Source organism: Sus scrofa, chromosome 8, assembly GCF_054392235.1.
Source record: "Sus scrofa isolate SSC_HxYL_T2T_F1_AM1 chromosome 8, Sscrofa_HxYL_maternal_Yorkshire_Landrace_v2.0, whole genome shotgun sequence".
NCBI lineage: Eukaryota > Metazoa > Chordata > Mammalia > Artiodactyla > Suidae > Sus > Sus scrofa.
Genome location: NC_139390.1, coordinates 115,752,375 through 116,905,807, shown reverse-complemented (window position 1 = coordinate 116,905,807; position 1,153,433 = coordinate 115,752,375). Strand labels below are relative to the sequence as shown.

The following is a 1,153,433-nucleotide window of genomic DNA, read 5'->3' as shown; positions in this document are numbered from 1 at the left end:
ATCTAGGAATTTATCATTGAAATTAGGTCATGAAAATGAGAAGGATATTCATTTGCTAGGAAGGAAGGGGAAGTAAATAAAGAGGGAAAGATTCCGATACTGTACTGATCACTCTGATGTACTTTTCCTTAGACTTTGCCCTTATCCATTCAGAGGACAATCTGCAGTCATTTTACCAGACTGAATCAAGTATGAGAATGTAGAATAATGTCCAATAGGAGGATAACTCAGTTGCCACATACTCATAAAACGAGAATACAATAGCAGTAAAATAAATGGATTACAGGTCCTCACATTACATTGATGACTCTCAGACACAATATTGAGTGACAAAACAATTTCAAAATACTATAAAAACATAAACTTAACAATGTACCACTAGATATGTGTGTGTGTGTGGAGAGAGTAAAACTACAATAAAAGTGAAGAAATGATAAGATTAATCTTCAGAATAGTAGTTACCTTTGGTAGGAATGGAGAGGGATGTGATTGGGGAGGGGCCAACAGAGGTTCTCAAAGATATGGTTAATGTTCTGTTGCTTAATCTTGGGTGAGAGCACATAGATGTATGGGTTCCTATTGCTACTGTAACAAATGATTGCAAACTTGGTAGCTTAAAACAATAAAAATGTATTACCTTAGAGTTTTGAAGTTCAGAAGTCTGAAATGAGTCTTGGGGGCATAAAGCAAAATGTTGGCAGGACTGAGAACTTCCTGGAGGACCTAGAAGAGAATATACGTTTGGGCTCTTCCAGTGTTCAGAGGCTGCTGCTTTCCTTGATTTCTGGCCATATGGCTCCAATCTCTGCTTCGGTCATCACATCTCCTTCTCTTTCTACCTCCTGCTTATAAGGACCCTTGTGATTATAGTGGGGCCACACAGATAATCCAGGATAATCTCCCCATCTCAAGATCTATACCTTAATCACACCTGCGAAGTCTCTTTTTCCAAATAAGGTAAAATATTCACATGCTCCAGGGATTAGGACATGAACATCTTGGCGGCAGGGGTGGGGGGCTGTGGTGTGGAGGGTGGGGGTTATCATTTCCAACCCAATGAGTGTTTGTTTTATTTCTTATGTCATATTCATACATCAGATATATTCATAGTGGATGCTGTGGTACACCACTCGGGTTTCCATCCAGACCTAAAGTACTCATTCCCCTAGCCCCTGGGGAAACTGGCAGCTGACCGTGCCATTAGTTGAGTCCCCCTCTAGGAGCTGCCCTTAGCGAAAGAGAGGCACCTCATCCAAGGTTTTCCTCTTCCTCTGAAGCAGCAGATATAGGAATATAAAGGCCTGGCCTCCGGAGCTGCTCAACCACTCCTTCTGCCCAATTTTGCTTTCTTCCCTCCCTTTATAGGCACTGAACTCATGAGCATGTCCCAGTAAATTCCTTGAGCATAACTCCTCCTCTCAAAGTATGTTTCCTGATCTAAGATAATATTTTATAAAAATAAACTATTTCATGATCTTTCTGGAGTTCCCACTGTGGCTCAGTGGGTAAAAGACCCAACATTGTCTCTGTGACAATGCAGGTTTGATCCCTGGCCTCACTCAGTGGGTTAAGGATCCCACCGTGCCACAAGCTGTAGTGTCAGTTACAGAGGTGGCTCAGATCTGGTGTTGCTGGGGCTGTGGTGCAGGCCTGCAGCTGCAGCTCTGATTTGAACCCTAGAGAGGGAACTTCCATATGCTACAGATGCAGCTGTAAAAAGAAAAAAAAAATTCATGATCTTTTAAAAATGTCAAAGACTACTTAGGACATTAGTGGGGAGTAAATAAATTCAGAAACAAAAACAAGATGAACTGGAGTAAAAAGAAACTGAAAGCACAAAGTCCTATTTAAAATCCTAAAGACATCTAGATACCTAGTAAATGCTTGGATTGAGGAATTAGCAGTGGATTTCAAAATAATTAGATAAATCCAACATTTCAAAATAACTTTCAACAAGGATTAGCAACTGAACTACTCAGGGAGGTCAGGGTTAACGCTCTTAATTTGCACTTTGGGATTCAATTGTAACTCTGCTTTTTAACTTTTTTGAGTTGTGGTTTTCTTGCTGTGAAATGAGATAATTGGCTGCTAATCTCTAGTCTAAATAGTTCCAAAACCCTTTTAATCCTGTCACAAAATAGTATTTATACCAATTAGAAGAGCTGAAAAATGAGAACAGATGTAAACCAAACAACTTGACTTTGGGAAAAACTGCTGAATTTTTTGTTCTGCTGGCTCATAGATGATCAACATGGTTCCCGTGCTCTAAAGACAAAAGTATGGAAAAGTCTAGCCTCCCAAAGAGGGTCAGTCATAATTCAAAATCTTCATGTGAAAAGTTTCCTTCCTTCTGACAAAAATCTGAATGGGTCCTGACTTTCATATTTTTACATTGTGTAAATTTCAAATATAACATAACTAAAAAAGATTAACTCAATATATCTCCTTATCTTTTACTCCACTTAGAAGATTAATATTGTTTTGCAGCTCTAGAATGGATGTATATATTCATGTCATGATCTGTTTTAGAATAGTACCATGTCTATTATATCATTAGGAATAGTATATAAAATATTCTGTGCTACATACAGCTATAATCTCTCCAGCCAAGTGAGGATTTCTAAGGCCAGGGAAAATACTGGCAAGCATAGACAGATGTTCCCCGCAGTCACTGAGCCATTTGATTTGAAGCTAGCCCTAGCAGCATAGATCTAAATCACCATGGGCTCACAGATTGGAAAGAAGTCCACTGTGGAATAAACACTCATTTATCAGCATGCATAGTGTAGGATATGTAGGATATGTGACAGATATTTTATCTGGAAATCTAGTCTTGGCCTAAAGCCCCAACGCAATCTGAGAACTCAGTAGGTACTCTGAATTGAAAATAACAAATCCAAAGCCTAAAAACCCAATTGAAAGACAAACCAACCAACCTACCTCCTAAAGATCAGGGAAAGTACTATTTTAGATGTGCTCTTTAGTTTCTCATGTCCAGCTTGATGTTAGACTCCTAGAACCATAAAGGAAAAAATGGTTTTAAAATCTATCGGGGCAGAAATCATAGCTTTGCCACATGTTGGTTTTGTGAACTCGGAAGACGATCCATAATTCTTTTAACTTCCACTTTCTCATTTGTAAATCTAACCTCCTCATTAAGAAACAAAAATGAAATAAGTTATTGAAACTACTTTAGGATTCTGTATTTCTGCTCATGGGGGGGTTGGTGTGAATGGTGAGGGTTGACGGTGTCACCACCGTATCCATAATCAATAGAATCAAGCCATTAGAAGAAAATGTTACAATGGCAGCATGAGAGGCAGCTAGGAGGGCAGGCTTTCTCTCCATTCAATAAGTGACTGGCAAAGGCAATTACATTAGAAATAATATTAACATTGAATTTGTACACTAAATCAATCCCCCTTCTAAGCAGCCATCCTATTTTTTCGAGGACTTAGAAAAGTAAAGAGAATAACATAAACCTATATGCAGCTAGCTTCCAGCTCTAGTTAATCTTGCCATTTGGCCTTGTCGTGTTTGGTTGGTTTAGCTCTTCCCTCCTTTTTCCCAATCTTATTTCCCTTCCTTCTTTCCTATGTGTAGCTACTATCCTGAATGCTGTGCTTAACATCTCTATATGGTTTTTAAAAAACATTTACTACATCAATTAGAGCCTTACAGTAGTAGTATTGTAGAATTTCATATAAATTGTATTACACTGAACATATCATTTGCCAGCTTGCTTTTTTTAAATTAAAAGTTTTATTGGAGGTGTTCCCATTGTGGCTCAGTGGGTTAAGGACCCAACATAGTCTCCACAAGGATTCATGTTCCTGGCCTCACTTGGTTAAGGATCCAGTATTGTCACAAGCTGCAGCATAGGTTGCAGATGTAACTCAGATCTGGAGCCCCTATGGCTGCGGTGTAAGCCGGCAGCTGCAGCTCTGCTTCAGCCTCTAGCCTATAAAGGCTCCACATGCCACAGGGAAGCTGTAAAAAGAAAAAAAAAAAACAAAAAAAAAAAACAGTTCATTGGAGATAAAAAACAAATTATTGTATTACTGGTTCATTCATTTTCAGTGCTTTAGAGAAAGGATTGGCAAACTTTTTCTGTAAAGGGTGAGATAGAAAATATTTCAGGCTTTGTGGGCCAGATGGTCTTTGTAGCAACTATTCTATGTTGTGGCACAGAAATAGACATACACGACAAATAAAAAATGAAGATGGCCAGGTTCCAATAAAACACCATCTACAAAAACAGGCGGCTGTAGGCTGTAGTTTGTCAACCTCAGCTGCCGAGCAGTAGTTCTCAACCTTGGCAATATATTAGCATTACCTGGGAAGCCTCCTAAAAATACCCATGCTAGGCACTGAGAACAGATTGGTTACATCAAATCTCTGAAGGTGGACTCTGGCACCACTGGCTCCCCTATCCCTTTTTCTGGGGAATTTCCAAGGTGCTATTAAAAAATTTTACAACTGATATGATAGTCTAAATTAATTTAGAAATCAGTCTACAGATTCAAAGATTAGAAATGTATCCCACTTTTGTCCTCTAAATAAACTATACTATAAAATGATGTAAAACTGCTTGCCAGTGGTATAAACTATAATGCGTATCATTCCTCAAATCATTCTAGTCATTTCCAGATCATTTACTGAATTTTACAAATTGCTGTTACAGTCTTTTATTGTATATAGGTGTCTCTCACTGAATCATGCTCCTCTTTTAGCCATGACTTGATCTAGGAAACTGTATCAAACTGTTTCAATAAACAGTTTCTACACTAAATTGAGAGTAACTAGGTGACTTATAGTCTTAATATATAAAGTTCTCTTAATACTGTTACCGAGCAAACTACAGAAGCCAATACTATTGCACTGACCTTTGAGAAAAGAAAGATCTTTACTATGAGGTCGACCAGCAAGACAGGAGGCGGGGCTCAAATCTGTCTCCCCAACCTGGGATTTGATTAAACTGGACAACAGTAAACCCCATAGTTTGTATGACTTTTTACCCAGCAGACATAACAGATACCTTTATTCTGCTTTCACTGCTGAATAATGTTTTAGCTGGGTATTTGTTTATTTTCCCTCAGCGCTTTGAGTATATTACTCCATGGTCTTCTGTTTTTTATAGTTTTGCCTTAAGAAATCCTTTGAAGGTCATCTTTCCCTTAAATATAATATGTTTCTTCCTTGCAGTTCTTTCTCTGGCTTACACCACAGCCATGCGGGATCAGAGCCACGTCTGCAACCTACGCTGCAGCTCACAACAATGCCAGATCCTTAACCCGCTGATCGAGTCCAGGGATCGAACCTGCATCCTCATGGATATTAGTTGGGTTCATAAACCACTGAGTCACAACGGGAACCCCTTCCTTGGGGTTCATTTTAAGAGCTTCATAGCTTGGATATTTTTCAGTGTTCATATAATGTGTCTAGATATGGATTCTTTTACTTTATTTTCTTCAGGAATTTGTATTTTCTGAATCCGAGGATTCACATCTGATCAAGTATTGATGGTACCTCAGACATTATCTCTTTGAGTATTTCCAAACCCTATTCTTTCCTGCGTCTCCTTCTGGAACTCCTCCTACACTTTTCCATTCCATATCCTGCTCTGTTATTCTCTCTTTCATATAGCCATATAGTGCTAAATCCTGGGCAACTTCCTCAGAATATTTTATTAGTTCGTAAGTTCTCTTTTTAAAAAAACTTTTATTTTTACCAAGGTAATACTTGAAAGTAAAAAAGTAGTAACCACTGTAATTTTTTTTTTACTAATTCCTTTAGTTATAACTTTCATAGCACTAAATACCATAATTTTATTGTTAGCTCTTGATTTTTCAGATTTAGGTATTATATCTTTAATCTACTGTTGCATAAAAAACCATCCCCAAAATGTAGTGGCTAAAACAACTTATTATCTCACAATTCTGTATGGTGACAGAGTGATTCTTCTGCTTCATATGACATCAGCTAAGATGCTGGACAACTAGAAGGCTTAGATGACCTCACGTAGCTGGCAGTTTGTCCTGACTGCCAGTTGGGAGCTCAGCTGGAGCTGTGGGCCAGAGCACTTTAGCTCTTCTTTACGTGGTCTAACATGGTAGCTGAATTAGACGCAATTTTTTAGTACATGCACAAGTTAGGATTGTTATGTCTTTTTGATTAATTTGACGTAATAAAATATCCCACTTTACCACCAATAATGTCCAATAATGTTCCTTGTACTGATATCCAATTTGTCTCATATTAATATAATCATACCAGCTCTAAGACTAAACTAGCAGTTTTAAAGTTGTTGTATCTTATTTCATTCATGCCTTTAATCTGTGTTTTCATATTAAAAGAGAATCTCTTATGAACAACATATAATGGGATCTTTTTTAAAATCTAGTCTAGAAAAAAAATATTTCCTTTTAATTGATGTGTTTAGCGTGTTTACGGTAATCATTAATACGGTTGGTGCTACCACCTTGTAATTTGTCTTTCATTTGTCCCATCAATTCTTCCTTTTTTTCTTGTTTATAGCACTCTTTTGGATTGAGGTCATTTATTTCCTTGACTTCTTTTCTTTCTTTCTTTCTATTTTTTTGGCTGCACAGTGGCAAGTGGAAGTTCCTGGGCCAGGGATTGAACTCACACTGCAGCAGCAACCCAAGCCATTGCTTTCATTGCTGCTATGACGCCAGATCCTTAACCTGCTGCACCCTAAGAGAACTCTCCATTTCCTTGCTTTTAATATTCCCTTTTACCTCTTCCATTGGCTTTATAGCTATAACATTGCAGGGACAGGGGGCGGGTAGGTGTATGTTTCCTTTATCGTGTGTCTTCTAATGATCACCTTAGGGCAATTGTTCTTAACTGGGGGCAATATTGTTTCCCAGGGGACATTGGCAATATCTGAACAAGTTCTTGGTTGTCACACTGAGGAACATGGATACAAGGCATCTGGTGCATAGAGGCCAATGCTGCCGCTAAACATCCAGTAATGCATAGGATAGACCCCCATAACAAAGAATTACCTGGTCCAATATGTCAAAAATGCTGAGATTAAGAAATCTTGCTTTAGGAATTATTATATGCATCCTTAATTTACCACAGCAATTGAAATTTTATTAAACCACTTCTCTGCTATAAGAAGGATACCACGATTGCCTATTTCCACTTAACCTCTCCATTCCTTTATGCTACTGTTTTATTGTTCCTTGTACATGCTACGACTTCCACAATACATTGTTGTTCTTTTTGCTTTATACAGTTAATTTTCCTTTTAAAAATTTAAAGAAAAAAAAAGGGTGGCTTATATTTATCCACATTTCTAGCACTCCTTATTCTCTCTTAGAAATCTGCATGTCCATCTGGTATCATTTTCAAGAAGCCTGATGAGCTTCCTTCAGAAATGTTTGTAGTAAAAATCTGTCGCATTAAAAATTCTCTCAGATTGTTTATCAGAAAATGTCAGAGTTCCCATCATGGCTCAGCGGTTAACGAACCTGACTAGCATCCATGGGGACGCAGGTTCAACCCCTGGCCTCGCTCAGTGTGTTCAGGATTTCGCATTGCCGTGAGCTGTGGTGTAGGTCACAGACATGGCTCAGATCTCGCATTGCTATGGCTGTGGCATAGGCCCGCGGCTGCAGCTCCGATTCAACCCCTCTCCTGGGAAACTCCATAAGCCATAGGTGTGGCCCTAAAAACCAAAAAAGCCAAAAAAAAAAAAAGTCTTTATTTTGCCTTCGTTTTTGAAGGACATGTCCCCTAAATACAGAATTCTAAGTTGACAGTTTTTCTCTTTTTCAGTCTTTTAAAGATATTCAGTTGTGGTTTGCATTTGTTCTGATAAGAAGTCAGATGAAGTCCTTACTGTTGTTCTCCTATAATGAGTCTTCCCCCATCGTATGCTTTTTTTTTTTTTTGAGATTTTCTTTTCATCTTTGATTTTCAGCAATTTAAATATGATAAGCTTAAGTGTGGATTCTTTATATTTTTACTGTGTAGGTTTTAAGTTTTTCTGGATATGTGGTTTGACTTTTTTCATTAGACATAAATAATTTTTTGCTATTATATCTTCTTCAAATACTTTTTCCTACCCAATCCTCTCTTGGCCCCTCTTTTATAACTCAAGAAGTAATAAGTTGACCACTTGATATCATCTCATAGGTTGACAATCTGACTTTTCTTCCTAGTCTTTTTTTTTGCTTCACATTAATTTACAGTTAACTCTTTTGAAGTTCATTAATCCTTTCTTCTGCACTATCAGATCTGCTATTAAGACCAACTGATACTTAAAAATTTTTTTTGATATTGTATGTTTCAATACAATATCTAAAATTTTCTTAGATACAATAACTAAATTTTTTAGATACAATAACTAAAATTTTTTTTGATGTTTTTCTTTCCTTAAATACTACATATCTTCACCTATTATATCCATGTTTTCTTGTGTATGCTTTCATATATGTATAATAGTTGTGTTAAAGTTCTCGTCGACAGAGTCAAATATGTGGGTCATCTCTAGGTCTACTTTTATTGACTATATTTTTATTGATTATGGTCCCATTTCTCTACTTGTTTTCATGTAATTAAAAATTATAGATATTATGTAAAAAATAAAAAAATATATAATTTGATTATTCCTAGAGGGTGCAATCCCTTTCCTCAATTAGGAGGATGATTATTCAGATTATTCCAAGAGTTATGTTGAGTAGAATCAAGCCACCCTTTATTTTTAGCTTTAGGTCACCCTAATTAACCTAACTCCCAACACATTAACTCTGTCTTTTATTTTTTCAAAATTTGAGCTGGGAGGAGGTTGGGTATTTTCAGATAATTTTGTCTGATTTTTAGATTCAACTCTGATAAGGCCCAGAATCCAAACATTGTACAGGAGTATGTATTTTATAGCTATTTTCCAACCTTTACTCTGATCCCTGCTTTCTTGGCAACAATTGTGTGTAAGCAGTGTGTGGGGAGAGGAGAAATGTCAAGGTAGATAATTTATTTTAAAATCTGGAGCTTATTCTGGCTATCTATTGCTCTATCACATATTACTCCAGTTTTAGCAGTATAAACATTTGAAATGAAGACATCTGAACGGAAATAAAACAATACAATTTAAAATAAATTCTTTTTATTATGTTCAGGGGTACTGTGAATCAGGCTGGAGGTAACCAGCCTCCAGTGAGCAGGAATCTTCTAGCGATGGCTCCAATTGCATGCCTGCTAGTTGATCCCGACTGCTGGCTGAGAACTCAGCTTGAGATGATCCAGAACACCTCCACATGACCTTTCCTCACATCACTGTAGACCTCTTTACAACTGTGGGCTCTCTACATTATAATTGGGGTTGCAAAGTCATATATTCCAAGAGGGCCAGCTAGAAGGTATGACATCTTTTAATACTAGCCTCATAATTCACAGATCATTATTTTCACCATTGTCACAAACTTGACCAGATTCAAGGCAGGGACCATGAACACTACCACTTCATGGAAGAAACATCATTGTCACACTGTAGGAAAGATTCTGTAGGATGGAAGATACTGCTGAGAACATTTTTGGAAAACTCAGTCTACTATAGGCTTCTTCACAATTCCTATGCAGCCCACAAACCCACAGTGCTATCTAAATCTTGGTTGGCTTTTTCTCCTCTCTATCTTTGACAAGCCAATTCTCCATCTGTTCATATTTAGACCAGGTGCCTGCTTCCAAGTGGGAAACTGCTGAGGCTTTCTGTTCATTTGTGAATGCCTCATTTCTCTTTGAAAAGAAATTCTTCAGGGCTTTCTTTCATTCTTCACTCCTTGCTTACCTCATGGAAAAATCTGATTTTAATTTTGTTGGGATTCTTATTTACCACTCCTCTTTTATATCCCTCTACATCTTAACTAAAAGCAGAATTCCCTCCATTAGTGCTTAATTTTAATATCTTTTTTTTTTAAAGGTCGCATCCACAGCAGATGAAAGTTCCAGCCTGGGGTTGAACTGGAACTGCAGCTAAGGCTTATGCCACAGCAACACCAAATCCAAGATGCATCTGTGACCTATGCAGCAGCTCGCAGCAACACCAGATCCTTAACCCACTGAGCGAGGGCAGTAATTGAAAACACATACTCACAGAGACAACATTGGGTCCTTAACCCACTGAGCCACAATAGAACTCACTTAATATCTTTACTTTTCACATAGTTAAGAATGAATAACAAGACTTTAGAAAGCATAATGATCCTGGGTTATTGTGCTATGATGAAACTGTGGGTTCCCAACAAAAACACTCCTAGTTGGTAGGGAATGAAGTCTCCCCATAAGTCAGTGGACAGTTTTATTCTCAGTCCTCCTAGAAAGAGGCAGATCATGAGACAAGGCGTGAGAGTTGGAGAACTTATTCCTAAAGAGGCTAAACTTTCTTAGAGCTTGATTTCAAGTAGTAATGGGGGGTATGCCTGAGTGCATGTCTAAGAGGTAGAATTTTGAAAAAGTTAACTTTTTGCATGAGATGCCAAGGATGTAGCTACAAAGGAAAGAAAAACTTGGTGAAAATCACCTTTGGTCTCTGGATAATAATAACTGCTAATATTTATATTACATTTATGGCATTACAGATAATTACAGCATAATATATATAGTTCATAATAGGAATTATGGTGTGATTACGCTACATAAGCACTTACTTACTAAGCATTTGATGAATGCTTAATCATTTATACTGACAACAAGGTATACTTTATCATCTCATATCTCCATGCTGTAGTGGTCATATCTACTGTCATGTGTAAACATAGGTAATTCAAACTATGAATTAAAAGGATGAGTTTATGTCCATAACATCTAACCACCAGAACAACATCACTGTAGCAAATGATCTCAAAACAACACAAAGTAATTAATAGTCAATAGAGGAGTTCTAAGCAAAAAGAGATTCACATTTGGAACCATATAATCTGGAAGACAGTTCAAGGTACAGAATGCATCCTGACTGACGCCAGGGAACCTATTTAAAGAACTCTTGCTTTAACTTCAGGACAAATTACAAGAGAGAAAGGAACTTTGAAAGGGATGGGACAGTTGGAGAAAGGTCCTACTACTTGGAAGGTCTCTCTAGAGACCTACAACCAGCAGGTCTCTCTAGAAGGCTGACATTAAGTAGCCATCACTGTAAATAACCTATTTGTGTCTCTTACTGGTAAACTGAATATTCTGCCTGAACAAGTGCCATATAAATGAATTCCTTAGCTGTGACAAGATAAACACATAAATTTTATCAGAATACACCTGTCTATTGTCTTTATTGATTTCCTACCCATGCCCAAAATTAGGGTTAGAAAAGCAATACTGTATTGAGCCAATATAATTTCCTGCAGGTTAGTTTAAGGTGTGCATATTGACAATATGTTCCTTTTTGTTGCTGAGTAGTATTCTACGTAATGGATATACCAGTTTCTTTTAAACATTCCGGATTGGAGTTCCCGTCATGGCTCAGTGGTTAATGAATCCGACTAGGAACCATGAGGTTGTGGGTTTGATCCCTGGCTCAATCCATGGGTTAAGGATCCTGCGTTGCTGTGAGCTGTGGTGTAGGTCACAGATGCGAATCAGATCTGGCATTGCTGTGGCTGTGGCATAGGCTGGCAGCTGTAACTCTGATTTGACCCCTAACCCGGGAACCTCCTTATGCCGCAGGAGCGGCACTAGAAAAGGCAAAAAGACAAAATAAAATAAAATAAAATAATAAACATTGGGGGTTGAATTTTCAAGACTATTTTGCAAATATATCTGCTTGATTTCAGGGGCTGCAATGGGGAAAGAAATAGCCATTATTCATAAGTTATTCAGTCATTCTACCAATATCCAATGGCAGACTACTGGGCCAAATATATCCCTGGGCACTTGATCAAAAAAATTACTGAGATCCAAACAAGGTCAAAATTAGGGCTAAGACTGAAACCCAGGTGGGTCTAGAATTCAGGAAGCAAGAAAATGAGTATGTCAAAGAACATTTTATCATTAATAAAATTTTCAATTAAATTAAAACAGGCTAAAAATTGATGTGACTGATTTGTTAGTAATTAAAGCTTCCTATCTACTTAGACCAGGTGTTTGCTAAGCTACGCCTTATAACCGATTTTAAAGCCAACCAGACAAAAACTCAGTTTTAAAGAAAACCAAGTCGCATCGGAGTAGCTGTCTCTTCCCATCTACCACAGTTCGAGAAACACTCTTGGACAAGTCTGGTGTCCCTGAAAAACCACGGTCCTCTAGCTTATTTCCTCTGGACTCCAGATTTGATTTTAGACAAAACAAATAAGGCCAGTAGGGCACGGTTAGTAAATTTCCCTGCAATGTTGACAGTATGGCGATTGAAACGCAAACTGGAAGCCTGAGAGAAAAAAAATTCTTGGTGCTTCCAAACAACCACAATCAATTCCCTGACTCTGTTAGCTATGTATGGTGTAATATAAACAAAACCTAAGCACACACCTCACAGACAAGTGACCCCTTCACACCTGATGACTCCCAGGCTGGGGCTCTAGGGAAGCTGCTCACAAGGTTTTGGCACAAAGTTCGAAAACTGAGCCTAGAACTTGAGACGCCCGGAAAGGCTCGGGACCCACAGTAGGGAAGGCGCGAAAAGTAAAGATTTCCTGGTTAGGTCAAGGTCCAACAGATACCCACACCCACAAATTGAACTGCGTACCCAGTAGCTGGCGGAAGTGACGTAACCGCTAGTCGCCCGAGGAGGCGGGGCGGCCAAAGGAGCAGCCTATTGGGGCCCGGGAGAGGCCGGAGGTGTGGCGGCGTCGGTGGCGAGGCGCGGGCCTGGGCGCACCGGAGGGAGGGGCCTGGGCGCGAGGCTCGCGGGGACTGGCCTTCTTCGGCGGCAGGAGGCGGTCATTCGAGCTGGGTTTGGGGCCTGAGGCGAGTGAGGGGCCATGCGGATGGCGAGCGAGTCTACAGCCCGCTGCCCGGCCCTCCTCCCTCGCACGGCGACGACTCGACGGCCGCTCGAGTAACCACTGCTTTTGTTCCGAGCGCCTGTCCCTTCCGTCGCCCCAGCCCCTCACGCCGCCGCGCTCCGGCCGGCCCGCCCTCGGTCCCCGAACACCTATTCGGCTCGTGCTGCGCGGATGCGGCTGCCGGACCTGGGTTTGGGCTTTGAGCGGGAGGAGGCGGAGGAGCGGCGGCGCCTGGGCGGCATGCAATGGGGAACTGCTGCTGGACGCAGTGCTTCGGGCTCCTCCGCAGGGAAGCCGGGCGGCTGCAGCGTGTAGGAGGCGGCGGAGGGTAAGCCCACTGGGGGAGGGGCCCGGCGCCCGCTGGCTCCTCCTATTCAACCTCTGCCGGGGAACCCCTTTCACTCCCCCACTGGCTTGAAAAGGCTGGGAGCCCGCTCCCTTCACCGCTGTACTGGCGTGAAGAGGGTGGTCGTATTGGAGGCCCTGACCTGGAGGGGCCTCCCAGGGAAACAGCTAGAGGTGAGGGCGGAGTGTCGCTCCTGCCACCTCCGAGCGAGATTCCTCCGGGCGCGCACTGTCACGCGATAAAAGAGTCATGGGAGGCATCGTCTCTAGGAAGCAAGGGGCACCTTCCCACGAATGGACGGTAGAACAGGATCCACAGCAACCCGAGGACACTCTACGTTGGGCTTGGGTTTAGTGCCAGAGGTGGTGGTAGCTTCCGTTTTTGATTCTCTCTTGACTCTGACAGAGCAGGTGGAGAATCTGCTTCCAAAAAGTTGATGTCTCAGATTTTTTTTTTTTTTTTTTTAGAAGTCGTTTGGATGCTGGAATAACATAAGATTCCAGACCTTGAGCAGTTCTTTGATAAGTACAAAGACACGAATTGCTGGGTTTCCAGCGGGCGTTTGGATTCTTGGTGCTGATAACAAGAGGGGCAGAGTGTAGCTTTTTCATATTAATTTTTTGGAATTTCGAGAGGAATGTGTTACCTTGATTGCTCTCTGTAGCACAAGGGAAATCACAGCCCTTCTGAACCTGAGATCTCTTGATTAAATCTGAGATATGCATAGATTTTTCTACTCACAGAATCCATAGAATAATAGAATTTCGTAATTATTCCATTTTTGTGTGTTTTATTTCATGAATTATTGAAAAGCATAAATTCCTTTGAAATTGGCTTTGTTGTTTTTAAGTATCTCCCAGGAATTCAAACTAAGAATTGAAAATCTCAAGCCACTTTATGTTAAGAAGTAAGACATTAATTTGGCACTTTCTGGAACAGATTGCTAAATTTTCAGGATCTGTCCCATCTGACCAACATCTTTAGGTAATAAGGTGTTCAGCATACACATACTGAAGCCAGATAATTTGTCATTTGGATCTTTGGTGATGTAGATCTTATATGAGTCACTCATTCGTCCGTCAGGCGTTGTGTCACCTCTTTGATACAGATTAGCTGAGGTTGTGTGCACTCTTAAGTGTTCCTGGAATGGAAAAGTAAGGACTTAAAGACTTTGTGCCTAGTTTAATGTTTTGGTTTCCCAAAGGGGATCATAGCAGCTGTTTTATGTTGTCAGCCAGAGTCATCTAAGTTTCTTGTAATTTGTGTGTGTGGATGCTCTCATATACTCAAGGCTTGCCTAAGGACTAGATGCCACACAATCTTTGGCTCTGTAACATTTTTGTTTGTTTGTTTATAGTTGGGTTGTAGGATAACTGTAAAAATAGGGTCTTATACTCAAATTAGAAAAGCAAAAGTTACTTATATTTCACTTTGGACTGCACTGTGTAATGTCTGGGATTTTTGTTTTGTTCTTTCATGGTGATTTTTTAAACTGAAAATGCTTTCCTTAGAGCATAGCATTAAAATTACAGGTCTTACTCCCTGAGCACATGAACTCACAGCATAGGGTGGGGTCAGGGGGAAATTACTGAATCATTGCGAGTGTTAATTGTCTGTAGGTGTACCATAAAATCATAATAGTTGGATCTATACTCTTCTGGTTGTGGGCAAAACTTGAACAAAGTCTTGTTGAGGCAATGAGAGTCTGTGGGTTGTGGACATAGCCATCTAAAACAGTATAATAGTGATATCCATCCTCTTTTTTAATCCGTAAATGTAGATTTAAGCCGTCCCCTTCCTTGAATTTCTGATTAACCTATTGTTTTATATTCATTTTGACATTATTTTAGGAGCATCTAATAAACAGACAGGTGAATTAGTTAATTGTTATTTACAGAATAAGATTAAGCTTTTCCTCTGGTTTTAGTAATTGCTTTTTTTGTTTTTAATCACCTAGTAGTTCTGATTTTCTTTTGGATATAGATTTAGATAGTTAACTAGTAGTTCATCTAAGGGCAAAAATGTTTGGGAGCAATCACAAAAACTTAATTTGATTTGTATTTGTCAATGTAGTGGCCATACGTGCAAGAATCCAGGTCCTGCTTAGGCTGCTTTAAACTGGGCATCACAAGGGTAGTTTATAATCCAGGGCCTGGTTTCTTAGCCTTGTAGATTTTCCAGAGTATTTCAGAGCCACATCATGCACTTTTCACTATCCAGTTTCAAAACCAGAATTACCATTTTTTTTAATTTATAAAATACTAGAGAGTTCTAGTATTTTATATTCTAGAGTGTCTGTCAACTAGGCAAAATATCAGTGTCAGCATTAAGGTCTGTCAGAAACCTTGCTACTGATAAGTTTTTTGGTGATTAAAGCAAAGGTAATTAAGAGTTTCCTGGTGGCCTAATGGGTCAACAAAACAGAATCAGGCATTGTCACTGCTGTGGCCAGGGTTCAGTCCTTGGCCCAGGAACTTCCACATGCCACGTGTGTAGGGAGGGGAAAAAAAAAGCAAAAGAAGTTAAATATCTTAAGGAATAACATTATCATATCCTAATGAGTCATCTTTTTTCGCTATAGGGAGTTTTGCCTACCCACACTTTCTAGAGGGCTCCATCTGCTGGTCAGTTCTTTTTTCTTAAGTGGTACTAGCCATCGTGTTATAGACACTGTGGTCTTAGTTTTTTCTTTCTCTAACTGAAGATTCAATTATGTTTTGTTGGGTTGTATTTTAATTCACATTTTTATCTTACCGTAAAGTTCCACACAGTGGCTCCAGTTAAGATGCACTATAGTTTTATGTAAAGGTATGGTCATGTTTTATATCCTTCTTGGTATTAAGCATTTGTTGGCTGTTTTAGCTCCAGCAGCGAAATTGCCTTCAAACAACAGTTTCCAATGATTTGCTGTTTTCTTTCCTGATAAAATTGATTTTAATAATAGCTGCCAACATTTGATTATTTCCTGTGTTCCAAACACTGTTCTTAAGTATTTTACATTATCTCATTTATCCCCACCACATCCTGTGAGAAAGGTGAGTACTGTTATATACATTATAGATTGAAAGTTGAAGCTGGAAGGTTTAACTTGCCCAGGATGGCAGAGCTGGGATTGCAGCCCACGTCCCTCTGAATTGAGAGCCTTTACCCTAAACCATATCTCAGGGTTTTGTATTGACCATTATAAACATTTTACTAAACATATAAACATTATAAACATTTAGTTGCTTATCTCCCAGCGCATTATCTTGTACTTTGTCACTGGAAGATCTTATGCAGATCTCAACAACTTGGCTCCTTGTTCTATGTAATGAGCTATTTTCCTTTTCCTGAAATTATGCATTTGATCTTTACAATATTACTTTTATTTTCCTTTCTTACTTTTATCTGTCCATTAAAATTTCCTCTATCTTTCCTCTGTTCAGTTCCCTTAATTTCATCCATTCCTGTGGGTTCAACCACCACCACTTCCAAATCACATCTTCTGAGTAGACCTCTCTTCCAGGGTTCAGCACTATGTTTTCAGTTGCCTACTGAAGAGATACACTTGGATGTATCAATGCTTCTCAAATCAACTTATCTAAAGTATCTAATATTTGTGTTCCAACAAATTTCTGAAATAATGCATTTTCTTTTCCCCTGGGTTTCTTCTTTCTCTGCTTCATGTATTCCCTAATCAGGGATTAGGGTCTCCCTTCACAGCTACATTCACAGTCTCTGTGCTACAACCTTGATAGTCCTCTGCCACTCTAATCAGCTGTTCAGTCTTTCCTTAATACGTATGAAACCTGTTTCCTTCCTCTGTGCTTCTGCCTTAAACTTTGTCTTTAAAATCACCTGGTCACCCTGACTTCTAGACTGCTCTCCCTGCACTTCAGGCCATCTTCCCTTCCTGTCAGTGGAGTTAAGCTTTCTAAAACCCATACAGGAGTTCTTGTTGTGGCTCAGAGGGTTAAAAATCAGACTAGTATCCACAAGACTCGGATCTGGTGAGGCTGGTAGCTGCAGTTTCAATTCGATCCCTAGCCTGGGAACTTGGATAAAATTTTTAAAAATTTTAAAAAGTAAAACCCATGCTAAATTATGCTATTCCATTGCTTAACGATTTCCATCTGCAGACTCTTTCCTTCCTCCAGCTAAGTTGCTCAGCCTTTTTTTTTTTTTTTCCTTCTGACAGAAGATGAGTTACATGGCATTCAAATGTGCGACAACACCATGTCCATTTAAATACTCAGAATTATAGGCAGTTCTGCATTTGGGTAAAAAATACGATCTCATTCCTTCTCTCATTCAGAAAAATCATGAATACAAATCAGAATAACAACAAAAGGAAAACATTGAATCTATTCTAGTTTCCAAAAACTTAACTCATTCATGGACCTTGGTATTTTACCTTTTGCAATAAATGATAACCTTCCAGTTCAGAGTAGTATTAACTTCAAACTCCTGACAAGATAATTTAGCCTTAATCTATTTTACCAGCCTGATTACATTTTCTAATTATATTTTCCATAGAGTTTAACATGAAAGTGGGAGGCTTTGCTTCTTATACACATGAGCTTGGCAGCACAGGCAAGGGGGAATCAGTGAAAGCATTCTCTGCCATTCTTTTGCTAGCCACACCCCAATATCTTAATGTGCCCGATGGGCTATACTTGTTTCTGGTTTCCTAAAATACAGTGTTCTCTCATCCTATACTTTTGTATGTAGTATTTTTTTCTTTTCCTGTTCTTTTTTGTTTGTTTGTTCTTTTGTTTCTTTAGGGCCCCAGCTGCAGCAAACCCCGGATCCTTTGCCCACTGAGTGGGGCCAGGGATTGAACCCAAATCCTCATGGATGCTAGTAGGGTTCGTTACTGCTGAGCCACAATGGGAACGCCTTCTTTTCCTCTTCTTGGTGAGCTTTTTCTTATCCTTAAATATCACCTTCCCTGTGAAACCTGCTCTAACCCCCTGAGATACTATTATTTCCCTGAGGAAATAATAATTTCTACAGGCTTAAATCTGCTGTGTATCAGGGATTGTGAACTTTCTGAAAAGGACCAAATAATACATATTTTAGGCTTTGCAAGCCATAAGGTCTCTGTCTTAGCTGCTCACTGTTGCTGTTTTAGCACAGAAGCAGACACAGACAAAATGTAAATAAATGAATGTGACTGTGTTTCAGTAAAAATTGATTTACAGAAACAGGCATTAGGCTAGATTTAGCCCAGGGACTATAGAGTGCTGTCTCCTGGCTTATGCCAAGGTATAGGTTGAGAGCCCCTCAAGGTCATGGACTATACTTTATCTTTCTTTGTTACTAGTATCTCATGTTTGTGAGTTTTATGGCCATACTCACAGCAAATATAAGTTTCTGAGCCAGGGATGGAATCTGCAGCAATGCTGGATCCTTAATTCACTATGTCGAGCAAGGATCGAACTTAAACCACCACAGAGGCAGTGCCAGATCCTTAACCTGCTGCACCACATGGGAACTCCAAGTATCTCAGGTTTGTCAAATGAATAGCCAGAGAATATTATTTATGAACTTATAAGATCTAGTATTATCTTTCAGAATTAAGAAACAGTATTATCTCTTCTTTTTTTTTTTTTTTTGTCTCAAGATAATTCCCTAACTTGGCAAAACCATCACTAACTCACATAGTTAAACATATTTCCTACCAATTTTATGTCGACTTATTTCTTTAAGAGACCATATAGAGCACCAGTGAGATTTTTTTAATATTTTATCAAAACGTATATTGCTGAAATATAGTAACCAGTATTCATATTAAGAGATTCAGTTTGGTTTTCTGCATGTTTGTTACCTTTGTTTTTCTTGAAATTTTAAAAGGTAGGAGGGAAAACAGTAATAGACTTAAATGGATATGAATTTCTTGAAGTTCTGTGTTATACCTTGAAGACTCCCCAGGGCTCTGTCCTGAATCTCACTGTGCTCTTCCTTAATATATTTTCCTTTCTTAATATGCTTTCCCTGGGTGAGGGCATGAAAACACATGGCTTTACCTATGACTTTCTTACTAATAAGCTTAGTCATCTCAGTCTGAGCCCTGAATATCTTAATTGTCTGCGGAGTTATTTTCCTTTGGGTATCAAACATAACCTGAGATTCACTTTGTATGTCCCCTACTTCTCTCCAACCTCTAAATCCTCCCTTCCTTAGTACAGACCCTTTGATCTTCAGTATTTGTAGCTCTACCCTCTTTCCAGTACCTTAGATCTGGTGCCTCTCTAATCTAAAAACCAGAAAGAAAGAAGCAGTAAACCTTGCTTAGGCTCCCACATCTCCTTCCAGCTATTACCCTATCTCCTATCATTTCTCTTTAACACTTTAAAGAATTGTCCAGTCTTGATATCTCCATTCCCTCACTTTTCACTCAGTCTTCAAGACGAGCTAACATTCACTCCCTGCCACTAGTCCCCTTCCTGCCCCCCTACTATCATAATGTCCAATAACCATCACAATCCAGTAAGTATTATTAATGCTTACTTACTCGATCCTTTAGCACCATTCAATGCTGTTGAGTTCTCCGTTAACGTCTGTAATTCCACATTCACTGTTTTTTCATCTCCTCCATGAATCTTAAATGAATCACTTCATCCTTATTTCTTATGAATGTTCATTTTCTTCACCGCAGTTATTAAATGTTGAAGTCCTTCAAAACTTGACCCTTCTCCTACAATACTTTTCTTAAGGAAGAGCATACATAGAGTCTCAAACCTAGGAGTGTCTCTGACACTTTCTCATCATCCTGCATCTATTCCATCCCCAAAATCAGATTTTTTTTAACCCCCTAAATAACTTTTCATTCCACCCACTTATCTCACTACGGCCACCTTAGTGGCATTATTTCTTACCTAGGTATCCAATACCCTGTGTTAAATAGCACTTTTCCTCATTTGTCATTTTCTGACACTGTTTTCCTTCATAGCACTTACCACTGCATGGTCTTGTAGATTCTGAGTATTCGTTTGTCTGTTGTTCTGTTCAACCTTAATAGAGTATAAATTTCATGGAATCAAGGACTTTGATTTGCTTATTTCTGTATATCCAGTACACAAATAGTGCTTGCATTTGGTAGGGACTCAATAAATACTTGTTGACTGAGTGGCTAGACTACCAGCTTGTCTACCCACATCTATTCCTGATCTTTTTCAGTTTATCCTGCAGTCTGTAGTTAAAAGTGATCATAAGTGCAAATCCATGATGCAAATGCTGATTAAAATTCTTCAGTAGTTTACCGTACTTCTAGGATAAAGTCTGAAATCTTTAATGTAGATTTCAAGTTCAAGACCTTGCGTTATCTATGTCTTGCGGTTTTTTTTTTTTTTTTTCTGGCCTCATTTGTGTCACACTCCTCCTTGAATGTTTCTTCCCTTTGTACTAGATAATGCCCATTCACTCATCTTTTAGATGCCAGCTGAAGGATTATTTCTCACAGAAGCCTTCCCAATCTGTTTCCTACCGTCAGGGGATAAGTTCTCACACCACGATGGAACCGTCTTCCATTTCTTCTTAGCACTTAGGTTATAATTATACCTGAAATAGTGTGATTGATTATTTGGTTAATGTCTGTCTCATTGTAAAGAAAAAAGTTCATGCCTAAATAGGTTGCTTATCATTGAATGCCCGGCTCCAAGTTATGTGCCTAGTATGTAGTAGATATTTGGTAAACCCTTGACAGAATTAATATATACAGTCCTGATCTTTTCATTCTCCTTTGCCTTTGGTAGCTGCTGTTCCCTGAAACATTTCCTTTGCTCTTGGGCCTGGCTAATTCATTCTTCAGCTGATTGTCAGTACTCCTCATCTGAACATATCCCTTTCAGAGTATGGTAGCTGTTAATTTACCTGTATGTCTGTCGCATTGGACTGTAAACCTCCTGGGTATGTGAGTCAATTTTTACTCAGTTTTGTATTTTAAATATAAGTGCATAGTTATGTCCCATCATTCAGTTATCCAGGAAAGTAAGAAAAATGAGAAGGTTAAAATCATAGACAGTGGCAACAGTTTCGAAAAGAAGATAGGCAGCAACTTCAGATACTACTCACAGATTGCAGAGGATGAGTGAAAAAGGAACTAAAAGACCTCAAAGTTCCCTTCTAGTTATTAGTTTTTTTCTGAATCAGGCACCTCTTGAAGGACAATGACTTTTTTTTTAACCTATATTTTCTGTCTTCATCATGTTTAGCAGGAAGATATGTCTCTTCTCTTCCAAGGAACACAATAAATTTTTTAAACATCCATTCTTCCTAAATTGCCTTTGTTAGGGAGAGGCTTATTTAACAGTAAACATTATTACTTTATCATTACCACCTGTGTTGATGCTGTCCCTGCCTGGAAAATCTGTTGATGGAGCATCCCTTGAGAGTTGAATAGTTTAACCTTCATTGAAATATTTGATACTAATTGAAAAATGATGTGCCCATCATCTTCAATGTAATAGTTTTTGCCAGACTTCTATTTATAACCTTTCCAATCTTTTGTCAGGAAAAAAAAAAAAAAAAAGAGTCTTGGGAAGCATTTAATTTTTAATAGACTATGGAACAATTTTCCATAGTTCTTCATTATTTATTTATAATGTGAAATAGAAGATATAAGGAGAGACTTTAACAGATATTATACAGGAGAATGTGAAGAAAAGAAACAATACCAATGTAGGATTTGTGAGAATTTTTTAGTTATCTTTTACTTAGGTTATTTTGATAGAAAAGAGTATTTGCCTGCTTTGCAAAATAACATAAAAAACTGTATTTTCAATCTGTTCTTTTTTTTTAATGATTTTTATTTTTTTCCATTATAGCTGGTTTACAGTGTTCCGTCAGTTTTCTACTGTACAACAAGGTGACCCAGTCACACGTACATACATACATTCTTTTGTCTCACATTATCATGCACCATCGTAAGTGACTAGATATAGTTCCCAGTGCTATACTGCAGGATCTCATTGCTTATCAGTGTATTCTTGATGATACTGATTTTATCCTTAAAAGGTTGTCTTGATACCTGTCTTAATAACATGGATAAAGTATATGCAAGAATCATTACTTTCAAACTCTTCCAAATTCCTTTACATGACACCATCATACAGAGTATGATAATCTATTTTTTTAATCTCTCTCTCCCTTTTTTTTTTTTTTTTTTTTTTTGGTCTTTTTAAGGCCACACCCACAACATACGGAGGGTTCCCAAGCTAGGTATCAAATGGGAGCTGTAGCCACTGGCCTACCACAGCCACAGCAACTCCGGATCTGAGCTGCATCTGCAACCTACACCATAGCTCACAGCAATGCCAGATCCTTAACCCAGTGAGCAAGGCCAGGGATCGAACCTGTGTCCTCATGGATGCTAATCAGATTCATTTCCTCTGAGCCACAAAGGGAACTCCATCTTTTCAACGTCTTGTAACAACCTTAACATATTTGGGTCCATGTTCACATGTTCAGTGATGGTAGAATGGTTATACAGAAACTTAGAGTACTTCATTTAGAGATTTCGCCTCGCCCTTCTGTCCAGAGCATACGAATTCATAAATGTTAAATGCACACATGATGTGACTTTAACCATTTTATTTTTCCATAGCTAGTTTTGTTGTCTCATTAATACATGGTAATTTGTTTGAACAGCCACATTGCTCTCACCCTTACTGGGTCAGATATAGAAAACCAAAGGCAAACTTAGTAATTAAAAATGAGAAATATGATTGTCTAGGAACTGTGTAGTACTTGTATCTTTGGATAAAGACATTCTTTCATTATAAGCAAAGAATAATGGGATAAGGTGCTTATTGAGTATAGATTCAAGGAGAGCTAGTATAGATTCATTCAAATAACTCATTACCTTGGAGAACTGCCTACTGCTGAGGCCAGAAACGGTTCAGTTTCTTGAATCAGGGACTCTCCTACAGATAGGCTTTGAATGAACCCTGCTAATACCTGTTTCTCTTTGTTCTGGTCTTCCATTTACTCTACTTAATATCTTCTTTTAGATGTCATCGTACTCTCTTTCCTTTAAGTTTTAAAACCCAGGAGCCATTCTCTTTCCAAAGGTGACCCAGCTTGTTGAGGTAACTCATTTATCCTGTATTGCTTTTGTAGTTTTTGTTTGTTTTGTCTTTCTGTCCTTTTTAAGGCTGCACCCTAGGCATACGGAGGTTCCCAGGCTGGGGGTCGAATCGGAACTGTTGCTGCCTGCCTACACCAGAGCCACAGCAACACAGGATCCCAGCCGCGTCTGCAACCTACACCACAGGTCACAGCAACGCCAGATCCTTAACCCACTGAGCAAGGCCAGGGATTGAACCCGCAACTTCATGGCTCCTAGTCGGATTCGTTTCCACTGCGCCATGACGGGAACTCCTTGCTTTTGTAGTTTTAATTTCTGTTTCCTATATTTCCATCTTATTGAGAGAGAATACACTCTTCCACTCTCTCCCAAGAATAGGCTACACTTCTGTTTTTCCATAGTGATTAGAAGTAAAATCGTTAAAAATGATAGGCATGTGTATATATTGGTGATAACATGAAACATATGTAAGGAAGCGGGAGAGATTGCTCATGTTGCATCTTTGTCTACAGAGAATCTTCCTTAGGATAGGAAAAGGAAACAAGATTTAATTTCCTAGGTTTAAAGCAAGAAAGAGAAGAATCATGTTCTTACTGATCTGAGATTGAGATGTAGCTCCAGGGTTAGTTAGAGAAGGTATTCTAAAGGGGCTTGGGGACTGACGTTAATGTTCTAGGCTTGACATTTGAATAAAAGACTCTCTCATCTAGACTCTTAACCATGTATGGTTATCAAGCTCAAGACATCTAAAACCACAAATCCACTCCTTTCCCAGAATTCTTTATCTCAGTAAATGGCAACTCCATTCTAGTTGTTCGGGCTGTAAACTTAGGAGCATCCTTGATTCTTCCTTTTTACATATACTCTTATAGTTAATATATTAGGGAATTCTGTCAGCCTTTTCTTTAGAACAGCTTCTCAGTACCTCAGTTTGGTGATCCAAGCCAGTATCATTTCTTTGCTGTACTATTATGATAACTTCCTATTTAGGCCTCTTTGGGGATTGGGGACACTTACACAGAATGCAGAAGTTCCTGGGCCAGGGATCAAACCCAAGCCAAAGCAGTGACAGTACCAAGTCCTTAACCACTTGGCCACCAGGGAACTCCAGTATATGGCCACAGCATGCCACGGCTTGATATGGAATCTCAGTTCCCAAACCAGAGGTTGAACCTGGGCTGCAGCATTGAAAGTGCTGCATCCTAATCGCTAGACAACCAGGGAACTCCCCTAATTAGGTGTCCTAAAGCTTATGTCAGATTGTCTGTTTCAGGGTCTTCCAGTGAATTTTATATAGTTAATAAACTCCTAAGAAATTATAGAAATGAAAAATCATGATTTTTTTTGTACCCTTTAATGATATAATGGAGCTGAAAATGATTTTATCAGTGGATGCTAAAACCATTCCGTAAAAGGTTGCTGTAAAGCTTTGTAATGGATGGATTAGGCTGGTAATACCTGAACTCGCAAGTCATTCTTAGTGTCAATAAAAATTGGGCAAACAAAAACAAAGTTCCTCATAATCTGATTCAGTAGTACACATATGAAGGGTTCTTGCCTTAAAAAATTGCATTCAATATAATCAAGCTTTTATATCAAATTACCAGAACATAGGAAGTACAGAGGATAGAGGAAAGCTCGATTTTTTTCCCCCAAACTTACTTTGCTTTTCTGCTTTCCTTCCATTAAAAAAAAAAAAAAAACCAACAATTTTTTTTTTTGGCTATTTCTTAATTTGCTTTTTTGCCATTCTATCCCTTAGACTTATGTTTATTTATTAGTCAGGAATTTGGTTGTAGGGGTAGAAACCCAGATGAAACTATCTTAGACAAAAAGGGGAATTTCTTATAAGGATACTTGGTTTCTCAAGTACTAGGTAAACTGTGGGCAAGACAGGGATGCCCCTGGGCCTTGGGGGTGACTTTAGTGCAGTCAGAACACTCTTTTAGTTGATTTCCTTCCTTTTTGCAGACTGTCAGAAGCACAACTCCTAGCGCTTCCTAGAGCTCTCAGGAGGGTATTGTCTCTCTCTGCTCAGTTTCCATTTAACCCTGAACCAATCACATGAGATCTGGGGATGACTCTGGTTTAGGTTGATCAGATAATCAGGGCGTCAGAGTCATGATCATCCTCACTGTGGTTAGATGTGGACGGGGTTGTGGTAGGCAGACAGAAAAGAGAGTCATTTGTAACAGCCAACACCTTGGGCTTCTACTGAAATTGGCTATATATCTATGTATATTTGGAACAGAGCAGAGGTCTCTGCCATCTAACGTAAATAGTGCAATTACTTCCCTTAATTTGTACAGTCTTAGGTTTAGGCTTTGCCTCAGTAATGAAGTCACACTGCTTACACTGAGGTACTTAGTACTACTGAACTTTATTTTACTGTTCAGTTATGTTACTCAGTAAGCCTGGAAGAGGAAATAGATTAGTCAGAGACAAATTCTTCATTTAGGGAAGAGCGTGATGGTTGCTGAGAAAGAGTTTTTAGCATTTTAAGCATGAATCCTAATGCCAGAACACAGTGCTACTGGAAAGCTCAACATTCCTGTTTTTATTTGAGAAATGGAGAAGGTGGAAGAATGGGAGCACTAGATGCCTAGAAAATTAGGGTATTTTATTTATACTGGCTATGTTCCCATGAATTATTAGATGTATGGGGTAGTACCAGAGGTTCTGGTTTTTTAATCAATGATCTCTTAATGGACAATAAAACTACTTTGCATCTGTTAGCAAATAAAGATTGTACCAGCAAAAATTACTTTTTTTATTCCTTATAATAATAAAAATTTAATCTTGATAATATACCATTATCTTTTAAAACTGTCTACCTCCTCTGCACACACACACACACATAATACAAAACATTCTGACCTGTCCTAACCCCGGGATTCTTCCCATCTCTCAAAGAGATGCTTTATATTAAAAAAATGCTGACACATTAGGAACCCACAGTGTGATTTTGGATCTCCATAGTAGGATGGGAAATCTCTACCATCAATTTAGGCAGCAGTAAGAGTATCCACACTGTAAGTGAAAAATCTTAAAATGTCCTGGCACCTTCAGTAGTAAAGGCATTTGAGTGCCTCTGTCCTGTATCAACCACGCCATAATAGTTGATAATGTATATGTAGTTGATAGAAGTATAGTCAGATATGACAAAGAAGAGGCCTATTTGACTACATGTAAGTTTCACTAATAGGAGCAGATGAGAATGGCTAGAATTTTTAAATTTCAACTTTACTGAGGTATTTTTGGCAAAATTGTAAGATATTTAAAGTGTACATCATGATGATTTGATATATTTATACATTGTGAGGTGAAATTAAAATTAAAAGCGACATTTGAAATACTAGAGAGAGTATGGAGAAAAGGGAACCCTCCTACACTGTTGGTGGCAATGTAAATTGGTGCAACTACTATGGAGAACAGTGTGGAGATTACTTGAAAAACTAAATATAGAATTATCATATGATCCAGGGATCCTACTTCGGGGCAAATATCTAGAGAAAATCATAATTCAAAAAGATAGATGCACCCAGTGTTCATTGCAGCACTATGTACAGTAGCCAAGACATGGAAGCAACCTAAATGTCCATCAACATAAGAATGGATAAAGAAGATGTGGTACATATATACAATGGAATATTACTCAGCCACAAAAAAGAACAAAATAATGTCATTTGCAGCAACATGGATGGACCTAGAAATTATACAAAGTGAAGTAGGTCAGACATAGAGAGACAAATATCATATGAGATCACTAATATGTGGAATTTAATTAAAAAATTATACAAAAGAACTTGTTCACAAAACAGACTCAAAAATTTAAAACCAAACTTATGGTTCCCAAAGGAGAAATGTTGCAGGGGAGGCATAAATTAGGAAGTTGAGATTAACATATACACACTACTAAATATAAAGAGAAATAGCAAGGACCAACAGTATAACATGGGGAAATCTACTCAGTATTGTTTAATAACCTATATGGGAAAATAATTCAAAAAGGAATGGATATATTTATATGTATAACTGATTCACTTTGCTATACACCTGAAACTGACACAACATTGTCAGTCAACTATACTCCAATAAAATTTTTATTTTTTTTTAACCTTAGCCATGTCATATGGAAGTTCCCAGGCCAGGGATCAAATCCAGGCTGCAACTTCAGGCTATTCCACAGCTGCAGCAACATTTGATCCTCCTTAACTCAGTGTGCTGTGCCAGGGATCAAACCTATACCACCGCAGAGACAAAGCCATATCCTTAACCCATTGTGTCACAGTAGGAACTCCTCCAGTAAAAATTTTTTTTTCTTTTTTTTTTTTTTTGTCTTTTGTCTCTTGAGGACCGCACCTGCACCCGTGGCATATGGAGGTTCCCAGGCTAGGGGCTGAATCGGAGCTTTAGCTGCTGGCCTGTGCCACAGACACAGCAATGCAGGATCCGAGCTGCGTCTGCGACCTACACCACAGCTCATGGCAATGCCAGATCTTTAACCCACTGAGCGAGGCCAGGGATCGAACTTGCAACCTCATGGTTACCATTCGAGTTCATTAACCACTGAGCCACGATGGGAACTCCTCCAGTAAAATTTAAAAAACAAAGTCAGTATTTGGCCCTGGTTAAAAAAAATTAATGTAATGGATTATTCGGTTGGTGTATATATGTGAAGTATGTTACTTTTCTTTTTCTTTTATTTGTGCATGCATGAGGTAAGAAAAATGCCTAAGCTTTGTATAAACATATGATCCCACCACCTAGAAATAACCACTCTTAGAATATTGTATATACCTTTGTAGATTTTTGTTGTTTTTCCAGTGTTTCACAAAATTGGGAACACACTCTTATACATTTACGCACCAGTACTTTTTTGATACAGTAAAAATGAGATAAAACTTTAAATTTAATTGTATTCTGCTCTATGTAGTAAATATGGTAAATTAATTTATTATTACGGGCTTAGTAAATATTAGGACCAATACAAAAACATTGGTTAACCAAATTTTTTTTTTTTTTTGTCTTTTTTTTTGCCATTTCTTGGGCCGCTCCCACGGCATATGGAGGTTCCCAGGCTAGGGGTCGAATCGGAGCTGTAGCCACCAGCCTACACCAGAGCCACAGCAACGCGGGATCCGAGCCACGTCTGCAACCTACACCACAGCTCACGGCAACGCCGGATCATTAACCCACTGAGCAAGGTCAGGGACCGAACCCGCAACCTCATGGTTCCTAGTCGGATTCATTAACCATTGCGCCATAATGGGAACTCCCCAAATGTTTTTAAATCCATAACCAAGTTTAAAAAATCTGAGCTATTTTATATCATTAGGTAAGTTTGGTGGTTCCTTTTTGTAAACATAAGATACTGTATATTAGAAATTTAAAATTGCTCTTGAGGAAATGTTTTTATGCCACTATATTAACTCACTTTTAGGAGTAATGTGATTGTAATTTTAAAGTAGTTTTTCTGTTTTTCTTCCCAGATCCAAGTATTTTAGAACATGCTCAAGAGGTGAGCACTTAACTATAGAGGTAAGTAGAATCATAAATCTGATTGGATAAAAGTATCTTCAGAAGGGCAGGAGGGACTTTTTTTTTTTTTAGTTAAGGGGAAAGGATCTGAACCTGAATTTAGCATCGACTGTTTATATTTTAACATTATCGATGCTAGTGAAGAGGGAAAGAATTGGAGTGGTGGGGGAGCGTGAATAGGGAGAACAAGTTTGTGAAAGATTAAGGTCCTGTTCTCCAAGAGTTTCTACTTCTACTGAAGAGGTGGCGGGTGACATTTGAATACAATCTGTAGTCTAGTTTAAAAAAAAAAAAAAAGAAGTGGTGTTTTGTCTTTTTCTGCCCTCCACAACTGAGGAAAAGGGTACTCTTGAATCAGTTAGAGTAGCCTACTAGGTAGTGATTCTAGAGACAGATCATTGTCCTGCCCTAGTGGAGGTGTGGCAGAGTCAAAGCAGCAAGGTGATTTTAAGTAACTCCACCATATGAGTCACTGCATTGCTTTTTTGTATAAAAAACTCTAAAGTAATAGAATCTACCATTTACTCAGTCCTAGTATGTGCCTGCTATTTTGCCATACAGTTTATGAATGTCATTGCACATTCTTACTACAATTCTGTTGAACAGGTGGCAGTCACCCCACTTTATGGGTAAGAATCAGAGGCCTAGACAGGTGAAGAAATATATTACACAACTTAAAGTGGCGGAGCCGACAGCCAGTCGAAACTGTCTTCTACATAAAGAAGCATGTATATCAGGAATTAGTTTTTTTTTTTTTTTAACAAATTACAAACCAGCACAATATATAAGTTCAAGATAATAATTTTAAATACATTTAAGTCATCACTTTAAATTCCTTTATTTTCTAAACCTTTGGAATTCATTGTTTTCTTCATCTTCAAACAATAAAATGACATTAACAGTGAAACACTTTTTCCTTTCTTTCAAATGTTGTTTGTTAAATTATTTCCACTTAAAGTATAAATATTCTAATAGTATAATTTCATAGTAAATAATGACTTTCATTTGGTCATTTGACATGGCAGCTTTCATCACATTATGATCATTATGATCAAATTTTTTACATTCCTATCTCTAAAAAGATGTGGTATTTGGAAGTAGTGACTACCATCTAGTAGACTTTCAGTAAATAGTTATATGAATGAATAGATGAATAAATATAAAATAGAACTTCTTAAGCATCTTTTAAGTCTCTTTCTTGAAGGACCATTATGATAGTAAATAGTTCTGAACTCAAGTAAAGTAGAAAATTCTGGCAGTGTGGGCTTAAAATACCCATGAAATTGTCAATTCAGGTGAAAGTTTTGGTTTATAAGTTTCTGATTTGTGTAGAAAATTGCTATAATTCTCCTTTTTTCTTTTTCATAGAAAGTAATAAATTCTTGTAATATATTCTTGTAATATATTCTTGTCTATGTTGTCTTGTAGGACTGCTGAATATATCGAATGAACTGGTATATAAAAAGACACAGGACATATTTTATCTTAAAAATATAAAGGCATATTATTTTTGAAATGAAAAAGTGACTTATAATTTATTGTGAGATATGTACCTTAAGACAAATATTTATCCTAATTCTTACTTTCTTCTTGTTTCAGTTTGAGAATCTAGTAGAAAGCGATGAAGTAAGTATTTTCACAGCAGTAAAAAATACATATTTGTTCTCACTAGTCATCTCATTAGTTCTGACAATTATTTTTTAAAAGTTTTTATTGTATTCTATTTTAGAATTTTTACTCTTTTTTACTCTTTAGTCCCTTATTTCCTTCTTTTATTAGTTTATATTAGCAAATTGCAGAATTCTCTATTATAATATGTAAACTACACGTAATTTCACATGTTATGTTATATATATGTAAATGAGAAATAGGTTTTTAAAGTGTTCTGTAGAACTTGAGGAACTTTAAAAAAAGATATTTCTAACCTCTTGCCATTAGGCAGGTAAAATTCCTCAATGATCCAGAGCAGACCCATTCTTTAACCACAGTTTTCATAGATTTCTTAAGGTGGAATTACACGTTTGTTTTACAGTCACTTTCTGACTTTAGCCATTATCTTTTTTTTTATTAGTTATTCTTTTTATTGATTTTTGCATTTCACCTCATCTAAAAATCAGTTTTAAGATGCATCCCAAGTACAGAAATGTTAAAATGGGAAAAAAATAAAGAGTACATTTTAGAATTCGTGAAATACGGTGTATATATTTTTTCTTTTTACAGCTGCACCTGTGGCATAAGGAAATTTCTGGGCCAGTGATCGAATCAGAGCTGCAGCTGCGGCCTGTGCCACAGCATGCAACGATGCCAGATCCTTAACCCACTAAGCTAGGCCAGGGATCGAACCCGCATCTTTGTAGAGGCAATGTTGGGTCCTTAATACACTGAGCCACAAGAACTCTGTGTGTATTTCTTATGCACTGGTTTAGTTAGAAGAGTTTGTGTTAATTTCCAGCTTCACTAAACTAATTATTTGAGTTCATGCAAATTAACGTGCCTTAGGCCTACTTTCCACATTTCCAAAGTGAATTAGATTAGAAGAGCGTTGCAAGCTTTTTTTTTTTTTCATTATTTTTGACTTTTTAAGGAAAGAGAGAAATGAATCAAACCAAATTTAAATTATTCTTTAACCCCCACATTCCCCAGTGTATGTACAGAATACCAGTCTCAGAGTATAAATTACCATATTAAAGGTTCTGAGAACTGTTAAAGAAAGTTATTTAAACTTGTCCAATTTAGCATTTCCAAATAAATTTGGGTATAAATTCATTTTAAAAATAGTAATACATGTTTATTATCATCTAGTAGAATATATTTGAGAAACTACCTTAGCCTTTTGTTTTCCCAGTAAAATTTCTCCCAAATATTTTTATGTTTCATACCATCTAGTTTCTTTCCCTTTTTAAACTTTAATTTTTTTTGTTTTTTAAACAAACATTAACATGTTGTTTTTAAAGTCTCTGACAAATACTAAGTGTAAGAGTTCTTACAACCTTCAGTATAGTTCACCCCTTCATCATACTGCTTTTTAAAAGAATTTGTGGTTCCATGAGTTTCCCTAAGGTGCATTTGATTTGAGGTCTTTGTTTGTTTCCTGTCTTTTCCTTCTCATGTCATAGTTAGTGTTTGCTTTAGTTGAATGTTATATCCTGCTTTGTAGTACTTTTTTGTAAGTTAATTTGGACCATTTGGAATTTTATTTCTGCTGTTACTTAGTCATGTATTTTAATTGTGAGATATGAATAACTCAAATGTGTAAGAAATGCATAAATCCAAATCATTCTTGAAAGTAGTTATAGTTTTTTTTTTTTGGAGGAAAAAACTGTAGGTAATTTCATAACCCTCTGAAAGAGGAGGAAAAAACAACTGATTCTCATTACTTGTGGTAGTTACATTCTATAGAGTTGCCGTGAATGCTGAATTAGTGAATAGCAGAACGTTTCTCCTAAGGGAAATACATAATTAGGTTGCTACAAGCTTCTGGTCACATTTTCATTAACTGATCAATATATAACCTTGTTTTTTGTTTCTCCTTGACACTTAATTTTTGTTTTTGGCCTCGACTCTGGCAGGGATCAAATCTGAGCCACAGCTGCGACCTACACCACAGCTGCAGCAATGCCAGATCCTAACCCACTGCGCAGGCCAGGGATCGAACCCACACTGCTGCAGAGACAGTGCTCGATCCTTAACCTGCTGTACCACAGCAGGAACTCGATTAACACCTTATTTTAATGTATATTATTGATTCATTAACTTTGAACTCAGTACAAATGGCACTAATAATTCATGCCTGGATAAAGCTTATCTAACACACATGTTTTCTCTATAAGGCATGTGATAGCTCCTGGTGATTAGGACCAGTAGATTGCACTTCAGCACTGCACATGTGGGTCATTTGAAACAACAAAATCATCATTGAAAAAGCACAAAAATGCAAAAAAGTGACACCGCATAGGCTGTGAAGCGTGCCCAAAAGAAGTGCTGAGAATGCGCATATCAGACAACTCAGATTTTCTTTTGCTGCTCCATGCCTTGGTTCTGATGTCGCAAATAAATTTTAGCTCATAGGTGAATTTGCTAATAAGGAATCTGCGAATAATGAAGATCAGTTGTAAATGATGAGAACATAGAGAATATGTTGTTTAGTACCATCTTGACCCCAGAAGTTCCTTTGGTATAGAGTAAACATTTGTTATAAAAAATTAGGAAATGTCCGGCAGTTGGTATGTAATCAAGGTAGATATTAAACTTGATTTTGCTTTTGAGAAATAGTAAAATATTAAAGCTTTTTGTTTAAAATGCTTTTAATAATGGAATTTGTTACCATGATAAAATAGATAAGCAGAACATTTTTTTATTAAATAAAAATTTTATTGGCTTGCCTTAAATAGAATTCAGCTAGTGAAATTTGTTTAATTAATTTTCGTACAGGGAGAAAGCCCAGGAAGCAGCCATAGGTAAGGTATTTCTGTTTTTAATAAAAAGACTTTTATGTGAACTGTAAGAAACTCTCTAAGAATCTAGGCTCTGTCATTTGTTTGCTTTGAGGCATTAAACAATTTATATTGCAGGGCCTTGATTTACTCTTTCTGTAAAGTTGAGGTAAATAATAACATATATCAAGATTGTCTTGAACATTAGAGAATTTGATGTACATAAGTGCCTAAGTGCTTTCCTATTGAACCTGTTATGTATATTTTCATTTTTAAAAACTATATTAATATTGGTAAACACATTTCTTTGAATTTTTTTAACTTTATCCCTCTTTTCTTTCCTTATAACATTCTAAAACTTGTTTACTAATCATATTTTTTACTTTGTGTAAGTAATACCCAAAAAAACTTAAAACACACACCAAAAAAAGCCCTAGGCAGAAGTTAGGACTAGAGGAACAATAGTAGGAGGTATTACCTTATACTTGGCTGGTTAAAACCATGATAATTATCAAGACCTGAGGTTGGGAAAGAGGAAGAAGCGGAGTAGTTGGAGCATGGAGAGAGAGCAGTGGTCTGAAGATTGAATAAGCAGACAATTGAAGAAGATTCAGAAGACATCCAAGGAGCTGTGGGCAAAAAGAAGAACTAGGAGACTTACTTCACTCAGTATGAGAGTCTCTAGTTCCATCCATGTTGCTACAAATGGAATTATTTTGTTCTTTTTATGGCTGAGTAGTATTCCATTGCACACATCTTCTTAATCCAATCATCTGTTGATGGACATTTGGGTTGTTAAGTAAGTCAGAAAAAGACAAATACCATATGATATCACTTATATATGGAATCTAATATACGGCACAAATGAACCTTTGCACAGAAAAGAAAATCATGGACTTGGAGAATAGACTTGTGGTTGCCGAGGGGGAGGAGGAGGAGGGATTGGGATGGATGGGGTGCTTGGAGTTGATAGATGCAGACTCTTGCCCTTGGAGTGGATTAGCAATGAGATCCTGCTGTATAGCACTGGGAACTATGTCTGGTCGCTTATGGTGGAGCATGATAATGTGAGAAAAAAGAATGTATACATGTATGTGTAACTGGGTCACCATGCTGTACAGTGGAAAATTGACAGAACACTGTAAACCAGCTATAATGGAAAAAAATAAAAATCATTATATAAAAAAAAGAAGAAGAAGAACGAGGAGAGCATGGAAAGCCAAGGGAGGAAGTAGAGACAGACTGACAGACAGATGGAATGGAGGGAATGGTCAGCATTGCCACAGGAAACTAAAGTAATAAGATAAGGCGTTAAAACTGTCTGTTATATTTGGCAACATATAAATCATTGATTACTTTTGTTAGAGTTACTAGATTAATGAAAGTAGAGGCAGACTGCCATAAGTTGATGAGAAAATTGGAAGAATATACAAGGTAAGAACACAGTAGTTATGAACAAGGAGCTAAACTACTTGGGTTCAAATTCTAACTTTGCTACATACTGTGACTTGGACATAATCTTTCTTCATCTTATTTCTCTCATATATACTGTCTCTGTCTACCTTGTAGGGTTGTTGTGAGAACTAAAATTAGTCAATGTATGTAAAGCATACAAAAGAGAAACTAAACACATAGGAAGTGCTAGATGTGCTATCAAAAACTTTTAATTTCAGGAATTTTAGCTGACATGGGAAGGGAGCAGTTAGAGATAGATGTAGGTCATATGAAAGTTTTTCCTTCTTTCTTTCCTTTCTTCCTTTCCTCACAAAGAAGAGAGGTGAAAACAGACAAAAAGAATAAAGATGAAAGAGGGGGTGCTAATTGCTGGAGCAATATTACACTCACACATAATTCTCTGGAGTGGGGATGGCATAGGATGGCATCAGTGATGAATGAATCACGGATAATAAGTGTAACAGGTGACCCTGAACAAGTTAAGCAATGCTACCTCTTTAGAGGAAGGAGGGAAGAGTAGGAAGGATATACTTGGCAGAAAGTTGAGGGATTTGATGGTTGGAGATAGGCTCCTCATGTGTCAGAGTGGGGTGAAAGTGACTTTTAAGAGAAAAAAAGTTTGAATGAGGAACTCAAGGAGGTATGTGAAAGTTTTCAAGGAGTTAGCATAGGATGTGAGACGGAGTTGGCCATGTATAAGTAAAGGGTTATTGCAAGGGGCTAAGGGCCAAATAGAGTTGGATTCTCTCTAGCAGCTCTCAACAGAGGGGCTAACAGTCAAGGTCAGAGAATGAATAATCTGAGTGAATAAGGCATGATGATAGGTGTACAGGAAGAGGAGTATGTGGTTAAGGAAGAACTTCAAATTTGCCATGGAGTCCACGTTCCTTGTAAGTGAAGTGAGACCAGAAAATGATCAGGGTAGGAAATCTGGGAGAAGAGGGAAAGATCAAGGGTCTGGGGTGGCCAGAGGGATTGAGCCTGATAAATAGGAAGGTGGCGGGTATGAGAGTTGAGAGTTCCAGCATGAAGAGGGTTGAGATCAGAGAGTAGTGTACCGAAGTTGTTATTTTATGATGCGCATTTTGGGATGTGTGGTCCAATGGCTGAAGCAGAGCCAAAGTAAAGGTAAATGAAGTACATGTTTCTTAAGTGTGTGTGTTAATTGTAGTGCTAAAAACAGTACTCTGATGGTGTATCATCTTATTCAATTTATATACCAAATTATAACAAATATTAGAATGTATGATTTTTTTACTCTAACAATTGAAATCATCGCATCAGATTGCTTTAATACATTTTTGACAATAAGATTTCAGAATTTGATTGGTTTTATTAGTGTTTTATTTAAACATGGACTCATCAGCACGTTTTTTCACCTTTTCTTTCTTTGTCTCCCTGATTTTTCTCTCTAGGCCTCTTACTGAAGAAGAAATTGTTGACCTAAGAGAGAAGCATTATGATTCTATTGTTGAAAAACAGAAAGATCTTGATATGAAAATCCAAAAGGAGGTAAATAGTCTTAAGTTGCTTGAGTAAGTGTTATCATAAAGTCTCTGTTTATAGGAGAAAGCTGTCATTAAATAGTATATTGCATATGAACAATCATTGGACCTATATTTAGGATGTATAGAGACAAAAATGATTTAAAAGTTAAATTATTCCAGCCTGTAATAATTTGTTTGGATTTGGTTTAATTGATTAGAAATCATATGCTGCCAATAAGTGAAGAGAATATATTCTTGTAAAGATTTCTGATTTTACAAATCAGGATTCTGGCAAGATGCATGCACCTTTGTGTTTAAAAACTAATTTTATAAAAAAAATTATTCTGTTTCACAAGTGGATTAAAAAACTCTTTTTGTTCATCTTAGATTTTTTTTATTCTTAGTAAGTGAACTAAATACTTCTAATGATCATAAATGTTATACTTATTCAACTTCAATGTGTTTACAAAAAAGGCCTGTTAATTCTAGTTTTGCTATTCACTAAACTACATGGAATTGGTCTTAGAACATTGTACATTTAAAAATAATCTGTTGAGGAGTTCCCATCGTGGCTCAGTAGATAATGAACCCGGAACCCAACTAGTATCCATGAGGATGCCGGTTCAGTCTCTGGCCTTGCTCAGTAGGTTAGGGATCTGGTGTTGCCATGAGCTATGGTGTGGGTTGAAAACGTGGCTCAGATCCTTCGTTGCTGTGGCTATGGTGTAGGCTGTCAGCTACAGCTCCGTTTTGACCCCTAGCCTGGGAACCTTCATATTGCTGCTGGTGCGGCCCTAAAAAGACAAAAAAGACAATAATAATAATAATAATAATCCATTTAGTACCAAGTAGTGATTTTCAACAGCATTAATTTAAGCTACACAATAGATGCTAACATTAGGCTAAAAAAATTTGTATTGAAATTTGGCTTTTAAATTTGATTTGACATGCAACAGATTATCACTAAAGGAATTTGTGTGCTGTTGTGAGTGGCAGGAATTTATATTTGGAAGTAATTTTTTAATAACTTGTCACTGATAAAATTCAGGACATGTATATCAATGCAACATGAACTTTATGAAAGCTTACTTCACTTTGGTAGACAGTGATATGGTTGACCTTAGTTTTGAAGACCTTGGACTTACAAGGGCTCAAACCATTAAACTATTCAGGGTGATAGCATTGGAACAATTGTTGAGAATAAAGGTCACTGCATATTCTAAAGAAACGGTTTTGTGTCTATGCAAACTAGATGCTCTACTTTGTAATTCAACTTCTAAAGAATTCTGTAATATATCTGATAACCATTTGAATTATTTTATAAAAAAAGAAATTGAAACAAAATCACAAAAATTTCAATTCTGTTATGCTTTGTAGAACTCAATTTTTTTAATAATTTATTTTTTATTTTATAAACAGAAACATTTTATTTTTAGAGCAGTTAGACAGGTTCTGATTTTTGTTAATCCTTATTGTTTTGTTCATGTACAGTTAGCCTTACAAGAAGAGAAGTTAAGACTAGAAGAAGAAGCTTTATACGCTGCACAGCGTGAAGCAGCCAGGGCAGCAAAGCAGCGAAAGCTCTTGGAGGTGAGGGGAAAAGACCCCAACATATATTAGGGCTGCTTTTCTCCTGATTTTCTCTGACAAATTTTAGTTGGGACTTTTTTTCCCCTAGAGTCAAGGGCTTCTTGTTTAACCACAAATGTATTTATTCTTACACTTTCAGGAATTTTAAAGGCAAATTAGTTGGTTTTTAATGACTAGAAAGAACATCAAGTTATATGCTGGACACTGAATGCTGTTTAGCTTTAAAATAGCAGAAGCGGAGTTCCCATCGTGGCACAGTGGTTAACGAATCCGACTAGGAACCATGAGGTTGTGGGTTCGATCCCTGGCCTTGCTCAGTGGGTTAAGGATCTGGCGTTGCTGAGAGCTGTGGTGTAGGTTGCAGACGTGGCTTGGATCCAGCATTGCTGTGTCTCTGGTATAGGCCGGCAGCTACAGCTCTGATGAGACCCCTAGCCTGGGAATCTCCATGTGCCGCAAGTGTGGCCCTAGAAAAAGACAAATAAAATAAAATAAAATAGCAGAAGCTAATTTTTATTTATCCCAAAGATGAAATTTACTTTTCCAAAATTCAGTATTCTTTTGGAAAAATAAATATACTCTTTGATGGAACATTGCATAACTAGCCTTTAAATGTAATTTCCACAGTAATTTTTAGTTATTTTTGTGAGTTTATTTTTTTCTTTTTAACAATTTCTTAACCTGCTAGGCTTTCTTGTGCTTCCTAGAATTGGGTCAGCTGGGTAATTTTGCCCATAGGAATGTTTGTGTATTTCTCATCCTTATACTTGTATCTTTGGGAGATTGAAAGTTTGGGTCTTGAGAAATCTTTGGCATATTGTCAGAAAACAATAGATTTATCATATCTTACCATCCTGTATTTGAATATGGCATTATAATGCCAGACTGCTATTAATAACAGACATTTATGCAGCCCTGGCTAAGTATCAGGAACCATTCTGGTTAATTTACATGTTTTACCTTAAAACATTTAATCCTCACAACAATCCTAAGAGAAAGGTGGTGTTTTTAATTCCTGTTTTATAGATAATGAAACCAAAAGGACAGATGCTAAGTAACTTGCTTAGGATCCCGCAGGTAGTAAATCGCAAAGCCAGGGTTCAAGCCCTGCTTAGCCAGTTTTCTAATTAGTATATTCTTCCATCTTTTGCCTGTGCGAACTCTACTGCAGTGTTAACTGGAGTAGTACATGGATTATGTCACATAATTATCGTAACTTAGAGAAAGTGAAAAATCATGTGTCATGTTTCTATGTTATTTCTGTATGACTTGTACTGTATATCTCTTGCTTTTTTTTTTTTTTTTTGGTGTTTCAGCAGATTAGATTATACGAAGTATCTTTTTAATTAATTTTTTAGACACTAGCAATTTTATTTCAGTATTTATCTTAGCATATTTCAAAATTATAAATGGAAATCATATGTGAATTCATTTGGCAAGGCTCAGAAAGGTAATGTGTATCAGTCTACTCATATCTGTGAAATACTCAAGTCTGTCGTCTACATGCAATCTAACTTTCATTTTATCTATGAGATGATCAGCCTTACGAAATTGATTTTTTTCTACTAAATTTTTTCTCCTACTAAACCTACAGTTGTATTATGTTCAAAACAAACAAAAAAAAAACTATTGCCATATTTAAGAAAGATGTGAATTAAATCTTTCAGTAAAAAAGTATTTTTTAGTAAGGTCTAAGGAGTGGGGAGATATAAAAGTTAACTCACCTACTGAAAAATAAAATTTTTCTGGTTATAATTTAGACAACTCTTTTCACTATAGTAAATTCTCTAGTGCTTGCCTTTTAAAGACTAAAAACATTCCATATGCGTACTCTATTTGAGTTTTTTCATTCCTGACTAAATACTGATACAGGAACAGAGAGCAGTCTATACAACATATACTAACACACAAAGATGCACAGATACATGCAAATTCATTTGATTTTCACAGTAGGCCTATGTGTTTGCTAGGGCAATATTACAGCCATCTGTAATTTACACAGGAAGAAATAGAAAGTAAAGGATCTGAGGGGGACACAGCTAATAACTGTCAGAGCTACAACTCTAATAAGTCTTCTGAATCCTTTGTTTTAATTATTTCTAAGTCAACTCAGCCAGGTCTTTTAGATCTTCTGTTTTATTACTATTTATTTCACCCAGAAAAGAACTGCATATACAGTTTTAACCATTCCTTCCTTGACCCGCATCTGTCCAGTTATTAGAAGTTCTTAGGTGTAATAAGGAAATAACACCGTATATATTTTAAAAGCTATTTTTAATAACGCTGAATATTTTAACCACTTAAGGATTATATACTGAAAAAAAATGAGAAAAATTCTACCCATAAATAACAGGATATAAATGTGAACAATGGTGAGTTTAAAGAAAAAGACATCAATAGAATAACTTTTTGTGGGTTTTTTTCCCCAAAAAAATACTAGGAAAAAAAGACTTTTTGGTATTGTATGAATGGTTTTTAAAAGTATAATTTTATAACAGAGTGATTTTGTATTGCATTATGTTTCCAAAGCAAGAAAGACAGAGAGTTGTGCAGCGATACCATCCTTCAAACAATGGAGAATATCAAAGGTAAATAGTGAAACATACTTCTTCCCTTTGTGGTAGAAGTGTCATTTCCGAAGAGAACACAGTTCACCTCCAAAAGTTTGTATACATGTTCATGTGTGTGTATTCTGTAAAAAAATTATTGCTTCTTTTATTTATTTATTTTTAATTTAGCTTTTTGTGGTTACCCCTGTGGCATATGGATGCTCCCAGTCTAGGGGCTGAATCGGAGTTGCAGCTGCTGGCCTATGCCACAGCCACAGCAATGCCAGATCCAAGCAGGGTCCCCAACGACCTACACCAACAGCTCGCAGCAATGCCAGAACCGTAACCCACTGAGCAAGGCCAGGGATCAAATCCACATCTTCATGGATACTAGTTGGGTTCATTTCCACTGAGCCACAACAGGAACTCCAAAAATTATTGCTTCTTGAAGACACTGTCTTGTAAGAACACTAAGAACATTTGCTTTCTTTATGTTGGAAACTGACCATGTATTTAAATTGACTTTATTGCATTCTTAAGAGTGGTCACATCTTTAACATAGAATATGAAATAGCACACCACATGCCTTTGGATAAATTGTATATGCCTTGGTTGTTTTAAGTTTTCCTTAGCCCCTTTCTTTTCTTAAAATAGAGTTTATGTGTGATCATTTTTTAAAAGACACATTTCAGTGTCACATTTCCAAGAGTGTTTTCTACTCATTCAGAGAACCGTGTTCATACTTCATTATTAGAAATTATAAAGTTAGACTTTGGGCTAAGCTTTGAATTTTGACTTCCACATTAACCAAAATCTTAATTTTCAGTTTATTGCTGGCATTGAGAAGATTAAGACCTGTTTGATTAGGTTATTTTAATTTTACAGTAATTATGAATTGGTGTGGGATAGATCTTCAAAGTGCCACTATTAACTTAAGCATGCATTATGTTGTATCTATTATGAATATATTTTTTAAAATTCACTTTTATTACAGTTCAGGACCAGAAGATGACTTTGAATCTTGTTTGAGAAATATAAAGTCACAATATGAAGTTTTCCGAAGTAGTAGTAAGTCTCTTAAAATATCTGCATATATTTTAAGGTTACTTTATGCCACATTAAACAGATAGAGATCCTCGCTCTGGTTTTCTAGAACTTCACTCTTCAGTTTGTGTTGCCCAGATAGGTCAGTTAACTTGTCCTTAATTGTACAATTTTCTCTTTCCTTTTTTTATTTTTTATTTTTGGCCATGCCCATGGCAGCAGAGGTTCCCAGGGTGGGGATCAAACCCACGCCACATGGTGACCTGAGTGGCAGCAGTGGCAACACCAGATCCTTAACCTGCTGAGCCACCAGGGAACTCCTCACTTTCCTTCTTTTAAAAAGAGAGCAAAGAAAAATCTCAGGCTGTTTCTATAGTTCTGTATAGGGAGTCAAGCATTCCTTTTTCCATTTCTACTCTGATCTTACCTCTTCTCCTCCCAGAAGAGTGGGGTAAGTACAGGAAAGTGTACTTATCTTACTTATTACAAATTGATTTATAAAATTAAAATTGTTTCCCCAAGTTTCAAAAGTCAGAACTCCTATGCTCCCCAGGAATGTGAACATAATAGTGGTTCCTTTTGAAAATATAGACTGCTTTTCATTTATCATTTTTTTATTTGTTTTTGCCTCTTTTTGTAATTAACTGTTAAAATATTACTTAGAGTTCATCATATTTGAAGAGTTCATAATTAATTTAAATTTGAGAAAAAAAGTACCAAGAAAGGAGAAAAAGCCCTTTATACTGTTTGTAACAGAAACATGCTGATATAATGATATCAAAATTGTTTCTTATGATGGTAAAAGGAGTAGGACTATTTGAAAGGAGATAATTATTTCAAAATAAATGGTTGTAGTTAAGGAGTATAGATGACCACATTTAATTGTATTTGATGTGCATTCTAGGACTCTCATCAGATGCCACAGTTTTGACACCAAATACAGAAAGCAGTTGTGATTTAATGACCAAAACTAAATCAACTAGTGGAAATGATGACAGTACATCTTTAGATCTAGAATGGGAAGATGAAGAAGGTATTTTATATTCACAGTTTTACCCCAAAATTTTTATTTTAATTTATGTTAATTTATAGAAATCTACCTTATATTTTACCTTATTTGAACTGACATGAATGCAAGACCTTGAAAAATCAGTGTAAAAAATTTCTTAGACTCTTACTGTATTAGTGATTTCTATTTGTTGATAAATTGTTTAGAAAGTTGCTTAATTCTTAATGTTTCTTGAGATTTAGAAAAAAATGTTATTTATCATTTTGAGATTTTTGTAATCCAACCCATTTTACTCAAGAAGAATTACTGCCCCCTTGTGGGCAACCTAACTTCAAAATTTAATTAACTTTTGGTTCATATATAAAGGTTCATAATAAATAAGTGATTTGTTAGTTTTTTTGGTAATACAAAAACCATTACAGACATGAGTTTGATTTTAGCTGGTATGTTTTTCTAGCTATAGTACTTTAGATAGGTTTCTTAATCTCTCTAAGCTGCAGTTTGTTCATCATAAAAAGGGACTATAAACTTACTTTAAAGAGTCACTGTTATATACTGGGGATCTAAAAATGCTTCTTGGCATGTAATAGGCAGTCAATAAATATTTGAAACAAGTGAGATTTTAAATATTATGGGGATTAAGTAAAATTTATATAAAAATACCCAGTACAACAGTGTGGCACCCATGGCATGTACTCAAATTTTGGCTTAAATATGGATTTTTTTTTAAGGCTTTTTCATTGAATAAGGCCCAAGTCTTTATTTTCGTTTTAAGAACTAAGTAATCTAAAAGGGAAGAACTGATTATAGAATATAGGACTTTAAGAAAAATAGTAAGCATTAAATATTTCATAGAATTTGTGATGGAATAGGCCTTACATATCCTCTAGTTAAGCCATTTGTTTTATCAACAAAGAAACTAATACACAGAGGACTTGAATAACTTGACCAAAGTTGCATTAATTTACTTAAGTCTTCTTGGCTAAACACTGTTCCCCAATTCTATAGTTTTGTTATTGTTTTGAGCCCAATCAGCAGATTTTAAAATTTATTTTTATTTTAGCATCTGGTTCAATTTGATCTAAAGCTTTTTAGGTCTTTTAATTTCTGATTCGGTCATCCTTGCTGTACGTTAATCAGATTTGTACCTAACATGACTTTTTAGGTTATTATTCAGGTCATTATAACAGAATTTTTAAACTAGACTCAGTAGAGGACAGAGCCCATTAGAAACCATGTAATGTACAATCCAGCTTCCTTTACAGTGTTTTATTCAATTAAATACAGATCCATAAAACTGTATCAGTATCCAGCTCATATTTTTATTGCATGTATAAGGATGACTTGCTTTGCTAGATTGAGTTTGCAATTTTGGGGGAGTAATAGACAACAGTGATAGATTTAACTTTCCATTATTATTGTAGGATCTGATTCTTTAAGCTCAGAAAACAAAATTATTCAGTGTGTGTAGGGATATTCTCTTATAATCTCTTTTCCTAGATTTTAATTGTTACTAGTGTTGATTCTGCACTTGCAAATTCACATTTCTTTTCTATCCTCCCTCCTGCCAAAATGAAGTCTTTTTCTTCCAAGGTTTTTGACACTTTCACTTTACTAACTTCTTTTATTAGATCTAGAACAGTTTTCCCTAGAAACATCTCTGTCTCTACTCTGTTATGTTAGCTAGAGCTGTGTGACCTTGGGCAGATTTCTTCCTCTTTCTGCTCTTGTTTCCTCAACTGCAGGATGGGGGATAGTGGTAGTACTTTACTATATCTTTAGTCCTATAATTTCATAGAGCTGTTGAGCATCATATCAGTTAATATCTGTCAAGTGCAAACAGTGTTAACTAGAACCTAGTAAGTGCTAGAAATACATATATTGTATTGTTGTCATTAGAGGTATTATCTCTGGGAAATGAAGTTGTCATCTAGGTAGAAAGGACTTTGGCAGACACTCTGATTTGGCCATAGAAGACTACTAGCAGTTGAAGTCTGCCATCCATTCTGCTTTATTTATGGCTCTTTAGAAATTTCACCTTATTAGATGATCAGTGTTGCATCAAAACTGTCCTTTGATGAGTAATATTCACTCTCAGATTAGGTCCTTACATTTCCCTTAAAAAGACCTACATAGGACTGGCTCAAAGTTAATTCACAAGTCAAGTCTGATATTTAAGTCTTTTTAACATAGTTTTTTAATCTTCACTGAGATTTCTAATGATTCTGCCCAAATAATAGGAATGAATAGAATGCTACCCATGAGAGAACGGTCCAAAACAGAGGAAGACATTCTCCGGGCAGCACTTAAGTACAGCAGCAAGAAGACTGGAAGTAATCCTACGTCAGCCTCTGATGATTCCAATGGGCTGGAGTGGGAAAATGACTTTGTTAGTGCCGAAATGGATGATAATGGCAATTCCGAGTATTCGGGATTTGTAAATCCTGTGTTAGAACTGTCTGATTCTGGCCTAAAGCAATATGACACAGATCAACAAAAACGATAGGGTAAAATTGTACGAACTTGTTTATCAGTTATCACCAAATGTTAAAAACCAACTAGAATGTATAAATAGTTGTGCTGAGCCTTTTTGTAAGGGGGGAGGTAAGAAACCGTGTTGTAAATGCTTCTTAGAAAGGAATAGAAATGATAGGCTGTATCTGAATTGCTTCAGAATTAAGTGCAATTTCATCATCTGCCTTCTGCTTTTCAAAAACAATGTTTCTGTCATGTTATTACACTCTTTTCTTTATAGCACTATTTACTATTTGTAGATTTTCACTTTTTAAAATAGTTTTATTTCACTTTGAATGCTTTCTTAGCCCTCTTTCAGTAGCTGTGGAAATACCAAGGCATTTTGTGTTACTTCTCAGCAGATGTGAAGGGAGCATGAAGAAGGACTGCCAGATTCAAATTTAGCACAGTGTTCCCTTTTCCAGCATTATTTATTCCTATGACTTATTTAAATTTTATTATCTAATAGTAAGCACAATTAATTTGAGTAGATGATCCTAAGGAAAGCTGCAATACCAGTTTCTTTCTACACTTACTGCATATCCTGGTATAATAATGCTGACTCTGAAAAAGGGTATGTTATGTTAAAATAAGCTTTCAAAGTTTGGACTCTTAAAGTTGGTAACCAGAAGTTTAATATTTAAGAAAATATATATACTTAGGTTTTTCACATCCTTTTACATGCCATTATAAATGAATATGGACTTTAAGTTAACTGATATGTTAAATTTCTAGGTGTCATTTTTAAAAATTCTATATTTCCAATGAATGGCCTTGGAAAGATTTCACACAGAACATATGCTCTGTGCACGATTTATTAAGGAAGGAAAACCTAAAATATGTAATACGGGTATTTTAAAGTATATAAAAATAAAATCCATTCTGGTATGAAAGGATCCATTGATTTTATTAAGCTTTCCTTTGCCTTGTAAAACGAGGTACTTTAATGGGATATAATTAAGTAACTCAATATATGTAATTGCATTTTATGATACACAATTATCTTTCCTCTAAAGTTTATGTATCAACCTAAAAGGCCAAGGATATAAGACACTCCCTAATTGCTTGTCTTGATTTTGCTGAGGATTGAATATGATTTTAGCAAGCAAACTTTTTCCATTTTTCCTTAGTGTTTTTCTTTTTCTAGTGCATGTTCTCAAAAATATAGGAAGGTCCAGATATAAATAGTAAGTTAAAGTTTTTGCTGTACTTTAAAAAAAAAAAATCATGTGGCCCTTTCAATATTTGAATTGCTAGGCAATGACATCTGTAGTTTTGTCTCCTTTTTTATCTGATAGAAATAAATGACACTTTAAATATGTAAATATATTAGGTAACGCTGTTATTTATGTCTATCTTAATTTAAGTTGTAGCTATGTCATTGGAAATATTTTAAAGAATCTATATTCACATTGCCTGTGTTATGCTTTTTAAAGTTTATATACATCAGATGTATATTTTTGGTTTGGCATAAGCTACTATTGTAATTTTTCTTGGCATTTTGTTCATAAAGAACTTTTTGAAGGAATGGTTCTCAAAGATTGTGAATAAACACATTTTTACATTTAAAAATAGTAAGTTATTTGTTACTAGTTTTATTCCACAAACATGCAATAATTTTGACTCCTGACTTATAAAATGATTATTTTTTAAAATCTGCTGTGAAGACAAAAAGAACAGAATTAGTAAAGCAGGTTGAAACTACACTTGAAAATGGTTGCTTGGATAACAGTCATTATAAGGAAATAAGTGTCAGAACTGAAAAAGTAAAAAGAGCCATGAGATAACATGGAAGCAGCTACCAAATACATAACACAAAAAATATTAATAATTGTTATCTCCTGGTAGTAAGATTATAGCCAATCTTTCTTCAAAGCATATTAAAACAAATACTACCCTCATGTTAGTGCCTAAAAGTAATGCTTCTTTAGCTAAGTCAGTGCAGTAGATAGTAGGGACACAATCTCCTAGGATATGGTCATATGGCATATGAGATTCCACCATTGGAAAGCACCCCCTTGTCACCAGGTCGCAGGGTCAAGAAGAGACTGACTAGGGAGTTATCTTGTGGCAGAGCAGGTTAAGGATCCAGTGTTGTCACTGCAATGGCTCCGGTCGCTGCTGTGCAGCAGGGATTAATCCCTGGCCCAGGAACTTCCTCTGGCCACAAGTGTGGCGTAAAAAAAAAAAAAAAAAAAAAAGTGAGAGAGCTAGAGAGAGAAAAACTATGACTAACACTAGCACCAATTAATACATGCATCTACTTAAAGAGCCCCACCTCCACCCCAAATCAATTTCATGGCACAGATGAGTCCGAAAGAGGTGAATTGAAAGGTTCACAACTCAGCCGTGGTGCTTTGTATCAAACACCAATGTTTTGTTTGCCCTCAGTCCCACTCCACTGTGGCCATTCTTTTGAGAAAATGCTTTATCCTATCCACAGGGTCACCGAGTTCAGCAGCCATCATTTAACATTCATTGCGGAGAGCTGACTGGGGGAAGGGTGGGCACCTGACTCAAGCTGAGCCTCCCCTTGCACTGGAATTGAGAAATAAGGTTTTCTTTGGCTGATCAATAACATGTACAACTTATGCCACCATGTGGAGTGAAGAACAAATGAAGAATGTGTCTCAAGGGCATCAGTGGATGTTTCTGAATCCAGCCACAACCTCTGAAAGAGTTTCAGAGAAAATGGTTAGAGAATTAAACTTTGACTCTATTGTGTACATGGATCTATTCAAATTTGAATTCATGGAATTTAAAAATATGTAGTACAATAAAAAACTGGTAAGAAATATGAAAATTTTAAATTTAACATCATAGTTTATTAACAATGTTTAAAGTATTGGTTTTAGATGCTGAATATAGAAAAGGAAAACTATTCTTGGGAATAAACACTAATTCTATAGAGAAAAAAACAAAAATTAAGGTATTATTGCACAAAGAAGTCTTACTATAAAACCACAATGACACACAGACACCAAAACACATTATGCTTTTTGTTCCAGTACTCTGGTATGACAAGTAACAACAAGTTACCTCACCTGTAATAACATGCTTGTAACCTTGACCTAGGAACAAATGGCTGCTGTGAAATAATATGACCAAACCAAGAGATGGTAACTTATAAATCAAAGTGAAGCAGTATAAAACATGGGACCAAAATTGGGCATAAAAAGAAAATAACCTTATTTTGAGAACACTATTCCTTCATCATGAAGGTTGCTTTTCATACATTAATGCTCACAGATACACAATTATAGTAATTTCTTCATATATCCAGCAATGCAGCAGGTGACTAAATCAATGACTAACGCAATTTACAGACTTCACATAACACCAGATCTCAAAGTTGGCAACACAGCAAATGACAGTAATATACCGCACTCAGAAACTCTTTTAATAAGTGGATTGTCTGTAGAGTGTCTACAGAGTTGGTCCTTCATGATTCTCTTAGCCCTCTGTGGTCACCATTCATTTTCACCCATTTCTATAGGAGAATTGCCTTGGGTGGAACAGGATAAATAGTTGCCACACTCAGGTATGGGCTTCTGTGGTAGCCAGTTGTTTTCTTGCAAGAGCGATCTTGTAGATAAAATAAACTGAATCTCAAAGAATTCTAATGACTCTCCATCTTCCTTCTCTATCAGGAACTGATAGTCACCAAACCTAACCATGCACTTAGGGGGCAGGTCCATTTTATTTAGGTAGCCCAATTCCTGGTTGTCCACAATCAGACTGGTCTTCTTACTCATATTTTTAATCTCAAAAGAGAGAACTGAGCTATCAAACTTTTTAAATAGGTGCAGAGAAAACTGAACTCGAGAAGCATGTTTGTCCTGAAAGGTATACTGACAGATGGAATTTCGGCCAAATTTTACCACTTCGCTGGAAGGGAGTTTCTCTCGGCTAAAAAACCTTCTTGATTGGAATATTCCATTTTGCTGGTGGCCTGGATGGTAAACAGTCATCTGGAGACAAGTTAATGTCTCTTCTGTGTCAGCATCTTCAAAACTGGACATGATGTGCACCAGAATCAGACCTGCCTGCAACAATCAAATCAGCACATTAGTTCAGTTCCATATGTCAGGCACTGAGATCTTTGAGTCTAATATTTTCATGAAAATACTCATAGGTGATTAACACTTAGACTTCAGAAAACAACAACTAGAATCCTTTCAATGAACTAGGAGATTCACGAAATCTTATACCAAGCCCCCATAAGAAACTGGTGTGTGACTTTTTCCTTTCTATTTTTCATTTCTAATTTGATATAATCTGGACAATAACAAGGAATGATTACTGATAAAGTGATTTGAGGGGAGCATAGAGAAACTTCCATTCCTTTCTCATTTAAATAGAGTGACTCTGGCCCGGGCAAAAAAAATGACAGCTATACTTTAAAAAGAGAATTCAAAAATACATAAATAAATAAATAATAAAAAGAATTAGCAATAAAAAATCCTTTTGGCTTGAATATTCTTAGAGGATATACAAATAAAGAAACCCTACAGTTTATTAACTTAATTATAATTTGATGTATTATGAATTACAGAATGTCTGATTAAAGACATTTAAAAATTATACTCAAATAATTGCAACATTTATCCTTTATATCCTTAGATTTCTAGCAGATAAAAGGGTTAAAATAGTAAATGCTTTAAAAGTTTACTTTATTCTATAATTTTAAAATGTAGACATTACATACTTTTTTTTTTTTTTGTCTTTTTGCCTATTCTAGGGCCGTTCCCACGGCATATGGAGGCTTCCAGGCTAGGGGTCTAATCGCAGCTGTAGCCATGGGCCAGCAACACAGGATCAGAGCCATGTCTGTAACCTACACCACAGCTCACGGCAACGCCAGATCCTTAACCCACTGAGCAAGGCCAGGGATCGAACCCGCAACCTCATGATTCCTAGTCGGACTTGTTAACCACTGTGCCACCACGGGAACTCCCATACTTTTTATTTTTTAAAAAATCTCCACAAGGTAGTTCTAAATATCATAGCCTGTACTTGTTCCAGAATTATTTATTTTTGTCATTGGTTCCTAATGACTGGACAAACAAACCATCATTAACCACAAACAGCACAATCCAACTGCTATGAACCACAACCCTCTAGCATGTATGACCCCATGGTGCCCTCCACCTCCACCTCACTCTATGTGCCTTTAATAATCAGTGGAGAACTTTAAGTGGTAAAACAGGACAGAAAAAACAATTACTAAAATATATGAGAAGTTAATTTGACACAAAACTCCCACCTTAAAATGAAATTTTTCTTTTTTTAGGGCCACACCTATGACGTATGGAAATTCCCAGGCTAGAGATCAAATCAGAGCTGTAGCCACTGGCCTACACCGCAGCCACAGCAATGTGGGATCCCAACCACATCTGTGACCTACACCATAGCTCAGGGCAATGACGGATCCCCCATCCACTGAGCAAGGCCAGGGATTGAACCTGCATCCTCATGGATACCAGTCAAATCCATTTCCGCTGTGCCACTACAGGAACTTCAAAATGAATTTATTTTAAAGTAATTACATGCACATTATTTTAAAATTCAAACGTTAAGAAAGGATCTTTTTTAACTTATCTTCCCTCCACCCTAATCCTTTTTTGACTCTTCTCAAGTCAGCCACTGGAAAAGTTGCTTTTATCCTCACTGAAGTCTTCTTTACAGAAGCTTAACTATGTGCTCAAAGGTAGACATTTCTACACACAGAGAAAAAAAAATTCCTTACACAAATAAAGAACATACTGTCTTTAGTTCTAGACCTTGCATTTTTCAATTAATACAAATGGATGATTTTTTTCCATATCTATATATAAATACACCTCAATCTTGAGCAGCTGTATATAATGCCTTTAATCTAGTGTGATGGTAAATTATACCAAAATTTAGATGTTGCTGAGTGCTCCCTGCATTCCTTAAATACTGTATAGTATTTATAGTGGAGTTTGAGGAGCAATAGCCTTAAGTGAAGATTGGTAGTTTTACTGTTTTTTGTTTGCCATCTATATTAGATATTAGTATCAAAATTATACTGGTTATAAAGGAAAAGAATGTTTTCCTTTTCTTTCTATGCTTGCTATTTACTTTTAAAATACAATCTTTTCTTCTGTTTTGAAAAGTTGTGCTGCTAAAAATCAACTCAATTTATTCAGTTACTCAACAAATGACATAACTCAGCAAAATTTCTTTTTTACTGACTTGGAAATATATCTTTAATTTTAAATTTACTTTCATAGTTCTCTTCTGGCCTAGTGGTTAAGGATCCATTGTTGTCACTGTTGCAGTACGGGTTCAATCCCTGGCCTGGGGAACTTCCCACATGTCGTGGGCATGGCCAATAAAAATAAAATAAGGCATTCTGTTTGGAGTTCCCATTGTGGCTCAGTGGGTTAAGAACCCAACATGGTGTCTATGAGTATGTGCGTTTGATCCCTGGCCTCACTCAGTGGGTTAAGGACCCAGCATTCCTGCAGCTCAGATCTGGTGTGGCTGTGGTGGAGGCTGGCAGCTGCAGCTCTGATTCAACCCCTAGCCCAGGAACTTCCATGTGCTACAAGTGTGGCCATAAAAAGAAAAAAATTACTTCCGCAACAGATTCTTTTCGGACATTATTATATCAGATTGCCTTACCCAGGCAGACAAAAAATGTCCAGGTATAAGCAGAAAAAGAGAGGAACAGTCAAAATCTTGGGGCAAATGTGGTAAAAATTAAAACCAAAGACAGGAGCCCCTGCTGTGATGCAACGGGATCAGCAGTATCTTGAAAGCACTAGCATGAGGGTTCAATCCCTGTCCTGGCACAGTGGGTTAAGGATCTGGTGTTGCCACAGCTGCAGCTTAGTTCTAGGCTGTGGCTGGGATCTGATCCCTGGCCTGGTAGGTGCAGGGGTGGCAAAAAGAAATAATAATAATAACCCAAAAGGCAGCAAGAATTAACATACAATGGGTAAAATTGGTTAATCTATCCTACACTGTGATTTGCAGATACTTTAATTATGATAATAAGTCATTATTCAAGAAGCGGACAGTTTAAAAGAAAATAAGTACAACAAATCATCAGATGATGCAATTAGTGGTTGATAAGGAAATAGCTGTTAAGACATACAGCGCCTAAAAAGAAAGAGCAAGAATCTGTCATGATCTCTGCCTTGTCTAGGATACACTGCTATCACCCTAATTCATTCCTGGACTTCAGACGACATTTCCAAAAGGAGAGCTGAGTTTTAAAACATGGTGTATTCTGGATGTTGTCTTTTGCTAACACTACTTTTGTTCTAGTAGCTTAGAATTCAGTCTTTTTTAGCAAACCCACCCTCAAGAAAATTTTGCCTAGAACCCAGGGAGATGTATTATCCACCGCAAAGGAAAAAATTTGCATTCTGATTTGTAAACCAGTGGCTATGAGTGTCTTGGGCTGAATCAATTCTCAGCATTTGATGAATCTCTGGGTTCACAATTGTGACCCTCCAACAAACATGGAGGTAGACTATATTACTGTCCAGTACTGCTGCCCCTCATTACCAGGCCTACGTCTATTGGCTCTGCCCCTTTAATGGGTTTTTCCCACTCCACTAACAACCGTATCAATGAAATGTGAATGGAAGTTACACGGAAGCTTATTTCCAAGCATAAGTCTTAAAAACCACTGTGTGGGTATATGTGCCTTTGTTCTTTCTGTCCCACATCAGCAGTCCCCAAAAGGAGCAGCTCAGCATGGGTCCTGGAGGGAAGGGCCAAAGACAGAGCCATAAAAGACTTGTAATATGAGCAAGGAATCAAACCCTTCTTGTAAGTTACCTAACACTGAGCCATCAAGTGCACTCACCTCCAGTATGAAACAATTAGCAAGCCTGACAGTAAGAAAGGCTATTACTTACTGTATGCTTTCATGCGCCAGGCACCGTGCTAGACTTTTATACATATTGTCTTATCTAATTTTCAAAACAATCCTAAGAATCACCACTTCACAGATGAGGGAGATGAGTCTCAGAGGGTTTAGCTAAGTAGTCCAGCTCACAGAGCCAGTGTCCAAGGCAGGATTCAAACAGAACAGAAATGCACCCTCTCTCTTGCCCACTACAAACATTACTTCCTATTACCAGTTACTTCACAAACTATAGCAGATAACCTGTAGAGAAGAGGTCCACAGAGGTGTGTGCACTAGAACCAGCAAGACACCAAGCTAGCATCTAGTGTTGGGGATGAAAATACACTATTTCTGCCTCCTCTATAAGAGCAAGAATCTATGAAGCACCAGGTTCCCACAAGTTACCAGTTATTCTTAAACCTGGGTGTGTGGATGCTGTATGTCACTAATAATTCTGGTAGGTTGTTAGCCCTGAAGTCGAGTAAATTATGGTCTCTGACTTCGAGGAACTTAGAAACTAACCTATTCACTAATCTCCAGAGCTGCAAGTTCCCTCTACAAAGTGGCCTAAATCTCTGACATTTTCAGAGTGGACAGTAGGAAAACAGAAAAGTCAGAAACTAACAAAATTAAAAAAATAAATAAATAAAATAATAAAATTGGTGGATCTTTATTTTAAAAGTTACTAGTGACAACAAAAAACAAACACGGAGTTCCTATCCTGGCTCAGCGGAAACGAATCCAACTAGGAACCATGAGGTTGTGGGTTCAATCCCTGGCCTTGCTCAGTGGCGTTGCCCTGAGCTGTGGTTGTAGTTCGCAGACACAGCTCCGATCTGGTGTTGCTGTGGCTCTGGAATAGGTGGCAGCTGTAGCTGGGACTGGACCCCTAGCCTGGGAACCTCCATATGCCGCAGGTGCGGCCCTAAAAAGGCAAAAGGCAAAAAATAAATTAAAAGTCACTAGTGTGTAGGTGCTCAAAAGCAGCTTTTTCAAATGTTTGGCTAAAGTTATCAAAGAAACAAGAACAATGAGCTTATGTAGCGGTAAGGGTTACTTCTGCAGAGGGAAATGGGTTGGGGGTGGACAAGAGACTTTTCACTGCATGCTCTGTACCTTTGCAATTTCAGGCCATCTAATAGCTCTTCAGACATCTAACAAATATTTTCTTTACAAAATCAAACTCTGATTTTTATGAAACTAAATGGAGTTGGAGATTATCCCCAAAATGGAAAATCATGATCTCTGACACCAAAAAGTTGTAAAACACTGAGATGATGTCTGACTTACTGTAATATCTGTGTCAACAAATGAACGACAATAACTTCTGCTGGCACTGGAAGGGAACAGAATAGGAAAGGAAGAGAAACTTGGAAGCAAAGCAAAAGACAGCGATCCCGACAACCCAACCCCTACCCCTGTCACCAGATCATCATCCGCAGCGTGGCTTTAAAGAGATGCATGAACGCAACTATTCAGCAGAATTCATACTTACTGAAGTTACAGGTCTCGCTAAAGGAGTCATGAAAACTACAAGGAGCCGGAGGAAACCCTTAGGAAAGCTCAGGGGTTTTTTTCAGGGAAGATGTCTCCTTTCTCCAACTCTGCCTGATTGGCCAATAACTAGTCAAAAGGCAGAGACCGATTCCCTGTGGCTGCGCGGGCTTCCGCTGCGAGGCTCAGTGCGGATTCTGGCTCTAGAAGATTTGGGAAATTCCCCCGTTAAATCTGAAAGCTGGAGAAAGTCTCAGAAAGCAAGGGATGGCGTTATTTTCCTAAACTAGCCGGCTGAAGCAAAGAAGGCAGGTCTACACGCAACCCCTCTATGACCTACGCTTCTTAAATGGAATTCTTTTTACTGGTTAGGAAAACAAAACAAAACAAAACCTTTGCAAAGCACAGAAAAGTACAAGGAAAACACACCCCATCTCCAATAGTTCCCCCGCTCCATTTATAAACATCTATTTTGGGAAGCTGGGAGCTCGCAGTAAATTGCTAGAGCGTCTGCCGGTAGCTGAGCCTGCAAGAGGAGCAGGTGATGACTTTCTACACAACGGCCCGGAAGACTCCTAGACAATGGTTCCCTCTCCCGTGATAAACAGAAAAGACACAGGCCCCACTTCACCCCTCAGACCTCCACCTGGCAGGTACCTTGGGGTCCCAGAGTCCGTAAATTTCCTCTTCGCTTTCCCGGGCTCGGCACGAGGTTATGGGACGTGATCTGGCGGAGTCCCTCCTGGCAGGTACCTTGGGGTCCTAGAGTCCGTAAATTTCCTCTTCGCTTTCCCGGGCTCGGCACGAGGTTAAGGGACTTGATCTGGCGGAGGCCCTCGGATCCGGGATGGACACGGCTCACCGCCTCGTGTCCGCACTGGACTACGGACCGCAAGTTGCCGGCGGGCTGAGCCGTGGCTTCTGAGGTGGAGGTGGGGGAAGCAGGTGTGAGCCCAAGCGGGGGGACAGGGCCGAGCGGGGAAAGAGGGGCGCAGACGCAACCCAGCGGGCGCCCGGGAGACTGCGGGGTCCAGACCCTCTCGCGCGCGCGGCAACTCCTTCCACTGGCCGGCCGAGCGCACCCCCTCCTCCGAGCCCTTATGAAGACCGAAAGTGCCGTTTTCAGACTCCGCCCGGCCCCCGCCCCTTTCCCGCCAGATGGTCACGTCCGCGGCCGCCCTTTCAGACTAGAAGCCCAGCCTCCAGACCGGGTGCGATGCGCGGTAAACCCACCGGGGCCCCACGCGCCCCCACCCCCACCACCCAAAACAAGGGCCCCTCCAAAGAGGGTGCGACTTGCGAGCTGGATTTTGCAAAGGGAAGGGAATCACTTTGACATTCAGACTTCCCCACATCACACACTGCAAGGGTTAGCCTGGGACCAGGGTGAGGAGAAGTGCGGAGTTGAATTAACCTACCAAGCAAGCCATGTGCGTGGCACACATTATTCTTATCTAATCCTCACAGTCGGGAGAGTAGGTCTCCCTCATAAAGGAGTGAACGGAAGCCCAGAGAGTGGTTAAGTTTCGGGGCGAGGAACAGGATCTCAACTTGCGCCAAAGGTCATTGGCCTCCTGCTGCCCCTGGTGTCCTCACCGTACATCCGGGCGACCAGTCCAGGCACTTCCTCTCTCTCCATTCATTTTAAGGGACTCCTCACTCAACATCCAGAGTCTCGGGTTCCAAAAGTAAGGACTGGTACTTTGTGTCACGGGAAACGGTGGGAGGAGAAAAAGGATTGAAGCAGCGGTGGGAGAACAAAGCTTGCCATTATGAGGTCACACTGGCCTACTTAATTCAAGGCTTGGGAAACCACCTACCAATTCTGGTAAATGTCTGATGGAAGCCAATCATTTGTCTGGGTTCTGTCCTTGACTTCAAGAGTGCTTGTTTATGGGTCTGTTTCACTGGCAATAAAATGACAGTGACGCTTGCTGCTTTACCACCTGATAAAGAGTTGTGAGGAAGGGTTAAGTATTGAACTCTCAGAGTTAGATATAGTCAAGAACCATAAGCATGAGGAAGGAAGTGTGCCCCTATCTCAGGCAGATTCTTCTAAGGCTATAATTTTGGTCGTTAATCATCAACACTTGTTATTTCTTCTCTGAGCGATAGCCACAGGATCTTTTTTCAGGGGAACATTAGAGCAGGTGGAAGATAAGATGTGCAATTTGAGGAGTTCACTTCGTGGTCCCTGATTAACGAACATGCCTAGGATCCGTGAGGAGACAGGTTCCATCTCTGGCCTCGCTCAGTGGGTTAAGTATCCGGCATTGCTATGGCTGTGGCTTAGGAAGGGCAGCGGCAGCTTGGACTGGACCTCTAGCCTGGGAACTTCCATGTGCTGCAGGCGTGGAAGTTTAAAAAAAAGAAAAAGACATGCAAGTTGAGCACAGCAATAAATTCTTACTATAAAATAATATCAGAATTTGAGTTTCTGATATCTGACCTTTAAAATTAAATGAGATGTGAAACTGCTTTATAAACTGCAAACGACTAAGTAGGTGTTATTAATAACATTAATAGAGAAAATGCAACAACAGCTAAAATTCATGATGCTGAACATTATTCCATTTTACTGTTTCCTTGAAGATGACTTACCTGATTGACTTAATGTCCCAAAATGAGACTTTGAATAAACCTTCAATTCCAGATCAGAATCAAATCTCAGTAATGATTTTCTCCCCCTGAGAACTGGTGAAAAATAATGGGCCTTAAAACTGAAAATGGCTAATGGGAGTTGAGCAACAGCCAAGAGTGCACACTTGAAAAGTTTCTGTTCTTAAAGGTTTGAGGAGACAGTTGGTAGTGGCTAATTCTCCTGATTTCAAACTATACTAAAAGTCTATGGTAATCAAAAGAGTATGGTACTAGCACACACACAAAAAAAACCCCACACATAGATCAATGGCATAGCAGAGTGCAGAAATAAACCCATGGCACTTATGGTCAATTAATCTAGACAAAGGAAGCAAGAATATACAATGGGCTTCCTCCTTCCCCTCCCCCAGCACTGCTTAGGCTGCATGGAGCTTGCTCCAAGTTCCTGCTAACCTAGCACTGCTGTCATCTCCCTCCAGCTGCCATCTTGATCATCTACCAGAACCTCATAAGCCATGATGAGATGCTCTCTGACATCTACAAAATCCAGGAGATCACAGTTGGGCTGTGTTGGAGGTGGAGGGGATGACGGTCAGTAGGACAGAGGGTAACACTGATGACTCCATCATTGGTAGAAATGCCTCCACTGAAGGGCCCAAGGGTGAAGGTACCGGAAAGCACAGTAATCACGGGTGTTGATATTGTCAAGAACCATCACTTGCAGGAAACCAGCTTCACAAAAGAAGCCTGCGAGAAATACATCAAAGATTACATGAAGTCAATCAAAGGAAAACATAAAGAACAGAGGCCAGAAAGAGTAAAACCTTTTATGACTGGAGCCACAGAACAAATCAAGCACATCCTTGCTAATTTCACAAAATGATCCATGTGTTATTGGTGAAAACATGCATCCAGATGGCATGGCTGATTGGTGGGACTACCATGAGAATAGAGTGATTCCATGTATGATTTTCTTTAAGGATGGCTTAGAAATGGAAAACTGTTAGCAAATTTGGCTGTTACTTTGGATCTATCACCTATCGTCATAACTGGCTGGCTGCTGTGTTTCATCCACACAACACCAGGACGTAGACAAATGGGACTGATGGAATCTTGAGTTGGTTATTTTGACATTGATTTTGTTTTTCGGTTTTTTGTTTTGTTTGAGCAGGGGCATTGGTTTTGAGAGGGAAAAAAAATGTCATGTAAGTGGTCTAAAATAAAATGCATTTAAACTAAAAAAAAATATGTGATGGAGAAAGAGTTTCCTTAATAAATTTTGATGGAAAACTAGACCGCTATAGGCAAAAGAATGAAACTAGATCACTTTAAAATAAAGTGATAAATTTTATTTTATCAAAAATAAACTCAGAACGGAAGTTCCCATCGTGGCGCAGTGGTTAACGAATCCGACTAGGAACCATGAAGTTGCAGGTTCAGTCCCTGCCCTTGCTCAGTAGATTGACAATCCAGCATTGCCGTGAGCTGTGGTGTAGGTTGCAGACGCAGCTCGGATCCCTCGTTGCTGTGGCTGTGGCGTAGGCCGGTGGCTATGGCTCCGATTAGACCGCTAGCCCGGGAACCTCCATATGCCGTGGGAATCAGCCCAAGAAATGGCAAAAAAAGACAAAAAATAAGTAAATAAATAAACTCAGAATGGATTAAGGACTTAAATATAAGACCTGAAACCATAAAACTCCTGGAAGAAAACATAGGTAATACACGCTTTGACACTGGTCTTAGCATTATTCTGAAGGGGCCGGTCTCCTCAAGCAAGGCCAACAATAGCAAAAGTAAACAAATGGGAAGTATATCAAACTAAATAGCTTTTACACAGTGTAGGAAACCATCACAAAACAAAAGAGAAACAGACTGAATGAGAGAAGATATTTGCAAATGATCTATCTGATGTGGAGTTTATATCCAATATACACAAAGAATTCACTAGAATACATTAACATTAAAAAATCCAACTTGAAAAAGTGGGCAGAGGAGTTCCTGTCATGGCTCAGTGGTTAACGAATCCCACTAGGCACCATGAGGTTGCGTGTTCAATCCCTGGCCTTGCTCAGTGGGGTAAGGATCTGGCGTTGCCATGAGCTGTGGCGTAGGCTGAAGATGCAGCTCGGACCCCACGTTGCTGTGGCCATGGTGTAGGCCGGTGGCTACAGCTCCAATTAGACCGCTAGCCTGGGAATCTCCCTATGCCACGGGAGTGGCCGTAGAAAAGACAAAAAACAAACAAAGAAAAAAAAAGTGGGCGGAGGACCCCAAAAGACATTTTTCCAAAGAAGACATACAGAGGGCCAAACACACATGAAAAGATGCTCAACATCACTAATCATCAGGGAACTGCAAATCAAAATTACAGGATACCACCCTACACCTGTCAGAAAGGCTATTCTCAAAAAGACAACAAATAACAAGTATTGGAAAGGCCATGGAGAAAAGGGAACCTGCATGCCCTTTTGGAGGAAATGTAAAGTGATGCAGCTGCTATGGAAAACAGTATGGAATTGCCTTAAAAAATTAAAAGTAGGGAGTTCCTTTTGTGGCTCAGTGGTAATGAACCCAACTAGGAGCCATGAGGATTTGGGTTCAATCCCCGGCCCCACCCAGTGGATTAAGGATCAGGTGTTGCTGTGAGCTGTGGTCTACGTCACAGACGCAGGTTGGCTCCCACATTGCTGTGGCTGTGGAGTAGGCATATGCAAGTTCCCAGGCCAGGGGTCGAGCTGAGCTGCCGCTCCCGGCCTCCACCAACAGCCATAGCCACACCAGATCTGAGTGGAGTCTGTGACCTGCAGCTCACGGCAATGCTGGATCCTTAACCCACTGACAGAGGCCAGGGATCAAACCCACATCCTTGTGGATACAAATCAGGTTTGTTACCGCTCAGCCACAGGGGGAACTGCAGCAGGAAGAGGTTTGTATAATACATCCCCATCTCAGTCTATGATTTCGCTGAAAACAATTGACTTACTAAAAGTCCATGTAAAAATACTTCAGCCAAAGTAACATCAGTCTGAAGAAATGTGAGGATTTCAACGTGTGCTACCAGCACACGTGTGCTGATGAGAACAAACTTGCTGGTAAACACTTTTGAGTCCTTCTTCTTTGCAGGTTTCTTTTTTGGAGAGAAAAAAAAACAATTTTTGTTACTTTGGTGTGGTTGTGTCATTTTGACAAAACTCATCCTTTGAAGTTTCGAGAATTTTCTCTTACACTCAGAACTGCTAATAGGATGTCAACATCGTTGAAATTAGAGTGTGGTTCAACTCCTTTCCTGTGAATTTAACGAAGGAAGGTTTTGGGTGGCTTTAAAGCTTGGTTAGTTTCACTTGATACAGCCAAATGCTGTGAGTGTTGCTGGGGAATGTATGGCGGAAGCGAAATGCTTTCTGGAGCACTTAAGTACCCCTACTTAAGGAGATTATAAAGGGACCCCGAAAGTCAGGCCAGAACTCTTTATCAAAGCAAAACAGAAGAAAACATAAGGCGTGTATATTGTTGATGCAAAAAAGAAGATGTAATGTTTGAATTATCAGTGATGAATCAAATTTGAAAATAGAATAAAATGGGAGTTCCCGTTGTGGCTCAGTGGAAAGGAATCCGCCTAGTATACAGGAGGATGCAGGGGATATGGTGCTGCTGTGAGCTGTGGTGTAGGTCGCAGGCGAGGCTTGGATCTGGCATTGCTGTGGCTGTGGTGTCCGTCCATCCCTAGCCTGGGAACCTCCATATGCTGTGGGTGTGGCCCTAAAAAGCAAAAAAAAAAAAAAAAAAAAAAAGTATTAAAAAAAATATAGAATAAAATCTCTACAATCAAATATATTTCTAGCTAGCTTTGAACAATTTAAAATTTCCACATTTTGTTCTCGTTTACCAATAGAGTAAAATTTGGTCTCAACTTTCATATTCAGTTGATGGTGTTCCCTTCAGATGCTGTTCCCCCTACTGTCGCCACCCCCCAACCTCCATGATATGAGTTGCAACATAATTTCTACTTCAGTAACCTTGTTGTTTGGAACTACAAAAATATTTGCCCCAAGGAAAGAATCTTAAAAATAGTTTTTAGTTACTTTCACTATCCCATAATTAAGCTGATGTGCCTAAAGCCTATTGTATTGCACTTCAAATCAAAAACAGAGGAAGCTGATTTAGAGTGATACAATGGCACACTATAGAAAACCCTGAAAAGTTGCTTGTTTGTGTTGCCTGGCAGCAACTGGGTTATAAAAAATTTGCTCTCTGCTCAACCTACTCTGCACACCTTGGTTACAGACACATCTCAACGCTCCCTGGTCCAGCTCAGATGGTCTGATTCCAAGGGCCCCGGCTCAGGCCTGAAGATTTGTGGCAACCTGTGAAAACATTTGGAATCAACTGAGATCAGTCACTTGGCTTTTTGCCCATTATCCCCTAAATGAGGGACAGGAGAAAGCCCAAAGTGTTGGGATGGAAATGAAAAAAAGCTAGTCGGCACTTCTCTTTCTCCCTATTCTTAGGATCAAGTGACTGAAGTTAAAACAGTTTAGATCTATGCGGAAAGATCTGCTGGATGTACCACTAAAGCAAAAAAACAAAGTGCACAATGAGAATGCTATACTTGTGGGGAAAACAACATCTGTAAATGCATGAACGATGTATAAAGAGGTTCAAGAAGTGCAGCTGGAGGTGTTCCCTGGTGGCCTAGCAGTTAAGGATCTGACGGTTGTCACTGCTGTGGCCCAGGTTCGTTCCCTGGCCCTGGTGGCCTAGGAATTTCCAAATGCCTCAGGCAAGGCCAAAAACAAACAAACAAACCAACCAACCCTGTAATGTTGGTTAATCTGAGAAAAAGAATTTGGGAGACAGGGCAGAAGACGGAGGTGGGAGAGATTTTTCATTGTGTACTCTTTCTAACTGTCTGGATTTTTGTCTCATTTTGCATGCACTGTGGTTACCTAAACAGCTTTTTTAAGATGCGCCAAGTGAAATGAGTCCCCTGAGAGAAAGGTCTCACTTAATGCTTTGATGCCTCAGTATTTTTCACATGATGGAGAAGGGCAAAAAAATTCAAGCCGTTAAGTGAGAGAGAAAACTGGAGCCCCCAGAGGTACCTGGGGGATGGAGGAGAGGTGTGGTCCGCCGTCCTGGGCCATCGCTCCTGCCCCTCTGGGGGCAGTTGCGGGCTGTGTTGCTGCAGCAGATGGAAGGCTAAGATGGCCGCCAAGATTCCACCCCCAGCTGTCCTCAATGTGTAATATCTCCTCAATTTGTAAAAAAAGCTGTGATCAGGTTCCTAACCAGTTATCTTTGAATCTAAAGGGAGATGGGAGTTCCCGTCATGGCGCAGTGGTTAACGAATCTGACTAGGAACCATGAGGTTGCAGGTTCGGTCCCTGCCCTTGCTCAGTTGCCGTGAGCTGTGGTGTAGGTTGCAGACGAGGCTCGGATCCTGCGTTGCTGTGGCTCTGGCGTAGGCTGGTGGCTACAGCTCTGATTAGACCCCTAGCCTGGGAACCTCCATATGCCGCGGGAGCGGCCCAAGAAATAGCAAAAAAAAAAAAAAAAAAAAAAAAAGACAAAAAAAAATTAAAGGGAGATGATCAGGTTGTGCTGGACCAAAACACGTGAATCCTTAAAGAGGCTGAGCCCTTCTGAGACACACGCTCCTGCTGGCCTGGAGCAAACAGCCATGTCAGGCACTGCCTGCGGAGCCCACATGGCAAGAAACTGTGGTTGGCATCTGGGAGACGAGGGTGGTCCCTGGCCAAGAGCTACCAAGAAAATGGGAACCCTGGTCCTATATCTGGAATTCTGCCAACAACCTGAGTGGGCCTTGAAGGAGCCCCCGACGCCTCAGACAAGGACTACGTTGATCTTAGCCATAATGGGCCCAGATTTCCGACTGAGGAAAACTTGAAAGAATAAATGGGTGTGGGTTTTTTTTTTTTTTTTTTTATATTATAGAACCTTTATTCCTTGTCCTCTAAACTCTTAACTACTTAGAAAATCTATCCTGGCCAGGTCATTTTTATGCAACGGTGGACCACAAAGATGGTTTTTTGGTTAGAGGAGCCCAGGGGATTAGGAGAGTCCCCAGTGGATCATGACCCTGGAACACCCAGTAACTATTTATGAGAGCCAGAAGCTATGTAAGCAGGAAAAGAAGGGCCATTTTTGGGGTGTGCACTATTTCTATGTGTCACATATCCTCCAAACCATGTAACTTAATCTTTGCCTTGTTTATTCTAAACTTAGTCATGTAGTACTGCCTATCAATGTAATTTTTAGAAAAAAAGAAAATAAAAACCCCATAAGAGTGACCACAAATTTAGTAGCTTAAAATAGCGTCCATTAAATTATCTCTTCTATGGACTAAATGTAAAATATTTATAAATGAAGATGCGTTTTAAATGTCTAAAAATGATAGCATAACTGGAGCCACTGCACAGGTACACCCTCAGAAAGCCAGTTCTTCCTAAAAGCCAGGTAGGTGAGCGTGATGGAGTGGTTGGGTCATAGTTCAATGAAGTGGGAGGGGTCAACAGTACTAAATGATGCAGAGACGTGAAGAAGGATGAAGATCGCAAAGTGTCCATTGGCATGGCAAGTAGTCAAGGATAGCTTTAAGAAGAATAAATTCAGTGGAGCAGTGATGGAACAGATGAAATATTTTTAAATCCTACTAAGAGAAATATGTAGAGCAGAAAGAGAATCCTTCCATCTAAACCTAGATTAACTGAGATATCCAGGTGGATCCTATTTTGGAAGGGGTTACATGCCTTGCAAAGGTCTTCGGTGTTGGAGCAAGATGATCTCAAAACCAATTTAATCGTTTTATTATATGACAAATTACATAATAAACTTGAAAGCCACAAACAGCAGGGAATAGTGAAATTTCTATGAGAATAACGGCCAGAATGTCATCCTGGAACTTTCTCCTCAGCATTCGTTGTCAGCATAATGATGGCAAACATAGAAAAAAAGAGAGAGGACAAAAGGAGAACTTATTCCAGGTATGGTATTTCTTCCGAGGAGAGACTTTTCTTTTTTATTTTATGAGAAAACGAAATTATTGTGTTATAAATTAAATAATGTATATTTTCTAATCCCTCAGGCATGGTATCAAAATCGTTGTTTGTTGGAATGCTTGTAATTCATTAGATTTTAAAAATTAATGGAAGAGTTCCTGTTGTGGCGCAGTAGAAACAAATCCGACTGGTATCCATGAGGAGGAGGGTTGATCTCTGGCCTCACTCAGTGGGTTAAGGATCCGGCTGTTGCTGTGCTGTGGTGTAGATCACAGACTTGGCTTGGATCTGGCGTGGCTGTGGCTGTGGCGTGGGGGGGCAGCTGTAGCTCCAATTCAACCCGTAACCTGGGAACTTCCTTGGGGGTGGCCCAAAAAAAAAAAAAAAAAATGAAAAAGCACTAACAAATGAAATGTAAATACTGTAATATTCAAGAAGAGAAGGTTTGGGGTTCCTGGGCCAGAGATCAAACCCGCGCCAGAGCAGAGCCTTGAGTCGCCACAGTGACAACACCAGATATTTAACCTGCTGTGCCACAAGAGAACTCATATCATCAAAAATTTTAAGTGATCTAAATACTGAGTATTTAGTACTTTAAAAATAGCTGAATACTTAAGTATTTCCTTTTTCTCTTTTGTTGGAAAGCAGAGTTGGAAACCATCCAACTTGCCCCAGATTTGTTACCCAGCTATTAATCATTCACTTTCTTAGTTGGGGGAATATATCAAAACGGGTTTACCGAGATTTATCAAATTACTGCTAATGAATCTCTCACTCCTTCACCAGGAAGGATAACTTCTTTAACCCAGCAGACTCAGAAAGGACTGAGAAAATTAAAATATTGTTGACTTCAAAAACTTTTCCAATAAAATGTTGTTAACCATTTAAACATCTTTTCATGTACGTTTGATTTTTTGTGTCAAAATTTAGAGTCACAGATTTAGATTGAAAGACAATGTCCACTATGCAACATGATTCGACGGTCCTCGCTGTCAAACCAATCAGCCCAGTGAAATTTTCTATGAGCTAAATTCTAACTTCATTTTTCGATTTAAAAAAACAACGTGGTAATAATAAAGGTATCCTGGTGACAACAAACTCGGTTCTGCAAACTAATTCTAAAATAGATGGAGCATTGAAAGGAGCTGTAACATGAGTTTGTCTTTTGATAATAGATCAAAAGCAATGTCATGTTCGTTGTTCTCCTTCCTTGGCTCTCAGGAGACGGTCTCTCCATTCTACCTCAATCCAAATAAGGAGTTTTCTTGCACTTTCTTTAGAAGTGGAAACTTTTCTGTAGTAATACAAATCCCAGAATGCCTTTCGCCAAAGCCATTCCTAAAAGGGGCGTGTCTTACGCGCAGAGCTGCTGAAAGTCCCGGGGTTAAATTACACAACCCTGTTCTAAGACAAGGCTATATTTTCTTTCAAATTCCTACTTCCTGAAACGGAGGCTGTTTATGAGAAACAGTATGTTTCAGGAAGGTTGTGCTATAATTAACTTTTTTTTCCCCCGAGTTACATTGGCTGGTTTTAAAGTGCTTTTCCTCTTCTACGAGATAAAGGTGAGTATCGGTCTTTTAATGACAAAACGCAGTAGGTGTGGGTACAAAAGACGGCATAAATTTTAAGGAAGTGTTTTCTTAAACTGTGACCTTGTTTCCACCTCCTGGTCTTGTCTATGTTTTAAATAACACTGAAACTCTGAGGACATTTGCATTTCTAAAAACTCCCCAGAAAGGGAGGGGGAGAGGAAAGACCCCTTTGAGCAGGGAAGTTATGTTATTAGGAAGAAGAGAAAAGAAACCCGGTTTTTAAACGGTTTTAATAATAATAAGTCCTGAAGTCATGGGCCTTACTAGAACTGCTAGTGGGCATCTGGTTTTATCATTGGCTCCAGATGTTTGATTAAAGAGTTGGTATTACTTATTTTGCAAATTAATCCTGGGACGTTTGCCTAGAGTACCTAGGTATTGCTAACAGAAATATCACTTTTATGATGGCCTCAATAATTTTGCCAGAAAACAGATAGATAAGGCTTGAAAATGACTCTTTTCATTTGAGAAGAACCGAAGGGAATTCTGGATATGGAAAAGCATGATGTAGAGAGAAAATATCTAGAAAAATTAAATTCCTTCGTGTTTCTGTTCAAAAGAGTCCTTTCATTAACCAATTTTAGACTTTTTAAAAAAATAATGACTTTGAAAGCCGCAGATTGAAACCTTTGACATTTGCAGGTGGATGAGGATGCAAAGAGAGGCAGGATCAGAAATCGGGAGACTTTATGTCACAACATAATGGCACCTCTGCTTGTAAAACTTGCTTGTCTCCTGCCTTGTCTTTTACTGTAGCTAGAACTCCTAGGAGAAACAACACTTGCTTTTGGTTGGCTGATACTTCATTGTTAAGAATGTTTTGAATTCCTTGCATGTAATCACTGTTGCTGTTCAAGTCTATACGTGATGTTTCAGCGTAGTCCTCATATTCTTTTTGTTTCTCCTCTTTCCTCCCTGATCTGAAATTCAAATAAAAAGAGCTTATAATAATTGCATCACAGACGCTGTGTGCCCTTGGGTCTGGCTGGTGTGTCAGCAGATTACGTGACTATAACATGTGCATTATTTTGGGTAGGGGTGGGCGTTGGTTGATTTACCACTTGGAAGATACACTAGACCTAAACAAATAGCAAGTCAACTCTTTATATTCACTGACCAAAATGATTCATTCTCTCTTTGTATAGATTCCTATTGCACCTCAGATTGTATTGTGTCATTGGCTTGTGCAGGAAGCACTCATTGAAATCTTAACCCCAGGACACCTAGTTACTATATTTTCTATGGGTGCATAATAAGCACCAAAAAATATACAAAATTACCAACCAAGACTTGTCTGTTTATAATTGTCTTTCTTTTCTATTAAAAAATATTTAGACTCTCATCATGTTTCTGATGTCTGATGTGAACTTCCAAAAGCTGTAGGTTATTTAATAAGAAATATCAGAAGCCCTTTGAGCTGAAGGTCTCTGCCACCCCACACTCCTGCTCTTCCCCAGTGGGCAAGAAAGACTGGTAGGCAGACACTGGGAAATGGGTTGAGGCTTCTAAGGGCACAGCTTGCCAGGCAGCTGAGAAGTGGTCAGAAACACCCTTACACCTCTAATTCTGGGCCCTGCAGGCTCCAGCCTCTTTATGCAAATGAAGCAGAGCACCTTGTCTTTCTAGCTCTCCTCAGGAACTTTTTGGGACACACTCTTTGAATATATTTCCACTCGGTAAAATGACCTCTGGTTAGCTTCTCTAAATACAGAAGCCACTTTATAAACTTCATCTTTCTTTTCGGCACAGTTGACTCTTTTTCTCCAAAGTCTCTCCTTTGATTTCCATATCAGCACGCCTTCTGACTTTTCTCTGGCATCTCTGGCTGCACTTCCCTTTTACACTCTCTCCGCCCACTTCATGCACTGAGTTCTGTGTTCTGCCTCCTTTCTCTCGCTCGTGTTGTGTGTTCACCTTGGGTGAATGCCTGTTGCTCCACTTATACCAGTTCACGCCAGAATAATGAGGGTGCCTTGGCTCCTCTCCCTAAGTTGGCAATTCTTGTATCCAAATACCATCTGCAACCAAACATCTCTATTCTGCATCCCACAGGCATCTCATGCCAACATTTTCAACATTGGGCTCACATTGACTACCTCCTTCGGTATTTTTTAATATTGACATCTGGCACTAATTCTAAGTTGCTCAAGCTAAACACTTGGGAGCTACCCTAGACCTCCTATTTCTTTACCAACAATATCTAATCAATTTTGAAGTCACATGGATTCCATTCCGTAAATATTCTTTGGAAACTACCCGTATCTGTCTATTCTTGCTTCAGGCCCCCCAACATCTTGTACCCTACCCTCATCTCTTCATCTCCTTGGCCTCTCGTCTGCCTGCTGGATGGTGTTCGAATAGTTTGTATCAGATCCTATTGGTCAGAGGCTTCTCATTTCCTTAGCATGTATTTGAATAGCCTTCATGATCTGCCCTCTGTATACTTTTTCAATATTCCAGATAAATCTAAGCTGCAGTAACACTGTTATTCTTTCTGAAACAAATGTGCTGTGTTCTTTCACCATTCCTACTTCCCCTGCCCAGAAGACCATTTCCTTCTTTTGCGAACTGCTTTTTGAAAGATCAAGCTCAAGCATCCTTCCTCCGGTAAATCTGACTGACATCTCTAAGCATGTAGCCACGTTGTCCTGTTGGATTAGACATTTCTTAGAACCTAGAGCATTTCTTTACACCCGAACTTACTGCAACAAGCTATAATTACTTCTTTTTTCTCTCTGCCCATGATGAACTCTTTTAAGGACTGAGGTTGTATCTTTTACGTCTAAATTCCTAGTACCTAGCCCAGCACATGACACATATAAGTGCCCAGTGTGGATTTGCTAAATAAAGTTTCCTGGCTCTCTTCCGTGCTATCTCTCTTCCTTAAATGAGACCTACCACTACTCAAAGCTTCTTAGCTCACAAATACTTGGATATAATTTTTCCCAAGGAGTAAATAAAAAAGAAATCCATCAACTCAACACTTGAAGAATTACATCTTTTTTTCCCCACACATACACAGTGATGTCTAAACAACTAGAGATAGTAAAGGGTGGTGACATTTGAGAGGTTTTGGAACCTGCCAAAAGCCTCCTCTGACTTGCTATCGCTTAATAAAACACATATCCTGAATTTTTTTCTCCATTTACATATATTTAGATGACACATAGTTCTTGAAGGCATTAATTCACTGTGTCTTCCTTTGCCTGGCAAGGCAAGAAAGCAATTTTCTCCTCCCCCCCCGCCACATATATATTTAAAGATCCCCAAAGCAGGCTCACATTTTAATGCAGCCTGTCCAAACCTGCCATACTATGGACAAGCTGCTTTAAAATTATTTTTTTTTAAAGATTTTAGTCTTTCCAAAATAACATCTGTTCTAGGCTACACTTACCATATGTGAGTGAGATCCTATGATAGAGGATGCTTTTTTAAAAATTGTAGTTGATTTACAATGTTGTGCCAATTTCTGCTGTACAGCAAAGTGATTCTGTCATATATGTATTATAGTTCCCCATGCTGTACAGTAGGATTTTGTTGTTTATCCATTCTAAATGTAGTAGTTTGCATCTACTAACCCCAAACTCCCAGTCCATCCCACTCCCTCCCACCTCCTGCTTGGCAACCACAAGTCCATTCTCTATGTCTGTGAGTGTTTCTGTTTTGTAGATAGGTTCATTTGTGCCATAATTAATTCTTTATGGCCACACCCACAGCATATGGAAGTTCCCAGACCAGGGACTGAACCTGTATCTGCACAGCTGCTGAAGTCAGATTCGTTTTTGTTTTGTTTTTGTCTTTTTGCCTTTTCTAGGGCCACTCCCATGGCATATGGAGGTTCCCAGGCTAGGGGTCAGATTGGAGCTGTAGCCGCCGGCCTACGCCAAAGCCCCAGCAACACCAGATCCGAGCTGCCTCTGCAACCTACACCACAGCTCACGGCAACGCCAGATCGTTAACCCACTGAGCAAGGCCAGGGATCGAACCCGAAACCTCATGGTTCCTAGTCAAATTCGTTAACCATTGAGCCACAACAGGAACTCTTGAAGTCACATTCTTAACATGTTGCACCATAGCAGGAACTCCTGCCATATTTTAGATTCCACATATAAGTGATATCATAGGGTATTTCTCTTTCTTTTTCTGACGTACATCACTTAGGATGAGAATCTCTAGTTGCATCCATGTTGCTGCAGATGGCATTATTTCATTCTTTTTGTGGCTGAGTAGTATTCCATTGTATGTATGTACCACATCGTCTTAACCATTCTTCTGTCAGTGGACATTTAGGCTGTTTCCCTGTCTTGGCTATTGTGAATAGTGCTGCTATGAACCTAGGGGTGCATGTATCTTTTTTGTATGTGTGTGTTTTTAGGTCCAAACCCATAGCATATGGAAGTTCCCAGGCTAGGGGTCAAATCAGAGCAGCAGCTGCCAGCCACAGCCACAGCCACAGCAATACTAGATCCAAGTGGAGTCTGTGACCTATACCATAGCTCATGGCAATGCTGGATCCTTAACCCACTGAGCGAGGTCAGGGATCGAACCCGCATCCTCATAGATACTAGCCGGGTTTGTTACCTCTGAGCCACAAAGTGTTGTCCAGTTCTATGCCCAGGAGTGGAATTTCTGGATCATATGGTAGTTCTATATTTAGGTTTCTGAGGAAGCTCTATACTGTTTTCCATAGTGGTTGTACCAATTTACATTCCCACCAACAGTGTAGGAGGGTTTCCTTTTCTCCACACCCTCTCCAGCATTTGCTATTTGTAGACTTATTAATAATGGCCATTCTGACAGGTAAGAGGTGGTACCTTATTGTAGCAGGATGCTTTTGATATGATGAATTGACTCCCCCTGTCAGAATCAGTTTTGTCCCTTCTTTATTCTGCAGCCATGACTAAGTTACCTAATAATGATAGGCCTCAATTTTCTCATCCCCAATATGAAACTAATTATGTTAATTATCCTTTACACTTTTCACTTTACGAGAGTGAAATGAGTTAGTACATTAAGGCCCTTATAACAGTACTGGTATCATGAGGTTAACAAATGCCAGCTGTTATTAAATCTTGTGGAGACCATGTGAATCCTATGCCAGCAGATCAGGCTGACACTGATCTTCAGTTACTTGCTGCTAAATTTTGAGCAGGTGGAAAAGGCATTACAGAATTTTAGAGTTGGAAAGGAGTTTAGAGACCTTAGCAAAGCCCCCTGATTTGAGAGGTGTGGAAATTGAGATCTGGCAGGGAGAGGTGACTTGCCTATATTCACCCAACTGACTTGTGACAGAGCCAGAATGAGAACCCAGGTCTCCTATTGTGTGATGAATGGAAAGAGCTGGTGCCTGGGAGCCAGAGACTTACCACTGTGTGGTTGGGATCCAACATGAAGTGACTAGATCACAGAGTTCCGGGAATTCAAGAACAGGTGGTTTCTAAAGATCTAAGAAGCCAAGTAAGCAGGAGTCTCCTCCCCGCTGTAAATGACGTTCAATCTCTTCACCAAAGCTAAACAAAAATAGTTAATATAAATATTCATTAATGTATATTTATTGTGCATATTCCATATAGTAGTTCCCCCTTATCTATGACTCTGCTTTCTGTGGTGTTAGTTACTCTCCATCCCAAATATTAAATGAAAATTCCAGGAGTTCCCGTCGTGGCGCAGTGGTTAACGAATCCGACTAGGAACCATGAGGTTGCGGGTTCGATCCCTGCCCTTGCTCAGTGGGTTAACGATCCGGCGTTCCGTGAGCTGTGGTGTAGGTTGCAGACGCGGCTCGGATCCCGCGTTGCTGTGGCTCTGGCGTAGGCCGGTGGCTACAGCTCCGATTCAACTCCTAGCCTGGGAACCTCCATATGCCGCGGGAGCGGCCCAAGAAATAGCAACAATAACAACAACAACAACAACAAAAGACAAAAGACAAAAAAAAGAAAAAAAGAAAATTCCAGACACAAACAATGACTTTAAGTGGGCGGCCCTTCAGAGTGGCCTGAGGAAATCTCGCGATGTCTGGCTGCTTGTGACTTGTCTCCTCCTCCAGGGCAGCGCCCGTCAGTCACCCAGTAGACCCCTTGGTTGTCAGGTGGACTGTTCCCCTCTTGCAGGGCCTGCGTTCAAGTCACCCTTATTTTCCTTAATAATGGCCCCAAAAAGCCAGAGTAGTGATACTGGCAGTCGGATACGCCAAAGAGGAACCGTAAAGTACTTCCTCCTAATGAAGAAGAGAAAGTTCTCCACTTAAGGAAAGAAAAAATTGTAACTGAGTCTGCTAAGATCTCAGGTAAGAAAGCAACTTTTGTTCCCGAACTTTTGAAGAAAGAAAAGGAAATCCGTGCTAGTTTTGCTGTCGCACCTCAAACAGCACGTGTTGTGGTCACAGTGCCTGATTTGTGCTTGGTTGAAAAATAGAAAGTCATCAGATTTGCACAATAAGCTATGTTGAGAGAGAGTGGCCACATTCACATAACTTTTATTACAGTATATTTTTATAATTGTTTTATTAATAGTGATTGTTGTTCGTCTCTTCCTGTGCCTCATTTATAAATGAAAACTTTACTATAGATATGTGTGTAGGGTATGTGTGTGGAGGGTGCGGTACTGTCAGTGAAAATTTAATTAACAATCAAGTTAAGTAGAAAACGTTGTTAGCATTGGAAGAAAAGGGCGGAAAAATGGATCTTTGCGGTGGAGCAGGTGTTCCCACCTTTGAAGAGGTCTGTTAATGTGTAACGCAGATGAACATTGCACACTAAAAGGGAAGAGAGGAGGCCCAAGTGGTCACAGAGGATTTTATGGTTAAATTTTCTTGTCCTGCCTTAAAATATAAACTTTATTTCATCAGAACTATCCACGGTTTCAGGCATCCACTGGGGTGTCTTAGAACATATCCCCCGTGGATGGAGGGGCGGGGGAACTACTGTATGTCAGTCTTTTTGCTCCAAGGCTTAGATACATTATCTTATTTAACACTCACTATAGTTTTGTGAGTCAGGTACTGTTATTTGTCGTATTTGCTTACTAGATGTTGGTAATTATTATTTCCACCTTTTTGTTGTGCTAAACTATTAGCATGACCATTACTCTACCTCATGCAATGTACTTCCTCCACCTCTAATTCCAACCACTTACTGGAACTGTGCCAATCACCTCTTCACATCTCCTTTCAGTGAGATAACAAAGCTGCCAGATCAGACTTTCCCCAGTACTGGCAGCTGTGTCTGTCCTTCAAAGGGCCTTCCTGACTTGAACAGATAAACATCCAAAGGAGGTCCTGACTTCACCCTAGGCTCCTGCATCCTGCTCTTAAGTGCACCATGCCTGCCTTATACATGATGTGCGAGATCTTTTCTTAGGAAGAAGTTTGATAAAGGTTAACACTCACTAATGAGGGTTGTCTGTTGGGATTAGGCATTTGCGATAGACGGGTTGTGGAGGCCAGGCAGAGTGATGAGATGTCTAGTTCTCAAATAGGCTGAAAGAAAAAACAGAGGATAACACATGCTCAAACCATCCCCAAGTTAACTGTAGGACATGCATGGAAGGAAGTGCCACCAAAATACATATAGTGTCACAATGTTTTGTTAAATCACTTCTGAATATGTGGAGGCATTGCAATTGAAAGGCAAAAATAAGACTTCTCAGCTATAGTCAGAGAATACTTAAATTTTGAAAACGTAAACACTTTTAAAAACTTCACTATAAATATTGTAGCTATACATAGAAACAATAATATCAAATTATTTATAGTGCTTATTTCTTAGTGGGACCATGGGTAATTCTTATTTTCTTTTTTATTATATTTTTTCTCCTAAATTTCTATAATAACAGTTTTTCTCTCATAATAATAAAACATCAAAAATCTAGGTTTTCTTATCATGGACTTGCAGAATAGATTTGTGGTTGCCAAGGGGGATGGGAAGGGAGTGGGGTGGTTGGGAAGCTTGAGGTTAATAGATACAAACCATTGCCTTTGGATTGGATTAGCAATGAGATCCTGCTGTGTAGCACTGGCAACTATGTCTAGTCACTTATGATGGAGCATGATAATGTGAGAAAATAGAATGTGTACATGTATGTGTAACTGGGTCACCATGCTGTACAGTAGAAAAAAAATGTATTGGGGAAATAACTATTAAAAAATAATAATAAAATTTAGATTTTCTTAATTGAAGTATAGTTGACTTACAATGTGTCAATTTCAGATGTATAGCAAAGTGATTTAGTTATATATATGTAATTCTTTTTCAGATTATTTTCCCTTATAGGTTATTCCTTGTGCTATACAGTAGGTCCTTGTTCATCATCTATTTTATATGCAATAGTGTGTATATGTTAATCCCAAACTCCAAATTTATCCCACCTCCTCTCCCTTCTGCTTTGATAACTATAAGTTTATTTTCTGTGTTTGTGGGTCTTTTTATTTTTTAAGTAAGTTAATTTGTATCCTTTTTTTTTTTTTTTTAGATTCTATGAATAAGCAATATCTCTGTCTGGCTTACTTCACTTAGTACGATAATCTTTAGGTCCAGCCATGTTGCATTATTTCATTCTTTTTTATGGCCGAGTAGTATTCCTCGGTGTGTGTGTGTGTGTGTGTGTGTGTGTGTGTGTGTGTGTGTGTGTGCATGTACCATGTCTTTATAGATTCATCTTTATAGATTCATCTGTTTAGGTTGCTTCCATGTCTTGGCTGTTATAAATAGTGCTTCTGTGAACATTGGGGTGCATGTATCTTTTCATTAGAACTTTCTCCAGATGTATGCCCAGAAGGAGATCCCTGGATCATATGGTAACATTGGGGTACACAAACTTTTTTGAATTAGAATTTTCATCTTTTCTGGATATATCCTAGGGGTGAGATTACTGGATCATATAGTAACTCTATTTTTAGTTTTTTAACTCCATACTGTTCTCTATAGTGACTATACCAGCTTACATTCCCACCAAGAGTGTAGGAGTGTTCCTTTTTCCTCAAGGATTTTGCGTAGACTTCAAAATCTAAGTTCTTAAAATATATATCAGAGATTACTGTGGCACAATCTTTAAGACTTTTATGATTTAACTACTTCTTGATCAAGGTTACTGAGAAGCATCAACTAGGCTGGCAATACCTCTCTCACTTGGAAACCAGTAGCCACCCTGTATGGAGAAGGGAAGTCAGAATGAAAGAAAAGAAAAACATTACTTATTGTGCAACAGATAGGTTTCAGAAGTCCCAAAGCATCTCGACATGGTAATTCCCCTAATTCATGGTTATCAGAGAAAAAAACTTTTTAATTACACTTGAACACACACTAAGGGAAAGACCGGATGGACATGAGGGAACCAAAGAGTTCCCCTGGCCAAATTTTCCCCCAGAGATGTATCCTTTCAAGTCACCCCATGTGCTCCCACTCAGTCTTTTCTGAATGCACAAGTCTAAGAGCTTGCCTTTCATTTCACTATCCTGGAAAGGTGGAATCATTAACTGAGGCAGATCAGGAGTTCACTGTGGACATGTGGCAAGTGTGATGCTTATTGGATATCCAAGTGCATATATCAAATAAACAGTTGAAAAATATGCTTCTAAAAAGTTCGAAAGAGAGATTGGGACTGAAGATAAAAATTAGATGATTGTGAACCAACACATGGTATTTAAAACCATGAACTGAATGAAATCACTAAGGAGTGGATTTAGTTGGGCGGGGTGGGGGGGTGGACCAGAGACTGAGTCTTTGCACATTTCTACATGATGGGGTCCAGGAGAGGAGGAAGAACCAACCAAAAAGGCTGAGAAGGAGTGATCATTGAGGAAGGAGGAAAACCGGAAGAGCTTGTGGTGTCCGGGAGGGCCATAGATGAAGAAGGGTCCATGTCACATGCTTTTGGTGGGCCACCTAAGATGAAGAATGAGAACTGACCATTGGGTTTAGGTATGTGGAGTTTATCAGCGACTTTGACCAGGGCAGGTTGAAAGCTCAAGCAGGAATAATTCTTTCAGGAATTTTGCCAGCAAAGTTCAGTAGCTATTGATGGAAGTGAGGTCAAGAGACTTCTGAGATGGAAGAAATAATGGCATGTTTGTAAACTGATAGGAATGAACCAATGGAGAGCAAAAACTTGATGATGTAAGAGGTAGGGAAAGAAGAGAGAAAATATGCATTGTTGTGCTTGAGTAGAGAGAGGAGTGGAATTATAGTGTGAATGAAGTGATTGGTTTTAGATAAGAGAGTGGTTGATTCATCTCTGACAGCAGTTGGGAAAGTAGAGTATGGGGTGCAGCTGCTGTTAGATTGGTAGAGGGGTGGTGGGAGTCTGTGGAACTCCTCTTTTGATTGCTGAGAATGAGGGTAGAGTAGGAAGTGTGAAATAGGAATCTAAGAGATCAGAAGTGAATGGAACCAATGTGATTGCCTGGTAGCATGAATGATTGAGGTTCTGAGTCAAAAGTTATGGTTTTTCCCTCCCAGCATTACTTGGCTGTGTAAAAGTTGAATTTAACTAAAGTTGTGATTTTAACATACAAGTATTAAAAACAAGGGAATCAAAGATGTATGTGGATGGTGATTATCATATTGATCATGGGAGTTAAGCTGGATAAGGAGACAAAAGAGTACCTCAAGGGGAGTGAAGGTTGGTGGAAAGATGGATCAGTGGTCAGTGGATTAGAATTGACCTGGTGGAATTTTAGGATTATTGTATTTGGGAGACTCAAAAGGGACAAGATGGATGATAGTGGAGGGAGAATGGGATACATGAATTTGAAAGTACAGAGGAGTTGCTGTTTTTTGGTAATAACAAAATCTAGGCTGTGTGACTTCAGGATTGAATGCCTAAGGTTGGGTAAAGGACAAGATGTTTGAAGAAAAGATTGGAAGGAACCAAGAGTCCCTGATCACCATATAATTGAAATCTCCAAGAATAGGAGTGGTTTAGAGAGAGTAGCAATGATCCAGGAATTAGATGCTGGAGGTTGGCAGTTGACAGCCACATTGAGGGGCAGTGGGTAATGACAGGAGATTCAAAGCTGAGGGGTATGCAGATTAAACAAGGGAGGAAAAAGCAAGGTCCAGAGTGGCAATAAAGGAGAGGAGGCTGCTGATCCAGAACTGGTGGTTCAAGGGCGATAGGAGCCTAAGCTGCCACTCGAGAGGTTTTTCAAGGTGGTTGAAAAATGTAAAGCATTGTGAAATGTAATGTATTGTCATTTTTAACGTATGAACAAGTAGTGGTTATAATTACAAACTCTTTTAGCCAAATTTTTCCGTAAATAACCAGGATGATTCCCTCTCTGGCAAGCCCCAAAAGTAATAAATTGATTTTTTTAAATCAGTGAATCAAAGTTTCATAACTTTGCAAGACAAGATGTGACCCAGCAGGATTTTTCAGCAAAGGTTCTTTATTTCCTGCATAACAAAATTATCAGATAGTACCCCCCACACATAGTTGAGACCTCCAATAATAAGATTTCTCTCCCTTATGGTTGTTCTATTTCAAAAGTGTAAGGAGAGATTTGAAACCCCCTTCTCTGTTTAAGGGGGTGGGGAGGAAAGAGCAAAAAGAGACTTGTTCCCTGCCAAGCACTTTGGACAGGATCTGGTCTTCCTTGATAATGATATTCGTCTTCCTTCTGTGTCTAAAGTGAGAAACAGTGATGACTGATTTATAACTTCTCCACTATTGCTGGGGACACATGAATTTCCTCTTTTCTTTTACCCGGATGTTTCAAATAGCAAGCATGTAGCAATGCCTATGACATAATGCAGGAAATAAAGAGTAGAGATTATTTCTTAATCTATTTTTGGTTATCATAAGGGCCTCTGGGTTTAACTTTTTTTCCCCCTTAACTACAAAGTTCTAAATCAGAAATGGACTGAACTCTTAATAAACACAAATTTTGAGTAAGTTTTCATATGAAACTTTTGAATTAAATGCTTTTTTCCCAATGATGTAGCTATATATAGTCATATATATATAGATATATTTCTAGTCTATATATATGATTAGATAGAAAATAGTAATATAGAATTTTGTTGTTGTTGTCATCGTCTTTTTGCCTTTTCTAGGGCCACTCCTGCGGCATATGGAGGTTCCCAGGCTAGGGGTCTAATTGGAGCTGTAGCCACTGGCCTACGCCAGACCATGGCAATGCAGGATCCGAGCTGTATCTGCAACCTACACCACAGCTCACGGCAAAACTGGATCCTCAACAGACTAGGCAAGGCCAGGGATCGAACCCACAACCTCATGGTTCCTAGTTGGATTCGTTAACCTCTGAGCTATGACAGGAACTCCAGAATATTTTCTATATATAGAAAATATGAAAAGAGCAGGAAAATAATCAAAATGTATTATTTAGAGGCAAAAACTTAATATTTTGGTGATTTCCTTCTGATTTTTTTTTAATTAAAAAAAAATGTTTTTGGCTACATCTGTGGCATGTGGAAGTTCTAGGGCTAGGGATCAAACCTGAGCCACAGCAGCAACCCAAGCCGTTGCAGTGACAATACCAGATCCTTCACCTGCTGTGCCACCAGGGAACTCCCTGATTATTTTTTAATTATTTTCTTAAATTGTGGTAAAATTTACTTTTGTAACTATTTTTGGGTATAGTTTAGTGGTATTAATTTACATTCACACTGTTGTGCTACCATCACTTCTATACATTCACAGAATTCTTTTCATCTTGCACTACTGAAACTCCATACCATTAAACAATCATTCCCCCCTCCACCCACCCCCTGGCAACTGCCCTTCTCCTCTCTATCTCTTATGAGTTTGACAGCTCTAGGTATCTCACATGAGTAGAATCATGCAATAGTTGACCTCTTGTGACTGGCTTATTTCACTTAGTATAATGTCCTCAAAGTTTGTCTATGTTGTAGCAATTGTCAGAATTTCCTTTTTAAGGCTGAATAATATTCCATTGTATGTATATACCACATTTTGTTTATCCATTTATCTGTTGATGGACAAGTCAGTTACTTTCACCTTTTTTGGCTATTATAAATAGTGCTGTTACACTATGGTATACAGATATCTCTTCAAGGATCTGCTTTCAATTATTATAAATAATTATTCAGTTATTTGTATTGCAAAGTGGATCATATGATTATCCTATTTAATTTTTTGAGGAACCACCATACTGCTTTGGTAGCAGTTGTATCATTTTATATTCCCACCAACAGCATGCTAGGGTTCCAATTTCTTCACTTCCTGGCCAGTACTTTTTCTGTTCCTTTTTTTTTTTTTTTTTTCCCATATGTTGGAAATTACAATAACTCTGGCTCAGGTCGTCAGTGTCAGAAGGTGAGACACGTGGACAAGGAGAAATCTCGACAAGACTCTTTACTTCCGCAGAAAGGTGTGGGCACTCCCAAGAAGTGTGCACACGGGAACAAGGACCCTCCCCTATTTATCCCCAGGGCAGGTGATTTACCTGTCCCCTTCCCATTGGTCGGGTCAGAGTGCACAATCTTCTCGGTTGGCTAATCTGAAACAAATTGTTACTGGGAAAAGAGGTATGGGGGTCCGCAGAGTTGATTGAGCAGGAGGGGGAGCCTGAGCAAAATGGAGTAACCAAGATTTCCTTTGATAGAAAAGACATTATGTTACTTTCTACACATAGCAGCCATTCAAATGGCTCTGAGGTGGTATCTCATTGTGATTTTAATTTTCATTCTCTTACTGATTAGTGATGTTGAGCATATTTTCATATGCTTTTTGGCCATTTGCATATCTTCTTTAGAGAAATGTTCAAGTCCTTTGACTACTTCTTTAATTGGGGTGTTTTTTTTTTGTGGTTTGATTGTTGGGTGATAGGAATTATTTGTATATTCTGGCTGTTAACTCTTTGTCAGCCATAATGATTTGCGCATATTTTCCCCGTTCCATGAATTTCCTTTTCACTCAGTTCATTATGTCCTTTGATTCACAGAATTTTTTAATTTTGATGTAGTCCAATTTATCTGTTTGTTCTTTTGCTGCCTATGCTTTTTATGTCATATCCAAGAAATCATTGCAAAATCCAAAGTCATGAAGATTTCCCCCTGTGTTTTCTTCTGAGAGTTTTCTAGCTCTTATGTTTTTGAGTTAATTTTTGTTTGTGGTATAAAGGGTCCAACTCTATTCTTTGCACAGGATATTCTGTTTTCCCAAAACCTTTTATTGAAAGGACTCTTTTCCCAGTTGAATGGTCTTGACACCCTCCTCAAAAATCATTTGACTATATATACGAGGATTTATTTCTGGGCTTTCTGTTCTATTCCATTGGTCTTTATGTCTGTAATTATACCAGTACCACAGTGTTTTCACTACTGCAGCTTTGTAATAAGTTTTGAAATCAGAAAATTGGGAGACCTCCAATTTTGTTTTTCTTTTTAAACATTGTTTTGATTATTTAGGATCCCTTGAGATTTTATATGAATTTCAAGGTGAATTTTTGCTATTTCTGGGGGAAAAAAAACATTGGTCCTCAATGACTTTTTAAAATATAATCGCTATCACACAATTTTATATTCTCCTTTTTCTTAACATTATAATATAGTTATCCTATTAAAAAATAAGCATTAGTTCTTTTTATTCAAATTCTTCATAAATATACTTTACAATGACAACATAAGTGTAAACATACAAATGGAAGTATAACTGAAAGATTAGAAAATAGTTGTGCCTCAAATTATGTAGCCTCTGTATACTTTAGATACTGTAGACAAAAAAATGAGAAAAAAAATTTGATTCACAATATGTCAGGGCATTCAAATGCAATATTTATAGTAAGATAGTACATGATTAGGAGGAATGACAACCAATTGTATTAGTTTAAAAGGACTGTTTAAACATGTATTACTTCTGACAAGATACAACTCAGAAATCCATTTATTTACTCAGCAAACACTATTGTGTCTCTGTAGTTTTCGAAGCCCTAGAAACCTAAATATAAATTAGATGTGGTCTTAACTCTCAGGGAAAGGGAATAAGTACTAAAATGTCATGGAAGTCTAGTGTGTGCCATGAGCTTTCACTTTTAGTCTTTGCTTTAAACCTATGAGGAAGTGGTGTTAGTCCCATTTCGAGTTGAGGAAAATAACATTCATTTCATAAAGGCTGAGCTCCCTGTCAAAGGTGACACAGAGAGTGAACAGTAGGGCTAGGATACAAGCTCAGCATTGTCTGCCTCCACAGCTCATGGCCTTTTCACTCTCTCAAGTTGCCTTTCAGCGATTATGACCTGGCACAGGAGACAGGAGTATATACAGCTGACTGTACGATGAACTGTGATAGCAATTAATTCTGCTAGATAAAAGTCAAGAAGGGCTTTAGAGAAGAGTCATCATAATGTAAGACTTGAAACCTGAGGATTTTATTAGATAAAGATGGGAGAGCAACATTCATTCATTCATTCATTCACTTTATTCACAAACCTGCACTGAGCTTCTCCCCTGTGTTAGTCACACAGCTAGCTCCAGCTGTGTGCTGGAGATTCGAAAGAGAACCAGTGAGACACTGGCTACTCTCAGGAGTCACAGTCTCTTGGGAGACAGTTAGGTAACTGATACATGACAAAGCCTTGTGCCACGCTCTGCCGCATGGTCTAAACAGAGTACTCTGGGATGCTATTCCAAGGTACTAAGCACAGGTGCCCAGTGGCAGAAACTATGCTGTATTATAGATGGTGCTGAGCATGGCAGGTTGGACCCTCCATGCCAGGATCAGAGGCTTGGACTTCATCTGATAGGCAACAGCAAGCCAACAGATGTTTTTAAGTAGATAAGGGCTACAGTTGGTTCTGTTTTTAAGAAGTTATCTGGCAGTGCGTGAAGGGCAGTGTGCTCAGATAGGGAAAGAAACAGGTGGCAGGAAAACTACAATAAAGGCTAACGGTCTGAACTGGAGAGGCCCCAGTATAGGCAGCAGCAGGCGAGATTGCGAGAGCAGAGACCATATTTATGAGGAGAAGTTGGCAGACTGTGTAGACTGTAGGATGCGTAGTGATAAGGTGGGAGTGAACAGATCAGCATGAACAAAGGTTTCAGGTCATGTGTAGATTCAGAACACCTGCATTTTTTTTTTTTTTTTTTTTTGGCACATGAAGGACCTATGGAGCATTTCATAAGTAGATAATGCTCTTTTGAGTTATCAGTGTTTCTTTCATATAGTCATTCTAAAATACTCTAAGGTTTTAATAATTTTTTTTTCTCTCAGACGGTGTAAACATGCCCTACAATGCTTTTACACTGTTAATTTGGTTATCATACTCTTTCTCCATAGTACAAGTGTACTTTTTATTGTCGTGATATTAAAACATCATAGATTTTGAGACAATGGATTAATGATTTTTTCTGTAATAAAATTCTGAAAGTTTAATGACTTTTTTTTTCTGAAATGGAATTAAAAGAAGACTATTGGTAAGGTTAAATAATATGCATCACTATTTTAATGTTTAAAAAAAGTTTTCTAAGAGTTCCCTTGTGGTGCAGCATGTTAAGGATCCCGTGTTGTTGCTGGAGTGGCTCAGTGTTGTTACTGTGGTACAGGTTCGATCCCTGGCCTGGGAACTTCCACATGCCGGGGTGCACCCAAGAAAAAAGTTTTCCTTTTTCTTACATCATTACTAATGCTTGTAATTTATTTAGGTCTTTTTTTTCTGTGAAATGCCACATTTGTTTTCATTAACACGTAAAAATATACATCTAGTTGAAAAGTGGTCTCATTTGCCTGTAGTGTTATGTGCCACCAGAAGGGGGAGGCAGTGAGGCGTAAGAAGAACAAATTAACTGGCTCTTAAGTTGCAAAGAATTAAGACCATGATGTGAATGATAAAAACGTTTGTCCTGGCTGATATCCTAATTAACTGACTCATTTTCTGAGCCAGAGTCTATGGCTTAAACATTGTCACAGCATTTTCAGGAAATCTGGTGATGATCTTACAATGCAGTAAGGCAATTTGTGGAAATGACTGTTAGGATTAGTGAGGGTCAGTACTAAGAAATGTTCTGAGAATTTTACACCCAGTTTGAAAGAAGATTGGAGGCGGAATTAAAAGCATGTTGTTTCTTTTCATTTCAACAGTGTAGGTAGGTAGAGAATGTAATAGTTTGTAGAGACAACAAAAAGCATCTTCTTGGAACATTACAGATATCCCTGAAATAAAAATAAATATTTCCAACTTATCGAATATGCAGTAAGTAATACATAGGACTCGTCAGCTAAGAGAAGTTGCCCAGATTTAGCTAGTATCTCCTTTTAAAAACATTTAACAACAGATATCTTTGTGTATCTCTTATGTGCTAGGAATTATTCCAGGTGCTAAATATTCCAAGCTATACAACAAAGCAAAACAGACACATTCCCTGCCCCACTGGAGTGTATATTACAGTGGGGAAGATGGACTTTACACAAAACCTCACAATTAATTCATTAGTTACAGCGAAAGAAAAAAAGGAAAGCAGTCTACCACGGAGCCCTAGATAGATAAGTTTGGGCTCAACCCCCAAATTGGAAGTTAAATGACATTTTAAAAAGGATCCAAGAACAACTTGTCTGAAGTTCTTAGTACTCATTTATATTATTTATGTCTTTTAACGGTAAATACAACGGCTAAGGTAAAATTTACAGGTTTGTGAAAATAGCGTTACAAGAAAGTATTTGGGTAGATGACATGCAGCAATAGAACACGTTGCCCATTTGAAGTGCTGTAAAATGCCCCATGCCTGTCTGGCCACGTGAACTTTAGATTTAGCTCCACAGGTCATCAGGCTGGCCTGAGCTGCAGCTGAGAATCGGTCCTTGCTGGATCCACTCTAAATCTCAAATCCCTCTCAAACCTGAAAGATGTGTGTGTAAGCATAATCCTCTCTCTCCTCTTTTTCATTCATCTTCGTTGGCATTGTCCACATCCCCAATTTCCAGTTTACCTCTGAGTCTAGACTCCTTGGCCAAAAAGGTTATCTTATATTTTTACAAGCACTGTAGGCTTCTGTTTTGTTTCTTAGAGCCCCATTGTATACACTTCCCATACCTGTGTTGGCTCAGCTCTCTAGGCCAGAGCTAAGACAATTCCCCAGCTGATCTAATGGGATTCACTACCAGGAGCCATAGCTGGGCTCTCAAAGATGCTCACTGATTCTTTTAGCCATCCTTAATTGATTGTCTTTCCAATTCTCCACAGCACTTCTCTCCATTCAGGATCTCTCTTTTCAAGCTGAACTCACTCCTGCCAGATTTCCACGTATTTTTAGGTTACCAGTTATCTATGGTGAACTCTCAGATTGTCTCTAAATCATTAGCCCCTGGTTTCTACTTCTGTTCTGCCTCAGAAAAAAACACTATTCTACTTTGTATCCAGGCCTGCTTCTTCTTTTTTTTTTTTTTTTTTTTTTTTTTTTTTTTTTTTTTTTTTTTTTTTTGTCTTTTGTCTTTTGTCTTTTTTTTTTTTTGTTGTTGTTGTTGTTGCTATTTCTTGGGCCGCTCCCGCGGCATATGGAGGTTCCCAGGCTAGGGGTTGAATCAGAGCTGTAGCCACCGGCCTACACCAGAGCCACAGCAACGCGGGATCCGAGCCACGTCTGCAACCTACACCACAGCTCACGGCAACGCCGGACCTTTAACCCACTGAGCAAGGGCAGGGACCGAACCCGCAACCTCATGGTTCCTAGTCGGATTCGTTAACCACTGCGCCACGACAGGAACTCCCGGGCCTGCTTCTTCTGTTTTCTTTTTCTTTCTTTTCTTTTTTTTTTTTTGGCTGCAGTGGGCAGCACCTTAATGTGGGATCTCAGTTCCCAGACCGGGGATCGAACCCCGGCCGCAGCATGAAGCTCCAACCCCAAATCCTAAACACTAGACCATCAGAGAACTCCCACTGCTGTTGTCTTAAACCAACATCTTTTTACCTCTTTTGTGATTTTTCTCATTACTCACAGTCCTTTTTGATCTCATTTTAATTTTTTTTTGTTTTCTAACATCTCCTTAGCCTACACACATGTTCAAATCTAATGATTCTTATGAAATGTTCATTTCCCTTGAGACGCTAGCCCATCTTTTTCCTTCCCTTAACAGCATTGCTTCTCAAACTAGTAGTCTATATTAACCCTTTCACTCCCTTGTTTAACACTCATCCATCAGCTTCTTCTGGTCCATCCTCATCTGAAACATCCATTTGCAAGATCAGTGAGAATTTCCCAATCATCCAGTCTAGTGGCCTCTTCCTGGTTGTTACCCCGAGGCTTCCTATAGAACTTGTTGCACAGTATCATGTCTCCACGCTGTCCTGGTTCTTACATTTTTATCTGCTCCCTTTGCAGGCCACTCTTTCACTATTTGGTCCTGGATAGAGGCATTCTCTAGATGTCCACGTCTTCCTCATATCCTACTTTTGCCTCCTTTAATCTTGTGTAGTGGCTTCAGTTATTGCATGTGAATGACTCCCAAATTCATCTCCTGTTCTAATCTCTCTCCTGAGTTTAACTCACATTTCCCACCTCTTGTAGAGAGCTCCATTTCTATACCAGGTTTCATGGGCACTGCAAACAGAACTGGTCTGGAGCTGTCATCTCTCAGAGGTGTAGGGCGCCCTGAACTGCCTGCTGGTTCCAGTCATGATCAGCAAGATCCCTCTGCACCTTTGCTCTTGCTGTTCCGCATCTCAGGCCGTCTGTCTATAATGCATCTCTTCACAGCATTTCCCTTGTTTCCTGTACCTTTCCCCATCCCCATGTTTCCTCCTTGGATTCCCCATCTGTCCGTATTTAGTTCATGTTTGGCCATCCAAATAATAATAGTAAGCAATAACTTAAGTAAATTTGCTCTTCCCCATTCTTTGCTTAGAATTCGACTCTAATCATATTCAGTTTTGTATTTGAGATCCACATTTGTGTCTGCTGTGTCTCTTAAACCCTGACCCTTAAAAGAACCGGGATTGTGTCTTATTCATCCTTATATCCCATGCAGACCCTGGCACATAGCAGAAACCCCAGAAATTTTGGTTCGTTTATACTATTTGAAGAAAAGTACCACACATCTTAAATTTTAAGAATTGTTGTTTTTAAAGAACATGGAATTTGTAATATTCAGGCTACAAATTTGGGAGAATGTAGGAAATATGAAAACAAATTTATATTGAATAAAGTTGACATTTTGGCCTTTGTCCTATGTCAGGTTAAGATAGATTTTTAGGGCATTTTACCCTGCAAGAGGCTTACTTAGGGATGATAAAATTCTTGGAAATTAAGATTATGTTTCAGGGTCTGGGATTTTATTTTATTCTCCCTACAGTTACTAATTTAGCCTGCCACTGTTCCATGGATGCTAGCAAAAGAAATGAGACTCTTGGGTCAAAGACAAAGGACTTTACCAGTCAGAGCACAGCAAGCAGCATAAGCATCATGTCCTCCTAGTCCCAAAGCAGTGATTACTGAGTATCAGGTGCATGGAGGTGGGTTTGTGTAGCAGCCAAGGAACATTGAGCTTGGGAAATCCACTGATTTTGTAGCAAGCCTACTTTTTGGTTCAGAGGGAGACATTACCTCATCCTTCAAGGCTGCTACAAAAACAATCCTGAGAAGTAGCCCAGGCAAGGAGAAATTGGTCTGGCATTCTTAACATACCCAGCCAGAACTTGCAGACATATCCACAGTCTATAGTGGATTGCCTCTCCCCAGATCATTCTGTGATAATAAAGATTGTGGTTATCCTGGCACATCAGAGGGGCTTAATAAAATTTTGTTGAATCAAATTAATGAGAAGAAGGGGAACCACCAAGGAACTAAAAAAAAGCAAATAGAGTGCCCTATTTCGAATGAACCTCCTTTGAGAAAACATCTCTAGATTTCAGACCTGATTAGAAGGAACAAAATCAGAGGCTAATGAGAATAAGGCTTTGAGAACTACCTGGTTGTATAATAAATAAAATTTCTAAACACCTTACCTCATAGGAAGTGAGTCAATGGCTTATATACAAAATACCCATTGATTAAGTCCCAGCAAACTAAGGCAGTATCTATAGCTTGCTGTTAGTATTGCAGCAACTATAGTTCTTTACATCTGCAGCATTTTTCCATACACTGAATTTCAGTAGTAGATTTAAAGGACTGGTATAGAGACTTTACTCATTTGGGAACATCCGCCAGACATGACTTTTTACTTTCTCAAAACGGTAAGTTGGCTACAGGTCCAAGTAGAGGAGTCCAGTAAGTTTCAACAGACTTTAAATACTTCCTCAGAAATTTGTAGCTGAGCAAGTGAACTCTCTTGTCCTCTCAAGATTCTCTTGAAGCAAAGAAATTAACTGGAAATACTTGTCAGCATATAGAAGTGAGGTCTTCGAGACATGCAAGCTGGCAACCAGATGTATGAGGGGAGTTGGTGTTTACACCGATGGTTCTAACTTCTTTCCTGAGGCCATATTGTCTGCAGTGACTAAAACACTCCAGCTACAGTCACAGAATTTTTTTTTTCTTGCAATTTCCACTTTTAGCCTCCCCACTCCCCATTTTGTTTGCTTTCTAATCTTCAGAAGCTACTGCGGCAGTGTCCCTGTTCTTCATCTGCTGCTCTCAAAATTGGAGATTGCCTGCCTCCAGGGTTCACACATGTTTCAGGCAACCTTAGATAATTTGAACTTCGAAGCAACCACAAGTTTTTCAGACTTTTCAAGGAAGGCCTTGTTTTTAAGATCAGTAATTCCCCTCCTCTTTCCTCTTCCCTCCCAAGGAAAGTCCCCAGGTTCCCCCTAAGGTGGGGTTAGAGAGCTTTTGAGTAGCCCATTCTTCACGCAGAGCCTTCCACTCAAACTCAAACTTGTGTCTGGGAACCCTTCCATACCTCACGGCAAGTTTTCAGTCTTTCTTTTTCTTTCCTCAAGTTGATAGAAATTTTCATCATCCTTTTGCCTTTGAAAATCTCTGCAGTAGAGATGGTAGAGGCACATCCTCCTTACCCACACCCCACTTTCACACACTTTGCTCTGTTCTTCCCCGACTGCCGAGATTGTCCCATGCAACCCCCCTCCCTCCCTACCAGAGTCGTTGTTGCTCTGCCCCGTTTGGACCAGGGGTGGACAGCTGATGCTAGAGGTAACCAGCCATGTTGCACTAAGATTTTGTCTTTGCCCTGAGGATGCTGAGAATGAGTCAGTTTCTGTTGAGGGCTTGAATCGGGAGGCCTTGCAAAGCCAGGGAAATTGCATCAGATAAGGATGGACTACAGGAGTTCCCACTGTGGCACAGTGGGTTAAAGATCTGTCATTGTCTCTGGAGCAGCTTGGGTCACAGCTGCAGCTGGGATTCAGTCCCTGGCCTGGGAACTTCCATAGGCCATGAGTGCAGCCAAAAAAGAAAAGGGAAAAAAGGATGGACTACAGAGAGGAATAAAGCAGGCCTTGTCCGTTCTGTTCACCACTGTGCCCTTACCACCTAGAATGGTGCCTGACATGGTGGGCTTTCAGTAAGTTTTGGTGGAATGAATAAAACAGACTGTGGGAGCATGAGAAAGGGACAGAGAGAGCAAAAGAGAGAGAGATTGTGTCTGCCCCCAACAGCTTTCCATTTCCGGATTCTAATTCCTCATGAAGATTACCTGCATTTTTTTTTCTTTTGGCCTTTTTAGGGCCACACCCATGGCATATGCAAGTTGCCAGGCTAGGGGTCGAACCAGAGCTACAGCTGCCAGTGTACACCACAGTCACAGCAACTCGGGATCTGAGCCACATCTGTGACCTACACCACAGCTCACAGCAACGCCAGAACCTTAACCCACAGAGGGATCCAACATGCATCCTCATGGATGCTAGTCAGGTTCGTTACTGCTGAGCAATGACGGGAACTCCAACTATCTGTATTTTTCTGTCTTTATGTCCATAAAATATCCCTATGTCCAATAATTTCCCCTTAATATTATAGCTAGTTTGGGTGTATTCTGTTCCTTGCAGCTAAATTAAACCTAAGAATCTCATCATTCAGTCTTTTTTTTTTTTTTTTTTTGTCTATTTGCTATTTCTTGGGCCGCTCCCGCGGCATATGGAGGTTCCCAGGCTAGGGGTCTAATCGGAGCTGTAGCCACCAGCCTATACCAGAGCCACAGCAATGTGGGATCCGAGCCGCGTCTGCAACCTACACCACAGCTCACGGCAACGCCAGATTGTTAACCCACTGAGCAAGGTCAGGGACCGAACCCGCAACCTCATGGTTCCTAGTCGGATTCGTTAACCACTGCGCCACGACGGGAACTCCTCATCATTCAGTCTTTAGGTCTTCTCATTCCCAAGAAACTGTGGTTCCTCATGCAAACCAAAAATTTCAGTGATCTGTCCAGAAATAACTGAATCCCAGGAGTGGGTATGCCTCCACTTTGCCTAAGTGAACCTCACCTTTTGGAGACAGAAAAGAGTAGAAACCCAAATTCAACTGAAAATAAAGAAAATACCTTACAAAATAAAGCTTGTTGATCTTCTTAAAAGGCAACTTCTGAAGAAAGATATGGCAGAAACTCCAAGTTGAGAATCCTTTTGGAGAGAGAGTCAGGCCTTAGGCATTGTTGATTGAAAAGTTGATTGTTCAATTGAAAGTCGATTGAACTTCAACTTTATTTGAGGTCTGAGAGAGTTCCCTGGTGGCTCAGCAAGTTAAGGATCTGCCGTTGTTGCTGCTGTGGCACAGGTTTGATACCTGGCCTGGGAACTTCTACATGCCACAGACATGGCCTGAAACAAAAACAAAAAAATTAAAAAAAAATAAAGTCAGTGGGGACGGTCAGACATGATCAGGACACACTTGCCAACCCTAGAAGGAGAAAGAAGAGTGAGGTCAGAGCTTCACCCCAGGCTTCTAGAATGCTCCTGGACTAACGTGGTGATGCAGGAGGCTTTGCAGTTTCTGGTGGTATTGTTCGCTATTTTGCCACACGCTGAGGGAAACAGTTATTCTTTCCTGCTCCCTGCCTGGGAGGACACATGTAAACCTCAGAGATGGAGGAGTAGTTGAAAAATCCATAGGCGGAGTTCCCGTCATGGCGCAGTGGTTAACGAATCAGACAAGGCCAGGTTGCAGGTTCGATCCCTGGCCTTGATCAGTGGGTTAAGGATCCGGCGTTGCCATGAGCTGTGGTGTAGGTTGCAGATGTGGCTTGGATCCTGTGTTGCTGTGGCTCTGGTGCAGGCTGGCAGCTGCAGCTCCAATTAGACCCGTAGCCTGGGAACCTCCATATGCCGCGGGAGTGGCCCTAGAAAAGGCAAAAAGACAAAAAAAAGAAAAGAAAAAAGAAAAATTCATAGGCGATCATTGTAGGCTTGAAACATAGAAAAAGGAAATACTTAGAGGCAATATGGTGGGTATTTCAAGGGCACAGGTTTGAAGTGAGGCAGATATCCAAAACCAATTCTCCAACTTATTAAGTAACTCTTTGTCTTTGGCTAAGCTGCCTAACCTCTTAGAGCCTCAGATTTCTCACCTACAAAATGAGAATGGAAATACTTCATAAACAAGCTGTAAGTATTAAATTTGATAATGTAAGTTCCTAGGGCAGCAGTACCAAGCTAAGTGCTCAGTGATGGCGTGGATGATTAGGATTGTTAGTGGTCTGTGATATAAGCATTAAGGAGAAGTGTGCTCTTTTTATGTTACCCACAAGGGAGATTGCTCTCTTTCAAGGTGAGAAATATGACACTGGAACATGTATTTCATAGTTACTTTTTTTTTTTTTTTTTTTTTTTTTTTTTTGCATTTTAGGACCGCACTTGCAACATATGGGAATTCCCAGGCTAGGGGTCAAATGGGAACTGCAGCTGCTGGTCTGTGCCGCAGCCACAGCAACACCGGATCCAAGCCGCATCTGTGACCTACACCACAGCTCATGGCAATGCCAATTCCTTAACCCACTGAGCGAGGCCAGGGATCAAGCCCGCATCCTCGTGGATACTACTAGTCAGATTCATAACTGCTGAGCCACAACAGGAACTCCCATAAATCCTTGAGTGGTAGACAGTTGTAAGGGTCTAGGAAGTACCTGACAACACACTAGTTATGCAGTAAATAGCCATCAGTTGTGGTGTCAATCAACAGCAGTATAAACTACCCCCCCACCAAAGGCACATGTGAATCCTCACATACAATCTTCTCAAGATCCTAAAAGCAATTGTAAACTGTATGACCTGTAGATGGCGAACTTGGATAGGGTGAATCTTAAGCAGCGCCTACCGGAAAAGAAAGCAGTAGTTTTTGTTTTGTTGAAGGGAGGACTAAGTAAAGTGGATACACTAGTGAAGGCTGTAAGCTGAAACTGAGCCCAGAGCATCCTTTGCTGGCACACTGGGTTCCTTCTTCCAAGGGGACCATCAGTCTGTCTGTCAGGGTGAGTCCACCCTCAGTCGTATGTGCTGTTGAAGGACAAGACTGCATTTGCTTCTGATAGAAATATTTTGGTTGAATATTCATGCAGTTGCTTGTCACTGATACAAGGAAAAGGAGTATCAAGGAGGGAGCATGAATAGGGTGGACAGAAATGCTACCCTCTCAGAATATCCATATGTAACACTATTTAATTATCTGAACCCACTGTACATGTCCAAAGTATCCATATCTTTTGATCTGTATAAATAATGATATCCTCCCTTGCTCCGTTTATTGCCACTGTCGGGCATTGGTTTTGTACCCTCCCCAAGGCAGTCCTTTAGGGACCAATTACCATCCTTTATTGACATCATTTCACTGGCCAAAGGAGATTTCTAGAGTACCACGCTGGGCTTTCAGGACTCCTAATGGAGCTCTGTAGCTTTGTACAATCCATGGGCCCTTCCTGCTGGAGAAACCTGGGGTTTATGTTCCCCTCAAAATTCTGCTTTAGGGTACATGTTTTACTATCCCAGATCACAACTATATGTGACATGTTAGTTTGTGGGAAAATTAGTGTGACTTTCCAAAACTGTCTGCTCCTGCCGTGGCCTGAGCTGTTTTGTTGGTTCGTTCAGTTGTGAAAAGCTCAGCAACTCACCCAACATGACAGATTGATGACATTTTTCTGCATTATAAAGCAGGGTCACTGTCCCCAAAGCGCCTCTCAGCTTGCGGGTCAGGTGAAAGGACAGCTGTAGACTTCTGTAGTGCCTCTGCACTGTCGTTTATCATGAGGCTGCGTTATTGTCTGCACAACTATGTTCATATGGAGTCCAGAAACAGTACCATATTCATCTCTTTATCCTTAAATAGTTTGTGTCTGGCACATAGTAGGTACTTATGAAAATTTCGAATGAATTAAAGAATAAATATGTGTGCTGGGGGAGGAACAAGGAGGCAAGGAGGAGGAAAGGTCAATTTAGAGGGGGAAAAACCGGGGGAAATAGACCACCTTCCCATGAGGATTTTACCTATGTTAGGCAAATATTATTTCTAAAGAATAGAAAAAGAGAAAAGAGCAGCAGAGTGCATGCAGCCTAATCCATTTATTTTTACTAAACAAACCCTCAAGAGATTGACTTAGATGCTAATGTCCCAGTTCACACTTTCCAGTGGAGAACACATCTCTCCAGAGACTGTAGTGTTTGTGTCATTTGATGTCATTTTACATCTTCATTTACTTCAAAAGGAAGAAAGTCCATCTCAGAATGAGGCCATTTTGGTTTTCAGGTAGCTTCTGAAAGCTCTAAAAGGTTGCAGTTAATATAAGCCATGGTAAATAGAGAAGTTATCCGAAAATACAGATTTATAAGGAGTTCCCATTGTGGCTCAGCAGTAACGAACTTAGCTAGTGACTCTGAGGCCATAGGTTTGATCCCTGGTTCTGCTCAGTGGGTTAAGGATCCAGTGTTGCTCAGAGCTACAGTGTAGATCACAGAACACAGGTCAGATCTGGCATTGCTGTGGCTGTGGCATAGGCCGGTAGCTGCAGCAGCTCCTGTTCAGCCCCTAGCCTGGGAACTTCCATGTGCCTCTAAGTGTGGTCCTTAAAAAAAAGAGAAAGAAAATTCAGGCTCGTAAGATCTTATCTAAGAGTGGATTTGGAGCTAAAGGCACCCACTGGTAAAAGACCCTTAGAGAGTGGGAGTGAGGAACAATCAAACAGACTGTGGGGAGTTCCCTTCATGGATCAGCGGTTAATGAACCTGACTGGTATCCATGAGGATGCAGTTCAATCCCTGGCCTCACTCAGTAGGTTAAGCGTCCAGTGCTGCTGTGAACTGTGATGTAGGTCACAGATGCAGCTCAGATCTGGCATTGCTGTGGCTGTGGCGTAGGCTGCAGCTGTAGCTCTGATTCAACCCCTAGCCTGAGAACATCCATATGCTGCATTTGCAACCCTAAAAAGCAGAAAGAAAGAAAGAAATAGACTCTGAAGGACAGCCCAAACAAAAGGAGCCACTCATCACCCAAGTGTTGCCCATGGAATTGACAGTGGGCATCTGACATGAAATAATAGGGATAGTCGAGGACATATGAGGGCTGTGCACAGTGGTGGAAAGCATAGGACTGTCACATCTGCACATGGTAAGCACTCAGAAAATGCTGGTTGGATGAACAGGCTGTTGTGTGGCCGAGCTTTTACTGAGGTAACTGCAGACAGGGTTTATCTACTTATGTTTTTACTTAAGTACATATAAAAAAGAATTGATGGGAGTTCCTGTTGTGGCTCTGTGGTTAACGAACCCAGCTAGCATCCATGAGGATGAGGGTTCAATCCCTGGCCTCACTCAGTGCCATGAGCTGTGGTATGGGTTGCGGACACAGCTCGGATCCTGTGTTGCTGTGGCTGTGGTGTAGGCTGGCAGCTACAGCTCCAATTCCACCCCTAGCCTGGGAACCTCCATATGCCACGGTGCGGCCCTTAAAAGACAAAAGACAAAAAAAAAAAAATTAAAAATATACAACATAAAGAATTGGGAGTTCCCGTCATGGCTCAGTGGTTAATGAATCTGACTAGGAATCATGAGGTTGTGGGTTCAATCCCTGGCCTTGCTCAGTGGGTTGAGGATCCTGCATTACCATGAGCTGTGGTGTAGGTTGCAGATGCAGCTCTGATCCCGAGTCACTGTGGCTCTGGCGTAGGCCGGCGGCTACAGCTCCAATTCAACCCCTAGCCTGGGAACCTCCATATGCCGCTGGAGCAGCCCAAGAAATGGCAAAAAAACAAAAAACAAACACACAAAGAAAAGAACTGAAGTGACATGCAGCATTAAAATGGATGTATACCATGCAGGAAAAATTAAAGTGAAAAGCACTGATCAGAAACTATTTAGAAAAAAGGAAGGACACGACGTCTGGAAACCTGAAATGAGTGAATTATTACAGTGGAGCTTATAGGAAGCTCTGAGCTTTCAGACAGCCAGTTTAAAAGAGAAACATGCTCGACTGTATAGTTCTCATCAGCCAGTAAAGGAAAGTGTTTAAATTCATCTGGAAATGCAAACTCATTCTTAGGACTTAATCCTAGAAATAATTTATTATGTAGACACTTAAATAAGAGAAAGAAGAGGATGTTTGATGAGTTTTGTAAAAGCTACGCACATCTTATTTGTGGACTAATCTATAAAGGTAACCACTACCACAATACTCTATGTGAAAAGGAGAGGGGGGAAAAATAGAGTAATTATGAACATATACGCTCCCACACAAGCAAGAAAATATACATGTTGACCACACCCCTGTTTTTGCATCTGATTATGAGGCTGGGTGTATAACTTCCTTAATGTAGTTTCAGTAAGGAGGCGAGGGTGGCGGAGGAGGGTAGACAGAGGTTCTACCGCAGCTTCTTCCCAATAATCTCTGGACACTGGTGATCTGTCCTGGACCGAAACACACTGTATGTTGGTTATTGACTTGGAGCATAGACCATTTTCTCTAGACCAGTACCCGCACTTCATAAGATGTCCTCCGGCTGGCTCTGCAACTGAGTCTTCAACGGACTGTTGCACTACTCTACAAGGCCAGCTGCTCCTGGGTTATGGTAAAACCGATGAATCCTGTGGGAATCCAGTAAGGTCCTTGGCCAGAAGCAATGTTATATGGATTGCTGTGGGTGAAATAAGCTTTCAGTAAGTCCACAGAAGGTATTGCTAGTAGAAACATAGCAGGGAAGTGAAATCTGTATGTGGAAGATCTATCCATGCTAGTGAGAAAAAGTGCTACCAAGCCCACCGTGAAATAGGTTCAGTATGATCAGTAAACAGGAGGCTGGCCACGCCACTCCCACTCCCCACACTTGGAGCTGCGTGGACGGCTTGGCAGGGGTCTCTGCCGCTGGCATTTTAAGTATTCAGTTTTGGTAGTAGCCAGATCTGTCTTGTTAAGGAGATTTATGGTGGAGCCCAAGGATAACCTCCATCTCTGTCACCATGGCCACTTTGTTTTTGAACCTCCTGAGGAATAGCAGTGATTCTGGAGAAGGAGGACAGCTGACATTTGTAGTACTGATCTTCCCAAGCCTCTGATTGTTGAGTCTCCTCTGTAGTGAGAGCCCTTTGCTGAGCATTCCCATGGGGCACAGTACTCTCACACCATGAGCCTATTTTGAGAGGCCCATGCAAGTACCTCCACCCTAAATCTCCTCGTTATCCAGTCTTGTTCCTGCCAGCTTGCTCATCATCAACACAAACCCTTAGGATCCATGTATAAATATTCACTATGGTGATCTTCCTTTCTCAGCAAAATGTGCGATTAGATGTACTTCTCAAAGTTCTGGTTATTGTGAAGATTTATCCTACTTGTCCTTCATGGCCCACAGTGTGGAGAACTCTAATGCTGCATCAATTTATTTATGGGTGGTGCCAGTATATTGTGTAGAATCATTAGTAAATTAGTCTTGAACCATTTCTTCCCTGTCCATGGGGAAACCCCCTATAGGTGTGGGTTCAAGGAGAGGTGGCATTGTGGCAGGATTCAGTGCCACGAGAGTTGGAGCCACTTGCTGGTGAAAGTTTCCAGTGTCTCTTGAACTTGGTTGCAGGTGATTTTGTACATGTCACTTCAGCTTGATGATGGAGAGCTGCTCTGCACATCCAAATTTAACAGCAGGTCCACCAAAAACATCTAATTTGGAGGCACAGCTCAGGACTCACAATCAGTTCATTTCCCATGGCCAGTCTCTATCAGAACCTAGCAGCAAAAACCAGGAGGTATTTCTCAAGGAAAGTGTTGTTTGTCAAGGAGGTACTGCTCTCAATTCCAGGGGCTGTGCTACTATTGTCTTATTTGGAAATTCCATTGACTCAGTGGTCTGCCCCAGAATGTTGTGTACATTAGATTTCCTGGATCACAAGATCAAGGGGCAAGAGTTGCTATTCTTTAAACTGGCTGGAAATTCCCTGATAGCCTGACAGTTAAGGATCTGGCACATTGTCACTGCTGTAGCTTGGTTTCTGTCCCTGGCACAGTAATTTCTATATGCCTTAAGTGTGGCAAAAAGCAAATAAACAAAACCGAACTGGCTGAAGAATATTTTTTGCTTTGGGCCTTCCCTAAGTAAAGCCTTATGGTTTATTCAGTAAGTAGGAAGAAGCAACAGCAAGGTAATATTATTTTTCCTCTTTTATACTAACATCCCACCAAATGTGTGTGCCTCTTTGTGCAACTGGATACAGTGTGCAATAAATTGTCTTTTAGTTTGGAAGGGATATCTCAGTATATCCCAGATCCCTAGGCTTCCAGAAACATCAGTGAATTAGTAGATCTCTGAACTCTCATGGAATTTATCTCTTATCCTCAGTTATATATGTGTCTCATGTATTTTCTACTTTCTAAGTTGTGCTAACCAATGCCACCTTTTGGAATAGCACAATGAATCTGGAATCTCTGATACATGTACCCATGTTAACATTTTGACCCAAGGAAGCTATGTTTCTTCCTTCGTCCTTAGTGTAGCATGATAGAATTTATTTTCACACATATGCCCCTGGTTTCTGCTGAATTAAATTAGAAAAAAATCATACAATTTTTTTTTTTTTTTTGGTTTGTAAGCCCACTCTTCCAGATGTAACTTGGTCAGACTGTCTTTCCTCAGCTCTGCTGTCTCTTTTTTATTTCTTTTAAAAAAAATTTTAGGAGTTCCCGTCGTGGCGCAGTGGTTAACGAATCCAACTAGGAACCATGAGGTTGCGGGTTCGGTCCCTGTCCTTGCTCAGTGGGTTAACGATTCGGCGTTGCCGTGAGCTGTGGTGTAGGTTGCAGACGCGGCTCACATCCCACGTTGCTGTGGCTCTGGCGTAGGCTGGTGGCTACAGCTCCGATTCAACCCCTAGCCTGGGAACCTCCATATGCCGCGGGAGCGGCCCAAGAAATAGCAACAACAACAACAACAACAAAAAAAAAGACAAAAGACAAAAAAAAAATTTTTTTAGTTGATTTATGACGAAGTGTCAATTTCTGCTGTACAGAAATATATTTTTTTCCTTTTCTCATATTCCAGCATGTTCTAAGAGATTAGATACAGTTCTCTGTGCTGTACAGTAGGGCCTTATTGCTTATCCATTCTAAATGTAATGGCTTGCATCCACTAACCCCAAACTCCTAGTCCATCCCTACCCACTGTCCACCCCCTGGGCAGCCACAAGTTTGTTCTTCATGTCTGTGAGTCTGTTTCTGTTTTGTAGATAGGTTCATTTGTGCCATATTTTAGATTCCACATATAAGTGATATCATACGGTATTTCTCTTTCTCTTTCTGACTTACTTCACTTAGGATGAGAATCTCTAGTTGCATCCATGTCACTGCAAATGGCATCATTTCCTTCTTTTTATGGCTGAGTAGTATTCCATTGTATATAAGTACCACAACTTCTTAATTCATTTATCTGTGAATGGACATTTAGGTTGTTTCTGTGTCTTAGTTATTGTGAATAGTGATACTATGAACATAGGGGTGCACGTATCTTTTTGAATTATAGTTTTGTCCAGATATATGCCCAAGAGTGGGATTGTTGGGTCATATAGTAGTTCTGTAGTTTTCAGAGGAACCTCTATACTGTTAAGCCTTTCAGTTTCAAAAGGTAAAACATTATTTTTCCTTCCGTTCCCTTCCTCTTTCCTTTCTTTTCTTTTTCCTTCCTTCCTTTCCTACTTCTTTTGGAAAACAACTTAAATTGACTTTATTTTCTTTTGTTTTATTTTTTAACATACAGTACAGTTGACCCTTAGTTTGGTCTTTATTTTATAATTTTAATACATATATAGATCATTGTAACCAGCATACAGTGAGGATAGATAAGGAAGTGCCCTGCATAATGGAAAATAGATTCACTAATAGAGTAGAATGAGGTTCAGATAGACGTCTTCTGGCATTCAATCAGGGGAGGACAGACAAAAATTACAATTTAAGGTGTGGATTCTAATGTGTAAAACAAAAAGCTTTAACAGCCATCAAGTTACTTAATTTCCTTGAGTCTCGTTTGCCTCTTTTGTAGACTTGACCCAAAATTAATGAATGAAACCTAGCTAAATGCAATTTTTAACATTTTTATTCAGATGTAATGTATATACCATGCAATTTACTCATTGTAACAGTACATTTAAATTTTTCTTAGTAAATTTAACAAGTTATGCAAATATCGCTAAAATCCAGTCTTAGAACATTTTAATCACCCAAATAAGATCCCTCATGCTCATTTACATTTAATCCTTGTTCCCATCCCAGCCCTTGTTCTACCCCATCAATTTGCTTTCTATATCTCTTGATTTGCCTTCTCTTAAAATTTCTTATAAGTGGAATCACAAAATATGTGGTCTTTTGTGTCTGACTTCTTTCATGTAGTATATTTTTGAGGTTCATCTATATTGTAGCAAGATCCTTTTTACTGCTGAATAATATTCTGTCATATGGTTATACTAGATTTTGTTTATCTTTTCATCAGCTATTGGACATTGGGGTTATTTCTACTTTTTGGCTATTATGAGTAATGCTGCTATGAATATTCGTGGGCAAGTCTTAAGGTGGATGTGTTTTCATTTATCTTAGGTAAATACCTTTAATTTCTCTTGGGTAAGTTGAATTACGGGTTTTTATGTTAAATTTTTTAATTTTTAAAGAAATTATCAAGTTTCTTTATATTATAAGGATACGTTTTCCTGTATTCTTGACACATTTTGTCATTTTCTGCCTTTCTTGACTATAGTGAAGTAATTTTATGAAGAAAAAACAATCACTTGTGTTTATATACACCAGCTTCATCACCAATAAAATGCTGACAGCTAAGATATGACTGGGGTCATAAAAAAATTTTGGAATGGATTTAAAAAACTTGAAGCAAAAACTAATTCACTGCCATCATATTAGTCTTCCTAAAGCTCAATATTTTTAGGCCCTCTTCTATTAGAACTTTTCATAATCCCTCTCAGTGGCCTACTGGAGGTCTTATGCTACTGTCTCAAGAGAGCCAATTATTAAATTTTAACAAATTTGATCAGCCATTTGTTAAACATACCATCATTACAAATTAAACTTATAAACTTAATAAATTTCTTAAAGGCAAAAGGTATTTCCTAGTTATTTTCCTGTTGTTTTACTGTTATTTATGCTTTCAAGGTCACTTGTGTCTGTTGCACTTACATGATGGACACACTACATAAAGGTGAGCTACTGCATATTTCTTCCCAACTCTGTTTTCAGTGATCTCATATTGAGAGCATAAAATCAGCCATGGTCAAAATATTTACACCATAGAGATCAGCAAATGCTGCAAATCAGAGGGATTCCCCCCTGTGCCCCAAATAATTGGTTAACTGTGAAAACAGTTAAATATTTACTGGCTCTAAATTTATCCTGTTGAAGATTTTTAAATTATTAAAAGTATAGATGATTTTGGAGAATATGACACCTTTAAAATACTAGGCTTTGAATCCTCAAATATTACTTGGTTGTTGTTCTTCTCTTCACCTCAGCAAAGCTTTCTTTCCTCTCAGGGCTCAAATTCACTTCGTATTAAATTTATATTTGGCAGTTTATATTTTGGAGGTATAGATGGGCAACAGCTTTGTCTACTATAGTTATCTTTTTATTTTTTTCATTGCATTGGTCCGATGTTGATAAGTGTTCAATCAGCCTCATGAAATGAACTGGAAATGTGTTTTATACTTTTCTGTCCTCTGTAATAATGTAAATATGCTGGAAATCATTTATAAAATCTGAAAGATTTGGTGGAAATTGATATCATCTGAACCTGACACCTTTCTTGGAAGTAAGAGAATTTTTTCACTTATTATTAGTCCTAATTAGATCTTGGATCTTTTTCTCTAATAGTATATCAAAATTGTCCTAGAAAATATATACTGTATGCACATGTTCACGTATTTTAAGTGGATTTGTACATAATAGTCTCATATACTTCTAAAGTTTGTTCTGCTTTTCTCAATCTGAAAAGATTCTCTCTTCTTTTTTTCATTAGATTTTCCTGAAAGCCAACTTACTGGCTTTTCAAATAACCACTATTTTGATTCACTTACTCTTATATATAATTATTTTAAAACATTTTATATTTGTTCATTCCTCCTGCTTCCCTAAGGCTTCGTTTGTTATTCCTTTACTTTAAGATGAAAACACAGTTTGTTTCTTCATTTTTATTTTAAAAGATTATCAAGCTATTGACTTTATTTTGAGTAAATTTTGGTTGCATCCCTTGAGTTTGAAAATGTATCAGAAAATGAGAGTGAGATGACTTGTGAAGTTTCCAAGTAAGCCAATTATAAATTTAAATTTTTGTTAATAATTTAGACCTTTTATGAATTGTGGTCAAATATATTTTTCCTTTTGGGGATTTATGAAGTTTCTTTTTGAGCCTACTATATTATCAATTTTTATAAATGTTCAGCAGTAACACATTTAAATACAGACATTTTAATAATAGGGAAGGGTTTATTACATTCTTTAAATCATTTTAATAAACTATTTTATGTCATTTTAAAATTTATTTTATTTTATTGTTTTATCTTTTGTCTTTTTAGGGCTGCACCCATGGATTTATGGAGGTTCCCAGGCTAGGGGTTGAATAGGAGCTACAGCTGCTGGCCTGTGCCACAGCCACAGCAATGCTGGATCCAAGCCATGTCTGTGATCTACACCAAAGCTCATGGCAATGCCGGATCCTTAACCCACTGAGCAAGGCCAGGGATCGAACCAGCATCCTCATGGATACTAGTCAGGTTTGTTAACCACTGAGCCACGATGGGAATGCCTGTCATTTTGTTTATTTTTAAGTGCTTTCATACTTAGTGGTTTTTTCTAAGAAGGTAGTTTTTGAGGAAATATCAAACAATTTTAAATATACCAGTTTTCCACTTCTTTTCCTCCTTTGTCTAAATTAGAAGTGTTGGAAGATGGTGACACTCAGGAAGAGATGTAAGAGAGAATAGGAAAATCACAGGGAAGAGATTCCTTGAACTTTAAAGTGGTACAGGAGTTCCCGTCGTGGCGCAGTGGTTAATGAATCTGACTAGGAACCATGGGGTTGCGGGTTCGGTCCCTGACCTTGCTCAGTGGGTTAACGATCCGGCGTTGCCCTGAGCTGTGGTGTAGGTTGCAGATGCGGCTCGGATCCTGTGTTGCTGTGGCTCTGGCGTAGGCCAGTGGCTACAGCTCCGATTCAACCCCTAGCCTGGGAACCTCCATATGCCGCGGGAGTGGCCCAAAGAAATAGCAAAAAGACAAAAAATAAATAAATAAAAATAAAAATAAATAAAGTAGTACAGACACAGAAGGAGGCACACACCTAGGAAAGGTATTTGCAAATGTCTAGACTGCAATATAATCGTGTCATATTCTGGAATATAAGAATAAGCAAAGAAGTATACTAATTATAAATGAGACTTCAGTCTGAATTTAGGTATTGCTAGGATTAAAGAGGGGTACAGCATGAAAACTCATAGCAAAGTTTTCTTTACTGCCAAAGTTGCCCACAGGAAGAGAAATAATTGGTCAACTACCTCAGTTCAGTCACCCCAGAAGAGCAAGCAAATAATTCCTGCCACATTGAAGATATACAGCAAATTCAGGGCTGTTTCACTCCAAATGCTGAGTTCTTTCTCTTGTTCCATAAAGCCTTTCTGGCAAATGCTTTTGAAGAAAATGGCCAAATTAAATAAGGAATACTGTTGTGAAATATATTTTAACTTGCACACATGTTCAAAAATATTTGCTATTACCTATAAAGAGACACATACTATGTATAGAACTACTAAGCCATTGGTAAAGAGTGTGGAACCAAGTAGCAAAAGATCTGAGTTAGATGGTTTATACAAGATTATCTAAGTGAAGGACAACATGAAACTGATCACAAAACTGGAGTTTCCTGGGAGTAAAGGTGAAAAGGGACAATCTGATGAGGTTTAGATACTCATAATTAATAAAAAGACATTTGATTTTGCATGAAAATCGAAGTGTCTCCTGTTTTAATCATAGGAGAATTTACCATGTGGGATATGAAGTAAAATAACATTAAGCAGTATAATGGGCATCTTCAATGGCAATTTTTACCAAATAATTATTTTCAAAATTACAATTTATAAACCACTTTTTAAACAAATTAATTATAATAAATAATAAATAAGGTCAATTTTATTTATAACATAATCTAAGCATTAGTAAGGGAATATCACCAATAGAAGTATATATTCACTTAGTTTTTAGCTAAAAAATTACATTTTCTGCAATATTGTACAATTTTTGTTATATTTGTTCAAATTGGATACTGGATTTTCTATCTGCTGCATAGATAATGCCAGCTAATTCATCTTTGTAGGAAAGTGGGCTACTACAAATTACTGCAAATTTTTAATGTTATCCTCTAAAAATAAGGGTAAAAAAAAACCCCACAAAAACCTGTGGCATCACTGAGTCTCTTTCCTCTGGTTTTCCAGGATCAGATTCCCTAGATAGAAGATGTGGTGGTTAGCACTTGATCCTAATCAAAGGACCAAAAATACTTGGATATAGTTCATTTTAATCTTACTTGAAAAGATTGTGGATAGACACTTAGGGAAAAGTGAAATCAGCATACTATCTCGTCTTCAAGTACAGTCCAGCTTTCAGAGTGGTAACGTGGATTTTGGCCTCCTTGTAATTCTTCTTGATGAAAACAGAGGGATTTCACAGCACAGAAAGCAGTGGTTTATGAGGCTGGGTACAGACAGACGCACAAGAGAACTCTGTTCATCGTCTTCAAAGTGATGCAGTGATGGCACGGCTGCTGCTGTGGCCACATGTAATATAGCCTGTAGCTCTTTAAAGAGGATTAGCTTTAGTGTGCTGGGAGCATTCAACACTGGATTTCATGTAGAGTAGAATATGCTAATGAAATGTAAATGTCTATGGCAAACATTGCGTAATATTGAAAACCTTCAAAACTGAGCTTTGTTTCTTGCACAGTGGGAAACCAAACTTTATCATATCAGAAGAAAAAGTAAAAGAGAAACAACCTTATACTTTTCTGCCTTATGCATCTGCTGCTATGAAAAGTGAATTTAAATATATATTCATATTTATTCATATTTAAATTAAATTGACGTCAGTAGAAAAACCAGTGTTCAGTCATTCAAAAACATACTACTAGATCTATGTCCAGAGATGAATGCAAAATAATTCCCTTGTAGAAAAAGATATACGATATACATATAATCTAAATTTTAAAAAACATTTTAACATAGAGGAGTTGCAGAGTGGGTCTTTCCCCATTTTACTTTAAATTTCTCATTTGCCGTTTTTACTTTTTGCTGCACAATATCTTTCTGCTTAATATTGGACAAATGTATCTTTATCACGATTGGCCATGTCGTGTTTCTACTACTTAATAGGAAGTAAATGTGAGATTTGATCAGCTTCTTAAAACAGCACATGTACTCAATTAATATGAAAGTTATTTTCACATGTTTAGAATTTCAGAACACATTTGTCATTGGAAAGGTGAATTTATTTTAAGACGTATGATTTGCAAACCATGTAACTCTGTGTAGCATCTTGGAATCCATACACATGGTTCCCAAAGATTGAAAGCCCCCAAAAGATTTCATCTCAATTGCTGGGAAACAAAGATCCTGCAAACACATGGAACTGAGTGCCTGTGGCTCGATTTCCAATGCGTGATCTTTCATTAGTTACTAGCATTTCACTACACTCAACCAAGTAGCTTAGGTTTTCTTGGTTTTTGTTGGTGGGAGGTGCGTGTGTGTGTTTTATATCTCAGTTTTGAAGGGTTTGTCTCTGTAGACATGGAGGGATGGTAATACATATTCATGAAAGAGCACTCTTTCCAGTCCTTGCCACCACTGACAAAGCCTTAGCTGTTTCACACAGCAAGCTGACTGGGATTGTGTGGGGGGGCTGCATGGCCAGATTAGTGCAAACAGCAAGCCCACTCCTCTGCTTGTTAGGCCTTGCCTTCCTGACAATTTCCCCAATTGTCATTTGTGACAAGGCTGTCATTAGGTGATGGCTTCTTTTGGCCATTTTCAGATAAAGATAATTTCCTTAACTTCCATTTTATTTGACAACAAGCAGTTTGGGAGAGAAAGGAAGTGCTTCAGTAGTTTATGGATTAGGGTTTTGTCACTTCAAAGGCATCTTTGATCTAAAAATATGTGCTGTACCAAATTCATTATGTCTTTCCTTAAAGAGCTTTTAAATTTATTGATCTTCTCCTCAATTATTCTCCTTTTACGTCCAGTAATGATGTGTGAGATGGTAGTGTTGGGGAAAGCCTAAGGAGGAGTGCAGGGAAAATGTAGCCAACTGGTCACTTCTGAGGCCATTATAAGAACGAAACAACAGGTGCTTTTGTTTAGTGTCAATTCTCGTCTGAATCTCTCTGCAGACAAAGGCCCCTCTGCTGTCTATAGATAAACATGAAGATATTATACCAACAGAATAAAATTATCTTTGGCATTGCAGCCTAATAAAGATTTTTGAAACTTCTCAATTTGTATAAAAATTGTGTCCACAATTGTCTTCATCCTCACCATCGAGTCCATGGGTTTTGAAAGCCAGCAAGTGAGTAATGGAGAAAGAGCAAGTAACTTCTTTGTGGACCAATAATTTGGCTTCCGCTAAAAGTAACCCTACATTATGCTGAGAGGCTTCGCTTGCTCAGATTCTCATAACTGGATCAATTAGAAAGTCATCCAGAGCAGAAAATAAGAGGCTAAGAATTCGCAAGTGAAAGTTTACTATAGAAACACAGCACTATGAGCAGCTAGATTGTGGTTTGGAAGGTCCACTTACCCTTTGTGCCCTCCTTTTTTTGTTGCTGTTCTTAATAATTATGATACGGAATTTTTTTTTTTTTTTTTGTCTTTTTTAGGGCTGCACCTGTGGCATAGGGAAGTTCCCAGGCTTGGGGTTGCATTGGAGCTACAGCTGCCGACCTGTGCCACAGCCACAGCAACGCCAGATCTGAGTAATATCTGCAGTCTTCACCACAGCTCATGGCAATGCCAGATCCTTAACCCACCGAACGAGGCCAGGGATCAAACCCTGCGTCCTCTTGGATTCTAGTAGGATTCGTTAGCACTGAACCACAACGGGAACTCCCTGGAATTATTATTTTGAGTAACACTATGACAAAGGGGTAAATAATTTAAATCCAAACTATCACAACCATTATTGTCTTCTAAAACTTCACTTACAATAACCTCAATTTATGGCAGCACAAGCTACTCACTTCCATTTCGACAACTAGGAAAAGAGAATTAAAACAAATGGCTTAAATTTGTGTGGGGGGGTAAATACATTATTTTATTAGCCTCTTGACAAACTATTTTATAATTTAGCAATATCTGTATGCTACTGATAATTAGTAAGTTCATTTTAGAAAATCATAATTTCAAAATCTTATACACTAAAGGCAATGTGTAATTTTAAAGCATGACCTTAAATTCTAAAAGCAATATAAATTGTTTCTTTTGGTAAGTCAGTTTTCAGAATTTCTAAAAACAAGTAGAACATAATGCCTTCATTTTGAAAAACTAGTTTAGAGGTTAAGGACTCTACCATGGGTCATCAGTATTCTCCAAAAAGTAAGGATAAAAATAGCCCTCAAACAACATCAGAAGCATTTTCCTTGTGTTAGGTTATTTTATCCTCATTAAGAGGCAGATATGATTATTAGCTTGATTTTACAAATGAGGAAACAGAGGCACAAAAGTAACTTGCCCATTGGGTCATATCCAGGAAGTGATGGAGCCAGATGTGGGTAGTTTGGGTCCAGAGCTCTTAATGCTTGGGCCTAGAGTACACAGGACCTGGAATATCGAAATAATTGTCTCCTAATTCCTTCTGGTTTGAACAAGTAAATGTTAAGTTTTCATCTCCCCTGCCATCCCTTTAGTCCTGGTCATTGGCTCCATGCAATCCAAAGAAATGAGATGAGAGTACGCAAGAGGAAACATCCTCTGCCTAGGTTCACCTATTTTTTCTTTAACCCGCATGTTAAACACAGGGGGATTGGCATGCCAAAAGCTGATAAATCCAGACAGTAGCCTTCATGGTTCATTTTGCTATCTTTTCAAGGAATCCTCAATCACTTCATTAAAGTTCTCTCATATAATTTCTCTTGACTTTGTTTTAACCAGAAAACCCTGATTTTTGACTTCCTTGTGAAATCAATAAATGCTCCTTTGGAGGAAGAAAAAAAATAGGTCTTGAGGAAGAGTGTTTTGGGGAAAGATCTCTGTTTTGTCTTAGAGTTCACCTGCTTTGTGACACGTGAACGCACCGCATAAACTGGCAGACAGCAAGACCATCAGCTTGCCTCGGAAGAGACAAAAGTAAACACCCATCTCAAAGAGATTGCACTGAAATATGATATCAGCTGCAAGAGAGGGCCATCTCCTCCGGTCAAATGAGAAAAATCATATTATCCTCACTGTGGTATACAAATAGCTTGTAAGCCACATTCTCCATTTGAATGATAACAATAAAGTGCTAACCTCGCTGCTTCGGGCCAGCCTGATCCCATCTCCAAACACAAACACTTCTGCCTGGGTTTTGGCTGGGGGCTGTGCAGTGGCCTCCCAACCCCCACCTTTTCTTCCCCCCTGTTAATTGGCTGAGACCACCAGAATTTGGAGGACACAGATGTCACTGATAGTTTTCCTAGGGAGCACATTCATGCCCATCTGTTGCAGCCTAGAAGGCTGTTCATATATCCACAAGGCCTTCATTTAATTCTTGTCAGAAAGTAATGTAAATCCAGTTTACCTCAGAGGTCGCAGCCGAGATTTATGCCAATGAGCCCCCTGCAATTTACACACACTGTAGTTGTATAGGATGAAAAGAAAGCCTTTCATGTTGGTGCATATTAACAAGAAAGCCTGCCTTCCTAGAGGGGCTTTTTGATTGAGGTTTCCCTGATTTTAATACAGCCCATGCCAGTTGGTATACCCAGCTTTAGAAAAAGCAAAAGCAAAATCTAATCTTTAAAGTTTCTTCTTTTATAATAGGTAAAAGAGAAAGCGAGAAATCCTAGCAAATGGCACTGCCCTGTCTTTAATTATCTTTATGAGACAAAACTCCCTGGACTTGGAGAAGATAGAGTGTGACAGGAGAGCGTGTTCTGGCCTGAATTACTGCTGGTTGAAGTCTAGAGCAAATTCAGTTGTAAGCAATTGTCTTTCCAATGTGAAAATAGTAGGAGTGACCAGTTGAATGAGCCTCTGGCTTTTCAGCTGTCTCTAGGATGTTTAGAGGAAATTGTGGAATTAGATTAACTTTCTTTGGACCAGGCTGGGTAGAGATTGATTCATTAGTAAAATGAAGAATACACATGTGATAGACATATCGATTTATAGAATTATTTTATTGGAAGTCTAATAAGAGTCCTGAGAAAGACTAATTCTATCTTTCTATGTACTGAAAACATTTAGAAATATTCAGGACTATGTCAGTAAGCTAGAAGGCAAATAGTTTTAAAAATGCTCCTGGGGTCAAAATCTTCTGGAACGTTTGAATATACCCCTTCTTCAGTATGTGACTTAACCTCCATGACCCTCAACTTTCTCATCTCTAAAGTGGGAATAATAAAGCCTACATCATAAGGATCTGTGTCTGAGGTACACAGGACCTAAAGGATAGAAAGGATTCAACCATTGAAAAATTCCCTCTCCACCCTGCCTTTTGCTGGAATCTGTGACTGCAAACTGTGGACTAAAAATACTAGTTCAAATACTCTAAACAGTCGAATCATCAGACTAATTTTTCATATTTAAAAAAAATGGCAAGTTTCTGTTTTAAGTTATATAACTTTTTGATTTTTGAATAGAAGCGTGTCACCTAGTTTTGGTAAAAGCAGGCATGTCCTCTCTACTCATTCATAGTCTCGTAGCCTCTGATTTCCCAAGACAGTGTTAATAAGGGGCGTGCTTCTTGTGTTTTTGTAGACAGAGCTCATTTACCCGTGCTGACGGCTTTGAAGTACTTGGTATGATTATTTTTGCACCACATTTAACTTTTTGTTTATATTTTGCTTAAGATACTATTAAAATTTAGGTGTGATTTCCAAGCACAAACTAAGAGGGAAATGCAACAGAGTATCCTAGAAATATTATATGATGGGTGTGTAGGTGGAATGGAGCCTTGATTAAAAAAAAACAAAAAAACAAATGTGTTGTTGGTAACTCATTAGGCAGACACTCCAAGTGTACATAGTCCCAGTCTGGGCTTAATTATAGAATTGGATGAAACTTTAGCCTCACTTTACAGAGCCTTACTTCACATTAAGGAGGTTAAAGCCCAATTTTGTTGGCTCCTAAAGCAGGGTCTAGGAGGAATTAAGATAATTTCAGAAAGATCTTTTGCTGTTTCTCAGAGTTCATCAGAATCATTCCTTCCTGCTTATACTCCACAAAACAGAATGTTTTAAAAATTTCATTATGAAAAATTTCAAATGCGTACCAAAGTGGCGGGGGCAGTATATGAAATCCGATGTGCCTTGATTCTGCCTCAACATTTAATAACCTGTAGCCCATCTTGCCTAATTTAAATACTGTGCCCTCCATCTCAGACTTCATACAGCTTCATCTGTAAATATTTCAGAGTGTTTCCTTAAAAGATATGAACTTCTTTTTAACACAACCACAGTACTATTGTCTCACCTTAAAAGTTAATACCAATTCTGTAATATCACTTCCTGTGACAATATTACCAGTCAGAAAACACCTCCCCCCAAAGGAATTTGATTATTTGGCTCTCATGTTCCAAATTAGTTGTTTTGTTTCTATGATACCACGGTTTCATGAATACTCTTTCATAATGACTTTCATTGTGGATGTGTAGTTGGTGTGTTCTCCAGTATGTGGTAGTATCTTCCTAGCATTTATCATCTTATTGAAAAATAAAAATTGAATCATTATTCTACTCCTACCCCACCTTCGTTAATTCATTTGGGTAAGTATTTTCCAAATTTATTAACTTCAAACGAAATTACGTGAGAAAGGCCACTGCGGAACATGAATGGAAATAAAACTGCTCTGGGGCTATGCTGCTTACCACTCATTTGGCCCATTCTTTCCCCGTGTGAGATCTTGCAGGTTTTGGTACATGAGTGCTTTTTTAAACAAATATATTACCATTTTCCCATTTTGTTTTCAGAGCAGATGAATTGCTATGTGAAGCAGTGTAAAGAATAAGAGAGGATTGCCTGTGTAGCCAATATGACCAAAAAAAAAAAAAAAAAAAGACAATAAAAGTGCTTAATTTTTAAGTTTCACTTAAAGTAATTAAAATGTTTATTGTAATCAGAAAATCCACTGTGCTTGTAAATAATGACCCCACTTCTCAGTTGGCTATATTGGGGCCTCCTGGGAGGAGACGCATTTGCTCCCTGTCAGGATTAATCTATAAATGCAGTCACCACTTAGACCTCATCAGTTCTTTCCTTTCTCTTCATTGGTCCCCTTGGAGTTATATAACTGTCTGAATAAGGCCAAATTAGAATACTTTTTCCCAAGAAAAAAACACAGCGGTTGTTAGGTCAGTGCTTTACGATTTAAGGATCAAGCCTCTTTCTTTAAACAGAATGCCTTATATGTATTGGTCATAGAATCAACAATCTACCAAAATAATACACCCTTTTTTCAGTATGTTTATTGTTTTCTTCCCCGCAAAAGCCAGGACACAGAGTAGTCTCATGTAAAAGCAAAGTGGATTGGATGTTTAAAAGTTTGTGTCTAACTCCTGCACATAATCCCAGTGAGTTGCCACTAGACCTTGGGCAAATCACTGAACTTCTGACTTTATCTTCAGACCGGCACATGTTACTTGTTACCTACCTCTTTGTAATCTTATAAAAGTAAAATAATCAGCCCAATTCTTCTCTTTCCTTATGTCAAGATTTAATATGAAATGCCTTTTCTTCTATAATAGTGGGAAAGATAGAAAGAATTCTCCAACTTGTCTAAATTAAAGTAAATACATCCTGTGGGTCAGAATATTGCTTTGGGATTTTTCATAAGTTGAATTATATGTATTCATTTTACTTCCCCAATGAGGTTGTCTTTGAGGGTTGGAAATGTTTATTCTATTTCTTGGTACCCTTCAAAAATTTGAAGTATATTAGAGAATGGATACTCAATAAATGTTTAACTACCATTCAGGGGTTTGCAAGTACAGTCAGTGTGTATTATTTTATGTTTTAAACCTCTAAATTAGCTATTAAAACCAAGCATTAAGGAAACAGTAGGAAACAAAAATTTTTTGCCAGTAATAGATTATGTAAAAAGCTGATGTGTTTCGTTTCACTTGCCTTCTTTGATTTACTCATTTTTAAAAGAATTTTCTGTATCGATATTAATTCTGTACTTGCAAATATTCCTTCATTAGCCAAAAGCAAAGAATAGAATGAACACTCTCAGATCTCTGTCCTCTTTGTGAGAGAAAAGAGAAAATGAGAGTTCTTCCGCTTGAGGAGCTACCAAAGAAAGTGAGTGGAGTGGCTCAAAAACAATCAAGTTGTCCCCCCAAATCAGGTGATTGACGCACTGAGCACATTTGTTTTGTGACTGAGCTGCATTTTACTTGGTAGCAGAACTCTTATAGAAAGCATAGAATCCTGAAATTCTAAGACTGCACTCATTTTCCAAGTCAGTCTGATAAAGGGAGGGCCTAGGGGTTCTCTGCAGCTGCAGAGAGAGCAGAGCAGGCCTGGTTTTCTTCTTGAGCCTTTTTGGCTAAGATGAGCCACGCTGAGGACTCTGTGTAACTTTTGCATATGCCGTGGGATGCCTGCCACAGGAGGCAAATAAACAAAAAAATTAAACATGCTGTCTTTCCTTTTTAGACACTTCTTTTTCCTATACCATCGCACAAGAGTAGTAAAATCCTGCTGTAAACTCCTTGCCCTACAGACCCCCTTGCTTCTGGGCTCTGCTTGATTGTCACTGTGTGGAAGTATTTGGCCTGTGGATGTTTGCTCCACTGAGCAATGCTTTTGCCTTTGGGCCCTCAAAGTGTGTGTATATCCGAGTGGTTTTCCATCCCAGTCTCTTGCCACTGGAGGAAATGCAAGTCCATACTTGTTTCCAGGCCAGTAGGAAGCTCTCTGCCAAGCCCCATTGGTTGCTGGTGATGTGCACAAGCTGTGTGAATCACGCAGCTGTATGGTAGACTTTTTTTATATCTGCCCAGGAGTGTGGTCCACCAATCTCCAGTCCAGAGGCCCACCCCCAGGCGCCTTTGACATTTCAAGTGTAAAATAAAGAGCTTTGCATATGTCAGAACGAAGAAGAAGATGAGAGGCTAGGAGTGTATCTGTCTGATCTGTAATCTGATGGACACTCTTTCCCTTAGCCACTTCAGAACTCACTTTTTCGACACCCCAAACTGAGGAGCAGTTCAGGGATGGAGGCAAACAGCTGATTAAACCAAGTGGGCTGGGTTTAGGGTTTTGGGTTTTTTTTTTTTAAAGCAAATGAAACTTGTTTCTTTCTTCCTAAAGATGTCTGGTCTTTAACATTTCAGTTCTCTAACAGAATTTCTATTTGTAATTGAACATGGATTTGAAAATTATTTTGGGGGAGTTCCCATCGTGGCGCAGTGGTTAACGAATCCGACTAGGAACCATGAGGTTGCGGGTTCGGTCCCTGCCCTTGCTCAGTGGGTTAAGGATCCGGCGTTGCTGCGAGCTACGGTGTAGGTTGCAGACGCGGCTGGGATCCCACTTTGCTGTGGCTCTGGCATAGGCCGGTGGCTACAGCTCTGATTAGACCCCTAGCCTGGGAACCTCCATATGCCGCGGGAGCGGCCCAAGAAATAGCAAAAAGACAAAAAAAAAAAAGAAAAGAAAATTATTTTGGGGATAATCCCATTGTTACGTGGCTTTATACTGGGAAAAATATCGAGAACCTAAAGACTTTGCATAGTCAAAGCAATTTTCTATTTCAAAACCATAAATGCTGATGAAGCCAAAAAGGAAACCAAATCTAAGAAAAGGTAAAGTAAGGAGAAATTGGGTGACCTTTTAAAAAAATGAAACTTTATTTCTTGAAAATTTTATGGACAATGATGACTGATACCAGCAAAGCACTTGTTACGTGCTAGGCGATGTTCTTTGTGTTTTACAATGTGTTAACCCAATTGTTTGGCCTGCTATTACCCTGTTTTCAGAGATGAGGAAACTGAGACATGATTTGCCTAAGGCTGCTTAGCTAGCAAGTAGCAGAGCTGAAATTTAAACCCAAGAACCCTGACTGCAAAGTGCAAGTGCTTCACTTGGCTGCCTATTGATGACTTAATGCAGTGCAACTGCAGTTCATTTCATTACCTTCATGTTTCTGCTCCAACAATTTCAGAGTCCCCTCATCTCTTTTCTTCAATACAGACTGCTCCTTTGTGAGCTATCTCTAACTTCAGAATCCACATGGTTCTTTGCAAAATAATTCTCTTGGCTATGAGAATTACACAGATTTGAAAATACTTTGTTGCACGATTAACCTTAATCCCTGCATTTGCTGGCCTCATTAAAAGTATATAAGCTTCGCAGCCCTTGCAGTGGTACATCATAGTCTGCCTCATGCCATTTCCACATGCATACCACACCGTCACTTGGACTTTGCGCCTGTTCCTTCCCTGGAGACTTTGCCATTCGGATGCTGTAGGAGTATACAGATCATTTCAGTTGCCTCATTCACCTCAGCAGACACTCCATTTCTTCTTTTAAGGAAATTTCTCTTTCAAAAGAGAACTGTTTCCCTTCTAGCAAATTACATTTGCTTCTTTTTTCTCCAGAACGCTAATATCTCTTTAAAGGGAGACAAAGTATGTTTCGAAGACAATCCAAAACTCCTGAATTTTTTTTAATCAAAGGATAGTTAATTTACAATGTGTGTTAGTTTCAGGTTTATAGCAAAATGACTTAAATATATGTGTTGTGTATGTGTGTGTATATGTATATATGTGTGTTGTGTATATATATATATATGTTCTTTTTCAGAGTCTTTTCCATTATAGGTTATGATAAGACATCGAATATAGTTTCCCGTGCTATATGGTAGGTCATTGTTGTCTACCTATTTTATATATAATTGTGTGTATGTGTTAATCCCAAACTCCTAATCTCATTTATCCCCCCTTCCCCTTTGTTAACCATAAATTTGTTTTCTATGTCCACGGGGCTGTTTGTTTTGTAAATAAGTTCATTTATCATTTTTTTTAGATTCCCCCTATAAGCAATATTGTGTGATATTTGTCTTTGGTCTACTTCTCTTAGTATGATAATCTCTAGGTTCATCCATGTTGTTGCAAATGGCATTATTTCACTCTTTTTATGGCTGAGTAATATTGCATTGTGTATATATGCCACATCTTTATCCATACATCTGTTGATGGACATTTAGGTTTTTTCCCATGTCTTGGCTATTGTGAATAGTGTTGCTGTGAACATTGAGGTATATGTATCTTTTCAAATTAGAGTTTTTTCCAGATATATGCCCAGGAGTGGAACTATAGGATCATATGATAACTTTATTTTTGGGTTTTTTTTCTTTCTAGGGCTGCATCTGTGGCATATGGAAGTTCCCGGGCTAGGAGCTGAATCAGAGCTGCAGCTGCCAGGATCCAGGATCCAGGCCGCAGCTGCAACCTATGCTGCAGCTTGTAGCAGTGCTGAATCATTAACCCACTGAGTGAGGCCAGGGATCGAACCCACATCCTTATGGATACTATGTGGGTTCTTAACCCACTGAGCCAAGATGGGAACACCTATTTTTAGTTTTTTAAGGAACCTCCATACTGTTTTCCATAGTGGTTGTACCAGTTTACATTCCCACCAACAGTGTACGAGGGATTCTTTTTCTCCACACCCTTTCCAACATTTATTATTTACAAACTTTTTTCTTTTTTCAGCCACACCCGTGGCATATGTAAGTCCCTGGGCCAGGGATTGAATCTGAACTGCATCTGCAGCCTATGCCACAGCTATGGTAATACCAGATCCTTAACCCACTGCTCTGGGCTAGGGATCGAACTGGCAATGCCACAGAAACAAGCTAGATCATTAACGCACTGCACCACAGCAGGAATTCCAATTTATAGACTTTTTAAGGGAGCCATTCTGACTGGTGTGAGGTGATTCCTTATTGTGGTTTTGATTTGCATTTCTATAATAATTAACTGTATTGAGCATCTGTTCGTGTACCTGTCAGCCTTCTAGATTCTTATGCTGATCTTTGATTGGGGCTTTGGGCAAGTTACTTGACTTCCTTCTGCCTCTTCACCCCTCTCATGGATCAAATTCTTTACCAAGAGTTTGAGCAGACAATATCTGCTTCCTAGAGGATATGCCTCAGATTGAAGGCCCTTGCAAATTTATAAAATGATTCTTCCTACTCTGTGAATAGCTCCCAGTATCATGGCAGCTCTGGATTTGGGAAGACACAGAATCAGTATAGGGGAGTGGTCTTCTCTTATTTGGGGAGCAGAAATACAAAGAAAACTATCCTAGCAGGACCATTTGGAAGTCATAAGCACAGGGGCCCTGAGCAGGACCAGATGGCAGGCCTGACTTACCTTGACCTGGAATGTCGCTCTTCTAGCCGTGGGGGCTAGGCTAATAGTTAGTCTGGTGTCACTGTGGCTGATGGAGTGGGTAACTGTAGCCCAAGAGTATGAGCCGCAGACCTTGCAACAATGGCCTTTTCTTTTTCCTCTTCTTTCTTCCTGAGGCTGGCAGGTAACCAGTTTGTGACCCGGAACACTCTTATTGCACTTTCCTGCGCAGTCAAGTTTGATAAACACATTCAGCTGCAGGGAACTTGGAGAAGGTGGGGCACAAGAGCAAGGGAGAAAGAAGGAAGAGGCAGCCTTGGCCTCTAGTCTCCCATTTTAAGAAGGTATGGCTCTCAGGCTAGAAATCTTGCTATAAAAGAGCCATAGCATTTTCCACTTACAGAATTTTCTTACTATCTTACTTCTTAAAAAAAAAAAAAATCACAGCACACCCCTCATTTTCTTTATAGATGGAATGACAGATAAATTGAATTTCTTGGCACCACAGTGTTTGTTAAACTAGTGGTTCAACCTGCCTGCCTCATCAGTTATTTCAATAGCCTGTGCTTACTCGCGGCATCCCAACCCAAGATGAGGATCCCTTCCCTGAAGTCTCTGTTCATTTCATTCCCCCACTACATTTCTTTTCTTCTCTTCTGTCTTCAGCTATTCCAAATCCTACCCTTGAGAAATCCCTGTGCAGGTGCCCCTCCTTGCTCTGAAATGCTGTGTCTTTACAGTCTTTCAGTGGAAACACAGGCTCCAGCCCTAAGGGCAGGAACTGATTTATTGCCTATGCAATTTTCCTAGATTTGGATTTCCATTTTATTATTTTTAACTTTTTCATTAAATGTCAAATAGGTATCAAAAATTATAAAATAGGTGCAATATACACCGAACACAATGAATACCTATGGGTGAAACAACCAATTTAAGTAAAAGAACCAGTTACTTTGTTTGAAATCGCCTGGGTTTGTACACTTACTTCCCACCTTCACTCTCCCCTCAGTAAATCCACTGTTCTGAATTTCTAGTTTACTAAAAATCACTTTTCTTCTTTGGCTGGCTTTTTTTTTTTGTCATTTTACCTTATATATTTGTACCTATATATTAATATATTATTTCGCTGTATTTATAGATTTTCTGTGTGTATTCATCTGTGATTTCCTGTTTATATTTCTAAGCCCCATGCATGTTGTAACTGTAATTCATTCATTTGCTTATTACATTCCAGTGTATAAATATACTTCAGTTTTCTAATTCATTCTTATGTTGATGGACATATGTTTCCTTTGTTTGTCTGCTATTATAAACTGTGTCACTGTGAACATTCTTATACCTGTTTCCTAGACACAGGTCCAAGAGCTTCCCTAAACGAGTGGACACTAAGAGGGAATATTGGGTCACAATGTGTGTACATCTTTGATTTTACTGGATAACATCAAACAGTGGTGGATAGGAATAACTGGCAACTCATGTTCAGCTTAAATTTTTTTCCAGTCAAGGGGTTGTGAATGTTTTTTCATTGTAGTTTGGAATTTATATTTCCTACTTACTAATGAAGTTGGATACTTTTCATAAGTTCATTGGTCATCATGTTTCCTTGTGTGAAGTATCTGTTGCTTTTTTGCTCATTCTTTTGATACTATGTGGTTGGTCCATTTCTCATTGATTTATGGGAAGTCTTTATGTATTCTGGGTGGAAATCCTTTGTCAGTTACCTGTATTATAATTACTTTCTCCCAGTTTGTGCCTTGTCTTTTCACTTTCTTTGTGATGTCTTTTTACTAGTCAGATGTTCGTCTTTCCAATAAATTAATGTATCTATCTTTTCCTTTATTATTTGTTTTTTTTTTTGGCAAGTGTTTAAGAAATTCTTTCCTAAGCAACAGTTATAAAGATATTTTCTTTTATTTTTATTTATTTTTTTTAAACAGACTTTTTAATTTATTTATTTATTTTATTTATTTATTTTTTTGTCTTTTGTTGTTGTTGTTGTTGTTGTTGCTATTTCTTGGGCCGCTCCCGCGGCATATGGAGGTTCCCAGGCTAGGGGTTGAATCGGAGCTGTAGCCACCGGCCTATGCCAGAGCCACAGCAACGCGGGATCCGAGCCACGTCTGCAACCTACACCACAGCTCACGGCAACGCCGGATCGTTAACCCACTGAGCAAGGGCAGGGACCGAACCCGCAACCTCATGGTTCCTAGTCGGATTCGTTAACCACTGCGCCACGACGGGAACTCCCAAGATATTTTCTTTTAGAGGTTGCTTGGTTTTGCCTTTCCCATTTAGGTCTTTAATCTGACTTGATTTAAGAAACCATTTAGCTCAGTGTGATGTATTGAGCTCTTTGATAAATCAAGTTTTCATATGCATGTGGTTCTTTTGTCAGACTTCCGATTTTATTTAGAAGATCAATTTGTCCTACTGCCAGTAATTTTTGTATCATTTAATGTAATTTTATATTAGTTATTGACATCTGTATGACACACCCTCTCCTCCCTTGTTATTTTTCATTGAGTATCTTGATTATTCTTTTTTTTTTTTTTTGTCTTTTGTTGTTGTTGTTGTTGCTATTTCTTGGGCTGCTCCCGCGGCATATGGAGGTTCCCAGGCTAGGGGTCAAATCGGAGCCGTAGCCACCGGCCTACGCCAGAGCCACAGCAACGCGGGATCCGAGCCGCATCTGCAACCTACACCACAGCTCACGGCAACGCCGGATCCTTAACCCACTGAGCAAGGGCAGGGACCGAACCCGCAACCTCATGGTTCCTAGTCGGATTCGTTAACCACTGCGCCACGACGGGAACTCCTCTTGATTATTCTTGAACTTTGTTCTCCCACATAAATTTTAGAACCATCTTGTGAAGTTGCACACAAACACACACAGAGTTGTTTTGTTTGGCATTTAGATATTTAGATTAATTTGCTGAAATCGATGTCTTGATAATATTGAGTTTTCTACATCAGTAATATGGGATATCCTCATGTGTTTAGATTTTCATTAATGTCTTTTAGTGAAGTAAGTTTTATAATTTCTCTCTAAAAGTCTTGGCATATTTACTGTTAGAATTATTCTTAGGTACTTTATATACACACATATGTATTATTTCTATTATAACTTACATATTTTTATGTCATTGTAAATGGTGTATTTTTATTTATTTATTTTTTGGGGCCACACACACAGCCTGTAGAAGTTCCTAGGCCAGGGACCCACACCACACTTGCAAGCCTGTGCCACAGCTGCAGCGGCAATGCCAGATCCTTAACCTGCTGTGCCAAGAAGGAACTTCTGTAAATAGTATATTTTTATTAATTTACCTTTTCTAACCATTTGTTGCTGACTTAAAGTATACTTTGCATAAGATTAGATTTATTGGTCCAATTAAGTTTGCCAGTAGTAGTCTTTTGAAATAATTCTATTTTGTTGAATTTCCTATGGGTATTTTTTTTATTTCATTAATTTCTGTTCTTATATTTTTTCTTCTACTTTCTTTTAGTTTATCTTTTCTATCCATTTCCTTTTTTTTTTTTTTTTTTTTGGTTATGTAAGCTTAACTCTTTAATTTTCCAAAGTTCTTTTTTTTCTATTATAAGTATTTAGGCTATAAACTTCCATCTACATTCAACTTTGACTGAATGCCACATATTTTGATTGAAGAGTTTATCATTCCATTATAATATTTTCTAATTTTCATAATGGTGGCTTCTTTGAACTGTGAGTTATTTAGAAGCATGTTTCTAATTTTCATCTGTATAAAGGTTTCTATCTAGACATATGTGAGTTATTTAGAAGCATATTTCTTAGTTTTCTTCTATATAAAGGTTTTTATCTCATCATCTTTTTGTTATTGATTACCAACTTAATTGCATTTTGGTCATCTGCATGACATTAATCCTTTGAAATGTGTTTAGATTTCTTTTACAACACAGTAGGTGTTAAATTCTTGTAAATGTTCCAGATATGCTTCAAAATAATGTGTATTCTGTTATTGTTGTTGGATATATTGTTTCATAAATATCTATTAGATCAGTTGTTAATTGTGTTAATCAAATCAGTTACACCATCACTGACTTTCATCTGCTTAATATATTAGTTTCTAAGAGAAGTGTGCTGTATTTTCCCACTATCGGTTATGTATTTGCATATTTTTCTTTATGTTCTTTCAATGTTTATTTCATGTATATTGAACTTATGGTACTGGATATGTATAAGGTTAGAAGTGTTATATCTTTTTTGTGAACTGTACTATGTATCGTTGTGAAGTGACCTTTTTATCTCTACTAATGCTTTTTGCCTTAAAGTCTATTTTATCTGAAATTAATATAGGTATATCAACTTTCTTTTAGTTAGTATTTTTCTAGTATATCTTTTCCCATCTTATTACTTTTAACATTTCTATATTCTTATGCTTTAAATAATCCATGTAGCTATTTTTTAATCTAGTCTAAATGTGTTTATCATTTTACTGCAATATTTAGTTCATTTATATTTATTGGAGGCATTGACATGGTTACATCCCATTCTGACTGAATTCCACACAGTTTGTTATGTAGTATTTATCATTCTATTATAGTATTTTCTAATTTCCATAATAATGACTTCTTTGACCTGTGAGTCATTTAGAAGTATATTTCTTAATTTTCTTTATTTCTTACCATCTTTTAGATTTTCTTTCAATTTTTTCCTTCTACTAGTTTCAGAGTTATATGTTTTGTTTTATTTTATTTTATTTGTCTTTTTAGGACTGCACTTGGGGCATATGAAAGTACCTAGGCTAGGAGTCAAATTGGAGCTATAGCTGCTGGCCTGTGCCACAGCTGCAGCAACGAAGGATTGAACTCACATCCTCAAGGATACTAGTCGGTTTGTTACTGTTGAACCACAATGGGAATTCCCTGTGTTTTATTTTAGCTTTGGGGGTTTATCTTAGTAATTTTAATCAGAGTCTAAAGTTAATGTCTCCACTCTTCCTGAACAAACTCTCTTCCTAACATATACACTATTTGTGTTTATATGTGTATTTTTCTATTTTTTCACCCACAAGACATTGTTGTAGCTTTATAAAATCAGTGTTTCTTTCTTTTCTTTCTTTCTTTCTTTTTTTTTTTTGTCTTTTGAGGGCCATACCCAAGGCATATGGAAGTTCCCAGGCTAGGGGTGTAATCAGAGCTGTAGCTGCTGGCCTACACCACAGCCACAGCAACATCAGATCTGAGCCACTTCTGCAGCCTATACACTGCAGCTCACAGGAACGCTGGATCCTTAATCCAGCGATTGAACCCTCGTCCTCCTGGGTACTAGTCAGGTTCATTAACCGTTGAGCCATGACAGAAACTTAATCAATGTTTCTTTGTACTTAGCCAATAACTTAGCACTTTTATGCTTATTATTGAATCTCAGGCCCTTCATAAGTGATCACTTTGTGTCTATCTAAACTACATACTCTAGTGGTATGTTTGGTAAGGAACTGTTGATGTTTACTTTTAAATATTTTAATATGCTTCCTGGCATATTAAATCTATCCTTTCACTGTCTTCTAGTTTTCATTGTTGATTTTAGATAGGCATCTATAAATTCATTTTGATTTCTTTGAAGATATCTGTCTTTTCTCTCTGGCCATTTTAAAGATCTTCTCTATGTCTTTTGTGTTACCTAGTTTCGCTGTGATATTTCTTGGTGTGAATTTTTGTTTATTTAGTCTGCTTGAGAATTGTGGACATTTTGATTATTTTCTTTCTCCTGCTCTAAAAGTTGTTAGTCATTATCTCTCCAAATGTCTCTGCTTCTTCTGCTTCTTCCCATCTAGGACTCTGAATAGACATGTTACAGATTTTCCATCAATCCTAAGTGTTTCTTAACCTCGTATTTTCCATCCCTTTGTCTTTTCCTGTTGCAATCTAGGTGATATGTTCTGGTGAATCATTCAGTTAAACAGTCTATCTTCAGCCATAGCTAATATTTTATCAAATATATCCAGTTCATTGAGTTTAAAATTTTTAATTATTGTTTCTAGAAATTTTATTTGATGCTTTTTGAATCTGCTTGTACCTTTTTATAGTTTCTTTTTTACTCATACACTCAGCATACTCTTTCAGTTCTTTAAACATGTATTTTGTAGTCCTTATCTGATAATTCTATTTTCTGAAGTCTTTGTGGGTCTAATTTTACTGTCTGTTGTTTCTGCTTTCAGTCATTGTTTCTTTTTTATTTTATGCATTTTGTGAACTTTGACCAGGAGCTTGTATTCCTTGGCATTTTATAGGTGAGAATTCTTTGAAACTTGGATTGAAATCAGATTCCTCTAGAGAAGATTATATTTCATTCCAGAAGTTGCCTTCTCTGAGAAAACCACCAATCTAGGATCATTTTTATATAACTTATTTAAAAATAAGTATCAGCTAGAGGTTTTGTGGATCTGTGGCTTCAAATTCTCAAAGGAAAAATTTTTGTTCTTTTCCATGAAGCAGCATGTTTTGCAACAGACAATTTTCCTGGGAAGTAGGGGATGAAGATGAGAATGTATATTTAGCTCACCCTTACCCTAAAGGTGCAACATCTTAGGATGTCAGTTTTATGCAGGGGGCAGTTTTCTCTTATACTTTCCACTTGGGTAGGTTTTTGGTTTTATTTCCTATTCTTCATGGTCCAAGACAGTGAAAACCAGTTTCAGCTCAGTGTTTGGCAAATGCACTCAAAGCAAAGACTAGCTTCTATGATAACTTTCTGGGTTACAGCTTTTACTTGATTTTTGTCTTCTGAGTAGTCCTTCCTTTCTTGCCATTTTTTTAACTTGGTTTTCCAGCATTTTTAGTTTTCAGCAGGAATGTTGGTCAGAGCATAAATAAAAGTCTACTCTTTAGATTTGTAGTGGCTTAGAAGTTGCCTTCTCCTTTTTTATGCAGTTTTAAAATGCTAACATATCAGGAGTTCCCGTTGTGGCTCCTAGGGTTAAATAGCTGACTGGTGTCCATGAGGATGTGAGTTGGATCCCTGGCTTTACTCAGTGGGTTAAGGATCCAGCATTGTTGTGAGCTGTGGTGTAGGTCTCAGACGCAGCTCGGATCCCACATTGCTGTGGTTGTGGCATAGGCTGGCAGCTGCAACTCCAATTCGACCCCTAGCCTGGGAACTTTCATATGCCACAGATGCGGCCCTAAAAAAAAAAAAAAAGCAAAATAATAATAATACAATGGAATGCAAACAAACATATCTAACCAAGCCCCACAGTTGTGATCCAATCAGATTTCGTTCTCTCCTTTTATTTAGGCATTTTCACCACTAATCAGTATGAGAGGTAATATGGTCAGAGTTGATGTGTGGGGTTGCTCAGAAGAGAGTGAAAGAGTGGGAAAGGCTGGATTATCATTATTGGTGCTTGATTGGAGAAACCTATTCTTGTTCTATGTTGGAAACCAAAGTACATTTTCTCCTAAAAACAATACAATAAATAATTTGGAGATGAAAAAGTATTTGTAGTATAATAATTCATGTGCATATAAATTAAATGAGCTCTGTTAGCTTCCTTATAAATTTAACCACCCATCAGTTGAATTCCAACAAAGATAATTTAAGTTACGTATTGGGAATATAATCATGTGTGATATGCTTTGTATAGTTCATTTTTTATGTATTTATGTCTTATTCCTCTAATTATATTATAAACTCCCTGACTGTAGAGATCATCCCTTTTTATTTCTTTATGCTTTCCCACATGTTCAGACCTAAGGATTCTCACTAGCTCGCTGGTGGATTATTATGGAGGTGGCAACCAGTAAACCATGGAATACCTTTGAAGTTCTTTTATTTTCCTTAATTTATCCTCTAATAAAGATACCAATTGAGCAGCAGAAAAGACTCAAACACAATTGCAAAAGAAGTGGGGCTTTGACTAATCCACTGATTTGCATCTTTTTAATGATGGCTGACTTGCCAATTATTCTATAATATAACTCAACCACTCAGCTAAATTATTAGTCATCAAAAGAACTAAAGTATCTACCTATATGCCAGAATCAAACACAGAATATATGAATACATGACCTTTTGGTTATGTGTGTGCGTGTGTGACTTAGGGTGTATGATTCTAACTTTGTTGGGTATCTGGTGTTATTCTAGAATTATCTGTTTGCATATTTGATTGCTTTTTACGGCCTCTTTCTGTTTGATTTTGAAGGAAAAATATATGGGTGACATTAAAATAGAAAAAATAATCCACAGATAACAAAAAATACTAGGAACCATCCATTTTCCAATTCAGAAATAATGTATAGCTCACATAGTACCAGAGTTCAGGGGGGCAAAATTAATATGTGTTTAAATTGAAAACGATTCTTTTATAAATGAAGCTGACCAAAATTTCCAGCAGGACTGTTGCCTGAAGGAAAAGTTCCTGGGCTCCAACCTCTGTTATGCCTAACAATGAACCATACAAGCCTAGACAGATGGTTGGATTCCAAAGTATTTCTCATGTTACAGTATTTTCTTCCTATTGTCTCTCCTGAATTCCACAGAAGAAAGGGGAAATGCTATAACTTTCAAAAAGTATAAAGAAAATCTTCAGTACATTTTGGGAAGTAACACGTAATAAATATTATCTTGGAAATCTCTTATTCCTTTTTAGAGATTCTTTCTTGGTTAAAATCTGATTGCTTATATTGGACAGTATGATTTATCTTCCTTACTATCTTTATTATTAGAAATAGAAGATGTATTTATGTCTTGTCTCTTCCATGCTCCCTGTTTCAAAGTATGGTAATATTGTCCAGTCAGTGAGGCAGAAATTTGGGACTCATCCTTAAGACCATTCATATCCATCCAACATCAGTACTGGATCTACTCCCTAAACAGGTCTTGGATCTGTCCAATTTTCTATATGTCTGATACCATCGCTCTGGTCCAAAGTCCTGATATATCTCTGACCTGGATTATTGCAATAAGTACATAACTGATCTACCTACAGTCACCCTCTTCCTCCCTGACCTTAATAGACAATGGTCAAAACAGAATGACCTTTTCCAAATGCAAATCCAGTTGTGTTCCTACTGCTACCAGTAATTTTCTGTGATTCTTAGAGTAAACAAAAATTCCTTACCTGGTGCACAAGGGCCTACCTGCACAGTCCCTGCTTACCTCTCTTAGCATCACTTCATATCAACTTTCTCCTTTTATGTCTAGTTCAGCCAACCTGGCCTTCTTTCATTCCCTCCATAGTTCCTTCTATGTTAGGGCTGTTTCCTACCCTCTAACTTCATTAAGCCCTGATCCTCTTTCAGAGCTGAATTCAGGCATCACATCCTCGAGGAAGCCCCCCTTGACCTAAACCAGCTTTACCCCGATGATTAGGTCAAGTCCTGTTGTTTGCCGTCACAAAACCATGTATCTTATCTCTCTTTCATAGCACTTAGACAAAAGGAAGAGATTTATGATCCTGTGTATCAGGAATTAGGGTTTCAAGTGAGGAAACAAAAGCAAAGCAGACTATTTAATAATCCTCTTCTAAGACTCAAGGCAATACTTCTAAACCACAGAGAAAAGTATACATAAAAATATTATACTTAAGGGTTCTGAAAAGGGCTGGGAACTTTTCAGTAAATAAATATCAGATATTCTTTAGCAATAGACAATCTGGTCTGTCTAGACGCCTGCTAAGTATGTAATTTAAGACCTAGAAAGATTTTTAACAGTTGTTCCCAACCAATCACCTCAAAATACAGATGAGAAAAATGAATCTCAAAAGTGACTCTCAGAGGTCTCACAAATAGTTAATGGTAGAGAATGAACATCATGTATACTAGTTCTCCTATTTTTTTTAATACATACCCTCTCTGCTTAAAATATTAATAGAAACAAAGCAATTAAATTCATTTGAGTTGGCTAATCTAGTGGAAGACTGTCTATCCTAAGAGGATGATATAGCACCAGTAAAACATTCCTAGAAGCCTTTAGACAAAGGGGTGATATGCTATTGAAGTTATGGTGCAGTTTTATTTTCTTGTGCATGAGCTGTTGATATTTTCTTATTGCACTCTCTTTCTACCTGAAATCCTAAAAAAGGATCCTGGGAAAGAGAACCCCCTTCTTGATTTAATTTAAGACTTGAAGAAAGTCAAGTGCCCTACTCACCCATAACTCATTCCCAGGAAAGTTTGTTCTTAACCTTCTCATCCACCAACTGCATTTCTCAGACTCCTCTTATAACCACCATATCCCTTTTTCAGAGAATGGTGGGAATGGGGGATATCATTGCTATGGCCTCTTGTTCCCTCTAGCCTACTAATTAACTCTTTAACCAGCTTTACTGTTTAGTTCTTTTCATAAAAAGGAGCACTAATGGCCAGCTAATACCATAAAACATTGGCTTATAAACACTTGAGCTAAAGGGAACATTGAAAACCATTTAGTCCAACAACCCAGTCTATGCAGGAATATTTTCTGAAACATCTTAAACAGAAGAGATTAAATTTATATTTATGGGAGTTCCCGTCATGGCTCAGTGGTTAACGAACCTGACTGGTATCCATGAGGATGCACATTCAATCCCTGGCCTTGCTCAGTGGGTTAAGGATCCATTGTTGCCATGAGCTGTGACGTGGGTCACAGACCTGGCTCGGGTCCCCAGTTGCTGTGGCTGTGGAGTAGGCTGGCAGCTACAGCTCCAATTCAACCCCTAACCTGCAAACCTCCATATGCCGTGGGTGCAGCCCTAAAAAGACAAAAGACCAAAAAAATTTTATGTTTCAATACTTCCAGTAACTAATTTCATGACCTCACTTATTTCATGATTCACTTATGTGATGCTCTGTCAAGTAACAAGAATGTTGTGTGAAGAACTCGTGTTCTTCATTAACAAATACATGACTGTTTCAGTGAAACAAGTCTGTCACATCCCAAAACTTTGCTTTGGCAATTCTGTCTGTGGTGTGTGTGTGTGTGTATTTTAAAACCTAAAACATGGAGAGTATATTAGTTAGGATAGAATGAGAATTACAAAATTTAGATTACACAGCTCATCCCTCATTTTTTTGTTCCTATAAAGTCATAGAATAGAAAGAAGATAGAAAAATATTTTCTTGCTATTTCAACTTCGAAACCATCTTCTTAAAGTGAAGCCATGAGGTAGTGGAGTACATTTTCCCTAACACCAACACAATAATTCACGTTTTAATATTCTCAATGATTACTAAAGCAGTAAATTATTGTGTTGCATGATTTGCTAGGCAACAAAGGGAGTAGCATCATCCACATATCTGTTGCACTTTTTTCCTTTACACATTCTCTTCCTTTGACCCCATGTAAGAGTGTCTAAGCCAGACAGCACACAGCGGCTCTACTATCTGATCTGGCAAACCCAGAAAGAGAATAACTTCCTTGGTTTTGTATACAGTGTATACTCGCTAATGAAAGGAGAACAAACAAAAAGATTTGTTAGGGCACTATACATAAAATAAACATATATATAGTTCCTACTGTATAGCCCAGGGAACTATATTCAGTATCCTGTAAGAAATCATAATGGAAAAGGACTTTGCTGCACACCAGAAACTAACACAGCGTTGTAAATCAGCTAGTCTCAAACTTTAAAATGTTGCTAATTAAGTGATTTTTTTTTTAGTATTTATTTATCAGACATTTTTGTACTGTCAGCGAGTTGTTTTATTCTTGAAATTACCTAGACTGCGGTAACTCATTATGATATATTTACATAAGAAATCTCTCAACTCTCTGTGTGTTAAATGGGATATAAGTAGATCCATCCGTCCATATGATGGGTCTAGGAAATTGGGTGTTCTGAGATTTAATTTCCCGGTTTTATTTGGCAATGTGCCTGGCAGTGAAGAGCTTTAAATTTGGCATCTGTCATTGCTTATTTTGGTCTAAATTATATGATCCTAAATACCATAAAGAATACTGCACAGGGGAAATCAGCAGTGGGTTATGAGAGTGGTAAACTTCATATTACCCTGTGCTTACGTCTGAATATTAGAGCTGTTAGCCAGATGCTTCCTGTAGACTTCCAGAGAGGCAGAAAGTGTGGTGCCATTGGGATCCAGAGGCACCGATGGTACATGTGCAGAAGATCCATAAATCACAGGCTATATTCATTTCATTTGGCTCCGTGTGATTCCACTGACTTCACGGTGGGTAACTGGGGTCTGCACCAGGACCCTCTCCCTTCTGTTCTCTGATGCCTTCGAGGTGCTGCCCATCTAGACCAGGCCCTGCAGTAATTTCACACACACCCCTAATAAAGTCCTCAGGGGCTGTCATGTATTTTCATGTGTTTGCTCTATTATCCCTCCCTGCTTGAGTCTTACAGATAATTGATGATGCTTCAGTTAATCATCTTCCCCCCTCTTTTGTTCACCAGGTACCTCAGCCTTGAAGGGGCTCTTTTATTGAGGATCGATGTCTTCTCCTGGGTAATTGATCACTGTAGGCCCAGGGACACTCGACTCATCATTGAGGGAGGGTGATCATCATGAATAATCAAAAAGCTGTAGCTGCGCTACTGCAGGAGTGCAAGCAAGTGCTGGACCAGCTCTTGTTGGAGGCGTCAGATGTGTCGGAGGAGGACAAGAGGGAGGACCAGCGGTGCAGAGGTGAGGTCCTGATGGGAGGCGCTGGGGGGAGGAGGGAGCAGCAGGTTTGCTCTCCTTTCCCCTGCCTGAATGACACGTTCTCATCTCTGCCCTATTTTTCTTCTCTTGGCAGATGACCACCGAGAGATGAGTGGATTTCTAGGGCATGAATGGGACATGGGCTGCGGGTGGACGGGCAGGGGAGGAAGCCCACTTTGTTGCAGTGAATTGCTGTCAGTTCTAATTTTAAGCTTCAGTAAACATGAGGCTACAAGAAACAGTTTAGTTCAAGAAGAACAAAGGGTCCAAGTGGGCTGATGCACGTAAATTTCACTTATTAAAAAATTGAAGCAACTTCTGAATGGTGGCACATACTTTTTTTCAAACTAGGCTTTTGTGCCTCATCAGTTTCCATAGACTTCTACAGTTTCCACAAATATGTCATCTCTTTAAGTTCCATCTCCCTTTTTTGATCATCAGTACATTTCTCTTGTTTTATTTACATGTCATTTGTAAAATAAATCCACTCACACTAAGTACGTACTGTATCATTATCAGGATTTACGCATTTGGCTTTTCTGCTCATTCATAGTTTATGCCATTCATAGTTTTAGATGAGTCTTTATTTGGGAAGTTTCAATCACAATGTTAAAGCAACTCTAATTTTTTCTTTACCCTGTTTTAGAGTGGCAGCCTACTTACCTTGGATTTCTCTTTAGCATTCACATAAATTTTCCTTCATTTCTGTCAATTGTGTCCCTTTTTGCTTTTAATAGTTTTCTTTTTTTTTAGTGATGTGCTCTTCCTTACAGAAATAAGATTCCCATAATTCCCCATCTCTTGTTGTTGTTGATTATGTAATGGGGAAAGGTTCTAGAAGCATCTCTTCTCCACATTTTCCTGTATAGGCACATGCATTTTTACAGGGGAGCTTTGGGGTGCCTTTAGAAGTCTGATTTTTTTTGTAACCTGTCATCCGTGCTCTTTTCAAGATCAAATGCCTCGTGTCCAGTTGTTTCACAACCTTCGTTTGTGTTCTCTTTCTTTGCTCGCCAGATACATCAGTGTCTGGCTTGGCTTGCTGCAGGGTTGGTGCTAGTTCTCCGCAGAGACAGTGTGTTCTGTTCTTTCTCCTCAGTTTTTTTCTCTTGTCTTTTTACTACATCGTGTCCTTTGTTTCTTCAGCCCACATTCCTTTAAGCTTCCTAGTGAGCCCCCAATTGGGAAACATTTTCTGTTTCTTTTTCTTCCCAAGTACCTCAGAATAGGAGAAAAAGAAAAAATCACTTTAATTCCAGATAAGGCACATCATGACTGCAAAATCACTTAATTAGCCATGGCCCTTCAGGGAAGCTGCTTGGGGAAGTAAGTGATCAGAGAGGCAGGCTACTGCTCCGTCAGGGGCTGACTGCTGGGGTGGGTTGAATCTGATAAACCAATGTGGGAGGGGGGGGGCACCGTGTGCCGAGTTGTGCCAAACTCAGCATTTGCTGATGGCCACTGCTGCTGCGGGGTCCACCGAGCACCATCCACATGGTTGGCTGCGGTCTGAACACAGAGCCCGTCCCTAGGCAGGTGGTTTCTGAGCAGCTTTAGCTCGTGGGTCAGGCTGCCCCACCACCACTGATGTCGTCACCCGCATGTGCTCCCAGAGAAAGGCATTAATACAGGGTCACTTCAGGCAACAGGGCCAGCCGGCGGACTCGAACATGAACACTGTGGGTTTTATTCTTTTCCCTCCTCCTCTCAGCAGCATCCTTTTCCCTTCGAAATTGTCCTAATCAACATGAGTGACTAGCCCCAGCAACCACACTGAGATAGAGAAAGAACTGAAATCCAAACGAGATCTATTTTATATATTTTTAAAACATATTTCAGAGGCATCTTTTATTTCAGTAGTCCCACTGGACTGTCCATGTTTGGCATGATCTGTAGGGAAAGGCTGGTAAGAGGAGGCAAAAATGACTTGTGAAAAATAGATTTGCTCAGAGTTCCTGCTATGGCACAGTGGGTTAAGGATCCAGCATCATCTCTGTAGAGGCCCAGGTTGCTGCTGAGGCACGGGTTTGAGCCTGGCTCAGTGGGTTAAGGATCCATGTTGTGGCAGCTGTGGCTTAGATTTGATCCCCGGCCCAGGAACTTCCATATGCAATGGATATGGCCAAAAAAGAAAAAAAAAAAAAGATTATCCTCATGAAGAAAGGTTGAAAATATTTAAAGCTATTTAGTACCAAAATAGAGTGCAGTTCTGTGAATCCAAAAATGACATTTCTCTTGTCATTTAACTGCTCCTTTGATGCCTGAGCTCAATGCTCATGGATAGAGTGTCCAAATAATTTATCAGTCAAATTGAAATACTTCCCTTTTTTTTAAGGGCCACACCCACGGCCTGTGGAAATTCCCAGGCCAGGGGTCAATTTGGAACTGTAGCCGCCAGCCTATGCCAGAGCCACAGCAACACCAGAGCTTGCGACAATGCTGCATCCCCAACCCACTGGGTGAGGCCAGGGATTGAACCTGCATCCTCATGGATACTAGTGGGATTCATTTCTGCTGCACCACAATGGGAACTCCCAACCCGAAATACTTCTGAGAGTGAGCAGGTGCTGCTAAGAAGTACTCTGTGATTACGTAGGACTGTCCTAAGCAAACAGAACTGTATAGTCATCCTATTCATGACTATTTAGAAGTATCTTTTAAGAGATTTTCTCAGAACTCCCATCATGGCTCCACAGTGATGAACCCGACTAGTATCCATGAGGATGCAGGTTCAATCCCTGGCCTCGCTCAGTGGGTTAAAGATCTGGCACTGCCATGAGCTATGGTGTAGGTCACAAACGGGGCTTGGATCCTGTAGTGGCTGTGGTGTGGGCCGGCAGTTCCGATTCCACCTCTAGCTAGGAACTTCCATATGCCACAGGTGTGGCCCTAAAAAGACCCCTCCCCCCAAAAAAAGAAAGAAAGAAATTTTCTCTACATGTATATTGAAAACATTTTCAGAGGTTGAAGTGATGTCGGTGGTGGTAGGAGGAGATTGTGACCACATAGGTCCCCAGCTTCGTGGTTTTGCTTTCGCTGGGGGAGTTCCATTGCACAGAGGGTGCTCAGTAGTTCTGGATTACTGGATGGGGAAGGAGGTGAGGAACAATGGTTTTAGTGTGATATTTGTAAGTCATCCCTAGTAGCTGGTCCAGATCAATCATCCCTTGTCATGGTCCGTGCGTTATCCCCTTAAAAGCAAGCAGTCCTTCCCCATCGAGAGACTTCCTTACATTTGCCCAGCTGGTGGCAAGGACGTCATGAACATGACGTCAGAGTTAGGTGGTGTTCTTTCTCTTCCTCTTCTCCCCCACCCCCCTTTCTGTGTTGTATCTCTTTTGTCCTATTTAGCGTGTCTCATGTAAACAAATCTTTCTTTTAACCATCATGGTGTGATGTATAGAAGTGATAGGACATGATGCCTGTGTTCAGGGAGTTCACGATCCACTGTCCAATGAGAGGACAGATGTGGCTAGAGAGCAAGGTGGGTTTGGGAGCACTTATGAAGGGCAGCTCTATTCCACTAGGAGATCATGGTGGGCTGATGAGAAGTGGCAGTGTTTGCACTGAATGCTGAATGAGGTCAGTGGGCCTGGGCTTAGTCATGAAATAATTGAGGGAGAGCAATGCAAACAGTGAGGACAGGATGTGCATAAGCATTCAAGAATTTTCTCCAGGGCAGTGGCCTGGTCCATCTTGTTTTTAGCAAAGCGGGGATGAACAGTAGGAAAGATGAAACAGACGAAGTGATTCAGGCAAGAATTACTGATAGTAAAAAAGAGGAAATCTATCTTAGGATCCACAGAATTTCATAACCAGTTAGATTCAGGGAGGAACAGAGGACAAAAAGTACTAACTTCTGGGTTTCAGACATGGGCACCTCAGTGAGTGGTAGTAGCATTCCTCAAAAGAGAGAATAGAGAGGGAGGGAAAGGTGAGGAGTTTAGTTTTAGATATGTTGAGTCTGAGATGTCTGCAAGACAAGCACATAGAGATTTAGAGCTGGCAGTCACACATACAAGTCCATGATCCCTTATTCAGAGTCCTGGGGGGGTCACGTGTGCTTCAGAATTGAGAAGCTTTTTTTTTTTTTTTTCCCAGTCTTTTTTCCTTTTCTAGGGCCACTCCCTCGGCATATGGAAGTTCCCAGGCCAGGAGTCTAATCGGAGCTGTAGCCACCGGCCTAAGCCAGAGCCACAGCAACGAGGAATCTGAGCCGTGTCTGCAACCTACACCATAGCTCACAGCAACGCTGGATCCTTAACCCACTGAGCAAGGCCAGGGACCGAACCTGCAACCTCATGGTTCCTAGTCAGATTCGTTAACCACTGCGCCACGACAGGAACTCCCAAAATTGAGAATCTTTTTCAAAATTGAGAATTGTGCTTCACAATTGAGAATTTTTTTTCAAAAGTTGGAAAGGGTAGTATAGTGCATATACTGTGTTATATCAACCCTCCAGTAGAAGCTGGGCTAGAATCTACAGTCAAACATTAAAATTTTCAGAGCAAAATAACTAATCTCACTAAGTAGGATTATAAGTAGCCTCTGGTCAAGTCAAGTCTGGTTTGGGTACTGAACTTAAACAAAACAAAACACCTTCTGGTTTCCAGAGCTTTCTGGGTTTCCCAAATTTGTACAGGAGATTGTTGACTTCTGTAATTAATTAGGTTTGATGTCTATTAAGAGATTAAATATATCCCCAATGGCAAACAAAGCCATTTCATATTAAATTGGTATTTTTTGTATTCATTGTCTATATTCAAATGTCGTCCACAGTGAAAGTCTGAGTTGAGGTGAGGTCTCAGAGAAGTAAGAAAGATGTCGTACAAACTGATTCTTTGCATTACCCAGCTGCCACAAGCCCCAAAGGCCATTCCATCTCAGTCCCTTTCTCACTTTACAGAGAAAATAATATTTCCTTCATTCCTTTCTCTGATTCTTCATGCAGAGATAGTCACTGAAGTGCTTCACTTCCTGCTAAAAACCTTTCTTAATGCCTGACTACCCCAGTTTACCTGTAGGGCAAAGTACACCAGGGCCACCCCTGACAGATAGCTTTTTGCTATTATTCTTTGAGTCAGAACCACCAGCTTAGGCCAGCCAGCAAGAGGGGGGAAGAAAAGAAGTTTGCCACTGAGGTGCTTCATCATAACATTGGTAACTCAACAGCCTTTTCTTTGACTGCAATTTCCTTACCTGAACTCTGACCTTTTCAGCTTCACTCCCCAGCGAGTTAAGAACCCTGATCCAGGAGGCAAAGGAAATGAAGTGGCCCTTCGTGCCTGAAAAGTGGCAGTACAAACAAGCCGTGGGCCCAGAGGACAAAACAAACCTGCAGGATGTGATTGGCGCCGGGTTGCAGCAGTTACTGGTAGGAAGAACCACACCACCTGTTCCTCTGACACCCCAGCCCCAAGTGAGGCATTTAGCCTCTAAGTGGGCCAATAGATTAAATTTCTTAGAAGCATAAGACAGCCCCTACTGTTATGGTCAGCTCTGCCAGACTGACTATTGCGGCGGGGGCGGGGGGAGCTTTTAGAAAAGCTTCACTTGCCTGTAAGATCTTCTGTTGGAAAGCCACATCAAGTAAAAGTGAAGGGTAGCTAGTGGGCCCAATGAGACCCTGTCCTGCCAAAATATTTGCATATCCTTGGTGGGCCAGAAGCAGTAGTTTTGATTCTACCATGCCTCATAGCATTTTTCTAAAAGTTGGGTAGCTTAAAGAAATAAATTCACCTCTATTCCATCCATGTGACTTGCTGTCATAAGCTGTTGGTCTGGCAGGTCTCTTTCCTGAGCCCCACCCAGGATAAATTCACTCCCTTATCTCCTCATGCTTCAGGCTATTCAAGTAGTTTGGGGCCAAAGTCATTGACATGTCCATTCTTCAGCTCAGTTATTGGAAATGAGGCAAACAGATACCTCCACCCCAAATAGGAGAGCGCCTCAAGAAGAACACATGAACTCAAATTTGAGCTCAGATTTCAGCTTGAGATACTGGGGATGCTACTAGGTGTGCCATTTTCCTTTTTTGTAGTTGCCCCCCCCCGCGCCCCATATTCTCTTAGATAATTATCAAAGATGAAAGTCTATTAGCTTGTATTTTTCTCACATAAAATACATACATTTGTCTGGAGACCAGGAATTACAAGCAATGATAGTATCCTAAAAATTTTATTTTATTGGTTTACATGGAAATATGCTTTGGGGTCATTCCCAAATAATTACATGGACATTGTCTTTACCTAGCAAAGCAAAAATCTATAGACACATAACAGCATCGTTGGAGACGTAATAGAAATAGTAATCCCTCCCACATCTTTCCCACCTTCCAAAAAAAAAAACCAGACTGAGGTTAAGCAGACTGGGGACTATAGGCAAAGGAAAGGGATGACTTAGAAGACATTCAGTGTAGAGCATGTTTAAAATAAGCACGCTTGTAATTAGTGGAGAAGTGGAATGGAACAAAAACTAAAGGGTTTACAAAATGCTCACACATGCGTCGTCTCATTTGATTTTCAAAATAGCCCTCAGTGATGATTACCATCATAATCCCCATTTTGCAGATGACAAAATTAAGGTGCAGGGAGATTAACTTGCCCAGGGGAACAGACCAGTGAGTGGTGGAGCTAAGACTCACAGCCCCTTCCTCCATCCTGCTCCAGTTCTCCCTCTAGAAGCCCCAAGGGATGAACTTGAGAAAGTAGAAGCCTGAGACTTGTTTAATGCAACCCGTAGGCTGTCCAGTAGAACTTTCTGCAGTGATGGAAATGTCCTCTATCTCCGTTGCCCAATACATTAGGCCCTGGCTATGTACATGGCTCTTAAGTACCTAAAAATGTGTCTAGCTTGACCGAAGAACTGAATTTCAGTTTCATTGAATTTTTAAAATGAACTTCTGGAAGTTCCCTTGTGGCACATCAGCTTAAGGATCCAGTTTTGGAGTTTCCGTTGTGGCTCAGTGGTTAATGAGTCCTACTAGGAACCATGAGGTTGCAGGTTCGATCCCTGGTCTTGCTCAGTGGGTTAAGGATCCGGCATTGTCGTGAGCTGTGATGTAGGTTGCAGACAAGGCTCAGATCCCGCATTGCTGTGGCTGTGGCCAGCAGCTGTAGCTCTCATTCAACCCCTAGCCTGGGAACCTCCATATGCCATGGGTGTGGCCCTAGAAAAGACAAAAAAAAAAAAAAAGGATCGTTTTGCTGCAGCTATGGCGCAGAACTGTGGCATGGGTTCCACCGCTGGCCTGGAAACTGCCACATGCTGCAGGTGTGGCCAAAATAATAATAAATAAAATTAATTTCTATGTAAATAGTCACAGGTGGCTAGGGCTACCATTTAATTGGCCAGTTCAACTCTAAAGTAGTGGTGCTTAACGTTAGACCTCCCAGCAATAGCACTAGCATCACCTGGAAACTGACTCGGGTTTTTGGGCCCCACATTAGTTTTACCGAAATCAGAAACTCTGGGAGTGAGAGCCTAGGAATTAGCATTAAACAAGCCCTCCAGATGATTCTGATGCATGTTAGATTTTGAGAACCACTGTTGCAAAAAACCTAGGGTGGCGATTGAAGGGGAAAGGTGGAGAGCCTGAACAGGGATGTGCGTGGAGAAGGGCTTGGAAAGCTCTGCGTGATTCAGCCGGTGGCTTATAAGAGCTTTATATGGCTTCCAAGGAAGGTGAGAGCAGGATAGCCTCACAGAGAGAGTGACCCCTGCTTTGACCTTTGGGGCTTAGAAAGCTCCTCTGAATTTCCAACATAGGCTGAGAAACTGAGGTGCAGCACGGTCGCTATAACCAGGGTTTCACTCCTTTCAGTTCATCCCTCACTTACTAGATCCCCGCACTGCATTCAAAGCTGGTAGTGACATAGGCTGAAAAACTTAAAATGGTGTTTTAAAAACTTCAGGTCTTAAAAAACAAAACAACAACAGCCAAAGGAGTTCCCATCGTGGCTCAGTGGTTAATGAACCCTACTAGCATCCATGAGGACTCGAGTTCGATCCCTGGCCTCGCTCAGTGGGTTAAGGATCCGGCGTTGCTGTGAGCTGTGGTGTAGGTCGCAGTTGCATCTCAGATCTTGCATTGCTGTGGCTGTGGCTGTGGCGTAGGCCGGTAGCTGTAGCTCCGATTCAGCCCATGGCCTGCGAACCTCCATATGCTGCTGGTACGGCCCTAAAAAGACAAAGAACAAAACAAAACAACAAAAACTTCAGGTCTTGCTGCATTTGGGGGTTAAGATGAGTTGAGAGACAAACTGATCATAATTTTGAGACTGTTTCAGGAGCCTATTCATTATTCCTTCTATTTTTCCCTCGTATGTCACAGATGTCTCAGTTGAGGGGAAGCACAGGCATAGAGAATTTAAGAAATTTGGTGCCCAGCTCACAAAATCACTCAGAGGCAGCTCTAAGAATCAGTGCATTAGGCTACTTTAGCCTGTAATGTGTTTAACCTGGGAGCTTTTTGAACTCTGAGCATCATTTTCTTTAGCTTTCCCAGCAAGCTATAAATTAACCAACCACACCTCCTAAAGACTCTTGGGATGCTTTTCCATTGTGTCAGACCCCAAGTGCACAATTGCAAACCACTGTGTTTTATAAGTACAGAGAACTACAGCTTCCTGTGAACTCGTGCTACTTTTAATATCTTAGCTTGTCAGGAAATTCCATGATTTGTTTCTGTTTCATTATCCATTGGTTTCAGTATTATACTTTACTGAAGCCGGATAGCCATGTTTTAATAAACAATTAATTGTGAAATTCCCTCCTTACATAAAAATAGTTAAAGGCTGCTGAGTTTGTTATTTCAGTTATCTCTTCTTATAGGTGTTTTTCCTAATTTAAATTTCCATGATTTTTTTCACCTTAAAATGAATCCTTCCCATGAAAAAGGTTCCCCTCCATTGTAAAAACTAGCATTATACTTGCAGTATAAACACTGTCTTTAGGTTAATTCCACATGTAACAGAGCAAATGCAAGCATAGAATTGTGCTGAGTGCCTGAGTTGGTAAAATGAAGGGTCCTTTCTAATGTTACTCTCTTAGGCTGAATCTAAACATCATACGTGTTTTGTGCTTTGCTTTCTGTTCTCCGCAGCCTCCCCCGTTTTCTCCCTCTCCTCCTTTCCCTCCTGCCCCCGCCCCCCAATCTTTTCTCTTTTGGTGTGTGGCCACAGACAGAAATTTATGGCAGGGGCCAACCTCCTTTACACTCCACACAAAGCTTGCTGACTTGAGAGAGTTTGTCCGCTCTCTCCCAGAAAAAACACCTGCAGTATGCTCCCCAAGAAACCCGGAGAGATGGGAGATTAATGTGGCTGTAATAGCTGGGCAGTGTTTTGGGTATTATGCCCTCTCCCCAGGTAGATGAGTCTTTTCCGAGATGATACCAATTATTTATTGCTGAAACATCTGTTGATAACTGCAGCTGCCCTTGTGAAACAAAGCGTATCATGGGGTCACAGGCTATAGGGACCTAAAATCCTGCCTCATGCTAGTTTTAGACTATTCAGCAACACCCTCAAGTCCATGGGTTACCATCATCTTTAAAGTCTCGGCGTGCCGTAGAAAATACTTTGTAAACACTGCCCTGCCCTGCCCTACAAGCTTTGAAGTATTATTTCATCTTCATCGGTAATTTATATTCCAGTGCCATTGTACTGTGGGAAAAAGAGGGGGAACTTTTTTGTTTTCCATTTAATTGTATATCGCCTGACACTTTGACCCATATTATTAGTATTAGTCAGAAAAAGGATTTTCCCCCTCTCTTATTTAAAAATAAAATTTCAAGGGAAAGTAAGCGCTCCTTGAGCTCTTTTCACTCAAAACAATGTTTACACTCTGAGAGGGAAAGATGAAAAGCACAAGCAATTTTTTTCAAGTGTGGGAGAAGGGCATTTCAGTTTTGAAAGAGAACAGTAAGGCCCTTATAAATATCATTCAGCAAAACCTTTGATGGATTTTTCAAAAAGTATTGAAAGCGTTTAGCGTTAGCTTTCTGTTTAGCTTGGTTTGGGGCAGACGCAGTAGAGTTCTAACAGTAAAATTGTCCTTGCTTGTGAGGTGTGGACACGAAGGCATTGGCCTCAGTGTGATTGCCAACTTTTGTGATTTCTTCAGTAACTTTCACTCTCCCGAAAAGTGTGATTTCTACATGATGAAAAGAAAATATGAGGACTTCCCACTGTGGTGCAGGGGGTTAATGATCTGGCTTGTCTCTGTGGCACTACCAGTTCAATCCCCAGGCCTGGAGCAGTAGGTTAAGGATCTGGTGTTGATGCAGTAGGTTAAGGATCTGGTGTAGATCACAGATGCAGCTCAAATTTGATCCCTGGCCTGGGAATTTCCATATTCCATGAGTGCAGCTGAGAAGGAGGGAGGGAGGGAGGAAGGAAGGGAGGGAGGGAAGGAGAGAAAGAAAGGAGGGAGGGAAGGGAGGGAAGAGAAAAAAAAAATGGGAACTTTTGAAAGGGAGATAAAGGGCATGTTTGAATTTGCATGTCAGTAGCAGACAGGGTTGCAAGGCCAAGAATTGTTTCATAGACAGTGGTTTTGAGCATTCCCTGCGGATTTAGGGGTCCTGATGCTGGGAGGAACTGGCCTCTCCCCAACCCTGTTTATGAGGGGGCAAGAAACCTGAATTTGTGTGGTACCTCTGTAAAGAGATAATACTGTAATCTTTATAGGTTGGCTAACTATAGTACAAGGATATGAAGCAGACTCAGAATGAAGATTTTTTTTCCCATTTCCTTTTTAACTTTTTAGCCATGATAATAGGTAATCTAGGAGTTCCTGTTGTGGTCAGCAGCTTATGAACCCAACTAGTACCCATGAGGATGCAGGTTCAATCCCTGGCCTGCTCCGATTCAACCCCTAGCCTGGGAATTTCCATATGCTGAGAGTGCAGCCCTAAAAAGTAAAAAAAAAGTAGTCTGCTGATAACCTTTATTCAGCATACTTTTGGGTGAGAACCTGTGCTAACTTGCAATGATTTCAAGAGATAGCGAAAGGATAATTTGTTGTTTTCTTATGCTAATATGTTTTAAAATGTTTATGAATGGAGTTTGATAAATTTAGCTTTTAGAATATTTTTTCTAATATATCTCTTTTAGATAATCCAGGTACCTTTAAATTGTTGTTATTTTTATTTTTGAACTACTTAAAATATTAAAGGGTCAAGAATTTAAACAAAAAAAATAATAAGTATAAGAATTGCTTACTGCAAGAGCGCAGGCAAATAATATTTTTAAATGTCTAATGCGAGTAACCTGGGGACAGAGAGGAGGAAAGAGCTTTTAGCAAAAGATAACTAACATGAATTTATCAGGAAATGAAATGTCAGGTCAAAGAAAAATATGGGAGGAGAGTTGGAGAGTTCCCATTGTGGCACAGTGGAAACGAATCTGACTAGTATTCATGAGGATGCGGGTTCAATCCCTGGCCTTGCTCAGTGGGTCAAGGATCTGGCATTGCCGTGAGCTGTGGTGTAGGCCTCAGCTGCAGCTGTGATTCAAGCCCTGGCCCAGGAACTTCCATATGCCACAGGTTTGGCTGTTAAAAAAAAAAAAAAAAAAAAAAAAAAGGCAGTAATAGATGCTTTGGGGATTTTGATTTGTTCAGCAACTGATTTTCTCAAATGAGGTTTTCATCTTTATGCCCTTTGGGGCTTTAACAATTGAAATCTTTTTCATCAGGATGCAAAAGCAAAGTGAGTACAAACTGTATTTATTCATTCATTCAGCAAAACTATTGAGTGTTACCTTGTGCCAGGCATTTGTTACGGAGCACTGAGAGAAATGCAAGAGTTATAGAAGGCCTACTTTATGTTCCAGAAAAACTACCAAAATGAAGAGCTGGGGCAACCCTTTGTCAAAGGCCTGCTTATTCGAATGGTTCCTTCCACTTCTTGACCACCTCATATGTGGCAGGTACTCAATACATAGGAACTTTTCTAATTCCTACAGACTTGGCCACACAACCAAGTGAAAGGTGATTAGAAGTGGCACATGTCAGTCCCAAGCAGAAGCTTTATAAACCATTGCATAGTTCAGTAATTGGAAGTTTTCTTTTGCCTCGTGAATAAGATTCCAGCCTGGATCCTGGAAAGGGCACCATACATGGAGCAGAGCCTCAGAATTGCATCTAAACTGCACCCAGTGGGAAATATGAACAACCATCAAAAACTCTGTCATTAAAGGCACTGCAATTTGGGGGTTATCATAGTTTTACCAAGTGTTATGGGTTTATTTGTTCCCTCATCAAAATACATTGATGTCCTAACCCTCAGTGCCTCAGAATGTGACTTTATCTGAAAATAGGACCATTGCAGACATTCGTTAAGATGAGGTCATACTGAAGCAGGGTGAACCCTTAGTCCAATCTGACTGATGTCCTTATAGGAGGAGGGCCATGTGAAGACACAGGGAGAAGGCCATGTGGTAGAGGCTGAAATCACGCAGCTATGGGCCAAGAAACAGCAACAATTTCTGGCAACACTAGAAGCTAAGAGAATGGCATGGAACCTTAAAGAGAGCACAACCTACTGACACTTTGATTTCAGATTTCTAGCCTCCAGAACTTTGAAACAATATCTTTCTATGTTTCCAGCCACCCCATTTGTGGTACTTCGTTATGTCAGCCACAGGAAACTAACACCAAGTGAAAGCTGGATTATGCTCACGTGGAATAAGCAAGAAAGCTCTCAAATGATTCTTTGCCTGTGGTCCTATTCCCTTACAGAGAGGAAGGCAAATTAAACCAAGTCCAGTCAAGAACAGAATTTGTTCCAAAGAACCTTTCAACAAAAACAGTTTCTACAAGGGAAAAAAAAGTTGGTACAATTGATACCAAACCCAAGTTTGCTCTTCTCACTGCACAACAGGCCAGTCAATTCAGAGAAGAGTTGTTGGGGCAAGGACTTTAATAGGAAAGCGAGCAGACGGAGAAGATGGCAGGCTAGTGTCTCAAAAAGCTATCTTCCTCAGTCCAAGTTCAGCTCCTTTTATAAGAGGAAGGGGAGTGGAGGGGCCAGCAGTCACTCACTCACTGTCACTTGCTTGGGGGAAGGACCCACTGCAGTGCTGACTGGTGGCTGAGAAGGACCACTAAAGGTCACTCTCTAAGGGTTGCTTGCTTACAGGTTCTAGTATCTAATGTATTAGTTTGTCCTTACACATAACTAGAGAAAGTAGATTGGAGAAAACATATCACTCTTCCTACTTTATTCACTTTTGAGCTGTGATACCACAGCCCACTTTGGGGGTCCCAGAACATCTCAAGTCCATTGGGTCCAAATCTGAACTCATCATCTCCCAGTTCCTTGCCCCTCCACCAGTCACACTTCCTCTTCCAGTGATCATAGTGTCATTAAATGGTATCATGAATCACCCAGTTACCCAAATGGAGACCTGAGAATCATCTTCAATTCTGTCTTCCGCCTCAACCCTCATATCTTATTGGTTATCAAGCCCTACTAATTTTCCTCTTAAATATCTAAATAAATTTGAACATTTTTATTAAAGTGGTAGGATTACAAGTCGCTTTTATTCTTTATAGTTCTTTGATTCTGTAATAAACATCTCTTAGCCTTATTTTTTAAAAAGGAAGAGGGTTGAGAAAAAGAGAGGAGCATCTGTTGTTCAGTTGCCCTTAAGTCTAAATAGGTCAAATGTTCAAAAACCTAAGTGAGGATAGTAAGGTTATGCAGCATCACTTCTCTAAGAGCGAGGACAAATACTGAACTGCTCATATGCTAATGGAGGAGCTAATGTCATTAATCAAATGATTTTAACCATGCATCTTTCACTGATAAAGTGAGGATTCAAAACACAGTGGTCTTGTTGCTGAATCTTTTTTTTTTTCCATTTGATACCTTCCTCTTAGCTAAGTATCATTATTCTCCTGTTAAGATTTTGGAGATCATTTTAGCACACACATACACACACCTATGGAATATACATACATACATGTACATCTATATAATTGATATTCATGAATACAAGTTATTCATTTATTTCTGTATCAAGTGATAGAAAACCATACCTGGAGGGAAATTTGGAGATTGTCTATTTCAAGCCCATCATTTGATAGAGGGGGAGCCAGAGAGAATGAGAAGTGACTTGCTGTAAGTTGCACAGCCCATCAGTGGGAGCAGCAGCACCTAGGTTTCCTAGCCTGAGCCTGGGGTGTCTTACCTGAGTCTGTACAACCCCATTCTTCACACAGGGCTGTTGTAGGACCGGGGCAGCCTTTCTCTGGTGCATTCCTGTCTTTTCTGCTGTCCTGTAACCTGCCCTCTGCGCTGTTAATATGATTTGAGTTTATAACTCAGAGCAGAATTAAGGCAGACAGAAATTATGCAGTTTCCAATTATCAACATTTAAAACTTGTTTCCTTAGCTGAACATTATATGTCTTCTTTTGAAAAGAAGCCAGACAAAAGGTTCAGATCCATCAAAACCAAACTGCATCTAATAAGTAAAAATTAGACACCAAGAGAATGGAGCCTTCGGAGGATAAATATTAGCTCCAGGGCCTATGTGTATTCAGACTTAAAGATAGAGTATGATTAAAATCACCAAGGATTTAAACCCTGCTCTAAAACTGTGCCAAAACACTGCCCCTTTTAATACAGTACTTTCAAGTTTCAATGGAAGATAAATTAAAATGGTGACCTGTCCTTAAAATTCTACCAATGAAACTTCGGTTGCCACAGAATCAGGCATGCGAGTTATCCCTTTGATGAAGACTAACCCTGTGGCATGGATTTCATGTCTTACCATAATGAGGCCCAAAAGCTAAGCCAAGTCTCGGAAGAGTTGTTCAAACTTAGACAAGTGGGCTGGGCAGCCCAGCTCCAAATTGAAATGCAGAAAATGAACAGATTGAAGTGTTGGGCAGAAAGAAGAAAGAGATGACCTGCAGAAAAGATCAATCCTGGGGATGTGCTTATTCATTAAGTCTTATCAAGTAAGAAGAGCATCACCTCCCATGTTTTACATGTTAAGTAAATAAGGAGCTTAAATAATCTCTCTCTATATATATCTATATATCTATATATGTATACACACACACACACAAACCTGACATTTTATATTAGCTGAACCACAGTGCTGTTGTCAGTGAACACTAAATACTGACAATTTCACATGCTTCCTTATAATATGCTCTTGACATAATCTTGACGACAAGCCTGCAAAAAAGAACTGATTGTGCCCATTTTTCAGAAAAGGTGATTGACTCAGAGAGCTTGAGCAATGTTCCCAATCCACACAACAAGGTGTGGGTAAGCTGGGATGTGACCCCAGGCCGCCCCTGTGTGCCACCTTCTCTACTTGCCACCATCCTTCCATGATGTAGAAACACCTGTCCTGATTATTAAAACAATTTGCCTCAGAGGGCAGAAACCAAACATTTTTAAGTTCAACAAATTCATAGATATTTGGATTGGTTCTTTCTTTCATCACCTGTTTGTAAAGAAAAAAGAAAGATTTTCGTTATCCCACTGATAATGAATTCTGAATCAGTTGTCTTTAATTTTTTATTGCTTATCAGTAAAAACTTTTGAGCAGGTACCCAGATATGCATTTATTTATTTATTTATCTGTAAGTATGTTATGCATTACTATGTTGTATGTATAGGGTAGGGTAGAAATTTAAGAACAAAGGTTAAATGCATCTTTTAAAATAATTTTTGAAATTGCATTATTGCATTTAACTTGTTTTGTTAAAATTGTAGTTGAATATGTTTATGTTTTAAAATCTTGGCTTAGCACTGTGCTTTGATGATATGGCTCGCACAGTTTATTTCAGCACTTAGTTCAAATGACTGTAATAGTTGAAAAAATTTTGTCTCAAAGAAATGTAGATCCAAATGAAAGAGGTAGACTGAGATTAACTCATGCTACTTCTATTTCAGTCCAGCCACTGATTATGAAAAATCATTTTTTGAAATTCAGCTAGCAAATTTCCTCTTTCCTTACTGTCAGTTGTGTGTTTCTACAGGGTAATCAGATGTTACATTTATTGTATTTTATTTTTATTGAAGTATAGTTGATTTACAGTATTGTATTAGTTTCAGGGTTTCAAAGTGATTCAGTAATGTATACAGATGTATCTTTTTTTTCAGATTCTTTTCCCTTATAGATTATTATAAAATATTGGGTATAGATTATTATAAAATATTGGTTATGCATAATATCATATATATGTTAATCCTAAACTCCTAATTTATCCCTTCCCCCTTTGGTAACCATAAGTTGTTTTCTATGTCTGTGGGTTTATTTCTATTTTGTAAATAAGTTCATTTGTTTCATTTCTTTTTAGATTCCACATGTAAGTGATACCCTATGATATTTTTCTTTCTCTGGCTTACTTCACTTAATATGATAATCTCTAGGACTGTCTATATTGCTGCAAACGGCATTATTTCATTCTTTTTTATGGCTGAGTAGTATTCCTTTATGTATATATACTGTATCTTCTTTATCCATTTGTCTGTTGATGGACATTTAGGTTGTTTCAATGTCTTGACTATTGTAAATAGCACTGCAATGAACGTTGGGGGTGTGTTTATCTTTTTGAATTATGGTTTTCTCCAGATAGATGCCCAGGAGTGGGATTGCAGGATCATATGCAACTTCTATTTTTAGTTTTTTAAGGAACCTCCGTACTATTCTTCATGTAAATTGGCTGTACCAGTTTACATTCTCAGGGTTCCTTTTTCTCTACACCCTCTCCAGCATTCATTATTTGTAGATTTTTTGATGATATCCATTCTGACCAGTGAGATGATACTTCATTGTAGTTTTTATTTGCATTTCTCCTATAATTAACAATGTTGAACATCTTTTTCATGTGCCTTTTGGCCATCTGTATGAGAAGACATTTTGTCTTAGCAAAGGATGTCACAACCCATTCAAACTCTTTATGTGGAAGATTTTTCAACAGATTGAGTTTCCCATTTGTGTAAGGGTTTTTTTCGTACATGATACTTTAGTATGAAAATCTCAATGATGAAAACACTTCCAGTTTCATCGTCTGAAAAATATTTTCAGAATACTTTTTGGATATAACATACTATTGTCAGCTACTTGTCACCAAAGAAAAGGTTGGCAAATATGGAGCACTTGTCTGTTTCAATTAGCGGTAATCATACCTTGGATAAAACTTATTGGCTATGATACTGCCAAAGCACAAAACTAGCACTTGTCTGTTTACAAAAGAAAAATGTCCAGACTCTTTTTAACATTTGACTGTTCTTTAAAGAACTTCGTCTTGATAGCTTTGTAGTCTTTCTCCCTCTCCTTATGAATTATTCTAAAGTATCTATGATTTGTGATAATATAACCTATAAATCTACTTAACCTGGTGTAAATAAACTGCGGTACAGTAAGCTGAAAACAGTCCATTGGGCACGTCCTCATCATCAGCCCCTCCAAGATGAGGAATTCCTTATGTACCATCTGTGATGAGTCACCATCTGATAGAGGCAAAGTAAGGGGCTGGGGTCTGTCTGGTTTTTTCAATGTTGGTAAAGCTTGATTTCTTTCTCATTGGTAAACTGTGGTGGAAACTTTAAAATTTTTCTTTATATTTTGGTATCTCAGGGACTGATTTTTAAATATAAAGAAGTTAAAATTTAAAAGTTAAGTAACTTACCCCTAATCAAGCAGTGCCTCAGTGCAATTCGAGCCCCATTTTTTTTGCACTTTCTCACAGTATCTCCCTCTAGTAACTGATTGGACTCACTTCCTCCTGATAATAGTCTCAAACAAATTGGCTTCTTTTCCATACATAGGTATAATCTACCACATTTTGAAAGTATTACTAACTTAATTCTAGGACTTTTTATATTTCTTCACCATGTAAAGACGGAAAGCAAAAATAAGTTTCTTTCATTGGTATTGAAATCCTCCTATCATAGTAGGCATAAATTATTTTCACTGTCATTGTATATGAAATCGAAATCTCTGGGCCTCTGGAGTCATTGCCAGGTAGAAAGTTAAAAGGGCTTGGGGATCAGACTCCTACCATTCTTTCTCATTAACTCTCCCATTTTATTACTTTGAATAGAAGACTATGGCAGCTTCTACTCACTCTTTGTATAAGGCCAAATCTTTGCCCTGTATACTTAACATGCACGTAATTTAGTCTTGCTCATGACTTTAATGATTTATGTTTGAGAATCCAAAAACTGCTCAGGGGGGACTGAATCAGGATTACCTGGTGTGCGTGTGTGTGTGTGTGTGTGTACATGCATGTACATTAGTTGGAGTGGGAGAGGAAGACTGGGGAAAAGTAAGACTCCTTAAAAATATATATTCCTGGAGTTCCCGTGTGGCTCAGCAGAAACGAGTCTGACTAGTATCCATGAGGATGCAGGTTTGACCCCTGGCCTTGCTCAGTGGGTTAAGGATCTGGTGTTGCTATGAGCTGTGGTGTAGGTCACAGACGCAGCTTGGATTTGGCATTGCTGTGGCTGTGGTGTAGGCCAGCAGCCACAGCTCTGATTCAACCCCTAACCTGCGAACCTCCATATGCCATGGCTGTGGCCCTAAATAAATGTATATATACATATGTATATATATATATGCACACACACATATGCATATATATGTACACACATAGATTTATATATACATATGCACAAGTCCTACTACCCAGAGATTCTGATTTAGTGAATAACCATTCCTTAAATTAACACTTCCTAGTTTAATAGTTTGAGATTAATGAGGTTTTATTAAAGCAAGGCTAACCCTTATTGTTAAAACATTTATTTCTGATTTGCTTATGTAAATGTGATTCTCTTGGGTAATAGGATTCTAAAGTGACAAATCAGTCTATTTCTTTCTCTACTCATGCATAGCTGTTAAATTTGCAACAGGCACAATTAAGCTCTCAAACCTTTCAGTGGTAATTATTACTTTAAGCACAAGTAAAAAGCCCTAGGGACAGTGGGGTCTAAACCATTCTCTTTGCACTATGTATCTGCCGCTATTCTAATATATGGTTCCAGGAAACAAAGTACCACCTCACCATCAGATACAAAGGTCTTCCAATTCCATCTCAGTTAAGAAAGACTTTGACATTTGACCTGACTTGTACTCTTCGGGGAGGAGGGGCATGTCCCCAGAATCCCAGTAGTTTAGGAGAAGAATGCATCCTCCTTTTCATCAGATAACTCTTCCTCTGGGGGCCCTTATTTTGGGGAGCTTGCAGTTAATGCATTAACTCAGAATCCTAAGTTGTAGTCTAAATATTAAGTTTTAATCTCCAATTCTGATATTCATTTGTTCTATATTTTCTATAAGTCACCCCACCCAATCCACTTAAGTAGGAATTTTCGTCTTTGAAATATTCACAGATCAGCTAACACCATGTCTGTCTTTCTCATTATTGTTTTTCCAGTGTCTCTCAGATGCATCTATGAGATACTCAATAAATATTTTGTTGACTAAATAAATCCCCCTAAGCCATATGCCAAGAATCATTTTCTACACTATAAAGCTGCAGGTGCAAAGTTTTCCCCTATTAATAGAGCGTATTGCAGTGATGAGTTTTCTCTTGTTTTTTGAGATTAAGTTCAGGGGCCCCAAATCAGTTAGTTCTGTCCACAGTAAAGTGTTCTGTCACCTAATTTGGACTTGTGATTCTGATTTTCATTTTATGGTTATTTCTAGTGAAAGGGCCCTTTGAGAGAGTATAGTTTTACTGTGGTTTTATAGGCATTTTCATAGTTAGAAAAGAAAGAAGAATCTCAATTTCTCAGGCTTCTCTAACGTTTCTTTATCACTGCACATAATCATGACACTGGCATCACCAATAAATATTTTCATAAAAATCTGGACTTTACAGGAGTTCCTGTTGTGGCACAGTGGGTTAATGATCCAGCTTGTCTCTGTGGCATTGCCAGGCACAGTGGGTTAAGGATCACCGCACTGCTGCAGCTGTGGTATAGGTCTCAGCTGCAGCTCAGATTTGAGGCCTGGCCTGGGAACTTCCATATGCTGCAGGTGTAGCAGAAAAAGAAAAGGGAAGAAAAAAAAAAAAAAAAAGGACTTTATACCCAGAGATAAAATTATATTTTTGAGGCCATCTAGCTTGTAAAATAAAACCTCTTTGTATTCCTTTTGCATGTTTTGATCTTCTCTAATTATTTGGTGTTTTACTCCCTGAAAAAAAAAGAGAAAAAAAACCAACTTTGCTCTATCGGTATTTTCACTTATGCCTCATATAGCAAATAAATCATGATCTAAAATCTGAAGGAGCACTAAGGCAGCTCTGCATGCATATAAAAAACAAAGGAATCAGGGAAACAACTAGAGAGCCATGAACTAATTACTTACTGAGCCACTTTTCAAGACACTGAGTCTACAGCAGTAAGCAAGACAAAGTGCCCGGGGATTGACATTCAATGTAAATGGAAAGCTTACATTTTGGTGGGAAGATAGGAAATATACAGCTAAATATAAAAATACATATAATTTAATATTGGAGGGTAAGTGCTTTGAAAACAAAGCCGATTCAAGGAAAGAATGGCAAGTAAATATAGATACTGTTATTTTAGAGTAATGGACAGAGACGCATCTTTGAAAGGATAACTGGAGTCCAGATCTGACTGGGGGAGCCTTGCAGATAGCCGAGGGAAGAGCATTCCAGAGGGGACGAGAAGTGCAAAGGCCCAGAGGCACATGCTTGACTTGGAGGGTGAGCAGGGAGGCTGCAGAACACTGAGAAGTAATAAGAGTGAGAGGAACTAGGTCAGTGAACTAGAGGCACTATCATATAGGGCCTTGTTGACCAAGAAAACAGTTTTAAATTTGATTTTAAGTGTCATGGGAAGTCATGTTGACGCTGAGTAAAGAATCAACGTTATTCTTTGATTTACATTTTAAAAGTTTCACTCTGGTCACTGTGTGAGGAATGTGGGGAGAAGAGAGTGAGAACTTGGATGGCAAATGGAGGGATTCTAGGTAGGAAGCTGTTGCTTGTATCCAAGCAAGTTTACAATAATAGGTTCAACTAAAGTGGTTGCTCTAGAGGAGATGAAACGTGGTCAGATCTTGTGCCTATTTTAAAGGTAGAGCCAGCAACATTGGCAGATGGATTAGATGTGGATTATGAGAAAATAAGAATCACAAACTGAGAGTCAAAACTCTAAAGTTTTGGAGTTCCCATCGTGGCTCAATGGTTGACAAACCGGACTAGTAACCATGAGGTTGCGGGTTTGATCCCTGGCCTCGCTCAGTGGGTTAAGGATCCAGCCTTGCCGTGAGCTGTGGGATAGGTCACAGATGCGGCTCGGATCCCATGTTGCTGTGGCTGTGGTGTAGGCTGGCAGCTGTAGCTCAATTCGACCCCTAGCCTGGGAACCTCCATATGCCGCAGGTGTGGCCCTAAAAAGACAAAAGACAAAAAATAATAATAATAATTTTTAAAAAAACCCTCTAAAGTTTTGTCCTCAGCAAATGAATGGACAAGTTATCATTACTGTATTGGAGAAGCAAGCATAGAAGAGAAAATAAAAAGTTTTCTTTTAAACACGTTAGGTTTGAGGTACCTAACTGACATCCACAATGGACTATTTATTGTCTGGGCAATTTCGTACACCAGGCAGCCGTGAAGGAAAGAGACTCAAGATGATATTTAAATTTAGGATTATCAACAGACGTGATATTTGAGGCCATGAGACAGTCTCAGTGTAGCTAGAGAAGGGAAGCAGTGTTTGGACTGAGCCCTAGGGCCTTCGACATTTAGAGGCTGGAAAGGAAGTATAGTGAAGTGAGGAAAAGTAGCCAGTGAAGTAGAAAGAAAACCAGAAATTGTGAAATGCCGGAAGTCCCCGGCATGAAAAAGGAGGAAGTGATTTTCACAGCCACATGTTTCTAGGAGTTTGAATAAGATGAAGATTAATAAATGGTCATTGGGTTTGGAGGTTGTCTTGAAGAGTGAGTTCAACGGAGGGTTGGAGATGAGAGCTATAGATTTAAGAAAGAGTGGGAGGTGAGGAAGCAAAGACGGTGAGTTTGGACAACTCTTCTGAGATTGGCTGTAAAGAGGGACCGAGAAATGGGACAGGTGCTGAAGGAAAAATGCTGTAGATGGAAAATTTGTGCCCTAACCCCCAAATTCATGTTAAAATCCTCACCCTCCAGGTGCTGGTTTTGGAGAGGGCATTTGCAGATAAGGTGATTAGGCCTTGAAGACAGAGTCCTCATGAATGGGATTCCTGCCCTTATAATGGAGGTGCCAGAGAGATGCAGAGAAAAGAGGCCATCTGTGAACTGGGAAGCAGGCCCTCACCAGACGTCAAGTCAATAGATCCCTTCAGCTTGGACTTCCCAGCCCCTAGAGAGAACTTTCTGTTGCTTGTAAGCCGCCCAGTTTATAGCATGTTTGTTAAGGCAGCCTCAGAGGACTAAGAGATACATGGTTAAAAGAGGATGCTTTCAGATAGAAGATATTATGATGTGTTTGTATGCTGCTGAGAACGACCCAGTAGAGATGAGGAAATTAATGATGCAGAAGTGAAAGAAGGTGTTTATGGCCAAATGTCCTAGGGTAAAGAAGGCAGGATAGAATTGAGCATCTAAGTGGGGAGGTGGGGGTTGGTCTTACCCATGCCAATAGAGAAGTAGGCAGAGCACATGGGTTACAGCACAAGAGGGCTAGCAAATTTGGGTAAGAGGGTAAGGAAGATCTTGTCTTGCTGACTATTTTCTTAGTAAAATAAGAAGCCGGGTCATCATCAGTGGAGTGCGAGGAGGTTCAAAGGGCAGTGACAGCTTGAGCGGAAAGCAAAGGTGTAAGTGTAGCTGGATTGGCAGGCCATGCTGAGGGCCAACTTCAGGTTAGGATCATAAATGTAGAGTGTTATGGTTGTGTGTTTTCTCCAGCCACATTCACTTGCTTGGGTAGAAGCTCAGGTTAGGCAGAGAGTTAGATAGACTTTGAAAACATGAAGTGACAATAGTATTCATCTTTCCCTCCTGTGTTCAGAACCAACTGAAAGACGCAAAAGAGCAACCTTTGGAGTTCCTGCTGTGGCGTAGGGAGCAGCTGCAGATCCGACTCAATCCCCAGGTCAGGAACTTCTATGTGCTGTGGGTGCAGCCATTAAAAAAAAAAAAAAAAAATAGAACCTTTATTATTCTAAAACAGGAGAGTGCAGTTAGGTTTTCAGACAAGCGGTTTGGAAAATTCTCTCCTCCGGAGTCATCTTGTTGCTGGCAGGCCCCTTCCCTTACAGTAGAACAGAGAGGAAGATTTGAAGAAAGAGAAGAGGAAGATCTGAGTCAGGTATGCCATTTCTATCAGAAAACTCATTCCAGGAATTCCCGTTGTGGTGCAGTGGAAACAAATCCGCCTAGGAACCATGGGGTTGTGGGTTCGATCCCTGGCCCTGCTCAGTGAGTTGCCTTGAGCTGTGGTGTAGGTCGCAGATAAAGCTCAGATCTGGCATTGCTGTGGCTGTGGTGTAGACCAGCAAACAGCAACAGCTTCAATTAGACCCCTAGTCTGGGAACCTCCATATGCTATGAGTGTGGCCCTGAAAAGACAAAAGACAAAAAAAGAAAACTCATTCCACCTCCAGCAGGGAGGAGGGAGTGTGGGGTGGGGGAAGAGGTGGGGGTCAGGCTGGCTCTGGGGGGCTGGAGACTCTGAAATCATTGGAATTACCTGGAGATCATTGGTATCACCTGGGCATTGTTAAGAGTCACTGATGCCTGGGTACACTTCCAAAGATTCTGATTTAACAGGGCTGGGGCACCTTCTGGGCATCTGGCTTTTTAAAAGCTTCCCCAGGTGATTCTAATAGAAGGCCAACATTTTCCGTTAACAAGAAACATGGTTAGAATTGCCAGACAAATATGATAGAAATAGCAGCAAAGGAATCGAGAATGCTTATTTAAAAAAAAAAAAAAAAAAAAGCTGTTTCATTGATGCACCATGAATTTAAGAGTTAGGTGAGGACATGACGGATTGACAGTATAGCCAAAAACAAATAACAAAAAAGCAGTAGGGTCAGCAGAGAGTGTGGATGTCTTGAAGGGTTGCAGAATTACTGGAGCTGGGAGCTGGGAGAAAAGGAGATGAAGATCAGAAAATCAAATGCTTGAGTTCGGCTTCTGACTGATGCTGCCACAATGGCAGTTTCTAGGGTATGACTGATCACGGGCGTATGTGACTAAGGCTGAGTGCAGAACAGGATCATTGGAGCTAAAGAGGCCATGACAAGAAAGACCAGTGTGCTGGGTGAATCGTGAATGTGGATGTTGAAATCACCAAGAAGGATAACTGGAGTCTTGGTGGCTGTAGCAACCTGGAGTCCAGAAGAGAGGTAAGGTACAAAGGTCTCCCTCCCTGGGGGCTGTGAGATTCCCCAGCATCTTGGTTAAGTGGTGTCTATTCTGATACTGCTGGCTTTTTCTTTTAACAGACAGCCATCTCCATTCACAGTCGATTTGCCAGGGGGAGGGTAAGAAAGCAGGGATAGATGATCTGAAATGTTATCTTTAGGTATGGAGACTGAGGAGACGATTATAGCTATTTCCCAAAAGGGCTTGAATCTTTATGTTCCACTGGTAAAACAAGGAAAGGCTGATACAATGTTAACAGGCCCTGGGCATAAACTGTAAGGAAGTTCAGTTTTTTTCTCTCCTCCTCCTTGTCCCATTTCAGTGGGAGGAAAAACATGGAGCATGCCGCGCCTGGTCTCCCCTTGACCTTGAGTAGTCCAGTTGGAGCAGTTGACTCTTACGCTGCTTTTATTGTTGATGCATAACTATGCAGGCGTCAATCACTTTTCATTTGTTTATTCTGCTAATTCCTCACCTCGGGACATTTCCCCCCCTCCCTTTCCCCTGCCTTTTTCCTGTCTCCCAATTTGCTATGCAGCAATAATTTCCCTTTACGCTGCTCCTGCCAATTGCAATGCCAGATGGCTTCGGTTCTGAGTCCCCTCACCCAGCCCCCCTTGAGAACAGCTGCCATTGTCATTGCTGTGAACACATCGTGGCTTTGAACCCGTAGCTGGGACCCAAACTTGCTGCTCAGCATTGGGAGGGGCTAGTGCTAATGCACGGAACCATGAAAACAGCACACACTTTTCCTTGCTGCTGTTCAGCAAAAGCCCTTAGAAAAGGCTCTTTAGCATTTTCTCAATCATCAGTGTATTGAAATCTCATTGTGGAATTTAATTCCTTTACCACCTGACTCAGCCTCCTCGCCATGAAGTTCCCTTTGTGCTGTAAACTCAATTAGAACCCCATATTTCCCATCCTGAAAACAGATGTGAAAGAACTGTAGGGTGTGTGTGTGTGTGTGTGTGTGTGTTCACGTGCATGCATTTATGAGCCTGTCTCTTTAGAAATCCAGCATGCACACTCCCTTATCTACATCCATATACTTTTATTTAAACAGGCTCTCTCAACAAGAAAATCACAATTTGGTAGCTGTTTGGACAAGCTTCCTCTTAAGTCAGCCTCTGAGGAAAGATTTAAAGAACAGAATTCCCGTTTATTTTTTATCTCGAGTTATCCTGTGTCAGCTCCATCCCTAAAATTCTGTGACTGTGACACCATCTAGAAAGATTGCATCTTCGAGTCCTCTGTGATGGCAGGTCAGTTGTGGGCCTAAAAACCCAAACAAAAAGCATCCTGAATCAAATTCCTCGTAGACCAATATGCATTTCAAAGGCGCTGCCACGTCGTCCGAGGGTTAGGGTTTTTGTGTTGTTTTCTTTTTCTTTCTTTTTTGGAGGAGTGGGGGAGGGAAGGGGACTCTCTTTCATGTTAATCTAATTGTGCCGAACCCAGGCACATGTAGGGAAACTTTCTCTTTCGTGTCCTTCCCTACCACACACTCGGGCCTCCTTTCATTCCTCTACTTCTGAAGTCAGAGCGCTCCCTCGGCGTACATTTGGGGGAAGATTCCCAGGGTGGTGATGTATTCTGCTTTGCTGCTGAGGAATTTACTATCCCCTCCCTTGGCAGCAAATGAAAGTGGGTATTAATTTCTCAGAGTGCTGGTAGAAGCACGAGAGCGGGGCCGCAAGAATGAGACCCACCCAAATCTGTATGTAATGCACAGCGTGTCGCCGTTTCAAAAGCAGGAGAGAAAAGACAATGACAAGAAAGAACAGATTCTCCTGAGTTGACTTCTCTGCATTTTGTGTCGTCAGGTTTTGGAGAGAGATGCAAGAGGTTCAGGCCCCGAAGAGAGTTAAATTATGCGGCTGCGGGGATGCCAGGTCCCCCAGAATAGGATGCTTCGTTTAGATGTTCCACAATGCTATTGAAGTGCTTATTTTCCTCCTGAAGAGACACAAACAGATGCAAACTTCTGTAAACACTTTAGAAATGAATTCAGTGAGTTTGGCCTCTCAGCAGTGCTCAATAGCTGACAGAAAAATGTCTAATTAGTGCAAGTGGAAATAATAGGGCCACTTGGATTCCTTCCATCCTCCTCCAAGTCTCCTTTTCCAAGGAACTCAAAAGGCCTTTGTCTGGCAGGTCACCCTCTCTCAGGCTTTTGTGCTCCAAACTATTAAGAGTAGAAGGGGGAAAAATAGATGAGACAATGTTCTCTGCTCAAATATACGGCGTGCTCATGAGTGATGCAGAATGGAGTGTTTGCAGCATCCGTTTACAGGTGCTCGGGAGGGATTCCTCCATTGGCAACAGCCGAAAGCAACCCGCACGTGCATGCCGGGAAGGCTGCCTTTCAAGAACCAGCTTTCCTTCACCAACTGCCGTAGAGCCTGCTCATTTTCCTTTTTTTTTTCCCCCTTTCAGTTTCCAGGAACATCACTCCTTAGATTTGGCAAAGAGAAGAAAGAAGTTCAATGAGATGTTTTGCCATTTTCTGAGATTAAGCCTTCCAGATGTTATGTGCATGATCTGTTATTTCCTTTTTACTCTATTGACTATTCCACCGACGTCTATTTTGGGAGCCTTCTTTGGTTGTTGGGATTTTGTCATACAGGAGAACGGGAGCACGTGAACTGAGTTCTTTTTCCTATTTTTTCCATAGTGTTGCCCTTCATTTATTAAACACCCACAATGTACCAGGCTCTGTGCGGAGCATTTATATTGGTTTTTTTTTTTTCTTATTTGTTTATTTTAGTTTGCTTTTTAGGGCTGCAGATGTGGCCTGTGGAAGTTTCAGGCGAGGGATAGAATTGGAGCTGCAGCTGCCAGCCTACACCAGAGCCACAGCAATGCTAGATCCGATCTGTGTCTGCAACCCACACCACAGCTCATGGCAATGCCAGATCCTTAACCCACTGAGCGAGGCCCGAGATCAAACCTGTATCCTCATGGATACTAGTCGGATTCGTTACCACTGAGCCACAATGGGAACTCTGTGCTGAGCATATGACCTTTTCCTCTAAAACAGCACTGAAAAAGGTACTATCCATATTTCACAGATGAGGAAATTGAGTCTTGGAGAGATTAAGTAACTTGGGGCAAGCAAATGTAAGAGTTTTGTTTCCATGTTTGTTTTTGTCTTTTTGTCCTTTTAGGTCCACATCCACAGCATATGGAGGTTCCCAGGCTAGGGGTCTAATCAGAGCTGTAGCTGCTGGCCTACACCACAGCCACAGCAACTCCAGATCTGAGCCGAGTCTGCAACCTCCACCACAGCTCACGGCAACACCGGATCCTTAACCCACTGAGCGAGGCCAGGGATTGAACCCGAAACCTCATGGTTCCTAGTTGGATTCTTTTCCACTGTGCCACGATGGGAACTCCACAGACATTTTTCTTTAATCTCTAGATGTTTGATTTGGATGATTTTTAATATCTCCAGTGTCCCCGATTCTACCTGAGTTTTACCCTACCTTCTTGAACTTATGAAATACAGTTATAATAACTGTCATTTGGGGTTCGATTTCTGTTGATTTCTTTTTCTCTTTAGTATGGGCTTCTTTCTGCCTCGTAATTTTTGACTGGATGACAGACATAAATTTCACCTTTTAAGATGGCAGGCAATTTTTGTGCCTATAAATATCCTTGAACTTTGTTCTGAAACACCAAGTTAGGAAATAGTTTGATCTATTCCAGGCTTGCTCCTAAACTTTCAGAGTGGGCCAAGAGCCTTCTCCCTCTGAGGTTCATTTCATCTCACTACTGAAGCAATACTTTCTAAATACTCTATCCCATACCCGTGAACAACAGTTGATTGTCTACTCTGGCTGGTGTAAACACAGCTGCCTGAAGCCTAGGGATTGCTTCCTCTGCTCCAGGTGATTCTTTCCTCAGTGTTGGGTGGTGTCTTTCTGTACATGAGCTGGTCGGTAGTGTTCTGCTGAAGACTCCACGGGGACCCTCTGCAGAGCTCTGGATTTCACGCTTTGTGCAGCTCTCTCCTTCTGGTTACTCCACCTTGTGAACTCTGGCCACCTTGGCCTCTGTAGACTTCTAGAAGCTCCGTCTCCTCCACTCAGGAAGACCAGCTCACGGAGGGACCCACTGGACTTGTAGAGCATCCTTTTAGCTCTGTGCGAGAGATGCCCAGTGGGAGTTATCCCCAGGTAATCACCAAATTAGCATTTGTTCTCATGGCCACAAACTTTCACTTGAGAATTTCACATTATTGAAATGAAAGGCCATGTCCCAGAAAATTTTATTTCTCTTATTTTTAAATACATAATCAGGACACTCTTTGCAATTGGGATTTATTTTTAGTTGTCCCTGTTTTGTTTTGTTTTTGTTTTTTTTTCTTAGTATTTTCTCATCATGATAAAGGGTACAGTTTCCTTAAAGCCACTGTTTGAACTCAGTGAGTGGTGAATTCAGTCCTCACTCCAAAGAGCCAAATTCCTATGCCCAGATTAGGCCCCCCTCAAAATCACCTTGATCAGACACAGAGGAAAGCAGAAGGAAAACTGAGACTCAAGAGACCTGAGTTGCTCAAGTGTTAGCTGAGGATGTGGAGAACTAAAACTCTGTGCACTGTTGGTAGTATTATAAAATGGTGTAAACTCTATGGAAAATAGTATAGAGGTTCCTCAAAAAATTAAAACTGTAACTACCATTTAATCTAGCAATTCTCCTTCTGCATTTATATATCCAAAAGAATTGAAAGCAGGGCCTCAAAGAGATATTTGCACACCCATGTTCATAGCAGCACTGTTCACAATAGCCAAGCCATTGAAGCCATCCAAATGTCAATTGACAGATGAATGGATAAACAACATTTGTACATGCAGTGGAATATTACCCTTTAAAAAGGAGAAGTTTTGTCACATGCTGCAACATGGATGAACCTCAAGAACCTTATGCTAAGCCATATAAGCCAGTCACAAAAAGACAAAAACTGTATGATTCCACTTACATGAGGTACATAGAATAATCAAATTCATAGAAACAGAAAGTAAAATGGTAGTTAACAGGGGCTAGGGAGAAGGGAGAAAGACAGGTTTGTTGTTCGGTGGGTATAGAGTTTTGTATTTGCAGGATAAAAAAGTTCTGAAGATCTAATTCATAACAATGTGAATGTATTTAACACTACTGAACACCATACTTTAAAAAAAGCTAAGATGGTGAAATTTATGTTCTGAGCTTTTTACCACGATAAAAAAGAAGAAAAAAAAGAAATTTGAGTTCTTACCTGCCCCTGACCCTTTTGACTTAGTAACTTTGGAAAGTCAACCTCTCAGCCTCAGCGGTTTTTTGTTTTTTGTTTTTTTGGGTTTGTTTGTTTTTTTTTTTTTTTGCAACACCCACAGCATGTGGAAGTTCCAGGACCAGGCATCAAACCCAAGCCACGGCAGTGACAAAGCCGGATCTGCAACCTGCCAAGCTACAAGGGAACGTCTTGGTTTCCTTGTCTTACTTAGATTTTATAGTTACTATAAACTTAAATGAGATCATTTGTGTAAACATTTTTCATAAACTAGATGGTACCACACAGGTGGAAACCATCAAGGAGGAAAGAGTAGAGAATCCCCCCTGGAGAATAAATCTGCCTCTAAACATTGCATCCTAAGTAGGTACTCAGTTACCCCAAAACTGAATTGAGGCACCTCTGAGAATGGAGAGCAGAACTAAACATTAAGTGTGCCTCTCAAAGAGAGGGGACTCTCTGTGTCTTACTGAGTCCCCTCCACAGGTACATAGTCATGGGCAGGGTGTCAGGAGTAGAGCTTCTGTTTTAAAGCAAAAGTTTAAAGGAGGCTGGCAGTGGCAAAAGCTGCAAGTTGTGCAGATAGCATCTGAGGTTGCAAACCAAAGGACTATATTAATGTGTTTCTAGCATAGAAAGGACTCCATTTTTGGGGGTGGGGGGTCTTTTTTTAAGGCCACACCCGCAGATTTGGAGGTTCCCAGGCTAGGGGTTGAATCAGAGCTGTAGCTGCTGGCCTATACCACAGCAATAGCAACACCAGATCCAAGCTGCTTCTACAACATACACCAGAGCTCACGGCAACACCGGATCCTTAACCTACTGAACAAGGCTAGGGATCGAACCTGTATCCTCATGGATGCTAGTCAGATTCGTTGCCACTGAGCCACGATGGGAACTCCCCCATAGAAAGGACTCTTGATCAGAGACTGTCCTTATCAGACGGAACTGTGCACACATGAAGTCATCAGTTTCTTCATCCACTCTTAAATTTACATTTTATGAATGTCAAATGGCTAACTTGTTCTCTTTCTCTCTCTCTCTCTCTCTTTTTTTTTGTCTCTTTGCCTTTTCTAGGGCCACTTCCTGCGGCATATGGAGGTTCCCAGGCTGGGGGTCCAATCGGAGCTGTAGCGGCCAGCCTACGCCAGAACCACAGCAACGCGGGATCCTAGCCGCATCTGCAACCTACACCACAGCTCACGGCAAAGCTGGATCCTTAACCCACTGAGCAAGACCAGGGATTGAACCCACAACCTCATGGTTCCTTGCAGTGGATTCGTTAACCACTGTGCCACAACGGGTACTCCTTGTTCTCATTTTAAAACTTGTGTTTTTCAGATTGATGGTTTGACAAACCTCAATAAGTTTTGAGCATCTCAGTTTTAGTTAGGCTTTTTTGGTGGGATGAAACAGAAGTTCACACAAGCAAACTCACAAAACGAGGCAAACATTTTTATAAAGATACATATGGGATAATAAAGGAAACCTGTAACTCTAAGAACAGCACTTGTGTGAAAAGGTGGCTTTAGATTCAGAGTCATGTGTCTGGATCTTCCCTCTAGTGCTGCCCATAAGTGTAGTTTAGCTACAGTCTACTCTCTGCTTCTTCCAGTCCTGCAACAACTAGAAAACTCTGTGTTTCATGGTTCAGATTAATAATTTCATTTTTCAAACCAGGCCACAGAGTCGTGGGCCAGGTATCAGGTGGGTACTCTTGGGTTAGCCTTGAGCTGGTGGTAGTAAGATGGGGAGAGGGGATCAAGGTCAAGTAGCAGAATACATTGCTGCCTCAAAAACAGAGACTGCGAGCAAAGCAGTTTCCTTAGAAATGATCATGGTGAAGTTCCCGTCGTGGCGCAGTGGTTAACGAATCCGACTAGGAACCATGAGGTTGCGGGTTCGGTCCCTGCCCTTGCTCAGTGGGTTAAGGATCTGGCATTGTCATGAGCTGTGGTGTAGGTTGCAGACACGGCTTGGATCCCAAGTTGCTGTGACTGATGGTGTAGGCTGGCGGCTACAGCTCCGATTGGACCCCTAGCCTGGGAACCTCCATATGCCGCAGGAAGTGGCCCTAGAAAAGGCAAAAAGACAAAAAGACCAAAAAAAAAAATGATTATGGTGTGTCAGGCAGTGATTAATGTTGGGGTTTTGGGAGGATCCAAGAAATTACACCTCTCTTCCCCTCCTGAATTCTGAGCGAACCGAGAAGCAAAAGAGTTTGGAAGACAAGAGATTTTATATTACCTTTAATTTTGACAAAGACTACATTGGAATATCTAGCTTGATGTTAGAGCATGGGGGTCTGCTAGATGAACCCCAGAATTCTTTTGACTTCCCCCATGCAGTCAGAGAAATTACTGAGCTAAGCAGAACCCCATATAGTGTGGCTTTCTAGATAAGACATGATAGAGAAGACCAGAGAAGAATCCCTGTTTCCTTTAGACACCTTGTTCTCCAAGAAAATAAGAGCAGAGCTAAGCCATGCATGCCCAGTTTCTTCTTCCCAAATTTCCCAGAGTCATCCACCTCTCCTGGGGCAGAGTGGGTGAAGGAGCAGAGAGGCCAGGAGTGCTGCAGTAATTGAGCCCCCTTCCCATGGAAAGAAACGTTCCCCCTGATAGTTGGCATCTGTATCACAGTCTCAGTAGTGACCAACTCAGAACAAAAGGATAAATATGAGAGCACATTATCACTTTTCAAACTAAAAAAACAGTGATAGGTAGTTTTAAAGCCTTAAGAAAGTGTCAATATGAAAAGCGAAGGATTATTGTTCTGGTTCTTGGCAGGCAAGGTGTACATGCAAAGAAATAGGATTCTAGGACTCAGAATGAGAGGAATTCCTCAACTAGATGATTAAAATATTGGTTTTGACCTTTTTTTTTTTTTTTTTTTTTTTTTTTGCTTTTTAGGGCCGCACCCGAGGCATATGGAGGTTTCCAGGCTAGGGGTCTAATCGGAGCTACAGCTGCTGGCCTATACCACAGCCACAGCAATGCCAGATCCCAGCTTTGTCTGTGACCTAAACCACAGTTCAGGGCAACACTGGATCCTTAATCCACTGAGTGAGGCCAGGGATCAAACCGGAAACCTCATGGTTCCTAGTGGGATTCTTTTCTGCAGCGCCACGACGGGAACTCCCTAATTCTTTTAATTTTTAAAAATGTTATTGGAATGTAGGTTTTGGCCTTTAAGTAAATAGAATCTTCCTCTTAGGATTGTTGTAAGGATTGAATAAATTAGTATATATAAAGCTCTTAGCAAGGTGTCTGGTACCTAGTTTTACCCAATAAGTGTTAGTATTTAATGTGATGAAGAAAGTATGTGTGATAAGATTGTGGTAGGAAAATGGGCAGTGCTTACAATGCTTTCTAGGCTTCATATGTGAGTTAGCACACCCAGAAAACATTCTGCTTGATTTAGTTTAGCAAATAGAGAAAATACTACTGGGTGGTAAGCTCATTTATGCTATTGAATGCCTTTTTTTTTTTTTTTTTTTTTTTTTTTATCTTTTTGCCTTTTCTTGAGCCGCTCCTATGGCATATGGAGATTCCCAGGCTAGGGGTCTAATCAGAGCTGTAGCCACCGGCCTACACCAGAGCCACAGCAACGCAGGATCTGAGCCGCATCTGATACCCACACCACAGTTCATGGCAACACCCGATCCTTAACCCACTGAGCAAGGCCTGGGATCAAACCCTCAACCTCATGGTTCCTAGTCGGATTTGTTAACCACTGTGCCACAACGGGAACTCCTGAATGTCTTTAATATGATACCTTAAGAGACCAAAAGATAATGTTTTTCCATAAAAGTTTGCCTCATTTATCTCTACTTCTCTCTATGTTATACTTTAATGTCTGTTTCTTATTTTATTCATTAACTATTCATTTTATTTAATTAACATAAATATGAATATTACTATTTCATTTATTAACTAACATAAATATGAATGTTACTGATCATTTTATTTAACACATAAATCAAATATGAATTTCTATATTTCTTAATTAAAATGTATGCAATTGGCGTTCCCGTCGTGGCTCAGTGGAAATGAATCCGACTAGAATCCATGAGGACTCGGGTTTGATCCCTGGCCTCACTCAGTGGGTTAAGGATCTGGCATTGCCGTGAGCTGTGGTATAGGTCCCAGACGTGGCCCAGATCTGGCATTGCTGTGACTGTGGTGTACTCCAGTGGCCACAGCTCCGATTTGACCCCTAGCCTGGGAACCTCTATATGCCACGGGTGCGGCCCTAAAAAAAAAAAAAAAAAAAAAAAAAGTAGGCAATAAATGAGGCAGAGAGTATTATGAACTGATGTGGAACAACTTGGCTAAATGTGATCTTGTTTATGGAAGGAAGAAAGGGAGGGAGAGAGAAAGGAAGGAAGAAAAGGAAAAAGAGGGGAAGGAGAAAGAGAGGGAAAAGGAAGAGCAAGCCAGGTAACCAGTTATGTATTTATATACATAAAAGGGTGGAGGAAGTTCTAGAAGGCTCTCTGGGAAATCACCATCAGGAAGAATGAGAATGAAATTGATGAGAGGAAGGGAAAAAGATAAGGTAAGGAGTTGGAAAACAAAGGGACACTTTTTTTGGCCTCTCCCCAGCATGCTGAAGTTCATGGGCCAGGGGTTGAACCCAAGCCACAGCAGTGACAATGCCAGAATGTAACAGGGAAATGGAATGAAAGAAATACTTTATTCCGCAAATGAATCAGACTTTTCTTTATTAAATAACAACAGCAGCAGTTATTGCTGTCTTTTGGTTCAGTCGCCTCTTGTTTCTTCCAGCTCTGGGTTTTGTTGTTCTTGTTTTGATAAAGACGTGTAGAAGGCTAGCCTGGCCCCAAGACTGCCTTCTTTTCTGCCGGGCGCTCTTTCTGTCCAGTTCAGTGTCCCACTGATGTTCCCCCAGGCATCCCTGAAAGCCTCCATCCTGGTCCGGGACTGCGCCACCGCCTCTGCCATTGTGTTCCTGAGCGACCGGTTCCTGTACGGGCTTGATGTCTCCAGTGAGCTCCTGCGGGTCGCCAAAGGGCTGCACAAGCTGCAGCCGGCAACGCCGATTGCCCCCCAGGTGGTTATTCGGCAAGCCCGAGTCTCGATGCACTCAGGTAGGCTTTCTCCTGCTGGCCCTCCTCGTCCTGGAGTCGGCCCGGCTGGGGCTCGCCTTCTCTCCCAGCTCCTTGACTTCTGCAGGGGACAGTGGACACAGGGGCCCGCAGGCCTTCTTTTGCAGCCGCCCGGTGCTCCTGCCCAGCCCGCGCTTGTCAGCACAAAGGCCCTGGGATAAAGAGTTTCAGAGCCAAAAGCAATAGAGAAAATTGTGAAAGGGGGTGGAAAATACTAATTGGAGCTTTTGTCGTCTAACAAATCTGTCCTGCTGCTTTCAAACAGGGGTATCTGAATTGCTATACTTCTGACCAAGAGCCTTTAAAAAGCAGATTAGAATTCTCCTATTTTCTCGTAGCTCTCCTGTCTCCTTTCTGTAGGGCCACTTGACTATGCTCACAATGGAGCTGACAAACCCACTGAAGTAATTTGAGTTTTTTTCTATCGCTGGGAACACCGGTACAGTACCTGATTAGGCCTTAAAGTATCTTTTTTTTCCCCCTCTGTCACTTTGAGTGAAATGAAAAATGAGGCCAACATTCTAACTTAGCCTGTAATGTAGAGGGGGGTTGGAGGGGAGAGGGGCCTGCTATGTGTTCCAGCGAAGTTCACTTCCATAGAATTCTTGAATTATTTAAATTACTGATAACCATGAGGTTTAGAAACCCGTAGCCTACTGTTCTCATTTCCAAGAGAGAAAGAACAAAGGATGAAAATAGAAGGCAAGTTGCCTCTCCCAGAGACAGGACTGGCTCTTTTTTTAAATTGGGTTTAGCTGTTGCTATTGTTTTAATAACTCTGGCCTCGAAGAGGTTAAAATATCTTTTCACTACTTCATTTCCTTTGCAAAGGAACTGTACTAAAACTACACTGAATGGGACAGTGGCTGAATACTGAGAGGGACAGAGATAAAAGGGCATGAGAGAAATGGGTTTGTGGAGGTTAACTTTTCAAAAGCCCAAGTTCGTGCACTCTCAGGTTCTTGCAGCTGTGCATAAATTGTACCCACGTTTTATTCTGTATTTTTCTAGAGTAACTGCATCAACAGAGTTGAGCTTAAGAAAAAATTCTTTCTTCAAATGTCCATGATTTGGGACATTTTATAATGTTGGGGGTTTATATTGTTTAGTGTATGAAAGAAACCTAGTCACTAATATTCCTTCTGACGGCATCAGGTGGCAGTGATGTGTGAGCAGAGCATCCTGTGGGGGGCTGGGCATGCGCAGAGAGAGCGTGCTAATGTTGGTTCTTATCGTGTAAAACTTGGAACAGAGTTAACAAGGCAAGTTTGCAATAAACGGATTTGCTACTAGTGTGACTTGGGAATCAAGGTCAGATGGTAAGCAGGCAATAAGTGAAATCATCTTTTCACTTGTTTCTTTGCTTGGTTGTTTCTATCATGCCTCTAACCAAGGTAGAGTTTTTCTCCTGACGACAACTGAGCCTTGATACCATCATGAGCAGCACGCTCCTTTGCCCACACATCTCATGTCTGAAGTGAAAGTCATAGATCATATTCCCCAACAGTTGGGGTTGTCTTTGCCTCAAAGATGCTACCGGAAATGTCACAAGAAAACAAACAGCCTCAGAGTTAAGTGCTTATTTGTAAACTTCTGCCCCCAAACATTTTTGAGCCTCTACCAACACTGGGTTTCTCAGAGAGAAAAGGGACTTAGAGCAGGGCTGGTGTCCTAGAAAGAGAAGGTACAGTGAAACAGGGTCTAGATCCTCAGCATTTGAGAATCTCCTGGGATGGAGAAAGGAGAGGCAGATATGAATTATGAGGGGTAAGGAAAAGGATTAAGGATAATACGAGGGGACAGCACAGTCTTCTGGACTTGCCCTTGTGACTAGCTCTTCCTGGCATCCGCCCAGAACCCATTCCAAAGGTCCAAGAATTCAGTATCCTGGGATTTCAGAGACAGGAAAGGATGCCCTGGGCCTGCCCAGCTCACTCTTGCCGAAAATTAGGATACAAAACCTTTCAAGCCACAGTTAGAGATAAAGATCCAAACTTCCAGTTCCATCAACATGGAGGATTGAGCAAACGTACAATCTTCCCCCATTACATAAATAAGGTGAATTAAAAAAATTTTTAAATGCCCAAAATATGTTTAAAGATGTTCAAAGTCAGAACAGTAGACTACTGTTCCTGACACTGTAGCCAAAGGGGTTTTAAACTTAGATATGGTCCTAAGAGAAGGAATTGCCTTTTTTTTTTTTTTTTTTTTTTTTTTTGTCTTTTTGCCATGTCTTGGGCCACTTCCACAGCATATGGAGGTTCCCAGGCTAGGGGTCTAATCGGAGCTGTAGCCACTGGCCTACGCCAGAGCCGCAGCAACGCAGGATCCGAGCCGTGTCTGCAACCTACACCACAGCTCACGGCAACGCCGGATCCTTAACCCACTGAGCAAGGCCAGGGATCGAACCCACAACCTCATGGTTCCTAGTTGGATTCACTAACCACTGATCCATGACGGGAACTCCAGAACTGCCATTTTATTTCTGGTGTAGGAACAAGAGACGGGGCCTTGACCTATGTGGAGTGAAATATTTGCATAAAGCTAGAATTCTGAAATGTTTGCACCCCTGTGAAATGGGACTAAACAGCTCCACCAACCCAGAGAAAGTGGTGAGGAAGCTTCTCTCTGAGGAGGAGGCAAAAACAAACAAACAAACAAAAAACCTCCCAAAAGAAATAACCCCAATTCTATGCCAGATGTCTATGTAGAGTTTGAATTTACCTGCAAGGGAGGGAATCCTCCACCAAGTAATTAAGAAAAACTAATTCAGGTCTGAAATTCCTGGGGCCTAGCAAAAGATGACGTACTAAATTATGTCTAGAGAAACATCCACACTCCAGAAGCATCTCTCAATGCCCAGACTAGACAGGTACACGTGTCAGTTCTATCACTGCCATTGGTCGCAACAGGTCATAGGGTCAGTTCAGATACAAGGAGAAGGGAAGAATTCTAGATTCCACTTTTTGATGGAGGAATGGCAAGGTCACGTTGCAGAAGAGCATATGGGACGGAAGACATTGTTGTGACCTCCCGTGGGAACGCAGTCAACCACAGGCAGGATATGTCTGTGTGTGCGCTTTGAAATAGGGTGGTCAGGGAAGACCTTATGAGACAGTGAAGTGACATTTGAGCAAAGACCTGAAGGAGAAGAGAGCAAGCTTTGGATATATCTGGGATAAATAAATTCCAGACTGAAATAATTTTAAGTACAACAACTTTGACATGGGAACAAGCCTGACAGGTTCAAGGGACAGTCAGGAGGCCACTGAACCAAAGTAGGAGTGATGGTGAGGAAAAGAATGCTAGAGATTGGGTCAAAGAAGTCCCAGGGGCCAGGACATAGGGCATAGAAGCTCCTAGAAGAAAAGGATCAAAGGCTAAATGATTGCATTTCCTACTTAAAAGAAAAACAGTTGTCCACAGGTTAGTCCCCTCCTGGGTGGTGTTAACAAGATAAGTGAACCTCCCTACCCACAACCTAAAAAATCTCTTCCTGATAATTCTGTAAATGGTCCTATTCACAGGCAACTCTACTCCACTTCTGGAGGCGTGGTTTTCGCAGAAAGAGGCACAACTTTTGAGAGAGGTTTTCCTTTACTTCTCAAGCCTTACTTTCTATGAATATATTATTCATTCATGTGAATGAATGCATGAGTATGTGTGTGTATATATATATATGAATCTAATTGCAGTTTTAGATGCTCTGCAACTTCTCACCTTACCAATTTCTGAAACTTCCTCTTCCTTTTTACTTTTATATATGATGGGGTTATCAATTTTAAATTTTAAAACAGAATGTTTTCAAGAGGGGTTATGGCCACTGTTATAACATGTTAACCTTCGAGCATGAAGAGCAATAGTATTTAAAGCATGTCTTCAGAACAATTATGTGGCATTTCTTTGCTTCTTTTCAGGGAAGCTTTTAAAAGCAGAATATATCCTGAGCAGTCTCATAAGCAACAGTGGAGCAACAGGTAAGGTGCTTTCCTGTCTTCACAATGACCTTCAGCCTCCTTCCCTGCCACAGGTCTAGTTTTAAAACAACTTAATGACCTGATAGTTACCACACACTAGACATTCCCAAAACCACCTAGGACTGGCTCTGCCACTGATGAAGTGGTTTGGCCAAGCAGCTTACTGCTGTATGTTTCCGTTTTCTCTAAAGAAAAAAGCAAGAACAAAGCAACCCACCCAAGTCTTCTAATATTTCCCTGCTTTATTGTAGAGCGTGTTATCTAATCAATAATAACTGAAAATAAGTAATATCCTGGGCCTCAGAAAGGGCTCAGCCACAGCTTTGAAAAGAATCGTGAGTGGAAATATTTTTTTCCCACACTTGGCCATTTTATTTTATTTTTTCATTTATAATGATTTTTATTTTTTCCATTATAGCTGGTTTACAGTGTTCTGTTGATTTTCTACTGTACAGCATGGTGACCCAGTTACACATACATGTATATATTCTTTTTTCTCACATTATCATGCTCCATCATAAGTGACCAGACATAGTTCCCAGTGCTATACAGCAGGATCTCATTGCTTGTCCATTCCAAAGGCAATAGTCTGCATCTATTAACCCCAAATTGCCAATCCATCCCACTCCCTCCTCCTCCCCCTTGGGAACTACAAGTCTGTTCTCCATGTCCATGATTTTCTTTTCTGTGGAAAGGTTCATTTGTGCCCTATATTAGATTCCAGATATAAGTGATATTCATATGGTATTTGTCGTTCTCTTTCTGACCTACTTCACTTAGTATGAGAGTCTCTAGTTCCGTCCATGTTGCTGCAAATGGCATTATTTTGTTCTTTTTTATGGCTGAGTAGTATTCCATTGTGTATATATACCATATATATATATATACTTTTTTGTCTTTTGTCCTTTTAGGGCTGCACCTGTGGCACATGGAGGTTCCCAGGCTAGGAGTCTAAACAGAGCTGTTGCTGCCATCCTATGCCATCACCATAGCAATGCCAGAGCCGAGCCACATCTTTGACCTACACCACAGCTCATGGCAACGCCGGATCCTTAACCCACTGAGTGAGTCCAGGGATCAAACCTGCAACTTCATGGTTCCTAGTTGGATTTGGGATTTTTGGGGGTTTTTTTTGCGGGGGGGGTCTTTTTGCCTTTTCTAGGGCTGCTCCCGCAGCACATGGAGGTTCCCAGGCTAGGGGTCAAATCTGAGTTGTAGCCACCAGCCTACACCAGAGCCACAGCAACGCAGGATCTGAGCCGCGTCTGCAACCTACAGCACAGCTCACAGCAACGCCAGATCGTTAACCCACTGAGCAAGGCCAGGGATCGAACCCGCAACTTCATGGTTCCTAGTCGGATTCGTTAACCACTGTGCCACGACAGGAACTCCATACGACATCTTAATCCAATCATCTGTCGATGGACATTTAGGTTGTTTCCATGTTTTGGCTATTGTGAATAGTGTTGCAATGAACATGCAGGTGCATGTGTCTTTTTCAAGGAATGTTTTGTCCGGATATATGCCCAAGAGTGGGATTGCTGGTTCATATGGTAGTTCTATGCATAGTTTTCTAAGGTACCTCCATACTGTTCTCCATTGCGGTTGTACCAATTTATGTTCCCACCAACAGCGCAGGAAGGTTCCCTTTTCTCCACACCCCCTCCAGCATTTGTTATTTGTGGCCATTCTGACTGGTGTGAGGGGGTACCTCATGGTAGTTTTGATTTGCATTTCTCTACTAATCAGTGATGTCGAGCATTTTTTCATGTGCTTGTCGGGCATCTGTATATCTTCTTTGGAGAAATGTCTAGCGAATGGAAGTTGACAATTCAGAAGAATACGCTTATGGCTTTATATTTAAATGGCTTGGAAAATAGATTTTATTTTGCTACTGAGAATCTTTAATAAAAAGATTTTGGGAATTTCCTTCATGGAGAACCTGACTAGCATTCGTGAGGACGCGGGTTTGATCCCTGACCTTGCTCAGTGGGTTAAGGGTCCAGCATTGCCATGAGCTGTGGTGTAGGTCGCAGACATGGCTCAGATCCTGTGTTTCTGTGGCTGTAGTGTAGGCTGGCAGCTGCAGCTCTGATTTGACCCCCGGCCTGGGAACTTCCATAGGCTGCAGGTGTGGCCCTAAAAAGACAAAAAGACCCCCCAAAAATTTTGTTTGAAATGGATTTCTTTTGATATTTGATCATACATAGAAAGAAGCAAGTCCTACTAGGTAGGTAATAAATAATTTAACCTCAGATATCTTATCTGAATTTCTGGGTACTTAAGTCAACAAGTTCCCAATAAGTTGAACACAATTCCCAATAGACTTTTAAGCTCAATATGCTTGGATATAAGGATATAATATCATTGGATATAGGATCCCAAGCTCCTTGAAACTTTCAGACATTTCCAATAGTTAATTAACCTGGGGAAGCCTTGGAGGCAGTACCATTGAGGATGAATCCTGAAGTAGGAGCCAGAGGGAGGTGGATCCCAGGTAAAGAGAATGGCAAGTGCAGATACCATGAAGCAAGAGACGGCTGCTGTTATAAGGCACACAGATGAAGCTGCTTGGCAGAGGCCAGCTGGTAGGGGGGAGAGGTGGAGACCAGGCAGGAGTCAGTTCCTGTGAAGCCTTGTGGGTCAGTTCCTGTGAAGCCTTGTGAAGTTCCAAAGCAAGGAGTTGGGATCTTATTCTAAATACAGAGAAGAGATTGTCTCCCAGATCTGCATCCTATATGTTCATGAAGTCTTCTATGAAAAAAAATTTTTTTTCAGCAGACTATCTTTTTAATAATTAAAGGCCAAAAATGCTTTTCTTTTTCCCCCTTTTATTGTAGGTACCTGGCTGTACAGAAATGAAAGTGACAAGGTCCTCGTACAGTCGGTCTGCATCCAGATCAGAGGACAGATTCTGCAGAAGCTGGGTATGGTCGTCAAGCACTTGCTCTGCCCAAGGCTCATTTAACCAAGTCTTGCTACCAGATTTTATTGCAGACTTTTCTCATTGTTTCTAGTTGATATAGTTGTTCCTCACTACCCTTGGTTTCCTCATCAAGAATGACAGGAAGATGCCAGGAGTGTTATGAACAAAATAAAATATTTTGTTATTAACAAAACAAAATATTTTTCCATTGAGTTTTGTTAAAGAAATTTATGGTTGTATATTGTGACTGTAACGGCAGAGTTCTCTGTATTATTTCTGGCATCTGGCTCTCAGTTCGGCAGGGTTCCAAGTGATATAGTGACACCTTATTCTAAACCCACCCTAACACCTTACCCATTTGTTGTTCCTTGGAGGGTATTCCTGAGTTTTACAAGCAAAGTTTATAGTGCCCTAATTATACTTTAAAATGCAAACTAATGTATTTGAAAATTTTTAACGGAGCATAGAAATTGTCTTATAAATAGTGGAGTTATTTGTTATGTATTAATATATTTTATATGTATACATGTAATATATTATGATTCTTACTGTTCCCCTGTGAAAAGGAAAAAGTATCTATATAAAAACAGATTAATGTTTTTCCAGCAGATTGCTATCTACTGATTGCTGTCTATCTAATCTAGTCATGAATTTTCTTAACAAAATCCAACAAATCTTTTTCTGTATTAGTTTTTAAAAGTACTTTCTGACACAAGAGCACAATACTGGCAGCTTGTCCCATTTCCCCTTCTTTTTCAGGGATGTGGTACGAAGCAGCAGAGTTAATATGGGCATCAATCATAGGATATCTGACACTTCCTCAGCCAGATAAAAAGGTTGTCTTGTGCTTATTTTCTTGTTTCCTATATTTGTCTTTGGAAAATTATTTCCTTATGCCATAATTAGTTTACATTTATCAATTTTATTGGTCCTATTTTTATTTTTTATTACTCAATGAATTTATTACATTTATAGTTATACAATGATCATCACAATCCAATTTTATAGGGTTTCCATCCCACACCCCCAGCACATCCCCCCGCCCCAAACTGTCTCCTTTGGAAACCATACGTTTTTCAAAGTCTGCAAAGAAGTTCATCGTGTCCTTTTTCAGATTCCATATGTCAGTGGTAGCATTTGATGTTGGTTTCTCATTGTCTGGCTGACTTCACTTAGCATGATCGTTTCTAGGTCCATCCATGTTGCAAAAAATGCTGGTATTTCATTCCTTTTAATGGCTGAGTAATATTCCATTGTGTATATATACCACATCTTCTTCACCCACTTCTCTGTCAAGGGACATTTAGCTTGTTTCCATGTCTTGGCTATTGTAAATAGTGCTACAATGAACATTGTAGTACATGTGTCTTTGCAAGTCATGGTTTTCTCTGGATAGATGCCCAGGAGTGGGATTGTTGGATTAAATGGTAGTTGTATGTTTAGTTTTCTGAGATATCTCCATACTGTTTTCCACAGTGGTTGCACCAATTTACAATCCCACCACCAGTGTATGAGGGTTCCCTTTGCTCCACACCCTCTCTAGCACTTACTGTTTGTAGACTTTTGGATGATGGCCATTCTGGCTGGTGTAAGGTGGTACCTCAGAGTGGTTTTGATTTGCATTTCTCTAAATAATGAGTGATGTTGAACATGTTTTCATGTGTTTTTTGGCCATCTGTATGTCTTCTTTGGAGAACTGTCTGTTTAGATCTTCTGCCCATTTTTTGATGGGGTTGTTTTTTTGGTATTGAGCAGTCGGAGGTGTTTATAAATTTTGGAGATTAACCCCTTGTCAATCAATTCACTTGCAAAGATTTTCTCCCATTCTGTGGGTTGTCTTTTCATTTTGTTTAAGGTTTCTTTTGCTGTGCATAAACTTTTATGTTTAATTAAGTCGCACTTGTTTATTTTTGTTTTTACTGTCATGACTCTAAGAGGTGGATCTGAGAAGATGTTGCTGTCGTTTATGTCAGAGAGTTTGGCCTATGTTTTCCGCTAAGAGTTTTATAGTGTCTGGTCTTATATCTAGGTCTTTTTTTTTTTTTTTTTTTTTGTCTTTTTGCCATTTTTTTGGGCCACTCCCGTGGCATATGGAGGTTCCCAGGCTAGGGGTCGAATGGGAGCTATAGCCACCAGCCTACGCCAGAGCCACAGCAATGCGGGATCTGAGCCGAGTCTGCAACCTACACCACAGCTCATGGCAATGCTGGATCCTTAACCCACTGAGCAAGGCCAGGGATCAAACCCACAACCTCATGGTTCCTAGTTGGATTTGTTAACCACTGAGCCACGACAGGAATTCCTGGTCTTATATCTAGGTCTTTAATCCATTTAGAGTTTATTTTTGTGTATGGTGTTAGGGAATGTTCTGATTTCATTCTTTTACGTGTGGCTGTCCAGTTTTCCCAGCACCACTTATTGAATAGGTTGTCTTTTCTTCATTGTATGTTCTTGCCTCCTTTGTCATAGATTAGTTGGCTGTAGGCATGTGGGTTTAATTCTGGGCTTTCTATCCTGTTCCACTGATCTATATTTCTGCTTTGTGCCAGTACCATATGGTTTTGATGATTGTTGCTTTGTAGTATAGTCTGAAGTCCAGGAGCCTGATTCCTCCAGCTCCGTTTTTCTTTTTCAGGATGTCTTTGGCTCTTCTGGGTCTTTTGCGCTTCCAAACAAATGTTCACATATTTTGTTTGAGTTCTGTGAAAAATGTCCTTGGTAGTTTGATAGGGATTGCATTGAATCTGTAGATTGCCTTAGGTAGTATAGACATTTTGATAATATTAACTCTTCCAATACCAAAGCATGGTATATCTTTCCATCTATTTGTGTCATCTTTGATTTCTTTCATCAGTGTCTCATAGTTTTCAGAATACAGGTCTTTTGTTTCTTTGGGTAGGTTTACTGCTAGGTATTTTATTCTTTTGGATGTGATGGTAAGTGGGATTGCTTCCCTGATTTCTCTTTCTGCTCTTTCATTGTTAGTGTATAGAAATGCTGTCGATTTCTGTGTATTGATTTTGCATCCTGCGACTTTGCCAAATTCATGGATGGGCTCTAACAGTTTTCTGGTAGAGTCTTGAGGATTCTCTAGGTATAGTATCATGTCATCTGCAAATAGGAATAGTTTTACTTCTTCCTTTCCAATTTGGATTCCTTTTATTTCTTTTACTTCTCTGATTGCTGTGGCCAGGACTTCCAAAACTATGTTGAAGAGTAGTGGTGAGAGCGGACATCCTTGTCTTGTTCCTGATCTCAGTGGGAATTCTTTCAGCTTTTCACCATTGAGAATGATGTTCGCTGTGGGGTTGTCATATATGGCCTTTATTATGTTGAGGTAGGTTCCCTCTATGCCCACTTTCTGAAGGGTTTTTAATCAGAAATGGGTGTTGGATTTTGTCAAAGGCTTTTTCTGCGTCTATTGAGAGGATCGTATATATGGTTTTTATTCTTCAGTTTGTTAATGTGGTGTATCACTCTGATGGATTTGTGTATATTGAAGAACCCTTGCATCCCTGGGATAAATCCCACTTGATCATGATGTACAGCCCTTTTAATGTATTGTTGGATGCGGTTTGCTAGTATTTTGCTGAAGATTTTCACATCTGTGATTCTACATGGGCATAAGACCAGGATCATTTGGTAACTTCCATCTGTGTCTTGCTTGTTCCCACTCACAGCTAGACCCCTGGTATATATTGAGTGTTTCTATACATATTTTTAACTCTCTATTTGTATATTTATTTCTACCAATCCATTTATTTCTGTTTGATTATGTATTTATCCTTTACCTGATTCCTCAGCAAAATTGAGATGGTCAAGTTACCTATATGTAAAATCACCTTCCTTGAGCTGAGTGGGAAAAGACTTTAACTGTTCACATAACGTCTTGATTCAAGAAATTGGGAAGCAGTGTTTACTTGATGTTTTCATTCTCTGTGACTCTGTGAGAATATTCTCCTCCTTAACTAAAGCATTGGGTTATACATTTACCTGAGCTGTGTCAGCAGTGCTGCTGCCTACGATCCTTTTAACAACACAAATGGAATAGGGTGTGGGGACTCTTGCTTGGGCCACTTCTTCATGCCTAGCACTATGGACAAGTTAGTGTTGACAGTCCAGTGAAGCCCAACTAAGAAATAGCTGAATATACGTTATGCCCATGTCCTCAGTACAATGGTCTTACAAGCCCAGTGGCATCCAGTTGAGATGTATCTATGGGGCCATAATAACAGTAACAATAATAATAATAAGTAGTAGTAATTCATATGGAGGGCTAATCATTAACTCTAAGCCTTGAGATTAGAGCAGCAATCAACTGTGAGTTCCTAATCTGTGTTTTTTATTTTTTTTACAGGGCATTTCCACATCACTAGGTATATTGGCAGATATCTTTGTTTCCATGAGCAAGAAAGATTATGAAAAGTTTAAAAACAATCCTGAAATTAACTTGGTAATTGTCACTTATCAAAATCATGGTGCAGCGTGGTATCACCTACAAAACTGTCAACACTTTTTTTCTTTTTATGACCGAATGTGCAGCATATGGAAGTTCCTGGGCTAGGGGTCGAATCAGAGCTACACCTGTGGCCTATGCTACAGACATGGCAACAGGGAATTTAAGCTGCATATGTGACCTACATCACAGCTTGCAGCAATGCCAGATCCTTAACCCACTGAATGAAGCCAGGAATTGAAGCCACATCCTCACAGAGACTACACTGGGTCTTTAACCCAATGAGCCACAATGGGAACTCCTGCCAGTGTTATTTTTGATGCTTAATTAATTCTCTCTCCAGGAATCAGAGAGCACAGTGTTTCCTCTGTTTGAGTAAAGTAGGAACTAGGGACAGTTCCTCCAGTGTCCTGTTTAACTTTACTATCCCAGCACCTACCACAGACCAGACTTATAGAGGGTACTGAAAAAAGTGACTGATGTAGGAATGAATGAATAAATGAAATCAAATTGATAAATGCTTTGAACCCCATGATTTCCTTCAAATTATCACAAAATTCAATTTTCACACTTGGGCTCTCTCAGTGACCAAGTAAAGGTGTAACGATTTTAAAACTTTAATTACCATCTGTTCAAATCAGAGCATCAGTCACCTGTCCAGGCCCTTATCTATAATAATAATGATTATGAATATTTACATATTGCCTTATGACTCCAAAAGTGTGTATATAGATGTATATGATCCACATATATCACATCTACTACCTATGATGTAGATAGAGCAAAATGTATCACTCCCATTTTAAAGAAAAATAAACTAAGGTCCAGAGAAACTAAGTGACCTCTGCAGTTTGTACAATGAGTGAGCAAGAGAACTGGAAGCAGAAGCCAGGTCTCTCAGCAGTCCAGCGCCTTTGTACAGACATTGACTGCTCTCCTGCACTGTACTGCAATTTGAGATTTTTAATAGTATCAATATTGCCTTTTTTAAAAATACCAAAGCAACAGTAGTAACTGTACTTAATTAGTGCAGCATAAGAGCACGTCTAGCTTGCTGCTGGCAATCTGAATCTTAGCAAAATACTGCTTTTGCTGTCAGACAAACCACAACACAGGAAAAGGGTTAAGTCCCTTGTTCAGTGAAATTGCCTCTGATGACTGTTTAATATTGCAAACTGTCCTTCCACCCCGAACCTCCTTGACCCCTTCCTACCTTATTTTTCTCTGGAACACTTACCACCATCTCAGATACTATCCATTTTACATGTTTTGTGTATTGACTGATCTTCTCCCCTCAGCAGAAAACAAGCTCTTTGTAGGTTCACTGTGTGCTCTCTTCTTCATGGCTAGAACAGTGGCTGGCCCTTGGAGATACTCAGTGCATATTTCTAGAATGAATGACTCTTAATTGCTGTGAAATCATATATTAAAGGGTTCTTTGCCATGAAAAATGCAAAAATCATCGGTGAACCTGACTGCAAAATGTACAGAGTTCTGTGAACAAAGAGCTGCACAATCCTAAAAAAAAAAAAAAAAAGCCTTATGTGAATAGCTTTGCATAGGCAGGTATTGTGAATGTTCGCACATGCTAGACTTCCTCTGTGGAAAGAGTGGGAATGGATGGTGTGGGGGAAAGGACATTTCAGTGCCCTGGGGTCTTTTGACCCACTTGCTCTTTGTTGGCACTGTTCAGAATAGTTGTGATGAGGCACAGGGCATCCCTCAGAATCTTGAAGAAAAGCAAAGGAATTTTCAAGCCTGCCTTTGGCTAATGGAGAAATAATTGTCATCAGTACACTTGGCCTCCTGTTTTCTCACAGGGCTTGCTGAAGGAGTCTGACCACCATTTGCTGTCAGCCGCGGAAGCCTGCAAGCTGGCTGCTGCCTTCACTTCTTACACGCCACTCTTCGTGCTCACAGCTATGGTAAACAGAGTGCAGCCCTCGCTGCTCCTCTGCCCGGGGATAGACCTAACCAGTGGGAGGGAAGGATGCAACCTTAAAATAGACTTTGTGTATCTTAGGTAATTGTGATCAGACTTCACGTATGGAAAGGTTTTGCCAGTCAGATTGGGGACATCCTGGTGGGAGCTAAGTTCATGCAGCTGGAGGATATGATACCTGCTCTAGAACAACGGTTCCCAAGCACAAAAGAATTACCTAAAAACCCGTTCAAACTGTATATTCCTGGGCTCTACCTTAGATTCACAAAATCCCTGGGATTCGTACCCAGAAATCTTCCATTATGAAATACTGCCCAGGTGATTCACATGTACAGAGGGGTTTGGAAGCCACTAATGTTTTGACTGTTAGTGCATAAACGATGTGTTTGTATGTAGTAAAATTATCAGATCCACATCCCATGTTTGCTAAAAACTAACAGTAGCAACAACAAATCTTACCATCTTTGATCAAAAAGTGTCAGGGCTGCAGTAGGATGGTAGCTAAAACTAATTACTTACCCCTTCATGCCAACCAGTTGCATATATCATAGTCCCTTCTCTTGAGTCATCAAAAAGACCTCAGGTCCTTGACTCAATGTGTATTTTTTTTTTTAGAATGCCCATGGAACACGCTTATTTTTTAAAATGATATTCCTAATGTCCTCCAGGAATGAAATGTTTTTTCTGATTCACCTCTAGCTTCTAATTTAGTGTCTGATTTTGCGTTTGGTATTTTCCCCAGAATATTCGTGGCACATGCCTGTTGTCCTATAGTAGTTCTAATGACTGTCCTCCAGGAATGAAAAATTTGTATCTGTGTGAAGCCAAAGAAGCCTTTGAAATTGGTCTCCTCACCAAGAAATGTGATGAACCAGTTACTGGAAAACAGGAACTCCATAGTTTTCTCAAAGCTGCTTTCGGTCTCACCACAGTGCACCAAAGACTTTATGGGGAGAAGGAGACGGTCCTTGCAGCCAGTCAGCTCTGTAGTGAAGTGATGGGAAAGCTGTACACTTTCAGTACTTCCTCCAAAAGTCAGGAAAGAGAAGCTGTCTCTCAGGAAATCATGTCTGTTATCAGCCGGGTGAAGGAACATTTACAAGTTCAAAGCTTCTTTAAGTTAGACGATAAGTCTTATGTTCCAGAGGGTTTCAAGTGTGGGTTGGAGAAACTCATCATGCATGGACAAATAGATTTCCAAAAACTTCTTGAAACCTATTCACAGCACCACACTTCGGTGTGTGAAATATTTGAAAGCACTTGTGGATACAACAAAAATAAACAGAAAGATACCAAAACAGGAGTCTGTATCACCGATCTAAAAACAGAAACAAAAAACATAGATACTGTGAGTATTATTGAAGACAAACCACATTCCAAAAAAGGCATGGTAGTATCTTCCTCCCAAATGGCTAAGAGTGGTCTGGAGAAACTCAGGAGGGTAGGAAAGAGGAACTGGGCCCATTCTGATGCATTTCGAGTCTCTTTGGATGAAGATGCAGAGACTGAGGCCGAGTCACCAGACCACAGTCATGGAGCGGGAGCTATCTTGAACAAGTCTCTGAGTGACAGCCAGAGCTCCAGTTCTTGGAGCAAGTTATCAGCATTTAGTTCATCTACAAGCTGGGAAGAATTGAATTATCATGGTGATGATAGGTCAGCCAAAAGAGAGATGAGCAAGAAAGAGCATCTTGTGGACACTCGGTGTTCTACTGCCCTGTCGGAAGAGCTAGAGATTGATGAGGAAAGCAGAGCTGTACATCCATTGTCTTCAGAGCTCCAGGGTCTCTCTCTCCAGGTGTCCAAGGATGACAGTTCTCAAAGCCAACTCCACAAAGACATACCCTTGACAACCTTTTCTCCTCGTAACACAACAGGCCCATTGTTGGTCTCCGGAGGAGGGTTGTTAAAAGGAGCTCCAGAAAGTATTCAGAAAGTCAAAACTATGGGGTCTGGAAACACTTCTGCTCATCCCAGACCCTCATTTGGTTCTGCTTCTTGGTCTTCTGTCTCTGGTTGGCCCAAGGATATGGCCACATATCCTTCGATCCAAGAAGAAGAAACCTTTGAAATAATTGATAAGTTTCCAGAAATTGGCTGTGATGCCAAAAATAGGCATGAAGAAGAGAAGAGAGAGGAAATCAAAGAAGACACAGGCCCTGCATTTAACAATAGCCTGTGCTGGGTTGACCCAGAAGGAGAAACGGCAGAAAGAACAGAAGACATGCCTGTAGACTTCCACATGGCCATGGATGATTCTTTGGGCAAACGTTTCATGATAACACATAATTCGTTTGCCCCTCATTGCCCTGTTCAAAATCCTGACTCAAGAAAAAGCAGTCACTCAGTCAAAGAGTGGGACATTGACCCTGATGCCTCCACGGTAGATGAGGAGAGCCAACGGCTGGACATCAAGGACGTTCACACCACTAGCACATGGGGCTCTCATAGACCATGTGCTTTGGGGCAGCTGTGTGGCCAGGAGGCCGAGAGCCCCAGTTCCTCGGGAAGCTGTAGCATTTCCACCCCTGTCCTCATCAAGGACTGCACTACCACAGAGGAAGCAGATGAACCTGGAAAGCTGCTAAACTGCAGCCAGAGCTCCAGCTCATCCTTGGCATGGTGGTCGAAATCACCTGTAATTTCCAGTGGTTCTTCTGAGGGTGAAAACCCATGGTCCTTTCTGAATTCCAGTGGAAGTTCTTTTGTTTCATTACCAGGAATGATGAGACAGGAGATCCTTGAGGCTCGCACCCTGAAGCCTGATGATTTTGAAAAACTCTTGGCAGGGGTGAGGCATGATTGGCTGTTCCAGAGGCTGGAGAATACTGGAGTTTTTAAGTCTAGTCAACTCCACGGAGCACAAAGTAAGTACATTTCAGTACACATCTCTGTATGTTGGGGCCCTCTGCAGCTCTTGTTATACAGATCACTTAAAGCTCATGAAAGATCTAGCACCTTGATATGCTTGTGAATATATAGAGAAATGGTAGATCAGGAGCCTCCTTTACTCTTTGTGTGATGGACTCTAAAGTTTGCAGAGAATAGAGGCTCACTCAAGCCACCTCATGCGTTGGGTCAGGTTTGCTCTAAAGACACACCAGGCAGTAAAGGAGAATCTTACAGGACTCAGGAGCAGTCATCAGTGAGGATTTAAAACAGCTCCGGGAACAGACTTTGTGGTTGCCAAAGGGGAGGGGGAGGGAGTGGGATAGACTGGAAGTGGGGTTAGTAGATGCAAACTATTGCATTTGGAGTGGATGAGCAATGAGATCCTGCTCTATAGCATAGGGAACTATATCTGGTCACTTGTGATGGAACACGATGAAGGATAATGTAACAAAAATAATGTGTGTGTGTGTGTGTGTGTGTGTGTATATGGCTGGGTTACTTTGCTGTACAGCAGAAATTTACAGAAATTATAAATCTACTATCATTAAAAAAATTAAAATCTTGGAGTTCCCGTCATGGCACAGTTGTTAACGAATCCGACTAGGAACCATAAGGTTGCGGGTTCGATCCCTGGCATTGCTCAGTGTGTTAAGGATCCGGCATTGCCGTGAGCTGTGGTGTGGGTCGCAGATGTGGCTCGGATCCCATGTTGCTGTGGCTGTGGCATAGGCTGGTGGCTACAGCTCCGATTGGACCCCTAGCCTGGGAACCTCCATATGCCTCAGGAGCAGCCCTAGAAAAGGCAAAAAGACAAAAAAAAAATTAAAATCTTTAAAAAAAAGCTCCAGATGCTACATAAATGCAGCATCTATCTTCTTATTACCTACCCACTGACTTTTCTCTATTATTATCATTCAGATCCTAGGGGGATAGAGTTTGACCCAGTTGCACATCCTTCCAGTGGGCAGAGATTTTCATGCCTGTCCACCTAAGTGGTTTCTTGCTAGCCAAAGGATTGATCAGGTGCCCACTGTTGCAGTGAGCAGCTGTCCCTGCTTAAGGAACAGTCCAGGGTCTCTTCCCATAGCAGGGAATCTGGGCTGGAGCCACTCATAAGTCAGCGTATCTAACAGTTTAGAAGTGACGGAGAAGCTGGATGGGAGTTCCCGTTGTGGCGCAGTGACAACAAATCTGCTAGGAACCATGAAGTTGCAGTTTCAGTCCCTGGCCTTGCTCAGTGGGTTAAGGATCCGGCATTGCTGTGAACTGTGGTGTAGGTCACAGATGCAGCTCAGATCCTGTGTTGCTGTGAGTGTGCCATATAGGCCAGCAGCTGTAGCTCCAATTCAACCCCTAGCCTGGGAACCTCCATATGCCCAGGTGCCACCCTAAAAAGCAAAAAAAAAAAAAAAAAAAAAAAAAAAAGGTTGGAGAAGCTGGAAAGAAGACCAAAAATATATTCTCTTAGCCCAGAGGATCACATTATAATACCCTCCACAGTACTGAAGAATTACTTGAATGAGAAAAAAACTATTTCAAAAAAAAATGCATTTCAGAGGAAACAAACTGTGGATTGCTAAATGCTGTATACTAAATTAGTAGTTCTTACCACTGGTACCACATGAGAGTCCCTTGAGGGGCATTTTAGCTTTCGAAAACTTCCAGTGCCTCACCCCAGAGATTCCAGTCTGATGGGTCTGTGGTGTGGATCCAGGCATTCATATTTTTAAGAGCTCTTCAGTGACTTAGGTAAAGCCAACGTTAAGAACTTCTGCTCCAGAGCACTTCAATGTTTTGCCTGCCACCGACCGATCAGGTTGTTGCCAAAGGAAGCACGCTTTCTAATACTATGAGGGTTTCCCTCCTTACCGTGAGATTGTGCAGTTTCACAATCACGTTTCTGAGAGTTAGGTAGCTCTTTATTGTCTTTGTGTGTCAATTTATGGGCGAAAAAAACACATCGGAGGAAGCAAGGCCCAAAGTTGTAGAAACTGACCAAGTTATGCATTCTCTCCTTGCTTCTGCCATCAGTTCACTGCTCTTTCTACTTGTGTGTGCAAGCAATTCCCCTTCCATTTCCTTCCCCAGCTTCTCTGATTGAGTCACCCAACCCTGATCACCATGACCCCCAACCCCTGTCATCTCCCTCCCCTGAACCCAGACCTGTGGGTTTATCTCACTTTAAGTATTTTCTCTCCCAAGTCTCCTACCAGGACTCGTAACAGACTCACAACGTAGGCACTTGTTGTCACAACCTAGACACAGGTGGTCCTCATTCACTTCATTTTAACTTGGATCCCAAAATGTTTCCCCGTGAGGGTTCATGTTGGTCTTCCTCCTAAAAAGAAGAGATGCTTTCTTGCTAGCACTGGTCTTCCTTTCTTTAAGGTAGGAGCAACCCTTACCTTTTCCTCTTATCTTTTCCTGTTTCATTTGAGTTCACGTCTTTGTACAGTAACTGTATTTTCTCAGTAATTCTTGGACTTTCCCAACTTAAAATATGTAAGAGAAAAATAGAATTTGCTTTCATGTGTAATCTAGGATCCCTGGAGTTGCCAGGAATCTCTAGGGTAAAATTATTCAATTTCTTTCTATCTGTGTAATCAGACATACATCGCAGCCTCTATTGTTTGAGGTTCCCCAGATAATTAGAAGATGCACATACATATCCCTTATTCCAAGATGGTCTCTGGGGTTTTGCTGTTTAAAAAGCCCTTTTATTTTCCATTACTTTCATACAGAAGCTCTGGCTTTAATGTCTTGCCATCAAAAAGAAGAGATTTTGTGAACCAAAGGCTGTTCTTCACTGTGATTTCTCAAGATTTGTCTTTTTCTTGTACTTGAGTAACCTTTCAGTAAAAAGTCATAGAAGAGGATAAAATTTGAGAAAATACAGTGAAAAGTTGAAGATTTCAAATGAGCTGGATTGGGAACTGTGTTACTTCAATTTTATGCTTAAATTGTAAGATCTTTTTGAAAAATAATATTCATCTTCTTTTTCCAGATGCTCTTTTGTTAAAATATTCCAAGAAATCTGGACTGTGGACAGCCCAGGAAACTGTGGTGTATTTGGGGGATTATCTGAATGTGAAGAAGAAAGGCAGACAAAGAAATGCATTTTGGGTTCATCATCTTCACCAAGAAGAAACTCTGGGGAGGTATTGCTTAAAAGTATCTATTTTACTCATGTAAAATGGGCTAATTTTCCCCTTCTGTGAAGTACCTATAAGATTTTGAAAGGGCTGGGAAAAAATGGCTAAAAAGTGTATTTTCAGAATTCAACTCCTTTTTCCTCCTCATTAGTTAATTCATAACAGTTACCCACATCACATCAGCCATTGGACTGGATTTGTTTGTTTGCTTGGCCACACTCACAGCATGTGGAATTTCCCAGGCCGGGGAACAAACCTACACCAACAGTAACAACACTGGGTCCTCAACCCACTGAGCCACAAGGGAACTCCTAGACTGAGTGTTTTATATACATGATTTTCAACCCACCAGGGAGCATCAATACAGATAAGAAAAATAGACTTCTTGGCCACACGACAAGCCAGAGAGTCTTAAACATTCTCATTAAAAATGCCGGCCAAAAAAAAAAGGCTAAACTGGCGTTCCTGTCGTGGCTCAATGGTTAACGAACCACTAGCATCCATGAGGACGCAGGTTCAATCCCTGGCCTTGCTCAGTGGATTAAGGGTCCGGCATTGCCGTGAGCTGTGGTGTAGGTTGCAGACACGGCTCAGATCCCACGTTGCTGTGGCTGTGGCGTAGGCTGGCAGCGGTAGCTCCATTTACTAGCCTGGAAACTTCCACGTGCCGCAGGTGCAGCCCTAAAATGAGAAAGGAGGAAAAAAAAAAAAGGCTAAACTATGACAGCCACACTTTGGAATAAATGGGCAAGCCTGTAAAACGGCAGAAAAATCTGAGGCCAGGGATGAAGCATATCCAGGATGTGAGTGAATACTGAATTCTTAAGACACCTTCCATTAAAAGTTTTAGGCCGGGGAGGGGTAAGGAAGCAGCCAGTGACAAAACTGGAAGGGAATGAGTTAAGAGACCATCGATATAAAGCATGGACTCAGGAATGGCTACATCCTCAAAAAAGGTTACTTTAAAAAAAAAAAAAAATCTCACTCCACTGAGGCAAATAACCTGGAAAGTTTTTTGTTGGGCCTTGATTTCTGATGACCACTTTAAGCAAAAACTCACCAGAAAATTAGTGATCATAGGTGGTTCTCATTGGGTTTAAGGCCTAATTTTACACCATATGTATATTTTATTTTATTTCATTTTATTTTTTAAGGACCGTACCCATGGCATATGGAGGTTCCCAGGCTAGAGATCTAATCAGAGCTGTAGCTGCCAGCCTGTGCCACAGCCACAGCAACTCCAGATCCAAGCCGTGTCTGCAACCTACACCACAGCTCATAGCAATGCCAGATCCTTAACCCACTGAGCGAGGCCATGGATCGAACCCGCAACCTCATGGTTCCTAGTCAGATTCGTTTCTGCTACACCACAACGGGAACTCCCATATGTGTATTTTAAAGGGCCTACAAGGCAAGATTTTTAATTTAAAGTAGACCTTGTTCTTGTTCCAAAAAAATGTAAGTAATAAAAAGGACGAGGAAAAAGAGAGAAATTGGGTAACTCTTAAATAGTCGAAGTACATTTCTTGAAAAGGTTGTTGATAATAATAATAGTAAACGTAAATTTCTTACTCTGCGACAAGCCCTATTTTAAGTCATTTATGTAGTAATTTAATTAATCCTTACAAAACCCTATGAGGTAGATATTATTATTATCCCCGTTTTACAGATGAGGGAACTGAAACCAAGAGATGTTAAGAAACCTCCCCCACTTCACACGTCAAAGTGGTGGAGCCAGGGGTTATGGGTATAATTGTGTCCCCCACCCCAAATTCAAGTTGAAGTTATAACCCCAAGCACCTCAGACCGTGATCTTTAGAAATGGAGTCATTGCAGAATTAATTAAGAAGAGATCATATTGGAGTAAGGTAAGCCCATAATCCACTATGACTGGTATCTTTATGAAAAGAGGAAATTTGGAGATAGACACACACACAAGATGCATGTGAAAATTGTCGTTAATGCTGCCACAAAGCAGGAACTATCAGAAGCTAGGAGAGAAGCCTGGAAAAGATCCTTCCTAGTACCTTCAAAGAGAGCATCACTCTGCTGACACCTTCATCTCAGACTTAGAGACTCTAGAACTGTGAGGGAATGTGTTTCTCTTGTTTAAGCCACCTAGTTTGTGGCACTTTGTTATCGTTGTTCTAAGCAATTAAGACACCAGGATATATCATCGGAGGATCTTAGATGGTCAGTAAAAGAGAGAAGAAGAGACAAAGAAGATGGAGTGAAAAGGTCTAACATACACCTGATCAGAAAAAGATAACAGAGCAAATAGAAAAGAATTAACTGTTTCAATAGATAATTTCTGACAGTTTTTCAGAACTGCCACAATACATTCATCTTCAAATACAAGAATCACAATGAATCCCAAGTAGAATAAAAAGGGGCAGAAAAAAGAAACTAGAAGGAAAGAAAAAGGGAGCAAAGAAAGAAGGCAGACAGGCAACATAAGTCTACTTCCAGGTACGTGACAAACTTCAGAACACCAAGGACAAAGAAACAGTCTTAAAAGCAAAAAAAAGAGAGAGTTTACTTCTAACAAATCTTTACTAAAGAAGAATGATCCCCTCAAAAATGGTCTAAGATACCGGAAGGAATGGGTCTCTGTTCCCAGACTGATGCTTCTCTATGTTGGGCTGGAGGTCCTCTGGCCGAATGTTCAGGAAATGCTCCAGTGCCAGCACCACAGAGTTTGCCCACAGTTCTAAGCCTGTCCAAAGCCTATGCAGGCGCAGAGGTGTCTCCATACCAGAAATGCCTGAAGCACTAGCAGAATGCCCCTGTTATGACAACCCCCCCTCTGCAGGCTGCCTTCTGTTGCCATGTGTGCTGCTCTGCAGCCTCCACCATCAGATTGCCTTTCTGATTCTCAGGAAACCGAACGGCCAAAACTGCAGCCAGCTTGGATTCCGTTATCACTTTGGACTCAGAAATTTCTGGAGAGAGGTGTTCCCAGGTGGCACCGCAAGTTCAGGATCCAGCATTGTCACTGCTCTGGCTCAGGTCACTGCTGTGGCATGGGTTCAGTCCCTGGTCCCGGAATTTCTGCATGCTGTAGGTGCAGCCAGAAAGGAAAAAAAAAAGTAACTTCTAGAGAGAGTTGACTCTGGTTGAAGTCTATGACTCTAATAATTCCCTTTGATTTTTGGTGGTCATTCTGGATGTGTGAATCACTCAGAAATTCACCCCAGTTTATATAGCAAACATAAACTACAGTAAAACGTAGTACTTGCTGTTTCACTCCTTTCAACATAATCATTTACTGTCTGCGTCCTCTGTCTCTAGCTATACATAAGCTGTTGAACTGTACAAATCATGTCTCTCACTTTCTTTAAAACAATCAGAATCAGCACAATGTTGTGCGTATAATAGGTGCCAAAATTTGAAAACAAACTTTAGTAGAGATGAAGTAATCATAAAAGGAAGGGATAGAGGAAGGCTTCAGATTGAGTAATTGACCTGTATAAGGTCATGCTGCAGTTGGTAAAAGATCTAGTTCCAGAATCATGCACTTTCCAGTATCCGAGCTGGTTCCCTTAACTTACCAAAGAAGTCTGGTGAACTGCTACATAAAGTGGACATTTTCCCTTTATAACAGTATCATCCTGAGTCAGTATGTTAGGATTCTCCAAAAAAATAGAACCAGTAGGATGTATGTACATATAGCCAGAGATTCATTATTAAGAATTAACTCACACAATTATGGAGGCTGACAAGGCTCAGCATCTGCAGCTGGCAAGCTGGAGACCCAAGAGAGCTGATGGTGTTGTTCTCATCCAAAGGCCGGCAGGCTTCAAGACCCAGGAGGAGATGATGTTTCAGCTCAAGTCCAAAAGCAGGAAAAAAACCAATGTCCCAGCTCAAAGGCAGTCAGGCAAGAAAAATTCTCTCTTTACTTGAAAGAAGTTCAGCCTTTTGTTCCATTTGGCCCTTCAACTAATTGCACAAGCCTCACCCACACTAGGGAGGGAGATCTGCTCTACTCAGTCCATTGGTTTAAATATTGAACACATCCAGACACATGCCCACAGAAACACCCAGAATAATGTTCGACCAAATATCTGGGTACCCTGTGGCCAAATCAAAATGACACATAAAGGGGGTCCGAGCCGAGTCTATGACCTATACCACAGCTCACGGCACCACGGGATTCTTGGCCCACTGAGCAAGGCCAGGGATTGAACCTGCATCCTCATGAATCCTTGTCAGGTTTGTTAACCACTGAGCCAAGAAGGAAACTCCCTGTCACTGAAATATTTATTCTCAAATATTTCACATTTGTTTTTCTGTATTTACTGACACCTAACTCCAAGAAACATTTAAGAGTTATAGTCATGGAGACGGGATTAAGACCAATAGATCACTGAAGAAATCAAAGAGGAATTTAAAAAATACCTAGAAGCAAATGACAACAAAGATATGACACTTCAAAACCTACGGGATGCAGCAAAAGCCATTCTAAGAGGAAAGTTTATAGCAACACAAGACCACCTCAGGAAATAAGAAAAAGCTCAAATAAACAAGCCAACTTTACATCTAAAGCAGCTCGAGAGAGAACAGACAAGACCTAAAGTTAGTATAAGGAAAGAAATCATAAAGCTCAGAGCAGAAATCAATGAAATAGAAACAAAGAAAACCATAGAAAAGCTCAATGAAACGAAAAGCTGGTTCTTTGAAAAGATCAACAAAATTGATAACCCCCTAGCCAGACTTATCAAGCAAAAAAGAGAGAGGACTCAAATCAATAAAATTAGAAATGAAGAAGGAGAAGTAACAACGGACATCACAGAAATACAAAGGACTACTATATGCAACTATATGCCAATAAAATGGAAAACCTAGAAGAAATGGACAAATTCTTAGAAAAATACAATCTTCCAAGACTAAACCAAGAAGAAACAGAAAAGATGAATGGACCAACCGCAAGAACTGAAATTGAAACTATGATTAAAAAACTTCCAACAAACAAAAGTCCAGGACCAGATGGCTTCACAGGCGAATTCTATCAAACATTTAGAGAAGAGCTAACACCTCTCCTTCTGAAACTATTTCAAAAGATTGCAGAGAAAGGGATACTCCCAAGCTCATTCTATGAGGCCACCATCACCCTGGTACTAAAACCAGACAAAGATTCCACAAAAAAAGAAAACTACAGACCAATTTCACTGATGAACATCGATGCAAAAATCCTCAACAAAATACTAGCAAACCGCATCCAACAATACATTAAAAAGACTGTACATCATGATCAAGTGGGATTTATCCCAGGGATGCAAGGGTTCTTCAATATACACAAATCCATCAGTGTGATACACCACGTTAACAAACTGAAGAATAAAAACCATATGATCCTCTCAATATATGTGGAAAAAGCCTTTGACAAAATCCAACACCCATTTCTGATAAAAACCCTTCAGAAAGTGGGCATAACAGGAAGCTACCTCAACATGATAAAGGCCATATACGACAACCCCACAGCAAACATCATTCTCAATGGTGAAAAGCTGAAAGAATTCCCATTGGGATCAGGAACAAGACAAGGATGTCCACTCTCACCACTACTCTTCAACATAGTTCTGGAAGTCCTAGCCACAGCAGTCAGAGAAGTAAAAGAAATAAAAGGAATCCAAATTGGAAAGGAAGAAGTAAAACTATTCCTATTTGCAGATGACATGATACTATACCTAGAGAATCCTCAAGACTCTACCAGAAAACTGTTAGAGCCCATCCATGAATTTGGCAAAGTCGCAGAATGCAAAATTAATACACAGAAATTGATGGCATTTCTATAAACTAACAATGAAAGAGCAGAAAGAGAAATTAGGGAAGCAATCCCACTTACCATCACATCCAAAAGAATAAAATACCTAGCAGTAAACCTACCTAAAGAGACAAAAGACCCGTATTCTGAAAACTATGAGACACTGATGAAAGAAATCAAAGATGACACAAATAGATGGAAAGATATACCATGCTTTGGTATTGGAAGAGTTAATATTATCAAAATGACTATACTACCTAAGGCAATCTACAGATTCAATGCAATCCCTATCAAACTACCAAGGACATTTTTCACAGAACTCAAACAAAATATTTGAACGTTTGTTCGCAAAAGACCCAGAAGAGCCAAAGACATCCTGAGAGAAAAACGGAGCTGAAGGAATCAGGCTCCTGGACTTCAGACTATACTACAAAGCAACAATCATCAAAACCATATGGTACTGGCACAAAGACAGAAATATAGATCAGTGGAACAGGATAGAAAGCCCAGAATTAAACCCACGTGCCTACAGCCAACTAATCTATGACAATGGAGGCAAGAATATACAATGGAGAAAGGACAGCTTGTTCAATAAGTGGTGCTGGGAAAACTGGACAGCCACATGTAAAAGAATGAAATCAGAACACTCCCTAACACCATACACAAAAATAAACTCTAAATGGATTAAAGACCTAGATATAAGACCAGACACTATAAAACTGTTAGAGGAAAACATAGGCCAAACACTCTCTGACATAAATGACAGCAACATCTTCTCAGATCCACCTCTCAGAGCATTGACAACAAAAACAAAAATAAACAAATGGGACCTAATCAAACTTCAAAGTTTCTGCACAGCAAAGGAAACCCTAAACAACACAAAAAGACAACCCACAGAATGGGAGAAAATCTTTGCAAGGGATTCATCTCCAAAATTTATAAACACCTTCTACAGCTCCATACCAAAAAAACAAACAACCCCATCACAAAATGGGCAGAAGATCTAAACAGATGATTCTCCAAAGAAGACATACAGATGGCCAAAAAACACATGAAAACATGTTCAACATCACTCATTATTTAGAGAAATGCAAATCAAAACCACTCTGAGGTACCACCTTACACCAGCCAGAATGGCCATCATCCAAAAGTCTACAAACAATAAGTGCTAGAGCGGGTGTGGAGCAAAGGGAACCCTCATACACTGGTGGTGGGATTGTAAATGGGTGCAACCACTGTGGAAAACAGTGTGGAGATGCCTCAGAAAACTAAACATAGAACTACCATTTAATCCAGCAATCCCACTCCTGGGCATCTACCCAGAGAAATCCATGACTTGCAAAGACACATGTACTCTGATGTTCATTGTAGCACTATTTACAATAGCCAGGACATGGAAACAACCTAAATGTCCATCGACAGAGGAGTAGATCAAGAAGATGTGGTATATATACACAATGGATAATTACTTAGCCATTAAAATGAACGAAATACCAGCATTTTTTGCAACATGGATGGACCTAGAAACTATCATGCTAAGTGAAGTCAGCCATACAATGAGACACCAACATCAAATGTTTTCACTGACATATGGAATCTGAAAAAGGACACAATGAACTTCTTTGGAGAACAGATACTGACTCACAGACATTGAAAAACTTATGGTCTCTGGAGGAGACAGTTTGGGGGGTGGGGGGATGTGCTTGGACTGTGGGATAGAAATCCTGTGAAATCAGATTGTTATGATCATTATACAACTACAGATGTGATAAATTCATTTGAGTAATTAAAAAAATGACACATAAATTTAACCTTCAGTCAGCTAGAATGAATAGTGTTCCATTGTTCAGGTGACTGTTACAAAATTATTTGAGTCACAAGATAAGATAATTAATGCTGTCTACGACAGAGAAAGGGTAACATCTTTCAAGCATTTTTGCACCTCACTCTTGATCTCTTCTCTGTTACTCTATAGTAGCGTCACTTTGCATTTCTTTGTGTGGCTTTTCTCCATTCTTAGGTATATTGGGAAAGAATATAAGGAGCAGAAGGGGCTCTGGCACCACTTCATCGATGTGGAGAGGCAGATGACAGCACAGCACTATGTGACAGAATTTAACAAGAGACTTTATGAGCAAAAGATTCATACACAGATATTCTACATACCATCTACAATATTACTGGTAAGATTAAAGAAATCAAAGGTTTGATTAAATAGGTCCATAAATATATATTAGGTTAGTTTTCTATTGCCAACCTCCCATTCATCTACCTCCACCATCTTTCAGGTAAAATTCAATAAGCTTAGTTACCAGCCTCCTTCATCAGCTTCTTCTGCTTATAAGAGATGTAGGAAATATGACCTTCTGTACCCTGAAAGCATCATTTGGGTCCTCCAGGTCACACTTAGATATCTATTGATCCCGGTATCTGGTTCCACAAGGTCAGGTTAGCATTTTTAGCATACTTTCCCTGTGTGTGTGGCCTTTGTACTTTTAGAGAGAGGGAAAGGACCCTAAAGATCATATCTAATATCAACTATTCTCTCAACATGATATATAGATCCTGGTTTATATCCATTGAACCCCTACTCCCACCCCTTGGAATCAACTGATAACTAAGCCGTAGCTTAAACACATTCAGTATGGAAAAAAAAAAAAAAACAGTTAATTGTTTTTTTATCTTGAAATGATTCTAATTGTTAGAAAGTTGCCCAGGAGTTCCCATCGTGGCTCAGTGGTTAACAAATCCGACTAGGAACCATGAGGTTTCAGGTTCGATCCCTGGCCTCACTCAGTGGGTTAAGGATCCAACATTGACGTGAGCTGAGGTGTAGGTCTCAGTCGAGGCTTGGATTCCCACGTTGCTGTGGCTGTGGTGTAGGCTGGTGGCTATAGCTTTGATTAGACCCCTAGCCTGGGGACCTCCATATGCCATGGGTGCAGCCCTAGAAGGACAAAAAAAAAAAAGAAAGAAAGTTGCCCCAAATTTGTCTTCTAATTTCTGCCTGGATTATAGCTCTGCCTTCTGGGATCATTGAGACCCATCTGTCTTCACTAGGCTATTTAAATATGTAAAGGCAACCATCCCCACTGACTTTTCTTTGGATTAAGAATATGCTGTTTCAACAAGAATCTACTGCATAGCACAAGAAAATGTCCTCAAGACGGTGTAATAACCTATATGGGAAAAAAGAATGGATGTATTTATATGGATGACTGATTGACGTTACTGTACACCTGAAACTAATACAACATTGCAAGTCAACTATACATCAGTAAAGTTAAATTAAAAAAAAAAAAAAGAATACCTTGCTTTCCCAAAGATGTTGGATTTAGCTCATTCACACTTAAGAGATTTTTTTTTTACTTTGGCCAGAGATATTTTTAGACTCATGTTTTATTACTTATTTAGTAATAGCTCTCTTCTATTTTGCACTTTCTTTATGTGAAGCACTATGCCGAGCATTTAACAAATGAACATTAGCTCTAACCTTTGAAACAATTCTACAAAGTAGATCATGTTGTATAGAAATGCTTAAGCTGATAATCCAGCCCAGAGTTCCAGTGCATAATCTACCCATGTGCCCCTCATGGCCTAATTTTTATGTGCACACTTTAACTAAAAAAGAGTAAAAATTTTAGCTTCTATTATATGCCACATGCATGTTAAGCACTTTACATGCATCATCTTTTACAATCCGCAGCAATGCAGGTTCTTAGCAGCATCTGCGACCTACACCGCATCCCAGACCCTTAACCCAGTGAGCGAGGCTGGGGATCGAACCCGTATCCTCATGGACACTATGTCAGGTTCTTAACCCACTGAACCACAATCCTTTTAATAGTCCTGTAAGGTAGCTATTATTACACCCACTTTACAACTAAGGAAACTGAAATCTAGAGAATTTACAAAGCTAAATGGCAAAGCCCAGGTTCAACACAAGATCTACTGATCTCAAAGCCCACAGCCTTCACCATTATGTTATACCGTCTCCTGTTTCTGGTTTTTCAGATTTTAGAGGGCAAGACAATAAAAGGATGCATCAGTGTGGAACCTTACATACTGGGAGAATTTGTAAAGTTATCAAATAACACAAAAGTGGTGAAAACAGAGTACAAAGCCACAGAATATGGCTTGGCTTATGGCCACTTTTCTTATGAGTTTTCCAATCATAGAGATGTTGTAGTCGATTTACAAGGTATGTGAAACTCAAAATCACCTTTTATTTTTAGTATTATTTATACGTAAATGTGAGATTTTGTAATTGGTTCTACCAATCATTATTTAATAGATTGTTCAGTGCCTAGACTACTGTTTAGAATTAATCAGTGTTGCTGTTAGGTAGCAAATGATGCCTGAAAAAAAAATGTATAAAGCTTCTACAAGTGTCTAAGGTGTCAAATAATTAGTGAGAAGATCTGGCTCACATTCTATTGGGCTTAATTCTAGAGAAACCTTTTTTTAAATTTCACTCAAGTAGATTTGATTGCATATTTTAATCTTTCCACACTTTCTTTCCGCCAGCCCTTTACCTTTATTACAGGTGTGATATTGAGTTTCATAATTTGAATCATTAGGGAACAGAAAGTTGTGTGTACTTAAATCTGACTTCCTTTAAAATCTGTATTAACATTTTAATTTAAAAAATTTTTTTTAATTTTGTTTCAGTTTGGTGTTTTAGTTATCGGAATTACTATCCATTATTCTATACTTCATTTAAATGATAAGTGAGTTTTATTATAATTATTTCTAGTAATGATTCTATGAGCATCCTCCAAGATCTTTTCTATCCCCCTTCCATGGCATTTATCATCTTTCATATTATAAATGATAATTATGCATATTGTTTATCAATCTGTCCCCTTTCACAAGAATGTTACATCAATGAGTACAGAGATTTTTTTTTTGCTAGGCTGTTCACTGCTACATCTTCAGCGCCCAAAATAGTGCTTTGTACAGTATATACACTCAATAAATATTTGTTAAATGAACAGAGGAATACATAAATGAATAAGACATTAAAGAAACTTCTGAATCATGAAAAATATTGTTATTTAGTAATTATACTAAATGCATGTTATTGCTCTCTAATTCCTTGAAATTTGGTGATTTGGGTATATCATATTTGGCAAATTTAGCTACTCAATGTTCAGTTATTTTTTTTTTTTCTTTTTACAACCCCACTTGCAGCAAATGGAAGTTCCCAGGCTAGGGCTCGAATCAGAGCTGCAGCTGCTGTCCTGTGCCACAGCCATAGCCACTGGATCCGAGCCCCATCTGCAACCTGTGTGCAGCTTGTGGCAATGCCAGATCCTTAGCCCACGGAGAGAAGTCAGGGATCAAACCTGCATCTTCATGGACATTATGTCAGGTTCTTAACCTGATGCACTGCAACGAGAACTCCCAGTTCTTCTTCTTAAGCCAATAATTGGAATATGCAACACTGAATCCCTTAACAGAAATACAGTAGTCATAAACCACAGGATGACCCGGTTCTTAAAGTGTATAAATTGCTTATATTTGCAGAGGATTTAATTCCCAGACATGTTGATTTCTTTTTTAGGTTGGGTGACTGGTAATGGAAAAGGTCTCATCTACCTCACAGATCCCCAGATTCACTCAGTTGATCAGAAAGATGTCACTACCAATTTTGGAAAGAGAGGAATATTTTACTTTTTTAATAACCAGCATGTGGAATGTAACGAAATATGCCATCGTCTTTCTTTGACAAGACCTTCAGCTGAGAAGCCAAATAAGCCATAGACAATCTGGAGTGGTAAGGACGACTTAGTGCTGCCCACCAGTGCCAGGCACTCCTCTCCTTCCAGGCCCATGGATTACGGCACAGCCTGGTCCCGTCGGGTTTAGGTGGGGCTGTGGGACTGGTTCTGGCCAGTGATCTGTTGAGAGGAATTGATGAGTACCACTTTCAGGCCCATGTTCAGTTGCCAGTGTAACATCCTCCAGAGTCTCTTTCCTTCTGTGCAATTACCAGAAATACATCAAGAGACAGCTGCTCATCAGCATAAGTCCTACAATGAGGAAAACGTGGGAAAGAGACCCAACTGACCCGTGATGAACACAAAGCACATATAAGACATAAACTTTTCTGGGTGAAACCATTTAGATTTTGGAGCGTTTTGTCACTAGCCATCAAGACTGATACTATTGCTATTTTTTCTTATTGATTTAGGAGTTCTTTACATATATTAAAGAATTCAGACCTTTGTGATATGAGTTCCAGTGTGTGTGTTTTTTATCTTTTGACCTGTATGAAACCTTTTTCCATGTGGAATTTGTTTTATATAGTTGAATTCATCAGTAGTTTTTATTTTATGGCTTCAAAGTTACATGTCACATGTGGCTTTTCCTTACTCTGGATTTCTTTATTTTTAATCCTCCTATATTTTCTTCTGGTGCATTCACACTTGGTAGAGATATGAGGAAAGAATGGTGCATTTTGATGGCCACCACAGACCATACAGATCTGCTGCTTCCCCCAGAGACAGGAAGAAGGGCTGGAGATTGAGTTAATGACCGAGTGTGCCTACATAATGAAGCCTCCATAAAAATTCCGTAAGTACGGAGCTTGGAGAGCTTCTGGGATACTGAGTACATGGAGGTCCTGGGAGGGCGGCACACCAAAAGAGGCCGTGGAAGCTCTGTATCGGTGCCTCTTCCCTCCCTTACCTTGCCCTGTCTGGATGTTACTTCTGTCTGGATGCTCATCTCTATCCTTCATCGTAACCTCATATAACAAACTGATAACTGTCAGTATTTCCCTGAGTTCTGTGAGCCATTCTAGAATATTATCCAGGAGTTCCTATCATGGCTCAGTGGTTAACGAATCTGACTAGCATCCATGAGAATGCAGGTTTGATTCCTTACCTTGCTCAGTGGGTTAAGGATCCGGCATTGCCATGAGCTGTGGTGTAGGTCACAGACTTGGCTCAGATCCCAAGTGGCTGTGGCGCAGGCTGGCAGCTGTAGCTCCGATTCGACCCCTAGCCTGGGAACCTCCATATGCTGTGGGTGCAGTCCCAAAAAGCCAAAAAATATATATATCTATTATCCAACCCAAGGGGGATCATGGGAACCATAATTTGTAGCCATTCAGTCAGAAGCACAGGTGATAACATGGGACTTGGAATTGGCATCTGAAGTAGGACCAGTCTTGTGTGACTGATCCCCTGATCTATGGGATCTGATCTTAATTGCAGGTAGATAGTGTCAGAACAGAATTGAATCATAGGACATCCAGCTGGTGTCAGAGAATTGGTTGGGGGGGGGGATATGACACATTTGGTATCAGAAATGTTGTGAGTGTGGTAGTAATATATATGAATCGAAACACAGGTATTTTTTCCTGTAGACCATTGAGAAGAATTCTACCTAACAAATACAGAAGGAATGATAGAACTAAGAAATCATCATATTGCATCCCTTAATAAAACAATGGCCTTGGGCAAAAATCATAGATAGCTACTAAGACTACTAGGAGAATAGCTGATGGGGAAACTTTATATTGGAGGAATCAGGATAATGCTCCCTACACCTCAGTCATCACTAAAAGTGGGACAATAAATCAATAACAAAATAATATTTGGGGAGTTCCCGTCATGGCGCAGTGGTTAACGAATCCGACTAGGAACCATGAGGTTGCGGGTTCGGTCCCTGCCCTTGCTCAGTGGGTTGACGATCCGGCGTTGCCGTGAGCTGTGGTGTAGGTCGCAGACGCGGCTCGGATCCTGCATTGCTGTGGCTCTGGCGTGGGTCAGTGGCTGCAGCTCCGATTAGACCCCTAGCCTGAGAACCTCCATATGCCTCAGGAGCGGCCCAAGAAATGGCAAAATAATAATAATAATATTTGGGGGGAAATTAGGGATTTTTAATGTATGCTAAATGTTAGATAAAGTTAACTATATGACACCTTTAAAAAATACTAAAGCCAAAAAGAAAAAAAATGGAGGAGTATGTGAAAGAAGCTTGGCTCTTTATTGATAGTGTTGAAGCACAGAGATGGATACAAAGGGATTCATTATACTAGTCTTTCCCCTTTTGTATATGTTTTTAAATCTCCACAGGAAATTTTCTAAATTTAATGCCATACAAAGGGAAAAAATACCAAGAAAAATCCAAATAATTGGGTAGATAGAGATGATGAAGATGAAAACTTAAACTAATCAGAAATGAATATAAGGAGTGTTCAACAATGTAAAACCCTGCAGAAAAATCAGGAAGAAATAGAATCACGTATTGAGTGAGAGACTGAGGACAGTGAAAAGAGACTGCTGACAGCAAAAAGAAGCCATTAATTAGCAGAGTGACCTTTTGGATGTTGTAGAATAGGAATCAGCAAGCTATGGCCCATGGGCCAGACCAGGCCGCCATCTGGTTTTGTAAATAAAGTTTTACTGCAGCACAGCTACACTCATTCAGTTACGTATTATCCTGGGCCGATTTCGTGATGCAGTGGCAGAGTTGAACAGTTGTGTCAGAGACTGTGTGTCCTGCAAAGTAAAAAATATTTTCTTCCTGGCTCTTTACCAGAAAGTTTGGCAGTCCTTGTTGTAGAAGATGAAATCCGAAAAAAAAGGTCATGGTTGAATATATATAGTCCGTTGATTACATATAACAAAGAAATAAGGATATCTCTACCAACATAAAAGAGGCAAGAATGGGTGAAGAAATTGGAAGTTGAAGGTTATTAATAGAGAAAGAAGTTATTAGCATATGTCAGAACACGTTTTTCTTTGTGAGGTCAACAAGCTGGGATACCAGCTAAGTGAGATGAGACTAGCAAGTCAGAAATTTGAAAAAGAATAAAGGTCTTGGAACAATGCATATCTCAGTATTTTTTTTAATTTTTCTTTTTACAGCCACACCTGCAGCAATTGAAAGTTCCCAGGCTACACCACAGCCACAACAGTGCCAGATTTGAGCCACATCTGTGACTTAAGCGGCAGCTTGTAGCAATGCCAGATCCTCCACCCATTGAGCTAGGCCAGGGATCAAACTCACATCCTCACGGATGCTAGTAGGGATTCTTAACCCGCTGAGCCACAGTGGGAACTCCATATCTCCATATTTTAAAAGGCAGAAATAGAACTATTGAAAGGAGTTTGTAGAAAACTATATTTTTAAAATCTCTTTATTTACACCAACACCCATATATCTGGCTGAAGAAATTCAATGTAATACTACTGCTGAATACTTAAGGAGAGTCCTTCCCTCATCTCTGCCTCCTCCTCCACCCAGGAGGCAATCACTGCCCAGAAACTCTGGGTTATCATTTCCCTTAATGTTGTTACACGTTTACTTTTATTTAATGTTTTACATTCATATTTTGTATAAAAGTAACAATAAAAAATCCAGTATTAGTTTTTTTTTAATTCCTTTAAGCTTTGTATAAATGCCAACCCCCTCAAAAAAAAAAAAAAAAAAAAAAACTGGGATTTCAAATGAGCCAAACAGACTTTCTTAAAAAGTAAAAATACAGGAGTGCCTTCATGACCTGTTAGTTAAGGACACAGCACTGTCACTGCTGTGGCTCAGGTTATTGCTGTGGCACAGTTTCAATCCCTGGCCCAGGACCTTCTGCAGGTCACGAGTATAGCCAAAAAAATTAAAAATTAGAGCTCCTGCTATGGCGTGGTGGGGTAAGGATATTGCATTGCTACAGCTGTGGCATAGGTTGCAGCTGTGGCTTGGATTTGGCCCCTGGCCCAGGAAATTCCATATGTCACAGGTGTGGCCGAAAGAAAGAAAGGGAGGGAGGAGAGAAGAGAGGGAGGGATGGAGAAGAGTAGAATACAGCCATTGGTGTGTATAATTTTACAGAAGGGTTAAACACCCGATTAGGCATAGTTCAAGAAAGGATCCTTAAACTGCAAGGAAAATGTGAATTAATCAAAATACAGCGGAAAGATAAATGGGTAGAAAATATAAAAGAATATGAGATGAGGAGGAAAGAAGGGGAAGATCTAACATCCCTCGTGGGGGTTCTAGAAGGAGAAAAAAAGAACGAAGGAGAAGAACTCCCTTCGGTCAAGTGAAGGAAATGAATTGAGGAGAGCATGGGCCTTGTGTCCGAGGCTGCTGAAAGAGAAGATGAGGACTGTGAACTCACTATGAAGTTAGCAATGAGGAGTTCCCTGTGGATCTTGTTAGGAGCAATGCAGTTGAGTGCTAGGGCGTGAAAACTTCACTGGAAAACTGTATTGGTTTTCTATTGCTGCCTAACTTATCACCACACACTTAGAAGCTCAAAACAGCACACACTTATCATGTCACAGTTCCATGGGTCAGAAGTCATGGCACAGCTTAGCTGCTCCTCCACCCAGTGTCTCCCTGGGCTGTGATGAAGGTGTTGGCCAGACTATGTGCTCATCTGGAGGTTTGACAAAGGAAGAAAGTGCTGCCAAGCTCACCAAATGGTTGCAGAATCACCTCTTTGCAGTTATAGCACTGGGTCCTTTTCTTTTTGGCAGGCTGTTGGCAGAGGACCACTCTCAGCTACTGGTGGGCATCTGCAGCTTCTTACCAGGAGACCCTCTTAGAGCTCCTCTCATCAGCTGAGCTTCTTCAAGACCAGCAGAAAAGTACCTCTCTCTTTTCTGGTAGGTTAAGAGGGAGTTTTGTGTAGCATAACTTAATAAGCATCTATTCTGATGGACAGAAGCCACTCACAGCCTGCACCCACATTAAGGGAAAGGAATCCTTCAAAGGTGTAATTTATGGGGGGTTACTTTAGAGTGTATCCACACATAAGCGTTTAGGAGGGAAGAGAGGAAAACTGTATAGAACACTCCGTGCATTTTGCTGGAATAGGGAACCAGAAATGTTTTCAGGCTTTTCTTATGCCTACAGGGACAGTTATCCCCTATATCTTCTTCTCCTTAAAGACTCACTTCGACCAGCACCTCCTTCAGAAAATCCTCCCTGATAATGCTGTATTCTCATTCCCTCCTCCTCTGCAACCTAGGTAAGTCACCCCTCCTGTGGTCTCCCAAATACCTGTGCAACTCTCACTGCACAGTTAGCTTGGAAGCTAATATACGCTTGTGTCATATGAGCTACACTTCAGGTGAATTATAATTATCTGTTGTATTATTTATGTATAGCTACATGACAAATTACTCCAAAACTTAGAAGCTGAGAACAGCATTTATATATCATCTTGAAGTTATTGGGGTGCAGCTAGATCAGAAATGGGGGTGTGCAGAGTTCCCGTCGTGGCGCAGTGGTTAACGAATCCAACTAGGAACCATGAGGTTGCGGGTTTGATCCCTGGACTTGCTCAGTGGGTTAAGGACCCGGCGTTGCCATGAGCTGTGGTGTAGGTTGCAGACACGGCTCGGATCCCGCGTTGCTGTGGCTCTGGTGTAGGCTAGTGGCTACAGCTCCGATTCGACCCCTAGCCTGGGAACCTCCATATGCCGCAGGAGCGGCCCAAGAAATGGCAAAAAGACAAAAAGAAAAAAAAAAAAAGAAAAAGAAATGGGGGTGTGGCTTTGCTGTAGTGGTGACTCAGAGTTTCTCTTGAGGTTGCTGTCAAAGTGTTAGTGTGACTGCAGCCATCTGAAAGCTTGGCTGGGACTAGAGGGTCTGCGTCCATGCTTCCTCACATGCCTGCTAGTCAGAGGCCTCAGTTCTTGACTATGTGGGCACGTCCACATGACCACATGGCAGTGGCTTCAACCAGAGTAAGAAATCCAAGGTCAGGAGAGGCAGAAGGCACAGCATCTTTTATAACCCAGCTTCAGAAGCAATACCATCACTTCTGTGTTTTATTAGTTACGCAGACCAACCCTGGAACCGTGTGGGAGGAGATCAAAAGGGCATGAACGGCAACAGGCAGGGGTCATCAGAGGCCATTGAAGGTGACACTATCTCACTAGCCTAAACTGAGCCTGGGGACCCTTTGTATCCCCGACTCCGCACTTGACTGTTATGGTGTCTGCGTAACTGTTAGCACTTAGGTCATTTTGCTTAAATAAGTGAGTAAATGAATGAGACCTCAGTGGTAATTCTATGTATGATGTGCTCAATAAGTGCTTATTAGCTAAGCATCTCTTGCTACAATAAGGCAAGAGGCAATAATAATTTGTCTTAATTGCAGAAGAAAAGAATGTCTGAGCTCGCCAGGCTTCAGAAAACCATTCTGCAATGAGATGGGGTGTGGGTAGATAAGTGGATGGACAGAAGGATGCAAAGTTAGAAGGAAAGAAACACATAATTCCCCTCAGTCCCACCACTATACTTATAAGGAAAATTATTTTGCTTCATTGTGTTTACATTCTTCTGACTTCCTCCCTCTGTCCTTTAATTTCTCATAGGAAAATTGATATTAAGAAATTTTCAAGTAATTATCCTTATCATTTTTTTGAACTTAAACGAAATGATTGATTTTCATTTTAATCTTTTGTGTTTAGAGGTGTGAATGACAACCTTTTTAAAGCTAAGTTTCAAGAATTGAGTTCAATTTAAGGAGACTTAATTTCTGTCCCTTCACACATCAGAAATGTCAGGCTTTTGTTACTGTCTTTCAGCACTGCTATTGTTTTGAAGATGATGCTTGTTCTGTGCAGTTTGGATATACAGATGTCCTCTGCCTAAACAGTTCAGTAGAAACTAGGTGTGAAGTGTAAGAATCAAGAGAGTGAGAGAAAAAAAAATAAATCTCTTTATTATGGTGCATAAACCTTCAGTGTGAGGGAGCTTTGCAGCTGCACGAGGAGAAAATGCATTCAAAACTATAATGCCAGTGTGAATAATCCTTTCTCGAATGCTGCTTGCAGACTGCTCCAGCTTTGTCAGGTGAACTTGAACCGGGCCATCGGATTGGCCCCCGTTCCCATTGCACACTCTGTCTATCACCCCAGGGCATTCACCATCTTGACTGTTGTTTAAAGAGAACAAGCAATCCATCATTGAACCAGGGAGTCACTTTCTCATAGAAAAGTAAAATCAGCATGTGACACTACTCAGCCCTAGTGTTTTGCAGATTAAAATGATACATGGCGACTCACGTGTTACTAGGAAGATTAAGTCAGTTATCTTGTTCTGCTGCTCAGACAAAAGAATTCCCCTCAAGCAGTAAGTGGGAGCTTTACCGAAACTGAAAAAATTGGGCTCAACTATACAGTGGTAAAACAGAGAATTTAACAAAAAGACAGAAAAAGACTATTAGTTTAGATCCACACGTTTTTCTCACAAATGATGATGGTACAAAGAAAAATCCATCCTGAAAGGGGGAGCTATTAATTCTTTGTACAAGCCTCTGCTGCTTGAGGTGCCAGTTTTATTACCGGAGATGGACACACAATTTATTGTCTGACTGCCTTAGCAATTGATTTAAATATGGTGAAATAAATGAGCAGCCACTGGCCCTAGGGCAGTTAGCTTCATAAGAGTAGGTTGCAAATCCTGCAGCTACAGTATCAAGTTATTAACACTGTTATTCCATTGTGTCATCTACACAGTAATAAAATTTTAAATGAATCTCATACAGAACTGAGTCTACAATGGAAGGCAGGGATGACAGCCTTTAATTCACCAAGCTGAGACCAATATTTATCGTATTACAGAAAAGAGTATTTTTTTAAATAACTGACTCTGTAACTGTTATATTTTAAAGTAATTTTCAAAAGGAAGAAGGCGAAAGTATCAAACTGTTAATTTTAGATTAAGTATATTAAAGTTAACATAAGAAAAAAATCATGTCTAATTAAATTTTTAACTTTATAGTAAAGTTTATGTTTTGCCATCTAGCCCTTACACTAAGAATGACATAGGTTAAAGAGAAAAAATTATCTTTTAAGTCCTCGTAAATTTTAGGCAACACCGTTGTTGGAGATGTCTTCATTATTTACATTTTGCCCATACTTTGCCACACCAAATTCTTTCTGAAAGTACAGAGCGTCTTTCTAGAAAGTCAATGGGATTTCAGATCAAAGAATGCCCTAATTTGTTACTTTTATCTAAATTTTCAAACATTATTTATCTATAACAATCTATATGTTCTACATGTTCCGTAAGAATAAGCGGCAGAACTGGCATATGTAATTTTCTCTGCTAAGGACAGACACCAGAGCTAACCTTTTCCTACACAAATCACCAAAAAGAAGAGAGGCTGTTTAGACACTTTTGTTAGACATTTGACATGGTCTTTTCCAAATAACAGAAGGACCCACAACGACTGGCTTTGAAGGGCCCTGTTCCCAACGTGTTTTCAATAGAAAACATTCTCTTTGGGCTGAGCACCTGGATCATGTGCCACGTTCCCTTGGGCTGGACAGCAGTCGCTGGGCCACCTGCATCAGAGAAGATGGTATGTGAGGGACAGGAGCCTCTGGCCAGCTGTATCCTTCCCCAGCCTTCAGGGCGTGTTCGTACAGAGCCAAGCCAGCCCAGACCAGCACGGAGGCATGCATCTGAGTGGCTGGCCTCTTTACCCCACCATGGGGCTGCTAGCGAGATCTTTCAGTGGGTATAGATAAAGGCCCAGGGCCCTTGAAACATGCCTTGTGCAAAGACTTAAAGCCATACGTTGTACTGACAAAGGCAGTTTAAAATATCAAAGTGCTAGGACTTTCAGACACGCACCAAGGAAGATGACTCGAAATTGAGCCAGATATTAGCCAGAGCTCCACAAATGAGCATGAGCTTGACAACCCACAGCAAATAAACCTGAGCTCCTCCCCTCCTGCCTCCTCTCATCCCTCCATCCCAGCAGCACGCACGGCCTCTGTCCTATCTGAGCTGAGCAAGGACATACCCTCAACACACAAAAATTATTCCTAAGCATCTTGAGACAACATGATCACATATAAAGGCAAATTAAATCTGGCATCTCTAGAACTCTGCCTTGCAAGGTATCAGCTTTGATGACGTTCAACTCTTGCTGAGAGTGGGAAAGGGGAAAATGCAAACAATCAAAAAGAAGCTGTTGTTTAAACCCATCGTACGTATATAGGCCAATAACATGTTGTTGCTGTTCACTGGCTAACGTAGTAACTGATGACTGGGAGACAGAGCACTTGAAATTGCCCTCGATGTCAAGGGATGTCAGATTTTGTCACCAGCAACTTAAAAATTAAAAGACAGATCAGCATGAATTAAGTGCTTTGGTCACTTGGTATATGTCAACTGTTTTACTTCCTTGGTAATTTTTGAAGATGTGCCAAAAATACCTTACTCAGAACATGTACCAAGCAGAGTGCATCTCAAATGCTAAAATGGTGAACTGAAAAAGGAATTTGAGGAAGTTCACATTTTGTAAATTTTAAAAATCAGTACAGTTATCAAGAAAATATTGTTTTCAGGAAGCATTTTATAGTTTGGCACAGCTGACTCATGCAAATGAGAGAGAGAGAAGAGACCCTACCAAGTGGCTTGTGTATTTATTGTAGGGTTTTCCATTGGAAAGACTAATTATATATATTCCATTCTGCTGAAAATGGCTTCCATTTTGCCCTGTAAAAGAACCCTAGATTTATTTTCTCTTTCAAATGCTATGCTAACAACACGATGTTTCTTATGAAAAGAACTTAGACTCAGAGCCATTGTCACCTAAGTCTAAATTCAAAAATATGACCTTTCAGAAGTTCCCATTGTGGCTCAGCAGTAACGAATCCAACTAGTATCCATGAAGATGCGGGTTCCATCCCTGGCCTTGCTCAGTGAGTTAAGGATCTAGCATGGCTTCGGCATAAGTCAAAGACATGTCTCAGATCCCGAGTTGCTGTGGCTGTGGTACAGGCCAGCAGCTACAGCTCCCATCCAACCCCTAGCCTGGGAACTTCCATATGCCACAGGTGTGGCACTTAAAAAAAAGTATGATGCCTTCTCAGGGAACACACCCACTTTTTTTTTAAGAAAACTGTTTAAAAACCCAGACTGTGAATGGTTCCTTCTCAGTTGGAAAGGTCCTTTTAAATGCACTGTCCGGGAGTTCCCACTGTAGCTGAGTGGTTAACGAATCCAACTAGGAACTATGAGGTTGCGGGTTCGATCCCTGGCTTTGCTCAGTGGGTTAAGGATCCGGCGTTGCCGTGAGCTGTGGTGTAGGTTGCAGATGCGGCTCTGATCTGGCGTTGCTCTGGCTGTGTGTAGGCCAGCAGCTACTGCTCCGATTATACCCCCAGCCTGGGAACCTCCATATGCCGAGGGAGCGGCTCTAGAAAAGGCAAAAAGACAAAATAAATAAATTAATTAATTAAAAATAAATAAGTAAAAATAAATGCACTGTTCTCAACATTAACTAGAAATGGCCTTTGCCATCACTCATCCTCAGCATGTGGGACAGAAGACACAAACGAAAAGACACACCCCGAAGATGATTTCTAGAATAGGTCACTTGGATACTAGATGAGACACTGTGCTCGTGGACCCCATGGGCTCCTGAGGCGTTGTTCCCACCGTGGGTAAGAGTGTGCTAGGGGGCTTCGAGATTACAAGGCCACGGAAAACTGCAGCATCTCCACTGGATCACCATCCCGAAGTGATAAAAATGTTGTCTGGAATTTCCCAGCTGAGAACACTCCTTCAATGACATGTTTCAATTTTTTAATGTTATCATTTCCTTGATTACATAGTCCTTTCTTTGCACATTTTTGGGAGACTAAATCAAGGGAAATGTTTTCATCCTATGATGGCCCTGTAGTTTTTCCCCCTGCTACGGTCGTGGGGAAGGACTTCACTCAGCATAAGGTGTTTGCCCTTGTCACAGTGCACAGAAATTTAAATTACAGGGCCAGATGGTTGCTTGTCAGGGAGGCTGGAGAGGAAAGAGCATCCAGCCTTCACTTTTCTTCCAGCATTACCCCACTGCTTCTTTTAGCCCCCTCTCCTCATCTCCTGCACCCTCTCCTCTTTCTCCCTTCCGACGGCTCTACGTCCGAAAACATTAAAGTGAAAAATTGAGAACTTCTGGCACTGAATTGATTCATGAGACTCCACCCATTTTCTGGTCTTTCCTCTTCTGAGAAATACTTTTTAAACATCAGCAGGTGGGCAGGTCACTTCTGGTTCTACCCACAGTCCCTCTCGTTAGGCCTCCTTGAAGGGCAGAGTCTGGTGAGATCACAGGAATGCACTCTGGCTCTACCTCTTACTAAAAGAGTGACACCTAGCCTCTCAGAGCCTTAGAATTCCCCTAAAATGAGCATAAAAAGACATGCTTGAGGTCTTCTGAGGTCTTTGTGAGGACTGGAGGTACTTCATGTGAAGGACTTAGCCCAGTAGGGGGCACACTTTGGTGTTCAGTAGAGGATAGGATTTTATTATCATTATTATCCAAATTCTTTCCCTTTGCAGCCCTGCTGAATTCCTTTTCCCAGCCCCATTCTCACTGAGTTTGGTGTCCAAGACCACTTAACTACATGTAACTTTGGACTCTCCCCCAAACACAGGGAATAGTCTTGGTTTTAAGAAGGCATTTCATTTTTTAAAATTTGTTATTGAAATATAGTTGATTTACAGTGTTGTGTTTCTGGTGTACAGCAAAGTGATTCGGTTATTTATATATATATATGTATATATGTGTTATATGCGTGTATGTGTATATGTATATAAATTCTTTTTTTTTTTTTTTGCTTTTTAGGGCCACACCCACAGCATATGGAGGTTCCCAGCCTAGGGGTCAAATCAGAGCTGTAGCTGCCAGCTTACACCACAGCTGCAGCAACATCAGATCCAAGCCGCATCTGTGACCTACACCACAGCTCACGACAATTGCAGATCCTTAGCTCACTGAGTGAGGCCAGGGATCGAACACGCAAACTCATGGTTCCTAGTCAGATTTATTTCCACTGCACCACAACAGGAACTCCTATATTCTTTTTCATATTCTTTTCCATTATGGTTTATTACAGGATATTGAATATAATTCCATACACACACACACAGTAAGCCCTTGTTTGTTTTGTATAGAGTAGTTTGCATCTGCTAATCTCAAACTCCTAATTTATCCCTCCCCCACCCCTTTCCCCTTTGCTAATCATAAATTTGTTTTCTATGTCTATGAGTCTGTTTCTGTTTTATAAGTGCATTGTGTCATATTTTATTTTATTTTATTATTATTTTTTAATTTTTTGTCTTTTGTCTTTTTAGGGCTGTACCCACGGCATATGGAGGTTCCCAGGCTAGGGGTCCAATCGGAGCTGTAGCTGCCAGCCTACATCACAGCTTACGGCAATGCTGGATCCTTAACCCACTGAGCAAGGCCAGAGGTCAAACCTGCAACCTCATGGCTCCTAGTTGGATTTGTTTCCACTGCAACACATGGGAACTCCAGTGTGTCGTATTTTAGATTCCACATACAAGTGATACAAGTGTATTTGTCTTTCTCTTTCTGACTTACTTTACTTAGCATGATAAACTCAGGTTCATTGGTGTTGCTGCAAATGGCATTATTTCATTCTTTTTATGGCTGAGTAATATTCCTTTGTGTATATATACCACATTTTCTTTATCCATTCATCTGTTGATGGACATTTAGTTTGCTTCCATGTCTTAGCTATTATAATTAGGGCTGCAGTGAACATTGGGGTGCATATATCTTTTTGAATTACAGTTTTCTCTAGATATATGCCCAGGAGTGGGATTGCTATATCATATGAGAGCTCTGTTTTTAGTTTTTTAAGGAAGCTTCATACTGTTCTCCATAGTGACTGGACCAATTTGCATTCCCACCAACAGTGTGGGAGGGTTCTCTTTTCTCCACACCCCCCCCAGCATTTGTTATTTGCAGACCTTTTAATGTTATCCATTCTGACCTGTGTGAGGTGATACCTCATGGTAGTTTTGATTTGCCTTTCTCTAATAATTAGCAATGTTAAGCATCTTTGCATGTGCCTACTGGCCATGTCTATATCTTCTTTGTAGACATGTCTATTTAGGTCTTCTGCATATTTTTTTGATTAGGTTGTTTCTTTTCTTGTTGTTGAGTTGTGAGCTGTTCGTGTATTTTAGAAATTAAGCCCTTGTCAGTCACATTGTTTGCACATATTTAGGAGAAGTCAGTTCTAATCAGGGTGTGACATAGAAATGCAAATAACAAAAACAGCAGCAATAATAGTTTCCATTCGTGCAGTTATTTGCTAATATTTATTCATCATTATCATGTCACTTTGAGATAGGTTTAAACCACATCAAATTACTGTTTTTTATGCCAAAATAGTCTTTCATAAGGCTAGTTCTATGGCTCTGCCTGAACAATACTCAACATGATCCTCTCATCCCACTTCTGTCCAACCTCATCTCCAGGTAGCCCCACATCCTCCCAGCTTCACCTGACCCCCCCCCACAACTGTTTCCCCAGGCTGTTTCCCATGCCTCCAGTATCCTCCTCTACCTCCCCTGCAAACTCTGTCCTTCCAGAGCCAGCTCAAGTTCTCCTCCTCAGAGAGATTTTCTCTGACTTTCCTCCTGTCTAGTTACACGTGCACACAAACACACACTCAGGCACACACACACACTCAAGCCTCTATTACACTGTCACAAACCTTAATGGTGAGACCTCAATTGCACAGTAATTACTGGTTTATGTATCTGCCTTCCCCATTAGATTATGAGCACGTGAAAGCGGAGACTGTGAGTTCATTTTGTCAGCCCCAATGCCTAGCCTAGCACTTGATCATTACTAAGGCCTTGTTGAATGAAAGAACTAAATCATTAAAAATCACAAGATTAATTAAGAGTGTAGTTTTATGATTGACCCACTGTGGCATAACTCCTAGTGTAATACAGTATTTAACATTGTGCCGTGCACGTTGCACGTGTTCCATAAATGTTTGTGAGCTGAATGAATGAATGATGGCAGGTGAAAAATCTCTTAATTAGATCCAGAGGGTCCTCTTTATTTGTACAATCCAAATAAGAAAGGCGTTCTCAGACACTGAAAAAAGCTATGCCGACATCTTTGTCTTACAAAGGACTCATCTGAATGATAATGAGTGTGGAAAATGGATTAGCTCTTGGGTGGACAGGGGTTTTTTTTTTTGTTTGTTTGTTATTTGTTTTTGCTTTTTTGTCTGGGTGAAAAAGTAGAAATGCTTGAGTGTTCCATGATTTTGATTTTTGTGCTTATTAATTTAATTTTTTAAATTAAACTATTTTTGGTACATGAATTAAAATTGGTAAAAGTAATGGTTTTCAGGGTAATATTAATGCTAATTTTTATCATTTTATATATCTGCCAATCATGTAACTCTGGAGAAATTGATTACCATCTGCTCTTGGATTCTAGTGATAAGACATCATTACTGCTAGGAGTATTCTACTATGTGGCCAAAATTAGTAATCTAATTGTTAGGGTGATCAATAAATGTTGCTAACCCTCATTATATGTATTATTACATAATATGCTTCAAATAAAGCACTGAATATTTTCGAAGTAAGCGATAAAGTAGCCCTAATTTATTGGTCTCGGCTCAGAAGCCAAGTGTTTTAAAGTGCATCAAGAAGGCTATTTTTTCAAATCTCATGAATTGGTGGTTCCAGAGCATTATTGGGATAAGCATTAATGAGATTAAGGGTACACTGTAAAACTAAAGCAAAGTGACATCAGAAAAAAATTATTATCAAGGATAAAGAGGGATTTTAATTGGGGACAGTATTGAGTCTGTTGGTCAAATTGATCAAATCGGGACTCTAACAAAGTAGCTGACTCTACTCTTGATGTTAGATGATTGACAGCTATGAGGCCCCACTGCTCTCCCTTACTTCTCTGCCCCACATCTGGACAAGCTGATCAGAAAGTCCAGGTGCTCTCTCCTGTGGCAACAGCAGGAAGTTAAGAGCATGTAAACTCCAGCTTGGGAAAAGAACTCTCACACCAGCCCCACGCTCTAAACACCATAAAACTCTAAGCCCATTCTTTCAAACCATTTTACACTCCTTTGGAAGGCTGGCTTGATCTTCCAGAAAGCCCCATTATGTGCGCAATAATCTCTTATACCCTTTTGGTGCCTGTCTGGCATCATCAGTCTTGACATCCAAATTTTGGATGGAGCAAAAGAACCCTTGTGCATCTGTAGGCTGACCACAGTAGGGGGAAATTGACATTTGAACAATGTGGCATCATCTGATCCATGAGTACCATGCATCTCTCCGTTTAAGTCTTCTTTAATGTTTCTCATAAATGCTTTCTAGTTTACAACATGGACATTTTGTCCCTATTTCACTAAATGTTTCCTAAGTAGTTTATATTTTGGTGCTATGCATAGTCTTTACACTGTACATAGTCTTATTTTCTTGTTTAAATTTCTAGTTCTTTACTAGTACATATAATTGAATTGACATCAGCAGGATGACAGAATAAGAGCTCTCTGCTTTCATCCTCCCACAGTACATCGATTTTTGCACTCACCCACGGATAAGAGTACCCTTGTCCAGGAGTCCAGCAGAGAAACTCCACCATGCCGTTGGAGCAGAAGAATCCAAGAATAGACACATTGAAGAAGGTAAGAGGAACAGTTTCACTTTGCCCACATCCCTCTTCTCTGAAGGCTCAGTGGTAGGAAAGACCCCCACAGCCATGATTTCTTTCACAAGGAAAACCGAGAGCATGTGAGTGAATGCCAGGGTTCCCCAGCCAGGCAGAATGCTCCCCAAGACACTCACCTCTTCCTCACCTCACCCAGATTACTGACGTGATCTACAAGCTTGAGTGGTTGAGAATTCATCAAAGAGATGCTATTAACTGCTCATTGTTCTGCCTACCAACTGATTCACAGGCTGTCAGAAAGCCCATCCGTGAAAAACCATGGATGCCTCCCATGCAGATCTCCCCAAGACCACTCGCATGCACCCCCAATGTCCCCAGTGCCTAACTGTCCCCATTCTCACATAGCCAACTCCTATGGTTGGTGAGCATGAGGACTTGCACACGACTAGCAAGCAAGCACAGTCAGCCAGCCTACTTCTCAGAGATGGGGTGAAGTCTCACCAACTGGAGCATTTCAGAGCACTTCCTTAGGGAGAACAGGAGGCTCTCAGCATCTGGCCAGGCCTTGCAGGATTGAGAGGAGGCACACACTCTTAGGAATTTCCCTATGAAGGAACAAAAAGTGTGCAGCAGGCACACCCATAGAAAAGGTCTGAAAAGCGTCCGAATCTCCAGCTGGGTGTTGGGTGAGGAATCTCTCTCCCAAAGCCAGTCAGTAAAGCCTGGATGTGACTGCTTCTTCCAAAGTGAAGATAGTAGTTAGACATCAAGCCAGGAACATGAAAAATCAAGGAAACATGATATCACCAAAGGAACACAATACTTTTCTAAAAACTGACACCAAAGAAATGGAAATCTCTAAATTGCCTGATAAAGAATTCAGAATAATTGTTTTAAGTACACTCTGTGTATAATACAGTGAGTGCACAAATAGACAATTTGATAAACAATGAAAGAATGTTATGAACAAAACTGAGAATTTCAACAGAGAGATGGAAGCTCTCTGAAAGAGAAATTAAGAAAGCGATCCCGGCGTTCCCATTGTGGAACAGTGGAAACAAATCCGATTAGTATCCATAAGGACTCAGGCTCAATCCCCTGTCCTTGATCCCTTGTCAGGGATCCCACATTGCCATGAGCTGTGGTGTAGGTTGCAGATGTGGCTGGGATCCTGCATTGCTGTGGCCGTGGCATAGGCCAGCAGCTGTAGCTCCGATTTGACCCCTGGCCTGGGAACCTCCATATGCCACGGGTGTGGCCCTAAAAAGCCCCCCCCCCGCCGCCGCCAAAAAGCAGTCCCATTCACAACAGCATCAAAAACAGCAAAATACTTAGGAATAAATTTAACCAAGGAAGTAAAATATCTATACACTGAAAACCTTAACTTGTTGAAAGAATTGGAGGAGAGACAAATAAATGCAAAGACACCCTATGTTCATGAATTGGAAGAATTTTGTCAAAATGTCTGTACTACCCGAAGCAATCTACAAATTCAATGCAATCTCTATCAAAATTCCAAAGACTTTGTTTTATACATAGATGATTATGTCATCAGTGAATAATGACAGTTCTACTTCTTCCCTTGCAATCTCTAGACCTCGTATTTATAGTTCTTGCCATCCAACACTGGCTAGGAATTCCAGTAGAACACTGAATACAAAGGGAAAGAGTAAATATCCCTGCTTAGTTCCCAGGCTTAGGGGGAAAACCTAGTCTACCACTAGCTATAATAACTGTTTTTGTTGAGGTCCTTTATCAGGTTGCCAGAATAACTTCTTTTTATTCCTCGTTGTCTGGGAATATTTATGATGAATTGATGTTAAATTTCATCAAATTCTTTTTCTGCATATATTAATAATAACATGGATTTTCTTTTTCTGTCTTATGATGAATTATATTGGTAAAAACTCAGATGTTGAACCAATTTTGCAGTCTTGGGGTTATCACTATTTGGTCTTGATGTACTTTCTAAATAAGTTGGGGTTTTTTAGAGGTTTTTTGTTTTTGTTTTTGTTTCTTTGCTTTTTAGAGCTGCACCCATGGAATATGGAAGTTCCCAGGCTAGGGGTTTAATCAGAGCTGCAGCTATGCTGGATCCTCAACCCACTGAGCAAGAGCAGGGATCAAACCTGCATCCTCATGGATACTAGCCAAATTCATTTCCAATGAGTGACAACAGGATCCATAAATCGTTGAATTCGGGAGTTTCCGTCGTGGCTCAGTAGTTAACGAATCCAACTAGGAACCATGAGGTTGCAGGTTCGATCCCTGGCCTTGCTAAGTGGGTTAAGGATCCAGTGTTGCCGTGAGCTGTGGTGTAGGTCGAAGACATGCTCGGATCTGGCATTGCTATGGCTCTGGCGTAGGCTGGCAGCTATAGCTCTGATTTGACCCTAGCCTGGGAACCTCCATATGCCTCTGGTGTGGCCCTAGAAAAGAAAAAAAAAATTGATGAATTCAATTTAATAAAATTTTGTTAGGCTGTTTTATGTCAATATCCATCAGGGGATATTTGTCATCTGTTTTATTTATGTATTTAATAAAATAAATAGTTAGGTATCTGATAAGTTATTAAAAAACTATTTTTTGGCCACACCCACAACATGTAGAAATTTCCAGGCCAGGGACTGAACTCATGGCACAGCAGTGACTCCAGCCACTGCAGTGCCAATGTCAGATCCTTAACTCACAGAGCCACAAGAAAACGCCCAAAAAAGCTATTTAATAAGATAAGTTTCTCTTATTGTAATGTCTTTGATTTTGTTAGTGGGGTAATCCTGGTCTAATAGAATAAGTTGGGAAGTATTTCAGTCTCGTTTATTTTCTGGGTAGATTTGTGTAGATTTGGTATTGTTTTTTTGTTGTTGTTGTTGTTCCTTAAATGCTTGAAAGAACTCCTGAGTAAAAATAAGCTGTGCTTGTGGTTTTATTTTGTTTCTTTTTTTATAGGAAGATTTTTTAATACATGCTCAATTTCTTTAATGGACAGAGAGTTGAATACAGAGAGGAAAACAGTCATTTTTCTGGTGTGATTCATATACAACATACCTCCTCCACCAGCCTTCAAGGAATTAGAAATTGTGTCTTTCTGGGTTTTCTTTAAATATTTAAAACACACTGGGGAGTTCCCGTCGTGGCGCAGTGGTTAACGAACCCAACTAGGAACCATGAGGTTGCGGGTTCGATGCCTGGCCTTGCTCAGTGGGTTAACGATCCGGCATTGCCATGAGCTGTGGTGTAGGTTGCAGACATGGCTCGGATCCAGCGTTGCTGTGGCTCTGGCATAGGCTGGTGGCTACAGCTCTGATTCAGCCCCTAGCCTGGGAACCTCCATATGCCATGAGAGCGGCCCAAGAAAATGGCAAAAAGACCAAAAAAAAAAAATTTAAAACACAGATTTTTAACTAAATTAAGAGAAATGATTATTGAAAATATGTCTGTAAGTCTGTTCCTGTTTTGTAGATAGGTTAATTTGTGCCATATTTTAGATTGCACATATAAGTGATATCATATGGTATTTGTCTTTCTCTTTCTGACTTATTTCACTTAGGATGAGAATCTCTAGTTGCATTCATGTTGCTGCAGATGGCATTATTTTGTTGATTTTAATGGCTGAGTAGTATTTCATTGTATATATGTACCACATCTATATTATCCATTCATATCTTGATGGGCATTTAGGGTTGCTTCCATGTCTTGGCTGTTGTGAGTAGTGGTGTTATGAACATACAGGTGCATGTATCTTTTTGAATTATAGTTTTGTCCAGATACATGCCTAGGAGTGGGATTGCTGGAGCATACAGTAGTTCTACATTTAGGTTTCTGAGGAAGCTCTATACTGTTTTCCATAGTGGTTTTATCAATGTACATTCCCACCAACAGTGTAGGAGGATTTCCTTTTCTCCACACCTCTCTAGCATTTATTATTTGTGGACTTGCTAAAAATTGCCATCCTGGCTGGTGCGAGGGGATTTATTACAATTTTGATGTGCATTTCTCTAATAATTAGTGATGTTGAGCATCTTTTCGTGCACCTACTGGCCATCCATATGTCTTCTTTGGAGAAATGTCTATTTAGGTCATCTGCCCATTTTTCTTCTTTTTTTCCCAATTCAATGAATTTTATTATGTTTACAGTTGTGCAATCATCATCACAACCTAATTTTAGAACATTTCCATCCCAAACCTGCAGTCCATCCTTCCCCCTACAGCCTATTTCCTTTGGTAACCAAACCTTTTTCAAAATCTGTGAGTCTGTTTCTGTTCTGCAAGTAAGTTCATTGTATCCTTTTTTTCAGATTCCACTTGTAAGTGATAGCATATGATGTTTATGTCTCACTGTCTAACCTCACTTAGTGTGATAATTTCTAGGTCCATCCATGTTGCTGCAAATGCCATTATTTCATTCTTTTTTATGGCTGAGTAATATTCTATTGTATATATATACTACATCTTCTTTATCCACTCCTCTGTCAGTGGACATTTAGGTTGTTTCCATGTCTTGGCTATTGTATATAATGCTGCAGTGAACACTGGGGCACATGTATCTTTTCAAGTCATGGTTTTCTTCAGATAGAAGCCCAGGAGTGGGTCTTCTATCCATTTTTTGATTAGGTTGTTTGTTTTGTTGTTGTTGAGTTGTATGAGTTGTTTGTATATTTTGGATATTAAGCCCTTGTGGGTTGCATCGTTTGCAAGTATTTTCTCCCATTCTGTAGGTTGTCTTTTCGGGTTTTTTTTAATTGTTTTCTCTGCTGTGCAAAAAGCTTGTAAGTTTGATTAGGTCCCATTGGTTCTTTTTTGTTTTTATTTCGGTTGTCTTGGGAGACTGACCTAAAAAAACATTTGTACAGGTGAGTCAGAGGATGTTTTGCCTGTGTTCTCTTTTAGAAGTTTTTATGATGTCATGTCTTATGTTTAAGTCTTTAAGCCATTTTGAGTTTATTTTTGTGCATGGTATGAGGGTTTGTTCTAGTTTCATTGAGACCCTTGAAAATACTGCAAATATTATGCTAAGTAAATCAGACACAAAAGAAAAAATATTATTTCACCTACACAAGGTACCTAATATAGACAAATTCATAAAGACAAAAAAGAGAATTGAGATTGCCTGGGACTGGGAGTTTGGGGAATAAGAAGTTGTTTAGTGGGTATAGAGTTTCTGTTTTGGATAATGAACTTTCTGGAAGTGGATAGTGGTGACTGCACAACATTGTGAATGTATTTATTGCCATCAGTTGTACGTAAAAGTGGTTAAAATGGTCAATAATTTTATGTTAATCATACTTTACAGCAACAAAAAAGTAATGTTTTCATGTTTAAAAATAGTAATATTAAACAAAAATTTTAAATTCTTAAGTATCCATAATCTAACCAAACTGATTATTATTATTAATACTTAAAGTTTGTGTCTTCATCTGTTAAATAGAAATAATAGTGCCTATTATTATTAACACTCAAAGGGTCATTGTGAGGTGTTTATACAATAATCAATGTTAAAGACATAGCAGTGGCCCTTGCATAAGGTGAGCACAAGAAGAATATCAGCCTTGGAGTTCCCTTTGTGGCGCAGAGGAAACAAATCCAACTAGGAACCATGAAGTTGTGCGTTCAATCCCTGGTCTCGCTCAGTGGGTTAAGGATCTGGCATTGCCATGAGCTGTGGTGTAGGTCACAGACGTGACTCGGATCCTGTGTTGCTGTGGCTCTGGTGTAGGCTGGCAGCTGTAGCTCTGATTCAGCCCCTAGCCTGGAAACCTCCATATGCCACAGGTGTGGCACTAAAAAGCAAAAAAAAAAAAAAAAAAAAAAAAAAAGAATATCAGCCTATTTTATGTACATTATGGTAATCTGCTATTTTTAAGTTAACAATATATTGGGAACATGCTTTCATGTGAATAAGAAATATGCATGATTTCTTATTCCTGTGTACTCTTCCATTGTAAGGAACTAAATGTGAGTGCAAAGTTTAGCTACAAGACCATTTATTATAGTACCAGGTAAACTAGAAAAAAACTTGAAATAGTCTAAATATCTTCTGATAAGGAGATACAGCTTACAAGTCCAGAGTCAAGAGTTCAGAAAGGCTGTGCAGCTGCTATGGAAAACAGTATGGAGATTTCTTTAAAAATTCAAAATAGAACCTACCATATGATTCAGCAATTCCACTTCTGAGATGAAAACACTGATTTGAAGAGGTATGCATACTTCCATGCTTATTGCAACATTATTTACAATAGCTGATACAGGGAAGCAACCTAAGCACCCACAGATAAATGAAATATGAAATAAAGAAAATATGTTACATATATACACAATGGAATATTATTCAGCCATAAAGTAAATGAAGTCTTGCCATATGCAACAATGTGGATGGACCTTGAGGGCATTATGTTTAGTGAAATACATCAGAGAAAGACAGATACCATATGATCTCACTTACATGTGGAATCTTAAAAAATAGTAACAAAAAAATCACAACACACACACACACACACACACACACACACAGCTTTCTGTTTATTTAATGTTGTAGCCAAAGAAGAGGGAGTTGACTTTCCATTTACCCTGACTCAAATGAGAAAAGAAGTTGGGTTTGGAGGTTCTCACTGCCAAGTCCTGTTTGCCCCAACAGTGGCTTTAAGGTGACTTTGAAGCAGATGCCCAAGTTAAGGGCAAATCCTACTGGAAAGTCTATATTCGCTTAGATGGAAAAGGAAGAAATTTCCCTAGGATGGAGCTGAAGCTGATAGAATTAATCTAAAATTAAGAAGCAAGGAATCAAGGGGCAGCGAGATTATTCCTTGACTGGTCCCCAGGTTTACTGTCATCTGGCAATTGTTGCTTCTTTGTTTATTGTAAAAGCAAAATAAGGCCTGTTTTAAAGAGGGGAGTCATACTCCAGTCTGGCAAGTACCAAATATGCACCTTGATGGAACCTTAGAACATCTCAATCATATTTAATACGTATATTGGTACTTTAATTAACTGCTAATACAAATGTAAAACTTCATATTCTGTTGTGTTGTATATGATACAAAGGAAAAGAGCCTTCCTTACCCCACGAATCCAGTCCCATCCCCAGCCCCTACTATTCCTATTTAGCATGTACTCTTTCATTCTTTCATATGTTTTCCTATGCTCATATGGACATGTGGGTAAAAATAAAAATAGATTCACATTTTTATTAACATTGAATTATTCTATACATAATGTTCTAGAAATTGATATTTTCATTTACTAAAATATTGTTCACAATTTACCTCTTTCCAGTTTTGTCCAAGGTAGACTTTATCAGGACAAATGTAAATAAGAAACATTACCTTAATATAGCCCCCCCTTGCAAAAAACAAAAACTTTCCAAATTATATATATATGTATCTTAACCAAGGCCATCTGGAAATAATCCTTCATATGTGTCTGTACTGTCTCACTCCACAGTTCCTGAATGCTCATCCCAGAACTTGTTCCAAGGTGGCTATATCAGAATCATTTTAATTTTCTTTATTTTTTTTTTAAATACAGATTCTGAGCTCCAGCTTTTCTATGTGATAAGTCTAGAATAATGAGTCTGGAAAAGAAGGTGGGGATTTATTAAATAAAATACAAGTGATTCTGATGATCAGCCTAGTTTGGACACAGTGGAACCATCAGTGTTTCCTGAAGACCCCATTAGCCGAATCAGTGGTAGAAGATGAGCTTGTCACCACAGCAAGTCAGCTCCCTTAGCAATACTCCACTTTTATGATGGTGCGGGGTTCTACCATGTGAATGTTCCATGCCTTATCTAACTTATGCCCTGTTGATGAACATTTAAATTGATCCAACCTTTTTCTTTTACAAGCAACACTGTAACAAACATCTGAGTGTGTGTGTGTAAATACAGAGAGAGAATAAGAGAGTTTCTGTAGGGTAACTTCTTTAAAATGGAATTTCACGTTCAAGGAGTACATGCTTTTTCATTTTTGCAATAACTCCTCCAAAACCATGTCATATAGGCTCCTCTCTTGTTCCATGATGTGTTATCAAGGGATGAAGTATCTATGTTATTATCTGAATAATTATATTCATTACAATTATTAACTATAAATAATGTCACTCTAGGAGTTCCCATCGTGGCGTGGTGGTTAACGAATCAGACTAGGAAACATGAGGTTGCAGGTTCGATTCCTGGCCTTGCTCAGTGGGTTGAGGATCCGGCATTGCCGGGAGCTGTGGTGTGGGTTAAAGACGCAGCTCGAATCCCACATTGCTGTGTCTCTGGTGTAGGCCGGCGACTATAGCTCCAATTAGACCCATAGCTTGGGAACCTCCAAATGCCGTGGGAAGCAGCCCTAGAAAAGGCAAAAAGACCAAAAAAAAAACTAAAAAAACACAAAACTATAAATAATGTCACTCTAAAGTCGATAGTTATGATTATTCTACATTTTTACTAATCTGGATTTCTTTCTTTGATAGTTCAATAGAACTTTCTTTTAACCTTTTTCATTTTTTTACTGAAGTAAGTTGCGAGACAATATTACATAAGTTATAGATGTAGCAATATAGCGATACACAATTTTAAATTTAGGCTCCATTTATAGTTATTATCAAACATTGACTCTAGTCCCCACAGTTGCACAAGATATCCTTGTAGCTTTATTTTATAGTTTGTACCTCTTACTCCTCTACCCCTAGGTTGCCTCCCCCCTCTTTCCTCTCTCCACTGATAACCTGGTAGCCACTAGTTCTCTATATCTGTGGAACTCATGTTATTTTTGAAATAACTTAAAGTCTGCAGCCTATATAATTTTCATACTTAAAATGCATTGTATATTTGTGACTGAACTTTGTCCCAAAGTCCAGCAAGCCAAACTCTACAATGCAGAGATTTGCAGCAGAGAAACAGTTTATGCACAAAGTGGCCAAGTGAGGAGACAGAAGAACAGTTCTCAAATCTGCCTCCCCCAAGGTGAGGGGCTAGGGATATTTATGGATAAGGTTGAGGCTCGGGGTGGGAGTGTGGGGAGCGTGGGGAAGATGATTGAAGATAAGAAAAAGGTGAGCAGCAGTTCCCATTGTGGCTCAACAGGTTATGAGCCCAACTAGCATCCACAAGGATGTCGACTTGATCCCTGGCCTCACTCAAGTGTGCTAAGGATCCGGTGTTGCCTTGAGCTGTGGCGTAGGCCACAGACCCAGCTTGGATCCTGTGCCTATGGTGTAGGCCTGCAGCTGCAGTTCCAATTCAGCCCCGAGCCTGGAAACCCATATGCTGCAGGTGTGGCCTTGAAAAGAAAAAGAATAAAAAAAAAAAAAAAAAAAAAAAAAAAACAACGAAAAAGTGTGCAGACTCAACCAGTGCAACTCAATTACAACCTTCTTCATGGGAGAAAAATGACAGCATTAGCATGATCTGAACATGGAGGTTTTGGGCCTCTGATGTCAAAAAGTCACCAGGTGGACACTGGTACATGCTCAGTGGGAGGATCAATGGTCTCGACCAGTCAATACTGGCTCAAACTAGACACAGCCAGCTCCAAGTTCCTGAAAGAACAACTTGGATAAACATTGTGCAGGCTACATGACACTTGGAGGACATGAAAGTTTTTGTAAAATTAATTAAAACAGATTTTATCAGTGAAGGCAGGTTACAGTCCTTTTTTTTTTTTTTTTTTTTTTTTTTTTTGACTTTTTGCCTTTTCTTGGGCCGTTCCTGCAGCATATGGAAGTTCCCAGGCTAGGGGTCGAATCAGAGCTATAGCTGCCAGCCTACTCCAGAGCCACGGCAACGCCAGATCTGAGCCATGTCTGCGACCTACACCACAGCTCATGGCAAAGCCAGATCCTTAACCCACTGAGCAAGGCCAGGGATCGAACCCACAACCTCATGGTTCCTAGTTAGATTCGTTAACCACTGAGCTACGACGGGAACTCCATAGTCCATTTTTTATTAAGCAATTTATACTTCAAAGGATCTAACTGGTCACTACTCGTGGTTTCACATTAGGCATTCCTCTTTTTTTTTGTTGTTTTTTTGTTTGTTTGTTTGTTTTGCTATTTCCTGGGCCGCTCCCACGGCATATGGAGGTTCCCAGGCTAGAGGTCAAATTGGAGCTGTAGCCACCAGCCAACACCAGAGCCACAGCAACGCGGGGTCTGAGCCATGTCTGCAGCCTACACTACAGCTCACAGCAACGCCAGATCCTTAACCCACTGAGCAAGGCCAGGGATCGAACCCGAAACCTCAAGGGTTCCTAGTCGGATTTGTTAACCACTGCGCCACAACAGGAACTCCAAGGCATTCCTCTTTTTTAAAAAATAATAAAATAGCAACCATTTGTTGGGACTTACTTTGTGCAGACCACATTATATGTTCTAGCTCATTTAACTCTACTTAGAAATAGGGAGCTAAAACCAAAATTACAGTGCTTAAGACCACACACCTAATAAATATTAGAAGTGGGATTTGAAGCCAAGCTTACTGATCCCCAAGTCCAGGCATGTGCCACTCAGTATATTCAGATTTAACTTTTTTACTGCAATAGAGCAATGTGAATGGAAGTTCAAGGATATTACAAGGTATTCAGACAGGTGTTACTATCACCTCTTGTTCAAACAATTGTGTTTATATAGAATATATCCTGAGCCCCTAACTCCCATCTCATCCAACACCTCACTTCTCAGCTCTTCAGTATGCTCTTCGCAGCTTTGGAAGATTCTGGATTATTCTATTAAAAAGGATTGTTCAGGCAGACCCACATCCATCTATGACAGGGGTTAGGAAAAGGGTTAAAATTTTAACACACTACTTTCTTATCAAAAAAAGAGGGGAGCTTTGAGAGGTGTCTGTTTTTGACCACACCCATGGCATGTGAAAGTCCCTTGACCAGGGTTGGAACCCAAGCCACAACAGTGACAGCACCAAATCCTTAACTGCTAGGCCACCAGGGAACTCCAAGATGGATCTTAATTGAATATGCATATTAATTGGAATTTAGAACTGATTGTTCTTTGTGTAAGAAAAAGAAAATTCCTTCATTCATCAACATTTAACTCACCAAATACTTATTGAGAAAGTCCCCGTCGTGGCTCAGCAGAAGCGAATCCAACTAGTATCCTTGAGGATGCAGATTCAATCCCTGGCCTCGCTCAGTGGGTTAAGGATCTGGCGTTGCCATGAGCTGTGGTGTAGATGGAAGATGTGGCTCGGACCCTGCGTTGCTCTGGCTGTGGTGTCGGCCGGAAGCTACAGCTCCAATCCGACCCCTAGCCTGGGAACCTCCATATGCCATGGGTGCGGCCCTAAAAAGACAAATAAATAAAACTAAGCTATAAACTTATAAAGGAAAACAGGTCATTTGTTGACATGGATCTCTCAAAGTGTCTAAATCATGAGGGGAAATCAAACCACCTTACTAAAAGAGCCCTACTTTTGTTACTTGTCATGCAGTTCAGTGACAGAGTTGTATGCTTCCTCCAGCCTTTGAAAAACAAGTTTCATTCTAAGGTGAAGCCAGGAGAACACTGGTTCATAAGGAATGAAGTAAAAATCCAAACTACCAGACTTGGGGGTTGATTCAGTCACTTCAGTTCTCACTCCCTCTCCTCTGCCCCACAATTTTCTGTTCTGAGGCCCAGCCTCTCCCCTCGTCAGCAAACCAGACCATCATGTTAATAAGAGTTGATTTGTAAATAGCGTCTCCCTCACCCCATCTCCACCCCCCTTTGGCCAGGCTCCTACTTTTCTGCTCAATGGCACAGATGTGGCTTTCAGCTGACTGGGACCAGGGGGCTATTAGCAGCAAATCCAGTGAGGGAAATTAATGAAGGGGACAACTAATAAAAGACAGCTCAGGACAGCCAGACTAACTTGCTCCGAGCAGTAATTAACTTTTTTTTTTCTTTTTTTTTCTTTTTCCTTTTCTTTTTCTTTCTTTTTTTCTTTTCTTTTTTTTTTTTTTTTTTAGCTCATGAAGGTAAATATGCCATCGGCACTGGTCCAGTCTAACTCTTCTTTATTAAAAAGGAGAGAGCAGAGCTATTCATGGGGAGCTGAGACTTAATCTGTTTTCCTCCCAAGAAGAACAATTTTAAATCACTTGTGTGACTTGTTTTGTGGATCCATGATGCCCACATCAAGAGACACCTTCAAAGATGAGGGAGAAAGGAAGCACATGAAGAAATATGTCTCTAAATAAGAGAAATAGTCATCCTCTGCTTGGAGGCGGCTTGAGAGCGAGAATCTTTTTTAAAGGTTTGCTTTTCTTCCCGACCTAAAATGATGGACTTTTTCTGTTCAATGCAAGTGCTGAATGAAAAGCAAGATCGGTTTCAAAGTTCATGGCAAGTCTTAGAAGTCAGCGTTAAATATTAGCCTAGCTTGAGGGACATTTCAGTTACCTTCCTTCAGCCTCCAGTTTCTGTTTTTAAAGATGCAGTTACGAAAGGCAGCTTAAAATTTGGTTTCTCCATCTGTTTCATTTATTTATTTATTTATTTTTGAGATTGATAAAGGAATTCCCATGATGGCTCAGTGGTAACAAACCTGACTAGTATCCATGAGGATGGGGGTTCGATCCCTAGCCTCAGCGGGTTAAGGATCTGGCATTGCTGTGAGCCATGGTATGGGTCACAGATGTGGCTCAAATCCTTTGTTGCTGTGGCTAAGGTTTAGGCAGGCAACTGTAGCTCTGATTCAACCCCCTAGGCTGGGAACTTTCATATGCTGCGGGTGCGGCCCTAAAAAGCAAAAGCCAAAAAAAGATCAAATGTTTGTTTTTCATTCAAGAAGTAGGTTCTGTAAACAAAGAGTCAAGTCAAATTTGTGAAGGAACTGTTAGAGTTATGTCCATAACCTCACAGATGCTCAATGTATGTCTCTCATGTCACAGCACACATCAGTCCTGTCCTCTGATTTATCGCAGACTTTTTTTTTTTTTTTTTTGTCTTGTTTTTTTTTTAAAGGCTGCACCCACAGCACGTGGAGGTCAAATCGGAGCTGTAGCCACCGGCCTACACCACAGCCACAGATACATTAGATCCGAGGCTCGTCTGCTACCTACAACAGAACTCACGGCAATGCCGGATCCTTAACCCACTGACAAAGGCCAGGGATTGAACCTGTATCCTCATGGATACTAGTCAGATTCATTTCTGCTGAGCGGGAACTCCTATGGTAGACTCTACTGATGGCTAGGCAGGCAGCCATGGCGCGTTCCTTCGTTATTCCCATGGTGCATGGGAAAGAGTTGTTTCCAACACGACTTTAAAAAAATTTTTATTACAGTGTAGTTAATTTACAATGTGGTATTAATTGCAGGTGTACAGCAGAGTGATTCAGTTATACATATACATATATCCATTCTTTTTCAGATTCTTTTCCCATATAGGTAATTACAGAATATTTGGTAGAGTTTCCTGTGCTGTACAGTAGGTCCTTGTTGGTTATCTGTTTTGCATATAGTAGTGTGTATATGGTAATCCTAAATTCCTAATTTATCCCTTCCCCCATGTTTCTCCTTTGATAACCACAAGTTCGTTTTTGAAATCTGTGAGTCTCTTTCTGTTTTGTAAAGTTCATTTGTATCATTTTTAAAATTAGATTCCTTTTAAGTGATATCATAGGATATTTGTCTTTCTTTGTCTGGCTCACTTTACTTAGTATGATCATCTCCAGGTCCATCCATGTTGCTGCAAATGGCTTTATTTCGTTCTTTTGATGGCTGAGTAGTATTCCATTGTGTATATGTACCTCATCTTCTTTATCCTTTCCTCTGTCAGTGGACATTTAGGTTGCTTCCATGTCTTGGCTATTGTAAATAGTGCTACTGTGATCATTGGGGCACATTATCTTTTCGAATTATGGTTTTCTCTGGATAGATGCCCAGGAGTGGGGTTGCTGGATCATATGGTAGTTCTATTATTTAGTTTTTTAAGGAACCGCCATACTTTTCTTCATAGTGGTTGTACTAATTTACATTCCTACCAACAGTGTAGGAGGGTTCCCTTTTCTCCACACTGTCCAGCATCTATTGTTTGTAGACTTTGACGATGGTCATTCTGACCAGTGAGAGGTTCTCTATCTATTTTTGAATATCAGCACAGCTCTCCTTCTGAAGTTAGATCTTCTGAAAATATATGTATCAACATAAACCTGTTCGAGTTGGTCCAAAAGTGTTTCTAAAAACAAATTTATAGTATTTTATAAGAACTTTGAAATTCAGAGCTGGAGGAGACTTTAGAAATAGCTAGTTTTATCAGGCTTATCAGGCTGAGAGATTTACTCATGGTCACAGTAACAAAAAGGACCCTCACCACATATTCCGCCTCTTGACTCAATCCAGTGCTCTGGCTTCCCCCAAGTGAAAAGCCTCAGGACATACTCTAAGTTAATAAACTAATTATAGTGTACACTGTCCCTTTATGGGCTTAGGTACAACAGGATCAAATAACATCACAGTGGGTTTTATCCATGGTATCCCAGGAATCTACTCTTCAATCTAGCCTCCAGAACCTATGGAACCACCTCAGTCCCACTCTGAATAGACTGGGGTAAACACCTAATTATGTGCAGGGCTCTCTCAAGAATAGATGGCTTAAGATAAGGGTACCTGCCTGCAAAACTACTTCTAATCAATCCATAGCACCATGCAAAGGAGAATACAGCTCCATATTATTATTTCCCACGGGATAGCAGAAATGCTAGTTGTGGTGAATGGCAAGACTTTATACATGCTTAATTCATCATCAGAAGTATGAAGAAATAAAATTAAAGTTTAATAGATGAAAAATGGGGACAGCGACTCTAAATGCTTTAAAAATAAAAATAGCTTTTATTAGATAAGGTATGTAAAGTAGTCAAATTCCTAGGAATAGAAAGAATAGTGGTTTCCAGGGGCTGGAAGGGAAAGGAAAGGGAGAGTTGTTTGATAGGTGTAGCATTACAGTGTTGCAAGACGAAAAAGTTCTGGAAATTGCTTGCACAACAATGTGAGTATACTTAAAACCACTAAACTGTACAGGTAAAAATGGTTAAGATGATTTTTAAAAATCATTCTTAGGGGAGTTCTCGTCATGGCTCAGTCGTTAATGAATCTGACTAGAAACCATGAGGTTGCAGGTTCGATCCCCGCCCTTGCTCAGCGGGTTAAGGATCTGGTGTTGCCGTGAGCTGTGGTGTAGGTTGCAGACGTGGCTCGGATCCCGAGTTGCTGTGGCTCTGGTGTAGACCAGCAACTATAGCTCTGATTAGACCCGAGCCTGGGAACCTCTATATGCTATGGGAGCGGCCCTAGAAAATGGCAAAAAGACAAAAAAAGATCATTCTTAGGATGGCTATAGAATTTAAGGCATAAAACTTTCTGTCATGGGAAAACCAAATACAAATAAAAATGGCTTTTGGGAGTTCCCATCATGGCTCAGCGGTGAACCCGACTAACATCCATGAGGACGCATGCTCGATCCCAGGCCTCACTCAGTGGGTTAAGGATCCAGCATTGCCGTGAGCTGTGGTGTGTGTCGCAGACACAGCTCAGATGCTGCTTTGCTGTGTCTGTGGTGTAGGCCAGCAGCTGTAGCTCCAATTTGAACCCTAGCCTGGGAGCCTCCATATACCTTGGATGTGGCCCTAAAAAAAAAAAAAAAAAAGGAGTTCCCATTTTGCTCAGTGGGTTAAGTACCCAACATGGTGTCTGTGAAGATGAGGGTTCAATCCCTGGCCTCGCTCGGTGGGTTCGGGATCTGGCATTGGTGCAAGCTGAAGTGCAGATCATAGATGTGGCTCAGATCTGGTATTGGTGTGGCTGTGGCATAGGCCTGCAGCTGCACCTCTGATATGAACCCTAGTCCCAGAACTTCCACATGCCATAGGTGTAGCCCTAAAAAGAAACAAAACAAACAAAAAACCTTTTATAATGGAATCTTCAAACTATTCAGAGTTAAGCTACCAAGTTTTACAGACTTCTTTTTGCTACCCCAAAATTATACAGTCTTCAAATAAATATGCATCCATATTAATCAAAATAAACTGTTACAATGCAATAAAAACCATCAAATCTTAGCAGCTTTCAAATCACAAGTTTTTTTCCACTTCATGTAATAATCCACTGTGAGTTGAGGTGACTCACAAAAACTGTTCTTCATATGGTCCCTCAGAAACCCAACCGGCTTTGATATTTTGATCTCACCCTCTCAAGAGAAAAGGAAGAAAGAACAGAGACGGAGCTCCACCCTGTTGTAAGGGGCCTGAGCCTGCCCAGTAGGGTTAAAACATCAGATATTGGTGGAAGCTAGACACGTCCTCCACAGTATCAGGCAACCGGAATTTGTCTAGATGGAATGGAATGAAATCATGGGCTTTGAAGAACAGTTCCAGTGTAGGATAAAAATAGTACCAATGAAATTCTGTTTCCTGAAACACGCGGGAATATTGCCTAGTGTTTGGAAGGCATTGTCAGGACAAGAGTCAGTTCTACCCAAACAGTGATACAATGCTGAAGGACAGAAGTTGACGGTTGTGAATGCTACAGATTCTGTGAGACACCGTGAAGATACTGTGTGGTGTAAGCATAGCTGGCTTGTTTGATGTTACTTGGAGACTCCTAGTCCCTTCAAATATGCTATTGAAATGCTAAAGTGTGTCATGAATAACAAAAAGAGGAGCCCCCCCCCCCCCCCCCCGTTTCCGAATACTCTCCTTCTAGTCCCTTACAGTCTTGTAACATCACTTATTTTGCTGGGGTAGGAAAAGGGAGCCATTGCAGAAAATTAAACCTTGGTGTCTTTTCAGTGGAAAGATATGGAACTAGCCATTATCTGGAGAGCTGTGACCAGTAGTTGTCACCATAGGGATTTGCTCCAGCCCACTTTGTAATGTATTATTATCATTACCATCATCAAAGACATGAGTATCTGAGAATTCAGAGTAATGTGAAAGTGAGGGGTGTACCTCTGGCTTGTGCCTTCATCGTCAGTTCAGCTTCATCTACTATAGTTCAGAACCATTCTGCTCTGGGGGAAAAAAAAAAAAAAAAAAAAAAAAAAAAAAGCAAACCTCTAGAAGGTCTATACAACTCTCACCAATGTACAAGAGCGGAATAGTCCAAGATTTCACTCAAATAGAATTGAAATCTCTTTTAAATTATTTGCTCAAGAAAAATAAAACTCAGTTTTCGCTACTTTCTGATTCTTCCCAGACTGAAGATGTCAGAAGGGCTCCCCCCAGGTCTGCTGAAAATGATAGGAGCTTCCTCTGTGAAGCCATTGAGAGCTCTGTTGGCAAGCTTGCCTGTGTAGCACCCATGTTGTGCAGATATGGTGACATCATTTTCTTCTAATTCAAGAAAAACACTAGATTTGAACTCAAAACTTTTGTGTTGGAGTTCCCATTGTGCCTCAGTGGTTAATGAATCTGACTAGCAACCATGAGGTTGCAGGTTCGATCCCTGGCCTTGCTCAGTGGATTAAGGATCTGGCGTTGCCATGAGCTGTGCTGTAGGTCGAAGACATGACTCGGATCTGGCATTGCTGTGGCTCTAGTGTAGGCTGGCAGCTATAGTTCTGATTAGACCCCTAGCCTGGGAACCTCCATATGCCTCAGGTGTGGCCCTAGAAAAGACAAAAAAAGAAAAGAAAACTTTTGTGTTGCTTTACTCTTCTAACAGAAAAATCATATTTTTTTCTTTGTCTATTCCAAGCTGCTGCCATGGCAGTTTAGAGTTAAGAAAGATGTTTAGGTACGTCTGATTTAAAAAAAAAAAATTTTTTTTGGATCATGTTCTAGACACAGTGATATGAAAGCAGTATCAATGCGTTAATACAATAGTTATCTAAACTTTATGGTTAGGCTTTCTCCACACAGTTTCAAAGGTATGTTCCAGGTTTTACTTCGTTTGATTTCTTTTCCAAAATTATCTGGAAAGTAAGGCGAAAAATAAATTAACCGTATTCTCACATTGAATCAATCTTCTTATCTGTGTTTGCATTTAGTGTTTCAATATGTGTGAAAAGTTGAAGAAACACAAAATCAAATTGAAATTATCCCAAATACCTCATTTTTAAAATTATTTTAATGCATAGCAAGATTTATGTCTTACAGAAAGAAAGCAGTGGCAAGCCTCTGGGGTTGTCTTTTGTCACACTGGCACTAGTTTGGCTCCTTTCTGCTATTATACCAAGGAGGCAATAAACCCCCTTGAGAGTCACAGAGCTGCCTGTGGAGCCCTGACGGTGCAAAGAAGCTTTTATGCCAAAATACAATGCACAAAGGGATCATAAAAACATTTGAAAAGGAAGATGACCTCTTTGTCACAAGGAATTAAGCTTTATTGCAACCTGCTGCCATGGAAACCAGCTCCCAGTTTTCTCTGCTTATGTTGAAGGTTCCTATTCCCATTTAACATGGACTTTAGCTCTTTGCCTTAATTGTTTCTTTTTCTTTTTTTTTTTAAGCTTTTTATTAATTTATTTTTTTCCCACTGTACAGCAAGGGGATCAAGTTATCCTTACATGTATACATTTTCCCCCACCCTTTGTTCTGTTGCAATATGAGTATCTAGACATAGTTCCTCAATGCTGCTCAGTAGGATCTCCTTGTAAATCTATGCTAAGTTGTGTCTGATAAGCCCAAGCTCCCGATCCCTCCCACTCCCTCCCTCTCCCATCAGGCAGCCACAAGTCTCTTCTCCAAGTCCATGATTTTCTTTTCTGTGGAGATGTTCATTCGTGCTGGATATTAGAGTCCAGTTATAAGTGATATCATATGGTATTTGTCGTTGTCTTTCTGACTCATTTCCCTCAGTATGAGAGTCTCTAGTTCCATCCATGTTGCCGCAAATGGCATTATGTCATTTTTTTTTTTTTATGGCTGAGTTTCTTGATCATTTAAGACAAGTGAAAGGTTTTGTTTCTTCACCCCATTGTTTAATGTCTTCAGCTATAGTTCCAGGTCCTGGAGTGAAGAGAAAGGAGAAGGTGGTGATGGAATCATCAGAAAGGAAGGAGAAATGAAGCAAAGTACTGGTGGCACAGGCTTTTCTACAATTCAACAACATCAGAAAAGACATACACTTGTTATTGAGTCTTTGAAAGGCCAGCTACAGTCCAAACGGCCTCTCTGGGAGATATGTCCTTTGAAACAACTTTTTGTTTCTTGACTTCCTACGTCTCTGGGATTCAGCACACCCTACAATGTTTACCGAGGTAACATGACTCTAAAGGGCTACTCTCAAAGTCCAAACAAAATTAAAGGTATGCCTCCATTGGGAAAAATCTTGAATTCCAAGTCCTTTTATTTCCTAAGAAGTATGCTTTTGTGAGAAAGTTGATATGAAGAAAGCCAATTGCTTATAAAGTTACAGCCTTGAAAAGTAAAAGGGAAAGATAAGTAAAAAGAGCATTTATAAGGAGCTAAACAACCATGGAAGCTCTGCGCCCAAAAGCTCTTGGAACACCAGTCAAATGGCCCCGGCGGGGGTGGGGGGGGTGCTGCTCGGTAAGATGTGGGGGCTCGGAAGAGCCACAAGGAATGGGACCCAGGTCGCTCAGGTGCTTCCTCATCTTCCTCTTTTCCTGCCTGCTCCCTCCAACCCCCGTCCCCACCCCCGCTCAGGTCCGGGGAGGCTGAGCCTTTTCTCCCACAGGTGAGACCTACCCCGGGCTGGAGCGCAGAGCCAGCGCCTGTCCCGAGGCTCAGGCAGCCCCAGCCTTTCCCGTGGTGTTCCTAATTAAGAATCCAAGCTGGCTGTTCCCCCTTGGCGCTCGAGGGGCTGGAGAGGCCGGGTGCTAGCGAAAGCAGACAGGAGCGCTCCCATCCCCTTCCCTCCTCCCGCGACCCTGGAACCGAGAGGAAAAAAAAGAAAAAGTTATTTATTGTAGCGCAACACCATCAGGATTCTTTCCCACTCCGTCTTCCGACTCACTGCCACCTTGCAGGGAAATAATAGCTTCGGCCACACTGGCTTTCCCGGTCGGCTTTCCGGATGACTGAATTTCTTTGCTCCTCACTCTTGTCGGGGACCATCTGAAACTGCCCCCAAGTTGCGTTCCCAGGGGACCTCCCCGCCTGGCTTCCACTCGGGGACCAAAGAGGAGCTCATGTCGGCATCCTTCATAGGACGAACCCCTTCCAGGCTGGATAAACCAAACTGGGAAAAGAAAAATGGGTACGGGGCGAGGAGGACTGCTCCTGAAGACCTCGCCCCTCCTCGGCCTCCGGACCCCTGCGGGCGCCCACAGCGAGCCACGTGGGGAGGCCCCAAGACCGGCGCACCCCCCCACACACAAGGGCTTTGGAAAAGAAACTAAGAACAATGAACCCCGGAGGACAGAGGGAGGTGTGGGGGGGTTGAAAACCCTCATCTTTCACCCCTCCCCCTTTTGGGGACATTCCCTAGGTTTAATCATTAAAGTGGATCCTTTTTTTAAAAGGAGGCAGCGGCTTAATGCTGCCGTTTCTGACAATCTGCCCCACACACTGTCAGCGAAATGAAAGATCTGGATCGAGCTTTGTTGCTTCGCTACCAATAGCAGAGTTGGGGAGACCAAGCCTCCGATTTCTGGCCACATCAAAGCAGTGATTATGCAAATACCCATTTTTTTAAAGACTAAAATGGACGGGGAATTATTTATCACACAATGAACCCCCTACCGGGGTGGGAAACAATCGACCAGATAGCCCTTCTAGCCCCAGGCTGGGGGAGCTAAAAGGGGGGTGCTGGAGCCCTCACGTTTTATTGGTCTAACCTAATTTCACTAATTCTCTTTTCACACGTTTTCTTTTGCGGATTCTGAGGCCGGGACTTTCACGCTCCCGGGAGCGCCCTGCATTGGCGCGATTCAAGGGCTGCCTGCTTTATTTAATTAATACATTCAAAGCTCGCCTGGGACCCGAGAGCCTCGGGGTGGGGGGAGGCCGAGGCCAGGCGTGAGGGGAAGGCGCTTTTAACGGGTTCCAGGTGTCGATGCCCAGAAGTCACAACCTGCCCAAGGCTGTGCGATGCAGGGGGTGCACGCGGTGGGCGGGCGCCGGCTTGCAACTCCCAGCCTCTCCGGCAGACCCGGCCCTGCTGCGGCCGGGAGCCCCGGGCTTAGATGCCGTCTGAGGGTAACGGGCTAACCCTAAGGAAGGAGCCACCGAACCCTTGCTCCAATTGGCCAAGGCTGCCCAGGGCCTTCCGACCACCTCACCTCCACCCGGCCGGCAGGGCTCTGCGGCGAAAGCGCCCACCCGGCTTCTGCTCGGGTTGGGGGCGGGGGATGCTCTGGATGCCCCAGCTCTCCTCTCCCCCACCTCGCCTGGTAGCCCGCCTCCCTGCCTCTTTTTCTCCCTGTTCGCCCTCTGATGGATTTCTTTTAAATCTAGTGAAGGAAAAATCCCCCTTAACGAGGTCTGGATAATTCAGAACAGCAAAAACGCAATCGATGTCCAAAGCCTGGCGGCGTGGAAGCGAAGACCCAGCCAGGACAGGACCAGCCCTCGCACCTCATCGCACTTCGGTAAACACGCCCCCCGCGCCCCTGGTCTGAAAAGATCCGGCAACCCTTGGGGGAAGAACATCTCTGAGTTTGCTTGAAACGTCGCCCAGCAGAGAACTCCAGAAATAGGAGGACCCCTGGGTGCAGACAGAGCACCTTGTCCCAAGGCGGTGAGGGAAATGGATAAAATCGAAGAGCGGCTATATTCCCTACAGCTGAAGCTTCTGCCCTTTAATTCTCACTCCTGGGAGGGAGGGGAGAGGACGACTGGGCCTCAGCCCACAGGCTGTGGAGTTGCTGGGGGTTGGGGAAGAGAACTCCCAGCGCGAAGTGAGGCAGAAAGAACATTCGTAACTGCTAAAAGTGATTAGTCGCCATAAAAAGTAATTGCACCAATTTTAGTGTAAAATAAAGGAGGTAGGGAAGGGAAAGTGTGCGTGAAAATTACAGACGGTAGACGGAATTTCTGCCGTGTGAGACGTGCTGCTGGTGTATAAGGGGATGTGCAAGCTTGCATTGAAGGGGTCTCTGATCCTGGAGAAATTGTGTAGAAGTGGCTGCTAGATTCAACTAGGTTGCAGCTTAAGTGCTTAGCTGAATCACCATTACTCAAAGCTGTGATTCTTGACCTCTCTCCCCATCCCAGCCTCTCCAAATAAGCCCGTTGAGGTCACCACCTGTTTATGGGATTCCCCTCATCCGTTGAAATTTCTCAAGCACCTGCAGCTGAGGATTTTCCTCCTCAGACCTGTGCCATGAGCTGTTTCCTCGGCAAGTTTTCAAAAAAAGCACCCTATAATCACCATAAACATGATCATCACTAAAAGAACCGTTATTTGGCATCAAAACTGTGATATTTTAAAACTCTCATACTACAGGTGCTTTGCTTGCTGGCTTGGCTTTTTAAACAGTAGAGACATAAGACACTAAAACACTAAGGTGAATGTAAGAGAAGTATCACTTTCTCTTCATATTAGATAATCAAGAGTGACTAAGAATAATACAATCTCGAAGGCTTCCAGCTTCAACAGGGAGTTTCAATAGGTCTTCCAGAGATGAAAACCAAACCCTGAGTTAGTTCTTCCTTTGATTGAAAGTGAAGTTATTAAGATATTCAACACTTAGTATTTTCCATATGGATGGAGAGGAGGAGAAGTTTCAGATGAACACCTCAGAAGAATTATCCTTGCTTCATGCAGAGTGGAGGATTTAGCTCAAACTGTAAGCAGATATAAAACTCATGAGGGAGGGGTAGACTGCACAACCAACATTTCTTTGCTAATCTGATCTTTTAGCTTGTGTTGTCCTGATCACCCTTCCCCCAAGAGGCTTAAACCTAGAATGTGGTCAACCTTTACTTGGTCAACTTTCACCCAAGGCCAAAGTCATTCATTTCTGCTTTGGAGATTGGGGTGCAAGTTACAGAATTATGTATCCTGAAGATTGGAAATCGTCTTTGCTTTCTCTTTGAGGAAGTTTTGACCATGTAACTATGTTAACAAAGATTGGATTGGCTAATATGAAATCAGCTTCCAGTAATGAATTTATAAACACTGCTACACTACAGATGGTAGGGCTGGAAGCCACCTTAGAGATCACTGTCCAGTTGCTTCAGCTCACAAATAATCGAAACTCTGAGAAGTGAAAGAACCAAATTTCTGCTCACTCTACCAAGAAATTTCAACTTCACTATTTTTTGAAATCAAAGTTTCTGAACTTTGGTGCTTATCATGACTTAATTATCATTTAAACCCCCCCCTTTTTCCCCACTAATCTTGCTTGCTCAGAAATTGATTTCTTAAAAACCAAGTTTGGTTTGTATTGAGAGTAACTTTTATGTCAATGTTAGTGTCTCTAGTAGAGTTCAGCTTCCTATGATCACTCAGACTTTGTGTGTCAGTGAAATTCTACATACAAACAGATGAAAAACACAAGTCATCTACTTAATTTGATATAGGGAAAATTTCAGAAAAATGCAACTCATTCTTCTAAAAACCACCTAAGCAGGAAAAAAAATTATAATACAACCACAAAAATTATGAAAATTATACTTTATTTATAGCTTAATCACAAGAACAATTTTCTTGTTCTTCCAATATGTAAATACATACTAGAATAAACTCTGTAGAATATACAAAAAATACATACTTTTCCCATGAAATTTTTCTTTATAATAAATAGAAGGAAACACGTGTGTGGCTGATTCTGATAATGCTCCGTGTCTGCTTAGGTTTTCAGTCTGTTGATTTATTTTTAATCTCTTGAAAGAATGGGGGAGTTCCTTCTCCCCTAAAAGGTCGAGATAAATAATGCATGAAGCAGTCCTCCCTCCTGATTTTTCCCTTTTCCTCCACATTTTTCCTTTTGATAGAGAGTTCAGCCTAAATTTCCACGCTTGCATTCAATCATTACAAAGCCTACAAATTATACAATGACTTCTAACCTGGCCCTCTAACAAAACAACTTTTTTCCCCTTATAAATCATAAGAGACAGATGGCAAAATGGAGAAGAAAAAGGAAAGAGAAGGGCGGGACAATAGGCATTGTGACGAATCTGGGAAACAGAACAAAGTGCACATCAGAGAGGGAAAGTTTGGTTTGACAGGTGAAATTCCCACAGCCCGCAGACAGCACTGGGAAGAAAGCAGATGCCAGCCATTGCAAATCAGTGGATAATATTATTACCAGTAAAATCATTCAGATGCTAAGATACATTTCTTTCTACTCGACATTAACATCTCTATGTAGAAGCAAAGGTGAAGAGATCACTGGAACCAGTTGCATTCCCCCTGGGAGATTCACACGAACGGCTCCGAGAGAGGGGAGGGGCATCGGTCGGCTCTGCGAACTCTTTAGACAAGCCCCCTTCATCTCTTCCCGGCATCTTGTTAGCCTTAACAAATGCTCCCCCCACACCTCTACTATTTTCTTTGACAGTAAGCTCCATCATACCAATAAATTAGGGAGCCTGTCTGAATGAAGGAAGCCTTTAGCCTAGGAATGCAACAAACAGCTGAGGAACTAGAACGGCTACACCTGCTCTGAGTAGTGAGACGGTTTCTAGGGCATGGAGCGCGGGGCAGGAAAGGGGTGGGAGGAGGGCTTGATCGAGGGCAGGAAAGGGTACCCACTAAAGCCTGGCGTGTGTAGCAGAGCTCTAGATACAGTCCCTGACTATGGGGAGGTGAGATGCGTAGCGGTGCTTGTCGGGAGGTGGGGACTGCCAATAGTCCATGTCTGAACCCGCCGGACTGGCAGGAGATAAAGTGCAGCTGTAGGGGGAGGTGGAGTTGGAGGATGCGGAGGAGGACGGCGCGGGGCTGTTGGTGCAGCTCCACGTGGAGGCAGGCGAAGGGCTGTCTCCGCTGCTACTCAGCGCGGCGCTAGAGCCTCCCGGGCTCAGCAAGACTGCCTCGGAGAAGAGCGCCCCCGGCAGGCCTCCGCCGCCGCCCCCGCAGTGGTCGGCCAAGCGGAGGGTCTCTGTGAGCGCCCAAATGTAGTTGTGGGCGAAGCGCAGGGTCTCAATCTTGGTGAGCTTTGCGTCCTCCGGGAAAGTGGGGAGCACCTCGCGCAGCGCATCCAGCGCCGCGTTGAGGTTGTGCATGCGGTTGCGCTCGCGGTTGTTGGCCTTCAATCTACGGGTCTTCTTGATGCGCTGCACCGTCTCGGCAGTTTTGGCGCCCCGAGAAACTGCCCGCGCCCTGGAGGGGCGCCGCTTGCACTCGTGCACCAGACCCAGTAGCCGCGCGGGTCGGCAGCCCTCTGTTCCTCCCGGCGAGCGGCCCTGCGCCCCGGGCCCGGCCTCTGCTCCACGCGGCCGACTCGCCCCGCCCGACGAGCGCAGCTCCTCCTCTTCCTCCTCGTCGGTGCTGGAAGACAGCGGGGTCAGAGCTGCTGAGGCGGGGGAGGCCGAGCGGAGCAACACCAACACGTCCTCTTCCTCCTTCAACTCCAAGGTCTCGGACTTGACGAACATCCTGGAGGAGAGAGCGGTGAAGGAGAAAGAACCGAACTAAGTGTTAATACAGAAGCAGAAGCAAGTTCTTGGTGTCACCGGGACGTCCTCTTGCGCGCTTCGGAGAAGACCGGCTCCGAACAGCGCCAAGGAGTAACGTAAGTTGGGGAGGAAACCCCGCCAGCGCCCTCCAAGCTCAGGAGCGCCCCTCGTTGCGACCCTGTCGCCCGCTAAGTGGGTTTCTAACGCTGCGGGCCGCCCTGGCGGTTGTGTTCCCTCCCGGGAAGGGAATGCGGCTCCCGCGACCGATTCAGCGGGAGCAAGAGGCTTTCGGGTGTGGTGGGACAGAGTGCGGGAAACACCGTTCCAAGTTGGAAGGCCCAGCGCGGATACTTACTTACTTGGCTCTCTAAATGTGCCTCAGCGTCGCTATTACTTTAGACTGTGCTGCGATTCTCCGCTCAGCTCGGAGCACAGCGCCGCGCCTTCTGCGGGTTGGAACCCTGCGGACCTGGCGCTACTGCGGCGCCGCTCCGCGGGGGACCTCTCCTACCCGCGAGGTTGCCAAGAGCCTCGGCGGCCGCGGTGACCCGCCCGGGTCTCGTGTGTTTTGGTGGTGGTGCGTGTCTGTCTGTCAGTCAGTCCCCGGCGGTGCGGCTCCCGGCACGCGACTCTCAGGCACTCCAGTTAAAGCGAAGCTGCTTGTGGTTCAGTGGCTGCGTGTCTGGCACACGACTCTCCTTAAAACCCCTTATATACCACCGAGAAAACAATCAGATCTGCCCCCGGGGCCCCCATCTCCCCCCACCCCCGGCCGCCGCCGCCTCCTCCCCACTCCCGTGCCAGCCCCCCTTCTCCCCCGCTTTTCCCTCTCCGGCTTACTCTTTTCATTGCATTATCATCATTCATTTCTTTCTCTTTTTTCACCCCCTTCCCCCCCTCCCCTAGGCCCTGCCATCCATCCCCCTCCCATCGCCCCCCGCCTCTCTTTTCCCCCCTTTATCTAATCAGCATAAAATGGTTCTAAAGCTCCTGTTGGAGCTCGAGGCTGCGGTCGGACTGCTGAAGCGGTGGCGGCGGCATCGGCTCAAGCTGCGGCTGTTGTCGCCGCCGCTGCCCATTGTGATTGGTGGCTCGCGCTCGGCTGGAGCGTGCCGCTAATTTATTAATGAATGGAGGTCGCGAGGCGCAGCTGGCCAATCACGGCGTCCCGGACTCCGGGAGGGCTGCGAGCCACGCGCACCGGAGCCCGCTCCCTTTCAGCGGCTCATTAGGGGCCGGGGCGCTGGCGGCCGCTGGGGAGACCAAGGCGACAGCCCCCGCCGGATCCTCGAGGCTGCACCCCACCCCCCGCCCCCGCCGCGCGCGCACAGGCACCGCACCCGGCGCTGCCCAGCCTCCTAGCTCCCGGACGTTGGGATCCGAGGAATTAGTTAATGGGGGTCAGGATCCCGGGGAAAGCAGTTAGCCCTCTGGTGCTGCCGGCCGTGTGTTGGCAAAGCTTCTTAGGAGCTGTATCAAGTGGTGACCGATTTTAAAATGCATTCATTTAGTTAAAGGAGGAATGGGGTGTGGGTGGCGAGCTGTGGGCGCTTGGTGGGCAAGCGTGTTTAGGTTCCAGAGAGACTCACATGGGAGAGTGAGGCAGTTGGCAGGTTCATAGAGGCGTTTCCTGCCAGGGGAGATCGAGGGGGGGGGGGTGCCGTAGACGGGCTTTCAGAGGGTGTGAGAAGAAAAGCGCTCACATGTTAGAACTAAAAGGGACTCCTCGTTTTACTGTGACAAACTGAGGCTCTGAGCACTGCTACGGCTTTTTAGTTTGGGGTAGGGGTTAACCCCAGTTTATGGCTGGGCGGTACAGCAAGGAGGCATCCCGCCTGGGTGGCAGCCAGCACCTCCCTCCAGCGAATGGGCTGCACTGACATTTCCATGACCTCTGCTCCGCGCTGGGGGGCGTTGTAGGGACATGGGGCCCATACTCTTGATTCTCCCGGCTTTTCAATGGGAAAAAAGAGCTGAAGGGCTACTGGACTTCGGAGGGAACTTGTTCAGAATTGCTCAGCAGCACTCCCTCACGCCTCCTCCTCCTCACTTTGACGCCCACCCTCTTGTCAGAGTGGCCGACTTCTTAGGGACAGAACCCGAGCCCCCAGAAGTGGGTTCTGGGCCAAGTGTTAGATGGTACATAGAGATCAGGGGTGGATCTGGACTCCAGAAGATTGGAGAGGAGTCCCTTTTGCAAATGAGGTTTAAGCAAGGCACAGGTGGAATGTTAGAACGTGAAAAGCGGCAAGAGAGAAAGTGTCTGTGATCTCTGGCTCATTGACGTTGGAAACAAGTTGTATTTCAGAGACAGGGATGATGAAAGTGTTTTGGCGTGGTTTTAATTTGTTTAATGTTTTCTGCAGGGAGGTAATGAGCAGGCTTGCAAGACACAAAGTAAAGAAAATGAAAATTAGAAACCCGTGAAAGAGACTGTTACTCACGGCAGGTGCCCAACCTTCAGACTTCCTCTTGTCTTGAAATTATTTGAAAACTGCTATGATGGTCACCTTGCTGGTTCATGTTTGTGCTTGGCATCTCCTCCCCTTTAAAAAACAAATTCTCTAAATTTAAAAGCATTATTTCCCCAGTTCCTTCCTCAGTCCTTTCAGAACAGCTTCATTTCTCCTGGCAGAAGTGCAGATATTTAAAAAGAAAGGACAAAAACGTCCAGTATCTCCAGAATACAGCATCTGCCTCGTGCACACTTCCTTGAGTCTCTGTCTCTGTGTGAACTTGCAGAATAAGAACTTCATAAAAGAGTTGGATCAAGCGAAAGATGTGTCAGTAGTGGACACCAGAAGTGCTTACCTCGGCTGCATGCACACACAGTGGCATTAGTTTATAGGTGATGATCACTGATACCAAACAAAGAAATACTCTTTACAGCCCTGCTAAAGGAAAACCCTCAAAGGTCTTGGCTTAGTGGGCATAAAAATGGAAGAAACACATGGGAGCACATGCAGGATTTGGGTGTTAATTTTGAAAGAAACAGGGTGAGAAAGGAAATTTCTGAGGAAATAAGACTACTAAGAGCACGTACTGGAGTGATGGGACATATTATGGAGTGTCAGTCTTTGGATAGCTTGCAAAGAAAGAAAAGCCAATAGGTTAACGTAGTAGAAGCAAAGGGAGGTTTATTTCAGGAGTTCCCGTCGTCGTGCAGCGGTTAACGAATCTGACTAGGAACCATGAGGTTGCAGGTTTGATCCCTGCCCTTGCTCAGTGGGTTAACGATCCGGCGTGCTTGGATCCCGAGTTGCTGTGGCTCTGGTGTAGGCCAGCAACTATAGCTCCAATTAGACCCCTAGTTTGATAATCTCCTTATGCCTCGGGAGTGGCCCTTAGAAAAGGCAAAAAAAAAAAGTTTTATTTTAGTATCAGCAGGAACCTACTTCTTTGGACAGGTCTTAAATTTTTCATTTGGCTAGAAAGTGCTGGGTTGATTTGATGATAAAATATATTGGGGGAAGAACAGAATCAGAATCCAGTTAAGTGGAGGCCTAAAGGAAAACTGGATAACTCCAAATGAACACTGAGATCAAGCTGGGTCTAACTTAGTGCTTGTAAAACACAATGGATTTTTTTTTAGTTGATTTTTAATAGTATTTGGGTGTCTGACTCCCCAGTTTTTATGTTCTCCCAAGATTTTATGTGTTTATGGTGTGCTGAAAGGGCACATGCTTTCCCTTTGTCAAAACCCAAACTTTTTATACTATCCGTAAAACATTAATAATGCTTATATAAGTGTATCCTGTGTAGTTATCTAGTAAAAGTAAACTATTATGAGGGTAAATTGCACATTTCTGATTCTGGAAATTTCCTTTGAAAGGAAAAAGTATGCCAAGAAACTTAAGCTTATATACACATTCAAATGACATCAATTGATCTCTATATAAATATAAAGATATTATGGAGTTTATATATAACTTTGTTTTTAAAATTGGGGCTTCTTTGGGTATGTACAGTGGTGTGTGTTTGCAGTGATGTGCAAACTACAGGCATTTTTAAAAAGTCACCCTCTATACTGTCTTGGAATTCTAAGAATTTTGGCTGTGTGTTTGCTTTGTAGTCTTCAAGAGAAACATCACTCTTGATAATATTCCTGGACACATTTCCCCCTATGAAGAGTATCATTTTTTAAAAGAGAGGAACCCCAAGAACAGTCTAACACCCCAGTGCAATCCAGAAACCAGCCATTCACACTCAGTTGCAAAATTCTATTGGTTCAGCATCTTGCTTGGGTTTTGCTGAAAGCAAGCCATTTCGATTTGTACTCAGATTTGCGAAGACGTGGCTAATGCCAAATATCCTCCTTAGCTGGACTCTTCTAGCACTCTTTTATCCTAAATAAATTCAAGAGGCGCTTGTGTGGTCTAAAAGATTGTCCAGATGAAACGAGGCTGAAATGTTAGGCGAAGGGGGAGGGGAGCGCGTCAATAGCGGCAGTGAGTTTGGCGGCCGAGGGCCGCTCCTGTCCATTGCGTGAACTGTCCTACAGGGTCAAACTGTTCATCTTCAGCCCCTCTTTCAGTGTGCAATCCTACTTTAAGAGAACAAAAGTTCAAAGCAGGCAGTTATCAAGAAATGGGAGCCCAGTGATTTAAACTCACCCCCAAGCCTTAGAAAGAAAGCCCTCCCCGCCCCCCCCCCAGCCGCCCCAGTGCGTGTAGGGAGAGAAAAGTAAGGGGAGGGGGGAAGGGGGTGGAGATCTTTAGAAAGTCTTTGTTGTTTCTAAGAAGCTTGAACTTTGAGACGACCCAAAAGCCCTAAAGTTTAGGGTAGGTGTTGCTGTGGGGCCATAGGCTACATCCCATCCACACTTCGACCTCACAAGTGGCCAAAGGAGACAAATAGTCCCCACGCCCCCCTCTTGCTGTTGCAGGTGAATTAGTGACGGGGTGGAGAAGGACGCTTTTCCCCGAGGGTAAAAGAGCAAAAGTTTGTCCGGCCTCCAGTTCGCAGTAAACCGCCTGCCCGCGAGGGGAGGGAGGGTCTGCGCGCTGCTAAGAGGACAGGATGACTCGTCTGCCCAGAGTAGCTTTGGAGCCTGAGTCCTAGTCCGCTGGTGAGCTCCCAGAAAGGCCGAGAAATGGAGAGACAAAGCCAATCCTGAGTAGGTTTAGTTCTCCGCTGGGGACTAGAAACGCAGTTTCCCAGAGCTGGGGAGGCCTTAGTGGGAACGATTCGCCGTTCTCGCAGGGGCCCCCTCACCGGGCCAGAGTTCTTGCTGGTGATGGTGAGCGCGGGAAGCCAGTGTGAGCTCGGGTTTTCCGGCGGCCCCCTTGCGGGGAACCAAGGAAGTCAAGACCAACAACAACGCAAACTCACACCCCACCTTCTTACTGGACCCCTGCACAGAATCCACCTCGTCACCCTGGTACTCCCGTGGGGTCCCGTCCCAGGAAGACTTGTCAATCTAGTCCTGCAGAGGTCCGAGCTAGCATGCGGTGCCGCCGCCTCCCGTCGTCAGCCCCTCCCCCTTCCGTATTTGGGGAGAAGCGGGGGCGGGGATGAATCTATAAGAGGAGACGAGAGGCGGAGAAGATCGTAACCTGCCCCCAACCCCGGCCGGACCCCCATTCCTGAGACCCTTGCCCTAAGCCCGCATAATGTGCTTTGGTGCCCCAAGCCAAACATTCCGGGAATGAGCTTGACACACAAGGTCGTCTTGATGGCGGCGAAATCCTCCCGGCAGGTGCTGAAAGGCTCCCTTCCTTCTGCGCCGACTCCCCCCCACCTCCCCCGCCCGCTCCCGAAAGGCAGCACCCCGCAGGCTTCCCTTCACTCCTTACGCCACCCGCTGCCCAAGCGCCCTTCTTCTTTCCCACGAATGAAAGAAATCACTGTAGGAGATTTTGTCAGTCTCTGCCAGCTTTCTGATTGTTTTCCTCAGGTAAGGGGAAAAGAACAGTCGGCGCGTGAATGGGGGGCTGGGGACCCACTAGGGAAGAAGCCCCCCACCTCCACCCCTCTGTGCCTGCAAAAAGGGACATTGGCTATCCAGGGGAAAGTGCAAGAAAGAGAGCACTAATCGCTGAACCAGGAGACAAACACGATTACCAGCTCCGAGCCTTGAGTCAGAAAGTCTCATAGACTTTAAGATGTTAATCCCCAGCATAATCCTTCCTTTGGCGTGTAGGAATAGTGCAGCCACAAGAGTTGTTTTGTTATTTATATTGGCGTTTAATAAAACTCAGCCAGTGGTGAATGGGCTGCCCACTCTCCAATGGTAATTAATTCCCTATTTCAGTGACCCAATTGTCCTGGGACAGAGCGGTGGGCCCGTCCCGGTGCCCCGTCCCTCTTTGTGCGGATACACGGCCCTCGTGCTTCAACAGCTATGGAAACTCATTCTTTTGATGTCATTCAAGGAGTTTTCCTTGGGCATCTTCTAAACTTCAAGGACCCTTTTCTTTCTCCGTTTCATGAAAAGCAGTGCGAGCTTGACCACCTCTGTAGAATTTAATGATTTGGTGAAAGGACCCTTTGGGGTTTGTGTAAGGAGTTAGACAGAGAGAAAGGAAATTTGGCAGCCTGCTCCCTCTCACGGACAGTCCCGAACCTGAAAAACACAAAACTTATTCAAAGCAACGGATAAAGATCTGAAAGCTGATTTTCCCTCCCCTCTCCTCACTAGGGAAAAACATAACCTCCCCAAACACTGAATTCTTGTCTGGAAATTCTTGTTTGTTGATGATACAAATTAAAAGGGTGAGGTTGGATAAATAAGTTCGAATATTTCGCAGAAAAAGTTCTTTAATCTGTACCTTGGGGAAACAGTATCGTCTTTCTATGTTAACTCCTTCATTCATTTATTCAATCATCCCTTCCCTTCCACATGCAAAATATACTTAATGAGCACCCAGTGTGTGCCAAGCACTGCACCAGCCCCTGGGAACAGCGCCATGTACCAGACAGGCACCATTCCTACCCCCAGAGAGCTTACATTCAAATGTGCAGATTAAAGGGGAAAAAAAGTTGCACGTCAGAAAACCCTGTGCTATGTAGACAATAAAGCAGTGTAATGTAACACGGTTGGAAGATGGCAAGGCTACCTTTTATTTTCATGGATCCATTAGGACACAAACTATTCAGGTCGACCCTCGTAGCTGATTTATTTATTTTTTTCATTCTCCCCAAATATTTCTCAAGCGCCTACTGCGTGCCAGGCGCGGTGCAAGCCACGGAGAATGCCCTGCCAGAGGTCCCCGCAGGGGCGGCCTAACGGCCGGCGGGCGGTGCGACAAGGCCGTTGCAGATATCACACAACCCTGAGCCGCGACCGCGAAGTCCGGGGCTCCAGGCCGGGAGGGGGCGGCCGCGGCGCGCCCAGGCAGCGCTCCCTGCACAAGTAGCTCTTCTATGTCTTTATATGCACTTCCAAAAAAACTTCGCAAGTCACAGAAACAATTCAGAATTCAACTAAGAAAATACAGAGTGAACCATATGGCCTGGGTGGCTCGAGTCGGCTGCATTTTACTCCAGACAAAGAAGGGATTGAGAGTTGAAGGAAAGGAGAAAAAAACCAACTTTCCGGCTGATGAAGCTGTTGTCTGGAGGCAATGATCCCAAATCTGAAGGCTTTATTCCGGCTCCGACGGAGACGTGATATGTCATATGATTAGCATCTTTCATATTTACAAGAGTGGTATGGGCTGCCAGTCTTGAGAGAAAGGCGAGAGAAAGAAGGGGGCATATGCTGAAATGGATTTAGCATTTGAAAGAGAGAAAGGAGATCGGATAAATACACTTAAACGAGGATTTCGTTTTACTCCTGTTGAGTTCTAATGGATTGTTGATTGAGATTTTAGGGGCCTGGAACCGAGGTGTCAGCAGTAATTTAAAGAAGGCATTCAGTCCTCCAGCGCCTCTTTTCTCCACTTGCCCCCCTCACCCCTCCCACCCTCTCTCATTTAAGCCTCTGAGCCCGTACGGGGGTGGAGAAGGCTTTTAAAACAAAACACAAAACAAAATCTTGCCCTCGCTCGGCTCGGGCGGTAGCCGAGGGAGCCGGAGTACGGAATGGGTTTGCAGGAGGCGCCCCCTACAGCCCTCCGGGGCCCCAAGGTCACACGCCCTTCCCGTCGCACCTGAACGTTTTCAGGTCTTGCCCGGCGTCCGGGACCCCTGGGCGCGCGGCGAGGTCCTGGCGCCCTCTGGCGGGGGCCCCGAGCCCCTTACCCCGCCCGCCCGTCGCGGCCGCTGCGTTGGACTAGGTGTCACTTCGCATTTCCTCCTGGGTCACCCTCTGGGGCCTGCACCTGCGGCTGGGGTTACAAACGGCCCCTCCCAACCTTCAGGCTCCAAAGCGTCAGAAATGTGGCTTCCGAGTCAAAATCCACAAACATGTAAGACACCTCCCCCGGTAGCTCTGACGGCTGCCAAGTTTGAGCGGCCTCGGGCCCCCTAACTTTTGTTTTGAGCATTGAACAATTCAACAGCTCGAAGTGATGCCAAGACTCAACCGATTGGGAAAAAGACTTGGACTCCAGACTGTTCAGAGGACTTCGTCTGTGCTCACCTGGTCCATGCCTTATCCGTACAGATTAGTGTTGCCCCTCACGCACCCAGAGCGGCTTCCAAATTCATTCTCCAGACTGCTTGTCACTCCTCTGGTATTTTTTATTCTCTTCCAAACTGCCATTTGATGCTCAGTTTAGCTAGATGTCAGGCATAGAAAATGCGCGCGCGCACGCACGCACACACACACACACACACACACACACACACACACAAGAGTTCCCATCGTGGCTCAGTGGTTAACGAATCCGACTAGGAACCATGAGGTTGCAGGTTCAATCCCCGTCCGTGCTCAGTGGGTTAAGGATCCGGCATTGCCGGGAGCTGCGGTGTAGGTTGCAGACGTGGCTCGGATCCCACGTTGCTGTGGCTCTGGTGTAGACCGGTGGCTGCAGCTCCGATTAGACCCCTAGCTTGGGAACTCCATATGCCGCCGAAGCAGCCCTAGACAAGGTAAAAAAGACAAGAAAAAAAAAAAAAAAGAAAATGCGAGGTCTGTGAGGCGCAAAGTGCCAATCCCCTTAGGTCTCGTCCCCTGGATCCAGGCACCCACGTTCCTAACCCCTGTGCTCATCTCTTTCCTGCTTAAATTTGCTTGTCCTTAACTTTATCAGGTAAATTGCACTTTCCCATGCGCCTAAGGTAACCCTAAGGACTTGTTATTTCACACTTGACCTGTGAATCTGTTACACTGTCCACATGTACCAACCGTAGAGAGCAATGATAAATATAAAACTGCCACAATGACAAAATGTCATGCAGACTTTAAAATCATTTTTGATGGGTATTTAATTTTTAAAAATCATATAATGCTTAGTTGTGACCCCAGTTTTCAGATAATACATACCTTTGATTGGAGGGGAATATAAACACACACATCCTGGAGAGAAAAATATTCATGGTGCTTATCTTTTTGTCATTGGGTAGTGGTGATTTAAATTTTCTCTCTTACAGGAGTTCCCATCGTGGTACAGCGGAAACGAATCAGACTAGGAACCATGAGGTTGGGGGTTCGATCCCTGGCCTTGCTCAGTGGGTTAAGGATCCCCTGTTGCCGTGAGCTGTGGTGTAGGTGGAAGATGTGACTCGGATCCTGCATTGCTGTGGCTGTGGTGTAGACCGGCAGCTGTAGCTCCGATTTGACCCCTAGCCTGGGAACCTCCACATACTGCTAGTGTGGCCCTAAAAAAAAAAAATTCTCTATTTTGTTTTCCAAGTAAATTTTGGAACATTTATAATCAGAAATTTTGGGGGGGATTTGTTTGTTTTTGGTTTTTTGCTTTTTAGGGCCGCACCTGTCAAATCGGAGCTACAGCTGCCAGCCTACACCATAGCCATAGCAATGCAGGATCCGAGCCACATCTGCAACCTACACCACAGCTCATGGCAACACAGGATCCTTAACCCACTGAGTGAGGCCAGGGATCAAACCACAACCTCATGGTTCCTAGTTGGATTCATTTCCACTGTGCCAAGATGGGAACTCCAGAAATTGTTATTTTAAAAAAACACTGGCCGTCTGGAAAGTGCTCTGTCTTCATTAAAGATTGGTTGTAAATTTTAGAACAGAGATGTCTGAAGTGGGATGGTAAATTATGTCACAGAATCTGTCACAGTCAAAATTAAGGTCCCAGGTGTTGGACCATTTGGGTTGACATGGGATAATATAACTTAAAAACCAACATTTAACCCTTGCTCTTGGGAGTTCCCATCCTGGCTCAGTGGTTAATGAACCCAGTTAGCATCCATGAGGACGAGGTTCAATCCCTAGCCTCACTCAGTGGGTTAAGGATCTGGCCTTGCCATGAGCTGTGGTGTAGTTTGCAGACGCGGCTCGGATCCCAAGTTGCTGTGGCTCTGGTGTAGGCTGGAGGCCACAATTCCAAATGGACCCCTAGCCTGGGAATCTCCCTATACTGAAGGTGCGGTGGGCCCTAAAAGAAAAAAAGACAAAACAAACAAACAAACAAACAAATGTTGCTCTTGCTATAATGGAAACATTGTTACATAGACAAGTTCGAGTTCCTGCTATGGCACAGTGGGTTAAGGCATCCACATTGCCATAGCTGTGGTATCTGTGTCTTGGATTTGATCTCTGGCCATACCTTCGACATGTGGAGGTTCCCAGGCTAGGGGTCTAATAGGAGCTACAGCTTCCGAACTACCCCACAGCCACAGCAGTGAGGGATCTGAGCCATATCTGTGACCTACACTACAGCTCACAGGCAATGCTGGATCCCCAACTCACTGAGCAAGGCCAGGGATCGAACCCATGTCCTTACAGATACTAGTCAGATTTGTTTCGTATCATTATGGCTGATAGTTGGGTTCCTTACTGCTGAGCCACAACGGGACCTCCTGTCTTCTCTATTCTTGATAAATGACACATCTAGTTTTACAGAGGGATGAGAGCACAGCCCAGGGACTTGATGGGTTTCTAAAGAAAGATTTTTTTTTACCCAGTGTCACAAAGTAGTATATTCCCTTATTTAATACTATTTGCTAATAGGAAATTATTTGTGTCTAACTTTCTTCAATGTGTTGGCTGACTAGTCCTCAGTAGTGATTAAAAACCTTCCTCTTTGTCATTTTTTGCTTAAAAATATAGCAGCTAATGCTTCTATTTTAAAAATAATCAGGACCCAGAAAATGTTTAATTCAGAGTTTTGCTTTCCTCCTATGCTTTTTAGGCTTTTGGCTTTCTCTGTTGACAGAGCCATCTTTACCCTGAAGGAGGTACTGCAGGTTTCTGTTTAACTCTGCATTTTTATAGCACCAGTCACCACACTGAAACTATGTTGTATCATTGTCTGGGCATGAGACAGCAGGAAGTGGAATAAGAGAAAGAAAAGGATTTGCAAGAGAATAATGGCATTCTTCTCAGCAAATTTCCTTTTGTCCAGGTTTTCTTTTTTTTTTTTTTTTTTTTTTTGGATTTGAGAGTTCATTTTCTCTTGAAGGAAAAGAACGTATAGTCTCACAATGCAATATTATGCCAAAAAAGCAAGAGAGAGTTTCATGGTAAATGTCTATTGAGACATTCTGAAAAATAAAACAGGCTAAAAATAAAAACTAAAACTTGGAGTTCCCGTCGTGGCGCAGTGGTTAACGAATCCGACTAGGAACCATGGGGTTGCGGGTTCGGTCCCTGCCCTTGCTCAGTGGGTTAACGATCCGGCGTTGCCGTGAGCTGTGGTGTAGGTTGCAGAAGCGGCTGGGATCCCGCGTTGCTGTGGCTCTGGCGTAGGCCAGTGGCTACAGCTCCAATTCGACCCCTAGCCTGGGAACCTCCATATGCCGCGGGAGTGGCCCAAAGAAATAGCAAAAAAAAAAAAAAAAAAAAAAAAAAAACTAAAACTTTCTATCAATATTAACCCAAACTTGAACTCCTATTCCTGCCCTAAGTAGAACATAGCTTTTCCCTTGCTTTTTACAAATTTCCCAGATATGGAGAATCTAATCTGCCACCCAAAACTAGAGGAAAGTACAGTTTTGTTATTTTCATGAATCTAGTGACCTCTACTCTTGTACTATAAACTCTTTGAGTTACATTGGATTTGAGACCAACATTTTTTAGAAAACGAGTCCTCATATGGTTAAGGACATTGTTTTAGGGCTAAGGGAATTATTCCTGAGGGTAAATTCCTAGCTACACCCAAAGAATCACATGGTATTTTGGTTTTTCTCTGAATCTTCCTTTGGCTCTCAGTCTCATAAAATCGATATTAACGTTGCTTACTTTACCCTGGGCTGATGCTTGAAAACAATTCATTTGTTCAAAATAAGTTAATTACAAAATAATCTCATTAAAATAACAGCCTTTTCCTTTCTTCTTATCCCCAAAGCTGAAAGTGTTTCTCTTTTCCCCACAAAATAGGGGAGAAATAAAATAGGCCATACAGAATTTTTTTTGACTACTCTGCAGCATGTGGAAGTCCCCCAGGCTGGGGATCAAACCCATGCCACAGCAGTAACCCCAGCCACAGCAGTGACAATGCTAGATCCTTAACCCGCTGAGCCATTTTTTAGGCTTGAATTTTAAAATAGTAATAAATAAAAACATATGCATACAGTCTAATAAGAGGTCAGCAATACATTTCTTGGTTCCAAGCATTTGGCCAAGAAAGAATACCTTGAGAGTGATTTCACTCACAGTTTGCTGGCAACTGAAAATTCTAACACAATATTGAAGAACTAAATCTGTATCTATAAAACCCAGAGTGAATTTAATCATAGTGGAGAGCCCAGTCAAAATTTAGGCCAATGTGGCATTTACAGGAATTTTTCTATTACCTCCTCTTTATGAGTTAATATTGATCGCATGGTGCACCGTTCAAGGCCGGGCCGGGGAAGTAGAGATCAACATCCGTGCTCTTGACAAAACTGTCTCCTAAAGGAGCGATTTCTTTTGCAATTTTTTCTTATGTATTCTTTCCCTCTATTTTTAGGTTGCAGTAAGTGGTCAAAGAAGGCAGCATTTTCTAGAGTGCTTTTTTTTTTTTCTTCTTTTCTATGTTTTTAGGGCCGCACCTACAGCACATGGAAATTCCCAGGCTAGGGGTCCAATTAGTGTTGTAGCCGCCGGCCTACACCACAGCCACAGCAACATCAGATCTGAGCCGAGTCTGCGACTTACACCACAGCTCATGGCAATGCCAGATCCTTAACCCATTGAGCGAGGCCAGGGATCAAACCTGCAACCTCATGGTTCCTAGTTGGATTCGTTTCCGCTGCACCACGACGGGAACTCCCTGATCTCAGTCTAGACCTGTCACACTCTTCACAAAGGCTTGACATCTCCAAGCCAGTACCCTCTCTTTGAGTAATGTGTTGATCCTTCTGGAAAGGAAAAGATTCTCTGTGTTCCCCTCAATGTAGACTGTGGCTGTTATTATAACGTTATTTAAAAATATGTAAGAGTTCCCATTGTGGGTCAGCAGAAACAAATCCAACTAGTATCCATGAAGATGCGAGTTTGATTCCTGGCCTTGCTCAGTGGGTAGGGGGATTTGGCATTGCCATGAGCTGTGGTGTAGGTCTCAGGCATGGCTCGGATCCTGCGTTGCTGTGGCTGTGGCGTAGGCCGGTAGCAATAGCTCCAGCTCAACCCCTAGCCTGGGAACTTCCATATGCCGCAGGTGCAGCCCTAAAAAGGAAAAAAAAAAAAAAAAAAAAACAAGTGAAGCACTGGTGAACAGATTTAACACAACAAAATTCATACAATAGAATATTACTCTGCATTAAAAGAATTGCTGACATGTGTAATAACATGGATATTACACATATATCCTATGTATTACACGTATAATATTCATGTAATAACCTGAAAACATGCTGGGTACAAAGACTCAAAAGAGTAGATTCTGTGAGATTCAATATAGATGAAGTTTTAATGTAGGCAAAACTCATCTGTGGAAGTTCCTTCTGTGGCGCAGTGGGAACGAATGTGACTAGTAACCATGAGGTTGCAGGTTCGACTCCTGGCCTCGCTCAGTGGGTTAAGGATCTGGCATTTCCGTGACCTGTGGTGTAGGTTACAGACGCAGCTTGAATCTGGCGTGGCTGTGGCTGTGGCGGAGGCTGGCAGCAACAGCTCCGACTTGACCCCTAGCCTGGGAACCTCCATGTGCCGTGGGCGCGGCCCTGAAAAGACAAAAGACCAAAAATCAAAAAAAAAAAAAAAAAAAAAAAAAACAACTCATCTATGGTGACAGAGTGGAGGAGAGGTTATTTGAATTCATGGGATTTTTGCACGTTAGAAAAATCATTCTGGTGGGAAGAGAGACTGGGGACAATAAGTTGAAGAGCTTATTAGGAACGGATAACTTCCAGGCCTGTGGGACCTATGAGATCCGTTATCATAAATGATTGTGGCACCCATCTGCACATTAGTGTAATTTTCTCTAGAGCACCCAGCAGGCCAGCCGTAACAAAACAGAAAAGGAGGTTTGGGCCAATCCGTGGAAAAACCATGCAGCAAAGAGGCAGTGCAGCCAGGCATTTGAGAATGATTAAACACAACGGTGTCTGGAGACAGGAAAAGATCAAAAGGAGGCTGGGGGAGCCGTAGGAGGCCAGCAGATGGGGGATCATGATGGAGCCGGGACGCGCGCGAGGGGAAGTGTGGGGGAGGCTGTGGTTGGCGGCATGTTGGAGTAATTAGGTGATGACAAATCCAAGGCAACTTTTTAAAAAATAGCGACAACGTGGCGTGAACTCTAAGATACTCTGCTTAGTGAGAAAGGCAAAGAAGGGTACAGGAAGATGTGTATGAGGCTGCCATGTCAAAGGGGAGACCACTTATATGTGTGTACTTGCATGTGGGTAAACCATTTCTACAAGGAAATGTAAGAACCTCATCACATCACTTGACTCTGGGGAAGGGAACTGCGGAGCTGGGCACCCAGGAAGGAGGGAGACTTGGTACTTGCATCCCTTCTGTTCCTCTTGACTATTGACTGGTGTGTGTTATTACCTATTAAAATATGTGAATCAAATTAAACAAAAAACAAGGGCAAAGAAAACAGATATAATATAATGAATAAAAATGGAACACAGGGAATTTCCTGTCATGGCTCAGCGGGTTACAGACCCAATTAATATCCATGAGGATGCAGGTTCAATTCCTGCCCTCACTTGGTGGGTTAAGGCTGTGTTGCTGTGAGCTGTGGTGTAGGTTGCAGACGATTCTTGGATCTGCTGCGGCTGTGGTGTGGCCCAGCAGCTGCAACTCCAGTTGCACGGGAACTTCCCTATGCCACGGGTGTGGCCCTAAGAATAGAAAAAAAACAGAATACAAAGTGAGGTATTCATGCTTCAAGTATATACATGCTTGGACACATATATGCACCAATAATAGAAGGTAAGAGAAGCAAGCCCTGTTTGATTTGCTTTAAAATATAGAAGAAAATGCTTTAAAAGAAGGTAATCAAAAAAAGAAAAACAGGTCACTGGACATTCTAGATTATATTATCCAGTGGTTAAACACTTAGTGCCTACTGTGATGGTGCTGATCAAAAGTTAGAAATGCAAAATAGGATTCTGAAGAGCCATTGACACTAAAGTTATGTGAGTAGCTTCTTGGAGTTCCCGTTGTGTCGCAGTGGTTAACGAATCCGACTGGGAACCATGATGTTGCAGGTTCGGTCCCTGCCCTTGCTCAGTGGGTTAAGGAGCCGGCGTTGCCATGAGCTGTGGTGTAGGTCGCAGGCACGGCTCAAATCCCTTGTTGCTGTGGCTCTGGCGTAGGCCAGTGGCTACAGCTCCAATTTGACCCCTAGCCTGGGAACCTCCATATGCCACGGGAGCACCCTAGAAAAGGCAAAACAAACAAACAAACAAAAAGTTATGTGAGTAGCTTCTTCACAATATGTTGTCTATTTTGTCCTTGGTCCTTTATATTCCGCTTGCTTACAGAGCATGCCAGCACATAAAAGCCAGCTCATACAACATCTAGACTCAGCAGTTATGCTTTGTCTGATGTCCTGCTCCTGTACTCATGTGATGTTACCACATAGGTCAGGGATGTCCTCATTATCCATTCAAAACACTGTATAGGGGAGTTCCCATCGTGGCTCAGTGGTTAATGAATCCAACTAGGAACCATGGGGTTGCGGGTTCGGTCCCTGCCCTTGCTCAGTGGGTTAAGGATCCAGCGTTGCCGTGAGCTGTGGTGTAGGTTGCAGACGTGGCTCAGATCCTGCGTTGCTGTGGCTCTGGTGTAGGCCGGTGGCTACAGCTCTGATTCGACCCCTAGCCAGGGAACCTCCATATGTCGTGGGAGCGGCCCAAGAAAATGGCAAAAAGGCAAAAACAAACAAACAAACAAACAAAAACACTGTATAGGGCCTGGGAGACCTAAAAGAAGTCACAGACCAGTGGGAGATGTCATCTGGTTTAACACCCCATCTGTCCTGTAAAGCCTACGAACTTTTCAGACCGCAGAATTGGTCCACCATCGGTCTTCCTCCCCATGCATATCCATCCTGCTTCTCTTCTCACTGCTTGGCCTGATCCTCAAAGATCTGGCCTCTGCCTCACAACCCAAAGCTTGAAAGCCTGACACAGACTCTAGAAATAAGGAACCTGAGGATGTAGGGGACGGCGCATCTGAGCTCCCAACACATCATGGCCTGATTAGTTCTTTTTTCTTTTCTTTTTTTTTTTTTAAGGGACTCACCCACAGCACATGGAAGTTCCCAGGCTATAAGTCAAATTGGAGCTGCAGCTGCCGGCCCACGCCACAGCCACTGCAGCATCAGATCCAAGCCATGACTGCAACAGACACCACAGCTCATGGCAATGCTGGATCCTTAACCCCTTGAGCGAGGCCAGGGATTGAACCCATGTCCTCATAGATACTAGTTGGGTTTCCTTACCACTGAGCCATGATGGGAACTCCCTCTTAGTTCTTGGCTTATTTAGAAGTACACATTCCAAAAGAATGGCCAAAGAAGCCTGATTTTCTTCCCTCAAGATTTCTGCTAAGTTTCTCCATCAGGGAGAGCTTCGAGGGATAGCGTGATATGTAACTAGTTCACCCATACTCCATGCCCAGGATGACAAATAAAACAAGCTGCACGTATCTGTTCCAGGATGAGCCAGAGTACTCTCCATTTAGCCCAGGGCTCGCCACAGAGTAGATGCTCAGAAAATGCACTGAACCAAAGAACCAAAGAATGAGTTCTATTCCAAGAAGCCACAAATCCATCATAATTCAGCCAATAAAATCAATATACTTGAAGATTTTATTTTAAAAGGAGCAGTAGCAGGTAAAATGAAGGAGTTCTCTGGTGGCCTAGCAGTTAAGGACTTGGTGGTGTCACTGCTATGGCTCAGGTTACTGCTTTGGCTTGGTTAGATCCCTGGCCCAAGAACTTCTGCATGCCCACAGTGTGGCCAAAAAAAAAAAAAAAAAAAAAAAAAAGATGTAATAGATACCTTAAAGCTTTCCCTTAGACAGTCTCCTCTACTAATTCTTTAACTGGAAAGTTGGATGCTTCCTAATTTTTTTTTTTTTTCTTTTTCTAGGGCTGCTCCCATGGCATATGGAGGTTCCCAGGCTAGGGGTCAAATCGGAGCTGTAGCCACCAGCCTACACCATAGCCACAGCAACGCAGGACCGAGCCACGTCTATGACCTACACCACAGCTCACGGCAATGCCGGATCCTTAACCCACTGAGCAAGGCCAGGGATCGAACCCACAACCTCATGGTTCCTAGTTGGATTCATTAACTACTGAGCCATGACGGGAACTCCCTGCTCCCTAATTTTTCACATACACACACCCCTTCATTTACCATACTATCAAGACCAAAATTTGCCCAACTGGAAAGTAGAATAGTAAGAAATATTGTTGGAGTTCTCGTCGTGGTGCAGCAGAAATGAATCCAACTAGGAACCATGAGGTTGTGGGTTCAATCCCTGGCCTTGCTCAGTGGGTTAAGGATCCAGCATTGCCGTGAGCTGTGGTGTAGGTCGCAGATGCGTATCGGATCCCCAGTTGTTGTGGCTGTGGCATAGACTGGTAGCTGTAGCTCTGATTCAACTTCTAGCCTGGGAACTTCCATATGCCACAGGTGGATTTCCCCCCCCCCAAAAAAAAGAAAGAAATATTGATAATTAAGAGACTAACGAGAGAATTTAAAAAAAAAAATCAACCTAACTAGAGTTTCAGGATGAAAGGAACTCAGAGGCTTGCAGAGATACTGGATTGTGTTTTTCCTTTTCTTTATAATCAAGTATGCTAATATAAACCAAAAACACAACTTGAACTAAACATACATTTCAATCATGACTAATTACAAAGCAGGCATTTCAAATGAGCGTTGAGCTAATGCTTTTAGAACAATTATTTAATTTTCAAGGTCCAATATCTGTCGAGCAAATCACCAATTTCCATTTCATTCTTATTTAATATAAAAAAATCGAATTAGTGTAAAGCTATTTCACAGCTGTCTTTCAGTTAAACCAAAGTCAAGAGCATGCAGCATTTGGGATTGCTTTGATATCTCCAAATCAAACATTCTTTTTTCTCAGATATTAAAGAATAATACCAATTGTTACGTTTTAATTGGAAGTTTTAAGAGCGGCTTCATAATCTCAGATTTTAACTTGTGACTTTTCACAAGTAACTAAATATTGAAGGGTATGTTTCCAAGGATAGAGGTTGGCTGCAGAGTGGAACAATATGAAACATAATTATTAGCTTTTTACCAACTTTTGATGATAAGAATTATCAACTCAGCTATTCCTGCATTTTTGTTATAATCAGTTTCTCTTACATTAAATCCAAATTGCTCTTCTAGTAGCAAATGTATACACCTTGAAGACCTTCAAAGAAAAATCTACGAACCCATTTTTTCTAGCAAAATTTTTTACCAGGAAAGTATAGATTTTTTGAACAAAGAAATTGTTAATAAAATGTTGCACAATCAGTTAACCAAGTTAAATGATCAGGAATTGAGGGTTTGGTTTGGTCAAAGAGGATTGTAGAATTTGGGGTTTCAGTGTCTTTCACCATTTGATAAAGTGAAGTGACTTACTAAGCAGACAGTACAGTGTAGCAGAAAAGCCTCTGCTGGATTAGTCTGGGTTCCAGCCCTGCCTTGTACTAATTGTGGAAGGTTCGATGGATCACTTTAATTTCTCTGACTCTTGACCTTGTCATTTATAAAGTGGGGAAAATGCCTTGTCTTCTCCTTGTGATCAGCGTGATGTTTGTGAAGAAATCTTGGAAAAAAGTTAAAACACATCCCCTGTGTAAAGCAAAGGCAATTGATGTGTGTGGATTAAAGCCTAGAAATTTCATTCTGTTTCAATATGTGATGTGTAAACTAAAAGACCTTTTTTAAAAATTAAAATCTAGAGAACATTCTTATTTAATTCAACCACTTACTGAACATGTGGGAAATATCATTTTAATATTAATTGCTATCTGTAGATATATGATGGCTCTAGCTATAAAACTGGCCTATTATTTTGAGCATAGTGTAAAATAATGAGAAATTTTTGTTTTGTTTTATTTCGTTTTGTTTTTAGGGCCTCACCTGCAGCAAATGGAAGTTCCCCGGCTAGGGGTCGAATTGAAGCTGCTGCTGCCAGCCTACTCCACAGCCACAGCAACACAGGATCTGAGCCGTGTCTGCGACCTACACCACAGCTCATGGCAATGCCGGATCCCCAACCCACTAAACGAAGCCAGGGATCGAACCTGCATCCTCATGGATACCAGTCATACTGGTTTCCGCTGAGCTACGATGGGAACTCCCTAAAATAATGAGACATTTTAATATTTGTTTATTGAGTGGGATACTCCTTACAATTCAATTTGTGTTTAATCTTGGAATTTGAGATGAAAAAGATAAAGCAGGCATTAGTCTGGAAGTTTGGAGATTTTTCTATATCAGGAATTGTTATAGCCTTTTTCTTCTTGAAAATAAAAATACTATTATCCAGGATTGGGAAAGTATGTTTTTGGATCAAAATAAATCGTGAACCAAAAACAACTCTACAGGGGTCAATAACCCCCAATCAGAAGATTTTTTGATTTATTAAATTAATCTTTAAGAGTAGATTCCCCAGCTCCTCTTACTGAGTCTTGGAAGGATGGACGGAAATGACAGCTAACTGTCCCTCAGCCTATTTCTGTTGTAACAGCCTTGGGAAGAAGGGATGGAGGAAGCCTGATTGTCTCTGATGGACGGGCTGAGGCAGGAGCGCTGTTTAGGATCTGACTCCTGCATATGCGCCAGACCTTCTGTAGCAGACATTACGTTCTGGGATGATGCTCTGTGATCCAGTCCGAATAGTCTTTCTCCAGCATGGGGATGATGAGAACCAGACAAAAAACTAGCAACACCCTATCCACTGTAAGTCATGTCTACCCAGAGGGGAAGCAAACCTGAATGGCAAATCTCCACCCTGGGCTGAGGGAAGCAACGGAAGAGAGCCTGAGCCATTTCTATCTGTTCCCTTTTTTTCCCCCTCCCACACCACTCTTCTTTTTCTTTTCCAAAGTGCCTGGTGTAAAGGAGTGTTTAGTATGGTAAATTATGCACATGAGCTAGAAAAAAACTGAAAAGGCTGGCCCAGAAGCAATTCTGCAACACCAATTACAATTCTGTAATTAGGTTTTAGACCTCTGTTAATTTCAATATACTATAAATTATAGAGATATATGCAACCTCGTGTTCACTAAAGCATTACTTATGATAACCAGGATATGGAAACAACTGAAGTGTCTATCAATGAATGAATGGGTAAAGAAATTGTGGTTCACAGTGGGCCCTCTGATTTACAGGTTCTGCATCCACAAATTCAACCAACCAAGGATCAAAAACATTTGAAGAAAAATCTCAGAAAGCTTCCAAAAGCAAAATTTGAATTTGCCTCACTCTAGCAGCTGTTTCCATACATAGAATGTACATTGTACTAGACATTATAAGGAATCTAGAGATGATTTAAAGTACATGAGAGGTTGTGCTTAGGTTATATAAAATCCTACGCACTTTTATATAAGGGACTTGAGCATCCATGGATTTTGTTATCCAGTGGAAATCCTGCAACCAGTACCCCTTGGATACCAAAGGATGGCTGTACACACACACACACACACACAAACTGGAATATTATTCAAGCATTTTCAAAAACCAAACAGACAAAAAAGGAAATCTTGGAGTTCCCATCATGGCACAGCGGAAACAAATCCAACTAGGAACCATGATGTTTGCCTGTTCAATCCCTGCCCTCGCTCAGTGGGTTAAGGATCTGGCATTGCCATGAGCTGTGGTGCATGTCACAGATGTGACTGAGAGAGATCTGGCATTGCTTTGGCTGTGGCGTAGGCTGGCAGCCGTAACTCTGATTCAACCCCTAACCTGGGAACTTCCATATGCCAAGGGTTCGGCCCTAAAAAAGCTAAAATAAAATTAAATAGGAAATCTTGCCATTTGCAACAACATGGATGGACATCAAGGGCATTATGCTAACTGAAATAAATCAGACAGTGAAAGACAAGTACAATATGATCTTTCTTAAACATGGAATCTAAAAAAACCAAAATAGCTAAACAAAACAAAACAAAAAAATCATAGATACGGAAAAACAGATCAGTGGTTGCAAAATAGAGGGCAGGGTGGGAGAAAAAGGTGAAGGGGGTCAAAAGGTAAAAAGAAAAAAAAATCGGAATGTCAATTTATCAAATAAAATGATTTTGGCTTTAGTAAAAAATACATATATTCTATAAATCAGAAAAAAGGTATATAATTGCTAACATAGAGCTGCCCCTTAACAAAAGTAATATACCATACACTATACTATCAATCCCTTAACCACCTTCTATACTCATTACTTATTTCAGATACAGAAATTTATTCCTGCTGTTCAAAATGAGATGAGTACTTGCACTTCATTTATAAGTTTTGTTTTCCCTTTTCTTTCTTTTTTGAATTACAATATAGTTGTACCCATTTCTGCTGTAATGCAGTGACCCAGTCATATGTATGTGTGTGTATATATATATATTTTTTTTTCCCCTTTCTTATATTATCTTCCTTCATGCTCTATCCCAAGAGATTGGATATAGTTCCCTGTGCTGTATAGTAGGACGTCATTGCATATCCATTCTAAGTGTTTGCATATCCATTCTAACAGTTTGCATCCACTAAACCCAAACTCCCAGTCCATCCCACACCCTCCCCCATCCCCTTTGGCAACAAGTCTGTTGGCTATGTCTGTAAGTTTGTTTCTGTTTTGTAGATAGGTTCGTTTGTGCCATATTTTAGATTCCACATATAAGTGATATTATGTGGTATGCCTTTGTCTTTTTCTGACTTCACTTAGGATGAGAATCTCTAGCTGCCTCATGTTGCTGCAAATGGCATTATTTTGTTCATTTTTATGGCTGAGTAGTATTTCATTGTATATATATGGTACTGTTTCTTCTTTTTTTTTTTTTTTTTTGGTCTTTTTAGGGCCACACTCACGACATATGGAAGTTTCCAGGCTAGGGGTCAAATTGGAGCTACAGTTGCTGGCCTAAGCCACAGCCACTGCAATGCCAGATCCAAGCCACGTCTGCAACCTACACCACAGCTCATGACAACACCGGATCCTTAACCCATTGAGTGAGGCTAGGGATCGAACACACATCCTCATAGACACTGTTCCAGTTCATTACTGCTGAGCCACAACAGGAACTCCAATACCATATCTTTGGACATTTAGGTTGCTTCCACATCTTGGCAGTTGGGAATAGTAGGGCTATGAACATAATGGTAGCACGTATCTTTTTGAATTGTAGTCTTGTCCAGATATATGCCCAGGAGTGGGATTGTTGGATCATATTGCAGTTCTACATTTACTTTTTTTTTCTTTTTTGTCTTTTTGCCATTTCTTGGGTCGCTCCCTCGGTATACGGAGGTTCCTAGGCTAGGGGCCGAATCGGAGCCATAGCTGCTGGCCTACGCCAGAGCCACAGCAACGTGGGATCTGAGCCATATCTGCAACCTACACCACAGCTTATGGCAACGCCAGATCCTTAACCCACTGAGCAAGGCTAGGGATCAAACCCGAAACTTCATGGTTCCTAGTCGGATTCGTTAACCACTGAGCCACGACAGGAACTCCCTACATTTACTTTTCTGAGGAATCTCTGTAATGTTTTTCATAGTGGTTGTACCAATGTATATTCCAACCAACAGTGTAGGAGGGTTCCCTTTTCTCCACAACCTCTCCAGCGTTTATTATTTGTAGACTTTTTGATGATGGCCATTCTGACCAGTATGAAGTAATACCTCATTGCCATTTTGATTTGCATTTCTCAAACCATCAGTGATGTTAAGCATTTTTTCATGTGCCTACTGGTCATCCATATGTTTTCTTTGGAGAAATGTCTATTTAGGTCTTCTGCCCATTTTTTGATTGGGTTCTTTGTTTTTTATTGTTGTGTATATTTTGGAGATTAAGCCCTTGTCAGTTGCATCATTTGCAACTATTTTCTCCTATTCTGTAGGTTTCTTATCTTTTTGTTTATGGTTTCCTTTGCTGTACCAAAGCTTGTATGTTTGATTAGGTCCCATTGATTTATTTTTGTTTTTTATTTCTATTGCCTTAGGAGACTGACCTAAGAATACACTTGTACAGTTTATGTCAGAGAATGTTTTTCCTATGTTCTCTTCTAGTGGTTTTTTTTTTTTTTTTTGGTTATCATATCTTATGCTTAAGTCTTTAAGCCGTCTTGAGTTTATTTTTGTGCATGGTGTGAGAATGTGTTAGAGTTTCATTGCAGCTGTCCAGTTTTTCCTAGCACCAGTTGCTGAAGAGACTGTCTTTTTCCCCATTGTTTATTCTTGCCTCCTTTGTGGAAGATTAATTGACTGTAGGTGTCTGGGTTTCTTTCTGGGCTCTCTATTCTGTTCTATTGATCTATATGTCTGTTTTTGTGCCAGTACCACACTGTCTTGACAACTGTAGCTTTGTAATATTATTTGAAGTCTGGGAGAATTATGCCCCCTGCTTTGTTCTTTTTCCTCAGGATTGCTTTGGCAATTCTGGGTCTTTTATGGTTTCATATAAATTTTTGGATTATTTGTTCTAGTTCTGTGAAAAATGTCATGGGTAATTGATAGGAATTTCATTAGATCTGTAAATTGCTTTGGGTAGTATGGCCATTTTAACAATATTAATTCTTCCAATCCAGGAGCATGGAATATCTTTCCTTTTCTTGAATCCTTTTTAATGTCCTTGATTAATGTTTTATGGTTCTCAGGGTATAAGTCTTTCACCTCCTTTCTCAGGTTTATTCCTAGGTATTTTATTTTGGGGGATGTTATTTTAACAATATTGTTTTTTATTTCCTTTTCTAATATTGCATTATTAGTATACAGAAATGCAACCTATTTCTGAACATTCATATTGTATCCTTCTACTTTGCTGAATTCATTAATGAGTTTGAGTATTTTTTGTGTGGAGTCCCTGGGGTTTTCTATATACAGAATCATGTCATCTGCATAGAGTGACAATTTTATCTCTTCTCTTCCAATTTTATTTCTTTTGTTTGTCTAATTGCTGTGGCTAGGACTTCCAGTACTATGTTGAATTAAGAGAGGTGAGAATGGGCATCATTGTCTTGTTGCATATTTTAGCGGGAAGAATTTCAGCATTTCTTCTTTGAGTATTATATTGGCTGTGGGTTTATTATAGATGGCTTTTAATATGTTGAGATGTGTTCCCTCTATAGCCACTTTGGTAAGAGTTTTTATCATGAATGGATGTTAGATTTTTGTCAAACGTTTTTTTCTGCGTCAATTGAGATGATCATGTGGTTTTGGACTTTTCTTTGGTTAATGTGGTGTATTACATTGATTGATCTGCATATGATAAAACCATCCCTGGGGAGTTCCCATTGTGACTCAGTGGTTAATAAACCCGACTAACATCCATGAGGACCAAGGGTTTGATCCCTGGCCTTGCTCAGTGGGTTAAGGATCTGGCGTTGCCGTGAGCTGTGGTGTAGGTCACAGACATGGCTCAGACCCTGCGTTGCTGTGGCTCTGGCATAGGCCAGCACCTGTAGCTCTGATTTGCCCTCTAGCCTGGGAACCTCCATATGCCAACAGATGCGGTCCTAAAAAGACAAAAAGACCAAAAAAACCCCCCAAAAAGCAAAAAACAAAAAACTATCCTTGAGAGTTTCCGTTGTGGCTCAGCGGAAAAGAATTTGACTGGTATCCATGAGGATGCAGTTTTGATCCCTGGCCTTGCTCAGTGGGTTAAGGATCTGGCGATGCCGTGAGGTGTGGTGTAGGTCACAGATGTGGCTCGGATCCCACGTTGCTGTGGTGTAGGCCAGAGACTACAGCTCCAATTCCACCCCTAGCCTGGGAACCTCCATATGCTGTGAGTGCGGCCCTAGAAAGACAAAACATAACCATCCTTGTGAACTTGGGATGAATCCCACCTGGGAGTGATGTATGATCTTTTTTATATGTTGTTGGATTCAGGTGGCTGAAATTTTGTTGATAATTTTTGCGTCTATATTCATCAAAGATACTGGCTTATGAGTTTTTCTGGTGGTATCTTTGGTTTTGATGGTTGCTTCATAAAATGTCTTTGGGAGTATTCCTTCTTCAGTCTTTTGGAAACATTTTAAAAGGATGGGTATAAGTTCTTTGTATGTATGGAAGAATTTGCCTGTGAAGCCATCTGGTCCTGGACTTTTGTTTGTAGGGGTGGTTTTTTTGGATTGTTTGTTTTTTTACATATTCAACTTCATTTCTAGTAATGGGTCTGTTCAAATAATCTATTTCTTCTTCATTCAGTCTAGTTGGCTATATGTCTCTAGAAAGTTGTCCACTTCTGGGTTGTCAAATTGTGGGCATGTAATTGTTCATAATATTCTCTTATGGTTTTTTGTATTTCTGCAGTATCCATTGAGAGTTCTCCTTTTCCATTTCTTATTTTGTTTATTTGGGTTTTTTCTCTCTTCTTGGTGAATCTGGCTAGAGGTTTGTCAATTTTGTTTACTGTCAAGACATGTTTCTACAATGTTTTCTTAGCCTCTTTGCTGAAAACTCCATCTTGTCCTTCTTTACTTTATCCCATCTTCCTGCTTGAAAAACAGTCACAGTGCTGGTAAATGACTTAAGCTTAAGAACAAAGACCTAAAGGCATAAGCTAGTATGTGCCTAAAGGTCAGAGTAAAAGCTTAACCTTCTACCAAAGTGGCTATTAAAATAGTAAAAGAACTTATAAAATAATAAACAAACCCTATATCCTCCACCCATAAGCCCCTCCTCACTTGATCTCATCCTAAAGAGCCCAATGAAAGCAGTGTGGTTTCTTGAGGCGGGGCTCTTGGTCCCTGAGACCTCGAGTCCTGGTTCCCACCTTTACTTAAGATAAATGTCTCTGTGTCTCGTTTTTATGTTAACTTTTTTCCTTAAGTTCCACAGCACCCATTCTTCCACCCCATCCTGCTGAGCTGGTCTCAGCAGTTTACCCTTTCAAAGAACCAGCTTCTGGGTGGACTTGAGAAGGAGCAAAGGTGGCAGGGTGAGGTGCGTCACAGCTCAATGGCTGTTGGGCCGGGGGTGGGGTGGGGGGGAGGCCCCCAGGTGCTTGAGTTCTTCTGGCCAGTGTGAGGTTTTGAGTCAAAATGGTCTTGTCTTCAACTGGAAGAGATTATTTTATTCAAGTTCAGTTTGGAATTGAGGTATTTCTGTGTTGTCTCCTGAGTGAGGTGGTCTTGCTCCTCTTATTGGGCCACTTTCCCCATTAAAATGTGGATATTTCTTTTTTTTCTCTTTTGTCTTTTAGGGCCGCACCCACGGCATATGGAGGTTCCCAGGCTAGGGGTCCAATCGGAAATGTAGCCGCTGGCCTATGCCAGAGCCACAGCAATACGGGATCCGAGCCATGTCTGCGACCTACATCACAGCTCACAGCAATGGTGGATCCTTAACCCACTGAGTGAGGCCAGGGATCAAACCCACATCCTCATGGATCCTAGTCAGGTTCGCTAACCACTGAGCCACAACGGGAACTCCAAAACATGGATATCTCTTTTCTACACTTTACCTCCATGATTTGGATTGGAAAAGGCTACTTTCTTTTTGTTCCACTTTCTCAGATTCAACACAGAGAATCTCCTGGGATGCAATTATCCTGCCAGCTTCTCCAGGAAAAAAGAAGCAACTGAAAAAAAAACCCAAAAAAACGAACCCCCCCCCCACGCACAAATCAGCTTTTGGTTTTACTGTTTGTTTTTTTTTCTTTCTGTTTTTTAAATCTAGTTGATTGATTTTCTCTCTCATCTTTATGATTTCCTTCCTTCTGCAGACTTTAGGTTCTGTTTGTTCTTTTTCTAATTCTTATAGGTGGTAGGAAAAGTTATTGATTTGGGATTTTTCTTGCTTTTTTGTTCCTTTCTTTTTGGTTGGATGATTTCCTTTTATTTTATGGCTTGTGTCCTCCTCTTTTTAGTTTTTTTGAATGTATTGTTTGGTTTTGATTTATGATTGCCCTGTTTTTCAAGTATGTTAACCCTTTCCTATATCTGCTTGCTTTAGATTGATAGTCATATAGGCTCAAACACTTTTTTTTTTTTTCTTGCTTTTTAGGGCCATACTCTCAGCATGTAGAAGTTCCCAGGCTAGGGGTTGAATTGGAGCTACAGCTGCTGGCCTACACCACAGCCACAGCAACACAGGATCCAAACCATTTCTGCAACTTATACCACGGCTCACAGCAACACCAGATCCTTAACCCACTGATCAAGGCCAGGGATCGAACCCATGTCCTCATTGATCCTAGTTGGGTTCATTACCCCTGAGCCATGACAGGAACTCCTCAAACACATTCTTTTTAAAAAGAGTCTATATTTTCTTACTCTCCTTCCCCTCTTTTGTGATTTTGATGTCCTTTTTTTACTTCTTCATGTTTATTCTTTTGCTGTTCCTTGTATTTATCATTGCTTTCACATTTTTTTTTTTTTGATATGTGTACTGGCTTACATAGGTGATTACTTTCCAATTGTGATTTCCTCCATCCTGTATCTTCTTTCGTCTTTCCAATTTAGAGACCTTTCAATATTTATTTTAAAATGGGTTTAGGGAGTTCCTGTCGTGGCGCAGTGGTTAACGAATCCGACTAGGAACCATGAAGTTGCGGGTTAGGTCCCTACCCTTGCTCTGTGGGTTAAAGATCCGGCGTTGCCGTGAGCTGTGGTGTAGGTCGCAGACGCGGCTTGGATCCTGCGTTGCTGTGGCTCTGGTGTAGGCCGGTGGCTATAGCTCCGATTGGACCCCTAGCCTGGGAATCTCCACATGCCGCGAGAGCGGCCCAAGAAATAGCAAAAAAAAAAAAGACAAAAAAAAAAATAAAATGGGTTCAGTATTGCTGTATTCTTTAGTTTTTATTTTTCTGAGAAATTATTTCTATTTTTTTAAATTTATTTTTTATTGTTATTTCCCCCAACACACTTATTTTTGCCTCCACTGTACATACAGCAGGGGGACCCAGTTACACATACATGCATACGTAGTTTTTTCTCCCATTGTTGTGCTGTGATGTTAAGTATCTAGACATACTTCTCAGTGTACACAGCAGGATCTTTGTAAATCCATTCCATGAGCAATAGTTTGCATCCATTGATCTTTTTCTATTTTAAATGATAATCTTGGTGGGGTATTCTAGGTTGCAAATTTTTCCCTTTCAGAATTTTTAATATATCTTGCCACTCTTTTCTGGCCTGTAGTGTTTCTGTAGAGAAATCAGCTGATAGTCTTATGGGGGCTTATATTTTTTGCATGTGGAAACTTATGTTTCTCAAGAGAAATGGCCCTGTGTAGGGGACATCCTTTGTGTCCCAGCAGTACACTCACCTCTTGTCTCCCAAGGTCCACTGACCAGCTAGTGCCAGTGTAGGTCCTGATCTGTGTTTGTGGACTCAGTTCCACAGCCTTCTGGAGTATAGTTGTCTTGCTTCTGGTGTAAGGCTGGTCTAGAGGCTTGTACAGTCTTCCTGGTGGGTAGGGTCAGTGTTTGCCCATTGGTGGATGGGGCTGGGTGGTGGCCTTCTGGTGGGTAGGGCCAAGTGAAGGGGCACATCTAGTGATGGCTGTAAGCTCAGGAAGCCTTTCCAAAGCCTCTCTGCTGATGGGTGGGGCTGTGTTCTCACTCTCTGGGTTGTTTGTCCTGAGGCACCCTAGCACTGGAGCCTACAGGCTACAGGGTGTTGGGTGAGGCCAGGTTTTAGTCCCCCAAACAGCAGCCTCCAGGAAATTTCACACCATGGATACCCCCTGGTACTTTCAACACATGTCCTTGTCCCCATGGTAAGCCACAGCCCTCTACCTCCCCAGGAGACCCTCTAAAACCTGCAGGTGGATTTGGCCCAGGCGCCTATGAGATCTTTGTTTTTGCCCTGGGTCTTGATGTGCATGAGACCTTGTGTGCATCCTCCAGGAGTGGAACTCCTGGGATCAAGCCCTGCTGGCCTTCAAAGCCAAGTGCTCTGAAGCTCCTGGCTGGGGAGCTTACCATGGGGCTCGGAACTCTTACTCCTGTGGGAGAACTTCAGCAATTGTTCTCCAGTTTGTGGGTCGCTCACTTGGGGGTGGGGGTTATGGGTTTTCACTATTTTGCGTGTGCACCCCTCCTACCATCTCATTGGCTTTCTTCTTTATGTCTTTGGGTATACACTATCTTTTTGGCAGTTTCCAGTCTTTTTAAACTGTTGTTCAGCACGTAGTTGTGATTCTGGTGTGCTTCTGAGAGGAGATAGCTCAAGGACCTTCTACCCCACCACCTTATTGCATTTTGTGAAAATGTGGCTCCTTTCTTGTCTATATAGTTGACATGATGTGCTTACACTTGTACTCTAAGTAGAGTTAGGAAGTAAACCTGTCTATTAAGGCTACTCCTAGTCTTTCAGTTGTAAGACACACAATTCCAGTGTAGAATAGTAACTTCTGGCTTTTTTACAGATAATAGGGTTGTAGCCTCTCTTACTTCTGGTGTCTGCCCCCCTTGTGGCTGAAGTAGGTATGGGGGCTTGCTGTAGGCTTCCTGATGGGAGGGGCTGATGCCTGCCACCTGGTAGGTGGAGCTGAATCTAATCCCTCTGGTGGGTGGGGCTTAGTCTCTGGATGGGATTAGAGGCAGCTGTGTGCCTGAGGGGTCTTCAGGTAGCCTGTTTACTGAGGGGCAGGGCTGTGATCCCACCTGGATTATTGTTTGCCCTGGGGCTTCTCAGCACTGACGGGTGGGGCCAGATTTTCCCAAAATGGCCACCTCCAGAGAAAGGCACAGCTGCTGAATATTCCCGAGAGCTTTGCTTTCATTGTCCTTCCCTCCCAACAAGCCACATTCACCTGTTTTCCCAGGATGTCCTCCAAGAACTGCAGTCAGGTATGACCCAGATTACTATGCAGACCTCGCTCTGCCCTGGGACCCAGTGCATGTGAAAGTCTGTGTGCGCCTTTTAAGAATGGGGTCTCCGTTTCCCCCAGTCCCATGGAGCTCCTGCACACAAGCCCCACTGGCCTTCAATGCCAGATGCTCCAGGGGCTCTTTCTCCCAGTGCTGGATCCCCGCACGTGAGGGTTTGATGTGGGGCTCAGAACTCTCACTCCTCTAGGCGTCTCTGTGAACCAGTTTCCAGTCTGCGGAGCTTCCCACCCCGGAGGTATGGGGTTCATATCACGAAGTCGCCCCTCCTACCTCTTGATGTGGCCTTTTTTTCTTCTGGAGTAGGGTATCTTTTTTAAGGTTTTCAGTCCATTTGGGTTGAGATTGCTCAGTCTTTAGTTGTGAGTTTTGTTGTTTTTAGGAGAGAAGTTGAGCTCCAGTCCCTCTCTCCTAAGCATCTCTCTTCTTTTTTATAGTAACTTCTGGCTAAGCAAGGCCTCTTTGGGGTGATGACTGACCATTAAAGGCTTCTCCCCTCTGTTCTCCCAGATGGTGATGCAGAATTCGGCTTGGTGCATGCCCTCTCTGGCCTGTGGGTGGTGTCTCTTATGCTATCTCTAGGCCTGTGTCTCTGTCCTAGGGAATCTACTGAGGATGTGCTGGGTTCCCCGGGTATTTGGAATCTACGAGGGTCTTTGAGGGGCAGTGGGTGACTTCTGGGGCATCTCCTATCCAGTCAGGGGCTGCCCAGAACTTGAGAGTCACATCTTTCACTTACAGTTTAGATGAATGCTTAACAGAGCAACTGCTGTTAAAATCATTAACACACGTAGGACAAGGCTTGGAGAATTACAACTTTTTTTTGTTAGATTAATTTTCTTCCCAAACAAGAGAAGAGTTCCATTACTTAGACTGGTCATTTTTTTATAGTGAATTCAAATAATTTTTTGCACCTTTAAAATAAATGCTGAGTGACTTGAGTCACCAAGATTTTTTAATTGGTAAAAATTATTTCATCGATATTAATTATAATCAAGAACTTGTCATTTTTCCATGTAGGATAAGTAAATGTTCCTTTGTTAATGAACAAAAGCCATACAACAAATGGTTTAACTTATGTACATATATATGTATAAAATATAAGTATAGGAAAAAGACTGAAGCAATTATGTTAGCAATTATCATCTCTGGGTAGTGAATCACTAGATGCTTTTTATTTTCCATTATATACCCTTTTTTTTTTGCTTTTTTCGGCTGCCCCACAGCATAGGGCGTTCCCAGGCCAGGGATCAGATCTGAGGCACAGTTGCAACATTCACTGCAACTATGGCAATACTGTATCATTAACCATGCTGGGCCGGGGATCAAACTTGCATCCTGGCACTCCAGAGACACTGGTATTCCCATTGTGCCACAGCGGGAATTCCTATATTCTTCTGTATTTTGCAAATGTTCTGTAAGGAGAATGTATTCTTTTTATAGTATTTTAAAATCTATTAGGAGTTCTCTTATGGTGCAATGGGTTAAGGATCCAGTGTTGTCACTGCAGCAGCTTGGGTCATGGCTGTGTTGCAGGTTTGATCCCTGGCTAGGAGTTTCTACATGCCATGGGTGCGGCCAACGAATAATTTTTTAAAATAAAATCAATTGTATACTATATTTATCAATAACTACTGTGCAAATAAATGCACAGGAAAAGTCTCTCATCTACTCATTCAATAGATACTCATTGAGCATGTATAATACCAGGTATGGAGCTGGGTACTGGTCATGGCCAGTGCTGAATACTACCATCTCTGGGACTGAACTTTTAGTTCACATTTCTTCTTTCTTTTGTACTTCTTAAAAGCTTTACTGTGAATGTGTTTTCACTTATATAAAATGACATGGCATTATATTTAATTTTATTTATTTATTTTTTTTGTCTTTTTGCTATTTCTTGGGCCGCTCCCGTGGCATATGGAGGTTCCCAGGCTAGGGGTCCAATCGGAGCTGTAGCCACCGGCCTACGCCAGAGCCACAGCAACGCGGGATCCGAGCTCCGAGCCGCGTTTGCGACCTACACCACAGCTCACAGCAACGCCAGATCGTCAACCCACTGAGCAAGGGCAGGGATCGAACCCGCAACCTCATGGTTCCTAGTCGGATTCGTTAACCACTGCGCCACGACGAGAACTCCTAATTTTAAATAATATAGTTCAGAAGAAATATGTTGGTATAACTGGGTAGATATGTTTTAACAGATAAGCTTTTGAGAAATTCACTTATGAAGTAACAGTGGTGTTCCCCATGAAGGCTGGTTCCTGCTTCTTATAAAATTCAGTTCTTTAGCAAACAGAAGCCATAATTTTTAGGAAAAAATTAGGTTGTTTTTTTTTTTTTTTTTTTGTCTTTTATCTTTTTAGGGCCACATCTGCGGCATATGAAGTTTCCTAGGCTAGAGGTTGAATTGGAGCTGCAGCTGCCAGCCTACACCACAGCCATGGCAACGCGAGATCCAAGCCACATCTGTGACCTGTAACACAGCTCAAGGCAACCCCGGATCCTTAACCCACTGAATGGTGCCAGGGATTGAACTTGAGTCCTCATGGATGCTAGTCGGGTTCGTTAACCATTGAGCCATGACGGGAACTCCAGAAGAAAATTACTTTTATTACTGAGATTTTATATTACCTTCTACATCTATCTTAATATAGGTAATCATAGTTTTTTTGGAGAGCAAATTTTATATATGTTTAACTTTTTTTTTTTCCAGTAGCAAGGGTTTGGGGGTAATAAAAATGTATAGCATAAAATTAATTTGAATTTATATAAATACAAACTATACTGTTTCTTTTTGTAAATGAGATTTATCTTTGGATTTATCTTTTTCATTCTTTTTCTTTTGTTTTTCTTCTGCTTGTTTTTCAAAATAATCTTTAAGGAGATGGTTGAGCTGTGGTTCATATTGGCTTGCATGTTGCAATCCATCTTCCCTGCCTGAAAAAGATATGAAATATGAGAAAAACACATATTACAGTGGTCTCCATATTATTATTTCAGGGTTCATTTTGGTCATCTCCTACACTGGCAAATTCAGAGCAGTTCCGACCTGAACCACCCCAAGGTCAGTATTCATTCAAAAATAAATTATTTATAATTCATTTACTTATAAATACATTTTTATTTTACCTTCACAGTGTTGGATCACACGCCCCCATAGTCGATTTTTCCTCAAACAGGCCAAATTTCCCACAATCAACAAATGTCTCCTTCCTCTGGTCAATGCAACATTCATTCTTTGTTCTGAATCAATAAATCCTACTTGTCTTGTCCTCACACAGGACAGAATGATGATCTCCTTTTCAGCGCCCTGAAAAGCATCTACTGTGGACACCTGCACAGCTTTCACATTACCAGGATGGTCAAAGTCCAGTGCAGTGAGTAAGTGACAAAGCTGCGGAGGAAAGAGGACAAGGTCATGAGGTGCAGAGATGGTGAAGAACCCACACCTCTCAACCCGCCCGCAGTGGCCCTTGTCATTTAACTAATGGTGAGTGGGTAATTTTTGTTTTCTTTGTTATGAGGCACAGAGATTTGGCTAGTTTCTGACATAACAGGTTAATAACTAGATGATAATGTAAGCTATGAAACAAAATTAAAGTGATGATTGATCTGTTGCTGGGAAGCTCATTTGGATATGCCAATTTAGAGCTGATAAACTAATATGAAGCAAATGAAAAATACTAAAATATAAGTAGTTAGAAGTAACTGGCTTGTGTGTAGATTAATATTTGGTATCTTTGATTTACTGATAAAAAGTAACAATAATGAAATAATATTTTGGAAAATAGATTCAATCCCATCTGTCCCAAAACACAAAGCATACACCATATTTCCTTCCTTCTAATTTGTTTATTTGCATTTTTGCCCCAACAGCTGTAAATGGAATTTAATTAAACCTTGTTAGATTTACATTTAATTATATAGAAAAAAAGCCAGAGTAGGCAAAACTATGAATGCTTCTCTTTTACTACATTAACTACAGTGCCAAAAGTTTTTCAAGCACCAAACCAACACAAACCAAACTACTCTACAAATGTAATAGCAAATATTGTAATATATTTAGTAATATAAATACCATAATATGTAATACAAACCTTGTACATCTGGGATTTGTATAATGTTATCACCCCAATCATAGAGCCTGCTATTCCACTCACAATCAGTGATTGAATCAGCTTGAGTGTAAAAGCAGCTTCTGCTACGTTATGAAAGCTGTTATCTCTTTCGATCTGAAATAAGAAACAGAACCTAAATTATATTTCCCAGAACTGCTACGGAAAGACCAAGATAATCACACAAACACAACATAAAATTAAACCAGGAAACTAAACTGTGTTGACTCTCATCAACGCTAATGCCATTTACCTGTTCCAGCCCTTGAACGTTATAGAAACACAGGGTTGGAAGCCATTCCAATAAAGGGCTCCTCTCTGTTTCTGAAACTCCATTCACGAGGTTTCCTTCATAAAACAGATCATTAGCAATAGCACTGATTGTAGGGTGACAACGGTACTGGGTTCGCAAAAGAACTGGCTTGTGACCCTAAGAAATTTAAGTGCAGAAAAGAAAATAGCATTTTTTTTCTCAAGAGAAAAAAATCCAAAATAATATTTTAAAGTTTAAAAATAATGCCATATTGTGCTCTTAGTAAATAATTATAACTATGATAAAATGGACTATAAATTAAAAGGTTTTTTTTAATTACTAAAAATACTTCCATGGTAAACTCTACCATAAAATTATAAAATATAAAACACGTCAAGTCTTAGATTAACCATCTAATAAGTTTGGTAGCTAACATTAGGCTTTCGTAATCTAAACAGAGTTGGCCTAACACTAAGTTGAAAAGAAATCTGTAAAAAAAAAAACAAAAAAACAAAAAACTTGTTGATAACTCATTAACTTTCCTCCCTGAATACAAGTCATTTTTCATTCTGAATTTTCAAATAACTTTCTTTTCTTTCTTTTTTTTTTTTTTTTTTGTCTTTTTGCCTTTTCTAAGAAGGGCCACTCCTGAGGCATATGGAGGTTCCCAGGCTAGGGGTCCAATCGGAGCTGTAGCCACCGGCCTATGCCAGAGCCACAGCAACGGGGGATCCGAGCTCCGAGCCGCGTTTGCAACCTACACCACAGCTCACAGCAACGCTGGATCTTTAACCCACTGAGCAAGGCCAGGGATCGAACCTGCAACCTTATTGTTCCTAGTCCGATTCATTAACCCCTGAGCCATGATGGGAACTCCTGAATTTTCAAAGAACTTTCTGATTTTGTTAATACATCATAAACCAACTCCCATTTACTTTAGGGTTCTCCTAGAGTATGTTCTTTATTTGCAAAATGTTCTATGACATTGTTTGAACATTTTTAATAGTTACAAGGTACTCTAATAATAATAAATATGTGATAAAATGCAGGATTAGTGATCACATGAACAAAATATCTTCTATGGGGGAAAATATGTGAGAAAATCTATCCCCAAAACTCTTCTGGGGCATAAATTTGTAAAAATACAACCCATCAAATGGAAGAAAATATGTGGAAATCATATGTCTGATAAGGGATTACTATCCAGAATATATGAAAAACTCCTACAACTTAGCAACAAACAACCCAATTCAATATTAGGCAAAAGACTTGAATAGGCATTTCCTAAAGATAAATACATGAAAAGATGCTCAATATCATTAGTCATTAAGGAAACCACAATGAGACACCGCTTCACACCCATTAAGACAGCAATAGTACCATTAAGCAAAGTCGATCAAAAAGAGTTTGTTCCAGTCCATTTTCATGAGCTGCATCAGAACCCTGAATAGTAGGAGGAAGCTGTTTGGGATCTCCAACAAGAATAAGCTTTTCACACTCAAACCTGAAAACAGAATTCTAAATGTTAATCTAAGCAACAAGAAAAACATGCATTGACATCATTTATTGCACTATTTTCTAAAATGTATTTCAAAGAATTTGAATATCATGAAGCATTCTGAGAACTAACAAGGCTTTATAATGCTAATAAGTATATTAAAAGGCTTTAAAAAATTATGCAGTGAAGAATCCTTTACATAATTTTGGATTTAACAAAGTATGTAATCTGTTTAGTGTACAGAGGTGCTCCACAAGTATTCCACCTATATTTGCAAATAACAAATAATTATATATATGTATGAATATTACTCAGCCATTAAAAGAATGAAATAATGCCACTTGTAGCAAAATGGATGGACCTAGAGATTATCATACTAAGAGAAGAATGGCAAATATCATTTTCTGTCATTTACATGTAGAATCTAAAATATGACACATATCAACCTATCTATGAAACAAAAACAGATTCACAGATATAGAGAACAGACTTGTTGCCAAGGGGAACTGGGTGGGGGAGGGAAGAATTGGGAGTATGCAGTTAGCAGATGCAAACTCTTACATACAGAATGGATAAACAAAGTCCTACTATATAACACAGGGAACCATATTTAATATCCTGTTACGTAACCATAATAGAAAAGAATATGAAAAAAGTATAACCGAGTCACTTTCCTGTTCAGAAGAAATTAACACATTATAAATCAACTACACTTCAATAAAATTTTTTAAAAACAAAGAAAGTAAAAAAAGAAAAGAGGCACCTTTAATCTGGTTGAGAAATCTTCAAGGTTCCAATAGAATCCTAGTACTAGAACTTTCAAGGCTTTAAGAATTATGTGATCCAAATGTCTAAACTGTGATCTCACAAAATTTTGATATATTAACCCCCCAAATTTTCTTCTGCTTTAAAAAAAAAAAAAAAAAAAACAGCTAAGCACTTGCATTGCTAGGAATTTTCACAAAAGTTTGGTAAGTTTAAACTGAGGAAATGTTTGAAATAATTGTAACATCTGAGTGCCTTTGGGAAAGAATCTTATGGGTTACCTTGCAATGGGAAGGAGAGAAGCTGGTTCGGTTATTTGGCTACACTCATCCAGTACAACCACAGGAAATTTAAGGTCATTCATGCATGGAAATGGGCAGGCTGCACAGGTAACTCCAACTACTCGAACCTTTATTACAATAAGAATGTTATTAACAACTATTTTTAAAAATTCAGAAATTGACAGAACATTGTACAGAAATTGAAAGAACATTGTAAATCAACTATAATAAAAAAATTTTAAATTATGTATACATGTATGTGTAACTGGGTCCCCATGCTGTACAGTGGGGGGGGGGAAAGGGTGTTGGGGAAATAACAATAAAAAAATAAATTTAAAAAATAATTTTAAAATTAAAAAAACAGGAAAAAAATTAAGAGAATATATTTACCAAACAACTTGTAGGCTAAAATAAAAAATGACCTACTCTTTTTTCTTTGGTCTTTTTAGGGCTATAACCGCAGCATATGGAAGTAGGCCAGTGGTCGAACTGGAGCTACACTGCTGCCCTATGCCACAGCCACAGCCACAGCCATGGCAGACCCAAGCCACGTCTGCGACCTACACCACAGCTCACAGCAACACCGGATTCTTGACTCACTGAGCGAGACCAAGGATGGAACTTGTGTCCTCAGATTCGTTTCCACTGAGCCACAATGGGAACTCCAGAAATGAGCTACTCTTAACATAATTACTCACAATCAGAAGTCATAGACCACTTTACCTCCACATTTTCATTATTCTCACATAAGCAATGGAAATTCTTCTAAGAGAGTTTTCACTGATGAACAGGTGATACCAGTGAGCAATAGTAACTGGGCTTCCACTTAGAAAATTATTAAAGAAACCACTAGTAATTATTCTCAGTATCAGTATGTTGGATAAGAACATAAAATGGTAAGTAGTTCACGTAAATGACTAACTTGCATTAATCGAACACAGTCAAACTAATTTGGTTGGGGAGAAGGGAAGAAAGTCATATCCATAATTGAGATAAAAAAAGCTAGTCTGAAGCCTTCTGAGGGCTTCTAGCACCAAAACTTGGAGAACGGTTACTACTTCCAACTCTCCCTCCTTCCCGAGAGTGTTGCTCATCCACAGCCTCTGCTGTGGCTGTGCGTACTGCCAAAGAAGCAGGTGGAGTCTATTTCCCTTCCCTAATGTGCTAGGCTTGGCCATGGAACCTGTTACAGCAAAGGGAATGTGAGCGGACATGATAGGAATAGAAATGTTCCATTATTTGTGTGACCTAGCCTGCCCTGCTGTACTTCTGCCACCTGTCAGGAGACAGCCATCATGCCACACACAACTGTCCTCAGAACGAGAGGCTTGACCCATCACTTCAAGCTGAGCCACACCAATTAACCGGTAGCATGATTAAATTTCTTGCCTTAAATTTTTGAGATTTTGTTTGTTAAGCAGCATTTCAACAACAGCTGATCAAAACAGGGTCCCAAGTAGGTTGATTGTCTGAAATCTCTTGCAGAAAGTGACCAGTGTCCACCTGGTCCAACCTCTTCTCCTCCACTAGCTGTTCTTTCCCCCATGCTCTCCTTGCACAGGAGAAAGCAACTAAATGACTTCTTTCTCTCCCTCCCAGCTGATGCCCAGGCTGGCTGGATCAGAACTTGATAAAGGAGATGATGCTATCTGTTTTAGCTGGGGATCCTATGCGTCCAGTGTTGGCTCCCAATACCTGGGAGTAAATGAGCCTCCTAGATTCTTGGGAGAGATTTCAGACACACCCTGAAAGCCTTGATTTTCTAGGAAAGCACCAAAAATAAATTTCGCTTGGATAGTCTGTCCGGTGTCAGACTTTCTCTTCCTGTGTTTCTCCTAGAAAAAATCCAAGTTTCATTTAATTTGCCAGGAATTTATTCCCACCTCTTCACTCTCCTCTTAAGTCTATAAAAAAGATACATATATAAGAAGAAAGAAAAGATGCCTCTGTCCTGATGAGTTGGATGTGTTCACAAATTTGAAGAATGCCTTGCAATAAAATAAAAAGTGTAGGAATTTCTGTTGTGGCTCAGTGGGTTAAGAACCTGACTGCTAACCATGAGGATGGGGATTTGATCCCTGGCCCCCTTCAGTGGGTTAAGGATCTGGCATTGCTGTGAGCTGTGGTGTAGGTTGCAGACACAGCTCGGATCTGGCGTTGCTGTGACTGTGGCACAGGTCGGCAGCTGTAGCTCTGATTTGACCCCTCGCCTGGGAACCTCCCTATGCGGCCTTAAAAAGAAAAAAAAGAAAAAAAATAAAAGGTGCACTGCATAGACATGCACTTTTGTTGATTCTAAACTATCTCAGTCATTTGTTTTATTTAAGGGTAATAAACAGGAATAATATCGCTAACAACAGGAACAAAAGGAATCTGAATATTATAAATTAAATAAACAGACTGAAGCTGTTTCCCCTCACCTGCTTCAGCAGGGTTTTATTGGTCCCCAGTTTATGTTGCTCAATACTTTTTCTCACATAGACTCTTTCCACAGGAGTCAGGTCTTCCTTCATGAGTGTATGTAGTTCTTTTAATTGTTCATTTTCATTTTCTGAGCCAGCATGCAAACTTAAAAAATGATTACATAAAAGAACACCCTTTTATTCTGTTTTCATCATATCACCAAAAAGTAAAATATAGATTTCCTTAAATTAACCAGGAGAAACATAAGGCTTTCTCTACTCTTCTTCAATAACCAAACTTCAAAGTAAGAGCTATATACAATTAGTATACTTCTGTGAACATTCTGTGACTTTGGGAATTTAGCATTCTTACCTGTAAGGTAAAATTGGCTTGGCAATCTTCCTGACACTCCCAACTCTGACAAACTTTTCAAACCCAAGACTAAGAAGCCTTTGAAGAAAACAAGGTAAAATAGACACTGTTAATTTAGATACTATAATATGGAACAAAGTTCATATATACATTATTAAAGTTAGCTTTGTATAACAGTACATTTTATAGTTACATAGATCAATGTGAAATGCCTAAACTCAAAGTAAATACAATACAGCTGAAGACCTTTTTATAAAATGTACCTCAGGCATTCCCGTCATGGCACAGTGGAAATGAATCCAACTAGGAACCATGAGGTTTGATCCCTGGCCTTGCTCAATGGGTTAAGGATTCAGTATTGCCGAGAGCTATGGCATAGGTCACAGACATGGCTCGGATGCCAAGTTGCAGTGGCTGTGGCATAAGCCAGCAGCTGTAGCTTTGACTGGACCCCCTAGCCTGGGAATCTCCATATGCCAGGTGCAGCCCTAAAAAGCAAAATAAAAATAGACATAAAATGTATCTCAGAATTTTTGTGTTGAAGGATCATTAAATGTTCACGTTAGAATTTATCACAAATGAAAGTGCCCCTGTAGACATAACATGGAAAGTAAGAGCTATCATATTTAGCATCAAGACTTAAGAGGAAGGGTGTCAGCCTTTTTACATACATGACCTTGTTAAATACTCATTACAGTTTCCCACAATATCTCATCTTAGAGATGAGGACCCTGAAACTTAGAAGTCAGTTATTTGGCTGAGGCCACATAGCAGAGGAGTCAGCCACGATTCAAACCTAGGCAAGTCTACCTCAGAGGCTATCGGTGATGGTTCTGTGTGCATTACTTCCAGGGAGCGCTTTGTGAAGCAGGGGCCCCCACCTGCCCTTCCCTCTCACGTGTCTTAGAGCTTAAGCTCTAGGTTGGGAACAGAGGAGAAGCTCAGTGAACATCTGATCTTCTCAAACATCTTCTACCACCTCAAGTGGGAAATAAAGAGTGGAAAACTAAAGAAACTATAGCTCTCCCAACACAGTTTTTCCCAAATAATTTTGAAGCAATGTATCTGTCAATACATGAATAGATTTCAATTTTTGGATTTTTCAGTTTACATCTTGAAAAACAGTCAGCTATGTTTCAGTCTGAAAAACTAGTTTACCTTTTTTTCAGTGTAAATTTGTGTTAATTCTCTGCTAATGTACAGTATCCTCCATCATACCATGGGGCAAAAAAATGTTTTTTTCCCAAGAAACTCTCTGTCTTGTTCTGTCCATTACAATTGAAATGCATCGTCCAAGTGCACGGCTAAATGCTGGTAGCTCTGTGTGAAGAAATGTACAGGTCCAGTACATACAGTTCTATGTAACCGTAGATATGAATTCCTCAGGTCCGCATCTGAACATTAAAGAATATCTTCTAAATGTTTTCTGTTACCTTTCAGTAGTCAGTACTTACCTGCCCTTTTCTTCTAGCTTCTGGAGTCTTCTTTTTGTAATTTTTTTTTTTTTTTTTGTCTTTTTGCTTTTTCTAGGGCTGCTCCCACGGCATATGGAGGTTCCCAGGCTAGGGGTTGAATCAGAGTTGTAGCTGCCAGCCTATGCCAGAGCCACAGCAACGCTGGATCCGAGCCGCGTCTGCAACCTACACCACAGCTCATGGCAATGCCGGATCGTTAACCCACTGAGCAAGGCCAGGCATCGAACCCGAAACCTCATGGTTTCTAGTCGGATTCGTTAACCACTGTGCCACGACGGGAACTCCTTGATTCTTCTTTTCTAACAGTCTACAATGAAATTTTAATCTCAGGCTAAACAATCTAAAGATCTTTCCTGCTTAGTCCCCAGGTTACTTCGCATTGAAGTTACTTGAATCAAAAAATGTCCTCACCCACTGTTTTAGATTACTTAGAAGAGTACACACAGAAACCTTCTATATTAAGAAGGTTTAAAATGTTCATTCATATTTTTTATTCTAGGTCTAGACTTTTTCCTCAGAGAGAATCAGAAATGGAGACAAAGATTTATGTTTAAGGATATTGGTTGCAATATTATTTATAATGGCAAAAAATTGGAAAGAACTTAAAGAGCTATAAAAAATTTTAGTTGCTAAGATTTAATACCACAGAGAATCTGAGTTTAAAAAAAAGGGGGGGGAGTTCCCATTGTGGCTCAGCAGGTTAAAAATTTGACTGGTATCCATGAGGATGTGGGTTCGATCACTGGACTTGGTCAGTGGGTTAAGGATGCAGGGTTGCCACAAGCTGCAGAGTGGGTTGCAGATGCAGCTTGGATCTGGTGTTGCTGTTGCTGTGGCTGTGACATAGGCGGGCAGCTGCAGCTCTGAAGCGACCCCTAGCCTGGGAACTTCCATATGCCACAGATGCAACCCTAAAATAAAAACAAAAAAACAGGGCACAAAACAATATATACTGTTGAATACCAAGTTTAGAAAACAAAATGAGTGTGTGGTATATATATATATATATATATATATAAAGTCTATAACTATAATTATTTGCATATTTTCTATTATAAGCGTTAGGTAACTGTAAAAGTTCATTTTAAAAAATCTTACTTTTATAAATAAGTAAATAAGTGATTAGGTTCACCTAATCAAATTTCATAATTTATGTTGAAACTCATATCATTAAACATTGGAATATTGGTAAAATATTAATATTATATTTTCTTTGCATTTTTAATAAAATCTTACACAAAATTTTTATACCTGTAGAAGAGATTGTTCATTGTCTTCCATGAAACAGTAACAGACTAACTTATTAGTTTGTAAGTAGGATAAAAATCAAACACAAAACCTGATGATTTTGGTACCAGGATGGGATAAAAATAATACTAAAAGTAGATCTCTCTAATTGAGACCAAGAACATAATTTAAACTGTTCAGCTATTTTACTATTATTTTACTATACAGGCAGGTGGAAAGAGAATAACATATAACTTGGTTCTACAATATTAGCCTACTTCCAAGGTAACCACCCCAAACTCTTGGGTCAGGGACAAAGGACTTTTACTCATGGCACAGGAAGCAGCATAAGCACCAACATTTCAACAGTGGTCCACAAGACAAATGCCTACACTGCAATGGACTGAGTTGTAGGAAAAAACACTGAACTCGGGGATCCACTATTTTTATAACAAGCAGTAAGCACCCTGCACTCTGTCCTGGGGGGAGACATTACCTCACCGGTCAAGGTTGCTTACTGCAAATACAATCCGAAGCAATGTGCTGAGTAAGAGTGGTCAGAGCCTTGTATGGTAGATTGCCTCCCCCAGCAATACACATTCTTGGCTGGACTCAAATTTTCACATGAGATCCCATCTTTGTGCCAAAATTGTCAGTTTTTGTATTTGATTATATCCTACTCACAAAAACTAATAAGTTAGCCTGTTACTGTTTCATGGATGCTGGTTCTTGCATCAGAGACAAAGGCCTTGCATTTTTGGCAGACCCAGTAAAAAGGAGCAAGGCCCATGGTAGACTGCTTCTCTCAAAAACAACCTAAAACCTAGGTACTTAAATACACCCGCCATACCTACCCAAGAAGTACTCTGTCAACAGCTACATTAGTAGAAGAAGAAATCAGAAGTTTCCAAGGTCTTCCATTTCCAACTGCAAGAGCTTCACTCTTTTCAAATAGCTGAACAAAAAACAAAATCACCACTGCCAGCAAATAACTTTTTCCTGCTCCAAAAACACCTAATTGTTTTGAAGGAAGGGGGGAAAAAATAAAAGCAATTTTATCATAAATAAATCTCTGAAAAGTACAACAAATATTTTATCCACCTATCTTGCTCTCTCCTTGGATTTACTCAAAAGTATTAGTTGAATGCTTATTATGTTCTTAATTAGTACAATGGATAAATATATAAATAAATATTCAAAAGACCTCCACATTTAAGGAGGCCATGGTATATTTAGGAAGGCAGACAAGTAAAGGAAAATGATAATATAGTAACGTTGCTGGGTATCAAAAAAAGAACATCTCTCTCTGCTTTGGTGGACATGGGAATGCTTCCTAAAAATAAAGGTCATTCTATGCAGAGGTATGACAAAGCATGTAGTTTATAAGTATTTCTTTTCTTTCTTTCTTTCTTTCTTTTTTTTTTTTTTTTTTTGGCTGCCTCGAGACACATGGGGTTCCCAGGCCAGGGATAGAACCTGCATTCCAGTGCCCCCAAGATGCTGCCGATCCGTTGCACCACAGCAGGACCTCTCTCCCTCCCTCCATCCCTCCTTCCTTCCTTCCTTTCGACATGCGTGCAGCATGTGGAAGTTCCCAGGCCAGGGATCGAACCTATACCACAGCAACGACCCAAGCTGCTATAGTGACCACATTGGATTCTTAACCCACCGCACCACAAGAGAACTCCCTGATTACAGCGTATAACAAATAGGCAAGAGACAAGGTATGTGACAAGGTAGGCAAAGGGATAAATCACAAGAGTTCTGCTTGCTATGGCTAGGAGTGTGAATTGTATCTTAAAAGCCAAGGGAAATCAATGAACAATTTTAAGCAATGGAATTGACTTCAATCAGATTTGTGTTTTAGGGAGGTGGGGGGGATGCGCTGGGGTTGTGGGATGGAAATCCTATAAAACTGGATTGTGATGATCATTGTACAACTATAAATGTAATAAATTCATTGAGTAGTAAAAAATACAATTTGCCAAAAAAAAGATTTGTTTTAAAAAAACTACTTGAGTGAAAATATAAAGAAAGGTAAAACTAAAGGTAGATCAATTCGAAATCTATGTGAGATAATCATAACAATAATACACTCTAACTTTACTTAAAGTGCTTCTTATGTGCCAGGCACCATTCTAAGCCCTTTACCTATATTAACTCATTTAATACTTCAAACCTATGAGACAGATGCTATTACAAACCCCATTTTACAAAGTAGGGAATTAGAGCTAAGAGAACTCACACTCTCAATAGGGTATGGGGAGGTGTGGTGAAGTCTTGGATCAAGCAGGAGCAAATGAGTTGGAGAGGAGAGAATCAATATGAAAAACAGGTAGAAACTGGAAGGGACAGCTCAGTGATCTGCTGCCGGGGGGGGTGGGGGTGGGCAAGAGTGATGGAGGAAGATTAAGAGAAAGTCACTTAATCTAGGGAGAAAGAATAATTATCTAGGACGATTCCCAAATGTCTAGCTTGGTCAACAGAGTAGAAACGATACGAATACTTAAAACAGGACAAAACAGGAGTTCCTGTCGTGGCTCAGTGGTTAATGAATCTGACTAGGAACCATGAGGCTGCAGGTTCAATCCCTGGCCTTGCTCAGTGGGTTAAGGATCCAGCGTTGCTGTGAGCTGTGGTGTAGGTCACAGACAAGGCTCGGATCCCACGTTGCCGTGGCTCTGGCGCAGGCCGGCGGCTACAGCTCTGATTAGACCCCTAGCCTGGGAACCTCCATATGCTGTGGGAGCGGCCCTAGAAAAGGCAAAAAGACCAAAAAGAAAAAAAGAAAAACAATAATAAAATAAAATAGGACAAAATGTATGATCAGCTTTGGGGAAGAAGTCTGTGAAACAAAATGAATTGGAGGTAACCAATTCCAGACAAAAGTATTAGCTCTGAAGAGGGCAAAGCAAAGCTCTTTCACTGGGACAGAACCAACAGAGCAGGAAGAGGCCCAGACTTCATTAAGTTCGAAGAGGGCAGGACACTGAAATGAGTTTCTGTTACGAACTGCATTTCCTGTTTCAGAGGCAAGATCAATTTCAGAAAGAGAGCTGGACAGAGGCAAGGATGGGGTTATAAGACCGAAGGTTTGGACTAGCCACTATGAAGGATGAAGAGTGAGCTGACTAGGAATTAATTCATTCAATAATAGTAACATGTAGATGTCTAGATCGAATGTGGTACTTTGATAATAATGAGAGTATAATGTTATTCATTCATCAGATATGCCACCTAGTCTCCCTTTTAGGGTGGTCAGTTCTCCTCCCACCTAATAGTTTACTAAAGGGGCTCAAATTCGAAAAATCTATTCTGGAATCTTGTTTGACTAGGAAATTACAAGTGAGTAGACAGAGTTACGAAAGCTTACACAATGCATTTAATAGAACTGTTTTCTTTTTTGCTTCTTACCATGTATGATCGTGATTGGGAGGGTGTGAGTTCCCAGTTCCTTCACTTCTTCAGCACTTCCTTGTGATGCCATCATTTGCGCTATCTGAATTAGGGCGGTAGCTTGATCCTTGTTTAACTTGTGTGCGTGAATTAACTCACCAGCTAACTGCAGCGTTGCTCCTATACTGAGCAGTTCAAATTTTGTATTGATATTTGAGAAGGCTGGTGGGATAAATTTTCTCTTATTGACTCTCTTGTTGCTCACTATAGCTGATGAAGACCTAGGTAAAAAGACAGCAAATAAAATTTTTTCTTAAATGAGGGGCTTTTGAAATAGGGAAGTAGATCTATTCATAATAGCCTGCACTTTATAAGCATTACAGAGAACATTTTTTTGCAGATACAAATGCATATACACCCCAATTTGGAGGAGGGTAGAAGAGAAGAAAACTAACATTTATTGAAAACCTACTATATGCTGGCATTACACTAAGCATTTTACATATCAATTGATGTAATCTTGACAATACTAAATAGTTAATTATCTCAAATAGAGATACAGAAACATTAACATTTTTCCCCAAAAAGCACATAGCTAGTAAGTGTTTTATATTGACTTTAAAGCCCATCTTCCAATAAACAAAACTTGGATAATTAATATAGTCTCCAATTAAAACTTAATTAATATAGCCTCCAGGTAAAACTGCAATAAGTTGGTTTTATTTCTATTTCTATTAAGACTGAATTCATTTCAAAGTAGATAAATAACAAAATGGATATTGATTTTTTTTTTCCTAGAACTTCGCTGTGGTGAAAAAAATGAAACAACATTCCCCTTGTGGCTCAGGAGGTTACAAACCCAACTAGGATCCACGAGGATGCAAGTTTGATCTCTGGACCCACTCAGTGGGTTAAGGATCCGGTGATGCCATGAGCTGTGGTGTGGGTTGCAGACAAAGCTCAGATCTGGCACTGCAGTGGCTGTGGTGTAGGCCAGCACCTGCAGCTGATTCAACCCCTAGCCTAGGAACTTCCATATACTGGAGGTGTGGTCCTAAAAAGACAAAAAAAAAACAAAAACAAACAAAAAAAAAAAACCCAAATTAGAAACCAGGCTTTTTTGGAGTTCCCGTCGCGGCTCAGTGGTTAACAAATCCAACTAGGAACCATGAGGTTGTGGGTTCCATCCCTGGCCTTGCTCAGTGGGTTAAGGATCCAGCGTTGCTGTTAGCTGTGATGTAGGTCACAGGTACGGCTTGGATCCCAAGTTGCTGTGGCTCTGGTGTAGGCTGGGCGGCCACAGCTCCGATTAGACCCCTAGCCTGGGAACCTCCATATGCCTCAGGAGCGGCCCAAGAAATGGCCAAAAAGACCAAAAAACAAAACAAAACAAACAAAAAAACTAGGCTTTTTCTATCATTTTCATGAATTCAATATAATGTTACTTCTAATTTTTAAAAAAGGGGGCATGGGAGTTCCTGCTGTGGCACAGTAGGTTAATGATCTGGCTTGTTTCTGTGGCGATGCTGGTTTGATCCCCAGCCCAGTGCAGTAGGTTAAGGATCTGGCATTGCTGCAGCTGTGGCATAGGTCGCAGCTCAAGCTTGGATTTGATCCCAGGAACTTCCATATGCTGTGGGGGCAGCTGAAAAAGAAAAATAAATAAATAAAAAGGGGGCATGGTGCTTGAGAAATTAAAAATAAAATTTCATCAAGAATGAAATTAGTCAAAGTTCCTGTTGTGGCATAGCAGAAATGAATCCGGCTAGTATCCATGACGATGCAGGTTCGATGCTTCACTCAGTGGGTTAAGGATCCGGTGTTGTGGTGAGATGTGGTGTGGGTTGCAGACGCTGCTCGGGTCTGGCATTGCTGTGGCTGTGGCCGGCTGCTGCAGCTCTGATTCAACCCCTTGCCTGGGAACTTCCATATGCAGTGGGTGTGGCCCTATAAAGAAAAAAAAAAAAAAAGAATACAATTTGTACCAATATATATACTAAATTCAAGCTGTAAAATGATTTTAAAATAATTCTTTTAAATGTTAAATAATTTGTGACATAAAAATAGAGATAAATAAAAAAATTAAAATATTCAAAAGATTCTTAAGAAATTGTTCCTGGACAAAAGAAAAATTTTACAGTAACACTTATTACCCCACACACCATAAATAAATGGGAAGATGAATGGATGGATTGTTGGGAAATGTGTATTCCCCTTTCTCTTATTTATTTATTTACTTTTTGGTCTTTTTTTTAGGGCCGCACCCATGGCATATGGATGTTCCCAAGCTAGGGGTTGAATCGAAGCTACAGCTGCCATCCTACACCACAGCCACAGAAATGCCAGATCCAAGCCTCGTCTGCGACCCACACCACAGCTCACAGCAACGCCAGGTCCTTAACCCATTGATAGAACCCCCATCCCCATGGATGCTAGTCAGGTTCATTATCTGCTGAGCCACAATGGGAACTCCTCTCTTTTTAACTACTGATAAACAGTAATCTCATAACCCCTGAAAAAAAAAAACACTTTGTTAGCAACAATTTATGTAATGTACTTTTACTGCATTTTCATCATCACGATTAGTCACCATTTCTGAAGACCAATGACCCAAAGGTAAATAATGACTTACATTGTTAACAGGTTCTGTGTTAGAGGCAGAGTAGTTGGATTAAAGTAGTCCTGAATATTTTTCAAAGTGGTCAGCTCCGTGCTAGCATTACAAACCAATAATGCATGGACCAATGCTGTAGAGAGAATGAAGAAAATGAACATTTAATGTAAATAAAATGGGCCAGTAAAAAAACTACTTAACTACCTGCTCATTTATACCTTGCATAACTTAAATCAAATTTGGATTTCCACACATTAGTTAATGAAAAAGAACAACTGCTTAGAGTTAGTGGGGGGGTGACACCGCTAATAGCCAGCAAGCAGTTCAATTTTATCAGCATAGCATAATGTACAGTAGTGTGTGTGTGTAATTTTTGAACATTTTCTTATATTTCTTCCTCGATTATTTTATAGAAATATATGGAAAGCAGAAAACGAGAATGTTATTATTGCTGAGGAAATTACAGCAACAAATAGGACAATATAAATTTGAAAAATAATAAATGTTCACTTAATTAGGCTCAACCTGACTGACTAGGTTTATTCAGTTCTGAAAGAAAAAGAATCAAGTTAGAAATATCTATGAAATACCTGAAATGAGTCATTAAATGCTGTCTTTAGTTATGGACCAAATTCAACCATCAGAAATTATTCCAGAGATCAAAATATATAGAGAAATCTACAGATTCACAGAACTGGATAGGGATTCAGCTTACTAAGACTTCCTTTATTAAAAGAAAAATAAGGTTCATAGCTTACTGTTTTATTAAGAATTTCTCCAGAAAAAATGATAAAATACTCTCAAATGAAAACCATACCCTCCTGCTCAAACACTCACAAAATTTCTTACAAAATCTACAAGACCTTCTCAATGTAAAAATAAATGATTTGTTTACTAAATGTACACTAGAATAATAAACCAAGAAAATTTAATAAATCAAGAATCAGACTTATGCAAGAAAATGTTTATATGTTTAATACTTAGAAAGCAGGTATATACCATGTAAAATTCAACCAACAAAATACTTAAGTGAGGGGTCAAGCTTTTTAATATTTTAGCCCTCTGGGACTTGAGCTTCAGAAATATTTATTTTTATTTTATTTTATTTATTTTGTTTTTAGGGCCACACCTGCACCCTGGCATATGGAGATTGACTGATTTATTGATTGGTTGATTTTGCTTTTTAGGGACACACCCGTGGCATAAGGAGGTCCCCAGGCTAAGGGTCCAATCGGAGCTGTAGCCGCCAGCCTATGCCAGAGTCACAGCAATGCAGGATCCAAGCCGTGTCTGTGACCTATGCCACAGCTCACGGCAATGCCAGATCCTTAACCCACTGAGCGAGGCCAGGGATTGAACCGAAACCTCATGGATCCTAGTCAGATTTGTTTCTGCTGCACCACGCTGGAAACTCTCAGAAATATTTAGATATTCAACTTTTCATACACATTTTCAGAAACACTGTATATACAGTAATAGTAAGTAGAGCTTGTTGCTTTTTGTTGGCTTTAATCAAACAGTCCCACACAAAGTTAGGATTCTTGCTTGCATCACATCTTTCATTTTTTAATTTATTTTTTATTTTTTTGACTGTGTTTTGTCTTTTTAGGGCTGCACCTGCGGCATATGGAGGTTGCCAGGCTAGGGGTCTGATTAGAGCTGTAGCTGCTGGCCTACACCACAGCCACAGCAATGCCAGATCCAAGCCGCATCTGTGACCTACACCAAAGCTCACGGCAACGCCGGATACTTAACCCACTGGGCGGGGCCAGGGATTGAACCCGCATAGTTCCTAGTTGGATTCATTTCTGCTGCACCCAAGACGGGAACTCCCTCTTTCATTTTTTTTAAATAAAAATTAAAATGGGCATAGTAATACTTACTGTTAGTGGGCCAGTTGGAAGGGAAATAACCTTTCAAAGGTAGTAGCTCTACCTCATTGACAGATGACGGTCCAAAGAATGTACTACATGCAATAAAAGTATCCAATTCAAAGTCTAGGGTTTTTGAAACCACCCAAAGATCATCTGAAAAGGCAAATGTTTGTAAAGAACTCAGAACTATGTTCAATCCAAAGACTTCTTAGATGCTTAGTCCTATATTATTTCTCAAAACACAAAATTGGTTATGGTCATCAACAAGATTCCATCCAAACTAAGACCTAAACACGTAACATTTCATTTCCATGTTTTTCACTCAGTTTTATGTTTTTAAAGTTATTTTATAATTATTTTTTTTAATTGTAAATAACTCAAAAAAGCCCATCTAATTCATCTTTCTCTTTTAACAATTAATCTTTCTCTTTTTTAACAGTTCTGTAACATCTGATTTTCCCAAGGCAGAATGTTAGTCTAAAAAGATGCTCAGTCATGTAATGGTTTCCATGCTCAAAAAAGGTCAGCAATCCTTGGATAGAATACAAGTTCTCTTAATAGACCTCACTTAACAGATGCTCCAGATTAATTAATGTTGTTTCTTTCCTATAGTACATCAAGCACACATAGCTAGTAGGCTACTTTCCAGAATACCTGTACACTAGTTCTACTATCAGGTGAGTTTACACTTATAAAGAATTGACTGCATTTGTTCTCAAACTTACTTATTCTAGGTGTATTTACTATTATAATTATATAAATTAATCACATACTATTTGACCCATTATGAGTATGAAGGAAAAAACTATTAAGAAAATTACGTTACTGGGAGTTCCCATCATGGCTCAGTGGTTAATGAATCTGACTAGGAACCATGAGGTTGCGGGTTCGATCCCTGGCCTTGCTCAGTGGGTTGAGGATCCGGCGTTGCCGTGAGCTGTGGTGTCGGTCGGAGACGCGGCTCGGATCCCGCATTGCTGTGGCTCTGACGTAGGCTGGCAGTTACAGCTCCGATTGGACCCCTAGCCTGGGACCCTCCCATATGCCGTGGGAGCGGCCCAAGAAACAGCAAAAAGACAAAAAAAAAAAAAAAGAAAAGAAAAAAAGAAAACTACATTACTACCTTGGAAAGTCCAATGCATATCACATAAGACTGAAAAATATTGCATTATTTTTTAACACAGAACTGATTTATTTTTATGTTAATTCTTATCAATACCCCCATAGAACTATTTTTTTAAGGAAATATATTTAGGAAAATATTTTAGAAAATGCTTATCTATAGTATATCATATACCTAATTTATTTTAAAATATTTGCCAATTGAGGTAAAACATATTTAAACAGTTCATGTCCTATTTGCAAATATTTATCTTATTCAATATTCACAATTTTTAAAAAGATCTCCAATTCAAGAGAGTTGATGGAAAAAAGCATTTACCTCTCTTTTCTCTCTAAATCCCATTAAAATAATAGGAGGAATATAAAATACAAATCTAGTACAGTACTGGAAAATAGCCAGGGGTAGGGCAGAGAAAGCCACACTCATTTCAGAGATTCTTAAGGAAGCCACAAAGGGAATGAGAAAAGAAAGATGATAAAATCCTACAAAGCTGGGAAAATACTAATCCTTTACAGATGATAGAAAGGAATTCTGAAAATACACACAGTTTCACCAAGAGATTCCTGGATTAACCCCAAGCTTACCAACCAAGGAGTTATGGATGTAGAAGTTCAGCTGTGACAGTCATTAAAGGATGGTGGAATACATCCTATCACTCTTGGAGCAGCTGACTCCAAGATGTGTTCTGAGGCTGAACTTGAGAATGCAACCCTCTAAAACAGAGACTACCAGAGGGGACTTTGAGTGAGAAAAATGGGGGAGTAACCTACATAACTACTTGGTACCAGGGATAGGTAAACAGGTCAGTCCACTGGTAGGTCATGTATCTTATGGGAATTCTGTTCTTAGTAAAACACAATAATCTATATTATGTTCTGGGTTAACATACATTTTAAATGTCAGACAGGTACTATTATTATTACCATTATATACATGAAGTAGGGCTGAAGCCCAGAGAAGCTAAATAAATTATCCCTAGGAGGGGGTTGGGATGGGGGTAGAGGGTGAAAAAAAAAGAAAAAAATTATCCATAGACATAGAGCCAATAAATGGCAGGTCTGAGACTGAACCCAATTCCCTGAGCTCATCAGAGCTGACTAGACTGGGGTCTACCTTCTCCCCGTATGCGTTGCCAGAAAGAATAGTTGATACCACCAGGGGAAAATTAGTTCAGAGGCCAAAATAATGAAACACTTAAGGAGCACAAAGACTTCAAAAGAAAAACAAGCTGGATCACAAGGTCCTACAGAAAAGGAAATATCAGATGAGATAAACAAAGGATTTAAATTCAGCCTGGTAAAGATACTAAAACCGGTAAGGGAAGATAGTAACGGTGCAAAATAAGAACAAGAAAATATGAAAATACATTCAAAAAATACTGGGTTGGAAAAATACATGAGTTGAAATAAAGTTGTAATTGATGGGATAAATAGCAGAATGGATACCATCTGAGGAATAAGCAATTTAGAACATCACATTGAAGGAGTTCCCTCGTGGCTCAGTGGGTTAAGGATCCAGCATTGTCCCTGCTGTGGCTCTAGTTACAGAAGAGGCACAGGTTTGATCCCTAGCCCAGGAATGTCTGCATGCCAAGGGCATAGCTGTGCCCCTCAAAATACCACGTTGAGGATATCTTTTAGGGGAAGAAAGAGTAAAAATCCAGACAATATAAACATTAATAGATTTACTGGATAGATTCAATAGTGCTAACATCCAAATAATAAAAATCCTAGAGAGAAAAAAGGAAAAATTCTGATGAAATAATGAAGATCAATTATGCAGATTTTAAAAAGAAAAAAGAAAATAAAAAGACAGGAGTTCCCATTGTGGCTTAGTTGGTTAAGACCCCGACATGGTGTCCCTGAGGATACTGGTTCAATCCTTGGCCTAGCTCAGTGTCAGGTGGCAGATGCAGCTCAGATCCAGAGTAGCCATAGCTGTGGTGTAGCCCTCAGCTGCAGCTGTGATTTGACCCCTAGCACGGGAACTTCCATATGCCACGGGTGCATCCATAAAAAGAAAAAAATGTTTTTAACAAATTTTTTAAAAAAATATGAAATAATAAAGGACTTTACTTTTTAAACCACCTTATGGTACATATTTAATGTATACACTAGATAAGTTTGGAGATAGAGGACTTTAGATTTAAAAGGTCCACTGTGCACCCAAAAGGAAAAAGAGGAAAATTCCAGAGTTAGGCACATTTTAGTGAAATTTAGGATTATAAAAATCATGGAGGAGTTCCCTCTGTGATGCAGTGGGTTAAGAATCTGACTGCAGAGGTTCAGGTCAATGAAGAGCCTCGGGTTCAACCCCCAGCCTGGTACAGTGGGTTAAAGGATCCAGCATTGCCACAGTTGCAGTGTAGGTCACGGCTGAGGCTCAGATTCAGTCCCTGGCTGGGGAACTTCCATATGCCACAATTTCAGCCATAAAAACAAAACTAAACAAAAAAACACAGAAAAAATTCTAATGCTTCTAGCTCAAAAGAAAAAACTTCACACAAAGGTGTAAGAATCAGGAGTGCCATGAGATTTTTCAACAGCAACAATGGAAGCAAGAAGATATGCAACTATACTAAATAACAGGCTAAAATATATGAAACATTTTTCTGAAGGTAAAAAGTATTAAAAGAGAAGTTGCCACTTTGGCACAGAGTGTTAAGGATCCAGCATCGCCTCTGTGGTGGCTCAGGTTGCTGCTGAGACTCGGGTTTGATCTCCAGCCTGGTAAGGGGGTTAAGGATCCGACAGCTATGGTGTAGGTGTAGCAGTGACGTAGGTCGATAGGTCGAAGCTGTGGCTCAGATTCAGTCCCTGCCATGGGAACTTTTACATATGTTGCAAGTGCAGCAAAAAACAAACCAAAGAAAGCATTAAAAGAAAATAACTTACCACCTAAAATTTTACATGGAGCCAAACTATCATTCAAATGTGAATGTTTAATAGAAATAGTCTCAGGCATTCAAGGCTTCAGAAGGTTTATCATTCAAAGATGCATATTCAAAACAGTTTTCAGGGTTTTTTTTTTTTTTTTTTGCATTTTAGGGCTGCACTCCAAGCATATGGAAGTTCCCAGGTGAGGGGTCGAATTGGAGTTAGGGCTGCCGCCACAGCCACAACTCGGAATCCGAACTGCGTCTACAATCTATGCCACAGCCCATGGGCAACACCAGATCCTTGACCCACTGAGCAAGGCTAGGGATTGAATATGCGTTCTCATGGGTACTAATCAAGTTTGTTTCCACAACACCACAAGGGGACCTCCTCAAAAACAATTTTTGATGAAATACATAAGTAAGAGAGAAAAATTCAGGAGATACTAAAAGGGATACATGAAATAAAGATAAATTAAATGCCTTGGATAAGCTTATAATCATCTTTTAAAAAGGATGTAGCTTATAGTCATCTACATCCAAAGAACAGTAGAAGATAAATCCATGGTACCCAAAAGTTACATGTTTAGACTATTGCTACTTAAAGCAGCCTGTCCTGAATAGACTGTTATTGGTCTGCAACAAGATGCTTGTACTAGGTATTCAACAAATCAACATAATGTTTATTTTAAAAATCTTGATACAAGTAAAACAAAGCAAAATGCAATGAAAGTAACAGTCTGCTAATGACATAGGTGACTGACATTCTGGAGCAGTTTCTCACCTCTTTGGGAACAAGTAACAGTCTGTGACCAGAACCAGTCTGCAGAAATCAACTTGATGGGGGAGGGGCATGAAAGAAAAGGTAAAGGGGAAAAAAACAAGTGATCTGAGTTCTAAGTTCTTACCTTGTTCAATGATACGATTTTTTTTTTTTTTTTGCTTCTTAGAGCCACACCTGCGGCATATGGAGGTTCCCAGGCTAGGGGTTGAATTGGAGCTACAGCTGCCGGCCACAGCCACAGCCACAGCCACGTAGCATCCAAGCCACATCTGTGACCTACACCACAGCTCACGGCAATGCCAAATCCTTAACCCACTGAGCGAGGCCAGAGATCAAACCCGCATCCTCCTGGATCCTAGTTGGGTTCGTTAACCACCGAGCCACAAAGGGAACTCTGGAGATTTAACTATCCTTTTTTTTTTCTTTCTTTTTATGGCCATACCTGTGGTATCTGCAAGTTCCTGGGCTAGGGGTCAAAGTTTCTGGGAAAGGGACTCATCAATAAAAAATGATTACTATTCTAGCAAAACTGGTAACTAAAGGGAAAAAGATGAATTTGTATCCCTATCTCATACCATATTCCAAAAAAACTTCCAAATGGATTGAAAACTTTTTCATGTACTATGCCATTAAGAAAACCTTGAATGGATGCAAACTACTGCATTTGAAGTGGATAAGCAATGAGGTCCTGCTATATAGCACAGGGAACTATATACAATCACTTGTGGTAGAACATGATGGAAGATAATATGAGAAAAATAATTATATACATGTATAACTGGGTCACTTTGCTATATAGCAGAAATTGACAGAATACTGTAAATTAACTATAATAAAATTTTTTAAAAAAGGAAAGCTTGAAAAACTTTAAAAAAGTAAAAAAAAAAAAAAAAAAAAAAAGAAAAGGAGTTCCAGTCATAGCTCAGCAGTAATGACCCTGACTAGGATCCATGAGGACATGGGTTCAATCCCTGGCCTAGATCAATGGATTAAGGATCTGGCATTGCCTTGAGCTGTGGTGTAGGTCACAGACATGACTCAGATCCCGAGTTGCTGTGGCTCTGGCGCAGGCCAGTGGCTACAGCTCCGATTTGACCCCTAGCCTGGGAACCTCTATATGCCATGAGAGCGGCCCAAGAAACGGCAAAAAGACAAAAAAAAAAAAAAAAAAAAAAAAAAAAGGCTAATACCTCTGACTATATTAAAAAAGAATTTCTTTATTTTTTTTTTTATTTTTTTTATTTTCCCACTGTACAGCAAGGGGGTCAGGTTATCCTTAGATGTATACATTGCAGTTACAGTTTTTTCCCCCACCCTTTCTTCTGTTGCGACATGAGAAAAAAGAATTTCTATTTACCTAAAGATACCCTAAAAGTAAGTGAGGAGTTCCCGTCGTGGCGCAGTGGTGAACAAATCCGACTAGGAACCATGAGGTTGCGGATTCGATTCCTGACCTTGCTCAGTGGGTTAACGATCCGGTGTTGCCGTGAACTATGGTGTAGGTTGCAGATGAGGCTCAGATCCCGCGTCTGGCGTAGGCTGGTGACTATGGCTCCGATTAGACCCCCAGCTTGGGAACCTCCATATGCCGTGGGAGCGGCCCAAGAAATAGCAAAAAGACAAAAAAAGTAAGTGAAAAGACATGAAAAAAACTAGGAGCCAGATAATCACAATAAACATGATTAACAAAAGATTAACATGAAAAATATTTAAGAACTATAAATAAATAAGATATAAGCAACATAATAAAATGGGTGAGATATATATAATAAATACATGAAAAAGCTGTTCAATGTTACTGACGAGCAGAGAAATGCAAACTGAAACCAAAATGAGATAATTTAACATCCATTTGACTACTCTAACCACAGGATAGTAGGGATAATAGGAGTATAAACTGGTGTAAACACTGTATTTATTTTCTCTCTTTTTTTTCCTTTTTACTGCTGCATGTAGGGTATATGGAAGTTCCCAGGCTACGGATTGCATTGGAGCTGCAGCTGCTGGCCTATGCTATAGCCACACCCACACCAGAATTGTATCACTTGAATAACATCTAAAAAAAAAAATTTTTAAATACGCTTTTTAGGAATTCATTTATATAAACCTATATACAAGGGAAAGCAATATGTTCATGAACACAGGATCAAAATGCTAAGAGACAATTAGATGAGTTAGTGAGGTTACGTTATATTAAATGTTGGTAACTATAAGATACTAGATTTTGCTTTGCTTTGTTGATTCAGTTACTTATATCATTTAAAATAATTAACTAAAGTAACTAAAGCAAGCTAGGTGAGGTCATGAAACCAAAGATGATAATTACCCAATTTAGTCTATCTAAACTCCTCAGAAAAAAAAAATTTAAGGACTTTATTTCCAAATATGCAAAATTTGGGGTCCAGTGTTGTTATATTGTGCAGCAATGACAGGAGTATCAAGAAACTCACTGTATTTTCAGTTTATTTTTGATATTATTGTAACTAGAACTTAGTGTGACTTTTTAAACAAAATTAAACAGTTTTTGGTAGCCTATAAATTTTTTTGGAAAACTAAAATTTAAAAAATGCTTTTTCAGAGTTTGCTCATGGCTCAGCAGGTTAAGAATCCTGTTGTCACTCTATAGCTCTGGTTACAGCTGTTGCATGGGTTTGATCCCTGGCCTTCCACATATCATGGGTGAGCTCAAAATAAATAAATTAAAAAATATGCTTTTCAGAAATTGTGAATTGTTTATTACACAACAATTCACAATATACACTATTAACTGCACTTTTAAAAAAAATCTCTTTAATATAAAGAATTTATAGGAGTTCCCATCATGGCGCAGTGGTTAATGAATCTGACTAGGAACCACGAAGTTGTTGGTTCGATCCCTGGCCTTGCTCAGTGGGTTAACTATCCAGCATTGCTGTGAGCTGTTGTGTAGGTCACAGACGAGGCTCGGATCCCACGTTGCTGTGGCTGTGGTGTACGCTAGCGGCTATAGCTCCAATTTGACCCCTAGTCTGGGAACCTCCATATGCCATGGGAAGCGGCCCTAGAAAAGGCAAAAAGACAAAAAAAAGAAAAAAAAAGAATTTATAGAGCTATATGTAACTGAGATACAAGGCTAGTCAGTCATATCATAATTAGATCAACTTGGAGTTCCTAATTGGTGGAACCACTGGCTCAGTGGTTTACGAAACTGACTAGTATCTAGGAGGATGCAGGTTCGATCCCTGGTCTTGCTCAGTGGGTTAAGGATCCCGCACTGCCATGAGCTGTGGTGTAGGTCACAGACATGGCTCGGATCTGATGTTGTTGTGGCTATGGTGTAGGTAGCAGTCTTAACTCCGATTGGACCCCTAGCCTGGGAACCACCATATGCTGCTGGTGTGGCCATAAAAAAGACAAAAGACAAAATAATAATAATAATAATAATAATTAGATCAACTTACCTTTACTATAAGCAGATGAACTTTCCTTACGACTCAGCTTAAGATAAAGTCTGCTCTTAGGTTCGTTATAAAATTCAGGATCTACAGTTGTAAACTTCTTTAGTTTACCATACCGTTTTCTTTGAAAATCAAATCCTTTTCTGCAAAATGAATGACAAAACTGAATTTGAATATTAAGGTAATAATTTTTTTTATTGAGATACAAGTAACATATCAGTTTCAAGTGTACAACATAATGATTTGATATATTGTGAAATTACCACCATAAGGCTAGTTAACACCCATCACCACACAGTTACAAATTTTTTTTTCTTGGAATTCCCACTGTGGCTCAGCAGTTAAAGAACTCAACTAGCATCCATGAGGATGAGGGTTTTGTCCCTGGCCTCACTCAGTGGGTTAAGGATCCAGCGTTGCTGTGAGCTGTGGAACAGGCCACAGATGAGGCTCAGATCTGGCATTGCTGTGCCTGTGATGTAGGCTAGCAGCTACAGCTCCGATTGGACCCCTAGCCTGGTAACTTCCACAGGCCCTAGAAAGACAAAAAGACAAAAAAAAATTTTTTTTCTTGTGAAGAAAATGGGTGAATAATTTTTGTTTATTTTAAAATAAATTTTCTAAGCACTGAAGAATTCATTACATATATAAATATTTTTTAATAAAAATATTTCCTTGTAATGAGAACTCTCACTTAGTAACTTTCAATCAAATATACAATAAAGCAATGTTAACTAGAGTGGTATGCTGTATGTTACATCTGCAGGACTTATATATTTTATAACTAGAAGTCTAAAGGTACAAATTTTAAAAAAAATCTTTAAAATACAGTATGAAGAAGAAAAAACAGGGAATGTATATGTTTACATACTTTCATACATATGTACAAAATAAAAATATACTGTGTCAAAGGAAGGAAATAACAATCATCACAGAAACATCATTAGTTTTAAAAGAGATGGAGGAGTTCCCGTCATGGCTCAGCAGCTTAAGAACCCGACTAGCATCCATGAGGAGGTAGGTTCTATCCCTGGCCTCGCTCAGTGGGTTAAGGATCCAGCGTTACTGTGAGCTGTGGTATAAGTTGCAGATGCAGCTTGGATCCCACATTGCTGCGGCTGTGATGTAGGCTGGCAGTTGTAGCTGCGATTCAACCCCTAGCCTGGAAACTTCGATATGCTGCAGGAGCAGCTGTAAAAAAAAGAAAAAAAAAAAGAAAAAAGACTTTTTAAAAATATTATCCCATTTTCATCTTATAGATTATCATGACAAGTAAATGAAAAAATACATGCAAAGTGCTTAGAAGAGTGCCTAGAATATATAAGCTTCCAGTAAATGTTGTCATTAATTTACCAGCAAATGCTCATTATATTTATTTTTTGGGTAATCCAGCTTTTGTAAGACATGTTTCCAAAAAGCAGCGTTCTATTATCCTATAAATTATGTAGTTTAGGCTTGTGAATGACCACTACCTATTATTCTACACTGACAAAAATTATTCTTGTGATTTGTTCAATAGGGTTTCCCTTAGACCATGATTGTACATAATAGACATGATTGTACATAAAAAAAATATCATTCATGCCAGTAATCCTGATATTGCTGACACTGCTCAATGTGTAGAGGAGGCCAAAGTTAGCTTTAGGGAGTTATTCCCATTTATAGTTACAAAAACTGAGGTATTCTATCTTTTAGATATTTGTCCTATCTTAACTCTCTCTCTTTTTTTTTTTAGGGGCCACACCTGAAGCATATGGAAGTTTCCAGGCTAGGGGTCAAAATGGAGCTCTAGCTGCAGGTCTACACCAGGGCCACAGCAATACCAAATCCTAGATCCCAGATCCCCGCCTTGTTTCCAACCTACACTGCAGCTCACAGCAACGCTGGATCCTTAACCCACTGAGCGGGGCCAGGGATTGAACCCACATCCTCATGGATACTAATCAGGTTCATTACTACTGAGCCCCAACAGGAACTCCCTATCTCAATCTCTTTGAAAACTGATGATAATTCTATGAGGTTACTATTTTCTATTTTTTGATATAATTAGAGGCAGTTATTTGGTACCATAATATATACCTCACCAAAAGTTGGCATTCCTCATAGAGGGGTATCTTTTGACTTCTTAAGTACAAGCCAATACTTTTTATATCACTTAAAACCATGCTAGGTAGTGATTCTTCCTGCGTTAAATATCCTGGGGTCACTTCATCAAGCCACTTGAAAAATTTACATTGGTCAGCTTTGGGTCCATCACAAGCATAAAAGAGACGACCCTAAGGAGAAAAAGATATTGAAACTTAGAAAAATAACTTTTTTTTTTTTTACTGTTTTTGTACTATGTTTGTTAAGATTTTTATAAAGGCTACTTGGCATTAATGTAATAAATTAGCCACTATATAACTTAACCTTTTTATTAATAAATTAAACTTAAAACCACTTTTCCGTTTTTTCTCATCAAAAATTACACTATTCTGAGAATATAAGCTTATTTGAAAAATAATATTTATTGATTTCTGATTTAAAACTTTTACTATAGAAAGCCTGAAAGCTGTCCAAAAAACAATTACATGTAACATCTTGGACATTTCTTCCCAGCCTTTTTTCTCACTCACATAAGTGCATGCATGCACACATGAGGATACGCACGTGTGTATTAAGTAAAATTCAGATAACAATACATTTTCTATTCTATAACCTAACCCTTATACACGAAAACAAACTATGAGCATGACAACTATGTCATCAAATAATCTTAGAAAGAAAAAAAGGGGAGTTCCCATTGTGGCTCAGTAGGTTAAGAACCTGACACAGAAGGGCCTTGCTCAGTGAATTAAGGATCCAGCATTGCTGCGAGCTGCAGCACAGATCATGGATGCAGCTTGGATCGGGCATTGCTGTGGCTGTGGTGTAGGCTGGCACCACACCTCAGCTCCTAGCCTACAGCTTGGATCTGGCATTGCTGTGGCTGTGGTGTAGGCTGGCACCACACCTCAGCTCCTAGCCTGGGAACTTCCATATGCCATGGGTGCAGCCCTAAAAGGAAAGAAAAAAAAAAAAAAAAAAAGAAAGACAAGAAAGAAAAAAAAGACTTGTAGTGGCTCTATAATATTATATTCTGTGGTCATAATATTACTTAAGAATTCTTGCTTTTGACAACTAAATTTAAATCCAAATTTACATATTCAACTAATGATGAACTGGAATATGCAAACAATAGAGGAAAGTTGCATTATTATGAGTGGAAGCACAGTCTTATGAATGAGTACAAACCATCAGTCAATATTACAAATATTTTACTAACTTAACTTCTTCCATAATAATGTTATTAGCAATGTAAACTAAATCACTATGCTCTTCTATTCCCCTGGTTTAATTGGTTGCATTACTCTTACTGGGGATCACAGACCCCAGCAAGAGTAACATTTACTTCCTTCAGGCTCATTTCTGCATTCTCTGCATTCCCTGTGCCCTGAGGTAGGGACATATTCCCGCCTTAGTGCTCTCACTGTGATTTGTGCATACCCCTCCTAGTTTGTCAGTTATAGTATTATATAAAATTTCCTTTTACATATCTCTCTCTCTAAGCTTTTATCAATAGTGCCTAGGCCTTTGGTGGGATAAGTATTTGGAAGAGCAACAGGAGGGGAAGAGGGAACAATACCTTATTTGGACCTTCCTTTTTAACCATGACAAGTTTTGCAGGGTGATGATGATGGCATGATGGCACATTATTTTCTACATTTTTCCGTTTGTCTCCGTTTGATGAGTAAAATGATATGTCAACTTTTGAAAGAGCTTTGTGCAGCCTTTGTGCCAACCCAAACAGCAATATATTTAGATGTTCTATAAAAATGTTTAAAGAAAATTTCAGAAACATATAAATACAGATGAAGATTAAGTACAGAACAATCCCACATTTGTACCAGATATGTACCATGAGCTAAACTTTACTATTTAGCTAAAACTATAACCTAATTACATCCATTTGTTAAAAGTCGAGTTGTATCCTTGTACAAAACAAAGTATCATAACTAATCATACATCAAACTTAAAATTTCCTCCTTGGAGTTGCCTTGTGGCACACTGAGTTAAGGATCTGGCATTATTATCGAACTGGCTCAGGTCACTGCTGTGGCATGAGTTCAACCCCCAGCCCAGAAACTTCCACATGCTTCAGGTGTGGCAAAAAAAAAAAAAAAAAAAAAAAAAAATTCTAGTTAATTTAACAAAACTGTCTGTAACACTTCCAGTTTAAAAAAAAATTTTTTTTTTTTTAGGAGTTCCCGTCGTGGCGCAGTGGTTAACGAATCCGACTAGGAACCATGAGGTTTCGGGTTCGATCCCTGCCCTTGCTCAGTGGGTTAACGATCCGGCGTTGACGTGAGCTGTGGTGTAGGTTGCAGACGCGGCTCAGATCCCGCGTTGCTGTGGCTCTGGCGTAGGCCGGTGGCTACAGCTCCGATTCGACCCCTAGCCTGGGAACCTCCATATGCTGCGGGAGCGGCCCAAGAAATAGCAACAACAACAACAACAAAAAAAAAGACAAAAAAAAAAAAAATTTTTTTTTAAGTTACATGTTGAAAAAGTTAATGCTGTCATTTCCACTTTTAAAATTCTATTTTTATCTGAAATTAAAACGTAACTGAAGTTCCCGTCGTGGCTCAGTAGAAAAGAATCTGACTAGTATCCATGAGGATGCAGGTTTGATCCCTGGCCTTGCTCAGTGAATTAAGGATCCAGTGTTGTTGTGGCTGTGGCATAGGCCTGCAGCTACAGCTGTGATTCAACCCCTGGCCTGAGAACTTCCCTATGCTGCAGGTGGGGCCCTAAAAAAGACCAAAAAAAAAAAAAAAACCCTCAAAAAACTTACTATCAAAAACTGAATTAAATATATAGAAAATAACAAATCACAAATAGAAAATTTAATGGAAAAATTCACAACTTCCTTGTGGCTATATTATTTATATTATCCAGCAATCAATCATAATAAAATAAAAAGGTAATAGTCATACCTATGAGACAAGATGTAAAAATCTGTTTATAATGAGCAGGAGACTGAAAAACAGCTGGTATGTGAATTTGCCTTTGGGGAAGATATGCAGATTTTACTTTCTCCCCACTTGGGAAGCACAGCTCACAGTCACTTATCTCCTGAAATAGAATAATTCAAGTTATTATAACAACTCCAGAAAAATGCTTTTTACTAGTAAGCTAATTCTACAGATATGTTAAAGAAAATAAATATTTCTTTTGATTTCCCGAGTCCATGAAAATTCTTTTCTAATTTGCTTTTTGGACATGTCCATGGCATGTGGAAGTTTCTGAGCCAGGAATCAAACTGTCGCCAGAGCAGCAACCAGTGCCACTGTGGTGACAATGCAAGATCCCAAACCCTCTGTGCCACAGGAAAATTCTTCATTTTCTAATTTTATTATTATTTTTACATTTTTGGCCACCCTGTATCATATGGAGTTCCCAGGCCTGGGATCAGATCTGAGCCACAGTTGTGACCTAAGCAGCAGCTGCGGCAAGATCAGATCCTTAACCCACTGTGCCAGCCAGGGATGGAACCTGTGTCCTGGTACTGGAGAGATGCCATCAATTCTATTGTGCCACAGCAGGAACACCCTCATTTTCTAATTTTAAATAGGAAACTAAGTATAGGAGTTCCCCACGTGGCTCAGTGGGTAACAAATCCGACTAGCAGCCATGAGGTTGCAGGTTCCATCCCTGGCCTTGCTGTGAGCTGTGTTATAGGTCCCAGATGCAACTCGGATTATGAGTTGCTATGGCTATGGCATAGGCCAGTGGCTACAGCTCCGATTAGACCCCTAGCCTGGGAATCTCTATGCGCCACAGAGCGGCCCTAGAAAAGGCAAAAAGACAAAAAAAAAAAAAAAAAAGAAAAAAGAAAGAAAGAAACTAAGTATAGCAAGAAAGGCTATGACATGACACTTTTTCTTTTTCTTTTTTTTTTTTTTTTTGCTTTTTAGGGCCATACTTGCAGAATATGGAGGTTCCCAGGATCTAATCAGAGCTACAGGAGCCGGCCTACACCACAGCCACAGCAACATAGGATCTGAGCTGCATCCGCAACTTACACCAGAGCTCACAGCAGTGCCAGATCCTTAAGCAACTGAGCGAGGCCAGGGATCAAAACTGCAACCTCGTGGTTCCTAGTGGAATTTGTTTCTGCTACGCCATGATGGGAATTCCAACACTTTTAATGATATATAAGACTAATTTTTCTTGTCTGCCCCTTAATAAGTTTTAAAATATTTTTGCCTAACCGATGTGAATGAATCATTATGTATCTCTATTTCTGGTTACATCTACGACAAGAATTGTTCATAATTAATGTATAGTATGATGTACCTTTACCCTAAAAATGATCTGATCAGCAAAACTGAGCTGATAGCTAAAAATGAAAACAATCACATGGAGTTCCCGTCGTGGCGCAGTGGTTAACGAATACAACTAGGACCCATGACGTTGTGGGTTCCATCCCTGGCTTTGCTCAGTGGGTTAAGGATCTGGCGTTGCTGTGAGCTGTGGTGTAGGTCGCAGACACAGCTCAGATCCTGCATTGCTGTGGCTCTGGCATAGGCTGGTGGCTCCGGCTCCGGCTCCAATTAGACCCCTGTTCTGGGAACCTCCATGTGCCTCAGGAAGCAGCCCTAGAAAAGGAAAAAAAAGAAAGAAAGAAAACAATCGCAGTAGTAGTAGAGGTGGAAGTGGTGGTGAAACCAAGCTGTACTTTATTGAGTACTTTTTTTTTTTTTTGCTATTTCTTTGGGCCACTCCCGCGGCATATGGAGGTTCCCAGGCTAGAGGTCGAATCGGAGCTGTAGCCACTGGCCTACGCCAGAGCCACAGCAACGCGGGATCCGAGACGCGTCTGCAACCTACACCACAGCTCACGGCAACGCCGGATCCTTAACCCACTGAGCAAGGGCAGGGACTGAACCCGCAACCCCATGGTTCCTAGTCAGATTCGTTAACCACTGCGCCACGATGGGAACTCCTTTATTAAGTACTTATTATGTGCCAGATACTGCATCAGACACTTTCAAATGTATAATTTCATTTAGTGTTCACAACCTCTAAGAGGGATGTTAAGTCAAACAAGATGTGATTGTACCAAAAGTTCTGGAAAAATCTAAAAAATAACAGAGCTGTTATCTTCAAGACTAAAATCACTGCATCTATATGATTTTAGTAACTCTTCCGTTGAAATTCAGACAATAACTGTTGGAAAAAATGCACCAAGAAGCACTGGTACATTTCCTCACCTGTAAATCTCCTCTTACACTGCAGGTGTAGCAGGCAGACTCTCCTAACACATTTTTAATTTCCTCAGTCTTAGAAGTGTGCTTTAAATTCAAAGAAAGTGCTTTCTGTCTGGAAACCAAATCTTGACTGCTAAAATCCTGCCGCTGTTGTTGAAGCATGCATTTTATCATTTGCAAATGCTCAGAGTCTAAGCTTTCATTCACAGCATCACTCTGTCTTTCACCTGTGTCACTAAAATGCATCCTGGAAACAGCCTCAGCAAAGAAGCCATCTGTTACTTTCTGATCAAGTCTGTTTGGTGTAGTCAACTTGCATTGGATTATGTTTTGATATTTCAGCCACTTGCTTTGAGTAGATGTATTATCGAGAAGTGAAATATCCCTTGGAGTCATTTCACTAGATTCTTTAGAGAAAGAAGTTTCACTTTGGTCCTCAGATCCAAAGCTGAAAGAAGGAAGCTCTGACTCTTCATACAAGTTGACTATGGGAGAATCAGAAGACTCTTGCCTGTCACAGTCGATCACACACGAACAAGAATCTAGGTCAGGTGACCCACTGGTAGCTGGCAAAGTAATAAGTGGAACTCGGATTCTACTTACTAATGAAAGCCTTTGAAGGTTCTTATTCTCCAGAGACTTTTTCATTACTGAAAAAAAAAAAAAAAAAAAAGCTGATTAAATAAAAATGTATCACAGACATCATCCAGGTTCTAGAAAACATTGAGCATCCATACAAAACAGCAAAAAATACCAAGCTGCCTTGCGCCACCTCAAAAAAAAAAAAAAAAAAAAAAAAAATCACATTTTCTCTAGAAAAATGTGATGGTGTTAGTCTCAAGAAAAAAAAGATTTCTAAAATTTCCTTGTGGTGCTGTGGGTTAAGGATCTGGCATTGCCAAAGCTGTGGTGCAGGTTGCAAGTGCAGTGCAGGTTTGATCCCTGCCCTGATAACTTCCACAGGTACAGCCAAAAATAAAAAATAAAAAAATTAAGATTTCAAAGCTTAAGTAACAGACTTTGAATTTTTTTTTAGGATTGATAAACTTGATTGATATTCTTTTTCTTTTCCCTCTTAGCTAAGGATTTCCACCAACGGCCCCCCAATTTCTACATTATATGTACACAGTACTTAAGTTTTCAAAGTACTTTACAACCAAAGTACTTTACAACCAAAGCCTAAGGTAACATGATGATCAACTGGCAGAGTTAAGATAAGAAGCCAGAACTAGTTTTTTGTTCTCAACTTTATATTCCTTCTCCAGAGACTGAAGTTCGAAGTTCATTTATCAATGAGTTATAGCTTCCTTTATATGGTTATTACACTCATAAATTAATATGTTAACCTTCATGATAAAGAAGATTTTTAGCTTTATTTTGATATTGTCATGTGGTAAGTGTTCAACTCTGGTAAACTCATGTTATGGCAGATTTTAGCTGAGTTTTATAATTCCTTCTCTCAGCAGCATTAGTAATAGATATATTACTGAAAACGTAAAAAGCATTATTTGTTGAATAAAGAATGATTGAGAGGAAAGGATCAAGATAGTACAGGAGTAAGACGTGGTGCTCACATTCTCCCACAAACACATCAAAAAAACCCATCTACATGTAGAATGATTCACAGAGAACATCTACTGAATGCTAGCAGAAGACCTTAAACCTCCAAAAAGGGCAAGAAATCCCCCGCATAACTGGGCAGAACAAAAGGGAAAAAAAGAGAGAGAGAAGGAACCAGGATGGGACTAGAACTCTTTGAGAGGGGCTGTGAAAGAAGAAAGGAACCCACATCCTGGGAAACTACCTAACCAATTGGGTGATCAGCCAAGACAGAGGGACCTCAATGTCTCAGAGAAAAGCACAGCAGCTGGGCTGACCAAGGCAAAGCAGAGTGAGAGCCGCACAAACCACTGGTACCACCTCCCGGGACACCACAGCCCGAGACACTCGGACAGGGGCTGGGTGCTGAGACTCAGGCTCTGGAGCATAAGAAAAATATAAACAAAATGAAGACGCTCAGGAGCCATTCCCAGTTAAAAGAACAGGAGAATTCCCCTGACGGTGCAAACAACAAAAACGGACCTCTGCAGTCTAACAGACACCAAGTTCAAAAAAGAGATAGTGAAAATACTGCAAGAATTAAGAGCTAATATGAAGGAATTAAGAGTAAATATGAATGCAGATTACTTTAGAAAGGAATTACAAAATATAAGGAGCCAAGAAAAATTAGAAAATTCATTTGCAGAGATGCAAGCTGAGTTAAAGGCACTGAGAACTAAAAAACATTAATTAAGGAAATTAAAGCGGATTCAAAGAAATGGAGAGATATTTCATGCTCTTGGATTAGAAGAATTAGGATTGTAAAAATGGACATACCACCCAAAGCGATCTATAGATTCACTGCACTCCCTATCGAATTACCCATGACATTTTGCATAGAACTAGAACAATTCAAAAATTTATATGGAACCATAAAGGACCCAGAATTGCCAAAGCTATCCTGAGAAAGGAAAAAAAAAAAAAAACCAAAACAAGCAGGAGGCATAACTCTCCCAGACTTCAGTCAATATTACAAAGCTACAGTAATGAAGACAGGGTGATGCTTATATAAGAACAAACATACAAACCAATGGAACAGAATAGAGAATCCAGAAATTAACCCAGACACCTATGGTCAATTAATCTTCAGCAAAGGAGGCAAGACTATAAAATAGGGAAAAAAACAGTCTCTTCAGCAAGTGGTGCTGGGAAAACTGGACAGCTGCATATAAATCACTAGAAAACACCCTCACGCCATGCACAAAAATTAACTCAAAATAGCTTAAAGACATAAACATAAGACAAGACACCACAAAACTCCTAGAAGAAAACATTCTCCGGAGTTCCCATCGTGGCGCAGTGGTTAACGAATCTGACTAGGAACCATGAGGTTACAGGTTCGATCCCTGCCCTTGCTCAGTGGGTTAACGATCCGGCATTGCCGTGAGCTGTGGTGTAGGTCACAGACGTGGCTCAGATCTGGCATTGCTGTGGCTCTGGCATAGGCCAGCAGCTATAGCTCTGATTAGACCCCTAGCCTGGGAACCTTCATATGCCACGGGAGCGGCCCAAGAAATGGCAAGAAGACAAAAAAAAAAAGAAAAGAAAACATTCTCCGACATCAACCATACAAATGTTTTCTTAGGTCTCCCAAGGCGACAGAAATAAAAACAAAAATAAACCAATGGAACCTAATCAAACTTAAAAGCTTTTGTACAGCAAAGGAAACCATTAAAAAAAAAAAAAAAAAAAAAAAAAGACAACCTGCAGAATGGGAGAAAATAGTTTCAAATGATGCAACTGACAAGGGCTTAATCTCTAAAATATACAAACAACTCAACAACAAAAAAACCAATAACCCAATTGAAAAATGGGCAGAAGACCTGAGTAGACATTTCTCCAAAGAAGATATACAGATGGCTAACAGGCACATGAAAAAATGCTCAACATCACTTATTATTAGAGAAATGCAAATCAAAACTTCTGTGAGGTACCACCTCACTCTGGTCAGAATGGCCATCATTAATACATCAACAAATAACAAAGGCTGGAGAGGGTGTGAAGAAAAGGGTACCCTCCTTCACTGTTGATAGGAATATGATTGGTACAACCACTATGGAAAACATTATGGAAATACCTCAGAAAACTAAATATAGAACTACCATATGACCCAGAAATCCCAATTCTGGGCATATATCCAGACAAAACTTTCACTGAAAAAGATACCTGCACCCCTATGCTCACTGCAGTGCTATTTACAATAGCCAAGACACAGAAATCTAAACGTCTATCAACAGACAAATGGATTAAGATGTGGTATACACACACACCCACACACACACAATGGAATACTATTCAGCCATAAAAAAGAACAAAATAAGGCCATTTGCAGCAACATGGATGGAACTAGACTCTCATATTAAGTCAGAAAGAGAAAACAAATACCATGTTATCACTTTATCTGGAATCTAATATATGGCACAAATGACCCTATTTACAGGAAAAAAAAAAACAAACTCATGGACATGGAGAACAGACTTGTGGTTGTCAAGGGGAGGGGAAGGGAATGGGATAGACTGGGAGTTTGGGGCTAGTAGATAGAAACTACTACATTTGGAGTAGATAAGCAATGAGATCCTGCTGTGTAGCACAGGGAACTGTATCTAATTACTTGTGATGGAACATAATAGAGGATAATGTGAGAAAAATAATGTATATATATGTATATATAACTGGGTCACTTTGCTGTACAACAGAAATTGACAGAACATTGTAAATGAACTATAATTTTAAAAAATCTTAAAAAAAAAAAAAAAAGAAAACTCTCACAGTTCCTATTATCTTTCAAAGTTCAAGGCAGCTCTTATAGTATCCTATTGCAGCTGCCCCGTAAGATCAGGAACCTTGGAATTCCTGTTGTGATTCAGCAGTAACAAACCTGAACGAACTCAATTGGTATCCATGAGGACGCAGATTTAATCCTTGGCCTCACTCAGTGGGTTAAGGATTGGGCATTGCCATGAGCTGCGGTGTAGGTTGCAGACGCGGCTTGGATCTGGTGTTGCTGTGGCTGTGGTACAGGCCAGAGGCTACAGCTCCGATTCGACCCCTAGCCTAGGAACTTCCATGTGCCGCAAGTGCGGCCCTGAAAAAGCCAAAAGTTTTTTTTTTTATTAAAAAAAAAAAAAAAAAAAGATCAGGAACCTTACCTTATCGCCTCTTCACCCTCATTTCCTGTCACTCGCCTTCACTCACTCAGGCCATGGCAGCCTCCTTGCTGTTCCACAACTGGCCATCATTCTCCTGCCTCAAAACCTCTGTACTTCCTATTTCCAGGCCCAGGAAATATTCCTCCAGCTATCTGAATGGCTCTCTCTTTCTTCCTTCAGATCTCTACTCCAATGTCATTTTATCAGAGGTCCTACTTGACCCATATAAAATAGAACTCCATCCCCACCTGCACTCTTATCCCCCTTACACAGCTATTTTGGTCTCCGAGCCTTAAAACCCTCTGAGGTACTACATATTTGTTTATCGTCAGTCTCCTTTCATTGGAATTTAAGTTCCATGAGGGCAGACCTTTGCTTGTTTTATTCACAGACCTATCTCTAACATCTAGGAGAATGCAACACATAGTAACCACTCCAGAAATATTTGATAAGTGAGTGACTGACTAAATAGACTAATCCTTTTAAGGACTGTGCCCACACACGCTGTCTATACTTTCTTATTCAATATTTGCTCCATTTTTAACTAATTTTTACCCTATTTCACTGAAAATGATCCTTCCAAGGTAAACAAAGACCCTCAAGCCGCCAAATGGGATGTTTCTGTTCTCGTTTTATGGGATGTCTCAGTAACTGACATAACTAACCCTCTCCACCTCCAGAATCTTGAGAGTGTGGGATATAACACACTCTCTTCTCTCTTGATGAACCCACCTATTCTCAGTACTTTCAATGTTTTTGTGTGTAAACGTCTATGAACCAGACCCAGCGCCCAACTTCTTTTTTTTTTTTTTTTTGTCTTTTCTAGGGCTGCACCTGCGGCACATGGGGGTTCCCAGACTAGGGGTCTAATCGGAGCTGTAGCCGCCAGCCTACACCACAGCCACAGCAACGCCAGATCTGAGCCTTGTTTGCGACGTACACCACAGCTCATGGCAACGCCAAATCCTTAATCGAGGCCAGGGATCGAACCCTCAACCTCATGATTCCTAGTCGGATGCATTAACTAACCACTGAGCCACGACGGGAACTCCCCAACTCCTTTAAATCTCTACCTTTCTGTCTCACAGACATGCCTTATCTACACCTATCCACATACCAAACCTGTTCCACCCACCATGGGAACTGTGTCCTCCCCAGCCCTGTGCCCCTCATCCCCCACCTCAAAATTCATATGTTCAAGTCATAACGCCCAATGTGACTATTTGGAGAGAGGGCCTTTAAGAGGTAATAAAGGGTAAATGAGGTTGTAAGAGTGGTGCCCGGATCCAGCAGAATGAGTGTCTTTGAACATAGAACAGTCTCTCCCTCTCTCCCTCCCCCAACCCCTCTCTCTCCACGTGCATATACCAAAGGAGGCCACAGTGGGAAGGTAGCCATCTGTAAGCCAGGAATAGATTTCTCACCAGACATTTGGACTTCTACCCTCCAGAGCTATGACAAAATAAATTTCTGTTGTTTAAGCCATCATCCTACTGCATTTTGTTACAGTAACCCTAGCTGACAAATACACTCCTCCACCTTACCCCACTCAGTAAAGCCCACCTCAGTCCACACTAAGTCAGAAAGCCAGGGGTCTTTCTCCTCCCTTTCCTTCACTCTATTCTCTACATCCAGTCCAGCAACAGTTATGCTTCTACCTCCAAAATTTAACTTAAATGGTTATTTATTCTAAAAGAAATGACTCTGTGCTATTTCATTACTAAAATAATATTGGTTGGTTATTCATATACTTACTTGACCATGTTAAAAAAAATCATCTAGTCTTAAGATTTTTATCTTTCTAGTTTTTAATAGGTTCCTTTGTTTTAAAATTAACCGAAGTTTTTCACTCACAACTACTAAAACTTTGTGTACATTATACATTATTTACTTCCCACAAATCAGGTCTGCTGATTTAAAATTATAATTCAAATAATGATAAAAATGTGGAGTTCCCGTCGTGGCTCAGTGGTTAATGAACCCGACTAGGAACCATAAGGTTGCGGGTTCGATCCCTGGCCTTGCTCAGTGGGTTAAGGATCCGGTGTTGCCATGAGCTGTGGTGTAGGTCCCAGACGTGGCTCGGATGCCGAGTTGCTGTGGCTGTGGTGTAGGCCAGCGGCCACAGCTCCGATTAGAGCCCTAGCCTGGGAACCTCCATATGCAGAAAGAGTGGCCCAAGAAATGGCAAAAAGACAAATAAATAAAATAAAAAATAAATAAAAATAAATAAAAATGTTCTGAATCTTTAGGAGAGAAATCTAAAATTGCTGTATATGGGGGAAAGCATAGATCTTACACAATTGTTTCTTCAATGTAGAATAACTTTTTAATGTTAAAATATTTGTAATTTACTTACGATCATTTTTAACTGAATTCTTATTAGGCTCAGCTATCACTTGAAAATTGTCTTCAGTGTTAAAGCTGGAATCTCCTTTTATCAAGTTTTCTTCATCTGACAACTAGAAAACAGATCCAATTATCAGTTTAGAAAAAGTGTGTGTACATAGCCATATCCATATCTTTATCTCTCTCTATATATATACACACACATATACATACAGTTTATGGTTATAACTTGAAACATAGGACAACAGAAAGAAATACGCTGTGAATCAATTCCATTTGAGGAAAGCAGAGTACACTATATTTCATCAATTCTTATGACTCAGGTTTCTTATATCTTAACATCTTTGATATTGGGATGCACCTTAAAAATGACATTTTTACATTTCTACAGCACAGGCAACAGTTGTGACATAGTTGTCATTGCCTGTGCATGTGCAACTACATGTAAAGGAGTCAGACTGCTCACATAATGATCACTTAAATATGAGTTTCTGCATTGTTAACATGAGACATGTGAACAATTTTTCTGTTTGAACATCTTCAAAAAGATTACACTAGAATTTAGCATCGAACAAAAAGTACTGTGTTCACAGAAAAACAAGAAAACAAAGCAGTGTGATATGTTGCAAAAATCTATGCTCAAATAAATCTAAGATTCTTTCAAGAGATATAACATTAAAAATCCCAGTGAAGGTGAAAAAGTTCTGGGGATCTGTTTCCTAACACTGCAAATATACTTCCCATTACCAGGGTGTACACATAAAAATGGTTACTATGGTAATTTTATGATATGTATTTATCATATTAAAAAAAAAAAGAACTTTTTTGAAGTTCCTCTTGTGGCTCAGCGGTAACACACCTGACTTATCCATGAGGATACAGGTTCAATCCCTGGCCCTGCTCAGTGGGTTAAGGATCCAGCACTGCTGTGAGCTGTGGTGTAGGTTGAGACATGGCTCAGGTCTGGTGTTGCTGTGGCTATGACATACGCAGGCAGCTGCAGCTCTGATTTGACCCCTAGCATGGGAACTTTCATGTGCCACAGGTGTGGCCCTAAAAGAACCCTTTAGTTTTAAAAGGGAACTTTTTAAATAAAAAAGGCAGTGAAGGGAGTTCCCGTCATGGAGCAGTGGAAACTAATCCGACTAGGAACCTTGAGGTCGCAAGTTTGATTCCTGGCCTCACTCAGTGGGTTAAGGATCCAGTGTTGGCCATAAGCTGTGGTGTAGGTCGTAGATACAGCTTGGATCTGGCATTGCTGTGGCTGTGGCCTAGGCCGGCAGCTGTAGCTCCAATTCAACCCCTAGCCTGGGAACTTCCATATGCTGCAGGTGCGGCCTTAAAAAGACAAAAGACAAAAAACAAAACAAAACAAAATAAAAAGACAAAAGACAAAAAAAAAAAAAAAAAAAAAAAAAAAAAGGCAGTGAAAAATCATTGAGTAGTGTTGATTGACTGCTTTCTTTCTTAGTGGTATATATTATAATGGTGCTTTTTATAATCAGTGATAGTATCTTAGAATTTGATGAAATACAAGATTTTTTAAGTTCAGAAACCACTGTGTGTGAGCAATCTGTCACACTTATTTCAAAAAGCTCTTATCTCTCTGTTGGTAAGCCTAGTCATTTTGACTTAGAATATTTTTATAAACTCAGGATATAAAACAAGACCATACTGATGTATGCAAAAATAATTAAAAATAAACAAATGGACATAAATTTCTTTGTCAGTATGGAATACCTCCCTAATTTATTTTCCTCTCAAAAAGCACAGGAAATGAGAAACAGAAACACCTCTCACTTTTGATAAAACTAAGAAATAATGGTAACCCTGAATTATAATATATGAAGAGGATAAGAACAGAGTACAGGCTTAGCAATAGGGAGGAAAGTCAAACCCAAGCACCTACTACAAGAAAGACCAATAAAAAGTTAATTTATAAACCCCAATAACCATGAAAACACATTGAAACTGGAGTCCACAGGGACTGCTGAAAAAGGATACAAAGGACTGAAAACAATAGAAGTTTAGAAAGAGAAAAACCAAAAGAATAGTGGGGAGAAATTATCAAAGAAATGATTTAAAAGAAAAATTTTTATAGGACTAATGAACTTGTACCTACGGGATAAAAAGACTGAGTAGCCAGTATAAGGTGTTAATAAACCTGAAGAAAGGCACACCACAGTGAAATTTCAGAACACCAGGAATAAAGAAAATATGTGAAAAACTTTTAGATAAAGAAAGTACTATTATATTTAAATTTAAAAAGAAAAAAGGCATATCATATCCGAATTCTATACCCAGCCAAACTTTCAATCAAGTATGGAAACAGAATAAAAAACTGTTCAAGGAGTTCCCACTATAGTGCAGTGGGTTTAGGATCCAGCATTGTCTCTGAGGCAGCACGGGTCAATTCCAGGCCCAGCATGGTGGATTAAGGATTTGGTGCTGTGGCAACTGTGGCATAGATCACAGTTGCAACTCAGATTTGATCCCTGGCCTGTATGCTGAGGGTATAGCCAAAAAAAGAAAAAGAAAAAAAACAAAACAAAAAAACCTGTCAACATGCAAAGCTCCCCAAATCTCCTTGCTCCCTTTCCTAAGAGGTACTCAAGATGTGTTCCAGAGAAACAAGAAAAAAGATAATGTGTTCAAGATACTGATAACCCAAGCTAGGAAAGAGGCAAAGGGCTTTTGCAAGATGGTGTAGATTATGGCAGACAGATGGAAGACCTGGGGGAAAAATGGAACTAATAAAAATTATATGATAAATTTGTGTGGATTCCTGTATTGAAGAGTATTTTATAAAATTTTGGAGGGTATGGAAAACTCTTTACCCTAATAGTCAAAGAGCACTAAGCAAATTTTTTTAAATGAGATAATAGTAAACTAAGAAAAAAACCTTGGAGTTTCTGTCGTGGTAGAGTGGAAACAATCCAGCTAGTATCCATGAGGATGGAGGTTCCATCCCTGGCCTTGCTCAGTGGGGGCGGGTGGGGTGGGTGGGTAGGATCCAGCATTGCCACGAGTTTTGGTATAGGTCACAGATGCGGCTCGGATCCTCTGTGGCTGTGGCTGTGGCTGTGGCATAGGCTGGCAGCTGTAGCTCCGATTTGACCCCTTGCCTGGGAACTTCCATATGCTGTGGGTGTGGCCTTAAAAAGCAAAAAAAAAAAAAAAAAAAAAAAAAAAAACCCTCAAAAATTCTGAAAGTCACTAGTTTCATCATGTTGCTACAAATGGCAAAACTAGTGACTCTTTTAGAATTTTTGAGGGTTTTTTTTTTACTTGCTTTTTAAGGCCACACCCACAGCATATGAGATGGACTGGGAGTTTGTGGTTAGGAGATGCAAACTATTGCATTTGGAGTGGATAAGCAATGAGATTCTGCTGTACAGCACAGGGAACTACATCTAATCACTTGTGATGGAAAATGGAGGATAATGTGGGAAAAAGAACATATATATATACATACATATATATATGTAAAACTGGGTGACTTTACTGTATAGCAGATATTGACTGAACATTGTAAATCAAGTATAATAAAAAATTTTAAAAGGAAAAAGACTTCTAAAAGAAAATATAACCACAGTTACATTAAACTATGAAACTATTAAACTATGAAAACGTTATACATTTATAATAACAAAAATGTTGAATATCTATCTAAAATTTATGATATAGTAATACTAGGAGTCTAGGACAATATAGGGGAGGAATTCAGAATTAACTTATTTTACTCTGATAATTAGCTCTTGCTAAAGATAGTGTAAAACCATGATAACAGCTAATAAAACTATCAAGATTTATTAATAAAAAGCATTAAATGAAGACTTAAGAATTCTGGACTCGAGAAACCATAAAAGAAAACATTGACCTATCTGATTACATAAATACTAAATATGTATTTCTGGAAAAAACCATAAAGAAAGTCAAAACTAATAAATTAGGGAAAATGACAAAGGGTTCATTTTCTTAACATAGAAAGAGTTCCTACAAATCGAACATATAAATAACATATGGAGAACCTCTATACCAAAACTGTAAAACATTACTGGGAGAAATTAAAGAAGAAATAGAGGGATATATCATTACAACATTGAAAACAGATCGATTTCTGCAAAATTGCAAAATCAGTTATTGTAAAAATGTCGATTCTTGGAGTTCCCATTGTGGCTCAGCAGTAATGAACCTGACTAGTATCTATGAAGACACAGGTTCAATCCCTGGCTTTGCTCAGTGGGTAAAGGATCTGGTGCTGGCGTCAGCTATGGTGTAGATCACAGACGTGGCTCAGATCTGGTGCTGCTATGGCTGTGGCATAGGCCGGCAGCTGCAGCTCCAATTCAACCCCTAACCTGGGAACCTCCATATGCTGCAGGTGCGCCCCTAAAAAACAAACAAGGAAGTTGATTTTCCCCAAGGTCTCTGTACACAATGAAATTACAAATTCCCAGCATGCTTATGTGTATGTATGGAAACTGTTAAGCTAATTCTGAAATATAAATGAAGACGCATAAAGCTAAGAACAAAGTGAGAAGATTTAAAACACTTAGCAGGTGGGATCCAGAGTTGTCACTGCTGTGGCTCGGGTTGCTATTGTGGCACTGGTTTGATCCCTGGCCGGGGAACTTCCACATGCCACAGGCAAGTCCAAAAAAACGGACAAAATAAACTCTAGAGCAAAGAATCAGAATAGAAACCAAGGAGTTCCCGTCGTGGAGCAGTGGTTAGCGAATCTGACTAGGAACCATGAGGTTGCGGGTTCGGTCCCTGCCCTTGCTCAGTGGGTTAACGATCCGGTGTTGCCGTGAGCTGTGGTGTAGGTTGCAGACGCAGCTCAGATCCTGCATTGCTGTGGCTCTGGCGTAGGCCGGGGGCTACAGCTCTGATTCAACCCCTAGCCTGGGAACCTCCACATGCCGCTGGAGCAGCCCAAGAAATGGCAAAAAGACAAAAAAGAAAAAGAAAAGAAAAAACAGAAAACTGAATTGTATTAAAAATTATAAACTTCTGGAGTTCCCGTTGTGGTGCAGTGGTTAACGAATCTGACTAGGAACCATGAGGTTGCGGGTTCAATCCCTGGCCTTGCTCAGTGGGTTGAGGATCCGGTGTTGCTGTGAGCTGTGGTGTAGGTTGCAGATGCGGCTCGGATCCCGCATTGCTGTGGCTCTGGTGTAGGCTGGTGGCTACGGCTACAATTAGACCCCTAGCCTGGGAACCTCCATATGCCGCAGGAGCGGCCCAAGAAATGGCAAAAAGACAAAAAATAAATAAATAAATAAAAATTATAAACGTCCATTAAGAGTAAAAGATGTCAGTCAGGGAAGATAAGCATAGCAACTAAAAACTGAGGAAGAAAGCTTAGCAAACACTTTATGAGGCAGGATATGGAGAAGGCTAATAATCATAGGAAAAGTTTCCAACCTCATTGTTAGAAGGAAAATGCAAATTAAAGCCAAACTGAAATACTACTACATACCTTACCAGAATAGCTAAAATTCAAAACAAAAAGCTATCAGCACCAAGTGCTGATGAAGATATAGAGCTATGGGGACTCTGGCACATTCCTGAGAGAAATGTAAACTATAACAACCATTTTGGAAAGCAGTTTGGCATCATCTACAAAAAGTAATGACACGAATATCTAGTGACTCAATTCCACTTCTAGGTAGTGCCATTAACAGAAGCATATCATATGGGTACACATTCATGACAGTACGTGAATGCTGACAGTATTACCTGTAATAACCCCCAAATGCAAACAATGCAAACAACTGAAGAATGTACGGCTGTGTATTCACACAATGGAATCCTACACCCACAATAAAAATGAATAAATTACAGAAACACGCAACAATATGAATTTCAAAATTGCAATGTTGAACAAAAGAAGCCAGACAAAAAAAATACACTGTGTATTACCCTATTTATATAAAGATTTAAAAGCAAAACTACTATTTGGTACAATCAGTCAAGATGGTGGTTTTCTTTGTGGAGAATGGAAGGCGTAGTAATTACAAGGGGCAGGAGAGGAGGGACTTCTGAGATGCTAGTAATGCTCTTATTTCTTAAGGGTGGAGCTTGCATAGGTGTGTCCACTTTGCGGTAATTATTGTACTGTGCACTTACAGTCTGTGCACTTATTTTGCATGTGTATTATGCTTTAATAAAAAAGGGGAAAATTTTTAAATCTCTTTAACAGATACTGCTGTTTTAAATTTTGGCCAATTTGAGGCACGCAGAAGCTCCTGGACCAGGTATTGAACCCCAGCCACAACAGTGACAATGCCAGATCCTTACCACAAAGCCACCAGGGAACTCCAACAGATACTATTTTAAATACATGCATATTATCTTCTCTCCATAACCTTATTCTATTTGGCAGCAATGAGAGGTATTTGGCATCATACTTACAGGGGAGGGGGTGGATATTAGATGGAAAAAAAATCTACTAGCTGTTAAATATATTTTCTTTTTTTTTCGCTATAGTTGATTTACAATGTAGTGCCAATTTCTGTTGTATAGGATGATAACCCAGTCTCATACACACACACACACACACACACACACACACACACACACACACACACATTCTTTTTCTCATATCATCCCCCATCAGATTCTATCCCAAGAGACTGGACACAGTTCCCTGTGCCATACAGTAGGACCCCACTGTGGTGCAATGGGATCAGCAGTGTCTCTGCAGTGCCACAACACAGATTCGGTCCCCAGCTGGGCACAGTGGGTTAAAGGATCCAGTGTTGCTGTGGCTGAGGACTAGGTCAAAACTGTGGTTTGGATCTGATCCCTGGACCAGGAACTCCATATACTGTGGGGTGTCCAAAAAAGAACTAAATATATTTTCTATACATTATCTGCCTATCTGGTCTTGTCATGAATTCCTAGTATTCCCTGAAGTGAAAGTAATCCTTTAAATTCCTGATCCTAAAAATCTTTCAAATTTTTCTGTCTTAGTTTGGTTTGAGATATTATACTTACCAATTTACTGAACTTTTAAATTTACAACTGTACAATGATTTAAATATACTCTCTTTACAAAACTTAGTATTGACATAAAGAAAATGATTTGGCAAGATGAAACTTTAAAAATATTTTTACCTGCAAGAAGTCAATCTGCATACAAGTGCTAGGCAACTTAGGTGTCAAAAAACAAGTATTTGTCATGCAGTTTTCATACACGCTATCTGGAAATTGACTGCATTCAAACTGGGAGCTGTGTCCTCTGACCATCACAGCACTAGCAGCTGATCCTTTCACTTGGTGCCCTTGAAACTCAACAGGCTACAGTAAATTATTAAAAATGAGCATTGCATAAGTATATGTATTACAATGCATATAGACAAAGAACGTAATGCATCATTCAGCTATTAAATATTTATTTAAGGTAAGTAATTACTAAGAGGCTAATACTGAAAATCAGGAAATATTCCTATTATCCTAAAACATGTTAAAGGTAGGCTAATTAAAAGTGCAATGATTTAACTGCATTAAAATTCAACATTAATAAGTAGGATTTTATTTTATTACAATCATAAGGAGTTTGGTAATAATGGGCTGATTTAGCCAGAAAGACACAGGTGCTCCTTCTCTATGCTTCCACTACACATTATACAGCTCTCCATGACAGACGTCACATTTTACTCCAGTGAAGCTTCTTCTTATCTGTATACTAATTGTACTACAAGCTCCTTGAGGGCAGCTTCTTATTTGTATACTAACTATACTGCAAGCTCCTTCTCAGGGTGTCACCTGCATTTAACACCTTGCAATCAATAAACATGACATATATGTTTTATATACATATATAGATATGATGTATATGTATACATGTTATATATATAGGATATATATGCAATATAGGAGGCAATCAATAAACATGATAATAGGAAGGGAAGAAAGATGGAATAGAGGAAGCTGTTTCCTTTCTTTAAGGGTTTTGTAAACTATCATGCCATTAGCCAGAGGGAAGCTGGGCTCTCAGCCTCCCACAGGATCTGATCCTGTAGCTCTGAGAACAAAGGTCTAAGAGTACCCAGACAGACCTCTACCTCAGGGGGTTCCCACATCCCTTCAGAGGCTTGGTCTGCTTTCAGACTTCAAATGGCTTTCTCTGCTGCCCCCTAGAGGGTTCCAGGATTTTTACTACACAGGGTGACAAAGTCTACCCAGAATGAGGAAAAATAGAGTGCTGCAGAGCCAAAGGAATGAATGTACACAAAGGATGAATTTATCTTTAACTGACAATTTAACAAAATGAAAATAATATATAATCTTAATATTCTCTTATTTTAAAATGAAGATTCTCAATCACACATTTGAAAGGAAAATCAAATCTAAAATGCCTCTTAAACAGGGCTTCTACTGAAAACATTGTTCTGAATTTGAAAACATACACATATCAATTAAAAAGTCTAAACTTTCAAAGAGTGTACATTTCTGCTTTGTTTCATGGGGGAATACAAATTCTCTACAAGCAGATGCCTCACTTTCTTTGCTGCTACGCAGATCTTTTCCAGAGGTCTATTGGGTTTTAGGAATAGAATCACTATTTCCAAAACCCAACCATCTATGTGCTGTTCCTCTTTCCATATTTGCTATAGAGTGGATAGCACTACTGAGAGCCTGTTATACATACTTCTACACATTCAGTCTGAAGTAAAATTGATGGAATAAAATTAATGAATTAAAAGCTATAAAGATCTTCATTTCTCCACAGAACACTCATTAACTGTACTTTGCATATCTTTGTGTCCAATCTCTCAGGTATCCTACATATACATAAGGCATGATGTTCATTAGTAACAGAGACAGGCCTCAAAACTAAAAAAAGAGGTCGAAGTCATTAGTTTCTCTTATTCTTAAAACCCATGTTCATTCACTATGCTCACTAAACTTCTGCCTACGAAGACTAAGACAGTTGTGTGAAAAACAGCAGGTAAATACAGTGGGTTAGAAAATCAATTCTGCGCAAATTTTACCTTAGGGTCACAGGTTTTTCTCTCCATTTGTTTAGGAATGAGAGCTCGGGAGTCAGTCTCTTCTTCACTGCCCAAGGGAAAAAACTAGGATAAAACAGCAATAAGGTGTTAGCTAAAATCATTTTGCAGGTGGTTATGAGTATGATGGGAAAATACTCCCCAAACTTAAAATTTGCCCTTTGAAAATACACTTGTGGACCTGCTGTATAGCACAGAGAACTCTACCCAATATTCTGTGATAATCTATGTGGGAAAAGGATCTGAAAGAGAAAAAAAATACCAATGATAGCTAGCATTACGATTCATAATAATAATTGATAAGAGCACCTATAAAGATCTGGTGATCTGGTGTTGCCCTGAGCTGTGGTGTAGGTTGCAGACTCGGCTCGGATCCCGCATTGCTGTGGCTCTGGCGTAGGCAGGTGGCTACGGCTCCGATTGGACCCCTAGCCTGGGAACCTCCATGTTCCACGGGAGCGGCCCTAGCAAAGGCAAAAAAAGACAAAAAAAAAAAAACAAAAAAAAGATCATCTATAAAAATAGAAACTATGTGTATAGTCTTTATAGCTTACCAAATAGTTCCCAAACTCATTATTCACTACTAATTTAACTATTAAAGTAATATTACATAGTTAAAAAAAGAATACTTGACTTCTCCATTTTGCTTCTCTCTATAGATACATACGAGTTACCCCTGGCAAAAGAGTGCTATGGTAGAGAAAGTTTTATAATAATTAATTTTAAAACTCAGCATTAGAAAATTCAAATTCTAAACTATTAATTGAATTCTTTTAACACTAGAAAAAAAGGTTGGATATGTTATAACTAATATTTATGTTAATACAGATTTTTAATTCAAAAATTAGTGTGAAATTAAAGAAGGAAAAATTATGAAAAGTGTACTAGTTTATCTGAAAAATGAACCACTGGCCAAAAACAAACAAAAAAAGAATGAGGGAATTCCCTTGTTGTGCAGCTAATTAAGGAATCTGGCATTGTCAGTGCAGTATTTCAGTGGCTCAGGTCACAGCCACAGCAAAGGTGCCATCCCTGGCCCAGGTAATTTCACATGCCATAAATGCAGCTTAAAAAAAAAAAAAAAAGACAGAATGAATCATCTTTTAGCAGCCATAAAATACAAGATATAAACAACAGCAACTACTCATTTTTAGTTCAAGTAACTATATAAAATAGCCCTAACTTCTAATATAAACTACTGCATTAGAAAATGAACTCAACTGCATTAAGCAGTTTTTTGGGAGGAGCCTTGCCAGGGCATGTGGAGGTTCTCAAACCAGGGAACAAAACAGAGCCACAGCAGCGACCTAAGTTGTGGCAGTGACAACACCAGATCCTTAACCCACTGAGCCACAAGGAAACGCCTAGAAATAGTTTATATTTAATAAATATGGAGGGGAAAAAAACTGACCTCAAGGAGTTCCCATTGTGGCTCAGTGGTTAACGAATCCGACTAGGAACCATGAGGTTGTGGGTTTGATTCCTGGCCTTGCTCAGTGGGTTAAGGATCTGAAGTTGCCATGAGCTATGGTGTAGATTGCAGACACAGCTCGGATCTGGCATTGCTGTGGCTCTAGTGTAGGCTGGCAGCTACAGCTCTGATTAGACCCCTGGCCTGGGAACCTCCATATGCTGCGGGAGTGGCCCTAGAAAGGGCAAAAAGACAAAAAACAAACAAACAAACAAACTGACCTCAATAGAAGAGGTAAACTATTTCTTCAAATACTGGTCACTTTCCTTTTATAACACCTATATATAAGCACAACTGCCAACCAAGTAGCTCTTAAAAACATTTACTCATATTTTAGAACTAGCATTTTTTAATACAGTGAGTTAAAAATATTAATTAGTATAGTATCTTCTAGCTCATTTGCTATGTGTAGCTAATTACATTTACAGAAATAAAGTGAAAGTGGCAATAAGTATATCCAACTTATTTGATCCAGTATCAAAGACCACCCTAAATTTAAGTTCTGAAAATATACATGAACAGTTTGTTTCAGGAGCTGTAACAAAAAAGTTACTACAAAATACAAATGTACTTCTATATTAATGCTAAAAAGACATTTACTTTTGCAAATGATTGTAAGACATTCCTCATTAGTGTGAATTATAAAATATTTTGCTTTAAAAATATATGACATTTATTTTGGAAGTTCCCTGGTGGCTTAGCAGGTTAAGGATCCAGCATCATCCCTGCCATGGCCTGGTCAGAGCTGTGGCACAACTTTGATCCCTGGCCTGAGAATTTCTGCATGCCTCAGGCAAGGCCAAAAAGAAAAAAAAAATATATGCCATATCTACATATATATCTACAATTCCTGGCTACTTTATATTTTAAAAGTTAACTCACCTTGGTGAGGGATTCACTTGGTTTAACTTCATTTTCTTTTATCATCTTAAGAAGAGAACATTAATATAAGCCAAAGGTAACAGAAAATAAATTTCTTTTAGACATAAGAAATATAAGAATACCATTACTAATATTTAAAGAAATAAAAACTAAGTGTTAATTAAACACTATTTTTACCTAGGAAGAATTTTCAAAGATCTTAGTACTTGTAAATGTGAAGTAAATATTCATATTGTAAAATAATAAGATATGTCAATTGTACTTATATCAAGAAATCTAGGAAAGCTGTTCTTGACCTTTCAAGTCATCAGTTCCACTTCTGGAAATCAAATCTAAGAAAATAACTAAAAATGTAAACAATTTACATGCAAAAACATCTATTAAAGTTTTATTTCTAACAGAAAAATGCTAGAAATAATCTAAAGATCCAAAATAAGGAACTGATTGTCCAAAGCATTGGATATACGATGGACTAAGTAACTTCTAAAAGGTATTTTTGGAGCTCCCATCGTGGCTCAGTGGAAACAAATCTGACTAGTATCCATGAGGACATAGGTTAGATCCCTGGCCTCACTCAGTGGGTTAAGGATCAATCTGACGTTGCTGTGACTGTGGTGTAGGCCAGCGGCTATAGCTCCAATTCAACCCCTATCCTGGGAATCTCCATATGCTGCAGGTGAAGCCCTAAAAAGACAGGAAAAAAAAAAAAAAGAAGAAATAAAAGGTATATTTAAGAGTTTAAATGTAAGAAAATGCAATATGATACTAAGAAGAAAGGATTTAAAACTATTTGTACCTATCAACCTAACCATATCTTGAAAAATAGGTCCCCCAAAGGCTGGAAATGTTAATAAATATTTCCAAGTGTTATGGTAGGTTTTGTTTTTTTCTTTACTTTTTTCTGTATTTAAAATAGGAGGAGAATCTTGGTATTTTTTTTTTTTTTAGAAAAGTTCCTGTAACATGGAAAATAGAATATGATACAAACCGGGGGTAAATGAAACAATAAAAGAACTGTCCCTCCAAAAATGCTAAAAGTATCTCCACTGAGACATATTAATCTGGATAACTTATTCTAGAATTTTAATTCATCCTAATTAGCACTATTTTTTAAGTACTATTATTTTTTATATTATTTCCATGTTTCCCAAACTGGTATAACAAAATAATTTGGGGTGCTACAGTGAACTCAACAGGGACTCCACAGATGTTTTAAATGTGAAGCAGGAGTTCCCGTCATGGCGCAGTGGTTAACGAATCCGACTAGGAACCATGAGGTTGCGGGTTCGGTCCCTGGCCTTGCTCAGTGGGTTAAGGAGCCGGCGTTGCCGTGAGCTGTGGTGTAGGTTGCAGACCCGGCTCAGATCCTGCATTGCTGTGGCTCTGGCGTAGGCTAGTGGCTACAGTTCCGATTCGACCCCTAGCCTGGGAACCTCCATATGCCTCGGGAGCGGCCCAAGAAATAGCAAAAAGACCAAAAAAAAAAAAAAAAAAAAAGTGAGGCAGTAGTTCCCTGGTAGTATAGTGGTTAAGATTTGGCACTGTCACCACCATGGCCCAGGTTCAATCCCTGGTCTGGGAACTGAGATCCCCTATCAAGCAGTTGCATGCTGCAGTTTAAAAAAGAAAAAGGGAAGTGTATACACTGTCATTAGACATCTATCATAAACTGAACAAACTACTAACTCAAAGTAGTATTGTTTCAACATCAGATCTCATGTCATTTCTTTTAGTGACATATCTATGAAGCTGGGTTTTAGGAAACTGCTATGATACAAACCAATGACCATGCAAATCAAGGTGGACCAAGAAACCTTATCTATTCCAAGGTCTGAGAAGTTGGACAGTGTCCACCAAGGATGCACATTCCATTAGTAACTGTGTTTATTTAAAAATAAAATGCTGGAGTTCCCGTCGTGGCGCAGTGGTTAACGAATCCGACTAGGAACCATGAGGTTGCGGGTTTGATCCCTGCCCTTGCTCAGTGGGTTAACAATCTGGTGTTGCTGTGAGCTGTGGTGTAGGTCGCAACCTCGGCTCGGATCCCGCAATGCTGTGGCTCTGGCGTAGGCTGGCAGCTACAGCTTCGATTAGAGCCCTAGCCTGGGAACCTCCATATGCCATGAGAGCGGCCCAAGAAATGGCAAAAAGACGAAAAAAAAATAAAAATAAAATGCTAGGAGTTCTCGTTGTGGCTCAGTGGCAACGAAGCCAACTAGTATCCATGAAGACACGGGTTCCATCCCTGGGCCTGCCCAGGTTAAGAATCCAGCACTGTCATGAGCTGTGGCACAGGTTGCAGACACAGGTTGGATCTGGTGTTGCTGTTGCTATGACTGTGATGTAGGCTGGCAGCTATAGTTCCAATTTGATTCCTAGCCTGGGAACTTCCATATGCCGTAGGCAAAACCTTAAAAAAACAAATAATACAAAATTGAATGTTTATGGTAATCACTTCACAATATATGCATATATCAAATCGTTATGTTGTACATCTTTAATACAACGTTATACTGTCAATTATATCTCAATAAAACTGAAAGAAAAAACCCACAAAAAACAAAATGCTTACCAATGATACTTAAATTTCTAATACTACTAACTAAATAAATGAAACTGTTAGGTCATTCCTTTTGGCTCATCAATGTGATTAAAAAAAGGCTGAGATACAGGGGAGGTCTTGAACAAAGATAGTTTCAGACCCTCTGTATTTCTTTATCATTATAAATTACAGAACATTCTATACCAGGATAAAGAAATATAGTGATAGAAAAAAAATATATACCTGTTGAGGATCCTGGTTCGGATGAGACTTTGGTATAGCTTGTGAAACTATTGTAGTCAATGGTTTCCTAGCTATAATGAACAAAACCCAAAATCTTATTCATCATACATATACTAGTGCTCTAAAGTTTTTAAAAACTTATTTCTAAAAGTAGATAAGACAATGAATATAATTTAATTATTTTCTAAGTGCAGTATGCCAGGCAGTAGGAAAACGACAGCAAACAAAACAGGTTCCCTTGCAAAGGGAGGGGGACACAGCAGAGAGATAAATTCAGACTGAAACAAAAGGGTTTCACAACATAGGATGATATGATAGTTATTTTAGTACGATGATCCACAGAGATCTCGTGGGACCTAACATTTATGCTGAGACCTGACAAGAAAAAACCAGCTACGCAGTGGTAAAGGTGGTCAGGTGAAAGGCAGAACAAGTGTAAAGATCCTGAAAAGCTGGTGAGCCTGCATAACGGAAAGGAGGACAGGGTAGCTAGGCCAAACCAATTTACCAGGTGTCTGTTTAAAATGGGACTTTTTTCTTAAAAGAAAATAATATGTTTCTTCAGAGTTCCCTAGTGGTCTAGAGGTTAAGGATTCAGTGTTGTCACTGCTGTGGCTTGGGTTTGATTTCTGGCCCAAGAACTTCCATATGCTGTGGATACAGCCAAAAAAGAAGAAAAAAAAAAACAAAAAACAAAAAACCTAAAAATAAATAAATAAAAATTTTAAAATCTCAGCATCTTCTAAAGTCACGAATGAGACTATAATTTTTTTTCAGCCATGCCCATGGCATGCAAAAGTTCTTGGGCCAGGGATCAAACCTGAGCCACAGCAGCTACCCAAGCCACAGCAGTGACAACACTGGATCCTTAACCCACTAGGCCACCATGGAATTCCATATAAGATTATAATTTTAAAGTGATTACTGTTTAAAAAAAAATAGCTATATCTGGAGTTCCCGTCGTGGCGCAGTGGTTAACGAATCCGACTAGGAACAATGAGGTTGCGGGTTCAGTCCCTGCCCCTGCTCAGTGGGTTAACGATCCGGCGTTGCCGTGAGCTGTGGTGTAGGTTGCAGACGCGGCTCGGATCCCGAGTTGCTGTGGCTCTGGCGTAGGCCGGTGGCTACAGCTCCGATTCAACCCCTAGTCTGGGAACCTCCATATGCCGAGGGAGCGGCCCAAGAAACAGCAGCAACAACAACAACAACAACAAAAAAAAAAAAGACAAAAAAAAAAAAATAGCTATATCTGGTGTAAACTTCATTTTTTGCAAACTTTTGTTTCAATATTTTACTGTAAAAATTCAGAATCTACTAAATGAAACAAAAGTAACTAGACTTTGGAACTTGAGGTTATTTATAAAAAGAGTTTTAAAAAGGCACTGGATGGAGTTCCTTTTATGGCTCAGCGGGTTAAGAACCTGAATGATATCCATGAGGATACAGGTTGGATCCCTGGCCTTGCTTAGTGGGTTAAGGATCCAGCGTTGCCACAAGCTGTAGTGTAGGTCACAGATGTGGCTTGGATTCCACGTTGCTGCGGCTTCGGTGTAGGCCAGCATCTCAGTGGGTTAAGGATCTGACGTTGCTGGGAGCTGTGAAGCAGGTTGCAGATGCAGTTCGGACCTGGTATTGCTGTGGCTCTGGCATAGGCTGGCACCTGTAGCTTCAATTAGACCCCTAGCCTGGGAACCTCCATTTGCCGCAGGTGCGGCCCTAAAAAGCAAAAAAAAAAAAAAAAAAAAAAAAAAAAAAAAATTCTAAATTAACATTTCTAAAATATATCAAGTCATCTCACAAAAAAATTAACATACCAAAGAAAATAACCTTCACACATCCTAAAGCGGTGGTAAAACTGATTTTTCTCTAATTCTGTATTTAACAATGTTGTCATTCATTTGCACTCCAATTAAAAAAACTCCATTTTCTCAGATTCTCTCAAGAAAACCAATTTAATCATTTTAAAATATTTATATCAGAAAATAAGTCACTCTTTATTATTCAGAGACTCTGCCTACTTGTTTATTTGTAACCCCCAAAACTATACCCTGGTTTTTGAGGTCATTTGCAGACATGCAGAAGCTACAAAAAACGAGTTGCCTGACCTACACATTCCCAACTGAGGTAGGACAAGACAACGTTCCGCCTTTCATGCTACAAACAAGTGTCCTTTTTGTGGTCTATTTAATACATTTTTCACATGTGGGGGCTTTTTGTTGGTGACTTTGCTATTTTAAAATGTTCTCTAAGAACAGTACTGCCTAGTGTTCCTAAGTACAAGAAGGCTATGATGTTTCTCATGTAGAAAAAAATTTTAAGTTTCATTCAGGCATGAACTACAGGGCTGTTGGTCATGAGTTCAAAGTTAATCAATCAACTATACTAAATGGAAACACATAAAATAAGGTTTTGTACAGATCAGCTCATGAAAACGTTCTGACTAGAGGTCTGAAGAAACCTAACCCTACATTTCTCCTAGAAGCAACTGCTTATTTTCAACTAATTCACTGCTTAGTTACTTTATAGAACTACCAAAAATAGACTCAACAGTAACCTCTTTTCTAACGTGAGAAAAAAAGAATAAATTTCCCAAAACTAAATTCTATAATTCCTCTATCTTCACATTAGGAATTTATATCCTACGCGTTGCTGTGGCTCTGGCGTAGGCCGGTGGCTACAGCTCCGATTCAAGCCCTCGCCTGGGAACCTCCATATGCCGGGGGAGCGGCCCAAGAAATAGCAACAACAACAACAAAAAGACAAAAGACAGGAATTTATATCCTTATATGATATTATATAACTATATCTACCCACATTTATTTTTCAAAAGTTTTTTATTTTTAATTTTTTAGAAAATAAATTATAACAATTGTGATCAATTTAACTACTTTTAAAAGAAATATTTTACTAGGTATAATAATTTATTCCTATTTTTCTCAGGGATTCCTTGAGATATTAAAATAGAGTTCAATTTTAACTTTTGGGTATCATAAAATACATTTTTCATTTATATTTAAGAGTACATATTTATGTTCTACAATACTGTTTTTCTTAAGAAAATGCTATTGGCAACATACCATAAGCCAAGTCAAAAGACCAATCAATGACATATTGAAAAGATATTTGCAACATATGTCATAAACGGCTGATATCTCATATGTAAAGAACTCTTACCATCAAAGTGAAGAAAAGGACCAACAATGATTAAAAAACGAGACAAAGAGTAGAGCAGATACTTCATGAAAAAAGACACACAAATGATGCTTAAACACAGGAAAAGCTCGATTTCACTTGCAGTAACAGAAATACAAATTTAAAATATACTCTCAGGGAGTTCCCGCTGTGGCTTGGCAGGTTAAGAACCTGACTAGTATCCACAAGGATGTGGGTTTGATCTCTGGCCTTGCTCAGTGGGTTAACGGTCTGGGATTGCTGCAAGCTGTGGTGTAGGTTGCAGATGCAGCTGGGATCTGGCATTGCCATGGTGTAGGCCAGCAGCTGTGGCTCTGATGTGACCCGTACCCTGGGAAATTCCGTGTCATGGGCACAGCCCTAAAAAGCAAAAAATAAATAGAATAAATAAGATAAAATATACTCTCATCTATTAGGTTGGTAAAAATTCAGAATTTGGCAATGCTATGGACAAACACGCATTCCCATAAGTTATTGGAGGGAAAAACAGTATGATTCCTTTGGGGGAATTTTGAAGTATGTAATAGAGATATATATTTACCCAATAACCCTACTGTTAGGAATCTGCCCTGAAGACACACTTCCAACAACATGCAAAAATTCTGTCCATACGGTTATACAGATACAGACATACACAGTAACTTATTGTTACATTATTTGTAATAGCAAGATATTGGAGACTAGTTGCATAAATGACAATTCATTCACACAGTAAAATATTACATAGATGCAAACAAATAAAATGAGGATGAGTTTTATGAAGTGATATGAATCAATTTCTAGGATATATTATTAAGTGAAAAGAAGCAAGGCGGAGTTCCCCTCGTGGCGCAGTGGTTAACGAATCCGACTAGGAACCATGAGGTCTCGGGTTCAGTCCCTGCCCTTGCTCAGTGGGTTAACGATCCGGCGTTGCCGTGAGCTGTGGTGTAGGTTGCAGACGCGGCTCGGATCCCGAGTTGCTGTGGCTCTGGCGTAGGCCGGTGGCTACAGCTCCGATTCAACCCCTAGCCTGGGAACCTCCATATGCCGCAGAAGCGGCCCAAGAGATAGCAACAACAACAACAAAAGACAAAAAGACAAAAAAAAAAAAAAAAAAAAAAGAAGCAAGGCGCTAAAGAAATTATAGAGTGTGGTACCTTATATTAAATAAGGGGAAACAAGACTTTATACATGGAGCTGTTTATTTTTGAAAAAAAAAATAAAAATAAAACCACCCAAAACAAACAACAACAAAAAAACCAGTTCTCTTGTGGTGCAGTAGGTTAAGGATCTGACATCGTCACTGCAGCAGCTCAGGTTGCTGCTATGGTGCAGTTTCAATCCCTGGCCCAGAACTTCCATATGCGGGGGCGCAGCCAAAAATACAAAACAAAAAACCAACCAACCACAGGTATGATAAAATGGTTACCTACAGCAGGTGGGCAAGAATAGGATGGAAGGCATAAGAAAAGAATCTGAGTATATGTTTTTATATAATTTTGATTTTTGAGGGGTAATATTTTATATAGTCAGAAATAAAAATAAATCAACAAGGATGGCAAAAAGCCCTCATACAGAATATAATGGGAGTCTCCGTTGTGGCTCAGCAGAAACGAATCTGACTGGTATCCATGAGGACACAAGTTCAAACCCTGGCCTCACTCAGTGGGTTAAGGATCTGGTGTTGCTGTGAGCTGTGGTGTAGGTCGCAGACGCAGCTCAGATCTGTCATTGTTGTGGCTGTGATGTAGGCCAGTGGCTACAGTTCTGATTCAACCCCTAGCCTGGGAACCTCCATATGCTGTAGGTGTGGCCCTAATGTAATGAACTTAACTAAATTTAAATCAAATGATAACAATAATAATGCTAAAGAAATAAAAGTACCCAATAATTTTGGAACATAATATGCCAACTCTACACTCAGGATGTACTCTAAAAACAAGCAAACAAAAACCAATCAAAAAAACAAAAACAAAGCACACAAAAAAACTTCAAGACAAAGAAAAACTCCAAGGAATTTCTAAGCTTTAAATCTGTAAATATTTTGCTGTTTTCTTTTTAGGGTTCTGTGGCATATGGAAGTTCCCAGGCTAGCGGCTGAATTGGAGTCACAGCCGCCAGCCTAGGCTACAGCCACAGCAACACCAGATCCAAGCCACCTCTGCAACCTAGACCTAGGCCAAAGCTTGTGGCAATGCCAGATCCTTAACCCACTGAGGGAGGCCAGGGATCAAACCCATATCCTCATGGATATTAGCCGGGTTCTTAACTCGCTGAGCCACAAAAGGAACTCCTGAAAATTTTTTTTGCCAGTAGTGATATCAGTTTAACCATTCAGTATGCACTGTAGAACTGAGAAGTAAATACCCTGATGCTGCTTGGCACCAGGGCCCTCTCCAATGTAAGAAAAGAGAAATACAATTATATAATAAAGGAAAGAAAGGAAGAAATCTGGTTTAGAACTGGAATTAAGAGATCTCAATATGAACTCAAAAATATTTTTTCTAAAAAAGTATCTTCTAGGAGTTCCCCTTGAGGCTCGGCCAGTGGTAACAAACCTGACTGGTATGCATGAGGACACGGGTTCGATCCTTGCACCCATTCAGTGGGTTAAGCTGCCCTGAGCTGTGGTGTAAGTCACAGCTCAGATCCTGCCTTGCTGTAGCTGTGGTGTAGGCCAGCCAGCAACAGCTGCAACTCCAAACCGACCCCTAGCCTAGAAACTTTCATATGCCGCGGGTACAGCCCTAAAAAGACAAAATAAAGGATCTCCTAGCACTTGACCAAAAATACATAACAACAGGAATGGATTATAAAACACACACATACACATATTTGGTTATATGTGCCTACATATGCTTATATACATACATATTTTTGGAAGGAAAGAAATGGCTACTTCTGAGGAATAGACTGAAGGACTGTGGTAGGAATGAAATTTGTTTTTCACTATATTATCTTCTATTAGAATTGATTTTGCCAAGCATACATATTACCTATTTAAATACTATGTAATTCTTTAATGTAGCCTCCAGAGCAAACATCTTCTCATCCTTTGAACTATAAAGAGAACAATCCAATATAGTCAAGCCATTCTAACCTTCAGGACTGCTTTCTGGATCATACGTCTGCAGAGTTCCTTGTTGCTTAAAGGAGGTATGTTTCTTTTTCAATATTTCCAAGCCTTCTAAAGCAGTACTGTGTTCAGACAATGATTTTAATAGGGAAATGCTATTTTCTAATCCAGAAAGTTCTGAAGAATTTTTAGGAGTATTCCAGTACTGTTTGCTCTCTCTGGCAGTTTCTATGTCAGTATTGTCATGAGGTAAACTTCTAGTCCTTCCCAAATCTTCAGATTCCAGAATATGTGATTCTGTGTCTTTAGATATAGGATATTTTACTCCCAGAGGGTAAAACGAAGAATTGGAAACTTGGGTATGTGATTTATCAAGTGCAAGAAATTCTTCAGAGTGATTCTGACTGGCATTTAATAGTTGGGTGCCGTTGCCACTGCTAGAAGTTAATGGTAAAACCTGTTCAGTATTTTTGTGTAAGTCAGTTCCCATAATAAAAGGCTGAGGCTGAGCCTGTTGTGACCATGGATTGTTTTCAGGATCCTGATTAGTGGCTGTGTTTAAAGAGTGAGGGATATGTAAATTTGTGTTTATACTTTCATTTGGGAGAGAAGCAAAATCATAGTTAACTGTGACTTCCTGAGTAGATTTATTAGTGCCTTCATTACTACCTACATTTGCATCTTCAGTCCACTCTAAAGATGAGTCAAGATTGTTTGAGGTGTCACCGTACTCCTCCTCTATTTCTTTTCTAGTGTTTCCAGCTTTCCAAGGTCCTGTGTCAAAACCTACAGAAGTTTTATCACAAAATTGTGATAGCAGAGTCTCTTTCATGGAAAATGTCTCTGCAAGTCTGTCCCCACTAGACGTTAAGAGAGGCAAATGGTCACTGCCAACTTCTGCACAGTTTATATTCTCACAGCTTGAATTGTCTTTAACTAAAGTTTCCTTCACCCAACCCTCTGAATCGTGGGAAATTCTGCTGCTTTCCTGTGATTCCTCCTCAGAGTCACTGGTTTCAAAATTGTTCAGATTAAAAGTAATCTCCACAAGTGGTTCATGAATACTGTTCAGATTTTCATTATCAGCATTACTTTTAGAAAACATGTCAGCAATGCCATTAGAGACCCTAAAATCGTTACTTAGTGAAGATTCAATCTGCAGATGTTTATACTCCTTAGCTGGGGTTCCATACATGGTTATCTCCTGAGCTTTTTCTGTAATGAGAATTGATCCTTTTATGCCCATCTGGTCATTTTGATTAAAAAGTCTTTTATTATTTTCTTGAATGTCATTTTCTGATAATAAGCTGTCATTTTCTGATAATAAGCTGTCGTTTTCTACGTTGTCACAAGTAACTGGTAAGGCACTGCTTTCACAGAATGAAGGAAATTCTAATTTTACTTTTTGATTCCAGGATTGATCATTATCAACTACTGGCTTGTCTTCATTATACTTTTTTCCCTCTTCAGTACATGTTTCTAAAAACCGCATGCTTTTTTGCACCAAAGCGTCTTTCAAATTTAAATTTATATTACCTCCCTCGGCCTCAGGATTTTTTCCTGTATTATTTCCATCTACTGTAGAAGAATGTGTAGGTGAACTCTGTGAGGATAAATACATGGCCCACCGGCTTTTATTTCTCATGGTATTTTTTGATTGATGTTGGCAGTATAAACTTTCTGTGCTCTTCACCTGAGTGTGTTCTTCCTGTTCAATTAAGCACTCAAGTTTAGCAGGAATTTTTAAACTTCCTTGTGGTTGTATCAGAGGGAAATGTCCTGTAATCTCAGAATTTGGTTCTTTAGATGTACCAGTGGATTTGGATTTCAGAAGAGCCAATATCTGGGCTTTACTTCTAATGTTCTGTGAAACTCCTGAATTGTGAGATACCAAACAATCTCTTTTCATAAGCTCATCGGTCAGTAAAGAACCTGAATGCTTATTTACAGAATTGACAGTAGAGCAAAAATAATTTTCTTCACATAGCATTTCTGGGTTAATCTTGAAGGATGGAGTAGAGACAACCGAAGAAAAAGCTATGCCATTTCTCTCTCTGTCCTGGTTGTCAGGGTCTGTTGGCATATAATTTATATCTTTTTTGCCAACAGTAGGAAACAAAGGAGGTGTGCTGTAGACTGGAGAAAGAAAAACAGGACCAGCTTCCTTAGCCTCAAGTGAAGCAGCTGATTCACTATTTTCTGTAATAGCCATTTTCTTTGGCACTTGCCGTGGTCCTTGAAAACCCTAAAATATTAAACAATTATTAGCTACTCTATAATCTATAAAGATGTGAAATGAACTGTCTGAAAAAAGAAAAGGAATATGTATGTTTTCCAAAGTAAAATAGTAATAAAGATGCAAAGTTTGCTAACTTAAAATGCAAATTCTCAAAAAAAAAAAAAAGTAAAAACGCAAATTCTCATTTCTTTTTAAGATTAGGGTTTATGGAGTTCCCGTCGTGGCACAGTGGTTAACAAATCCGACTAGGAACCATGAGGTTGCGGGTTCGATCCCTGGCCTTGCTCAGCAGGTTAAGGATCCGGCGTTGCTGTGAGCTGTGGTGTAGGTCGCAGACACGGCTCAGATCCCGAGTTGCTGTGGCTCTGGTGTAGGCCAGTGGCTACAACTCCAATTAGACCCCTAGCCTGGGAACCTCCATATGCCGTGGGAGCGGCCCAAGAAATGGCAAAAAGACAAAAAAAAAAAAAAAAAAAAAAGATTAGGGTTTACTTCCTTTCTACCTAAGCATATAGTATAAAGTACTGTTTTAACAATTCAGTACAATAGCTTCAAAATTCACTAATTCTTAAAACAATCTTATAAATATAAATTGATTTATTATTTTCAACAGAGAAACTTACAGTAAATTTCCTTTTTAAACCAGCAGGTTGACACCCAAGGGACCGGCCAGAAGGTATAAAGCTCTTTGAATTTAATGGAGGTGCTCCTTTAATGATATCTTGTTTAACAGCTATGCTTCCAGCAACTTTAACCTCCTCAACTGTGATTAAGTATCGATCACTTTCTAAATCATCTCCAGGTTTCACCTAAATTTTAAAGAATATATGTCAACATCATATATAATTATTCAATTTTCTATGTGTTCCAATAAGCTTCTAGCACCAGCAAAGACACAATGGATATTCAATAGTTGTTGAACAAATGAATCAATAACTAAATTCTTTATTACTATGTACAGTTAACTATCAACGAGCTTTAAAAAATTCACTAATTTGTTTATTCAACAATACACATGAAGGACCCCATGAGGACTTTTGTTACATGCTAGAGATACAAAGATAAGCAAGAAAATATGCCTCCTCTCAAGGACTTCACTTAGAATCCATAAAACTTAACTGCAATTTTTATAATTAGAACTATTAAATAATCAGTCATATATCTATAAATTAATGTGAATTAGATACACACATAATTACTACAAATTATAAATTGCTATTTAAATCATATTCAAAAAAAGCATTTTTAATCACTTTAATATAGTACTTGCCACCATTTCTGACTGCAGCATAAAAATAAGATTATCAACCTGCACAAAATCTGTATTATCACAGATAATGTGTTTAATTTTTAGTCATGAAATAATTTTAAATGAAATAATAATAGTAGTTGTTAACACCAACAAGCATCTATTAAATTAGGGCTTTTCCTAGACCTTCTTTTCTTTGTGTGTGTGTGCTTCACTTTTTATTTATTTATTACTCAATGAATTTATTGCATTTATAGTTGTACAATGATCATCGCAATCCAATTTTATAGGATTTCCATCCCACGACCTTCTTTTGATAAGTGTAAAAATTTCACATCTCTGAGTTCCTGTTGTGGCTCAGTGGAAATTAATCTGACTAGTATCCATGAGGACCCAGGTTCGATCCCTAGCCTTGCTTAGCAGATTAAGGATCCAGCATTGCCGTGAGCTGTGGTTTAGGTTGCAGACGTGGCTTGGATCCTGTGTGGCTGTGGCATAGGCCAGTGGCTACAGCTCTAACTGGACCCCTAGCCTGGGAACCTCTATGTCATGGGTGCAGCCCTAAAAAGACAAAAAAAAAAAAAAAAAAAAAAAAAAAATTCCACGACCACTATTAAAGTCATATAAAATTTAAAAATAAGTACCATGGCCAAAATCAACATGATGATATGAATAGGCATTTTAACACTTTTAGAATCACTGTACTAAAACTGCTAGGCACTTTACATAAAGTCTATCTATGGTCTACATTTTATAGCAAAGAAGTTAAACATAGAGGTTAGATTAGCTAGGAAGTATGTGAAAGTGGGAAATGAACTTGGAACAAACAGTTCTAAGATCCTTATTCTTTACACTAAAATATGCTTTTAGTTACATTCCCTTCCTTTTTCCAACAGAGGAAAACACAGAATATTTGAGAAAATATTTTAAGTAGGAATGATCTCACATAATATACCCCACTGTAGTTCTCTGCTTATCAAAACCGTATAATAGAGTCAGAGTCACTTTCCTGGTTTAAATTCCAGGCTAACCACTCTAGCTCTGTGAATGTGGACAAGTTACTTAACCTTCCATCACCACACTCCTAACCTATAAGAATCACAGGGATGTGTAAAGAGTCAATGAAACAATACCTAAAAGCTTTTGGCAATGTCTGGCTAGTAAAAAAATGTTCAATAAATACCAGCTATAATTATTAGTATTAGTACCATTACTATACTATTTAATAATACTCATAAGGTAAAAGGTCTTTTAACAGTAACTTAAAAATAAGATACATTAAAATACCTCAAGGCACTTAAGAAATAAACTCTCCAAACACTGTCCTTTGTCATCATATAAAATGGCCTAAATAAAAACAAAACAAATGTTAAAGACATTAAAATGGGACACAATGTAATTCTGCTTTTCTTAAACATCTTCAAAGCAAATCAGAAATTGTTATATAGGACTTCTCTCATGGCACAGCAGGTAAAGGATACAGCATTGTCACTGCAGTGGCTGGGGTTGCTCCTGTGGTATGGGTTCTGATTCCCGGGCTGGCAACTTCCACATGCCACAGGTGTAGGAAAAAAAAAATCCTTTTAGGAGTTCCTGTGGTGGTGCAGCAGAAACAAATCCGACTAGGAACCATGAGGTTGCAGGTTTGATCCCTGGCCTTGCTCATTGGGTTAAGGATCCAGTGTTGCCATGAGCTGTGGTGTAGGTCACAGACACAGCTAGGATCTGGTTTCACTGTGGCTGTGGTATAGACCGGCAGCTGTAACTCCAGTTAGACCCCTAGCCTGGGAACCTCCATATGCAGGGGGTGTAGCCCTAAAAAGCAAAAGAAAATAAAGAAAGATATCCACATTAAAAAAAAAAAATCCTTTTATAAGTACATCATGTAATGAAAGGATTACCTACTTTGTTAACTTATATTTAAAAGTTCAACTATCTCAAATGTTTGTAAGTATCCACTCAGTATGTGCAAGATAACAAAGGCACGCACATAAAGAAATTTAAGAATTTAATCCCTACAGGAGACTCTTGGAATGGAATTAGGGAGAAAAGAGAATTGGAATGAGTTAGAGGTGGCAAAACAAGAAACAAGATTAGTAAAGAAAGTATTGTAATGGAGTGGTTTGAAGGATCTAGGTGATGGTTAGTGCTTGAAATAAGTCTTGATCACTGGGATAAGACTATTGTTTAAGAAGCATGACGAATAAAACTTATTGAATATGTGCAATATGGAAGAAAAAGAAAAATACAGTGATTATCATTTTCTGGCTTTCTCCTCTGTCTCTCTAGCTCTCTAGCCATTTTTCAAGTGTCTTCTCCACTAGCTCCTTAAGCATTGCTGTTTCCATCACTTTGGATAATAGGTGGCGGGTTCCCTAAAATATTAAACTCAGAGTTACCACATAATCGAGCATTTCCCCTCCCAGGAATTGTGCAGAGAAATGAAAACAGTGTTCACGAAAACTTGCATATAAATGTTCACAGGAGCATTATTCATAATCCCAAAAGGTAGAAACAACTTAAAAAGTTCATCAATTGATGAATGGGTAAACAAAATGTGACATATCCATAAAAAAGAGTATTAACAATAAAAAGGAATAAAGTATTGTCACATGTTTCAACATAAATGAACCTTGAAAACATGCTAAATTGAATAAGTCATTCACAAAAGACCACTTACGGTATAACTCCATTCATGTGAATAGTCTAGAATATGCCAGTGTGTTGAGACAGTATTGATGGTTGGTTAGGACTGAGGGTTGGGTACTGGTTAGTGCCTTTACGGGATTTCTTTTGGGGGTGACAAAAATATTCTAAAAATAGACTGTGGTCATAGGTGCAAAACTCTGTGAATATTCTAAGAACCATCAGACTGTATACTTTAATGAGTATATTTAAAAATGTATGAACTGTATCTCAATAAATCAGTTTGAAAATTTGGTATTTCTAATGCTCAATCTTTCTCTTCTATTCTTTACATTCTATAATCCATTGCTGAGCAGTATCATCCACACAAATCAGCTCATGTCACACTTCTGTTTAAATCCTTCCAAAGCTTCCACAGCTCCCAAAGAATAAGACAAAAGTCCTTACAATGGGAGTTCCCATCGTGGCACAGTGGTTAATGAATCCAACTACGAACCATGAGGTTGCAGGTTCAATCCCTGGCATTGTTCAGTGGGTTAAGGATCCAGCATTGCCGTGAGCTGTGGTGTAGATCGCAGATGTGGCTCAGATCTCGCATTGCTGTAGCTCTGGCGTAGGCCGGCAGCTACCCCTCCGATGGGACCCCTAGCCTGGGAACCTCCATGTGCTGCCAGTACAGCCCTAGAAAAGACAAAAAAAAAAGTAAAAATTTGTTGAATAAATGAATGAATCTATGCCAAGAGCTTCAAATATCTAAATGCCAAGTACTTCCAATTTATATCAGTAGCCCAGAACTGTTTCCTGAGTTCTAGGACCTTAGAGTCAACTATGTTGAGTTTTTTTTTTTTTTTTTTTTTTTTTTCCCACTGTACAGCAAGGGGGTCAGGTTATCCTTACATGTACACATTACAATTACAGTTTTTCCCCCACCCTTTCTTCTGTTGCGACATGAGTATCTAGACATAGTTCTCAATGCTATTCAGCAGGATCTCCTTGTAAATCTATTCTAAGTTGTGTCTGATAAGCCCAAGCTCCCGATCCCTCCCACTCCCTCCCCCTCCCATCAGGCAGCCACAAGTCTCTTCTCCAAGTCCATGATTTTCTTTTCTGAGGAGATGTTCATTTGTGCTGGATATTTTTTTTTTTTTTTTTTTTTTTTTTTTTTTTTTTTTTTTTTTTGTCTTTTTGCCATTTTCTTGGGCCGCTCTTGCGGCATATGGAGGTTCCCAGGCTAGGGGTCCAATCGGAGCTGTAGCCACCGGCCTACACCAGAGCCACAGCAACGCAGGATCTGAGCCGCGTCTGCAACCTACACCACAGCTCACGGCAACGCCGGATCCTTAACCCACTGAGCAAGGGCAGGGACCGAACCCGCAACCTCATGGTTCCTAGTCGGATTCGTTAACCACTGCGCCACGATGGGAACTCCTGTGCTGGATATTAGATTCCAGTTATAAGTGATATCTATGTTGAGTTTTTTTATAACCCTGCAACTTCAGTATATTCAAAATGGAACTCAGAATCTTCACTGTTTCCCCTAAACTTGCTTTTCTTTTTCCAGACAGCCTATCTCATTACTATAATTGTAACACAGAAAGCTGAAAGTCATTCTGGATTCTACCCATCTCCCATATCCAAGAACCTTAAGATTCTATAATAGTCTCAAAAGTTCTCTCTAATCATCCTTCTCCACTGTCAGTGCTAATGCCTGCTTGGTCAGACCCTCACCATTTTTGTTGACATTACTCTATAGCCTCTTTATTATGATTCTAATTCTTTACTGGCTCCCCAAGATGAGCACACAGTCTTTCATAATATGGCTCCTACCTACCTCTTTAGCTGTATATTCTACAGTTTCCCAACAGGGGCCCTTTGTTGCAGCCATACTGACTTGTTTGTAGTTCCCCAGATATATTTCATCTTGTTCCATATTTCCACACTGTTATAGCTATGACACCATCTTCAGACACTCTCCCTCCAACGTATCAATTTTGTTAACAAAACAAATATTCAAAAAAACACTCTTCATCTGGAAAGACGTCTCTGGACCAGATTATGATGTCCCTCCACTGTAATCTCATAGAACTGTAAGCATATCTCTGTACATATTTTAATCCTTAGGCTCTTAGGTAAAGATGAGATAAAAGTTCCTCGAAGACGAAAACTGTTTTTAATCACTGCATGCTTAAAATGTGCCAGCTTCTGTGTTAAGAGGTTTGCTTTCTTTTTTCTTTTTTTAAAATATTTTTGGCCACTCTGCGGCATATGGAGTTCCCAGGCCAGGGATCAGATCCGAGCCACTGCTGCAAAGGATCCTTGAACTGGGCCAGGCCAGCGATAGAGACTGTGCCCCAGTGATGCCACCCAACCCACTGCACCACAGTGGGAACTGCTATTTGTTTTCTTATTTAATCCCTAGGATAATTTTAGGAAGTATCACTTTCCCTATTTTACAAAGAAGAGACTATAGGCCCGGAGAGCCTAAATAACTTGCCAAGATTACAAATCAAATAAGTGAAGAGCAGGATTCAGGCTAATGTCTATTTGACAATAACTGCTCTCCTACATTGCTTCCATATGTCTTATTTGAATTTTCCCACTGCTTACCAGCAATTTATCTTTACTGGATGACTCAACTAATGAAAGATGAATAACACTGACAGTAAGAATTTAAATACATAAAGAAAAGGCATTACTTGCAAGAAAAAGAGTGTAAGCAATAGTTTATATTAGCGAAGAAGGGTATTGTCTAGGATATGAGATTATTAATTTCCCTGGATCACAGAAAATCTCTCTGGAACTAACTTATATTTATCTTATTTTCCTATAACCTACCAGTGCAAAGTATGTAATGAATATTCAACAAACATGCTATCTTTGAAGATAAAGTTAGATAATACCACAAGCACAACCTTAATACTTAGAATTTCATACTAAAAGAAGGCATGAAAGATAGGCAGAACCCAATCATATGTCTTTTTAACATAACACAAAATCGGTAAAATTTTAAAGACTTGGTGCAGAAGTTCCCATTATGGCTCAGTGGAACAAACCTGACTAGTAACCATGAGGATGCGGATTCAAACCATGGCCTTGCTCAGTGGGTTAAGGATCCAGTGTAACCATGAGCTGTGGTATAGTAGCAGAAGCAGGTCAGATCTTGTGTTGCTGTGGCTGTGGTGTAGGCTGGCAGCTGTAGCTCCGATTGGATCCCTAACCTGGGAACCTCCATATGCCATGGGTACGGCCCTAAAAAGACAATAATAATAATAATAAAGACTTGGCCCTAACTGAATAGGAAAAACATAAAAGGAAAAAGTTTTACAGAACAGCACTGGACAGTAAAAGATTTGAATTAGTTTAAAATTATCTAGCTTGTTCAACTTAAGATGACTAAACATTAAGCTAGGATTCAACTAAAAGTTAAACTAAACTAGGAGTTCCCATCATAGCTCAGTGGTTAACGAATCTGACTAGCATCGATGAGGACACAGGTTCAATCCCTGGCCTTGCTCAGTGGGTTAAGGATTCAGAACTTCTGTGAACTGTGGTGCAGATCAGCAGCTACAGCTCTGATTCGACCCCTAGCTTGGGAACCTCGATATGCCTTCGTGCGGCCCTAAAAAAAAGTTAAAAAAAAAGCAAAAGTTAAACTATTTGTAAATTTAGTAAGATCTGTGAGTTTCCATTGTGGCTCAGCAGGTTAAGAACCTGACATAGTGTCTGTGAGGATGCAGCTTTGATCCCTGGCCTTGCTCAGTGGGTTGAGGATTCTGTGTTGCTGCAAGCTGCAACGCAGGTTACAGATGTGGCTTGGAACCAGCATTGCTGTGGCTGTGGTGTAGGCCTGCAGCTACAGCTCTGATTCAATCCCTAGCCTAGGAACCTCCATATGCTGTGGTGTGGCCCTGAAAGGAATCAAAAAAATTAATAAGATCTATAAGACGAACTTGAAGCCTTAAGGTAAACCTAGTTTTTCTTTTACTTTTCTACTTTATTAAAAATTAATTTTAAAAATAATAAGTAGGAGTACCCGTCGTGGCGCAGTGGTTAACGAATTCGACTAGGAACCATGAGGTTGCGGGTTTGATCCCTGCCCTTGCTTAGTGGGTTAAGGATCCGGCGTTGCCATGAGCTGTAGTGTAGGTTGCAGACACGGTTTGGATCCCAGGTTGCTGTGGCTCTGGCGTAGGCCGGTGGCTACAGCTCTGATTCAACCCCTAGCCTGGGAATCTCCATATGCCACGGGAGCAGCCCAAGAAATGGCAAAAAAGAAAAAAAAATAAAAAATAAAATAATAAGTAGCCCTGCTATGTTAAAAAACTTCTTGATGATAATTTCATAGTGATAGATAAGGAAACCATCTAGAATAAGGACAGAATATGGAGATCGTTAACCTCCTCATTCAGGAGGCCACAATCTTGCCAATGTGTCCTATGTTATCAACTCAACTGTAATAAAGTTCTTCTTTTAAATTAGCAATATTAAGAGAGACAACAGAATGGTTAGGGCATGGTTCATTTATGACTCCTCCACTTCTGAGCTATGTGAGACTGGCAGGCAAGCAACTTCACCTCTCTGTGCCTCAGTTTCATCATCAGTAAAATAAAAACACAAATAGTAACTAATAGAGTTATAAAGACTAAGTAAGTCGACACAGTTAAAGCATTATCCCTGGTTTATAGTAAGCACTTGAAAAGTTTTCAAAAAACAATCAAAACAGAGTGGTAGGTAAAACGGGTGAAGGGGGTCAAAAGGTACAAACTTCCACTTACAACTAAGTTATGGGGATGTATGTAGAGGATGGTGACTATAATATACTGTACTGTACATTTGAAAGTTGCTGAGACTATATCTTAAAAATCCTCATCACAGAGTTCCCTGGTAGCCTAGCAGATTAAGGCTTGAGTAGCTGCTGTGGTGGAAGTTTGAGCCCTGGCCAGGAATTTCATATGCCATGGGTGCAACAAGAACAACAAAAAATCAAAGCAAATTAAATAGTAGTAACTGACATTTTATAATGCACAAACTAATCACTGTGATGTGGAAATCATTTGACAACGTCTGTTTTCACAACACATCAGCTTATGGACATCTAAAATTTTATCATCTACAGAGTTTTCTTAGCATTCAGTCAAAAGGCAAGAACCCAACTCTTGGACTCTGTAGTCGTCAACCACGTTGCACTTACTTTGTTTCCTACGTGAGTGATCTTCAGAATTCCATCTTGCCATACTTTTGACTTCTTCATCTTTTGATGAGTATATAGGACCTTATTTACAAAAATACAAAGGAAAACATGGTTTCTATTTCCATGCATGAAATGTTTATACCCTTTCTACATACCAAAAAAGTTACGACATTTTTTTATCAAAATAAAAGCACAGATACCATACCACTAACAACAAAACATCTATTAAAAAAAAAGGAAAAAGGAGTTCCCGTCGTGGCTCAGTGGTTAACGAATCCGACTAGGAACCATGAGATTGCGGGTTCGATCCAAGGCCTCACTCAATGGATTAAGGATCCAGCATTGCCATGAGCTGTGGTGTAGGTCGCAGATGCGGCTCAGATCTGGTGTTGCTGTGGCTGTGGTGTAGGCCAGCAGCCGTAGCTCTGATTTGACCCCTGGCCGGGGAATTTCTGTAGATGTGAGTGCAGCCCTAAAAAAAAAAAAAAAAAAAAAAAAAAAAAAGAAACCAAGTAGTAAAAGGCAAGGGAAGGGAGAAAGGAGAGGTAAAAATCTAAGGAAGACACTGAAAAATTAACTGAGCAAGAAAAATAATTTTGAGCTTCCTAGTCATTGGTAGGATGAGAAAAATTATGCAGTTCTCAAAGTCCAGGAGTCCACAGACTCCTGGAGGTGTCTCCCTTGAGACTTTTCGGGGTCTATGAAGGAAAAACTATTTTCATGATGTATTTGCCTTTCAATCTCATTCCTTTGGTCATGCTTAGCGGTGGCTCCTAGGGTTATATGCATCCAATATTGCAATATTCAATTTCAGATTGAATGAAGAATCAATGTCTGAGAATCTAGCTGTTTTCTATTATGTCAAATGTTAAAGGGATTTGCAAAAAATGTTCAGCATTGCTACACCTTACAATGTTCTTTTCCACTGTTACTGTTTTTGGAAAGTAACTTTTCATTAAAAATGTAATTTATGGGAGTTCCCTTTTGGCACAGTGGGTTAAGGATCCTGCCTTGTCACTGCAGTGGCTTCAGCTGCTGCTGTGGCAAAGGTTCAGTCCTTGGCCCAGGAACTTCCATATGCTGTGGTCTCAGCCAAAAAACCTAAGTAATTTATGTTAAATGGAATGGTTTTATTGTTTTTTAGCAAATTAATAAACATTTAAAAATTTTCCATTATAATTTCTAATATGAAAGACATGAATAAATATAAGCCCCATAATCAAAAATTCTTGGGCGATTCTGCTGTGGCATGGTGGATTAAGGATCCGGTGTTGCCTCAGCTATAGTGTAGGTCACAGCTGCAGCTCAGATTCAATTCCTGGCCTGGCAACTTCCATATGCCGTGGGTGTGGCCATTAAAAAAAAAATCTTTGGGGTCCTCGATAATTTTTAAGAACATAAAAGAGTCCTGAGTCCAAATAGGCTAAGAACAGCTGACCTAGATAGAAGAGGCATGCCAGTCCTCTGAGAAAAAAAATTGTTCCAAGGAACTCTGAATAACCAACGTTGCAAGAGAGAATACAGGGCAATATTTAAGACACACATACTTATACTAAAAAATTATTCACTGTTTATCTGAAAAGTTATTTTGCTAAATCTGACAAAACATTTGTGAAGTGTGGAAGAAAACAGGAATTAGTGAAAAACGGTGAGACTTACAATAAATTCCTGGCTTTCCATTGTTTCTTCTGAAATTATATATAGTCAGGTCTCCGGAGAATAATCAGTGGTCATACAACTATTTATACCACCTAAAATGAAAAATGACAAAAAATATCAACATTGATGAACAGAGTAAGTATCAAATACAATTCTTCCCCACAAACTCTTGACCAGAGAGAGGCATTTAAGTGTTCTGAGATTATTTTACTACAAAGATAAACAACATGGGTGTAATCAAATTATCTGCCACTGAGAATAAAATAGTCGACACCACCCTGTGGAAAAATAACTGCCAAGTAAAGAGAAACCTAATTAAAATATATAAAATAATTAGTAGGATCTCAACATTTTTCCAGATACTATAAAAATGCGTCAGGAAATATGATCCCCACCCCTTGGTTCCTTATAGAAAGAACATCAATTTTTAAACTTTTCTGAATTGCTACAATCCCCACAAGATGGCTCCCTTGCGCTGCGAATTTTTGCTTTTACATATTACACAGTAGCTAAAACCAAGTATACATTATAGTACCTCTCCAGAAAAACCCTTTCAGCATCATTGCAATGAGTACTGCAGTTTCCCTATACTATTGGATAGAACTGTTACCATATGCAAATGTGGAAATCAAAAATCACTGACAGTGAAATGAAGAAGCAAACAGAGATGCCAAAGAAAATTATTATGTTTTTTCATAAACCACTGCCTCAGATCCCTGGACCAACAGCATTGGCACCACCTGAAAACTAATTAGAAATTCAAATTATTGAGTCCCCCTGCCCCCCGACTTGTTAAATCATAAAATCTGGGGTTGCGGCCCAATAGCCTGTAATTTAACAAGTCCTGCAGGTGACAGAGATAGGTTCTTAAGTTTGAAACCTAGGAGGATTCAATAAAGCTACCATTTGTCATTCTGGATTGAATTCATCCTTTATGCATACAAAACATACAAAAATGGGCCACCTACTAATTATAAATTACATATGTTTAGTACTTACTGTGTACCAGACATTGTGCTAGGCCAAGAAACTAAAATGAACAAAATACTATTCCTAGTCTCAAATAATTTTCAGTATAGCAGGGTAATAACAGTAATTACGATAAAATAAAGCAGGGTTAAGCACAGGATAGGCACCTAAGTTGGTCCAGGGCATCAAACAATGCTTCCTGAAGGACATGTCTAAACTGTAAAATAACCATTAACCAAGGAAAAAGGCCAGGGACGATTATTTCCAAATAGAAATCAACATGCACAAAGGCCTGTGGAAGTTACAGCAAGGCATAATCCAGGAGTTCTAGTAATTCAAGTGTCAGATAGTGAGTTGTGAGATATAAGACTGAAAAAGTGAGCAGTAACAGGATGCAAAGGGTCTTCCATTTTATGCTAAGTAATATGTACTTTCTATAAGGACAGTAGGAAGCCAAGGCAGGATTTTTTTTTGGTCTTTTCTAGGGCCGCACCCGCGGCACATGGAGGTTCCCAGGTGAGGGGTCTAATCAGAGCTGTAGCCGACGGCCTACCCCAGAGCCACAGCAACGCCGGATTCTTAACCCACTGAGTGAGGCCAGGGATGGAACCCACAAACTCATGGGTCCCAGTTGGATTCGTTAACCACGGCGCCACGACAGGAACTCCAAGGCAGGATTTTAAGAATAAGATTACACATGTGACTTGGGTTTTACAAAGATTCCTCTGGCCACCAAATAGAGAAAGGATGGGGTAAGGGGTTGGCAAATGATATGAAAACTTGCCCTATGACATAGTTCATAGGACATGACCTAGACCTACAGAGGCACTGCCTTTCAGAAATGTGACTCCCAGATTTCCCGGCATGGCTCAGTGGAAACAAATCCGACTAGGAACGATGAGGTTGCGAGTTCGATTCCTGGCCTCGCTCAGTGGGTCAAGGATCCAGCGTTGTCATGAGCTGTGGTGTAGGTTGCAGATGCGGCTGGGATCTGGTGTTGCTGTGGTGTGGGCTGGCAGCTGTAGCTCCGATTAGACCCCTGGCCTGGGAACCTCCATATGCCACAGGTGTGGCCCTAAAAAGCAAAAAAAAAAGAAACCCAAAAATAAAACAAAACAAAACTCCTATATCCTATACCCCTCCCCTCCAGCCCACAGGATTGCTAGATGCCTAATGAATGTCAAGAAGATAATGGAGAGATCCAGAGAAACATATTCACTCACTGCTGCTTATACAGCACCATATCTCTAGCCACAGAATAAGTTAGATATCCTATACACATAGATGAGACTACATGGTGTCAACATAATATTTGGCATGCGGCAGTTATTAACATTAGATCTCTTTAATAATAATAGTTATTACTTATTCAGCGCAATTATATGCTAGATACTGTTAAAATGCTTAAAATGTTCATACCTTATGGTATAGATATTTTAGTATTGATTTTACAAAAAGAAAACTGAGATATATAACAGATGAATAACTTGCCTAAGACCATAAAGTAAATAAATGGCAGATTCAGAATTCAAAACTAAGTAGTCTAAATTTTGGAGCTCACATTTGCATATGACTATTTACCTAATACCTACTGTGTCAGGCAGGAATGGGACTAGATACTTTATATATAATATTTATCAGTCTCATAACCCTGAATAGTAGTTATTATCATCACAATTTACAGATTAGGAATCCAGTATTTACTAATTTAGGATTACTTTTAGGCTGTCTAGGAATTACAAAATAAATTCCCCCATTGTTTTCCTAAATTAGAAATATTATACGTGAGATTTAAATTTAAAAGGAACTGAGAAGGAGTTCCCGTGGTGGCTCAGTGGTTAACAAATCTGACTAGCATCCTTGAGGTCTCAGTTCTATCCCTGGCCTTGCTGAGTGGGTTAAGGATCCTGTGTTGCCCTGGGCAGTGGTGTAGGTTGTAGACTTGGCTTGGATCCTGTGTTGCTATGGCTGTGGCTTAGGACAGCTGCTACAGCTCTGATTCAGCCCCTAGCCTGGGAACCTCCATATGCCGTGGATGAGGCCCTAAAAAGAAAAGAAAACAAAAAAAAAAAGGAACTGAGAAGGTCCAAAGATTCATAAATGGAAAATTAAGATTATAGGATTAGCAGTTTTTGTTGTGGCTCAGCAGATTAAGAACCTGACCTTGTCTCAATGAGGATGCTGGATTCCATCCCTGGACTCACTCAGTGGGTTGCAACCTGCAGAGTACGTCGCAGATGTGGCTCAGATCCGGTGTTGCCCTGGCTCTGGATAGGCTCCAGCTGCAACTCCGATTCATTCAACTCCTAGTCCAGGAACTTCCATAGGCTGCAGGTGTGCTGGAAAAAGAAAAAAATTATAGGATTAAACCTTAAAAAAAAATCTAACTTGATCTTAAAATACTTAAGAGGTGTATTTGCCACAGTCAAAAGTGAGTCAATAGGAAAAATGTTTTCAGCCAGCAGCATCATATATATGAGATGCAAAGATAAAAATGCTGAAAATCTTCATCTCTCCTCATCTGTGAAACAATTCAAATGTTGACATATCTATAATGGGTGAAAACTTCATGTTCAAAAAGTTTTTGGCATAGAGACCCCAGATGTTCTGTGATAATTACATAAGTACAAAAATGCGTATCTTCATACATATACATAAGGTGTTACGCTGTTTCATTGATATATATATATATATATTCAGTGTTTTCACTAAAAAATGAACTATTCTTTTGCTAAGTTTGACGAGATGTTTTTGGTCCTGTTGTTTTGGAACAGGCCGGATCTTTCGAATCCCTAAATAGTTCACAGATTTAAGAGTTTAAGAGTCACGAATCATATACCCTGTTAAGAAACCACCCTGTGCAGATAAGTAAAAGCCCATATTTCATTTGAGAACACTAATTACCATAATCCTGTGTAACCAAATGACAATGGAGAATTGACCCTTCGTCAGTCCTAAAAAGAAACAGCAAAACCGTCTTTGGTTCTCACATGTATGCGGGAACTGCAAAGCAGAGATTGGAGAAGGCGAGGAAGACGGGGCACCAATTATTGCAAGTTGTTCGACCAAGCTGTGAGCCAATCCTGTTCCACACGGTATCCTTATCGTCCGCTTCTGGCGGAGCAAACTTCTTCGTCCAGTCGCGCCAAAATCAGCGACACCGCCTCTCGCCTCTTACTCCCCAGAAACCCCGGGAAACAGCTCATTTCACCCGGCCATTGCACAAAATCCACTTTCGAATCTCTCCCGCGAAAAGCCCTTGACGTCATCAACTCGCGACCACACCAAATCAAGACCCACTATTTAGCCCGCCCACCACTGCCCCAACCAGAACTGCCGTTTTCAAACCGCCAATCAAATTCTTTGCTGGATGCGAGCCTCTGAGGCGGCCGCGATCTCCGAGGCCCCGCCCCCATGCCGAGCCAGCCCACGCCTGTGACGTCTACGACGGACGCACAGCCTCTGGGCCTGTCTTTTCCGAGGCGTAGCGAAGGACGGTGTCGCTCATCCTATGACGCGGAAACAACCACGACTCTAAGGATCGGGAGACGGGAAGGATTGAAGGACGCAGTCTCTGGCCCTACTCTATTTTGGGAATTGGACGGAGTAAGTTCTAAGTGGACTATGGGGTTGCCCTGGCTAGGTGAGATCTAAAGTCCTCAGTGCTTTTTCATGCAGTCCATTCTATCATCTGTCGTCCTTCTCGCCCTGCCCCCTCCCACGAGTCCATCACTTCGCCTGTCCTAGTTCTCTCTGCGCACGCGCAAAAGTCCTCTGGCAGTCTTTGTAGTTCCAATCCTCAGTGGTTGGGGGCGCTTGTTGTCCGATGTTGGCAGGTTTAGGGCAGCCCCGCATTTTCTGCTTCCACGCGGAAGGACGAGAGGGTAAATAGCTTTGCTTCGCAGGTTTGCCTTTTGGTGGCAGGAGGCTAACGAATGTGAGAGTTTGTAATTTAAAATTAAGTCATTTTCTCGTTTAGAACTTTGCGCCTTGTCATTCGAAGAACTAAAAGTCCAATTAGGGAAAAGAGCCAACAAGTAAGAACTAAATAGTGTATGAGTGCACTAATAAATACGTAAGGGAAAATAGATGAGGCCATTAATTAGGGAACACGTGGTAGTGGAAAGCTGCAGAGAGTAAAATGCCATTTAACCTGAGCTTTAAAAATTGAATAGGAGTTTATAAAGCAAGGAAGATGAGAAGACTCATTTAAAGCAAAGGCATGGAGACAAAGTGTGTGGGTATCGCTAAATAGTCAACTGTGACTAGTGTTTCTTAACCTTTATGGCATCCATTTACTTGTTAAAAAAATCTGTCGTTGATGGGGGAAAAAAATGTAATGTATACATGTAAGGATAACTTGATCCCCTTGCTGTACAGTGGGAAAAAAAAAAAAAATCTATCATTGAGCCTCCCAGGAAAATGCATGTATATATTAAACCATTTTGCTATAATTTTTTTGAAAGAAAAGGTGTGAAAGACATTGAAGTGGCCAAGAAAAAAAATAAAACTAGATGTCTTGTCTAGCTTACTCTTCCAGGTTATCTCTGTCTTTCATTGTCACTTAATTTGTACAAGAGTCATAATTTTACCTTTTCATTAAAATTTATCTTTTAAAATTTTCCTGGGATTCACAAGAAATCTTAAAACCCACCTCAAATTCCATAGACTGCAGATTAAGAGTTCCTGAGTCAGAGCATTGACTGCATGGTGACAGGTTGCAAGAGTTTCTACTAAAAGGTAGGCAGTGTGGAAGTCAAGCATACCTGAGCTTGCTTACTTACCTAGCTTTAGCCAAGTTACTTAACCTTTGAACCTTCATATAAAGGAGTTAAAAGAAACAACCCAAAGGGGTTGTGAGGATTAAAACCCTGTATGTAAAGTAACGGCATTGTTACACAGTAACTTTTATTCTTTGCTAAAGCCCATGAAGTCCCTTGGTTTATTTAACAGTTTTTTTTAAATATATATATGTATATATTCAGTTATAAGAAGATGCTAAGGAATTTCTAATGTTGAAAGTTTTAACATCAGGATCACAAAATTAGATCTGTTTTAGACATGTTACACAGCTTCTGTGAAGAATGGATGACTTCTAGAACAATTTATAAACTGTTTCTATTATGGGGACAGTAGTTGTGGAAAACGTTAGATGGAGCTAAAAGGCCTTTCGCAGGTTGAATTGGTAGGACTTAATGACAGATTGGCAAATGATAAAATGATAATAATGGTTCCAAATTACTGAGTGTGCACTATATAGCAGCCATGTTTAGTGTTTTATTTACATTATTTTGATGAATTCTTACAACAAGCTATTAGGTAGGTCTAATTTTAATAAACATTTTATAGACCTCAGAAAGATGAGGTAATTTGCTCAAGATCCATACAGCTAGTAAATAGCTTGATTGGCTAAGTAGAATATGTCATCCTTAAATAAAGTGAGGATGGTGAGAACAGACATGGGTAGGAAAAATAAAAGTTTGATTTGAAATGTATGGGTGACAGTAGACACATTTGTTACCATTCATAAGACATTGAGAAAGTAAACTGAAGATAAAAATTATAGCAGAAGTGCTTCCGTGTACTTCCTGATCTTCCGCAGCTATTGTGTAGGGAAGCTAACTTGTCCTATAGCTTGTTATTTTCTATTTGATGCATGTCTTCCTCTAAAATGAAGGTATATTTGGTAATCTACAGAATATATGTTTAAGATCGAAAATTACAGATAAGTGTTATTCATAGCAGGCAAGATTTTCTGAACTTAATTCTTCAAGCCACCAAAAAATCCTTAGGAAAAGGAAAGGAGACTATTTATGCTGAGATGTGAGAATGATCAGAAAAATCTAATTTCTGGGAGAATTGTGATTTTTGTGCTTATGCAGTTCTGTCCACTATTTTCTTAGATGATGGCTTTGACAATGAAAAGAATTAGAGAGCTGCTAACCTGCCCTTTATAATTTGTAGTTTTTCAGAAGGGAAAGTTAGATCCTGCTGTAGTGACAATCAGAGCTACATTTGTATCTTCTTTATAATCCCATAATGCTGCCTCTTTACAAAATAACTTGAAATGCTTGACACTTTACAGTTTATTAGATCCTTTTAGATTTTAACCAACAAATGCTGAGGTTGTGATCAAGCTGGAGTCCCTGCATTCACAGTATTTATATTCTAGTGAGGCAGATGAGCAATAAAATTATAATTCCAGGTAGGGATGAAAGCATGTAAGTATAGAAAGTGGTGACCTAGAGGGTGTGTGGGGTTAAGGTTGGCAGGAAGGGGTATTTTAGACTGGGTGAAAGAGAAAGCCCCTATGAGGAAGTGACAATCGGTAGTTCTTGTTGTGGCTGAGTGGTAACGAACCAGACTGATATCTTACATGAGGATGCTGGTTCTATCCCTGGCCCTGCTCGGTGGGTTAAGGATCTAGTATTGCCATGAGTTGCCATGTAGGCCATAGACGTAGCTCGTATCCTGTGTTGCTGTGGCTGTGGGGTAGGCTGGCAGCTGCAGCTCCAAATCAACCCCTAGCTGGGGAACTTCCATATGCTGTGGGTGCAGCCCTAAAAAAAAGAAAAGAAAAAGAAATAGAAAATGAGTGACATTTGCAGAGACCTGAAGAACAAGGAAGTTATCCTTACAGGTGTGACAGGGAGGCTAGGGAGCAGCAGGAGCAAAAGCCTTGCAATGGGCATGGCCTTACTTAGCATGTTGAAGGTGGTTTGTTGTGGTTGAAATGAGCCCAACTGGAAGAAGATGTAAGTGATGAAGGACATTAGAGCGAGATCACCTGGCCAGATGGAATAAGGCCTGTAGGCCACGGTAAGAATTTCGGATTTTTTTTTCTTTTCTTTTTAGGTCTGCACCTGCGGCATATGGAAGTTCCCAGGCTGTGAGTCAAATCCCAGCAGCATCTGCAACTTATGCCGCAGTTTCCAGCAACGGCGGATCCTTAACCCACTGGGAGAAGCCAGGGATCTAACCCAGATCTTCATGGACACTGCGTCGGGTTCTTAACCCGATAAGCCATGGCAGGAACTCCAGAATTTTGGATTTTATTCCGAATATGGTAAGAAACCTGGGGAGGATTTTGTTCAAGAGAGTGATATTTTGTTTACCTGTTTAAATGATTATTCTGGCTGCTACCTGGAAACTTGACAATAATGGAAGAAAAGTATCAGCCAGCACGTATTAGGGTGTATTTATGGAAGTTAACGCAGGATTTGGTGATGGTTTGGAGCAGGTGATTGTTATGGAAGAAATGAAGATGTACACCCTTCGTGTTCAGGATGTGAAGGTACAGCTAACAGAAATACTAATGAAGTGGCTGTGGGGTATAAGGAAAGAAGAATTAAGGAGAATTCTGGTGTTTTTGCCCTCAGCCATTTTGTCGCTGGTGTTTTGAGATGGAGAAAAGTAGGCAACGAATAGGTTTTTTTAACATTTGAGAGTTCAATTTGCACCATTTTAAGCTTAAGATATACTTTTTTTTTTTTTTTTCCTTTAGGGCCGCCCCAGCGGCATATGGAGGTTCCCAGGCTAAGTGGTCAAATCGGAGCTGCAGCTGCTGGCCTATGCCACAGCCGTGCCAGATCGGAGCCACATCTGTGACCTACACCTCAGCTCGCAGCAACACCAGATCCTCAACCCCCTGAGTGAGACCAGGGATCAAACCCAAAACCTCATGGTTCCGAGTCAGATTCCTTTCCACTGTGCCACAACAGGAGCTCCTGGAAAAGAGATTTATGAAACCAAGCCAAGGAGCTTGAAGCCAGAGACCCTCCTAAAGGATGTCTGTGTAGATGAGAAGAGAGCTCGGATTGAAAGCAATCCTAGGCAGCAGAGGTAGAGCAGAGTAGGGGGGACCAGAAAAAAAGGAATTGAAAGGGAAGAAAGCGCTCCCGGAAGCCAAATGAAGGCAGTGTTAGTGAGGGAGTAACGACAGCAAGTGCTACAGAAAGGTAATGTGTAATAGGAGATAGACTGTTTCATAGTTTTTCGTAGGGTGGTGGGAAGGAAAGCCTGCCAGGATGGGTTGAGGTGAAAGTGTGACATGAGGAATGTGGTAATGCAACACTAATTACACTTGATTGTTTTCTAATGATTAATTTTGACCTGTAGTTCCATTTTATGAGGTACGCTAGTAGCAACAGCTAAACAAATACTTCATTACTTGTATATTTTTAAAATTGGTGCTTGGGTGATCAGCAAGGAGCCTATTCTAAAAATGCCGAAATTCTCCTCCTATTGGTGAGAATGCATATCTGGTTGGGGATTTGAAATGCATAATAGCTTTGTACCATGTTACTGAATATCACTTTGAGACACATTATTTCCATTGCTGTCTGCAAGCATCACTATTGGCACTGACAGATTCTAGCCAACGGACTCAGGAGACACAAATAGGCTTTAATCTATAACTGTTTACAGAACTTTAAAGGCTACAGGGCAGAAGATACTTAGGGACAGAGTCCCAGGCCCAGCACTAACCCAAATCCACTGATTTCCTCCCAGCTGCCCCTTATCTACAGCAGATGTGTATGGCATTTACAGATAAAGGCAAAGGTGTTTGGGGGCACCTTGATATATATATGTAAAAGCTTTAGCCCTTTTGCCTGCATATCTCTTATGTCCTTATGTCGTCCTGGTCACAGGCCCAAGGCCAGCATACCAAGTGATAGCAGCTCCCACCCCCAGTGCAATGGGAGACAGTAAGATATGTCTAAACTCTTGTTTCCCAGGAGATTGTTATGGGAGACAGGTTATTCTTTTTAGTGATTACTGTGTATTAGGGCTGGGGGTGATGGGTAAGCATTTTAGGCAGTTGTCATTTTAGGCAGTTGTAAGTGCAATGGAGAAAAAAATAAGGTGGGGGAGATAAAAGCATCCAGAAATTGCAGTTTTAAGGTGGGGGAGATAAAAGCATCCAGAAATTGCAGTTTTAAATAATGCAGTGGCCAGTACTGCAACTAGTTATAAGTTCAAAAAGCCCACCTTAAGAGTAAAGGAAGTGGCCAAGGTTCCTTAATTTTTACATTTTGGCTTTGCTAACTTAAACCTTGATTGAGATTGCTTTTTAAGGTAAAAGCAAAGCCAAGTGAGAATTAGTGTCAAACAAAACAAACAAAACAAAAACAAAACCTAAAAAACACAAGGGCAATGAAAATTTCCACAGCTGATGGTGAAACTCTGCTCTCTAGGAGTTCCTGTTGTGGGAATCCGACTAGTATCCCTGGCCTTGCTCAGGTGGTTAAGGATCCAGCACTGCTGAGCTGTGGTCACATATGCAGCTTGGATCCTGCACCTGGGAACTGACATGTCACACGTGCGCGTATTTTCCTATATTGCTGAATTGCTTCTGATTTACAGGAATGGAAACAAAAAGCGGAAATCTAGAAAAAGCAATGGAAGAGGAAAGCACTGAAAAGAAAAAAGAAGTAGAAAAAAAGAAACGGTCTCGAGTTAAACAGGTGCTTGCAGATATTGCAAAACAAGTGGACTTCTGGTTTGGAGATGCAAATCTTCACAAGGATAGATTTCTCCGAGAGCAAATAGAAAAATCTAGAGATGGATGTAAGTTTGTTTCTATAATAACTGACCTAACTTAAAAAGTGTCCAATGACAAAGCATCACTTTTACTATTTAGGACCCACTTTTTAAATGATTGCTTTTCCCGTCATAGCTGGTTTACAGTTTTGTCAGTTAAGGTGACCGGGTCAGTCTTTTTCCCATTGTTATATAGCAGGGTCTCATTACAAAGGAAATAGTTTAAACTGTTTTGCATAGGGTAGAAGGCAGAATTCAGACAAGCATTTACTCAAGAAACACCCGTTTAAAAGGGAAAAAATGTCAAATTCGTGTTAGTATTTAATGAGGAAAAAATATTTTGTTTATTCACTTGTTTTCATTAGATGTTGATATATCACTTCTTGTGTCATTCAACAAAATGAAAAAATTAACCACTGATCGGAAGCTAATAGCCAGAGCATTGAAAAGTTCCGCTGTTGTGGAGGTAAGAATTGTTACAACTTATATATGTCACATGATATTGTATTATTTATTAACCTTATATACTGTTTTAAAGCTGGATTTAGAAGGCACCAGAATTAGGAGAAAAAAGCCTCTGGGCGAAAGACCAAAAGATGAGGATGAGCGGACAGTGTATGTGGTAAGCCTGGAAAGAAAGCTCAGAGCTGTCCCCAAAGAACCGAACCATTTTTAATATTCAGTTATTAAAAGTAAAAATTTATTTATTATTTAATATCTACTTTGATTTACCATAGGAGTTATTGCCCAAAAATGTTAATCACAGCTGGATTGAAAGAGTGTTTGGAAAATGTGGAAACGTTGTTTATATAAGTATTCCACATTATAAATCTACTGGAGACCCAAAGGGATTTGCCTTTGTGGAATTTGAAACAAAAGAACAAGCAGCAAAAGCTATTGAGGTAGGTCCAGAACCTAAAACAAAAAGAGAGAGAAAATTACCAAGGGTTTTAAACAGTAACAAAAAAAATTCTGCATCATTTCATTTCAGTTTCTTAATAACCCACCAGAAGAAGCACCTAGAAAACCTGGTATATTTCCCAAAACCGTGAAAAATAAGCCCATTCCTACCCTTAGGGTGGCCGGTAAGTTGGTATTTTTAAAGTAGATATAGTTGAAGTAAAATGATGGCAAGGTAAACTAAAACTAATGCTACAATTTTTACAGAAGAAAAGAAAAAGAAAAAGAAGAAGAAAGGCCGAATGAAGAAAGAAGACAACATCCAGACCAAAGACTCAAATACAGACACTACTAGCAAGGACACTGTCGATAAAGTAAAAAGATCGAGGACCACATCTGAGGGCTCAGAAGTAGAGGTTACCGAACCCCAAAAGCCACCCTCGAAGAAAAAGAAAAAACGGGAAAGAGCTGAAGTGTCTGGCTTACCTTTAGTCAAAGCAGGGAAAAGGAAGAGAAGTAGCTCCGAAGATGCAGATTGCCTAACTCCAAAATCAAAAATTAAAAAAACGGCTCAGAAAGACAACATGATAAAAGAAGCTTCTGAAGTTTGCCAAGAAAACAAAGGTAGGTATTTCGAGCTTTAAAGTTAGGATTAGATAAATGAGGCTTTCTCTTCACTTTTATTATATGTCTTATTTCTCTTTCATTTAGAATTAGAAATTTCTACTGAAGAGGAGAAGGATACTGGAGATACGAAAGACGGATCCCTCTTGAAAGCCAAAAGAAAGCATAAGAAGAAACATAAAGAGAGGCATAAAATGGGAGAAGAGGTCATACCTCTACGAGTATTATCGAAGTAAGTCAGCGGCAAAACACGCTCCCGTCGGCAGTTGCCACACCCCATCACCATTGCTAAAGTGCAATTCCAGTTTGTATTGAACAGAGTTGCATATTAGCAACAGTCATGGCCTGTAGCCAGTATCTGCGCTCAAGCTGGTATAACACTCTTGAAGTTTCAAAAAGGAACCACCGCACTAAAACATGGAAGCACTTATTTTTTTTTCAATCAATTCACAGCAAGTGGCTCCATGTTAAAGTAGAGGGTGTTCCTTAGCACATTGCAGGGGACAGCTTGAAAGTACCAGAGACCAGCAGTTCAGTGACGTTTCCTTTAAGTTAAAATGTAAAAGTAAGACTTACCATCACTAAAACATGGAAGCACTTACTTTTAGAGTTTGAAAGCAAGTACATCCACGTTTAAGTGGTGGGGAGCCCGGTCTCGGGGAGGAGAGCAGTGGGAAATCATGATCATCCCTTCTCCTGTAAAGGGAATTTAGAAAATAAACTGGGATCAGAACAAACGTGTCGGTTTGGAGACACCTCCACTGAAACATGGAAGCACTTACTTTAGTTTTAGACAGCAGGTACCCCCATGTTAAAGCAAAGGGGATCCCCTTGGCTTCTTGAAATTAGAAAAGATATCTGCGTGCGGAAGCATAATTTGGATTCACTTCTACTAAAACATGGAAGCACTTACTTTAAAACTCACAGAAAGCACTCCCATGTTAAAGTTAAAGGGAGTCCATGTCATCGGGGTGAGAAATAAGTAGGAGAAAGGAAATGGCATACCTTTTAGAAGTTTTTCTTAACCTTCTGGGATTACAGTTTCCTAGGAGTCCAGTTTTCCTGTAGAAGGTTAAAAGGCTGGGACTTTGGGCACTTGTATTTATACTATTCTTAACTCCGGGATTCCTTTTGCCTTTTTATCTCAGAGAATCATTACAAGAGCTCTTTGTTATTCTAATGTATCAGCTCTCAGGGAATGTATGGTCCTGGGTGGGTCTGGATGCCTTTTTTTTTTTTTTTTTTTTTGAAGTATACACATGTCAATGTTAACAGCTAAAACCATTACCACAGATATCCTCCTCTTTAAAAAAAAAAAAAAAAAAAAATCCCCTATCTGCTTGTTTGATGGCATAGATTAGGGTAACAATGAGTGCTCCTGCCGGGCTGGAGAGCCATTGTGTTTCTATCTGGAGGAGCTCTAGCTGTTTGAAGAAACATCTACATGTTAAATGTATGTAAATAAATAAATTGCTTCCATGGGGTGTTTTTTTCTTCTTAGAAATTCTTTTAGACTCAAGTAAATGCTGAGGAATGTTATCTCTCAAATTGGAAGCAGTTTAACAAATCATCTTTAAATTTTAATTTCTCATTCTCCCCTCTCCAGAGCTGACTGACTTTAGTAAATGTTACTTGTTAGTTAATTTAATACTTTTATTTCCATAAATTCAAATATTTGGAACATACTCAAGAATTCAGATGGCAAATAGGAAACATTTAATCTAAATGTTGGGGCAAAGGGAACTTTGCTTGTTTCCCAGATGGCCTTAGAACTCAGGATATGTGTTTAAAGAAAGATGGGGAGAAGAAGTGGTTGTAAGTCACACAGCGAATGTCTGTATTTAGATATTTACTTTTTATTTAATGATCTGTTGTCACATTACAGGTTTTTTTTGTTGTTCCAGGAGTGAATGGATGGATTTAAAAAAAGAGTATTTAGCACTGCAAAAAGCCAGCATGGCTTCTTTAAAAAAAAGAATATCCCAAATAAAATCGGAATCGGAAATGGAAACAGACCATGGAGTACCTAATAAGTTGGAGATGAAAAATGAAAAAAGTAAACATCACTAATGTATTTTTGTAGCACTATATTGTACTTATACTAAAATGCTCTTTTTGATTTATTATAGTATAAACTTCAGCTTTAAAAACTTAATTATGCAATGATGGTTATTAGAACAGTTACTGATTTGTCAAGTTGTCCAGGTGTGTTATTTATTTCTAGTATAAGAAAATTTGAGGAGTTCCCGTCATGGCTCAGTGGTTAATGAATCCGACTAGGAACCATGAGGTTGTGGATTCGATCCCTGGCCTTGCTCAGTGGGTTAAGGATCCAGCGTTGGCATGAGCTGTGGTGTAGGTCACAGACGCGGCTTGGATACTGCTCTGGCCAGTGGCTACAGCTCTGATTCGACCCCTAGCCTGGGAACCTCCATATGCCGTGGGAGCAGCCCTAGAAATGGCAAAAAGACAAAAAATATATATATATATTTGAATGCCTTTTTTTTGGTCTAGTAGTAAGTGCCTACTTTATGAATTGAGCAAGTTTGTGCAAAGGTCATCACTTCTCACCTGTCATTTCATTCCTTAGTATTAACTACAAGCAGGAACAAATTAAAATAAGATTTTCATGAAATCTTCAACATCAGGAGATATATATATATATATATATATATATATTTTTTTTTTTTTTTTTTTTTTTTTTTTTTTTTTTTGCTATTTCTTGGGCCGCTCCCAGGGCATATGGAGATTCCCAGGCTAGGGGTCCAATCGGAGCTGTACCCACTGGCCTACACCAGAGCCACAGCAACGCGGGATCCGAGACGCGTCTGCAACCTACACCACAGCTCACGGCAATGCCGGATCGTTAACCCACTGAGCAAGGGCAGGGACCGAACCCGCAACCTCATGGTTCCTAGTCGGATACGTTAACCACTGCGCCACGTCGGGAACTCCAATATCAGGATATATTTAAATTTCTATAAGTTGAAAATAGAAATTTTCACATTTCCACTGTAATTTATATAGAATATTCATAAATATTATCCTATGCATGTTTATTTTCTTTTTATATTGAGTAAAGCACTTTAATACTTGGTTCAGTGAAAAGGGGCATTTTTTTAAGCTTTTTCAAATGCTCTCAATAGTAAAAAGTTTGCACTTATAGTAATAAAAATTTTTGTATTTCATGGTAATCTGCAATAAGTAGTAAGACTTACAACATAGTAACTTTAAATCAGGCTGAAAAACCTTTATTGCTATTCGAAAGTGGGCCTCCTAAGTGCTAAATGATTAAATGTAAAGGATTCTTCCTGGTCTTTTTCTTTTCACATCTGCAGCAAACGGTGAAGAGTGTTGTCCCCAGGAGAAGGTTAATGCAACAGGACCTCAGTTTGTGAGCGGAGTGATTGTGAAGATCCTTAGCACCGAGCCTCTACCTGGCAGGAAACAAGTCAGGGTAATAATGCTTTTGAATCTCCAGGATAGTTGTCTTCCTTTTCTCTTAAAGACTAAGCCTTATGAAAATGTTCTGAACGTGGAAAATGAAGCCAATCAAATTAGAGTTTGTTCTCTTGTGGTAAACTGTTTGTTGGGTTTGATTCCACAATAGCCCTTAGGTTTGACCTGAGGCAAATTCTAAAGATGGAAATTCCTCACTGGATCAAATTTAAAGTGTACATAGTTTAATGCTTTTATCGGAAGACTACAGTTTGTGCTTATTTTTTTCAGTGTTCCTAATGGTCATTGTATAGTTGTATGAGAAAACCATCCTATAGTCATTATTAACTAAAAGAGCAGATAAAGTAAAATGCTTTCCCAGTATTCATTTTTTTAGGAAAATACTTATTGCTACAACTTTTTAATAGATTTCAACTACATTAGAGTTGGTCTGAAATTCTTTTTTGTTTTCTTTTTTTTTTTTTAGGGCCCCAGATGTGACATGTGGATGTTCCCAGGCTAGGGGTTGAATCAGAGCTGCAGCTGCCAGCCACAGCCACAGCAGTGCCAGATCCAAGCTGCATTTGCAACATTACACTGCAGTTTATGGCAACACTGGGTCCTTAACCCTCTGAGTGGGGGCTGGGGATTGAATCAAGTCCTCATGGATACTAGTCAGGTTCGTTCCTGCTGAGCCACAACAGGAACTCCTGAAGTTATTTTTAAAACAAAATTGTAGTCATCTGTTTGTCTAGTTTGCAGCTAACTAGAGAATTTGTAATTTTTTTTTCAGGTGAGCTTTTAGCTTTCAATAGATATCTTAAAGATTTTGTGACTTGAAGTCAGTACTGTTTTGGAATAATAGCAATAATATGCATGTACTTTTCACTTATGATGTTTTTTGTTTTTTTTTTTAAATCTTTTTAAATTGCCACTCCCACAGCATATGGAAGTTCCTAGGCCAGGGATTGAATCTGAGCCACACCTGTGGCAACACTGCATCCTTTAACCCTCTTCGATGACCCCAGGAATCGAACCCATACCTCCTCAGGACCTGAGCTGCTACAGTTGGATTCTTAACCCACCGCACCACAGCAGAAACTCCTAGTTTATTTTAAGTTTTATTGAAGTATAGTTAATTTACAAGGCTGTAATAACTTCTGCTCTATAACAAAGTGACTTCTGGTTTATTTTTATCTTAAAAAATCTTTGTAGGAATTGAAATTTTTTTCTCAAAGAAATGCAGGGTTTTTGGAGAAAATAGCCTTTATTTAATATATATATATTTTTTGTTGTTGTTGGCCACCCACAGGCATAGGGAGCTCCAGGCCAGGGATCAGATCTGAGTCACAGCTGCAGCAACGCCGGATCCTTACCCGACTGTGTTGGGCCGGAGATTGAACCCTCATCCCAGCACTCCCAAGATGCTGCTGATCCTGTTGGGCTAGAGCAGGAGCTCCACCTTTTTTATTTTATTTTTTTTAATTTTTTGGTATATTCAATCCATGCCAATTATTTTTCATAGTTGAAACAACTATAGAAAAGTGTATTTTGAATAGCTCTAAAATTTTTACATGCATTTGCAGATAAATCCATAGTTCTACACAGTTTCCACTTCATATTGTTCTACTCTTTTTTTTTTTCCACTTTATATAGTTTATCATCTATATCCTTTTGTACCAGCACAGCAATATTTCTTTCTTATTCACATGTTCCTTTGTGTGGGAGTACCCTATTTTATTTACTATGTTTTTTCCCCCTTGGGCCGCGCCTACTCGTGCAGAAGTTCCCTGGCCAGGGATCAAATAGGATCTACAGCACGGAGAACTGGATCCTAACCCGCTGCCAATCCATTAACCCACTGCGCCACCAGGGAACTCCCTATTTTATTTACTCTTAAATCTTGTCACCCATTTAGGTGAGAAACTTTCTTTTAAATTATGCAACATGTTCTGTAACATAGCAAGTATATTTGAAGTTATTGTAATGACATTCAGCATCATGTACTATGTTGTTTTGATTTTGCATAGACTCTTACCAGTCATGTATTTTAACTTGCATAGGTTGCTCATTCATCTGTAAGCACTTTTTTTTTTTTTTTTTCTATCGGTGGGGGCCTTACCCGTGGCATGTGGAAGTTCCAGTGCTAGGGATTGAACCTGCGCCACAGCAGTGACAACACCGGATCCTTAGCCTGCCCTGCCACCAGGGAAACCTGTAAGCACTTTCTATCTTAGAAATCCTATCCTAAAATCCTATAGCTGTCACTAACACAGATTTAGATTCTCCCTGCAATATTGATGAGGGATTTGATGAAGTATAGTCTATGGGAATGTAGCTCAAGAGCTTTTACTTGCTGATAAAATACTTAAGCAACCTCTTCTAAACAGGGAGAGTCACACAGCAAGGAAAAATATCACCTCTAATGCTTGCTGTGAGAGCTTATTCCGAGATTTATATTACCAGCTTGCATTCAGTAGTTTGGTAGCAATATAGAATTTCAGATAAGATAGATAAAAAATTGAGCGTGTAAATGTGGCTGTGGTTAGTCAGATTACAAAAGATTTAACAGAAAAATTACTCAGTTATATGGAATGACTGACATAAGTTTAATTATACTTTTCAGAGCTTTTATTATCTAAATGGTAATTATGTAAATTAACAAATTCTTAGTTTATGGTCACTGAAATCTTAAATAACTGCATTAACCAAGTTTGTAGTTACTTACATTATGCTGGAAAAAAAAACTGGGCTATGATGGCTACTGCTGTCTGTGACTTGCCCATGTGATTATCAGGTTAATTAGTCTTAGAAAGGTTTTAAATCTGAAGATTAGCCTGACATTATAATGGATATTTAGTAAATATCTTTTGAATTGTAGCTATCTATTCTGTCTGATAAATGAATTATAAAACTCTCACTACTACCAATAAATACATTCAGATTTTATCACTTTGTACCTTATTTTTCTTGCTTTATGTCTGAATTTAATGTTGATTAGTTAAGAGAAATGGGAAGATTTGGCAAGTCTGTTTCTCTCCAGTTCTTTTAATTTTTCTTCTTCATTGAATTAGCATACATTTATTAAGTGCATATTTTGTGATAGGCAGTATTCCAAGTACTGGGTTAAGACCTAGTCCCTGGCTTAACACGTATGCATAGGTTTTTACTACTTATTCTCTATTATTAACTAAAGGACTTTTCTTACCAAATAATATTTCCAGGTATTGCTCAGTTCTTTCTGTAGTTGAGACTTGAAAAATCTGACACCTAAAAGTAATCTAAATTAGTTGTGTCTTGAAATTTTGGGTTAAAATTAAAGAGGGTGAGGTAGGCAAAATGCTCTTTTTCTTTTTTTTAAGTGGGGAATCTCCAGTTATTTCTTTAGCTTTATAGATGGAAGTTGATGAATTAAGAATTAGTGTGACATTCCTGCATAATTGCTTTGCATACACTGTAGAACCCCCTGTGAGAAAAAAAAAATGGCTAGGAATGCAGGAATCTTGTTAATTTGCTCTCACAGCAGGCGTTATAGGTGAAACTTTTCCTTGCTGTGTGACTCTCCTTGTTTAGAAGAGGTTCCCTAGGTATTTCATCAGAGAGTAAAAGCTCTTGAGCTGTATTCCCATAGACTACTTGTAAACCTAGATCTTTGTAGGTTTTTTGAAACTATTTTCACCAGTGGTTATAAAATGTTTTACATGTGTTTTAAGTCATAAGTGATTTTGTACAGGTGAGTGGAAACACATCTTCTTTAATCCCTTTTGGGTTTTGTTTTAATTTTACTTTTTATTTTAACTACACTTGGAATTCCTAGATTTGAGGGTTGGGAGGAAGTATTTGTACCTTCTGCTCTATAAATCTTTTTTCCTTATTCAGTATTCCCATTCCAATTAAGATTTTAAGGATGCTGTTGAATGAAAGGAAGTTAGTAGAGTGGATATTAAGTTGGTTCTCAACTTTGTCCAAGTCAATTTTTAAGGGCATTTATATATTTATATGTATTTTAGAAGAAATGTTTGATATAGGATAGTTATTCCTTTTTAATAACATATGGCTTAATTGTATAATACATTTGGATACAATCAGTGGAATAATTTTAGAATTAGAATGAAACTTTTTCGTTATTAATTTTGATCTTTCTAAACTAATTCAGGATACTTTGGCAGCCATCTCAGAAGTTGTTTATGTGGATTTGTTGGAAGGAGATACAGAATGCCATGCTAGATTTAAAACGCCTGAGGATGCACAAGCAGTAATAACTGCGTATACGGAAATTAAAAAGAAACACTGCTGGAAACTCGAGATTCTTTCTGGTAAAACTTTACAAAACCTTCCTTTTTAAACTAATTATTGTTAAGTGATTGTTTTATAATTTCTGGGTTTTTAATACTCTAATATGCAGAAAGTAGAATTATATATAATCAGACAGCTAATCTGGTTCTATTATTGACAGTGTAAAGCCTTAAATGTGTTTCTTTGTATTATTATGATCAATGATTAGTTTTTTCTTTTGTTTTTTTTTTTAAGGTGATCATGAACAGAGGTATTGGCAGAAGATTTTGGTAGATAGGCAAGCCAAACTTAATCAGCCTCGTGAAAAGAGAAGAGGCACTGATAAGGTAATCAATTCATATTTATCTTTTTTATTTCTCTAGATTTTGAATATCCAGAATTAGAATTATTTTCCACACAAGGGAGCACAATTATATATATATATATATATATATATATTTTTTTTTTTTTTTTTTTTTTTTTTTTAACTAGTGATATAATTTAAATTTCTGGTTGCTTTCTTTGTAGTTTGGTGGTAAATGATTATTTAAAGATTGTCTTGGAGTTCCCATTGTGGCCCAGAGGTACGGAACCCAACTAGTGTCCGTGTAGACTTGGGTTCAATCCTTGGCACTGCTCAGTGGGTTAAGGATCTCGAGTTGCAGTGAGCTGCAGTGTAGGTCGCAGACAAGGCTCAGATGCCCTGTGGCTGTGGCTGTGGCTGTGGTGTATGCCAACAGCTATAGCTCCAATTTGACCCATGGCCTGGGAACTTACATATGCCTTGAGTGTGGCTCTAAAAATCAAAAGTAAATAAATAAAGATTGTCTAAATGGTAAAAACTATTTATTTAGTATGTAGTTTTTAAAGATATGAGCTCTACAGATAAGAATTACAAGCTCTGTATAACATTTCCTATAGCAATGGTAAGCTTTCTTTCGTTTTTGCTAGAATAAGTTGACAAGTGATATAAACAAGCTTAATAAATACATTAAATAATTTAAAGGAAGCCTCTCTTTCAAAAATTTTATTTTAAATGTCACTAATTTTTTCAGATATTTATTGTTGCTAGTGAGCTGTCTCATTTATTCTTTTAAAACAAATTATTATACATGTAAAGGTTAATGCATCCTAATGTGCTTAGAACAAAATCGGGCACATAGTAACTAACATGACTATCAGTTTTTTGGTGTATTTTATAAAAATCAGAAAAATATAAATGTACATCTTTTATGATTGGTTAGCACTTAATCAGTCATTTTTCCTCTGCTCTAGGTTTGATAATCTGGGGTCCTGTTTACAAAATTCCTCTTTCTTAACTTAAAAATCAAGTTTTTTTCATCAGCCTTGCATTGCCTACAAGTAGTGAGATGTAATGATTTGGGGGGAGGTTTCCAAGTTGTCTTTGTTAGTTCCATTTCCCTGAATGCGGACTGAATTTGTGATGGGGAGGCCTCCTTCCTTCTTAAGGACTCTTTCAGGTCTGTGAGGTGTTAATTTCAAAGGCTGCTTGAGATTATTTAAATGTTAAAATCTTTAATCCAGAACTCACAACTGAAATGAAGTCACTTTGTTAAATAATATGTCCTTCTAATTGATGTGAAATTTCATTTAAATTGTGTGTGTGTGTGTGTACTTTCTTTTTTTTTTTTTTTTTTTTTTTTTTTTTTTTTTTATTGGCCTCGCTGTAGCGTACAAAAGTTCCTGGGCCCAGGATGGATCTGGAGTCAGAGTAGTGACTACACCAGACCCTTAACTCACTGAACCGTCAGGGAAGTCCTACTTAAATTGTATATATTTTTAAAGCTAGAAGTTAGTTTTTTTTTAAATAAAGATTCCATCTCCATAAATTAGTTTTAGGTAAGGAAATAAACATTGACCTAGGGAATTTTGTAAATTCAGTTAGAACACAGTGAGTAGCTCTATCACTGAACCAGAGAGTTCTTTAGCTGATTTCATTTACCTCTTAGACCATCCGGCTTATCATTAGCACGATTTATTTGATAAATAATAATATCTGAAAGTATAGAGTCCTAGCTGAAGCTATGGAAATAACTAGTTTACTCATCTCATGAAATGAAAAAACTATACCACACGGAATAGCTTCCCAGAGGAGGTAAGGGTTAAACCATAATTAGTTTACTTTTTTGTTAATTCACTTAATTAATATTTTGGTGCCTGTTTGTGTTCTAGGAACTGGGTAGATCTCCACGAATAATAAAATCCCCTACTTCCTGGAGGCTTACATTTACTGTAGGTCAGATGATGACAAGTGCTGAACAGAAAAATCAAATGAAAAGTGTTACAGGTTACCTCAGACAAGGTTGTCTGGGAAGTTAAGTTTGCAAAGGTGACAGTCAGCACACTCTCGGGAAGCAAGCAAGCGAGCCAGGAAAGTTGGGACGCACAGCTTTGCAGTCGGAGACAACATAAAGTGCTGAGGCCTTGAAGGGAGATAATTGGACCAGGAGGCCAGGGTAGCTGGGGTACAGGAAGCCAGCATGTTGGTGATGGAAATGAAGTGTTTAGAAAAAATTAGCAGCAAAACAAGTCTGACATGCCAGACCACCGCTTCCACGGTCGGATTATATTTGGTCCATAGTTGAGCGCAGAAAAAGCACTAAGTAAAAAATCCTTGTTCTTATTTTCACGTTGTGGAGGAGAAGGCTACTGGGGACAGTTTCCTAAGTTCTGGTCAGTTTATACGGAATTAAAGGACAAAGGAATTGGTAAAGAAAAATTTTATTTTCTGTGTATGGCATTTTTACATATAAAAATCAAGTACAGGTTAATTAAGACCTCTGTCAAAAGATCAGTAAGATGCAGGAAAGATCTGCCAAAGGGGTCTCATTCATTCTTTTTTTTTTTTTTCGCCACACCCACGGGGTCGAACCTTCGCCACAGCAGCGGCACAGCAGTGACAACGCCGGATCCTTAACCTGCTGCGCCACCAGGGAACTCTTCATTCAGTCTTGCTAGACCAAATCTTTGGAGTGTACTCTCACTTTGAGCACGTTGGTAAAAATTAGATAACAGCTACTGGAGACACAGTGAGGCTTTTCTCATTTCTTTTTAGCTTTTAAAGTATATTTGAATTTTTTTGTTGTTTTTATCAAAATGGTCTTTCCTTTGCAAAGTACTGATATGTCAGATATTAAGCAGGTAAAGGTGGGGTTCATAAAATTTGTGAAGAGCTATACAGACGTGACAGAGTTTTAAACACTTAACGTTTTGATTCACCTCACTGATGAATAGGCTTCTAGTTTAATCTAGAAGTGTAACCTCCTGCCAATGGCCTCTTATCATCAAACATTTAAAGAAACTATTTTAATGAATACTTATTGGAATCTGTGTTTTTAAGAGAATAAGATTTTAATTTCCTCTAAAACTAGATTCTTTCAGTTTTCTATCAAGAAAGCTTTTGGAATATTTAGACATTTTAAATGGTCATCTTCTGAATTCCACATAATTTCATTTACCTTTAAAATTTTCAAGTATTTATGTAAGGGTTTAGTAAAGTGTAAGTATTCTTAATAGCAGATCCTTATTTTGAATATCTTTCAAATTAAGCAAACCTTTGTGGAGCACTTAACCCAAAATATGCTGTCTCATACAAAGAACATAGGTATTTTTAAGCACCATATAATGACTAAAGATTCCATATCATTTAAGTAGTGTTGTGATAATTAATACTCAAGCCCAGACAGATATGAAACAACTAATAAATATTGGTCCTTAACCCTCCTAAAATGTCAAAACAATTACCATCGTAGAATTTTTTTTTTTTTTTTTAATAATTGAAAGGTTTTTTTAGTACTCTGGAACTAAAGTGAGAGGATTTTAGCTAGTTCAAAGATTTAATATGTATTATATTTAATAAGCCATGATCTAAACAGTTTTCTCTGTAACTGATTTGACCTAAACTTAATTATCTCATTTGTCTAACTCATCACCTTTTTAAAAAATGTTATTCAAGCTAATAGTTATGAAATTTTTTCTAGTCATAATTCTCTTTTTGGTTTTAGGTATCCAGTACATTCTAATTTCTGATTTCTTTTTCTTTAGCTAATCACCAAAGGTGAAAAGATTAGACTCGCAAAGACTCAACAAGCAAGTAAACACATTAGATTTTCTGAATACGATTAAAAGAAATTTTGATTCACTCCCAAGATTTCACTGGATAGTGGAACTCTTAAGAAATTTTTTTTTTTTTATGGTAGTAATGCATATAATGAATGTCTTTCTAAAACCTACATTTAATGAAGAAACAGTTTTGTTCTTTAACTTGTAAATAAGACTTTTCTAGAGACAGGTACATTATATACCATGATTTCCATTAAACATTGTATTTGTTGAAATTATCTGATATAAATCAACCTCAAAGTGATTTAGAAAATAAATGTGTTTTGAACAGTATCCCTAATTTTGTTGTTTTTGTATTATAAAAACAATAACATACTTACAAAAATAATAATACATAAATGAATGGTTTAGGAAAAATGTTTAACATAAAACTCTCACTGTACTTTTGTAGCTTGCTTTTTCCATTTGAAATATCTTTTCATGTTGCTTTATACGGAGATGAATGTGTGATATTTCATTCTGCTCATTGTACTTTATGTTTCTGAGCTTCAGTTGGACAGAGCATATGAACTGTTTCCAATTAAAATAGTAAGTTTTAAAAGTATTGAGTTTGTTTTCATAAATGAAGCTAAACATTTTATTTTGGTTAAACTAAATAAGATGTACCAGATGCTGTGAACAGAGGGGGAAAAAAAAAAAAATCTAGGAATCATCCTTAGGCATCACTGAAGTCTGTCATTTTATTCAGGAAAATCAGAGTGGAGTGTTGCCAGCCTTTCTAGAAATGAACCTACAAGGTTTGTACATGACTGGTCTCTCAATCTCTCATCAGGATGTCAGAATACTCTGGACACCCATGAGGTTCATTTTCTTGGGCTATACACCCGTTTCTAATTCCATCAGCTTTGTCAGGCAGTGGGGGCCTAATGTGGTTTTCCCTTCTGTACCTTGTGGGAGGCAGAGGATCAAGAATCTATTCACTCCTACTGACCAGAGATTCAAGAAGATTGGCTACATTGTCACTTGGGATGGCAAGACCTTATTACTGCCAAAAATACATGTCCCGGCAGGTTGCCACTGACTCACTAGTTTTTCTCTCCCCATGAGAGTAAGCATACACACTCAGGGGTGGGGGATGATCAGTAAATAGTTGCTAAAAACTGTTAAAAGGATTGTGAATAAATATGGTCCAGTTGATTCCAAATAATCAAAGAAGTAGGGGTATGTTTCACAAATCCAGTTAATCTCAAGGAGGATTGTCCTAAGGTGACTCTGGAGAGGTTATCAGGTAAAATTTCAGAAATTCTCCCCTTGGCCATCATTAAAACAAGATAAGCACTCATTCAACAAATATCTGTGTTTAGACACTGCTGTAGCATTTGGGAAATACAGCATTAAGCAAATCAAAGATCCCTCTTGTGCTTACATTCCAGCAATAGATAGAGACATTGAACAAAAACAGATGAAAATTACAGATTTGTTAGATAAGCCCTAAGGACAGAAATAGGTGGAGGAGGAGAAAATGCCATTCATTCATTCATTTATTCTTTATTTAATAGGATATTTATTTGGCTTCTGCTGTATGTCATATACTAACACCAAAAACATTAGGAGTTCTTGTCATGGCTCAGGGGTAATGAATCAGACCAGCATCCATGAGAACCAATCCCTGGCCTTGCTCAGTGGGTTAAGGATCCAGCATTGCCATGAGTTGTGTAGGTCACAGATGTGGCTTGGGCCTGGCATTGCTGTGGCTGTGGTGTAGGCTGGCATCTGCAGCTCCAATGTGACCCTAGCCTGGGGAATTCTATATGCCTCGGGCTCAGCCTTAAAAACAACAGCAACAATCATTAGAGATACAAAGAAAAGGTAAGATCTTCTGCCCTTGAGGAATTTACAGCCTTGGGAAGACAGGCAAGTCAACATAAAATGGCAATACTGCAATACAATGTAAGTGACAGAACAAGTTACTCCAGATGGTACTGAATGGCCTCCTGAAAGCAAAGTCAGAATTTGGCATGACCTTTCAAGGTCTCTATCCTTTGATCATTTGGCTAAGTGTATTCCCTTCATTATCCAACACTTTGCACAAAGTAATTTCTCAATAAGTATTTGTTCAGTTGAGTTAAATTGAATGTGTCTCAAGATGTTCCCCTAGGTCAGATATAGATTTAGTTGCATAAGAGATATTTTCTCTTCCAAGTTGCTGATTCTCAGTATCCACATTCCCTTAAGTGCCACTACCTGTCTTTGTGCATGTCGATGGGGTTTGCTGCTTTTAACTGCAGAACTATGCTCTACACCACGTTCACAAAGAAAACCTCATTGGTTTTGTTTGTTTTGTCTTTTGAGGGCCTCACTCACTGCATATGGAGGTTCCCAGGCTAGGGCTCTAATCAGAGCTTTTGCCGCCAGTGTACGCCACAGCCACAGCAATTCAGGATCCGAGCTGAGTCTGCAACCTACGCCACAGCTCACAGCAACTTTGGATCCTTAACCCACTGAGCAAGGCCAGGGATAGAACCTGCAACCTCATGGTTCCTAGTCAGATTCGTTTCTGCTTCGCCACGACAGGAACTCCCCTGTCGTTGGTTTTTATCTTATTTTAGCTCTGTAATCACAGTGAAGTAGATGCCATTATCACCACTTTCGAAATGAAGAGACGGGAGTTCCTGTGGTGCTTCAGTGGGTTACGAACCTGACTAGTATCCATGAGGATACAGGTTCGATCCCTGACATCAGTCAATGGGTTAGAAAACCCAGTAGGTTTCCGTGAGCTGTGGTGTGGGTCACAGAGATGGCTCAGATCTGGCATTGCTGTGGCTCTGGCATAGACCAGCAGCTGCAGCTCTGAATACGCCCCCAGCCTGGGAACTTCCAGTGCCAAAGGTATGGCCTTAAAAAGCAAAAAATAAAAAAACTAAAATGAAGAAACTGGAGTTCTCTTGTGGTGCAGCAGGTTAAGGATCTGGCATTGTCACTGCATCAGCTCGGGTCACTGCTGTGACATTGGTTTGATCCCAGACCCAGAAACTTCCAACTGCCCCAGGCTCAACCAAAAGAAAAAAATGAGGAAACTAAAGCACTGGCTCAAGGTCATGGTAGCTGGCTAGTCTAGGATTTCAACTCAGTTTCTCTACTGTAGAACCACAGGTTTAAAGATTAGGACACCTTTTCTCCCAACCTCTCCCTACATCCTTATTTCTTCCTTTTCAACCAGTGCTTTGCATTTCTTCGACGGTGAGATGTACGGCAATTTATGTAACTGTGCTTCCACTGGACTTGAAGTTGTCCGCTCTATTTTATTGCTAAAAGCGCATTGTGTCCTCCACCACCTTTGTTGACGTGGATATAGGATAGATTTCTAGAGTAGGAATTGCTGCAACAGAGATATATTTTATATAGCACGTCTGAAATAGTCCAAAACTGTTTGTATTGCTAGCAACAGTTATTACATTCCTTTAAATATTTTCTCCCATTCAATCTCCTGCCTTTCAACTTAGTTACTGCATAGATATTTTATACTTTTACAGAGCCGTATCTTTTAATCTGCTGTAAACAAAAAATTATTTCCCAGTCTGAAACCTGTGAATTCTTTCTGTACTTCATTTCTTGTTTTCTGATATCTAGAATATTGATATATAAGCAGACATCCTTTCTGAGTTAGCATGAGTGAGTCTGTTCTTCGCAGCCAGTACAACCTTAATTAGTAATACCATTCTTTAAAAAATAAATCACCCTTTTTTTAGTCTAGGTTCATGAGTTCATAACTTCAGTAATAACTTCTTAAAACCTCAGCAGACTTTTTGTGTGTGTATTTAGGGCCTCAGCTACAGCAATTTGAGGTTTCCAGGCTAGGGGTCTAATAGGAGCTGCAGCCACCGGCCTACACCACAGCCACAGCAGTGCCAGATCTGAGCCATATCTTGTGACCTACACCAGAGCTCACAGCAACTTCGGATCCTTAACCCACTGAGCAAGGCCAGGGATTGAACCTGCATCTTCATGGATGCTAGTCAGATTCATTTCAGCTGAGCCACAACGGGAACTCTTGGTAGACTTATCTATTTGATCCCATATAATTCTACTTGCTAATAGTTACATCTTTGGTCTTTTTAAAGACATATTTCTGTGTAATCTTGCTTCACTGGATTTAAGAGAGCACCTGTGGCAAAGTTATGCTATTCACTTATATTTTTTTCTGAGTCACTTTCACCAGTTAGGAAGTTGGGTTTTTTTTTTTTTTTTTTTTTTTTTCAAATTAACTTTGGGTTTTGTTTGTTTGTTTGTTTAGTCTTTTGTCTTTTTAGGGCTGCACCCACTGCATATGGGTTAGGGGTCTAATCAGAGCTGTGGCTGTGGCGTAGACCCACTGGATCCTAAACCCACTGAGCGATGCCAGGGATCGAACCCACAACCTCATGGTTCGTAGTAGGATTCATTTCTGCTGTGCCACAGTGGGAACTCCATGTCTTGAATCTAACTGATAAGCCTTTTGCTTTGTTATCTTTTGACTGTGATAGATCTGGATTTGTATATTTCTATGAGTCTAGTGGCATGAGTAAATAAAAATTGTTATGATTTAAGGAGTTTATTTTATTTTCTTGTACTTGAAGAAAATTTCATGAAGTTACTTCCAAAGTAAACTTTCAAACATACACCTGCCTAATCCTTTTTTTATTCAATTTTTAGTTTTTTAGGGGTTTTTTGGTTGTTGTTGGCAGCTGTGGCATGGGGAAGTTCCTGGGCCAGGGATGGAACCTGTGCCACAGCAGTGACCCAGGCCCCTGCAGTGACAATGCTAGATCTTTAATCCTCTGAGCCAAAAGAGAAATCCTGGGAGTTCCCGTTGTGGCTCAGTGGTTAGCGAATCCAACTAGGAACCATGAGGTTGTGGGTTCCATCCCTGGCCTTGAGTAAATAAAAGTGGGTTCAGTGGGTTAAGGATCTGGCGTTGCCGTGAGCTGTGATGTAGGTTGCAGACGTGTCTCGGATCCTGCGTTGCTGTGGCTCTGGGGTAGGCCAATGGCTACAGCTCCAATTCGACCCCTGGCCTGGGAACCTCCATATGCTGCGGGAGTGGCCCTAGAAATGGCAAAAAGACCAAAAAAAAAAAAAAAAAAGTAGGATTTCTCTCTTTTTTTTTAATGGGCTCAGCCTATGGAAGTTCTGGGCTAGGGTTTTAATTCAAACCACAGCTTTGATCTATGCAGCAGATCCTTTAACCCACCGCACTGGGCCAGGGAAAGAACCCACACCTCCACAGGGGCCCAAGCCCCCACAATTGGATTCTTTTTGTGTGTGTGTGTTTTTAGAACTGCACCCTCAGCATATGGAGGTTCCCAGGCTAGGGGTCTAATCGGAGCTATAGCTGCTGGCCTACACCTCAGCCACCACAATGCCAGATCCAAGCCACATCTGTGATCTACATCACAGCTCACGACAACGCTGGATCCTTAACCCACTGAGTGAGGCCGGGGATCAAACCCACAACCTCATGGTTCCTAGTTGATTCGTTTCCACTGCACCACGACGGGAACTCCTCCTTTTTTTTTTTTTTTGCACAGTTGGATTCATTTTTTTTTTTTTTGCAAACACAGTTGGATTCTTAACTCACTGTGCCATAGTGGGAACTTCTCCTAATTCTTTTTTTTTTTTTTTTTTTTTTTTTTGTCTTTTGTCTTTTGTCTTTTGTTGTTGTTGTTGTTGCTATTTCTTGGGCCGCTCCTGAGGCATATGGAGGTTCTCAGGCTAGGGGTCCAATCGCAGCTGTAGCCACCGGCCTACGCCAGAGCCACAGCAACGCGGGATCCGAGCCGCGTCTGCAACCTACACCACAGCTCACGGCAATGCCGGATCATTAACCCACTGAGCAAGGGCAGGGATCGAACCCGCAACCTCATGGTTCCTAGTCGAATTCGTTAACCACTGCGCCACGACGGGAACTCCCCTAATTCTTATTTTAATATAAAATGATATGTACAAAAACAGGATGAATATTTAAAAATAATCATATCTTGTGCATTAGTGAATTCATTATTTAATTGATAAATTATTCTGAACCCCAAATGTGTATGGAAAATAATACATCTTACAGTACTTTACCTAAAGTGTTACAAAATCCATTATTTCTATTGAAGTTTAAATAAGCCCACAAACTAAGGTGGGCAAGAAATATAATTTTGTTTTCCTATAATTCAACTCTATTTCAAGTCCTACATCCCGCAAAAATTCTTTTTTTTTTTTCCCCCCTTTTTCTTTATAGAGCCATACCCAAGGGATATGGAAGTTCCCAGGTTAGGGGTCAAATTGGAGCTGTAGTTGCTGGCCTACGCCACAGCCACAGCAATATGGGATCTGAGCTCTGGGTCTGCGACCTACACCACAGCTCACAGCAGTGCCAGATCCTCAACCCACTGAGTGAGGCCAGGGATCGAACCCGCAACCTCATGGTTCACTAGTCGGATTGTTTCCGCTGCGCCACAACAGAAAATCCCCACAAAGGTTCTTAATCTCAGACAATTTAGGGTTCTATCCCTTGCACTTGGTGTTGAGTTAAAATTCCTGAGGCTCAGGCAATACCAAATTGAGGGGACCATTTGTCTCCAGAAATACATCTGAAACCACTCTCCCAATTATGAAGTCCCATGTCTTGAATTCACTCCAGGTGCCCAGGTGCCTAAGTATTCCTGTATACTTGGCCCAATAGTTTTTACACTACTTCTAGCCCATGTATAGGACACCAGAATAATTCCAGAGCTTTTTTGGAATTTGCCCAGCTCTTGAGGCAGGGCGCTCTTGGTCCCTGAGACCTTGAGTCCCCCGCGCTCTTGGTCCCAGAGACCTTGAGTCCCCCGGCAAGTGGCACCCAATGTTACTTTATGTAAACACTCAGTGATTACTGATTCTCTTCGCCTGTCAATCAGAGTAAGACTAGGTCAGTATGGGACACAGCAACGTATTACAGAATAAGTGTGCAAAAGGAGCTCTCCTGGGGCTTGTGTTGCTGCTGAGGCATGGGTTCAATCCCTGGCCTGGGAACCTCCACATGTCATGAGAGTACAGCAAAAAAAAAAAAAAAAAAAAAGTGTGCAAGAAGGAATGAGAAAGAAATGGTATTGTTCACAGTTTTTTTTGGTTGTAAGGAATATAAACTAACTGCATTAAAGAAACAAAGGAAAAAAAATTATTGTAGGAATACAAGGGGGGGAGTTCCCGTCGTGGCTCAGTGGTTAACGAATCCGACTAGGAACCATGAGGTTGCGGGTTCAATCCCTGGCCTTGCTCAGTGGGTTAAGGATCCAGCGTTGTCGTGAGCTGTGATGTAGGTCGCAGACACAGCTCGGATCCCGCGTTGCTGTGGCTCTGGCGTAGGCCAGTGGCTACAACTCTGACTCGACCCCTAGCCTGGGAACATATGTGGCGGGAGCAGCCCAAGAAATGGCATAAAAAGACAAAAAAAAAAAAAAAAAAAAAAAAAAATACAAGGGGGGGCATGTGAAATCTGAGAAAGAAATAGATGAATAGTAAAACCTTAAGAAGTGCAGAAGCCCTTCTTGCTCTGGACCTCAGGACAGTAGGAGTTTCAAAAAGGAGATGTCAAGTTACCATTCAGTTAACCCAGCAATAATACATTCCAGGCTCGTGAACTCTTGGTTCAAATTTCCCAATTCCCAAGAGACTGATGAACAAAGCCTGGGTCAGGTGCATTCTTAGATCAGTCAGCTGTGGCCAGAGAAGTAGCTTTTCTGAGTACTCACATTAGGACTATGGATTTGAAAAGTTTTTTTTGTTTTGTTTTGTTTTTGTTTTTTTGGTCTTTTAGGGCCACACCTGAGGCATATGGAAGTTCCCAGACTAGGGGTTTAATTGGAGCTACAGCTGCCGACTTACGCCGTGATCATAGCAACACCAGATCTGAGCCACATCTGTGACCTACACCACAGCTCACAGCAAAGCCGGATCCTTAACCCACTAAGCAAGGTCAGAGTTGAACCCGCAATTCATGCTCCCTAGTCGGGTTCGTTAATCACTGAGCCACGATAGGAACTCCTGAAAGTATTTCTTAAAGAGGGTTGTTAGCTGATTACCCTAACTTTACTACTGTCATAGTAATAAGTTTACTGTCATAGTAGTAAAGTTGAGAGAACAGCATATGTAAAACAAAAATACTTAATTTGGGAGTTCCCTTCATGGCACAGTGGTTAACGAATCCAACTAGGAATGAGGTTGTGGGTTCGATCCCTGGCCTTGCTCAGTGGGTTAAGGATCCGGCGTTGCCATGAGCTGTGGTGTAGGTTGCAGACGCGGCTCGGATCCCGCTTTGCTGTGGCTGTGGTTTAGGCCAGTGGCTACGGCTCTGATTATACCCCTAGCCTGGGAATCTCCATATGCCGCGGAAGCGGCCCTAGAAAAGGCAAAAAGACAAAAAAAAAAAAAACAAAAAAACTTAATTTGGAATTTGCCCAGTGTGTTTGGGACACAGCAAAGAATCTGAACAGCTGAAAAGATTGACAGAAAGTAGGAAAAGATAAAGAATGGGATAGGTTGATAAGGATCGGTCTGTAGAAATTTTTTGAATATCCAACTCATGGTTTTGCCCTGCAGGCAATTAAAGATTGTAAACAAAGGAAAGATATCGTGAAATATCCATCTAATAACGCCAATATCAATATGTAACTCTTTGACGTGAAGAAGGAAAAAAAACAGGTATCAGTGAAACAAGATTAACAAACCAGGAGACTATTTCAGTCCTGAGGAAGTGGAAGAGTTCATTGAAAATGGAAAGGATATGAGGAGTGCAAAGACTAGGTCTGAGAAGAGCTGACAATTCTTGGGGCCTGATCAGATATAAATGTTGATGTATATGAAGAACCAAAGCCTGAGATTTTAGGCTGGATGGCAGAACACAGCGGGTGATTTTTTTAAAAAGGTTGAGATGAGGGTGGATGTTCAAGAGGTAGTCTGATGGGATGGAGGTGTGATTGTTAGCTTTTATTTATTTATTTGTCTTTTTCCAGGGCCACACCTGAGGCATATGGAGGTTCCCAGGCTAGGGGTCTCAACGGAGCTGTAGCCGCTGGCCTCCGCCACAGCCACTGCCACAGCAACTCGGGGTCCGAGCCGCATCTGAGACCTACACCACAGCTCACGGCACCTACACCACAGCTCACGGCAATGCCGGATCCTTAACCCACTGAGCAAGGCCAGGGACCGAACCCGCAACCTCATGGTTCCTAGTCGAACTCGTTAACCACTGCGCCACGACGGGACCTCCTATACATTGTACTTTAATATGAAGTTGAAAAGGGAGTTGTGAGGACAATTGCTATCTATAAGACGTAAACACATGCTTTTTGCAGCACAATGATTACTTAGATCACTTTCTTGGGTTTTAGCTCTGTGCTTTTGCAAATATATTATAGTTACAAATAAATGATTGACACATGTAACCTTACACACTTTTCTGCAGAATACTGCTCTAGCACCACAGCTTCAATAGCACAGCTACATGGGGAAAACCCAAATCCCTCTATTTGACCTCTTGCTATTATCTGATCATGGTTCCTATGTGTTCATCGGTAGGACATTTCCACGTACAATTGCCGTAAGCTGTGGTGTAGGTCGCAGTCGCGGCTCAGATCCTGCGTTGCTGTGGCTCTGGCATAGGCCAGTGGCTACAGCTCCGATTCAACCCCTAACCTGGGAACCTCCATTTGCCACAGGAGCAGCCCTAGAAAAGGCAAAAGACAAAGAAAAAAAAAAAAAAAAAGTACAAAGTGTAGACTGAAAACCTTACTTTATAGCTTATAAAGATCAATGAAATTTTCCAAAAGGAGCACACAGGGGTAACCAGCACCCAAATCAAGAAACAGATCAGCACCCTAGCAATCCCTCTTCCAGTCACTCCCACTCCTTTCCCAGGAGAGGACTCAGCATAGATTAGTTTCACCTGATTTTGTGCTTAACACAAACAGTCAAACACTGAGATATTTTACATCACTGATTTGCTCATTCCAGGATTATGTCTTAAAAAAAAAAAAAAAAAAAAACCTCCTAAATCATCAAAAAGAGACTAGTTGTTTACATTATGGTACATTTATACATTGAATACTTCGTAGTGATTAATATTGGACTGGATAAAAACCAGGTACACACCAGTAATATAGTATGAGCCCATCTGGGTAAACATATTAAAGAGAATTTATCCCCTTTTAAAAAGTGTAGGTGTTCCCTAGTGGCTCAGCAGGTTGAGGATCTGGCATTGTCACTGCTGGGGCTCTGGTTCGAGCTATGGCCCAGGTTTGATCCCTGGCCGGGGAACTTCTCCATACTACAGGTGTGACCAAAAAAAAAAAAAAAAAAAAAACATATATTATATATGTGCTGTTATATGCATGAAACACATTTTAGAATAATACACAGGAAACTGATCACTGATACCTTCAGTGAAGAAGGACTTAGGCAAAGGCTTTTATGACTTTCTGTCTTATAAACATGTATTATTGTATTTAATTTTTAAAATATCAATAGAAAGTTGAAGAATCCTCCAAATACAATCCTTACATTTAATTTAAGACCCCTTCTTAACATCTATGCAATAGACACGGGCTCTTGAACTTAAATTGTAGTGTCAGAAAGTGTCTGAATATTCTAGGAGCAAATGGTGACCCACTTAAAATTGTTTACTTAAGCTGCTAAAATTGTTGGTTTTAACTTTGAATCAGGCCATTTCACAGTCATCATTTTCAAGCTCCTAGAATAAAATTGGGCTGACAATTAGTATGCATATCTATTACTCAGGAAATCCAAACAGTTTTAAAAGAAAGGAATGGTAAAAACAAAAAGAAAGAATGTTTGGAAGCTTTAGCTGCTATTACTAAGGAAACCAACTTTATTTGCCCTTTCTCTAGATTAAAAAAAAAGACAAAACAAAAAAAGTTTGATAAAGGGTAAGGAGGAAGACTAAATAAAGGAATGAAAATATATTTGCTTTTAAATTATCTAAAGTACTGAAAAATAATTTTAATTACTTATTTAAAAAATTCTTTCCCTGTTAATATATTTCAGTTACATAAATAACACAAATTCAAAGGGAAAAATTTAGAAAACATAAAAGAAACATTTTTCTTAACTTTTTTTTGTCTTTTTAGGGCTGCACCTGTAGCACATGTAAGTTCCCAGGCTGAGGGTCGAATCTGAGTTGCAACTGCCTGCCTACACCTCAGCCCCAGTAATGTGGGACCCAAGGTGAGGCTGAGAACTATACGACAGTTGACGGCAATGCCGGAGCCTTAACCCACTGAGTGAGGCCAGGGGTCAAACCTGCATCCTCTCTTTTATTTAAAAACAAAAAAACAAAACAAAAAAAAAACCTCTCTTTTATTTAAAAAAAAAAACAAACAAACCTCTTTTAAAAAAAAAAAAACAAAAAAACCTGCATCCTCACAGATACTAGTCAGGTTCACTACCACTGAGCCACGATGGGAACTCCCCACTAAATATTTCTAAAAGATTTTTATTCCCCTCCTGTAAACTTAATGTGGTTTTGTGTGTGTGTGTGTGTGTGTCTTTTTGCCTTTTCTAGGGCCCCTTCCTGCGGCATGTGGAGGTTCCCCGGCTAGGGGTCGAATCGGGGCTGTAGCTGCTGGCCTGCGCCAGAGCCGAAGCAACTCCAGATCTCAGCCGCGTCTGCAACCTACACCACAGCTCAGCTCATGGCAACGCGGGATCCTTAACCCACTGAGCAAGGCCAGGGACCGAACCTGCATCCTCATGGTTCCTAGTCGTATTCATTAACCACTGTGCCACGACGGGAACTCCAACGTAACGTGGTTTGTGCCATGCCTGTCAACAACCTACTTTGCTATCGTGACCATGACTGACTGGACCAGAGCCAAAGGCACACTTGTATGGGCTCACCTGGGGGAATCCAGTTCTGTCCAGTCTGTGTGCTACTGCGCCCAACATTGTCTTCTTTCTTGGGTGATAGGTCGCTGAGGGCAAGCTGAGCTCCTCGGTGGTTCTCCCACAGGACTGCTTTCATCACAGGCTTTTTTTTTTTTTTTTTTTTTTCCTTTTTAGGGGCCACAGGTGAGGCATATGGAAGTTCCCAGACTAGGGGTTGAATCAGAGCTGCAGCTGTCGGCTTATGCCACAGCCACAGCAACGCCAGATCCCAGCTGCGTCTAGGACCTATGCCACACCCACTGAGCGAGGCCAAGGATCGAACACACATCCTCATGCATGCTAGTCGGATTCGTTTCCGCTGAGCCACAATGGGAACTCCCGTCACTGGCTTGACTGGAATGGCTGATGAGCTGATATCTGTGTCATATTCTGAAATTATCTGGGGATGTCTCTCTCCAACTGCTTTAAAGAACTTAACCTTCCATCTTCAAAATGCAGTAAGATAAACTGGAAGAAAGGAACACCTGATTAGAAATTTCTAAGACACTGCATTTTTCTTAGCTCTGACTATGCCTGTCCTGCTTCTGAGTACCAGCTGAACTCTTGCTCACCACCCATGCCAGCATAAATTCTCACACATGCTGTTTCTTTCCAATTGTGCCTTCCATGTTTCTGTAATCTGATTAAAAGCACTGCTCTTCCAAGAATAAGCTGTCTGCAAGCTTCTGATCACATTATGCTAGTCACCTGCATTCCTCACTGATCCTACCTAGGCTCCACCCTTCAGGACTGCTCTCAGCCTCTATGGATCTATTGGGTTTGGCTGGATCTGTCATTAGTCTCAGGTTTGATATGTATCAAGATTTCTTAGGTTACTCTTAAAGAAGAAAGGCTGCCCTCAATTAATGTCAATGAAAAAATAGATTTACCAGCTTAACAAAAAGACATTTCCTCTATTACATGTTTATCCTCTCAAACCACAAACTATCCAGCTTGGGTTCAAGGCAGCCTGAAAGTCATTACCCTATCCATTCAATTATGAACATGTGTAGGGAGGGGCTTAATTTGTGTATAATGTATTTAATTCTACACAACGTATAGTAAATATCCATTTTTTTCTTTCTTTCTTTTTTTTTTTTTTTCTTTTTTGCTGCATGGGGAAGTTCTCAGGCCAGGGAACTGAATCCTCACCCCAGTAGTGGCAATGCCAGATCCTTAACCCACTGTGCCGCCAGGAAACTCCTATCCATTTCTTTCTGATTATAAAATATAGTTAAGTGAAAAAACAAGTTCAAGAGGAGAGGAGTTCCCTTTGTGGCGCAGTGGAAACAAACCTGATTAGGAGCCATGAGGTTGCAGGTTCGATCCCTGGCCGTTGCTTGGTGGGTTAAGGATCCAGTGTTGCCGTGAGCTGTGGTGTAGGTTGCAGACTTGGCTCGGATCCCATGTTGCTGTGGCTGAGGTGTAGGCTGGCAGCTATAGCTCTGATTAGACCCCTAGCCTGGGAACTTCCTTATTCTGCAGGTGTAGCCCTAAAAAAGAAAAAAAATTATATATATAAAAAAAGGAAAATGACCCCACTCATGTAAAGCAATTATACACATATATGCAGATAAAAAATTCATATATACATATAAAAACATGGACAAACATAAACCAAATTTAACACTGGTTATGTATGCAGAGTTGGATGGGGTATGGATTTTCACCTTTTTTTTAAGGCCACACCTGTGGCATGTAGAAGTTCCCAGGCTAGAGGTCGAATTGGCGCTGTGCCGGCCTGTGCCACAGCCACAGCAATGCCAGATCCGAGCTGCATTTGCGACCTATACATGGCAATGCTGGATGCTTAATCCACAGAGTAGAGCCAGAACTTCAGTAGGGATAGAAACTGAGTCCTCATGGACACTAGTCAGGTTTGTTACCCCTGAGCCACAACGGGGACTCCTGGATTTTCAGCTTTTACCCTATGCATTTCTGTATTAATCAACAATAAAAACTACTACAGTTGCTTCCTATGTCAGGCACTGTTATAAGCACTATGCATTTATTAACTTATAGCAATCCTATGATATAGATACATTTTACCTCTGGGGAAACCAAGGATCAGAGAAATTAAAACATTTGTCCAAAGCCATACAGCTAGTAAATGGCTGAGCTGGGATTTCAAAACAGATCTTCAATGCCTAGATCTGTGCCTGGTACATAGGAAGTTTTAAAAAAGATGTGTTGGTCCTCTCGATAATATGCAGAAAAAGAACTCAACCAAAATTCAACATCCTTTCATAATAAAACTCTCAATAAATTAGAAGACTACGTATCAACATCATAAAGGAGAAACACCTGGAATAGTCAAATTTATCCTAGGGGAAAAAATCCCCCATGAATATGCCTCACAGGAGAACTTATTCTTTTTTTTTTTTTTTTTTTTTGTCTTTTTGCCATTTCTTGGGCCACTCTCTCAGCATATAGAGGTTCCCAGGCTAGGGGTCCAATTGGAGCTGTAGCTGCCGGCCTACACCAGAGCCACAGCAACTCGGGATCCGAGCTGCATCTGCAACCTACACCACAGCTCACGGCAATGCCGAATCCTTAACCCACTGAGCAAGGCCAGGAATTGAACCTGCAACCTCATGGTTCACTAGTTGGATTCATTAACCACTGAGCCACGACGGGAACTCCGAGAATTTATTCTTTAATCTCAAAAGAGCCAACTTTCCCACCACTGGGAGAAGCAGTCCCTGTGCCTGCAGCTGGGCTCCACTGTATATGAGGGTCAAGTCATATGACAAATGAATCTTTATCTGCTAACCACACGCATGTGTAGACCATGGATCACACTCAGAGAGTGTGACAAAGAAGTCAGGGAAGAGCATATTCTCATTTCCCAATTAAGGAGATATTTCCATACGAATCACAGTGCTCTCACACTGGCCTTCTCTCCCCTCCCTCCTATCCTTCACTCTCTCCTTTTTGAGCTTGTGCAGTTTGCTATTTAAGATCAATGCACAGATTTTCAGAGTTCCCGTTGTGGCTCAGTGGTTAAGGAATCCGACTAGGAACCATGAAGTTTCGGGTTCAATCTCTGGCTTTGCTCAGTGGGTTAAGGATCTGGTGTTGCCTGTGAGCTGTGGTGTAGATCGTGAACTCAGCTCAGATCTGGCATTGCGTAGGCGGACGGCTACAGCTCCAGTTTGACCCCCAGCCTGGGAAACTCCATATGCGGCAAGAGCGGCCCTAGAAAAGACCAAAACAAACAAACAAACAAAAAAATGTCAATGCACATATTTTCGTTTTCGTTTTCTTTTTTGGCCACCCCAAAGCCTGTGGAGTTCCTGGGCCAGGGATCAGATCAGAGCCAGAGCTGTGACCTAAGCCGCAGCTCTGGCAGCCCTGGATCCTTAACCCACTGTACCGGACCTGGAATGGAAACTGCGTTGCACAGTGAGAATTCCAATGCACATATTTTCTTACTCTACTATAGTCGATGGGCCCATAGGACCACAATAGCAACTGAAATAGTAGGAACAGAGAAAATACAAGAATGATAAGCATCCGCTGGCAAGAAACCAATGTAGTGATTTTTTTGGGGGGGGGGGTTATATATCAGGTAGGAAGCCCTTACCCTTCTTTTCTCACCATCCCAATGACTTACTCGCATTTCTCATTACTTACTGCTATTTTGGCCAAAAGTTAGTGTTGACCCTCATACATGTTGAATGAAATCCACAGGGTCTGCTTATCGATACTTGGCTCTCTCCCTTGCTCTTGGAGTCCTGGACAGGTTTGGAAAGTTTCTCTCTGAAATCATCACTTCCTAGGTTATCAAGTCTTGGCAAAATTCTTACACTGATTTGTAATTCATCAAATCTGCCCTTGATTTACATTCACCATGGTGTCCTTGAGTTATGTGAACCCTGGCGTGATCTATGGGGCAATTATAGATGGCTTCTTGTACTTGGAGAAAATCAAAATTAAAAAGAAAAATAGAACTCGGGATTAGTACTGGACAGTAGAGCATCCCATTTTCCCTTTCATTTAGTACCTTTGACATATTTAAAATATAAGATTTTCAAGAGCTATTTTCAGCCTTGTTACTGCTACAGTTAAAGGTGAAATTCAAGTCTAGAGGCAGTTGCCTTAAATGAAGCTGACATCATACGAAGAGGATACAGCAAGCCGACCTCACTGTTTTAAGTGGTACAGGCAAGTGGAGGTTCAGAAATGTAGTTAAGAAACCGTGATTCAGAAGAGCCTGAACTACTTTTGCATGACAGAAATTTGGTATGTTGGAGGTTATTTTTTCCAGCACAAGTTTACATTAGAATTATTTTACACTGCGATTCTGGGAGAAATAGGACAGGGAGTTGTAAAAGCACATTAAGTATCCACACAAGAGGAGAAAGTCATAATAGGGTAAATAATTATTATATGTCTTATTTACAACAATTCTTGCTTTACATGGCTTATATTGCCAACAATATAAACCCATGGATTCTGTTTCTATATCCATATTCATTTTGGCCGTCAGCCTTTTTTTTATTGTTTTTATCACATCAGTGCCTCATTGTAAATCTCTCAAGATCCCCTGTTTACTGGCTACCATATCTCCCAGTTTCTCATTCTGGGCTCACTGTCAACTCTCTAGCCTCAACTTTTGTTATTCCCTAACATGACCTTCTTCTTGAGCCAAGTTAATTGGCAGATAGCACCCAGCATATGACTTGCTGGTTCCTCTCTTTTGGCCCTTGGAAAGGCCATTCTCTAAACCTGGAATGGCTTTCCCAATCTCTGCCAATCCGTATTCCTCACTTCCTCTCGGTGCTGATCCAAAACTTAATTTTCTTCAGGGAGTCTTCCCATTCGGATCACTTCTTCCGTGTGTATCCTCTAATCACTGAAGCTCTGCAGGGTTTCTTACTAATTTCCTTAAATTCCTTCATGTGATGGTTGTCTCTGCAGAACTGGGACCAATTCTTTGTTAGCTGAGTTGCATTTAGCACATGGCAGCTCTCAACGCTGTTTTCTGCAGGAGATTCAAAGGCAATTGCCACTCTTTGTCCTAAAAATCTATTTTTAAGCCGCTAAAAAGGAAACACACAGAAGACTGTAATATGTAAAAATGATACGCATATTGGCTAAACTAATACATGGATGCGTGTCTATAATCTAAGTGGAAAGACTAGCCTCAAATCCTTATCAAATAAGGGTAAAACATAAACACACAACAAATAAAAATTGTAGGAGTTCCCTGGTGGATCGGCAGGTGAAGGATCTGACAGTGTCACTGCTATGGCTTAGGTCACTGCTGTGGCATGGGTTTGATCCCTGGCCTGGCAAGTTCTGCATGCCTCAGGTACAGAAAAAAACTGTATGGCAAAAATAATATGTATACACTGATTCCGATTTCAAGCCAGTAAAATATTATGTACATTTACTTCCTACAATGTAAATGGTGTTAGAGATTAATTTTTTTTTTTTTTTTTTTTTGTCTTTTTGCTATTTCTTTGGGCCGCTCCCGCGGCATATGGAGGTTCCCAGGCTAGGGGTCCAATCGGAGCTGTAGCCACCGGCCTACGCCAGAGCCACAGCAAAGCGGGATCCGAGCCGCGTCTGCAACCTACACCACAGCTCACAGCAACGCCGGATCGTTAACCCACTGAGCAAGGGCAGGGACCGAACCCGCAACCTCATGGTTCCTAGTCGGATTCGTTAACCACTGCGCCACGACGGGAACTCCGAGATTAATTTTTTTCTGTAAATTTGGGCGTTTTTAATTGAGATACAGTTGGTTTACAATGTTTTATTAGTTTCAGGTGTACAACATAGTGATTCACTATGTGTATAGATTATACTCCATTTAAAGTCATTGCAAAATAATGGCAATATTTCCCTGTGCTGTGCAGTAGAGCCTTGTTACTTATTTTATACATAGTTTGTATCTCTTTGTAAATTTGCTTGGGTATAACAAAAACCAAAACATAAGAGATGAGTTATTGACCTTGACAAGTTCCGCTTCTTTGATATGTTGGAATAGGCTCCTCCCTGCCCTCTTTTCCTTTCCTCCACAAACCCGCAAGGATCGATGAAGAACCTATTCTGGGCAGGAGGTCACTGGAGGCTGTGATCTATGAGCAAGTGATGATTCTGATGCTCATTAATGTTGCAGAAGTGCAACGCCAGGGCCTGAGAGTCACTAGTTTGGTGGTTCTCAAACTTTACTCTGTAGCGGAACCCCTGGAGGGCTGATTAAGCTTGCTGAGCTCCACCTGCAGAATTTCTGATTCAACCGGTCCTGGCGGGGGACCGACACTGTGCATCTAGAACAAGTTCCCTGGTGATGCTGATGCTGCTGGTCCAGGGACCAGGCTTTGAGGACCACTATTCTTGTGATCATCTCATGATTATACATGGAAGTGTATTCTTATCTTACGCAACATATTTTTGCATGTCATTTGGCTTCCTCTACTTGCTTAAGCCCCACATCATATTCCCTTTGAGGTAAACTATTGTCTGCCTCCAACACACCCGCTCTCCATTTATCCTTAATTTTTCCTCCCCTAACGCCTCTAAGTAAAAAAGACCATCATCCTCTAAATAGCATTTCCCTCCATCACTGCTTCCTAACTCACCTCTGCCAAGAAAGAGAGAGCTAAAATTAAAAGTTTTCCAGGAGTTCCCGTCGTGGCGCAGTGGTTAACGAATCCGACTAGGAACCATGAGGTTGCGGGTTCAATCCCTGCCCTTGCTCAGTGGGTTAAGGATCCGGCGTTGCCGTGAGCTGTGGTGTAGATTGCAGACGCGGCTCGGATCCCGCATTGCTGTGGCTCTGGTGTAGGCCGGTGGCTACAGCTCTGATTCAACCCCTAGCCTGGGAACCTCCATATGCCGCGGAAGCGGCCCAAGAAATAGCAACAATAACAACAACAACAACAACGAAAAAGACAAAAGACAAAAAAAAAAAAAAAAAAAAAAAAAAAAAAAAAAAAAGTTTTCCAGAGCCAGTTTTGGATGACTCTGCTTTAGTTGGCATCCAAAGCTGATGTTTAATCCTAGAGCTGTGAGACCCTGCACAGGCCTGAAGAAGTGTTTAGTTACACCACACGTCTGGCCCCCATCTGCGTATCATTGAAATGTAATCTCCACTGATCCTGTTGACTTTGAAATGGTTTGAAGAAGTAGGAGGGGACTTAAGACCTTTCTTGTGTTGTTCTCATCTTAAAGGGTTCTTGAAAATTGATTTCATAAGGACACAAAAACTGTAGAAGAGACTGTGGGTACTGGTTTGAGAATGTGCGGGCTCTCAGAAGTGAGAAGAATGCTGTCACCACATGACAAATGTTCTTGCAGCAGCTGGGAAGACATACATGGCTTCCAGAATGATACAGTGTATTTTTGTCTGCAGTCACGTAACCCCTGCCTTTAAATATCTAGTTTGCACTTTGAAAGGATGGTCTAAATACCAGATCATTTAACATTTCTAATTACTCTATGAAAAATAAAGAATCGCACATCTTCGTTTCTTAAACTTTCCTATCTCAAGGTTGAAGCCAGAAACAGCATAACATGTTCCTTGCTGATAGAAGGTTATTTTGGCAGACTTGCACAATCTTTATTTCTTATAGTATGATGTGGCTATATTTAGTTAAGTCATTCCCTTCCAAATGCTTGAAATAATTTTTTTTTTCCTCTATGGCTCTTAGAAGAAAAGGAGAGACCTATCACTATGTATGGGAAATGGCCACAAAAGTGTTTATAATACAGTGGAATTTCTGAAATGAGGTCTAAGGTTTCTTCAGTTGCCAGGATTAATGCAGTATTGTTTCTGGCCAAATGAGGAGGACCAGCCTTCTGCAAAGTGACTAGTTTATATTCAGCCCTCCAAGACTGTCCCATTCCATGCCCTTTACCTCCCTGGGTGGCCAATCTGATGCTCACGCCTCCTCTCATGAGTGTACTTTTTTATTTTTATATTTTTTTACATTAAAAAAAATTATGGTTGACTTAACAATCTGCCGATTTCTGCTATACAGCAAAGGACACTCATTTCTTTCTTTTTTTTTTTTTTGGTCTTTTTTTCAGGGCCGCACTTATGACAAATGGAGTTTCTCAGGCTAGGGGTTGAATCGGAGCTGCAGCTGCCAGCCTACACCACAGCTCACAACAATGCAGGATCCCTAACCCACTGAGCAATGCTGGGTATTGAACTTGAGTCCTCATGGATACTAGTTGGGTTCATTAATGGATGAACCCCCATGGGAACGCCCACATTTCTCTTCTTCTGTTATTTTCCATCATGGTCTATCCCAAGAGAGATTTTCTAAATTCTCCAAATACTTTTCTAAATTCTCTGCTGGAATCAGATTTATATTGAGAGGCCCTGAAGCTGATGGCTAATGCAAAGTCTGATGTAAATTTGCTATCAATTCAGTAATGCAGGCTCCCTGCAACACACTGGAAAATTCCTAGATCTGTGTCCTACTGGCCACTCTTTCAGATTCTCAGTCCTTTTCTTTGGTATGTGCCCAAGTAGATTCCCTAACTTGACATGCCCATAAGTGAGTGGCAATGCTGGGCACTATTGTGTGGCATTGAAGGACGAAGGAGATTTCTCTCTCCCCTGCAAAGATTCTCAGATGCCTGTGCTGGCAAAGAATTAAACTCATGTGTTTATGTGCTCATCTATTTAATTCAGTTGCAAGAAATACACGAGACACCATTCTAGTTGTGATAAGAAATAAAGGTTTAGGGAGTTCCCGTCGTGGTGCAGTGGTTAACGAATCCGACTAGGAACCATGAGGTTGCAGGTTCTGTCCCTGCCCTGGCTCAGTGGGTTAAGGAGCCGGCGTTGCTGTGAGCTGTGGTGTAGGTCGCAGACGCGGCACGGATCCTGCGTTGCTGTGGCTCTGGTGTAGGCCAGTGGCTATGGCTCCGATTCGACCCCTAGCCTGGGAACCTCCATATGCCTCAGGAGCGGCCCAAGAAATGGCAAAAAGACAAAAAAAAGAAAAAAAAAAAAAAGAAAAGAAAAGAAAAAAGAAATAAGGGTTTAAAAAACTATCTGCTGGCACTCTATTAGTCTTTTTGAATATATTATTTAATACTTAGATTTGCAGTTAGGTGTTATTAGCTGCATTTTGTCTAAGGAAATTCATGCTGATAGAATTAAACTGTTTAATGAAGCTCTCACAATTAAGTGGCAAAGTTAGGAGGAAGGTTTCATGTTCATCTGACATCAAAGCCCATGTTTTACAAACATGATAGCGTTTATAAAATAGAATATGGGAGTTCCCGTTGTGGCACAGTGGAAATGAATCCGACTAGGAACCATGAGGTTTTGGGTTTGATCCCGGGCCTTGCTCAGTGGGTTAAGGATTTGGCATTACCATGAGATGTGATGTAGGTTGGAGACTCAGCACAGATCCCATGTTGCTGTGGCTGTAGCTCCTATTGGACCGCTAGCCTGGCAACCTCCATATGCCATGGGTGCGGCCCTAAAAAGGAAAAAAGAGAATATAAACATCAAGCTTATACTCCATATATCATTTCATTATTCCGTGCGTGGAATATTAAACATAAATAAAGTATTTAAATTGTGTATTTCCGTGGCAAGAGATTTCTGTGATGTTTCTTTCATTGAGGTGAAAATGCTATCCAAACACAAGAAAGTCCCCTAAAGTAATGCTGATCATTAGGAACCCAAAGGAATCACTCAGTACCAATCTGAATGTCGTGGGCACTTGCATCAGGCAGTTAGCTCATGAGAGTGGGAGTTTTCGCTTACCATGTCTTAACGTGCGTCTCCTCAAGCGCAGGATGGAGGCAGGGGTAAAAGGCAGGCACTGGTGTCCGGCAGGAGGCCAGGTGCAAGATGAGAAGCGACACCAGCTGAGACCCATCCTTCCTCTTCGACCTTGACTTACTTTTTTTACTTTTACCTCCAGCATCAACCTTCTCTCACTTGGTAGTTTCCTGTTCTCTAAACGGAATGGATGAGGCTTCCTAAATCGCTTTGAGAACATTATAACAATATGATACTTCAGTTCAAGGAGGCAGCTTTGTTTTTTGTTTTTGTTTTTGTTTTTTTCTTTTTTGATGGCACCCACAGCATGTGGAAGTTCCCAGGCCAGGGTTCAAACCTGTGCCATAGCAGTGACCCCAGCTGCAGCAATGACAATGCCAGATTTTTAAGCCAATGAACCACAAGGGAACTCCTAAGGAGGCAGCTTTTTTTCCCCAAAAAATTAAAAGATAGTTTATTCTCCATTGTTGATGACACCACAAACAAGTACAGGTGAAGTGCATACATACATACATTAAAAAAAGAAAAAAGATGTAGAACGATATATGCCAGGAATTAGCACTGTTGCTCAGATTACAGCTCTTGGATTTCTTTTCCCTATTTTTTCCCCTTGTCTATTTTATAATGTTCTTAAGCCATCAGCTATTGATTTTTATTTTTTAAATTTTTTTGTCTTTTTTTTTTTTTTTTTTTTTTTGCCTTTTTAGGGCCACACCTTAGGCATATGGAGGTTCCCAGGCTAGGGGTCGAATCGGAGCTGTAGCCATCAACCTACACCACAGCTCATGGCAACGCTGGATCCTTAACCCAACGAGCGAGGCCAGGGATTGAACCCCTGTCCTCATGGATGCTGCTCGGGTTTGTTAACCTCGGAGCCACAACAGGAACTGCAGCTATTTCTTTTTTAAATAAAGATTACATTTACTTTCAAATATATATATATATATGTGTGTGTGTGTGTGTGTGTGTGTGTGTGTGTATGATGAATTACTAATATATTTAGAAGTGGAAAATAATACATAAATTGGAAAGGCTATAGAAGGACAGATGCAGCACTAAGGTAGAATTAAAGAAAATGAAAATAATAGGCGAACAGTTAAGGGAAACCTATAGAGGATCTAGCATCTAGACTTCTGCAAGCTGACTCTTGGGAAAATTGGTTCAGTGGATGAACCCTAATGGTTGGCAAATGGAAAACTAAAACAAGCACTTAGCTTGATATGTCAACCTGATGAAACTCTGATGGACAGGGTAACAGTAGTCAAAGACCTGGAATTCCCTGGTGGCTCAGTGGGTTAAAGCAGTTGTCAAAGCTGTGCCATGGGTTCAGTCCTTGGCTGGGGAACTTCCATATGCCCTGGGTGTGGCAAAAAAAATAAATAAATAAAGTCAAAGATACAGGTAAATTAATATCCAAGTAAATTCCATAGGACATTGCAATCATTAAAAAAAGTATGTTCATGAAAACATGAAAAAAACATGAAAACTGTTTAATTATGTGGAAAAATGTTAAATGAATAATTGGAAGGCGAAATTATTTTTTTCTTTTACAGAGAGATGAATTTTTAAAATATTTATATTTCTGTTTTTAATTGTTATTTTCCCATACAATTTTTTTCTACTGTACAGCATGTTGACCCAGTTACACATACATGTATAGATTCTTTTTTCTCATATTATCATGCTCCATCAGGAGTTCCCATCGTGGCGCAGTGGTTAACGAATCCGACTAGGAACCATGAGGTTGCGGGTTCGGTCCCTGCCCTCGTTCAGTGGGTTAACGATCCGGCGTTGCCGTGAGCTGTGGTGTAAGTTGCAGATGCGGCTCGGATCCCGAGTTGCTGTGGCTCTGGTGTAGGCTGGTGGCTACTAGCCTGGGAACCTCCATATGCCGCAGGAGCGGCCCAAGAAATAGCAAAAAAGACAAAAAAGACAAAAAAAAAAAAAAAGAACCATCATGCTCCATCATAAGTGACTAGACATTGTTCCCAGTGCCACACAGCAGGATCTCATTGCGAATCCATTCCAATGAAATTATATTTAAAGCAGGAATACAAATAAGGTTTTTTTGTGTGTGTCTTTTTAGGGCCGCACCCACAGCATATGGAGGTTCCCAGGCTAGGAGTCAAATCAGAGCTTCAGCTGCTGGCTTATGCCACAGCCATGGCAACAATGGATCTGAGCTGCATCTGTGACCTACCCCACAACTTGTGGCAATGCTGGATCCTTAACCCACTGAGCGAGGCCAGGGATCAAATCCAAATCCTCATGGACACTATGTTGGGTTCTTAATCTGCTGTGTCACAACAGGAATTCCTAGAAGGAATTTTAAGACAGGAGACAAAACATTCATTATTTTTGATCCAAGAACCCAAATCTGAAAATTTGACCTAATATTATAATCCAAAAATAGGACACACCTTCAGGGCTGTTTATAATAAGGAAGAATTGGAAGAAGCTGCAGGGGAATAGTGATTGAAATATTAATATATACTCTGCATTATATGACCATTATAAATGCTACTTTTGAACACCATGTAGACAAAAAGCAAAGCTGAATGTGCAATATAGATAATAGATTATTCCTAATAATGTCATTATGTAGAAATAAGCATGTGTCTTGCAAAGTACTGGAAAAGGAATATACAAAATTTTAGGATTGGGAATTTCCACCGTGGCAAAATTAATTAGGACTCCAACTTCAGCATCGGGTTTGATCCCTGGTTCGGTGCAGTGGGTTAAAGGATCGGGTACTATCACAGCTATAGCGAGGGTCACAGCTGTGGCTTGGGTTCAGTCCCTGGCCTAGGAACTTCCATATGCCTCAGGTGCTCCCATAAAATGAAAAAAAAAAAAAAATCATAGAACTTAGGGAGAAGTGATTGGCATGATTTTGCTGCTGAGCCACCCATGCCCCCTCATGCAGAAATTTCCAGACTAGGGATCAAACCTGAGCCACAGCAATGACAATGCCTACAATGCCTGCTGAATCCTTAACTGCTAGGCCAGCAGGGAACTCCTTCTATTTTCTTAAGAAAAAAAGAAAAAAAACTTACAATTTTTTTTTTTTTAATGAGTGTAGTTTGTTTATAAGGGGAAAAATTGTCTTTAAAAAATCCACTCAAAAAACAACTCCAGGAGTTCCTGCTGTGGTACAGTGGGTTAATGGGCTGGCTTGTCTCTGTGGAGGCACAAGTTTGAGCCCCCAGCCTGGTACAGTGGGTTAAGGATCTGGCATTGCTGCAGCTGTGGTATACATAGCATCTCTGGCTCAGATTTGATCCCTGGCCTGGAAACTTTTGTATATCATGGGCACGGCAAAAAAAAAAAAAAAAAAAAAAAAAAAAAAAGAATATAATAAATCTTAAAAAAAAAAAGAAAAAGAAAAACAAGAGCAAGAGGAGTTACCTTATATGAGCATGATTTTCGGTTTTTGGACACAGGTAACAAGTGGCAGAGTTTAAAGCCCAGCTCTGCCACTTGATCCCTGTGTGAATATGGCATTACCTCTCCCAGTTTCCTCAACCATGAGAGGAAACTAATGATGGGAAATTAGCACCTATCTTAAGAGTTATTAAAGATTAATAATGGAGTGCTTAGAACTGCATCTAATACATCACATGTACCAAGTGAGAACTCCTTGATTGTACTTGTTGAATTTATTATTAAGCAGATCATCCAGATATCTAGTCAATGGGAAAAGAATGATCTACAAATAAGACAGATATATTGATTCACAAGTAAGCTACATAATTTTATTTAAAATAAATAAATTGGGGAGTTCCCGTCGTGGCGCAGTGGTTGACGAATCCGACTAGGAACCATGAGGTGGCGGGTTCGGTCCCTGCCCTTGCTCAGTGGGTTAACGATCCGGCGTTGCCGTGAGCTGTGGTGTAGGTTGCAGACGCGGCTCGGATCCCGCGTTGCTGTGGCTCTGGCGTAGGCCGGTGGCTACAGCTCCGATTGGACCCCTAGCCTGGGAACCTCCATATGCCGTGGGTGCGGCCCAAGAAATAGCAACAACAACAACAACAACAAAAATAAATAAATAAATAAAATTCTAAAAAAAAAAAAATAAAATAAATAAATTGGAGTTCCCGTCGTGGCGCAGTGGTTAACGAATCCGACTAGGAACCATGAGGTGGCGGGTTCGGTCCCTGCCCTTGCTCAGTGGGTTAACGATCCGGCGTTGCCGTGAGCTGTGGTGTAGGTTGCAGACGCGGCTCAGATCCCGCGTTGCTGTGGCTCTGGCGTAGGCCGGTGGCTACAGCTCCGATTCAACCCCTAGCCTGGGAACCTCCATATGCCGAGGGAGCGGCCCAAGAAATAGCAACAACAACAATAACAACAACAACAACAACAACAACAACAAAAAAGACAAAAAATAAATAAATAAATAAATAAATAAATAAATAAATAAATTATAGGAGTTTGCGTTGTGGCTCAGCAGTAACAAATGCGACTAGGATCCATGAGAAAGGGGTTCAATCCCTGACCTTGCTCACTGGGTTAAGGAGCCTGCATTGCTCTGACTGTGGTATAGGCTGGTAGATGTAGCTCCAATTAGATCCCTAGCCTGGGAACTTCCAATATGCCACAGGTGTGGCCCTAGAAAGCAAAAACAAACAAACAAATAAATAATAAAGTTTATGGCATGTGAGTTTGAGTAAGTTGAGCCATTCTTGGAGAAGATATCAAGGGCCCAGATCTGAAGAAAGAATGGACTTTGACCTGTGCTGCCCTTACGAAAGTCTCCTTGGCCCAACAATCCCCCAGTCTTCTCAATCTTTCTCAAACTTGCTGCTGCACACCCCAGTAGAAACTCCTATGAAAGACATGAACAAAAATAAGTGCCAGGTAAACTATGATATATGATTTACTTTTAACGTTCAAAGAAAATGCAAATTAAAGCAACAATGGAACATTTTCTCTTGCTTTGAAAATTGGCAATTAAAAAAAATTTCTACTGGGGTTCCCGTCATGGCTCAGCGGAAATGAATCTGACTAGTATCCCTGATGACTCAGGCTAGATCCCTGGCCTTGCTCAGTGGGTTAAGGATCCAGTGTTGCCATAGTTGTGGTGTAGGTCGCAGGCACATTTCAGATCTGGCATTGCTGTGGCTGTGGTGTAGGCCAGTGGCTGTAGCCCCAATTAGGCACCTAGCCTGGGAACCTCCATATGCTGCAGATGCAGCCCTAAAAAGACAAAATCAAAAACAAAAATAAAAAGACAAAAAAAAAAAAAGTTACTACTGGAGTTTCATGGTAGCTCAGCAGGTTAAAAATTTGGCCTTGTCACTGCTGTGGCTTGGGTCCTTGCTGTGGCGAGGATTCAGTCCCTAGCCCAGGAACTTCCACATGCCATGGACATGGCCAAACATAAAAAATAAAATAAATAAAATAACTACTTAAAGTTGATAAAGGTCCAATGAGAAGAAAGTGCTCATATACTGCTGAGAGTTATGCATTTAACACTTTCAAGAGAGCTACTTAAGAATTTTTTGAAAAGCTTCAAGGAATTTCCATCCTTTTCCAGGATTTTTTTCTCACAAGGAACTAAACCAAATATATGGGAATGGTCAAGGAAAATGTTTGGTATATTCATAAAGTAAAATAAGATGTAGCCATTAAAGATACTATTTCTGGGGAGTTCCCGTTGTAGCTCAGCAGTTAGTGAACCCAACTAGCATCCATGAGGACATGGGTTCGATCCCTGGCCTTGCTCAGTGAGTTAAAGATCTGGCGTTGCCGTGAGCTGTGGTGCAAGTTGCAGAAACAGCTTGGATCCCACGTTGCTGTGGCTCTGGCATAGTCCGGTGGCTACAGCTCTGATTCGATTCAACCCCTAGCCTGGGAACCTCCATATGCCACGTGAGCGGCCCTAAAAAGACAAAAAAAAAAAAAAAAAAGAAAAAAAGAAAAAGAAAAAGAAAAAAGAAAAAAAAGATACTATTTCTGAAAAGTTTGAAATGACATGCTAAAAGAACTATGTTGAGCGAAAAAATGTTGGGTGCAAAACTTTATATAGAGTTTGAGGCCAATTATGTTACATATATCAGACAATACATAAATTAGAAATAAAAAGTCAGAAAGAAGCTTTGTTAAATACGTTAAATATTTCAAGGAATATATGTTAAGATTTTAAACCTTTCCCTATGTGGCTCAGCAGAAACAAATCCAACTAGTATCCCTGAGGTTGTGGGTTCGATCCCTGGGTTAAGGATCTGGCATTGCTGTGAGCTGTGGTGTAGGTCAAGGGTGTGGCTTGGATCTGACATTGCTGTGGCTGTGGCCTAGGCCAGCAGCTATTTGACCCCTAGCCTGGGAACTTCCATATGCCACACCTGTGGCCCTAAAAAGCAAAAGCAAAAAAAAAAAAGAAAGAAAAAAAAGAAAAATTCCAATGACTTTCAGTGTCAATGAAAATGAAATCAAAAGTCCTTACAGAGGCCTCTCAGGCCCTCTGCAACTACCCCCACCCCACATCTCTCTGATCTTTTTGGCTACCCTTGTTCACTCCTTTCTTGCCACATTAGCATTTTGCTTCTTTCTTAGGTCATTTGCCTCTGCCTTTCCCACTGCCTGGAATGCTCTTCCCTGAAATAACTGCAAAGCTTGCTTCATCACTTCCTTTAGGTTCCTGTGTAAATGTCAGCATATCAAAGAGAACTTCCCAGAGTCGACCATTAAAAATAGCACCATTTCCATCCATCAGTCTCCTGTCATTCTCTGTGCGTTTGCTCTGTTTTATTTTTTTCATAACCCCTTCAACCACCTGAAATAATACATATTCATTTGTGACATCTGTTTCCCCTCCTATCCCCTTGGCTAAAACATATAAGTCCATTGAAACGTGATTTTCTAAATGTGTTTTCACTGATGTACACAAAATTAATGTTTTGAAAATTAAAACACAACTACTATCAAAAGATGATTGATGTGTTCCCCTGTCTGAATCATCTCAAAGATTTATAATAAGGGCACCTTAAATTCATTATTTCTTTACTCCAATTTTGATAGCTGAAAGGTTCCAAAGTTTCCTAGTGCTATAAAATAATGTGTTGAGGAGTTCCCGTTGTGGCTCAGTGGTTAATGAATCCAACTAGGAACCATGGGGTTGTGGGTTTGATCCCTGGCCTCGCTCAGTGGGTTAAGGATCCAGTGTTGCCATGAGCTGTGGTGTAGGTCGCAGATACGGCTCAGATCCCGAGTTGCTGTGGCTGTGGCGAAGGCCAGAGGCTACAGCTCCGATTAGACCCCTAGCCTGGGAACTTCCATATGCCGCAGGTGCGGCCCTAGAAAAAGACAATAAAATAAAATAAAATAAAATAAAATAAAATAAAATAAAATAAAATAAAATAATGTGTTAAGCTGAACTGTACAGTGAGAATTACTAGACATCTGCCATACAAAGTACTACAATGTATTAGAAATATTTTGATTGGTTGCATTAAAATTTAATATATTGGTTAACATTAATTTATCCAGAAGTTGATAATATCACTTACGATAAAGAAATATGGCAACAGATGTTGTTTGATATTTTTCTGGGGTTGTGTCTCTGTGAATATGACTACTGGGGACCTCCAACTTGATTTCAACCTCCTTGCTGCAGATTGTCCTGATAATTATCTAGAAATACTGGTTCTATGGAGCATCCCGCATACGGTTGTCTCAGGCGATTTAGATGGACCTACTATTATGATCCTTATTAATGTGCATATGTTCTGAGATAGTTTAGCTCTCGCTGGCTTTGTGATCTTGGCCGGGGACTTAATTTCTAGAAACTGCAATATCCTTGTCTGTGAAATAGGGATAATAATAGTGGGCAACTAGTATGCTTACTATGGAAAGTAGTAAGACAATCAGATAATGTCTAGGAGTTCCCATTGTACCTCAGCAGGTTAAGAACCAGACTGGTATACATGAGGATGTGGGTTTGACCCCAGGCCACTCTCTCAGTTAAAGATCCGGGCATTGTCGCAAGCTGCAGGTTGGCAGCTACAGCTCCGATTCAACCCATAGTCCAGGAACTTCCATATGCTGCAAATGTGGCCCTAAAAATTAGGAAAAAAAAAAAAAAGATATTATCTATCAAGTACTTTAGGAGGAAGCAGGAAAGGGACTAGTTATGAGGGAATGTAGAAGAAAAAAGACCAAAAGATCCACATTCACTGAATTTGTGCTATGCCTATGCACCTGGAAGCACTAAGAGCTTTATGTAAATTTAGAGCCTGGAGGTGAAGAGCTCCTGCTCTGGGACAGACCACCTGGTTCTCAACCAGCCTTTGACGCCACTGGGTGATCTGGAGCAACTTGCTTAAACCGGAGCTGTTTCATATAAGCATAATGAGACAGACACATTAGTCATTTAAATTTTTCTGATAGCCACGTTAAAGAAAGTTAAAGAAACAAGTGAAATCAATATACACAAAACGTTATTTCAACATGCAGTCAATATAAACTAATGTTAATGGGACACTTTACAGTCTTTTAATCTGTGCAATCTTTGAAATCTTATGCGTGCTTCCCTCCTACATCTCAATTCAGACAAGGTACATTTCAAATGCTCAATTGCCACCTGGGCTAGTGACTACTGTGTTGAATAATGCAGGCTTAACCTTCTGCCTCAGTTTTCCTATCTGTAAAGCCTGTGAAGGAACAGTATGATCTGGACAGAGGGGAGGTGCGTGAAATGGGAGAACAAGGTGAAAAGGTAGAAACTTCCTGTTATAAAATAAAGAAGTCCATGAGGAGTCCCCATTGTGGCGCAGCAGAAACGAACGGGACTAGGAACCATGAGGGTGCAGGTTTTATCCCTGGCCTCGCTCAGTGGATTAGGGGTCTGGCGTTGCTCTGAGCTGTGGTGTAGGCTGGCAGCTATAACTCCGACTCAACTCCTAGCCTGGGAACCTCCATGTGCCACAGTTGTGACCCTAAAATGCAAAAAAAAAAAAAAAAAAAAAAGGCAATGAGAGGTAATGCACAGCATGGCAACTATAGTTAATAATACTATACTGAGTATTTGAAAGTTGCTGAAAGAGTAAATCTTAAATATTACCACGAGAAAAAAATTTTGTAACTATATATGGTGGTGTATGTTTTTTTTTTTGTTTTTTGTTTGTCTTTTTGCCTTTTCTAGGGCCGCTCCTGCGGCATATGGAGGTTCCCAGGATAGGAGTCAAATCAGAGCTGCAGTCGCTGGACAGAGCGGTATCCAAGCCATGTCTGCAATGTACACCACAGCTCATGGCAACGCCGGCTCCTTAACCCACTGAGCAAGGCCAGGAATCAAACCTGCAACCTTATGGTTCCTAGTCAGATTCGTTAACCACTGAGCCATGACAGGAACTCCTATAGTAGTGTATGTTAACTAGACTTATTGTGGTGGTCAGCTTGCAATATACACGGATATGATTGTTACGTTGTATACCTCACACAAACATAATGTTATTTGTCAATTACACTTCACTAAACCAAGATAATAACATTTAGGAAACAGTACCTGTTTTAAGTTATTAAATGATACATGAAGCGCTTAGCACAGTTGCAGAATTTAAAAAAAGCAAAACCCTCTCCAAAAATGGCTGGGTGGTCTGTAGGGAGAGAGGGGAGCTTGTTGCCACTCAGAGCAGAGGAGGGGAGATCCTCTGACAGGAGACTGAGGAAGGCTGTAGTCATAAATTAGCCAAGGTCACAAGGTTGCTGATAGCACACATTTGAAAGGGATTATAAGATTTACCCAGTAAAACATTAAAGCTCTATCATTTTGCTGAGACTCTAGCTTCCTTTTACTTTTTCTTTTTTGGCTACCCCGAGGCATATGGAGTTCTGAGGCCAGGGATCAGATCCGAACCACAGTTGTGACCTAAGCTACTGCTGAGGCAATGCCAGATCCTGAACCCACTGTGCAGACTGGGGATCAAACCCGTGTCCCAGTGCTCCTGAGACACCACCAATCCTGTTGGGCCACAGTGGTAACTCCTAGCTTCCTTTTTCTGTATACCCCCATCTTCTTTTACAGGTGCTCATTTTTGTAAGAGAAAATGCCGAATAGGCAACTGCTCTTAGATTATAATATTTCTTTCTTTCTTTATTGGCCGCAGAAGTTCCAGGGCCAGGGATCGAACCTGTGCCAGAGCAGTGACAACTCCAGATCCTTAACCCACCGAGCCACCAGGGAACTTCTTAAATTATTTTAAAAAGTTTTTTTATTTTCCTGTGGTAAGTCCACTTAACATGAGAGCTACTCTCTTAAATTTTTAAGTGTATAATACATTACTGTTGAATATTTAAATTATTAATCGCCTTGCAAACAACTCAGTGAGAAGAGTATTTTTATCTCCATTTTTCAGGCTAGGGATCTTATAAGTGAAGTCTAGGGAGAGAAGCTGAGTTATCCAAAGGTCACCCAAAGAATGGACAAGGATTTGGGCCTGGATACCTCTGTTTCCAAATCTCATGCTCTTTTCATTTCACCATATTGTGAAGAGTACGTAGACTGTACCAGATACAAATCAATTGATTTTCTGATTTGTCTTTTCGCAATACCATAGATTAACACTTTTTCCTAAATAGGTATATATTCAAACATTTATTTCTGTTTGGAGGATTTTAAATTTTTTTTTTTTTGTCTTTTTGTCTTTTTGCCATTTCTTGGGCTGCTCCTGTGGCATATGGATTTTAATTTTTGAATCACTACTAAATACTATACACCAATACCATTCCTTCCCAGAGCCCAAAGAATCATGAAGAAAGAAAGTATTCTGAGTGGGCAAAAATAGCTGTCCTTAAGTCTACAGCCCTAGAGTTCACGATCATTCTCATAAGAGAGTCTTTAGGACCTCGTTCTGAATTTGTGTTCTGCATACAGTGACAGAAATGTTCATGATGTGTCTTCCAAACTTTTAACAGGTCAGGAGTTCCCGTTATGGCTCAGTGGTTAACGAATCCGACTAGGAACCATGAGGTTTTGAGTTCAATCCCTGGCATCGTTCAGTGGGTTAAGGATCCAGTGTTGCCGTGAGCTGTGGTGTAGGTTGCAGACATGGCTCAGATCCCGAGTTGCTGTGGTTCTGGTGTAGGCCGGCCAGCTACAGCTCCGATTAGACTCCTAGCCTGGGAACTTCCATATGCCATGGGTGTGGCCCTAGAAAAGATAAAAAAAAAAAAAAAAAAAAAAAAAAAAAAGACAAATCTTTTAACAGGTCAGAATGGTGTTATGGTGTTACAAGGAGAACAGCTGCCTCAGGGGGCATACTGACAACAGGAATAATGATTTCAGGTCAGCAACGTAGGCAACAGAAAAATATAGAAGAAAACTTAAGTACTTATCAGAAAGTTAATAAGGAGTAATGTAGAAGTGTCATACAGTCTTAATTTTTTTGTCAGAGGCAGGGAGGTGTTAATACATATTAGAAATTCTACATGAAATGATTAATATAAAATATTATGGGTACTTATAAGGAACACTTTCAGCTATCCTTAAATATCCCCATCCATCCATCCAACCATCCATCCATCCATCCATCCATCCATCCATCCACTAGGCCCTGTATTCAAATTGAACTCAGTATCCAGGGAGCTTACATTCAAGTGGGAAGAACAGACATATAAATCATCACCACATTGTGACAATATAATGTAATGTCTGACACATCGTGGGCACTCAAATATTTGTTGAATGAATTAACAAGTAAAATGAGAGCATGACAGAGGAATTTCTTTTTTTTAATTAAAACAAAATTTTTTTTATTGGCTGCACCTGCAGCATATGGAAACTCCAGGACAAGGGATTGAATCTGAGCCATAGCTATGACAATGTTGGATCTTTAACCAACTCTGCTGGACCAGGGATAGAACCTTCACCTTTGCAGTCACCTGAGCCACTGCAGCCAGACTCTTGTAAACAAGCAAGGCTCTTTGGGGCTCCTGGGCACAAAACCCTTTCCTGTGTCCCAGTCAACAAGTCCCTGCAGTAAAACAGGAAAAAAAGAAAAAGAAAAAAGCAGTGAGAGCCTAAAATGAGATTGTGGCAACTGTGAAGAAAGAGAAGACTGATACAAAGGCAACTGATATGAAGAGAATTTAATAACTGATGTGAGGGATGAGTAGACAAAGACAGGAAGGAGAGTGGGATAATTTCTAAATTTCTGGTTTTCACTATGAGAACAGAGAAGCAGCCAGAGTGGTTGTGGACATGCTGAGTTGGAGATGCTCACTGGGAGTGAATAGCTGACCTGTAAAGGATGTCTTATCTTCATTCTGGTCTTTCATTATTATTCTCATAGCCCCTTAAAAAAAAATGATGCATAGAAGTGAAGAAACTATCTCAAGGACACAAACTGAAATTTGCTTGCATGTCAAGTTTAAAAAAATAGATATTTATATTAAAAGCTAACAGATAAGCACATTTTGCAGAAATAGGAAAATAATTGTTTCATTTGGGCACCTAGACATTATTTTCTTTGTCACTGAAATAACTACTCTCTATTTCACTCCTGTTCTTTCTGATCTATTTTTACAAAGTCACATTTATGTGCCATCTGCAAACCAATGAAATTTGCCATTCAAATTTCCCCAGTTGCCTACGAATATTCTACTTCTATTTACGGCTCCTTAGATCACATTTTAATTAATTAACAAAATAAAAAAGGTCAAATGCACGTTTTCCCACCTATAAACCCAGGTCTAACTTGATTTCCCGTGCTTGCGCTCCCTCCACTACCTCACCAAGAACGAATATCTCTAAGGAAAAACATTTTACTATGTGGAAGAATCTTACATACATGTACAATTGTTTTCTATCCTAGTTTCCTCTTTTAGCACAGCGCTTTTTGACAGTGTTATTTCACAGGTTCTGAGATACTTTGTAGAGCTGTTTCCACAATTGTGAGGAGACTGTGCCCTCAATTTGTAGTGTTCGGCAGCCTTCCTTTTCCTTCAGTGTCCTAACTGCTCTGAAGGGGTCATATTATCTGAATACACTGAGAAAGTCCCTGTCCTTCAACAGGAAGTTGTTTCAAACATTAGAGTGAGTCCATAAGAGTGCTTACCCGTTTGACCTACTCAGATAGCTGGTTTTCACATTGGCTTTTCCCGCACCAGGCATTCTGCCCTGGATGAGCTGGAAACTGTCCCAGTGGAGAAGGTCAGAAGTCTTTTAGGTTTCCTTCAACTTAAGGCGACACTTTTGGGCTCTTAAGTTCAAATTGAATCATGTGGACCAAATGATAACACATGCAAATGCAATGGGGCATTTGAAATTTACACATTTTCTGTGGCAAAGACTGTCCTGAGCCTCATCCTGGACCCTATTCATAAAGTTACCATTATCCAGGCTGGGCTTATATAATTTCACCTCACAAGCCTTGACTTTGGGGGTGGGGGGGCATGCCCATGGCATAATGAAGTTCCTGGGCCAGGAACCTTCACCACAGCTGTAAACAGAGCCATAGCAGGATCTTTAAACAGCTGAGCCACAGAGGGACCTTTACTCATCTGGACTCACAAAAATACCTGTGTTCTGGAAATGCTGGTAACGAGCCTCTGTTATACAATAGAGATCAGCAGATAATTGAAAAATTTGAGAGGTCAGGGGGCCCTGTGTTTTCTGAAACTTGATCGAAATGAAAATTAATATTTAAAATGCCATTAACATATATATATATATATAATATGATGTGTATAATGCTATTTGGAGAGTTATGTAACTAAGGAAATATAAGATCATAAATTAACATGAAAATTTCTACTAATCTGTAAGAAGTTACAATCTCTTAGAGAAAAAAAAAGCATGCACCTTTGAGAAGGGTTGACCTTTTTATTTTAGGGCTATGCTGGTGGCATGTGGAAGTTGCTGGGCCATGGATTGAACCTATGCCACAGCAGCGACCCAGCTGGATTCTCCATGGCCTTTTTTTTTTTTTTTTTTTTTCATTTTAAAGCCGCAGGTGCGGCATATGGAAGTTCCCAAACTAGGGTGGAATTGGAATCAGAGCTACAGCTGCTGGCCCATGCCACAGCCACAGCCACACAGGATCTGAGCCATGTCTGTGACCTACACCACAGCTCACGGCAACGCTGGATCCTTAACCCAATGAGCGAGGCCAGGGATGGAACCTGCATCCTCATGGATACTAGTTGGGTTTGCAACCACTGAGCCACAAGGGGAACTCCCCCTCTGGATTCTTAACCAGCTAAGCCACCAGGGATCTCTGAGAAGTGCTGACTATTTCTGAGAATAGTAGGTTAAGAATTATGTGGTTGTTTCTTTGCTTCATATTTGGTGCAATGGTCTTGAAACTGAGCAGGGCTCTGTGGGCCTCCTGGGCACAAAAGGGGCCTTTTTAGGAAAGGGGCCTCATTCAGCCTCCATGGCCTCTCCTGGGTTCCAAGAGGCAGGTTGAGACAGTTGCAATCAGGGAAGTGGGGGGACGCAGAGACAAGGGAGGAACATTCAAGCAACAATAGTACAGCCGTGGGGCAGGGTGCTGGTTCCCTCTCAAGGGGATACACCTAATGACATAGGCATCTTCTGCATCTAAGAGAAGAGTTATATTCCTTATGCTTCTTTTGGAAATGAATATTTTAAGATTGAACAGCGTGGAGCCCTTCCTTGTGCCTCTCAGTTGTTTGATTGCACCCTAACTAAACACAATCACCTGTGAGCTGAAGATGAGGCAGCCTGAGCACAATTACCTATGGGTTAAAATTATTAGCACATGATGTTTTTCAGGAACTTTCCTAGTTTGTTCTAATCTCTGATCAATAAGCCCTTTTCACAAGTACTGTTATTCTAGGCAATAACCCAGAAGACCACCACCAGGATCATGCTGAGATTTCCTGACTCTGGTTTTGATGACTAAGAGTCCCCCAAAGAAAAAAGAATGCATGTCTGTCCCAATCCTGATTCTTATCTGAAATCCTGTTTTTCTCCTTTTTGACTGAAAACCCCCTGCAGTTCTTTCCAATGGAGGGCACAGTCTAAGGCATTAGCCTGCTGTGGCCTCCTTTGCCTGGCAAAGCAATAAAAGCTATTTTTTTTTCTCCTTCACCCCAAATTCCATCTCTGCATTTCTATTTGGCAGTGGTGGATAGAGGTCAAGTTTTGGCAACAGTCTCTCCAAATTACTTATTACAAACACACATACCTCCCAACACACACACATTCTTCCACACACAGAGTTTGGTGGAATCTCAATGCAGTCAGCTATCTCTGGTGATAGGTTTTGATCCAATATTGTTTCAAGTTGTGCTTATTTAAATCACAAGCTTTATTGAGTTCTTATTAAATGTAATCCCTAGGCACTGGGAATTCAGAAATCAAAACAAAACTCGGTCTTAACTCCTGGGAGCTCATAGTCTGGTCGGGGAGATACCTCTGTAGACAGACAAATTATAGATGTGCAAGTATTAAAATAGAACTAGGAAAAATTCCTGTGGGGACATAGAGAACAAAACTCTATGTGCCTGAGAGCGTCGGGAAGGCTTTCTCAAGATCTAGGTCTTGCAAGGTACACAGATGATAGTCAGGTGAAGAAGAGAGGTGAGGGCATCTGGACAGAGGTATGTGTGAGGCCGGTCACAGGCAAGGCTGGCTTTTAAGATCCTAGGAAAGGCAGGAACAGAACAATAATGAGGAACAGAAGGAGATAGGCTCAAAAGGCCAGTTGTGGAGAGGTTGGGAAGGGCAGGCACTAAAGGGAAAAAAGCTGACAATGAAGTAATAACTTGAAACAATTCTATTAGAACAACAACCATACCTGAAATAATTGTCTAAAGTATATGTGAATGGCTGAATAGCATTCCATTACACATCCCAATATATGGAAGCTCTAAGAATGTAGGCACTCAATTTTTCTTTTAGACTATTTAGGTAGTTTCCCGATTGTTATTGTTTATTTGTTTATGTTTTTACTATGAAAAAGAGTACTACAGTAAAAAAAAAAATTGCTCTTGTTTAAAGTCAGAAGTTATATTTTAAGGTGGGTTTTTTTTTTTGGCCATAACTGCAGCATGTGGATGTTCCCAGGCCAGGGATCAAATCCACGCCACAGCAGTGATCGGAGCTGCTGCAATGACAATGCAAGATCCTCAACCCCCTCTACCACAAGGGAACTCCTTAAGACTTTTTTGTACAGAGTGACAAAATATCTTTTCAAGAGTTTGTACCAATTTACATCTCTATCAACAAGGCCTGAATATTCTTTCTGAATCTCTGGGGGAGTTTTCATTACTTGGAATCTCTTCTCTGACTCTTTATAAGTGAAAATAGTATTTCATCATTTGACTTTGCCTTCCTTTTATTTCTAATGAGTCTAAACATTTTTGTTTTAACTCTGCTCATTGGAAATCACTGTTTTTTTTGTTCGTTTGTTTTTTTGTCTTTTTGCCTTTTCTAGGGCCACTTCCTGCAGCATATAGAGGTTCCCAGGCTAGGGGTCCAATCGGAGCTGTAGCCACCAGCCTACACCAGAGCCACAGCAACGTGCATCTGAGCCGCGTCTGCAACCTATACCACAGCTCATGGCAACGCCAGATCCTCAACCCACTGAGCAAGGCCAGGAATGGAACCCGAAACCTCATGGTTCCTAGTTGGATTCGTTAGCCACTGTGCCACGACGGGAACTCCCGGGAATCACTGTTTTTTGGTGAGTTTTCCTAATACCCCTCCTCCTTTTCGATAAGGTACTTGTCTTTTCCACATATTAAGGACACTGAGACCCTCAGTCCATACAAGCTGCATAAATACTTTTTCTTGTTATTTCTTTTTTCTTTTTTGCTTTTTTAGGGCTATACCTGTGGCATATGGAGATTCCCAGGCTAGGGGTTGAATCAGAGCTACAGCTGCTGGCCTACACCACAGCCATAGCAATGCCAGATCTGAGTCGTGTCTGTGACCTACACCACAGCTCACAGCAACACCGGATCCTTGACCCACTGAGCAAGGCCAGGGATGGAACCTGCATCCTCATGGATCCTAGTCAGATTCATTTCCACTGCACCATGATGGGAACTCCCTGTTTTTTCTTTTCCTGCTCAGACACATAAATATATACACATATTAATGTCTATTATACATTTTTATACCCAAATTATAACAGAGTTTAATTTTTAATTTTTTTTTGCTTTTTTTCAGCCCTACCCTGTGACACATGGAAGTTCTTGGAACAGGGATTGATTCTAAGCTGGAGCTAAAACCTATACCACAGTTTCAGCAATGCAAGACCCTTAACCCACGGTGCTGGACCACCTCCAAAGAGACAAGCTGGATCATTAACCCACTGTGCCCCTCCTTTAGTGAGTTTTAACCTAAAGAAATTTATAATTTTATGTAGAAAAATTCTATCAGTCTTTTCCATCTTGTTCTTTTATAGCCATCATTCTTAAAAACATCTTTCTCCATGCAAGAAGTATATTAAGAAGGGCTTTTATTTCAAAGCAAAGGGATGTAGATTTTATCCTGAGGGCAATGGAAAGCCATCAGGCCTTTTGAAAAGAGAGAATTTTAAGGATGATAACTCTGTCTGAATTATTCAAGATGTTCCAGGATAGAAAAGGCTCTGCAGGGTCATTGTTCAGAAACTACAATATGCTAAGGGTAGCTGAAAGCCTGGACTAAAGCCACGGGTATGCAGAAAAAGAAGCAGGACATTACTGTATTAAGATTCCCGGAGTTTGGTGAGAGGTTACAGAGTGTGAGAGATGTGGAGAGGCCTAGCGTGACTCTATGGTTTCTGGTTTGAGCCACTCAATTGACAGTGAGACGCTTCATCTAGGTTCGGAATGAAGACGAGGGAGCAGGTTTAGAGTATTTGTGTATCCTCAATGGGATGGATAAGAAAAAAGGGATGTGGTGTTCTTTAAATATCTCATATTCCAGGGACTGAATAATGCCATTACCTAACCCACCGGGGCAAAAACTTCCCAGGAATGCTCTTCACTCTTGTGGATGGTGATAAGTGATACCAGGATTTATGAAAGTAAGAATGGGAATATTTCCCCACTAATAAGATTACCTTATAAATCCATCTATCCTTGTCTATCAATGTCAATATCTGCCTCTATTATTTACCTGCATGTCTACATAAACCCTTCATACTGATATGTTCCTTCTTTGTTGACCTGAATTAAGTACCTACACCAGGCTACTAGAGATGTAAGACCCTGACTTGGACTTCTATGTGCCCAGCCATGACACAGAAGATCAGGAAGTCATAGCTGAATTACTGTCACTTACTTGCCTCATTAAGTTTCCTCGATTCTGGGAGTTCCTGTCGTGGCTTAGTGGTTAACAAATCCGACTAGGAACCATGAGGTTGCAGGTTTGATCCCTGACCTTGCTCAGTGGGTTAAGGATCTGGCGTTGCCATGAGCTGTGAAGAAGGTCACAGATGAGGCTCAGATCTGGGATCTGGTGTTGCTGTGCCTCTGGCGAAGGCTGGCAGCTACAGCTCTGATTAAGCCCCTAGCCTGGGAACCTCCATGTGCTACAGGAACGGCCCAAGAAATGGCAAAAAGACAAGAAAAAAAAAAAAAAGGTTTCCCCGATTCTGCAAAATAAAGGGGTTCTCTTTTAACCATCTTTATCCTCAGCCTCCTATATTTTTCTGTTCTTTATTTTTTTGTCTTTTTTTGCCATTTTTTTGGGCCGCTTTGTATGATGCAGCTTCAGTATGTTTTTCATATTTGAATATAAATGTGGAGTTCCCGTCGTGGCGCAGTGGTTAACGAATCCGACTAGGAACCATGAGGTTGCGGGTTCGGTCCCTGCCCTTGCTCAGTGGGTTAACGATCCGGCGTTGCCGTGAGCTGTGGTGTAGGTTGCAGACGCGGCTCGGATCCCGCGTTGCTGTGGCTCTGGCGTAGGCCGGTGGCTACAGCTCCGATTCAACCCCTAGCCTGGGAACCTCCATATGCCGCGGGAGCGGCCCAAGAAATAGCAACAACAACAACAAAAAAAAGACAAAAGACAAAAAAAAAAAAAAAAAAAAAAAAAAAAAAAAAAAAAAAAAAAAAGTAAGTGAATATAAATGTAATTTTTTTTTTTTTTTTTGCCTTTTAGGGCCACAGGTATGGCATATGGTAGCACTCAGGCTAGGGGTCAAATCAGATCAGAGCCATAGCTGCCAGCCTGTGCAACAGCTGTAGTAACGTGGAATCTGAGCTGCATCTGCGACCTACACCACAGCTCACAGGCAATGCCATATACTTAATCCCACTGAGCGGGGTCAGGGATCCAACCCTCATCCTCATGGATACGAGCCACAACAGGAACTCCCAAACATGAATTCTTATCCAAACATTTGAGAAACGGTAGTGTAGTGTTTGAATTATAGCGTAGAATTTGGGCTTTAAGATTTGAACTCGAGTGCAAATCATGTCTCTCCAGTCTTCTAAATAAATTGACAAAAATATTTAATTCATTCCACAAATATCAATGTATCAGGCACTGTTCAAGGTGCTGGAGGATCTAGGTGTTTAAAACAGTGAACAAAAGCACCTCCCTGTCCTCATGGAACTTACCTTCCAGTGACAGGGACATGTCAATAAACAAACAAGTAGGAGTCCCTGTGGTGGTGCAGTGGTTAACAAATCCGACTAGGAACCATGAGGTTGTGGATTCGATCCCTGGCCTTGCTCAGTGGGTTAAGGATCTGGCGTTGCCCTGAGCTGTGCTGTAGGTCGTAGACACGGCTTGGATCCTGTGTTGCTGTGGCTCTTGGCATAGGCTGGTGGCTACAGCTCTGATTAAACCGCTAGCCTGGGAACCTCCAAATGGCATGGGTGCGGCCCTAAAAAGACAAAAAGACAAAAACAAAAACAAACCAAAAAAACCCCAAAAAACAAGTAAATAGATAAACTCCATCAGACAATGGTAAGTGTACAGGAGGACGTACTGCAGGGCAAGAGGAGTAGGAAGGGTGGAGGGTTATCATCTTACAGGCTATAGAGATTTTCTAGGGGTGCTATAACAAAGCACTATAAGCTGGGCAGCTTAAACCACAGAAATCTAGGAGTTCCCGCTGTGGCACAGCAGGTTAAGGGTCTGCTGTTGTCTTTGTGGTGGCACAGGTTTGATCCCTGGCCTGGGAACTTCCATAGGCTGCCCCAAGAAAATAAATAATAAAGAACAGAAATCTATTGTCTCACAGCTCTGGAGGCTAGAAGTCTGACAGCAATTTCTACAGGGCTGGTTCTTTCCAAGGGCTCTGAGGGAGATTCGGCTCCATGCTACTCTCCTAGAGTCTGGTGGTTTGTTGGCAAACTTTGGCATGCCTTGGTTTGTAGGTGCCTCATCCCACTTTCTGCCTTAATGTTCACATGGCGTTCTCCCTGTGTCTGTGTCTATGTCCGAATTTTCCCTTTCTATAAGGATACCAGTGATGTTGGGTTCGGGACCCACCCTGCTCCAATCTGACCTCACCTTAACTGATGACATCTGCAACAACTATTTCCAAATCAGGTTACATTCTGAGGTCCTAGGGATTATGATTTCAACATATGCATATTTTTTTTGGGGGGGACACAGTTTATCCCGTAATATAGGGCAACCAGGGAGAACTCATTGATGAGGTGATATTGGCACAGAGGGTTGAAGGAAGTAAGGGAATGATCCAAACAGATATCTGGGGGAGGGGTGGTCCAGATGCAAAGGGTCTGAGACCAGAGGAGGCCTAGAATACTCAAGAAGTAGAAACAAGGCCAGTGTGGCCTGGGGGAGTGAGTGAGGGGAAGGCTGGAAAAAGGTGAGAAGGATGGTAAGCAAAGATGGAGGAGGGGTTACATAGATCTCATCTTTGAGTAAAAGATGGAAAGGAAAGAAAAAGATGAAAAGGCCTCAGTTCTTAGTCTGAATGAAAAGGGAAGACACAGGAGGGCTTTGAGTGCTGCTAGCTTGCTCTGTGGCAAGCCACCTGCGAGGAGCAAGGGGAGAAGAATGCAGACTGGTTAGAGAATTTTGCTATCAGGCAGGTGAAAGATAACGGTGGCTTGGGCTGGAGAGTGTGAAGGAAACACAGAAGTGGTCGGATTCTGTAGGAACTGCTGGTAAAGCAAATGTGCTCTGTAGAACAAACAAGGAATTCAGAGCTCGAAGGTTTTCGTCCTGAGCACCCGAAGGTGGGAAAAGCTCTATCAGCTAATTTGGTGGGAAGATAAAAAGGAGCTCAATTTTGCACATAGTTTGAAACTCCTAGAAATCAAGTAGAGGTGAAGGCAGTTGGCAATGGAAGTTAATGGAGAAGACTGAGGCTGGTGTCACTCATTTGGAAATACATATCAGAATATAGATTCTGGAGTTCCCGTCGTGGCGCAGTGGTTAACGAATCCGACTAGGAACCATGAGGTTGCGGGTTCGGTCCCTGCCCTTGCTCAGTGGGTTAACGATCCGGCGTTGCCGTGAGCTGTGGTGTAGGTTGCAGATGCGGCTCAGATCCCGCGTTGCTGTGGCTCTGGTGTAGGCCGGTGGCTACAGCTCCGATTCAACCCCTAGCCTGGGAACCTCCATATGCCGTGGGAGCGGCCCAAGAAATAGCAACAACAACAACAACAAAAAGACAAAAAGACAAAAAAAAAAAAAAAAAAAAAAAAAAAAAAAAAAAAAAGAATATAGATTCTAGTTAAAGCTGGGGAACTGTGAGATACAATTGAGGAGTTACTGTGGCTCAGTGGCTAACGAATCCGACTAGGAACCATGAGGTTGTGGGTTCGATCCCTGACCTTGCTCAGTGGGTTAAGGATCCAGTGTTGCCATGAGCTGTGGTGTAGGGTGCAGACAAAGCTCGGATCCCGCGTTGCTGTGGCTGTGGTGTAGGCTGGCGGCAACAGCTCCGATTCAACCCCTAGCCTGGGAACCTCCATATGCCGCAGGTGCAGCCCTAAAAAAAGACAGAACAAACAAACAAACGACAACAACAACAACAAAAAACCCAACAATTGAATGAATACAGATAGAGAAGAAAAGTAGGAACAGAACTGAACTCTGACACCTCAAAGTTGAGAAGTCTGGAAGATGAGGCGACTTAGGCAGAGCAACCAGTGAGGTAAGAAGATGATCAAAAGGGAATGATGTCCAAAAGCCAGGGAAGGTATTTTCAAGCAGGAAAGGGTGGAGTTCCTTCTTGGCACAGTGGGTTAACTCATTGTCACTGCAGCTGCCCAGGTTGCTGCTGTGGCGTTGGTTTGATCCTTGGCCCAGAAACTTCCACATGCTGCAGGCACAGCCAAAAAAGAAAAAAAGAAAAAAAGAAAAAAGAAAGGAGTCATTAAAAAAATAAAAAAAGTGTTGTTTTTAGAGGTCAAACCAAATGAGGACTGAGAATTGATCATTAGCTGTAGTAACATGGATGGGGGGCCGTGTCCCTGGGAACCTTGTCAAGAAAAAGTTTGTTGGAGTAGGTAGAGGAAAGCCTAAATGGAGTGGATTCAACGGAGAATGTGAAAAGAGGATCTGGAGATATTAAAACTTTGTAGATCTTGTTACAGTCTGGAACACTAGCTAGAGGGGAGGATATGGAGAATGGTGTCTGTGGTAAAATAAATTTTTTTTTTTTTTTTTTTTTGGTGGCATATGGAGGTTCCGAGGCTAGGGGTCTAATCAGAGCTATAGCCACCGGCCTACGCCAGAGCCACAGCAACGTAGCATCCAAACCGCGTCTGCGACCTACACCACAACTTGCAGCAACGCTGGATCCTTAACCCACTGAACAAGGCCAGGGATCGAACCCGTAACCTCCTGGTTCCTAGTCGGATTCGTTAACCACTGAGCCACAATGGGGACTCCAAAATCAAATCTTTTTCAAAGGTGGGAGTATCTTTACATGGAAATCCATAAGAGAGGGAAAACTAATGCATTAGAGAGGGAACAAATAATCCCTTGAGGGTTATCTCCTTATCCGTAAAAAGCCAAAATAATGCCCATGAAGGGAGATAACGACCAGGTCTTGTAAAGTGGTTTGCACTCAGTCAATGACAGCTCCAACAACCTCCCTGAAAAAATGATGCACACGAGGCTTGCCCCTGTGTGGGGTTGCAGCCCTCCTGCCACGAGACCTGGCACAGACTGAGGTCTGCAAGACCTGGTCCTGCTGTTCAAGTTCTTCGCAGGGCTCCAGAAGACGTGCTGACCGCCTTAGTGCGGATGGGGCCGTCACTGTGCTGTCCAGTAGCTGGAAGGTGCTTTCTCTAGTGAAGAAGGTGGAGAGGCAGAAGTCGGGTCTCTAGATGGGCGGAAACGCCCAAAGCCTGGAAGACACACCGCTTCAGTCCTTTCATTCACCAGCCCCCATCTGACATGGGTTGAAGTCGCAGTGGCATTTCACACCGCGTTCACTCCAGAAATTAATTCCTCCTTCTCTAGAGGGAGTGGTTGGCAGAACAAAGAATGTGCGTCTGTGGAGGCTAGTGGTGGGTGGGTGCCTATCACAACGCGAAGGGGGAGAATGCGTGTGCATAGAGAATGTGTGCACGGTATGAATGGAAAGCGCCGAGTGCGTGTGGCGACCGGCAGGGAAGAGCTGGACGCGCCCCAGCGTCCGGGGGCCTCCCGAGGGGACGTCTGCCTATGATGCGGGAGCGCCCGCCGAGGAGCCTCCTTATCCCCACCCACCTCCCAAACTCCAGCAGTCAGTGGTGCATATAGACATATTTCTGGGAGCTGTCCATGAGCTCATCCTTCTCCGGGCGATAGCGGCAGCCGCGAGGGAAGCAGCCTCATTTCTCCCGGCGCCGCTAGAATAAGCCCCGCCGCTCGCACATTCAGACACACGCGCCGCGCGCGGCGCTGGGAAGGAGCAGCCGCCGGCCCAGCCCCGCGGCCAAGGTCGCGCCCGACCCCGGCCCGCCATGGCCCCGAGTCTCCCCGCCGGGAGGTAGGTGGGCGCGGGAAGGGGCAAGAGTATCCGGCCAGGGCTCCGGTCGGGCGAGACCAGGGGGCAGCCGCCCCTCGCACTCTGCGGCGGAGGAGCCGGGCGGGGCCGCGGGCGCGGCAGCTGCGGAGCTCCCGGCCCGTCTGGGGCAGCGGGCCGCAGGCCGGGCGCTGAGGAGTCGCCGAAGAGCCGGGCGACCCGGGCGTGACAGCAGGAAGAAACCGGAGCACCAGGAAGATGGCTTCTCCCACCTCCCCAGCCCCGGAAGGCGGGGCCTCCACCCCGCCGAACCCGCCGCGGATTCGTCAGGTGGGTGCACAAAGTGCGGGGAGGGGCGCCGCACCCCATTGTCCTTGCCTCCCCCAAGGACCGGGACCTCGCTCCAGGGCAGAGGGTGACCTGGGGGTGGGACTGACACGGGCATAGTTGGCCGCATCGCCTGGCCCAGGACCACTCTCCGAATCCCTCTTTCTCAATCTCGCTTCACCCACGGACACAGAAACATGCACACATACAAACACTCCTAGAAAAATACGTTTTCCAAAACCTGGCGTGTAACTTCTGCACACACACACACGCACACGCACATACACACCCCGCAAACCCATTCTCCCCACCGCACACAGGCACACGCCCAGCTGTCACATGACTCTCTGCGGAGCTACCCCATTAGAAGGAGCCGGTGGTGCCCTCGGGGGAAATCCACCTTAGACCCCAAAGCCCTGAGGACCTTGAGAGGGGCTGCTGGAAGCATTCACTTCTCACCCATGGGAGAAAAGGAACCGTGTCTAGAGGTTGCTTACCAGTTCTCAACTTTCGGATAGAGCACACCCAACAATTGCAGCCCTGTATTAGACATTAGTACTAGAAAACATGTGTTCCTGCTCTCCCGACGTCTGCAGAGAAGGTTTTCCCCAGCACTGCAAGGGGCGGGGTGGGAGGGAGGGTGATGCACATTTCCTTGGCTGCCTGAATAAGCCCTGTTTTCTGTTTTTATGGTAATATTAAAACATGGGAGTACTCCATCTGGTTATGATCTGTGATTTGGTATCTAAAAGAGCTTTTTTTTTCTTTTTTTCCTGCCATTGCCAGGAGCTACAGCATTAGCACTTTAGGGTACTGCGGTAGTAACACAAGTGTCAGCTCGCCCAGTTCAGGGTAGTGTATGGATGTGAGAATATGATCCACTGATTGCAAATAGGCAACCTCTTTACCAAAGAGAATCCAACACCTGTTAAGAAATAGGGTAAATTTGGTTGATGGAGCAGGAAAATAATGCCCAACAGAATGGTTTTTCTTCAAGGCATTGTGGAAAATTTGAAAAACCCAGAAGCTTTAGAATTTGTGCTAAATTTGGTTGACACTTAACAAGGTCTTTGCCACATTTTTCGGAGCGCTTTTGTGTGCATTTTTGATGCAGTGTCTAAAAATCGATGTGTACTTTTTTAAAAAATGACACTCTATCTCAGTGAAATTGTTAGTGTTTTAAATTCTTATAGACTCCAAGACTCTAATTTATGCCAATGCATTTTAAATTGCACTTGGAGCTATTTTTTTTTCCCTGAAAAATTGTGATGGCCGGCATCATTATATCTGTATTTGTGATTTTTATGCGTCTAAGAATGAAGGTGAAATTATTGCTGTTTGCAGAATTAGAAAAATCATGTCCTATGTGAAAGATCATTTTTATACCTATTTGGCTAAATATGCATGTATGTATGTATGTGTATATAGTTATATAAGCATTGAAGAAATAAAATGTTAATTTAAATAGAATGTATGTACCTATAAATTTCATTCTGTAGTTAGGATAATTCTACTGGTCTAAGAAATAGTATGTATAAAAATAGTTACTAGAAAAAATTGGCATGAAAGGTCATTGCTATTTTGCAGAATAGATACTCTACTTAGAGGACCTCATAATTAGAATCTGTGTAAATGACATCATGCTGCAACATTCAAGTAATTGACTGGTGTCCTCTGTCCTCTGTTCAGCCTTTCATTTATATGACCTTACTGAAGCACTCTTAGTGATTGGTGCATTAATTTGCATAGGATGTAGAAATAGGTTGCTGGAATTATTGCTCATTCCAGTCTACCAGATTCACCTAGTCACCTAGTCAGGTGGAACAGAAGTATTGATAATCTCTGACTGCAGCATCACCACTTTCCTGCAAGTGATTTTGAGCAAATTAGAAATAAAAAAACAGAAGGGATAACAGTGTTTTCCTGCAAAGTGGTGAACTATTTTAGGTTCCAGTCCCAGTATATTTTAACTGTGTCACTGTTCCCTGACATATTTCTCCTTGTACTTTAGTAGTTCTTTTTCATTTCAGATTGAATTTGCATTGAATCTGAATTGAATTAAAATCTGAATTATTGTTTTCTCTCTGTTTTTTGTTTTTTGTTTTTTTTGTTTTTTTTTTTTTTTTTTGGGCTGTACTCATGACATTCAGAAGTTCTTTGGCCAGGGATGGAACTCACACCACAGCAGTGAACAGAGCCACTGCAGTGATAACACCAGGCCCTTAACTCACTGTGCCACGTGGGAACTCTGAGTTGTAGGTGTTTTTAATGATGACAAGCATTAAAGTATTTGAAATTTGAATTGCTTATAGAGACCTTTCCGCATTCTTTTAAAATATATTTATTTCTCTGCTTTTGAAAAAATTTTTAATTGGCACAGTTTATTGTAGCCTAGAAAGTCAGCAAGATTTTGAGAAGAGACAGATGATTTCATTACTCAATTACAATGAATACAGTCTTAAGGGTGTTCTTGACTTTTTTCACAATAACTACAAGAAAAGAATTTAATTACAACTACACATAGCTCAAGATAAAGCTTTAAGTTCTGGAGTTGAGGAATGGATGGTGTGGAGAGAGAGACATTTCAGTTCGGAAATAAACTTTGAGATTCGTATATACAAACACGCAGATATATATACACAACACTCCCACTCCTCACCCATGTGTACTGTACAGATTGGCACAGCCCTATTAAGAACATGCTATGATAGGAGTTCCTGTTGTGGCACAGCGGAAGCAAATCCGACTAGGAACCATGATGTTGTGGGTTCGATCCTTGGCCTCACTCAGTGGGTCAAGGATCTGGCGTTGCTGTGAGCTGTGGTGTAGGTTGCAGACACTGCTCAGATCTGGCATTGCTGCGGCTGTGGTGTAGGCTGGCAGCTGTAGTTCCGATTCGACCCCTAGCCTGGGAACCTCCATATGCCATGGGTGTGGCCCTAAAAAGTAAAAAAAAAAAAAAAAAAAAAAAAATACTATGACAGAAAGGTTTTAGGACTCAAGTTATCTTGACATTTTAATCTAGACGAATGCCTAGTTAATTTGAGTCCTTACTGAATCATTCATATATTTAATTGTGTTTTTTAAGAGGCCAGACGAACTTTCCTTCAGCAGTAACCCAATGTGATACCATAGTTACGAAATGGAAAACAAGACTATTATTTTGGATTAATTCAGTAAAGGGTATTTTAGAGAAAGGACAGCTGGGAAAATAAAGACTTCAGAGTCCATGATTCCAAGTTAAGAGCATTTTAGTGATTAGCAGTGGTTACCAAATAAGCTGAAGGTAAATCTTTTCAAGGAGTGGCTCATAATTTGCTTTGTTGAGAAGAGGCAAGGAGTCACTTGATTTCTCCTCTACGAGATGATGCAAGTTTTTTTACCCTTGAAAGGGTTTTCTGACGTTGGTAGCCCTATCAGCAGAGGGTCGTTTCTGGCATGTTCCTCGCAGGAGGACACGAGGTCCTCTGATGCCTTTGAAACCTTTATTCTTTCAATGGAGGCTTCCGCTCTTAATGCTGCCCTGTTCTCCTTGCCTGGGCGATGTTATTGGTGCTGGTTGTTTTGCTTGACATCTTCAGTTATGGTTTTCACCTGAAATCAGTAAGACTGTGTGGCCCACCGTTACCAGGTTTTAGGTGATCAAATGCACCTGCGCCCACCACTCGGTGCTCACTGGCCTGCCAGAGCGCTGCCCCTGCCACCACCACTGCTGCCAGGGACTCTGTCTCTAAGGGCTCCTGGGGACGGCTCCACTTTTTGTTTTGACCATTCGTCTAATATGAGTTTAAATAATACTTGAGTTTGCATATACCTACAAAGTAGCTCTGGTGGCCTCATGGTTAAGGATTTGGCACTGTCATTGCTGCGGCTTGGGTTCGATCTCGGAAAAAAAGTCACTGTATGACTGAAATAATGTTTGCATCTCCTTGATATACAAGATATTTCTGTTCCCCTTTAGTTGTTTAAAATGTTATTAGAATGATATATCAGAAACGGTATATATATTATTTTTACAACTTGATCTTTTGGACCAAGTTGTTTTTTTTAAAGCTTTTGGAAAATGCTGCTATAGCATGAAATCGCTAAAGTAGCTCCATGCCTTTACACAGTGCAGTTAAAATCTAGGTTTTCAGAGTTCCCGTCGTGGCTCTGTGGTTAACAAATCTGACTAGGAACCATGAGGTTGTGGGTTCGATCCCTGACCTTGCTCAGTGGGTTAAGGATCCGGCATTGCCATGTGCTGTGGTGTAGGTTGCAGACAGACATGGCTTGGGTCCACGTTGCTGTGGCTCTGGTTGTAGGCTGGCGGCTACAGCTCTGATTAGACCCCTAGCCTGGGAACCTCCATTTGCCACAGAAGCGGCCCTAGAAATGGCAAAAAGACCAAAAAAAAAAGAATCTAGGTTTTCAAAAATGAAAAGATCAAGGGAAAATGGGCTTCAACTTCATTCTGTCCTGTTAAGGGAGAAAAAAAGTTAATATTTTCTGTCTTCTCAGGCTCTTAAATTTCTAGATATTTAATTTTTCCCTCTTTTAAGAAAAGGGTTATGTTTATTTTATACACAAGATAATTATGATACAGATGTTTCACTACTTTTTAAAAACATTTAAGTCAAATTAGCTACCAAAGTACAAACTTCCTGGATTTCATTGTGTTTATTCATTTTCTGACTTTGTAAGAGAAAAGATTAAGGTAAATTTGCAACTAGGTTTTTAAATAGTTTATACATATATTATGGACCTATATGATTTCTGTGGTCATTGCCAGAAAACTTAAATCAATTAATTAAATGAGCGTTTATTGGTATCTTAAAGTTAAGATACTTTGCTAGAATCTTTCTGGGCCTTAACTTTCTGATGATCTATGACAGGAGTTTCCAAGGCATTGATTGTTTTGAGAATTGGAGAGCTATAAGGCATCCTCTATAATTGGTGCCAATAAAATTTAGTGTCTTTTTCTTGTTTCATGATCAATCCTTCTCTAAGATCTGTCGGTGTTAGCGTTATTTCATTTATGGCACCAAAACAGTGTTCCTTCTTATTTTGCTGTAGAAACTCAGAGAACTCCCATATGGTAATAATAATGTACTTACAATGGGCCAGGTCTGATGAAGCACAGTTTTCCCAGTAGTCCTCTATGAAGGAGATATTATTATTCCCATTTTTCAGATGAGAAATGGGGTTTTAGAGAAAGTAAACTACATTCTAAAGGTCGAAGCTAGTGAGTTGCAACTAATAAGTTGCAACCTAGGGATTTAAAACTTGATCTTGATGCCTCATTTCATGATCACTATTATTTTATTGTCTTTCCCTTCTAACTTTTTTTTTTTTTGGCTGCACCCAGGGCATGTAGAAATTTCCAGACTAGGGGCAGAACCTGCACCACAGCAGTGGAAATGGCCAGATCCTTAACCGCTAGGCTGCTGGGGAACTCCTTCCCCTTCTAATTTGTGACTATTGGCGGAGATTTTCTTGGCACTCTTACTACTTTGAGCCACATAACCATTCTCAGGAATTCTTTAGGTTGCCTTGATTAGCTGTAGTATTTACAACAAAGTTGAAATAATTTTCATTACTCTTTTTTTTTTTGGTCTTATTTTTAGGGCCACACCTGAAGCATATGGAGGTTCTCAGGCTAGGGGTCCAATCCGAGCTGTAGCTGCCAGCCTATGCCACAGCCACAGCAACACAGGATCCGAGCGGCACTTGCGACCTACACCACAGCTCACAGCAACGCCGGATCCTTAACCCACTGAGCGAGGCCAGGGTTTGAACCCTCGTCCTCATGGATGCTAGTTGGGTTCGTTAACCACTGAGCCACGACAGGAACTCCATAATTTTCATTATTCTTAATTCATCAAATGAGAATAACTTAAATTCTATTTCCACTTCTATATTCTCTAAGAGAGCATTTCTCCAGCCTCATGGTTGCTGAGAGGAGAGACTAAGGCCCTTATTTAGCTTTTGCTTCTACTGGGAGCTCCTCAACTCTTCCTCTTGTTTCCATGATGGTCCTGAGAAAAATAAATCTGAGAATGAGCTGGGTTAATGGAGAGTCTTCTTGAACAGGCATAAATAAAGGGTAGACTTTTACAAGTTTTTCAGTTTCTTCCAATATTAATTCCATTCTTTGTTTATGCTTGTCAAGATAAGTTATATTTTGAATTTTCATGTTATACAAAGTTCTTGAGTCCGCAAAGAGAATGATTTCCTTTAGACAGTGAAGGGATAAGAGAAAAAAGCAAGAAGTGAATATAGAGATATGTCGATGTAATTGGTTTAGATTTTTAAATTTTGTTTTTTAATTTACATGCAGTAAAATTCACATTTTTTAAAGTTTAATGAGTTTTGATAAATATTTAAAGTTTTGTATCTACCATGACAATCTAGTTCCCTGAAATATTCCCTTGTGCTAATTCCATTGTACTCAAGTCCTCCCACCTCCAGCCTCTGGCAGCCATTGGAGCTGTCCTCTGTCCTTATTTTTGGCTTTCGCAGAATGTCATATAGTTGGAATCATCCAGAATATAATCTTTTGATACTCACTTTTTTTTTTCACTCAGCATAATATCTTTAATAGCCATTTAATTTCTTTCATTTGTCAATACTTTGCTCTTTTTTCTTGTGGAGTGGTATTTCATTGTATGTGTGTACCATGGTTTCGCCATTCAGATGAAGGACATTCAAGTTGTTTCTAGGTTGGGGCAATTATGAATGTAGTTGCTGTTAAACATCAGTGTACAGGATTTCTATAAACAAAAGTTTTTTTTTTTTTTTTTTTTTTTTTGGTCTTTTTTCTAGGGCTGCACCTATGGCATATGGAGGTTCCCAGGCTAAGGGTCTAAGCAGAGCTGTAACCACTGGCCACAGCCACAGCCACAGCAACTCGGGACCTGAGCCACATCTGCAACCTATACCACAGCTCATGGCAACACCGGATCCTTAACCCACTGAGTGAGGCCAGGGAACGAACCCGCAACTTCATGGTTCCTAGTCGGATTCGTTAACCACTGAGCCATGATGGGAACTCCTAAACAAAAGTTTTCACTTCTCTTGGGTGTATACCTAGGAATAGGATTGCCGAATCATATGGTAATTGGTCGATGTAATTGGTTTAGATTTTTAAATTTTAAAAGTCATATGTTTGACTTTTAAGAAACTGCCAAATTATTTTCCAAAGGCTGTACTACTTTTGCATTCCTTGCAACAATAAATGAGAATTCCTATTGCTCCACATCCTTGTTAACATTTAGTATTGTCTTTTTCTTCTTTAGTTATTTTATTACATGTGTAGAGGTATCTCACTGTGATTTTAATTTGGATTTCTCTAATGACTGAGATATTGAAAGTGTTACCAACATTTTCTTTGTTGAAGTATCCAAATGTTCTGGCCGTCTTTTTTATTTTTATTTTTGGCCATCTTTTTAAAATTGGGTTGATGTGTTCTTTTTGTTGAATTTAGAACTTGCATTCTGGATATAAGTTCTTTGTTAGATATATGATTTGAAAATATTTTCTCTTAGTCTGTTTCTTCTCTTTTTTCATTGTCTTTTTAGCGTCTTCCTTGGAGCAAAGGTTTTTAATTTAAGTCCAGGAGTTCCCACTGTGGTTCAGTGGGTTTAGAATCTGACTACAGCAGCTCAGTTTACTGTGGAGGTGTGGGTTTGATCCTGGGCTCGGCACAGTGGGTTAAGGGTCCGGCATCGCCACAGCTGCGGCTTAGGTCGAAACTATGGCTCAGGTCTGATCCCTAGCCCAGGAACTCCATATGCCAAAGGGTGGCCAAGAAAGGAAAAAAAAAAAGAAAAGTGGAATGAGAATTTTCTGGTGCTCTAGTGGTTAGGATTTGGCACTTTCACTATTGTGGCCGATGTTCAGTCCCTGGTCTGGGAACTGAGATCCCACATAAAGCCACTGAAGATGAAGCCAAAACAAACAAACAAAAACCAAAAAAAAAAAAAAAAAAAGACAAGAAAACATGTCGTATTGTTACTCTATTTGGTGAATACAAAGAGTTTGCATGCAGAGGCTTTAAGAAAACAGTTTCTAAATCAGGTATTTTGAATATGGAAATGAGATGAGCAGTAAATGGGGACTTTATGCTCCATTCACTGTAGGCTTTGGAGAGGATTAGCATTTCATGTTTTGATAAAAAGTTACTATATGGGTAGATTATAGTGTGTATATATATATATATATACACACATATATATATTTAATTTTTTTTTGTCTTTTTTTAGGGCTGCACTGCAGCATATGGAAGTTCTCAGGCTAGGGGTCCAATTGGAGCTACAGGGTCAGGACTATGCCAAAGCCACAGCAATCCCAGATCCAAGCCTCATCTGTGACCTGCATCATAGCTCACAGCAATGCCAGATCCTTCACCCACTGAGTTGGGCCTGGAATTGAACCCTCATCCTCATGGATACTAGTCAGGCTCATTACTGCTGAACAACAATGGGAACTCCAGATTTTAGTATATTAGGGAGCTAATTATCTGTGCCTAGTGACACATAAGGCATTAATTTCAATAGTCTGTAACTTAGCTTTTATTGCAGTGATATATAGTTTGTTATCTATTGCTGCATAACAAACAATCTCAAACATAGTGGTTTCAAACAACAATAATCATATGTTTTACTCATTAATCTGCAATTTGAGTAGGGCTTGATGAGGACATTGGGAATCGGGGGTTACTGGAGGGCTGGAGGTGGATTCATGGCTGGGGATGGCAATCATCTCAGGTTTGCTCACTTATGTGTCTCATGATCCATGAGATGTTGGCTGGGGCTGTTGGCTGGGACATCTCTATGCGTCCTCTTCATGTGGATTCTTATATTCCTCACAGCACAGTGACTGGGTTCTAAGAGTAAGAGTCCCCAGAAATCACAGCAGGAGTAAATGATGTCCGATGACCTTGTCTTGGCAATCTCATAGAGTCACTATTGGCATACTCTCTTGGTTGAGGCAACCACAGAAGTTCAGCCAGGTTCAAGGGGAGGGGAGTAGACCCCGCTACTCTATGAGAAGGATGACTATCAACATTACATTTTAAGAATTGCATGTGCGATGGGATTTTTGAGCACTTTTGAAAATATGATCTACCCCAGAGAACTAAGTTAATCAAAATAAGCTGTCGTGGCTCAGCGGAAACAAATCTGACTGGCATCCATGAAGATGCAGGTTTGATCCCTGGCCTCGCTCACTGGGTTAAGGATCTGGCATTGCTGTGAGCTGTGGTGTAGGTTGCAGACACGGACACGGCTCGGACCCCGTGTTGCTGTGGCTGTGGTGTAAGCCAGCGGCTACAGCTCCGATTCGACCTCTAACTTGGGAACCTCTATATGCTGTGAGCGCAGCCCCAAAAAGACAAAAAAGAAAAACTGCTATATTCAACACATTATTTTTGTCATTGGATCAGAACCAGTTTTGAAAGAACCAGTTTAAAAAGCATTTCACAGAAAATATTTTCCCACTGTATGCAAACACTGTACTTTTGTGTGTTGTCTGATTTTCCATTGCTCAATAGTCCTGGACTTGGGTTTTGCCCTTGGAGTTTGGAGGGCGTTACACAGTACCACCACTAGACACAAGACTCTAGAGCCTCCCACTCTGGTACCCTTTCCTACTGAATAAGGAGTGCATGGGCCCCTGTTCACATTGGGCCAGCATCATTATCAAGACAATGCTCTGGGAAGTCAGCATCTAGAGGGTCCTGTCCTGCTGTCCTCAGCTCTGCTTCCTGGACTGGACTGGGCTATTCCTCCCAGTCTGTTCTCCTCAGGGCAGACTGTGAGGCCAGCGTGTGCACTGCTGGCCTAGGGATGCCTGTTTTTAAGGGGTGTAGACAGAGCCTGACAGTGAGGCTAGGGTATCCATATGTCTTGTGCAAAATCTGGTTTAGTCATTTACTAGCCCTCTGATCTTAGGCAAGCGACTTAACCTATATGTACCTAGTTATGAAATGGGGATCATAGCAGTATCTGTTGCAAAAAGTTAGCTTAAGAATTAAATAATAGAACACAGGGAGTTCCCATTGTGGCTCAAAGGTAATGAACCCAACTAGTATCCATGAGGTTGAAAATTCAATCCCTGGCCCTGTTTACTGGGTTAAGGATCTGGCCTTGCCATGAGCTGTGGTGTAGCTTGCAGACATGGGTTGGATCTGGTGTTGCTATGGTTGTGGCTTAGGCCAGCAGCTGCAGCTCTAATTCAGCCCCTAGCCTGGGAACTTCCATATGCCATGGGTGCAGCCCTTAAAACACACACACACACAATGCATTTTGCTCAATGCTGGCACTTGGTAAAGACTAGAAAATTTTAGCTATTGCTGTTATACAATAAATGTTTAGTAAATATCTTCCCTTTCCTGGGAACTGCTCTAGAGGAAGAGAGATTCGTTTTCCTGAGGAGTAGGCATAGAAAGTCAGAAATCAGGCTTATACAGCTATTTGAATAATTCTGAGTAAATTATTTAATCTTGTTAAGCCTTAGTTTTATAATCTATAAAATGCAAATAATTACCATTCTATCTCATAAACCCATTATTGAACTTCAATGACATAATATTTGGGCAAGTATTTTTTTTAGTGGTTGTACCCATGACATATGGAAGTTCCTAAGAATTGAATCCAAGGCATAGCTCTAACCTATGCTGTGCAACTCTGGATCTTTTAACCACACTGCTTTGAGCTAAGATTGAACCTGTGCCTCTGCAGCAACCCAAGCTTCTGTGGTGAGATTCTTAACCCACTACACCACAATGGGAACACCTGGGCAAGTACTTTCTAAACAGCAAAATGATAGAGATGTATATATATATATATATATATATTTTTTTTTTTTTTTTGTCTTTTTTTGCCATTTTCTTGGGCCGCTCTTGTGGCATATGGAGGTTCACAGGCTAGGGTCGAATCGGAGCTGTAGCTGCTGGTCTACACCAGAGCCACAACAACGCAGGATCCGAGCCGCGTCTGCAAACTACACCACAGCTCACAGCAACGCCGAATCCTTAACCCACTGAGCAAGGCCAGGGATCGAACCCGCAACCTCATGGTTCCTAGTCGGATTCGTTAACCACTGAGCCATGCCGGGAACTCCGAGATGTATATGTTATTGCGAAAAAGCATGTAATTTTGATTTGAGTTGTTTGCAACCTAAGCATCTTGGTTAACCAAGTGAACATTTTTCTAACAGTTTAAAAGGCTCAGCAGATTAAGAACCCAGATAGTATCCATGAGGATGCAGTTTCAATCCCTGGCCTCCCTCAGTGGGTCAAGGATCTGGCATTGCCATGAGCTACAGTGAAAGTCACAGACGTGGCTTAGATCGAGTGTTGCTATGGCTGTGGGGTAGGGGAGCAGCTGTAGCTCTGGTTCGACCTCTAGCCTGGGAACTTCCATATGCCACAGGTGTGGCCCTAACAAGAAAAACAAATAAATAAAGAATAAAAACATAATTCTATTGTACTTTTTTTTCTTGGCCTCATCTGTGGTGTATGGAAGTTCCTGGGCCAGGGGTCAAATCTGAGCCATAGCTTGGACCTATGCCACAGCTGTGGCAATGCCAGACCCTTAATCCACTGCACCACAGTGCAACTCCTACTGTGCTTATTTTTTTTTAAATTGAAGAAGTCATATAAGAAAGTGGTAATAAACTCATATTTTTATAGATGGATATATGTGAAAAGTAAACCTTACTCCAAACCCAAATTCTGCAATCCCCTATGCTTGAAGCAACCACTTCCTATGTATTCTCTCTAGAAATAGTCAGTGTTTATAGAAACATTTATCTGTGTACATATTCCCCCCTTCTGTTTACATAAATGGGAGCCTACTATTCATATTGCTCGATACTCTGCTCCTTTCATAAAAATTTATTCTTGTCATCATTCCAATTTGGTACATACGCTTCATCTTTCATTGTTGTATATCCTTTTATTAAATGAAAGGAGTGGAGTTCTCACTGTGGTGCAATGGGATCAGTGGCATCTCTGCATCTGCAGTGCCAGGATGCAGATTCAATCCCTGGCCCAGCACAGTGGGTTAAAGAATCTGGTGTTGCCATAGCTATAGTGTAGGTCACAACTGCAGCTCGGATCTGACCCTTGGCCCTATAACTCTGTATGCCACAGTGTGGGCCAAAAAAAAAAAAAATATATATATATATATATATATATATATATATATATACACACACACACACACATATATATAATAATTGATTTCATTCTTCATGAATAGACATTTAGTTTCTTTGTAGTATTTTGTTGTAGTGAGCAACTCGTACATTTGTATTTAAGAATGTGTGTGTATAAATGGGACTTTGAACACATTTTTTTTTTTTTTTTTGGTCTTTTGTCTTTTCAGGGCCGCACCTGCAGGATATGGAGGTTCCCAGGCTAGGGGTCAACTCAGAGCTATAGCTGCCAGCCTATGCTACAGCCACAGCAACGCCAGATCCGAGCCGTGTCTGTGACCTACACCACAGCTCACGGCAATGCCGGATCCTTACCCACTGAACAAGGCCAGGGATCGAACCCGCAACCTCATGGTTACTAGTCGGATTCATTTCCACTGTGCCATGAGGGGAACTCGAAGGCTGCTTTTTACGCCCTCTCATTTTTGAGTACTATATCCAACAATGCAGAAAACCCTGAGTAGCAATCTGAATTATGTCAGTTTTGGTCTTAGGTATATACTTGTCAATCAAGCTTTATATTTTGCTAATCCTTTTTTATTTCCTGTACTTTTAAATGTTAACATGAGCAAATGTCAACATATTAGGAAAAGAACCATCATAATCTTGTAATGCTTCATTGTGGATTACATGTACTTTGGCTGAAATCTTTTATTCGTTTAACTGGATTCTTTCCTTAGATCACCTTAGACTATTCAAGTTCCAGAATGTTACCAACAAGTACTATTTCTATTCACTTTTCAGAATCTTTCATTATAATTCTTAAAATCAATTAATGATCAATATGAAACAACTTGGGAGTTCCCGTCGTGGCACAGTGGTTAACGAATCCGACTAGGAACCATGAGGTTGCAGGTTCGATCCCTGCCCTTGCTCAGTGGGTTAATGACCCGGCGTTGCCGTGAGCTGTGGTGTAGGTTGCAGACGTGGCTCGGATCCTGCGTTGCTGTGGCTCTGGCGTAGGCTGGCAGCTACAGCTCCGATTCAACCCCTAGCCTGGGAACCTCCATATGCCGTGGGAGCGGCCCAAAGAAATAGCAAAAAAAAAAAAAAAATCATATAAAAAGAAACAACTTGGAAAGCAGATAATCCATGTCTTTAGATGTCAGATTAGTTAAGTGGATGCGCAAAGAATATAAATAATCTGCTCAGGATTACCTAGCAAATGAATGGCGGTCTGAACAAGGCCCTGATTAGGAATTATTTGCTCTTTAACCAACAGAACTTTATTTCACTTCAAAAAACAAGATAGCGATCAATCACATTTTCAATTTTAACCATCATTTGGTAGAAGGTATGCTAATAATGTAATGTTACTTTACATTTTCACTTGGATATAGACAGTATATATTGTATACATGAGGAGTGGTTCTTTTTTTGCTTTTTAGGGCTGCACTTTCGGCATGTGGGGGTTCCCAGGGTAGGGATCTAATTGGAGCTACAGCTGCCGGTGTACACCACAGCCACAGCAACGCCAGATCCGAGCCGTGTCTGTGACCTATACGATAGCTCATGGCAATGCCAGATCCTTAACCCACTGAGTGAGGCCAGGAATTGAACCCTTGTCCTCATGGATACGAGTAGGGTTCGTCAACTGAGCCATGACAGGAACTCCCGAACTCTCTTATTTCTTAAAATAAGAAATCAAATTTAACATTTCAGTTGTAATCTGTACAATACCCCTGAGTGGTTTAGGAGATGACTTCCTCAGATTTTTCAAAATAAAACCCATCATTATATAAAATAAATTATGGTTCATTTGGAGAATTCTTCCTGGAAAGGAAGTTCGAACTGTCCCTGCTCTCAAAAATCTTAGAGTCCCCTAGAAGAAGAAATCAAGCAGTGTACACAGCTTACTGTAAAACAGAGAATATGGTAAGTACAATAATTGAATACAAAATACAATGGGAGGACAGATAAAAGGTGTTTATTTTGGTTGGAGGAAATCAGATTTAGTGAAACAGTTGAATCTGAGTTGGGATATTGAAGAATGGATTTCATTTTGACAGGTAGAGATTAGATAAAACACATTTCAGATCCAGAATGAACAGCATGAAAGGACACACAGAGATGGGAAAATATTGGAAGGTAGGCAGAATGGCTAGGCATCAATCCCAGTTGGTTACAGAGTAAGAGACAAGAGTGATTAGTGAAAGATAAAACAGGAAAGATAATTGGCATAACATTATGGAGAGTCTTCAGTTTACCAGAGTTTGGTCTTTGTTCTTTAGAATCTAAATACCTCAACTAGAGTTTGGCCCTATTTTTCACCTCCCTCTCATCTTCCGATACCTTCAAATAAAATAGCCATCATCATCCTCACCTAATCATGGATAAGCCATGTTCTCACAATCTTAACTAAACTGTGCTTAAAAGTAACTTTAGGAGTTCTCATTGTGGCTCAGTGGGTAACGAATCTGACTGAGCATCCATGAGGTTGCGGTTCGATCCCTGACCTTGCTCAGTGGGTTAAGGATCCAGCGTTGCCGTGAGCTGTGGTGAGGTCACAGACGTGGCACAGATCCCGCATTGCTGTGGCTCTAGCATAGGCTGGTGGCTACAGCTCTGATTGGACCCCTAGCCTGGGAACCTCCACATGCCATGGGTGCGGCCCCGGAAAAAGCAAAAAGAGCAAAAAAAAAAAGGAACTTTAGGAAACATTGCTATTTTCATCGATTTTGTAACATAAATCTAAGAACAATGTGTTTACTCTCTGCACAGATAACTTGATGCCATGCTGCCTTAGATTCTTTCTGTCTTCTAATCGGATTGCCTTCTCTTGAATAGAAATTCTGGAGCTGTCACTGCATGTTGGGATTTTAGTTGAAGGAATAATTTATTTCAAAGGCTGAACAATAATAGATTTCAGATCATTGTTCTTACTAAGATCCTTTTGTGAAAATGTAACTTGTAGAAAACTCAGGAAAAAAAGAACATTGTAAGTTACTTCTTATCTGGTTTGGCTCATTTGAGAACCAAAATATTGTATAAGTTCTGGGAATTAGACTCGATATCTTTTTGTAACAGTACTTTAAAAAGTCTTTTAGGGGAGTTCCCATTATGGCTCAGTGTGACCAACCCGTATAATATCCATGAGGATGCGGGTTTGCTCCCTGACCCTGCTCAGTGGATTAAGGATCTGGCATTGCCATGAGCTGTGGTGTAGGTTGAAGATATGGCTGGGATCTGGCCTTGCTGTGGATGTGGCCTAAGTTGGCAACTGCAGCTCCGATTCCACTCCTTGCCTAGGAACCATAGGTGCCATAGGTGCAGCCCTAAAAAGAAAAAAACCAGTTCTTTAATTCAGAGCTTTATGAAGGTACTAAAAGAATGCATAGGGAATAATGGAACTCACAATATGTAATGAAAATTACATGTGTTGAAAGGTACAAGTTAAGCACATTTTTGCAATTATCAATACTATTCAGTGGGGTTTCAATATGAAGTTCTGTGCCTCTTCATTATCTCTCAGTCCTGTCTGGATTTCCTTTCTTCCAGATACAGCCTGATGACATTCTGAATCCCAAATCTTTCCCAGAAATGTCTGTGCTGTGTTGATAAGTTTATTTTTAAGGCCATTGTCATGATCTGCATATTAATCTTATTTGATGCTAATGTGTGATTTAATTTGAAAATTGTTTAATTAATTAAAAATTAACTTAAATGTTATTTAAAGTGCTAAATTTTATCATCTGATTTCTCGGGTATTTTGCCTCTGTCACTTTACTCTGCAAGTCTTTTACTATTATATATCTGTTTACCTGTTAATGATATTCCTTTCTTTCTTTTTTTTTTTTTTTTTGTCTTTTTGCTATTTCTTGGGCCGCTCCCGCGGCATATGGAGGTTCCCAGGCTAGGGGTTGAATCGGAGCTGTAGCCACCGGCCCAGTTCAGAGCCACAGCAACTCGGGATCCGAGCCGCGTCTGCAACCTACACCACAGCTCACGGCAACGCCAGATCGTTAACCCGCTGAGCAAGGGCAGGGACCGAACCCGCGACCTCATGGTTCCTAGTCGGATTCGTTAACCACTGCGCCATGACGGGAACTCCTGTTAATGATATTTCTAATCAGTGTCTCCTGTCTTGAGAATGTATAGTTGGCCATGATCATCATTTAGTGAGCTGTAGGTGATGGAAAGGATGTTTTTAAGTTACAGCTTTCTAGATTCGTTTGCTCTTTCTCTCTTTCTCTCTCTCTCTCTCTCTTTCTCTCTTTCTTTCTTTCTCTCTTTCTCTCTTTCTTTCTTTCTTGTCTTTTTAGGGCTGCACACATGGCTTATGGAGGTTCCCAGGCTAGGGGTCCAGTCGGAGCTGTGGCACCGGCCTATGCCATAGCCACAGCTATGAAGGAGCTGAGCCGCATCTGTGACCTACACCACAGCTCACGGCAAGGCCAGATTCTTCGCCCACTGATCGAGGCCAGGGATTGAACCTGTGTCCTCATGGATGCTAGTCTAGTTTGTTAACCACTGAGCCATGATGGGATCTCCTAGGTAATTTCTTTCTTTCAAGTATAGTTCATTTATAATGTTGTGCTAATTTCTGCTGTACTCAGGTATATATATATATACATATTACACTTTTTTTTTTTTTTTTTTTGTCTTTTTTCTAGGTCTGCACCCACGGCATATGGAGGTTCCCAGGCTAGGGGTCTAATCGGAGCTGTAGCTGCCAGCCTATGCCACAGCAACTTGGGATCTGAGTGAGTTTGCTACCTATACCATAGCTCACGGCAACGCCGGATCCTTAACCCACTGAGCAAGGCCAGGGATCAAACCTGAAACCTTATGGTTCCTAGTCGGAATTGTTAACCACTGCGCCAAGATGGGAACTCCTACACGTTCTTTTAAAATGCTATTTTCTCTAGTCACTTATGATGGAGCATGATAATGTGAGAAAATAGAATGTGTACATGTATGTGTAACTGGGTCACCATGCTGTACAGTAGAAAAAAGAATTGTATTGGGGAAATAACAATTAAAAAATAAATTAAAAAAAAAAAGAAAGAAAAAAATATTATTTTCCATCATTGTCTATCCCAGGAGATTCGCTATGCTATACAGTAGGACTTCATTGCTTATCCATTCTAAATGTAATAGTTTGCATCTACTAACCCCAAACTCCTAGTCCATCTCACTTCCTCCTCCCTCCCTCTTGACAACCACAAGTCTGTTCTCTCTGTCTCTGAGTCTGTTTCTGTTTTGTAAACAGGTTCATTTGTGCCTTTTTTTTTTTTTTTTTTGCCTTTTAGGGCCATACCTTCGGCATATGAAAATTCCCAGGCTAGGGACTGAATTAGAGTTGTAGCTGCCAGCCTACAGCAATCAATAAGCTGCTGAACCACAATGGGAACTCTGCCATATTTTAGATTCCACATCTAAGTGCTATCATAGGGTTTTGCCTTTCTCTTTCTGATGTACTTCACTTAGTATGAGAATCTCTGGTTGCATCCATGTTGCTGTGGATGGCATTGTTTCATTCTTATTTATGGCTGAGTAGTATTCCAGTGTGTATGTGCAGGACATCTTCTTAATCCATTCATCTGTTGATAGATATTTAGGTTGTTTCTATATCTTGACTATTGTGACCAGTGCTGCTATGAACATAGAGGTGCATTATCTTTTTGAATTATAATTTTGTCAGGATATATGCCCAGAAGTGGGATTGCTGGAGCATATGGTAATTCTATTTTTAGTTTCCTGAGGAACCTCCATACTATTTTCCACAGTAGTTTTACCAATTACATTCCTACTAAGAATGTAAGAGGGTTCCCTTTTCTCCACATCCTCTCCAGGGTTTGTTATTTGTAGACTTAAATTAATATGCCAATCTGACTGGTGTGGGGTTGTACCTTATTGTAGCTTTGATTTGCATTTCTCTAATAATCAGTGATGCTGAGCATCTTTTCACGTTTCTAATGGCCATCTCTATGTCTTCTTTGGAGAAAAGTCTGTTTAGGTCTTTGCCCATTTTTTGATTGGGTTGTTTATTTATTTTTTTAATTATTTTTTTTAAATAATTTTTTTTATTTTCCCACTGTACAGCAAGGGGGTCAGGTTATTCTTACATGTATATATTACAATTACATTTTTTCCCCCACCCTTTCTTCTGTTGCAACATGAGTATCTAGACAGTTCTCAATGCTATTCAGCAGGATCTCCTTGTAAATCTATTCTAAGTTGTGTCTGATAAGCCCAAGCTCCTGATCCCTCCCACTCCCTCCCCCTCCCAGGGTTGTTTATTTTTTGTTGTTGAGTTGTATGAGTTGTTGGTATATTTGGGAGATTAAGCCCTTGTTGATTGCATCATTTGCAACTATTTTCTCTCATTCTGTAGTCTGCATTTTCGTTTTGCTTATGGTTTCCTTTGCTCTGCAAAAGCTTGTAAGTTTAATTCCCATTTGTTTATTTTTGTTTTTTTATTTCTGTTGCCTTGAGAGACTGATCTAGGTCATTTCTTGATGAGAGCTAGGCTGGAAACAGAACCCCTTGGGCAGACTGATGGTACCTTGTGTCACACATGATCCAATGCAGAATCTCTGGGAATGTGCCCAAATGCCCAAGTTTAGGGAATGAATGGAAGCCCGATGAGAAGCCAAAGATGCAATCATGCTCATTGAGAATGGTATCTCATAGGTGAAAAAAATTAGAGGAAGCATCAAGATCTGAGTTCTTGTCAGAAATTTATTTTTTTCTTTTCTTTATTTCTTTATTTAGTCTTTTTGCCTTTTCTAGGGCTGCTCCTGTGGCATATGGAGGTGTAATAGGAGCTGTAGCCGCTGGCCTACACCACAGCCGCAGCCACATGGGATCTGAGCTGCCTCTGCAACCTACACCACAGCTCACGGCCACTCCAGATCCTTCTTAACCCGCAACCTCATGGTTCCTGGTCAGATTTGTTAACCACTGAGCCACGATGGGAATTCCTATTTTTTTCTTTTAATGGAAATTAGACATTCTTCTTTATTCTTCTTTTGCTTTTTATGGCTATACCTGCAGCATATAGAAGTTCCCAGACTAGGGTTCGAATCAGAGCTGCAGCTGCCAGCCTGCGCCACAGTTCAAGCAATGCTGGATCCTTAACCCACTGAGCAGGGCCAGGGATCAAACCTTCATCCTAGTTGGGTTCGTTACCCCTGAGCCACAACGGGAACTTCTAAACAGACAGTCTTTTATTTTACCTGAGCAGGTCTGAAAATAGTTTTGTTCTCTTAAATGTTTTAGTTCATGTAGCCTAAAGTAGTAACAAATCTCATTGACTCTTCTACCCTATTTTGTATACAGGTTATTTATTTCGACAGTTTTCCTTTTTAATACATGGTAACTTAGCAACTACGTGGTATTAAAAATCAGACTCCAGGAAGTGCAGTTTTTCAAATTCATTAAATTTTATTCAACTCTTATGGTAATAAATGTAGAAAGATCACATTGTCTATCCGCAGTGCATGATCTAATATAAATTGGGTTTTCTGACCATTTTCTCACTGTCCCAAAGGATAGGCTTATAAAACTAAAAGCAATCTTCCCACAGGTTTTATGAATACCGCATTTCTCTTTTGATGTCTGTCTTTACTTTAATATCATAAGGTTATTTTACTGTAGTTTATTTGAGGATCAAGAAAGTCAAACCTTGGAGTTCCCGTCGTGGCGCAGTGGTTAACGAATCCGACTAGGAACCATGAGGTTGCGGGTTCGGTCCCTGCCCTTGCTCAGTGGGTTAAGGATCGGGCATTGCCGTGAGCTGTGGTGTAGGTTGCAGATGCGGCTCGGATCCTGCGTTGCTGTGGCTCTGGCATAGGCTGGTGGCTACAGCTCCGATTTGACCCCTAGCCTGGGAACCTCCATATGCCGTGGGAGCGACCCAAAGAAATAGCAAAAAGACAAAAAATAAATAAATAAATAAATAAATAAATGAAAGTCAAACCTTTTCTGGAACTAGATTTGAGCTGGTTTGACCAATTTGCCCCATGAAATGGCCAATTATCATGAACACGACTATCACAAACATGAGCAAAAACATTATATGCATGGAATTTTAATATTGCTTAAATTGTGTGAGCTTATGGATTTAGGAATAACAGGTATAGTTCCCATAAATTGTATGGACTAATCACTTTCACAATGCCAGTTTATAAAGAACTATCTGGGAGTTCCCGTTGTGGCTCAGTGGTTAACAAACATGACTAGTGTCCATGAGGACACAGGTTCAATCCCTGGCCTTGCTCAGTGGGTTAAGGGTCTGGCGTTGCCATGAACTGTGTAGGTTGCAGATGCGGCTTAGATTCCCGAGTTGCTGTGGCTGTGGTGTAGGCCAGTAGCTCTAGCTCCAATTCGACCCTGAGCCTGGGAACCTCCATATGCTGTGGGTCCGGCCCTAAAAGACGAAAAAGAAAAAAAAAAGAAAAACGAAAAAAAGAAAAAGAAAAATATCTGCTTTATACATTTGCACCATTGAGCTAAAAATAATATTCAGTAAATCAGTAAGTTCAGTGTTATTCCCTGTCCATGGTAGTTATCAGGTATTTCTATAGATTTGTTAGAAGTTCTCATACATTTTAAAAAATACCAATGAATAAATATTTACTGTAAGAAAACACGAATTATAAATATAAGAAGCTAACGTACAAGAATAACAAGGCCGTTGATTAAATCAGACTACTAATTGGATAAAAGACCTTGTATGCCGACTTAGAAAATCTGATCTCTATTTTGATAAAAGCCTGGATTGTTGTATCACTGACTTAATTCTTTCATCTGAGAGTGCAAAATATTTTATTCATGAATGTCTCTTTCATGGCCACCTTCTTCAGTTATAAAAGAAAACCAGGAACACACCTCTGTCTCCAAAGATCGTGTTTTCACATACTCCACATACTCTTGCTTTCTTCCTTCCTATTTCAGAGGAAGAATTATCCTGTCCTTGATCAAATGTCTTTTGCCTGTTGTAGAACTTGACTGTCCAGGAGTTGCTTTTCATTGTTGCAGAGACTGAGGCACGGGTGAGCCTGATGGTGAGGTTAAGGAAACCCAGCTGCTGTGGAAGGGAGAGAAGGGTGCTTTGGTTGAGAATTTAGCAAACTGACAGCCCTAGTTCTTCTAGACCTCTCAGCAGATTTTTTCTTTTTTTTTTTCTTTTTAAGGCCGCACCTGCGTGATATAGAGGTTCCTAGGCTAAGGGTACAATTGGAGCTGTAGCTGCCAGCCTACACCACAGCCACAGCAGTGCCAGATCTGAGCCACGTCTGTGACCTATGCCACAGTTCACAGCCATGCCAGATCCTTAACCCACTGAGCAAGGCCAGGGATCGAACCTGCAACCTCATGGTTCCTAGTCCGATTCATTTCCGATGTGCCATGACGGGAACTCCTAGATTTCTGTTTTGATTCTGTTGATCTTTCCTTCCTGAATCTCTTCTCTATAAGAATGTAGAGCACCGTCCACATTTTCAATGAGATACTGAACTCTTCCGAAGTAATGAGGTGCACACTTAATGAAGCCTGAGGGTGTGCCAAGCTCTGTGACAAGTTTTTACGTGTATTATTTCATTTCATTCTCTCATCCTTTCTATGAGATGGGTGCAATAATTACCCCAATGTAAAGATAGAGACAGGCTTCATAGTTTGCCTAAGATCACACAGCTTAGTAAATGGCAGAATGAAGAGATTCATACTCACTCACGTGTGTGTTAGGCATCAGAACTCGTGTCCTTAAACGGAGCACATGATACTACTTCGTCGTGCCAGGTGCCATGGTAGGGACTGGAAATACAGAGGTGAAAACACCTCAAATACAAAGGTGAAAACACTCAGTACTCATGGAACTTATAGTACAGTTATATAGCATGTATATATTATAGGGAAAACAGATGGGTGGTGATGCTTTTGATATGGAGGTATGATCCAATGCAGTGCAGGCTTTTATTTGGTAAGGGAATTCAGCAAAAGGCCTCAAAGAGAAGCTGGTGTTTAAAGGAAGAGTAAAAGTTTGCAACATGACTAAGGGAGGAAGAGCAGGTGCAGAACCACAGAAGTAGAAAGCACATTGGATTCTCAGGAGTCTTTGGCAGTTCTGAACGGCTGAAAGAGACTTTGGAGATCACAGGAGAGGAGACTGGTGAGTCAGTCTAGAGCCAGAGATCATAAAAAGCCTTTTTTTTTTTTTGGTCTTTTTAGGGCTGCATGCGCAGCACATGGAGGTTCTCAGGCTAGGGGTTGAATTGGAGCTGTAGCCGCTGGCCTATGCCACACCTATGGCAACACTGGATCCGAGCCGTGTCTGCAAACTACACCACAGCTCAAGGCCATGCTGGATCCCTGACCCACTGAGCGAGGCCAGGGATCAAACCTGTATCCTCATGGCTACGAGTCAGATTTGTTTTTTCTGAGCCGTGACAGGAACTCCTAAAAAGCCGTGTTTATTATCATGACTCATTTGTGGTTTTCTTCGTAGTGTTTTCCCAGGCAGTTCTTTATTTTTGTCGTCCACCACTTCCTCTTCCTGTCCTTGTTATCTAGGTATTAGTTTCTCTCAGAGTTCTGCTTTCAATCTTTGATTTTCTTCTCTTATGTACTTATACTTCTTCCCAGACCCAGTCATCCACTCCTACAGCCTTCATTACCACTCAAATGCTGATCTTTCTCCCATGACTATCTTAGGATCAACTCTTCTCTCTCTCACTCTCTCTTTTTTTTTTTTTTTTGTCTTTTTAGGGCCGCACCTGAGGTGCATGTAAGTTCCCAGGCTCAGGGTCAAATTGGAGCTGTAGCTGCCAGCCACAGCTATAGCCACAGCAATGCAGGATCCAAGCTGAGTCTGTGACCTACATCACAGCTCATGGCAATGCCAGATCCTTAACCCACTCAGCAAGGCCAGGGATGGAACCTGTGTCCTCATGGATACTAGTTGGGTTCTTCGTGAACCACCGAGCCACACTGGGAACTCCATATGAACCCTTCTCTTGACTTGATATTTTCATCTGACCTCTGTAAACCTTCTCCATTTTATTCTTCAGATCCTTCAAACCTAATATGCCTAAAAGAATGTCACTGTTGGCTCCCTACCCCACAAAAAGTCTCACATATGTGGACCAGATAGAAGGAAAAAATAGAATTTGGTTTTATAATGTACTTTTAATTATTAAGGTATTTCAGAGCACTTTACTATGTGATGGATAACTCAAATATGTGTTGTCTAGAGGTTGTGATGGCAAATGGAAAAGCATTATGTACTGAAAAAGAAATTAAATCTGGCTGTGACTCTTAGTGAGGGATGAAGGCTATAACAGATCCATAATTAAGACGTTTTGCCTACCTGTTGTTTTTCTGAAAAGTTCTATGGAATTATCTCAGTATTAAAAAAAAAAGAAATTCCCATCATGCTGCAGTGGTTAACGAATCCGACTAGGAACCATGAGGTTGCGGGTTCGCTCCCTGGCCTTTCTCAGTGGGTTCGAGATCCGGCGTTGCTGTGAGCTGTGGTGTAGGTCGAAGACTCAGCTCAGATCCCGAGTTGCTGTGGCTCTGGTGTAGGCCGGTGGCTACAGCTCTGATTAGACCCCTAGTCTGGGAACCTCCATATGCCGTGGGAGTGGGCCTAGAAAAGGCAAAAAGACCAAAAAACAAACAAACAAACAAACAACCACCCATACCAACCCCTTCAGCTTTGTGGTCTCCTTTTACTGTCTTATTAATGTTTAAAAAACCATGCTCCCAGGCCACTCGAAAGGTTGGGTACATGAAAGGTTGGGTGGGAGGAAGGATGCTGAGGAAAGAGTAGAATGGATGAAAGTAAAAGAGAGTCCTTTGTCATCCTGGAGCTGAACAGGAGTTTGGGTGTCCTGAGGAAGGCAATGTCTTTACACCTGGAAAAAAGGCTGTGAGCTTCCAAATTAGAATGTGGGAGAAGTGAAAAGTGCTAAAGCTACTGCTCTTATCAAAGGGGGAGGATAACAATCAAATTGTGAATCCTGAAGTGAAAGTGTGAGGATTTTTCCTGTCTAGCTAGCAACTGCATGCAGGTGAGAGAAGCAGCATTGTGAGCTTTAATAGAAAAAATATCAAAAGCAAACCGTTGAGTAAGTGATTCATCTGGAATCGCACTGATCTAAAACTCATGGCATCCAGAATGATTGAAATAAGTTTCTCCTAGAAGAGAAGTGAAAGCATCAGAGAAGGAATTTGCATATCTTGCATGTATTACTATTGGATTTTATTTGTTGTCCTCACATTTAACAGAAAAAAATATGATCTTATAAAAGGTTTTTTAAATTAACTTTTATTAACGATTTCGGGCCAGTTGTCACTGCTGTGGCTCGGTTCGATCCCTGGCCCAGGAAACTTCCACATGCCACGGGTGCGGCTGAAAAAACAAAACAAAACAACACCTGGGGCAGTTATGGAGTTCCCACTGTGGTGCAGTGGGTTAAGGATCCAGTGGGCGTTGCTGCAGCCTTGGCATAGGTTCAAGCTGCAGTTCAGATTCGATCCCTGGCCTGGGAACTTCCATATACTACGGGTGCAGAAGGATTTTGCTTTATTTACTTTTATGTCCACAGATTCCTATATATGCAGACATAGTATTTGAGTGCTTTCTAACTAGCTTCCACCCTTTGGTATGCTCTAAACTGCTTCAAGGCTGGCAGGGACAGTTCCAGCAAATATAAAGTAGTTGCAGTTTTTCTTGTGTTTGGCCTTCGACTCTCTCTCTTTTTTTTTTTTTTTGTCTTTTCTAAGGACGCTGCCGCGGCACATGGAGGTTCCCAGGCTAGGGGTCTAATCGGAGCTGTAGCCTACACCACAGCCACAGCAACGCAGGATCTGAGCCGCATCTGCGACCTACACTGCAGGTCACGGCAACGCTGGATCCTTAACCCACTGAGGAAGGCCAGGGACTGAACCCGCAACCTCATGGTTCCTAGTCGGATTCGTTAACCACTGAGCCACCACGGGAACTCCGCCTTCAACTCTCTTTTAACTCATCCTTACTTCTGGTCCCCAAGGCTTATAAGTTTGAACCACCTAACAGTCTCCCTTTCTCTGTCTCTCTCTCTTTGCAAATGATGAAGCTGTAGTGTAGAATCACAGCTCTTTCATGGAAGAATCTACCTAAAATAGACACACACGTCAAGATGTTTCAATTAATTGTGCCTTAAGCCATACAGATATCTACCATTTACCGAACGAATTGGATGGAAATTATTAGTCCCAGGATAGTTGGTTAATTGGTTCAATAATGTTACCAGGGACTGAAGCTTCTCTGATCATTCTCCTCTGCAGTCCTCGGGTGTTATGTCATTTCTCTTGGTCACAAGATGGCTGTTAGAATTCCAAGCATCATGTCCTTATGTTGTATCCAAAGCCAAAAGCTGGGTACGGAGAGGGTGACAGGTGGTGACCAGGCCTTCGTCTGGTCATACTTCTTTTTTAAGGGAGGGGAATTTGTCCTAGAAGCCATCCTGCAAAGCCTCCTTACATTTCATTGTTAGAGCTGGATCATGTGTCTGCCTACCCCTGGAACAATCTCTAAAAATGAAAAGGATGCTGTGTGTTGGGGGTGGGTACACAGTCATCCAACCGAAATGGTTGGGAAAAAAATAAAGATGTTTGGTAGCCAACCAATAATATTTGCTCTCTCTATGTAGCTAGAACTTAATTTAATTTAGTTTTTTTAGGGCCACAACAGTGGCATATGGAAGTTCCTGGGCCAGGGGTCGAATTGGAGCTGCAGCTGCTAGCCTACACCACAGTCATAGCAACACCAGATCTGAGCCACATCTCTGACCTATGCCACAGCTCTTGGCAACGCTGGATCCTTAACCAACTGAGCAAGGCCAAGGACTGAACCCCCATCTTTATGGATACTGGTCAGATTCTTAACCTGCTGAGCCACAATGGGAACTGCTCAATTGAATTTTATTTTTTATTTTTTCCATTATAGTTGGCTTACAGTGTTCTGTCAATTTTCTACTGTACAGCAAAGTGACCTAGTCACATATCTATATATATATATTCTTTTTCTCACATTACCCTCCATCATGCTCCATCACAAGTGACTAGATATAGTTCCCAGTGCTATACAGCAGGATCTCATTGCTTATCCATTCCAAATGTTAATTGAATTTTAGATCTCCTGAATCTGCAATTAATTTACTGGGTATTTGCCACGATTAGGTTTAAAGACTGAACCTTACGTTCAATTTATCTACCTCTATGGAGGGAAAAATTGTTTTTACATTCTTTTTCTGTTTAGCTCTTTCTATGAGGGCTTGATATAAACTTCATGGTTGATGTTTCCATGGTGATCAAAAACATTGTCATCTAGGAGCATTCCTGTAAAACTTACCAGCAAAGACACAAGTTCAGAAGATAATCACAGGAACAAACAAATGTGGTTCTTGACAATTGCTGAGAATGTGTTTTGAAAGAATTTATTCAATTGATGTTATACATGCATTGCATTTCTGAAGTTATACCTGCTTCTAAATTTTAAAATATCAATAAAGGAGTTCCTGCTGTGGTGCAGTGGGTTAAGAATCTGACTGCTGTGGAAGCAGTGGCTCCATCTCTGGCCCAGTGCAGTGGGTTAAAGGATCTCACATTGCTACAGCTGCACTGTAGGTCACTGCTATGGCTCAGATTCAATCCCTGGCCATATGCCGTATGCCACAGGTGTGGCCATAAAATTAAAAAAAAAAAAAATCAGTAGTAGTAGAGATGAGCCTCAATTTTACAATCAACCTTCTGTGGGAATCTGTTAGAGACAGCCTATATAATAATTCTTACATAACTATTCTCTTATCTTTTCAGTTTGAAAGTTATGCAGTGAAATCTTTAAGGTGGGCTATCATTAGTTCATTCAACAAATATTTTTTGGATGCCTGATATGTATCAGGCAGTGTTTTGGGACAACAGCAGTGACAAAAATGGAGTCCCTGCCCTCGTGGATCTTATATTCTAGCAGGTAGGAAAGATAGAAAACGAAGACATAAAAATAAATATATGCCGTCTCACCCCCATTAGGATGACTTCTGTCAAAAAGCAGAGGGAGTTCCTTTTGTGACTGTGGGTTAAGAATCTGACTAGTATCCATGAGGATGTGGGTTTGATATCTGGCCTCGATCAAGCGTTGCCGCAAGCTATAGTGTAGGTTGCAAATGGGGCTCAGATCTAGAGTCGCTGTGGCTGTGGTGTTGGCTGCAATTCTTACTTGACCCCTAGCCCTGGAACTTCCATATGCCCCAGGTGCAGCTGTGGAAAGGAAAAAAAAAAGGCAGAAAATAATAACTGTTTTTGAGGATATAGAGAAATGGTGCATCCACTATGGAAAATAGTATGGTAATTCTTCGAAAAATTAAAATCAGGCATTCCCTGGTGGCTTAGCAGGTCAAGGACCCAGTATAGGCTTAGTTTTGTGCCCTCACCCAGGAACTTCTGCGTGCCTCTCAGTCAAAAAAAAAGAGAGAATTTTCATATGATCCAACAATCCCATTTCTAGGTATAATCAAAAGAATTACAAGCAGGAACTTGAACAGAGAACAGATACTGGTACACCTCTGTTCATAGAAGCATTATAGCCAAAATGTGAAAGCAGCCCAAGTGTCCATCAATGGAATAATAGATAAACAAAATATGATAATACAGTCATCTCTTGATATGCACAAATCAGTTCCAGGACCTCCTCGGTTACCAAAATCTGAGGATGCTCATGTCTCCTATAAAATGGTGTAGTATTCACATATCATCTATGCACATCCTTCTGTATACTTTGTTTTTATTTATTTATTTTTGGTCCTTCTGTATACTTTAAATCATCTTTAGAATATTGGTAATACCTCATACAGGGCAAATGCTATGTAAATAGCTGCCTGCCATGTGGCAAATTCAAATTTTGCCTTTTGGAGATTCTGGATTTTTTTTTTCCGAATATTTTTGATCTGTGTTTGGTTGAATCATGCATGTGAAATCTACAGATGTTGAGGGCTGATGGTACATACAGTGAAATATTATTCAGCCTTAAAAAAGAAGGAAACTTTAACAGGGGCTACAATATGGATGAACTTTAAAGATATCGTTATGTGAAATAAGCCAGCCACAACAGGACAAATACTGTCTGATTCCACTAATATGAGTACCTACAGTAGTCAAATTCATAGAGATCGAAGGTGGAATTGTGGCTGCCAGGGGCTGTGGGAAGGGGAGAATGTTTTTTATTGGATGTAAAGTTTCAGGTTGGGAAGATGAATTGAATTGAACACTAAAAAATGGTTAAGAGTTTAAAAAAGTCATGTGATGATAAGGGCAATGAAAAAGATAAAACAAGACAAGTGTGGAAACCCATGGGATGTCTGGGAAAGAGGGACCGGGGGAGGGCTTGGATTGATATTTTGTATTTGGAGGTCTGAGAAGACCTTCCTAATGAGTGACAGTCGGGCAGAGGTATGAAGTAGAGGAGGGAGGGGACACACCTCTGGGAGAACAGCATTTTAGGCAGATGTTCAAGCTAATGGGAATGGCCCAAAGGTAGGACCAGCTTGGTATGTTCCAGGAGTAGGGAGATTGCCCATGTGGCTCAAGCAAAGTAGGTGAGGAGGAGAGTGGAGGAATATGATCTCAGAGAGGTGGGGACGGACAGGTCGTATTTCAGGCTATGACACTGAGCATGTATATGGGAATTACATTTCTCTGTAATTGTAGGCATGGTGTCAATGTCGGTTTGTTTGAAGGCATATGATTGTATTGACCTAAATCAAATGTGTTTTCACTCTCTATACCTCTACAGTTAACAGGAAAACATTTTGTCTTTTTTTGTTGTTGTTGTTGTTTTTTTTGGTGTTTTTAGGGCCATACCTGCAGCATATGGAGGTTCCCACGCCAGAGGTTGAACGCAGAGCTGCAGATGCCGGCCTATGCCACAGCCACAGCAATACCAGATCCAAGCTGCTTCTGCCACGGAAACCACAGCTCATGGCAATGTCGGATCCTTAACCCACTGAGCAAGGCCAGGGATCGAGCCTGCGTTCCCATGGATGCTAGTCAGATTAGTTTCTGCTGAGCCACGATGGGAACTCCAACAGGAGAACATTTGTATTGACTTAAACATTCCCTAAACTATGTTCAGTATGATTCTTCCTCACACCTCCAGGCCCCCAACTCTGCCCCCTCTTGTCATTCTTCTAAAGGAATATTTTCTCAGAATTTTCAAATTACAGAATTAATATTGCGTTTATATCTTCAGAGTCAGAAATTAAGCTTAGTTTAAGAATTCCAGGAGTCCCCATCGTGGCACAGTGGAAATGAATCCAACTAGGAACCATGAGGATTTGGGTTCAATCCCTGGCCTTGCTCAGTGGGTTAAGGATCCGGCATTGCCATGAGCTGTGGTGTAGGTTGCAGATGCAGCTCGAATCTGGCATTGCTATGGCTCTGGCGTAGGCTGGCAGCAACAGCTCCTATTAGACACCTAGCCTGGGAACCTCCATATGCCGCAGGTGCGGCCCTAAAAAGACAAAAGGCCAAAAAAAAAAAAAAAAAAATTCCATTATTGCAGAAGGTAAAAATTATGGAAATCAAAGTATAATCCTTATTATTTCAGTATTGTGGGTAATTCACTAGAAAATATATACTAAGATGAGTTTTCTCAGTGTTTATAAATATCCTGTTATAGCTTACTATGGACTTTATATATAAAAATTAAATAGCACATACATGGTTCAGTATATAGTTGCTATAGTAGACGGAATAGAGGGTTATTGCTAAAATACTATTATAGGGAATTCCCGTTGTGGCTCAGCAGGTTAAGAACCTGACATAGTGTCCATGAGGGTGTGGGTTCAATCCCTGGCCTTGCTCAGTGGGTTAAGGATCCAGTGTTGCTATGAGCTGTGGTGTAGGTTGCAGATGCGGCTTGGATCCTGAGTTGCTGTGGCTGTGGCTAGACTGGTGGCTGCAGCTCCAATTTGACCCCTAGCCTGGGAACCTCCATGTGTCTGTCGCAGGTGCAGCCGTAAAAGGAAAACAAAAACCAAGATACTAAACCCTCTGCTTGCAGTTCCCTTTGTGGAATCCGACTGGTATCCATGAGGATTTGGGTTCAATCTGTGCTCTCGCTCAGTGGGTGGGGGATCTGGCATTGCCTTGAACTTTGGTGTAGTTTGCAGATGTAGCTTGGATTCCACGTTGCTGTGGCTGTGGTATAGGTCGGTAGCTGTAGCTCCGATTCAACCCCTAGCCTGGGAATTTCTGTATGCCGTGGGTGAGGCCCAAAAGGCAAAATAAACAAACTCCCCCCAAAACCCTATGCTAATTATGAAATAATATGTGATAGTAGAGCAAGCCTAAGGTTTAGCCTCAAAAGACTAGATTAAATATGTATATTATTTACTGGATATATACTCTTTGGAAATTATAAATCCTCTCTGAGCCTCAGTTTCTTCACTTGGGAATAATATCCACCCAGCATGGGTGCTGTAAGGATTCATTGAGATATTGTAAGTGAGGCACACAGGATACACAATTAATTGCTATTAAATTATCATTAATGACATCATTCAAATAGGAATCATTCATGCATTTATAGGGGCTCTACTCTGTCTAGGAGGGGAATAAGGGTGGAAATCTGACTAGAAGGGGCAGAGACACTGGGGAGATTTATCTTGAGCTGCATTTGCATAGTAAACATACTATTTTTGTTAGGTTTTATGTTTTGGGAGGCCTCCTCAGAAGTAGGGCTCTTTAGGCACCAGTATATATTTAATTATTCTGAAAATTATGGCATATTTTAATGATTCAAAATTAGAGAAAATGGGAGTTCCCATCATGGCGCAGTGGTTAACGAATCTGACTAGGAACCATGAGGTTGCGGATTCCATCCTTGGCCTCGCTCAGTGGGTTAAGGATCTGGCGTTGCTGTGAGCTGTGGTGTAGGTTGCAGACACGGCTTGGATCCCGAGTTGCTGTGGCTCTGGCGTAGGCTGGCAGCTACAGCTCCGATTTGACCCCTAGCCTGGGAACCAACATATGCCTCGGAGAGTGGCCCAAGAAATGGCAAAAAGACAAAAAAAACCAAAAAAACCAAAAAAAAACACAACAAACCCACAAAAATCCCTTACCTCACTTTGGCTTGTTAAGGATCTGGCGTTGTCACTGCTGTGGCTCGGTTTTGATCCCTCATCTGGGAACTGTCACATGCCACAGGCATGGCCAAAAACTAAACAAAAAACAAACAAACAAAAAACAAAATTAGAGAAAATGCTGTCATATATATTACATTAGTATCTATGGTATCATATTATATACAAATATATATGTGTATATATACGTATATATGTACATATATATTGCTTACAAAATACCAGACACTTTTATAATGCATTATGTATAGCAGTGAGCAGTGTACCAGCTTGAGAGAGCCAGTTTCTAAAATATCAGGAATTCGGTGAGCCATTTGTCTCTATGTTGGTGACTTGAAATTCTCTATGTTGTAGGCAAGCTCTACAAAGCAACCTTATCCAGCAGATCAGTTGTTAAACATTTACCATCATGCCACTGTGTGTGTATCAACCCATGTTAATCTCAAAATGACTCCATAGTGGTTCTTGCTGTGGCCCAGTGGGTTAAGAATCTGACTGTGGTGGCTGGGGTCACTGTGGAGTTGCAGATTTGATCCCTGGCCTGGCTCAGTGAGTTGAAGGATCTTGCAGATTGCACCTGTGGCTCAGGTTCAAGCCCCTGGCCTGGAAACTTCCATCTGCCGCAGGTGCGGCCATAAAATTAAAAAGAAAAAAAGACTCCATTAAACTGGTACTGTTATCATTCTCATTTTACAGATGAGGGAACAGAGGCCAGGGACGTTAAGGTCAATGGCCCTTGGTCACTCAGATGATAAGTAGCAGAGTAGGGATTTTATAGGGAACACTCAGACTCTGCAGTTCATGGCCTTGAACTCTTTGCACTGCCAATATCGATTATTCCCAAAGAGATGTTCTCTCCTTGCAGTGTCTTCTACAAAAAAGAATGCAGCCTCACAATTAAAGGTTGGAGTGTGCTCTTTTTTTTTCTAATTGAAGTATAATTAATTATCATTGCTAAGGCTGTGATCATTTCTGCTATACAACAAAGTGATCTAGTTAGACATAAACACACACCCACTCTCTTTCAGATTCTTTTCCCACATAGATTATCACAGAATATTGGGTAGTGTTCTCTGTGCTATATAGCAGGTCCCTGTTGGCCAATCATTCCACATACCACAGTGTGCACATGCCAATCCCAAAATGGAATGTACTCTTGAAAGTCATTTACGTGGGTCTTTATCAAAACCAGACAGTATGGTCTACTCTGGAGTGGAATGAGCCTGAATCTCCCTCTGCATCTAAATAGCATTCACTGTTTTTCCTGAGACTCAGTTTCCTCATCAAAAAAGTAAATAATTTGGATTTGATTATATCTATATCTTCCAGGAGTTCCCGTCGTGGCGCAGTGGTTAACAAATCCGACTAGGAACCATGAGGTTGCAGGTTCGATCCCTGGCCTTGCTCAGTGAGTTAGGAATCCGGCGTTGCCGTGAGCTGTGGTGTAGGTTGCAGATGCGGCTCAGATCCTGCGTTACTGTGGCTCTGGCGTAGGCCGGTGGCTACAGCTCTGATTCGACCCCTAGCCTGGGAACCTCCATATGCCGTGGGAGCAGCCCAAGAAATGGCAAAAAGACAAAAAAAAAAAAAAAAAAAAAAATTAAAATATCTTCCAGGTATAAAATTTCTTATTTAATCAAGCCTATCCAGTCTGCTTCATGGCCATGATGTTTGGAGACTTGGTGTAGCTCCATGTCTAACCTATAGCTCTATTGGTGATTAAGCATTTGAATCCATTGGTCATTTTTCTCTAGTTTTTTCATTCATGCATATTTTTTGCACAAAGTAGGTAGGTTTTAGACTAATAACCTATCACAATTAAAGTTGGACTTTAAGCTTTGTGAGAATGGAAATTGTTTCTGTTTGGTTCACTAGCATAGACTCAGCATCTAGCTCAAATTAGGCATTTATTGAATGAATAAGTGAAATTTTCTTTGATTCAATTTCAATTCAAATCAATATGGATTAATTTTTTTTTTTTTGTCTTTTTGCCTTTTCTAGGGCCACTCCCGCAGCATATGGAGGTTCGCAGGCCAGGGTTCCAGTCAGAGCTGTAGCTGCCAGTCTATACCAGAGCCATAGCAACGTGGGATTCGAGCCGCGTCTGCAACCTACACCACAGCTCAAGGCAACGCCCGATCCTTAACCCACTGAGCAAGGCCAGGGATCGAACCCAAAACCTCATGGTTCCTAGTCGCATTCGTTAACCACTGAGCCATGAAGGGAACTCCAATAAGGATTAATATTATGGTGGAGTTCCTGTCGTGGCGCAGTGGTTAACAAATCCGACTAGGAACCATGAGGTTGTGGGTTCGGTCCTTGCCCTTGCTCAGTGGGTTAACAATCCTGTGTTGCCGTGAGCTGTGGTGTAGGTTGCAGACGCGGCTCGGATCCCCCGTTGTTGTGGCTCTGGCGTAGGCTGGCAGCTACAGCTCTGATTCGACCCCTAGCCTGGGAACCTCCATATGCCGCGGGAGCGGCCCAAGAAATGGCAAAAAGACAAAAAATAATAATAATAATAATAATTAATCTTATGGGTATATGTTGAATATATTAGAGGTGGAAAGAAGTTGAAAGATTGGACACAGATCAGTTATAGGATGGGATGCGATAAGCATGTATGTATATGCAGAATCTGGTAGAAAATGGGAAAAACTAATAACATTGCTTTCCTTTAGAGATGAAGAGTTTGAGTTCAATTGTAAGCCTGTGCACAGTCTCTCCTTAAAAGGAGATGCCGTGTCTTACTTTTTGGATGAGGGAGCTAACTCCCCAAATTGGCTTACTGATGGGACTTGACAAGTTATATAAAACGTTCTACTTAGCCTGATAAGTGATGGGAACATTCCTGCTGTTCCCTCTTTCTAGTTAAGTTCAGGGCCAAAATGCGCCCCAGGGATGGCTTAATGCTTTCTGTCTTCTGTGTTCAGAGTCATTAATCGTCAAGTGCTGTTTACTGAGAAAGTATGTTGGGAAGAAACTCTGTTAGATGTATGTAAAATCAATGAAAGACAAGTAACCTGCCACCGTGCAGCTGTAATCCCTACTTTGCTTGGTGATACACAGATGTAGAGAGTGATCTGAGAAAGCTTTTGAGGTTGAGAAAAAGAATGTATATATGTATATGTGACTGGATCACTTTGTTAAACAGTAGCAAATTGACAGAACACTGTAAACCAACTAGAATTGAAAAAATAAAAATCATTAAAAAGCAAGCAAGCAAGTAACCAAGCAAGCTTTTGGGGAATCTGACCAAGAGAATGTGTCCCTTCATGTTATCAACGAGGATCTCCATCATTTTCCCTGCAGGACCTCAAGGAATATTTCTTTCATTTTCCAATGTCTTTTTTTTTTTTGCTTTCTGGAGCTGCACTTGCGGCATATGGAAGCTCCCAGGCTAGGGGTTGAATCAGGGCTATAGCTGAGGGCCTACACCACAGCCACAGGAACACAGGATCCGAGCTGCATCTGTAACCTACACCATAGTTCAAGGCAACACTGGATCCCTGGCCCACTGAGTGAGGCCAGGGATCGAACCTGGATCCTCATGGATCCTAGTCAGGCTTGTTAACCGCTGAGCTACAAAGGGAACTCCACAGTGTCATTTATTATAATGGAAATTTATTTCATTAAATATTTTTCTATTAGAAAAGGTGTTCATGCTTATTTATTTTTTTTGGCCACACTCATGGCATGTGGAAGTTCCCAAGTCAGGGACTGAACCCGAGACACAGCAGCGATCCAAGCCATTGCAGTGACAATGGCAGATCCTCAACCTGTTGTGCCACAAGAGAGTTCCATGATTATTTTTAAAACAGAAATAAAAAGTAATATAGGGAAGAAGAAAAAAAAATTCTTCCATTGTTGTACCACCCGAAATACAACCACCATTATTGTGAGACACTTGTTTCCATTTTTACTTGTGTGGTACTTTGTTGCTGTGAGTAGGAAGTAATCTGGGCATTTTGCCCAGTTTGGTTTAATTTCTGTTTATTTGTGAAGTGTCTTAGATTGCATTACACTTATTAAATCATTACTGTTATTAGCTGTTACTAATGATACATCATCACGTGTTCTTATCAATCTTAGACTGAAGCAATAAAAAGTGTATTCCCTAGGGCAGTCTCATGGATTATCTCAATTATGAATTGCCACACAGTGGAAATACAACTCTAACTACAATGAAGTTAAAATTCCCTGGGTTGTAGTTCTCTAAGCATTTCTCCTCAGGGCTCATTGCTTTCTGCAATATCAGAATGCTTCTCCTCTCATGCCCTAATACACTGTAGCCATTTGTTTCCCCAGTTTTTCTCATCTCTTCAATCTTTTCTATCTCTACCTATCAAGACTCAAGTGACCTTCAAAAACTGCCACCAATTTTACTTCCTACAAGAAGCTTTTCCTTATCACGCTAATATCCACACCAAACCAATGAATCTCTCATTTCTTTCACCCCTTATACTACTTACTATCTATATAGTTCATACGGTAATTATAGTCTCTTTTCTTTTAAAAAAAAAAATTGTGATTAAAGAAAACTCATAACATGAAACTGACTATCCTAACCAATGCTAAGTGTACAATTCAGTAAAGCATATCCATGTTGTTTTGCCGTCATCTCCAGAACTTGTTCAACTTGCAAAACGGAAATTTTATACCCACTAAAAAAAAAAACCCCAGGAGTTCCCATCGTGGCTCAGTGGTTAACGAATCTGACTAGCATCCATGAGGATGCAGGTTCAATTCCTGGCCTTGCTCAGTGGGTTGGGGATCTGGTGTTGCCATGAGCTGTGGTGTAGGTCACAGACGTGGCTCGGATCTGGCGTTGCTGTGGCTCTGGCGTAGGCCAGTGGCTGCAGCTCTTATTTGACACCTAGCCTGGGAACCTCCATATGCCTCAGGTGCTTCCCTAAAACAACAAAAGACAACAAACAAACAAACAAAACTCCACATTTTCCCGTCTCCCCCAACCCCGGGTATCCACCATTCTACTTTTTCTTTCTATGAATTTGGCTACTCTAGGTACCTCATGTAAGTAGAATCATATAGTATTTCTCTTTATGTGACTGGCATTTCATATATTTATATTTTCCTTGATTTTAATTATTCACATTTGCATCTTTTCTTTCCTACCAGATTTTCAGATACCTGAAAGATATTGTCATGTACATTTTCTTTTGTTTGGCTGTACCTATTGCATGTGGAAATTCCTGGCCAGGGATTGAACCCATGCCACAGCAGCAGCCCAAGCTACTGCAGTGAGGTCAAATCCTTAACCCCTGAGCCACACAGAAACGCCTACATTTTCTTCTTTTTCCTTTCTTTCTTTTTTTTTTTTTTTTTTTGTCTTTTTGCCATTTCTAGGGCCACTCCTGTGGCATATGGAGGTTCCCAGGCTAGGGGTCGAATCAGAGCTGTAGCCGCTGACCTACGCCAGAGCCCCAGCAACGCAGGATCTGAGCCGAGTCTGCAACCTACACCACAGCTCACAGCAACGCCAGATCTTAACCCACTGAGCAAGGCCAGGTATCAAACCTGCGTCCTCATGGATGCTAATTGGGTTTGTTAACTGCTGAGCCACGACGGGAACTCCCAGATTTTCAAATTTGACCCATACGTGTCAGGCAGGCATGCTGGTGAAGGCTGTGAAGGCTACTTATATGTAACATTTCCTATTCCTGGGTTTAAACATTTTTTTTTTCCTCAACAAATTTTAACTTTGCTGGCAGATTAAATGTCAATAATTTGTCTGGAAGGCATTTGTACTAAGTATTCCCTAAATTCTCCCCCCCCTTTTTTAGGTTTCAGAATAGAAATAAGCCCCTTGTATTACCAGTAGCTTTCATTAATTAATTAAGTCATGACGTTTTATAGTGCTTTACCTAACTTAATGACATAAGCCAGATTACTTAATTTACCTAACTGAATGACATAGCTGCTAAATTTATCTTAAAGAAATTTAAAATATAGAGCCATAGACTGTAGAAAATAAAGTTCTTGGGAGTTCACCTTGGCTCTGCAGGTTTTGAGCCCGTTTAGTATCCATCCAAGGGTGTGGGGTTCGATCCCTGGCCTTGCTCAGTCGGTTAAGGATCTGGTGTTGCTGTGAGCTGTGGTGTAGATAGCAGACACAGCTTGGATCCCACATGGCTGTGGCTGTGGTGTAGGCTGGCAGCTGCAGCTCCAGTTCGACCCCTTGTCTGGGAACTTCCATATGCCATAGGTGCAGCCCTAAAAAAAAGCAAAAAAATAAAGTTATTTTATTTTATACATGAGGAAATTGAGTCCAGAGAATTTGGTTTGCAGAAGTCTGTGACGGATCAGTGTCACTTCCCCTCTGGGCTGGTGCGTTTTGGGCACCTACCAGTTGGGGAAGACATTTTTAGTCAGACAGGTTTTCTCTGCAATCACATCATTTCTGTATATGCTGAATGTTGGCAAGGTTAAGTCTCTTTCTCCAAACCCTTTTTTAGAGGTAACATATCACCAGTATTGGACCAGTTGCCCTGGATGAGCTCTGCTGAAGCTGGAGAGAAAGAAGTGGTTAGTGTGACAGATTGCTGTTCTCTTCCTTTAAGGAGCACAGTTAAATGGTTCTGATGATTGAGTGTCAGGGTGGAGGTTGTGGTGGCTCTTTTATGAAAGTCACTGCAGTGTTTTTAAGATCTTGGGCTCTGATGATGCATTGTCTGGGTTCAAATCTTGGCATTGAATCTTGCTTGCCATGTAATCTTGGACTGTTCATTTCATCTCTCTAACCCTCAGTTTTGTCATCTGTAAACTGGGGGTAATATGTGTAGCATAGAGCTGTTGTGAGGATGAACTGATGCCTACAAAGTGCAAACACTTTACAATGCTTGATTTAATACCACATCAAGTGTTCTTGCTGTGGCACAACGATTGGCAGCATCTCTGCGTCTCTCTATCCCTTGAGAGTTAAAGGATTGCTTCAGCTGCAACATACGGGGCAACTGGGGCACAGATCTGATCCCTGGCCTGGGGACTCCAGATGCCGCAGGGCAGCCGAAAACAAAAATCCCAACAAAACAAAAACAAACCAACACGTCAGATTATTGTAGGTCCGTCCAGGAAATATACACGTTTTTTTCTGTAAATTTTTTCTGCTTTTTACTGAAGCACATCTTTTGAGTATGCTTGTATATATATTTATTTATTGGGTTTATTCTTTATTGGGTGTTATTTGTATGAAATTTAGTGTCTATCAACTATCTTAGTTATCAATTCCTGTGTAACAAACTCTTCTAATATCTAGTGGACTCAAACTCCAGCAGTTGGGTTTTTTGGTTCATGATTCTACCATTTGTGTGGCACTTGGCCTATTAGCTTGTCCTGTTTCCCTTGGCATCAACTAGGGATGCTTGACTGCGGTTGAATGGCCCCTTCAAAGATGGTCCATGCACGTGCCTGAGAAGTTGGTGCTGGCTGGGAAGAAGATTTGGTTCTTGCTCAGCTGAGTCTCGAGTTCCAGCTTCCGCTAGCTTGGTGGTCTCACGGTAGATGGACTGTGTACATGGGGATTAGCTTCCAAATAGGCTGTTTTCTTTCTTTCTTTCTTTTCCTACTTTTTTTTTTTTTTTTTTTTTTTTTTTTTTTTTTTTTTTTTTGCTTTTTAGGGTCACACCCACAACGTATAGAAGTTCCCAGGCTAGGGGTCACATTGGAGCTACAGCTGCTGGCCTATACCACAGCCACAGCAACTTGGGACTGAGCCACATCTGTGACCTACACCACAGCTCACAGCAACACTGGATCTCTGACCCAGTGAGCGAGGCCAGGGATACAGTCCACATCCTCATGGGTACTAGTCAGATTCGTTTCCGCTTCGCCGCTGCGGCAACTCCCAGCTGCTAATTTTCTTAAGCCTTAGGCTTAGTTACTGGCTCAGAGCATCTTCTGCTGTATTGTATTGGTTAAAGTGTGTTGGATTCGAGAAAAGGATGTGAATAGCAGGAAGTGTGGTTCCTCAGGGTTCACTGATGTCACAGACTGTCACACCTTTCATCTAATAGAAATTTTTGACTACCCTTGGTGTATAGGAGAGTATTCATTTATTGTTCCCACAGATATTTCTTGAACATCTAGCCTGTGCCAGGGCTTGTAGTAGGAAATAGGGATATACAATTAAACAAAATATATAAGATCTTTGCCTTAATAGAGCATGCATCAGGCAATTCAACAGTGATTTTTATTGACTTGTGGTCAGATGGGTGCCCTAAGAATGGTGAGCTACATGCTGCCAGCATTTAGCAGGGATGTTAACTGTCGGTTCAGGAAAAATCCGAATTGCGAGGATAAAAAAAATAACACATTCTATAGGAGGAGTTCAGGGAAAGGAGAGAAGCAGAGTTAAAGTAGCTAAGGAAAAGTCTGTTTTGTCTGGGTACTAAATAATGTGAAACACTTGAAATGGTAAGGTGCAGGGGAGGAAGCATTCCGGATGAAAAAACTTAGGGCTGGGAGTGGAAGCAAGGATGTGAGTGAGTGAGGTGAGCAGTGAGTGGTTCCTTTCTGTAGCAGGAGTGCAGGGTGAAAGATGGGGAGTGGGTTGTACTGTTTCTCTGCTGCTCTTTGACTTAGAGCCATGGGTGGGTACTTACAAAACAGCAAGCACAGTGGAGTGCATTTGATGCTCATGGATCTAGGGATTGACCCTTTGACCTTAAGGTTATCAGTAAAATTCCCAAGTGATTCCAGAGAGGGAGAGGCAAATGTACATGGAATTATATATACATGTATGTATAACTGAATTTCTTGGCTGTACACCTAAAACTAACATAATATTATAAATCAACTATACTTCACTTTTTAAGAAAAGTAGGTAAAACATATGCATGGGATGGAAGCTTTTTAACAGCTCTGCCCACACCCCCTTATGCTAAATTACCAAATTCCTTATGGTCCCTGGAGGGGGAGAGACAGTTTCCTCCTTTCTCCTCTCCAGTCACTCTTTCTGATAAGTCTGTGTTGCCTTCTCTCTCTCTTTTTAAAAATTTTTAAATTATAATTTTTTTTTTTTCTTTTCAGGGCCACGCCCAGGGCATATGGAGGTTCCCAGGCTAGGAGTCTAATCAGAGCTGTAGCTGCTGGCCTACATCAGAGACACGGCAATTCTGGATCCGAGCTGCATCTGCAGCCTACACCACAGCTCATGGCAATGCCAGATCCTTAACCCACTGAGCAAGGAGAGGGATCGAACCCGAAACCTCATGGTTCCTAGTCGGATTCATTTCCGATGTGCCACGACGGGAACACCAGTGTTGCCTTCTCTTTTGTTAGCAGAGGAAAATATTAGAGAACCACCGATTTAACTGAAATATGCTAAGAAGTTTCCAGAAAAAAATATTTCTTGAAAACATCATTGTCTTTGTGGGTTTTTTTAAAAATATCTTTTTCTCCTTATTCTTTCTTTTTTTATTTTATAGTTTTCATCTTTTCATTTACTTTATTTACAGTGTTCTGTCAATTTCTACTGTACAGCAAAGTGACCCAGTCATACATATATATATTTTTTCTTTTTCTTCCATTATCCTCCATCACATTCCATTGCAGGTAACTAGATATAGTTCCCTATGCTATTCAGCAGGACACTGAATGTATGTAACCATTGTCCAGTTTTGTATTCAAAGTAGGAATTCTTATCAATTAGAATAAAATAGGGGCCTCGTCACCTATTTTGGCAAAGTCACCTGTGTCATGAAGTTGGATTAGATCTGGTAGTTTAGGTTTCATACTATGTTTCTGCTTTAGGAGTGAAAATATGTGGTTTGGGTTTTATTTTTCAAATGTATTAGTTTAATTTTTAAACATAAAAAAAGCATACACTGATATATATTAATAAAAAGTACAATAATGGGAAACTACAAATTTATGGTAAACCAAAATCTCCATTTACTTCAGGCCTGCACCCCACAGGTAAAATCTGCCAAAGAAGAGTATGCAACAGTAGTACTTGGTTTTCCTTCAGATTCCCTTTTTTTTTTTTTTTAGGGCTGCACCTGCCATATATGGAGGTTTCCAGGCTAGGGGTAGAATTGGAACTATAGCTGCCAGCCTGCACCACAGCAACCCCAGATCTGAGCCTTGTCTGTGACTTCCACCACAGCTCATCACGGCCCCTGAGCAAAGCCAGGGCTTGAACCCGCGTCCTCATGGATACCAGTTGGGTTCATTAACCACTGAGCCACGACCGGAACGCCTCTCTTTAGATTCATAATCCTGCACCTCCAGGGCTCTTAATGCTGTCCAGAAATGTCACTCCACTTCCCTCAGCCCAAGTACTCAGATTTCAGAGCCTAGCACTGTCACAGTGGGTGCGGGGAGGGGTGGGCTTGTTAGAACAAGACATCCAGGGGTACCTCACCTCCAAGGCTTCTGATTCAGTAAGTCTGGTGGGTCTCAAGATTTGTAGTTTTTCATAAATTCCCAGGTGATGCTAATGCTATTGGTCTGGGCCCTACACTTTGTAAACTAATTTCGTTTCTCTGTTCTCTTAAACTTCTAATATCTCCTCCTTCACCCTCACTCTCACCTTGTCTCTGGATTCACTGAGAAAATTCCACAAGCTTCCATCTGCACCAGTATGCTCTGTCCACCTGGTACAGTCAAGCACATAGCCAGTTCCAAGTTATTATTTATGTATTTTTTGGCCATGCCCACAGCGTTTGGAAATTCCTCTGCCGGGAATCGAACCTGTGCCACAGCAGTAATCTGAGCTGGAACTGCTGCAGTAACGATGCCAGATCCTTATTGAACTGTGCCTCAAGGGAACTACATTCTTTCCTTTCTTCTTTATTTCGTTCTTTCTTTCTTTCAAGTCTTATCAAGTGTCTTTACAAAAAAAAAAAGATTTCAACTTATATAGCACACTTATCCTAATAAAATACAGCTCATATCTCTTTATATATGGGTTGCTATTTAATTGTTCATTTGAGTTATATAGCTAAAAACGAAATTGAAAAGCCATTGGAGTTTATGACCTTTAAGATCCCCTGCAGCTGAATCATTTTCAGACTTCATGTAATATGGAATAGTGAGACAGGAAATGAAGTGAGACAGAATAATGCTTAAGAAGGAAAGAGGTGGTAGTGCTTCACATCCATGGAAATATTAAGTAGAATAAAACTGCAATATTTATCCTGTTGGACAGAAGGCCACTGTCAAGATGAATTTCCATGCGGAGTCGCTTCTCAGTCACCACACCAAAAGATATTATGTAGGTGAGACATCATCTAAATTAATTTTTAAAAAATTCACTCACTACTGGGTGGAGGTTAGGTGGAATAAGGACAAGAGTGTTAGCAAGACTTGTTAAGATGGTATAGCAGTCCATGGAAGAGATCATGATAACTTGGATTAGAGTACTTTCAGTGAAGTTAGAGAAAAGTGGATGATTATTGAAGATATTTGGAAGACAGCTGCAGACTTCCTGATGAATTGGCTATAGTGGGTGAAGGAACATAAGGAAACAATAAGATGCAAGTTAATAACAGTTTCACACTGTTCATTTCCCCTGAACCTAATTGGAGCTAAATAAATATTGGTAAGTGTGTGTGTGTGTGTATATGTATATATATTTATTGGTAAATATATATATATATATTTGGAGCTCTTGTCGTGGCTCAGTGGTTAACGAATCCGACTATGAACCATGAGGTTGCGGGTTCGATCCCTGGCCTCGCTCAGTGGGTTAAGGATCCGGCTTTGCCGTGAGCTATGGTGTAGGTTGCAGACGTGGCTTGGATCCTGTTGCTGTGGCTCTGGCGTAGGCCAGTGGCTACAGCTCCGATTCAACCCCTAGCCTGGGAACCTCCATATGCCGAGGGAGCGGCCCAAGAAATGGCACAAAGACAAAAAAAATGTATACATATATATTTATATGTGTGTGTATGTATGTATTTATGTGTGTGTGTATATATATATTTATGTGTGTGTGTGTATATATATATATATATATATTTTATTTTATTTTTTTTTCTTTCTTGCATGTGGAGGTTCCCAGGCTAGGGGTCTGATTGGAGCTATAGCTGCCAGCCTACACCACAGCCACAGCCACAGCCAGATCCGAGCCACCTCTACAACCTACACCACAACGCCGGATCCTTAACCCACTGAGCAAGGCCAGGGATCGAACCCACAAGCTCATGGTTCCTAGTCGGATTTGTTTCCACTGTGCCACGATGGGAACTCTAATAAGTGTGTGTGTGTGTGTGTGTGTGTATAAATATACTTTATATTTATATATACTTAAGGTTTGTGTCTCAAATATCTCAAATATTTTGTTTAAACAATTGACTAGTTGATTGAACGATAGATATTTAGGATAGTCTTCAATCTCATTAGTATGACCTTGTGTTACCGTATTTTCTTCAGAAGGATGTGGGAAATTCGACATACACCCAGTGGATTGGATCACTGTTAGGAGATTCTTTCTAGCTCTAAGAAAGCCCAGGTAGATGTCAGGTTCATTTTTCAATTAGTGGTTTAACTGTTTACTTCTTTCCCTGAGACTAACAGTTTGCCCTGAACTCGAAACCTGGTCTACTTTAGATGCCAGTGCCAAAATTAGCATTAATGCTCATGCAGGGTCAGAGAACACCTACATACTCTCTTCTGGATTTATCAGGAAAGTATGCTTGGCGTTTCAGGGCTGGGAGAAGAACTATACAATACAAACATTTCGAAACTAAAACAATAGATTAACATTTAATCCTTTATTAAATCCTGGTATTTTCCCCCCCAGCTAGGATAATGAGGTAACATCTCTTACATGTCACTTTTGTTCTTTTACTCTTCTTGCTCGCTTATCTCTTATTAGCCTTTCTCTAGTGACGTCTATTTTTATCTTTTTTGGCTACACCTGTGGCATATGGACGTTCCTGGGCCAGGGACTGAATCTGAGCCTCAGCTGTCGCAGCTGCAACAACATCGCTTCCTTAACCCACTGTGCCACAGCAGGAACTCCTGTTTTATCCTTTACTTAGCTGCCAGTGAGATCTTTTTAAAACTCAAATTTGATCCTGTCATTTCCTTGCCTGAAACTATTCAATGATTCTTTATAGCCTTTAAGATAAAGTCCAATCAAGAACAGACTTGTTGTTGGTAAGGGGGAGGGGTGGGAAAAGGGATGGATTGGGAGTTTGAGATTAGCAGATACAACTATTATATATAGAATGGATAAACAAGTCACACTGTATAGCACTGGGAACTACATCCTGTAATAAACCACAATAGAAAAGAATATGAAAAAAAATCCAAATTCTTATTAAGGCTTCTAAGATCCTTCAGGGTCTAGCTTGTCTCCTCTTGAGCAGGGCCCTAGGTCTCTGAAGGGGCCATGCAAATTTTGCTTTTCATATAAATTCCTTTGTTTGAATTCCAAGTTTTCCCCTTCCAGTCACCCAGAAAGTCTACTTCTCCCTCTAGAGTCATCTTTTTTTTTTTTTTTTTTAAGGCTGCACCTGTGGCTTATGGAGGTTCCTGGGCTAGGGGTTGAATTGGAGCTGTAGCCATTGGCCTACAGCAACTCAGGATCTGTGTTTTGTCTGTGACCTACACCACAGCTCATGGCAACGCCAGATCCTTAACCCACTGAGCAGCGCCAGGGATCGAACCTGAGTCTTCATTGATACTAGTCGGGTTCATTACTGCCAAGCCACAACGAGAACTCCCTCTGGAGTCATCTTAAGAGTCACCCCTCTATGGGACCCTTTTCTGAGTCTCCCATGTTGAATTGATTTGTCCTTCTTTGTGCTCCTCCTCCACCTTTGTAAGCTTTCCTTGATGCTGCCTCTAAGAGTTTAATGCACTTCTTTGTCTTAACATCTGTAACATCCTTGAGGGCACAGACTATACCTTATTCATTTTATCCCCAGTTTCTAGCATGGTGCATGGTGCACAGAAGGCACAAGATACATGTTACATGAATTGTTAAATGAATGGTAATGTTTTTCATGGGAAAAGTCATTCTTAATAAATAAAAATCTTAGGAGTTCTCACTGTGGCTCAGTGGTTAATGAATCTGACTAGCATCCATGAGGACCCAGGTTCTATCCCTGCCCTCGCTTAGTGGGTTAAGGATCTGGCATTGCCATGAGCTGTGGTATAGGTTGCAGACGTGGCTCAGATCCTACATTGCTGTGACTGTGGTGTAGGCTGGCAGCTACAGCTCCGATTCAACCCCTAGCCTGGGAATTTCCATATGCCACGGGTGCAGCCTTAAAAAAAAAAAAAAAGAAAGAAAGAAAAGAAAAAGAAATAAGGAGTTCCCGTCGTGGCGCAGTGGTTAATGAATCTGACTAGGAATCATGAGGTTGCGGGTTCTATATCTGGCTTCTCTCAGTGGGTTGAGGATCCGGCATTTCTGTGAGCTATGGTGTAGGTGGCAGATGCAGCACAGATCTGGTGTTGCTGTGGCTGTGGCGTAGGCCGGCAGCTGTAGCTCTGATTAGACCCCGAGCCTGAGAACCTCTATATGCCGTGGGTGCGGCCCTAAAAAAAAAGACAAAAAGACAAAAACAAAAAACAGAAAAAAGAAAGAAAGAAAGAAAAATCTTGGTTGCAGGCTAGTTTTTCTCGCTTGGCTGTTTTATTTTTCAAATTCCCACCACCAACCTGTTCCTTTTAAATGTGGTTAGCTGTAGGTATTTGTAGTCCAGGGTTGGGAGAAAAGGAAAAGCAAAAACAAATGGTTGTTACCAAAGTGGCAAGAGCATTATTCTCAAAGGACTGTTATCACATATGACAACTGTTCTCTCTCTAGCAACAACCATTTATCTGTGCTTCTCTATCCACAGATCCAGCTTTGCCTTTCTCACCCAGGCATGGGCATGAACACCCAGGAGAAACAGATGAGCATCATTCCCTTTTGTTCAGTGATCTAATAGTTCCCACTGGGTTTTCCCCTCACCTATAGGCATTGCTCTTTGCAGAAGCACTTTCCTGTTAGGCTTCTTCTTTCCAATAAGTCTGACACAGGTAGAGAGCTTCTGTTTCCTTACGTGTCCTTCATCTGGACAAGGCAAGCCTGTTCTGTCTGTGCTCTCTTAGGGCTGGATCTGGGAAGTGTGGGCAGCAGAGCCACTGGCTGTCCCCTGCCACAGCCCACTCGCTCAAGGCTGGGGGTCTGCAGAATGGTCGAGTGTAAGCATTTACAGTCAGGTTTTTGTTCTGGACATAATTTTATAACTATATTTTTTATTCTCCGTTTTATTTGGATTTCATTATAGTTCCTGTGAGATGGCTGGTTTGTGAATCTTTAAAGTTGGCATTCTATTCAAACAATTCTTGAAGCATTTTTCTTACATTTTACTTGAGTAAGTTACTGTTTAGAGCATAGAATAAGCACTTAGACAGGTAAAATAAAACGTGCTAAGTACCACACAAACTTAGGGAGGGCTTGGTAGTAGAGATGAAGTCCACCCTATGTTAGCACTCTCCTCATTGAACTTTTCACTGAGTATGTGTGTGTGTGTGTGTGTGTGTAGGTTGGGTGTGGAGTTGGGTGGACCCGAGATAAGGCTGATTAAGGTAGGTTGGGGCCAGAATGTTAAGGGCCTGTTTGCCTTGATAAGGAAGAGCTTGGGCATTATCCTTTGAACAATGGTTCTCTGTAATAGATTTACAAGTAGAGAAGTAACATGATCAGGTTTACTTTGGTTCTTCTTAAAAAAATAAATAGATAAAACTAATATTGAATTCACGTCCCCTCAAATGAAATGCCAGATGTTGCAAAATTCCACAAACAGATTTTGGAGCTGTACAGGGCTACCTCAAATCAGGTCGAAGCGCAAAGGTTGACTCTGATCTTTTGCATAAAGAATATGGAACTTTAATCTTCCTCTGGCTGAAAAAGCAAATCTTTCCCCCTCATCAGCTCACTACATTGCTGGGTCAATAATGCTGTTGTCAGGAAATGGGCTGCTTCTCCAGTCTCAGCATTTAAATGGTGTTCTGTGATCTTTTCTTTCATTTGGGACAGAAACATGAAAATACATGCAGTCTATGGCTGATACTTGATAGGTCCATTATAGTGGACTCCTATAGGAGTCACTTTATTTGCTGCATCATTATCTTTTTTTTTTTTTTTTTTTTTTTTTGTCTTTTTGCTATTTCTTGGGCTGCTCCCGTGGCATATGGAGGTTCCCAGGCTAGGGGTCTAATCGGAGCTGTAGCCACCAGCCTACGCCAGAGCCACAGCAACGCGGGATCCGAGCTGCGTCTGCGACCTACACCACAGCTTACGGCAACGCCAGATCGTTAACCCACTGAGCAAGGGCAGGGACCGAACCCGCAACCTCATGGTTCCTAGTCGGATTCGTTAACTACTGCGCCACGACGGAAACTCATGCTGCATCATTATCAGTCCTACACAGTGAATTTTATTTAAAAATTGGTATTTTTCTGGTAACGGCATAATACACACTTGTAAAAACTTTAAACACTGTAGAAGCATATTAAAGGAAAGTGCAAGTCTTTTATAGTTCTTTGCCTAAAGATAACTTCCTTAGTATTCAGTCTCCCAGCTTTTTCACATGTATGTTATTTAAACCAACACCACAGGTAGATGTATATTATTCTGTAGCTTATATTTTTCACTGAATATTTTATCTGATTTTATTTTATTTATTATTATTATTATATTGTCTTTTTAGGGCTGTGCCTCAGCATATGGAAGTTCCCAGGTTAGGGATTAAATTGGAGCTGTAGCTACTGGGGCCACAGCAACTCAGGATCTGAGCTGTGTCTGTGACCGACCTATATTGCACCTCACAGCAACGCCAGATTCTTAAACCACTGATTGGGGTCAGGGATCGAACCCACGTCCTCATAGATACTGGCTGGATTTGTCACCACTGAGCTGCAACCGGAACTCCTTCACTTAATATTTTAGATAAAACAGCACAAATGCATTTACTTAATGCCTACAGAGGGTTACATTTAATGGGTAATTCTACTCTTTGGGGACATTTCCATTGTTTCCAGTTTTTATGTTACCTATAATATCCTTAGAATGAGATCCTAGAAATCCAATATCTGAGTCAGACTATGTGTATCTTTAATTTTAATATATTGCCAAAATGTCCTCTACAGTTACCGCACAAATTTAAATTTCCGCTTAAGGAATATGAGAATGTCTGTTTCATCAAATGCTTGCAATGCTAAATATTTCCGTTCATTTTTTATCTTTGCCAATCTTATAGTCAAACATATTTCATTGGGTTAACATTTACTTCTTCATTTGTTGTTAGGTTAAACATATTTTTGTAAGTTTATTAGCCATTCATATTTTCCTTGTTTGTGAATGTCTGTTCACAGCCTTTGGCATTTTCTGTTGGTGCTTTGGGCTCTTTTTAATTGACTTGTGAGGCCTTTTTTTTTTTATTACTTGTCATGTGTGATCAAATAATTTTTTCTTGGAATCCTGGGATTTCTTTTAAAATAGTCTTTCCTTATTATATTTATAAATAGGGAGTCATATTTACTACTTTCACCCCTTCATTATATACTTCTTCCCTGACTAATCCTTTTTTTTTAGATTTTTATTTTGTCTATTATAGTTGATTTATAATGTTCTATCTATTTCTGCTGTACCCTGAAGTGATCCAGTCATATATTTCCCTAATTATGAAAAAGAAAAATTACATATATACCTATTGTACAGGTAATAAGACATAAACATCAGATATAAATTCATACATAAAACTATAATAACTTTTTTTTTTTTTTTGCAATACAGTATTGATCTTACCCTCTGACCCACCCTTGAAAAGAATCTACTGAAGGTTCAACTTTACAGTTGCTAAGATATTTTGGAAGTTCTTAGTTAAGGTTACACATATTTGGGATGGCAGTTAAATTAGCATGTATGGCCAGGTTTTGTTGATCATTAAAATGTACAATAATTAAGAAAATTGAAAAAAATCCTACTGAAGAGTAGTTTTCTAAATATATTTAAAGAGCAGTTTTTTGTGTTGTACTTAAGACTGCTTTTTTTGGCTTATCTCCTACATATGATGCAAATAAAAGGAGAGTACAAAGAAAATGTTATTTGGACTGTAGAGGTAATTCATTTGGGGCGAGAAAATGCCTTTAGATACCTGCCTCTTTCTAATGTGCATGATTTTCTGGATCAGGAAAAACATCATTATTTTTCTTGTGTTGGAAAGATGCAAATATCCCTTAGCTTTTGCACATGCTTTACTGTTCAATAATATTTTATTTCATCTGAAATTTTGTAAAATAGGAAAAATTGTTGACATGTATGACTCTAAATGAATTTATTATATTTTATTACTTTCAAGTAGGTTTAAATGATTATTTTAAACTTTAATTATGCACAGCAGGCAAAGCCTGATGAAGTTTATTAAAGTTATTCCAATTTTTTGGTGACATGATTCTATTTTTCTGTAAATATTTCAAATATAGTCAATATCCAAATTTAAGCAGTAACTCGGTCTATAACTGCAGTCACTTTTTTATAAAATCCCTAAAATGGGAATCCCCATCATGACTCAGCAGAAATGAATCTGACTAGTACCTATGAGGACGCAGGCAGCTTTGATCCCTGGTCTTACTCAGTGGGTTTAAGGATCCAGCATAGCCATGAGTTGTGGTGTAGCTCACAGACGTGGTTCAGATCCTTCTTCCTGTGGCGTAGGCCGGTGGCTACAGCTCCAATTCGACTCCTAGCCTGGGAACCTCCATAAGGCATGGGTGCAGCCCTAAAAAGACCCCCCCCCAAAAAAAATCCATAAAATGAAGTACAGTATGTTATATTATTTCAGGAACTGAGTGCAATTAATAGTATTAGACTCAGATCGCCCCAAAAGAAAGCAGCAACTGTAACCGGGTCTTTTGAGATTGAGGAATTCCTAAGAATGTGAGTTATATATAATGAAGGTATCAACATCCTGAGGTGATACATTCTTCACCCAAAACTCTGTGGGGATTTTCAAAGTGAGAAATTCTTTTGTATCTTTGAAACCAGGAAAATCAAAGGAATTTCTTTTAATCTGGTTTACATCCAGGCCAGCGAGTGGCACTAATGAGGAACAAACACATTAGCACCAAAAGGAAATGATAATTAGAAATGAAATCTTAATCCAGGGACCACAGGCTGGGATCTCTAAAGCCTTACAATTGGACTTTAAATGGAAAAAATCACATTTAAATGTGCTAAATGGTAGGATACAAGAACTTTTGCATGTGAAAATGAGTTGTTTATGCTCAAATTGGTTAGATGAATACCTTTTGTTGGGAGTGAAAGGTGGTTTTTCCCTTGGGGTGAGGGGAAGCAAAGTTTTACCTGAAAGCACTAAATTTAAGAGTAGATTTATTTTCCAGGTTAAAAGCTAAATAGTAAGTGTTGACAGTTAAGCAAATTGACTTTGCTCTGAAGTGTTTCTTATTTTAATGGTGGTTCTCTAATTTCTGGTTCTACTTACTGGAATTTTTATAGTTAATTAAAAGTATTTTTAAAGTAATTGATTAATTTTTATTTTTTATTAATGTATTGTGGATTTCCAGTGTTGTGCCAGTGCCCCTTAATATTGAGAATTAAAAGATGCTGGAAGTATGGAGAGTGATAAGACAGAAGTAACAATAGGGTTTAAGTAATAGATTTTAACCCTCCAGTATCCTAGAGTTGGAACGGAGAAGCATTGAGATACAAGACAGAGATGAGTGTTTCTGAATCTAAATACTGGTAACTGCTGATGTTATCAGGGTGATCCTAAGCACAATGAATCAATAGTTCTTCATTTCAGAGATTCCCAAAGAGGTCAACATATGTACATTTGCTTTTTTTTTTTTTTCTCATTGATAAAATGTTCTGGCTATAATGAGTTCTACATTAGCTATTGAAATACAGTAAAAGCTGTTTTCATACACACATTTTTTTGGTAAGACATCCTCCAAGTGGTGCAATATCTTCAGTACTTTAAGAAAATGTAGTGATTGATATTGTATGATGGAGAACACTAAAAGCTCTTCTGGAACACGCTCTTATTCCTGAATTTCTGTACCAATTTACAAGAGATACCTGAGGCAAAGACCAGTTTTTATTTTTTATTTATTTTTTTGTCTTTTCTAGGGCTGCACCCACAGCATATGGAAGTTCCCAGGCTAGGGGTCGAATCAGAGCTTCGACCTACACCACAGCTCACGGCAATGCCGGATCCTTAAGCCATTGAGCAGGGATCGAACCCGCAACCTCATGGTTCCTAGTCGGATTCGTTAACCACTGAGTCAGGACGGGAACTCCTAAAGACCAGTTTTTAATCAGGAGCTAAGCCACCGAAATTGCCTTTCTGCACAAACATGTTTCCCGTGTAATAATCGTTAGGCAGCAAATTAAAGTGATCATTGTAGTATTTTATAGAGTAAATGTGGCAGCACATGTCAGAAATGAATTCTATGTCTGCGAGTATGGTAAGTCTAATGCAGGCTTGTTACAACTGAACCTTCTATGGAAAGAGAGAGAACATCTTCATAACAAACCTGAAGCACATCCTTCTTTTAGGAAAGTGAGTGACCCAGTGGCCTTAATTTCTGGAGAGGGCTAGTTCACATGCATAAATTCTTCTTGCTTAAATCCGCTGTTTTGTAGTTGGCTATATCTTTGTCTTCCGGTTAACCTATAAGATGTGTTAATTTTATACACAGAAGACATCCCTGTTTGACCTCATTTCCTTTCCTGTAACTCCCGCTGTTGTTGAGGGGTTTATACAACGTGATTTGTGATTTTGTCTTGAATGTGTAATAAGAATGGATACATAAAAGACACTCACCTACATGCTTTATGGTCTCCTGAAGCAAGGCAATGGAAAACCACTTGGTTGGCGAACATTTTAAAACACTCATGCTTTTTAAATGCTTGGAAGTATTGGAAACAAGAATTGCAGATAATCAACTTAGTAAATAACAGTTAAAAGTAGAGGTGTAAAAAAAGGCATTGCACTAATCATGCGTCTGAGTCCATTTAGTTGAATTTTTTTTTTTGAAGGACCCCTGCACATTTCATCAGTTATCACCATCTATAAAGTGATATCATTGGTGAGGGATATGTGAGGATTTCAAATTTCTGGTGGGAAAATGCCTTGATTGACTTTGCACTTAGGTAGTAAACAAGATCCATAAATATTAATGGCTAACATTTGCTTATGGACCTAAATGAACTTTGAAATTTGGGAGAACCCGTTACATTAAAAAAAAAAAAAAAATGGATGGAAAAGCATCAGCTGTTTACTCTAAAACTTCCCAAAGTCAGCTCTTCCCAACCCTGCTGTGCTTTGTGAGCCGCATGCTCTGCTATTGAATGGAGTCGCTGGATTGAAAACAATGACAGCAGTATTTTCTAGGACCACACCATCATGTTCGGGATGGTGCTGGATAATAAGGATGCACATTTTTGACAATAAGATTTATCATAGAACATCAGAGGTGTTCGTTCCACCATTAGTCAACTCTAGTCACCTTCTAACACGTTTTTCTTACGTCCATAATTTTTTACTTGGCAACTCAAGGAAGATGCCTCCCACCTCAAACTTTTTTGATTCCCTGGTGTTCATGAAAGAGAACCATTTAAACAGATCCATAGTAAATAAGCCTGTTTTCTTCCATGCAGTAGAGCATGGATACTATGAGGTTTTATTTTATCTGTAAGGGCATTCACTTTCTCTTGAAGGAAGTAGATACTGAAGGGATAAGCCTCAGTTAACTGAAGAGTAATTAATAGGAGGAGTCTGTGTTTATAGAAAGCCCCCAGAGCCCCCGGTCCCATTCCACAGAATCCGTGATGGAGCACATCACAGAAGACAAAGGGGAAGGGATAGCCCTTCAGACAGAAACTCACTAAGTAAGAAATATCCTCCTCTTTTTTTTTTTTTTTTCCAGAAAAATCACCCTTCAGACTTTTATGTACTCAGGTCTGGGTGAGTCATAACTGCAGACAGGAATCTCGGCACACAGCCTGTTAACCAGATTCATTCTTTGCTATCTAATACTACTTATTGTTTGCTATCTAATTACTGTTTACTGCTAATATAACAATTTGTATCTATTATATGCGTCTGTGGGCGAGGCGATTTTTCCAAAGCTCTTTCTGCCACCAGCCAGCACAGTCTTTCCAATCTCAGCAGATGGAACGAGACCTGTGCTCTGGGCCCAGGAGAAACCCCCAGGTGAGGCCTTGAGAGGCAGTGAGGTACACTATGAAGGAAAGGTCCCAGGGCTAGGGAAAAAATCCTGGAACCGAGGACAGAGGAAGGTGAGGCACCAAGCTCGTTGGGAGGTTATTGAGTACAGCATTGCTATGAAATGAAGGCAGTGGTGGGAAAGAGAGACCCAGCCAGGAGTGTTGCTTAGAAACGAGGGAAGGATGGCGTTCCCGTCGTGGCTCAGTGGTTAACGAATTCAACTAGGAACCATGAGGTTGTGTGTTCTATCCCTGGCCTTGCTCAGTGGGTTAAGGATCCGGCGTTGCTGTGAGCTGTGGTGTAAGTCGCAGACATGGCTTGGATCCCGCGTTGCTGTGGCTCTGGCGTAGGCTGGTAGCTACAGCTCCAATTTGACTCCTAGCCTGGGAACCTCCACATGCCGAGGGATTGGCCCTAGAAAAGGCAAAAAGACCAAAAAAAAAGAAAAAAAAGAGGGAAGGAGCAGCTGTGAGCACCCTCGAAGGCCAGGCCTAGAATGAACTAGAGGCACCTATTGCCCAAAAGTTAATAACCCAGAGAGCAAGTGTCTGTCTTGTTTCATTCTTTTCCCACATTTGAGTGGGGCGCTCACTTACACATGTAATCTAATGAGGTCAAGGACCCCAGAGTGAGGTTCCTAACAGTGTCCCGTATAGAACTCAGAAGACCGATGAATGCCCCGGCCCCCCCGCCTGATTTTGTCTTCCTATGAAACTAATTGGAGTTCCCTGGTGGCTCAGCAGGTTAAGGATCTGGTGTTGTCACTGCCGTGGTTCTGGTTACGGCTCTGGGGAGGGTGGGGGAGAAAAAAAAAAAGCCTACAATTTCTGGGAGTGTGTATCAGATTTTACCATGTATACAAGCAGTCTTGGCTTCGGGGTTTATCCTCAGGTAATAAGTCCTAAGAATTATAGCAGAAACACCAGAGCATACCCCAAACTTTATTTGCCCTATTTTTTTTTTTTTTTTTTTTTTTTGATAGCAGGCTTCCTAGCTCTGCTGTAACATCCCTTTGTGAACCCTCAGCACATCCTCCACAAGAAAAGGTCCAAAACTTTGCCCCACTTCTTAAGTCCTTAACAACTCCCTTGGGATTCCTTATGCAGATGGACCTCACTTCCTACTTTGGAGATAAGATCTCTGCCATCTGGTGTAAGCTCCTTCCACACTTTAGGTATCTCAGGGTGCATTCCTGTCCCTACATTTTTGCTCAAGTTGTTTCCTTCACCAGCACCACCCCCCACCTCCGCTTCTAATTCCATCCCTTCCCCCCTGCTACTTAATCCTTCTCATCCTTTGGGATCTAATCTAATCCATAACTCCTCTGCAAAGTTTTCCCTGATGTTTCCTGCCCACGATGATATCTGTCCTCTTTGAATTTCAATGAAGTCTGTCATAAAAAGTCTTAGAATGACTAAACTGGCAGCTCCTTAAGTCGCCTTCCAGTCTAACCTCATCGGTTTAGGTATTTGCCTAGTCCTTGAGCTAGTTAATGGCTGAGCCAGGACTAGACCTCTGTTTTCTCATTCCCAAGGCTGTGTTAGCTGCATCAGGATATGTTAAAAATTAAAGCCCAAGTGTTTCTTCTCTTTTACAGGGTGACTGACTCTGGTATATGGCATTCTAAGTACTGGCAGCTTTCCTCTGTCTTTGCAGGCATGGTCACATTTCATATTGCTACTTTTCCTTGGAGGAAGGGGCTGGCCTGGTTTGTGGGAGGCCGTTGGGTTTAGCAGGGAGAGCTTGAGACTGGAGAAACAAGGGATCTGGGTTGGGAGGACAGATATCAACTGGCTCTCAGAGAGCTGACGACTTCCTTCTTTGTTCTATTTTCATACCTTGAACAATCTTCTCTTATTGCTTGGGCCTTGACAAAACTGATTTCCAAGAGTTCACAGGTTCTTTCTTCCACTGGACTGTGACCAGCTTGAGGACAGGTCCATGAAGGCATCAATATCCTTTGCATGGCATAGTAATTCAACCCCAGTTAAAACTGGTTCACCTGCACTGAAGTTACAGCCTCTCTCTGGGCCCCAGTTTCCTTTTTGCCATAAAATAACACTTTTGCTTCTAATGATTTCTAAAATCCTTTTTAGTTCTAAATCTCTATAAGCAGACAAAAGCTTCTTGTAAATCAAAAGCAGAGGTAGCTGTCAACTTGTGGGCTGAGTTGGGTCCATGTTATGTTTTTGTTACATGTGTTTTGGGGGCTCAGTTATGTCAAAAATTATCAGTACCAAGTGGTAAAAGCCGTCACATCAACATACGGATTTCTAGGAGTTTCCTTCATGGCTCAGCGGTTAACTGAACCCGACTAGTGTCCATGAGGGTGTGGGTTTGATCCTTGGCCTCGCTCAGAGAGTTAAGGATCTGGTGTGGCTGTGGCTGTGGCTGGAGCTACAGCTCCGATGCCACCCCTCACCTGGGAACTTCCATATGCTGCAAGTGTGGCCCTGAAAAGCAAAAAACAAAACAAAACAAAACAAAGCAAACCCCAAACCACGAAAAACCTCAGATCACCAGATGTGCAAATCAAATGTACCATTTAAGATGTTTTTTTCAGGCTCACCTAGTTTATTATATAGATCTGCCTTTACTAATTTTTAGAATAAGTGTCTGTTTTAATTTTGAGCTAAAGTATACTGTTGTCCTTGTATTAAGTTTTGTTGGAAAAATAGCAATAGAGCCCTAGCCTCCATAAAATCATAGCCTCTTGAGAGTGGAAAGAGAAACTTGTACATAGTTTATAGCGAAACAAACTGAGATGCGGGAGGGCTTTTCTCTGCTATCTCTTTGACAATTTCATAGAGTTCAATCAATGACATTAAGTTCTTGTGTGTGAGAAGGTGCAAGGACCCTTCCAGCCCTTAACTGCTGACAGACCCGGCAGGTTGGGAGGAGGCATAAACAGAGAGGGGAGGTGCGAGGTAGTGTGAGGTAGAGGAGAGGGGGGTGGCTGTGTTAAAGCCACAAAGTGAAGACAAAAAGTGAGGGGGGTGCCGCAGTTCAAAAAGACTGGGAGCATAACAAGTAACCTACTGATGACTCAGAAGGCACTTACTGAGCATTATTTTCCCCCTCTGATTTGCAACCTTGCCTAGCCTTGCCAATCCTGGTAAATCTCTTTATTATTTCCTAACCATTGTGTTCGTAAGTTTTCTACATTATTTATCTAGGTAACATCATCTTCTTTATTAGGCGGTATTATTAAAGTGATTCATTATGTTTCCGGATGGGTTTTAAAAGGCAAGAAAATATCCTCTACTCCTTAATAAAAATAATAACTGTGAGTGGAAAATGTAGTCTGGGCAGGCAGAGTTCCTTTAATTAAGGGCCTTCCTTGCTGGGAGCTCAGCTAGCGCCTGCCTGAGTCAGGAATGCAAGATTGACGTCTGGCTAAGAAAGCCTTCACCAAGCGAAAATGGGATCCAGCGTCAAGCCAGTGCACAAAGGGGCTGGAAAAGAAAATAATCACTGGTGGTCTCGTTCTGTATTGCTGCGAAACTCTTTTTCTGTATTTCAAAGCCATGTCCAAGTATTTCTTGTAAACAGAGAGACCGTATTTTGTAAGATTATCAAGAAATTGATATTATTTATTCCCCGGTAATACACACGCACAAACCCATGCATTTTAAAATATGCCTGTACATAAATATCTCCATACAAATATACAAGAATCTGCCTAGAATTGCCTGGAAACAGAGACAAGTCTGGGATAGGAGGGACCTTTCCTCTTCATTCTATCCTTTTCTGCATTGTTTTCTTTACTGTGTACATGTAATGCAATGCAGCGTAAATGAAAAAGAATGAGTTTTTGTGAAAGTGGGGCTAGAGTGTTTTAAGTCAATCCCTGACTTGTCATTTCACCTTTTCCATCTGTGATTATGTCATTCTGCCATTCCCGTGTTACAATTTCTTCGTTAGCAGTTTAGCTTGGCGCTTTCCTTGAGTTGTCTTAATGGCAGTGACATTTCTTATCATGAACTTTCTAACGATATTAATGAGAATCTATGTTAATGCCCCACCATGTGTCAGGCACGGGTCCAAGCAATTTACGTGTATTAAGTCCCACAAACCCCAGGGAGATGGGATCTACTATCATCTGTGGTTTTATAGAGGAGGTAGTGGAAGAAGTAGAGCTAGGGTTGATAATAGATCACTTCTGAACAGTTCATCTTTTTCTTGGTGTTTTTCATCACCTTACTAAGTAATCCACAGTTTACCGGTGTTTTGCCTGTTAGGTTTCAGGGTGAATCGTATTTTTGTGTCTGTAGCCGTCTTGTCATAACACAGGAGTAGAGTCTGTGGACTGAGAAATGGTCTGTGTGGTGAAAGACAGACATTTAAAGGGCTTTATAATTTTGGGTTAGTAATGGTAGGAAAAGAAAACGTTTTCCTTGACCCTCGTCGGGTTCCTGGCTGGGTCTGAAAAAAATGAGACCGACATGACAGATTATAGGAGAAAGTATACAAATGTATTTAATGTCTTAGATGACATAGGAGCCTTTTTAAGGAAAGATCTGTAGAGGTTAAACCTGGGTGTCTTTATTTTTTGAGATCTCACTGTATTGATTCAGTAAAATCTAGATTGTTTGTTTAAAAACAAAAACAAAACCCAAAACACCTGAGTGTCTTTATGCTCAGTGGATAAGGGGAAACTTAGCGAGGCCTGTCCATTCAGTTTCCTCTCTGTGCTCTTTTCTCTTTGGAGATGGGGCGCCCCTTTCCTCTGGCTGTAGGGGAGGCATCTCTCACAGGAGGAATTTAAGGGGAAGGTTAGAAAGTTCTCAGATTCCTTCAGCTTAGAAGGTTTAATAAGTCAAAGTGCCACATTTTGCATATCGGGTCCCGATTATGAACGTTGTCACAATCCTGCCAAAGATGCCGTGTTTTAGGTGTGTGGCTCTGCATCACATACACATTTTAACCTTATGTTAGAAAAATAGACGATAAATTTTATTCATCGTCTATTTTGGATTCGAAGTGCCTAACTATATTTTAGTCTCTGTTCAGTTTTGAATGGCATTCCTTCCAAATTTGTTTTTCAATTTATGATTTTCAGAAAACAATAGAATGGATTAGATCTACTAAAAACCATCCGAACAGTCTTTACAAGGCAGCAAATCTTCCTAATTACCAAACTTGAATTGCTAGTTTCTTTACCTTCCTAGGAATTAGTATCAGACAATAAGAACAAAGGTGGAGGTTGCATAAAAGTCAGAGAAGTCCCCCCCCCCCCCCCCCCCCGTCTGTTCCTTGGTGGCAAATTCCATCTCAATACTGTCGAGAAATGGGAGGTGAGTAAATTAGCACGTGAAAGCAAGGCCCCTTTCTCTCTCTTCCTCAGCTTCTGTGGGTTTGATTGGCTTTAGTGGTAACCTTCCAGCATTTTTCTGTCAATCAGGCTTGAAACCTTATTTGATGAATAGTGGTTATGAGAGCGCCATGCATGGCAGAGGACTTTATACTTTTCAAAGTGCTGCTCCATCCATGATGTATTTTGTTCTTTCTTCCCTTCATCTTCTCTCTCTCCAGTTTGTGTTACGTTTCTATTGATTTCCTGCCTATTATGTCTTTTAGATTCAACCCCTTCATGCCAGTAACTGATACCATAAAAATCACAGCATGGTGGGGCTGGAAGGATCCCTAGAGGTCATTTAATATGAACGTCTCATCTGTTAAATGAAGAAACAGATACAGTAAGAGTTAAGTAACTTTGGCAAGAGTATAGATTACCCCTGCCCCCGCCCTGCCCAGTGCACAGTTCCCTGGACCCCTGCTTTCCAGACCATAGATAACGTTCTGATTCCTTAGTTCTTCAGGAGGAAAATTTTTTTCAAATTCCACTTTCTTTTCTTCCTTCCTTTTTTTTTTTTTTTTGTCTTTTTAGGGTCGTACCTGTGGAATATGGAAGTTCCCAGGCTAGGGGTGGAGTCAGAGCTACAGCTGCTGGCCTACACCACAGCCACAGTCAGAGCAACACGGGATCTGAGCCGCATCTATGAGGTACACCACAGCTCATGGCAATACTGGATCCTTAATCCACTGAGCAAGGCCAGGATTCGAACTCGCCCCTTCATGGTTACTAGTCCAGTTCTAAACCTGATGAGCTTTTTTATTTTATTTATTCCCTTTTTTATTTATCCCTAAATAAACTATTCCCTATTTTCTTAGAACATGTATGTATTTTATTTTTAGAAATTCATTATATTGGAATATATGTATCTTTTGTAATGTACTGAAGTTTGGGGTGTATAGTTTTTATTCACCCAGATTGCTTAAAATATCTTTGGTTAAAATTGTGCCACTTATTTTTTTTTGTATGCTTCTTCACAGTGTTTAATACAGTGTTCTGAGTTGGTTCTCAGTTAATAAAAATAAAGTTCTCTTCCAAGTTGAGTGCAAAGATAGTGCTTGGAAATATTTCTTTCAAGAACAGCTGCTTATTAAGTGGTTAGTGATCTTCCTCTACTTCCTCCATTACTATACACTTATTTTTGCATATAATTGTATTTTTTTCTCATGTCACTCTATTACCTATTGTAGAGGAGAAAAAAATAATCTTTTTTCTCTATCCTTTTTAGTTCTGGACTCTGACCTTTTAACAAAAGACAGATTAATGAGCGAAAAGCATACACGTTTATTTAATATGTTTAATATAACATGAGAGCCTTTATGAGGAAATGAAGCCCTGATGAAAGAAAATAGTTAAATTTGAGTGTTTTCTGCTAGATTTGTTGAAGAGTGGAAAGTTTTGGAAAGATCTCAGTGATGGGACAAAGGATATGAGGTAAGTGCAGTAAACTAGGGAAAAACGTAGCAAAGGCCTGTGCATTCAGCTTTATCTCTGTGTTCCTTTCTCTTTGGAGATAAGGATGATCCTTTAGTCTAGGTATAGGGAGGGTTTTATGATCTGTTTTAGAGGAAGGTCAGAAAGTCCTTGCACTTGCCATTTCTCAGATTCCTTCAGCTTAAAATATTAAATATGTCAAGGTGCCATATTTTGGGGCAGCATATTCTGAACCCCATGATATGAACTCCTTGAAGGGAAGAAAAACTGTGCCTCTGGTGCACAGCATATAGTAGGCTTTAAAAAAATATGTCTTTCATCTAATTTTATTGGAGACACCAAGCGTTTTAGGAGTACTTAGGAGCACAGAGGAAGGAGTGATTCATTTTTCTACAGGTGACACAGTGTTCCAGAAGCTGGACCAACATTTGAGCTGGTCCTTGCATTTACTGGACTAGGGGAAGGACATTTCAGGTAAAATAAATTGTGTCACCACGATAGGGAGATTTCCAGCATTTTAGATGTGACTTTTTCCAAGTTGCCTCAGTTGACCAGTGCATTGAAAGACTAAAAACATAGACCTCTAAGGGCTAGTCTGTTTCTTTGGAATAAAAGAAGTAAAAAATATTTTCTTAACTTTTGTTTAAATAAATCATTGGAAAATAAGAGTATGCAAGGAAATATGTTGAAAATTAGATGAAAATTACTAAGCTCAAATCTGTACTCTTAATAAAGTGAGGTCACTTATTTGGTTAAGCAGAATAAGTTCTTATTTAAAATTGCAATAAGCTCGATAATATAATTCTGATTATACTTTACTTTTGTAAGATTTTCAAATATTTAGTGTCAGTTTTTAAAAATAAGATTAAAAATTTAATGGAAAATAATAAACTTAAGCCACGAGTTACATTTTCTATATATTTTGACACTTTAACCCGTACTCTATTTTTTTAATACTTCAAAATTAAAGTTTTAGCCACTTGAAAACCATAGTATTTTTCAATGCTTGTGCTTCTGAGCTTCTGGTTCCCTCTAGTGGCAGGAATGAACTATGCACTCTTAATTTAATGTTTTGAAAATGCTCAACGCTACTTGATGTAATTAATTCTCTGCATATTCAACATTTCATTAGGAGAAAATTAAGCTTGCAACTAATGGGAAGGAAGAACAAATGTAGATTAATGTAAAATCATAACTGGAAATATTGTGGGAACACTCGATGAATATTCAATTCATTAGAGCAAAAGAATCAGTGGGCTTTGGTTTTCAAAAGTTATTAAGGTACATAGTTTGGAGTGAATGCTGTGGAAATTTTATCTAGGATGCTAAGTGTATCAAATCAAGAGGATATCATGGACATATAGAGTGGAGTGATAATTTACATGGTTTCTTTCATGTATAGATTTTCGATAATTAGGGAATTTCGCCCCTGGGAGGTAGTAGTCTGTGGCATTCAAAAGATAACTAAGTGCAGTGGAATTTCCCCTGGCCCCAGAAATCAGATTATAGCGGTACAAAGAATAAGATAACTGATCAGGCTTCTTTTGAAAAACGCAAGGCAGAATTATGCAGCTGAAAACTTTAATAAATGATCTTGGTTCTAGCTTAAGATCAGTCTTTGATCAGCAGTCATCAGTGGGAGGTGGTGCCTGTAATACTTTAAAGGCCCTTGTTTGCCACCACCCCAAAGACATTACCAAGATCCGGAGTCTGGAGGCTGAGTTTGGGCAGTTGCTATAAACTCTGACTGGCTGTTGCCATTTATCCTTGCTGGGCTTCAGTTTTCTCCTCTGTAAAGTGAAATAGTAATAATTTACTGTTTGGTAGTTTGATTTTGTGCCTTAAATGAAATGTGTAGATACAACTCTTGCTAATTTTAAAACAACCTTAAAAATTAGGTTATTATTGACAAGTAGGACTTGTTAACTATTGTTACTAGGTGTAGCATGAGGAGATGGAGAGATGGAGAACCATTCAGAAGGGATATTTCAACCAGGCTTAGGGCAATTGCCAAGAAATGTTGAAAATTTTGCCAGTCTCTGAGTTCAAAACTGTAATGCATAAAGGAGGCTAGGCCAGAAAGGTAAATGAAGGCATGCATGGAGAATTAGTTTCCCAAGGGAAAGGGACTAGCCTTTTTCTCTGGATCTGTGAACAGTGTTTATTTTACACTTTTCTCTTTATACTGTGTAACTGCTAGGCTTCCTTTGGGTCTTTGTTGGGAGTCCTGGGGGGGAGGGGTAGTGTTTTCATTCACCTTTATGATTTGTCCTTGAAACTTTCTAAACACTCTTTTATATCAATTATTACTTGGTCGTTCCTGTTGTGGCACAGGGGAAATGAATCCCACTAGTGTCCATGAGGATGCAGGTTCCATCCCTGGCCTCGATCAATGGGTCGGGGATCCAGCGTTGCTGTGAGCTGTTGTGTAGGTCACAGACGAGGCTCGGATCTAGTGTTGCTGTGGCTGTGGTGTGGGCTGGCAACTGTAGCTCTGATTAGACCCCTAGTCTGAGAGCTTCTATATGCTGCGAGTGTGGCCCTAAATAGAAAAAAAAAAAAAAAAAAAATCACTTTGCTTAGGATACAGCCATGAAGATCTAAGGCCCATGAAAAAAATCTCTGCTTTTCCCTACTTGAACCTACTTGACTTGACACTGTCAGACTCCAAGGATTTCTCTGGAAGGGAGGGTCCACCAACTTGAGGGTTCATTCTGCACTTTGACTAGCTAGACCGTCTGGCAAACAGAAAGCTTTCCCTCAAAAAAATCATTCCCTTAGAATTCACACCCCTCTCTTCCACAGAAATATTTCCCTGTATCTAATAACTGGTCTCCTGACTGCACTCTCACTCCCCTCTGATCACTCAGGAGCTTGGGGAAATCTGGACTTTTAAGTAAGCCAGAGGAACCTTGTTTGTGTCACATTATTAAAATGACTTAAATCAGAGTTTCTGTTGTTGCTCAGTGGTAACAAACCCAACTAGCATCCATGAAGGCGTGGGATTGGTCCCTGACCTTGCTCACTGGGTTAAGGATCCGGCGCTGCCATGAGCTGTGGTGTAGGTTGCAGACTCGACTGCATTGCTGTGGCTGTGGCGTAGGCTGGCAGCTGCAGCTCTGATTCGACCCCTAGCCTGGGAACCTCCATATGCTGCAGATGTGGCCCTAAAAAAGCAAAATAAATAAATAAATAAATAAAAATAAAATAATAAAATAATTTAAAGCGATGACAATTGCAGGTATTTCTGGGACAAAGATTCTCAACATGCCTTGTCTTTGCCTGCACTGGAAATCACCTTTTTTTGGTATTCCCTATGCCCCCTAGTATTTTCTAACCTCTCTTTGGACTCAGAATGCTCAGAATGTGCTCTGGCTTCGTATCTGGGCCCAGAGTTTCTACTTTAGTTCTAGATTGAAATTAGAATGAAAAGGCAACAATGGTCCAAGGGGCTGCATTGCTTGGATTCTGGCACAGCCTTTGTGCTCCAAGTCTTTTCTTTGACACGAACATGCAGCCTCCCCTACCAGGGTCCACCAACCCATTTCCACCTAGTTCTGACATAATTGCTTTTTTTTTTAAACTAATTTATTTTATTATTTTATTAAAAAAATTTTTTTATTTTTATTTTTGTCTTTTTGCCATTTCTTGGGCCACTCCCGTGGCATATGGAGGTTTCCAGGCTAGGGGTCAAATCGGAGCTGTAGCTGCTGGCCTACGCCAGAGCCCCAGCAACTCGGTATCCGAGCCGCGTCTGCGACCTACACCACAGCTTACGGCAACATGGGATCCTTAACCCACTGAGCAAGGCCAGGGATCGAACCTACAACCTCATGGTTCCTAGTCGGATTCGTTAACCACTGAGCCACGACGGGAACTCCAGACATAATTGCTTTTGTAGTGAGTTCTTGGTTAGTCCAGTTCTTTCAGTCACTATTTCTGGGTTCCTTTCTTCTTAGACTACTCACCATCCATACATGAACAACGATGTGCATTGTCTCCTTTGATTTACATTATCTTCATGGGATGGGTCACAAGGACCTTATTTTACAGATGCGCCTACGAAGCATTTACTGGCTCACTAGTGTAGGGGAGCAAAAATTCTGCTTCCTACTCACCTCCAGATTCTCTGGCTGGGGCCCTATAAATCAGATTGACAAATACAGATTAACAAGAGGAAAGCAGACACGTTTATGTAACCCAAGTTTTATGTGACACAGGACCCTTCGTAAGGAAATACAGACCTGAAGAAACTGTTAACCCTGAGAGTTTTTGAGCCAGGTTTGATAACGTGTGACAGTCATGGAAAAATGTGAAGGGACCAAAGGACTTGAGCTGAGGATAATAAGCCGGGAAAAGTTAGCAAGGCTTGTTCCTCTCTTGTCCCTCTATCTTTGGAGACAAGGATGCTCCTTTCTTCCAGATATAAGGAAGGCACCACTCACACGAGGGTCTTAGGAGTTGTTTCTGGAGAAACAGGGGAGGTCAGAAAGTCCTTCTTGCACCTGCCATCTCTCAGATTCTTTCAGCCTAAAATATTCAAAGCACCAAGGTGCCATATTTTGGGAATTGTGTTCACTAGATAACGGCAGAGCCTTGAGAAGGCTCCACATCTCCAAGATCCTGGTCTGTGTTCTCTCATTGAATTACTGTCTCTCTTTTCTCTTCTTGACCTCTTACCTCTTCTCCTTTTGCCAAATGCCTATCCGCCTGCGGAGATTTTTCAGGGACAAATGTTGAGTGTTTACTACTTCTGTATTTCCTATGCAGTCTCTCATTTAATCCTCATAACCTTTTGGGGCAGGTAGTATCGTTATTATTATTGGTTTTTTTAGTATTAACTGCAGTATAGTTGATGTATGATATTATATGTTACAGGTGTATGATATAGTTGAATCATAATTTTTAAAGTTTCAATTCCATTTTTAGGTTTTTTTTTTTGTCTTTTTTTTTTTTTTTTTTTTTTTTTTTTTTTGCTATTTTTTGGGCCACTCCTGTGGCACATGGAGGTTCCCAGGCTAGGAGTCGAATCGGAGCCATAGCTACTGGCCTACACCAGAGCCACAGCAATGTGGGATCCGAGCTGCGTCTGCAACCTACACCACAGCTCACGGCAACGCCGGATCGTTAACCCACTGAGCAAGGGCAGGGATCGAACCCGCAACCTCATGGTTCCTAGTCGGATTCGTTAACCACCTCGCCACGACGGGAACTCCCATTTTTAGTTATTATACAGTCTTGGCTATATTCCCTGTGTTGTACAAACCACGAAACTTATATTACGAATGCGGAACTGAATGAAACACAGAGAAGAGAAGGAAGAGAGCCAGAGCCATACTCCTAGTACTCGATGACAAGAATATGTGAATCCAAGAAATGTGACTCCAGAGTTCTTGCTGTCAACCCTGGTGCTGCGCAGGCTTTTTTGTGTATCTGCTTAAAAATCCTCCTCTGATCTTGTCAGCATGTCTTTTTCCTTTCATCACCAAAATCGCATCCACTATCTCTATTCCGTTATCAGCTGCATACTCTGCCACCCCCTGAATTCTGGCTCTTTATCAAAACGTTTTTATTTTCTTTTATTTAAGATCGGCAATTATCAGTTGTCTAACATGTTTTCTTTCTTTTTAACCTTCACTTATTCTTGGCTTTAAGTCTTGCATCGTTCTTGGCGCTCTCTCCTTTGTTTTCTGACACCTCAACCAGACTGGTCCTTCTCCAAATCATTTATTCAGGCATTCATTGATTTAGTTTGTGTGTGAGTGTATGAGAGTTGGTGAGAGGGACCATTACTAGTTATCAGAGATTGGAAGATAGGTTCTGGGGTGTTTTTGTTTCTTAACCTGATTACTTATTATATGATGTGTTCACGCTGTAAAAATTTGTCAAGCCCTATATTATGATTTGTGCACTTTATTAGTCTTCAATAAAACATTTAAAAACAAGCAAGTGTAGAAAGTTCCCTTGGAGTTCCCGTTGTGGCTCAACGGTTAATGAACTCAACTAGCATCCATGACTCGGGTTCCATCCCTGCCCTCGCTCAGTGGGTTAAGGATCTGGCGTTGCTGTGAGCTGTGGTATAGGTTGCAGATGCGGCTCAGATCTGTGTTGCTGTGGCTGTGGTGTAGGCCGGCAGCTACAGCTCTGATTGGACCCCTAACCTGGGGACCTCCATGTGCCTCGGGTGGAGCCCTAAAAGGAAAAGACAAACAAACAACAACAACAACAAAAAAAAAGAAAAGAAAAGAAAAGAAAGTTTCCTCGTGGCGCAGTGGTTGAGGATCTGGAGTTGCACATCTGTAGCACAACTGAGACATTGGTTCGATCCCTGACCTGGGAATTTCCGTATGCCTTGGGTGCTGCCAACAACAACAAAAAATATAGGTAAGCACCATGAGGAGTTTAAGGTCTAGTGTGGGAAAGACACACAACTGATTACATTACCATATGATTGTAATGCTATGGCAATTTACTGATAGGGGCGAGGATACTTGTGGTCCTAGGAAATTGCAAACTGAGTAGTGAGAACTGAGGTAGTGATGCCACAGTTGCAAGTTAAAAAAAAAGTTTAATAAGGTCAAAACCTTTATTTTTTTTTTATCTTTTTAGGCCCGCACCTGCAGCATATGGAAGTTCCCAGGCTAGGGGTCGAATTAGAGCTCTAGCCGCCGACCTATACCACAGCCACAGCAACACCAGATCCGAGCCACGTCTGAGACCTACACCACAGCTCACGGCAACACCAAATCCTTAACCCACTGAGCGAGGCCAGGGATAGAACCTGCATCCTCATGGATACTAGTCAGGTTCATTAACCACTGAGCCACGATGGGGAACTCCTGTAGCTCTAATTTGACCCTAACCTGGGAATTTCCATAAGCCATGGGTGTGGGCCTAAAAAGAAAGAAATAAAATAAAATGTAAAGAGAGTTGCTAAGCTTGAAAGATCCATAGCCATCCATCCACCCACTTGTGGTCCATAAATACTTATGCTGAGGTTCTGCACTAGGAATGACAAACTCGGTCTCTACTGTCAGTGCGTTTCCTCTCTAGTGCAGCATATGAGATTGACAGTGAAGCAGTTAGTCAAGGTATGATGATTGAACTACTACCAAGAAACAACATGGTGGTATTGAAGTTGAGACCTAACATAAATGAGTAGACCTTGGCCTGGAAGCTGAGGCCAAACCTAGAGATCATGTTAATTGCTGAAGATTTTATCCCAAAGGCAATTTTGTCGCTGGCAAGTGAAAGGATTAGATCTGTCATCGAGGCAGGCTCTCTGTGGCTGCCAGGGCTAGATTGAAAGCGAGGGTCTCAGTTCAAAGGGTGTTGATACCGTGGAGATATAAGAGTTGGAGTCCTGGCTTTGCTGGCTGCCTTGGTGACAGGGACACAGGATGGCTTCCGTAAATAGATTTCTCAGGACCAGTGTTGATTGCATGTCAGCCAGAGAGTGGGGGGTCAAGGAAGTCTTCCATACTTCTGACACGGTCCTTAAAGATAGACCAGACTCTAAAACAGAAAATGTGGAGTTCCCGTCATAGCTCAGTGGTTAACGAATCCGACTAGGAACCATGAGGTTGCAGGTTCGATCCCTGGCCTTGCTCAGTGGGTTAAGGATCCGGCGTTGCCCTGAGCTGTGGTGTAGGTCACAGACGTGGCTTGGATCTGGTGTTGCTGTGGCTCTGGCGGAGGCAGGCGGCTACAGCTCCGATTTGACCCCAAGCCTGGAAACCTCCATATGCCATAGGTGTTGCCCTAAAAAGACAAAAGAGAGAATGTGAGTGCAGGTCTTGTAGGGAAAGTTGATGAGCCTAGTTTTGGCCTTAATATGATGAAGGTTCAGGATGGCTGAAGGTCCACAGCAGGTGCAGCTAAACTAGGGAGATGGGTGAGGAGCACATTTTGGAGACATTCCACGTCTGTCTGCACGTTTGGGATCTATCCGTGAAGGCCACATGGAGCTCTAAGGGCTTCGTCTATTCCAAGAGTTGTGCTTTTATTTTCAACATTCTTACATTTACTGATCTCATTTACCGCCAGTGCTTTAATCAGTATTACCATGCGGAGGATTTCTGAATCTATGTTTCTAGATACACATCTCCAGAGATGCATGTACAACACTTCCATTGGTCTACTTGGTGATGGGTGCTGCTGGCTCTCCTGCATCTTTCCCTGGATATCTCACTCACCCCTAACCTTTAACGTAACTCCGAGTTCCTGCTGTGGCACAGTGGGTTAAGGATCTGGTATTATCTCTGTGGCAATGCTGGTTCAATCCCCGGTCCAGTGCAGTGGGTTAAAAGGATCCAGCATTGCTGCCGCTGTGGCGTAGGTCACAGCTGCAGCTCAGACCCGGAGACTTCTATATGCTTCGGGTGTGGCCCTAAAATGAAAAAAACGAAGCAAAACCTCCCGCACGTGCTCCTTCTGGGTCTCATCATTATTTTTCTCCCAATATTTTATTGTATTCTGCTCCCCCTAACCTATCCAGGATATATCAGACCCTCAACAATATACCTCATTTTCTCTTTGCTCATAATTATTTTTCCCCTGCATCCTCCCTTTTTGCAACCACTAGATATTGGCATCATCTTTGGCTATATTTACTCCATACACCCAGTTAGATGGCTCTTGATCCCACTGATCTCTTTTCTATGGTAGCTCCCTAATTTATGGCTCCTTCTACGCCAGTCACTTTTGTGTTTTTTTGCATCTCTCATTGATTTTTTTCCCCTGTATCTTCTGAATGGTCACCTTGACCCCGTGATAAATCTTCTCTAACTTGTGGTCCTGATTGGTAGGGCTGGCAGAGGTGGTCATCCTGAATCAAGAGCACTTAGAGAGATTTCTCCAATATTCTGCTCCCTCCAGCCTATCCAGGATATATCAGACTCTCTATAATATACTTAGTTTTCTCTTCTCTCTGCATTCTCTAGACATTCTCTAGGGAATCAGTGAGTCCAATGCAGTTTTTCCCAAAGAACAAGAATCATCTAGAGTGACTTTTGGACCTGAGATTATAGTTTACTAGGTGTTTGATGGGGCTCAGGAATTTGTAGTTTAAGACTCTCTGGTCTGATTCATGCTCCATACACTTGCTAAAGACATATTCTTTAGGCACAGGTCAGGACTTAACCTGTGGTTTCACTTTTTTCCAAGTGTATTGAACATGAGCAGAGGCCTGTGATTCTGATATGCCTGCATTGTTTATTAGCTCTGTGAACTAGGGCCAGTCCTTAATATTTTTGAGCCATGTCTGTAAAATGGGATGATAATAAGTCACATTAATAATCATGATATTGGGAGTTCCCATGGTGGCTCAGTGGTAATGAACCTGACTGGAATCCATGAGGACGTGGGTTCGATCCCTGGCCCTGCTCAGTGGGTTAAGGATCCAGCGTTGCTGTGTCTGTGGCATAGGCTGGCAGCCGCAGCTCCGATTTGACCCCTAGTTTGGGAATCTCCATGTGCCACAGGTGTGGCCCTAAAAAGACCAAGAAGAAAAAAAAAAAAAAAGAAAAATCATGATATTGAGTTCTTATCTAGATCAGAAACTTCTTCAGTTATGAAGATCTTTGATATATTTCTATTCTACTTTCTTCTTATAATAATGTGGCTATTGATACCCCCCTCAACTTACCTCAGATTTCAGAGCTGGGTCATCAAGTGAGAATGGCCCTTGAAGAAAGAGTAGCCAAATGCTGAGATATAGGGTCAGAGTTATTCAAGAAAATCCCCTCTTAACTCAAGCCAGTATTAATTCCAAACTGCAGGTTGGTATGAAGCGTTAGATAGGGTATCACCCAGGCAGAATGGGGAACCTGCACATCCATGCATGAATGCATAGTAGACTGTAGGTCAGTAGTTATCTACTTAGCTGCTCACAGGACCCCCTGAGGAGCTTGAAAAACTGCTGATGCCCAGTTTCTACTCCCAGGGTTTCTGATTTAATTTGTCTTTGTAGGTGGGGCCTACAAAGAAGTTTAAAATACTCTTCAGTATCCAGGTTGCTTTAAAGTGTGATTATAGTTTAGAACCTTTTTAAATGTTTTTTGGCTTCACCCTCAGTATGTGGAAGTTCCTGGGCTAGGGAACGTACCTGCGCTACAGCAGTGACAATGCCAAATCCTTAACCCACTGTGCCACAAGGAAACTCCCTAGAACCATTACCTTAGAATGTCTCATGAAGAGTTTGCTTTTTCCTTCCAAATTGTCACTTACTAGAGTTCCTGTCGTGGCTCAGTGGAAACAATCCGACTAGGAACCATGCGGTTGCGGGTTTGATCCCTGGCTTCGCTCAGTGAGTTAAGGATCTGGCGTTTCGGTGGCTGTGGTGTAGGCCATCGGTACAGCTCCGATTAGACCCCTAGCCTAGGACCCTCCATATGCTGCAGGTGCGGCCCTAGAAAAGACAACAAATAAACAGACAAAAAATTGTCACTTACTAAGCTAGAATGATCTTTTTCCTTTTCTTTTTTTTCTTTTTTGCTCCCTGCCACCAGCATATGGAGTTCCCAGGCTAGGGATCAGATCCAAGCCACAGTTGTGACCTGCCCTGGAGCTGCATCAACACAGGATCCTTAACCCACTGTGCCTCGCTGGGGATTGAACCTACACCCCAGTGCTCCAGAGATGCCGCCAATCCTGTTCTGCCACAGTGGGAACTCCTATAATGATATTTTATAAATAATCTATATACAGTTTAATATGGGCCAGATATTGTTTTAAGTACTTTACAAATATTAATCATCTAATATCAGCAACAGATAAAATAATTATTATCTCTAGTTTACTGATGAGGAGATTGAGGTATTGAACTATTAAGCCACTTGCCCATATTTTTAATTCAGGTAGTTTGAAAATGATGTTTTGAATGTGTAGGCTAAACTATTTCTCTAGATTTTCTTCAGGCTTAAAATGAAAATAGTGGGGAGACTAAAATATTATAGCCCAGTTCATACTCTTCAGTGTTTTTTAAAATGTTTACTTATTAAAAAAATAGAGATTGGGAGTTCCCGTCGTGGCGCAGTGGTTAACGAATCCGACTAGGAACCATGAGGTTGCGGGTTCGGTCCCTGCCCTTGCTCAGTGGGTTAACGATCCGGCGTTGCCGTGAGCTGTGGTGTAGGTTGCAGACGCGGCTCGGATCCCGCGTTGCTGTGGCTCTGGCGTAGGCCAGTGGCTACAGCTCCGATTCAACCCCTAGCCTGGGAACCTCCATATGCCGCGGGAGCGGCCCAAGAAATAGCAACAACAGCAACAACAACAAAAGACAAAAGACAAAAGACAAAAAGACAAAAAAAAAAAAAAAAAAAAAAAAATAGAGATTGGTTATACTAATCTTTAAATATTATCATTATATAGATGCTATATAGGGAAAGAAGTAAAAGAAAACCATAGAAAGGATGCATATGTATTATTTCTTCAACTAACTCTGATGAAGTTCTAATTTTATAAATTGACATTTTGTGAAAATTTTCTAATATAAAGGAAAGTAGAATAAGTCCATGAAAATCTATATACCCATCAGTATTTTAACAAAATATTTAAAAAGCAGTTAGAGAGTTAAAATGCTAAATTGGAAGTTCCCGTTGTGCAGCAGGAAAATGAATCTGGTTAGGAACCATGAGGTTGTGAGTTCGATCCCTGGCCTCGCTCAGTGGGTTAAGGATCTGGCATTGCCGAGAGCTGTGCTGTAGGTTGCAGACGCAACTCGGATCCTGTGTGGCTGTGGCTCTGGCCACGGCCAGCGGCCATAGTTCTGATTGGACCCCAAGCCTGGGAACCTCCATATGCCAGTGCGGCCCTGAAAAGCAAGCAAACAAACAAATAAACAAAAAGGCTAAATTGAGTCTCTAACACAGTATCCTAGCTTTAAGAATTAAGATTCCGCCATATGTGCTTCATCTAAAATATCTTAGTGTCCTTATAAACATGATGATTGTCTGCCTCTGAATATTTAACTATACATCTCTAAAAACTGTATCAAACAAAAGTGACAACTTCTTAATATCATTCAATCCAGTCTATGTTCAATTTTTTCCAGTTGTCCCCAAAATGTTTTTTACGGATAATTAGTTCAAGTCAGGATCCAAGCAAGGTCCACATATTTATTGCATTTGGTTGTTTTATTTCTTAGATCTCTTTTAACTGAGAGCAGTTCTCACTGCCTCTCATCCCCCACCTTTTTATGATCTTGTATTGTGGAGAGGGATGACCAGTTGTCTGCAGACTGTCTCCTTTTTGAATTTATCAAAGTAAAGCTCTATTTTATTATTAACTTGTTTTATCTTGCTCCTAGGTCCTGGTGATCTCAAGCGTTTCTTTTCTTCCTTAATTTTTGCTATTTTGTAATATCTCTTTCTATTCATTGAAACCCTTATTTACCTTTTACCTTCTAGTGGTAGATACCCCTCTGTTCTGACTTCTCAACTTTTCCTATTCTATTTTTTGTTCCCTGATGGGCACTTCAGACATGGCTTTTACACTCTATGTGCCTGATAACTCTAAAACTGTTAGTTCGATGTCATGTGTAGTGTCTTCTGTTCAGTAATTCTCAATCAGGAGTAGTACTGCCCCCTAGGGGAACTTCTGGAAATGTGTGGCAATTTCATTTGTCAGAGTGACTGGGGGTTTACTGGCATATATATTGGCCAGAGGCCAGGAATGCTAAATGGTCTTCCCTACTTGGAATAATCCTGAGCAATTAAGAATTATCTTGCCTAAAGTTATATTAGTGGCCATGTTGAAAAACACTACGCAGATGACCCTAGTTAATATGCTCTTTTTATTTATTTATTTTTTTCTTTTTAGGGCTGCATCTGTGGCATGTGGAAGTTCCCAGGATAGGGGTTGAATTAGAGTTGCAGTGCAGCTATTGGCCTAAGCCACAGACAGCTTTGAGCCACATCTGTGACCTACACCACAGCTTGCAGCAATGCCAGATCCTTAACCTACTGAGCGAAGTGATGGATCGAACCTGCATTTTCATAGATACTAGTCGGGTTCTTAACCCTCTGAGCCACAGTGGGAATCCCCTAGTTAATATACTCTTGATTGACTGTTATACCAGCACATAGTAAGTGCTCAATAAATATTTGTTGAATAAATGAATTTTGAAATTTGACCTTTTAAAGCAGACTATTTAGCCCCCCATGACACACACACACACACACCTGCACACACTACACAAAACTATTTTGTTAGAATTCCTTTAATTTCAAGTGAGAAAAACTCAGTTAACACTGGATTATGTAATTAAAAATTTCAGGGATATCTGCCTTCAGAAATTGCTGGATTTGAGTTCCCTGGTGGCTCAGGGGGTTAAGGATCTGGCATTGTCACTGTTGTGTCTCAGGTCACTGCCGTGGCATCAGGTTGATCCCTGGCCCAAGAACATGTGATGGTTGTGGTCAAAAAGAAAACAAAAACAAAAACAAAGACAAAAAACCCAAACAAAAATTGCTAGTATCATGGGCTTTAATGGTATTATTTGCACTTGATTTCTTTTCAGCTGTTGGCTTTCTACTCTGAATATTGGCTTTACTTTCTGATGGGCTCTTTCCTTAAGTTGGTTCCCAGCAGCAGCTTAAGGCTTATATCCCTAATACTGAAGTCCAGCAGAAAAGAGAACTTCCTTTTCCTAACAATTACAACCCACACTTTAATCTTATGGGTCATTTTCATCACCTGCTCAGACCTAAATCAGTCACTGTGGCCAGAGGAGATGGGCTACGTTGATGGGTCATGCAAGATTGTTTATTTTCCCTTACTTGAGGTGGGCATTGAAGTTAGCCCACCTGCACCAAGAGCTTTTATCAAAAGAAGAGGGGAGGGGAGTTCCCTTGTAGCTCAGTGAGTTAAGGGTCTATTGCTTGGCTCTGGTTACAGCTGTGGTGTGGGTTCTATCCCTGGCCGGGGAACATTGCATGTCATAGGCACAGCCAAAAAAAAACCCCAAAAACAAAAAACAAAACAATAAAAAGAAAGAAAAAGAAGAGGGGATGGATGCTGAGCAGAAAATAAACAATAAAACAATACAATGATACACATTTCCACTGCTCAAAACTATCACTCAGTACAAAATACCAGTCAGATATTTTCACTCAGTTGCCATCATCTGAACCAGGCACGGATTTCTTTTCTTTCTTCACTTCTGGGGCAAAGGGAATGGGCAGCACGGAAACATTATTTATAGACTAAATTTTCTTTTTATATATGTCTTGGATATGCGATTGCTATTGTTAAAAATTAAACGTCTACTCATTGATAGCATTTTTGGCCATTGTTGTTACCTCAGCAGTTATTAAGAGTAACATTGTTTTTCAACTTTAAAAGGACTTAATTGCTCAAAAAAGCTGGGATTTCTGACCCAGGCAATCAAGTACTCCTATTACTGGAATGCCTTTTTCCATCTCCCCTTTCCCATACCAAGTTCTGAAATATTTTCTTTGCCTTTTAGCTGAAAATAATCAGAGAAAGAGAGGAATAGGGCCAGAAAGGCACAAAGGGGAAAGGAGACGGGGACAGGGCAAGGAAGACGAAACCTGGGAAGACCACACCGTGCAGATTTGTTGAGTGGCTACTGTTGAAGAGAAGTGAGGCATGTCTTTGTAAGGCATGTTTAACTTCATGTGTTGTCCTTTCTAGCTGCGTTGATATTACTCCATAGTCAATAGGCATATACATTATTCAGTCCCACTGAGCAAGGCCAGGATCGAACCCAAATCCTCATGGATACTAGTCGGTTTTGTTTCCACTGAGCCACAACAGGAACTCCTTATTTTGCTTTTAGAAAAACAAACAAACAAACAAACTTATTCTTTGCCCTTTGAGATCCATGTATGCTGATGGTTCACATTTATGTTGCTAGCTCAAAATTTTATTTGGGTTCTAGACTTGTGCTTCCACCTGACTTTTGGATATTTTTACCAAGATGCCCTGTAATGATCTCAAAGTCAAGATGTCTAGGAGTTCCCGTTATGGCTCAGTGGGTTAAGAACCCAACAAAGTCTCTATGAGGGTTTGTTTTCCATCCCTGGCCTCGATCAGTAGGTTAAGGATCTGGCATTGCCATGAGCTATGGTGTAGGTTGCAGACACAGCTCAGATCTGGCATTGCTGTGGCTGTGGCTGTGGCAAGAAGCTGCAGCTCCAATTCGACCCCTCGCCTGGGAACTTCCATATGCCACAGGCACAGCCATAGAAAGAAAGAAGAAAAAAAAAAAAAAAGGAAAGAAAAAAAATCAAAGTCAAGATGTCTAGACTTAAACTTATCTTTTCTTACTCACATGCTCTGCCTGTGTTTCAAAGTTTGTAAAAAGAGAACCACTGAGTTTTTTACTATCTTCAGTTATCCGTTGCTACAAAAATTCTGTATAACAGTTCACTCTGAAAGCTTGGTGGCTTAAAATTCAGTTATCATTATGGCTCACAGGTCTCAGCTGGTTTCCTGAATGTAGTTTGAGATCAGCTGCCTTTTGGTTGTGTGGTTCTGCTGATCCTGGCTGGGCTTTCTCGTGTTTGAGGGTCAGCTGCCTATCGGCTGGTCTAAGATGACCTTAGTTGGATAACTGCGCTCTTCTTCATGTGTCTTTCATATGCATGTTTCTCCTGTCCCTCTAGCAGGCTAGCCTGAGCATGTTTTCAAGCAAGCTTGGAGAGTATGCTTACAGTGATCACAGAGAAGCAAAGGAAGGTGGAAATTCTGTGTCCAGTTACTGTTTGTTTCAAGCTTGCTGTTGTCCCATTGGTGAAAGCGTGTCTCCTAGCCCAGCCTAGAGTGAGTCCAAGTAGGAGGGAATCTTACCCTATATAGTTATAGGATAAAGAACATAGATATGGGAATCCATTTATTTTTTATTTATTTGCTTTTTTTAGGGCGGCAACCAGGTCACATGGAAGTTCCCAGGCTGGGGGTTGAATCAGAGCTATAGCTGCCAGCCTACGCCACAGCCACAGCAACGCTGGATCCTTAACCCACTGAATGGGGCCAGGGATTGAACTTGAGTCCTCGTGGATACTAGTTGGTTTCGTTAACTCTGAGCCACAAAGGGACCTCCTGGGAAGCTGTTTAATTGGCACTATTAATGGAATCCATTTACTGTACTTGTCTAAGTTTAACTCATAGTTATTCTTGGTTTCTCTATTCCTATTTACTTATTTAGTTACTTATTTTCTGTTTTGGCTGCCCTGGGGCATATGGAGTTCGCTGGCCAGGGATCAGATCCAAAGCTGCAGTGTCGACATACATAGAAGCTCGGGCAACACCAGATCCTTAACCCACTATGTTGGGCCTGGGATTGAACCTGTGTACCAGCGTTGCAGAGATACCACTGATCTTGTTGAGCCATAGTGGGAATTCCTCCCCTTAATTTGTAGGCAGTCCGTTGATCATGTGAGCCCTGCAGATCCCCATCGGTTCGGTTTCCGTTCTCTGGACGTTCTGACCTATAACCCCAGCGATGTTTTAGCTGATCTGGTCCCATGCCTCCGTCGGGAGCTCTAGGGAGTGTGGACACAGTTTGGGTGAGCCTACTGCAGATGCTGTGCGGTTTGTTCACCCAGCATTGGCTAGGGTATCAGAAAGCATCCCAAAGACTCATGCTCCATTCATCAGTAATACCCCTGGTTAAATGGGAGGGGAGCAGTTTTTACTGGAGCCAATGCTGATGAAAATTCCAGTCCCCCATAGAACAGGCATTAACAGAGAACTGGATGCATCAGCATTGGAACCAGACTGTGGAGGCCTCAAACAGTGGGGTCACAGAAGGTCAGTAAAGCAGACCTTGGTTGGGAGGTACCGTCTCTCTGTGGTAGCTCCTCTTGACCGTGCCTCTGCTGATACCCTGCAGAGTCTTAAACGTCCCACTTTCTACAAGAACAGCAGCTGGTGCCACAGGCTCAACATTTCCAAAAGAAAGTCTCTTGTGGCCAAAACGGGGGTGGGGTGGGGGGCGGGGGTAAGATATGGGAGTATTTCTACCAGGAGGATGCAATGAGGAAGTGTTTTAGGAGGACTGTGGGAGTTCCTGTCACGGCGCGGTGGAAACGAACCCGACTAGGAACCATGAGGTTGCGGGTTCGATCCCTGGCCTTGCTCAGTGGGTTAAGGATCTGGCGTTGACATGATCTGTGGTGTAGGTCGCAGACGAGGCTTGGATCCCGAGTTGCTGTGGCTCTGGTGCAGGCCTGTGGCTGCAGCTCCCATGAGACTCCTAGCCTGGGAACCTCCATATGCCGCCAGTGCGGCCCTAAAAAGACAAAAAACAAAAACAAAACAAACAAACAAAATAAGGAGGACTGTGACCTCAGGCCGTCGTAGTGGAAGTTAGCAAAGTGTCTCATTTGGATCTAGCACCAGTGTCTTCTTTTTATTTATGGTCCTGGGGCCCAGGGGATGGAAGAAGGATTCCATGCTAAAAAGTTCGCTGCTGACTTACATTATGCGGATCCGAGGAGCTCTAGAGCTTTGTGGCAAAGGCCCCAAAGGTGCTTGGACCCAGCAGACATTGCACGTTATCTCAGAGTGCCCTATTGCGGTCCATGCAAGCTCGTTCTGGCTATTAGGAGGGATGAAAGACTTCAGTGTCTGCATCCCAGAAGGACATAGGACAGAATGAGCAGATAGTGATCCTTGGCCCAGCAGAGGGGGCAGTAGGGCAGTCAGTGTGGGCAGCTTGAGGCAACCCTTACTGGGAGAACTGCACTGAGGGCTCTCTGGGAGTCTGGACACAGACAGCCTCGCCGGCTTTAGGTCCAAACAAGACATAAATACCCATAGAGCACCTTGTACTTGATACATTGCAGGTGCAATATAAATGTTTGATTTCTTGTGTTTCTCTTGGCTTTAATGTATACTATCAGAGCTATCTTTCTAAAACACAGATATAAGCATACCATTTCTTTGTGGGGGTTTTTTTTGTTTGTTTGTTTGTTTTTTTGTTTTGCTTTTTAGGGCCACACTAGTGGTATATGGAGGTTCCCGGGCTAGGGATCTAATCAGAGCTACAGCTGCCGGCCTACACCACAGCTCACAGCAACGCCAGATCCTTAACTCTCTGAGCGAGACCAAGGATCGAACCCACAACCTCATGGTTCCTAGTCAGATTTGTTTCCACTGTACCGCAATGGAAACTCCAACCATTTCTTTGTTTTAAGCCACCGGTCCCTTTACTTTACATCAGTAGTTCTCAGATTCATGTGTGTTAGGCTCACCTAGAGGCCTTTTTTTTTTGGCCCTTCCTGTGTCATGGAGCTGGTGGCTCAGAGGGTTAAGGATTCAGCTTTGTTGCTTCTGTGGTGTGGGTTTGATCTCTGGTCTGGGAATTTCTGCATGCTTCGGGTGCAGCCAAGAAAAGAAAAAAAGAAAAAGTAGGGCATGAGAGACCTCCCCAAGGTAGAGTCAGGACCTGTGACCAGCTGGGGCAGGTAAGAGAAGAAGACAACTAAAATTGATGACCTTTAAGATTTCTAGGGGTTCTGTCATAGCTCAGTGGATTAAGGGTTGGCATTGCCCCTGCAGTGGCTTGGGTCGCTGCTGTGGCTCCGGTTCGATCCCTGGCCTGGGAACTTCCACATGCTATGGGTGAGGCCAATATAAAACAAAAAAGATTTCTAGATTAAGAGACACGGGAAGTGTTAGGTATCATTAACTGAGATGAGTGTGCAGGAAAAGGACAGGCTGTAGGGTAGAGGTGGTCAGGGAAATGGGTAGGAGGGTTGAAGCTTTTTACTTTACTGGGTTTGCGTTACACTCGGGATATTCAGGTTGAGAGATGTAGCAGGCAGATGGCCACTCTGGTCTGGAGCGCCCAACAGAGGTCAGAGTCAGGAAGTGCAGGTTTATAGTCACGGGATTAACAGGACTGGAGCCTTGGTGACTGCCTGGTGGTAGTGGTTTTCCAAACTTAAGCATTAGAATCACCTGGAAGCCTTGATAAAACTTATTGCAGGGCCTCGTCCCGGGAGTTTCTGGTCAGTCTCGGGTGGGCCCAGGTGATACAGATGCTCCTGGTTTGGGGACCACACTTGGGAGAAGCATCAGCCTAAAGAAATATGCAGTAAAAGAAGAGAGCTGAAGGTGGGAACTGGGGCATTGCCCAGGTTAAGGAGGAAGTGAAGGAAGAGGAGCTAGTGAGAGCTATTTATACATATATCTCACTGTTCCTTTGCATAGCAATAAAAATAATTGTACATGAAATGGGTGCATTCCCCTTGTGGCTCAGCAGTAACGAACCTGGCTAATACCCATGAGGATGTGGATTCAATTCCCGGTCTCATTCAGGGGGTTAAGAATCTGGCGTTGCCGTGAGCTGTGGTGTAGGTCGCAGACACAGCTTGGATCTGGTGTTGCTGTGGCTGTGGTGTAGGCAGGCAGCTGCAGCTCTAATTTGACCCCTGCCTGGGAACTTCCATATGCCACAGGTACAGCCCTAAAAAGACACACACACACACACACACACACATACACACACAATTCTAATCAAAATATAGTGAGGTAAAGGTTAATATTCTTTTTTGTATGATAGAGAATTTCTACTAAAATATCATAAACAGAAATTAACTTTTGGCAACATTTTCTTGTCTGTTTAGATATCTTAGTCTAATGGCTAAATATGCTCAACAGTTTTTTTTTTTTTTTTTTTGGTCTTTTTGCCTTTTCTTGAGCCGCTCCCGCAGCATATGGAGGTTCCCAGGCTAGGGGTCTAATCGGAGCTGTAGCTGCCGGCCTATGCCAGAGCCACAGCAACTCGGGATCCGAGTCACGTCTGCGATCTACATCCCAGCTCACGGCAATGCCAGATCCTTAACCCACTGAGCAAGGCCAGGGATCAAACCCGCAACCTCATGGTTCCTAGTCGGATTCGTTAACTACTGCGCCATGACGGGAACTCTGTTGTTGTTTTTTTAACTAGAGTAGTTGACTTACAGTGTTTTGTCAATTTCTGCTGTACAACATAGTGACCCAGTCACATATATATATATATATATATATATATATGCCTTCTTTTCCTCATACTGTCTTCCATCACGTTCTACCCCAAGAGACTGGACATATTTCCCTGTGCTGTACAGTAGAAGCACATTGCTTATCCATTCTAAGTGTAATAGTTTACATCTACCAATCCCCAACTCCCAGTACATCCCATTCCCCCCACCTCCCCACTCAGCAACCACAAGTCTGCTCTTCATGTCTATGATCTGTTTCTGTTTTGTAGATAGGATCATTTGTGCCATATTTTAGATTCTAAATTTAAGTAATATCATACGGTACTTCTCTTTCTCTTTCTGACTTATTTCACTTAGTATGAGAATCTCTAGTTGTATCCATGTTGCTATGAATAGCATTATTTTGTCCTTTTTTATGGCTGAGTAGTATTCCATTGCATATATGTACCCATCTTCATAATCCATTCAACAGTTTTACTTTTCTCTTTTCTCAATTTTTTTCATTTTGTTAGACATGAGTCACTTGCTTAAGACTTTTTTTTTTTTTTTGCTAATTGTATGTGTGTAACTTTTAACAATACTCAGTAGTAAACATGTATTAAACTGTACTATGGGAGTTCCTGTTGTGGTGCAAAGGAAATGAATCCGACTAGTAACCATGAGATTGCAGGTTCGAGCCTGGCCTTGCTAAGTGGGTTAAGGATCCAGCATTGCTGTGAGCTGTGGTGAAGGTCACAGATTCGGCTTGGATCCTGTGTTGCTGTGGCAGTGGCATAGGCCAGTAGCTGTAGCTTCAACTCCTAGCCTGGGAACCTCCATATGATGCAGCTGCAGCCCTAAAAAGCCCCCCCCCAAAAAAAAAATCTACTATGTATCAGGAAGTACTAGGTGTTGTGGGAAATTATAGAGGTAAGTAAAATGAGGCTTCTGTTCTCAGGAAGATCATATATAGTGAGGCAAAAATTTGACAAGACTGTAAATGATAATCAAATTTAGTTTGTTAATCAACTACTCTGATCTAATGTTCCAAATTAAGGGAGTTTTAGACAATAGAAATATATGTATGTTTCTTCCCTTCTCTAGTGTTAGGAAAAAACACCAGTGTTAAATATGCATATTGATTATAAAATGCATCCCTACTTTAGAAATATTGAGTATAAAAATATATATTTTGAGAAATTGTAATTTCTATGTGTGTGTCTGTCTGGTAGCTATCTATCTACCCACCTATCATCTACCTGTGTTTTGGCTATTGATATATATTTCTTTTACTTGTATATTACTTAAGAGAATCTCTCATTCCAGGATTACTTTCACGGTCCTGTAACTAGTCTACCTGTCTTCCGTCACTTCTGATCTTGCTTATTATTTGCAGACTAATATTCCCCATTGCCAGTTCTCATCATATTGGAGTGAAAACAGTCTGTTCTGGCCCTAGGACCACAGCTGCTTCTGGGATTGTCAAGACAGATGATCTTTGTATTGGGCACAAACAAGACCAAGGTCCTGCTAATAGCAGTGAAACCTTGAAGAGCCAATTGGGGTGGCTGTCACTGGCTCTTGTCTCTTTTGTGGTTGTTGGAATTTGAGAGCACAGCAGGTGAGGTATGGAGCCCAGCACACTGAATATAGTATACCAGAGTTTGAGGTGTATCCTTGATGTCTTTAGTGGAGTACCACGTAGTCTTAGTCAGTTTCTGTAAATGAGGGTAATAACTACTCTAGCTCCTTCTCAAGACTGGGGTTAAGAAGAAATCATTCATTGACTAATAATAATAATAAAAAAAAAGAAATCAGCTGTGTATATGAAAGTGCTTTTGAAAGGATACATTGTTTCCCAAATGTAGAAGAAGTTAAAATTTCTCAGTACCCTGCTAATTCAAGGGCTGGCTACACACAAATCCTGAAATATGGGTGTTTCTGTCATCGCTCGGTGATTAATGGACCTGAGTGGTATCCATGATGACTGGGCTTTGATCCCTGTCCTCCCTGAGTGGGTTAAGGATCTGATGCTGCTGTGAGCTGTGGTGTAGGTCGCAGACACAGCTCTGATACCACATTGCTGTGGCTGTGATATAGGCTGGTGGCTGCAGCTCCAATTCTACCCCTAGCCTGGGAACTTCCATATGCTGCAGGTGGGGCCCTAAAAAGATAAAAGACAAAAAAAAAAAATCCTGAAATATTGTGATTTCCAACCAACTGTAATGTCACCAAAGATCTGTGGAAGATATAATGAGACCCACAAAGCTAAGGGTTGGGGAGACACAGGTAAATAGCACCCACAGTTCCTTTCCTGAAGGGGTTTTTCCTGTCTGTCTCCTCTGAAGCAGGTCCTTGCCCCTTGCTTACTCCTTGCAGTAGCTGTGTCATGGAACCAAATCTTTGAGAATGGATCTGAGGCTGCTAGTTTGTTCCTGTTTGTAACTGGGGGCTGAGGAGCCGGATGAGAGACCAGGCTTGAGGGAGTTCCCGTCGCAGCGCAGTGGTTAGCGAATCCGACTAGGAACCATGAGGTTGCGGGTTTGATCCCTGGCCTCGCTCAGTGGGTTAAGGATCCTGTGTTGCCATGAGCTGTGGTGTAGGTTGCAGACGTGGCTCGGATCCCATACTGTTGTGGCTCTGGCGTAGGCCAGTGACTACAGCTCCGATTTGACCCCTAGCCTGGGAACCTCCATGTGCCTCTGGAGTGGCCCTAGAAAAGGCAAAAAGACAAAAAAAAAAAAAAGAGAGAGAGACCAAAAAAGAGAGACCAGGCTTGACTGTCAGATCACCGTGCCGCACACCATTGCCTGGAACTGCATTTGTTGCTTTGCTGACTTTTTTGTATGGGGAAATTGAATTTATAATAACTTCTGACTTTTCAACATGACCTTTTTCAGGCAGCACTTACCGCTTATTATTACCACTGATTTCTGAATTGCTGAGCTAGCTTAAATTGCCCATTCTTTATATCACGTCGAACCTCTAGGGAAATCTAGTTTGTTCCAAAGTGGTCAGAAATGAAAGCTTGCTTCTATACAAGTTTTCTACATTGCCATTCAGTTTGCGTGATATGCAACTTCCATTTATCACTGCTGTCTTCCTGGACTGTGGAAACACTCTTTGGGTGAGGTTCTGGTGTATTTTCTATAGCTACACACGTCTTATAAATGTGGAATAGGTAAATGATTTTTGGGGATAATTCTGCATTTTCTTTAAAAATCAGTCACCTTATTCTTTTTATTATTATTATTTTTAATAGTTATTTCCCCAACGCATTTTTTTTCCCACTGTATAGCACGGTGACTCAGTTACACATACATATACACATTCTATTTTCTCACATTATCATGCTCCATCATAGGTGACTAGACATAGTTTCCAGGGCTACACAGCAGGATCTCAATGCTAATCCATTCCAAAGGCAATAGTTTGTATTTATTAACCCCAAGCTCCCCAACCACCCCACTTCCTCCCCCTCCCCCTTGACAACCACAACTTTATTCTCCAAGTCCATGATTTTCTTTTCTGTCGACAGGTTCATTTGTGCCCTATATTAGATTCCAGATATAAGTGATAAAATATGGTATTTGTCTTTCTCTTTCTGACTTACTTCACTCAGGGTGAGAGTCTCTCGTTCCATTCCACCTTATTCTTATTGACAACACAGTATAATAGTACACAGATTTCTCATTTTCTTCTGACTCACACAATTGTCTTAACTTTACACACGCATGAGAGACAGTCTCAGATTCTATCACTAGATTTAGCATTTTTCTCAAAGTCCCAGAGAGTGGAGTACTGTCCCTGATTGTTTCACATAAGCATTTATATATATTTTAATTTCAGACCTTTTCACAATTACTTTCTGAGACAGTCTTCCCTTGCCTTCACCTAAACATAATCCGTAAGTTGGATTATGGAGGAAGATTAAGAAAAATTATGATAGAGCTTGATTTTTCTCTTTTCCCAGAACAAAGGGTTTATTGCGGTGCATCTTTCAAGGTTTCTTTTCTCCCAGGAATTCTGCCAGCAGAGCTGAGCCCTCTCTTCTACACTCAGTCCTCATACGTCAGTGAAAACTCTGCACTTGGAAGGCCCATTAGTCTCAGAGAAGCTGGCAGGAAATGAATTTCCTTGTGCATCTCCAGTCAAGGACAATGCCATTAAGGGTTGCAAAAACTACAATATCTCAGAGAAGAGATCTTCAAATTCTATTACTGCTGCACCATTAACACACTTTTATTTCATTTCCACCCAGGGCTGGAAACACAAGTAAAGAAGCACGAAAGTTAAGGTAGAATAAAATTGTGATTATGAAAAAAAAGAAACAAATTCGAAAAGGAGATGTCTATATTGAATTAGCTGTAGAGTAGATCTCTGAGTGTTTGCTATTCTTTGATGATCACAGTTGAATCTGTTTTTAATTTGCAGTGGTATTTGCTTTTTAAAAATGCTATTTGGGAGTTCCCGTTATGGCTCAGTGGTGACGAACCTGACTAGCATCCATGAGGACTCAGGCTTGATCCCTAGCTCAGTGGGTTAAGGATCCCTAGCTCACATTGAGAACTATGTCTAGATACTCACGTTGCAACAGAAGAAAGGGTGGGGGAAAAACTGTAATTGTAATGTATACATGTAAGGATAACCTGACCCCCTTGCTGTACAGTGGGAAAATAAAAAAAAAAAAAAAAAAAAAAAAAAGGATCCCTAGCTCAGTGGGTTAAGGATCCGGTGTTGCTGTGAGCTGTGATGTGGCTTGGATCTGGCATTGCTGTGGCTGTGGTGTAGGCCAAAGGTTATAGCTCTGACTCGACCCCTAGCCTGAGAACCTCCATATGCTGTGGGTGCGGCCCTAAAAAAAAAAAAGAAAAAAAATTAGCTGAAATAACTTGTCCAGGGTCATACAAGGGCAATTTTCAGACTTTAAAGTTAGTAAATAAAAATGCCACATTAAACTTCTTTTGCTTCTCAGACGTATATCTTTGGATTTTATTTGGTTCTTCCTGAAAATATTCCAGTTGGTTCTCACTGATTCTCAGGACAGGCTATATTTCATCTCTTTTCACAGGAAAATATAACTCCCCTTAAGAACAGCTTTAAGTGTGTATGGATAGACACAGCCGAAAATGTGGTTGAAGCTGGAGAAATGATTACTCAGTTTGACAGTGTGGCCAATAAAATAAAAAAGAGGGAAAGAACCAGAAATACAGGGAGAGAGGAAGTCTTCAATATATTATATAAGATAATATATTATCTTGTAGAAATAACCTACATGTAGCTTTGGTAAAAACAGCTGTTTGCTTTTGAGAGAAATCCACCTTCAAGAGTCTAGGGGCTGTGGGGAGTTCCCGTTGTGGCTCAGTGGGTTACAAACTCGACTAGTATCCATGAGGATGCGGGTTTGATCCCTGGCCTTGCTCAGTGGGTTTAGGACTTCGCGTTGCTGTGAGTTGTGGTGTCGGTCACGGATGTGGCTCGATCTGGCATTGCTGTGGCTGTGGCATAGGTTGGCAGCTGCAGCTCCAATTGGACCCCTAGCCTGGGAACTTCCATATGCCTAGGGTCTGTGGATGCAAATGATGGGAAAGTTTGTACATCAGGATGGGTGGTGGGAATATTTATCCTTTTTTTTGCTGCTTAGTCTCTCACTCTTCCTTTGCGACCTCTTCTTGATCCCTTATATGTCTTTTTGCCTCAGTCTGGATTATGAACAGCCTTACTGGTGACCCTCAATGGTTGAAGCTCTTGGAAGTGGTGACACTTTTTCACACAGAACCTGACAAGAGAAAGGGAACCCTAAGCTTCAGTAATGAGTACTGGGCATAGCAAGGTCAATCTTCTCTGCCAGGCTGCTGTGGTCCTTATGCTATTGTACACATGTTTGTAGAAAGAGGTCAGAGGTACTGGAATGACTACGGGAAATACATTGTTTCCACTTGGTAGTCTTTTGGTTTTGTTTTGTTTTTATTTTAAGCTTTTCTCTCATTCCCATGTTACCATCCTTAGTAGTCAAGGTACCTGCATTGTGGGTAGATTCTTCGTTGAATCTATCTTGGGAAATTGAATTTTCCTTTTCCCTGAATATGAAGCTTGTTTTGTAAAAGGTTTCAGCTTGTATCCCTGCCCTCAATTCAGAGAGAGTCAAGGAAGATATTTAAAGAATTATGCTGGAGTTCCTGTCATGGCGCAGTGGTTAACGAATCCAACTAGGAACCATGAGGTTGCGGGTTTGGTTCCTGCCGTTGCTCAGTGGGTTAACCATCCGGCGTTGCCGTGAGCTGTGGTGTAAGTTGCAGATGCGGCTCGGATCCTGCGTTGCTGTGGCTCTGGCGTAGGCCGGTGGCTGCAGCTTTGATTCGACCCCTAGCCTGGGAACCTCCATATGCCGTGGGAGCGGCCCAAAGAAATAGCAAAAAGACAAAAAAAAAAAAAAAAAAAAAAAGGAATTATGCTTAAAATTTGTTTTTAAAGTATAATACTGAACACACGAAAGAACATCTGAGCATCTTACTCCTTTACACTTTCTTGCTCCTTATGCTTTGCTTTCTAGAATCCTCATAAAGTGGATGCAGTTATCACGCATTACCAGCTGGAATCATAAAGCCTTTAATATTAAATTCAATGACAAGAAAAATCAATCTTATTTTGAGACATCCTGTACATTTTTCCCAACGTTGACCAAAATATTTTGGCTTGTGAAGTCCATTATTCACTGTGTGTAGGAAATATGGCAATAAGAGATTTGGTTGTAGATGTACATCTTTTTTTAAAGCTGTATTTTTTAAGAGCAGTTTTAAGTCCTCAACGAAATTGAAAGGAAAGTACTGAGGTTTTCCATATACCCCTTGCCCCAACACATGCATAGCCTCCCCCCTCGTTAATATCACGCATCAGATTGGTACATTTGTTATCAAGGATGACCTTCCACTGACACATCATTATCACTGAAAGGCCATAGTTTGTTTATTTATTTATTTTTAGGACCTCAGGAGCTTCCTCTGCAACCTACACCACAGCTCCCGGCAATGCCGGATCCTTAACACACTGAGTGGGGTCGGGGATTGGACCCGTAGCTTCATGGATACTAGTTGGGTTTGTTACTGCTGAGCCACAGTGGGAACTCCGGCCCTGGTTTACTTTAGGGTTCACTGTTAGTGTTATACATTCTTATTCTGAGTATGAACAAATGCAAATGACATATGACAATATGTCATTATATTATAGGGAGTATTTTCACTGTCCTAAAATACCCCTCTATGCCTGCCTCTTCATCCCCTACTCCCATTTGTGGCAAGTGCTGATCTTTTTATTGTTCCCATATTTTTGCCTTTTCTAGAATATCATATAGTTGGAATCATGCAATATGTAGCTTTTTCAGATTGGCTTCTCTCGCTTAGAATTATGCATTTTAGTTTCTTCCATGTCTTTTCATGGCTTCACAGCTCATTTCTTTTTAGTGTTGAAGAATATTCCATTGTTTGGATCTACCACAGTTTATCCATTCGTCTACTGAAGGATGTATTGTTTGCTTCCAAGTTTTGGCAATTATGAATAAGCTTCTGTAAACATCCTGTGTGCAGGTTTTTGTGTGGACATGTTTTTAGCTCCTTCGGATAAATACCAAGGAGCACAATAGCTGGATTATGAAATAGAAGTATGTTTAATTTTGTAAGACAGTTGCCAAACTGCCTTCCAAAGTGGCTGTACCATTTTGCATTTCTGTCAGAAGTGAATGAGAGTTGCTGTTGCTATACATCCTTGTCAGTGTGTGAGGCTGGCCAGTCTAGTCACTGTGCTATGGTCTTTCATTGTTTTAATTTGCATTCCCTTGATGACATATGGTGTGGAGCATCTTTTCATATGCTTCTTTGCCATCTGTATATCTTCTTTGGTGAGATGTCTATTAAAGTCTTTGGCCCATTTTTCAATCTGGTTGTTTTCTTATTATTGAGTGTAAAGGGTTCTTTGTATATTTTGGATATAAATCCTTTTTAGATGTGTCTTTTGCAAATATTTTTTTTCTAGTCTGTGGCTTGTCTTCTAATTCTCTTCACATGGTCTTTTGCAGATGTTTTACTTTTAATGAAGTCTATCTATGAATTATTTTTTTTCACGGATTATGCCTTTGGTATTGTACTCAAGGTCATCTGGGAATTTATCTTCTAGGAGTTTTATAGTTTTTGCATTTTATATTTAGGCCTATGAACCATTTTTAGTTAACTTTTGTGAAGGGTGTAAAGTCTGTTTAGATTCAGCTTTTCGCACATGGATGTCCAGTTATTCCAGCACCATTTCTTTCTTTCTTTTTTCTTTTGGCCTTTTTAGGGTCACACCCATGGCATGTGGAGGTTCCCAGTCTAGAGGTCAAATTGGAGCTGTAGCTGCCAGCCTACGTCACAGCCACAGCAACACAGGATCCGAGCTGTGCCTGTGACCCACACCACAGCTCATGGCAACGCCAGATCCTTAACCCACTGAGCGACGCCAGGGATCAAACCTGCATCCTTATGGATGCTAGTCAGATTTGTTAACCCCTGAGCCATGACGGGAAGTCCTAGAACCTTTTCTTGAAGAGGCTGTCTTTGCTCCATTGTATTGTCTTTGGTCCTTTATCAAAAATCAGTTGAGGAGTTCCGGTTGTGGCGCAGTGCTTAACAAATCCGACTAGGAACCATGAGGTTGTGGGTTCGGAACTTGCCCTTGCTCAGCGGGTTAAGGATCCGGCGTTGCCATGAGTTGTGGTGTAGGTCGCAGATGTGGCTCGGATCCCGAGTTGCTGTGGCTCTGGCGTAGGCCAGTGGCTACAGCTCCGATTCGACCCCTAGCCTGGAAACCTCCATATGCCACAGAAGCGGCCCTAGAAAAGGCAAAAAGACAAAAAAAAAGAAAAAAAAAATCAGTTGACTGCATTTATGTTAATCTATTTCTATGATTTCTATTCTGTTCCATTGTATCATTCCATCTTGCTTATTGCAGCTTTAGAGCAGGTCTGGAAGTTGAGTAGCATCCGTCTTCCAACTTTTTTATTATCCTTCAATGTTGTGTTGGCTATTCTGGGTCTGTTGCCTCTGCATACAAACTTTAGAACCATTTTGTCAATATCCATAAAATAACTTGCTAGAATCTTGATTGGGATTGCATTGAATCAGTAGATTAATTTTGGAAGAATTGATATCTTAACAATATTGAGTCTCCCTATCCATAAAGATACAGTTATCTCCCCACTCGTTTCTAATTTAATTTTACTTTTAAATTGAAGTATAGTTAATTTACAATGTTGTGTTTCATTAGTTTCAGGTATATTGCAGAGCGATTCAGTATATAACTGAATTACATATTATATATATTCAGTTATATATATAATTCAGTTATATATGTGTATATATATATATATGAATTCTTTTTCAGATTCTTTTCTCTTATGGGGTGATTATAAAATTTTGAGTAAGTTCCCTGTGCTATATGGAAACTCCTTGTTGGTTATTTGTTTTATATTTAGAAGTGTGTATATGTTAGTCCCAAACTCCTAATTTATCCCTCCCCTCCTTCCTCTTTGGTAGCTGTAAGTTTGTTTTCTTTTTCTCTTTTTGCTTTTTAGGGCCGCACCTGTGGCGTATGGAGGTTCCCAGGGTAGGGGTCAAATCGGAGCTGTAGCTGCTGGCCTGTACCACAGCCACAGCAATGTGGCATCCAAGCCACATCTGTGACCTACACCACAGCTCACGGCAACACTGGGTACTTAACCTACTGAGTGAGGCCAAGGATCGAACCTGCATCCTCATGGATCCTAGTCGAGTTCGTTAACCACCGAGCCACGAAGGGAACTCCAAGTTTGTTTTGTCTGTGGGTCTATTTCTGTTTTGTATGTAAGTTCATTTGTATTATTTTAAAAAGAGTCCACCTACAAGTGATATCATATGACATTTGTCTTTCTCTGTCTAGCTTCTCCATTGATTTAGTTCTTTGATTTCATTCATGAGCTTTTCTGGTATAGATCTTGTGCATATTTTGTTAGATTTATACCTAAGTATTTCTTATTTATTTATTTATTTTTGGTGTTAATGCAGATGTTGTTGTGTTTTTAATTTCAATTTCCACTTGTTCATTGTTGGTACATAGAAAGCAATTGACTTTTATGTATTAACTTTGTATCTTGCAACCTTGCTATAATCATTTATTAGCTTTAGGAGTTGATTCATTAGATCCTTTGGATGTTCTACATAGGTGATCATGTCATCTGCAGACAAAGATAGTTTTATGTCTTCCTCCCAATCTGCCTGTGTACCTTCTATTTCCTTTTCTTGCCTTACTGCATTAGCAAGGACTTCTGGAACAATGTTGCAAAGTGGGGAGAGGGGATGTCCTTTCCTTATACCTCATCTTAGTGGGAGGTGTACATTTTTTTTTTTTGTGTGTGTGTGTGAATAAAAGAAAAGATTTAGAGAGCACCTGCTTATTATGCCGACACACCATTAGGTTTTTCAAATACCTCTGGTTGTCTGGGACATATAGGTATAAAATCAAACACTGTTATTTATGACATTTGGTTTACATATCTCTCCTGAAAATTAATTTATTTCAGTCTCAACTGATAGACATTTTTTTTTAAGTTTTGTCAAATGTGCAATGGCAAAATGGAAGTAAGATTAGATAAAAAAGAAAAATATAGATAGTATTCAGAGTTCTTTACAAGTGAAGTCCTTAATCTACTGTTCCCAATTTACTTTTTGCTATCTCCTGGATAAACCCTTTATTCAGGGCAGATGTATGTGTTGCCTGTTTCTAAAATACATTGCCTTAGGCTTTTTATTGTTATTGTTGTTGTAAGGAAGAGATATACTCAGGTACCTCTTAAGATGAAGGGGTTTATTGGAAATATACCAAGAACCTTGACTTTGTTTTTTGGTGTCTTTCTGGGTGAGTGCTCTCTTCTTTTTCTTCCCTAATCAGTCTTCTCCAGAATCAATTCTAGAGGAAGATAGTCTGATTGGTCTAATTTCCATTGACCCGGAAGGAAGAGTCCTTTGAATCAGGCCACCCCATGGGTCAAGACTGTGGGGTTGCTTGGGTCAGGCCCACTCTGGTTTAATCAGTGGCCATTTCCGAGTAAAGAATAGAGTAGCACCACTGTCATGGATGAGCAGTTTCAGTGGGAGGAATGGGATTTTCTGTGTGACCCTATGACTGTTATAAGTCCAAGACATATCTAAGGTATTTCCATCTCTCTGCCTTTGCTGACACTTATTCTTTTATCTGTAGGGTCTTCCCTATGAGTTTATACATATTCTGATTTTACAAAGCTGAAATATTAGTGAGTTAGGTGGGCAAAGCCTGCCCCCAGTATTGCAGTCTACTGACATCTTCAATTTTTGATTTTATTTTTAGAGGATCATCACTAAGCACAGTGATGGTTTGAAACCAAGGAGGTGGAATCAGACCTAGAAAGGAATAGCTTTTTCAACAGGCTGAAAGAATGCAAAAATAAAAATACTTACATTTATAAAATTTGGAGTTGAACTTAATCTGGGCTTAGAGGAGGTAGGGAGAAGCAACATGGAGTAACAAGGATAAAAGGAGTTCCCTTTGTAGCTCATTGGGTAAAGAACCTGATGTTGTCTCTGTGAGGTTGTGGGTTCAGTCTCTGGCCTCACTCAGTGAATTAAGGATCTAGCGTTGCTGTGGCTGTGGTGTAGGCTAAAGCTGCAGCTCCAATTCGACCCCTGGCCCGGGAACTTCCATATACCACAGGTGCAGCTGAAAAAGAAAAAGAAAAAAAAAAGGACCACAAAGACCACTGAATCCTTTAGATCTCACCAATGTCTTACTCAGGTATATGTGGTGTATATCCCCTACCTCCCTTATACTCTAGTAAATTTGTGCTTTTTTTTTTCAGTTGAAGTATAATTGATTTACAATATTGTATTAGTTTCAGATGTACAGCAAAGCAATTTGGCTATACACGTATATATTTTAAAAATTCTTTTCTATTATAGTTTATTTATAGTTTCTTGTGCTACATAGCAAGTCCTTGTTGTTTATCTATTTTATATATGGTAGCATTCATCTGTTAATCCCACCCTCCCAGTTTATCCTGCCTTCCCTTTGGTAACTGTAAATTTGTTTTCTGTCTATGGGTCTTTTCTGTTTTGTAAATAATTTCATTTGTACTATTTTTTAAATTAAAATTTATTTATTTATTTACTTTTTGGCCATGCCTGTGGCATGCGGACATTCTTGGGCCAGGGACGGAACCCATGCCATAGCAGTAACCAGAGCCATAGCAGTAACAACACTGGATCCTTAACCCATTGAGCCACTGGGGAACTCCAATTTGTACTATTTTTTAGATTCCACATGTAAATAATATCATATGATATTCATCTTTTTTTGTCTGACTTCATTTAGTATGATAATCTTTAAGTCCATCCAGGTTGCTGCAAATGACATTAGCAAATCTGTGCTTTTGATCTCTGCGCTGTGGGCTGCAACAGTTGGTATTCACAGTAATTTTTTGACCATTTTTTTGTCAGTTCAGATGTGACGTATTTACAAGAAAACACAGTAGTCAGAATAAGCTAGAGAAAAAAGAAAAAAAAAAAAAAAGGTGGGAGAGGACCTGAACCAAAAGGTGCAGAACTTGTAAGCAAATCTTACTCTCTTTGTTCCATGGAAGCAGCACCAGAGAATTACCCAAGGTGGTGACAGCAAGTGATTCACTGAGGAGTTCCCCTGATGGAAAAGGATTCAGCTTATTTGCTCTTCTAATATAGTAGAGATAGTTTACCTAAACGTGCATTGGACTGCCTGGTTTGTCCCTATGGAAAAAAAAGAATGAAGAAGAGAAGACTACTTTAGACATTTTGGACATAAGAAAGGTGCTAAAACATAAAGAACTGGTGAGAAGGAATGAATGGATTCTTTGTCCACAGTGACTTTGAGGTACACAGAAATAATCTGTCCTCAATGATGTACTCATTTACTTTCACCAAGTATCGTCTCTAACCAACTGATCTTGAAGTCTGTCTTATTGTTTTCTGAGCCAGCTAACTAGATTGCAACAGTGTAGGTGGCCTTTTTTTTTTTTATTACTCAAATGAATTTATCACATCTGTAGTTGTATAATGATCATAACAGTCTGATTTCACAGGATTTCCATCCCACGGCCCAAGCACATCCCTGCACTCCCCAAACTGTCTCCTCCAGAGACCATAAGTTTTTCAATGTCTGTGAGTCAGCATCTGTTCTGCAAAGAAGTTCAGTCTGTCCTTTTTTCAGATACCACATGTCAGTGAAAGCCTTTGGTGTTGGTGTCTCATTGTATGGCTGACTTCACTTAGCATGATAATTTCTAGGACCATCCATGTTGCTAAAAATGCTGGTATTTCGTTCTTTTTAATGGCTGAGTAATATTCCATTGTGTATATGCACCACATCTTCTTGACCCACTCCTCTGTCGATGGACATTTAGGTTGTTTCCATGTTTTGGCTATTGTAAATAATGCTGCAATAAACATTGGAGTACATGTGTCTTTTCGAGTCATGGTTTTCTCTGGATAGATGCCCAGGAGTGGGATTGCTGGATCAAATGGTAGTTCTATTTTGAGTTTTCTGTGGAATCTCCATACTGCTTTCCACAGTGGTTATAGAAGATTTTTCATCCTAGATAGATGGTCTCATTGACTGTTCCCTTCCTTTTAAGAGTTTTTAGTGGTGGGCAGAAATAGAAAGTAGCTTTTTTTTTTTTTTTTTTTTTTTTTGTCCTTTGTCTTTTCAGGGCTGCACCCGCGTCATATGGAGGTTCCCAGGCTAGGCCGAATCAGAGCTGTAGCTGCCAGCCTACGCCAGAGCCACAGCAACGCAGGATCCGAGCCGTGTCTGCAACCTACACCACAGCTCATGGCAACGCTGGATCCTAACCCACTGCGCAAGGCTAGGGATCAAACCCAAAACCTCATGGTTCCTAGTCGGATTGTTTCTGCTATGCCAGGAAGGGAACTCCAGAAAGTAGCTTTTCCTCAGGAACATACTACGTATTAGGACTAATTTAGCAAAGTATTGCCTCTGTATTTATTTATTTATTTATTTATTTTTTTCCAATGTATAGCAAAGGGATCAAGTTATCCTTACATGTATACATTTTTTCCCCCACCCTTTGTTCTGTTGCAGTATGAGTATCTAGACATAGTTCTCAATGCTACTCAGCAGGATCTCCTTGTAAATCTATTCTAAGTTGTGTCTGATAAGCCCAAGCTCCCGATCCCTCCTACTCCCTCCCTCTCCCATCAGGCAGCCACAAGTCTATTTTCCAAGTCCGTGATTTTCTTTTCTGTGGAGATGTTCATTTGTGCTGGATATTATATTCCAGTTATAAGTGATATCATATGGTATTTGTCTTTGTCTTTCTGACTCATTTCACTCAGTATGAGATTCTCTATCCATCCATGTTGCTGCAAATGGCATTATGTCATTCTTTTTTATGGCTGAGTAGTATTCCATTGTGTATATATACCACCTCTTCCGAATCCAATCATCTGTTGATGGACATTTGGGTTGTTTCCATGTCCTGGCTATTATGAATAGTGCTGCAATGAACATGCGGGTGCATGTGTCTCTTTTGAGTAGAGTTTTGTCCGGATAGATGCCCAAGAGTGGGATTGCAGGGTCATATGGAAGTTCTATGTATAGATTTCTAAGGTATCTCCAAACTGTTCTCCATAGTGGCTGTAAGTTTACATTCCCACCAACAGTGCAGGAGGGTTCCCTTTTCTCCACACCCCCTCCAGCACTTGTTATTTGTAGACTTATTGATGATGGCCATTCTGACTGGTGTGAGGTGGTATCTCATGGTAATTTTGATTTGCATTTCTCTTATAATCAGCGACGTTGAGCATTTTCTCATGTGTTTGCTGGCCATCTGTATATCTTCCTTGGAGAACAGTCTATTCAGGTATTTTGCCCATTTTTCCATTGATTGACTGGCTTTTTTGTTGTTGGGTTGTATAAGTTGCTTATATATTTTAGAGATTAAGCCCTTGTCCGTTGCATCATTTGAAACTATTTTCTCCCATTCTGTAAGTTGTCTTTTTGTTTTCTTTTTGGTTTCCTTTGCTGTGCAAAAGCTTTTCAGTTTGATGAGGTCCCATGGGTTTATTTTTGCTCTAATTTCTATTGCTTTGGGAGACTGACCTGAGAAAATATTCATGATGTTGACGTCAGAAAGTGTTTTGCCTATGTTTTCTTCTAGGAGTTTTATGGTGTCCTGTCTTATATTTAAGTCTTTCAGCCATCTTGAGTTTATTTTTGTGCATGGTGTGAGGGAGTGTTCTAATTTCATTACCTTGAATGCAGCTGTCCAGGTTTCCCAGCAATGCTTGCTGAATAGACTTTCTTTTTCCCATTTTATGTTCTTGCCTCCCTTTTCAAAGACTAATTGACCATAGGTGTCAGGGTTTATTTCTGGGTTCTCTATTCTGTTCCATTGGTCTGTCTGTCTGTTTTGATACCAGTACTACACTCTTTTGATGACTGTGGCTTTGTAATATTTTTGAAGTCTGGGAGAGTTATGCCTCCTGCTTGGTTTTTGTTTCTCAGGATTGCTTTGGCGATTCTGGGTCTTTTGTTGTTCCATATAAATGTTTGGATTGTTTGTTCTAGTTCTGTGAAAAATGTCCTGGGTAATTTGATAGGGATTGCATTGAATCTGTAGATTGCTTTGGGTAGTATGGCCATTTTTACAATATTGATTTTTCTGATCCATGAACATGGAATATCTTTCCATTTCTTTACATCTTCTTTGATTAAAGTTTTACAGTTCTCAGCATATAAGTCCTTTACCTCCTTGGTCAGGTGTATTCCGAGGTATTTGATTTTTTGAGGTGCAATTTTAAAAGGTATCATATTTTTGTATTTCTTTTCTAATATTTCATTGGTGGTATACAGAAGTGTGACTGACTTCTGAATGTTAATCTTATATCCTGCTACTTTGCTGAATTTATTAATCAGTTCAAGTAGTTTTTGGGTTGAGTCCTTAGGGTTTTCTATGTATAGTATCATGTCGTCTGTGTACAGTGACAGTTTTATCTCATCTCTTCCTATATGGATACCTTTTATTTCTTTTGTTTGTCTAATTGCTGTGTGCCTCTGTATTATTCATTCTTTATAGAGTATTTGAGGAGTCTTTCTAGCTGCTAAACCTTAAAAAGAATCTTGGTAAATTAGAGTATTTCTTTTGTTTGTCTTTTTGCCATTTCTTGGGCCGCTCCCGCGGCATATGGAGATTCCCAGGCTAGGGGTCTAATCGGAGCTGTAGCTGCCAGCCTACTCCAGAGCCACAGCAACGCAGGATCCGAGCCGTGTTTGCGACCTACACCACAGCTTATGGCAACGCCGGATCCTTAACCCACTGAGCAAGACCAGGGATTGAACCGGCAACCTCATGGTTCCTAGTCGGATTCGTTAACCACTGCGCCATGACAGGAACTCCAGAATTAGAGTATTTCTAAGAAAGACCCTAAAGGTTAGAGAAAAATTGTTGAAATGTTGAGGACTCTTCCTGTAATCTTTTCTTTAATTGAGAAGATGGGTTAAATTTATTTCATGTAGCTCCAGAAAGCAGATGTTGGATTATTGGGTGGAGGCTGCAGAAGCAGATTTCTGCCTAAAATAAGAACTTTCCAACACTTAGGGTTGTTTGAGAGTGGAATAGCTACCTTGTGAAGTAGGGTGTATTACTTAGCGGCCAAAATAAAATTCCATAGACTAGGTGGCTTCAACAAGAGAAATTAATCTTCTCCCAGTTCTGGAGACCAGAACCCCAAGGTCAAGGTTCCGGCTTATTCACTTTCTAGTGAGAGCTCTCTTCCTGGCTTGCAGGGGCTTCCTTCTCATTATATGCTCACATAGTCTTTCCTCGGTACAAACATGGAGGGACAGGTTGAGAGAATAAGTGAGTGCTCTGGTGTGTATTCTTATAAGGACACTAATTCCTATCAAATCGGGGCTCCACCCATATGACCTCATTTAATCTTTTTTTTTTTTTTTTTGGTCTTTTTGCTATTTCTTTGGGCCGCTCCCACAGCATGTGGAGGTTCCCAGGCTAGGGGTCGAATCGGAGCTGTAGCCACTGGCGTACGCCAGAGCCACAGCAACTGGGGATCCGAGGTGAGTCTGCGACCTACACCACAGCTCATGGCAACGCCAGATCGTTAACCCATTGAGCAAGGGCAGGGACCGAACCTGCAACCTCATGGTTCCTAGTCGGATTCGTTAACCACTGCGCCACGACAGCAACTCCCTCATTTAGTCTTAATTGCTTTCTTAGCAGCTCCATCTTCAAATACAGCCACACTGGAATTAGGGCTTTGACATATGAATTTTGGGGGAACACAAACAAAACAGGAGGATCTTGTATGTGGAGTTTTAAATAGAAACTGGTTGCCATCTGTCAGGTAAGTTTTAGAGGGGATCCTCCAACTAGGAGAGTCTTGACCAGATGATCTAAGTTGCCTTAAAACTGAAGGAACAAGGTCAATTTGTAGATTTTTGGAGACAGGTATATATTGTGGCACACATTAAAACAACAAAAAAAAAAAGATCTGATTTTGTTCTGCAAAATTCTTAGGAAACAAAATGATAGGTGTTGGAAAATCAAAGTGGCAATAAGGAAAACCTTTTACCTCTAGAGCTGCCTGTACTTGGTTAGCTATGAGAACTGTAAACCTTGCAATCTACTAGATAGAATTTCCAAATACCTCAATCTCCATAAATAATAGAAATGAAGGAGATACATGTGTATTTGCCAGGTAGCTGACTCTTAAAAGGACAAATATCATAGTATCATTATAAATATGTTAATGGATATTGATAACTACTTTTTGAGAACATAAACTGCATTTCATTTTCTTCAACGTGTCCTAACAGGGTTTCTTTTTCAGTAGGCAATGAGGGAAATTTTGCATCAGTTAGGGTATCAGAATTGGACCTAATAATAACTAAACACTTGAATGACTTGAAAGCATTCTTATATAAAGGTCATATCGAACTGGGATTTGAATCCTTTTAGCATGAAAAATAGATGATAGTCTGCATTGTTCAGTGCTGTTGATGACTATAGAATGGTCGCTAAGAGGATAGTAACCTTAGGTGTTTGGTGTTTACTTTGGAGCTCACAAAAGTTTATACTTTATGCTAACTGCAGCAGAAAAAAACTTGGTCTGCTGCAAGATAGGTAAGGAATATATAGATGCCACATATCATGTAATTTTCCACCTTCCCTGCTTAGTTGATTTGCCGCTATTTAGAAACAAAGAGAAATAAAGAGGCAGAAGGAAATAGAGAAATAGAAAAGTTTTGTCCTGATATAAAGGAGGATGTGAGTTTCACTTACATGGTATGCTATTCTTTTGTCTTTGTTTTATTATAAATTTGATACATGCTTATTATAGAATGCTTGGAAAAGAGTGCATTATTTTTAAACTTACCATCTGTTACCTCAAAACCAGATTTTTTTTGGATAACAAGAACTCATTACTTTTGATCCAAAATTATAAAATAAAACCACAACAATGTGGTGTACTTTAAAAAGAACTTCAATTTTTAGAGTTAAGAAACCTAAAAGAGGGAGGGAGTGGAGTGGTTGGGGAGCTTGGGGTTAATAGGTACAAACTATTGTCTTTGGAATGGATTAGCAATGAGATCCTGCTGTGTAGCACTGGGAACTATGTCCAGTCACTTATGATGGAGCATGATAATGTGAGAAAATAGAATGTGTACATGTATGTGTAACTGGGTCACCATGCTGTACAGTAGGGAAAAAAATTGTATTGGGGAAATAACTATTAAAAATAATAATTACAAAATAAAAAAATAGTGTTCCTGAAGGTAAAAAAAATACATAAAAATAAAAATAAAAAAAGAAACCTAAAAGTATTAAAATATAAGGAAATCTTCAAATTAATTTGGTATCTTTCAATGCCATTTATGACATTTTTCCCCAAGAAATTAAAACAAGTCACAAATGAGCCAAAAGTCAAGGTGTTAAGATGGTTCTTATCAAGAGTATTTCTTTTTTGGGAGTTCCCGTCGTGGCACAGTGGTTAACGAATCCAACTAGGAACCATGAGGTTTCGGGTTCGATCCCTGCCTGGCCTTGCTCAGTGGGTTAAGGATCTGCCGTTGCCGTGAGCTGTGGTGTAGGTGGCAGATGTGGCTTGGATCTGAAGTGGCTGTGGCTGTAGCGTAGGCTGGTAGCTCCAATTAGACCCCTAGCCTGGGAACCTCCATATGCCGCAGGAGGGGCCTTGGAAAAAGGCAAAAAAAAAAAAAAAAAAAAAAAAAAAAGATTATTTCCTTTTCTTTTTGGCTGTGTTCATGGCATGCAGAAGTTCCTGGATCAGGCATCAAACTTGAGCCACAGCAGTGACATCGCTGGATCCTCAATGCACTGCACCACAAGAGAACTCCTCCAGATCATTGCTATGAAAGGCTGAAATATTATTTATATTTTGGCTAAAGAGTTCAATTATATATATATATATATGTATTTCTTTGGTCTTTCTGCCATTTCTTGGGCCACTCCTGCGGCATATGGAGGTTTCCAGGCTAGGGGTCAAATCGGAGCTGTAGCTGCCAGCCTACGCCAGAGCCACAGCAATGCGGGATCTGAGCCGCGTCTGCAACCCACACCACACCTCATGGCAATGCTGGATCATCAACCCACTGAGCAAGGGCAGGGATCGAACCCGCAACCTCATGGTTCCTAGTCGGATTCGTTAACCACTGCGCCACGATGGGAACTCCAAGAGTTCAATTATATTATAGGCATATTAGTTATACAATAATAACTTAGAAAAGTACTTATAAGACAAGTTGTTTTTACCATCACTGTTTATCCCGAAAACCCTCTGGTAAGAATTTTATCTCATTATGCCATTAATTATTAAAAACTAGATAGGAACTGTTTTATATTTTGTTTTATCACATTGCTGAATAACCGAATCATGGAAACTCAAAGACTGGAATATCCTTAGAGATGATTTTGTTCAATTCCACCTTTCATAGATGATAAAACTAAAGCTTAGATAGAAATAATTTCCTCCATTGAGTAACTGGCTGCCCGTTCCCGCCCCCTACCCTCCAACCCCTCCATGTTTCATCACATTTCATTTGTAGGGTTTCTGGAGTAACTAATTGTTGATTCCCTACCCCACTCCATGAGTTGGAAGACACATTTAATGATGCAAGCGAGCCCTGAAGTGCTTCTATGACAAAAGTAGACTTCAAGACAAGCCATAAAAGGTCATGAAAATACTTTGGAAGGTTTTCACTCAATTGATAGTTTATTTGCATAGATTTCTCCCTTGAATGTCTTAAAAAATCAACTGCTGCGTATTAACATATCTCATTTATAAGAATTTGATATATCTAATATAGTATTTTGATAGACAAGACTCTTGTTGTCTGGAAGAGGAATCAGGTCATTTGTTGGAAGATATTCAATTGCTTAAATGATTAATAAAAGCAGAGTATATAGTGATCTTATTTGTTTAATGTCTTTTCCTAGCCAATAAAGTAAAATCAGTCCTGTAACAAATATTCCTGAAAATACAATTTAAGTATAAATGAGTCTACAAGATCTAGAATGCTTGTAGCAGAGTGTAGTAGCCAAGCCTGAATTTATACTTAGTGATTTTCAAGCATCAGGTTTAATTTTTTTCATCAGTGGCTATTTTCTTTTTGAGCCAAAGGAGGTTCTGGATGCAGAGGTAAGAAGCACTTTCTTCTGTTGCCTCTAATTATTCTAGCTGAGAATCAATTCTTAAGTGCTTTTATCAAAGAGTGAACTTGCTGCCAGGAGCCTTATTTGCCTGCCAGCATGAAGAGTGTGGATATAGATTTCTGATTTCAAGGTAACGTAGATCTTTCCGAGGAGGAGCCAGTGGCAGAAATTGACTCTATAGGCCACTGTGAGACAGAATAATAAAATGAGCCTGAGCTATAGAGTTAGAAAATACTAAGTTTGAATCCCAGTCCCAGGACCTGCAAGCAGTATGACTTTGCGAGATAACTAATTGCTCTGAGCCTTAATTTGGCCATCTATGAAATGGGATAATAATATGTTTTTTTATGAGAATCAAATGAATGTCAAGCACCAATGGCAGTATCTGATGTGTGCTGCATGTCGTATTTCCCTTCCTGTCTTCCTGCCAATCCATTTCTACTTCCTCTGGTTTCCTTTGGAGACTGAACAACAGTGGGGACAGAGAATATTGGGCCATTGCATAAGCCACATTATCATGGGCTTCCAATACATGTAGGAGGGGGATTGAGATTACCATTCTCCACTGTGCCCCCTTCCTAATCCCTGCTCTAACTGCCAACAGTGCAAATCCAATGAATTTCAACTCCCAGAAGCCTCATCGTTGGCTTCTGAATCTTGACATGATGGTAATGAGTCCTGCATTTCAGGGTCAAGTGATCCAAGACTGGTCCCAGTTGCTTGTAGAGTCCCAGTGCTCAAGTGAGGTGGGTTACTGGTTTTCTCTATCAAAGATGAACAAGAGCCACAGATGCTAAAGATAGATGTCAAGATTCAGGGATAGGATCAGAAAGGACAACTGTACTAAAATGCTAAAAATGTAATATAAATTTTACTATTTAAACCATTTTTAATTTTACTACTTAAAATTTATAATATAAATTTTACTATTCAAACCATTTTTAAGTAAGTGTACAGTTTAGTGATGGTACATACATTCACATTGGTGTGCAACCATCACTATTATCCATCTCTAAAACTTTTTTATTCTTCCAGAACAGATACTCTATACCCATTAAACAGCAACTCCCCACCCCTAGCCCCTGACCACAACCATTCTGCTTTATATTTTTATAAATTTGACCACTCTGGAGACCTCATAAGTGGAAGCATACAGTATTTGTGCTTTTGTGACTGGCTTATTTTGCTTGCCATGGTGTCTTCAAAGTTCGTCTCTATTATAGCATGTGTTAGAATTTTCTTCCTTTTCATGGCTGAGTCATATTCTATTGTGTGTGTATATATGTATCACAATTTTGTTTAGCCATTCATCTGTCAATGTGTAATCTGGGTTACTTCCATCTCTTGGCTATTGTGAATAATACTTTTATAGACATGGATGTATAAATGTCTGTTCCAGCCTCTGTTTTTAATTCTTTTGAGTACATACCTAGAAGTGGAATGACTGAATCAAATCATGGTTATATTTATAAGTTTTTGAGGAATTGCCAGATTTTTCTTTAGTGGCTACACCACCTTACATTTCTACCAGCAGTGCACAGGGTTCCAGTTTCTCTGTATCATTGCCAACACTTGCTTTTTTGTTGTTGTTGTTGTCTTTTTGCCATTTTCTTGGGCCGCTCCCGCGGCATATGGAGGTTCCCAGGCTAGGGGTCGAATTGGAGCTGTAGTCGCCGGCCTACGCCAGAGCCACAGCAACTGGGGATCCGAGGTGAGTCTGCGACCTACACCACAGCTCATGGCAACGCCAGATCGTTAACCCACCGAGCAAGGACAGGGATCGAACCTGCAACCTCATGGTTCCTAGTTGGATTCGTTAACCACTGTGCCACGACGGGAACTCCTCTGTGTTTTTTTGATAATGTCATCCTAATGGGTGTGAAGTGGTAGATTAATCTTAAAGAACATGAATTGTGATGAACACTGAGTAACCTATCTCATTTCCTACCATAGGTTCTATTCACATAATAGATGCTTATTGAATGAATGAGCAAGAATCCATACTTCATATATGAAATACCAATAGAAAATAATCCAGGACGTATTACAGTACAACTTCTTCATCTATCCATTCATGAAATGGAGTGTGGGTCATGCACAATGTTAATTATTAAGAGTTTCAATTTCAATTAAAAGTGAAGCCAAGACAAATGTTCTTCTCTCAAATAGCTCACGTTCTGTTTTCTCTTTAGGGAGGAAAGCTAAGCCATCAAGATATGATAGTTTAATTAAACTATCCTTATAAACATCTAACCCTTTTGGCTTTAGAGTCCATATTTTTCTTTTCTTTTTCTTTTTCTTTTTTTGGCCATACTCATGGCATGCAGAAGTTTCTGGGCCAGGGATCAAACTCGTGCAACAGCAGAGACTGAGCCATTGCAGTGACAACACCAGATCCTTAACCCCCACGCCATCAGGGAACTCCTACAGTCTATATTTTTCAAGTTGCATTATAATTAGTAAGATATTATATTCTAGTTTTGCAGACAAGTGTATTTTCTTTGACAAATTAGCAAATATTATATATATACGTATATATGTATTGCTGTTGATATTTTATACTGTTTTATACTGCATATATATGTGTGTATACACACACACACACACACAGTATATTGTCTCTAGAATGGTGGTAGTTATATGCCTCTTTGAGAGAATTGAGAAATAATCTTTCACATCATTTTCTGTGTTCAGATGAAGAACCCCTGTTGAGAAAGTCTACCTCAGTGACTTTCCACTTTTGAGTGAAATAATAAAATTGAGCTTCTGAACCTGCAAAGCTGAGAACTTTTCACTGGATCATGGTAATGGCAGAAACATGCAGCAATCAGTTGACTCTAATGTAACATTACTGCTTCCACTTTCTCTTAGATTCAGAGAGATAAGGAGGACATATATTTGCAACTGAATCATAGTCTGATTTTCTTCCTGTAGAAAGAAGAAGGGGCTAATTTTTTTGGTGCCAGTATTACAAAAATATTGTAAACAATCATGCTGCCATTTTGTTTTTCATGCTCAAACTGCATGTTGAACTGCCTGTCTGATCTCAAATGTACAGTATCTTGCTTCTGGGATCTGCATTACTCTTTCTACCTGTTTAATTCCATTTATTAAGCAAGTATTTATTGAAATCTTACTATGTCCCCAATACTGTGCTAGGTCCTGATAACTCTTTCTACTTATTTAATCCCATGTATTAACAAAATATTTATTGAGCTCTTACTATGTCCCCAGTATTGTGCTAGGTCCTGATAACAAAAAGGTGAGCAGATCCTGGGGTCCAATAGTGGTGAAAGACAAGTGAATAGGCAATTATAATTGCTAAGTATTAATAAATGACTGAAAGAACAATAAAGAGACCCCTAACTCAGACTAGAAGAATTAGGGGGAGACTTCCTGGGGAAACCGATAACTAAATTGACGTGTCAATTTAATAGGAGTTAGCTAAGCAAGGAAAGGGAAAGCTCTTTTTTGGAAGAAATGGCACATACAGTCCCAGTGTAAGAATGCACTCTAAAGAAAATGACAGAATGTGAGTGTTTGAGACCAGATTGTGAGGGTGTGAGATAAAGCCAGAGAGATAAGCAGGAGCTCACTAATCGAGGGTATTATCCCTCTTCAGGACTTTGCTAACTTTTTGAATATATGATGTGGAGGAAGAGGGTGACTCCCTAGTTTCTGGCTTGGTTACTGGATGAGATGGAAAAAGTAGAGTATCATGTTTCCTAGGGAAGATGGTAAGTTCAATTTTAGATAATTTATTTTTGGGGTGTCTGTGTGGCACCAAGAAGGCTTCTGGGGTGAAAAGTGTAGAGGCAGATTAGGGGAAATCATTGCTGTTGATGTTTTAATTGCCGCCCTCATTGCCAGTTCTCTTTTAGAATGCCACTATCGAATAAATAATTTGTGAATTACAGATACTTCCTTTGGGATTGGATCCAAAGAGTATAATGAGAAAGAATATATGACTTGCTGCTTCCTGGGAGCATAATGGGCTGAGGTAGCATCGTTTGGATGATTGTTTTCTGCCAACAGCTAAATAATTGCTCTTTCCTATTTACTTCAATATACATAGGGCTATATATACATAGATATGTCTTGATATATCTGTTGATGTGCTCATCTTTAGAAAGTAGAATTAGTTGAAGGAGAGGGGAATATTACTCTGTATAACTTTATATTATTAGAATTTTTCTTTTACACAGAGCACTTTATTTTTATGTAAAATAATTAAGGGGAAGTTATTGAGTAAATAATTGAGTAAAAATTTTGAGGGCATTGGGTTGATAAAAAAATAATTGAAAATGTGGGGAAGTTTTAAAGCATAATTTAGAAGACATGGAAAGGAAAAAAAAAAGGCTGGAAGTAAGATAGGAGGCTTGGGGATACTTCACAAACTACATGGGCGGGTGACTTCCTGCCGCCCTAAGTGGTGTATTAGGGATCGTGTGTAAAGAATTTTTGTCATTCAGTTTTTATTTATTTTCTTTTTACAGCTGGACTTACACCATATGGAAGTTCCTGGGCTAGGGACTGAATAGGAGCTGCAGCTGCAGGCCTAGGCCACAGCCATGACAACACTGGATCTGAGCTGTGTCTGCCACCTATGCTGCAGCTTGCGGCTACATCGGATCCTTAACTCACTGAGTGAGGCCAGGGATCGAACCTGTGTCCTCACAGAGACTACGCTGGGTCCTTAATCCACTGAGCCACAATGGGAACTCCAGTTATTATTTCTTATTCATTCTGCTGTAGCAAGCCTGCTACATTATACCTGTTGGCAAGATTGATGCTCAAACAGTAGTCACGGGTAGTTTTAGTGGTTAGAGCTAATGTCTGCTATGGTTGGTCTGATTTCTGGTTGTTATTATCACTTCTGCTTTAGTTATTTATCTTCTCTGGCATCACTGGTTTAGGAAGCCTTTCTTGACATCCACCTCTTCTTCCTTCTTTTAAGTCGAACTTTCAGCTCCTTCTCTGTTTCTCTTGTTTGTGTCCTCTTTGTCAGACTTTGTGGAAAGGCCAAAGAAAGATGTACTTATTAAATTTGCAGATGACTAAGTTTTAATTCCTTAAATAGTAAAACTAGGATTTATATTTAGGCTGAAATGATGACCAATGTTGAAAAGATGAAACTCCACAAGGGTACATATAACCACACACACACACACACACACACACACACACACACACACACACACACACACACACACACAAATAGATTTAGCATTCATCTGCTTATGTTAAAAAAATATACATCTATTTTAAGAACAATTCAGTGGAAAAGGTCTAGTGATTTTAGTTGACTGCCTGCTCTTTATGAGCCAATAGTGTAGAGGACTGCCAAGAGAAGTGGATACAAATCTAGACTGCATGAATAATAGTTAAGTGTTCAGGATAAGGTAAATAATAATCCCACTTCTCTGTGCTTCTCAGACCACATATATTTGGAGTTTTGAGTCCTTAGATTTGGGTTCCATATTTCAAGAGGAAGCACTGGTACAGTCAAGCATTTTTGGAAGTGGTTAGGCAGGGCAATGAAGAGAGTGAAAAATTATGTCAAACAGGAAATGGCTGAATAAATGGGGAACTTAATTGCTCTCTTCAATTATGTGGGAGAAGGACTACACAAATTTTATGTCACTCCAGAGAGCAGAACTACAACAGTGGGGTTGGGGAATTTGAAGAAAGCACATTGTAACTCAATACGAGGAAGAATTAAAAAAACAGAGCTCTTAAAATTTGAGTGAGATTAAGTGTTGTCAGTAATGTAGAGATGATACTTCTTTTCCAATTCAATTTGAATCAAACCCCAGTAGAAAACAAACAAATAAAAATGGGACTTTTTTTTGAAAGTTGGGGCCAAATTTCAAAAATTACCTGAAAAAAACAAATGGACAAAGACAAATATCACTTATATGTGGAATCTAAAAAATAAACGAAATTAGGGAACGTAACAATAACAAAAGACAAATGGGCATTAATAGCTTTAAAAAAAACCCACTGGGCTCAGTGGTTAACGAATCCGACTAGGAACCATGAGGTTGCAGGTTCGATCTCTGGCCTTGCTCATTGGGTTAAGGATCCAGCGTTGCCATGAGCTGTGGTGTAAGTTGCAGACTCGGCTCGGATCCTGCGTTGCTGTGGCTCTGGCGTAGGCCGGCCGCTACGGCTCCCATTGGACCCCTAGCCTGGGAACCTCCATATGCCGCGGGAGCAGCCCTAGAAAAAGCAAAAAGCCAAAAAAAAAAAAAAAAAAAAGAAAAGGGAATGTTGTTTAATTATTGCATAAAGCAACAGTGATTAAATTAAATGACACTGGTATAGACAAATCAATGGAATAGTTATCTCAGACATAAACTCTAACATGTCAATAATTTAATAAAAAACAAAAGAAGTATAATAATTGAGAAGAAATAGCAGGATTATTTAACAATTTTTTTTTTTTTTTAGGACAATTGGTGTCATAATTGGGGAAAGGCAGACTACTCCAAAAAACAGTCCGGGTAGTTTAAATTGTTAAACGATTAAAGAAAATTAAATATAAAAATTAGAAAAATTGGGAGTAAATATTTAGAAAACTTCTGGATGTGGGAAGAATGTTTCTGTGTTATGTTTTACCGTAAAACCTATCAAACATGAAAATAAGTAGGGTGAATAGTATGACAAATACCCACACATTCCTATATAAGCTTATTAATTGTTAATGTTTTGCCATATTTCCTTAATATTCTTTTTAAAACATTTGGAAATAATTACAGCCATGTTGTTTTACCTATACATTCTAAAATAAGAATATTTTGGAGTTCCTGTTGTGGTTCAGTGGTTAGCGAACCCGACTAGTATCCATGAGGTTGAGGGTTTGATCCCTGGCCTTGCTCAGTGGGTTAAGGATCCAGAGTCGCTGTGAGCTGTGGTGTAGGTTGCAAATGCGGCTCGGATCCCGTGTTGCTGAGGCTGTGGGGTAGGCTGGGGCCTACAGTTCTGATTGGACCCCTAGCCTGGGAACCTCCATATGCCACAGGTGCGCCCCTAAAAAGACAAAAAGACCAAAAAAAAAAAGAATATTTTTCCTATATAAACATAATGCTATTATTTTCACATCTAAAAAATTAATAAAAACTCTCTGATATTTTCTAATACCCAATACACATTCAGGTTTTCTCAGTTGTCCCCAAAGGGTATATTTTTTGTTTGTTTGTTTTTAGCTAATTTGCCCAAAACAGGATCTAATCAATGACCTACATAGCTCTTACCATTTAGCTATTATAGATCTTATTCCTCTGTTAGTCCAGGAACGTCCCCCACTTCTTTATTCCTCCTTTTAAAAAATTGTATTTACTTTTTGAAGAGTCTGGGTCAATTTCTGGTAGAATTCCACTCACTGTATTTATATGACTGTTCTGGTATCATCAAACTTTTTATTAATATTCCATTGTACATTTTTTAAACTGGAAATTTCTATCTCAAGTCATAACTAAAGTCAATAATACATTCTTATCAATAATATTTCACAGGTGGTGCTGTGAATATTGTATCACATTATTTTATGGGTTGCATAATACCTAGTTGTTTTACTTTTTATCATGCTGAGCTCCATCCTGGATAAATGGTTCATATGAGAATTGCCACATCACTCCATTGTAAAGTTATGGTTTTTCCCCTTAAGAGAAGTAAATATTCTGTGTGTTGATAACTTGGCAGCAGATTGATATCCATTCCCTTGCCAACCTTATATTCAATGCTTTTAGCATCTCTTGCTGACTCTTGCCTGAACCACTTATTCTATTACAAGTTGCAAAATGGTGATTTTTCCAATGCTGTCCATCCTTTTGTATTCATTAATTAGAATTCTTCCATCAAGAAGAGCTTCCCTTCGTCAATGGGAGCTACTTACTCTAAAGTAGAGTTCTCTGTGGAAAAGAAAGAATTAATACTTAAATTTCTTTCTTTACCAATTTTTAGAGTAAGGAATTGGTATAACCGTCATCTCAATTAGTGGCACCTGTGGGGTTTTTGTTGTTGTTCCTATGTTGTCATTAGGATTTTTATATATTCAAGTATATCAATCAATTATAGTATTTTCTCTCTCCTTCCTTCCTTCCTTCCTTCCTCTTTCCCTTCCTTCCTTCCTTCCTTCCTTCCTTCTTTCTTTCTTTCTCTTTCTTTCTTTCTTTCTTTCCTTCTTTCCCTCTTTCTTTCTTTCTTTTTTCCTTCCTTCCTTCCTTCTTTCCTTCTTTCTTTCTTTCCTTCTTTCCTTCCTTCCTTCTTTCTTTCTTTCCTTCTTTCCTTCTTTCTTTCTTTCCTTCTTCCTTCTTTCCTCTTTCTTTCTTTCCTTCTTTCTTTCTTTCTTTCCTTCTTTCTTTCTTTCCTTCTTTCTTTCCTTCTTTTCTTCTTTCTTTTCTTCTTTCTTTCCTTCTTTCCTCCTTCCTTCCTTCCTTCCTTCCTTCCTTTCTTTCTTTCTTTCTTTCTTTCTTTCTTTCTTTCTTTCTTTCCTTCTTTCTTTCTTCCTTTCTTTCTTTTTTTCTTTCCTTTACCCACAGTATGTGGAAGTTCCTGGGCTAGGGATCAAACTCTCAGGGCAGTTGTAGCCTGCCCCACAACTTTTACTCTTAGCTTTCTGAGCCACAAGGGAACTTCCAATTATCGTATTCTTTATGATGCCGTGATTGTGTTTAACAAAGATGGCTACACCAATATCTTTGGTCCCAGATGTTTTCTTATGCTGTGATGTTGACACTTCTCCATCACTTCTGCCCAGAACTCTCTTGGGACCTGGGCTTTTGGTGAAATCTAATCACCCTAAAGCCACTACATTGGAAGAACATATGGAAAGACACCAGAGCATATAGAGTTAACTAAGAAATCCTAATTGTTCCTTTCCTTAGCTGTTCAAGTCCAGGCAACAGACATGCAACTGAACCAGCTCTCAGTAGATTTCGTCCTCCAGCTTTTGAGATGCTCAGTTGATAGTGAGTAGGGTAGACACCAGGTGACCCATTAAGCCCTGGCTAGACTGAAGATTTGAGCAAAGAAAAAATGTTGTTTAAAGCCAAGTTTGGTGTGGCTCTTGGTAGAGCCACAGTAACTAGAACAGATGCTTTGATGAACTTGGGAGTGCCCCCAAATTGAATCCTATGTCCTTTGACACACTGCCAAAGCTCTTCAATAGTTTTCTTGCTTTCTGGCATAAGACAATGTCCTACATTCACCTTATACATCCTCTGCCTCAGGTCTTAAGTCAGCTGCTTTTTCCCCCCAAAAAACTCTGATTCTTTTGAGTGGGTAATGGTGTTTAGGTTTCAAAATCTGGGTATTGGGAATGCTTTCAAGTTGCAATAGAAAAATTACAAATTTGATGACAGTAAAACATTTCAGCATGTTTCCCAAAAACAGAATTGAAAGGCAAACATGAAGCTCAATAGAATGGACAATAAGAATACTAAGAATCCAATGAAAATAAAAACAACAAATAAGCAATTTTCAAATGATAGAATACCAATGAATAGTAAATATTTAATCATGTTTAACTTTCTAGTAATAAAAAAGAGAACTTATACTATTATTTTCCTTTATCAATTTAGTAGATATTCTTTAAAAGAAATAAGCCTCAGGAGTTCCCATTGTGGCTCAGTGGTAATGAACCCAACTAGTATTCATGAGGACGCAGGTTCAATCCCTGGCCTTGTTCAGTGGGTTATGGATCCAGTGTTGCTGTTAGCTGTGGTATAGGTCACAGATGTGTCTTGGATTCCTCACTGCTGTGGCTGTGGTATAGATCAGCAGCTCCAGCTCCAGTTCAACTCCTAGCCTGGGAACATCCATATGTTGTGGTTGCAGCCCTAAAAAGCAAAAAAAAAAAAAAAAAAAAAAAAAAAAAAAAGCCTCAATGTTGACAAGAATGCAGTAAATCTGTAATCTTTTACACATTGGCAGAAGTGTCAGTTAATTTTTGACTTTCTGCTTAGTAATTGGGCAATATGAATTAAGTTGCAATATTAAAAATTTACCACCGGGAGTTCCTGTTGTGGCTCAGCAAATCTGACTAACATCCATGAGGACACCAGTTTGATCCCTAGCCTTGGTCAATGGGTTAGGGATCTGGCGTTGCAGTGAGCTGTGGTGTAGGTCACAGACTCGGCTCAGATCCTACATTTCTGTGGCTGTGGTGTGCGCTGTCAGCTGCAGCTCCGATTTGGCCCCTAGCCTGGGAACCTCCACATGCCCTGGGTGCAACCCTAAAAAGCAAAAAAAAAAAAAAAAAAAAAAAAAAAGTTATGACCACTTCTATTAGTTACGATAGGGCCAGATATTCTGTGACAAAGAGGTACCAAATAAAGTGTCTTAAAAATAAATTAATTTTTCTCTCATACGACAATCTGCAGTGGATGGCCTGGGTTGGAAGAACAGATCTGCTTTTTGTGGTTTTGGGGGGGCCCTGTTTCCTTCCATTCTCTTGCTCTGCCATTTCCAAAGTATTTCAGCTGTATGGTTGAAGCTAGTTCACGGGCAAGTCTATGTTCAACCTTGCATGAAGGGGAAAGAAAGAAATCTAGGACAAGCAATTTTCTTTCCAGCCAGAGAGGTAGGATTCTGCTTACAAGGGCCACACCTACTTGCAAGGGAGGTTGGGAGCTTAGTCTTTGGACAGTCAACTATGTATTTGGCTTCAACATTATTACTTTGGAAGAAGACCATATCTTTGGATTCAATAATTCCATTTTCTGATCATCTATCCTAGTGAAATAAATCATTTATAGAAAATGTGTTAATTACTTACAGAACCATAATTCAGTCAAGGAGAATAATGTTCAAAATGTTACTTGCTGTTGAGAAACATCTTGAGAAACATCTCTACATGATTACTGAAGTGTTTTAGAGGCCGTGTTAAGGAATTAAATGAGATGGGGAAATGGTGGAGGGAATTAAGTAAAAGAAAGATTCAATTTGGCTAAGAACAGTCTGTTTTCTGTATGAAAGACAGAGTGGAGCCAGTTGCCATAGTCTAGGACGCAAATTTTGATGTAGTTTAAACTAGAGTTGTTTTAGCAGTAGTAGTGATAGTCTTTTGAATATTAAATTTTTATTAACTGTATAGATTTTGGAAGGAGCATTGTGTCTGTGAGGCCAAACTTCCCACTTTACTTACCCATACAGTAAGAGATAATGATGAAAGATCACTAAGTGGGAAGTATTATTTTAACATGTTCAGGAGTTCGTGGCGCAGTGGAAATGAATCCGACTAGGAAACATGAGGTTGTGGGTTCGATCCCTGCCCTTGCTCAGTGGGTTAAGGATCCAGCATTGCCGTGAGCTGTGGTGTAGGTCACAGACATGGCTTGGATCTGGCGTTGCTGTTGCTCTGGCGTAGGCCAGCAGCAACAGCTCCGAAGAGACCCACTAGCTTTGGAACCTCCATATGCCGTGGGTGCGGCTCTAAAAAGACAAAAGACAAAAAAGTTCAAAGTTATTATGTTTATAAAGTCAAAGGTGAGCAAAATGCTGAACAAAAATGCTAAACAAAAAGACACTTCTCAGACAGAAAAACATCATTTTCATCTTCTTTTATTTTTGTTTATTAATATTTCTCCTACAGAATAAGCAAAAATATTTTCACTTTGTTCTTTACATTGAAAGTGGATTGTATTTTTTTGTGCATTTATTAAAGCATATCCTCTGCATATCCTCTTTGTTATGGAAACAATATAATCTAATAATAATCATTTTATATGTAATATTTAAGTCGTGTATTTGTTTTGTACCAAGCTTGTGATCTTTACCCCTGAGAAGATTACCAGGTTGCTTGTGACCATGGAATTCAACATGCGATTCCATGGGGCAACTAATTTCCATTTGATCTCTATTGGGAATAAGCCACATAAAGAATAAACTGTTGAGTCAATTCATTTATACTTACTATTTATTGAACACCTATTAAGTCCCTGTAAATAATACCAAGGTGCATGCCATTCAGTGGGTGTATAAGCCGGTTAAGGAGATCCTGATTTTACATAAATATCTGAAAATGCAGTTGAATAACCAAATTCACAGAAAGTAATACAGTTAAAGCAGACAGAGCGAATTCTCTTCTAGATTAGGGAATAATTACATTTCTGGTCATTGCTGCCTAGCTTGACTATGATTTTGCTTCATAAAAGCTTAATAACTTTGGTTATTTTTACCTTAAAGGTTATATTGCCATTTCTCATAATGAAATTAGGGTAAAACATGGTTTTGTAATTGGCCTTCAGATTCAGTATTAGACAGAACATTTATAAGGAGACTTGATAATGCTATTACTTCCTCAACTTATTACAGAAATGGAATTAGAAGCCCCGTGCCGAATTAAAAAAAAAAAAATCTTGAAACTATGCATATTGTTTGAATATTCACACCCAGCCTTTGTGCTGGGTACCTAGTAGCTGATCAATGAAATGTTACTGAATGAATGAAGGCAAGCCTGAATAAATGATCCTGACTTTTTGCCTGTCTGTCTAGTCTACAAGTCTATTTCTCTTGGACTATACATGAGTCCTTTAACAGTGGAATTATTATAACTGGCTCTGAATTTAGTGGTTCTCTCCCTGAGATCTTTTTCCATGAACTAAAATCAGTAGTAACTAGCTTAAATAAAACCTTCACAAAACTCACTGATACTTTATGATATACATAATATCATATATATATAGGTAATATGAATGATGATCCTCTCAGAAAGGCGGGGGAGGTGGTGGTGATTTGCAGATGAAATCACTCCTCTGGTATTGGCATCTTGACAGTGGCTCATTCCTCATCTTCCCTGCATTAGGCGTGGAAGTCCAGTTACTTCCCATATAGCTGATACATTCTGGCTGCAAACTAACCCAAGTGCTTTTCTTACTTATTTTTTTTCCTTCTGCTAGAAACAGAAGGCAAAAAAATTCTCGTGAGGAAACAGCAGTTCCTTACTCTGTACCACCTGCTTAAATGTAACCTAAAGGCACCCAAATGATGCAACCTATGAGTGTGGAAGGGGCCGGCGGATGGGCTGTCACGTCTGGCTGATCTGATGTCACAGCAGATCATGTGGTGCTGTGTGGGCAGCTGGGACTGGCCCGCCGAAAGCACATGGATTACAGTCTGAGGCTGTAATGGGAAAGTCGGCTCCCCGGCTACTGGCTCATAGACATCACCCTGTGGGGAAGCTGGGGGCTCTCCGATTTGCCCCGCTCCAGAGCCGCTCCTGCTGTGTAACTCACTGGCACATTGCTGAGACAAGCTGCTGCTCCCAGTAAGTGCTTAAAGAAAATCTTTATTCAGAGCATTTTGAAGCGGAAAGGAAGCCTTGGTGTTGATGGGGGTTCCTGGAAGCCCTTTGTAAAATCCTCTCCCAGAATCTGGGCTGGGCAGCATTGCTTTTTATGCCATCCTGGAGTTAATAGGCAGGGCTGATGTGCAAATGTCCTCCAGCCCTGATTTTGGTTTGTTCTCCGTATGATGTGTTTTTCTGAATTTCGTTTTCTATTTTTATAATTGTAGGGTAGATTTGTTAGATCTGGGTAAAGTGAATTGATTTCAGATTCGCAGACCCTTGGTATTCTCTGTGTGGTAAGCGGGGAGAAGGGTGGTGGCTCCCTTGATTAGAATCGCCGCTTATGTTAAGATGTCTGTGTCTGGGCTGAAGAAATATTTAGCGGTTGCCGCCTCTTTTCTGCTTTGGGTGAGGGAGAAAGCAGAGTGAACCAGTAGTGAGGGGCATGTAAAATTAGGTAGTTGCTGGTAAATTGCCTTTTTAATGGTCAGATGTATATTAGGTGGCGTCAGCTGGCAGAACAGGTGCGGGTAGTGGAAGAATGATGGAATTCTTGCCCCCTTCCCCCAGCAAACAAATTTCCTTCCCTGTGTCAAAAGCCCAGTTAAGAAGTGGTGAGAAGTGCAAGGGTGCAAATTTGTAAGCACTATTTTTTTTTTTTTTTTTTTTTTTTTTTTTTTTTTTTGCTGGTAACAAACATCACATTCCCACACTCATGCATCAGGAGAGAGCCTCACCGTGGTGATGTTTAGGTGTGGTCTTTTTGGAGAGCGAGGGAATACAATAGCATCTTACTGCTCCTTCTGGGCATATAGCACTACATTTGTTTTAGAGACTGAAAATAAGTGTGGGTGGTCGGTCGGGTCTATAAAGGGAAATTTAGGAGGATAAATTGTTTATTTATCTTAGCACCTTTCTGTGAACATTTGACAGAGTTTTAGGTCAAGGTATAGGACATCCACTTGAAAAGCAATGGCAAATAAATAATTAGGCTCTATCTTTAAGCACTGAAAAATATTTATACTTTTTTTTGTTTCATTTTGAGTCTTTTCTGTGAATCCTTTCTGTGAGTTTCTGCACAAACTGGAGGCTTTGGGGCCAAAGACTGATTCCAGAAACACTTAGGTATGGAAGAAACTTTTGGGTGGGAAAGATGGTGAGATGAGAGAAAAGAAAGTAAGCTGAGATGAGGTCTGTTCTTTTTCATAGCCTTTTGCAACCGGCAGCTTAAGTCGCAGAACATCAAACAACAGACAAGAGCTTGCCCCACCCAAAGTGTTGTGAACATGGATTATTCACTTGCCATTTTTATTCCACTGAACTGCAGGAGCACTAAGTGCACAGAAGGTTCTAATTCATCCTGTGAGCTTTGTGAAATAGAGTACGAGCCAAATAAAATGAAGCAGAGGAAAATAAAGCTTCCCCCTGCCCTGCCCCACCCACCCACCTTGTCCTGCTTCCATATAATGTTTTTTTTTGTTTTTTTGGCCACGCCCTCAGCATGTGGAAATTCCCCGGTCAGGGATTGAACCTGCGCCACAGCAGCAACCTGAGCCACAGCAGTGACAGTGCTGGATCCTTAACCCTGCTCAGCCACCGGGGAACTCCCTTCCTTCCATATTGTTGAGTAAAGCTAGATTTATGCTGGAAAGGGCCCTTTCTCTGCTTGTAGTTGGTTAGTTATTTCAGAGGAGCTAAGGCACAGGATGCACAGCTGGTACTTGCAGGGGAAGAGTGGGTGAGCCTGGGTGAGGAACGTTTTCAGAGGTACCCTTACTGATCCAACCCTCTCGCTCTGCCGTCTCTGACCAGCCTGAGACCACACCCCCTTTTTTGGCCAAGTGCCAAACATCGTCTCTCTCTGAAGGGGAGCCTAATGAAGCGATGGCCACGCTTGGGCCTGTTGATGCCTTGGACGTCAAACCGAGGAGCCCTCATCTCTGCAGGCAAACCCTCCCTGCTTCTCAGGGTAGAGGTGCCCATGTATTGGAGTTTTAGAATTTCTTTCCTTCAAAAATTAACACACTGCTGTGAAAAGAAATGGAAGGCATTTACCCATTTCCATTTGCTGTGTTTGTGTTCCCCTGTCTTAATCGTCACTCTTGGCAGGTTATGATTAATGCAGAGAGGCCATTTACACCCCATTTGCTACTTTTCAGGGAAGGTGATGCAGGTAGAGAATTAGGGCTGAGCCAGTCTTAAGGACGGACACTTCATCCCCTTATTTCACAGAGGGGCAGACTGGCCAGAGTCATGCATGTGATGAGTGACAGAATTAGGACCAGAACCCAGAGCTTCTGGCAGCTCTCTGCACCTTCTGCAATCACATCACTTAAGAGTGTTCCTATAGACTTAGGTGTTTTTTTGATTTCAGGTTGTTTTTCATTTTATTTAGCTGTGATATTACTAGAATAGTAAAATCACTGCATTTCACTTTCCTAAGAATGTCTTGGAAAATCCTTAAAAATAAAATTAAATTTCACTCTCTTAGGGGTATAGGATGTATATATTCATTGTGGGTCATGTGAAAAGGTCTCAAATATCTGATCATTAATTTTCTGATTTTTGCCTTACCAGGAATGAGGCTCATAAATAAATTAATGTTGATTTATCATTAATATATTGTTCAGTTTTGGTAAATCAAGTACCATAAGAATATTTAGAAACTTCTTCCCATTTGGGTAGTTTTCTGAATCATATTAATGTTCTTTCTTTTTTTTTTTTTTTTGCTTTTTAGGGCTACACCCTTGGCACATGGAGGTTCCCAGGCTAGGGGTCGAATCAGAGCTGTAGCTGCTGGCCTACACCACAGCCACAGCAACGCTGGCTCCTTAACCCACTGAGCGAGGCCAGGGATTGAACCTATAGCCTTATGGTTCCAAGTCGGATTTGTTTCTGCTGCGCCACCATGGGAACTCCTTAATGTTCTTTCTTTATGCAGGCCCTACTTATGGTGACTTTTAAAATCAATTAAGATGTATTTAAAATAAAGTTTCAGGAGTTCCTATCGTGGCTCAGTGGAAACAATCTGACTAGGAATCTTGAAGTTGCAGGTTCGATCCCTGGCCTCGCTCAGTGGGTTAAGGATCTGGCGTTGCCTTGAGCTGTGGTGTAGGTTGCATCCATGGCTTGGATCTGGCGTTGCTGTGGCATAGGCTGACAGCTGTAGCTGCGATTAGACCCCTAGTCTGGGAAACTCCATATGCTGTAGTTGTGGCCCTAAAAAAAAAAAAAAAAAAGAAGGCAAATAAATAAATAAAATAAAGTTTCAGAGTTCCCATTGTGAATCAGTGGGTTAGGAACCTAACTAGAATCCATTAGAATGCAATTCAATCCCTGGCCTGGCTCAGTGAATTAAGGATCCAGCATTGCCACAAACTGTGCCACAGGTTGCAGATGCAGATGCGGCTTGGATCCTGAGTTGCTGTGGCTGTGGTGTAGGCCCCAGTTGCAGCTCTGATTCGACTCCTAGCCTAGGAACTTCCATATGCTGCATGTGTGGCTTAAAAAAAATAAAGTTTCATCTTGAGTTGCTATTTGGATCACTGCTAGACCCTAAAGAGATTTTTAAAAAATACTTATTGATTGAATGATAGAATATACAGAGCATCACAATGCCTGCTTCTGAGTATAATGAAATTTTAAAGGTAATGCAATGTTATGTTGTTCCTTAATGGTATTAGAGTGCCCATCTGTTAATTATTCAATCTGATTTTAGTCAGGGTGAGATTCACACATTTGTTTGAAAGCAACATAAATATGAATAAATGTCACATGTAATTCATCCATGGTAACACCATCTGTAAAAGCAATAAAAACATAATTAGATAGGGTGTTGTTTAATCACATTTTTTGGAAACCTCGACTGTCATGCAGAGGCCCTCTGATTATATCCTTAATATGCACTAATCAGTGTCTACTGATCTGGGCAGGGCATCTTTTCATTCTAGACATTAAACTATAGTGATATATTGGGAAAAATTAGTTTTGGTTGCTTGGAGTAGTTGCCACAAGAATAATTGGAACACTGTTCTAAAGAGCCTGTACTCTCTAGCTCAGAAACACATGGCTGCATGTGTGACATTTCTAAATGGTGACTTATTCAAGGAAACTCTAGTTGATTTTTTATTTTAAGCTTCAGGTTATGGAGGGGAAAAACAAAAAACAGAAAAGGAAAATTAGGCATTAATGTTCCTAATATGGAGAGGCAGAGACTCCAAATAAAGGTACCACTTATTTTAAAAAGATGTAACTAAGAGGAAATGAAAAAAACAAAAAAGAAAGATGTTTAGTGGTGCCTCAGTACCGTGAATAGCTGCTGTCTTAGTTGTAAATTTTACTCTTTAAGGTCTTGGGTGCCTTTAACCAGTTCCATTTAGGCCAAAAGCACAAGCAAGTATCTCTTGCTGTAAACAAAGCAACAGACTTAAGTTAATGCTAATGTGTTCACAGCCAGAGCCAAAAGCTTTTCAGGGTTATTATAACACACTGGGCTCTTAGCCCATCCATCTAAATGTCTAAAGTAGACTAAAGTTATGGATCTGTCCATTGTATACACTATCCCACATGAGAGCCAGATGCTACTGTTTACTGTGTTAGTGACTGTGCAGCTTCAATGTGAAATCTGAGATTGCTGTTAGGGGTCAATGGAAGTTATAGATTGATTTTTCTGATCATGAATTCAAGCTTCTACCCTCCAGTCTGTTTTGCTTAAGGCTGCTTTTTTGGAACAGTCTCTTAAATGTAATTTACACTCAACTGTCTAAACCATTTAGATGAAGGGCTTCCATGTGAAAACTGTTTATTTATTGTCTTTGGGCTTTGGGTTCGATGGAGGTCTTCAGCATATTTTTATCCTTTGTCTTGAGCCTGGAAAAGAATAGTCATGAAGATCTATTGCACAACACCACACTTGAAAGCACCGTGGTAACACAGCCTTTGGGAAGATGGGGTAGAAAAATAGGTCTGTGTATATCGACTTAGAAAAAGACTCTATTGTCCTTGGTCAAAAAGAAAGTTCCATCATTCAAGACCCAGTATTGGGTTTTATTGACTCAGACCCCTTGTTTTAATCCTATTCTATTTGATTTGTGCCTTTTTATCATATTTTGAGCAAGTATCCTAAGCAATAATAATAATAACAATAGTGACTGCCATATGTTGAATACTTCCCATATGTTAGGCCCTGTACCAACGTTTCATTGATTTATGGACATTTCACGGTTAGGTAAATTTGCACCAAATCACATGACTTCTCAGCTGAGATTCCAACCAGGTCTTTCTAAATCTAGAGCGAAATATAAAGCTCTTATAACTTATGCCTTATAACTTATGCCTGTTGTTCCAACTATAGAATTCTCTTGCATCGTGTACACAAACATGAAGGTTGTCACAAAGCTCTTTTGATCTATGTACCACATAGTTTTGGTGGTGGCTTGGGGGATGTTAACTTACAGGTGAGGAGAGAATGCCTTTATTTTAGGTAAGATTTCATTATGTTAATAAATTGTGCTGTGATATGGTTAAAAGGTATGGGGAGTGCTTAGAAGTAATAGTTAACCGGAGTTCCCGTTGTGGCGCAGTGGTTAACGAATCCGACTAGGAACCATGAAGTTGCGGGTTCGGTCCCTGCCCTTGCTCAGTGGATTAACGATCTGGTGTTGCCGTGAGCTGTGGTGTAGGTTGCAGATGCGGCTCGGATCCCGCGTTGCTGTGGCTCTGGTGTAGGCCGGTGGCTACAGCTCCGATTGGACCCCTAGCTTGGGAATCTCCACATGCCATGGGAGCGGCCCAAGAAATAGCAAAAAAATAAAAAAAAAATAAAAAAAGAAGTAATAGTTAACCTGCGGTGTTAGTTCTATTTTTTTTTAATTGTAATTTTTTAAATTGGAAAACAAATATACAACTTGGAATGGATTTGAGGCAAATTGTGCCATAAGCAGATTTTCTTTAAGTGGCTAAAACAAAGTTTAAAGCGCAAGTAACAATAAAAGAAACTGTTTCTGCTGCAGGACCAGCAGTACGAAAAAATATTGTACGAGTACCCGGATAAAACACCCGTTTTGAAATAGTGCAACTTTTAAGTACCTATTGTTGACTGTCTGTAGTCCACGCAGAGTTACAACTCCACACTTTTACAACAGCACGCTGACAGTTCCTAAAGAAAACTACTGAAAAAAAAAGACATAACCCAGATGTTCCCTCATTTGACCAACTCCATCTAAGTTTAGATGTGCAGAAGGGCTTAGAAATATACAGAGTAAGCCACACGCAACATGTTACTTGATCAGTTTTCTAAAATAAGGTTTCAAGACAATGACAGTAAGATAAGGGAAGAAAACACGGAGGAATGAGGTCCTAATTACTCTACGTGCATTTTTATTTTATTTTATTTTTTTAGCAGTAGGGGAAACGTTTTACAGATAAGTTACAAAGAAAAGGCAAACAGTTTTGTACAAGAAATTTAACACATTCTCGGCTCGGATCCCACATTGCTGTGGCTCTGGTGTAAGCCAGCGGCTACAGCTCCGATTAGACCCCTAGCCTGGGAACCTCCATATGCCGTGGGAGCGGCCCAAAAAATGGCAAAAAACAAAAACAGAAAAACGAAACACCAAAAAAAACCCCAAAAAGGAGTTCCCGTTGTGGCGCAGTGGTTAACGAATCCGACTAGGAACCATGAGGTTGCAGGTTCGATCCCTGGCCTTGCTCAGTGGGTTAAGGATCCCGCGTTGCTGTGAGCTGTGGTGTAGGTCGCAGATGCGGATTGGATCCTGCGTTGCTGTGGCCCTGGTGTGGCTTAGACCCCTAGCCTGGGAACCTCCACATGCTGCGGGATCGGCCCTAGAAAAGGCAAAAAAAGACCAAAAAAAAAAAAAAGCCAAAAAAAAAAAAAAAAAGAAATTTAACACAACATCTTCACTTTGCTGTCAACATTTGTACAAACTCTTCATAGTTTACCTGACCATCACCATCAATATCTGCTTCCCTGATCATTTCATCAACCTCTTCATCTGCTAACTTGTCTCCAAGGTTTGTCATCACATGGCGAAGCTCCCCGGCACTAATATAGCCATTGCCATCCTTATCCAACACACAGAATACTTCTCTAATTTCTTCTTCACTGTCTGTGTCTTTCATTTTTCCTGCCATCATTGTCAGAAATTCCAGGAAGTCAGTTGTGCCGTTACCATGAGCCTCTCCTTCATTAATCATGCCCTGTAACTCTGCTTCTGTGGGATTCTGCCCAAGAGACCTTATTACAGTTCCCAATTTCTTTGTTGTTATAGTTCCATCACCATCCTTGTCAAATAGTGAAAAAGCTTCTTGGACTTCTGCAATCTGCTCTTCAGTCAGTTGGTCAGCCACGCTGCAAGTGCTACCGGTCTCCAGGATGAGACCACACAACCACTCAGCTTACTCGCTCGGCTCGGACTCGTTAGTTCTATTTTGAATATCTAAAAGTCAGTCCCTGTAGCAAGTTCCTAATGAAAATATCATAAGTTAACAAAATTTTGCATTACAGGACCTTATTATCAAAGAGTAGTTCTTTCAGCTTTATCCAAAACATGGTAGGCTTTATAGTAGTCTTGCAATGATTAAGGACTTTGTAAAGATAATCAGTACAGCTTAATGCACTGATAAAAATAATGCTCCGATAAAAATATCTACCCTTTGTTGCGGGTCTTGTTTAAGACACTTAAACAGAACAATAACACTAAAGTCTGAAAAAGCTCATTACCATATTTGTAATATTTTCCTCCTTTTGTGTTCATGTCTCTGAACTTGAGTAGCCAGTCGCCCATGTACCTTAGATCACTTTATGTTCCTTTAGAGAGGGGCTTTCTTGAGTTTCGGCATTGCCTTCTGAGAGGTGGGTGCAGTGGCTGTACAGGGTGTTATGTTCACAAAGGTGTCATCTACCAGGAGGCTAGAGCTCTATAGGTGGAAGCTTAGTGGTTAAAACTCCAAAGTATGATTTCTTTAACTTTTTTTATTTTTAAACTTTAAAAATTTTTATGGCCACACCTGTGGCATATGGATGTTTCTGGGCCAAAGGTTGAATCTGAGCTGCAGCAAAGGCAGATCCTTTAACCCACTGCACTGGGTCGGGTATTGAATCTGCACCTCTGCAGTGACCTGAGCTGTGGCAGTCAGGTTCTTAACCCACTGCACCACAGTGGAAACTCTGCTTCGACTTTTAAAGATAATACATTGTAGGAAAACAGAAAAAAATCTAAGTAACCCAAACTGAACTGCTTGTTCCTATTTTTTCTTTCCTTTTTTCTATTTTTTTTTTAGTGTCACACCTGTGGCATATGGCAGTTCCCAGGCTAGGGGGTTGAATCAGAGCTGCAGCTGCCGGCCTATGCCACAGCCACAGCAACGCAGAATATGAGCTGATTCTGTGACCTGTCATCACAGCTCATGGCAACACTAGATTCTTAACCCACTGAGTGGGGCCAGGGATCAAACCGGCATCCTTATGGATGCTAGTTGGGTTCTTAACCCACTGAGCTACAAGAGAAACTTTTTTTTTTTTGTGCCTGTGGCATACAGAAGTTCCTGGGTCAGAGACCAGATCTGCGGCCATGCTAGTGACATAAAAAACACTGAATTTTTAATTGCTAGGCCACCAGGGAATTCCTCATGCCTCGTTTTTTAACAAAGCAATTTGGCAAAGGCTAGCTGTTTAGAATATCTACCCATTGGTGCAGTGTTTGAGACACTTAAACGTATACCCTGAAAAATGCTATTAGAGGCTCATAAAAAATAGGCTCCAGAAAGTTTTACATGATTAGATCTTTTTTCATCTTGGTGTTGGAATATCAACTCTGTAATTCATAACTTTTCCTTGTAGCTCAATATTATTGGGTTATTATGAGGGAAACATTAAACTACCTGTAATGAAGAATGAAGCTGAGTTACAAAGTAGATTTTATATAATTTTACAGTCACATTTTTTTTTCCCAGAAAAGACTTATTTCTCCATGTTGTGTATTTGATGCTTAATAAAACTGTTGGTATCCATAAAAGCATGTTCTTAGTGGTAAAGTTACTTTTAGAATAATACTGCAGAATTTTAAATGCCTCATCCTGACGTTGTATGGGATTTAATATCAGAAAAAAACTAAATCTTATAAGAACATTTGGGAGTTCCCATCGTGGCTCAGTGGTTAACGAATCTGACTAGGAACCATGAGGTTGTGGGTTCCATCCCTGGCCTTGCTCAGTGGGTTAAGGATCCCGCGTTGCCATGAGCTGTGGTGTAGGTTGCAGATGCGGCTCGGATCCCACATTACTGTGGCTCTGGCGTAGGCCAGTGGCTACAGCTCCGACTGGACCCCTAGCCTGGCAACCTCCATATGCCACTGGTGCGGCCCTAGAAAAAAACACAAAAGGACAAAAAAAAAAAAAAGACAAAAAAGAACATTTGGGCCAAATGTTACCAAAAATAGTTGTTGCTCTAAAATTTCACACAGGGAATGACATTCCATGATTTTCTACTTGTTATGTACTCTGGCTTCATTTTCCATTTGGGACTGAAAAGAAGAAATTTAGAAAAGAATATTTGAAAAGGAGATGTTGGTGCTTTATAAGCTCCCAATATGCTGCCTCAGTTAGAGCCAAATTGCTGCTGTAAAGAGACAACTCTATGCTTATGTTTAGGCACTAATCTGTTTAAGGTATTCACAATTTAGTTTGGAAAAAGGCAAATCTCCCTAATGATAGCTAGCCAGATTGATGTTAGTTATGTAACACCCAGCTAGGTTGGAAGGACAGAAAATGATCTGTAACAACTGGACTGTAATACAGGTCTCCTTTGTGTGTGGGACCGTTTTGAAAGGTGGTCGTGCTTTTCAGCTTTAAACATGGAGAGGTTTTGCTGTACCAAGGAAAGGCTTGGAGCACAGAAAAAAAAGGTTTGAATCAGAATAAGCCAAACATAAGGCAGGAGGTGAAGGAGATGGTGGTAAGCTGAAGTGGCAATCTTTTATTTATTTATTTATTTTTGTCTTTTTTGTCTTTTCCAGGGCCTCACCCTTGGCATGTGGAGGTTCCCGGGCTAGGGAGCTGTAGCTGCCAGCCTACACCAGAGCCACAGCAGCACAGGATCCGAGCCGTGTCTGTAACCTACACCACAGCTCATGGCAACACTGGATCCTTAACCCACTGAGCCAGGCCAGGGATAGAACCGGCAACCTCATGGTTCCTAGTCAGATTTGTTAACCACTAAGCCAGGAAGGGAACTCCAGAAGTGGCAATTTTTTAGACCACAGTAGCTCTAAAACCCACAACACAATATTGGATTAGACAGCTGGAGATTTCTGATTTCAGATCTATCAGGGCAATTTTCCAATATAAATCTGGTAGGATACCTAAGTTAGATTATTTTAAGCTGTGACTGATAATCAAGTTAATGATGAGTTTTGATGATACATGATATACCCAGCTGTCTATACATTGTTTTTTTCTTTAAATTTATGAATGATTTATGTTCTTGAATTTATAATATACTATTCCTTTAAAACATAATAGTTGATTTACTATAATATACTATTCTAAATTCAAAACATACAGAAGGACAAACACATCTTTCTTCCCTGGTGCTCTAGTTCCCCTCCTCAGAGATAACAGCTGTTTTTAGTTCCATGTGCATTTTCCAGTTATATTTCATATACATATGTGTGTGTGTGTATCTTGTTAAACACAAATTGTAGCATAATAATACACAATTCTGTCTTTTTTCACTTAATATGTCTTGAGCATTGTTCCATTGCAGTACATATGAAGTTGCCTTATTCTTTCAGCAAAATTATGTTATGAAACATTCCAAACATACACAAAATTAGCATGTATAAAGGACCCCCGGGTATCTATTATCCAGCTTCAACATAACTTGTTAATATTTTGACAATCTTACTCTATGGTAGAAGATTAGGAGATTATCCTTAACTTTGTTCCATGTGATATTGGCCTACTCATTTTGTTAAGAAAAACTCACTGATTAGTGATGTTTAATGATATATTTATGAGTGAAATGATATGTTGTCTGATGTTTGAGATTTACTTCAAAATATACCAGAAGAAAAAAGTATGTGTGGGAGGAATAGCCTGAGTCAAGATTGGCAAAATGTTGAAGTTGGATGAATGTAGATCCAGTGTATTCATTCCCTGCTGTTGTGTATGTTGGATGATTTCCATAAGAATACCTTTGCTAAACTGGTTTCATCTATAGCTTCCCTTTTTTCTCTGGAGTATTCTAAAATAAATCCAAGATATCGTGTAATTTCACCCATAAATACTTTAGCATGTATTCCTAAGACATACTTAAAACCCACTATAATGCCATTGTCACATCTTAAAAAAATTAATATTTTTAACATAATTTAAAATCCACCCTATTTTTCAATTTTCCTGATTTTCTCAAAAATGCCTTTTTTAAAGTTGTTTTGGGAGCGCCCATTGTGACTCAGTGGGAATGAATCTGTATCCATGAGAACGTAGGTTTGATCCCTGGCCTGTCTCAGTGGGTTAATGATCCAGTGTTGCTGTGAGCTGTGGTGTAGTTCATAGACAGGGCTTGGATCGCACGTTGCTGTAGCTGTGGTGTAGGCTGGCAGCTGTGGCTCTGATTTGACCTCCAGCATGGGAACCTCCATATGCCACAGGTGCAGCCCTAAAAAAAAAAAAAAAAAAAAAAGAGAGAGAGAGAGAAAAGTTGTTTTGTTTGAATTAGGAGCCAAATTAAATCCACATATGGCATCCATTAAAACTCTTAAACTTTAAAAATTCTCTTTCTTACAAAAAAATGCCATTTATTCATTTAAGAAACTAAGTTATTTATACTGTAGAAGACTCTACCTTCTGGTTTTGACTGTTCCCTCCAGGTGTTGTACAGCTTGTTCCTCTATCCCTTGTATTGGAGGCATGATTGGATTCAGAATGAATATTTTTGGCAAGAATCCTTCCTAGGTGGTGCTTGCTGTGTTCTTGCTGCATCACCTTTAGAGGCTCATGTGTCTCACGTTTTATTTTGAGAGATTCTAAGATCGAGCAGAGGATTTGGGTGGGTGAACCTGCTCTGCCATTATAAAGTTTCCCGTGAACATTTTATCTGCAGTTTTTGGCATCCAGGGATTATTACTGCCTCAGTCCATTATTCCATTAAGGGTTGCAAAATGATTTTCCATTTCTTTTTTGCATTTATTGCCTGGGATTGTGTACAAAGAAGTTCCCCACATCAACTTTTTGATTAGTCTAAGTACATACAGTTGGTTTATTCTTTTAAAAGATCTCATAGCATTTTAGGAGTTCCTGTCGTGGCGCAGCGGAAATGAATCTGACTGGGAACCATGAGGTTGTGGTTCAATCCCTGGCCTCACTCAGTGGATTAAGGATCCAGCATTGCCGTGAGCTGTGGTGAAGGTCACAGACGTGGCTCAGATCTGGTGTTGCTGTGGCTCTGGCGTAGGCCGGCAGCTACAGCTCCGATTCAACCCCTAGCCTGGGAACCTCCATATGTTGCGGGTGCGGCCCTAAAAAGACAAAAAAAAAAAAAAAAAAAAAGATCTTATTGCATTTTAATGTAACATAATTTATCTAGTTCCCTATTTATGGATATTTAGAGTGTTTTCTTTTTCATTATAAATACATAAGTATAAGAGGAGGGAACTGAAGGGAGTTCCCATCGTGACGCAATGGTTAACGAATCCAACTAGGAACCATGAGATTGTGGGTTCGGTCCCTGCCCTTGCTCAGTGGGTTAAGGATCCGTGAGGTGTGGTGTAGGTTGCAGACGCGGCTCGGATCCCACGTTGCTGTTGCTCTGGCGTAGGCCGGAGGCTACAGCTCCGATCTGACCCCTAGCCTGGAAACCTCCATATGCCACGGGAGCGGCCCAAAGAAATAGCAAAAAGACAAAAAAAAAAAAAAAAAAAAAAAAGAAAAAGAAAAAGAGGAGGGAACTGAAATGTTAAGATATCTGTATCTGTTTATACATATATATATATATATATATATAAATTCCCCCCCCCACATCTGCAGCATGTGGAAGTTCCTGGGCTAGGGATCAAACCCACACTGCCGTTGTAGCCTGAGCCACAGCTGACAACATTGGATTCTTAACCCACTGTACCAAAAGGGAACTTCCAAGATTTATATTTTAATAGAAAATAATTATTGGATTTTTTTACTTTCTGCATATAGGTTTAGTATAAATATGAGAGTTGAAGTCACATAGACCTGTAGTTTATCCATGGATCTTTTATTAATCACATGACCTTGGGCAGGTTATTTGCCTTTATTCGGAGCCTCATTCTCTTCATTTGTATATCAGGAATAATAACAATATCTGATTCCTGATTGTTTAAAGATGAAATAAAATCAAAACACTTGGTACAGAGCTTACCACATAGTATATGCTCCGTATAGTGAACTTTGTTAATATTTGAGCATTAAATGAAATAGCACAAGCAAAGTCCATCAGATAAGCCCCTGGCAAATAGATGCTCAATAAAAAGTACTGCTTTTCTCCCCTTCACATCTGAGCAGTAATAATTACTTTTTTCCCAACTGAGAGGGGGCGTTATGTTATTCTGGTATTAGCTTTTATGGAGACCCACCTGGAATTTCTGGGGTCACAGCTTCCTGTCATGGTGGCCTGGCTATAATCCCAGAAATGCCTACTTTTCAGGTTGACTCAGTCCGAAAAAAGAATCAGTAGAGTGCAAGCAATCCTGCGTTTTCACCATGAGCTGTGTAACTAGCGTTCCTCTCCTCTGCCTTGCCCTCCCTGCCAAAATAGAATCATGACAAATTAACCTTCCCATCAAAGCTTACTTTAGAATACCTGGCGTTTGCCTGAAAGTTAATACACTAAATTGCTTTTGTTAGCAACTTGTGAGAATTACTTTTCCATTGGCGTGCTTTTCCCTATGAATGCTTCATCTTAGTGAGCCCTTCATCTTAGCTTTATTCCTTCAGTTTCCCCTATCCAGTCACGGCTCTTTCTTCTGTGGACTTAGACTTTGAGCATCTCTTCTCCTTGCTTTCTATGCTCATCTTTCAATTTTCAGAAGCCCCATCTGTCCAGCCAGTAAGGAGATGTTTTGCATAGCTCCTTTGTCCATGCGATTAGATAGAGCTGGACTTGCTTAGCATTACCTCATTTCTTTTTCCTGTGTCCCCACAAAAGAGCTGACAAGCATTGTTCATTCACTGGTCTCAGTTTTTTGGATATACAGAATGCAGAAAGGTTAAGTGATTCGAAATGATGTATTTGGCGATAATAATGGACCCTGGAGTCGGCACTGCTGACTGGAAAAGAACAGCTTTAGGATCAGGTTCTTTTCAATGAAATCTGCTGAGGGCGCGCACACACATGTAAGTAATAGCCTGGAAGACAAGAGGTACTTTTGGTCATTTTAGCGATGCTTCTTCTCCTTTGGCAGAAAGATACCATGAACGTGTGTTGAGTCCTTAAAGATCGGTGAGGATAACTATCTTGACGAATTTGAATGACTTTTAAACATCAAAGTGTGTTTTTGGTTAAGACGAATGCCATTTGGTATTTTAATTGAGATTCGGAGCATCACAAACTCTCGCAGAAGGGCCTTACTACTTAGAAAGTAAACTACAAAGCAGAGAAAAAAGATCAGGAACACAGAAGCTGCTTGTTTTTTTCAGTCACTTTGCAATTAATGCGTGACAAGTTAATTAGTTCAGATGTCAGTGACCAGCTTTAGGCAATAATGACCCATGGCTCCCTTCAGTCAAAAGAATCTCTCTATCTAGGATGAAGGATGATTTAAACAATTATATGTAGCAGTTGAAACTTTGTCTTGCACATTCTTTGTACCTGGGACTCCTTCAGAGGAAAACCTCTTAAAAATTTGGACTTGTGAGCTTTCTTTGCTGGTTTTGCACCTCTCTGGATGTTGGGCAAGAGATTGTTATTCTCACCCATGAAGGGCCGGTGTTATTCCTCCCACTCTCATTCATGTAATGATAATTTATTAAGCAGCTACCATGTGCAAGGTCTGGTTGTCATGTGCTGAAGGTACAAAGGTCCTGCTCTAATAGCTGTCACAAGGTGAGACATCTCTGCCTTGAATAGCAGGCTTCCCAGAGTGTGGTCTGTGGCCTCTCCTGGGGTCCTACCCCAGCTAGTGAGTCAGAATCTCAGGGTGGGTTTAGGACTCTGCATTCTCATCAGGTGATTCTCACGCACTGGTGCAGGTAGGGGTGAGGTGGTTAAGGGGGAGAGTAATAGCCAGCATGCAATGCAGTGCGTCCCTCGGAGAGAGCTTTCAATTTAGCGTTAATGTTTCTGGGAGGCTGCTCAGAAAGGGCTCACCTTGCCTGGCTTGAAGGAGCTTCCCCTGGAGGGGGCCGGCTGAGGGCTTCTATACAGGCTTCACGGAATGGTGTGAATTCTGTCCTCCACCATGTCTTAGTCCTGGACTGAGAGGCAGATCCTGGGTTAGGTCAGCGGGGTGGTGGGGAGAAGGGCCGAGGGCTTGTATCCCTAGAGTCTGTACTTTATTCCCTGGAGTGTTCAAGGGGAGAATATAGCTGACAGCTAATATATTGAGGATTCATTTAAGGAGAGAAAAAAAGTGCAGAGATAAAGCCATATGAGCTAGTACATACACAGAGTCTTGTTACACCTAGGTGCTTAGAGGCATTATATATATATTAATCCACTCATCCCAACAACCTTATGGGGTAACTTTGCACATAAAGAAACATCCTCCCTTTGCACATGAAGAAACAGAAGTAAAGCCCCAACTCACCCAGCAGAGCCAGGATTCCAACACAGATAAGTGTGGGGCGGAAGGTAAGCGTATCGGTACAGGAGTCAGCTGCCTCTTAGAAACATCATCATTTGAAGTGGTAAAGCAGGAGTTCAAATAAAAGGAAAAAAAATAATTTTTTTTTTCTTTCATTTGAAGTGGTAAAGTTGTAGCTCGGTGGTAACAAAGGAACCATGAGGATGCGGGTTCGATCCCTGGCCTCCTGCAGTGGGTTAAGAATGTGGCGTTGCCGTGAGCTATGGCGTAGGTTGCAGACATGGCTTGGATCCCGTGTGGCTGTGGCTGTGGTGTAGGCCGGCAGCTGTAGCTCTGATTCGACCTCTAGCCTGAGAACTTCCATATGCTGCGGGCGTGGCCCTAAATAGACAAAAAAAAAAAAAAATTGAAAAAATGGTAAAGCAGAATTACACACTTTCACACTGTTCTACTTGAGCATTGATTTCTCTCAGCGTTTCACCAGGTATCTTCTCTTCCCCCACTGGCCACACAAAGAACACTTCTGGAAGCCGTGACAGCTGCCCTCTTAAATGCCTTCAGGACTGGTTACTGCTGTTTTAGAGAAAAAATTACATGCTGCCTTTTGCTGTTACCTTACAGTCTAGCTGCACGTGAACATCCCTGTTACAAAAGATTTGGGCCTTCACTGCCTGAGTGGAGACTGGGTGCACTTTTTGAGAGATTAAAGCCCCAACATCTCATTCTTTAAGTAAGTGTATGACACTAAAAAACAACCCCAAAAAACCAACCAAGCAACACCACCCCCCACAAAACTCAAAACTCAAAGCTGAACAAACTTTCAGTTTCTTTTCTTAAAAATTTTTTCTTTTATTAAAAAATGTTTATAGTGTCTTTGATTTGAGTTTAATCTCAGATTGGTTCTCTGAAAGCTTTCATAGTGTGTGTTCATTGACATGGATGATTATTAGCAAGTTTAACAAGGAAAAAACTTTTGATCTCAGCTTCTGACACGAAGAGTTATTTGACTTGAGTTCTTTTTCAGGAGCTATTTAACATTTTTACATTTGTACCGGTTGACAGAGGCCTGGCTTATACACCGATCTGAAGTTGTCTTGATTCTGAAGGAAACTGGTGAATTGAGAACATTCTCTCTTTTTTTTTTTTTTTTTTTTTTTTTTTTTTTGTAGAATCAGGAGAAAGAGAGCTGCCATTTCTTGGAAATTTTGCCCAGTAGCCTAGCAACAAAGACATCTTCCTGGCCTTCTTTTTGGAAGAGTTACATCCACAAAACATTATCCCAAACTGAACAAATCATTGTTAGGTATAGGTTTGCTGCATAAACACTTTTTCTTGCACTCAGGAATACCCAGGCCTAAATGGGTCAGCTCTTACAGCTTTACTGAAGGGCATGGTTTTTGATGACTAGAAAAAGATGCATGCACTTCTGATAGACCCCACTGAATATCCAAACCCAAATTATTTTTATTAATTTCAACTATTTTCCATTAAAATAATATATGCTTCTTATACAAATTCAATAGAAGAAATGTTTGAGTTGTTCCCGTCGTGGCTCAGTAGAAACAAGTCTGACTAGTACCCAGGATGGTGCAGGTTGAATCCCTGGCCTCTGTCAGTGGGTTAGGTATCCGGCATTGCCATGAGCTGAGGTGTCGGTCACAGACTTGGCTCAGATCCTGCGTGGCTGTGACTGTGGCCAGTGACTACAGCTCTGATTCCATCCCTAGCCTGGGAGCCTCCATATGCTGTGGGTGGGGCCCTAAAAAAAGACCAGGAAAAAAAAATGTTAGAAATAAAAGGTTAGTGACCCTCACTCCCAAGTTATTTTTAATGTTCTGGGATGTTCTATTTCCCTTAAAATAGCATTTCCACTGAAGGAAATAATAGTTTAAACCTCTGAAAACTAGAGTTATGATTCATAGGAGTAATTTAAAAGTTTTTGGAGTTCCCATAGTGGTGCATTGGAAATGAATCCGACTAGGAACCATAAGGTTGCGGATTTGATCCATCCCTGGCCGTGCTCAGTGGGTTTAAGGATCTGGTGTTGCTCTGAGCTGTGGTGTAGGTCGAAGATGTGGCTCAGATCTGGCATTGCTGTGGCTGGGGGGTAGGCCGGTGGCTACGGCTCTGATTAGACCCCTAGCCTGGGAACCTCCATATGCTGCGAGTGCAGCCCTGAAAAGAAAAAAAAAGTTTTTGACTATCAAGAGATTATATTAGTTTCCTATTGCTGCTGTAATGAATTTCCAAAATGTAGTGGCTTAAAACAACACAAAATTTATGACTTTACAGTCTGGAGAGCTCAAGTCCCAAGTGGATTTCACCGGGTTGAAACCAAGGCGTTGGCGGGGCTGTGATCCCTCTGAAAGCTCTAGGGGAGAATTTGTTTCCTTGCCTTTTCCACATTCTGGAGGTTGCCTGCACGTCTTGGCTCCTGACCCCATCTCTCATATTAAAAGAACATTATTCCATCCCCTTGGTTCTGTCCTCATGTCACCTTCTCCCCTGTTGACCCTTTTGTCTCCCTCTCAGAAGGATGCTTGTGGTTACAATGGCCCACCAGGATAATCTCCCACCTTAGATTCATCAGCCTACAAAGTCCCTTTTGCCATCCTGGGTCACATTCACATGTTCCAGGGGTCAGGATGTGGGCATCTTTGGAGAGGGGCGTTACTTAGCTACCACAGAGATACATAACTGTGATTTGCTCAGGGATTTCGTGTGGGAGAGACTCCTATTAAATTAGCACCTCTTGGAGTTCCCGCCTTGGCTCAGCAGAAATGAAACAGACTAGTATCAGTGAGGATGCGGGTTCCATCCCTGGCCTTGCTCAGTGGGTTAATGATCCGGCGTTGCCATGAGCTGTGGTGTAGGTCGAAGACGCAGCTTGGATCCCGAGTTGCTGTGGCTCTGGCATAGGCCAGTGGCTACAGCTCCGATTGGACCCCTAGCCTGGGAACCTCCACATGCTGTGGGTGTGGCCCTAAAAGACAAAAACAAAAACAAAAATAAATTAGCACCCCTCTCTCAACTCTTATTTCTATTTTCATCCAAATATCAGTAGCTCTGGGGAGTTCCCGTGGAGGTACAGTGGGAACGCATCCGACTAGGAACCATGAGGTTTCAGGTTCGATCCCTGGCCTCGCTCAGTGGGTTAAGGATCTGGCGCTGCCGTGAGCTGTAGTGTAGGCCGCAGACACGGCTCGGATCCCACCTTGCTGTGGCCCTAAAAATAAATAAATAAATAAATAAATAAATAAATAAATAAATAAATAAAAAGACAAATATCAGAAGCTCCATTAAGGTCTCACATTTGGTTTATCTGAGAACACCTGACAGTGACAGGAAATGGGCCCCAGAACAACATTTACCAAACTGGAGCTCTAGTGGCCCACGAAATGTTAAAGATGTTTTGTGTTAAAAAGTGTTCCGAGTCAAATTCGATCCAAAGCCATTGCATGCTCCTTCCCGCCCACCTTCCTCTTTAATACACAGTAGCATATGGGAAAGGTACTGAGAATTCTTGCTATTTGTGATTCCAAGTATATTTTACAATGAAATCTTTTTTTTCCCTTTTTGTATTTTTTTTTTTTATAGTGGATGCTTAAGCTTATTAATGATCTCCTCAAGGATACCTATGTATGATGCTTGGGAAATGCCATCCCTAATGTGGTCTTTCATTCTAAAACTTAATTATATTGCCCTGGAAAAATAAAATAAAAAGGGTATGTTGGAGCTGACTCTAAATATCTTCTAAATAACATCTTTCCTATTTCATTCTCTCTCTACTACATATGAGGAACTTAGATTTTTAAGACTTTTTAAAACGTATAATGATTTTTATTTTTTTCATTATAGCTGGTTTACAGTGATCTGTCAATTTTTGACTGTACAGCATGGTGACCCAGTTACACATACATGTGAAAACTCTTTTTTCTCACATTATCATGCTCCATCCATAGTTCCCAGTGGATTTTTAAGACTTTAACCAACTCTCGTAATTTAACTTCAAAACCCGATGTGAAAAATAACTTATGTTTCCGATAACAAATATTTAGAATACTATTTCCGGCATACAAATGTTTTGTGACTCTGGCAACACAAAATTGTTTTGAGAAGTGAGATAATGTCTTGATGTTTTTTCAAGGTATGTAGAAAAATTTATTGTTGGTTGTATCTCTGAATCACCAGACTGGAATCCATTAATTTCTTTAAAAAATGTATTCATTTCCCCCCCTATTTTGCAAAGGTAACTCCTCTAAAGTGGTCCAGAATGGTACTTGATAACTTTTGTTGACTCACCTGAAAGCTCTCAATAGTGATGTGAAGAATGCTTTAGCCTCCTCTGCTGGGTTCATGGAAAGATGGCCCTTGGCATGGGTTGGCATTGCAGTCTTTGTTAGATAAGACTTTCTTTGTCCCTTTCTTGTAACACTGATCATTTAAAAAAAAAATTTTTTTTTTTTTTTTTTTTTTTTTTTTTGTAGGGCCGCATCCGAGGCACATGGAGGTTCCCAGGCTGGGGGTCCAACTGGAGCTGTAGCCTGCAGTCTCTGTGAGAGCCACAGCAATGCGGGATCTGAGCCACATTTTCGACCTACACCACAGCTCACGGCAATGCAGGATCCTTAACCAACTGAGCAAGGCCAGGGGTTGAACCCGTGTCCTTATGTGTACTAGTCTGGTTCGTTAACTCCTGAACCACGATGGGAACTACAAAAAAATATTTTTTTTAAAGTATAGTTGACTCACAATGTTGTGCTGATCACTTTTTATTATACATTATTTGTTGTCTATTATGAGTTATCTGCACAAGGTTCCTGAGGGTAGGAGCCATCCATATATCCCTTTTGTGCCTGTTTCAATGCTTTTCCCTTAGCAGGAACTGGACCAATGTTTGTCAAATGAATGAATGAATGTATTAACTTAGAATGAAAATCCTAGCAATATCAGATATGTTAATGATCCATCGGTTGATCCATCCATTTATATTTCATCCCTACTTAAAATCTGAGGAAACAGGGAGTTCCCATTGTGGCTCAGCAGGTTAAGAGCCTGACATAGTGTCCGTGAGGATGCAGGTTTGATCCCTGGCCTCGCTCAGTGGGTTAAGGATCCAGTGTTGCAGCAAGCTGTGGTGTAGATTGCAGATGAGCCTCAGGTCTGGTGTGGCTGTGGCTGTGGCTTAGGCTTGCAGCTGCAGCTCCAATTTAATCCCTGGCTGGGGGAACCTCCATATGCCACAGGTGTGGCCATTACATTTTTTTCTTTTCTTTTTTTTTTTTTAGAAAACTCTCTAATGTATATGTAGAGTAAGGGAAAGGCTAAATTAAAATTAGATAATTAAGGCAAAAGAAAGATAAGCATTAGAAAATAAAATGGATTTAGGACTGAGCCTAGTTCTGAAAAATCTGTACCATGACATCTTATGAATTTGCAAGGGGAGAACAGTGCTTCGGTTCTAGGCTTACTAGAAGCCTATGAAAGAAGCAGTTGGTTATTTGATTTTCAAGATCTATAAAATTATGATGTCGGTTGTTCTCATCAAACATAGGTATTTCTGGAACTAGAATCAGAGAGACATTCTTCTCATGGTATATCAGAAGGAGTTTACTGTGTAATATAAAAAAATAATGTATTCAGATTATCTTTACACTAAACATAGCAATGCGTTTCCATAAGAACTTTTTAATATTACTCTCTGTTTATACTGATAGCATCCCCACTATGACCTAAATAAAGACTACAGCTGTAGAGAGGGATAAGTAGTGGTTCATGAAATCCTATTATGGAAACAAAATTGCCAGACAGCTATCAAACATTTTTTCCAAATATGTTCTTAGCAATCAATGGGGATGTGAAATTTCACTAGCAGGTAAAAGAAAAGAATGTGGAACAATGCAAAATCTACTGCCTAATTATTAGGATAAATAAATTGTACTCAATAGAATCAATTTTCTGAAGATGGGGCTCAAATATTGATGAGCCTCATTTATTTTTATTTATTTTTATTTTTTTTTACTTTTCTCTCTCTCTACAATTACAGAATGCAGCAAATGGGACTAGTTTTTAAACATCAGGGAAAATTCAGTTAAACATAGAATATATTTTTACCTTAGGTTGCAATTTAAGTTCCTTTTCAATAGAATGAAATAGACTCTAGTGAGAATTCACAGATACCAATTATCCCAGAAAATGATGACTTAAAAAGAAGGTGAAAATAAAGACCAATTAAAGAAGGGCGTGCACCTGGAGCCCTCCCTTGGGGATGGGAAAGTTGGCTGGGGCTGTTTAACTGCAGGGATGTGATAGATGGAAAGAGCATGTCTTTGGGGAAATTAACCATCATTTGCTTCCTGTCTTATGCGCCTGTGCGGATTTTATGTTGCCGTCTTGTTAACAGTGGTACCACCAGTGTCAGTTTGGGAATATCTGTCAACCTGCAAACATTTACTGAAGAGTTTACAAAAATGTGAATTCTCAAAAGTTATTCTTGGATCTTAGGGATTTTCTTGGGATGTTGTCCTAATATTGGAAGTTCTTGTTACCAAGTCCAAACCTGGTCTGCTCACCACATGATGAATTGTTGGGGCAAGGAATGATAATGTCTTTATTTGAAAAGACAGCGGACTGAGAAGATGGTAGATTGATGTCCTAGAGAACCGTCTTACCTAAGTTAGAATTCAGGCTTCTTTTATACTAAAAGGGTAGGGATGTGGTTGTCTGTTGCAAACGCCTTGGTGTCAGAATCCTGCATCTGTCATGAATGGAATAGTGACCTTTAAAGGTCAGAGCCATGAGAATGGGGTTGGTCTCCTGTATATTTCAGGCTATCGGCAACATTCTTTTATAAAAGGTGCAGAGCCAGCACACTAAGCACAGACCACAGAGCATAAAGGTTAAAGTGAAAGAAACAGATCCAACATAGAGTTAGATTTGTTCTTCCCTATTGCAATCTGAGGTTGGGATAAAAACTGACCTTGACCTTGACCTCTTCTCTTACTTCTGACTTCTAGTATTGGTGCTGGCAAGGGTAACCAGTCAGATCTAGGATGGTAAATAAGCCATTTTATTTGGTCTCCAATTCCTTTGAGTCATAATACATTGAGGAGTTTTAAGGCTATGTAAGAAATTGTAATTCTGACCCTCAAAATGCTTTTTTTCTCCATCTCTTCACTTTTTTTTTCCCATACCCTGGGCATATGGAAGTTCCTGGGTGAGGGATTGAGACCACACTGGTCCTTAACCCACTGTGCCACAGTGGGAACTCTACTTCTTGAAACCGTAGTCTTCCCCAACTTTTTCTGCTTCCTTCCTCCCATTGACTTTTTTTTTTTTTTTTTTTTTTTTTTTTTAAGCCACCAAACTTGTGGTAATTTATTACAGCAGTGCTTTGGTCTGAATGTTTGTGTCTTATTTATTTGTTTATTTATCTGTTTAGGGCCACACCTGCAGCATATGGAGGGTCCAAGGCTAGGGGTAGAATCAGAGCTGTACTGCTGGCCTACACCACAGTTCACTGGCAACGCCATATCCTTAACTCACTGAGTGAGGCCAGGAATCGAACCTGCATCCTCATGGACACTAGTTGGGCTTGTTAACCGCTGAGCCACGATGGGAACTCCCTCCCTATTGAGTTTTATTAGGCCAGCCACCCTTTCTACTTCACTGACTCGTTTCTAGCAAAATCACCGAATCCACCAGCCTCTTCAATCTGCATCTTAATTTTCCTGTGCCCCATTTTTTATTTCTAAACCTGTCTTCTTTCTGTCTGAAGTCCTCTTCTCTCTCTTGATCTCCTCCCACCCCTATGGCTACTTCTTTCTGGTATTATAAAGGGGGCCTTTCTTGACTTTTTAGAGATTGGTGTTCATTTTTGCATTCCTCTGAGTTTTCTCTTTTTCTGGCAATCTCATTCATTCCGAGCTTTCAACTGTTTGCTTTAGTCAGAATGAGGCTAAGCTGCTGTAACAAAGAGGTAGGTAGGGTTTTTTTGGGGACACATCTATGGTATATAGAAGTTCCCTAGCTGGGCTTGAATTGGAGCCACAGCCAAGATAGATCCTTTAACCCACTGAGTGAGGCCAGGGATAGAACCTGCATCCTCACAGATACTAGTCTGGTTCTTAACCTGCTGAGCCAAGACGGGAACGCCCCAATAAAGATATTGCACAATCTGCAGTAGTGCAGTAGCACTGTCTCTGTGTTCCGATATCCAGGAGGTAAAGGTAAGAATTTCCTTCTAAGGAAGTCATAAAGAAGTTGTACTTGATGTTTCTGCTGAAATTGCATTCATGAGGATAGTCTTCTGACCACATGTAGCTTCCAGGAGCACTGGCAAGTGAGTGACCATGTACGCTGTGAAAACGATGAATTTATTAACTACAAGGAAGAAGGCACATTAGTGGTCCCTGCTAAATACTTTTGGCCCCACTATCTGATATGATAGATCCATCTACTTTGTGAGGTCTTCTTTTTTAATGGTTCATCATTTTTCTTTGCAGATTTCAGCTTCATTGAGGTATTGAGCATTGACATATACATTTTTATTTATGTATTTATTTATTCGCTTTTTAGGGCTGCACCCGTGGCTATGGAGGTTCCCAGCCTAGGGGTCTAATTGGAGCTGTAGCTGCTGGCCTATGCCACAGCCACAGCCACACTAGATCCAAGCTGCGTCTGTAACCTACACCATAGCTCACGGCAACGCCAGATCCTTAACCCACTGAGTGAGGCCAGGGATCGAACCCACAACCTCATGGTTCCTAGTCGGATTCGTTTCTGCTGCGCCGTGGCAGGAACTCCTGACATATAAATTTATAAGATATTTAAAGTGTACATTGTGGTGATTTTACGTATATAAAAGAATGAATTCTTCCATCTAATTAATTCACACCTGTGATGTTTTCTTCCGTGTGTCCTGCTGACACCTCAAACTCAAATATGTCAAAACAAACAAAGCTGAACTAATTGTATTTTCCAAGTCTACTCTTCCTACCCAACTTTATCAGTCTTAGTTAGTGGTCATCACTCTGCTGTTTCAAGTAGAAATCTGTCTTTTTTTTTTTTTTTTTTGTCTTTTTAGGGCTGCATCCATGGCATATGGAGGTTCCCAGACTAGGGGTCCATTTGGAGCTCAGCTGCCGGCCACAGCCACAGCCACAGCCACACCAGATCCAAGCCATGTCTGTGACCTACACCACAGCTCATGGCAATGCCAAATCCTTAACCCACTGACCGAGGCCAAGGATCGAATCTGCATCCTCATGGATTCTAGTTGGGTTCATTAACCACTGAGCCATGAAAGGAACTCCAAAATTTGTCATTCTTGATTTTTTAAAAATATTTGATTCCCAAGGAGATCCTGCTGAATAGCATTGAGAACTATGTCTAGATACTCATGTTGCAACAGAACAAAGGGTGGGGGAAAAATGTAATTGTAATGTATACATGTAAGGATAACCTGACCCCCTTGCTGTACAGTGGGGAAAAAAAAAAAATTGATTCCCCATAGCAAATTTGTCACTGAGTCCTGTATATTTTAATTATTGAGTCCATCCTTGTACCACTGTCTCTGTCTATTCAGAGCCTAATTTTTTTTTTTTTTTAATTTAATCTTATACTGTTTCTGAACCTCCTGTCTGGTCTCCAGCCTGAAGTTGCTTCCTTAGATGACTCTTCCCCACACAGCCACTGTGTGGAGTTTTCTAAAGCACATAAGGATGATCTCCTCATTTTAAAAGTCTGTAATGACTCTCTGTTTGCTCCTGCGGGTCTTCTTTAAAAGTCACTTTTAGGGAGAGAACGCCCCCTCCCCCTTAAAAAAAAATAAATCCTACACAAAATATCCCGTATAAAAAATATGCAGAACTTCTCACTTGGGCATTGTCCTTAGAGTGTCATGTGAAAATTTCTGGCCTCAGGATTTTAAGTCTAGTTACTTGCTGGTAATTAGAAGACCCTCTAACCCTTCCCCAAACTTAGCTTAGCCCACGTTTCTATCATCTTCTCTGCACCAGTTATGTGGCATTAATCATTCCTCTCACGAGTCAGGCACTCGTGGGTCTGTGCTGGCTCCTGTTCCTTCAGGCTGAGTGGTGCCTGCCTGCTGTTCACTGGCTATGCCGTGGCTCACCTGAAAGAGCACGAGCTTTGGAGCCAGGCAGACTTGGATTCAGAGCTCAAGTGTGCCTTGGTTTCCTCACTGGAACAATGGATTTAGAGATTCTACATGAAGTTCTCAGGCCATAGGAGAGCTTCAAAATAACAGTTCCTTCCCTCTCCTTCTCAGATGTCACTTCTGTATTGTTTTAATGTGTGTGTGACTACTGCAGGGAGAAGGCGGTTTCCCCAATCTGATATTTTTTTTTTTTTTGGGCCACACCTACAGCATGCAGAATTTCCTGGGTCAGGGATCAAACTCACCCACAGCAGGGACCTGAGCCATAGCAGTGACACGGCCAGATCCTTAAGTACTAGGCCCCCAGGGAACTCTTCCCCAACCTGTTTTTATAGCATTTGGTAATGCTTCTATAAGAGAACTTTTATTATTAAATTTATTTATACATGCGGTTGTCTCATCTCTTGGACTTTGAGCTCTTTGAAGGTAGGGGGTCTTTACTTACTCACCTTTGATCCTTGGTGCCAGGCAAAAAATAGACATCAAATAAAAGTCTTTTAAACTTAGTTGCATTGAGTTGAATTAAAATGGATTTGTAGTAGAAAAATAAAGGTCAACCAGTTTCCTTGGCACTGACTTCCCTCTCCATAAGGAGTGGAATAAGACTTTGATGGATGTGCATATGCTGTTTTGTAATAAAAAGGAGCAGTCTTCTGATTCTGAACATGAAATAGCAACTGCTGGACTGTGAAACAATCTGCAAAACTGCATTTATCCTGGAGTGTTTTGTTTTGGCATCAGCAGGGGAGAATGTTGCTCCATAGTCCATGCTTATTGAGCCATGCAAGGGATTTACAGGAGCATCTGTATGGAGGCCAAAGTTAAAGTGGGGCACAGTCCCAAAGAAGTGACATGTGAGACAAATTGATGTGCTCAAGCATTCAGATTTGACAACATAATCTGCTATTTTTATAGAGGACATTTTGGTACTGGGTACAGGGTGTGTGTATATGTGACAAAATCAGGCTCAGCATCCACTACCCCCATTAAAAACAAACAAATTCCTCTTCTTTACTTCTCTAATTCTTTTTGTTAATGTGATAAAAAATAAAACAAAATTTACCACCATAACTATTCTTAGGTGTATAATTTAGTAATGTATATTCACATTATTGTGTAACAGATCTCTAGAATTTTTTCATTTTGTGACAGTGAAATTCTATACCCACTCAACACCAATTCCTCCTTCTGCCTTCCCCCTGCCCTTGGCAACCAGCCTTTTGCTTTCTATTTCTGATTCTGACTCGATACTTCACATGAGTGGAATCATACAGCATCTGTCCTTTCGTGCCTGGCTTATTTCACTTATAATGTTCCTGAGGCTCATCTATGTGGGAGATTGACTTCCTTTTTTAAGGCTGCATACTATTCTGTTTTAAGTATATACTACATTTTCTTTATCCATTCATCTGTCCATGGACATTGGATTATTTGGATCATTTCCATTGTGTTAATGCTGTCATGAACATGGGTGTGCACATATCTTTGAGGTCCTACTTTGAATTCTTTTTGATAAAAACCCAGACACAAGACAGATGGATCATATGGCAGTACTATTTTTCATTTTTTAGGGAAACTTCATGCTCTTTTCAGTAATGGCTGTACCATTTTATACTCCCACCAACTGTGCACAAGAGTTCTACTTTCTTGTCATTGTTTCCAACCCTGTTATTTTCCATTGTTTAGAGAGTGTCCATCCTGATGGGTGTGAGCTGATGTCTCATGTGGTTTTGATTTGTGTTTCTCTAATGATAAATGATGTTGTGTATTTTCGGAGAAATGTCTATTCAAGTCCTATGTCCATCTTTTTTTTTTTTTTTTCTTTTCATGGCCACACCCACAGCCTATGTAAGTTCCTGGGCCAGGGACTGAATCTGTGCCGTGGTTGTGGTAATGCCAGAGCCTTTAACACACTGATGGGCCAGGGGTTGACCCTGCACCTCTGTAGTGACCCGAGCTGCTGCAGTCAGGTGCTTAACCCACTGTGCCACGGCAGCAACCCCCCAACTTAATTTCTTTTAATGACGTTACCAATCTTTGTATTATACAAGTCTAAAGTCCTAAATTGATTTCTCTCTTCCCTTGTCCCCTATAATTAATAGGTGCCTAAGACCACTCAATTCTTTGGTAGTTCTTATGGTCACTAGCCTTCCCCTCCATTCTGCTGCACACCTGGTTTATCACTCCTCTCTGAATTTCTCTTTCCTCTTTATTTTTTTTTTGTCTTTTTGTGGTTGTTGTTGTTGTTGCTATTTCTTGGGCCGCTCCTGCGGCATATGGAGATTCCCAGGCTAGGGGTTGAATCGGAGCTGTAGCCACCGGCCTACGCCAGAGCCACAGCAACGCGGGATCCGAGCCGCGTCTGCAACCTACACCACAGCTCACGGCAACGCCGGATCGTTAACCCACTGAGTGAGGCCAGGGATCGAACCCGCAACCTCATGGTTCCTAGTCAGATTCGTTAACCACTGCGCCACGACGGGAACTCCTCTTTCCTCTTTATTTGATATCTCCCACAATTCCAGGCAAGTTGATATACTGCCTCTAGTTTATGCTTCTCAAAGAAGCACATGTCTAATCATGGATCTGTTCAGAATACTTAAGGTTTCCCCATTGTTGTCCCCAAATGTCTAAATTTTTCTAAAATCTGGCTCTGCCTTACATTTCCAGCCTATCCTCTCTTCCATTCCCTACACGGACTTCATAGTTTCATCAAATTGGGTTAATTGCTTTTTTTCTTTATTGCTGCATAGTTTCCTGACTTTGTGTTGGTCTTTTTGCTTGGAATGCATTAGAATGGGTTAGAGACCTTGTTTGATATTTCACCTCCCTGTATGCCATCTTCTGCTCTTATTTCTCTATACTCACTCATAGGGAATTCAGCTTTTTTTTTTTTTTTTTTTTGTCTTTTTGCCTTTTCTAGGACCGCTTCCGCGGCATCTGGAGGTTCCCAGGCTAGGAGTTGAATCAGAGCTGTAGCTGCTGGCCTACGCCAGAGCCGCAGCAACACGGGATCCGAGCCACATCTGCAACCTACACCACAGCTCAAGGCAACGCCGGATCCTTAACCCACTGAGCAAGGCCAGGGATCGAACCCGCAACCTCATGGTTCCTAGTCGGGTTCGTTAACCACTGCGCCACGACAGGAACTCCATGCAGCTGCTCTTGTTACACTTGACCTTTACATCACCTTTGACTTGACTTTCCTTATATGCCACAAAGCTGAGTATTATAATATCATTTCTTTTCTTTAAAATGTTTCTCCTATTTATTCATTCTCCAATATTGCCATCATAAACTTATGAGGGACACTCCACACCTTTGAATGGATTTGTCCAATCTGTAACATTCTCCTTTGGTTCTGGTTTGCTTCCTAAAGAAGGTTGTTCATAAATGTGAGGTATTTAGGATTAGATGCACACTGGTATTTAAATGTCTCTTCATTGCCCTAATATGGGACATTCTTTTAACGTCATACTCCAAATTACAAAGAGCACTTTAGAAAGACAATGTTTTTGGAATATTTCATGCTCATTCCTATTGCATCTTTGCCCAAGTGAACATTTATACTTGAAGAGCAGTCCCTTGACTCTTTATATTCTTCAATTTCCAATTCAACTTCCCTCTCTCCTAGATGGATCTCTGTGTTGGCATCTTTTCTATTGTATTATACTTATAAAATTAGTATTTTATAATTCTCAGATTATTTATTTTTTGGTTTTATTTTTTCAACCTATTTTATTTTTTTGTGGCTGCACCTGTGGCAAATGGAAATTCCCAGGCCAGGGATTGAATCTGAGCTGCAACTGCAACCTACACCACAGCTGTGGCAATGCTGGATCCTGTAACCTACTGTGCCAGGCTGGGGATCGAACCTATGACTCCGCAGTGACCTGAGCCCTTTCTGGGGTGCTGGGAAAACTGGACAGCTACATGTAATTCAGTCAGATTTTTAACCCACTGAGCCATCGTGGGAACTCCTCAACTAATTTTCTTGAGTCAGGAGGATTTCCTTTACTTCTTATGTCCACCTACCATTCCCCTACATCTGCCCTACATTAGCCTACTATGGGCTAAGCATGACAACAACAGCAACAAAAATCAGTGAAACAGATTTGTAGAGAAAGTTAGAATAGTATAAGTTATTTAATATGTTTGAGGTTAAATTTCCAGGCTAAGACGTGTCTTCTACATTTTCTTTTTTTTTTTTCCCTTTTCCTTTTTTTTTCTTTTTTAGGGCCGCACCCAGGCGAGGGGTCGAATTGGAGCTACAGCTGTCGGCCTACACCACAGCCACAGCAATGCCAGCTCTTTAACCCACTGAGCAAGGCCAGGGCTAGAACTCACAACCTCATGGTTCCTAGTTGGATTTGTTTCCACTGTACCACAAGGGGAACTCCATTTTACATTTTAAATAACAAAAAAATTCTCCTTCCCCTACTTAGGAATTTCTGTAAATGAATTGGCGTTTACATGTATTCTCTTTAGAGTTCTTCTGATGCATTCCTTGTTAGATTATAAGACCTTTTTCTCTGGTAAATCCTAAGTGAGAGTATTGGAATGGAATCCCGACAGGAAGAAAAACACATGGTCTCAATCAAGAAAGCATCAGAGAGAATTAAGCAGGAATTTGAAGAAAAGACATATTGTCATCTGGGCTCATTGATTTTAAAAGAAAACATTTGGGTGCATGTAATACTTAAAGCCACTTTCTGGACCCTTCATCCTGGAAATTAAAATAAGTTATTTATTTATACCGACTCCAGTTTTTCTCTGATTGTACATAGTGGTAAATTTGAATTGACTTGGCACAATAGCATGAGATATCTAATAGAAAGGCCAACAGGTACTCTAGAAATATCTACTAGAATTTAGTTTACCAAAGGAAAATCTTGAGAAGCTTTTGTCTTACTTTGGTCTTACTACACAATTGTTTTTTCTAATAAATATAGAACTTGAGAGATTGATTCCCTAAGCTTTTATTGTTCTTGACGTTCTTTTTTCTTTCCTTTTTTTTTTTTTTTTTTTTTTTTTTTTTGCCATTTCTTGGGCCACTCCCACGGCATCTGGAGGTTCCCAGGCTAGGGGTCTAACTGGAGCTGTAGTCGCCAGCCTACGCCAGAGCCACAGCCACGTGGGATCCGAGCCTCGTCTGTGACCTACACCACAGCTCACGGCAATGCCGGATCCTTAACCCATTGAGCAAGGGCAGGGATCGAACCCGCAACCTCATGGTTCCTAGTCGGATTCATTAGCCACTGAGCCACAACGGGAACTCCAGTTCTTGACTTTCAGTTATTAAATAGTCTTCCTTTTAATAGGAGAAGAACAATGATTACAAGTTAGGTAATCAGTTGAGTCTTCCATCTTTATATTGGACAGCTAAGCATAGGAGGAAATGTTGGAGAAACTGGGAATATTTCTTCACAGGATTTCAGGATCCTGGAGAAGGTGCCATTTCTAGGAATGACCACAAGATGGTGTAGAGATAAATACCCTAAACATACCTAAATGTCATTCATTCATTCATTCACTCAGTAAACAAGCATTTAATAATCCCCAGCTGCATGCCAGGAATAATGCCAGGCACCAGAGCTACTGAAGTGGTTTAGATACAGTTCCTGTCCTCAAGAAACCTAGAGTGTAGTAGAGAGAGAGAGATGTATCTGTAAGGAAATGTGGGCAATAGAGTGTTATAGGGGCTATGCTAGAACTTTATATGACAAAGAATGGGGACCCAAAGAAGGAATGGGCACCACTTCTTTTTTTTTTTTTTTCCTCTGTCTTTTTAGGGCCGCACCCACGGCATATGGAGGTTCCCAGGCTAGGGGTCGAATCGGAGCTACAGCACAGCCTACACCACAGCCACAGCTACGCCAGATCCAAGCCTTGTTTGTAACCTCTACCACAGCTCATAGAAATGCCAGATCCTTAACTCACTGAGTGAGGCCAGGAATCAAACCTGCGTCTTCATGGATACTGGTCAGATTCATTTCCTCTGAGCCACAACAGGAACTCCGGAATGGGCACTCCTGCACAAGTTAGGGGGTGTGGGTTTGTAAAGGAACAATAATGAAAATGATTCTTAAACAGAATCTTATAAACTAGGAAGTAGACTACATAGATTGTAGAACTGGAGGAGGTGGGGCCTGGGAGTAGCAGTGGGGTCTTTCAGGCAGAAAGCGATGCATGAATGAAGGACCAAAAATTGAAGAACCAATATGACCTGTTTAAGAAACTTTAAGCAGTGTAGTGTGATGAAGGCACACAGGACAGGAGATCATGGACAATGCAGATCAGATACGGGATGGCCTTCCGTGCCGTGGTGACGTGATAGCTAGGTCACTCTGGTAGAGGATGCATTGGTGGTGGCAGGGAGGCAGGAGATAAATAGGGAGAGGGTTGGAGACTCCAGAGGAGAGACGATAAGGGCTGATACTGGAGGAATGAGAGGTTAAACCCATGTGATTCAGGACTTCAACTCTCTGGAAGAGGTAGTATTTTAGGAAGGCATCCAAGCGTTCTAGCAAAAATAATAAATGATTGACCCAGATTGGAGTTACAAGAGGAAGAGTGATTTTAGGAGTGAAACATAATAAACTTGTGTCTGAAGGGTTCAGTTTAGGACTATGAGTTCAGGGGTGGGGACTGGGTGGGGAAAAAGAATGGGAAAAAGAATGAGAGTGCCGAGAAGAGGCTCCACGTGGGAGGGGTGGGGTAGCACCGGGGCGAGGTCTGCTGACTTGATTTGGATTATGTTTTTGTATTACTTGTGTTCCTGATGGGGTGTCAGAGAGTTAGATTGAAGGCATATAGCTGAGCCTCAAAAATTTTTTTTAGTTTGTTTCTAAACATTAATGACACAAATGTTGACTTTGCAGCTTAGTTTTTTATTCCTACAAATACATTGACTACGACTGCCCGTCCACTCTCTGGGCACAGACCATGAACTTGGGCTCTGCATGGCTGTCTGACACTGGGCAAGTGAATGATTCTTTCCTCAGTTTCCTCATCTTAAATGGAAAATGTATTAAGCAGGGAGCTAATATATAATATTCCTTTTCTTCCCCATGAGTTATGCATTAACTGAGAATGACAAAGGATTCAGGGAAATGGACAGCAAAATACTAACTTTAACACTGAAAAATCTGGATGAAAGGATGTGGCTTAAATGTGTGGAAACAATGTTGCTTCCGGAGTCCCTTTTGTGGCTCAGCAGTAACAAACCTGACTAGTATCCATGAGGATTTGGGTTCAATCCCTGGCCCTGCTCAGTGGGTTAAGGATCCAGCATTGCCGTGAGATGTGGTGTGGGTCACAGACGTGGCCTGCATCTGGTATTGCTCTGGCTGTGGTGTAGGCCTGCAGCTGCAGCTCCAATTACACCCCTAGCCTGGGAACTTCCATGTACCGCCAGTGTGGCCTAAAAAGACAAAACAAAACCAAAAAGCAATAAAACAAATAAGCAAACAAACAAAAACAGTGTGCTTCCTAATATTCTCTTTCTCTCAATGGAGATCGACAATTTACCCTGTTAGAAGGGAGAATTTCTGCTGTATTTTGTGAAAATTAAAAGCACGTGTCTGGACCAAAGGCTCCCTTCCCAGATGGTCACACCCCTGGCCTCATGCAGTTTATGGCCATTAGGGGTTGCACTGCTTCCTGGGAGCACCTTAATGGCAGCACCTCTGGCCTGGAGCCCTCTGTCCATCCGCATTCTTTTGGCACCCACTGGCCTGCTCAGACTGAAGTGTTGCCAAAATTTCCACCCTCTTGCCTTAGGGCATTTTAAACACCTGCTGGGCCAGCTTGCAGCTGTGTTAAGTTTCCTGCCTGGGAAGTCCAAGCAATACCAGTTATAGTTTTTGATGGGGCCCTGATGGCCGGTTGCATAGGTTTTAAGAAGCCCCTCAATTCTTTTTTTCCCCAGAGACTATATTTTTAGAGCACAGTTTTGTAGAACATAGAAATTTTTTCAGAATGTAAACATCAAGCTATAGCAGAAAAACCTATAATGATAATAACTAATACTTCTGTAATACTTACTGTGTGCCAGGCATCGCCATCATCAAATCATACATACCAACTTCATCACGACAACCCTGTATGTAAGGGCGATTATATGCAAAAAACCTAGAGGCCCAGGAAGGTTAAGTGACTTCTCCAAGATCCCACATCTGGAGAGTGATACAGCCAGGGTCCAGATGTAGGCCGTCTGGCTCCATATAATCCCTGAGCTCAACCACCAAGTTACCCATCTCTTCGACGGTAGGTGATGAGTAACAGTGGGTGCAAATATCACCGCTGTCACCCTCCCAGTTCTTTGCTTTCTCTGGTCCTTCTTCCACTTTCCTCACGCCCTTAGTGGTTGTGTTTCAGCTTTCTGACTCAATGGGGATCTGCTGCCAGGTTGGGCTCTCGTAGCCCTTCAGCTGCAGGTGTCTCACCCTAGCCCCATCATCAGCAGGAAATGCCTTCATCCTCCAAGCCTGTAAAGGGGGGCTCCCCTCTCACTTTCTGTCACCAATAGGGGCTCTTGTGGATGACCGCCCTCTATCTCTAGGTTCTCCGCCTTTAAAGGAAAAGCAGAATTTCCCTGTTATTCTCTTCTCTATTTTTGAGAGATGAGAAAGTAACGATGGTGGTGTGTGTATCTGTGTGTGTGTCTGTGTGTGTTGTGAACGCCATACCTTAATCCTTTTTTAATAAGAACACACCTGTCCCTCCCATTTCCTCCTCCTTTTCTTTCCCCAGGAAGGTGAACTGCTCACCATGAGGGTCAGCAGTTTTCCATGAGGAGTTCACAATGTGAGATTTAGAAAAGAGTTCTGTGGCAATTGCATTTGGGAGAACCCCAGATTAAAGCAAGTTAGACAGGCTCTTTTCCTTCAGAACTTTTCAGAGCTCTTAGATGCTCATATGATTTAGAATCTTCTATGTGCTAATGAACACATGAATCTTTATAGAGAAGATGGAGCATTTATTCTTTTCCAAGTTTATTTGATCAAGGAATTTTTTTATGTTATTTTTTTATTTTTATTTTTTAGAACATCTCCAAAGGCTGATGTTCTATGGAAGGGGCCTTGGGAAACCTGGGTGTGGATCATGAAGCACCCAACCAAAGAGAATCCTGTAAAAGTGGCCTGAAATTGTCTTATCATCCATCCGCACTTTAATAACTGCATCTACTTTGACCTGTTTTGTTAATTTTTAGATTTGGGAGTATTTAGAGGTCTTTAAAAAGTGGGGATGCTTGAGGTGATGCGAGTGGTGTTATGTAGTGTGCCTGGCCCTGTGGAAATGGACCACCTTGTCATTTTGATGGCATCTGAAGGGATATGAGAAGAATCCTCTGTTGTCTTATTTCTGGGACTTAAAATGAGCGGTGTGGGTGAAACTCAGATGTGGGTACCTACCCAAGAGGTGAGTTAATTCAGGATCACTGGAGCTCTGTTGAGCTTACTCATTTCTATTTAGACTCCAAACAGAAATAGATCATTAATGTTTTGGGACTTCACATTTTTGGACTGTTGTTTAGATGTTTGGTTTTGTTTAAACTATATCTAGCATTCGGAGTAAATGTACAGCCTTGAATAACTCACCTTGTTTTTGTTAAGCTAAATCATCTCAAATATTCTTTTAATAAAATAAATCTTGTTCAAACAAACTGTTACCAGTGTTTTACAGCTCTCTATTGGTAAGCTATAGTTCTTGCTAATGTTTCTCTGCTCTGGCTGCCTCTTAATAAGAATTAAAAAAATATTTTTATAGTTTATTTACAATGCTCTGTCAATTTCTGCTTACAGCAAAGTGATCCAGTTATATATATATATATATGAATAAATGTATGATTCTTTTATTTTAATTATTTTATTATAATTATTAAATATATATAATTCTTACTTGTGATGGAACATGATGGAAGATAACATGAGAAAAAGAATGTATATATAATATACATTATAATATACACAATATACATATAATATACATTGTAATATACATATACATTCTTGTTCTTGTGTTATCTTCCATCATGTTCCATCACAAGTGAGGAAGGATTTTTTTTAGAGGTGTATTGCTAAAGACAGAATTATTCTGACACTTGTTAAAATGGTAAGGAAGATTATTTAGGACTATTATGAATGATGGCGAGACTGTTGTAATAGAAGTGAGAGATCAGGCTCAACTCCCAGTATAGCAAAGAGAGCTGCGGATTGAGAACCAGTGAGTAGAGTGAGGGAGCTGGTGGATGGAAAGTTACTCAGGTAAACATCAAATGTAGGAGGATTCTTGCAGAAGGCAATCCAGGGTGGCTGGATATCATGAGTGGGAGATGAAGAATTTGAGCAGATATCCAGGGTTAGAGATTCTCTCTAAACTGACTTATAATTCTTGCTAAAACGTGGTTATCTAGTCCAGCAAGGACTGGGGGGCAAAAGTGAGGCTTAGTTGAGGGCTCAAAGGAGCCTAACTGAAGTTTGGTAAAGAGGGGAGGGTGGAGGGAGTGGGATGGGTTGGGAGTTTGGGGTTAGTACATGCAAACTATTACTTTTTTTTTGCTTTCAGGGCTGCATGTGTGGCATATGGAAGTTCCCAGGCTAGGGGTCTAATCGGAGCTACAGATGCTGGCCTACGCCACAGCCATAGGAATGCCAGATCTGAGACACGTCTGCAACCTACACCCCAGCTCACGGCAACACCAGATCCTTAACCCACTGAGCAGGGCCAGGGATCGAATCTGCATCCTAGTTGGATTTGTTACCTCTGAGCCACAAGGGGAATTCCTGAAATTAGTTTTCTATGAAGTGAAAGAAAGTATTCCTCAGACTTACTGAGCATTTATATTTCAAAAAGTCAGGAAATTTCAAATCATTGGTGTATGTAAGACAGTCTACCTCTGAGCTCACCATCAACATATTACGTAAAATGTATTCTCTGCTACAGTGGCCATAGCAGTAAGGGCAGATGCTCATGGTTTGGCTTAGGCAGCTTGAAAAAACATTAGAAAATATTTTTCTTGTATTCTCTCATCATGTTTAATTTCAGAAGACTACATTGTCCAGAATTTGGATATTCTGGGCCTTTTACACATTGTACAAGGCTCTAACTGGGATTTAAAAAATTAAATAACATGTTACTATGCTGCAGTGATTTACTTAGTCACCTCCTACTGATTGGAAACAGAATAACAGAATGCCACCCCTCTGATTTGGCTGGGCTTAGAGTGTCATTAAATATGCAAACAGAGGAATATGGATAGTAAGGGGTCCAGTGATCCTGAAACTTTAATGTGCATACAAAGCACCTGGGTCTTGTTAAGATGCAAGTTCTGGAGTTCCCATCGTGGCTTAGTGGTTAATGAATCCGGCTAGCAACCATGAGGTTGCGGGTTTGATCCCTGGCCTTGCTCAGTGGGTTAAGGATCCGGCATTGCTGTGAGCTGGGCTGTAGGTTGCAGACGAGACTCGTCTGTGGCTCTGGCGTAGGCCGGCGGCTATAGCTCCGATTTGACCCCTAGCCTCGGGACCTCCATAAGCCATGCAAGCGGCCCAAGAAATGGCCAAAAAAAAAAAAAAGATGCAAGTTCTGAGTCCATTGGTTAGAGATAGGGCCTCAGATTATGCTACCAGGTCATGCTGATTCTGCTGTTCCTTGGATGTGTAGCAAAGATCTACCTTAAAAAGAATAGCTCTAGTGCTTTCTTGAGCTATTTATTTACTTGTCTCCCCTAAAATTAAGGTGAGTAGTTGCTAGTTTCCAAACATATATATATATATATACATTTGTAGGGGAAGGAAAAAAAGAACTCTTCCACAACCTTCTACCTTCCGCTACTGGGATGTTCAAATTAGACTGAAACGGGAGTTCCCCTTGCAGTGCAGCTGAAATAAACCTGACTAGTATCCATCAAGTTGCAGGTTCGTTTGCTCCCTGGCCTTGCTCATTGGATTGGGGATCTGGCCTTGCCATAAGCTGTGGTGTAGGTTGCAGACGTGGCTCGGATCCCCTGTTGCTGTGGCTGTGGTGTAGGCTGGCGGCTGCAACTCCAATTCCACCCCCTAGCCTGGGAATCTCCCTATGCCATGGGTGAGGCTGCCAAAAAAAAAAAAAAAAAAAAAAATTGACTGAAACGGACAAAAGACAGATTAGGAGAAAAGCCATACGAATCTTATTTGATGTTAATAGTTTGTCTTTTTGCCATTTCTTGGGCTGCTCCCAAGGCATATGGAGGTTCCCAGACTAGGGGTTGAAAAGAAACTACAGCCACTGGCCTGCGCCAGAGCCACAGCAACAAGGGATCCGAGCTGCATCTTCGACCTACACCACTGAGCAAGGGCAGGGACCGAACCCACAACCTCATGGTTCCTAGTCGGATTTGTTAACCACTGTGCCATGACGGGAACTCTGATGTTAATAGTTTTTATGTGCACTGAGCCCTTCACAGAAAGGAAATGAAGATCTAAAGAAACATTAGCCTTAAGAGCTTATATAATCTTTTAACAAAGGGTGATAAATGTTGGATACTGATTAGACAAAGGAAAAAAGGGACCGTAAATTGTGGGACAGTAAATATGCAGAGAAAAGTAATGGAAGATACTTTTAATAGGGTTTGCTTGTGCATCATCTTGGTGTCATCTTTAGCAGGTAGCTGAGGGCAGAGATCACTTTCCACATTCTATAGTTGCTTTTTTTTTTTTGGTCTTTTTGCCATTTTCTTGGGCTGCTCCTGCAGCATATGGAGGTTCCCAGGCTAGGGGTCCAATCGGAGCTGTAGCCGCCATCCTATGCCAGAGCCACAGCAATGCGGGATCCAAGCCTCATCTGCAACCTACACCACAGCTCACGGCAACGCCAGATCCCTAACCCACTGAGCAAGGCCAGGGATCGAACCCTAAACCTCATGGTTCCTAGTCAGATTCATTAACCACTGCGCCACGACGGGAATTCCACATAGTTGCTGCTTTTTTATTGCCTTCAGCTCAAAACAGTTTTTATGCCAAAGTGGCATATTTGGGGGTAGCATATTTTGATCCCTTCCACATTCTTGTCACATAGTGAAGAAAATCAGGATTTTAATTTATTCCTTCCAGGCAGAGAAGAGGACTGTTATTTCATGAAACTGTAGTGCAATTATTTATAGGCATCCTTGCTTTCTTCATTCTAGGATCTCTTGTTAAAGAGTAAACTTTTTTTTTTTTTTTGCTTTTGAGGGCCACACCTGTGGCATATGGAAGTTCCCAGGCCAGAGGTTGAATCAGAGCTGCAGCTGCCAGCCTACACCAGAGCCACAGCAACATGGGATCCAGGCTGCGTCTGCGACCTACGCCACAGCTCATAGCAACGGCAGATCCTTAATCCACTGAGCGAGGCCAGGGACTGAAGCTGTAACCTCATGGTTCTTAGTCAGATTCATTTCTGCTGCGCCATGATGGGAACTCCCAGATATTTATTATTAAATTTGTTTTAACTGATGGACGAGGAAGTCATAGTTTGGAGAAGTTAGGTACTTGCAAAGAAAGAAGGGAAATTTGAATTCAGATAAGTTTGATTTTCAAGTTGTTTCTAATCTATAAGAACAAATTTGGGAATGGTAATAGGAATGTCAAGCTCCTTTATTTTCCCAGGAGGATTTTTTTCTTCACTTTCCATCCTTGTTCTCATATTGACTGAAACAAAGGGAAAGTTACGAAAGATCAGCTGGGGTTAATGATTCCATTTAGGACTATGGCTGTGAATAACATCTTTCTTTCTTTCCTTTTTTTTGTCTTTTTAGGGCCACACCCATGGCGTATGGAGGTTTCCAGGCTAGGGGTTGCATTCGAGCTGTAGCCGCTGGCCTACTTACAGCCACAGCAATGTGGGATCCTTAACCCACTGAGCGAGGCAAGGGATCAAACCTGTGTCCTCATGGATGCTAGTCAGATAAGTTTCCTCTGAGCCACAATGGGAACTCCTGTGAATAACATCTTTGAGGACAAGGATGATTTAGAGAATATTTACACTACTGTTGTCTCCCTTGAAAGTTTCTTTTTTATTGACCTGGAATATTGAGTCATGATTATGTGCTGCAAATGCTCATTGATCCTTTCTAAAGTGTATTAATATACATACACAAGTATTTTCTGTAAACGGCCACACTGGCAGCAAAATACTCTACATAATTTTTGATCTGGTTAAAAACAGCAGCAGAAGCTTGATGTATAAGCTGCCAAGACCTGAAAGAAAACCAAAAGCAAAGCGCCTGAAGGATCCTATTTCCTGAACAGAATGTGCATTTCCCAGCTTACCTAACCTTCAGAGGCCATGACTCCAGTGATCCTAGAATCCCACCACACTCATCTTGTTTGCAGTCAGCACGATCAGTTAAGGGGTAGCTGCCAATACCACGTGTCACCCATATGTATCATTCTTGTCTGTACTGTGTTATCATTTTACTAACAAACTTGGGGACTATAGATGTAAATGTAACGTCACAACTTTTATAGTAGCTTGTTCTAGAGGGGGGCATAAGTGTGGGAAATACCCCATTTAATTTCCTCTCTGTTCAGGAAAAACAAACAGGAGCAGATGTGGGCAGTGGTGGGGTCTGATGGGATGCCACATCTCCCTTCAGAGGATCTTTTTCTGCACGTAGTAGGTGAGCGAGGGTTGTCTTCTCTCCCGTCTGCAACCTCATTGCCACGTGGCGCGATACCATAAAAGCGTGCGTTGGGTCCCACGAACTAGATGCAATAGTGAGCAAGCACAAGAGCAGTCATGCGATCTGGAATGCCACTTCTGGGCTCCACTCTCTTTTGTGCCTTCCTGCAATCACCAGCCTCAGGGAGGTCCATCTCAGGCCAGCATGATGCTGGTCTGGAAGCAGGGTTCCTGACCTTGTAGTTGGGTCATGAGATGGGATCCTCTGTTATGTGACAGACACTGGAACAAATGATGTTCTGGTCATAGGAGCTGCCTCAAAATTGTCATGGCGCTGGGCTAGATGGGTGCTTGACCCTGCAGGGCAGAGCTGTCCATCCAATATTTATTTCTGGTCTGTCCCCATTGCCTGAGCACCACTCAGTGCACCAGGAAAGGATGGTATCTCAGGCCCTTGAGTTCATGAAGGACACTTCTTGCACAGATTCAGATGGAGATGCTTGAAGTGTGGCTCAAGCAACTTCAGGAATTTGGACGCTTGGTAAGGGTTTGTCCCACGCGATCACCCACCTCTAGGAAATGTGATTTAGCTGCTCTTAGAGTGTAGATTACAATCGGTGTGCACCCACATTATCCCACGGCCTACCCTCAAGTCTTTGACGTGAATGACAGGCAAGTATGTCAGGCCAAGGGCTAAACAGTCCCTTGGCTAAATAATTCCTGGGCAACGCAAAAGAAACGAACTTAGAGGTTTTCTTAGCTATACTCTCTCAAAGAGTTATAGTTTTAGATAAGATACTTATGATTATTTGTTTTGATATTTACATTAAAATACCATGCCTTTACGCGCTTAGGACTCTTCCTTTGTGCTTTCTAGATTTGGGAACGAGTAAGAGGAGGTGGGTCCAGATAGATGTTGATCTTGTGAGTTATCCAGTCTCAGCAGGTTCTTCCTCGCGTCCAGGAAAGCTCCAGCCCTCAGAGGAGCTGCCTGGGCCAAGGCTTGTGCCCTTCTCTTGGCTCTTATTTGCTGCCAGCTTATACGGCAGAAAGCCAGATATTTTGTTCTGCTGCCTGAAGTGTCCTTTGTAAACTCTCTGCTGAGGAACAAGTGTGTGTGCGGTTGGCATTGGGACAGCTGCATGGATGCTTATCTGTGACCACCCTGCCCGGCCACATGCCCTTTCTGGGGCTCCCTTTTCCTGGCTGACTTCCACTTAGATTGATCAGAGAGTAGTTCCCATTGAGGCTGAATGGTAATGAACCCAAGTAGTATCCATGAGGATGCAGGTTTGATCCCTGGCCCCTCGCAGTAGGTTAAGGATCTGGCATTGCCATGAGCTGTGGTGTAAGTCGCAGGTGAGGCTGGGATCCAGCATGGCTGTGGCTATGGTGTAGGCTGGCAGCTGTAGCTCCGATTCAACCCCTAGCCTGGGAACTTCCATATGCCTTGGGTGTAGCCCTAAAAAGAAAAAAAAAAAAAAAAAAAAAAAATTAGATCGTTAAGAGGGCCAGCACTCTTCTGGGTTGACGACTAGTACTCTCCCAAATCGATGACCTTTGTTGCTTGAAAAAAATAGTAATGAAAAGAGGAAATGTTGCTTATTAAATCTGCCCTCGTCTCTAGGAGGGTTGTTTGCTCCCTGGTGGAGGCGCATCCACTGGCTCATCCCTGCTCTGCCAGTCATGGAGGAGCCATTCTCTGCAGAATACAGAATACCATTCTCTACATCGGTTGGGTGGTACCTACCAGCAAATCTGCTCCAGTCTGTGGGGGAAAATAGCTCCAGTGAAAGGAGGATTCATGTCAGAGTTTCATTCTTACAGCGTCCTGTCACTCCAAGAATGAGACACTTATTTGATTCAGGGCCATTGACTGTGTCCTTTCCCAGTCACTCTCTCCTCCACAATCTCTTGGAGTCATATATACCATTTAATTGTGACCCCGGTTTTCTTTTCTTTTCTTTCTTTTTTTTTTTGTCTTTTTGCCTTTTCTAGGGCCACTCCTGTGGCATATGAAGGTTCCCAGACTAGGGGTTGAATCGGAGCTGTAGCCACCGGCCTACGCCAGAGCCACAGCAACGCGGGATCCGAGCCGCGTCTGCAACCTACACCACAGCTCACGGCAACACCGGATCGTTAACCCACTGAGCAAGGGCAGGGACCGAACCCGAGACCTCATGGTTCCTAGTCGGATTCGTTAACCACTGCGCCACGACGGGAACTCCCTTCCTTCCTTTTTTTAAAGTTTTAATTTTGAATACCACGAAGTAATTGAGAAGATATGGGTTCTGGTCCCACCCTGCTACTAACTGGGAAAGACACGTGAACCCCCTGGTTCTTTGATTAAGTATCTGGAAAAATGAAACGGTTAGGAAAAAAAATGATTACTGATAGCCTTAGGTCTAAAGTTATATCACCACCATATGGTTACAACATAAGGCAATACTTGCTAAATTAGGAGCTTGCTTAATTATGTGGGTTTAAGAAGTACCAGCAGAATCCTTTAAAAGTTCACATTTTAAAGTGGAAAGATTTTACAGTGGCTAGTTGGGATGTGAGTTCTGCTTTCCACGCTTGGGTGACTGGGGTCATTGTGATTTGGGGTCCTTAGCCAGAGGGGCTGCCAAAGGGAACAAAAGAATAGCTTCACTGTTAATGCTGCTGGACTTTTCTAATGGTAAACAAACTTCCTTTGACATGCACAAGTTTCCAAAGCCCTGCTTTCCGTAGGGAAGGTAGTTGCAGCAAGAGGAGCAAAGCCTTTCGATTTAATTCAGTGGGTGAACGAACATGAAAGCCATGCATAAATCTTAGAAGAACTGTGCTTTGCTGGCAGGCAGAGAATTCTTCCTATCCTCTGATGTGGGGATATGCAGGAGGAGCCCAGGAGGTCCCTGGGAGGGTGCAAACCAATTAAGTAAAAGTCTTGAGCTGAAATAGCTTTTTATCATCTGAGTGAGAAGCCACAGATTTAAAGAAAAGGACTATTGTTTGACCGAGACCTAATTAGCCGGGCTACACTCAAGCTCTTGGATTTATGTCTTCTTAGGGAAAGGAAAGGTTGAAATTGTATATGGCCTACCAATTAGATTGGAATTCCTTGAAATTTGGAACTTCTAAATTCATTTCTGAGGAATTGAGGATTCTCCGAAAGGCTGATTGTATTTGACTGGAGAGGATTTAGATTGAGACCCAAACTAAACATGTGGTTACCTGGATTTACTGAGGGGTCTATTAAATATCCTCTTTGCTGCAGGCTTGGTAGTTCACATGGTTTAGCCTATTAAAGGGCATGGCCTCTGGAGTAAACAATAGGTGGGGTTTCAAATTTGCTGGTACAAAATCTCAGCTTTATAAATAGCTACTAAATAGCTCTTGGCCATGAGGGGAGTTACTTGAGTTACTTGAGTTTATATGTAAAGTGGGATACTTTATGGACTATTGAGAAGATCAAATAAAAGTTATTGGTATGATCCATGTCCCCAGGGGCCTGGTGAGGCTCCTAATCTTTATTGATAGGATGTTTTAAAATAATCGCTCTGTCAGGTTGGCAACATTTTATTTTACCTGGGCATGGAGACAGTTCTTTGTTAAAAAACAAGCAAACAAAAAGGTGCTGAGAAAAAGAGGGGATGGGACTAAGAGCTATATGGAGAGCAAAGAAAAAAAAAAAAAAATCCTTATTCTCTGCTTTCTTAAGAGCACCGAACTTGGCACTGAGTTCAAATCTAGATTCCGGATCTAGAGCGTGCCACTTAGTATGTGACTGGGCCAAGTTATTTAACTTCTCTGCTTCAGTTTCCTCATCTAAAATGGTGAAGCAGGAGTTCCCATCGTAGCGCAGTGGTAAACAAATCCGACTAGGAACCATGAGGTTTTGGTTCCATCCCTGGCCTTGCTCAGTGGGTTAAGGATCCGGCGTGGCTGTGCGCTGTGGTGTAAGTCGTAGACGCAGTTGGATCCCGAGTTGCTGTGGCTCTGGAATAGACCGGTGGCTGCAGTTCCGATTCAACCCCTAGCCTGGGAACCTCCATATGCCGCAGGAAGCGGCCCTAGAAAAAGGCAAAAAGACAAAAAATAAATTAAAAAAAAAATGGTGAAGCAAAACAAACAACCCCCCCCCAAAAAAAACCCCAAAAAACAGTGAAGATAATTGGTCCTACGCCTGACCCACAGTGAGTTTGGAGTTTGGAGCAGAGAAGGGTTTGTTTGCAGGGCCAAGCAAGGCGAACAGGTGGCACGTGCTCAAAAGTTCCAAATTCTGTGGTTTTCACAGGAGGGTTTTCAAAGACAGTGTCAGGCAACAGATTGGAGGAGGGATGATCAGCTCTCAGACATGCTGAGTCGGTAGGCGGTGAGGTAACAGGGTGATGTTTCTGAAATCTCAACCTTCTCTTTGCAAACATTCTGGGGTCTAGTGCTTGTGGTCCGCCTGCACTCACCATCCTCCACCAGGTTGGCTGGGGGGTATCTTGGTTAAAGGGAGGTTGTTATCTACCTCCCTTTAAGAGGAGCTAGGAGCCCTGTGACTCTGTTGTCCTGATCATTAACTGCTTGAGCCTGCTCTTTGGAACTCCGGGAAGGCCTAGGGGACTAAAGCTCTTTTTTTTTATTCTACCAAGAAGAAAGGGGAGCAATGAGGGGTGGGAGGGGGGAAAGGGAAGGAGGAGAGTTTGTACCCTGGAAGGTCTTGCAGCATCTTGCACAGTTTCAATTCACCCTTTTCTCTGCTACTTCTCCGTTTTGAGGGGGAACATGTGTGGGACAAGAAAAGGGAAAAAAATCGGGATAAAGAGGTTAATCATAAACTCGACAGAGGATCTCAGTTTTAGGAGGACTCGATTTCGCTCTGGTGATTGTGGAGATGAGAGGAAGTAAGGAGTGGAAAGGCGGTATCTGGCATGTGCTCAGCACCCAGTAAAAGTTAATGGTTATTGTTGTTTCACCACGAGCATTAAACTGTTGAGTGGTCGGTATGGAAATAGGAACAAAGAGCTTTAATGTAGTGTGTTTGACAGATTTAAGGAATGATGCATCCTCTTAGAGTGAATTTATTTCATTATTTTTTAGCACCTATTACTTTTTGATTTCATAAGAGATAGAGATGGTTTGTTCAACGAGGGCCGTTCTAAAGCTACATTTTAAAGGATGCTAATCTTCCATGTGAAAGCTGGGCTTCATTATTTCTGGAGTGTTCCTGGCCAAGGCAGATGAGAGTTTTAATTTTTGGAATGCTAACAAGGGCAGCTGTATTCCAGAGTCCCAGTTGTTTTTATGGGCTTTTAGAAAAAGCACAGAAACAAAACTAGTGGGGAAAATGTTTTGAGACTCTGAGTTGAGTCTAAAACCTTTGAGAAGGGCTATTTCTCTTCAAGTTAGATGGCAGTAAAATTAATCAAGTACTTAAGTGTGAAGTCTTATGACCTAATTGTGTGGTTAGATTAACTAGTTTTTTCTTCGCCATTATTTTATGTATTTGATATGGAAAACATTCTTAAGGCATGAGATAAATGTTTTTCTTATGAATAAAAAAAATTAAATGAAAACTGTTTACTCTAGAGGATTCAGGAGATTCTAGCATTTAAATGCAGTCTTTATACTTAAAATTATCACACGTGTACTTTTAGCAATGAGATAAGATTTTGGAATCTATTAAATGCCTTGTTATTTTATAATTTTTTTCTAACCTGTATTTATGGTTTTTTTTTTCCCCTAGAACAAAAGGTTAATAAGCTACCTACCTCTTCCCCCCCAAATATGTTCTATTCCTTTTTTTTTTTTGGCTGTGCCTGTGGCATGCAGAAGTTCTGGGATGGGAATCGAACCTACGCCACAGCAGCGATCCAAGCTGCTGCAGTGACAATGCCAGATCCTTAACCTGCTGCACCACAAGAGAACTTAATGCCGTATTTAATTTTTAAATTTTTAAAGTGATTTTAAGAGTTACTAATTTTTACATTGTTGGTGTGACTGTAATATAAAAATCTAAAGGGTCTTTCAATAGAGAAAAAGGCCAGGATGAAGAGAGGCTGTGTGCAGGTAGTGGAAACATTCGTGATTTAGCGTTTTTTATCTTTCAAATATTCTCATTAAAATATTAATGATCATGTATTACTCTTAAATTACAGTTGTAATTTCTAATTTTATGTCAGGTGTGATAACTTCAATAGCCCAAGATTTCAGCATTATCTTTAAAGGTTAAAAAAATCTTCTTTTTTATTTTTTACTCCTACATAATTTGGGGGAAAACATGTAACTTTAGAGCATCTTTATACATTTTTGATGTAGAATGACTATAACTGGTCAACTTCATTTTGTGTATTATAAGGAAAATAAACATTTGTAAAGAAAGGAAGGTCAAATATATGACACAATACTGTTATTAAAGGAATTAATAGGAGTTCCTGTTGTGGCTCAGTGGTTTATGAATCTGGCTAGCATCCATGAGGACACTGGTTCTATCCCTGGCCTTGCTCAGTGGGTTAAGGATCTGGTGTTGCTGTGGCCGTGGCATAGGCCGGCAGCTACAGCTCCGATTCGATCCCTGCCCTGGGAACCTCCATATGTTGTTGGTGTGGCCCTACAAAACAAAAAGTAAAAAAAAAAAAAAAAAGATAAAAGAATTAATAAGAGATAAGTGATAGTACAGTCAGGGATCCCCAAGAGCCTTACATTTATATGGGAATGCATACAACCAGAAAACTAAATGTAGAGGTCATGAGAAGAAACAAGGATTAGGTAGGATATTGTGGAAAAGAGCCAAAAATTATTTGCAGAAGGAAGAAGACAGATCCAAAATAATAAGGAAGGACTAAAATGAGCGTTCTGGTTAATAAGTGAGTATTAGCGTTCATTTAGCATTCAACAAAGATTTTGTTCCAGGAGTTCCCACTGTGGCTCAGCAGGTTAAGAACCCAACATAGTATCTCCAAGGATGTGAGTTCCATCCCTTGCTTTGCTCAGTGGGTTAAGGATCCTGTGATGCTGTGAGCTGCAGTGTAGGCAGATGTGGCTCGGATCTGGGTTGCTGTGGCTGTGGCTGTGGCCAGCAGCTGCAGCTCTGGGAACTTCCATGTTCCACAGGTGTGGCCGTAAAAAGGAGAAGAAAGAAAGAAAGATTTTGTTCCAGGTGGTATGAGGATATCCCTTAACCAGACACATCACTCATTCTTAGTGCCATCTCATCATTTTGACATGGTGACATTTTGAGAAGGACCAATAACATTTTCATTAAATGATAGGGATTTCTTTTTAAAACAAACTTTATTGAGGTATAATTGACATAAAAGATTGTAAGATATTTAAAATGTACATCTTGGCAATAAGATATACACATACATTGTGAAAGGAATCTCCCCATCTAGTTAATTAACACACTGATAAGAATTTTTAAAAATTGTTTTTTAGGCAGGCATTGCCATCATCTGCATCTATGCCTTTCCTTTTGTCTTCCTCCTTCAAATTCTGATTCAAAATAGCACATTCTTACTTTAGATATGTTCACATAGTAAGTGAGATCTCAGTGTGTATTGATCTTAGAGACTGCCACTTGTTTATTCAACAAATATTTGTTGAGATTCTCATGTTCCAGGTGCTGACCAGGGCTGGGGGAAGGGGTATGACATTCCATTTCTTAACTTCTGCTACTCTGCCGTCTTTAAGATGACTTTGCACTGTGGGCGGATTTTTATAGGTTAATTTGTTGAGGTGATCGGAGTTCTCATTTGTGACTGTTGACCTTAGGTACTGCCTGTATTGCAAAAACAAAAACAGACAGTATCTCTTATTAGGGTTTTGGAAAAGAGAAAAACTTCTAAGTTCAACAGGTGATTAAAGTGTTGGAGTCCAGGAGTTCCCTTCGTGGCACAGTGGTTAACGAATCCAACTGGGAACCATGAGGTTGCGGGTTCGATCCCTGGCCTTGCTCAGTGGGTTAAAGACCTGGCGTTGTCGTGAGCTGTGGTGTAGGTTGCAGATCTGGCTCGGATCCCATGTTGCTGTGGCTGTGGTGTAGGCTGGTGGCTACGGTTCCAAGTGGATCCCTAGCCTGGGAACCTCCATATGCCATGGGAGCGGCCCAAGAAAATGGGAAAAAGACAAAAAATAAATAAATAAAGTAAAATGTTGGAGTCCACACCTTCAAGGTTTTTTTCTCTAATGTTTACTTGGTCAAAAGTGATTCATTAACTCATGCTGTATTTTGAAATCACATAAAAGCAACTGGGTGCTCTGCCGACGGCACTTTCTGAGTGACTGTTAGGAGTAGAAACTAGGGATTCGTTGGCCTTAAGAATGGGCATTAGCTAAGCCCCTTGCATTATGCCAACTCTAATCTACCCATTGGTACAGGTTACTTCGTTGGCTGCCAAAGTAATGGGGAGACCTCTGGCTCAGCATTTTAAGTCATAATCTCCCCAAAGGACTGTGTACAGTCATGAAAGTTAATGTGGAGAGCTTTACAAATTGCAGTAAAGAAATTCACCCTCCCATCTTTCATTTTCTCAAAACGTTTTGAAAGCTCTATTACTTGCTGTTACAATGGATTTTGGTCGATACCAAACTCACCACTGTAGAAGGTCTCAAGGAAAATGCTTGTTTATTTTTTAAATTCCGTTTTTTTTTTTTTTTTTAATCTCTCTTTGAAAGATTTCTAGGTATATGAAAAGGATTACTTTGCCGCATAAAAAAGATGTACTTTGTGGCTCTCATCTCACTCTATTGTCAGTTTCGCCCATGAAAAATAGATGGATGAACTACAACTGCTGAAGGCAAAACGAAATGTGGTGTGGGGATGTGGAGGAGGGGAACATAATGAGTTACTTGAATGAAGTTTTGCCACAGTTAGCATTCATAAAAGGGTCTAGGCCATGACCCACTAGACCCACTACCCTGAACGCGCCAGATCTCAGAAGTGAGGCAACAAAGAAGCTCAAACCTGCTGAACCCCATTTGTACTTAGATGAGAGAATTTATAAAATGTATGATGATAGAAAATACTACAAGATATCTAATTTAATTTTACACCGTGATTTTAAAAAATATCAATATTGTCATTTACCTAAGATCTCCTGACATATTTATTTAAAACCTGGATGAGTTTCACAAATTTCCTTGCAGCTTTAACAAAATGTCTATTATTGGTAGGAATGGCCTAGTAGGTTTCTTATATATTCATCTCCTCAAAAGTCATTGCTCCACCTTTTAAAGAAATTAAGTACTCTGTCCTTTTCCATATGTTTCAATTGTTTAATCATAGAGTTTTGTGGGAAATTAAGATTACACACATGCACACACAAACACATGGCTTTACTTAACTCTTCGGTGGATCACTCTGCTGTATTTATGAAGCATTCTGTTGTAAGAAGAGTCAGCATTGCTGTTTTCCTTAAACTAATAGCAGCCATAATTATTTTTTAATTGGCGTGTGGTATATGGTACAACAAGGAAAAAAAATCAAGGAGAAAATAACTTTTGGAGAATTAAATATTTTTAATTGTTCGTTATTGGGCATTTACTTTGTGACCATAATTTATGTCCTTTTACCTCCTGTAAATCCTAGACAGGAATAATCCTAAAGCAGTGGGATACAATGGGTGTTGCTTATCCAGAGGCTGGGTAAGAGCATCAGAATCTTCCTCCAGAAGAGATCCAGTTAAGGTCTTAGTTAACATACCTGATGGAACCATTTATGTGAGTGTGTATAATGACAAGAAAAAGATAGAGTGACCAAATCCAAACTGCAGAGTAAAAATGATAGGAAATTGAATATTCTTCAGGTACCTTAAACATAATTATATTTACATAGCAAACTAAGATTCATATATGGCATTATTTCCTTTTTACTCTTTTATTATGACTTGGTTTTTGTAGAAAAATGACAAAACATTAACAAAACACCAATAAGCAAAATGAAAATAATAAGCTTCATTTATTATCCAATCACCAAAAAATTAAATTAATTTTTGATGTTAATACTGGTATAAACTTTACATGTATTTTTCCTCTTGTTTATTATTGTTTTTTAAAGAGGTGGGGACAGGGTTTCCTTGCCGTGTACTAGAAAATTGGCAGAATGCTGTAAATCAGCAATAATGGAAAAAATAAAAATCATTATAAAAAAAAATAAAGAGATGGAAGTTTTATGCTGTGTCTAGTGTTAAATTCTTAAATTTTTCTTAAGAGTAAATTATGTCTAGAGTTCCCATCGTGGCTCAGTGGTTAAGGAACCTGACTGGTATCCATGAGGACATGGGTTCGATCCTTGGCCTCGCTCAGTGGGTTAAGGATCCTATGCTGTCGTGAGCTGCGGTGTAGGTCGCAGACACAGCTTGGATCCTGCGTTGCTGTGGCTGTGGTGTCGGCCGGCAGCTGCAGTTCCAAGATTCCACCCCTAGCCTGGGAACCTCCATATGCCTCGGATGTGGCCCTAAAAAGACAAAGAAAAAAAGGAGTGAATTATGTCTAAAGGAAAACTGTGTTCTTTTCCTTTCCCCTCACAATTCTATGTGGTCTGCTGATAATGTCGTGGTGGTTTACCAGTCTTGGTCTGTGTCACAATAGGTAGTTCCTTGCATCAAAGCTTATCATAAATTGTAAATAAATCTAAGTTTCTGCAAGTACTTCAAATTTACTTTTCATACCATTAAAAATTGTTTCTATGTCTTGCTATTTCCTAGATCCATGCTATACTGAGTTTCTAAATTCTCCTTTAATACACTCCAAAAGACCTTATGTGTTTTTCTGAAATGTACTGTTTCTACATTGATAATGATTTCCTTTTTTGGGGTCTTTTAATTTTTTTTCTTTCATTTCTTTTTTCTTGAACTCCAGCAGATCATGTTTTATCTCCTTTGAAAGTATTTCCTTGTCTTCCTTAAGTACTTACATTTCTACTTTGTGCTCTTATTTTATAAAGGCAATTACTTTTTAAATTTCTTAAAAATTATGTTAATATATTTGATTAAATTTGTCTGTCTTTAGGAACACTTTTCTTAATTTGTTTTCTATTTCTTCTGTTTTTTTTCCTCCATTTTTCATTTTTTATTCCTTCTTATGGCTGCACCTGCTGCATGTGGAAGTTCCCAGGCTAGAGGTCCAATCAGAGCTGTAGCTACTGGCCTACACCACAGCCACAGCAATGATGGACCTGAGCCTCACCTGTGACCTACACTGCAACTCATGGCAACTCTATATCCTTAACCCACTGAGCAAAGCCAGGGGTTGAACCCGTCTCTTTATGGATACTAGGTGGGTTCTTAACCTGCCGAGCCACAGTGGGAACTCCATATTTTTTGGTATTCTATTTGTAGGAATTCTGTTTTAAAAATTGAGTTATAATGGATAGATCATAAAACTTACCATCTTAAGGCATACAATTCAGTTTTTTTAATAGCATATTCATAGAGTTGTGTAATTAACATCACTATTTAGTTCCACCATATTTTCATCACCCCCAAAAGATACTCTGTACCTGTTAATAGTCACTCCCCATACTCATTTCCTTCAGCCCATGGCAACCACTAATAAACTTTCTGTGTCTGTGGATTTGCTTATTCTGGATATCTTATATAAATAGAATCATACAATATATGGCCTTTTGTGTCTGAGTGTGTCTAGCTTCACTTAGACTAATGTTTATAAGTTTCATCTATATTGTCATGTATCAGTACTCCATTTCTTTTTCTAAATTTTTAAACTTTTTTATTTTTATTTTTGTCTTTCTGTCTTTTTAGGGCTGCACCTGCAGCATATGGAGGTTCCCAGGCTAGGGGTCTAACCGAAGCTGTAGCCGTTGGCCTACACCATAGCCACAGTAATGCCAGATCCAAGCTGTGTCTGTAGCCTCCACCATAGCTCATGACAATGCTGGATCCTTAACCCACTGAATGAGACCAGAGATCAAACCCACAACCTCATGGTTCCTAGTTGGATTCGTTTCTGCTGTGCCATGATGGGAACTCCCCATTCCTTTTTTTTTAATAATGATTTTTATTTTTTCCATTATAGCTGGTGTACAGTGTTCTGTCAGTTTTCTACTGTACAGCAAGGTGACCCAGGTACACGTACATTATACATTCTTGTTTCTCACATTATCATGCTCCATCATAAGTGACTAGATATAGTTCCCAGTGCTATACAGCAGGATCTCACTGCTTATCCACTCCAAAGGCAATAGTTTGCATCTATTAACCCCAAATTCCCAATCCATCCCGCTCCCTTCCCCTCCCTCTTGGCAACAAGAAGTCTGTTCTCCATATCCATGATTTTCTTTTCTGCGGAAAGTTTCATTTGTGCTGTATATTAGATTCCAGATATATGTAATATCATATGGTATTTGTCTTTCTCTTTCTGACTTACTTCACTTAGTATGAGAATCTCTAGTTCCATCCATGTTGCTGCAAATGGCTCCATTCCTTTTGATAGCTGAGTAATATTCCACTGTATTGATATACCACAGTTTTTTTTTTTTAATTCAGTCATCAGTTGACACATATTTGGATTGTTTCTACCTTTTTGCTGTTATGAATAATGCTACTATGAACATTCATGTGCAGGTTTTCATGTGGATATTTGTTTTCATTTCTCTTGATTATACCTAGGAGTGGAACTGCTAGGGCACATGGTAATTCTGTGTGTAATCATTTAAGAGACTGCAAGACTATTTTCCAAAGAGGCTGCATTTTCACTGGCAGAATATGAGGGTTTTGACTTCTCCACATCTTCATCAACACTTGCTACTATTTGCCTTTTTGATTAAAGCCACCCTGGTGGGTAGGAAGTGGTAACTCATTGTGTTTGTGACGTTGAACATATTTTCATATAATTATTGGTTATTTATTATCTTCTTTTGGAGAAATGTCTATTCAGATTTTTTTACTTATTTTTAAGTAGAGCTTTTTTTTTATTATTATTGAATTGTAAGAGTTTTCTATATGTTGTGGATGTTAGACCCTTATCAGATATATATAATTTGCTAATATTTTCTCTCATTCAGAGGGTTTTTTTTTTTTTTTTTAGTTTTCTTAGTGTCTATTGACACAAAGTTTTTAGTGTTGGAGCTCCTGTCGTGGCGCAGTGGTTAACGAATCCGACTAGGAACCATGAGGTTGCAGGTTTGATCCCTGGCCTTGCTCAGTGGGTTAAGGACCTGGCATTGCTCTGAGCTGTGGTGTAGGTTGCGGACGCGGCTCGGATTCTGCGTTGCTGTGGCTCTGGTGTAGGCCGGCGGCTATAGCTCTGATTGGATCCCTAGCCTGGGAACCTCCATATGCCGCGGGATCGGCACTAGAAAAGGCAAAAAGACAAAAAAAAAAAAAAAGTTTTTAGTATTAATGAAGTCCAGTTTTTCTACTTTTTCTTTTGCTGCTTGTACATTTGATGTCTTATGTGAGAAATTCTTGCCTAGTCCAAGATTATGAAGATGTACATCTATGTTTTTTCCCAAGAGTTTTATAATTTTATCTCTTACACTTAGGTCTTTTATCCATTTTGAGTTAATTTTAAGTATATGATGTAGGGTAGCGGTCCAAAATAGATTTTTTACATGTGGCTGTCCAGTTTTTCTGGCAGTAATTCTTGAGAAGACTATTCTTTCCACTTTAATGAGTTCTTGGAATCCTTGTTGAAAATGAGCTGACCGTAGACCCAGAAGTTTTTTTCTGGCCTCTTAATTCTATTCCATTTATCTATATGTCTATACTATGTCAGTACCACACTGTCTTATAGAAAGTTCAAAATTAAGAAGTGTGAGTCGTCCAACTATGTTATTTTTCAATATTGCTTTGGCTGTTCTGGGCCTCCTCTTTTATTCCTTTTTTTAGCAATTTGAGAGTTCTCTCTCTTTGATCCATCTAATTAAAAGTTGGTCAAAATATTTATCTTTTCAAAGAATCAACTCCTGGCTTTGTTGATTTTTTTTTCCTCGCCTCTGTTTTTACTTATTTATGCTTTAATCTTTATTTTTTCCCCTTCCTTCTGTTTGCTATTGTTTTAGTTTGTTCTTCTTTTTCTCGTTTCTTAAGGTGAAAGACTAGGTTACTGACTTGACATTTTTTTAACATAGACGTTTACAGCCACATATTTCCCCTGCTATTGTTCCAACCCATGTATTTTAATGTATTATATTTTCATGTTAATTCATCTCAAAGTATTATCTAATTTCCCTGTGATTTTCTCTTTGACCCATTGGTTTTTTATTTCCCACATATTTTTAAATTTCTAAAGTACTTCTGCTATGGGTTTCTAATTTTGTTCTATTGTGGTTGAAGAATATACTCTATATGATTTCTTTCTTTTTCAGTTTATTGGCTTGTTTTTATGCCATAATATATGGTCTGTCTTGGAGAATATTCTATGTGCAAAATGATTTAATAAACATTTTTATAGTTTTAATTTTGAATGTGATAAATATTGATAGATATTATTCATAACTAAAGCTTTTTGAGATTCTCAGTAACCCGAGAACAGTGAATGTGAACAGATCCTAAGCTTAAAATGATTAATAACCACTGACCTAAAGGAATGTTGAGAAACGACCCTGGACACAAATTCGACTCTGATTATGAAAGATGCTAATTGCCTTGCAATAAGTATAGACTTTCCTCTGTAATCAATACGAAGTCAGTGTCAGTGTCAGTTTTTAGGAGGAATGAATAATTGCAATATCTGCTGCATTCCTGGGGCATAGAACAGTCCTTAGATGCTCAGCAAATATTTGTCAGATGATAGTCTGAAGTGTGGATTGAGAGACCAGAGGCAGGAAAACTGGTTTGTTTTTAGATTTTAGGGAAGAGATGCTTAGATGAATGAGAGCCATTCTGAGAAATTATATTTCAACTCTCTAATTACTTTGTAATATTGGCCTTTATCAAGAAAAGAAATGTGAAATAGTCCCTGGATATTTTTTTCTTCCCTGTAGAGCATTCAATGTCTTTCCAAGAGTTTACCATGATTTCTTAATGAGTGTAAGCAATCCTTTGCTAATGCAATTTTTCAGATTTCGTAGTTTGAATAAATAGAAAGCCAATATATAAACTGAGCACAAAGCAGCTTAAAGGGATTCACTGTGGTGATAATCACAGTATCTCTTCTTTAAAATAGGGGATCCTGCTTGGAGTTTCTGTGTGCTTTGAAACATGTCAATTTAAACCTATGTAATTTAGCATATATTGTGAGGATATTTTGAGATTATATAGCCTATAAATCAAAATTCCATAAAAAAAACAGCTGGAACACTCAAAATAGGATAAATTAGGGAGGTTTTATTTATGTTGCAACTATTTAGAGAGGTAAATAAAGAGGAAGAAGAGACCAGGGGAATGGAAAATATTTGAAAAGCAAGAAAAAAAAAGTGTGTGTGGGATGGAGGGCACAGGTGTAGGCTTTAACTTTGAGATGAGATGTACCGCTTCCTTCAACCCTGCAGGAAGGGATTAAACAAACAGATGTAGCAATAGATATATTGAAGCCCAAAGTTGATGAGAAAGCCCATGCTACTTGACTGGGACTAGACTAACTCTTGCCTTGGATTCTCACTGATCGCAAGAGGTCTCTTGGCTGGTAAGGGGGAGAAGTTATCCTCATTCTCTAGCCAAACAAGGCGTCATTTTCTTATTGTCGAGAAAGAGACACGTGAACAGGTCTACCTGGGGTTAATCTTCCTTTCCTCTTACACCCAGGCATCAGGTACCACATGCTGGTGTCCTTGAACCCCATTCCCTTTAACAGAGATCATGTGTTGTACTGGAGAGATAAGTACAATCTAGTTGTACCAAAAATGACACAGGAGATCTCTTGTGGTTCAGTGGGCTAAGGATCCAGCAAGTGTCACTGCAGTGACTTTGGTTGCTGCTGTAACTGGGGTTCAATCCCTGGTCCAGGAATTTCTGCATGGGGGGGGCATGGCCAAAAAAAAGAAAATGACACAGAAGTATTTTCTCGACCTATACTTTAAAAATAGCTTTGGAGTTCCCGTTGTGGTTCAGTGCGTTAAGAACCCAGCACAGTGTCCGTGAAGATGTGGGTTTGATCCCTGGCCTCACTTAGTGGGGGAAGGATCCAGCATTGCACAAGCTGCGGTGTAGGTCGCGGATGTAATTTGGATCTGGTGTGGCTGTGGCCGTGGTGCAGGCTGGCAGCTGCAGCTCCAGTTTGACCCCTAGCCTGGGAACTTCCATATGTCGCAGGTGTGGCCCTAAAAAGAAAAAAACCAAAGCTTTGTGGAGTTACATGCGGTGTATTTAATATGCAGAATTTGATAAGTTTTGACATATGTGAGGGACCACGAAACCACACCACAGACAAGATGGCGATCATATCTGTCACCCCCAGTTTCCTCGTGCCCCTCTGTGCGATCCCCCCTTCCTGCTCCTCCTTTACCCTCAGGCTTGTTGTCACTATAGATTGATTTGCATGTATAATGTTATATAAATGGAATTCCACAATGTCTACTCCTTTTTAAAATCTGACTTCTACTTAGTAATTATTTTGAGATCCATCTATATAGAATATTAAAATACCAGTTAGGCTCTCAGTTTAACATTCAACCCTTTCACTTGCTTTTGGTAAACATTCTGTCCCATTTCCTTCTGGTGTTAAACATTCTTTTTCTTATCCACCTCGCTAAGCCAACAACCTCTTCCACCTTCCCATGAACACAAGCATTTTCCCCCCTTCCTTGTGATAAATAAAGCTTCAGAACAAAATTGCATTACTTTCTCCCTGTTTTCACCTTTCTTCCTCTCATCTCAGGGATGAAGAGTCCAGCTGGGCTCTGCTGTGTTTGTTTCCTTCTTTTTGCTGTTTCACTCTGTTGCTCATCTCTTTCTTCTGTACCTTCAACCTCTTTCCATCACTGCTTCATTTCCCTAAGCCTGTGAGTTTCTTATCCTAAAATAAAACAATCAAAATAATCACAATAATTAAATATAAGAATGGTTTGCTGTCTGTACTTTACCCCTCCTGCCTCATCTGTGTTTCCTTGCTCACTCAAGCCTCTTTAAAGCAAGGTCCACACAGGACCAGCTACGGAATTTGCAGAGCCAAGTACAAAATGAAAACGCAAGATCTCTTGCTCAAAATTATGAAGAATTTCTAGGAGTTCCTGTCGTGGCTCAGTGGTTAATGAATCCGACTAGGAACTGTGAGACTGCTGGTTCGATCCCTGGCCTTGCTCAGTGGGTTAAGGAGCCGGCATTGCCGTGAGCTGTGGTGTAGATTGCAGATGCGGCTTGGATCCTGCCTTGCTGTGACTTCAGCATTGGCCGGCGGCTACAGCTCGGATTTGACCCCTAGCCTGGGAAACTTCATATGCCATGGGAGCAGCCCTAGAAAAGACCAAAAAAAAAAAAAAAAAAAAAAAGAAAGAAAGAAAGAAAAAAAAAAAAGAATTTCTAGATGGCGGGAGTTCCCAACGTGACTCAGTGGTTAACGAACCCGACTAGTATCCATGAGGACATTGGTTTGATCCCTGGCCTCGATCAGTGGGTTAAGGATCTGGCGTTGCCATAAGCTGTGGTGTAGGTTGCAGAGGAGGCTCAGATCCCACATTGGTGTGGCTGTGGTGTAGGCCGACAGCTACAGCTCTGATTGAACCCCTAGCCTGGGAACCTGCCTATGCCATGGGTGCGGCCCCAAAAAAGACAAAAAAAAAAAAAAATTTCTAGATGGCTACAGCAGAGGATTAAACCAGGCATGGGCCAGGGAGCCTATGTAACTCCATAGGTTGCTCATCATGAAATTGACTCCAGGTCTACACTCCTCATTTCTACTCACTGAATTCCCATTCACCTCTCACCCCACTGCAAGCTCTCTCTTACCTTCTTATTCTTGCCATGTGAGATCCCCACTGAGCTAACATCAGTGAATATTTTTCAGTTCTTATTTTGAACTTTTTGCATTAAACTGATCTTCCTACATATTCCTGTCTCCCTTCCATGCATTGGGGTTGCTAGAAAATTATTCCTTGAGTGAATATATGACCGTTCTTGGACTTCTGCTCATTAGATTCTTGGGGCCCTGTCTTCTCACTTACTCCATACACTCATCCTAGTCCCTCCAGGTTTTCATGTAAGTTTGTGACTTCAAAACCTGTATGTCGAACTCTTTCCCTAACTTTAGACATCCCCTGCCATAGCCCCCACCTCAGATACACATAGAAATGTGTATCTGAGGCTTCTAAGCTATCTTCACTTGGCCTATCAATTGATACTTCTTTTTTTTTTTTTTTTTTCCTTTTTCCAGGGCCCCTCCTGTGGCATATGGAGGTTCCCAGGCTAGGGGTCCAATTGGAGCTGTAGCTGCCAGCCTACACCAGAGCCACAGCAATACAGGATCCGAGCTGAGTCTGCGACCTACACCACAGCTCATGACATCACCAGATCCTTAACCCACTGAGCAAGGGCAGGGATCGAACCTGCAACTTCATGGTTCCTAGTCGGATTCGTTAACCACTGCACTGAGACGGGAACTCCTCAATTGATACTTCAAATTGAGCATTTCCCAAACCAAAGTCATCACTATGTCCTACTCTTAACACTTCTCTTTCTCCTATGGTTCTTTTTTTTTTTTAATGAAAGTTCCCTGGGCCAGGGATAGAATCTGGGCTGCAGCAGTGACCCACACCACATCTTTGACAATGTTGGATTCTTAAGCCACTGCGCCAGGTTGTGGATTGAATTCATATCTCTGTAGCAACCCGAGCCCCTGCAGTTGGATCCTTAACCCACTGTGCCACAGTGGGAATTCCCTGCGGTTCTTATTTTTAATGGCATGTCTAGGCACAAGATGCTAGGGAGGACTCTTGAAGGAGAGATTATATTTTCTGACCCATGTAAGGAGCTCAGGCAAGATGTCTAGTTTGAAATAGGACTTGAAAGATAAGTAAATCTGGAAAGATAAAAGTAAGGTGGAAGTTGCATAAAGTATAAAGCATTATTGCTTTTTTTTTTTTTCTTTCTCCTTCTGGGGAAAAAAAAACCGAGATATGACCGCCAGTTTCTAAGACAGTCTCTAATGATTCCCACCACCTGATATTTATGCCCGGTGTGGTGCCCTCCCACACTGAACGGGGCTGATTTGTGCAACATACAGAGCATTGCTGCTGTAATGAAATTTAATTTCTGAGTCTGGGTTATAAAAGATATGTGGGAGTTCCTGTTGTGGCTCAGCAGTTAACGAACCTGGCTAGTATCCACAAGGACATGGGTTCGATCCCTGGGCCTGCTCAGGATTAAGGATCTGGCGTTGCTGTGAGCTGTGGTGTAGGCCGGTAGCTACAGCTCCGATTGGACCCCTAGCTTGGGAACCTCTGTATGCCATGGGTGTGGCACTAAAAAAGACCAAAAAAAAAAAAAAATTTCATAATGGTAAAAGATACGAGCATCTCTTGTTTTCTTGGATCACTAGCTTTAGCAGAAGCCACCTACCTTGGTGTGGGGCACTCAGACCTTCCACACCTGAAGAGGGGTCTGTCTATGAAGGTCTCTAGACAAGAGCCATGTGAGTGTTCCTTCTTGGATGCGGATCCTCTTCCCCAGGCAAACCCTCCGGTGCTTGTAGTCATGGCCTATGTTTTGATGCAACTTCCTGAGAGACCCTGAGATAGAACCACCCAGCCAAGTCACTCTCAAATCCTTGACCCACAGAAACTGTGAAATATTACATGTTTATTGTTCTAAGCCATTAAATTTTGGAGTAATTTGTTACATAGCAATAGATAACTAATGCAGAAGACTTTTTGCTGTATACCTCTTTATAGGGATTGAGCTCTTGAACCATGGGAGTGTATTATCTATATAAACAAATGCAGCCGCAGCAACTACAAAGGGAGCACTGAAAATGAAATCCCTGCTTAAATCCCCCGATGTTATCCCATTACATTTTGAATTCCATGCACTACCCGGTCTATGTGATCGGGTTCCTGTTTCCCTCTTCAGCATCTCCAGCCAGGAGATCCTCAGGGCTGGTTCCCTTGGATTTGATCTGTGTTCTGACCCTTCTGATCTATGTTTGTCCAGGATCAACAAAGATCAGCTTCTTGAATGGAAGCTCTAGCGGAATTCCCCAAAGCAGCTCTTCAACCAAAGTGATATTCTCTACGTGTTTCTAGCACAGTGGGTCACACACACACTTTCAGCTTTATAAAAGTATAATTAAAATATAATAAACTGTATGTATTTGAAGCATACACTTTATCATAGATTTCAGATAAATATGAAATCATCACTACAGACCAGATAGTGAATGTATCTATGAAGCTTAACTTTGCTCCAGACCCCTTCTCACCGCATCCCCCTCTTCTCCAGACAACTTTGGACAAATTATACTTCTCTGGACAAATTACACATTTCCATCATTCAGAAAGTTCTATTAGAAGGTGCTTGTGGGAGTTGTCATCGTGACTCTGAGGTAATGCACTTGCCGAGTATCCTTGAGGACATGGGTTTGATCCCTGGCCTCACTCAGTGGGTTAAGGATCTGGTGTTGCCGTGTGCTGTGGTGTAGGTTGCAGGTACAGCTCAAATTTGACCCCTAGCCTTGGAATTTCCATATGTCACAGGTCTGGCCCTAAAAAGCCAAAAAAAGAGAGAAAGTGCTTGTGTAAGTCTGATAAAGAATATCCCATTTTAGGAGTTCCCATTGTGGTGCAGCGGAAACGAATCCAACTAGGAACCATGAGGTTGCGGGTTCGATCCCTGGCCTCCCTCAGTGGGTTAAGGATCCGGCATTGCCATGAGCTGTGGTGTAGGTCGCAGACATGGCTGGGATCTAGTGTTGCTGTGGCCGTGGTGTAGGCTGGCAGCTACAGCTCCGATTAGACCCCTAGCCTGGGAACCTACATATGCCATGGGTATGCCCCTAAAAAGACAAAAGACAAAAAAAAAAAGAGAGAGAGAGAGAGAGAATACCCCATTTTACTTTGTCGTAGTTAATATACTCGTTGTTTACAAAGTCAGAGGGCACTGGAACCTAGTAGTGCAGGGAAACAATTCTATCTATTGGCAGTTGTGGTGAAATAACTTTTGGGTTTTAGAGATCTGTTTGCCAGATTGGCTGAGATATAGTGTGTTTATACCACTGGGCAGAGTGTGAAATGCCAACAGCAAAGCAGCATGCATCTTCCTCCAGGAAACTAGTTTCTGACTGTAGTTAGAAAAGTTATCTTTATAGGTTGAAAGAAAGATTTGTAGTTTTTGACTGAGGCAGGAGAAAATAAAACCTGCTGCTTCCATTTAATTATCGCATCCAAATTTGATCAGAGCATCCTCTGTCTGTATCCTCTGACCCTCCTTCCTTTTTTCTCTATTTGATTAGACCAGAGGTTGGTAATGTCCCTATAAATTTTTCAAGGAAATTAATGGAATTAGGAAGGGTCTTATGTGCTCCTTTTCACCTTCACTTAGAGCCCTAGACTAAGGGAAACATGGAATAATAGCCTTTTCCTAGGGAATAGCTCTAGTTGTTTGTTTCTTAATATAAACATTTATTATTAAAAATTAGAAGTTCTAGAGTTCCTATTGTGGTGTAGTGGAAACGAATCCGACTAGGAACCATGAGGCTGAGGGTTCGATCTCTTGCCTCACTCAGTGGGTTAAGGATCCAGCGTTGCCATGAACTGTGGCGTAGGTTGCAGAAGTGGCTCGGATCTGGCATTGCTGAGGATGTGGCATAGGCCGGCAGCTGCAGCTCCTGTTCAACCCCAGCCTGGGAACCTCCATATGCCACAGATGCAGCCCTAAAAAGCAAAAAAAAAAAAAAAAAAAAGCAAAAAAGTTATAAGTTCCTGCTGTGGCACAGTGAGTTAAGAACCTGACTGTACCAGCTTGGCTCTCTGTGGAGGTGTGGGTTTGATCCCCAACACGGTGCAGTGGGTTAAGGATCCAGCGTTGCTGTAACTGTGGCATAGGTCACAACTGTGACACAGATTCTATCCCTGGCCCGGGGAACTTCCATATGCCTTAGAGGTGGCCATAAAATTTAAAAGAAAATTAGATGCTTATCTAAGCTTAAAAAATAGGAAACGGCATGACTATGCTTAACATACAGCATTAACTATATAGTTTTTTTATAATTACATTTTGTTACTTATTTCATATTTTAGCATAAACTGAACGCTCATTTTTCTTTATAAGAATGAAAATATACCACACATTTTAAGTCTTATTTACCTACTATATTGCAAATGCATTATTTTATCGCACATGTTCTATAGCACAATTTTCTTTTTTTTTTTTGGTCTTTTTGACTTTTTAGGGCCTCACCCCTGGCATATGGAGGTTCCCAGGCTAGGGGTCTAACCAAAGCTTTAGCTGTTCAGACTACACCAGAGCCACAGCAACTCCAGATCCAAGCTGCATCTGCCACCTACACCATAGTCACGGCAACGCCAGATCCTTAACCCACTGAACGAGGCCAGGGATTGAACCCACAACCTCATGGTTCCTAGTCCGATTTATTTCTGCTGCACCATGACAGGAATTCCTATAACACAGTTTTAAATAACCAGTGGAACTGTATACTTTTTTTTTTTTTTTTAATAAAACTTGAACATAGCAGCTATAGTGGGTAAAAACATTTTTTTTACAGTCCCACCTATAGGGACAAATACACAGAAGTAATTTCTAGCAATGTTAGGGTCAAGATTGCCAGCTTAGAAAAGATAAAATATGAAATCTTTTTTTTTAGTTGCTGAAATTCACATTAGTAGTTTAAAATGCATGTTCCATCTCAAATTCTGGATGCTGTTTACTAATTGGAAACCTGATCTGAGGGATGGAATGTGGCAGCTGTTCAATGGTGCACAGCCATAAGAATGTGGGTTTAGGATCAAAGGATGCCATATCTCATTGAAACTTTGGGAAAAATTAGGCGCTGTTGATTTTATCAATAGAGGTAGAAAATATTTAATTTTTAAAGGAATTCTGAGAATATAAAAAGTATTTCTAGACAAATTCCGTGAAAATACGTGTGTCTTGTACAAAGGGTACAAACCTTTTATTAGTTTGTAGCCGAAGACAGTAAGTGCTCACGAAGGCCTCAGGCTGGATTACCCTATATTTTCTTTTGCCCTGGAGGAGATATTGAATAGGACCATGAGGTATTGAATGCCTGTGGTTAGTGGCCCCTTTCTGGTTGTCCTGGGAGTTGTGTGCCTACTCACAGTCACTTGTGTTTGCTCCATTTGGATTTGTTTTTATAAGTGTGCAAACTGATTAATGTTACACAGGCACATGAAACATATCCGAAAAAGAAGTTATGTCTATGAAAAATGTAATGCTTTGGAAAGTGTTTATAAAGGTGAGTCAAGGTGGGCCAGAAAACAATAAATGTGTAGAGAGAATATCCTCTAAACTCTTGAAAAGTCTGTATTTAATTTAGATGGACTCACATTTGGTTTGACATTTTCCCTCCACTTAAAGAAGCTGAAATTTGAAATAGTAGCCTATTCCCTTGAGGATGTGGTTTATGCAAGGAGGCAGGCTTGGAACTCCATGTTGCAGACATGAAATGATTATTATTTTTTTTTTGTCTTTTTTTTTGGTCTTTTAGGGCCACACCCGTGGCATATGGAGGTTCCCAGGCTAGGGGTCGAATTGGAGCTGTATCCTCTGGCCTACACCAGAACCACAGCAATTCGGGATCCCAGCTGCATCTGCGACCTACACCACAGCTCACGGCAATGCCAGATCCTTAACCCATGGAGCAAGGCCAGGGATCAAATCCATGTCCTCATGGATGCTAGTCAGGTTCGTTACCACTGAGCCACGACGGGAACTCCCATGCAGACATGAAATTAAACAAAGGGTCTTGGTCCTACTCAATAAAATGGTGAATAAATGCACTTTTAATTAAGTTAAAATAAGTTATTTTATATCTTTTAAAATAGTTCTCTGTTCTAACTTCTTCAATTTATCAGTCAATAGCTGGACCTTATACCTAGATAAGGAAATAAGAGAGTGAGCTTATACTGTGAGTGGTTTTCAATAGAGAGTTTTAAAAACTGGTTCAGTAAGGGATCAACCAAATTTGGTCTCATTTCATAAATTCCCCTGAGTGGCTGTGAAAATGTGACTTAGACTCATCAATACTTTTGGTAAGTAATTATAGAAAGACTTGAAATTCTGATAAAAGGTTTTCAAAAAAGCCATGGACAATATAAATTTGTAGTCTTTAAAATTCTCTCTAGTAGTCTCATCAAAAAATGAAACAAACTGGCCGATTTTGACATAAATTATTAAACTTGGTCTGGGGGTAATAGAATAGATTAGGCGTTTCTTTTTTTTTTTTGGACTGGGGGTTGTAACATTTTGGTGAAGGGCCAGATAATAAATATTTTGGCTTTGTGAATTGTTTGATTACGTAGGCAACATGTAAATGAGTCAGTATGGCTGTGTTCCAATCAACTTTGTTTATAGGCACTAAAATTTGAATTTCATATAATTTTCACATGTCGTGGTATATTCTCCTTCAGATTTTTTTCCAACCATTTAAAAATATAAAAACCATTTTTCGCTGACAGGCTGTTTAAAAACCATGTGGTAGGCTGGATTTGGCCTTTGGACCTTCCTTTGCCAACCCGTGTCTAGCCCTCTTTCTAGTTACCCAGCATTGCCTTTTCATGACCTAATCAGGATGGTTCAGTATCACAGAAACACATTGTGTTCATATTTGCTTACACATTTTTTGGGGGCTCATATTTTCTCTTGCCTGGAATAACTTCTTTTTTTTTTTTGGTCTCTTTGTCTTTTTAGGGCTGCACTTGCAGCATGTGGAGGTTTCCAGGCTAGGGGTCCAGTCAGAGCTGTAGCCACTGGCCGACGCCACAGCCACAGCAACTCGGGATCCAAGCCGCATCCGCAACCTACACCACAGCTCACAGCAACGCCGGATCCTTAACCCACTGAGCAAGGCCAGGGATCGAACCTGTGTCCTCATGGATGCTAGTAGGGTTCTCTAACCGCTGAGCCATGACAGGAACTCCTGGAATAACTTTTGTTGTACCTTCTAATCCAGAATTAGCTTAATTCCTCCATCCTTCCTCATAACCTTCCCAGCTTCCCTCAGGTGTCTCCCTTGCCTCCAAATTCTTTTAAGTGCCTTTGGTCTTTTTCCTATGATCAGTGTGAGTTAGTCCTTTATTATTTCAGATCTGTGAGCTTTGATTCTTTCGATTATAACTTCTTGGATCAGAGGTCATGTATTATACCCCCGTGATTCCCCTCAGCACAGCACTGAGCCCACCGACGGAAAAAGTTTTTAGATTGGCTTGTTTGCTATTAAAATACAATATTCATTATTCTTTCATTAAGCTTGAAAGCATTTTTATTTGGGTCTTTGGCCTCAATATCCTTCTTTCGCTCTGTTTTTACTTGCTCTTTCTCTGCTGACTTACTGTCTTGTCCACAATCATGCTCAAGTCTCTTCTTTACAAAAAAACTAACAGCAGTAAAACTTTCTGTTTATATTGGTATTCATCTATTCCTTACTGAGTGAAGGAATTAATTTTTTTCCTGCGATAGTATTTTTTGGCTATCTAAGGGGACAGGGATGCGGTGGCCCTAACTTCCTCTTGGGAACACTTTCCTACCATGACATGTGATGGTGGAGTCCAGATAGAACACAGCCTCTCTGGGCTGAGGAGGCAGAGATCAGAGTTTGAACCTGCTGAAGCAGCCAGGCAGCATAGGATCTTGAAGAAGAGGAAAATCACACACGTCTTCTTGGGGACCCACTGTGCATCCTCGGCCAAAGGCAGGCCGGCACATGTGTCAGGCAAGACTCCAGGAGGCCCAGCAGAAATTGGCTGCCCCAGGGCTGAGAGGTGAACATGATCCAGAGCTTGCACTGTGCTGGGGGGTGTTCAAGTTCTGGTCCAGCGAGAGTGCAGACACTACCTTGGACATCTTAAGTGTTCAGTGGAGATCCCCAAAAGAGCACATTTCACTGAGCGGGTCAAGGAGGGTTAAGAGCGATGCCGTGAGTCTATGTTTGAAATGACTAGACTTGCCCTCCCAAGGAATACAAAACTGATCCCGATGGGACCAAAAAAATCTGGGAATATTTTAACTGCCTTCCAGAAAAAAAAAAACTCCACTCACTGTTCAGGAAGATGACATGATCCAGACTTCCGCTCATGTATCCCCACAATGTCCACCAGTCATTAAACAAAATTACCAGTCAGGTGGAGAAGCCGAACGAGACCCATGATCGCAAACTATTGCATTTGGAGGGGATAAGCAATAAGATCCTGCTATATAGCACAGGGAACTACATCTAATCACTTGCGATGGAACATGATGGAGGATAATGTGAGAAAAAGAATGTGCATATATATGTGTAACTGGGTTACTTTGCTGTACAGTAGAAAATTGACAGAACGCTGTGAAGCAACTACAATGGAAAACATAAAAACCATTTAAAAATAAAATAAAGAAAAAAATGCAGTCAATAGAAAGAGAACCTGAGTAAATCCAGATATTGCCATCCCACAAACAGCCTGTAGTGCCTTTCTCTGTTTTTAAAAAGTTAACATTTAATACAACGTTCAAGATCCTATTCAAATAGTAGGAACATTTCAGGAGACTTCCCTGAATTTCCTCCAACTTGAAATAACTTATTTCTCTTTTGACTCCTTACTAATTGATGTTCCTTCCATGGTACCTAATGATGTTAAATTATAGTTACCTCTATGCATGTTTTTCTTCTTGGTTGAGGTTGGGGATTGTATTTCCTTATCTTTTTTAGTCACTAATATACTTACCCACCAAATTCATAAAGTTATTTTTGAATATAGGAGCAAAAGATATATGTGTTCTATATTTTCCCTGCTTTAAAAATATTTACTTTCTGAAATATTTGTGTTTACTCATGTAATATGTCTATGAGTAGAAAATCTTTCTCAATGTCATCATGAATCTTGAGTTTTCATAAAGGTTTTCATAAATTAGCAGGCTAAAATGCTTAGTCTTCTTTCTCTTTGTATTAATAGAAAAAGTAATTGCTTATTGTTTTTATCCTAGAATATTTGAATGTACATTTATTTATGTTTATCTTCTTCACTAGAATGTAAGCTCCTTGAGGACAGAGACTTTGTATTAACGAACAATTTTCAACAATTTGTGGCTCGTAATAAATACATGTGCCAATAGTAAATGCTCATTAAATAGTTATTAAATTTCTTACATTGACTGGTATTTGGCCAAATTTTGATAAATGTGGTATACATTTTACCATTTCATTATAATTTATTTTAAACCATTTGAGTGTGTTTAGAAAAGCCTTTGGAGTTTTCAAATAATTTTTCTCAGAAGTGATAGTTGCAACATAAAGCCTATCAACTAAAACCTATATCTTAACAAAAATTAAGATAGTAGTTTTTTTCTTGTTAGTTTCTTTCCAGATGGTTTAAGCTGTGGATTTTATTTGTTATCTATACATATCATACTGGCTAATTTTATTCTCGCTTTGATAACAACTCTTGAATCAAAACATCAGTAGCTGGGGAACTGCTACTTATATGAAAATTGGTTAATAGAATTTTTTTTTTTTCTTTTTGCCATTTCTTGGGCCGCTCCCGTGGCATATGGAGGTCCCCAGGCTAGGGGTCCAATCGGAGCTGTATCCACCGGCCTACGCCAGAGCCACAGCCGCGTCTGCGACCTACACCACAGCTCAGGGCAACGCCGGATCGTTAACCCATTGAGCAAGGGCAGGGATCGAACCTGAAACCTCATGGTTCCTAGTCGGATTAGTTAACCACTGCACCACGACAAGAACTCCAAAAGAATGTTTAACGTCATCTTATTTTAAAATTAAAATGGACCTGACCCTAGAGATTCATGTAATGATTAAAAAACAAAATTCCAGAAAGTTAAAGAGAGTGGTTCACTGTCAGTAAGTTGATATTTTGTATAATTAATTAAATTTTTTCAAACCAAAATATATGAGGAAGATTTTTTTTTTGCATTCTGAAAGTAAATGTTTGCATTTTAAAATATAACTAACATAAATACTATCAAATCATATTTTTTGTGGAAAATTTTAGCAAGGCAAACAGCTCTAAATTATTTTAATTTTGAGATTTCCTTTTGACTTTACAGAAAGGGAGTCCTGTCTGTTGTTTAACCCCTCACCCTTCCACTCCTCCAAAAAGAAACAAACTAACAATGCTCAAAGAGATAAATCCAGCCTTTGTTCCACCAGATTCTTTCAACCTGGCACTGGCACTACCACTGGCTTGGTCTGATTATAGTTAATCCACTGCCTACAACATGACAAATGTTTTTGGTCCAAGTTGAATGGCAAAGGCTTTTCAAACAGGAACAGCAGTCGTCAGCTGTCGTTGTGGTACCAACATGTATCATGTCAGGATTGCCGAACAAAGAAGAGGATGATTCAGAATGCTGACCCCAGTACACTGAACCTTATTGATTCTGATGGGTCTTCTGGAAGGCTTGTTAACAGTGATGAAAAAAAGAAATCATGGCGTAAACCGCACATTATATTTGGTCCCTTTGATACAAATTTATCAACTCACATCAAGTGATGTTATGAATTTGTGAATTGCAAAATTCCCAGCTCTCCTGTAAATGACATGTTTCTCGTCTACTTAAAATCTCAACTTATGAGTGTTTCCTTAAAATAAACCAATTTCCCTAGTTTTTTAAGCTTGTGAAATAGCAACTATTTCAGATATAGTTCTTGGATTCTATGGGTACTATTTCTCTCGAAGTACTTATTCAAAGAGATAAACTTTATTTTTATTTCTTTATTTTTTTGTCTTTTTGCCATTTCTTGGGCCGCTCCCACGGCATATGGAGGTTCCCAGGCTAGGGGTCTAATCGGAGCTGTAGCTGCCAGCCTACGCCAGAGCCACAGCAATGCAACCTACACCAAAGCTCAGGGCAACGCCGGATCATTAACCCACTGAGCAAGGGCAGGGATTGAACCCGCAACCTCATGGTTCCTAGTCGGATTCCTTAACCACTGCGCCACGATGGGAACTCCCAAAGAGATAAACTTTAAATTCATGTGAACACTCTGCCTACTATTAATCATCTCTTGTCTGGGAGACACTGTCCTCTTTTCTCCCTGGGCTGAGTGATGGGTGATGTTGCTTCTAGAACAGAGTACAGGCTATTGTACACATTTAGAGGTGTGTGTTCTCCATGGCCTCTCATGCTCCTTCTGGATATTGTGGAGCCCACAGTTCTGTTCTGCCCATAGAACAGAATAAATTCTTATCTCAATTGTATATTACATGTCCCACTTTAGATTTGGGGGGTATCATATATTTTTATCTATTTTTTCCCTTTTTTCTTTTTTTTTTTTAGGGCCACACCTGTGGCATATGGAAGTTCCTGGGCTATGGGTCAAATTGGAGCTGCAGCTGCCAGCCTATGCCATAGCCACAGCAATGTGGGATCCAAGCTGCTTCTGCAACCTGTACCAAAGCTCACAGCAATGCTGGATCCTTAACCCACTGAGCGAGACCAGGGATTGAACCTGCATCCTCATGAATACTAGTTGGGTTTTTAACTTGCTGAGCCACAGTGGGAACTCTGGGTATCATATGTTTTTAAAAGATTCCCCCCCCCCTTTTTTTGCTGGGTTCCTGATTTTTTCTTTTTTTCCTTTTTAAAAGTGACCAATTATTTTAACTGTACAAAAATCAATGTGAGAAGGGAAAGAACACCATGATACTTTCTTTATTAGTAAAACATGTCACGATACAAATAGGTTTATGTTTTAATTTATCCTTGAAAAGAACTGTGTTTACGGTCTTTCACATCCCAGCTGTTAGGGAATTACTAAATCCATAGGGAGTGGTGTGCATTATGTCATTGGCATGAATTATTTGAGTTTAAAGAAACATGACGACAGCTAGTGCTGGATGAATCCATATCTTTCAAGGATTCAGGGTTCCAGAGTTCTGTGGGACTGTGATGTTTTCTTGGTTGAGGGCCATTTTCAATTTATTTCTTCTTTTATAGCTTATTAGGTGAAAACACATCATTCTGTAGCATCTTGCCTCTTGACTATCTAGCCAAGCTATGCTATGCAGAGAGACTAAGTAGACGAATAAGTAGATGAAATAAATAGGCTTAGGAAGTGTGAAACTAACACTTCCTAAGCCACAAGATGTAGTGGTTTATAATATGATCAGACTGCCTCCATTCTTTCGGATCTCCTTTCCTTCCTTTAAACACAGTGCAAGGAGGTACAGACACAGTATGCCTTGCCAATAGTTGTGTTCTTTCACAGTGGGAGAGAAGGGAAGAGCTTCATTTTACCTTGCTGCTCTGGGATTTCCTTTCCTGCTCTCTCAAGTTCTCTTGAAATTTGGCTCCTCAGTCTTTGAAGCCCCAGATTCTAGAATAAGAATAAGTATACAAGAGCATGGTGTGGTTTTGCTACTTCCACTTACATGAGAAGACCACCTACAAAGAGATGATACTTGGCCTGTAGAATATTGTGTGGCTTTCCAGGAATGCATTATGTAATGGATCCACTTTTGTAAATAATTCCCAATGCTATAACTCTGAAACATAAGGATTATAGCAGGAATTAATGGTATACATTTCTGTTGGCTCTCAATGTTAAGGGCCTACCCAAAGGTGCTTTAATCCCTCTAAGAATTCTTTTTCATTGGGAGAAGGAAAATCATGTAGAGTAGGAGAGAAACTGTTCTAAAGAGTACCTAAACATCTATTTTTTTAGAGACCTTATCGTGTTCTAGGTAGCTTTCCTATACAGTCATCTGTACTTTTCACCATAGCCCTGGGAGTTGGTGTTTTTAACTCTATTTTCTAGAGGATATTGATTGAGATTCAGAGAGGTTATATGACTTGGCTGATGCCACATAACTAACTAGTAGGAGAGTCTGGTCTTGAATCAAGGTCCATTGACTCCCCGTGTTTTGTTGTTCCTTTCGCTCTGTACTCCCTTTGTATCCTAGTGCCTATGTTATAGATTATTCTCATGCTTTTTTCTCTTTCAGCTCTGTAAGTTAATTATTATTCTTTTATTGGAAATAGGGTGGCAGTATAATTTATTCTCAAAGAAGGACACTTTTGAGAGTGAAAGGGGGTGCTTTAATTATTCTAGGAAAATAGGCTCATCCCACAACTACTGCAGGAAAAATAGAATGTATACAAATATAAACAAACAAACAAAAAACCCAGAGCTAGTATTATTAAAGGGAGCAACTCTGAAGACAGAACTTAGTTCAAATCATGATTCTGCTATTTATTAGCTAAATAATTCTTGTGAAAAATATCTCACCACCATGCCTCAATTTTCTCATATGAAGTACAGGAGTAATATTATTAGCGACCATTTTATAAGGTCACTGACTATTTTAAATGAGTTAATTCATGTATACCATTAAAGCAGAATAAGCAGAGTTCCTGTTGTGGCTCAGTGGTTAACGAATCCAACTAGGAACCATGAGGTTGCAGGTTCGATCCCTGGCCTCCCTCAGTGGGTTAAGGATCCAGCTTTGCTGTGAGCTGTGGTGTAGTTTGCAGACGTGGCTAGGATCCCGTGTGGCTGTGGTGTAGGCCGACAGCTACAGCTCGGATTAGACCCCTAGCCTGGGAACCTCCATATGCTGCGAGGTGCAGCCCTAGAAAACACACACACACAAAAAAAGGCAGAGTAAGCACTTGGTGAGTTTTAACTATTGTTATAAATACAGAACTTTGAGTGACATCCAAACACTTGTCTGAGGATAAATATAGCTTCATTTGTTCTTAGAATTAAGACATTAGTTTTTCGGAAGTATTACGTGATAAGTTCTCAATAAATAATTGTTAAATGAATGAATATACTATGATTATACTATTCCAGAGGAGTAAAATGCACTAGCATTCATTTGCGTTAGAAAGTTTTTTTTTTTTCTGTCTTTTTTTTTTTTTTTTTTTGGTCTTTTTGCCATTGCTTGGGCCACTCCTGCAGCATATGGAGGTTCCCAGGCTAGGGGTCCAATTGGAGCTGTAGCCACCTGCCAATGCCGGAACCACAGCAGCATGGGATCCGAGCTGCATCTGCGACCTACACCACAGCGCATGGCAATGCCGGATCCTCAACCCACTGAGCAAGGCCAGGGATCAAACCCGCAACCTCATGGTTCCTATTTGGATTCGTTTCCGCTGAGTCGTTAACCACTGAGCCACAATGGGAACTCTGATAATTTGTATTTTAAAGAGATGTAAGAGGTTAGAGATGGGTAGTTGAATTTTGATGGCACTGGGGGAAGATAGGAGAAATGTTGCATGGAGCTTCTGGGAGGGCAGATTCAGCTGGAGATGAGAGTTTTAGATAATTTCTCTGAGCCAGAGCAACATTGGATTTCAGGTGGAAGGAAGGGCTGGAAATGGAAGAAGCCCTTAGACAAATGTGATTTGCAAAGATTTGTTTATTGACCTTGTAGCTAGGAAAAGAGAAATAGCTCTGGCAGGGCAGGAAAATTTGGCCCTTGAAATCAGACTATCCTTATTAATTTTGAGCAAGTCCCTTGGGCAAGGAGCCTCAGCTGCTTCACTGGAAATCTAGGAATAATAATATTTCCTTTATGATGTTATTGTAAGAATTAGAATGAAGAATGTGTGTATACCTGAGTATAATGTTTGCTCATAGTAGAAATTAAACAAATGACAGCTTTATAGTTTGAAGGATTATAGCAACTGCCTGATTCAGAATTCTGAAGTCAGGTACTTGAAAGCACTTTGTGCCTGTAAAGTGCTTTACAAAGATATGGCCTTGCTATGAATACTGACATTTGTCCTAGTTACAAGCCCGACCCCTGGGTGTGCTGTTCTTTGGAAACAGTAGTGTCCATTTCACATGGTCGGAGCAGCAAGGATTCAAAGTTGAGGTTGTGACTGTTTTATTTGGTTGTGACTGTTTTATTTGCTAAGTGGGTATTGAGGTTACCCTTTAAAGTAGAATTCTTTTTCTTTTTTCTTTCTTTCTTTCTTTTGTCTTTTTGCCATTTCTTGGGCCGCTCCCGTGGGGCATATGGAGGTTCCCAGGCTAGGGGTCTAATTGGAGCCATAGCCGCTGGCCCACACCATAGCTCACGGCAACGCGGGATCCTTCACCCACTGAGCAAGGCCAGGGATCGAACCCACAACCTCATGGTTCCTAGTCAGATTCGTTAACCACTGAGCCACGACAGGGACTCCCAGAATTATTTTTCAAATTCCCTTTAAAAAAATCCTTTGAGTCATGAGGCCCTAGGAGATGAGGCTTAAGTAGTTTTAAGCTTAATAACAATCTTTGAAAAACCAGTTCGATTCCATATATTTGCCTACATAATGCTGCTGCATCAGTGGCTCTGAAGATGAGAAAAGGATCATCCTCATGCATAAATATCCTATTTATTTATTTGTTTATTTATTTTACAAATTATTCATTAAAACAGATAATATATCCAAAAAATAATCATTTCAACTGAATTTTTGATAAATGTTTAAAGTTTTTAGTTAATTGTTTTTGTTTCCTTAAGAGCTCATTCTAATTTTGATCTGATGAATATACCTAGAAATATGAATTTCAGTTTTCTCAGAGATAAAATGGAGATAATACTACTTTATATGGTTGTTGATTGGGCTAACATAATAAAAGTTATGCTTAGAAAAGTGCATTATAGCTACAATTATGAGATGTTATTACTGCAAATATGAATAATAAATGCACCTTAAATCTTAACTTGCTATAACCTCAGGAAATTATATTCCCATGATAATTATCATTTATCAAACCCTACATTTTATATATATTCTCTCTTCTATAATGGTCTTGCAAGATTCTTCTTCCCTTTTTAGAAGTAGAAGAAATCTCTACAGAGGTTGAATTATTTGTTTAACATAACACAGTTGGGAAATTTAAAATCGGGATACAAACACAGCCCATGTGACCCCAAAGCTTGGGCAGTTTCTACTATGTCATGCTGATTCCTAGTCTCTAAGCTCAGTGATGTCCCAATTCAAGATGTCATAGTTGACTAATTATAAACATATTTCTTAACCTAATTCTTTCATTTCTTGAGCACCTACTATGTGCCAGGTCTGTAAAAGACCCCAGGATACAGCAGCGCATACAACATTGGCTCTGTCTTTGAGAAATTCTGTGGGGAAGGTGGACACCATACATTTGTATAAATGGTATCTGCTAGTCTTTTCTTTTCAGGAAGATTGATATTATTGACTGACACAGAATTTGGGGGCCCACTTATTTTCTCTGGGTGTGCTAGAGAATGTTGCCTAAGAATTAGACCTAGGAAACACAGTAAAATGCAAATATTCAAAGCTCCATGGCATTCCTCAATGGAAGCATGATGGTCTCTTGGATTTAGTTGCTGCTCCAGTTTTTCCACCATCCCTTGGCTATGCCAGCATGACTTCACAGGAGTAGAAACAAGAGGGGAGTCTGTTATACTTATGATGGAGATGTGGTTTCTTTGAGTCACATCAGTGAAACACGCTCTAGAACAGACAGGCTCATAGATATGACAGGCTGTATCGGCTGAGTGCCAAGTTGGCTGGATTTCTTCCCCCCCTCCAAGCTTCATGACCAACAAGTGATAAAATTTCCAGCAATTCACTAAATTCCTGGCAGGGGTAATGTACCGGTTCTACAAATGGTGACATCAGGGTGCTGGTGCATTAGACACATTTCGTACAGTAGTTTTATAAGGCCACTTCCGATGGAGACGCTGAGAAATGAAGCATCAATATACTGGTAAGTGACCTTGGGGTAATTTCGTTATCCTGAGTACTCTTAAATATATTTTCCTAATGGAAGTTTTTATTGTGATAAGCATTAAGCCACTTAGTTTTGTTGCTATCACATTCCATTTGTCTAAGTAAAAATACAGATGGCACTAAAAACTGGCTTAATGCCTCATTAGCCTAATGCCACGGTGGATGATATGAATGCAGTGCTTAGGGAGAACTCGATACACTCTTCATAAAGCCTGTGAATCTTCTCTTCCACAGACTTGAGTAGCTAAGCCTATTTTCAGTTTAAGAGAAAAAAAATAATCCTTCAAAGCAGGATTTGTAAAATGAATTTTCATTCATTAGTGAAGATCAGGATTACTTTCCCCCCCAATTTTATGACCTTTTGGGTGAAGAATGTCATGGACGTCTCCCCAGAGTGGCAGGAAGTGATCATTGTCTATTCTTCGGGGGAATGAAATAGATTTTGAAAATGCTCCACTGAGGTCACGGTTTTGCTTGTATGCTCCTCAAGAGCCAGAGCTGGCAGATGCTGGCACTTCTGTGTTTTTCAGACAAGTGATGCAGTCACGAGAAGAATCCAAAGGAAGACTTTTTCGTTCACAAGCAACTGCATTGCATGGTTCAGTTACTTTGAAGGTCTGCCTACCGCCCCCTATGTGTCCCCAAACTAAAGAATAGTACAAGACTCTGATGTTTAAGAAACGCCCACAATGGCAACAGCAGCAAACCAGGCAGGCTGTCCAGTCAAGTCGCTTCCTAGGTATTCATGGATTTCACAATCAAAATATGAACACCAGTGGTTTAAAAATAGTTGTCGTGGTTGGCAGTAATTTTAGGAACATACTAGAGAACCGTTAACTCTGAGAGCATGTGTCAAATTGAAAGCACGCAAACCGTCTGTGTTTCGACGTTGGCACATTGCGGCCCCGCACTGCCTCTAATTGTGTTGTGTTTGTGAGTCAGCCTCTTGCTTGGTCTCAGCAAGCTGCACAATGGAAGCATTTGTTTTCTGCCTCTTGTCGCCCCACTGCTTCAGTTCCAGGCCACCATGCCCGAACTCTAATGGAGAGAAAGGAACCCACTTGAGAATGCTTTTAAGGGTCAGCAGGATTGTGGGACTTGGAGCACAGCGCTGACTTAATTTATGTCTCTTGGTTATTTTGAGAGCTTAGCTGTTCGTATGCTGTTTCCCAGCCACAGAGGGAAGGAGCTACAATGGACTTTCAAAAGCTATTTCTTTGGCCATGTGTCATATAGCCTATGGGTTGAAAAAGTTCTGTTTAGAGCAAAGGGACTCATTTACCAGGGTCATACTCTCAAGGGCAAGCCTGAATTTTCTCCTACATTCTGTTTGTTGCCAAGCCCTTTGCTTTGTCTAAGCAAGGGACGATTCTGAGAAGGTATTATCTGTGTATTGGAAAGAAAGTTCAAACCACTTTCACCAGAACAAAGTAAAGAGAGGGAGAAAAAAGAAAAGATTGAGGAACACATAAAACCTTTCAGCTTGGCATTCCTGTTGTGGCTCAGCAGATTAAGAACCCAACATAGTGTCTGTGAGGATGTGGGTTCCTTCCCTGGCCTCGCTCAGTGGGTTAAACATCTAGTGTGGGGAGTTCCTATTGTGGCTCAGTGGGTCACGAACCCGACTAGTATCCCTGAGGATGCGGTTCGATCCCTGGCCTTGCTCAGTGGGTTAAGGATCTAGCGTTGCCGTGAGCTGTGATGTAGGTCGCAGATGTGGATGGGATCTGGCGTTGCTGCAGCTCTGATTAGACCCCTAGCCCGGGAGTTTCCATGTGCTGCAGGTGCATCTCTAAAAAGGAAAAAAACAAAACCCCCAAATCCCCAAACATCTCAGCTCAATGAGCCCTCGCTCTCCTTGAAGAAAAGATGCTAGTAACCTGTTTCTCGAGGTAGGAAAATGCTGCCGTTGAGTTCTCATTTAGGGCATCTCTGTTCCTGCAAAAGGGGGGTTGGAGAGCTTTTGGCCAATGTTTTCATTGCTGCTATGGGGCTGGTTGGGACAAACACTGTGAATGCTAAGCTCACACCGGCAGTTTTGTCAGTCGTCACATCTGCTGTCACCAGCCTGAGAGCTTAGTAGAGGGCTTCTCTCTGTATTCAACCTTGGAATCCTGGCCATGGCCACTGCCCTTTTCTAAGGACAGCTCCTGCCACAGAGTCATCACTGGCTTTGTCATTCAACTGACCTTTAAATGAGAGCAAACCCCTTCACTCCAAGTGGGAGGATGCTGAGCACATTAACTACACAGACGTGGAAGCGCAGCCTCTTGTATCCTTGGTGAAGGTTGCTCCCCAGTCACAAATTCCCTTCGTCAAGTTCTTGTCCCCAGTGCGCTCTGTCACTGGTTCTTTTCCAGCTGGTGATGTGACCAGTCTTCTTTCTCTTGCAGCCAAGACTAGGGTTCTCTCTCACTGAGCTTCTCTGATACCTTGTCACTGAGAAAGATTTAGAGAGTTGGCAATGGGTATTCAGTTTCACTAAAGCAAAACAAAAACTGTACCTGCCTCCAAAAACCTTATATGACTATGGCTTCTGATCCCTCATGACAGAAGTTGCTCCACTCGCCTGGGTTTTCCCGTGAGCCTCAAGTTCAGCGACTCAGTCTGCCAACCCTCTCTTTCTTTGCCCTGTGCCTCTTATTGTGCCTTTGTCTTTGCTACTGTTTTCATGCATCCCTCTTCCATGCGAGGAGTTCAAATAGGAAATACCTCCTGTCTCAAGCAAAAAATTATTTCCATACACGATGATAAAGAAAAGAGGCTGATTTTCTTGAACCTCTTAGAAGCAAGCTCTTTCCTATTCACATTTCAAAAAGGTATTGAGAAGATTGCTTCTTGGAAATTAGTGGGCCATTAAAATTCCCTCATCTGTGAAAAGGAAGGGATGAGAGCAAATGATCTCTTGAGGGTCTTCCTGGCACTAAAAATTTCCATGCCCTGATGATGGTCTGTCTTCTGGTGGGAGAGGACAGATGGATGCCCAGCTTCCATACTGCACAGCTCTTTGACCAGTGGGTTGAACATCTGTCTGGGATCTCTGCTTCCACTGCACGCAAATCCCACTGCTCACCCTTTCAGCCAGCAGCAGAAGGCCGCTCCATAAGTTTTCAGGTCTCTTGTCTCTGGAAGAGCTTTGTAGTCTTATTATTTCCAAGAATAATATAAGAGCTGGTTTCCTCCATATCTCCTTTCTGAGACTGGGGAATGTATTTTGGGGTAATGGACAAAATATATATATATGTGCATTCTTAAGTATATCAAAAGAACAGAGATTTAATATCTAGTCATGTTATTTATTTACAAAACAAAATATAAACTTAAAAGGTAAGAATAGGAGTCTCTTGGTGGCGCCATGGGTTAAGGAACCAGTGCTGTCACTGCAGTGGCTTGGGTTATTGATTATAGTTATTTGTTATTTTATTGTTAGGGAAATCCATAGTTTTTGTTATTTTTTTATTACTCAAATGAATTTATCACATCTGTAGTCATATAATGATCGTAACAATCCAATTTCACAGGATTTCCATCCCAAAACCCAAGCACTTCCCCCCACCCCCCCAAAATCCGTAGTTTTCTGAGATCTCCTTAGTTTAACCTAATGCTCCTTTGGTGTTCCAGGATACCATGTATTGTCATGTCTCCTTAGGCTCCTCTTGACTGTGACAGTTTCTTCAGGCTTTTCTTATTTTCCATGACCTTGTGAGTGGGGAGCACCCATGAGGTAGATTGCAGGGTACCCCTTCATTGAAATGTACCTGATGGCTTTCTCGGGGTTAGATTGGGTTACATGTTTTTGAGAAGAGGATCACAGAATAAAGTGCTGTTCTCATTACATTACATCAAAGGTACTAACTTTCAATACAACTTATCACTGTTGATATGAATTTTGGTCACCTGACTGAAATAGTGTTTGTCAGATTTCTCCAAGAAAGCCAATTAATTTTAAACCTGTGTCGACTCTTTCTTCCGATAAGAATTCTAGCTTCAGAAAGGAACTTGGTTTATTTATTGCCTATGGGCTCAGGCTGGTTATTTTTATTTAAAATCGAGTAAAAGAGGTACTATGAATGCTCAGCCATGAAAAAAGAAGGAAATAGTGGCATTTGCAGCAACATGGATGGACCTAGAGGTGATCCTACTAAGTGGAGTAAGACAGGTAGAGAAAGACAAATATCATATGAAATCACTAATACGTGGAATCAAACAAAAATAATACAAAAGAACTTACAAAACAGAAACAGACTCAAAGATTTGGAAACCAAATTCATGGTTATCAAAGGGGAAATGTAGGGGCAGGAGGGATAAATTAGGGGGGTGAGACTGATGTGTGTACACTGCTGTATATAACATAGGTGAATAACAAGGACCTACTGCCTGAAGGTGAGAGCTCCAAGGTCAGGGACAGTGGCTCATTCACTTTGCATAACACCTAATACATTGTAGACTCTGTAACAGGTGCTGAATGAATGAATGAGTATAACCACACTTGGAAGGTATCTGCTGGACATCTGCATGCAAAGATGAAAACATTGAAATTTATTTTTGTTTTACTGCCCACATTCCATGAACCTCTTAAAAAATCTTTTATGGACATTTTCACACATGCCCCCAAATAAGGAGAAGAGTATAAGGAAGCCTCCATGTATCCGATCAGCTTCGAAAATCATCACCATTTTGCTAATTTTGTCTCATCTGTCTTCCAGCCTACATTTTTTGCTTTGATTTTGCTGGAGTATTTGAAAGAGAACACCAGCCATCCTGTCATTTTGCTTGTAAATATTTCATTAGGCCTCTACCTAGTAAGTTCCTTTTTTTTTTTTTTTTTTTCCACCATGCCATTATCACACCTCTTTAATATAACTGAATACCGGAGTTCCCATCATGGATCAGTGGTTAAGAAATCCAACTAGGAACCATGAGGTTGTGGGTTCGATCCCTGGTCTTGCTCAGTGGGTTGAGGATCCAGCATTGCCGTGAGCTGTGATGTAGGTTGAAGATACAGCTCAGATCCCACGTTGCTGTGGCTCTGGCATTGGCCAGTGGCTACAGCTCTGATTCGACCCCTATCCTGGGAACCTCCATATGCCTCGGGAGCGGCCTTCGAAGAGGCAAAAAGACAAAAACAAAACAAAACAAAAAAACCCTAAATACCAAATATCTAATATTCATATTTCCCTGATTTTCTTAAACCTCTCCTCTTTTTGGTTTATTTGTTCAAACCAGAACCCAAACAAGACCTGTACATTGTATTCAGGTATAGTGAGGCCTTGTTTAATCTTCACACATAAGGGAGGGTGATTTTGTCAAAGATGGATAAATGATGATCTGCCTAAAAAATGTATTTCTGCTTTGCTTTTTCTCTGTTCTACTGCAACATCTAATAACATTAGGCCTAGAATTTGCCATTTACATGACTGAGCATTTTGGTTCAGGCATCCATTTATTCAATTTTTTTTTTTTTTTTTGGTCTTTTTAGGCCACATTGGTAGCACATGGAAGTTCCCAGGCTACGGGCTGAATGAGAGCTGTAGCGGCTGGCTTACACCACAGCCACAGCAACACCAGATCCCAGCCAGTGTCTGTGACCTACACCACAGCTCACAGAAACGCTGGATCCTTAACCCCTTGAGTGAGGCCAGGGATGGAACCTGCATCCTCATGGATCCTAGTCAGATTCATTTATCACTAAGCTGAGATGGGAACTCCCATTTATTCAATAAGTGGCTAGTGAGTGTCTACTCAGTGTTAAGTACTGTTCTGGGCACAGAACTTCAACATTTAAAACAGCAGCAGCAGCAATCCCTATGTCATGGAGCTTGCATTTTAGGTGCTGGACACTCTGCAGGTGTTAGTTGTATACTTGACCTGGGGGAGAGGAAAGGAAGTTCACCATTAAATCCAGAGAATTTAACCTCTGCAGATTTGGCATTTAGGAGCTAAGATGGAATTCTTAAGCCTTCAAGTATTTTGTGGTCTTCAGGTCCTTATTAGAATATTGTTTCCGGGGAGTTCCCGTCGTGGCGCAGCGGAAATGAATCTGACTAGGAACCATGAGGTTGCGGGTTCAATCCCTGGCCTCGCTCAGTGGGTTAAGGATCCATCATTGCCGTGAGCTGTGGTGTAGTTTGCAGATGTGGCTTGGATCCTGAGTGGCTGTGTCTCTGGCGTAGGCTGACAGCTGTAGCTCGGATTAGACCCGTAGCCTGGGAACCTCCATATGCCACAGGTGAGGCCCTGAAAAGACAAAAAAAAAGAAAAAGAAAAGAATATTGTTTCCATTGTAGTTATTTCTTTCTAGCCCCCGGTCAAGCTGCCTGCCTGCTCACTAGAAGAATCTCCTTAAAACTCAGTTTGGATCATGTCATTCCCTTACTGAAAAACCTAAGGTATGACTTGTCAACTTGTCATATTCTTTTTTTTTTTTTTTTTCTTTAATGGCTGCTCCCATGGCATATGGAGGTTCCCAGGCTAGGGGTCGAATCTGAGCTGTAGCCACTGGCCTAAACCAGAGCTCACAGCAACGCGGGATCCTTAACCCACTGAGCAAGGCCAGGGATCGAACCCACAACCTCATGGTTCCTAGTCGGATTCGTTAACCACTGCACCACAACGGGAACTCCTGACTTGTCATATTCTATCAGTAAAGGTCAAACTGTATACCTTGATACTTAAGACCTTTATGTCTGACCCTAGCTTATGTTTTCACTTTTATCTTCCTGTTTTTTTAGCTCTACTGCAGCCAGACTGGTCTCTTGAACTTGTCTTGAGGAGTCCTGCTCCCTATCTTTACATTAGGCCGGGAGTAACACGTTTCCTGGTCTTTGGGTCTTTCTTTTCCCTTCTCTCTCCTTTCCTCCAACTTTTCTATTCTTTCCTCTTAACTATTTCAAAGCTCAGCTCAAGTTTCCTCACTACAGTGAAGATAGCACATCACCAAGGCATTTGATGCCTGATGCACCAATATGCCAATCAGTTTACATTGCTTTCATTTATCCAACCAACTGTGGCTAAGACCTAGGCTTTATAAATCAAAAAGATCTGGATTTGATTTTCAGTCCAATCACTTATTAGCCATATAAATCTTGGCCAAATCCCCTTATTTTTCAGTTTCACGTTCCTTGTCTAGGGAATGTAAATATAGAATGATTTTTATGGGGCTGTTTTTTTTTTTTTTTTTTGTCTTTTTGCCTTTTCTAGGGCCACTTCCGTGGCATATGGAGGTTCCCAGGCTAGGGGTCGAATCGGAGCTGTAGCTGCCGGCCTACACCACAGCCACAGCAATGCGGGATCCGAGCCTCATCTGTAACCTACACCACAGCTCAGGGCAATACCGGATCCTTAACCCACTGAGCAAGGCCAGGGATCAAACCCGCAACCTCATGGTTCCTAGTTGGATTCGTTAACCACTGCACCACAGCCACGATGGGAACTCCTCATGGGGCAGTTTTGAATAGGAATTGACATAATGTATGTAAAGTAGTCACTGCAATTTTTGGTACTTGGAAACATGCTGTAAGTGATAGGTCATTATTATTATTAGATTTTTTTGTTGAATTATATCATCTCCAACTAGATTGAAAGGTTCTTATACTGCCCTGCACACTGCTGATGATACATATTATTTTGTGGGCATTTTTTCAGGTTTCTAACCTACCACTTTTAGCCTCTGGGGTTCCTCCATAGTTGTCTGAATTTTGGCCCAGTTGTTCAGATATGGTTTTTAGTAGTCACTTGTGACAGCTGTAAGATATGAACAGAAACATATATTCTGAAAAAATGACTAGAACATGAAGGAAACAACTGTAGCCATCATTCCCGTTTAAATCGTCATTAAATTAGGCAAAATGATTAAATTAGTGAGTCTTTGTCTTTGCATGGGGTTTTCTATTAAGTTTAGGTTGGAAAGAGATGTTGAGAAACTGATGCTGAGAGATTGTGTCTTATTAATATTTTATTGTTGCAAATGGTTTTCCCAGTTGTTTCTTTGCCAACCTCAAAGCAAAATTCTCTGCTTTGAAAGAAGAAAAATCAAAGGTGTGATGTAATTCACCACAGGAAGCTATTCACAGTCAGAAGCCAGGAGAATCTGGTTAAATTGTGGATCTGAAGGAGGCCAAGACAGTGCATTTTTAAAGTGAGCTGAGCACAAGACACTGCCTCATTAAACGTGGAGGGTTACAGACTCACAGTGAAGAGGAGAGCATGTAAATTGCTCTTGATTCTCTTGGAGAAGAATAAACACGTCTGCAAAGGCCCAGCCCTTCCAAAGGAAATAATGCGTGTTCTGTCAGTGGTGCTCAAATGATTCAAAGGCTCCACAGAACAGCCCGATGGGAGCTGGATGCAGGGACTTGATGGGGTAGCTCTGTGGCACTGGCAGTCTCTTGAAATTGGGAGTAGAATTAAAAGTAGTTGAGCGCAGCCAGTTCTAAATGTCACATGGAACACTTTGCTCAGCATGCGGGGTACAATGCTGATTTTCCTCTTGTGTTCTCCATTGTTGTGTGAGATGCTGAATCAGGTCCCTGTGAGCGCATTCACGAATAGAGGGAGCTGGAAGGCAACTCCTTCCACAATTACTCTTGTGTCATGTTATTGCCTATTTGCCTTGAACTTTAATTGGACAAGGTTTTTGTGAACTTGTTTTATTCTTTTGACACCTGGAGGCGATGCTTTTCTGCTTTCAATTTGATTGGCCTTTTCCATGGAAACACCTTATGAATGCTTAAATGTTGTACTTTCTAAATTGGGGCTAAAGCACAGAGAGGACTGTTCATGATACACAAAGTAAACTAGGGGAAAACCTTTTCTAAATAGTATTATGCAACCTATGTGATCACTATGGTTACATACATGATTCTAAAGGCATTTGAAATAATGGTTCTGATTTAAGTGAATACTTGCTTATGACTTGGGTAGCTCCTAGTAAAATTATGTGAATGTGGACACTGCCTCTGTTGAAACTTTAATCCTTTAATTAAACAGAGGGTAGATCAACTAGATCAGGGGAGGGGAAGAGAAATGATGGTCATTTGATATTGTACCTACTAGGGGGGTCTCTTATTGGGAGTTCGAAGGGCCTCATGGGAAAGTGAAGAGTGACAATGCCTTGGCTTCGTAATGCTCTAGAATAGTCTATAAGTAAGAGAATGCAAATAGGACAAAGGGTCCAGGAAATTGCTTCACATAGACAGTAGTCCTCAAACTTTCACTTGCGTCAAAATCACTTGGAAGTCTTACTAAAACACATATTATTGGGGCCATTCCCAGACTTTCTAATTCAGAAGGTCTGCAGTGGGGCCAAGATATTCATCTCTAGTAGGTTCCTAGGTGATGCTGATATACGCTGGTCCAGGGATCATTGAAATAAGGCAAGAATTCTTGCCTTATTTTCTCAAATTTTAATATGCAGAAGGAGCATCTTGCCAAGGTTGTATAAACTCTTAAAAATTACACTGGGATGAAGTGCAAGACTATGATTTTTTTTTTTAAAGCACACTTGTGATTCTGTTGTAATTGGCCCAGAGACACTGCTCTAGGGGCTCCAAACCACTGGACTATCACTAACCCCTTAGTATTCAGGACCTTCATGTTTTCATAACTATTTATAGCATGACTATTAGTTAAAGACTGTTAGAGTTCTAATATTCCTTGAAGAGTGAGGGAAAATAAAAAGAAAGAAGAGAAAATAGAAACATTATATAATGTTTTAATAATTTAATGCTACCATAGGTCAAATCACATAAAATAGGATATATTGTGATATAATATGATGAGCATTTAGCAAAACATGATATAATATAACACGACTATGGTATGAACAAGTTGCCTAATCTCCCGATAGCAAGTAAAATGTAAATAAACCAAATCTTTTAAAGAAGGCAGCAGGTACAATTAAAAAAAAAAAGGGCTAAAAACCCCCAGACTTTGGAGATGGACAAGTTCTGGCTTCAGCACTTGGACCCTAGGTGTATAACTTGACCTCTACTCATCTACGAGAGGGATTTAGTAATTCCCGTCTTACATGTCATGAAAAATAAATAGATAATATATTCATCTCTCATCTCTCATCTCTTTGTTTTTTCCACTGGAGTTTAACGATGAGACAGTAGATGCCTGTCCAGCTTAACATTTCTTGGCCAGCAATTTAGCCAGTGCTTTTGTATGAATTTCAAACTAACTCTGAAAGTAAACACCATCCCTCAAGTTTCTTTCATGTAAGAATTATGAATGTAACCCCTGAAGATATGAATTAAATTTAAGAAAATTTAAAACTGATTTTGGATATTGTATATTCGAAAGCGTGTCTTTGATTAAATAGATATATGGTGTATGCATATTGTCTGGAATGCTAAGAAAATATTTAAACAGATGAGGTGAATTTGTACATACCGGCATGGCTAAGGACAATGCAGGCAAAAAAAAAAAAAGCAATGTTATATAAAACAGTATTATATAATATATGATAGTAGCTATATACACATACATATACATATATGCATACATATAATACACACATACACATATATACACATACATACATATATATGTGTGTGTGTCTGTGTGTGATTCTAGAAGTAGTGTGGTTCTTGTTAAGCCTGGTTATTCTGAGAGCATCTTTCTCTTTTATATGCTTTATACATGGAATGTCATTCCTTATACTTCATATGGTTCCTTTTTTTTTTTTTTTTGTCTTTTTGTCTTTTTGCTATTTCTTTGGGCCACTCCCGTGGCATATGGAGATTCCCAGGCTAGGGGTCGAATCGGAGCTGTAGTCACCGGTCTACACCAGAGCCACAGCAACGGGGGAATCCGAGCTGCGTCTGCAACCTACACAACAGCTCACAGCAACACCGGATCGTTAACCCACTGAGCAAGGGGAGGGAACGAACCCGCAACCTCATGGTTCCTAGTCGGATTTGTTAACCACTGTGCCACGACGGGAACTCCCATTTTTTTTTTTTTTTTTTTAATGAGAAATAATAGATAAAACATTTAGCCAGGATTCTTGAAAAGATTTTTTTTTTTTTTTTTTTTTGCTTTTTAGGGTTGCATGCTTGGCACATGGAATTTCCCAGGCTAGGGGTCTAATTGGAGCTACAGCTGCCGGTCTGCACCACAGCCACGGCAACGTGGGATCCGAGCCGTGTCTGCTACCTCCACCACAGCTCAGGGCAACACCAGATCCCTGACCCACTGAGTGAGGCCAGAGATCGAACCTGCATCCTTATGAATACTAGTTGGATTCGTCTCAGCTGCACTACAACGGGAACTCCCTTGATGAGATTTTCATGAAGAGACAGTTTAAAGGGAATTGAATCAGGTTAAGGGGATCATCAAGGAGGGGGGTGATGTACCCTGGGACAACCACCATCACTCAGGCTAGAGCTAGAAGACCAAGGTGGAGGAAGCTTTATTACTAGGATGTAGAAGAGGGACCTCCAATGGAAGCTGTAATGCCAGAGCAACGCAGCCACTGTCTGAATATCAAAGCTGGAAAGGAACATGAAGGATAGCTATGTTAATTTCTCTCCTATTCCACTCTGGGATCAGTTGCTAGTGCGTCTACTGAGCAAACACCAATGGAAGCCAGTGGGTAAGAGAGCTTGTGTGCCAGTCTGTAGAGGTCAACCTCACAGGGTAGAGAACAGAGCAGAGAAGAAACATGAACAGATGGGAGCTCAGGGGTTCCTAGAAAATAACCAGCACAAGCAGTTATTTCTTTTGTAATAAAATAAAAAAAAATGAATTATCTTGAGGTAAAACATGGAGACAGCTCCAATTAGACCCCTAGCCTGGGAACCTCCACATGCTGCAGGAGCAGCCCTCAATAAGGCAAAAAGACAAACAAACAATCAAAAAACAAAACAAAAAAAAACCCCGTGGAGACAGGAAAGTGAGACAATCTGCATGTATGTAAAGGGGAACAGCAGGGAATTTGGTCCGGTTGGAAGATGAGTAAAGGGAAGTCGTGATCATGTTGGAAAAGGTATTTTGAGTCAAATGGATTGATAAAGGGTTTTTCATGACAGTTTCAAGGTTATAGACCTGATTCACTGAATTTGAAAGTAAATTTGAAAGGTCTCCTATAGAATTGTTTCAAATTAAAAGGGCATCTGTAGAAGTTCCCGTCGTGGCGCAGTGGTTAATGAATCCGACTAGGAACCATGAGGTTGCGGGTTCGATCCCTGGCCGTACTCAGTGGGTTAAGGCTCCGGCGTTGCTGTGAGCTGTGGTGTAGGTCACAGATGCGGCTTGGATTCCGCATTGCTGTGGCTCTGGCGTAGGCTGGTGGCTACAGCTCTGATTCGACCCCTAGCCTGGGAATCTCCATATGCCGCGGGAGTGGCCCAAGAAATGGCAAAAAGACCAAAAAAATAAAAATAAAAGGGCATCTGTAGAATAGTATGAAAAGCCAGATCTCAGTAGGAAAGAGTAATGAAAACTGAAGACAGGATGTCATCGTGGATTGAACATCGACCTAGGACCGGAGACACAATGGCTAGAATCCTGCATCTGTGTTAGCACTGTGAACTTGTTCAGTGTAGACTCTGACCTCTTTCCTCATGGACTAAGTGTGCACAATATTTCAGGTGACTTTTGTGAGACGAAATGAATAAACATACGTAAAATGCTGAGGATGAGGTCTAGACAGTGGTGTCTGTCAGTGGTGAGTGCCACATTTATGCCGGGCGCATCCTACCTACCGTCTCTAAGCCTCTGAGTAACCTCATTTCAGGAGGAGGATTCAGGCTCAGAGTTAAACCGTTTATGCAGGGCCTTTTATTAGCAAGTGGCAGAGGCAAGCCTTGAGGCTGGACACATAAGATCCTAAAGCCAGGCTCTTCCTGTTAAATTGCCATTCACATTTTTGATCTTTTCTCCCATAAGGCAAAAAGGCACTTAATAGAGCTTTCTGAGAAAAGCCAAAGGATATAAGTGGGTAGTGAGTTTTCCCTGAAAACTATTCAGGTTGGTTCTTATAGGTTCCTAATGCAAAGGAATGAAAGTCTGAACACTGTGTGGGAGGCCCCATAATTTCCAAATGGAGGGAGACACTAGAATCAAAATCTGCTTTTTTTTTTTTTTTTTCCTTTTTAGGGCTGCATCTGTGCCATATGGAGGTTCCCAGGCTAAGAGTCTAATTGGAGCTGCAGCTGCCAGCCTACACCACAGCCACAGCAATGCAGGATCCTTTACCCATTGATCGAGGCCAGGGATTGAACCTGCAACCTCAGGGTTCCTAGTTGGATTTGTTTGTGCTGTGCAATGATGGGAACTCCAAAACCTGCTTTTGAAATGTGTCTCAGGAAGTCATCTGAATCACCCTCACTGTCATTAACTCCAGGTGGTTCAGCATATCATAGTCTGTCTAATTATATCAACTTCTCTAATGGGAATACTCAGGAAGAATTTGTGAATTTTCCTTATTGTTTTAAAAATTGTGATGTAATTAGAGAAATGTCAAAAACTTTTAAGAGTCGAAACTTTCTACAGAGAATAAACACAAAAGAAAAGCACAGGAATTAATAGTGGTGATGTATATCAGAAAACGAGAAGGAAGTTCCTCTCGACAATTGCAAGAAAAAGTACTAAATGCTTCATAATGAGCTTAGCAAGGGGTATGTGTACATGGACTATGCAAAGAAAACAGAATTTTTTTGGGGAGATGAAAAGGGAGTTTTAAATAAGGGATGGACGAGATGACAAATAATTGTTGGGTTGTCAATTCTTATCATCTATAGATTGAATGCAATCTAATAAGTCCAACAATTTTTTTTTTTTTTTGTCTTTTTGTCTTTTTCTAGGGCCACACCCGTGGCATGTGGAGGTTCCCAGGCTAGGGGTCGAATCGGAGCTGAAGCTGCTGGCTTACGGCTTACACCCCAGCCACAGCAAGGTGGGATCTGAGCCACGTCTGCGACCCACACCACAGCTCACAGAAACACCGGATCCTTAACCCACTAAGCGAGGCCAGGGATCTAATTCTCAACCTTGTGGTTCCTAGTCGGATTCGTTAACCACTAAGCCACGACGGGAAACTCCCAGTCCAACAAACTGATACTAAGCTTCAAGTGGAAGACAGGCATAAATATAAAAATATATTCTGGGAGTTAGGGCTAAGGAACAGAAAAGATATATATATATATATATTGAATTATTATTTATAGAAATCTGACAATAATTTAAATGCCATTAAAAAGAGAATGGTTATGTAAATCATGAAGCAGCAGCTCAATGCACAAATTTTCCTATGTTAAAATGACATGTATGGGACTTCCTGCTGTGGTTCAGTGGGTTAAGAATCCGACTGCAGCAGCTTGGGTTGCAGTGGAATTGCAGATTGAATTCCAGGCTGGCACAGTGGGTTAAAGGATCTGGCATTGCCACGGCTGCAGTGTAGGATGCAGCTGCGGCTCAGATTCAGTCCCCGGCCTGGGACCTTCCACATGTTGCAGGTGTGGCCATAGATAAAGAAATAAAAGACATGTATCAACAGTTATCAGTCACATGGAAAAATAATTATAAATAATAAGAAACGGAATACAGTGTTTTGTATTTATAGTGTATTCTCTATGCTAGCTTTAAAGGAGAACATATTCATATTCATAGTAGGTGTATATGCAGTGATAATAAATAAGTTTAAATGAGTACCTATTTGTATTCATAGATTCAAAAGAGAAAGAACATGAATAAATAAAAACTGTGATAGCGGAATCAGAATGACTTTCGGTGTTCCTAAAATTATTTTACTATTTTTGTAATGTTTTAACAATAAAAGTTTTCATATAGGTTATGCAAACTTTCATATAGAATATGGCAAAACCATCAGCCAAGTGTAGTGGCTAAATGTGGTTTGGCATACTAAACTTGAACCAATAAAAATAAGTCTCAAGTATGAGCACAAAAATTTTATCTTTTTTAAAAATGATTTTAATTTTTTCCATTATGGTTGGTTTACAGTTAAAGAATCTTATCTTGTTCTCAATTATCTTGACCATCTGAACTCTACTCATGTTGTTTAAAGTTCCCTATGAGTAGGTGAACATTATCATAGATTCTTAAATTACTCCCTCTTTTATCTGCTATTTTCCCATCCTTTCATTGACTCTGATTTGTCTGCTCTTCTAAGCTCTTGGAAGATTTATTTTTATTTTTTAGTTTTATTTATTTATTTTTTTGACAGGGGAAATTATCTATTTGCTTGTCCAGTTTTATTGATATATATTTGACTATATAATGTTGTATATGTTTAAGGTGTACAATATAATGATTTGATATATGTATACATTGCAAAATAATTATCACAGTAAGATTACCACTTCACATGGTTGTAATTTTTTCCCTGTCATGAGAACTTTTAAGTTCCACTTCTTATCAACTTTGACATATACAATATAGTATTAGATTTACATATTTTTTAGGTGCTCTTTCACATTTATAGTAGAGTGGCCATTTTCTTATAAACAAATTTATTAGCACCTACTACCAACTAATTTTATTAGAAATGTAGAAGCTATTCTTAATGGTAAATTGAAATGATTTCAAACTTACGTTTTCTTTTCTTTTCCTCTTGTAGGTAAGTAACTGAACAGGGACATGAAGAACTGATATTTCAAATGACAACCATGTTGCAAAAGGTACTTTTGGCATTTTAATATTACTATAGAAGGAATGCTATAAAAAAGACACGAAGATTGGAATGCATAAATTCTATTTTGGTAAAAATAATTCTTTGTGTAAACAAATTTAAAGAAGTTATAGTTTTAATAATATTTTAATTATGAGAAATGTACTTATGCTAGGACTTTTTGTAGTCTAGGAAATTATTGTCAGTATTATTGGGGAGTGGGAAATAAATGGAGCACTTTATCAACATATTCATTGGTGGAATGAAGGAGATGGGGAAAGAAATTAGATGCAACAGACAAAATGAACAGATTAGGATTTGTGCATCAAAGACGTCTGTTTTTCTCTAAGGGCTTATCGTTTGTTTTCTGTGACCCAAAAATTATCTTCGGAATTGCTCATAAAATTGATTGCTCTAAGCTTGTCCATAAGGCAGTTTGATTCTGGATAATTCAAATAGACTGCATCATTGTGAAGAATTCTTCAGATTCTATTTATATGAAAAAATTAAATAAAAGGGGAGAGGGAAGAAAGAAATATTATACTTACAGAAATAATAGAATGTAAAAGTCTTGGATATTGATCACATGCATGGTTTGGGAAAAGCCGATTTCTTTTTAAAGTTATGAACCTTGTCTAGATGAATGTCTTTATTTCAAAAAAGAAATCTTCAACATATCATAGAAACCCTGACCTGGTTACGAGGGAAACAATTGTATTATAGACTATCAGATGAGCTGTGTGACACAGTTAACATCGGAGGTCATGCAAAAAGACCAGCGACATTTTAGATGAAATGAAAAGTGTATTGTCTCTTTATAGTAAGTTAAGAATTCGTTCCAATGGATAGAAAATATGAAAATACTAAAACAGAAGACATCAACTTAACATCTGTATAAAATCACAATTTAAAAGAAATTCTAATTTTGCTTAGAAATTTCCTGAAGGGCCTTAACAAAACTCAGGGCAGGTGCTAGGAAGAGGCTTAATTTGAAGAGAAGTTAAAAAAACATGAGGGAAATAATTTTGCACCAAAAAGTTTATACTCTTCTAATGACCATTGTTGAATTAGCCTGCATTTTCTCTACTTGTGGCTATTTTTTTGACTGTCAAGTGAGAATTAGACAATTTTATTAATATTGATAACGAGAGAGCACTAATCAGCGTGGGCTATTTTTAGGAAGGGCAGATATTGCCCTGTCTTATTATATTAATATATTATGATGCACTTTGCCTCACTTGAGATACCAGTGAGACTTACAAGTGTAAATGCTAAGTCAGCAATTAGGTAAATGAGTCTTAGAAATTCACAGCAGAGATCTGTGGTAGATTTTGGAAACCATTGTCTCACAGTTGGTAACTAAGACGGTGGGGAATAAAGGAGGCTGCTTTTATAGAGATTATAGTATGATCTCAGAGCACCAGTTCTAATATTTGAAGAAAAGGAGAAAATGATCTGTTGATTTGGAGTGTCAAATGTTGCTGACAGGTCAAGGCAAATGAAGACTTCAGCAGACCCACTGGGTTTTTCCGTATAAAGGTCCTAAGTGGCTCTGGCAAGGGAGGTGGAATGGTGGGGACATAAGCCATCCTGGAGCGGGTTGAAGAATAGGTTGGAGGGAAGGAGATGAAGTTAGCAAAACAGATAGTTGTTGTGAAGATTTTTGTCTGTGAATAAACATGGAGCGAATCGGTAGCTGGACCAGGATGTTGGGAGGTTAAATGTTAATAGCAACAGTGCAGAGAAGGGGACAGATTAAAGGCATGGGTTTCTGAGAAGGAAGGAAGAAAGGGACAGAGTAGCAGTGCAGGAAGAGGGATTACCTGCAATTGATGGGAGGAATCCATCTCCACTAAGGCAATGGCAGTAGGATATCTGTACAGACACACAGAGGCTTAGAGACTTGGTGGGAGAAGTTTAGGGGACTATCCACAAACGTTTCTATTTTTCTCTATGAAGAGGGTGTGGCCTGAGTAGTTAGGAAGGATTTGAGAAAGTGTGAAGCAGTAGGTGTGGAGAATGGGAGAGGGAAAGTTGCACCGGGGGGCCGTGTTGTTAGACGAGGCTGGAATCAGTGACTAGGAATTTGTAGGGTCATCAAACTCCCTGAATTTTGCCAGTGGTCTTAAGCTTCAATTTGATTGCAATTCTCAGATAACCATGGTAGATCATGACAAGCCTTAGATGGTAAAGGATTTATTTAAACCTGGTGTATAATGACCCACTCCTATAGAATTTAAACTGAGCCATATTTTAAGACATAATTGTAAGTATGGTATCTTTCCTGAATTTTTATGAGTATATATGTGTTCCTAAGTTACTATATGTATGAGTATTTCAGAAATCAGAGATATTTTGCCTGGAGGAAAGGGATAAGAAAGATACTGAGTATTCTTTTCTTTTCTCCAGTACTCATTTTTGGTGTATGTCTCTTAATGTCAGGATTTTTATGGTAAATTTTAAGAACACTATTTGACCTTAAAGAAGAGATAATTTCCCAGGCTAGGGGTGGAATTGGAGCTGTAGCCGCTGGCCTACACCAGAGCCACAGCAACGCGGGATCCGAGCTGCGTCTGCGACCTACACCACAGCTCAAGGCAATGCCGGCTCCTTAACCCACTGAGCAAGGCTGGGGACTGAACCCGCAACCTCATGGTTCCTAGTTGGATTAGTTAACCACTGTGCCACAACGGGAACTCCGAGGTAACTTTTTATTTTTATTGAAGTATGGTTGATTTATAATGTGTCAATTTCTGGTGTACAGCAAAATGATTCAGTTTTATATGTGTATACATTTTTTTCTTTCTATTTTGGTTTATTATAGGATATTCAATATATTTCTTTGTGTTATATAGTAGGTCCTTGTTGTCTATTTCGTATGTAGTAGTTTGTATCTATTAATCCCATACTCCTGAGTTATCCCTCCCCTACCCCCTTTGCTCTTTGGTAACCATAAGTTTGTTTTCCATGTCTGTGAGTCTGTTTCTGTTTTGTAAATAAGTTCATTTGCATCATATTTTAGATTCCACATATAAGTAATGTCATATGGTATTTGTCTTTCTCTTTATGACGTACTTCACTTGTATGATTATCTCTCGGTCCATCCACTTTGCTGCAAATGGCATTGTTTCATTCTTTTTCATGGCTGAGTAGCTTTCTATTATCTGTATATACTACATCTTCTTCATCCATTCATCTATTGGTAGACATTTAGGTTGCTTCCATGTCTTGGCTATTGTAGATAATCCTGCTATGAACATAGGGGTTCATGTGGGGGTGCATGTATCTTTCTGAATTATAGTTTTGTTGAGATATATGCCCAGGAGTGGGACTACTGGATCATATGGCATCTCTTTTTAATTTTTAAAGGACCTTTCATACTGTTTTCCATAGTGACTGCACTAGTTTATGTTTCCACCAATAGTGTAGGAGGGTTCCTTTTTTCCTCACACCTTCTCCAGCACTTATTATTTGTGGACTTTTTGATGATGGACATTCTGACTGGTGTGAGGTGATACCTCATTGTAGCTTTGGTGTGCATTTCTCTAATAATTAGCGATGTTGAGCATTTTTTTCACATGCCTTTTGGGAGATGATTTTTTTGAAATTCAAAACTTCTATCTTATTTGCATTGACTGAAAAGAGCCTCCTGTCAGTAGCTCCTCAGGCATCATTAGCTTGGCATGTTCTTCCTACTCTTGCAAGCACCCTTTGGACAGCAGATTTAGACTATGGAAGAATTAAATAAGCCTGAAGATGAAAGATTTCAGTTTGTTGACTTTGAATTATAAGAATGTTAATATGCTCATTTAACTAGAAACTCAAAATTCCTATTTTCCAATTTGATTTTTAAGAGTGTTTGGGAGTGTAGAGCTTTTCATAAAGCAGAAGAATTCTTCTATAGACTCTTGGGCTTTTTATAGCTGAAAACCACTTTGAAAAATAAAATCTGGTGTAAATAAAGGTAAAAAGAGAACTATTCTGGTTCCAGTAGAGATGGGGGATCTGGAACCCACTTACTCTGGTTACCTATTTCCTGTCCTCTTCATCCCACTTTCAGGTAGGTCCCTGGAGACATCAACCATTGACCCTCCAAGGAATATTGTTTGAAAATTGCAATGCTAGATGGTTGCAACTATACTGGATTTCATTAAAATATAAAGTTCTCAAGATAAATTAGCTGTGTCTTGCAGATAATTTTTCTCTCTAATAAAAAGATAATTTTTTCCTCTAATAAAATAGGCAGGCTAGTGTTTACTTTGACCCAAAGTGTATAATTATCTTTTACTGCTAATTTTAGTAATACTAGATCCTGATTTTGGCCAGAGAAACTTCACAAAGCCATTGTTGTGTATGTTTCAAACCTGGGGTTTGAGAAGCCAGGCCTTCATTTTCATTAATTCTGCAGGTCAGGATGACCAAAGTTCGTAAATGTGGACTCGTTTACTAAATTCATGAGTAGGACTGTTCTTCATTGTCCTCGAAGGATGGACATATGATTATGGCAGGGGGGAGTTATCTGCCTTGATCTTGAGCAGCCATGAAAAAATTATGTTGTAGAAGATAGGAAGATGTTGTCCTTCCGCTCAGGCCTGACTTTATCAAGGCTGACAGTATCCATAAACTGTGGAATTAGGTGTTTTCAAGAAAAGAGTAGTATCCTTTTGGGAACTATAGCATGGATAAAGTAGATACAGGGACTGGTCAAAAGTAAGCCGAGTTGGAGTATGTAGAACTTGCTAACAGAATTTATGAAGTCAAACTAATATGAGGTGGTATTGAACATATGATTTGTGCCACATGAAATGTCAGATTACTTGAATGATTATTAATGGTCATAGCAAGTGAATGAGGTAACCATTATGACTTGAATTTATATTTCATGAAATAAAGTCTCACAGAGGCTCATTTGTCCAACTCACACAGTACATTACCAGTACATGTAGTAGAGTCAAAATTTAGATGCAGATCATTTCTGTGGTCTAGTGAAGTAAGACTCAATAGCCAACTGGGATTAGAAGTAGTTGTAGTGCAGGCAATGTCCTAAACTCTTAGAGACATAGCAAGAAGAGGGCTGGTCTTCCACTCCAGAGTACTTCACTTCCCAAGAAATTAATTACCTCTGATAGTTCACCGAGACAGGGGTGACTTTTTTTTTTTAACTCAATGAGTTTTATTAAATTTGTAGTTGTATAATGATCATCACAACACAATTTTATAGCATTTCCATCCCAGCACATCCACCTACCCCCCAACCTATCTCATTAGGAAACCATAAGTTTTTCAAAGTCTGTGAGTCAGTATCTGTTCTGCAAAGGAGTTCATTGTGTCCTTTTTTTAAATTCCACAAATAAGTGATAGCATTTGATGTTAGTGTCTCACCATCTGACTGACTTCACTTAGCATGATAATTTCTTAGACCATCCATGTTGCTGCAAATGCCATTACTTCTTTCCTTTTAATGGCTGAGTAATATTCCATTGTGCATATGTACCACATCTTCTTTATCCACTCCTCTGTCAATGGACATTTAGGTTATTTCCATGTCTTAGCTATTGTATATAGTGCTGCAATGAACATCGGAGTACACGTATCTTTTCAAGTCATGGTTTTCTCTAGATAGACGCCCAGGAGTGGGATTGTTGGATCAAATGATAATTCTATTTTTAGTTTTCCGAGGAATCTCCATACTGGTTTCCACAGTGGTTGCACCAATTTCCATTCCCACCAACAGTGTAATAGGGTTCCCTTTTCTCCACACCCTCTCCAGCACTTATTGTTTGTAGATTTTTTGATGATGGCCATTCTGACCACTGTAAGGTGGTACTTGATAGTGGTTTTGATTTGCACTTCTCTAATAATGAGTGATGTTGAACAACTTTTCAGGTGTTTTTTGGCAGACAGGAGTGACTCTGGACAGTCCAAGAGTTTGTACCCTTGGAATCTATTGCCTTTTTCTTTGCCTTTAGACAATCCTTTCTCTAAATACTGTGGTGATTGGAGGGCTGTCTCTTCAGGGCTCAGGCTACTTGGGGCTTATGCCACCAAGAACTTTTAATGCTGAGGTCAGATGGGAAGAACTCTGGCTGCTGAGGCTTCCCTATGATATCCTTGACTTAAGAGTCTGGCCAGCGATGGGGAGAGTTTTGTCTTTTTATTCCAAGATTCATTTCCCTGGGAAGGAAAAGGAGCTCAGTTCTGGGCTGACACTTTCTACTCAGGTGTGTATCCCTGAGTCACACATGAAGGCCTACATGTCCTAGTATATGAAGTCTTCTTTGAATTATAGAGAAGTAAATAATGAAAGGAAATAAGAAAAATTAAAAGGGTTAACTATGACATTATGTGCGCTAAACATAAAATTTATAGGCTTGAGGAGTTCCCTTTGTGACTTAGTGGCAGCGAACCAGGCTGATATCCATGAGGATGTGAGTTTGATCCCTGGCCACCCTTAGTGAGTTTAAGGACCTGGCATTACCACGAGCTGTGGTCACAAACGTGGTGGCTGTGGCCAGCAGCTCCAGCTCCAATTCAACCCCTAGCCTGGGAACTCGCATATGACATGGGTGTGGCCCTAAAGACCATTTATAGAGTTGAATTTTAAAGAGGTTTTTCAGGATTTATTTAAAATGCATAGGGCTACTCGGAGAAAATAGCAAAGATGAACAAACTTCTCAGATATTGGGGAATAGAATACCTTGCATTGACATGTTTATCGACAATATGTATTTTTATTTGCATGTGATTTCAAACACATTTTTAATACTTTAATGGTACCAATTTCTTTTTGTGTGTAAATCAAATGTAATATTTGAGACTTTCTTCCAGTGATGGAATATTGATCCTTTGTTCTGATCAGTAATTATAACATAATTTGCTTTAATTTAGAAAACTCAAAACCTTAATCTCTGTATCTTCTGGAATATTTTTTTTTCCTGGAGGACATATATAATTGGGAGTAGTGATAGAATTAAATTTGTTCATATTAATCAATTTCAGTGTTATGAACCATTAAATATAGTCTCTCTCTTTCAGCTAAATTTAATAGATATGTTATCCTTATATTATTGTAATGGTATTCTACATACAGTTCTTGTAACTGAAGAATCTTCTTTTGTTTCATCCTGCTGCCTGTTTTGTTATATTTTAGTTTTGGTTAAAGCTGTTTACGACTGGCATCAAAATCCTTTTTCTTTTCTTTTTTTTTTTTTTTGTCTTTTGTTGTTGTTGTTGTTGCTATTTCTTGGGCCGCTCCCGCGGCATATGGAGGTTCCCAGGCCAGGGGTTGAATCGGAGCTGTAGCCACCGGCCTACGCCAGAGCCACAGCAACGCGGGATCCGAGCCGCGTCTGCAACCTACACCACAGCTCACGGCAATGCCGGATCGTTAACCCACTGAGCAAGGCCAGGGATCGAACCCGCAACCTCATGGTTCCTAGTCGGATTCGTTAACCACTGCGCCACGACGGGAACTCCCAAAATCCTTTTTCTGTCCTCACTGTGAAAAAGAGAGCAAATGAAAACTCAATAAGCCACAGTACTACTGATTTTTCTGAAAGAGAAGAAGAGAATTTCTGGAGGAAAAGTGTCCACTCTATAATGAGATTTTTGGAGTCAATGCCTCACTCTCTGGTCAGTCAATGTACAGCACAGACCATCTAGAAAGAATTGGTATCTGATAAAGTGAACAAAGCTCTATTGAGCTAACTGATTCCTTTTTTTTCAAAGCAAACTTTGCCTTCCCCTCCCACAATCCCTCCATTTAACTTGTATAAATTTGTAAACCCATCAATGCTAGTAATTCTTTATTACAGTTACTATATTGGTCACAAAACTCATCAGAGGTACAACAGTAACATTTGTGTTAATTATTTAGTGTTTAAATTTTTGCAAAGACAGAAACACCAGAGTAAGTATGTTCTTCTTGGGCAAGTCGGAGAGCCTTCCCCTGTCCCCTCTACCCCCGCCCCAAGCCCTGCCTTCCCAACTGATACGAATCACAGTGATCCGCAGTGTCAAGTTCACACGCTTAGAGGCAAAACATATGAGGAAAGCAGGACCTCATCAGTGGACTAAAGCTGGAAATCCTGACCGCACAGAAAAGATCAGGCCCTTCTCAGCATGGATCTGGCCCTTTTCATTTTGCTTTCATCAGCTGGGGCTGTTCAGCGGTGCAAGGAAAACATTGTAAAATGCTTTTAGAAGTGCTTCTGAACTCATCAAATAATGGTAAGAGTTGCAAATCTTACAGGAAGAGGCCATCAGAGAAAAGCTTTTTTCAGCTCCACAGGGAACAGTGAACGCCAGTTAGTGAGAGCTGCTCTAAAATAAAATACTTATAAGAAGGGGATACTGAAGTATGCATTGTTGTAAAGCTTAAATGAAACAAATGCTTCATTGCACATCTAAACCTAGTATCTGTAAAGGGTATCTGTGGTTGCCAATGAGGGAGGGAGAAATTTTGCAGATGGATAAAAAGGAACTTTCAACAACCTAGCTTAGTTCTTTGGCAAAACTCCATTGCACTGGGAATTCTCCAGCAAAATGGGTTGAACTTGGCAGATCTGCAAATATGCATATTTCTACTCTGAACAATCAGGCAAACATAGAGACTTCCAGAAGAAGTAATTATCTTTTGTCTTTTTTACCTTAGAAAGAGGGGAATATTTGGAAGACAATTAACTGCTAAGAGATTTTTTAGAAGCAACGTTTGAAAAATGTTGAAAGGAAAACCTATATTTAGCCCTTTTCAAAAAAGTTTTTAATACCCATTTCTGCTCCCCAAAATAATTGATCATCATTAACATAAGCCCAAGCCATATGGTTTATAATTTGAAGACATTTGTTTGTTATTTGCTGTTTGCCTTTTAACTAAAAAATTCGATTTCGTTATCTTTTGTTTTTCTTGGTGCTTGTTGCTATAGTTTCATCATTATGAGACCGACGTCATCAGTTCTCTAGGTATTTATCTGTGTGAAACTAACCCTGTTCACGGATTCAGATTATTTGCATTAGAGACAAATAAGTCACAAAAGAATAGAGATGAATTTATCTCCAAAGAATATCTTCAGAAAGCATTGGCATATATGAAAGTGTTCTGTATGTATCAATATTAACAGATAATATGTATTTTATAGTATATGTGGTTATATGCATATGTATGAGATGGGTGATGACATAGCCTTTTTTGTTTTTTTTTTTTTTGGCTGCCCCATGGCAAATGGAGTTCTCGGGTCAAGGATCGGATCTGAACCACAGTTGCGACCTATGCCACAGCTGTGGCAATGCCAGATCCTTTAACCCACTGTTCCAGGCTGGGGATCCAACCTGTAACCTGATGCTGCAGAAATGCCACCAATCCCATTGTGCCACAGCAGGGACTCCAACATGGTCCATCAGAGCAAGTTATGATAGCAATTTGAAATAATTTGACTTAAGGGTTTTAAATTCCAATATACATATGCTAAGTGTTTTATCAAAAAATTAGGAGTTCCCGTAGTGGCGCAGTGGTTAACGAATCCGACTAGGAACCATGAGGTTGCGGGTTCGATCCCTGGCCTTGCTCAGTGGGTTAACGATCTGGCGTTGCTGTGAGCTGTGGTGTAGGTCGCAGACGCGGCTTGGATCCCGCGTTGCTGTGGCTCTGGCGTAGGCCGGCGGCTACAGCTCCGATTAGACCCCTAGCCTGGGAACCTCCATATGCCACAGGAGCGGCCCAATGAAATAGCAAAAAAAAAAAAAAAAAAAAAAAATTAAATCATACAAAAGAGTGGAGGAGTTCTCTTGGGACACAGCAGGTTAAGGATCCACCATTGTCACTGCAGTGGCTTGGGTTGCTATTGTGGTGCAGATTCAGTCCTTGGCCCAGGAACTTCCCATGAGCCTCAGGTACAGCCAAAACAACAGCAACAACAAATCCCCCAAAACAAAAAACCCCACAAACAGCCGTTGGAAAGGACTGACTTATTTGAAATGTAAATCCTTGATTTTCACATTTTATAGAATTTTTTAGTTACAGGTGGGGTATTACAAATATTTAATAGGCTTAAAATAGGCACATTAAAAGAGAACAGGCACTTGTAAGAATGGACTGGTGGTTAGAGAGCTTTTTAAATAAAAGGGGTAAATTTATTTGTTCTGAGGTGGAAATCTGGCCAAAGTAAAAACAAACAAACAAACAAACCCAAAAAGCAAAAAAGAAAGAAAAGAAAGGAAGAGAAAGAAAAATGTGCTTTCATCTATTTCTGTGCATAGCCATGGTAAATATCAGAAAGACTCTTTGGTAAATAGGACCCTGTGGGTGGACTTAGGAGATTATTATAAATATATTCTGTACTGTTTGATCATTTTTCAATGAGTGTGTATTAACACATATGTATTAAAAGACACATATACGCACACGTATATTTTAAGGGAGTGTGTATGTATTTTAAAGGGAATAACATAGAACACATATACGCACACGTATATTTTAAGGGAGTGTGTATGTATTTTAAAGGGAATAACATAGAAGAAAGACCACTAATCCTGACTTTGCTATTGGCTGTGTGCCCACCAAAAAAAGTAAACAGATCTGCTTATTTTACGTGATTATGATGAAAATCATTTGAAATCATGGGTGTGGAAGGGAAGATGCACTTTTCTGTTGCTTAATAAGGATAGTGACGACTAGAAAATGTAGCAGCTCTATTGAGACAATTAGGCTAAGAGCTTTTCCTACAGGTCTGACCCGTTGCAGAAAGTGGAGAGGTAGGTAGGGCAGGGTCAAGAGAGGAGCCCTGATTTGAAGTTACTTCTATTTATAATTGTTACTCTGAAAGGACTGAAACTGGGGAGTCACAAAACATCCGTGTGTTAGACAAGATTGTATATGGTGGAGTCACAAAAATACATCATTAGCCATTATTAGCGAGTGGAAAAATAATTAGCAATTAGGTTTTTTCCCTCATCACGGCTGTAGAGTTTTGGTTTGGGTTCGTCAGTTTTACTTCCTGTAAATCTGCATTAACATTCCCAATGGTCTGTATCCTTCAGGAATATCATAACCGCGGCATCTAGGAAAACATGATTAGGGAAAAAAAAGGTACTGGACTGAAAATTCATCGAAGTCTCTGAGTTCTCTTCCAGATTAATAATTTTCTGATATAAGATGCCAATCAGAGATTGGAATAGGATATACTGCATAAGCCCCAGGTTGTTTCCATAACAGTAAAGGAACGAATATTAGCTTGTGGTTAGAGAACATTACATGGTTGTTGATGTCTATTATTGCTAGTTCTTCCCCGTGTAACTCTCCACATCATCTGGTAACACTCGTGCCATGTCAAATAGTACCTGAATAATAAGTGTCTATATCAATTAAACATCTCTATGAAAAACCATTCATCGGCACTTCAGGATCTTTCGGCAGTACAGTTTCATAGCAAAATGAAACTTATTGTAAAGGCTTTTGACCAGTTTAACTCCTTTCCCTGTTGAATAGGTAAAGTTATTCTTTTTTTTTTATTTTTTATTTTTTTTGTCTTTTTGCCATTTCTTGGGCCGCTTCTGTGGCATATGGAGGTTCCCAAGCTAGGGGTCGAATCAGAGCTGTAGCTGCTGGCCTACACCAGAACCATAGCAACGCAGGATCCGAGCTGCATCTGCAACTTATACTACAGCTCACGGCAATGCTGGATCCTTAACCCACTAAGCAAGGCCAGGGATCGAACCCGCAACCTCATGGTTCTTAGTCAGATTCGTTAACCACTGAGCTACAACAGGAACTCCGGTAAAGTTATTCTCATTCTTACTTTCTAAGCAAGGTAATTAGATACCGAGAGGAAGGTACCATTTGCTTAATATGATAACCCTTAATAAAAATTAAAAGAATAAATACAATCTCTACCATTCTAAAAAGAGGTAGAAAGGAAGGAAAAGAAAGTTGGAGGAACAGAGGGAGTGAGAGAGTGATAGAGACTTTCCAGGGTATCATATGAACACTTTGTCAAGTCCGTATGAGCCCCTTTTAAATGGAATATTTTAATGTTAAAAATTGATTTTAGTTTGTGTTTTTTTTTTTTATTCTCCCCAAATGTTGTTTCTGATCAGGTTTCATTTTTGAGTAATACATTTTGAAAAGTACACGCTCTTGATTTTTCCTGGTTAGATTTTGGAGGGTGTGTTTGAGGTCAACACCTTGAATTCTCTCAGTCTTTCAGAAGTCTCTTCATATCCTCCATTCTTTCCAAAGAAGACAGACAGATGGCCAAAAAGCACATGAAAAGATGCTCAACATCACTAATTATTAGAGAAATGCAAATCAAAACTACAATGAAGTACCACCTCACACCAGTCAGAACGGCCATCATCAAAAACTCTCATTGTCATGTCGTCATCATAAATTTGTTCGACATGTATCATCAAGCTGTACATATGTACCAGTTATTCTTTAGCCTGAAAGCCGTAATTGGAAATCATGTAAAGGTTTTAGCGTTTGGAGTGGAGTTTGATAAGAAGTCCAAGTCTGATAAAAATGGGACAGTTTGCTATGATATCTAGATATAATAGCATCTTCAAGATATTTTTTTTCTCTGTTTTTGTTGTCTTATATCACAGATACCTATTCTGTGTTCTTTTCAATGGAAATGTATTATTGCAGTAATAGCTGACATCTTTAGTGCTTATTCTTCCTGCTAAGGACCTTAAGCACATCATACTTTGAGGTAGATTTTTATTATTCCCATTTTGTAGAGGTGAAAACTAAGGCTTAGCAGGTCTGTATAACTTGTTTGGGTCACATCACTTGTGGCATAACTAGGCTTCAAATCCACAGCTGTCGGATTTCAAAACTCATGCTTTTAGGAGTTCTGCTATGGCGCAGTGGGTTAAGGATCTGGCATTGCCATAGTTGTGGCATAGGTCGCAGCTGTGGCTCAGATTTTATCCCTAGCTCAGAAACTTTTATGTGCCGCAGGTGTGGCTGAAAAAGAAAAAAAAGAAAACAACAACAACAATAAAAAACTCATGCCTTTAATCATAAAGTCAAACTGGAAGCTATATATCTAAATACATAGATAACTGTCATACAGAAACATAATATGAAATATCCATTTGTGTTGCTTTTATTGCATCGAGTCATTGACAGGATTAGCATAGGGTAAAATGGAACATGATTGCATGAGGTTGCTAATGTAAACTACACTCTGATTCCACACCTGCTTGCTTTTGTTTTGGTGACCTGAGGGGGCAAAGGCCCCAGCACATGTGGATTCAGGCTGGGAAGGAGTGGCCCTTGCTGTTTCCTAAAATTTAGAGCTTATAGGGGCCTTAGGGAGCTAGTCCAACCCATGACTTTTTACATTCAAATCCCTGGATCACAGTGGAAATGATAGTCTAGGAAGAACTTGTTTCTTCCGTTGGAGGAGAGATGTGTTGGGGATACCCAGAGGAGCATGTGAATTTGAAGATGTGAGTCCTAGTTTTGGAAAGCTTAATGCAACACAGTCCTGATCTCAATGGTAATAACTGGGGCATCTGGGGCTGAATCCCAATGACGGCTGTTTCCTTCTGAACAGTTACTAGACAATACATCTAGATTAATGTTTGTGGCTAAATTTAGGGTTCTTTTTTTTTTCTTCTTCTGATTTTCCCAAGATAATAAGTCTCTGACTTCTAGTGAATTGAATTGGGTTATAAAAAGGAGCTTTCAATTTCTTCTGTAGCTATGATTGCTCTTTCTACTTCCCTATATGTTTTCTAGAGAAAGCTCTTTCTGAGCAGTAGCTTTATCTGTTTTCTTAACCTCAGGATCCTCAGTGCCTTGAAGCTTATAATGGGAGCTCAGTAAACATATAGAGATAAATAAGTGGTAAATGCCAAACTTGGTTTAAGGATGCCTTTACTGAGAACATGAGACTTGACAGGAAAATTAGACTCTAAAGAGATTTTTTTTAAAAAAAGAATAAGTTAGGGAGTTCCCGTCGTGGCTCAGTGGTTAACAAATCCGACTAGGAACCATGAGGTTGTGGGTTCCATCCCTGGCCTTGCTCAGTGAGTTAAGGATCCCGCGTTGCCGTGAGTTGTGGTGTAGGTTGAAGATGCGGCTCGGATCCCACATTGCTGTGGCTGTGGTGTAGGCTGGCGGCTACAGCTCCAATTAGACCCCTAGCCTGGGAACCTCTATATGCTGTGGGAGTGGCCCTAGAAAAGGCAAAAAGACAAAAAGACAAAAAAAAAGAAACAATTCAGTAAGTGCTAAAAAAAATGTAAATTAAATAAGATAAAAAAAGAATAAATTAAAATTGTCAAAAAATATAGGGTGGAGTGTCTTGAATAATATTCTGAGTTTCAAAAACTAAGATAATATGAATTATTTTTTAGTTTGCATTGGATTTCAGGATTTCATTTGCTTTCATTATTTAAGCTCTGCAATTTTGTGGGCATGTGATTTTGCTTCATTATCAGGTACAAGTATACTTATTACAGCATTTGATTGTTAACACAGAATTTTATACCTAGAACATCAAAATTAACATATGCAAATTTTTCCCTTTCCTGTATACTTTTTAGTGTTTTTAATTGATATTTAGGTGCTACATTGAGAGAAGCTGATGTATGAGCTTCATTCAGATAAAAATGTTGTTGAAACTATTTAGTAAATATATTTGTTTTAGATATTTTTGGCTAGTGGATTCTAAATGTTACATTTCCTAAATTAATAAACCAGACACATGGATCTGTGACATATTTGTGTTCTGATGTGGTTTTGAAGAGGAAATGTTTAACAATATACCTAATAATTTATGAATGTAGGTAACAAAAAATCTGCCTTAGATTCGGTTATTGAACATTAATGTACTCAATGGACGATTGCCCCTTAATTGCCGAGCAGGTCTGTGAGTCTCAGAAATGGAAAATTAGAAGAATGTGTTTATTAAAATCATCTGTGGTGCACTGTACTGAAACCATAGTTATGAAGCAGAAGAAATTGATCTATAAGGACTTTACGAATAACCAATGCATAAATTAAAACTTCTACCTTTAATCTATTAAATATTTAAGTATGTCAATGAGACATTTGCAGTCTAAGTGCATTTTGTGGGGATTTGGATAACAATGTGACTGAGAGTAAGTGTCAACTTTCTGCTAAAACTATATTCTCCTTAATGGTTAATACCTTGTCACTTTTCCATCTCCCATTCCTAGCACACGGTCTGACACATGAAAAAAGTAAAAACGAAAACATCCATCTGCATTTTTCAGTAAGTGAATAAATGAGTATATGTGAGCATATCTTCAATCATGGTAATAGTGTCAGGATTTCTATTTCATGTATTTTAATGAGTCATTCAGTGATTAAATTACATATCTCCTTACTACATATAAAGTACTGTGATGGCACTTCAGTGGAATTTAGATGACTTAAACAGGGCCCTGCTTTTAAGGAACTTACAATCAAAAAGGAAATGTAGGGAGTTCCCGTCGTGGCGCAGTGGTTAACGAATCCGACTGGGAACCATGAGGTTGCGGGTTCAGTCCCTGCCCTTGCTCAGTGGGTTAACGATCCGGCGTTGCCGTGAGCTGTGGTGTAGGTTGCAGATGCGGCTCGGATCCCGCGTTGCTCTGGCTATGGCGTAGGCCAGTGGCTACAGCTCCAATTAGACCCCTAGCCTGGGAACCTCCATATGCCATGGGAGTGGCCCAAAGAAATAGCAAAAAGACAAAAAAAAAAAAAAAAAGAAAGAAAAAAAGGAAATGTACAGAGACAGCTTAAATTCCAATTCCATAATGTGGTAGGAACAGAGGCGGGAAGGCTTGAATAAAGAATAATGGGTGTTTCAGCAAAAGGAAAAACATGTGCAAAGGCACGGAAATGTGTGGAACATGCCAGTTCTAGAAAAGCAAGAAATTCAGGAGAGCTGGACCTCAGGGTTGGCGCACAAGACAGTTTGAATAGAGGGGCCCAAGAATCCCACAACTGCTTTCAGCTACCATCTTCTTGCCAATGCACCAAGCACCATAGTGAGGCAGAACTCATGAAAGTCTCTTCATTGATAGCCCTTTTAGATCTAATCACACTTCCCATAACATATGACACTCCAGGTCAATTTTATAGTCTTTTGATGCTCCCACTTCCAATGTTATTTCTCATTCTCCTATTTTAGATTTTGCTTCATAACTTAAGATTTGAGGCATCTTCTGCTCTACCACCAACTCTGCCATGGGTGGCACGTTCACTGTTGATACTAACTGTAGGACCACACTGGAGATAAAGTTAGGGAAAAAAAAAGGACGGGGCTCAGATCACAAGGGATCTGTCTTGCATGTGTTACATGTTGAAGGTCTGGTGAGGAAGAAGTAGCCTTAACAGTAAACTCAGGCTGTTTGGTTGTAAAGATTCCTTGTAAGATGTCATGGATCTTGCGGAATTCGTCGTGGTTCCGTATTGAATCCTTTACTTTGTAGGTTCGTCAGCACATCAAGAATAGGGAAGTCACTTGGGGTGAGTTCATGTGGACTGACCTCACAGAAAGTGATGTGTAAGACAGGATTCCAGGTTCTGTCACTGTGTTTGAATAGTAGTGCCAGCATGAGTGTGGGATACTAGCTTTATAAGCCAATGACATTGTTCGGGAACCAGATATTAACAGAAGGTTTTTACATAAGCATGAGACCAGGGGAAAAGGAAGAACATGGTATAATTTAATCGTCGGCGGCATCAACCTAGTATCCCAAGACTCCCTCTGCATAAAAAGGATTATGTGGCCAGCAGGTAGAATTGCAGGTGACCTGGGGCCTGTGCCTCATTTCCCTGGCTTGAACTGGCACTGTCAACATCTTTCTTCTCTGACCCTGCTTTGTCTGTGAGGCCACTGCAGTCCAGATCCTTCTTTGGGGAGAGCATTCATCTGATTGGCTGTATGTTCAGGAGGTGCATAGTTTTTATTTCATGGGCCTTCTCTGACTTATTAGAAGTGGTTGCCTAGAGTGGTCTGAGAAGGACTTCAGGACTCATGCAGGCTCAGTGGACTAGAGTGCCTGGGAGATTGTGGTTGGGTGATGCTCTGGGCTCCAAGGGGGAAGAGTAGGCATAATTCACTATAATATTGCCTTCCCTGCATGAGTAATTCACCTTATGTGTGGAAACTGAAAGAACATAAGCAGAAAAGTGACACCATCAGATTTTCACTTAAGGAGGGACATAGAGTGATCCAGTCACTTGCCCAGATTTGTTGCACTCAGTGTCACTGAGTAGCTAAGGGACATGGCAGAAACATCTAACTTTAGACACTAGTTTTCTGTTTGCTTTCACTAGGGCTAAGCGCATTTGTTGTTCAAGTGATCACTATTTTTCCTCTTTGAAGAATAAGGAGAAACCATTAAAAAATCTTGGCCTTATTGAGCAAAGCCGAGGGACTTTTAAAATTCGATCAACACTCCTCAGTTTTAAAGTGGAAAATTCTTGCTTAATTCTGGAGTTCCCATTGTGGCTTAGTGGTAACAAACCTGACTAGTATCTATGAGGATTTGGGTTTGATCCCTGGCCTCGCTCAGTGGGTTAAAGGATCCGGCATTGCCCTGAGCTGTGGTGTAGGTAGCGGACATGGCTCGGATCTGCACTGCTGTGGCTGTGGTACAGGCCGGTAGCTGCAGGTCAGGTTTGACTCCTAGCCTGGGAACTTCCACATTGCTGTGGATGTGGGCCTAAAAAGCCAAAAAAAAAAAAAAAAAAAAAAAAAAAAAGACTTGCTTAATTCTGAGTAATGGTTAATCAAAAGACAAGTCCATCATATTTGGTGGCTCAATCCACTTGTGCCTTTTAATTTGAATACTACTGAATATTATTCAGGCCATTCCACTAAGTCCTTTCAATGCTCACTATCTCATTTCCATGTTTACATCTTTGATGTATAGTTTTGTTCGTTGTTTTGTGTCATGAATAAGTGGAGTCAATTTGATAAAAGACTATTTACTTGTTAGAGTGTCATTTTCAATTTTGCTATAGGTGGGATTAAGCAGCCCCGACTGTAGCATGAATTGAATGCTCATTAACTGCACTGAGACCCTTCCTTTTTTTTTTTTTTTTTTTGGCTGCACCCATGGCATGTGGAAGTGCCTGGGCCAGGGACTGAACCTGCACAATAGCAGCGATCCAAGCTGCTGTAGCGACAATACCAGATCCTTAACCTGCTGCACCACAAGGGAGCTCTGAGACTCTTTCTTAAGGAGCTTTTTTTCCTGGAAATAGGGGCCTTTTTAATGACCAAAGTCTCATTTGCCTGTTAAAGATTATTTTAAAAATATCATCTATAAGCACTTTGTTTAGGGATATAATTTATTATAAGAATATAGATAATATCAATCAACTTATGACCTACAGATTCCTTTGGGAAAACAGTACCAATGACATTCAAATTACTGTATTTTGCAAATTATATTTTGTCACACATGCTCTGATGTAGTTATGATGACTTTAAGTGTTGTCACTGCAGCAGCTTGAAAGGACAAGTACCTTATCCAAAAGGAGGAAGGGTATTAGGAAAACTCACCAACAAATTGTGATTTCCAGTGAGCAGATTGAAAAAAAAAATGTTTAGGGAGTTCCCGTTGTGGCTTAGGGGTAGCGAACCCAACGAGTATCCATGAGGATGTGGGTTTGATCCCTGACCTCGCTCAGTGTGTTAAGGATCCAGCATTGCTGTGAGCTTCAGTGTAGGCTGCAGAGGTGACTTGGATCCTCTGTTGCTGTGGCTGTGGTGTAGACCTGCAGCTTGCAGCTCTGATTCGATGTTGGCCTGGGAACTTCCATAGGCCATAGATGTGGCCCTAAAAAGCAAAAAAAATAAATAGGTAAAATAAAAGTAAAAAATAAAGTGGTATTTGAATCTGAACCCAGACCTGCCTTAAATACAAAGCCTACAGTCATTATAACTACATAGGTGCATGTGTGATGGAATATAATTTGCAAAATACAATAATTTGAATCTCATTGGTACTGTTGTCCCCAAAGGATTCTGTTGGTCATAAGGTGATTGATACTATTTACATTCTCTCTCAAAATCTCTTAACCTGAAGATTATGCCACATCCTAACAAATAAAAATGCATGGCAGTAATACAACTGATATTATCTGTCATTTTCTTAGTTTTGCATTTTACATTTATGTTGCTTGGCATGCCAGCAGAACTGTTGCATTTGGATTGCAAATGATTTTTGTATCCTGTAATTTTTTTATGGTTTAATTTTCATGCCAATTATTTTCTGATTTTGAAAAGTTGTTAGTTTCCCATGGTGATTTATTTTCCTATGTTCCTACCTGTGTTTATTTGGTTGTTGTTTACTTGGCTACTTCTGGAACTGAAATTAGTGTTGGCTTATTGTCATTTATGCAAAATTATTTAAGTTTATGGAGTTCCCTGTTGGTCCAGTGGGTTGAGGACCCAGTGTTGTCACTGCTATGGCTCTGGTTACTGTGGTGGCATGGGTTTGATCCCTGGCCTAGGAACTTCTGCATGCCATAGACACGGCCAAAAATCCCCCCCAAACCCACATATATATATACTGCTAATCCGGGATGGCAATATGCTTGCTATTGAATTTCTATTTTCCTCACTTTGTAGTTAATAAGTATTTACCATTTCTACATGCAAATGCCCTTTTGGATTGACTGAAATGGAACTCTTCCCAGCTTAGTGGAAATGTCTTAGTATGCTGAGATATGCCTTGTATTGTCCTCTGGCCTTAACTCCATGTTGTAAATTGGCAGAAGCCTATCTTTTATATTAAATGAATCTATAGGTGACAGTGAAGCCTTGTAGCAGCTATATGGAAGTGTAGTTTATACTTCCGTTAGCTTTAGTCAAGTTTCATTTCTTTATCACAGATGTTTTTCTTTATAAGTATTAAGTATGCTTTTAAAAAAGAAGTGGTATTCTTAAATAGAAAAATAAGCTTAAATAACCTGTCATTAACATTTGTTGAAATCTAACCCTCCAGGTGAGGAAATAAAACAGTTTTTTTAATCAAAGCCAATAGAAGATAATTAAGGTCACTAATTTTAATATATATAAATTATTTTTAATGAACCTAACAGTTTGAGATGCATAGAGCTTTTTTTTTTCTTTTTTTTTTTTTTTGTCTTTTTGCCTTTTTCTAGGGCCGCTCCCGTGGCATAGGGAGACTCCCAGGCTAGGGGTCGAATCAGAGCCATAGCCACTGGCCTACGCCAGAGCCACAGCAACATGGGATCCAAGCTGCGTCTGTGACCTACACCACAGCTCACGGCAACGCCGGATCCTTAACCCACTGAGCAAGGCGAGGGAACGAACCCGAAACCTCATGGTTCCTAGTCGGATTCGTTAACCACTGCGCCACGACGGGAACTCCAAGATGCATAGAGCTTTTAATATTCTCTTTATTTTTCCCTAAGACAAATGAAATGAATGCATTACTAAATAGAATTCTCTTAGCGAAAAATAATAAGAAAAAATTCCTAAACCAACATTTTGCTCATATTTCTGTAATAGGGAATAATCCTTTGCTTGCTTTTATTAAGTGTCTGGCTAATGCTTGCAAATGTAGCTAAGTACAGCCAAACTAAAGTTCTGGTAGGGAAATACAAAAGTGAATTTTCAATGCATTAAAATGTCTGCCATCAGGAGTTCCTGTTGTGGCTCAATGGTAATGAACCTGACTAGTAACCATGAGGATGAGGGTTTGATCTCTGGCCTCACACAGTGGGTTAAGGATCTGGTGTTGCTGTGAGCTGTGGTGTAGGTCCCAGATGTGGCTTGGATCCTGCGTTGCTGTGGCTGTGGTGTAAGCTGACAGCCGTAGCTCCGATTTGACCCCTAGCATGGGAACTTCCATATGCTGCACATGCAGCCCTAAGAAGCAACAAATAAATAATTAAATTAAATGTCTGCTAAAAATGAAAATTGAACATCTTAATGAAAAAATTTGTCTAGATAAGAATAAATATCTAAAATGTAATATTGATGACTTAATCTGCCTGTATTTTTCCTTATGCAGATATTAATAGAATTTAATATCACTTACAGTATAATAATAAAGTGATAGAATTTTAGGTCTCCTGGAAAGGATGCTTATAGATCCTTCAAACTGGTGATCGTATTTTAAGCGCTACAGCACCTGGCTGGTTAGTGGCAAAGCAAGTTTTTTTTTTTTTTTTTAATTAATTAATTATTTTATTTTATTTTATTTATTTTTTCAGCATGAGGACCAAGTTACACTTACATATATTCATTTTTTTTCCTCCCTTTGTTCCGCTGCGATACAAAGCGAGTTTTAGAATGCACATCTCTAAGCCCAGAATGTAGTTCTCACTCAGTGCTACCTCTGATTCTGGTGTATAATATCCACTAACCATTTTATATGATACAAAGTCAAGCTGCATTACTAATATCGAGGAGACTTGGCTCATTTTTTTCATGAATATTTATAAAAGACATTATTGTGTATTTATTATTGTGACGGTCACAACTCTGGAAATGGTGTCAGGGAAGAAACATGATCTCATGACATTTGAGTGGGAAACCTCAATATTTACATACACCTTCCCAGAGCCAAACAAAATGTGTTCCTATCAAAAAGCGGTTAGCTAAGAAATAGTGTTTCCAAAAGATTACACACATATCAGAGGATTTGGAGTGTAATAGTAAAGAAATAAGATTTATTTTTTATTAAGACCTATGCTCTTGGAGTTCCCGTTGTGGCTCAGCGGAAACCGATCTAACATCCATGAAGACGCAGGTTCGATCCCTGGCCTTCCTCAGTGGGTTAAGGATCTGGTGTTGCCGTGAGCTGTGGTGTAGGTCGCAGATGCAGCTCAGATCTGGCATTGCTGTGGCTGTGGTGTAGGGCGGCAGCTAAAGCTCCAGTTTGACCCCTATCCTGAGAATACACATATGCTTCAAGTGCAGCCCTAAAAAGCCAAAAAAAAAAAAAAAAAAAAAAAGATCTATGCTTTTAAAATCTGAACAAAGTAAAACAATCTTCAGGGATTTTTGACTACTGATGATTATGTATCATTTCAGAATCAAGATTTTAAATTCTCTTGCATGTTTTGAAGGACTTAACCATATTGGGTAAAAATAGTGTGCAAAGTGGCACAGACAAGCCATTTATTTGTTTACTTCCCTAATAGATGCAGCATGTGTAGATTTGATCCTGAAATCAAACATGGTCTGTTCTATCCTTATTTAATTGAATTGTCGTGTTTACTTTGTAGACTTGCTCTAATTCTGTCTATCCTTCATTGTATATATGCACACATACTTAAGAATCAAGAATTCTCTTTTCCACCCTCCTTCCCTTTCCGTTTAATATTGCTTTAAAGGCCAAATATAAAAGTGTTAAATTTTCATTTAAAATTCAACCTTAAATCAGAATTTTGGCTTATATAGCTCAGGGGTTTCTGGTTAAGAAATATTCAGGGAATCCTATTTACTTAAATGCCTCATGTTATCCCAGTGTTTTTAATGATGATTAACCCAAATGAATAATTCTAAGTATTATTTTTTTATGAGAACATTTTCTGCATTAGGTTTCTTTCATTCTTTTTATAGTTGCTATTATATAGTCACTGATTCAGGGTTAGGTAAGGGTATTTTGTTGTTGTCTTTTTGCCATTTCTTGGGCCTTTTCCCTCGGCATATGGAGGTTCCCAGGCTAGGGGTCTAATCGGAGCTGTAGCCTCCAGCCTACACCACAGCTCATGGCAATGCTGGATCCTCAACTCACTGAGCAAGGCCAGGGATCGAACCCAAAACCTCATGGTTCCCAGTCGGATTCATTAACCACTGAGCCACGACGGGAACTCCAAGTAAGGGTATTTTTAAGAAATGTGGGAATGAGACAGGTTGGGGGGTGGGGGGATGCACTGCGGGTTTGAGATGGAAATGCTGTAAAATTTGGTTGTGATGATTGTTGTCCACCTATAACTGTAATAAAATTCATTAAGTAATAAAAAGAAAAAAAAGAAATGTGGGATACCATTTCTCTGTTATCAGATTTTTAAGGGTGAATTTAAATACGGTTCCACATTTTTGTGTTTTCCTCTATTTGTTCCTGTGTTTAAATGTTTGTTACCATGGCAACGAAGAAGAATTTATTACTTGTTCTTGCAACATGTCAACATGATCTGTTATGCATAGTGCTTAGAACGCACAGCAATTCAGCTCTTCAGTTCTCTTTCATTTGTCCTTGAATACTGAATATGTCTTCCGGGGGCATCATCTGACACACAGAAGAAGGAACAGAACTCTGGTCTGGAAGTCAGCAGATGGGATGCTCATTCCAGCTCCAGTGCTGTTTAGTTTTATGGCCTTGATCACCTGACCAACATCTTTGGGCCTCAGTTTCCTGAGTTGTTAAATGAAGACGTAGGACTGGATGACTTTGAAGGTCCTTTTTACTTCAAATATTGCTCATTCATGAAATTGTAGGCCTGCTCTAATTGACCTTGGGAGCGTCCCAATCTACAAGTCTCTAGAACCCTTGGTTCTCTTTCACTGGACAATGAGAGAGGGAAGACTGGGTCTTCCCTTTGGGATTTGGGGGAAGAGTAAGCGGTTTTTGGATAGATGTGTATTGGGTTGCCCTTGAGTTAGACTTGTCCTGACCTCTGGCATTTCTTGAGTGGTTGGTCTTTCAATCTTCTTTTTCATGGAGCTCAAGGGTCCTAGGTGTGCTTATCAGGCCACATTCACTTCTGTGACTGGGTGTTTTGCTCTCCCTCTGAGCCAGAGTTGAAATAAAATGATAGAATAATTGACAGTGAAAAGCCACCAACTATGAAATGCTGTTCACCTGATGTAGTAGCCCAGCTAGGATTTCTGTTGGCAAAATTGTAACTTTAGCAGTGTTCTCCCTTCAGACTTTGTGGTAAAGTGATACAAAGAAGTAAAAGAGGACTTGATTTAAAGACCTTTGAGTAGGAAGAGCTCACTTCTCCTATGCGTCTCTCCTTTACTACTTATGCAGAACATTTCACTTGATACTTCTGGTCACCAAATGTGTCAGGTTTTTTCCCCCACACCAAGCAGTTGTCTGGGCTAGCCAAGTGCCCTACAATGTAACTCAGTTCTGACAGTGTTTGCCTGGAGACAGTGTTAGATCCCACATATTGAAGGCTCGGTCCTACCAGACTTCCCCTGCCCCTCAGATGCCAATGACAAGCCCAGGTGGAAACTATAAATTGGAGGTTCCCATGCTCCCCTCCTCTGGTTTGATTGATTTACTAAGGTGGCTCCTAGAACTCAGCAGTACAGCTTACTTACTCTTTGCTGGTTTTTATAAAGGATATGAGACACAATGCAGATGAACACCCAGATGGAAGAGATGTGCAGGGCAAGCTATGTGGGAAGGGGACATGAGTTTCCATCTTCTCTCCCAGCATCTCTGTGTGTTCACCAATCTGGAGGAGGCTCTTCAAACCCCCTACTTTGGGGGTGTTTTGGGAAACTTCATCATGAAGTATGATTCTTCGTTAGCTCCATTTCCAACCCCTCTCCCCTCTCTGGGGAAGAGTGAGTGCTGGGGCTGAAAATCACAAACCTCTGATCGAGGCTTGGTCTTTCTGGTGATCAGCCCCCATCCAGGATCCCACCAAGAGTCACCTTTTCAGAACCAAGGCACGGCTGTCACACAGGAAATTCCAACTCTGTGTCGGGAACCAGGGTTAAAGACCAAATATTAGAACAGAAGGTGCTCCTAGTGCTTTTATCATTTATATGGGTTTTAGTTCTGTTCCAGGGACGAGTGACAGAGATCAGTGTGTGTATGTGCATGTGTGTGTGTGTGTGTGTGTGTGTATGTGTATCTCCCCCCTGCCATGGCCACGCCCACTGCATGCAGAAGTTCCTGAACCGGGAATCAAACCTGTGCCACAGCTGTAGCCAGAGCCACAGGAGAACCGTGCCATATCCTTAACCTGCTGAGTCACAAGGGAACTCCTATGTATTTTCTATTATCTCACAACACTAACGTGCATATGGAATAACACAGTTTGGCCTGGGAATGCTTGAGATAGTAACGAAAACTGCTCCACTGTGGTGCCACAGAGTCAGAGATGTGGTGAGTCACTTATTTGAAGCAAAGTTTTCATAAAGAGGGCTTATTTGGAGTTTCCAAAAGCAGGTCTTGATGTTTGATGCCGAGTTAATGAATTAACCATTTCACACTGTTCAATATCAATGTTGTATTTTAGTTAAGTATGGCCAAACCCTGAAAAAAATAGCTGTAATTAACAATGACTGCCTAATATTCACTGTCACTGATACCAGCCTAGCAAAACTGAAGATGCAGTAGCAGAGGGAACAGAGTTCTTTTCTTTTTTGGGCGGCACCCACGGCATATGGAGGTTCCTGAGCTAGGGGTCGAATTGGAGCTGTTGCTGCCTGCCTACGCCAGAGCCACAGCAACGCCAGATCAGAGCCGCGTCTGTGACCTACACCACAGCTCACCGCATCGAGGCCAGGGATCGAACCCAAAACCTCATGGTTCCTAGTCGGATTCCTTTCCTCTGTGCCACGATGGGAATTCCCAGAGTTCTTATTTTAGATAGTCGCCTCTTTTTCTAGTACTATAAAGGTTAAGTTTTTTTTCATACATAACGCTGAGATTATTTTTCTAAGTATGAAGAAATACCTTGAATTTCTTGTTAGAAAAGGCATGGAATTAAATGCCGCAAGATATTTCTAAAACGGAGGTGTATTTCCAAAATGGAGATGCAGTTTCATTCATCACTGTACTCGAGTGGACACATTATTCTATTTTTATTTAGTTTTCTATTTTTTATTTATTTTTTTGCTGTGCTCATGGCATGTGGAAGTTCCTGGGCTAGGGATAGGACTTGAGTCACAGCGGTGACAATGCTGAATCCTTAACTTTAACTGCCCAGCCACAGCATCATTCTATTTTTAGCATTTTTTATTGGGCATTTAATAGCACTAGATTCAAAGCCAATACTACTTAGCACATAGCACTAAAGAGATCAGATAAATTAAATTTATTTATATTCCAACACTTTAAATAATTGCTATAGAAGATAATAATGAGTTTTAAAAATGTCTTTAATGTTGCTTCTTTATCTTTCCAAATAAACACTAAAACAATAGCTCTAGTAGAGAGTGTTGGGTGTTGTGGGTATTTAAACTGCTAACTGAAATGTTAAACTCTGTTGTATGGAATTACTTTTGGAAGCTGATTATTAAGCTGATTTTGCCATATTGTTTTAAATGAGCATTGGGCTGATAAAATTCCAACAAATAGCAAGCTTAAGTAACACATGAAGGTGGGGGAAAATAACATGAACTAGATATTTTTGAAAAGAAAACTATCTTTTGCAAATATGAATTAGATATTAAGTTGAAGTTCATGACTGCTCTAAAATTAGAATGTTCATTTTAAATACTCCAAAGGGCCAAGTGCTGAAAATCTGGACAAAATGGGAACCAAAATATTAACATTAGGTAATCTCTTGAGTGAAGTTGTAAAAAAAAAAAAAAAAAAAGAATTGGTCACTTTTGCTATGTTGTTAAGATATTTTAGGTATTGGAATAAAGAGGAATGAGGAATTTGGAAAGGAATATAATGAAACGCCCAAATTCTTGGAATTTGATTCAATCCGAAAAGAAATGATCTTTAAAATCCAGCACAGATTTTAAAATAATGATTCTTCCAGTTGTGAAACATTTTAGTCGCACCTGTTTTAATGACCCCAATGATAATTCTCTAAGTCTTGGTCCTGAAAAATGTACGGATGATATGTTAACTATGTGGTTTCCTATTTAATTGCTTTTAAATATCTTCTTTCCAGTTTTATTGAGAAATAATTGACATGCATCGTGTGTGAGCTTAAGGTGTACAGCGTGATTTGCTTTACATATATTATGAAATGATTATCCCAAAAGTGTCAGCTAACATCCTTCTTCTCATATAGATACAATAAAAAGAAAATAAGAAAGAAAAAAATTCTCCTTGTGATAAGAGCTGTTGTAATTTGCTTTCTTCGCAATTCTCCTGTATAGCATATGGCAGTGTTAGCGGTCTTCAGCATGTTGTCATTCCATCCCTAGTACTTACTTATCTTATAACTGGAAGTTTGTACCTTTTGACTACCTTCCTCCCATTCCCCCCTCACCACCATCTCCACATCTGGTATCCAGAAAGCTTATCTTTTCTCTATGAGCTTTATTTTTTTTAACTCCACATATTAGTGAGGTCATACAGTATTTATTGTTCTCTGACTTATTTCCCTTAGCATAATGCCTCCAAGGTCCATCCATGTTGTCACGAATTCTCATTATTTATGGTTAAATAATACTCCATTGTATATGTTTATACCACAATGTCTTTATTCATTCATCCACTGATGGATATTTAGGTTGTTTCTATGTCTTGGCTATGGAAAATAATGCTGCAGTGAACAAAAGGGCACAGATATCTTTTAGAGTTAGTGCTTTTGTTTCCTTTGGATATATTCCCAGAAATGGAATTGCTTGATGATATGGTAGTTCTGTTTTTTAATTTTCTGAGGATCCTCCATACTGTTTTCCACAGTGGCTGCTCCAGTTTACAATCCCACCAACAGTACACAACGGGTTCCCTTTTCTCTACATCCATGCCAGCATTTGTTATCACTTTTTTTGTTTCTTTTTTTTTCTCCCGTCTCTTCTAGGGCTGCATCCACAGCATGTGGAGGTTCCCAGGCTAGGGGTCTAATTGGAGCTGTAGCTGCCAGCCTACACCAGAGCCACAGCAACACTAGATCTGAACTGTGACTGGGACCTACACCACAGCTCACGGCAACGGCAGACCCTTAACCTACTGAGCGAGGCCTGGGATCGAACCCGAAACCTCATGGTTCCTAGTCGGATTCATTTCTGCTGTGCCACATCGGGAACTCCTTGCTTGTCTTTTTGATGATGTTTAATAGGTGTGAGATGATACCTCATTATGATTTTAATTTTCCTAAAAATGACTTTGAAATTAATTAAAAAACATATACTGACATTTTAAAACTGAAGGCTTTTTAGGTGTCTTGAAACGTTTGAGTGGTTTATTCATTGATAACACTTCATCTTAGACAACTCGTGCATAATATGGATACTGCTTGGTGAAAAAAGTTTTTAAAAGCTGATTTACTATTATTATAATGACCCCCAATTGAAAACAATAAAAGTATTTAATAATAAAGAAATTGCTAAATAATTTTTTACCCATAAAATGGAATATTATCTAGCCATTCTAAAAGTTGTTTTTAGAAGAAATTTTAATGACATGAAAAATGCTCATGGTTTATTAATTAAAAAGTGCATTCAACATGCTCTCAACTATATTATCCATATGCATAGAAACATATGAAAGAAATACACATATGTAAATAGTGGTTTATTGGATGCCTACCATTTTTCATCAACTTTTTCTTTAATTTAAAAATTTCATGGAGCTCCTGCTGTGGTGCAGCGGAAACAAATCTGACTAGGAACTGAGGTTGCAGGTTTGATCCTTGGCCTTGCTCAGTGGGTTAAAGATCTGGCGTTGCTGTGAGCTGTGGCGTAGGTTGCAGATGCAGCTCAGATCTGATGTTGCTGTGGTTGTGGCACAGGCTGGCAGCTGTAGCTCCAATTGGACGCCTAGCCTGGGAAGCTGCGTATGCCGCAGCATGTGGCCCTAAAAAGCCAAAACAAAACAAAAATTATTACAGTGAAACATTTACTACCTTTTATAATTAAAAACTACTTTTAAAAAAAGTTGATCAGGAGTTCCCTTCGTGGCTCGGTGGTTAACGGATCTGACTAGGAACCATGAGGTTGTGGGTTCGATCCCTGGCCTTGCTCAGTGGGTTAAGGATCCAGCATTGCTGTGAGCTGTGGTGTAGGTTGCAGATGCGGCTCGGATCCCGAGTTGCTGGGGCTCTGGAGTAGGCCAGCAGATACAGCTCTGATTAGACCCCTAGCCTGGGAACCTCCATATGCCGCGGGTGCAGCCCTAGAAAAGGCAAAAAGACAAACAAAAAAACCCCCAAAAATAAATAAATAAAAAAAAATAAAAAAGTTGATCAATTCCAAATGTCGTTACAAACTACAGTGCTGAAAACAATCAGTATCAGTAATATATGTTAAAAGCTGTTTTATTTTTTTCTGAAATGTGTGGGGAAGAAAACAATAGTCAATGCAAAAATACCTTGGATCACATGCTTCAGTTCATCTCTCAAGATTAGCAGTCACTCTCTTAGAAGAATAACATTCGTCTGTTTTGCATCTGCCATGTTAAGTTGAATGACATTTTTAGAAATGTGTGTACTTTTATTTTATCACCAATACAGAAGGTGTACCTGCCTAATGCAGATCCCATTGCCTATAAGGATTTTGTTCTGAAGCAAAGATTTCACAAGGTTGGGAGAAAATAATAGCTTACATCTGGCAAATCCTCACCAAGATGAACTTGCAATAATCCTCCTAATACCTAATGATAATAATGTTAGCAAGTACCTCAAAGGAATTTTTAGTCAATAAAATTCAATGGTTCAATAAACGTTTTAGGACTAGAATGGAATAAGGTTGGAAGAACTTTGAGAAATTATTTCGAAGAGTTAGCTGGTACTGAGTATAATAAGTAGTTTAATGAAAGTTGTAGAGCAATAAATAAATTTCTTTCCTGGATTTCTCTCGTAATCGTCCACAGTTGAATGAAAACTGTGGTCAGCTAAGGGAGAAAGTTTGGAAAAAAAAATTTTTCCCTGGCTTTCTCAGTGGGTTAAGGATCTAGCATTGCCGTGAGCTGTGGTGTAGGTTGCAGATGCGGCTCGGATCCCTCATTGCTGTGGCTGTAGTGTAGGCTGGCAGCTATAGCTCCGATTGGACCCCTAGCCACAGAACCTCCATATGCCATGCGTGCGGCCCTAAAAAGCCAAAAAAAAAAAAAGTTTGTAGTGATTATGAAAAGAAAATATAGTTATACTGTGCTTTTTATAGAATAGTTCCAAGTAAAGTCAGGCATTAGTTTGTGTTCTGAATGCCTACACAACAATTTCAGAAATAACTTCTTTGAAACTTTTCTTTACTCTCAACCAACAGTGTGTCTTTCCTATGTCTTCACATCAGCATCATTAAAAAAAATTTCAGAGACTTGGATTCTGTGCCTGGAGAACCTGATTTCACTGGAGTCATGGTGATTATATTGAAACCACACAAAATGAAACAAATCTTCCTGTAGTTATTTTGATGTGTAGCCCTAATTGAGAATGACTGGGCTGTACATGCAAGTCACTGAGAATACGAAGAAATGAGACGTCAGGCTGGTCCTAAAACTGTTTACTCTCTGAAAGAACTCAACACTTATATTTCTTTCTTTCTTTTTTTCTTTTTACAGTGGTACCTGCAGCATATGGAAGTTCCCCGGCTAGGGGTTGAATCAGAGCTACAGCTGCCAGCCTACACCATAGCTTGCAGCATGCCAGATCCTTAACCCACTGAGCAAGACCAGGAATCGAACCCACATCCTCATGGACATATGTTGGGTTCTCAATGCACTGTGCCACGATGGGAACTCCTAAAATATTTATGTTTCTAATAGAAAAGATATTTTCCCGTCACGAGCTCTCTTCCAACACGTTGATAGGTTTATGTCTACTGTCTAAGGTTCTGCTGTGGCAGGAATGCAAGGGCAAAGAACAGACAAATTGATTGTGTGAACTGTGTCAGAATCAACTGTCAAAGATCTGAAATGGGCAGGAGAGATTCCTGGGTGTCTGTTCAATGGAGTGCTGGCTGTTTTCCAGCAGACCTTCCAGGAATTATCTGATTTTACAAGGGTTTGCATATTTAATTCTCTTTTGAGGCCGTTTTACAACTTTGTAGAGGTCGAAGTTACTTTGTAGAAAATTGATAAGAATGCAAATGATTCTTGTCCAGAGAAATGCTAATTAATACATTTTGTCCAGTATGAATACAGTTAATTTCTGTCTGGTGGAAAAGATAAAATCCCAAACATAATATTTTATTGCCAAATAGGATATTAACCAGTTTTGCATAATTTAGCAAATTCGTTCAGCATTTAGTGTCCATTGTAGTCCATGTTTAAGTCTATTTCTTCAGATTCTCCTTTGAACCAGTTTTAGCATCTTACTGATCTTGTCATTAATTAGCTACGTAAAATCATTGATGTGTATCACTAATATTTGAATAATAGTTATGATTTTACTCCTTTGAAAATGATGCCTTCTCAACTATAAATCCTTGTATGATTTAGATTTGCCTTTGGAAAGGATTTCCCATCAAGGATATTTCTATGCCTGCTGCTCTTCCAGGTGGTGGCTGTTTTCTCACTTATCACTACTTGGCGCTGTAGCTGGAGATAGGATATATGTCCTCCGCACCCATCACGGCGTCTTTCATACATTGAGATAATCCTTTCTCTGACATCACACAGAAAACATTCATAAAATCATCTACCCTGGCTTTTTCTGAAAAATCTATTCTGGCAGATTTATTGACAGAAATCAACTATCCTGCAGCTTTTGATTACATCATAATCACTTTTATGTCTTTTGCGAAGCTATGGCCATAAACCCCATTGTATTCACTAGAGAAACATTCCTTGCTACCATGGCAACAGGCAAAATATGTCAAGAAATATGTCAAGTACATAAATTGTACTTATTTCTTGACCTGTGGAGATGTGACTTTGCTCTTGAAACGATTCGAAGATATCCTTTCTTGCTTTCCAGAACAGTGAACTTTCTTATATCAAATGATCAGGGCCAATATAAGGCTATCTCTAGATACTCTTCATGGTTAGTTAATAAAGTCCCTGTGGCCAGTAGTCTATAAACTTTAGAAGCATTTTCTGATTTTTTTAATGGTCTTGTAGGTTCATTTTGATGTAAAAAAATGAAAAAATAAATTAGAATGTGCATTTTTGGAAATGGAAAAAAATTTTCCCAAGAATAGAATCATCTATGACAACATATTAAGTTTTAAAACAATAATTATAATTGCAATTTTAAATAGTGCAAATACAGAGAAAAGAATAATACATTGGAGTTCAGAATAAGACTGTTGCCATATTTTTTTTCGAACTAGCTTTTGCAGTAATTATAATTGACAGGAGCAAGTACCTTTCATTTTCCTAAGCTGATGCAATTAGGAAATGTTTTAAATAGGAAAAGAATGTATTCTCATGTCATTAGCACTTATGATAGAAAACACGAATGACACTATGAAATATTTCCATTGTCAATCATAAAATATGCATTTTTCTTAAAACATCTAAGGTAGGATTTTTTGGAATAGAAATTGTTAGGGGGAGTTCCCGTCGTGGCGCAGTGGTTAACGAATCCGACTAGGAACCATGAGGTTGCGGGTTCGGTCCCTGCCCTTGCTCAGTGGGTTAACGATCCGGCGTTGCCGTGAGCTGTGGTGTAGGTTGCAGACGCGGCTCGGATCCTGCGTTGCTTGTGGCTCTGGCGTAGGCTGGCGGCCACAGCTCCGATTGGACTCCTAGCCTGGGAATCTCCATATGCTGCAGGAGCGGCTCAAGAAATAGCAAAAAAGACAAAAAAAAAAAAAAAAAAAAAAAAAAGAAATTGTTAGGGGCCGAATTGTGTCCCCTCCAAATTCATATGCTAAAGTCCTAAGCTCCAGTCCTTCAGAATGTGACTGTATTTGGGGACAGATCCTTAAAGAGATAATTAAATTAAAATGAGGTCATTAGGATGGGCCCTAATGTAATGTGACTTGTCTTTCTCAGAAGAGATTAGGGGGGCTCCCCCTTGTGGTGCAGCAGAAACTATTGCCACTAGGAACCATGAGGTTGCCGGTTCGATCCCTGGTCTCGCTCAGTGGGTTAAGGATCTGGCGTTGCCATAAGCTGTGGTGTAGGTCACAGATGCTGCTCAGATCTGGCATTGCTGTGGCTCTGGCGTAGGCCAACAGCTACAGCTCTGATTAGACCCCTTGTCTGGGAATCTCCGTATGCCCCCGGTGTGGCCCTAAAAAGACAAAAAAAAAAAAAAAAAAAAGAGATTAGGACCCACCTAGAGAGAAAACCATTTGAAAAATCCAGGGAGAAGACAGCCATCTTAAGCCAAGGAGAGTGCTTTCAGAAAAACCAACCCTGCCTATACTTGATTTTGGACTTTTGGCCTCCAGAATTGTAGCAAATAAATTTCTCTTGGTTCAGCCACCCAGTCAAGTATTTTTTTTTTTTTTTCAAGGGGGAATAAGGAATCATGTATATTAAAATCTGTAAGTAGGTTAATTTGTGCTTACCAGTCAATATTTATTTGGCTCCTTTTTTGGGTCAAAGTCGACTTCTGTGTTTAAGAAATCCCTGATTTATACTACTACACATCTCTTCATTTAAAAATGATTGACATACTACTATTCCTTAGACATATATCTGTTCTAATATGGGTTTGCAACGATCAAAACAGATTGCTTTTGGGATTAGAGGAAAAAAAAAATGAAATGAGCAGAGCTTTGTGGGAGGGAAGCTCCTAAACTAGCAGGCCTGCTGTGATAAATATTCATCCTGCTTTTTGGATTCATTCTGTAACTGTGTTCATCTGCAGCCATTACAATAATCTTTCTTTCTTTCTTTTCTTTTTGTCTTTTTGCCTTTTTCTAGGGCTGCTCCTACGTTATATGGAGGGTCCCAGGCCAGGGGTTGAATCGGAGCCTAGCCACCGGCCTACGCCAGAGCCACAGCAATGCGGGATCCGAGCCGCGTCTGCGACCCACACCACAGCTCATGGCAACTCTGGATCCTTAACCCATTGAGCAAGGCCAGGGATCGAACCCGCAACCTCATGGTTCCTAATTGGATTTGTTAGCCACTGCGCCACGACGGGAACTCCTAATCTTTCTTTTTTGTTTCTGTCATGATCCACATGGGCACTAGCCAGCTGGCCAAAGCTTATTTTCCCCTAAGAGATCATCTTCCATTTCTTCACCTCAGATGACTGCCTCTAGGTGAACTCAGAGATCGTTGAGTCTGAGTTATCTTGAGCGATTGTTCCTGCATCCCAAGGTAGGCTCGCTCCTTAACAGTCTGCACTGCAGACTCAGCCTTGATGCCCGCTCTCTGTTGACTACAAGTCTGGTGACATCCCTCTGTGGGATGAAGACTGGCATAGTGGCCTGTTATCTCTTGCTCCCAGAAAGGAGAGGCCATGCTCTTCCGATGTTGGAAGCGCACTCCCATACCCAGTTTATAATGAGTGAGAATTACAAACTCCTCAGGTTGCCCAGCAAGAAGACGGTGATGGAGTCTCTGATTCATGGGGTGCAGTCTCTTTGACTGTCTGGCCACTAGCAGAATAATGCACTTGTTGCTTCTAGGCCCATACAATGGAGCTGCTGAATGAAAGGGTAGAGGAATGGTAAAATTTGGGGGTGGAAAGTCTTCTCAGACTGGGAGGTCACCTTTGTCCAGTCATTTTCCTGATGATTGAAAATGGTCAAGTGTTATTTAGAGGTGACTACCAGGCAGAGGAGTGAGGGTGTGAGGGGCAGAGAGAGAAGGCTGGATTTTCGTCCATGGGGGAAAAAGAGATAGAAGAATAAGGCTCAAAGTGACAAAAGACAACAGACAGGAAGAGCAAGTGGGGCCTCTGGACATTTGCAAATGTAAAATGTCTTAGGAAGGAAGCTAAATTAAGCAAGGATTGAGAATAACTGCCAGGATTTGGTCAGAGCACACCTGGAATAGGATCGAGAGGCTTCAAGATATCAGGGTGTAGATGAGCAGGAAGTTTGATGATTTTTTTGTGTGTGTCTTTTTAGGGCCACACCCACAGCATAGGGAGGTTCTCAGGCTAGGGGTTGAATTGGAGCTGTAGCCACCGGCCTACCCCACAGACATAGCTTCGCCAGATTCCAGCTGCATCTGTCACCTACACCACAGCTCACGGCAATGCCGTATCCTTAACCCACTGAGCAAGGGCAGGGTCCTCCTGGATGCTACTCAGATTGGTTTCCCCTGAGCCCTGATGGGAACTCCTCGTTTGATGATTTGTAACAGCCCTTTCCTCTCTGTGATGATAAGATCTTTTAAACCCATCGTGGCCCCTGTATGTGACCAGGAAGAAAGCCTCGTGCAGATGATTGAGGACTTTGCTGGGAATGTGGTTGAGCAGAGCAGAGAGAGCCATGGAGACCAGAGTCTTAGCAGTTGGAAATAGAGAGGCTGGAACCCTGGGAAATTGGTCTTAACCCTCAATCCCACATATCATTGGCTCACAGCATCATTCAATGGGGATTCAAGAAGCTCTATGTTTCTGGTAAGTTAGTGACAAGCTTGATTGTATACCACTTATTTTCTGTGCAGGTCTAAGATTTTTATCCTAACAAGTTCCACAAAGTCTCCTCTCTCACTTGAAAGAGCTACAGGTTGGTCTCACTGCCTGGATTGTAGAATTAGGTGACAGTTCCATCAGACAGCATCCTATACTGATTTATAGCCCCAATACTGGTATCTCTAATTATCTTAATAGGAAATTGTGCATATTTTACAGACGGAATTAATTTTCACTCATATTTGGAAGTTGTCATGAAATGAAACAATGAAAGCTTCTTTGACGCTAATGAATTGGAAATTGCTGCTTAATATAGGTGCTGACGATTCACTGTAATTCATATTTTAAAAGACAACAGGGAGTTCTCTTGGGGTGCTGAGGGTTAAGGATCCAGCATTGTCACTGCAATGGCTTGGGTTGCTACTGTGGCACGGGTTCGATCCCCAGCCTGGGAATTTTCATATGCCAAGGGCTCAGCCAAAAAAAGTTCTGGTTAAAAAAACAACAGAATATCAGTGTTCCTGCTTACAAGTACTAGCTATTTATCAGCGAGTGTTGATTTGTTGTTTATTAGTGCAAGGGTCAGCCTTTAGCCTGATGAGAGTGATAAAGATAAAATATTTGGCTGAAATGGGAAGTTCCCATCAAGGCTCAGCAGAAACGAGTCTGACTAGCATCCATGAGGATGCAGGTTTGATCCCTGGCCTTGCTCAGTGGGTTAAGTATCCAGCCTTGCCATGAGCTGTGGTGTAGGTCGCAGATGTGGCTCAGATCTGGCATTGTTGTGGCTGTGGCATAGGCCAGCAGCTACAGCTCCAATTTGACTCCAGCCTGGGAACCTCCACATGCTGCAGGTGTGGCCCTAAAAAAAAAGACAAAAAAAGAAATATTTGGTTGAAATGTTGAACAGTCTTAAACAAGGTAGCCTCACTCTCATGTCTGCAGCTGTGGCTTTCTGCCTACAAAGGATATAAAGTTTAGTGTTAAGCCAAAGTTTGAGTTGTTTATAACCAGATTTAATAGAATATTTTAAGGCCAATAAGAAAGAAACTTTCTTGGGACATCCCATTGTGGCTCAGCGGGTTATGAACCTGACTAGTATCCATGAGGATGTGGGTTTGATCCCTGGCTTTGCTCAGTGGGTTAAGGATCTGGTGATGCGGTGAGTTGTGGTATGGGTCACAGATGCAGCTCAGATCCCATGTTGCTGTGGCTATGGTGTAGGCTGGCATCTGCAGCTCCGATTTGACCCCTAGCCTGGCAACTTCCATATGCCACTTCCAAGTGTGGCCCTAAAAAAAAAATAATAAAAAATAAGAGAGAGAGAAAACATCTTAAAAATAGTTCCCATATTACTTAATACAATTTCACTTTTTAAAAATCTCTTCCAGTTAGGTTTCATACTAGATAAGATTCAAGTTTCCCTAAAGTAAAGCTTAAGGAAAATATTAGTACAAAACTTGAATAGAATTTTTAATATAATTTTCCTTCATTTAATCAAAGGAGTCAACTTCATGTAATCTTTGATATTCTTCTGTTTCTTCCTGCATTCAGGAAAATGTAAAAATCACTAATTGATTATTTGACAATTTCTCCTTTCATCTTTGCTTCTTTATGCATGTTCTACCATTTTGTTTAATTTCCATAGTATAGGAGCAATAAGGATGGATCAGGAGTTAAGGGGTATGACTCATGAATAAATTAATTGTAAAACACCCAATTGTTTTGGATGTAGGCAGAGGCATTTGAATATAGAGTGGAGAATTAGATGATATTAAGAATTACTGTTAATTTTGTTGGATGTAATACCAGTTCATGGTTATGTAAGCAAATGTCCTTATATTTTCGAGATGCATACTGAACGATTTAGTGATGACATGCCAGGATGCTTATGCCTGGACTTTGCTTTAAAATACTTTACTGAAGCGAGTTCCCAATGTGGCTCAGTGGTTAAGAGCCTTCCATAGATGTTCCCATTGTGGTGCAGCGGAAACAAATCTGACTAGTTTCCATGAGGATGCAGGTTTGATCCCTGGCCTCACTCAGTGGGTCAGCCATCTGGCATTGCTGTGAGCTGTGATGTAGGTCACAGACATGGCTTGGATACCCCATGGCTATGGCATAGGCCGGCAGCTGTAACTCTGTTTTGACCCCTCGACTAGGAACTTCCATATGCCGTGGGTGTGGCCCTAAAAAGCAAAAAAAAAAAAAAAAAAAAGACCCTGTTAGTATCTGTGAGGATGCTGGTTCGATCTCTGGCCTCACTCAGTGGGTTAAGGATCCATGAGCTGCAGCGTAGGTCACAGACACAGCTCCTGCATTCCTTTGGCTTTGGCTAGCCCAGCAGCTGCAACTCCAATTCAACTCCTAGCCTGGGAACTTCCATATGATGCAAACGCAGCCATAAAAAGGAACAAAACAAACTTTACCCAAGAATAAAAAACTTAGATGAAGCCAAGATTAATAATTATTAAATCTATGGAAAGAAAATAGGGATGATCACTTTATAAATCTTTCTCTGCTTTTCGTACACCAGAAATTCTTCAAAATAAAAACTTCAGGAGTTCTGGTCATGGCTCAGTGGTTAACGAATCCGACTAGGAACCATGAGGTTGCGGGTTCAATCCCTGGCCTTGCTCAGTGGGTTAAGGATCTGGTGTTGCTGTGAGCTGTGGTGTAGGTCGCAGACCCGACTCGGATCCCGAGTTGCTGTGGCTATGGTGTAGGCCGGCAGCTCTAGCTCTGATTTGACCCCTAGCCTGGGAACCTCCATATGCCGCGGGAACAGCCCTAGAAAAGGCAAAAAGACAAAACAAACAAACAAACAAACAAACAAAAACAAAATAAAAACTTAAAAATAAAACTAGAGATAGGTATTTGATATCAGACCCATAGTTGGTCACTTTGGATATGTCAACAAACCCTTCTAATTCTCAGATTTTCCAAGTTGAAACTGAATAACAAAGAAAGGCATTGTAACAGTGAGTATTAAACAATACAATTCACATGAAAGAACTCTGAGAAAAGTAGAAAATGATTCCATCAATAAAGTCCAAAGTTATTAATGTAAATGTCATCACTTACCTTTGGCCTGTCTTTATGCAAATAATTTTTTGAAGATGCAAACTGAAAAATTATGGTAGATCTAAAGGAGAGTAACTGAGAGTTTGACCATCTGGAAGCTGTAGCATATTAGCCTGGCCAAAGATGCTGGGGAGATTTAGCCTAGAGGTAGGGCCTGTTGATTTTGAATATTTGAAGTTGTGGAAATAGAATCAGTGTAATTCTGGAAGGCAGAATATGACCCATTTATGAGAGAATAGAGCGGAATGCTGGGGTTCAGAATTTAGAAGAACTTCTTCATTTTTTGCTTGTTAGGGCCTCACTCTCAGCATATGGAGGTTCCCAGGCTAGGGGTCGAATCAGAGCTATAGCCACCGGCCTATGCCAAAGCCACAGCAACGCGGGATCTGAGCCGCATCTACAACCTACACCACAGCTCATGGCAATGCCGGATCCCCAACCTACTGAGCAAGGCCAGGGATTGAACCCGCAACCTCATGGTTCCTAGTTGGGTTTGTTAACCACTGAGCCACGATGGGAACTCCTGGAAGGACTTCTTAAGGAGAATTTTCTCGCCATAGAATGTAATTATCTTGTAAAATAAGACTATTTCCGTGGTTGAAGCTCTCAGTAGAATCTCAGTAGAAGCTGCTGAGGTGTTTCCGTCTTTACGCGGGAGGTTATATGCTCTTGAGCCCTGAGCAACCTTCCAGCTGCCTGTGGTTTCATTGATTCCTGTTGCTCCATATCTTCCTATTTTTCACTTTACCCTTGGCCTTACTCTCTCGCAACATTCTTTTCTTTGCCCTCTGGTCTCCTCATTCCTCTTTACTTGAATTTTTAGTCAACATCTCTATTTTTTCAACATTTAAGTCAATTCCGTGGTGTTTTATTAGATTTCATTATCACATTTTCTCTTTCAGCTGTAAAGGTCACTGCCAATCCACCTCTTCCTTCTCCCAGGCTTATTGTGTTTATGTCTTCATATTTTGTTAAACACATAGTTACAAAGTAGGAAGATGATGTACAATTAATTTCTACTAAATAACCATGGAGGGAGTTCCCGTCATGGCACAGTGGTTAATGCATCCGACTAGGAACCATGAGGTTGTGGGTTTGGTCCCTGGCCTTGCTCAGTGGGTTAAGAATACAGTGTTGCCGTATGCTGTGGTATATGTTGCAGAAGGGCTTGGATCCCACGTTGCTGTGGCTGTGGTGTAGGCCGGCAGCTATAGCTCCAATTCGATCCCTAGCCTGGGAACCTCCATATGCCGCGGGAGCGGCCCCAGGAAAAGTCCAAAAGACAAAAAAATAAAATAAAATAAATAAAATAACCATGGAACATTTTCTACACACCAGCCAATATTTTGGATATTGGAAATACAGCACAGAATGAAATAAGCAAAAGATCCTTGCTCTCATGGGGTTATGTTCTTGGAAGAAGCCGGGAAACCAACAAGTAATAATGTACTGGTTAGACAGTAATAAGTGCTTTAGATAAAGGAATAGGGAGTGTAGCGGAGAGGGTTTAAACACATAAATAAAATGGACAGGAAAGTCCTTTCTGATTAGGTGACATGTGAACAAAGAGCTGAAGGAAATAAGAGAACTGTGTGTTATATCAGAGGAAAGAACATTTCATATGCAGAAAACAGGGAGAGCAAAGTCTTTGAGTTGGAACATGCCTGGCTTGTTCCAGGAATTCCAAGAGGGCCACTGTGGCTGGAATGCGCTCAGCAAGGGAGGGTGTAGAAACTGCAGCCAGAGGTGTGTGTGTGTGTGTGTGTGTGTGTGTGTGTGTGTGTGTGTGTGTGTGTGTGTGTGAAAAGCTGGGGTGCTGCCACACAAAGTGTGATGTTCAGTCTCAAGCTTTCCTCTTACCGAGACATAGGGTGCACATGGGGGGTTTTTAGCTGAGAAGTGACAGGATCCAAATTGTACTTATTAAAAACAATAAAGAATCCTGATGTCTTTTACTCAGGATTTACACTCTTGGAGGTGAAAGTGAAAAAGAAAACAAAAAGAAAAAAAACTTAGGGTTAAACTGTCAAGACAAGTATGATCAGATCTTTTGTCCATTTGAATAAATATTCGGGGGCACCTACCATGGGACTATTGCACCTCTTATGGTGGTCAGTCTTGGGAGAAAAAGCTAGCTGGGCCACGTCCCTGCCTTTGAGACCAGCCATCTGATATCTTTCCAGGTCTGTGATTTTTGGGGAATACAGTAAGTGTAACAAGGATGACAGTAAACACCCTTTGAGAGTCTTCCTTGGTCAGTCTTATGAAGAATATAAAATATGCAACACGACCATGGCCTCAAGGAATTTACTGTCATTCATTGCAGGAGACAAGGAAAGATAGAAATTAAAATTTAAGAATGACAAAAGAATAACAGTGATACAAAATAGAGAAAGTTTTATCTTTCCTGGGACAGAAAGATATGCCAAATTAATGTCACTAGTTCAGAATGATAGTTTCAGTGGCTGCTACCACCATCTATCAGTGATAGATGCTTTTCTTCTAGAGCATTGCCTTGTCTGTCTCTGGGCTTGTGTTTGTAAATGGAGGAACCTCTGTACAGCACTAAATGGCAGATGATTCGGCCACTAAGTGTAAATAGCTCATGTGATTTGAGAAGCATGAATAAGAAGAAAAACATTACTATTTATTGAGCTCTCACTATGTGCTAGGTCCTGTTCTGGGCATTTTTTTTTTCTTTTTTGTTTTCTAGGGCTGCACCATGGCATATGGAAGTTCCTGGGCTAGGGGTTGAATCAGAGCTGCACTTACTGGCCTACAGCATAGCCACAGCAGTGGCAGATCCGAGCCACATCTCCTACACTGCAGCTTGCTGCTTGTGGCAATGCCAGATCCTCAAGCCACTGAGGGAGACCAGGGATCGAATCTGTATCCTTATGGATACTAGTCAGGTTCTTAGCCCACTGAGCCACAACGGGAACTCCTCGAGGCATTGTAATGTATTAACTCATTTTATTCTTGCAACTCTAAGCGGTACTATTACAGCTCTAATTTTATAGATATGGGGTCCATAACTTTCTAGCTTTTTGGGGGGTGTTCCCAGTCTAGAGGTCTAATTGGAGCTACAGCTGCCGACCTGTGCCACAACCACAGCAATGCCGGATCCTTAACCTACTGAGCGAGGCCAGGAATTGAACCTGCAACCTCATAGTTCCAAGTTGGATTCGTTTTCACTGAGCCACAACAGAAACCCCTAACTTTCCCCAGATCTTTTAATTGGCAATGCGGGAGCCAGAATTCTCCAAAACAGTCTGTATGCTGCGGAGATCATGTTCCAAATTATGCTGCTGATAAAGTTTATTTCTACTCCAACAGTTTTTTCTTTTATTACCAACAAACAGATCCGAACTTGTTTTCAAAGAGTTTACAAGCATTTAAAGGATTAGATGACATAGTGGTAGATATTGAAAATCTTACCTTTCATTATTTACCTTTTGAATGGCAAGCTCTGAATTGGAGTAGCTTTAAAAATACCCGAGATATGTGAGTGCAGACTTTATTTGTGCGATCACAGTTCTTATCTCTCTCGATTTGGGCATCTTTAGGTCTGAGAAGCTTGATTTCCTTGTATGAAGCAGTTATTGTCATTACTCTGTCATATTCTGGAAAGAATTCCTATTCTTTAGGCCTAGCATTCCCTAAGTGTTCTGTTGGTTATGATGTTTTCAAACAGCTCCTTTAGTGGATGGATTATAGAAATGAGGGGTCCTTGAGAAGAGATAAGCTCTGCCATTTAATAGCTGAATGGCCTCTGGCAAGTTATTCTAAATCTTTGTTTCCTCAGCTATAAATGAGGGTAATGATAGTATGTACCTCATGGTGTTAAATTTGGAATATTAACTGAAGCACTATTTTAAAGCACTTGGGACAGTTCATGGTACATACTAAGCAATAATTGAAAATCCTGTTTATTATGTCCATGACTCCAAAAATCATATATTTTCTTCTAGGCAAAATATCAGAACCACATAGCTTAATGTGTTCAAAATAACACTTTCACGGACTTTAAGTTATTTGATTTTTATAAGACCCTTTTAGATGAGTAATGCTATATTACTACAAATATGTATTTTTAAAATGAGAAGCTTAAAGGTCATGGTGATTAGGTGACTTGTCCCTGGCTGCTCATCTAAATGTGGGTTAAAGGTGAGCTAAAGCTAGGACTTCAATGCATCTCTCTCGACACCTTCTCCCGACTTCTGTTCCATCATTCTGTATTGTTTCTTTTCAGGAGTCCTATTCACTTGCAGTGTATATTCTATCCACCCCCATGTGTGTTGTGGTGTGTTTGAGTGATGGGTTATACCTTAACTTGGCTTGTCAAGTTAGACAGTGGTATGTTCAGCAAACTCAAACTAATATCTCATCTTTTTGTATATTTTTGGTTTTCCCCAAAATGGTATATTTTAAGTTGTGTTTTGGTCACACACAAAAAAGCAAGTTAAAAACAAAACCAAGGGAGACAAAAAAAAAAAAAAAAACATTGGAAATAACCGTGTTACTTTTTTATTCTGATCAATGAGACAGTGCCACCTAGTGGATTTTTTCTAGATAGCTGAATTAAGAAAAAAATTAGAGGAGGTTAGAGCATATAGTGGAAATAAATGAAAAATGATAAAAGGAGAAATGTAAGACATGGGATCTGTTTACCATTTTAGAATCTCTAGTATACTGCTAACCACCCATCAGTGGAATATTACACTTGAATGCAAGCACCATAATTTTTCTTTTCTGTTCATTGCTGTATCCCCCAAACCCAGATCAGTGCCTGCCACACAGAAGGAACTCAGTAAGTATTCATTAAATGAATGAACTGTTAGAGTTGACTTATTTTTAAATTAAAAATATTATTCATAATTTTCCTTTTGCTGGAGAATTTCCTATAGTTAATATATAAAAACAAGCTTGTCATTTTTATTTGTATCCTAGTTCCTATTGTAAAGTTAGCTTGCTAATATTTGGTGGAAATTAAAACACATGTGTTTTTAAAAAACTGAAGTAAGGCTTGTGGAAATATTTCCATGACTAATTTGTTAAATTTGCTTGGGAAATGGCAAGCCAATTGGTAGAAAATGGGAAATCTGCTCATAGGCATATAAATCCAGTCAAATTCAGAAGCAACTAAATTTAAAAAAATATAATAGCAGAGAAAAATCACTCTTTAACTTTTATTTTAAAACTGGGTATTCCTTAAGGTGACTCAAAATTCAGAAAGTACAAAAAAAAAAAAAAAAGTGAAAAGTCTCTCTCCCTATTACTGTCCTCCAGCTACTCAATGCCCTTACCTAGAAGCCACCAAAGTTATTTTCCCATGTGTCCTTCCTGAGACATCTTAGATGTGTGCAAATGAATATATCTATTCGCCAAATTGTACCTGTTATTATAAAACTAATACACATCTTAAAGCTATTATTTTAAAGAACAAAATTTGATGGAAAGCTTATTTGTCTCAACTTTCAAAATATGCTTTTAATGATTAAAAATGGCAGTGTTTATAAAAAAAAGGGCAGTGTTTTCCTATTGAAAAAATTCTTTTGAGAATTCCCTGAATTACGTTTAAATAGGAGTTATTTTAGTTTTGTTAATTTCCTTCTTTCTTATTTATTTATTTGTTTTTTTTTTTTAGGGCCTCCTTTGTGGCATATGGAGGCTCCCAGACTAGGGGTCCAATTGGAGCTGTAGCCACTGGCCTACATCACAGCCACAGCAACCTCAGATCTGAGCTGCGTCTTCGACCACAGCTCAGGGCAACGCTGGAACCTCGACCCACTGAACAAGGCCAGGGATCCACCCCGAATCCTCATGGATCCTAGTCGTGTTCATTAACCACTGAACCACGAGGGGAACTCCTGTTAATTTCTTCAGTTTTCACAGTAAATTTATATTTGCATGTACGTTATTTACACAGATTCTGGGCATGTTGATTGACAGTTGAACCAGGTTGTTGTAAATGTCCCCCACCCCTCTCATGTTTCCATTGCCTTCCTCATTTGCTGCAATCACATCAGCAGGCAAGAGAAATACAGTTACAGGCATTTTACCTTATCACAAATGTTATTTACCTGTTTTTGCCTAATTTATTTTGCTAATAAGAAAATGGTAGAGATCCAAGATACATATTCATTTGACAAGTCATTCTTAAATACTCCTGTGAACCTAAAACTATGCTAAAGACTATAGAAGTCACTAATAATTATGCAGACCATTTGTGGTACAAATTCTACCTAGGAACATATAAATAAAACAAGCTCATGACATTTTAAAAATTGGATCTCTCTGGAACAGACTTGTCATTGCCAAGTGGGAGGAAGGATGAGAGTTTGGGATTAGCAGATGCAAACATCATGTGTAGAATCGATAAACGACACGGTCCTACTCTATGGCACAGGGAACAATATTCAATATCCTGTGGTAAACCATGCTGGAAAAGAATATGAAAGGAATGTGGGGCTGGAGATATACATATATATATATATATCTCTGAATCATTTTGCTATTCAGCGGAAATTAATACAACAGTATAGGAGTTCCCGTCGTGGCGCAGTGGTTAATGAATCCGACTAGGAACCATGAGGTTGCCGGTTCTATCCCTGCCCTTGCTCAGTGGGTTAAGGATCCAGCGTTGCCATGAGCTGTGGTGTAGGTTGCAGACACGGCCCAGGTCCCGCGTTGCTGTGGCTCTGGCATAGGCTGGTGGCTACAGCTCTGATTAGACCCCTAGCCTGGGAACCACGGGAACAGCCCAAGAAATGGCAAAAACCCCCCAAAACCAAAAACCAAAAAACAGTATAAATCAACTATACTTCAATAAAATAAATGTAAAAAAAAAATCCTCAATCTATACCCAATCCAAAAAAAAAAAAAAAAAAAAAGGCTTTATCTGAATACACCCAGGGAATGTCTAGTTACCTTAAAAAATACCTGGTTATAATGAGAAGTGACGGCATTAGCATCATTAGCATTTCCAAATGCTGGAGGCATTGACAGAAAATGAGAATACCCATCAATATCATGCACTGGGGTTTGGACTGTCTGACACATGCTCTGTTGGCTCACTTGTTGTAGGACTTCATTTAGCATAACAACCTCTGAATCATACCTACAATGCCAGCTCAGTATTTCCACTTGGAATAAAGGAACCCAAAGTGAAGGGATCTATTGGAAATCTTTAACATTTGGGGGTTTGTGGGTTGTTTATTTTTCTTCATGGAAAAGCAGCAGTTTTAGTTCAGATAGCTTAAAGCACATTGATTTGTCCTGGAGGCATCCTTTCTGTCTTGGGGAAAGCATAGCCAAATAGGGATTCTTATGTCAAGGCATGTGATTTATTTATATACTGGAGCACAGAGTTTAATGCTTGAATTCCCATTAAGAACTTAGGATCAATGGGTGAAAGGGGCAAGTACTTTCAAGCTACCCATACCATTGTAGATAAGATTTTGGCATTTTTAAAAGTTGAGAAAACGTACTGAAAAATTGTCAGAGGAGTTTGAAAGTTATTAAAAGCATCATTAAGATATTTATTTTCTTCATGTGTATTATACTGTATTAAGCTCAAATGGCAGAAGAATAGTTAATATTGTGGGGAAATGTTCATGCTATTTTGTTGAGTAAATAGCACGTATTAAAGCATATTAGAAAGGAATGTGTACTGTGTTAATCTAATTTGGTTAAAAAGAAAAGAAATGTATATGATAAATGCACTGGAAAAAATGAAAAACTATACATCAAAACTTTGGTAGATGTTTTCTCTGTGCCTCAGTTTAAAAGTTTAAAAGTGAGGATGATGGGAGTTCCCATTGTGGCGCAGTGGAAACGAATCTGACTAGGAACCATGAGGTTGTGGGTTTGATCCCTGGCCTCGCTCAGTGGGTTAAGGATCTGGTATTGCCGTGAGCTGTGGTGTAGGTTGCAGATGTGGCTGGGATCTGATGCTGCTGTGGCTGTGGTGTAGGCCGGCAGGTGCAGCTCCAATCAGACCCCTAGCTTGGGAACCTCCGTATGCTGCAGGTGTGGCCCTAAAAAGCAATAAACAAATAAATAAAAGTGAGGATAATGACAGGACCTATTTCATAGGGTTGTTATGAAAATTAAATAATAGTTATCTAATGTTTAGAATAGTGCCTCCTTATAAATGATAGCTATTATTATCTTTATCGCTGTGAATAGTGTTTTTATAGATTACTGTTCTATAGACTTTTTGTTTCCTTACTTTATTTTCCTAATTTTCTATAATATACATATTATTTTTATGATTAAGTTATTTAAAAATATATTATCTACTTCTAAGATTTTTTTTTTTAGTTCCTAGATGCTGTCATCCAAACGTCAGAGGAGTAGATAAGAGCTTGTCATTCCCCTTTGCTGCACAAACTCATATTGTAATTCATCAGTTATCTGAGGATTGTCTTCTCTGAGAAGCTATAAGCTTCACTGAATAAGGCGTGTAGGTCTTGGTGATTTTAGTTTCCTTTTTTGTCTAGTGCTTTTCCAGTTCCTAGTCTATGCTCAGTAAATGTTTGTTGAATGAATCAAAGTTAAGGGTATGTTCAAAGCAATTCATAATCACTTAGTGCTTTATGGTTTAGTTTTATGTGTTATGTCGTTTAATGATAATATTCACACATACATATATTTTTTGGGGCGTGGGGCACATCCAAGGCAAGCAGAAGTTCCCAAACCAGGGATCCAAGTATGCCACAGCTGTAACCAGAGCCACAGAAGTGACAAAGCTGGATCCTTACCCCACCGAGCCACGAGAGAACTCTAATTTTATATTTATTTGCTTATCCTTTATATTACCTCCTATTTATAAAATACAATTAAGAAAATATTTTTTTCCATTAATTTCTTACATTCTCTCTCTTTGAGGGGAGAGGGTGTTTAAACTCACAGTAACCCAAGTATTAGCAATAAGACAGTTTTACTTGCCCGACATATGAATAATTAAACTTCGTAACCATTTTTGCAGCTTTTTATCTTTCTTTTCTTTCTCTAGACCTGTGAAGGGGGATGGCAGAGTCTAAGTCTTGTAATGAACCCCTAACTCTGAGATTAGATGTCAGCAGAAAGTTGGGATTTAGCAGGTGGCTAATTCTTCTTATCCTAGGTCATAGATGCTGATTCGCAAATGTGCAGCTTCAAAGGAAAGGGTTTTCTCTGTGACAACTCTCTCCTAATAAACTCAAAGGCCCTCCCCTCGTTCTCCCCTCCCTCCATCCTTCCCTTCCCCTTGCAAATGCAGGCAGGTTCAATTAACAGTTAACTGCAATGGTGGAACAACTGCTGGAAAAAATTAGAGATGTTGGGGCAGAACCAGATTCCTGTTGTTCTCCTTTCTGTTTATTTTCACTTGTGGCTCTTGTGTCCTGGTGGGAGGGTCCTTGACTGGAGGTTATATGATTAGGATTCTGGTCCTGGATTTGATTCCTCTAGGATTCTGTCTCCTCATCGTCACAGTAATGGCATTAGGCATCTAAAGACGCTTTCAGCTCTGTTGAATTGTTCTAATTTTATTGTCTGTGTGTGTTTGTGTGTGTACACGATAATGTCAACATTAATGAAATTTCACAAAATAATTGTAAAATGCAGCCTGTAATGATTTTTTATTATCTCCTCTACCTTGTTTTGCTATAAACATTCAGGGGATGGACTAGGGGTGGTGTAAAGAGAAGATGGCTCTGAGTGAGCATAATTTAATTTGTTTTCTGGCATTCTTGGGTCACATTTTTTAATTAGGAAAGAAGAGTTGGCATTCAGTAACAAGCTTTATGGTTTCAAACCTAATTTGTGGGTCCGATGTAATTTAGATGACTTCAGACTATTTACGTGAAATGGGAATGGGTATTGGCAGCCCTTTGTTAGAGAAGCCTGAGGTATGGTTTTCAGTCCCTCAAACTAATATGTATATTTAGCAAGGACCAGAGAACTCATGGAAGAGGGTTATCTACAGAGAAATCAGCCATTAAACCCTCTTCCTCTTCCGGACAAGCCCTTCACTTAATTGTTCTGGGAGGGCTGGAGCTTGGGCTTGCTTCTCTTTGTTATGGCCTGTTTCCTCATTGACAAGAAATAATATATTGTATTAGCTGCCTTGTTGATTTGTCTACCATGATCTCACCCACAGGCTACTGTACAAGTATTTACATTTCTCATTAATAAACTGAGGAAGTGATTTTTGCAGTGGATAGACCTGCCAAACAGTATTTTCTTTAACTTGGGTGAATCAAATCCTCCATTCATTTGGAATTTTTCAAACATGCAAACATTCTATCCTATCTTTGTGATAGGATAGTGGGAATTTATTATTAATAATGGTATATTTAATGAGTGCTACAGCAATAAAAGGCATCCTTAACTTTGAGAGCCTATGGCCTTATAAATTCTAATTTTCTCTTCTCTATCTCTTCCCTCATTGACGGTGACTTCTGAATGGGTAGGTTCCTGAGGTTTGATGAGCAGGATAGTTGCTTGCACATGAGAATTGAGAAGTGATTCCAAGGTTAAGGTGTAATGTAGAAAAAGAGACGAAAAGACTAGCATGTCTTCAGCAAAAAGAGCTGAGGTAGGAAGCACAGAATGAAAAATATGACTCGTAGAGGACATTAGAGGGAAAGAGAGGTACCAGCCATCAGTGGACAGGTGAGAATGACAGCTCACCTTTCAGGAAGAGTAGGATTTAGTGCAGGTGACTCTCCCTCTCAGGGCTGATGACCTTTTAGGGAAAGGTAGCTTACTGAAAAAGGCAATGCTGTAGTGAAAGCTAACATTCTTAGACCAAGGGTGTGATAGCCAGGGTTTTATGCAAGTGATTAATCCACTGTGTACCAGTCAAAATGTGCTAGCTTATATACATACTGAATAAAAAATAACAACCAAACTTAGGGATGCATAACTACAAAGTTGGATCTCTTGCTCATATCCCATGTGCATCTTGGGTGGGTGGGGCCTCTGTTCCACAGTGCCCTCCTTCGAGGCACAGGCTGGCAGAGCTTGGACCATCTGGAATAGCGCCATCTGCCAAGGCACTGGGGAGCAACGGGTGAAGTGGGAACTGACTGTGAAAGGCTTCTCCTTGGGAGAGAGGAAGTTACTTCTAGGCACACTTCATTGGCCACGGCATATGCAGGAAAAGGGCAGTCCCACCTTGTGGCCAGGAAAGGAGAAACAGAAATATTGGTGAATGGCACCAATCTCAACCAAATGGAGCTAAATATTTTCAGTTACTATTTGGTATCAGGATTTTAAAAGTAATACCTTAGTTAAGGAAAAATGGACATAGGGACTAATCACAAAAAATATTTAATAACTCCCTGGCTCAGGGCTGCTATTTCTTTTTCTTTCCTTTTTTTTTCATTTTAGGGCCCCACCCATGTCATATGGAGGGTCCCTGGCTAGGGATCAAATCTGAGCTGTAGCCGCTGGCCTACACCAGTGCCAGATCCAAGCCATGACTGCGACCTACACATACCACAGCTCACGGCAACGCTGGATCCTTAACCCACTGAGCAAGGCCAGGGATCAAACCTGTGTCCTCATGAATACTAGTTGGGTTTGTTACCGCTGAGCCACAATGGGAACTCCAGGGCTGCTCTTTCTTAGCTGTAACCACACAGCAGTTACTCTGAGACCTGTACCTGGGAATGCATCCATGAAAGCAGTGTGAGCAGCCCCAATTTAAGAAACTGAAGTTTTCTTTTCTGAAAGTATCCATTAATTGCATATCATCATTAAGGAAAAGTTCATTCCCTCTGTAAAGAGATAAAATGATTTAACATGAGCACATGAGCAGACACGGGACCACACTCCCACCTCACCTTCCGTCCGTATCAAGAATTCAGTTCAACAGACTCTGGTTTGAGAAATACAAGGTAATGTCATATATTTTTAGTAAGTGATGGTGATGTTGTAATGCCGTGTTATAGATGAGGAACCAGGCTCTGAGAGGTCAAGTCACATTTCCGAATAGCACAGGCTTTGCCTCTCTGGCCTCCAAGTGCGTGTGCTCACCTGCATCCTCTTGCTAGTTTGCAGCAAGCCTGGAACCGAGCATACTGAGGGCTGGGGCTGTGGGGTCACGAGACAGATGCAGCTGGACCACCCACCCTCGACTGGACACCCCCGCACTAATAATCTTTCAAAGAAGTGTGTTTATTTTGTTTGTTTGGGTTTTTTTGTTTTTTTTCTAGGGCCATACCTGCGGCACATGGAGGTTCCCAGGCTAGGGGTCTAATTGGAGCTATAGCTGCGACCTACACCACAGTTCACGGCAATGCCGGATCCTTAACCCATTGAGTGAGGCCAGGGATTGAGCCCGAAACCTCATGGTTCCTATTTGGGTTCATTAACCACTGAGCCATGACGGGAACTCCAGAAGTGTTTTTAAATTAGCAATTTTCGTGGCTTTTGCTACAGAAGCCCACTTATTATTGTTGTTTTTTTCCTGGGCCTTGGAGAGGGCCTTTTCCTGAGGCTGGGAGCCAGGGATGTCCCAGAAGATGAAGACCAGAGCCCTTCCCAGAAAAGCACCCTTGCCCAGCAGAGTCCGCCTCCTGATGCCTGGATGTGGTGGGGTGGGGTTTGGAGTGGGGGCGTGGGGGATGCGGGGGCTTTTAGGAGCCAGAGAGCTGGGGAGATGTGCAGGCTGAGTGATGCGTCCTAAGTGCCGTGGAAGTCAGAACAGGGGTGTGACAGGGGCTGTGAGGATTCTTGTAAATTGAAGACTGCCTGTAATTTGATGAAGGCACCCACAGCTAATGGACTTTTAAAGGAGCGCTGAAAGCAAATCAAGTGAGGAAGATGGCATGTGGGGAGAATTAAAAGGCAAATAGGGTGAAATTGTCAGTCAACCAGATGCAGCCATTATTCACCATTTCTAACTTAGAAACAAGTGAGGTCTAGATCATGTATAAACCAGGAACACTCTGACATTAACTAATTTGGGGATTTGCAACAGTAAAAAAAAAAAAAAAAAAAAATCTGCTTTTTCTTCAAATTGACTGCTAAGCAGTGCCAGGTACTGTGCCAAATGCAGATATTTTATTGACTCCTCGCAACAACCCTATAAGGTAGGTTTTATCATTCCATTTTACAGGTAAGTAGACTGACGCATAGAGAGATTAATTTCTCTCCCCATTTATGTGGCTGCAAAGCCATGGTGCTGAGCTGCCATCATCTGCTTGCCTTTGAAATACACTCACACATATTTTTCAGTAGGTCAATTCTTCTTTTAAGTTGAAGCATTATATCTTTTCTTAAGGTCTCTACTCACCCCACATTTCTGGACGCCCTTTCCCAGTTGACACTGAGAGGAAACCAACCAATGCAGGAACGGCAGTGTCTTCTCTCCCAGGATTCACTCTTATCACCAGGTCCCACAGGCTGAGTCCATATTATCTTCCATGTAATATTGTAAGCCCTTTGGGTGTAGGAACCATAGCTAAAGAGTTATTTAACCCCCGTTATTATTCTTGGTGTAGTGCCCTTCAATTAATGGCTGACTATATGAAGTGTAGTTATTTTATGGTTAGGCATTTATGTAGCTCATTAACTGATGACATATGCCCCAAATTTTAAGGACAGTCTTTGCCTTGGGATCTTGCTAGCAGATAAGATGCTTATATTTTGTTCTGAGTTATGTCAAAAAAATCACTAGAATTATTTCAACTATGCTTTCGTAACCTTAAGATGTGAATAAGAGAAGCACGCAGGCACCTGCAGCCCAGCCACAGAGGGAAGGCCCCTGAGATCTGTCCTACTGAAGGTTATAATTTTCTTATTTCCAGACAGTATATCATTAGCATAGATGTTATAAAGTAAACAAATTAATTTATAACCTGCAAAAATTCGTGCCATTTATAATAATCAACCAGAGAGCTTGTGAGAGCTAACGGAAAGCATGCAGGGCTGCGCCTGTCAGGTAGGCTTGGTTTCACATACAGGCTCTCTTACTAATATCTATGTCACCTGAAGCAGCTTACAGAATCATTTTGAAATGAACTTTAAAAAATGTTATTACATGGACTTTGTAATTCCTAGCTTGTAACGTTGTTGTGAGGCTCAAACACATAAAACATCTAGACCTTAGTAGGCACTCAGGAAACAGTAATTGCTCTTATCATTACTGAAGCCCAGCACTCAAGACTGCTTTGATAAGTCAGAGAACCTAATGGAGAGGCCGTCATTTCTCTTTTTCTGGGGAACACATAGTGGCAGATAGGAGAACCTTATATCTGCCAATCTTGTGATGAGATTTTAAAATGTCTGGTCTCGGAGTTCCCGTTGTGGCTCAGGGGTAACAAACCCAACTAGTATCCATGAAGATGCAGGTTAGATCCCTCACTTCGCCCCGTGGGTTAAGGATCTAGTGTTGCCCTGAACTGTGGTGTAGGTTGAAGATGTGGCTTGGATCCCACGTTGCTGGGGCTGTGGTGTAGGCCAGCAGCTGTAGCTCCAATTCGACCCCTAGCCTGGGAACCTCCTTATGCTGCGGGCGCATATGGAGGTTTTAAAAGTTAAATTTTAAAAGTTAAAAGACTAATTATACAGTGGAGAAATAATTTGCCACATGGGTTACTACTCAATATATAATGAGCTATCACTAAGAAAAATATAAATATAGTAGAAAAATGAACAAAGGCTAGAAATAGGCAACTCAGTAATGAAGAAATGTAATTGATCAATAAACTTAAGGATGTTTTCATGTTCAGTCTCACAAATGACTTGCTGCTGGGTCTGCAATAGATGTTTCCTTCCTTTCCTCACAAATTTTATAAGCTTGATTCCTTTTCCCTCCAGTCTTCACTCAAATGCCTGTCCACTCAGTAACCTTCTGTGTCACTGCTTACTGATCTGCCTCTATTGGAATAGAAGCTTTTTAAGATCAGGAATCTAATCTCTGGATTTTTTTCTAATATGTCTATTGTTTGGTCACAGTGGATTCTCAAATGTTTGTTGAATTAATCTGTGAATGAAGAAATTAATAGAGGGTAAATTGAAACAATTACATACAATATTTACCTATTGAATTGAAAAATGTTGAAAACAGAAAATACACAGTGTGGGTAAAATAATGTGTTCTCATAAATTAGCACAATATTTCTGCAGGAAAATTTGGCAATTTGAAAAGTGTATACACTTTCAATCGAGTAATTCCACAATTTGGAATTTATTCCAAGAGAATTATCAAGTAATGCACAAAGATACACACACATGGTTTATCAAATTATTATTTATGATGGGGGAAGTTATTAGCGGTGAAATATTCATTAAGAAATAGGAAATTGATATATTTTGATACATCCAAACAACTGAATATCAGTGACTAAAAATGAGGTATAGATCTGTATTTCTCCACAGAAAAAGTTTGTGATGTAGTAGGGAAAAAAATAAAATTATAAAGAAGGATGTGTAATATAACCCTGCTTTTATAAAATGTCTACAAGGATATTCACCAAAATATTGACAGCACTTAATTCTTTTGTCTTTTACGTGTCACTCTGCTTAATTTATATGGCCTAGTTCATTTCTGAATGTTTTATACTGAACATGGATTATTTTGATAACTAGCTAGTAAAGACAGCTTTTAAAAATGGTCATAATCTTCTTTAATAAATCAAGTGAAAGAAAACAGATGAAGTAACTTCTTTGTAAATTCCTTTTCCTTTTAGTTTTTCTATTTTCTTATTTCTTGTTGCTGCCACCTAGTGGACGAAGAGTTGTTTACTTTTTACTATTTGAGCTTATAGTGTTGTTTTGGTCCCCCCCCCCCAAAGACAGCTCTTTCAATTTAAGAGTTAAAAAAAATCACAAGTGGCTACAAAAAAAAAATCACCAGTGTTATACTAGTAAATGTTTAACAACCAGCTCTCCAAAAACTATACATCCTCATAAATTTTAAACAAATTTTACTCACAAAAAGATGCACTTAATTTATGTAAAGGTAGCTCACAATTTATAAATAGTGATCAAATAGAAAATACTCTTTAAGCTATGTATACCTAATTTATTATCACAAAATACTTTTTTTTTTTTTTTTGGTCTTTGTTGTTGTTGTTGTTGTTGTTGTTGCTATTTCTTGGGCTGCTCCTGTGGCATATGGAGGTTCCCAGGCTAGGGGTTGAATCGGAGCTGTAGCCACTGGCCTACGCCAGAGGCACAGCAACGCAGGATCCGAGCCGCGTCTGCAACCTACACCACAGCTCACGGCAACGCCGGATCGTTAACCCACTGAGCAAGGGCAGGGACCGAACCCGCAACCTCATGGTTCCTAGTCGGATTCGTTAACCACTGCGCCACGACGGGAACTCCACAAAATACTTTCATTGATTTTCGAACTCATGTGTCTGTAGTTAACTGATAGCTGTAGTTAAACCAGGATTTTTTTAAATTGAAGGAGAGTTAATTTACAATATTGTGTTAGTTTCAGGTGTACAGCAAAGTGATTTAGTTATATATATTTTTAGATCATTATCCATTATACAATATTAAATATAGTTCCCTGTGCTACACAGTACATCCTATTGCTTATCTATTTTGTGTATAGTAGTTTGTATCTGCTAATCCCATACTCCTAATGTATTCTTCCTTCTACTCTTTCTTCTTTGGTAATTGTAAATTCGTCTTCTATGTCTGTGAGTCTATTTTTGTTTTATATATAGATTATTATTTGTATTATTTTTTAGATTCCTCATATGTGATAGCACATAGTATTTGTCTTTGACATTTCATAAGTATGATATCCTCTAGGTTCATCCATGTTGCTGCAAATGGCAGTGTTTCATTATTTTTTATGGTTAAATAGTCTTCCATTGTGTGTGTGTATGTATATGTATATGTGTATGTCATACACACACACACACACACACACACACACACACACACACACACACACACACATAGATAATCATAAGATATATTTCCATGTCTTGGCTATTGTAAATAGTGCTGCTGTATTTTTCAAATATTGGGGTGCATGTATCTTTTCAAATTAGTGTTTTCATCTTTTCCAGATGTATACCTAGGAGTGGGATTTTTGCTGGGCCATATGGTAGTTCTGTTTTTATTTTTTATTTTTTAAAGTTTTATTGAAGTATTACAATGTTGTGATAATTTCTGCCGTACGACAAGTTGATCCAGTTATACATGTACATGCATCCATTCTCTCTCAGATTCTTTTCCACATAGATTATAACAGAATATTGGATAGAGTTCGCTGTGCTCTACAGCAGGTCCCCATTGGCCAATCATACCACATACCCCAGTGTGTATATGCCGATCCCAAACTCCCAGTCCATCTTTCTCCCCATTCCTCCCCCCGCATCTGTCCCCTTTGGTAACCAAAAATTTGTTTTTGAAGTTTGTGAGTCTGTTTATGTTCTGCAAATAAGTTCATGTATATCCTTTTTAAAAATTCTTTTTTAGATTCTGTATGTGATATCATGTGATGTTTGTCTTTATTTTTAGTTTTTAAAGGAAAATCTACACTGTTTTCCACAGCAGCTGCACCAATTTAAATTTCCATGAACAGGGTAGAAGGGTACCCTTTTCCTCGCCCCCTCTGCAGCATTTAATAGTTGTAAACTTTTTGATGATGGCCATTCTGACTGGTGTAATGAGATACCCTGTTATGAGTTCAACCATGATTTGGCACATAGAGTTGTATCCCGATCCACTAATTCTTTTCCCAATTCTCATGAAATCTTATATATGATCTACTGTGTAACCGTTTCTCACTCTCATACAAATTATATTTATTAAACTCAAATCTCAGCTTTAAATTAGCATGAAATCAAGCCCTTATATGTAGCACCTGTAAATTCTGTTGGGTAAATATGCCCACCATGGTCAATTTCTGTCTATCACTGTGACATCACTGAACATGGATTTGGAAACAGACACATAGTATTTTCACCATTCAAATATGATAAACCTAGATAATAGTAAAATTTAAATATAGTAAAATAGGAAGGAATGTTTGAAATGTACATTTAGCTTTGCTTTTATTTTTAATTTTTATTTTATTTTGTCTTTCTAGGGCCACACCCATGGCATATGGAGGTTCCCAGGCTAGGGATCGAATCTGAGCTGCAGTTGCTGGCCTAAGCCACAGCCACAGCAACGCCAGATCCAAGCCACGTTTGTGACCTATACCACAGCTCACGGCAATGCTGGATCCTTAACACACTGAGCGAGGCCAGGGATCGAACCTGCGTCCTCATAGTTACTAGTCAGATTCGTTTCCACTGCGCCACAATGGGAATGCCTATCTTTACTTTTAGTTTAATGTATTTAACTGTAAGTTTATATAACTTAAATGTTTGTTAATAATTGGCTAGCAAAATTCTTGAAAATTTAACATTTGGCTCTTGCAAGCCTATGTGAGCCAGCTCTAGCATGCCACTGAGTATAGCTATTGTTTTTGCTATCTGATTATCTTGACTGTCTTAGAAAAACTGTAGAACCATGAAAGAGAACCATACTCTGAGTTTCTAATTTGTATTTGTGTGGCCTATTATGGCATTTTTTATTGTTATTTGCCATTAGTACATGTTAAGGAAGAGTAATTACTTCCTTAAAATGAGCAAATTAAGGGGATTCCTCTTGCTTAACATGTGTTTTAAGCCTTTGAGCTTCTTGTTCAGAAAAAAGGAAGTGGAGTTCCTTAGTGGTGCAACAGGTTAAGGATCAGGTGTTGTCACTGCTGCGGCTCAAGTTCGATCCCTGGCCTGGGAAATTCCACATGTCATGACAAAAACTTTTTTTTTTAAAGAAGAAGAAAGCATGAAAGATATATGGAAAGTTCTCAATTTCTGAGGGAAATTATTACCATGCAGAAACAATGATCAGAACTAAAATATCTCCTGGAGATACTTTAATGACGTCATCCTTTTAGCTTTTTAAATTGTCTCTTCGTGTTGTCTCATTTGACCCTCTTAACCACCCTGTTAAGGGGGATATTATTATTCTCATTTTGTAGGTTAGGAGACACAGAGAGGTTAAGTGACCTGACCAAGTTCGAGAGGGATTAGGAGAGCTGGAATAATAAAAATTATAACAGCAGCAATGGTGTCCCTATAGGAAACGGCTGACCACTGGAGATACACTAAGCATCACTGTAAATCCTTTGCAGGTAGTATTTCGCCTAATCCTTTCAACACCCATATAAATCTCTATTTTTCAAGTAAGGAAACTTGACCCAAGAGGTAGAGCAATTCGTTCAAGAATGTCGAAGAAGGGGGGAACATGGGGTTCACAGCCCGGTACGCCTGACCCTTGACTCTAACTAAGGCATGCTATATACCTCCTACCCCCATTAAAATTTTTTTTCTTTTATCTTTAAATTAAAAAAAGTTTTTGGTTGGTGCTGGCAGCATGTGGAATTTCCCAGGCCAGGGATTGAACCTGTGCCACAGCAGCGACCTGAGCTGCTGCAGTGACGATGTTGGATCTTTAACCCACAGCACCACAAGGGAGCTCCCCCACTGTTTCTTTTCTTTTTCCTGCTTTTTAGGGCCGCATTCATGGCATATGGAGGCTTCCAGCCTAGGGGTCCAGTCAGAACTTTAGCCACTGGCCTACACCATAGCCACAGCAGTGCCAGATCTGAGCCATGTCTGTGACCTACACCACAGCTCATAGCATTGCTGGGTCCTTAACCTACTGAGCAAGGCCAAGGATCGAACCCGCAACCTCATGGTTCCTAGTCAGATTCGTTTTCACTGCACCATGACAGGATCTCCCCAACTGCCGTTTCTAATCTGTACTCTGCATATGCAGGTAAAGAACTAGAAATGCAGTTTAATATTTAAATATGTACTGTGTATTAAATGCAGTTTAATACCCATTCCTAGGCAGGTGTAATTTATTACAGCTTGAATATTATAAAAATAGTTCTAGGAAAATATTAAATACTATCTTTTTCCATAAACAGGTTTGTTTTCCCTTTTCATTTCTTAAAATTTCTGTTATTTGAACAGTCTATGGGGAATTTTTAGTGTATTTCCTTTAAATAAGTAAGGAAATTATGATGAATGCCTTTTAAAATTTCATTCCAGAGAGTTCCTGTCATGCTCAGTGGTTAACGAACCTGACTAGTATCCATGAGGATGTGGGTTCTATCCCTGGCCTTGCTCAGTGGGTTAAGGATCCAGTGTTGCCATAAGCTGTGGTGTAGGGTGACAGACGCAGCTCAGATCCCATGCTGCTCTGGCTGTGGTGTAGGCTGGCAGCTGCAGCTCCGATTTGACCCCTAGCCTAGGAACCTCCATATGCCGCATGTGCAGTCCTAAAAAGACAAGAGTCAAAATAAATAAATAAATAAAATAAAATAAAATAAAATTTTATTCCAAATTTGTGATAGAAATAACGTTGACTAAAACTATTACTATTTCTAAAACATAGATACTATTTTGATTTCTGTTTTTCTGTTTTTCACTTTGTCTAACTTTTTCCCCCTTTTACTTCCTCTGACACTTTGGACCTGCCTTGATCACCCTTGACCTCACCTGAGTGTCTTCTCACCCAAGATTTTATATGTGTAGTAATTTCTCTTCTTTTAACATTTTAATACCCAGCAGGAAAATATACCATAGCTATTCTTTATAATACATAATTGAAGCTGATTTCTTATAGCAGATATACTCTATCATAGCACAACTTGATGGGGTTTCATTTGTTTGTTGATTTGGGTTGCGTGTGAGTTTCTTTCTGCTGACTTGCTACACTTAATATTCTGCTCTTTGGGGGACTGTGTATTTTTAAACAATTAGCCATTGAGTAGTACAGCTTCACTGTTCTCAGCTATACATGTTCCTATTTTGTATTATCTCAGAAAGAAGTGAAGTACTGAATTCAGGTATTGGATTCGATGTGAGACTCAAAGACCGGCCTTCTTTTCTGAGGTGGCAGTGATGGAGACGTTGACAGCCAGGGCCATCCTACCTACATCCCCGAGGCTCCCCACATGGGTGTGGGGAGAAGCCCTTTGTTAGCTTATCGAGAGACTTACATGTGTTTCGTTTACATTCATTTCAGAGCTTTGGCGTTAGCATGTCCCATCTGGGGCTCTTTCTGATAGATACTGTAATTTCCTATTAGGAAAACTGATCTCTTGGCATCCTATAGAGGTCTAATCACTGACTTTTCCCTGGATCTCCACTTTTCAAAGAAGGTAATTCTTTTGCTTGATTGGCACTAACACTTGCCCCTTGAATTTTGGTCTGGATTATTACAGGATGTTTGGTGGTTTAATATTAAGCATCTCATATAATTTATTTTATTGTGACAATAAATAGGCACCAGCTGCAGAGATTTTATCCACCTTGTTCAAGTGTCCCAATTTTTCAGTTTTCTGTGAGGTGGTTGAAGTTACATAAACAGATTATTTTTTTCTTTTGTATAAGTGTAAGGCAAAAAAAAAAAAAGATTAGAGAACAGGATAGGTTGGCATTTTAGAGATGAAGAAAAATGCAATAATTTCTGTCCACATTTTAGACCTAAACAAGATTGCATCGCCTAATTGCTATTACCACGTGACTGATTCCTCTTTATGGAATTACATTTGCCACTGGATATTGATACCTTCCTCTCTCCCTCCTATTTCTTTTCTTTTTTTTTTTCTTTTTTGTCTTTTTAGGGCCACATCTAAGGCATATGGAAGTTCCCAGACTAGGGGTCCAATCTAAGCTGTAGCCACGGGTCTACACCAGAACCACAGCAACGTGGGATCCGAGCCAAGCTGTGTCTGTGACCTACACCACAGTTCACAGCAATGCAGGATCCTTAACCCACTGATCGAGGCCAGGGATTGAACCTGTGTCCTTATGGATGCTAGTCAGATTCATTAACCACTGGGCGATGATGGGAACTCCTTTTCCTTTCTTCTCCTTTCCTTTCTTTTCTTCCTTCCTTCCATCTTTTCCAAGAGTCAGTTCAGTAGTACATCAGCCCTGAAAAAGCATAGCTCCCTCTAAAGAGTTAGAATGGTAAAAAGCACTTCCATTAACTTATTTCCTGAACAAAAGCAGAATATTATTTGAACTCCACTTATGTCATTTACTGTCCACAGGGAATAATGAGATAAAGTATTTAAATGGAAGGAGCCCAGATTCTCATATCTAATCCTCAATTCAAATATAAGCACACTAGTAAGAACTCTAAATTGTTAAACAGGTGGTGGCCTTGGACTTCAATCAGTAGAAGGTAGTACTAGTTTCCTACCCCAGTAATTCCTGCTTTTCAACCTCCATTGATTTCTTAATAGATTTAATTTTATTTGACCATAAACTGGCATTTATTTCTAAACAAAAAGAATAGCAAAATATAAATATAGTCTTTAAGAAGACAATATCTTCTCAAACTAGAAGGGTGCTAGTTTTAGAAGTGAAAAAGTTCAAAGAATTAAAAATCCATCTCTGCTTTTTATGTGTAGACAAAAATTCTATGTAGATACAGTATTTTAAATAGGATTTGTCTGCTCATATTAGTGTAATGTATTTGGAAAATAATTTGGAAATTATATGAAAAACATGAAAGTGTACTGAAGCAATAAGTCAACTTCTAGGAATTATTCCTAAGGAAATAATCCTAAATATATTTAAAAAACCCCTATGTGGTCAAATATATTTATAATTGTGAAAAATGTAAATCTTTCTCAAGAGGTATAAAGTCACACTAACTATGCTAAATCACATTACAGTTACATTAACAAAAACAAGGCAATAAAATGAAAATTTATGACAAATTAAGTAAAAAACCCCAGAAATTTTCTTTGATGCAATTGATACAAAGTTCACTAAAAATAGGCAATGACTTAAGTTATTTACAGAAGAAAACTCGATATGCTAATAGTGGTTGTAGTTTAAATATTTTTCATCTTTTTAATTTTTATTTATATTTTATTTTAGTTATTTAGTTTTGCTCTTTGAGCCACACTCCTGACTTATGGAAGTCGTCAGATTAGGGTTACAGCTGCCGGCCAGGCGCCAGGCTACCGTTGCCGGCCTGTTGCCACAGGCACAACAATGTGGGATCCGAGCCGCGTGTGTGACCTACACCACAGCTCATGGCAACACCGGATCCCCGACCAACTGATTGAGGGCAGGGAACCTCATGGACCCTCGTCAGACTAATTTCTGCTGCACCACAATGGGAACTCCCTCAACTTTTTTTAAATTAAAAAAATCATATTACTTTTGTAATAAAGAATGTGAAACATGAGAAGCTGCCTTGCTAACCCAGACATAGATATCAAATTAACCTAGGCCTAATGCTTGTACAAACCATCTTTCACCACTATAATAATTTAAGATTATGTTCAATGTAAGAATTTTTAAGAGTGAAAGGGCCAGAACATTAGAGGTCACACAATCTGCATTTCCATTGACATGTAGCTGTAACAACATCAGTAGCAAGGTAGACCAAAACCCTAGTATTTTAATTCTTAGTCCAAAATCTTTTAAACCCCCCAACATTCTACTGTAAAAAAATCTTTCTTAATGAAGGTGAAGTTATTGTTTACTTGTTTACATAAGGAATTACCAATTTATTACATGGTACACATACAGCCTGATACAATGGGATTCTAGTCTGTTGTGTCATGAATGTTACTTATTGAAAACAAACGTGTTATAGGCAGTAATATACTGGTTGTAATAAAACATTAAATATATAATTACCAATATTTATGTAGGATTTGAGGATGGAGGGAAAAGTAAGGGCCCATATCTATTTAGGGAAGTTTGCATGATGTCATCTTGACACATTACAAGTTACATTTTTAGGAAATTAGGATACTAATTGGACTCTTTTCCAACTAATTTTTTTTTTTTTTGGTAGCAAGTACAGGCATTTATTAACTTATTCATTCACTTAATAGGTACTTATCCAAAAGCTACGATGTGCCATTTGCTCTACTTAGTACAGGAGAGGTAATGATTAGAAAACATACATAGCAACACTGAAAATAAGTCCTTTTTTATTCTTCTTTCCAAAGAGGACCATTACATTTTATAAATGTTAGGCATCCCAAAACAATCATTGTGGATGATCCTTAAGTCATTATCTCTTGGGGTCTTGATGAAAAAACTAAAATCGAGGGAAGGAAATAAAGTGGATAGAGACATTGAGTGCTCTGGTGTTAATTTATATATAAATGGCTAAGGACAGGAAGGTATGCACTGTCTCCACTATGTAGTTTATGATATATGTCTTTAAATTTCCCTAAAGTGAAACTACAATATTGCCCTTGTCTTAAAGATTTAATATGTACCATGTAAGGTCAATAGTTTTTGAGTTGGCTATACTTAAAAAGCATGTAATGATAAATTATTGCTAATATGTAGAGACAAGTATTTGTCTCCGTCCAATGATAATGGTTCTTTTATTGGGAAAAAGCCAGTTGAAATGCACAGTGGAAACTTAACCCCTAAAGTAGCAGATTTTCTGGGTGCAGGGAAAAGCTTCAACATATGAAATGTTATTAATGACGCTCCCTACTGCCACAAATAAGAGGCTATTCCTTAGGATTTATTTTTGAGTCTCTAAGGCTTTAATCAATTTTGCCTAATTGAATTGATGCAAAACTGGAAAAGTGAAGGCTTGGGAACCTTGTGAAGATATTATGGGATACACACACTGGATAGGTAGATAGATAATAGTTTGTTCTCCTTGAGATCATCTCTGTTTGTAGTATTATTGCCTTTTATGACCAGAATTCTTACCTCAAATGTGTAGAAATACATGTGCATTCAAGTTTTCATGTTTATATACAGTGGTACTATTACTGAATCCTGGCATTAAGATTAAAGAATGGAAGGAAAAGAAATACTGGCTAAGAGACTCTAGGAAGTTTGGGAGAAGAATCGTCAAACCCAGCTGCCAACATTTCTTTGGTCCATGAGAAGTACCATAGGTCAGCCCAGTTTGAAAGACCCCCTTGTTTGACATCTGCCTCAGCAACAATTACAAATGCTCCTGTAGTCTGGAGCCAAGGCTTAGACTGACTTCATGTTTAGTAGTGGAAATAGCTTGACACCAGGAAAACAGAGTGCATAATGGAAACTCCGAGGAGCCTTTTGTCGTGTTGGTCTCCTGTGGTGAATGCTGGGAATAGTAATAATTTATTTAAAATATCCTAGGTGGAGACAAAGGTCTTGGTGTATCCAAGCCACACCACTCAGATGAATAGCGTCATCTAAGAGAAAACCATCATGTAATAACGTGAATCCCATCCTTGTCAGTAAGGTCAGGAGGTGCCCCTAGGCTGAGGACCTACCTTATGTTTCAGCAAGCCTCTTTCTGGGGCAGGGTTGTCTAAACGGGATGACTGTGGATGAAATGTGTGTAGGGGAGATTCTAAATCAGACACGGGAGCACGGTGAATGGTTCCTGTGTTTTTAAAAATTGTGATGGTTATCTTTTGGTATCTCATTTTCAAACCTACTCAGAAGGACAGAAAATAGATGAGGAGTATTTCTCCAGACATAGGAAGTTTCTATTTTCTAACAGTTTTTTTTTGGCTCCCGAATATAATCTGTCTTTATTTCTTTTCGCTGTCTGATTGTTTGGTGTTTGAAAGAACCAGAACCCCAGACGTCTTTTATTTTAAAAGAATTAGTTAGTCCTAAACTTTGGTGTAATCATAATGCCTAAAATTAGATGATATTTAGCTCAAGACCAGAATTAAAACAATTTAAAATAAACAAACACTATTATCTTGATAAATTTATTTTTTAAAATATAAATTAGCAAAGATCCTTAACATTAAAATTTAACTCTACCAATGTTTAACTTAACGGTAGCATTTTTATGATATTAAGAATAATTTCTTTTATTATTTATTATTTATTTATTTATTTTTTTAGGGCTGCACCTGTGGCATATGGAAGTTCCCAGGCTAGGGGATGAATCAGAGCTGCTGCTGCTAGCCGATGCTACAGCCACAGCCACTTGGAATCTGAGCCACATCTTTGACCTAAACCACAGCTCAGGACAACACCAGATCCCCAACTCACTGAGCCAGGCCAGGGATCAAACCTGCATCCTCATGGATTCTAGTCGGATTAATTTAGGCTGTGCCATGAAGGGAACTCCTGTCTTTTATTTTATATATTGACTTGTCAAGTTTCCACCCATGCTTTTCTCCTCTTAATCGTCACAACATCCCTATGAGGATATTGAGGTAGGTATCATTACTCCAGTTGTACAGATAAAACCAAGGTTCATTTTTTGTCCTTAGGACACAAGTTCCAGGTTCTTCTCCATAGGCCACATTGCCTTATCATCAGATGCTGTCACAGTCAGGTTTGTAAGGTAGTGCAAAGCTCAATTTCCACATCAATCTCGTGTAGCATTGTTTTTTAAGGTATACTGTAAATTCTTGAGATTATGTAAATTACATAAGTAACTGCTATTATAATAGTGAGCTTAATAGAGACAAATAGGCTACAGATAAAATTCCATTACAAAGATGTCACAGAGAGGAGTTCTGTACCAACAGCTATTTCCTCGTCTGGGCAGACAGCCCACGGAAAGTGTTTGTCTGATCTAGTTGCAGTGAATTCTGTGTGAAGAAAAACAAGGGCTTTCTCTGGATTCTAAAAGTCAGTATAACAAAAGCAGCAACACTCTTGTGTGCTACTTTGAGTGTCAGGAAAAGACCTGAATTAAGGTGTGTTTTTTTTTTTTTTTTTTTGTTTTTTTGTTTTTTTTTTTTGGTATATTAAGAGTGATAGTTACTTGTTCCCAATCGTAAAAATTTTACCAAACAGAAACTGTTTTTACTTCAAAATCACCAAAACAAAGCTACACATATAAAGATTCTGAACACAGGATGGAGAAAGGAGAAGTATGTTTTTAATTATCTCCTTATTTCTTTAATGGTGTCTAAGTGTTTTTAAATGCCTTAGAGATGGGGCCTTGGCTTACCTATAGGTAGAAAATACAAATTTCCTTGTTCAGGAGTTCCCGTCGTGGCTCAGTGGTTAATGAATCTGACTAGGAACCATGGGGTTGCAGGTTCGATCCCTGGCCTTGCTCAGTGGGTTAAGGATCCGGCATTGCCGTGAGCTGTGGTGTAGGTTGCAGACACGGCTCAGATCCTGCGTTGCTGTGGCCCTGGCGTAGGCCGGTGGCTATAGCTCCGATTAGACCCCTAGCCTGGGAACCTCCATATTCCGTGGGAGCAGCCCAAGAAATGGCAAAAAGACAAAAAAAAAATTGCCTTGTGCAGACGGTATCCCCTGTACCCAGAACAAAAGCACACAGCATTGTCCCCCATGTTTAGGACTGTTGAAGCAGGTGTCTGTGGGTCAAATGTTTGTTAGCAGGTTCTACTCCTTTTTAAAGTCATGTAAGCTAATGCACTGATGATCTTCAAATAAAAATTTCAAGCATAGTTATGATGGCCAGAGTAGACTGAAGAGCTTTCAAGGGTTGAAATAATGCAATGGTTCGCAACCCTGTCTGTCTGTTATAATGACTTGAGCGTCTTTAAAATATATCAACACTGGAGCCCTTATCCAGAGATTCTGATTTAATTTGTCTGGGGGTGGGGACCTGAGCCTAGGAATTTTGGGAAGTTTCCAAAGTACCTATAATTGGAGTTCCTCGTGGCACAGCAGAAAGGAACCTGACTCGTATCCACAAAGATGTGTGTTCGATCCCTGGCCTTGCAAAGTGGGTTAAGGATCTGGTGTTGTCAGGAGCTGTGGTGTAGATCACAGATGCAACTCGGATCCCACGTTGCTGTGGCTGTGATGTAGACTGGCAGCTGCAGCTCTGATTGGACCTCTAGCCTGGAAATGTGCATATTATGCAGGCGCAGCCCTAAAAAATAAAAGGGTACCTACAATGTGCAGCCAGAGTTAAGAACCACTAATCTAGTCTATGGGCCTCAAACTTTGGTTCCTTATAGGTAATGGGAACTGATAAGGAAACCTATGTCTAAGCACCACCCTAAATTAATGTAGCAGAATCTATGGGGAGAGGGCCTGCCAGCATCTGTACTCTTAAAAACCTTTGAGGGAGTTCCCTTGTGGCTCAGCGATAATAAATTTGACTAGTATCCATGAGGATGCAGGTTCGATCCCTGGCCTCACTCAGTGTGTTAAGGATCTGGTGTTGCCATGAACTGTGGTGTTGGTCACAGACGAGGCTCGGATCTAGCGTTTCTCTGGCTGTGGCGTAGGCGGCGACTGTAGCTGTAATTCAACCCCTAGCCTGGGAACATCCATATGCAGCATGTGGGGCCACTAAAAAGCAAAAACAAAACAAAACAGAATAAAACAAAACAAAACAATCAAACAAACAAAAACACCTTTGAGAATCATTGATTTATGGGAAGAGTAGAATGATATAACTTCACTAAACCTTAATTAGACTTGAGTTTTAGTGTGGGTGATAGAAAAGGAAATTACTTACTCTTGGGATCTACAGTAGGTTACTGCTAATCATTTGTGTGTTAAAGCGTTATTGCTTTTTATACCCCAGCCTTTTTTTTTCAGCTATTAGATGAATGTTTCCTGATTATGTACTTTGTTTTCCATCATTTAATTTTTTAAAATACTGCTTCATAGTCAATTATCTGGGAGAAATGTTTAAATAGGCAGTGGCTTGTTCTGCCTCTGTTGTCCTGGTGATGAGATTGACCTTTCTAAGCGGTCTCAAACTCTACTGTATCCTTCTCTGAAAGCAACATGAGAATGTATTTGGCTTAATTCTTTCTCTTTCAAAGCCAAGTGGATGTTCAAGTATATGCTGGTTTTATTGATTAACTCTCTTAATTTTTGATTTTTTTTTTCTTTTCATGGCTGCACCTGCAGCATATGGAAGCGCCTGGGCCAGGGGTCTAATTGCAGTGGTAGCTGCCAGCCTATGCCACAGCCACAGCAACACCAAATCTGAGCCACATTTGTGCTCTGTGCTGCAGCTTGCAGCCATACCCAATCCTTAACCCACTGAGCAGAGGCCAGGGATCAAACTGTATCCTCTTGGAGGCTATGTCTGATCTTAACTCACTGAGCCGTAATGGGAACTCTATTAATTTTTAATGATCTTGATGATACTAAAGCCATTTCCATCTTTATAGTTATGCTGTATGAAGCAAAAATATTCTTTTCTGGGACTCCATCTATTTCACGTGTCTACTATTGCCTCTTAACCTTTGATAGTCAAAATAGCACAGCACCAAAGGGAATTTGGTTTGGGTGGGTTTCAGTAAGATTACTTAGATTTTGGTCATTCTTGAAACTACAGAAATAATTTATTATTTCAAAATTTTGATAACTAAAATTAATCCATGGGCCACAGTAGGTGAGTAGCACTTGGCCTTAAAGTGGATGTTCAGAGAACAAGCAAGGTTGAATTTCTTTCCCAATTCACTCTTTCTCTCCACAACTTTTTTCAGTCTAGATGGGTCCCTCTATAAAATGGAAATAATAAAACACTTGCATTCCAGCCAGGGTGCAACAGGTTAAGAATCCAAATGTAGCGGCTTGGGTCACTGAAGAGGTTGTGGATTTGATCCCTGGCCTGGGTAACTTCCATATGCCACTAGTGTGGCCCTAACAAAATAAAACAAAACAAAAAGCACTTGTTAACTTCTCACAGATTTTCTTTGAGGAAAAACAGTGAAGAGAGCCATGTAAAATATGGAAGCTTAACTATGTCACTGTAGAATGTGATATTTGCAAGAATCAGTTGTAACTCAAAACACCTAACATTGCTTTGAAATACAAAGTGAAAATATGACAAATGATAACACTCACATACTAGCACAATTTCATCTTTTGTGATCCTTTGCAATCTTTACCCCCATTCATTATAGTAGCTCATGAGTTACACTTACTGATGTGAATGGCTTGTAACCACTTCATGGTGGTTATACACAGTTGCCCTATACATCATGTTAATGGCTGCATTATATTAATATTCAACTATATCCCTGCTGTGAATGCTTGTTATTTAAAATAAAAGGTGACACTCAATTTTAACTATCCTTTTGTCTTGCTGATATTTTGAATCAGCAATATTTGTTGGAATATTCTTGTTATAGTAAACAATGTAATGCTATTTTTTATAATAATAGTTATTGTCTGATTTTACACAAATCATTAAAATTCATAAAAAGAGTTTCAGTGACATTTTCCAATAAAAAAACTAATTCTGTATGTTTACATAGGATTACAACTGTCACATAAAGTATAAAACAAAACAATTGAAATGTATAAACATCTTCAATTAAATAATTTAATTATCTGCATCAATTAAGTTTAAAAATACTTTAGGAAGAAACTATGATGATGCCTCTGAGCACTTATGCTGTGAAGTCAAATTATATCATAAATGTTTGATTAAATTTGTATCTTTTGCTTCTTGAAAGATTATATGATTCATTAAAAAATTAAAATATACCAAAATAATTTTTGTTTATGCAATCTGAGTATAACTCTTTTCGAATGTGTTTTTCATTATGAAAAATTTACTAGTAGAAAATTTAGCAAATCATTTATATTAGTCACATTAGTCTGTAAATTAGTGTTAGTGTTTTATTTTTCTTTCTAGTCCTTTTGGATGTTTATGTACTTTTAAAAGCAAATTTGTGAGTGTGCTAAAAATTATTCTTTCAACTTAATTATGAGATTTCTTCATGTTTATAAATATTCTCAGAAAATATTCTCTTATCAGTGTTGCTTTTCCCCCCCACTATTTCAAGTAATGCTATAGGGGACATTTTTGTACAGAGCTGTTATTTAGAGAATTAAAGATACACACGTTTGAATATCACTGAAAACCATAGCCATGTAGAGAGCGGTAGACACAGAAAACAGGATAGTCTACATAAGACCTAAAAAAAATCTATTATGTAATTTTTTTATAAACAAAAAATAAGCGGTGTTTGAGTGACAATGCATAAAATGTTATAAAACCTATTAAATGAAAGTGTTGGTTCTCTGGCCCTTTCCTCTTGGAATGGCCAAATTTCATTTTCAGCCTGAATAAGCACTGTCAATAAATGTAAGAAAGCTTGATGAGAGCCTTGGGGTTAGCATGTCAGGGCAAATTGCTGGTTCTTTTGGCATAAGAGTCATTTGGGGATATTCTGAAGACACATTAAGCAGTTTCGAGTGGTCGGAGAAAATACATTCTCGGCAGATAATTTAGAAATGTCTCAGTTGAACTCTTCATGAAATAAGTACTTACAATTTTAAAATGCTGAAATATTATGGTATTGTACTGAGTTCCAAATAAAAGTAAATTCAATATAATCTCTACCCTCCAGGAAGGTACAACTTACAAGGTGGCATCTATGGCCTGGCTCTCCCTTGTTAGGTACAAGGGCTGGGTTATGGTTTGCATCTTCCTGCGGGTGGAAGCCAAGGGTCAAGACTGAGACGAACCCATATCTTTTCTTTTTATCCCCAAGTGAATAAAAGGATGCTTAAAGAAGTTAAGCACCTAACCCCCAGCCACATAATTCTGTGCTCGAGCTGAAACTTGCATTTTAGTGTTCTGGTTTGATCACCTTTCCTCTCATCGCCATTTAGGACAGAGGTTCTGAAGTCTCTTTGCTTCATTTTATAATCAAAATAGAAGTTTAGATGATAAAGGTTGTCCGTCATTACATTGCTTTTGCTTTTTTTTTTTTTTTAATCTGTGAAAATGTCTTCTGAAATGATGCATACACTTCCAAAGGTGTAAAAGAGTAAAAAAATGATCAGAGATGAAACCAAAGCTGTAGTAAGTCAAGAGTATTCCTTTTGTAAGAAATGTCAAGCTGGTATATTTTTGATGTTATATTGATTTTATTTTAGCTGGATCCTTCATTTTTAGCTTGTTAATCACACTCCGACAGATCTTAAATGTAAAATCCTTGGTGCGGGAGGGAGAAACAGAGAGCAGCGTACTTATTTTAATATTTAATCATTTCCTCTCACAGTTTGAGGTGAATAGACCAAGGCTTGTGGACATTGTCAAGGAAGATTGTGGAATCCATTGTCTCCCATAAAGGGAAATCTAACTGGTCCATTTTGTCTGCCATACAGACATCTTTCTCTGTTAGTCGATGGTAGATTCCTTATGGTAGGAGGTAAAATGAGATGATTCTTAGAGTGATTTTTTTTTTTTCATCTTTGACTTTTTGTATTCCAGAGAGATTTATTCGGTCACAGAATATGTAAATTTTGAAGGCACTGAACTTACTTTCAGTTAATTATGCATCTGAAGGACAGTCCTATGAATCATTAATTATTATTTAACATGAATTATTAGTAGGGTAGTACAGTTCTTGAATTAAGATCTGTATTACTGCACAGGGTTCAAAGAGGTAGGAGGGCTGATAAATGATGGTCAGATGCATTGATCCTTGTAGCTGCAGATTTTATTTTCGGATATGAGAGCAGTTTGACTGGGACATCTGTCACCTCACCCTTGACAGGGTTCATCATGCTGCCTGGACAGTGCTTTCTCCTGTCTCAGCTCTCTGATGTCATGCCCTTGGCTGAGGAGGATGGTATCCCAGAGAAAAGAGTGCAACCCTAGGTCACGCTTTTTTTCTTCTACTTGCCTCTAGTAAATCTATCCTGCCACCCAAGTGAAGAGCAGAGGGATGAGGGTACTGAATTTTTGCAAAAATAGATTCCCCATAGAATCGTTTTTTGTTTTTTTCTCTTTTCCCATAGTGTGACTGCTGTTGCCAATAGCAACCACTCTTGTAGCATTCATGGCAATTTTTACTACAATGGGGAGGAATTCCAAGTTAGAGGTTATATGCGTTTTCCATACAGTGCACAATCCTTTATTACTTAATTAGCTTAGTGTATGGTTAACATTTTAAACAATCTAGTCCAGAGAGTTTAATGTTTTTACTTAACTTTCAGTTGCTCATTTTCCTTCTGGAACTGACCTTTCTTGATTGTTTACACCGTTTTAAGATGGTCCTAGATTTCTGGAGAAACAGAGTCTTTTTGTGTCTTGGCCTCACAGCCTGAACTCTGAATGACTCTCTTCCTTAATAATAACTACTGATTGATTTAGCTATAGGACTTTGTAAAGCCCAGGAACTACACCGGAGGCTCTGCACACTTTGTCTAGCCTTTGCTTTAATCTTGCAAGGTCGGTGTGATCATCCATATTCTACAAATGGGAAAATGAGGCTCTGGGAAGGGTTTGCCCAAGGCCACATAGTTAACAAATGGTGGTATTGCAACTCTCCGACTCCAGGCACTGGAACTCTTTTCTAGAATCCACAGTGACTCTGACTACTTGCAGCACTGCTTAGTTTTCTGGCTATAGAAATGCCCTAAATACTCTTTTTGCCCTGTACATGCAGCATCTCGTTTCTCCTGAGGAAGAGTCTCCCATTTCCTGCGTAGCCAAGGTGGAGGTATTGCCTAATCCCCAAATTCTCTTTCTCACTTTCAAATCTCTCTCTTCCCTTCTTAGCCTTTCAGCCTTCTTTTCTGACTTCTCATGTCATTGGCCTTGCCCGGGACTGGAATGTTAAATACTTTTATGCTGTTTCCAGAAGAAGGTTAGATGCTGCAAGGGTAAGGCTTAAGGAAAATAAAGGTTAAGGAGAAAAAGAATGGAAGAGTGAGCTGGAGGCTGATGCTCTGGAGAGGCAGAATCTGCACTGAAAGGTGTGGGGGAGAAAAACTCAAGCAAACCTCTTCTAGCCAGTTTTTCAAAATATTTTGTGACGTTATTTGTTCATACATTTAAATGAGTGTTTGCCCTGTACTTGTGCACCAATATTGTCTTGCTTGGACAGCAGTTATTCAGCAACCTCCTTTTGTATTTGATGATAAGTATTATGTTTCTTTATAGCTGAGTCCTCATGTGGTACTTTAATATATCAGTATCATTAGTGATGAATATAAGAGGGCTGAGAGCTAATTCTTTTTTTTTTTTTTTTTTTTTTTTGTCTTTTTGCTATTTCTTTGGGCTGCTCCTGCGGCATATGGAGGTTCCCAGGCTAGGGGTCGAATCGGAGCTGTAGCCACTGGCCTACGCCAGAGCCACAGCAACGTGGGATCCAAGCCGCGTCTGCAGTCTACACCACAGCTCACGGCAACGCCGAATCGTTAACCCACTGAGCAAGGGCAGGGACCGAACCCACAACCTCATGGTTCCTAGTCGGATTCGTTAACCACTGCGCCACGACGGGAACTCCTGAGAGCTAATTCTAAATAATATCTTTGATGCAAGGATTTGTGATATTGTTTTATTTGACAATATTGGTGAACTATATATATGATGTAAATTTCTCTCTTTGTGTATTATCTTTCTATCTATATAAATGATAAATGATTCAGGGCAGCTTACCAAAAAAAATATGTATTACAAAATGCAAAACAATAAATGGAAATTTAAAATCATAATTAAAATAATGATGAAATCAAGTTAACATATGTGAAAGTATGATTTTAAAAATGAAAAACCCTGACTCCTGAAAATATAAAATGAATGCATGCCACAGATTTCATTCATCTTATTATTTGATGAAAGAACCAGTTACATGTTAAAAAGAAACTATCCAAAGAACATTTCATTTTTATTAGATTTATTACAATTTATTAGACTGCTGGATCAGACACAAAACTGGTTACTGTCCAACGGGGCCATAAACCATAACCTTTAAGTTTCACCGAACAGACAGTATTTATATTTCGATTGAATAAAATCTACATTTTAACTTCTCTCCCTCCAGAATTACAAATAGCTACTAAATACAATGTCAAGAAGTTCTCTTGTGTCTCAGAGGGTTAAGGATCCGGCATTGTCTTTGCAGTGGCTGGGGTTCGATCATTAGCCCAGGAACGTCCTCATGCTGTGGGTGCAGCTAAAAAAGAAAAAGAAAAAAAAAAAAAAAAAGAATGTTGAGTGTAGTGCTACACTGAAGGCATACCCAGTAATCTCTTTTGCCTATTTCCAAGTTTCAGATAATTTTTCGGACAAATGATTCAAAAATTTAGTGTGAAGAATCAAGATCAAGGTGGAAAATGGACCATAAGTATATAGTCTACCTGTAAGGTCCTATGGAATTGATATGTTTGAAGTTTGGCTCAGTGGTTAACGAACCCGACTAGCATCCATGAGGATGCAGGTTTGATCCCTGTCCTTACTCAGTGGGTTAAGGATTCGGTGTTGCCGTGAGCTGTGGTGTAGGTTGCAGACGCAGCTCGGATCCCGCATTGCTGTGGCTCTGGCGGGGCTGGCAGCTGCAGCTCAGATTAGACCCGTAGCCTGGGAACCTCCATATGCCACGGGAGCAGCCCAAGAAATGGCAAAAAGACAAAAAAAAAAAAAAAAAAAAAAAAAGAAAAGACAAGTTTATCCTGAGGGGCCTCATATTGGGGGTCAGGGGTTGGGGGCTTGGAATTACGTAGCCCACAGTCCTCAAAACGGTCCTCTGGCCAATGCATTAACAGATGTCACAGGGCTATTTTCTTAGGATACCCTGTGATGGAAGCCTCGAACATAACATGAGAATCCACCCAGAAAAAGCAGTTCCAGTGGGACAGGGATAGGGTGAGAAGGGAATGGAAACAATAATTATAGTCCAAGAATCTGACTTTAAGATGGCCTATATGATCCATTTCTAGCGATGGTTCTTATCAAAAGGATGCAGGGGAATCGCCCAAGGTTCTGCAGGGCCTTTTCACAGTTGTGCCAAGAGCAGTGGAAAATTTAAGGGAGAGGAGTCTTGCCAGGACAGGAACAATAAAGTGATATTGGAAACACACTTAGCCTAGTGCCTGGCATGAAGTAAGTGTTCAATAAACTGTAGCTGCTATGATCAATTGTTATAATTATTAGTCTTTTTTTTTTTTGCTTTTTTGCTTTTTAGGGCCAAACCCGGGGCACATGGAGGTTCCCAGGCTAGGGGTCGAATCGGAGCTATCGCTGCTGGCCTACGCCACAGCCAGAGCGACACGGGATCTGAGCCAAGCTGTGTCTGTGACCTACACCGCAGCTCACCGCAATGCCGAATCCTTAACCCGCTGAGCAAAGACAGGGATCGAACCTGCAACCTCCTGGTTCCTAGTCAGATTCCTTTCGGCTGTGCCTTGACATGAACTCCATAAGTATTACTCTCATTATAAAATAAACCTTTATATGCTTCTTAGATATTCAAGTGGGGGTGTCAGATGGACTTAATGAAGTTCAGAGGGGAGAAGGGACCTGGTGATGAGTGTTTGAGAGTGGCCAGTACGTAGGTGTTATTCAAGCCAGAGGAGGGCCTGGATGGGAAGCGTAATGAGTGGTCATGGCCTTGGCAGTAGGAGAGCACAAGTAGTGAAGGTGGAGATGGTAGTAATTCATCTTCCCCAAATACAGTATCTTCAAGCAAACTCCCATACACGTAGAACAATAGAGAATTGAGGTTATTTCCTCTGGAATGCAGGGTTTTCATGTTTTTATTTTTAATACCAAATGAGCAGATGCAATTTGAGTTTCATAAAACTCTAGTAAATAGGTATCTCTGTTTATAGTTGACAGATTATGGAAGAGCAAAGTGATGTGCTCAAGATTTAAATATATGAATGTGTAAGTATAGATTTATATTATACAATAATACATTAGTAAATGCATATTATATATTTATATGTAATATAAATATACACTATCTGTAGATAGCAGAGTTAAATCTTGGCCAAGAGTTTCTGACTAGCTGAGTGCTTTTCTTTTGTTATTTTTATTTTTTGGCCATGACTGTGGCGTGTGGAAGTTCTCTGGCCAGGGATCACACCTGCACCATGGCAGTGACCTGAGCCACAGCTGTGACAATGCCAGATCCTTAAACTGTTGAGCTACCAGGGAACTCCAGTGCCTTTCCATCTTATCTTCTCTCCCCCTACTCTGTCTGTCCTTCCCTTGCCAAGTTTTGCTGTGTTGCTTTTGATAAGGATCCAATCAGACACCATCACAGAGAGCTGATTAGTATTTTCTTGGATGCCAGCTGCTGCCTTCCTTTCAAGCTGGCTTCCCATGCAAACTCAGTATGCACGTTCCTTGTGCCGTCATTTAGGATATTGACTGACATACTAACTAATGCAGATTCAGGGCCACTTCTGGCCATTGTTCCTTCAGTCTAGATTGTCACACTTTGGGTGATGGGTTGTGTGATGTAGGTGCATTTCCATGAAGGAACTGGATGAAAACCAGAAACTTACTCCTTCCAGGCCACTGTACTGTCATTAGGGGTCAGTCACTGTCCATTGGACGGGAGAGATAACTGAAAGTAAGCGTCCTTCATTATAATCTTAGGAAAGCCTCAAACTACTTATGCTACCAGTTCCCATACTTGAAAAAGCAAGCCATTAAAACATAGAATAATTAAAGCAGTGCCTCACACTGACCTTTTCACTTGATTCTCTGAGACATAAAAATTGTTTGCCACCTCCGTCAGCTTTTGATTTGTGGTGTCTTTGAAAAACAATTCAACTCAAGTATTGGAAAGAAGCCAGGAGACCCATCTGCTGAGAGTTTGTCTTTCTAAATTGGGAGCAGGGCGTAGTGCTGAGGGAAATGACATACCTCTCTTATGCATATTTTCATGAACCTCCTGGGTCTCTAGAGAATCCACCCAGGCACTGTTAAATTGTGTCATTTGTGGGAACACAATGACCACGGCCCAAATTGGAAAGCAATGTAGATTTAGCAAGAAAACGTTTCCCATTAGAAAAAGGGGGCCCTGCTCATTTCCTGTGTCTGATAGAAAGAGCTAGAGGGATCCAATCAACAACATAAAATGCCAATTCAGAAGGCCTACTTTCTCATGTTCCTGAATTAAAATACCACCTGACATTTCATATAGATGATCACACAGAGTGAAATGGAACTGTAAATGTTTGTGAAGAGGGGGGACATAGAACGAAGAGAGGCTATAAATGAGCCTGGCCTAGTCCCATTTCTCCTTCCATCTCCGCACTATAAATAAACAGTAGCAATAATAGCCAGACTTTATTGAGTGCTTTCTAGGCAGCAGGGACTACATATGGATTAGCTCCTTAATCCTCTGGATAATTTTATTACCTCATTTTATAGATGAGCACAATGAAGTTTAGAGAGATTAACAAATTGGTCTAGTTTCATTTTCTAGCTGGTTTTCTCTAGAGAACTCACAGTCTCCATCGAATTGTCTTCTGTGTCTTCTCTCCAATATAGCCCCTCGCCTGGCCCTGGAAAACATAGAAAAAGAAGAAGTGAACACAAGTATGGCCTGTGCCTATTTGAAAGTGGAGAGGCAGGGTTATCATAAGAAAAGAGCACGTACCATCGGAAGGGACTTTCAGCTTATCTAGTCCAACATTTTCATTTTCAGATGCATAGCTATAATTTCAAGATAATGAAGTCAAACATTTAGTCAGAAATAAAAACCTGGACTTGAAACTAATATTGCCCATTCCCAGCCTAGTGCTTTTCATATATCACATTACTTTTCTTTATTTCAAACCCAGAAAATATACTCCTCTTACCCCCCAAATTTAAGCAACAGCTAATTTATCTCTCTGACATTGTCTTTTTGTAAAGGAATATACTGCTTAGGAACGTCCATTTAGCCACCTGTATAAAACATGAGTATATTGTTTATTTATTTATTTATTTTCGTCTTTTTAGGGCTGCACCTGCAGCAAACAGAGGTTCCCAGGCGAGGGGTCAAACGGGAGCTGCAGCTGCCAGCTAAGCCACAACCATAGCAACACCAGATCTGAGTGCGTCTTCCACCTACACTGCAGCTCATGGCAACACTGAATCCTTAACCCGCTGAGTGGGGCCAGGAATCAAACCTGCATCCTTGTGGATACTAGAAGTGTTCGTTATTGCAGAGCCACAATGGGAACTCCCGAGTATATTCTATTGAATGTTTATGTTCGCTTAATAGGAATCATAATTTTCCTAAGCTCATAATGATTATTTTTACAATTTTTTTTTTTTTGCTAGAGTGAATTTGAACTTGCCATTTCTCCTTCAAATACAATGATGATATATTTGTAGTTTTCAGATTGTCAGGTAGAGTTGAGGTAAATATAAGCTTGAAAGGAAAACAGAAACTTATTGGATTCTGAAAAAAAAACATTCTGGAAAACACTACACACAACTTTAAATGATTTTTTTCATTGTTTTCTGTGTTCGATGGTACGGGAAAAATGGGTTTAATTAAACTGGAGGAAATAAATCAAAAGGAAGGGCTGATAACTATTTATACTTGATCTTAGCCAAAAGGCCAAGATGTGATGATAACTATTTAAAGTAGCCAAGACATGGAAGCAACCTTAATTCCATTGACAGAGGAATGAATAAAGAAGATGTGGTACATATATACGATGGAGTATTACTCAGCCATAAAAAATGAATGAATAATGCCATTTGCAGCAACATGGATGGACCTAGAGATTATCATACTAAGTGAAGTCAGTCAGAGAATGACAGTATCGTATGATGTCATTATGTGCAGAATCTAAAAAAAAATGATAAAAATGAACTTATTACAAAATGGAAACAGACTCACATAGACTTAGGAAACAAACTTATGGTTACCAGAGGAGAAACATAGAGGGGAGGTGTAAATTAGAAATTTGGAATTAATATATACACACCACTGTATACTAACAAGGACCTTCTGTATAGCACTCTATTCAACATTCTGTAATAACCCTTATGGGAAAAGAATTTGGAAAAGAAGAGATATGTGTATATGTATAACTGAATCACTTTGCTGTACACCTGAAACTAACACAACATTGCAAATCAACTATACTCCAATATAACATAAAAATTAATAAAAAATGCATCAGAAAAACATAAAAAAAGGAAGTGACCTATGAACTGAAAGCAAACATCGTCAACCACTCTAATTTTTCTTCCTTCTGTAAATGATATATAGCAGGATTGGAAGCAAAAAACCTTTTACCATTCTTTCTGTGCTTTTTTTTTTTTTTGCACAAATGCCTTCCTTAATGTTGATAATAATCAGGCAGCGTGGCTCAAGGTGGTTCTTCTATATCGTGATACTCAGATACTTCATGTAAACTATCAATTATTAGATTACAGCACCAATTAACTACTTTATAGGGCATTCTCTAAACATGGTAAATGGGCATCATCTATGGGTATGTTTGTATATGACCGATCTGTTCATCTTTAGTTTTTTATTATTCAGAAAACCTCAGGTGCCTAAGCAGTTGTTCCCATTATTGATGTTTTTCAGTTTGAAAATGTGATATGCCAACGCAAGCTTCTGACATTTCTTCATTTTGCTTTTTGGAGACTTGTTTCTGCAACCCACAAATTCTTGATGCCTTCCTTTTGTAAGGATGCTAGTATGAAGTTCAGTGAGGAAGTGATTTAGGAATTAAAAGGTTGATTATAAGAGCCCTGGGATTTACTAGCTGTGTAATTTTGAGCTGGCTGCTTCTCTCAGAGACACCTTCCTCATCTGCAATCTGGGACTGATCATAGAGGCCTCAGTGGCTTGTTTATTTCCAGTAGTGTGTGAGAAATTATGCAATAAAATTTACAGTGACACATAAGGTGATGTTAGAAATGTAAGGTGATGTTCATGCTGACATTGACCTTTTTCTAAAGACATTTTCATTTCAAACTAGAGAGACTTGTAATTTTCTTTTTTTTTTTTTTTTCCTTTAAGAGAGCTCTAGAATCACCACCTTAGCATTGACTATTTCTTGGTGTCCCTACTATACTTTAAATTTACCTCTTTTATTAAGTCTACCTCTTTGAATCTCTACCCACAACATGGAGATGCGTTTATGTGCATATTTATATATATCTCCCATGGATTTAGTTCCTTGAGAGCAGAGAAAAAGTATCCATAGCATCGAGTACAGGGTTTGCCAATAGTATGCTCTTGCAAGTCGCTATTGAATTAGATTTCATTTGGAAGACAAGAAAGCAGGAATTGTATGTTCTCTTCTTTCACTTGATTTTCTTTTCTTAAATAAAATAGAGTTTGCCTTCAAAAAGAGTGGTTTATACTGGGCCAACTTTATTTTAAACATTAAGATTTTTATGAAAGGGGAAACAAATAGTAGGAGTTAGGTTGTATTCATATGCCTTTCTTTCATCTTTATTGTAACCTTTAAAAAAATGTGTTGCTGTCAAATGACTGCTTTGGTATGGAAAACAATTACTTTTTGTTATGAATAATTACCTTTCTCCCTTAAAGAATATTGTTGAAATACTACAGATGTGATAAATTCATTTGAGTAATAAAAAAGAATGTTGTTGAAATAAATAATAGCAAAGTACACTTTTCTTTTTCAACAAGGTACAACCTTGTTAGAAAGTACTTTGTGAATTCAATTTCAAGAATAACTATATTAATTCTAAAATATAAAGAAACTTGAAAAGTGAGTTTGAATCATTGACTTTATATCTTCTGAATTTCTTTTTTTTTTTTTTTAATTTATTTGCTTTATGGGGCTATACCTGCAGTATATGAGGTTCCCAGGGTAGGAGTCAAATTAGATCTGCAGCTGCTGGTCTACACCACAGCCAGAGCAATGCAGGATCCGAGCCACGTCTGCGACCTACACCACAGTTCATGGCAACGCCAGATCCTAATCCACTGAGCGAAGCCAGGGGTTGAATCCACATCCTCATGGATACTAGTTGGGTTTGTTACCACTGAGCCACAATGGGAACTCCTGAATTTCTTTTAAATACCTATCTTTTCCTTTTCATATCTATCTTTATTCTCCTTTAAGCACTTAGAATTAATTTGCTGATTTTTTGTAAGATTCTTTAAAAAAGTAATTATGAGTCTTTTTAAAAGTTTGTTTTCTTCTACTTTCATTTAAAAATTCCTCTTACTCTGAGTTTGCAGTGTAATTTTGTTCCATTTTTTAAAATTGTGGTAAGGTATCCCTAACATAAAACCTACCATTTAAAGCAGTTTTAAGTGTGCTTTTTATGGGCATTAAGTGCATTCACGGTGCTGTGAAAACATCCCTCTCTGGAATTTTTGCATCTTTCCAAGTTGAAATTCCGTTATCTATTAAACCATAACTACTCTTTCCTCTGTTGTCTCAGTCCCTTGGCAACCACCTTACTACTTTGTATCTTTTTGAATTTGATTACTCTAGGTACTTTATGTTAGTGGGGTCATTAAGAAAGTTGTCATTTTGTGGCTGGCTTATTTTACTTATCATGTCCTCAAGCTTCCTCCTTGTTGTAATGTGTGTCAGAATTTCCTTCTTTTTTTTAAAGGCTGAATAATATTTATATATCACATTTTGTTTACTCATTTATTCATCAGTGGGCATTTGGGTTGTTTGCATTCGTTTAAAAAAAAATTCCAGTAATGTAATGGTTCCGGGACTGTAATTTTAGCAATTTTAAAATGCTTCAATTAGTATAAAATTTACCTAATCCTTTGACTTTTTATACAAGTGAGACTATAGAGTGTGGTTAGGCTCCAAATGAGCTCAAATCTTGACTCTGCAGATTACAGGCCATGTGACCTTGAGTAAGTTAGCTCCTCAGGGGTCAGGAGTCTACATTTTTACAATGGAAATAATAATAGCATAACATTTGATTGCTATGAGGAAATGACACTTAGTTCTGCCTGTGAAAATAATATTGCATACCAGACTTGCCACTTCACTTCCTTTAAAAGGCGTATGTGCTAGGTGTTCTAATCAGGTGTCCTGTTAAGTGGTCTAGTGTGTGCTTGCAGGTGGTATAGCCCTTCCTTTTTGGGTACTTAGGGTAGGATGGGAACTGTGGTAGGAATTAGTAATAAAGCAGAATTCATGTCATTAAAGATAATTATAAAGTGAAGTTTTCTGATTGTGAGATTTTTAATTGAAAGAGATAATTTCAGAGTGGAGGAAATTGGGAAAGCTTTCAGTGATTATGTGCCTGAAACATTTATGTATGTATTTCATTTAGTCTTTATGAAAACCTATGTAGTAAGATTATTGTCCCCATTTTTAAACACGAGGGCACTAAGAATTAGAGAGAGCTTACAGCTAGTAAGGGTTAAAGTTGAGTATGAGTCAAGATCTGCCTTTTGCCCAAGTTTGCACACACCTGTGCTCACCATTTTATTACAGCATGCCTCAGGCTGAAAGTGTAAATATTTGAGATAGATCTGGAAGAGGAAGTGGAAGAAGAATGCAGAGAAAGGACATTCCAGATAAAAATGGCAGAGGTGCTCAAGTGAGGTACATGCATAAGACTTCACTGGGAAATGCATAAGAGAAGAATGAGCAATAAGGCTGGAAAAGCAATTTGGACATGAAATTATGGAGTAGATCTCCTAGGCAGAATGCCAGTTTGTGTTTGAGTTGGTAGATAATTGCAAGATATCAAAGATATAGGTGCAGAAATGTTAGAGTTGCCTTCATGAGAACTGACCGGTAGAAATATGGAGAATTGGGAAAGGGGTGGGCGGAAGGTTGAGAACACTGATGAAGGGCATCGGAAGTTTACATGAAAAGGTCTGGATTAGGTGATAGCTTGGAATAAAAAAGAAAGGGTGAATTCAGGAGACATGGCAGAAGTGAAATCCGAAGGATTAACTGTCTTCTTGGATGAGAAATAGAGGTGAGAAGGACTGGCTAAAGTTTCAGGTTGAGATGGCATATAGAATAATGGATTTATTAATGGGAATAATAAGATCAGAAGGAAGAAGCAGCTGGGGAGAAGGTTGCGAATTCTGTTTTTGGTAGTTTAAGTGTCTAGTCATTAACCCTTTTGCTAACATACCTAAGTAAGAAATACTGGGGGAATACCAACTTCATTGGAAAATAAAAGAGGTACTGCACAATTTAAGGGCAAATGAGAGTCTGGGTTAAGGGTAGGAATTTGGGATTGTGAAGCATTGCCTCTTCCTTAAAAACAAATTCTTAAATTCCAAGGTTGAGAGGAAACCAGATTGTGTGATTCCATCTTTATTCATTCAGTAATCATAAGATGCATTTTCCTAGGATGGAGGTTAAGAATGGGTTTCTCTGCCTTTTAGCAGTTGTCTCTGCTGATATGATGCTTGTAGAAGCATTGGGACTTTCACTTTGACCCCAGAGAACAGCTGGGATAAGGTTGAAAAATCCAAACAAAGCTTTGCCAAACTCAGCTTTTTCCAATGTGTTCTATGAAACAAGGATTTTCAGTCCATGGAAGAAAAAAGGGTCTGTGATGAAAAGAGTTTGGAAATGCTGGAGTTAAACAAAGGTAAATCATTTTTTTTAATCATAAAAACTTATTTTACTTCATTTTATTTTTACTGGATTTCTCAGTTTTAAAATTGTTAATATTCACTGTCAATCACTGAGAGGAAGCTATAAAGTGCTAAACATTTAAGAGATTTTGGAAAGGAGATTAATTTTGAAAAATTCTAAGCATGGAGTATATACTTTGGTTCACAAAATATTGCTAACTTATCTTTAGTTGGGGCCTGCGAAAGGCATGTTTTCTTTTTCATGACTCCAGACTCTCTTTCCTGCCAACGTCCATCCCAAAACCATCACCCAGAATCCCAATCCTAATATCTTTTAAGATTTTCGACCAAGGTAGTCAGGCCAATCCCTCTCTCCTGCTTAGCTGGTGTCTGTCTTGATTTTGTGTGTAGAGCTACTTCTTTCTTGGAGCTTTGACAAGAATGTTTATCTCATTTGGATAATATTCTTCCCCATAATGATGGTGTAGCAGTATTAATTTTGTAGGTTTTAACCTAGTAATCATATCTCGATACAATACAATCTTATAATCTTTGTTATGGGCTGAATTGTGTCCCTCCCAAATTCCTATGTTGAAGTCCTAACCCTTCGTACTAAGACCATATTTGGAGATAGTAACTATAGGGATAATTAATTTAAAATGAGGCTGTTAGGGTGAGCCCTGATCTAACATGGTTAGAGTCCTTAGAAGAAGAGAAAATTCGGACATAGATACATAGGGAGAGAAGAGGATATGAAGATGCAGGGAGAAGACAGCCATTCATAAGTCAAAGAGAGAGACCAGAAAGAGAGCCTTCTCTCACAGCCCTCAGAAGGAACTTTGACCTCAGACTTCTAGCCTCCGTAACCACGAGAAAATACATTTCTGTTGTTTAAGCCATTTATCTGTGGTACTTTGTTATGGTAGCCCCAGCCTAGCAATCTAATGCATTATTCTATTTAGAAATACATGTATATTTGTGGAGTTCCCATCATGGCTCAGTGGTAACGTGCCCAACTCATATCCAAGAGAATGAGTGTTTGATCCCTGGCCCTGCTCAGTGAATTAAGGATCTGGGGTTGCTGTGAGCTGTGGTGTAGGTCGCAGATGTGGCTCGGATCTTGTGTTGCTGCGGCTGTGGTGTAGGCCTGCAGTTATAGCTCTGATTCGACCCCTAGCCTGGGAACCTCCATATGCTGCAGCTGCAATCCTTAGAAAGAAAGAAAGAAAGAAAGAAAGAAAGAAAGAAAGAAAGAAAGAAAGAAAGAAAGAAAGAAAGAAAGAAAGAAAGAAAGAAAGAAAGGAGGGAGGGAGGGAGGGAGGGAGGGAGGGAAGGAAGGAAGGAAGGAAGAAAGAAATACATGTATGTTTGTAATAAGATGTGTTGAAGGGAAACTGTCATTTCTTTTAGACTGAGGTGGGCATCTTCACAGAGAACATTTTTGAAGCCCTGTTAAAGGATGAGGTCTTTGAGAAAAAGATTATAGAGAAGAAAATTTATCAAAGGAAGAAACCTCAAGAAATGATTATTTTGAAGGGAAAAATAGAGGAAGAGGAGAATGCGGGAGACATGGCCAGTGAGAGGTAGGACAAGAAGCATAAAATTGGTGGGAAAAAAGTTTGTGTGAGAGGTGAGTGATCTCCAGCATTAAATTTTGAAATGGGATCATCATCTTTGACAGACACTGAAAAGTCTTACTGTTATATAGAACTAACATATAAAGTGATCAGAAAGGCGTAGTAATCTAATTTGTAGGCATAACATGAATTGAACTTGTCCCCATCTGCAGATGGGGAGAAAATGACATAAAACCTGGTGGAATTTGAAATGAAACCACCAAGAACACACTGTTTACACCATTCAGTTAAGCAGTTCAAGAAAGTCCCATCATTTAGGGTACATTTTGTGGTTCCTCCTGGTAGTTCAAGGAAAAACAGAGATGGAAAAGCTGTTTTGCAGTCTGTGCAGTGGAATTCATTCTTTTAATCTGGGTTATTAATTGCAGGACTGTTTTATCCTCTGTTTGAAGAATGCAACAACATACACCATGGCAACCAGTGCACCAGCCTCACACAGCATTTCAGCCACCCCAACAAGACTAATAATAGTATTCATTTTCATGTCTCTTATTAACTCTAGGCAGTATTTTTAGCCATCTTTAAAGTCAAATTCTTTTTATTAGCTTGAAGAAAAATTGTCATGCCTAATTGTAAAAGAATATGCATTTCCTCACATCATTATATATTTTATTTTGTTCAACACATTAGGTTCTTTCTTATTATCTAGTTCATATGTACATATTATAAAATAATTGTTCAGACAGTGACAAAAACGATTGTTTTCTTAGCATTTGGGTGCCTTAAATCTCTATTTACCTGAGGCACACAGACTTTTAACATCATTATGTAAAATGTGGGCTAAAAAATGGAATTCTCTTTTGAGATTTATCTCCTGCTATTTCTTTCCCCCTTTCTCCATATTTTAATGGATAAAATGCAAGAGATAGAGCTGAGTTCTAGGAGAGCAAACAGCTGTCTTTTCCTTCCTTCCTTCTCATCACCCTGACATAATTCAGGTGACACTTTAGGAATTTTCAGGACCTCAGGGTTATTCAATAACCCAGATATTTTTCTATAGATGTGTGGAAGTTAATAAAGACAGAAGTTGTAGCAGGTTAAGGACCTGGAATTGTCACTACTGTGGCTCTGGTCACTGTTGTGGCAGGGTTTTGATCCCTGGCCTGGGAATTTCTCCATGCTGTGGGCGTGGCCAAAAATTAAATAAATACAGACAGAGGCTGCTTAAAAGAATTTATATTTTTAGTATTCTCAAAAAAAAAGATCATGATAATTTGATATTCTACTACCTAAAAGCCATTAAACAGGTCTCAAAATTTTTTTTTGCCTGGGCAGAGGCTCAGTCAATATGGAATCATAAACAAAATTCTCTTATAATGTGTTCAACTGTGTAAAATTAAAATAAACATCTTGGCTTTTCTGATGTGTGGGGAGAGGAACAGGAAGACTGATGAGTGTAAAGACGTGGGGTCAAGATCTGAACTTGATTTAGAGCCGAGGTCTTTATTACTAGACCCCTGGCTTCCTATGTAAAGAATGAAGATGACTTGGTATGTAGAGCCCCAGAAATTCATCCAATCCCTGTAGGTTACTGACTTTTTTTGGGTAAATTCAGCTTTATTGAAGTATATAATAGTGATTTGATATACATATACATTGTAAAAGAATTTCCTCCTTCCCACCTAGTTAGTTAACATATCTATCACCTCCCTCTTTTTTTTTTTTTTTTTTTTTTTTTTTCTGGCCACGCCCTTGGCATGTGGAAGTTCCCTTTCCTGGGCGAGGGATCAAACCCACACCACAGGGGTGATGTGAGCCACAGCAGTGACAATGCCTAATCCTTAACCTGTTGCACGACCAGGGAACTCCGTCACCTCACATTTTTATCCTTAAAAAAATAATTTCTTGTTGAGATCATATAGGTTCACCTCTCTTAGCAAATTTCGATGCTACGACACAGTGTTAGAAACTCCAGTCATCATGCTTTACCTTAGCTGCTCAGACCTCATTTATCTTACAGATGAAAGCTTGTACCCTTTTACCAAACAACCTCTCCCCATTTCCCTCACCCCCAGCTTCTGGCAGTCAGTTTTCTTCTCTCTTCTTCTGAGTTTGACTCTTCTTTTAGATTTCACATGTAAGTGACACCAAGCAGTATGTGTCTTTCTCTGTCTGGCTTATTTCACTTAGCATAATGCCTTCAAGGTCCATCCATGTTGTTGCAAATGTCACTGACTATGATTAAAGTCCATCCCGCAGTCAGGCGTGAGTTCATGCGCCCCGCCCTGGGCGAGAGTGCTCGGACTGCCTTTGGGTTCAGGCTGCTCAGTGATGTTACCAGTATATGTTAGATCCACAGGCAGGACCTGACAGACGGCTCAGTGAACTCACCCCTTTTCTACAGCGATTTCCCCTCAGTCATGCCTGTTATTTTATCATGAAACAGTTCAGAAACACAGAATAGCTGTATCGTGAAAGTTCCTATACCCACTGCCTAGATTGTGTAATTAAATGCTTATGTAACTGACTTTTAAAATATTAGTGATGTTATTATTTGAAGCTGGACTGTACTCCTATATCTGCTGTTAAGATCAACGTATGTATATTTCTAACCTGTCTATTAAATCACCTAAGGGCCTTCCTCAAAACTCCATGTTTGCAATACTATTCTGTGCCTAAACCATGCCAGCCGAGGTGTAGCTCCAGCTAGTAATCAATTGAGTATGTCTGCAAACTTGTCATGTTTCACTCTCCCAGGTTTTGAGGCTACCCCACAGCTCCCACCTGTGCCAGTACACTAAGAATGCAAACACAGTCTGTTTTCTTCCCCTCTTCTCTCCAAGGGTGAAAAACAGACAGCAAGAGCAAAAAGGTTTCTAGGAAAGGCTCTCTCATAGCGGTGTGCTCTCCTTCTGCAGCTGTTGTGGTTTTAGCAGAAAGATACCTCTTTCTGAGCTTTTATTGAGATGAGTCCTTATTCTCCATATTTGTAAAGAGGTTCTCATCCGGAAACTTCTTTTTTCTTTCTTTCTTTCTCCACCCCCCCCTTTTTTTTTGGCTTTTTTAGGGCTGCACCTGTGGCATATAGAAGTTCTCAGGCTAGGGGTTGAATTGGATCTGTAGCTGCTGTCCTTTGCCACAGCCACAGCAATGCCAGATCCGTGTCGTGTCTGTAACCTACACTGCAGCTCACAGCAATGCCAAATCCTTAACCCACTGAGCAAGGCCGTGGATTGAACCCGAGTCCTCATGGATCCTAGTTGGGTTTGTTACCACTAAGTCACAAAGGGACCTTCCTCATCTGGGCATTTCTGAGGCCATTCGCTATTCCACAGGGACCTGCTTGGATTAGTGTTAGTTCTTTAGTAATACAGCTGTCTACCTGCAGTCTCATGACTCAAGTTATTTGCTAGATATTCTGACTAGGAAGGTGGGATTTGGGGCTAAAGATTTAGAGAACTTAGGTTCTGATTAAAAAAATATCCTCTGGAAGTTGTCTTGTGGAGCAATTGGTTAAGGACCTGACATTGTCACTGCAGCAATATGGGTTGATTTCCCGGGTTCAGTTCCTGTCCTGGGAACTTCCACATGCCCCAAGTGTGGCCAAAAGGAAAAACAAAATATACTCCAGTCTAGGTTAATAGAATCAGTGTTTTAGATTAGTTTCACTCTCTAGTTCTGTTTATAATTGAATTGTGCAATACATTTAGAGAAATGTATAACTTCTATATATAAATAGCCATTTTTTTTCTAGTTGAATAAGTCATGACTGTATATACCATTCAAATGCATTTTAAGATTTAAAACAGAGTATAAGCTTCATTTATAAAAAATATCAACTTAACAGCATTTGAAGTGCTTACAATGCTAGTTTTATAGGAAGGCCTGTGTTTTGGTAACCCACATGAGAATAAAACCAGCCAATTGTAAAAACCCCAGAAAGGTAGCCAGCAGATGGTTTTCTCATGTTTTTCCAGCCAGAGAAGTGCTGAGAATGGGAAAAGAAACACATGCCTAGAAGAAGTGGCTTTTACTCTGGGGAAGAATCTTCCTGGTGATATTTGGCTTGGAAAACCTTCAGCGTCTCTAAGATGCCCTACATATTGTGTGACTGCAACAGATATCTTTGTAGGTGACGTTTTTACAGAAGGCAGTAACAGAATGTCTGCTTTGAAGGCATGTCACTGTTAAGCATTCCAGTATTACCAGAGTAATAGTGTTATGGGTGATGAAGTGGGTGCAGCTGTTCAGAGTGAACACTGAGCATTCACAGGCAATAAGACTGTGCAGAGCTCCACCTTTTCTGCTCAAATTTCACTTAATCCGCACTTTGGCACATTAGATGGCCATCAACCTACCTTGCATCTATCTCATTCAGTTTTTCACAAATCAGCTACCTGATTTATTTCAAGATATGGCATGCATCTGTAGTCCCACCTTCATATTAGGTTGGCATACAGGGCAGATAGCTGCTTTTCTGGCTCAAAGTCCTTCTACTGCAGTGCTGCGGGCAGTGCTGGGCTGTCAGCAGGTAGCAGCAGCAGCCGCTATGCTTACCCCTCCCAGTTGGGAGCGCAGGAGATAAGCAATAACCCTTTATCCTTTGTTTCAGATACTAACCAGGTTCAGATTGGAGGCTGACTTTCTGCCCTGCCTTTGTTAGAAGGTGGCATGTCTTGGCACACTGAATATGGCAGGACACAGAAACAACCAACTGGCTCCCAGGCCAGCAATTCCAAGACACCTGGGGAAATTATTGCCAACAGGACTGCTTGGCCATGGGGAGGGCAGTACCAAAAAGAAATTTGATTCAGGGAATACTATTTTTCATGTTTGGTTTCTGAGGGAACAACTGTAACATGCAGGTCTGTTGCCCAACTGCCAGACACTAAACTTTGTAACATTTTTTCAGGTATACATTGTGATAAAAAATAGGGAATTTGTGGAGTCCCTGTTGTGGCACAGCAGAAGCAAATCTGAATAGGAACCATGAGGTTTTGGGTTTGATCCCTGGCCTCGCTCAGTCGGTTAAGGATCTGGTGTTGCTGTGAGCTGTGGTGTAGGTCGCAGACACGGCTTGGATCCCATGTTGCTGTGGCTGTGGTGTAGGTTGGCAGCTGTAGCTCTGATTCCTAGCCTGGGAACATTCATACGCTGCAGGTACGGCCCTAAAAAGCCAAAAAAAGGGGGGGGGGTGCATTTCTGGGAGTTCCCACTATGGTGCAGTTGGTTAAGAATCTGACTGCCACAGTTCCGGTCACTGTGGAGGCAAGGGTTTGATCCCTAGCACAGTGGGTGAAAGGATCTGATGTTGCTGCAGCTGAAGCTAGGATTTAATCCTTGGCCCAGGAACTTACATATGCTGTGAATGTGTCCAAAAATTTTTTTTTAAAAAGGGAATTTCCTATATATCATTTCAGATTCCAGGAAGTGACAGTGCTAATGTACAAGCATATAATATAGAAACAGGGGAGGTGACTTAGATACCAGAGCAGAACTAGCTTGACAAAGGAGGAAGGGGCTCCAAACTAGGACATAGTTTATGCTCTAGTGCCATCTCAGTGCCCAAGTAAAAAGAAATCAGTAGTTTGCACTGCAGAGTAATAATAGCTATACATACATGGCTGCTTTGAGAAAAAGGTAATCTTTTAGAAGTTGTTAAGGAAGCATACCTGAAGCAGGTTAATTTGTTCATTGGCTATTTGCAGAGCATCTTCCATGTGCCAAGCACTATTCGAGCAACTAGTATGCAACATTAAACAAAACCGAAAACCATTTGATCTCATACATTGTGGTAGGAATCAAGTGTCTTCAACAGACCTTTGTACCTGTTATTTGGTGACCTTGTTACAAGCATTGCTTCTAGGATGATGGTTGAAGTACCTTAAGCAGGTGATCCACTCCTTACTTATGTGGACTTGTTATCCCATGTTGGGTAGCTTCTGAGATGTGGAAGCAAAGATTTAGGGGATCAATGCAAGAAAAATTGAGCCGAGAAGAAATCCAGCATATTCTTACTCTCAAAGAGAGAGGAAACAATTTGCTATAGGCCAATAAAACAGAGTCACCTCCAGTCCCCAGATTTCGGGATAAAAATTGGAGGATGATATCTGGAGATACACTCGGGATATATTTTTGCTTTTTTGGGGGGGGGCCACACTGGTGGCATATGGAAGTTTCTGGAACTGGAGCTGCCGGCCTTTGCCACAGCCACAGCAACGCCAGATCCAAGCCGCATCTGTGGCCTATACCACAGCTCACAGCAACACAGGATCTTTAACCCACTGAGCAAGGCCAAGGATCGAACCTGTATCCTCATGGATACTAGTCCGGTTTGTTACTGCTGAGTCATGGTGGGAACTCCCAGCTTTTGTTGTTAAATAGTAGCACCTAAAATACATACAGTGCAACATGATCTACAAACTTTTTTCACCCAGCTTAGCCTTTTGGAACCTAACAGAAATGGAAGAGGTAAGGTTAGCCTGGCTGTGTGCATGAACACAGGTAGATAAACCAGAGGAAGGAGACTAGTCTTTATTCTATTCATAATTTTTAACCAGAGACTGATACATACACTTTTGCTGGGTAACCCAAATGGTAAAAAAAAAAAAAAATAAGAAAAAAATTAAAAAAAAAATCATCTGATGGGCGTTGACTGAAAAAACAAAGCACAACCTAAATGCTGAGAATTATGTTTTATTTGGCAGAATTCTGAGGACTTCAGCCTGGGAGACAGCCTCTCAGTATAGCTCTGAGGACTGTCCCAAAGAAATAAGGGGAGAGCTAAGATATGAATGATTTTTTGCAACGACAACCAGGCTGTTGGAACACCAAAAGATTATATTTAATTAAAGAAAAGCTAGGCATCTCAAGTTAATGCATGTAGCACTTTTCTGTGCATAGGAAGAGGCAACTGTCTGGTCTCATTGAAAACATTCCTCTGATATGCACCTTAACTATCTAAGGATAGCATCCTATTTTTCCCTATCCTGAATTCCCTTCAGGGTGTGCAATCCAGGGGCAGCAGTAGTTGATGGCTTGATGGCCACATCTTTTGTTTACTGATGTGGCAGGTGATTTTCTTTGTCCACAAGAGAGAGAAAAAGGGTTTGGTCTTAAAACAGAGCAATGGGCTCAGGCAGATTTTCTAGGTGAGCCAGATTCCAAGGGAATGATTCTACTCAACTCTGCGTAGGCAAATGCTACTTTATGTGTAGTTAATATATCTCCAAGTTCTGTGTTTCTTAAAGTAGGTAAAACCCAACACTATGACCACAGGTAACCCTGGAGATCTAGTTCTTCTCATATGTAAAAAAAAAAAAAACAAGACACAGTTATCAATTTCCCAAGTTAAAAATTCTTGACAGTGTAACAGAAACTCATAAATAACTTTAATAGGACAATTGACATTATCATATTAATGAAAATGTAGAAAGTCTATAGACACAAACATATGATAAAACATGTGGTTGTACTGATTCATTGATTCCCCGTAGCCATAATATTTACCTACCAAATTTCCTTCTATTTCTGATGCTGTTTTATATTTGTTGCAGCTAATTGATTTTGGGGATAAAAACAAGCTGTGGTGCCGCTGAAAGACTCAGTACCCTTCTACAGTACATTCTCATTACAGTTTCATAAATAAGTCTTAGATTATCAGATGTTAAGAAACAGCACAGTGGGGCAAATTTTAAATGAAGAGTTTTAGAAAACTTCCTGCAGCTTTGTGGTATAGTCTTGTCAACTACCCCAAATGGCGGAAATTCATCAGAAATCTTAGAAGGAATACAGCTTACAAGGGAAAGGCAGGAGGTCAGGGAGCTTGACGGTTTAATGGTGATATATGGTATGTTAACAGTCTGCCAAGTTTTGTGCTGTGGGAAGACTACATGCTTTTAAACCAATGGCTCATAAGGAGGCACGTGTATGCGTGCGTGCACACAAACTAACTTTGGATAGTTCGTGACTATCTTTCCAAGATGAAATTGAAAATTAACATCTGGAGTTCCCATCATGGCTCAGCAGAAATGAATCTGACTAGCATCCATGAGGACTCAGGTTTGATCCCTGGCCTTGCTCAGTGGGTTAAGGATTCGATGTTGCCATGAGTAGGTCATGGATGCAGCTCAGATCCTGCATTGCTGTGGCTGTGGGGTAGGCCGGCAGCTACAGCTCTGATTTGACACCTCCATATGCTGCAGGTGCAGCCCTAAAAAGATTTTTAAAAATAAAATTAGCATTTAATTTCATATCTCAATAGTTATTAGTGAAATAACAATATCTTGTCTACGGCCATATCACCCTGAACATGCCCGATCTCCTCTGAAATCACAATATCTTAGCAAACTGAATTCATAATTTTCTAAAATAATGTACATATTAAGCCAACACAGTAGCTTTGAGGCCGTCAGAAGAGTGATGTGATCAGAATCTCTAAGGTATGAGGCCCCACGCTCAGATGTTAGAGGACACGCCCTTCTGAGTATTTCTTTGTTCTTTAATGTCCAGCATGTTTGTGAGAGGGACCTTTTTTTTTAAGCTTGGTGTATTTTTTTTTTTTTTATCTTGGTGTAAATTAGAGCTACATATCCATGTTTGGGTTTGTTCCAGAGAGAGAGAGAGCCCAGTTTATCTCTGATGCATCCGTGTGGACCAATGTTTCATGTTTTCAAATGATAGGCACTTCAAAAAAGGAGGAGATGCCAATTTGGGGGGCAAAACAGACAAAGAAGGGGATGACCCCAATGCTTGTTCGTATAAATCTTCTACCCTCATCCCAGGACAGAACACATATAGAGCACCTGCATTTTCTCTCTCCCTGCATCTCACCCCACCCCTGGATGTGTATGGCTCATGTGATGGTCATTTTGATGTGTCCACTTGACTAAACTAGAGTCCCCAGTTATTCTATCAAATTCTGATCTAGGTGCTATAAAGGTATTGTGTAGATGGGTTTAAAGTCCATTATTTTTCTCTTTTTTAAAAAATGTATACATTCTTTTTATCACATTGTCCTCTATCATTCTCCATCACAAGTGACCAGTGATATACAGCAGATCTCATTGCTTATCCAATAGTTTGCATCTATCAACCCCAGATTCCCCGTCCGTCCAACTCCCTCCTCCTCCCCCTTGGCAACCACAAGTCTGTTCTCCTTGTTCATGAGTTTCTCTTCTATGGAAAGGTTTATTTGTGCTGTATATTAGATTCCAGATTTAAGTGATATCATATGGTATTTATCTTTCTCTTTCTGACTTACTTCACTTAGTATGAGAGTCTGTTGTTTCACCCATGTTGCTGCAAAGGCATTATTGTGTTCTTTTTTATGGCTGAGTAGTATTCCATTGTGTGTATGTCTTCTTAATTCATTCATCATCTGTCAATGGGCATTTAGGTTGTTTCTATGTCTTGGCTATTGTGAATAGTGCTGTGATGATCATAGGGGTGCATGTATCTTTTTGAATGAATGTTTTGTTTGGGTATATGCCTAGGAGTGGAATTGCTGGATTATATGGCAGTTCTATATTTAGTTTTCTGAGGTACCTCCACACTGTTTTCTGTAGTGCTTGTAGCTTTTTCTTTTTCTTTCTTTCTTTTTTTTTAAGTTTTTTAAAAATTATAGTTGATTTAGGGAGTTCCTGTCGTGGCTCAGTGGTAACAAGCCTGACTAATAGCCATGAGGATGTGGGTTCGAACCCTGGCTTTGCTCAGTGGGTCAGGGATCCTGCATTGCTGTGAGCTGTGGTGTAGGTCGCAGATGGGGCTTGGATCCCTCATTGCTGTGGCTGTGGCATAGGCCAGCAACTACAGCTTCAATTTGACCCCTAGCCTGGGAACTTCTGTATGCCACAGGCTTGGCTCTAAAAAGCAAAAAAAGCAAAAAAAAAAAAAAAAGCATAGTTGATTTACAGTGTTTCTTCAGTTTCTCTTGTACAGCAAAGTGACCCAGTCTCACACAGTTCCCTGTGCTGTACAGTAGGACCTCATTGCCCATTCATTCGAGATATAACAGTTTGCATCCAAAACCCCAGACTGCATCCCACTTCCTCTCCTCTCCCTCCAGCAACCACAAGTCTACTCTCCATGTCCATAATCTGTTTCTGTTTTTAGACAGGATCATTTATGCCATAGCTTAGATTCCACAAATGAGTGATTATAATATGGTATTTGTTTTTTTCTTTCTAGCTACTTTACCTAGTATGAGAATCTCTAGTTCTATCCATGTTGCTGCAAATGGCATCAGTTTGTCTTTTTATGGCTGAGTACTATTCCATTTTATATATATATATATATATATATATATATATATATACCATATCTTCTTTTTTTTTGCTTTTTAGGGCTGCACCTGTGGCATACGGAGGTTCCCAGGGTAGTCGGTCTAATTGGAGCTACAGCTGCTGGCCTACACCACAGCCTCAGCAACGCAGGATCCGAGCTGTGTCTGTGATCTACCCCACAGCTCATGGCAGTGCCGGATCTTTAACCCACTGAGCGAGGCCAGGGATCGAACCAGCAGCCTCTTGGTTCCTAGTCGGATTTGTTTCCACTGTGCCATGATGGGTACTCCTCTACCACATCTTCTTAATCCATTCATCTGTCATTGGGCATTTAGGTTGTTTCCATGTCTTGGTTATTGTGAAGAGTACTGTGATGGACAAAGGGGTGCAAGTATGTTTTTGAATGAAAGTTTTGTCCAGATATACACCCAGGAGTGGGATTGCTGTGTCATATTGTAGTTCTATATTTAGTTTTCTGAGTTATCTCCGTACTGTGTTCCATAGTGGTTGTACCAATTTACATTTCCACAAATGGTGAAGGAGGGTACCCTTTTCTCCACACCCTCTCCAGCACTTATTTGTTGGCTTTTTAATGATGGCCATTTTGACTGGTGTGAGGTGGTACCTCATTGTAGTTTGATTTGCATTTCTCTAATAATTAGTGATGTTGAGCATTTTTTCATGTGCCTATTGGCTATCCATATGTCTTCTTTTGAGAACTGTCTATTTACGTCTTCTGCTCATTGTTCAAATTTTTTTTTTTTTGAGTTGTATGAGTTGTTTATATATTTTGGAGATTAGGTCACTGTCTGCTGCATCATTTGCAAAGATCTCCCATTCTGTGGGTTGTCTTTTCATTTTTTTAATGGTTTCCTTTGCTGTGCAAAAGCTTTTGAGTTTGATTAGGTCCCAATGGTTTATTTGCGTCTTTATTATCTCTCTAGGAGGTGGCTCAAACAAGATGTTGCTGTGGTTTAGGTCAAAGAATGTTCCGCACATGTTTTCCTCTAGGAGTTTTTATAGTTTCTGACCATATATTTAGGTCTTTAACCTGCTTTGAGTTTATTTTTGTGTATGGTGTTGGAGAGTATTTTAATTTCATTCTTTTACATGTAGCTTTCCAGTTTTCCCATCACCACTTATTGAAGAAACTGTCTTTCTTCCACTGTATGTTCTTGCCTCCTTTGTCATAGATGAGTTGACCATAGGTATTTGGATTTATTTCTGGGCTTTGTATCCTGTTCCATTGATCTATATTTCTGTTTTTGTTCCAGTGCCATATTGTTTTGATAACTGTAGCTTTGTGATATTGTCTGAAGTCAGGAAGCTTGATTCCTCTATTTCCATTCATTATCTGATTTTTAAATAAGAGAGATTACCCTAGATAATCTGGGTGAGCCTGGTTCAATCAGTTGAAAGGCTTTAAAAACAGAACTGAGGTTTTCTTATTGAAGAAGAAACTCTTCTTGTGGCCAGGAGTTTCAACCTGTGCTTGAGATTTCCAGCCTGCATTTCCTGATGGCCTGCTCTATGGAGTTCAGACTTACCTACACAGCCCTGCAGTTGTATAAGTCACTTTCTTAACAATGAATCTCTTAGTTTAAACCTCCTACAGATTCTGTTTCTCTGGTTGTATATCTTCTACATGTCATGCATTGTTGTGGGTGTTAGGAGCACAGAGGTAAACAACACCAATTTGCCGGTGTGCAGAGCTTACATTCTAGTGGCAGTTACATTCATGGGCTTATCCATGCACACACACGTATTTCCACATGACAGTCTGAAACATCTTATTCATTGCTTTGTAGGTTTATATGCTGACACTTGGACCCAAATGGGGCACTGAATGCATTAAGAAAAACAGATATTAATCTAACTATTTTTCTCATAATAGTTTTAACTTGATCTAACAGACATTTTTATGGGTTCTTTCTGACACTGAGGAAAGGACATTTCTTCTTGCATGTTTTTGTCACATACTGCAATAAAAAAGTAGATGGGCATAATTCCCTTCACTTATAGACTCACTGCAACAAATAGCAAAAATAAAAATGACGTGATCGTTTGCAAAATTCGAATATTTATATCCTAGCTAGGTCCAATAACTTATAGGAGAGTAAGTTAAGAACTACTATGGAATTCCCTTTGCTAATAAAGTTTTGGCAGCACTCAAAATGCAAGTTTTCATGAGCAAGGCTCCAGTAGTTTAAAAAATGCCTTGTGATATGTCTGTTGGATTTTTGCTAGTTTGGTCTATTTTCATGGGGTATATCAGTGAGGATTCCACATCCTTTCTGACTTTCATACACTACTGGTGGGAATGTAAAGTGGAATAATCACTCTGGAGAAAATTATGACAGTTTCTTAAAATTTTAAACATGCACCTATCATACCCAGCCATTCCACTACTAAATATTTACTCAAGATAAGTGAGAGCAGGAATCCATACAAAGACTAGTATGCAAATATTTACAGTAGTTTTATTTGTAATAACCCCAAACTTGAAACAAACCAAACATCCATCAAATGGCAAATGAGTTAAAAAAAAAGACAAACTATTGATGCACACAACAACATAGATGATCTCAAAATGATTTTCTAAATGAAAAAAGTCAGACATAAACACACATAGTGTTATTCCATTTATATAAACTCTAGAAAATGAAAACTAACCCATAGTGACAAAAAGAAGATCAATGAGTTCCTGGGGACATGTTTGGATGTAGGGAGGGAGAGATTACAGAGGCACGAGGAAACTTGTGGGGGTGATGGATATGTTTATTATCTTAACTGTGGTGATAGCTAAGATATGTTTTATATGTATACGTATGTTAGCGCTCATTAAATTTTACTCTTTAAATATGTTCAGATTACTTTACACCAATTATACCTCAATAAACCTATATTTTAAAAAAGAAGACATGTATACTCATTTTACACATCAAACATGGATATGCTTATAGAATGCCATTGGAACACCTCCTTTCACTGCATCATTCACTAGTTTGTATCATACTATTTCATTCATTTTAATCCACATACATTTTAGGGCTCTCTCCTACTGCTTGTGCACTAGTGTATCTTCACTAGTCAGGATGATGATGGAGTTTATTTTCCTGTAGTAAGAACATGTAAAAGTTTTCAAACTGCACATACATCCTGCTCAGAACCCAGTCTTGGATCTTGCCTTTCTCAAGCCCCTCCCCCGACCCCTGGAAACCACTGCTAACACAATAGGCTTAACAAATACGCAAACACCTCTTCACCTTGAAACCCTTCAGAGGCAGAGGTGACGTCTCCTGGATTTTTCACCCTTGGGGCCTTGTTTCTAGTCAAACGCTAAAAAGACTCGACAGAACTCCCCTGCTTTGGGGGAATGTGGCATTTTGTTCTATTCTCACAGTATATATGCACACAAATATTTTGGCTATGATTTTCTAATTGTGGCATCCATTTTCATAAAACTTTGGTGCCATCGACTACTTTGTTTAATTATACAGCATGTGGGAAATTGTAACATATACAAAGGCTATCTTTTCAGCACGTGGTTGTAAATGGACTTAATTCCTCACATTTTATTCTCAGAAGTTTCAGGAATTATACAACGTCCATTAGTTGAAACTAATATTTTTATAGAGTCTGGAACACTGTGAGTTTTTCATAAGCCTCGGATAATCCAGTGGTAATAAATAATTGCCATTTTCAAGGTACATTTGGCTGTTTTGCCAAGGGCAGACTGACTCTTTCAAGCAGAAGTCAATTATGCCTGCCTTTTTTAGGTGCAGTTCTCCCCTCACCCTCTGGGCCCTGAGGGTATAATTCAGAAGAGGTCTTGTGTCCAAAATGAATGATGATGTTTAACAACTGTAATACTCTGTGCCATTTGCCAGAAGTGTCCTCTGCCTACCATTCAATCTCAGTCACGTGGCAGTGTGTTCATATGCATTTGCCAGGGTTTTCCAGGATGACTTTAGGTTGAAGTGTTCGTGAGGAAAGAAGTGCCCAGCAAGCCTAGTTTAGAGTCAGCACTGGGTGTCTTTCATTTTTATGGTGACTGTTGTCTATTTCAGCTTTTCCTGCATTGTGTTATGCAGAACACTAGGGGTTCATAAGCTGTTGATAGGTGGTTCGTTAAAAAAGAATTGGGTGTCATGGTGAAATAAATTTGGAGAATTGTTTTAAATGAAGTTGAACAGATTCGTCTGTTGCAGGAATTCTTGGAAACTTGCATAAGTTGCTCTATTTTTAATCTCTAAAATAAGCATATAGTCCATACATTCACTAAATATATTTGATAACTGCATCTTTTTTTTAATTCAAAAATACTCAGTTTTCATCTTGCAGAAAGTGAACACACTTCTAAATTAATTTGGAGAAATCTTTCTGTACATGCTTCTTTTTGTGTATTTTTAAATTGCAAATCAAAATAGGAGAAATCACACACTACTGTATAAAATAGATGGTTAATGAGAACCTGTTATATAGCGCAGGAAAATCTACTCAATAGTTTGCAATAACCTATATGGGGGAAAAATGGATATATGTATATGGATGACTGATTCACTTTGCTGTACACCTGAAACTAATAAAATATTGTTAAATATATAGTTAACTGCACTCCAATAACATTAAATTTAAAAAAGAAAAAAAACACAGTAGGATAAATTAGAACCATAATTATGAATTTAGCAAGAGTATATAGCCTTATCTCTACACTGTGTATGTATAAGGTATATACATAGATAAAATATTGCAACACAGATATGAGACAAAATGCTCTAGATGTGCACAGTATATCTTTTAAAACATTAAAATAAATAATTTCCTGTCATGGATTGTATTCTCCCATATTCCTGTGCAATGCAGACAGATGCTAAGAGATCATTCCTTATGGTTGAAAATATTTTACCCAAATTTTAATAAAAAATAATGATAAGGACCACAGCTTCAAAAGAATACCTGTAATATTTTACTTACATTTGTATATCATAGTTTACCAAGCAATTTTAAATACATAATTTAATTTTGTTCTCATAATCACACCACAGAGAGACAAGCCCAGCCTGACTGTCTTTTACACTGAGGAAATGGAGATCAGAGAGGTTAAATGACTTACTGAAGATCACACAGCCTGATCTAGGCCTGCCTCTCTGCTTCTCATCTGACAGAGGAGGCAAAGGGACAAAATTCCTAAAATCTGTACATAGTTTTGAAATACTTGGTTCACTGCTTCGGTTCACTAAAGAACATCTAAAATTTTATACTGCAAAGCAGTAGGAGATTTCTAGCAATATACCAAGTCTCCCCTTTACCCCTACTCCCTCAAAAAAAAAAAACCAAAAACAAAGAAGGGCCCATATCCACTGTCAGAATACCAACCATGAAGGGTTTGGCTGTGTATTTTAATTATATTTGAACTCCCTGGAATTCTTTCTGGCTTTTCTTGGCAAACATCATAGGAAAGCTGATTTGGAAGTGTGATATCTGGAGGGTCTTAGAAATGACTGAGGTCTAGAGAGATAAGGGGACTTATTCAATAACAGATAATAAAGTTGTGGCAATCGGGGGTAAAGTCTGAGTTCCTTTTTTTTTATTAAAAAAAAAAAACCTTTTATTTTTATTTATGTATTTCTTTGTCTTTTTAGGGCCACACCAGCGGCACATGGAGGTTTGCCACAACCACAGCAACGCCAGATCTGAGCCGAGTCTGTGACCTACACCACAGCTCACAGCAACGCCAGATCCTTACCCCACTGAAGGAGGCCAGGGATTGAACTCACAACCTCTTGGATACTAGTTGGGTTTCCTAACCACTGAGCCATGACAGGAACTCCAAAAAAACCCTTGAAAGTATAGTTGATTCATAGTGTTCTATCATTTTCTGCTGTACAGCAAAGTGACCCAAGTCTGGGTTTCTTAATCCACTGTCCAGTATTTTCCCCATCATTCTACACTGGAGGAAGATAATCTGGTGAGTGAGTTGCAAGTTTTTCAGGAATTAGAAAGATGTGGAAAGATCCAGGAGAAGAGAAGTTGAGAAAAGTTGAGTAGCTACCGATAGAGTTGTAACTTGGGTAAACCAGGAACACTAGATTTGTACACACAGCTTCTGGTGAAAGTGTGTGGGTGGTTCCAGTGAACAACCAGCAAATCAACTCAAAACTCCAGATACCTTCCTGGGCTACGTGTTCTAGTTTCATGACTGAACAATGACATGAGCAGTGTGGATTTTATGATTCTCCTTACTACCCAAATCATCATCTCTGTGTAGAGGAATGTAAGCTGATCATGACTACTTATTTGTCACTTTTTCTAATTGTTCCCAAAAGACATAGGAATAATTTCTACAAAATTTTGAGCTCATGTCTCATGGTAAAGATATAAGATGACTGTTGAACATTTTCTTTCTTTCATTGCATTTTCTTCTTTGCTCTTTAAAAATAATGTGAACTTTTATAATTGACTATTAATAAAAATACCTTTATTATACAGAAAAACATAAATGATGAAGCAAAACTACCAAAGGGAAGACTGTGATCAAATGATTGACATATTCTTGAATACTCTGGGGATGTTTCAGATTAATAAATATTTAACAAGCTTTTTCCTTCTCTATCTCACTCTCCGCTACCCAATTAAAGCATTTCAAGTGTCCCTCTAGTTCTCATTAAGTGAAAATTATTCAGATATCATTTTGCCTTTGATAATAGAGACCACTCATGCTTCGTGAATTTGATCCTGCACTGGATTCTGAGGCACCACTGAGTCAATTCCACTCATAGCTCAGGTTATTCTTCAGTCAGTCTTATAAGGATTCCCTTTCTGCATTGACACTTTTCCAGGACTCTTGTCCCCTCTTCCTCACCTCTCAGATGAATGTTGATGAGATAAACCAACACCAAATGGGTATCTTGAGTGACAGTGTGTTTCATCTATCTCCAAATATTTACCCCTTTAAAGGTATCTCCCCAGTCCTTGCCAGGCACATGCTAAAGGCAGAAGCCATCATCTCCCCTCTTATTTTTTGTATTTTATTGTTTATAAAATTCTACCCCCTAAGAATCCCTTTAATCCATTCCTTGAGCTCCACATTGCAGATCTTTGGTATTTCCTACTTGGAAGCGTGAAACATTCTGCTCTTTTCCTCTTTTCTGGGCTGGCTCCTTTGTGGGGCCCTTTGGACCTTCTCTGTTTACAACACTTCAATCTCTATAAACTCTAAACACCTTGGAAGGACATAAAGTTCCCTTGTGATTAGGCTGTTGTTCACCTTTTCAGCCTCATCTCCTCCCACCCTCTCTTAGATTCTGACAGATTGGCTCTGGGAAACTACTTACAGTTCATCAAGAAGTCTCCTTCTCTCAGGCATCTGTGGCTCTGTACAAATTCTTCCATCCATCTGAAGTGCCTTTGGCCTCTTTGTCTATTGGGGGACACTTATTTATCCTCCACATGACACTCCTCTGTTCAGTGATCTTCATGGTCCTGCTCCCATGGCATACTTTTGCAGACTTATTATTTTTTTTAATGGCATGCATCACATATTTTAGTGGTTCTGGTAAACTGAATGTTCTGTTGTTGGAGTTCAGCTCCTCAAGTATGGAAATCCTCGTGGCATGAGAATTGTTTTTGAGCATTGAATCTTATCTTGCAATTCTTTGTACCTGTAATTGCAATAGTAAAAAACAATAACAACAACAACAACAACAACAAAAACCCTTAGAATAAACAAAACAAGAAATGTGTGAACTTTTATGAAAACAAAGTATATCCATTCCTAAGGTCTCAAAAAAAGATGTAAACAAGTAGAAAGGCGAACCATGTTTTACATGGGAAAATTAAATGTTATATATATTTTTGCTGGGTTAATCTATGCATTTAACATAACCCCCAAAATAATATTACTGATTTTTTCCTTTTTTTTTTTTTTTTTTTTGAGCTGGACAAACTGAATCTAACATTCAAATGAAAAAATAAAATAATCAAAAATTGACTACAAGATTCTGGAAAAGAAGACTAATGCAAGGGGAGAAAGCTAGCCTGGATATTTAAAATATTTTAAGATGTTATATTAAATATTTAAAATATTAAATATTTAAAATCCAAAACCATAAAACAAAGAACATAGTATTGGAATATGAAAAGAGATAAATCAATGAAACCAACTGGAAGGCAAGAAATAGACTGGGACACATATGAGGATTAAATATATGATTAAGTTGACATCTCAAGTCTGTAGGGACCATTGATCAACTATGAAGAAATAATCTATGTGACACCACAATAAATGACAATGAATTAAAGATTTAAATATGAAGAATGAAAGCTTAAAAGCAATACTTCAATAAGCCATTGGAGAATATTTTTATAAAATTGGAGTAAGGAAAGTTTTCTAAGTATGACATAAAAGCAATAAACCATAAGAAAAAAAATGACAAGTTCAACTCCAGATAAACAGAGAATTTCTGCATGCAGAGATCACTATAAGTCAATTCACGAAATAATCTCTAAACCAGGGGAACATTTGCAACTTGTACAACAAGGACTAACTTAATAGGACTAATTTATCTAGTATGTAGAGGGTTCTCACATATCAATAAGACAAAATCCAATGAACCAATAAAATAGGTAATGGAGTTCCCGTCGTGGCTCAGTGGTTAACGAATCCGACTAGGAACCATGAGGTTGTGGGTTCGATCCCTGGTCTTGCTCAGTGGGTTAACGATCCGGCGTTGCCTGAGCTGTAGTGTAGGTCTCAGACGCAGCTTGGATCCTGCATTGCTGTGGCTCTGGCGTAGGCTGGTGGCTACAGCTCCGATTCGACCCCTAGCCTGGGAACCTCCATATGCCGCGGGTGTGGCTCTAGAAAAGGCAAAAGGACAAAAAAATAAATAAATAAAATAAAATAGGTGAAAGAAATGAGATAGACACATCAAGACATATCAAAACTGCACTTCCTGAGTAGGGCTTGAACATAGCCATTCTTTAGACTGGGACTTGAACCCGTGGTCCCTGACTTAGGAGGGGGCTCGAACCCCTCTCTTTAATTAAAACCATTTACCTAGTCTGAAAACACAGAACTCATCTTAGGAATTAATGAAGCTTAGGTTCTTCTGTCTCAGAGCATAAAGAATTCAGCAAGAGGCAAAGCAACAGGCTATTAATATAGGATGCGTGTGAGAGCTACAAGCTGGCAGGCAAAGGATGCTGCTCTAAGAACTTAATGGGCTAGTTTTATAATCAAAGGAGAAGTAGGGAGGGGAAGAAGATCACTTCCTTCCTCATTCCTGAGTAGATGTTAAACTTACATCATCAGCTCCTCCTTCATGGCTGGTGGGAGAGTTTTCTTGTCCCTTCACGATCAAACTGGGACTGTCATGGTGCAGTGGAAATGGGTAAAAAGGCAGTATCGTGTACTAAAATATGGTAAATTATTTTAGGTTTAGGATGATGTCACCCTTTTCTATATTTTCGCTTTTAGTGTGTGCTGAGGAGTATGTCTTAAGAATTATTAACTTACTGACCTTACTGGGCAGGATGTGGGTCTCATTTTACCACTGTTTTTTTTTGTTTGGGGGCATGGCTGTGCTTTTATGGCATGGTTTTGTTGTTAAGCAAATCTGCTTTTCGAGTGATCATACACTTTCTCAGGTCTTCCATACTTTTTAAAAACTTATGATCCCCTAGTGGAATTAACTCTTCAAGAACCTACTTTGTGCCTTTACTTTGTCCCTATAAATATCATAATTAAAATGGTGAAAGTTAAAGGTAGAGAATTCTAAAGACAACAATTGGAAAATAAAGCGTTACAAACAAGGGAATCCCTGTAAGGTTGTCAGAAGATTTTTCTGCAGCAACTTTGCAGGCCAGAAGGGAATGCCATGATATATTGAAAGTGCTGAAAAGGGAAAACCTACAACCTAGGATACTCTACCTAGCAAGATCATCATTCAGAATTGATGGAGAGATAAAAGACTCCACAGACAAATGAAAACTAAAAGAGTTCATCAATACTGAAGCAGACCTAAAAGTAATTTTAAAGGGTCTTCTTTAAGTGGAAAAGAAAAGGATTCTACAGGAAGTAAAAATTTATAGAAAATGAAAAGTCCCACTAGTAAGGGCAAACCTGTAGTAAAGGCTAAATAATAATAATAATGATGATGATGATGATGATGATAAAAGACATGAGAGAGATAGTTAACAGAAAAGCAAATAAAAGTGTCTCTACAGCATATGAATAGAGGCATGACTTCATTCACCGGAGTAGTGCACATTGAACTCATTGGGGTATCATTTTTTTTTTTTCTTTTTACAGTTGCACCTGCACCATATGAAAGTTTCTGGGCCAGGGATCAAAGTGGAGCTGCAGCTGGGGCCTACGTCACAGCCACAACAACACTGGATCTGAGCCGCATCTGCGACCCATGCTGTTGTTTGCTGCAATGCTGGATCCTTAACCCACTGAGTAAGGCCAGGGGTTGAACCAGCATCCTCACAGAGACAATGCTGTGTCCTTAACCCACTGAAAACCACAATGGGAACTGCTGGGGTTTCATTTATCATCTTTCAGATTAGCAAATATGAAAAAGTTCGATAATTTGTGTTAGAAGATGTGGGAACACAGTTTTTCTCAGAGATTGTTGGTAGGGGTATAAGTAGGTACAATTTTTATAGAGGGCAATTTGGCAACATTGCAAATAAACATACCCTTTGATCTAGTGATTTTATATGTAGGGATTTAATTCACAGATATATTGAGAACCAAGTTACTGTATTTCCTATATTAAGATATAAATAAATTTTGCAATTAAAATTAATTTTGTTTAAAAAATCTTTATTTCACCATCTTTTAGACCAATATTATTTATTTCTTCTCCCCTTTCTCCACTCTCTGTTGGGGCAATGTGTCTCCCTATATTTTTCTTCAAACATACAAGACTCTGTCATGAATCCACTATGAATCTGACAAATATATTTACTCAGAAACTCATACTTTAAAAATTGTTAACTGGAGTTCCCGTCGTGGCGCAGTGGTTAACGAATCTGACTAGGAACCGTGAGGTTGCTGGTTTGATCCCTGCCCTTGCTCAGTGGGTTAACGATCCGGCGTTGCCGTGAGCTGTGGTGTAGGCTGCAGACGCGGCTTGAATCCCACGTTGCTGTGGCTCTGGCGTAGGCCGGCGGCTACAGCTCCAATTTGACCCCTGGCCTGGGAACCTCCATATGCCGCAGGAAGTGGCCCTAGAAAAGGCAAAAAGACATAAGCAAAAAAAAAAAAAAAAAAAAAAAAAATTGTTAACCATTAGAAAATTTAGAGGAAGAAAAATGGCTACCCTTCTTGCCTCCTATTTTGAAATGGAAATGTTATCATTTTATTTAGCCTTAGAAAGTAAATGGTCTAAAAAAATTATAGATAACACCACACATTGACATATACTATGCATTGTTTTTCCAAAATATCTTATTTATTTCTTTATTTTGGCCACACGCACAGCATATGGAAATTCCTGGGGCAGGGATCAAACCTGAGCCACAGCAGTGACAGTGCTGGGTCCTTCACCTGCTGAGTCAATAGGCAACTCCTAAAATACATATTTTTGAAATCAGTTATATTTCCTTTCATGCTTTGATTGAACATTGGTCACTTATTTTAACTTATAAGCAAAATGGAAAAATGTACAATACATAGAGTGACTTGACTTGACCAGGACTGTGTGGAGCCCTTGGTATAAATATTTTAACCTTGGTTTTGGCCTCCGGGGAGCAGAGTAAGCTTTAAGCTTTTTAGAATGGAGTCATCACACATATGGTCACATTCTGTGCTGTCCTGCAGAAGCAGGTGGCTGAGTCTGACCCTGCCCCCCCCCAAAGATTTACCCTTTTCTGACAACTACACTCAGAAACTGTGTATAATCAATAGTTCCATTACAGGACACCCAACGTGCCATCTGCTTAAGTGGGTAGATGTCTTTTTCCCATGTGCTTTATTGAGAGTGTTTTCTTCTCCCTGTCCCAGGAGAAAGAGCTCTGAAAGACAATGGGAATGTTGTCCAGTATAGCAGCCTTGAAGAGCTGCTGAAAAACCCTAGCTCTTTTTCTTTTAGGGCCCACGACGCTGGCATTGAAAATGCAAACAGCACAGCATGCTGACAGAAAGGCTTATGGGTTAGAGAAGGACTATTAGGACCATTCCTTATTGTTTTTGTGAAGTATATCATACATACAAAAAGAGTGTGTAAAATCTATGTCTTAAAGAAGGATTATAAGTGAACACCCATGTCCCCACTACCTATGATTTTTTTTTAAAAAATGAGAATTAGCAGCTATATCAAAAGCCCCCTGCTGATTCTCTTTGGATCATATCTCTTTGCCACCCACCCTCTCCAAGAGAGAGCCACTATCCTGAATTTTGTGACTACTATTCCTTTGCTTTCATTTTAGTTTTATACTTTCCTTAATTGTGTACCTTCTAAAAAATGCATGTGAATGGCTTTATATTGCTTGTATTCTTCTGTGACTTGCTTCTTTTCCATAGTATTTGAGATTCATCTATGTCAAAAAATAAAATTTTCTTCATGTAAGAAAATAGTATTCATCATGGTACAACTACATGTGTGATAAATCCATTGAGTAATAAAAACAATTAAGAAAAAAAGAAAATAGTTTTCAGCATCACATCATATTTAATTAATTTATGATTTGGCTTGCTAAACAGAGAACAGGTGTACTGAATTTATTGACAGTGTGAAAGTTTGTACCTGGAAGTAAAGCATTAAGATTTAAAAACAGAAGCAAAAAAAAAAAAAATGCAAGTGAATAAAAAAGGCAATATTATACAAACATAAGCATATAAAGTGAGACCCACTATTGGAGTGGGCTGCAAACTAAATATGAATTGCTACTGTCATATGGTGGTAATACGGCATGAAGAGATGAGCATGGAATTGTAGGGTGCTGTTTCTCCACACCACTTAAATCCAGGATAGTGAGTTTAGGGATTACAGTTCACCTCCTCTAAAATGTTTCAGTTTTGGAGTTCCCGTCGTGGCTCGGTGGTTAATGAATCTGACTAGGAACCATGAGGTTGCGGGTTCAATCCCTGGCCTTGCTCAGTGGGTTAAAGATCTGGCGTTGCCGTGAGCTGTGGGGTAGGTCTCAGACGCGGCTTGGATCTCTCGTTGCGGTGGCTCTGGTGTAGACCCGTGGCTACAGCTCTGATTAGACCCCTAGCCTGGGAACTTCCATATGCCATGGGAGCGGCCCTAGAAAAGGTAAAAAGACAAAAACCAAAAAACTTTCAGTTTTAAGAACAGCAAACATTTTCTTCCTTGGAGCCACCGTCATGTGCAGTTTTAGTTCTTACATCTTATAGTGATTTTTACCCTGATAATATTATACCTGCACCATTCACTTCTTAAGATTTTTCTTTTTCTTTTTTTAATCCTGAATGGAATTTTTTTTTTTTTTTTTTTTTTTTGCTTTGGGTGCCACACCCGTGGCATATGGAGATTCCCAGGCTAGGGGTCCAATCGCAGCTACAGCAACATCAGATCCAAGCCGCATCTGCGACCTACACCACAGCTCACAGCAATGCCAGATCCTTAAGCCAATGATCAAGGCCAGGGATCGAACCTGCAACCTCATGGTTCCTAGTTGGATTCATTTCCGATGCACCACGATGGGAACTCCCTTTGTTTTTCCTTTTGAACTAAATGTTTAATGGACATAAACTCAGGTTGTAATTTCAGGATTTCCTATTTGCATAGAACTGTAAACACTGCTTTGTATGCTACACTTTATTAGCTTTTAAAGGCAGTTAAATGGAGGTTTTTGTACATAAGTCTTGTATTTGTAAGTAAAGAAAAGCCTCACATGATTACTATGTTTGTTTTTGCCTTAGGATTTAGTTCTGATATGCCGTTGGAAATGTTATTTTAACTTTAGTCAAGACTGGAATTTTTAGGCAGGAAATTGAATTCTCATACCAGAAAGAATATTTGTGACTTCTGATTATAAGCCAGTTTTAAGCTCAGATTTTGAAAAATCATTTACAAAAAATAAAATAGAAGAGGTGATACACAAATGTTGGTTTAATTATGCTTATTATGTCGTTGGGGGTCCTCGAAATCTGCCTTTGGTACTTAGCATTTTAATGCGAATTTAAAAAGAATGAGGTCCATAAGTAGAAATGTAAGACATGAGTCCAATATTATGTGGAGAGAACACCTAATGGAATGAAATGGTTATTTTTCATTTTGTATCATTAATGGGATAATTTTATCATCTACTCTCTCAGAGTCTCCATTACTTAAAGTAAGCACCATTCTTGCTGGCCATTGGCAGAAGTGGGGCTGGGATTCTCTGTTCCATGTCTAGGTGGTGAATGGGAGCAGTCCCCTACAGCTGCCCCACAGACCCAGCCTGTTCACTAGGGAAAAGGGCTCAGTGACCAGAGCTAACAATGACAAGCTGCAGGATAAAGCAAAACACTTGCAGCTGCTGGTCTTCAGCTGCCTCACTTAAGGGGCCTCCAAGAAAGAATTCAGTGTTCTAAACAGCATGTTTTAAATAACAATACAACACACCTGCCCACAGTCGTCTACAGGGAGGGCTCTTGGGAACAGATTCTTCTGCCATGCCCGAACCAAAGATTTTTAATTATAATCACGCAGACATGCAGATAAAGGAGGCCTCGGTTCTGGTGAGTGGTTTTGTTATGCTTTGTCTTTTGAGCTGCTATTAGAATCCCAGCAAGAACTAAGATGCATCGAAGTGGTATCAAGTGACTCCTCAAAATGATGACACATGCATGCTATTCCTTGGTTTAAGTGTATTCTGGAAACTACAAGGTCCGAAAAGTCTGAAATGGTTTAAAAGAGACATTCATCATTTTAAAATTGTATCTGTTTCCGATGGGCTTCTTTACTGTCTGGATACCTTTTTAGTTGAAGTACCTCTAACTTCAAAGCAATGGGCACAAATGTTAATCTGAAAAAGGTACAAAAAATACAAAAGAGTGTGCTAAAAGGCTGCAAACACCAGGATATTTAGGGATGGTTCTCCTGAAATCTAGAGGTTGAAGAAAGCGTAGTGAGAATGTTTTGTGTAAATGTAGCTGTAATATAATGTAATAGAGCTTTTCTATTTCCAGACGTCCTGTGGTTCTAGAGCCTGCATTTAGCTGAGTCAGAGGATGGAGGGTACTCTTTCTTGCTCAGAGCTAAACTTCTGAGGTTAAGAAAATGGTCTTGGAAAAAAAAAATTCAAGGAGGTCCCTGGTAGCCAGCCTAAGGATCTGGCATTGTCGCTGCTGTTGCAAGGTTCGATCCCTGCCCTGGGAACTTTTGCAGGCCATGGGTGCAGCCAGAAGAAAAAAAAAAAAGGGGGGGTCTTTGGAATTAATTTAGAATTATGTCTTGGTGAGATAACCCATAGTAACTCAGTCTGATAAATCAATTTTGGAAATGCCTCATTTTGTATTTTAAAAATGTTTTACCTTTACGAAGTTGGTGTGTGTTTCTAACTGTCAGCCTGTCTTCATTAAGGAACCCAAACTTTTTGGTAGATTCCATGTTTTTCAAAGCCCTGTTTTTGAGAGAGATCACACACACACACACACACACACACACACATGCATGCACACGCACACTCTGTTATGCTTGTGGTAGAAAATGGCAGTGCTTTGGTTTGAGAATTGGGCAGGAGAACAAATAACATAAGAATCCACACATGGTGAAGAATTGGGAATTCAAAAGAATTGAAATTGTGCAGCCGCTAGAGAGGTGTACTTTTATCTTTCACTTTTATTTTGCCTGGTTTCCCATTTTGGGGGAATTGCACTGTGTTATCCTGCCTTGAAGAAATTCTTGATAGCAGGAACACTGTGTACTTTTTTGTAATAAATGTGCTTTCAGAGAAGTGTTTGGTGTAATGCGAATCAATTTAATCACTCATCTGCTGTCCCCTTAAAAATTGTTCCTGCTGTTACAAAAGGAATCCTTTTTTTTTTTCCACAGAAAAATTTTAAGTGTAAAGATAAGCCCCCAAAGAGAAAAACACCCCTACTTCCACTGTATTGTTAATATTGGGGTTTTTTTGTTTGTTTGTTTTTAATGCATATATATTTACAAAACTCATTTGTTTGCGCATTCATTCATTCACTCAACGAATACATACAGAGCTCAGACTGGGTGCCTGATGTGGGTGTGAAATGGGGGATGGACACTGCTGTGAACTAGGCATGTAAGGTCCCTGGCCTCTTGGAGCTGGTGATGGGGAGACAGTCACTAGACTTGCAAGCAAAGAAACAAATGAGATAACCAATGGTTGTAATAAGTGCTGTGAAGGAAATAAAACAGCATGTATGATGGAGAAGAACCACAGGGGTTCTCTTTAGACCTGATAGATGGACACCAACTAAAGGCGATTTATCAAGAGCAGACCTGAAGAATGAGAAGGAACAAGTCAAGGAGAGAGCATTTCAGACAGACTACCAGGTAGACCACCGTCCACCACTCTTTGTACAGAATGCAGATTTTTTTTTTTTTAAACGTTTGAAACATAATATGGTTACATTCACATATTAGGAAACATTTTCTGCAGTGTCCGGGGCAGCACCTTGTAATCCAACACATGACTATTTCTGCAGTGAAGCATAAGAATAATCACACTCTGTGAGATAAATAAAGCCTCTGAATAGTCTCACTGCCAATTAGGTTTTGGTGTTAAATGAATTCTGGTCAGATCAGGTTTTTCTGCCAATGAAGTTGTATATAAGTTTTTGATTTTTGGGGTACTTTTCAGGCTGCAAGAAAATAGGTAAGGAGACTGTGGAGCAGTATTTCATGATAAAAAACACTGTAATTAATTTAGTTAATGCCACATTTTTATATATTTAGAATTTCCATTTAAGTGTTTCTAATTTAGACCGTTGGGATGAATGTTCCTCTATCCATGAATTTGTGCACATTAATGACTTTTTTAGAACATATTAAATTGTTATAAAGGGATGTGCAAAAAGGTTTTGATGTAGGCTTTTTATATAGATTGGATACTTCATCAAAACTGGAGACCTCTCAAAAGGGCTTTCTAATTCTGTAACTTGGCTGAGAGTAATTATTTTCATAATATCATATCCATGGCTCAAATTTAATAACTTCTAAAGGCAATGGCAACAACAACGAAAAGCTTCTCTTCGCTTCTGGTTATTTTTCACCTTAATTTCTTCCCACCACACTCCTCCATTTGTAAACTGCAGATAGAGAGAGATTAGATTATTAACCATTAGAATGTAGCTATTCAGGAAAGGGCAGAAATGTAATTGGTTTCTTTTCCATATTAAAACAGAATGACTCAGGATCTGGGCTTATAGAAAAGCATCCTTTATTTAATTATAAAACCATGGGTCATATTTGTAGACTTCTGGACTCTTGTGGTCTTTTCTGAGCCTTCATAGATCTGATCCTGCATCTGACCTTCCTGATTAGAATCAGCCCGGGGATAACTCCAGAATATTAGTCTTCAGATTTTCTCCTGCTCAGAATGTGACAGACCCTGTCCTTCAGAGCAGTAACTCTGTCAGTCCCTTGTATCAGCTCAGGCTTAAGTGTATATGATATCAAGGCCACATTTCTGCTATGTAACCTCATAATTAACCATACCTTCACTCTCAATCGTGCCTGTGTTTTTTTAAGTGTGATATGGGTTCTGATGAAATCTTCAGAATCAAAATGTCACATTGCTGCTGTTGGTTGCAAACATGTAATTTTGTTGTTACCTCTATTAATTCAGTATGAAATATACTACTTGAGAAGCGTGTAAACTTTAGCTACTACAATATGAAATTCAAGGATTCTGCTATTGTTTGCATATATTCCAAGAGCCAAATGAAATCCGTCTTCAATTTTTAGCCATGTAGAATACACTTTTATATGTGTTTATTGTATACGTGTAGGATGGGTCCAAGCCCCAAGTTTATTTTTATTAATTTGCTAATCCATTGGATCTCACAGACCTTTCATCCATAGCTGTCTGCCACTGAGATCTGTATAGTTTAGAAATTGAAATATCAACATTATTCTTCTTGGAATAAATGAAAGGAGTCCGTGGGTGTGAGTTGTGGCTGGTTGCTAAGAATATCTAATCAGGTTGCATTGCTATAGCAACAGTGTTGCTAGGACTTTAAAGTTTCCTTGCAATCCGTTGGAATTCATAAGTGAAAGACATTGTTTATCTCGGTGGTATTTTAAAAGTGATCCTAGCTAGCATAAGGCGGGAACCCCATGCTTTGGAAAGGAACTGATATTCCCAATGAATTCCACTCTAGTTTCAGATTAGTTCAGAGTATGTAATCCATGGTACTGGGGTGGTAATTTAGCAGCCTGTTTTTTGGACTGTTTCGATTTCACAGATACTACCTAATTCAAGGTCATTTCCATCTGATTTTCCAAGGGTTCACAAAGGAGTCAGACCATCAATCATCACACACTGATTATTTGAAAGGAAAAGTATCATTTCATTTCTCTATCATATATCAGAACACTCAAAGACTCCAAAAATTATGTTAATGTTTATATTTCTCTCTTTTCCAAAATGAAAATAACGTGAAATTATTCTAAGTACATATTTCTTATTCAAAATGCAGAAAGCTTAGAAAGCATACAGCAGATAGTTAAAAATTTCCAAGAGCTAACTGCTTTGTACATCTCATGGTAAAAACCATGTATAGCCATAGGTGCTAAATAGATACACTACATGTGTTTCCTTAGCAGTGTGTTTTTTTTAAAGATATCCTTACACTGATTTTTTCAATCTGCTTTAACGTTGTCTTCATGTTTGCCCTGTTGAGGTTTTGGCACTTTTTTCTTCACAAGTCCACTGAAACATTGAAATGGTTGAAGCTAGTCATAAAGTTGAAATTCTCTGTTTACTAAATATCTGCTCTGTCCTGCTCCAAGAGGTATTCAAAATATTTGGTTGAAGGATTTGGTAATCACCATCTTAATGAAACATAAAGCCAGCATTTTTTCTTGTTGTTATCAGTCAACTTTTGAGTGTGGGAAAGAGACCGTACAACTGTTTCACTTCAGTTTTGTAGTGAGGAATTTTGACTCAATTTATGGAATTAAAATAAGCACATGTTTTAACAGGCTGAGCACTAAAGCTTGAAGAGCTGATTTAAGGTTGGCTGAATATGGGCTTGAGTCAGGCATGAACTTTAAGTAGCATTCTCTGTCTATTTATCATTTCTTGGAGACCTGTAAATGAAAAATAAAATGACACATTAGTGAAGCTTTCATAGGATGGCTGACTAATCAATAAAGACTGAGCTGCTTGTGGACTAAGAGAAAATGATAATAGCCAACATTTTTTGAGGACTAAGAAGTTGCCAGGCACTGTTAATAAGAGTTTCCTTATTAACTCACTTAAGCTTTACGATACCATATAAAGGTTCTATTTCTACTGATAAAACTATGGCTGTTCTATTCCTATTACTATTCTACAGATAAGAACATGCAGGTAGAATGAAGTTAAAAAACTTCCTAGGGTTGCATGGCTGCTAAGCATCAGAGCCAGAATTCAAACCCGAGTCTACTGCGAGAGCCCTTTTCTAAAAACCACTGTGCTTTACTCTGAGGGACACAGACTGGGTGGTTGTTTTAGGCAAAGCCATGCTATTGGGGTTTTCATGGACCATGATTTTGTCCACACTTTTGTTGGTCTAGAAACTTGTTTTTGTTTTTTGTCAGTTCCTCCCAAGGTGCACTGTGTTTAGTGGTTTGTTGCCAGTAAGTACATGCCCAAACCATTGCCACCATTACAAAGGAAGATACCACTTTTTTGGAAACAAGCTAGTCATGTCCACAGGGCAGATCTCATTGTCTTTGCACAGAGCTACTCAGGGAACTAGCTTACACGTCAGAAAGTTCTGGTGAAAATGGAGATAGAATGAATATTTCTCAGGATAAGCTGTTATTTTCAATGTATCTGATTTTCTTTAATTCTAGGAATGTATGACTGTCAAAGGAAAAAGAAAACAGTCATCTAAGATCAAAGCTCTTTGTCTTCACCGTAGTACTGGATAAAAACTACCCAGTTGGTATTAACTGGCCTTTCTGCCTTTCTCTCTTTCTTTCTTTCTCTCTTTCTTTCTTTCTTTCTTTCTTTCTCTCTTTCTTTCTCTCTCTCTCTTTCTTTCTTTCTTTCTGGGGCCACACCTAATGGCATATGGAAGTTCCCAGGCTAAGGGTCACATTGGAGCTACAGCTGCTGGCCTACACCACAGCCACAGCAATGCGGGATCCAAGCCTCATCTGCGACGTACAGCACAGCTCACAGCAATGGCGGATCTCTGACCCACTGAGCAAGGCCAGGGATTGAACCCACATCCTCATGGATACAAGTCATTTATCCATTCATTTCTGCTTCGCCACAACGGGACCTCCCTTAACTGACTTTTCTTCATGCATTTAGCTCACTTTCTGTCATGATAAATGACAATTCACTTCATTTGCTGACCAACTTGAAGAGGTTAAGGCAATATTGTGAAGTGGTTTAGGACCATGGCTTTTCCAGACCAACACACTGGGTTTCATTGGACTTTGCCATTTAATAGTTATATGTCATTGGGAAGCTACTTCTCTAAGCCTCAGTTTTCTCATCTTTATACATGGAAATAAGAAGATGGGAATTCCTGTTGTGGTGCAGCAGAAACGAATCCAACTAGGAACCATAAGGGTGCAGGTTCGATCCCTGGCCTCCCTCAGTGGGTTAAGGATCCATTGTTGCCGTGAGCTGTGGTATAGGTTGCAGGTGTGGGTCAGATCCTGCGTTGTTGTGGCTGTGGTGTAGGACAGTAGCTGTAGCTCCAATTTGACCCCTAGCCTGGGAACCTCCATATGCCATGGATGAGGCCTTAAAAAAAAAAAAAGTTGGAGTTCCCGTCGTGGCGCAGTGGTTAACGAATCTGACTAGGAACCATGAGGTTGCGGGTTCGGTCCCTGCCCTTGCTCAGTGGGTTAACGATCTGGCGTTGCTGTGAGCTGTGGTGTAGCTGGCAGACGCGGCTCGGATCCCATGTTGCTGTGGCTCTGGCGTAGGCCGGTGGCTACAGCTCCGATTCGACCCCTAGCCTGGGAATCTCCATATGCCGCGGGAGCAGCCCAAGAAATAGCAACAACAACAACAACAAAAAAGACAAAAAAAAAAAAAAAGTTGCTACTCTCTGCTGTAGATTGAATGTGTCTTCCTGCCCAACCCCTTCCCCCAATTCTTATGCTGAAAACCTAATGCCATGGTGATGATATTAGGAGGTGATTAGGTCATGAGAGAAGAGTCCTCGTGAATGGGATTAGTGCCCTTTAAAGAGAGCTCCCTTGCCTCTTCTGCCATATGAGGCTACAATGAGAAGTTGGCAGTCTGCAACTCAAGAGAGGGCCTTCATCAGGACCTGACCATGCTGGCCCTCCAAAACTGTCAGAAATACATTTCTGTTGTTTATAGGCCAACCAGTCTGTAGTATTTTATTATAGCAGCCTGAAGGGACTAAGAGTTAATGTAGTAACTGTTAGAGTTACTGTAAAGATGAAATGATGAAAATACAAAGCACTTACTATTGTTTTCCAACCACATAGGGCTTTTAATACATGGAAGCCAATATTCTTGTTATGTGGATTGGATTTGGGAGAGAACATTTCCGTAAATGGGGATAATATACAAATGTATCTATGGCTTATGGAGCAGGTTTAAAGAAGTTTTAGAAATAGTCCTGGCATCTAAAAGTATGTGACTTCTTAAGTCAGAAAGAGAAAACAAATACCATGTGATATCATTTATATGTGGAATCTAATATATGGCACAAATGAACCCATCTACAGAAAAGAAACAAACTCATGGACATAGAAAACAGACTTGTTGGTGCCAAGGGGTGGGGGGAGTGGGATGCACTGGGAATCTGGGGTTAATAGATGCAAACTATTGCATTTGAGTGGATAAGCAATGAGACCCTGCTGTACAGCACAGGGAACTGTATCTAGTCACTTGTGATGAAACATGATAGAAGATAATATGAGAAAAAAATATATATGCATAACTGGGTCACTTTGCTGTAAGCAGAAATTGATAAAACATTGTAAATCAACTATAATAAAAATTTTTTAAAAGATAAAATAAAATTTGTGACTTCTGGCAAAATCATAACCTCTTTTAAGCCTTAATTTCCTCCTTTTCTTTGAGAAGATACCGTAAAATCTACTTTTCAAGGTTGTGATGGAGTTTAAGGATAAGGTGAAAATAGACTTAGTTCAGAGCCCTAAATAAATGGTAATGGCTATTTTATTTTATTTGAGTGTAACTACATTTTTATTTTTAACATAATTTAATTTAATTAATTTTTTTTCAGGGCCACACCCATGGCACATGGAGGTTCCTAGGCTAGGGGTTGAATCTGAGCTACAGCTGCCGGCCTACGCCACAGCCAGCGCAACTCGGGGTCCGAGCTGCATCTGTGACCTACATCACAGCTCAGGGCAATGCCAGATCCTTAACCCAATGAGCGAGGCCAAGGGTCAAACCTGAAACCTCATGGTTACTAGGCAGATTTGTTTCCACTGTGCCACACTGGGAACTCCAAGAGCGTAACTACTATTTGAAATTTCAGAGTCTTTCTTTCCTGATCAGATGCAAACTTTGAGAGCATCTAACCTGTAGCCCTCTATGCACAGTTCACTACATTTTTAATTGTTGATCTAAATGTTATGATGTAACATATTCATAAGAGCCTTCATAACATGTTTGTTAGTTTCTCTTTTTGCTGCCTACAGTGTTGTTGACCTTAGTTCTACTACATGAATAACGAAAAATACATGGATCGTTGGATCATATAGAATCATGTTCCATTTTCTATGCAAACTACATGGTCTAATGACTATTGTTATGGAGCAGCTGGCCTACACCACAGCCACAGCAATGCGGGATCCGAGCCATGTCTGCGACCTACACCACAGCTCACAGCAATGGCGGATCACTGACCCACTGACTGAGGCCAGGGATCGAATCCGCATCCTCATGGATATTAGTTGGATTCATTTCTGCTGCAAAACAACGGGAACTCATTTTTGGTCCCCTTTTTTTTTTTCTTTTTTTTTTTCTTTTTCCGTTTTTAAAAAAATTATCCTTGATTTAAAATGTTGTGCCATTTTCTGATGTACAGCAAAGTGACCCTGTCATACATATATATCATGTTTTTTACTTTCATGAATATTTTTGCTCATTTATTTCCTTGAGTGTTCAAGACAGTTCAGCATAGATTTAAAGGGTTTTGCTCAAGATTTGAAGAATAACATCTTGTGCATTTGGGGAGACAAGCAAATGATTAATAAGAAGATAATAACACGATCTTTATTAGTAAAACACACACATGCAAGATTTTCAGGAAAAAAAAGAGATGTAGACGCATTCCAAAAAATCCTCAGAGAAACTGATGATTCTCCTCACATAGCTTTGTTTTTTCCACATTTCCTAGTGGATGACAGGCTTCTGGTCATTAAGGGCATTTAGGGAGCCATCAGGAGGACTGAGAGAGATGGACGTCTCATCTGATGTGTGGCTCATAGAATCTTCCATGCGCATTTTTAATATCCAGGAAGCACAAACTCTTGTAGATGTTTACCTATCAAGTTTCTGCCCCGTAACTCAGAGCTCAAGTGCCAAATGGCGAAGCAGGACGGTTTGGGGGAAATGAGAGCGCCGTGATGTTGTTTTTGACATCTGCCCTGTTCATTTTCAGAGCTCCTGCTACCTCTCCTCCACTCCAGGATGCTCTTCCTTGGGTCTCCTATTCTCCGCAGGGCTGCCACCTCTGGCCCTGCAAAGGACTAAATGCTAATGCAGACCAGACCTGAGAGCGTGATTTTTCCCTCTGTCTCTTACGGCCATGACCCATTTCCCCCACTGTAGGGTCTGTGCTTCTCAAAAGGGCTGCTGACAAGACCCAAAGGAGTGAAAAATTATACAGTGGGAAAAGGAGTCCAAGGTAGCAGTGCGGAAAGGAAGCGGGGTTCTGGTTCTGTAGGGACCACCTGTAGATTCTGCCGAGGAGGCTGCGGAGAGACCAGGAGGGCCAGCAGGTGGGAAGCGGCTACCCTGCCGAGGCTCATTCTCTGGGGGGCAGAGGAGTGTGGGTTGTCCCCCTTGGTCCTACCTCACAGCTTTTGGAGGGCTTGGGGACACGTCTCCGTACCCCCAGCCTGACTCCCCTCTCCAGCAGGTGAAGGAGAATTACTGTTAGCATTCTCTACCCTCCCCTCGCCTCATTTCTGAGCAAGTATGTACTTAGAGAGGTGGCAGACTGCTTCTGGAAATTTTGTGCGCACCTGTAGTAAATAAACAGCTCTTAATTTCTAACATAAAAGTGTCTCAGGAGTTCCTGTCATGGCGCAGCAGAAACAAATCTGACGAGGAACCATGAGGTGTGGGTTCAATCCTTCGCCTCGCTCAGTGGGTTAAGGATCTGGCGTTGCCGTGAGCTGTGGTATAGGTCGCAGACACGGCTCGTATCTGGCGTTGCCGTGGCTGTGGTGTAGGCCGGCAGCTTTTAGCTCTGATTCGACCCCTAGCCTGGGAATTTCCATGTGCCTGGGAACCAGCAGCCCTTAAAAGCAAAAAAAAAAAAAAGGGGGGGGTCTCAAAAAACTTTGTAGCTGATTTTTGATCTCTATGTAGGCTCCCAGATGTTCTTTCTCAAGGGTAGATTTTCCTGTTTTGTTTAGTTAAATATGAAACTTATTTCATAGTCCTTGTGTATATCATGTAGCTTACATTTTCCCAAGCACCCATTTCACTCTCAAGAAATGTTTTGAATGTTTGGAAACTCTGACTTCATCAATTTGTTTTGCGCCTGACATGATGGTTGCCAACATGAACTCTGCAAAAAATAAAAGTAGAGGAAAACAAAGGGTGAAGCCCAGTGCGTTGCTCATGTAGCACAGGAGGCTTTGATCTGTTTTCTTTAAGGAGAAATTTCTTCAAGACTGAAACCTCTATCTTGGTCTATCACAAAAGAGAAAAGCTAAAGCAACACTGAAGAAATTAGAACTCTGATACATTCCCTGAAGACGCTATGATTTAGTTAATGGACTGTCTCTTCATGGAGCATGCCTCAACAATAAATCTTTTAGAAACTCATATTATTTGGGTTCCATCCAAACCTTGCATTTGCATCTCCCATTAACATGCAGATTTTGATATGGACCTTTAATGCTCCAATTGTTTTAAGTGCACTTGAAAATGGATTAGGAAAACTTGGCTAGGGAGGTTGAATTTTAGTTGCAGCATGCAGTTTTTATGGAAGCCCCTGTTAACTAGAAACGCAGAGCCACTAGTATATGAGATTCATACCAATTGCTCTGAAAAGCTTTTTCTCCCTACCTTTATTTCAGTGTCAAATGACCCATCAGACCTCATCCTCAGATATTGGAAACATTCATTTTCTAAATAATTGGATGTGGTGGGTGTAAGGGCAAAGGGCCACGGAGGCCCTCCTTCTTATGTGAATTTAACGGACACAAAGAAGAAAAGTTCAAAGTCATGCATGTGAAAACAATGGGAATTTATCACAATTCTCGATGCTATTTCCCTTGAAAATAACAGGGTGAAGGGTTTAGTGTGTTTGATTTTTAAAGAGTGCTTTAATTGTCAGTCTTGATGTCTGTGTGTTCAAATTGACAAGATCAGTATTCTGCTGCCTGAGGCAGCTGGCTGAAATTGATGATATAAAACACCAGCAACTTGACAGGAAGCCACTTTACAAAGCTAGTGGTTGTGACTGGGAGAAAAATTGCAATTAAGGCTATGTTGGGGTAAGGGCCATACTTTGAGGGATACTGGTCATTGACCATCAATCAAAACACCAGCTTACATTTAAAATGTGTGATTTTTGCTTTGGTAGCAAAATGTCTAAGGAACAATTGTGTTGAGAATCAACATCATAGGAGTGGATGACATCTTCTTAGGAGAAAAGCCTATGTGAATGCAAGGGAAAAAAAAAAATCAGTCGTTCTTTACTATTTGATAGTTCACCAGTCCAGAAACTTAGAGTTAAATGCAGAGTCTTAAGGGTGCTTCCTTTAGCACTTGTGCCAAACGTGATAAGTGAGATGATTTCTTAGGGCCATGGCCAGGGTTAACCAAAGCAAAACTATGAGGAATGTACCACTTCTAGCATTAGCATGGTTTCCGCTCCCATGATTTCACAGAAGCACAGGAGCCTGGGGCATGGGAGATATTTCTCCAGGTTGTCCCTGACCTTGTTTCAGCCACCAATAGGCAACTGTGCCCTTTCAGATCTTCCTGGTGGCCTAATCTGTGGATGGCAACCACTCTTCACTTTCCTCATTTTCTTGGGATGTGAATAGACAGAACTGTGTTGCCGATTCTTGCAAGGATGTCCATTTCTTGTGCTAATTCCTGCAATTCTGTGTCATTATCTATTAGTCTTTTTATCTAAGTAGACACATAAGTCCAAGGGGTAGATGATGCTCCTAAAATATTTGACTTCATACCAGATTAACCAGCTGTGGGGAACTATATGACTTCCTTATTCTTGAACATTTACGATAGGATTTCAAAAATTTGTATTTAAGGTAGAATTAAAGATGTATGCACATATTTACATTTAAAAATATATGTACTTCCAGGTTCTGTATATAAAAAGGTAATAACCTATTGGTGGTAGGTAGGTTTAAGAAATTTTTAAATATCCTAGTTAAAAATATTTTGTATTTATCAACAGTATTTAATGTTCTCGTTAGTTTTCTGTCACTACACATATAGTGTGAAATAGATAAACAGACAGCATGTTATTTTAATCACACTTGTAAATAAAGTTGTGAACCCACTTTTTGTATTTAAAATCTGCCTTAGATATATAAAAGTCAGTTCTTCCAAGCAAAATATCTTCAGTTAAGTGTTTCTATTTGATCTTGTATAGCCTTTGATATTTTGGATAGAAATAAAAGAAGTAAAACAAACCACACAAAATATTCAGAAAATTGCCTTTCTTTCTGGAATTTCCCTCATGGCTCAGTGGACATGAACCCAACTAATATCCATGAGGATTCGAGCTTAATCCCTGGGGGCTCTGCTCAGTGAGTTAAGGATCCGGCGTTGCTGTGAGCTGTGGTGTAGGTCGCAGACGTGGCTCAGATCCCGCCTTGCTGTGGCTGTGGCAAAGGCTGGCAGTTGCAGCTCCAATTCGACCCCTACCCTAGGAACTTCCATGTGCCACAGGTGTGGTCCTAAAAAAAAATTTTTTTTAATTGTACTTTTTTTGATGATTGAGTAAATATAACTATTTTTTGCTCATATTAGTATTTGGATCCATTATTTCAAAAAAATTAATCTTAGAGTTCTCTTTTGGTACGGAAGGCTAAGGATCCAGAATTGTACCTGCAGCAGCTTAGGTTGCTGCTGTGGCATGGGTTCAATCCTGGCCTGGGAATTTTCTGCATGTCACTGGTGCAGCCAAAATAAAAAAATCAGTCTTCAAAAAAATTGAAAAGTATATCCTTCATGAATACAGATTAAAATCATTTTGAGCATACAAAATACCTTCTATATGTAAGAGCTAGTCAACAAAATTTCAATATTTCTGAGAATTTGGTTTTGGACCTTCATTGTGTTTGATGGAGAAAGGCCCCATTTTCCTGCTTTCTAAAGGAGTTAGATCACTAATTAATAAATTTGAAGTAACATCACTATTTTTTGATGACCATAAAAATCCAGAAAAATAGGGGCCGTATTCCTAAATACAACCAATATACTTATGTTGTGGATTTTATTTCTAAACTAAATATAGTCTCCTAAAGCATTCTCTATCATCTAATAAATATATAGATGCAGCTGTACAGGTAAGGAGCAAACTTCAAAGATTAGATGTTATTAAGTGCATTAATGATGTACCAGCTTTGCTGTGATTCAGAAGACCTGGGTATCTGATTAGGTTTTCAGTGATTAGACTGACACTAGCTGTGCAGAATTTTTTTTTACTTTGAGTATTTATAATTTAAAAATCTGTATGCAAGGCATTTCCCATTTTCACAGTCTTGGATTTTTTTTTTTTTTTTTTTTTGACTCCCTGAGCCAAAGAAGTCTTTCACTTTTGCTAACAAAACAGTTTTAATGATAAAAATGTTTCTGGTCTATATTCCACCAAAAGACAAGAAAGGAGTCTTAATGAATTTATTTGAAAAATGGAGAGAATAACTTAGTTCATTTAGAAGATAGAGATATAACATCCGGGTGTTGCTTTGGGTAAGGGAAATGGAGAAAATACATACTTTTTCTTTCTTTTTATGATTTCGGGCACCTATCCATTTATGATAAGGCAGAAACTATAGCATTAATTAATAAATAATGTCATGGAACACATTCTTTGGAATGCAGTTTGTGGCTTCTTGCCCAGGATAGTGGAACAGCTGTTTCTGCTGAATTATTGGAATGTGAGAAGCAATGATGTAAATGCTTCAAAGCACAGAGAGTAAAGGGATTTTTCTTTTTTTTGGTCTGAAATCCCAATGAATAGAAGCTTTTATACACAAAGAAAGAATTCAGAGAGTCCTGTACTCTTTGAGCATAACACTTCTTTGCCTTGCACATTCCCATTATTCTACCAGATCCTTGGTGTGAGATGTTTCAGGGGTTTCTGGTCACACAAGACTCTTCTGTTCTTCCACAAATCACTCAGAACCAGAAACCCTTTGGTCAACTTAGGGTGCACCCCTGTAAGGTCTCTGCAGGGAAAGGGCAGCGAGCAGTGCCAAGCTGGGGTGTGGCTGGCAGTGTGGCAGGTAGGGGCCCTGGAATTGAAGGACCTCAGAGCCATCCCAGCTCTGCTACTTTGTAGCACTGGGACCTCAGTCAAGTGACTAACACAGAGCACATATTGCTCATCTCTGCCTCTATGTTTTATCAGTAGCATGAGGATAGTTGATAAAATTATGCTATTGATAATTCCATCAATAGCCTAAGGATAAAAGAATTGATCTCAGAGTGTCCTTAATGAGTATTAACAGAAAAGGTTTATGTATGGCTCATGTAAACACTGAATAAACAGTAGTTATTTTTATTAGGCATTTTATTCCAAAGCACTTTTCAATCGGTTTGTTGTACAGAAGGTGACAGTTATGATACCGAATAATTTCCGGAGTTCCCTGGTGGCTCAGTGGATTAAGGATCTAGCCTTGTCACTGCTATGGCTTAGGTTGCTGCTGTGCCATGAGTTCAGTCCCTGGCCTGGGAACTTCCACATGCCTTGAATGTGGCCAAAAAATTAATTAATTTTAAAAATAAGGTATTGAATTATTTCTATTTAAAAAACATACTGAGATGGAAGTCAAGCCAGATCCTGATCAGGCTTGATATATTTGCTGTGTGATTTAGAAAAGTCATTTAACTTCTCCAAATCTCAGTTTGCCTATCTGAAAAATGGAGTTAATAATGGTTTCTGTTGCTTCTGTGCTTATTACATTCTAGATACTGCGCTAAGTGTTTTACATGCCCTGGGTGATTTAATCCCCCTAACAACCTTAAGTGATAGGAACTATTTTAGCATTTTACAGAGGAAGAAACAAGTACAGAGAGGAATCTGATTTCATTCACTTACAGAACACTTACTGAGCATTATTCTATTACAGACACTTTTTCTTGATGCTAGAAATGTAGCCATGAACAAGAGACAAAAAGGCAGGGGCTGGGGTCCTTATAGGCCTATGTTCTAATAGGAAAAGGGAATGAAGAATTTTTTTTCTTTTTAGGGTCACATCTGTGGCATATGGAAGTTCCCAGGCTAGGGGTCGAATTAGAGCTGTAGCTGCCAGCCTATGCTAAGCCACAGCAATGCCAGATCCGAGCCATGTCTGTAGCCTACACTGCAGCTCACGGCAATGCCAGATCCCTAACCCTGAATGAGGCCAGGGATCAAACCCACATCCTCATGGATACTAGTCGGGTTCTTCACCCACTGAGCCATAATGGGAACTCCAACAAAATTAAAAAAAAAAAAGAAAGAGGAGTTCCCCTTGTGGCTCAGTGGTTAACGAATCCGACTAGGAACCATGAGGTTTTGGGTTTGATCCCTGGCCTGGCTCAGTGGGTTAAGGATCCAGCATTGCCGTGAGCTGTGGTATAGGTTGCAGACAAGGCTCAGATCCCGTGTTGCTCTGGCTCTGGTGTAAGCCGGTGGCTACACCTCCGATTCGACCCCTAGGCTGGGAACCTCCATATGCCGCGGGAGCTGCCCAAGAAATGGCAAAAAGACAACAAAAAAAGAAAGAAAGAAAGAAAATATATCATCTATTGGAGTGGTTAGGGCAAAGAAGAAAAAGAAAAAAGAAAAATAATGCAGTGAAACACATGTGATGATTTATAATTTTAGGTGGCGTTACTAGGGATGGCCTCACAGAAAAGGTGATATGCAGGGTGGGTGTGGGGGGGTTTAAAAGCTAAAGGGATTGAGGAAGTAAGAATCCCAGGAAAAGGAAAGAAGTAAATGTTTGCATTTGCAAATGCTTCCCTATGCTGCTAGCATAAACCTACCTACGTAGTTGGGCTCTTGAGAAGATCAAGTGAAATAATGTGAATAAATCTTATAAACAATAAAGCACTAGGTAAGTAATAATTATTATTCAAAAGAGGAAGAGAACGTTATGATACAATTGGGTATCAGACAGGTCTATCAGGTTTTCTCAACTGTTTTCCTGTCCTTTTGTTCCTTAAAAACTGCATTTTCAAAAAATGTTCTAGTGCAGACAACGATGTGAATTCACTTCCTAAGGCGATTTCAATAGAAAAGACACATCACTCTGCTGCTGTTCCATGTGATGTAGACGCTTCACTGAATTTCAATAGCTCCTTAAAAAGTGTCAGAATAGTTCTCTGCCTGTAATGGAAACCAAATATATTTTATAAAACCATTCTTGATTTCTCAAATGAAGGCCGTTTGAGAGATCAGAGATTTCCTTGTCCTCTTCCTGATATTAACTTCCAATGATACAGCTTATTCAGAGTTCTTTCTTTAATACTCCATTAATTATTACATCATCCATATGATTCAGCCTAACTTGATTCAAAATTAGCACTGAAAACACTTGCAAATTTTGCTTCATGGTTCTTTAATGACCCAGTTGAGACCAAGCTGGCCAAAATGACTGATTACTTATTCCAGTGACTAAATTCAATATATCCACTCATTTTCTTTTTCTTTTTTCTTTTTTGTCTTTTTGGGGCCACATCCACGGCATATGGAGGTTCCCAGGCTAGGAGTTGAATTAGAGCTGTAGCTGCCAGCCATAGCCACAGCAACACCAGATCCAAGCTGTGTCTGCGACCTACACCACAGCTCACGGCAACGCCAGATCCTTAACCCACCGAGTGAGGCCAGGGACCAAATCCACAACCTCATGGATACTAGTTGGGTTCGTTAACCACTGAGCCACAACGAGAACTCCATCTCGGATTATTATTTTTTTTTAAGGTAATTTGGCTTTAAGTAAGAATTCTTCTAATATGTTTACTGTAGTTTAGGAGTCCGCAAAATTAAGGAATTCATTAATGAGAAACTCATACAACTGAAAGAATAATATTAGGTATTAATTCTGTTAATAGTAAGGACTGCTCTCAATTAAGTAACTATTGATACTCTAGGTGATCCTTCATAATTCACTTATTTTTTTCAGAAAATCTTTAAATATATAATATTAACTTAAGTTTTGTGATGACAAAGTTTCACAAATATATGGGAGGGAGGTGGAATAGAGGGCCTCTGGTGATGGACCCTGAGTTGAGAAGCATGTTCATGGTAGAATTAGGGAAGAAATTTAGGCTGTTTTTGAGAGGTGCAGATAGGAAAATTCTGTGGACATTTTTCATTTACCCTTACTGGATTAGATCTCATTTTATTTATTTTGTATAATTTTTTTTAATGTCAAGAAACATTACCTTGAAAAATAACTTTGTCATTGTTATAAGGAGATGCCTTTCTGAAATATACACAAGTGTTTGTCATTCATTGACTGACACATTATATTACGTATTTATGGCAACCTCTCTATTTTCCTATTTAACTGTTTATTACATCTGTGTTACATATAAACATATATTAGGTAATTAGAGCCACGGCTTTTGACAAGAAGCTTGGGATCTAAAGGGAAAGAAAGGACAGAGCTGTTGTAAGAACTATGTTTTAAAATACTAATAACAACAAAAGCATTGATTTTTTTTTTTCTTCTTAGGGCCACATCTGTGGCATATGAAAGTTCCCAGGCTAGGGGTTGAATCGGAGCTACAGCTGCTGGCTTATACCACAGCCACACCAGCGCAGTATCCGAGCCACATTGGCGACCTACACCACAGCTCATGGTGACACTGGATCCTTAACCCACTGTGTGAGGCCAGGGATTGAACCCGCAACCTCATGGTTACCACTCAGATTCGTTTCTGCTGTGCCACAACAGGAACTCCCTAAAGTAATGATTATTTAAGTAGTGCTTCAGGGTTTCCCACACTGAAGTCACAGTTCTTGGATTGCTTTCTTGCTGTCTCCCATTTTCCTCTTTTTTCCAATCCTTTGGAGTTTCTAAATGATTCTCTGTTTGGGTCATTTCGTATTAATAGATAAAACTTTGTGATTCTAGGAGTTCCTGTGGTGGCTCAGCCGTTACAAACCCGACTAGGATCCATGAGTGGGTTAAGGATCCCGCATTGTTGTGAGCTGAGGCATAAGTTGCAGACACGGCTCGGATCCAGCATGGCTGTGGCTGTGGTGTAGGCTGGCAGCTGCAGCTGGGATTCAACCCCTAGCCTGGGAACCTCCATATGTCCTGGGTGTGGCCCTAAAAAGAAAAGAACACAAACAAAACTAAAAAAACCCCTTATGATCCTTTGGTCAGGGAGTCCAGCAAAGTTGCTTCTACAAAGAATATGTGTGTGTGTGCATACGTGTGTGTGTATTTTCCCCCCTATATAAGAAGGGAAAATAGGGTAGATTATGAATTGGTCCCTATGATGTTACTGATCAGATATATTTAATAACACACATAAATTGACTGACCAGTATTTTTGGGGCAAGCTCAGCAACATTGCTCCCATCATTTATGAAATGCAGGTTTTACCAGATTGTGAACTAAGGCTTAGGAGACAAAGCATTATTTTTATTGAAATCTATTCTAGTTCCTCATCCTTAGATTGGACATTTCTTGCCCATATTGCATTTGGTAATCAGTTCCAAGATAACAGCATTTTCCAGCTAGAAGAGGCTCTAGTATAAGCCCATCACTTTTCTCAGTGACTCAGGGTGGTTCAGGCCTAGAACCCCGGCCACATCCTGCAGGCATTGCCTGCTAGTAGGCACTGACTACAGTGAATGAATTTTACAGTATATATCATTCATTCAGAGCCAATCATGATAGGGAAATTAAAAACTAGAAATACAATTGCTATTTCTATCAATGTAGCTGGTACAAGTTCACTTAATCTTGAGGGAGCTCAGGAAATGGCTTCAGTGTCATAAAAATCATGGCCTATTTTTTAGCAGAGACTTCATATCACTTGTCATTGACTGGGTGATGCGTGATGAGTCCTGAAAAATTAGCCCAATTCCCCTCGTTATGACAGGCACAGTGTTGCTGAATTTCAGGAGGTTGGTATAATCTACACAACGGAGCTACAGCAAAAGAGATGATTTCTCCTTCCATCGCTTGAATTTTTATAAAATTAATAAATGTTAGGATTATTATTATTATTGTTAGAAACCTGCACATAGGTCCAGGGGGTGTCTACTATTCAAAAATCATTTAGACTATGAGTGGAAAGGAAATGAGTGAGTTAGTCCATGAATGTGGACCAAAGAATAGGGTGACTTCAAATCTCAGCTTACATTTCACACTATACTTTCTCATTAAACCCTTATCTCATTTCACTAACTCTTCACCAAGAGTCCAGGCCAGCAGGAGCCAGACGCTGCCTGAGAGGCCCCCGCCACCTCAGCTCCATCACTTTTCACCTCTCTTCTTCCACGCAGCGGTTCGCCTGGATCGCCTTGGTCGGCACCCAGCGCTCCACGCATGCGTACTTTACTCTGCTGCTGGGAGGGCTCTGTACAGATGTGCTAGTGGCTGGTTCCCTCACTCCTTTCAGGTCCCGAAACAAATGTCCCTTTCTCAGCATCGTTATGTCTGAATACCTCACCTAAAATATCTGCACCCCTATGACTCTCTATCACCTTATCTGCGTTGTCTTTTATCACCCTGACCATATTCCATCTTCATTTGTTTAATTGTTTTCTGTCTCCCTACATTATCCCACATGCTCCATGCCCAGCACCCAGATCAGTCCTGGCATTAGTGGGTGCTTAATAAATAATTGGGGGGGGGAAATCAATGAATTCCTTCATGAGAAGGTCATTTTGAAAGGCAACAGTGAAGGGAACAGATAAAGTCCCTTCCTTCGGGGAACTTAAAATATTTAGCTTTTTATTTTAGTAACTTTACATGTATTCTACTCCATTAACCCAGAACATATGCTCGTATCAGGCTTAAAGAGACCAGGAAATGAGCATAGAGCCCCCCCCCCCAAAAGCCATAAAGGAATTCTCAATTTGTCAACAGCACAAAATTGAGTTTTTACCCAAACAGCATCCTTCTCCATTGCAGAGGCAGTGTTTAATAATGAGTCATTTATGTTCATCTGTTTTTTACTTACAAATTATGACTATATGAGACATTTTTTCTGAAAGACACAGATGAAATCGTCTGTTGTTCAACTTTAGGATCCCAGATTTCTTTTTCCCCATTAAAATTTTTCTCTCTACATATTTATTTTGTCAATTGGTTACATAAAAGAAACATTCTTAAGAGGGTCCAGAAATTTTCCTTTATCTACAAAAACGAACAAATGAAACACTAAAAAGAGAAAAAAAGAAAATGCATGACACTTAAAGAATACTCCTCCAAAGTGTCGCTGTTGGAAGTTGTGTAACTGTAGCAGTAGTCATGTGGCTTGTGGCTGGCACAATAACTGTGGCATATGCCAGGACAAACCATTCTCCTGTCTTTGTAAGAACTGTAGAGCTTATATGTTAAAGACATAAGGCAAATTTAAATACACCTCGCTTCTTGGCCTTATAAAGGACATGCAATAAATGCCATGTATAAATTATTGTTTGAGCCAGAAGATATTATATTATTGGCTCTAAATATATTATTGGCTCTAAATATTTTTTAGTCACAAAATTTCAGGCCCTGTGATAATAGTAAAAAGCATGAAGAATGTATTATTAAAAATGAAAATTCCTGTCATGGCTCAGTGAAACATATCTGACTAGTGACCTTGAGGAAGTAGGTTCAATCCCTGGCCTCGCTCAGTAGGTTAAGGATCCGGCATTGCTGTGACCTGTGGTGTAGGTCACAGACGCAGCTTAGGTCTGGCGTGGCTGTGGCTGTGGTGTAGGCCAGCTGCTCCAGCTCCAATTCGACCCCTAGCCTGGGAACTTCCATATGCTGTGAGTAGAGCCCTAAAAAGACCAAAAAAAAAAAAAAAAAAAAAACAAAACAAAAAAAACCGAAACAAAAGTTAAAGATTAATCTTTTCCAACATACATTTTCTTTCAGGTTTTAAACTAAAGTCTATTTACTTAAAAAAACAAACAACAAGCAAACAAACAAAAAGCTTTTTTAAAAGCAGTTTTGGAGTTTCCCAGTGGATGAAATGTCCAGCATTGTCACTGCTCTGGCTCTGGTTACTGCCATGCAGTGGGTTTGCACCCTGGACTGGAAACTTCTGCATGTCATGGGTACAGCCAAAAAAAAAGAAAAAAAAAAAGAAAAAGAAAAAAGAAAGACAAAAAAGAAGAAATGTAAATTTAAAAAATAAAAAAATAAAATTTATGTTCACATCAAAATTAAGAGTAAGGTACAGAGATTTTCCAAGAAACCTCTTATCTTTATGTTCATAGTTAATCTGCTTGTGTCAGTTTTTAGTTTTGTACCTCTTGTGTTTTGTGGCATACAGTTAATTTATTACTCTGGGAATGTTCTTTCAGTATTATTCAAAAGCTAAAATTCTGAAAGTTGTCTTTTTTTTTTACCCAATTTTTAACATCCACAATCCTTGTTCAAAGTACCACTCAATATTCCTCCAACCGTTTTCCAATTCTTCTCCTTTGCTTTTTTCTGCTCTCTTCCCCCATTTATTCTAAACATAACAGCCAGGATCAAATTTCATTTCACACTTTTTTTTTTTTTTTTTTTTTCTTTTTAGGGCCACATCTGCAGCATATGGAAGTTCCCAGGCTAGAGGTCGAATTGGAGCTACAGCTGCTGGCCTACACCACAGCTCACAGCAACGCTGAATCTTTAACCCATTGAACAAGGCCAGGGTTCGAACCTGCATCCTCATGGATTCTAGTTGGGTTTGTTAACCACTGGGCCATGAAGGGAACTCCCTAATCATACTCTTTAAACAAGGCACCAAGTATGAAATGGCTGGCTCCACGAACAACCCCCCCTTCACCCCTCACAACCACAGCCATGATGTAAGGATGTTTGTATGTATATGTGGACTTTGGAAATCTCCCTGGGTATTCTTTTTTTTTTCTTTTTTTGTCTTTTTGCCTTTTCTAGGGCTGTTCCCGTGGCACATGGAGGTTCCCAGGCTAGGGGTCGAATCGGAGCTGTAGCCACCGGCCTACGCCAGAGCCACAGCAACGCGGGATCCAAGCCATGTCTGCAACCTACACCACAGCTCACAGCAACACCAGATCCTTAACCCACTGAGCCAGACCAGGGATTGAACCCTCAACCTCATGGTTCCTAGTCAGATTCGTTAACCACTGCACCGCAAAGGGAACTCCCTCCCCAGATATTCTCATGTCTTATCCACCACTTCACTCCTGCCATTGCCTCCACACACATTTCTTTCTTTTTTTTTTAAATTATAGTTGATTTACAAGGTTTCTTCAATTTCTGTTGTACAGCGAAGTGACCCAGTCACACACAGTTCCCTGTGCTGTACAGGAGGACCCCACTGCCCAGCCATTCCAAATGTTACAGTTTGCATCCACTAACTCCAAATGGGGTCCTTAGCCCTGGCAACCACAGATCTGCCCTCCATGACCACAGTCTGTTTCTGTTTTGTAGACCAGATCATCTGTGCCATATTTTAGATTCCACATATAAGTCATATCATATGATATTTGTCTTTCTCTTTGTGACTTACTTCATGTAGTATGTGAATCTCTAGTTCTATCCGTGTTGCTGCAAATGGCATTATTTTGTCCCTTTTTAATCTCTCTTTTTTAAAAAAATTATTATGGTTGTCTTATAATGTTCTGTCAATTTCTGCTATACAGCCAAATGACCCAGTTATACATATATATACATTCTTTTTCTCATATTCTCCTCCATCATGTTCCATCTCACATGACTGGGTATAGTTCCCTGCTATACAGCAGGACCTCATTGCTTATCCACTCCAAATGCAATAGTTTACATTTACTAACCCCAAACTCCCAGTCCATCCCACTCCTTCCCCCTCAGCAATCACAAGTCTGTTCTCCATGTCCATGAGTTTGTTTCTTTTCTGTATATAAGTTCATTTGTGCCATATATTAGATTCCAGCTGTAAGTGATATCACACGGTATTTGTCTTTCTAACTTAACTTCACTTAGTATGATAATCTCTACTTCCATCCATGTTGCTGCAAATGACATTAGCTTGTTCTTTTTTATGGCTGAGTAGTATTCCATTGTACTGTATCTTCTTAATGCATTCATCTGTTGATAGGCATTTAGGCTGTTTCTATGTCTTGGCTATTGTGAATAGTGTTGTGATGATCATAGGGGTGCATGTATCTTTTTGAATGAATGTTTTGTTTGGGTATATGCCTAGGAGTGGGATTGCTGGATCATATGGCAGTTCTATATTTAGTTTTCTGAGGTACCTCCATACTGTTTTCCATAGTGGTTGTACCAATTTACATTCCAACCAACAGCAAAAGTGGTACCCTTTTCTCCACACCCTCTCCAGCATGTGATATTTGTTGACTTTTTAATGATGGCCATTCTGACTGGTGTGAGGTGGTACCTCATTGCAGGTCTGATTTGCATTTCTCTAATACTTGGTGATGTTGAACTATTTTTTTTCCATGTACCTGTTGGCCATCCATGTCTTTTTTTTTTTTTTTTTAGAAATGTCTGTTTAGGTCTTCTGTCCATTTTTCAATTGGGTTGTTTCTTTTTGTTGTTGTTGAGTTGCATGAGTTGTTTACATATTTTGGAGACTAGGCCTTTATCTGTTGCATTGTTTGCAAAGGTCTCCCATTCTGTGGGTTGTCTTTTTGTTTTTTGTTTTTTTTTTAATAGTGTCCTTTGCTGTGCAAAAGCTTTTGAGTTTGATTAGATCCCATTGGTTTATGTTTGTTTTTATTGACCTTATTCTAGGAGGTGGATCAAACAAAATGTTGCTGTGATTTATGTCAAAGAGCATTCTGCCCATGTTTTCCTGTAGGAGTTTTATAATATCTGGCCTTATATTTAGGTCTTTAACCTGTTTGAGTTTATTTTTGTATGTGGTATTAGAGAGCATTCTAATTTCATTCTTTTGCATGTACCTTTCCAGTTTTCCCATCACCACTTATTGAAGAGACTATCTTTCTTCCACTGTATGTTCTTGCTTCCTTTGTCATAGATTAGTTGACCATAAATGCTTGGATTTATTTCTGGGCTTTCTATCCTGTTCCATTGATCTATATGTCTGTTTTTGTGCCAGTACCATATTGTTTAACTGCAGATTTATAATATTGTCTGAAGTCAGGGAACCTGATTGCTTCAGTTACATTTTTTCATTTCAGTATTGCTTTGGCTAGTCAAGGTCTTTTGTGTTTCCTTACAAATTTAAAAATATTCTGTTCTAGTTCTGTGAAGAATGTCCTTGGTAATTTGACAGGGATTGCATTGAATCTGTAGATTGCCTTGGGTAGTATAGTTATTTTGACAATATTGATTCTTCCAATCCAAGAGCATGGTATTTCTTTCCATCTGTTTGTGTTATCTTTGATTTCTTTCATCAGCATCTTATAGTTTTCAGAGTATAGGTCTTTTGTCTCTTTAGGTAGGTTTATTACTAGGTGTTTTTTTTTTTTTTTTTTTCTTTTAGATGCAGTGGTAAATGGAATGGTTTCTCTGATTTCTTTTTGTGATCTTTCATTGTTAGTATATAGAAATGCAGTTGATTTCTGTGTATTAATTTTGTATCCTTCAACCTTGTCAAATTTATTGATGACTTCTAACAGTTATCTGGTAGTTTCTTTAGGGTTTTCCAAGTATAGTACCATGTCATCAGCAAACAGAGATAGTTTTACTTCTTCTTTTTCAAATTGGATTCCTTTTATTTCTTTTTCTTCTCTGATTGCCATTGCTAGGACTTCCAAAACTATGTTGAATAGTAGAGGTAAAAGTGTACCTCTGTCCTTCTCTGTATGAAATCTGTAAGGGGATCTAGGGAGTTGAGGGGAAGAGGGTCTCACTTTGATGGAGGGATCCAGAATTATTCTGTGGTTTTATTTTAGTTTTTCAGAGATGTGGAGGTATGAGTGGTATAACTAAGAGCAGTGTAACTTTAAATAGTGAGAAATAACACATAGTTGAATTTTTGTAGATTATTTCACCTTTATGTATGTTAATTTCCTAGTTTATAAAATTAGGCCATCAGGGATATACATTAAAATAGGAACAGGCTGGTTAAATAAATAAAGTGATGCTGGATGGGCCTAAGAAGAATTGCATCGTTTCCTAATTAATTTGCACTTTGCCATTTGATAGACACAGATATAAAATAAATTTCCTAAGGAAAAAATCCCCAAAACACAAGTGCCATGATATATAACAACCGACACTTGGGACCTGATATGTGGAAAACAAATGCCCTGCCAAAGGGAAATGCAGCAATTTAGCTCTACTTTCTGTTGCCAGGTAGCAATGAGAGCTTGCTGGTGCCAGATCTGAATTCTCAAAAGAACGAAGAAATTAGCATTTTGATTCAAAATCTCCTTACTTTTTGAAATGAGTTCTAAGAAAACCAAAACGAAACTGTGTAGGTCAAACTGAACACAATGAGACCACACAATGAAGGCATATCCAGCCCAAGGCCTGCTATGATGTTTCCTAAAGACCAGATCACTTCTAAGTTTCCTTTCTTTACTCCAGAGCTCTCCTCTAAGTTCCTTGAGGGCAGGAACTGTCTTCTTTTTAATTCTATTAACAAATCATTGCTACTGTGGAACAACAACTGACATTTAGAAATATTTTAATCAAAATTCTCATTGGATTGCATTTTTATGGGGAAATTTAACCTACAGAGGTATTTTTAGTGGACAGAGAACATTAATAATTCTGAAGGCAGCCATTTATAAGAAAGAGCCCAAGTACTAAGCTGTGGACCATATTCATATCTGGTTTAAAAAGATTTAATTTCCAAAAAAAAAAAAAACAGTGTTAGAAATAGCTGGAGAGTATGGAATTGCGTCTGGAAGTGCAGGACCATGGGGAATCAAGGAGAAGGGAGTTATTCATAATAGTGAACCGTGCTGACCAGCATTTTGGAGGAAAGAAATAAATGGTTAGTCCAGGGAAGAAGCAATTTGATTTGGCTGAGAAGAAGTTATTAGAAATCTTTGAAAGGGTGGCCCTTTGTATGAGTTGGGATAGAAGCCAGGTTGGAGAAGGTTGATGGAGATAGAATGAAAAACTGGAAACTCCAGAGGATGTCACTTTCCCAGGAGCTTGCATACAAAGAGGGAAGGGGACTGGAGTTAGAGTGGAGGAACCCACTGGTTTCAGGGAAGACGGTGTTGGAAATGGGGAGCACCTGTGCTTGCTTGAAGTTGAGAGTGATGTACTCTCTTCATTGTCACTGGTGCTTTGGGAAGTAAGTAACTTCTTTTGACTTGCATGTCTGGTGACATATATGAACCCTTCTATGGTATGAATAGTTGAAACATAAAATTTCATGCTGGCTTCTGCATGGGATGATTAATAAAACGATGACTCATTCGAGCATATTCAGAATACAACCAGAAGTTCAATACCTTCCCTAACTCACAGGTTTCAGGAGATAAACTATCTCTCCTATGTGTGAAGGTCGCTCTGACATGTAATAGTGTCTCCAGATTCATGGTCTTAGTTCCTTAAAGGCGGGTTGTACTTCAAGAAATACGGCTGTGGGGCCCAGCTGAACCAAGAGTGCTCTGTGGTTATTTTTGCTGGCTAAGCAGAACCTGATCTCTACCTCTTTATGTATAGCCCTTCTTCTGAACTCCACGTCTGTCCCCTTCCTGGAGCCACCATTACCTGAGCTGACCTGCCTGCTCCTACCCCTGGGACGCTCACATTATATCAGGTTGCCAGGAGCTAAGCAAGAGCTCAAGTCCCCAGGTGTCTTACAGCTGTTTTCTTTTATCTCCACTGAATAGTCTGACACACCTCCATTTGCAAAAAATTTTAAATTCCTGTTAGCCTATTATTTGCTGAAATTAAACATAAATCCTCTGTGGGGAAACGTATAGCAGATAAATAGATATCTGTCTTTTTTGGTTGAAATTGGAACATAGAAATGTGGCTCATAAAGAGGCGGGGAGACTAGTGGATTTATCTGGAAGTGGGGACTTTGGATGACATGATTGATTTCTTTGTTTATACTACATTGTTGTGTTGTCATGTAATGCGGCATAGTTTTGTTGATGTTAAAAGTATCAAAAATGTGATGGTGTGAAAATAGGCATTCCTCCAGCTTATCCATTTATTTATTTATTTCAAATTTCAAATTCATTTGTTTCAAGTTTATTTCTTTTGTTCTGATAAAGGTATTAAAATACATGGCTGACAGTCATCCATCCAACCAACATCATTTAGCACCTTCGTGAATTATGCCTTAGTGGTGATGCTAAACAATTTGCACATGTTCACTTGTATCTAGCAGGGTACATGGCCAATCAAATGATTGCAGTAGAACGGCAGGTGCCGTAATAGGGGGTGCAAAATGCAGTGAGAGCACAGAGTGAGCAAGCAACTAATCTAACAGGACACAGGTTTCTCAGAGGAAGTCACCTTTGGCATAAGACCTGAAAGAGTACAGGAGGGAGCCAAACAAAGAGGGGGTTCTGAACAGATGGAGAGGTAGGTGACACTGTCCCAGAGGTCAGTCAAGACACAGTAATTCAGAAAAAATAGAGAGAACATTTGTTAGCTCTTGTTCATCCAACAAACAGAGTAAGCATGTTTTATGTGCCAGGCACTGTACTAGCCACTAGAAGTTATAAAATGCAAAGTGACTGTCTTCATGGTGTTTGCTATGTGGTCAGGAAGTCACATTACCACATTAACAAATAATGGCAGGGCAGTGTGTAAGTACCAGAATAGAGAGATACGTACAAAGGCTGCAGTGGAACAAAGGAGGGATGATCAATTATGTTTAGAAGTTTGAAGGAAGGCTGGAGATTTATTTTACAACAATCCAAATGTTGAAGGGATGTTTGAAACCGAGAATAAGTGAACAGAATGATGCTTGCAGAGTGTCTGTGTATTCTATTTGGGGGATTGTTTCCATGATGGAGAAAAACAATTTGCCAACTCGAAGGCTGCAGAAGGTAATTTATTTATTTATTTATTTATTTATTTATTTTTTATAATTTTTTTTTTTATTTTCCCACTGTACAGCAAGGGGGTCAGGTTATCCTTACATGTATACATTACAATTACATTTTTCCCCCACCCTTTGTTCTGTTGCAACATGAGTATCTAGACAGAGTTTTCAGTGCTATTCAGCAGGATCTCCTTGTAAATCTATTCTAAGTTGTGTCTGATAAGCCCAAGCTCCCGATCCCTCCCACTCCCTCCCCCTCCCATCAGGCCACAAGTCTCTTCTCCAAGTCCATGATTTTCTTTTGCAGAAGGTAATTTAAAGACCATCTACTTCCATTATATTTTGTTTTACGTGAACCCAAGATTTGTAGTCTCCTCTGGAGGAGGGCTGAAGTACACAATCAACTCAAGTTCTTAGTGTTGCTAGGTGTTCTTTCAGTGCAATTCAGCTTCCAAAGACTTGATCATATCTGGTATCAACACAACTGAGAGAATTTAGGAGATTAAAAAACCTGGCTTCATAGTAACTGGAAAAATTCCAGGCACTTTTAACATATAAATAAGAGTAGATTGTATAGTACTTGTCACTTATTCCTAGAAAAATAATATTTTAAGAGAACAAAATTATTCTAAAGCGAGGACTTTAATGATATATGGTGATTTGGGTATTTTACAAAAGATACCACAAATGAAAGTGGCAGGAGTTTCCCTTAAAAAATGGAACTTTCAGGAGTTCCCATTGTGGCTTGGTGGGGTAAGGGCCCGGCATTTTTTCTGTGAGGAAGTGGGTTCAATCCCTGGCCTTGGGTCTGGTATTCCTGTGGCTGTGATGTAGGCTGGAAGGTGTAGCTCTAATTCGACCCCTAGAGGAAAAAAATGGGCTTTTCACCCTCAAGAGACCACGGTGATCAGTGGGTCAGAAGCCCACTGAGACCCAAGGAACTGGAGTGACCTGCTCAGAATGACACACCCACAGGTAGAGCCTCACCGATGCACCTCTCCTCACTTTTGCCCATGCTCTTCCTCTGTACCACCATGCCTCAGAATGACATCCTTATCTTGATGTTCAAATACCCAGTAGATTAAGGAGAGAGATTAAAGAGGTAGAGTTATGGGGATGTCTGTTGATTTGTTCTTTGAGTGTGTGTGTGTGTGTGTATTTCTGTAGATTAAGGAGAGAGATTAAATTAAAGAGGTAGAGTTATGGGGATGTCTGTTGATTCGTTCTTTGTGTGTGTGTGTGTGTGTGTGCATTTCTGTCTTTTTTTTTTTCCTTTTTAAAACTTTTATTAAAGTGTAGTGGATTTACAATGCTGTGATCATTCCTGCCATACAAACGTACACATCCATTCTCGGTGTGCCTATGCTAATCCCAAACTCCCAGTCCCTCCCATCCCTCCTCACCATCTCGTTCTGTTACTATACATTTTCAGAGTTTGTGAGTTTGTTTCTGTTCTGCAAATAAGTTCATTTGTATCCTTTTTTTAGTTTCCACATATATATAATATCATACGATATGTGGACTTGTTCTTAACTTAAAAGTGAGAGAAATAATAAAATATGTATATCTGGGAGTTCCTGTTGTGGCGCAGTGGTTAACGAATCCAACTAGGAACCATGAGGTTGCAGGTTCGATCCCTGCCCTTGCTCAGTGGGTTAAGGATCTGGCATTGCTGTGAGCTGTGGTGTAGGTCGCAGACGTGGCTCGGATCCAGCGTTGCTGTGTCTCTGGCGTAGGCCGATGGCTACAGCTCTGATTGGACCCCTAATGTGGGAACCTCCATACGCTTCAGGAGTGGCCCTAGAAAAGGCAAAAAGACCAAAAAAACCCCACCAACCAAACAAACAAACAAAAACAACGACCAAAAAGTATATCTGGTGTCCCTGTTGTGGCGCAGCGGAAGAGAATCCAACTAGTATCCATGAGGACACAGGTTCCTGGCCTTGCTCAGTGGGTTAAGGATCCAATGTTGCTATGAGCTGTGGTGTAGGTCGCAGATGTGGTTTGGATCCAGCATCTCTGTGGCTGTAGCGTAGGCAGGCAGCTACAGCTCTGATTCAACTCCTAGCCTGGAAACTTCCATGTGCCTCAGGTGCGGCCCTAAAAAACAAAACAAAACAAAAGTATACCTTATCACTTAATTCATATTCACATGTAAATGTAAACCATTTTACATGATTTTTTCATTGTTCTATTTGAAATTGAAATGTAAAATCTGGTTTACTTCTTAATTTGCCTGCTACTAAGGTATACTTATTCAATGAAAAGTAAATAATTCTATTTATTATTTAGAATAAAAATATTTATAAAATAATATCCAGTGTACTATGTGAATTATAAAAATCATCAAAAGGCAACAGGATGATAGTGTAAAGATGAGTAATACAGAAAATGAAGTATGTATTTTAACTATGGAACTACATAAAATCAGAAGAGAGTACATTCTTTGTATAAGAGTAAAATCTATCGTAATTTACAGGGAAAAGCCAGACATCTAAAAATGGAAAGTCTTCTATTTGACTCACTTGATTGTTTCCCAAACAAAGTGCTCATCTTTAGCCTGGCTGAACAGTTGTGACAAGGATAGAGCTTGAAGCAAGAACCTACCCAGTTCTCTGTAGCTCAGTTCCCTTCTTATGGGATAGCAAGCAATGGGAGTGGTGGGATAGCAAGCAATGGGACTGGGTTTGGGGCCACTTGATTTTATTTTATTTTATTTATTTATTTATTTTTATCTTTTTTTTTTTTTTTTTTTTTTTTTTTTTTTTTTTAAGGACTGCACTCGCAGCATATAGAGGTTTACCAGGCTAGGGGTGGAATTGGAGCTGAAGCTGTCAGCCCATGCCACAGCCACAGCAACATGGGATCCCATGAGCTGTGTTTGTGACCTACATACATACACCACAGCTCATGGCAATCCTGGATTCTTTTTTTTTTTTTTTTTTTGCTTTTTAGGGCCTCATCCACAGCATATGGAGATTCCCAGGCTAGGGGTTGAATCACAGCTGTAGCTGCTGGCCTACACCATGGCCACAGCAACGCTGGATCCTTAACCCACTGAATGAGGCCAGGGATTGAACCCACAACCTCATGGTTCCTAGTTCGGTTCGCTTCCACTGCGCCATGATGGGAACTCCAATGCCGGATTCTTAACCCACTGAGCAAGGCCAGAGATCAAACTTGAATCCTCATGGATACTAGTGAGATTCATTTCCAGGGCCACTTAATTTAATGTCTTTACAGAGGACCTGGAAAAAAGAATCTAGAATATATTTGTCCAATTTGTACTTGATGCTTAAATCCTAGGTGAGACCCCAAAGGACAGAAATACACTTCAAGTTGTTTTACATACAGAATAACATTTCTAAGCAGAGAAGTGCGGTGTCTTTGTAACTCAAATACAGGATTGGACTCAGCACAAGAAACGAGGGAAGAGACCAAGAAAAAATCTGGTACAAGCTGAATATGAATTAGTAATATCCTGCCGTTGTTTAAAAATGTCTGTACTATACTGACTATGGTTTTTATTAATTCCAAGTTTGTGAATGGCCAGTATATTTTAAGAACAAAAGGGTAAAGCTGAAGAGTGATGAAAAGTAATCCAAATGATAGAAAAGAAAGAAAAAGGAGGTCATACGTGAGTACAGGTTTAAGAAATCAGAGTGATTCAATCCAGAAAACAAACAGATAAGCTGAAAAATTACTTATAGATGGTTTTAATTACAAGAAGGGATTTTTTTTTTTTTTAAGCAAGGAGGAGGTTTTCTTTTTCTATTGAGATGAAGGGAAAAGGGGTTCGGTGAAAGCAAAAAGGCATTTTGGTGACTGTCAGAATGATAAATATTAGTGGAGACAAAGCGAATAGTGAAATTACCATCCTGAAATCTTTACTGGGATAATGAATGATTGCTTTTCCTTAGGATTTGAGATGTTTACTTGCTTGAAAAATACTTAGCAGAAGATTTGAATTGTCTTGTCTATCATTCCTGTGACTGTAATTTGAAGTTTGCCAAAAATTCTGAAATAATTTATAAACTTTCATTAAAATAAAAGGCAGAGCTATATGACTTTATTTTTGAGACTTCTATAGAGAAGCATTAGAAAAACCTAAATTTTCTTATTTATTTATTGGCTCAGAATTTTTCTTTATTTCATGTTTTTTTGGAGATATTTATTGGTCTGTGAACTATCCATTCATCTTGCCTTTTATTTATTTAAGAGGAGAGTGGATGCTCTGGGGACGGCTGCAGAATAATGGGCAGATGGGCTGATTTCTTGCTTATTAGTAAGCTGGAATGGTTTGTCTTTAACCTTCTTCCTAAGGGATAGGAGCCACTTAAAATGAGGTTTACTCAATCATGGAAATATAATTAGAAATAAAGGTATTATTTCATCTCCCCCATCCCCCACTTATTTCTCATTTTTGGTATTCTGGTTTGACTTGATGACTTAGTGTTATCACTGATGAAACCTTAAGTCGACCAGTGGTTTGTTCTTTTGTTCTTTTGTTATCAGAGTAGGACAGATATAACTGCCGGGTTCAGCAGGAGGTAGCTAGGAGAAGCTTCTCATTAAAGAAGAATTGGGAAATCCCATCTGAACCCCCTTCCTCCTATTACTTCATAAATGGAAAACACACAATGAATAAAACAGTGAGATCCTTAATATCAAACTCAAGGGTATGTGAGAACTGCAGTAATCCTTATGCTTTCTTTCTTCCTTCCCTCCTTCCTTTCTCCCTCTTCCCTCCCTGCCTTCCTTCCTTCCTTCCATTTTTCTTTCTTTCTTTCGAAAACAAACCATTTAGATTTACTCAAGCACTGCATGTTTCGAGGTAGTTCCATTAGTTGTAATTACTGTGTGATCAAATTGTAGTTTTACTCCTCTATGAGCCCAAGAGAATACTTTAGAAATAAAGAGCTTCTCAAACCAAAGCATCCCAAATATCCATGGCAGGAATGCTAATGCTATCACACATGAATCCCAGCATTTTTTTGACTCTAATTAACAGTTCTATTTACTCTACTACTCTTTGGCTACACATGCTCTTTGAAAAATATATGCAACTTAAATCATGGTTTGGGGAGGGAGAAAAACAAAGAATGTTTCGAATTCATCTCTTCTTTTTTCTATTTTTCCAATTGGTTTCTATACATAGAAAACAATTCCACATAGTTGTCCCAGACCTGTGTGGAGAGTCAAGGGCATGGGTTAAACAGAGGGAATGTGGAACAGTAGAAATCAGAACTAGAGGACCTGTGTCAAAGCCCCCTCTCCGCTACTGACGGGGGCTTGTCTTGTTTTGTATTGACCCTCTCTGAGCCACATGTCCCCTCCCAGGTAAAATGAGAGAACCAAGGAGAACCTCTTCATAAAGGGTATGGAGTAGCCTGAGGGCAATAATCTGGGTAAAGTCTCCTTGTGAATGTCATGAGCTACCGTACCAATTTGGTTTCTCATTGGGGAACTGAACTCCATTTTCTCATTAAGGCCTAAAAGGGATTCTAGAGCAATGAGAAATCAGTCTTTCTTTCTCCGGGTCCTTTTTCTGTTGCCAGTTAGTCTTCATTCCCACCTTCACCCTTTTTAATTTTTGACCTTCTGTGAGTAATTTTTATTTTTTAAATTGAAATACAGTTGATTTACAGTATTATATTAGTTTCAAGTATTCACCATAGTGGTTCAATATTTTTATAAACTCCCTTTAAAGTTATTACAAAATAATGGCTTTATTTCCCTATGCTGCCTAATATATCCTTGTTGCTTATCTATTTTATACGTAGTAGTTTAATCCCCTACCCTTATATTGCCCCTCTCTTCTTTCCTCTCCCCATTGGTATCTGTCAATTTGTCCTCTGTATCTGTGAGTCTGTTTCTGTTTTATTTTTTAGATTCCACATATAAGTGGTAACAAACACTATTCACCCTTTTAACTGTTTTTCCAAAGGGCATTTTGCAGGCTGAGCGTGTAGATTTTTAATTTCCCAATCTGATACTTTTGGTATTGGGGTTCTAGACATAGAGTCTCTAGAGATGTTTGTGTAGTTTCTAAATCTTCCACTTAGTAAAAGAGGAAGGCTGTAATGTGTCTTCAAGGTATTTCCCAAAGGTAGCTTCTTCAATTTTCCAAAGTCAATGATACTGGTGAAAGACTTAAGAATCAGTTTAGAAAGAAGGAAGATTATTCCTTTACAGTTAAATGAGTCTTATTTGTTTTATATATGCAGCCACGCTGTAGTGTTCTTTCTGATAGGATAGGCTTCCTAGGCTGAGTTAGCATATTCACTCAAATACTTGTAGATATATCTTTTCTGAAAATATGTACTATCAACCAGGTGAAGCGTTCTTTTCCTACTCAGGAAAGTGAATTCCTCTCAAAAGAATCAAATTTTAGAGTGAGTTCTGCAAGAACATCCTACTCTACTACAAAAGAGCTTCCATTATCAGGAAAAGCATATGCACCCTGGTAGAATCACAAACACTGCTCTCAGCCTACACAGGCCATTTAAATTAGATTACACTTGAGAAAAATGAAAGCACCTCTTTCCTGTGCTTGAAAGACCACTTATTATCTGGTTTTAAGAAACATGATAAATTGTGATCCACGGAACACCATGTGGCCCCCATTGCAAAGTGACTTGTCCATGATCGCAATCCAATTAGTGGTGGATACGCAAATGGGTTTCTTGAGTTCTGACTACTTATTTTATAGAGAAGACTAAAAACTTAAGGTCTATAATGACATGATAGGAAAAAAAAAAAAGGGTTCTCTATGGAGTTAAACCTTAGAAACTAGAGAAGTACTTTAAAAAAGCAGAAAATAATAAAAAAATAAAATAAAATAAAAATAAAATAAAAAACAAAGCAGGCGTTCCCGACATGGCTCAGCGGAAACGAATCTGACTAGCATCCATGAGGACGAAGTTTCCATCCCTGACCTCGCTCAGTGAGTTAGGGATTCCACATTGCCCTAAGCTGTGGTGTAGGTCACAGACACGGCCTGGATCTGACTTTGCTGTGGCAGTGGCATAGGTTGGCAGCTACAGCTCCAATTCTACCCCTAGCCTGGGAACTTCCATATGCTGTGGGTGTGGCCCTAAAAAGCAAAAAAAAAAAAGGAAAAAAGCTTCACAATTTTCCACATCAAATGCAAACTTTGTGTCATTATCATATGCCTCTATTATATTTTTGGAGAAGACAGATTTCTTTCACTAACAGTAGCTGCTGACAGTTTGCAAATGAAGTTTGTGGATTCGATTTCAAGTTTGGTCAGATGGAAGTTGTCATTTTTATGACCACCCTCATTCAACATTATCAGGAAACACAGCCAGGTATGTGACTCTTTATGATAAAAACAAACTAAATGGGCATTTTCCACTTGTTCTGGAAGAATAGGTTCTGAGACAGACAGCATCGTAGGGAAAATCTAACAGCCTATTTGTTACTGGCACTTGACCCCTATGTTGACAACCTCCAGCAATCACCTGCCTTGATTCTCTCTCCTCCATTGTCTCATTTCTACATCTTGGGTGAGTTATAAGAAGAGCTTTCTTACCAATCCTGAAGAGTGTGTCTTGGCTTCCTGGTTGAACTAACTCCCTAGGAGAACCTAATATGTGAATCTGGTGCTGGGGGGACCATCTCTTGCTTTATTTCATTTGTCAGTATGTTGCTCTGTCAAATTAGTTAGCAGAATGGGATGAGTAGTTTGCTGTGGATTCCCAAAAAATTTCCATAGGAAGAGGCTCTGACTTCAAGGGAAGATCCAGATCGAATGATGGGAACAGGGAAACTTTGAAGATGGGTGATTTTGAGAATGAAGTTATACCAAGAAGGGAAATCAAGATAGGGTTTTTGTTTGTTTGTTTGTTTTAGGGCTTCACTCACAGCATATGGAAATTTCCAGGCTAGGGGTCAATTCGGAGCTGTAGTCGCTGGCCTATCCCACAGCCACAGCAATGCCAGATCCAAACCACATCTTCGACCTACACCATAGCTCAAGGCAATGCCAGATCCTTAACCCACTGAGCAGGAACCAGGGTTTGAACCTGCATCCTCATGAATACTAGTCAGGTTTGTTACCACTGAGCCACAACAGGAACTCTAAGATTAATTTTAACTATGTCACGATATTTTCCAAGTGGGCCCCAGAGAAGAATCTTTGCTGTTTTTATGTATTTTTATTTAGCTTATAATTGGGTGGAGTTTTCCAATTAAAGTAATAACCAAGTAGTCTTGATTTATCTGCAATCTATTGAATTGATCAAGAAATATGCACTGTCTGTTGTGTGTCCAGCATTACTGGAACGAAAATATTGATGAGAAAAGACTGTGGCCAATATAAAGGAACCTCCTGGGGGTGGTTTTAACCTTTCTAGGTTAAAGCAAAGGCGGGAACAGAGTTCTCAAAGAGAAGAGAGCGCCTTTTCGTGCATACCCTGGAGGTCAAGAATAATGTCTTAATTATCTTTGTGTCTCTAGAATGGAGAACAGAACCTGGCACTTAGCAGGTGCACAATAATATTTGCTGAAGAAATTTTGACAACCTTTCTGGGCAAATATAGAGAAGGAATAAATTTCTTTTTTTTTTAGTGTTTAACCATTTAAAATTTTTTTATTATAGTTGACTGACAATGTTCTGTCAATTACTTCTGTACAGCAAAGTGACCCAGTTATACATATATACATATATATGCACATTATTTTTCTCCTAATATCTTCCATCATTTTCAATCAGAAGTAACTGGATACAGTTCCCTGTGCTATACAGCAGGACCTCATTGCTTGTCCATTCCAAATGCAATAGTTTGCATTTACTAACCCCAGACTACCAGTCCATCCCACTTCTTCCCTCTGTCTGGCAACTACAGATCTGTTCTCTATGTGCATGAGTTTGTTTCTGTTGAGGACGAGTAAATTTCTTGATTCATTTCCACCTAATGACATCCCTCTCTCCACTTTGCCCCATCTCCCAGCTTAGGCTGCCATGATGAGGAAGTGCGTTTTGGCATCTCCAGTGGAGAATGAAATTCATTTTCCTATAGATGTGTTTAAAACAGCAGTTTAGATGTAATTGAAAACTGTTTGGGGGGATGCAAAGGGCTTCGTGAGTTATCCAGGAGCTCATCAGGTTGCATAAAGTTTCTAAGACAAAATGTTTTCAAACTCAGGAACCTAACTGTTTTTCTAGGTTAAGTTCCCATCCACCTGCTTTTTTCCCTTATAGGCTTTTTTACCATTCTTGCTGTTTTGAGTCTGTTGAGACAATAACATATATCAAGAGTGCTTTCATTCAGAATAAAAGATACTTATCAAAGGATAAGTGTGAGATGGTGTTCTGAATTTATCCATGGTTATTTTATTTGACATTGCAGGGCTTTTAGTTGGGCATAAAAGCTTGATGATATGAAGCAAATAACTAGCTTGTGTGATGAACACAGAGACATGGCCTCATAATCTTGAGAGAGGAAATTTTAATGTAGCTTGTTGTTAGAAAAAGTTCCATGATTAATTTGAGACTTGAGGTGGGTAGATCTTGGAGAGAAGGAAGAAAATAAGAATATTCTTTACTGGGAATTTTTCACTGACCCACCTCACTGGTGCAATTTGTGGATGATCCTCCTAAAAGCTCTGCTAATCTTTCTTTAACAAGAATCTGAACACACTGTATTTATTGATCTCCTTTAAAATAGAACACTGAGAAAAACACTTGAAGATGGGAATATATAGATGAATTTGAGTAATAATTGGGGATGTTTGAACTTTATTCTGAGGATGCTGAAGACTATAAAAAATATTTTATGAAGAATAAAAGTACAACAGTCTGGAGGTCAGCTTGTAGGGGAAAATCTGAACGTGATGGGACAGCAAATCATGCTGATTAAAATAGTTCAGATATGAGTGAGAAAAGGATGGTACAGTGGTAATATGAATAGAATGGAAGAAATAAGAATACAGAAGATGTATTTCCAAGGTAGAAACAAAAGGTTTTATTTACAGGATGTGAAAGACTGGAAAGAGAAAAGGGAAAAGTGACAAAAGTTTTAAGCCTTGTAGACTCTGTATTTCTATCCAAACTGGTGGGTAAAACTCCACAGCTTTTGTACAAGTGCCAAAATTGTTTTCCAGGTCTAAATAATTTGTATCATAACTGTCAGCATTTCTGTCTTCTCTCATTATTTTCTGACTTCATTTGTTGACCTTGAGAAAAATTAGGTTCTGTAGCCTCATATGTTTTCCAATGTTTTTGTTTTGTACTAGGGGAAAAAAAAAAAAAAAGGGAAATTGAAAATGAAGACAGCTCTATCACATTCTGTTTGATATTGAATCACTGGCTATTTAATCTGCTTATTGAATTCTCTTGAGTCATATTTTCTCCTTTAAAATGTAGGTTCATAGATTCAAGGACTTTTAGCAATAAAAAAAAAAAGAAGTAGAAAATTATCTAGGAGAAAAACAGAATGATCACACATTCAGAGAGATGTAGAAACTAAGGCCCAGGTGAATTATATGATTGTTGGGTTTCAGGTTGTCAGTTAATGACAGCATGATGATGAAAACTTTTCAAACCGTGCTGACTTTCAAACCGTTGCTCCTTATTGTGTGCTGTAGTAATTCTGGCAAAACTCAGATAATGTGTGAAATCTTCCAAATGATTACAGCTAAGCTAACTGTTAAAACTTATGGCACAGACATGTATGTATGATTGCAGAGAAGTTGCAGAAAAATCTTGTTAATTTCCACTTAAGTTTAGATAGTCATGAAGAACAGTTTGGCATTTATCTCCTCATCTGTAGGATAACTTGTATTTTTTGAAACTTTCTGTTGAAGGGATAATTTTCTGTGGGTTTCTGTACATCTTGCAAACATAGGCACTGGCTGTCTTAGTTCCAGACTAATTATTTTTTCAAAATATCAATATAGCAAACACCCTGGACGATAGAGAAACAAAGATCAGGATGCTTACTATCCCATATAATAAGGATAATGGCTCTCTCTGGAGCAAAATACAGTTATGCTTATTGCCTATTATAAAAGATTCAGGTTCCCTAAAACTCAGAGTTCCTCTCCTGTGTCCAACTCACTGAAGGTACAGGCATCCATTTGGACCACACAAATTACCTCTGTGAAAATCAGGAGTAAGGAAAACTGACACAAGTATGTTGATATCCATGTTGCTTGCTATGCCCTGTGTAATAAAGTTCTTTGTCTCTGAACCAGGAGTCTCATATCTTCTCCCAGCATCCTTGAAATTGTAGCAGACTGACTTGCTTATTTGCAAGTAGGATCTCCGACCCTTCACCATTCTTAACACATTCTAGGTAGAGAGGTTTATGGACCCGGGAAAAATCTGATAGTTAGATAGGCATAAAGGAAATTTGAAATGCTATGTATCAGTTTTTACTTAGTTATACTCCTATAGTTTTAGTTGGAACAGCCTGAGATCTAAGTGTAACATTAATACCCTGGGGCTCACTGATGGGATTTGTGAAAAAGTACTTGCGCTCATCCTTTACAACCTATATAGCATGGAATATATTATTGTTGTTATGTTCTAAATGTTTATTTTTGGACACTTCTGCAGGATTAACTGGCAAGCAGATATTAATGTTATTTTTAGACACTTTTGCAGGATTAACTGACAAGCAGATATCAATGTAGTAATTTGTATAGATAGTCAATGTGATGAAAATGGATATTTTTGACTGAAAAAAGTTATTTTTGGACACTTCTGCAGGATTAACTGGCAAGCAGATATTAATGTAGGAATTTGTACATCACATCGTACAGTCAATGTGATGAAAATGGATAGATTGACCATACTTTTTGATTCCTGAATTTTGCAAAAACTTCTTTGTGGAAGATTCTTCTTTCTACCTGAATTTGGAAAGTCCCTTTCCAGGTCTGCTTATCACTATATTATCACAGCCCAAAGCACAATTTATTCTTGGTAGTCAAGTAGACCGAATAATTAAAATAAACATGTCTGTTCCAGTTTCACAACTAAACCATAAACCCTAAATAGGAGGCCTAAATAGAACATCACAAATATTGAATGATCACAGGAACCCATCAGATACACAGGTTTTGTTAAGGCTCAGAAAAAATGATATCCATTTATACAAAGCAGCACTAAAGATTCAATTCTGGATTGTCGTAACTGTGTAGCTAACAAGTTAATAATCTTGCCTTCAGTCACTTTTCTGGTATAGGGTTTAAAGCTAACAATGACTGTGGGTACCCTGCATGTCTCTTTTTTTATACATTTGCTGAAGTTAGTCCTAAGCTATAATATACTTCTGTTTTCTTTTTAAGCTTTTTGAGTTACCTTTTTTATTGTACAGTAGAATTTAAGGTTGTCATGAGGTCATATTGATGTTACATAGGACAGAATGGATTCAAGAGTGGGTGAGAGGCCAAGGATGATGGAACGAAAGTGAGAGTAAAAAGTACCAAACAAGTTGTACTTCAAATATAAAATACATCCTGTGAATTTATTAGCTATAATGGCTCCCATTTATAAAACTCATCTTCAGAGATCATCAGAAACTTTGCTTTGAGAGGATATAGTAGAGTTTGACCCAGTAATATTGAGTTAATCATTCCAGAAATTAACGTTGATAACATTTTATGGGTTGGGGAGGGGAGCATAATAGACTACATGAAGAATGCAGGAGACTGCACTTCTAGCTAGCAGAGTCTGTTCATTTGGGAAAAGACTTTCTGTTTATAGTATGCAAAATCAGCCCTTATACTTCAAATCTCTAGTGGCCTACTTCACCTGCTAGCCATCTGTGGCAGATCACGTTTTCCAAGATGGCTCCCATCCCACATGCTCGTCTGCAGAGTGCCCTTTCCGCCCTTCCCATCAAGAGGTGGAGTCCACTTCTTTGTATCTTAAAGCTGGATTGGCCCTGTGACCGCCTTGACCAATAAAATATGGCAGAGCCCTTAACTGGTCCAGCAATTTCCACATCCTGCCTCTGAGAAGCTGGCTGTCATGGAAGAGTACAACCACCTTGAGATCACCCTACAGTGCGAAGCCCCTCTGTGGAGAGACCCTGGAGAATGAGATGCCATGTGGATAGAGAGAGACACCAGTCAGTACCAGGTATACGAGTGAGGGTACCATTGTGGAGCCTCCAGCCCACTGCTTCACTTGACATCACATGAATATGGATGAGTCAGCTGAGCCCTTCCTGAATCCCAAGCCTGCTGGTTTGTGAGCAAAATAAAATGATTATTTTAAGCCACTTAGTTTATGAGGTCGTTTGTAACAGCAATAAATATTTGGAATTTACCATCAGTCTGGACTTGATGGTAGTTAGAAACAGAGCACTCATAGATAATAAACACTTCACTTTGACCTTTTTTTTCTAAGAGGGAGGAATAGTAGTGATAGCAGTGGTCATTCATTAATAGTTCATTCTCAAGAGTGATAAGATAGTAAACTAGCTTCATTTGTCATCTGTCTTTTTATTATTATTATTATAGCCATTTGTTTAAAGACTCTTGGAAGTTTTAATGTTCACATTATCATGACTTTTCTATCATTCTTGAGAGTCTTTGGTAAAAAGCTAACATTGTGAAAAAAACAATTAATCTTCCCTGGCCTTTGACTGTGATTCTATTACAGTAGACCCTGGTTTAAACTTGGGATATTTTGCTATGTTAAAAAAAAAAATACTATTTTGTCTTATTCAATTCTCTCCTTCTAATGCTTGAAACCTTTCTGCCTGGTGCATAATGAATCATATACTTTTTTTCCATTCTGCGAGTAACTGAGCCATCACAGGGTCTGTGTGCTTGCTGAGGAGGAAGGGCTTCTTGAAGTTCATTGTTGTAGAGAGACACCCTACTGGAAGAAGATACTAGATTGGAAATGAGAAAACTTGGAATTTAATTCAAAGTGCTGCTAACTGTAGCACTTTGCTGTAGGGACAGCACTGAGTAAGTAACAACCAAGTTGGGCTCCAATTTTCTTCTTTGTTAAAAGTAAGGAGCTGGGAGTTCCCGTCATGGCACAGTGGTTACCGAATCCGACTAGGAACCATGAGGTTGTGGGTTCGATCCCTGGCCTTGCTCACTGGGTTAAGGACCCGGCGTTGCCGTGAGCTGTGGTGTAGGTTGCAGATGCGGCTCGGATCCCGAGGATCCCACGTTGCTGGGGCTCTGGCCTAGGCCAGCAGCTATGGCTCTGATTCGACCCCTAGGCTGGGAACCTCCGTATGCCATGGGAGTGGCCCAAGAAATGGCAAAAAGACAAAAAAAAAAAAAGTGAGGAGCTGGATACAGTGACCTCACATTGTGACTCTTTGTGGTTTTGTCACTTTTGTCACCCCTTGGGTATCTTTTAAATTATGATTTTTGTTGTATGAGACTTAAGCCTCTGGATTATTTTTATGTTGGGTATTTTTTTTCTTTTCTTTTCTTTTTTTTTTTTTTTTTTTTAGGGACTCACCTATGGTATATGGAAGTTCCCAGGCTAGGGGTCCAATCAGAGCTGCAGCTGCCAGCCTACGCCACAGCCACAGGAACGCTGAATCCAAGTGGCATCTGTGACCTATACTACAGCTCACAGCAATGATGGATCCTTAACCCACTGAGTGAGGCCAGGGATAGAACCCGCATCCTCATGGAAAGTAGTCAGGTTTGTTGCCACTGAGCCATGGCAGGAACTCCTATGTTAGGTATTTATCAATGGACACACACTTTCTCTTTGTAGTTAAAAGAGAAAAATAAATTTGTTATCACTTGTTTTCGACCTAGTTGAAGGCTTAAAAGTTTACAGTCATAAAGTTAAAATGCGTTGGAAGAATATCTATTGTGCCGTTCATTTGCATCTGCGGGAAAACCCAATTATAATAGCTATTTTCAAGAACTCATATCACTGGAGGCTGAGCAGTGCAACCCTGCAGTAGATAACGTCCTGAAAAATAACGAGACGTCCTGAAAAACTGACCTAGACAGCGACACGAACATGGTGAGCTCACCCGCATTCTGTTATTCTCCCATGGAATTCTACATTTGCTCTAAAGTATGGTTGCTGATATTAATGTAAAAAATGAGGCTCTAGGAGTTCCCATCGTGGTGCAGTGGTTAGTGAATCCGACTAGGAACCATGAGGTTCCTACAGCTCCGATTCGACCCCTAGCCTGGGAACCTCCATATGCCGCAGGAAGTGGCCCTAGAAAAAGCAAAAAGACAAAAAAAAACAAAAACAAAAACAAAAAAAAAAAACCTCTAATTAATCACTGAGCTGATTTGAATAATTGTGTGCTTCAGGCAAAGTGAGGTGCGAAGACTGTTGGCCATAGGCTCCAAAATTTCTCTTTTTAGGTTGGACCTGGTAAGTTTTTCTTTCTTTTCTGTCTTTTTTTTTTTGTCTTTTGTCTTTTTTAGGGCCGCTGCCGTGGCATATGGAGGTTCCCAGGGCAGGGGTCTAATTGGAACTGTTGCTGCTGGCCTACCCCAGAGCCACGGCAATGTGGGGTCCAAGCCTCGTCTGTGACCTACACCACAGCTCAGGGCAACGCCAGATCCCTAACCCACTGAGCGAGGTCAGGGATCGAACCTGCAACCTCATAGTTCCTAGTCGGATGCGTTTCCGCTGCACCACAATGGGAACTCCGGACCTGGTAAGTTTGACAACCAAATACCTCTTTGGTAAACCTTACGTAAGACTGGCGTAAAGTGAAGGAAGTAGGTCCTTAATCAGTTGTTGCTACCACTTCTTTAAGATCCATCTCAATGACACTTTTACTGAGCCTGCTCTAATCCAGGGCAGGACACACCATATTTCCATGAGAAACAAGGGTCCTTCTTCCCAGTCATTCCCTGAGAGGCATGGGTGTTTAGGGAACGAATTTCTCCCTAATTTTGTTTACACCTTGTATAAGAGCTGAGGGTTCCTTAATTTAAAATAAAATAGTTAAGATTTGACCCAGGCCTTCTAAGTTCACTCATGTGGAGATTACCAAGGGGTAAAGCTGCTCAGTGAGATGGCAGGAGTCCTGGATCCTCCTCTTCCTTCTGTTGTGGAACCTGGGGAACAAGTTCTATTCTTTCTGAGTCTTATTCCCTCTTTGTTACATGAAATGGATTTCAAAAATTTTTCTTTGAGGTCTCTTCTCAATATGAGACTTTAATTGAGATGAGGTCTCTTTCTTCTTGCTATTTAGGCAGGATGCCTCCCCACGGACCTCCTCTTGCTTCTTGCTTCTTCCCAGAGGTTATGAATGTCACATCATTAAGGGTGACAGACTAACGAACGCATCTGTCCTCTCCACCATCACTATTCTCCCAGACTTCTGACATGGCCTTAAACACAAAGCTTCACCTTCTCTCTTTTGGTCCCATGAATAGTTCTTGATAAAGAATGTTCTTTAAAAAAAGAAAACAAACAAACAAAACACCGCTATATCTTATAATTTCACTTCTCTCCTTAAACTATTAGAAATGGCTTCATGTGGCTTTGTAGTCTGACTCCAAATCCCTGACATGGCTCATCGGACTCCTTACACTTTAGTCCCTGCTTATACGTCTGGCATCTTCTCATGCCACCCTCCTCTTTTACTTTGCTGCAGCCTAGATGTGGCCCACAGAAGACTGAGATGGTGGCCAGTGAGCATGTTTTAGTATAAGTTTGCTGCAATAAGCACAAAAGAGATACTTTTGCTGAAGGAACCTGGTGACATCAGGTAGAGGGATGATGTTGCTGGATGTGGCTTCTTAAGTCTTCCTAGTTTTTCATGGGAGATGCGCTCAGTTTTGTGCTCATGGAAGTTTGGGTAAGGACTGGCATCTTCTGTCTCCAAACGTGTTCCCCGAAGGTCCAGAGTAAGTATATCATGTGGTTGCAAAATCTGCCTTTTTCTGGCCATCACCTGGTTGTAACATTCTACTTCTTGGTATATAGTCTGCATAAGCTAACAGGGTCATCTTGCTGCATGATTCGCAAGTTATATAACAATGTTTAGCTATCACACTTGGACAGCTGCATGGGACAATAAACAGTCTACAGGCAGGCATACCTGGTGATACCTTAAGGCCCAGGATGGAGCTACTACCGCAGGCCTGGCTGGAGGTGACCATACAGCCATGTGGACCTTGACTTAGTTCTGCCAGTGCCATGAGCCATCCCACCAGAGGGCGTTCACCTGCGTTGTCAGTTCTGCTCGGATTAGTTAGTCTTTCCAAACCCCACCTTATACCTTCCTTTCCACTGAGATAATTCCTAGTCGTTGTTCACATCTTCTCAATATGCAAGTCACTTCCTTGCAAAAACTTGTCCTGTTCTTTCAGTCTAGGTGGGATGTCCCTTCTTATGCTTCTGCAATACCCTTAACATCCCCTATAGCGTCATTACACTTCTCATTCAATGACCATCACCACTTCTACACTGTCAACTCTTTCAAGAAAGATGATCTAATTCATGCTAAAAGCACCTAAAGCGCAGAGTCTGGCAGGTAGTGGTCTGTCACCCAGTGCAATGTCTATTACACAAATAAAGGAATAAATGAATGATGGACGAGGAAGACATAGGTGAGAAGAAGGAGGGGTTTACAGGGAGGGAGCAGAAGTACTTCCTGCTGCTGCTGGAACCACAAAGAACCAGGAAAGAAAATGAAGAAGGCTTTCCTGCCTGGCGCCCAAGACTGGCTTTAGCTTCCAAGGAAGTGTACTGTTAGACTCCTTCCAGGACTCCTAAGGAAGGGAAACCACGTGGAATAAGACTCGTGGAGAACACTGGCAGTTCAGGGAAAGTTCTGAGCCCAACTCAGAGGAGAGCAGTTCTGAGCCCAACTTCATGAATAGTCCAACCAATACCAGAGCCTTTTCTTTTCTCTCCCTCTCTCTCTCTTTTTTTTTTTTTTTAAATGGCTGCCCCTGTGGAATGTGGAAGTTCCCAGGCCAGGGACTGAATCTGTATCACAGCAGCAACCTGAGCTGCTGCATTAACAACACCAGAGCCTCAACTCACTGTACCCCAAGGGAAATCCCTACAGGGACTTTTGTAATTGTCAACTGTGAGAAACTAAATTTTTCCTTTGTTGCCTCTGTTTCCTTCATATTTCCCCCCATTGATAACAAAAGTATAAAAAATAAGAAAAAGAAGAGAACCCCAAGAAGGCTTTGTGTTTGCTTAGATGATGGGCTAGCATTCTACATTTTCATTCTCAGTGGGGCAGAGAAGGGAGGCTACCATGGGCAGAAGCATGGAAAAGAAATAGGAGAAGAAACAAAGGATTTATCCAGCAAGAGAGACAGGAGGAAGAAGGAAGTGGACAAAAGCTGCCCTGAGATTCTCATCCCACAGACCTATCAGGTCCATTTCCCCTAACCTCTCCTCCCCAGATCAACAATGCTCATCTCTTCTGATTCTCTTCTAATTATATATGTTCCCCTTTTTTGTTTATCTTCTAGAATCAGACTAGCACCTTTGCTCCAGGACATAGGATCCATTTCCAATGGCAAAAAGCTCTGACGCACTGAGAGTGTCATTCATATACCAGGCAACCTAAAGTAGAAGTGTGACCACACATTCCTTGGAAAATATGAGTAGATCTGACTAATTACCACAAGCTAACTGTTGTTAAAAAAAAACAAAACAAAACACACACACACACCATAATCACAGAACACTCATGAAGAAAAGTTACTCAAGTTTAATGAGGGTCAGTGGAGGAAAAAATGGGAAGAGGGTCCTTGCTCCACACAGTGATTCAGGGACTCAGACTTTTCCAAATCTGTTGCTCTTCCACCTTCTAGGTTATGTCTTATTCTATATTCAGCCACTAGATGGGGAAAGAGAGAAGAATGCTCCTGGGAAGGTTGTATTGGCTAGACCTGAGGATGGCATACATGTGTACTCACATTCTACAGGCTGTGGCTAAGTCATGTGGCTGTGCCCAGTTACAAGGGTGGCTGAAATGTGGTTGTACTAGTTTCCTAAGCTTGCCATAACAAAGGAAGCAAACCGGGTGGCTTAAAATAACAGAACTTTATTCTCTCACAGTTATGGAGGATGGAAGTCTGAAATCAAGGTGTTAGAGCCATGCTCCTTCTGAGAGCTTTAGAGAAGCATCCTTCCTTGCCTCTTTCCCGCTTCTAGTGGTTGCCGGCAATTGGTCTTTCTTGGCGTGTAGCTGCATAGTTCCTATTTTGCCTCAGTCTTCATATGACTGCCTTCCCACGGTGCCCAAATTTTCCTCTTTTTATAAGGATACCTGTCACTGGACTAAGGCTCACCCTAATCTATTATGACCTCACTTTAACATGATTGCTTCTACAAAAGGCCCTATTCCCAAGTCAGGCCACATTCACAGGAACTGGAGGTTAGGACTTAAACGTATCCTTTTTTTGGGGGGGGGGGGAGAGGACAGTTCAACCCATGACAGTGGTCTAGCTGTCTAGGAGGGAAAGACAAAATTGTTTGATGAATCGCTGTCCAATCTGTATCTAGTTAGTTGTTGAGTTTCTCTAACACAAGTAATAGGAAACAGGAAAGGTTTTGAGGGTTTTAGAGAACTAAGCCTTTATTGGTATCAATGATTCTCTAAAAAAATATATTTTTTAACACCAGACAATTTTGACAAATAAACTTTTGGAAGATAATCTATCTCTAAGGCATAATTGCTTATACTACGGGGACATTTACCCCCCCCCCCAAATAATGCCACAATTTTTTTTTAAAGCAGTATGTCTCAGATTTCATAATACTCTTGATTCTAATGGCTTAATAGAACAGAGTAGGCATATTAAAATTAATCTAATCACCTCTAAAACTCCATACCTATAAAATATTCTTAGCATAAAACTAAGAAAGGTTTCCTTTTTTCTCCTTGGGTCACTGTCATCTGACTGTGGTTTCTGCTCTTGGCATTTTCCATCTTGGCTTTTGCCCATCTTACTGCACTTTATTAAGTGGCTGCTCTTCACTGAAGCTGGCCATGATTTAATAAAAACAACAACAACAACAACAACAATGAACAGTGTCTTTAGAATCAGAAGAACATTAGTTCTGCAGCTTATCAACCTTGTTATCCTGGGAAAGTCACCAAAACTGCTTTCTACCTCAGTTTTTTTTTTTTTCCCTTCCTGTACTATGCTTGATGTTGACCTTTTCCCAGTGTGGTTGTAAGAATCCCATAAAGTCACTAAATATTTGAGTATCTGTCATGTGCCAGTATTGTTATAAGTACTTGGGATATGTCAGTGAGCACAGATCTCAAGCCTTCATGGATCTTCCATTGTGGGGCTAAAAATTATGTAAATTATAAAATGCTTTAAAATGTAAGGTACTGTCATGACTGCTATTTTATCTGCAGCAGCAACTCCAGTTTCTCAAATATCTTTAAAAATTGTATTGAAATGCTACAGCATAGCTCTCCCAGATGTCAGAAGGTATGCAAAATCATCAAATAAATGGAGACTTTACCCATTAAAAGTTTAACCATAAATATAAACTCATGGTAAATATTTAAAATGTTTCCTTATTGCATTTAAAAATAAGCCTGGGGCCCCTATTATATGTCACACAATGCGTTAGGTTCCATACGGGATGAGAAGATAAACACTAATCCTGCCCTTCAGGAGCTTAGCTTCTGGTTGGACACATGCCGGCTAAAGACTACTCTCTGAGGACAGAAGAGGAATGCCCAGTAAGAAGGCACAGAGAAATTGATTGAAAGCTTCAAAGAGAAACCCAAATGCTCACAACACTACAACCTATTGTCAATCTCTGCATGTATAAATTGTACCTTCTAGGAGTTCCCATTGTGGCTCAGTGGAAACGAATGTGACTAGCATCCATGAGGATGCAGGTTTGATCCCTGGTCTCACTCAGTGGGTTAAGGATCCAGTGTTGCTGTGAACTGTGGTGTAGGCCAGCGGTATAGCTCCAATTCAACCCCTAGCCTGGGAACCTCCATATGCCGTGGGTGTGACCCTAAAAAGATAAATAAAGAAATAGATAAGTAAATAAATAAATAAATTGTATCTTCTAATGCTATAATGACTAAACTACTGCTAGCACCTATTTATCTACTTGCTGAGATTTTTATTTTACAGTTTGAATATGGGTGCTTACCTCTGTGGTATTCTGGTCTAGTGTGTGTGCAGTACATTCACTCTGTAAAGAAAGTACATTGTATAAAAGTTTACTTTTCAGAAGCAGCAGCCAGGAGTTTGTAGCTCCACTGTCAACATCGGAGACCTGCGTCCGAGTGTCTAAGCCATGGGTTATATATTTGGATATTGACAAAGAAGGCACTGTTAGGAGAGACTATCCAAACCTAACCAGAAATTGCTAATTCATAAAGTTGTCAAATACGAAGTTCACCTGTTTGCGATTTACTTTGCAGAAGTGACATAAAAACAATGATTGGGCTCCTCCTCGGGCTATCAAAACCATTGACTGAAAAACATTCTGGCATCAAATGAGAATGAAGGTGTTAGTAACACATCTGTCCTGGAGATCCAGATGCTGGCAAAGTTTTCCTTTTTCCGCTCTTTTTCTCTTTTGCCATGTCATTGGTTTGCTAATGTATTTGATAAAAAAAAAAAAAAAATTCCCCTTTCAGGACCTGTGAACTGCTTTTCTCTTTGCCTGGAATATTCTTCCTCCATATAATTGCTTCAGGTTTCTAGAGAGCTTGCCTAGGCACCTTATCTAAAATAGCATCAGTCGGAGTGCCCTGGTGGCCTAGTGTGGTTAAGAATTTGGCATTGTCACTGCTGGGGGGGTTGTGGGGGTTCAGTTCCTGGTCCAGGGAACTTCTGCATGTCATGGGAGTGGCCCCCAAATAAACAAATGAATAAATAAATTAGCATCTGTCCCTATCACTCCTTATCCTACTCCCCCAACCCCATAGCCCTTACTGCTCTTATTTTTGTTTAATGTCTAGTTCCCTTGTTAGAATATAAGCACCATGGTTGCAGAAAACGTTGCATATTTTGTTCACTACACCATCCCAGCGGTTAGGGCAGTGTGCCTAGTGCTCAGTTCCTAGCTTGTGGTAGGTGTTCAGGACATATTTATTGAGTAAATTAACCCAGTCTCCAGGCTGAGGGTGCTCCTAAGACAGGTTGAGCAAGTGAGGGAATATTGTAAGGGGCTGGGTGAGGGGCTGGCTGGAGGAAGGGGAGGAGGTCATGGGGAATTTGAGTGAGGGCTCTGACAACAGGGCAGTTGAGCTTTTTGAGGCTTTTGTAGATGTTCCTGCAGGGTCTTGTTGAGGGAAAAAGAAAGCATTTGCTTCTGTCCTGTCTGTGGGATATGAGGCAGGGCAGGGTCTGCCCAAGCAGAGGGAGGGTGGAGGGAGTGAGAGGGGTGGATTCCAGAAGCTGAAGTGGCAAGGCCTTGGGGGTTATAAGCCGGAGAGAAAGGCAATCCTAATAGCACTGGGGAGAAAAGGTGAGTGTCTTTCTTGCTGTGTTTCCTGGAAAGATGACTTCTCAATTTTGTTAGCCATTTTCAGGTAAGAAAGGTGTGTGTGTTTTTTTTTGTTTTTGTTTTTGTTTTTGTCTTTTGTCTTTTTAGGGCCGCACCCATGGCATGTGGAGGTTCCCAGGCTGGGGTTCCAATCAGAGCTACAGCTGCCGGCCTACACCACAGCCACAGCAACTCAGGATGGGAGCCGTGTCTGCAACCTACACCACAGCTCATGACAACACTGGATCCTTAACCCACTGAGCAAGGCCAGGGATCAAACCGGTGTTCTTAATTTTGTTAGCCATTTTCATGTAAGAAACATTTTTAAGGTAGACTTTTCTGAGTTGAAAATGACCTGTATTTGTAATAATAGCAATAGCAATAACATATTTATATAGGCACCTTCAATTTTCAAAGTCTATCTATCTATCTATCTATCTATCAAATCTCCTTGGTTTAAGCCTTACTCTGTTTTTACATTTAAGTATCCTGTGTGTTATACTTTGAGTTTGTTTGCTAGGAATATGGATGAGTGTTTAGTGTGTGCATGTGTGTATTTGTACAAAGCATGCTGGGCTCTTGTTGAAGCCACCACTTAACATGTGTAAATAGATGAAATTGGGTTTCTTGTTACAAAAACAGCCCTAATTTCCTTTCTTATCAAGCAGAATCCTGGAACTTTATAAGCTCCTTGAGAGCAGGAACTGTGTTTTATTCATCAGTCACTAGAATCAGGTTAAGAAGATTGGTAGGATCAGTTATACAATGTTTTAACTCCACAACTTTCTTCTATTTGTATCACCCATAGTGTCTTACTTCTATGTTCAACAAAACTTGATTACCTGCCTTTAATGTGTCATTGCATCATGCTTGGTTCGAGGAAATTCAAGGATCTCCCCCAACCCAAATACACACACACACACACACACACACACACACTCAGTATCTCTGGCTTTAAGAAGCCCCTGGTCTGTCAAGAGTAGACAGCTGGGTAGACGTGCAGTCGCGCCACAGTGTTACAGGTGCTCTGTCAGAAGAATTCAGTGGAAAGAGGAGGCACAGAGGAGGGAGTGGTTTGTGTTACCTGGTTGCCAGGAAGTCTGTACTCAAGGCTTCATAACAGAAGTCACGCTTGAGCTGAGGCTTGAAAGATTATCATTTGGAATGGAGGAAATGAGATCTTAAAAATGTAACTTTCTTACATTTACCTTAGGACACTAAAGGACATTAAGAGTTAATCCTCTTTCTGGAGTAGCCTCTTCACTGGCTAAAATGTACCTCTTCAGTTTGAGACACATTCAAGGATGTTACAGTTTTCTCATTATGCATTGTGTCTGTTCTGTGTTGAAGTACCTGTAGGAAGAAAATGAAGTGCAGGTTTTGTGTGGGGGTTGAGAGCTGATTGAATTGCGGGTGTGTCAAAAAGCAACCAGCAGAGTCCCCAAATCATTTTTGTCCCTGGCTTCTTTTTTTTTTTTTTTTTTCCCAAGGCTTTCTTCATTGTAACCAGTCCCTGATGGTAATTGGTTGAATCAGATTTAACAATGCAGTCAGATAAACAGTTGTGGCAGCTGCTGCCATGGCAACGTCACCGTCCTCACCCTCCCAGTGCGCGCCCCTTCCCCACCCCTCCTCCTCCTCCTGCTTTCCTCCAGTAAGTGCATACTCGCTAGTGGTCTGTACAGGCGGCAGGGTTTAATGGCAGAGCTATTTTCTTCCCAAACTGTTCAAAATGATGAACGAAGATGCAGCTCAGAAAAGCGACAGTGGAGAGAAGTTCAATGGCAGTAGTCAGAGAAGAAAAAGACCCAAGAAGGTAAATTGCTGGAATTAGGCATGTCTGTATGGTCTGTATGTATGTACATAGATGCGTCTGTGTGTGTGTGTGTGTGTGTGTGTGTGTGTGTGTGTATGAGAGAGAGAGTATATGTGTGTGTGATATCGATGAGCTATAGAAACCGTGGAATGTTATGAGTAGCTATAGACTATAACGGTGTCAAGCGTCGCTTTTTAAAAAGGCAGGTGCAAACTGCTGCTTTTTGAGAATAGGAAAGAGACCACGTTTCATAATGGATATGTTGACTGGAGCATGGTGAAGTGAGCAGAGATAAGGTGTATTCGGCAAGTGGATTACTGAGGATTGTGGCCACTGATGGATGCTTCTGCTGCTAACTGGGTACTGAGAGAGTCATTTTATTTTTAGAATGGGTGAGTTTAAAAGGAAATGTTAAGCCAGGTGGATTGGGAAGCCAAGGGAAGATTTGGGGCCAGATGTGTTTGCTCTGTGATGATCTTGAGATGGCTAGACAGCAAATGCCTTTTGGTTGCATGCTAAGTGTATTCTTCCTAAGGAGAAAAGACTGTTGTGACAGGAGAAATATGATCCCCAGCATGATATTTCTTTGGTTTGCTTAGCTCCTCTGCAGTTTTCCCAGACATTAATGTGATAGCTCTTTCATTGATTAAGATAAACAGCTGAAGATATTATGGGGTAGGGTGTTGGGCACACAAAGCCACCCGTAGGATTTCTTACCCTGGCATACATTCCCACACCCTTGGTTTTCATGGAAATGATACCAGTGAGAAACAGTGGGAAAAGATGCAAACTATTCGGCCCCACCCAGTGCCAGCACTTCTTTCTTTATGGCCTGACTCGTGGTAAACTGTTGCAGCTCTTTGAGCCCCACCTCTGATAGAGATGCCTTTTAAATAAAGTCTCCTAAAATCCATTTATTTCCTGAGTCAATAATGTGGGTGGGATCTAGGATTCTAATGTAAATGATTTCCAATGCTAGATGGTTTTGGGTTTTGAATGAACAGATGTGGAAAATAAGTATCATGAACAAGTGAGTATTTTTTATTGTGGTTATGTTGAAATTGCATTGTGCTTCAAAACGATAGGTCTCTGATGTATTAAATGTCTCATACTCTAAAAAATTCAAAATAATTCAAAACCTCTGATATTTAAAAAAATTCATTATATTAGCAAACAAGGGATTGGTGCATGTGTACAATGCCATGTAATTTGATAAAAATGAGCATGCCCACATATGACAATTTTTAAATAATAGCATGAAGACAGTGATGCAATCTGATGAAGGCAAGAGGATAATTCAGGGCAGGCAGGAACATTGGTAGAATGTCCTTTTGTATCTAAGGATTCTGGGTCCTCCAGCCCTGGAGGGCATTTTCATAGAGTGTTAGCTAATTGATCAACATTAAAAAAAATACCATTAAAAAAGAGAATGAGAGTGAGAGACAGGGAAAAAGAAAGAAAAGGGGAATTTTTGCTTGAATTCACAATATGATTTCAAAATCCTCTAAATTTCTCTCTGCAGTCTCTGTGCTGTATTGGAAACAATATACTCCAAACTATTAAAGGGGTGGAGAATGTATCTCAAGAAGATTTTAAGCTCTGAGTGGTGATGCTAAATTCCAGGACCAAAGCTATCGTAAAGTATCTGAAGAAGTAGAGAAGACAAAGTCATCATATGTGATAACTATAGTATTTTTCAAGCTCCATTTTCTTAAATATATTTATTTTAGGAATAAATTCTTTTCCAAACGCAGTCAGTATGATAGCAATTAGTGGCAAGTTTTGAATGAGTGCTTATGTTTGTGTATACATTAGGAGACCTATATTAAATGAACTGCTAAACACGGTGAATTTTGAGTTTTAAAAGTAATTTCACCTAAAAAGTAATTTCACACACACACATATCCTTCAGTTTGGCAAGTCAGACGTAAGTGGGTTTGAATCTTAACTCTGTCCTTTAATGTTGTGTGTTTGGAGACTATCACTTAATTTCTCTGATCCAGGTTCTCATCTGTGAATAGTTGTGTATACCTTTTGGTATTTTGTGAGAATTAGAAATAATGTGTATAAAATTCTTTGAGCAGTATTTAATATATAGTTTATCACAGTAACTTTTACGTATTGTTGCTGTTCTCTTTAACAGAAATTATTTATTGGAATAAATCATGTAAAGGAAAGTCTATCTATATTTTTGGGAGGGGCAAAATATGCTATTGGTACTTTGCAAATGCTGTTAGTCGTTTTTCAAAACATCAAAAGTTATATCCTATATTCAGACAAAATTATATGCTGTAATTGGAAACTTTGTGTCTCATGCAAATGATTGAGATTTACATAAATGTACCCTAGGTCTTTAGATTCCTGCTTCACATCTTTTGCACAGCAGGCAACTTAAATTTTCATATTTAGAAACTTCTAAATTGTCCAAGTCAGAAAACACCAGACATCCCCCTCTCTTGAATAAATTTAATAGACCATTAAATGTGCCTTGATGAGGAAATAATAATCAAGAGATAAGCATCCCTAATAAGGGTGAAATCTGAGAAAAGCAAGAATTGGAGCAGAGTCAATGCCATTTTACTTGAATTCAATTATCTGTTTTTCTACTAGAGGCTCAAACCGAATCCACTGTATGATTCTGTGTAAGTATCCAGGATTATGGACCACCAGGCCTACTGTGGCCTGGGTGTTGATCTAACACGTTGAATCACATTTTTGGGAAACATTCCTCCTCTTTGGGTAAATATTTAACAGATGAGCCATAATCCACTTGTTTATTCTACACTTGACAAAAGCAATTCTTCTGAGGGACAGAACTAAATCGTCCCTTACAATAAAACCCACAATGTGAGAACATAAACTCAAGGAGCTTATTTAATATTAGAATTTTGGTGAGTATCTGGAAGATAGAAATTCTTTTAGCTTTGCTTAAGAATATTCTGGCTTCAGTAATTGAGCTTCAATGCCCCCCATACAGAGACAACCGGGAACACATCTCTGGTTGGATGTGTTGGGGTCACGAGTCACTGCAGTGAGGGAGGATGCACATCACAAAATAGAAGCGACTCATAAGAGTTGGGCTTTAAATGAGTGATTTGGGAGAGGGTACAAGAAAGTGGGGGCTTACTCTGAGTTGTGTGCTCTTAGAAAGCAGGAACAGGTTTGTGACTGTGCAGTCCAATAAATCTTACCTCTGGGAGGGCAGACTACATCTGTAGTCAGTAAAGAAGTGGCACCCTCTCAGTCAGCAAGAGGGGGATACCTGGTATTTTGTGGCTTAGACGATGTTCATATTTTGTCTGTGTGTAGACGTAATAAGGGAGTGGTGCCATTTTTGGTTCCTCTCCATCCTGGTCACAGAGAGGGCTGGTCTGATGTTGATGTTCTGAGAAATGAGTTACATTCAGCAGGAGAACACCAAGGTCCAGGCTGATCGTAATAGGTCAGCTCCTGGATGTTATTGACTGCTTTTCTCTTTCTCAAGCGTACACACAAAAATAATTTTGGAGAGAGAGACAGATTTGTTTATTACCGGATGCTCTTTAGAGTCCAAGGAACATGAATCAGAGTATTATTGATACTAGAATAAAAAAAAAAGTCATAGAAACTTTTCATCTAATACTTCAACAAAATAGTTTTCTTAAGGTCCAGTTATTTCACACAAATACATATTATTTAAGGTGCAGATTGGGGACTAAGATTCTAGTGATGGTTCACTGGAGAAGAAGACATATGAATCACTCTAGCATCCCAGATTAAAAGGAAGCATTGCATAGGGTACCTGTGTGAAATGTATCAGGGTGGGTTTTTAGCCTCTTCTAAATCCTAGACAACTCTATAAAAATTTCTTATTCCACAAAACATTTTGGCAGATTAGATTGAAAGAATCCAGACCTGTATTCGTGTGCAGCACCCCCTACTTCCCAATTTTATATCAATGTCATGGCAGTGGATTTGCGCTAGAAGAGGCTGCAGGAACCTTTGGTAATTTGCATAAATGATGATGGAAATGCCCAAATATCAATCACACATGACAGAGCCATCTGAAACCACCAGGCTTGGTGATTTCTTCCAAAACAAGTAAATAATTAAATGGCTTAATACCTCTTTTCCTCATTTGGTAGAATAATGATATAAAGATTAAAATATAAATATGTGCTATGGTTTTTAACAGAGTAGTAATTTAAAATGGTTTTGTAGGATACCTTATATTCACTTAAGAAGTTTTGACCTGGAGCATTATTTTAAAATTTATGAAAATTGCAAAAATGTTTTGGTTTTATATAATTTTGTTGCTGTTGACTTGCCACACTGCCTAAGTGGGGAGATGAAAGTGGCACCAGATGTGTGATTGAGATGTTGCACCATTGAGATGTGAATGAGAGACATAGTGAAAGGTTTATTTTTACAACAGCCACCAAAGTATGGATTTTTTTTTTTAATGGAATCAGGTAGCAGATCCAACATTTGGATGTCCAAGTTGTCTTGTAGTTAAATGAATTTTGAATTTAGTTGGTGCCTTATCTTTTCCAATTTAGTCTAAAAAGTCTTTTAATGTATAATTTATCCTGAATAATATCCCCAGTTTCTTCAGTTTTCTAAAAACTTATGATTGACCCTTTATTTTACATCAATTTATACCCAAAATAGCATGTGTTGCCAGAAGACAGCAATTCCCCATCACCGAGGGTTTTTAAAATGACCATCTGTCAGAGGTGATACAAATTTTTTTTATTGGATGGAAAAATCCCTTATAACCTGGTATCCTGTGATTTTCTTTTTGTGTCTGTTTCTCTGTTCCCATCTTCTTCACCCCACCTTCATGAGACTGATTTTTTTCACTAATTCATATGTAAGTCATAGCTAGATATTAATCCTAAAATATTTTTTTAGAGTGAAGTTCTTTTCTGCTGGTCATAACTACCAGAATTACCTGGGTTGCCTGATAGAATAATAAACTTCTTAGGACCCACTTCAGACCTGCTTCATCACCTTGAGCGATTTTTAATAGGTGCCCCACTCTTTATTTATGTGTGCTAGAGTTTAGAACCATTGCTTTAGAATGTGGTCAGCAGGCTTGAAGTCAAGTTATTTTAGAAAGAAGAATCTCTAATTCCAATTAGATGTGTTCGATTGCTCCTTGGCTCTGGCATTTGTTTCTTTTAAGTCTAGATAGAAATAGCAATGACACAAGAAAAGAAGAAGCATCCCCCCCCTCCCCGTCTTATTCTTATCCTACATCTAGAACCTGGAATTGCTTCCACCATCTCATTTAATCTTCAAAATAACCCCTATTACATGTTGTTATCCCAGTTTCATAAGTGAGGAACTGGAGGCTCAGAGACTTTATGTAGAGATGGTGTTGGAGAAATGAGGATATTTCCCCAACCAATCAACACATGATGTATTTTGAACCATTTCTCTCATGGAAACCAGATGCTAGGTGATTCTGTGCTAAGCTATTCCTGTGTCTCTAGGAAAATTTCTAAGATCTATAGCTTCATCTTCTGCTCAGATGTCCTCCAGATTTTCCCCCCAATGTTGCTTCTTGTCTTTCACCAGTTGATCACATTCTCCAAGATGCCCATGTGAATCTCTAGAAATAACACACAAAGGGGATTTCCTTCCTGGCTGTCGATAATATTCTCCCAAGCAGGACTTCTCAGGTCCCTTCTTTTGCTTCCATTACATTTTGTGATATGTCTCTTTCAGTTTATATGGACATCGTAGTGGACTTTGAAAACCCATGAAAGTGGATTGGCCTATGCATACATTGGTATATGGAATGAGTGGCCCACGGGGACCTGCTGTATAGCACAGGGAGCTCTACCCAATATTCTGTGATGGTCTATATGGGAAAGAAATCTGGGAAAGAATGGATGTCCGTGCATGGATGGCTGGGCCACTTTGTCGTACAGCAAAAATCGACTGTATTTCAATAAAACTTTAAAAAATGAAAAAAAATCTATGAAAATGAGCGGGACAACAAAAGAAGTAAACAGATATCTTCATGCGGCTTAGGCCTGTTAAATGAAGCCAGCATAAAAGGCTGATCCTACTTTCACAATTTTCTAATTATTCTCTTGAGGGACATTTGTTAGTATGATATTCTCAGTAACTGTTCCATGGAAGGCTCTTTTTCATAAACTCTTTTCTGAAGTGCTTGAGGTTTCTTTTTCCTTCTTGATAAAGTTTCTAAAGCGTCAAGTGATTGCATATTGAAAGAGAATTAAGATTTTGAATCTGTATTTGTTACTGTCTTGTCCTGATGCAGAGCATACTAAATTATAAATGCGTCTACAGCTTTCTTTCTTTCCTGCTTGTATTCTGTTCTAAATCCTGTTGGTAACAGAAACAAAACCACTGCCTATTTTTATCTCAGTGGGCACTGGCAGGGTTCATCACAACAAATAAACTTGGCATCTCAATTTCCTTTTATTTTAGAAGGGTAGAATTGAGATTGCTACCAAATGTGACAATCTTTTGATAGGAAAAAAAACCCTATTTTATAGTTTATACTTGAGATGAAGTATGATGTAGTATTTTTTTTCTTTGAAATCCATTAATACCTGCCAACTTTTAGGAAGTGTCCATTTTTAAAAGCTGGAGGAAGGAGTTCCCATCGTGGCTCAGTGGTAACGATCCTGGCTAGTATCCACGAGGATGCTGGTTTGATCCCTGGCCTCGCTCAGTGGGTTAAGGATCCAGTGTTGCAGGTTGCAGACATGGCTTGGATCTGACATTGCTGTGGCTGTGGCACAGGCTGGCAACTATAGCTCTGATTTAACCCCAAGCCTGGGAATTTCCATATGCTACAGGTATGGCCCTAAAAAGAAAAAGGAGAAAAAAAAGAAAAAAGCTGGAGGAAGATGGTAGGAAATGTTCTAGTTAATGATACTCCTAAATCTAGAGAGTACACTTCTACTTAGTTATCAGACCTGGTTTTTATTATGTTTTTCTAGTAACTCACAGACAATTATCATCTTCTTCTCCCACTAATTTGTGTTTGTGCTCATTAAGACAAAGATCTTGATTTGTAGCATTTGCTTAATGAGCTTCAATTTCTAAGAATCAATTTGTTTACCTCAATTTAATTTAGATGCTTCTTCCTGACACATAGGAAACCTTGTTTAATTCAACAATTTGGTATTGGTTTACTAGGTGAATAGCACTGAAGTAGCTTCTATGGCATTGCTGGGCTAGAAGTCAACAATTGATACCCTCACAGAGTTTATAATCTGATTGAACAGACTTTTCTATCCTCCACCAAAATAAAGTGTAATCCAGAAAAACATTAAGTATTATATGATATCTACAAGTATTGTAAGTAATAATTACTGGATTCTGCACTGCCCCAAATAAATTCTGCAGGGGCCTGCAGAGGGCAGGTGATCAGCGTGATTTTGTTAAAACATTAAGCCATCTGAGTGGGTGAGCAATAGTCCTGAGCCTTGAATTTCAGCTAATACTTGAGGATGAAGGAAGGGGATACAAGGCAATCCAGATAGGGCCTCTTCAGTCATATAATTATAAATCATATTAAAGATTAGGAAACTCTTGAGATATCTGTTATAGTTCACAGTGATAAACTTTGTGGATGAACTCTCCCTGACACAACCTTATGAGCCTTGGTCAGTTCTAGGCCTTCATTTTGATATCCATCTTATATGCGGGATTATTCTATGTCCTTTTCCTAGAGCATCTCTCTCTCTAATCACTCATCTATGAAGCCTTGCCCCGTATATATTTGTGTTTATACATTATTTCTGTAGTCAGTAGTAAATTCCAATAAGTCAGTCTCCAAATTAACAAGGCATCTCAATCTAACAGGAACCCTTTTGAAATTATCCAAATAATCAACCTCTGCCTTTACTGCATCTGGTTAACCTAGAGCTGTAATTACCTGGAACACTTATATAGGAATTTCTAAGACTTGACATATTAGCTGCAAATGGCTTTTCTCTTTTGGTTATCATTATATCTGTTGTATGTTAGCCCACTTTGTGTATTGTCATACTTTGAGTTCATTCCCAGTAGCTGGGTCTTGTTGCATTTTCAGATTCTTTTTTTGTTGTTGTCTTTTTTAGGGTTGCACCCATGGCATAGGGAGGTTCCCAAGCTAGAGGTCGAATGGGAGCTGTAGCCACTGGCCTACCCAACAGCCACAGCAATGCCAGACCTGAGCCATGTCTGTGACCTACACCACAGCTCATAGCAGCGCTGGATCCTTAACCCACTGATAGAGGGTCAAACCTGCATCCTCATGGATGCTAGTCATATTCATTTCTGCTGAGCCATGAGGGGAACTCTTAATCTTTAGATTCTCGAATGTGCAATTCATGACTTTTTCCCTTTTGCCACCTGCACAGGCTGTCTGCATGTTTTTGCACGTGGTCTTTGTCCATCTTCGCTGGCAGGCAGAGTGACTCACAACCAATCATTTCACCTCTGGCTGCCTTGGACTTTCTAAACATAAAATAAAGACAATTTTAGCCACTGCCACCTTAGGGAAAACCCAGCGGTAAAGAAAAAGAAGTGATGGAGTTCCCGTCGTGGCGCAGTGGTTAACGAATCTGACTAGGAACCACGAGGTTGCGGTTGCGGGTTCGGTCCCTGGCCTTGCTCAGTGGGTTAAGGATCCGGTGTTGCCGTGAGCTGTGGTGTAGGTTGCAGACGTGGCTCGGATCCCGTGTTGCTGTGGCTCTGGTGTAGGCCAGTGGCTACGGAGCCGATTGGATCCCTAGCCTGGGAATCTCCCTATGCCATGGGAGTGGCCCTAGAAAAGACAAAAAGACAAAAAAAAAAAAAAAAAGAAAAAAAGAAAAAGAAGTGAAAGGGTGTTTTAGAAGCACAACTATGAAAACAGAAGGAAGTGTTAGAATCTGTGTGGATTTTGGAAATTTGAAAAAGTTAGAAATTAAAAGTGGACCATCCCCAAATGTTTTGCCAAGTACTAGTAAGTGATATCTTTTTGTAAATATTTTAATGTAATAATTTACTATAATGCTGCTTTTTAAAAACAAATATTTCTGTATGGCAAGCTGAGCCAGTTTAGGTGAGAATGTTGTCACTTTTAAAAAATCATTGAAAAGTTTCAAAAAGCAAAACATTGTGACAGTTATAGATGATGAATTTGTTATTTTCTGTGTCCGGATTTCAGCTCTCTTTTCATAAAATGGATATCCCTAAAGATTCCTTTTCTTAGGTGTTCTAAATATTTGCCCTGATTTCAGAGGCTGTGGTAGCAAGATGCCCTCCTCTCTTATTTTATAGCATTTGAATCATTGCACATGGGGTAGCAACAGAACTGAAAACTCATATTTTAAAATGAAAATCAGGAAGTAAAAAAATCCATCTTATCTGCTCATTAAAATGAGTATGAATATCTGCTTTGTCTCACATTCAATCAGATCTGTGTTAGATGTGTTTCACCTGCCACACCTGTGTAGTATTTCCATATAATTGACAGAGTAAATCATTTCAGTGTCCTCTTAAATCAGTCAAATTCAAAAGATGAGGTCTACATAAGAATTTGGGGTGTGCATGTTGTTGTCATAAGCTGCAGTAAGTACTGGACAAAACTTTCCTTGAAAAAGATACATGCACCCCTATGTTCATTGCAGCACTATTCACAATAGCCAAGACAGGGAAACAACCTAAATGTCCACTGTTGGATGAACGGATTAAGAAGATGTAGTGCATATACACAATGGAATACTACTCAGTCATAAAAAAGAACAAAATAATGCCATTTGCAGCAACATGGATGGAACTAGAAACTCTCATACTAAGTGAAGTAAGTCAGGTAGAGAAAGACAAATACTGTATGATATCACTTATATCTGGAATCTAATATATGACACCAATGAACCTTTCTACAGAAAAGAAACTCATGGACTTGGAGAACAGACTTGTGGTTGCCAAGGGGGAGGGAGTGGGATGGACTTGGAGTGTGGGGTTAATAGAGCAAACTATTGTATTTGGAATGGATGAGCAATGAGATCCTACTGTATAGCACAGGGAACTATATCTAGTCATTTATGATGGAACATGATGGAGGATAATGTGAGAAAAAGAATGTATATATATGCGTGACTCAATCACTTTGCTATACAGTAGAAATTGACAGAACAGTATAAACCAACTGTAATGGAAAAATAAAAATCATTAAAAAATAATTGTCTGGAGTTCCCGTTGTGGCGCAGTGGTTAACGAATCCGACTAGGAACCATGAGGTTGCGGGTTCGATCCCTGCCCTTGCTCAGCGGGTTAACGATCCGGCGTTGCCGTGAGCTGTGGTGTAGGTTGCAGACGCGGCTCGGATCCCGCGTTGCTGTGGCTCTGGCGTAGGCAGGTGGCTACAGCTCCGATTCGACCCCTAGCCTGGGAACCTCCATATGCCGTGGGAGCGGCCCAAGAAATAGCAACAACAACAAAATAAAAATTTAAAAAAAAAATAATAATTGTCTTTGCAATTGAGGCTTAGCATTATTTATCACATATCATCATTTATGTAGAAAAGTGGGTCAAAAACTTAAACGGCTAATGAATATACTTCATGATGCCTATAGGAATCAGTTCTGCTCTGCCTCAGCATGAAGAGGAGAGTTATCAAAATGATATAGTCTTATAAACCATTCCTTCCTCTGTCCCAGGACTTGGATGTGGCCATATGCCACACACTTGTGCCTTGCTGGTTCACACAGCCTGTCCTGCGGATGTGTGCCTGTGATAGGGTTTACGACAAATTTGTCATCCTCATGGTTGTGATATTTCTTCTAAATTTCCTGAAGAAAGCTAGTATACCTTTCAATACAGTTGTCAGCTTCCAATCCTCTGTAGAAAGTCAGGTACTGTTTTATCCCTATGCAAATGTTTTATCATGTGTAGTACAAGGTGAGGAGGAGGACTGAGGAAGTGTCCTAGAAGTAGCTCCCCTTCCACCCATTTCAGAAGACGTGCTTCAAAGTGTGTGGGGTCAGCAGGGTAAAATAAATTTGCATCTGAGATTTATCTGCAGAGCGATTTTTTTGGGTGTGGGTTTCCAGGTACCATAATTGTCTGATCATTTTGAACACATAAATCTGATATTAGAATAGAATTTGCACTGCAGAGCTTCCATCTTAGTTCTAGCAAAGGGATTTGGTTCTCCCAAGGCAACATACAGAACGAAGTGAAACAAGTGATAGGAGTAAAATAAAGTATATGCGTAAAATTCTTTTTTGAGAATTTTGTATTTGTACTTTGAGAATTTAGAAATTGGCAACCCTTTCCTCATAGCCTGTAATTTCTAGTAGTGACTATGAAAAGCCTTGACGTAAATTCTCCATTTGTCTTCATAAATTTAGACTATTTTGAAAAACCACATTTGAGCAGCATTAATACAATGTTCATGAGTAATGCATTACTCTGAGATCCTGTATAAGTCTATGTACTGGGGCTTTAGGATGACTAGCAGTTCAAATTTTGGTTTGAATTGCTCAGCTATTTAGGGTATAGTACTAATCTAGCCACTATATTCTATGCAGGCCAAGTATCTTCAGTCTCAAAGGCAAGGACTTCATTCTTAACCTCAAAGAGTAACTGATCAAAGGCAGATAGTGCAAGAGAACACTGCTAGGTGTATGCAAACCCAAATCCATTGCCCAAACACACACACTTTTTAAAAATCCCTTCCCCCCACACAAGAACTTTTAAAAAATGGATATTCTATCAACACACATTTATGTGTCGGGATTGTTCCCTAATTACTTGTCTCCTCACTATGAAAAGGAGTTCTGTCTTTCGTAGAAGATCCTAATGAGGAGAAATAATAGTAAAATAATGAAAGTAAAATGGAGGTCCTCTATGGCTTAATGATGAAGTTTACCTAAATCAAATTTGCTTGAATAAATTATGGTTTATCCCATAAAATGAACAATTTAATTAGAGAAAAATTATTCATTAGGAAAAAATAGTTGACTGCATTGAAACGATATTTTACAAGAAGAAATAAAAAGCAATAATTGAAAATACTGAGAGCTTACCATAGTATTAGGCTCTGGCCATTGTGCTAAGAATTCTATATAGATTACCTGATTTTCTCTTCGCAATGGTTTGATGAGTAGTGCTATATTCTCCTCATGTTAAAGATATGATGTCTAAAGGGACGGAAAACTTCCCTGACTGAATCCATATAGCTAACCCAGATGTTATGCCATATTGAACCTACCATTCTGCCTGTCTCCAAAATCCTGTGCTATGTCAATAGAATAAAGTTTTGAACAATTAAAATAGGATAAGAAACTCCTGCAACAGGAGTTCCCTTGTGGCACAGAGGGTTAATATTTGGTGTCATCACTGCAGTGGTGCAGGTTCAATCCCTGGCCTGGGAATTTCCATGTGCTGTAGGCATGGCCAAAAAAAAAAAAAAAAAAAAGAAGAAGAAGGAAGGAAAGGTTTCTTTATGTCCAAAACCCATTGTAACAATATGTCTTCACTGATTCGTCAATGACTCTAAAAAACTATTTTGATTGATTTGTTTCAAATATAGTTCAAAACAGAAGTATAAATTCAAATAGGAAAATGCTTTTTTTTACATAGTTGTTGACTAAAATGATCAGATGCTTTCATAATACCCAGGCCAGATGTGATTTCTCAGTCTTAGCACTGGAACACTGAAGAATAAAGCATTATACATCGGTATTTCCATCTGTGCTTCAGCTATTTTAGTCAAATGGCTGACACCCTTAACATAGCCTCTCCAGTATAAGGGGGAATTTGTTAGTGAGTTCATGTTGCTTGTCCTAATTCAAAAGGTCACTAATCTATCATGTGTTCCATAATCTCATTACACAGCGGGGACCTCTTTCCAGTTGTTAAAGAATCAGTAGGAGTGATTGGGCTATTACATGGGGCAATCAGGCATTTGTCTCCTGGCCCATGTAGGAACCTGAACTTTTCGAAAGGATAAGAGGTCTGTTCCATCTGCAAACTCTTCCGGATGGCCTGACCCCACGTGGATTCCATGCCTGATTTGTGAAAGTAGTTCTTAGGCAACAGCAACAAGTGTATGTGGTTTGGGAACTTACTTTTGCTTTGATGGAATGCCTTGATCAGGTCAAGTACTACTCTTGGAACAATTTTCTGAATCACTGGCCAGACTCCAATGGAAAAGTGAAAGTTCCTCTCCTTATTGCTTCTTTCTGATAGCAATTTTAAGGGATGACTATTTTTTACATGTTATTTATAATTTACCTCATGTAAAGACAGTCAGCTGAATGGAAGAATTTTTTTTCCTTTGCAGAGCAATTAATTTTTCTTTTCAAAAAGGATATTAGGAGATAGTTTTTATAGGCTGCCTACATAACAATGTCAAAAAGCTTAGGTAGGAAAAAATTGTATGCATACATAATACACATTTGTATTATTCTGAGTTGCAGCTGTGACCCTATTGGAAATGGCTTAGAAACTTTTGATTAAAAAATTATAACCATACTTTAACTCATGGTTGCTGGTATGTTTGAAATGTCTTCATTATTGCTATTGTCATAGAAAGTGTCTATAATGAATTATCCTCATTCTAAAAAGCTAATGCTCTGCCATGTACAGATTTTAGATTCTTTTCTACAGTTTGATTATTAATTTGGAAGCTATAAATTGAACTTCCAAAAATTCAAACAGGCTTCCTTCCCCTCGGGGTGCACTTGGCTACTTTTATGTCTTATGTCGGCCTCAAATTCCAACCTGGGGGTCAAGGGTCATGTGGAGATTATCATGGGATGACCTAATCTATAATTCAAATATCATGTACATTTCACCTTAATACTTTAAAATAAAGAAAGTGTACATTAGTGTACATTTGGGGAAGTTTTTACTATTTGAAACAGTTTCATAAATTCATTTCAAGGTGATTGATGAGTTTAGGTCTTATATTCCTTGCTGGCTATACAGCTCTCTGTGTTTTTCTGTATGAATATATATCACCCTTTTTATGGTACTTTTTTTAACATTCAGAAGAGCCTCATTTTGATTAGATATTATTTAATACTATATGAATTATAGGAGGAACATTTGGGAATAATTCGATAAACTGAGGATATGTTCCAGCATGGAACTCCTAGAAGGTTTTTTTATGCAAATGATTATGTCCTAGGGGTAATCCATACGCAGATATGGCTGACTGCGTTTTTCCAGTTTTTCCATCTACTGAACATTCTGGAGTATGAGAATGATCCCTTGCGTCTTTTAATGCAATTGTCTAGTACATATTCATCTATTATTTATCTAGTAATTTCAAGGCTGTATAGCTGATTTCCTTAAAAGTAGAAATAATATTTTGCTTTTTCTTTCTACAGTACTAATTTGGTTATTGTCCCAAGGCCTACAAGATGAAAAGTAATTATATCTGTTGACCCTAAAATGACCTTGAGGAAATGAGGTACTTATACCAATTTAGGTAACAGATGATATGTCTGTGTTATAGCTAATCAGAATTCAAGTTCTATAGTGTAATAGCTACTTGGAATCTAAAATTTTGAAATTGAGTATGAAATTTAGTAAAAGTATATCTAGAGAATATATATGCATATGTATTCATATATATATGCATATATAAGAAAAATCTTTGGATGTTACCAAATAATAACAAAAGATTCCACAGAATTTGCCATGTTTTCTAAGTGGTAGTATTGAGTAAATCATATTTGCTGCTCATACTGCAGATAAGATAATATTTTATAACAAATAAGAAATTCTGAGAAAGATGGATTTTGGTATTACTTTCTCAGAAAATATATGGTAGTTTTGGAGTTTACTTTCTTCCAAGTGTCTAATCAAAGTTTCTGTTTCTTTAATGATGCAGATGTGTCATTTTTCATTGTAAAAAGAATTGCTTTTTGTCACAATCAAAAAACATTGTTTAGGGAGTTCTTTGGTAGCCTCGTGATTAAGGACTGGGCATTATCACTGCTGTGGCTTGGGTTACTGCTGTGGTGCAAGTTCAGTTCCTGGCCCAGGAACTTCTGCATACTGTGAGTGTGGACAGGAAAAAAAAAAAAAAAGAAAATATTGTCTGTTTTTATGTGGCCACTTCCTCAGTTAACAGAAGACAGAAGGTCAAATAAAGTGACAAATAGTATTCTACATCTATGATATTTATTATAGATTATTTTCATTTGCTGGTAGTTATAGGTAGGTGTTTTTAATATTATATTTTTAAAATTATTGAAAATTAATGTAAATGTGGGAATCAAAGAACTAAATTATGGAGGACTGTATTTTGTCCCCAAATACTTCTACTTTTTAAAATTATGAAACTGAACTCAATGCAAATGTAAAAATAAGGCTGAAAAATCTCTCTGGTCTATTTTGAGTATATATCGTGATAGTTCTTGCTAATTTTCAGCCAGATACATTAGAATTTGTTTAGGTTGCAAAGGAAAAAATACTTATCTGCCTTTTTATTTCATTCTATGGCTCAAATGGCACTTTATTTATGGAAAGCTTATCACTCAGCTCATTTTAACGTGATATTATTTTATCTGGGGGTTGACCAAAGATGTTAAACTGAAATTTGATTTTTTTCATAAACACCAAAAAATTTTCTTTTTCCAGTCGCTACATACAAGTGGCTTTTCTTCCACTGAAAGTCATTTTTGGAACTTTTAGGAGTATGGTCCAGTTTCAACCATTATAGCTTTTAGGTGTTCAGGATGTATATTACTTATTTTAGAGATATTTTGTCTCATTAATTCTTTCTGAATTTGAAACCCTTTAGAGTGTGATATAAGTGCATTTCACTTCAAGTCTAACAGTTAAAAAAAAAAAAAAAATCCCTTCCACCTACCTCATCATCTGTCTGTGTGGATTAAGCTCCCTCAACAATACTCCTAGGGGCTTATCATGATGATGGGATTTTGTGCCTGTTTTAACCATGTTTCCCATATGCAGGTGCCAATTGTTCAGTGAGCATATACAGAACAGCAGGCAGTGCCAGTCAGGATTCAGCCAGGATGAACCAAGAGGGCTTTCCACTCCGCGGTGGCACACAGCCACGTTTTGTTTTTCCCAAGACAGAAGCCCCCTGTTTCCCCTGTTTTTAGAAAATCAAAACTATTGTGAACACTCTGGCCTTGTGTAGTAATTTGCGAAGTCCACACTCTTTTATTTGTGATCTACGTCATAAACCCCAATTCATTTTCTGTGCATCTGTAGAACCTTTAACAAATAAACAATTTTAGAATTGAAATTTAAACAAATATAATACCTCTCAAATACCCATCCTATGTGTATAATAAAGGTATTAATATTTTTACTATTGCAAAACTAGTGTGTATATATATATATATATGAGCACTTTCTCTCTCGTGTGTGTGTGTGTGTGTGTGTAAACATGCAAGTGACTTTAATATTTGATTCATACTGATTTCTTTGAAAGAATAAACTTTTAGGGCTCCACGTAGCTCAAAACAGAGCTGGAACTAGCTTAAAATTTCCAAATCCAAATGTCTTATTTCCTAGGAGGAAACGGAAACACAGAGAAATTAGGCACATTGGCCAAAATCATGTAAGTCTCCAAGGGCAGACATGGGCCTAGACTTCAATCTCCTGACTCTTAGAACAGTGACCTTTCTGTTGCTTGGAGGTTATCTTAAAGTAATCTTAAATCAAGGCCTTGCTGTGAACAGAGCATTTAAGTGCAGATTTTGAGTGAGGTACAGCTTTACCAAGGCCCCTTGTTTGCACATGAAGGAGACTCAGGTCAGCTTGACAGGAAGGACAAGCCATGTTTCTAACAGCAAGTGATGTGCCAGGTTTTTCTCCACGAGGTGATTAGGCAAAAGCTCATTGCTTGAGATTTACTAATCTAAGGCTTCATGAGAACTTGTTATACCAGTGCTCCCAACCTAGGGCTGTCTTTGAGCTGGGATGCATGAAAGGGGGCTGACTTTGCTAGAGTCACTCCTCTGGTGTTCAACAGGTTCAGGTATATAATTAACGATCCTTAAAGGCCTTTTAAAATTAGAATTTTTTTAAAAAAACTAAAAAGGTAGCTGAAATCAGAACATTATTAGGAAACTACATAGGGATTCATTGAACCATTAACATATATTCATCTTATAAATGGGCTTGATTTTACTGAACAGTCTATGTGTAGCTTTAGCTTTTAATCTCCTTCCTACCTTGATTCATGTGGTGCTCTCCCTTCCCCAAGACACACACACACACACACACACACACACTAAGGCCTCTTACAGTTTTGTAGGGGTCTATGGGACTCATTCTGTGCGTGTGTAAAGTTCACTTGTCATGGTCTTCTTATTAGGATGAGTTCTTGGTTACTGATGGGGGTAACTGTTTATTAGTCCATGTATTTATTAATTCTTCACTCAACACATTTATTGAATGCCTCTTAATGGCTGGACACAGTGTGGTGCAAATTATAAAATACAGAATGCGAATTCCTTGAGGCCCAGGAATACATCTCCCTTATTTAATAGAGGGTGATTATATTATGTTAACTGCAATGATGGAAATGCACATAGTCTCATACAGGAGCCCAGAATAGGCCAGGCAAGAACCCCTAAAAGTTCTGATGACTGAAATGAGCTTTGTTTTTTTTTTTAGGGCTGCACCTACAGCATATGGAAGTTCCCAGGGTAGGAGTCGAATTGGAGCTGCAGCTGCCGACTTACACCATAGCCACAGCAATGCAGGATCCAAGACGTGTTTGCGACTTATGACACAGCCCACAGCCATGCCAGATATTTTTAACCCACTGAGCAGGGCCAGGGATCAAACCCGTGTCCTCATGGATACTATTCAGATTTGTTACTGCTGTGCCACAACAGGAAGTCCTGAACTGAGCTTTAAAGGATATGTAGAAGTGATACTGGCAACAGAAGCCTTAGAGCAGGACTCATGTCATGGAGAGGTGAAGACAGGCCAGCATATCTGGGGAGAAGGGCATAGCGGGGTAGAGGCTAGGGTCTAGAACAGGACCAGGTGATCTGACATGTGAAAGGAGTGTAACTCTGGACAAGTCATTTAGCTTCTCTGTGCCTCGGTTTCCTCATCTGTAAAACTTGAAATAATTATAGAATCTGCCTAATTAGGTTTCTGTGAGAATTACATGAGTTAATATATGTAAAGTGCTTATTATAGGGCTTGGCACTGGGGAGCATCGTGTAAGTTTTTTGTTGCTGGTTTATAAAGTGAAAGGGAAGCAGGGCATGTAGTAAGTGAGGCTGAAGGTGTAGGCACTAGTGAAACTATTGCGCTTCATGGTAATGAGCTTGGACTGTATGTTGCATAGCTAAAGAGGAGCCTTTAAAAGCCTTTAAGCAATGGGGTGACATGACCAGGTTCCATCACTGTGGGGAATGCAGAGGATGGAAAAGTCTGGAGACAGAATTTATTTAGGGAGCTATAAAGCTTGTTGAAATGTAACATGGGATGAAATGAAGTAAAATGTAGTGGTAGGTATGGAGAGGAAGGGACAGATAAAGGTAAATTGGTCTGATTAGGCCACTGAGTAGACATAGTGGTCAGGCAGAGTGCGGGAAGAGTGAGTCAAAAATGACTCCAGGGTGTCCAGCTCTGGCCATTTAGTGGCTAGTGGTACTAGCAACTGATAGTGATGAGTAAAGGAGGAGCAGGTTCAGAGGGAAAGGTTCTGGGTCCTGATTTTCCCATGTAGGGCTTGCTCTTTCTGTGGGACAGCAGAGGGAAAAGTCCAACAAACCCATGAAGTATGACAGATGGGGGAAAAGTCAGGACAGGTATAATTTTTAAGAACCATCAACAGGGTGAGGTTGACATTCATGAGAAGTCATAAAATCACTCATAGATGGAGATGAGAGTCTTGGAGTGACACCTGTCATTATAGAGAAGGCTAATAAAGAGGTTCTAGGATAGAGACAACAAGAGGGGATAGAAGAGCTCCTAGTTGAGCTGGGAAAGAGAACATGCTCATCTTTGCCTCCAGGTGCGCTTTCCCCAAAATGAATGCCAGGCTTAGATTCTAACAAACACAGCTCTGAGGCTGCTCTTTGCATATGGTAGCCCAAGCTATGAGTCTGAGGTTGACTGGTTTTCCCGAACTTCACCCAGGCTGCATGGCCACAGTGACAATAAAGTATATGGTCACATGTTTCTCCCTGGTTAGGTGGCCCAAGCTGGTTCTCCTGTCCATACTAGTCACACAGTTATCTGTCTTTGGGACCATTGAGTGATGCCAATTTATTTTCTAAGTGTGACATTATGAGTCTATCTAGTTTGGCACTGATAAATAATTTGGGCAGTTATTCCTAAATAAGGAGATCATTAAAGATTACAAGTTAAACATCTTGATTAACTATTCCCCAGAAAACCCCAAATAAAAAACCCCATTTCTCTCTCAGGTGTTTTATTTCTTTTTTTAGAAAACGTTGTCTTCTCCGTGTTGGAAAGATGTGAACTTTATAGCCACATCTTTGCGACAAGACAAATCTGCCTGTGAACAGCAGATAAAAATCTTTAAGTTTTTCCTGGCTTCATGTGTGAATTTCTCCTACCCAATGAAAAAATTGTAAAAGCACACGAAGAATGAGGCTATTAGTTATGTATGTACCAGATGTGTTGCATGGAAGTGATGATAGAAATTATTATAAAAATATTTACATTGCTATTTTAAAACAATTCACAGACTAGAGGTCCCTGGAAGTCCTTTAAATTTGTGTTACCCTTGTTTGTTTCCACTAGTTGCTGTAATATGAATGTCATACAAATAAGCATCTGCTAAGAACTTGGGAAAATTTTAACTTGGTAACATATGATGAAAAGCAAATAAAATAGATTATACTCTTTTAGTAATGGATTAGAACAATGCCTGCAGGAGCACCTGAATGTATTTTTCAGATTTCAGATGCAGAGTTGGTTGTCAAATGAGGATCAAGAGAATGATCAGAAATGGCTCATATGATTATATATTTGTTACAGAGAGAATAATGATGTGGCTAAGAGTCCCAAAATGTGGACAGTTTTATAATAAATGAATAGTAAACCACCACTCTAGATTTAGGGAAACACAAAAAAGATATAAAACCAAATAAGGGATGTCACACTCAATAGAATTTAGAAAGTTGGGCTGTAACCTGATATTAACACAACATCATAAGTCATCTATACTCCAATAAAATTTATTTTAAAAAAGAAAATAATAAAAAAGGAGGTATTGAAATGGCCAAGAATTGAAAACATTTCAAAGCAAGATTTTTTTTTTTTGTCCTTTTAGGGCTGCACCTGTGGAATATGGAGATTCCCAGGCTAGGGGTCAAATCAGAGCTACAGCTGCTGGCCTACGCCACAGCCACAGCAACCCAGGATCCAAGCCGTGTCTGCGACCTACACCACAGCTCATGGCAAAGCCGGATCCTTAACCCTGAGCAAGGCTAGGGATCAAACCCGCACCCTCATGGTTCCTAATCAGACTCATTTCCGCTGTGCCACAATGGGAACGCCTCAAAGCAAGATTATGAGCTGTTTGAGCTTTATGGACATTATAAGTGCAATTAACTAGAAGCCAATGAAAATAATCAGTGACAAGAAAAAAAGCTGAAAAGGAAGATCAAAGTCCTCGAAGTAATAGGCGATGTAAACAGGTTGCAGGAGATACTGTAAAACAAAGTGAGAGAGAGGATACTGGGAACGTGATCAGCAAGGTCAGAGAGAAAGGAAGAAAAGAACACGTATGCCCTAATTAGCCAGCAGTTTGTTATAAAACAGCCTTGCCACCTGGAGAGCAGAATTTTTGAATTTATTGGCACAAGCCAGCAAATGAGCCAAATTAGAGCAGGCGGTTGTCCAGGTGTCCAGCCCAGACTACGGTGGACAGTTAGCAACAGCAACACATCTCAGGAAGGCTGAATGAGGAGAACATGTGCTTGGTAAAAGAGAGAACACAGTCAGAGAGGCTCTGCATATGTTCATAAGACTTACCGATTGCAAGCAGTCTTTTATTTATTTTTTTAATTTTTTTTTATTTTTTAGAGTTTTATTGAAGTATAGTGGATTTACACTGTTGTGCTAATTTCTGCTGCACAACGAAGTGATTCAATTATACATGTACACACATCCATTCTCTTTCAGATTCTTTTCCCACATAGATTATCTCAGAATATCGGATAGAGTTCTCTGTGTTATACAGCAGGTCCCATTGGCCAGTCATTACATATATCTCAGTGTGCACAGGCCAGTCCCAAACCCTTAGTCCATCTCTCCCTGCAACCTGTCCTTTTTGGTAACCATAGTCTGTTTTCAAAGTCTGTGAGTCTGTTTCTGTTCTGCAAATAAATTCATTTGTTAAGATTTCACATATAAATGATATCATGTGATATGTGTCTTTCACTGTCTAACTTCACTTAGTATGATAATCTCTAGGTCCATCCACGTTGCAGCAGATGGCATTATTTCATTCTTTCCATGGCTGAGTAATATTCCATTGTGTATATGTACCACATCTTCTTTATCCATTCCTCTGTCAATGGACATTTAGGTTGCTTCTATGTCTCGGCTATTGTAACTAGTGCTGCAATGAACATTGGGGTGCATGTATCTTTTTGAATTATGGTTATTTAAATAGACATTTCTCCAAAGACAGACAGATGACCAAAAAAACACAAAAAGATGTTCAACATCACTGATTATTAGAGAAGCGCAAATCAAAACTACTAGGAGGTACCACCTTACACCAGCTAGAATGGCCATCAGCAAAAAGTGTACAAACAATAAATGCTGGAGAGTGTGCAAAAGAGAAGGGAACCCTCTTACCCTGTTGGTGGGAATGTAAGTTGGTACAACCACTATGGAGAACAGTATGGAGGTTCCTTAAAAAGCTAAAAATAAATCTACCATATGATCTAGCAATCCCATTCCTGGGAATCTATCTGGATAAAACCATAGTTAGAAAAGATACATGCAGTCAGTCTTTTAAAACTAAAGGGATTCTGGAGCAGTGGGTTAAGGATTCAGTGTTGTCACTGCAGTGGCTTGGGAACTTCTATATATGCCACGGGCAAGGCCAAAAAAAGAGTCAAATAATGCATTTGGTCTTTGGAACAACTATATGATATTTAAACTGAGTATTTCACTACCAAATGAAACTAAATAGGACAAGAAAAGAGCTGCCCATGTCTTTATTGCATCATCGTTTATGCTAAACTTTTCCATTAAAGGGTAATGTTTCTCTTTAACCTTGGGAACTACATGTGACTCTTTGTTTTTCTTATGCTGAATATCCAATGTGTCTCTCTAACTCATCACTTTCCTTGACCACAGTCCCTCTCCATTCCTCCTTCTCTGCCCTCCTCTAAGGATGCTTGGTTATTCAACCTGTCGTGCTGCTTAAGAGAAATTATCTCATTGGCTTTATGCTGGTAACTTTCTCTTCCCCAACATCTTGTTTTCTAGGCGTGGGGGCTTTACAGCTCTAAATTGATATTATCTCCTTTACTGTTGACATTTGCCCAGAATAACCTAAGCCATCATATCCCAAGCCTAGTTGGATGTCCTGGTCAACATTGCCACTTCACGTGACCCTTGTGTGTGGAGGGTGAGTCTGCATATCCATCTTTACATGACTTGTCTACTTTGTTCCTTATCCTGGCTGGACACTGCAGAGAACTGGCACACAAATTTTTGTTTGTTTGGCACAGAAATTTTTGTTCCTTATCCTGGGTGGACACTGCAGAGAACTGGCACATAAATTCTCCTCTCCAGGCCTTTCTACCTAGAGAGACTGTGTTTCGTGTCCCCCAAATTAAAAGGTAGCTTCCAGTATTTATTTCCTTTGTCTTGGAATGTTTTCCTTTCTTCTAGACTAAGTTGATCGGCTTTCTTCTGTACTCTCCTGAGCCCTATTCTTAGAAGGCCAGCTGTCACTTTATCATATAAAAGTCTCCACATGGCTGAAGTTCATGGAATTGTGAGTCTCCGATAGAAGTGCAGTGGTGATTCTCTAGGCACACAATGACTTGACATTTTTACTCTGGGACTAATCAATAGAAATGGTGTTGTCCCATGTTTGAATTTTCCCCTCTGATTCCGACTAAACTTGGTGGTTCTGAGTTTGAATTCCAACAAAAATGCACTTATAAATTCCCAGGCTTTGGCATATCAGGAAAGCACTGCATTTGTCTGAAAAACAGAGTATTTGTTTGCCCTGCAAGTCTATCAGTTCAATTTTAGAATCAGCCTGTTACACACTCTATTGTCTTGAGTAGCAATTCCTGCTCAGTCAGACTGTCCTACATTTCCTTGAACAGAGATCCAATGACCCCTCTCCCCTGTGTAACTTTACTGACTTTGCTTTCTGTTGCCATCGAATGCACTGAGTCTTCTGAAAACCCTTAACAACTAATTAAATTACCTTATGGCATATGTCATTAACATTCCTTTCTGCCTTGGTCTTTTCTGTATAAGACGGGAAGCTCTTGGGACATTTGAAGTACTTCTATTTACTTGCCTAGTAAACCCTTAGTACCTATCACAACATCCAGTTTTAATGACAGGAATGGAGATGGATAAGGGAGACTATCACCCCCCAGAGACATTAGGAGCCAAGAATGTCTGGTTAGATTTATTTAGACGAGATCGGGCACATTCAGGGTGGTATGGCCATAGACTGGTTAGACTTATTTAGAAAGAAACAACAGACAGGATGAAACCCTAAGAATAGGATCGGGTTCATTTTAAATTGAGATGACAGCCATTCCAGAATCCTAAAATAATGACCGCTTCTAAAGTATATGTCTTAATGGCCTCACATTTATTTAAAAACAAAGCCTAAATGAAATAGGAGCTGACAGAAGCTTAGGCCCAATGGCTTGTCACTCAGATTAGAGTCGGAGATTTTCAGATAGAATAGCATCGGTTGGCTGACGAGATGGTCGGCCAGATAATAACAGCTTTTATAGTTCCCTCTCATGAAGGCCATGGTACATACTTTTAAAGAATGCTATGGAAAAACACAGTTCCCTACTCAGACCAAGGGATCGGGCAGAACTTTGCAAACACCTTCAGGTATTTTATACCTGGCACCTTACCTGGACTGTAGTCTCCCTTGGCTGCCAGGAAAACTCCTCCCAGACTTAACTCAAATCCACCTTCTCCTTAACCCAGATTCCTCTTTCCTGGATCAGCGAATATGTTTGCATTTCCTACTCACTACCCTCACCCCTTCTGGGAGTCACTGCTTCCTTTTCGTTGCTGTAACATCTCTATAATCTGATCTAGGCTTAGGTAGTGGTGTATCCTACCTGTCCCCTCTTTTTAATAATATCAGCATTGTACAGTCAGAGAGATCAGACAGAGACAAGTGCCTTGAGTAGGCACTTCCAAGCTAGCCCCTCAATTTTACCAATGCTTTTACCATTGCTCTGTTGATATAAGCAGGAGAGGGCTCTGGCTTCATGATAACCTAAGGGTTACTTGGTGTGGGAAAGAAGGCCAATAAAACACAGTTTCTGCAACAACCTCTATCTGCTCAAACCAGATCGTCTTTCCAGGGCATCTCCTGCAGGAGAGGATGAATCAGAGATTCAGTTGTAAGGAGTCATGTAACAAACAAACTCGAGCAATGTAGGTGGATTTCTAGGGGAAACCTGTGTTTTGAATGCTACAGAGTTCAAGTGCCAGTCTATCCCATGTTTACATGTCAGTCTTGCCAAACTGGCCTTTGCGATGTCCAAATAAAGTAAGCATGAGATACTCTGACAATTAGACTCTTTTCTTAGAGGTCTCAGGACAGCAGGGGAGAGGGTGTGTGATCACCTCCATGAGTTGTATAGAGAGCTTGTGGGAGTTGTTGAGGCAATAGCAATGCCTTATTCAATACTCAACCATAATATGTGTAAGAAATTACCTTGATGACTTTGATGTTCTTTCTTTTTTCTTAAAAAAAACCCAGTTATTTAAAAAAAAAATTTTTTTTGTTTTGCCTTTCCAGCTCCCAAGGCATGTGTTTAGATGCTTATTGGATGTTGTAATTAAAGATATTAGAGTGTCCCTATTCAAACTCTGTTGTAGGATTTATGACAGGTACCTTGTGCTATTCATAGACCTGACTATTTTCTCCACTGTCTCCTCTAACTCTGGGGAGTTTTGCACAACACCTGACACATAAATTTGCTCAGTTAATTTCTTTTTTAAATAAAATTAACATGCACAACTTAGATCTCTACTAAATAATGCTGAAGAATACTGGGATATATCTGGATAATATGGTCAAAGCAACCCACTGTACCTGATCATCTGTGTAATTAAGGTGAAACTAGGGCTCAGCCTGAATTGTTTAAATCATTCCCTGAGTCGTCTGCAGAAGACCATACGGCAGAAGTAGGACAAAGCAAGGAGAATGGCATTCTTTCTTACAGCCAGCTTTTCAAACACCCCACTTCCACGTTTCCATGGCAAGAAAATCTCCTGGGTGCATTGCCAGGAGATTCTCTCTGAGGAATTGAAAAGAAGAAAGAAAAGAAGGGAAGATACAGAAACCCATTTCTGTGTTTTCTGAAAACAGCTTGGCTCTCCTGCTGATCGTCGACGGCTGCCACGCCGTAGAATCACCTCATCCGATGGTGCCCAGGCCGCCTCTACTCAGCATGCTGGAAGCTTGTGATTAATTTTGTTTGACAGCAGCAAAAAGTGTGCCCTACCTTGGATGTCAGTGGATTATTTCCAGTATGGTTGCTGCTGAAAATTCCATTAATGATTCTTAATATCTATTCAGCGCAAAGACAGGAGAAAAGTGCTTTTCTGAAAAAAAGGAAAAAGAAAAGTAAATTGGACCCAATCTTATGGAAAATCCTAATTTACAGAATGAATATTAGATGGCAAAGCAGTTGAGGAATAGATCAGCCATTTCAATTTTTTTTTTTTTTTTTGCACAAAGGATTTGGTCTGTTATTGACAGTCTATCACTAGGGAATGTATTATGGAGAATAAAAAACATTTTTTTTTTTTGTCTTTTTAGGGTCACACCCTCAGCATATGGAAATTCACAGGCTAGGTGTTGAATTGGAGCTGTAGCTGCTGGCCTATGCCACAGCCACAGCAGTGCCAGATCTGAGCTGTATCTGCAACCTACACCACCACTCAAGGCAATGCCAGATCCTTAAACCACTGAGCGAGGCCAGGGATCGAACCCACGTCCTCATGGATACTAGTTGGGTTTGTTACCACTGAGCCACAATGGGAACTTCAAGAATACAAAATTTGGGTTGATGTGCTTTTCTTTATTTCCCAGTGTTCAACTATGGCAAAGTCTAATGTTCAATTTGATGTGTTTTTATTAAGTGCCTATTGTGTTCAAGGCCTTCAGTTACTATTAACTGAGTTGAATGGAGTGTATTACATGCATGTTCATGCCTAAGACCTAGTACAAGGCATTGGCGAACCTACCATCTAAGAAGCCCATTCTCAATTGTGGATGCACATTAGAATCTCAGAACTTTATAACCTTTCCGATGCCTGGGTCTCACTCCCCAGATAATCTGATTTAATGAGTCTTGTGTGAGGCTTGTGGCCTCAGTATTTTTTATACGTCTCCTCACTTGCATAACATACACTGTATTGGAGAAAGGACAGCTGGTCTAAAGGAAGTGGAAAGGTAGAATCTGGCCAAGTCTCAGTAGATGCTCACAGCGCAGCGTTTTTAATCACTTGTCTCTTTGAAAAGTATGAGAATTTAAAAGGAGGGGAAGTTGCATTCTATTGAAGCCATTAGGAAAACCTTCACGAAGGAAGGAATGTTTCGGTGGACTTGAAATGTGTAAAATTTTGATTGGCAGAATTGGGCATCCAGGAAGAGAATCAAAGGCAAGAAAGAGAAAGAATGGGGCTAATTCTGTGAACACTGAGTAACTATTGCAGGATTATGTGTAAAGTAGTATGTGGTTGATTGCTCTTGTCAAAAGTACCATGGATTCATAATTTTGGCTAGCTAGGAAGAACTCAAAGACATTTATGAAATGGTGAGTTGTTTCAGCAACTTTTTTTTTTCTCATGCTCTAAACATTACTTCTAAAACGTCAAGGTTGAAAGTGCTTCAGGGATGGTGGAGCAGGCGTAGATTTAAAAATGCATTTTAGGGAGTTCCCGTCATGGCTCACTGGTTAACAAATTTGGCTAGGAACCATGAGGTTGCGGGTTTGATCCCTGGCCTTGCTCAGTGGGTTGAGGATCCGGCATTGCTGTAAGCTGTGGTGTAGGTTGCAGACGCAGCTTGGATCCTGCGTTGCTGTGGCTCTGGCTCTGGTGTAGGCAGGCAGCTACAGCTCCGATTGGACCCTTAGCCTGGGAACCTGCATGTGCCTTGGGAGCAGCCCTAGAAAAGGCAATCAGAAAAAAAAATTAAAATAAAAATACATTTTAGGATTAAGAAAATGTGGTATAGATACACAATGGAATACTACACAGCCATAAAAAAGAACAAAATAATGCCATTTGCAGCAACAAGAATGGAACTAGAGACTCATACTAAATGAAGTAAGTCTGAAAGACAAATGCCATATGATATCACTATATCTGGAATCTAATATACAGCACAAATAAACCTTTCCACAGAAAAGAAACTCATGGACTTGGAAAAGAGACTTGTGTTTGCCAGGAGGGAGGGGAAAAGAGTGGTATGGATTGGGATTCTGGGGTTAATAGAGGCAAACTATTGTATTTGGAATAGATAAGCCATGAGATCCTGCTGTATAGCTCTGGGAACTATATCTAGTTACTTGTGATGGAGCATGATAATGTGAGAAAAAGAATGTATACATGTATGTGTGACTGGGTCGGTCACCTTGCTGTACAGTAGAAAATTGACAGAACACTGTAAACCAGCTATAATGGAAAAAATAAAAATCATTATTAGAAATAAAAAAATGCATTTTAGCATCTTGCTGTTCAAACTGTGTGTTCCTTAGATCAGCAACATTAGTTTTTTCTTCCTTCCTTCCTTCCTTCCTTTCTTTCTTTCTTTCTTTTTTTTTTTTTGTAGTTTGTTTGAAATAGTTTGGGCCCCACCCCAGACCTAAGAATTAAAATCTGCATTTTTAAATGATTTTTGCATATACATTAAAGTGTGAGAAATATTCCTTTTATATCTAAATTACCATTACATAATTAGCTATAATCAATTGAGGACAGTAGAGAGGGAAGCATATGTTGCAATAAATTCAATTCTGTTTGACTGTGAATGAGAACAGTGAATGATACTGATTGGCAGTAATTGTCTCTTTTAATCATATTTTAAAAATATCTATCACACCATATATTCCTGTGTAGTAATTTCCTTAAGCATGATTAATATATTTAAATTCAGGTGACTTTGGTGAGGTATTCCTCTTCAGATGCGATCCTCATGTCCTGAATAAGAATCTGTTCACTTTAGTTATTTATTTTTGGTCTTTTTCTTTTTCTAGGGCCGCACTCGCAGCATATGGAGGTTCCCAGGCTAGGCGTCTAATCGGAGCTGTAGCTGCCGGCCTACACCAGAGCCACAGCAATCTGGGATCCGAGCTGCATCTTCGACCCCACCACATCTCATGGCAACACCAGATCCTCAACCCACTGAGCAAGGCCAGGGATCAAACCCGCACCCTCATGGATGCTAGTTGGGTTCATTAACTTCTGACCCACAATGGGAACTCCTCTTTTCACTTTAAACCTTGATCATATTTCTGAGCTTTTCAAGTGGATATCCTCAAAATCACCTTTGAAAATCCATTAGAATCCATCACACTGTGGCACTGCTATCCTACTGCTCATAGATTTGGTGGCATATGGCAGATGGAAAAGAACTTCATCCGTGGAAAGCTGGATGCCAGAATAGACCCGAGGTACCCAGGGAGAGGGTCTAGCATGGCTGCTTAAGCATTATTTACCTCTTTAATCTGAAGTAAAGAAGTAATTGTAAATACCGATTCAGAGAGGTTTTGCTAAACAACAGAATATTTTATGAATGGTTGTTTTCCAACAGTGCCTCTGATCCAAGAAAAGGCAGTGTATTCACAAATTATTATTAAGACATTCTTTTTCTCAAATAATATTGGATTTGGTGATCTGGTTAAATATCCTTAGGATGACATTTGGCAACAAGAGCTATTATGCTTTAGATACAGAAATCATCTGCCTTTCTCTGACTTTAGTATGCAAAATAATATTTGAAGATGCTGTTAAAAAAAGATATTCCAAACCCTGCCGAACTTCTGATTCAGTAACTTGGAAAAGGCTCAGGAATCTGCATTGAGACAGACATTCCAGGAAGATTCTCTTGTTGGTACTAAAAATGCTACATTTTGAAAAAACATTGCTGTAGGTAATACATTCTTTTTTTTTTTTTTGCCTTTTCTAGGGTCGCTCCCGTGGCATATGGAGGTTCCCAGGCCAGGGGTCTAATCAGAGCTGTAGCCACCGGCCTACGCCAAAGCCACAGCCACTCAGGAGCCGAGCTGTGTCTGCCACCCACACCACAGCTCACCGCAACACTGGATCTTTAACCCACTGAGCAAACCCAGGGATCGAACCCACAACCTCACGGTTCCAAGTTGGATTCGTTTCTGCTGCACCGTGATGGGAACTCCTGGTATTATGTTCTTAAGAAAAGATAACTTTCTTCTAGTATCAGTATTATCTAAATTCCAATTGTCAGGCTGTTACCTAAGCTTAGTATACTATAGATTGATCCACTTAATCAGGCAAACCCTTCTGAAGAAGATGAAATTAGAAAATGATTTTTTATTCACTATAGAATTTACTAAGCATTGAATTTTTCTAAGCATTGAAGTGTGCAATCCATTATATTTGATTATTGATCAAGTAGTATTTTTGTAGAAAATAACTCAGTACATTTTTTGGTAAGAAATCTGTAATTAGTGTCTGACTTTACTGGTGTTGAAAGGTTGTTTTTTTCCCCACTCCCACCTGCCATTGTAGAAGGAAAGGAGAAATAGAGGAAGGCATGGAGAAAAAAATAAAATAAATAATGTTCCTGTCCATTATGAGGTACTCCGTGGGCTGAGAAATATTAGACAACAATTGTCCTGCTGTAAATCTGCTGCAGGGTCAATGTCAAGTCTTTTCGTGGAAAGTGGGGAGTTTGAATCATTTTCCATGCTTAATTTACCGGTGAATTTTTGCAACTGTGACTAGTCAGTGATTTCATTGCATTCTCATGTAAGATGGGGCTAAGAAAATTTGTAATGTGGAAGGAGATACAAGAGCTTAAATACTCAGGTTGACAAATTTGAAACAGCTTTTTGACAAATAAGCAAGAAAAATACACTCAGTTTATGTTACTTAAGATACCAAGAAATCTTTTGAGGTATGATATGCTCAAAAGATGATTAAATTACCTTCATGTTTCATATCACTTTATCTTTTGTTCCTGACTTTATTCTGCATCAAACAACAACAACAAATGTTTGTAATGTTTTTTGACTCTGTTAATACTCCAAGGCAGTTTATCTCCAATCAGTCATGCAGGGTTTTGTCAAGGGAAGATGTCAAATCTCATTCTCTGAAAGTCTTTAAAAATAAAACATATTTCAGGAATATGGACAAATTTTTGGATTAGCAAATTCAAACATAAATATAGAATATAATAGTCAATGTTCCCTTATTGTCGAGGCTTTGTTGAATACAAAAAAGTCATATTTGTGGTAAAAAAAATTGTAGTAAAATCATGAAGTCATAATACTTCCTCAGTTAGTAATTCCTTCTTTTGGAATTTGTCTAAGTAATCAGAACTTGAACAACCATTTATGTAAAAGGTTCTTTATCAATGGCAAACTAAACTTGACTATTGAACCATAGAAACACGAGTAATCATATTTTGGTCTCTCCATATGAGAGAAAAATGCAGCGATTTAAATTAATATTTTAAAAAATATTGAACAGGAAGATCCTCATCAAATAATCAAGCTTCTCTCATATAATGTTAAGAGAAAAAAGCAAGATATAATAAAGCTGATTTTGAAAATGATAAAAACGTACATATAAAAAAACATCGAAATGTAACAATGGTCATATCTAAAGTATTGAATTAGAGGTGATTTTTAATGTTTTTCTTGATAATTTTCTGTATAGTTCAAAATCTTTTCAATGAGCTTATGTGACTTTTATAATTTGGAATAAAAATTTTAAAGAAATATAACAAAAAAAATTCTGAGATTGTGTTAAGGAGTGGTTCTGTTTAAGAACAGGCGATGGGCTAAACGAACCTTTAATGTTCCTTCAATTCTAAGGACCATCTGTCCAGTCCTATTAACCAGTAACCAGTGAAAGAAGTTAGATCCAATTAGTAAGGGCACAAAGAAACAGTGCCTTTGTGAGTTCTATCCGTATCCCTGTGCATATCTGCCACCTTAAACTAATGGAGCTATTTATTGAGTTCAAGCCGTCCCCAAGGAAGGCTGCTTTCTTCTTTGCTTCTATGCAAGTGCTGTTCACTTTTTACAACTGGCAACCGACTCAAAGCCAGCAGCTGGCTATCCACGCAATTACAGAGAACAATAGCCACAGCCTGGGCTTCTCAAGAGGGGCCCTGCTCTGGTATTTTGAAAATGCCTGCATAAAAAGCACACACCACTATCAGCTTCTGCTCATGTGATAAGTACAGAAAATATGAAGGCAGGACATGTGAGGGCCACATCTACTTGAGTGACCTGGGGAGACTCGATTGAACTTTGGTTTATTGATCTTTGAGATAGGAATCAGATTGGCTTTCTCTGATGAGGTAGTTTCTTTTCCTGTAAAGTATGTAAGAAAGAAGATTGTAAGCTACAGTTTTAAAAGAGTTGTTAGGTAGTCCTGTCCACGTTTTTCACATGCCTTCTTTTTTCTTTTCAAGCACATGGTGATGCTAAGGAGACAGTAAAATAGCATCCGTCGTCTTGCCTGGCTGGGAACTTCAGGCTGCTTGGTCATGTGATCTCAAAATGGAGTGCGACTCAATAGCCCATCGCTATTTATTATCACCACTTCAAGTGAACCCATATGCCAGTGGCATATTGAGCTGACAAGCTGTGATGTCATTGGCAGGAGCAGCACTTCCAGAAGGCAGAGTTGCCGAGGATTGTTCATAGCGTTATTCTATCAACATATTGGATGCTGCTGGTCAGTAGTGGCAGTGGTGTCTGGGGAAATAAGGTCAAGTGACGCCCTGCCTTGTGAACAATTGAGTAGTTACAGCCTGTCCGAGGCATAGGCTGGACACAGATGAATTCTGATTAGGTTTTTCTCAAACGAAGCTTAAAATCTCACAGAATTTTCAGCACTTCTTTTTTTATTATTACTCAAGGAATTTATTACATTTATAGTTGTACAATGATCATCACAATCCAATTTTATAGGCTTTCCATCCCACACCCCCAGCACATCCCCCGACCCCCTAAACTGTCTCCTTTGGAAACCATAAGTATTTCAAACTCTGTGAGTCAGTATCTGTTCTGCAAAGACGTTCATTCTGTCCTTTTTTCAGATTCCACATGTCAGTGAAAGCATATAGTGTTGGTGTCTTATTGTCTGACCATCTTCACTTAGCATGATAATTTCTAGGTCCATCCAAGTTGCTAAAAATGCGGGTATTTCATTCCTTTAAATGGCTGAGTAATATTCCATTGTGTATATGTACCACCTCTTCTTGATCCACTCCTCTGTCGATGGACATTTAGGTTGTTTCCATGTCTTGGCTATTGCACATAGTCTCCCTTATTTCTTTTGCCTTCCAAAACTTTATTAATTTTGTATTTAATAGACATTTTGCTATTTCTTATCAAAATGGAAAAATACCTAGGTGTGAGCCTATCCTGCTATGTTTCTTTAGCTCTTTTATTACTAAATTTATAAAGCAGTATTCCTACCTTTTTGAGAATGGAGAAAAACTATTGATGTTTGTTACACAAGAGTGTACTGTTCTGATTCTTTCCACTTTATTGATTAAATGTTCTCCATGAGATCATTCTATGATTTTTTTTCCCCTAAAGCCTGGTATGCAAAGAGGTAATCAGACACTATTTAAAAAAAAAAAAAAAAAAAAGATCCTGAACAGCCAAGCTACGTTATCCTTTAGGCAGGAGAATTTAAGTCAAGAGAGGAAATGATCATATTTGTGTTGCAGAAAAGTCACTTTGGCAGCTATGGGGACAGTGAGCAGGGAGTCATGTAAGGATGCTATTATTGTCCAGGAGGTAGATGGGGATTTCTTCAGTGAGGGCACTGGTGATCAGGGATGGGAAAGATTCAAGAAACAGTAGGTGAGATCAAGAGGTATAGATCAGGTATAAAGATGACTGCCAGCTTTCTAGATTGGGTGTCTATGGTGACACATCAAGAAGTAGCTGCTGGAGTTCCTGTTGTGGCACAGGGGAAATGAATTGGGACTAGGAACCATGAGGTTTCGAGTTCGATCCCTGGCCTCTCTCAGTGGGTTAAAGATCCTGCCGTGAGCTGTGGTGTAGGTCGCAGACACATTGGATCCCGCGTTGCTGTGGCATAAGCCGGCAGCTCTAGCTCCACTTCGACCCCTAGCCTGGGAACCTCCACCTGCCGCAGGTGTGGCCCTAAAAAACAAACAAACGAAAAGAAGTAGCTACTAACGTTCTCTGTGGAGTTACAATCTAGTAGAGACAAGAAATGTAAAAACATGTAAGTGCAATTATTGAACAATTCTCATGTGTCAGGTCTTATATGCAACAGTCTACATGGTTTGTCTCATTGATTGCCTTCATCGGTCCTGTGAGATACTATTGTTATTACCATTTTAAAGATGAGGAGACTGAGGTTAAGAAAAACTGGGCAGTGCACTCAAGGTCACTTGCCTGGTAAGTAGTGGACCAAAACTTGGAACCTCCCAGGTAGGCTGATTAAAAACCTCTGCTGCACAGTACCTAGCAATGTTTACCCATAAATATTCTTAACAAAGTTCAAAAATGAACATTGAAGCACTTAGAAGAAACAACTGCCAGAGGGTATTTTAGAGTTAGTCATTCATAGAAAAATAATGTAAAATAGTAAGCTACTTTCTTTGTAAACTCATACTTTAATATACAAATACAATTGTGAATTTCCAAATTAGAGAATCTTAGAGGATAGTTTCAAAATGGCAAGTTGCAGAATATTTCATATAACCCATTTTTTAAAAGTTATTATTATTTTTGGCCATGTGCGTGACATGCAAAAGTTCCCAGGCCGGGGACTGAATTCATACCACAGCAGTGATAATGCCAGATCCATAATCCTCTAGGCTTCCAGGGAACTCCTAACCCATTTATTATTATTTTTTTTTAGTACACAAATTAACATCCAGAGTAAGTTCATTTACTCCCACAATTCTCTTGGAAAAACAGATGGAACCTAAATAAGAACTGAAGCAAAAAATATTCAAATCTAATCAAAGATGAAAACAGAAAGCAGTTTTAACCATTCATTTAAGGGAGGGGAGCTGGTTGCTGCACTGACATTCTTAATGTCTTGCTTCTGGCGGATGCAATTCTAGCTAACCTGACTATGGTCCTTTGTGACTTCAGAGAATGATGAACTTGCCACCTGGTTTCACTGGACTTTAAGATGATCTCGAGAGCAGAACAGTCGCTATTGCTCTTCTGAGGAAAAGATTTGTGGGTGAATTATCGAGATGGAATTGATTTTGTTTGTTCAAGTAGTCTCTCATTTCACAGTCAACCTCTAACGGTTGTATTTTCCGTTGGTATTCTTTATCACTAGAGGACTTTAAAAATCGGGAATAATAAAACAAAGTATAAAAGCTTTTTAAATTGATGGGAAAACAGTTTTGCTTATCAAGTGCACATTCTGGAAGGCCTCCTTCTTCTCCTATTGTTCTGAGAAAATATGCCCAATATAATGGGTCTAGACTCTACTATCTATAAACCTTAGATTCTAATCAAAGTGAAAGGTCACTTTCTAACTTGAGCCATGACCTATTTATTTATTTTTAAAATTTAATTTAAATTTTTACCCTTTTAAAATTGAAGTATATGGAGTTACCGTTGTGGCGCAGTGGTTAACGAATCCGACTAGGAACCATGAGGTTGCCGGTTCGGTCCCTGCCCTTGCTCAGTGGGTTAAGGATCCGGCATTGCCGTGAGCTGTGGTGTAGGTTGCAGATGCGGCTTGGATCCCGCGTTGCTGTGGCTCTGGCGTAGGCCGGTGGCTACAGCTCCGATTCGACCCCTAGCCTGGGAACCTCCGTATGCCACAGGAGCGGCTCAAGAAAAGGCAAAAAGACAAATAAATAAATAAATAAAATAAAATTGAAGTATAATTGATTTACAAAGTTTAAGGTGTACAGCAAGGTGATTCTATTATATAAATATTCTTTTTCAGATTCTTTTCCATTAGAGGTTATTACAAGATAGTGAAGGCAGTTCCCTATGCTATGCAGGAGGTCCCAGTTGTTTATCTGATATATGGTAGTGTGGATCTGTTAATCCCAAATCCCTAATTTATCCCTTTCCCACCCCTTTTTCCCTTTGGTGACCGTAAGATTGTTTTCTATGTCTGTAAATCTGCTTCTGCTTTGTAAATAAGCTCATTTGCATCATTTTTTTAGATTCCACAGATATTATAATATTTGTCTTTCTCTGTCTGATTTACTTCACTTGAAATGATAATCTCCAAGTCCATCCATGTTGCCCCAAATGGCATTATTTCATTCTTCTTTATGGCTGAATAATATTCTGTTTTGAGTGTGTGTGTGTGTGTCTTCCTTATCCATTCATCTTCTACATCTTCTTTATCCATTCGTCTGTCAATGGACATTTAAGTTACTTCCATGTCTTGGCTATTGTAAATAGTGCTGCAATGAGCATTGGGGTGCATGCACCTTTTTGCATTAGAGTTTTTATCTTTTCTGGATATATGCTCAGGAGTGGGATTGCTGGATCATATAATAAGTATAATTTTAATTTTTTAAAGGGAGCTCCAAGATGTGACCCATTTTTATTGATTACAAATTGTGAGTAACTAAGCTATACAGGGAAACAAATTTCATGAATTAATACTCTTACAGGTTACTATGCTCAAGCCTGGAATTATCCTAAGAATAAGGAAGGCCATTAGAAATCCTTCAAATGGAAGGCAAGACATCCTGCTACTTGGAAAAAAAAATCTGATGTATCTGTAGCTGGCTTGGCCTGCTTATTCGTTTTTCCAAGTCTGTGCCTTATCACCTGTTGGTTAGTGGGCGAGTAACCCATTGATTCTGTTTTCTTTTTTATTCTTTTGTCCATGTAGGACTATATTTGGAATCAGTCTCCCCAGGACAGAACGGCAAAGGGAGATGTGGGAGAAAATCAAAGCAGGATGCTGTGGACAGGAAATAGAGATGAGGAGGGGGAGGAAGGCAGAGAAAAGACACAAGAGGGCCCATCAGGGACCATGTGGCATCCTCCACATTGGTCCATTATCAACATATTGACAATTTAAACAAAATTGTGTGGGAACATTTGAATCTATAAAATACACGACCAAATTGTTTTCAAGCACTTCAAAGTTATACATTATTCTTATCAGAGTCTAGAAATCTATTTTGTGTATTTTAAAGAAGTTGAATTTCTTTTTTAAAATGCTACAATATATAGTTTTTACTAATTCAGACTTTTTCATTTAATTAGGCCTGTTAATAAGATTTTTACTGCATGTATCTAGTACCACTGACCACCTGAGATTTTTTAAGCTCAGCATTAAATAATAGCAGTGGGAAGCTCCTATGTACATTGATTGCATTTAAGTGTAAAAAGAGCATATTTCCAAATAGTCATTAGTTCCTTCAAAGAACATGATTCCACTCGGGGTAGCAGTCTTTGATGCCCTGCTAGAATGACTGGGCCTTTTTTCCCAACTAAAAAACCTGGCTTCCATTTAATTGAGTTAATCACTAATTCAACCATCTTGATCCTAGCAGCATGACATTAAGGACCACTTAGTAATAAAGTAATAAGAAGCTGAAAATTTAATAGATCTATTTTTTAATGTGAAAAATTCATTATCATCCACAGTTCTTGGGGAAATTTTTGCTGTCATGGCAACTATTCTTAGCAGAATCTTACCTTGCTCATCTGCTTTGGAAAGGTGTGTTTGATGGCTAAGTATATTAATTAAATCACTTGTGGAAAGCATTTAATAATTGTTGGTGTAGACTTCAGATGGTTTTACATGATCAGTTGTAACTGCTTTTAATGATGACGAAAAATTATTTATTAATAACGAGCAAAACTGGTCACTCATCGGTCAAGTCTCAGATTAGATGTTATTTCTTTAACAAAAAATTTTCTACTTATAACTAAGTAAACTCACTCATTGCATTCTACATTTTTCCATCTTTCCATCTGCTCTCTGTGAAATAACTTGATCCTATTTAACATTCCCAGCGGTTAGGATAGTGGCTGTACCTTTTAAGTATTCTATAAATATTTGCTGAATAAATAATGCATGAAAATCTGTAATAAACAAAAAACTTTATTTTGTACTAACTTGGATTTGTATTTGCATGACCTACGTTTTGCTTATAAAAATGCAGCAATGAGATTGGCAGCATCTCAGCAGCACTAGGATGCAGGTTCAATCCCTGGCCTAGCACAGTATGTTAAAGGATCCAGCATTGCCACAGCTGCAGCGTAGGTCACAACTGCAGCTTGGATCTAATTCCTGGCCTGGGAAATCCATATACCGTGGGGCAGCCAAAAAAGAAAAAAACAAACAAACTTGCAGCAAATGTGTACAATAATTCAGCTATATTTGGTACAAGAATGCATCACTTCTTATTTCAGTAGGATTACATTTATTTTCAGATTTTGTATTAGCTATACATTTTATTAATCTATTTAATAATTAATGTTATACTACTATTACTGATGAAATGCCATAGTTATTAAAATTTAATGAAACATGCGGAGTTCCCGTCTTGGCACAGCGGAAATGAATCTGACTAGGAACCATGAGGTTGCAGGTTTGATCCCTGGCCCCGCTCAGTGGGTTAGGCATCCGGTGTTGCCATGGGCTGTGTTGTAGCTTGCAGACGTGGCTCAGATCTGGCATTGCTGTGGCTCTGGTGTAGGCCTGCAGCAACAGCTCCAATTGGACCCCTAGCCTGGGAACCTCCATATGCTGTGGGTGCGGCCCTAAAAAGACAAAAGACAAAAAAAAAAAAAAACTTAATGAAACATGCTTAGTTTTAGTGCACAATTTTCCCTTTCATTTTATCCGTTGGACTGTTTACAAAACCAATTCAGCTTCAGTATTTGAAACATAATGAGCGTATTCCTTTGTTGTGGATAATTGCTTCAGTTGAGATATTATACAAGAGAGAAAAGAAAACATGGTTCAAATCTTCTGACTCAACATACTTTGCAACTTATGAATATTACAAGACAGAAAGCCTCAGTAACTTATTCCTAGTTCTCTTAAATTTTATGTATTTAGCGCTAATTGTTATGTTTCTTAAAATATCATGTAAATTCTGCTATAAATGTTGAGCTGTCTTTGCAAAAGTGGTCCTGCTTAAAACTACCAAGTAGCAAAGACAGAAATGTGTCTGAGCAGCTCGGGCACAAGTAGTGTGAGTTCCTCTCTGATATATGCCCTCAGCTCCATCTGGACAGGACAGGGCAAGTCACTATAATTTCCTAGTTACTTCTGCAGTTAGATTGCACAAGAGACCTCATCTTGTCTTTACTCCATCTTCTTTCAGATGCACAAACCTGGTCCATCACTGATGGGTATAAGGAGTGGGAAAGGGGGATTACAATGTGTTCCCTCCCACCATGGAATCTATAGGCCCTCTGGGTCAAGTAAAATTATGTGGGCATTGAAGTTCAAAACCATAATGTAGATGTGTTGATTTATAGTTACAGTGTTGCTTAGGAAATGAGAAATCTCAATCTCATGAAATAAACTAGCCAAGAGCAAGTATGTGGACTATTTATATATCTGGCATATATAATGAATTCATTTAGGTTATTTTTTTCTGAAAGGGTATTTTATTTATTTTTTGTCTTTTTGCCACTGCTTGGGCCGCTCCTACAACACACGGAGGTCCCCAGACTAGGGGTCGAATCGGAGCTGTAGCTGCCACCTACGCCAGAGCCACAGCAACGCGGGATCAGAGCTGCGTCTGCGACCTACACGACAGCTCACAGCAACGCTGGATCATCAACCCACTGAGCAAGGCCAGGGATCGAACCCGAAACCTCATGGTTCCTAATCAGATTCGTTAACCACTGTGACACGACGGGAACTCCCTGAAAGGGTATTTTAAATAGATATTTAGGTTTTATGTTAAACTTATTTAATATGAGAGTTATGGCTGATGGCTGCTATAAAATACCAGTCTGAAACTTCATGTCTTAGCACAAAAGAAGCTTAGTTTTTTGTTCACATAAAGTCGAGTGTGATGACGGTGGGTTAGGGATTGAGGGTCCTTCAACTTTGGCACACCGTTGTCAGGGACTTGGATTTATACCAGTGTGTTTAGAGACTCAGATTGATAGAAGTGCTGCTTCTTCCAATATCAGGCTTCTGAGCTCTCCCTTAGGGTGGACCAACTGAGGAAATGAAACATGGACAATTGTGCAGGAGATATTTATTTGAAAGGGGGGTGTATTTCTTCTACCTCCATCATCTGTCTTACAGTCTTAACCAGAAGCAAAAGGAGCAGAAAGATGAGTCTTCAGTGGGTGGGCATTTTCCAAAAACAGCACTTCCCTGTGAAAGGAGAGCATGAAATTTTGGAGACTAGCTAGCTTCCTGGGCTGCAGCGAGAGAGTGACCATGATTAATGTATTCAGGCAACAATTGAAAGTTGTCTTCAGAGTAATGGGACTTTCAGGCTATTGTAAACAAACGAAAACCTAACATTATTCATCCATAATTGATTAAGTTTAGGATGATTGTTTTAGAACTAGAAGAGTTGTTACATTGTCAAGTAGAATCCCATTTAGATGATTATGGAGATATGCTTAGATTTCAGAAGTTCAAAATAGTTATTTCTTTTTTTTCCTCTGGTGATTATTTTTAAGTAACAGGATAAAAATCCCTCTTTCTGTAGTTGCTTAAATAAAGTTGCTAAGCAAGATGATAGTTTTATTTAGAAGATATATACAACACATCATTTTATATTATAATGATTATGACATATAATCATGCTATGCTGCTAAAATAAATTTCTGTGATTAAGAATAGCTATATCCTATGGAGAACAGACTTGTGGTTGCCAAGGCGGAGGGGGAGGGAGTAGGATGGGCTGGAATTTGGGGGTAATAGGTCCAAACTATTGCCTTTGGAATGGATAAGCAACGAGATCCTGCTGTATAGCACTGGGAACTATGTCTAGTCACTTATGGTAGAGCATGATAATGTGAGAAAAAAGAATGTATATATATATGTGTGGTGACTCGGTCACCTTGCCCTACAGTAGAAAATTGACAGAACACTGTAAACTAGCTATAATGGAAAAAATAAAAATCATTAAAAGAAAAAAAACTATGTCCTTATAGTACTTTACAAAGTATTTCTAAGTCCTTATGCAACTTGAATCCATTGGCGACCCTTTGAGAAAGATAGAGAAGGTATTATTATATTAACCGCCCCCCTGCCCCGAGCTGCTTTAGGGTAAAGAAATCTAGATTCACAGCGTTTAAATTACTAGCGTAAAATATTTTTGATTGTAAGGGTTAGACAAGTGAGAACCATAATCTTGTAATGCTGTTTTCATTACCCAAATGACTGTATCCATCTAGACACTGGAAAGGACCATTAATTTGAATTTTTCAGGTTGTGCAATCTATAAAAATTGGCATTGATGCAGGTGATGAGAGAATCACAAGGTGACTGATATAACAGATCAGCATTGCTGGTGTACTCATTTTGCTGGTGCAGGCATATCTTTCTTGTGTATTAGCTTTTAAATATTTATAGAGTAGAATTTCAGGAGTGGACAGATCTTAAGCCTTTTTCTTTTAATCCGCAAGGGCTATCAAAACTGCAGCTCCAGTGCATTCTAAATGGACTCAGAGCTCTTCTATTATGTTTCAGAAATGCTTTTTATTTAGTGTGGCTGAGTTTTCACCTTTTTATTCATGGACACATTATTGAGTTTTTATTGCCTAAAATTGTTTAGTACAGATATAAAAGACAAAATCTCTTTTCTCAAGAAGATCACAGTCTCACGAGGGACAGAGAGTAAGCAGACACTTTCCATAGTCTGATCAAGGTGATAAAAGAAGGATGTCATAAGTCCTACCTCCGTGTTGGGCGAGATGGAATGGGTGCTGTGGAGGTGTTCCAGAGAGGGTGATGTTTGAATTGATTCTGGAAGGATGAGTAGGAGTTCGAAACAGTCATGTCACGCTTTTTAAAATATAAAATATGAAAAAAGAAAAAAATGTAAGATACAAAGTTCAGTTACATCATAAACATTGGACTTAAAATTCTGAAATATTGCTACAATGTAATGGCCACATCTGGGCTTCAGAAAAGGAAGGACAGCTCAGTAGAGAGTCATAAACATTGAGAAATATAACCAGTTATACAAATAAGATGCTAGAGTAGGGATGCAATATGGTTAGATTTATAATTAACTTGAACTCATTCCACGCTTCCTCATGTATCGTGACCTCTGTGTATTTCTTGATTTATAGTTTATCCTTCTATTTATCTCTATTCTACCTCTAGCTAATCCTCATTTCTCACACCTGCTCTGAAGCACTTATTATGTGTGTCTGTTTCCATGTGGGTTACTTAGGCCCAACTTTATTGTGTCAATCCTTGTCCTTCTCAGGTTTCTGTGGCACTTTTGTTTCTGTCGGTTTCCCTCCCCCCCCCCCCATTAGTCCTAGTGGCAGTATTTATTGCCTACCTAGAAGTCACCCATGGTTGCAAGTTGTGACTCTGCGTATTAAAATCCTTTGGCAGATCAAAGAAAGCTCATCATAGAGAAAATGGGCTTAAAACACAAGTTTGTAAAAGTCTTGAACTCATCAAGGCCCTGTTAGCAGAGGTACTGACAGTGAGGAACTTAGCAGGGAACCCTCACCAGCCCGGGCTCAGATGGAACCTCAGAGGTTTAGAGGAAGGGTGAACTTTGGTCACCAGGCTTGGTAAAACCTTTATCTGTTTATCTTTAGAAGAAATAGTTTCTCATCTTCTGGAACAGTTTATTGGAAGCTCTGAATGAATGTAGACAGGAAAGGGAAAGGTGGAAGGAACAGAGGACCTGGCGAGATTGCTTTTAGCTTCGAGTCCCTGTAAAGTGCAAGTCAACTTACTTTCAGGCTTTCTCTTTTGTATGGCCCCAAAGCTGGTCCAGTGTAATATATTTATTGATCATTGACCAGAAGATTAAAGTAGAATTCATATAATGTATTATATATAATATAAACATAAAAATTGCTTCAGGGAGTTCCCCTTGTGGCACAATGGAAACAAACCCAACCAGTATCCATGAGCATGCAGGTTCAATCCCTGGACTCACTCAGTGGGTTGAGGATCCCGTGTGTTGCCATGAGCTGTGGTGTAGGCCACAGACGCAGATCCCACGTGGCTGTGGTTGTGATGTAGGCCGGCAGCTGTAGCTCCGATTCGACCCCTAGCCTGGAAACTTCCATATGCCATGAGTGCGGCCCTAAAAAGAAAAAAAAAAAAAAATTGCCTCGGAACCCTTTTAAGAACTACTGTGTTCCCTTAATACAGACCTTGAACGTACCTTGTCTGCCTTTGAAGTGGGTCTCAGAAGTCAGTAAAAGGCAGTATATCTGCAAAACTCTCCTTTTTAAAAAAAAAATACTGTTTTTTGGAAAATCAACACAATAAAATTAAAGGAAACTTTGAAAAGAGGTTGATCATTTCATTATCTTAACAAAATCATAAATTTGTTCTGTTCTTTGTATTCATAGATATTTTTCCATAGTTGCTATTCAATATAACTCAGGAATGATTCAGATTTATTCCACAAATGTTGATTAAGTAACCACCCTGTGACAGGCCCTGTTCTAGGGGACAGAGCCTGCCATAAATAAAACAAAGTCCCTGCCCTTATGGTGATAATATTCTAGTGGAGGAGATGGGAGGGGTAGGCAGTGAAAACACAACAGACAGGCAATGTCAGATGGCAATAAATTCTATGACCAAAATGAAAGCCTAGGAAGGGGCTAGAGAGTGATGGGCAGCTGTTTAAACTAGGGTGACTACGGAAAGGAAGAGTTGGTGGTATTTGATCAGAGACCTGAGAGGGAGTAGCCTCAGTGACTCTCAGGGTTCGCCACTCCTGACTGAGAAAATAGCAGGTGCCTGAGAAGCGAGCTTGCTTGGCATGCTCCGTGGGCAGAGGGGTACGACTAAAGCATAGGGAGCAAGAAGGAGAATCATCAGAGACGAGGTCAGAGGTCACCAGGGACCACATTATAAGTACCACTGTATATGGCAGGTATATGTTGGGAGTTACGACAATCCTTAACTTCAGGAAGCTTATATTCAAATAACACATAGATGTATAAGCAGTTAAGTTACAATACAATGTGTTAGATGCCCTTATAAAGAAAGGAACAAAGTGCAGTAGATGGTGTAACTAATTGCATTGGGGGGCAGTGATGTTGAAATGGATTTTGTAGAATGAATAGGAGCTTTCCAGGAAGGGAGGGGAGGAAAGGCATTCTAGACCCAGGGAGCAGCACATGCCAAAGCCAAGGCCTATTTTTAGGTTTGGAAAAATGTTTAATGAGATTAAGAAAAAAGAAACCCAAAGATGTATATTGGAAAGTAATGGGAGATGAGGCTGGAAAATAGAGTAGAACCAAACTGTAAAGTTCCCAAGTTAAAAAAAAAAAAAAAATCTTTCAAACATTAAAATATTCTAGGTTGTTTTTCCATTTTGAATTATTTTATTCTGTGAAAGTTTAAAATTTGTATCCATTATTTTAAACTCATTGTTTTTCTTTTTTTTTTTCTTTTTTTTTTTGCCACCTAAAAGCAGGGAAATTTGTTAACAATCAGTTAATAATATCAAAGGGAGATGATTTATCCATTTCTTCAGTGCAAATAGACAAGGAGGGGTTTTTGTTTTTGTTTTTGTCTCTTTAGGGCCACACCCACAGCGTATGGAGGTTCCTAGGCTAGGGGTTGAATCAGAGCTGCAGCCACCTGCCTATGCCACAGCCACAGCAACTTCAGATCTGAGCTGCATCTGTGACCTACACCACAGCTCATGGCAATGCTGAGTCCCCAACCTGATGAAAGAGGCCTGGGATCAAATCTGCATCCTCGTGGATACTAGTCAGATTAGTTTCTCCTGAGCCACGACGGGAACTCCAAGGGGAATTTCGATGGCTACTTTAATTTTTAGTTTTGGGGGAAAGATTTCACATTATTTAATAATTATTTACTTTTAAAAATGACAAATTTCCTGGTTTCCCTACAGAAATGGACTTTCCATAAGTTTAAGAGATATAAATATAGTGATGTATTTTTAACAGCTGCTTCTTGCTCAAGTAATATTACTTTTTAGATTTCACGTGTTTTGAATGACTGTTATTGATTAAAATTTATTTGCTTTATTGTCTTTCATCCTAGCTGGAAACTTTTAGAAATGAATTACAAATAAATTCTAGATTCTGAACATGAATTTTCCCAATGTTATATTTTCATCGGTACTCCATTTTGTTTGTTATTTTATAATCATAAACCTAAGTCTGCAATCCAGGTAGACTGTAGAAAGATAGGAAAATGGGGACCTTGAACGGCAGCAAGACCACGAAGTTTATAGGATATTGGCTGCCAGCGGGGGTCAGGGGGTTCTCTCCTGAGCTACAGAAGGAATGACCTGGAGTTCCCGTCGTGGGAACGAATCCGACTAGGAACCATGAGGTTGCGGGTTCGGTCCCTGCCCTTGCTCAGTGGGTTAACGATCCGGCGTTGCCGTGAGCTGTGGTGTAGGTTGCAGACACGGCTCGGATCCCGCGTTGCTGTGGCTCTGGCGTAGGCCGGTGGCTACAGCTCCGATTCAACCCCTAGCCTGGGAACCTCCATATGCTGCAGGAGCGGCCCAAGAAATAGCAACAACAACAACAACAACAACAAAAGACAGAAGGAATGACCTGGCAGTTAAGATAAAAACACAAGCCTGGGAGTTCCCGAGTGGCTCAACAGGTTAAGGATCCAGCATTGTCACTACTGTGCCTTGAGTTGCTGCTATGGTGCGGTTTGATCCCTGGCCATGGATTTCCATATTCTGAGGTGGGGCTGAAAAAAGAAGAGATAAAACACAAGTTGTATTTGTCAGAGTCATCCCCATCGGACAATGGTGAGCTTCTTGCTGGTCCTGCCATTCCTTGACCCAAAGATCTTCACGGCTTCCACTCTATCCCCCTTTCGCTTTACCTACAGGTGCCATCCAACCACTCTGTCTTGGCAGTGCCAGGGAAAAACTGAGAACTGTTGGTGTTGGCCCAGGATTTCCCATGGACAGACAATGTCCGTGCCAGGACTCTATGCTTCAGGAAGAAATTCACATCATCAAGTTTCTCCCCATAGTGGACTTGCCACTGGTGATGTTATCACCCTGACATACAAACCCCAGAATAATTCTGTGAAAACAAGAACCCTTACAACCAGATCCTTTGTCCCCAAGGCTCGGAATGCAAGTATTTTGCTTTCTTTGGAACTTTGTCTGAAAATAGCTTAAAGGAAATGTGGCCTCAGGTCTCACCTTTGACGGAGAAGTTAAAGAACAGGGTGGGTTGACCCTGGCTGGGTGTTGGCATTGGGAGCATCTGCAAAACTTCGTTGGCACTGCTTTCGAAGGTTTAAGTACTTCTAGAATTCCTAGAATATCATTGTATGCTCTGTAAGAAATCAGAATTTACTCGTGAATGTTGTTCACTGGATAGATTTAAGGCTGATAAATTGCTCTGTCAGTTCTCCCTTGATACTCTTCATTAGCATTAGAAGTACTATGGTGAAATAATCCCTGGGGAACCCCAGGCTGTGTAGAATCTTAGCTCAGGGACTCTGGGATTCTTCAGAGGTGTAAGCAACTCCCTGAGAGGCACAGTTGTGCCACTGGGAGTTTTTCACAGGCGCCTCTCTGACTGTGCAAGAGAGCCTTTCGTTAGTGGCTGGCAGGAGTCACAATTCATCTAGGAATGAGCAAATAGCACTGGTCTTTTAGGGATATGCACGCCTGTGTGAACAAACTACTAGCATCAGCCTTAATTTTCCAACAGAATTTTAAAGTGGAGATTTTTCAGAGCATACCATCATCCACAATTGGCCTTACATGCTAAAAACATGACCATTATCTGTCTTTTTTTTTTTTTTTTAGGGCTGCACCCGTGGCATATGGAGGTTCCCAGGCTAGAGATCTAATCACAGCTACAGCTGCCTGCCACAGCCACAGCCACAGCAATGCCAGATTCGAGCCATGTCTGCAACCTACATCACAGCTCACAGCAACTCTGGTTCCTTAACTCACTGAGTGAGGCCAGGGATCGAACCCACAACCTCATGGTTCCTAGTCGGATTTGTTTCCACTGCGCCATGACGGGAATTCTGACCATCATCTTTCTTTAATGAATTTTTATGTAACAAAGTTCAAGAACCTCAGGATATTAACTTTTATGAAATGTATTTAGAAAAGAAGAGCCTCTTGTGTTTGCAAAAGTCAGTGAAACAGAAAACAAATGACCTGAGCTGGGAAAGCAATTAACATTTATCTGCATTTGGGTATTTATACATTAGTTCATGTGCCACGATTGGTTACACAGACCTCCTTGGCACCATATTTTACAGATGAGTAAACTGAGGCTCAGGCAAGTCAGATGACTAGACCATGAATTGGAATCCAGCCTTTCTAGCTGTACTGTCCATGGTCTCAGCTATCACGGGTCCCAGTTCTGCCTAAACATGTCATTTAATTCCTTATGAGCCATAGTTCTGCTCTAGGTAATTATTACAACATCACCAACCACTGGAACTCAATGGTTTAAAACAACAGCAATGGAGATTCTCTCAGGCTCTGGTAAGCTTGATCAGCTTTTTTTCATGGTGGTCTCAAGGCAGCAGTCCAAGAAGATGGAAATGGAATTTTGCAGGGTGTCTTAAGACCTGGGCTGTGGAAGTCCCGCAGTGCCACCTCAGCACATTCTGTTAGTCAGAGCAAGTCCCAAGGCTAGCCCAGAGTCAACAGGAGGGAAATAGATTTTGTCTCTTGGTGGGAGGGGTTACAAATATTTTATGACCATATTTAGTTGGTCACTCTTCTCTTTAGAAACTTATAAATAGGGCCCTCTATAAGGTGTTGCTATGCTTTACAGAAGATGCTAGCATTTGCCATTGAAAGGAGCTTTCAGTAGTGAACCATAATCTCAAGTTCATAGGCATAGGAATTTTCCTCTATGTGATTTTTAAAATTGATTTGTTGTTGTTCATGTGTGTAGACTCAAGCAGTAAGTAAAAGCTGTGTGAAGTCAAAGTCTTGCCATCCTTTGGATGGTTAGGAAATGCTATTAGATGCAGATGCTCTCATATCAAGAAGTGTGAGGAATCATATTATAGACATGGAATGGTCCTGGCTAGTGCAGAAATGCTTGCTAACTCAAAATGCTTTCCCCCATATAAGATTCCTCAGTGAAATCCTCTTTTTTCTAGGAATTATTCTAACCTTGAATATGACTTTCATAAAAATACCGAATAAATGATAAGCTACCATTTTGTATAATTAACCATTACTCTTAGCTCCTTCTTCTTCCAAAATCTAATTTCTCTTGGCATCTCAAAATATTATTGCAGTGTGCTAAAATGAGTTCTAAAATGGAAAACCTAAATGGTGCTACAAAAAAGAAATCCTCCTGAGATTTCTAAGAGGGAGCTGCATAAGATTTGGGGACTTTATTTAGGAAGATGTTCTATAAAATTAACCCTGAGTGATCTGTTCTTAAATGGCTCCAGTAACTGACATCGTAAGGATTTAAAGTTTCCTTCTGTGGGTTTTGGGGCTTTTTTTTTTTAAATTTGATTTGTTTTTATGTAAGTTTGTCTGCTTCAATTGCAGTTTCTACCATAAAATCTGGGGATTGGAAAATACATGGCCTAAGCTATAGGCATATTCTCTGTTGCTTACGTAATGTGTTAAAATTGACTTGGTCGTCAGTATTTTGAGAGAATTACATAAAAGTCTGGAATTCTAGATTCTCTATAAAAATCAGGATTTCTGATAATGTTGGGCCAGCATTCCCACTGAAACTTGATGGTTTAAAACTGTCATTTTTTTTTCTTTTTTTTTTTTTTTTTGTCTTTTTGCTATTTCTTGGGCCACTCCCGTGGCGTGTGGAGGTTCCCAGGCTAGGGGTCAAATCGGAGCTGTAGCCACCGGCCTACACCAGAGCCACAGCAACACGGGATCTGAGCTGCGTCTGCGACCTACACCACAGCTCACAGCAACACCGGATACTTAACCCACTGAGCAAGGGCAGGGACCGAACCTGCAACCTCATGGTTCCTAGTCGGATTCGTTAACCACTGCGCCACGACGGGAACTCCCAATGGTTTAAAACTGAATAGAAGTCGTCCTCTTTAGAAGGGGTGTATGCCATCTGGTCACCACCATCCATACTTTCTATGCTTGTTTAACCTGCTTGCCTGTGCTAGGCATTTGGTTTTGAGACAGTGAAGGAATTATGGTTGAAATGATCCAGACACCCCTGGGATGTTTGATAATCAAAGAATTTGGGGGCTACAACAGGGCATCAAAAGTGCACGAGTGACAGAGGATGGACACTGTCAGGTCTATGGGTGCACAGAGAAAAGAACAACTTACAAGTTCCATCTGTCTGCCTCCTGATCAAGCTCTCAACTACAATGGTCCAGATTCTGCCTGTCTCTGAACCCTATCATAAAACCTGACTTTGGCGGTAATACTTTAGCACAGATTGCACCTGCTGTCTTAAAAATACTTATCAGTCATCTTTAGTATCATATTGAAAGGCAAACCAAAAACCAAACAAACCAACAAAAAACAAAGAACAAAAAACAAACAAAAAAAAGGAGTTGCCATCGTGGTGCAGTGGAAACGAATCTGACTAGGAACCATGAGGTTGCGGGTTCGATCCCTGGCCTTGATCAGTGGGTTAAGGATCTGGCGTTGCCGAGAGCAGTAATATGGTGCAGGTCGAAGACGCGGCTCGGATCTGATGTTGCTGTGCTGTAGTGTAGGCCAGTGACTACAGCTCCGATTGGACCCCTAGCCTGGGAACCCCCACATGCAGCGGGCACGGCCCTAAAAAGACAAAAAAAAAAAAAGAGACACAAGCCAACACAGCCTAAAATTTTGATCTTTCTCAGTATTCTTGTAAAGTTACAAAAATAAAGAAAGATAAATATAATTCCCAATTCCTTTGCATTCTGAATTCAGGAATTTAGGCAAACTGAATAGTAGTCAAATCCTTTGGTCATATTCTGGATTTGGGGTTGCCTGTATTACTTGATCTATTTTTTTTTTTTTTGTCTTTTTTTGTCTTTCTAGGGCTGCACCCACGGCATGTGGAGGTTCCCAGGCTAGGGGTCCAATCGGAGCTGCAGCCACTGGCCTACACCACAGCCACAGCAACGCCAGATCTGAGCCATGTCTGTGACCTACACCACAGCTCACAGCAATGCCAGATCCTTAACCCACTGAGCAAGGCCAGGGATCGAACCTGCAACCTCATGGTTCCTAGTTGGATTTGTTTCCCCTGTGCCACAACAGAGACTCCTGTTTTTATTTTTAAAATTTTCATAGTTTTGGCCACACCTGAGACATGCTGAAGTTCCTGGGCCAGGGATCAAACCCATGCCACAGTGGTGACAATGCCGGATCCCTAACCTGCTGAGCCACCAGGGAACTCCTCTCTCTCTAATTTTAAATGTTAGGTATTCTGCCATGTATGTCATTATTAAAGTTTTCCCAGGGAGTTCCCATTGTGACTCAGTGGTAATGAACCCAACTAGTATCCCTGAGAATACAGGATAAGGGGGTTAAGGATCCAGCATTGCCATGAGCTGTGGTGTAGGTCACAGACATGGCTCAGATCCCGTGTTGCTGCAGCTGTGACATAGGCCAGCAGCTGCAGCTCTGATTGGACCCCTAGCCTGGGAACCTCCATATGCCTGAGGTGCAACCCTACAAAGCACCTCTGCCACCTCTCAGCCTGTCTCTGTCAGACATGCATTCCAGACTCCAGTGAATTTCACAAAGCCCTGTTTCCAGACATTGCAATAATGTGCAGGAGTCTAAGGTGTACTGGGTTTCTAGAACATATTGTATGAAACTTAAAGATTTATATCATAGATCCTATAGTGACAGGTAAAAACAAGATTCATCAATATGAACATTGGTGGAATCTTATAAAATCATCTATGTCTACCCTAAACATTATTTTTCTTCTCTAAGATGGTTTTTATAGAGCTAGTGTACATTCTTAAAGTTATTTTGTAAAAGTGATAATGTACAATGATGAAAATTAAGGTTAGACTATTTGGATTTATTTTAGAATGGCATCTGGCTATAGGATTAAACTCCACGTGGTCAAAATCTATGCTATACTATGTAGTATAGTATATATTATGTATATACTATAATGTATATAGCATAGGTATAATATATATAATATATATAGCACATAGTATATAGTATATAATGTATATATACTATAATGTATATAGTATATGTATATAGTATATGCAATATATACTATACTATAACAAAGTTATCTGCAGCGCTCATCAAAGTGCAGACCTGCTCTTACTCTGGACTATGTGGGACTTATTATTAGGCTTAATAAATATAAACATAAATACAGGGAAAATTTACTGATATATAGTAACTTGATGCATAGGCAGAAGCAAGGGTCTAAGTCCTTGCTAATTAAAGTGTATCCACAGACCAGAAGCCTGGGCCTCCTTGGAGCTTGTAAGAAATGCAGAATCTCAGATGTCCACCCCAACTTAGGGCATCAGAACCTACGTTAACATCAACAGACGATTCGCGTGCATACTAACGATTGAGAGACGCTGGCCTAGAGATAATTATGCCAGTAATTAGTTGTGCATTCTTTAATAAGTCACCTATTATGCTCGTGTTTTAGTTTCCTCCATTCTTTGCTACTTGCTATGTTGATTTTGGATAAGTTCATTCTGTATCTTCATTTAGTTGCTTGGAAAATAGAAGTAATAATAATTACCCACCTCATCCTATCATAAGGATAAAATCAGGGAATGGTTATAAGATGTGTGGACTATGATCCACATTGAATATGCAGTTAATTAATGCCCGTGGTGGTTATTTCAGCTATTGTTTCTCTGATGTACTTGATTCTCATATGGTTCATAGGCCTAAAGAAATAATACATGTCTTTCAAAATTGCCTATACGGATAAATAAATATACTGTTTTGCACATTTTCAATTTTATGAAGTAATGCAGAATTGTCTTTCCAAAGTCATCCTCATATAAATATGCTTTTAAAAATTGAAAAATAAAAAGGAACAAGATTTTCCAGTTAAAGAGCTCAGTGGTAGAAGCACTGGAGAGGGGATCAGACCGACTCTCTTCTGGTCCCATTCTCGGGCTCTTGGACCTGTCTTTTAACATCTTTGGATTTCATGGATATTATATGAGAACATAAAGTGCTGTAAAATGCTTAGAGTACTATTTTATAGACTTTACAGAACTGTCAACACCCAGTTATCATGCATTTGTTCTCCTGAGAATGTGTGATCGGGTGTTCAGATGGCTAATCTTGCATGGCACCATACCGGGTCCTTTTAGAAGCTTCAGAAAATCATTAAATTATTAAATTACTGTTTCAGCCACACATATGTGCCCTAATTACCTCTATCTAACTCCAAATCCATTATTTCTATAGGAAACAATTTTCTATTTGAAAATCTGCTCATTCTATAATAGCTCATTTATTAGAACTTCAAGTAAAAGTCTGCTCTCATCTCCGCTTTCTGTCCTCTTACCGTGTGAGCCCACTGGCTGCATCAATGCAGGCACCCAACAAACCTGCCTCGAGTGAAAGACAGTGGCTGAACTCTAATGGTTGGCTCTCCATTGGAAAATTCTCAGAGTTCCCATCGTGGTGCAGTGGAAACGAAATCTATGAGGACGCAGTTTCAATCCCTAGCCTTGCTCAGTGGGTTCAGGATCCTGCATTGCTGTGGCTGTGGTGTAGGTCACAGACCCGGCTCAGATCTGACATTGCTGTGGCTGTGGCATAGGCTGGTGGCTACAGCTACAGCTCTGATTCGACTCCTCCTAACCTGGGGACCTCCATATGCCACCGGGTGGCCCTAAAAAAGACAAAAAAGAAAAAGAAAGAAGGAAAGAAAATTCTCTGAAATCTGTTGCTTTTCTTTGCTGACAGCAGAGTTTGCAGCAAAATATCAACCCCCATGATAACCAAGAACTCAGGTGTTTGGAATTCACTAATTCTTCTTCGCCTGAAAAAATCTGTTCCAAAATCATCATTAACTCAGTCAGTGCTTTTTATTAAACCAGAGTGTATTATGAAACTTTTATAAATGAATAGAACTTCTAGGATCTTTCTTCATTTGCTGCTTTCATTTCTCTTTCTCCATGAATGATGATACATTTTCCTGGTAAACATGCGGCCAGTGCATGGAATAAATATTGAAATTGAATTGGATGTTAAAGTGAATGCAAATTAAATTGGGTTTTTTTCTGCTTATTTTAATATATCTGCAAGTCATATTCCATTGAGATGCTCAATAACTTAAAAAAAATAGAGCGATTTCTCAAAAACCATGGGAATGCTGTTTTGCTCAATCGTCAGATTCAGAAATATATAAAGACTTTTCTTATCAACGTATCTCAGAGGCAAAGACTTTGTGTCATTAGAAAAGAGAAAAATCTCAAGGGAACCGCATTTATATAAAGTTTAAAATTTTGGATAGTTATCTGAGGGAAGATCTTTGGTTATGGATTCAAAACAATTATTTCAGCACTGGGAGGACCAGAAAGAATTCACTGCCGTGGAGAAGGGTATATAACTCTCACTTATATATGTTAAAGCTGCAATAGATTTCAGTTATCTTCTTTTTTATTAGCAGCCTTTAAAGATATAATATAAATATTTAGTGTGCATGTTTAGTGTAATGTACAATATGATCAGTTTTGACGCATATATAAACCATAAAGCCATTATCACAATCAAGATAATCAACATATTACCTTTGGTTGGTAGAGTTGTTTGATTGAAATATCAAAGCCAGAGCCCATCTCTTCTCCAGAAAATTTTCTTACTATTATGTTAAATTATGTTGAATTTTAAAATTAAAATTAGATTTGTGTACATTTATTTGTGTTTACTCACAAAACGTTGTTTTTGTAACTATCGTTTAGACGTGTGCATAGTTTTAATTTAGGGCGTGGCTGGAATTCATACTGTGACATGACTGGCCTCCAGTGGTGTCTTGGCAGAATAGCATCACTGTTAGAGGCAAAGCAACAGTTGAATTTAGAGAACAGTCACACACCAGCTAAGATCACGCACCATGTGCTAATTGGAGGGGCTGGTGAGGTAGCACATCAGGTCTTCCATAACGAGAAGTGAGAACTGCCTCCCTCTAATCTCGGATTCCTCCGACGTGGAAAAAGTCTTCTGATACCGGATGATACCTTAGTGCAGTTGTCGCTCAGGACTTGTTCACAGAGGAAGGTTTATACTGATTTTTCTTTTCCTTGAGGAAAAGACGGTTCTCTCTGGCTGTCTTCTCTCTGCTATGCTGACACTTCTTCAGTATATACCTTTATTGCATTACCTGCTTTTCCTTTTGTGCCTTTTTGCTGACAGCTTCTGATTTGGGGTAGATACTCCAAGAACTCTGTACCTATGGACTTGTTAACTTGAAGCTATTTTAATGATAAGTGTGGGTAACTGATCGGTTTTCATGAAGACAGGGAGTGCTTGGACCTTGAACTATGTTTTGGCATGTCCTTTCTCCTTAAGATTTCTCTCTGTGATCCTCTTGTCCACAGCAACAGACAAGAGGAACCATAAATAACAGGACGGGGACCAGAGAAAGAGTCCAGATTAGAATAAGTGAAGTAGATAGCCTATTTTTCTGATTATAAGTGTATTAATAATTCTTGCAAAGAAAGTCAAATTCTTCAGCATAGGAAAAGGAGAAGGGCAAACACCAGCTGCATTGGTTAGGACCAGTTGTGAGAAAATCTGGACCACCATTAGAGTTTTTCTAAGATTTTTCTGCTCACCTTCCTCAGGCCACCACCACTACATACTTTTTTCCCTTCTGCTTTCCAGCCTGGACCAAGAACTCTGGAATCTTTATCCCTTGCTTTAGTTTCTTATCTAAATACATCTACATCACATTGCCTGTGCACATGCATATTTATTTTCTTCTATAGTTTTTGTATATGTGGGGTTTTGTATTAGTTAACTGTATTTCAGGCCAGGGCAGATGAAACCCACATCCAGATATTCAGATTTTCTTAGGCCTCACCAGCCATGGATATAAAATGAAGTCAGTTTAATAGTCACATGTCTTCTTTCATGACCCATATCCCCATCTCAGGCTCCTGAGAAGCCTGGTCTCCGTGCCTGAATTCACCACTCTTGTATTTTTGGTGGAGGGGCTCTCCAGGTGGGGTTTAACTGGTGTTCATGAACAAGTCTGGTGAGCCATCTCAGCAGCTGCTATAGCTGTCTGAGCACATCAGTCCTTTTCTTCTGCTGCCTGTTGCTCTATCACCAGGCTCCATGAAGGCACCTATGCCCTCAAGGTACCACAGATACATGTTGTCTGATTGGAACTCATTCCCCACTGTGCTGTGCTAAAGAGCAGCCAAAGCAGTGTAGCTTGCACCCCAGTGTTTTACAAATTTCATTCCAATTCTTTCTATAAAGTTCAAATGTGAGAGGACTCAGGAGCTGCCTTTACCAGTGAGCCTTCTCATTTGTAATTTTCCTGTTTCTAGTTGTGGCCTTTTTTTTTTCCCACCTGGAGAAGTTCCTTTAGTAGTTTGGTGGTGCTGAATTCTCTTAGCTTTTGCTTGTTTGTAAAGCTTTTGATTTCTCCTTTAAATCTGAGGGAAAGCCTTGCTGGGTAGAGTATTCTTGGTTGCAGGTTTTTTTCCTTTCATCACTTTAAGTATATTGTGTGCCACACCCTCTGGCCTGCAGGATTTCTGCTGAAAAATCAGCTGATATGTTCCCTTGTATGTTATTTGTTACTTTTCCCTAGGTGCTTTCAATATTTTCTCTTTGTCTTTAATGTTGGTCAGTTTCATTTAATGTGTTTCGTGGTGTTCCTCCTTAGGTTTATTCTAATTGGCGTTCATTGTACTTCCTGGATTTGAGCGATTGACTCCTTTCCCATCTTAGGGAATTTTCTCTGAGCCTTTATCTCTCTCTTCTCCTTCTGGCACCCCTGTAATGCAAATATTGGTATGTTTAAAGCTGTCCCAGGGATCTTTAGACTGTCCTCAATTCTCTTCATTCATTTCTTTTCATTCTTTTCCACATCAGTGATTTCCACCAACCTATCTTCCACCTTGCATTTTGTTCTTCTGCCTCCTGTATTATGCTATTGGCTCCTTTTAGTGAATCTTTTATTTTGATTATTGTGTTGATCATCTCTGCTTATTGAATCTTTAAATCTTCTATTCCTTTGTATAATCATTGCCTCTAGTATTTTTCTGAGATCTTGGATCATCTTTACTAGCATTACTCTGGAGAATTTTTCAGGTAGGTTGCTTATCTCCACTTCACTTAGCTGTTCCTCTGGAGTTTTGTCTTGTTCCTTCATCTGGCTCATATTTCCCTGACTTTTCATTTTGTATAGCTTTTTGCAGGCTAGAGGGTTTGTAGCCTCTCTTGCTTCTGGTGTCTGCTTTCTTGTGGGTGAAGTTGATACAGGGACTTGTTGCAGGCTTCCTGCTGGGGAGATTGGTGCCTGTGCACTGGTAGGGGAGCTGAGTCTTGTCCCTCCAGTGGGTGGGGCTCTGTCTCAGAGTGTGATTAGAGGCAGCTGTGTGCCTAGGAGGACTTAGGCAGCCTGTTTGCTGATGAGTAGAGCTGTATTCTCACCCTGTTTACTCTTTGGCCTAGGGCTTCTCAACCCTGATGGGTGGGGCCAGATTTTTCCAAAATGGCAGCCTCTAGGGGAGCTCACACTGATGATTATTCCTGGGAACTCTGCCTCCAATGTCCTGGCCCACAGTGAGCCACAGCCACCACCTGTGCTCCCAGGAGATCCTCCCAGACCTGCTGGTGGGCCTGATCCAGATATATATGGAGTCCCTGCTTTTCCCTAGGACCCAGTGTACATGAAACCCTGAATGTGCCCTCCAACAATGGAGTCTCTCTCTCCCCCAGTCCTGTGGAGCTCCTGCACTCAAGCCTCACTGGTTTTCAACACCCAGTGCTTGAGGGGCTCCTCCTCCCAATGTGAGACTCCCCAGGCATGGGAACCTGACAAGGGGCCCCAGACACTCACTTCTATGGGAGAGCTTCTATGATATAGTTATTTCCAGTCTATAGGTCACCCACCCAGAGATTATATGATTGCTTATATCATGAAAGCACCCCTCCCACTGTCTTAATGTGACTTTTTTGTCTTTGGGTGTAGACTATCTTTTTTGGTAGCTTCCAGTCTATTTTGTTAATGTTTACTCAACAGTTAGTTGTAATTTTGGTGTTTTCGTGAGAGAAGGTGATCTTGAGTTCTTCTACTCCACAGTCTTCTCTTGGAGACTATGTTCAATCATGTTCAATTTTGCATGTTCCCTTGTAGTCCTATCTACATATCACAGAAGTTGGGGTGGTCTTTTGTAGGATGCCATGTTGTCTCTGAATTAGTGACCAATAAATTCTTCCTCTCTCTTTTTTTTGGTGTGTGTGTGTGTGTGTGTGTGTGTGTCCTCTGTGCTGAATCTGGTCTCACTGGCTTGTGGGTGCCCTAACTTCCATGATTTACATGCAGTTGTCTAGCTGACCCAACACCACTTGCTGAAGTGATTGAACAAGTTTTTGTTTGTTTGTTTGTTTGTTTGTTTGTTTTACCAAAAGGCTCCCTACTCTCTTCATCAATTAGGATTAATTAAGTGACTAATTGTTTCATCACTGGAACCAGTGAAAACCCATGGTAACAGTAGCTTAAATGAGATAAAAGGATATTTTTATGGGGTGATAAAGCACTCCACTGAGTCAGGAATCCAGAGTGTTTTGACCTCTTTTCTCTGCCATGCTCACCATGAGGCTTCCACCGCACAGCCTGAACTAATGGCTCATGATCCAGTCATCATGTCTAGCACAAAGGAGATAGGTAAGGATGGGTATTCATGCCTTGCCTTTAAGCATACTTTCAAAAGTTGCAAGCAAATTTTTTTCATCTCAACTGGTTGTCACATAATTAAATGACTACACCTGGCTTCAGATGAGGCTGAGAAGCATAGCCTTTATTATGGCACCATGTAGCCAACTACTATTATTTTCATTGTCTACAGACATTTTTTCTTTTGCACATACACATAAACACATATATCCATGTATATTTGAATAAAGGATAAATAGGGCCTAACCTATCAGTTATCAGTAAATCCTAGGCATGGTTCAGAGTTACTCTTTCTTTTATATTTGTCTATATGTGTAATTCATGTTTAATCTGTTTTGAAAGATGAAGAAATACAGATGAGCAAAGCAAAGAAAGCAGCAGGAGCAGTGCTTAGAAGGAAATTTATGGCATTGAATGCAGTTTTGGAAAAGAAGATCCAACATGTAATCATCTAAGCTTCTACCATAGGAAGCTATAGAAAAAAGAGTGATATAAACCTCAGAAAAGCAAAAGAAAAGAAATAATAAAAATTAGAGCAGAAGTCGATGAAAAATAGTAAAACAATACAGAAAATCAACAAAACCCAAAGCTGATTCTTTGAAAAGACCAATAAAATTGATAAGATTCTAGCCAGAGAAGGCAAGATTTACTCATGTCAGAAATAAAAGAGGGACTATCAATACTGACCCCATGAACATAAAGAAATATTTTGAACAACTTAGAGGACATGGGGAAAACATAACCTACCAAATTTCATACAAGGGGAGATAGGAAGACTGAATAAGCCTATATCTGTTGAAGAAATTAAATCAATAGTTAATCACTTTTCAATAAAGAAAACATCAAGTCCAGATGATTTCACTGGTGAAGTCTACCAAATATTTAAGGAAGAAATAATATCAATTCTCTACAATATCTTTCAGGAAATAGAGCACTTCCGAAACCACTCTATAAGGCCAGCATTACCCTAATACCCTAACTGATAAGGACATGACAAGAAAGGAAAACTGCAGACTAATATCTGTCATGAAATAGATGTCGAAGTCCTCAATAAAGTATTAGCAAATAAAATGCAACAATGACTAAGTGGGATTTATTCTAGGCATACAAGTTAATTTAAATAGTCAAAAATCAAATAAAATAATCCATTACATCAATAGGCTGAAAAAAATTATAGTAAAATATTTGACAAAATTCAACATCAAGTTTTGATTTAAAAAAAATCTCAGCATACTATGCATAGAAGGGAATTTACTCATCTTGAAAAGTATGGGAGTTTCATCGTGGCTCAGGGGAAACGAGTCTGACTAGTATCCATGAGGACACAGGTTCAATGCCTGGCCTTGCTCAGTGGGTTAAGGATCCTGCATTGCCGTGAGCTGTGGTAGAGGTCACAGACACTGCTTGGATCTGGCATTGCTAGATTCGACCCCTAGTCTGGGAACCTCCATATGCCATGGGAGTCGCCCTAAAAAGACAAAAAAAAAGAAGGGAGGGAGGGAGGGAGGGAGGGAGGAAGGAAGGAAGGAAAGAAAGAAAGAAAGAAAGAAAGAAAGAAAGAAAGAAAGAAAGAAAGAAAGAGAGAGAGAGAGAGAAAGAAAGTTGTTATAAGAGAGTTTGACAAGGAGGCCTAATTTGGCTTGGGTTGCGAGAGTTACTGAGGGTCCCGCCATGAATCAGGTAAGTGAGAAGAAGAATGAAGACAACATTCTAGACAGAGGGCAGATGTGCGAGTCCTAAAGTAGGGAAAGCCTTGTTCATGTAGGGACTGAAAGGCCAGTGTTGCTGGAGCAGAGTCCGGAGTGAGGAGCCAAAGAGGGGTGGGATCATGAAGGCTCTGGAATTGTCAGTAACTAAGCTCAGTGGGAATTCCATGGAATTGTTCAGGCATTTGTTAAGCAGGATCCTATCTATCTTGTCTGTCTGTCTATGTATGTATCTATGTATCTATGTATGTATGTATGTATGTATGTATGTATGTATCTATCTATCTATCTATCTATCTGTTTATCTGTGTATTTTTTATGGCTGCACCTGTGGCATATGGAGGTTCCCAGGCTAGGGGTAGAATTGGAGCTGCAGCTGCCAGCCTACACCACAGCCACAGCAACACCAGATCTGAGCTGCATCTGCAACCTACACCGCAGCTTGCAGCAACACAGGATCCTTAACCCACTGAGCGAGGCCAGGAATCAAACCCACATCCCCATGGATACTATGTTGGGTTCTTAACTCACTGAGCCACAGTAGGAACTCCAGGATCTGATTTATACTTTGCCACTTTTTCACTGAGAGGAACAGAGGAGGGATGGAATAGAAGTGGGGAACTATTGACAGGAGGTTGTGTGATAGGCTTGGTGAGAGGCAGTGACAGCTGGCAGCTGTGGGGAGGAAGGGAAGGTATCGATGAAGGTACATTTAGGTGAAAAGATTACAGAATAGATACATGATGGATTCTGTGTGGACAGTTCCCAGGTTTGGGGCTGGGTACTACTCATCATAGATGCTCCTGCTGGCGAGCGTGTGTAGCCTGAGAAGAGAGGAGACCCCAGGAGGGTTCTGAACATCTGCGTTCAGGTGATGGAAAAGGAGAGCATCCCAAAGAAGACTGAAGCACGGCTAAAATGATGGGGGAAGACCAGAAGATTCTAGAGCCAGAACTGAGGGAAGAGAGTTTTCCCCAAAGGGAAGGAATATTCAGTGGTCTGAAATACTGTTCGAAGGTCAAATGACATGAGGACTGACAAGGTCTATTAGATTTGGCGTCACGGAGGTCACTGGGAACTTAGGAAGGTATTTCCTGGTATCTTGAAAGCACATAACTAGACTAAATGAGTTTCCAGGACATCTTCTTCTTTATCCTTCTCACCTTTGCATGGTCCCTGGGGAATGACTGCATTTTCTCTTCTGCTCCAAGTTATTTTCCCCTATCTGTTTAATTTGTCTCCTCTCTGCGAGCCGAAAGAAAAATGTGACACAGAGAGGAAAGTCAGGGAGAATAAAAAGGACAAATGTAAAAGTTAGAACGATGTGTAGTCAACAGAATTATTTTTGTTAATTATTTCCTAAGTCCTTCATAGAATTGCTTTTACTCCTTTTTTTTCCCCCCTTTTTTTTTGTCTTTTTGTCTTTTTAGGGCCGCTCCTGAGGCATATGGAGGTTCCCAGGCTAGGGGTCTAATCAGAGCTGCAGCCGTGGGCCTACACCAGAGCCACAGCAACACCGGATCCGAGCTACATCTGCGACTACACCACAGCTCACGGCAATGCCGGATCCTCAACCCACTGAGCAAGGCCAGGGTTCAAACCTGCAACCTCATGGTTCCTAGTCAGATGCATTAACCACTGTGCCACGATGGGAACTCCAACTCCTTGTTATATTTATTTAATTTACTTACCTCCATCTAGGTAGAAAAATCAATAATAAAAAATGTTTCATCAAAACTATGTGAATCCATCTTTGGTCTATTTCTGAGGTGATTAAATCACAAATAGAGATTTCTTGGCAACTTAATTTGCTGTAATTCATCACATAATATGAAATTAGCCTTAATGTGGAACACAAATACTGTGACAGGGCTTATGTCAAGTTGACTTGAAATTTTCATTGTTTTTTCACTCATTTACTTTTTTATAATGTTCATATAAGCAAAGATGTGGCGGAGTTCCCATCATGGCTCAGTGGTTAACAAACCCAACTAGTATCCATGAGGACGCAGGTTCGATCCCTGGCCTTGCTCAGTGGGTTAAGGATCTGGTGTTGCCGTGAGCTGTGGTGTAGGTCACAGATGTGGCTCAGATCCTGTTTTGCTGTGACTGTAGCGTAGGCCAGAAGCCATAGTTCCATTTCGACCCCTAGCCTAGGTACCACTAGATGCCGCAGTGCAGCCCTAAAAAAAGAAAAGAAAAGAAAAGAAAAGATGTTGCGTTAAATGCTGAGAAATAAATGCCTAAATGGCCAGAAATTGATTGAGTGTGATAGCCTTCCTGGTACAAAAACATCAACTGTTTTAAAAATAGTATATCTGGAGTTACTGTTTCGGCTCACTGGTAACAAACAGGACTAGTGTCCATGAGGATGAGGGCTCAATCCCTGGCCTTGCTCGGTAGGTTAAGGATCCGGTGTTGCTGTGGCTGTGGTGCAGGTGGGCAGCTGTAGCTCCGATTCGACCCCTAGCCTGGGAACTTCAACATTGCTGCAGTTGTGGCGCTAAAAAAAAAAAAAAAAAAAAAAAATTAAGAAAAAAAAGTGTTATCTCATACTAAAAATCTCTTCTAAGGAGAAAACATTTTTCAAAATTAAAGAAAAGAATACTAGAGATGTTTTAGTGGCAATTTTTGAAAGTGGCCAAAAGTCACTCCAGCATACATCATCATGTATTTACTGTAAATGACTCAAATGATTTAGAATCCTGCTTAGCATTATTAAGCAAAGTCCAGTTAAAATAGTGCTTGGTATTTTTGAAGCACATAGGATGTCTGGAAATGCATTACCAAATATAATTTTTTCCTTGAATGAGTCATCATCATTTAGGAATATAGACTTTTATTCTCAGTGTTTGCAAAGTCAGCTATATAAAGCTGATAGAGTACAGGTTAGAAATATCCATTAGTCATTCATTTTTAGGCTAGTACATAAATATTTCATAGAATATTTATGTGCATATGAATGTTTCACTATAAAATAAGAGGAAGATGTTTAAGCCTAGTTTTATAATAAAAGTCTAGTATTCGGATTTTAGCAAGTTAAAAAAAATATTAGTTGTCATTTTTCTTCCTTTCCTTCTACATGCTTCTCATTCTTTCCTTTAAAAGAAAGACAAAATGCTGACTTGGGCAGTACTTTTTAAAATATCAAGGATCTCAGAAACCTGGGGTTTAATGAGTATTTGATAGCAACAGAAACAGACTGAAGGGTACTTCTTCTCCACATTATCTTCCCCAGCCTTTTTTTTTTTTTTTTTCCAATAGTAAACTAAGAGTATAACCCTTACTTGATGTTCTTGTTGCCCAGGTGAAATGCTACAGTTTTTTTTCCAAAAGTTACTTGCTGTTTCTTTGTGATTTTGGCAGAGCCATGGTGGGAATTCTACATTGGGAAATGAGAAAAAGAAAAGCAGATTTTTACCTTTTAAAAAATTTTGAAAATCTTATTATCATGAAGAGCTTTATAAATCTAGGTAGTTGTTTTGCAGAAAAGAATTGTAAAAAACCTGTGTGGCTGAGAAAAACACTGAAGGAGAAAGCAGGATCATAAAAATAAGCAAGTGAAGTGATCCTTGTGATTTAAAAGGATTTTTTTTTTTTTGCCACACTCTATTTTTTTTAATTACTCAATGAATTTATTACATTTATAGTTGTACAATGATCATCACAATCCAATTTTATAGGCTTTCTATCCCACACCCCCAGCACATCTCCCCACCCCCCAAATTGTCTCCTTTGGAGACCATAAGTTTTTCAAAGTCTGTGAGTCAGTATCTGTTCTGCAAAGAAGTTCAGTCTGTCCTTTTTTCAGATTCTACATGTCAGTGAAAGCAGTTGATGTTGGTGTCTCATTGTATGGCTGACTTCACCTAACATGATAATTTCTAGGTCCATCCATGTTGCTAAAAATGCTGGTATTTCATTCCTTTTAATGGCTGAGTAATATTCCATTATGTATATGTACCACCTCTTCTTGATCCACTCCTCTGTCGATGGACATTTAGGGTGTTTCCATATCTTGGCTATTGCAAATAGTGCTGCAATGAACATCGGAGTGCATGTGTCTTTGCGAGTCATGGTTTTCTCTGGATAGATGCCCAGGAGTGGGATTGCTGGATCAAATGGTAGTTCTATTTTTAGTTTTCTGAGGCATCTCCATACTGTTTTCCACAGTGGTTGCACCAATTTACAATCCCACCAACAGTGTAGTAGGGTTCCTTTTTCTCCACACCCTCTCCAGCACTTATTGTTTGTATAAAATGAGTTAAAATAAGTGAAATAGAATATAATGTGTGAAGGTGAATAACATAATTTTGGTAATAAGCATAGTACCTTAGGACCCCTCTGGCAGTGTCTGGTTAAGGACAATGAAAAAAGAAACAGAAAATATCTAGACTTAGTACACTCAGTGGTTGGGGGGTGATCGTAGAAAATGGCCCCAGGAAATAGGTGATAATCCAAACAGATTGAGGGGATCTAATGTGCATGACAGCAGTGTCCCAGCAGACAGGTAAGGCATGTAGATGGAAATTCAGGAGGAGGGTCTTTCTGGATATTCGACAGGTAGAATGATGGGAAGCTGGTAACAGGCAACTCTTGTCAGTAGGTAGCACATCTGAAGTTATAGGCATTTTACCAAACCAGGCTGGGATTAAATTTTTGACACCAAAGCATAAACCCAGTTATCTAAATCAGGCTTTAAAAGTGAGTTGGAGGCGTTCCCATTGTGGCACGGTGGAAACAAATCTGACTAGGAACCATGAGGTTGCGGGTTCCATCCCTGGCCTTGCTGGTGGGTTAAGGATCCAGTGTTGCCATGAGCTGTGGTGTAGTTTGCATACTCGGCTAGGATCCTGCATTGCTGTGGCTGTGGCGTAGGTGGACAGCCATAGCTCCAATTCAACCCCTAGCCTGGGAACCTCCATATGCCTTAAAAAACATAAAAAGTGAGTTTGAGAATTGGAAGAGGGTTCCTTAACCACCTCTTACCTTGGGACAAGAATAGCAGAATCTGAAAGTGACTTATCAAGTGAGGATGGGAAAATTGAAGAGGCTGTGGCAAAACCTTATCAATTGGTTTAGGAAGCAGTAGTGATAGAGGCTAGGCATGTGAAGAGAGGGTTGAAAGTAAGAAACAGTTTTAAGTGATACAGCAGGAAGATGGGATTTTGAAAAGATTGGAAATGTGAAACAAAATTAACTAGAAATTGATCCAATATTTAAAGAGACTATTTCAAGACTCTTTCATTTTAACACTTACTATTGAGAACTTTAAAAGACATATCAAATAATTAAAAAAAAAAAGTTACTGTAGTTAAGGAGCTCCTGTTTGGTGCAACGGAAACAAATCCGAGTAGGAGCCATGAGGTTGCGGGTTCAATCCCCTGGCCTTGTTCAGTGGGTTAAAGATCCGTTGTTGCCATGAGCTGTGGTGCAGGTTGCAGACGCGGCTCAGATCTGGTGTTGCTGTGGTTGTGGCGTAGGCCCCTAGCCTGGGAACCTCCATGTGCCATGGGTGCAGCCCTAGAAAGACAAAAGACAAAAATTTTTATTACACTTGATTTACAATGTTCTGTCAATTTCTGATGTACAGCAATGTGACCCAGTCATGTATATATTCTTCTCATATCTTATCTCATTCTTTATGTTCCATCACAAGTGATTGGATATAGTTCCCTGTGCTGTACAGCAGGACGTCATTGCTTATCCATTCTAGATGTAATGGTTTGCATCTCCTCACCCCAAACTCCCAGAACATTCCCCCTTCCTCCTCCTCCCCCTTGAAAACCACAGGTCTGTTCTCCATATCTGAGTCTGTTTCTATTTTGTAGATAGTTTCATTTTTGTCATATTTTATATTCCACATGTAAGTGATATCATCTTGTATTTGTCCTCTTTCTTACTTCACCTAGTATGATAATCTCTAGTTGCATCAAGAGTTGAGTATTCTTGGAGTTCCCATGGTGGCACAGTGGAAACAAATCTGACTAGTATCCATGAAGGTGTGGGTTTGATCCCTGGCCTTGCTCAGTGGGTTGGGGATCTGGCATTGCCATAAGCTGTGGAGTAGGTCACAGATGCATTGCTATGGCTGTGGTATAGGCCAGCAGCTGTAGCTCTGATTCAACCCCTAGCCTGGAAATTTCCATATGCCAAGGGGGCAGTAGCCCTAAAAAGCCAAAAAAAAAAAAAAAAAAAAAAAGGAGTTGAATATTTTAGAGTGCTTCTGCCATCATAATGTTTAGAAATTTTCTAACTCTAAACAAAAAGCCTGATTATATTGTATTTGTCACATGTGCATAAAGATTAGCTCTGACAGTGCATATTAGTATATATTTTGAGACTGCATCAACAAACAATTTTTTAATTAGCTATAAATATATTGATCTAACTTAGAATGAGGTTAAGAGAAATCATATGTTGGAATATGACAACCGAGAATCTACAGATGTCTTGCTTGTGTACAAATTTTACTTGCTTTGTTTCAATGTCTATTTTCATTTTTTTAAAGACCTGCACATATTTTAATTTATAATCTGCCTTAGAGTCTCCCTATTTAATGTTGCATTATATGGCTTGGTGGAGAGGATATTTTCTGTATCTCTTCTGCAAAATAGAAAAATATCCGCTAAACAAGAGCAAAATATATATATGTATATATACACACATATATATAGAGAGAAGCAATACAGTAGTTCTATAAACCTTATGGAAAGTTTAGTTCCTCAAATAATGCTTTGGGGCAGCTGGATTTAATCTTCCATCCAGTAGAGGGCTACCAAACTCTATTAATTTGTATTGATTCCCAGGACTACACATTTACATACTTTATTTCAGTTTTCCAGTCTGTTTGTTTAAGCACCAGTTCCTTTTCTTAAAATGGAATTTTCCAATATGTAAAGGTGATTTGCCTAGAACTGCTTTAATTGCGGAAGGGCCCTAGCTGCCTCTGCAGAAACCCCAGTGAGGTGTGGAAGATGATCGAAGCCCTTCGCTCTGATTTATGCAAAAATACTCTACAAGTTCAAAGTCAGCTCTTCTTGAGTAGAGATGTAAATATTTTTTCCCTCTGTAAAAATTCTAATGCTGACAGTGCAAGGAAAATATAGAAGCAGAGGGATGTTTGAATTATGGTCTCATATAGGGTTTTGTCTTCAATTGTAATGGTAATTCCTACTGTGTGGTTATATGTCTTGTTTGCTTTTGTTTTGTTTCTTTTGGTGGCATTTTATCTCCAATCTTATGAATAAAAAAGGCATTTATTTTGACAAATTTTCCCCACACTATTTCATAGGTATGCCAAACTGATGGACTGTTTGGGTGCTTCTAAAACTATTCCTGTAATGGGGCCAGTTTTGCCCTTTAACAAAATCGAATTTTAGGGACTCATTATGAGAGTGAAAAAGCATCCCATCGCCTACCTATTTATTATTTTGCCCTGGTAATAAATCTGTTTGCAAAAGAAACCATTTCAGAGCCTTCCATTTGGAACTATGCCTGGGCACCTGGTAGCCAAGTGGAAATTGCTCTTTGTTTTTCCATTCAAAGTGAAGATTTTGCAGAATGTCCCTTGATTCTGATCGAAGCCTGGTCTAAATCTTTGGTACTGAATTTATTTAGGTAATATGACTATAAAGAGCTGTACTTTCATGGGGCTAATAAATACTTTCTGAGGCATATATGTTGTCCTAGTCTGTTCAAGCTGCTATAACCAATACTACAGACTGGGGAGTTCCTGTCGTGGCTCAGTGGAAAATGAATCTGACTAGTATCCATAGGGATGCAGGTTCCATCCCTGGCCTCGCTCAGTGGGTTAAGGATCTGGCGTTGCTGTGAGCTGTGGTGTAGGTCGCAGTTGCGGCTCAGATTTGGCATTGCTGTGGCTGTGGCACAGGCCAGCAGCTACAGCTCCAATTTGACCCCTAATCTGGGAACCTTCATATGCCACGGGTTCAGCCCTAAGAAAATAAATAAATAAACTACAGACTGGGTGGTTTATAAATAACAGAAATTTCTTTCAGTTCTGGAGTCTGGAAGTCCAAGACCAGACAGGTCTCACAATAGGCAGGTGAGATAAGGGCCCTCTTCCAGTGGTGGGTTTCTCTTTTTTATCCTCACATGGAGGAAAGAAGGCAGGGAAATCTCTGGGTTGTTTTTTTAAGGTCAATAATCTCATTCATGACCTGATTCCATCCCAAGGCCCCGCCCACTAATACCCTTACATTTGGTGTTAGGCTAGCAACATGTGAATTTGGGGGCGGGATACAAACATTCTGACCATAGCACTTGTTCGTTGCTTTTAAGACTCATTCTGTGCTACAAGGTTTGTGTTAGATTTTATTACCATATAGTCTTAAGAAGTGTGAACTCAGAGTTCCCACTGTGGCACAGCGGAAATGAATCTGACTAGGAACCTTGAGGTTGTGTGTTCGATCCCTGGCCTCGCTCAGTGGGTCAAGGTTCCAGTGTTGTCATGAGCTGTGGTGTAGGTCGCAGACACGGATTGGATCCTGCATTGCTGTGGCTGTGGTGTAGGCTGGCAGCTGCAGCTCTGATTCAACCCCTAGCCTGGGAACCTCCATATGCCATGGGTGCAGCCCTAAAAAGACAAACAAACAAAAAGTCTAAAGAAGTGTGAACTTATTAATGATGCTGATTATCCAAAGTGATCAGCATTTACTTTCTACACACATTATTTTGAGGGGTGATCCTATCTCATTTCCTATCTATTCCCTGTGATTTCTCATCTACAAGTCTCTTTTCTCCTCTTTCATACTTTTATATGCATAGGTTTTTCCTCAGAACAATAATTATCGTAACAACTATTTATTGAGCAATTACTAGATGTTTTACATGTGTGATTTCTCTTGGTTCTATTTGGCAGACACTATCCCCTTTTATATAAAAGAAGACTGAAGCCTTTGTAGGCCAGGTAATATATTCAAAGTTATAGAGTCCAAGTTGGAATTCAAAACCCAAACTCAAGAAGAAGCTCTATTTTATAACATTATCAAAACTATTATTTTATCCCTAAGTTAACAAAAGATGGTTAATGGGGTTCCCACTGTGACTCAGCAGGTTAAGAATCAAACATACTGTCCATGAGGATGCAAGTTCAATCCCTGGCGTCCCTCGGTAGGTTCGGGATCGGCATTGCCACAAGCTGTGCTGTAGGTCCCAGAGGAAGCTTGAATCCCATGTGGCCGTGGCTGTGGTGAGGCTGGCAGCTGCAACTCCAAATCTACCCTTAGCCTGGGAACTTCCATAGGCCACAGGTGAGGCCCCAAAAAAAGGGGTGGGGGGGGGAAGATAGGGAATCAAAGAAAAGATAGGGAATCAAAAACAAAGATACATACATATTTTAAGCATTTTAACTTGAAACATGTACATTGGAATTCTTTTACCAATGCTCTGATGTAGGATCATAATCTTTTAAGAAGTTTTGGGGGAGTTTCTGTTGTGGTGTAGCAGAAATGAATTGAACTAGGAACCATGAGGTTGCGGGTTCGATCCCTGGCAGCGCTCAGTGGGTTAAGGATCTGGCATTGCCGTGAGCTGTGGTGTAGGCTGGCAGCTGTTGCTCCAATACGACCCCCAGCCTGGGAACCTCCACATGCCTCGAGTGTGGCCCTAAAAAGACAAAAAAAAAAAAAAAAAAAAAAAAAAGAAAAGAAAAGAATATTTTGTTTTCTGGGAGTTCCGGTCGAGGCTCAGTGGAAATGAATCTGACTAGCATACATGAGCACGCAGGTTTGATTCTTGACCTCTCTCATTGGGTTAAGGATCAGCGTTGCTGTGAGCTGTGGTTTAGGTCGCAGACAGTACTTGTATCTGGTGTTGCTGTGACTGTGGTGTAGGCCAGCAGCTACAGCTCCTATTCGACCCCTAGCTTGGGAACCTCCATATGCCACAGATGTGGCCCTAGAAAAGACAAAAAAATAAAAAGAAAAAAGAAAAAATATTTTGTTTTCTGGATTTTCCACTGTTTGGGATTTCCCCATCTCTTTTCTGAATAGGCACTGTCTACTTATAGGTATTACCTCATCTGTATTTTCCAGTTTGGCATCTTTTAATTGGAGTCAGAATTTAAAGATGACTGCAAGAGAATCTGATTGTAGAATTTCTGGATATTTCCAAAATTGCCTCACCAATCTTTTACGTTTGTTTCAGCCATACCTATAATTCAACAGCAGTGTTTATGAGGGATTCATCTTTATCAAAACTTTACAAAGTATTTATATTAATTTTCCTAAAACAACTTTTTTTGCACCCCTACTTCATTCGATAAGATTTATTTAAATTACATAATTGCAATAACAAGTACAACTGGGATTAAAAAGGTTAGTAATAAACACACCTGACTCTTGGTAAGCCTGCACCTTTACTGGTGGGAGAAGAATGTACACGTAGTATAGAACAGCTAGTAAGACACAAGCTTTTAATATATCATGGGTGTCGGTATTTATAAAGGGAACAGAGACATTTTGTTAAGTAAAGGTTTGTTAAGAGAACTACTCTCTATCTGAAAAAATGAAAGAAAGAAGAAAACTTCATCACTTTCTTTGAAGACAGGAAAGCTAAGTGTATCATAGGACTTGAAATAGTAAAAATTCCACAGATATTATTATTTCACAAAGTTAGCTGCGTTGAACAGTGTCTTTAAGTTTCTACCTAAACTATCAGGTTTGTTTTTCATATGACACTTCTAACTTGTGAAAAATATTCTATTGTATTTTTTCAATGACATGTTTCTATTAGATTTTGGTGACATTTTTGAATTCTCAAATGTTTAAGGATGCAATTCTTCTTCTTTTTTTTTTTTTTTTTTTTTTTTAAGGGCCTCCCCTGCATCATATGGAAGTTCCCAGGCTAGGGGTCGAATTGGAGCCATAGCCGCTGGTCTACGCCACAGCCACAGCAACTCCAGATCCGAGCCGCGTCTGTGACCTACAGCACAGCTCAAGGCAACGCCGGATCCTTAACCCACTGATCGAGGCCAGGGATCGAACCTTTGTCCTCGTGGATACCAGTCAGATTCGTTTCTGCTGAGCCATGATAGGAGCTCCAGATTTCAATTCCTCATTAAGCTTTCTTACTTAGATATAAAACTTTTTAGTAAGAAAAAAGTATAATGTTTCAAAGTCCTGTAGTACATATTGTTTCTACAATTCATTTGATATTTCTATTGCTCACTTATGTAACATTTATTATTATTTGCTCTTATGTGAAGTAATGTAGATTGGTAGAAAGATATAGAAAAAAATGAAATAAGACTGAGCTCAAAGAGTTCAGATTACTTAACTTTCCAACTTAAGTGATGCTACTTTGGGGAACCAGAACTGAGGTTTTTGATCATGGTTTTTTTCCCCCCAATTTATCCCTTTTGTGTCAGTTCCTTGTTTGTAGTTCCATTATTTCAAGTCTTTGTAGGTCTGTTTCTCCTATATGCTGTATGCTTGGTTTTCTTCGATTATATGCTGGTCATCGTTCTTGGAAAATTAGTCATGTGGATAATTAAGGCCAAGGATGAAAGTAACTTCTTCAGAAAAGATGTATTTTTTACTTCTTGCCAGGCTTTGTGGTCACAAGTGGTTTGGAGATCACCCTAAACCAAGTTCAAGGCTTGAGCTTTGTTGAAACTCCATGCAATAAAACCTCTGCTGGAGGGCTGAGTATTTATTATTCTGACCCTAGCTTATGAGTATAGCTTTTCCGGGTCTTAAATAATTGTGGAAAGTCCCCCGTATTAGACTCTTCATCTTGTGAAGACATTGGCATTTGATTTTTGCCCTCTGGCTCATGAAGTTTTCAAAATGAAAGTTCATATTTTCTAGGTAATACACTTAGGAAACATAAGGACTTTCTCTAGTTCTTTATCTCCCAGTGGTTCTATTTTCCTTCAGTCCTGCCTAGGAATTCCTTATTATCATGTCAGCTATTTGCTGCTTTTAAGAAGTGGTTATTTGTATTTTATCTAGCATGCCTAGTTTGTTTTGGGGGGTGGGGGTTGGAATGAATGGCCTGTCTCTTATTATCTAGAAACACATACTGTATATGTTGGTGCTTAGCTATTTCCATGACTGATTTGTTTTAGAAGTGATTAAAAAAACCCCAAAAAAACCCCACATCACAGAAAAGGTTCGACTATGCCTTGCCTCTGAAAATGTGGTTTGCAAAGAAAATTTGATTTAATTTTACGCTTTGGCTCTCATATTCGTGGACTATGACTTTGCATGAGTAAGTATAAAATGAAAAGTGCTGGTCATGCCTAAAGCAAGAAACAGTGACTGCCTAGCAACAGATTTTATTTATAGGTTAATTAAACAAAGGTTGCAATAAAAAGAATATCTTATGTAAAACAGTTCATGGAAACTCAGTGGTCGGGGAGGAGACAGTTAACTACATACCGTGATATACAGAAGCAGTGATAATCCAATCTTTATAAAAATTATTAACTAATCTTGAACACAACAGTAGCACTTTATAGCTCTTCAGTTTTCTGGTGCCAACAATGCAGCCACAGGGGATTGTTTATTGAATGTTAGTGTTATTGAAACAACGTATTTTTTAAGTCTTTATATTTATTGCAGCATCTGCTACACAGAAACTCTACCTGCCATGGAATTGGTTGTTGGAATTGCCAAAAGTGTTTAAGTCCATGTTTTGACGACAAAAGCATAGAGTTGGAAAACTAGAGATGGGAAGTGTCGGTCACTGATTTGATGTTTGAGTTTCAGCAGACTTGATTATATTCTAAGATTACATTTTGCCATCTTTCTGTGGTTAATTTTGAAAAACAATGAGATTTTCTGCTAATAGTTTACTGGTCAGGAATTCTGATAGCTGTAACTCATGGTCCATAAAAAAGTATAGAATAATAGTCCAGTTATTTAAACCCACATTTACTAGCTTTAAGCCTTATTGATTTATAGGCAAAGATGAATTATTTCATGAAAATTTAAGACACGCATGGTTTAAAGAATAACGATTAAATATAGTAATATAATAAACAATTAAAAATTTTATCACAATCAAGAAAAATAATCCTTTTGTAAATGGTCTAATTAAAATATGTTATACCAAATTACTTATCCCAGTAGCAATTCTAATTGACATTATGTAAAAGTAAACCTTTCAAGTATTGATCAAACTTTTCTCTCCCTTACCAGTAAAGTTGTTTCCTTTGAGATGCTAAAGCTACTAACATGTAGTAATTCCGGAGTAAAAATACAATTTCTAAAATATAAATATAAATATCTTTATAGATAAAGGGCACACAAAAACATCTTCAGAGGTCTTCAGGGCTAACAGGCTTCAGATTGCAATTTTTAATTTTAACTGCAATTCAGTGCTCTTTATATACTCAGGGTTTTTATAAAAAGCTATTACAAACCCCAAAGGGAAGTTTTATGTTTTTTTGAAACACCACAGTCAATTTTCAGCAGGAGTAAGAATTTAACCCCAATATTTCAACCCCTAATAGATGATGGGGCTTTTTTAAAATCCAGGATCAGTATGTTTTTCAGAATAAAAATTTATTTGTGTGACGAGACTGACCCTGAGGAGACACAGGCAGACGTTTAGAACCAGAAACTTGAAACCAGGCATGAGAAGCTTACAAAGCCACTTTCTAGTCAAGGTCTGAATATCAGTAGTTCTAGTCCCTGCAGGTTATACAAATGACGTTGCAGGAAGTGTGAAAATATATAACGGCTGGGTTTCCACCTCTTCCAAGGCAGAGACTTTGTCATTGTCACTGCTGGACCCACAGTGCTCCTTGACTGGCTCACACAAGACTTTTAGCAACTGTCCTCAATAAAACGATGGCACCAGAGACAGAAGCTGTGTAGTAAGGGCTTGAGGACAGGGAGGAAGTGTTTATTTTAAAAATATTTTCCAAGCAGAGTTTAAGATTAATTCTAAGGCTTTCAATCTAGAATCCCATGGACTACCTTGAAAGGCAGAAAGATTTTAGCCTCACCGGGTTTTTCTCATACCTGAACAAACCTGAACTTACTTCCTATCAAACCGAACACAGAGAACATCAATTTAGGAAGCCTCAGTGAAGGGATTTTCTGTTGGAAGAGGTTTTCCCTATGAGCACATCCAACCCAGGTCCTCAGGCTGACTCCCGTTTACACACGGGAAGCTGATGGATGTTCTGGATGCTCATTTATCATTCATCTAAATTTGCACACTGGGAATGCATGATTGAAGATGGGGGTTGGGAGGACTCGGGGAGAGAGAGAGGCTGGGTTTCCCTTTTTCGTCTGAACCGTGGCTTTTAGATTTTCCTTCCTCTGTGCCTTTCCCTTACCTCTGCCCGTGGCAGATGTGGCTGCTGTTGGTTATCCCTTGACCATCCTCAGAGTCATGAGCTGAGCCCTGAAGGGATGAAATGTGAACTTGTCTATGCTCTGCACTTCGTGTGGCTTGACCTTCTTTATGGAAAGTCATCTCCAGAGGGGAGGTTCTTCTGCTCCTTGTTGTGTTACCACTGTTACCAGCTGGAAAATTTCTGTGAAACTTCAGAAGTGCCATCAGCTTGTTTCAGAGACTAGAAAGTGGGGGGGGGGCGGCTAGAGACGGCTTCTGCTTTTCCACCCTGAGTTATGGAAAACCCCTGTTTTGGAGTCCCCGTTGTGGCTTAGCATTCGAGAATCCAACTAGTATCCATGAGGATGCAGGTTCGATCCCTGGCCCCTCTCAGTGGGTTGAGGATCCGGCATTGCCATGAACTGTGGTGTAAGTTGCAGACGTGGCTCAGATCCAGCATTGCTGTGGCTGTGGTGTAGGCTGGCAGCTGCAGTTCTGATTCGACCCCTAGCCTGGGCACCTCCAGATACCATGGGTGTGGCCCTAAAAAGACACACGCACATACACACCAAAAAACAAAAAGAAAAGAAAAGAAAGAAAAAGAAAGAAAACCCTTGTTTCCATTCCTCAGGTAGAAGTACAAGGAAGATACTATATGGGTATAATTTTATCCAAGGGCTCGCCTACAGAAACTGTCATCAGGAGAAAGTTGGATCTATTATGTTACCTGCAAGCTCTGTTTTTTAAATTTTGTGTTATCAAATTCCCTTTTGGATCTGGCTACAGGTAAACCAAATTGGAGGGCAAAATAGCGATATAATCACTTGTTCAGTTTGCTTTCCTTTACTCTAACCATTCATTAGTCTCAGAACACACACACATTTTAAAATATGGGCAGATACCCTTGAACTTGAGTAGAATGAACTCGGTTCGTAGTTCAAGGATCAGAGCCTTTTTTTCCCTGATTAGGTGGTGATCTTTAAACTGACTTTGTAGTGCATCTGCTTCTTTTCCTACTCGCCACCCACATTCCATTTGTGGAAGAGTGACAATATATGCTGTTTAATTGCATAGCTGCTTCTCCTGAGTGAGGCTGGGGAGAGAGAAGGGTATTAAATTGCATAGGGCTAGCTCAGTTGTTATTGAACGATGTCCTGACTGATGCCTGATGTCTGCAGAGGATTTTCTTTGGACTCTGATCAATGGGATGCTGGACACTGAGGACAGCAAATGGCCATTTTTCTCTCCTGTCTCTAAAATGAAGTATGTCCTCTCTGAAGGGCAGTCTTTCCAAGCGGCCTCTCAAGTTTAAATGTAAACGGCAGTGTGTTTCTTACTTTGACGGCAGACCCAAGCTTATCCCATTGATGGCCAAGATGCTTTGTGAAAGGAAACAGCTTGTGTTACAAGTTCAAACTTCAGCCAGCCATATCTCTGCTGGAGGCTTGATGGGATGACTCCTTTAATGTGGTACATGCATCATTTAAATGGCCGGGAGCTCCTGGGACTGGAACCTGGTGCCCTGTCTGTGCAGAGGTCAGCTGGTGAGTGTGCGTTGCTCTCTTTCTTTAGAAAACCTATACTGATATTTTCCCCCGTTCAAACAGAAATCACAGGAAAGTTTGAGCAACAGAAATAGACAAGAAGGAAGATTTGAGAAAATTACTTTCTCGACAGTTGTTTCAGCTACTGAAACAGTTAGTTGTAGAGAGACAACGTTATTATTCTGTAGGAATGTCTAGCCTGCCTGGCGCTCCAAAAAGGTTACGTGCTTCCATCCATCCCGTGTGGGAGCAACATTATCTGTGATTGGGGTAAAAGAGAAATGAAAAATCCCAAGTTAAAAAATAACTTGTGGTTTATTTTATTTAAAAGTACTCATACTAGTCTTAGACGTCCTGTTGTGTGATTTGAGTAGGAAAGCTCACAGGGAGCTTTTTGAGTGGATTCCATCTCCCAAGGTGGGTGGGCTGATTTAAGAGAACTGAACCTCAGCCCTCCTGCCACTCTCCGGAGAGGGGTGGCTGGAACGAGTCATTTGCCTTCTAGGGTCCTCAAGTGTAAAATCACAGCGAGTTGGCTTCTCTGGGTTGCATTCTCTCTCATAATATCTCAAAGACATCATGAGAAAATGTAAGCAAAGGGTGTAAGGATTGGTTTTAAAGATTTGGCAGGCATGGTGCTTTGGTGAAATATTCATGTCAAACGAACATCGAACAAACTAGCATCTGAGTCATTACCTTTTCTTCACGAGACACGTGAAGAAAAGAGCTCTCATTCTTTTTGTAGAAAAAAAAGGAGAGAATCCTGGGGACTAAGACTGTGTCAACCATGCCTAAGAACTTTTTTAAAGTTATTAGATTGAAGTTTTAAAAATGTGTAATTCTCCTGGCATTAGAAAAATCACAGAATTAAATTGATGCTGTCCAATGTTACAAGTAGGACAACTGAGTTCATTAACCGCTAATGAAATAAATGAACGTTTTTTGTTTCACAACAGGAACGCCCCCACTTGCTTCTCTAGCTTGTGCTTGGGATTTTTCCTTTTCCTTTTGGAAATCTATAGAGGAGAGAAGGTAGTGTGATATAGTATAAGCAGGTTCTAAAGGGGCCAAGGGAAGGGCCTTATCCCAGAAGCGTCCCCCCTTCCTGAATGGAATCAAGCCACTGTAGAGGCTCAGCTGCAGTGTGTCGGGACTCATGCGATTAACTTAAAAGGACATCCAAGAATCAAGTAAGACTCAGGAGTTGTAGACACTAAAATATGTGCATGCGTGTGTGCGTGCATGCGTGTGTGTGTGTGTGTGTGTGTGTGTGTGTGTATACATATATTTAGAAGAAAAGAGAATGCCAGGTGGCATTAAGAGCACCCTGTATTCCAGTCTTGCTGCTCTCACTGGACCACTTTCCTGCCTAATGACTGCTTTGACACCATTGCAGCTGATTGTCTCCAAGTACCTCAGAGGAGAAAACGTTTGAATTATGTTATACCAAGTGGCAGGCGATGACCCACCTGGATAAGAAGATACAGGAATCCTCCCCTGATCCACATATTATCTTCCTAGGAAGCCTAAATATCTAGTGTGTGTTTCTTTGTAAATAGGTACAAGATTTTCCAGAGGAGGGAGCTAATAAGAAGCTTTTTTTTTTTTTTTAGAAGATGAATTCTCAGCTGTTCAAAGAAGGTTATGCTCCCCAGGTAGTAGAAACTAATTGTGTGGGCTGGAAGTTAACTGACCATGAACCGTCATGGCCCCAATACAGTGCTGGCCCACGTCATGGCAATTATTCTCTCCTTTGACTGACTCTTGAATCTGACTAAGGGCTGGGTTCTCTATATTACCGTAGCATGCGTTTTGCTTGCTTAGGGGATTTTATTAGTCCTACTGCTTTCAACTTAGTTTAGGTAAAAAAGAAAAACCGTAAATTATGTTGTTAATAGGCTTAAACATGTAGAGACCACCCACATTATAGAAAATTAGTATTCTCCCTTCTAGAGGAGTTATCTTCACGTAGTACTGGAAACGAAACCTTATATTCTCCCTTTAGGTAGATATGTCCTGGAATTGGCATACAAAAATATGTCATTTTCTAAAAGGACACTTAATGTTCTTTTACTTTTCTCTTAATAATAGGATATATGTAGCATTGTTTACATGTCAATAATTATAGTACTAGTCAAAACTTTTTTTCTTCTACAACGAGACAACTATGGGATTGTATGTGGGTTCCGGGGGCTCCATAATCCACTAGGTACAACACAGTGTCATGATTCTGTCTCTAGAGTCCAGGGATAAATAATTAAGAACTGAGTGACATCCCACTGGCTCTTGATAAAAATGTGGTAAAATTCTGAAAAATTGGTAGTATCTGCAATTGAAATAATATAAAGAATTTCATCGTCCTGAATTAACAGGTTATATATCCTTTCTCTTCTGTCACTGCATCTCTGTATTGGGTATATGTACAGGAACATGCAGAAATATTAATCCTGCATTACTTCCTCACGTTATTTAATGTTAATCTGGCATTTAACAAAAGCCTTTGGTAATGAATAACAGTACCCCGTATGCCTCCTAGAATGATGAAGAGAGGCTTCAAGTGTTGCCTGCTTCCCTCTCTCCGCCTCTGCCCTCCTCTCTGTCTTTTGAGGGCCCCTTCTTTCTCCCAGGATAACCTGGCTGAGCCCAGATTATGCTTTGTGCTCACTGACAGCTCCTTGCTATTGCCTGCTTAATGCAGCTCCCTAATGCAGCCTCACGTAGGTCTGTAAAGGACACACCGAGGACCCGCTACTCCCAGCCCTTCTCGGCCGGCCGTGCTCATCCATGTGGTTCTCGGGCAGGGGCAACCAAGTCCAACTGTGTTCGCCTTCTCCCCAAACGGCAGCGTTGATTCTTTTCTCTAAATGAACCTTGGAGAAGGGAAGGGCTGAGAGATTGCAAAGGCAGGAATTCGCGTCATGTGCTACAGCAGAGCAGCCGTAGCCACGGCAGCAGCAGCAGCAGGCAACCGCAGCAGTAGCAGCAGCGAGTCCTTTAGCGAGACTGCACCATTTTCTTCTCACCCCGCATAGAGGTGTGGTTGGAAGCAGCAATAAACTCCCCACCCCCTCGCAGTTCCAACGAGGTGGCCTCTTCCTGGCTCCAGTCGGAAGACACAGACTGTCTGGAGGAGTCCCCAAAGACCGCTCCAATTGGTGATGTGTATCTAAGGAAGGCTTTTTCAACTAGTAGGATGCTCGTCTGCACTTGCGGCCACCCAACTGCGGAAGAGCTCGAAGTCTAGTGCTCCGCCTTCCCATGGGACCATTGCCGAGAGTGTGCGCACACCTCTGCCCGCGTGTGTGCAGGTGTGTGCTGCCGGAGGGCTTGGCCGGGGACCTTGCTACGTTGTGGTGAATTATGGGTGCTGCAGAGGCTGGAGCAAGATTACCACCTAGCTCGGGGGCGGAGTGGATTATTTTGTGAGTGTTCTGGCTGCCAACCATCGCCCTGGTGGGGAAAATCACATCCTTATCTAGCTCTAAAACCACCGGAATTGTTGGAGAGTGGAAACTGAGCCGAGGCAACTGTTTCTGCCGCTTTCCTCTGCAAAAATGGCTCACGCTGCTGCTTCTATTAAAAAAGTTCGAGAGGCTGAACTGGATGAAAAGGAAAAATACCTTGAGAGAGAGAGAAAAAAACAACGGAAGATCCCCAGGGAACGTATGGAACGGAAAAGAAAGGTATGGGGAGCATCCTTTACCTGTTTCCCTCTGTGGCTCTGTGTAGAACCATGAGCCCCAGAACTGGCAACTTCCTCCTCCCTTCCCTCTCTCATTCCCCTGCACCATTTCCAAGCTCAGTTTGCAGCCTATAGCTCATGCCTAAATTTGCTGCATTGGGAGGAGATGCCTGAGCAGGGCAAATTTCCTTGGCTTTAACCAAGTAAAGCAAAAAATACCTCCTCTTCATTTTTCTGCTTTCCTCAGTATCTTTATTCGATCTCAGAGCCAGGTGTTTTATTCCTCCAAGTGACTCTGAGCATCTTCTCATAGAGGAAGGAAGGGGTTGGTCTATGGTTGGAGGGTTAAAGTATTTTCTTCTTGCTCCTCACCTCTAGTACTAGATCTTGAGCCCCATGTCTTCCCACTGACCCTATATATTTGATGTGGATCTCTGGTTAAAAATAAATCACAGTTTTTAGTTACTCTTTTTTTTTGTTTGTTTGTTTCTGAAGGTTGGCACTGTTCTATAGGAAACCGCACTGAGAATATTGGTGCAGTGAACTATGTCTCAGAATTTTCCAAATTTTAATTTTAATTAATTCGCTTTTTGGTTTTCTTCATTAATCTTATGATCTTCTTTTATAACAAGTAAATGAAAAGACCAAGGTTAAATAATGGGACAAAATGTTGACAGCTATAGAATCATTGTTTTTCTCTTTCTGTCTTTTCAAATGTTTTTTTCTTTACAACATAAATGATCTTACAGCTTGATGGAACGGAAATATCCATTTAGCCAGGGGTCTGTTTCTATAAGAGAAGATCTCTGTAAATGCTTTAATAAAGTAGGTCACTGAGTAATTACAAAAGATGATAAATGGCATATTACATTAGCAGAGCATAAAAATAATGGTTTGTACACAAGCTGTTAAACATAGCTCTGGGATTAGGGATACACTGGGGATCCATAGGCTCAATAATCCATGTGCTCAATGTCTTTTTTTTCCGCTCAGTAATAGATGTGTTTACCTTTCCATTTGGGGGATACGATCTTTGCCTCACTTTGAAAGGACACTTGAGTTGAGATCTTACTGCATAGGGCTTCAATATATCTGGGTTTTACTACTTATTTCATCAGTAGTTAGATCAAATGACTGTCATTAGGTAACACAAATAAATAAAATCTGCCGTATAACTTCCCTTCCAGGGAAAACTTTAATACTGCTGTCTGACCTTTAAAAGGCCTTGTTTCAAGGATGCGTTAAATCTTTTTTATAATACCAAAAGTGTTATTGGCCATTTTCATTGGAGTTGGCTCTCTTCTTCACAGCTACTGCAGTTCTGTTTCTAATATTCTAAATGGAACATTACTGCATAAAGCAATTTCCTGTGATTGTATCTTTTTAATCTTTTTTTTTTTTCCTCCAAAACACTGTCTGTTATTTCTTGGCCAAGACTGCTTGTTCAGCTTCAGGGTGACCTAGAGTACCATGCATTCACCTTGAAAATCTCTTGGTCCTCTCAGCTTTGTTTCTGTATCTAGTTCAACTGTCTTCCTTTTCTATACTCTGTTAAAATTGAAAAACTCCATCATTAAAATGGAAAAGTGCCAGTAGTTGTTGAGAATCTCCGTTGCTCGTATGCTGCATTGCTTTAGCTTGACTCCAGCACGGCAGGAAACATCATTGGTTGATACTATGATCATGTGATGGGATCACCTGATCTTCATTTTTAGATAATATTGTTAAGCTAGAACCAGAGAAATTGGGGGAATGATGGCATGGCTACTATTTTTCTTGCTCCCCTTCTTTTTTTATACACACCTATTGGTCGTCTTCCCTTTGCTATTGCAGATGAATGTGACACTACATAGGTTTTCCCATAGCCCAATGAATGCTTGCTCAAAGAGTGGTTGGGTTTTCCGTGTCAGATTTCCATTATAGATACATTTCCACGCACCCTCCTCCCTCTCCCAATCCCATGCACACATAGCCAATTGAACCTGTTCTAAAATTTGGTTTACTCTTAATTATTCCTTAAGACATATATATATATATATATATATATATATATATATATATATATATATATATACACACACCCCCACACACCCACACCCACACATATATATAAAATGGTAAAGAAAAATTTTTCTTATATATATATGCATATATATGTATATGTAATTCATAAAGAAATTAAAAAAAGGATTAGTGGCACTCTGCAACACCATCTCCAGAAGTAAGCAAAAGATTATTTGCTGATACCATTTTATAACTTTGAGGGAATACATACTTTGTAGAGATGACTCAGTTTATCACTTATGTATTCATTTGTAAAGTCTCTTACAAATGAACCTGTTTATTTGAAAAATTCAGATGAGACCTGTCCAGTGGAGCTAAAAGCCAACTATGGAGCTTGGGAAAAAAAAAAAAAAAAAGCTTATTTTTGGAAAGACTTTTACTGAAATAAAAATTACTGAGTATTAACACAAATCAATTAAGCACCCTCCTATTTGTAGTCTTTCCATTTCACAAATAAGAAACTGAGGCTCAGATTTATGTTGCTTAATTGTATTCAACTAGTAAATGGCAGAATTGAGATTTGAACCCAGGCTTCAAAGTTCCTTGGGAAAAGAAGGTAATATGATTTTTTTGGTCTTGTACCTACTCTGAATCTAAAGGATAAGTAAATCATTTAATTTGTCATTGCTCAGTTTTTAACCTTCAAAATACCTTCCTACAACTGAAACAAATTTACTTATGTGAGAATAATTTAAATGATATATTTGAGAGGAAACTATGTAATTTAAGGTTGTGATCCTAGCATAATTGCACCAAAATATTTCATGGGATTTCTTGGGAAATTAGAAGTCAGCCTTTGCTTCTTAATTATAGCAATTGCTGTCAATGAGACTATTCTATATCATCATTCTTTGTTACAATTTCATCAAGTCTTCAAAATGTATTTGCGTGTTTACCCTTATCAAACTGACACAGAAAGGTGATTTTACATAGGATTAAATGGAAACCAGAGCAAATTTTTTTCCGAGACTTTTTTCATTGAGTTTCATAGCAAAGGGTTCTGATCAGTGATTTGCTTTTTGGAATGTATATAATAATTATCTTGGAAGGAACAAGACATTATTTTTAGGATAACCTTTGGAGACCTACCTCTTTGTCCACATTGTTATGAAGTTAATAACAATGAGAACACTTATTAAGTATATATAATGGACTTAATCACTCAGTTGTAAAGGGACCTGGTGAGATGAAGAATTTTTAAAGTTACTATGTTAGTATACTTTGTTAAAATGGGAGAATGTTTTGTTTAGAAGTGTGGAGAAGAATGTATCCTGTAACTTTTGAATTGGGTGATAAGAATGAGTTGTAAATAAACATAAATATATTTTTATTTCAATTATTAAAGCCAGCTGAGCCTGCTTTCCCTTGGTCCACGGGTGGGAGGAAGAGTGGAAGGCCAGTCACATCTCCTGTCCTTGAGTCTTCTGCTTAGGCTCCTTGCTTGATTCCGAAGGGAAGCCCACCTCTCAGACAAGTGACACTTGGTCGAGAACCATGTACTCAAAGATTTCTGCACACCAGACCAAACGCAGTGTGATTAAAAGTACAAATCACAACAGAATAACGTGATCCTATATAAGGTATGACATTCCAGAACTCTTCCAACTTGGAAAATTCCAATAACATTTTTTTAGCCCTTACGTCAAATTGTCTTTATATAATTCCTAGAACCCCTTTATCAATATGTCAGTACTTCTAGAAACCACACTGATATAAAGTAGATTGCTGAGGTCTTAAGCTTTATTTGGACAATTGTTCTTCCTATGTCCTAATGTTCACTTGAGCCTAAATAAATATATTCAGGCATATCTATTTTCATGTGAGGCTTCCTTAGAATATTTTTTTTTTATTTTAATGGTTTTTATTTTTTTTCCACTATAGCTGATTAGAATCTTGATTTTTAAAAAACTCATCTTCTTCTTTTACACTCCTTCTATCCAATTCCCTTAGTTCAATTCAGAAACCCTTTCCTGGCTAGAATAATTGTCTTTATACAAATAACTTACACTATTAACGGCACTCTTGGCCAGCACCTTATGTCTGAGTTTTTATTAGCTTTTAATTATAAGGAACCTCTTCCAACCATTGAGTGGGGTGGGTGACTAACTGCTAGCTTAGGGTTACAGCTGTCAAATTTGTAGGATTGTGGCAAAAATAGTCCCAATCGTATGGCTTGAGATACATTTTTAAGAAAACTATTAAAAGACAAAATCTTATAGGAGAAAAGCTGCTATAAATTTAATTTATTTTTGGAATCTAAACTCTTTAAACACAACCCAGTGTAGTTTCCCTGCTTTTTATTGTGTTAATCTGAATTCATTTAGAGTTTCAAGTTCTATAAAAACAGAATTTATTGGTGACCTTTATTATCAAACTTTTAATTTTATTAGTTACTTTATTAATTACTTGGCTAGAAGTAATGATAGTTACAGCACATTTTTACATCATAAAGAATACTGAGAATATTTTGTAGAAGTATTATAGGAGTCATTGAAAATATAAGGAAGTTAATTTATACCATATTCAATGATTTTTTGAAGTTGAGTTTTTCCATTATTTCACCCTCTTTATTTGTATTTCTCAAAATAATTTCTTCACAAAGAATTACTTTTATTCTCAGTGGCAGAGGCATGGTAACTAAAGTACAGAAGAGTACAAAGTAGGCACTTCCCAAATTTTGGAGTTTTACATAAACTGCTAGTGGAATCATCAGCTATTTGAATCTGACCCATTTGCTCCAAAGGTGACTTGTGATTTTTAAATGTATTTTGTGGAAAATCTCATCAGAGACCTCTGGCTCCATCCCCTTCACAATAAATCAGGATCCTGGGGTTGACTGAAAAGGAAAGGCTATTACCAGTATATTTTTAAAGCTCCCCGGTGATTCCCAATTCCAGAATTGGAAACCACTGCGATAAGTATTTTCATCCCCCCACCAACTTCTACTCTGCCCCATCTTTGGATTTGGAGCAGTAACAGATCTACTTCTAGCAATCTACTTCTAAATTGTCATTGAGAAAACTTTTCCATGTGTGGATGGGAAACACCCTGGCAACCTTCTGAATGTTTAATGAGACTAATTGCTCTATATAATGACCAATTAATTTTGAACATGGAGAGGAGGAAACTGTTTAAGAGGTAAGGTGTAAGGCTTTATGATCTGCACTATGACTGTCTCTGCCCTGATGGAACCATCCTCAGGAATGAGGTTTGTGTGTTTCTGATACACACATGTGTAACTAAGCTCATAGAGCATTGAGGTGTTAACTAAGCGAATTGAAGGAAAACCACCAAAATGTGATGTCAAAGTTACGTCTTAAACAGACTGTGCTGTTTTGAATGAACTCAAGCAAATGTCCTAGGGATTTAGTTGGTAATTTAGCAGCCTTGGAGACCTCAAACCTTTGGAGATGCCAGCACTTCTGGAACTCCTAACACAAATCAACAACTATGTTTTGTTTCTTGTGCTTGACTTTGATAGATTTTCTATACCTTCAAAATTATATAAAATCCACGAAGGGAAGAGAGTGGGAATGAGCGACTCGTAGGTGAATCATCTCTCCCAGTCCTTCAGATATTTCCATTTAATATTTCTAACTCAACAAGCACTTACAATGCCAAGATTTTTTGCTTGTTTGTTATGTTTTTGGTTTCTTGCATTAATATTTGGCCAGCTGCTCTCTCACTCTTCCCCTGGCTGCCATAGCCGCCAGAAAGGGATTCCCCAGTAGGCTGTACAGAATCCTGGAATGGACTTTTCAGCATGGATAGTTTGAATTACTCTTTCCATTTTCCATCACTTCACTAGCAGCAGAAAAAAAAAAAAAAAAAAAAAAAACGAAAAACAACAAAAACACCTCTTTCTTTCCCATTAGACCTTCATTGTAATTCAACTTAGCCTTTTTCTAAAGACATCCTTTATTATATGTATATCATTATCATACGACATACTGTTCGTATCATGAGGAAATCTCAATAGAAAACTAAATAGTATTAAGGAGGAGGGTATCAAGGGTACAACAGTTATGATAAACACATCAATCTGTATTTGGTTAGGCATAGTAGTGTTATTTCACAGTAATAATTTTGCATTAATATATAATTATTGGCACCCTCTATATTTGAGATAAAGATCTATTAGTTACCAATTTTAACTCATTCATTTATAGTTTGTATTTAAAAATGGCTGAAATCAAAACTGTCACTGGCTTCTCTTTATGGATCAGCATGTGAGTAATGCTGGTTTTTTCAAATGTTTATTTTTCAGGGGAGCTGTTTAAGTTCTATATTAAATTTTTTAAACATAAATTATCTTAGCATCATAAACATGAACTCTAAGAATATAGTTTTATTATTAATATAGAGAGGTCGAATATTTCTTTTGCATTTGAAACTAGCTGCCAACCCTTTCAAGACATTCAGCATGACTGGAGGTGGATATGGGATCTAAGGTTATAAAGAACAGTCAGCACAGCAGAAAGCTGTTTACTAATTTCATAAGTGATACTTATGCAAAACTGCCAGACACTTCTAAAGCTCATTAAAAACAAATTTAGGAGACTTTGTGTGTCTGCTGTGATGTTGGGTAAACAGTTGACCTGACCTTAGTTTTATCACCTATAAAATGATGAGGACATGAAATCTGTTAGAATTCTTTCTGTTCCTGTATGATTCTGCACTATTTTAAATTGTCTTTTCTTCTCTTGATTTTTGTAAAAATGACTGAGATAGCTTATTAGAATTTCCAAGTTTTTCTTCACTTAATAGGAATTTTTTTGAGCTGACACCATGTCCCAGACACAGTGCCTTTATCCTGGAAGCTCTCAGACTACTTAGGGTGATAGGTACTTTCAAAAATCGAAAGAATAAAATATAATTTGGGTAATGAAGTTGGAATGGAGATTGTCTATTTTTGTATATATGATGCAGGTTTTCTTTAATAGGTCTTGTGTTTGTAAGCTCTTAACTGGCAGAAGAAATAATGGAAGGAAATAGTTCCTGTTGTGGTACTTGACATTTTCTGGAAGTTGTTAAGGCAGAAGATATAGAAAATGAAGTAATCTTATGAAGCTATGCGGGGGTTTTTTCGTTTTGTTTGGTATTTCAGATACTGATTTGAGTCATTTCACAGGAAGAAGTTTATTGTGGTTCCCTTATTTTCTATTAGAGCCTTTGTGTAAGTTGTTAGAGCCATGATTTATAAACCCACAGAGAATATCATCTTGGTATCGTTAATCATTTTACAAAGAGCCAATGGTAATAACGGTAGCTGCCTTTGAACTGCAGGGCACGATGGTGAACAAGAACCCACAGTAAGCCCTTAAATAAGCCTCAGCAGTTCAAAAACCATTCAGCTATATAGCTCAGTGAAAATGACATCTAGTGCATTCTTCCAAGGGTAGACGTGCCAACTTCCTTCTTATTTATGGCTCTGCCTCAAACTGGGCCAGATGCTTAATTAAACTGTGTCACATCCTAACATGACTATAACCAATAAAGTGTAAGTGGAACAGGTTACCTGGAAACAGTAACTCCTTTGAGAAAGAGTTCACTTAGGGAACGAGGAGCTTTTGTTCAGTGCAGTCACCTATAAAACATGAGGCTGCCATGTAGGTTCTGAGGGACAGGAATCAAAGACTGGGTGTGGGTGGGGGAGAAAAAAGCCATCTGTGAAAGCACAAGTTGTCATTAATGGGGAGAAAGCAGATGACAAAGGACCCAGTAGCAGATGCCAACCCTATGACTACAAACACAGTATCAAATCATATAAAGGACATTGTATATAACATAAACACTCCTTTAAGACAACAGGCAATATTTCAGAACTTTCAGCTTTTATACCAGAAAATAGCATTGGAAAGATGGAAGAAGAATTTGTATTAAGCTTTTTGCCATCAAAGGAAGCTTGATATCTGAGATGCATGCCTCTGTAATCACTGTAATTAGCCCTCACATATGAGCCTTCTGGGTTATGTGTTCTATGCTAAGTTGTGTATGAGTTTACAAAAAAATTTAGTCACTCTAGTGATCTTTAAAAGTTTCTAAAACTCTATTAATCAAGAAACTCAGATATCGCTTCTCGGCCTTTTGGCTAAGATCAAGTGAAGAAACTCAGATAATTATGCTAGAAAGTTTTACATTTTCCACTTAAAGCCACCCAGAAGCTCTTTTAGATTGTACTTGTTTATTTCTCTTCTTTCTTGTGTTAGTTTTTTTTTTTTATAATATCACCATTCATTCCCCATCAATCATCCTCCCTGTTTCCAGTGTGAGTTCAGATATTATATAACTCAGGATATTCCAGTTCCCTGGATCAAATAATTAGTAAATGAATAGCTACTCTGAGCTAAATTTTAAGTGGAGTGGTAAAGATTTTTGATTGGGCAAAAAAAATTTTCTCTCAAACATCTCTTCTAGATAGTTATTAAAGGTTAATGTCAGTGGGGAAAAAAAATAGAGGATGGTGCTAGATCAGTGTAATAAGATTTATTTTTATAGACGTTGTGGACTTCAAGCTGGGCCTTAGGAGGATTGTTAAAGTTGGCTTAAGTGGAGAGGCCATCTCAGAGGATGGTTAAATTGATAAACGGACTGGCACAGTATTACCAGAGTGTAGGGCTGGATAGGGGTTGCTAGCTGCTTAGAAATTAAGCTGACTCTACAGGAGAGGCTTTAGCGCAAAGAATAGGCAGCTCAGCTCAATGAAGCAAAACAAGAAACTATGGAAGGTTCTGTGACGTCGTAAGCTTTTAGGGAGGACGTGGAGCTAGTGAGGTCACCCAGGAGACTCTAAAGTCATCCAAGAGACATGAACAGGGCTTGGATTTGAAGCATTACACAGGGAAGTCAGTGGGGAGAGAAACAAGATGGATATTAGCACTCAGCTGGGAAGAGGAAGCAAAAGAGGTGAATACAAATGACTTGAAAGATATATTTCAATGATATTAAAAATGATGGTATCATTGACAGCTGTAAAAATTTCAAGCGCAATTCGGGGGCGGGGAATAAAAAGGCATTATTCTGTTTACGGTGAGTTTGAAGTGTTAACAGGATGTCTCTCTGACTTAAATATAAAAGACTTTCCAAAAAGTAAAGCTGTTTTTTATCTTTCCGTTTTGGTGTAGTAGAAGTATGAAATTCATAATCGGAATCCTGCTTTGTTTCACCACATTCTGGTGATCTAATCCTCAGGTTTGGTTTTCTCTCTGCAAATCTGGGTTAATAGTGATTAACTCTAATTATATATGTATATATATTTATACATATATATGTATGTATGTATATGTGTATACACATACACACATATGTGTTTTTGAAAGCACTTTGCACATGATAATACTGAATGTTATATCACCAAATTTCCCCCTTTTTTTAGGTGGGAGAAGGAGAAAGGGAAATAAATATACTTACTGCTCAAAGGATTAAAAATGTCCATGAAGGTATCAGTATAAACTCATTGCTTTTAGTATCAATACGTATATATACATATAGATATAAAGAACAGTATAGAGAGGTATTGTGTGTGTGTGTGTGTATATATACATATATCTCCCAGTTCTTTCCACTGAGAGGGCCTGGCAACAAGGATGTCTCAGTAGCAATGAGTGTATATAGCCTCACCTTTTTCTAAGTATTATTTTCCAATACAAGGAACCAGAACTCCTTGGGGAAATGGCTGCTTCAAGTAAGGAAGTGCTCAAAAAATGAAGTAGCATGTCAACCTGCAAGAGCTCCTGATGACCAGCTATAGGGAAATTTGAGCAACAAAGTAAATAATGAAAGCAATGAATTGTAACTTATGGGATAAACTAAATATACATGAGTCCATACTAGTAGAAATAAATAATTTGATAAATGAAGGAAAAGGAAATATTTTTCTGACAGTAGAATTCCAGTGAACAAATCTGAAAGAAATCATATACATTGTAATTAATACAAAGGTACAAAGTAAACAGCAATCTAGCCTGTTTGACTGATGAAACTATCAAAAGTTCTATAAGTGTGTTTTTTTGTTTTTTGTTTTTTAGCTACAGAATTTAGTGATAGTTAACTGATTGTGTCTAAGTCCTCATAGAGGAAAAACTTAAGAGACACAATTACATGGTATAGTTTAGAACAACTTTTGAACTCTGAGACACATTAAAAAAAGAGATTGTTATAATATTTTTAATGATTTATTTTAATGATTTATTTTAAAGATAAATTGGAATTACACATGCAAAACAGAATTCTTTGGGGTCTGTTTTTTTACAGGTATTTCTGCAGGTTTTTACATAAAATAATGTTTTTTAAAAATGGCACATGCAAAGAACTTACATGCAGTATATCAGTAATATAACCAAAATTACTGGTGTGGTATTCATGATAGTGCTATTTTTCAAATATCTGAAGTTAGTCTTTATGAACCATGTCTTGCCTTATACTGATATTGCACTCTTGACATAGATGATCTTGGCATTGATGCAATGCTTTTCTTATTTTTTTTTTTCATTTTATTCTTGAATCCTTTTTAAGTAAAATGGTAATTTAAAAGATTCTCATTTTGGGAGTGGGCTGATGTATATTTATTTACTGGTGATAAAATAACATTGACAACTAATATTTTTTGAGCACTTTTCCTCTTCCTATTGATGTGCAAAATTATAATTTCACATAGTTTGAATTACTAGGTTAATTGTCCTACTTCTCTGCTTCTTTTTTTGTAACTAAGACATACTGTGAATCTGCAGGAACCTGTACAATATGCTGCTTCTGTTTCAATGGTGATAATGTCTGAACTGTCCCTTTTCCACCTTGGCCATGAGAATTAACTTTCTCCTCAATTTGCCATACTTAATTCTCCAATAATTTTTATGAGCAGGCAGCTGCTCTTTATATACAGGTAATACTCTCACAACTAACTCACTCTCTGGTCCCTCCCAGAAGTATACTCCGTTTCTCATTTTAATTAACTTTGCTACCACATGAACAAACTCAGTAAACTTTTTTCCCATTTTCCTTTGCCTTTAGCAGTTCTCTTGCCCACTTCAATCTAGCTTGGTAAAGTATTTCGATGTCTAATGTTGGTTCACTCTTGACACTGAATTCTTAGCTATGATCAAATGTGTGATGATCTTGTAAGTTGAGCATGTATTTTAAACAACTTCCTGTATAGCACTTGACCACCGATCAGAGCCCACACAAGTACTTCTGTTACTGTTACATGCATTATTTCTGTGTAGATACCTGTATGATATAGTGGTAAATTAATGTGTTTTCCTAGGAGGACTTTAGGTTCTTTCTCTAAGCCTGCATACTCTGAAATTTTAATGCTTAAGATGAAAACAGCCTAGTGTCCTGGTGTCATGGGATTTGGCAACTTCTGTGCCCGTAATGACCTCTGATTTTCTTTCTATGTCATGTCACCATTGCCTAAGATACAGTAGATACCCAACTGGTTCTAAACACCTAATTACTACTTTTGGGTCATGAACTAAAATTTGTCAGAGGTTGGTGCTCTGAATCAAACCTAGAAAGAGAAGTTTATTTGGGCAACTTGTGAATGGTAGCAAGCAAAAACAGTTATCACAGAATGAAACAGAACCAGAGGTTTTAACATTTTGTGAACAGCTATTCTCAACTGTGTATATGAACAAGGAAATTAAAGATGTTATGAAGGATGGGACAAAAAATTTTCTGGAGAAATATTTTTTATCTTCCCTTGTATTTGTATGTTTAAATGTTAATGTACCATATTTGCATCTTAAAGTCACACTAATGTTTACAAAATAGTTAGTTAAAATTTTGTCAGCTATTAATTTTACTCTTTTCAACACGAATTTCCTTTTCTTTGGAGGACTTGAAACTTCCCTCTGGGGTACGTGAAATCTATTACATTAAGCAGGCAACACTCTCTTATGACTGCACTTAACCTTGATCGTTGTTCACGCCCAGTGCATATTAATGGCACGTTTAGCTGCCCTAAAACATGGTCAAACTCAGTAACTTTCCTTGTGCTCTTTCTGCTCTATTTTGATGAATGTCTTCCAAGTTCCTATGATGAGATGTTTGTATGCCACTGACCCAGGCATGTGGCTCATTTAGGAAGAGGCTGCATTACTGAAATCTAGGTTTCATTCCTTGTGAGATATATCAGGGTTCCAGTGACTTATAAAACTTTTTTTTTTTTGTCTTTTTGTCTTTTTAGGGCTACACCCGCGACACATGGAGGTTCCCAGGCTAGGGGTCGAATTGGAGCTGTAGCTGCCAGCCTATGCCAGAGCCACAGCAATGTCAGATCCGAGTTGCATGTGCGACCTACACCACAGCTCACGGCAACGCCAGATCCTTAACCCACTGAGCAAGGCCAGGGATTGAGCCCACAGCCTCATGGTTCCTAGTCAGATTCATTTCCATTGCGCCACGATGGGAACTCCCAGACTTATAAAACTTTTGAAGGACTCCCTCTTCTGATTTGTGTCAGTTTCTCCAGTTGGAAAACTGCCAGAAAGCAGGCACATCTTTGTAATGCAAGAGTAAAAAACAAAGAAGTATGAGCCTCATTTAGACTTTAAAGACTGGTTAAGCAACTGTGGCCTGTCAGTGTATTTTCTAGACCCTCAAGTGGAGGCCAACCTGCAGAACAGGACACCAAAGGCACAATTCTGTTGCAACAAACAGTATATTGTAACTGAGTATAAAACCTTCTAACATTCCTGCACACTAAAGCACAGTAGAATTAAATAGGATCTTTGTGATGCTACATATCCTAAAGAAGCAATTTTTCTCTGTGTGAAACCACATGCATTTTCATGGAAGTTTCAGGGGTAAACACATCTAGGCAATCTATAAGAATGACATGTACAGACAAAGGCTTTAAGTGTTCAAAGGCTTTTTTCCCTCCCTTTTCTCTTTGGGTTCAATGATCATTTAATGCCATGGAATAATAGACAGGTCAAGAATTTGACCTACCAGAGTAGTAAAGTTGACAAGGAAAATGTCTCTACCATATAAAACAAAAAAATTGAATACTATTCTGAGATGTCTTAACTATCAGATCATAAATCCTAATGCAACTTGATTAGAGCATTTTTCCTAATTAGCTCATTTTGAAGTAGGTTCTTTTTTGAGAAAACCTATCCTTGGAATTCTGTTCTTAATATATAACGTGTATGTATATTTATGTACATGTGTATTTTTCTTCTCTACTTCTGTATTTCTCAAAATTTTATTTCCATTTTACATGCATTTTAATGTTATCTCTCTCTCTTTCTCTCCCCCTGAGCTTTCAGCATATTGAAGTTACAGAGTTGCAATTTTACTGTAGCATGTACTTCAGATGTTAAGGGAATGATCATTTTAATAAGGTTTGCCGAACAAAGGAGCAGCTCCTTTTCTTCAGTATGTGAAATTGAAAACAAATTTTGTAAGTTAGTAGCAACATTTACAGTATAGAATCATTTTGCAGCACTACTTTGTACTTTGCAACTCTAGCCCCAGGCAAGATGGCACTACCACAGCCAGACACAGCCCAGGAGATAGAGGAGAGCATTTGGGATCTGGCATGAGACCCAATCTCCCCATAGAGACTGGGCCCAGCCAAGTATGGCAGGCATGACATCTCAAAATTACCTCATCCACAATGTAGGAAACAGTCAACATTGGGGTTTTTGCTGGCAGGAGAAACCGAGCAATGGGGAATCTCAGCAGCTTGGGAATCAAGCAAACATCTCTTCTTGGCCAGCATGATACCACTCACTGATGTTGAGTATGGGACAAAGCATCTCTATTGGGAGAAAAAAAAATGGTATGGATGTACCTTGAAAGTTGTGCTACCTACTGCCTTCTTCCTGGCAGCCTTCCAACCAGAGAGAGGCACCAGAGCTTGGATCACACAGGCTAAATTTAGAAGGAAGAGTTATGCCTCTTTAGTGACAACATGAAGAGGAAAATAAAGTTATACTTTGGGGCTGACATAATTCTTGGATTTCCTTAAACACAGGTGGAAGTACAAAGACTTGCTTATAAATGGTTGGTAACTGAGACAGGGGAGCAGATGCAACTTTTTCTGAAGATGACTTCAGTGTGAGCTACCACTAGGTGGAAGCCTGAAGAAGTCTGACCCATTTGTTCTGAAATTAAGGATGAATGGGTGGCATCAGGTGACCCAGCCAGACATGAGAAACAGATACAGAGGGACATAAGAATCTATGGGTGTTATACTTTTTATTTATTTTTATTTTTTTGCAATTACTCATTGTATTATTTGATGCTCAGAGGGAGGTAAATATTTTCAACCTCATTTTTCAGGTGAGGAAAATGAGGCTTAGGAAGATTAGTTAATTTGCCCCCATATCTCACAGCAAATAAATGCTTGAGTGAGAGGCAGATCCCAGATATTTAATTCCAAATCTCATGCTTTTTCTCTAAACCATTCTGGTGTGTACTCAGACACAATATCTGATTTTGTAGTACTTTTAAATTAAACTGTAGAGCAGATAATAGGTAGAAGTACAATTCAACAGAAGAAGAGTAAAATTGAAGAAAAATCATCCTAGCTAAATTTGCTGAACGATGCTATGTGGCAGGCACTATGCTAAGTCATTAAGATGTAGTAAATTATTTCATCTCTCAGCAACACTGTGATGTAGACATGATTATGATCCCTTTTGTCAAATGGAGAATGTGAGAGTTTTGGGCTTTTTCATTTCTATTTTTTATTGAAGTATGTAGTAGATTTACAGTGTGTTAGTTTCAGGTTTATAACACAGTGATTCAGATATATATATCTGAATACATACATACATACATATTCTTTTTTTTGGATTCTTTTCCCTTATAGGTCATTACAAAATATTGAGCATAATGCCCTGTGCTATAAGTAGGTCCTTGTTGGTTATCTAGTTTATATGCAGTACTGTGTATATGCTAATCTCAAGCTCCTAATTTCTTCCTATCCTACCTCTGCCTTGAGGTTTAAGATGGGACAAAGAGAAAACTCTGGGCAACTTGTATCTGCGCTTCTCCTACTTGTAATACTAGAGAGGAAAGTAGCAGTGATGGTAGAATACGTATCCCTCAGATACACAAAAATATGTCTGATATTTTGAAGCAACAAACCAAATAGCATAGAGGGGGCCTCCTAACAGTCATAATGTGGTTTACACTACCGCAAGGCCTTCGATAGTAAGATTACAGAATGAAGGACAGAATGCTTAAAATTATCCAGTGTTCAAGTATGACTCACATTTCCCACCATCAAAATAGCTTCCAAGCAGATGTCTAAGCCCTACATGTCTTCAGCAGGGATCCATTATAAGAGTGGAGGACAGATGAGGTAGGCTTCGTAGAACCAAAGGATCATATGGTTGGTTAATTTGATGTCAGTTTATCAAACGGTAGGTAGAGAAAGTTCTAAAATCTCTTGAAAGTTAGTTTTTTCACTGGCCTCCAAAGAGAACTATAAGGATGTGGGTACAAGCAAACTGGAAAAGGAAGACCACTGAGGTCTTGTTGATGCCACACACAAAAGGATGGGCAACTCAGAAAGGTCTTTGAAGGCCATTTCTGCTTTGCTGAACAGTGAGGTCAAGGATCTGTATGCTATCTTTATAACAGAGATCGATCGATCTTCCCTTATCTTCGTGTGGGGTAATAATACACTGAGCTATTTTGGATTCCAGAGCAAAGAGCAGGAAACTTATCAGAAATGGTTTTTAACATTTGGTCCCCAAAGTGGCAAAAATCGAATGTTATTAAAATAGAAAGAATGTATTTCAGTGAAATTGACATTTTAAAATGTCAGTGGTTAATGGAAGCTAAATTCGTGCTTATCGATGATTCTTTTTTAGGAAGAGTTTAGGATAAAATTAAATAGTCATGACACATTTCTAAATCAGCCAAGTAGAATATGACCTATGTGTTTATTAAAATTTGATAAAAACCTGATTTGAACATTGCCATAAAGTCCTATGAGTTATCAAAATATGAAATGAGAAATAAATGTTATTGCCATAGGAATTTAGAAATGGTAAATTCTAATTTCAGACATTAGAAATGCTATAAAAAAAGAAGGTAGGATTTCTGGTGGTCCTTTTTTCAAGATGCACATTTATTGCCGTCAACATGTCTGAATCACTGATGTCTAATAGTGGCAACGATTGGAGAGTTCCACCTGAGTACTCGAATTCGTTGTTTCTCATGAACAAAAGTAGAAAATGCACAGCTTTTCTATGAGTACTTACTGTAGGCTGATCCCTGGGAGGTGTTATTGCATTTATGAATTTGCTGTGTTATGGGTTGTTGTTGTCGATACGAGGTTAGTGTTCACTTTGAAGGTAAGACATTTTCAAAATCAGGATCATGAAGACAGAAAGAAAAGCAATGGAGGGGAAGAGACAGAAATGGGTGTCATCAGGAGTTCCCGTCATGGCGCAGTGGTTAACGAATCCGACTAGGAACCATAAGGTTGCAGGTTCGGTCCCGGCCCTTGCTCAGTGGGTTAACGATCCGGCGTTGCCGTGAGCTGTGGTGTAGGTTGCAGACACGGCTCGGATCCCACGTTGCTGTGGCTCTGGTGTAGGCCGGCGGCTACAGCTCCGATTCGACCCCTAGCCTGGGAACCTCCATATGCCGTGGGAGTGGCCCAGGAAATAGCAAAAACAAAAAAGACCAGAAAAAAAAAAAAATCCTTAAAAAAAAAAAAAAAAGAAATGGGTGTCATCATTTGGCGGCAAAGTCAGAGAGGGACCTGGCTGTGTAGAGGTGATGGCTGTGAAGAAGATTAAATCTGACAGTAAAGGCAGGAATCTATTGATCGTCTATCATCATAAATTAAAACAAAAAGAGCCAATAATGAGAGAGCACAGAGCAGCTCTCCAGGTGGAAAGAATGGAATGAAAAGAGGTTTCTACCACACGTAATACCTTAGGGGCCCATGATGGCCAAGCCACAGAGTCGGGTGTGTGTGTGTGTGTGTGTGTGTGTGTGTGTGTGTGTAGACATTTATTGTAAGCACAATCTATTCGTACCTCTGGGAACAATCTCTGCATTTCTCTGGCATTAGCACTGATTACTCTCTATAGGTTTAAGGTATGGATGAAATATCCATGGTGTGATCAATAAGTCTTACTTTTACTTAGTAAACCATCTTCTGGTTTGTGGTTACTGTTTCTCTTGTGGTCACTTGTATGTTTATTCTTCTCACTCCTCCTCATATTCAGAAGGTTAGCAGCAGGTTCAATGCCTAGCCCATTTCAGGACAAAAATCAAACTTCTGAAAAAAGAATCATATGAAAGCTGACAGACTAGTAATGTGAACAAAATGAAGGAGCATTTACTGGGAATTGAATAGATTGCTACAGATTGCCATTCTCGGAGATTTATTGGAGCATTGCTGTGTGTACATCAGAAATATGACACATTTGCCTCTTTTTATTTAAATGATGTGTTGGTGCCTGGCATATAGTGCTGAATAAATATCTATGGGCTAAATGAAATAAATGTTTGTAGAAGCCCATCCTATTTTAAATGTGTTAAGGAAGATTTTTATTTTTTATGTTTTCAGTAATCAATTATGAGGGTCTGCTATGTTAGAAGCATTATCAGAAGCACCGGAGACAAACAGAAAAATAAAACACAGTGAACTCATATTCTAGCGAAGGAGATAGGCACGTAAAAAGATGATTACAGGGCAGTGCAGCAATCACTATGATGGCTCTGTGTTCACAGTAGGCCCTTAATCCTGTTGGCCTGATAGGGCTTCCAAGAGAAGTCTTGTAAATGTAGAGAGACAGAGGAAGTTGACCCAGATGGAGCCTTCGTTGTTTATAATAGTCCAGAAGATGTTACAAGAGAAAAGGCTAAGATGGGGAGTGTGAGTGGGGGGAATCAACTCCTACAGGACTCTGTATACCACAGTAAAGATTTTCCCCTTTATCAGGAAAATTATAAGTACCCTGACTAGGTTTAAGCTTTGGGAAGACCACTCTGACCATGGCGTGGAGGATGGATTGGAACGGAGCAAGGCTAGAAGTGGGAAACCACTTAGGAGATGGTTACAGTAAATCAGCCAGGACATGATGAGTTCCTGACCTAACATAGTGGCAAAGGGATGGGAAAACGTAGACTCTTCAGGACTGAGTGTGTGGAAAGGGGATGTCAAAACATCAACCTTTCCAGCTTGAGCAGCAAGGTGTGTGTGGGCGCTGGTCAGTGAGGACGAGAAGACGGGGTCAGGAGCAGGTTTGGGGAGAACAGTGGCTCAGAGGAGAGATTCCTTATTGAGCCAGGAAAGCCCTGAGCATGTTGAAAACCTAGCTTTAAAGAGCTAGTAGAGGGAGTTCCCATTGTGGCTCAGTGGAAACAACCCTACTGGTATCCATGAGGATGCAGGTTCGATCCCTGGCCCCGCTCAGTGGGTTAAAGATCTGGCATTGCCCTGAGCTGTGGTGTAGGTCACAGACATGGGTCAGATCCTGCGTTGCTGTGGCTGTGGTGTAGGCCAGAAGACAGCTCCATTTCAACCCCTAACCTGGGAATTTCCATATGCTGCAGGTGCAGCCCTAAAAAGCAAAAAATAAAAAATAAAAATAAATAAATAAGTAAATAGCAAGCTAGTAGAAAAGAAAACAGGGAGTTCCTGTTGTGCCGCAGTGGAAACAAATCCAACTTAGGAAGCATGGGGTTGCGGGTTTGATCCTTGGCCTTGGTTAAGGATCCGGCGTTGCCATGAACTGGTATAGGCTGCAGCCATGGCTCAGATCTGGCGTTGCTGGGGCTCTGGCCAGACCCCTAGCCTGGGAACATCCATATGCCGCAGGTGCAGCCCTTAAAAAAAAAAAAAAAAAAGACAAGAAAGGAACACATTTTTCTTAAAACGATTTTTAAAATAACACCTCTTAAAAGAAAAACTCTTAAGGTTTAGAGTTTTTCTGTATTTTCTTATCATATTTACATTCTTCTTTCCTTCTTTCCTTCCTTCCCTCTTTGCCTTCTTCCTTATCTTCTGCAGAGAAGATAAATCCTGTGCTGACCTCATAGCATGGTTTATAGACTTAAAACTCTAAATAGTAAACACATACAAATATTAGCGTACGAGTCAGTTTACTATAGCTCATTATTACACAGATGAGAATAAATTTCAAAATGTCAGCTGACAGTGCTCTGTCCAGTGTTCACTCCTTAACAACACATGGTCAATAACATTGTTAAGACCACACTGGCACAATTTTAGAATAATTAAATTAATGCTATTAATTTTATATTTTAATTTTTATATTCCCATAGTTTTAGATTGCCAATGAAATTAATTTGTCTTCACAAAAAAAGTAGGATATTATTTAAACCTTTACAAAATGTCTTCCTTTTTTTTTTGGAAAGAACCAATGACATATAATCAAGATATTTCCTCCAGGATGAATAATATCTGAAAGATGAGAAACAATTATTTATACCTTTAGATGCATAGAATAAATTTGTTCTCAAGAGGTCTGGAAATAGAGCCCAAATTAATTATCAGCTGGAATATGAAATTCAGTTTCTTTTCTGGGCTCTAAGTTTTCACAGTCTTTGAAGTAAATTCAATTTAGTCTTTCATTTTATAATTGTAGTTCATTTAATGCTTGGTCAAATATACACTCAACACTCAGTTTTAAAAAAAAACTTGTGATACCATGGAGTTCCCATCGTGGCTCAGTGGTTAACGAATCTGACTAGGAACCATGAGGTTGCCGGGGTTCGATCCTTGGCCTTGCTCAGTGGGTTAAGGATCCAGCATTGCTGTGATCTGTGGTGTAGGTTGCAGATGCGGCTCGGATCCTGCGTTGCTGTGGCTCTGGCTCTAGTGTAGGCAGGCAGCTATAGCTCCGATTAGACCCCTAGCCTGGGAATCTCCATATGCCACCGGAGAAATGGCAAAAAGACAAAAACAAAAAACAAAAAAACCTTGTGATACCATATTTTACAATCACTCACTGAAGTAAGTGCAACACACTTGGATGAAACTGCTTTATCCAATGTTTTAATGCAATACAAGGGAATTAGTTACCATCCTCATAATCAATCAGTTTGTCGGTAATTTTGATAAATACTCATATTTGCTTCACTTCGAACCAGTACTAGATATTTAGTTTGAACTTCACATTGTTCCTGATAGACTAGTGCCTGGCTGTAAGCTGGCAGTGTATTTTAAATGTTTTTGTCTCCTGCTTCATTTCAGATGGGGTGTGTGTGTGTGTGTGTGTATGCATGTACACATGTGTATTTATTTTGTTTAGAAAATATTTTAAAATAGTTTGAGAACAATAAATTAAAATATTTGAGTGGAGGATTACATGGAACGGGGCTCTGTTTTACAACTAAAGATATTCTTGCAGTTATGACGAATGTGTCAGGACAGTTAAACCCTCATGCTGTATGCCATAACCCCAAACGTTTACGAAAAGTTGCGATTTTTCTGGACCCTCTAGGGTGGATGTACAAACCGAGAATATAGGAGGTACATAGGTTAATGCCTGTGAACCATCAAAGGAAAAGACTGTCCAGAGACTGAGTGAAGTGAGAATTGAGAAGTATGGAAAGGATGGGCGAATTATTATTTGCTGATCGCAGTCATGGATAATTCATCTGAGCTTAGTAGCGGGGTTTCCCTGATGCTTATAGTGGGACATTATCTGGAGAGGTTGATTATAAATTCTCATTAGTACAGCTCTTCTGTTTATCCTGTCTCAAGGCACAAGCCCTGTGTCTGACTGCTGTGGCGTGTGAGAGACCTCTTTGATCGATAGGTCTAGACACCTGTTGCACAGCAGCATATAGAGCAGAGCTGCTCGGCTTTCTCCCCGGCCTCTGAGAATGTTGTTCCTTTGAGCACTAGACTCTCCTCATTAACCCATCCACAGTTGTGCTGTGTACCATTCATTGATTTGAAAATCTCCCAGAGTTCCCATTGTGGCTCAGCAGAAATCTGACGAGGAACCATGAGGTTGCAGTTCGATCCCTGGCCTCGCTCAGTGGGTTAAGGATCTGGCGTTGCTGTGAGCTGTGGTGTAGGTTGCAGACGCAGCTCGGATCTGGCATTGCTGTGGCTGTGGCGTAGGCTGGTGGCCACAGGTCTGATTGGACCCCTAGCCTGGAAAGATGCGGCCCTAAAAAGCAAAAAAAAAAAAAAAAAAAAAAAAAAAGAAGAAGAAAGAAATCTCCTTAACAGGGTACTTTTCAGATAACCTCTATCAGCTGTCTTCTTAGTTTACAGATGGAAATTTATTAGAAACGTTAGTAAACTAAAACACCATCTTATGTTTCAAGAGATAACTATTGAAGCCGATTATAATAGCACCCCCTTTCCTGTGTTTTTATTTTCATCACTGGACCCTCTCTATAAACAAAGCTTGTTGGGAACCCCTGCTTAGTAGTTAACCTTTTTCTGAGTATTATGTACACACATATTTTTCTTCAGAAAAAGTAGGCGTGCACAATGGCAAAATTGTTTTACTCATGTTGTCTTTCAAAATCCAGTTTAATATGACAGAGCCGGGAATTCGTCAAATGGCCCTTTAGGCTGGCTTTGCACACCCTGCACTTCTTGCCTCGCAGTCTCTTTAAGGTCAGGCAGCGACATTTATTGAGTGCCCACCTTGTGGTGGGCACTGCGTGGAGCAGCCTTTAGAAAACTCAAGTTGTTGGCACTGTTTATTAGAGAATGCCCTCCTTTATACACCAGAAGTCAAGAGACAGCCGTTGGAAATGAAAATAGTAGCTGGCGGGAATGTAAAATTAAATTGGTTAATTGATGTTTGTAGGCACACAAATAGCTTGGCAATATTCACTTTGATTAATCTGTGTACAGCATAAACAGAAACACTCCTTTGTACCGACCTCAATTAGAAAAATTATGCCGCATGTTAATATGGAGAATCCAGTGTAGATCTATAAATTATGCAAGTTTGCCTGATCGATCAATTATATAACAGATCCAACTGGTAAAAATCATTATATATTAACTTTTAGCTGAAGAAATGCTATTGAATGTACCCAGACATGGGAGAAAATAACACGCTGCCTCCCTTGCACAAAATGTTCCAGTTTTATTTCCACAGGTCACTGGTTCCCAAAGGTAGAAAGAACTTGTCCTTGGTTTCGTGGTTGGGCATGGAGACTTTTGCATACAATAGGAGTACCAAAACATTAGTTGAATCAGATAAATACATTTGACCAAAACAATCAGTCTTGAATCATGGTTACTGTGGGGAAACAAACTATAAAGGGGGGAGGTGGTTTGTCATCTAAGCAGATTTCTAAATTCAGCAAAAGTAACATAAACCTTATATATTAACCATCATCTGCAAAATACAATCCAAGTGTTAACTAAATATCACATGAGGGCAATTTCTTTTGCACATGATAGTTTAGATAAACAGAGACTCTACACTGATTTTTTTTCACTGCGTGATAGGGATTCTTGAATAACCCTTACCACTTGGAAGAGAGGAAAAATTTAATTTCCATGATTCCGAGTGAAAGTCACTTTCTGGTTTGCCACTTAAAAACTTTTGGCAAAAAAATTTTTTTTTCAGTGTTTTTAATTTGATGGCACTCGCCCTTTAAGAACAAATGAATCAAAATGAGGAGGGAGAATAAAACCCTGACTAGTATAGGCAGTTGATTTGCAAAAACTTATCCTCCAAAGTCCTCCAAAGCTTAGATGTCAGTTTTGGTGAGTCAGGTGACAGTTGTTTCCCACACTGTGAGATGGAGAACACTGGCAAGGCTGGTTTCGAAAATGTTTGAAGTTTTTCAGTGGAGCTGACATCCAGGAAAGGTGGAGCAAGAGCAAAAGAGACTCCATCCCGGAGAAGGGCTCCTGGATCCCAGCAAAGAGTGGGTCATATTTCACACTGAGCTCCTTCCTATCTTTCCTCTTGAGTGTTCTGGGGAAATGCTATAGAATACGGACAACTCAAAGCCAGGGACCATGATGCAAGCCACTGAGTAGTTCTTATCCCTTTTTTGTTTGTTTTTCATGCTAACAAACGAAAGAGATGCTCAGCTTCAGTCCCCACCTTGGGTTAGATGTATTTCCAAGGGTTAACAAGTTCCGTGTCACAGAGGTGGAGAACTTCAGAGTTGGAAGGGATCAAGCAATCATCCAGTCTAACCCACCTATTTTAAAAAAGAGAAAATGAAAGCCCAGAGTTGAGCAAGGTGACACAGATCCACACAGGTAGAAGTCTTTTTATGCTTCTGCAGGACAGGTGATCGAACTCTTTAGGTAAAATTCTAGAACTGAGACGGGGATTTCTTTTCCAAGGTGTTAGTTTTCTTAGGATTCTGTAATCATTGCTTCTTAAAATGTGAAATTTAGGAGTTCCCGTTGTGACTTAGTGGTAATGAATCTGACTAGTATCCATGAGGATGTGGGTTCGATCCCTGGCCTCACTCAGTGGGTTAAGGATCCAGTGTTGCCGGGAGCTGTGGTGTAGGTTGCAGATGAGGCTCAGATCTGGCATTGCTGTGGCTGTGGCGTAGGCCGGCTGCTGTAGCTCTGATTTGTCCCCTAGCTTGGGAACTTCCATGTACTGTGGGTGCACCTTAAAAAGCCAAAAAAACCCAAAAAACCAAAACCAGCAAAAACAAAACTGTAGTGGATGGTTTGCAGATTTACCACCACAGGGTCTTCAGCAGCTACTTTCAAAGATTACAGCTGAGAAGCTGGCCTTTATCCTCAGTCCTTAATTGCTTCTCTCTTTTGATGGATTTGAAACAGCAATACAGATGAAATAATAACAAGCAAAGTACCTGGGAATTTAAGAACATATTGCAAATATGTCACATCGCAGAATCCTAAATATCACTTTCCAAATCATATACCAGGTTCAAGTATCCTGCTCTAAGTGTGGCCAAACATGCAAATATTTGCTTTCTGAGTAATTTGCCCTAATGACTTTGAAGCATTTTTTGAGAAACAGTGGTGACATTGTTCTGCCTGGCAGAAAGTGTATCCCTTGTCATGTCCAGAGATCCCAGCAATCTGCAGGCACATTACTGAGGCATAGCTGCTGCGTGGTATTGGCTACCCTTGCCTTCTAAGTGACACAGTGTTAGGCACATAAGTTGTCAGGCCATCTGTGCCTTTGCAACAAACCTGTCTGATGGCCACTCCTAGTCCAGCACCAGAAGTACAATTGGAAATGATTTAACTTCTGAAGTAAGGCCCTCTTTGTCAGACCCTCTCACCCTTGGTTTTGATCAAGCTGGAAACATCAGACCAGTGGCAAAGTTTGGAGTGATCACGAATGTGAGGCTGTTATTGGAATTTTGGATTTCATAGCTATCGATAATAGCTAGATTGATAATTTAAAATTCTAGATTGATAATTTAAATCTCTTCAGCCATGGGGCTTCCTGTTGTGGCTCAGTGGTAATAAACTGGACTGGTATCCATGAGGACGTGGGTTTGATCCCTGGTCTCGCTCAGCGGGTTAAGGATCTGGTGTTGCGGTGAGCTGTGGTGAAGGTTGCAGATGAGGCTTGGATCCCACGTCTCTGAGGCTATGGTGTAGGCCAGCAGCTACAGCTCAATTCAACCCCTAGCCTGGAAACTTCCATATGCCATGGGTGTGGCCCTAAAAAGAAAAGAAAAGAAAAGAAAATCTGTTCAGCCAGCAAATAGAAGGTTTCAGCAATCACAGGAGCATCAACAGTGTGTACCTGTCTTTCCTTTGCTCACTCTTGTTTAGGCTTTCAACTTTAGCAGTGGGATTTGGGTACCACTATGGGACTTTATTTTGGGCAGCCCTAATGATGGAAGTATGGATGTTATATTCAATAAGCATGAAGTTTCTCTGGAAAGAGTAAAATTTCTCCGGGATGAAGAGAGAAGGGTAGATAGAATAAGACTGATTGCTAGTCATTTAGAAAAAGTATCTTCTAAGAGTTGTCGACGTGTTCCTGGTTTGGTTCATAGCTCAGTGTACTATATAATTTTTGTCGTTGTTGTTACAAAATTCTTTTCTAGGAAAATTCACCCCAAACAATGTTAATTTTTTTTTTGAAGACTAAGAAGGGGGTTTATTGCAAATCTGGAAATAAAATTAAAGCTTTATCATGCTTAAAATGTTTATAAATATCAAATCTGTTACTGTTAATGCGTAAAAGGGGAAGTGTAGTGTAGTCCAGTTAAATATTAATATTAATGACTTAAGCTCCTATCTGTGGCTGCTCTTATTCATTTACTTAACAAACATTTAATACTCCTATGTGTATTTTACCTCTGTGAGGAGGTCAGTGAGAGAGACATGGCATGTTATATAAAGAGACAAGAGCTCATAGTAGTCCCAACTTTATTCAAAAGATGAAACAAATTAAGAGACTAACATAGGTTTGATTAAGACTTTCAGGGGAGGAGTTCCCATCGTGGCGCAGTGGTTAACGAATCTGACTAGGAACCGTGAGGTTGCAGGTTCCATCCCTGGCCTTGCTCAGTGGGTTGAGGATCTGGCGTTGCCGTGAGCTGTGGTGTAGGTTGCAGACGTGGCTCGGATCCCACATTGCTGTGGCTCTGGTGTAGCGTAGGCCAGTGGCTACAGCTCCGATTCGACCCCTAGCCTCCATATGCCGCAGCAGCGGCCCTAGAAAAGGGGAAAAGACCAAAAAAAAAAAAAAAAAAAAGACTTTCAGGGGAGAGTGCATTTTAAAATGACTTTTGAAAAGAGACAAAGAACGTGCACTGGTAGAAGAAGGGAGATGCGTGCTTGAGGGATAGAGAAGCAAAATCAGAGGCATGGTGGTGGAATGGGTAATGTATTAACAGTACAGAAACTTGCCAAGAAATAATTTGCACTGCTAAAGCACTGTACAATTATTTATCAAGCACCTAGGAACGTCTTTCCCCAGTCTGGAGTGGTTAAATATTTCTTTTATATATGTCAGTACAGATTTTCACATCTCAGCTCAATGAGGGAAGGAGGCTAGAGAAAATTTTTAGGATTTGCCTCTAAAGTGTTTTAGTTTTACGATTCAATATCAAAAGATTTTTGAATATTAAATTTCTTTAAAAATAGTCATCTGAGAGTTCCTGTCATGTCGCAGAGGAAAAGAATCCAACTAGGAATCATGAGGTTGCAGGTTCGATCCCTGGCCTCTCTCAGTGCTGTAGGTCACAGACACGGCTTGGATCCTGTGTTGCTGTAGCTGTAGGCTGGTAGCTGTAGCTCCGATTCAACCCCTAGCCTGGGAACCTCAATATGCCATGGGTGTGGTCCTAAAAAGACAAAATAATAAAATAAAATAAAATAAAATGTTTAGGAGTTCCCACTGAGGCACAGCGGAAACGAATCTGACTTGTATCCATGAGGTTGCAGGTTCAATCCCTGGCCCCACTCAGTGGCCCCACTCAGATGCGGTTTGGATCCCACGTTGCTGTGGCTGTGGTGTAAGCCAGCAGCTGTAACTCCGAATCAACCACTAGCCTGGGAACTTCCATATGCTGCAGGTGCGGCCCTAAAAAGCAATAATATTAATAATAATAATAATAACATTAAAAAGTTTAGATTATGTTTCTCTTTAACATGCATGGATAAATTATGTCCACCCCTCCCATTGTTGTTTTAATATTGTTGGTTCAGTTAATACATTAAAAAAAAAGGTTTAAACTATGCCATTTCCTATAGCTGAAAAGTAAAAATTCACTGAATGATGATAATGCCTTTCAGAAATTGGAGTGAGGGCTCCAACAGTAAGTAACGTACTCTCTGAACTCCAAGAGTTATTCAAATCAGGGTTGGTAAAAAGCAGCATGGGGCTCTCACGAAAATCAGCAATCCAAAAATACCATTCTCAGATTTGAGTTCTTAGGACTTTGGATAGCAATATAGATTATTTGACTGTTTCAGAAATGTTGTTTTTAATGAAAAAACAAAAACAAAAACAGGAGTTCCTGTTATGGCACAGTGGTTAACGAATCCAACTAGGAACCATGAGGTTGCGGGTTCAATCCCTGGCCTTGCTCATTGGGTTAAGGATCCGGTGTTGCCGTGAGCTGTGGTGTAGGTCTCAGACATGGCTCTGATCCCGTGTTGCTGTGGCTCTGGCGTAGGCTGGTGGCTACAGCTCCAACTGGACCCCTAGCCTGGGAACCTCCATATGTCGCGGAAGCAGCTCAAGGAAAGGCAAAAAGACAAAAAGACAAAAAAAAAAAAAAATAGAATTTTTAGGTTTTTTTTCAGCAAATGACAAATTGAAAAGATGGCTTCTATTCTATCAAATGTAATGTGGTTAATTTCTAAGTATCTTCTACTTTTTCCCAAAGGATTGCTTTCAATTCAGTACATTTCTTAGACATTTAATATATAACATGTGGATGGGTGACACAAAAACCTAAGTCTAGACCCTACCTTGAATAGTTTAGAACCTATTTGCAAGAGAAGATATGCACACACAAAAGCAAATAACAAATGAGGAAGGATAAGACTATTAAAATAACTATATACATAATATTTTAGAGGAAACTCCAATGGGGGGAATGAAGTTCTACTCATGAGAGCCTATAACAAAGTCTTGATTTTTATCATAATTGGCTTCATAAATCTACCGTGCATTTGCTGTGCTCATCTCAGTGGGAAAAGATTTCCTCCAAAATCTAATCTGGTTTCAAAGATAGTATGTATTGCATTGAAAGCCATTCACGATTATCTTTTATAAAGCCGAGGGAAACATTCTCAAAACAGTAAAAGTTTAAAAGAATTATAAATAAAGCAAAATGTTTGCTTTTACTGAAACAATCATGAATAATGAAAAGTTGTGGTAATTTATAAAATTTAAGACATCCATACCGGTGTAAAATAAACCATTTTGATTGATTGGTTTCCAGTGCATTTTAAATGCTGCAAGAATGGCTAATTGTTTTCTGTGAAAGATCATGAAAAAAGAATAATGTATGTAAGCCAAGTGGATGCTTCTTGATTTAAGCAATTACAAAAGTACTTTTTACCTGGTATGCTGGTGAGGCGAGGTCATTAGCAGCTTTAGTATTTTGTGTGAGTAGAAAGACAGAGAGGGAGAAAATCAAAGGCATTCATTGGGTAATGCAAAAATTCTCAAACGTAGAGACATTGTACACAGCAGGAATTTAAGTTCATGTGTAAAGCAGGCTGCTTGCATGGTGAAAAACAAAACAACACCGCCCCCTCCCCGGCTCCCCCTTGGCCTCACCCCCCCTCACTCCATTGACATGCATAGCTGGCCTGGTAGGTGTAAAAATAGACTGGCAGCGCCTGAATTGGAAATGGTCACTGAAGGCAGCCTGCAGTTGCTGGGGTTTTGAGTTCTCTGACACCAGCCAGCCTGCCAGCAGATGGGGAGAACTGGTGAGGGGCGTTTAGGGGAATTGAGCAGAGGAGCCGAGGATCGTCTGGATGAATCGTCCACGTTAGTGTCCCCCTGGGCGCCCTGGACAGAGCACAGAGGGCAAGGACAGGCCCACCGACGGCTGGCACCATAGAAGGGAGATGGGTAATGCAGCTCTCTGCCCATCTTGCCATGCAGATAAGAGCATAAGAGCACAGGGCCACTTGCAGGAATTGGAGAGAACCCCAGACTACTATGGCTGTAACGGCGAGGACACCAGTGAACTTGGGCTGCGGGTAAGTTCTAAGCCACAGACTGGAGGAGAGGAGGTTGGTGGCATAAACATCAGCTTTAGACCTCATTGGTTAAACCTCTAAACTTCCTGGAAGGAAGTTGACAGACTAAAACCAATGTGATCACACCAGCTGACGGCCTGCCTCTGGTTCAGTGGCCTGTTGCTGTTTCCGCCACACTCTTGTTTGTTCCTTACGAGCTGGCTTTTGCTGTAAACCGCTATTTGGGACGAAGCAGGGATACTGTCTCTTTAATTTGAAATTCTGGCCGAAGCTGAACATATATTTTATCATAGAGCGTCTTGCAGCAATATTGCAAAGATGCACTTACATTCAGGCTGTTGAATTCTTTTGCCGACTTATACATGTACTCTTGGTTCACTTTTGATTAGGTCACAGGACATTTTTTAAGCATGTGCTAACTTCACATCCTAGCTTCAGCTTACACGGGCATTTTATTTCTAATATTTGATTCACTGCAGTGAAAAGGACTTTAAATACTTCTGATGGTGATAACAATATTTTGTGCAGAGGCCTAAAAGTCCAGCAGTCAAATATCTAAGTTGACTTTCAGACTTTAATAATTCATAGTCATGGTATGTTCCTTAAAGTGGGTACAAAGGCTTATTGTGATTTTTTTTTGGGGGGGGGGAGGGCCGAAAATAGTTCTTTGTGAACTATTTTGATTTTCATCATTGCTGGAGGATAAAGTTTATCTTTGATCTGTCAGATGCAGGAATTTGACCTTATGGCAAGTCCTTTATTTCAGAGGGAAGCCTTGAAACTCAGATATGGAGGATTTCTGAATAAGAGGAACAGAGAGGTTGTGCTTTAAAGTCTGTGCCTGGAGTATATTTCCAGGAGTGAGCACTCCTGAGGCGGTTCCCTGCTGCCTGTGGCTTTCACTCTGACCTGGGTGACTCTCCTAATTTCGTAGCATTGAAATGCTATCAGAGCACAGTGAAATTGAAATAGAAACTAAGAGCTTCTCAATAAAACAATATGCAGAGTCGGTGTCTGTCAGCACTTTATTGAAAACTGGGAGGGTGCTGCCCGAATTGGAAAGAAGCCACCCCAGGCAAGAGACGAAGCAAAAAAAATGGGGCGGAAGGCAGTCCCCTGGGGAAAGGAGGGCACCTGCCCTGACAACTGCACAGCCCAGGTCTGTGACCGTGGGCTGTCGCATTTCTCCTTCTAGGTCATGGTTTATGGTTTAAATCACCCACATCCACCAGGAGCATCACTCAGGGTTTCTGAGTGGCCACTTCAAGTGCAGTTTCTGGTCTGAGGGGGCATAAAAAGGTAAACTTTTAGGTAACGTTTTAGTAGCTTCTATAAGCTTGCTTAGTTACAATATATAAATATATTCCCTAAGAAGAACTACCTAGTTTTAAAAGATAGTTTCAAGAATTTTTTTTACTTCTTAATTTAGCATTTAGACCATTCTTTAAAATGTTAGTTAGTAATTCCTTTGGGATTTTTGAATTACACAAGTGTATTCCATTTTTTCACTTTTTAAAAACCAGTAAGAAAAATGTAAAGCAAGAAAATAGAGGTGTTTTAAATATGAAAGCCTCGATTTTAATGTAGAGAAGAGAAATGGTGACATCTTGATGCACTGATTAGGGTCTTTTAGGTAGAGAAAAGTGTTACTGTGATTTCGAGGCCCAAGGGCTGAAATGAAATATTCATTCGAAACTTCAAAATTTAGAAAATAATTTAAAAACTTTTTAAAAAGAAATAATCAGTAGTGGCATCATTTCCTTGTTAAAGTCTGTCTATCCCTTTTGAGATTAGCCCTGAAAAAAAAGAGTTGATTTTTAAAAAAATTATTACAATCTAACTTCTCTGAATTAAATAATATAACCTTCTGATCATGGAATAAACTCTTCTGTCAAAGATTTTATAGACAGCAGTATATAATAATCGTTGTGACATGGAAACATGGGAGAAGTGGAAATGCACTTGCAGTCTACCCTCTGAAGTGATATTCTACTTGGGATTTCACCACTTGAGACAGGGGAAGAAAAAAAAATCATTCTTAATATCAAAAATGACCTAAGCAAAATATGTGGTTCTATCTAGCTTAAGTTTGCCAAATTTAAGATATCTATCTTCTTTCTTTACTTTTAAATGGATACTATAAGACCAAAGTCACTCATTCCTTAAATCGTCTAGATAAACACATTTCTTAATTAGTCACTTTTCACTATTCATGCCTTGTCATAAACAGTGATTCAGTTAATAGATTCAGAACGTATTAACTTGTATTTTTTTTTTGTAATATTCTTTTTCTTAGGAGAGAAACAGAAACAGAGGTCCTGACCACTTTTTCTTTTCTGGAAATTAGAAATACTTTATGGAGTATTGTGTTTTTAGGCCAAAAATTTCAAATAAATAGTTTCCAACTTTTTTCATAATCAGAACTGCATTCACGGAAAAAATATAAATTTGAGGTTTTAAACTTGCTGGGCTTTGTGTAAATCATACTTTATTCTTTTCTATGAGTGTTATTTAGAATTCTGAATATTCTGACCTTTGTATAGGTGAGTATAGCAATGCGGAATAATCAGTTACCGGGAATAGCGTTGGAAGCAAGCAAAGAAAATAATTTCTTCTTGAGCAATATTATTGTATGTCCATATTTGAAATCCCACTTATAGGCTTATACATTTTTTATATCAGAACAGAATAATTTCTGGACATGTCACATAGTTAAACCCAGAAATTATATCAAAAAAGTGGAAAGTGAAACTATTATGTGGCAATATAATAATTTCCTAAGTTTTAAAGCCACTTTAAAAGATTATAGCAAAAAAAAAAAAAAAAAAAAGAATGAACAGCTAATACATCACAAAATTTTAAAATTCTGTAGCTGGACAAACAGTATGTTCTTTTATAATGTACATATGAATTAATACTGAAAATTCCAGAGGCAAGTTCAGCACACTCTTTGTAAAGGGCCAGAGAGTGCATCTTACAGAATTTGTGGGCATGTGATCTCTGCTGTTGCTACTCAGCTCTGTTGCTGTAGAGCAAACACAGCCATGGATCGTAGGGAAATACAGACTGGCCTGTAGTCCAACAATTAATAAATTTTTCTATTATTAAACTTTGGATTGCTAAATTTTCAATCACTCAATGTTAATTTTAGTTACTCTTTTTCTATTTTTTGCAGATATACATTAAAACAATAATACAATTCCATTCTGTTAACACAGATAGAACATATAATCATATCCAGCCTTAGAAGATGGGGATGAGACTGGGAAACATTCCTGGGTATGCTGTAAATTTTTCTACATATTTGGAAAGCAATTTGTTTCAAGAACAAAAACATGAAGGTGATGCTTTATCACAAATACTGCCTAGGTTGTTTGTCCTAGCTGAGTTATAAATTATTCCGTCTCCTTGTTTTACCTGTTTATTCTCAGAGATTTTTATTTTCCTGCTCCATTGATTTTAACATTTTTTTTCCCCAACTGAAGTGAAGAATTTTATCTTCTTTGTATCAGCCTTTTCATCAGTGTATACATTTTCTTGGGACCTTAGCTCAGGAGCAGTGAATTCTGGTATATTGTGAAAATGATTGAGTCCTTTTCTGTCATGCCGAATCAAAAGACAGTCAGGAGTTCCCACTGGGGTGCACTGGAAATGAATCCACCTAGTATCCATGAGGATTCAGATTTGATCCCTGGCCTCACCCAGTGGGTTGGGGATCTGGCCTTGCCAGGAGCTGTGGTGTTGGTCGCAGATGCAGACACAGCTTTGATCCTGCGTTGCTGTGGCTGCGGGGTAGGTCGGCAGCTGCAGCTCTCATTCCACCGCTGGCTTGGGAACCTCCGAGTGCCGCAGGTGCAGCCCTTTAAAACCAAAAAGACAATAAGTCGGTCAGCAGATATTTATTGAGCAAGGTATGGCTCTAAATGCAGGTGTAGTGTGGACACAACGGTGGAGGGAGACAAATGTTAAACTTGTGTAGGGAGGTGGGGGGAGTGAGCTGTCCAGCTGAGGTGGGAGTGTGCTGGGTGTGTACAAGGGACAGGAAGGCCGTGTGGCTGCAGCTTTGTGAACAAAGAAGAGAGTGGCTGGCAACGAGGTCTGAGGGACAGGCCCAGACCTACCTTGGCTGAAGTTTAGACTTCTTTCTAAATGTAGTGGGTGTTGGTGAAGGACTTTAGATTTCTTTCGAGGTAACCTCTGAAGGGTTTGGGTCAGAGACGTAGTAGAACCTCATTTGTGCTTCCAAAGATCTCTCTCCCTCCATCCCTGTCTCTCTCTGTCTCTGTCTCTCTCTCTCTGCCTGGTGGAGAATTGATTGTACATTCCATCAACGGAGGAAGACAGGAGGCCAATTTAAGTTGTTCCAGAAAGCCCTGAGACAAACGATGATGCCGAATTAAATTAGGGTTTTAATAACGTTGGTAAGAAGTGATCAGATTTCAGATGTATTTTTGTTTTTACTGAACAAAAGAAAGTTGGCTTATAAAAGAAAGGGGAATTATTGGCTGAAGAAATTGGATGCTAGATGGTGCTGTTTATGAAGATGGAGTGCGGGTGGGGTGGGGGGATGTGGGGGGGGGGAGCAAGAGAGATGATTCCTTACCTGTGAAGCATACAGTATGGCAAGAGAGCGAAACTTCAGTTTTGAGTTCTAAGAGGATAGAGATGAGATTTTAAATGATGTAGTGAGCATTATCTTTGGCAGGCTTTTTCTAACAGTTGTAAGAAAACTTTCTTTGTGAAGTTTTGCTAGACACCCTAAAAAGATCCAAGACTGTAATGAAAATCATTCTGGTAAAGTATTTTTAAAAATATGACCTGTACAGCATGGTTATATACCTTTGGGATAATTTATTTAAAGAGAAAATATTGAAAGAAGGTAATACGATAAGGCTTCTGTCCTCTAAGAACTTTCAATCTAGTTTTAGAAACAGGACTTATCCACTTGTAATCAGTAAGTATTAAAGTCAGTAGGAGGGCAGGTGGCAGAATGGGTGGTGAGAGGAGCACCTATAAAATGCCTAAGAAAGAGAAGAAAAGTGCAGACCAGAGTGTTTTGGAAATGCCTTGTGGACAGGGCTGATATTCAGCCAGTATGGAGCAGAACATCTGTACCAATTGTTCATACTTTGAAATGCTTCTGTACAGACTAATTAAATAGCTACTCTCAGGAGCCTGCCAAGCTGCCTCTTCTACTGTGGCTACCTGGATCCCATACCCAAGATTCCCCAGTCTGCTTCCAACCCCCAAATGAACAAACAAAGGAATCATGCCTGGACCAGCTAGGGGCCTCCAGGACCACTTTCCGACACGGCTACAGCCAGTGCTCACTGTGATGGGTTGGTGTGTGAACTGTACCAGTTGTTAAATATTTTGAATTACCTTTCCACTAATGGAGAAGTTGGAGCCTGTAGTAGATCTTTTATTTCTATTTAAAAAAAATTGTGTCATGGTGTAGTTGATGTACAATATTCTGTAAGTCGTAGGTATACAACCTAGTGATTCACAATTTTATTTATAGTTATAAAATATTGGCTACATTCCCTATAATGTACAAGACACTTGTAGCTTATTCATTTTATACATAGTAATTTGTATCTTTTAATTCTCTACCCCAAGTTGCATACCTTGCCCCCACTGTAAACGACTAGTTTGTTCTCTATGAATCACTTCTTTTTTGTTATATTCGCTAGTTTTTTGTATTTTTTAGATTCCACATATAAGTGGTATCATATGTGTCTTTTTCTGTCTTATCTAGTTAGCATATTAACCTCCGAGTCCATGCTGTTGCAAATGGCAAAATTCCATTTTTTTATGGCTGAGTAGTATTCCATTGAATAGATATGCTAGCCTGTAGCAGATCTTGCAAGCAGAGTAGAATCGTGGTTCATCTAGAGAAGAAGGTACATTCAATAAGCATTTATTGAGCATCTATTAAGTGCCAGGCACGGAGCCTATCAAGATGAACAAGACATGCAACCTTGGCTTGAAGGAGCATAATCCACGAATGAACAAAGCAGGAGTTTCAGTGTCATATTATAGTGTGGTGAGAAAGTACAAGATGTTGTGGAATAGCAAAAAATGAGGACTCTGTCTCAGAGGGTTATGGAAAAGTCAAATCTTGAAGCATTCTGAGCAGATCACAGGCTCACCCTTGCAGTCCATAGTAACATTGGAAAGGTAGAGAAGCAGTGTATAAATCCCCATGACTGTAATTCCTCGTTTCTATTGGACATGTGTGAAACCTCTGGAGTATGGATAATATGCATGACATCAGACTATCAAGAGCCTTATAAGACAATATTTAGAATTTGGACTTTGTTTCTAGTGAAAGACCACTGACAGAGGTTGTTTTAGGAGAAGCAATTAGATTGTGGTTTGCATGTCGGAAGTTCCACTCCCTTTGTGGTGCCTAACAAAGCACCTGGCACGTGGCAGATGCTCAATAAATATTTGTGGAAAACATGAATAAATTATTAACTAAGAAATCACTCAAATGGTAAATCTAGTTGTGCGCAAGTTCCAGCTGCAGGTGATAAGCCCCCAGATGAAACCAGAGCTGTGAAAATTGAAAAAGGGGAGAGGTCCAAAGGCATTTCTAAAAATATTTAAAGAAACTTGCAATTAAGAAGTTTTAATTATAATCTGCTGAAAAAAAGGTGCCCTATTGCTATGAAATATTAATTATATAAAACATATTCACCATGGTAATTCCTTAAATTATTTTTACTATAATAATGCATTCTCTGTGTTGTGTGTAAAATGCAATTGATGTCTTTCAGTGAAAGATTACACTGTGAGAAGAGGAATTATTATTATAATATAAATAATACCTAATACTATTTCTATTTTATTTTTCTTACCATGAAAAATAAAATTTCTATTTTATTTTTCTTACCATGAAGTTCCTCCAAACCAAACATAATTCTTTTTTTTTTTTTTTTTTGTCTTTAGGGCCACACCTGTTGCATATGGAGGTTCTCAGGCTAGGGATCCAATCAGAGCTATAGCTGCCATCTTACACCATAGCCACAGCAATGCCAGGTCTGAGCCTCAATTACGACCTACACCACAAGTCATGGCAACACTGGATCCTTAACCCAGTGAGCGAGACCAGGGATGGAACCTGTGTCCTCATGGATACTAGTAGAGTTTGTTACTGCTAAGCCACAACCAGAACTCCTATAATTCTTTTTTGTTTATTAAAGTATAGTTGATTTATAATGTTGTGCCAATTTCTGCTGTACAGCAGAGTGACCCTGTCATATATACAGATACATTCTTTTTCTTATACTGTCTTCCGTTGGGGTCTGTCCCAGGAGATTGGATGCTCTACAGTAGGACCTTGTTGTTTATCCATTTGAAATAGAATAGTGTGCATCCATTAACCCCAAACTCCCAGTCCATTCCATCCTCCCCACTCCTTGGCAACCACAAATCTGTTATGTATGTCTGTGAATCTGTTTCTGTTTTAAATATAGGTTCATTGGTGCCATATTTTAGATTCCACATATAAATGATATTATACGATATTTGTCTTTCTCTTTCTGACTTACTTCACTTAGTATGAGAACCTCTAGTTGAATGCACCAAGGTTTTTTTTTTTTTTTTTTTTTGCTGTGAAGGCATTATTTCATTCTTTTTTGATGGCTGAGTAGTATTCCATTGTATATATGTACCACATCTTCTTAATCCATTCTTCTGTTGTTGGACAGTTAGGCTATTTCCATGTCTTGGCTCTTGTGATTAGTATTGCTATGAACATAGGGGTGCATGTATCTTTTGAATTATAGTGTGATCTGAATATATGGCCAGGAATGGGATTGATGGATCATATTGTAGCTCTATATTTAGTTTTCTGGGGAACCTCCATACTGTTTTCCATAGTGGCTGTACCAATTTATATTCCAACCAGCAGTGTAGGAGGGTTCCCTTTTCTCCATACTTTCTCCAGCATTTGTTATTTGTAGACTTATTAATGATGGCCATTCTGATTGGTATGAGGTGGTACCTCATTATAGTTCTGATTTGCATTTTTCTAATAATTAGTGACGTTGGCATACAGTGGCTTTTTCAAGGTCACAGGTATAGTGGACCTGAAAGCTGTTTTTTCAACCATATTTTTCTTCCTTCCTACACAAACATCTGCTGTCTTTCTTACCCATTTTCGGTCGTTGTTTTGGATTGAATGCCCTTTTCATAGGTGAAATTTAAAATTTATTTTGCTGTAAGAAATAGCTGCTGGTTTTCTGGTTCCTTTGTTTTCATTTTCTCTTTAAAATATGAGACATACATTTGCTTCATTTTATTACACTTATTAATTTGCTTGTCAAAATTTTGAGAGTTGTAAGCTTTTCAAAGCTTACATTCGCATGTAAGGCTAATGTGACTATAGTCAAACTGCTTTTTATTTTTCTTTAAAATTTGCTTATAAGAAGTAGAAGTCACAGTGATTATATGAACTATAATCTTTTCTTTTTTTTTTTTTTTTGTCTTTTTTAGGGCCGCACTTGTGGCACATGGAGGTTCCTAGGCTAGGGGTCAAATCCGAGCTGTAGCCACAGGCCTGTGCCATAACCACAGCAACACCAGACTCGAGTCTTGTCTGTGACTTCCACCACAGCTCATGGCAATGCTGGATCCTTAACCCACTGAACGAGGCCAAAGATTGAACCAAGTTCTCATGGATACTAGTCGGCTGTTACTCCTGAGCCATGACGGGAACTCCCTAAGTGTAATCATTTCAATGATGTCTTTTTTGTTGCTTTTCTTTGAGATAATAAATGATATCTAAAAGCTATGTGAAAGCCAAATATCAAATAGTAGAAACTGTGAGTTGAAACAGTACTTTGATGAATTATTAATATTGCTGACATATTGTTTATTTTAAAATTTGGGATTTTTTTGTATCCTTTACCTAGCTCAGTTATCAATGAGTTTCAAAAGGTGGCTTTGAAGTATAATCTTATGTTCTACCTGATACTGTAGCAATTTTTATGTCTAGTGTAACAACTACTAAATAAAACATTACGTATTTAAAATTAAATCTCTAAGATTGAGGATTTGTCAAGTGAGGAATTTTCACTTTATTACAGAAAAGATTGCTGTAGGCAGAAATATTGTATTAAAGCTAGAACTGAAGCCTCTTTAGATTTAGTGCTTTATAATCAGATCTGTCTAGATTATAGGCTTCTGAAGGAAATTAGTTAGAAAGCATCTGCTAAGACATCTAGCAAAACAGGAGTACATAGGAAAATTTGCGACTGTTTTCTTTTTGAAAACCACTAGTTGTCCCATATAACTTTTTTACATTTATAAAAGGAGAAACTCGCTTTTCACAAGTAAAAGACATTCAGCAGTTTTCTGTTAGCAAAGTGATGCTTTACAAAATTGTCCTTCTAGCTATAATACATAATTATTTCTTTAAAAAATGGTTTATCATATTCAGCTTCTTATGCATTCTTACAGCATATATTTTGACTTGCTTAATAATTGTAGATGACATGGAGTTCCCGTCATGGCGCAGTTGTTAACGAATCCGACTAGGAACCATGAGGTTGCGGGTTCGGTCCCGGCCCTTGCTCAGTGTGTTAACGATCCGGCGTTGCCGTGAGCTGTAGGTTGCAGACACGGCTCGGATCCCGCGTTGCTGTGGCTCTGGTGTAGGCCAGTGGCTACAGCTCCGATTAGACTCCTAGCCTGGGAACCTCCATATGCCGCGGGAGCGGCCCAAGAAATAGCAAAAAGACAAAAAAAAAAAAAAAAAAAAAAAAAAAAGTTGTAGATGACATAAGGTATAAGATGTATTTGGTTTGTGCAATAAATACATAGGGTGAAAGGTCTGCTTAATCGTTTATGTCATCACCTCTCAAAGTGTGTTCTGTAAACCACTCACATCAGAAGAATTACCTGGGGTGTTTTAAAGTGATGTAGGTTGCTGAGCCCCACTCCAGTCTTCCAGAGTTAGAAATCTCTAAGGCAGGAGCCAAGACTATTTATTTAATAAGATTAAGCATGATCTCTAAGTAACCCTTAAGTGCATTAATGTATGATAACCACTGCTTTATGTTTTAAGAGGTTGACTTTACTGAAGAGACAGCACTGTTATGTAACAGCTGCATCTAAGAGCATAAAAACCCTTTGCATTATATTAAGTTTCTTCTAATCTAGGTTAATTCAACTGATTGCCAAATACTATTTAATGGCAATGAAAATAACCAAGACCAAACAGTAATGGGGTCTCCTATGGTTTCTATGCTTTATCTTAGAAGCAAGAAAGTGTCTGTAGTGGAATTTTATGTTTTTGGGGGTTGTTGGTTTTTTTTTTTTTGCCTTTTAGGGCCGCGCCCACAGCACATGGAGGTTCCCAGGCTAGGGGTCAAATCAGAGCTATAGTTGCTGGCTATGCCACAGCCACAGCAACACCAGGTCCAAGCCACATTGGCGACCTACACCACAGCTCATGGCAACACCGGATCCTTAACCCACTGAGCGAGGCCAGGGATTGAACCCTTAAACTCATGGTTCTTAGTCGGATTCGTTTTGGAGTTCCTGTCGTGGCTCAGTGGTTAACAAATCCGACCAGGAACCATGAGGTTGCAGGTTCAAACCCTAACCTCGCTCAGTGGGTTAAGGATCCGGTGTTGCCATGAGCTGTGGAGTAGGTTGCAGACGTGGCTCAGATCCCATGTTGCTGTGGTGGCTCTGGAGTAGACCTGCGGCTACAGCTCCAGTTAGACCACTAGCCTGGCAACCTTCATGTGCTACGGGTGCAGCCCTAGAAAATGCAAAACAAACAAACAAACAAAAAATAAATAAATAAAAAAACAAACAAACCAAAAAACCCAAAAACACTTAGATTCGTTTTGCAGTGAAATTTTAAATCCCAACACTTGAAGTAAATTTAAATTCCACTTCCGAAAATTAATAATTGCTGTACACCTGTATAGAGTCCTTTCATTGTTTATGTTTGTAAACTCCCATCAGGCATTTAGGCATGGAGGGTCTATAAGATATTGTTAAGGAAAAGAGTCCCAACATTTTTTAAAGCTCAGAATTTCATGCTACTATCGAGCACCCAGCTTGAACAGTAAGTTTTGTTCTGAATGATTTGATCCTCCTTTGGAATTGAAGTCCAGGACAATTTCCTGGCTGAATTCCACACTTCTGCCTAAAAAGTCATTCAGCAAGTGAGAGATGATTAACAAAGTTCTTCTGGCCTCATTAAAATTTCTCAGTACATCAATTAATGTGAAGTGTCAAGTAGTCACTCCAAAGACTTTCAATTTTAAAAATTATATGTGCATTTCTAAAAGACCTGTACAGTTAAGTAGTAAATCAGTTTCTTCCAAGAAAGTAAATAATGAATTCCATTGTCTATATGCTTGCTTGCTTGCTTGCTTCTTTTCTTTCTTTCTTTCTTTCTTTCTTTCTTTCTTTCTTTTGTTATATAATATATAAATATAGATTAAAGAATCTTTTCTTTGGTGATGATCTGTGTAAATTCACCAATTAATTCTTTGAAGAATTAAACAGTGATCCATATGGCATGTTAACTTCCATTCCTATTTAAAATGTGACCCATGTAGTTCCGGCTATGTGTCAGATGCTAGCCATGACATTGCCAGCCAAGTTATTGATCCTGGGCTGATTTGTGGCTTAACCAAAAGCACTTGGTTTGGCATTGGGACTAGATCTATTATACTCAGGATCAAGAGTTGACTTAGATGTGAAAAATAGCAGGAGAATAAAAAAATAAAGAAAATAGGAAAAGAAATGTAGAAATTCAGGAGAAGTTCTATATTAATTATTAATAATAATAATATCACTTATTAAGCCCCTATTATTTGCCAGGTTCTGTAATGGTATTCTACATACCATTTACAGATATAAATTTCATGCACTACTGATGGTAGCTCTGTGAGTCAAGTATTAGATTTTACCTTGAGTGTCTACTATTCGAATACATTCCTCTTAGGGATTTTACATGTATTTCCTAATTTATTCCATATAGTCCTTTACATTTTATAGACAAGTAAATTGAGACTTATTTGAGTTCGGTACTTTGCTCAAGGTTGCACAACTCATGGTAAGTGATGAGAACCAGGATTGAAACCGTAGTTCTCTGCCTTTTTTCTTTTGTTCTCTTCTCCTATGATTTGATGACTGTCTTTAGTGTTGTGTTGGGATTCTTTTTTCTTTGTGTGCGTATCTATGTATGTTGTTTTCTCTTAATTTGAAATGCATTTTAAATACACAGCATTAGTACTCTCTTTGAAAAGGGAGTTCTAAGCCTGTTGTATTAGACTAACATTTTGAAGAAAGAGAAATGTAAAAGAGTTTAGAGAAAGTTAAAAGTGGGTTGAACAATTTTCAACAATTGAAGAAAATTGCCCACTTGGAAAATTTCAAATAAGATTATCATGTGTGCCCCATATCAAAACAAATTTTAGGTAATTAAAAGTCAGTGGGGAAAAGTACTTTTTGTAAAGTCAGGGGAAAATGATGAGAAGTGTTTTATTGATTTCAGGATTTAAAAGCTTAAGAAATGGAATAAAAATCTAAAAGTGGAAGCTATGCCTTTTAATTTATAAAAGTTAAAATCGAAAAGTCAGAAGATATACTAAAGAGTAAATAACAAACTTGGAAAAATTTGTGGCAAATATGTCAAAATGTTATCTATTTTAAAAACAAAGATTTTTGAAACTAAAAGGACAAAAATATGAACAAATCAAAGAAGACAGAAATTGTAATAAACTCTTCAAAAATGAAAAAGGTAAATCAAAACCATGATACACATCTTAATTAAACAAAGAAATTTGAGGTTCTTCCATTAACAGTTGTGGTCGCATCTTTTGCTTCAGCCTTTCTCTAGCATAGTTTTGCAATATTACAATGTGTACCGAGAGTTTGCATGCTTTGGCATCATTATTCCACTTTTAGGTATTTAAACAATGAATATAATCAAGATAAAGAAAGACTCAGGTACATCGCTTTTAATCATAGAATTCTTCCGAACAATGAAAACAAAGGCACTAGTTCTACAAATCATTAGAGAAAGCCAAAAACAATTGTAATCCATTATATCTACCATATGAGGTTTAGAATATCTTTTACAGCTTTTGAATGGTGTGGGCAATATTTATTTGGTAATGTTAGTTTTTAAAAGTAGAAGACAGAGTACTGTTATCCCAACTTTGTAAAAATATTATTTATACATACATATATATTGTATGTGTAGAAAAATTCTAAGAGCAAATATATCAAAATATTCGGTGTTAAGTTTGAGTAATGGGACTAAGGTTGCTGGCTGACTTTTTACAAAATTTCATTTAAAAAATATTCCATGAGAATATTATGTGTTTTTATAATGATCCTCCTACATTTTTTAAGGAAAGGGAGTCTGTAAGAACAAAAAAGGAGTTAAAGAACAGAAAGTTGGAGTTCCCTGGTGGCCCAGTGTTTAAGGATTTGCATTGTCTCTGCTGTGGCTCAGGTCACTGCTGTGGCATGGGTTCGATCTCTGGCCTGGGAACTTCTGCATGCCATGGGCACAGACAAAAAAAAAAAAAAAAAAAAAAAAAAGAACATAGAAAGTTACATAATTTTAGACAAATATTCTTATGGAATATGTATTTCTGTACTCTTCAGATTTCATAATGAATTATTGTTTTATTGAATATTCTATACTTATTTAACTTTTCAATTAATTTAGAGGCGAGGACTTTTATGAGTCCATTTTACTAAATTTTTCCTGGGAAAATGAGGTTTAGTATTATCATTTCTTCTAATCAACATTTAAAGAGCAGGTGTGGTGATTAATTAAGAACAGCTGAGAGAGGTTTCATCCACTTTGGAAACAGTCCAGCTCTAAATCCCACTCAGGAAAATATGTCAGTATGAGCTAGTAAAAGTCTGCCTGCTGCTTTAAAAACAGAGGAACAAATGTTGCCTTTGAAGCCTACTGTGCCTTGGAGCTTGACATTTTTTTTTCTGTGCGTGGCAGTAATAACAATGGTGCTAGAGACAGTGTGCTCTAGACTCACTTGTCAAGGAGAATACGCAATAATATTTTGAAATACTGTAACCAAGTCCCTAAAAGTCACAACTCTTGCGTTAGCAACGTAGAAAAGAAATCTTGGTGTGCCTGGGGTGTCAGTGCCATTTATTTCAAACTTCAGGCCGGCCCCAGCACAAGAAAGGGAACTGGGCTTCAAGGGCAATCGGAACATGATCACTGGGGCCAGGAATGTGGCTGCAACAGCTTCCCCAGAACAGGAAACAGCAGACGCTCCTACAAATCAATCCTTCAACAGTGGGGAGGTATTTGGCACCTTTGCGCAGAGCTAGGGAGGTGATGCCACATGGTGGTGTGATCATGGCTCTGGAGTAAGACTGGGTACCAATTGCAGCTCTGGCATTTATTACCAAATATCCATGGATAAGTGCTTTAATCTTGCTAAATCTCAGTTTCTCCAATTGTGTAGTTTATGAGGATTAAATGAATACCATATGATATCGCTTATATCCGGAATCTAATATACGGCACAAATGAACCTTTCCACAGAAAAGAAAATCATGGACTTGGAGATTAGACTTGTGGTTGCCAAAGGGGAGGAGGAGAGAATGGGGTGGATGGGGAACTTGGGATTAATAGATGCAGACTATTGCCTTTGGAATGGAAGGGCAATGAGATCCTGCTGTATGGCACTGGGAACTATGTCTGGTCACCTATGATGGAGCATGATGATGTGAGAAAAAATAATCTATACATGTATGTGTAACTGGGTCACCTTGCTGTACAGTAGAAAATTGACAGAGTACTGTAAACCAGCTATGATGGAAAAAATAAAAATCATTATAAAAATTGTTTTTAAATGCAAAAAAAGCAAAAAGCAAAAACCAAAAAAGAAACAAGATTATGGGACCACATGCTCATTGAAGTATTATTAACTATTCCAGTGAAAATATATATAACACACCTTTCTGTGGAGGAATTCCCTAATAAAATTTTCTATTTTTTTTCATAAAAAAAGGAAAGAAAATACAGATCTTTTGGGATACAGTAGCATAAGCCATTAGTATTGTAGGAGTAAGTGTAAGAAAGAAATAGAAAAAGTAATGAACTACTTGTCATTCCTTCCAGGAGCTTATAGCCTAGTGGAGGGGCCAGGGTGTGTGCACATAAAGCAAACTGCCTGCTGTAGACTCTCCTGAGTAGATGAATGACTTAAAAGAAAAAGCAAGTCTCGATGGCATATAGAATTCTAGTACTGTGTATGTCAGTTCATATTCTGTAAGAAAATATTTTTTAAATTTAAGTAAAAAAATCCCTAATACTACATAAATATACACAAATCATGTAAAAATGAAAAATTGACTTGCTTGCTCAACATTCCTTTGACAGTTGTTTATCTTGAAAAAAACAACAGTGGCAATATAGTAACACCCTAACTCTAGTACACATATACTTAATTCAAACCCACACTTAATTCTCTAACTTGAAATCATAACTAGAAGAGGAAGGTTTTAGGTCAGGCTTAATCTTTATAATGATTACTTTACATAACTCATGCTAAATTAATAGTTCTATCTCTGAAAAGATATTATTAGTAGAGGAAGCTCAATTGCTGAAATATGCCACAATTCTTATATGTGGGAAGAAAGAAATCAAATAGAAGTGGAGCTTCGGAGAACCTGTGGTGGCTCAAGTTAACGAACCCAACTAGTATCCATGAGGATGCGGTTTGATCCCTGGCCTCGCTCAGTAGGTTAAGGATCCAGTGTTGCCATGAGCTGTGGTTGTAGGTCACAGATGCGGCTTGGATCCTGTGTTGCTGTGGCTGTGGTGTAGGCTGGCAGCTGTAGCTCCAATTCGACCCCTAGCCTGGAAACCTCCATATGCCATGGGTGTGGCCCTAACCCCCCCAACCTCCCCCCCAAAAAAGTGGAGCTTCTCCATCTATAAAGGACTGGACCTTGTAGGGATGTTACAGGATTTTAATATTTACTCAAGTTCTCATCACACTTCATATGATGGGCTGGGTTCCCATTTCAAACATTGCAAATGAGAAATGGCACCATCTAAACATCTACTTTTATTAATTTTTATTGAAGTATAGTTGATGTACAATATTATATAAATTACAGGTACACAATATAGTGATCCACAATTTTTAAAGGTTATACTCCATTTATACTTATAAAATCTTCCCTGTGCTGTACACTATGTCCTCGTAGCTTTTTTAATACGTAATAATTTGTATCTCTTTATCTGCTACCCCTATGTTGCTCCTCCCTTTTTTTTCCCTCTCACTGTGGTAACCACTAATTTATTCTCTATATCTGTGAGTCTGCTTTTTGTTGTTGTTGTTATATTCACTAGTTTTTGTAATTTGTTAGATTCCACATATAAGTGATTTTATAACAGTATTTTTCTTTATCTGTCTGATTTATTTCCCTTAGCATATTACCCTCCAAGTCCATCCATGTCATTGCAAATGGCAACATTTCATTCTTTTTTATGGTTTAGTAATACTCTATTATATATATATACCACATCTACTTTATCCATTCATCTATTGATGGACATTTAGGTTGCTTCCATATCTATCTTGGCATTTGTAAGTAATACTGCTATAAGCATGGTGCATGTATTTTTTTGAATTAGTGTTTTTTGTTTTATTTTGTCTTTGTTTTTGTTTCTCGGATGTATACATTTCCAATTCCATTTCTGGGTCATATGGTAGTTCTATTTTGAATCTTTCAGGAAACTTCTATACTTACTATTTTCCACAGTGGCTGCACCAATTCACATTCCCACCAGCAGTATACGAGTGTTCCCTTTTCTCCACTTTTTCGCTGACATTTGCTATTTGTGTTCATTTTGATAGTAGCTGTTTTGACAGGAGTGAGGTGATATCTCATTGTGTTTTGATTTTTGAATGGAAGTGGTGAGAGTGGTAATCCTTGTTTTGTTCCTGATCCTAGAGGAAATGCTTTCAGCTTTTCACTGTTGAGCACGTCAGTTGTGCATCTGTCATATATGGATAAACATCTTTTGAATGAAAACCTCAACATCTTTTAGTTTCACAAGTTTTAGCCTTTAAGTACTAAGACAAATGTAAAATGCTGCCTGGTTCTTAGTCAAGGTGCTAATATTGTAGAAAATAATAACATATCTGTGGTGTTAATATTTAAGAAAAAATTTGACATTTCAACTAAGTTAATTTTGGGGGACAAATAAGATCTTTTGGGCTACAGTTAACTACTGCCTTGAAAAAAATAGTTCTAATGCTATTTTTTTATATGTACAAAAGTTATGACTCTTTTTGGAGTTCCCATCTTGGCACAGTGGAAACGAATCCGACTGGGAACCATGAGGTTGCGGATTCGATCCCTGGCCTTGCACAGTGGGTTAAGGATCCACCGGCGTTGCCGTGAGCAGTGGTGTAGGTTGCAGACACGGCTCAGATCTGGCATTGCTGTGACTCTGGTGTAGGCCAGCAGCAACAGCTCCGATTAGACCTCTAGCCTGGGAACTTCCATATGCCGTGGGTGCAGCCCTAAAGAGACAAAAGACAAAAAAAAAAAAAAAAAAAAAAAAAGTTATGACTTTTTAAAGCAATTTTCTAAGTTTAATTTTTGAACAATTAAAGCTAAAATAAGTTGTATTTATGTTACCTGTCATCAGTGTGGCATAATTCTAAAATATATGATAACACCTTTCCCAAATTTCCATTGTTCATCATAATCCTCTTTATTGGCTAAGGTATGTTAGGCACTAAACTAGGCTTTAGAAATTTTAGAATTATGTGACATGGTTTCTGCCTTCAAATGAAGTTATAACTTTGTTCTAACCAATGGGATATCTCTGTTTTCACAGACACTCACACGCATGCATCACACATACCCATAAACACATATATGAGAGCTTAATTATATACATGATGTTCCAGGTAGATATTTATGTAAGAATGTAGCGGTAGAATTAAATATATAGTTTCCCTATAACTAAAGTGAGGTATATTTTATATGCATAGTAATTCCAAAAGAGAACAACCTCTCTGCAGTATCTTGGTCACAATAATTTAAACTTACCAGTGGTCTCTTATTTAGAAGTTAATTAGTCTTACTGTAACTACTGGGATATTGAAATAAATTATCATATGTTGTTATGCATTCAGTAATTCCCCCTCTCCTTTGGATAATTTACATAATAATAAAAGTTTACGTTATTGCTTTATACAAAGTTTTTTTTTTTTTTTTTTTTTTTTTGTCTTTTGTCTTTTTGTTGTTGTTGTTGTTGCTATTTCTTGGGCCGCTCCCGCGGCATATGGAGGTTCCCAGGCTAGGGGTTGAATCGGAGCTGTAGTCACCGGCCTACGCCAGAGCCACAGCAACGCAGGATCCGAGCCGCGTCTGCAACCTACACCACAGCTCACGGCAACGCCGGATCCTTAACCCACTGAGCAAGGGCAGGGACCGAACCCGCAACCTCATGGTTCCTAGTCGGATTCGTTAACCACTGCGCCACGACGGGAACTCCTATACAAAGTTTTTTCCCCTCTAGAGAAGAGCTAAATTATAGTTTCTTACTTCTGAGAAACAGGATACTAATTGTTCTTTGTAGTTAGTTATCAGTGAGATATTATTTCTTTCTATATTTAATATTTTACTAATGGCATACATGGCAATTATCTGTTAAACTAATTAAAGTCAGAGACTATTGAGCTCCATGGCCTCTCTAACCAATTCCATTGCTAAGTATAATAGTTTTCCCATGACTTCAACTGTAAGATGATAATGATACAGATGGAAGGCATCCTTTCCCACTACTTTTTTAAAAAAAAAATTTCTATAGGAATATAGTTGATTTACAAAGTTGTGTTAATTTCAGGTGTACAGCAAAGTCAGTTAGTTATACATATGTCCATTCCTTCAGATCTTTTCCCAGATAGGTTATTACAAAGTCGTGTTAATTTCAGGTGTACAGCGAAGTCAGTTAGTTATACATATGTCCATTCCTTCAGATCTTTTCCCAGATAGGTTGAATACATTTCCTTATGCTATGCAGTAGGTGCTTGTTACCCATCTATTTATATATAGCAGTATGTATATAGCAATCTCAGTCCCCTTTCCCTTTGGTAAACATAAGTTTTGTTTCAAAATCTTGAGTCTGCTTTTGTTTTGTAAGTTCTACTGTATCATTTTTATTAGGTTCTACATAATAGTGATCTCACATGATCTTTGTCTTTTTCTGATTTACTTAGTATGATAATTTCTAGATCCATCTATGTTACTGCAAATGGCATTATTTCATGCTTTTTATGGCTGAGTAATATTTCACTGCTCTTTATTCACTTGATTTTGGTGTTTTTTTTGTAGTTATCTAATAGAGTAGTAAAGGGGAATTAATAAGTATAAATTTTGCTAATCAGAATGTGAAACCAAATTTTAAAAATTTGTAAGTCTGTAAAAATGTACTTGATTCACCAAACTTTTCACTGGTTTAATTTGTACTGACTAATGCTGCTTCCTGTGTCTATTTGGCCAACTTCACTTCATTGAACTTCTCCCTTTATTCTGTTTTATTTCCACAAATATTTATTGATCCGGTCTGGGTTGGGTGCTGTGCTAGGCAGTGGAGACACAAAGATGAGTAAGTCATGAATGACCTCATCTATCCTTGCAGGGCCAGGCCAGTTGGGGAGATAGATAAATAAACAGATAATTTGGGGGTCTTGCTAGAGCCATTCACAACACCTAGTGTAGTATTGTGCTTATAACAAGTAGTCAACAGATATTTATGAATGATCGAGTGCTCAGGGTGCTAGGGGACCCCAGAGTAAAAGAACTTGGTCAAACTTGAAGGCAGAAGGTGTCATGAAGAAGCTGTCTCGACTTTCTGGGAAATAGACCCACAGGATCCACTCAGTACAAATTCTTGTAGAAGTCAAATAATACAAAATAACTAGTAGAGAAATCTCCATTTCTCATGAAACCTGGCTTCAGCCCAGTTTTTCTTTTAAAATGGTCTTGGGCTTCTGAACCAAAGCTTGGTTTCATGAGATGAATTAACCCTACTTTTGTTTGTAGTTATGTTTAAATTAGGAGTCTCCTTACTTTTCAGAATTCTCTTTGGAGTTGATGCCAATGCTCTTACCCCAACAAATTAAGAATTTGTTTTGAAAGCTGCCTCAGAAGATATTCAGATAGTCTCTGAAATGCAGTAATAACTAGAGGGGGTTTTTCTTGACTGATTGCCAGCAGAGGGATCTTGTAGTATAAGCAAAATGTGAAAGAAAGAAGGAAAGAAAGAAAGAGAGAAAGAAAAAAAAAGAAAGAGAGAAAGAGAGAGAGAGAAAGGAAGGGAGAAAGAAGGCTACACAGGCCTCAAATACTTGATTTGCTAATCTTTTTCCTCTGCCTTGTGTAAGGTACTGCAATTAATTAAACACGTTCCTTTTTTCAAACCAGTTTTCCATCCTGTCTTTTACATTTCAAATCTCTTTACTTTGCATAGAATTAGAATGGGACAACTCAAACCATTCTAGACAATTGCAGTTCGAAGCACAGGGGTAAATTTAGAAAGTTACAGCAGGTCACATTGGTTGTGCCCTGGTCTTGTGGGGAAGTGTTAGCGGAGTGATATTAACACTCTGAGCTCATGTGAAATATCTGGTACAGAATTCTGTTTTAGTCTCACCAGTATAGATATATGTGTGCATATATAGATATGTTTATATGCGTGCGTGTGTATGTATGTACACATGTACATTGCAATTTTTATTTTATCTGAACTTCTTTGCATTTCAGGAAAGATGTTGATAGATCGACAATATTTACTTCCAGAGGCAATACAAGAAGTGCTTCTCTATACCTAGGAGTTTTATGGACAGAGAAATGATTAGGAGTAAAGCAAAATCCAGTATCACTGCCAAACAAACAAACAAACAAACTGGGCCATCTCCCAGAGGTTACTCTGTGGCCTATGTCTGCAGTCCACACTCTCTCCTGGACTTTTTAGTCTTGCATTTTCCACACACTACCATGCAGCCATAGAACATCAGATTTCATCAGATCAAAGCCCCAACCTATCACGTTTTAATTTTAGGGTATTCTGTTTCCCTAAATTTCTGGTCTTGAAAAGTCGTGTCGCTCATTACATGCCTAAGTTAGAGGTCTCCAGGTTTTCCTTAATTTCTTCTTTTCCATAAACCCTTAAATTCAATTCCCTCAAGTTTTATAGCTTCTTTTCCCTACGTATATGACACATTACTTCTTTTTTTTCACATTGTTGACCCTGATGACATTACTCACCGGGACCATTTCAATAGTATCCAAATCGTCTCACCGTCTCTTTTCCATCTAACCCATCTTCCATAAGTTAGTAGGGTGATTATTTTAAAATAGCATTCTGATGTTGGCTTTTCCTGTACTTTCACCAAGAGGGCAATGTTCTGGCTTCTTAAGGCATACAAGAGCATTCATGGTCTGGGCCCTGCCTTACCTGAAGAATTTTACTTCTTTCGCCTTTCCAACATGATCTTTCTAATGCGCAGCCACTGCGTTATGGATGGTTTTCTGCACGCTGTGTTCTTTTGTACCTGATGACGACGTTGCACTCACTGTTCCTTGTGTCTTCTATGTTTCCCACCGGACTTATCACCCCTTATAACACTCTATTCCTATTCTGCCTCTAAATGCAAAACATGTTTGTAAAACAAACAAGCATCTATTGCTTAGACTATACCTCTGAATGGATCTCTCCATTGCAGCTAAAAAAACCCTTTTTTCAAGTAGATCTTAAAATCTTTTGAAGGGATGGATCATGTTTATTTTTCTACATTTAATCCTTTGCATCTAACACACCGTCTGGCACACAGTAAGTGCTTCAAAAATATTTGTCTTACGCCTAAATAACTTCTTGTTGTTAAGAACTGGTTAAATGATCTAAAATTTATTATAAAAATAATCTGTTATTTGACTAATTTATTTCCACTTTTCCAAACTAAAGCTGTGGGTTTTCCAATATGTACACCTTTAGATAAGTACAGCTATAGACCTTCTGAGTAAGTTAATCAAGTTAATAAAGTGAATCAAACGAAGAAGTGACATCCTTCTTAAACAGCACACATATTGCATGTTCTTAAGGGTTTTTTTAATTTAATCTTTAAAAGGTTTGTTGACATTAAACTCTGCACCACTGGGCCAGCATTACAAGGATCAAGAAATGAATATAAAAATTATTTTATGTATTCCGTGTAGCATTAATGCAGATTTTTCTAGAATTGGAATTTTGTTTTCCACGTACATCATCACAAATATGCAAAAGAGTCTGAAAGCTCTGCATCCTTCTTTGGGAACCACATACTTTGGAGAATGGAGTGAATAAATAACCTCTCAAAAATTATCTGCACATGAGAAAGATGGGCTTTTGCCATTTTACAGATGGCAGTGCACTTAACAGCAGTTTAACCAACGGGACTAGAGACACAAATTATCCCCAATAAACAACATAATTATCATGCTGCAATTCCTGACACCCAGTAATTAGAAAGATTTCAAAAAAATAGAAACTCCAAGTGTGGCACAAACAGAGTTCTTGGGTCTATTATTCCTGTAAAATTAAAATATTGTCTAGGGATTAACAAATGATACTAGAAAGTAATGGATTCAAATTCTTATTTTATTCTGGAGTAGATATGATATTTGTGTACTCAAAAAGGTGAAATGAAAAGTTGAGTCAACAGCTCAATTTTGATGCATTTGCCCTAAACTGGTCTTTTTTTGAAGGTAGTATAAATGAGTTCAACATTACATTTAAATAAGTAGAATCCGGTTGTCATGGTGTATGGCTGCTGAGCTGTAATTAAGTGATACCCCGTAGAAAATCAATCTGACTGACAATTCCAGATGTACACTGGATTGTGGTAAACAGAAAGCACTTCTATATTTCCATGTGCGTCTTAGCAGGGCTACACTAAAATCAACAGCATAAGGGTAGAAAAATGTATGCAAGTTCTTTTCAAAGAGTGGTCATATTATCAGGTAAGCCCTTGTGAAGTTTTCATCCCGAGGCTGTATCTTCTTCTTGTTCAATCTTGAATAATTTAGTGCAAGAGAAGCAACCTACTTTTTGGTGTGTGCTGAGTGCAGGGATGCGGTCAGCGCCTCATCTGGGCTATGTCACAAAGCTGCTTCTGACTGAGTGATGTCTGCTTCAAAGCAGATGGGTTTGAAGATGAATAATCAGACCAAGGGGAATAGAAATTCAGTGGCTACCTCAAGGGGGCAATAGTCAATTGACACTGTAGGATGCCTGGCATGATAAAGAATTGATGAAAGAGATTTTCATTTGGTTGGGTTTGTTTTTTCGTATCCTGACCGTTCTAAGAGCTTTTAAGGGAGACGAAAACCTGATTCAGTTCTGTTTATCCTGATCCTTAAGTATAGCAGTGGGATGAACTCTAACATACCTTTTCCCCCAAAAGTTCTGTAATATTTTAACACACTGATGAGTCAGGGAAGGAAGAGGGTTTTTTAGGTAGACAAGATTTCTTAAAGAAAGAAAGAAACGATTGTTACCAAATGGTATCAAAAGTTCTCTTTCTTCTCCTGACCCAAGTGTTTTTATGGTGGGTTAGTATTCATTTATAAAACCCACCCTTTTTTATGGCCATTGATTGGCCAAAGGGAAATTCTTTTGGAAATTTATGTACCCGACATAAAAGTTTGATGAGCTCTTCCATGTTTCAGCCCATATTCATTTGGGGCATGTTGTGTTTAAGAGGCTGGCCAAACGTTTTTTTTCCAGCTTGTTGAAAATTAGGAAATATATGCGACCTGGGATACAGATTATTTAAAAAAGGGTTTTTCATTCTTTAACACACAATTAATACCAGCGGAAGATCCCAAAGAAGTAATAGAGAACTATTTAGAATTTAATCCTATATAAATGTGGTACGTGTTATTAAATTTCTATTGTGGAGCTCTACGTTTTTATTATTTTTGTTGTTGGCGTGTTAAATGCAGATTTCCATGTTACTTTAGCTATTGTAAATATTAGGGAATATTATGGAGAAACTATAATATTCAGTGTAAGATTTATAGAATATTTTGCTTGCCTTTGCATTGTCAACATTTTGAACATAAAAAGTAAGCAGAACTTTCAAAATGTATCAGTTTAGCAATAGTATTAGGGGTCATATATACGGCGTTAAACTATGATGTTACAAGATTCCTCTATTCCAAGAGAAACCAGTAATGAAACTGGAATGTCCTAATCATATGCCATTTTCTCAAATATGATAGGCTCTTTAGGGAGAAATATTAACTCTTGATAGTTTATTAGCTAAAGTAATCATTAAGGTGCTTACCTAACTGAAGGAGTAATGTCTTAAATCTCTTCATGTAATTAGAGTCTCCCAAAGAGTATTTTATCCCTTGAAACAGCCTGAGAGCATTCCGTTGTAGTGTTCTTCAATTTAAATTTTTAGGACGAACCTCAAACTCTTCGATCTGATGTCTGACCTATGGCTACAGCAAAATGTTTCTCTTGTTCTCATTTTCTTAGATTTGTAAATATTGTGGAGGAGCCACAAATATTTCCATCTACAAACTTACCATTATCCTATTTAAATTCAGAAAAAAATTGACGTGTTTTATTTTATGGCGGAACTTCTGAGTTCCGTAGGTGTTTCTAAGTTGTAGGCAGACCATATGCCTGGAATACAAATAATCCAACCCTTTTGATTTTTTTGCCTTAGGAGAAGTTGCTTCATTTTTCTTTTTTTTCATTTTTCAAAGTTTCATTGAAGTATAGTGGATGTACAATGCTGCGATAATCTTTGTGGTACAGCAAAGTGACCCAGCCATTCGGGTACACACATCCATTCTCCCTTGGACTCTCTTCCCACGTAGATCATCACAGCACATTGGGTAGAGTTTGTGCTACACAGCAGGTCCCCATTTGTTCAGCAGGAAACCAAGAACTTTATAAACACTTAAGAATGTTTCTGCCTATCTTTGTCAAATTTCGGGAGCTCTTGTTGCGGCTCAGTGGGTTAAGGACCTGACGTTGTCTCTGTGAGGAGGCGGGTTCAATTCCTGGCCTCGCTCACTGGGTTAAGGATCTGACGTTACTGTGGCTGTGGTGTAAGCCTGCAGCTTCAGCTCCAGTTCTACCTCTAGCCTGGGAACTTCCATATGCCAAGGGTGTAGCCATAAACAGAAAAAAAAAAAAAAGTTTTAATCTGTCTCATTGTGATAACATCTTAGTAATAAGCCTATTTATAGAAACATTTTGTGAAATCAAACTCTTAAGGGCAAAACAAAGCTACTTTTCAAGTCAGACTTTTACTATCCTTAAATATACTAACTTAAGTATCTATATTTCTTCTCTTCAGTAATGACTTTTATTTTAACTAATTAAATAATTTTGTGTTTTACAGGCCACACGCCCAGCAAATGGAAGTTCCCTGGCTAGGGGTCGAATGAAGCTGCAACTGCTGGCCTACACCACAGTCACAGCAATGCCAGATGTGAGCTGTGTCTGCAACCTACACCACAGCTCACGGCAACCCTGGATCCTTAACCCACTGAAGGGGGCCAAAGATTGAACCTGCATCCTCATGGGTCCTAGTTGGGTTTGTTACCACTGAACCACAATGGGAACTCTGACTTTTATTTTTTTTTAAACAAAACTTGGGAGTTCCCTGGTGGCTCAGTGGGTTAAGAACATGGTGTTGTCACTGCTGTAGCTTGGGTCACTGCCCTGGCATGGGTTTGATCTCTTGCCTGGGAATTTCCACATGCCATGGGTATGGCCAAAAAAATCTTTCATTGTCTCATAGCTTTTGCCAGAAGTCCAAAATCAAGGTATTGGCTCTTCAAGAATTATTTTTAAATGATATATAAAAATATATAAGCATTTTAAATTTCAAAATCACAGGGAATTTGAAGTATGAAATAGTTATCAAATATGTGTTCTTTTCTTTTTTTTCTTTTTTTTTTTTTTTTTGTCTTTTTTGTCTTTTTGTCTTTTGTTGTTGTTGTTGTTGCTATTTCTTGGGCCGCTCCCACGGCATATGGAGGTTCCCAGGCTAGGGGTTGAATCGGAGCTGTAGCCACCGGCCTACGCCAGAGCCACAGAAACACCAGATCCAAGCCGCATCTGCAACCTACACCACAGCTCACGGCAACGCCGGATCCTTAACCCACTGAGCAAGGGCAGGGACAGAACCCGCAACCTCATGGTTCCTAGTCGGATTCGTTAACCACTGCGCCACGACGGGAACTCCTCAGTGTTCTTTTCTGATTTAGGATTTTTGTTCCTACCAGTTTTGTGTTCTTGCAGTATTTCTGATCTATTAAGTAAGGATATTGTCACATTATTAATACTTTGATTCAATTTTCAGAAAAGTGAGTAACACAGGAAGTGGGTGTTCAGCAATTTTTTTTTAAAGGTATAAAATTGTCTCTAGTAACTTACTCATGTTTATCCTAGAAGATTTAAAAACCAAGATCTCCAAACCAGATGTGGTCATCTTGGATTTGTAGCACACCAGAATACGATTTGAAGACCAGAGTACTGTCTGTACAATATGTCCAAATGATAAGAAAAGTGGAATAACCTTTACTAATGCCAAATGAAAGGTGTAATTCATATACGATCAAATAAAATGTCATTTTTATAAGTATAAAGCCTCAATAGTTATCAGAGCAACTAATGAAAAGATGCCCTAGAATTTGACTTAGCAACTTTTTTGGGGGTTCCGGAACAAAACTGTAGGTATTCAGAAGTGTAAATTGTCTCTTAGACCGTTGGTGCAGTTTTCTTTCCACATCTTGAATAATGTGAATAGTCTGCATTAGAAAAATTGCTTCCACAGTAAGAAAAAGGTACTGCTTTTGAATACTATTTTTTTCATCTCTTTCCTCTTCAGTGATTTTGTCACCATTGTGTAAGTTAGGAACAACTCATTTTTCAATGTCATCATCCTTTTTAAGTAAATGTTTCATTTAGTTACATGGCACAGATGGGGAACTGCAGATTAGAATGTTTATTTTGATATTTCTCACAAAGTTTACATGTCTATTTGGGAACACCCAGAATGAACAAATAGAACTACAGCATTTTCAGCAACCAGAAGCCCCTTTCTGCTTCTTTCCAGAAACTACTATTCTGACTTCTAACAGCATAGATTAGCTATGTCCATTTTCAAACTTTCTAAATGGAACCATAAAAATGTCCTTTTTTGGGTCTGACTTATTTTGCTTAGCATTATTTTTGTGAGGTCTCTCCATGTTGTATGTGAATATGGTTCATTCATTTCTATTCCCACTGCTATATGATATTCTAGTTCTACTCTGTTTCAAAATATAAGAATTGTGCAAGAGATTCATGAATCTCAACATAGTAATACAAAATATTCTCTTTTTTTCTTTTCTATTTTTAGGGCCGCATCTGTGACATATGGAACTTTCCAGGCTAGTGATCGAATTGGAGCCACAGCTGCCGGCCTAAGCTACAGCCACAGCAACCCGGATCTGAGCTGCATCTGCGACCTACACCACAGCTCATGGCAATGTCAGATCCTTAATCCACCAAGCAAGGCCAGGGGGGTCAAACCTGCATCTTCATGGAGGTTCCCAGGCTTGGGGTCGAATCAGAGCTACAGCTGCCGACCTACACCATAGCCACAGCAATTCAGGATCCAAGTCTTGTCTGCGACCTACACCACAGCTAATGGCAATGCCGGATCCTTAACCCACTGTGCGAGGCCAGGAATCAAACCCACAACCTCATGGTTCCTAGTCGGATTTGTTTCTGCTGTGCCACAACGGGAACTCCCAGAATTTATTTCTTTAGTAAAACTTCCATATTGTTTTGACACCAATTCTCAATCTTGTGTGTTAATCATTGTCTTAAATAATATTTTAAAAGTAAACTGGAAATACCTATACATGAACCAGTTTTCTTAAAACATAGGTCACTGAAGTAAAAGCAATCTTTAGGGAATTTACATTAACTCTTTGAAGATCAGAGCTTCTTCAGCATTTCCCATTTAGTAGCAATGTAAAGAGCTATTGAAAGTAAATATACTGAAAATACAGCTTGGAGTTCTCACTGTGGTGCAATGAGATAGGCAGTGTCTCTATAGCACCAGGAGGCAGGTTCGATCCCTGGCACATCACAGGGGGTTAAAGGATCTGGCGTTGCTGCATCTGCAACGGAGGTTGCAACTGCAGCTTGGATATGATCCCTGGCCTGGAAACTGGAAACTCCATATGCTGGGGGTGGCCAAAAAAGAAAAATGTGGCTTAACACATTTGAGCTGCATTGTATAAACTTCTGGTTTATCGTAGTTTTTATCACTAGTGGCAGCCAAATAGAACTTAGGTGAGATTTTATAATGCGAAGAGTTTTAATGGTCATTTCTGTGTTCTAAGTTCAGAAAGTCATCTTGTGGAATTCTTTCCAAAAAAATCAGTACACCTAGTGTGCACATCTCATTTGCCCCCAAAGTCTTGGTTTATGACAAGATAGTTTGAACTGCTAAAAGAGCTAAAGCATATAAACAATCTAGCAGTCCTTTACAAAAGTAAAAGCATTCATATATCACAAAGAGGGTGCTTTGCAAAATCTTCATCATTGGAGACAGCCATACCCAGTTCTGGCTTCTTTTTTGTCCCTTTGCACCTGCACACAGCAGAGTATTTTTAAATACTCTGGTCTTCTGGCAGCAACCTTCTTATTTAAAGAAGATAATATGTATATATCCATCCTTTTATTAGCCATTGTTGTTTTGCTTTTGTCATTTACAAGAAAACTACAATTATAAAACAAACTCAGTAAGTCTCTTTTGTCTCTGTCATTGGGCTAAGCACCTTCATATTGTATTTCCTTCTTCCGGCAACTCTATACATTTATTTTTTGATAGGAAATTGAGACTCACAGAGACTCAAGATCATGTAACTCATGATTTGCTGGACATGGGAGTTCCCGTCGTGGCGAAGTGGAAATAAATCCAACTAGGAACCATGAGGTTTTGGGTTCAATTCTTGTCCTTGCTCAGTGGGTTAAGGATCTGGCATTGCCGTGAGCTGTAGTGTAGGTTGCAGACATGGCTTGGATCCTGCGTTTCTGTGGCTGTGGCGTAGGCTGGCAGCTGTAGCTCCTGTTTGACCCCTAGCCTGGGAGCCTCCATATGCCACGGGTGTGGTCCTAGAAAGCAAAGACAAATAAACAAACAAATAAATAAAAATGATTTGCTGGACACGGTTTCAGCTTATCCAACCTTCCAAGGAAAAGACCTATGGAATTGTAGAAATGTCCCTTATTTCATTATGTTCATATTAAGAGTTTTCCTCTCAAGTTATTTTAATATCTTTTATTTATTTTGTATTACTATAAAATGTGGATCTTGGGGTAGGCATGTAAATGACCTTGCTTTTACAAAGGAATAACTGTATCCTAAGAAAATAAGCCAATTCCTTAAATTCCACAAGGAACATGTGCTTTCCTATGATTAATCAGTCAGCAGATATTTGTAGAAGGTACATGACAAGCCAGGTGCCCTGTATCACTCTCTCAAGGCTACTGGCTGACTCACATATAGGATGAATATTTCTCCAGCTTGAATAAGATATTCATCTCTTTCAAAGTAGAAAAAATGTGTGACCTCCAGTTTTGTTATTTTTATTATAGTTTAATTTAGCTGTAAACATAAAACCACATAAAACTCTTTAAAATCTTAGACTATTACAGAATGAAAGTTTTACAAATTAAGCATAAACAGAGCTAATAAACTTATATTATTAAAATAAATAACACCAATGTAATAGAATGGATAGGATTGTCAAAAGCTAAATCACAGATATTGGGTTTCATGGTAAAAATTCAGATTTCTACAACTTATTTCTGAATTTCACTTCATTGGAAATAATGTAGGGCATACATTTTTAGAAGTATGTGGTACAAACTCTTACTAATACAGCTAAGGCTTTGTCTCCTGCTTCAGAATAGTAAAGCTTAAAGCTGTCAGAGAACTATGCCAATGCCAGTTTTTATGGTGAGCCATTTGATAGTCATTTAAATCTCTCTTCATTTACTTGGAGATAAAATTAGTCTTAGGGTTGAGATGTGTACCTAATCCAATAAAAACTGCAGTTGGAAACGGAAAGGCATTTTACTCTGGATTTTCCATTAGATTCACGGCTAATGGTCGAGGCAGGTTGGACCATACAAAGATACCATCTGAGTCTGTTGTTTATTTGCAACTTTAATGTGCTACTGAGTGCTGCGCTCAGTTTCCTTTGGTTCATCCTGCTGTATACAGATGCTGTATCCATCTGTATGATGGCCAGATTCTCTGATCAGTTTCTGTACCATGGCAAACATTTTGCATGTCATGCGTTTATCTACAGTCCATCTCTGCTTCACCTGAAATGCACTGCATTATAAACACAAAGGCATATCCCAAAATTACGTGGTTGTGCCCATTTAAAGGGTAGCCATCTAGACGACCTGGAACATGCTTGTGTTCTCCTTATTAGGCTATTTTGGACTGTAAGCACAGAAGTTTTATAAAATCTTGGAGCAAATGTGGGCTCCTGTGCCTGTGACCCCGGACTCTTTGGGGAAGCCTTTCCTTAGGACATGATGTGGCTCTTTGAATGCACATTCCTCCTGGCCTGTCATGTCCACTCAGCTGGGTGCTGAGAAAGTATTGCTTTTCTAACATTCCAATCAAGAAACGTACAGAACTGTGTCAAGAAGAATTTAAGAGGAAATTTATCTCTCTCGGCTTGAGATGCCACCCTTGGGTTGTAAAGGGGACAAGTTTTAATGACATCCATCTGTTGCAGATTAAAGTAAGTGGGGCTCAGCCTTTGAATGCTTGTCCAGAGTCAGACTTTACAGGCATAAGTACAATTGGTTTTAGGATTGGGAGTTTTAGGGACATAAAGCAGCAAAGCAAAAAGAGGTTAGTCTGTTGGCCTGGGACTTTTCCCCCAAAGGAGTTGCTACTGCCTCATTTTCTCTTTATTGTGCTTTTTATGTGTGAAATCTCCTGGCCTCACCAGAAGACCATAGTCTATTTTGAAAGCATACTTTCCCCCGTACTTATACCTAATTTTAATTTTTATATTCTTACCTCGGTCATACTCAGAGGGAAATGTAGCATGGTAAAAATTGCTGCATCTCTCACCATGAATCCCTGAATCCTCTTTCATCTATGTGTTGATTGACGAGAACCAGACTGACTGCTGTTTATCCTAAGCGCTTATGTCAAGAGCTTTAATCACAGATTGACCTCTTTGTAGCGTAGGGTTTGCATGTGTTTATGTGGAAGTGGGAGAAAAATGTATTCTTCCATGCGAGTCTATTGTTTCAATATATACACATAAATTTTGATGTCTCATTTTAATTTTGCTCTTGAAACTCATACTCGAATTATTTTATAATAATACCCTATATGCCTTTGCAAGATGTATTTCTAATGCATTTTCTCACTTGAGGGAAATGAAATCCCTTAATGGGGTTCTAGAAGGATCCAACTTATAGCAAAATCTATAGTGTCTCAACTGTTGAAGAGGTCCCTGCCAACATGGCTTAAATGTTACATTTCCACTAGCTCTCGCTCCTCCCAAACACTGGGAACACTTTTTGGCTAAAATTCCAGGGATTGGCTGTAAGTCTTTGACTTGCATCTAGTTTCCAGGAGTTTGATTCATAAAAGAGAAACTAGTTATTCTTTAAAAATCATTTCACTTGTTTGTTTAAGTTTGTCTTTTTAGGTCCTCACCCAAGGCATACGGAAGTTCCCAAGCTAGGGGTTGAATTGCAACTGCAGCTGCCAGCCTATGCCACCGCCACAGCAACGCCAGATCATGGCAATGCCAGATCATGGCAATGCCAGATCATGGCAACGCCAGATCCTTAACCCACTGAGCAAGGCTAGGGATCAAATCTATGTCCTCATGGATACTAGTTGTGTTCATTACCGCTGAGCCACCATGGGAACTCTGAAAACTAGTTACTAAAACTTGTTATTATGTAACAGCAAAAGCAGCCCTCCAGGTCATGCCCAGTCCCTATAGAGGTGCTAAAAGGGTCAAATAGGTACCTCTCAGTGACACCTAAAGCCCTCTTCAGACCAACAGCAGCCCCTCTCAGCTTCCACAGGATGTCTCCAGGAGTTACTTCAACCCTACAGGGTCAGGTGTTCCCTTCAGCTTCCACTTGTCCATGGCATTCTTTTTTTGTAGGAGTTAGAGGGCACCCTGATCTCTTTTTTTAAATGTTATTCCAATATTTTATTATTTTATACTTTTCCTTCTTTACTCTGAACAGGAGTAACAGTTTGATTGAGGATAATTCACATACCAAAAAAATCCCTTGTTCCAATTCTACAGTTTGATGAATCATGTAGTAAATTTATGGTGTTGTGCCCCCATCACCACAATCTAGTTTTAGGACACATCCATCAGCCCCCCGTTTTCTTCATGCCTGTTTTCAACCCCTGCTCCCATCCCAGCCCCTAGGACACCACTGATCTCTATAGTTTTTGCCTTTTCTAAAAACTTCATACAAAAAATATGTGCCCTTGGAAACTTTCTAAACTTCTTTCCTCACCTATTAAATGACCATAACAACAGTTCCCTTCTCCTAGTGTTATGATATATTAATGATATATGACTTCTTAGCTCTGTGTCTGGCCCACAGTAAACATTCATAAATGTTACCTATAATTATGAAGCCTCATGTACAAGATGAAAGAAACTGGGCATCATCTTTAATATAGTATATTATATTAATATACTATAGCATAAAGTATATTTAATAATACATAGCATGCGGATTTATTTTCTGGCTCTACGGGAAATAATATTGTCATACTTTCTGTGACCTAATATTTTTTAACTGTTGTTTTATAGTAAATAATGTTTCTTCTGGGATCCTGACAGGACATAGTGCTGAGAATCATGTTTCACTTTTAAATGCTGTGGCCTCAAACCTGAAGGTGGAAAATCTTCCTGGAATTTATAATTTGCTGCACATTGCAGAACACTTTCATAAACAGGCCTTTCAACATGAGTCACAATTCAGTTGCTGCAGCATTGCAGATATACTTGGGGCACCCAGCCATGGGCACAGCTTTCAGGAAGGATGAGGCGTGAGGCATCACAGTGGTGCAGGAGGAGGAACAGGGCGATGTTAAATCGTGACACATTTCTGAAGACTCAGAGCATGAATTCCAGAAGCGTAGAGTTCAGTCATACCTTTCAACTCCTCATAAAGTCTCTACATGGTTTCGTAAATATATAAGGCATTGTGGTATTTGGGTTAAACGCGAGGTCATTTCATTCTAGGGTTTTCAGTCTTCCCCAAGGTAAATCATTTGAATGCTATGCAAATAACTCCATATTTGAGACTCCCAGAGGAAAACACTTCCATTTCCATCTCTGTGCATCATCACCAGTCATAATAAATTGGTTTGTGAGCATGCCAAGGGCCCCTGCCAAGTTCATTCTTGGAGGGAGGGAGGCGGGCAGGGCAGCACTGAGGACAATGCTGGACTAAGAGCTGCCATCTTACCTGCGTCTCACTTCCTCATGGGTCCTGTTTCCTGGGACCGCTTTCTCTTTCTTCAGAGCTGATACCACCAGACTAAGTAGAAAGGGAAGCCAGTGTCTTGGAACCTAACAAGAGTTGATCACGTCATTGTGCTAAAGTTGGGCTTTGTCAGCAAGCCAGAGAGGCAGGGTGACTGTGGCTACCTCTCTACAGTGGCCTCCTCAGGACACCTGCGGGTGGGAATTCAGCTGATTCTCCCAGGATCCGATTTTGAGAGGGGCAGAGTCAAGACAAGGGCTCAAAAAGCGGTTCCTCCATCCAGAGTGGTCATCTCTACCAAGAGATTTGCGTCTGCTGTTATATCAACTGGGTTAAATTTCATCTTGTTTTTACAAAATCACTGGGGTCACAAAATTTACATCAGCCCAGTGCACACCTGCCAGCTAGCACTACCCACCTTCCTCAAAGAATCCTCAGAGCTTTCTGTTACCACCCGCCCCCCCAATAACAGGACAGATGACTGCCAAGGGACCCAGGCCCAATGTTCTCCCTCAGATGCATCTGAAAACCAAACAGTAGATAAAAACTATTACATTTACAATGGATAAGCAATGAGGTCCTACCTACGGCACAGAGAACTATGTCCATTCTCTTGGCATAGACCATGATGGAAGATAATATGAGAAAAAGAATGTATGTGTGTGTGTGTGTGTGTGTGTGTGTATGTGTATGACTGGGTCACTTTGCTGTACAGCAGAATCTAGCCCAACATTGTAAATCAACTATACTTTAATTTAAAAAACCTTTTTTAAAAAAATGAACAGTAAAAGAAGAGAAAGAAGTAACCCAGTGCCTTTTTAAGAAACCCATTTATTTTAGTTTTTTGATTCCTTTTCTGCCTCGACATTAGGCTCAGTATAAAGTCACCAGCTTCCTGGAGCTAAAATGAAAGGGTAACTGTGAATTTGAGGGTAGTGCAAATTCACCTTCAAATGTGGCTGAAGATTTGGAATAAAGCATTAAAGAGTAATTTTATTTTAACTCTTTTTTTTTACACTCTAACACAGCGGGCTGTATTTCCCATGGACTCCACTTGTCCTTAAACCACTCTCCAGAAATATTGTGAAGTTGCTACCTTGTACTGTGAATTACGATTCAGTGTTTTAAACTCAGGATTGAAATATTTTGCAACTAAAGCTTTTCGGATGTGCAGTGTAAATACTCTTGTCTTTCTGTCTTTGATATGTTTTCATTCGATCCAGAATTCATGAAAGGTCTTTTCTTTTTCTCACAGTCTGACAGCAATGCAAGCTTCCTCCGTGCTGCCAGAGCAGGCAACCTAGACAAAGTGGTGGAATATCTGAAGGGGGGCATAGACATCAATACCTGCAACCAGGTAAGAACACGGCAGCTGGCTCTGTATTACGCACTGAAGTCACTCTTACTTATTACCTATCCATATAGTTCAGGACCCCAGCTCTTTTTTTTTTTTGTCTTTGTTGAATTTACAAAAATAGCATAGGGTCAGAATTACAAAAGTCCATTTTGACTCCCTTATCAAATTTTGAAGGCTCAGACATTTGTATCTAGAGCTAATAATGCTGGCAACGTAGACAGATCAAAAATAACTGAACGTCAGTTTTGCCTATGAAATGATCTGGGCTGTCCTTACCTGGAATGTTGACCAAGAATGATGTTTTACTTCTCATGTGTCATCAACCAGGTATCTGGACTCTGGCTGCTTTTCTTGTCTGCTCTATGCCTTTTGCCCAGAGGTAACTGTTATATTTTGGGAGAGAGAAATAGGAGGATAAAATCAAAATTATTCCCTCCTTTCCCCCCAGTTAGTTTTAAAATATGGATTTGAATAAAATGAGACTGAAACTGTTGACTTATATGATGTTTTTGAATTATCGATTACATCCATTCTGTGAGGACTTTAGACAACATTCTATACATCTTGAGTAATATTTGGTCCCAAGGATGCTGAGATTTTTGTATTATTTTTAACTAAGATTTTAATGCCATGAATTAAAGTGTCTATTGGACTCCAGTATTCCCTATAGTGTCCTAACTATTGAAGAGGTGTGTGTGTGTGTGTGTGTGTGTGTGTGTGTGTGTGTGAGTGAGACAGAGCTGACTCAGAAGTGAATAAGACTGGCTAACTTTAATTAATAGGAGATACATTTCATTGTTGGATTCTAAATCATCTGCAGAATGCCTCTTTCTATCCTAATAGATAATGAGTTATGTCCAATCTATAGTCTCCTGAAATTAGTAAATCTTTTAAATACATTTTAAATTAGTAAATTTTAAATTAGTAAATCTTTTCAAAAACTGAATCTGAGATCTTTTCATAGTCAACTTATTCTCTTGTCAGATTCCCACCTGTTGATTTCCTCACCAATGTGTTAGTTCTAGCAGCTCTCCCCCCTCCCCTGCTCCCATCCGGCATTCCTCTCTTGGCTTGTCTTCCACATTCTAATATGTATTAAGTTGAGTCCAACGCAGCTGCCATGACAGCCTCCTGAGTAGGTTCTGCTCCATCTCGTCCACTCTGATCAGTCTCCCCACTGTGTCTTGAGTCGTCTTTCTAAAATAAAAATTTGATGATGGTACTCTCCCCACCTGCAAACTTCTTATGGCTTCCAATGCTTAGTTGTATAAAAATTACCTGAAAGCTTTTGCAAAGGGTGCAGAATTTCCCTTGCTCCTCCTGAGAGTCACCAGCATAGGGAGCATTGTCACTGATGGCAATATTTCTTATGCTTTAGAGGAGGACACCTCGTGACATCAAAAATATCAAGTGCTGCTTGCTGTTGGGAATATCAGTCTGCTGTCACCCTACATATTCTTTTGGGTGTGGCAAGAATGAAAGACCCTGAATACTCTTTATCTGGGGCATTTCTTAGGGCAGTGCTTGCCATGAACATAACCCCTTGAGGGGTTAGGTAAATCCTCCAGACAAAGAGTAGGCTTGTTTTTTCTTATTCAAAAAGCTGTGGGAGTTCTTTTGTGGCGCAGCAAGTAAAGATCTGGCATTGTCTCTGCAGTGGCTCAGGCTGCTGCTATGGCACAGCACAGGTTCCATCCCTGGTCCGGGAATATCCACATGCCATGGGCATGGCCAAAACAAAACAAAGCAAAACTGTGAGTCCCCCAGTGATGGTTTTTGTCTTTAACATAACCCATGGCATGCACAGACATCCATCATTGTCCTGTGTGTCACTCCGTGAGACTGGAGGGGACATAAGGAAATGGTATAAACTTGTCGATACTCTGCCTCTGCTTTTGGGGTGAACTCTAAAGCCCATTGTTGGAGTTCCCATCAGTGGCTCAGCAGAAACGAATCTGACTAGCATCCGTGAGGATGCAGGTTTTATCCCTGGCCTTGCTTAGTGAGTTAAGGATCCAGCATTGCTGTAAGCTGTGGTGTAGGTCACAGACACGGCTTGGATCTGGAGTCTCGTGGCTGTGGCATAGGCAAGCAGCTGCAGCTCTGATTTGACCCCTAGCTCGGGAACCTTCATATGCCATGGGTGCGGCCCTAAAAAGACCAAACAAACAAACAAACAAACAAACAAAAAAAACCCAACAACAACAACAAAAAGCCCATTGTCTTTGATTCAGGAGACTTGTGTCTTCTGTTAGCATCATGCAAGAGTATCAGTTCAGCTTTTTAGCTTGTAGGAAAGATAAAATCCTAGACCTTACATAGTTCTTTACAGTTTGACCTATGGAATAAGGCCAAACTCCTTTATCCCAATTTGGAAGAGCTTCATATTTTGTATCTCCATTTCGTATCTATCTTATATTTCATTATAAATCTTTTTATTTGATATATATTTTAGTGTTCTTTTGAAAAATGAAACTGTTACAGCTATTTTGAAAAATGAAACTGGAAAATGAAACTGTTACAACTATGAGTTCAATTAGGTAAAATCATCATAAGTGATGCCAAAGAAGGAACCAAAGGAAAATGAAGTTAACCTCAGTCAAACCAAGGCCACTTCATCCTAAAATATAAGATACAGCTTAATGTATAAAAGATCTTAGGGTTTGGGTTTTTGTTTTTTTTTTTAAGAAAAATAAACACTTAGAAGTAAATACTCCATTGTTATCTGCTTTATAATTTCCAAAACCCAGGAGGACAAAAGAGGTAACTCTTCAGCGGAAGCATACCTCATTTTTGAGTTACCCTGGAATGTTTTTAGCAGCCTAACATATTTTTCTTAGAGTGGTTCACTATCCGGTGATGAGTTACTATGAAAAGGAAGATTTATTTTTGAGAGAAGCCAACATAATGTCATGAAACCCCAAAGAACTTAGAGCCCAAAGCCTCAGGTTTAAATTCTCCACTTTTGCTGTCATTTCAGTTCAGGAAACGACAGTTTTATAACCTTGAAAACAAGAACATAATTATACATTCAGTCTGAAACCACTGAGTTGCACTGTAAGTTGAATTGTGAAATATGAGAGGACTTTCTAAGGTGTACATATGCTAATTGCAGTAACTGGATAAGTCACCAAGCAGAAAAATTAAAATTTACCTCTGCACAAAACATGAGATTGATTCTCCTCAATCACTTGAATTTACTAGATATAAAGTAAACGTGGTCTGGTGTTAGTTCTTTATTATTACCAGTTAAGAATGTGCATTGAATAGAGATTAGGGAAATAAAGTGACTCATGTTAACTGCTTAGCTACTATTAGCTTTGTGTTGGGGGTTTTATGTATGAAGTTTCATCAATCAACAGAGACAAATGTTAGGAGGTGGGCATTTGCCTAAGTTTACAAATACAGAAACTGAGTTCCCCAAGGCTTAAGTGATGTCCCCAGGTCACACAGATCTGTCTCTCAGGTACAAAGCCTTTTCTATCGCAGGACAGCTTCCTGAGATATTTGGATCTGCCCTTACAAATTTACAGTGGTAGTATCCTTTTTTTTTTGAAGCTTGAATTTTATTTTTAATTACCATTGCTAATTTAAAAGGACTCTATTCATCCCCAGAGTAAAGTAGTTTGTAGTTAAAGGAACTTTTAAGTCAAAGAGCACCACCACCAGGACTACCGATAAAATTCAAATAAAATATAGTACAGAAAATAATTTCCAGAACCCACGAGAGCAAGAGAGGCAACTCTTCAGCCAAAGCATTGCTATTTCTAAATATGCAAAAGTGCAAAGTTAATATGGCACATGAAACAAGGGAAGAAAAAATATCTTTTATTTTGCTTGTTAAATCTGAGTTTCTGGGGAGCGTTATGATGGGTAACATAGAAACCAGGACTTTCTGTACCCTGTTGTATTTCTCAATGAAAGGCAATCTGGTCTGCACCCACTTTCCAGAAATACCATGTGTGTTGGCGTGTGAAGGTTCCTTAAACTGAAATTTGGAAGAAAAATTTTTTCTTTATAAAAATGGTCTCATAACTACCATGATAATTTTGAAATTTAATGGAAAAAATACCACTTGGCTTCTAACCACTTAAAGGATATGGGGAAATTCATAAATTGGGTACAAGAAAAGATTTGTTTAAAAAACTTCAAGTTTTTGTTGTTGTTGTTGTTTGGGGCCACACCCAGAGTATATGGAGGTTCCCAGGCTAGGGGTCAAATCAGGGCTACAGTGCCAGCCTACACCGCAGCCACAGCCACAGCCAGCTTTCCCACCCGCTGAGCAAGGCCAGGGATCGAATCTGCATCCTCAGGGATACTAGTCGGGATTCGTTTCCACTGTGCCACAATGGGAACTCCAAAAACTTCAAATTTTTAATTTTCTTTTCCAGTTACAAGTCTGCTAACTTTCATTTTCCTAAGATTAAATAGGAGATATATTTATCTTTTTATCTCTTATACATTTAAAAAGAGAGAATAAATCTTAGCATTCACTTCCCTATTTTTTGAAACTCATATATATATGCTTATACTTTTTTATTTAGTAATTGGTCACAAGATAACAACATTATAGACAAGGTTAATGTCCAGACATTAAAAATAGACTCTATAACCTTTTCATAAAAATTTATAGCCAGTTATAAATCAACGAAAGCCTCTGAAGTTTTGGATACTTTCACTACGTACAAAATTTATTGGTTCCACTGCAGTGACTTCAAAATGAAGGACAGCACTTATCATTTACTGGACATAATCTTAGATATTACACCAAAGGTTAACACTTTTTGGAGTGTTCTGATATTTGGTCTTGACCTTTTTACCACTGAAGCGATAAGGTGCAAAAATATCAGTTAAATCCTATGTTTCCTTTCTCCAAAACCAAAGGCAAGGTCAAAGCAAGGTCAAATAATATTATTATTTTCAAAATAATATTAATGTTCCTAAAATACCAGGCCTTTACCAACAAGAAGGTATACCCAACAATGAGTTTATCATATGCCCATATGGTCATGACTCAGACCACAAAGCCCTTTGGGGAGTCACTTAAAAGTGTGGGTGCTGGACTCCCAACTCTCATTTTATCCACTTGCTAGTTACATGGCCCTGGGCAGTCAACTTCTGCAGGACTCAATGGTTTTCTCAAAATAGTGATCATGACAACACTAAAGTCATAGGGTGGTTGTGATAACTGAATGAGATGTTTACGAAGTGCTTAACAGAGCAAGCATTCAATAAATATTAGCAAATAATAATAACATTAGCAAATGATAATAATTAGCAAATAATAATAATCCATTATTATAACAATGTAATATTTTTATATCAATTTTCAACCTAAGCTTTAGCCATAGTGCTGGTTCTCACAGGCAGGCCAGAATCTAAAAGGTATTCTCATCGCCTATGTCATCAAACAGGAAAGATCACATTTAGTAGTAATTTGGTAACTATTTATCTAGGTTACTTTAAGGGCTCTTTAGGACCTAAAATCTTTTCTGAGTGCCATTTGGATCCATCTGGTCTGGAGCTCTCTTTTAAAATGCCAAAAACAATTCTATTAGGCTGGAACTTTATAAAGGCTACAAAAATGAATATTGAAAATTGAATTCACGGAATTCATGGACTATGGAATAAACCATATAGTTTTCTAACAAGTTAAATGAGGTACAAATAATCTAATTATAATCTACGAGTTTATTTTGATCCCTCATTTATAAGAAGCAAATGTGGTACATCTGTCCAATTTTAGTTATGTGTGCTCTTTTGTTTTTGGATTCTGCATTCTCTGATTTTCTTCAGTACATTTATACCAATTCTTGCTGTATACTGAGTAGTGCTGACTCAAATTGGATTTGAATAATGTCTGCTAAATATTTTGAGCACTTAGAATTTTCAGTTTCAATGTTGATAGTCATTCAATGTAAAGTAATTCCATTTTCATCAGAGACTTTTCATCAACTACTTGTCCATAGCTCTAAAAAATTTTGCCTCTATTAGTAATTACACAGATTTATGAAGATGTTTGAAATGTAACTCTTCTTTCATTTAAAAATGCCAAGGCTGGCTTCATGCAAATTAGTTCTCTGTCTTAAGTACTCTGCTAAAATGATTTAGATTGAACAGAGCAATTTATATTCTAAGAATTGTCTTGAAAGCTCGCTTTCTACTACTAAAAGATGTGGATTTTAAAACATAACACCCAGGCAACCACTCAACAACGCCCCCCTCAAGTCATCTCAGATTTTATAATCATAGGAGTTTTTCTGCCAGTCTGAACACAGGCTCATCCTTTGTTCATCTGCTTACTCAAGCATGTATTGTATGTTTACTAAGTGGCAGGCAGTGTCCTGGGTACAGTGAACAGAGAGGCAAAATCCTGCCCTCACGTAGCTTACAATCCACAACCTGAGAGGAGAGAGACAGTCACCAAGGAAAAAGTAAAATATATGGAAAGAGAGATGGCACTAAATGACAGGGAGAAAAATACAGTAGGGGATGAGGAAAGAGAGGGGAAGGGGAGCAGTGTGTCACGTGATACAGGATGGTCAGAAGAAGACCTGAAGGAGCTAAGCAAGGAAACCCCCAGTGAGGCCAGTGTAGCTGCAGTAGAATAAGGGAGAGGAGGAGGAGGAGGTCAGGGGAGAGCCCAAGGCAGTGCTAGAGAGCTTGTAGGCTATTTTAAGAACTTTGGTTTTCATTCTGAGAGAAGAGATGTAATTAGAGAGTTTTAGCAGAGAGGTAACATCAGCTGCCTTAAGTTTGAATAATCACCTTTAGTCTGAAAGGCAGCAGGGCAGGAGGGAACACTTTTGGAGTACTTTACAAAGAAGGAGTATTCCACTTTACACTTTACAAAGGGATATTACACTCTTGTAATACTTTAGGTGAGAGATGAGGTGCTGGGTACTCGGTACCAGGGCAGCAGGCAGGAGAGATGGAGAGAAGTGGTTGGAGTCTGGATATGTTTTGAAGATTGAGCTAATAGATTTTGTTGACAGATTTAATGTAGACCAAGAGCAAAAGAGAAGAGTCGGGGATGAAAGCTGGGGTTGCAAAGAGAGTAATAAGGATTGAAGGTTCATTAGCTGCGAGGAGAGAGAAGAGGTGAAATAGTTATCTAGGAGAGTGATTAAGGTGCATGATTAATAGTGCACGATTGTGAAGGAGCCAAGTAGGATGAGTGGAAAAGAAAGGAGTCAGAGTCATCCCTGACTGGGATGACAAGGAGAATAATGAGGGTTAGTTTCATTAACTGAGATGGGAAGACTGTTTCAAGCAGGTTTGAGGGAATAATTAGAAGGTCAGTTGTGAACATGTTAAGTTTGATTTGCCTATTTGATATCCAGGATGTTGAGCATGTAGTTGGGTATATGAGTTTGGGGTCCAGAGGAGAGGTTTTGGCCAGAGGTATGTATTTTGGAGCATTCATTGTTACAGATGTTATGTACAACCATGAACCTGCATGAGGTCACCACAAGAGTGAATGGAAAATTTATGAAAAATAAAGAGATCTCACGACTGAGCCTTGGGACACTCCAGATCTTAGAGGTCAGGAAGATGAGGAGGAACAAGGAAGGAGCCTGGGGAAGGGTGCCCATAGAGGTTGAAGAAAACCTAGAGTGAGGTGTTGTGGAAACCAAGTGAAACAGTTATTTTGAGCTGGAGGAAATGGTCAGCTCTATAAAACACTGTTGATGAAATAAGCTTTAGTAAAGGGGTGGTAGCTGATAACTTGAGAAAAGCATTGTCAGTTGCCTGGTGGGGTGAAAGGCTGCCTGGAGTTGATTCAATCAGTCATGCAATAATGGGCAGACCAGATACTACTGCAAGGACTCTTTCTATACAGAGAAGGAGAGAATGGGGAGGTAGCTGGAAGATGAAGTAGAATCAAGAGAGGTTCTTTTGAAATAGGAAATGTTATAGCATTTCTGTTTCATTGATGGAAAATAATCAGCAGAGGAGGAGAAAATCAGTGATGCACAGGAGAGAGGAGAGAATTGCTGGTTGGTGTCCTGGGGGAGGTGAGAGGGGATGGGGCTTGATGCACAAGTAGGGAGCTGGCCTTTGCTAAGAACACGAATATTTCAGGAAGAGGAAGGGTTTAGGGACAAAAGAGCCAGAAGTAGTGTGGGTGTGATGCTGGGAGCTGGATGTGGAATGGAAATTCTCCTTTAATTGTGTCTATTTTTAAGTAAAATATGAATGAAGGTCATCACCAGAAAGCAAAGATGGGAGAGAAGGTGTTGGAAATTGAGGAGAGAGAGATATAAAATAATCATCAAGGAACATGAGAGAGTGATGAAGGGTAGCAGAGTATGATTGCCAGGCAGTGTAAAGGGACCACTTAAGGATCATACCCAGCAAACATGAAGGTGTGTTTTTCTGTAGCCACGTTCAGCCCTGGGATTAGATGGAGAGGTTTATAACCAGGAATGTGGTTCAGCTAAGCATTCATAGCACAGCTAGAGAAAGGGAAGCCAGCTGAGCATGCACGTAAGAGAATGAATAAAAGGATTGTAAAGATTATGCGTGGAATGTAGGCTGAGTGAGGAAAGAAATGGACACAGTGTAAAGACAAAAAGTCCGCATGTCAGGGGCTGCAGGATTGTTGGATTTGGGTCAGTAGATTGGCAGGAGAGAACATGGTAGTCAATACTTGACTTGAAATTGAGTTCCTCGAGGAAAGTTTTATTATTAGAAAATGGTAAGTGGGTTGATGAGGTAGAAAGAAGAAAGAAGAAAAAAATCATTGGCAAAGAAGTCAGGAACTAGCAAATTCGAGAGTTCTAGCAAAACCACCTTCATGTATGTTGGAAAAACTGGCAATGAACTAGAAGCTAAAATCTTCAAGCGATCAGGATGGGTTCTAAAAGATACAGGCTGACGGCATCTGGAGGTTTGTATAAAAGGAGCAGGAAAGACAGTTTTGAAGAGCAATGAAAAGCTAGTGCACGAGCACCTTTCCATCAAGTTCACTGTTTAATGGGGTATGGGGGTAAATATTATCACTTAAGTAGACTTCGGGGAAGCAATGGCTCTGGGTTTCATTTAGAACAGAAAGGCTAAGAGAAAAGATTTAATGTGCTGATAACCACATTCATGTGTTCAGGAGGATCTTGTCTAAGAGTTTCAGGAGATGGGAAAAGATCAGAGACAGAATAGGGGATAGCAAGGCATATAGGGGTTGCATTTGGAGGGATGAGGATTGACCTGGTAACTGGAGCAACCAGAGATACAGGGTATGATAAGTTTAGCCCACAGGGTCCCAACAAGATAGTGATGGTGAGACCATGAGGGTGGTCTGGAGAAAGATCTAAGGTGGTGAGGAGTCTATTCAAGAGCCCATAGAGTTATGGAGCCTCACCTTGATTGCTGCTATAGAGAGTGAATGGAGAGATCTTGATCAAACATGCTTTCAGTACAGCTCTTCAGATATGCACCCCAGCCAAACATGGGTGTGCGAGATGAGCTACAGATGCCATTCAAGCTTAGTCACTTTTCTGCTTGGTTGTTTGCTTTGTGCCATTAAAACCCTACAGCCCCCTGCAGTAGCTAAGGTTTTGTTCACTCATAGTCTAACATTCTCTTTGCTGATTACTTTTTCTAAGCAGTCTATTTCCTCTCTTCCCCTACCTTTCCTCTCCCTCCCAACCCTTGTAAATTTCTCTTTCTCCGTGTGTGTGTGTGTGTATGTGTGTGTGTGTGTGTGTTGTTGATGATTGTAAAGGAGTAACCACAAATCCTAGGATCTCTAGTTTATTCAAGGCCTTCTTTTTTCTGGAATGAGGAGCAAGGGGAAAAAAAGAAAACCTTGTTTTCAGATGATCACTCCTTCAGATACTTAGAAATGAAGGAAATAGGTGCATAGAAAAAGTTCAGCAGTTCCGTATTAAGAAGCAGTTGTCTGTTAAGATGGACGTAATCAGAGGCTACCTGTCTGTTATGAGCCGACAACACACATGCGTGTAACTTGATGCAGGCAATTGATTTTAGTCCAATACTCAGTTTTCTTCCAGCCTTTGCCCTCAGAAATGAAAGGTCTCCAGGGCAGGATGAAAGAGTCCAAAATGCAGATGAGCAAAAGCTCATAAAGCACATCACCTTGGAGCAGATAATCCCTGGCTCTCCATCCCCTCCACTCCCCTCACCCTGTCCCCCCACAAAAAACTGCTGGCAGGAAGGAGAAGAAGAGTCTTTTGTGCAGGGTGGAGGGGGCAGTGGGGTTAGTCTGAAATTAGACCCTGCACCTGAGTGGGTAGGCAAAATCATTGATGGGGTGAGAAAGGATGCTACTGCCCTTGGAAGGAAGTTTATTAGAGAATCTGTGGTGTGATATTTCCCTTAAGTGCCCATGGGAGGCAGAGGAGGGAAGTAGGGAGAGAAAGATGTAAGTTATGAGGGAGTTGAGAATATATTTTCTCATCCAAAGCAACCACTAGATGTTTATCAAGAGATTTGTTATTCCCTTGAAATTCCTTGAAATTCCTCATTTTGACATCAAACTAAAGATGATCTCTACAGCCCTTTTATTAAAAAAAAATTTTTTTTTATCACCACACCATGGCATAGGAAAATGCCACAGCTGCAGCAATGCCAGATCCTTTACCCATTGCTCTGGGCCAGGGATCAAACTTGCACCTCCACAGTGACCTGTGCCTCTGCAGTTGGATTCTTAACCCACTGTGCCACCGTGGGGAACTCCTGCAGCCCTTTTTAAGAATTCTTTTTATCGAGATTTTTATGTTTCTGTCAAAGGCACTAGATTCTTTTGCATCCACAGCTAACAGTTTAGCAACACACAGAAAGGAATGCAAGTCCCCCACACCAGGAGTTTGAAACATTAACAGCACAGGAAAATTAAGAGGTTTAAAAAGGAAGGTCCATGAAGTATACCAATATAAATATGGTAAAAATTAAATTTAGGGAAAAGGGAGGTGAGCACTAACCTATATGAACCAGCTCACAAAGAATGATTTTAGAATTTAAGCTCAGTTGGTTTAGTGAAAAGGACATTTTGCTGAAGGAATAAGACCCAGGTTAGCACATAATCGGTTTCCAATTAATATTCAGTAGATGTATAATTAAATAAACATGGACATTGAGCCAGTCATCTAAATTATTCTGAGTCTCCAATTATCCATTCATTAAATGGGAAATAATGACACCTATGATATAAATAATAGTTACTTTATTGCATCCCTACTTTTATAAGCATGCTTTATTGCATGTTCATCACTGTGCTACATGTGTATGTAGTCTTCAAAACATACTTCTCTACCTCGAAGGGAGACCACTTTGGGCTCAAATGACCTGTGAGAAAACCCATTGTGTTGTACACACTCATTCAGGAGATGAAATTATGGCTCTGACATTTGCAGTTGGATAGAAGTTAATTAACAAAAAGTTGGGATGACCACACTTGATGATTTCACTCAAACTAGAATAGCTGGGTGACAAGATTCTGGATAAATACTAACAAGTTTATTCCTTCCAACTTCATCAAAATTGCCATTATTTCTTTCAGACAATTTGTAATTCTGTGAGACAGAGTAAAGTTTCTAATACTTAGGAGGGTTCTAGTCATGTCTCCACAAGCCTCTATTCTGCTTTCTAAATGGAAAGACCCAAGTTTCATCAGGGTATGTTTATAAACCATCTCTTGAGGCAGTATTTCTTATACTCGGAGAAGGAGACTTTTAGGGGATCTCTGAGACTACATCTGTATGCTTCAGTTTGAGAAATACTGCATGAAAATTCATGTTCCTTTAAAAGATCCCTTGAAATCAGTCAAGAATGCATCAATCAAGAATGCAAGAACAAGAAATTACTAGATGATATTTAAATAAATGTGATCATCCAGATGATCCAGATTGTACTTTTTTAAGATTGGCACTTAAATAAAAATATCAAATTAAAAAAAAATTCTCAGACACTTCTGAGAGCCTTAGGAATACATCCAAGGATTCCAGACTGAGAAAAGCCATTTTATCTATTTATTTTTTTTAACTTAAAAAAAATTATTGGAATATAGTTGACTTACAATGTTATGTTAACTTCAGGTGTATGGCCAAGTGAATCAGTTATCCATATACATATGTCTATTCTTTTTCATACTCTTTTCCCATATAGGCCACCCCAGAGTACTGAGTAGATTTCTCTGTGTTATACAGTAGGTCCTTGTTATTTATCTACTTTATATACAGTAGTGTATATATGCCAATCCCCACCTTCCAGTTTTTCCCTCCTCCCACCATTTCCCCTTTGGTAACCATAATTTCTATGCCTGTGGTCTTTTTCTGTTTTGCAAATAAGTTCACTTGTATCATTTTTTTTAGACTCCACATGTGTGATATTATGTAATGTTTGTCTTTCTCTGTCTGACATACTTCACTTAGTATGCTAATCTTTTGGTCCATCCACATTGCTACAAATGGCAATATTTCTTTCTTTTTATGGCTAAGATTCCATTGTGTAAATATTTACCACATTTTCTTTATCCATTTGTCTGTTGATGGACTGCTAGTTTGCTTCCATGTATTGGCTATTGTAAATAGTGCTGCAATGAACATTAGGGTGCATGTATCCTTTTGAATTATGGTTTTGTTCAGATATATGCCCCGGAGTGGGATTGCTAGATCATATGGTAGTTCTATATTTAGTTTTTTAAGGAACCTCCATACTGTTCTCCATAGTGGTTACACCAATTTACATTCCCATCAACAGGAGGGTTCCCAAGAAAAGCCACTTGAGATAAATGCTTCTCTCAGGGTATAATTTGCACTCATATATGTTAATGTTACCCAGCTTCAGCCTCAGAGAGTGCACTTTTCCTGACTGTGCTTCCAAGGGCTAGAGGTGGACATAGTTGTACCTGACTTGCCCATGTCCTGACTATGTTTACTGACAAAAGGTACAGTGAATGGATGAATGAGGCAAACGCCTTTTTACTGATACATGGTCCATTAGTGCATCCTTTGTAGGAACATTACTGAGTATCCTTCCTCTTATGTTAGGTATTGTGTTTGGTGAAGAGGTTACAAAGGTGAGTAGATTTGACTTTTGTTTATGAGAAGGCTTGTTGGGAAGATAAACAGGAGACACAACACAATCAATTCTGAAAAGAACCCCATTTTGTGATTGTTCAGAGGAGAAAGTGATGAAGCCAGGTTGTGTATCTTCGACAAACTTGAGGTTGATACCATGTGAATGCGGTTTGCAGGAATTGTTTTCTAAGGATGGAAAGCAGAGTGACAGCGTGGTACCTGCAAGACTCCTATAAGCCAGGTTTTGTTGTTTGATGGTTCCCTCCTCACTCCCCATATTCTTCTAGAGCCCAGCAAGTCAAATTTGGCTTATTTTTAATTAAAACCGGGGGAAAAAAGAGGGAGAAAATTAGAAGTCATTGTAAGTCTCTAATGACATTACTAGATTTTTGTACTTGGTTCCCAGTACAATGTTTGGTTTACAGTAAGTGTTCCAACGAGTTCTACTAGGTGAATGCTGGATATTCAGTTATTATTACTTATTGCATTTAAGCTTTGTCTAGTTTATATTAATTGAAAACTCCATACCCTGTTTTTATCCGAGTCTAATATGTTGTCCAAAACTGTTTCCTTGGTTGCGCCTTGCGAGGAGGAAGACACAGCACATATTGGAATGGTCCCTGGAACCTTTTCGGTTTTAATCTCCTTGTTTCCATCCCCTTGAGGTCCCGCCACGCTCCCCTCTCTTGCTTCATTCGCACCCTTGGCACCTAGAAGCACATCCATTTCATGTTGTCCTATTAGGGAGTTTTTCACCTTTCATTAAAAAAAAAAAATGGGTTGCTGGTTAATTACACTCTCTTTCCCCTGCTTGCCAGTCTTGATAAATTCTATGTTAAAAGGAGAAGATCTAGAGTTCCTGTTGTGGCACAATGGGTTAAGAATCTGACTGCAGTGGCTTGGGTCGCTGCAGAGGCACAGGTTTGATCCCTGGCCAGATGCAGTGGTTAAGGATCCGGCCTTGCCACAGCTGTGGCGTAGGTTGTAGCTGCAGCTTGGATTCAATCCCTGGCCCAGGAACTTTCATACACCACAAGTGTGGCCATTAAAAAAAAAAAGAGAGAGAGAGAAGGTTCATGTTCTTATTTTATTTTATTTTGGCTGCACCCATGGCATACAGAAGCTCCCAGGCCAGGGATTGAACCTGTGCCACAGAAGTGACAAAGCAGGATCCTTAACTGCCAAACCACCAGATCTGTGTTTTTTTAATGCCCTCATTTAAGATGACTTGACTGAATTAGGGAATGAATCAGTGATACATATACAAAGACAAGGCTTAGTCTCATGGATATTATCTTCAACTCTTCTGGAAATTATAGTCTTATCATTTGCCATCTAAGAAACAGAATTTTTTCCTGTAACTTAAGGGATCAACCAACCTAACCCCTTTCCTCCATTTTTGCTTTAAACTAAAACTGGCTAAGCTTGGCATGAGCATGATATTGTAACATTCTAGAATTTGTTATAGAATTCCTTTCTAATTTTGATACATTTAGATATTAATGTATCTTGTCTAGAGGCCTAAAGGAAATAATTTTTCTCCTTAAATACCGACCTATTATCAGAGGCTGAGATATTTTTATTCTAAAGAATATCAAATAGAGTTAAGGAGAAATTGAGGTCCAAAGAAAATGAAATAAGATTATAATGCAGGGCCCTCAGATTTTTTGTTTTTTATTTTCATTGTAGGGGTTAAGAATGAAGTTTCTGAGCTAGAATCACTAGGTAGTTCATAACCGATAATGTTCAATTTAGAGTTAAGTGAATTAATGCAATTAAAAGCTTATAACTTTGAGTTCCCACTATGGTCCAGTGGGTTAATTAAGAATACAACCGGGAGTTCCCGTCGTGGCGCAGTGGTTAATGAATCCGACTAGGAACCATGAGGTTGCGGGTTCCGTCCCTGCCCTTGCTCAATGGGTTTACGATCCGGCGTTGCCGTGAGCTGTTGCTATGGCTCTGGCGTAGGCCGGTGGCTACAGCTACGATTCGACCCTTAGCCTGGGAACTTCCATATGCCGCGGGAGCGGCCCAAGAAATAGCAAAAAGACAAAAAAAAAAAAAAAAAAAAAAAATACAACCGGAGCAGCTAGGATTTGATCCCTTGCCCGGGAACTTCCATGTGCCATGGGTGCAGCCAAAACAAAACAAAAAACAAACAAAAAGCTAGAACCAAGCATGACACATGAGAATAAATTCTAATGTATTAGTTATTATGTAAATAATTTGCTGGCTACTTTTAAATTTAATGTTTAAATCTCTTTAAACCCTGACTATTTAATGAATAACTCATCATTTTCTTTCTTTGAGCTTCATGTTAATCAGATGTTTTGCTTTGGTGCCTGTATTTAGTACCTATAAGTATTTAGCGCCTCTAAGTATTAAAGAAATAATTTATTTATCATTTCTCTCTAAATTAACTTAAAGAAATGAGACCATGTGAAAATGACATTTAAGTTGGGAGAACTAAAACTCAGTAATAGGAGTTCCCACTGTGGCTCAGCAGGTTAAGAACCCAACATAGTCTTCCTTAGGATGCAGGTTCCATCCCTGGCCTTGCTCAGTGGGTTAAGGATCTAGCAATGCCCCAAGCTGCAGCATAGGTCGCAGATGCAGCTTGGAACCCGCGTTACTGTGGCTGTGGTGTAGGTCAGCAGCTGCAGCTCTGATTTGACCCCTAGCCTGGGAACCTCCATATGGGACAGGTGTGGCCCAAGGAAGGAAGGAAGGAAAGAGAGAGACAGGAAGGAAGGGAGGGAGGGAGGAAGGAAGGAAGGAAGGAAAAGGAAGGAAGGAGAGAGGGAAAAAGAGAGAGAAGGAAGGAAGGAAGAAAAGAAAGAAAGAAAGAAAAACTCAGACGTAAAATAGCTCTTTGAATTATTGATAGAATGACTACTTATGGACCAGGTACCCATTTGCTTTTTAGCTCAAAATACTGTTAAAAATAATAATTTCTGCATAAATTAATAATTTTACAAGTGCAGATAAACATTATTTTTTGGACTCAAAAATACTCAATTCAGGAGTTCCCGTCGTGGCTCAGTGGTTAATGAATCCGACTAGGAACCATGAGGTGGTGGGTTCGATCCCTGGCCTTGCTCAGTGGGTTAAGGATCTGGCGTTGCTGTGAGCTGTGGTGTAGGTTGCAGACGTGGCTCGGATCCCGCATTGCTGTGGCTCTTGCGTAGGCCGGTGGCAACAGCTCCGATTCGACCCGTAGCCTGGAAACCTCCATATGCCAAGGAAGTGGCCCAAGAAATGGCAAAAAGACAAAAAAAAAAAAAAAACCTCAATTCAAGAGAGGTTTGGAGATACTAATTAGAATCAGCAACCATGTTAATCAAAGTGTAATTCCTGTCCATAAATCCTACCCCGATGAAGGCAATCCATCGAACTAAATGAGACTAGTACCTGGCATAGTGCTGTTTTGAGATACGAAAGAACTGGCAATTTTTTACACTAAAGTATTGGTGATACAGCACATACACACACACGCACACACACGTAGATTGTGACTCTGCTATTATTAAAAATGAAACTAAACAAGACAAAAACCAAAAAAAGTAAAACGTAGAGCGGAAGGACATGTTACTTAATTACAATGAGTACTGAGTTTACTCTGTGCTTCTTGTAAATTAGTGAAAAAAAGACAAACATTGAATTATGCACTTTTCCTAAATTAACAATTAGTGAAAACAAGCATAGAAGCTCTTCCTATTACTAAACTTTTTCCTGTTATTGAACTCAACCATAATTTATCAAAAGAACCCATATAAAGTCGACACAAAGCCATAAATATTGCTCAAATGGACTTTTCTTATATCCACCTTATGTACAAACCAAACTGTAGTGACATTTCATGATTCATTGAAACCATTTCTGTAGGGACTAGAGAGACCCTGTCCCAGGTATATTGCTTTTTTTTTTTTTTAACTTTAGAATCATAATTTTACCCAGGTATATTGCTTTTGATGATATCCCTGAATCTATCCTGATATAAATCTAGGAGGACGAATAGTTTACTGTTAAACTAATAATTACTGTTTCTGTTAAATAGGGGTTTGTCTCTGAAGACTCTTTGACCAGAACTCAGTAAGCTCATAATAAGTGTTTTAGTAATACAGAAACTGACAGTATCTTATGTTTTGATATAAAAAAAGGACCCAGGTGCCTCAAACCCTGTATGTATGAGAGGCACTCCTGGGAAAGTACTAGGCTCTGCCTTGAATCTGAACCCAAATATAAAAGGTCTGACCAGTTCTGCACATCTGCCTCCTTTCCATCCCATGCCCTACAAGGAGAAAAATATCTAATAACAAAGCATCCTTTGGAATGTGGGCCAGTGTGGCTAATTGACTGTGCTAAGCTAGAGTGTTAGTGTAGCTCCTGTGGGAAATTTGATTTTTTAGAAACATGACCCGAGGGACTCACCAAAATGGGTTAACTGGCAAATACATTCTCAGAGAGGTTGCTGAGTTGTACTTTTGAAAAGGTTTATCTATCACTTTCCATTTTCAACATGATTAATTTGTATGTCAGCTCATATTCAGAAGCTAGAACATTCTGGTTTTAGACCAGTTGATGCTGAGTTGCTTTTTCTGATGACAATTATCCAACATATTCAACTGATAATTAAATATATTTCTGGTTAGAAATTCTAACCAAATAGAGGCAAGCATAAAGAAAGTTGTTTGGCTTCTGTTTCCTGCAGCTGAAGGACATGAGTGCAATATGATAGCAGTCCCAGTTTGTATTTTTAAAGAAGGCAGTTTAAGAATTTACAAAATTTAAAATAAGAATTTCACCTATTATCATCTGTATCTTTATAATCACTCTGGTTTCAGTAGCATTAGTGTGATAGAAATCCTGGGAATTCCTGTTGTGGCTCAGTGGTTAATGAACCTAACTAGTATCCAGGAGGATGCGAGTTTCGCTCCCTGGCCTTGGTCAGTGGGTTAAGGATCAGGCATTTCCGTGAGCTCTGGTGTAGGTTGCAGATGAGGCTTGGATTCCAAGTGGCTGTGGCTGTGGTGTAGGCCGGCAGCTATAGCTCCATTTCGATCCCTAGCTTGGGAACCTCCATATGCCACGGGTATGGGCCTAAAAAGACAAAAGACCAAAAAAAAAAAAAAGAAAAGAAAGAAATCCTGAAGACACATGTACATCCTGAATTCGATTTACATACTATATACAATTTAGTTTCTGAACTAGTCCTTATATAAAAACTTTTAATCATATTCTTGTTTTTATTTTTTTAATAAAATGCAACTATATTACAGTGATACGTAGTAGCATATTTGTCTCCTCCCCAAAAGGTACTTTGTTCTCAGAAAAATTCTAACAAACCCTGAGCCTTGTAATTAATTGCAAAGAAAACAGACCAATTATTGATGAAATGTTTTATCCGTTCTATGGATTTAAATGTTTTCTGTTTGTATTTTTTGTGTAGGTGAAAATGGAGTTGGCTAAATTTTGAATTCGTGAAAAGAAAACACTCTGTGGAGTAAACTAAAGATAAATAATTTGGCATTGGAGTCCTCCTTAGGATAACATTCTCCTGAAAGTATTTCATTTAAATATGTATTTGAACTTGCTACATTTTGGGATTGTGTCAACTATATTCTATTTGAGATGGTGTCTTGTTAACTTTATTTGTTAAAAGTTTTTGTCAATATTTATTGAAACATGAGCATAGAAAGTCTAGAGTTCTAGTAGTCTGGTCTACAGCAACTTAAAGGTTTCAGCTGAGCTGATACTGTAGCGTGAAAGAGGACTCTCTCCCAGAGGGAAGATTGTGGAGACTGTGCTAAGTACTCTAACCCCCAGAAAGGTGGTCGCTCCATGGGATCAAAGAAAAATTTACACCTTTAAAAAATTTTAATCTTCAAACTTATTTTATTACATGTTTTCTTTTTTTGCCACACCCATGGCATACAGGAGTTCCCAGGCCAGGGATCGAACCTGTGCCACATCAGTGACCAGGGCCACAGCAGTGACAACACTGGTTCATTAACTCGCTGCGCCACAAGGGAACGCCAAACCTTTCTATTTTAAATTTGTAGAAAGTTGCACTGAGAATGCTCTGCTGAGATCATTTTCAAGCCAGTCAAGAGCGCCCATTTTAAGTAATGAAGGACTGATGATTTGTTAATAATGCTTGACTCTTTATTAAAAATGGAAACCAGATTCCCTGTAGATTTATCCTACATGCTGCTCATGTTATAAAATTTCAGAGATAAATCAAGACCAGATTCAGGCTGGTATACCTGAGAATAATGGGCCATTGGGGAGCCATTTTTTTCCAAGTCAATTGGCCTGGGGTTTGGGAAATGGATGCTGCAAAAAAGCTCTGATATATTTATTTGCTGATGTGCATAGTGAAATATTTCTGTGACAGAATGGGGAGACATGATCCTGGGGACCATTAAAGAACTAGAAGAGAAGTCATGGGAAAATAGTGAAGACAGGCTTTCTTCTTCTCTTCCTTTTACTCCTCATTCTTCATCTGATTGCAGCTCCGAAGCCATGGACTTAGTTCAGGAAGGTCTGATCTGTGTGGGGTGGTTAAAGGGCTCTAGGGAACTTAAGGTGGGAAATGCTCCATGTTCCCTCAACTGGCAATTTTAATTTACAGGTTAAACTTTTCTTTTTAGGTTAAATAAAAATTGAGAGTTCCCATAGTGACACAGCAGAAACAATCCAACTAGGAGCCATGAGGTTGTGGGTTCGATCCCTGGCCTCGCTCAGTGGGTTAAGGATCTGGCGTGCCGTGAGCTGTGGTGTAGGTTGCAGGTGTGGTTCGGATCTCGCATTGCTGTGGCTATGGCATAGGCCAGCAGCTATAGCTCTGATTAGATCCCTAGCCTGGGAACCTCCATATGCCACGGGTGCAGCCCTAAAAAAGATAATAGAGAGAGAGAGAGAGATAAAAATTGACATCAGATACTTTCTAAAAAGTAATTGTGATCCAATGGGAACATTCTAATGGAGTGTGAAAGTCATCAGAAATGAGCTTTTTTTTTTTTAGCTTAATGGAATAGAATTAGAAGAGCAAGTAAAATTAGGAACTTCATAGAAAATGGATCCACACAGATAGTCATACATGGACAGATTCTGTTCTTTGAATAAGACATCTGTATGCTTCTCAAGTCAGAACTTAACTGAATTCTGTGCCATCAGGTTTTAGAAAGAAGATAACACTTCCTGGACAAAATAAATCCAGTTGTTCCTTGGGCAGGCCTCTAGCACCTGGAAAAAGTATCTCCAACCCATGTGTCTCTGTTCCCTTCGGACCAAAATCCTGAAAAATAGAAAGCTTATTAATTCTAGGGACTGCTCAGTCTTTGTCTCTCAAATACATCATTTTGATTATTTACAAATGTAGTCTTTACTAAAAGATTGCCTCCGTACTCTCTTGATTCATTCTTTCCTGCAACAACATTTGTGGAGCAGCCACTATGAATCAGGCTTGGGCTGGGAAGCAGAGAAAGCACTGGACTAGAGGGTCACCAAGGTCCTTTCAACTCTCAGGTTCTGAAATTTCTGATTGAAGGCAGAGGTAGGAACTGGGGAAAGGAAAGGCATCGTCTTAAAGAAACATCTCAAAATGCAAACTTCATTAAATGTTAGTTTGCTAGTCCATATAGACAGTTCCCAATGACTGGAACATTTGATTCTTACTGACTCAAAGAATGGATCCATTCTCCAGAAACAGCTTAAGTAATGGCTCACGACTCAGAGTAAAAGATTCTTTCCTATAAAGCAATAAATGTAATGCTGAAGTTAAAGGCTCTTGAATATCATCAGGCTTGATTAGCTCCTTAAAAATTCCTTGTCTATGGACATCTTGCTTTCTCTTATCAGTTAGAATGAGTTTACTGTCTGTCTATTTAAATTAAATACTTCCTGTTGCCAAAGAGACTGGGTGTTGAGTTATCAGCCAAGAAAACAACTTTAGAAAGTATTGCTGTCTTGGTCTAGTAAAGGGAGTGCAAATTAACTTTTGCTGTTGTTCCATCTCTCTACAGTCAACACCATTAACATCATTTACATACTGGTAGAATCCAGAGGTCATAAAACTCCATCTCTTTCAAATTTCTATTAGATCGTTGATTCATTTCTTAAATTTTAAAGAATTTCAAAAGTGATTGAATTCTTTTTTTTTCTTGTCTTTTTGTCCTTTTTTTTTTTTTTTTTTTGTCTTTCAGGGCCTCACCAGCAGCATACGGAGGTTCCCAGGTTAGGGATCGAATCCAAGCTGTAGCCGCGGGCCTACGCCAGAGCCACAGCAATGTGAGATCTGAGCTGAGCTGCATATGCGACCTACTTCACAGCTCAAGGCAACGCTGGATCCTTAACCCAGATTGAATCCACAACCTCATGGCTCCTAGTCGGGTTCAGTAACCACTGAGCCATGACAGAAACTCCAAAAGTGATTTAATTCTTACTGTTTTGTGCTGGTAACTATATAGAAACCATGATATGAATGTATTAATTGTACAACTGCCTTGGCTATTCGAAGTTAAATATTGGCAGAAAAACCAGAACCATGTTTTGCAAGGAAGTAAATATTACCTTATTTATGAGTCAAATATTAAAGCCTGAATACTTTTAATAAGTAAATCATTAAGTATAAGATGTACATTGACCACAAACAGGAAATTTGCTGGATAGCAATTTGTATTTGTATTTGGCAGTTATATGTGTCACAAGATCTACTTTCAAACTTTATGTCAGTATAGTATGTGTAGATATTATATTTAGTGAAATTTTCAGGGAGTTTTTCCAATGTGGTGATGAGTAATTTTTCAGGAATTGAGATAGATGGGAACCAGACATTACAGCACTATCAGAGATTATAAGAAAAATTTTTTAATTTTTGAAAAAAAAGCCCCTCAAAATAAATTAGTGACTTAGTGCTAAATATTTTTAAAGTTTACTGTTGCCATTACAAACTCATGTTATCTTAGAAATTGTCCTGCAAAACTTTAGTACCTTTTTATAAAAAGGATATTTCTCTTCCACTTGTTATAAAGTGAGAGGATTTATTTAAAAGCGCTTCATGTTCTAGAAACTGGACAGAATTTTACTTCTGGCTGGCACAAGAAATGATACAGAGTTGCTCTTTTTTTTTTTTTTTTTTCCTCTCTCATTGGAAAAGTAGGTAGGTATTTCTTAGTCTAAAAAGAATTTTGTTGAAATGAAGTTGTCAGACCCTCATCTCTAACATTTTCCTCTTTGCCTCTCTGAATCAAAACCGCTAGAAATTAATCTCTCTGAAATGAAAAGTTTCAAGTTAATGCAACAAGAAAGAGGAAATGAAGGGATCAGGGTCTGTCTGTCCTCTGGGTTTTGTGTTTGAGGAAGATCAGCAATTCTCTGTCTCATCATTTCTCTGCTTCTGAAGCCTTGTTTGCTTCTCCTCTCAGAATGGACTCAACGCTCTCCATCTGGCTGCCAAGGAGGGCCACGTGGGGCTGGTCCAGGAGCTGCTGGGAAGAGGGTCCTCTGTGGATTCTGCTACGAAGGTAATGTTCATGCTGGTAGGGTTTATTTTCTTGGAAAAGAGGAAATGTTTTAAAGCTTCTTTCCCTTGGTTCTGCATTGCAAAATTTTGCTGGAACACCAAGATTCTTAGCAACACGGAACTGAAATGAAACCCTGTCCATCAAACTTTTCAATGTGTGAATTATTTCCATTTGAGGCTTATCGGAGCCTGAAGAATTCTGTATCTCTGTTTTCTCGTATTTTGTCTTTTTCATTTGATTCACGTAGAGACTAGATTAACATAATCCCTTTGTAGACAAAAACACCTATTTTCCCAAGGGTAATTCATTTTTTTAAAATAAATCCATGCAGTAAACTTCTCAATAGAAATTTCCATGCTATAATTGAGTTGTTACATCTTTTAATGCAGTCATTTTACTTGGTAAGAGAATATATAGATCTTTTATATGCTAATGGAAAAGAGGTTTTGGGGTCATGGATTGAATTATTAGCATATGATTTTGTCACTGTAATGTGTGTTTGTAAACAAATTGGGCTCATTTTGAAAGAAATGTATAAGGTGCTTGGTACATTAGAAGTTGTTGCTTCCTTGTTTTTTTTTTTTTTTTTTTGCTAAAATATATTTGAACTTTGTCTTTGGGGAATCATTTCAGAAACAATAGATATTTTAAAAATGTCACCAGTGGTGACAAACCTTGTCTTTAGAAGGTGAAATTTTAATTTGGAAAAAAACAGTACCCAATCAAAATCAAGCCTCTTACCTGGGCTGTAGTGTAATAATTTGCTTGTGGGAGATGCAGAAAGAGGCAGCAGGAACTCTGAGCTCCAGCTGAGGCACTAGCCTAATCAGAGACAGAGAAAAAGAGTGCTGGAATAAATTAGAAATATGGCCAGTTCACCCAGATTTCCAGTAGCTCATGCATGTTTGCCAAAATGTAGGCAACTCTGCTTACCTTACAGTATGCAGCAGTTCTAGCGGAAATCAGAAAACAAAACAAACAAATGAAAACCTCTTTGGCAACTTCAGTGAAGTTAAAATACGCAAGAATTTTTTTACTTTAAACACAAAGAGAGAATAAACATTTTTATTAACCTTTCACCTGACATCAAATAAATGTTAAATCTGTACAGTTGAATGTATATCAAATTACTTGCTTCCTCTGAGTTACCCATGCAACTTATATGTACTTATTAAACAACTACTTTTTCTTGCTTAAGTGTTTATTGGCTATCATTTTTTCCTGTCCTTTAAACGCTATAGATGTTTTAAAATATAGGTTCACCTTTTTGGGGGCGTGAGCCTTCAAAATAGTATGTGAGTAGCCCATAGTGAGTTTGTGGCAAAAAGAGAACTAATGTTCAAAATTTACAGCTTTGAATGTACAGATTTATTTTTTTATTTTTTCCATCTATTTTAACCACATAATAGGCACCTTTTAATCTCTTAGCCTATGTTTTCTTTTCATGATAGATTTAAATTATTTTCATTTTTGTTTGGTACTGTAGGTAGTAAATTTTGATGTAGCAAATGGTAGAATATATTTGGAACATTGTATAAGTCATGTAAAATTTACTATTTTATTCCCCAAATATTTTGAACAGCCATGTGTTCTAGTGACTAGAAATAGAACTATGAATTGTCAGTTTCTCTACCACTTAAAATTCCTAAGTTTCTCTGCAAGGTGAGCTAAATTCAATGGTTCAGATAAACATTGTTTTGTTTTCATTTGTTTTTTCTTTTTTAGGGGGTATTCCTATGGCATATGCAAATTCCCAGGCTAGGGGTCAGTTGGAGCTGCAGCTGCCAGCCTATGCCACAGCCACAGCAAGGCGGGATCTGAGCCGCATCTGCAACCTACACCACGACTCACGGCAATGCCAGATCCTTAACTCACTGAGTGAGGCCAGGGATCAAATCCGCGTCCTCATGGATACTAACTAGTTGGGTTCGTGACAGTATAACATGAATGGTAATATTGTCACATATACACACATGCATACAGGCACACACCCCCCCCCCCAAATTATTCGCTTCTGCAAGAACCCCGCTTCTTCCGTGTTCTTTTTTTTTTTTTTGTCTTTTGTCTTTTTGTTGTTGTTGTTGTTGCTATTTCTTTGGGCCGCTCCCACGGCATATGGAGGTTCCCAGGCTAGGGGGTCGAATTGGAGCTGTAGCCACCCGCCTACACCAGAGCCACAGCAACGCGGGATCCGAGCCGCGTCTGCAACCTACACCACAGCTCACGGCAACGCCGGATCCTTAACCCACTGAGCAAGGGCAGGGACCGAACCCGCAACCTCATGGTTCCTAGTCGGATTCGTTAACCACTGCACCACGCCGGGAACTCCTCTTCCGTGTTCTTAACACTAAAACAAAAGTGTGGAGCACGTAGAAGGAAGATCCTGTGTGGGATGGCCAATGTTTTGATGGTAAAAATGACCTTCTCTCAAGGTGGGCTGCTATCTTGATAGAATGACAAGTTTTAACCACTTAATGTCATCAGCAAAATTGATAATGCCTGTGCATTTTGACTTCGACAAAATCTGGAAGCCTCTAACATTTTCTGCTTTGTTTCTCCAAAACAGAAAGGAAATACTGCTCTTCACATTGCGTCCTTGGCTGGACAAGCAGAAGTTGTCAAAGTCCTTGTTAAGGAAGGAGCCAATATTAACGCACAGTCTCAGGTATGACATTCCGATCTTCTCTGATGTAAATGAATGTACATTGGATCAGTTCATGAAATGGGTTTAATGACTTTAGCCAGCTCTCAAGAAGATAAATTTACTATAAACACTCTAATTTATTTCAGCCAAGTTTTTTTTATTAACTCAGCCGTGCGGTTCTTAGTTTCTTAACGTATTATGATCGTTCTCTTAATATAACTGAAAATTTGACAAGCGCACAGTCTATCATTGTCTTTAAGTGCATTAAAAAAGAATCTATAGTGCTTTTTTCTAGAAAGACAGTGACATCTGTGAAAGATGAATTATTCACGTAAGTTGTGTTGCTCTGTAAAAGCCTTTTCTCTCCTTAAATTTTAAAAATTCTCAAAAGATTAGTATTCCAGTGGGAAATCTGCTATATAAGTGGGAATCACACTATTTTTGGATACTTCACATGTCAAATGTGGGCTTTCCAAATGCCTAAGGGAAGCAGTGGGCTTTCTGATCTCCTAAGGAAGTAGGAAAAGCAGGAAAATTCAAGATCCACAGCCTTATGTGGCACATAATAACAATTATATAGGACAGGAAATGATATTCTTAAAATGAAATTAAGAACAATTGTAAAAGAGTAACCAAAATACATCATACTATAAACTCGATCCCTATTTCCTTTTCTGCTTGAAAGGGAAAGAAAATACTGCTTTACCCAAAGCTTTCTTCTTGGTATCTATCATGTATTTATGCAGAAATTGAAGTGCATATCTTCATAATCAAATCCATTCCTTCTGTCTGTTTTTGAAAGTTTTTAGCCTTTCTAATAACATAGGCCTCACCATGGTGGCTGTTGGCAAAATAAACCGTTTCTTCTCTATCCGTTCCTTGGGATAACCTCACCAGCATGCCTTTGAAGGCCTTTATATAGGAATAACTATTACCTATTCTGTTTACTCATTCATCGTGCAGATATGGCTCTAGTTGTATAAATGGCTTAAGGTCTAGATCCATAAAACACGATGGGAAAATTTAGACTCACCCTCTTCTCTTTAACCTTAATTGTAGGGAAGAATTTGTTGAAAATTATGACAGACGAGGCATTATCCATTTTTATCTCTATAATATCATACTGTTTTAAATAACTACACTTCCCACTTACAACCCAAAGTTTTAGTTAAATGCACATCCATGTTTTAACACTATTGAGAATAGGCCATATTTTAAAATCTTTATTAAATGAAAAAAACTTGATTGGGGGAGTTCCCATCGTGGCGCAGTGGAAACGAATCCGACTAGGAACTAGGAGGTTGTGGGTTCGATCCCTGGCTTTGCTCAGTGGGTTAAGGATCCGGTGTTGCTGTAGCTGTGGGGAAGGCTGGCAGCTGTAGCTCCGATTGGACCTCTAACCTGGGAACCTCCATATACCTTGGGTGTGGCCCTAAAGAGGAAAAAAAAAAAAACTTGACTGGTATCATCTGTAAAGAACTTGTGTATATTCTTTGAAATATGTTGAGATCTTAGGCTTAGAGACATAGGACACTTCAAAATTGACTGCTTCAAAGGAAGGGATAAAAACTTTTCTTCATAGCTAGAGAACATCTTTTTTCTCTAGAGCAAAGGTTCTCCAGCTTTAGCCTGTCACCTTCAGGGCTTGTTAAAACATATTTCTGAGCCCCGCTTTAGAGTTTCTCATTTAGTTCTGGCGAGGGGCCTGGGAATTTCCATTCCTCACAAGTTCTCAGGTAATGCTGATGCTGCTGGTCCCGGGACCGTGCCTTTTCTGGTTGTGAGAACCAGAAAAAGGGCATAGGAATCCCAGATGCACAACATAAATAACTGCTTTAGAGGATGTAAGAGAAAACTGGGTGTAAAAATTGCAGTAAGGTTGTCTAAATATAGGTTCCACTGCATGCATGAATCAGTAGCGTGGATACTTGAAAAAGCATGGAAATGAAAGCCTTCCATTGCCTGTAGAAGGTTCCTTTTGATGGGAGGTTCACGTATATGTTGGCGCTATTCATATCTATAAAAAGGACTTGGTTGCTTTCCTCAAAATGACTGGTCGAACATAGTCATTTCATAAAAGCTGACAGGTGGCAAATGTTGCAAGGTAAGAAGTTGTTAAAAGTTTTATCAGTTATTATGCTATGTTTATTCAACATGTATATGCCTTGGAGGCTTTTCAAGGAGAGCAAGCTAAAGTTATTTAGTCAATAATTTGCTTTCCAGGGTCAGTAAGGGCTGTTGTTTATAGTCACAATCATGCCAGATTGTAACAGACCTTACAGAAAGATTTGTATTAGTGTTAGATTAAAATAATCTTTATGTGTAGTGTATTCAGTTAGCTCGATTTAGATTTATATCGTCAGGCATCCTGACAGATGGCTTCACCCTAATTTTCATATTGTGAGAAAGTTTTAGAGTGAGAAAAATTCATAATTAAAATGTATGGTGTTTTTCTAACTGACTGAGTCCCTTGATAAGATCTGTAACATTTTTGGCTGTATTAAATTTTGGTAGCCATCATTACCAGTTAACAACATGAACATGTGCTGGTGCTGCCAAGAAAATCAGGCCTGAGAAATCTCCCCTCTTCAGTTTTCTCCACAAATATGTGTCTTCTTATTCCTCATATAAGAATATTTTTTTCTAGATCTTTATTATAGTCTCCAATAAAATCATTAAAATCAGAACAGCCACTGTAATAGAACAAAGTAACTTAAAATAGGTATTTGGCTTTTGATTTTACAAAGAAAACTGGCTTATGTTGTATATGCTTTACCACAGCTTGAAAAAAAAAAAAAGCAAACTGGATCCTAGAATAGGTGATAGCTCTGTGCTGCTAAAGGAAATTTTGGGGAGTTCTCGTGATGGCTCAGTGGTAATGAACACTATTCGTTTCCATGAGGATGCAGGTTTGATCCCTCACCCCTGCTCAGTAGGTTAAGGATCCAGTGTTGCCATGAGCCGGCTTGTAGGTCATAGACGTGACTTGGATCCTGCATTGCAGTGGCTGTGGTATAAGCTGGCAGTGGTGTAGGCTGGCAGTGGCAGCTTTGATTCGACCTCTAGCTGGGAACTTCCATATGCCACAAGTGTGGCCCTAAAAAGATGAAAAAAAAAAAAAGAAAGAAAAAGAAATTCTGGAACACGGGTAGGGTAGAACTTATTGTCAACTGCAGCTCTCTGTCTTCTACCTTATTCAATGGAGTCTGTGCCATTTGAGTCTCCTAATAGTTATATGCAGAGGAGAATGTGATTTCATATAAGAAAGGGTGGGCTTGAAGCTCCCTGAGACTCTTTTAGAAGTGTGTTTCCAGAGAGCTGAGTCTGGATTGGAATAGATTCCAAAAGCTGAAGAACTACAGTCCAATTGGAATATCTTGCATCTAGACTCTTAATTTTAATGTGTTTTCATGTGTTGTTTCATCTCACTTTATCCTTGTAATGCTGTGAATCAGCAATGATTATTCTCATTTTGGATATGGGGAAAATCGAGGCACAAATAGGAAAACCAAGGTCTTATAACACATGAGTGCTGGAGCCACAAACCCATGGCCATTTGGTCTGGACCCTTTTCTTAGGACAATCCTGAGCATACTTCACTGTTCCCCATGTAGCTGTCTCTGCACCTTCTGTCTCCTCTAGGGAGGCCCAAGACCCTACTTACCTCCCACAAGAGTCAGGTCCATGGCTTAAATGCCATCCATTCTCTCCTGGTCTGGTCACTCAGATGCTGGGAATACTAAAAGCATTCCACAAACACTTGGGCAATTACCACGTGAGACGATTCATGAGCACCATACCCCTTAACCGGAGTGTTCTTTTACCAAACAGTTTTTAAGACGTGGGAGACTTTATATTTTCTTAAATATGGTTTGTGATCGTTTTGGTTTATGTTTCTTATCTATGATCACACTGTTCTACCTTTTTCTGGGAATTTCTTATGTTTTCAGTCCTTTTATGAGGACTTTGGGAGCACTGTATTTTTCTTTCGCTTTTATTTTAATGGTAAGTGAGTCCAAATATGATATTCTGATTTGGTATTCTTGATACATATTTTACTGAATTTACTTCTGTTTTCCTTGAATCCTTTGGCCTATTTTATGCCTACCATTCTTTGTTCTTTCAATCCTGGAAGTTTCATTCCAGAAGAAGTCTTTCCTATTGGTAACACACACATGATTAGGCCATTGTTTTATTAGCTTCCAGATGTTCAGACCATGGCCATTAATTGCAAGTTCAAGACTACATGACCATTGGTTATACCTCCAGAAATTTAGGGGTGCATATATCCACTATATGCAATGATAAATGTCTTTTCAGGGGTTGCTTCCAAGAGTTTTTCTTCATTGGCCCTTGCCCACTGTCACAAATAATTTGAATTGGGCTGTGAAGAGGAAGAAAACCTACACAGTTGGCCAGCATGGCCGTTACACTGAATTGTTTCCCATATGGCCGTAGAACCATCCTTGGCTCTCAAAACAAAAACTCATAATGGAGCATTCTGTTCTGTGACATACACACACACACACACACACACACACACACACACACACACACACACAAGTATAGAATAGGATACATGATCACAGATTCCAAGAAAGATTTTGTTTTCAACTTCTCCTCCTAAATATATACATATGGTTCTTTCTTAATAGGGTTCTTGGTTTTTAAATTGGGATAATTACTATTGTAATACAGACTCTCTAAAGTTAAGATGATAGCATGTACTTGCATTTAACCAGAGATAAGAAAGAAGTCAGGATACTTTTTGTTGTCTTTTTGACTCTGAAAAGCAGTTTATTGGGTGATTACAAGTTTGCAAGAGCATCTGTGTTCCTCGGCATTCCAAGCTAAAAAGAGGAAATATTCATTCTCCAGTATGCTTGGTGACATGATGAAAATTGATGTCTTTAAAAATCTGCATTGAGTGGAATTATTATTTAAGATCCTTATAGAATTCTAACATTGCAATTACTAGCCTGCTAAATATACACACACATCTGAAAAGACATGATATTTTCATTTGCAATAAAATCATGCAATTAAATTTTTTTGACATAAAACTCATACATGTATTTTGCCTTTATGCTTTATCTGGGGACAAGTAGGGTGGAAAGACTGAAAGCTAGCTGTCATTTTGTCCTGAAATGTGAATGAATTAATTCATAAGCATCATTGAATCTAAATCTTTGGTAGATGTCCTATCTATCCCTTCACTGGCCTATTCAAGTCAAATATTATTGCATTTTTTTTCTTTGTCTTTTGTCTTTTTAGGGCTGCACCTGCGGCATATGGAGGTTCCCAGGCTAGGGGTCTAATCGTAACTATTGCTGCCGGCCTATGCCAGGGCCATAGCAATGCCAGATCCGAGCCTCATCTGTAACCTACACCACACCTCATGGCAACACCGGATTCTTAACCCACTGAGCAGAGCCAGGGATCAAACCTGCAACCTCATGGTTCCTAGTCTGATTCGTTTCCGCTGTGCCGTCAGGAACTCTATATTACTGCATTTTAAAGGAACTAATTTGTAGTAAGACTTGTTGGGAGAAGAGTAAAATGGCAAAGATAGCTCTAAATTTATCTTAATTGAGTTGAAATTTCATAAAAAGACCCTTCTTTTTCTCTCCTGAGTTAATATGGAAAACAAGCTGCTCTGGCAGTAAATAGTTCAAACAGTACTGGAGCAATCTGCCTCTTCAGATCACACAGCTCCATGTGTACGTTCCACGGCAACTAAGATGCTAGGTGAAACCGTCAAGAAGATCTCCAAACAATGATCCTTTAAGATGAAGATCACAGAACAAAGCAAAATTGTAAAAAATGACACTAAATAAAGCTTACCAAGAGAAAATTGTTGGAGGTCATTGTTCACTCACTCCCTCCCTCCCTCAGTCACCCAGCAGGTATTTAAGAATTTGATGTGTGCTCTCTAATACCTGCTAGAGATACCATGATGAGATGGGGCTGGGGGTGGTAGAGTCTGAGGAAGTGATGACTAAACTGCTCTCTTAAAAAAAAAAAAAAAAAGGAAGAAGAAAAACCCAGAAGTTTCCTCGTGGTGCAGAGGAAACGAATCCAACTAGGAACCATGAGGTTGCGGGTTCAGTCCCTGCCCTTGCTCAGTGGGTTAACGATCCGGCATTGCCGTGAGCTGTGGTGTAGGCTGCATATGTGGCTTGGATCTGGCGTTGCTGTGTCTCGGGTGTAGGCAGGCAGCAACAGCTCTGATTAGACCCCTAGCCTGGGAATCTCCATATGCTGCTGGTTTGCCCCCCCAAAAAAAAACAAAAAACAAAAAACAAAATCCAAAAAAAACTCATAGACAATTTTATTTTTTTAATTTGCTCCTCTCCCCGCAGATATATTGAGGTATAATTGACGAAGAAAATTGTGGGACAGTTAAAGTATACAACGTGATGATTTTTATACATATTCTTTGTGAAAGGATCCCCCCTCCACCCATTGATTTAATTAACAATCCGTCACCTCACATATTTCTTTCTTTTTTTGGAAAGAATGTTTAAGTTATATTCTTCTAGAAAATTTCAACTATACAAGTGTTATCAGCTGTAGGCACCATGTTATACATTAGATCCTCAGGCCTTATTCATAAAACTGAAAGTTCATACACTTTTACCAGCTTCATTTCTCTCATCCCTCAGCCCCTGGCAATTACTTTTCCATCTTCTGTTTCTATGAATTTGGCTTCTTTCCCCTGAGATTCCATATATAAATGCTACCGTGTGGTATTGGTCTGACTTATTTCATTTAGCATAATGCCCTCCAGTGATTTCTTCTCTTAAAGAAAGGAACTAATATGAAAATGAGGGGTAAGAGGAAATGAAGTATGCTAAGGGAAAATGAAATGGTACATGTAAGCGCCTAAAAGAAATCTAGGCGCTGAAACATTAAGGGAAAATGTATATAGGAGGCCTGAGAGGGAAAGTCAGATGCTCTGGGACCTTTTGAGCCATATTAAGGGTTTTAAGATGTTTATCCTAAGCCCAATATGAAGTGGAGGTGGGAGGTAAAACAAGGTCAGAGTTGGATTTTGATGAGGGAACAATTTCAAGGGAGAACAGGAAAGATGCAAAGCAAACTGGAGACTATTCCTGAGGTCAACGCTAGACAGTAGGTAATACCAGCTTAGAATAGAGTGCTGGAGTTCCCGTCGTGGCACAGTGGTTAACGAATCCGACTAGGAACCATGAGGTTGCGGGTTCGGTCCCTGCCCTTGCTCAGTGGGTTAACGATTCGGCGTTGCCGTGAGCTGTGGTGTAGGTTGCAGACGTGGCTCGGATCCCGCGTTGCTGTGGCTCTGGCGTAGGCCGGTGGCTACAGCTCCGATTCAACCCCTAGCCTGGGAACCTCCATATGCCGCTTGATCGGCCCAAGAAATAGCAACAACAACAACAACAACAACAACAACAAAAAAGGGAGCTGCTTTGAGAAAGAGGTAGGACTTACCAGGACCTTTTAAACCAATCAGAGATTTGCAACCTCTACTCATAAACCTATTTTAATTGCTCTGAATAAAAACGGATTCTCCTGTCAGTGTGCCTAGCATGTAGTGTAGCTAATGACTAACATTCTAACAAACACGGATTTGTTTGTTGTTCCCCTCTGTAAATCACTAGCATTTGATAACCCGACTGGCTGCAAAGTCTTTAGAGGTAGCCCTTCTTTTCCTTCCTTGTGCTAATGTTTCATTGATTAGCAAACGAACCACTTTGCATTTTGGAGCTAGGTTCCATGTTTACAACATCTCCCATAGATACTTTGGTGTTCTCTCTTTTCTGAAGTTGTTTGAAAAGCTTTTGCTCCTGTAAATTAGAATGGTGTTTTGTGCTTTAACAAAAACTATAGAGGCAATAGGATGGGGACAGGACTCTATTTTGAGGATAAGTCTCCCATGGATGAACTGTTATGTATTTTTGCTTTATTTTGGGAGTGCGAGTTCCTTGCATTCTCCCCATACTATGCCCCTCACTCATTATTTTAGTATAGAAATGAAAGGGAGTATTAGAGACAGCATGTCTATAGCAGTTACTGTAGGAATCTGAAGCCCACAGAGTCAAGTGGCTTGCCTAGAGTCATGTTGGTGACTCTGGTCTTGTGATATCCTGTTAAATACTCCATGAGATTTGAGTGTCTGGCTATCTTCTCTCTGTCTGTTTTAACTTCACAAGTAGCATGTGAATTTATTCTTATTTTAAGTAATCAAAACAATGCAAAACTGTCTGTAACAAAAAGGCACAGTTCCTCTTTCCCAGGCTCTTCCTCAGAAGTCATTATTTTTTTAGTTTCTTTCTATGCAGTTAATTCCCTTTACACTATATTATGAGGGTTCATAAGCCATTACATGTTAATGGAATTTTTCAGGTATGTCTGTCTAAAACTCTGAAAAGCACAAGGGAATTTATCGAGAGTATTTTATTATTCCTCACTGTGTTATTTGCACAGAGATCATGTGCTGCTTTCTCCATTTTGTAGAGAGGAAACTGTGAGTTTAGACAACACTCTTGCTCCTAAGTGACTTTGTTTATACCCCAAACATTGATTCATTGCAGAACCATATTTAAATATTAGCATCTACATTACGTCTTAATTTTTTAAACTTTAACATGTGGTACAGTTCCTTATAATTCTTTGTCAAGTATTATTCCAACCAATATCTTAAGTACACATTTCATTTCTTAATTGGAAAGATTTGCCCAATAATTTAGTGAACATGGTCAATACTATAAATCTGTATACAAATATATTACACCATTAGAACTGAAATCTCTGATTATTTCTACTCTTTGTACTTGAATCCATGAGATTGAATACACATTTTCAAGACATTAAAATTGTCCGAGACCTCTTTCGACATTGCATGGGTAGGCAGCATAGTGAAGTAGATAAGAATACACGTTCTGAAGCTAGAGTATCAAGCTCATCTACTTTCTACTCATGTAGCCATGCTTCAGTGCCTTCCTCTCTGAAAGGGGCAGGATAATAACAGTACCTCCCTCGTAGAAATTGTTGTGAGGGAATTCCCGTCGTGGCGCAGTGGTTAACGAATCCGACTGGGAACCATGAGGTTGCGGGTTCGGTCCCTGCCCTTGCTCAGTGGGTTAACGATCCAGCGTTGCTGTGAGCTGTGGTGTAGGTTGCAGACGCGGCTCGGATCCCGCGTTGCTGTGGCTCTGGTGTAGGCCGGCGGCTACAGCTCCGATTCGACCCCTAGCCTGGGAACCTCCATATGCCGAGGGAGTGGCCCAAAGAAATAGCAAAAAGACAAAAAAAAAAAAAAGAAAAGAAAAGAAAAGAAATTGTTGTGAGAATTAGACCAGTTAATCCATGTGCAGCACTTAGGACACTGCCTGGTGTGAAAACTCAGTGACTGTTAACTGTCCTATTGCCAGATTCGGTGATGGTGCCTTTGTGCAAGAGGGGCGCTTCTGCACATGGCTGCCTGTTCTTATCACAGTGAAGAATGTAACAAAGTCAGTTCACTGATGTAGGTTAAGAGATTGCAACTAAAAGTGAAATCTATAGTTTGCATAAGTGGCTTTTCCACATACCTTCTGGAACACTGTTAATTTGAGTGCATAACGTTGCATTCTCCTAAGCACAGATGCAACAGTGATTTACTAGTTCAAGTAAGCCAGTGATCAGGACTTCTAGTATATAAACATTGATCACCTAGAGACCCTTGCAGCTTCCTACTAATGGGTTAACGAATGAGAAGTTTCAATCTAGACATTCTGGATGAGTGAAAATTGAAGTAATGACTAGTAAAATATGGCTATAGCTAAATACTATTTTTGAAAATCGCTTTTAGAGGCAAATTCCAAATGTGGAAAATTCTAAATGGAGTATCATAAACCTGAAAAGTATTGTTTACATCTGCTTATGGTACAATAGTAAAAAAATTTTTCAAGTATCTAAAATATATTGGTGCACCTTAGCACAAAGTATCACTGAGGCTAAAGTCATAAGTTGAAGGTGTAGAAAAACAACTTTAAATTGTTTAAAAAACATCCAGCGTATAGATATGGGTTGATTTATTATCATTTAAATGATACTTTAAACATGTATTTAAATTAATAAATAACTTAAAATTAAATTTTAATAATCCCAAAAAATTCCCAGCTCGTAATATCAGACTGCTTCTGGAGGAAGTATACCAAAAGCCACTGCAAGCATCATTCTAAGTGGCAATTTTTTTTTTTTTTTTTTTTTTTTTTTTTTTTGCTTTTTAGGGCTGCACCCACAGCACATGGATGTTCCCAGCTAGGAGTTGAATTGGAGCTACAGTTGCCTGCCTACGCCAGAGCCACAGCAACAGGGTATCCAAGCCACATCTGCAACCTACACCACAGCTCGCGGCAACACCAGATTGCTGACCCACAGAGCAAGACCAGGTATTGAACCTGCATCCTCATGGATACTAGTCAGATTCGTTTCCGCTGCACCATGGCAGGAACTCCCTAAGTGGCAAAATATTAGAAGTATTCTCATTAAAGCCAGTAACAAGAAAAGGACTCTTGTTAGTGATACTCTTCAACATTGCATTCAAGCCCTGGCCAATGCAATGAAATAAGAATATGAACAGTAAGAAAAGCCCAAAATGTGGTTTTATATAAGATATAATTATTTACACAACCCCAAACTAATCAATTGTTAAAATATTTTTTTACATTCACTAATTTACTAAGAGCTTACTGCCTGCATAATTCTATCCCATGCCTCAGAGAGATAGTTGTCCTTCGTGAAAATACTAAGATTTTCTTCAGTATGAAAATTGAAATGAGTTATTCTCTTAGAGGGAATATACCTTAACATAATCAAAGCCATTTATGCCAAACCCATAGCAAATATAATATTTAATGGAGAAAAGCTGAAAGCATTCCCACTAAAATCTGGAACAAGACAAGGGTGCCCACTCTCACCACTGTTGTTCAACATAGTATTGGAAGTCCTAACCACAACAATCAGATAAACAAAAGAAATAAAAGGCATCCAAATAGGAAGAGAAGAGGTAAAACTGTGACTGTATGCAGATGACATGATACTGTATATAGGAAACCCCAAGGACTCAGTCCCAAAACTACTTGAACTGGTCAATAAATTCAGAAAGGAGCAAGATATAAGATTAGCATTCAGAAATCAGTTGCATTTCTGTATACTAACAATGAAATATTAGAAAAGGAATACAAAAATACAATACCTTTTAAAATTGCACCCCCAAAAATCAAATACCTGGGAATACACCTGACCAAGGAGATAAAAGACCTATATTCTGAGAACTATAAAACATTAATCAAGGAAATTAAAGAAGACGTAAAGAAATGGAAAGATATTCCATGCTCTTGGGTTGGAAAAATTAATGTAAAAATGGCCATACTACCCAAAGCAATCTACAGATTCAATGCAATCCCTATCAAATTACCCATGACATTTTTCACAGAACTAGAACAAACAATCCAAAAATTTACATGGAATCACAAAAGACCCAGAATTGCCAAAGCAATTCTGAGGACCAAAAACCAAGCAGGAGGCATAACTCTCCCAGACTTCAGGCAATATTACAAAGCCACAGTCATCAAGATAGTGTGGTACTGGTACCAAAACAGACATACAGACCAATGGAACAGAATGGAGAACCCAGAAATAAACCCAGACACCTATGGTCAATTAATCTTTGACAAAGGAGGCAAGAACATAAAGTGGGAAAAAGAAAGTCTATTCAGCAAGCATTGCTGGGAAACCTGGATAGCTGCATGCAAATCATTGAAACTAGAACACACCCTCACACCATGCACCAAAATAAACTCCAAATGGCTGAAAGACTTAAATATAAGACAGGACACCATCAAACTCCTGGAAGAGAACATAGGCAAAACATTCTCTGACATCAACCTTATGATCAGTCTCCCAAAGCAACAGAAATAAAAGCAAAATAAAGCAATGGGACCTACCTAATCAAACTGACAAGCTTGTGTGTAGCAAAGGAAACCAAAAAGAAAACAAAAAGACAACTCACAGAATGGGAGAAAACAGTTCCAAATGATGCAACTGGCAAGGCTCTAATCTCTAAACTATACAAACAATTTATACAACCTCACAGCAAAAACACCAACAACACAATGGAAAAATGGGCAAAAGACTGAATAGACATTTCTCCAAGGAAGATGTACAGATGGCCAACAAGTGCATGAAAAAATGCTCAGCATAACTGATTATTAGAGAAATGCAAATCAAAACTACCACAAGATACCACTTCACACCAGTCAGAATGGCCATCATTGTAAGTCCACTGTAGCAAATGCTGGAGGGGGTGTGAAGAAACGGGAACCCTCCTGCACTATTGGTGGGAATGTAAGCTGGTACAACCACTATGGAGAACAGTATGGCGGTACCTTCGAAAACTATTCACAGAACTACCATATGACCCAGCAATCCCACTCTTGGGCATATATCTGGCCAAAACATTCCTTGAAAAAGACACATGCACCCATATGTTCATCGCAGCACTATTCACAATAGCCAAGACATGGAAACAACTCAAATGTCCATCAACGGATGATTGGATTAGGAAGATGTGTATGTACACAATGGAATACTACTCGGCCATAAAAATGAATGACATAATGCCATTTGCAGCAACATGGATGGAACTAGAGACTCTCACATTGAGTGAAGTAAGTCAGAAAGAGAAAGAAAAGTACTGTATGATATCACTATATTTGGAACCTAATATCTGGCACAAATGAACCTTTCCACAGAAAAGAAAATCATGGACTTGGAGAATAGACTTGTGGTTGCTAAGGGAGAGGGGGAGGGAGTGAAATGGATGAAGTGCTTGGGGTTAATAGATGCAGAATGGATTACCAATGAGCTCCTGCTGTGTAGCACTAGGAACTATGTCTGGTTGCTTATCATGGAGCATGATAATGTGAGAAAAAGAATGTATACACAAATGTGTAACTGAGTCACCATGTTGTACAGTAGGAAATTGACAGAACACTGTAAACCAGTTATAATGGAAAAAAATAAAAATCATTATATATTAAAAAGCCCCCCCAAAATTAATACTAATGCAAAGTAATGAATTTCATATCTAAAAATGGTAGATTAGGAATTCCTGTCGTGGCTCAGTGGTTAATGAATCCAACTAGGAACCATGAGATTGAGGGTTCCATCCCTGGCCTTGCTCAGTGGGTTAAGGATCTGGCGTTGCCATGAGCTGTGGTGTAGGTCACAGATGCGGCTCCTCAGATCTGGTGTTGCTGTGGTTCTGGCATAGGCTGGCGGCTACAGCTCCAATTAGATCCCTAGCCTGGGAACCTCCAAATGCCGCGGGAGTGACCCTAGAAAGGGCAAAAAGACTAAATAAATAAATAAATAAATAATAAGAATGATAGGTTAGTACTTTAAATATCTTATGTGAAATTAGATTTGTGAAGTACAGGTTAAAGCTTCATCAGAGTATGCTTACATAATTGACTTTAACCATATTTTCTGTTCTTTTCAAATCACTGGGAAATTTTTTTTGTTTAATGATTTTAAAGGGTCACAAAATCATATCATTGTGAAGGTACATATCTTTCCATTTCCAAACAGTTGCCCTTTAAAAATTTGGGGTTTTTAGGAATTGAAACACAGGGGAAGCAAAAATGTGATCAAAAGACACTTATTAACTGTCTGTGCAAGAGTTTCTCATGTGTTCTGTCTGAACATCCTTGGTACAATATTTTAAATTGTAACCCTTTAAAATTTTAAGTTCAAATGACATAGCTGCTTGAAAACACAAGTAGAAGGGAACAGCAGCAATAGAATAAAACCTTGACATTAAAATCCCAAACAACAAAGGTTTGTCTTTTTAGAAGTGCAAGATAAAGACATCACTAGGTGCAGACAAACACAGAAGCAAGACAGATTCCGCTCTATTGAATAAAAGAAGTAAGGCAATGAAATATGTATAATTAATCCAGGAAAACTACATGTAGAGATGAGGGCTTCATAAAAGATGCTGTAGTCTGTAGTTTTGAAGCCCTGCTCTTTTACTTACTACTTGTGTGACCTTGGGCTTGTTACTTAGTCTCTCAGTGACTCCATTTCCCCAACTTTAAGATAGGTATAGTAGTATTTACTGAACAGGGCAAGTATAACGATAAAGTGCTTAGAACACTGCATTTTAAATGCATAATAAATGTTGGCTATTATCCTCATCCCTAGATATAATGCTATCACCTTACTTAAGCTATTCAATAAATAACAGATGGTTTGGAGATCAATTGAGGACAATATCTGTTACTTTGGCTGATTGTTCTTTGGAGCTGTGAGATCATTATTATCCGAACCAGGGAGTAGAGGAAAGATTGTAGAAAAATCTCATCTTTAGTGATGAGCAATATATAACTTTTCCTTGGTACAATATAGGTTCAGAGCAGAAGGCATGAAGCTGAATTATTAGAAAAAGCACTTGCTACAAATAGCGAGAGAGAAATGAGTGTATTCACTGAACACACACCATATGCCAGCACTGCTCTTGACACTGGCAATACAACAAAAAAAAGGTCTCTGTTTTGTTAACTTTTTGATAGTTAAAACAACCAAACTAGAAAGTGTCACTTTTTTCTTATGTTATCTTTATCTAATCATTTTTCTTATGTTATCTTTATCTAATCATTAATCATCTCTTTTCCATTATTTTAACATGACATATTTTAACCTCAGTACTTATTTAACACATTTTCTTAAATATGACTTAAGGAATAAGCTCTTCTTTTTATCTTCTTACATGTGAAAAACACATTTTGAAAGCTGAAGACAAAAAATTGCTTGATTAGAGAAATCTTGTTTTTTCCTCTTTTAGTTGTTAACCCAAACTATTCTTCCTACCTGTTCTTGGTATATTTTAAATCCCAGCCTGTTAATATATTACTTATTTAAGGGGCAAGCAATTTGGTTTAAACAGAAAGAGAAAAAACAGGATTTCTCTAATCAAGCAATTTTTTTTGTCTTCAAATATTTCAATGAAATATTGAAAGCAATACTTCATTTCTGATATTTGTCATAATCGTTCAGTTTACTGAGAAAATTATGAAAACAATATACCTTTTCATAAACTATTTTACTGATTTTTTTGGTCACCTTCTCATTTTGTAACTAGAAACTCTTTGAGGCCAAAGCTTCAAGACGTTTCTAGCAATCTCACACAGTACAAACTTTCTCAAGAAGGGTAGTTTATAGCATCAGGAAGGGAAAAAGCATTGTCTCTATTGACAAAGCAAATTCTAATTTTAGACCTCTAAATATGCATACATCCAAACAACCTGATTCCGTACTTTCATGATTTAATAAATATTCACTTGACATAACAAAACGAAAGATAAGAATTCTGTTCAATGGCAATGATGATGCCTTAAGAATACACACTAGGAATTATCCCTTTTTCAGTTCGATCTGTTAAGGCATCTTCATTTGAAAGCAGAGTAGTAACTATTATCTCAACAGACTTGAAAATTGTTAGGCAGGTTCCAAAAAACACACCTAACAGATCAGCCAGTTGGTTGTTTCTTGGGTATGTTTTGAAGCCACTACATTCAGTCAGGGCTATCAGGATGTATTTTTGCTTAAAATCTGTTTTTTAATGTGAGAATAAGGAATGGATGGGGCATAATTATATCCTGAGCTTTGAAGTGTAACATCTTCCCTCAAAATCACTTGGCCACAAATTGTAGTTTCTCCATTTTGAGACCAAGAACTCTATGCACCCGAACTTTTTAAGCAGATCGAACACACTTTTTATTTTTTATTTTTTGTTATTTTATTTTATTATTTTATTTTTTTGTCTTTTTTTTTTGCCATTTCTTGGGCTGCTCCCGAGGCATATGGAAGTTCCCAGGCTAGGGGTCTAATCGGAGCTGTAGCCGCCAGTCTACACCAGAGCCACAGCAACACAGGATCCAAGCCGCAACTTCAACCTACACCACAGCTCACGGCAACGCCAGATCGTTACCCCACTGAGCGAGGCCAGGGACCAAACCGCAACCTCATGGTTCCTAGTTAGATTCGTTAACCACTGAGCCACAACGGGAACTCCCGAACACACTTTTTGAAGGAAAGTGTTGCTCTCAGTACCCCTAGGTTGGAGTAAGGTAGCCTCTGTCTCAGTAAGGATATGTCACACTCACAGTTTTCAGGAATAGTATGAATCAACCTTGTCACCTCAGATGCTAATGATAGCTTATTTCCCTGGATGAGGCCTCTCTCTCCATTCAGTGAAGAATCTACCTCTGAAATATAGGCACCCAAGGCCTCAGGAATAGCCTCAGGCATATTTAAACAGCCAGCTTCCATGTCTTCCTGTCTTGTGTATGAAATCAAGATCCTAGATGGCAATCAGAAAATTTCCCTTTTCCAAAAATATGATCATTCCCACCATGTATCACATTTCTCAATTTCCCAAGTGTTCAGTTACTGGACCCTGCTCATTCTGGGCTCTGCTTATCCCCTCTAGATTTCTGCAGCTAAAGTTTGTTTGTAGAAGGCCTTTATAGCCTTACCTTGACTATTGATTGTGTGTGTGTGTGTGTGTGTGTGTGTGTGTGTGTATAAACCATTGGCATATATAAAGAATTTGAAATAACCTAAAATGCTGTGTGGATGTGAATATATTTCAAAGTATAGATATAAATATAACTCCAAAGAACACGAAGTCCGGGTACGTGACTTGTCATGTGTTGTCTGCATGAGTTTGGGGACCATTACGTTGACATTATTCATTCTTTGAGGTTATATCTTTGGCAAGTTGTGCACTAGACCTGTTAAGCAGCTGTTGAATATTGAGTGTATCGCTTGGGGCAGGTTTGTTTTAATGAATCTATTTCCTTTCTTGGTCTCTACACTGCCTGGGAGCACTGTCTGCTCTAACTCCCTAGCAACTTTTAAGAGAGCTTAGATAAGGATATGAACACAGATAAAACATCGTGCTCAGTAAGGGAAGAGTTCTATATTAAGACTTTTATTGCCCTACTATCCTGTTACCCAAACATTACTGATCTGTTTATATCCCTAGGTCTTCTTCTAATTTCTGTAGGTATAATATGTCTAATATACTAGGAATTGAGATGTTGCTTATATACAAAATTGTTAAATTCAGACAAGAGATTAAAAATAGCAATGTTAAGTGTGACCACTGTTGAGTGACTGAGAAAACTTACAGCAAATATTTTGGAATCACAGAAAAGAAACCTTTTCTTTGGGAAAATTAAGAAAAAATGTTTGAATTCCAATGGCATGTGTCAGTGTGTTTGTGTGTCTGCATGCTCTCAACTCTATGGTTTCATTTTCAAATTAGCATGCAAGGTATTCTAATCATTAAGAGGCAAAAAATGATTGGCATTGCCAAAGGAAGCAATGATGTCATTGCATTAAATATTTAAACTTTCTGGAAGCCTGCTTGGGCCATTTAAAAAAATGCTATTTGATTACCTTCTATATTTTTTTAAAAAGCGAAGTCTACTAGTTGCAGCTATTGACAAGATTACAAGAAATGTGGCTTTAGATATGTTGATCCAAATGAACCATAGAGTGTTTTGATGTTGGATGTATTTTTAAAGGCTTGGAGCAGATTTTTTATTTTGTCAAAAGTAGTTGGGTAGAAATAAGAAGACTATTTGGTAAGCATTACATTTCTTGTATAATGTGAGAGAAGTTAAAGTGTTATAGCTTATTTTGAGCATTTTAATCTGGTGAGTCAGAATTCTTTGATCATTTTTCGATTTAATCAGCCTCAGAATAATAAAACAGTAACCAATTGAGCTAGTGCTATGGCCTAAGTCAGAATAATTATTTTAGGTTTGTGGATTTTGCTCTGTTGGGGGAAAATAAAAGCACCTTACCGCGATTTTTATTGACTTAATTTTCTCAGTACCATGAACCTGTACACAGCAGTCAGTATTTTTGCTTTTGGAGGTGACACATCGCTTCTTGCTTCTAAGTTTCTGGGTCATTTATGAAGATGCTCAAAAATACACATTTTTCAAGTACTTGCTCCATGTACCAAGTAAATTATATTGCCTATGAAAGATTTGAACCGAGTAATCTGTGTTGTTTAATAATTTGAACATCTAGAAAAATTTTAAATGTCCCAGAGAGTTAATTTCCACTTAATTTCAATATTCAAATATTAATTAAATTTATGTTAAAGTTTCCTCTCTGATACTGAGGCATTTTTATTACTTCTCTAGAAACTGGTCAAGGCAAAACATTGGCACATTTCATTTTAGGTTTTTTTAACGCTCTTCTTTAATTGAAGTAGAGTCGATTTACAATATTATATTAGTTTCAGATGCATGGCATAGAAATTCACTATTCTTACAGATTATACTCCATTAAAAGTTATTACAAGATAATGGCTATAATTCTCTGTGCTATACAATATGTCCCAATTACTTATCTAGTCTATATATAGTCGTTTGTGTCTCTGAATCCCATACCCCTAATTTTCCCCTCCCCACTTCTCTCTCCCCTTTGGTAACCATTCATTTGTTTTTTGTATCTGTGAGGTGGTTTCTGTTTTGTTATATACATTTGTTTATTTTCTAGATACCACATATCAGTGATATTTTATGACATCTGTCTTTGTCAGACTAATTTCACTAGATGTAATATTCTCTAGCCATCCATGTTGTTGCAAATGGCAGAATTTCAAACTTTTTTATGGATAACATTCCATTGTGTGAGTATATGTATATAATATACATATTATATATATATATAAAACACATCTTCTTTATCTGTTTGGTCTGTCAATGGACATTTAGGTTGCTTCCATATCCTGGTGATTGTAAATAGTGCTACCATGAAGATTGAGGTGCATGTATCTTTCTGAAATAGTGTTTTCATCATTTTAGTTTTTAATCATTAAAATTATTTATTGCATATACAACATAAAGGCATTTTTTATAGATCATTATAAAACTTTGTGTGATATAGTGAGAAAGCATTTAATTCAGGGGCAGATAAACTTGCCAGTTCTCTCAACAACTGAAGTAAAAGTTAGCATTATGTGTGCAAAAATACTAATAGAAGAAAACCTGCCTCTGAGTACCTTATTTTGGATTTGCTACTCACACAGAACAAAAGTGCTTTAAAAGCTCATTTGTTCAGAAGAACAAATGTATCTCTTTACTGAAAATGATCCACTTGCTTTTTTGTAGTTTCACTTCATTCTTTAAAGTCCATATATATTTGTATTTTTCCAGTTTCACTGAGATAATTGGCGGATATGACTGTATAAGTAAGGGGTATATCATGATAGTTTGATTTACATATATTATGAAATGATTACCACATAGGTTCGGCTACCATGCATCTTTCTATATACATATAAGAAAAAAAGAAAGAAAAGAGTTCAAAAACTTTTCTCCTTGTATTGAGAACTCATAGGATTTACTCTCTTAACAACTTTTCTCTATTCCATACAGTTAAATATGGTCATCACGTTGTACATTGCATCCTACTAATGCCTTTATTTCTGCCATACACCTTGTGATATTCCGGATTTCCTGGAAAATGCTGTCTTTAAACTAATGTCAGTATAATCTATATTTTAGTATAGATGTCTGTATCACCTAGCTTGCCTTCAATTGCAAATAAGAAGAAACTTACCTCATATTTGGGTAAATAAAAAAGTGACTTTTTTGCTCTTATATCTATTTATTAAAATAAATTTTATTTACCTGTTAAGGTGAAGGGTTTTTAACCCTACCATGTGCTTCACTGATTTCCTCTGCCCCTTTTACTGCAATCACTCATTTGTTATCACCCTAGTATTTGTGGAAAGATGTTTGGTATTTTGCTACATCATAATAGTGCCAGTGTGACTGGTTCATTTATAAGTTGAAGTACAAATAAATAAAAAACATCCATTAATTTTTTTTTTTTACTGGAGTATAGTTGACTTAGAAAGATGTGTTAGTTTTAGGTGTATAGCAAAGTAAATTAGTTATACATATGTGTATATCCATTCTTTTTCAGATTCTTTTCCCATATAGGTTATTACGCAGTATTGAGTAAGTACCACTGTGCTATCCAGCAGGTCCTTGTTACCTATTTTATATACTGTAGTGTGTACATGTCAGTTCCAACCCCCTAACTTATCCCTCCTGTCTTACATTCCCCCTTTGGTAACCATGAATTTGTTTTCAAAATCTTTGGGTCTGTTTCTGTTTCGTAAGCTCTTTTGAATGATTTTTTTGTTGGATTTCACATATTAGTGGTCTCATGTGATAGTTGCCTTTCTCTGTCTGACTGCAATTAGTATGATAATTTCTAAATCCATCCATGTTGCTGCAAATGGCATTATCTCATTCTTTTCATGGCTGAGTAATATTCCATTGTATATATGTACCACATCTTCTTAATCCAGTCCTCTATTGATGGACATATGGATTGCTTCCATGTCTTGGCTATTGTAAATAGTGCTGCACTGGAAAATGGGGTTCATGTATCTTTTTGAATTACTGTTTTCTCTGGATAGATGCCCAGGAGGGGGATTGCTGTATCATACATTAGTTCTATATTTAATTTTTTAAGGAATCTCCATACTGTTCTCCACAGTGGTTTTACCAGTTTGCATTCCCACTAATTGCAGGAGGGTTCCTTTTCTTCTATACCCTCTCCAGCATTTATTTTTTATAGATTTTTGATCATGGCCATTCTGACTGGTGTGAGGTGATACCTCATTGTAGTTTTGATTTGTATTTCTTTAATAATGAGCAATGTTGAGCATCTTTCTATGGTTGGGTTTTTTTTTTTGCCATCTGTATGTCTTCTTTGAAGAAATGTCTATTTATGTACTACGCCTATTTTTTGATTGTGGTTTTTTTTTAATATTGAGCTGCATGAGTTGTTGGTATGTTTTGGAGATTAATCCCTTGTTGGTCATTTCATTTGCAAATATTTTCTTCCATTCTGTGGGTTGTCTTTTCATTTGTTTATGGTTTCCTTTGCTGTGCAAAAGCTTTTAAGTTTAATTAGGTTCCATTTGCTTATTTTTGTTTTTATTTTCATTACGCTAGGAAGTGGATCTGAGAAGATATTGCTGTGATTTATGTCAGAGAGTATTCTGCTTATGTTTTCCTCCAAGAGTTTTATAGTATCCAGTGTTATATTTAGGTCCTTAATCCATTTTGAGTATATTTTTGCGTATGGTATTAGAGAATATTCTTTTTTTTTATAAATTTATTTATTTTTTGTCTTTTTGCTATTTCTTTGGGCCGCACCCACGGCATATGGAGGTTCCCAGGCTAGGGGTCTAATCATAGCTCTAGCCGCCAGCCTACACCAGAGCCACAGCAACGCGGGATCCGAGCCGCGTCTGCAACCTACACCACAGCTCAGGGCAACACCAGATCGTTAACCCACTGAGCAAGGGCAGGGACCGAACCCGCAACCTCATGGTTCCTAGTCAGATTCGTTAACCACTGCGCCACGACGGGAACTCCAAGAATATTCTAATTTCATTCTTTTGCATGTAGCTGTCCAGTTTTCCTAGCACCACCTATTGAAGAGACTGTCTTTTCTCCATTGTATATTCTTGCCTCCTTTGTCGTAAATTAACTGACCCTAGATGTGCGGGTAAAAAGAGACATTCTTGATTTTCATGAATACTGCGTTCAAATAGATAAGGTTAAGTACTAGTACTAGATTTTTTTTTGTTGTTATTCATAGCCAAGAGCTCAGATTCTTTGTTTTTGCTGATTTCTGCAGTGCCAGCTTTATTCCAGGATGGCTACCTATGTGGACCTAAGAGTAGAGCCAGACATTTACTTGTTCAGAATTAAAATAAGGGAACTTGGTCCCAGCTTTCCTGAAAAGAATCCTGAGTTTGACTCATTGGACCATCTTATGTCTCTTGCCCAAACTTGAACCAGTCATTGTAGGAAAAAAAATGGTGCATGTTGATTGGCTAAAGACATCTGATGCTCTTCCTAGAGCTGGAAGATGAGGAGAGAAGTTCAGCTTTGTTGGCATTACATGAACTATATGGAGAAGGACATATCTTTTAAGGAAAAACCAGAATGCTTTTAAAAAAGAGGAAGGATCCTGGGTCAGCATCAACAAATACCTACTACTGTATCTTGGGAACTCCATTTAAAAATTAGTTGCTTTCTTCATTTTTAAAATATTGTTTAATTTATTTTAAAATTCACTTGCTTTTCCTGTGGTTATTGAAAAATTCATTTTACTTCTCATTTTTTGTTTTTGAATCCAAGAATATAAGCTATAAAATTATGCAGTGATAGCTTAACAAGGTAATGAGTTATTTATTCATTTTTGTAAAATAAAACATGGAGATAAATGTTTTCCATTTTTTTATCAAAGTGCAGCTGATTTACAATATGATACCAATTTCTACTATACAGCATAGTGACTCAGTCATACATATATATATATATATATATATACATTCTTTTTAAAAAAAATTTTTTGCTATACTTGATTTACACTATTCTGTCAATTTCTGCTGTATAGCAAAGTGACCCAGTTACACATATATATACATTCTTTTTCTTATATTATCCTCCATCATGTTTCACCACAAGTGATTGGATATAGTTCCCTGTGCTATACTGCAGGACCTCATTGCTTATCCACTCTAAATGCAATAGTTTCTATCTACCAACCCCAAACTTCCAGTCCATCCCACTCCCTCCCTCTACATTCTTTTTTTGTATTATTTTTCATCACAGTTTATCTCAGGAGATTGGATATAGTTCCTTGTGCTATTCAGTAGGACCTCACTGCTTATCCATTCTAACGGTAATAGTTTGCATGGACTAACCCCAAACTCCCAGTCCATCCCATTTCCTCCCCGCTCCCCCCTTGGGAACCACAAGCCTGTTCTCTATGTCTTTGAGTCTGTTTCTGTTTTGTATACAGGTTCATTTGTGCCATATTTTAGATTCCACATATAAGTGATATCATATGGTGTTTATCTTTCTCTGACTTCACTTAGTATGAGAACCTCTAGTAGCAACATATTTTGGAGTTATTGAAAGTAAATAGAACATCATGTCAGCTCCTTTGTAGAATGAATTGGTGGTACATCACCTGTTCAATTTAACTTTTAAACCAATAAAAGAGAAAGGCATAATCTAAGTTATCGATTTTTGTCCAAAATCTAAGGTAAACTCTTGGTCAGAAGCTGTTTATTGCATGCTTACTGTGTACTCAAAAGAGCTCTCATTGCTGTAGAGAATTCTAAACAGGTGTTAATCAGAAAGCTGTTTTTAAAAAGTATATAGGCTACATGCAAAGTCAAGACAAGCACATAAGAAACAAAGACAACAGAAGATGGTAGGTGATTTGGTACTAACTTTTTTTTTTTTTTGTCTTTTTAGGGCCACACTCACAGCACATGGAAGTTCCCAGGTTAAGGGTCGAATTAGAGCTGTAGCCACTGGCCTACACCACAGCCACAGCAATGCCAGATTCAAGCAGTATCTGCAACCTACACCACAGCTCAGGGCAATGCTGGATCCTTAACCCCCTGAGCTAGGACAGGGATAGATCTCATGTCCTCATGGATGCCAGTAGGGTTCATTACCGCTGAGCCATGATGGGAACTCCTGGTACTAAATTATATGGGATAGACTGTGTTATAGAGAGGAAGGTTGAAATTGGCTAAATTCTGTTAGTGAAAAATTCACAGAGGATCCGAGCACAGCATTGAAAAGGAGATAAGGTCTTTAGAGGGGAAATTGAAACAGCAGACTTTCTACACAGAATGGTTATTTACAGCAATGCGGGGAGGTATAATCGAGCTTGGTGAGTGGAGAAATACTGGTGAGACAAGCTGGTCCAGAACAGCATCAGAATATGCATTGAAGGTTTGTTCTTGATATGACAGTGGGTGGGGATATAAAAGGTCTTCACCTTCAGCCATGGTTTATGAAAACTGATCTTTAATTATGGTCTGTAAGATGACAATTAATATAGGAAAATAGTTTGTTGAAAATAGTTTTTAGGAAAATTAGTTCAGGTTGGTGTACAGGGTGTGCTGGGGTAACCTGAAATATGTAAAAAGTTCATGTGTTTTCTTAGTAGTTTATCTATGAGGAGCTGAAAGTCATAATTATGGTAGACCCAATGGGAATACAGTATATTCAGTGGTGTTTCCAATTGCTGGTAGTATCCAGACATGATAAAACACTGTCTGTCAAACTTGCTGCTAAAATTCAGGGCAAATGAGTGTAGAAGAAAAGACAAGATTTCTAGAAGTAGTTCTATGTGGGTACAGATTCCAGCTCCATGTTGAGAGTGGTCTGAAACATTTGGCATGCTTCTGAATCCCTATGAATGTTCATTTCCTTGATTCATATAGAGCTATATTATTTATTTCGCTGGGCTGTTAAGGTTAAATAATAGACAGTGTCCAGCCTCATCTCTCCTCACTACCACCACTCTACATTTCTTGGTCACTGGAAGTAAAAACTGGAAGAATTCTTATGTCTAAAAGTGCCCTTAGGAGTTCCTGTCATGGCACAGTGGAAACGAATCCGACTAGGAACCATGAGGTTCCAGGTTTGATCCCTGTCCTTGCTCAGTGGGTTAAGGATCCAGCACTGCCATGAGCTGTGATATAGGTTGCAGATGCAGCTCAGACCTGGCATTACTGTGACTGTTTTGTAGGCCAGCAGCTGTAACTCTGATTAAACCCCTAGCCTGGGAACTTCCATAGGCCACAGGTGCAGCCCTAAAATTAGACAAAAAGACCAAAAAATAAGATAAAATAAAATAAAATAATAAAATAAAAATGCCCTTAGACACTCTTCATCCAGCAAGTCATGACATTTCCAATACTGTCATCTCTAGTGAATAGCTTAGGAGAAGGCTACTTGTCCAATTACTAGAGAAAAGTGGAGGCAATTGGATCCCGGTTGAAGGGGACAGCTGAGGAGAGTGCAAGGAGCACCGTGCTTGGAGTCCTTCAGGGTTCAGGCTCTGACCATAACACTTGTGGGTGTGCCCCCTGGGTGGGTGATGATGAGCCAGAGTCTTAAATAGCCCTAACAGCATAGTGGTGGGGATGAAACACAATGACATAGTAAACACCCCATAATGTTTGACCTTCCTAGAAAGATTTCGTACATTAACCATTTTAATGGCATCTAATAGTAGAGCTATAATCCTTTAAAGAGTGCCTTTGGAGAGAAGATGATTAGCATAACTTATAATATCCTAGCCCTGGTCAAGAATTGTCACATTCAGATTACCAGAGAAAATTCGTATGACATTTTAATTAATAAAATGCCTTCCTAACTACTGAGCAAGTGTCTAATCTTATCTTTTGTTCTTTTGCCTCGAGCACACCCCCAGAGTACACAAAGTAGTCTTTATTTTCGTGACTACAATTAGTACCCATTGGTTTTTTACATCCTTTGCAGCTGTGCATTTACAATACATTTAGGGAAATAATTTGGATCATTCTGACCTTAAGGCTGTGTAGTAATTTGGGGATGCTTCCCAACCTTATCTCTCATAATGCTAATTCAAAAAAAGAAGAATATATGTAGTATCTGGGATAGAAACTATAGCAGTGATTCCCAACCAGCGCTAACTGGTGTATGACAAAGAGCCCCCTAGAATGTCCTAGCTGCTAAAGAATTCTGCTCTGTGGGGAAAAAAAAAACAAAAAACAAAAAACAAAAAAAAAAAAAAAACTAAATCTTAATCCAGACCTTCCTGTAAAAGACTGAAGGTTTTATCAAAAGGGAGAGTCTACTTTTGTTAGGTTCAAATCCACAGCTATCCATAACTGTTCCCATTTCCTACTGTTGGGATTGATTGTGTAATTTGTTGATGAGTTTTCCAGTAGATATAGAGAGTACACGTAATGTTCTTATTAACTGGCAAGTGGCACATGGAATTAGGGGTATTATAAATATTTAAAGCTGCAGCTTTCAAACTCTCTCAGATATAGATTGCTCTATCTCGGCAAATTTGTACAAACAACCTCCTTCACTCATTTTTCCTATTCTCTGAAAGACTGTATCTTTTCCAATTGCAAAATACTAAAAGAAAGGTAATGTATGGCTACCGTGTTAGGCTGCTTTGTCTTTGTGTTTTCAGTCAGTGAGAGCTCTTAAAACTCAACATTCTACTAGAAGGATCCCTGATGTACATCCCTGGAGCACAATAGAGTTTATAAGCCATTGTCCTGGTAGATTGGGCTAGCAATGTTCAGATATTGCTGAGTAGTTATCACTCTTCAACATCAAGCAGAGCAGTTGTGTTTAACATTTTATTTTCAGAGTTTCTAGGTTAGATAGCATTTGAAGAGAGGTGACTAAACAATTTGGAAAAAAAATAACTGTTTAGGATCTGAATTTATTTTGTAAAGAAAAAGGGAGTAGCGTAGAGGAAGAGCAGTAAGAGGTGTGGTCGGCAGTGTAGGCTGCGGCCAGATCATGAATGAGCTTGTTGGACATTGTGTTAGTTATTAAATTATCCCAGAACATAGTGGCTTACAACAGCAATAAACATATAGTATTGTCACAGTCTCTGTGGATCAGGAATTCGGTAGTAGCTTAGCTCTGAAATTAGGGCCCCGCATCTCTTATGAGGCTGTAGTGCAGAAGCTGACCAGGGCTGGAGCCAGCTGAAGGCTTTCTTGGAGCTGGAGGCTTCACTCTGCAGTAGTTTTTTCACATAGCTGACAAGTTGGAGCTAGTGGTTAGTGCAAGGTCTTGGTCCCTTCTCCCATGAGTCTTTCCACAGGCCCCTTGAACATCAACATGACATGGTAGCTCATTTCCTCCAGAGCAGGTGACCCAAGAGAGACCTAGATGATAGGGCAGTGACTTTCAACTCCAGCCTCAGGAGTCACACCATCAGTTCTACTGTAGTCCGTGCACTGGAAGCAAATTACTAAGTTGGCCCACATTCAAGAAGGGAATTCAATCTCCTCTAGAAGGGGTGTCAAATAATTTGCAGACATAGTTTTAAACCACCACAGGCTTCAAAAGAAACTAGGATCCTATTCCACTTTATGTGTTCATCCATTTAAGAAATATCTTTTGAACACCTACTATGTGCTAAGCATTGTTATGGGTAGTGAATGAAGTTTCTCAGAGAGTGTGACCCTTGTGTCAAGGCCTGAAAGATGAGTAGGAAAAAATATCCAAGTACCTGGCCTCTGCTGTGTCCATTTACTTCCTTCTAGCTGCCTTTTCTGTCCTTAATCTCTGTAGCTGGCCAGCCCACTTGGCAATTCACTCAGTCTCTGGGTTAACATTTCCTCAACTATAAAATGATGTCTCCTTTTAGCAAAATCATTTTCATCTCGAAAAATAGGGCAATTTCTGTTAATTACTGAAATATTAATAATTTTAGCAGCATGGAACTAAAGGTAAGAACACATAAACTAGCAATGAGCAGTTACAAAGACATTAATTTATACACCATCTGAAATTTATATAATTCGTATCTACTCTTTTAGTTCACTATTGATCTATGAAATTACCTAAAGTCTATCTTGAGCTGGGTGGTAATATGTTATACATGAATTGAAGTTTTCTGTGTTACCAGTCTGAGTTAAAGATCTTTAAATTAAAAAAAAAAAATTTTAAGACCTATAAGAATTCTTTTCAAGGTGCATTCTTTTTTTTTTCCTTTTTTGTCTTTTTAGGGCTACACCCGCAGCATATGGAGGTTCCCAGGCTAGGGGTCAAATTGGAGCTACGGCTGCGGGCCTAAGCCACAGCCATAGCAATGTGGGATCTGAGCCGCATCTGCAACCTACACCACAGCTCATGGCAATGCTGGGTCCTTAACCCACTGATCGAGGCCAAGGATCAAACCCGAATCCTCATGGATACCAGTCAGGTTGGTTAACCACTGAGCCATGACAGGAACTCCTCAAGATGCATTCTTAAATTAGCTTTTACTTGCAGGTTTTTTGTTTGTTTGTTTTTGTTTTTTAATTCATTAGACTCAGTATTAGGCTTAAAGAATAGAATTTCCCAAGTGTAATATATGCCCTCAGCAAATACACTCAGATTTTTCCCACAAAGACCACATCTCTTTGGAGACAGGGGGAATGAAACAAGAATAGAAAAAAACTGCAAAGGACATTTTACTTTCTCAAGGTCTGCCATCCTGATTTCATTAAGACCTCCTAATTTCCTCTCAGGTTTATGTGCTTGGGCAAAGATACCTTCCTTCTTGGTAGCAGTTTCTAACTCCTTAGTGCTCTGATAGCCTTTTATTCAAGCCTCTCTTTTGGCAGTTATAGTATGTCTTGAGCTATAGAGGCTTCTGTATATGTGTAGTTGGTGAATTCTGTAATAGTTTACACCTTTGAGGGTAGGAACAATATAATGTCCATATTTGTTGCTCTGAAAATACCTAATCCAGTGCCAAGGTGAAAAATATTAGAATAAATTTGTGCTATTTAAAAAAAGACCTTTTTTTGGAAGTCTCTGTCACAAGAAAACATACGCATTTCTCAATATGTACAAACATTAAATCATTTTGTTGTGTACCTGAAACTAATATAATGTTATGTGTCAATTATATCTCATTTTTTAAAAAAGACATTTTGAGTTGAATAGTAACATTGATTTTTATGTTAAAAGTAATTTTATATCATCAGTCATTTCAAGTCACCCAACTGATAAATCTTAATTTGTGTCATAGAAGAATAAGGTTCTATGTTCTGGCAAAATTAGATCTGAAAAGTTAAGATCTTTAAAAAATTGATAATAGTGAGGATTCTTAGAGTTTTGATCCTTATCCAAAACATTGATACTAAACCATTCATTACTTCTCACATTTACATTATTTGTTTGTGTGTAATTTCTTTGAGATGACATGCAAGTATCAATAGATTTACTTTAAAATGTTCCCCAACCAGTGTAAATCTACATTTGATAGGAAGATTATCAGCTCATGTGGAGTTCATTCAATTCCCCCAGATAATCCAATTACCGAAAAAAAATTCTCTCCAATGGCTAAACCCTGATTGTTGGTTCATAGTTACATCACTCATGAAAGTAGGAAAAACATTTTAGGTAATATTAAGCATATTTGAATTCTCTCATATGACACAATTTCTGGATTTAAAGAAATGTGTTATAACTTTTTAATAAATCTGAGAAATATTACCAATGACTAATCACTCAGACTGAAACTACTTCTAATCTTTAAGTGGAATATAAATACATGAATGCCAAATGACATTTCAAAATCTCAAAATCATATTAATATTTCTAATCCTCTCTTCTCATCTGAATGATTACAAAAAACCTTCTTTCTACTCTTCCAGACTCTACTCTGGCCATTTTCTAATTTATCCTTCCCATCCTGGCAAACTAATCTCTTTAAAATGCAAATGTGACCATGTTAAACCTCTGCTTAAAACCCTCCCATGACTCTGGAGACTTCAGAATAAAATTCAGACTCCTTAGCCTGGTGGCTGGGGGCTGATCCCTGTCCCCCTCTCCCCACTAGTCACGTTGAATTTCCCGAAGATCCTTATATATACTCAGTGTTTGCTCTTTTTGCAGACTTCCCTCTGTTTGAAATCATTTTCCTGCTTCTGTGCCTAAATGCAGCGCTTTCATATCTTAGCTCAAACCCAATCACTCCCATTGTCTTCAGAGTGTCATTCCCAGTGGTTCCTTCAGATGTAATTTTTTTATCCAGTTGAATTCTGTGTCCTTTATGTCCTCCTTATATCCAACACAGAACTTTTTTTTTTTAAGAAACTATATATGTGTTCACTGTACTGTAATATGGTAGTTTGCTGACTGGGCCTTTCATCTCTGAATCAGTAAAGCTGAGCACAACGCCTAGCAGTGAAGACTCACCAAGCACAGTTTTGGTGACTTAATATAAATGAATGACAAATAATTAATAATTTGCTATGGAGAGGAATAATGTTCAAAATACTTAATAACCAGTTGGCAGAAGCACCTATTGGTCATACTGAACAACTCTAAGAACAAACTATGCTGTGCTCATTCGTACCCTCCAGAATCAACCTGGCTTCTGGATCTTTGACTTTTTCCAGCCAACAAGGAGGAAACACATACACTTCCATACTACCTACAGCCAGACTATTTTAGAAAAACATGGTGACATAATATATTGGAAAACACTTGGATGCATAGACACAGGGACCATAATCCTGTGTTGTCAGCCTATTTATATGTGAAGATAAAAGCTTCCTTATACAATTTACAGTGCTGTTAAAATGCTGCCGTGCCCTGTCTGTTACCCAGAAGCATGTGTCACATTTCTGGTAGACTATTTCTTGTTAAATAGCATCATTAAGTGAAGGAAAGATAATTGCCCATATTTTTAGGACCTGTAATAAATCTTTATTGCCTTTTTCCTTCTTATGTTTGGTAGCAGTAAATAGCTCCCCCTCCTTCTAGCCGAGGTGTTGTCTTAGCCAAGGTATTGCCTTCATCTTTTAAATACACTATTGCAAATATTGCAAAAGCTGATTAACCCCTTACTTCCATCCTTGTCTCCTGCCATTCCAAACCAAGGCATCTGTGGTCCAGAGTGAACTTTCCGAAATGCAGATATGATCCCTGCTTAAAACCATTCACTGGTTCTACATCACCTATAACAAAGCACTTCAGGTAGTTTTAAAAAATTGAGCTTTTTAAAAACTGCATGGACTTTGGCCTCATGTATGAAGACTTCAATGCAGGAAGGGGGATGGTGGTCCCTAGATGTTCTTACAAGTTTCCACAGGAGATTCTATCACATAGCCAGGCTGAGGACCACACATCCACAGTGAAGTCCCAACTTCTTTACAGGTAAGAAAGCTGTCCATGAATTGGCTCCTCTCTGTCACTTCCAGTTCACTTATTAGCTTTGAGACTTTGGCCAAGTTACCTAAATGTTTGAGCCTCAGCTACCTTATTTCAAGTGGAGATAATAATACCAATATTATAACACTATTCTAAGTATTAGTGATGGTATTTGGCCATTTAGTTTATCATCTGAACTGAGACACTATTAATAATTACTCCACGATACTATGCATAAAATTAGACTGTTCTGGGCAAACCAGGCCATGTGGTCACAGTAATTTGAAATGATATAGTAAAAGCATTTCTCACAGTGAATGGCATATAGCAGAAGTTCCATAAGTCCTTTGTGTTTTTATGGTTCTTCTTATCTCTTCCTACTCTGCTGGAAAGCCTGGCATCCTGAGGTTGTGGCACAAAGAACAAATGCTATTCATGGTGCCCTCTAACTCAGATCCTGAACATTTGGATCCTGGACATTTGTCTGTCACTGCCCTTTCCTTTCTAGATACTGTATGTTGTCAGCCTTGATATTTTCCCCTTTTCTTTCTCTATTACTCTAGCCCACATTAACGCTTGCAGGGGCCAGGACAAGAGTGCAAAAGAGGTCCACATACAGTATATTTTTTTAAATTCACTATGTATCAAGCTAATAAACTATCAAATATCTCCTATGCTTCTACTTTGATATATGTAACATTCTAGCAATATGGCAGGTCCAAATTTAGACTTCTTGGAAACCTTCAAGTTCCTTCCATGCAAGATTGGGGCTGATTCTGGCCCCTGCCCCTGGCCCCTGGCTGTTCTCTTATGCCCATTTCTGGCACCATCTACATCACAAGGGCATCATGTGTAGGGATATAGATGCCAACCTGTATCATCAAGCTCTTCTGTGTCCTACTTCCACCCTCCCTCACAAACAACTCTAAGAGTATGTATTAGACTCCTGTTGCTGCTATAACAAATTATGACAGATTCAGTTGCTTCAAATAACACACATTTATTCTTTTATAATTGTGGATGTCTGAAGTCTGAAATCAGTCCTACAGAGCTAAAACCAAGGTGTTGGCACTTCAGGTTCACACTGAGGCTGTGAGAGGCAGCATAGTAACTACTCTCCTCTCTGACCTCCAGCCTCCCTCTTATAAAAAGCTTTTGTGAGTCCATCAGACTCACCTGGATAATCCAGGATAATCGCCCAACCTCAGGAAATTTAACTTAATCATATCTGCAAAGTTCCTTTTGGCCATTTAAGGGGAAAAAGTCAGAGCCAGTTCTGGAAGGACACTTGGGGCTGTGGGGGCAGGGGTTCTGGGGAGCTGCATATCTGGGGTGTGGTCTGGAAGCAGAAGAGCTGCAGGAAGGGGATGAGCATGTCCTCTTGGCCCTCTGGATCCCCTGCCCTGCTCAGCCAGAGGAGGTCCCTTTAAAGGAGGCAGGAGTCTAAGGCTGGCACATCTCCTTTCCCCTATTCATCTGGCAACCAAGGTATATTTCCCTTTCTCCTGATCTATACACAAGATTCTGTTGGAGGAAATTCTGTAAGCAAATTGTTTTACTCTGTTCCAAGTTCTTTTTCTCTTTTTGTATCCCTGCCTTTGACTTGTCATGAACGAGCCCCATTCCACACCCACTCATTGTTTTTAACCATCCCCGGCTTTCCCTTCCTTTGAATTTCTAATTCCATCCTTCCGCCACCTCTTCAGTTCTTAAAATACACAAGATATCACCTGTTTGCTGTGTTTTAAAAAATATGCTATCCAGCTAGCAAGTTATTCCTGAATCCTACGAAATTGTCAGTTCATTCCTCTTGTAATATTTCTTAGTTTTAAATTTTCCACCATCCTTTGAAACCTACAGATTTTCTTCTGTAATCAAATTTAAAATTACTTTTCTTGTTTTACTTGTATACTCTGTATTTATATTTCACTATATTTCACTGTAACTTGACCACTTTAAATAATGTTTCCACACTTGTACAATGTATACAAGAGGATTTTTCAAAAAAGCTATTTTTCTCTCCTTGTAAGTTTTTTTTTTTAATGAAGTTTTGTCTGTGTTTTTACTTATAATCATGAATGCATGGAATTTTTAAGGGAATCAACTGTGGTTACAATCCTGATATAATTTTGAGAGAATGTTGTGCTTTGAGAGTTTATGATTCGTTTCACACATTTTCTGGTTTGTTTGTTTGTTTGTTTGTTTAGGGTATTAGGACTTTTGTTTTTTTATTACTCAATGAATTTTATTACATTTATAGTTGTACAATGATCATCATCCCCCAATTTTATAGCATTTCCATCCCAAACCCCCAGTGCATTTCCCCACCCCCCCCCAACCTGTCTCATTTGGAAACCATAAGTTTTTCAAAGTCTTTTTAAAATAAAGTTTTGTGGGTTTTTACTGTAATGAAGTATAACGTATTGCAAAGGATATAATAAAAAGAAAATTTGCCAATTTAAACTTAGTTTCAAACTCTTGTTATAAACTTTCAGTGCTTTTTAAAAAAATCTATGACTACATAATGTTATCATATTGCCGTAGTATGTGCCCTATGAGGGCAGATATCTATCTTGTTCGTCATCGTTCCCCGGTGATGGCCCAGCTAACCAGAGCTTAGAGTTTTAGTAAACAACTGAATAAATGAATATGAGAATTAATGAATGATGTAATTTTGGAGAGACTTTTAAAAAATAACTTGTTCAGTAAAAATCATGCTACCTTCATCAGGAAGTTGAAATAGAGATTTTTCAAATTTTCAACCAGATTTGCCCTCTTTCTTAGCCCATTCTGATATGAGAAATAATTTATACCTTTAAGGGTGTTAAAATGTATTTAGTCAAGATAATGGTCATCTGTTTAAATAGTTTATGAATTGATACATGTAAGAGCTATGACACAAATATCACTCTATAGTCGTGAAAATTCTATGTCTTATAGATATATATAGATATTAAGATACTCAGTATCTTTAGTTTTAGCAAAGTGTTAGGTGATGAGAACTGTGAATCTTTGGTGCTGAAATGAAGTCAAGAAAGGAGGTATTGCTTCTCTTTCTCCTCATTCTTTTAAAACTTGCGGGAGGGAATTGGTTAGCTTTGCTTGTCTAGTTTGATGATGGTAAATGCACATATGACCTCTGCAGTGTGAAGGTATGTTATTGTTACACCATTTCAAAGTTTTGCTTCGCATTCTTCTCTCTTTCTTTGTCTTGAATTCTCCCCTGATTTAAACTTTATGAATGATGGAAGACCTTTTTCACTGTTTGTCCTCAGAATGGCTTCACTCCTTTGTACATGGCTGCCCAAGAGAACCACATCGATGTTGTAAAATATTTACTGGAAAATGGAGCTAATCAGAGCACTGCCACCGAGGTAAGACTGTGGATTCCGAAGACTTGAATCCTTTGATCTTCATGTCCACATCCTTTGTATCCAGCTGCAGAGGGTCTCTATTCCTTTTATCCTGGGAGTGCCTGTGTTACCATTGTAATCCATAGCCATGGCCATGAATGAATGAAGGACCCAGTGCACACAGTTCAATGAGTTTATGTCTTAATTTGGGATTCATATCAGTTTATTCTCACATGAAATCATGCTTCCATCAGGTTGCCATTCTCTAGGTTTTGAGAGCTTTATGCTACTCTAAAACCAGATTATAGTAAATTCTACCCGTTTCTTTTCATCCATATTTTATCTTTGTTAGGATCCCATACAATTTCTTAAAAGAACATTTTTAATGACTAGAAATAATTCATAGTTATTTATGTTTGCATGATTGCATGAGGAATATGTCAGGAAGCTGTTCATGTTTTCTGAAGCACCGGTTATGATGTATGACTATGACTACGGCAGGAGCTGGATAGAATGTTCAAAATCAATTCAGTTTCAAAAGGTTCAGGGCATCTAGAAGAAAAAAAGGGGTTGGAGTGGGCCACCTTAGAACATCACCATCCTATGTATTTTCCTTCTCACTTTCACCTAGGCATGTTAAAGAGCAAATTCAGTGACTGCTTAGAGCCATGATTCTTAAATGATGCTCAAGAAGGTCTTGAGCTTGACGAAAATGCCTCCAGGGTCACTGGAAGATTGGGAGTAGGTGACACAGGAGAGGAGGGGAAGAGAGCTCCAGGGGGACACACCTCTCCTCAAAAAATTTCAACCAGAGTCTGCAGGCTTTATTTTTCCTATTTCACATTCTGTGACTCCATGGATGAAATTTAAAAACTCCTGGGAGTTCCCACTGTGGCACAGCTGGTTAAGGATCCAGTGTTGTCACCACAGTGGCTCAGATCACTGCCGTGGTGCAGGCTTGATCCCTCGCCCTGGAACTTCCATGTGCTGCAGGTGCAGCCAAAAAAGAGAAAGAAATTTTAAAACCCCTGGCCTGGAGTGAGTGCTTGTCACCCAGAAGCTATCTTGTTTAATTTTTAATGCCTAATATGACCTCCTTTCTGGACAATTAAGCCTTTAGGTGAAATAAACACAAAATCCTTTCTACCCTGCATTGCGAGGAGAGGTCATTACAATCTATTAAATTCATGTCCAGGCCCTTTGAGTGAAAACTTTTTATGGAACCTCGAAATGACTTTCTGACCGCTTCTTCTCGTTCATCAAAAACAATCCCAGACATCACTCGTAATAGGAGGGTTTCCCGTTTAAGGCTGGAAAACACAAGTGCCCAGTATGAAACAATTTCACATTCTCTATTCAGCACACTCAGATTTTACACTCTTACCATGCAATTACAGTGCGATTCTTATGATTTTGATTTTGTGACTCCCTGAGATATTAATTCTGTCAATAAGTAGAATGTGAGTGTCTTCAGTTCAGTCAGGCACAGCTTGGGTACCAGTATGAGACTATGTCTCTGCATTAGGAACTCTGAGAAAGGTACCAAAATAAGGAAGTCTGCATTTGCTTTATTTCCTTGAAAGCGGAATCATTTACCTAGAGAAACCATTTTATTACAGAGTTCTACTCACCAAACAGACTTGATATTTCTAGCGTGTGGTTTAGAGAAAAGCAGCCTGATGGCATTCTCAGCTGTCTCAAGGCTCCTCCAAGTCCACACTTTGGTAGCCTCTCACTCTGGTTCCAGAAATACTGCTGCATGTCTGGTCCATCAGCAGAGGTTGTGTTGTACTGTGATTCTCAGAAAATTAAAACCATCTCTGATTTCAACATAGAGATGCAGCTTTTGCAAGCAAATCACATGACCATTGGAATCCTAGCTTAGACAATATAGCCTGTTATCTTTTTGCCTGTTTCATTTTTTTGTTTGTTTTTGTTTGTTTTTAGGGCCACACCTGTAGCATATGGAAGTTTCCAGGCTAGGGGTCATCGGAGCTGCAGCTGCTGGCCTGTGCCACAGCCACAGCAATGCCAGAACTGAGCCACATCTGTGACCTACACCATAGCTCACAGCCAGATCCTTAACCCACTGAATGAGGTCAGGGATCAAATCTGCATCCTCATGGATCCTAGTCAGGTTCATAACCACTGATCCACAATGGGAACTCCTACTTCATTTTTAAAAATCACCTAGATAACTAAAATTAATTTTTCCTACTGGACGTACATTAACTTAGTTGATTAATTCCACACCACCGATCCTAATGGTTATCAAGAAATACACATATGGAAAAATCTTTGCATGTTCCCTTTTAGTCTGTCATTCTGTAAATGAATACATCCTCACGGGGCTATATAGTTGATTACTATTTGATTTTTTTTAAGTGTATGAAAACTGGTTAAGCAATAATTTTTTTTCAATACATTATGTTTTTTTCTACTATACAGCATGGTGACCCAGTTATACATACATGTATACATTCTTTTTTCTCACACTATCATGCTCCATCTTAAGTGACCAGACATACATGTATACATTCTTTTTTCTCACACTATCATGCTCCATCTTAAGTTCCCAGTGCTACACAGCAGGATCTCATTGCTAATCCATTCCAAAGGCAATAGTCTGCATCTATTAACCCCAAGCTCCCCAATCCATCCCACTCCCTCCTCCTCCCCCTTGGCAACCACAAGTCTATTCTCCAAGTCCATGATTTTCTTTTCTGTGGAAAGGTTCATTTGTGCCATGTATTAGATTCCAGATATAAGTGATATCATATGGCATTTTAGGGTGTGTTACTAATACCTTCTGTAGTCATGAGTATATATACGTAAAGATACCTTGAACCCATTAGTAGACTTGCAAAAATTAATTGCTAATTAAGACATAGTAACCACTTTAAAAATCAGATAATTGGGAGATCATTCAATATGGCAATGAAACTCATGTTTGAAAAGAAATAACGCTATGAAATTTCCCATAATGGTAGCAATTAGCATTGGTAAATAAATGGTGAAAAATGAAGCTACTGAATTTTAATGTAGGTTTCCTTTTCATAGCGTTCGTTGCGGTACTTGAAAAAGCCCTTCTCCCATGAAGTGTAGATTAGAATGAAATCCATGTGGTGGAGATCCAAAGTGAAATTCTCTGAAGGGAGTTCTCTGTCCCTCCAGTACCATTTTTCTAATTCTCTACTCCCTCCCTTCTTTCTGAATGTTACCAAAATTAGAGGCTGAAAACTTTTAAATTAGCTTCTGTACTGTCAGCAAATGCCTTGTCTCTAAGAAAAAATAAAGCTCACGTTCTTTTAATATAAACTCACACTGTGTAGCAAGGGTGAATCAGATGAAACATGCATAAGATAATGAGCCCCTTCTTTCCTCCTTCACAGAAGGCTTAATTTGTGCCAAAAAAGCTCTAAATTTAGGCCACTATCTTTCCTCTTACAGCTCTGTGCTTTACTCTTCCACTCCATGAAGTAATGTTTATTTAAAATTTAATTCTACTTTTAAAAATCCAATCCTTATTGTGGTAGTGCATATATAATAACATTTGAGGGAAATGATTTTCCCTCTGAAGTCTACAGTTACCTTTTAAAAAATTATTGTTGAAAACAAAGAGAAGATTATCACACGAAGTAAAGTAAGTCAAAAAGAGAAAGATGCCACATGATATCACTTATACGTGCAATCTAAAATACGGCACAAATGAACATATCTACAAAGCAGAAATAGACTCACAACCGTGGAGAACTGACCTGTGGTTGGCAAGGTAGGAGGAGGGAGTGGGTTGGACTGGGAACTTGAGGTTAGTAGATGCAAACTATTACATTCAAACTGGATAAACAAACAAGGACCTACTGTGTAGCACAGGGAAATATATCCAATCTCCTGAGATAGACTGGATGGAAAAGAATATTAAAAAGAATAGAGTATGACTGAATCACTTTGTTCTAAAGCAGAGATTGGTACAGCATTGTAAATCAACCATATTTTAGTTTTAAAAAATTTAAAAGAAGAAAACAAATGGAATAGTTAGATGAGAGTAACTTGCCATTGTCTCTAGAATACAATCATTAGCTGTATCATCAAATTGTCCTCATCTCTTCTCTCTGTTAATAGAAACATCTAACTCTGAGACTTGTGCTCAAGCTTTTGTGAATTAAGGGGGGGTGGGGGGTTTCACATAAACAGAGCCATGTATATATATTTTTAATTTTTAATTAAAAAAATTTTTTTTACTTATTTGTCACCTTTCCATTAACTGAATACTTGTTTCTAGAGCGAAAACATGACTTTCAAATTTTCTAGCATGGTCCTTCATCTACGCCCTAACACTCCTCTAACTTTGATAACCTGTGCTATTATTTCTTATTGCTTCTTAGGTTTCAGTTTGAAAGGGTGGGTTTTTTTTTTTTTTAACCTTTCTTAACACTTATGATTTTATATCTAAGTGATTTAAATACTATAAAATTCACCTTAGTGCAAAATTAGTTAGCCTTATTTGCCAAAGAACTTAGATCATATTATGTCCCAAATTTCCCAAATTATTGGGTGACACACCATTCCATTCATAGTTGTTACTGACTTCCCTAATCAATACAGAGACATTTAGCAACTTGCCGAGTTAATCACATAATTTATGCCCCTGTCTTGGCTACCCTATCTTTCATTCTGCGTCAGACTTGGTCTCCATTGTTTCTATCCTTCCCACGTTGTTCTTTCCATAAGTAGGCATTACTTAGGGTTGGTCCTCAGTTTTGCTTTCACATTCGAAACATATTTGAGCACATGCTGTGTGCAGTATGGCTTTGTTAGGACATGCAGATGTTGTAAAAATGTATCGAATAGAAAATTCAAAAACAATCGGATAAAGCCAGTGCATAGTATAACACATGGCTATAGTTTGCATGCGTCTTCACAGTAATTAATCAATCCTTGGGTTCTTCCTGTCCATCTTAATCATTAATTTGAAAATGAGATGCATCGATTCTTGGAGTTGAATCCCAGGCTTCCAAAAATTGCTGAGAGCTTCTTTTTCTTCTATTTTGCCAGGATGGCTTCACGCCCCTCGCGGTGGCCCTCCAGCAAGGACACAACCAGGCGGTGGCCATCCTCTTGGAGAATGACACCAAAGGGAAGGTGCGGCTGCCAGCTCTGCATATTGCAGCGAGGAAAGATGACACCAAATCTGCCGCACTCCTGCTTCAGAACGATCACAATGCTGACGTACAATCCAAGGTAAAAGCTAAACACACTGGGGAAAGGAACTCTTCGGCCGCCAGATTCCTCCTGGGGGATGACAAAGAAGTAGGCCGTGGTGATAATGCAAAATTACTTCTGGTCATCAAAAGAGCTAAATTCCTTTCAGAGGTATTTCAGAAAAAAAGGGGGACTGTCTGTTGGGTACAGTAATAAAGCAAAACAAAAGATAATTTTCTTTAAAAGATGAGGTTCAGCTTTTTAGACATCTGCTTATTTATTCTATTTATGGTAAAAAGAATAATAGAAACTGAACTGGAAAGATGCAACCGTATTGTCTAGTGGTACGGATGTCTTTTCTCGGTAGAATTGGTTTTGGCATGCTGGAAGCGTGTGTTCAATTGCAGATACAGCAGACTGATTGTTTCCTTAATTTTGCACTGTGTAATATCTTCCCTCTTTTTCCCACACAACACTGCTTCAGATGATGGTGAATAGGACAACCGAGGTACTGTATTGTGGTTATGCTGAAATATACCTTCTTTTTATTTATTTTATTTTTTCCCCACTTAGAATAAATGCTCACTAATTTATACTAATGGTTGGAACTTTCATTGCTAGGAAATTGATTTGGAAACTTTGCCCATAATTAAGGCAAATGGATAAATCAAAAATTTAATACAGCATATGTTTGAAGCATTATTTAATCAGTGGAACTCTTTAAATAGCTTATTAGAGGAGGGCATGAAACAAGACTCTTCCATAATATATATTTTGCTAAGTGAGCTTTATGATTAACTTTTTGCCAGTAAGAGATGTGACTCCTTCTCTTAATGAGAATTCTCAGGTTAGAGTTTAGTGAAATGTAATTTAAGGAGGTTTCTCTGCTACTGTTTTATCCTTTTATTTAAGTGCAGTTGCCCCTTTTGTTTTCTGTATTTTTTTTTAGCATATTGTATATAATTAGTAATGATATTGAGCATGTCATGAGCCAAGCATTTGCTTTTATCTTGTTATCTTACAATAGTTGTCAGGAAATCATCTATTCTCCACATACCTAAATAGGTCCCATCAATCAACAAAATCAACAAGGACATTTGGTTCAGAAGCTTCTGTGTGTGTGTGTGTGTGTGTCTGTCTGTCTGTCTGTCTGTCTGTGTCTGTGTGTGGGGAGGGTTTCTCTTTGACTATTGCTACCAAAAGGCACTAACATAAACATTGTTGAAAGTTTATTATAAAAACTGACCTCTACGCAGAGGCAAGTGACTACTTGTGTAGGTTGATTTTCACTTTGCTGAGGGGATTCTTTAGACTAACATCTCATATGATCAGTGAGTTGTGGACCTCTGGGGGTTCTGAGGATTCACACTTAATGTTCACCAAGAGTAATGTATTTCTGAAACTAATATCCTGCCTATTAACAAATTTACCCATTGAGATGTGAATATTCTTGAATTATTCATATCATTTCTTCTGTTCCATATTTGTGTATGGAACTTAGGTCAGAGATTTTTTTTTTGAAGGCCGAACTACTTAGTGAAATTGCTCAAGACCGGAATCATTCACATTGATATCTGAATTACTGATTTTAATACCTTTCATTTTTACCTGATTTTTGGTAATTATTTTAAATACATTTTTGAAAGCAGCATGTCCTTTAATCATTATGCTAAAAGCAGCAGTTTGAGTTAGATACATACTGAGTTAGAAATATATCTTCAAGGACAGTAGAATAACAAAGAGAGAGAAACCCTCCATCCATACCTAGTCCTGTAAGGTGACCTGAGCCTCCCACTTCCATGTTAATCAGGGAGAAGTTCCTCTCAGGGGCTTAGACCAGCCTCATGTTGATCCAACAGTCACAGCCTGAGGCATCACCATGGATTTTCAATGAGGTTGTGTCAGACGATAAATTAGTTTATTTCTGCACATGGGAAAAATAATATTATTATACTTGCGTAATTCAAAAATGATTCATCAGCAACCACTGTGTTTATCTGAAATTAAATTGTAACTTGAATAACAGATGCATATTCAGGATATGACTGGGTGACAGGAAATATCAAGATAAAAATGAAAAACATCTAGTCAATTATTTCCTAAAATATTAAAGTTTGACATCTTATAAAATAACAGCCAGGTTGTAGGCTGATTTTTTTCCTCTATGTTGACATGAATATTTGGCACCATGTAGACACAAAGTAAAAATATCGTGACCACAAGTCTAGGATTTGGATTGATAGTTCCTATTCTTCTTTTGTGTCTTGCTTCACTACAGTCAGAAATTATTTGCAGCTAATTTGGCTGGTAGCACAGAGGAATTTCTGTTACCTAAGGTATCTGAATGCTTATTTAGGCCATTTTTGAAACAAAAATCACCAAAGCCCATAAATTAGGTGAATAGAAAAATAGTGGTTGTGCTTTATTAATGTTCTTTAAAAACAATATTATTTATATCAAAGTTCATTTTAAACAAAAAAGAACAATACATAATAACCTCAGCACTGCAGGATTTGATATCCAGTTTTACAGGAGCCGTCTTTATTGTTTCTATAATCTTTCATTAAGCAATGAAAATTATGGAGAGCAAGAATAATACATCTTTTCATACTTTAATAAGAAAAGAATTAATATTCTATTGTGAAAATGGCAAACATTTCTAGCTAAATTTTCTTTAGAAAAAGAAATGAAGGGAAATATGCTTTTCTTCCATTAAAGACTTGCAGGCTAATTTAAAAAATATTCCAAGAGTAAACAGATTCTAATGCCATATAATATGTGATTTAACTTGCTTATTTTATTTTATATCAATCTTATTTTACTGATAAAATTTGATGTAATTAACATTCAAAATTGGATTCCACTTACATTCATTTTGATCCCAACTATACTGTTTAATTTTTGTCTTTTTAACTTTCATTATAACAGGAAAGTCTGGCTAAACACAGTTGTTAAAGAGGATAGAAATATAAAGACAGTGTAAATGAAGTGGGATAAACTGTACATCCTCTCTAAAAGTTTCTCAATATTTTCATAGTTCTGAAGATACAACACCAACCAATGCTGTTTTTCATTATCTAAAAAAAGCCCAAACCAAAAACCAGACCAAAAAAAAGGGGGGGATTTTGAGTTGTCTCTGGGAAAAAAAACTTGTATTCATAATTATGTTAATTTTGTAGCCAAAATTGTGTTGTTTAATCATATTCTATTTTGCTCCAAAGTTAGGCCAGCTCAAGAAACATGGCTTTACATAAGCAGCAAATCTTATAAATAGATAAATCGTTAAGGTAGTTAGAAATAATGTTGCCAAGAAATGTAGGATATCTATTTACTTATTTATATGTTGACCTTTTTACCACTAAACGTAAATAAAAGCACTAAAACTTGAGGTCTTCTTAAAGCATTTATTATCTGAATTGCATCGTTTGTATATTATGTAGACGATTACCATGTAGTTTCCTCCACTAATCTAGTAGTTCAACATACAGAGGTGAAATGCTTTACCAACTGTTATTTTCTTTGCTTTCCACAGAGTGGTTTCACCCCTTTGCACATCGCCGCCCACTATGGAAACGTCAACGTGGCCACTCTTCTTTTAAACCGGGGAGCTGCTGTGGACTTCACAGCCAGGGTATGGATTCAAATAGTCTCTCATTTTAGATAGCGGTCAATGGGCATTTTAAAGTAAAAATTAACAACAAGAAAAATGTTGTTTTTCTTCTGTTACCTGGATCTGTCTGGGCAGGGGATATTAGATTTTCCATTTTTTCCCTTTAAATCACAGGAAGTCATCACAGCTCAACAAGTGAAAAATAAGAATGTGTAAATTCACATGCACGCACATCGTTTGCAATAAGGAGGATGTCAGTTCTGACATCAGTTTGAGCAGTTACATTTAAAGATCACATCATGAGTCATGAATGAGCAGTTTCGAGTGGATAAAAAAATTAAACTGTTAAAATACTAAGTATAAAATGTGTAAGTCCATTTATACTGTGTCTTAACAGTGATTATAGGGCATACAATTTGATAGGGTTTTTTTTTTTAATGAATTGAGAATTTGCTCTTATGGTCTTATCAAAATAATAAGACACCATGTTGTGTTATATATGTTTAAGGGTATGCTTTTATTAGAAAGAAGTCACATGCATGAATGATAAAATTGTCAGTAAATGCAATACTTGAGTGCAAAATAAAAAAATACCAACAAATCAGGTGTTTATCCTTGACATAATGATGATATGCAGTAGTCAGTAAGAGAAATGCATGTAATTCATGTATATGGTATTTTTGTCCTTAGAAGTCTTCTGCACTGAAACTATGTTGAGCTCTTTTCAAGTTTTTCACACTGAATTATTCTGAAGCTGTTTTTAAGAATCATTCTTCCGTTGAGTATTGATAGGCATATGTGTATTTTATTTTTAAGCATAGGAAACTTTCAGATTCCAGAAGCTTTAACTGCATGGGTGTTGTAATAAGAAAGATAGACTTTAGAGCTCTATCCTAGGTAGGATCTGAAATGTTGTTTCTATTATGCAAATCTGCTCCCTGGTCTCTTGACTGTGATGTGTACATTCAGAACCTATGTTGTGGTTACTGACTTAGTTATGCAGTTTCCTTCCGGTTTTCATGCTCTATCGTGTTTTGTGGTTTGTGTGCTTTTTTGTTCCTTAAAAATCAAAAGCATTGAAACTGAAGAAACCTTGGATAAAATTACAAAATAGGTCCCAGTCTCCTTCGTGCTCTTTAACACAAAGGCATCACCATTATGCCTGGCCATACCCAACATGCTCTTGTTTGGTCTTTCCATGTATAGAATGGAATCACTCCTCTGCATGTGGCTTCCAAAAGGGGAAACACAAACATGGTGAAGCTCTTACTGGATCGTGGTGGTCAGATTGATGCTAAAACTAGGGTGAGTGTCTCTGTTCTTTCAATTTCCTACCATGATTATTTTTTGTATTCTTTTAGCAGGCACTTTAAAATACCAATCCTTAAACAATGCATTTTCAAGGAAATTGCTTTCTTGGATTTGATTTAAACCTCATACAATATTTAGAGGTTTCACATTGCAAAGTGGAATTAATATTTGCTCATAAGTGCTCGGAGAAACAAAATGCTAGCTCCTCAATGACATAGTTTTTCAAGTCCTCGTTTATTGATTTTCTGGGAACAAAGATCAAAGGTTGAAATTACTCACCTCTGATTCGGCTAGTTTTAAACATCAAACCCCCAAACTCATTAGCATGTATTAAACTATGAGATAGTTTGGATAGATATGAGTGTGTGGATTTTATATAAAATATTTTAATACATGCTGAAAATCTTTTGCCTCCAACTTTTCAATTCCTAAATCATTTTTAAGTGGTTATGCTATATGGACCTGAGCAGAAGATATCCTATGATGCCAATGGGAAACAGTTATTATGTTGCATTTTTACTCATGTCAACTGGGTAAGAGGCAGCGCCCTTTCATTTGTTTCAAACTTGTTGAGTAAAATATAGTTCTGAGTTTCTGTGCACTCCCAACAAATAGATAATAAGGTAGGCAGGACAATACAATTGTTGAACATTCAGATTCTGAAGGCAGACAACCTGATTTCAAATCCTACTTCTGCTGCTTACTAGCTGGATGATACTGGCAGTTTACTCATCTTCTCTGAGCTTAGGCTAATAATACCACCTTCTTCATAGGGTTGTGTGAGAATCAGCTCTTGGGTATTTTTTAAAGGGGGTAAGTAAATTACTTAGCTACTCATAATTTTTTATGTTACTGAAATTATGTGCAGTTACTTGCTTAACTTTAAATTTGTACTTCAATATTAACTCTTTGGAGTAGATTTGATCAATCATAGACTTAAGCAAAACTCTGAACATTTCTATTACTAAAAATTTTGAAATATATGGTGAAAGAAGTCTATAGAAGGTGGTGAATAGAATACATCCCTAGGAGTTCCCGTCGTGGCGCAGTGGTTAACGAATCCGACTAGGAACCATGAGGTTGCGGGTTCGGTCCCTGCCCTTGCTCAGTGGGTTAAGGATCCGGCGTTGCCGTGAGCTGTGGTGTAGGTTGCAGACGCGGCTCGGATCCCGAGTTGCTGTGGCTCTGGCGTAGGCCGGTGGCTACAGCTCCGATTCAACCCCTAGCCTGGGAACCTCCATATGCCGCGGGAGCGGCCCAAGAAATAGCAACAACAACAACAACAACAAAAAAAAGACAAAAGACAAAAAAAAAAAAAAAAGAATACATCCCTAGCAATATTTTATCTTCACTTTGTTTAATTCTGGGACTTTACATTCTCATAGTCCAAGGAATAAGGATCCATTCAAGTTGCTTTGCAAATCTTGAGGCTAACAAATATTTTGTTTAATAAGCCTTATCATCTTTGAGCTTCTAGAAACTACATCAGTCCTAGATTATACATTTTAGTTTTTAATGACCTCAGTTCCTAATCTCTTTTCTCTAAGACATGTAGTTCAGAGCACCTGTGTCATATTATCATGTAGGAGTTGTGGATTGGTTTGCTTTGTCTGTCAAGATCTTTGTTGTGGTGTCCAGTGTCTTTGCATTAGAGTTTTATGTGCTTCCTACCCTTTGTTTTGGATGTGTCTTAAGGATGCACATTGCTCCTATTAGTGATTTTCTGGAGCACTCATTCATTATTGAGCCCATTGACTTTGTTCTTATTGATCATGACAATATTTGCTTTCTACCTTAAAAGATGCTCTGGTTTGCATCTCCTGTATACATCTCCTATGTACATAAACAGTTTAAAAGTCTATTTGCAGATAGGCATTGCTTTTTCATGGAAAGAATACTAAGAAATGGATTCTTATGCTAGTTCTGCTAGTAACTAATTGTTTTTGAGCAAGTTAACAATGAAGTGTAAGCCTTGGTTTCTTCTTTTTGAAGGGAATATTTGGAATCTATTTCATCCAGTTTAGCTTTGAGATGTATCAAATATCAAATAAACAGAATTTCATTCAAGAACTTACAAAGTGAAAATAGATTTTCTAGTTGTATACATTGTACAGACATTCTGTTCATTTCTTCCTTTTTAATGTCTTTTTAAATTGAAATATAGTTGATTTACAATGTGATAATTTCTGCTGTACATCAAAGTGATTCAATTATATATGCATGTGTATTTTTTTTTCATAATCTTTTCCATTATGGTTTATTACAGAGTATTGAATATAGCTCCCTGTGCTATACAGTAAGACCTTGTTGTTTATCCATTCTACATGTAGTAGTTGGTAGCTGCTAACCTCAGATTTCCAACAAATAATCATTGTATTCCTACTGGGTGCTATGAACCCTAGAAATACAGCAGTTAATAAGACAGAGTAGATTCCTGTATTTAGAGATGTAAATAAACTGAACCCAAAAGATTAGTTTAGCAGTGTACTTTAAGTTTTAGCAATCAGCTCTTCAAAAAAATAAAATAAAAACCTCTGATTTGTAACCTTTGCCTTTGCTGATTTCCATGGTATAAATACTTTCATACTTTCATCATGGCCAGTTAGAGCTACCAATGTGGTATCCGTGAATGCAGAATTGGGAAAAGATTTGCAAAGAACAGACTCACTAGTTTGTGCAGACTGGTTTCAGTGCACGCCAAGGTCAGTCACAACATTGGAAGGTGGCACTGAGATTTTCCTTGTTAGTGAAAATACTTCCTTATATCTAAGGAGTAGGATTTTAAAGGCAGTGAGGTTCATTTGGCTACCACTATCAGATTTATCGATTTATATCATTCTTACCAAAAGTAAAATCAAGTAGGAGGTAAATACCGAAATCCAGGACTGTGATCTGGAATTGGAAGGCCAATTCTGGGACTAAAATATTTGATTACTAAAGGAATCAGGTTTGATTTTTCTTCTGTCCTTTAAAAATATATTTTAAAATAAAAAATGCTATACTTTGACTATCTTTGTAGATAATACATTGAATTTATATGGAATTTTAAAAAATATTAATATTATTTTTTTCTATCATTTTTATCAATTTGCCCTAGCAGTCAAATTAATCATAAACATTTTGCATTTAGTATATTTCATCAAAAATTTTCCCTTGGTCTTATTTTCTCACTTATAAGGTTTTCCTTATTTGGAAAAACGCAAACTACATAGAGGCTTTGGGGTGATTTAAAAAAATCATACCCACAGTTTCTCCCCCACTTAAACCAGCACTGTGTCAATCACTGAGACATTTTGCATCTCATTGGCATTTTCATCATCGACTAAAATCTAGTGTGAAATTCTGAGACATTTTCACCAGTGCCCAGGGTTTCTGGTATCTGAAGAAAAAAAAAAATCTCATTTTAATGTTAAAACAGAAACTTTATAGCTAGTTAAATAATGATATTACTAATCAGGTTTTATTAAAGCCATTTTTCTTTTTAATTTTTAAACTTATTTATTATTTAAATATGGAGATACTTCATGTAAGAATTATGGTTAAAAATTGAAATACGTATTTCAATGCAAACAATAAAAGTATACAAAAAACATTAAGGGGTGATGAATGGAAATCAGTACATCAAAAAAAAGGATCACCCTTGCTACTTGTTATTAGAAGGAATAATTAAAGTAATAACAATAGTTGCTATCAATTGTCATAGGCACATGGCGTTCTAGGCACTTGCTTAAGTACTCTACGAATATCGTCTTATTCATCTTCCTAACAACTTATGAAGTATGGATTATTTTCTTGTTGAGAAAATAGGAAGGTCTCCATTTGAGAAATGAGACTATCAATGGTAAAAATGAGTTTCAGAGGAGGTAAATATTTTACCTAAGACACACAGCTTAGTGATTAGCAGAGCCTATATTAACACACAGACTTCAGGATACATTGCTGAAAGAATAATCTAAGCTGAGAGGGAGGAGAGGAAAAGATAAGAGAAAATGGTTGTAAGGAGCTCATGCTGTGGGTTACCAGCTAGATAAATGGTATCTCTCTAATGTTGGTTGATCTTCCCTTTTAAGAATTACTGACGTCATGATGTGATATGGTATCTCAGCTACAGTAGTTGAACTGATTCCAGCGAAGAAAAAAAGAGAACCCAGAGAAAGGGACTCTGGAGGGAGGAAAAAATTGTAACCTTTAAACACAGTATTAAGAATTTAAGTTTAAAAAAAGTAAAAAGTAATTTAAGTTTAAACATCTTGAATACAAAACCTCCATAAGATTTTTTTTTTTTTTTCAACAGTGAGATACTGTACTCTGTGGGAAATACCCCAGATCTACCCAGATTGAGCATGTTGGGCAACTTGGATTTGATACAATTCACACATCCTTTATAAGGGCAGATAAATTATATCACTAAAATGTACTATTTAGAACCAATTATTTAATCCTTATTATTCCTTGATATTCTTGTGGGTTTACCAAGTGTTCTCCATATTTTCCTGGTGTTCTGAGAGTATTTTGGAGGTTTCAACACACTTACACAATAAATATTTCACATCTATGGAAAGCAATACTCTGCCTTTTCCAAAAATGAATTAAGGCAGCATCCCTTCATCTTTCAAACAAGGCTAGAAGTTACATAGGGTAAGAAAAAGCACCCTTAATTTATGTATTGTGACTCAGCTTCAGAGGGATTCGTGATGGCTGATCCGAGACTCACATCCAGAGTTCTGTGATTACAGAGCCTACACCCTGGACCGTTGTGCATCATTCCTTCATTTGTTGTGTTGGATTTCTTAAATTCTAGATCTCAGTGAAGCCCCCGTCAAGAATATGTTTGAGAAGTCAAGCTATATCTAATTGCTGTTTAACTTATATAGCAACTAATGCTCTGTCTTCAACTACAGGGTACTGACACCAAGATCCAAAAGTGTTACCATCTTAATCACTTTGCCTGCACAGTTTCTCTTTTAAGCTCCTCTCAGGCAAACTTTAAAATAACTTGGCATCTCAACTACAGTAGTTACATACTTTTTTTTTTTTTTCCTGAAATGACAGTCTTTTCATGCTAATTCCCAGATACCCAAAACTGCAACATCTGTTTTGGTTGTTTAATATCTTAATGATAGTTAAATAGATTTATTGAAGCAAGGAATAATTATCAATCAAGGTCCTAGCTGAAAACAGAGGGCACACTCAAATTTGATAATTTGAATAGAGACTATTAGAGGGCCTATTTATAAAATTGTGGCTGGACTGAAGGGGAGGCACAAGGAATAGTGGGGTATCTCTAGGGCTGGTAAGAGCAGGAGCCATCAGCACCCATAGACCTGAAAGGTAAGAATTGGAAGAGCCCTTCAAAGGAGAGTATTGTGTAGAGAAGGCTGTTTTGGCAAGAGTGTAACCTTATACAAAGAGCCCCAGGCAGACCTAGGAGATCCTTCAGGGAGATGCTTCCATATCTTCCTGTGTATCCCACTGGCTAAACCAACCAAAAGCCAAGGGGCAAGATGGCCCATCAGTACAATCTAAGGTGATCAGACCAGCCATGCAAAACAGTGAGAAGAGTGGAACATGGACCTGGAAAGGCAAATGGAAGATAGCTAGCTTAGAAATTCCAGAATGTTGGATCAAGAAGAGTGTTGTAATCCAGATGAATTTTATTTATTAGGAGGAAAGAATATCTCTGAGTTCAGAGATATAATTCTGGAAGCAAAGACGCAAAAACTAGGCTGATAGAGGTCTGGATAAATCAGAGCTTCTAAAGGCCTCTTAAGTGTTTGTCACCCCTCATTTTCCTGACCACTAGCTACCTCCTCAGCCTCTTTCCCTGTGGCAATCTTTTTAATTTTTTCTCTTAAGCTTGAAATCACCAATTAATTTACGTACTCAGGGCTTTATTTTCTCTCACTTCTTGACCATTATTTTTATATTGTACCTCATATTTCCCAACTGCTACTTTTTGGCCATGCCACCCTAAAGAGAAAGAAAACCAAAAAGACAGAGAGTTTTTAGAGATTGCTCCACAATCTGAAACTACCCAGGAAATATCAAGGTCAGAATGTTTTGTAACTAGCGTAACATATATTGTGCCATAATCCCATGCTATTTTAATGCTATTTATTGATAATAAATTTTTTGAGAAATAATTATGTAGTTAGTAAAATGATGAAAAATATGAGTGGAAACCTTTAGAAGAATGTAAAAAAAAAAAAAAAAAAAGGCCTTTCCCTTTTATGAGCCTTGGGGAGCATTTTTGGAGAATTTATGAAAATAGTGACAATTCAAGAGAAGGTAGGTGGACGTATTAGATTAAGAAGACTTTTTAGGTGATGTGTCGTTACCACCAAAATGAAAATAGTATAACAATATAATCTCTGGCAATGGCTCCAGGGAAGAAAGGCTTTCAAGTTCAACAAGCACAGCACACTTGGCATTCCCATCTACATTGAGCCTCCATGTGTGGGGTCTGTTGATCTCTCCCTCTTTTTTTTTTTTTTGTCTTTTTAGCTATTTCTTGGGCGGCTCCCACGGCATATGGAGGTTCCTAGGCTAGGGGTTGAATCGGAGCTGTAGCCACCGGTCTACGCCAGAGCCACAGCAACGCGGGATCCGAGCTGCGTCTGCGACCTACACCACAGCTCACGGCAACGCCGGATTGTCAACCCACTGAGGAAGGGAGGGATCGAACCCACCACCTCATGGTTCCTAGTCGGATTCGTTAACCACTGCACCAGGACGGGAACTCCTCTCCCTCTTTCTCTTTTGTCTTTGCCTTTCTCTTCCTCTTTCTTGCTCTACGTCAAGGTCTCTCTGCCTTGTTTTCTCTATTACTCTTCTTCTCTATCATTTAACTGATAGCAGTTCTATTACTGCTCTACTAAATCACTAGGACTGAGTTTAAGAAACTCTATCTTCAAGGTGGCAATAGATGCACTCTTGTGGGGGGCGGGGTTGGTTTGTTTTTTGTGGTGGTTTGTTGTTTTGTTTTGTTTTGTTTTTTTAGGGCTGTAGCTGCAGCATATGGATGTTTCCAGGCTAGGGGTCAAATCTGATCTGAGGATCTGACCTGTGTCTGTGACCTACACCACAGCGGCAACGTCAGATCCTTAACCCACTGAGAGAGGCCAGGGATCTAACCTCCATCCTTGTGGATACTAGTTGGGTTCATTACCACTATTTTTTGTTTGTTTTATTTTTTTAAGCAAACTCAGGCCTAACCTTTCATTCTTTTGGCAGGATGGGTTGACACCCCTTCATTGTGCTGCAAGAAGTGGACATGACCAAGTGGTGGAGCTTCTGCTGGAGAGGGGGGCTCCCTTGTTGGCAAGGACGAAGGTGGGTCATGAGTAAGAAGGGATCAAAATGTATTAAAAATGTATTTAATTGAAGTATAGTTCATTTAAGATGTGTTAATTTCTACTATGCATCAAAGTGATTGTTATACATAATATACATTCTTCTTTATATTCTTTTCCATTAAAGATATTTTTTGATAATTTCTATTCTTCTTGAAATCAAAGTGTCAGCCAACCATATTCTAGTTGCACAATATTTGTGTGCTAGGAATGAGTACTGAATATCAAACTTTTAAAATCATCTAGGAGTTCCCGTCATGGCTCAGTGGCTAACGAATCCGACTAGGAACAATGAGGTTGTGGGTTCAAATTCCTGGCCTTGCTCAGTGGGTTAAGGATCCGGCGTTGCTGTGAGCTGTGGTGTAGGTTGCAGACGCAACTCGGATCCCGCGTTGCTGCGGCTCTGGCGTAGGCTTGGCAGCTGCAGCTCCTACTGGACCCCTAGTCTGGGAACCTCCATATGCTGCGGGTGGAGCCCTAGAAAAGGCAAAAAGACAAAAAATAAAAAAATAAAATAAAATCATCTAAAATTTTTAAAAATACATGCACTAAGATGTATTAGATGTGTAATTTCAAGTTCTTTATTTTTACCTGTTATTTTCTCTATAGACGGAAATGTGACTATTGCTATATTATATGTAAATGAAAATATTATATATGTGAGAATATCTCTTACATTCTATTAGCCTACATTTTTGTGGTACTCCGAGATAGCTATAAAATATGTATAAGATTTTTTTTTAAAGCAGCACAAGTAGCAATACAAGGTAAGTCTTTTAGCTCTCCAGGCTTTATCTCTTAAACAATACTAGTAAAAGGATTGGCCTCCCTTTTTCTTCCTCAACCCCGTTCAGTCTGCTCTCCACAGCTAAAATAATCCCAACTCTGTAAAAGTAACCCTTTCCCATCTGAGTAAAAGTCACAGCCCCTGCTCTGACTGGCAGGATCTCCTGCTTCTCTGACGCCGTCTCCTCACACATCCTCCCCATTTGCCTGCCTTGAGCCATGTGCTCCCCCTACGATGAATACCTCATGCCAGGGTGGCCCCAACAGGACCTGTTTGTACTTGCTTTTCCTTCACCTCAGATGCTCTTCCCCCAGATCAGCAGAACCAGCTCTTTTACTTTCAGGATATCCTTCATCAAAACTCACCTTCTCCCTGAGGCCATTTCTGACTATTCTATCCAAAATTGCATTTATATACACAAACGCCCTTGGCCTTCCTAGGCTTTAGTTTTCTTCTTGGCACGGATGGCCTTCTAACACACTTATTCTTCTTATTCTTTTTCATCTGCCTGTCTACCACACTAGGCTGTAGCTTCTATGAAGATGTGAGTTCCCTGTCTGCTGTATTCCCTACTGTATCCTTAGTTCTTGAAGAGGGCTTCAGTAGGTGCTCAGCAAATATTTGTAAAAATGAGCAAAGGATTAAAATTAATTGGTGAGGATTTTATTTTCCACATAATCTTTAAATGGATAAAAATAGCATTAAAAATTGACAGATGTCAGAGAAACATGTGACAACCAGTTCAAACATGTTTGGAGGCCTGATTTCTCTTATATTTTGCCCTTTGTACTGTCGTCCCCATGATGAATAAATAGCTTCGCATCAACTTGCTCTTGTTTTCTAAGTTCATTTTATGAATTTCCAAATATAAAAGCAAGAATTTTGTTAGAGTATTTCAAAAACAAAAAAATTATCAATATTAATAATTTTAAAATCACATATACTACTACCACACACAGACCACGACAATTGAGACTTAAGGCATTTGTTTTTAGTTTTCCTGCACCGTTGAAATCACCTTCCTTGTTGAGAATGTTGGGCCTTTGGCTTATTCTGTCTTCTTATTCAGACAGTTTGTGCTTCTTTGAATGTAATGACTGCCAAACTAAATCCTTGGTCCACAGTTATTTTCTCGTAAGTGTATTTGCATTGATTAATAAGAAAAGACACCAGTCCCCCTCTTTTAATGGGCAAATATTTTCTAATTTAGTTTTCTTCCTAATTTTACATACTTTTTCCTATAAGCTTATTTATTTAACTTTAAAAAATGAGAGTCTTGGAGTTCCCATTGTGGCTTAGCAATAATGAACTGCCGGAGGCCAGCTCCGGCGGCCAAGGAGCATGCACTTCCCGATCGGAGAGGGATGCAGTGTCGGCGAATGTACAATTACAGAGACAGCCTCTTTGTCCCTTCTTTCAGGGCGCTGGACTGCTCAAATTTTATTGGCATAAGTGGTTGATTATATAGACAGCTTTTTGCTACAGATTACACCACAGTGTTAAAAGTACATTGGTCAACTATTACATGGTATAGCAGCCATACATCATGTTTTAAGATCTTTGTTTTAACTAAACTTAGTGGGTACAATTTGGGGCAATTAGGTACAATACATCATGTTTAAAGATCTCTATCTTAAATAAACTTAGTGAGTACAATTTAAGGGCAATTAGGTACAATACATCATGGAAAGGAGGAGACAGTACAAATCATCCCATGGCCAGCCAGTCTTTACAATTTGAAGAGTTCACAGACACAAGAATTTGGCATTCACAAATCTTGTTTTTAGACTGGTGCTTATCTTTATTTATTTATTTATTTATTGTCTTTTTTTTTTTTTTTTTTTTTTTTTCCCTATTTCTTGGGCCACTCCCGCGGCATATGGAGGTTCCCAGGCTAGGGGTCGAATCGGAGCTGTAGCTGCTGGCCTACGCCACAGCCACAGCAACGCGGGATCCGAGCCACGTGTGCAACCTACACCGCAGCTCAAAGCAACGCCAGATCCTTAACCCACTGAGCAAGGGCAGGGACCGAACCCGCAACCTCATGGTTCGTTAACCTCAGATTCGTTAACCACTGCGCCACCACGGGAACTCCTGGTGCTTATCTTTAAAGCGTTATGGCAGGGAGACAGTGTAAGAAAATATAAACTAACCTAACTAGATATCACTTAAAAGCTTCTATAACTCATAGCTAGGTGTCTTTTGGTCAAGAATAATATATGTCTAACTTCTATGAGCCTCATTATCCTAACTCTAAAGTATACTATATAACTAATTAATAGATAAACACTATGTTTTAACTAAGTTGGATTTAAATAGGGGAAAAGTCCTTCAGGATGAAATTTTTATTATACTATTGTTGTAATTTTGTTAAATCACAAATCACCACAGGAAAATAAGAATGGGAAATAAGAATAATAAGTAAAGAATCAGGAAAGACTGAGGAAAACTGAATAGCAAGTGAATAACAGAAAAGACTAAGTTATCCATGGAACAATCCTCACTCAGCAACACAAAATGGAAATTATTTCCTGGGAAATTTAGTTTTCCACCTATGTCAGCAGGCGAGCCTTACTGTTTTCTGGGGCCTGTCCTTGGAATTGTGCCGTGTAGGCAGGCATCCCCTTGTTTAGGAACCTGCCTTCGGAATTGTACCGTTCAGACAGGCCCCTTTTCCTGATTAGGAGCTTGTCCTCGGAACTGCACCGTTAAGGCAGGCCTCTTTTTTTGATTAGGAGACTGCCCTCGGAATTGTACCGTTCAGGCAAGCTCCCTTCCTCGGCTTTTTGTACTTTCTCGGCTCCCCGCAATGAACTTGACTAGTATGCCTGAGGATGCAGGTTTGATCCCTGGACTAACTCAGTGTGCTAGGGATTCAGTGTTGCCATGAGCTGTGGTGTAGATCACAGACATGGCTAGGATCTGGTGTTGCTGTAGCTGTGGTATAGGCCAGCAGCTGCAGCTCCAATTTGACCCCTCGCCATATACTGCAGGTGTGGACCTAAAAAAAAAAATTTATTTTAATAAAAAGTGAGAGTCTTATCTGGGCTAATAATTATCAGTGGGTTACCCTTCTATCTTGTGTTCCTACTGTTGACCTTCTCTGAGGATTAAAGCTAAAGCTGTTTTTGGCAGTATCGATGATGACAAATTTAGGCTGTCCTCAAAATTTTTAAGTTGGGAATTCATTGAAACATGGTCCATACTTGACTCACACTTTTTTAGTTCTCATATGACTGCTTTCTCCAAGTCCAATTCATGTCTCATGAGAGAAGAAAAAAGTCAGAGAATTTCTGAGCAGCCTGCATCTAAGAGATAATTAAAGTCTCCTTCTCTCCCTAAGCCACCCACTTGCTCCTCCTGCATCCACCTCCCCCTCCTGCAGAGAGATTAATTGAATATAGATTTCTATGTATGGAATTGGATACAGAATATTTAGACATCAGCTATTACTTGTTTTTATGCATCTAACATTACCCTAATCATTGTGAGAGCCAACGGAATTGTTACACATACTATGGATTTATTCAGAAAATACATATTCATTTGTTTTTGCCTAAGAATAGCATAATTAATGAAAATGTATTAATTTGTTTTGCCTAAGAACAGCATAAGTATGAAATTAAACATTTGCTTTATCTTCCCTCTCTGCCAAGCAAAATCTGCTGTTGATTTAGATAGCAAGTGGAAATTATTTTTCTCTGCTCCCAATGGTACCAGAGACCAGGAATTGACTTCTTTGTGTTTCACAATCTGAAAGTAATAACTAAAATGTGGACTTGGTTTGGTTTTGATGCGCAGAATGGGCTGTCTCCACTTCACATGGCGGCACAGGGGGACCATGTGGAATGTGTGAAGCACCTGCTACAGCACAAGGCACCTGTTGATGACGTCACCTTGGACTACCTGACAGCCCTCCACGTTGCTGCACACTGTGGCCACTACCGTGTAACCAAACTCCTTCTGGACAAGAGAGCCAATCCCAACGCCAGAGCCCTGGTAAACCTGGCCCAGTCCACCTTAACTAAATACAGATCAACCCAAGCAGAACCACACTGATTGACCCATGGTGCAGACACCAGCCATGCATGGTTACAGATATGTAGTTAATTCTGTTTGTCCCCTCCCACATGCTATTAAATGATGGTGATCAAGGACAGATTTATGAGAACACCAAGGTAACATTTCCCTAACTAGCAAGTGGTAGACAAATATGAAATGGAATATAGAAATTAAAAAATAGGCAATTATCAAATAAGTTCTAGGGTCAGAAAAAAATTATAAAGAAGTTGAATTTTATTCATCTCTTTCTGGGGGAAAAAAAGTGGTGAATAGATTCGACTATGTCCGATCATGTAAAATATAAGCCTATGTAGAATTCACTTGGAGATTTTCCTTATTGACCTGATTACTTAACCATAGGGTAATAGAAAAGTAATGCACAGCATCTTTTTGCTTCAGAGAGCATTTGTTTATAAACTATTTCAGGAATTGCTCAAGAGAAACCTTTACGAGACTGCCCCTCGAGCAGCTTCTGTGTTTCCCAAGTTCTAATATTGAATAAATCTTCCTTGCTTCACTTATATTCTAACCATAATCATTGGAAGTATTAGATATGGACTAATTTATGCCTCTTGTTTCCTGATTCTCAAACTAAAAGCAAATCCTTTTTTTCTATTTGTTTACATGGTTTAGGTCAGTTAAATTAGTCTTCAGACAATCAGTATTTAAGAGAATGTCATTAGAATTAGCAAATATTAAATCTTGCTTTCATTAGAAATTTTTTGTTGGAATCGATTTTTTTCATTATTGCCTGGGAAGCAACTATACTTTTAGGGTTCTGTGCAGTTGTGTGAGGATATATATTTTCTTATAAGAAGGAAAATACTCATTTTCAATTGGAGAGTGGTCAATAAGCTTGTAAAATATCATAATCTAATTATCGTCAATTTTTTAAAAGCTACATATTCATGTGGTTATTTATATCTGGCTTATCACAGAGCTCATGAATGGGAGATTGCTTAATACATATTGTTAACAATAATGTCATTAGGTTAAAGAAAATCATAGGTTTTCCTGACAACTGCTAATGTAGAAAAATATTGACTGATAAGCAGTCCCAGCAGGGATATACAAGATTGTTAACTAGCAGAACTGATGGAACTATTCTATACAGAGGCATCACTGTTTGAATAAAAATATAATACTGAAATATAACACATAGGAATTAAGCACAGGGGCAGATAATAAGTTTTTATGTAATTTCTCTCAATTCTTGCCCATTAGCCTAGTACGGAATATTAGAAAGTACCTGGAAGACTTCACATTCCTTTGCTTCCAAGAGATATCTTTTCCCAATTATTCCAGAAATTCTCTATACTTTTCTTGAAAATAATCAAGAACTTAATAATCATTTCCTTTAAAAATAAAACAAATCTGTGGGAGTTCCTGTCGTGGTGCAGTGGAAACAAATCCGACTAGGAACCATGAGGTTGTAGGTTCGATCCCTGGCCTTGCAAAGTGGGTTAAGGATCCAGCGTTGCCGTGAGCTGTGGTGTAGGTTGCAGACATGGCTTGGATCTGGCGTTGCTGTTGCTCTGGTGTAGGCTGGCAGCAACAACTCCAATGAGACCCCTAGCCTGGGAACCTCCATATGCCACAGGCACGGCCCTAAAAGGACAAAAGACCAAAAAAAAAAAAAAAAAAAAAAAAAAGAATCTGGTTGGTGTATGTTATAAAAAATGTTTTAATATAGGAACTATACCTCTAGGTATAAAATATTATCAAATAAATAATGATTTCCGCCAATATGCAACAACTCCTTATAAAAACTTTCTAATATAAACAATATAACTTCTACATATAAAAATTATCAGCACAAATCACAATTTCTGTTAATTTGCAGCACCTCTTCCCTAAAGAAAATGGTAGCTAAGCTGAAAGATTTATTATAGAGGCAGTCGTTATAGAGGCAACCATATCTTTAGATTTTCGAAATAAAACAGGTAAAAATTTTTCACTCCAAGAAATGGCGCATCATCAGAAAAAAAGCATATGCTCATCTTTGATGTATCTTTAAGCCATTTCATCATCTGACCAGTCAGTATACCTTAAAACATTTTAGAACTTCTAAAGTATAACTGCCTCACTTTTTTTCTTTCTTAGAAGAGCAGGCCTATGTAGTTTTCCTCTCTTTTGGTTTCTCTGTAACCACACGAACAATGACATGCCCACCACATATAAGCCAGGTTCCAGCCTCTGGGAAAACACCACTGCTTTCCCTCGAAGCCCAATGCCCACAGCGTTTGAAGAAATGAGAACATTACGTGACAGTGTAACAGTATTGCCTGCAATGTGCCAGCATGGAGGTGTGTGAGAATCGTTTCTGCATGGTTTCAACTAACTTGATTGTCTTTTGCACAGAATGGTTTTACTCCACTGCACATTGCCTGCAAGAAAAACCGCATCAAAGTCATGGAACTGCTGGTGAAATATGGGGCTTCAATCCAAGCTATAACAGAGGTAGAAAAAAATGTTTCCACTTGTCACGAAACATTCCTTCTCTGACGCCCGCTTCCCCTTCCTTTCACTCATCTTCTGTCCTCTTCACTCAAGTTTTATTTCTCTGAAGAAGCCCCAAAGTCCCCACCGGTGCAGAGGAGTAAAACTGTCGCTTTGTTTCGCAGTCTGGCCTCACACCAATACATGTGGCTGCCTTCATGGGCCACTTGAACATTGTCCTCCTTCTGCTGCAGAACGGAGCCTCTCCAGATGTCACTAACATTGTGAGTATGGCTTGGGTCAGAATAACCACAGGGAGAGAGCGCGAAAGGAAGTGTGTGGGTGTGTGCAGGGATGCTTGTGTGTGTGTCATCAAAGCTGAGCATCTGAGCTCTGAGAAGAGGCCCATGATAATGTGTTATTGAAATCATTGCTAGAATTTTGCCGAGAAGAACCTCCATAGGGTAAGAAATGTTCTAGAGAAGAAAATGGAAGCTCTGGAGCAAGACCGTGTCAGTGTCCTGGTGTAGATAAATGGAACATGCATCTTAAATACCGATTGAACCAAAATACGCTTTAAATGTCCTCTGAAGGAGTTCCCCATGTGGCTCAGTGGTTAATGAATCCGCTTTAAATTTCCTCTGAAGGAGTTCCCCTTGTGGCTCGGTGGTTAATGAATCCGACGAGGAACCATCACGTGGTGGGTTCAACTCCTGGCCTCGCTCAGTGGGTTAAGGATCCTGCATTGCTGTGAGCTGTGGTGTAGGTCGAAGACACAGGTCGGATCTGGCATTGCTGTGGCTGTGGTGTAGGCCGGCGGCTACAGCTCCGATTAGACCCCTAGCCTGGGAACCTCCATATGCCGTGGGCGCAACCCTGGAAAAAGACTAAATAAATAAATAAATAAATTTCCTCTGAGCATTAATGAATGCTGGGTTGGAATCAAATCTTCAAGGCTCACTCTACTTGCTTGAGTGAGTCGGATTCTAGGTAATTTCGGTTAAAATATCAAGTCCGTGCCATTATCAATTATATCAAATGATTAACCAGAGATAGACCAATATTAGGAGATTTTTTACTTAATAGCAAATTCTCCCTCCTTCAGTTATATGGATTTTCCATTTTCTAACCTTACTCTGATTTTTCCTTTTGGTTTGATTTTGGTTGCTAAAATAGTTATACCTTGCAGCTTCTCCATGTATCCTGAAATCTAGGTTGGTCTCCAGACAACTTTTATTCTGCCCATAAATGAAGGCTATTCCAGGATTCTTCTACCTGATATAAATTAGGATTTTTACTTCCCATGTCTTTATATTTCTCTCATTTTCTTGGAGTCTGCCCACTTAAACTTTGACCACTGAATGCAGGTTTCTCCTGAGCAAGAGAACTTGCTCTGCATGTATTTGAAGCTCAGCAGAACCCACTAGAATACTGAGATTTTTTAAAAAGCATTCAATAGAAATAACTCTCCCCCAGTAAATGTTAGTGCTTATTATTAAAATGAATCATATTTTCAATATCAGTTGATTTACACGTATTCCCTGGTGGCATCAGGTTAAGGATCTGGCTCTGGTCAGTGCTGTGGCACCAGTTCAATCCGTGGTATGGGAACTTCCACATGTCGTAGGTTTGGCCAAAAAAAATAAAATAAAAGGGCAGTTGATTTACTATTGTTGCTAATTTTGATATCCCATTCCATATGAGTGGTGAAGTGGAATGTTCAATTTCCCTTTTTATTTGTATACCCTCTCTCATTTTTCTGATTTTCATGTATTTTACACACTATATCTGTGCTCAAGTTTCTGACCTATGAACAAAAATCTATGTGAAATAAATATATTTGATTTTTAAGTGTGATTTAATACTCTCTCTTCATATTATTCACAATTGGAGTATGAAACCATTAAAGAAATTGAAATACAATATATTTCTATATTCCCCTAATTACAGCTTATTGATCTAAAAGTGATAATATTATATCCTAATTTTTAGTCAGTCCATTAAGGATAAGAGTAATTTTACAACATGCCAATTTGATTTATGGTCACTTCTTAGAACTTGAAGATAATTTAGTAGCATAATTTTCTGTCCAGAGATGACCAGCTTCCTTTTTAAAATTGAGATCTATATAAACCAGTACTTTTTTTTTTTGCCCACACTTGCAGTGTATGGAAGTTCCCAGGCCAAGGATCAAGCCTGGGCCACAGCAGGTACCCATGCCACAGCAGTGGCAACGCCTGGATCCTTTCCCCCAGGCCACCAGGGAACTCCACAAACTAGTACCTTTTAAAAGAAGTTATCTGATTATTTTCCCACTATTCTATCTTTTACTTCTTTGCATTCCGATACCTATAGGATCACAGGAGCAATGTTAATTGTGTTACCATGTTATAACAATAACCTAGACAAGTATATTCTATGCAATGTTTGATTGAAATCCCTATGTTAATCTTTCTGAGGGGAGATTTTTGCAAAATCATCAAAGAAGAGCCACATGAAATGGTTGTGTGATGCTGTGGCACTCTTAATTTGCTTTTTTCACTGACCATTTCCAAATTATTTGATGGTCATGGATTTACTCTATATTGATATGCTCCCTTCTGCAAAAACGAAAAACAAAAACTATGCAGGCTACATACAGATTTTCAAATAAAAATGAACAAAATATTAATTAAAACAATAAAAATGTTGACATCCCTTAGGTTCTTAAATACTCCCAGATTTGGCAATTGCTGTGTTTTTTTTTGTTATTTGTTTTTCTTCTTAGGGCCACACATGCAGCACATGGAAGTTCCCAGGCTACGGGTCGAATTGGATCTGTAGCTGCTGGCCACAGACACAGCAACGCGGGATCTGAGCTGTATCTGCGACCTATACCACAGCTCATGGCAATGCCATATCCTTAACCCACTGAGCAAGGCCAGGGATAGGGATCGAACCTGCATCCTCATGGATACCAGTCGGATTCATTTCCACTGCACGACAACAGGAACTCAGGCAATTGCTGTATTAAACTTTATTTTTTACCTGTTGTTCACTGTAAATTTCTTCTGTTTGTTTTATCTTTGCATTTGTCAGTTATATACTCTTTCCTTTGGCCCTCTCAATACAAATTGAGAGGCACCTGCCAGTGTAATCCTCTCCTCAACCTTTCTCCTAGTTGCTTTTTATTTGTTCATTTCAATTTTTGTTTGATTCAAATTTTGAGTTAAAGTTAAATTCACATTTAATTGGGAGTCCTGTATTTTATCCGACAACCCTCTCTATACAATATCTACTCCCTGAGGATTCATCTGCCAGATAAAATACAGGACTTCCAGTTAAACTTGAATTTTAGGTAAAAAAAAACAAATAATTGTTTTTTGTTTAAGTTTGTCCCATGCAATAGCTGAGACACACTTATAATAAAATAATTATTCTTTGACTAGAATTCAAGTTAAACCGACCATCCTGTATTTTTAATTTGCTAAATTTGGCAAGCCTACATTTAGAGGATTTAACTTTCTCTAGCAGTGGGATGTATTATCAGAACATGAGGATGTAGCTACTGGATCCAAAACTCTTGGCAGGTTGATTTAGAAACTGTGTGAGCACTGATTGCCTGCTTGCTGTGTCAGAGTTGATCATTCCCTGACCCCAGAACACCCCACCCTTGGAGCCTTTGTGTGTTGCCTGAAGTCATGTTGCATTTTTGAATGCAATGCTGTCTGTTGTGCTTTGATGCTTTCCAACTGATGCAGCCAAAGTGGAAGTCAATGTAGCTGTCAGCAGAGTCATTTTTAACAACTGGGAAGAGGGGCATGAAATTTAGTACGTGCTTTGGACATGAGCATATACATTCTCCTGCCAGTCTTGTTTTTGTCTCAAAATTCACTCCAAGTGTGAAGTGTACCGATAACTCGATCACATGCAGAGATTATGACCCCCAAAACTCCCTTTCCAGAAAGCTCACAAATGAACTTTAAAACCTAGAAAGCTGAACTGCCAGTGGTAATACATCCATGATTCAAAGTATTCATTGACAATTGTGGGAGGAAAAAATCCAAGCTCTTTGGGGCTGTCAAGGGTGCAGTGTGGGAGACTACCGAGTTTTCCTTCTTAACAGCAAATCGATGGATTCATGGCTAAGTTCACCCTTCATATTATGTTTAAGAATTTCCCCTAATCCTTAGAGTTAATTAGCTTAAGATAATACAGGGCATCGAATAAAATGAGGCACCCAATAACTAAGAAATGGAAGTTATTGATTAAAACATTATCTATCCTCTTTCATTTTTTTATTTATGCTTTGATATAAATGAGGATAACAAGTATAAAAGGGTAGGGGCAAATTATGATAAAAGTTGATTACGCAAAAGTCATTAAACAAGTATTGAACAAAACCATTGTTTTAAAGTAGAGAGCCATTTGATGTGTATGTATAACTTTTCATTGACGATAATGTTTAATACTTTAGATTAGGTTTTATATCTAACTCATCAATTTCAAATTTGTAAACACCATAAAAAGTAACTTAAAATAAGTATAAAATAAGGGTATTGGCATACTGAACATAAGGGTATTGGAAACATTTTACACTTTGAAAACCCCTTATTGATAAAGCTTGGATTATAAATATATAAATTCATCACTGAGGCCTCTTTGACTTAACTTCTTATAAGGCAATTTTTGTCTTCATTTCTACCAATATTAGTAAAATTGCTGGACTATTATAAGTCTTAGAAATGCATTAAAATTTTGAGGGTTTTTTTTTTAATAGAAAATCTAGCTTTATCTATTTAGAGACAGATTTTGAGTGAGATAGAAAAGTTAGAAATCATGGTTATCTAAAGAGGAAAAATCTTGCCATAAATCCAAAGTCTGAAAACAAATACTGCTATTCCTATAATGTTATTTTATATAATGACATACTCCAGATATATTTATTTCACAAAATCAAAAGGCATCATCTGATAATAAGGCCATTACAGGATAAATGAATCATCAACAAAAGAGAAACTAGAGTAGATATTCAGTTTAATGCTTTCAAAATCAAATCATTAGAAATAAATGTCTTATAACTTTATAAGAAATGGGTCTCTGTATATGAGCAAAAAAAAAAAAAAATGAATTGTGAGCTAGGTACCAAACTAAAGTTCATCTGAAATCTTTTGGGTTTAAGGGTTTGTTGTGCAAGGAATCAGAAAAAAAAATTATTTACTGGAATTTGTCAGACATTATCCAATTACTGTAACCAATCCTGAGATCAATTTAGGTTATTTGGAATGGTTTTCTTTACCTGGTTGATGTCAACCTTATTTGCTAGCATAGTTGTGGTGACTAAAATAACTTTTATCTCAGTATCTTATTCTTTTATAACTGTACAATTGTTTGAAAGAATGACCTCCTATCTTCTTTAGAATTACATATGGTTTTAAGATGTGCTGATTGGAAAAAATAAAAAAATCCCTCTCTTAGAAGCAGTAATTAACAGACTTCCCAATGAGAAAATTCCCTTGCGTCTAACCACCATCCTTCATGCTGCAGGGTAAGGCTACCATTTCCTGATAAGTGTGTCTTCCTTGATAGAGCATGAAGATACTTGAGGAAAAGACCTGAAGCTCCGTGCTGCCCACCTCAACTGATGGCCCTGTTAACACTGCTTTACTCATCTCTCAGCCAGTCTCTCAAATCACTGTCTATAATTAAATATACTCATCAATAATAAGTAGGGAAACTCCTGGGCAAATCATTTTTCTCATATGAATAGTCCTTATCTAGTCTCATAACACAAAAACAAATCTAATGTACAATTATAGCTTATTGCAGAAGTAATTTTGAATTCTAAAAAGGAATAGCTTATGTATGGCACAGATGATATGATTTTTTTTTTTTCTGCACTCCACTGACTTGATCTTCAGCATCTAGAGTTTCTCATTAAAATGGGATCAAGTTGAAAACACATAGTCAAGTGTGACAGATTTTAGGTTTGAAGGATGAACGTTAGCCTCGTAGCACCAAAAGCAATTTAGGTTCTGCCACATTGATTGTGAAGTTAAACCTCAGGGTCTCCTGGATGTTTGGATAATTCACTACTTTGTCATGGAGGGAAAAAAATTTTTGTCTTTATGAAGATGGAGAAGATTCAAAATTGTGTTTTTCCAGACTAAAGAATTATGAAAAAAAAGAATTGTGAAATAATTATGCCTTTTCATAGGTTTCTTAAACCTTTGAATATAAGGTGATCCTTCACAAAAGGCACATTTTTATTCTTTGCCATCCAGAGCAGAGGGTTTACTTATGATTCAATAAGTAAATTCAGGTCTTTGTTTCCTGGCAGCGTGGGGAGACGGCACTGCACATGGCAGCCCGGGCGGGGCAGGTGGAAGTGGTCCGATGCCTCCTGAGAAACGGTGCTCTCGTCGATGCCAGAGCCAGGGTAGGTGCTGGTGCTCGGGGTTTTCTTGTGGGCAGGAGTTCCATGCTGCTGTTCTTCATCTCTTGATGTGGAAATGCCAAGGACTGAAAGCACCAATTCAGTAATGGTTTTTCAGGCAAAAAAAGGAACTGCTACAGTAAATATATACAATAGAAAATGCCTTTCAATTGCAGAAACATGAACATTTGAAAAAAATGTATAATTTTGCATCTAAGAAATTTGGCGTCAACTAACATTTTGATAATTTTTTCACCTATGAAAGCACTTTAATATGGGTCTTCATTTTCAGGAATTTTAACATTTAACTTCTATTACATAACATAGATACTATGCCTATTAAAATTTATATCTTGCCACCAAAGTCAGTTGAAGTTCCATAGACATCCCTCACCAGTTACTTAAAAACAAATCATAATCAAAGTTTTGATGTTTTCCCTTCATCAGTTTTACTTTCCTCCTTTCTAGAATGAGTTCTACTTTCCCTCTTACTCTGATTTTCCATATTTAAAAGACATTCTGCCCTTCCACTATTCTAAAATATAAGAATTTTGACCCAGGAGAGTACATGATTCTCTTATTTATAATTCCGCCACAAGTTGATTTTTTCTTCTTCTTTGTAAAAAAAAAAGTTGCTTCCAGTTTTTTCACCTTCTTCCTTTACACCAATTATCTTATCAATATCTTCTCTTTCCTTTTCCACGCTGTTCCATTAACTTCTACACTAGCATCTTTGAGATTCTCATGGAATATTTAAACACTTTCTTTCTTCAAGATTTGATGTATCTAAACTCACATCAGCCTGAATCCTATCATAGCAAATCCATTTTAGATACAGCATTGCATTGGAATGAAAGCATTTGGCTGGAGTCATACAAATTGTCATTTCAGGCAAGTCATTTCACTTCTCATTTCACTTTTATCATGAGAAGGCTTTGACTTAGAAATCCCTGGCCTCACTTAGTGGGTTATTAAAGATTCCGTGTTGCTGTGAGCTGTGGTGTAGGTCGCAGACGCAGCTCGGATCCTACGTTGCTGTGGCTGTGGTGTAGACCAGTGGCTACAGCTCTGATTAGACCCCTAGCCTGGGAACCTCCACATATGCCACAGATGCAGCCCTAAAAAGACAAAAACAAAACAAAACAAAACAAAACCTTTAAACTCCTTTCCAGACTTAAATTCTCCGACTCTACAAAATTTATAGCATTTTTCCATAGACCTTCATGTAGAATCCAGTGACACTTGGACAGCCTTGACATTACTCTTATGCTTTGGATTTTGTCAGCCTTTCTATCCATTGTACAAGTAGCATAATTTAGGTTCTTTGGTGATCATCATTGGTATTTTATGCTCTTATGTATTAAGTGCTTTTCTTATTCAAACTGTGTTCTCCCCTGCCTTGATATTTTTCTAATTTCCTTTTTCTCCTCCTTAAAGATTAATTTATTGAAAGCAGTTTTAGTGTTGCAGCAAAATTCAGAACAAATTACAGAGATTTTCCCATATGCTCTCTGATCCCGTAGCTTCCTGCATCATCAGCAGTCCCCCCCGCCCCAGCAGTGCGCTGTTTATGATCCATGAACCTCCTGCATTAGTAGTACATCAGGATGCCTGCAAGCCTATAGTTTACATTAGGGGTCACTCGAGGTAGTGTCGACCTAAAAAATATGCACAGCCTAAAAGTTGAGAGTTAAGTTTTATTTGGGGCAAAATGAGGACTATCTGCCCGGGAGGCAGTACTTCAGATAGCTCTGGACGACAGCTCCAAAGACGCAGCGGGGGATGTCAGTGTATATGTGATTTTGGTGAAGGACATGCAACCAAGCATACATTTTACAGAAGGTTGCTGCTCGTCACGAGGAGCTGACGTCACCATGAAGGAGTTTAGAGCTTTTCTAGATACGAGGATATGCAGGACTTGGGCTCATAAAACCTCCTGTAAATATCTAACTATCTGAAGACCTGTTCTGCCAGTTTTCCCAGAGCACCAAGTGCCTCACTCATGATCTCTGCCCCGAGCTCCTTTCAGGGGGTGTGAAGAGCCAGCAGCTGCAGTGGCTCATGATTCAATCTGTACAGAGGCCGACGACAGGTGCTAGTCTCCAGTTCACAGTAGCGTGCATGCTGTGGGTTTGGACAAATACGCATCCTTATGGTATCATAAAGAGTAGGTTCACTGCCCTAAAAATCCTTTGCGCTTTGCTTATTTTTGTTTCCTCTTAAGTTTACCTGACAATCAGCTATTAAAAAAAATTTCTGGGAGTTCCCGTCGTGGCGCAGGGGTTAACGAATCCGACTAGGAACTATGAGGTTGCGGGTTCGGTCCCTGCCCTTGCTCAGTGGGTTAACGATCCGGCGTTGCCATGAGCTGTGGTGTAGGTTGCAGACGCGGCTCGGATCCCGCGTTGCTGTGGCTCTGGCGTAGGCCGGTGGCTACAGCTCCGATTCGACCCCTAGCCTGGGAACTTCCATATGCCGCAGGAGCGGCCCAAGAAATAGCAACAACAACAACAAAAGACAAAAAGACAAAAAAAAAAAAAAAAAAAAAAAAAAGTCAAACCAACTAAAAAAAATATTGCCAAGACTGAGAACACAGAAAATAGTAATGAGCAACAGCATGGAGTACAGTATACATCCTCAAGAGAGCATAAATTCACTATAACAATATCCGAGGCAGGAGACAACACCATTTCTTGCAATCTTTCCTAAAAAAAAAAAAAAAAAAAAAAAAAAAAAAAATTTCTAGCCCGTCAATGCACCCAGAGTATCATGAACTAATTTTACCACAAATTGTAGTGTTCAGGTAAATATTTTGCAACCCATACTTGATAATAAAAAAGTTTCTCATTTCTCTCTCGAAATATAAAACAAAACTGCTTAATAATTTCTATTCAAATGATAACTTACTATTTTTCATGGAAATGTGCTCATTTTCATATATTGCTGCCAAGATTTTTTCTATGTTATTGATTTCACCTATTCTTATTATTATATTTTTGGATACCATTTGAAACCCTTCCCTTAGAAACTACTGGCTACTGACTCTTTCCTTTGAAATAACTGTAACATTTATGTACTTGTTTTTCTACATGCAAATTCCATCAGTTCTATTGTTTTATTTTTCTGTTGTAACAAATTTAGCCTCATGGTTTTACATATGTAAATAAACCTCTTTAACCTTTTATCTCTCCATATGTAAATATCAAATTCAGGCCATCCTTTGTTTTTATTTGTTTTCTCAACTCAAAACCTCTAAAATGCAACTGAAATTCCTTCTCTATAGCATCCTTCTGTGTGGACAGGAAAAACTACCACAGCCTTATAGAGTGGTGCTACCCAAGGGTCATTTTGCATAAAAGATCAGTGGGGGAGACTGTTGAAATGCAAATTAATTAACTCAGTAGGTCCGGGGCGGGGACCACATCGTGCGTTTCCAACAAACTCCCTGCCGCTTCCAGTGCTCCTGACCCTGGGATTGATTATATGTTGTGCAAGAAGTTTGAGTTTTTCTTTGTCACATGTTCTATTTTAAGTTATACTTTCACCATGAGTTTTTATTTCCATTTAACACTAGAATGTTTCCATGGAACTCCTGGGTGCAGTTAACATTTGTACAGTGGTTTTTAATTCATAAAGCATTTTGGCACAATTATTTTAGTCAACACTCAGAACAACCCTTGTAGGGTGGCTCACAGTCCTAACCTTTTTTGCTGACTTGCCTGAAGTCTTACATCGGAAAAGGATAAGAAAGAGAGTTCCTTTTTTTGTTCTGTATCTTTCTAGCTTTTCTCTGCTCGCCTCAGTATCTCCCATTTCCAGATGTAAAGAGAGCTCTTCTCCCTCCCATCCAACCAAACTTTTGGAACTGGATTCTAATAAGGCACCTTCTCCACCTGAGTGGATTACTACAGCCTAATACCATTACTCTACAATTCACTCTCTCCCAAAGGGGAAAGAGTAAAAAGTTGTACCCACCTACTCCACTGGTCTCCAAGGTCAAGATCTCCGGGTAGTCTGTATTCTCTATTGAGTTAAGAAATAACACCTCATGGTTATGTAATCATGAGGCTAAGTAATATTTTTGCCTACATCCTATATATAATGAAAGAAGAGTTGTACATTGCAATAATATCTCTCATTTAAAAGGAGCAGGCAGGAGTTCCTGTTGTGGCTCAGCAGGTTACAAACCCAACTAGTATCCATCCCTGGCCTCCAGCCTGGGAACTTACATATTTTGCTGGACAGACTGGGGAGCAGAGGCTGCAGGGGCATAAGTTCCTGGGTCAGCCAGTGTGCCTGTCCCCCTGGGCCCTGCTCTCAGGAAGGCCCTTTCTTCTCTAAAGTCCTCCATGGACATAACCCAGAGGGCCACTGGGACCTGCCCTTCTGGGAGCCCTCTTGCTTTCAGTGCCCGTGTCCTGTTGTCATAGTATGGGGGTCTGGCATTTGCCTTAGAGATTGAGCAGTCACAGCCCCGAGGCTTAAACTCATTTGAAACTTAACGCACTTGAAGCTTTAGTTAGCTGCCAGTAGATATGGTCCTTGGGAATCCTGTTAGCTGGTAATGAGTAGCAGAAATTTTATCAATTATTGGAACCTTGTCCCAGTCACTGCCACTTCTGTCTTTTGGTAAAGGGACAGGAGGCTCAGCAAGTCACCTAATTTCAGGAACCCGTAGTGCTCATAAGGCAAAGCTCAGGCTGTATCAGGCTGCGTCACAGTCAGGGATGCTTTATGATGAGAGAATTATTGCCCCCTTATATTTGGAAGAGGCCTGGGGATCAGGTGGCCTGCATTTTTTTCGTTTAATTCATCCCATGAATATTTTCCTCGGTGCTTCCCCAATGCTTTGCCTTGGATTAAAGTAGCTTTAGCTTGGGGTTGCAAATTCAACTTTTGCAGTTCAACAGGGAAATAATCACCCAACCTCCAAAGGTCTTATAATCTATGATTACAGGTAGAAAGACTTTCCTACCAAATTTATATGGTCTTCCCTTTTCAGATAGGATTGTACCAAAAATTGAAGAAAACGGGCAAGACAGCTTATTCCTTAACTTCTTATTTGTTTGTTTAAACAAATACATTAGCTCTATGGTCTGAGAACCAAGAAACACTGGTTAATAATTTAAGAGTTACTCGGCCACCACCAGTCAAGGATCGCCACTTCTCCCCTATGGAGTAAGGGATCCCCATTGCCCCAATTCTCCCCCTCACTCATTGAAAGGGTGTCAATCAAATTCTGCTGGGGAGAAGGCCAAGAACGGAAACCCAGAAACAAGAGACGTTCATGATAGCTGTCCTCAAGTTCTTTGGTCTTTTGCTTATTATCTGTTTGTTCTGCTGCCCATTTATTTTTGGAACTGTTAATTCTCTCCATTCCTCTCTTTTCTCCTCTGTATTTCAGAGAAAGTTTTCTTTTTAAAAGTGTTATATCTCCTTTCCTCTCTAGAGTCTCTTTGTCCTGTTATTTTTCTTGGTGGCCCCCATATTGTGTCTGTTTCTGTAGACTTTATAGGCAAAGAAATGTCTTCAGAATCCAGTGCCTGAATTCAAGTCCTGTTGGAATAGCTGAGGGACCTTGGACAATCCTAGAGAACTCGTTTAACTCCTCTTAAACTCTTTTCTCTGGAAAATGGTGGAATAATATATCTTATGCCTTCCTTTCAGTCTAAGATTTGTCGAATATTCATCATACATGAGGGAAATGTATAAAGTGCAATTTTTTTCTAAAATTCCACTTCTATTACTAAAATAATTGTCTTATTACTATTTATTAGTTCGCTCTCAAGACCCTGAAGTTCATACAGTGCAATTTCATCTCTTCCTCTAGCTCCCTCTTAATACTTTTTTCCTTACAACTTTGAGATGCTGCATTTATTTGAACAGTTCTTCCCTATTATCTTCCCCATTCATTTTTACCCTTGCAAACTGACCCCGCTTTTCCTCCCTCACCTTTGTGGGCAGGTTCTAAAGTTATTCCTCTTCTCATCACTAAGGTGACACACAATTTTCTTTTTCAGGAGAGTAGTTTGGCCTGGTTTTCTTAACCCTGAAAGCATTTTCCTGACCACGCAGTAGAGCCAGGTGATTTCTTGAGCCTCCTTGCACGTGTCCTTCCTCTCTGTTATTACACTAGCTATATCCTCTCTCTGTATTTTTAAATGAAAACCACTTGGCAAGTACTTAACCCCATTTGCTTCTTGCCAGACTTCCATTTCATCTTTGAAGCCCTGGATGCACGTCCCTGTCTGCAATGTTTCCTGAAACAGCCTTGTTAAAAGTCAGATGACAATATCTTCTTTATCCACAGTCTCTCCTTGAAGAAAATAACCAGCGTTTGTATCCTTGGCTTGCAGATTGGAGTAAGAACACAGTTTTCCCTGCATCCCTGGTTCTTTTTTTCTTGATACAGTTCCCAGAATAAATACTGTCTCTTGGTGAAAGCTTTTGGATGAGAATCTATGTCTTCGGACTTCTGGTCTAGATTTCTTTCTTATTCAGAACCACGGGCTGGTTATATTGAAACATAAACGAGGGCTGAAGCTTTAGTGAGTTGAGAAACATTTTGGCATACCCAGAAAACAATGATCAACAATGACATTCATGAAAGTCCCTACTTTTAAACCAATCTAAGGAAGATTTTTGTGACCAAACAGGTCATTCGATAACAAGATCTAAAATAAATTGTGGTCAGAGTAGCAATAATTTCCTTTTGGGTAGGGGTTCCTAGAGATTCCAAGATGCCATGATGAAACATCTGAATGATAGCTATTACCAGGAAAAATCTGGTCTGTCCTGGCACTAACTTTTTACTTGACTTGAGTTGTAGGAGGAACAGACACCTTTGCATATTGCCTCTCGCCTGGGTAAGACAGAAATTGTTCAGCTGCTTCTACAGCATATGGCTCATCCAGATGCAGCCACCACAAATGGGTACACACCACTGCACATCTCTGCCAGGGAAGGCCAGGTAGACGTGGCATCCGTCCTCCTGGAAGCAGGAGCAGCTCACTCCTTAGCTACCAAGGTAAGACAAGGGCTTCGTGCTCACGTGAAGCGGGAGGAGTCCTAGGTCTGTTCCTTCTGCTCTGCTCCACAGAGTGTCAACAAGCGCAGATCTCCTTTAGGCCTCTGACTTCTTTCTCTTTGAATATTTTAGATTCATTTTTGTAAATGACCAAAGGGGATTGTGAGATTACATATAATATCTTGAGTAAGGAATGTAGGATTCCATTCTTCTCATTAATGCCATTATTGTTTCTAGAATAACCATCTAGTACTTTAAAATAGTTCCCATAAATCAAGGGCTACTTTCTCTTCACTTCCCATTATAAAATCTATAATCTAGTCCCTAGAGGAAAAAAATAAAGTTCCCAAATATATTGAGCTAGTGTTACTAATGAGGGAGAGAAAATTTGCCTTTGATTAGCAATACTGTGTTTGATAAGAGTTCTGGCACCTCCTGGAAATTCACTTTATCTTGCTTTTTCCCTCCTGGTATCAGCTAGTATGGCCTTTCTGCCCCAATTAGAACTGGACTAGAGAATCACACTCTATCAGTTGTCATGTTCATCTAAACAAAGACTATACATCTCATGAAGAATTTTTCTTTTTCTTTTTCTTTTTTTGGTCTTTTGTCTTTTTAGGGCTGCACCCATGGCATATGGAGGTTCCCAGGCTAGGGGTCAAATCGGACCACACCACAGCCACAGCAATGCCAGATCCGAGCCGCATCTGCAACCTACACCACAGCTCACGGCAATGCCAATCCTTAACCCACTGAGCGAGGCCAGGGATTGAACCCACAACCTCATGGTTCCTAGTCAGATTTGTTTCCGCTGCACCACAACGGGAACTCTAAGAATTCTTCTTATGTTCAAATTTTTGTGCTGGGGCAGAGTTAATTTTTTTTCCACCTGTCACATTCTATTTGAGACCCACTCTTTGGATATGACTTAGAATAAAACATGAACACAGCTAGTTGGAGCAAAAGAAGTTGGACTGGTGCAGAAAAGAAGGAGAATAAGGCACATTACAGCCTACGACAAGTGAACTGTTTGTGGGGTGAAATAATTCCCAGAAAACAACAGTGATTCAGATTATTAAAGAGACCTTCCATTTGCTCATAATAAATAGGTGCAAATAGTGCACCTGGGTTGGGGGAAAGGAAGTTTGCAAACATGAACTAAAGTATTATGGCGGCTTCTGTCCTCTCCATGGTAGAAGCAGCCCACTAGCTGTTAGGACTTACCTTGTTGCCCGAGGCTGTAAAACAAGTTGGTAATTATTCAAATACTCAAATCCGAAGGGTAGAAAGGATCTTTAAAATCTTTTACTAAAAAAATCAGAAACTAAACAACAAACATGTAATTGATCCCTGAACAAACAAGGGAGTCACGGGCACTGACCCTTCCTGCAATTGAAAATCCTCATATAATTTATAGCCTGTCCGTCTATCCACAGTCCCTCTGTATCCTGGGTTCCTCCATATCCATGGTTCCACATCCTTGGATTCAACTAACTGCAGACTGTCTAGGACTGAAATATCTACTGTTGAAAAAACATCTGCATATAGCGGACCCCCCCCCCACCAGTTCAAACCTGTGTTGTTCAAGGGCCAACTTTATAATAATAATAATAATAATAACCCAAGAGAGACTGGGTGATTGTCTCACCAGATGAAGATGAAAAATAAATGAAATTCAGATATGTAAAATACAGAAATAGGGAATAAATAAAGCATAGTCTCTTGTCTTCCAAAGAAATTACAAATATATTGAAAGCATTGGTAAATTAGGACAGTTCAATGGAAGAAAATATTAAATAAAACAGATTCCAGTAGAACTGACTGCGTTTCTGAACAGTAGTTGACTCAGCATCATTAAAGCTATTTAGGTGTTTATAAATATCAGAGGGTAAATGAAATTCTGATGAGATTAACAGAGGGGAAAGAAGGAAAATGTGTGACTCAAGAGATGCTTTCCAACCTCAGTTTTATGTTTCTACATCAAAGATTCCATGTAGTTTTGTCTGATAATAGTTTCTAAATTTACAAAAGGCCTGGATCACTATTCCAGCAGGACTTTAAGGAGAAGACATTTTTCTCTTTCTTCCCACATAATTTGGCTTGAAGAACTCCATTTCATCCCAGGTGTCACCTCAATCATTGTTTGCACTGAGTGCAGGGAAGAGAGCAGTAACAACAAATGCTGGCTTAAATGGACTTTGTCTATTTGTCCCATACTTGGAAAAAGCAGATTTGCTTTTCTCCAAAATCTTAGTAATACCCTAATGTTCAAAAAGAAGCAAAAAGAAAAATGACATCTTAGCTGAAATTAATTTGTGCGGTGACACTATGAAAAAATAATATTGCTTCTTCGAATATTCTTTATTCTAATGAGGGTTTAATCTGGAGGATAAGCCATATCTTAGACCACTTAACCCAGGCATATTTACTATGTGTGTTTTGCTGTGTGTTCTGGTCAGCTTAAGAATTTTTCCACACCTGCTACAGCGCCAAAAGAGCATGTGGTTAGATTGTCTGGCCAAGAGGATGGATTTGAGATTGTGATGTAGGAACTGTGCCATCTTTGAGATCTGAGTCGAGCTAATTTATGGAGAGTGACATTGGTTAGGCACACAAGACACTGAATCTGTACATATAAACGTGTAGGAGAGCAGTCTTTTAAGCAAATTTTAAAGCTGTGATGTGTTTAAAAGTCTGGTATTAATCAGCTCAACATCATGCCAGAAGCAGAATGTATTTTCCACAAGGAGTTGGTCTTATACACAGTGTGGATCTTCTGGGAAAAGATATAAGTCAGACTGAGAGGTGCTTTTTAATGGTGAACACTTTCTGTTCTGTCCCCCATATATATTGCTTTTTCTGAAAAAATACAAATCGACTGAATCACAAATAATTAATTTATTTTTTACATGGCTACTGAAATACCCTAAACCTTAAATAAAGAAATCTGGAATTCAGGTGTTATAAAAAGATAGAGAATGGAATTCCCGTTGGAGTTCAGCGGTAATGAACCTTAATAGTATACATGACGATGCAGGTTCAATCCCTGGCTTTGCTCAGTGAGTTAAGGATCCGGTGTTGCCATGAGCTGTGGTGTACATCGCAGACACGGCTTGGATCCTGTGTGGCTGTGGCGTAGACCGGCAGATGCATCTCCAGTTCCACCCCTAGCCTGGGAACTTCCATATGCTGCAGCTGAGGCCCTAAAAAAAAAAAAAAAAAAAAAAAAAAAAAAAAAAAAAAAAAAAAGGATAGAGAAAAGATAAGGATTGGACAGAAGGTAGCTATCATCTCAATCCTATTAATTTTAAATAAAAGAAGTTTGTTTTTTTCCCACTCACAAATCAGAGCCATTTTCCTGCCACTAGTGGCTTGATAAATTCCATACCTATAAAATCAAATTTCATTCTCCAAGCTCCCAAAATAAAATTTCTTTTGTTCAGGTTTTTGCATGTTACGTTTTATTCTTTGTCCCAGTCCTTCTTTAAGGCTAACAAATTTAATGCTTCCAGTATTTTTCCCAAATGGAGAAACAGCATAGTTTAAGATGTTAACAAATAAAAAAGATTTTGCTAGGAGTCTCAAAGATCAGTACATTTTACTTTTGTTCTTCCCATTTGCAGAAGGGTTTTACCCCACTGCACGTAGCAGCCAAGTATGGAAGCCTGGATGTGGCAAAACTTCTCTTGCAACGCCGTGCTGCCGCAGACTCTGCGGGGAAGGTAAAAGTCTTCAGTTATACACTTTTGTGATATAATTCGGTCAAGTTGGAAGCTTGGAAGATCTGTTTTTCGAGATATTTGTCTTACTCTTCCTTGAAATGGATATGAATGTAACTGATGAAACTGCCAAGTAGAGAAGGTGGAGGTGTCTGTCTGAGCCCTGTCCACAGACACACTGATTCAGAAGGTGTTTTTAAAAAGCTGTGCCTCCAATGTGTGTTCTTGTCACAACAGGGCCCAGAACGTCTCTATATTAAGAAGAATCCTTATCAACGTTAATGTAGTAATTCTGACATAGTGTTTTAGACTTTAATTCATTGTAGAATCAAGATGCCCTGTGCGACTTGTAAGCTCAACTGATCATTTTCAGTTTTAGTTACATTTCTGATATGAAAATCATAAGGTATTTTTTTTTCCTATTGACTATATTAACTAATTAACATGGACTTAATCGATATTAGTTTCCATGCGTCCTTACAGCTTCAGGGCAGCTAATGCTCATTGATTAACGCTGAAACTTAAACACACCCTTTACAGAATGGCCTTACCCCGCTCCATGTTGCTGCTCATTATGACAACCAGAAGGTGGCACTGCTGTTGCTGGAGAAGGGTGCTTCCCCTCATGCCACTGCCAAGGTGAGGACCGCAGAAAGGGATTTGCACAAGCAGGGTGTGACTACTATCTGAGGGCACATGGGAATTGTGTTTTAAACACATGGTATTGATATAATGGCAACTAGTCCTGGTAATTGTAGCTTTTGGTGTTGCCTTTTCTTTTCTTTGTATTTCTGCTATTTGTATCCACAAAGCCTTTTAAGATTTTTTTAAAAAGTCAGAAAATAACAAAGAACCAGTAAAGATGACTCTTATGGCCAACACTCTGTTTTAGACATAAAACTATGAATTTTGAGAAATGAATGTAAGAAAAGCAGTTCAGGTTTTTTCCTTCTCCCTTATAAACAGAATTTCCTTCTCCCTTTTATTTGCTCATTCCTTCCAATTTCAGATTTTTCATGGTGCCATATGAAAGCCCCTTTGTTTGTTTCCTTGTCTTTTAAATGTTTCATTCATGTTAACACTAGCATACTTTCTTTTAAGTTCCTCGGCCAGAAATGCATTTTGTGGTGTATGTGTAGCACCGACTCATAAAACAGTTCCAACTAAGACTTGAACCTTTGGACAGAGTGTTTCCCAGCATTTGAGCTGCCTCTTTAGTACACTGAAAATATACATGAATGTCATATATCACATAAAGTCATCATTCATCTTTGACATATTCATTCAGCAAACATATATTAAGAACATGTCAGAGTTTATTAAAAAAGAAAAAAACATCACAGTGGGAAAATATTCACGCTATATTAGATGATATAATAAAGCAACAACTGTTACCATTATATGCCAAACACTGTGCCTAGCACTTTACATGCGGTGTCTCATTTAATCCCATGATAATCCCATGAGATTAGTATTATAATAATTTCTATTTTCCAAATGAGGAAAGTGATATTTATATAGGTTGATCTATTTGTCCAAAGTCACATGACTAATAATTGATAGCACTAGGATTTGACCTCAGGTGAGCTGAGTTTTGAGCCAGAACTCAAAACCACTAGGTCTACTCTGTCCCAAAGCAGTAGAGGTAGAATTCTTCCACTTCTATCATATAAATATGTACACATATACTCACATGTCTACTTAAATCATACACGTTACACATATACAATAAAATGGAATACTCTGTGTAAAAGTATATCTGTATAATGACAACTATTTTGTATACGTTATACATAATAAAATATTACAAATATAACTTTATACCCATACTTACATATATACCTGTATATCGCTATCTGCATATATATATATATATATATATATATATATATATATATTTATATTTTTTTTTTGCTTTTAAGGGCCGCACATGCAGCATATGGAAGTTCCCAGTCTAGAGGTCAAATCAGAGTTGTAGCTGCTGGCCTATGCCACAGCCACAGCAATGCCAGATCCCAGCCATGTCTGCAATCTACACCACAGCTCACAGCAACGCTGGATCCTTAACCCACTGAGAAAGGCCAGGGATTGAACCTGCAACCTCGTGGATACTAGTAGGGTTTATTACCTCTGAGCCATGACAGGAACTCCTATCTATATTTTTTAATTGGTACAAATATACAGCTTAAAATAAAATATTTAGACTATCAAAAGTGGAGGGCAAATTTTGTAACTGCACATACAGCTCTTATTCCTTCATAACTCTTTCTCTATATTATCATCAATTCTACATTTGTTTTATGTCTTCCTACTGGATGGTAATCCTCTTGAGAACAGTAATCATATCATATTCATTTGCGTATTACTGAGGCGTCTCATACAGTATTATGTGGGTTCTCAATGAATTTGAATAAAAGAATAGAGACCGTACAACACTTTCAATGGAATAAAAAATATCTGCTCATTTAACATGCTAGTATTTTTTCCATTAACTTTCCAGGTTGACCATTTTGAACAAAGATATGAAAGACTCATCAATACCCAACACAGCACTATTTGTACCCTTAATATGCATAACGAAGGAACTGCAGCAAAACTCTAACGCGCATGGTTTCCTTCCATAAGGGATTCTCAATCTACCAGGGAGAGAAGACCTAAATTGTAAAATAACTTGTATGAGTTTCCTAAAGAGACAAATGTAGCCTTGATTTCTAGTCTTACTAGAAATCAAGAGTGGTTCTTACTCTTCGGCACACGCTAAGAGAGTCCAGAAAACTAGGCAGAGCATCCTCTACTCTAGGGTCCACAGCAGGGTGGGTTCAGGAGGCTCCTTTAGTGTCCTCCACTCATCTGCCCCAGCTGGTCCATGAGCATGTGTCCCCCAACTCTGGGGCTGCTCCAATTGGCTCCACTTTTGACTCTCTTTTCCCTACAGTTCCTCCCCCACCCCCCAACACACAGAGTCCCTTGGATCCTAGAACTTCTTTGCTTCTTTCTACCACAGTCCAGAATCCTTTCTGAGTCCTCACTGGGGTTTTTGTTGTAGTTATGGTTATTTGGTTTTTAAAGATTTGATTCTATGTGGAGTAGGAAGGTTCCTCAGACCTGCAGGTTGAGTATCTGCTGGGCAGTCAGACTTCTTTATTGCTAAAATTTAACCCTCTCATTGATGATCTCTTATGTTTTTTTGTTAAAACCTCCCTGTCCCACTCCCTTTACCTAACCTTAGTAGGTTTACTGATACCTTGCTTAACCTTGGTAAAACCTTGCTACAGGGATGGGGGGAGGTGGTCTAAAGAAAACCTATTGTTGCAAAAAGAAATATTGAAACTTATAGGATCCACAAAAAGCTATGTGCCCTTTTATTCAGTAGAGCCCATGGTCAAAGTACAATGTTCAAGGACCTATGATCAGACACTGAAAAACTTTTCAAGAAAAGCTGCTGAATTTCCTGAGCAGCTTAAAGAGCAATATCATGCCTCTGAACTGAAAATGCTTATTTTGGCTTGGAGAAATGAAGACAGAGTGGGTAGGTAATGTACCCACATTTGAGGATCAAGATTTCATGACAACACCTAAGGGCATTTAAATTCTCAAAACTGTTTTTTATTTTGTGATACACTTTGCAGTTAGACCTCAGGGAATAACATGACCTAAAATTCTTCTTAGAGTCTCACAAGAAGCACTTGATCCATACTCTCTCTTTCCCTTTAGTGTGTCACAGTTAATGGCAAAGCCACTGTTTTTCATTTCTATCATACATTTTTCATGGAAAATTCTACCAGACTTTATAAAGAAAAGAAAAGGAAACAATATAGGTTCCAGATTTACACTCGTTCCAGATTTTTGTTTCTTTCTTTGTTCTTTTAACCAGCTATGGGGTTTAAAGTTTGGCTCTTGTAAGCAAAGCATGAATTCCTCTGGTCTTCTCCACTAACTCCCACATAAAACTAGTAGCCCCAAGGGAGTTCTCTTGTGGCACAGTGGGGATCTACTATTGTCACTGCAGCAGCTTGGGTCACTGTTGTGGGGCGGGTTTGATCCACGTGCCTTAGGCGCGGCCAAAAACAAAAAACAAAAACAAAAAAAAACTAGTAGCCTCATTTTTCTACTTTTGAGCTGACAGTTTATCAAGAGGAAGGTGAAATCCAAGATTTTCATTGACCGCATGATTACTATAAGCCAATTTTGTTGTTTAATATCTTTTCCCACCAGAATGCAACCCTTTAAAGACAGGGATCGGTCTTGTCCATCTCTGTATCCATACCCTAGCACACATGTGCTAGGTACTTACTAAATAGCTGTTGAACGAGTGAAAAGTACAATCCAACCAGGAACACGTTAGTAGGGGTGTTATAACAAGATCATAGCAAGAACTGCATTTCATTCTGTGCTATTCAAACGATATCTGAAGTGTGAAATTTAGTTCCAGGAAGCGCCATTCAAGAGCTAAACCGATAAACTAGAATCAGTCCAGAACAGGTCATCTTTAATGGAGAGAGGTCTAGAAATGGAGCTTCTATCAGGAATAGTTAAAGGAAAGGAATATTTAGCCTGGGAAAGAGAAGACCTCTTAGAGTAGTAAGGTCTACTCTAAGAAGACCTTAGAGTACATCACCTCTAAGTACTTCATGGACAGTCATGTAGAAAAGGAATCTGGCTTCCTGCTCTTCAGGAGCAGCATTATGAGGGAGAGATTTTTATTTATTTTATTTTATTTTGGCTGCACCCTAGGCATATGGACATTCCCAGGTCAGGGACTGAACCCAAGCCACAGCTGCAACATATACCAGATCCTTCTAACCCACTGTGTGAGGGCCAGCGATCGAACCTGTGCCACTGTGGGAAACAATGCTGATCCTTAACCTACTGAGCCGAAGTGGAAACTCAGGGGGAGATTTTATGCCTTGGGACTTTTGTGTGTACATCTGTCTTGCATCTGTGTAGAATGGAGTGTTTTGTGCAAAGATTTGGGTGTTGTTGGATGGAAACTTATAATGGGGCAAGAATTTGGATTTATTATAAGTACTCACTTTTCGTGTTTCTGTTGATTAGAGATCCTTATTTCCTTCAGATATATATCAGGACAATTGCTAAGCTTACAATATAGATGTATTTCATTATTATTATTATTATTTTTAGAATGGCTACACTCCTTTACATATTGCTGCCAAGAAGAATCAAATGCAGATAGCTTCCACACTGCTGAACTATGGAGCAGAGACAAACATCGTGACCAAGCAAGGGGTGACTCCGCTCCATCTGGCCTCACAGGAGGGGCACACAGATATGGTCACCTTGCTTCTGGATAAGGGAGCCAACATCCACATGTCAACCAAGGTATTCCAATTTTGCCTCTTGCTTCAGAGAAGAGTCTTTTGAATAAATGTAAATAGAAAGCAAGCAAAGATAACTTGGAACAAAAAAGGGGCATGTGTTAAAGAGGAACAGAAGTATCTTATAGAATTCAAGAAAAGCAAAGGAGCCAAGCCTTGTGAGGGATGGGAAAACTACAAGGAAGCAAGGGGTGAGACTCACAGACACTGCCTGCAGAACCGCATATTTGCATCTTTACTTTTCCCTGCCCTCCCCACTTATAGGTGCCTCTGGTTCTGCTTCCTCTGCTTCTCTGTATATGTGACCCAAGAGGTGACCCTATCGCTCCCAAGAGTTAGCATCACTGCAGTTCAAGCAGTAGGTCCAGATTGTTGTAGTATCTGCAGGTCCTAATTCCAAATTCATGTGAGGGAGAGAGGTGACAGTTTCATCTGGGGTCCAGCCCAAGCAACTGCTTCTAGGCTGCTGGTTTGTGCCCACGACCTAAGTCATTTTCATTCAGGCCAAACATCAGAGGCACCTGTGGGTCGTGGGCAGGGAACTCAGTAAAATATAAATTTCTGAGCCAGCTTCAGCCTAGCTTGGCTGGTTATGGTGGCGGTGGTCGGAGAATCAGTGTTTTTAATAATGCCCCTCTGTCCTTTCAGTATTTCTTCAGAGAATAGTCTTTGTGGACAAGCAAATTAACTATAACAGAATAATAATCATGGATATATCAAAAAAGATATCATTCAAATATAAAAAATTAGATTTTGGAGTTCCCATCATGGCTTGGTGGTAACAAACCTGACTAATATATATAAGGATGTAGGTTTGATCCCTGGCCTTGCTCAATGGTTTAAGGACCCAGTGTTGCCATGAGCTGCGGTGTTGGCCACAGACACAGCTTGGAGCTGGTGTTGCTGTGGCTGTGGCGTAGGCCAGTAGCTACAGCTCCATTGCAGCCCCTAGCCTGGGAACTTCCATATGCCATGCGTGCAGCCTTAAAAGTAAAAAAACTCTGGATCTTCACATGTATATGTCAGTGTTTCTCCAGATATATCTATAACCCTATCTATCTATCTATCTATCTATCTATCTATCTATCTATCTCTATTTTACACTTGTATATGCTCTGCAGCAGCCAGCTGCTGAGAAACAAAAAAATTGGAGCCTATATTTATAAGTTAGCTCATCACTTAGTGCTCTTAATGTTTTTTTTATAATACATGGTATGGGTTTACTGAAAATTAGGTTTCTTAGGATTTTCCACAAATATACAAATAAGATGTTTTCTACATCCCACTGTTGAGTTAATTAGTGCTTTTGGAGGCCCAAATGTAAATTAGTCTTAATAGCATTTGTAAATAGGTTATGTAACATATGTTCCTTAGAAAAAGCTTTGAAAAAGACAGGTTGTCTTGAATGCCTCTAGAGTCTGTGTTTTATCCCTCGGAAGTGTTCCAGCATAGCCCTTGTCCTTGTGCACCGCGCTCTATCCAAGGGCCTCACAGGCTCCTTTCTTAAAGTATGAGATCAATTATAGGGTTAGCCTTCCAAAAGATATTTGCATTTTAACAAGAATGAACGTGATGAAGCCCTATGGTGAAATTCAGTGAGTCAGCCAAACAGTCCTTGAAGTTTGGGGCTTGGATTTCCTTGTGGTCATTAAAGTCATGCCATTCAGTTGGTCTTCTGCCCTGATGGGGATATTCTCACCGTGGAAGCCAGTGGCAGAATATTTCATGTAACATCAGTATGCAGATGAGTCATGTGTTTATTGTTCATGAAAAACAGATCTTCTTTCAGAAATAAACACAAGAAACCCCAAAAACAATTCAAGTAGAATTTTGAGTAGAGTGGAAATTCTATAAGGGCAGAATTTTTTTTTTTTTTTTTTGGTCTTTTTGCCATTGCTTGGGCCGCTCCTGCGGCATATGGAGGTTCCCAGGCTAGGGGTTGAATTGGAGCTGCAGCCACCGGCCTACGCCAGAGCCACAGCAACTCGGGATCTGAGCCGTGTCTGCGATCTACGCCACACTTCATGGCAATGCTGGATCCTTAACCCACTGAGCAAGAAGTGAACCTGTGTCCTCATGGATACTAGTCAGATTCGTTTCTGCTGAGCCATGACAGGAACTCCTAATTCTTAACTGCATTTTAATTGTATATTCAACTGATAAAAATAATTACTTGATGTATATATGCCAGGAAATTTACATAAAACTAGCCAACTTATGGTGCTGTATATAAATCGTGGGGTTACTTTCTATTTAGCTCTTAGAGGAACCCCCAAAATAATATACGATCTTTTGGGTGCCAGAGAAAATTATTCTGAACTCATTTCCTGTAACTCTGGACAGTTTTTTTTTTACATTGATGTGATATTTTATTGATGAAAATATAGATTATTGCTGTGGTTATAAAGTAGAAATAGTCATTGGTTTATCAATTATTTAAGTGGATGAATAGATTCAGCAGGAGGCACAGATGGGTTTAAAAGGAATGTTGTTTGGAAGTTTATTAGCTGAGTTACTTTGAAGTCTCACATCATAATATAAGTATGCAATATAGAAAATGTAATTTGCTGAAGGTGTTGATTAATTTAGAGAGTATGTCTTGGATGGAAAGGCATATTAACTTGGAGGGTTCGTCTTAGATATCAAAAGATATAGTTTCTGGGAAGAGGCTATCAATTTTCCAGGATTTTTTTCAAGACATGGTATTATAAATGAGACAGCATGTTTTCTTCCTCAGCATGTTTGCTTCCATTCTCCCTACAGAGTGGACTCACGTCCTTACACCTTGCAGCCCAGGAAGATAAAGTCAACGTTGCTGATATTCTCACCAAGCATGGAGCCGACCAGGATGCTCACACAAAGGTAAAGTGAATCTCTGTCAGCATAGGACAGGTTCTGACCTGGAGGATTCCCCGCAGCCCCCATTCAGGTGACCCCAAATCCAAGTCTCCCCTCCTCAAAAGCCCATTCTGAATTATTTATGACTCTCTCCTGCTCACAAATCTATAATGGTTCTCCAGGTTTGCTGGAATCAAGGCATCAGGACTCTACAAAAAGATTGCAGTTTTGCAGACTTAAGTCTATCCTCTCTCCCTTATCGATGCAGCTAGTCAAGATGACTTGCTATCCTCTTCCTGTACTTGCCTGCCTCTGTGCCCTTGGTTTTGAAATGGCTTTTCCCTCTCCATCGCCATTAAATCATACAAGCTCACCTTAGCTACCTTTTTCATGCATCTCCTCTGGGCCCCCCTTTCAGACTCAGTCTCTCTTCTGTTTTCAGATCCTATTATTTGTCTCTTTCTCTTGGCTCTTTGACCGATCAAGCCACACAGGCATGTCTGATCTCCTTTACTGTGTTACATTCCCATGTTGAAGGATCTCTTCTTATTCGTATTTGCATCCATGGGATGCATGTGTCATCTACTAAGAAATACTGCAATCAAATAGAATTTCTATCTACCCTACCATAGCTGAAATGCCACCTAATCCTCCTCCTCCTCCCCCTCCTACTCTAGTGAATTACTAGAGCAGTAATTCATTTCTTTACTCTTATTTATAGCTCGGTTACACTCCTTTAATTGTGGCCTGTCACTATGGAAATGTGAAAATGGTCAACTTTCTTCTGAAGCAGGGAGCCAATGTCAATGCAAAAACCAAGGTAAAATACTTGTACTCATTTTTCTTTTCTGTAAGCAAATGGTTCAGCCGTAGGGACACTTCACCAGCTCACCATGGTTGCAAAAGTAGTTTTAGTTCTTCTAAAGTGATTTTGAATACGTGATGTAGGTTTCTACAGTTGTTGGGGACTTTTCATTCTAATACCCTTTGATAGCCATGGAGGTAAGCTTCAGAACTACTTCTATTAGAAAGTTCAAGTACCACCCCCCCCAACACCAAGGCTATAACAAGGTAGTGTGGATACAATAGGTGCTAGCTAGAATCCCTTGAAGTTCTGGCCCATTTCCTTTGCATCATTTCAAGGTTTTGGCCCCTCTCCCCCAGCCCTCACCTCCTGGTAAGGAAATCCCAACAGGCAGCCTAAACTGCCTGCCTTTCATTTTTAATGAACTCTATCACATTTGGGATATCACATGGTTGTGCTCAGTGAGGCAATAATGTGTAGGAAGTGTTCAAGGATAATGCAGAGCTGACTTAATCCCAGATGTTTTTCCTGATGGCATCTGAGCATTGCTATCCGGCAAAGCAAGATGGAAACCTAACACCACACTTTGGTACATTTACATTATTTCAAAGGAAGAGAAGTGCATAAAATAACTACTGTTACTATGCATCATATAACCTGCAGATCCAATTTTCTTGGTCCAAAGAAACAAGTCGTCGCATTTGTTTAAAGTTTATATTTTTGGAAATCCCCAAAGACAGCTGTGTGAGCAGGCTCAAGTAAATTAGTGTGAGCACATTCGGGAGTTTTCAAAGATGCTCCTGATTAGAAACGTTAAGATCTGGAAGTCCATCTTTTTACATCCTCTTCAAAGCAGAAACCAAAGCTTATCTATACATAAGTGTGTTTGTAAGTGAATTAAAAATCAAATTATTTTTAAAATTATAAATAATTCTATTAACGATTGATTCAAAACTTCCGATCTGACTCTAGAAAGAGTAAGTACTGCCCGGTTTCTGAGCAGTTCTTGAGTTCTCATGAAATTGTACTTTGAGACATTTAAAATTTCCAATATGAATTCTCAGGCATTAGCATGTGATACCATTTTTGCTGAGTCAGTTCATACATAAGCACTACAGGAAAGACTTTCTTGTTGGAATCCAGGTATTCTTCTGAAACGTATACATGCAGCAGTGCAAGGAGATTTTGGCAGAACTTGAAAATGTTTACCACATTGTTTTTGTCAAGTGTCTGACTATTGAAATGTTTATATTTAGGGGCCAGACATATTGTCTAGGTAACATCATTTACCTCCCTGGGGTTTGAGCGGCATTCAAATGGACATTTGGTTGAGAGAAAAATCTGAGTTTAACTTTTCAGGTTTTTAAAAATTGAACACATAGATTTTACTTGCTTTTGCAAGTAAATATATATTTTCATGTATCTTCAGGGGAGTGGATAGATCCATACTTCAAACTATATTCTTTTAATAAACACTTCAGAATTTTTTCACATAGAATGACATTTTTGGAGAAAGAATTTAGTTTTCTTCCTCACATCCCATCTGTAGCCATAGTTACTAAAAACTTGTTTTGTTGCTATGAAAATATAAGCATATGTATTTCCTTTACTCTTCAAACATTCACCATTTAATATAAAATTTTGGAAAAGTTTATAAAACTTTGGTATAATATTTATAAACACAATAAAAGGAATTTTTTGGAGGTCCCATCATGACCCAGCGGTAACGAACCCAACTAGCATCCATGAGGATTCAGGTTCGGTCCCTGGCCTCACTCAGTGGATTAAGGATATGGCTTTGCCATGAGCTGTGGTGTAGGTTGCAGGCATGGCTTGGATCTGGCATTGCTGCAGCTGTGGTATAGGCCAGCAGCTGTTGCTCCAATTTGACCCCTAGCCTGGGCACCTCCATATGCTGTTAAGTGTATTGCTTTTTAGGGAAAGAAATATTACTTAATGTATGCTCCTCAAATATCCATGAATCACCTGATTTGAGAGCAGAGTCTCTGCTATAGCCAAAAGTTTCTCAGAATCCCTGTAATTGATTTTATTTCTAGGTCTCCTGGGGTTATTCTTTTGTAGGGATAACAGACAAGGCAGAGCTGATGATACTCTAGGCTGAAGGACAGTGACAGACAGACTCTCACACATATGGTACATCCCTGTGGATGGAAAGGCTGAAGGGAAAGCATAGAGGGAATCAACGTTTCGCTCTGTGCCTTGTTAAAGAAAAATTTAACGAAGTAAATTTTAAAAATCTAATTGGCTTTGTTGAATGACTCATGAATGGGCAGCATCTACCTAGCGAGTAGAGAGAAGCCCCAAGGACTGTAGAAAGGGAAGGGTGTTTAGAGGCAGGACAGGAATCATAAAGGAAATAGATTATTTCAGGCTTAAGGGACCTACCTAAGGGGGACCAAAGGGGTCTAGGTGGCTGATTACCTCATCTTTCTTTGGGGGATGTGGCAGATTATCTCTTTGCTGCTGACCCAAAAATTCCTGACTGTCTAGGTAAGACTACATTTCTGGAGAGGTTGCAGCTTCAGTTGGGGTTAGGTATTAAGCCTTGTGGGCATGGCCTAGGTTGAGTGACTCCACTTGCTGTTGTTGTTTTTAAATACCCCCCCTCCTTCGGATCAGACTCTCAGCTTAACTGAGATGTGTAGCTGAAGGTTTCGTGGTTTTTGTTGTCCCTTTATGTGGTATCCACAGGTTATGATGTTTTTTCTACTCCTGTGCTATTCACAGATCACCACTTCAGATTCACAGTCTTTAAGTTGGTCATTCTTTTCATTCCTTTTCTGATGTTCCATTCTTAGGCAGATCATCTGCTTTGTGGTTAGCAGCTGTAAACACATTTAAAGCTCTCGAGAGAACACAATGCACCAGGGAGATTATTATTATTTTGGGCAGAATAATTCCCAATTTTTGGAGTGTACTTTGGAGCCATGGTACCCAAGATACAACCCAATCAAAATTAACTAAGTCAGAGAAAGACCCCACTGAAGGGGTCACCTTTTTTAAGCCAAGTGATTTGCTCAGTGATCTTACGTCATTGTTTCAACTCCCCTAGAAGGGTTAATCCAGGTGCAGCAGGTGGTGTTGGCCACAGCACACACTCTTGCTCAGCTCAGAGATAATCAGGGGCTATCCTGTTAAGAACAACTTTGGCCAGAGAGTCTAAGGATCTTTCTTGGGCAGCTATTAGCAACAGAAGCTGCAATATCTTTAAGAGTTAAGGAGAGGTTCCTCATTAGCATTTACTCGTAACCAGGGAAGTAGGAATCTGTCAAAAGAAGTTAATTTTGAATCCTGAATGCCTCCTGGTATTAAGGGTCTGTGGACCATGCAGGCAGTTGTATTCTGGCTATTCTCGCCTTGTAACACTTTCTTGGCATAGAGCCTGGACACAGAGGTCCCCAAATATGGGATATTAACCAGAAACAGGATAATAGACCAGGGTCTCTAGCATCTTAGACAGATCAGAGTTTTTAAAGTTTATTTGTTTACTTTATTTTACTTTTTTTGGTTTTGTTTTTTTTTTTTGCTATTTCTTGGGCCGCTCCCGCGGCATATGGAGGGTTCCCAGGCTAGGGGTCTAATCGGAGCTGTAGCCACCGGCCTACATTAGAGCCACAGCAACGCGGGATCCGAGCCACGTCTGCAACCTACACCACAGCTCACAGCAATGCCGGATCGTTAACCCACTGAGCAAGGCCAGGGACCGAACCTGCAACCTCATGGTTCCTAGTCAGATTCGTTAATCACTGCGCCACGACGGGAACTCCCTGGATCAGAGTTTTTGATGACAAATCCAGCAGTCTGCAAGTTTACTCCTCTTAGTAATAGCCTGGGAGATGCAAATAGTGGTGTTATCTTTCCAGGCCAATGCCAGAGGAAAGGAGAGAAGAAGAGAGGTTTTCATGTTTAGTTAAAATATGGAGTCATGACCTGGTGTCTTGGGAAGAAGCAGTCTGCCTCCATTGTCAGCTACTTCTCTTCCGAGTCAGTTCGATTTGGAGGTCTTTTAAGATTTGGATGGAACCAGATGTCAGGTGGAGTCTTCTTTAACTGTGCAATGTGTACCCATGGGCTGAATTGTTGCAGTTTAGCTGCCATCTGAATAGCAAAGAGGACCTGGTAGAGTCCCCTCTAAGGAGATTCAAAGGCACTCTTAGTTCTTACCAATTTAGTTTTATGACCTTGAAGTTCTCAGAAACCTGCATTTGTCTAAAGGTGCTTTTCTTGGCTTTTTCTGAAGATGAAACACTTTTTCAGGAAGACTTCTGCAAAGTGTCAGAGTAAAACAGTAACTCTCTGCAAATGACAAAAGACTTAAAAAAATGCCCATTGTTAAAGATCTGATGGGGAGTTCCCGTCGTGGCGCAGTGGTTAACGAATCCGACTAGGAACCATGAAGTTGCAGGTTCGGTCCCTGCCCTTGCTCAGTGGGTTGACGATCCGGCATTGCCGTGAGCTGTGGTGTAGGTTGCAGACACGGCTCGGATCCCGCATTGCTGTGGCTCTGGCGTAGGCCGTTGGCTGCAGCTCCAATTAGACCCCTAGCCTGGGAACCTCCATATGCCTCGGGAGCGGCCCAAGAAATAGCAAAAAGACAAAAAAAAATAAAAAATAAAAAAATAAAGATCTGATGGAATTGACAAGGACATTTGGTTATTTTAGTGACATACACCTTTTTTTGTAATTATGACTGATAACATTATAGTAGGACATATCAGTCTTCCACGAATTTCACACAATTTATGAAATATTTAAAACATACACATATAAACGCAGCATAAAAAAGGCTTTGCATTACTTATTATTGACAATGCTTCCCATGTAGTTTGTTTTTTGTTGTTGTTGTTTGGGTTTTTTTTTTTTTTGGTCTTTTTTTAGGGCCTCATCTGCAGCACATGGAAGTTCCCAGGCTAGGGGTGAAATCAGGGCTGTAGCCACTGGCCTACACCACAGCCTCGGCAATGCAGGATCTGAGTTGCGTCTGAGATTTGGGACAACTGTTTTAAACGTTTACCTAGAAACCTTTATCTCACAACCATTTACTTTACTTGTTTTCAACAATTATGTTTAGACCATCCACAAAAACTCCATGAGACATTACACAAAGTCTGTCAATGGTCTAAGTTATTTATCTGGCTGACGAATTTTGCAGGAGGTAACGTGAACTTATTTGACTAAAAAACCCAGGTAGAATAAAAATTTCTGTCATCTGTATTATATTCAATGTTGATAACTCTAAAGACATATCTATTTTAATTAAACCATCAAACGTAAACTAGCTTTTATTTAACAAATATTATCCCAAATCACATGAACCTGAAACGCCTTTGGGTTAGTTTGAATCCTAAATTTATAAAAAAAAAAAAAAAAAGGCTTATCTGTTTAAGTGAATTCAATAGAGCTCTTTTACAAATTAACTTTAGCAATAGCGTTCAAAGGCAGAACAATACTGAACATCTACACCACACACACACATGCACATATATAGATATAGATATAGATATAGATACGCATGATATACACACAGACATGAACACAGATCTTACAGTTTTCATTTAAAATTTAAAATTTTTCCTTGATCTAGATTTTTGGGCAAGGATACTTCTTTAGCAGTTTTTTGTTGTTGTTTTTTTTTAAATCCCCTATCCTCTCCTCCTTTCTCTTTCTGCAGTTCTCTAGAGCTGTATTTCTAGCTTTGCAAAGATTTTTAAGATCAGGATAGTAGCACTGTACTCTGGAAAGAACTGGGGTGGAGCCTGGATGCTAATGGACTGACACACCCATCTACCTATGTTGGAATGTTTCCCTCTGGTCATATTTAACTTAGAGGAGATGGCCAAAAATATTTTGTAGTTATCTGTTGGGCTTTGAATATCTGCTTCCAATTTGGCCAAACTTCTGGTCATGAAGTTATTAAATCCTTTAAAATAGCTTGTCAGGTTTCAGCCAGGACAAAGAGTGACTATCTCTGGGAATACTGAACATACTTTTAGACTCAAGAGATGTCCTCCAAAAGGATACAAAAGATATTATCTTCACAAGATCTAGAGTCCCCTTCAAAGGCAGCCAAAAGAAAGAACCAACAACTTGCATGTCCCAGGCGGGCAGAAAGCCAAGCCAGGTACTTAGAACATAAATGGAGGCAAGCAAGAAGCCAGTGGCTATTCCTGAAAATGAAACGTTCAAATCCAGTGGGTCAGGATTTGAAACGGAAGTAACAACATGAAATTTTATTTTCCTGTTTCAACTGGGCACTACAGACAGGTTCAATAGATCTGGCTCTGGTAAGAAGTCCCACCTCTCACAGGCTTCTGCCACTTTTCCCCGGGATCCTTTCTGGAGGCTCTTGTTTATTAATTTCCATTTTCGCTTTCCTTGGCCATTTAGAGGAATAACATAGCAGTTTACCAGAAAATCTCTCCAAGTCTCAAGTCTGAGGGGCCCATATGGGGACCCTCCTTCAAAGATAGACATGGGGGTGTTTGAAAGGCCCTTAAATATGGTGGGCTTTTGTTGACAGTTGTCTGGTCTCTTAGAGTGGAAAAGACAATGCAGACAGAGGATTACTAGAACTAATACTTAGGTAGAGGAGGAGAAGGGAGCGGTAGGAATTATGTCAGTCTTAACAGTCTTCTGCTTTAAGTACTATCTTTAAATTTTTCTTAGCTTTTTGCAGCAAAACTTTCAATGAAGCCTTTTGGAGGCTCTTGGTTGCCAATTAAAATGTGTATCCCTTGCTTTTAAGTTCACTTCTTAAATGACCTTATCCAATTGGAATGTTCCTTGTAATGGCCACTGTAATTTCCCTGAGGGCTGGCAGCAATTTGGTAGGACCCTAGCTTCAAATGGAGTTCAACCCATACTTCTGTCCAGCCATATTTTGTCGCAAATGGGATGCAACCCATATTTCTGTCTGGTCATATTTTGGGGTCTCCAACATAATAGTTACGAGACAAGACTCTCAGGACACAGTAAGATTTTGGCGACTTTGTAGATGTCTATAGGTTCTGTGATTATAGTTCTTAGACATAAAATAGGCAGTTGTGCCAGAAGGGGGTGCACTTGACTCTTTAGAAATCTCTTTGTACTTGTCTTTACACAAAACAAGACAAGTCTGTGCACCTGAGTACTCCAGCAGTAACCAATTATTGCAGCCTGGCCAAGAAAAAGCCCTCATGCACCACCACCAGTTCCCAGCTTGAAACCTAAGACTGGGGGAAGATCTCAACAAATGGGGACTGTGAACTGATTCCAAACAAGTGGGGAACTGAAGCCAGCAGTGGACTCTAGGGACAGAACCATGGGCTGGGGTTTCCAATCAAATAGGAAATTGTGGGCTAGACTACCAGAAGTTCTCTATTCCAAACAAATTGGGAACCACCCAAAAAGCCAGTTAGATCAGGAGCTCAGCAAAAAAAAATGGAGCTCAAACCAAGAGGAATTTACTAACAATTCTCAGAAATGGTGGGAAAGACAGTGAACTCAAAAAGGGGTTTGCAGATATCAAGCCTGTGTTTCTTATTGTTCCCCAAATGCCACTAGAAGTTTACTTTGGATCCCACTGCTGCCACCAAATCTGTTAAAAAAAAAAAGCAAAATTCAACTGCATTAAATTTTAAAGATCTAATTGCCTTTATTGAATGATTCATGATTGGGTGTCATACTTCTAGTGATTAGAAGGAAGCTCCAAAGGGATACAAAAAGAGAAAGGTTTTTAAAGGCAGAATAAGCAAGTCATGAAGAACAAAGATTATTTCAGGCGTAGGTGACCTACCTATGGGGACAGACAGGGCAGATTACCTCATCTTCCTTTGGGGTATGGAGGTAATGTGGCAGATTACCTCCTTGGTGCTGACCAGAAAACTACTGACCAACTGGTTAAGATGACATTTCTGGGGAGGCTGAAACTTCAGTTAGGTTCGGTATTAAGCCCCAGTTGGTGGTATGGCCTAGCATAAATGACTCCGTTTGGGGCTGCGGCTTTCTTTTTAACAGCGCATAGACAGACACTTCATGTAGACATGACATATTGCTCATGAGGAGGCAGTGACACTAGATATACTAGGGATGTAGATTCTTACAAGTGGAAGGTAGGAATGGGCTACTCAGAACTCAGAGCCCAGGCCACTAGATATAAGGGATATAGATTCTTACAAGTGGAAGGTATGAATGGGCCACTCAGAACTTGGGTCTGAAATACATAGATTTTATTGGAGGTGAGGCAGGAAGACAATAAAAAAGTAGTCTCATAGCCATTGTCTATCATGATCTTCTACATAGGATCTGAACTAGAAGGATTGTGAAGAAATTACTTAACCCTATTATTGGCAGTTTTATCATCTCTGAAATGGGGAGAAAATTATTCAGTCATTTGTTCAGGCACTCATTTAGTCACCCATTACTTACAAAGCACCTACTATGTACCAAACACCCTCATTTTCAGAGTGGTAATAAAGGTTAAAAGGGACAATAAATATAAGGTTTGATATCTGGCATAAAATGGATACTTAGTACACAATAGCTATTCATGTTTTGCTTTCAAGATCCTAGTGCAATTTAATTAATGTGCATATGCAAGCAACCTGTACCATACCTACTGCCTAAGCAAGACTGGCTTCCCATTAACCTGGCCAGCAAGTCCTCACAGATCACAGAACTTTCACCTGAAAGTTTAGACCAGAATGTTCAAAAGAACCTACTTTTAAAATACATTTTTTTTTATTGAAAGTGGGCCATTAAGCTTCCAATGACATCTTCTATTCTCTTAACTGTGTGCTTTGACAGAAGCTGTTCTCTGAAAGGAATATGAGGGTTTTCGTTAATTTTTTTGGACAAGTCATTTTATTTGCTAAAAATATTTGCTGGGAAGGAGAAATAAACAACATAATCATTTCTGTAGATGTCATGTTTTTATTTGGTTTTGACTGCTGCGTAATTCTAGTTTAATCAACTCGTTATTATACCTTTAAATTTTTTATTAAAGTATAGTTGATTTACAATGTGTATAGCAGACTCAGTCATACATATATATATATACGTTCTTTTTTAATATATATTGTTTTCCATCATGGTCTAAGAGAATATGAGATTTACATTTACATTTACATTTACTTTCATTGACTTAGAATTCTTAAAGCTAGCCCAAAGTGTAATTATGGAGGAAGTCACCAGGAGCAAACAGTGGTTGGTGTGATTCTCAGCAGCTTAGGTGAAACAGTTTACTCTTCCTTTCTTAGGGAAGAAACCACTGCAAGACTGCCCTTTCTCATTATAAATCTTCTCTCAGCATACCCATTTTTACTGCTAATTAGTGAAAATATAATAATAGCTATAACTTGGAGTCTGTTAATCTTGCCGTTTCAAAAGCCAGCCTCTTTGTTTAGCGGACCATAAGGTGTGAGGGAGTGTTTGCTGCTGCGAAATGGGTTGCTGGCGATACTGTGCTCTACCACGCAGCCCTGATGGTTTGCTTGTAAATAAAGTTAAGAAACGCACAATGAAGGCTAACCTAGTTTTCTCCTCCTTCTGCACATCTCTGCCCGGTCCACCACCACCGTCGACCACAGAATGGCTACACGCCTCTGCACCAGGCCGCCCAGCAGGGCCACACGCACATCATCAACGTCCTGCTGCAGCACGGGGCCAAGCCCAACGCGACCACCGCGGTAAGGCGCCGGCTGCCCCTCGCCACCTCCCCTTCCTCCTCTCCTGCCCCGGGGCTGCTTGGCAGTCCTGAGTTCCCGTACGTCCTCCTAAAACAAGCCCCCGCACTCGGGAAAGCCCGGGATTTCCAGAAATCTGCGCACTTTCACTGGGAAGCGGGAGTGACTCAGAATTCTGTCCCAGGAGAGGGGCCCTGCGCTTGGGCTGGGGACGAGCTCTGCTTCCAGCTGGCTCTCAGCTCCGCTCCTGCCTGGCCTTCTTAAGGGAGCGCAGTTTCCGAGGCTGCTGGCTCAGATGGAGCTCGTTGGGATGTGGAGCCATTGAAATGTAAACTAAGCGGAGCAATTAAACCAACCGGGCTCCCCAGCGGCCTGGGCTGGAGCCTGAGTCGCTTGCTTGCGTTCTTTTGCGGCCGCGTGAGCTTCTGCACAGCTGCAGCGAAATATGTTTCTGTGTCCCCCGCGGTAACAGCTTACCTGCAGCAGATGGCCTGACCTCTGCTGGGGAGTGAGTGTCCTTGGTACTTGAGGAGTTTTCGGAGGCCTCATCCTCGGTTCAAGGGTTACTTTCCTAAGCACAATGCAGGATCCTTAGAGCTGTTTGACAACCTTAGGGTTAAAGCAGTCAAGTGCTTCTTATTAGGAAGAGCAGGCAGATGCAGCTTGTTGTGTTACCATGGTGACCCGGGCGCTAGTCTAAAGAAGTTACAAAGAAGATTCAGATGTAATGGTAAAAACTAGTGATTTTCCTAAGCTGTGCCTTGTTTTGGAAGGAAATACTGGCTCCCGCGGAGCCACGGGTGAGCTCATTGGCTCCCGGCGCCGTCCTCCCTCCCAGCCCTCACTCTCTTTCTTTCCCTCTCCCTTCAGAATGGCAACACTGCCCTGGCGATTGCTAAGCGTCTGGGCTACATCTCCGTGGTGGACACCCTGAAGGTTGTAACGGAGGAGGTCACCACCACCACCACGGTAAGTAAGAGGAACCCAGCAGCTTCGGCTCCGTTGTCCTGGTTTTTAAACCCCAGACATTTTCACTTGCAAAATGTTTTGCGCGTTTGATTTCGAACTTCATTGGATGAACATATTGCAGAGCATTCATTGCGGCATGCAGATGTACATGCCTCTACACACTAACGCAGGAATTGCAGCTTCCTTTAGTCAAAAGAAACCCATATAAAGGGCGCGAAGGTAATTTTAAATACTTTGTTCCTTTTGCTGTGACTGATTTCTTCTTTGCTGGTGTCTCTGCCCTTTTGCTGTAGTTGGGTGTGACACCTACTGCTGGCAGAGTGGTAAGACACTGCACAGCAAACTTTTAATCTTCGCCCAGAGAGCACGCCAGCCTCTGGGGAGACTCTGATCCCTGCTATGCTCACAGGGGTCAGATGCATTCCCAGGGAGAACAATTCAGCCTAATGGTCTTCCGGTTTCTGATTAGTATTTTTTCATTCCAAAAGAAAATTGAAGGTGCTTAGAAGGGAAACTGTGTCAGTATCTTGACAGAGCCTATATTTAAAATTTTTATTTTCACTGTTGGGAATATGACTGCTCATTCTTTAGGAGAGAACAGTGATCGTCACTGGCCTTTGCCAGAGAAACTCTGGAAGAGTGAAGACCGGGATGATAATGAGTCCTAATGCTTTCATGCTATTCAGTTGGAGCAAAGCCTAAAAGAGGCCTCCTGAGAGGGAGACTTATAGCTGAAAGTGGAAGTGCTCTTCCCTTTGCATTTATTTATTAGCTTTTCTCCTTAAGCATCAACTCTAAGAACACAGCTTTTTAATTTCTCTTTGTAAAGCAGAAAAGTAGAGCGAGAGCAGAACATTAGATGTTCCTTAGAGACAATAAGGTCATGTATCAACAAATAAAAAAATTCCGAATGAGGTTCTGGTAAATGCTCCAAGCTAGGAATGATGCAGATAGAGTTTTAGAACACTTGGTTCTTTTGATAGATGTGAAGCAAACGAAAGGAATTTTGTTCTTCAGGTTGACAGCAAGTTCCTGTTGACAGACCTTGAGGTAGATGGTTTGACGTGAAGTTTTAAATAGAGTGGAGTATGATTTATTAATGAACTGCAAGACACAGACTGAATTTAGATGAGCGAGAATGGCACTGCTTGTTTTCTCAAGTGGAATCTTAAAGCCTTTGGCCAGTGTGCCACAATATTTGTAAAGATTTAAAGTATAGCATTAATAAATGATGTAGCACAAAACCAAGTCTCGTCACTACCTAGCACTCTACTTCTGAGCCACTTTCTAACCTCTCATACTGGGAAAATCTTCATATTAGGAACCTGTATGCGGTGTCTTTATTTGGCATCTTTGAAACAGTGTGTCCACCAGAGATAAGTGAAGCTTTTAGTGACACGATTGGCTAAACACTTGTGTGCTTAGAAGTCCCATTTTTCTCTCAACGTGATTTCCTCTTCCATGTTCTGGGAATCATGTATGCACATTTTAATCAAATGACCACTAGATGGCAAACTTGCTTCTTTTTAGCTGTCCCGACCTGCTTTTCTTCCATTCACTTCATTAACTTATTCTTCTAGTTTTTATTGGATAAAAAAATAGGTTCTGTACTCAGGGCTGAAGAGTTATCAGTGGTGAAAACATTGCCCCTCCTTACCAGCAACTTACAGTGTGGTGGGAGTGGAGAATGAAACTTAAGTTTGGAAGAAAAGAAATGCTTTTATGACAATAAAAGTATAGAAGTTACATGTCTAGTTTCAAAGAGATCTCAGGCCCTCTAAATCATAATAATAAATATGACTTCGAGTGAACAATTTAAACTATATAGGTCTATTTTCAAAGGGGAGCAATTAGCTTTTAAACACTGTCACTACGTAAGTTCTCAGACACCATGTCAAAAATCAGGCACACAGCTGTCTCTCCACACATCTAACTCAAGGAGGATATGAAAACTCCTCATAGAACTCTTCTGTGAGTTTTTTTTCCCCTTTCTGATAACTTAAATCTCTATGTTGCCTAGCTAAGCATTGCTCCAGCAAAACCCATTATACTTAGAAATCAAGTTTCTAGGTGAAAACCAACAAACGGTTATAAAACATAATAGCATATCTGCTTTCAGTTGTAATAATAAGAAATCATTGTCCACATTAACTGAACAAGTATTCCCTTTATCTAAACGGGTAGTTTTATTTTTATTTTTTTGATAGGCAAGAAATAAATTTATTAAGATAGGATGCTTGTGAGAGATGCAAGCTGGCAGGCAAGGAGGCTCTTTGGTTTTATTGGTTTTGATGCTGTCCTATCTTTGCTTTGTGCTCCTCTTAGAACTGTGAGTTTTATTGTTTTATGAAATGGAATTTGGGATTAATATTGGAATGAACTTATTCCTATCTGTAATGTGTATTCTTACTTTAGCCTTCCTGTCTTTCAGGAGAGATTTTCATTCATTCTTTTTCCACATAATGATAATATTAATGATATTAAAACTATAGTTAATAAAAATGTGTCAGACATTGAAGGTAGATCTAGGATCCAAAGTTAGGTTGTCAGATTCCTAAATCCACGTTCTTAACCACTCTAGCAGACTGATCTTGGCTTTGCTGACAGTCGCTTAACAGGAATTCTGTGAAAGAAATGTTTTCACCTAACTTTCACCTTTACAAAACTAATTTAAATAATGCCCTTTATTGATTTCCACAGACGCATTATTCAGTATCATTTTCTAAAATCTACATACAGATTCACTAAAAATAATTTGGAACTGCTCACTGGTGGCATGCAAATAGCATGTAGCAATTTAATAATTACATAAGCTCAATCAAATTAAATTTAATGTTATTACCATGTAAATGAAAGAGTTGAACTACAGCCATACATCTCATCTATGAAATTGCACATCACAGGCTTTATATGATGTGCCCCTTGAGCAGCCATGTGAGTTCTCTGCCATCAAAGAAAGTTTCCTTTGCAATTCCTCCCTCCAGAGTTCTTTACCCCAAAGTATGAATAAAGTCATTGTGTGGTGAGAAGAGCAAGGCGGTAGTTTGTAAAGGAAATGCCACTGCTCAGAAATTTCTGAGACATTTTGGAATCATGGTTTGTTTCCTTAACCTTTGCTTTTCTAACTTTCCTTCATAAGACCCAGCAGGGGATATGAGACAGTTGAGCGTTCTCCCAGGATGACAATTATTGTCTGTCTGCTGGAATGAATATTAGAGTGGGAGGGACATGTTTCTGGCAGCAGAAGCCAACACGCTCAATCTCCTAATGCAGTTTGGAAGGACTGTGAGATATGACTCATTGCTCTACTTATTGACCAGCTATCATCAATTATTTGCATAGTTGCAGTGATCCTGTTTTTTATGTTGCATATAATCATTGATATGTAGAGGATAAATTACTGAATAAGCTGCTAACATAAGAATGACATTATGTTTATATTATCATTTAGACATTGGACCTAGATCTTATCTGATGCCGTAAGTCCGTTAAAACAGGAATCATAAAAATGGGAATGCAATAAATACATGTAACGTCATTCAACACCTTTTGAGGTTGAGTCAAGATCTTTTCTTTGAATATAGTTCCATTGACGAGAAAGATAAGTTGTTTTTGCACAAAGAACATCATCAGTAACACATTCTATATTGTGAAAGTATCCTACAATATCTATAGCTATATAACAATTATCCTGTGTATTATCTTAAAGAGGCACTAGACTGGAGAGCAGAACCTTTTTAAAGTTTTGGCACTTTTTTTTCCAATCTGCTGTAATTGTCACAGCCACACATGAGTAGCAGTTATTTTTGGTGACCCATCTTTGAGACTTTCCAAATCATTGAGTTTAATTTTTATAAAAAATATTATTTACAGTATATGTAACTGACACACAAAAATTATGTTAGTATGTACAATTGGTATAAATGGCTTGGGAACAAAGCCAAGTTTAGCAGTAGCCCTGATGGGAGCCAGTGTGTGTGGACTTTGAAAGGTGGCATAGGAGCCAAGGTCACTCACCATATTGCCGACTTGCTGAGTGTATGATACAAAGGAGGTGCTTGGCCGGGGGCGGGGAGGAGGTGCCCTAAATGAGGGGCAGTAAAACACACTTTCCTTTGCACAAAACAAACTAGATTTTTTCCACCATTCATTAAACATGTTAAGGACTCATGTTTTATTTTCTACATCATGACAGATGTTAAAAAACTCGTTATTAAGCCTGCCGTCTATTCTATCCTATTTGTTTTGCCACATTATATGATTTAATTACATCCTATTATACTTATGCATCATGCACTACTCATTTTAACTTTCAAAGTAGTTTCTAATCTTGACCATAGAATTTGAGATTCTATAGCAGAAGAAGATGCCCATGATCATTTAATTATAACCTTGTTTGCTCTGGACTATTCAGATGCAGTTGCATAAAATCATGTTATGTTTTGCTAATCAGGTTTTCAAAGGGCACTTCATGTAAATAGAGACAATATATATTCATTTCTTATAACATTAGTCATGAGCAGGAAAACTTATTTATTATCTACTCAACAAATATTTATTTATGACCATTTAAAGGTCAAGCACTAAGTCATGTTCAAATGCATCCTATATTTACTACATTGTACATAGAAGGCAGTTTTTTATATCTGTGCCAAAAAATATCCATGACCAATACGATCAGTGTGTTACTTTTTCTGTTGCTGTATATGTTTGCCAATAATGACTTTAATGGCGTTCAATGACCAAACTAAAGCAAAGTTATTTCCACTCTCACAAGTTCAAAGAAAATAGAGTCCCATTATCAGCATGTGAAAATAGAAAAACCGAGAATGTCAGGCAATATGACTTAATCATTTAAGGTGTATTTCCATCAATTATTTTCAGATGGAGAAGCATGCTCTTGTGGCAGTGTTTCCTAGGAAAGGCAAATACTCTAGGACGTTTCCGTAAAAATGGGCTTTTAGGTGTATTCTAAAACACCATTTCAGAGATGCTGATTTAATTGGGTTGTGTTGGGACCCAAGCCACAAAATGTTTTAAATTTCTCTATTAGTTTTAACATGCAGGTGGAATTGAGAACCACTAATATGGCACTTAGGTTATTATCTAGCTTTATACATTAATATTATAATTATAATTCAATGGTGTATTATACTCATTTAAGTTTATTCATTCATCAAATACTTAGTGATTATATCTTATCCTTTAGAACTTTTGATAGATGTTTTTGTCTTTCCTACAGGTTTAGTTTATTTTCAGTGAATAAGTCATTATAGAGTTATTTAAACATCAGAAGCAAGATACTAGAAAGCTAAATTTACTACTCTAGGCTTCAGCTGTGCCTTCCAGTTGAATTACATGAGACTTTCTTCACTTTCTCAATTTCTTCTTTTAACTGTGATGTCACCCCAAAGAAGATCTGTTTCATCATTAAGTGGATTTAAAATGTGTTTGGCATAATTTTGTCATCAATTTATTCAAAATGTATTTGAGAAGCTCCCACTGTGTTTCAGGTTTTGCAGAAACAGTCTTTTTAATGACTCACATTCATGTGGGAGGGGCTAAAACGTGCTGTTGGGTCATGTGCGCAGGGGACCTCGATGCCGTAGAGTGAGATGCTGCAGATAAACAAATAAACTCATTGGGGAGCATTAGGAAATGCGTCTCCAAGGAAGTTATATCTCATATGAGCCAAGAAAAGAGAGGAAAGAATATCTCTGGTAAAGAAAAGACTTATATGGAAAAGCCAGAGGCATAAGAGCCTATGGCTGCCTACACTCTTGTAGCATGAGGGGAGACGTGAGGCCTCCCCCCTCTCCTTACTACAGCCCAGGGGTCTTCCCAGCCGGTTTACCTGACCCTCGAACCACCGGGGGAGTTCATCCCATTATAATTTACAGTCAGCCATCCATATCCATGGTTCTACATTGGTGGACTCAACCAACCTCAGATCATGTAGTGATGTATTTACCACTGGAAAATATCCATGTGTAAGTGGATCTGCACAGTTCAAACCTGCATTATTCAGGGGTCAACTATACTAAGTTGGTTTTTTTTTTTTTTTGCTGGAGAAAATGGGGAGCCAGTGAAAGGTTATTATGATTTAGTCAATTCCTCTTAGCACACAGAAGCTATACTTGGATATGTAAGTATATTTTCAGATTAATCACTTGAATTTCCCTGTAAATATCTTTGAAGTTCTCTACTGCTTTTGGAAAGAAGAGAGTGGGTGATAGGGGTGTCGTAGCCAAACAAGTCTGTAATATCCATGTAGCAAAGATTAAAAACCTAGACAATCTACTGTATATAGTTGAAGGTTTTATTCTTTTTTCGAGAGATCAGTTTTTGAAAGTTCCCATAACAATGCTTACTGATGTACCTGATACACTTTCTATGCAGAAACTAGAGAGAATTTTGAGACAACGAACCTCAAAGTCATGAGATTTGAAATTTTTGCTTTTTTAAAAAATCACCTTGGTACTCCCTGGTGTCTAAAACAGTGCCTGGCATTCAATAAGCACTAAGAATGTTTCTGGAGTGCCTGAATGACCAAAAAGTTCAGAGGCCCTTCATTTTTAACAAGTTTTGGTAGCTGATACTTATTGAATACTGACATATACCAAGCACAGTTCTTAGAGCTCTTATGTAATTTATGTCATTGAATCTTCAAAACAATTTTATGAAGTTGTGTTTTATCCCCATTCTACAACCAAGGAAATTGAGGCCCAGAAAAATAAAGGGACTTGCTAAGACCTCATAACTAATAAATGATGAAGTTAGAATTTGAACGCAGGCAGCCAGACTCCAAAGCCTGGACTCAACCTTCCATCTACTTCAGGGATGGAGGGCAGGGGGCTTGACCACTCTGGAGTGCTGCTGTGGGAGGTAAATAAGAGCAAAAGAGAATTATAGCCAATGAAAGACCACAAGGAAGATTGATTCTCTGCTGTTGATCCTCTATCCCAGAAGAGATGCATCCCATTTTTTTTTACTCAAATCGTTTATGTCTTTCACATTGTTTACAGCTTCTTTCCAATGGCTTTGCTTTTAATAAATTGCATGTGTTCACTGCTTCTTTTTAAAGCTTTCCTGAAGACATTCCTTCGTTCATTTTAGGGAAGCTCTGAAAACACAAATCTGCTTCCTCCCTATGACTATTAATACCATTGTGAAAGAATTTATTTTGCGAATGAGAACTCAAAATCATCAACTTTCTCTTGTACAACTTCATTGGAGTAAATGGATCACCTGTGTTCAGAAAGAACAAATGAGTTTCCATGAAGGAGAATAAGAGACTAAACTTCCAAATGTCTATGTGGAGAGCATGGAGTACTTGGGGCCCAATGGCTTGCTCATGCTATTGATTATGACCTCCTCCGTGATTACTTTTGATCTTTTGTTATCTTTTTGTTTTTAAGTTGAGCATTAATGACTTTTTTCTTTCCAGACTATCACTGAAAAACACAAGCTAAATGTTCCTGAGACCATGACTGAGGTTCTTGATGTTTCTGATGAAGAGGGTAAGACTTTTATTCAATCTCCTATGACATCTGTCATGGTCTTACACAAAGGAAGCCATCCCTTTTCTCAGGGTCCAAGCTGCTGCAGTGGGTGTGGATGACAACATCTTAGCACTTGAAGTCACCTTTTCACCTTTGTTTCAATACATTTACTTTTTCAATTTGGGGGAGGGAGGGTTCTATTTGTATATAGTCAACTGGTATTATTTTTAATGTCTTACTAAAGAACAGGACTGGGAAAAGGGAAAGGACCTGGGATTGACTGTCTCTTAAAATATCTACCTGGTAATACAGTTATTGTTAATACATGTTTTAACTATGCTAATTATTAAAATGCCTTAAGGTAAAAGAACTTATAGTGTCCTCTATCAATGGTATCTCTATTTTCTAATTGGTTCAAATGTACAGAATATAGTTCAAATCCAGAGGAAAAGAGCTTTAGAGAAGGTTAAAAATAGCATAACAGTAAGACATAGAAATTCAACATAAGGAATTTGATTCCTTTTTTTTTGTTTTGTTTTGTTTTTTTGTTTTTCAGGGCCACACCCAAGGCATATGGAGCTTCCCTGGCTAGGGGTCGAATTGGAACTGTAGCTGCTGGCCTACGCTACAGCCGCAGCAACACCAGATCCAAGCCACATCTGCAACCTACACCACAGCTCACAGCAACGTAGGATCCTTGACTCAGTTAGCAAGGCCAGAGATCGAACCTGCATCCTCATGGATGCTAGTCAGATTCGCTAACCACTGAGCCATGATGGGAACTCCATAAATTGTTTTTTAAATCGGAAAATATACCCATATTTAATATCTAAAATGTAGTTTTAGAGTTGATAAAAATTGTCTAAGCCAGTGGATTTCAAAGTTCTGAGAAGCTCTAAGAGGAGCTGGGGACCAGTTGGGGTGGCTGTGGGACATGATGCTAGAGGTCTTGCCAGCAGAGTTCCTGGCTCCCCACCTCTCCTTTGCCCAGGGTAGTTGACTTTTCCTAAACAAAAAAAAAAATCTGCTAAAAAATCATGAATGCAGCATGTACAGTATCCAACCAAGTTTCAGTGGTACAACTATTGGCCAAGTATACATATTTGAACAATACATTTGTACGTACATATGTACATGGCAAGTATATACGTTTGGAGTTCCTGCTGTGGCGCAGACGAAACAAATCTGACTAGGAACCATGAGGCTGCGGTTCAATCACTGGCCTTGCTCAGTGGGTTAAGGATCTGGTGTTGCTGTGAGCTGTGGTGTAGGTTGCAGACGAGGCTCCAATCTGGCATTGCTGTGGCTGTGGTGTAGACAGTCAGCTGTAGCTCTGATTTGACCCCTAACCTGGGAACTTCCATATGCCATGGGTGCAGCCCTAAAAAGCAAAAGAAAAAAAAAATTATCACCATATAGGATGGTACTAGGCTCAATATTAATTGCTTTTATGAGAAAAGTTAAAGCTATCTCTGTAGGTTCTTCAAGTTATAATCATAAAGTAAAACTTTATGTCAAGATACCATTACTTGAAACCAATTTGTTAATTCACCTGTCTGTCGGTAACAGACGTCAAGTTGTCTCTGCTTTTATAAGAACTAATGACAAGAACGAACACATATTGGGTCAGTGTATTATTCTAAGTGAGTCAGAAGGCATTGACAAAGCTAATGGTTTCAAGTACTTATTACCATAATTTTGGGTTCTATCCTGGTTCTTGCCAGTTTTCAGCATTCATTTGGGCATACTCTTTTGTTTTGTGTAATCATTTCTTATCTTACATGCTGAACAGCTTTTAAACAGTTTGGTGACCACTTTCTTGATGGAGAAGTGCTTAATGATTCAGGTACCTTTTGAGGCAATTGTTGGAGTGAAAGTTTGTCTTTCCTTTTAATTTTTCTTATCTGGCTGGAAGTAACCTGCTTAATATTTAAATCTGAGTGCCTAATGCTAACTTGTGTTTTTTTTGAAGTAGTGTGTATAATTTGAGTGGAACTGTTTATGTGTGCATTTGAGTGTGTGGATTGTATTAACTTGGAAGCTTAATGCCATGAGTTGCTTATACTGTTAATGACTTTGAGACTATTATTGAGACCTATTAACATAAACTAATGAACATTATATAAATATTTTCCCAAAACTAATATTTCTTCTTAGAATACAAATTTAGAGAAAGGCTAATTTTTTTAAAGGTTGACACTGAATTAACATGAAGTATTAACAACTAAGGCTGCTTGATATGCAGTCATACCAAAAATTCTTGGATAAAGATATGTTTTAGATGTTAAAACTATAGTATTAGGAGTTATAGTATAATTTTTTTAAGTTAACTAAGAGTAAAGATAACCATTAAAAATTATTTAGGAGAACTTTAACATAAAGGGGAAAATGAATAATATAAAAGTTTCCAAAGTACTTGTGGTACCAGTTCAAGCAAAGTTATTACATGAAAATCTGAATTTATAAATCAGATAAGTTAGTGATCATTTAATTGAAAAAATGGTTCTTTATTTCCAAAATAATTTTTAGATAATTCTAATAGCTAATTCATGCAAAGTAAATCAGACTTATAGAAATTACATTTATATGAAATATTCTCTTGGACCTGCCCATTGCATACTATAAGATCATGCTGTAATATCTTGCACAATTTTATTAAAACTGTTATATATTAAAAGTTATTAGTGATAAGAACTCTTAATTTGAGAGGAGTATTGGCTAACAAGCAAGAATATCTTTCGTAGTGAGAGAGGAAGCTTTCCATGTCCAGATGTAGCCAAAAATATTTTTTTCCAAAAAGAAACTCAAGTCAAATAATTTTTTTGCATGGATATATTTGAGTATTGTGAAGTAACTTTTTAATATGAAGAATTAGTGTAAAGGAATTTAACTAGTTGACATTGCCAACCCTTTGATTTTTTTGCATTTGAAATGCTTTCATCCAAAAAAGAGGGGGGGAGTTCCTTGGTAGTCTAGTGGTTAGGATTCATTGCTTTCACCGCTGCAGCCCAGGTTCAATCTTTGGTCTGGGAGCTGAGATCCCACATCAAGCCGCTGTACACCACAGCCAAAAAAAAAAAAGAAAGAAAGAAAGAAAGAAAGAAAAAAATGTTTTCATGTAACCTACCATCATTTACATGGAGGAAGTGCAGCTACCTGTGTTTGGATAATAGGAGCTAATTTCTGTTTTCTTTACAGTTCTACTATTTTAATGATAGTATAGATAGTGTAGTATATGAATACTCAGAACAGTGTTCCAGCCAAGTAGAGATGTCTTTTCAGGCAAACTTGCTATAATAAAGCAATTGGAATTACCCACTCTTGAATCCAATCAACAGATAGTAAAAGTGATGCTATTTTGTGTAAAGTCCTAAGACTGATACACTGGGGGAATCAAAGGTGAACATATATGGAGAGATAATACATAAGTTAAGCGTAATTGAATGTACTCTGGAATCTGCTTTTCATAACTGCCTGGGAAAATCAGGAGACAGAGAGAGACCTAACACAGTCTCCTGGACTTGCTGAAAGCTGAGAGATTAATAGAAGGGTGGACTCAGCCTTTAGGGCGCAGAGAAGGAAGAGTATGGGAAGGTCCTAAGATAGGAAAATACGAGAGAGAGAGACAGAGTGCCAAAATAATCTAGTCATCGAGTTTGGCTGATGCATTAAAATATATACAGGGCTTCGTTGTGGAATGTTTGAATTCTCAACTGAAAAGCCTAGGAAATTGGGATTGTATTAAAGATTTTAATTAATGACGGAAGCAATTAAGTCTGTTTTGTACAAAGATTAATTCAGCAATAGTACACTGTAGGAGTGTAATAGCAAGAAATTGGAAGGAAGCAGGTATCTGAGAGAAGAGAAAGCATTTACTATGCATCTGCAATGCCAGGTGCATTGTCTCATTTAATCCCCAAAGCATCCATAGGAGATAGGCTATGGACTTCTTTCTTTCTCTCTCTCTCTCTCTCTCTTTTTTTTTTTTTTTTTTTGTCTTTTTGCCTTTTCTTGAGCCACTCCCATGGCATATGGAGGTTCCCAGGCTAGGGGTCTAATCAGAGCTGTAGCCACCGGCCTACACCAGAGCCATAGCAATGCTGGATCTGAGCTGCATCTGCAACCTTCACCACAGCTCACACCACAGCTCACGGCAACGCCGGATCCCCAGCCCACTGAGCAAGGCCAGGGATCAAATCCACAACCTCATGGTTCCTAGTTGGATTCGTTAACCACTGAGCCATGACAGGAACTCCTCTTTTTTTTTTTTCTTTTCAGATGAGAAAAGGCTCACCTGAAGGTGAGGAGACTAAGGTTTAAACACATTAAGTAGTTTGTTCAGTGGCACCCAGCTATTAAGTGGTAGGCGTGGAATCTAAACCTGCTTTGAAAGCTGTTGTAATAGCTCAGTCATGATGTACATAAATCCTAATGCAGCAAGATGGCAGAGAAATGGGAGAAAAATAAAAATGGAAATTCAGTCCAAGTATTCTACTATGCAGATTAAAACAACCCTATGAATGAATCTTCTACATCTCCATAGGGTCACGAGGTGATTCCTGTCTTTGCTGACTCCGCTCCACAGACCTAAGTTATATGGTGGAGCTCAGGGCTTATAACACCCGTGTAACCAAAATACCTTTGGAAATATGACCCATGCATCCTTTATATGCAGAGATTCGTGAGTGGGTGGTTTGTACAAACGTCTCCACTTGTTCTCTGGGAGGATGTGTACTCATAAGCAAGAGAACCCCAGGAAGTTCCCGTTGTGGCTCAGGGGTAACAAGCCCAACTGGTATCCATGAGGATACAGGTTCGATCCCTGGCCTCGATCAGTGGGTTAAGGATCTGGCATTGCTGTGAGCTGTGGTGTAAGTCACAGACATGGCTCAGATCCCATGTTGCTGTGGCTGTGGTGTAGGCCGGCAGCTATAACTTCAATTCAACCCCTAGCCTGGGAACTTCCACATGCCGCGGATGCAGCCCTAAAAAGACCCCCCCCCCCCAAAAAAAAAGAGAGAGAGAGAGAAAGAGAGAACTCCTGAATGGCTGAGTGTTGTGATAAAATATAGAAGCCAGCTATCTTCTCCTTTCAATGCACATCTACTGTAGACACTTGACGATAGCGGGGTTCCTCACCCCAGGTTTCAGCCCTTTACCCATTTATCAGCAGAAGTGCTAAGTATTCTTGAGAGGGAGAGAGCTCAGGGACATTGTTTCAGAGATTCTCCTTCTTGCCAGGATTGTGAAGAGTTGTCAGGATGAAGAATCCTTGAGACCTTCCCATTTTATCTTAATTTATTCCCATATTCTTATGATCTATGTCCTGCAGAGGCTGGTCCTGGCTAAATGTGCCACTATCACTGAGGAATCTTGTAAGTTCCAGATACTAAAAAAGGAAACTTTAAAAATAAGTAATACATCAATGCTATATAATTAATAGGAAAGGGTTTTCATAAAATTGTTTGGAATAATTGGAGAATACAGTGAAAAAAAATTAAGGCCTACAACCTGGGAGTCAGAATTCTGTTAAAGAAGTAAATATGTAATGGCAGGGGAAGGGTTGCTCAATATAGGAGACAGAAAGTAAATTTATTTTAGATGTGTTATACAAAAGCAAAAGGTTTGCTTTTGGTTTATTTGTTTTGCATCAAATAAGTAAATTGTTAAAGGAAGTATGTTTAGGGTATAGCCATTCTTTCACAAACTCTCTGAGTTATGCAAAATTCTTTCCAAGCCTAATGGAACTATACTGAAGCAAATAAGAGTTAAATATTTAGATCAGAATCTTATTTGAAAGAAGACCTTTACTTCTTCTCCCCTCGCCCTTAGCTCTGGAAGGAAGTAGCTGAACTGTTTGTTTACTCAATAGGGAATTTGCAGAGAGAAGCAGATGAGCTGAGAGTGGGGTGGAGAAGAGGTTGAGCTGAATGTTGGCCATGCTGAATCTTGAGATGCTTTTAGGAAGCCTGGATAAAGTCCAGGAAGCAGTTGAAATATGCATGTGGGATTTGTGAGAGAGGTTTGGAATGGATATAGAGAAATGCATAGGCAAAATATAGGTGGCCCTTGAAGTTTTAGAAAACACATGATAACATGTCAAATAAGAAAAGTTGGGGGGTTTCCATTGTGGCTCACCAGGTTAAGAACCCGACATAAGTACGTAAGTATGATAAGAACCCAATACAGTATCCATGAGGATGTGGGTTTGATCCCTGGCCTCACTCATTGGGTTAAGGATCTAGCATTGCCATGAGCTGTGGTGTAGGTCACAGATGCTGCCCAGATCTGGCATTGCTGTGGCTGTGGTGTAGGCCAGCAGCTGCAGCTCAGGTTTGACTCCTAGCCTGGGAACCTCCATATGCCATGGATGCGTCCCTAAAAAGACAAAAAAAAAAAAAAAAAAAAAAAAAAAAAGCTGGATGGGAAGTATCAACATTCAAGGAGAGTGGAGACTGGAAAGAAAGACTCAAAAGGTGAGGGGGGAGACCAGGAGAGATTTATGTCAGAGAAATTAAGAAGGGTAGTTTTCCAAAGAAAAAATCACCTCTTGGCTACGAATTAGTTTGTAAAATAGAAAACCTCTTTTAAGAGGTTTGACTATGAAAAGAAGTGTGAAATAAAGCAACTCAGAGTGTGACATAAAGAAGGCCTAAGAGTTGAAGGAGAGGTTACTATATTTCACAGATGTGGAAAGAAAGGGCTGGCAGAGAAGCCCAAGTTGAAGATGATGGGCCCAGCAGACCAGAATCTAGGACAATGAGGATCTGAAGGCAGGGGTAGGCTAGCCCTGGACTGCAAAAGTCCCTTCACGCACCAAGAAGAAAGGCAAGGATAGGATTGCCTTTTTTCTTTTTTTTTCTTTTTTCTTTTTTTTTTTTTTTTTTTTTTGACGCATTAATAGCACTTAAAGCGTTGAGCTACATACAGAATTTCCTACTTAGGGACCAACTTGAGCAATTTTATTTTTTTCCCAAACTTTTTTCGCATTCTGCTAATGTCTATAGACATTTCTATTTTCCATCCCACACTGCAGATATGCACTATCATTAGCATGCTTGATACACACATATCCTGGGAGAGAAATGCTATGACAGCATTGGCAAGATTGGTACCTAAACAGTTACCTTTACAGCTAATTGCAACACTGGGTTAGCATCTGGTCCCTGGCACCAATATTTAGGGATTTTGCATCTTTCTGTCATTTCTCTCTGAGACATAATCAGGACATCAAGATACATATCTAAGGCCACCATATGTGTCCATAAAGCCCTGAACTTCACATTAACACCAAACCTGGGAGGGGATTTTTTAATATAGCAGCTCTCTTAGGCAGAGAGCATTATAATAAAACCATCAAAAGGCAGAAAATGAGAAGTTCCTGTTGTGGCTCAGTGGTTAAGGAACCCAACTAGCATCCATGAGGATGCGGGTTGGATCCCTGGCCTTGCTCAGTGGTTTAAGGATCTGGGGTTGCCTTGAGCTGTGGTATAGGTTGCAGATGTGGCTCGAATCTGGCATTGCTGTGGCTGTGGTGTAGACTGGCGGCTTCAGCTCCAGTTCGACCCCTGGCCTGGGAACCTCCATGTGCCATGGGTGCGGCCCTAAAAAGACAAAAAAATAAAAATTTAAAAAATGCAGAAAATGAGGGAGAATGTAAAGAATGTCCAATATTATACGAACTCAGTAAAATCAGAGATTTTAAAATTGTGCCGTGACTTGTCACTAGAGTCACAAAATTTGATGTATTTGATTAAAATGTACTCTTGCAATTGCTTTCTTTCTGTCTTCTAACACAATTCTACATGCACAAGAGGAGGAAGGCTAAGTGCAGGTGGTTGATTTGCATCTTCTGCAAGATAAAACTGCTGACACTAGGTCCTGTTGCTTCTCTAGACTGGGAGTCAGTCCAGCTAGACTTCCTTCTTCTCTTTTCTTTCCTTCACCCTTATATAGCTTCTCGCTACCAAGAGATGATGAGAGAGGAAGAAGGGAGGAAAAAGACAGAAAACTTGAAGTGTAGGCCCACTTTCTTAAAGAGGTTTGAGTAATTTTAATAACTGAGAAATTGGAGTTCCCGTCATGGCGCAGTGGTTAACGAATCCGACTAAGAACCATGAGGTTGCGGGTTCAGTCCCTGCCCTTGCTCAGTGGGTTAATGATCCGGCGTTGCCATGAGCTGTGGTGTAGGTTGCAGATGCGGCTCGGATCCTGTGTTGCTGTGGCTCTGGCGTAGGCTGGCAGCTACAGGTCCGATTGGACCCCTAGCCTGGGAACCTCCATATGCCACGGGAGCGGCCCAAAGAAATAGCAAAAAGACAAATAATAATAATAATAATAATAATAACTGAGAAATTGAAGCCTGTTTTGAGTTGTCTTTGTTCCACGTAACCATTTTGGTTGCTAAGAGACTGTGGTGCGAACTGGCAGATAACAAGAAGCAAGATGAAATGGCAAAAGCAAATTGACTCTGAGGATGGGCAAGATGCCCTAATCTGGGTGGAATTGGGAATTTGATGCTAAAGAGCAAAACTCAACTATTTTAGATTCTTGGGGGTTGGGGGAGGGTGGGGATAATACAATGGGAGATGGAGGGAGAGAGAGGGAGAGGGAGGAGAGAGTGTATATTCAAGCAGGCTTTTGGGTTTGAAATAGTTTTGTAGGCCTCCTGCTCCAGGGATCCATAAAATACAGCTTGTGTATTATATGACACATCCTGCCTTCAGTCATCCCCTTCGCTTCTTTCATTCATGAGAATTAGGCAGTCTCCCCCAATGTTAACAAAATTCACTTTTGCTTTTTTCCCTGAAAATTTAGGCATATGCAGAAACCAGACAATGCCTGTATTTTGGTATAGCAAGTCTTAGAATTTATCCTAGATTTTTTTTTTCCTCCCAGAAATAAACCAAGGAGGGACCTCAACTTATTTGACTCATAAAAATACTCCTGTATAAAGGTTTACCAATTCTATAAGAGTTGGCGGGGCGGGGAGTGAAGTGGGTAAGTCCCAACTCCTATTATAAAATGTCTAAGCTTCATGATCTTGTTGCCGTGTTGACACACGGTTTCTTCCTGGACTTTTTGCCATTGCTCAGTGATGTGAACACTGACTGTGGCTAAGTGTTTCCACTTAGTGTTCTTTAAATAATTAATGCATATTGCTCCTTTGTTCATACTGTTTTTACTGCCCTCCATGACCCCTTATGCCCCCCACTCCCCTGCTTGTGGGAAAAAACATCATCTCTGCCCATCAAAATTGCACCCAAGCAACTGACCAGCTCCCATTCCTTCTGCAGTGATTCCTTCTCTAGCTTCCCTGGAATTTCCTACGTCTTCTGCAGCAAATGACCACAACGTTGGAGGCTTAGACTTGCTCTCTCACAGGCCTGGAAGCCTGAAGTCCACAGTGGGACCATGCCAACCTCCAAAGGCTCTAGGGAAGAACCCTTTCTGGTCTCTTCTGGCTTCTGTGACTGTCAGCAGTCCTTGGTGTTACTCGGCTTGCAGGCTCATCACTCCAGCCTCTGCCTTCACATGGCCTTCTCCTCTGTGTCTCTGTGTGCCCTTCTCTCTCTTGTAAAAACACACTCATTGCAGTTATCCCATATGATCTCATCTAAATTCTTTAATTCCGTCTGCAAAGATCCTATCTCCACAAAAGGCTACATCCTAGGGCTCCCAGTGGAGATGATATTTTAGGGGGGCCACTACTCAACATTACATTATTCTAAAGTGATCTCTTCCTCCTCCTCTGACATTTTTTGGTTCTTAAAGTTGACAAGCATCATGCATTTCATGTTCATCTATGACGTTACTTATCTATGGATTGCTGCTATTGTTGCATCTCGTTTGGTGAGGGAAGACTTTGAAGAAGAGCATATATACAGAAGAGCTATATACCACTTTAACAACATCAATTTGAAAAATTTACTTCTGTTTTCATTAGAGTTATCAGATAGGTGAAATATTTAAACAGTACGGTAATGTTTTCTTTATATTTTTCAAAAGCTATTTTGCATAAATGAAATTTAGCTCATATTTCATTGGCATGTGAACACGTTGACCATTTTGTATTAACGAAAATAGTAGCTAGCAGTTATTGTATTCTAGAACTCTACTGTACATTCTTATTTAATTCACATAACTGACTTGTGAGATAGAGTATTAGGATCATGCCCATTTTCTACTTGTAGAAACTCAGGAAGATTAACTGGCCAGTAAGTAGCAGAATTGGAATTTGCCCCCAGGTCTATCTGATCTTAAACTTTTTTTTTTTTTTTCATTGGTCTTTTTAGGGCAGCCCCCAAGGTATATGGAGGTTCCCAAGCTAGGGGTCCAATTGGAGTTGCAGCTGCCAGCCTGCACCACAGCCACAGCAAGGTCAGATCCCAGCCACATCTGCAACCTACACCACAGCTCATGAAAACACCAGATCCTTAACCCACTGAGCAAGACCAGGGATTGAACCTGCGTCCTCATGGATCCTAGTCAGATGCATTTCCACTGAACCACAAAGGGAACTCCTGATTTTAAACTTTTAATTAGTACCCTGTGTAGCCTAACTCGCTCAGCTAAAACTAAATAAAAATCGAAATGGTTTCATTAAAGGAACAATAAAAGTAATTTTAATGATGAGACTTGTAACCATCAAATAGTAAATGCATTGATTTTGAGGCAGAACGCTAGGAGTGAATAAATCACATCTCTATTTACTGGAAGGTGTTTTTTCAAACTATCTTTGGCTTTAAGTAATTTAGAGAGCTATTAATATTTTGATTAGGGGATCTTAGGATGGTATATCCAGAGAAGTAATGAAATGCTGAAGACAGCCCTTACAGTTCTTTAATGCTGTTATCTTTATAAATAAACTAGTGTTGATGTAGAACAGTTACTTTAAACAGATGAGATTAAAATAATATTTAACTTGGAGTTCCCACTGTGGCTCAGCAGTAATGAACCCAACTAGTATCCATGAGAATGTGGGTTCCATCCCTGGCCCCACTCAGTGGGTTAAGTAAGTATCCGGCGTTGCCGTGAGCTGTGGTGTAGGTCACAGACGCTGCTTGCATCTGGAGTTGCTATGGCTGTGGTGTAAGCAGGCAGCTAACAGCCCCGATTCACCCCCCAGCCTGGAAGTCTCCATATGTTGCAGGTACAGCCCTAAAAAGCAAAAAAATAAATAAATAAAAATAATTATAAGAATGACGTATGTAACTTCAAATTTTCCCTTGGATAGGTTAGCAGGCTTTGAGTGTGTGATTAGGCCCTTTAAGGAGCATTAGAAACACTTTCTCTCACTAAGTTATTCCTCCATCCCAGCACGCTAATGGTATAGAGAGCATTTCTGTGAATGAGGTGTGATTTATTGCAATGTTTATTTCTGAAAGTGTTCTATTCCAGTTCCTGGGCAGGGAATGTACTCTCACCATCTGCGTTTCCAAATGAGACCTACAACACTTAGTCATCTCTTTCTGCCCCTACCTAATTACTTAAAGCACTTTTTTTTTTTTTCCCAGTATTTCACCTTTGGAAAGCCATCTAGTTTCCAACAAAGCATCCTTTTTATGCTCTGTAGTGTTTTTAAAATTAAATCCCTGGTTGTTTATTAAAATGCCACAATCTGCTCACTTTGTTCTAGCGTTCTTTCCCTGATGTGCATATTTTGCTAGTCTTATAAGTTGTACCACTCCATTTAATGCACTTTATATTTGTTTTGGAGCCGTAGATATTTCTTAGCATATTGTCAGTTACACAAAGAGACTATTAATGCTAGACATTATGTACAAAATTATCAAAGCCACATAGAGAAGCTAAGTTGTCTACATATTATATTGTTAATATAAAGCCATAGATCAAGTATCATGATAAAGAAATGAGTAAAGAAAATTCATATTAAAAGGATTCTAATTCAGGTCATCATTTCTTCTTGGTAAGTAATAGGAAAATGGGTCCAATCTTGTTTGCCTGAGTTTTAGCACTTTTTAATTGCGTGTGTTCTATTTCAGTGATGTCAGCGCCCTTAGGCTGATTTTTCACCATCAGAATCCTATTTTGTAGTTGACACCACATTCAACAAGTCATTCTTTCTCCATCTTTCTCTGACTGTCTCAAGGTGATGACACGATGACGGGCGATGGGGGAGAATACCTTAGACCCGAGGATCTAAAAGAGCTGGGTGATGACTCTCTACCCAGCAGTCAGTTCCTGGATGGGATGAACTACCTGCGTTACAGCTTGGAGGGAGGACGCTCCGACAGGTATTCATGTGATGTTTTCACTTGATATCAGAAGGGATGCAACCATTTTCCTGATGATCGTACAAAAAAGATAGATGCAATTATTGACCTCGATAGGTGTCTCACTGTTCTCATCAGTCAGCATGTTTTCTCATTGCATCCTCTGACAGCTTTGTGTCCATTCGAAGGCACAGGAAACTGAGGCCTAGAGAGATTCAGTAATTTAGCTAAAGTCAAACATCGTAAGCAGCAGAGCCATGATAAGCAAAGAGCTCTGTACCATTAAAAATGTGATGTTTTTCATCATTTGCAACTTTTTTATCTAGGCAAATGAAGAGGATGGTTTTACCTTATGGAAAGCCTTACTAAATGGCAGTTATAGATACTTCCAATTCCCATGGTTTTGGCTGCTGTTGTTGTTGTTAGTGCCATAGTTTCTGTGAACAGAAGTATGTTGTGAAGAAGGATTTAAACGTAACAAATTGAGAAGGAAATGTTGCCTGGAACTGACATTTTCATGAAAAACAGAACAGAATCCTGTAAGGGCCTGGATACCAAAAGCAATCTGAGCAAAATCTGAAGGAGCCCAGGTTTTATAGCCAAATATGAAAAGGTTTATATAATATTCTGAAATATACATTCAGGTTTTTTTTAGCTCTTATTAACTAGCACGTCAGGTGTTTATTCTTTCTTGAGGCAAATTGATTAAGAACTTTCCATGGTGCCACATCAAAAGTTTGACTGCCAATTTAGGTTAAGCATGTGGTTGCCATATATTATAATGTCTTTGGCTAATCAATAATCTGAAATTTATAATTTTCCTCTTCTTGGTGTATCCAGCATATTTCGAGTCTAAGAAGTAAATACCTTAAGAGTAGTCCATTCTAAATGAGTATTTAGCAAAAACAAGCTTTTCTTGGGCTTTTTCTTTTGAGTACTAATGCCTCTGTCCTGCCTCTTTTTTTTTTTTGGTCAGTGTGCATGTAATAAGTGCTTTTCTGGTCTGGCTTTCTGAGTGGTAGGTGCTAGAGAGACAACCATGACTAAGATATAATTGTTAAATTCATAATCTAAAGGGGTGAGAGATGAAGCTAGTGGTACCCAGTGAGTGCAGCTAGAGCCCTGAGGCTCAGGCTTTCTTGAGGAAATGAGCCCAAACCGAGAAGGAATGAGGATTAAGGATTGCGAGGAAAGATGGGGAGGGCATTTGAAGCCTTCATAAGGTGAGCAAAGGCTGATGGTGTGTGAGAGAAACAGAGTAGTGAGATGTTGCTGGAGTGTACGTGTGAAGGGGGTGGGTCATGTTTGAATTTTGGATGGATCCCTCTGGCAGTGAGATAGAGGACGAATTTTAGAGGAAAGTTGTCAAGGGCTAAACCCAGCCGTAGCAACTGAGAAAAAATTACGTTAGTGTTAGCTGAAGTTGCCAAGATAAGACCTGAACTGTAACCTTGAGGGTAGTGGTCAGGGGGAGAATTTTAGAAATGAAAAATCTGAGAATATATCAACAAGGTAAAACTGGCCAGATTGGTGATGAATTTCATGGGGTGGGTGAAGAAGAGTGAGAAGATTCCGTGGACTCTGTGGCTCCAGTGACTTAGAAGAAGAGTGGTCCTTAGGATCAGGATACACAAGAGGAGCCACTCAGAGGGGGAGGGCAGGAGGCCTTGTGACGGTGTCAGTGTTTTCCACATTGAATTTTGACACACTGATCGACTTGGACCTCACAATCTGAGATTCTTTAAGACTTCAAATTTCAGTAAAAAGAAATGGTTATGGTTTTGCACAAATTCATAACAGCCTATGAATAATCATTACTATCATCCCAGAAGCCTTTTTTTTTTTGCCCCCATCTTTGTCTCTTGATTTGATCCTCTTGCCTCCTTTGAAAGTACTTGGTACTGAGAAAGAATTTAGAACAATAATTGCTATAGAACAGGGGTCAATGCTTTGATGATTCTACTTAAACTGAGTATGTCTAAACTGTAAAGACGGGATATAAAACAAGACATGGTCTATTCTCCAGGTCCACATTTGCATTTCTAGAGCCCCAGATGTCTTCATAGTCTCCAAGAAGGAAAAATTGGCAACATCTCATCTCCATGGTTGCAATGTTTCATTTTATTTTATTTTATTTTTGCTTAGACAGCTCCATGTAAGTTACCCTTTTTTGGTAACCATTTTTTTCTTCTCATTATTTCTTTATTTGGTGTGCTTTCCATAGTACCGTGCCCAGGTAGGTATCACCTAGCATGAAAACATGACCTTCCTGGGTACATCCACATTTCCCTGCTCACCGCTCAATATGTGTGCATATGTGTGTGTCTTGGCAGGGGGTGCTTATATTCTAGAATTATGGATTTATTCTCAATTGGGGGATTTTTTATGTATTAAATTGAACAACTATTTGAGCTAGAAGGGTGTTTTACTAGAATGTCTGTGACACGCCCCAGGCCTGACTTTGTTTTAATGGTCATGGCGCCACCTTGTGGTTGCTAAAAACATTAGCATGGCTTCCCCCAAAGAAACCTCATTTATCTGGAGATGATAGAAAAAATGATTCTAATGCCTAAAATGTACATAGATGCAGAAGAATAGAAATAGGTACCTTTTAATTACGCTAACTAGAAACACAGCCAAGTTCTGATTAGTTGGGATTTTGAGTCCATTTTATTATTGCTTACAAATTAAAAATTCTCTTCATATTCAATGCAAAACATTTAAATAACAATGAGCCACAGAAGCTTCTCCATGTATTAAAGCAAACGCATTGAAATTTTTGGATATTCACTTGTTCAGTAGGTTTGAAAACACCATAAATTGAATGTCTAATAAATATTGCAGCTTACTAAAATAGTAATTGTTACACTTTTCGGTGGAATTACAGAATTTGATACCACCTAATATGCATCCATAAAGCAGTTGTATCATATATTTTTAAAGTATACATTTAAGATCATAACAAAACTTTTGGCACATGCCTTAGTAAAATAAATAAAAATTTACACTTCCAGGGATATGTTATTGGAAATTTATTAACTGAACAGCACCACCTGTGACTTAATGAAAAAAAATGGCAACTCTGTTGCAAAATATTTGAGTTTGTTTGCAATGTTTCAAATCAGGGTAGACAATTTCTAATCCAGAGACTTGAATTATCCCAGACTTTGGTGGCGATCATTATTCCTTCACTGGGAATAATTTCTTTACTCTTGGAATATTCTAATTTCATTTTCCTTCATGTTAGTAGATTCCTTGACATAATAGAACAAAATTAGCAACTTTAAATATTGATTAAGTACCAACTAGCATTTTAGAAGGCATTAAACAGAGTGAGCTAGAATAAAATCAGAAGTAAGGAATGTTTCGACATATGGTTTCAACTTACTCATTCTCCTTCTCTCTGTCTCTCCAACTTTCCTCATTCTGTGTCTACATAACCTAATATCTTTGTCTTGATACCCTAATCTCTTTTTTGTGGTCAGTCACTTTTGTCTCTTTCTTTCCTTTTTTTCTCCCCCTGTATTCCTTTCCTGTTGGGGCTCTAGGAAAGACAAAAAAAATAGCACCAACCTTCCTCCCCCCATTCTGGTTCAAAACCAGTGGAGAGATAGACCCAGGTATTAGGTAGATTATCAAGAATCCACCTTTATTTCTGATAGAGTGATTGCAGAACATGGCTTTACATTCACAGTCGAATGAGCTCTTTAGCAACTCATTCCTAAAGCAGACAGACATCCACCCAGTTACCGTGCCTCCCTCAGAGTGACAACTGAGACCTGGCTGCCTTCTTTCAAGGCTTAGATATTTACAGATATTTACAGTGGTGGCAGCTACGACGGTGGCTCTTATGTGAAGTACCTTTTTTTGCCATTCGAACTGTTCCCATCCAAGCTGAACTTCTATTTCCCCTTTGAGACCTATGTTTCTACTGTTCTGGTGCTACATTTAAGGGTTAATTCTATGTAGTGACAGAGGGTCCCCTCTTGCTATTAGGAGCAGGCTTTTTTTGGGGGGGGGCAGCCTTGCCCACAGCATGTGGAAGTTCTCTGGCCAGGGATTGAACTTGAGCCATACTAGTGACCCAAGCTGCTGCAGTGACAACGACAGATACTTCACTTGCTGAGCCACAAAGGAACTCTGGGAGCAGGCATTTTTAATCCTATTCCCTAGCACCTCTTGCTCCTTTTGTACTACTGTTCATTCATATAAATTTAGCACTTTTAAGTATGTAAAGTCATAGGGTGGATCTTTGAATTTTAAAGATAGAGATGAATTTTAAAGATAAAGATGGATAGAGATTATGTAATTAACAAAGCTGAGCCCAATAGAACTTAATGGGGGAAGACAGCTGAGCCCACAGACAGCCATGTCATTTCAAGGGGTTGACCTCTTTTGGCTCAATTCAAAATAAAATAAAAGAGAATAGAATATAGAGCTGTTGATCTAGTGCTACCCGGTACAAAACACACCCACGTGAATCTTAGCTATCTTTTGTGGTTTAAAGCAGGAGAAAAAAAAAAAGCTCAGTCCACCAATTGAAATAACCTTTTGCTGAGATGAAAGACCCCTTTCCCCACTAATTTAGTCACCTTCCCATCTTCAATTTCAAGGTCAGGCCAAGGTTAGTCAACCTTTTTATAAAGTGCATCCTCAAAACTCAATGGCACAGCTGAAAAAACCAGCTGTAATATAGGCTGTTCCCAAATGCCAGGACCACAACCCCTGTGAGTGAGTGTGCTGGGCATCCAGGCTGCTCCTGCCTTGGCTGTGTCAGAAACCTCCTTTTTCTCCAGGAGCCCACACAACATAACACAGTGTATTGCCAAATTCTTTTTAGATTTCATTTTACTATAAACAGATTCACGTCGATGTGAAAACAAAGGAACAGACAATAAACTTTTTGGATTCATGTCACCCTCTAATATTTAGCATCTACTTTGGGGACATAAATCTTAGAGTGGAATTGGGAGTTCCCATTGTGGCTCAGTGGTAATGAACCTGAGGATTTGGGTTAGACTCCTGGCCTCGCTCAATGGGTTAAGGATCTAGTGTTGCCACGAGCTGCAGTGTAGGTTGCAGATGCGGCTCGGATTCTGAGTTGCTGTGGTTGTGGCATAGGCCCGCAGCTGTAGCTCTGATTCGACCCCTAGCCTGAGAACTTCCACACACCACAGGTGCAGCCCTAAAAAGGGGGGAAAAAAATCTCAGAGGAGAACTGGAGGGAGAAGCCCCCAAATTACTGTGAATTATCTGCCAAGCAATGGTTTCCTCAAAGATAATTGAAGTTGGCTATCTTGACACCTCATAAAGATGACAGTATATGGTTTACAAAATTAGATATATTTGCAAAAGAAAATAGTTTCTATTAACAAATATGCTAACTTGACCTTTAGTCCATAATTCTATAGAGCCTCACTAGCCAAATACCTACTAGCTGAAAGTGAATGAAATCTTGCTTCTATAAATATTATGAAAGTTTGCATATGTCTTTATTTTCCCCTATGGGCTTTGGGCTAATATTTTGAATACAGATCTTTTACTCTTAGACTAACATGTTTATTTAAGACATCAATCTCTTTGTCATTTGTACAAATTGACGGAGAAGGAATGGAATTGCATCTGTGCAAATGTCAAGATTCACCCATTGCATTTGCATATATAATCATTGCATTTGCATATATAATTCAGAACCTTGAAATTCAGGTTTATTAATGTAAAGCATTGATTATCAAGGCCTAAATCCCATCTTGAAGCCACACCTCATTTTTGGTCACTATCCGTTGGCAGTTTGTTTTTGTGCTGGCAGATGTATGTGTGTGTTGTGGGTTGGCCTTAGAAGTGGTTTCTTGTGCTCTTGCATCGCATTGCCACAGCGACCAACACTCTTTGGTGCTTCACTCACCACGCACAGGACATGCACAGGGAACAGTGCCGTCCTTTGAAATAGCGTTGCTGGAAACACCAGGGACAAACAAGAGGAGCTCCACTTCCGCAGGAAGCATGCTTCAGGCCACAGGTCATCTCACTCTGTACCTTCCAGGGGCGTGCACCAGCGTTCAGCTGGAGAGGAGAAGAAAGAGGCACAGAGGGAAAGGAAAATGAGTGCAAATGAAACCCGTGCTTTCCTTTCATTCTCTCCAAGGGCAGCCTTATCCCCCCTACCCCTCCATATTTTTCTTAGTTGCAGGGAGATTAACATTTAACACAGATCTAAGCAGTCTATCCTGAAATTATTTTCTGTGTGGATGTCTTATCCTGGCAGTAAGTAAGCTACAGTTGCTGGTTTCAAACACTTCTGGGAAGAAAATGAATCAGATTAGGAGTATCAAATTTTATCTTCTGGATTCCCTGGTGCCCTTGCCATTGGGTGGTAAGAAGCGTTCAAAAGATGTGTTTGTTTAGTTGTTGGACAGAGAGGTACGACAACACAGCGACCTATGTTTCCTTCTTCCACGGTTGCGATTTATGTTCCCCTGGAAGTTGCACTGTTAGCTAATAGCACGCTTTTTTCACTCTCCTGCTGGGCTCATCATTTCATCCTCCCAACCCTCCTACTGCTGTTGGTATTTGACCATGACCTCCTGCCAACCTACCAGCCTTCGATCCTTCAGTTCCGACAGGTCTCACACCCTGAGCCATGCCTCTTACCTGAGGGACAGTGCCATGATCGACGACACGGTTGTGATACCCAGTCACCAGGTATGTGCTTTTTGCCTTCATGTTTCTGTTTTCTGGAGAGCTTTTTAACAGGATCTGAGGTTGAAAATGTCCAGAAGAAATGCTTTCATCTAAAAAAAAAAAAACCACAGTTGTCCTAATTCAGTTGATGAACTAGGATGAGAGATTTGCGAGTTTTTCTAAAACACAAAAAAATGTTTGCTGGATTTTTCAACGAGCAGTGTTTTTCTAACATAATGGCAGTTTCTTGAGCTACACTGAATTCTTCTGTGGAAATTATATGTAAAAATCAATTCCTTTGTCAAATCTATTAAAGGAAAACATAAGATTGGATGCATTTAAGGTATAAGATGAAAGGTACAGAGGAAAATAGGTTTTCTTTTAGAAAATTATTTTCTATTAGACATGATGTAGAGTTTGCTATGGAATAGTGTCATTCTAGGTGTGATTTTATCAGTTTGGGCTGGGTAGGGAAATAAGTGAACACCTTCTGTCTTCAAAGACAATTACCCAAATGTGAACTTATAGCAGTTATTTAAATGGGATAATATATAATAGATGCATTTTAAATGCCTCAGTCATATATTTTTAAACAAACATTTTTCTAGGTAATAGGATCTTCCTGTGATACCACTTTTTAGAGGTCATTATATTTTAATTTAATTGAAGGAAAGTATTTTTACTAAGTCCAGTGTTCTTTGTGTTTAGGTGTCAACTCTAGCCAAGGAGGCAGAAAGGAATTCTTATCGTCTAAGCTGGGGCACTGAGAACTTAGACAACGTGGCTCTTTCTTCCAGTCCTATTCATTCAGGGTGAGTCAATCAATATTATGTATCCAGATCAAGAGGTAAAAAGAGATGAGTGAAAAATAACAGCTTTGTCCGGTAGCTTTTGCTGATGGCTAGCTTACGGAGGAAGCTTCTTTTTAAAAACTTGTCACTGCTTTATCCACCCTGGACTCTATCACACAAATAAACCAGCAGAAAGGGTTGAATTCACCATAGAAACACTGACCATTGTTTTAAAATGACTTGTAGAATTGCATCAAACAGCTTGCTAACTAACCAGAGTATACTGGTGGCCTCCTTACCGTTCCTGTTTTGTCGTTCAGACATCTTGAACAGTGGGGCAAGATCTTTGCTTTTTTGGGAAAGTTCTATTTACTAAGATTAACTGACTAGTTTAATAAGTGCCTTTCCTGACATGTTAATGCATTTAAAATAATGTTTACAGAAGTTTGAGTCACATAAACATATAGAGGATTCCACATGTATTTGAAACAGGCATATATTAAAAAGGGAAATTTAGATACAAGTAGTCCAACTGTCAGTTATTTTTTAAAAGTCGTCTAGGTAGTATATCTGCCACTACTTAAGAAATACTGCCTATTTATAGGAGCTTCCAAACTTTCAACTCTTTCAAAGGGGTCCCTGACCCCCAGTAGGGTGAACTTCATTGGTGTGGTCAGAGCTGGTCCCTTGGGACAAAACAGGACTCTTTGCCAAAGTCTTCTCTGTTCCCTCAAACCTGGACTTTAACCCCTTCCTCCCCACACGCCCTTTCCCTCTGCGACAGAAAAGCCTATGTGCCCAGCCTGGCAATGTCCAACTGATAGCCTAGAGGGTCTCTTCCAGGTCTGTGGCAACTCATTAAAAAGCAGGACTTTATCCTACTGTACAGCACAGGAAACTACATCCAGTCTCTTGAGATAGACCATGATGAAAGATAATATAAGAAAGGGAATGTATATGCATGACTGGGTCATTTTGCTGTGCAGCAGAAATTGGCACAGCATTGTAAATCAACTATTTAATTGATTACAGCATTGTAAATCAACTATTAAATATATTTTTAAAGTAGGAATTTTAGTTGATAATTTTAAATATTCTTAAAGATGCTCATAAGTTATTAGAATTCAGTTCTGTGGAATATAAATTCCTGAAGGAGTTTTAAATTGAAGTTTTAAACAGTCTTCACAATTGGCTCTTTTCTTACATTTTAATGCTTTCAAGTTGTGTAGTAATTTCATAATTACATAGAAATTTTTAAAATATTTTTATTTTATCACTTGCCCTTCTCATATTTTATCTAATCAAATGTAATATTTTGATTTAAATTATTATCCCAAACTTCTTATCCATAATCCCCAGGACTGTTTTGAGTCATGGATCCTTTCTTATTTTTATTATTCTAAAATATTATCCTTTCAGGAAAGCACTCTAAGATAATATAGCTGAAAATTTTGGACTTCTTAGTCTGATCTTCTGCTAATAAAGGCTTATAGAATAGAGAATTAGTTACATAAATATTGAAAATAATCATAATACTCTTTTTAATTAAATAAATAAAAGCTATTCAAAGGAATGAAAACCATAAAACCTCATCCAAATTTACTTTCATCTTTTTAAGCATAAAAATGAGATAGTTAACATCTGACAGCAGTAAATTATCAAAAACCATAACATTGCATTCTGCTACCAAATTTCTCAACAATAATGGGAGAAAAAAGAAGAAACTTGGACCTAGAGTATAGATGGATAATGGATCAGCATTTAGAAACTGTAATCAGGTGTTTGAAGTCCATATCCACCCTACAAATTGACAGAATTATTTTAAGCAAAATGTGTTTAACTATTAGTAACTGAATTGATAAAAGAGTCAAAGTGTGACTGATATTACAATTTTCAAAATAATTTTAAAAAGTAATTTCTTAAGTAAGTCGTAGCTGCTGAAGGGCTGTAGAACACTCAGCTGAAGTACATCAACACACATACCATGCGAATAAAACTAGCTACACGTATAAATGATAAGAATTGATTACGTAGGATGAACCAAGAGTATCCAGTGGTTAAAGACTAATCACTTATTAAAATAAAGATCTTTAAAATGTTAGTCTCTGATAAACCAATTTTTTCTGTGAACGTCACACATGATCACTGACTGCCATGTCTGTGAAAGAGAGAGAACATGATGGTTAAGAGTGATCTTTGGAGTCAGACCAACCAGAACGCACATTCTGGCCCTGATACACAATGTGTGACATTGGGCAAGTTAAGTAAAATCTCTCAGTTTCAGTTTACTTATCTGATGAATATTATGTTATGGATTCTGTAGGGGAGTTTTAAGGATTAGATTCTCCTTAAATAGTTAGCACTCTGCCCGGGAAGAATAAGTACCCAACAGATTATAGCCATCAGTATTTATACAACCCCCATGCACATCTTCCATATCTTTCACAAATGCCACATCAGTGAAGCAAAATGTATTCTGAATCCTCTAAATGCCAATACCAATGTGGTACAATTCATCGTGGCAGGGTTTGACTTATTATTATCCTTATCAGGTAATCTGTCAGCTGGTTATGTCTCTGCTATAGTACTCAAACACAGTGCAAAAGACGATTCTTAACAGAATGAGTAGTTATCATTGAAAACTCAGTAGTTCTGAGTGTGATGGTATTTTAAAGCTACCATGCTATGATTGTATGTGGATAACATTTATAATAGCATACCATGTAACAATGATTTCTTCTAATTTTATTCATTATATATCAGGTTCCTGCATAATAGTTTTCATGTAGTTTTGAAGGAACTGAATTTCTTTTTAATTGGGTGAATTCTTAAGCCACTTTAAAATCTGCCCAAAATGTAATAAAAAAATTTTGATAGATGGGATAATAAAGTTAGCTTTTATATGAATATGTCACTAATTTTGTACATTATTAGACTAAAGGAGTTTTAGATGAGTAAAAGACATACCTTCTACCAATAGGCAGAATTAGTGATTTTCTTTTATCTCTACTGTTTCCAATGACTAATGTCTATCACTCTAAGACAATAGTATCAGTGATTTAAAAATCCGTTCTGCCCAATAGATACAGCCAAGATCTAGCAAAAGAAAGGCTGACAGTAATATTTCATTGTTGTTCTTGAAAAAGTTGCATTACTGATTCACAGTCTAGCCAATAATTATTTCTAGTATCCCAGTCATAATCACACCCAGTACGAGCTTGGACAAGAATTTGAGTTTTACAGTTCTCTATTTCATAAATACATAATGAATCAGCATATGTAAGGCACAAGTTTCTAGCAATACCAGTTTCATGACTCATTTTAAATATTATTATTTCAAGGGTCTTTATTCTTATAGTTTTTTTTTAATAACAACCAAGTGCCAACAATTAAATGCCAATTCATGTTATAAGATATTATAGTAACTAGAAGGCCATTAAAAATCTTTCAAAGGACTTCTGTTTTGTAAAAATGTGTTGAAGACAGTTTTACTGTGACCCTAAAACTACTCATAAAAAGAGAGTCTCATTTAAAAAAAAAAAAAAAAAAAAAAAGGACTTCTCTGGTGGCTTAGTGGGTTAAAGATCTGGCATTGTCACTGCTATAAGTGCAGATTTGATCCCTGGCCCAGGAAGTTCGACATGCCACAAGTACAGCCAAAAAAAAATAAAAGTATTATAAAAAAAAAAAGAAAGAAAAGAAACATGAAAAGATGTTAGCTCAAAGAGTGAAATGCAAGGAAGTTAAATTTCTTTCTCACTTGACAATGTTAATATTTATCTAAGTACCTATAGCAGTTAATTTAGTTGTTAATGTATTTCAATCCCTGTAGGGTTTTTTTGTTTTGTTTTATTTAAGGTCATGAAGGTAAATTCTTTTGGGTGAAGAAAATTATTTTATAAGCAGCAAGACAACTGTTTTGTGAGGTTAGATTCCTGGTCCAAAAAATATGTATATCCATTTGTATATCATGAGGTGTTAGAAACCCAAGTGGACTCTAAAAACTTAATGTAGTGTTTGGAGGAAGAACAGATTCAGATAGAAGAAGAGTATAAAGTGGAATTAAACACTATGACCAGTCAAGGAGACAGCAGTCCTCAAACCAGGGAATGAAAGTCTTGAAAAAAAAGCACTGGGACTTTGCATAGTTTTTTGTTACCTACTAGTAGGTAATTAATGTTACCTACTCTGCCTTCTACTTCATGCTACTGTTTGTCATTGGAGCTATTTTTTCAATTGTGCCTTTTCTGTTTGCATTTCTCCTGTAGTAGCCCCCAAAGGCATTACCATTATTTTGAAAGTATCAAAACTATAAATGAAAAGCTTTGGAGGCAAAACTACGGCCATCAAATCGAAGACTTTGTAACTTTCATTGTGATGAATGACCTTTGCTTTGTAGCTTCTTGGACATTTAGATTTTAAGTGTCCACAAAAGCCAATGTTGAAGAAGGCTACAAATCCATGTCTGGTGGTTTTATAATATCCCAGGTCCCTAACCTGGGAGTTGCCACAAAGCTCCTGTACCTACCTGGCTCCTCTCTCAGCATTTGCATAGAGCTGTATCTCATTTGTATTTCCATCTTTTTTTCTCAATGAATACTATATTGGTATATAAGTGATATTATATTTCAGTTGAAAGTCACTTCTGATTTCCTTCTTTATATTTCACTTTATCCATTCCTTCTCTGTGCTAAAGTATCTATTCTGTTGCAGCCGCACCTCTCCATGTCTTGATCGTGACAACAGCAGGTGAACTTCCACATAATTCCTTCTCTGAACATGTTGCCTATTCCTTTCCCTCTTTTGCCATTTCCTCCTGCAATTCCTTGCCTCAGGATGCTTTAGTGTCACGATACCTAGCCAGAGAGACAGACAGAGAGAGAGAAAAAAAAAAATTATATTCTCCAAATCATGGCTGTTGCTGAATTCCCCTTTCTCTATGGTGAAAAGAAAGTGGGTGTTTTTTGTTTTGTTGGAAATTAGGTGGGATTCTGCCAAAATGAATGTAGACCTAATGTGAGAGCCTGTCTTGGTCATGGGTCTCCACATCTCAGCTTCTTTTGTGAGAAAAAGTGTTACACAGAGCTGAAAAATGTTATTCCTACAATTATGCAAATTGGTTGAGCTATTTTCAAGTTATAATATAGGTTGTGATTTTAAGTGTCACTTCGCAGAGTTTTTAAAAACCTATATTCTGGATGAACCAAAGGCTGAAAGCTTATTAATAGTGCGTTTGCTTGCTAGTACTGCTTGAAATGCAAACTTTTGATATTTTGGAAATTGTGCTATAGTATGCTTCTAGCCAGTGTTCTAAAAATACCCATTATTCTATGTTATTTTAATAGTTATTTTTAAAGGTTCCTACCAAGCTCCTAATCAGTATTTTTATGGTGCAGTCATCCATCATAGTACTTCAGACCATCTACAAACAAGACAATTTCCAACTCTGAAAACTTTATATCCATTCTTTCACTTTTTCTGAAAGACACACTAAAGTACAGTGTTTCTATACATGAACATAGTGAGAGAAATACTTTTTTGGTGATTTTAACAAGTTTGAGGCATTTTTCTTCAAAGCCGTTTTCCATCAGTTTTTCAGTTCATAGAATTTGGAAGATTAGGAAGGAATTCAAGGAATTATAGAGGAGAAAGAGCTCATGGTGCGGTTTCCTCACAGCACCCCAGCAACCAAATTTAATCGAAGGCCCTCTTGCTATGTATTTGTGGATCACTGAAGCACCCTGATGACTTTTTATTTTTCCTATTTTCACTCAATAACTAACTCTGAATGCCGCAATCTCCTCCCATCCCCACCCCATGGTCCTGGATGAATTAAAAGGAAATCTCAGGATTTGTAATTTTGGGGGTGAAGAATATAGTCCTCATAAAAATGGAGTCATTGTTTTCTGCTGCCTCCTCTGAAGCATGTACCTGTTTAGCTAATCAACTCCGTATTCCTAGGCAAGTCATCTGCATAATAATGGTGGGTTGCTTTTGCTTTTATTCTTTTTACATTGTGATAACATTATAGCTCACAATTTCAAAAACTTTAATGAGAATTTCTACTTTGCATGATTGCTGAATTCCGTTTGGAGAGCAAGATATACGGTTAAAGTCGAGTATGTTACGTGATTTTTTTTTTTTTTTTTTTTTGTCTGTACAGTCTTAAGTCAGTGTTTAGTGCAGTCTGTGTATACATTTTCTGCAAAATGGCTTGTTGGTTGTTTTAACCGTACAGCAAATAGCATGTAGTTCTTGGAGGAAGTGCAGTTTATTTTCCAAATAGGAATGCTTCCAGAACGTCTAAAATGGAACATTCTATTAGATCGCCTAACCTAGTTAGCTTTGAACACCGGAAAGCTACCTTAGACTTTAATCCAAGTCTCTCACTTTATGGATGAGAAAACTGAAACCTAAAGACACTAAGTGACTTGCAAGGTTACAGCACCAATTCAGGACAGAGATGGTTCTATTGATAGGTCAGAGCTGGATCCAGGAAGGAGCATGGTACTTGTTGCATTATCTTGTGCTCTGTGATAATAGTATTTTAATATCTTATTTAAATAGTATAGCTCATAAACTAATACACATGCCATATTAAACTGCTTTATTAAAGTCCTCGGTTCATTGTAAGTATTTAACAAATGTCAGTTTCTGCTTACTTTTTAGATATTATAATGGGCTATCATTTTTAAGATATTCAAAATATATATAATCATATGGGTATAGGGAAAGGAAAATGATGGGAACGAGCATTTATTGAGTGTAAGTGCTTTATCCACACATGATTAATCCTCATTCTAAGTGGTGATATTCGTCTCCATTGACGGATGAGGATTTCATCAGGATTCACAAACAGGACTTGAGCCTCGATCCACATACCATCTCTTCAGTACATACTTAATTACATATTTTTACTTCAGTTCCCTTCATCTCCAAACTTTATAGGTATTATCTTGTCCAATTTTTACTCTCCTGAAAATATGAGAAAATCAGATTTATTTAATCAACTCTAAAGTGTGAACTGATTCATCTCATCACTCACTCCTTCCAACACTTCACTTGTTCCTATGGTCCCAAAAAATATATATAAATAGTCTTTTACAATCTGCTTTTTGATGCTTTTGATACCTTTTGCTTGTCTTTATACATTGCAGAATAATGATCCATTAATTGTACTATGTCTCCAAATAGTGACACCTTTTGATTTTTGTAATGAAAATGCTCAAATGCTAACCCGGTTTTTTTTTTTTTATTATAAACTGTTGGGATTAGCTGAGTAGCATGTTTTATCTAAAAGACTTTTCTTCAGCACCTAGATCTAAACTTGAGTTATTATTTCTCTTATTTCCTCTTATTTGAAGAAAAGACGTCTTTTCATATATAGTTCTACATGGTCAGCTTTTAAATTAATTGTTCACTCTGCATTACATTATTTGAGTCTGGTTTTCTTAGATATTTTCTTGCTATATTTGTAAACATTCATTTTCATTTTGACTATTAATATTTAAATCTTTCATGGCTTCTAATCATTTTATTTCTTAATATCTTCGTTTTGCTTTTCTCTCCACTTTCTCTCAACTCCCTCACTAGAGTTTGCATCTTTTTGTTAGTCTATGCCACTTCCTTTAGTTATTTGATAAAGACACAAAAGTGGTTTTCATTAGAAATTTACCCTTTTCTTTTCTCTAAATTATACATATTGGAATCTTAATTTTTGCGATTTGCTTTGCATTTTGGTGCAAAACTTAAATAGAATTTTCCAGATCTTAATGACAGCAAGACACATATAGTTAAATTTATCCACTTGTAGCTCTTGTCTTTAAGTTCTTTTATTTTATTTCCCAGTCTTTGGTCTTCCTGCATACAATTTTCAATCCTAATAAAATCCTTTACTTTGGTATATTCAAACTTTCAGTTTTTGCTTACTCCTATTTTCTACTAATCCCCCATAACGGGAAATAAAAATATATTGGGTCTCTTATTTTGGAGCAGAAAGATGCCTGTAGAGGAATATTTAACATTGAAGATAGTCCTTCCCAGCCATTTTTCTGTTTTATGAGTAATTTGAATGAATTCTGTCTGGATTGGTTGTCCAGAGACCAAACGAGTAAAATACCTTCTACTTTGGTGTTCTTCTCTATTAGAAATAAATATATACAGCTTATCACAGCTTACCCTTCTCACTCTTCCATTCATTCGCTTATTCAACAATTATTTATTAGCTCCCTACTATGTGCTCCATTCACATGGTGCTAGGCACAGGCGTGGGGTGGAGGACACAGGAAGAAATATGGAGAACAAGGTCACTGCCATTGTGGCACTGATGTGGCTCTTGTTATATGGTTTAATTCATTTCTCATTGACCAGGAAAGTAAGTGATTCCAAATAAGTGTAGCCATCATGTGACATTTGGGGGGCTTAGACTTTGAGTATCTTAGAAGCAGCGACTCCATCTTTACTTTCTGGGTCTTAGGACAGTTCCTATCAGAGCACCTGGCACTTAATAGAGAGTAAACAAATGATGTGAGAAAAGGAGCATAGAAATTTGGGAATAAATGAGAACGAAAGAGGGTTTTAAAAGGAACAGTCAATGACACAAAACCAGAGAAAGTAATCAAACATGTAGCTATTTAAACATTGCTACAGCCAAGAATATAGCTATTTCAATTCACTCCATAGTGAATGTACCGCTAGAAGATATTTTAAATGGAAACACTGTATAGGCCATAAGCCATCATTGGAAATAAATATAGTGGAAATATAATGGCATGTAACATGAATGTGGAAACTTCCTAAATGCCTTCAAAAGGTGCAAAGAATATTGATGATTGATAATAGTAAGCAGAGGCATTATGATAATTCCTTTCTAGTTTGAGTCACTGTTCATCTTGTGTCACTCTTCTTGAGACACTCTTTCATCTTTTGATTACTAACAGTGGGCTAGCAATCAAAAGATGAAAAATATCAGAGAAAGTCAGAAATATGGAAATGAGTTTGGAACATATTATTGAAACTTAAGTCACTTTTTTCTAGTCTTTACAAAAATCAACATAAATATTATAGTCAAATAAAAATAAAAGAAACCTTGGAGTTCCTCTCGTGGCTCAGTGAAAACAAATCTGACTAGTATCCATGAGGACACAGGTTCAATCCCTGGCCTCACTCAGTGGGTTAAGGATCCAGCATTGCTGTTGAGCTGTGGTCTCTGTTGCAGACGCAGCTTGGACCTGGCGTGGCTGTGGCTGTGGCTGTGGTGTAGGCCAGCAGCTGCAGCTCCAATTCAACCCCTAGCCTGGGAACCTCCATATGCCACAGGTGTGGCCCTAAAAAGACAAAAACAAAAAAAAAGACAGAAACCTTTGTAGTCTTCTAGAAGTGTTACCAGTTCTTTCATTCTTTTGACCAATAATGCATTTTAAAAAGCAAATGGAAAATAATTTTTTAAAACTCATACTTTCCTAATAATAAGATGAGCAGCCAACATTTTCTCAGTGTGTTTTGATAAAGACTAGAAATATCCACACTTCCGAACTAAACTGTTGATTATACTTCCCAGTTTGTGCCCCATTCTAAGAACATAGAGGTGGGGGCATGAATTGGTCAGTCTGGACCAGCTCCTGCATGTGGGAAGGACTGTGATGCCTCCTCTCATGGTCTCATCCTGCATGACCTGCTTCAGACAGACGCTCTGGGCTCCTTCTCTGAGTAGCAACAGGGGTTCTGTTTAATAGTATGCATGATGAATTGCATTCTGCTGTGAAGAGGATGCTAAGGTATTATTCCTTCACTTAAAACAACACAAATGTATTGTGTTTTTAGCCCATGATTGACTTTGCTGAAATACCTTTCAAATGTTTTAAATGTTGTTGTGGATACAATATCTAGGTGTAATGAACCTGGTATAGTTCCGAGCTGGTTAAGCGATCGGTTGATCCATAATACACCTATATGTTGTTTTCCTCTTTCTGTTTTGGTGTAAAATTCTTGGAAATGCAAGGAAAATTGGGAAAGACAGTGATGTTATTTGTTTAAAGATGTGCACACTGTTTGTTTGCGTCCTTGTGTATATGTGCACGGCTCTCAGATTGCCTGGTTTAACTTTTGCTCCTTGACAAAGTGAGTGCCTCCAAGACTTGAATAAGTGTGACACTAACAAAATGACAAAAAATGCAAACTAAGCTGCATCAGAATCTGTCGAGACCATCCCAAAGGAAACAATGTCAAAATTAAGACACACCCTTTCTCTTAGTACACTAAACAAACCAAGTCGCCTCGGCTCATTTTTCCCCTATTCATGAACAATTAGCTTGGCAGAAAAGGAGCACAAATAATAAGAGATGCCTTTACATTTCTAAATTACTGGCTATGATTTTCCATATGCAAATTATTATAATTTGGGGAAAATCATGATGCACAGATTTCCTCCACTAGCATGAGCCCAGGGTTTTCCACTTCAAGACACAGAATAGAGGGGATTTGTAATCTTGCTTCCTGTCCACCCCATCAATTAGAATGATATAGCAGAGAGATTCCTACTTAAGTGAAAAAGTGCATTTTAACCAGTAAATTGATTCTGTAGCAGAGAGATTCCTACTTAAGTGAAAAAGTGCATTTTAACCAGTAAATTGATCCTATCCAAAACACTCGATTATTTTGCTTTTCCTCTTCTTCCTTTTTTTTGGGGGGGGGTGTATTCAGTTATAAACCAGCATCCTAGGTAAGATGATATTGGAGCAGGATGCCTGTATGTCGATTGATCTTGGGAGAAGACCTATGTATTTTTTTTAAGTCACGGAGTTATATTAAAATGATCAGAACAGGTTGTAATTTTAAAAAGTCAAGTTTTGAGCTAACCTAGAAAAACTGCAGTGGGGTCTTTCCTCTCTGCTCTATCCTTACATTATTTCATTATGTGGATTTTCTAGGACATATGTGGAAGGAAGCAGAAGTCCTTGCATTTATAACAAAATGAGACTCATCCGTATTCTTTATATAATTTCATTCCACTTTCTAAGTCAATTGGACATATTTTTGATGTACAGTTTATATTTAATATCACCATTGTCAAAAAATTAGCAGAACTCTTCTTAAGTGACTGATCAAAATCATACAAAAGTTAAAACAACAGCCAAACCAAACTAAAGGCATGAGTGTAAAGTAAAATAACTTTTAAGGACAAAATTTTGGCCACCACGCCTAAAAATAAAAAAGAGATCTTTTAAGAACAGAGCATATGGGGGAAAAAAACTAACTTGACAAACCATATTTAACTGCCCTCAATATTTTAAAACACTTCTAATCTTCTTCTTAATTTTTAGTTTCCTGGTTAGTTTTATGGTGGATGCCCGGGGTGGCGCCATGCGAGGATGCAGACACAACGGGCTCCGTATCATTATTCCACCTCGGAAATGTACCGCCCCAACTCGAGTCACCTGCCGACTGGTCAAACGCCATAGACTGGCGACAATGCCTCCAATGGTGGAAGGAGAAGGCCTGGCCAGTCGCCTGATTGAAGTTGGACCTTCTGGTGCTCAGTTCCTTGGGTAAGGGTTTCTGATAAACCTCCCACTTAGTCACCGATGAGCTTGTGTCCTCTACCTGAAATGACTAGGATGGAGTGGAAAAAGGTACGTCCAAACATTTTGAAAGAAGATTGGCCCCTGTGAAATTTTTTTAAAAATCGGAAGTAATGCCTCAATGCTTGGCTCCACTTCAATGCCTCTTATTTTAAGGCATTAATGGGTTAAACATTCAGGTTAACTATTACTTCTTTCTCTTGGGATGCGGTAATAGCTGCTAGACTCCCAATATGAATAATCATGTTTTAGTCGATGGTAGGTATTTTTTTAAATCTGAGATTTAAGTGGTAAAATCATAGAGAAAAAATACAGTTGGCTCTTGAACAACAGCAGGGGTGAGAGGCTCAGACCCTCCACACAGTCGAAAATGTGTATACAGTTACCTTTCCTATAAAAGTTTTGTCCAAATCCCAGTTTCTGCACCTGTGGATTCAAGAACCACTGATGGGCTGTGTGGTTCTGTAATAATTGACTATTAAAAAAAAAAAATCAGGATATAAGTGAACCTGCATAGTTGTTCAAGGGTCAACTGTACTGCTCTATTCCGAACAGAAATTTAAAGTCTTGTATAGTTTAAAACAACCATTATCTTCACTTTGGAAAGCAGTATTCTTTATAAAATATCCAAAAATGTAGTCTTTTGTGATTTGTCTTTTCTGTTATCAAAGGTGCTATCTTGATAACACTAAATTACACTGGCAGTTTATTTAGACATAGATTTCATTAAGAGGACAAAATCAAGACTAACTTCTGCCATCCTCCTTTTAGCAATTTTGAGCCGGAAATAAACATTTCTCCTTTCTTCTGTTTGTACGGCTGCTATTACATTAAGTAGTATCTCAATATGCCAAGAAATGAGTAGCTACTGCTGAAAACTGACAAAACAATGACATTTTGGAAGGGGATACGTTTCAAAATATTTTGAAACAAGTCAATTGTGTTTAAGTCTTGTCATAGCAAGTCTTTGTGCTCGAAAACTGGGAGAAAATCCTATTGGTCATGAACTCTTTTGCTTTACCAGTGTCACACTGGGGAGAGGACTTCTTGCTTGAGAACTCAGGAGACGTTCTAAAGCCTTATAATTTGGAGCAAACTATTAACAGGTTGCTCTAAATTGTGTTCACACCTGAAAAAGGAGTGTGTCTGTATTTCCCAGTGATGGAAGCCACCTCCCACGTCCTCCTGTCACACAGACCAGAGATTCAGAAGGAGCCTGTGAAGTTTTGGGTTGCATCAGAAAATGCCACTGTGATTGGGGTATTCCCCACCGAACCCTTTCATAGTCTGTGCCAGGCCCTCTCCCCTCCCTCGTGCGCAGGTAGCTGTAAGGCTTTTTAATAATCGTCGCATCTGTTGAGGAATATCGATGAAAACATCTGGCCTCGCTACAAAGGCAGAGTTTTTATTATATTCCCCACAGCTTTGTCTTTCCTGTGGAGCAGATTTTTTTTTCTTTTTCGGCTCATGCCCTGGCAGTGAACCTCAGTAGGGACAGCTCCCACCCCCATGTGCCCTCCTTCCACGTGCCTCCATTGTACACTCTGGGTGTCTGTTCTTGCTCTTTGTGACCAATGGAGGGGGCAGAACCAAACGCAGGGTGAAACCAAACTTCACCCTGTTCTTCAGCTGGTGACGCTGGGGTTCTGTGGCAAACAACACCTGAAGCTTACCTATGTTCTTTCTTTCACTGCTGCTTTGGATGTACTCAGTAAACTTCACCTGCCAACGGCTCCTCCCCCACTTAATGAGGGAGAAAGTTTGGTCAGCCGCATCCTTCAGCTGGGGCCTCCTGGAACCAAATTCCTTGGGTAGGAGTGACTTAAAACAAATCGATGGCTGCTGGCCCCCATTCTTCTCCTTCTTCTGCAATATGATTTCTCTTTTTGTCATTGTGCCCATGACATGTCCCTCTCTATGATTTAAATTCTGTATAACCTATCTTTAGTGGACCATTTCTGAACCTTGTGGTATGTGACTTTTATTTTGGAGTGATGTTTTTATATCTTTTCCCTTAAAGTGCTGTGACCTTCATTTTCGTTTAAAGCATGAGATCTGCCTAGTTGTACTCTGTGCTAGTTATGATGTTGTTATGATAAATTTGGAGTCTGTCTCAAAGCAACCTGGACTGAAAAATCAAAAGCCTCCCTAAATTTGGAGAGTGAATGCAACCTGAAAATAGTAGGGCAGTGCATGTTCTGGATCCTGAATGTAATAGGCATTGGCCACAATTGGGCTCTCTGCTAAGCTGCCCAATTAGGGCCACATTGTACACATGCCTGTTGTTTCCTTGAATGGAGAAAATAGGAGGGAAAAAAAAAAATCCATGAGTGCATGTCTCTCCAGTTCCCAACTAGTCAACTTTTCTGACATCTCCTCATTTATAACACATCAAATGACGCAGCATATGAGCCATTTTCCCTCTGAAACCATTTTGTCATTTTGCACCTTGTAGAAAACCTTTCAGAAGATGGGCACACGTCATAGATATGCATGTACATTTCTTTTGGTTAAATGTGTCATACTTACATTTATCAAAGGAGAAGTTCCAGAATGCCACATGCACTCCCAGGGAAACATCATTGGCTTAAGAGAGCGGCATGTCCCTGAGGACTGGTGCCCCTGAGGTAGAGTGCCAGCTAATGGGGGACCATGTGCTAGCCGGAGGGCTCCGGAGGTTGGCCTGCTGTGTCCCTGTCCCCAGAAAGAGAGGAATTCCAGGTCACTTTGCAACAGACAGAGTCAAGGTGCTTGTCTTGCTGTTGTGTAGCTCCTGTCCACACTGAATGTTCTGCCTTACTGTGTCAGGCCTGTGATCGTGGAGATCCCTCATTTTGCCGCCCTTCGAGGAAAGGAGAGGGAACTGGTCGTCCTGCGCAGTGAGAACGGGGACAGCTGGAAAGAGCATTACTGTGAATACACTGAGGACGAACTGAACGAAATCCTCAATGGCATGGATGAAGGTACTTCACAGTAAAGCTTTTAAAAGGATTCTCAAGTGGAAGCTCGATATGATGCATTTCTTTATAACCGAGAGCTGTGTGTGTGTGTTTCTGAATCCATTTGGGTCCACTTGCCTACATGCAGTGATGCCAATCTCTTAACACCAGGCCTGTGCTGAAGGAACGTGTGCCGTTAATCACAGGCACCAAACCAGGAGTCTAGGTCTTAGGAGCTCTAGCTGCCCAGACTCCTTGTTCGGCACCTGTAATAAACACTGCACTTGCCTTCACCACAACCCAGCATTAGTTGGTTAGCTCTCCTGCAGGAGGACAGCCAGCAGAGCCAAGGTTGGTTTGGTAACAAATGTGTCTCTTTGCTATTTTTTACCACAGCATGTATTCTGCTATGTTTCAATGGTGATGCATCAGACTGCACAGTATATTTGCCTAGTCTTACTTCTGCTACATTTAAGAAACTAAAAGAAATAGTAAATATCTCATTTTAATAAGGAGATACAGCCCATCTCTGAGTATAAACTTTGCTAAAACATGAGACAGAATGGATAGTTTTGTTTCATAACAAAGGAACTGATACTGGATAATAAATCCATGATTTTTAAAAAATGTCCAACTGAACATTTAAATATTTAAGACACTGATAAAGAGTGCTAAGCTTTTCTATAAGAGAACTTCCATATACCCATAACTAGTGCGTTACAGGATAATATATTTTTACCTTTTTATTAAGGAGATAGGAAAATTATGTTCACTCAAACTTCTGTACATATTTGGAACAGAGAGTTAGCTAGGGTTGAATTTCATATACACACCCACACCTATAGTTAAGGAACTTATTTTTCATTAGGGCTTTCATCTCCATAAATCCCAAATCCAGCTTGAGCCATTTAGCCTATGGTTGAAATATCTTATTTTAACTAGAGAGGGGTGGCTCGTTCTCAGGCCTCATGAGAAACGTGGTCCCAGTCCTGATAACTGGAGATATGTCCTGCGTTATGTTAACTACACACAGAGCGCACCTTCTTTGCCTAAATGCCAAGAGCATGCCAAAGTTCGCACAGAGCTGGACCCACAGCTGTGTGGCTATTTGTCACATTTAAGAATTTTGCAGGACCACTGGCCGTAGCTTCAGCTGTGGCTCATGGACAGTAAAGTGTAGCCTGACAGCAGCTGCTTTAGCATTTCTTTCTATATCCTGCTGAGGTTGAACAAGAAGAGAGGCCAGGCTTATCCTTGCCAGCAGGTGGATGGAAGAGAAAATGATGCCTTCTATTTTATTTTATTTTATTTTACTTTGTTTTGTGTCTTTTTAGGGCCACACCCACAGTATATGGAGGTTCCCAGGCTAGGGGTCCAATCAGAGCTGTAGCTGCCAAATTATGCCTTCTAGATGCATAGGTCAGTATATTCCAAGCAAAAGGAAGAGAGAAGGATTCTTACTGATGAAGCTCGTTCCAAGCAGTATTTAGCTGCTTCTGCTCCCGGGAACCATTTCTTTGGCCTGCATTTAGTTTCAGATATTTCCCTCTGACATATTTCCCTGTCATTAACACTACCATCTTGTCCTTATGTGGGGACCCCCTCTTATAACTTTTTACATATGTAAAAAGCTCATTTTTTTTTTTTGTCTTTTTTCTATTTCTTTGGGCTGCTCCCGCGGCATATGGAGGTTCCCAGGCTAGGGGTCGAATCGGAGCTGTAGCCCCCGGCCTACGCCAGAGCCACAGCAATGCAGGATCCGAGCCGCGTCTGCAACCTACACCACAGCTCACGGCAACGCTGGATCATTAACCCACTGAGCAAGGGCAGGGACCAAACCCGCAACCTCATGGTTCCTAGTCGGATTCGTTAACCACTGCGCCACGACGGGAACTCCAAAAAGCTCATTTTAAAAGAGAATCGGATTTGTGTAGTTTTAAGTTCCTTATATGTGGAAACATTCTTTTATAAGCATATGCTAATATTTGCCAGTACATCAATCTTCAGTTATGTATGATCAGATCCTGGAACTTCCAGCTTTGGCAATCTAGTTATTTTCAGTAGTCAAGAAAAATATAGTTGTTGTTTGTACATCTGGAAGAATCGTAAAGTCTTTCTAAAAATGAACACCTTTTCCATAATCTCTTAAAATTCAGTAATCCACTTAATTCACATTTTTTACATTTTAAACCGGTCTGATTTTTTTCATAATGCTCTACATATCTACACTAATGCAATTTAGAAAGAGCCCATTCTCCTGATGTTAGATAATCTGTTTGGTAAGTTAATGGTTTCAGAGGAATATTGAAACCATGAATTCATAATCACTGATGGTTCTTTTTTTTAATGTCCCCAGCGACTATCTCAGAGATAACCAGGCCACTGAAGTGAACACACAGACCACAAACCTTACCCTGCCAAGACAGATTTTATTCCTGTACTATTGCCCTGAGAATGGAAAGGGCCATATTACTTCTTAAAGCCACAATAACTGGTTTTTGAGCCAGCTTTGAAATTGCAAAGAAAAGGAGCCCATAAATAACTTCCTCTATATCACACTGAACCAAGAATAGAACAGGTTCTTTTTCATTTCAGGTTTGCCCTCAGACCCCCTCATTTACAAAGGCAGCCTTGCAATACTGCAGCTGGAACAAGATGCTTTTCTTTTACAATGCCCTGGAAAGACCTAGTTTTCACAGTGAGATAAAACACGCCAACTAAATACTGACAAGTCTTGAAAGACGGCAGCTTTTGTTTTTTGTTTTTTTTTTTTCCTGGTGGTGTTGGGATAGCCTTGCCTTTTAAATTTTCCTATTATTTAAAAAAAGGTGTTCTGCTGCTATATCTGTTCGCTATTAGCTGTGTTGGTGAGTTTGCTAGCATGCTCTCAGAAGGAAACCCTTGCTCTATGAAGATGGGTCATTTCTTATCTCAGTGCTTGACAGCCCGGAAGACCTAGAAAAGAAACGAATCTGCCGCATCATCACCCGTGACTTCCCACAGTACTTTGCAGTGGTGTCTCGCATCAAACAGGACAGCAACCTGATTGGCCCAGAGGGCGGTGTACTGAGCAGCACAGTGGTGCCTCAGGTGCAGGCCGTCTTCCCAGAGGGGGCGCTCACCAAGCGGATCCGTGTAGGCCTCCAGGTATGACACATCAAATGCAAGTTAACCTACCATGGATTTTATTCTAGTGATTAAAAATCAGCTCTTTGGGATTTCCCTGGTGGCTTGAGCGGGTTAAAGATCCATTATTGTCACTGCTGTGGCTCCCATCACTGCTGTGGCATGGATTCGACCCCTGGCCCAGGAAATTACCCATGCCATGGGCACAGCCAAAATTTTAAAAAATCAGCTTTTCAAATGGGAATTAAGTGGTTACAGAATCAGTTAGCTACTGATGAGATCTCACAAAGGTCTCACAAAGTTTTATGAGTGCTTGGCCATATATGAAGCCACCAAAACTGATTTTTGAGATAAAAAGCAATGCATTAAGAAATTTGACATGGCATATAAGGATATGTTGTTTAATATTTTTCTTTTCTTTTAAAAGGCTCAACCTATGCACAGTGAGTTGGTTAAGAAGATCCTAGGCAACAAAGCTACCTTCAGCCCTATAGTCACCTTGGAACCTAGAAGAAGAAAATTTCACAAGCCAATTACCATGACCATTCCTGTCCCCAAAGCTTCAAGTGATGTCATGTTGAATGGTTTTGGGGGAGATGCACCAACCTTAAGATTACTATGCAGCATCACAGGTGAGTCATATGTGACTATTTTAACAGAAAGTTCTGAAAGTTGAAACTTAGATTGTTGTAAATATGAAATTACTTTAGCCATAGATGCCTGCAGGATTATATGCATTAATTCAACAAAAGCACGAGGGATGTGAAATGGGAAAGGAAATGAACTGATACTTCCTAAATAAAGCCTGTATGCTAGACTTTTAGACGCTTAATATGCATTGTCATTTTAATCTCCACAGTAGCCCTATGAGGGAACTTTAAGCCCATTTTACTGAAAAGGAAGCCAAGGTTGGGAGGAGTTATGTAACTTTCCTGAGATTATACCGTAAATATCTGGCAGAGTTGGGATTCAAATCCTAACCCATATGCCTTAAAACCCAAGTTTAAGTCTTCATTGAAGACATCACTGTTGAAAAATAAATAGTATCTTAAATTATTATACCCAATAATTCAAAATTTTCTGTCCAGAAATTGGTTATATCTTTATCATTTATCTGTTGGACTACCTTTGGAAAAACAAAGTGAAGATTTTTAGTGGCTAACTGAATTTTGGTCTTTTCAATTGGATTTTGTAGGGACTTTTGGTCAGCTGCCAAACTCCAGAAAAACATTCACAGAACATTGGTTGTCTCTGCCCACAGTGCCACAAATTATGCCTGTGTTAGAACTACATAATTTGACTGATTCATTTCCCTATATGACAATAACTACATGGTATTGGCATTAATAAATACTCATATTTTGTTGGGAGGAATAATAACCATGTCTGCTTGAATGGGTATTGTTGGAATTTTTTTCATTTCTCCTTCACCATTATTTTGTTCTCTCTTTAATTCTCCCTTCTTACTAATGAGTTTTTTTTTTTCCTGTACTCATGATAGCAAACCATTAAGACCTTACCCCGTAAGTTTAATAATACGACATAAAAAATTATTATTAAAACACCTGCACTAAAATGAGGGTAGTTGGAAATCATATGGTTCACTTATCGCCTCTTTCCCATTTACTTATTCCTGGTTATTACTTAGCATTCCTGGGTATCTTTCACATCTTTTTTGGCCCATGTGTATAAGATTAACCTTCATGTATGGACACCATAATAATGTGGATGCAAAACAAGTAAGACTGAGAAAGGTGGAATTCCCATTACGGCTTAGTGGAAACAGATTTGACTAGCATCCATGAGGATGCAGATTCCATCCCTGGCCTCACTCAATGGGTTAAGGATCCGGCATTGCCAGGAGCTGTGGTGAAGGTCACAGATGCAGCTCTGATTCAACCCCTAGCCTGGGAATCTCCGTATGCTGCAGTTGCAGCCCTAAAAAGACAAAAGAATAAAAAAGATTGAGAAGTGTCTATGGCATGCCCTGCCCTTGTCAATAATCACATAAAGATGCCACATGGGCCGAAACTCCATCGTGTCTAGTTGTAACAGGCCTCTGTTTTTGGATGGATTTGTACCAAACGATTTCTTAGATGTATTTATTAATTTTTTACAAGTATGTTAATCTAGGTATTGGAATTTTTGTGTTTTGCTCTGTTCTATGATTCTGCTTAGAACGTATGTTTTAGAGGCCTCCTAAAATAAGTCGTTGTGACCTTTGATAACCCATTCCCTTCTTTAAGAAACTGTGAGTCAAAATTGGTTTTTGTCTCAAAACATATATTTCTCCTGCAGTGCTTGAAGATAGTTTTATCCTTATCTATGCCAACTTAATCTCTCAGTAGAAATGAATGTTGGCATCACCCTCCATAGTGATTTTTCTGTGTATAGAGACTGTCCTTTACATTCAGTCATTTATTCATTCACTTTGCGGTGTTTATTGAGCTCTTAATATTTTCCAAGCATTCTTTTTTTTGCCAACCTTCAATTGCACATTGAGAAGAAATTTTATTTCTTTAAAATAATTTCATGAAATATGAAGTTCAGGAACAAAAGAATATTTGGATTTTTGTTTTAACAAAGCATTCAGCTCCTTGATTGGTCAAAGGATCTTTTAAAATCATCAACTGTATACAATTCAAAATTAGCTATTAAGAGCCTAGCAATTATAATAAAAGCTTCAGAATGTCAGGCGGAGAATAGAGTACCTAGTAATTTGAAGCAGTTATTCAAATGACCTCCCTTAAATTTAGTTCCTTGAAATATGGTGTCTGCTGTTTGTTTTCAGTGTGTCATTTTTTAACATGTAGTTTTTAGTCACTTTGTTTCCATTGTGTCATCTTGAGGGGTAGGTAGGATCACGCAGGTGAACATAGCCAAAACCACAAAGACTTTATTTTTAAAATCCGGAGTCTGGAATTTTGTCTAATTTTTTTCAACAATCATATTATTTCAGGTGGAACCACTCCTGCTCAGTGGGAAGATATTACAGGAACTACACCATTAACATTTGTCAATGAATGTGTTTCCTTTACAACCAATGTGTCTGCCAGGTAAGGTTATACAGCACAGAAAAACCCCGCGATGATACTGTATGTCCCCCAGGGTGTTTTGTTTCCTACTTTTTTTTTTTTTTTTTTTTTTTTTGGCTTTTTAGAGCTGTACCCACGGCACATGGAAGTTCCAGGCTAGGGGTCAAATCGGAGCTGTAGCTGCCAGCCTACACCACAGCCACAGCCAGATCTGAGTCACATCTGCAACCTACACCACAGCTCATGGCAATGCCAGATCCCTAAGCTTCTGAGCAAGGCCAGGGATACTAGTCGGGTTCATTATCGCTGAACCACCGCAAGAACTCCATGTTTTCTGTGTTCTTTAAAGTGCTCTTTTGGTTTGATTTTGAATATAGTCTGCATTTGCCCTTATATTTTAAAGTAGAACTGCCAGTAAATGTAGTAGCAATAAAACAATAACAAAGTACAGCCAGTCAGATTAAAGAAAATAAGAGATTTTCAGCTTTGACTGTTTGGTGTAGATTCTGGTTTTAGCAGCCACTGCAGATTTTTCCAGTCCCAGAGGTCTTAGGAGTAATAAGTTTCCTGCTGTCAACAAGTAGCCTGAACTACTTTTTCCAATGGAATGATAACAGAAACACAAAGCATACCGTGATTTGCTCAGTTTAGAGGTTTCAGTGATTCTGATGCATCAAAGCACATTTACGTAGTAGCAATTTATGTATCATACATCTTTAAAAAGCTGAAGCTATCTAGTTTTATTATATATGCATATACTAACTCAATTTATTTTATTTTATTTTTGTCTTTTTGTCTTTTTAGGGCTGCACCCGTGGCACATGGAGGTTCCCAGGCTAGAGGTCTAATCAGAGCTGTGTAGCCTCCAGCCTATGCCAGAGCCGCAGCAGTGCCAGATCAGAGCTGCATCTGTGACCTACACCACAGCTCATGGCAATGCCAGATCTTTAACCCACTCAGCGAGGACAGGGATCAAACCTGCAACCTCATGGCTCCCAATCAGATTCATTTCCGCTGTTCCGTGACGGGAACTCCACTAACTCAACTTATTAATATTAGTTCTCATTTGCATCATCCTTAATGAATTGCTAAGCATTTTCCAATTTAATTTGATTCCTAAACCAACTGTCTGACTTAACGTAGGGCAAGAGGCTTTATGTCCATTTTACAGATGAGAAAACTGAAGTTGAGAGTAGTTAAAGCTTAAATTCTTATTTGGGGCGGCGGGGGGTGGGGGAAGTTGAATACATATGGAATAACAGTGCACAGCAATAGCTGGCTGTGGAGACACATGTTTATAGTTCCAGCCACTCGGAGGGCTCAACCATTGAGTCTCTGGATCTGTGCCTTGCCACTTACACATGTCTATACTCTAATGCCAGAAAATGACAAGTTCTGAATTGGAAAGGTGCTCGAGAGGTACCAAGATAATTCAGAGGAGGGTGTTTCATATCAGGTTGGTCAGAGAGGATGTTTGAGAAGCGGAGACTCGTGAGATGGGTAGGAGCGTCACAGGCAGATAAAAGTGGAAGGAGAATCCATGAGCCACGATGCAGAAGGGCATTGGGGGGTGGCATCCGTTGAGTCTAGAATTCAGGAATAATCTTGGAGTGTTGGTTAACAACATTATTTGCAGAAGGCCTTGTAGGATGGACTAAGAAGTCAGGAGTTATTATTTATATTATTGTGTTAATAATTTAGCCCCCAAACCATTGAAGAAGCAGCGAATAAAGTATGGTTGAATCAGGATAGAAAGGAATGCAATATTGAGTACCTGCTAAGAGCCAGGAACTCTGCTGACCCTTGAAAACAGCATAGTAAATGACACACACAGAAGAACAAGTGTTGTGTGATCCACTTAAATGAGGTACCTAGAACAGGCAAGGACATAGAGACAGGAAGTTTCATAGCAGTTATCAAGAGCTGAGGGGAAAGGGGAAATTGGAAGTTATTGTTTGATGGGTACAGTGTTTTTGTTTGGAATGAGAACATTCTGGAAATGGAGAATGATCATGGTTGCCCATTATGGTAAATGCACTTGACGCCAATGAATTGTATACTTAAGAATTGTTAAAATGTAGAGTTCTCTGTGGCCTAGTGGTTAAGGATTTGGTGTTATCACTGCTGTGGCTCAGGTTCGATCCCTGGCTTGGAAACTTCTATATGCCACTGGCTCAGCCCCAAACCCCAGAAAAAAAAAAAAAAAGAGAGTGGTTAACATGGTAAATTTTATATTATGTGTATTTTATCACAATTAAAAAGAAGAAAGATGGACCAGGAACTTGAAGGAAGGAAAGGCTGAGAAGATAAGAAAATCTCAGAATTTAAAGATTATGGGCAGTGAGTCAGGGTGGGCATCGATGGAGAAAGGTTTCAAAGCAAGAGGCAATGGAATAAATCTCTGAAATGTACAAACAGCAAGTTGAAAAAATGCCTATCAAATGGCCTCTGCTTTTTCTGCGAAGTTATCCTTCTTAAGGCCTGAGATGAGGGGGAAGCTCTAGGGGGCATGAAGGTTTAGCCATGTTACTACACTGAAGAATAATATCTGAGGAAATCACAGATTTAGCTGAGGCTAAAAATCATAAATTAGTCACAAAACTAATCATTTCAGTGACCTGTAATCAGCAAGATTTAGGAATTCTGAGGCAAAAGCAAAATTTTTTTAAATGTTAGAGTTGATCCAACCTTGGTAACTGGTGAGTTCGTTGGAAAGGAATGATGAGATAAGGAAAAGCTAGGTAGATTTTGTTGAAGAGTTTTAGGCAATGAAATGGACAAGAAGGGCAATCAACCCCCTCCTGAACCACCAGGGAGGCTCTGCCACAGGCACCCTCAGCCTCAGGTGCACTGAACTACCAGCCACCCATCAGCCCCCTTCCCGTCCCCTCTGTACAGCATCCCTCCCTATTCTAGTTCGTACGTAACACCCCATGTCCACCTCTCAACTGGGGCAAATAAAAGATTCTCATGGGAAAGGAAGGGGGCCTGGCTTAAAATTTAAAAAAAAGAAAAGAAAACATTCAGTGAGATACTGCTTGTCATAATGTCCAATACCAGGCTTACGCCACTAAAGGATTCTTAACACTGGAGATATATTTCAGAACATTAAATGCTCAGAAGCGTTTCCAGGGAAGAAAGTTATAAATACAGTATTTAATAGTTAAACACCTGGTATGTCTTTTCCTCTTTCTCCTTCCTTTCCTCCTGCCTTTCTTCCCTTCCCTGTCTGTGGTTCCTTAACTTTCTCTCATTACCTCTCTCTTGCTTCCTTCTTTTTCAAAGAATCATTTAATGATTGTATTGATCATACTGAAGGAACTAATTTGTTTTTCATGCCATTGACCTTCCTTATTTGTGGATATGGAACCTGCAGATACAGAGGCTGACCGTTTTATATGAGGGACTTGAGCATCCGTGGATCTTGGTATCTGCCGGGTTCGAGGAACCAATCCTCCATGGATACCAAGGCTGACTATACTTTAAATTTCAGATAACTCATCTTATTTCATTTTATAGGTTCTGGCTGATAGATTGTCGACAAATCCAGGAATCCGTTACCTTCGCATCACAAGTATATAGAGAAATTATCTGTGTACCATACATGGCCAAATTTGTAGTGTTTGCCAAATCACATGACCCCATTGAAGCCAGGTTGAGGTGTTTCTGCATGACTGATGACAAAGTGGATAAGACTCTTGAACAGCAAGAAAACTTTGCTGAGGTGGCCAGAAGCAGGGATGTGGAGGTACTGTGTTTGAAAAAAACAATTTATGTTAATAAGTTGTTTATACCTTTAATAATATATTATATTTAAAATCGTATCTAATAAATAGAGCCATAAAAAAAGACCAGTCAACATCTTGATCAGTCAGAAGATCAAGGTCTAAAATCAGGCATTTTTAGCCAGTTTGGACCTATTTTGAAGGGATAGTCTCAGTATGTGAGGAGATGAAAGGGTTCTTTTAAAGATCACCATGGGAAAAATTAGAAGTTATTAATAAATTTGAAGTATGTAAATGAATGTAGCAACTTATATATTTTTATCTTTCTTTATTATATTTTTGAGATGAATATTTACTTGATTTTTTTCTTTTTTTGTTATTTAATAGTAAATTAGAGGAAATATATCCTTTGTATAGACATCAAAATGTGATATCCAGGGCTTTTCTACATTGCTTTTTCTTATTTTAGAATTTTCCAGCAGTGTGGGCCTTTGGTTATTGAATTCAACTAACGTGACTCATTGTGATATCAAAAAGAAATTTACATTTAGGATCTAAAGATACATTGGTTTGGGGAGGTAACATGATACACTGTTAAAAATGAGACCGTTAACATTAAATGCCACCATGCATTTGAAGATGCCCATCACCGGAAAGGAGAGGGAGTGTTGGTACGTGCTTTGTCACAGATAAGAAAATGTCAGGAGTTTAAAGGTTATTGTACATAAATTTGAAGAATTTTCATGTTCCAGGTAATACCTCCACTTCTCCATGTAAATAACAAGTAATTACTGCAGCTATTATATTCTGTGCTGCTTTTCTCTATTTTCAACAGGTATTAGAAGGAAAACCCATCTATGTTGATTGTTTTGGCAACCTGGTGCCATTAACCAAGAGTGGCCAACATCATATATTCAGTTTTTTTGCCTTCAAAGAAAACAGACTTCCTCTCTTTGTCAAGGTAATATATGCATAAAGTTTTGTATTGACTTTAATTCAAGATCAAGGAAAGCTTCGACTTCTTTTACTAGAAGAGAGTATTTGTTTTCCAGTCATTTCCAATTTTTTAAAACCATTTCTGTAAAATTTTCAAGTCCTCGAAATCCAACCATGTTAAAAAATTTCAAATTCAACCTTAATTTTTAGTTATAGAGTATGTTTAAAGCTAAGAATGAGGGACAGAGAGCCAATTCATTAATTAGAAATAGAAAAACTGGTCATTTAAGGAAAGTCAGTCTCCCCCGCCACCCCCATCTCTCTCTCCCTCTCTCTGTCTCTTTGTGTCTCTGCCTGCCTCTCTCTTTTGTGCGTACGCACATATGTACATGCATATAATGACTGAGAGAGGTCCCTATGGGGACCCTAGATCTTTTTAAAAAGTTTTATTGAATTATAGTTGATTTATATTGTTGGGATAATTTCTGCTGTACCTGTTGTATAGCCCAGGGAACTCTATTCAGTATTCTGTAATAACCTATGTGGGAAAAGTGTTGGATTTGCCAAGGAAGAACGTGCAAGGCCAAGTTGGTAAAGCAAGAGAGATTTATTAAGGCAACCGAGGTGAATGGACCGAGCTCAAGATGGCGCCGGTGCCGACAGCTAAGAGATGTCAGGCTTATGAAGGATGTGTGGTAGGAGTTCATGGTGGGAACTTGTGGTGGGAACAACGAAGAAGAGGAGGAGGGGAAGGTCAGGGAGGGGTGGGGGTTGAGTCCCATGACAGAGTAATTAATTTTTGTAGGTGTTTAATCTACACAGGCAGTTTTCCACAGGCCATTGTTATTTGCTACCCAACTTGAGCCTCCACATTCTGGGAGAGGGTGTAAATCTTGCACAGGGACTGTAGCATGTTCACACCAGGTCTCCAAGATGAACAGCTACATTGGGGGTGGGGGGAGGCCTGTCACCACCCTCCTGGGAACCCATCAAAAAAATGTGAAAAAATGGATATATGGATCTCTCTCTGTCTCTCACTTAACTGTTATTATTTCTTTTAAATATTTGTGCTTAAATTTTTTAATACATGATTTCACAATTGTAGAGAACAAAAGAGTTCTTGGTGACAAATTTTTGTAATAAAAGCTTTAAAAAGCCCAGGATCTCACTTAATCCATTAAGAGATTATCCCAGATAGAGGTATAGACTGTATATTCTTTCATAAATTCATTCAACAAACATTTATGGAGACACTTCATTGTACCAAGAATTTGTTGTCCAGCTTAGGAATTTGGCAGTAAAATATACGAGTTTCATTCTAGATTCCAGTTCTAAAGAGGGACAAAAATGAGTATGAGTGAGAGATTCATGAAATTAAAAGGCAGTAATAGTTCTATTTAAGTTTTAATTCATCTGTTAAGGTTTTCTCAAGATCTCTATGGAAGGCTTTCATTGTGCCATGTCTGGTTCAGTTGTTTTGTCTGATTGAAGATGGGCTCTCATAGTCATCACATCAAGCAGTACCTGCTGGGGGGCAGTGGATCCATTGAACACAAATGGTGCTATATAACTGTACCAACATTTGCTATCATTGATGTGTAGAAGTCATTCTATAAACAACACAATAGAAAAATAGGAACATGGCTTACATAAACATTTCTCCAAAGAAGATATGCAGATGGTCGATAAGCACATGAAAAGATGCTCAACAGCTTAGGGAAATTAAAATTCTAACACCAGTGAGATCCCACTCCCTATCCGTTAGGTCGACTGTTATCAAAAACAAACAAACAGCAACCCAGGAAATAACAAATGTTGGTGAGGATATAGAGAAGTTGGGAACTGGTGCTTTGATTGCTGGTGGGAACGTAAAAGGGTGTAGCCACTGTGGAAAACAGTATGGCAGTTCCTCAAAAAGTAAAGCCTATAATTAATGTGATCCAACAATTCCCAAAGAATTGAAAGCAGGGACTCAAACAGTTCCTTGCAGTGTTCATAGCAGCATTATTCCCATTTGTCAAGAGGTGGAAACATCCCAAATATCCATCAACAGATTAATGGATAAACAGAACGTTGTATGCACATAACAGAATACTATTCAGCCTTGAAACAAGTTAAATTTGCCAGACACAAAAAGACAAATACCATATATTCCTAAATATATGAGGTACTTAGAGTAGTGGAAATATAGAGTGAGAAAAGAGAATGGTAGTTACCAGTGGTTGTGGGAAGGGAGGAAAGGAATGGAAAGTTATTGTTTAATGGTAACAGAGTTTCAATTTGTGAAGGTGAAAACATTCTGAAAATGAATGGTAGTAATAATTGTACAACAATGTAAATATACTTAATGCTACTAAAAGCATGTAAAAGTGGTTGAAATAATGTTTTATGTATAATTTAACACATTTATTATAAACGAACCAAATTCTGATATATGTAGCAACCTGAATGAACCTTGAAAAGATCATGCTACATGAAATACCCCAGCCACAAGTGGACAAATATTCTATTTATACAAGGTGCCTAGAAGAGGCAAATTTATAGAGACAGAAGTTGAATAGAGGTTACTGGGTTCTGAAGGAAGAGGAATGTGGGGACTTATTGCTTAATATGTATAGAGTTTCCATTTGGGATGATGGAAAATTTTGCATAGTAGTGATGTTTGCACAACTTTGTGAACATGCTTCAAGCCACTCAATTATATGCTTGAACATGGTTAAGTGTGTAAATGGAAATGGTAAATTTTATGGTATGTACATTTTACTACATTTTTTTCAAAAAGCTGAATGATTTTTTTTTTAACCATTCTAAATGATAATCGGAAAGGGGAAAAGGAATACCTCCAAATCTTTACTTAGCATTATCAAGTGAATTTTATTTTTCCCTGACTCTTTTGAATATCATCTCATTAAAATAAATAGTAAGTATCACATGAAGACATGTGCCTTTCTCATTCAAGGTACGTGATACGACTCAGGAACCTTGCGGACGACTATCATTTATGAAAGAGCCAAAATCTACAAGAGGCCTTGTGCATCAAGCTATTTGCAACTTAAACATCACCCTGCCAATTTATACGAAGGTATTGTGATCTGCTGTAGTGCAAGTCAGGAAATAGAGAATTTGATGTTCAAATGCTCTAAAATAAATAAAAGCAAAGACACTGACTAAATGCAACAACATGTAATAGCCATTTTTGATACCCTGTATATATATATACAGCTATATATAAATATAGCTCTGCCTTATTTCACATTAAATCCACTTTGATGGAAATGATTCTGTAAATACATATTGAAAATAGAAGAGAGACTCTGAATTTAAGGTTTAACTTTTTAGACTAGTTTTTAAAAATACAGTGGTTTGACTTTGCCATCATTATTGTTTTTATGGGCCCTCTGGGCACCATACTAGTACATTTTGGCCCTACTGGAACATTATGAGTGTATTAGCTTCTGTTTACTCTCAGCTCACAGGTGGATTGTGTATTATTAAATTTGGAGCAACATTATGGTATTTTACCTTGTTGTTAAAGTAATTATCTGTTCATCTTATAACATATACTCTTTTAGGAGTAGCAAACTAATTTTCCAAGTATCTGAACATGATCTGTTTACAAAATACTCTCGTGTTAGAGGAGTAGATTTGAAACATTGTTGAAAGGAAAAATGCATTAATTCTGGGCCCAAATTTGCCTACAGGTATTACTTTCTATTCAGGCCTCTCCCCATTCCAGAATTCCCTGATTACTCTGATCAAATCAAAGAAAGCAAGGGAGTGAATTAAATGTTGAGGATCACTGTTTTTTTTATTATTAAAAAATTTTATCCAGTATCCCTTTTTAATGGAAAGCTCCCACATGTCAGTCTATAGGAGGCAGTAGCAAGTCGTCAGTGTGTATATTAGAGGTTGGGGAGCAGGATGAAAGGGGCAGATGAGACCTGGAAGAGAAATAGAAATATATTTCAAATCCTAAATCTTGACTCTGCAAAACAAAGTATGTCCCATAGTCCTTTTTTTCGCTGCAATATATGTTTTTTAGTTGTAAACTGGAGATCAGTCACATGGAGAAAAGCGTGTAGCATCATGTTTAACATTGTCAATTCTTATTAAATGATAAAAAAATGAAATACCAGTATCCGCTCATGTAAATTTACATGTTAGTCTAGGAATTAGAATATAACAGTAGGTATATTGGCTCCAATGCTCATAATCTAATCACACACCAGTGGTGCAGAATGTACCTGGGGTTTTTAGTGCTGATGACCTTAGAGTCACCAAAGCAGAATGCCAAATAAGAGACCCCAGAGAAATAGGTACTGCTGGGGCGATCCACCTGAGTGATAAAGATGAGTGAGCTTTGTCTCTGACTTCACTAAGCTTTCAGTGTGCCCTGAAAGAAAGCATTTCCTGTACTATTACTTTTTATTTCTAAGTCAAGACATATCAGACACAGTTATTAATGTTGTGGTGGTCCCGGACAAGTTTGCATTTAGTAATTCAAAACAAAAGAAAGGCTTGCCAAACATTGTATACTTCAGACGTACTTTAGAACTTAGTAGGTCTTTATCATGATAAACTCCTAAATATTGCCTTGGATTGAAAATATTTTCACCACATGTTTATATGTGGCTTTTAACATTTTTGGCCAGTGTCTGTAATGGCTGGGATATTATCTTCACCATTTCTGTAGCCATATGCCATCAAATCCATTCAGTGTCAAACTATGAGGCTGCTGGTGATGGAACATCTGAAATTAGTGTTTATAATTTTAGTTCCTTTGTCTAATAAATTCGTATATATATAACTGTGGTTCTTCTGTCTCTTGAATCTACAGACTTTGCATTTAAATCAATCTTCTTTAATTTTTGTGCCTGTCTTTTGTAAACTGTTAGTAGGGAAAAATATGAGTAAGGTGACTGTATGCTTGCCTGTTAATGTTTGTTGTCAGGATATTTAATCTTTTCCTATTTCTAAATACTGTCTACTCTTCCTGCTCTCTTTTTTCCATCTTGCATGGCATCTTGGGGCGGCCAGGAATCAGAGTCAGATCAAGAACAGGAGGAAGAGGTAATTGTACGGCATTGTCACTTGTTAATGGCTGTGTCACTGCTATAGTCACTAATAGGAGCACATGGGTTAATCTGAGTTCTTAGAAGGGTTACACAGTTGTTCTTAGTAACGAAAGGGTCACAATTTTACCGATCCTCTCTGAGCCTCTGTTTTTTCATGTTGTGGACTGACTTCAAAGTATAGTAAAATTTCCTTATAAATCATTACCCAGTCTTTATGCAATAATACATATTATTGTGCCAATCACTGAAGACCAAACCATTATCTCAGTGGTTCTCAAAGTTGGTCTGGAGATGTCTGGAGGTCAAAACTCTTTGACTTTTAGGTCGCAAATCCTCGCAAGCTACACAGGAGTTTTTCAAAGGCTCCGTTGCCCATGATAACATCATCTCTCTGACACTCTAGAATGTGTGCTTGTGTGTACTTGGGTTCTAGCATTTGCTCAGCTTTAATTTGTAATACAAGTATTTATTTATATATGTTTTCCAAGTTTCTTAGCATTTTATGGGAGTGTAAAGGGGGTCTTAATAACAAAGTTTGAGAACCACTGAAATCAAAAACTTTATGGAGCATATGGTTCATCCATTTGACTATAATAATACTATAATACAGAAAGAACTCTGATAATAATGAGCACTTCTTATAAGGTAGGCTTTTTGCTAAGAACTCCATATGCCCCATCAACGCTGATCTCACAGTCACCCCATGAGGTGTGTGCTCTCATGTCATAGATTATGTGAGAGATGAAGAAAATGAGTCTTAGAGAGGCTACCTTAAATAAATAGCCATTCAAATTATACCTGATTCAATAGTTAAAGCAAGTACGTGTTTGTTTCCTTTCTAAAGATCTGAAAATGGCCAAACACTATCATGGAGATGAAAGAAGTCTTTGGAGAATTCCTTATACTTAACCGATTAACATCTTGCTTCCTATTTCTAAGACAATTAGTTGCACATAAATGTTCTCAAATATACTAGTTTTATCTTTTTAATGTTATTCTGATGGTTTGAAATACAAACACAAAGTAAAACATAATAAACACCCTCGCACTGACCAGCATAAGATGTAAGGCTTATCAGTTCAGAGACTGCGCCTGAATTCACTTTTTCCTTGATACCCAGGCAGTGGAGCAGAATGAGAAGGTTGGTTATAGACTCAGTGTCCGGCTGTGTGTAACCAGATACACAGGAAACTCACCACAAGACTGAAGTCATTCTTTCCCTCATCTGTACAATCAGTCTCTGTCTTACATATTCAATTTCCTTTCTGTGGTTGGTGACCCGATCCCCAAGCTGTTCAAAATGATACCTACAAATGTTGTTGAAAGAGCAACACAATTTTGAAACCAACTTTGCTATGTTCACATGACTTTTTCCGTTAGGTTTTTCTGTCGAATGTTTTCAGGAACTATTCAGGGCAATAGATCCAGTCTATATTCTTTGCAGGATTTGGAATTCTGGCTTGTAACTAATAATGAAACTTCTTCTGTAGACTGTGTCACCCTGGCATGCTCTTTGTTCTTGCCTTCATTTTCTCACCTAAATTGACCCCTGCTGTTTAATACCTATTTCACTCTTTTCTTGGCCTTTTCCGTGGTATGTATGTCTAACGTCAAACACACCTGGATCGTATCCTCCCAGGAGTAACCTGTTAGGAAGGACTTTCCATCCATAATGTCTGAAAGGAGATTTGCTTTTTTTAAGTTAGGGTAAGAATCAAGGAGACTCTCAGGAGGAACCCTAGCAAAGTACTTGACCTTCCTCTACCTTATGGTGTCTCCCATGTGTGTAATTGTAAATAGGAGCTTATTGTGCACATCAGGGGGTGTGAGACAAGATGCTATGTGTAACCATTCAATTTATGTATGTTTTCTTTCAGATCGATATGACATCAGAAAAAAGTAAGATTTTACGTAAAATTGAGTTTGTTTGAAAGCTGGCTACAATAAAGAAAAGCATGAATTAAGATGCAAGCTAGTTGCCATTACTAACCACTATAATAATTATATTTTTATAGTATCCTTATTAATCATTAGTATATATGTAGAAAAGCAGCTTGGCCAGTTCAATTATGAATATATCTACTTTGTGAGCTGATTAGCAGTAAAATGCAATGATTATTCATCTAAGCATTCACTTTCTTTTGGATAGCCCTGTTAACCCTGCTATTGCTGTTATGCTTGTTTAGAAACCCACCCTACCGTTTTTTGTCCATTTGTTAGCATAACATTGTCACCTCATTTTTTTAAAGAAAGCTCTGATATGACAGTATCACTTTGATATCAGGCAACACTGACTTCATTAGCGAGCTCATTATTTTTGTAGGCTCCATCTGCAAAAGTGATACTGTCTTAATAGTTCCCAGCCAAAGCTGACTATCCCCTCACCCCACCCCAACCCCTTGCACCTCTTACTGTGGTGAAGTGTAACTGACTTCTCTAGGGCTGAGGTCTAACAGACTTCGGTGAAAACTTTCTGAAAAAAGTAAAAACTGAAAAAGCAAAAACTAAAACCTCCTGGATGAAATTATGTATCACAACAGTGTGTCATAATAGGGCTGATTGTAAAGGATGATGCAAAACTCAACATGATCTAGTACAGAGAGAATTGGTTTCTACAGACCTTAAGAGAGCTGTCTTAGAGCTCATATCAAGTTTATAACATTTGATCAAACTTTTAGTTCCTTGGCCTGTTTCTAGTGATTCTAGCTTCTTGTGTGGGAGAAGATAAATTTTTCAGGTTTCTTTGTTGCTTTTATGCCACAGATGCTCTAGGGGAAAAAAAATAATATGTAATGTTTATTATTCATTTTAGGATTTAGTTTGATTCACTGTATTTCAGTGTGTTACTCCCAAAAAGAGAAAACTTGGAACCATGTTTGATGTGATCACCAGGCTGTATGCAATCATTCTCAGGCTCTCTCCCCCTTTTGAAGTCCAATATTATTCCCTACTAAGTTATTAAATTGACAGTCTCCTTACTCCCATGTTAAACCAGTATTCAGAACTAGAATATTTGAAATTCTGGATGTTGACTTTGGTTTATATTTGAGCAAATCTATATTTATATAAATCAGTTTAATGTATCTTTATATATGCATTTTCATAGGGTATATCTCCTCAACAAAATCTGATTCTCTCAAGAGAAGGCACTTATGTTTATAAAAAAAAATGTACATTGTCATTGCCTTCATTAATTCCTTTTTGAAATGGACTTTCTTATTCCATGTTTTCTTTGGGACTACTGCCTTTTTTCAAAAGGACATTTCCTTTGTTCCTTGGATACAGGCTAGTAGGAACTAAAAATTATTCCATTCGTCTGGCTCAGTCATTTTTTAAAAAAAGTTACTATATGGCTATAATGCCATAGATCCCTTCTAGGTATTATGATTGTTTTCAAAATTTCCCATATAGACTGATGTTTGCCTTTTAGTATAAAGACAATCATAAAATAATCTTCGTCTAGGTATGAAATGATCTCCAGAGAAGGGCTCTTTTAAAGGGACTCTTTTCTAAGAAAGGTTTTCATGAGTAAATCCTAAATGAGTTTGAGTTTCCCTCCTTGCCTTTAGTGGGTGCAGGCCCCCACTCCCTATGCTTCCAGCGTACTGCATGGAGCATCTTATGTCTGGACTTGTAGGGAAATGAATACACTTCATCACAGTAATGTTTTACATATTTGTTCTAATTTCTTACCATCCTCCTGCCTGTGCATTTCAGCAAGGCCGCCTCTCCCACTAGTTTTATTCCACCTTTGCTTTGCATGGAAATAACTTGGCTTTTACATAAACTGTGCGTGTGTCCTGTGTGACTGTCTCTGATTTGGGTTGCCATGCATCACATTTTAACTTTGGACTCACATATAAGTTTAATCACAATTGTTGGGTTTTTTTTGTTGTTGTTGTTGTTTTCTTTCTTTTCCTTTCTTTCCCTCCTTGGTCTGTCCATTACATGTCTAAACAAGGAGGTTGCTCCAAGGAAAGGACCATGCCTCTAGCACAAGACTTGTTTGTTTCATTGTTAGGTGTGAATTTCCCTTAGAGGAAATGCCGGTTTGCAGCTGATTCAGATCTATTTTATTTAGTCATTGTATATTGGCAGAACTAAACATACTGAATTATCATCTTACATGAGTCCATAATGTATATCCGTCATTAGAAGGTATTCTGAGTTTGCTACTGCTGGCTTTCTCCTAGAGGAAATCAACTTTCTGCAATTTCTAATGCTTTTTTTCCTTTTTTTCCCCATGTTTATTTTTTTTTTGACATTGATCTGTAACATCTGAACAATCTTGAGATATCTCTGTGTAATTTCACTGCGTTCGTTCTTTGTTTTGTGATTTTTGTGTGTGTGAGCGTCTTATTTGTTACAGCTTTGTTGTATGCGTGGATGTGCTACAAGTGAGAAAATTAAGCAAGTTATTTCCTGCTCATTTTTCCTTTTCAGTTTTTTTTTTTTTTTTTTTTTTTTTCGTTAGCCTTGCTTTGCTTTTGTATCCTGAGACCCTGTGGATCCACCATTCCCAGCCCATTTTGTTGTCCCTCCCACCACACCAGGAAAAGACACTGTGTCGTTTCAGTCCTGATGACATTTGCCGATATCTTTTTTGATTTCCATTTTACTTTCAATGTTTTTCATTCACATCAAAGATGATGAGACAGAATCTACAGAAACATCTGTCCTGAAAAGTCACCTGGTTAATGAAGTTCCTGTCCTGGCAAGTCCGGACTTGCTCTCTGAAGTTTCTGAGATGAAACAAGATTTGATCAAAATGACCGCCATCCTGACCACAGATGTGTCTGATAGGGCAGGTTCCCTTAAAGTGAAGGAGCTGGTGAAGGCTGCCGAGGAAGAGCCAGGGGAGCCTTTTGAGATTGTTGAAAGAGTTAAAGAGGACTTAGAGAAAGTGAACGAAATCCTGAGAAGCGGAACCTGCGCAGGAGATGAAGGCAGTGAGCCCAGGTCCCAGCCAGAGAGAGAAGTAGTGGAAGAGGAGTGGGTTATTGTCAGTGATGAGGAGATAGAGGAGGCGAAGCGGAAAGCACCTTTAGAAATCACCGAATATCCATGTGTAGAAGTTAGACTAGATAAAGACACCAAAGTCAAAGTAGAGAAAGACTCCCTGGGGCTCGTGAACTACCTGACTGAGGATCTAAATTCCTATGTGCCCCCACACGGAGAACCACCGCAGATGGAGCGAGAGCTGGCAGGAGAAAAACAGGAGGCACTGGGTCCTGGCAGGAGCTCTGAGAGTGAAGGGAAAGATGCCCCCTCCGAGGAGACACAGAGTACCCAGAAACAGCCTAAGCCAAGCCTGGGAATAAAGAAGCCAGTGAGAAGGAAATTGAAAGATAAACAAAAACAAAAAGAGGATAGTTCACAAGCTAGTGCAGACAAAAGCGAACTTAAAAAAGGTAGTTCGGAAGAGTCATTAGATGAAGACACAGGTTTAGCCCCCGAGCCTCTTCCTGCAGTAAAAGCTACATCCCCTTTGATAGAAGAAACTCCTATTGGTTCCATAAAGGACAAGGTGAAGGCCCTTCAGAAACGTGTGGAGGATGAACAGAAAGGGCGAAGCAAGTTGCCTGTCAGAGTCAAAGGCAAAGAGGATGTGCCAAAAAAGATAACCCACAGGACGCAGCTAGCTGCTTCGCCCTCTCTCAAGTCCGAGAGGCATGCACTAGCCTCTAAACCAGAAAGGCACTCTTCTCTTTCCTCCCCTGCAAAAACTGAAAGGCATCCTCCAGTATCACCATCCAGTAAGACTGAGAAACACTCACCTGTGTCGCCCTCTGCAAAAACTGAACGCCACTCTCCTGTGTCATCATCCAGCAAAACTGAGAAACACTCACCCGTGTCACCCTCAACAAAACCCGACCGCCACTCTCCTGTATCCTCTGCCACAAAAACAGAAAGACACCCACCTGTTTTGCCTTCAGGGAAGACAGACAAACGCCCCCCTGTATCGCCCTCTGGGAGAACAGAGAAACATCCGCCGGTGTCACCTGGCAGAACAGAGAAACGCTTGCCTGTTTCACCAGCCGGAAGAATGGAAAGGCATTCGCCTGTGTCAACCTCTGGAAAAACCGAGAAGCACCTGCCTGTGTCACCTTCCGGGAAGACGGACAAGCAACCCCCTGTCTCTCCCACCTCAAAAACAGAAAGGATCGAAGAGACGATGTCTGTTCGGGAGCTGATGAAAGCTTTCCAGTCGGGTCAGGACCCATCTAAACATAAGACTGGGCTCTTTGAGCACAAATCGGCAAAGCAAAAACAGCCACAAGAAAAAGGCAAAGTCCGGGGAGAAAAAGAAAAGGGACTGACAGTCACTCAGAAGGAGACACAGAAAACGGAGACTCAGACAATCAAACGAAGCCAGAGATTCCTGGTCACGGGACCTCCAGAATCCAGAAGAGCAGCCCGTGCTTCCTCCATAGGGCTTAAGAGAGAAGAGGGAGCTGGAGAAAGGGGGAAAGCTCTCAACCACAAAACACCAGAGCCTGTTCAGTCAGCACCTGAAGAAGAAAGCCATAAAGTAGAAAGCCCCAAAGAGAAGCTAGCTGATGAACAGGGAGACATGGATCTCCAGATCAGCCCAGACAGGAAAACCTCTACTGACTTTTCTGATGTCATCAAGCAGGAGTTGGAAGACAATGACAAATACCAAGAGTTCTGCCACAGCGAGGAGACAGAGAAGGCGCAGCTTCACTTAGACCAAGTGCTCACTAGTCCTTTCAACACAACCTTCCCACTAGATTACATGAAAGAGGAATTCCTCCCAGCCCTGTCCTTGCAGAGCGGTGCTTTGGATGGCAGTTCTGAAAGTCTGAAGCATGAAGGGGCAGCTGGCTCTCCCTGTGGCAGTCTGATGGAAGGGACCCCCCAGATTAGTTCAGAAGAAAGCTATAAGCACGAGGGCCTAGCAGAGACCCCCGAGACAAGCCCCGAAAGCCTTTCTTTCTCACCAAAGAAAACTGAGGAGCAAACTGAGGAAACAAAGGAAACGACCAAGGTAGAATCACCACCAGAAATTCATTCTGAAAAGGAAGATCCCTCAACCAAAGATGTTACAGACAGTTCGGCAGGGCAAGGTGCTGTAGTCACTGGGGGCACGGAGCCCTCTGCTGAGTGTTTGCTGAAGGAGGCCACCCTAGAACCTTCCAAAGACACATGCCCCCAACCAGAAGATGAAGGCCTGGACAGTCAAGGTGAATCATTAACAAAAGAAACGCCCAAAGGACTGACTGAGGGAGTGCCCCATGGTGAAGATCCACTTACACATGTTAGTTCAGCCCATGAGAAACAAACTGATACAGAAGCTCAGAAATCCACAGCCAGCAAGCCCTCGGATGAGACCGCAGCCTCACCCCTGCCAGATGCTGTCGTAAAGACAAGCCCAGGGACTGAATCAAAGCCCCAGGGAGTCATTAGAAGTCCCCAAGGGTTAGAACTTGCCCTCCCTAGCCGCGACAGTGAGGTCTTCAGCCCTGGGGCTGATGAATCCTTCGCAGTGAGTCACAAAGACTCTCTGGAAGCCAGCCCAGTGCTAGAGGACAACTCCTCACACAAAACTCCTGATTCTCTGGAACCGAGTCCTCTGAAAGAATCCCCTTGTCGTGACTCTCTTGAAAGCAGCCCTGTTGAACCAAAGATGAAGGCGGGAATTCTCCCAAGTCAGTTTCCCCTTCCTTCGGCTGTTGCCAAAACAGAACTCATCACGGAAGTGGCCTCTATGCGGTCCCGGCTGCTCCGAGACCCGGACGGCAGTGCTGAGGATGACAGCCTTGAACAGACATCACTTATGGAAAGCTCAGGGAAGAGCCCCCTTTCCCCTGACACCCCCAGCTCCGAAGAAATTAGCTATGAGGTCACACCCAAAACCACGGATGCCGGCACACCAAAACCAGCTGTGATTCCTGAATGTGCAGAGGAGGATGACTTAGAAAACGGAGAGAAAAAGAGGTTCACACCTGAAGAGGAGATGTTTAAAATGGTAACCAAAATCAAAATGTTTGATGAACTTGAACAAGAAGCAAAGCAGAAAAGGGACTACAAAAAAGAACCCAAGCAAGAAGACTCTTCTTCGTCCTCTGATGCAGATGTTGAGTGTTCAGCAGACCTGGATGAACCAAAATGTATGGAGAGCGTAGAGGATAAAAGCAATGCCCCCGTGGTGGTAACAGCAGAGAGCAGGAAAGCATCTTCTTCCTCAGAAAGTGAACCTGAGTTGACCCAGCTGAAGAAAGGTGCTGACTCTGGCCTTTTACCAGAGCCAGTTATTCGAGTGCAACCCCCTTCCCCACTTCCATCCAGCATAGACTCAAACTCCAGCCCCGAAGAAGTACAATTCCAGCCTATCGTTTCCAAACAATACACTTTCAAGATGAATGAAGATACTCAGGAAGATTCAGGTAAATCAGAAGAAGAAGAAGGTTGTGAATCTCATTTACCTGAAGACAGTCATACTGTTTCCACTAGCGGTCCGGAAATGTCTTATGATGATGTAAACAGAGATGCTGATCAACCAAAAATCTGTGGTAGCTATGGCTGTGAGGCTGAGAGTCCTAGCAGCTCGGCCATTCCTGTCACTTTAGGTCTCCACAGTTCCACTGGTGAGGATGTCCATGAGCAGCTAGTTATCCATAAGGAACCATTAGCTCTCCAAGACACTGGTGAAAAAGACACAGAAGGAGAAGAGCTGGATGTTTCTAGAGTCGAAGCTCCTCAAGTAGGTTACCCCACTGAAAGCTCTTCATCTTCGTCTTCTCTGCCTCATTGTCCAGCATCTGAAGGAAAAGAATTAGATGAAGATGTAGTCTCTACATCCTCTGCTACAAAAATGGAGGTCACAAAAGCTGACCAAGCTTTTGAGAGCTTACCAGATGACTATTCCACTCAAGACTTGCCTAACACTACTCAAACAGATAGCTCATCCTTGGATGTCCCAGTGTCTGACCCAACAGAGACTGATGACATCTCTGATCCTCAAGTCACAAGCCCTTATGAAAATGTTCCTTCTCAGTCTTTTTTCTCCAGTGAAGAAAGCAAAACCCAAACAGATACAAGACACACAAGTTTTCACTCTTCTGAAGTGTGTTCTGTTACCACCACATCTTCTGTTGAAGAAGTAGTGGTGACAAGCTCCTCTGGTAGAACTGTTTCAAGCCAGGAATCTAATCTTGAGGACCAGAACTTAGAATGCAAACAAGAGAGCCCCTTGTGCGAAGTGCAACCAGATGGAGCCCCCTCATCTCTAGAGCCAGCTGCACCAACTACATCAACAGTTGTTGGTGAACAAATAAGCAAAGTCATCATCACAAAAACCGATGTGGATTCTGATTCCTGGAGTGAAATTCGTGAGGATGATGAAGCCTTTGAGGCTCGAGTGAAAGAGGAAGAACAAAAGATATTTGGTTTGATGGTAGACAGACAATCACAGGGTACCACCCCTGACACCACTCCTGCCCGGACCCCAACTGAAGAGGGGACCCCAACCAGTGAGCAAAACCCTTTTCTCTTTCAGGAAGGAAAATTGTTTGAGATGACCCGAAGTGGTGCCATTGATATGACCAAAAGGTCCTATGGAGATGAAAGTTTTCACTTTTTCCAAATCGGGCAAGAATCCAGAGAAGAGACTCTCACTGAAGACATGAAAGAAGGGGGTACTGGCACTGAGCTCCCACAGCTGGAGACATCAGCTGAGTCATTAGCACCCTTAGAATCAAAAGAAACAGTGAATGATGAAGCAGACTTAGTCCCAGATGACTTGAGTGAGGAAGTAGAGGAGGTACCCACTTCGGATGGTCAACTTAACTCCCAAATGGGGATTTCAGCCTCCACTGAAACGTCAATGAAAGAGGCTGCTTCTGCAGGGGCTGAGGACCTCCCCTGCATTCAAATGAGTGATACACCTTCTCTGTCCCTTGTGAAGCAGGCAGCTTGCCCTGACTCCCCTGAACCAGTTGTACAAGTGCAGTTAGATTTTTCCACAGTCACTAGGTCCGTCTATTCAGATCGGGATGATGAATCTCCCGATTCTTCTCCAGAAGAACAGAAATCAGTCATTGAAATCCCCACTGCACCCATGGAGAATGTGCCTTCTACTGAAAGCAGATCCAAAATCCCTGTAAGGACTATGCCCACTTCAACCCCAGCATTTCCTTCTATGGAGTGTGAGAGTGCCCCTTCTGAAGGTTTTCTACCCAGCCTGGATGAGGAAAGTCAAGAGGATGAGACAAAACCAAAGTCTAAAATCCCTGTGAAAGCACCTGTCCCAAGAGTTGAGCAGCAGCTTTTGCATCTAGATTCATCTCTACAAGAGACAGTGGCTCCTCAGGGACAGGACGTGACAAGCAGAGCACCAGACAGTAGAAGCAAATCTGAATCTGATGCCAGTCCTTTGGACGCAAAGATCACATGTCCAGAAAAAACTGGAAGTTACACTGAGACGGATCTGGAAAGCAGTGAGGGGACAGAGGAGCTGGAGTTAGAGTCAGAAGACGAGACCACGAGACCAAAGATATTTGCATCACGATTGCCAGTAAAAAGCAAAAGCACAACCTCTTCCTGCAGGGGGGCCACGAGCCCCACAAAAGAAAGTAAAGAGCATTTCTTTGACCTTTACAGGAACTCCATAGAATTTTTTGAGGAGATTAGTGATGAGGCTTCCAAGTTAGTGGATAGACTTACACAGTCAGAAAGGGAGCAGGAGTTAGTTTCAGATGATGAAAGTAGTAGTGCTCTGGAAGTTTCGGTAATTGAAAATCTGCCACCCGTTGAGACCGAGCAGTCAATTCCTGAGGACATCTTTGACACAAGGCCCATTTGGGATGAGTCCATTGAGACTCTGATTGAACGCATCCCTGATGAAAATGGCCATGACCATGCTGAAGGTATTTGCCAGCCACTGGGATTCCCTGTGCTACGCATGTCATAAATTTGATAGAGTTTTTTTGTATGTCTGTTTTATTTGGTGATTTGTGTCTCATTTTCTTTAAGCTTTCTGTAGTGGTTACTATGTTTGTGTAAGCCCTTTGTGTTTTGTGCTTCCTCTGTATACTCTTGTCTGTGGTTACAATCTCAAGATTGAGTAATGAGAATGCTTATGGAAAACATAAATATGATTGACAGGCAACGGTGATCTTGCCTTTTCTCTAACCGCTGCACGTGAGGCCATGCAAGCTTTGAGTTTTGTTGTTCTGACGTTCCAGGCTTAGCCTCAAATTAAGCACATGAATATATTTGGTTTTGTTTCCTACTGTGAGGATTCGTTGCTTTTTCTTCTTGCCTTTGGGTACTTTAAAATTGTAAGCACTTAATTTTATAATCATTAGAAAGCCATTTGCACAAGAAGATTTAACGTTATCATGAAATTCCAATTGTTACAATTTGTTTCTAATTCAGAAAGGTTGGATTTCAGATACCATTAGTAAACACTGTAACAAGAAAACATAAGGTGAAAACATGCTTTTCATTAATGTGGTAGGTGAATGGAGAATGTGCTCGAATTAGATGAAGCAGACAACAAAAACTCAAACTTTGCATGATTTAAGTTGACTGTGAGGGGATGATGGCTCTTTGAATTATCAAAAAAAAAAAAAAAAAAAAAAAGAAAGCAAACCATAGTTAGCTTTAGCCTCTGGTCTTCCAATATCTCTAAAATAAAGACTATTGTTCCGAAATTTGGGTTATAAAAAATGTCGTGATACCATGACCTAAAATGCTGCCCTTTTAAGGGGTTAAAAATTAAAGGGAAAGTTATAGTCTGTGGGAGTATTTTATGACCTTACTTATTAGTACCAAGCACACAGAGGCTTTGCCCCAAAGGCATATATACATACGAATATAACATACGCACACAAGTACATACAGTTTATTCTTCCTTCTTCTAAGGTCACCAGGACCAAGGTAAATATTGTTTCTGGCCGTATTGAAAAAAACCAGGATTGTCTGACCCACCCATGAGCTAGGTCTCCTCCGAATCACGGATGTGATTTCTTTCCGATATGACCTGGAAGTGATCTTACAGGCAATGACAGGAGGTCCTAAGCAATCACTCCATTTTTGAATCCTATTTATGATTTTTCTGGTGTTTGATGAGCAAGATGATTGTCTTTGGGTGGGCAATATCCTCTCAGGTAATTTAAAAGCAAAAGGCCAAGATTACTGAAAATTAGTAATTTATGTAATTGCCCAGTGAGTAGTCTTGATTAAAGAGATATGGAAGCAGATGGTTTTCATGATTTATTTTAAATGTATTCTCCATCCCATTCCAGAAATCAGGCAGACATACAATTTAATATGATTTAAAATGTAATAGTTAAATTGTGCTGTAAGCAAATATTTGGACAATTGACTTCCTTTCTTTGGATGATCAGTACTGTGGTTCCTCTCCTGTCATAGACAACCTTTGGCCATTCTGTTTTTGACCTTCTGTAGATCAACAGGATGAGCAGGAACGGATTGAGGAAAGGCTGGCTTATATTGCTGATCACCTTGGCTTCAGCTGGACAGGTAAAAGACCCTTTTTTTTTTTTTTTTAAATGACCTAGTTGGATCAGTCAAGTGTCATTAACAATGAAAAAGGGTTTTTTTCTTTCCTTGAGGAAGACCACGTGGAATAGTCGAAAGAATGATAAACTATAAACTAGAAATCCAGGGTCTTCGTTAACTTGCCATATGAAACAGGGCAGGCCTTTTTAGTCTCTGGAATTTGGAATAATAGACATTTAGATTGGGAGATTTTTGAGACTATACCAACCCGTAGCACCCTACTCAGGGACTTGTGGGTATTTAACCTTTGGGGAGATTACTGTGGTTCAAAGCCATTGCTAGATGGGACTGTCAGAAAATTTAACTTGAGATTCAACCAGGGCTCCTTGTTTTAGATACCATGTCTCAGCTATCTTCCTTTGGGAACAGAAGGAAAATATACTTCAGGAGTTCCCGTCGTGGCGCAGTGGTTAACGAATCCGACTAGGAACCATGAGGTTGCGGGTTCGGTCCCTGCCCCTGCTCAGTGGGTTAACGATCCGGCGTTGCTGTGAGCTGTGGTGTAGGTTGCAGATGCGGCTCAGATCCCGTGTTGCTGTGGCTCTGGTGTAGGCCAGTGGCTACAGCTCCGATTCAACCCCTAGCCTGGGAACCTCCATATGCCGCGGGAGCGGCCCAAAGAAATAGCAAAAAAAAAAGACAAAAAAAAAAATTTACTTCACATGAATGTTGAAATATATATGAATGAGTCACTAATTTCAGAGAAATGGGAATATTTAAGTTCAGAAATTATGTTAAATAAAATTTAAGGGACAATTCAGAAATCAATATAGTTTATTTACAAATCATGGTTTACGGATTTTAAAAACTATACTCTTTCGTCTTTCCTGTGATTATACATATTAAAACGAGATTGTCAGTCTGGCTTTTTTTTCTTTTGGTCTGACTTCCTTTTATGTCACTTGCGACCACTTAATTGAAACAGTACACTAATTAACAGGATAAACAGTATGAAACAGTATATTAATTAAGAGTATAAAGTTACTATTAATCTCCTTTCAGTTTCTTAAGGATTTTGTCATTAATAGAGAGATAGGAGTCATAATACCCTTACCAAAGATAATTGATAATGTGGAGTGACTTAAGTATTTTAGAGTACTTTCAAAATACCGATCAGGTTTATTAAATTGACGGATTTAGGAGAAGGAAGGACATCAAACAATCTGTGGTTAACTTATTAAATAGGTAATGTACAGAAGTAATTATTTTGCTTCTTAAGTATGTGTGTGTATATATATATATTTACATATACATATATATATATATATAATGTATTGCCTATTATAGTTGGTGAAAATTCATACCCTAGAACCACTCTAAATGGTATAAGATGAAAAGTAAATAAATCTCTCACACCTACATCTGGTCTTCAAGCCCCATGCTTCAAAGGTAACTGCTAACACTTTCTTGCATATTCAGAAAAAAAATCTGCAGTGTCCCCATTTATGCCTGTTACATTAAAAAAAAAGCAAATTTTTACCTAACAATATTCCTTGTAAATACTCCATCAGCATAGAAATATCTAAGTCATTCTTTTAAATGGCCATTTAATTCCAGTATATGGAGGTACTGTAATTTTATCAATGGCCTTTGGTGATGGATATTTAGGTTGTTTCCAGCACACAGTACCTTGTGTACTGGTAGATTTTTGTGGCTGTATCTATAAGGCATAGTCCTAGAAGGAAACTTGCTGGGTAAAAGATAGGTATATTTTTAATTTTGAAAGATTTTGGCAAATTGCCCTCCAAAGAGGACACCTCATTTGTATACACGCACATACCACCCAAATGAATAAGCATCTCTCTAGAATGGCTTATTCCCCAAGTCAATTAATGCTTCTCAGACCTTTTATTCATGTGATATCAAATCAAAGGAGTTTATCCAACCACTATAATATAGCTAAAACCAGTATTTATCCAAGTATCCAGAAACATGATTTATGGTATTTAAAACCTCACCTAATTATAATTAAAGTCAGACATAGTCTTTGCAGTCATTTATTTTCCATTATCTTGGTTAAGAGTATCAGCCAGTATCAATGATCTCTTCCACATTTTGGAGTTAAATGGGCCTGAATTTACATATTTTATCATCATTGCCTCAAACTTACTCTCACTATGACAGTGATCAATTCTGTACCCGATTTTAAGGAAAACATCTGCAATTAGTGCCAGATGAACAAAAGCTATGAGAGTCCTTTCTAACAAGTAGGAAAAAACAAAAACAAAACTATGTCACAGCCGTACAAAAGAACACACCATTTACAAAATCACAGGGCAAGGCGTAGAGGCTCAAATTTTGAAGTGAATATATTTACAGAGGAATATTTTCTCTTCTAGAGTTAGCAAGAGAACTGGATTTCACTGAGGAGCAAATTCATCAAATTCGAATTGAGAACCCTAACTCACTCCAAGACCAGAGTCACGCGCTGTTGAAGTACTGGCTAGAAAGGGACGGGAAACATGCCACAGGTGGGTGCTGAGCTCCTTGTAAAAGGCAGCAGACGGAAGGTAGAAATAAGTCTTGTTCAACAAACGTTTCATGCAAATTCAGTGAAATAATAACAGGTGCCATCCGTCTGAAGTGCTACTGTAAGCAAATGAGAAGCAGCTATAACATTTCTCAAATATGCATGTTGCATAAAATTCCTTTTACGCTGTGTTCCTGTGAACAGCATTAACTCGTTCAAAGTGATATTAGAACTGGCTGCCAACAGGAACGTTATAAAGTCCTAAAATTTTCTAAATATTGGCAGCAGACACAATTGCTTTATTAGTCACTGTTTTATTGGTGGTGCCTTACGTTCAGTCCCTGCTTCCTTTATGCCTAAAAAACCAAAATAGGGAACAAATGTCAAGTAGATATTCTATGTAATGATTGATATATGATATTCTGACAACATCAATACAATGGGAAGTGATACAGACCATTAATTACCTCTCATCCCTCAGCTGGTCTAAATTTGCCACTTCCTTTAATATCTCTTTGAAGATCTCCCTAGAGACCTCCCTTATTTTATTTACATCCAGCCCATATTTATCTTTCCTCGTCTTAACATTCTTTTAGGTAGGATGGCTAGATTTAACAAAAATAGAGAGCCCCTAGCTAACTTTAAACTTCAGCTAGTCAACAAATACTTTTCTAGTATAAGCATATCCCATGTAATATTTGGGGTAGACCTCTACTTAAAAAGGTGTCTTTTATTTAAATTCCGATTTGACAGTGTCCTACATGTTGTCTCACAACTCTGCTTTCAGGGTTTATGCCCATGTGTGCCATCCTTGTGCGTGTATCTCTTATTTGTCTGTTTGCTTACTTTTACAACGACCCTTAATTGGGCTTCAGTTGTCCTTTGTACAAACGTAAAGATTTTGGTAAATTTTTCCTATGCCTAAACTGTTTCACAAAAAAAATTCAGTAAAACAACTAAATGAAAGAGATTTTTGAGAGAGTACTCCTCAGATGTAAAAACTAGTTTTTCTCTAATGTTCCAGATACAAATCTCATTGAATGTCTCACCAAGATCAACCGAATGGATATTGTTCATCTCATGGAGACCATCACAGAGCCTCTCCAGGAACGCATCAGTCATAGCTATGCAGAGATTGAACAGACCATTACACTGGATCATAGTGAAGGTCAAACAATTTGTGTGTGTATGAGTGTCTGTTATGTATGGTTAATACAGGCAACTGGACCTACCATCTTCCCATTTTTAGAGGGTGGACTATGGCCTTTGGTGAGACATTCTTCTCCTATGACCCTGAGCCTTCCCTGCCCATTTTGGGCACCCCCATACTGCTCATTCTTTGTTATTTCATCATGGTCTCAATCAGGGTGGGCTGCTATAAAAAAGCACCCTGAACTGTGTGGCTTAAACAATAGAAATTTATTTCTCACACTTCTGGAGACTGGAAGTCCAAGATCAAGGTGATAGCACGGTTGGGTTCTGGTGAGGGCCCTCTTCTGGGTAATCTTCTTGCTCTGTCCTCACATGGGGGGGAAGAAGAGAAATAGCTAGCTCTCTGACCTCTTCCTATAAGGGCACTAATCCTATTCATGAGGGCTCTACCCTCATGACGTAATTACCTCTGGAGGGGTACCACCTCCAGATACCATCACACTGGGACCAAGGCTTCAACAGGTAAATTTTGAATCCATAATGATTGTCGGCATAGGCCATCTATCCAATACCCTTCCCTCAGCTCCTTTGAGGGTACTTCTGATGCTTGTATCTTTTACATTACCTAGTGACCCACAACTAAAACTATGCCCACAACCAAAGCTAAATCATTATCAATGACTGTACTACTTACAAGTCCTAACTTGAAGCGTTACACTTACTTCCCCTTTTGCTTCCACACAATAATTCTTCAAACCCGCTGGACCTCCAGCCATTGGTCCTACCACCTCTGCAGTATGAAAATTTCTCTAATCCATCTTTATTCATTTCCATGCTCATTCACTCTCATTCATTCTCCTCCTAGTTCTCTCAACTTTATTTTTACACCTTGCCTTCTTCTTTCAAGCCTCCAACATTTCTTTTTATTTATTCCAACCTGATGACTGTACTTCATATTTCTTAGAAAAAAATAGGAATAACCATAAACAAATGTCCACATTCTTTCACCACAAACTCTCCCAACAAACTCTCCCAACCTAAGAGCATCTCTGGCTTATACTCTACCTTCCCTCCTGTATGAAACAGCCTTGCTTTGCTAAAACCATTACCTCTTCTTTTGTACTAGATCTCTCCCCTTTTACCAACTATGGACTTCACTCCTGCAGTTATCCACTCTAGCTTCCTGCAGCTAGAGCAGGCTCAAGAGCTAACATGCTTAACAGATCCCCGCTTTAAAAACAAAACAAAGCAAATAATTCCTTTCACCCAGTGTGAACACTCGCCTGTATAAGTATTCTGTTTCTTTATCCATTTTATGGAAAATCTTTTCAAAAGAATAGTCTAACTTGCCTATCTCTTATGTTCTCCCTTCTCATTCTCTCTAGAAATGTCTCCAGAATCCACCCAACTCAGATTTTGTCATCACCATTCAACAGAAAAAGATCTTGAAAAATTAGCCTGTTTTTTCCTTATCGCTAAATGCACTGAGCAATTCTTGTCTTCATCTTCCTTTGCCCCTTAGCCATATTTGATACAAAATTAATCCCTTCTTCTAAAGACATTTTCGTCACTCACTTCCTATGATACCCCTTCTTCTTGGTTTTTTTGTTTTGTTTTGTTTTGTTTTCCTCTTTTACAGGATAGTCTTCCTCAGTTCCTCAGTGTCTTTCTGGAGCTTCTTACTTCCCATAGAGATACATGGTGGCATGTATTACTGTTCAGCCAGAGCCTCATAGCTTGTCCTGTCTCCCATCTCTCTTCCTCTGTCCCAAGTCCCAGACCCCTGGTCTCCTGGGTGTTCCTTGGACACCCTACACCTTCTCAGGCTTCAGGGTGCTGGTGCTTTTTCTTCCCTCCATTCTGAAGTGTTCCTCCCTCAGATCATTGGGTACCTTTTCCTCTCACTTTACTGAGCCTCTGCTGAAATATCACTTCCTAAGAGGAGGTTTTCCTTCCAAGTCTATCTAAAATACTGACCTATGTATTCTGTACCTTTACCCTGGTTTCCTTGTCTCCTAATAAAAGTTTACCATAAATATGTGTCTGCATAAATGCAAGTTCGTCAAGGCCAGAAGCTTCTTCTGTCTTGTTCATGGCTATGTATCCAGCAGCTAAAGAGCACCTACTGCATAGTTCATACTCAATATATATATGTTGAGTGAATAAATAGATGAACGTTAATCTCACTTTTCCCAAAAATTTTTCAGTGACTCTGTATTGCCTTTGATATGATGAAATTCCTTAGCCTGGCCCAAGAGACCCTTCATAAAAACAGTACAAACCTCAGAGTTTTGTTTAATACAAGTTTATGCTTTAAAACCACCTAGAATGGTACCTTACACATAGTAAATATTCAGAATGTGTTAGCTATTATTATCATTATTATTAATTCTCTTCTTACCATGAAGATTTATGCCTCAACTATGGCAGTTGATGCCTGCTTAAAATTAGGTCCCCTTAAGATGTTACACCCTCTGCCTTTCCTGATTCTTTAACCCTGAGTTGGATGCTTCCACATTCACTGATTGGTACCTGTAGCCTGGTCATTCTGCATTTTAATATCTCTTACTTGTCTGAGCTTCTCTACAGCATCTTCAGGGCAGACACAGTGCCTCTTTCAGCTTTGTAACCATTGGACATATCCCACACTGGCACACAGTAGTTAATAAATACTCCCTTAATATAGTTCAGTTTCAATTAGATACTTAATTTAAACCATTCTTCCCTGCAGGGTTCTCGGTACTTCAGGAGGAACTATGCACTGCACAGAACAAGCAGAAAGAGGAGCAAGCTGCTTCTAAAGAGGGCGAGTCCTATGATCACCCTCCCATCGTCTCAGAGGAAGACATTTCCGTTGGTTACTCCACTTTTCAGGATAGCATCCCCAAAACTGAGGGGGATGGCTCAGTAACAGAACTTCTTCCCAAGACTCACGAGGAGCAAGTTCAGCAGGATTTCTCAGGGAAAATGCAAGACCTGCCTGAAGAGTCATCTCTTGAGCAGCAGGAATACTTGTGAGTTCCAAAAGAAAGTCTCTCCAACATCATTCCAAAGACACAAGCCAATACGACCAGGGTGTCAGGCATATGCACGTGTAAATCATTTTCGAATAGTTTTCTGATGACCCCACCAATAGCAAATGCCAGAACTATAGAAAATAAAGCAAAATATTTAAGAGACATCGTTGTGATAGTGTTGCATGGCACAGATCTGCTGGAACCAACTTCCGGTTCCATGACCTTGGGCAAGTGCCGAAGCCCTTTGAATCTTTGCTTCCACATTCGTGAATTACGATAATAGTATCCACCTTATTCCTCTCACTGGGTCAAAGATCCAGGATATGCCTGTGAGAGCATTCTTGAAACTGTAGAGCACATGGTTTTTACTTGTACGTTTGCGGCAGCTCCCTGCTCTATATGTGTACCTGTCATGCCCTGGCTGGTTCAGAGTGTAGGTGAAGCAGCACTTGTGTGTTTCAGCCAAACTATGAGGTGGCTAACAATAAAACTAGAAATGCAACACAAATTACTCACACAAGATGAAAGATCATTAGAGGTTGGTGAGGAATAAAGAGAAGTTTTTAGAGAACTCCGCAACTAAAGAAAGCTACGGAGCACAGGCAGCTTGGAACTCAAGTTCTGGGCTTTCTGGAAGCAAAGACAAAAGTGAGTTGGTTTAAATGACACTTGTTGTGTAGAAAAACCAACCAGCTCATGAGAAAGACAAGCATGTTTCAGTTCTGAAGTCTGAGGATAGTGTCAAGAGACTTCATTCCAGCATCTCCTTCATCCTTAGTATGTTTTGTGCTGAGGTCACTGGAACTTGAGAAGGTGAAATAGGTATTAAAATGATCTTTTCTTCCACTGAGCACCACCCCCTGTGCATCTTCCTTTAGATTTTAGGGAGGAGCGTAAAGAAGAGTTAAGAAAAGAGAGAAGGAGAGAAAAAAATGGGGAAGCCAAGAGAGGCTATCAGAACAGCACTTTGGGCCTTTCACATGTACAGAGTGACAGAAAGTAATAATAAATGAGCAGAAACAGCATATTTTTCTTGTTTAGAAATTGAGATTTTAAAGATGTGCCTGGGTTATCTCCAAACTCTATCAACAGAAATAATTTCAATGCTAGCAGATATTCCTATCAAGTAATACAGGGTTCTGGAGGTATAACAAGACTCTCCCTATATTTATCTTTACTATAACGATATTAACATGGAGTTTGTATGTTGCTTTTTTAAAAATTTGCTGAATTTTGACCCTTGCTCTAAAAGCCTTATTGTCTACAGAGCTCTGTTATATAAACCTCCTCAAGTTGGTATTACCTTGAGTTTTCAAAAAAGATGAAATTAGTTATTGATCTATGTAATATTACTCATTAAGTATCTCTGCGTTGTGGCAATTAGGAAATGATAATACATTTGAGGATGATTTTTATCTTCAGAATGCATCTTTCCCAGTCAGTGCTCGATCAGTGAGCTGTAACTCTATTTTCTATCTTACATAGAATTTTTATTCACATTTCATTTCTCGGCCAAATTTATAAAACCCCTTTAGACTTTGGTGGACTACGAAGATGAGTTCCATGTTCCCTTCCAAACCCCTTGCTTCTGCAGGCTCAGAAATGCATATGCTCTCCTGTATAATTGGGCTTTTCTGTTTCAGTGTGACAACCCCAGGGACTGAAGCATCAGAGACCCCAAAGGCTACTGCAGCTCCTGGCTCCCCCAGCAAGACACCTGAGGAAATCATCACCCCTCCCGAGGAAGAGAGGCCCTACCTTCAGACCCCGACAGCGAGTGAGCAGGGAGACTCTCCCATCGTACAAGAACCCGAAGAGCCCCCAGAACATAGGGAGGCGAGTTCGCCTCGGAAAACTAGCCTCGTGATAGTGGAGTCTGCTGATGACCAGCCACAGACCTTTGAAAGGCTTGATGAAGATGCAGCTTTTCAAAAGGTAAGATCTCCTTCTCTAGGTCCTTGCCACCACGGAACAAAGCTACAAACCTTCTCCCAGTTGCCATTTATCTGGTGTTTTTTTTTTTTCATTGCGGAACAAAAAGGCTTAGCAAAGTAGTTAACTTGGGCCCCATGAAGCCCTCAATCCCTTTTAAAACAGAGCCAGTAAATCTAGAAACAAATGATACCTGGGTATAATGATGCCTACTTGACCATAAACTCTAATTTTAATAGTTGGAAACCCTTTTGTAAAGAAAAATGACCTACTGGATATCACAGGGAAATCTACTCAGTTCTCTGTAATAACCTATGTGAGAACATAATTTGAAAAAGAATGGATATGTGTATATGTATAACTGATTTACCTTGCTGTACCCCTGAAACTAACACAATATTTTAAGTCAACTATACTTCACTAAAATAAAAAAAATTAAGAAAGAAAGAGAAGGAAAGAAAGAAAGGAAGAAAAAGAAAATGAACATTGGGGTGAAACCGTATACCTGGTGTAACTGTTCAAAATGAGTCATTTTAGGAATGATGAAGACTAGTGAGAGGTTAAGTGGGCCACCGTGGGAAAGTGCTGGAGCCCGAGTCTTGTTAAGTCTGACTGTGCTGTCAGGTGATGGGTGCATAAACTGTGGATATCTGTCAGGTGGTTTACCTCCCAAAACAAATTTTTCACATTGGAGGAAGGATTATTTCCAGGCAAGATCTCCTTATATTTAAGAATGACTTAAAAGGGAGTTCCTGCTATAGTGCAGGGGGTTTATCATCCGACTTGTCTCTGGAGGCATGAGTTCAATCCCCAGCCTGTGTGTTAAGATCCAGTGTTGCCACAGCTCTGTGGCATAGGTCACAGAGGTGGCTTGGATTCAGTACCTGGCCTGGAACTTCCATATGCCACAGGGGTGGCTGAAAAAGAAAGAAAGAAAGAAAGGGAGGGAGAGGGAGGGAGGGGGGGAGGGGGGAAGGGAGAGAGAGGAAGGAAGGAAAGAAGGAAGGAAGGAAAAGAAAAGAAAGAAAAGAAAAGAAAAGAACTTAAAAAAAGGACATTATTCCTAAACCGGTGGGTGGTTTTAAATGTCAGGAAATTGATAGCAGTGTGAATATACATCACTCTATTTCCTTTGTTGTTAAGTGAGTTTTGCTGTTGGGAAGAGGGGCAGAGACCATTTTAAGAAACTCATTTGAACCATTTATTCTCAAAACATGGTCTGAATGGTACTTATTCTTCAGCTTTCGCTGGAGGGCTTGGTCCTTCCCTCCTCAGAACTCCTGAATCAAAATGAATCCTGGGGAGGAGAGGGGACAAGAATCTGCATTTCCACTAACTCCCTAGAGGATGCTCATGTCTCCACCCCCTAAGTGTGAGAATCTGTTTGAATTAAACTTAACGTAAATTAAATTAGATAGTATTTTTTTCTTTTTTGAAATCAGAAACATATTATATGTCAGGGTGTTTTTAAAGCATGAACATACCTCTTTGTAGGCAAGAATGAGTTCTAGAAAAGATTTAAAACTTTCTGGGGGGAAAAATGATAAAACATATCTTTTCATTTAAAATCTACATTTTTTTGTTATTGTTCACTATGAACGTGACATCTGCTAGCAGGATTTATCTAAAATTACAAGTGAAATTAGGAGATGTCCAGGCAGATGAGAACTGTTCCCAGTTTTGGCAGTTATCTTAAATAAAGAATGTATCTCATGAATGGATTTTTATTCCTAGTTTGCCTTTGTACAGAATTACTCATCTCTCGAGTTCTTGGCTTAAATGAATTCTAATAAACATGCTTCATTGCTGCTGTCTGGACTTACAAGTTGCCAGTTTTAGTCTAAGAATCTACAGGCTAACTGAAATCTAGGCTTGAAACAGTTATCTGGGTAATTCATATATTTAATCTCTTCTATGCATATGAATAGGTTTTTGATAAGTTGTTTTGTATTTCACATTATTTATATGGGCCTGATCTACTTATTCTTGATGCATTTCTAGTTCTCTCTCTCATGCTTCCTACTTTGATCCTTAACGTCCATGACCCTGACTCGAGGATCCAATTTCAATCACTTTTTCTTGCTGACTATATTTCTAGGCAGCAGATTCCCGAATGTATTTAAAGTATAATTTTAGTTCAGAATTTACATGTTTTCCTTTAGCAGGAAAGAATATAGAAATATAAGTGGCATTTTAATGTAAATTGACAAAATTTTTTTATTATTGTTATTTTTAATAGTTATTTGGTACGTTGACAAAATTTAGTTGAGGTTTTTTTTTTTAATAGCATTCCATTAGGAAAGAGTGATTCGATATATCACTCCCAAGACAAATGTTCTAATCTCAAGTTACGTTCTTAGCCCCAGCTCTGGCTTTGGGCCAGACCTTAAAATTGGATCGGCCTCTGAACCTCAATTTCTCTGCAAAATAAGTCTAATGCTGTTCATAGTCTGCCATTCTTGATGTCAGGGAAATGCACTGCTGGCCAGATTCTAGCTACAGGAAATTTTGACTTCCTGCAGAAAGTTCTGCCACGAGCATAAGACATTTCTATACCTTCGGGTCAAGCATTCTAAGCCTAAACCCAAGAGTAGTGGCTCACAATTTATTTATTGTGCTGCCCAGGGTCTGGGTTTACATTTGGTTATTCATCAGGAATTTAAGGAGTAATGTGGGCAAGCTGCCCTGTCTTTTGCCAGATTTGGACAGATCGGTGCTCAGACCACTCTCAAAATTCCAGAACTCTTGCAATGAGCAAAAAGCCCTATTCTCACTGAAGTTTGAGCCTCGTATGCACCATTTTTATCCCAGCTGGCTTTTTCATCAAAGCCTCCATGAGTAAAAACTTGCAGAAACCAGCATGAGCTAAAGGAGAAAGACACTCCTTAGCACGCTAAACGAAACAACACTTCCGTGCTTCCACCAGGAGCTAACAGAGGAATTAGGTGAGCTGGAGGCCAGCTCAGACGAGGAGGCGATGTTAACCACCAGGGTGGTCCGCCGACGAGTGATTATTCAGGTACCAGCTGTTCAATTACTGCACGTTCGGGACAGCCCTGTCCCCATAACCCTTAGAGACTGACGGGCCTGGAGCCTAGGGTTGGCATGCTCCTTAGGTAGTGCATGGCCTTTCCAAAGCAGGTCCCTTAACTCTCCTAAGTTCTGTGTGTCACGACATGTGGCAGTAATGACATTCACAGCCGACCTCCAAGAGGACAAAGAGCAAGTGCCAGGTTTAGCCTCTTCAGTTCCCCCGCACTGCACCTCTGGCGTGTCTCGTTTTGGTTGCTTTCGTTTTAGCTAATGTTGGTCGGATTCTCTAGCATGTTATTACCCACCTATCCTTTTCTTTTAAACATACTGCTTGACGGGACTTGGCATCTCGGCAAGGCTTCTGAAAGCTCCTGTAATTCTCTAACATTCCTTACATCGTAAGCACTGGGGAGTCGGTCCTCCGCCCTGGTGCCAGCCACGTGTGACCCTTTTCCCTCCCCTCTTTAGGGAGACGATATGCCTGACATACCCCCGGAAACAGTCACCGAAGAGGAGTACGTGGATGAACACGGACACACTGTGGTAAAGAAGGTATTGTCTTAAGTGTCTTGATATGGTTGAGTTCAAGCCTGCTGTCTGAGAAGCATCAGTACCATACCCTGGCGCTGTGGCTCAAACACAAGGCACATGAATAAAATATCTTCCAGGTGACTAGGAAAATCATTAGGCGGTACGTATCCTCTGATGGCACAGAGAAAGAGGAGATGACGATGCAGGGGGCGCCACAGGATCCCATCAGCATTGAGGAAGGGGATGGCTATTCCAAAGTCATAAAGCGCGTTGTGTTAAAGAGTGACACCGAGCGGTCAGAGGTGAGAGCTGACTTTGTGGAGCGGTGTAAATAGTGCTCACAAGAGGTGGATGAGATTGTTTATTCCTATTCCCCCCCACCACCACCACCCGCTGCATCTCCCCTTGATAAGGCAGTGTGCTTGTAGTTACATATTCCTTTTTTTTTTTTTAACTCCATGATTTTCTGAAATTTTAAAATCACCATCAGGGAGATTTGTAGCCATTGTGCTCATTGTCTTTGTTTGGTCCTTTTTATTTCTATTTTCTCTTTAATTCAGTTGATTGCAGCAGGAATCCAAAAGTCAAATTTTAAAAGACTGGCATCCCATTGGCTATCAAGCAATGGGTTCTGGAAAAAAAAAAAAAAAAAAAAAAAAAAACTTGTGCGAATGCACTGTGGTGTGTACCCAGTCAGCACGGCTGCCTTCTCTAGGGCACCTCAGATAAATGTTTGGTTTCCAAACTTCTGCATTTCAAAGTCACTAAAATCAGGATCCGGAAACTCCTTGATTTCTAGTTTTATTTCTTTCTGTTTTACTTCCCCCTTTCAGAAACATACTTAACTCTCTTTGCCATGTAATCTGGGACATTCTCACAGTCTGCCTTCCTTCACATCCTCAAAATTTTATTCTTATACACATGAGGTTCTCTAAAAATGTACGTTTTCAGTTTCTCATATCTCTGAGAGTTCCTCTTTGGGAGGTTGATTTTAGCTTCATGATGCCGAAAGAAACCATTTACACCTGGGAAAAGAGAGTTCATCCACAAGATGCTATGTCTGCATTGCACTGGGACTTCAGCTTCTCTGCCTCGAAACTTCCTGACCAGTTTTCATTCACGTGACCATTTAAGTGGTTGATTTGTTGCTGTGTAGCTGTAGTCATTACATAGACATTAACCATTGATTGTAGATTTTTTCTAACTACTCCTCTTTGACCAAATACTATTTTCAGTTTGTACCATTGGAGTGTGCATATATATGTGTGTGTGTGTGTGTTTGTGTATTATCATAGAAAAATGCATCATTGTTGCATTTTGGCAGTCAGAAACTGTATATCATGTGCCCTTCATTCATCAGGTAACTTTGTCTGAGCCCAGCATCTTGTCCAGTACCTCACAATTTCAGGCTGAACCAGTGGAAGGCCGTAGAGTCAGCAAGGTTGTTAAAACAACTGTGGTACATGGAGAGAGGATGGAGAAACATCTGGGAGATTCTAGTTTAGCCACTGATCTTCCTTCAGCCAAAGATGACTTTGAAGAGGTATAGAAGCATCATCACTTTGTCTTTGTGTGTTTGTGTGTGTGTGTTTTATGTGTGCTTTGTGTTTGAGAAGAAAGTGATTTATCATTTTGTCATTCCGTACATGTATTCATTGAAGGGTGCAGAATAATTCAAGAGAGTAGAATTCCTATTTGAATAATGTACACGGTGAAATAATATTTTCCTCAGCTTATGGTGTTCATTCTTGCCACCTTAAAAGCTTTTAAAAATCCATATGACTAGGATTCAGTTCCACTGAATCAGAATTCCCAAAGTTGGGGCATGATTGTATATCTTTCCTGAAAGTCCCAGAAGTGACTTGCACTCCCAGTTAGTAAGGGAAAGAAGTAGATGCTGAAAATTACCTTTGCTAGCTAATATTCTCAGATATTTCCAATGATAAGCATTAAAGAAAGTTCAAATATATTTTACACCCATAAACAAAACAAGTATTGGCATTCTCTTATGGTGTCGTGGGTTAAAGATCTGGCATTGTCACTGTAGTGGCTTGGGGTTGCTGCTGTGACACAGGTTCAGGCCCTGACCCAGGAATTTCCACATGAACAGTAAACATCACAAGCCCTCTGGTTATCTCTAATTACAGATGACAAGGAGAGCCTGGCTGTTCCCAACATCCGTACTTCCTTCATCCAACTTTAATGAATTTTTACAAACTAACAGTCACCAGCGCCAAAGAATTATGTCATCAGGCCTGCCTCAAATTTAATTTAATTTTATTTTATTGTCTTTTTTCCCATGGAAAAAAAGTTGGCAGGCTAGGGAAGTTGCCAGGCTAGGGGTCAAATCAGCGCTGCAGCTGCCAGCCTGCGCCAGAGCCACAGCAATGCCAGATCTAAGCCATGTCTGTGACCTACACCACAGCTCATGGCAACACCAGATCCTTAACCCACTGAGTGAAGCCAGGGATAAGACCTGCATCCTTATGGATACTGGTCAGGTTTGTTACCCCTGAGCCCAAATGGGAACTCCTAACCTACCTTGAATTTTAAACCAGCAGTCCATAGGGCTTTATCTTCTGCCTTTGATCATTTCTGGCCCATATAGGAAAAAGGAATAGCAATCATTAAAATCTGAAGCCAGAGAACACTATTTTTTACTTAGCATTTTCTTAACCTAAAATCAAGGCGTTGAGAAGGGTTGCCTGAGATTCCTTCATGCTGTTATTCGGGGCTGAGTCTCTGATTGCAAATGTCATGTGAGTGCTAACATCTCCCACAGGCCAGAGGAACTTGATAGTTAATTATCTCCTGCCTCTTAACAAGGACACATCTGACATCCAGTGTTTAGCTGGAATAAGCAGCACATTGTGATGACAACACAGAAAATAGATTCCCCTGTATCATTATAGGCAGAAAGTGTTTGGCAATTTTTTATGTATTGTTTGTGTACTGTATAAGATAACTTAAAGAATACAAATTTTGCTATAAGGTACAAATTGCTACATGTGAATTAAAAGAAAGTTTTCCAAATCTTGAAAAAAAGTATTTATAATTATTTAAGTTCTGACTTTCAGTAATTAGGAAGTGAGTCCACAGTGACATCTACAAACACTTAATACAATTCAAAAATTCTGAAAAACAAAACAAATTTTTTTAAGTTAGTAGCAAGCTAATACAGTAATAAAACAATGTGAACTGACATGAGGCTGTAATGACTTGCAGTCTTTTATTCTATGAGAGTGAATGTTCATATTTTGCTGTTGAGCTATATTAATGAGTTTGACTATAGGATGCTCTCCTTATCCCATGTGAGACATTAGAATATAAAGTATATTCATCATATTACCTTTCTAAAATCCAAAAGGAAAAAAAAAAAACCTGAAACACATCTTTCCCCCTTGGTTTCAGCTAAGGGACAGGGGCATGTGTATACATCTATGAGACATACTTTGCTATTGAAACATTTAGAAGATAAATGTTACATGTGCGTCCTTTCTTTTACCACAATGTGCATTGAGATTATATATGAATGCATTGCAGTATTAAGAGCATCCCTTATTTTCAATGATTTTAGTTCTTCACAATTTGACAATCAAAAGTGACCTTGGACAATCAAAAGATGAATTATCTGAGTTATTTGGGGCCTCGTTTGTTTCTTGTTTTTTGCCTCGTCATTATTCATTATATTTGTCATTAGAGTGTGCGCTGGAGGGGGTGAGGCAAGGAGGAATTAGAAGTCAACCAGTATAGTTAGCAACATTTGTAAAGTGATATACCAAATCTCCCTCATAAATGGGAGAAATTTAACTGATTTGTTAAATAAAACTCAGTACATAGACCCGCTCCTAAGAATTGTTTTCTTTGCTCCCTTCAAGCATATCTTTTTATACTGACTATCCATTAAGCAGAGTAAACGATTATGTTAAAGTCTGTGATTTATGATGGGTTTCGTCTTGTGTTCTTTTTTTCTCACCTCAGGCTTTGAGTTACACAGGTAGCCACATGAAAGTCCACTCCCCCAGTTTAGTAGAGAATGAAGTCCTGAAGGAAGATGGATCAATAATTAGAAGGTTTGGGTTAGCATGGGGTGATGCTTTGCCAACTAACACCTCTTTAAATTTTTCCAATTTTAAGAAAAGAAAAAGGGAGGTCTACATCTACCCTCAAGCCCCTTGGACTTGCAGGCTCTTGCCCTGTACTTTTGCCCAGTGGGAGCTCTGTCGCTGTGTCATACCTGAAGTGTCCTCCTACTGCTTTAAAAGTAATCCTAAGGCATGAATCACTCCCTGGGTTTCAGCAAGTCATCCGTTTCATGGAGGCCAACCAATTGGGGTATTCCGCTGGAGAGCATCGCAAGAGGAATCTAATCAGTTGCTCCCAAATTAATCTTGTGACCCGCTGCCTTCAGCTCAGCCTCGATAAATCCTTCATTAGAATGGCACATGCTTTTTTTGTCTTTGTCTTAAACAAGCTCTCTTGAGATTCTGCATGTGGGTGGCAAATAACACGAGCATGAGTTTGATACCCATGAACCCAAATGTACTAGTGAGACTGAAACTAGGGAAAGAAAGTATTAGCAGAAAGTATCAGGAGTTCCTGTTGTGGCGCAGTGGCAGTGAATCCGACTAGTGTCCATGAGGATGTGGGTTCAATCCCTGGCCTCGATCAACGGGTCAGGGAACTGGCGTTGCCGTGAGCCATGGTATAGGTCACAGATGCAGCTCGGATCCCACGTGGCTGTGGCTGTGGTGTAGGCTGGCAGTTATAGCTCTAATTCTACCACTAGCCTGAGAACCTCCATATGTCATGGGTTTGGCCCTAAAAAGCAAAAAGAAAAAAAAAAAGGAAGAAAAGTTTCCTAAGAGTAGTCAGCAGCAGCAGCAGCAGCAGTTCATATTGGTGCCTGTGAAAGGGGACAGGCTGTGAGGTGTCTGGTCCACCCCCGCCCCCATCACCTATTTGACGTGTAAACTTCGGAACTGCTGCCTTGGTCTAAGCTCGTTTCTCTCTGGGCCTCCAGCAGCCCTGTAAGAAGTAACCAAGTGCTCTCCGCTTCACAGGGAAAAGACACAATGGAAATTGAAGTGACTGTTGTGCTATTCACTTCATTGAAAAGAAGAGCAAGATTGTCATGTATAGTACTCCACAGAGCTGTTTGTAGCCTGCAGAACATAATAATGAGAACAGTGAAATTAAAGGTTCTGTCACAATTCCACCCTCGAACCCCAAGGGAAAAAGAGTGTGGGCTAGGAATTTAAAAGAGTAATTGCACAAGGGCTTTAAAGATAACTGCATAAGTTAAGGATAAAGTGCTTTTATCCTCTGAACTTTTAAGTTTTTTAACCCGTTCTTCAGACGGAACCACATAAACTACACACACCCTAGCATCATGAGATCTTCAAATGGAAAGAGATTTAGAGACCAATTCGTCCAAAATTCTCAGGGACAGCTGGTGAATTTAAAACCAGGGATAGAGACATCTGAATCCAGTTCCACCACTTCTTAGTTGTGGAAGTCCATTTGTGATCTCCAAAACTTTATCTTATATATTGCTAAGGACATTTTTATCATACCCACTGCTCCCCTAATATACATATGAGTAAATTCATTCCGTTGCTTGAATCGTATACGTATGTGTATATTCATAAACACATTCATCTACATATGCAGGCACAAAATACCAGGGAATGTCCTGTGTTAGAAGCTTATCCCCTGACACCAGTGCCATAGAGGTTTCTACTAGCTCTTGGCAGCAATAGTCGAATATTTACCTTTTTGGAGGAAAAAATATATATGTGAATGGTTAAGAAAACGTAATCTGATTTCAACCACTGGAACTAAATTTGACCTTTTTATCAAAAGGAACTTTTATCGGAAGTTTGCTTTCAGATGCAAAATAATTTATGAGGAATCAAAGGGAAAGGGAGGGAAGAAAACATGAGAGAAGGAAACAGACAAGATGCCCAAAGAAAAGCTGGAAGTGTTTTGGCTGAAGTCAGCCGTTTATTAAAAATCAAGATCTTAACCAATGCATAGAAGCGTTGGAAGGTAGAATAATGATGATAAGGACAGCCCATGGGCAGAACCTCCAGCTTCTAGACAGAAGGCATTTTACGGAAACTGCTGAGTAAAACTATGAAACCTGGTCCTTCTGGCAGTGATGTTGAATGGAGCTGCATGGCTTCATGGTTATGGAGTCAAGCTCTGGAGTCTTTGACTCTTGGCCACGCTGCCAAATTAACCGGGTTATTAACCATGTTAACCAGGTTATTTTTTACTTGGAGCATTGCTTAACGTTGCTGAGATTGTTTCCTTCCTTGTTATTATCGTCATAGTACCTGGCCCCCCAAACACGCTCACTACCTATTTACAATAGAGAAGAACCAAATTCCAGTATGTAATCATTTTCTAGTAAGGATGCAGTAAAATACTAGTACCAGTGTCAGAGGACGTCAGAGCCCTTTTTCAGTCTGATGAGGAGGTCAGGAAAGCAGCAGACTGTTGAGTGGACTTAGGAGACAGGCAGTGATCCCAGGACATGGGCGCTGGGAAGACAGAAGAGGGATTTGTCTTGATGGTTTTTCCCTTTTTCTCCCCCTTCCTCACTGTCTCCGGATGAAGCTTCAGAGGCCTGGGCAGACCTTCATCTCTTGCTGGTTGTCATCTTCCAGGATATCGATGGAGTCATACTCCAGTTTTTAAAGATCTGTGCCCCATGGAAATGTTAGAACATCTTTGGAAAGTTGGACTTGCAATACCACTCTGAGGATTAAGCTGGAAGTGAAGCTGTTTGAAACAAATTAGAAACTATTTTTCTTAGCCTGTCTAAAAGTACATGTGGAATCATGGTTTCAGAAGGAGCCACCCTAATCAAAACACAAATGATTGCATGGTTACTTTTTGAGAGAATCATGTGAAAGCCGGGTTTCATTATTTGAAATATTTCTTAAAGTTTTAAAAAAATACTCCTTGTTTCAAATTACTATTTTTTTTTTTAAACCTCAGGGGTCACATCAGTGGTTGTGTAGTTACTTTTGGAGGGAATGGTATGAAAATAGGGTTGCATTTATTTGAAATATTAAAATATTCCTCATTCCAAAATATTTTTTTAAAAAAAAAACCTCGTGAGTCATTTCAGAGCAGGGAGCCACGTGTAAGAGAAAGAAGTAAAAAGATGGCTGTGGTCATTACACTGATAGAGTCCAGTGGAGAAATATCTAGAGGTCAGACAGTAAGTGCTGCTTTCATGTCACAGGTACCCTGGTGCCACAGAGAATGGCTGCCTTTTAGCAATGAAGGACGAGCATAACATTCTCTTGTCTGCTTTCCTCCAGGACAACAATGAGTAAAGCTAGAACCCAGAAGAGGGCTGTGGTGAAGGACCAGCATGGAAAGCGCATTTACTTGGAGCACCTGGAGGATGTCCCAGAAGCACTAGACCCGGACGACCTCCAGCACGACCTCCAGCAACTCCTTCGGCATTTCTGCAAGGAGGACTTGAAGCCAGAGGCCAAGTGAGGGGCTGCCCAATTCTCACCCCAGAAACCACACATTCACTCGGTAGGCAACCTCCCGTTTCACTAGAGGAGGGACCTAACTGGCCTGATTAATGGGATATCCTGACATTTCCACTTTTACCAAGTACACTGCATTTTGTTTGAGTTTTTTCCCCATCCTCTTTAACTGTAAGCTAATTTGTGACCAAAGAGAGCATCCTTCCCTCCGGATGCTGTATCCACTACTTTGTTGTGTCTGTGCTAACCTGGGAACTGGCCACCTCCATTGTTCTTCTTGGCTTCTGCACAAGCTCCATGAAAATCCATTGCACAGAAGAACTTCACCTGCAGACCTCTTCCAAATGACGATACCTAGGACTCCTTCAAAGAGAGATCTGTGTACAATGTATATAGCTAAAATGCTCAGACGAACAACATATTAAAATTAAAACCACTGCCTATCATAACTACACTGGGCATCACAGAATAAGAGGCCTCTAGAAATTGCTGCACAATGGTTCAATAAGATATTGCTAACACAATCGAACGGTAATACAGTCCTACTGCAAAAGAAGCACTTCAGACCTACCATGTCCTTAGAACTTCCAGAGTAGCCCTGGCTCCTAGTTAAAGATGGGTTAATAGCCTTGAAGAACTGTCCTAACTAAGCACTTATTGCTGGTGCTGGCCAGCCGTGATTTATGACTCTCCAACCGCCACGGGGGTCGGGGTCGGGGGGAGGAAGGGAACGGAGGCCACAGGATGAAACAGTGAGGTCTTCTGTTGCCAGCAGCTGCATCCTGTGGCTGTCGAGCATCTTCAGGTCCTTTAGATTTTGGACACGTTGGCAGGGTATTTTAAAAAGCTATAACTACTGTAGTTTTCCAGTTCTCATTGCTGCTTTAGCCAACCACGCTGTCTTATTGGTGGTACTTTCTTCTGGCCACTGCACTGTAGATAATTCATTGAAAACAAGATTTGCCCATTACACAAATGATTAAACTCCTTCACCTTGTTGGAGTGGTTTCGTCTTTTTTTTTCCCCCCCCTCCAGGTTTATATCTTCTCTAACACTTGCATGTAGCATTTAAGAATCAAAATCACAGTCCAACCCCCTCTTCTAATCACATTGGTGGTTTTCATTCTTTTTTACCCTCAGCAAGCACTTTTCACTTTTCGGCTAGGTCTGTTTTTTAGCCTGCAGACGAGATTGAGAAATCCTGATGAATTTGGTTTGGGTTAAAATTTTTGGTTTATTTACTTGAAATCCAAACTCCCTTGGAAACTCTGAAGTGCATTTGTGCACTTTCCTTTTTGTTTGTTTCAAAGAAGGGACTTTAATTATCTGAGTGATTTCCATGTCCTATTCATTATTCCTCTAGTGGTTGAAGCTGTGTAGCATTTGAACACATATATATATAGTCACAAATATATTCATATAAACAGTATACATTTTGAATCAGTTATTTGTTGAAGAAAAGTATATTCGATGAAGATGAAATTTAAAAATTTTAAAAACCAGAGTCTATCCTCCAGGGATTGAACATTTTCCAACTCTATCTGGTCTTTTCCTGTTGTGCAAAAATGACTCATCGTTCCGAATGTCAAAAACAAATACGACAAACAATGGCACTTCATCATTTCAAGGAATGTTGCCAAGAGAGAAAATTTCCTGGGAGGGAGATTTCCCACAAGCCAAATCTCCTAAGCCTCAAATGCTTGCACTTTTTGGCAGTTGGATAGGAAATAAAACATTCTTTGGCAGCCAAAATGAAGGAGGCTGATGGTGAAACTTTTTGGATACACCATGGCCTTCTGGTCCAAACCTTCAACTGGAGCTCCAGAAAAGCATTTCTGTTGTGTTATTTGCAGTGCAGATGATGTCTATGTAACAACATAATGGTTATTCACCTTTTTTTTTTCTTTTGATTTTTGCTGTGTAATCAAAAACTTGAATACTGTGAGAAGAAGTGAATTTTCAGTTGATGAATCAGCATCTTGTTCCCATGGTGATAACACTAATTGAATATATCTATGAGGGCATGTATTAGTTAACGGAAAAAAAAATACAACACTAACAATACATAGCTGCAATGTGTACAATGGCTGATTTAATTAAATAAAATGTACAAGTGTTCAATGTGGCAACAGTTGATTTGTTCTTCTTTATCACTCACCTGTGATTGCAGGAGATAGGCACTTATTAAAGACACGAACAAGATGCGAAGCCAGAAGAAAGACACAGCTTGCTTTTGTTCTTTTTATTCAGTCACTGAATATGCACCCTGCCCAACACTGTTCAACACTGGGAGAAATAGAAAGATTTTATCCCTGCCTTCAAAGAACTTTTATTGTTGTTGTTATGCACAAGGGGGGAAAACAAAGATTTATTTTTGGTTTCAGGATCCCTAGGAAATGAGAAATAGGAATTTGGGGAACCTTGGAGGAGATGAGAGGGGAGCCAGCGAGGGGCCCCCAGTTCACTTCCCTCCTGCAAGGTCCTGGCCCTCAGGAAACACCTTCTGCCTTTGGGAACAGTGTTTAGCTCTGGGATGTGATGCATCTGTCATTGACGAAGTATTAAAAATGAAATGGATCTGTTAATATATATAAAGACAGGGCAGGAGTTTCCACTGTCACCCAGTGGGACTGGGAGCCCTGGGATGCAGGTTCCATCCCCGGCCTGGCACAGTGGGTTAAAGATCTGGCATTGCCACAGCCGTGGCTTAGGTCGCAACTGAGGCTCGGATCTGATCCCTGGTCTGGGAACTCCATGTGCCGAGGGGTGGCCAAAAAAGAAAAAATTTTAAAGAGGGCAGGAATGCACAAAAGTGAAATCAGTTGTGTTTAGAGAGCATTTTTGCTATAATATATTTTACTGCAAAAACAGAACAAAAAGACACAGTTTTAAAAATGAGTTAAGTTTTATTTAAATCTTATCTAGTATGAGGTAGGAAGCTCACCAAATTGAGCTAATCTACCTGGTTGATTTACAAGATCTTCCAAATATACTGTACCAATTATGCTTGAAATATTTCCCCAAAAAAAAGAATCAAAGTTTTGAGGGTTTTTTTGGTTTGTTTTTTGGGTTTGTTTTTTGGGTTTGTTTGTTTGTTTTAAAGCTTCAAGATGGGAGGGTCTATGTAACCATTTTTCGTCCTTCCATTTGTTTCATGTGCTGTGTTTTCTGTCGACAGGCGCTCTGGGCTTAAGTTTGATTAAGGAGATTAAAGCATCAGAATATTCAGGGTCTTCTCATGTTTAATTTTTTTTTTTTTTTTTTGTCTTTTTGTCTTTTTTTGTTGTTGTTGTTGTTGTTGTTGTTGTTGCTATTTCTTGGGCCGCTCCCACGGCATATGGAGGTTCCCAGGCTAGGGGTTGAATCGGAGCTGTAGCCACCAGCCTACGCCAGAGCCACAGCAACGCGGGATCCGAGCCGCGTCTGCAACCTACACCACAGCTCACGGCAACGCCGGATCGTTAACCCACTGAGCAAGGGCAGGGATCGAACCCGCAACCTCATGGTTCCTAGTCGGATTCGTTAACCACTGCGCCACGACGGGAACTCCTCATGTTTAATTTTGTGGTGTGCAAACCCCAATAAAAAATGAGCCGTGGGAAGTTCCTGTTTTGGCTCAGTGGGTTATGAACCAGAATAGTATCCATAAGGATGTGGGTTTGATCCCTGACCTCACTCAATGGGTTAAGAATCCCGCAAGTTGTGGTGTAGGTCTGGATCCCACATTGCTGTGGCTGTGGTGTAGGCCGGAAGCAGTAACAAACCCAACTAGTGTGCATGAGGACGTGGGTTCGCTGCCTGGCCTTGCTCAGTGGGTTAAGAATCCAGTGTTGCCATGAGCTGTGGTGTAGGTCACAGAGGCAGCTCGGATCTTGCATTGCTGTGGCTGTGGTGTAGGCGGGCAGCTGCAGCTCTGATTCAACCCCTCGCCTGGGAACTTCCATATGCTGCAAGTGTGGCTCTAAAAAAAGGCAAAAAAAAAAAAAAAAGATTCATATTGCCTTTTACAGAAATCCATTCAAAATGTGAGGTGGGAGGACCCCTCCAGAATGAGGGAAGATTATGCGTATCTCATAAATGACTTGAATTGGCATAAAGAGGTGCAAATTACCTACAGGCATATGGAAACAGACTTGAATTTGAACTTGAGTGTCACTTATGTCATCACAGAAGGTCTGAGAGTGGGCAAGTAGAGATGAATAAAGCAACTAAAGGAAAGCTAAACTAGTACTTAACAAGAGCCAAAATCACTACAAGGTTTTCTTAATTAATGGAATAAAGATGGTCTGCTTGATTTCCTTATGCTACAAAAAAATACCTTAAAATCCGTTGCCATTCCCTGCTTAGAAACCACACTGTCCTTCCTTCAGCTAAGGTATGATTTCTGTTTCTGACCTAATTAAAGCTAGAATTACAATCTCAGAATGAATCAACTATGTAAATATGTAATACAACTTTATCTCACTCTAATCAGAACATTTAAAATACTCTTTTAAAGATCTTAAAAATCTTCATTCCCACCTCCTGCACACACGTTAAAATATTCTTTTTTTGGTTATACTCACATTTCCTCGGGAAAACAGAAGCATTCCCTTGCTTTGCATTAATTCCATGGTATGGGATAAACGATACTGATTAAATATACTTTCACTAGAGCTGTCATGTGTTATAGCCAAAGACATTTGGCAATGGTCTTTGTACTTCAACAGATACCCTCCATCACTGGAAATGTTGAGCTGAACATCCTCGAGATATGACACAAAGGTTAAGCAGGTGATCTTGGGTGAGACAGGAATGAAGTCCATCGATTACATCAATGTTACGTGATTCTGTGCAAGTTTGCCCTCTGAAACACAATGCCCTCACCCGTAAAATAAGATAATAATACAGTCATCCCCCGTTATCTGTGGGTAGGGGGATGGTTACAGATCCCGCCCCACCCCCTATGGATCCCAAAACCCAGGGATGCTCTAGCCTCTTATATAAAATTCTGTGGTAGATTCAGTCCTCTGAAACTGTAAGTTCTGCAACCAGTAATTCAACCAATGAAAAATCCATCCACGGTTGGATCCTCCAATGTGGAGTTGTGGATAAGGAGCACCAACTAACTGTACTTGCCTCGGAGCCTTCTCACCTTCCGAGATGCAGGGAAGGGCAGCAAGTCCTACCCACTTTGTCACCCTCTTTAATCCAGAAGTGCCACAGGGGCCCGTGTGTCCTTGGAGGCCATTGGGTGTGGACCAATATTTGTGACCTTTGCCCTTCCTTAGAAGTGAGCCTCTGGATAGGTTTTGAAGGTGTTTGCCTTCAAGGTTAGAAATCAAGTTAACTGCTTACTCTCAGGGACTCACGGGACACATTCATCAATGGGGCCCTTTGATTCACTTCCCCCTCAAGGTAGGATTCTTCAGGATCTCTTTTTCTCATCAGTGATCAGTGATGAGAACAGATCTCTTAGAGCCTAGTTCTGGTTTCTAGTCCTTTTTCAAACGTCCCACACAGATTCTATGGCTCCATTTGAAGTTTTCTTTGCCTTCTCTTTTTTCACTTTCAAAATTGCAAAATTGGATAAAGCCACCCCAAATCCCCTACTGAACGTTCCGGCAGCAGGTCCAGCTTCGCTGCTGCAAAGAGAAGTGCCCTGAGTGGACTGGAGGTAGATATGAACTCAACGGCGGCCTTTGTGAACACGCAGAAACAATTCAATTACAACATCAGTGTGAATTCTGCATCATGCCAGGTTTTCTTGGCTGTTGCTCAGAACTCAGCCCTCCTCTAGGCCATGACAGACGATTTACATGACACTAGGGGAGCAGCAATTTCTGGATGAGCTGGCCCTTGTGTGAATTTTGCGGGTGACTCACACAAACACTGGATAGCTTAGAGAACCACCTCCCCAACCACACTCTCTCACCCCAAAGAGTCAGAGGGACCCTTGGGAAAGTCTGTAGTTCTAACAATGTAATGCAATGTTTAGATCGGTAGGTTAGTTTCCTAGGGCTGCCATGACAAAACACCACGAACTAGATGGCTTAAACACCAGAAATCAATGTTCTCACAGTTCTGGGGGCCAGAAATCTGAGATCAAAGTGGCAGCAGATTGGTTTCTTCTGAGACCATTCGTTTCTCTTTGGCTGGCCCATGACCGCCTTCTCCCTGTATCCCCATGTGGTCTTTCTTCTGTGTGCATGGGTTCTGGTGCCTCTGTGTACGTCCAAATGTCCTCTTCTTACCAGGGCATGAGTCAGATTCGATTAGACCCACCCAGCTGGCCTCATTTTAACTTCATCACCTCTTGAAAGCCCCTGTTTCCAACCAAAGTCACATTTTGACATACTGGAGGTTAATGCTTCAACATATGAATTTTGGGAGGATGACAGTTCTGCCCACAGCAATTGGATTTAGTCCAAATACAAAGCCCATTAGGTATTTTAAGTAGAAAAGGATTTCATGCAGGAAATTAGGCACTTATACAAATGTTGGAAGAGCCCAAACAGTGAGGCCAGGGAAGCCAATGCTGCTTTGAAGACATACACAAGTGCAGAAAATAGAACTCCAAGCAGCCACTGATGGGGCCAGCTCTTCGCAGCAGTCTAGACACAGCTGCACAAAACCCTTCCACTGTCTTCTGCAAAAGTCCAAGTGCACTCACCAGCTGCCCCTCAATAGATAATTATTTTCCTCCTCTTGCCCTTTCAAAACCCAGGCACTTATCACTGGCAGAATCTAACACGTAAAGCCAAGAAATATAGTTCTAAGGATGTTCCCCTAGCCTGCAGGGAAGAATGGAGAATAGAGCAGAAATCACGCTGAGTTAGCAACACCCACAGGGGGCTGAGCCACAGAATAACAGTCTTCAGTCATCTACGAATTCATGCATTCAAGCCCTATCCTATTCCAGGCATTGTGCTAAGTCCTCAGGGGAGACTGAGGCCAAGATGACCATGCGTTTTTATCATTAATGGTCACCATTGAAAGTGCCCTTGACAGTTCTCTAAACTCTACCAAAACCTATGAAGAAGATATAGATGAGGAAATTGAGGGACAAAGAGACTGGGTAATTTGCTCAAGATCATGCAGCTAAAAACTAGCAAAGCAGGGATAAGAACCCAAGGCAATGACTCCAATGACAAACAGGCTTCATCTTTGAAAGACACGGTCCCTACCTCTCAAGTTTATACTCTTGCATAGAGATATAAGGAGCCAAAAATTTTACAAATAATTAACATTATCTTCTAGAGAAATACCTTGTTACCTTATTTACAAAGAAATAAGCCCTGTTCGGTGCCATCCTCATTTTGATTTTTCTGCAAAATCTCTTTCTTTCTCCCAAATCCTGCTTTCTCCTCCTGACTTGCTTCATGCGCAGCTGATGACATTGCCTCTGTGTTATAAGAAAGTAGGTGATAAAAGACATTAATAACTTCAATGCTGTATTGATCAGGGCTCTATGGAGAAACAGAAACAATAGCATAAATAGAATAGTATGCATAAATAGAGACTGATTACCAAGAATTGGCTCATGCGATTTTGGAGGCTGAGAAACCCCAAGATTTACAGTTAGCAAGCTGAGACCCGGGAGAGCTGATGTTGTGGTTCCAGTCTAAGAGCCAGCAAGATCCAAATCTAAGAGATGATTTTCAGTCTGAGTTTGAAGGCCGGAAAACACTGATGTCCCAGCTCAAGGCAGTCAGCCAGGAGGGGCTTCCCTTTTACTCAGTGGAGGGTCAGCCTATGGTTCTAGTCAGGCCTTCAACTGATTGGATGTGGCCCACCCAACAATGGCTAAGGTGATTTGCTTTACTCAGCCTGCCCATTGAAATGTTCATCCCATCCTGAAATGCTCTCAGACACACTCAGGACAATGCTTGAGCAAGTATCTGCCACCCGGGGCCCAGTCAGGTTGACACATAAGTTTAACCATCACAAAATGCTTTTCCTCTTTGTACCTCCAAAATTATCCATCTCCATGGGCATCTGAGCACTCACGCTTCTCACCCACTGTGATCTCTACTTGCTCTCTCTCCCAGCCTGGGTACCCATTCAGGTTTCTCCCAGTTTCTGAGAACAACAAATGTATCCTCCCGTCCCGCCAAAAAAGGCTTTCTCCCTCTCTCTCTTTCTCTTTCTCTCTACATATGCTTCCTCATTTTCCTATTTCACAATCTTCCTTCAAGTCTGTCTTCACAAAAATCTGCAAACTAGGTATTAGACCTATGGGGTATGTCTAAGGAGAGCTCATAAGAAAACTAAAAGCCTTAATCCCAGGCTTTGTAATTCTTATGCCTGGAGTGTCCAGAGTGGAAAATAATGTGTGAATTGTCTGGGCATAGAAAATAAGCACTAGCAAACTTAGAGAGTTTGCCATGTGGGACATATATTGAGATAAATTAAACCTTCAAGAATCTATTTATTAATTATAGTAGAAAACAGTAAAGATGTGAAATATACCTAAGAGCTTCTTTTGAAAGAGTAATGTAGGTAATTGCCACTAACATAAACAAGAGGTAGAAGAGAAAGCTGAAATGTGCAATGTTAAGAGAATGGAACAGTGTGATACTGTGATTTATACTAAAAATATGTGGCCTTCCTCTGTTTCTGACACAGAGCTCCTAAAACCCTGGGAATTTCCTGAGGGGCAGGGGCCATGGGAGCATCTTTCGTTATGTTATTTGGTGTCTCGTCCTCAGGTCTTCAAATGGCTTCAGAGCCACAAATATGAAATAGATGTTTTGTTATTCTTATTTATTTTTCCTTTTTAGGGGTGCACCTGTGGCATTTGGAAGTTCCAGGTGATGGCCTACACCACAGCCACGACAACGCAGATTTAAGCTGCATCTGTGACCTATGCTGCAGCTTGTGGCAACACAGAAAAACTAACCCACTGAACAAGGCCAGCGCTCGATCCAACCCACCTCCTCACAGAGACAACATCGGGTCCTTAACCCACTGAGCCACAATGGGAACTCCAATGTCTTGTCTATTCTTAACAAGCCTTATCCACCACACCTGAGTTTATGTTAATGAGGTGACCATTGGAAACACCTAGTTTGGGAGCTGGTTGCCAGGGGAACGAACCATGACGAGAGGGGTGGAACGTTCAGTCCCACCCCCCAGCTTTCCAGGGAGGGGCAAGAGGCTGGAGGTTGAGTCAGTCACCATTGGCCAGTGATCTAGCCAACCACACCTGCATAATGAAGCCTCCATTGAAAACACAAAGGACAGCATTTGGGGAGCTTCTGGATGGGAGATCACTTGGAGATTTGGGGAGAGTGGAACCCAGGAGAGAGAGGGCATGGAAACCCCGTGTCTTCCCCCCACACCTCGCCCTGTGCATCTCTTCCATCTGGCTGTTCCTGAGTTGTATCCTTTTATAAGAAACTGATAATCTAGTAAGTAAAATGTTTCTCTGAACTCCGTGAGTCACTTTGGCAAATTTATTGAACCCAACGAGAGGGTCGTTGGAACCTCTATAGCCTGTTATTCAGAAGCACAGGTGAGGTGACAGCCTGGGCCTTTGACAGGTGTCTGAAGTCGGGGCAGGGAAGTGAGGGTGGGAGACGGGAACTGTCTTATGAGATTGAGGCCTTAACCTGTGGGATCTGACACTGTCTCTGGCTGTAGTGACCCCACCCAGCTGGTATCAGAGAATTACTTGTTCATATGAGAGTCCCACCCCCTCCCCACCGCCCACTCCCCTCAACACACACACCCTGGAACTGGAAGCAGAATCCCTTTCAATAGCCAGGGAGGAAGTAATTATAAGAAAATATGACCTAATTTTATGTAAGTAAATGTAGATACCTGAATAAAAGATTTTATTTAAATGGAAATTGCTAAACGTGATCACAGAAGAGATAGCAAAGGTAAACCCCAATGTGGTGGTTAATTTCCTCTGTCAACTTGACTGGGCTAAGGGATGCCCAGATCGCTGGTACAGCATGATTTCCGGGTGTCTGTGCAGCTGTTTCCAGTAGACTTTAGCATATGAGGGGGAGACTGAGTACGGAAGACCCCTCCTCACCAATGCAGGTGAGGATCATTCATTCCATTAAGGGCTTGACTAGGACGAAAGCCAGAGGAACAGCGAATTTGCTTCAGCCGGGATGTTTAACCTCTGCCCTTAGGAATCAGTGCTCCTGGTTCTCAGACCTCGGGGCTCGGACCAGAACTCGTACAAGGGGTCACTCAGGTCTTGGGCTTTCCGGTTTGTACCGGAACCATGCCCCGGGCTTCTGTGAGCCTCCAGCGTGCAGAGAGCAGAGCAGTCAATGGATTTGCCAAAGTGGCTCACAGAACTCAGAGAAGCATTTTACCTACTAGATGATCAGCCTCCATAATTGCCTAAGCCGGTTTCTCACAATAAATCGCTTTCTGCTGCAGGAAAATGGGGCATGAGAGGAGGGAAATGTCCCAGGTCTCAGGCGAGGCTGAGGGACGGCCACCAGGTAAAGGTCCTTGGCTTTGCACAGCAAAGAATTCCAGAGTGACCCAGAGCGAAAGGGAAGTAGGTTTATTTAGAGAGCTACACATTCCACAGACAGAATGTGGTGGGCCCGTTTCAGAACACGAGAGTGGTCTTGGGGTCTGGGGGTCATTCGTTTTTAAGAGCTGGGTGATTCATAGACGAATGAGTGGGAGAATTATTTCACCTATTTTGGAGATGTCTAGGAATTGGACCTCTGCTGACTTTTTTGGCTTTTAGGGTTGGCCTCAGATTGTCATGGCACCTGTGGGCGTGTCGATGAACATATGCTAATGTAGCATAATGAGTGTATAATGAGGCTTGGGGTCTACTGCGGGTCAAATCTCCCGCCATCTTGGGCCTCGATGGTTCTAATGGCTCTTTCAGTCTGTGCAAGATTGTCCCGGGCCGCCTTCCTTCCTGCCTCATTTCTATCTATCTATCTATGTCCTATTGGTTCTGTTTCTCTGGAGAACACTGATTAACCATTAATTATGGGAGAAATTGAGAAAGTAGCCAAAGATTTAAGCCACAAGAAAGGGTCAGATCTTGGTGTTGTCACAAATGGATTATATTAAGCTCTCAATAAACAGATCATTGCAATACCGTTTAAATCACCAGAGAATCCTGGGAGAAAAGAAAATTTACCACTCTTTTCTAACAGCAGGTATATCCTTGGTACCAAAACTGGACAAAATGCAACACAAAAATCCAAAATAACAACAATAACAAAAGCTCATAGACCAGTTTTACTAAGGCATAGTTGTGCAAAAGTCACAAGTAAAACAGCAAATATAATTTGGCACACATTTGAAAAAAGAATAAGCTATGACCTGGTGGCTTTATTCCAAGATGCAAAAATTGCATGTTACTAATAGTCATTAATGTCAACTCATGTTGACAGGTCAAGGGAGAAAAACAATGTCTGATCATTCCCATAGATGGCCAAGAGGTATTTGGTCAAACGTACCATCCAGTCTTGATTTTTACATTTTTTTTTAATTTGATGGCCACACCATGGCACATGGAAATTCCCAGTTTAGGAGCTGAATTGGAGCTGCAGCTGCTGGCCTAGGCTACAGGTATGGCAATACAGGATCCGAGCAGAATCTACAATCTATGCCACAGCTTGCACCTATCCCCTAAGCAAGGCCAGGGATCAAACCCATATCCTCACAGAGACAATGTCAGGTCCTTAACCTGCTGAGCCACAGTGGGAACTCCAATTTTCATATCTTTTTAAGAAGTCAGAAGAGATATATTCTTCCTTAAATGATTGAATGACACATGTGTATATAAACAGCGCTTCTTTAATAAATGTCCAAATAAATTTGTTAGGAACATTTAAGTCATGCCCATTTTAGCACAGCTTTTGCAATAATAGAAGAAATTATCTCTGACTCCACACCACAGACAACCATGTCTCCCCTCAACTGCCTTGTGCTAGCCCTCAGCATCTCCAGTGTCATAGGACAAAAATAAAACAATTAACAAGATTTTGGGGGTTTTTTTGTTTTTGCTTTTTAGGGTCACACCAGTGACATATGGAGGCTCCCAGGCTAGGGGTCAAATCGGAACCACAGCTGCCAGCCTATGCCAGAGCCACAGCAACTCGGGATCTGAGCCATGTCTGCAACCTACACCACAGCTCACAACAACACCAGATCCTTAACCCACTGAATGGGGCCAGAGATCAAACCCACCACCTCGAGGTTCCCAGTCGGATTTGCTTCTGCTGCACCACAATGAGAATGCCTAAGCTACTACTTTTAAATAGTTTAATAGTAGTGTAGCAAGGGACAGCAAAAGCAAAGAAATAAAAAGGGGAATCCAGAAAGAGAATTGATTGACATTGATAGACAAATTTTATATCCATAAAATAGGATGCCTAAGGGAAGAGTATGTGGCTGTTATTTTCAGGTATGTCTTACATGAATAAATATGAACAGGTAAAGTCCAGAGAAAGGGGTCTGCTGTGCCCACATCCATGCAAAATTTAATTGATAAGTGTTGGTGTGAATGTTCCCCCGATTACATGTACAGGAGACTAACCCAGTACCATGTAGCCTCTGGCTGTGTTTCTTTCCTCTTTTTTTTTTTTTTTTTGGTCTTTTCTAGGGCCCCACCCGCGGCATTTGGAGGTTCCCAGGCTAGGGGTCTAATCAGAGCTGTAGCCACCAGCCTACACCAGAGCCACAGCAATGCTGGATCCGAGCCGCATCTGTGACCTACACCACAGCTCACAGCATTGCCAGATCCTTAACCCACCGGGTGAAGCCAGGGATCGAACCTGCAACCTCATGGTTCCTAGTCAGATTCATTAACCATGGAGCTACAACAGGAACTTCTCTTTTTTCTTTCTTAAAAAAAACCCACTTGTGCCGAGACCAGCTCAGCAGGATGGGGCTGAAGAATGGGTGCTGTGGAACTTAAGGAAAAAGGTTAACATAAGACACAGAGACAGTAAAGGTGGGAACCAGGGGACTCAAGGTCTCAGGGACCAAGAGCACTGCCTCTAGAAACCACATAGCTTTTATTGTGATCTTTAGATGAGATCAAGTGAGGAGGGGCTATGGGTGGAGGATATAGGGTTTGTTTACTATTTTATAAGTTCTTTTACTATTTTCAAAGCCACTTAGCTGGTAAAAGGTTAAGCTTTTACTCTGACTTTTAGGCACAGTCTTTGTTGTTAAGGGTAAGTCATTTACCAGCACTGTGACTGTTCCCCCCCACCCCCAGCAAGAAGATTGGATAAAGTAAAGAATGAAGATGGGATAAAGTAAAGAAGGACAAGATGGAGTTTTCAGAGAAACATGTCTTGGACACACTTGCCTTTTGAGAGAGAGGATCTAATTATCATACAGATGATAGAGCCCAAATAGAAATTGATACTGATAATGAGCTACTGTTGACACAGAAACAACACTTTAATTAAATGGGAGATAAATTTGAACAGAGAAATGTAAATGCAGACAGTTGCAGACTTATGATCCTTCGAGTGGTACAAAAGTGACATGCCTTTGGTAGAAACCATACTTCAAATTTTGAGTTTGGATCTTTCCCATGGGTAAGTGGTACCCTACTTTCTCGTGATGCTGTGCACTGGCCACAGCTGCAGCTCCAGGTCAGCCACAAGATCACCAGGGTAAACAATGGTTGCTAGGGTTACAACTATTCTGTACCCAGACAATCATTCTGTTTCTTCCACGTTCAGTACAAAATTCAATAAATTGCATAAGATATTCAACACTTTATTATAAAACAGGCTTTGCCTTAGATTTTTTTTTTTTTTTTTTTTTTGGTCTTTTTAGGGCCACACCCACAGCATATGGAAGTTCCCAGGCTAAGGGGCCAAATCAGAGCTGTAGCTGACGGCCTACGCCACACCCACAGCAATGTGGGATCCCAGCCACATCTGCAGCCTACACCACAGCTCACAGCAATGCCAGATCCTTAACCCAATGAGTGAGGCCAGGGAGCGAACTCACATCCTCAGTCCTTATGAGATTCATTACTGCTGAGCCAGATGTGGACTCCCTGTGTTAGATGATTTTGCCCAGTTTTAGGCGAATGTAAGTGTTCTGAGCATATTTAAAGTAGGCTGGGCTGAGCTGTATGTTGGGTAGATTATAGGTATTAAATGCATTATTGGCTTACACTATTTCAGAATTATGATGGATTTATCAGGACGTAATCCCACTGAAAGCTGAGGAAGATCTGTATGCAGAAGGAGAAATAATCCTGTATATGATTAGTATGGAAAGAATTTTAGCTACTTGTAAACATAAATACTACAGACATCTAGTAGTTTTAACTTTCACTGCATTATAGAGATAATATATAGAGACTTTGGTACATGCCTGTGGAGCCCTCTACAAGCAAGGAGTTCTTGTTACACAGTTGGCCCTTGACCAACACAGGCTTGGACTGCAGGGTCCACTTATATGCAGATTTTTTCAATAGTAAATACTACAGTCTTACACGCTTCTTGGTTGAGAACTGTGGACACGGAATCACAGATACTGGGGGATGACAGATATATACAAATTTTCAATTGCATGGAGGGTTGGCACCCCCAACTCCTTCCCTGCCCCTATATTCAAGGGTCAATTACCCCCAAGTCCTACCCTGCCCCTATATTCAGGGGTCAATTACTTCTATTATTACAGATAAGAAAATTTCCCCCATGTGCCACTAGAGGGCAGCAGAAGACCAGTCATTTCTCCAATAGCTCCGTAGTAGCGGCCGCAAGAGTGGAAATCTCCCAGCTCAGGAGCTTTACAACTGGAAAAGTTACTGAACTTTTCCAGATCTCAATTTTACCAGGAAAATGGGAAGGGTTGTGGACAGGAAAACTCTAAGACCTCTGCAAGCTCTAACAGGCTGTGATTTTAACTTGCTGTTAGTCTCACTTAGTGACTATAGTGACTAAGTTAAAATTTAACCACGTTAAACTATTAAACAAAGTGATTGAACCCCAAATCTGTTTAGACACTATTCTATTCTCTTAAAAATAGGTAACAGTTACTGAGAGCTTCTTATGAGCCAGATACAGCTCTAAGCACTTTGCATGTACACACAGCATTCTGTCAAGGTGAATGCAGTAAGCATTCCCATTTTGCAAAAGAGGCGAGAAGGTAAAAAAAAAAAAAAGAGGCGGTAACTGGCCCACAGTCTCACAGCCAGGAGTGGCAGGGCCAGGATGTGAGAGCTCTGATACCCAGCAGCCACTTTTATAATAACTGCTCTGTCATCCTGGGAACTACTAGTGCAATGAAAGGCAACTCAAATGTCTAATAAAATGTTATTAATTGCATCTGGCTGGCAATTCATAGTTGTGTCTTTATAGAAAATGACTTTCTTGGGAACTTTTCCAAGACATATAATCATGCAATTGCATCCTACACCCTGCTGTTTAAGCAATATATTGTTACCATAAAAACATTGTAATCTGTCCATGGCAGTGGCTGTTAATTGAGCTCCGTGCTAATTTCTCCCACCTTCCTCTCCATCGCTGCTGGTCACGTCCCCCACTTAAACCAGAATCGGTTATTCTAGCCTAGCTTAAACTAGCATCGGCTATTCCCCTCCATATCTCTTCCTCCCCAAGCTTTGAGTCAAAATCTTCCACTAACTACTCCTAAGTGGGTGGAGACGAGCAGGGTGTGTGGAAGGCAAGTTCAGGGAATACAAGAGACTGCGCTTCAATAAAGCGAGGGAGCTAATTTTGGGGGAATGATAAGTAAATCTGAAAACTTTCGGGCTTTTTTTTTTTTCTTAGAGTCACACCTGAGGCATATGGAAGTTCCCAGGCTAGGGATCGAATCATCAGAGCTGTAGCCGCTGGCCTACACCACAGTCACAACAATGCCAGATCCGAGCTGCGGCTGTGACTTACACCACAGCTCATGGCAACAGCCAGATCCTTAACTCACTGAGCAAGGCCCCTGAGTGAACCCACATCCTCATGGACCCTAGTCGGGTTTGTTACTGCTGAGCCATGACAGGAACTCGTCAAAAGATTTTTTCAAATTAAATTTTAAAGTCTCAAGTCCAAGCTGTGGAGTTGGATGCTATATGGTTGGCCTTGTACCATCCCTGCAGGTATTTGATCAGGAAAGTACTGAGTAGAAGATGCTGAAGGGGTCCAGACAGGAGATGCGGAGAGCTGTGCTGTGGGGTGGAGGAAGGAAAGCCTGACAAACACCAGAAAGAAGAGAAAAGCCTGCTGGCATTCCCAAGAGCAGACTTTCTGAAGAAAAGAACATTATTGGAAAATAGAACGTAAAGATTAAGGACAAGGTTTATTTATTCATTTATTTTATTTATTTATTTTGTCTTTTTGCCATTTCTTGGGCCGCTCCCGTGGCATGTGGAGGTTCCCAGGCTAGGAGTCAAATCGGAGCTGTAGCCACCGGCCTACGCCTGAGCCACAGCAAGGCGGGATCCGAGCCGCATCTGCGACCTACACCACAGCTCACGGCAACGCCAGATCGTTAACCCACTGAGCAAGGGCAGGGACCGAACCACAACCTCATGGTTCCTAGTCGGATTCGTTAATCGCTGCGCCACGACGGGAACTCCAGGACAAGGTTTATTAAAATGAACCGTAACTAGTATTCAAAAAATGTGTTTATGCATAGGATTTACACACAGTTGAACATTATAGAAGAGTTACTGGTATGTGGCATAAAGTGTTATTTTAGCGAGGAGAAAGGTGTATACAAATGCACATATACATATTTAAGGTTTTGAACTTGAAAAAAACTAATTGATGGGATTTGGGGACGGGAATCTTAGGTGCGTGCAAGTGTCTGTGCGCATGCGCAGGCGAGATTGAGCCTGAGGCCCTCCGCCGACAGTCGCCCCCATCTCTGGAGCCCAGCAGTAGCTGCTCACTACCCACCCCCCTTAATCCCCAGTTACCAATCGTCTGTTTTGAGGGACCAGCTCACTCTGCACGTCCTTGAGTTCTTCTCAGGTCAACCTAAGACCGGTCATCTTTTCCTGGCACCTTGACTCTTGGGTCCCCTGTTCACATTGGAAGTTCAGACCTTGCCAAAGTAGACCAGTTTCCTGCCTTTGCGCTGCCACCGCAGAGCACTTCGGACTCTTCGGGCCTGAGTCAGGTGATTTCGGTGTCCCCACTTCCAGAGGACACATGCCTATCCATCTGCCATGTGGCTCCTTGAAGCTCCACCTGCTTGGCTGGGGGTGAACGGGGAGCTCACGGGACCTGAGCAGTCTACACAGTACAGGCCCCTCGCTTTTCCAAAGTTCGCTTTATGCCATACCCCCGTACCTGTTTTCACCAATTGAAAGAAATGCCCAGAGGATTTTCGCTTTTACAGAAGAAGGTGAAAATGGAACATAGCGCTCAGCGTTTGTCTTGCAGGAGGCTTCACAGAGGCAGCGCACACCCCCAGCCTCAAGAGCGGTCCCACTAAGGTCAGTCCCCGGGAGCTCTACTCAGGTCCTCAGTATCAGGCCACCCTAACTCTGAGCTGCATCTCTGAGCATCTGTGCTTTTTCTCCACTTATTCTGTGCATCCCCTAGTGAGATGTGACCTTAGGTAATTTCACCTTTGCTATATGTCATTATGTCTTCAAAGGTTTAATAGGAGCTCTCTGCTTTCAGATGCAGGGCAGGAGGATGGGGGTGGGGGGGGGGACCCTTTGACTCCACACCACCAGGCCTGGCTCTTCCCCTCCCTCCCCTTTCTTGCAGGGTGAGTGATGAGCTAGGGTTGCCAAACTGGTTTCACAACCCCAGCCTGTCCTTGCAGGGAGGGAAGGCCAAGCCCTTCTTGCCCTTTGGGGCTCACAAAAGCTCTAAGTTCTGAGTCGGCAGGAAAAGGATCATTTGGCATCTGAGAAAGACATATGCACACACACACACAAACGCACACTTGCTCACATTCACAGGCTCCCACATACTCAAGCATAACGTGGGGAAAGGGCAAGATGGACAGTATTCACCTGTGGGTACCATAATAAACTCTTACTCTTTTTCTTTCAGTTTTTCTGTGCAAAGTTTTTTTGCCTTGAAAATATATTATTTTCACAGTAACCCAATGGTAAATACTGTAAAATTTTTAAAAAATCCCAGCAAATTAAGTTTTATCTACTACATCTGCTCCAATTTAGCAAAATTCCTCAAAGAATGTTTCCTCTGTTATATGTCTGATGATCCATTAGACTCATTTCTATTTGGAAACTTGAGATTTTCATTCTTTACTTTGCTTACTAACTTACATAATAAAAATCAGTGAAACATGTATATACTTTTAAGCTTATCGCACTTTAAAAAAGAGACCTTACAATTGTACAGATTTCACAATCGGTTGAAAGTTCAGTGTGGGACTTTATCTTGCACTGGAAATTGTTGTGGCTTATAAATATTTATTTAGAAAATCTGATTAATGCATGAATGTTCTTCCTTTCCTTTAGATAATCACAGCATATGCCCAGAATCATACATGTAGCATCAGCAAAACTTTGCTGCCATGCCTGCTTATCTTGCCACAGGCCGGGGTTTCTGAATGTCCTTATTCATTCAGCCTCATGTGTCACAGTCAGCCACCTTGTCATCGCCAGTGAGATTCAATTTGGTCACCAACAAACTCAACAAATCATTTGACAGGGATATTGGAATTTCTACTTTCAAAATCAATTTTCGTCTTTTTTTTTTTTTTTTTTTTTTTTTTTTGTCTTCTTAGGGTTGCACCTGTGGCATATGGAGGTTCTCAGGCTAGGGGTCTAATCAGAGCTACAGCTGCTGGCCTACACCACAGCCACGGCAACGTGGGATCCAAGCTGAGTGTGTGACCTATACCACAGCTCACGGCAATGAGGGATCCTTAACCCACTGAGCGAGGCCAGGGATCAGACCCACATCCTCATGAATACTAGTCAGATTCATTTCCCCTGCACCAGGACGGGAACTCCCACTTTCAAAATAAATTCTTGAAAACAATTTTCATAAGCCAGATCTGAACCTGGGTTTATGTATAAGGAAGTTAACATTCTTCCTTAAATATCTACTCCTCTGCTGGCAGTGGGATGTGAAGGTGTTGGTGATTCATATCCCCTCTCCTGTAAGTTCTCAGCTGAATGGGAAAAAGTTTAAGAGTAAAGATGATTAGGCAGGGATTTGGAGCCAAAATTGGGCTTCCTAACCTGCAGCATATGGAGGTTCCCAGGCTAGGTTGAATTGGAGCTGTAGCCACCAGCCTACGCCACAGCCACAGCCACAGCCACACCGGATCCAAGCTGCATCTGCAATCTACACCGCAGCTTGCAGCAACGCGGGATGCTTCACCCACTGAGTGAAGCCGGGGTGGAACCTGCATCCTCATTGACACTATGTCAGGTTCTTAACCCACTGAGCCACAGCAGGAGCTCTTGTTCCTACTTCATTGTACTGATTTTTCCACCCAGTACCAGGGTGGATGAGGATGCTTTGTGCTGATGACCTTACTTTTCACTTGGCATAAGTGTTAGGGAACTAAACTTGGCTCTGCTTGCCTGTGCGCAGTAAAGCCAATCTACTGACCCAGGGCTGTGGTGAAGAAAAGTAGCGTTTTTCGCAGGCACCACATAAGGAGCCCAGGCAACTAATGTTCAAAGGGCCCCGAGCTTCCAGCTGGCTTTCAAGGAAAGGTTTTGAAAGACAGGGTGAGGGAGAGGGTTGTGGGTCTTGTGATCAGACCATGGACCTTCTTCTGATTGGTTGATGGTGACATCATTGGGTTCCAACCAGACTGGGCTCTGCCTACTTGTAGTCAGCATACAGGTAACTCCTCCCACCTGGTGGAGGTTTCAGTCTCAGCCAAATTGCTCAAGGATATAGCTCAGAATATTATCTGCAGCCCTTGAGGAGGAACCAAAAGTCTCTGACTTTGTTGAATAGCTAAACTAATATTATTTTTTCTTGCCTGACAGTTTCTCTTGGTCTCTGCATTTTTTCACTTCTCTAAGTTTATTCCTTGAAACTCAGGGAAGGCCTAGAAGGTTAAAGTTTTTCTACAAACAAGAGGCAGCTGGAGGACATGGGAGGGCGGGTCTGCCCTGGGAAAGGCCCCCACAGGGTCCTGCTTGGTTACAGCAGGGCATGTGTCCTGCAAGAAGACATGTGTCCTGCAAAGTTTCTGGCCCTGCTGAAGGAAGGTGAGAGGAAACGATATTATTTTCTTCAAAAATTGTTCATTCATAGGCAATAGAACTTTCTTTTTGACAATTCGAGGAATGGGTAATAAATGTCATGCTTATTACTAAATAAGTCTGAATTCTTTCTTCCTGTTGCTAAACATGTGGGACCCTGTAGATGAGATGAGGTGATTGGTAAATTGCCTCTTGCAATATTCATGATGGTCATTTTATTTTTTATTTATTTTGTCTTTTTAGGACCGCACCCATAGCACATGGAAATTCCCAGGCTAGGGGTCAAATTGGAGCTGCAAGAGGGACTACACCAGAGCCAGACCTACACTGCAGCTCATGGCAATGCCAGAACTTTAACCCAATGAGTGGGGCCAGGGATTGAACCTGCATCCTCATAGATACTAGTCGGGTTCATTACCCCTGAGGCACGAAAGAAACGCCTCATGATGGTTATTTTAATAGTGCTTTACTGAGGGATTTTCCGTTGTGGCTCAGAGGGTTAAGAGCTCAACAGTGTAGGTGTAGGTTGCTGACATGGCTCGGATCTGTCATTACTGTGACTGTCGCAGGCTGGCAGCTGGGGCTCCAATTTGAACCTCAGCCAAGGAACTTCCATATGCCATAGGTGAAGCAGATAAAGAGATTAAAAAAAAAAAAAAAGGCGGCGTTTTAAAGAGGAGTTCAGTTTCAGGAAAGCGAACGGCAATGCTTATTGGTTTTCCTGGTGGCTTAGGAATGAATGGAGTAAACAGATCATTATGGCCTCATGCCTTTTCCCATCAGGGGACGATCTGGTAACTGAGCCAACCCTGAAACAGCCTCTGAGTCCTGCAGCTCATGGAAACTGATGAATAGAGGTCTTATTCGTTTCTGGCCTGGACTCCTCAATAATGGTCCAAGATTTTGTGTAGAGAACCAAGGTTTGGGATTGATCCAGTGTTTTACATCAGGAGCCAATTTGAATCAAGAGCAAAGAGCTGTGGAAAAGTCAAAAGCCTTGATGGGGGAGGAAGGCTGGGAACAGAGATGAAGAATGTTCCTTTATTCTGCCCAGATATCCACAAGGGCCGGGATCCTCCCCTACCTCAGCTCCTGCATTAATGGAGGCCCACCCTGCTTCTGAACTTCAGTCTCCCAGAACAAGGGCAGACGTGGACATACGGGGGGAAGTTCTTCATCCTAAAGGAGAACAAGGAAAGTTCATGCCCCAGCAAATACCTAAAGCCCTATACACAGTAGGGTGTCAAGAAATGCTCCTTTACTGAGTTGAAATAGTTTGGAAATGGCTGTTTGGGTCAGGAAGACCTTTGGCTGTTGCTCTGCTGATTAGCACCTGAACCAGATGGTGGAGAGAAGGAGACAGAGATGGTGAAACAAACATCAGCCTGATAATTACTTCTTAAGAGTTGACCAGCTGCAGCTGACATGCAGCTAGAGCTGTGGATAATCACCCATTATCTCCTCCTAGTCTCATAAGTGCAGGTGTTTGAGAGGTGTCTGTGATATTATGTAGCATCCTGACTTTATCATATATCCAGGCTAAGAAGAGTTTACTGTATTTTTCTCAGCTTCACCTTGTGTTATTGTGGTTTGTAATGAGAAACATATATTTGGTTCGTAGCAGAGCCCAAATGAGTCCAAGAGATCAAAGCTTCTTTGGAAGGAGGCACCTTTATGAAAAACATCAGCTGTCACTTTGTTCAGTGGGATCCCCCAGCCCTGGCGACCTTGGGTACCAGATGTGAGCCCCACCTTGCCCCATAGGAAACCCAGCCACTGGTGTCTGAGGTCTGTGGACTCCTGCAGGGGGAAGGCAGCTCTTTGGGACATTGTGTCCATTAGCTGGCGCATGATAGATGCTCAGTCAATAGAGAGGAACGCCTTTAAAGCGTCCCAGAGAACAGCAGACAACGTACGACTGGTTTCCTGAGCAAGGCTGAGAAAAAAGCCATTCACCGCCCAAGCACAGAGAGGATAGTGTTTGGTCTTACCAAGTCCGCAATGTTGATTGCAACAGGCTGCACACAGTGTGGTTGGGGATATCAAGGCCACTCTCACCTACTCTCTCAGAGTCCTGACTTTCTCGCCTTCTTCTACATGTTCCTATCTTTTATGTCCTCTCGTCTGTGACCTATGTCATCATCACTTTTCAGGAAATCTGATTGAATCATCTCACAAAGGAGAAAATGACTCAGAAAGCATTTATTTTATAGTCCCCAGACATATTTGTCTTTTATTGGGGTTGGAGAAAGAAATAAAGCTGTAATCCAAGGGAATTCATTTCCAACTGTGGGATGGAAGGCCATGTATGAATTGGGATAGGCTAAACTGCGGTATCAATGATTCAGACACAACAGAATTTATTTCTCATCCACACAGCAGCCCAGTGTGGATGTTCAGATGACTCAGTGGATTTCTTCACAGGGCGATTCCAGGTCTTGCAGGTACATGCAGACAGCAGGGGAAGGAAGGGGGTGCAGGGGCAGAAAGGGAGTGTGTAGGCCCTGCCGCTCTGTTAAAATCACCCATCGGGAAAAGGCGTAAACACCTGTGCTCATGACGCCCTGGTGGGAACTCAGTCCCCTGGCCACACAGTCTTGCCCATAAATCCTATCACCCTGGAAGAAAAGGAAGGTGGATTTGAGCAGATAACCTTCAGATGTGGCCAGAGTCCCAGAGTGTGGCTCTCTGTTGCTCTGGACACAGGCAATGAAAGAGGCTGATCTTGTCTCTAACTGTCAAGATACTGCATGACCTCATGCTAATTCCCAGGATTTTTCAGACAGGTTCGCTCTCATTTAACACTTTGTGGTTCTCCCTAGGATAATTACAGTAGAAAAGTACAACGCAGGCCTGTTGATCAGTGGCCACTGACCCAGAGCTGTTCAGCGGCCCCTCCAGGGCTCCAAGCAGACCCTAACTTAAGGAATAAATCCCATATGCGTCTCCACCGGCCTGGGCTCCTGCCCGCAGCTTCATGGCTTTTGCTTTGCTTGGGATCCTCCTGGCCCCTGGTGTCTCCTCTTTTCTCTATGACTTTTCTTTTCCTTCAGCTCTTTCACTGCTAATTAGGCCCTGAAGCAGATG

At 39.7% G+C, this 1,153,433-nt stretch overlaps 7 protein-coding genes, 6 long non-coding RNA genes and 3 pseudogenes across 136 annotated transcripts; 7 read left to right on the top strand and 9 right to left on the bottom strand.

Moving 5' to 3' along the window:
• Nucleotides 1–12,840: 12,840 nt before the first annotated feature.
• AP1AR (adaptor related protein complex 1 associated regulatory protein) lies at nucleotides 12,841–47,794 on the top strand. 11 transcript variants are annotated; one of them, XR_014813162.1, is made up of 10 exons: nucleotides 12,841–13,290; nucleotides 28,870–28,918; nucleotides 30,518–30,544; nucleotides 33,350–33,375; nucleotides 36,222–36,318; nucleotides 37,785–37,883; nucleotides 40,417–40,471; nucleotides 41,427–41,500; nucleotides 42,381–42,509; nucleotides 47,443–47,794. XR_014813162.1 is itself a non-coding variant. In XM_084973179.1 (10 exons), exons 1-10 carry the CDS (start codon nucleotides 13,208–13,210, stop codon nucleotides 47,469–47,471), a joined length of 672 nt encoding a protein of 223 aa, XP_084829305.1. In that variant the 5' UTR covers nucleotides 12,841–13,207; the 3' UTR covers nucleotides 47,472–47,794. The 11 variants fall into 11 exon arrangements, 9 of the variants coding, with proteins under 9 accessions (XP_084829305.1, XP_084829306.1, XP_003482502.1 ...); XR_014813161.1 differs by lacking the exon at nucleotides 47,443–47,794 and adding an exon at nucleotides 44,726–46,571; XM_084973179.1 differs by having other exon boundaries at nucleotides 40,413–40,471.
• On the bottom strand, nucleotides 46,556–55,483 carry TIFA (TRAF interacting protein with forkhead associated domain). 4 transcript variants are annotated; one of them, XM_084973185.1, is made up of 3 exons: nucleotides 55,039–55,483; nucleotides 54,383–54,584; nucleotides 46,556–49,045 (listed from the first exon to the last, which is right to left on the bottom strand). In XM_084973185.1, exons 2-3 carry the CDS (start codon nucleotides 54,410–54,412, stop codon nucleotides 48,467–48,469), a joined length of 609 nt encoding a protein of 202 aa, XP_084829311.1. In that variant the 5' UTR covers nucleotides 54,413–54,584; nucleotides 55,039–55,483; the 3' UTR covers nucleotides 46,556–48,466. The 4 variants fall into 4 exon arrangements, with proteins under 4 accessions (XP_084829311.1, XP_084829312.1, XP_013834401.1 ...); XM_084973186.1 differs by lacking the exon at nucleotides 54,383–54,584 and having other exon boundaries at nucleotides 47,803–49,045; nucleotides 55,028–55,483; XM_013978947.3 differs by lacking the exon at nucleotides 54,383–54,584 and having other exon boundaries at nucleotides 47,803–49,045; nucleotides 55,039–55,244.
• An 8,261-nt stretch (nucleotides 55,484–63,744) lies between these two features.
• On the bottom strand, nucleotides 63,745–71,106 carry LOC146401001 (uncharacterized). The gene is made up of 2 exons (XR_014813188.1): nucleotides 70,963–71,106; nucleotides 63,745–66,516 (listed from the first exon to the last, which is right to left on the bottom strand). It is a non-coding gene; the product is annotated as an uncharacterized LOC146401001 (long non-coding RNA).
• Nucleotides 65,431–227,724, top strand: ALPK1 (alpha kinase 1). 10 transcript variants are annotated; one of them, XR_014813157.1, is made up of 17 exons: nucleotides 65,431–65,566; nucleotides 126,894–127,125; nucleotides 132,363–132,517; nucleotides 161,694–161,892; nucleotides 165,828–165,887; nucleotides 168,728–168,814; nucleotides 169,573–169,649; nucleotides 173,171–173,266; nucleotides 175,090–175,194; nucleotides 175,954–178,078; nucleotides 181,108–181,261; nucleotides 189,043–189,205; nucleotides 191,037–191,223; nucleotides 192,589–192,801; nucleotides 197,516–197,644; nucleotides 208,378–208,492; nucleotides 227,390–227,724. XR_014813157.1 is itself a non-coding variant. In XM_003129245.7 (14 exons), exons 2-14 carry the CDS (start codon nucleotides 127,005–127,007, stop codon nucleotides 192,786–192,788), a joined length of 3,729 nt encoding a protein of 1,242 aa, XP_003129293.6. In that variant the 5' UTR covers nucleotides 65,431–65,566; nucleotides 126,894–127,004; the 3' UTR covers nucleotides 192,789–193,262. The 10 variants fall into 10 exon arrangements, 7 of the variants coding, with proteins under 7 accessions (XP_003129293.6, XP_084829298.1, XP_084829301.1 ...); XR_014813158.1 differs by lacking the exons at nucleotides 132,363–132,517; nucleotides 169,573–169,649 and adding an exon at nucleotides 193,461–193,601; XR_014813159.1 differs by lacking the exons at nucleotides 132,363–132,517; nucleotides 169,573–169,649; nucleotides 227,390–227,724 and adding an exon at nucleotides 220,425–222,073.
• LOC146401000 (uncharacterized) lies at nucleotides 150,147–156,751 on the top strand. Of its 2 annotated transcripts, XR_014813186.1 has the most exons (4): nucleotides 150,147–150,230; nucleotides 150,309–150,446; nucleotides 151,309–151,488; nucleotides 152,571–156,751. It is a non-coding gene; the product is annotated as an uncharacterized LOC146401000 (long non-coding RNA). The 2 variants fall into 2 exon arrangements; XR_014813187.1 differs by lacking the exon at nucleotides 150,309–150,446.
• A 4,244-nt stretch (nucleotides 227,725–231,968) lies between the features above and the next one.
• Nucleotides 231,969–234,610, bottom strand: NEUROG2 (neurogenin 2). Of its 2 annotated transcripts, none has more exons than XM_021101670.2 (2): nucleotides 234,282–234,610; nucleotides 231,969–233,906 (listed from the first exon to the last, which is right to left on the bottom strand). In XM_021101670.2, the coding sequence occupies exon 2, from the start codon at nucleotides 233,903–233,905 to the stop codon at nucleotides 233,087–233,089; it is 819 nt and encodes a 272-aa protein (XP_020957329.1). In that variant the 5' UTR covers nucleotide 233,906; nucleotides 234,282–234,610; the 3' UTR covers nucleotides 231,969–233,086. The 2 variants fall into 2 exon arrangements, with proteins under 2 accessions (XP_020957329.1, XP_084829310.1); XM_084973184.1 differs by having other exon boundaries at nucleotides 234,286–234,610.
• Nucleotides 234,611–266,994: 32,384 nt separating this feature from the next.
• ZGRF1 (zinc finger GRF-type containing 1) lies at nucleotides 266,995–344,910 on the bottom strand. Of its 33 annotated transcripts, none has more exons than XM_084973150.1 (29): nucleotides 344,554–344,910; nucleotides 343,813–343,988; nucleotides 340,681–340,772; nucleotides 339,022–339,102; nucleotides 332,472–332,531; nucleotides 330,559–330,744; nucleotides 327,721–329,941; nucleotides 321,447–321,517; nucleotides 318,662–318,706; nucleotides 316,291–316,374; nucleotides 314,411–314,593; nucleotides 307,296–307,398; nucleotides 300,192–300,838; nucleotides 297,912–298,050; nucleotides 296,561–296,742; nucleotides 294,976–295,172; nucleotides 292,900–293,039; nucleotides 284,687–284,830; nucleotides 282,822–282,936; nucleotides 280,208–280,470; nucleotides 277,648–277,807; nucleotides 274,092–274,169; nucleotides 273,737–273,884; nucleotides 271,317–271,444; nucleotides 270,153–270,276; nucleotides 268,773–268,949; nucleotides 268,502–268,636; nucleotides 267,534–267,798; nucleotides 266,995–267,341 (listed from the first exon to the last, which is right to left on the bottom strand). In XM_084973150.1, exons 3-29 carry the CDS (start codon nucleotides 340,699–340,701, stop codon nucleotides 267,184–267,186), a joined length of 6,255 nt encoding a protein of 2,084 aa, XP_084829276.1. In that variant the 5' UTR covers nucleotides 340,702–340,772; nucleotides 343,813–343,988; nucleotides 344,554–344,910; the 3' UTR covers nucleotides 266,995–267,183. The 33 variants fall into 33 exon arrangements, 24 of the variants coding, with proteins under 24 accessions (XP_084829276.1, XP_084829282.1, XP_084829277.1 ...); XM_084973156.1 differs by having other exon boundaries at nucleotides 300,792–300,838; XM_084973151.1 differs by having other exon boundaries at nucleotides 344,640–344,910.
• On the top strand, nucleotides 283,889–289,155 carry LOC146400999 (uncharacterized). The gene is made up of 2 exons (XR_014813191.1): nucleotides 283,889–284,028; nucleotides 285,732–289,155. It is a non-coding gene; the product is annotated as an uncharacterized LOC146400999 (long non-coding RNA).
• Nucleotides 344,911–345,102: 192 nt separating the features above from the next.
• LARP7 (La ribonucleoprotein 7, transcriptional regulator) lies at nucleotides 345,103–365,116 on the top strand. Of its 19 annotated transcripts, none has more exons than XR_014811869.1 (16): nucleotides 345,178–345,255; nucleotides 348,505–348,715; nucleotides 351,016–351,219; nucleotides 351,558–351,658; nucleotides 351,731–351,814; nucleotides 351,930–352,094; nucleotides 352,184–352,277; nucleotides 352,360–352,716; nucleotides 352,804–352,948; nucleotides 354,621–354,772; nucleotides 356,055–356,173; nucleotides 357,098–358,371; nucleotides 360,311–360,470; nucleotides 360,685–360,776; nucleotides 363,337–363,479; nucleotides 364,495–365,116. XR_014811869.1 is itself a non-coding variant. In XM_084970700.1 (14 exons), exons 3-14 carry the CDS (start codon nucleotides 351,018–351,020, stop codon nucleotides 364,573–364,575), a joined length of 1,749 nt encoding a protein of 582 aa, XP_084826826.1. In that variant the 5' UTR covers nucleotides 345,178–345,255; nucleotides 348,505–348,715; nucleotides 351,016–351,017; the 3' UTR covers nucleotides 364,576–365,116.
• A 48,641-nt stretch (nucleotides 365,117–413,757) lies between these two features.
• On the bottom strand, nucleotides 413,758–413,975 carry LOC110255238 (guanine nucleotide-binding protein G(I)/G(S)/G(O) subunit gamma-12 pseudogene; annotated as a pseudogene).
• A 110,579-nt stretch (nucleotides 413,976–524,554) lies between these two features.
• On the top strand, nucleotides 524,555–1,132,347 carry ANK2 (ankyrin 2). 50 transcript variants are annotated; one of them, XM_084973108.1, is made up of 51 exons: nucleotides 524,555–524,715; nucleotides 615,706–615,766; nucleotides 919,333–919,434; nucleotides 941,903–942,001; nucleotides 944,568–944,666; nucleotides 978,760–978,858; nucleotides 983,893–984,078; nucleotides 984,524–984,547; nucleotides 987,572–987,670; nucleotides 988,856–988,954; nucleotides 996,194–996,292; nucleotides 1,000,901–1,001,098; nucleotides 1,003,523–1,003,621; nucleotides 1,003,786–1,003,884; nucleotides 1,009,920–1,010,018; nucleotides 1,016,845–1,017,042; nucleotides 1,020,666–1,020,764; nucleotides 1,021,302–1,021,400; nucleotides 1,025,904–1,026,101; nucleotides 1,028,861–1,028,959; nucleotides 1,029,657–1,029,755; nucleotides 1,039,328–1,039,426; nucleotides 1,040,294–1,040,392; nucleotides 1,047,840–1,047,912; nucleotides 1,060,007–1,060,151; nucleotides 1,066,745–1,066,832; nucleotides 1,067,520–1,067,623; nucleotides 1,072,316–1,072,351; nucleotides 1,078,924–1,079,148; nucleotides 1,080,894–1,080,992; nucleotides 1,081,990–1,082,144; nucleotides 1,085,056–1,085,267; nucleotides 1,085,674–1,085,878; nucleotides 1,088,206–1,088,302; nucleotides 1,091,801–1,092,029; nucleotides 1,092,842–1,092,967; nucleotides 1,095,902–1,096,024; nucleotides 1,097,980–1,098,012; nucleotides 1,099,895–1,099,916; nucleotides 1,102,664–1,108,906; nucleotides 1,110,453–1,110,527; nucleotides 1,112,906–1,113,037; nucleotides 1,114,061–1,114,204; nucleotides 1,116,920–1,117,202; nucleotides 1,118,849–1,119,140; nucleotides 1,122,064–1,122,156; nucleotides 1,122,639–1,122,722; nucleotides 1,122,839–1,123,003; nucleotides 1,124,062–1,124,244; nucleotides 1,126,683–1,126,774; nucleotides 1,130,039–1,132,347. In XM_084973108.1, the coding sequence occupies exons 2-51, from the start codon at nucleotides 615,746–615,748 to the stop codon at nucleotides 1,130,220–1,130,222; spliced, it is 12,354 nt and encodes a 4,117-aa protein (XP_084829234.1). In that variant the 5' UTR covers nucleotides 524,555–524,715; nucleotides 615,706–615,745; the 3' UTR covers nucleotides 1,130,223–1,132,347. The 50 variants fall into 50 exon arrangements, with proteins under 50 accessions (XP_084829234.1, XP_084829231.1, XP_084829235.1 ...); XM_084973105.1 differs by having other exon boundaries at nucleotides 1,066,730–1,066,832; XM_084973109.1 differs by lacking the exon at nucleotides 984,524–984,547 and having other exon boundaries at nucleotides 1,066,730–1,066,832.
• On the bottom strand, nucleotides 531,651–532,541 carry LOC102157584 (calmodulin pseudogene; annotated as a pseudogene).
• LOC110262024 (peptidyl-prolyl cis-trans isomerase A pseudogene) lies at nucleotides 822,375–822,931 on the bottom strand (annotated as a pseudogene).
• On the bottom strand, nucleotides 826,192–841,533 carry LOC146400998 (uncharacterized). Its single transcript, XR_014813189.1, has 4 exons — nucleotides 838,701–841,533; nucleotides 836,657–837,667; nucleotides 830,330–830,559; nucleotides 826,192–826,242 (listed from the first exon to the last, which is right to left on the bottom strand). It is a non-coding gene; the product is annotated as an uncharacterized LOC146400998 (long non-coding RNA).
• LOC146400997 (uncharacterized) lies at nucleotides 845,744–851,099 on the top strand. The gene is made up of 2 exons (XR_014813190.1): nucleotides 845,744–846,031; nucleotides 847,123–851,099. It is a non-coding gene; the product is annotated as an uncharacterized LOC146400997 (long non-coding RNA).
• On the bottom strand, nucleotides 980,756–1,040,204 carry LOC110261983 (uncharacterized). The gene is made up of 3 exons (XR_002346436.2): nucleotides 1,039,901–1,040,204; nucleotides 985,804–985,963; nucleotides 980,756–984,129 (listed from the first exon to the last, which is right to left on the bottom strand). It is a non-coding gene; the product is annotated as an uncharacterized LOC110261983 (long non-coding RNA).
• Nucleotides 1,132,348–1,153,433: the final 21,086 nt, after the last annotated feature.

Excerpts from the sequence above, each read along its gene's own strand:
- NEUROG2 (XM_021101670.2), bottom strand. The coding sequence starts at position 233,905 with ATGTTCGTCAAGTCCGAGACCTTGGAGTTGAAGGAGGAAGAGGACGTG.
- AP1AR (XM_003482454.5), top strand. The coding sequence starts at position 13,208 with ATGGGGAACTGCTGCTGGACGCAGTGCTTCGGGCTCCTCCGCAGGGAA. Across the intron at positions 13,291-28,869 it reads CGTGTAGGAGGCGGCGGAGG|ATCCAAGTATTTTAGAACAT; the intron begins GTAAGCCCACTG and ends TTTTCTTCCCAG. Across the intron at positions 28,919-30,517 it reads GTGAGCACTTAACTATAGAG|TTTGAGAATCTAGTAGAAAG; the intron begins GTAAGTAGAATC and ends TTCTTGTTTCAG.
- TIFA (XM_084973185.1), bottom strand. The coding sequence starts at position 54,412 with ATGACTCCTTTAGCGAGACCTGTAACTTCA. Across the intron at positions 49,046-54,382 it reads TAGCGAGACCTGTAACTTCA|GCAGGTCTGATTCTGGTGCA; the intron begins GTAAGTATGAAT and ends TGATTGTTGCAG.
- ANK2 (XM_084973098.1), top strand. The coding sequence starts at position 777,066 with ATGATGAACGAAGATGCAGCTCAGAAAAGCGACAGTGGAGAGAAGTTC. Across the intron at positions 1,003,622-1,003,785 it reads CAATCCAAGCTATAACAGAG|TCTGGCCTCACACCAATACA; the intron begins GTAGAAAAAAAT and ends TTTGTTTCGCAG. Across the intron at positions 1,028,960-1,029,656 it reads ACCAGGATGCTCACACAAAG|CTCGGTTACACTCCTTTAAT; the intron begins GTAAAGTGAATC and ends TCTTATTTATAG.
- ALPK1 (XM_003129245.7), top strand. The coding sequence starts at position 127,005 with ATGAATAATCAAAAAGCTGTAGCTGCGCTACTGCAGGAGTGCAAGCAA. Across the intron at positions 165,888-168,727 it reads AAGCAACAGTGGAGCAACAG|GTACCTGGCTGTACAGAAAT; the intron begins GTAAGGTGCTTT and ends CTTTTATTGTAG. Across the intron at positions 181,262-189,042 it reads CAAGAAGAAACTCTGGGGAG|GTATATTGGGAAAGAATATA; the intron begins GTATTGCTTAAA and ends CTCCATTCTTAG.
- ZGRF1 (XM_084973150.1), bottom strand. The coding sequence starts at position 340,701 with ATGGAAAGCCAGGAATTTATT. Across the intron at positions 282,937-284,686 it reads TTCCAACTGGCCCACTAACA|CATTGGTCCATGCATTATTG; the intron begins GTAAGTATTACT and ends TTCTCTCTACAG. Across the intron at positions 280,471-282,821 it reads ACACAGAACCTGTTAACAAT|GTCTTCATCAGCTATAGTGA; the intron begins GTAAGTCATTAT and ends CTTTTTACCTAG.
- LARP7 (XM_084970698.1), top strand. The coding sequence starts at position 351,018 with ATGGAAACAAAAAGCGGAAATCTAGAAAAAGCAATGGAAGAGGAAAGC. Across the intron at positions 352,095-352,183 it reads AAGCAGCAAAAGCTATTGAG|TTTCTTAATAACCCACCAGA; the intron begins GTAGGTCCAGAA and ends ATTTCATTTCAG. Across the intron at positions 360,777-364,494 it reads AGAGAAGAGGCACTGATAAG|CTAATCACCAAAGGTGAAAA; the intron begins GTAATCAATTCA and ends CTTTTTCTTTAG.